At 40.2% G+C, this 1,058,179-nt stretch overlaps 8 protein-coding genes across 10 annotated transcripts in view; 1 reads left to right on the forward strand and 7 right to left on the reverse strand.

Annotated features, from left to right (window-relative positions):
* LOC136885007 (ATP-dependent helicase brm) overlaps nt 1-1,248 on the reverse strand; it is a 235,026-nt gene extending 233,778 nt beyond the window's left edge. The window contains exon 1 of the mRNA XM_067157383.2: nt 1,052-1,248. The gene's annotated coding sequence lies outside the window, so the exon portion shown is untranslated. The remainder of the gene's footprint in view (nt 1-1,051) is intronic.
* Nucleotides 1,249-26,698: 25,450 nt separating this feature from the next.
* Nucleotides 26,699-584,831, reverse strand: osp (outspread). The gene is made up of 28 exons (XM_067157021.2): nt 584,255-584,831; nt 298,090-298,170; nt 207,459-207,524; nt 159,579-159,767; nt 128,136-128,211; nt 120,186-120,302; nt 118,659-118,850; nt 116,031-116,251; nt 110,772-110,912; nt 108,362-108,523; nt 108,093-108,271; nt 106,533-106,739; nt 103,977-104,127; nt 100,047-100,214; nt 98,410-98,501; nt 90,632-90,733; nt 90,114-90,434; nt 88,454-88,688; nt 84,694-85,002; nt 80,378-82,327; nt 76,306-76,515; nt 75,241-75,388; nt 70,954-71,077; nt 69,058-69,210; nt 65,745-65,871; nt 45,249-45,369; nt 34,900-34,971; nt 26,699-31,237 (listed from the first exon to the last, which is right to left on the reverse strand). Exons 1-28 carry the CDS (start codon nt 584,378-584,380, stop codon nt 31,098-31,100), a joined length of 6,180 nt encoding a protein of 2,059 aa, XP_067013122.2. The 5' UTR covers nt 584,381-584,831; the 3' UTR covers nt 26,699-31,097.
* Nucleotides 584,832-622,959: 38,128 nt separating this feature from the next.
* LOC136885140 (uncharacterized) lies at nt 622,960-656,200 on the reverse strand. The gene is made up of 6 exons (XM_067157609.2): nt 656,140-656,200; nt 646,134-646,372; nt 639,070-639,168; nt 632,516-632,647; nt 625,860-626,211; nt 622,960-623,237 (listed from the first exon to the last, which is right to left on the reverse strand). Exons 1-5 carry the CDS (start codon nt 656,147-656,149, stop codon nt 625,885-625,887), a joined length of 807 nt encoding a protein of 268 aa, XP_067013710.2. The 5' UTR covers nt 656,150-656,200; the 3' UTR covers nt 622,960-623,237; nt 625,860-625,884.
* A 33,999-nt stretch (nt 656,201-690,199) lies between these two features.
* On the reverse strand, nt 690,200-739,089 carry LOC137502951 (zinc finger protein 208-like). The gene is made up of 4 exons (XM_068230198.1): nt 738,723-739,089; nt 724,282-724,340; nt 715,175-715,681; nt 690,200-692,387 (listed from the first exon to the last, which is right to left on the reverse strand). The coding sequence occupies exons 1-4, from the start codon at nt 738,756-738,758 to the stop codon at nt 691,874-691,876; spliced, it is 1,116 nt and encodes a 371-aa protein (XP_068086299.1). The 5' UTR covers nt 738,759-739,089; the 3' UTR covers nt 690,200-691,873.
* A 30,558-nt stretch (nt 739,090-769,647) lies between these two features.
* LOC136885119 (uncharacterized) lies at nt 769,648-851,204 on the reverse strand. 3 transcript variants are annotated; one of them, XM_068229975.1, is made up of 5 exons: nt 851,078-851,204; nt 796,929-797,140; nt 788,520-788,618; nt 773,748-773,897; nt 769,648-770,070 (listed from the first exon to the last, which is right to left on the reverse strand). In XM_068229975.1, exons 2-5 carry the CDS (start codon nt 797,109-797,111, stop codon nt 769,801-769,803), a joined length of 702 nt encoding a protein of 233 aa, XP_068086076.1. In that variant the 5' UTR covers nt 797,112-797,140; nt 851,078-851,204; the 3' UTR covers nt 769,648-769,800. The 3 variants fall into 3 exon arrangements, with proteins under 3 accessions (XP_068086076.1, XP_068086075.1, XP_068086077.1); XM_068229974.1 differs by lacking the exon at nt 851,078-851,204 and adding an exon at nt 814,241-814,372; XM_068229976.1 differs by lacking the exons at nt 788,520-788,618; nt 851,078-851,204 and adding an exon at nt 814,241-814,372.
* A 49,006-nt stretch (nt 851,205-900,210) lies between these two features.
* LOC136885118 (uncharacterized) lies at nt 900,211-936,006 on the reverse strand. The gene is made up of 9 exons (XM_068229965.1): nt 935,975-936,006; nt 929,281-929,449; nt 925,633-925,845; nt 922,589-922,746; nt 918,892-919,107; nt 915,939-916,153; nt 911,143-911,296; nt 909,096-909,194; nt 900,211-901,077 (listed from the first exon to the last, which is right to left on the reverse strand). Exons 1-9 carry the CDS (start codon nt 935,981-935,983, stop codon nt 901,045-901,047), a joined length of 1,266 nt encoding a protein of 421 aa, XP_068086066.1. The 5' UTR covers nt 935,984-936,006; the 3' UTR covers nt 900,211-901,044.
* Nucleotides 936,007-960,951: 24,945 nt separating this feature from the next.
* On the reverse strand, nt 960,952-963,967 carry LOC136885047 (cell division cycle protein 27 homolog). Its single transcript, XM_067157441.2, has one exon. It carries the CDS (start codon nt 963,607-963,609, stop codon nt 961,300-961,302), a length of 2,310 nt encoding a protein of 769 aa, XP_067013542.1. The 5' UTR covers nt 963,610-963,967; the 3' UTR covers nt 960,952-961,299.
* Nucleotides 963,968-1,031,916: 67,949 nt separating this feature from the next.
* Nucleotides 1,031,917-1,033,402, forward strand: LOC136885090 (small ribosomal subunit protein mS37). The gene is made up of 2 exons (XM_067157533.2): nt 1,031,917-1,032,048; nt 1,032,416-1,033,402. Exon 2 carries the CDS (start codon nt 1,032,441-1,032,443, stop codon nt 1,032,798-1,032,800), a length of 360 nt encoding a protein of 119 aa, XP_067013634.1. The 5' UTR covers nt 1,031,917-1,032,048; nt 1,032,416-1,032,440; the 3' UTR covers nt 1,032,801-1,033,402.
* The last annotated feature ends 24,777 nt before the right edge of the window (nt 1,033,403-1,058,179 follow it).

Consider the following 1,058,179-nt stretch of genomic DNA (forward strand, 5'->3'; position numbering starts at 1 on the left):
CAGCTGGCCTCTAGCATCCCCCTTGGACAGTATTGGCTAGTGTCAAGACCAATGTAATCCACCAAAAAACCACTGAGAGCAACAGGTTAGGCTGTGATCCACTGAAAACCACTGGCATTCAAAGGGCTGGGTTAGGTTTGATTATGTGCGACAGAATTTTTAACTGACCGACTGTTGTCACTGAAACCACTGTTGGTGACAATGAATGCAATAAACATAAAAACTTAATCAAGTAGGGACCTAGCCTATTGGTCTATATCAAGGTTTTGTCTAATACATATGCCAACAATTAGCAAACCATACATAGTTTACAAGCTTGATTAGTATTATGAGGAGAGATAATCCTACCTGCTAATTAAAGGATACGTATGAAAGGCATGAGCTTAGTGTAATTGGAAGCATTGCCGTAGCGTAACACAGCTCTTGCCCAGCGATTTACTCTCCAATTATTACTTTTGAGTCCCTAGGGAGAAAGGATCCTTATTACTCTTGAACTGAAAAGCTTCAATAAAGTATTAAAAGATCGTATCGATTTATGGACACGTTCAGCAGACACTTTTCATACCAATGTGAAACCTAACCTCTTAAAAATGACTGAGGCATTTGCAAATTCACGGTATCATAAAATACAGCGATGTTTGCAGGCACAGAACTTTGGTTTTTCATTTTCTTCAAGTAAAGTATAGAACGCGTAACTATTTACGACAATATTACGCAAATGACCTCGAAATCAAACCGCCATACAAATATTATTACTATAACATTTAATCCTGTCATTCACAAACTGACGCCGGTCATACCCAAAATCAATGACAGAAGATTAGATGCAGAAACTCATCCTTCATAAACCAAGACTGCACACACAAAAATATAATAATTAAACAAATTGTAAAAGCATTTCCTTAATCCGGCACTTCACTTCAGCGACGGTCGGCATTTAAACCCAAGCCTATCAACCGTAGTATTGGCTTTACGGCAACAGAAAATTACTACATACCATATGAAACACCGCGGTAAAGAAGGATAAGTAAGACAAAACAATATTACTCACCTTCAATTTAGAAATTCACACAAAACTTTAATGTACGGAACCTGACACCTGGCTCACTCCTGCTACAAGAACACCATTACAACAATAAATTACCACTTAAAATTCACATTTTGAAACTAGAATTATCGCATAATAATTTTACGTCGAATTATAACAGCAAACACATGATAATCAGAGTTTTTGCCGTATTTATATTTTAAGTTAACACATAATGACATACCCAACAGGACAAGTCACAGAACTTCCATTACAAAAACAAGTTCCTTTCACCAAAAAAACAAAAACAATAAACTTAGTCAGTGTCACATCCGGGAGGTCAGGCGGTGTTGCCACTACAAAAGAATGATTTGCAATAATGCGCACTGTACAGAGCCATCTTCTGTAGTCGGCTATCGCACTGTAATAAAAAGAAACGTCGACTCCAGTACACGTTATACATTAGAATGAAAAGTCAAATAGATTCAAGAAACCCAAAACTAAAAGACAACAATATATTTACAGATAAGCTAGTAGTGAAAAGTGAAAGTCTTCCTCGGTACGATCCAGGGAGTATAGAATCTTCAGGTCACCAACATACACACGAATAAGGCCGTTATGAACGGCTGTTGTTTATTTCTCTGGTCACTACGTGAAGTGCAACTTTATTAAACCTAAACCAAACCATGACCGACTACTGTACAATACAATGAGCACAGAACAATAGTGTACTGCAATGCACTCGCTTGTAAAGATCGACTTTTGCGCGCATCGCCATATTGGTAAGATCACCAGTGCCAGTTAATTTTTATTACGGTATTGTACGGGTGGTGAGACTTTCACACACATAGGGGATGAACGTTTGGCAGAAGCGCTAAATGAATTATGAATGTGTTAACAAGATTTTAATTAATCCTGTTCAAAGTGAATTGTAGATTTGAGGTAGGCATAGTGATTGGAATAGTATTACCTAATGCATCACGTAGAGTAAGGTATTTACACATATCACTCACACAGGAGAGGAAATATATTCATGCATGTACTGTGGTGAGACTTTCACACACACAGGGGATGAACGTTTGTCAGATGCGCTAAATGAGGATACGCATTCAGACACCGAAAAGACAAATTTATGTAGTTAGTTAGAGAACATGTTGGCACGTGGATACGAACGGTGAATTATGTTACAGGAATCTAATTCAAGAAGACAAACCGACGAACGTTCGTAATTGACAGGTAAAATACTGCTAACATCTGACATCCAGCAGATACATCATGCCAACCAACAACTACCAAACAGATGAAGAATGCTTTACCTGTACAAAAGCGATCACTACTGACGAAATTACGGTGGAATGCGACCGCTGCAACTCACACGTACACAAAGACTGCTCAACCCTAACACAAGGAGAGTATGACATTCTGAAAAGGAGAAACCGGAAACTCATGTGGTTCTGCAACGCCTGTAAGCGTGCTGCCCAGGTAAAAGAACACGGCTGCATAAACCTAATCGAAGATCTCCAAAAGAGGCTCGACAATTTGAGGGAATACTTGAGCCAGCAAATGGAAACCGAGCTAGAAAAGCGAATCAGTAATGCCGTCAGGGCTGAGCTGGAAAACACGACGGGAGCCCACTGCCTATACCAAAAAGAACCAAATGAACCAGAAGTAACCAAAAAGGGAAGGGAAGGAAGTGGACCCAACACCCAAATCAACCATGGAAGAGTCACAACTGCAGTCACAAGGCACAACGAAGCGGAGAAGGAGACAATGCAACAAACCATGCCAGAGGACAAAGTGGTGCGCCACCAGATGGACCAAATGGAGGATAAGAACAACAACGGCCAGGAGGACAACGGACACAACAATGCGAATAGTGCAAAAGAAATAAATGACATCTCTACAGCGGAACAGATAATAATGAACTCGTTCGTAACAGCAGCCAAAATGAGCACGAATGGAGAGAAAGGGAATGGCGATCGCGATAACACGTGGAAGAATGGTGGGAAAAGAAGAATGCAGAAAATGGACGAAGATAGCCTTGTACACAAAACCTCAAACAACAGCGGGATAGACAAGTATAATACTCAGATGACATGAAAGCCTAGACCAACACCTCCACAAAGGAGTAATATGCAAATCCGCCGTCCTAACGAAGCACAAGCAGAAACACCGCCGAGAAAGGAATATGAGTTGGTGCAGGTAAAAACTCCAGACCTGGAATATGCCAATTTTCCGGAGCAAGTTGCCAGCAAATCAAGTAGAAAGCAAACTAGACAGCAATACGCAGTGATAAGCACAGGTCCAAGAGTTGAAGAATTGCAAGCGGCAAAGAAGAAAGCTTGGCTCTTTATGGGGCGTTTGAGCACGCACACAACCTCCGATGCCATAAAGAAATACCTAGAAAACAGAGGAATCAAAGACGACGTTACATGTGAAGAAATAATAACCAATTACGACACGAAAGCTTTCAAAGTGGGGATTCCATTTGATCTAATAATAATTAATAATTTCGCGTGGCTATTTCTAGCCGAGTGCAGCCTTTGTAAGGCAGACCCTCCGATGAGGGTGGGCGGCATCTGCTATGTGTAGGTAACTGCGTGTTATTGGAGTGGAGGATAGTGTTATGTGTGGTGTGTGAGTTGCAGGGATGTTGGGGACAGCATAAACACCCAGCCCCCGGGCCACTGGAATTAACCAATGAAGGTTAAAATCCCCGACCCGGCCGGGAATCGAACCCAGGACCCTCTGAACCGAAGGCCAGTACGCTGACCATTCAGCCAACGAGTCGGATTTGATCTAATGGACAGGGTATATGAAGAGGAATTCTGGCCGAAAGGGATTACTATCAAACGTTTTCAATTTCGATCCTTTCGCCCCATACGAGACAATGGACGCTCCTTCGAATAATTCGGAAAAGAAAATAGTTGAAAGAAGGAACCAAAACTTAAAAGACGCTTCAAGAAATCTAAGAATCATGATGTGGAACATAGAAGGGTTAAAAGGTGCAATGAATATGAGCCCGGAAAACTTTCTATTAGGGTACGATATAGCAATTTTATTGGAAACATTCGTCACTGACGACTGGCAACACCCAGACTTCTATTGTTTTCATCTTACAGCTAGACAGGGAGAAAAAAGAAAACCTTCTGGGGGGGGATAACTATCCTCATAAAACCACACCTAACCCCAATATTATCAAAAAGACAACAGAACCATACCCTACTACTGGAAATAGGCGGCCTCGTAATTATAGCCGCTTACTTCCAACCGAACATAACAGCGATCGACATAATGGACGAGCTAGGCCAAATGATCACTCAGAGCAAGCAAGATAAACCAATAATTATAGCAGGTGACCTTAACTGTAGACTGGACATTCCGAATTACAAAAGAGTTAGTTCTCGAGAAACTGGAAGAAGAAGGCTTCATCCTGCTAAACAACCCCACTATCCCTACATACATCTCACATAATGGAAAGAGCACAATAGATATTGCACTTACGAAAGGACCAATAACAGGCATCATGACTACAATATGGACAACAAACCAAGCCGTAATTAGGAAACACCAATTGAAATACGTATCCAAGGGGAGTGGGAAAAACTACAGAAAAAGACAATTCACCCCCTTTCAAGGAAAATAGATGTTGAGAAAGTTAAAGATGTGCTAGATTCAACTACACATCTAGACACATTAATAGATAACTCAAGATTGGATGATGCAACAGGAATAATAGAAGAAATCCTACAAAAGGCCGCCATTCCGCGGGCCACAAGAAGAACAAAGATATGGTTTGATAGTGAGTGCTATAGGCTGAGGAGGGAGACCCTAGATAAATTGCAACAGTTACGGCAGAACTTGAATAATCAAAGTCTAATATACATATACAATGAGAAGAGGAAACTCTACAAAAGAACACTGAAAGAAAAGAAACGCGCCTACTTACAGTAGAATCGGAGAGCAAGAAGCTAGCAGAGGAAGCCAAGAAAAATCCGTTCATAGCCCTACACCCAAAGAAACAACAACAGACGCACTACATAGACATGGAAATCTGGGAATCACACTTTAGTAAGATTCTCAACATCGAAGGTCCAGCGGACCCCAGAAAAGATCTACATACCACTACTCCACATATACAATTAGACTGGGTACCCCTGACCATAGAGGAAACTAGAACCGCTATAGACAGCACCAAAAACAAGAAATCCGCAGGTCCGGACGGGATCTATAATGAATATGTAAAAGACACTGCACACCTGCTAGCCCCTATATGGACAAAATTATATAATAAATGTATAGAAAATGCTTCCATTCCCGACCAGTGGAGAAAGTCAATTGTAAAAGTTCTATATAAAGGCAAAGGAGACCCAAGAGATCCCAATAAGTACAGAGGCATAGCACTGGAAAACTGCCCCTTCAAAATATTCACCAAAATTATAACAGGAAAAATAAATGAGGAAATAAATGAGCATCTGCCAGAGAACCAATTTGGTTTTAGGAAGGGACGATCTACTCTAAACGCTATTGAACTCCTGCTAAACCAAATCTGGGATGCCTTAGAAGACAACAGAAAATATTACACCATCTTCATAGATTTTACTAAATCTTTTGACCTGATAAACAGGAAGCTAGTGATAGACAAGCTTAAGGAGATGCTAGGCACGAACAACATATGGACCTATCTCATCACATCAATACTGCAATGGAACGAAGTACGAGTTTCGGATAACCTTACTCTATCGAATCCAATAGCTCAATCAAATGGGGTCCTACAGGGTGACCCGCTGAGTCCTTTGCTGTTTATAGTTGCAACCGGAGATATCCTAAGAATTACCCAAAAGGAGGGAGTATTTTCTTGCGCGTATGCCGATGATATAGTAATTGGCTCAAGAGACATAACAAAATTACAGGAAACTGTAAATGATGTCCAAAACTGGTGTTCCGAAAACAAGCTGTTCATAAACATCTCAAAAACAGACACCATGGTGTTCAGGAAAGGAGGGAGAGTACCCGCCTCAGCAGAGACCTTCATTCGGGATAAAAAATTAAAGATAGGATCAAACTTCAAATATTTAGGCATCACCCTGCAATCGAGCGAATATTGTTTCACAAAACATGTCACAGAAAAGGCAACTCAAGCAATGATGGCAATGCATGAAATAAAAGACATTAGATCACTTAGTCTGGAGCAGTGGCGAAGCGTGAGGAAAATAAGGGGGTAGACAGATATTTTTAAAGCTATTTAATCATATTATCAATATTATATTAATGTCTCTGAAACTAAGAAAAATCCGATAACAACCGACTGTATAACCCTACGTGCACTCCTTTTATTTCTGTGTCAGTTATTCATAGTGTTCTACGGAGCAAAATACCAATTTGAGAGATGACCTTCAGTACCTCTCATCCAGAAATAATTACCAAACAAGGTCATTAACTAATTCCTTGCTAAGTTTCCGTGTCCATCACACTACTTCAACTCGGAATAATATTTTTTCACGGTCATAACAGCCAGAGAATGATAATTCCATCGGGTAGGAGAAGGATGAGGAAGCTGAAAACCTTGCTCTCTCAGCAATTCTGCACGACGTGAAGAACGAGAGAAGAATGTGTGGAAAACATAAATTGAATATGAACAATTTCATCTCTTTTGTAGATTTCGCAACATGAAGAAGAACCAAATTGAGTTGATGGGCGTAACAATGTACGAAGATGGCATGAGGATAAGACTGTCTGACAATTTTTTTTTTTTTTTTTTGCTATTTGCTTTACGTCGCACCGACACAGATATGTCTTATGGCGACGATGGGATGGGAAAGGCCTAGGACGTGGAAGGAAGCGGCCGTGGCCTTAATTAAGGTACAGCCCCGGCATTTGCCTTGTGTGAAAATGGGAAACCACGGAAAACCATCTTCAGGGCTGCCGACAGTGGGGCTCGAACCCACGATCTCCCGATTACTGGATACTGGCCGCACTTAAGCGACTGCAGCTATCGAGCTCGGTGTGTCTGACAATTGCCTGGACACCTCCTTTATGACCAGACATTACTGTACATCCGTCATACATCTGACATACCAGTCTGGTATCATCAATGTTCCATTCTTTCAGAACTGAGATTATGACATCAGCTAAACTACTAGCAGTCTTATCAGCAAACACGTCATAAAAGCCTAGAAACCGCTCTTCGACATTACCATTAACATAATACCTCACAATAATACTTAATTGTGATTTAACGGAGACATCTGCAGTTTCGTCAGCTAGGACAGAAACGAATTCAGCTAATTCTATCTCTTTTCGAATACGTTCCTGAACGGCAACAGTAACAGCTTTAATCAAATCATTTTGTATGTCACTAGAAGTACCTTTGAAGACATTTTCTGAGTCTAAATGGTCTTTCATGAAAGACTTCTCTGAAGCCAGTAAGTCAAGAGTAGCCAAGTCATTCCCTTTATTAAATGAACATAAAGAAGAACATTGACTTTTGCCATGGCTCCTGAACGGCAATTCCTGAATACTTAAGTAGCAAACAACGTCTACTAATCTGCTGACAATTTTCCTATTTTTGAAACAATTTCATTGTGTTTAATGGCTTGTAGTCTTTGGCCCTCTGAAACGGCATGATCGATACAGCACCGCCCCAACATGTGAAATTTCTCGGCGCACTTTATATGAATCTCAGATGCCGCGTGCTTTTTAGCTTTTTACTCGAAATTGTTTATGGAGTTTACATCCATTCTGCGCCAAGAATCTTCCCCGTCAACGCCAAACATCAAGCAATAAAAACACAATAACTTTTGTTCACGACCTTTACCAGTTCCACACAACCATTGATATTTATCATACCAGCTTTTCTGAAATTTTTGAACAAATTTTTCGTCCTGTTTTGATAATGTTAGGTCAGGCCGTTTCTGTAAAGTTTTTATCATTATCTTTTGTTCTAAGGACAAGGAGGAAATACTATTGTTAAGTAAGTACACAACTGAATCGAAGTCAGGACTGTTCAATTCAGAAGCCATGATAGGCCTATCATCAATAAACATAAACTGCCACACCATAAAAACAAGAATTGCACTTTATATTTTATCACCAGTAACTATTCACCATTCCTTTACTGTATAATAAAAAATTAACACTTAGGCCTATCACTTTATTATAAGACACTAGCATACGCATACCCTATTAGCCACTTTGCTCTCATGTCTCACACCGCATTCGTAACCGTAACAAATATTGGCGGGCAAGAAAATGCATGTACTTGAAGGATTTTGGTGCTATCACTCATTTATTAGGTGTAAGTTTGCTATGTTTCGTATTTGAATATTATTACATCAGTATTTTATTTTTAGACGTGTCTTATAATAAAGTCAAATTAATTACATTTAAAGCATGCCTGAGATGGTAGCCAATAAAGAGCATCTTTATAACTGAGGTCCAAATACTAGCCAATGAGAGCAAGAAGAGACGCTGGTAAGTCTGTCTACTGGGCGGAGCAATCTCGCTATAGGAAAGTAATAGTTCCACAGTCAGCACCTACAGATAGCGTTAGTGTTACTCAATCTGAAAGCTTTGAAAATCAAAGGGAAAATACACAGAATGGACAGCGTCTACTATCGTCTACGTACTTCATGTAACTGACGCGAGCCCGAGCATTGCCGAAGTGAGTCGAAAATAAGTAAAGCGGGGAATACAATAATATCTTGTATTTGGAAATAATTAATGTTCTATAAAAAGAATTGAATTTACTAGACAGTCTCTCGTTCACGAAACTTTAAGGGTACACGCTGTCTACCCTGTCTCCCCTGACGCTTCGCCCCTGGTCTGGAGACAGCAATGTTGCTATTCAGAGTAAAAAATTCTTCCAATAATGACTTATGGCATTGAAATTATCTGGACACATTTAACAACGAGGAACTTATCAACCTTGGAAAAGGTGAAAGCGAACTATATAAAGAAGGTGATAGGTGTATCAAAAATGACATGATCTAGACTTGTATATCTCCTTGCAAGGGAATCATATCTCATAGAAGATCTCAGGACAAGTATGCCACTACCGAACACCGGTGCATCAAAGAAACTGCTAGCAAATCTGACGGAGAAGAGAGAAGAAGTCCAACCAGACTTGTATGGCACAGGGGCAATGATAGTTCGCTCGTGGACAAAAGCTAATTTTGAATTAAGACATGTCATTACAAGATTAGCAGTTCACGGTTTTCATCACCTACTCTGCAAATCAAAACACTTCCATGACCCAAGTATAGACTGTGAGTGCAAACTATGTGGAAAAACGTGTGAACAGTACCACATTGAATTCTGTACAAGAAGAACAATGTCTATAAGTGATTATGCAAATATGTAACCCATCAATGTAACCTATATTCTCTATTATGGCTATTTGGCTGCATTAAATATATTTATTTATTATGGTATTGTTAAAGAAGAAATGATGGCCCTAACAGTTGCCTCTGTGGATCAGTGGTAGAGTGTCGGTCTCCGAATCCCAAGATAGCGGGCTCAAACCCGGCACAGATAGTCGTATTTTTGAAGGGCGGAAAAAAGTCCATTCGGCACTCCATGTCGTACGATGTCGGCATGTAAATGATCTTTGGTGACACATTTGGTGTTTCCTCGACAAAATTGATTAAATCTCAGCCATAGGCGCCGAAGAGAGTTTCGGTTTACTCGGTCAGCCATCTAGTGGGCTTAGAGTAAAACGGAATCTCGAAATTGACGAGCCTCGTACGGTAGCTGTGGCCATACGATTACAATTATTATTATTATTATATATATATAATTCACCTGGGCCATCAAGGACCACGTTAAGTCTTGTTGCATTTGACACTGAACTTGGCCTTCTTTAGAGCCCAAATTTCCCTCATTCTTTGTGAGTGGGCCTGCTTACGCTCCTCTGTCCAAAGAGCACCGTGTCTTCTCTTCGGTTGCTCGTCTCGGTTTAGCCCGTTCGTCAATATTTTCTTGCAGAAGAGATCTCTGTTAAGGGCGTCTTCAGCTGAGATATGTAGCATTTTCAGGTCTTCTTTGGTATTTCTAAACCAGGGAATTGTGGTTTTGGGGTTTGAATCAAAAAAGTGAAAGATTTCTTTAGTTAACTTTCTTCCGTCCATTCTTTTCAGATGACCGTAAAATCGTGCCCGTCTTTTTCTGATTGTGTCGGTAATTTTCTCTATTTTGCTGTAGACTTCCTTGTTGGATCTCTTTTGATGGATTCCATTTCTGTACTTTGATCCCAAGATTCCTCTCACAATTTTGCGTTCCATAAAATGGGGTGAATAGGAACATGGGGGTGAAAGGGAACACACAGTAGGGAATTTATTTTATGGAAGGTTTGCATCGTATGTAAAGCTGTTCAGTGGGATTTTTTCACCCACAATATTTCCTATCCTTATTTCCCGCCATTTCTATGTGCTCTGAAAGGATAACAATAACTTGTAGCAAGAATGGTGCGCAATAAGGAAACCTTGAATTTTTTATAGCTATTAAAGACCATAAAATCTTCTTCTGGATTAGAAAATCACGGGGAGGTAAGTGCTTTTAATGTCTAGAATAAGTAACTATGCCATGTTTTGATACAATTAAACATAATTTTACCATGCCATACAAGCACACTTTTCTACGTTAACACTATGCACAATTAGTGAACAAAATCATTGAAAAATGGGGTGAATGGGAACACATAGATAATGTGTAAAATGAGATTAAATGTGAATGCAGTCTTCAAATAAATACTGTTCGATAATTCTATCCCTTATTGTATCTGTATTCCAGTTGATGAAGAAAGATGCCAAGGCAATATAAACCAAATCAGAGGGGCAAAATCCACAGGAAAGACCCACCAGAAACACTTTCTGCTGCATTAGAGGATTATTAAAAGAGGATTATCATACAGAAAATGTTCAGAGAAGTATGCCATTCCTACAACAGTGTTAAACAGACGTATGAAATATAATAAAAGTGAAGGAGGAATAGAAATGTAGCCAAAAGTTGGACAGACATTGTTTAGATACTGAAAAGCATTTGGTTGATCAGCTGGTGATGTGTTCTCCTCTGGTTACCCATTTGATGCATAATGACCTCTGCTGTATTGTTAAGGCTTACCTTGATAGAATGGGAGTCACTGTGAAGAGGTTCAGAAACAATATGCCAGGTTATGACTTTGCCCTCAGTTTCCTTAATCGTCACGGAAATGTTTTATCTCAGCGAATGTGTCTAAACAGATCAGAGACCGTATTCTAAGTCGCTTGCCCCGTTCATCAGCAGAAGAAACGGTGGACGATGTTGAAGGAAACAATGGTATCACTGATGACTGCATTGTTTCTGTACTCAATAATATGAGGTTCAGTCCTGGGACAGTAAAAATTAGAAAGAGAAAGCTAAACATTCCTCCTGGTCAGAGTGTGAAAGCTGACGACTTGGAAAATGATAGCCAAGAAGGACATCTGTCAGATGATTAGCAACAGCAGAAGGAGATCCCAAAATAAAATGAAGTTCCTACTGATAAACATGCTAGTAAAAGAAAGTTGCCAATCCCAACCAAAGGACGCCAGAATCAGAACCCTAAATCACACTTAAGGCAGGACTGCAACTGAGAACTACATCCGGTTGAAAAAATAATGAGAGGTGTGGACAAAAAAGCACGAATTAAAGAAGGTGTCTGGGTTATGGTAGATTTTTCTTCTCCATCCACATCATTAATCAAATCACCCTAATTCTTCAGAGCAATCCTATTTCATTGAAACAGTCACCAGTGTTGGACTATGAATACTTCACAGTAACGTTTCTGAAGTAGGCCTACTGTATGTGCCAACTAAAGTTGCGTGCAGACAAATTTTTAAGTGGTCCGAACATGAAAATCTCTGTGAAATTGATAAGGCAAGCGTTGTTGGTGTGGTACACCACCCTAATCTTTTTAGAAGGGGACTCCTGAAATTCGATGTAAATTTCCATGTATGGTAACATTTTGGAGCATGTTTTAGGTTCACAATTACCTTATTGTAGTCTATTATTTCTTACTGTTTATTCATTTTTCAGATCTTAGATAACATTTTTAAAGGTTTTCAATGTTCCTTTTCACCCCAGTATGGGGTGAATAGGTTTAGACGGGACACTTAAGCATCTGTTCCTATTGACCCCATATTTGGGGTGAATGGGAACACTAATTTTTCAGTCAATATCACATAACTTTTTGTACGAATCTGTTCATTTCATGTACCATAACTAGCTATCTGACCTTATCAACACTGCTACATGCAGAAATTTGTTAAATTATCTAAATCAAGAAAACAGTGACAGAAAATACTATAAAACCGTTCCCATTCACCCCATTTTATGGTTCTCTTTTCTCCAGTTCTTCAAGGAGTCTTTTGTTGGCATTTAGAGACAGGGTTTCAGCTGCATATAGAACTACTGGCTTCAGAACTGTTTCATAGTGACGTATCTTGGTGTTTTGGAAAAGGCTTTTTTTGTTGTAGATTGTGCGGGATGTTTGGTAGGCTATTTCCAGTTTGCATACTCGCTCCTGAAGTGCTTCTTTGTCCAGTCCATTTTTCATGATGATCTCACCCAGGTATTTGAATTTGTCTACTCGGGTGATGTCCCCGTATTTTGTATGGAGTTTTGGTGGAGCCTCTTTGATGTTAGTCATTACTTCTGTTTTCTCAAACGATATCTGCAAACCAGTTTGTTCGGCAATTTCCTTTAAAATTTCAACTTGAGCCCTAGCAGTTTCTATGTCGTTTGAGAGAACAGCAATATCATCGGCAAATGCTAAGCAATCTGTTGCGATCCCCTTGGATTTGGTTCCTATTCTCAATGGACTATAGTTGGTTTCCTGTAATCTCACCCGCCAGGTTCTGATGATCTTTTCAAGAACACAGTTGAAGAGTATCGGGGACTCCTGTTTTGATGTCAAAGGAATGCGAGAGACATCCGTGGAACTTCACCTTGGATTTTGTATCGGTCAGGGTGGCTCTAATTAATGCCAGCAGTTTCAAATCAACTCCAAATTCATTTAAGATGTTTAGCAGGACTTCCCGGTCAATGGAGTCGTACGCTTTCTTAAAGTCCACAAAGACAGACACATACTGCTTGGACCTTAGTGTACAATATCTGATGATTGTTTTGATATTTTGGATCTGTTCAGCTGTTGAGCGACCTTTTCTGAACCCTCCTTGGTATTCACCTATTTGATGTTTGGCTTGTGTTTCCAAACGCTCCAGGATGGCAAGTGATAGAATTTTGTAAGTCACGGGTAGCAAAGATATTCCTCTGTAGTTGTTGATGTTCTTCATGCTACCTTTTTTGTGTAGTGGATGGATCAAAGCTATTTTCCAAGCTTCGGGTAGGGTCCCCTTGTTCCAAATTTCTTCTATTTGCTTTTGCAAGATATTATTATTATTATTATTATTATTATTATTATTATTATTATTATTATTATTATTATTATTATTATTATTATTATTATTATTATTATTATTATCACCTGAATGGGTATTAGTATAAAGATTTGACACACTCGATTTTCTCAAAATCTGCACCGGTAACCATGAGGAGATAGTGGAGTCCAAACACAATAGGATAGCCTATCTAAAAGACTTTATTGTAGTTCTGTGGGTGATATATTTGAAATTGCTGACAGTAGTTAAGGGCACGCTGTTCAGATTGAGAATATTCCTGTGAGAATAACTCATTTCAAAGGCATTTCAGTGTTGCTATTTCATCTTTCTACCTCACTTAATTTTAGTGCTGGGAGTGTCCGAGGACGTGTTCGCCTCACATGGTGTAGATCTTTCTACTTGACGAGTCTGAATGTGGGATGATGATAATGAGGTAGGGAGAGGGTGAATTCCGGCACATAGCCTACTCCTGTCGAATAACACCAAGGGATCTGCTCAAAGCTTTACGTCTCCATCCGATGGACGAATCACCATCCACAGCGCGTCACATGCCCTCACTCTATATGAACTCAGGGGAGAGGTTTGGGACTGAAGCCAGGCTTTTCGCACACAATCTAGTGATTAGAATTTTATACCACCACCAATCCTACCCTGCTGACCAGCATTGAAATGGAGAACAATTTTTTCGACCAACGGGACTCAAATCGGCTAACCTCAGTATCAGACAATACAGAGTTGACACTTAACGATCGTGGCCACCAGGTGGGTGTCTTTCTACCAATCTGATGAAATAGCAAAAGCATCTTAGTTGAAATAGTACTAACTGGACAGTCCAGAGCACTTTGTCAGTGTCAGTCAATAGCATAGCAGCCATCGCCGCAAACAGCATAGTGTGGGGGCTGCCAGGTTATAAACAGCCTCCGACCATCAGGCCCCCTGCTTGATTCATTGCATTAACAGAAATGGATATAGAGACCTCAGATAACAATGTCTGAATTAGGTAATTTTAAATAACTCTACTTTTGCATGAGTTGTTAATAACGAGTCGAATTTGCAGTCTCCAGTCCAGCAGTTAAAAGCTGATGAAAGAGAGTAACTTGCTCCACACTTTTCCACTAACAAGTGCCATCCTTGGAGGACTTGGTTCAGTGACATGATATTAGGGTTGACTTCCATTTCTTGGAAAGAGCTATAGTATATTGAACACGTTATAACTCTGCTCTGCCACTGATTAGTTGTGCCCATTCCAAGAATTTGAACAGTCGATTGACAGCCATTGCTGCTATTCCAATTCGCATGAAATTTCCTGTACAACTGCGGCTTGGGAGCACCTATGATATTTCCGTTCCACATTTAACTAAACCTCTCTTCTTTGAAATCTCCATAGGCCTATTAAGTTTGTAACTTGGGAGTATAACTATAAGTTTGGTCGTCGCTACCAGTTCTCCATCTGCCTTTTGTTGCATTTATAAGTTGCGTCTGCAAATGAAGTGTAAGCGAGTAAATAATTTAATTTGTTGTCTGAGTGTAAATGCTGTACATTGTTTAACAACATAGTGTACTGTAATAAATGATCTCCAGCATACAGGTCTATAGATTCTCAAAGGCCACCAATGTGTGAGTAGGCATACATTCAAATGCAATAAAATAGTAACATCATAATTAGTGATGTCAGGGATTTAAAAAAGCGAGTGTTCTAGTGGTGCATTAAAAAGAAGCAGCTTAAGGGGGAAAAAGAATTTTGTAAAGAAATTGCCAAGTTAGACACTCATTTTTTTAGTAAAGGAATGTTTCTGTAGGAAGTCACAGTGTGGAATTAGATGCAATTGAAGAGAAAGATATCGTGAAGTTTCTTGAATGGAATTCATCAAGCAATATGTCATTGTGTAGCAACCAAGGTGAAACATTTGAAGTTGATGCAAATTTAAAAATTTCTCGGATCGAGGACTGTTTAGTCTGCATAATAGGGATGATAGTCAGTAAAACAGGCCTTTTGAAACACAATCCTCTAGACACAAAGGTCTATTTGTTCATGATGGCAAAAAACGTGAGCTTATCATAATTATAAAACACGATGTGGGAGAAATGTTCCATGTGAATAGTTGTGTTATTCAGAAAAAATACATTATGCTTGGTGTAAACAATGCTGGCTTTCTGTAAACAGAGATGACCGTTGCTTCAGCCCAGGAATAAGAGATTGGCAAGGACTGACCAGAATACAAAAAACCTAAATTGGCTCAATACCATTTGCAAACATGTGTTTCTTACTTGATGTGGAAAAATAAGACCACCATTGGAGGTTTCTTGGGTTCTGAACTGAACAATGAAGTGAGTTATCATAAGGAGCTATTGAAAAGTATTATTGATGCAACGCTTACTCTAGTTACATATAACATGACATTTAGAGGTCATCCAGAGAAGTTGGGTGAGAGTTATAACGAAAATTTTCTTGCCATCATTGAACTATTAAGTACTGGTAAGTATGATACAATTTTATCGCACTTAAAGTGCAAGGAAGATGAAAGGAAAGCTACTTTTTTAAGCCCAGAAATACACAGTGAATTAATTGGCATGTTATCAAGACTGAAAAAGAAATAATTTCAGATATCAAGGAATTTTGCTTGTGTTCTCTTAAATTGGACACCTTTCAAGTAAGTTGTGCTGAAACATGACACCACCTAAAAGCAGATACTAAAAACTTTGCATATGACTTTTTTTTTTCTTTTCTGCTATATAAGTTTCATGGTTCATGGTGTGGGTTACTGTAGTCACGTCCTAGTTCGTGAACCAAGGGCAACGGCTGAGTGGCCTAGTAAGTGGTCCTGAGAGTCGGGATACCAGTTGCTATGGAATGGGAGTGGGCAACTCGGACATATTCTGAGTCATGGCCCTCCTTGTGCTCAGGCGGCTAGGGCTATACAATCCACCGGTGGTCCATAACCTGTTAGAGGAGAGATCCTCACTTGGACTATATGTAAGTAGGGTAGCATCCTGCTTCATGGATTTACCAAGCTCAGAACATTTTAAGCAAGCCTCGGAACTATGGGAGTAATGGACTCCCACTCCCATTTGACAGGCAAGGGACTCCTTGGAAAAAACTTGGCGAACGAAATGGAATTCGATGGGGAGCTATCAATATTAATGGGGCTTATGGAAGAAAGAAAGTAGAACTGGCTGAGTCAGCAAAGAGGATGCAACTGGATGTGCTAGGAGTAAGTGATATTCGGGTAAGGGGAGATAACGAAGAAGAGATAGGAGATTATAAAGTGTACTTGATGGCTGTTAGAAAGGGAAGGGCAGAGTCTGGGGTAGGGCTGTTTATCAGGAATACCATTGCACGCAACATAGTTTCTGTTAGGCACATAAATGAGAGAATGATTTCGGTAGATTTGGCAGTTGGAGGAATTAGGACGAGAATTGTCTCAGTGTATTCACCATGTGAGAGTGCAGATGCGGATGAAGTTGACAAGTTTTATGAAGCATTGAGTGACATCGTGGTCAGGGTCTACAGCAAGGATAGAATAGTGCTAATGGGTGATTGTAATGCGAGAGTTGGAAATAGAACTGCAGGATACGAAAGGGTGATTGGTAAATGTGGAGAAGATATGGAAGCTAACAGGAATGGGAAGCGTTTGCTGGACTTCTATGCTAGTATGGGTTTATCAGCTATGAATACATTCTTCAAGCATAAGGATATTCACTGCTACACATGGGAGGCTAGGGGTAGCAGATCCATAATAGACTATACCTTAACCGACTTCAAATTCAGAAAATCTGTTAGGAATGTACGAGTTTTCCAAGGATTTTTTTATGATACAGACCACTATCTGGTCTGTAGTGTACTAAGTATCTCTAGGCCTAGGGCAGAGAAAGCGAAGTCTGTCTGCAAACAAATAAGGGTAGAAAATCTCCAGGACGAGCAAATTAGACAGAAGTACATGGATATGATTAGTGAGAAGTTTTGAACAGTAGATAGTAAGCAGGTTCAGGATATAGAAAGTGAATGGGTGGTATACAGGGATGCTGTAGTAGAAACAGCAAGGGAATGCCTAGGAACAACTGTGTGTAAAGATGGGAAAAGGTGAACATCTTGGTGGAATGATGGAGTGAGAGCAGCTTGTAAACGTAAAAAGAAGGTTTATCAGAAATGGCTCCAAACAAGGGCCGAGGCAGACAGGGATTTGTACATAGATGAAAGAAACAGAGCGAAACAAATAGTTGTTGAATCCAAAAAGAAGTCGTGGGAAGATTTTGGTAATAACCTGGAAAGGCTAGGTCAAGCAGCAGGGAAACCTTTCTGGACAGTAATAAAGAATCTTAGGAAGGGAGGGAAAAAGGAAATGAACAGTGTTTTGTGTAATTCAGGTGAACTCATACTAGATCCCAGGGAATCACTGGAGAGTTGGAAGGAATATTTTGAACATCTCAATGTAAAAGGAAATCTTCCTGGTGGTGTTGCGAACAGCCAAGCTCATGGGGAGGAGGAAAATGATGTTGGTGAAATTACGCTTGAGGAAGTAGAAAGGATGGTAAATAAACTCCATCATCATAAAGCAGCAAGAATAGATAAAATTAGACCTGAAATGGTGAAGTATAGTGGGAAGACAGGGATGAAATGGCTTCATTTTATACCCTACTTAAGTCAAGCTACTTCAGTAAGATTTAAGCCAGATACATACCATGAATATTTTTTACTTGATTCTAAGAATCCAACCAACCAATTTAGGATGGCTCTCTGAATATAATCCATGAGGAACTATTTTTTTACAAACACCAGACAATAAAATGGTCTTCTCTTTTATACTACATAGTAATACTCTTAAAAAATTACCTAATAATGTATATATGCTAAAATCTCTCATGATAGAACGTTCAAAAAGAATTTATATATTGCTCTAAGGTCAATAATCTAATTTTAATCAGCTGTTTAGATAGTCAAGAAAGAAGAATTTACACAAACTTGTTAGCTACTGTAATTCTATTCACAATTACAGCATTTAACATTACCAGGTGATAGAAATGCACAGAGCTGTATATAGAATAATTTTACCTCTTTTCTAGAACTTTATTATGATATATATAGGAGATATTTGTGCAGTTTATGTTGTGACGCAATTATAAATTGCTAGGTATTTGAGAAGGTTTATCTGTGTACATACATATGTAATTTACTCAATGTCCTTGTTTGCTTAGCCCTAGGCTGATGATGGCATAAAAAATGCCGAAACAGGTACCTAAAAATTGACAATAAAAATGTGACATTTTAAGTAGTATTGAACAGGTGGAGATCCTACCCTTTATCTTTGAATGTAAATCTTTTTTCAATACGGACCAATTATGAAGTTTTTGACGTTAAATAAGGGATATCCCCGGACGGATTCGGCTCGCCAGGTGCAGGTCTTTCTATTTGACTCCCAGAAGCGACCTGCGTGTCGTGATGAGGATGAAATGATGATGAAGACAACACATACATCCAGCGCCCGCGCCATTGGAATTAACCAATTAAGGTTAAAATCCCTGACCCAGCCGGGAATCAAACCCGGGACCCTCTGAACCGAAGGCCAGTACGCTGACCGTTCAGCCAACGAGTTGGACAACAATTTGATGATCTAAACCAATTGCTTTCAAGATATGGAATAAAAAGTACAGCATATTCTCTCTCATATGCAACACTTCCTCTCTATGAGGTACGGATGCAGTTTCTCATCTTTGAGATCGACACCTGGGTGACAGCCCAAATTGCAGAGCAAAGATCATTGATTGATCTTTACCATAGAGGCACATGAGCAGTTCACAAACATTGCTGTTTCCAAAATGCTGCCCTTTAGGTGAAAGCCGATGATGATCCTTTTTTTTCAACTCAGTTAAATTGCTTCCCTTACCCGTGACAGCAGAAAGAGCGATCGAAACAGACTTTCAATGTATTAGGTCGTGTAACGTACATGTAGTACGTGTTGAAGAGATGATAAGTACAGAACAAAAATGGCCAGCCGGACACCAGTGGGATCCGAACCCACAACCTCCCGATTGCTCTACCAATTGAGCTATGGTGGCCTAGGCCATCTTTGTTCTGTTTGAAAGGATCTGAGCTACAGGTCTGGCACTGCTGCTAGCACACTGTAGAGTGCGTTTAATTCGCCCGTTGTGGGGCATGAAAATTCAATATTCATAGAAAGAGCAATGTTTATACCCAGCCAGTTGGTTTGATTATATACCTGCTTCACCAGCCCACATGCCCGACTCATTGGCTGAATGGTCAGCGTACTGGCCTTCGGTTCAGACGGTCCCGGGTTCGATTCCCGGCCAGGTCGGGGATTTTAACCTTCATTGGTTAATTCTAATGGCCCAGGTGCTGGGTGTTTGTGCTGTCCCCAACATCCCTGCAACTCACACACCACACATAACACTATCCTCCACCACAATAACACGCAGTTACCTACACATGGCAGATGCCGCCCACCCTCATCAGAGGGTCTGCCTTACAAGGGCTGCACTCGGCTAGAAATAGCCATACGAAATTATTATTATTACCAGCCCACATTATGGGCTACGTGCTGTGGATTTCAGTCTAGAAGTTGGTCATAATAATGCGATTTGATTGTGTATGTAGGCTTGCTATTCCTTATCAGTAGAGCCCTGCGTGGGTATACAAAATGATACCCATTCCACATTCGCATCCGTGAATGGTTATCCGTGGATATTGTAAATATTTAACCACAGTATATTACACCCAAGGTATTGAAACGGATAGATCTGTTAACATAATACAATAGGCCTGACACCAGACCCGTACAGTCACAGGGTTATAAGGGATTTCTTCTTGCGACAACTACCGAAGTATTGACCTTTGTTCCTTCCTTCCATTAATTGTGGGCAGGAGCCAGTTAGGCTTAGGTCAAATTTACGATTTTTATGGCAGTGGTGGCTCATGCATTGAGGGCTTTTGGGCGCTGCCCCGCCGCCTTTTCAAAACCGCTTCACTCTGTAATTGATTACATAAAGAGGCGGATAAATGCAGCGAAGTCGAACTTAAAAGGTACGATATTCGGTTATACAATATTATCTTTATTATTTTGGCTGCAAACTTTTTACTTTTATATTTTCAAGGAAATGGCAAAGGCTTTCAAACCGTGGCTGCTGTCCAGCAAGCACAATGTTTTCTCTTTAGTTTTGAGGCAGTCGGGCTCTGGCAAGAGAGCCCTCAGTAGGTCCCTAGACTTAGCAAGTGTGAAGGGTGCGGGAGGTGCCTGGAAGGACAATATGGGCTTGTCAGGGTAAGGGAGAGTGCAGACGAATGTAAGCAGTGTAAATGCTCAACAGCAGAGCCCTCAACAACATCGCCAAGCACTTTACAATATACCTAGCCTCTTTCCCCCATGCCTTATTTTAATTGATGTTAAAGATTAATTCCAAAACATTTTACAAAACAATGAATGGAATTCCATTATAGTGACTATTTAAACAATTCAGTTCTATAAACAAGCTACAATAAAGATTCAAAATGTAACCATATTTGTAGCGTGGTCAAATTGTTAAATAGGTTATCATGCTTTGAAATTCGAGCAAGGAGAGAGAAATTTGGTAGTGTACTGTTTATTTGTTTCCATGAATGTTGTTGTTATCACTTGTGATTGTGATAAGTGAAACAGTGCAGTACTATAGTAGTCGGAATTGCATTAGCTATTAGCCTGTTATTGTGTGTGCATAAATGCCATGAATTAATTAACGTTGTAGTGCAAGTAGATTTCTATTCAGCCAGTGTTATGGGATTATTATTATTATTATTATTATTATTATTATTATTTATCTAAAAGTATTGTGGTGCTGGTCAGTGGATACTGGACCGATTGGGGAGAGGGAACAGATGGCGGCACAGCCCTGCCAGAGTAAAATGTCATAAACCGCTACTGCTTTATGGTTTCAAGGCTCTTTACATATCACCATTTTCCCGTACCACTGTCAAGGGTCTCTTAACTACAAGCAAAAATAAGAGTATACCTGAGTAAAAACTAATAAACTTCATTATTTATAAATTATATCAGAAAAATTATCCGCACACAGTTTGTATCCACCAAGAAATTAACTTTGTGAATATTTGCTTCCGTGCAGGGCTCTACTTATCAGAACCCTCTTTAATTGGAGTGTTAGTATTCGTTGTCTTAGGGAAAGGAAATGTTTTTCTTTTATAATTTTTTTTTTTTTTTTGCTAGGGGCTTTACGTCTCACCGACACAGATAGGTCTTATGGCGACGATGGGATAGGAAAGGCCTAGGAGTTGGAAGGAAGCGGCCGTGGCCTTGATTAAGGTACAGCCCCAGCATTTGCCTGGTGTGAAAATGGGAAACCACGGAAAACCATTTTCAGGGCTGCCGACAGTGGGATTCGAACCTACTATCTCCCGGATGCAAGCTCACGGCTGTGCGCCTCTACGCGCACGACCAACTCGCCCGGTCTTTTATAATTTACTTTATGTCACAGGAACACAGATAGTTCCTAAGGCAATTATGGTATAGGTGTGGGAATGGAAGTGACCCTCGCCTTAATTAAGGCACAGCTCCAGCACTTGTCTGGTGTGAAAATTAGAAACTACAGAAATCAAAGGAAAATATGAACGGTTTTGGTGAAATAAAAGAAGTCATACCAACATTTTAAATATTTAAGAACTAAATTTACTTTCTCATGAATCTGTAAAATGGGACAATATACAATGAAATAATTACTTGTACTACAATGATACTCAGTATAAAACTTGGGAGTTGTACTACCAAGTAGAAAAAAAAAAAAAAGGACACTTCCTTTTGAATTACAAATATATTAGCATTTACTTTTTAATATTAGTTTCATCATCAGAACTTTTGTTCAGTAACTTGCACGCATTGTGGGTTTGAGTTACAACTAATAATAACTATAATATATTACTGTAGGTCCGTTTTTATAACATTATTCTTTGGGCCCATATAATTGAATAGATTTATTTCTATGCTTTATAACATTTGTTAGCTATACACATCAAACAAAACATTCCTGAGAGCAAACAAAACCACATAATACATACAGTGAATACATTCTATTACTTTCAAACTGATTATTATTATTATAGATATTCTTATATTGAAACACATAACTACATACAGTAGTTTCTTTATTTACTTTCACACTTTTTCAACATCCATCTCGCCATGAATTGCTGAAAACAGCTGTGTTTTACGGGTAACATCAAGGGACATAATCACGTCGCTATCAAGGTAAGAGCAAAGATGGACTTAGAAAGGGTTCTGATTGATCGTGTAAGTCTAGCAATTGGAAAATATTTGTTTTATATTTGGGGTCACTTCAATTTTATATATTTTAAAATTATGTATTAGCCATTTCTTATAAAAATCCCTCCACAGAATACAATGAAATATCAACTGTCTTTCATAAGACTGTGTGGCATTATATCTCCTCACAAATATTTAGTAATATTGATTTGTCAAAGACAGTATTAATAACTAGCGATGAAGGGAATGGTTGACTTCCCGAAACATGTATGGTTAAATAAATAGTTTCATTTTAATAAGTGTTTTGACAAGGCGGATTCAAATAAGACTATTTTAAATAGTTCTGTAATACATTCAAATACAAAATAATCGCTTATTTGATTATTTCATTTTATTTAATTATTCGATTGTATTTCCCATTCGATTATTTTTTGATTATTTATTCAAAAGAATGAGGCAATCAAATAGTGAATATTTTTTTTCCATTTGATTATTTTTCAATTATTTTTTGATTATCCATTCGAAACTCCATTAGAATCAATGAGGTAATTGAATAGTGAATTTTCCATTCAATTATTTTTTCAATTATTCATTCAGAACTGCATTTGAATGGATGAGGCAATTGAATAGTGAATGCTTTCGAAATAATCAAATGAAAAGTGATGTTATTTATTTTCAACATTTGGAGATACATTTGTAAAGAGGCGTATTTCTATTTTTCATAAGAGTTCATCTATTTGCTTATTTCAATCGATTATCCATCCGACACACTTAAACCGAAAAATTGATTCATGATGAATTCAAATATTCTATGTGATACAACTGAATGATATTTGAAATCATTTGATTATTTTCTTTGATTATTTAAATAATCGGGTGGAGGTTATTTGATTATTACAAGTATTCAATTATCCTATCATTAGTAGGGACCCTCTTCGCCTGCCCAAGGAGTCGTGCCCCTGCTTATGCAAGTCCAAGAGCACACTGACCTGGTATGTATCATCTGGTAGGGGTCCCAGCTCAGGGTTACGAGTGAAGACCTCAACAGAATCTACGCCAGAGAAGATAGACTTCGGAATGTTGGAGATTGTGGAAAAGGCAGCCCAGTACTCAGGGAACAGTATGAGTATGCTATTCATCAGCAGCATTTGTTTCCCATGTTAGTGGGGCAGCTGCAGGGGTGTCTGTTCCCCATGCAAGGCCATACCCAGGGGGGAGGTTGAGGGGTGGGGTCAAAACCCCACCAAAATAAAAGTCAACTTGACAAATTTAAACAGCATATATCGGGTTTGAAATAGCTTACAACCGGTTAGAAATATTATAAAAACAAGAATTTGCAAAATACACAATTGAATTTAACCTATAAAATCTGAGCCTTCAATAAATGTTTCTCTATGTATATATTTAACAAATTTACTGCAAACATAATAGCCGATGACCTAGCTGTTAGGCCGCTTTGAACAACAAACTAAAACATAATAATTTTGGTGAGATATGTTCTTAATAAATATTGCACCATAAAAATCAATATCAATAAAATGGAAATATTTTTCACGTTATCGAACCACTCGTAGATTTTTAAAAAATGAATAAAACCACTAAATATTTTTAATACTTACAATGAAACATATTATTACCTCCATTTTTTTAACAAATGACAGAACTCTTTGTGTCAAACTGCACACACGTGTTAAAGCGTGTTCTGCCCACCAGATCACCAATAATTTTACCTTTCTACTTAAACTGTTGAGTTGTAATAAGTACTACTATAAAACTATTTCAAACTTTTGTCTGTAACATCTATTTGAAAGTAAAAAATATTTGTTATTAAACTGATAGTCCTTTTTCTTCCCCCCCCCCCCCGGAAACCTCTCCCACCCCACAAAATTTAACCCCCTTCGAAAAATGTTTCTGGGTATGGCCTTGCCCCCATGTAAGGCACGGCCTGAACAATTGCTGGCAGTACCTCTATACAATGATTCTGGGAGTGGCAAACCCATTGTAACAATAGCCTAAAAATTGAGTGATGGAATACCATCAACATCCAAACCTGGCAGGAGCTGGACAAGGAGAAATTAAAATGATGATTACTGGTTTCACATTCTATTAACAACTCTGAAAGACATTGCTGGATAAAAAAAAAAAAGAGATTGATCCAGAAGAAGGAAGAGGCGTCGAATAGTGAAATACATGACAGAAGTGGACAGGCAGCAGCATTTGCATCATTTAGGTGGTACCAAGCTCGATAGCTGCAGTCGCTTAAGTGCGGCCAGTATCCAGTGTTCGGGAGATAGTAGGTTCGAACCCCACTGTCGGCAGCCCTGAAAATGGTTTTCCGTGGTTTCCCATTTTCACACCAGGCAAATGCTGGGGCTGTACCTTAATTAAGGCCACGGCCGCTTCCTTCCCACTCCTAGCCCTTTCCTGTCCCATCGTCGCCGTAAGACCTATCTGTGTCGGTGCGACGTAAAGCAACTAGCAAAAAAAAATTTAGGTGGTACTTGTGGAAGAACAACATCAGCCTTAAGACCAAAACAGATTGAGCATGACCTAGAAATCTCAAGGGTCAATATAACCTGAACTTGATTAACAGCTGTACACCAAAAAATTTGGAAAAGTAAAAAAGTAAAAGTGGCATACCTCTCTGAAACAGACTCCAACCCATCGTCATTTAGGGAATGACGAAGAAGAAATTATAGAAATGAGGAGCATAACAGTGCTTGTAATCATAAATCTGATTTTATGAAGTTCACATGGCAAATGAAACATACTGCAATCACTGGATAGCATAAATGATTTCAAACTCATAATTATACGGAAGGAACAAGCTCAAATATATTTCTGTAGCAAAAATCGAATCAGCTTCCCACTTCAAGTATCTTGGAAGCACAATCTCGAAAGACAACACTGTTAGGCAGGAAATACTCGGCAGGACACAGAAAGCATCGAACTTCTACAGTCAAGTCAGAAATCTCCTCTGGGACTGCAAAATACCACAGAAAGCGAAAACAATCATGTACCACACTTACTTCGTACCAATCCTCATGTACGGTTTAGAGACATGTACCCCACTAAACAAAGACTTCAGTAGAATCCAAGCAACTGAAATGAGATTCATTAGAACCATGAACCAAACAACCAGAAAGGACAAGATCAGAAATGAAGTGAACAGGAAAGTAGCTGGTATTGAGGTTCCTATTATCAGTGTCATAAAGAAACGCAGACTTCAGTGGTATGGGCACATAATGAGATTGAACAGGGAAAGACCTGCCAGAAAATATTCCGACCTTAATCTCATAGGAAGAAGACCACAGGGAAGACCAAGAAAACGTTGGATAGAGACTGTAAGATCAGATGTGGAGGAGAGCGGATACAAATGGGAGGATGTACTGGATCAGAAGATGTATGAAGACAGAAGAAGATGGCGAGCGCTTGTACACCACACCTGGGAAACTGGAGTTGGGAAATGATGATGATGATGATGATGATGATGATTTCTGCTATATATCCTGGTCTACAGAGCCAAGAATAATGGCTGCGGCCGTGAGGATTCGTCGTGCTCACCACACGAAACCTCGTAATCTACATGCGTTTGGGCAGAGCAGCGGTCGCTTGAGAGGCCAAGTCCCTTGGGGCTGTTGCACCATGGGGTTTTTTGTTCTGCTTTATGTATTCTGAAAGTTTTCTTTTCATTAAAGATAGCAAATCAATCCATGGATAATTTGCAAATCAGATTGTCTGCACAGTAATATTCTTCTCGGCAATATTACTAGAAACTGCACACAATGCAGTTAAAGTGTGGTAAAGAAATGGCTAAACACTTTCTAAGTCACAGCTTTGCAAATTTAAATGTGAGCGTTTTGTGGGGTAATGGATAAGGAGGGGGATAAAACCTGAATATGACCTTAAAACATATCAAAAACTTCCTAATATCTCCAACGTACATGAGTTCAACATTAAGCCATATATTTATAAAAACCCAGCCAACACAAATATAAACGTGCAACACTGACAACTTGTGTATAGAAATATTTAATAACATTATTACATATTAACATTTAAGGGTGCAGAACTATACATAACCTTTGTTTGTAGCCAAAGAAATCAACATACATTTAAACTCTATACAACATCTTATAATATCAAATATACAAACATTTACACATACAGTAGAAGGTGATGAGTGGGGGTGGGGTAGATATTCGACACAGAAGGCACTGGATAAGTCCTCAAGAATATTTTCGTGTATTTCATTCAATGAAATGGTAATTTTACATGTTTCATAAAGGCATTAAAACGTAGTTCACTTCAAAACTACAAAGATGCTACTCTTAATGATTATAGAATGTGGCTTATTGGTATAAACTGACAATGACTTGAAAATTTGTTATTCAAAAGCAATTTTAGAAAAAAGACACAACTCTGGAAGTCTTTCGCTCTACTTATACCTGATTTAAGAAGAAGTGACCTTAAGCCAGTCACTTAGTTTGATAATACTTTTTGGAATTCACTATCATTTCTACCAAGCAGATAAAAATGTCATAGCATAGTACTTCACTTTCAAATTAGAATTATTTATTACAGCAAATACAAGAAGTTTATCACTTTCAGTTTGTATGACAAGAAAATAATCTTGATTGCAATTTTCTTCCTCCTGCATTGAACAGTCATTTCTTCATGATGTTCTTTTTGTTAAATACCCACCTAACACTTCTTTAATTGGAAGTATACACATATAATTACCAGTACTTCTGAATAAGAAACAGCTCTTACGTCCTAATGGTTCCGATGCATAATACTATACTGAACCTAATACTGGCCAACTTTTAAACTAGGACTTGAAGGTTTATATTACTTGGTGAAGTACGGTAACACATAATTTTGTAACAACTTACTGTAATTTATAATTTTTTAATATATGTCGACTACTTCCTTTTCTCGGATTCTTCCCAAAGTGGTTAATCATTCAAACTTTACAAAAAATAAATGATCAACTGCTCAATTAGAACCAAGGTATATTTTTAATCAATGTTTATAATTATGCATCTCTTGAATGGTACCTTTCTTTTTTCTGGTCACAATCTACAAATAATTTATATGTTTGGAAGTGAACTGTTATATTATCCACCACGTTATGCAATTATGAAAACAAAATTTACTGTTTTCCACTGCAAAAGACAAGTCGTAAAATGCTCTCTTTCAATTTTAAGTGCTATCATTGATTTTATCCGATAAGATGACAGTTTCAGTGCATTCTGTATTGAATCCAGGAAAATTACATTACATACATACAATCATAGTAATGATTTTTTATTTTACATTTGTTCATCTTACAATTGTTCTGACAGGTTTACATAACAACTAAAGCAATATGATTATTGACATTATTATAATATGTATTGTTATTTATATAATATTCTAACACTGTTCTATAAACGGCTTTGGCAAGTGGATGTGTTTATACGAAGGAAAGGTGAGAAAATATATGTTGAATCTGAGTTACATGTTGACTTAAGAGAATAATTTAGATTTATCATTAATATACTGGGGGCAGAGCTTCTACCCTTCAAGATTTAAGTTGACAAAATTATCAATTACTTGAAAGCCACCAATTTTCTGTGTCACAGAAATAGATAGTAACCAAAGCCTTACTGTATGTGAAACATAGCACATATATGCAAATACTCTGCACATATATATTATTTGGAAGTTAGCACCAAAGAAAGTATGATATCAGCAAGTATTGTTCTCATGCCTGGCATTAAAAGCAAACTTCAACTTCAAAAAACAAATAGCAATCGCAGAGTGTTCGCGTCCAAAAAGCTAAGCATAAGGACATCAATAATAGGTTGATTATATGAATGAAAAGAAGCAATTCAGATGCACAACTACAGTTTGTTTGACAACTGAAAACAATGATCTACGGGAAGATGGCGATGATAACAATGATTCTTCTGCCAGTTATAATAAAGTACACAATTATAAACTTTAAAATCTGATAGCATATATTTTGCACATATTCTTTTTTTAAATGTAGTTCTATTATTTCACAATCCTACTTCCACCTGCACAAGAGTATAAGGATAATGATAAGGGTGAATATTATGATACATTGTTTTAATAGAAATTGATACTTTATGTAAGAATAATTTCTTGTAACTCAAACACAAATTAAAGCTAGTTTTTCTTTCTTTTTTTATTATTTCTCCTCCTCAAATTAGTATGTGCAGATTATTTGCATAAGTATGGTATTTTTAACCAACCATTCAACTTACAACGTATAATTAAGTTTTATTTAACAAATTTTCTTGAATGGAGGTCTTATAAAACTTCACGATAATTGCAAAATTATTCAAGATGCACTGAGAATTACAAACAGAAGTACCTTATAATGTAACATGTAAAGCAGATTCAACTGTATATTTGAATAGATGTATACAGTAGGACATTAAGAAGCTGTTTAAACAATCTTATCTGCTTTCCACACATTCTTCAAGGCATTTAACTCAAGAGGGATAAAGCCTTTACTTTCAAAATAATTTCAACAACAATGCTATTTTCATTATTTTTACAAGAAAGAAACGTCCTACTGTAATATCATTTATATGGGCCACAGCAATGAAAGTAGGAAAAGAAATAAATAATGCCCCTATAATATACAATGTGACTAAAGAGGGAGTTTTCCGTGATGGTTGAGCTTAAATCTAGAACACTTTTATAATGAATAGGTGTGTAATGTGATGTGAAGTGGATACAGGATATCAACTGTGCAGTGTTTACTCAACGCAGCTTGTTTGTAGTAACTAATAAAATGGTTTTAGCTTGGTTTTAACACAGAGATTTGTGCAACCTTGGCAGAGCATGCCTCTCATGAGATTTTAAAAATGGCCAAAAAACTAAAAATGAGATTTTGGCACTATTAAACACTCTAAACTTTAAGACACATTGTGACCATTTTTAAAGGTCCAGCAGAAACATCACACCTGTATTACCTTTCTAACTTAAGTGTTGGTTTCTCTCACAATTAACTCCTTTTAAAATTCAAACCAGTAAGGCAAACCAGTTTTTGACTACCTTCAAACTTTGCACAAATGTGCTGAAGATGTAATGTTGCTAAAAAAAAAAAGAAGCATAATACTGTATTACATATTATTCTTTTGACCTCCCTAAACCAAGTTTTAAACCTGAAAACAAATAAATGGAGGTTCCTAAAATAATATTGAAAGAAAGACCAATTAAAAGAAAGAGCCATAAGAGCTCAATTTACATCCAATTTTGTTTGAATTTTTCTCAATTTATACTTTATTAACTTTCTCACCAAATTTGGTGTGGGATCAAGCTAAAATTAACAAAGACAGAAAATTAAGTAGGTTCCCCCCTCCCCCTCACCAAATAACCCAACTTGTGTTTATGAAGCTTACTCATCTCCCTAATCCATTTTTGTAACTCTGTACATGACAAGGAAGAAAAACAATTGAAAAAAAGCAAAGAAAACTTTAAAGGATTTGGTGAATTATATGAAACAGAGCTGCTTAATACTTTTTTTTAAGGCAACTGTATCTACAAATTGTATTAAATTCTAGAAAACATACCAAATTTTGTAAAGAATTGCAAAATTTATGTCTTGAGCACAATTCTCATTTTAGTAAATATATGAGAAGTAGGACAAATCTTAAGCTACACTTTATAGTATAGCACAAGAAATTCCTGGAATAAAATGAACAAATTATATCGCATAACATATTACGTCAGTTTCAGAAGAATGTGTCATTAAAAGCAACTACTTCAGAACAACTTGCCTCTTCGTATGTGATGTTATTGTTTCTTCATTGTTTCATCACATTTTGGAATGCAAAAATCAAATGATGTGTAATGTTACACAGATTTCCTGAGGACAAGAATACTTGAACTGATTTAGGGTTGTGGCTGACAATTTACAAGCACTGAAAATCAATGCATAAATGAAGACAGAATTGAATCATATTTTGAAAACTGATTTCCACAATTATTTCCAAAAACTTCACACATATTTGCAAAAAAGAATTCCTGCCGAAGGGGTTTACTTTGATGGTTTCTTTTTAATTATTTAATTAACCCAGTTAAAGTACTTTTAAAAGTTACTATATAAGCAAAAGTATTAAGTTTGTTATATCATTTTATCTTGTTTGTCATCTTATGTTTCAATCTTTATATAATGTGTTTAACCAAGAACTTCCTATCAGAGATAATAAGCATTAGTAATGTATTCATACTTTTCTCACAGTTGATATCCTGTTAACATGAGGCAGAACTAGTTCGGTCTGAAAGACTTTAACTGAATAGTTCTTGTTCTGGTGATGATGAGTTTGTTGAACTGGACTGTGTTGCTTCCCCTCCTCTCCTCGGATGCTGCCGTCAATGCTCGAACAGCTTCTTCCGTTCGGCCACCATCCCGCCGAGAGGACTGGCCGGTGTGGAGGGGAGGGGGGCAACCGATAAAAAAGTCGACTGTCGACTTTTGGTTGGACAACTCTGTTTTGGAGACCGCGTCAATTCTGTAAAAAAAAAATAATAATACATGTAGAAAAGTACAAAGGTTAAATTGATACATACATAAGTCGTATAGAGAGAAGTAGGAACTCTTAATAGGATAAACACAATGGCTTATCAGCATGAGAACATCAAACAGTAAAAAGAGAAGGAAAGAATGGACACAGCACAGTGAAAAGTAACAACATCGAGATACCAAGAGGAGAAAGACAAGGGAAAAGCATCGTGAAAATTGGTGGTCAAAGCCTTGAAATTGTTAACAGTATTCAAATACAGTATATAGGGAGTGACATTTTCAAATACCTACACAGTGAATTAATGCAGAATATAGGGTTGACGATGATGATGATGCTTGTTGTTTAAAGGGACCTAACAACTAGGTCATCGACCCCTAATGGTACGAAATGTAACGACAAACTAAAAGTAAAAAATTCATCCACTGACCAGAATTCAAAACATGATGATGAAGAATGAATGGGTGAATATGAATTTAATATTATCAGCGGATCCAACTCACAATAAGTCACTGAAAATTTTTAAAAATTCATAAATCGATCCACTGACTACAATTCAAAAAGACGACGGTGAACATGCAATATGAACTTAAAACAATCAGTGGATCCGACCCGCAATGCCCCACCTTAACAGAAACTCAATAGTATTACTGACCAAGGGACTGCTTCCAAAGCACAATATTGAATCAATAATGCTTGTTGTCTAACGGGGTCCAAAAATCCAGGTCAATGGCTGCTCATAATCACTAGTAAAGTAGAACCATGGTATTTCTCACGTTGCAGTGCTACTCAACAGTAGCATAGACTCACAGTGCTCCACACATTATGATACTACTCACAAGTATTGTACATTGCACAGGTAACGCAGACCTATGGTGTTTCTCACAATGGTACTAATCACAGGCAATGTAAGCCCGTGGTGTTTTGCATATAGCAGTGCTAATCACAGGTACTGTAAACCCACAGTGAACCCACTCTCTGTTGCTACTAATCACAAACCTATTGTGTACCTAACATAGTGGGTTTTTTTTTTTGCTATTTGTTTTACGTCGCACCAACAGAGATAGGTGCGTGTGTATTCTTCATCTGTGTCCCCCACCCACAGGGGGAAGTATAAGGCTGGATTAGCAAGAGCATGCAACAGGCATTCTACCAGAGCGTAAGAAACCTTGTCCGTCATAAGGAAGTGTAAAGAGATAATGTCCAAAAAGCGTTATGCACCATACTGACTTACATGGGCATAATTTGAGTTAGTTTATCATCATATAGGTAGCCTATACAATTTTTCAATCATCATTTTGTTTCACTGAGCTAAATTAAACAGAGTAACAAGGGGGTGGGGGGCACTGCCACCACTTGTCACCCTCCCAAATTATGCCTATGTTGACTTACGCAGCTGAGACCTGGACAGTGACAAATAGGGAGGAGAGTAGAATTCAAGCCAGCAAAATGAAACACCTAAGAAGTATGATAGGAAAGACACGGAGAGACAGAGTGAGAAATAAAGATGTCGGAAAGGAAGTCAGAATGGAAAACCTCATCATCATCATCATCTGGAGCATTTTCAAACCACAGGCTGGGTCTGCTTGGAGCATAAGCCTCTCCATCGTTTTCTGTCTATCCACCACGTCTCTTCTCTCACTGTCGTTCAGTTCCCTCCTCTTGCCTCAATGTTCTTCTTTACACCTTTCAGCCATCTGTCGTCCTCTAGGTCTCCTTCTCTTCAACTCCATTTCTAACATCTTTGTTGGTATCCTTTCTTCTCCCATTCTCTTAAACATGCCCATACCACTGCAGCCTAGATTTTTCTATATTTTCCTGTAGGGGTACCTCATTCACCATCTCCCGAACTCTCATTTCTTACTTTGTCCATTCTTGTTAAACCTACTCAACACCTTTGAAACTTCATTTACACTGCTTGTATTTTACTTTTATCCCTCTCCTTCATCGCCCACATTTCTGATACATATGTCAGAAATGGCACAAAATAAGTCTTGTAGACAACACCTTTACATCTCTGTTGTACATCCCTGTTCCATATCAATCCTCCCACACTCTTAAAGAATCCATTTGCACACCTTCCTCTTTCATTGATTTCCATCCTATTTCCTCCATCTGTGAAGAAAGATTATGTCTTGAAGAAGCTGTCAAACTTACAGACTTCAGTCCGACAGTGGGTTGATGCATGTTTCAGTGCTAACAGAGAGTATTTTGAACATGTCCTGTGAGAAAAAGTTCTATAGAATTTTATGTGGTGTACTGGTACATTCTATTCCTGTGTGTCTGCTATGATCAACATACTATCGAGCAAGTTGGTTGTGCAGTTAGTGTCCAGAAGCTGTAAACTTGCATTCAGGAGATTCTGAGTTTAAATCCCTTCATCGGCAGCTCTGAAGGCTATCTTCAAGTTGCTGGGAATTGGGTTTGAATGCAAGCTTGCAATGCATGAATCAGGTGGTGTAACTAACTTGGATAGTTAATTTAATGTTGTATACTTTTATAATTCCTCAAGAAATTTTGGAATGAAGATTGGTACTGCAAAAAGCAAGACTTTGATCATGATGAGAGGTAACATAAAATCTAGAGAGTTATAAGAATAGGAAATGAACCTCTTGAAGTAGTGAACATATTTAAATATTTGGGCAGCATGATGTCACAAGAAGGAAAGTTTGATGGAGAAATTGATTTTAAGAATACAGCAGTCTGTAAGTTTCTGCCAGTGTGCGAGAGACATTGTATGGAACAAAGATGTGCCAATGAAGTGCAAGAAGGTTTTATACTCGTCCTACTATAAACCTATTACTGACCTATGCTTCAGCAGTCTGGACATTGACTAAGCGGAACCAAAGTAAGATACAAGCAGCTGAAATGAGGTTCTTGAGGAGCATACGGGGAAAGACAAGACGAGATAGAATACAAATTGTGGAAATAATGAGAAGCGTGGGAGTGTGTAAACTTCAAGAAGAGAATGATAAAGCAAAGGAGAGAGAATACTACAGAGAACATTCATGGATACAGAGACTGGAAAGAGGCCTAGGGGACGGCCTAGAATGAGATGGAGGAACTCTGTTGTGGACTGTATTTCAAATAGAGGAATAGATAGCAATAAAGTACTAAAAGAGGAGTGGTGGAAAGATTGAGTAAGGTGGAGGGCTTTGGTAAACTTTTTTTTTTTTTTGCTATTTGCTTTACGTCGCACCGACACAGATATGTCTTATGACGACGATGGGATAGGAAAGACCTAGGAATTGGGAGGAAGCAGCCGTGGCCTTAATTAAGGTACAGCCCCGGCATTTGCCTGGTGTGAAAATGGGAAACCACGGAAAACCATCTTCAGAGCTGCCGCCAGTGGGGCTCGAACCCACTATCTCCCGAATACCGGGTACTGGCCGCACTTAAGCGACTGCAGCTATCGAGCTCGGTCTTTGGAAAACTACCCTACCAAGAGAGGATCTGGAAACAGGAATGGGTGAAGAAGAGAAGAAGAATACTTTAATAATTGGCAGGCCTGGTGATACTCTGCTGATCAATCAATGGTTGACAACAAGAATAACACAACTTGTGGAGATTTTTATTTTGCCACTAGAGTGTTTCCAACTACCAGATAAATATTACAACCTACATTCATTTACAAAGAATTTAGTTCCTCTCACCTGCACGGGAGAGAGCTGGCGGTTCCTCAGTGTTGTTATTCATGGTTCCGTGGGTCCCACCAACTGCGGTACCTGTAAAAAAATACAATAAGTATAATAAAGGTCCTATGAAAGATGTGAAACACGGAATTATTAATATAATTTTTCAGCAGCAAATACAAGGCCTGTTCAAAAAATAACCGAACTTTGAAAATCTATACCAGACCATCTCAGGCTGCATGCACCAGTGCATTGCGTGGCGCAAGGTGCATAAGACAACTTTGCTAGGTTGACCAGAGTGCAGATCCCCACTCCTTGATCTTGAGCAAGAGCTCTGTCTCTCTCTTTCCCTACGCCTGTCTCGCTCGATCCAACTTTCTCCCCTTTCCTCAATTGCTCTGCAGCGCTCCACAATCCAAGCAGAGTTGATCTGAGCTTAGCCGAATCGCCCCGAAACAAAATGCTGGTCTGAACCAAGCCGGATCGATGCACGGCGCACGGAACCTCTGCGCCTGGAATTGCACGTGTGAGATTTTGGGCGTTTGAGAGGCCCTGATGTATACTCATCATCATTATTTCTCGTTATCCAGCTGTAGCCGGATAGGGGCAAATATGGTTCCTCTCTACTTTCTTTGGTCTTTCCACCACTCCTCCTCCAACACTGTGTCCCAGTCCAGGTTTCTTTCTTTTTAACTGCGTTGGATTGAGTCCTTCCATCTCAATCATGGTCGTCTGCGGCCTCTCTTTCCTTACATTTCCATCACCTTTCTTGGCATTCTTTCGTCACTCATTCGCTTTGTGTGTCCAAACCATCTTAGTCGGCTCTTCTTTATTTTATCATTAATTTTTTCCACTCCAAATTCTTCACGGATTTTCTCATTCCTTATTTTGCCCCTTCTACTCTTCTGTATCATACTCCTCAAGAACTTCATTTCGGCTGCCTGTATTCGACTCTCATCCTTCTTTGTCACTGTCCAAGTTTCTGCTCCGTAAGTTGTTAAGGGTACGTAATACATCTTGTACATAGTTTCCTTTGCTTCCATTGGAACACCTTTGTTCTATAACATGTTTCTTACACTATGACAGAAGCAGCTTCCAGCTTGAATCCTTTACTAATTTCAGCATCCAGTCGAGCATTCTCCATTAATTCACTCCTCAGGTATACTATTTAAAAAAAAAAAAAAAAGAGATAGTGTCTGCTTGTTTGTTTGTTCCAGATAGTCTCGAAAACTATTCGGTCGACTGAGCTGAAATTTGGTAAGGATACAGCTTGAAATCCCGAGTCATGCCAGGGATACTTTAGATGTTGATATGTTTCACCGTAAATGCAACTCAAAAGCTTTTGAGACTGTTGAACACACAAGTTCAATATAAATATTACACTATAACATACCTGTAAAAAAAGTTTTAAATGCCTTGCACTGTATATTGGAGTGGAGACAAAGCAGGACTTCAATGAGATAAGTTCCAAATTTCAAATTGCTAGGCATCTAGACAGAAACAAAAATATTTCTAAATACTGAATGTTACTTGATAGAATCTGATAAAAAGCCTCCGTGGCTCAGGCGACAGCACACCGGTCTCTCACCGCTGGATTCCGTGGTTCAAATCCTAGTCACTTCACATGAGATTTGTGCTGGAGGTCAGACAGAGTTTTCTCCGGGTACTTCGGTTTTCCCTGTCATATTTCATTCCAGCAACACTCTCCACTATCATTTCATTTCATCTGTCAGTCTACTCTTGCCTTCCCACTACTTCTCCGTCTTCACTCTTGCCCAGTTCTCTCCTCTTTTCTGTACACACTCTTCCTGTCTTTTTATCCTCCTGTCTCTTGGTCTTCCTCTTGGCCGTTTTCCTGTTATCTCCATTTTGTGCTTTTAAGTTACATTTAACTGAGTCGACACTGGGAAGTATGACTTCCTTCAAAAAAAAAAAAAAGAAAAAGAGGCCGTTTCCAACTAGCAGGAGATTTTATAGGAATATATTCCAGATTCGAGCAATTATTGCCCTACATCAACTAAAATAAAGGGTAAACAGTTAGACCTATCGAAACATGAAGTACACCACGTGGCTTTGACATTAAATTTTCTACAAGAATCGTCATAAGCATTTTCTTTGAGACTAACAGTTTTCTTTCTTGTGTTTTTGACTCCGGTCGTCTTCACTGATGAACAGGCTACTCATTTTGCACGTACGTAGGTGTCAGGCGAAGTCATGTTCGTCATCATTCGTGGTAAAGTAGTTGTTTGTTTGTTGACAGGCCAACTGAAGTATGAGCGGAAAGTGACTGGAGGCTACAGTTGTATTGGTGATAAGCGTATTTATCTGCTGTGGGCTGTTGTTTATTCATTCAGCCCTTCGCCAGCGAGTTTAAAACTCACATTTCATTTTTCAAACATGTAAATGCTTGCTCATAAATCTGTGTGAAGAACAGGTACTTAAGCCAGTACCATGACAAACAGAATACCTAACGAGATCACTCACCGAGTTCAAGCGCGCTAGTGGAGCCTAACACCAACGCTACATGGTCAGCTGTTTTAGTAGAAGTTACACACTGATACGCAAATAACCAAATACAACATCCAATTGTTGAGACTTACGAACAATACTGTCAGAGAGTAGTCAATAATATTCTCAGTCCGCATGAAGAAATCTCTTTGGATTTGAATAAGAGAACACATGAGGTAACACAAAATATTACAAAAAGCGAAAGCAGTATTGTGCTTTACATACTTAAAAAAAAAATTACTTTTTAAAACAGCACATAAAACATTAAACATTCCGAGTTCTTAATCTGCTCCTGTCGGAAATTAATCCTAGCTTTGACTGAGCTGGCATTAATTTACAAGTTGCATTCTATAGTTGCCTTTTGAGAGACACTATTCGCTTTTGGGCATCGGTAAGAGAACTAGATTGGCCGTGAATTTGACTACAACTAGGCTGACCTTGAACCTTACCGCTTACTGTTGTCATCACTGCCTCACTCACATCATGATTCTTGTTCCTTATCCTCTTGATATTGTCTTCATTCCTTTTCCCAACGGGTGCCCTTCGCAATTTGATCTCAGTGGACAGGTATTTCGTAAATTTGAGAAAATATGAGACACCGCTCCCGATTTTAATTTCCACCCCACATGAGGAAGTTCGATGTTCTCACTGTTCACGATGTCTACTATCAGGCTTCCTTCCGTAACCCCATTTACAACCAGGAACGAAACAGTACGACTTTGCCGAGCGCTGCGTGTGCCATGCTGCCCCTCAGAGAATTGCGCACTGTTTTCTTTTGACTGACTTTCATTTTACTTCTTCTGAGTTTTACAGTGTCTACCCCCTTTCATTTATATCGCCTCTTCTACTGATCCGGAGTGTAATTAATCTTTTCCTTTTCCTATGCATTGCTTTTCATGTTTTAATCGGCTGACGATGACCTGGACTAGGATCGAAATCGGTACCATTTCTAATTATTAAATGGGAATGTAATTTAATACATTTCTTATTCTTTTGTACTGAATAGGTTGAATCTATTTATCAATTATTTCAATTTTAACAGTACGACTTCTCAAAATAAGAGAAAACTAGTCGATTGCAAATACAGACTTTCAGAAAATATCAAAACAAACAAATTCCCTCAATAGGTGTTAAAATTGTTCCCATGACTGCATGCACACACACTATTGCCTTTGTCAACAATTTGGCGCACGTGTTGTTGCAGTTGGTTCATTGCAACTGCAGCGCCACACTCCGGCGGGGCCACCAACGACAATGTTAAGAGAGCGGAGTGATCACACTAGGTATTCTATTCGTCGTGGTAGTACCTCATTAATACAAAGCCTTAGCAGCACTGTATAGTTGTATCCTTCCTCAGTAACTAGCCATTTGTGGTGTATTTCTGAAACAGTTAGTTATTGCTCAGAGGCAGTTAGTTTGTGAATGCGTTGAGTATGTGTTGCAATTGTCAAGATGTCTGCTCCAAACTGCAGAAAACATTTACGGAGACATACCCAATAACGAGGATCGTTTATGATGATTCATTGAGAGTGAAGAAAGTGCAGCAGGTGAGGTCGAATGTGAATGTGTTATTGACGGTCTTTTTTGACGCTGTGTACCACAAATTCCTATCCGAGTGTCCAACGGTGAACCGCTGGTATCATCTTGAAAGTCTTGAGACATCTGAGAGAAAGTATGAGGAGGAAAAGACCAAACTTCTGAAACTTCCACCCATGCACCACTGATGATTTGCAAATATTGATGAATGCAAAGACACCTGTGCTCTCCTATCCACTCTATTCACCTGACCAAGCCCCAAAATTATCTCTATTCCTCAAACGGAAATTTGACACGACTATTTTAGGCAATCGAAGAGATAGCTTCCTACAAGTGGCAATGGGAGCATTGTATTAATACAGGAGGGGAATACTTTGAAGGAGACAAAGCTAACTAGGCTCCATGTAATCCCCCTAAATAATTATTTTCAAAGTTTGGTTACTTTTGAACAGATCTTACATCAATATTACCACATAACACTTATTTCTTAATCAAGGGAATCAACCAAAAGAATCTATGTTTTCAAAAGTATCATTTTCAGATAAAGGAATGACAATACATTGAAATAACAATACAAATTCCTTTCTCTTGCAAGACTGCTATAATGATACAGAATTTTCATCATGATTAGAAAAAAATATGTCCTCCACTTTGTTTATTTATCAACACTAAAAAGGTTCTGATGTTATCTAAATACTACTCAGGATCTCTACCAACTTCTGCACATCACATTTCCCATTATCATCGGTATCTAATATGAAGCACATGGACCATTAGATTAATATCAGATCCAGTATGATGAATAAATTTAGAAATACATAAAGGATACACTAAATGCTTAGACAATGTACAGAGCTTAAGTGGTGAATAACAATAATAATATTAATAAAGAAGAAGAAGAAGAGGAGACAAAAAGATGTGATCTTTGGATCAAGAAGCTTGTATTCTTTAAATTGAAATCAACAGTGCAAATATTATGGATCTGGTGTAGCCTAACATGTAATGGATTATAATTATCTTTCAGACTCTTTAAGATTGTTTAAGGGCCAGTCAAATGAAAACCAAACATCCGCAACAACGTGACCATGGAATGTTTTTTTCAAAATTAATTACTGAAAGCCTTAATATCTTTATCGCACTGGGAGACAGACAATCAATTCCAGTCTTGTACTTTGAGGTAGGTCACTGACGGATCCACAACCACACCCACTCCTACACTTCCTTCTCTGAATGAAATTGACGGCATGCACGGAGCCATGGCTAATTATGAACTTTTAAATAAGAATAATAGTTAACACCACCTTTCCAATACTTAACTTTCCTTATATTTAGGAAATAAATAATAATAATAAATAATAATAATCTTCAATTATAAACCTTTACATACCCCTCTGGTCGTCATAACAGATTCCACCTTACCCCGTCCCCATAATACAACTCTGCCGCAAGCTTCCAGCACTCTCATTGTTGCACCTATCCCTCCTGTCCCAACTTACTCTCCGCCTAAGCAAGCTCACAGATACAACACATGCAGCAATGGGCATACGTTTAACAGACCCCCTCGAAAGGCTAATGTCTCCAGTCAACGCTCATCCAACATAAGAGGTAAGCGATTTTAGACTCCCATTTTGAACACCCTATTTTCAAGGCCCGAGTACATCTTTTTCCTTTTTCCATTTTTCAGATTTCAGTTCACGCACTTGGCATCTTATTTTTTCCGTTTCGATCTTGAACCCCCAGTAAAAATGAAGCAGCTTCAGGCGTGATCAATTCCTGTTTGAAGTGTTACTACTCCATGTCTGCTACAATATGTGATTTCTCTTGCCCGTCTCACGTATCCATACAAGAGTGTGATTTAATTATTTCTTCATTCAAAAGAATATAATCATAATTTTTTGTCATGATGAACATTCTTCTTAACTGACTGGCAGCTATGAGTTTGATTATTACACTGCCAGCTCTGTGTTGTACCATATGTTTTTAACCTCTGGCAACACGATTACATTTTTTTTTTTCTCACTTAGCCATGATGAACACTTATATATTTTCACCCTTGTTTTATATTTGAACATTCTGATTGACTGACTGGTAGCAATGATATCCCTAATGATTTTAATTATTTCACTACCAGTTCTGTATTGTACTTTCTGTTTTTATCCTCTGTTTCAACACGATTGTGTGTTTTTCTCTTAGCCATGTTGTAACATTTTATGTTGTTTTTTTTTTTTCACACTAGTTTTAAGCCTATTTGATTTTCTAAATGTAAATGTTGTTTCTTAGGGTACCACATATTTTAAGGACACTAGGTTTGGAGCCGTGACCTAATTGTAGGCTAAGATTTATTTTCGGCTGATGATGCTTACGACAGTTAAGCGAAACATATCCCATCTTACAATGCCTGTTGTAATGTTTATTTCATAAATATAAGGAAAGTTAAGTATTGGAAAGGTGGTGTTAACTATTATTCTTAATTTAAAGTTCATAATCTGATGTCCAATACGGTCTACAATGAGATTTATTACTTGTAATGCCATGGCTAATCCCGACCTGAACACGAATTTCTTCCTCCGTAATTCATCAGTTTTCCCTGATAAGGCCATTGATCCACACTATCACATCAGGAGTAATGGCTGGATGGGCCTGTCCTAGGCGAGCATCATCTTGCAGTGATGTGCGCTCTTCTCAGAATCTCCTATGCCACTCCTCGTCACGGACAATGCAGTGTTCGCCATGCACAGCAGATATGCAATGAGTTTTGCATACTCCAGGAATCTCAGTCACCAGAAAATGAACAAGAGTTCTCTGCTCTTTTTTGATTGCCTCTGTTTCTACAACTGGACGAGCACACTAGACCAGGCCGCACATGTACAAAGACGTAACCCAACAACTGCATGCACCTTTGAGTTGTCACTATGTAGTTCTCCTACCACAGTGATGGCACTATCGATAAGTAACAACAGTGTTGCCACCTTTCGTGGTGAATGTGTGTTATGGCAGGTGTTTGTTTTTCATTTGACTGCCCCTTACAGCATATTATTGTAACATTTAATGAACTGGAATATCTTTGGAATTTTTTTTAGTACATTCAAATCTAACTTATAAATCTCATATTTTGTCCCGTACTGGCTCAACACAACTAAGGAATCTTCTTCTAACTTAACCTTAGTTGTGTTGAGCCAATATGATTCAAATCTAACTCCACGTAATGATTTAGATTACAATAAACGAATACGCTCTACTCAGTTGGACGTCGTCCGTGACTGGGAAAGAAGTGCATCCATTCATTCATTCATTATTGCTGCATATTTTCAATATGTTGTTGTTGTTTCCTAGTGGCAGATTTTCAGATTTATTCCTTTAATCTTCTGGTATCCCAATACATCTTCAACAGGCTGTCCGGCTCCATGGCTAAATGGTTAGCGTGCTGGCCTGTGGTCACAGGGGTCCAGGGTTTGATTCCCAAAAAAATTTCAGTTTTATAATAATTCAAAACGGGATGAAATTACTGTGTCAAAAATTCAGGCTATCATTCTGAGACTAAGAGGTCCACAATCTCGCTATGTGCATTTATTGTTCGTTTCCATCTGTATCATTTGTTTTCATTTCTTTTCTTCTTAGGTTTAACACACTTTTTAGATTCAAATATGTTTTGTATTAACCTTTTGTCACTGAATTTTGTTGCAACAAGTTGTTTATTGCTCCATCTGATGTAAATGTTGTATACTGTGCGTTTTTATTTCCGTCATGTCTCTTTTGGATTTCATTTTGTTTTTTGGCACATTTTTAGATTGTATTATGTAAATTTACTTTAAACCCCGCCCCTTATTTCACTGAAGATGGCTCGAACAAGTCAAAACATGTTTAAATTTCATTACTCCATCTAATTATGGAACTATGTGTCCGGCTCCATGGCTAAATGGTTAGCGTGCTGGCCTTTAGTCACAGGGGTCCCGGGTTGATTCCCGGCGGGGGTCGGGAATTTTAATCATAATTGGTTAATTTCGCTGACACTGGGTCTGGGTGTATGTGCCGTCTTCATCCTCATTTCATCCTCATCATGACACACAGGTCGCCTATGGGCGTCAAATCAAAAGACCTGAACCTGGCGAGCCGAGCTTGTCCTCGGACATTCCCGGCACTAAAAGCCATACTCCATTTCCATTTTTTTATGGAACTATGTGATGTATTGAATTAGGAGGATACATTAATTTTTTTTCCTTTGTAAAGTGAAAACCGTCAATACGGAATGATTCTAATAATCTTGTAACTCTACACTTAAACTAAATTAAAAGAAGTGAGTTAAATCCACCTTTTCAATACAAATTAAATAGTGTTTATTAAATAGACATTTAATGGGATTAGTTTTGACCTGTTTGAAGGTCATCTTCAGCCATATCGCATGTAGAACAACGTATTTCAAACACAGTTGTTTTTAAAGATGGACTTAAAACACTATGAAAAAATGTTTTTAGAATTTCCTTAAAACACTTTTGTTCACTTAGCTGTGGGAATATATGAGAAGAAGTCGTCTTTTAGTATTCTTTGTAGTATTCAAGAATGTAGATACAAGTCGAAATTCACAATCTTGACAAGGTATGGAATTGGACATACATGCATTAATGTTGTTGTAGCAGAGAAGAACAAGTCTTTTGTTATTCTTCGTATCACTGCGAAGTGTAGATACACTTTTACATTTTAAATCATTTCTAATCTTGATGGGATGTAGAACTGAGCATATATGCAAAGTAATGTCCTAATTAAAACAGGAGTTGAACAAATATATTAACTTGACCAAAATATGGCTTCCGATTGAGATAGCTAGAAATAAAATTCAGGAAACTCAATCGTCACAAGTTGCCAGTGTTTCGCCCAGAGTGCGGCATGGGCTCATCAGTTGGCTAGCCTGCCAGTGTCTTGGAGAAGGTGCGGTATCCAACTGATGAGCCCATGCTGCACACTGGCAACTTTTGACGATTGAGTTTCCCGAATTTTATTTCTAAATATATTAACTGTTTATTTAATAAACACTATTTAATAATTTGTTAACTCACTTATTTTAATTTGGTTTAATCAAAGTTCAATACGGACCCATAAAATGAAATTCATTTCTCCAAAAGTCTACATATGTCGACTCCAAATCCCATACAGATGTCTGTCAAAAATTATTTGTTAGATGCAAATAAATTACAAGGAAATATACAGTGGAACCTTGGATTGCGAGCATAATTCGTTCCGGCAACATGCTCGTAATCCAAATCGCTCGTATATCAAAGCAAATTTTCCCATAAGAAACTATTGAAACTCGGATGATTCGTCCGCAACACAAAAACATTTATTCGCACAACATTTCTAAAACAAAATATAACGTAAAACAATTAAACTGCACTTTACCTTACAATGAAATCATTGTTGGTGTGAGGGAGACGAGAGATGACATGAGAAGAGTTACTGTGTAGCACAAATTTCACTAACGGAATCACTGCTATCGATTGGTTCATTGGAAGTGTTTTCTTTTCAACGAGGAACCTGTCCAATATTGTTGCTTTTGCCTCTTTTTGAGGATTTCACGAAAATGTGACATTGCATTGTCATTGAACAGATTCATCCACTGTAATCGTCTCCTTCTTCCGACCGAATTCCCTTTTAGCCTTCTTTTCGTTCACAGGGCCCATCGTTGCAGAACAGTTATATCACAGATGACAGAAACAAAACATGTACACTCGTACGGTGTTGATTATGCGAGCGAGGCACGCCAACTGAAGTCCAGCGCGGGAAATTATTACACACACTTTCCCAGGAAAGAGAGTGGCAGGGGGAGGGGAAAACAAAGGCACAGGGGAGGTGGAAACGTACGTACACGTGACGCTCGTATTGCGAAACCTCACTCGCTTATCAAGTCACAATTTCTTTAAAATATTTGCTCGTCTTGCAAAACACTCGTAGACCAAGTTACTCGCAATCCGAGGTTCCACTGTACAACTAAAAGGTCCATCGTAATCAGTACAATATGCCTGAAAGAAAGCTATAAGAATTAAGACATAAAAGTTTTGTGTACTGTGTACTGAATACGGTGGACCTTTTCGCTGTATACTTTCTTATATTATACAGTCAATACAGAACAAACCAAACGTGAGATTCTTATATTGCACCGCATTATTTGAAAGACATATTCATGATCATTTAAGTTTTCCAAACAGAAATTTGACAGAATAAAAGAATGTTCTGATTATTCACAAGTGTAACTTTCTACTGGAAAATAAATTACACTAAAACTACACTAAGATGACTGCATTAACTAACACACCTACACAGAGATACAAACTTACCTGTATCACGTGGCGGCCAGAAGGCTGTCAACTGTTGTAGTCTGTTCCAGGCAGCTGTCCTGTCCCCTCGCCTGCCCTCGGCACACAAATGTGCACACAGAGCACTCAGTTCGGACCCATGCTGTTAGTGCAACAACACAAGCAACACGCTACACACAAGTCTACGTCAGGTCACGATGGACTCTTGGGCTACACTGTCCTTGTCTAACGCAACTTACCTCGTAACCCCAGCTGAAGGAGAAGGAGTGAAAGAATGGAAGTGCCGTAGTAGTCAGTTAAATCTTAAGCCTGTCACTAGCCTGTGCCTGTCTAGTAAGAGGGTCATTTGATAAGTCATGGCAACTCTGTTATATCTTCCACTAAAGCAACAGCAATGTAAATCCATTACATGTGTTTGAAGGCAGGGGAATGTTCTTATCTATATATTAAAAAAATTGATGAAAACTAAAGTCAGTCAGTACGGCCATTCTATCCGGTCAATTTCCATAATTTTTTTAAAACTGAAAGGTATTCATGCACAGATTTGTCATCAGGCACTATAAATCACTTAACTTTTGCCTTCCTCAAATTATTTGAATTTTTCAATTTTTTTGTCTCTTTGAAACAATCATATGTTTGGTTCTAATTGAGGTACGGAGTTTTTTTTGGCCTAAGAACACTCAGTGGATCAAGCTCTTTAATTTCAGCTCTTAACTATTCAAATTGGTTGATTCTGAGTAAAGTTATGAGTGCACATTCAATTTGATGTCTCATTTCTTCAACATTTTTTTCTCATTGAAGCAATCATATCTTTCGTTCTAATTGAGGTACGCAGTTCGTTTTGGTCTAAAACACTCAGTGAATCAAGCGATTTCTTTTGAGGTAATAACTACTTAAATTGGTAGATTCTGAGAAAAGTTATGAGTACATTTGTCTCCATGACGAAGATCTCTGAGGGACTTTATTCTATTACCACAGCAGACCATGTACTTTATTTCATTAACTCGAAACTTTGCAAATACATCCGTGAGGATAGTAACGATCAACACCATACTTTGTACATTGCGGGCAGAGCCAACGGGAAATTGCTAGTCAATGTTAAGAACAAACTGGGTTGGGGTAATGGCAAAGGGTAAATAAAAGATAACAGAAATCTTTGTTTTATTGTGTACAAAAAGAACACAAACCTCATACGTATGCAAGTCCTGTTGTAAAATTCGGAACACTGTCAAAACAGAATATGCATATGTGTGTGGATAATTCCCGTACAATCCAAAACTTGTCTTCTGTTATGCACTTTTTGGTTAACGGCCACCATGGGCGACATGGTATGTCCGCTCCCTTACACATCTATGTTTGAAAGAGTCAACAGTCGGATACAGCAAAGAACTATCACCCAACACTTCTCTTAGCTTCATATGACATTGACATGAAGAGCTTCAATTTTCACATATGACTGTCGTTCAACTTTACTTACATCCATCTTGAAACAAAGCCAGTAGCACACAAACTTTCTGTTGTGTTAACTAGTCACCACACACAATCTCTCGGTGACATTTGGTAGAGAATGACACAGATTTTCAAACATATACAATGGATTTACTGTGCTCCCACATGTTCGTACAATTTTACATAGTTGCCATGATTAATGAAACAATCTTTGTGATAAAAAATTATAGCTCTTGGAAGGTAAAGGGTTTGAAGTTTTATAATCGCAGTACTAAATTCAATAGTGTCTTTAGATATGCGCCCTCAGGAAATTAATCTAGGACCCATTTTTGTCGTAAGTTGAGAGAATAAAGGTTAATAAAGAAAATGTGTTCACGTTAAGACTGCGGCAGCAAGTAACAAACTAGCTATGTCCAGAGAGATCAAACCAAGGTGAAGATAACTGGATGAAGGTTGAAAATGAGATGATCCATCTAGACCAAAAGGGATGGAAGAGGTTCAGTTCACAAACCTCAATCAATCAGGAAACTGGAAATGTTTCTCAATGATGATGATGATGATGATAAAGATAAACAGAGGTTGTGAGCAACTTTTTAGTAGTTGTGTGATTTATGAAAAACACACATCTGAACTATTGTATTAAGACTTCTTTTCTTGGGGAGGGGGGGAAGAAGAATGGTTCACCAGTGTTTTGACATCCATGATATGGCAACCCTGATATGGGAAGCACAAAACAAGATAAATAATAATAATAATAATAATAATAATAATAATAATAATAATAATAATAATAATAATAATAATAATAATAATAATAATAATAATGGCGTATGGTCTTCGAAGAGGTCTGGTGCAGGTCTCTCGAGGTGACGCCGTACAGGCAAACTGCGCATCTGTGATGATAGAGCCCTACCAATGACAATTTATTACTTATTAATACAACTTACCCCATGAGGAGGCTGCCACAAGGACAAAGTATGCCTACTAAACAGTATTCTGTTTTCTAAGTTATCATCATCATCATCATCATCATTTCCCCTTATCCAGGTCCTGCCAGGTTGGGGTGTTGATGTTATACCATCACTGACTTTTAGGCTATTGTTACGATGGGATCGCAACTCCCAAAGGCCTTTAAAATCCTGACCTGGCCAGGAATCGAACTCGGGATCTACTGGACCAAAGGCCGGCATGCTAACTATGGAGCCAGACACAAAATAGAATGATGTTTCTACTCTTCTTTGAACAGATGGTATTGGAAAAGGAAAAACAACAGAAAGAATATTACAGAATAGGGAATTCTATCCTGTGTTTGAAAATCATTTGAAGTTTAATGTTTGAAAATGTAAGTTCAAAATGATTCAGAGAGAAAAGAATGAAATCAAAGGGGAAATTTCAATAAAAGAATGAAAAAGAATAAGTGAGAAAAAAATTAACCATCAAACTATCTTGTAAAACTGAAGTTACTTCTTCACTGAGGTTATGTCCGATATTTTGTAATCAATTGTAGCAGCTCCTTCCTTTGAAAGAGCAGATTTTTCGTCCCAAGGTAGAGAGCACACAATGTTAAGATATGTTAGACACAAATACAACAAAGAACATCAATGTGCAACATGCGTAACAGAGAAAGAAGACATACAAATTTTGTACATCCAGTAAGAGAAAAAACAAAGAACTGGGACAATTACCAGTTTAGGTCAGAAGTTTGCTGACTGGGTGTCACAAAGTCAATCACAAAACATGCATAGCATTGTCACCATAGTTAGACCAAGTTATCCGAATTATAAACAATGGGACAGCAATCAACTGGTGCATCAAAATCCTAGTTTCCAGTATTTCCTGTTTTCCATGCCAGTTTTATTTTCCCCACCGGGTAGATCTCAAGGAAGAAATAGTCTACCTAGAAGTTTGCATTTCCCGTAAGAGAAACTGTGAAGGCAAAATTTAGGTATGGCTAGGAATGCATCATCTAGTCTAACAAAAAATATGAAAACAAGGAAACAAAGAAGAAACTGATATAAGATTTGATATTTCCTATTGCCACGTATGACTCTAAGTCCTGGATTATAAATGTTGCGTGCCATAGCAGAATCAAAGACCTCGAGATGACATGCTGTTGAAGAATGCTACAAATATAATGGGTAATAAGAATAACAAATGAATCCACTCTGAAAGAGTTAAGGATTGCCTCTAACACATGCCTGCTCCTAATTATCCATTCAAAATTTCTCAGCCATGTCATCCAGCGAGATGGCATTGAGAAGCATATCATTCAGGGCATAGTTGATGGAAAACAGCTGAGGGTACGTGCCCCAAACTGTTACACTGACCAGATAAAGAGTTTAACAAATCTGCCACGTGAAAGAACAACATACACAGCAAAAGACCGCGGGATTCGGTGGAGTATTGTTCAAAGAATTGTGTGAAGGGTCATGGCTTTCAATGTGAAATCACGACCAAGAAGAAGAAGAATAAGAAGAAGAAGAAGTTGCCCTTTAATGGAGGGAGCAACTGTAAATGCTTGGGGTCATAATAAAGAAGGATATCTGTGGACAAGAACATGCAAGGAAACATCAAGGTAAAAGCTCATATCAGGCTGCTGTGGTCCGAATGTGGACCAATGGAACTCACATCCTCTTATACTATGTACAGTAAGTAAACATGCCAGGGTGCACATAAAGGTATTCTTCTCTGTCATATTAGTAAATTACACCACAGAGACAGTACTACTAGGTAGCCAGAGTCCATCAAGGTATAGTACAGTCAAAACTAATACAAACAAAACTTAACAATACAGTCCAGTCAAAAAATATATATACGGAAAACAAATCAAAACTAAAACTAAATAACTTACTGGTACAGTCTTACTGATAGCTACGTCTTAAAAACAATGATCTATTTTGGTATAAGCAAGATATATTTCTCCACTGTGTAATGCATCATATTCATACGAGGATCGTCTTAACATAACTGATGGGGTTTTAATTAGTTAGTTCCACTCGAAGAAATATAGAAGATTCTTCTGTACATTGCATTAACAGCACTCGACACTACAATGAGACAGCCCATTTAAAATTAATTCTCAAAGTGAGTGGAACATCTTTCATGGTATGTCCCACTGACTGCTGACCTGAAGTGAGCAGGAATTGGTGAGGCAGTATATGAAATTCTGTCAAATTCAATGCCATTTTACCTCAGTACATTAAGAAAACAGTATTGCTCTTATGACAACAGGTTTGCCATATGGAAAGGCGCTACTCAACACCATCACGGGAAAACGCCGGCACACAAATTTATGAAATTCAGAATTTAAGTTCAAGACAAAATGCGGAAGAAACTAAGCTACAAATTATTTTTATGAACTAAAGAGAACGGGAGTTTTACAGGGACTATTTTTGGTTTGTACAGAATCCGAGGTAAACTAAGGCACATGAAAAACCTCTGCATTGAAGTGTAAGGCAAACTGGGGGAGAAAATAGACAAATAATGCTTATCGGCTCGAGAGGTGCATTTAATTACATTTAATACATTTCTCCAGGCAATAAAGGCTAGAAAACCGATGCAACAAATAAATGCTGTAGATGACTTCACTACAGAAGTGAGCTGCCGGCGGATCACAGTGAGAGACTTCATGAGGCTTGTACCAGAGCAACACAGAAAGAAAATGACGAAAGGCAATGAAGCGATGGGTGTTGCCGCCATTGTGCTTCCTCCCGAAAATGCAAAACCACAGAAACCAGTCTTCAGTGCTGCCAACAGTGTTCTTTTTTAACTTTACAGTTTGCTTTACGTCGCACCCACACAGAGAGGTCTCATGGTGACGACATGATAGGGAAGGCCTAGAAATGGGAAGGAAGTGCCCATGGCCTTAATTAAGGTATAGCCCCAGATTTTGGCTGGTGTGAAAATGGGAAACCATGGAAAACCATTTTCAGGGCTGCTGACAGTGGAGTTCGAACCCACTATCGCCTGAATGCAAGCTCAGAGCTACGTGATCAAAACTGCGTAGCTGACTTCATCAATAACTGCCCAGTGCATCGCAGCGCAACTGCCAAATCTGTTCCATAGAATATATATCAGCTGACAGAACAGGATGGAATGTCACAAAAGCCAAATGTTCAGTGAAATACCTCAGAAGAAGTCTTCTTTTAGCCATTCTATCTAGTATATTAGGAGCTGTGGGCTCTTAAGTCAGAAGTCCCATATAGACTTCTCGAAGACCGTAATATTTTCTTTGAGAGAGAGTAATATTGTTATGAGTTGTATATCCAACTAACCACTTTTATGGGTTTTGAAGATGTTGAGCTGCTAGAATTTTTACCCACAGGAGTTCTTTTAAGTGATGGTAAATCTTACCAACACAAGGCTGACATATCTGAACACCTTCAAATACCACCAGACTGAGCTGGGATCAAACCCGCCAACCCTGGTACTTTATCATCTAATCAACTCAGTCATGCTATGATGCAGAGTTATTGAAGACTGAAGAAAATGCAGTCGCTGTTGCCCGACGCAAAGATTAATTTTCTTCTCTTAGTGATGGGTTGCCACGCGCTGTTGGTGGGGGTAAGGGAATGGAGGAGCGGAAAGGAACTGGCCACCGTACCGTACGTAAACTCTGGCTCAGGCACACCTCTGCGGAGGTTCGGACCTGCCTTCGGGCAGAATACACCCTTACATTAGTGATGGAATTACTCAATTGTTCTTTTATAACACATATTCCATTATTTTACACAATTATGTCATGTTAAAATTTGTATAACTTCCGACTCGCGTAAATAAACAAATAACTCAGTCTGGCATCCTGAAATGGTGCAGTTTCTCGGTCCAGAGCAAACATGCTTGACAATAAACTCCTGTTTGTTAGACCGAAAATAGCTAAAAATAGAGGTAACATTTCAGAGATGGTTCAGTGTGGTAAGAAGTCTTTAAATCAAGATCCTGAACACATGGTCTGCAGTGAAAACTTCTATGACGACTTGGAGATCAGGAATATTAAGGCATGTTCTGCCATTTCATAGTAAGGCTGTGGAAGGAACAGCTCAGCCTGAACCTGGCTGCGAGTGACATAACCGAGCTAGTGCCTCGCCACATAGAAAACCTATCAGGAGAGAATCAGGCGCACATTGGCCAGCCTATTGTGATCATACCGTTACCTCATTGGAGGCCTCCAGCATTATGAGAAGGATCAACGGTGCACCCAGAGCATTTGTTTTTGAGAGAGCTCTGGAGGCATTTCCTCTCTCGAAGCAACCAGTAGGGTTAGCCTCATTATTTAAGACTGGTCTGACTGGCTTCAGTGGTTCAGTTAGAGTTGTGAGTTCAGTGCGAGTGCAATCAGATCAGTCTGAGAGTAAGTACTGCTGTGGACAGTGACAGTCCGAGATGAGGTTCAGCCTGACTTCAGGAGGCAGTCTCTCCGAGTGTTTTGTCCATGAAACTGAGTGCCCGTTCTGTTTGTTTATCTGTCATCACAGGAGTTGAGTCTCTCGGTTATTCTGCAGTGAAGAAGCACTGTGTTTGACGTGCGATCGGCATGGGACAGTGGGCAAAGATTGTTAGACTGAATGGACAGTGTACATCATACGGGATTTGAAAGACTGTTGTGCGCGGGCTGTGACAGCGACGGTGACCATGACTGTGAAATGAATCAGAACGTCAGCGTCAGTTGTGAAAAAGCGAGTGTGATTTACGTTAGCCTAAGTTGTGGTCCTGGTCTGCCTGTGTCGTCATGCAAGTAATTATTAGAGTTAGTCAATAAAACATAAAACAGACACTACCAGTAGTGTGCTTATTTTATTTACCCTGCCAATACATCACAAAACTAAGCGATGAATAGTCGCATCAAATTCAAGTCATATCAAGTTTCCAGGCAGATGCATTACACAGTTGAAATAAGTTGTTATGCGAGAATTCAGGAGCTTTTTATTGCTCTTCCAAATCAATTGCCAACAACAAGACGTCTACTAGTGAGATGTGCAAACAAAGTGGTGCACTACGTTAACTACTCGTACAGTCAAACGCGAAGACAACAGTTAATACACGTCAAGATTAACGTTTCAATAAAAAGAAGTCTAATATAACTACATGAAAATCTACATCAGATTCTCACCCTAGAGGGAAATCAAATACTGACTATTCCAGCATGAAAAGAAAGATCGTCACATAATGACTGTACCTAATCCTATAACCAGAACACGACAACCCTAAAATTCCTATGGTAATATTTTTACTTGAGGACATAGTTCAGCAAGAATGAAAACGAAAACCTACAAACTGTTTTCCAGTCAGTGACCGGGTCAGGGATGGAATGAATGAAGCCCCCATCTTGCGGCGAGGATAGGAACTGTGCCAGCTGCCGAGGCCTATCGTACTCCTCTGGGGCAATGATTAATGACTGACAGATGAAATGAAATAATATTGGAGAGTGTTGCTGGAACGAAAGATGACAGGGAAAACTGGAATACCCAGAGAGAAACCTGTCCCACCTCCGCTTTGTCCAGCAGAAATCTCACATGGAGTGACCGGGATTTGAACCACGGAACTCAGCAGTGAGAGGCCGACGCACTGCCGTCTGAGCCAAGGAGGCTAGTTCAGCAAGAACATTCAATGGAAAATTTGTGTAGAATTAGATTTACTAAAAACTTATCTATAGGGGCTGCCTGGCCGAGGTGGTAAAGGCGTTCTCGGTTCGCCCGGAAGGACGTGGGTTTGATTCCCCATCAGGAAGTTGTAAAATTTAAGAAACAAGATTTCCACTTCCGGAGGTGCATATGGCCCTGAGGTTCACTCAGCCTACATCGGAAACGAGTACCAGGTTAACTCCTGGAGGCAAAGGCGGCCGGGCGTAAAGCTAACCACTCTACCATATCACGTACCGAGGTTACGAATGGTGGAAGCCTTTACCTTCCACCCCTCCAAGGGCCTTCATGGCCTGTACGGAGATGATTTTGCTTTGCTGTGCTTTGCCTTTTGAAAAGTTATCTCTAGACATTCTAATTAAATTATGTAGAGGGGTATAATAGCTGAGCGATTTCATAATTCAAAAAGCAGAGTTAGGCAGGGCCAGTAAGGTGTGTGAGCCCATGAGTATCCCCGTTAAATATACATACATATATGAGGCTATTATGAATTGCAATACAGAGAGAGTGAAAAAAATTCCCAAGTACTGTATATCTTTAAACAGTGAACGAGATTTGGAGCGAATATTAAAACAGACCAGTAATTTCTTCCTTTATCTAATCGTGTCAAGAAAAACAATAATGTCATCATCTCTGAAAAATTTCATGGCATGGCAACATCATCTCATCTATTGTATTCAAGTTTGACTGTACCTTCATCTTATTCTAACCAGTCCGGAAAAATAAGACACCACAAGTTTGGCACATAAAAAGGATAGAAAGACAAGAATTCCAACAAGTTAAAAGCTTTTTGGAAATATTTCAAAGTTACAACCCAGTCTACGTTAATTCCCACAGAGGAGACCAGCAAAAAACACTACTGAAGATGAACACCTTGTGTTTTAGGTTTTGTGGGTAACATATACAGAGTGTAAGATAAATACTGTGCAATAATCACAACAGGGTCCAAGACAATTACAGTAGGTATAGGAACCAACTCAAATTCACAATGTTCACCCAGAGTCAACTGGGGATAGCAACATAATGTAGTTTTGCAACCATAATTGATCAGATGAGAGTCGTTGCAGTTGTTCTGATTAGTCTCTGTTCCAATTTACTTTTGAATGATGATAAGAATGACAAATATACAGGATGGAACAGGAAGGTACAGACAGACAAACTTTCAGGACACATCATAATCATAATTTCTTCACTCCAGCAAGCCGGGTGTAGTTGTATATGAGCCTCTTCCAGTTTGTCCTGTCCACCCACAGATGATGTTCATATATGCAACACCAGTTTACGTCTCTGATTTCAAAATTCTTGAAAATCTGCTTCTCCCAAATATCACAAGGTCTTCCTCTTGGTCTCTTCCCAGTAATACTGGAGTCGAAGTATGTTCAAGAAGTCCTGTGGGGGTCCACCCTTTTTCATGTGACCATACCATTGCAATCTCTTCATTTCTAGTGTCTCCAGCAGACTTCTTTCCAATCAAGCTGTTATCAGATATCCACATTCCTTATTTTAGCCTTGTTTTTTGCAGACAAGAATGAAGGAACTTCATTTCTGTTGCCTAAGGACGACTCTTTGTTGATGCAGTAAGTGTTGCTGCTTTCAGACCATACATCAATATATGTACCAGATATATTTTGTACAAGCTAATCTTGGAAACTAACGGAAATGTTTCATTCCAAAGTATTTGATGTTCAGCATTATAAAATTTGGAAGCTTTCTGTAATCTGTTGCTAATCTCTTGAATTTTCTGAGTACAGAATACTACATATGTACTGGAATTTGTCTACAATATCGATCTCCTCATCTCCAATTCTTAGATGAGCAGTTGGAAAGTTTCTACTCATCTCCGAGCCAACTGAGTGGCCTCCTTGGCTTAGGCGGCAGTTTCTCATCGCTGGATACCGTGGTTCTAATCCCAGTCACTCCATGCGAGATTTGTGCTGGACAAAGCAGAGGCAGGACAGGTTTTTCTCCGGGTACTCTGGTTTTCCCTGTCACCTTTCATTCCAGCAATACTCTCCATTTAACATTTCATTTCATCTGTCAATCATTTATCATTGCCCCAGAGGAGTGCGACAGGCTTCGGCAGCCAGCACATTCCCTATCCTCGCCGCTAGTTGGGGGCTTAATTCATTCCATGCATCAAACCGCCATCGCATTGAATTCAGGATGTGTCCCAGGAGTATATGTATCAATGGTAACAGAAGGCATTTTGAACATTTTCATGTGAGAAAGAGTTCCGTGTTCTATGCTGGTAAATTCTGTTCCTGTGAGTTTCTTACGATTAATCTACCATGTAGAGTTGTATGAATGGGGATTAAATATAAACAGTATTTTAATTTTTTAATTTATTGAAAAACACAAGGCAATTACAATTTCCCACACAGTTTCCTGCTTTGGTAATGCATTTGTCCCAGCCTATGGACAGCTTTTTGATGCCCTCATCGTAAAAAGAACAGGGTCGTGTCAACAGCCAGTTGGGCAGAAGTCTTCCACACTCTCGTCATCTTCAAATCGTTGCCCTCCTAGAGCTTCTTTAAGCGGTCTGAACAAATGGAAATCGCAGGGCGATAAGTTCGGGGCTGTAAGGAGGATGATCAAGTGTAGTCCAGTGCATTACCTGTAGCTTGGAGTGTGTTAGAGCTGCAGTATGGGGCAGCGCATTATCGAATCGGTTGGTCTCGTCTTTTGCGGCGATATGCAATCCTCGCCTTGTTCAACAGCTCACAGTAGTAAGCAGCATTGATTGTGCGTCACTCATGCCAGTCGATCGTCGTCAATAATGTCTTTAACCGCACAAATGTTTTCATCTGTAATGCTGGTCTGAGGACGGCGATTGTGTTGCTGATTTTCCACACGTTCTCGTCCTTCCTTGAACTTTTTATGCCAGGTAAACACACGCGTCCTTGATAATATTTGATCACCGAAGTGTGCAGTCAATCTCTGGCAAATTTCCACCGCTGTAACTCCTGCACAAGCAAGAAATTTTATAATTATGCATGGTGCAGTGGAGGGGTGCACCTGTTACTCCAACATCATGAGCATTACTGACGAAACGGCGGGAAATATCTAACAGGACACTCTCCCCACTCCCAACAGTTCCGCCTATGCAAAGCAGATGCGCGGGGCCAGTCTTATCAACTGTTGATGTTCAGGAACAAATATCCGGTTTATGTTTGATCAACCTTCGTAGAAAATGGGTCCTAACATGGAAATAAAGCATTTTTGGACCCATTTCCATATAATGTATTTTCTTCTTCTATGTGTTACGAATGTGTCTGGAAAGTTTTACCGTGCGTTATTGTTACACCATGAATAATAATTGTGCAAACATTTTTACCTCTGAATTTTTATGGATCTCAACGTTGGTAGATCTCTACACACAAAAAAAAGGTTTTGCAAAATATCTGTGATTTTAGATGCCATGGGGGCTCTGCAAGGAATACTGGGGCACAGAACTTGTCCTTGTCAAAAACTATATTACACCATTTCAATCGGGATGAAAACTGTGAGTTAAGAGGATTGGCTCCTATCTTCATTTTAACTGTCCTGATTTGCAATTATTCGACAACATTATTCCTACATCCTGTATACAGAGTGTTTCAAAAATATGTGGCCAAATTGCAAGATTAGATTACTCATAAGTACAAGACATCAAAAGTTTATAAATTAAAGATGTGTTTTGAAATTTGTCATTATTGAGATATAAGACCTTTAAGTACTCTAAGGTGGAATGTTATTTGCTAGAATTTACCCAGAATTTCCTGTAATGATGAACTCCGCTGATTTACCTTACAAGAAGTCTTTGAAATGCCTCCCCCTATCACGCTGCGGGGTTCTGCTCATTGCATTACGAACTGGCTCAAAAATACCTGGTGTTGGTCATATCAGTTGACAAACCTCTATTGCTTCATCCTCCACACTTTAAGTATCCCCCACACAAAGAAGTCCGAAAGATTTAGATCAAAATTCCAATATAAAAGGTCCATTATTGGAAATTATACATTTTCCTGCTAACTCATTCTTTTTTGCCACCATTTTGCCCCAATATGCAAATATGGCCTGAGGCCCCAAGCAACCTGTAAAGTGGCCTCCACTACATGCACTAGCCATGTGTCTTAGTACTAGTTACCAACTGATGAACAAAAATTGGCACATTGGATTGCAACACCGGCAAACAAGAATGAGTTAGCTGGAAAATTTATCATTTTTTATAACGGTCCAATTATATTGGAATTATGAATTTGCTCATTCAGAATAAATATTTTAAGTTACCTACAAGAATCAAAATCTACATCAGGTTCAGATCAGGTGAGAATGGAGGCCAAAAAATTTCTTCACTTCTAGCTATCCAGTGATCGGAATGATGTGCACTGAGGTGCTCAGATATGCACAGACTGTGTGGGGGCACTGTCATGCATGAAGTACATTCCAGCTTACAATACTTCAGATACTTATATTTCAAGAATTACAAATTTCAAGCCTATGTTCATATAAAACTTTTGTCTGCACAACAACACTGCAATCTTCCAATGTTTTTTTTTTTAAACACCTTTATATATGAAGTTATTCAATACATAAGTAGAACCACTTTCCTGTTGTGCATTATAAAGATTTTTGAGTTTGAGATAATATGCGAAGTCTGTTTATTCTATCTTCATAATAGCTACAAAACAAGAGTGTGTGTAGCTCTAGAAAAAGTGGTAAAAAGGTGCAAATGGTGAAAAATAAATACACCAAATTCTTGATGAGAGATTGAAGAAATTCCTGTAATTTCATCTGACTGTTCTACGAATTATCACTTCTACTTCACCCTAATCTTATGAGTTTTTCCTTCTTTAACTGTCAAGTATAGAGTATGTCTACATGTCCTGTGTCTTTCAATGTCCGATACCAAAACCATAGTTAGTAAACAGAAGAAGTTACCAAACACCCTCATCCCAAATAACAGTTGCCCTCACAAATAACATTCATGCACCACAACCCATTTACAACACCCACAATAATGTACAAGAGAGAGAACATCAAAACAAGAGTTAAAACGAAATGTGTTCTCATATATACACAAAATTAATGTTTACATCTTCTCCAAAAGCAGCAAATTAGGATATTATTATAGAGCACTTAAAATGACATGATGGACTGAAGGCAGAAATATTTCAGACAAGATTCTGAAGTTATTTTGAACAAGTATTTTTTCGCTAACTCATAATTGGAGATTGGCTAGATTAACAAAGCTCATTTAAGATAAGTTGCGCTGAGATACGAAGAGAAGATAATTACTATTGTATTCAAAGGATGAATACTACAGTTTAACATCAATAAAAGGGAAAAGAAAGGTAAGATGTTTCTCAAATCTAATTACATCAAACCATACCTGAATTCTTACTGCATTTAAGGGCGGTATACAATATTTCTTTGTACATGTATTTTAATTGGAACATTACAAAGAACATGTTTTTCTGCCCTCTACTGACAAATCCTGAATTTAAAAACCCACGAAATAAAAGTTTGCTACCTAATCAAAATAAACTTTTACTATATCTTAATCCTAAGTGTTCTAAACAAGTTTTCAAAATTACAGACCTTTATCATCGTTACTTAACATCTCGTAAGAAATTTAATGTTGAATAGGTTCCTCCAGATGCTAGAGCCCTCACAGAGGGTGTAGAGAACTTGCTACACTTCGGTCAGACGGGGCTACAACCCTCGCAGTGGTGTTAATGGCTGTTTTCTACCTTCTAGCGTTCTGAATGGCTTGAAGTACACTATGTAACACATACACCTTTTCAACACCAGCATACCTCCCAGGCGGCTGTCTTGCCTCTGGAGCCCTAGCATTAGGAAGTTGCACAAGGCCACCATCTTGTGCATTAGTCCCTAGGCCATCTTCTTAAGTCCTATGTATACCGCCTATCCTACCCTAGGCCATCTTTCTCCATAAGAGCCTATATATAGACGCTATCTTGCCCATTCGCTGCTGGTCCAGCTCTCGGTGGGTTAGTCCCATAAGAGCCCATGTATAGTGGCCATCTTGCCCATTAGCCCCTGGGCCAGAAGCGGTCTATTATACATCTTGTAAGCAATTTAATGTTGAATAGGTTCCTCCATACTGCGAAGTTGTACGAAGATGTCATAACATTGTTAACAACAACAACAGCAACAACAACAACAATTCAACCAAGAGGACAGAGATCTACAGGATGTCCAACGAAGCGATGGAAAGAAATAATAATAATAATGTTATTTGCTTTACGTCCCACTAACTACTCTTTTACGGTTTTCGGAGACACCGAGGTGCCGGCATTTTGTCCCGCAGGAGTTCTTTTACATGCCAGTAAATCTACCGACACGAGGCTGACGTATTTGAGCACCTTCAAATACCACCGGATTGAGCCAGGATCGAACCTGCCAAGTTGAGGTCAGAAGGCCAGCGCCTTAACCGTCTGAGCCACTCAGCCCGGCGATGGAAAGAAAATGCAAGACCGTAACGGGCCACATGGCCTAATACTTGTAAGGATGATGATGATGATGATGATGATGATGACAACCTCTCCTGCCCAAATGCCAACCTCACCTTCCTGGGATGAACAAACCTGTTCCACAGACGAGGCCCTGTCGACCAAGTCACGGCGGTATAACCGTTACATCAATTATGGAGGAAATGCTTTAATTTCAGCTAGTCCATTAGCTGAGAGGTGGCAGCCCCACCAATGGTCTTACTTCCTTCAGGCTAGCAATCCGTCGGAAGGACATTTGATTGCTTTCAAGTCTTGCAAAAAGAAAAATGCAAGACCCTAACGGGACGCATGGCCCAATACTTGGAAGGAAAATGATGATGATGATGATGATAATAACCATAATAATAATAATAATAATAATAATAATAATAATAATAATAATAATAATAATAATGGCAGATGCTCTCTGAAGAGGCTGGTACAGGTCTTTCGAGATGACGCCTTACAGGTGACTTGTGTGTCTGTGAAGACAGGGCCCTACCTAAGATGAATTTTAATACTGAAGATAGCACAAATATCCAACAACGAGTCATAGCAATTTAATCAAATACTTGAAATGAAGCTGTTGAAGCTTGTTACATGTAATCATAGGAATTTACTAATAAAAGTTAAAATCCCCAACCTGTGAGGGAATCGAACCTGTGATCCCTGGGACCAAAGGCCAGCATGCTAACCAGTTAGCTACGGAGGTGTACCGTACTATATGAATTAATGAATCCAATAATAAAGTAGAATATTTAGTTTGCTCTATCAGCTGCATAATGCCATCAAGTCATTCCAAGTTACCAAAGATGTTATCATTAAGAGGCAAACAAAACAAGAACAGAGCACACACATTCCCACAGAAAGACATGAAGACTGAGAACATGAAAAGAAACAGTAGAGAAGACAGAGAGAACTTACCTGGTTAGAAGAAGAGAAATGAGACGACTTGAATCAATTATTACTTTCCTTGTACCATATTTCCTTGAATCAATAATCTGAAATAACATTTGAGGGATATGAAAGGAAATTTATTTTTGCTAGTGATCTAATGTCGCACTATCACTAGAGCCCTGCACGGGTGCAGATATCTGCAAAGTTAGTGCCTTGGCGGATGCAAATTGTATGGCAGTGGGGATAACTGTGCTGAAAATTTTTAAATAATTATATTTATTGATTTTCACTCAGGTATACTCTTATTTCTGCTTGTGGTTAGGCGAGCGTTGACATTGGTATGGGAGAATGGTATTATAAGGAGCCTTGAGACCATAAAGCCTTAAATCTGACCTAAGCCTAACTGGCTCCTGTCAGCAATAAATGGAAGGAAGGAACAAAGGTCAATACGTCTGTAGTTGTCGCTAGAGAAAATCCTTCATAAACATGTCACTGTAGGGGGTCTGGTACCAGGTATCAGGCCTATTGTATTGTGTTAACAGATCTATCCCTTTCAATACCTTGGGTGTAATATACTGTAGTTAAATATTCACAATATCTGCGGATAACAACTCGCGGATGCGGATAACCATTCACGGATGTGGGTGAAGGAAGTGCAGATGCGGATACTATTTTGTATATCTAACTATCACAGATGATGGTTTCTGGAGAAGTCAAGGTGCTGAAATTTTGTCTATAAGAGTCCTCTTATGTGTCTTAAGCCTCTCAGTCAGCTGGTTAGATGATATAGATGTTGATTCCCATAGGGAATCTGAAATATTTGTCCTGAATGAGCAAATTTATAATACCAATATAAATGGTCCGTTATTGGACATTATAAATTTTCCAGCTAGCTCATTCTTGGTTGCCAGCGTTTCGCCCTCATGTGCTAGGGTGGGCTCATCAGTTGGTACCTAGCACACTTACCAATACGCTGGCTAGTGCATACCGTGGAGGCCACTGCGTAGGCTAACTGGAGCCACCGGCAGTGCCAATGCACTAAGAGACTTTGTCTCATCACTAAAAATTGATGCCTGCTTGGCCATCAGATGATATAGATGTTGATTCCCATAGGGAATCTGAAATATTTGTCCTGAATGAGCAAATTTATAATACCAATATAAATGGTCCGTTATTGGACATTATAAATTTTCCAGCTAGCTCATTCTTGGTTGCCAGCGTTTCGCCCTCATGTGCTAGGGTGGGCTCATCAGTTGGTACCTAGCACACTTACCAATACGCTGGCTAGTGCATACCGTGGAGGCCACTGCGTAGGCTAACTGGAGCCACCGGCAGTGCCAATGCACTAAGAGACTTTGTCTCATCACTAAAAATTGATGCCTGCTTGGCCATCAGATGATATAGATGTTGATTCCCATAGGGAATCTGAAATATTTGTCCTGAATGAGCAAATTTATAATACCAATATAAATGGTCCGTTATTGGACATTATAAATTTTCCAGCTAGCTCATTCTTGGTTGCCAGCGTTTCGCCCTCATGTGCTAGGGTGGGCTCATCAGTTGGTACCTAGCACACTTACCAATACGCTGGCTAGTGCATACCGTGGAGGCCACTGCGTAGGCTAACTGGAGCCACCGGCAGTGCCAATGCACTAAGAGACTTTGTCTCATCACTAAAAATTGATGCCTGCTTGGCCATCAGATGATATAGATGTTGATTCCCATAGGGAATCTGAAATATTTGTCCTGAATGAGCAAATTTATAATACCAATATAAATGGTCCGTTATTGGACATTATAAATTTTCCAGCTAGCTCATTCTTGGTTGCCAGCGTTTCGCCCTCATGTGCTAGGGTGGGCTCATCAGTTGGTACCTAGCACACTTACCAATACGCTGGCTAGTGCATACCGTGGAGGCCACTGCGTAGGCTAACTGGAGCCACCGGCAGTGCCAATGCACTAAGAGACTTTGTCTCATCACTAAAAATTGATGCCTGCTTGGCCATCAGATGATATAGATGTTGATTCCCATAGGGAATCTGAAATATTTGTCCTGAATGAGCAAATTTATAATACCAATATAAATGGTCCGTTATTGGACATTATAAATTTTCCAGCTAGCTCATTCTTGGTTGCCAGCGTTTCGCCCTCATGTGCTAGGGTGGGCTCATCAGTTGGTACCTAGCACACTTACCAATACGCTGGCTAGTGCATACCGTGGAGGCCACTGCGTAGGCTAACTGGAGCCACCGGCAGTGCCAATGCACTAAGAGACTTTGTCTCATCACTAAAAATTGATGCCTGCTTGGCCATCAGATGATATAGATGTTGATTCCCATAGGGAATCTGAAATATTTGTCCTGAATGAGCAAATTTATAATACCAATATAAATGGTCCGTTATTGGACATTATAAATTTTCCAGCTAGCTCATTCTTGGTTGCCAGCGTTTCGCCCTCATGTGCCGGTGGCTCCAGTTAGCCTACGCAGTGGCCTCCACGGTATGCACTAGCCAGCGTATTGGTAAGTGTGCTAGGTACCAACAGATGAGCCCACCCTAGCACATGAGGGCGAAACGCTGGCAACCAAGAATGAGCTAGCTGGAAAATTTATAATGTCCAATAACGGACCATTTATATTGGTATTATAAATTTGCTCATTCAGGACAAATATTTCAGATTCCCTATGGGAATCAACATCTATATCATCTGATGGCCAAGCAGGCATCAATTTTTAGTGATGAGACAAAGTCTCTTAGTGCATTGGCACTGCCGGTGGCTCCAGTTAGCCTACGCAGTGGCCTCCACGGTATGCACTAGCCAGCGTATTGGTAAGTGTGCTAGGTACCAACTGATGAGCCCACCCTAGCACATGAGGGCGAAACGCTGGCAACCAAGAATGAGCTAGCTGGAAAATTTATAATGTCCAATAACGGACCATTTATATTGGTATTATAAATTTGCTCATTCAGGACAAATATTTCAGATTCCCTATGGGAATCAACATCTATATCATCTGATGGCCAAGCAGGCATCAATTTTTAGTGATGAGACAAAGTCTCTTAGTGCATTGGCACTGCCGGTGGCTCCAGTTAGCCTACGCAGTGGCCTCCACGGTATGCACTAGCCAGCGTATTGGTAAGTGTGCTAGGTACCAACTGATGAGCCCACCCTAGCACATGAGGGCGAAACGCTGGCAACCAAGAATGAGCTAGCTGGAAAATTTATAATGTCCAATAACGGACCATTTATATTGGTATTATAAATTTGCTCATTCAGGACAAATATTTCAGATTCCCTATGGGAATCAACATCTATATCATCTGATGGCCAAGCAGGCATCAATTTTTAGTGATGAGACAAAGTCTCTTAGTGCATTGGCACTGCCGGTGGCTCCAGTTAGCCTACGCAGTGGCCTCCACGGTATGCACTAGCCAGCGTATTGGTAAGTGTGCTAGGTACCAACTGATGAGCCCACCCTAGCACATGAGGGCGAAACGCTGGCAACCAAGAATGAGCTAGCTGGAAAATTTATAATGTCCAATAACGGACCATTTATATTGGTATTATAAATTTGCTCATTCAGGACAAATATTTCAGATTCCCTATGGGAATCAACATCTATATCATCTGATGGCCAAGCAGGCATCAATTTTTAGTGATGAGACAAAGTCTCTTAGTGCATTGGCACTGCCGGTGGCTCCAGTTAGCCTACGCAGTGGCCTCCACGGTATGCACTAGCCAGCGTATTGGTAAGTGTGCTAGGTACCAACTGATGAGCCCACCCTAGCACATGAGGGCGAAACGCTGGCAACCAAGAATGAGCTAGCTGGAAAATTTATAATGTCCAATAACGGACCATTTATATTGGTATTATAAATTTGCTCATTCAGGACAAATATTTCAGATTCCCTATGGGAATCAACATCTATATCATCTGATGGCCAAGCAGGCATCAATTTTTAGTGATGAGACAAAGTCTCTTAGTGCATTGGCACTGCCGGTGGCTCCAGTTAGCCTACGCAGTGGCCTCCACGGTATGCACTAGCCAGCGTATTGGTAAGTGTGCTAGGTACCAACTGATGAGCCCACCCTAGCACATGAGGGCGAAACGCTGGCAACCAAGAATGAGCTAGCTGGAAAATTTATAATGTCCAATAACGGACCATTTATATTGGTATTACAGCTGGTTAGATGCCAGATATCTTAGCATTCAAATAATAATAAAGTTATTGTTTTTTTCATCCCACTAACTACTTCGGAAGGTTTTCGGAGACACCGCGGTGCCAGAATTTTGTCTCACAGGAGTTCTTTTAGATACCCGTAAATCTACCGACACGAGGCTGACGTATTTGAGCACCTTCAAATACCACTGGACTGAGCCAAGATCAAACCTGCAAAGTTGGGGTCAGAAGACCACCGCCTCAACCATCTGAGCCACTCAGCATGGCTCTTAGCATTCCATACAGGAGTCAAGGAATACAGTCTGAATTGTATCTCAACCGGTTTCACAACACACACAAAATCTCTAAAAAAAGTAAGAGTCCCTTTGTTAATTATTTTAACTGGTAACTTTTTTTTAAAATGATATTTGTTCGTACCGTCGACCTCTGCAGATCTTTCGCCACTACTTTCACCATATGATCGGAACCTGGGTGTAAATGTAATTGCGGAAGTGTAGAGTGTTGAATGTGGGGAAAGGAAAGCTAAGGACAACACAAACACCCAGTCCCCAGGCCAGGGATATTAACCATTTACAATTAAAAGCCCCTTGCCTGGCCGGGAATCGAACCTGGGGCCGCCGGGTGACAGGCAGACGCGTTGCCCCCTACACCGCGGAGCCGGCAACTGGTAACTTACTTTCACTTCCTTATTTGATAGATATTGAGCTAATATTCAAGGAAATATGGTAACAAATATCACACACGACATTCACAACCCAAGAAAATGTAAAATATGTGACTTTGTCACTGCTTCCTGCTCCCCATGCACAGAGCATGCACAGAGTTCACAGAGAAACTCTTAGTAGGACAGCACTTACAGCGCGGGCTGTGTTCAATTCCTGCTGAAGTCGACTGAGCTCCTGGTCTCTTTGCTGGAGTAGCTGCACGGCTTCGTCGCTCGTCTCGTTGGCTTCTGCGACAAGATGAGCTCGGAGCTGCTTATTCCTACAACAACATCGACAAAAATTGTACGTACGATATGCGGCAAAACAAACAACACTGATATTATCACTCATCTGCTGTCCATGTTGCCCTAGCAAAGGAGTATTTATTTATTGTATACAGTGAATTCAGTGTTGTGTTGATTTCTGCAATTATGGTTTTCACAACGGAGAAGGTCTTGGAACATTATTTACGGTTATACGGAGTGGAGTGCGTCCGAATGGACCGAGTTTGCTTCACGTTAAAGAATAGTACACGGCAGGTGCAGTGCATTCCATACGTTAAGTGGTTCAGTGAACCTCCTAGAAATAGACAAGTCTTAGTAAAATGGTTTATGAAGAGCCTATTTCTTTAATTAGCTCTGTATATTCATAGGTAATAAATTTCATATTATTCTGTATTGAAGAGCAATATAATGTAAAACAAGTGCTAAAAGGTTTCCACCTATTCAATACTTCTTTATTGTAACCTAAGTTACATTTATTTGAAACTAGTTTTGGTCTTGCGAAAGACCATCATCAGTCAAAATAATAAAGTTAAGGCAAAATATGAATTATAATAGATAACATTTATGAAATAAGTGTGTATTGTTGACATCCGGTACAAGAGAATAAAGAGTTGAAAGATGAACACTCATCACGATCACACTTGTTCTAGTGTAAGTTCTCAATGTTTTCTATCTTCCAATTTGAAGAATGCACCTCCCAAAAGACCAGGAAAAAACTCTTGAAACACTAGCACTTGAAGAATCTTCCTGAATTCAGTTCAGTTAAATTTCATAAATTTTATCTATTATTACTCCGTCGTTAATCCAGAAGCAACATGCAAGTGAAACATTATTTAAACTGAATACCCAATCAACAACAAACTGCAGAAAGTTGATAGAAGAATTCTTCGGACAATTATGAATAGAAAACACCAGATTGATGGCCAGTAGAGACTTTAAAAGGGAAGTGAATCGATCATTGACACAATGCGAAAACGGAGGATTGCATTCTTTGGACGCATATACTGCTTACCAATTACTAGACTCCTGAAACAACTGAAACACACTGATGAAACCATCGACAGAGGGCAGTGAATCACAGCACGATGATCCTCGAGTCCAATTACTGGGGTAGGCCGTGGATAGTAAGGTCACTTCCACGTTTCTTGTAATTTCTTTGCTCAATATTGGAAGCAGAACTTAACATGCCCTGATGAAGGCCAATGCAATTTGGCTGAAAGCTCGGCTTCGTTAAATAAATATAGGGGCTTTAATCCAGTATTCATTTATTTATTTATGTTAACTTTTAGATTTATTTTTAATAGTAAAACAAAAAAGACATGGTTTAAACAAATACAAATGGATTTAGATGAATTAAAAATTACTACAGATCAAATTGAAAAAAGAGGAAAGAAATTGATTCTAAATAACAAGTACACAGGACTATCACTAAAAATATTACAGCGTAAGCAGTATGTTATACCTGCAGAAGAAAAGGCCGCAAGATCATCCAGAATGAAGAAGTTTTGGGAAAGGTAAAAGTTGTCAAGTGTTTAAAAGCTGAACTTATTCTTTGAAGACTTTGTTGATTTTGCTGCTCCAATGTGGGCGTAAACAGTGTAAATAAATAAAATTCTAATCGAAACAGACTTTCAACGTATTGGGTCGTGTTACGTACATGTAGTAAGTGTTGAAGAGATGTTAAGTACAGAACAAAAATGGCCTGGTGTCCGGCTGGCCAGGCCATTTTTGTTCTGTACTTAACATCTCTTCAACACTTACTACATGTACGTAACACGACCCAATACGTTGAAAGTCTGTTTCGTTTACAATGCGGTCGTAAAAATTCAATATTCAAATAAAATTCTGTTCAGCTAACTGAATTCAGGAAGATTTTAAGTGTTCGACCTGGTCTTTTGGGACGTGCATTCTTCAAATTGGAAGAAAATCTTGAGAACTTACATTAGAACAAGTGTGATCGTTATGAGTGTTCATCTTCCAACTCTTTACTTCTCTTGCACCGGATGTCAACAAAACACTCTTATTTCATAAATTTTATCTATTCCAATTCATGTCTTGCCTTAACTTTATGATTCTGACTGATGATAGTCTCTAAGCAAAACCAAAATTAGTTTCAAATATTTGTTACTTTTATTTTTAGGTTACAATAAAGAAGTATTGAACAAATCATACCAAAAAGATGGATAATGGAGAGTAGCTTCTAATGAAACAGTCTACAAGGAAACAAAACCAGTAATGAGCACAATCAGGAAGAAACGCATTTCATTTTTTTGGACATCTAATCAGGACACCAGAGAACAGGATCATCCGGGGAATAATAGAAAAATTATGGAATAGTAAGTGCAACATTAAGTGGATTACAGAAATCAAGGAAGATATGGATGAACTACAAATTACAGCGGAAGACCTAAGAAACAAAACCGACAAAATCAAGAAACTCACAGACAAACAAACCAGACTGCAAATCAGAACCAACAAACAGACAATAGGAAGGGTGATTTCCGATGAAGAAAGAAGGATAAGATCAGAGAGAATGAAGAAGTACTGGGCTGACAGAAAACTGAAAAATTCTTTGTATAAAGTCGGCTAGAGTGGTCCAATGAAGGCCATAAAATGTACATAAATAATAATAAAGAAGTACTGAATAGGTGGAAACCTTTTAGCTCTCTGTATATTAAATGAAATAAGTTTCATTATGATAGATCCATATTGAACTGTGATTACAACAGAGTTAAACTAATATATTATTAAGGTCCACCTTTTCAATACAAAATATAGAGTTTAAATTACATAAATGATTAGGGACTAGTTTCTTCCTAATATCAGGTCATCATCAGCCTAAAGCAAAATTAAAACATAAATACCAAACACATTGTTTGATTTCTTTGGTATTTATGTTTTAATTTTGCTTCAGGCTGATGATGACCTAATATTAGGTCGAAACTAGTCCCTAATCATTTATGTAATTTAAACTCTGTATATTTTGTATGGAAAAGGTGGACCTTAATATTACATTAGTTTAACTCTCTTGTAATCTCTGTATATTTGCATACGCAGCAATAATTTTGATATCAACACTCGGTTGCTCTCCAGTACCAGCAAACTCTTCTAATTAAAGGTAGTCTTGTCTGACGTTCCATGTAAGATATGAATTCCATTGTCAGCTTCAGAAAACAACTTACCTGGCATCTAACTGAAGAATGTGCTGTTGAGCTCGGGCGAGCTGCTTCTGTACAGAGCTCAGCTGCTCCTCCAAGGCTGCAGACTCCACGCACTTGACAGAGTACTTCTCCGACAGGGACAAGATCTCTTTCTTGATCTCCTCCATCTCAGCCCTACAAATAAAATGATACAGAGTTATAAAGCTTGCCAATAAGTATTCTATGGTGAGAATGGAAAATTAAACTTTATCTGGTGGTGGTGGTGTTGGTGGTAACAATAGAACTGCAGATCGCCGGCGTGCCTATCACTGTCTCAAGAAATGAGATGTCACTTGTTACGAACACATCAGATGGTGGAAGTTGTATATTTTCCATGTTAATGTAAGTTTTATTGTTCTTTCTGAAGGTTTCTGTGAATCCATAGAGGCATTTGTTTGTTTTTATCTCTACACTTCAGAGCTCTGTCTATGAAGGAAGACAATGTCTATTTATGTTGACGATAATAAAACCGAGAGAATTCTTTTCAATGATACTGATAGGGATGATGGTTATTTTGTGGAAGGTGATTTATAGTGTATTATTCTTTAGATGATGCGGGTGAAAATGTACCCCACATGCACTGCCCCCTGACTCGGACTTGAAGAGCTCCGAGGGACTACTACTCCTTCTACTGAGCCAGTGGCTGTGCGGTTTGGTCACGTAGTTGTCAGCTTGTAATATTCAAACCCCACTGTCAGCAGACCTGGTTTCTCATTTTCACACCAGATAAATGCTGGGTTAGTATCTTAATTAAAGCCATGGCTGCTTCCTTCCCATTCCTGGCCCTGCCCTATCCCATCATTGCCGTAAGACCTATCTGAGTCAGCATGACATAAAGCAACTTGTAAAAAAAAAAAAAAAAAAAAAAAAAAATGATGATGTAGGCAACAGCTACAACTAAAAGGGGCCCCAGGATCTCTTAATTTCAGATCGTGGGTTGGCAACCATGGGGCCCTTAGCCGAGTCTTGATACTGCTTCCACTTGCTTGTGGCAGGCTCCTCACTTTCATCTATCCCATTCAACCTCCCTTGGTCCACTCTTGTTCTTTTCTGACCCCGACAGTATTAGATTTCCGGGGCCTCGAGAATCTTCAATTTTCACATCCTTCATGGCCCTTGCCTATCTTTAGCTGATACCTTCATTTTTTGAAGTGTCAGACTCCTTCCATTTTTTTTCTTTCTGATTAGTGTTAATAGAGGATGGTTGCCCAGTTATACTTCCTCTTAAAACAATAATCACCACCAACACCACTAGCCAACAGCTCCTCATTACAGGCGTTCTGATTTGATGCAATTTAGGCTTCCTACAGTTCAGTTTTACTCTAGAAAATGGCTGAGAATATTATCTCTATTGAGTGGTCTACAGCAAAGTTTTAAATAATTTTGTCTAGTAAACCTCAAATGTGTTGGAGAGATCTTTTTATATGCCGTCATCGTATAGCGCGGAGTGAAAACTGGACTTATGCCCTTCAAAAACCGGCTCCATCAGCCCGGTTTGAACGAGTGATCGAGGAATCCAGAGGCTGATTGTTTTGAGGCAGCTGATAAAGTAAGTTCTCCACCTATTTTAATGACTAGTTTTCCAGATCAATGCCGGTTTGAAAGTTTTATATATACAATGCCCACATTTTTATATTACGAGCAAACAATAGTTTCCAGAGATTGTCTCAGAAAGGAAGATTATAAGAGAGGAATTATACCAATAAAAGAAATTGGAGCAGTCAACAATCACATGTGAATGATTTACTGCAATTGGCTACTCCAATGATAAAATTTATAGTGAAAAATTTGAATTTGTATAAAGTTTCTTTTGGTGTGCTCTCAACTGGCTCTTGCTAGATCTGAAATATAACTCATGATAAATATACTGCTACTCACTCATGCTCCTTGTGCAAGGCACCAATATCATGCGTCGACTGCATCTTCTTGATGAATTCAGCCTTGAACTTGGCAATCTCCTTCTGCACCTCAGTCTCGTGAGCCTTACGCATAGCGTCCAGTGCTGAAACAGAATGAGGAAGAATCAATATCGAATAGATTTTGACACTGAATTCAGGTGAAAGATTAAAAACACAAGAGGATGATAGTAAATAAACCGCACTATTACCAAACTGAACAGAAAAAAGAATGTTGCCATTGATGCTTTCACGGCCTATAAACACAATATAAAAACTGTGTTTGGGACCACCACTAAAATTACTCACAGTCTGGGTAAAACCAAGGACAAATTGTCCCCACTTTTACATCCTGGGGTATACGAAATTCCCTGTACTTGCGGTAAGGTATACATCGGCCAAACATGCTGGTCCATTGTACCCGTACTAAGGAACATGAACGTAATATTCGTCTCAACCAGCCAGACAAATCAGCAATAGCTGAGCACGCTCTATCGTCTGGGTCATGATGTCATGTTCCAAGGTGCTTGAGCTCTTACCCACATTAGACATTACAGGTCCAGGATTACAGTAAAACCTCGTTAATTTGAAGTCGTTGGGACTCAAAAATCGGACTTCGAATTACGTGATTTCGAATTAACCGCCAATTCGCAATTCAAAAGTACCAACCCTTGCCGCGTTACAAAATATTCTAAGGCCCGTTACTGCATGCAGTTAACCTTGATTCACAGTTTATACCTTTCAAATGCCATGAAAAAAGAACTATTTCCAAAATGTATCCAAGAAGGTGCATTTACAGTATTCAAATAATGCACTCCGATATCTCGCTGGTAAACATAACCTCACGCAACGAAAGAAAGAAAAAAAAGCACGATTCAAAGACGAGGAGAAATCTATGCTCGCTCCCATGTGCAAGTGCTTTATTAATTGGATTACTATACTGTATGCATTTTAGATGCCTTGTATATACACAGAAAGTACCCGATGCCCTTAAAATCGAACTTTCCTATGACTCTATCCTTGTACGATTTCCCGCCATGGCACTTTTCTCGTACTTCAGAAATGTAAACACTTGCCGCGTCACAAAGTATTCTAAGACCCATTAATACATGCAATCACCTCGATTCACAGTTCAAACCTTTCAAATGCCATGGGAAAAACTATTTCCGAAATGTATCTAACAAGGTGCATTTACAATGTTCAAATAATGCACTTGGATAAATCACTGACAAACATAACCTCACGCAACGAAAGAAAAAAAAATTGCACAATTCAAAGACGAGGATAAATTATGCCGGTTCCCCTGTGCAAATGCATTATTTATTGGATTTCTGTACTGTTTGCATTTTTAGATACTTTGTACTGGCATGGAAAGTGCCCGATGCCCTTAAAACATTGTAGCTTATCGAACTTTCCTATGACGCTTTCCTATCTCGCTTCCATGTGCATTGCAACGCTCTACTATGACCCCCATCCCTCACCCTTGTACGATTTCCCAGATGACAATTTCTCCTTTAAAACCATAAGACCGTTTGGGCTTGCATTAAAATAAAGCAATGCAGTTTCACCAGCAATGACAATATTGTTCGGTGCCTACGAATTTATTAAATGAGCTACGTTTTTTCATCAACTGTCGGCATCGCCAGTGTTCGCGGATTCTATTTTCCCGCACACTGCCTGTTGCGTGATATTATGGCGTTCCTTAAAAGGTTGAGTACAAAAGAATTCCGATTTCATTCAACTTAGCAATCATGAAGCGCACTGTAGACCCACCAAAGTGAGTGTAAGTGCGGAAAGCTACCCCTCCACGTTCCGGAACGCGCGTACTATTATGACGCGGAGCGGGTAAATTTCGAGTTGAAATTACTCTGCAACACTGTAACATACTATTGTTTTAAAATGTAAAGGCAGTTTCGAATTAAAAGTCTGAATTTCGGTAATGGGGCCGACATTGTACTTCGAATTATGAATTATCCGTATTTCGAATTAAACAATTGAAATAACATGCAAAACTGTATCTCATGTTTCCGGGAACGAGAGCTTCTTCGAATTAGGCAGGATTTTGAATTAACTGATTTCGAATTATCGAGGTTCTACTGTATATGGGAAGCTGTGGAAATACGTAGAAATCCTACAATTTCAACAGGGACACTGGCTAGCAATTAAGTAATACCTGGTTGCCAGCTATTAAGGATTTACGTAGGTAGTTCCCGTCTCTATTGTTATATCATTTTGGTGTTTTCCAAATTCGTACATTCCTCATCGCCAGATGTTTCATTCCAGACTTGTGGCAATGTCATACACCTCTCAATGTCACATGTTATGTAACCCTCTTACAGTGATTCTGATGGTTCTGTCAGCTTCTGCTTCGAACGCTAGTGCCGTACTGTGTCTGGGGAGCCACCTGGTGATGAATTAATGTACCATTTCCACTTCTCTTATAACATCTAAATTTAAAGCTCATTGTTTAAGAGGCCTTTCTCGTGGACAGTCGAGAGTTTCTTCTGATGACGTCTCTGCGAAACGTAAAAAATTTCACCTTATTTTCTTGACACGGCATAAGACCAAAAGCCTATATCAAGTCTAGAAAAAAATCTTCTTGACCTTTCAAATGATTATAATTTCTTTCACTTTCCAGCTTCTTTTCTAAATTAGTGATAAAGAGAACCCAATATTGTTGAAGTATAATCCTGGCAGTCATTTTTTGAAGGATACTTCCATCTCATTCATTCCACTGCACTTCCTCCTGGTTGCTCTTAAGCATTTACAATAATGTCTTAACCCTCTACATGGAAATGCTCCTCTCAGACAATATCACTCCTCAAGTAAGCATTTTGTGTGTTTATCCCTCGGTTGGTAATACGGATCTCAAACAACAAGCAACTTACAACACAAATATAGAATAATTATGGGCATTTTTTTTAAGATACTTAGATTTATTTTTATTGTGATTTTACATAACATACCAAATAAAAGGTTAAAATACTTGCAGATAAGATGGAATTCTTTCTCACACAATAACAGAAGGAAAGAACCTGTACAAGTTCAAGGATACTGTACAAGGCTACTTAAAGAATGCAACAAAGAAGTAAAGGGGAGAAGTTACTTAAGTACTGTTCGTCCATTACTGGAACAGTGTTTCAGATCCTCACCAGGAATACCTAATAAAAGAAATAGATGCTGTGCAGAGGAAAGCAGCAAGATTTGTAACAGGATTTCATGAGAAAAAGTAGTGTATCAGAAAGGTTAAGAGAAACTTGGGTGGGAAACTTTAAGTAAGATAAGGGAGAAAACAAGACTTGTAGGATTATATACAGTCTATACAGGAGAGGAAGGATGGGGGGAAATCAGCGAGAGGCTTCAGTTGGAAAATAATTATATTGGCAGGGCTGACCACAAGTACAAAATTAGATGGGATTTTAGCAGAAGCGACTAGGGTAAATTTTCGTTCATTGGGAAGGGTGTGAAGGAGTGGAACAGTTTACCTGGGGAAGAGTTTGATCCTTTTCTGAAATCTGTGCAGATATTCAAGAAAAGAATAAACAACAACAGAGAAAAGAAATTAAATGTTAGAGGGCATTCTACCTGTGCAGATAAATAAAGAATTTTTGTGAATAATTTAATTCCATCCCCTTGTCTGTGGAGATTGGACAGCCGAAGTAGGGGTGAAGTATAGTGGGGGCTTCGAGGACCCTGGGACCGCTACGGTAGCTGTGAAGGCCATTCAGGAACTCTGAAAAGTGGTGGCAGAGGGGGCTCTGGTTAAGATGCAGCAGGTCGTTATGCACGTTAGGTACCAAAATGGGTTAAAAATGCAACAAAAATTTAAATCTTATAGCAGCTGTATAGTATTATTTGAAGTGATTCTACATACTGTATATGAGTTGATTATGTGTGCAAGTACAGACGATATTATGAGTAGAATTTTGTAAATGATATAAATTTATTAAGGATGAGCTGTGTGTTTAATAGAAAAATTGTCAGCATTTTTGGAAAATGTCTTCTTTTCTTTTTAATTTAAAATTGCATGCTTGATAATAATGTATTTTTGTGTATAATTTTCCAATGAAGTAGACACTTCATTTGCATATAAAATTATTTTGATTTTGATTTGAATTTCAAGAATCTTGGGTTTATGATTGTTGACCCTGTTCAGGATGTCTATTCATAGTTGCCAAGGATGGTATTTGAATGACACATTACAATATTAAATCCTAATCCCTCATTCATGCGAACACTATCTGAACTAGGCCCATGAGTTGGTACATACCTGCGAGAGTGGCCTGCGTCTCCTCCGCGAGAGCTTGCTCCTTCTCCAGTCTCATCTGTTCCAGTTCCTGGCGATGTTTCTCTTCGAGCTCGGCGATGATGCGACGGTGAGAATTCTCCATAGCGACGAGGCCTTTTTCACACAATGCCTTTTGGAGAAAATAATTAATTTAGAAAAAAATAACAGTGCATGCTTAGAAGGACAATTACCCGGCCAGGAAAGCTAACATAGAACACACTCAATGTAATGCTGCAAGATGGAAAACAAATTTTGAAAGGAAAACAACCATCTGAAAAGAAAACATGGAAGAAGTGGGATTAGAGAAAACATTCCTCAAAGGATGGCTGCTCTTAAACAAGCCTAATTATGAGGTACACCTCAATAAATTAGTGTAAAGGTACACAATCATACAGTAAACTGGGGTAACCATTTCTTAACACACTTTGGTCTAGTTCATGTACTGTGGAGGAATTGATAAACTGATAAAGTATAATGAGAAAGTTTGATAAACACAGAAAATGGGAAAAAACATAATGTTTCGTTTCATTTCTGTTCCAGTCTTCCTGTCTGTAAATTTAAATATACACAAGAACCTCGTTTATCCGGCCCGTATTAATATGGATCGAAAATAATAAAAATTGATTTTTACTTGTACAGTATTTCTTCTACGGGGTCGGCTCTTCTTGAATGTCTTTTCTGCCAAGGATAGTTAAAGAGAGGAATTGGAAGTAATTCGGCTATGGTCTATCAAAGGTACCAACCCAGCATTTGCCTGGAATTGAGAATGGGGAAACCATGGAAAACCATTCCCAGAACGGCTGAGGTGGGATTCGAATCCACACTCTTCTGAATGTAACGCATTACTAATTCAATGATCGTGAATTTGAAAATAAGACCAGTGCTCCATCAGAAGAAACAATGACTCATGGAGAGGCAACAATGCAGCTGGACAAACTGATGGCCTATTTAGAAACCTTGACTGAAACCACACTGGCAGAACTGTTGTTAGTTAAACGTCTTAGCAGAGAATGCCAAAGTGCTGGCAAAGGAGGTACAAACACTTACTCTTAGCTGCTCAATTTCAGCCTGGTATCGCTGTCGGACATTCTCCTCGCCTTGAACATCCCTCTCAAGCCCCGCAGATAGCGTCTTCTGATATGCAGCTCGCAGGTTGTCCACCTGCTGGGTGTACTCCGAGTCTAGTGTACCCAGCCGCCGTTCTAACCTACGGGCTCGCTCCTTCAGCTGCGCTTGCTCCTGTTCGTGCTGACAAACCTGCAAAGGAAAGTAAATTATAACAAATGCAAGTACAATTAGTGTTACATGAATGCAATTACAGACTACTGGCAGTAGGTATAAAATGTCTCTGGGAGTGGCAACCCCACCATAATAATAGCCTATACATGATACAGTACTTCAAGCGAAATGAAATACCTAAGAAGTACGAAGGTAATCCCAAAAATAAGGACTCCTATTTTATTATGAAGACATAGACCTGTTTATTTCTAAAATGGTTCACATCATTTTACAGCTTGAACATTTAGCTATTTTTCTACATAATCACCATTTCGGTCGATGCAGTTTTGTAGACGCTGTGACAGGTATGTATGCCCATGTCATACCAGCTCGCTGCCATGCTGTTCAGGAAGTTGTGAGCGGCGCTTTGGGAAACCTCAGGAACCAAAGTGCAGAGATCATCCAGGGTGATCTGCCGATCTTCACGCATGATTTGCTCAACCTTCACGACTGTCTCGATGGAAACTGACGGTCTCCCACTCCTTTGTTCCTTCACCATGAATTTCAGTCCGACCGGCTGCAAGCTCTCTGCACCACTTACGAACATTTTTGACATCCATGCACGACTCACGATACACTTCTGTCAACTGGTGATGGATTTCAATCGGTTCAGTACATTTTGCGTTCAAAAACCGAATAACTGCGCACACTTCGCAGTAACATCCAATGGGAGCTCCATTCTCGAGGGCTGCCAAGCCAAGACTGAGTGCCTCAGCGCGGCATGCGCATGTTTATATGCGAGTGCGGAAAACACTCTTCACAATATTGTGACCAATAGCCACACGAACAGAGTTCCGTATTTATAAAAAAATTAGGAGACCTTATTTTTGGGATTACCCTTGTATAATAGGAAAGACAAACTGAGAAACAAAGATGTGCAAAAGAAGGTCGGAATGGAAAATCTAAATGAGAGAATTGATAGGAATAAATGCTATTTGCTTTACGTTGCACCGACACAGATATGTCTTATGGCGACGATGGGAGAGGAAAGGCCTAGGAAGTGGAAGGAAGCGGCCGTGGCCTTAATTAAGGTACAGCCCCGGCATTTGCCTGGCGTGAAAATGGGAAACCATGGAAAACCATCTTCAGGGCTGCTGACAGTGGGGCTCGAACCCACTATCTCCCGATTACAGGATACTGGCCGCACTTAAGCGACTGCAGCTATCGAACTTGGTGATAGGAGTAAATGAAGATGGTTTGGGCATGTAAAGATGATGGAGATGAAGTTTGAGGGAAAGGCAATAGTGGGGAGACCTAGAACAAGGTGCATTGATTCAATAAAAAGGAGTGCAAGAGGAAGAAACCTGGACTGGGACAAAATGATTCAAGAGGAATTGTCGAAGGAGAGAGGGAGGTGAAGAAGTGCCATAAATACCCCAACCCAGCAGGAGCTGGATAAGAGAAAACAAGGAGGATGATGAAGAAGGGAAATTACCATCTGAAACAAAAAGTGGCAGCCCAAAATTTTGTTGATTTGTCACCTAAAAATGCATCCGCCTCCATAGCGTAACGGTTAGCACTATTAGCTGTCGTCCTTGGAGGTCTGGGTTCGATTCCCGGTACTGCCAGAAATTTAAGAATGGCAGGAGGGCTGGTATGTGGTTGAAATGGTACATGCAGCTCACCTCCATTGGGGGTGTGCCTGAAAAGAGCTGCATCAACTCAGGATGAAGACACGAGTTTACTTTTTTTATCTAAAAATGCAATTTTAAAGATTTTTTGTCTAATTCCAACAACAGCATTCATGATGGGGACTACAGAAGAACGGCATTCCCCAGGGAAGTGCACTGGCTACTATCCTTTTCAATATATATATATATATATATATATATATATACACACAAACAACAAATGCACAGCTCCTAATAGCAGGAGTTTCTTGTATGCTGATGACCTTGCTCTGATCATCCAGAGCAAAGATTTCAAATCAGTAGAGAAAACCCTTACGAATGCCCTTGAAGTTCTCTCTTCCAGATACTACAGTATAATCCAGCTCAAACTAAACCCCTCAAAGACACAAGTATGCGTTTTTCATTTGAGAAACAGGGAAACCACTCGCAAGTCAAAGACAGTCTCGTCAGAGGTCAAACCAGAACACTGCGACAATACAAAATATCTAGGAGTGACTCTCGACAGATCTCTTACTTTCAAGAAGCACTGCATGAACTGCAAGTCAAAGGTGTCCACCAGGAACCATCTCAAGAAAGTGGTCAGATCACAGTGCAGAAGTCATCCTGATACTTCTGCAATGGCGCTATGTTATTCCTGTTTGGTATAGTTCCACACATGCCAAACAGGTGGATGTAACTCTCAATGAAATCTGTACAATTATAACAGGCTGCTTGAAGTCCACTCCCGTTGAAGGGCTTCACCACCTCGAGGGAATAGCATCAACCAATATTGAAAGAGAAATAGCTGCTAACAAGGAAAGAAAGTGAAGCAGGAAAGAACCCTCTCCTGCATGGGTACAAACCACATCCACAATGACTGAAATCAAAGAAGAGCTTTCTTAGAACATCAAAGGAACTTAGAACCTCCAGTGGAAAAGCTAGGTTACAACTATGAAAGACTACAACCTACCTATCCACTAGTTGGAGAAGAATTTTGCCTCCTGGCCATGACAAGGAATGGCTGACTTGGAAGTCCCTGAATAGATTGAAATCTGGAGTGGGAAGTATACAAAAAAAGGTCACAAGCAAGGAAGTGCGCTGTTGCCATTATTGTTTATTAAATTGATGGATGAAATCATAAAACGTGTAAAACAGAGTATCAGTAGTGATGAAGTGAATGCTTTGGTATTTGCAGATGATGTGGTGATTTCGGGAAAGGGAGAAAAGGAAGTACAAACGAGACTGAACATTTTGAATGAAAATCTGAAGGAGTTTGGAATGGTAATTAGTAAAAAGAAAACTGTAGTCATGCACTGTGGAAAAGAGAAAAAGAGAAGCCAAATGAACAAAGACAGCGAACAGTTAGAGAATGTAGAACAGTTTACATATCTGGGTAGCATTATTAATGGAAGTAATGAATTCAATCATGAAATTAATAAAAGACTAAGTAAAGGTACAACATTTTATCATCAAGTCAGAGAGCTTTTATGGGTTGACAAAGTACCCAAGAGAACGAAATTAACATTATATAAACAGTATTTAATACTAATTGTAACATAGGACTAGAAACGCTGGTAACTAATAAGAGACAAGATAGTAAGATCCAAGCAGTAGAAATGAAAATTTTTAAGACATCGGTTAAAAAGACAAGAAGAGATAGAATTCAAATTTTTAAAATCAGAGAAAAGCTAAATATAGAACCGTTAGTACAGAAGATACAGAAAGCGAGACTTTGATGGTTCAGACATATAAAAAGAATGGGAAAGGAACGGATAGCAAGAAGGGAATTGGAAAGAGAAGTTAAGGGAAAGAGACCAGTTGGAAGACCGAGAAGAAGGTGGATGGATCAGATTTGGAAGGACATTAGAGAAGCTGGATTGGATATTGCAAAGTAATGGAGCAGGAAAAGTGGAAGGACAGAAAGGAGTGGAGGAGGCTTGTTAACCACACCCAGGAGACTGGAGTGGGACATTGATGATGATGATTAACCAGATGGGGATACTCTGATAAGAATGATATTCACTGTGAATATGGAGAAGTCCATACTGTACAACATTTGCTGCAATGCCAACTGTGTCTAGCCTCCTGTAGACCTACTAAAGACCTTCATTACTCCACTAGAAGTAGCCAAGTTCTGGTCACAAAGAATATAATATTTGAACTGTGCTTTATATGTATACCTTTCTAACTGAAGAATAAATCAAATAAGTTCTAACATGTTGTATACTCACCAGCGAGCGATGCTGCAGTTCCAGTTCTCCCCTCAGCTGCACCATCTCTCGATCGTGACTCAGTCGCAGCTCTTGCAACTGGTCCTCGTGCTCCTCCCCCAGACGACGGACAGCTTCCTGCAACTGTTGACATCGATGACAATGGAGAAACTTTTCTGTCAGACTCGACATTTGTTCACGAAGGACTGTGCACTTGGAATTTACGTTATCCCACGTTGCTTCCGAACAAGATTTCTCCGTCTCCACTTCCATTTCTTCCGAGAACTCCACAGATGTTACCGATTTCCTTAGCTTCTCCAAGCCATCCTCAACGCACTGCAGCGACTTCATCACTTCCTCGATAGATTCCTGTTCTTTTGTAGATTTCATCCCACTAAGATAGTTATCCTCCAAAAGAGACGCTGTGCACTGCTTTGCGAAGCCCTCAAACAGGTACTCGAATTCAGCACAAGCTAAAAACTCTTCCTGCCTGTTATCGTCTAACTGAGACAGGAGAGGGTCAGAACTAAGCAAACCCGACACATTTTCCCTGATATTCCCTTTGTTTTCCCCACTTTTAATACTTGGAGAACCAACAGAAGGAGCTTCACGGAGCAACATTGCAATCCGAGCATCGACCAGCGCCTTGTGTGCGGTCACATCAGCAAATTCCATCAACAGTTTTCTCGATTGTTTTGCATCTTCGTCGTGATGACTTTTTCGTTTCGATGAAGTTTCGTTTTTCCATTTCGAAAGATAATCCTCGTATTTCTTGGTCAATTCTTCGATGCCAGACTCCATCTCTTGCCTGAGGATTTCTTCCACTGAATCCGACCACTGTTCGAGGATCGACCGGTGATTGCCTAGAAACGTAAACATAGCCTCTTGTTCCGCAGCCAGATTTGCTTCGTACATCTGACCGCATCGCATCGTAACGTGCGATATCTCCGCTTGAATCAATTCACGATTCACCGCTTCTTGAGCCATGCTCCACGCCTCCCTGATCATTCTATCCTCAACAGAACTAGCTGACATTTCCTTATTTTCATTGGTATTACTCAAGGTTTCATTTGCCAATGCCTGAGCTAGCTGGTTTAGTTTAGAAGTCCTGTATTCCCGTACCCGAACATCTAACTCTCTCTGACGTTTCAGAAGCAACTCTATAATACCTGAACTAGGTCGACTTGTTGGTTGACTTTGTATCCCCGAGTCGGATTGCAACGATGAAACACTAGAGTTTTGCAATGCTAGCTGCCTCTGAAGGAGTAATTTCTGTGACAACACTCTGGTCAAGTACTCGACCGAGGTTTCACAACAGTGCTCGTTGTCATCCTTGCCGCTAAGTTTTGACTTGAGAGCTGCGATAAGACGACTACTTTCCAGTATCTCATTGTCCATCACCCACTTCCTGAACCTATGAGAACCATCCTCACACCGAGAGACTGCTTGCGCAATTCTCTGCACGAGAACAGTTTCGTAGGCTAACTTTTCAGCAAGAAGACGAACGTGAGCCTCATTGTTAAGCGTACCGGCCTTGCGCATTGCATCTCGTTTCTCCAACACGGAAGACAACTTTGTCCGTAACACATTCTCCAAGCGACTGACGACGCACTGTACAGAATCTTTCACTGCATCTTGAACATCGTCGACTACAACCTCCATGTCCCCGCACCTTGCGTTGCACTGCTGAAGAATGTCTTTCACTTCAGATAAACACTGTTCTAACGAAGAGAAGTTATCTCCCATGTCGCTTTTGTTGGAAGCCGATTTCTTGAGAGACGTTATCAGAGATAAGCACTCCTGTACTTTGTCTCTCGACTTGGAGAGCAGTTCCTCTAGTTCACTGGATTCCTGAGGACTCTCGATGTTGACTGCCACTGCCTGAGAATTCTCCTGCTCTCCAGATGATTTCACAATCTTCTCAGTTGCTTTGGCGACCTTTGCTTCCAGTGAAGTCAACCGGATCAGGACCTTTATGGAGGAGGGGGGGAAAAAAAAAAATCACAAAATAACTATCAGGCAAATTCCACACAATGATCATGCTGATGATGATGATAAATGAATCTATGAGACATAAGAAAGAACTTACAAAAATTATACAAATATAGTACAGTCAAGCAGAAGGAAAAAAAAACCACTTATACTCTGAACTTTATAGCTTCTAAATTGACATTCTGGCTGATTTCGGCTCTATCTGGCAGTTGCGCACGGAAACACAGACATCCAGCCAATCACGAGCTGCCATTAAAATCAATTTATATCAGTTGAGCATGATCTCGAAACCTAGTTACCAAAATTGTGTACATTCACCACTTGGTTAAGCTACCTCGTTTTGGGGTAGAAATTCAGTATGTGCAACATAAGTTTTATAGCATCATAAGAGATTTGAAATGTTACAAATCTTATGTGGAATAATTTGTAGAGGAGAGGTGTGTTCACTGCGACAGCCAGGGACCCACCCGCCTTCCCTCAGAAGCATGTGTGCTTTTATAACCTAATATAATTTATCTCATGCCATTATTCATTGCTTAAGTGCGCTGTAGCATTTCCATTGGCCGAGATACAATTGGATATGACGTAATTCCCAGCAACGAAGTGAAATGCATTCTGTTACCAACCCGCACACAATAAAAATACAACTAAATACAATCTGTAACGAAACAATGTACAGTACAAACCAATGGCTTTGTCGCTAGCAGGCATGATAAAATACTTCAGCATTTTGAACGCGCTGCTCTCACCGTACGGAATGCTAGAAGCCTAAAGCCGCTTTGCGGCCCTAACCTGGAGGTTTACGCCCCCAGATCCCCCTTTGCTCGGTCACAGTCCAAACCAATCCGCTAGTTTGTAAGTTGAAAACTAGGTCAAGAGTTGGCAGCCCTGTGCACCGCATGATAACGACCATTGCGAGAAGTTGGTGAGAAAGAAACAAATTTACAGTTAAATTGAAATAATAAATATGGTAGTTCAACCTATTCAATACAAGTAAATAAGAGATGTAGAGATTACATTCTTATTTAATTAAAAGTGGAAATGGTACCGGTTTCGACCCCAGTCTGGGTCATCATCAGCCGGTTTTAACTCGAAAAACAATGCGTAAGTAAGAAGTTAATGGTCAAGTCCACACAATATCAGTTGAAGAGGCGATGTAAAATTGACGGGGGTAGGCACTGTAAAATTCAGACAAAGTGGAATGTAAGTCACTTAAAATGCATAATCTTCTGAGCATCAGCACTTCTTTTAAGTGACTTACATTCCACTTCGTCTGAATTTTACAGTGCCTACCCCCGCCATATCGCCTCTTCAACTGATATTGTGTGGACTTGACCGTTAACTTCTTTCTTACTTATGCATTGTTTTTCGAGTTATAATCGGCTGATGATGACCCAGACGAGGGTCAAAACCGGTACCATTTCCACTTTTAATTAAATAAGAATGTAATCTCTACATCTCTTATTTACTTGTATTGAATAGGTTGAACTACCATATTTATTATTTCAATTTAACTGTTTTACAGAACAGAGCGCAGAGCGCATGCACTGGGTTATTGATTTTTCGTGAGTGGATCAAGAGACCTTGACAATGTCATAAGTTTTCAAAGCTTTGATAGAAGAATATCATAACCTAGCTTTATTTCAAATACAAATTGTTTATTGTACAGTTGGTGAAGTGAATTTGCGGAAATGTGCCGTGTGGTTGTGGAATATTGGAAGCAGAAGGTGCATTGATGTTGATATGTGTGTCCGACATTTGCAAAGTGCGAAGCTAGTGCGTTGAGCACAGGTGCGATGCTATTCTTACCTAATTGCTCAAACAGTTGCATTATAATGAAAATCTGAACTCTGATTGGTGGAGAACCTGTATCATAATGAAACTTGAACTCATTAAGATTCAGTTTTCTGGCATATAATATTTTGGCATCATCGAGGATAAAAGTTATTAAGGTGCAGTGATTCCATCAGTAGACTGTGTCCTCTTTTCTTAGGTTGGTGATATGGCATCCCTAGTACAAGCGATTTCTTAAATTTGACAACGTGCAATTAAATATATATCAATATTCACTTTGTTTATAGATCTGACTGTTCCTTCAATTGAGTCATGGAATGCAAAGTAAAATCTATGACAGTCTGTGAACAGTGTATGACAACATCTTGTGCATCTATCTGGAATATGGAAATTTATTTTTTGTAGGACTCCAAAAGAATACAAATGATGGTGGTGGCCACCACTCGTAAGGTGGGAAGCCTTGAAAATTAGTTAAACTGAACAAGCTTCTGTAGCAATAAGAACCTTACTGGAAGATTTCAAAGAGCCATTTTACGGTAAGGTTTTTGTACCTTCATAGGTTCGGAACTGGTAGCACTATCCAGAGATTTCCTCCGCAAACGAGATGAAGAAGCTTTCAGGCTGTCCTCCTCTTTCTTGGAGCTCTGTTGCGGCGATTCACTCCGGCAAACTCGGGAACTCTTCACTGTTCCATTAACAAGAGGTTTCCCAGTCTCCAGGGCTAAGATCTTTGCTTCTAATTCTCCCAACTTCTCCTCCAGCTCTTTACAGATCTGGAAGGACTCTCTTCCCTTGAGAGACAGAGAGCGTCGCTTCTCTCGAGACTCGGACTTGGCCAACTTCTGCTTCAATCCTCGCACCTGTAAAAGTCATTGTGATTATTAAATATCTGCACAATTCACATTCCATATACAATTCACAAACCCAGTATATCGATTTATTATCAAGCAATACTTTTCCAGAATCAGGGATTACCAAAAGACAAAAAGTTGCTTCTGTCAATTTATTCCCTACGAATCACTGCAAATTTCATTTCTGTAACCTGCCAAATTGTATAGTCACTCAAAAAAAAAAAGGAATGAGGACATGGTATTGTACATTCCATGTGTTTAATATTCCATCCAGATACAAACCCCGTAGACATCCACAACAAACATTATATCTGTAGTTTGAATTGTCTCCTAGAAAAGCAAACCTGTAAAGAATTTATACGATACCAAGCACCAATTTATTTTGTTTTGAATAACTGTATATTTCATTGTGCAATTTTCTTCCACATTTACAAACAAGTTGGATCACTATAGTCAGTGTTCTCCCTAGGACATTTTTACAGATCGCCAGTCTAACATAACCTAGATATTAATACATATTTATGTCGCTGAGTGTTCCAAATTAAAGTGGAAACACTGTAAAACTGTTTATTTAAGTAAAAAATCATTATTGTCAGCATAATTGCGTCAATTACATCGGAGTTTAAATGTTTGATTATCATGTAGTGATGTGCTCGAGTGGTATCGACTAGGTGGAAAATAAATAAATACTTAATTGTGAATCTATTGAAGTGCGATACGGACCATGAAGCTGTTTTTATGTAATGGTGCCTGGATTAGCGTGGAATCACGTGCAGACACTCGATTTCGCATGACGTCGCAACCCCGCATGGCACTCCACAGCAACAGAGTGGTAAACCATTGTGTTACGTAATTATGAATGAGCAGTAGAATGCTATAAGTTCAAAATACTCTGTTATGTCTTGTTCGTGATAATAACACTAAAATAGTTCAATTTTCCAGTTAATGTTTACCTGTCTGATAATACTGTTAATGACCTGAGGGTAATAAATTAAAATTTTATCATATTAATTTTTTATGTAGTATTCCCCAACCGGTTACTCTTTCCTGCCACCTGGCCGACAAAAATTTCTGGGGAGAACACTGATAGTTATAGTTAGCTAATAACTGAAAGGTGCAAAACTGGCCAAAAATAATTTCCTTGCACAGTTCTAGATTGATAAAGAATTTTTAAAACAACCTTACTTATAAAAAAGTCCTTATCCAGTTTTTTAACACTTATATTGAATAAACCCTGTATAAGCATTGCATATTTTTCTTATTAATAAATGTGGTATACACATTGGATTACTATACTGTATGTGTACACATGTTCCAAGCTGTAAGAATCTCTTCTTGCAGTTCACTGACATATTTCATCATGTCCACCATCTTTATGATCGCTTTTGCTGGTTATCTAGGAGTAAAACCTTTTGAGAAGCCGTGTGGTACCGCAAATAGAGTAGAATGTTTGAATAAACAAAGAATAAAAACGGGACAAGGACTGGACATACAGAACATACAGAATATGGATATTCCAGCAGTAGATAATTCTCGTTAGTAATAATTGACCCACTAATAATAATTACTAACCTCATTCCGTGCCCATGTCTGTAGTGCTGTGAGAACTTGAAGTTCGCTAGATACAGGTTGTTGTGTGTGTCCTCCGCGCTCAAGCTCCGCGCCTACAAGCTCCTCTACCCGCCACATCACCGATGTTTCCAGAGCCTACGAGAGGACTGCACTGCACCTGGCATGCTCGTCTGTGACGTCAGCCAAGCGATATATAAGGAGCGGCGTTCCTAGCCTTACCAAGGACTATCCCAGTGTCCAACGACCAGCCCACACCGCAAGTCAAACACGGAGGCATTCCTCTTAAAAATGTATCTTGAACAGGTGGACTGATTGCTGGTCGTGAGGTCTCACCTCCGGACATTGCCTCATCTTCCCTAATTCCTGTAGCCACGTCGAGCCCAGAATCAAGCATTCTGCTACACTCTAAAGTCCTCACCAGTACTCCGATGACTATCTTAGCATTCTGCGAATTAAGATATTGATGCAAGTTCCTTGCAAGTCTAAGTCCAATACTAGTATTCTACTAACGCGACTCTCCCTACAAGTTACGCTTGTTATCCCACAGCAGATAGTTTTCGACTATCCAAGGACATTTCCCAGTGAAATAGACTATCTCCTCAAGATAGGTGTGAATGTGTATATAGGACTCTCTCTCTCTCTCTGTAAATATATATTTGTGCCACAGACTTTCAGTCTATCATTTAATAACAGCATTAACTGCGTGCAATCAATCAAGCTTCAAGACAAGTTTCATTATATTTTTTGTAAATACTGTATAAAACTATTGAAGCAATAAACTTTATGTTGTGTTACCATATACCAAGTTCCTTGTATACAACACAGGTCTTCTCTTAAGTCATTTCTGACTGTGTTAATGAAAATTCAAGCATACTAATTCTCAAATTGATGTTTCATTTTAAGACTTTTGTCATCCTGGAGAAATGGGTCAGTCCATCTTTTATGAAGTGTTTCATTTTACGGAAATTTCCAGCCTCTATAACCTCTAAATATTCTAAGTTTTATGTCTTATAAATATTGTGGAGATTATCAATGTTCTTTTCCATTCTTTCAATGTGTTTTTAAAGGATGTCAGATATTTTACCACAATTACATTACTGCAGACAATAGATACCACTATACTAATTGTACAATGATCACTTGTTTTATCTTTTTTTTTTTTTTGCCACTCGCTGTTTACACAAGGGTCCTGGCCTGTATAAGCAATAATGTTAATAAATATAACAGATGGATACAAAGGAGGCTTATGCACGGTTTAATAGTAACAAATTGCACATAAATGGTGTATAAAACTGATATAAAAGTTATAAATTGTTTTTTTTTTTTTTTACAAGCGAATGGACCACTAAGGATCACGCTACAACTTCATTTCTTTCTCTTTGTGTGGAGTTTTCGTCCAATACTCCTTCATGCGTTCGCTGGCCTGCTTCCGTTGTTCATCTGTCCAGGCTCTTCCGGTCTTCCTAGTTCTTCCTGCGGCTTGAACACCTTCCAAATTCTTCAGTGTTCCTAAACGTATTCCTTTCTAACAGCTGGTCTTCCAAGATGCTTAACCTTTCCATATCCTTCTTCGTTTCCTTAATCCATGCTGTAGTGGTCTTTTTTTTTTTTTTTCAGAAGTAATCAAATATCTGTTTGGTAAGTCTGTTTGCGTTCATTCTGTATAGATGTCCAAGAAACGCCAGCCTCCTTTTCTTTTGTTTATTATTAAGACTAATTGATCGTGCAGCAATGTACAAAGAAACATCCAAAAAATAAAAAAAAACCCACAGATTTTCTGTTACAATTTCTAATTTGTCCTGCAAAAATCTCACATCATCTACCTAAGTTATTACACAGGGTGTTGTCATGGAAGACAGAGGTTAATACATTAAAGCGAATAACATACCTGCTTCTCTGCTGCACTCAACTTCAAAGTCAGATCCTCAATGCGCGAGGCCATGAGCGATGCTTGTGCTCTGTCTGCGTCTTCCCTTCTCTTAGCATCCTGTCGTAACGTGATGCACACCAATTCCAAGTCATCGTACAGGGCGTGCGACTCCCGTAGTTCACGCTTCATGGCCCGGATCTCCTGCACAGCCTTCTCGAATCGGCCCCGTAGCTCATCGTATTCTTCCAGGACCCTGAAAACAATAAGGAGGAAACGTGTTGGTTCTTGTGTGTGATCTACAAAAGGTGGAGGCAATATTTGCTCTTTTAAGGGATTTACAAGGCCCAATCTATAGAAAGCCTGCAACATCAATTCATCACCTCACATCGGACTCCTCCTTCACTTTAACATCTTGAAGTAAGCTCAAAAAATAATGAGACAGCACCAGAAATATAGTGTGTGTGTATATATATATATATAGTCAAAATTATAGTCCATGTCAAATGACCTTTATGAATTTCTGTATGTGCTGCATTAGTGGCATGAGAGACATCGCATCAATAATCAGTTTCTTGTCTCATATGCTGTAGCATATCTGCAGTGATGACGGGCAGTGATCCCTTTTCTGAGATGCACTAAGTCGCATAAATTCTCATCCTAAACAATGTTTTTAATGTAAGAAGTCCACTGGAATGAGATCGAGCTTTCTAGGCAGCCAGTGAATAGGGCCACCTCTACCAATCCCACCATTCGCAAACTGAGCATTCAGTACATTTCTTTAAATTGATTATACGTGCTATTCATAGCAAGGGCTGCTTCATCTGGTCAAGTCCAAGGTCTTCTTAAAAATTGTACAAAACTATTTTAATCCTCCTAGTCAACACTACATATTTTACATCCTATTAAGATGAAACTTCACATATAAATAGACATGTTTCGACCCGGCATTGGGTCATCCTCAGTAAGACATGTATAAATTTACAAACAATAGAAACACACAATGAAATGTTAGTTAAAAAGTTTTTAAAAAACTGTGGAATGTTGATCATTAAAACAATCTTGAGCTGGAGGTCTTTCTGTTTCGATGTTTTCGGGTCCTTTGGCGTGTTTCAACTGGTATCTGTATAACGTTGGCTTAATTGTTGTGTTCCGAAATGGGATGATATACATAAGCATTAATGAAGTTGAATCATCTGATATTTAGTGTTACGTGGCCCGCTTGTATCACCCGTGTTCTCTGACTACAGAGTCCAGCTTCATAGTCTCTAAAGGTCAAGGTCTGATAAAGACTGCTAGCAAAGAGTTAAAAAAAATCTCCCTTTTTGCCTCCTCAGTTTGAGACCACAATCACCTCAACATGTCCATCAAAGTTGAAGCAGCAATTTTTTAAAACATGGGTATTCTTTTTTGATAACCCTGTATTAGAATATACATAATTAAAGGTTCCATTGGGTTCCTTTCGTGTTTGTCCCGAGAGCTCAGGCATCAGACTTTACCATTCAATCTGCTCAACCTAGCTGCAAAACTTGACTACAAGCCAAAAATTACCACAAATTGTCCCCTATTTCAAACTGTTAGTCTTTGGCAGGTAAGAGTATTATCAGCTGTTTCTCCTCAACTATCAAATTTGCAACATCATCCTTGAATTTGGAGAATAATAAAGTAAGAAAAACCTTACCTTTCCTTGTCCATCTGACTGAGGTTGAGATCTAGGTCGATGTTGGTAAGGTCGCTCAACGAGTCCACGCTACGCCCACGTTCTCGAGAAGCGCTCAGTCCTCCGCCCGCAGCCCTCACGCGCCTGTACAGGCTCTCATTCTCCTCGATGCCACGGGCTAGACGCTCACTCAGATCTGCCACCTGACCTCTCAGCTGCTGGACAGAATCTTGTTCGTTGGACAACTCCTGACCCAAGAGCTCACACCGCTGTGAAGTCTGCTCCAGAGCATTTTCAGCATTTGTCAGCTTACGCTGCCATTCTTCAGTCTCTTGACGGTACCTGACACAAAATACATTGTTTAAAAAAAAAAAAAAAAAAGTAATGTTCTGACTGGTCGTTTAGCTTCTTCGAATGGAATGTTATCAAATGACATTTAACAGTACACAATTCTTAGTAAAATCTTTTGTTAAATTTGATTGCAAAACAATAAAAGTTATGAGTTAAGCAGTTATAATTGGACATGTAGGGAGACCCACCTTTCTTGAGCTTGCTGGTAGAGACCTCTCCAGTCTGGGCCCACAGCTTGTTGTCTCCAACGGGCCAACAGTTCCTCGTGTTCTTCCAGCAGTGCCTTGTAGCTGAACACAAACACAACATGCAACATTCACAAGCTCAAGCTTAGGTTCCTACATTCTCTACATCACAACACACAAAGCTTTAACAAACTGTTATTGCTGCACCATGATCTTATAACAAGCACACATGAGCTACCTGGCTCTGTCTAATGTTCACTTCGTTCAGAACTGGTGATTAGTCTGTCAAAGTCCTGTAAACAATCCTACATTCAGGAGCAGGCTTAGGAATAAGCAATGCCATTTCATCAGTGCACCTATGATTTTGTCATAAGCAGCCTGCAGTTTAGCGTCCCATCAGTTAATATACAAACAGGTTAATGAAAATCCAGAGCCTGTTTCCAGTCATTTTGATGGGTCAGGAATGGAATGAATGAAGCCCCTAGTGGCAAGGGTAGGATTTTTAAAAAAGTGAATAATGATGTAATCATCTAAGATCAGGTCGAAACTGATTGCAATTTATCGCTTCTTAGGAAGTATTTCAAGGAAGCTTCTGTTGATATAATATTTTTTGCATCAGTTATTAAGGGAATAAAGGATAGTATGTTAATTTCCAATCAGGAGGGAATTATCATATTGGTGGAATCATTTGATTATTCCTATAGTTGTTGCTAAAGCCTGTCGCACTCCTCTGGGGCAATGATTAATGGCTGGGAGATGAAATGAATGATATTGGAGAGCATCGTTGGAATGAAAGATGACAGGGAAAACTGGGGTACCTGGAGAAAAACTTGTCACGCCTCTGCTTTGTCCACCAAAAATCTCACGTCACAGAGTAACCAGGATTTGAACCATGGAACCCAGTGGTGAGAGCCCTGCATGCTGCCACCTGAGCCCCGGAGGCTACATACGGATTAATAAGCTTCATAAAATCTCTTTACAGAATGATATGAAATGCAGTGTTTCAGACTGAATATCAAAAGCTATTTTAACATTCCTAATTTTTTTCAGCTTTTTATTAATTTCCCTAGATATTTCTGTAGATGTAGTAATATGGGGAAAAACAGAAGCAGAAGTACGGCAGAAAATGAATGGCTGGAATGACATCTTCAAAGAAATCTGACTTGAAAATCAGTCATTCCAAAACACTGGTGCTGTCAGTCAGTCAGCAAACAACAGGAGTAAACATAGTTTTGGTTGGAAAAAGCTACAAGAAGTGGAGCATTTCAAGTATCCAAGCAGTACGGGCACAGAAGATAATCAGTCCCATGCTGAGATTACCAGTCGGATCCAAAAAGGAGCACATTTTTACCATCAAGTATGAAAAATCCTATGGGATCCACAAATCCCGATCAACACATACAATCTTGAAACCTGCACTCTAACCAGCTGGTAATAATAATAATAATAATAATAATAATAATAATAATAATAATAATAATAATAATAATAATAACAATTAATACAATAATAATAATAATAATAATAATAATAACAATTATTATTATTATTATTATTATTATTATTATTATTATTATTATTATTATTATTATTATTATTATTATTATTATTATTATTATTACCAGCAGAGATATCCGTAAGCTCCAAGCTGTGGGGATGAAGTATGAAAAACAGTCCTAATAACAAGAAAAGAAAAGATCCGAATGAAGTGGTAAGACAACAAGCCCATGTTTAAAGTCAATGAACTGGGACACTGGGGTAAAATGCTGGCAACCAAGAATGAGTTAGCCTGGATAATTTATAATGTCTGATAACGGACCATTTATGTTGGAATTAGAATGAAACTCCATCAATGATTCCGACATGTTAAATGGCTGGAACCACATAGAACAACAAGAAAATGGTTGAAAACTGCGACTGAAAACAAGAGTTAGGCCAAGAAACAAGTGGATTGATCATGTTGGGCAAGACGTGAAAGAATGAGGACTGGAGCGGGAGTAGCTCCTCAACAATACAGAAGAGGAGGGCAGTTTCACACCATACTCAGGAAACTCAAGATGGATGATGATGATAATATTTGTAGAGGAAGAAAAGGTCATATTAATCTATTCTTATTAAATAGTCTTTTAATAAACTTCAGTATCTCTAATAGCAAGAGGGTGGGGAAGCACCTAAAATGAACGTAAGATAACAGCTCCTTTTCTCTATTCTTCTCTCTTTCCTCTACCTCACAAAAGTATCTGCTTTTCAACACTGGTCTTTGTTCTATTCTCACCGGGCGAGTTGGCCGTGCGCATAGAGGCATGCGGCTGTGAGCTTGCATCCCGGAGATAGTAGGTTCGAATCCCACTATCGGCAGCCCTGAAAATGGTTTTCCGTGGTTTCCCATTTTCACTCCAGGCAAATGCTGGGGCTGTACCATAATTAAGGCCACGGCCGCTTCCATCCAACTCCTAGGCCTTTCCTCTCCCATCGTTGCCATAAGACCTATCTGTGTCGGTGCAACGTAAAGCCCCTAGCAAAAAAAAAAAGTGTCTATTCTCCAATGACGAAGTCTGCAGCCAAAAATTTTGGACGTTACATTTCTCTTTTGTGTACTCTATCCACATGTGCTTACTATCCATTCTCCATCTGTTTCCTACACAAATTATATATTTTCCCTGTTGTTAGCTTTTTTACCTAAGCAATTACTATATATTATCCTATTCAAAATCAAAGTCACGTGGGGAATAATGCAAAAGTATTTATAAACAGTCAAGAAATTATGATCATAATGTATTGATATATTATGATTCTTCAAAGCCATTACAAAAGCCATCCAACAAGTTAACCAGGTACAAGAAACAAACATGCAACATACAGTCAGTTACATAATATAGTCAAACCTCAATATCTCAACCCTCCATTATTCGAATTTTCAGTATCTCAAAGTTACTTCAATTTCCTGGCCATCTGTCCTATTCTTCACGTGTATTTATTTCTCTATTACTCAAAATTCGGTTACACGAATGTCTCGAAGCAAACATTTCCTCCATTGGAGCAAAAAATACTCTGTAACTCGAATTTTGTGTAACATTAACTGTGCAATACGGCATTTGTGGTTTGTGAGGACCAGTTAACAAGTAGAGAAAGGTTCACAGTGATGCTGGGAGCTAATATGACGGAATCTGAAAAACAAACTCCTAATGTTACGTGTAACTAATCTCATGATTAGACCCGTATTGAAATTTGCTATAAATGCTTACAATATAGTGATTATTTTAATCCACCTATTCAATACAAATTGGTTTTGTGTTGCTAGTTCATAATACTACAACACGAATTTACAGGGACATGTTTCGCTTTATTTACAAGCATCTTCAGCCTACATAATTGTCTCAAGGTTAAGACCTGTCATATTTGGATTGTTTTTCCAAATTTTTTTGCTTGAGTATAAATCCATGTTTAATAATAATATGTAAAAAACATAGGAATTATGTACACATTAAAAGTATGACAATATGAATTCCAATGTTGAATTGAAGTAACCCTTAATTCTAAAATACATTGATGTCCAAAACATAGCAACTACAATTTAAAAATTTGGCAAAAATTGTTTTCACAATGCTGTGGTTGATTGAATCAACTGTAATATGGCTTTAAATTTGAGTCATAAATACAGTATAAACTGAAGGTTAAAATATAGGAGCCATTTTTTCTAATTGTGATCTCCAATGCATTAACCAAATTCTCAATATCGGTAGTTACTGTGTTCCAGAAATTAATGTATTTTAGAAAAAAATGGCTCCTATATTTTAACCTTCAGTTTATATTTATGACTCAAATTTAAAGCCATATTACAGTTGATTCAATCAACCACAGCATTGTGAAAACAATTTTAGCCAAATTTTCAAATTGTAGTAACTATGTTTTGGACATCAATGTATTTTAGAATTAAGAGTTACTCCAATTCAACATTGTAATTGTGAAAACAATTTTAACCAAATTTTTAAATTGTAGTTGCTATGTTTTGGACGTCAATGTATTTTAGAATTAAGGGTTACTTCAATTCAACATTGGAATTCATATTGTCATACTTTTAATGTGTACATAATTCCTATGTTTTTTACATATTATTATTAAACATGGATTTATACTCAAGCAAAAAAATTTGGAAAAACAATCCAAATATGACAGGTCTTAACCTTGAGACAATTATGTAGGCTGAAGATGCTTGTAAATAAAGCGAAACATGTCCCTGTAAATTCGTGTTGTAGTATTATGAACTAGCAACACAAAACCAATTTGTATTGAATAGGTGGATTAAAATAATCACTATATTGTAAGCATTTAAACTCCTAATGATCGGAAAACCGGCGAAGCCTCACTGTTTCTCGAGTGTGAATTAATTACAGGTCACGAACGAAAGCATCCAAGGAAGTTACGGATGACAAGCTCCATTTACGAATCTCGGATGCGTGGTATTGACGAGAAGTGTCAATGTGAAGGGAGAAAAGGTTAACAGTAACAAGCAGAAGAGACTAACGGATTTTTTCCAAAGGTGTTAACGGAGGTATGTTTTTTGTTTCACTACTGTATGTACTATATCCTGTCTTCTAAAAATTTACTATAATAAGGGTTATAATTAAATTTTAAATACTGTTAAAAATAATGTATTCAGTATAAGCCCATAGATACATATCATTCAATTATGTGCTATAGTACTCAAAAACAGTATTCTCTGTATGTCAAAATTTCGATAACTCGAAATAAAATTTAGTTCCCGAGATGATTCGACATATTGAGGTTCCACTGTAACTATGATATTAGCTCACATAAAAAACACACATGCTAGTTTACAAATCAGCTCAATATTATGACAAAACAACAAATTAAGTGCTTCCTCACAGAAGTAAGGTAGGAGTGATCATGTGTGTGTGTTCTTATCCTTTATTTCTAGCCCTGTTTTTGCTCATTAACATTTGCAAGAAACCTACAATTCTCAAAATTGCAGTGAACAAGGTGTTGGTATTAAAATTGCTAATTTATTTGAATAATTTTAAAATTATAGCATTTCTCCCTTGCACCCCTTATGCTTCACTCCTGATATTCTCAAGTAGATCAAAAGAAAAAGAGAAATGTTGGTTCCCTTTGACAACTTCATTTTATCACCCAAAATTATTGTTCAATTTTTTAAAAATAAAAATCTCTTAATGTCTGAGTTTAAAACAAACTATTCAATTTTTAAAAGCACACATTTCATCTTAAATAATCACTCTATGACTGATTACAAATATAAAGCAGATTTTTCAGTTTGAAAATAAATCCTCCCTCCAAGTTAAATAAAAAATGCAAACTTCCCATATTAAGGAAATTCCCTATGTATGAATTAAAAATAACATCAAACCTTTTGCATTAAACATACTTCTAATTTTGAGTTAAATATAAAATACATCTTTTCACATAAAAATGTAAAAGCAAAATTAATTTTACTGTTCAGTTTACATCACACCAACACAAACAAGTCTTATGACGATGATGGGATAGAAAAGAGCTAGGAGTGGGAAGGAAGTGTCTGTGACATTCCCAGCATTTGTCTTGTCTGAAAATGGGAAACGAAAACACTGATCAGTCCCTGTTTTTATCCTCTATGCTTATTCAATTCTGCCTCTTTGCCTTCATGTCTTCGACACACAGTCCATCTCCTTGGCTAAATGGTTAGCATGCTGGCCTTTGGTCACAGGGGTACCGGGTTCGATTCCTGGCAGGATCAGGAAATTTAACCATCATTGGTTAATTTCGCTGGTACGGGAGTTGGGTGTATGTGTCGTCTTCATTATCATTTCATCCTCATCATGACGCGCATGTCGTCTACAGGCGTCATATCAAAAGACCTGCACCTGGTGAGCCGAACTTGTCCTCAGACACTCCCGCCACTAAAAGGCATACGCCATTTCATTTCAACCACACACTTATATATTTTTATTTTATTTTCAATTAAGTTGTTGCATTTTCAGGTGGTTTCTAAATGTATTTATTTATAAAATACTATTGACGGACTAAAGAACCTAACAGTTATAAATAAATTTCTTCAATGAATGTTAAGTGTTAACACTGCTGTTAAGAAGACTTCACACACAACTTAACAAAATGTTGATCTCATCAAGAATTGTTAAAACTAACAAATTGTTAATACTTGTGTTAAATTAACATGACACCAGCCCTCTGTTAATCTGCTTAAAAGCTGTTAAAATTTGAAAACAGCAGCATCCAGAAGATGTAAGAAAAAAATGCCTTCTTCGAGTTGTCAGAACAAAGTTTTCTACAAAGATACCTAATTACCAAGGTGATAATGAACAATACACTAAAGAAAATTCAAAATAGGTTAGAGTTTCCCACAGACTGAAACGTATTAGTGTCTCCAGTGCAGGAATAGCTTAAGGTTCTAGATGCGGTTAGATACGCTTCTGACTCTTTTCATTTGTAGGCGACTACGCTCATGAATGCAAGACCAGAGGGTGTAGAATTGCTTAAGGTTCTTAGATGTGGTTAGATATGCTTCTGACTCTTTTCATTTGTAGGCGACTACGCTCATGAATGCAAGACCAGAGGGTGTAGAATTGTACAAAGTGTTTTTCACTGCCATTGCAGCATTAACAAGGCATTACATAACTTTCCCCACAGTAAAAAAAAAATGCCTGTAAATCTTTCAAGATGTATATTAACTATCACGTTTTCCCACTGTTGTAGAAGCCTTAGATTACCCTCATATACGAATATATTGAATATTGTTATATAACTGTCTGTTCTTTTATTTTTCACACCCGCATACTTTCAAATTAAATCTATAAAAACGTTTGCCCCGTATTCATTATAAAGCTTCTGTTGACTCTTACTGCACATGTTTATGTCTTCGAAATCTCCGCCAATCATAACCTATAATAATGTAAACCATGTGAGACAAAATACAATTCCAACCACTCTGAATGCTTTATATAAAGAAACAAACGATGCTCACTGCCAAATGCATTCAGAAATCTCACGGAAATGTGTTCATTTGTCTTTAACAATATTGTTTCATAACAAATATTGGAATGTGTTCATGAAACAGGGGACTTATAACCTAAGTGTTAACACATTCGCTCCCAGCTCAGCCCACGGGCACTGTGTCTTGCAGCTCAGCAATTTTTTAGATGCCGCGCTGGAATCGAAGGCACTCCAAGCCAGCATTCCTTCATCCAAGGACAGGTTTTGTTAAGGGGTGTACACAAGGAAACTGGTCACTAAGCTGTTCTAGTATCGGCCTAATTTTGTAGAGCCTATCTGCAATATCGTGCTGCCTGTTGTCAGTGAAATGAAGAAAGGACATTATTCTTTCGAAGCAGTTCCTAACCACTGTTTTAGAAAAAACTCGAGTTCTACACGCGTGAAACCTAATCCGACCATGATCGGATGTGGGAGTGAATGTGTTGAGTTAATAACAATTGTTGTTAGGTAATGTTTGTTAAGTAAAATGTAACACAGAGTTGAAGAAACGAGGCAATAGGGTTTCAGGCAAAGATGGGACAGGAAACGGTCAGGACATGTACACAGAACAGGAGGTGACAAGAAAGAAAGTAAAATATACAGTTCCTCAGACTTGGTCCTCATTAACGCAAACAGGAGAAGAAACAAGTGTACAATCCACAATGCACGGATGCAATTTGGCAAATTTATCTTCCTTCCTTCTATTTCTCTGTAGTCGTGCACAATAAAAGCAACAAAATGCAAGTTATCATATAATTATAGTGACATGCTATTACCTCTGTTTAAGCTGTTCCAACTCTGCCACCTCCCGAGTTCTTTGCTCCAGTTGGACTTCTGTCCTCTCCAGAGATGTCAGCAGGTCTTTCACCTGGAGAAGAATATAAAATTCATGTAATTATAACATGGCCTCAGCTACAGTATGCTACTGATTGCCATTTAGGCTGTCTGCTTGTCAACTTTGACATTCTGGCTTACTCCACTATATGGCAGAAAAACTGGAACTCTACTGGACAACCTATTGATGAGTTTTAAATCATTTTGTCCAATAAAAACCAAGAGTATCAGCACAGATCTTCTACACACCAACATAGTACAAATGAATTTCGCCCTGACCTTAGAAAGTTTTACTACAAATGCCATCCTCTCTCCCCAGAATGCCTGTACAGGATCCCGTGCGGCTACGGCCAGGTGTACATAGGAACTATGAAACGCAGCATCGCAGAGCAAAACTGACACATCCGGCTGGTACAAGCAGAAAGATCATCAGTCGCAGAACACTCGCCGCTAGCAAGTCACGGCATACAGTACTGTCAACTACTGTCTTTTATCATGCCTGGTTACAAAGGGAAGCCATTGAAATCATGAAGCACAGCAACAGCTTCAACTGTAAGGAGGAATGCAGTCCGACCCCGCCCTGTAGGGAGCAACGCGTCCGCCTGTCACCCTCCGACCCCGGGTTCGATTCCTGGATGGGTAAGGGGTTTTTAATTGTAAATGATTAAGATGCCTCTGTGGATCAGCGGTAGAGTGTCGGCCTCCGGATCCCAAGATAGCGGGTTCAAACCTGGCAGAGGTAGTCGGATTTTTGAAGGGCGGAAAAAAGTCCATTCGACACTACATGTCGTACGATGTGTCTGGTGACACATTTGGTGTTTACCCGACAAAATTCATTAAATCTCAGCCATAGACGCCCAAGAGAGTTTCGGTTTACTTGGTCTGCCATCTAGTGGGGGCCTAGAGTAAAACGGAACGTCGAAATTGACGAGCAGACAGCCAGATGGCGTCAAATTGAAATGTCTGCACACGGTAGCTGAAGCCATACGATTATTATTATTATTATTATTATTATTATTATTATTATTATTATTGTAAATGATTAATATCCCTGGCGTGGGGACTGGGTGTTTTTGTCGTCACTAATGTCCTTTCCTCACATTCAACATTCTACACTTCCGCAATTACACTTACACGCAGGTTTCTATCATATGTGAAAGTAGTGGCATAATATCTCCAGGGGTCGACGCGACGAGCAAATATCATTAAAAAGAAAAAAATGGAGGGATGCAAATGGGTCAACAAAGCCTGATTTCCAGTCCTGAAAACCATAAATCCTGGAAGACACGGTGGCCGCAGCAGGCCAGATAAAGCTACGGGTGATCAGTTGCCTGTCTCTGCCAACTGCTAAATATAACAATCTATTGTTCAATACAAAAAATTATGAGACTCATATCTTGTGGTGTCTCTGCCAAGGCAGGTTGACCAACATCAGGTGGAATTGCATCACCACTCCATCCCAATGACAGCTTCACAGCATAAAGTAAAACAAAAGATTCTCCGATCTAACTGGAAAATTTTTCATGTTAAGCTATAGGTTCAATTTTTGTGTTTTTCTGTTTTGTTTTTCTCTACTTACCTGTTTCTCAAGAGCAAGTATTTCGGTCTTGTGGTGTTTCAGTTTGAGCAGTTCCTTCTCCGCATTCCCCACCTCGCACAAAGCTCCACTCAGCTGCCGTTTGAGTTCCTCTATCTCCGTCGACTGACTGTCCGCCGAGTCAAATAGTGAACTCTTGATTGACTCCACCTGAGTAATAAATTAATTTTTTAAGTATATAAATCTCTACACAGGAATAAGATTGCTACACACACATTTGTATGAACTGTTGCATTGAATGCCTCTGAAATCTGGACACTACACAAAGCAGAAATTGACCATCTGGAAACATTACGCTAGTTGCTTTACGTCGCACCGACACAGATAGGTCTTATGGCGACGATGGCACAATGAAGGGCTAGGAGTGGGAAGGAAGTGGCCATGGCCTTAATTAAGGTACAGCCCCAGCATTTGCCTGGTGTGAAAATGGGAAACCACGGAAAACTATTTTCAGGACTGCCGACAGTGGGGTTCGAACCTACTATCTCCCGAATACTGGATACTGTCATAGGTTATAAACTTCATGGTTCTGATCCGTATTGAATTGCAAGTACAATGTAATTATTAAATTAATGTAGTAATGGTCCACCTTTCAATACGATAATATGTAGTATTCTAAATTACATTAACGTACATTTGTTTAGTTATTAGGTGTTTTACATTAAGGCTGAAGATGGCCAGCCCAGGCCGAAACAGTCCCTAATTAATGTAATTTAGAATATTACATATTATAGTATTGAAAGGTGGACCATTACTACATTAATTTAATAATTACATTGTACTGGATACTGGGCGCACTTAAGCGACTGCAGCTATCGAGCTCGGTGGAAACATTTGAAATACAGGACTTCCATAGGATAATGAAAATCTCATGGAAGGATTAGATTTCTACTTCTATTGTCGCGGCCACCAAATTAGGCGGGTCAGAGAAATTACACTGTTGCCAAGGATATGTAGCAACTGGCGAAAAAATGTCTAACTGAACACATCATTTTTGGAGCGCAAGGCAAGTTGTTCTCTCTCAAGCTCCCGATGTTACTTCATACAATGTTTCGAAACAAATTATACTACAAGCTTCAGAAAAGACTGCTGATTTCAGTGGTATAACTATTTTCCATATAAACCACTTTGAATAATTATTAAAAATAAAATCTTGAACGAGTAAATTTATATCCGTAGGATCATGTATTGAAAATTTCAGTAAGCGGCCAAGTTTTTATTTCTTCAGCCAATAAAATTTTGTCTGCGGGAAAAATGTAAAAAATCGCCTGACTTATATTTTATATCTGAAACATATTTCCGTGAGTCTTGTAATTTTCCTGGAAAATGGCCTGGAAAGCGATCGTGTAAATGTCGCAAGCTGAGGCAGTTCGGAGCGCGTGCACCAGCACAGGCTGCAGAACGCCGTGAATACTTTCGGATTACATTTTTTTTTTGCTAGGGGCTTTACGTCGCACCGACACAGATAGGTCTTATGGCGACGATGGGATAGGAAAGGCCTAGGAGTTGGAAGGAAGCGGCCGTGGCCTTAATTAAGGTACAGCCCCAGCATTTGCCTGGTGTGAAAATGGGAAACCACGGAAAACCATCTTCAGGGCTGCCGATAGTGGGATTCGAACCTACTATCTCCCGGATGCAAGCTCACAGCCGCGCGCCTCTACACGCACGGCCAACTCGCCCGGTGGATTACATATTAATTCATATCAGTTTTATTACATTATAACTTTAAATATTTGAATACTGTATATTGTACTGAGTAATATACAAAAAGAACTACTTTAAAGAATAGGTGTACATTAACTTACAATGAATTAAGAATCGGTTCCTGGCTTCAAGGCAGTCTTAGTCACTGTCATCACTCATCTCACTATCTGTCGAGTCGTCTTTTACACTGATGATGAATGGCTCCATTCTTTTGTCCCTTATTAATTCCTTGGCCCAATCGTCTGTCTGAAGATTTTCCGCGCGATTGAAGCACTTTTGCCAGGCTGCAGCAGTCACACGGTCTATGGCTTCTGACGTGAGTTTTTCTACGTCCTTTATTTTGAATGTCTTGTTCCTCTCTGCCATTTCTCTCTTGACTTGAGCCCAAATCAATTCACATTCACTATCCATCTTTAACTGCACTTACGATGCAAACTCAACAACTGCTTGACAGGGAATGACTCGGGTAAGGTGGCCTGGAGCGGATGGGCTTCAGTTTGACAGCATTGCACGATCAGCGTTGCCAATTCGTGCCCGGGGTAAGCGACACTCGACCATCTGTCGCTTCGCCGTTCCCATATCTGACGACAGTGCAGTTTTCCTCACCCGCCTAATTTGGTGGCCGCGACAATAAGGTCCTTGAGATGGTGAACTAAAGGGGAATTGCAACACACCTCTTATGAAAGCAGCATTCACCCTGGTAGGAACATATGATGCACCATACAGAAATTAAACTAACTCCATGGCACTACAATACTTGAAGGACCTTGACCTACCGAGCGACCGCTGTTCAGCCCGTAGGCCTGCAGATTACGAGGTGTCATGTGGTCAGCACGATTCCTCTTAGACGTTATTCTTGGCTTTATAGACCAGACTATAAAGAAATTACACAGAAGATTTCATTGCAAGAAAGATACCACACGGATGACCAAGATGTTATTTAGGATAAAGAAAATCTACACATTACTGAAGAGGCAGAGCAAACTGAAAGAAGAAAGGACGATGTCAACAAGTGTTGCAGTACGTGATTGAGGGGAAAATAAAGCTCGTCTTCAACACACAGACAGTAAGCACCGGTTATTTCGCACACAAAAGGCAAAGTTTCCAGGAATCAAAAACAGGATATGCAAATTTTTGACTGAGAAGAGACAGTTTGGAAGTGCGGTCACAAGTGAAATGTGTCAGTTGAATGCTATAGCAATAGCAAAAATGTTAAAAATTACAGGTTTTGTGGTTAGCTGTGAATGATCCACATGTGTTTTTGAACTAGATAACTTTAGATTTTGCAGGAAAACTAGCACTGTGTAATGTCTCTCAGCCAATTATGAAGAAAAGATTGTGAATTTCCAAAAGATCTGCTGTCAGTTTGCACCAGAGAAATTCATAATTCATATTTACTCTTGCAACTTGGTAGTGCAAATCGGATGCACGTATATTTTGAAGATCATGATGCAACCAGTTGTTTTACAATTTTATAATTTATTGTACTGTAGTACTTACACGTTTCACGATAAATATTTAACAAAATTACACAAATACCAACAAAAAAATATATTTGTTTTCAATATTTCCCTTCCTAAAATTAGGGTGCAGGGATTACTCGTATATACCTGAAGTGATATCATGTATGTATGTATGTATGTATGTATGTATGTGCATGCATGCATGCAACTTTATTCATTTCTTGTTTGTTCATTTCTATTACTTCTGTCTGTTAGGTCATCAGCCCAGAGGCTGGTTGGATCCTCAAATAGCACCACTAAAGTTTATGCGGTTATAAGGAAACCCCAAAAACCAATGGTAGCACCAAAATGAGGCGTACTAGGCAAGATGAGGAGTGAGGTAGTTTGCCATTGCTTTCCTCACTGGGTCAGAAAGTACTATTGCAGCACGACTGACCCTATGAGCAGCACCTTTCATAACACTCAGATGCACTAGTCGTGCTCTGAATGTCATTACTCAGCACTACCCATACCCCAGCAACTTCCATATTGTCACAGCCATGGACGAGACTGGGACTTCGGTGGAAGCTACACTTTACACTGGCCTGTGCCAAGAGATGGATGCAAAAGTACTGTATCCATCAAGAAATGACAGCAGGCAGTTCTATTACTTATACACTTTAATATACTTTGAGCCCCTTATGACAATGTATTCTCTGACCTGTAAACACAAGAAAAGGCCAAGTATAACATACAGGAAACTTACCCCCGTGCTCTCCTCGGCGTCCGACTCAGGCAACTCTCCGCAGGCCAGCAGCAGATCGTCCGCACGTATGGAGTCGAGCGTCGAGTGGCGTGATGAGGGTGGCGAAGACCGGGAACGCTTGTACACCCGCGACCTTGAGGTGGAACGAGACCTGTGCCGATCATATTGAAAGAGTTCTACAAGGGTAGACAAATCCCTGGACGAGTCGTCCAGGAATGTAATAGAACACACATTATCCTCTAAGAAATAAAATAAATAATAAGAAATAATGGAGATTATTCACTAAGTACTCATGAGTTTGTGCAAAATTTTCTTTAGACTTGCTTGCCTCCAACTTCCGGTTATATTTAGCAGCAGAAGGCAAATTCAAAGAATAGCTTTCTACTATGGCAGTTGACATGAGAGAATCTCATGTAACTCCTTTATGTTAAATTACAGAACCCCAATGATTCTCTCTCGTTATACGGTGTTTCTCTACACCTGTGTCCATTCAATGGTACCCACAACAGCGCCATTATTCAGAAAGATGTAATAAGAAAATATTTGTCCCATGTTGAGTTCACCGTTTAATTTAGCAGTGCCTCATTTGTGAATAAGATGTTGTATTATATTACTAAGACAGGGGAGTGTGCTGTCAGTTCTTTTTTTTTTTTTTTTTTCTTCTAATGGTTATGGATGAAATTGTAAACAAGTCAAAAACAAAAGAACCATATGGGAATACGGTGATGAAGTTATTACTATCTGCACATTATATTGTGGTCTGGAAAACGAACAGCAAAGAAGTACAAGAACAATTTGATGTACTGAATGAGCAAATGGAAAAGTATGGTATGAAAATCAGTGCAGAGAAAAGCAAAACCAGGGTGATATCAAGAAGAGAAAGATAAAGGAAAGGCATTGTGAAAATTTGTGCTCAAAGCCTTGAAATTGTTAACAGTTTCGAATACCTAGGGAGTGAATTAATGCAGAATAAAAGGCTGCACATGGAGATTAGCAGGAGAGTGCAACAGGGCAATGCATTCTACCAGAGTTTAAGAAACCTTATCTGGAATAAGGAAGTGTAAACAGTTAATGTATAAAATTTATTATGCAGCCATATTAGACAATAAGAAGTAAGGAGAGTAGAATTCAAGTCAGCAAAATGAAATACCTAATAAGTATGACAGTAAAGACAGATTGAGAAAAAAAAAAGACTTAGAAAGGAGGTCGGAATGGAGAACCTAAATGAGAGAAATGATAGGAATAGCAGTGTTCTCCCTAGGACTATTTTAGTGGGCGCACCGCCCTGCCGTTTTTACAGACCGCCCGGCTAATACAACCTACATATGTATTAGTTACGTAATATTAATACATATTAGAGTCATTGTGTGCTCTAAATTAAAATGTAATTACTGTAAAACTGTTCGTTAAAATGATAAATCATTATTGTTAGCATATTGCATCAATTACATCGAAGAGTAAATGTTTAGCTTGATTATACCGTAGTGTCGTGCACGAGTGGTGTCTGGATTAGCGTTGAATCGCACGAGAGCACTCGATTCCTCATGACGTCACAAACCCGTATGGCACTCTACAGCAACCAAGTGGTAAGGCCCGGTGTTTGATTATGAACAAGCAGAAGAATACTAGAACATCTTGTTTGTGATAATAACACTAAACTAGTTCATGTTTACCTGTCTGATATTACTGTTAATGCCCTTCATGGATCAGTGGTAGAGAGAGTGGGTTCGAAACCGGCAGAGGTGTCAGATTTTTGAAAGGCAACATTCCATGTCATACGATGTCAGCATGTAAAAGATCTCTGGCGACATATTTGGTGTTTACCCAACAAAATTCACTAAAACTCGGCCTTAGACGTCTAAGAGAGATTCGGTTTTCTCTGTCTGTCATCTAGTAGGCCTAGAGTAGAACGGAACGTCAAAATTGATGAGCAAGCAGCCAGATGGTATCAAATTAAAATGTTTGCACATGGTGGCTGAAGTTATATTATTAATCAATTGGAATTTTTTCGTATTCCTTCTTTTTTTTTTCTTTTTTTTTTTATGTTGTATTCCCCGCCCGGCTGCTCATTCCTGCCCCCCAGCTGATGAAAATTTCTGGGGAGAACACTGAACAAAACTAAGATGGTCTGGACATGTAAAGGAGATGGAGGAGGAAAGGATACCGAAACAGATGATGGAGAAGAAGTGTGAGGGAAAAAGGGCAAGAGGGAGACGTAGAACAAGGTGGCTCGACTCGGTAAAGAGGAGTGCAAGAAGAAGAAAAAATGGACTGGAACAAAATGATGGAAGAGGAATGGTGGAAGAAGAGAGGAAGGTAGCAAAGACGCAGCAGGAGCTGGATAAGGGGAAAGGATGACGATGATGATGATGAAACGTAGCTAAATATTATTGTGGTTATTGACCTAACTTAGATGGAAGTTGGTCCCTCACCTGCAGTGTGATATATTTCCTAACAAATTTTTCACATAAGGTAAACTAACATTCTGAAGGCACGCCACAAACTGGTTGAACTGAATTGAAACTGCTGAGAGTACAAGCATTAGTAACTAATTACCTGGCCTTTTCCTTGACTCTCGAGATGGGAGTCCTGTTGAGAGGAGGCGACGGAGGAAGAGGCGTAAGAGACTCGCCCCAGTCTTCACTCTCGCGTCTTCCACCTTCCGATGCCGTACGGTACTCCTCGTCCGACGAGAAGAGGATGGAACGCGGCGTCAGAGGCGTGCTAGGTACGATGGATGGTTCTCGTTCAACGCACGAAGACCTGTAAAATTGTCGTATCAAGACATTTAATGTAAGTACAGAAGTAATAAATTTAATAATAATTATAATTTTGTGTGGCTATTTCTAGCCGAGTGCAGCCCTTGTAAGGCAGACCCTCCGATGAATGTGGGCAGCATCTGCCATGTGTAGGTAACTGCGTGTTATTGTGGTGGAGGATAGTGTTGTGTGTGGTGTGTGAGTTGCAGGGATATTGAGGACAGCACTAACACTCAGTCCCTGAGCCACTGGACTTAACCAATGAAGGTTTAAATCCCCGACCCGGCCGGGAATCAAACCCGGGACCCTCTGAACCGAAGGCCAGTATGCTGACCATTCAGCCAATGAGTTGGACAGTACAGAAGTAAAAAAACAGGGAATCTCCTGGCTAAATTGGAAGAGTTTGTAGGTGTACATTTACAGTGAGAAGCCATTGTAATTAAGATTAAAATTAAAATTAGTAAACTTAATTTTATTTAGAATATACAGTGGGCTGTTTTATATATGCTTGGACTATGGTAATGTATAAGTTGTATTAACATTTAATTATTTATGATGCTAATCAAACCCAGAGGGGTATTTTTCAAACCATCTGTTATTCAACACTTGGGATATCATGTGAAATTTTAACTTCCAAAGTCAAATGGTTTCAGATAAATTAACATTTTTGTCATCAGGTTTACTCCCTCTGCAGTAAAAACCCCTTATGGTTGTATTATTTTAAGACCACTGCTTATTTAAGATCTAAGGCATAGAGGAACAATCATCATGTGAAATTTCAAGCTCGTATGTCAAATGATTTCAGAGAAATTAATGTTTTTGTTTTTTGGGTATTAACCCCCAGTTAGACCTTGCGGTAAGGGCTGACATTTTTTTTCTAAACTCATCTTATTTAATTAAAATCTAGTACAAAAAGGACCAATCACTGAATGAATTTTCAACTTTGTCCGGTTTTGGAGGAATGCATACTTTGGTTTTCAGGGTCTTATCGTCGTTTCATTCCCTTAGGGGTGGAATTTATTTGAAACCCTTCCTTAGTGACACTGTAACGGAAATGTATCCCCAAAATTCCATTTCTTTATGTCCAGTAGTTTTGCCTGGGCATTGATTGACAGTCAGTCAGGACACTGTCTTTTATGTATATACAGAGATATCTTGGAAGAAGTCTAAAGATTGTCTGCTAACTAACATCAGCCATAAAAGCCTCCACCTGTACAATACCATCCTCATCCAACAAAGGCATAACATAAAAACAAAAGTCATAAAGCATTTATTTCTTTGTTCTTACTCTTTATCGCCATCTCTACCTCCACTGACCTCATGAGTAGACTAGACGATTATAAGATGATTAACTTACATTCCTCCAGGTGTCAACTGCGAAGTGTCCAACTCCCTTTCCAACTTCTCACCAACACTGAGCGTTGTATCGTGCGTAGGTGGTTCCTGCAAACTAGCCGCCCGTCTTATTGCCGACATCCAGTTGTTGCGGATACCAGCCGTCACTGCAGACAACACGTACCTCCTGTCGTCCCACGTCTGTAACCAAGGGAATTATCACATGTATATGAACAGCAGAAGATCCAATGAACTCAGAGTAATATGAGGGTTTTCAGTGATACTACTCACCGTGGTCTGGAAGCCGTAGTTGCGAGCCACCTGCACCTCGGTAACACTACACACACCACTGAGATCTATCACACCGTCCAGGATGCCCTTATCTTCAGCCGTGGGGTCACGGTAGTACATAAGAGCTGCCCCGTGCAGAACAAACCAGTGTTTGTTCCACTCCTGTCAACATGATACTGCTTTAAATGCTAGTTCCTAGGCAAAAATTGGCCTCAAAATCATTCAAAAAGACAGGCGTTATGTCCCAGTATCATTAGAAGAAATAAGCATTAATGGTAATAAAAGTTGAAATTGTCACCCAATTGAAATACCTCCGAGAATTAATAACAAACAACCTAAATAAAAGAAAAACCTCAATCCAAAATAAGAACAAACAAGTTAGCTAAAGTATAAAAATTAACCTCTACCAAAAAAAAAAAAAAATCCTATCCATAAATACAAAACTAAAATACTATAACACAGTTATAAAACTGCAAGCCACATATGCAGCAGGAACTCTTCCACCTGAACGAACCATCAAATACCATCAACATCATCTGTTCTGTCCACAGGCAGGTTTTCATATGGCCGCTCTCTTTTCTTCTGTCATCCTCTTCAGATCCTTGTAAGTTCTTCCTCCTTTGATGTCGGCATTCATCATCTTGTACCTTTCCCTTCCTCTCAGTCTCCTTCCACAAAATAATCCAGCCAGTGCTTCCGTTAACAAACACTCCCGGCACAATAAGTGTCCCATCCAGTTCTTTTTTCCTTACTCTTATAACCTGCAACAATCTTCTCTTCTCACTAACTCTTTCCAGTACGTTTTCATTTCTCACTCTTTCCATCTAGCTCTTCCTCTCCATTCTCTTCCACACCCACATCTCAAATCCATGTGGCCTTTCTTTCCTCTTCTCTTCTCAATGTCTACGTTGCAATCGAAGGTCAACAGACTCCAAAAGATAATTGGAAGAACCTGCATTAACAAAAAAATACCAGAAAGATGGACACTGGCGGACAGTACCCAAGAAAGTTGTGTTCAAAGAGTTGGAACCCATTACTGATACTATACGTGAGAGGAAACTGGGATTCTTTGGATGCATAATGGAACGCAGGATTCAAGACTTCTGAAACAACTGGTACAGTACAATCTCGAGTCAAAAAAATACCACAACAGGTTGCAGATGGATTAGAGAAATAAGAAAGGATCTGAAGGACATTGGGCTTATACTTACCAGAAGACACCAGGTATGAAAAAATTAAACAAAATAATCCAGGACACAATCATCCACTTCACGTTCGCAAGGAAGAAGTGCACAACACAAATATTTTCAACACAGGAAAGGGCACAAATATTGGAAGATATGAAAAATTTCTGGGAGGTCCACAAGGCCCAAACAGTCCCTTCGAAGAGACTTGGATAATGGATTGATTACAGTGACCCTATGCACAGTCGTTAAAGTGAAAGAAAGAAGAAATAATTCATAGGCTAGAAATTCATTTAAATTTATATTAATTAATTCCTATTAAACAGTTGTGGATAAACAGAAAATTTACAATTTGGAAAACAATAACCGTTTACAAACCACAGTGGAAGTTATTTCAGTATCTACAATCTGTTAAAGACACCACAGAATTACATAGTCCTGGAGCTACAGCACTGAATGAAGCTGCAGTATCTGCTACGTAAGCAAAACAAAACAACTAATTTCTATCAGACGCCAAAAAAAAAAAAAAATTTCAGCTGTAGTTAAGCATTCCTCCAAAACAAACCACAAAATGTTATTTGACGAAACCAAGATATTAGCAGCTGTGCCCAGTAGCGGTGATTGGAAATTACAAGTGGGGAGGGACACAAAAATTTATAAACATCCAAAAGCACTGGGGGTCTGAGGAACATAGTTTGGGAAAGACAAGAAAATAATTTTAAAAATTAAAAGTTTTTGATGTTCTCTGAGCAAATTTTGACAGAGAATTAAAGTTTGACAGTTAACCAACTTAAACTAAAACTTTCTCCAAAGGAACAATTGAACACTTGCACATCTAAGGTTTTGTGCCATCAGATACTAATCTTGCTTCTACACGCTACTTGCTGTGGCGCTGAAAAAATTGGTTAGCTGCATCGAATGACATTTTGTGTGTATTTTTACTAAGTATTTTTTAAAAATATTTAAAGAAATGGAAGGAAATAATTAGGTAATAGACAACAGGGTTTATATAAACGGCTTTTTTTTTAAAAAAAATTCCTACTTATTGGCAGCTAAAGAGGAATAAAAACTTAATTTTTCCTCCACAAAGTGGGGAACTGTCCCCCCCTCTCACCCCTCTAATTGCTGCCACTCTGTGCCTTAGAACCTCAAGAGAAAAATTCAAGAGGCTTTAAAAAATATATAAAAATTTTTAAAAAAGAGGAAAGAATGAAGTTGGACCTTACCTTACTAAGACCTTGTTTCATAAGCCAGCCTTTCTTGATGTTGAGTAGATCCTCAGCAGGAAGATCCACACGGAGCTCGGAGCTGGGAGAGTACCTCTGCGTGGAGATGTCCAGACCACAACCATCGGGATCACCTCGGACCTACAAGCACAGTAAACACTGTTCAAAAACAAAACTCCATTCAGATATACGTGCAGTTTGTTAAAACATTAGAACACTGCAATTACTAAACTGTTTTCTTTCCCTGAATCATGTAGCCTTGAATCAACACTACTTGGACATCTTGGGCACCAATTTCAATGTTCTGGTCTCGACGCCAAGAGATATCACTATACTTTAGTTAGCACTCATAGCAGTCATCATGAATGAAAGTTTCCATCCTTTGACAAGGTCTTCTGGGAGCACACGCTCTACCCTCATTCTTTCCATTTTCTCCTTTCTCTTCTATACATTAACGTTGTCATGATGAGGATGATGATGATGATGATGATGATAATAATACAGGAATGTCAGGACTATGAGAAGCCGAGAAATTTGAGAGGAAGATCCTCCGCAAGATAATGGGTCCAAAAATCGTGGATGGCCAGTATAGGTTACGAGTAAGGGGAATGAAAGATTGAATCAATGAAGAAAAGAAGACTCAAATTTTATGGTCATCTGTTTAGAATGGACAAGAAGAGGCTGACCAAAACAGATTTTTAAAACACTTGACAGTAGACCCAAAGTTTCCGACAAATGGTTCAGGGAGGTAAAAAAAAAAAATTTTGACCTGTCTGGATTAAATCGGGAAGACATCCTAAACCGAACAAAGAACAGATCAGTGATCGACAGCTTCAGAGGTTACCATGATGAACAGAAAATGAATAGGAAATGGACAGAGGAAAGAAGACAGGCTGCCAGAGAAAGAATTCAAAGAGTTTGGGCTGCAAAGAAGGCTTCCGGTAATGCGCGATTGCTGCTTAACATGGTCTCGAATGGCTGTAATAATAATTAGAAGAAGAAGAAGATGATGATGATGATGATGAGTTTCGGAGACCCTGTGCATGAATCGAAAAGGATAAGTCAATCAACTACTTAAAAGGGAGTGCAGGCTACTATGGAAGATCTTGGGCAACAGATGCATTGACGGGCAGGTTCAACTGAAATCCAATAAGGAAGTATACAACAAAACGGAAGCGATAACAACAATTAGAAAGAGAAAATGGCTGTGTTGTGGGCACATCTTCCGTACGAATAATGACCGGCTCACAAAGAACATCTGGAATTTTCTAAAACCAAAGACATCTGTTGAGACGATTCCAAGAGTGTGAGAAAGATCTGAGAAAGGTGAACATTACGGAGGATAAAAGCAATGACAGGTTTAGTTTCAGAAGGATGGTGAAATCTATCAAGGTTTTATGCTGGAGACAGAAACCAGAAGATGGAGAGGCCCTTTACCAGAGGAGCGGAAGAAAGCGCTGATAGGGCTCAAGAAATACTGGTAGGAAGTCACAGCTGGCAGGCGTACAAGGCACAGACACTGCAACTGAGATTGGTTGTTAACACACAGTCCACAGAGGTTCAATTTGAAAAATAAAACAAAAGTTATTGATTTTGGGCTCCACTACTTTTTGGTTTTCAGATATCCCGAGGTGCTGGAATTTTGTCCTGCAGGAGTGCATTTACATGCCATACCAGAACAAGGCTGGCATATTTGAGCACCTTCAAATACCATCATACTGAGCCAGGATCGAACCTGCCAACTTGGAGTCAGAAAGCCAGTGCTCTATCCTTTACCGTCTGAGCTCCTCAGCCCTGCCAGTAACTTCCTCCTATACACTGTCTGTCTATCTGTCTGTCTGTTAGGTAATCAGCCCAGATTTAAAGTTAAAAACTTCTTGAACTAATTTAATTTATTAAGGGACCGGTTTCGACATCTGTCTATGTCATCATCAGCCTACACAAAAATGGCAAGAAGTTACCACAATTGTAGCACTTATGACATTTTTCTTGAATTAAAAATAGAAGTTCATGTAGAGGTTCTTGAGCACACTTGCTGATCTTGTGGTTTAAAAAAAAAAAAAAAGATGCAGTATAGTTCACAATTTTTGTTATTCAAGGAATAAAATTTTTGGTGCTAGGTTGTTGGATCCTCAAATAGCACCACCAAAGATTATGCGGTTATAAGGAAACCCCAAAAACCAATGACAGCACCAAAATGAGGCGTACTAGGCAAGATGAGGAGTGAGGTAGTTTGCCACTGTTCTCCTCACTGGGTCAGAAAGTACTATTGCAGCACGACGAACCCTATGAGCAGCACCTTTCATAACACTCAGGTGCACTAGTCGTGCTCTGAATGTCATTACTCAGCACTACCCATACCCCAGCAGCTTCCATATTGTCACAGTCATGGATGTTAACTGGGACTTCGGTGGAAGCTACACTTTACTCTGGCCTGTGCCATGAGATGGATGCAAAAGTACTGTATCCATCAAGAAATGACAGCAGGCAGTCCTATAATTATTATTATTATTATTATTATTATTATTATTATTATTATTATTATTATTATTATTATTATTATTATATAATATATATATATATAATAATTATATTATATTATATGATATTATTATTATTATTATTATTATTATTATTATTATTATTATTATTATTATTATTATTATGGATGTAAAAGTACTGTATCCATCAAGAAATGACAGCAGGCAGTCCTATATGCTTTAGTTTCTTAACAAATAAGATTCCTTTCTCCCAGTTTTTCCAGTCTCCTGAATGGAATGCCAAAGCCAAACAAGAGTGAATATCATAAATCTGAATACTTAAGAAACAAATCATGTACAGTAAACAGTGACATTGACAATATTCACAAAGAGAGCTAACTACTTGCCATTGCACCAGGCTGTCCCTTCAGACTGCACTGAAAGCTGAGCTATTACACCAGTCTAGCACCCTCCAGCTTAATTGGATTTGAGCTTACAGGATTTATATTAGCTGTCTAAGGAAATGGGGGCAGAGCGTAATGCATCATGCACAGCCTGTAAATACAGTTTCTTTCAGACATACAGAATAATATCAGAACTCAAATACAAATTTTAAATACCGGTAGCTGTTTCATAAATGGTTCACAATTTGTGGCATTGATAAGGCATGCATTATATGACAATAATTAAATGATGTCCTGTCCAGAACACCTTGCATGCAGTTTCGGCCACCAATCCACAAACTGGTTTCATGTATAGAGACGTGATTTTAAAAAACTTTTTTGCTTTGCATCACACCGATACAGACAGGTCTTATGGCAATGATGGGATAGGAAAGGGCTAGGATTGGGAAGGAAATGGCCATGGCCTTAATTAGGGTACAGCCCCAGCATCTGCCTGGTGTGAAAATGGGAAACCATGGGAAAACATCTCCAGGGCTGCCAACAGTGGGGTTCGAACCCACTATCTTACAAATATAAGCTCACAGTTGTGCGACCCTAACCGCATGACGAACTCACTCAGTAGGGTGTGATTTTACAGTGACAATTTGTGGACATATTGTACAAAATAGGACTTTTTATAACGAGATTTGGATTTTCTATGTACCTGCCTGGTGGCCGTGATTGTTAAGGCATCAAGTCTATATTATGGCCTGACACCATGGTTAGCTGTTGAGTCCTGTTGGTTCAAAAATAATAATTCACCATCAGGCTGTTGGCCAGCAAGGGAGGACAGGTGGTGATATTTTCTAAGCACTAGATTGTCTGCCAAAACCCTGGATTTAATTTCCAAACCTCTCCATAGTGTTCATATGGAGCGAGGGCAAATGACACTGTTGATGGCGATTCATCCATTGAATGGGAAGACTAAAACCTTACGCAAACCCCTTGGTGCTATTCAACGGGAGTAGGCTACGTGCCAGCACTGGATTTCACCCCCCCCCCCCCTCTCCTCCTACTATCATATATCAGTTGTAATCGAGCAAGGGAAGCGGAAGGTGGTTTAGTAAGCTGCTTGTTGTTTTAAGGGGCCCAACATCGCAGGTCATCGGCCCCAGGTTTAGTAAGCAAGTGCGGACATGCGGGTCCCTGTTCAGCAATACCGCGTGGTGATAGGTCATTGGTACGGGTGAAGTGTTCATAGAGGATCATTTCTATAATATCCTTACTTTTATATGCATGTTTACATTTTATTATTATATCTATTCAACAGACAATAAGATAGTATAATTTTCCACATGAACAACTGTTCATCAAGAACAAATATCAATATATGGACTACAATTAATGATCTTAATTGTATGTGTGTGGTTTTTTTTTAACAATTCATTGTCAAAGTTTTAAGATTATGGTCCTAGTTGACTTTCAATTCAATGTTTTTAAGAAGCTATGTTCTATCTTAGATTATCTTATTAAGGATAGCCGAAGACAACAGTTCTTATCAGTTGAAACTAGTCCTAGTCTTGGTTACAAATATCGTATTAATTAACTGGTTAATAAAACCCTTCATTAAGAAAAAGAATGAGGCTTGTTTCGACCATAATGACGAAGATCCTGGAGAGTACATGACACTTGAAAAGTGGGTGAATATGGATAAAACAGGAAATGAAGAGACAAGTATTTAGGAACCACATGTCCTTGACTTCATCTCATTAACCCCCGTGGGTGGGGGGCTAGATAGACCATGACAACAGAAGACAGATCCAAGAACAAAAGAAAATTACATTTTTAGGATGAGACAAACTTTGTATGAAGGTTCCCTTTCTCCCAGTCATAACATGATAGCCTTTCAACCAGCTAGCAAGCAAGGACTAATCTTAGATCCCACAATACGCTTCGAGTCGCACGTTGGCCAGGCCGAAGAGGTGGACGCCGAAAAGAAGTCAATTTACCAGCCAACTGTAAACTACTATAAAGATAAATATCACCTAGACAATATTTCCGTCCATGGACTCATGATCGGAGCTCGAGGCACAATCCCTAAATTTCTTGTACAGCTATGGGATTCTCTCGGTCTCAGCCGGACACGACTCCACGACATCGCTATCGCCGCAATACGAGGTTCAGTAACCATACTCCGCAATCACCTATATAACATCTGACGAACCGTATTGCAAATCTATTCCTGAGCCTTTTGGGGAATCTTCTACCTGGCACACTAGCAAAGTCAACAGTAACTTAGAAGACAAAATACTGTGTAGTCGACATACTTTGTCCTTGTGGCAGCCTCCGCATGGGGGAAGTTGTAATAATAATAATATCCTTGTTAATACACTCACCAATTTGTCCCCGCTGCTGTCCGTATGATCCACACCGCTGCTTTTCTTCTGTTCTTCCTCGCTACAGTCACTATCCCTCGTCGGCTTCACCACGTTGTGATGATACTGGTGGCGACGGTAACGAGGACGAGTTATAGAGTCTGCGATATCCTTCAGCTTTTCTTCCCGCTTGCTATCGTCGTCGTAGTCAAACAGGATCCTGCGGGACACTTCGTTTTGAGCTGAAACAACAAGTAAACTATCAAAGTGCTGATATTTTTCTAAATATTTTAATCACAAAGTGTATTTTAAAACAACATACGGTCCTCATGCTGAAGACAATTGGAACACAGTGTTCTAATTGTCTGCATTCCTTTATTGAGTTGGACTCGACACTGAAATATTAGCCCTGTATTCCAGTCATATAGATGTTGATTCCCATAGGGAACCTGAAATATTTGTCCCAAATGAGTAAATTCCAATGTCAACTCCCCTTCAGTGTAGAATCCACTCGAAATAAACACAGCTTGATCTTTCACTGCTTCTGTGTTGACCATACGTTTACGTATTATAATGCCATCTAACAAATCCCACAATGGCTTAGTAACTTCTGTTCTTAAATCTTTACGAGAATTTGTTACATCATGGTCTGTTTGTAAGCATGGATTCTTCTTCATCATTTCCATGGAGTTTTGTATTTTATGATAGACAGAGGACAGTAAAAGTGATTTTGATTAACCAACTAATATAAATGAAAATCATAAGTTATGAATTTCATTATGGTCTGTATTGACAATTGATCACTATCAAAGGGTAGGAAGGGTCCACCTATTCAATACTATTAGCTTGTATATTGTCTTATAAAACTGGTCGCATATGGTTTTAATAATTTGTTACAACAGACCCGCAAGTCTTTGACTTTTGAGAAAGGAAGGAGAAACACTATATCTTTTTAAATATGTATTCATTTTAATTGTAAGTGTATATGATTTTAATTTGTGTTAATGTTGATAATACAGTATTTATATGATTGTCATTTTTCCAATGCCTCTGTTCAGCTGATGATGACGCAGTATAGCGTCAAAACTAGTTCTGAATAAACATAATACAGTAAAGTCTTGTTAATCCGAACTGATTGGAACCGGAGTCTGTTTGGATTATGAAATTTTCAGATTAACCGGATATATTTTCTAATAATAATGTTATTGTTTTTACATCCCGGTAACTACCTTTACGGTTTCCTGAGATGCCTAGGTGCCGGGATTTCCTCCCGCAGGAATTCTTTTACGTGAATGTAAAGGATGTGAGTTACTGGGCAGCAGAGGCATGGGAGGGTGTCAGTGAGCAGTTCATGAGGAAAACGTGGAAGAAATTGTGGCCGAGTCTCGCATTCATCGCGAGTCCAGCGGAAGCGTCTGCAAATGTCAATGTCCTTGAAATTGTTCAAAAACTTCCTGGATGTGAGGAAGCCAATGAAAATGACATCAGCGAGTGGATGGAAGCTGACTGTGATCAATTACAAACAGACCAAGAAATTGTAGCTATGTTGGAGAAAGAATCTGGAGTTGATGAGGAACAGAGTGACGACGAAGAAGATGACAATGAACAAGTAGTGTCACATTCAGATGGCGGGGCCGCCTTAGAACTTGCCGTACACTACGTTGAGCAACACTCCGCTGCTACGCCCACTGATGTGATGTTTATGAGACGCTGGTTTAACACTGCATCTTCGAGTAGGTTCCAATCACTATGGCAAAAGAAGCTAACAGTCTTTGTTAAGATAAACGACCAGTGATTGATGATTTATGATGTGTAATTATGTTTACATTATGTTATTCTAGTAAAATATGACTAATAAAATGCAAGGAAATCTTTGTTCTATAACATGTTCTTTCATTTCTATAAGGAGAATATTTTTTAAAAAATTGAATATTTCCGTTCGGATTAACCAGACTTTCAGATTAACGGGACTCTAGTGTATGTTGTAATTACAACTACACAACAAATTGTATAGTACTGAATAAGGCGGACCTAAAACTCTTAAACAAGCTTTACATTCCTTTATTACAGAAATTCATTCTTGCAGTGAAAGAACTTTCATTTTTCTCTTACACACACCTGCCATGATGATAATCTCACTGCTCTTTAGTAATAATGACATGAGACAGGGGTGTACAATACTGCACTGTCAATATTTCTAGTCATCTGAATTATGACCAAAATTCAAGCCACTGGTCATGGAATAGAGTGGTCATCTTGAAGAGGGTGAAAATGCATGGGTCTTATGAGAATACACGTGGACGGGAAAAGGGGCGGCTGGCTAGTTCTGCTATGGGGATGCATGTGGGTGGGAAGAAATTAATTGTTGTGTTATTTTTGTTTTGAATATCACCTTCATGTCCACCAAGGGAATTTCTTGGGACTTTAAAACTGGTGAGTACATTACTACTACTAAATATTAGGAAATATCACAGGAGACCTAGCATTACTCTTCACGCTCAGGTACCACAAAGATGTCATTGGAGCCAGTTTATTTGCAATGTAATCAAACAATTCGTGAAAAATTGCATTTGATATGTTCTACCTAATATTTCAATACTCGATCATTACTAACATTTATTTAATTCCACATTTTTGAACCCTACTCACTCTGAGTATCTCCGACCAGCTTGTGGTCCCGCCACGTCGGTAACATCCCCGAGAAGTCTTCCGAGAAGCTCCGACCGGACTTGATCCCTCTCTTCTCGCGGTTCAACACGCGTCGTGTACGAATCTTCTCCTCCGGCTGGATCTTATCTCTCGTAGGAGGCGAGGTCGAAGCTGCAGGCTGATCTCGATACACTGAAATATACATATAGGCTGATGGTAGAACTATATATGAAATAAGCCAGATATTTCCTATGGCTGTGTAGATATTTACTCCTATTTCCTTAATGAAAGCAAACCATTTAAGTAAATTTTTAAAAACTGAATGTGAGCTACATAACCTTTATAACACAAAGGGTATTTAAGGGTTGTAGTATGGATGTAAAGGAGAAGGCGTATAAGTCACTGGCAAGACCCCAATTAGAGTGTGGTTCCAGTGTATGGGACTCTCAACAGGATTACTTGATTCAAAAAATGAAAAAGATTCAAAGTAAAGTAACATGATCTGTTGTGGATGATTTCCGACAAACAACGAGTAGTGTTAGAAAACGTAGCAAACTTTAAGCTTAAACATATACAAATGTACAAGATCCACCCATTCAAAAGATACTACCTTTTATCTAAATAAATAGCGTATTGAACTGGTGGGTCTTGTACATTTGTATGTGTTTAGTGACGTCAATATGGAGCCAACATGAGACTTCTAATACGTAAACTTTGGGCTGCTAGGTCATCAGATGATTTAGATTTTGATTCCCATAAGGCACTTGAAATATTTGTCCTGAATGAGTAGATGGCAATAAACAAACCAGTGAACATCATGCTAGAAAACCATTCACTGGAAAGTGTGGAAAACTTTACATACTTCAGCAGTGTAATATCTCGAGACATGCTAGCCACAAAGGAGGTGCCAAAAAAGAATGCAGAAGGGCTCTCACACTTTTAGCAGCAAGTACGAATACTCCTCTGGAAGTTCCAATAAATTCAAAGCTGGTGATGTTCAATCAGTACTTCATACCAATCTAAACCTATGGTATTGAAACCTGCATCCTCACTAAGAAGGACTCGTCAAGGTTGCAGGCATCTGAGATGAAGTTCCTGAGGTCCACAATTCAAAAACCAAACTGGAGAAGTTAAGGAAGACATGGTTAAAAAGCAAGCTGGGATTGAAACATCATTGTTAGATTGGGTCAGCATGTAATGAGGATAAAGCCAACAAAGACAGCTTATGTTAACTTGGAGAGACATGTGGCAGGAAAACGGATGGTGGAAAGACCTCCCCCTCCTCAATCTCAGTTCTACGTAGGCCATACAGAAATAAAGTTCCCCTATTTCTTTTCTTGTAAAGTAAACATGTTTAGCTGGGAAATATGAGCATGCACGACAGATCTATGACGTAGCAATCATATACCGGCCAGACACGTCCTGGATGGACAAGACCGTGAAGGTAATGCGTAACAGAATTCTTGAAATCCAATGTACTCCGTTCAGTTTCTTAAGAAGAAGAACAAAGTGAGCGCACAATCTTACCTTTACGAGTATCGACGGGAGGAGTTACGTCCCATGGGGTGGTAGGAGGGTGACGCAGCAGGGGCGGCTCTGTGTGACAGCTGTTAAATCGAGGCCGTCCCTCGCTAGGAGTGGAAGCTGAAAGAGGAAATAAACAGTTCACACTGTTGTTCAAACATGAAAAGTACACATAATAGGACAAATACAGTGACAAGTCAGTGTGGGAAGAAAAAGCAACAGAAAGAGGAGACAAGAACAAACATGAAAACACAAAAGGTCAAGGACAATCTCCACATCTTCTCTCCTCCTCAATGTCAGTTCTATGCAGGCCATCCATAAATTAAGTTTCTCTATTTCCTTTCTTGTAAACTTATTTAGCTAGGAAATATGAGCACGTGCAACAGATCTATGATGTAGCAATCGTATACCGGCCAGACAACTCCTGCCTGGTGTCAGAAGCGCAGCAGCTGTGGATCCTATTTTTTCTCCCACCACCTGTGAGGTTCAGTCTGTGTTAAAGTTTCTACAGAAATTGTGATGGACTATTCAAAACAAGAGGTGCTGAATGCTCAGTATGGGTGTTGTGCTGATCCATGGCAATGCTCGGCGCTCAGCAACTGTTTTGCAGGAGTTCGGCTGCAAGGTGTTTGATCGTCCACCGTACAATCGTTATCCTACTCCCAGTGATTTTCATCTTGTCTTCGACCTCAAGAAATACCTGTCCTCTTGTAAGCATTTTCACACAGACGAAGGGCTGAAGATGAATGTCACATGCTGGTTCCATTCGCAGGCGGCAGATTTCTATGTCACCAGCATACAAAAGTTGATCCCATGATATGACAAATGTCTCAATTTGGTGGTGATTATTTCGAAAAATAGCTCCAGCATTGCTGTATTGGGTGCTAATAAAGTTTTTCAGATAATTATGTTGTCTTCTTTTTTTTAAAAAAAATAGAGTATCTTAATTTCTGGATGGTCCTTGTACATCTATTTCTTCTCTACCTACAATAAGAGCCTTTCTGTTTCCCAGCTTCATCAACAATCGTTCGAGCCTCCTGACAGTCATGATGTAGGAAGTGGAAAGATAGATAAGGGCAGGAAAAGGAAATAGCCAAAGACAAAGATAAATACAGGTGGTAAAGTAAATTCTATCTTTGCCCTGAGGTGGAGCAGCTTTTTTCATACACCTGCATACACCTAGCATGTACAATTTTAACCTCGTACTATCCCTCCTGCTATTATTAAATCTCTGGCAGTACCAGCAATTGAACCCAGGCCACCAAAGACAGCAGCAAATAGCGTGGACAATAGAGTGAGTTTCTCTCACCGGTCGGCTGACAGGCACGCCCGACTTATCTGCCTCCTGTTGACTCATCGCTTTCCGTTACACAGCACAGCGACAACACGAGAATGCCCGCACTTCGCAGTTCAGGTTCGTGCTTAGAACGTGTATCAAACAATATATCAAAGATACAACTTCAAATGATTTGCCTTGTCTTGTGCGAAAATCAAAAAACCATACTGCGTAGCCAACTCGCTCGGTCACTCCAACTGTTCTCGAGTTGTGAAGTGTTACTTCGGGGTATAATTCTCATACCGGTAATGCCTCCACATGTGTATACGGTAGAGGAAAGGGTATTTATGTACAATAATTATATGAAAACAGTCTTACGATTTGTAACACTATTTCCAGGTGTACACCGTCCACATAGGGAGACCATGCAGTATAAAGTTAGAGTTATGATGATGATGATGATGATGATGATGATGATAATTGTTGTTTAAAGAGGTCTAACATCTAGGTCATCGGCCCCAAATGGTACGAAATGAGATGAAATGAAATGAAAAATTAAAAGCCCAAAAACAACCACTGACCACAATTCAAAACGTGAGGACGAAGAATGAATGGATGGATGGATATGAAAAAACGATCAGTGGAACCGACCCACAGTGCCTCACATGCACAGAAGCTGGCTAGAACAATAGTATTGTTGACCAAGAGACTGCTTCTATAGCACAATACTGAATCGATGATACCTGTAGTCGAAAGGGGTCCAAAATCCAAGTCAGCGGCCCCTCATAACAGTACTTATCGCTAGAAAAGTAGAACCATGGTATTTGTCATCTTGCAGTACTAATCAAGAGTAGCGTAGACTCACGGTATTCCACACATTATGGTACTACTCACAGGTAATGAAATTCGCACATGTATTACAGACCTACGCTGTTTCCCACATTGCGGCGCCATTTACAGGCAATGCAAACCTATGGTGTTCATCACGTAAGTGTACTAATGACAGGGACTCGTACTATCCCATGGTGTTCCTCATATAGTGTGTACTAATCATAGGCAAGCCAGAACCTTGGATTTCGTGATCCCATGATGTCGTTCATAGAGTGCTACTAATCACAAACCTATTTGGTACCCAACTACGTGCAAGTAAAAGCGACCCATGGTGTTCCCTGTGTGGTGGTACTAATCACAAGTAGTTTCATGGGTCTAAATTGATCATCCCTTGGTTGCGCCTTTTAGTTGCCTCTTACGACAGGCAGGGGATACCATGGGTGAATTCTTCATCTGAATCCACCACCCACACGGGGTAGTTAAAGTTATCAGATATAAAAGTACCGAGAATGATCGCTGGTACAACAGGTGGAAATAATGGCAGGCGGGTACTCAGAATGAGGATATAATGTCTAAGTTAGGAATTAACTCAGTGGATGAAGCTGTACACATTAACCGGCTTCGGTGGTAGGGTCATGTGAGGTGAACGGAGGATAGGTTAGCTAGAAGACTAATGAACTTGGTCATGGAGGGTAAGAGAAGTAGACAGAGACCAAGGCGACGATGGTTAGACTCGGTTTCTAATGTTTTAAAGATAAGAGGCATAGAGCTAAACGAGGCCACAGAGCTGATGACAGATAGATCATTGTGGCAGCATTCACTAAATTCACAGAGACTTGCAGACTGAACGCTGGAAATCATCTCCTGTATGCAGTTATCAAACTCTGCCTCTTATAAGGGCTTCTGATAAGTTCCCCTGCATATACACCCCAGCGTCAGTGGGTAGGGTCTGACACATTCCACTCTGATGAGTCTAGTGTCAGACCTAAGACGAAACGCTGGTTAATAGAGCAAACGCCTGAAAAGCTTTACATATGATATGTTTTTGACATTTTTGACATGCTCTATTGGTGAAAATATCTAGTTCCCTCCATGGGAATTTAGAATTTTCCATTCGGAATTGCTAGGCGGGCAATAATTCCATTGTGGAGATTTATCTCCCGTATGCAGTTATCAGACTGTGCCTCTTATAATGGGCTTCTGATAAGTTCACCTGCATACACCCCAGCGTCAGTGGGTAGGGTTTGACACATCCCACTCTGATGAGTCTAGTGTCAGACCTAAGATGAAACGCTGGTTAATAGAGCAAACGCCTGAAAAGCCTTACATCTGATATGTTTTTGACATTTAGTGATAACTTTACCACAAGCATTTATAAAAGTATTCATGCTTGTTCGTCATCGCTTGCAACAAACGTCGTTATATGACTTACAACCTTGTGACAATTGTAGTGAATGGTGGAACGTAATTTTAACTGTCATTTATAATCGTAATTGATTTTGTAACTCGGACACGATCAACGGTTAACTGAAAATAACTGTTTCGGCCGTTACCAACGGCTCATTCGTGGCGTATGTTCTAAAAGGCAACTATGGTACAGTATTTGTCTTATTGTTTTCTTTCCAGAACTTCTTCATACACTGTCTGATTGCCTGCCTCAATCGAATTTCCAAAAGCGAAAAATCCGTAGAAGTGAACTGTCGCCGGAAGTCCACCATGTTAATTATGATGTCGTCTGTGATCTTCAGATTTTGTAGATCACATCACATCTCTTCCAGGCAACCGATTGTGTGTTTTTATTTGGAGACATAATCAAAAATTTTCTTAGTTAGCTTGTGGTTCATTCTATGAAGGTGACCATACAATTTTAGTCTTCGTATTATTATTATTTCTCTTCCTTAATCCGTTTTCCCTCGGACTCAGCAAGGGATACCACCTCTACCACCTCAGCGGCTTTTGGAGTGTCCTGGAGCGAGTGACTTTGGGTCGGGGGATACAACTGGAGAGGAGGACTAGTACCTCCATAGGCAGTCTCACCTGCTATGTTGAACAGGGGCCGTATGAGGGTGGGGAGGTGGATTGGAAGATTGGAAGGGATAGACAAGAAAGAAGGAAGGAAGCGGCCGTGGCTTTAAGTTTGCCTGGTGGAGAAGTGACACGGAAAACTAGTTGCTTTACGTCGCACCGACAGAGATAAGTTTTATGGCGACGATGGGACAGGGAAGGGCTAGGAGTGGGAAGGAAGCGGCCGTGGCCTTAATTAAGGTACAGCCCCAGCATTTGCCTGGTGTGAAAATGGGAAACCACGGAAAACCATCTTGAGGGCTGCCAACAGTGGGGTTCGAACTTACTATCTCCCGAATACTGGATACTGGCCGCACTTAAGCGACTGCAGCTATCGAGCTCGGTGACACGGAAAACCACTTCGAGGATGGCTGAGGTGAGAATCGAACACACCTCTACTCAGTTGACCTCCACAGGCTGAATGGAACCGGTTCCAACCCTCGTACCACTTTTCAAATTTCGCGGCACAGCCATGAATCGAACCCGGGCCTCTGGGGTTCTGAGTTGAACCACTACACCACATTATTTATTTATTTACTTATTTATTTATTTATTTATTTATTTATTTATTTATTTATTTATTTATTTATTTACATTTTATGGCCTTCATTGGACCACTCTAGCCAACTTTATACAAAGAATTTTTCAGTTTCCTGTCAGCCCAGTACTTCTTCATTCTCTCTGATCTTATCCTCTTTCTTCATCAGAAATCACCCTTCCTATTGTCTGTGAGTTTCTTGATTGTGTCGGTTTTGTTTCTTAGGTCTTCCACTGTAATTTGTAGTTCATCCATATCTTCCTTGATTTCTATAATCCACTTAATGTTGCACTTACTATTTCATAATTTTTCTATTATTCTCCTGATGATCCTGTTCTCTGGTGTCCTGATTAGATGTCCAAAAAATGAAATGCGTTTCTTCCTGATTGAGCTCATTACTGGTTCTGTTTCCTTGTAGACTGTTTCATTAGAAGCTACTCTCCAGTGTCCATCTTTTTTGGTGCATGTTCTAATGATTCTTCTCTCTATCTTGAGTATTTTGTCTATTTGTGCAGTGTTAGTTGTTTTGAAGATGGTATCGCTTGCGTATGTTATTTCTGGTTGAATGTTTTGTAATGTTTAAATTTTGTTGTTATTGACAGGCCCTTTTTGTTGTAGGTATTCTTGGTGACATATTGTGCTCTGGTCAGTTTATTTATTGTGATATGATATATGTTATGATTTCTCCCAGATATTTAAATTTATCTACAATTTTGATTTTTTGGTTTCCTATGGCAATTTTGTTTCTGAGTGGTGGGTCAGTAAACATGATTACTGTCTTTTCAAAAGATATTCCAAGACTTATTTTCTGTGCTATTTCCTGTAGTGATATAACTTGTTGTCTGGTTTCCTGAATATTGTTGGACAAGAGAGCAAGGTCATCGGCAAAACCTAGGCAATTTAAACTTGTGTTGTCTTTGGGTCTTGCAATTCGGATGTTCTTTGGGTTACTCTTGTACCATTCCCTCATTATATATTCCAAGGCACAGTTGAACAGCAGTGGTGACATATTATTATTATTATTATTATTATTATTATTATTATTATTATTATTAAATTCTCTCAATATTGGAAGACGTTAAGCAAATAATCAATACTTCTGTGGGTTCTTCTTGTTGTTCCAATAGGCTTTCATTCTTTCCGAGGCGGCTTGTTTACGTTCTGCCGATCACTTTGGTCTGCACTGTTTTTGTTGTGGTTGCTCTGATGTAGCTTCTCAATTGTGTACTTTGTGTCTAAGGGTGTCTCTAGAATGTCTCTTGAACGTATGTTAGCGTTTTCGAGGCCCTTTCGGAGTTCGTTAAGCCCGGTTGTTGAGTTCTTTGTCAATCGATATTCTGGTAATCTAGTGAGATGATCGAAGAATTTCATTCGTCTTTTCCTAATTATGTTTGAGAACTTTTGTGTTGTTTTGATTGATTGTAATCTTGACTGTATCTTGATCCTATTATTATTATTATTATTATTATTATTATTATTATTATTACTGAAGATGAACCACATTCAAAATACACTGACTGACAGTGACAATGCAACACCAAGGAGGTGTGGTTCGAAAGGGATGAAAGTTGGGGAAAAAACAGAGACGGCACGGAAGAATAATTGATGTTTATTTCAAACCGATATGCAGGTTACACAATGCGCACGGCATCGACTCAGTAGGATGTAGGACCACCGCGAGCGGCGATGCACGCAGAAACACGTCGAGGTACAGAGTCAATAAGAGTGCGGATAGTGTCCTGAGGGATGGTTCTCCATTCTCTGTCAACCATTTGCCACAGTTGGTCGTCCGTACGAGGCTGGGGCAGAGTTTGCAAACGGCGTCCAATGAGATCCCACACGTGTTCGATTGGTGAGAGATCCGGAGAGTACGCTGGCCACGGAAGCATCTGTACACCTCGTAGAGCCTGTTGGGAGATGCGAGCAGTGTGTGGGCGGGCATTTCCTGCTGAAACAGAGCATTGGGCAGCCCCTGAAGGTACGGGAGTGCCACCGGCCGCAGCACATGCTGCACGTAGCGGTGGGCATTTAACGTGCCTTGAATACGCACTAGAGGTGACGTGGAATCATACGCAATAGCGCCCCAAACCATGATGCCGCGTTGTCTAGCGGTAGGGCGCTCCACAGTTACTGCCGGCTTTGACCTTTCTCCACGCCGACGCCACACTCGTCTGCGGTGACTATCACTGACAGAACAGAAGCGTGACTCATCGGAGAACACGACGTTCCGCCATTCCCTCATCCAAGTCGCTCTAGCCCGGCACCATGCCAGGCGTGCACGTCTATGCTGTGGAGTCAATGGTAGTCTTCTGAGCGGACGCCGGGAGTGCAGGCCTCCTTCAACCAATCGACGGGAAATTGTTCTGGTCGATATTGGAACAGCCAGGGTGTCTTGCACATGCTGAAGAATGGCGGTTGACGTGTTGACGTGGCGTGCGGGGCTGCCACCGCTTGGCGGCGGATGCGCCGATCCTCGCGTGCTGACGTCACTCGGGCTGCGCCTGGACCCCTCGCACGTGCCACATGTCCCTGCGCCAACCATCTTCGCCACAGGCGCTGCACCGTGGACACATCCCTATGGGTATCGGCTGCGATTTGACGAAGCGACCAACCTGCCCTTCTCAGCCCGATCACCATACCCCTCGTAAAGTCGTCTGTCTGCTGGAAATGCCTCCGTTGACGGCGGCCTGGCATTCTTACCTATACACGTGTCCTGTGGCACACGACAACACGTTCTACAATGACTGTCGGCTGAGAAATCACGGTACGAAGTGGGCCATTCGCCAACGCCGTGTCCCATTTATCGTTCGCTACGTGCGCAGCACAGCGGCGCATTTCACATCATGAGCATACCTCAGTGACGTCAGTCTACCCTGCAATTGGCATAAAGTTCTGACCACTCCTTCTTGGTGTTGCATTTGCTCTGTCAGTCAGTGTATTTCATATTTTTTCTTCTTTGCCTATGTGCTTAACCTGGCTCTAACTCACGTAGATTTTTGGCGATGATGGTCTATGAAAAGGCTAGGACTGAGAAGGAAGTGCCATTGCCTTAATTACGGTATAGTCCCGGTGTGAAAACGGGAAACCCACAGAAGATCAACTTCAGGGCCATCAACGGTGTGTTTGGAACACACCACCTCCCGAATTCAAGTTTACAGCTAGGCAACCTGAATATCACACTTGATGTTATTTAATACCATTTATAACTGTCCATATCTGTTCATATTGAACGTGATGTACTCACCTCTAATGGTAGGTGATGGCTGGTGAATACTGGTGGTCTGTCCTCCAGGAAACGTGGCGTTGCGTTTGTGTCGGCCCTGTAACAAATAAACACAATTAGTGTGAATGATTGAAAAACATAAATATAGTTTATTCTATCCCTCAGTCAAAATTGTATATGAAATGAAACATTATCAGCATCACGAAATTGTGAGACTCTATGTACGTAGTGACACGTCTTCTCTATGTACGTATTTTGTTTCAAAAAATCGTAACATAAGAATAAAATGTATATTAACATGATGGAAAAACAAATGAAAAGTCAGGTTGTAAATTTCACTAAAAGGAAAAGTTCTCGCAGTTTTAATTACTGTATTGATGGGGTTAAAAAAGAAATCGTATGGCCTCAGCTACCGTGTGCAGACATTTCAATTATGACGCCATCTGGCTGTCTGCTCGTCAATTTCGACGTTTTGTTTTACCCTAAGCCTACTAGATGACAGACCGAGTAAACCGAAATTTTCTTGGGCGTCTCTGGCTGAGATTTAATGAATTTTGTCGGGTAAACACTAAATGTGTCACCAGAGATCTTTTACATGCGAACATCGTACGACATGGAGTGTCGTAAAACCTCTGCCAAGTTTGAACCCGCTATCTTGGGATCCGAAGGCCGACACTCTACCACTGATCCACAGAGGCAGCGGTTGATGGGGGTGAAAGTTCCTTATGAGGATCACTGTTTTAAGTATCTAGGTGTTAATATAAGGAATAATCTTCACTGGGGTAATCACATTTAACGAGGTGGTAAAGAAAGGATGTAAAAGAGAGGGCATATAACTCTCTGGTAAGACCACAATTAGTATATGGTTCCAGAGTATGGGACCCTCACCACGATTACTTGATATGAGAAGTGGAAAAGATCGAAAGGAAAGGGCAGCACTATTTGTTCTGGGCGATTTCCGACAGAAGACTCGTGTTACGAAAATGTTACCTACTTTGTGCTGGGAAGACTTGGGAGTAAGGAGACGTGTTGCTCGGCTAAGCAGTATGTTCCGATGTGGCGGTGATTATCGTTTTAAGAGGATGTACAACTGGACAACCATCCTCTATATAACACTAATCAGGGAGAAAAAATGGAAGGAATCAGACACTTAGAAAAATGAAGGTATCGGCCAGAGAAAGACAAGGGCCACGAAAGGCGTGAACATGAAGGACTCCCTAGGCCTCGACTGCTCTAATACCATCGGGGTCGAGAAGAATAAGAGTTAACCAAGGGAGGTCGGATAGGACAGATGAAAGTGAGAAGCCTGGCACAAGTAAGTGGAAGCAAGCTGTCAGTGGAATGACATTAGTAGAAGAATAAGCTTGAGTGGAGCTTTTAAAGGTAGGAAAGATCATAATATGAAGATAAAATTGGAATTCAAGAGGATAGATTTGGGGCAAGTATAATCATTTATAAGAAGAGGAATAGGGATTAGAATAATTTATCAAAGAAATTGTTCGATACATTTTCAAGTTTAAGAAAAGGTTAGGTAAACAATTTTAGGGAACTTGCCACCTGGGCGGCATCGCTGAATGCAGATCACTGATTGATTGATAAAAACATGCCATATAAATTCATCTCACCTCATCCTCGACCCCATATCAGGCAACGGGATTTTTTTCTTTTTTTTTTTTTGCTAGTTGCTTTACGTCACACTGACACAGATAGATCTTATGGCGACGATTGGACAGGATATCCCTAGGAATGGGAAGGAAGCGGCCGTGGCCTTCCTTAGGGTACAGCCCCAGCATTTGCCTGGTGTAAAAATGGGAGACCACGGAAAACCATTTTCAGGGTTGCCGACAGTGGGATTCGAACCTACTATCTCCGGAATATTGGATACTGGCCGCACTTAGGCGACTGCAACTATCGAGCTCGGTAGGCAACGGGATTAAGAGGTAGGCAAACATACATAATTACTTGGACATGACGTCGGTTTACAGAATCGCCGCAATAATAATAATAATAATAATAATAATAATAATAATAATAATAGTCTGTTTACCCTCCAGGGTAAGTTTTTCCCTCGGACTTAGCGAGGGATCCCACCTCTACCGCCTCAAGGGCAGTGTCCTGGAGCTTCAGACTCTGGGTCGGGGGATACAACTGGGGAGGATGACCAGTACCTCGCCCAGGCGGCCTCACCTGCTATGCTGAACAGGGGATAGGAAGACTGGAAGGTAGCGCCGTGGCCTTTCAGTTAGGTACCATTTGCCACTTCCAGGATGGATGAGGTGGGAATCGAACCCACTTCTACTCAGTTGACCTCCCGAGGCTGAGTGGACCCCGTTCCAGCCGTCGTACCACTTTTCAAATTTCGTGGCAGAGCCGGGAATCGAAACCGGGCCTCGGGGGTGGCAGCTAATCACACTAACCACTACACCACAGAGGCGGACGGAAGGTAAATTTCTATAGATCTAAACCGTAGGGCTGAAGGTTCATGTATCAATTTCGACGTTCCTTTCTCGCTAACAGATCGCGCCACTGTAGTTAAGTAGTTAACTACAATCAGTGCCCCTTGTATCAAAACCGCCAATCCGCTGACGATGACTGAAATGCTGAGAGAATTTAATCAAATGAAATTGATATGTTCGCCAGAATCAGTGTAAATAAATACACACCGACACACAGTAAATAACACTGCGTCCCATGATATTTTCCCATCGACTCGGGAGGGAGAGCCGTAATCTTGCGTAAAAGCAGCAGCACATGAATTACACCATCAGCAGCAAGGACAAGTGCTCCTTCAGTTCAAAATATCTCGTTCATAAGGCTATACTGTACCTATTTTAATTATATTTCTGTACATTTACAATTATTTCTGCCATAGTTTGTTTCCTTTTATATTTTTCCCAACTTCAGGATAGATCAATGTTTTGGAAAGTTCTAAATTCCCATGGAGGGAATTAGATATTTTTCACCAATAGAGCTTGTCAAAAACAGATCAGATGTAAGATGTAAGGCTTTTTCAGGCGTTTGCTCTATTAACCAGCGTTTCGTCTTAGGTCTGACACTAGACTCATCAGAGTGGGATGTGTCAGACCCTACCCACTGACGCTGGGGTGTATGCAGGTGAACTTATCAGAAGCCCATTATAAGAGGCACAGTCTGATAACTGCATACGGGAGTTAAATCTCCACAATGGAATTATTGCCCGCCTAGCAATTCCGAATGGAAAGGTCTAAGTTCCCATGGAGTGAATTAGATATGTTTCACCAATAGAGCTTGTCAAAAACAGATCAGGTAATACAGGTTGATCCAGTTCTGCGATGAACTGCCGCAGTGAGCTGGTGGAATTTAGTTGGACGAATTGCCCATCATATCGTCAGCGGCACAGTTGGTTGACAGTTTAGACGGTATATTTGACATCCGAGTTTAAGAGCTTCTTTTGCGGACAAAATCCCTGTATTCCGATGAATCTTAAGACCAATAGTAGATGAAAATGAAAGGATATTAAACAAAAATTTCAATTCATCCCGTTTTTAATAAATTGTCCCGATACTACGAATGTTTTTAAGGTCCTTCAGAAAATATGCTTAATGATTACACAACGCTTTGCGCTTATACTGTAATAAAGGGAGCAGAAAACGAAAGCTTTGAACATTAAATACGAAAACCGGGCGAAAGTTTGTTAGGCTCTGGAAAGATCCTTCCGTTGAGCGTTTCTTCAACAAGAAATGTCCCACTATCTTGTGATTAAATGAAAGATACCGAATTACAATACAGAAAAACTACTCACACCAATGTGCAAAAACTACCCTACTACGTTTATTTTCTTTGGTTTTTTTCTTACAATTTGGACTGTCGCCCAGGTGGCAGATGACCTATAAATTGTTTACTTAGTCATTACTTAAATTATTTCAAAGAAGCTATAAATCTATCGATCATCTCCGTTTACAAATCACTCCAATTCCCCTTCCTATAAACGGACACCAATACCAATGCAACGTTCATTTTTTTTTTTTTAATGAATAAAGCCTTTTGAGGAACTTCATAAACCAGACAAATATTCAGATAAGTATTTGGGAAGTCCGCCTCTGTGGTGTAATCGTCAGTGTCATTAGCTGCCATCCCCGGAGGCCCGGGTTCGATTCCCGGCTCTGCCACGAAATTTGAAAAGTGGTAAGAGGGCTGGGACGGGGACCACTCAGCCTCGAGAGGTCAGCTGAGTAGAGGGGGATTCGATTCCCTCCTCAGCCATCCTACAAGTCGTTTTCCGTGGTTTCCCACTCCTCCAGACAAATTCCGGGATGGTACCTAACTTAAAGCCACGGCCGCTCCCTTCCCTGCCCCTTCCAATCATCCCATCCTCCACATGACCCCTGTTCAGCACACCTGGTGAGGCCATCTGTGCGAGTACCAGTCCTCCTTCCCAGTTGTATCGTCGACCAAATATCTCACGCTCCAGCACACTGCCCTCTTCAGGCAGTAGAGGTGTAATCCTCGCTGAGTCCGAGGAACCAAAACCCTAGACGATAAACAGATTAAGAAAGAAAGAAAGAAAGAAAGAAAGAAAGAAAGAAAGAAAGAAAGAAGCTCTACGGCACAATTTCAGATACAGAAATTTATTCTGCAGCATAATGGAAGTAACCGTTGTTAGGAAAAGGAAGACCAAGAAGAGATTCCTATTCCAAAAACTTGGCTACTGGAATGGGACAGGTTTGGTTTTTCAGGGCTAAGAATAATCACTACAGTCTAGTTAGAATGAACGTTATTATTATTATTATTATTATTATTATTATTATTCCACAATAAGCCTTGAGTAGATTCTTGATGCTATTCGACAGGAGTAGGCTATGTGCCGGACCGGGTTTCACCCTCCCCCTTTCTACTGTCATATATCACGTCATTCATTTCATCTCTGATTCCTTGGATAATGTTAACGTCAGGAAGGGCATCGGGTCGTAAACATTTCTATGAAAATTCAATTCACCCCACACCCGACCTCGTAGAGAAACAGGACAAGAGTTGGACACACATTACTATTATTCCATATTCACACAACAATAAACAGACTTTTGAGTTATGAATGTTATGACTTTGTACAAGAGTACAGCAAATAGGTTATGTTTATTATTAATAATAACAGCTCAAAGCACGCATATGGATTGAAGAGCTTACGGTTTTCTTTAGAACCTCTCAAACATGGATTTTGTGACACACATACGGTTTAATTCTTAAACAGCAAAATCTATTCTATTAAAAAATACGCCTCCTTTTGCTGAGAACGCTTCAAGCTGTGTATTTAAAGACTTTCTTTGTGTTGTGTTACTTGTTAAACAGCAAAACATTTACCCATGCAGAAATTGCCTTAACTTAATCACTAGATCCTCTACTGTTCTATAATACTAGAGATATTGCCTAATAAGGCATATAGAAAATGCAAAAAGAATGCTAACTCCATACCTGTCATATGTCTCGTCTCGTATCGTATCACTGCTGAGCACACTACTGCAGTTGAGAACAGTCTTAGCCAACACAACACAACACAGGCTTGGTCTCATAATGACATCAGCAATCAACAACAGCCCACAGAGTAATTGAACCCAGAGGGCATTCACTCTTCCTCAGGTCTAATGATATACACATGCATCCCTGTGTCAAACGGTTCAAGTTCTGATTTAGAACAATATGAGGGTAATTGAGAGGATGAAATGCAGTTGGCCTTGTCACGTGAACATAACCTTAACAAGGAGTCGCCCATAAAATACGTTCGCTCGAACAATGTGTGTGCGCGCGGGGAGCGGGGAGGGGTGTCTTACAATAATGTGAGAAAAGTGTACGATAATTTGCGGGGAGGGAGGGTCCGTACGTAAATATGTACGTTCATCAGGGGTTTTTTTTTCATTATTACCGGATTCGCAAAATCCAAGTGAACGAACGGCTTGGCATTTTCCATATAAATTACGTTTTTATTCCGGCTAAACATAAACAAGTCTGACTTCTTTTTCTTCTTTAGTAGTCGGCGTCCCTCTCTCTTGGAAAACATTATGACAAGTTTTGAGACAGGTCTGCCAAATGCAAAATCTAACAGTAATAAATTACGAAGAATAAAATGGAATTATGAAGAATAAAATCTTCACAATTTCTTTCATTAGGAAATTCGCACCATTTTTCGTTATAAATTGCCTAGTATCGTAAAAGAAGTTTATATGATTAAAATTGCAATTAGTCTAATGCGCATTGATCAAAGAGGAGACACTCACAGACCAGGAATAGACTCGTGACCAGAAATAGACAAAAATCTGAACAATGCTCAGCAACTCAGAAAGGCATGAACCAGTTGGGAAATTCTTGAAGTATTTACACGAACTAGCTGATTCATCTTGCTTCCTCTCATTATTTACACTTACAAATAAATGTTATTAGATTAAAAAAATTATCATAAAAAGAGTAGGCCCTATACTATTATATTTTACATCTGTTCCGCGGCATCTGCCATACGTAGGTAACTGCGTGTCATTGTGGTGGAGGATAGTATTATGTGTGGTGTGTGAGTTGCATGGATGTTGGGGACAGCACACATACCCATCCCCCGAGCCAACAGAATAGGCCAATGAAGGTTAAAAGCCCCGACCCGGCCAGAAATCGAAGCCGGGACCTTCTGAATCGAAGGCCAGTACGCTGACCATTCAGCCAACGAGTCGGACTGTTCCGCTATAAAGATAATTGAAAAGTTACTTCTGTATCTCTTCTTCTTCCTCTTTTTAAATATTTGTTTTGCTTTTTTTTTTTTGCTAGGGGCTTTTACGTCGCACCGACACAGATAGGTCTTATGGCGACGATGGGATAGGGAAGGCCTAGGAGTTGGAAGGAAGCGGCCGTGACCTTAATTAAGGTACAGCCCCAGCATTTGCCTGGTGTGAAAATGGGAAACCACGGAAAACCATCTTCAGGGCTGCCGATAGTGGGATTCGAACCTACTATCTCCCGGATGCAAGCTCACAGCCGCGCGCCTCTACGCGCACGGCCAACTCGCCCGGTAATATTTGTTTTAACGTCGCACAAATACAAACAGGTTTCCGGTATCGCCGGGGTGGGAAAGCGGGCAATAAGCGGCCCTGGCATTAATCAGTGTTCAGCCTTAAGCATGTTCCCGATGTGAAAATTGGAAAACACGAAGAATAATCTTCAGAACTGTTAACGATGGAGAAAGTAATCATACATTTTCTACTAATATGTTTTGATATTACTTGGACGGTTTGAAAATACTTTTGTCATTTATACAAAGTAACGTCAACTATAAATAATTTTACGTCATTGTGGTGTTGGATAATTAAAAAATCGACACCCTGTTTCCAGTCATTCGACCGGGTCAGGAATGAAATGAAGTCCCCATCTAGCGACGAGGATAAGAACAGTGTCGGCTGCCGAAGCCTGTCGCACTCCTGTGGGGCAATGATTAATGACTGACAGATGAAATGATATCGGAGAGTGTTGCTGGAATGAAAGATGACAGGGAAAATCGGAGTACCCGAAGAAAAACCTGTCCCGCCTCCACTTTGTCCAGCACAAATCGCTCATGGAGTGGCCGGGATATGAACCACGTAACCCAGCAACGGAGACTCTTGGTGTTTGATAATTATCAATGTAGATTGTACAGGTGGGGGAACCTCCGTGGCTCAGACGGCAGCGCGTCGGCCTCTCACCGCTGGATACCGTGGTTCAAATCCCGGTCACTCCATGTGAGATTTGTGCTGGACAAAGCGGAGGCGGGACAGGTTTTTCTCCGGGTACTCCGGTTTTCCCTGTCATCTTTCATTCCAGCAACACTCTCCATTCTCATTTCATAGCATCTATCAGTCATTAATAAATCACTTTGGGAGTGGCGACCCCATCGTACTAATAGCCTATATCTGCTTCATTCATTCCATTCCTGACCCGGTCAATGACTGGAAAACAGGTTGTAGGTTTTCATTTTTCATTGTACAGGTAAGTAGCTCGCCAAGGATATTAAAGTAGATTATTTGTCCCAGTCGGCCGAGTTTGATGATTTCGCTACGGTACTTCTGTATTTCAAGGTTTCAAGATTTGTTCATTGTCGTTTTTGCCTGATAAACCTCCGCTAGGATGGCAATATGGCCAGTGGAAAACGCAGCTCGAAATCAAAACTGAACGTGCACGCTATATGACCATTTGAAAAGGTATTATATCTTAATAAAGAGCACAGCCAAATACACCGAGAACATCTTCACTCACGCTGTATTATTCTGCTGCCGTCGGCGTCTGAAAGCATAGAAGACGGCGATGATGCTACAGCTGAATATGCGTGCCCGGTGTGGTATAGATCTAGCCAAACAATACAGGTGGACGTTGCACTCCATGAGACCTGTCGCATCATCAGTATTCGGGAGATAGTGGGTTCGAACCCCACTGTCGGCAGCTCTGAAGATGGTTTTCCGTGGTTTCCCATTTTCACACCAGGCAATTGCTGGGGCTGTACCTTAATTAAGGCCACGGCTAATTCCTCCCCACTCCTAGCCCTTTCGTACCCCATCGTCGCCATAAGAACTATCTGTGCCGATGCGAAGTTAAGCAACTTGTACATAATAATAATAATAATAATAATAATAATAATAATAATAATAATAATAATAATAATAATAATAATAATAATAATACAAATGTCGTGAGCAGATATATTGATTGGGCGACATTTAGGCTGCCTGCATGCCATTTTCGACGTCGCGGCAATTCAAAGACGAGAGAAAACAAACAAACAAACAAACAAACACAGAAAGAAAATGTGTGACTAGAAAAACGTTCCATTTCCTGAATTTGGAACACTGTAGTCATTGATAGGAAATTCAACAAAGGCGTCATTATCGATCCAACAGTCAGATTTGAGCGAGGTGAAAAGCAGTCCGAAGACGTTCATACAGAGAAGAAAAGGCACTATGAGCCTTGCTTTCGTGATTTAGGGCACAAGTATAAAATTAATAACTGGGAAGTGATTAGTATCTTGTTTGGTGTGTGCGGAACAGTCACAAATTTCGCTGTGAAAATTTTCAAAAGATTTCGACTCTCTATTACTGTTCTACAGGCAATGTCAACTGCGATTTTAAGAGATTGAGTCTAAATTGTGCAAAATCATCTGCATAACTGAAATAAATAAAATCCATAGGGGGGTGGGGTAGCTGCCCGAGAATAATGAATATTACAACATTTAAAAATACCAATGAAAATTACAAAATGTGTTTTAATTTCATATTGTGCTTATGGATTAATAAGTAGGCTGAACCTTTGTGATTTCCCTAATATTAGGGCAACTATCCTTAGTGGATTCTCACTCTCGAGCGAACGTGCATTTTAATCGCAATATAATATTTCCAATATGTTTTGAGGAATTACTTTCTACTTTTCAAGTCTTTTCAAGTACAGTGAAACCCCCTCACTTTAGACACCCCTGTAGCCTGGGCTGAGTGCAACTACTTTTACGGTTTTCGGAGACGCCGAGATGCCGGAATTTTGTCCCGCACGAGTTCGTCTACGTGTCAGTAAATCTCCTGACGTCCGGGCCCGCGGTGTAGGGGGCAACGCGGCCGCCTGTCACTCGGCGGCCCCGGGTTCGATTCCCGGCCGGGTCAGGGTTTTTTAATTGTAATGATTAATATCCCTGGCCTGGGGACGGAGTGTTTATGACGTCCTTAATCTTCCTTTCCTCACACACAACATTCCACACTACCGCCATTCCAATTACACGCAGGTTCATACAATATGGTGCAACCACTTTTTTTTTTGCTAGGGGCTTTACGTCGCACCGACACAGATAGGTCTTATGGCGACGATGGGACAGGAAAGGCCTAGGAGTTGGAAGGAAGCGGCCGTGGCCTTAATTAAGGCACAGCCCCAGCATTTGCCTGGTGTGAAAATGGGAAACCACGGAAAACCATCTTCAGGGCTGCCGATAGTGGGATTCGAACCTACTATCTCCCGGATGCAAGCTCACAGCCGCGCGCCTCTACGCGCACGGCCAACTCGCCCGGTGGTGCAACCACTAGACAAAGGGATAGCCTAATTTAAATGGTAAAATTACTGTATAGGAAATAGTTAATGCGGGGCCATCATCAACGCAGTAGATAGATGTAAGAATGCAATCGAATTTACATGCAATGTGACGGTCCTCGACACAATGGAACTTGTGAGTTCAAAAACGATCCAACTTCATTGCACTAAATTTTTCAGGAGAGAGGAAAAACATAACACATTGTAAATCACTAACATGAGCTACATACAATGTATGTATGTATGTATGTATGTATGTATCCGATGAAGCAGTACCCTCTCAATGCATCTGTAAGGGTAAGATACTCTGTTTATCTATGGTTTAGCTAACAACATAATTCCTGGGTGGATTTGGGACATTTTTGAAATATATGGCTTAAAACATTTTTTAAAATCAGAAATAATCTGATGTATTAGCTTTTATTTTCAGCCATTTTTTACAATTTCATTCCAAATCTTCATTTTCTCAAATGTTTATGCTTCTTTCAGGTTATTAATAATGGATACTGTATCAGGAGCTGCGATCACACACAACTTCCTTAAGTGTCTTAATTTCTCTGGCTTCATTGGTATTTGTCCATCATAACCTTTAACTAGAAAAGTTAGTTCTGGATTAATTTCATTCTTTAGCAAAGGAAACATACATATGTGAGCATCATCAGGAAATATTTGTAAACACTGACGCTTACACTTAAAAAATAAATGTATAGACTATATAGTCCGGCTCCACGGCTAAATGGTTAGCGTGCTGGCTTTTGGTCACAGATGTCCCGGGTTCGAATCCCGGCAGGGTCGGGAATTTTAACCATCATTGGTTAATTTCGTTGGCATGGGGGCTTGGGTGTATGTGTCGTCTTCATCATCATTTCATCCTCATCACGATGCGCAGGTCGCCTAAGGGAGTCAAATAAAAAGACCTGCACCTGGCGAGCAGAACCTGTCCATTTCATAGACTATATAAATAGAAAACCACCATCTTCATTATACATTCAATAAAACTATAATTATTCCTAACTGCTAGTTCAAATTACAGGCATTTGCACAAAACGTACCTGCATTGTGAACCTGTATTTCTCTCAGAAATTTGTTTCCCTGCACTCTTTACCTGTTGCTTGTGCATTTTTTGGAATATTTTTTGTCCCAATTGGTTTCATCTCTTCTTCTTTCTTATCATAAACTTCAGTGCATTCTTCATTACGATTCATCTCTCTGCTCGCAGACTCCATTTTGTCGCACTCAACGCAGCTTAACACTCGAGGCATCTCATTTGGAGCTGTACAATTATTTCAAAAAATGTCCCAACTCCTTCCATTGGGACGTTCTTGAAATATACACAAAATCAAATGCGATAGAATTGTGTTTTCCACTTAGAGTACAAGTACTAGCATGTGACCCAAGTTACGCTTTCGATATACGCATGAAAGTACATTTCGCAAACATGTGGAGTTGGGACTTTTTTGAACTCACAAGTTCAATGATTGTAAAATGTTTCTTTCATGCAGAATTTGAGCCAAATCAAATGCAGAGGGAGAACCATCTCATACTGTTTTTATTATGTATATACAGTACACGCTAGCTCAGAGTTTTTCCTTTCCTGCACTGTTAGTGTACTTCTGAAATACTATACACACTCTCTGTAGATTAGACATCCCACTACATTGGACACATTTTAACGAACCGCAGGTGTCCAATTTAGAGCGGGTTCACTATACCACATAATTATGCAAACAAATCTATTTATTTTAATGTGCAGGTGGGTCCTTTCCAACTGATCTATTAAATTCTTTTCGAGGTAGGATAGTTTCTTGCTATAAACGTGGTGAATTCGAAACAGAACAAACAAAAGTTAGTGAAGAGAAGTCGAACTGGGGAGTCTGGCACAAATATTTAAGTATCAATGCCAGCACGATAAACTGACATTAGTGAATCAATCAATTAGCATAAACACGGTCGCTGATTATTGTAATGAGGTCTCAGTTCGTCCTTGAAGCGAGGATGGAAAATGCTAAAGCGGAGACATGGAAGACTTGTCCAAATGTGGGCCGAACGTGACAACATTCCCTATAAATAAAGATGATTGTGTGACAAGTGGGAGAACACAACCCGCACTCGCTACGGTATGATGTAATCGACATGCCATCAGAATGTATTTTTAAAAATTCATGAGCACGCCATCTTTGATATACCAGAACACAGGCTCTGGCGGGAGAATGATTAAAAATAAAAAATACTTGACGAAATTGTAACCTGTTTTACACCAGTACAAGTGTTTCATTATAAGTATCAAAAAGTGGAGACATGTTTCTTCAGTCAACATGCTAATGAATTCGAATACCTTTACACGTAAATCACATCTGCAATTATAAAACTTAGGTTTATCAAGTTGGATGGTCCTCCTTGAAGATTTTTAATAATAATAATAGCCAATAGCCAAATATATACAACCATCATCATCAAAGGTTGTTCTGCCATCCAGCAGGTCCAATCATGGCTGTGACCTCCATATCTCTCGGTTTTGTGCCCTCTTCTTCACTTCTACATAATCTTCCTTTCTTTTTTTAATGCTGTCTAATAACTGATATCGTCTCCTTCGTCTTCCTCGTTTTCCTTTTATCATCCCTTGCATTGCTACTCGTAGTACAGTATTATATCTTAGATTATGCCCTATCCTATTTTTCTTCCTTTTTTGGATTACGGTCAAGTTGCTCCTCGTTTCTCCCCCTCTCTTCAGAACTTCCTCATTTGATATTTTATCTTCCCAACTTACTCCTTCAATTCTTCTTCAAATCCACATCTCAAATGCCTCTCCTCTTCTCTGTTCTTACTTCCTTAATGTCCATGTTTCAGCGCCATATAGAGCTATATACATTGCAAGTCTCTTCATCAGATCTTTCTCCAGCGGGCCACAAAACAGTTTTTCCCCTTTTTTTTTTTTTTGTTTAATCTCTTTCCATACTCTTCACAAATTTTGTTCAATTCTCTCAGCATTTTGCGGAGGTCCTTCACATCTTCAGCTATTACTGTCATATCATCAGTAAATCTTATGCATTCAATTCTCTTACGTCCAATGTTGACACCTCTTTAACCATCCAAACATTCACAAGTAATTTCCTCAAAGTAAATATTAAACAAAGTTGGTGATAAGCAGCAACCCTGTCTAACACCTCTCCCCAGTTTGATTTCTTCTGTTAATTCTCCTCTTATTCTCACTCTTGCTGTTTGGTTGTAATATAATTCCTTGATCAGTCTCTCTCTCTCTCTCTCTCTCTCTCTCTCTCTCCATTCCACTCCATGTTTTTTTTTTAATTATCTCCAAGAGCTTATCCCACCTCACTTTGTCAAATGCCTTCTCTAAGTCTACAAAGACTGTGTATACTTTTCTGTACGTCTCTATGTACCTTTCTCCTATGATTTTCAGTAAACCAATGGCATCACTTGTGCCTACTCCTGCCTAAATCCATATTGTTCTTTACCAATATAATTCTTCATATAAAGTCGAAGAAGTTTATGGCAACATCGCTTTTGACGACGTATTAGACATAACGGCGAAATATATCGGTCCCGTTAAATCCTATATAAACACTGTATTTAAAAAAAATCGCCTAGTACGACATCGCTTATTATGGCATATCTTATAATATAAAACGGCGTATTTTTATCACATTTAGGAGAACTGTATCGACTATAATGTCCAATGCAATTTTTTGTTTCTTACAAGTTTGGGAATTGCTGACAAGAATGTAATAATCACAGCGGCTAAAACTGTTACCCTACAGGACCAAGTAATAGAGTCAACTCAGCTATGTATCTTGGTATAGTATTAAGACTCGACACTTCCTTGGAAAAGCCATATTGATTATATCAGCAAAATTACCCCTTTGATAGGAATAATGCAAAGATACAGTAATTGATCTCACCATCAATAAGAAGTGTATATATTACGCAATGATACACTCATATCTTAACATACATAAGCTTCATTTGGGTAAGATGTAGGAAAGATTATGTTAATAATTTGGAAATCCTACAAAAAATAAAATCAAAATCATGTATGGATTCCCCTTTCTCAAACCGTCACGTGAAGTTTTTTCAGAGTTAAATATTTTGCCATTCCATAAGCAAATTGCATTTTCACCATCGGAAATTAATCCACTCTGCTGTTAAATTCTCCCATTTTTTGTGAAAATCATAGATATGAAACTAGATGATCATTAAGAATATGTCGCTCTCACGCCAGTTCAGTGAAGTATGGAGTGAAAAGCATAGAATCTTCAATGCTTAGAGAATATACAATAATGTATTGTTTTCTGTTATAAAGAACTGTAAATCGGTTAAATCTTTTAAGAAAAAACTGAAGAAATATTACTCCTATACAGCTATCTTAATATAACATCTACGGGGTGGTCCACCGGCCCCTTGCGATCCAGTTTTATGCATCCCTTCACATTAATTTACTACAATTCTGAAAGACATCGGTCCCTCTCCCAAAACCGGGGTAATATAACGAGATGTGTGTTTACGGGCCAGAAGAGAGCAGCGCCACTATTAATTCATTATGGGTACCTCGAATGAACCCGCAAAACGAGTACAGAGTAAAACAGGAGGTGGACGCGCAGACCGGGAGCACGGTACTGTACAGGCTGGGAAGTGGGCGCCGTATGTCAAGTGTCGCAGTAGCTCACATGGCAAGCAGGCGGAGCTATATGTGATAGTGGACAGTGCTCGAGGTAGGAGCCATTTGCCTGGAATGTGATAAGGTTGCATACTTGATAGCTTCCAACGACTGATTTGTTTATTAGACCCTGTAAAAGACCGTATGTATCGATGTGTGTAAAAACAAACAGATGTAGGGTGTAGTACTTTTGTACCTATTAAAAGGTTATCATTGGATTGGGTGGAATGGAGAGCTGAAATCAAAGTTTATAGACTAACACTACAGCGCTGACAAAATTGTCATTTTATTCAGGTAAATCAAGAAAGAATCCTTCCAGCATGCGACTATTAGTACTCACACTGAACGGTCAATTCCCATGACCATGACAGTAGAAAGAAGAGGCAGCGGTTAAAGAATTGGATTACCTGGGGTGAGTCACGCCGTGCGTTCTGACAGGGGAGAAGCCATAGTAAAGCTGGAGATTGTTACAGGAGAGAGGTGCGAAGAGTACAAGTTCCCGAGCGGGCTGGCTCCTAACTAGTTCCAGAGCATTACTGACAAAGTTTTGACTGTCGCGCTATGAGAGCCATTAATACACTTCCACGTAAGAAAATTCAGCTTATAAAGTACAAATTTGAAGAGATTTGGAACTATAACAACCGATTTTCTTCTTGGTATTTTCAGATTTTCCTCTGACCGGTTCAGAGGATTCTCGGTTCGATTCCCGGGATTATAATCTGAAATGAGTCAATTCCTTCGGCTTGGGGGACTGGCTGTTTGTGCTGTTACCAACATCCCTGTAACTCATACACAACACTATCCTTCACCACAATGACACGCCTTTTCCGTACACGGCAGACAGGTAGGCCTTATAACAGCTGCACTAGCCTAGCAACAACCACACGAAATTATTATTATTATTATTATTATTATTATTATTATTATTATTATTATTATTATTATTATTATTATTATTATATTTACAGCTTACTTTAAGTCGCACCGACACAGACATATCTTATGGCGACGATGGGACAGGAGAGGGGTAGGAGTGGGAAGGAAGAGGCCGTGGCATTAATTAAGGTACAGTCCCAGCATTTTCCTGATGTGAACATGGTAAACCACGGAAAACCATATTCAGGGCTGCCGACAGTGGGGTTCGAACCCATTATCTTCCGAATACTGGGTACTGGCCGCACTTAAGCGACTGCAGCTATCGAGCTCGGTGAGTATATTTAGAAGCTGGGGAAGGTCAGAGAATGGAAGAGTATCTAGCAGAGAATAGTATTCTTCCATGATCAGAGGAAGTGTGTATCTCTCGCTTCACAGGTAGTAATCAAAGATGGCTGCATGCAATCACATTACTCAGGATGAAAATTCAATCAATCAATATTCTAAAGGCTAATGCCTTGTCGATGCAACCACACTCTTCTTTCATTGGCTGTTCATTTCAGTTCCTAGGTCTTCCTCTGCCTTTCTTTCCCAGCACTTTCCCTTCTAGTATGTTAGTGATGAAGATATTGTGTCTGATGACATGTCCAATAAATTTTAATTTCCTGTTTTCCATTCCCTTTTAAAATCTTCTCTCTTCTTTAACTTCCCTTAAGACTTCCAGGTTGGTTTTTCTTTCCGTCCAGCTCGTTCTGATCATTTTCCGCCATATCCACATTTCAGCAGCTTCAAGTCGATTCCTTTCTAATTTACCCAGAGTCCAACTCTCACTTCCATACTGAAGTGTACTTCATACAAATGATTTTGCAAAGGATTTTCTCACATTCATGTATGTGCTGGTTAAAATGTTTTTCGTGCTCATAAATGCCTGTTTTACCAATGCTATTCTTCTCTTTACTTCCATGAAGCGTCTATTATCCTCTGATATCATACTGTCAAGATAACAGAATTGTTTCACCTGATCAATTCTGATGTCATCAATTTTTATATTGGTTTTAATTTCTTCCATATTTTTCCGTACTACCATTACTTTCGTTTTCCGTTTGTTTACTTTTAATTTCCATCGTTTAAGAGTGCCTGAGAGGACTTTCAGCATTCTATTCATGTCTTTTTCTGAGTCTGCAATTAATACGATGTCATCTGCAAATCTGATACAATGTATCCTTTCACCATTGACTTTTATTCCCTTTGTTTTCTCCTTCATGATCTGAATAGCTTCCACAATGAACATATTAAATAAATACGGTGATAGAGGGCAACCTTGTCTAACTCCTTTCCTAATCCTGGCCTTTTCTTCTACCTGACTGATGATTATTTTTGTGCTTTGGTTCAGATACAGTTGATTAATCATTCTTCTATCCTTCCAGCCCAGTCCTATTTTCTTCACAGTTCTGAACAGTAGTTCCCAGTTCACATTGTCAAAAGCGGAAGAAAATTAAAAACCGGAATATTACTGAACGGGTCAGTCGCATAGCAACCTGCTATATAGAAAGGTAAGTCTTCTTCTGCAATTATTGGGGTGATCATTCAGTGATTTGATTTCAGGATCACTCAAAGTTGACTGCTCTTAGAGACTTATCAGGTCTCACGATTCACTGGCAAGTAATTCCGGAGAAAATAAAACAGAAGTGAAGCAAATCAGTCCACTAGAACGGACGGACGGATTTGCCAAGTCTGTATCTAGTAAACTCTTTCAATGGAAGAACTGATGATGATGATGATGATGATGATGATGATGATGCTTGTTGTTTAGAGGGGCCTAACATCTAAGTCATCGGCCCCTATGTACGAAATGAGACGAAATGCAATTACAATTTAAAAGTACAAAATTCATCCACTGACCAGAAATCAAAACGTGATGATGAGGAATGAATTGATGAATATGAATTTAAAACAATCAGTGGATAAGACGCGCAATGCCTCACATTCCCAGAAACAATATTACTGACCAAGGGACTGCTTCCAAAGCCCAATCCTGAATCGATGATGCTTGTCTAAATGGGTCAATATCTATGTCATCGATCCCGCATAATGGCACTTATCGCTAGTAAAGGAGAAAAATGCTATTTCTCAAGTTGCGGTACTAATCAAAGGTAGCGAAAACTCACGGTGTTCCAAACATTAAGTATTGTACGTCGTACAGGTAACGCAGACCTATGGTGTTTCTCACACAATGGCGCCACTCATAGCCAACGCAAACCGATGAGGTTCCTCACCTAGGTGTACTAATCACAGGGTCTCATACTATCCCGTAAGTGTTCCTCACATAGTGGGTACTAATCACAGGCAACGCAGACCCACGGTGTCGCTCATATAGTGGTACAACTCACAGGCAACGCCCAGACCCGCGGTGTTGCTCACATGGGTACGACTCACGGGTACTGGAAACCCACAGGGGAACCACACTCTGCTGCTACTAATCACAAACCTATTTCGTGCCTAATATAGTGGTACTACTCGCAAGTAAAGGCAACCCATGGTGTTCCCCGCGTGATGCTACTAATCAAAAGTAGTTTCAATGTTCTAAGACAATCATCCCTTGGTCGCCCCTTTTAGTCGCCTCTCACGGCGGGCAGGGGATACCGTGGGTGTATTTTTCGTCTGCATCCCCCACCCACAGGGGGTAGATAGAGAGAAAAAAGAAGAAGAGATCCGTCACTTCGAAAAAAGAAGTAACGGACGAAGAAAGGCAAGGGCCACGAAGGGCGTGAAAATGAAAGACTCGCTAGGCCTCGAATGCTCTAATACCGTCGGGGTCGGAAAAGAACAAGAGTTGACCAAGGCCAAGACTCAGCTAAGGGCCCCGTGGTCGCCAATCCACACTCCCAAGTTGAGAGCCCCTTGGGCATCTTTTAGTCGCCTCTTACGACAGGTAGGGGATACCGTGGGTGTATTCTTCATCTGCGTCCCCCACCCACAGGGGGTAGTGTGTTTGGTCCGCGAGAGGTATTTTATTTCCCTCAACTCCGCCGGCAAGCCGGTTAGGACCCCCCTATCCGCCGCCTGGGACGCGCTGCGTGGGAGTATCACCTCTCCCCTGCTACGCCAGCGTAGTGGGTTCGTGGCATGGAAGAACTATTCTCTGCTAGATACTCTTTGACTCTTTGACCTTCCCCAGCTTCTAAGTACACTCGACAGATGGCAGAACGTTCCTAATAACTTACATGCTGCTAGGAGAAAACACTCGGCGTACGCATAGGCGGAAAGGTATCAATCAAGTCCACTAGCCTTCTGTAGCCCATTAATAAAGCGCAGGGACAAACTCTTTAAAAAGTGGGTGTCTAATAATCCGAACCAGTATTTAGTCACCGCCAATTGTAAGTCGCACTATCTCGGCCAAGATCGTTTGAAAATGTTAAGGTCCATGTACGCCTGAATAGTCGAAGGAAAGAGAATATTGTATGGAAAGACGTGTTATAAATATACCTCGGATTTTTAGGTGGTAATAGATTAGAATGCAAAGCAATTTGGTTTTTAGGAAGTGTCATGCAATCCGTTGTACTACAATGTAGGAAGAGTAGCATAAATTCAAGGAGTTCTATAGGCTGTACCCCTAATATCTATGCAAATCTCATACCATAACCGTTGTACAGTGTAGGGTATACTTGTTACTGGCTTAAGTAAGTTTGCATTCTAACCTATTAGTACCTAATAATCCGGACTCTAGTTATAAACTACATAACGAAGAAATAAATTATTATGTACCGGTGTTAAATGTTCATAAAACTACTGAAAAGGGGAGTCAGAACAATATGACTATGACAGGCATATCGAGACGAGTTATCCGCCATTAAATGATTAACGTATCACTTCACATGCAACCTTGCGGGGGTGTAAACTCGCACCTCTTGTCAACAGATGGCAGCACTTGTGTTAACTTACCTCCAACACACGGTCTTGATGTACCCAAATAGGATAATACACAGTATAACTAACTCACTTGTGCGATGTCCAACCAACATCTGCACATCTCAACAATCAGTGCTCCCACATGGAAAGGCAGGAAGCAGCCAATTTGGCAGAGTAGCCAACTGAGAATTATACCACTTGACCTGACTCTCAGTGCCCACTCATGTTCTGACCTACAGTCAGTCACTTGGGTGTAATGAATGATGCACTCTAAATGAAAGTGAGGAATCCAGATTTTACTTGCATTCCTGCATCGCCTGGAGAACCTTTAAAATCAGAAAGCATGCAGATGAGTTCCAAGGGAGATCGCGGCTAGGGTGACCAACCCTGCACTTTAAGGTATTTTATAAATGACCCGCTTGGGACGTCAATTGTCCTGCAGTTGTCTCGTCTTCTATCCGAACGAATTTTATTGTCATCGGGGGATACGCAGCTGTCCTGCCATCTAGATTCAACTAAACGTGGCGTAACCGTTGCCAACAGTATGATCTTTAATAATAATTGTAATTGAACACAATGTGAACATTAGTTTGAGTTTGGCTTTTACCCAGTCTTTTGTCAGCGTGTTTAAAGATTAAGTTCTGTTTCCACATTTCACCAAATGGTACTTCGTTGGCTGCATAGTTTGCAGGCGGAGTCCTCCTCGGGTTCGTGCTATGATTCATTCTGGCATGTTTTGCCGTGGAAACCGTGGGCGGCGAATCTTGTATAGAAATGTCGGAGTTTCAAGTTCGGTCCCTTCCAGGTTTCCGTTTTCATTGCTTCTGTGTCCATTATTTCTCTCCGGTATCTCGCTGGCTTTCTTATGTCTCTCCTCGATGACGGTATTGTATGCCTGAGCTTCTGATACCTAGAAGCAACTTCTTATGTCTTCGATAAAGTAAGATTCCTACGCTGTTATGTACGCATAACTGTTCCTTGTGAACTTAGAAATTAAGAGAGCTCTTTTTAGGAATCTTGCTTTGACGTTTTCTACTTTCCTGACGTTGTTCTCCGTCAGATGGGGCCATAATAGTTGGATTCCATATGTGGCAGTCGGCATAACTTTTAGCTTGAACAGCGCTACAGCGGTTGGCAGGGAAAGTTTTTGGTGTTCAGGGATGTCATATGTTGCTTTCGTTGCTCCCTTGTATATGCATGGAGAAGGCGGTTCCGGTTAAGTGCAAAAAAGCAGGATATAGCATCTTTGGAGAAGCGTTCCGTATCTACTGGATGACAAAGAAATTTTGGCTTATGCAAGAACTGCCGATAAATATAGATTCAAGCAAAATAAATGATGCAAGTTTTATTTACGTTGAGGTTTTCAGTATTTTTGCCGGCCCCGTGGGGTAGGAGTAGCGTGCCTGCCTCTTACCCGGAGGCCCCGGGTTCGATTCCCGGCCAGGTCAGGGATTTTTACCTGAACCTAAGGGCTGGTTCGAGGTCCACTCAGCCTACGTGATTAGAATTGAGGAGCTATCTGACGGTGAGATAGCGACCCCGGTCTAGAAAGCCAAGAAAAACGGCCGAGAGGATTCGTCGTGCTGACCACACGACACCTCGTAATCTGCATGCCTTCAGGCTGAGCAGAGGTCGCTTGGTAGGCCAAGGCCCTTCAAGGGCTGTAGTGCCATGGTTTTTTTTCAGTATTTTTATACTTAGTAGTTATAACTAGAGGGTGAAATTTTGAACAAGTGCTAATAGAAAGTATTTCATGTTACCGATAAAACTAAGAAGTGCCATGAATGTGTCATTTTTCCTCTATTTCCATTCCTTTTCAACTTGTGATAAAATTTTGACTATAAAATGTTCAATATTTATTCTAAGGTATTATTTCACAGTTTGTTGTGTTTTCATTTAGATAAAGGGCCTTCAATCCACAGCTCGTGGTGGTTACTGTTGTAAGGGGAAGTAAAACCGGGCAAAAATCATCTATATAACACTAATCAGAGAGAACAAATGGAAGGGATCCGACTTCGAAAAATGAAGGTATCGGCTAAAGAAAGACAAGGGCAACGAAGGGCGTGAAGAAATGAAAGACTCCCTAGGCCTCGATGCTCTAATACCGTCGGGGTCGGAAAAGCACAAGAGTTGACTAAGAGAGGTCGGATAGGATAGATGAAAGTGAGGAGCCTGGCACAAGTAACTAAGGGGCCCCTGGTCGCAAACCCACGCTCCAAAGTTAAGAGCCCCTGAGGCTCATTTTAGTTAACTCTTACGACAGGCAGGGGATACCGTCGTTGTTACTCTACCGCCCCCACCCACAGGAACATGCCGGGTTTGAACCCGCGATCTTGAAATCCGAAAGTCCATCATCATCATCATCATCATCATCATCATCATTAATAAAAAATACCCTTTCAATTTCTGCCTATCTTAAGACACATCTGAGTGTCAGAGTTTTGTCTAGCAGGAGTTCCTCAACGTGCCGTAAGGCGCTGACACACAACTGACGAAATTACCTTGCCCGGTGGCGATTACTTCTGGAAAGTGCTTCACTGTCTGCAAGCAATCTGCAGAGCAGTCCAATAATTAGGGCCCGGATTTTTATGCAATAACAGGTTAGATTGCAAACTTTTTTTTTTTTTTTTTTTTTTTTTTTTAGTAGGAAGTGTCGGCCACCTGCTCTTTAATAACGTAGCGAGAGTAACATAAATTATAGGGATTCTGATGGGCCGTACCCCTAATGTTTATGCAAACCCCATAGCATAATCGTTGTGAAAGTAGACTATACTTGCTACTCGCTCCAGTAAGTTTGCATTCTAACCTATTAATGCATAAAAATCCGGGCTCTACCAATAATATTCTGGACGTCTGCCCATTCTTTGATATTCTACAAAAAATAATAACTGGGATCTGGCAACTCGTCGCTTACAATCAATCTTGCCTTACATTATTTCCTTCCCACCAGAACATTACCTGCTTTATTTATTTATTTGTTTGCTAGTTGCTTTACGTCACACCGACACAGATAGGTCTTATGGCGACGATGGGACAGGGAAGGCCTAGGAGTGGGAAGGAAGCGGCCGTGGCCTTAATTAAGGTACAACCCCAGCATTTGCCTGGTGTGAAAATGGGAAACCACGGGAAACCATTTTCAGGGCTGCCGACAGTGGGGTTCGAACCCACTATCTCCGGAATACATTACCTGGTTTACAGGCAGAGGTTGTTCCCCTCTGATCTCAGGAGAGGGTCCTAAAGGAAGTGTAGGACGTTGTTAATTATTTCATCAATACCCTTTTTTTTTTTTTTTTTTTTTTTTTTGCACCTTTTAGTATGTATTTTTAGATTTTTTTGCCCCTTTTCTGACCATACTTTCCACCTTAAAATCCTTTCCCTAATGATGACGACGATGATGATGTACGGAGATCGTGAAACCCAATGTCGACACATAGCCTACTCCTATCGAATAACACCAAGGAGTCTGCTGCCACCTCGGCGATAGCCCCAAATAAAGATTGACTTATTGATTTTGATTGATTGAAGCTATTTTCTAACTCCAACAGCTATCATACTGTTGCAGCTCCCTTTAATACTTCGGCATTTGTCATATCATTAGTTCTGTCCGAGGTGAGTTTAACTCAACGTAATCAATTAACTAATATGACATGCTTCCTGTTTATTTAGTCTAGCGCAACGATACGTGACATCTGTCATATATACCAGCTGATCGGGAAGAATGTAATTTGGACAGCCGATGAGATAACCTAAGAGGTTAACCCGACCATAAATCTCGTGACAACTGATAACAGTTTGACCTCATTCATAATACCAGTAAGAGAACCGTTCCTCAAGAGAGCTAATAAGAAGCGGAGGTAGACAAACAACAACAAATTCTTTATTAACCCCCACCAATATTCTGTGATATCTCAAGCCTTTTCTTTCCAGTTTCCACTCAGTTCATTTATAACTGGTAGATTCTCCATTCTGTCGAAACTAATAAATGAATGTATGTTTGTTTGTATGTATGTATGTCTCGAATGGACTCAAAAACTACTGGAGCGATCTCGCTGAAAATTCCACAATTTGTTCTCACTACTCCCGAGTGGGTTTAGGAAGTGATTTCAACGAAATCTGATCGGTAGTTCGGCATAGGGGGTGAGAAGGGTGAAAAATAAAATGAAATGGGGGAAGGTAAGTAAACCGCATGACAAGTCAGTTCAGTGGGTTGCCTAACCAACAGTATGTGGAGATTATTATTTGTTTCTTAAAACTCATATTCTCCTTCTTCTTCTTCTTCTTCTTCTTCTTCTATATACGGTATATAAAATGAAAAGTCCAAGTTCATTCCCCACGGCATAGGGGGTGAGAAGGTGTGAAGAAAGAAAATGACAGAGATTATGGGTACATGTGTGTGTATGTTTCAGCGTAGCTCTCAACCAAACTAGATGCACATATAACTTACTATCTGGAAAAATTACTGCAGGGGAAAGAAACCCCTAGCACCCCTAAAGGAAGGGGTGAAATGTAAACATACGAAAAATGGCCGATATTAGTGGCGAATTCATACTCTTTGGGATAGCTGAGATGAACTGTGACACTCTGCATGCTGTTTGAGCCAAAGTTCATTCCCAATCGGGATGGGGGTTAGAAGGGGTGAAAGGAATGTCCAAAATGACCCAGATCATGGATGTACGTGTGCATATTCCAGCGTAACTCTCAACCAATGATACTCATATGACTTACAGTTTGGGAAAGAAAACTGTCGGGTAAGACACCCCTACGGGCAGGGGTGGAAAGGGGGTGAAACATTAAAATAATAGAAAACGACCAACATTAAAAGTGAAAACGATGTATGTTAATAAATACAGTTTTTCTTTTGCATTTGATTAAACGGTTTAGAAACATCTAACGTGGTTGAATTAATATACGCGGGCGAAGCCACGGGCACTTGCCAGTTTTTTAATAAATCTATATACATAAAATCCCTATTCTGTCATTCACAGCGATACTGAGAAAAGGACCTGAAACTTGCACCAGTTATGGGAAAATACAATGAATCTCTCAAGACCACGAGTTTTGTACTTTATAAATAAAATTAGTGTCTGAAGCTTCATTGCAGGTGTTTGCCAACGAGCACAGAATAACGCATAGATCGCGACACATGCTGCAATGCATTCGCTCACTGAGACCAGGATTTGTGCTCGTGAATTTAGAAAACATTTTGATAATTACTACATCCTTCCTGAGTTTCCGTACTAGTTCATAATCAAAGCCCGGATTTTCATGCCGTAACAGGGTAGATTGCAAACTAAATTTGGTTAATAGGAAGTGTCGGCCACCCGCTCTTCCATAATGTAGCAAGAGTAACATAAATTATAGGAGTACTGCTGGGCCGTACCCCTAATGTTTATGCAAACCCCACAGCATAATCGTTGTGAAGATAGACTATACTTGCTGCTCTCTTCAGAAACTTTGCATTCTAACCTATTACTGCATAAAAATCCGGGCTCTATGTAACATAATGTATTATGTGGTATGTTAAGAGCATTCTTAATAAGAGTCTGTAGCCCCAATTCTAAAAGGCTTCTAATAACGGGCGCCAGGAAATGTTCTCCGCAGTGCCTACTTGCTGCTGCATAATGTAGCATGAGCAGTTTAGTTGGCAGCACTGTGTCATACCTGTCACGCTCACTCGCCGACAGGCCAAGTAGTGGCTGAAGCCAGTGTCAATGTTTCTACATTGTATAGAAAAAGACTGTGAAAACGGAGCTGTCGAAGTTTAGTTTGAATGTTCAAATGGTGATTTTTCAGAATAGAACTAATCTACCCCACCAAAATGATGAGTAAAGAAGTGGTAAGTCTTTTTGCGGACTATGTTATACTGTATAGAGTAATAAGTAAAATAAGTTACAAGATTGTGAGCAACTGCAAAAAGAACTCGACAATGTTGTGAGATGGACAGTAGGGAATGGTACGATGACAAACGGGGTTAAGTCAGGTTGTGAATTTCACAAATAAGATAAGTCCTCTCAGTTTTAATTACTAAGTTGATGGGATGAAAGTTCCTTTTGGGGATCACAGTAAGTGCCCTACATAGGTGTTAATATCAGGAAAGATCTTCATCGGGGTAATCGCATAAATGGGATTGTAAATAAAGGATACAGATCTCTGCACATGGTTATGACGGTTTTTAAGGGTTGTAGTGAGGATGTAAAAAGGAGGGCATATAAGTCTCTGGAAAGACCCCAACTAGAGTATGGTTCCAGTGTATGGGACCCTCACAAGGATTACTTGATTCAAGAACTGGAAAAAAACGAAGAAAAGCAGCTCGATTTGTTCTGGGTGATTTCCGACAAAAGTGTAGCGTTACAAAAATGTTGCAAAGTTCGGACTGGGAAGACTTGGGAGAAAGGAGACGAGCTGCTCGACTAAGTTTATGTTCCGAGCTGTCGGTGGAGAGATGGCGAGGAATGACATTAGTGGACGAATAAGTTTGAGTGGTATCTTTAAAAGTAGAAAGGATCACAATATGAAGATAAAGTTTATAGGAAGAGGAGTTAGGGATTGGAATAATTTACCGAGGGAGATGTTCAGTAAATTTCCAAATTTTTTGAAATTGTTTAAGAAAAGACTAGGAAAACAACACATAGATAATCTGCCACCTGGGCGACTGCCATAAATGCGGTTCAGTGGTGATTGATTGATTGATTGATTGATTGATTGATTGATTGATTGATTGATTGATTGATTGATTGATTGATTGATTGAAGTGCCGTATGGAGATGACTTTGCTTTGCTTTTGCAACCACGCGTTACGAATTTCACGACAAAACTCACAACCGTAACTCCAACGCATCCATGTTCTATTTCTTCACCTAAACTGTAATGGCTGCAAATGTCATCATGAAGGCATCCAGACATGAGACCTGCTAACTCCTACTGACAGTGGCTAGGCTAGTTAATTAGCGCGGCAAGTTACGTCCTATTAAACAGAATAGGGCAAGCAATGTAACATCGTTTGTGGAAATGAATTTAAAGTGAGTATTGTTAGCAGGCTGCCCACAACGGTTGTGGTATTGGGTCACACACACCAACCAATTACTGTTCTTAGACTCTTAGCAGCTTCTGCTGATAGCTTTATCTATGGAAATGAATGAGTGGCTGGCAAGCAGACAGAACAGTAACTGTCTCAAGGTTCGATAAACCAAGCTCCAATGAGGAGCAAATCGACAAGCAGAAGTGAAGACAAGGTTTATCAACTGGCCTCGCAAAAATACTGTGTTTTTTTTTCTTTTTAGCAATATACAATCGAATACCTCCGTGGCTCAGGCGGCAGCCTCTCACCGCTGGGTTCCGTAGTTCAAACTCAGGTCATTCCATGTGAGATTTGTGCTTGACAAAGCGGAGGCGGGACATATTTTTCTCCGAGTACTCCGGTTTTCCCTGTCATCTTTCATTCCAGCAACAGTCTCCAATATCATTTCATGTCATCTGTCAGTCGTTAATCATTGCCCGAGAGGAGTGCGACAGGCTTCGGCAGCCGGCACAATTCCTATCCTCAATGCTAGATGGCAGCTTCAGTCATTTCTTTCCTCACCAGGTCAAATGACCGAAAACAGGCTGTGGATATTATTATTATTATTATTATTATTATTATTATTATTATTATTATTATTATTATTATTCGTTTCGGCCGTCTATGGATCACGTTTGAGAATCTTTGCAGTATGTTTAGCTTTCTCTGCCTTTACTCTCTGCCCGTATCTTTTCATCCTTTCTCTACTTCCTTCTTCTGCTTTTCTCACCAGCGTCTCCTGGAAACGGCGGAACTTTTTGGCGAGTTGTCTAAAGTGGTTTCTGTGCATGATATAATCTTCCGTAAACCCTTCATTTTCGTCAAGTCCAACCCCATTTCTCGAAATCATTTAATAATAAGTGTCCACAGAACTGATATTCTGTAGGCGGCGTGAGTCCAGCTGGCTACTCAGTCCACCCCCAAGGAAGGATTTGATAGAACCTGACGATGTTCTTTCAAGAACGAAACATGTCATTCTATTTATTTATTTATTTATTTATTTATTTATTTATTTATTTATTTATTTATTTATTTTTTCTAGTTGCTTTACGTCGCACCGACACAGGCAGGTCTTATGGCGACGATGGGACAGGGAAGGGCTAGGAGTGGAAGGAAGCGGCCGTGGCCTTAATTAAGGTACAGCCCCAGCATTTGCCTGGTGTGAAAATGGGAAACCACGGAAAACCATTTTCAGGGCTGCCAACAGTGGGGTTCGAACCTATCTCCGGAATACTGGATACCGGCCGCACTTAAGCGACTGCAGCTATCGAGCTTGGTCATTCTATTTTAATCAACTTATATTTCAGGTATATTTATGTTACCACATGTTTTTTCCCGTAGGTAGTTTATATATTCAAAATTACTCTCGAAAGACTGAAGAACCTACCAGTTACAAATTACAAATTATATTCTCCAGAGAGGGTTATCATTTTTGAGCTTTTAGCGTTCCAATACTCTCAAACACCAGATATATGCCGTTCTGTTTCGAGTCGTCAGGGGAACCTTCCGTTGTTTCCTTAGATTTTTTCTTTTCGTTTGCTTCTGTGTATTTTCTTAAAATGTTTTCTTTCATAGTTTTTAACGTTTTTTTAATGTATGTTATTTCCGACATGATACGTCTTGCAATAATCTGTAACAAGACTTAATCCTACCCCAGCAAAATCATATACTGTACCACGATATCTAGGTGAGAATGTAACAGGCAAACTACAGACTAATACGAGTGCGGGATACAAGGCACAAGTCCTGCAGAAACTACGATTCACGACCAAGACGACTTATGGGAAGAAGGATCTATGGAGGAACGCTGCATGCAATGATTGCCTTGACATATTCCATCCAAATCCTGAAGAACCATATCTCCCAAAGTTTTTAATGCAACAGCATACAGCGTGTCAAATGTGCTAACCAACTCACAATTACTTTTAATATTCTTCTTGGGTTTCTTTTTGTATACTTTGTCCTCAGGGGCAATGTCCAGTTGGGGAAAGCAGGGTGAAATATGGGTGCATAGATCAAGGCAGGAGCTATACGAGAAAGTAGAACCAATTTCAAGTGTATTACGGAAAAGAAGGTTGAGTTTCGTGGGATATTTTATGAGAATGGATGACAACAGGTTCAACGGGAAATAGGCGAACTGGATGAAGGAAGTTAGGGAGGATTGGAAGGCTATTGGCATAACGGATAAATATGCACTAATGACTGTGCGGGATGTATCTATTTACAAAAAGCTCGTCGAAACTCACAAATGGACCGATATTAAGATCAAGATCCAAATCACAGAAGCGAAGGAGTGAAAGACTGAAGAGGTATTGGGAAGAACGAAGACGTGTTGAACAAGTCACTCAAGATCCGAGGGGTCCAAAGAATATTTTTAAAAATCTTATTTTAATTAAACATAAAATATGACTGGATGGCAGCCCAGACACAAAACTACCGCAGAGACTTGCCTCTTTAAGACCTCTAGAAAAATTCCAAAACTCACCGAGGGGACCAAGCTGCGGGGTTTCAATTTAGAGTTCAGAAACAAAACAGTAGTACTTTCCTTCTTCTTCTGTTTACCCTCCAAGGTTGGTTTTTCCCTCGGACTCAGCGAGCGATCCACTTCTACCGCCTCGAGGGCAGTGTCCTGGAGAGTGAGACTTTGGACCAGTACCTCGCTCAAGAGCCCTCATCTGCTATGTTGAACAAGGGCCATGTGGCAGAATGGGAAGATTAGAAGGTGTAGACAAGGAAGAGGGAAGGAAGCGGCCGTGGCCTTAAGTTAGCTACCATCCCAGCATTTGCCTGGAGGAGAAGTGGAAACCACGGAAAACCACTTCTGAGGTGGGAATCGAATCGAATCCACCTTTAATCACTTGACCTCCCGAGGCTGACTGGACCCAGTTCCAGCCCTCGTACCTCTTGTCAAATTTCGTGGCATAGCTGGTTATCGAACCCGGAACTCCAGGGGGGGGGGGCAGCTAACCAATACACCACAGAGGCGGACAACAGTATTAATACTCAAGCGAAATCGCTTTTCACCCGGTGGGCAACTCCTTTAAAACCAAATCTGGAGAAGAGTTGAGAGGAACTTTCGAGGTATTAAGCAAGAAAAAATACATTATTGAAAATTAAATGAAATGGCGTATGGCTTTTAGTGCCGGGAGTGTCCGAGGACATGTTCGGCTTGCCACGTGCAGGTCTTTTGATTTGACACCCGTAGGCGACTTGCGCGTCGTGATGAGGATGAAATGATGATGAAAACGACACATACACCCAGTCCCCGCGCCAGCGAAATTAACCAATGATGGTTAAAATTCCAGGGAATCGAACCCGGAACCCCTGTGACCAAAGGCCAGCACGCTAACCATTTAGCCATGGAGCCGGACAATACATAATTGATCACTCTCAATTGAAGTGAACCCACTGGTTGATAGAAGGCGAGCGGGAGCCAGAAAAACAGTGACTGATCGTTAATCTGGACTAATGAAGTCGTTCCCGTCTGAATTAAATACTATTATGTAACAGCGTCCATTGCATCGCTCAGATACATTTACCTTTGAACTTCTTCCTTAAAAGTGATTACAATTCCTACGAGTGGAGAAGCGAACATTTCCGCTACATTTTAATATAAAGATATTTCTATTAAGATATTGAAATCATATTCAAGATGTTGAATAACGGATGAACTGGTTTCAGACACACACCCGTGCGTTGCAGGTTGTGGAGGTACCAGGCGTCTCGTCGCGTCACCCCCCACCTGTAACGTATTGAACGGCGAGGGAAGTGACAAACAGGGAATTCTACACGGGGAGAATTTACTTACTGCAGCTCCACCACTAGTGCTGACAAGCTGGAAGATCCACTCTCTCTCTCTCTGGTTAAGTGATTAACATCAGGAAACCCCATCCGCTTGTGGCTATTCACCGACATTTCCTTCGAGCACTCTTAAAGTGGCATGCTGTTAATGCTGCTGTTGCTGTACTGAAGGATTAGAGACAATGTCACAATCAGCAGCCTTAACCTTCAGTAGGTTACATAACTCGACTTCGCGTTCATTTTTATAGAAAAGTTCAGCTGTATTATTTTCATCTTTACCGTTAGTTTTACGTTGCACCAACAAAGGTAGATTTTCGGCGACGATGGGAAAGGGCTACGACTGGGAATGTATTAGTCGTGGTAGAGCCCCAGCATATGCCTGGTGTAAACATTGGAGACCACGGAAAAACATCTTCAGGTTTGCCGACGGTGGTGTCGAACCCACAGTGTATAGAATTCAGCCTCCCAGCTACGTGACACAAAACGAAAAATACAGACCTCATTCAACACACTGTAATTCATTCCATGTCCTGTTAGTATTGTAATCACACAGCCGAAAATTCCTTCATTTTTTCAGTCTTCCGTGGTTCTCCATTGCGTACGCTGATATCTTCATTGTTCGAGGTGTTACCATTTGTATAATATCACGTGGACTGATAACCTTGTTGTTTTCCTTATACACACCATTCCGTATCACCATTCATTCTCCTTCACTGATTTTTGTATCTTCATTCGAGTACCCACGAAAGCTACAGACATCCTGTACGTAGCCTTCACGCCAGGCAGCCTTGTGTCAAGGGTTGCCTAAATGTCAGGCGTTCCCACATCTGTTCTTACATTTCACTCGACTGGCCCATACAGCACGAGTTAATGTAGGATTAGTTGTGTTATTCCGATGCCCGCAAGATAACAACGACCATCTGTATTCTAAAGCCCCTCTTTGATAATATGTCTCTCAATTATGACCATCCATCAATACTTCGTATCACAACCTGCACAGCTGCTAGGTAACATATAAGACAAATGTATGATCATTTGACTTTCCCAAAGGAAGAATATTGGGTTAAGACAAATTTCTACTTATAATGTTGGCAGTGTGACTTACCTTGCTCCTGGGGAAGACAGACAGCACGTCGCTCCAGCTCCTGTATTCCTCCCTGCAGGTTCCCTTCACGAAGTGGACGCGATCTGGCGCGGTGATGGCCAGCGAGAAGGCGTTGCCCGTAACATCTTCGGCATCCGCCACCTCCAGCACTTTGTTCATATCGATACTGGCCTGAGGTACCGTCTCCGGCTGAAACAAACATACGAACAAATGTAATGTTACCATTTCTAAAAGGATGATCATGAATGTTTACATGGAAAAGAGATCACCACCGAACAACATACATACATACATACATACATACATACATACATACATACATACATACATACATTACATACATACAACGACCTTATTCATCAAATTAAGATGAAGGCAAAGATGCTTGCAAGTAACAATTGAAAAATCGAGTTCATCTTGGTTAAGGCCAACGCTGGGACCTACCGTAACGAGTTGGCGGATCATCTGGCCAAGGAAGCAGAGCACGAAATTGAAATTAGTGAGTGTTACAGCAAAATTCCTGAAAGTGTTTTGATTAACGACTTGAGAGATAAGAGGTTACGAAAATGGCACAGTGAATGGGATCAAACGACGAAGGGTTCACTTATATCATTCTTCTCCAGTGTGACAGGCAGGCTTTACCAACGAGTTTATTTAACGCCAAATTTACCGCAAAAGTAACGGGGTATCGGAAATTCATGGCCTACTTTCATAGATCAAGATGTCTATGCAATGTCAGTGATAAAACTGCGGACCATTTGTTATTCCAGTCAGAATTACTTCAGAGAGAAATATAGACATAGATAGGTCTTATGGCGACGATGAGATAGGAAAGGCCTAGGAGTGGGGAGGAAGTGGTCGTAGCCTTAATTAAGGTACAACCCCAGCATTTGGCTGGTGTGAAAATGGCAAACTACGGAAAACCATCTTCAGGGCGACAGACACTGGGGTTTGAAGCCACTATCTCCCGGATGCACACTCATAGCCCTAACCGCACTACCAACTCGCCCGGTAGCTTACCCTTCCTAGTTGAATTAGGTTTACTTTCGTGTCACTAGTCTTTGTAGAGTTATACTAAAATTACAACATACATTATGAATTAAATGATTGAATGTATGAATTGGTGAATGAATTATTTCAAGATTGGATTATGTTCGTGCATGAATGAATATTCTTACCCAGTCACGGATAGCCACACACAGGGGAGAAAGTGACTGATTTAATGAATAAGTGGATGAATGAAATTAATTGAATTAATGCTCTCAGCCTATGCCGCGGGACCAGGGCTGGCTTATAACGGAATCATTAGTGCGAAATGCTGTCCAAGGTGAGCGTAAACATTGTAAGCCAGCACCACATTTCAAGAGAATTAATTTTTCTTTAGGTCTGTAGCAAGAAGAGTCCACGTCTCGGCTTCATAGAGGAAAACTCAGACTGGATACTACTCTCATTTTGAGTGGTAACGAGATAGAACGATAAATCCTACCATAAATGGGATAAAATCGTCATTACTAAGACTCGGATGTTTATGACCTAAAATTGTTAGAAATATGTAAGATTTATGACCTAAAAGTATTAAAAAATAACAATAAATATGATTTGAAAGATTTTGGGTCACATTTTTGAAATCTTCAAAGTCTTGCTGCTGTTTAAATTTAAAAAAAAAAATACTTTTAAAATATGGGATTCAATAATCATAAATACGAGGTGGCATCAAATATAAGCGGGATTTTATTTTTTACTTAAATTCAATTACTGTATTGAAGAACACAAGGCAATTGCAATTTATTTTTCCACATAGCTTCCTCCTTTGGTAATGCATTTGCCTCAGCGTATGGGCAGCTTCTTCATACCCTCGTCGTAAAAAGAACACGGTCGTGTCACCAGCCAGTCTTCCACACTCTTCTTCTTCTTCTTCTTCTTCTTCTTCTTCAAATCGGTGCCCTCCTAGGGGTTCTTTAAACGGTCCGAACAAATGGAAATCGCCGGGCGATAAGTCCGGGCTGTAAGGAGGATGATTCAAGTGTAGTCCAGTGCATTTCCTGTAGCTTGGAAACAGAGCTGCAGTATGGGGCCGTGCATTGTCGTGCATTGTCGTGGAGGAGGGTGGCCTGTCAAATCGGATGGTCTCGTCTTCTGCAGCGATATGCAACCCTCGCCTTGTTCAACTGCACACAGTAGTAAGCAGCATCGACTGTGCGTCGCTCATGAACGTCGATCGTCGTCAATAATGTCTTTAACCGCACGAATGTTTTCGTCTGTAATGCTGGTCCGAGGACGGCGGTCGTGTTGCAGATTTTCCACACGTTCTCGTCCTTCCCTGAACTTCTTATGCCAGGCAAACACACGCGTCCTTCACAATGTTTGATCACCGAAATGTGCAGTCACTCTCTGTCAAATTTGCGCCGGCGCAACTCCTTCACGAGCAAGAAATTTTATAATTATGCGTCGCGCAGTGGAAGGATGCATCTGTTGCTCCGACATCGTGAGCGTTACTGACGAAACGGTGGCAAATATCTAACAGCACGCTCTTCCCACTCCTATCGGTCCGGCCTAAGCATAGCAGAAGCATGGGGCCAGTCCTACCAACTGTTGATGTTCAGGAACAAAAATCCCGTTTATATTTGATCGACCTTCGTAAGTAAAAATATTAATTTTGTCATTATATTTCGAATTTATTTAATTACTGAATCCAGCGGTGAAAAAAGAATTAGAATAGCAAATTACATATATTTTGAATTTTTCAAATAGGAACGATCTTCTGTTTTCATGCAATATTGGTCTGAAAGAGGAAAAAAGACCGCTCAACATCGCAGGATGTTATTGGAGCATATCTGAAATACGTCAAATCACTAGAGTTCAAGTGAGGCTCACTATTCTGTCGGTTTATACGCATCTGTCTTTTTCTATACATAAATATATATTTCTAAGAAAGATGATTGTAAGAACTTACAGACAACAATTAGGAGATGTGAAAAATGCGTCTCTCAGACGACTGCAAACAGGTATGCAAAAACGGTATAAAAAGATAAAAATACACCACCAGAAATAAATTCCATATGAATTCGTATTTTCGGCCTCAATAAGAAGCAAGATCTAATTGATTGACTCCACCTTTACAATACAATATTCTATTTTTATTTTAAGAAAAGGGACATGTTTCGTCTCTTCTATTGTGAGACATCTTCAGGCTAACCCATTATGGTGAAAACGCACGATAATCTTAATACTAAAAACAATGATATATATTAAAATGTTGAAGATTCAAGGTGACTCAATCTGTCACATTTAAACACGGATTTTTAAAAACACAGTTCCTGTAAGTCTTAAAAAGAATTATTTAGATGATAAAAGTCCCAATGAGTTTTAATGTACAAAGTGGATTGAAAAAATGGTCGCAGCACGACTCTTGAACATTTTAATATACTGCATGTCACTGCTTTTAGTATTAAGATTAATGTGTTTTTTTTTCCCATAATAGCTTAGGCTGAAGATGTCTCACAATAGAAGAGACGAAACATGTCCCTTTTCTTAAAATGAAATAAAAAGACAATATTGTATTGTAAAAGTGGAGTCACTCAATCATTAGATCTTACTCCTTAAAGATAAAAATATGACAAAAATACGGAAATTCACGGGAATTATGACCATAATATGAAAAATTACCGGAAAATGACAAAAATTGTTAAAAGAGCCAAAATATGACTTTGTATGACCCGTGAAAATTGCATAATTTTAGCCAGCGTAGATAACGTCATGCTTAACTTGTATTTTGCACGGAAATAATATAAAGAAAGAAAATACGAGATGTTTTAAACATCCGGGCCCTGGACATTAAAATTTTGGCCATAGCTGATTTTTTTTTTAATCTCAGGGCCACAGCTACCTGAACTAGAAATGACTGAACCAAGGCATAGAGACGTTCTCCAATTCCTTGAAGATGTCTATCATCAATCATTATTTTGATCTTTTTCATGTTAATTTCTGGTCCCATTTGAGCACTGACTTTTTTGACACGCAAAATAAGCTCTGCCATTTTCTTCTCGTCACTAGATGCTGCGAACGAAAGGTACGGTAAATAAAATACAAACATTGAAATACATACACACTAAATTAAAATTAATTATTAAAAGTGGGCAATATATTATACATCTTGACAATCCATTTCGAAGTGTCACTGCCCAGTGTGTCTGTTGTTACACCTAGGTGGTCTTTCACACAGCATGTAGAAGGACACAGTTTGCATTGGAGCACGTGAACTGTCATACCTCACCGACTCGAGATGAGGAAACCCCATTTCTGAAGGTTGCTTTTGCACCTGGTACAACCCGAGCGAAACCTGTTGACCATTTCTCTGTATGACCAGGAGGAAAAGTCTTGTTTAATGGTAGCCAATTCATAGCATTCATGTATCCTGCACGTCTCTTATCAAGTCGAGCTTGCTGGGGTGGGCTTCCTAATACTTGTGTTAACTTGAAGAAACTTAGTCTTGATTTTAGTCTTGGCCGTGCAAGCTGACAGCCACATAGAGGGTGTGCTACAGATGTCAACGCCTTCTTCTCTCCACCGCTCTCCCTCATCGAGGTGCATTTCCAGCAGCGTTGCCAACCTCTGATATTGTCCGGATCGTACAATAATCCCAAAATGAGAGGATCGTACAACTTAAAATAATCATTAAAATATTCGCTATTCCTCTTTTTGGCTTCAATGATGTAAAGGAGATGGCATATAAGAGTCTGGTAAGACCCCAACTAGAGTATGGTTCCAGTGTATGGGACCCTCACAAGGATTACTTGATTCAAGAAGTGGAAAAATCCGAAGAAAAGCAGCTCGATTTGTTCTGGGTGATTTCCGACAAAAGAGTAGCGTTACAAAAATGTTGTAAAGTTTGGGCTGGGGAGAATTGAGAGAAAGAAGAAGAGCTGCTCGACTAAGTGGTATGTTCCGAGCTGTCAGCGGAGAGATGGCGTGGAATGACATCAGTAGACGAATAAGTTTGAGTGGCGTTGATAAAAGTGGGAAAGATCACAATATGAAGATAAAGTTGGAATTCAAGAGGACAAACTGGAGCAAATATTCATTTATAGGAAGGGGAGTTAGGGACTGGAATAACTTACCACGGGAGGTTCAATAAATTTCCAATTGCTTTGAAATCATTTATGTAAAGGCTAGGAAAATAACAGATAGGGAATCTGCCAAGTAGGCGGCTGCCCTAAACGCAGATCAGTACTGATTGATTGAGATTAGTTTTGCTGAATATTCTTTTACAATCACCGTTCGAGTGAGGGGGTGACAGAGTACAGGAAACTCACATTCACCAAAAGTGTTTTCACCTCCTGTAACTTATCCCAAAATTCATTTACTTCAAAGCGGGTTTTAAAATCTTCGTTGATATTGACAAAGGGTAATTTCCTCCAGTCATCGTCAATCTGCTGAAGGCAAATGTTGTGATCTACAGGCGCAAGATCGTGAAGTAACTCAGAAAGGAGTAAATTGGTAAATATTCCCATTGGGAACCTCATTATTTGAAAAGCCTCTCCCTCTTTTTCCAACTTGTCATCAATGACAGAACACAACTGGCATGAAGAAAAGAAGGAACAAAAATCTACACATTTTAAAGAGAAAACAGGATAAAATATACGATACGTCCTAGTAGGATCGGAGAACACTCAACTTGTATATGGCCATGATTCTCGCCACTATAAAGCTATTTCAACAGGATCGATTCTACTAGAGACTGGTTACTAAAAGCACCTGTCAACGGATTTGTAACCTCGCCTAACCTTGCATACTTAATAAAACGCTGTGCGGCAATTAGTTATCTCGTAATGATATGCAGCAGCTTCATTACAGGTAAAGAGGAGTCGAACCCGAGGGCGATCACGTTCGTCACGTGTTTGCCACTTGTCACTCGGCCGTGATCTTGACCTTCACTACACCGCAATGATATCATCGGCATATCCGGCATCGACTACAAAAGAAGAAATTACTTTGGTGGTGACAAGGGCCTGCGTTTTGATGACATGCCATCTGTCAGTTGATACACATCGCTAACTTATAATTCCTGATCATGGCCCCCTGAATACAGAAATGGGTCTTCTTCTTTTTCTGCGCGAATGGATCGTTTAGGACCACGGGGAAACAACATTTGTTGAGCTTTCCTCCAATAGTTCTTCATTTTCATCAATTGTAATTTCTATTCCTAGGATCTAGGAATGGTTTTGATTCCCCTCCCCGAAGGGGAGGGGCGGGCCAACTAGAAGGTAACGCCTTCTCTGTGGCCAGGAGATTCGAGCCCCTGTGGGTGGGGGAGGTAGAATAACACACAGGGTATCCCCTGCATGTAGTAAGAGGCGACTAAGAGGGGCCCCAGGGGTTCTCGACTTGGGAGCGTGAGTAGGCGACCACGGACCCTTCAGCTGATTCCTGTCAATGCTTTCACTTACTTGTGTCAGGTTCCTCAATTTCATTTACCGTATCCGACCTCCCTTGGTCAACACTTGTTCTTTTCCGACCGCGATGCTATTCGGTTTCCGAGGACTAGGGAGTCTTTCATTTTCGCGCCCTTCGCTTTCTTTGGCCGATACCTTCATTTTTCGAAGTGCCAGATGCCTTCCATTTTTTTCTCTCTGATTAGTGGTATATAGAGGATCGTTGCCTAGTTGTACTTCCTCCCAAAACAATTATCACCACCACCAGGAGATTTGAAGGAGTTAGGAGGTGGGTGGGGAGGTTTGAATCGGTGAAGGACAATTTGTGTTACATGGTTTTTACAATTATTTCAGTTAGCAGTGCTGTTGCGATCCGTATTTACAATCTGCTCTTCCATTTGTTTTACAATACTTTTAGTTTTACAATTTTGTTCTATTACATCTGCGGTTACATTTTTTCCGTTTTACAGTTTACATTTTTCGTATGTGTTACAACAGAATGTAACAGTTTTACAATTGTGTTTTTAAATTTTGAAGTTCACTCTGAAACTGGGTGTAATGGTTATATTTACAGAGAAATGCATGAATAGTGATGTTTTACAGATTGCATGGAATATTTACAATGGCTTCGGAAATTACATTTTTACTTTTTTTTTAAGGATTCTCATGGTTACACAAGGTATTTACAGTGAATATTACGGCTAGTATATAGATAGAATTTGTACATGGATATTTACAATGGATTACGTAATTGGTGATGCACAGATAATAAGAAATTTGGTATATGTACAAGTTGTTCTGTTCCTCCGACCAAGTACATCGTGTTGGTTTATTCTCATCTTTCTCAAATCCCCTTGTGTGAACAATTGTTCTGATTACATTTCTATCCTGCAGATCTGGAGATCCGAATTCAGTGAAGTGTTTCTCTATTTGATTATACCATTTTGTTCTCGTACGTTGTTTGATTTGCAGAAAGTTGTGTATTCGATAAGTAAGTCTGTTGTTATTCGTTCTTTTCAAATGGCTAAAAAATTGAGTTCGCAGCCTCATTCTACCGGCAAGTTTAGAAATGTTTCAATATATTTCTGTGTTAATTAACGTATTAATTCTTGGCCCTAAGATTATTCTCATGATTTTCCTTTCTTTAATCTCTAATTGTTCCTTTATGATGTAAATTGAGGGTTTTATAAACAAAAAGAGCTTTAAGTTTTATCACTGTTAAGTAACGACTAATTTTACTGTTCCAGGACAAACATTTTTTGTTACAAACATTGAAAAGCAACATCAATTTTCTGAATTTTTGAAGCTGCTGATTTAGTTGCATTGCCATGGAATGTGTGTTTTACAACTTTTTAATTTTTTTACATCATTATTTTGTTATTTTCAGCAATTCGTTTAATGTATTTTTTTTATTTGACATAAAAAGGTCTTAGAGCTGGGGACCATCCGAAAAATTTGTGTAACAATATGTAACGGAAATGTTACCTAGCAACCGTGCAGGCTGTGATGTGAAGTATGGATGGATGGCCAGACAACGTTACCTAGTAACAGTGCAGGCTGTGAAGTATGGATGGCCAGATAATGTTACCTAGCAACCGTGCAGACTGTGAAGTAAAGTATGGATGGCCAGATAATGTTACCTAGTAACCGTGCAGACTGTGAAGTAAAGTATGGATGGCCAGATAATGTTATCTAGCAACCGTGAAGACTATGAAGTAAAGTATGGATGGCCAGATAATGTTACCTAGCAACCGTGCAGGCTGTGAAGTAAAGTATGGATGGCCAGATAATGTTACCTAGTAACCGTGCAGACTGTGAAGTAAAGTATGGATGGCCAGATAATGTTATCTAGCAACCGTGAAGACTATGAAGTAAAGTATGGATGGCCAGATAATGTTACCTAGCAACCGTGAAGACTATGAAGTAAAGTATGGATGGCCAGATAATGTTACCTAGCAACCGTGAAGACTGTGAAGTAAAGTATGGATGGCCAGATAATGTTACCTAGTAACCGTGCAGGCTGTGATGTAAAATATGGATGACCAGACAATGTTACCTAGTAACCGTGCAGACTGTGTAGTATGGATGGATAGCCAGACAATGTTACCTAGTAACCGTGCAGGCTGTGATGTAAAATATGGATGGCCAGACAATGTTACCTAGTAACCGTGCAGGCTGTGATGTAAAGTATGGATGGCCAGACAATGTTACCTAGCAACCGTGCAGACTGTGAAGTATGGATGGATAGCCAGACAATGTTACCTAGTAACCGTGCAGGCTGTGAAGTAAAGTATGGATAGCTAGACAATGTTACCTAGTAACCGTGCAGGCTGTGAAGTAAAGTATGGATAGCTAGACAATGTTACCTAGTAACCGTGCAGGCTGTGATGTAAAATATGGATGACCAGACAATGTTACCTAGTAACCGTGCAGGCTGTGATGTAAAATATGAATGACCAGACAATGTTACCTAGCAACCGTGCAGGCTGTGATGTAAAATATGGATGACCAGACAATGTTACCTAGTAACCGTGCAGACTGTGAAGTATGGATGGATAGCCAGACAATGTTACCTAGCAACCGTGCAGGCTGTGATGTAAAATATGGATGACCAGACAATGTTACCTAGCAACCGTGCAGGCTGTGATGTAAAATATGGATGACCAGACAATGTTACCTAGTAACCGTGCAGGCTGTGATGTAAAATATGGATGACCAGACAATGTTACCTAGTAACCGTATCCTGTGACTGTAGTTCTTTTCACCGATAATGTTAAACAATGCACTTACCATAATGAAAAAACTATATACTGTACAATTTGTCTTATTAGAGTATTAATGTAGTTCTTTTTCACTAATAAAATTAATTAATGCACTTATTATAATTTTTTTTAAATTATGGTTGTTTGTTTGTCAGCGAGACAGACTCACGGACTCATTTTATTTATTTGGTTTTGTTCTGTTCTCTTTTATTTAATGTCTTCAACCTGTTTTAACTTTTTTATATTTTTAAATGTTCTATGTGTGTGCTGCCTTTCGTAACCGGAAGCAACCTCTATAAAAGGCAATGTTTAAATAAATGTAATTAAATAAATTAAATAATGAAGATGTATGTAAAAAGGTGAGAAGTTTTGCGTGAGAAATCCATGCGTCTTTTTTTTGTTGTTGTACAAATGGCCTACCAACACGTGACATACGAGACTTCGAAACGAACCGTGTGTACAATCTAGTCTTCTTTTACAGCTGTGTTTAGAATTTAGATCGAGTTCAATGAGTTGAAACAGATAAACGTAAATTGTCATACAAAGAAATGAGTGGGCGAAGCCGCATCGGCTCACTAGTAATGAAGATAAGGAGATCTCTGAGATACATTCGGACCTCAATCTCCCGTCTCTTTCTCAATCGGCAGTCGAAGTCATAGGGTGTGGTCAGTGTTTGAAACGTGTCGCCTGTCATCTTATATATCTCGATTGACCAGTCAAGAGGGGAAATCGATCTCCAAAGTCTTTGGCCGCCATTCTCCTTAACTCCAGTATCAGGTGACACTCCACACACACAGACTACTTCTCTGCGATGGATCAGTCTTCAAGCCACAAACATTTGAAGAGTGGTGTCCGGACATTTCGTACCACCTAGGTCGTTATCTACCTCCGAACGCTTTTCCCGTAATCCCCCCAAAAATTTACGCCAGGACAAGCCGTACCACTTTATGTGAACTTGGAATTCCATTTCCACGCCAGCGAGCGTAATGAGCCTAACAGACACACTTTAGAAATCAGAAACAAAAATAATTTACAACATTTGCTGAAGAGAACATCTATATTACTTTAATAATTGGCGTTTAAACTATGCTTATCACTTATGTTTACACAAATATTATCATAAGAAAGTCGATTTTTTTAAGCATAAAGCCTGAAACAAAACAACACAATAGAATTTTTTTTTTGCTAGGGGCTTTACGTCGCACCGACACAGATAGGTCTTATGGCGACGATGGGATAGGAAAGGCCTAGGAGTTGGAAGGAAGCGGCCGTGACCTTAATTAAGGTACAGCCCCAGCATTTGCCTGGTGTGAAAATGGAAAACCACGGAAAACCATTTTCAGGGCTGCCGATAGTGGGATTCGAACCTACTATCTCCCGGATGCAAGCTCACAGCCGCGCGCCTCTACGCGCACGGCCAACTCGCCCGGTACCTAAAAATTTACGCCAACACTTGATGTGAAATTGGAATTCCACTTCCACGCCAGCGGGCGTAATGAGCCTAACAGACACACTTTAGAAATGAGAAACAAAACTAATTTACAACATTTGCTGAAGAAAACGTGTATATTACTTTAATAATTGGCGTTTAAACTATGCTTATCACTTATGTTTACACAAATATTATCATAAGACGTCAATGGAGGACTCTAAACAGGATAAGAGTCAATCAAGGAAGATGCGGCTATACTCTTTATAAATGGAGCTGGCAGAAGTCTTCTGGGTGTGATTGAGGAGCTACCTCACAGACCATCCACCACGTAATTGCCGAGTGTCCACGGAGAGCATTTCAAGGTCCTTTGGAGGACATTCATAACGCAACTGAGGAGGCCTTAAAATGGATCAATGGACTTGATTTGGAACTATAGGCTTCTGCTTGTATATATTGTATACTTATTTATATCATCTATCTGTGCACATCATACGATAAATAATAAATAATAATCACAAGAAAGTCGATTTTTTTAAAGCATAAAGCCTGAAATAAAACAACACAATAGAAATAACATCATGTTCGGGCGCAAAGTGCCTGACGAATATTGTGAATATTTATAAACTACTCCATTATTTCATTATCAAGTAAAATAAAAGATTCTGATGAACTGGCCGATATGGGCTTGGATGTCACATGAAAACAGATACTACTGAAAGGTGGAAGTAGCCAGGTCCCCGTGAATGCCGAATACAAGATAAGAATTAACACGTGTACCAGTTGCGCCCGACGGGCATTGTTGCCAACTTAGCGGATTTTCCGCTAAATTTGGCGGAATTAGAAGACTGTCGGCGGAGAAAAATATCATTTAGCGGACAGCGGAATTTTTGGCGGAATTCTAGATTTATTATAGCGCAATTTAGTGTTTTATCAAATTTACGTTTTTAAAAAAAATTTGTACTCCAGTCTGTCTCCGAACTATTCCGTATTTTTTTATCAGGAGCTAGTAATTACATGAGGGAAACATGTTATTTGGATTTGATGTTATGAAATCGTGGTATCATAAATTTGTAATGAGTGGGGAAAGGGTGCTTATCTCTTAGTTGACGAATGACGAATGATAATGAAAGTGAGAGAGTAGCATTTATATTTACGCTATGAAGGAAGACCGTTTAATGAACTGGCCTGTTTTGTGTGTGTCCTTGAGGTAGGGGATTCACCTAGTTTGCACCCGGCAATAAATCGCCTACAAGTTTTGCTAGTTGCTTTACGTCGCGCCGACACAGATAGGTCTTATGGCGACGATGGGACAGGAAAGGCATAGGAATGGGAAGGAAGCGGCCATGGCCTTAATTAAGGTCCAGCCCCAGCATTTGCCTGGTGTGAAAATGGGAAACCACGGAAAACCATCTTCAGGGTTGCCGACAGTGGGGTTCGAACCTACTATCTCCCGAATACTGGATACTGGCCGCACTTGTGCAGCTATCGAGCTCGGTCCTACAAGTTTTAGCTCGCCGGCTCGCAGACAGGGGGGTTAATCCCAGTGAAAATCACAGATCAGGTCAGTGCAGACATTTACTTTTATTATTATTATTATTATTATTATTGCTCATTATTTGAGATCGGATTTCTTGGCGGAATTTTAGCGGATTTTAGTAGTATTTAGCGGATCTTGAAAATATACGTTGGCAACACTGCCGACGGGAGATTAACATCAGTAGTGGTCTCACCGTGCGGAGGCTTCTGCGCCAGTAGCGGACAATGGATATACAGATGAATACATTTATTAGGATATCGTTTTTACTTCGCAACATTTCCCACTCTTTCAAGTGGTACGGAATGTCTCCTCTTAAATATTTTAAAGTCATAAATTAGCACTTCCCAGGTAATCGGCCGGTCAAGTGGTACGAAATGTCCTAGAACCTCGAAGAGTTCGAGGGAGGAAAAACTGATTAATATAATATTTCAGGACCGGCCATCCTCTTCCATACGAGGACCGATTTTTGCAAAACTCAACTAAAAAAAGAAAGAAGTAAAATTTTCAGGAATTTTATTGACTATCTTGGAAAAGAAGAATTACATACAGAGTGAAGCGTAATTCGCGCACTCGGGCGTCGCAGCGCGACTCCTCACATGCCAGCAATAAAAAAATGTCTCTTACAAAATTTCGTCTTGCGAGTATATCCGGCAGAAAAACGACGTTGAAGAGCAGCAATCTGGCAACACTGTAACCACATGCAGGGTAACTACCTCTGTCAGCAGAAGTTAGTCGTACTGTACAGTTGGTGCAGTGGATAGAGTTTAGGGTTAGCATGCAGGAGGTCGAGTGGTCGATCCTGGATTGAGACGTGTGTTTTTTATTTCGTAAATGTAGTCCAGGTGGTATGGTATCTGGCATCTTAATCGTCAACAGCAATTGCAGCGGGCCCTCTAGAAACCATTTGCACTTACATACTACGATCCTAGAAATGGACGAACAATCGTTTTCATTGGTCAGCTTTGAAAGGCGCCCTTTCCACGTCGTGGGCGTGAATTTAATATGGACAGTATTAGTGCTAATGTGCTACATCTGCGCGATCATATTACATGTAGTATGTAAATGACAAGTAGATGCTGTGTTATTGTACTGTGCTATCATCTTTAGCATATCGAAAGTGATATTGTTTGTGTAGTTATTCTGTCCTATGACTGGTCATTTGTTTCAGCTGTCTATTTCTTATTAGTATAACCAGGTATTTGTTGTTTCAGCGTTACAAAATGTTGTAAATGTAGGATACATGTCACCTCAGAAACGGTGTCTTACTGTATTACAGTAGGAAATTAGCAAATAAAAAATGCGCCTCAACCCAGGATGGAACCATCGACCTCCAGCATGCCAACCAAAATCTCTACCCACTGCACCAACTGTACAACACGAGGAAAATGTGCTGACAGCGGTAGTTACCCTACATATGGTTACAGTGTTGCCAGATTGCTATTCTTCAACGTCCGTTTTCTACCGGATATACTCGCAAGACGAAAATTTGTAAGAGACATTTTTTTTATTGCTGGCATGTGAGGAGTCGCGCTGCGACGCCCGAGTGCGCGAATTACGCTTTACCCTGTATGGTTGCTCCTATGCGAAAAACACGAATGTCACAATGCTCTTCCAATCCATTATTTCCCTTAAGACTGGTCACGCCTCCCGGCCACATATTGATATCCAGTCCATCAGAACATTGTTCGTTGAGTTCATTTTCCTATGTCCATATGTAAAGGAACCTTACTGTACGATTCTGTAGGAATGTATGTTTGCATGACATATTTACCCACTCCTAGAGTATGATGCATTTAAGGTTTTAATGAAGGTACAACCCCGGCATTTGCCTGATGTGAAAATGGGAAAATGGTTGTGAGGCTGTAGAGGAGAGGGCACACAAGTCTCCGGTAAGACCCCAACTAGAGTATGGTTCCAGTATACAGGGTGGCCCACTTAAACGTTTCACCGCAGATATATCTGGAACGAGATATTGAAAAATGACTTTCGCAGCCAGGAAGGCAGGGAAGGGGCCAATTAAAGTAGAGCCAGTCTAAAACGTAGGAAAATAGTATTGTTACGTTTTTTTAAATGGACATCCTGAAAACAAGAGAATTTCGTTACAGTAACTTTGCTGTACGATGTATGTACATTCTGAAGTAGTACAGTACAGAGTACTGCAATGTACTGTGTAGGTAAATAAAACACGCAAGAGAGAAACCGTTATTTACATATCCTTTTGCTGTGGCAGGAAACCCTTCTTTTATTTTCATCCCTCTTTATAGCAGTGCAAATAGCATTAAGTACAGTGCCTGTCGCATCCTAGTACGGCAATCATATCGCGAGTAAGAGGACCGTGAGGTTCGCGCTTGACTCTCGGGATGTGCAACTGTTGCGCGTTTCGTTTATCTCAAGCGTCAACTTCACGTTGCAATATCCATTTAAAAATACGTAAGTTGATGTTAAAAATACTATTTTCCTACGTTTTTGACTGGCTCATAGTATTTACTTTAATTAGCCCCTTCCCTGCCCGTGAAAGTCATTTTTCAATATATCTTGTTGTTCCAGATATATCTGCGGTGAAACGTTTAAGTGGGCCACCCTGTATAGGACCTTTACCAGGATTACTTGAATCGAGAACTGGAACAAAATCCAAAGAAAATCAACTTGATTTGTTCTGGGTGATTTCCGAATGCTGATAGCTATGCGATCCAAACCGCGCAGCCACTTACTCTTTATTATTATTATTATTATTATTATTATTATTATTATTATTATTATTATTATTATTAATTTCGTTTACTATACATTGTAGCAGAAAAGAGTGAGCTGTAATAATTCTACCATGTCCCTTTTTCTGGAAATATTTCTCTATGATATAATTGAGTGAGTGTAGAGAAAGAACCCTTCTAACTTGGCTGATTCTCCTTAATTTGTGTGTTTACAAGTGGGCCCGTCTCCAGTTCCGTGAAGTTTGTATTACATGTGGTTGTCGCGGTGTGATGACACATCATAATATCGTAATGCTGTTTAGTCTAAGCGTTCGCTCCACTTCTGCGCTCCATGCACTGAATACAAACTGGAACACACGCCTTATCATCGCTGCACGTAACGAAGGTAATTTCACGGACAACTGTAAAGTGAGTTATATATAACTTAACCTGTAAACGAAACTGCACGGAACTCTTCTTAATTTTTTCTTGCTCCCTGCAAGAGTAAGCGTTAGCAGACGGAACGGAAAAATAGGTCTAGAAAATAAGGAGGCTTCAGATTTGACATAAATATGTCTTAAAACTGGTGGTCATCTGAAAATATGTGCAACGCAATAGCGTCATGTGTAACGTGATGTTACGTAGCAAAACAGTACCTTGAGAGCTCCATAGGCCATGGATCTGTATGTCATGGCCATCCATCAATACTTGACATCACAACCTGCACGGTTGCTAGGTAACAACGCGTCTCACACTTGTGTCTTCTTGCTTCTGAATTTGGCCAACTGTGGACCGTGTAAAACTTAATCCTTTCTGGCCAATCTTCTTCTTTTCTCTTCCCAGAACTTCTTCATTCATTCACTCCTTATTTTTCTCTGCTCCCCAAATATTACAAATTTGGGCCTGTTCTTCCGCTGCTCTTGATGGAATTTGTACTCGAGTTCTGAACTTCTTTCTGTTGAGGATCAATTCTGGTGTTATTTTAATTTCTTCTGCGTCCTTCCTAACCTGCTCCACCCATTTCGTTGTCCTCCTCAATCCAATTATATATTTAAATATTCTTTTAGTCAGGCGGTTGTCATTCATTCTGACGAGATGTCCGTAAAATTTCAGTCTTCGTTTTCGCATTGTGTCCATGATCTTTTCGGAATACTTGTAGATATCCTCATTTCTCCTTTTCCTCCATGTCTCATCCGTCGTTTTCTGACGTCCAATAATTTTCCTCAGAATTATCCTTTCCTTCTTCTCGATTTCTTTCAGTTCCCATTTTTTTTTTTTTTAAGATAAGGCATTTTGAACCATACAGCCCCTCTGATTTTACAACAACGTTGTAGTATTTAATTTTGGCTTAGTAGGATATTGCCCGTTTATTGTACCAGTTCCAATTATCTAGCTCTTTCCTTGTCTGCCTCCTTGTCTAGTCCATTGGGTTGGCTCAGTTCTCCCAAATACTTAAATTTTTCTACTCTTCTAATCTTTCCGCACTTCACTTCCATGCTTTTCTCTCCCTGATGCCGATACTCCATGTACTTCGTCTTTTCGTAGGAGACTTTGAGACCTGTTTTCTTCGCATTCTTTGGGCATCCTTTCTGTTTCGAGCTAAGAGAGCAAGATCGTCAGCAAAAGCCAGACATTTAATTTCCAAGTTTTGTCCCTTGCACCCAAGGTGAATTCCCTGTATGCCTTCTACTTTCAGAGAGTTTTCCCAGGTTCTTATGACTTTCTCCAATACAATGTTAAACAGGATGGGTGATAATCCATCTCGTCTCACACTTTATTAAAAGAATTATCATCACTAGATTTTTCCAAAGGAAAATTTGATATTTTTTCGGGACTATTAAGGCCGAAACGCTCATATCCGGGATGCGACGCTGCTTTCCGATTTTGTATCCGTCCTTTCAGACATGAAATTTTTTCACTTCTGTTCTAACAGTTTTCATTTAGTTGTAATTGCTGCGTTGATGGGGTGAAAGTTTCTCAATAATACTGTTATTGGCTTAACATCCCACTAACTACTTTTACGGTTTTCGGAGACGCAGAGGTGCCGGAATTTAGTCCCACAGTTCTTTTACACGCTAGTAAACCTACCAACACGAGGCTGACGTATCTGAGCACCTTCAAATATCACCGGACTGAGCCAGGATCGAACCTGCCAAGTTGGACTCAGACGGCCAGCGTCTCAACCGTCTGAGCCACTCAGCCCGGCGAAAGTTCTTTACGTAAAGGGTACAGATCTCTCCACATGGTTATGAGGGTATTTGGGGGTTGTAGTGAGGCTGTAGAGGAGAGGGCACACAAGTCTCCGATAAGATCCCAACTAGAGTATGGTTCCAGTAGGCTATATAGGACCTTTACCAGGATTACTTGAATCGAGAACTGGAAAATAAATCCAAAAAAAAATCAACTCGATTTGTTCTGGGTGATTTCCGACAAAAAGAGTAGCGTTACAAAAAAAATGTTGTAAAGTTTGGGCTGGGAAGACTTGGGAGAAAGGCGACGAGCTGCTCGACCTAGTGGTATGTTCCGACTTGTCAGGGGAGAGATGGCGTAGAATGACATTAGTAGACGAATAAGTTTATGTGGTGTTTTTAAAAGTAGGAAAGACCACAATACGAACTTAAGCTGGAATTCAGGAGGACAAATTGGAGCAAATATTCGTTTATAGGAAGAAGACTAAGGGATTGGAATAATTTACCAAGAGAGATGTTCAATAAATTTCCAAATTATTTAAGAAAATACTATGTAAACAACAGATAGCAAATCTGCCACTTAGGCGACTGACCTAAATGCAGATCAGATAAGTAGTTTAAAGAGAAAAAATACTTTACTTAAAAATACTGTGTCGAAATTATTCACCATTTTTCCACGTCTTCTGCAGACTCCGATAACAATGTCACCCTTAATTCCCTAGTGGATCTTACGTAACACGCAAATCATCTCTCTCTTCAGCATCCAGTTTGCTTTACTAGGGCATGCTTGGTTGGTCGATTTTTCCTTATGCATTGGCGCCTGTCCAGTTATGAGATGTGCGCCGTTCTACTTCTATGATAAACCAGTGCATTCGAGCTATGTTGTATTTTAGGAAGGCATGACGTGCTTGCAAAGATCCACAGCTTTTCCACAGATCGTCCACAAAATCTGTTATACTTAGGTGCTGTATTCACTACGTAGAGATGGACAGCAGACAATGGGATGAAAAGTCAAGTTGTATGTTTCACCAAGGGAAAAAATTCCTCTCAGATTGAATTATTGTGTTGATGGGGTGATAGCACCTCATGAGCAACACTGTAATTAAGGAATGGTCTTCATTGAGGTAATTATATCAACAAGGTTGTTAAGAAGGGTTACATATCTCTTCACGTGGTTATGAGCCAAAGCCCGCATTTTCATGCCGTAACGGGTTAGATTGCAAACTAATTTTGGTTAATAGAAAGTGTCGGCCACCCGCTCTTCCATAATGTAGCAAGTGTAACATAAATTATAGGATTTCTGATGGGCCGTACCCCTAATATTTATGCAAACTCCATAGCATAATCGTTGTGAAGGTAGACTATACTTGCTGCTCGCTTCAGAAACTTAGCATTTTAACCTATTAATGCATAAAAATAACTTATGTGAGTATTTAGGGGTCGCAGGAAGGATGTAAAGGAGAGGGCGTATAAGTCTCTGGTAAGACCGCAGTTAGAGTATGGTTCCAGTGTATGGACCTTCACCAGCACTACTTGATACAAGAACTGGAAACAATTCAAAGAAAAGCAGCACGGTTTGTTCGGGGTGATTTCCGACAAAGAACTAGAGTTACGAGAATGTTGCAAACTTTGTGGGCTGGAAAGACTTGGGAGCAAGAAAACGAGATGCTCGACTAAAAGATATGTTTCAAGCTGTCAGTGGCGTAGAATGACATTAGTAGTGCAAATATTCATTCATATGACGAGGAGTAACGGACTGACTGACAGATTGATTGATTGATTGATTGATTGATTGATTGATTGATTGATTGATTGATTGATTGATTTACTGATCGACTGATTGATTGACTGATTGAGATTTACAAATGTTCTGGTGGTGGTGGTGGTGGTGGTGGTGGTGATTATTGTTTTAAGAGGAAGTACAACTAGGCAACCATCCTCTATATAACACTAATCAGAGGGAATAAATGGAAGGGATCCGACACTTCGAAAAATGAAGATATCGGCCAAAGGAAGACAAGGGCCACGAAGGGCGTGAAAACGAAAGACTCCCTAGCCCTCGCAAACCTAATAGCGTCGGGGTCTGAAAAGAACAAGAGTTGACCAAGGGAGGTCGGATAGGATAGATGAAAGTGAGGAGCCTGGCACAAGTAAGTGGAAGCAATGCCAGGACTCAGCTGAAGGCTCCGTAGTCGCCAACCCACGCTCCAAAGTTCAGAGCCCCTGGGGTCCCTTTTAGTCGCCTCTTACGACAGGCAGGGGTTACCGTGGGTGTTATTCTACCGTCCCCACCCACAGGGGAATACAAATGTTCTCAAGCATCTACCTTACATATGGCAAATATACAGCAGAAGAATTGTGAAATATACTGAAGAGACCAAACAGGAAATAAAAGTTGCAACACTGTTAATTCCCCTATTTAAGCCTTGGAAATAAAAGAGGGGCCAGGCAAGCAACCCTTTAGGATTACATTCCGCTGGCTTCTGTGACTCAGATTAAATCTCAGATCCTGCATTTCCGGATTAAACAGCATTGTGCTGCATTATTGAACCTTCATGTTTTCCTAAATATGTAAATGATATGAGTAAGGAATCAAAGATAATGCTTTTTTTGCAGATGATACTCTCCCTCCTGTCGTTCCACTCACGACTGAGTATCGTGACCCAAGGATTTTGTTGTTTCTTTTATAAACTGATGCCATTCTGTACGAACTTGCGTTTTCCGGACAGTAATTCTCCATGGCAAGTCCATGATCTCCCTTACTTGATCAACCAGTCTTTTTGCGAACCGTCCTCGTGACCTTGTGCCAGAAGCTTTTCCTTGGAGACAATTTTTTCCAGGTTGTCATCCCCTCCTATCATACTGTGACCAAAGAATTGCAGTATTCTCTGCTACACAACTCGGCATAGACTTCCAAGTTTCGCATCCATATAGGAAGATCGAGAATACGAGCGAATGGACTAATCTTTTGTTCGTATAGCTGTACATCCTAGAATGATGCGACGTTTGATTTCTTTTTCGCAGCTACTTCTATCCTCTATTTTTTTTTTTTTTGCTAGGGGCTTTACGTCGCGCCGACACAGATAGGTCTTATGGCGACGATGGGATAGGATAGGCCTAGGAGTTGGAAGGAAGCGGCCGTGGCCTTAATTAAAGTACAGCCCCAGCATTTGCCTGGTGTGAAAATGGGAAACCACGGAAAACCATTTTCAGGGCTGCCGATAGTGGGATTCGAACCTACTATCTCCCGGATGCAAGCTCACAGCCGCGCGCCTCTACGCGCACGGCCAACTCGCCCGGTCCTCTATTATTTAACCAAGATAAGGAAACTGGCAGACTCTTTGGAAATGTTTCCGGTGGTGTAGCAGCTGAATCTCTGCGCTTTTGTTGCCAATCATTAGTTTTCTCTTGCACCAATGAATTTTCATGCCAAGAGTGTGTGACTTTCCTGTTGTACACGATCCATTATCTCGACAAGCTCCTGTACACTGCTGGCTACAAGTGTGGCGTCGTCTGCAAAACGGAGGTTATTAATTCTCTTCCCACTTATCGAAAATCCTTCTTCCCAACTGTCGAGGGCATGCCTCACGATATATTCATCATAGATGTTAAACAACTGAGGTGATACGGTGCATCCTAGTCTCACACATTTGGAGACTTTGAAACTTGATGATAAATCACCATCAACTCTGAACCCCCACGGTATCCCCTGCCTGTCGTAAAAGGCGACTAAAAGGGGCCCAGGGGTTTTGAACTTTGGAGCGTGGTTTGGCGACCACGGGGCCCTTAGCTGAGTCCTGGCATTGCTTCCACTTACTTGTGCCAGGCTCCTCACTTTTATCTATCCTATCCGACCTCTCTTGGTCAATACTTGTTCTTTTCCGACCCCGACGCTATTAGGTTTCCGAGGGCTAGGGAGTCTTTCATTTTCACGCCCCTCGTGGCCCTTGTCTTTCTTTGACCGATATCTTCATTTTTCGAAGTGTCGGATCCCTTCCATTTCTTCCTCTGATTAGTGTTATATAGAGGATGGTTGCCTAGTTGTACTAACTCTTACAACAATAATCTTTTGCTAGTTGCTTTACGTCGCACCGACACAGATAGGTCTTATGGCGACGGTGGTACAAGGAAGAGCTAGGAGTGGGAAGGAGGCGGCCGTGGCCTTAATTAAGGTACAGCCCCAGCATTTGCCTGGTGTGAAAATAGGAAACCACGGAAAACCATTTTCAGGACTGCCGATAGTGGGGTTCGAACCTACTATCTCCCGATACCGGATACTGGCCGCACTTAAGCGACTGCAGCTATCGAGCTCGGTACACCACAACAATAATCACCACCACCACCACCATCAACTCTGTCTTTGGTCAAGTTGTTATCGTATAAGCCTATTATAAGTGAAATGAGATGAGATGGAATTCCCATGTCCTCTAGAACACACCACAACTTCGGCCACAAAACATAATCAAAGCCTTTGTATGCATATTCAGTCTTCAGCCCTAAGGCTGGGTGGATCCTCAACAGCTCTGCCATCAGCTGTCAAAGATGGTCTATGCATCACTGAAGAGGCGTACTAGGGAAATGAGGAGTGAGGTAGTTTCCCGTTGCTTTCCTCACCGAGCCAGAAGTTGCTATTACATATCAGTCTGCCAAGCCCACTGAAATGCATCCACCAACCGACCCTATGAGCAACATTTTCACACCATTCATAGCAGGGACTGGCTGCACAAGGAATGGCATTACTAGCATCGCTCATACCTCAGTCACTAATAGGTCCTGCCAGCAAAGGCATATCAAAGCCTTTAGGTAGTCAAATGTTATAGTGTACAGAGGAGTAAATAAGTTACAAGACTGTGCGCGACTAAAACAAAAATCTCCGCAATGTTGTGAGATGGACAGCAGACAATGGTATGATAATAGACGGGACGAAAAATCAGGTTGTAAGTTTCCCCACGAGGGAAAGTCCTAGGGATCACTGTAAGATCTTTATTCAGGTAATTATATTAGCGAGTTTGTAAATAACTGTTATTTTGCTTTACGTCCCACTAACTACTTTTAAGGTCTTCGGAGACGCCAAGGTGCCGGAATTTAGTCCCGCAGGAGTTCTTTTTACGTGCCATTAAATCTACCGACACGGGGCTGTCGTATTTGAGCACCTTCAAATACCACCGGACTGAGCCAGGATCGAACCTGCCAAGTTGGGGTTAGAAGGCCAGCGCCTTAACCGTCTGAGCCACTCAGCCCGGCAGTTTGTAAATAAAGGTTACAGATCTCTTCATACAGTTATGAGTAAGGCCCGGATGTTTATGACCTCAAAACATTAGAAATATGTAGCCATTTATGGCCTAACAAAACTTTAAAATATGACAATAAATTTGACTTCCAATTTTTTGGTAACATTTTCGAAATTTTCAAACTCTTGCCGCCATTTAAATTAGCATTATACTGAAAATGTACTTTTAAAATCTAGGACATTCAATAATAATGAATAAGTAATAATATTAATTTGTATTGAATAAAAAACCTATAACCTGTTTCCCAGTCAGGGATGGAATGAATGAAGCCCCCTTTCTACGGCGAGTATAGAAATAATTGTGCCGGCTGCAGAAGCCTGGCGCACCTCTTCTGGGGCAATGATTAAGGACTGACAGATGAAATGATACAGGAGAGTGTTGCTGGAATGAAAGAAGACAGGATAAACCGGAGTAGCAGATTAAATCCTCGACACAGCCGGGAATCGAACCCGGGGCCATCTCAACCGAAGTCGACTATGCTGACCATCCACCCAAGAAGCCGCACTATTAAATAATGTTGACATTTTATATCCAGAGTGTGGCCACCTAACAGGGAATTTTAATGCATTCTTGTTCTGAATATTAAAGAACTCATAGTGCTTCAGTTCTGTCTATTGGTCACTCCAGCTACAAAAATAAAATAAAATAAAAAGAATTTGGTCCGCCTCTGTGGTGTAGTAGTTAGTGTGATTAGCTGCCACCCCCCGGAGGCCCGAGTTCGATTCCCGGCTCTGCCACGAAATTTGAAAAGTGGTACGAGGGCTGGAACGGGCTACAGTCAGCCTCGGGAGGTTACCTGAGTAGAGGTGGATTCGATTCCCACCTCAGCCATTCTGGAAGTGGTTTTCCACTTCTCCTCCATGCAAATGCCGGGATGGTACCTAACTTAAGGCCACGGCCGCTTCCTTCCCTCTTTCTTGTCTATCCCTTCCAATCTTCCCAGGCGAGGCACTGGTCATTCTCCCCTGTTGTATCCCCCGACCCAATATCTCACGCTCCAGGACACTGCCCTTGAGGCGGTAGAGGTGGGACCCCTCGCTGAGGGTAAGCCGATTAAGAAGAAGAATAAAAAAACGAATTTGACATTATACACGAAAAACCACACTTATAGCTTGTGAAACAGCAAGAATGTGTAGGATTTCACCCAAAAGCATTGGAAATAAAATAAAAATATGATCAACTTGGAGAATCATTCACTCCGTACTGCCCGTATTAACCACGTACTCTCTCGAACAGCCCACAAGTGCAGCTGCTTCTGACACTGAGACACAAGTTCTGTCCGCTATCAAAGTCCCATTCTTCCTTCCCTTTCCTCGTGGCATTCAACTGCACCTATTGACCCACAAGTTTGTTATTTATGTCACTTGGAACACGATACAATCGACAAAAGGGACCTTTACTTTTCTGAAAGAGTGGTCGTAATTCTTTGATCTCTCGTAAATATATCGTGATGCAAGACGGATGAATGGCGTGCCAAAATCGGTCGGTACTAAATTATGCAGATAATTGGAATCCACCCAGCTCTGAACAGCAGCTATAAATTAAAGAAACTAAATCCTTCTATTGTGATGTCTAGTGACTTGCTTTTTTATACTGCTAGTGAGGAACATGTGGCAACCTTGTGGTGCACACATTACGTAATATGAACGTGGTAGGTGCGTAGGTAGCAGACAACAAACATTAAACGGAATGTACAATAAACGTTAGAATTATAGTGGGCGCGCTCCGATTGCTGTGGTGGATATTCATGAAGACACCTCCTGCTTACAACTACACTCACTTCTATGACATTCACATTGTCTTGGTAGCATCACCACTTGGAATATCTCGAGCATAATTAGCTCTCTCTGTAAATCAGTGGTAGAGTGTAGTGACTGGATAACCGAATAACCTCCATCCGATTATTTAAATAATCCAAAAAATAATCGAATGAGTTTCAAATACCATTCAGTTGTATCGAATAGAGTATTCGGCTGTGTTATGAATGAATTTTTCGGTTTAAGCGTGTCGGATGGATAATCGATTGGAATAAGCGAATAGATGAACTCTTATGAAAAATAGAAATACGAGGGTCGAGTCATAAGTCATGGCAACTATTTTTCTTTTTTCTCGTGAACACGAGACAAAACGAAAAATCTAAGATATGCATTTGGAAATATAGGGCATGTACTTATGCATAGTGCCCGAAGACGAATTCTGACTTCAGGAGATTCTCGTAGGAAAGTGACAGAACACAGGCCATTGGTAAACACAGTTGTATTATGGTATAGACAGCAAATACACAAGACTACGTACAAAGGACAGGTCTCCACTGGTTACAGACCTTCGAAATAATCACCCAAGGTTTCCACTGTGCGTTGCCAGCGGTGGGGCAGGCGCTGAATACCATTCGCTGCATGTCTATCTCTAACGCGTGACACCCCTCTCCGAAATGCTGTTACGATGTCCTCTTTGTTAGCAAACCTGGCTTCTTGACTTTGGGGATTAGATCATAGTCGCACACCTAATGCTTCCCGCAGCTCTGCATGGCATTGGCGTGCATTTCTGCCGCGGAGAACTGCTATTTTAATACACGATCGTTGCTCCTGCTTGTTGACTTCCATTTTGTGACGCTCTCACTCACACACTGAATTTTGGGAGCTTGCTTAGACCCACACTGTTGTTTACATACACCATCTAGTGGCATCATACGCAAGTACATACAGTACGTTTCCAAATGCATATCTTAGATTTTCCGTGTTGTCTCCTGTTCGCGAGAGAAAAAAAATAGTTGCCATGACTTATGACTCGACCGACCTACGCCTTTTTTCAAACGTACCTCCATGTTTTGAAACTAAATGAGCGATTCAACTGTCTTAATTATCGATAATTTCGAAAGCTTTCACTATTCACATTCGAATGCAGTTCCGAATGAATAATCGAAAATAATCGAACAGGAAACATAATCGAATAATCGAACAAAATGAATTAATCGGATAAGCGATTATATTTTATTCGATTATCCCATCACTAGTAGGGTGTCGCCCTCCAGACTCCAGGACCACGGGTTCAAACCCAGGATAGATACTCGGATTTTTAAAATTATACTTAGGAGGACCGGTCACCGCTCTTGTTCATTCTCGTGATGGACACTGTAACAGCAGACCTCGGGCCGTTCTTTGCCGTGGACGCTTCTCTACGCACACGATGCCATGTTGAGCGCTGAGACGCAGGTGGATCTGCAATACCAAACCCAAAAAAGGAGCGATCGGCTAGCGCAATATGGCCTGCGTCTAAATGAAAAGAAGGCTGAATATATGACGTCAGATCCACAAGCAATCCGCACCATTCAGAGGTCCTGCCGCGAGTGTCAAGATTCAAGTAGCTTGGCTCCACGATCACTGATGATGGCCGACTTGTCGAAGAGGTCAATGCATTGCAGCTTGGATGAAATGGAGAACAATAACTGGCGTCACTTGCGACCAGAGGATGGAAGACAATCTCAAATAAAAAAATCTATCGTACTGACATCCCACCTTTTGCACTGTATGGTTGCGAATGTTCGCCGACTACGACTGAGGCAGAGCATCGATTGGGCGTCATGGAGACTAAGACGCTGAGGTGGACAGCTGGCGTCACTACAATGGATCGCATCTCCACTCAGTCCATGAGGAAGAGATTTGGCGTCGCATCGATTCAAGAAAAAATGCGCGAGAGTCGTCTACGATGGTTTGGACATGTACTAAGGGCAGAAGCCGACACTATCGCGAAGACGGCTTACATGTTAGAAGTCGCCGGTAGGAGATCAGAAGGACGACCAAAACAGCGATGGACCGATACTCTTCACAAAGATCTGAAGAGCATCAATCTCCACACTGACATGGTCCAGGACAGAACTAAATGGAGACTAGGAATCCATGTAGCGGACTCCGCCAGCAGGAGGGACAAAGGCTGAAGGAAAAGAACATACGTAGGGGGGGACATACTTGGTCAAAAGCCACAGGACAAAGTTATCAACAACCGTGTATTCTGGCATGGTCAGAGTTACTAAAAACCATGTGTCTCCCAAACTTTCTTGTCAGGGGATTGGATAGGTTAGGCAGGAAGGGCGAGAGGGTGACATTAAATAGGACCAGTGAAAAGTACTTTCCAAGTATTTTACAGCTACTCATAGTTGAAGAAAGTACAAAGAATAACATCTACTCTACCCAACAGAACCTATTCCCCCGCAAGACATCGAGGTCGGGAGTTGTTGAACAAGGACATTAAATTACTAAGTGTATGCAAATCCTCGTCAGCAGACTTAACTAGAGTTAACTCGCGTGAGTTTTGAGATACAATCTTAACAAAGGATCGACTGGGGCTCGAACCTCATTTTGGGTGGAAATCCACCAGTTAAACCTATAACTAGCAAATATACGAGGGTCGACTCATAACTCATGGCAACTATTTTTTTTCTCGCTAAGAGGAGACAACACGGAAAATCTAAGATTATAGGAAAGGGCTAGGAGTGGGAAGGAAGTGGCCATGGCCGTAATTAAGGTACAGCCCCAATATTTGCCTGGTATGAAAATGGAAAACCACGAAAATCCATCTTCAGTGCTACCGACAGTGGGGCTCGGCCCACTATCTCCCGGATAGTTAGTTTCTGAGGCATATTTGATCGGTAATTACGGTAGGGGCACACCAAGATATGAGATAAATGGATTAGAGCAGTTACGTAGAAATGAAAAGGTTAGCAAGTATAGGATAGCATGGAGAGCTGCATCAAAGCAGTCTGATGGCTTGATGATCCAAACAATAACAACGTTCATACGTAAGCCTTTGTCAAGTCGAGGCCCAACCACAAGGACTGACTTTTTTTATTTTATTTCAATGATCCGAAGTACAGTGACCGGGATTTGCAGCATGGCCGTCTAGCCGACAAGCCTGTGTCGTATCACGCCGTTACACAAGTTCCAACTCCTCAAGAGACGACATTAATAACAGGATACAATTAACAGGATACAGTGATATTGTTTATTTACAGAACACACCTTGTACTTTAATCGTGTCTTCTTGCTTGTGAGAGGTTCGCTGGTTTATCTGCGCGTAGAACGAGGGGATGACATCACAAGTGACCGTTTGTTAAAGAAAAGAGGATCCCTGTCTTGTGTATGGCGTGGGAAGAACTGGCGACGATGGAGAGCTGTTATCAGAGGTCAGAAGGGCCTGGGAGTGAGAAATAGTCGTAGATTTCACAAAGGTCATAACTCTTTATCAGTAGAGTGCCAATATACATGTTAAAAATATCAATATCTGATTAAAATAGCACGAAAGATTTGAAAATAATAAGCTCTAAAACACGCATCACACACGGTGTACAAGAAATGGCGTCTAATAATGAATGTTATCAAATGACGAGTCAATCAACTTCGAAATTGGGGCTGGTACCCCATGAAAATGAAAACCTACAACTTGTTTCCAGTCATTGACCGGGTCAGGGATGGAAATGTGCCGGCTGCCGAAGCCTGTCGCACTCCTCTGGGGCAATGATTAATGACTGACAGATGTAATGAAATGATACTGGAGAGTGTTGCTGGAATGAAAGATGACAGGGAAAACCGGAGTACCGGGAGGAAAACCTGTCCCGCCTCCGCTTTGTCCAGCACAAGTCTCACATGGAGTGATCGGGATTTGAACCACGGAACCCAGGGGTGAGCTTGTACCCCATAGTGTGCATAAATGAAGGTACCGGCAGAGGTAGTCAGATTTTTGAAGGGCGGAAAAGTGTCCATTTGACACTCCAGACAAATTGGCAATAGCTGAACACGCTCTATCATCGGGTCATGATGTCATGTTCCACGATGCTCAAGCTCTTACCTACATTAGACACTACAAGTCCAGGATTATACGGGAAGCTGTGGAAATACGTAGAAATCCTAACAATTTCAACAGGGACACTGGCTATCAATTAAGTAATACGTGGTTGCTAGCCATTAAGGATTTACGTAGGAAGTTCCCTTCTCTGTCCCTTCTCTATTGTTATTTCGTCTCGGCATTTTCCAAATTCACACGTTCCTCATCGCCAGACGTTTCATTCCAGGCTTGTGTCAATGTCATACACCTGCCAATGTCATTTGATACATACACATGTTATGTGACCCTCTTAGACTGATTCTGATGGTTCGGTCAGCTTCCGCTTCGAACGCTAGCGCTGTGCCATGTCCGGGGAGCCATCTGGTGACGAATGAACGTACAATTTTCACTTTTCAAAAAGTCATTGTTTAAGAAGCCTTTCTCGTGAACAGTCGAGATTTTCTTCTTATGACGGCACAGCACAGTTCTCTGCGAAACGTAAAGAATTTCATCTTATTTTCTTAACACGGCGAAGCCTATAGAGTATCATTCCTAAGATCTGTTAATATTCTGCACCTACCGCACCAAACTTTAAAAACTTACATTGGCCACTCGAGAGGACAGATAGGATTTACTTCCTTGGCACGAGCTCGTCTGATTCCAGAAAAGAAATCTTTACAGCACAATAATGAAAAGGTTTTCTCTCATTATAGATGAGATGACAATAAAATCAGGAATTTGGATAAGCTTCTCGGAATGACTGATGTACTGTAGAGAGAGATCCTGTCGGTTTTGAAGACAAGCTTTCTAATAAATTGCTCTGCATTCTGTTCAAAGGTCTTTTTCACAGATTGCAGGAATCCTTTGTGAGTGTGTCATTATTTTACACACAGCAAACCTTTGACCAGAAAAGTGTTAAAGCTAAGTTAGGCCGGGCAATGATGTGCGATTCAATTACAAAGACTATTTTTTAAGTATTAGCTTTTACGTGTGTATGAACTGACTATAGATTCTCACAAACACTTTAAAACACCTTTGCAAATATGTTTAAATTCGTGTTAACTGTGGGTCCTTACTTCGACGACTCATAACCTCAAGATACTGGTTAAAACAAGTTTCCAACAAGACATGTTAACATCATGTTGACGTATTATGTGCACTACAACAAAAATGGGTCATAAAGCACCATTCAGAAGACGTGGTTTCTCCGTAAGTATCATAATTAGCTATACATTAGCTAAACAAGATCCATGCTGAACATAAGAAGAAGACATTCATAACTTGTGTCTTAGAAAGGCGATCCTAGCGGAAGAACTGAAAACTAAAATCGGTGACCCCATTGCTCATTTCCCAGCCCTGCATAATAACGTAAGCAACGGTCGTACCATTAGGCTATCACGCCCTACACTAGTGTCCTCACAGTTCAAACTCCTCACGAGTTATATCATTACACCATCAGATAACACTTCACCTACTCTAATTCGCTGAGTTCTATTTTTTACACATGTAGCCATCCATTCAAGCACTCTTTTGTCTGGTCCAATTGCCCTCATTTTTATAAGTATTCGCCCATGATCTACCCCACCAAAAGGCATGGATAGGTCAATATAGAGATGGCAAACGAATATAGATATATCGGAAATATAGATGTTTTGAGATGTAAATATCGATATATCGATATCGGTATTTTGAGGTCCGATATATTGTCGATATCGATATTCTGTGCTCTTCTTCTTGTTCTTGTTTCCGAATTTGGCCGCCTATGGATCGCATTGAACTTAAGGCTTCTTCTTCTTCTTCTTCTTCTATTTCTTCTTCTTCTTCTTCTTCTTCTTCTTCTTCTTCTTCTTCTCCCAGAACCTCTTCATTCTTTCACTTCTGATCTTCCTTTCTTTCTCAGATATGACCAGTTTGGGTCTACATTTTGGTGGTTTCTCCTGGAATGTTTTGATGCTGTCCACTCGACTTCTAAATTCTTTTCTGTTGTGAACCATATCCACTGTAAGTCCACTTTCTATTGCATCTCTTTGTACCTCTTCCACCCACTTCGTCGAAGCTTTTAGTCCAGTGATGTACCTGAATATTTTCTTAGCCGTTTCTCATCCATTCTTTCTAGATGCCCATAGAATTTTAGCCTTCGCTTTCGCATGGTGACAGTGATTTTTTCGATGTATTTATAGAGGTCATCATTTTCCCTATTCCTCCACTCCCCATCAGCATTTTTCGGTGGTCCAAAAATTTTCCTTAAGATTCTCCTCTCCTTTTTTTCGAGATCTTGAAGCTCACCCTTTTTACTCATTGTCAGGCTCTCTGAAGCGTAGAGACCCTCTGGCTTTACCACTGAGCTGTAGTGTAAGTTTCGCCTTGTAAGATATTGCTCTTTTGTTGTATCTGTTCTGGGTTAACCTGTAAGCCAATTCTAGTTTTCTAATTCTTGCCCTAATCGCCTCTTTATCCAATCCATTAGGTTCTATCCATTCCCCTAGATATTTAAATTTCTCAGTTCTTTTTACAGTCCCATGCTTCACTTCTAAGTGTCTCTGTGCTCAATATATCGATATTTCTGTTCAATTTAATACGTTTGACTATGATTTGATTATTTCAATATTTGCATCCTACAGTTACGACATTTGAATTTTCATTTCTCAATTCACTTCGGTAAATACAGTGATAACATCACAACTCATTCATGGTGCATACCTTGTACGCATAGCTTTACACGTTAAGTAGGCATTACTTGAGCAATATAGCGACCTCTGCCTCAGCAGGAAGACTGTTTTCAAAGGCCGGTAACACCATCATGGAAAAGAGAAACCGATTAAAAAATGGCTTACCTAACGGGTATTGGAAATAGACCTAAGATCATCATGTTTTGTTTTTTTCGCAAACAAAATGTAATTGCAGTGCTTAGGAAGAAGTTGGGAAGAAAATATTTTATTATTTTATAGAGCTCTGATAATTATCAGATGTACTTCGTACACAAATTATACGTTTATAATTTTTCATACGGTTTTTCGGTGTTAAGTTTAGCTCCTTACTAGACACCTTGCATATACTGTTTTTCTATGTATCATAGAATCTTTCAGCTGTCAATATTTTTTTAATGTGTCATTGTAGTGAAAACGTCATGTTATTTTCTAACCTGTGTCAAGATTTATTAAACCTAACGAATCCTTTAAACATTGTGTTAAATGTAAAACTAGACTTACAATAATGGATAATAGCAAATACAGTAGAAACAATACGCGACACTTACGGATTTAACCTTGTTAAAATGGGAGACAATTCGACGGTGGCGCTCCTAGTGACTTGACCTGAAAAGTCGCGCTAAATTCAAATATCAATGGAAATGCACATACGAAAATGGATAAATAAATTACATCTAGAAAGAAAGTACTATTGAGATATTACTTCGAAGTTGCTAAAGCAATTCTGGATAAATGAATGAAGAATTATTTAAAAGGTTATTATTTAAAGACTGAAATTAGACATATAAACAAGATGTGAAATGGACTGCTGTGAATTCATTTATGCATTACTTTTTTTGCTTTAGCATTCCTGCCTGAACTTTTACGGTTATATTTGTATTTTTCTCATTTAAAAAAACATTGTATCATCACATTAAGACACTTGTCAATAAAAATATCGGCACATTCCTTACACACATGATGCAATGAATTAACATCTAAAAGCTGGACAATTTTCCTATTAACATAAAGCCCACTAACAGAAAGAAAATCTACAAAATCTCGGCTTTAATCTGAGAAGAGGGATAAAAGAAAGAAAAGTATGAAAATGTTGTCGATAGTGATGCTTTGAGGAATATTTACGTACAATTAGAGTAAACATGTAACATACCCTTGGCTGTATAGTCGAGGATTTCTAAAGTCGCTGGCCTGGAAATGATCTGAACAGATCTTATAATTCTTATATAAGCGTAAAGTCCCTTCTTTCTTGTACACCTTATCCAAATCACTTCTGTGTAAATTTAAAACCCACAGATCACACCTACAACAACACATCGGTATTGAAGGTTAACTGCTGCACTATACAATAAAATATGTGTATTATATTTTAAGCCAGTTAAAATATGGGTACCGAGCTCGATTGCTGCAGTCACTTAAGTGCGACCAGTATCCACTAATCGGGAGATAGTGGGTTCGAGCCCCACTGTCGGCAGCCCTGAAGATGATTTTCCGTGGTTTCCCATTTTCACACCAGGCAAATGCCGGGGCTGTACCTTAATTAAGGCCACGGCCGCTTCCTTCCAATTCCTGGGCCTTTCCTATCCCATCGTCACCATAAGACATATCTGTGTCGGTGCGACGTAAAACAAATAGCAAAAAATATATGGGTCGAGCAGGTCAGAAGATTATGAAGTACTATAAACATCTCTTTGTCACCGTAAGAATATATATGCAAACACAATATTAATTACATTTTCTTGTTACGAGGCAAACGGAAGAAAGACCGCGCATTCTTCTCTACTTCATAGTTACTGCAGCCAAACACAGCACATACCTTTCCCCTCATATTGAGAGGAGATATCAAGGAATGACACACGCTACTATTTAATTGTGTCAACTCCCTGAAAACGCATAAATAACACCAAAAACATCACACTCAAATACACGTGCTCTTATGACAGAATCAGTAGTTGTCAGGTCTACCCGCTAGAGAGAGCTCTAATAACTGTCCCTCGATATCTCGCTGAGTGTCGCGTATTGTCTCTACTGTATTTGATAATAGCACCAATATTTTAAAAACAGATATATCGGCGATAGTTTGAAGACAGATATTTCAACGACATCGATATTTTAATACCGATGTATCAAAAAACCGATATATCGATATTTTGAAAAATTTTGCCATCACTAGGTCAATAGCGATATAATCTACCTGACTTCCTGAATCTGAAAAATCTGCAACATCTTGCTGGAATCCTAACGTTTGAGCCTCAGTGGAATAACCTTTCCTAAACCCGAACTGCCTTCTATCAAACCAGTTAATAATATTCGTAATGCATGGAACATTATTCTCAGCGTCAATAAGGAAGAATATCTAAGCAGTGGAGGTCACTGTTCAACATTAGCAGGCCGCTAACCTTTAAGCCATAAATAACATACTGCTGATGATTGGACGCGCGCGCGATCTTCCATCATTTTTTGTTCGACATTAAGTTGTTTAACAAACACTACTTAATTTACGACCTACTAACAAAAAACAAAAAAAAAGCGGTCACTAACTACACTGCTCCACATAAATAATAGAATGTTAATGGCGTACCCAGATGTGTTCAGCTCAGCTGCTAGACATGCACTGATCGCACTGCGCTCTGGCGAGTAATGAACATACTACACCCTAAGAAAAGGGATGCATATTTAGAATGATGATGATGTTTGTTGTTTAAAGGGGCATAACAGCTAGGTCATCGGCCCACGGATGCATGTTTAGACATAGCACAAGACATCTGAAGAGGTTACGTCCTTATTGTCTAATTGACTGTCAAGGAGCTGAGAAGGGCAGTTTTTTCCTTTTCTAGAACTGATCTATGTGGAGTATAGTTTTATTAACACTACAAAGACCGTACCAATAAGATAGAGTTTGAGGGATGTTCCACCATTCAACACATTGTAAAATAAATTATAAGAAGACCGGTTTCGACTCGTTGGAGTCTTCATCAGTTCCTGTTGACAATTAATTCATGGGGAATCTGATAACAATCATCATAATAAGAAAATTTAAAGGTGATAGCCTGGAAAAACATCAATGGATTGCAAGACATTACTTTGAAATGCAACGCATACATGGCAAGCAGCACTGGAAATTAATATGTTCCTAGTTTTGGCCTGGACTGTCCTGTGTTCATGGAACACGTATCACTGGAAACACATGCACTGTTGAACATATGACACGGACACTTATAATGATATGAAACCTTGGCTCTCTAAGAGCGTTCCTGGACTTGACAGTTCTGTTTCTATCTTAAAAAAACTGGATAAAATACACACACCTTGAAACGAATGTACAAAGACATGGTTCTGGTCTAGACTGTCGCGTGTTCATAGACACGGAATACTGGAATTCTTTGCACTGGTTGAAAACACACTTACGATATGAGACACTTACAACGTGAAACAATTGGCATTTCAAGTACGTAGGTGGATCAAAAAGTTAGTTACACTAACGCGCCGCAGCAGCGGAAAAAGGGACAGACACTGCCCACACGTCTGTTAGGCAAGTCGCTGTAGTGTCTCGTCCAGTATTGTGTGAATAGCGGCCAAATGCAATGGCGCGTCAACTGGACGTTCACTCCAAATATGAGGTGCGTGCGACAATCCGATTCCTATGGGCCAAAAGGAAGAAATGCACGGACATTCATCGTGAAATCAGTGCTGTGTATGGGGAGCGGGCCATTTCCCGGCAAGGTACCGTATCGTAAAGTAGTGTCAGCCAAACGAGATAACTGCTGCACCGTTTCAAGTGGGAAGTCTGGCAACATCCACCCTGCAGTCCCGACCTAGCGCCATGTGACTTTCATCTGTTCGGTAAGCTCAAAACGGAGCTCGGTGGTCGACGTTTCCAGACCGATGAGGAGGTGAAGGCCGCTGTCTCCGAGTGGTTGCAGAACGCTGGAGGAAATTTCCATGCATCCGGCATTGACAAGTTGGTTGTGCGTTCGCAGAAATGTTTGGAGTCTCTTGGAAACTATGTGGAAAAGTGACGTTACAGTGTATGTCGTTATAGTCGTGTTGCTGTTGTATAGGTGGTGTAATAAATGGCCATAACTGGGAAGTGCAACTTATTTTCTGATCTGCCCTCCTATGTTCCTGGGCTTGACAGTCTTGCCTCCAACTGATTAAACTAGATGAAACTATATACATTAAATGTACAAAGAAAGAACACTTAGCATCTAAAAGTTCTTGGATTGGTTTCAAAAAATTTTGTCATGTGTTCGTGGAATTAGAATAGAACCGTTGGTCCTGCTACAATCTATTGGAAACAAATGCACTATCGTAGTTGAGAATATACACATTGATTGAAAGTCTATGTACAGATCTGAAACACATGGCACTTTAGCGTTCTTGGATCAGTTCTTGCTACTAGGCGTGGAATCAGCCCCACAAGCCTCATATACAAAAAACATATTCCTTTTACTGACATGAAAAATTCATGATGGTGGCTGTTTAATCTTTCGTAACTTAGTATACTAGTGGCCTTTTTAGACATTATCCTACAATGTATTGGAAAACCGCCTTCTAGGTAGACATGTAATGCCGGTCCTCCTAGTGTTAACTTACTAGCGGTTCCCACGTTGAAGTCAGACTTAATTAGATTTGTCAACTGTCGGTAATAATAGTGAAAAGTCCAGTAATAACTTACCCTTGATCACCAGCTCCCTGTCAAATTTATAGATCAATTAGCGCGTCCAAGGCCATAACCAGGAGACATAACACGATCATTGAGGATACAATAATTTAACATATCAGACTAACAAATTCACCAATTAAACGTGCAAACAAACTTCAATATCCTGGCACATAGCTCAACGAAAATTGGCCTCGGGGTCCTAGGTTCCAACTTTGGCTGGGACATGGGATTTTAAACCTAAATGGTTTAATTCCCTTGGCTCGGGAACTGGTAAACTAGTTAGTAAGCTTATGAAAGCGTATGTTTTGAAAACATAAGACAGGAGTTTAAATCTTCTATTAACTTTACTGAATAAAATACACTAAATCAGAAAAAAATTATAAAAACCTTTAATCAGAGAAAAAATAATAAAAAATTTATGACAAAGGTAAATAATTACAAATATATTAACGTATCATAACGAAATGGAGGCAGATAAATCAAACCAAACAAAACCAAACCAAACCCCATGGCACTAGAGCCCTTAAAGGGCCTTGGCCTACCAAGCGACCGCTGCTCAGCCCGAAGGCCTGCAGATTACGAGGTGTCGTGTGGTCAGCACGACGAATCCTCTCGGCCGTTATTCTTGACTTTCTAGACCGGGGCCGCTATCTCACCGTCATATAGCTCCTTAATTCTAATCACGCAGACTGAGTGGACCTCGAACCAGCCCTCAGGTCCAGGTAAAAATCCCTGATCTGGCCGGGAATCGAACCCGGGGCCTCCGGGTAAAAGGCAGGCACGCTACCCCTACACCACGAAATGGAGGCAAATATAAAAGCCAAAAAAGTCAACTTAATAAAAAATAAACAAAATAACATTCTTATAAACAAACTTCTAGCGTACACTGCTGAAAAAAACGTAAAGCAAATCCTCTTCTATACTCAACATTAACCTGAATCCAACTCAGACTCTCCTTCTGCAAAATCAAAAGGAGTGCGGTTGGTTTCAGCCGAACATGATGAAAATCATGCTAATATAAGAGGAAAAGTCAAAACCATAAATCATACATAACTTTGAAAACTTATAAATCTTATAAGACAGTAACTATAAACTAAAAAATTAGCTGCCTCTGTGGATCAGCGGTAGAGTGTCGGCCTCCGGATCCCAAGATAGCGGGTTCAAACCCGGCAGAGGTAGTCGGATTTTTGAAGGGCGGAAAAAAGTCCATTCGACACTCCATGTCGTACGATGTCGGCATGTAAAAGATCTCTGGTGACACATTTGGTGTTTACCCGACAAAATTCATTAAATCTCAGCCATAGACGCCCAAGAGAGTTTCGGTTTACTCGGTCTGCCATCTAGTGGGGGCCTAGAGTAAAACGGAACGTCGAAATTGACGAGCAGACAGCCAGATGGCGTCAAATTGAAATGTCTGCACACGGTAGCTGAGGCCATACGATTATTATTATTATTATTATTATTATTATTATTATTATTATTATTATTATTATTATTATTATTATTATTAACTAAAAAATTAATATTAATGCTAATCTCACTTCATAAGATATCGTTTGAGTGACAGCACGTAATCTTCCTTGTAATGTAATGCATAGTTTGAATTGCATGACCACCCCGCAATCATAACAGTATTGAGCCCTAGACTTGTACACACTTAAAAATATAAGATCTCTAAATTAGATGTAAACAAAGTCGTCATAAAAGGATAAATTATTCACGTTAATAAAGCCAAAAACAATCTAAAAATAGGGGGAAAATAATGTATTACATAATTTGAGACTATGGGATACGTCCCTTCCTTAGTAAATAACGTAATTGCATCAGCAAAAGGTTGGGGTAATCCAATAAATCCTTCATCTTTGTGCTTCGTAGGAATGCCCGTCAAAGCCACCTGCAGATTCAGCAATATCGCAGCGCAAAGCCCATTTGAATCCGGCCGCGAAACGAACTGATTGGCTAACTTCAGTAGCTGGTAAAATGATGACGGCGTGAGATAGCAAATTATTTTTTTCAAAAATGTATTTATCAGTATGAACAACCCTCTAACGTTCATGTACACCGTTCACGTTTCTGACCAACCTGTATATTTATGTACCCGATGACCTGCAGATTAGGAGGCGTCATGTGGTCAGCACGACGAATCCTCTCGGCCGTTATTCTTGGCTTTCTAGACCGGGGCCGCTATCTCACCGTCAGATAGCTCCTCAACTGAATCGATTATTTCAGAAACCAGTCAAGCGCCAAGTCTGTCATTTTTGGGGAAAATGAAAAAGAAAACTCTCTAGCATCAGATAAAATTTTATGGTAGGGGTTTTAATATTTTAGCTTGAAAGTATTATATCATTTAATACTTTCTATCTAAGGAAAACTATTTTGTGCTTATTAACTTTGCTGTAAAAAAAATCCGAAAAGATTCCACTTGACTGCTTTCTGAAATAAACAAGTGCTGCAGACGTATTTTTATGGGATAATACTTGAATTTTAAAACGATTTTATCATAAAACTCATATTTGTGGAAATATAAAATATTTTAAATTATTAAAAGGATTAAATCAACAATGCCTGCTCATCATGACAGGAGGTAATCAATCCTCATAAACAAACTCCACAGCACCTTCTGTCTCTGTAGTAGGTGTTTGTAAAATGCTGTCATAAGTGTTCACATCTCATCAGGTAAGGTTTTTAAGTCATTTAGGTCACGTATATTCTTGATATTGATGGGTACCTAAAAACAAACAATAACAAAGAATAATGTAGGGCTCAGGCCAAGTACTTCTTTGCCTGAGTAAGGAATATAACCTTCTCCTTTTACCCTTGCATTCCGAATTATATTAAGCGTGTGAGTTTGTGTGTCTACCACTCCTCGTTTCCTTTTAGATACAGGTTCGTTTTCGGAACTTTCAGACATTAAAAACACTGCACTAAAGAAGAGAAACACGTTTTCAATCAGTTGTTCACAAAACTATGAACATGCGATTCCAGAAACACAACAATGGCAATATAAACAGCCGAACAGCTTGCTATTCTGGATTCAGAACAGCAGCGCCAAGCGGCAAGGTGTGGCAAATAACAAAATGTACCATTATAGGAGGACGTTTCTTGACTGGTTTCAGTACCAAAACGTGCGTATACCCCCCTAGTGACATATTCTGCCAATAACTAATTTTTTCATTTTTTTTTTGGCACTTGACCGCTTTCTGAAATAATCGATTCAATTGTAATCACGTAGGCTGAGTGGACCTCGAACCAGCCCTCAGATGCAGGTAAAAATCCCTGACATGGCCGATAATCGAACCCGGGGCCTCCGGGTAAGAGGCAGGCACGCTACCCCTACACCGTGGGGCCGTCTATTAGACTATACCATGAACGGAAATTCAATTTTATGGGTATCTCTGAACACTTGAGATAACGTTACACACAAAAACTGTCACCGACACAACTCTGAAATTAATTCAACTCATTAAAACTAAACTATGAACTAAGAATGCACACTGAAATACGCGAAACTACCACATACAAAACAGAGCAATATGTCTCATACATTATTAACATACGACTTCGACAGGGGGAAACGCGCAGAACCGCAAGAAAAAGAAAAAAAGGAAAAAAACACGTGGTCTACAACTCCAACAAAACTACGCACAGAAACGATGGGTTTTTTTTTTTGCTAGTTGTTTTACGTCGCACCGACACAGATAGGTCTTACGGCGACGATGGAACAGGAGAGGGCTAGGAGTGGGAAGGAAGCGGCCGTGGCCTTAATTAAAGTACATCCCCAGCATTTGCCTGGTGTGAAAATGGGAAACCACGGAAAACCATTTTCAGGACTGCCGACAGTGGGGTTCGAACCTACTATCTCCCGAATACTGGATACTGGCCACACTTAAGCGACTGCAGCTATCGAGCTCGGTGAAACGATGTTAACAGCGCGGGCTAGCCTCTCTCGCTTGTAGAACGACTGTCGTCCCGAATTCCCAGCTGTAAAACAGACACAATGCTGTAGTGAGTGGGAAACACGTTACAGGAAGGCGACGGACGATACGCTCGCCAAATAAAGCATCAAATAAATACGCTTGAAAATGAGGTTGCGTAAATTACACAAGCACACAATAATTTATCCCAGGGGAAGAGTATTGACCGTACTGAAGGTTACATTGGTCAAAAATAGGAAGAAGTTAAAATAAATCAGAAAATCAGAGTTAAAAAACGAAAAGTTTCCGGGTAAATTGGATGGGTTGGCAGGTATGAGTTCATGTATCCGGTTCACGCTATTTACAACCACCCTGTATATTTATGTACCAGATGACAGGGTCGTAAATATTGTCCACAAGAGCGTCTTATAAGACACCCATATACTTGCGCGCGCCACCTTAATTTAACCACTATAATCCTTTCTCATAAATCCGTGCGAAGAACGGGTATTTTAGCTAGTATTTAATATTTTCAACACACGAAGATTTTTTTAAACTGAAGCAGACCAGTATCTTAACCATATTTTTAACCACACCAGTAATTTGTGCGAATTATGCACGCAAGTCTAAATTACTGACCATGGGAGAGAAATTAAGGTAACACAAGCGTATTTATTAACGGGAAGCACGTTCGCTTTATCAGGTAAAGAGGACGCAATGTACGTACGTACACAACAAGTACTTTATAGTAACTATATTCTAGTTCACTATTGTGTCAAGTCCTTTTGTTTCTTAATTGATCTACTTGTGCTTTATGAGATCTCTTAGCCTACATTACATTGTCTTGAGATACTTCATTACTCCCGTAGTCCTGTTCTCGAAGATGTGTTCCCCACTGCGTCCCAAGCGTCATCTGGTGATCGTATGTTCTTCACAATCTCCTTCAGATATCTCATAATAATACGTTCTCTCATCACCGCTCCGAGCTATAAATGAGCTCGCTCTTGGAATCCCATCAAAGAGTTCGGGGTAACAGAGAATTCTCGACTGACGTTATGGAATTACGGAGCTTAACATATCTACACTATTATTAAAACCATCGCTATCCATTTCCTTGACTATCATATTATTATTATTATTATTATTATTATTATTATTATTATTATTATTATTATTTCTTTCTTTCTTTCTTCGTTATGCCCATTCACAGAGCGCGTTTGAACTTGTTAGTTGGTTTGATTATTTGTGCCTTCTTATCCTCCAAAAATCTCTTCATGAATGCACTGTGTTGCATCTTACATTCTGTCGACCACTTCCTACCAGTTGTCTTTTTTGGTTTCTCCCTAAATTTATGATTGGCTACTTTTGTTCTAAAAGCTCCACGATTTTCCATGATGTCGTGTGTGATATTTATTTCTTGGAGGTCCGCCTTAGTTTCTTCTAGCCATTTTATTTTGACCTTCTTTGAGTTGATTACTTTGAATAATCTTTTAGTTAGTCTGTCGCTGTTCATTCTGTAGATATGGCCATAGAAACTACGGCGTCTTTTCCGTACGGCATCAGTAAACCTGTCGGTGAAGGAGTAGAGGTCCGCTGTTCTCCTCTTAATCCACATTCCATTTTCTCTCGTAGGACCATAAATTTTCCTGAGAATTTTCCGCTCCTGCTTTTCAATTTCTGTAATTTTAGAGTGACCACCTAAGCATGTGGTTTCTGAGGCATATAAAGCTTCGGGCAATACAACTGTCTTGTAGTGTCGTAATTTTGCATTACGCGATATGACTCTTTTGTTGTAGTAATTCCACGTCAGTCTGTATGCCCTATGTAGTTTGGTGTTTCCTTCTACATTGGCACTACTGTCTAATCCTGATGGTAGTATAATTTCTCCAAGGTATTTGAAGGAGGTCACCTGTGAAATTGTGCAGTTTTCCATCTCTAGCGGAGTTCTTTTGCTATTTTGACGTAGATTTTCCATGTACTTGGTTTTCGCGTAGGATATCTGGAGGCCTGCCTTTGATGCTATATTGTGTAGTCTCTGTATGGCATACCTTGTTTCATCCTTGGTCTTAATAATGATTGCGAGATCATCAGCAAATGCTAAACATTTCACATTGACCTTGCTTCCCAAATTTCCGATGTTCACACCCTTGATATCCTTTTCCCACTCTCTAATAACTTTGTCTAGAACTAAGTTAAACAGAATAGGGGAGATGCCGTCACCTTGACGAACGCCCGTACATATTTCAAAAGGCTCAGAGATTTCTCCAAGGAATTTCACTTTATTATTATTATTATTATTATTATTATTATTATTATTATTATTATTATTATTATTATTTACGACGTTGTGCCCAACTAACGAGGCGATTGAACTTATTTAGCAGAGTTATCTGCTTATTTATAACGAATGCTTCAGCGCAGCACTGGTCCACTAGGATATTCTATTAAATATCTTACATTATTATCGCTCTGGCCACTGATGTACATAGAATTACTTTTTTTTTCACATCACGCATGCAGAATATGTCCTGAAGCCGCAGTGAAGTGATGTATTTTCTTTTAACTTGTAATAGGAAACATGGAAACGAACTTCACTTAAGTGCAAGACAAGATTCCGAGTCATTTTGAGGGGCAGTAAAATAACAGACAATGCAAATTGTGAAAGTAATCACAATTGATGTCAAGCGTAATACTTTTTAGCCTGCTATAAGGTAGAGAGAGGAGGAGCGCAAGAGCCAGTCCATAAATCGAAGGCTTAAAAATAGCAAGGATGGGATCATTAAAAATAAAACACGCTCGAACATACCAATTTATATGGAGTCGAAGACTCGTTAAGATGAGCAGACTCCATCCGGGTTACTATATTTCAGTGGAGGGACTGGATGGAGTTGGTCTTCTCTCCAAGGTCATCCGCCTCGCATTCCTTCTCGTGCAGTAACGTCACGAACGCAAGCCAAAAATAATCACCCACCGTCCGGGTTCGAACCCTCGGTGTCTACGTCATAACTTGTTTCTTGACGGCTAAACTAATTGTTCTGTACGTCTGTTAGTTATGAGAACCGAAACCGCATCTTCTCTCCTCGGCTTCGTGCCTTCACTTAGGTAGTTCTGTCATAGTTCATTTTGTTAGGAAGAAACTTGAAGATGATCCGTCATAGCAGCGGTATGATCCACCCTAGGAACAACTACTACTACTCGATGCCATTTCCCAGGATGTGAACAAATTGAAAACGCTCGGCCATGTCTTAAGGTTGATGTTTTCACGGCCGTGTCAAGAAAAGGAGGGGAAATTCCTCACATTTCGCAGAGGACAACTTTGTTCCTCGTCTTCAGAAGAAGGAAATCTCCACTGTTCACAAGCAAGATGTTGATATGTCACGCATTCTCATGTATCCCGGCTAAATACGTTTACTTTACAAGAAAAGAATGAGGGAAACTTAATTTATAGATGGCTTACGTATTATTGCAGACACAGAAACACACAATCGAGTGGAATTCTTTAGTTAAATATTGTTCCACCAAGTAAAATAATTGCGGAAATATAGAAATACTCATCCTAATTGAATAAATGTGTCTTCAACTCTCAATACAAAGTCAAGAGCGTCCCTGGTTAAACAAATATTATGAATCCACAATTTCCTTCTCGTATAATTTCTGTATTTTGTCAGCTTCTTCGCATAAATATAATAAGCCTATCGGGAGATCCATTTTGTTCGCTTCGTATTTCTTCTCTTCCCTTCGCTTCCGATAAGTGCAATCTTCTAAATGCAAGTCGTTCCCGATGTGTGGAGGTCGGCCTTAAGAAGACTTACAATTTTTTAAACAATTTTGCTTTACGTCGCACCGACACAGAGAGGTCTTATACCGGGCGAGTTGGACGTGTGAGCTTGCATCCGGGAGATAGTGGGTTCGAACCCCATTGTCGGCAGCCCTGAAGAGGGTTTTCCTTTGTTTCCCATTTTCGCACCAGGCAAATTCTGGGGTTGTACCATAATTAAGTCCACGGCCGCTTCCTTCCAAGTCCTAGGCATTTCCCATCCCATCGTCACCATAAGACCTATCTGTGTCGGTGCAACGTAAATGAAATGTGTAAATTAAAAAACGGACATGAATTACCTTTGCGAGAGGAGAGAAGGTAGGAATGAAGTAATCTCCGCAGTGTGGCGCAATCTAACGGGGACATTTGGAACTGTTTCTCGGTAGGAGACATTATTATTATTATTATTATTATTATTATTATTATTATTATTATTATTATTATTATTAAGCCTCCGTGGCTCAGGCGGCAGCGCGCCGGCCTCTTCACGCTGAGTACCGTGGTTCAAATCCCGGTCACTCCATGTAAGATTTGTGCTGGTCAAAGCGGAGGCAGGACTGTTTTTCTCCGGGTACTCCGGTTTTCCCTGTCATCTTTCATTCCAGCAACACACTCCAATATCATTTCCTTTCATTAATCATTGCCCCAGAGTAGTGCGACAAACTTCGGCAGCCGGCACAATTCCTATCCTCGCCGCTAGATGGGGGCTTCATTCATTCCATTCCTGATCCGGTCGAATGACAGGAAACAGGCTGTGGATTTTCATTATTATTATTATTATTATTATTATTATTATTATTATTATTATTATTATTATTATTATTATTACGTCCTCACAAGCTGTAAGTTCCTAAAGAGGATGGCACTTAACACAAAAAAACGTTCAGTGTAACTGCGCATCTCGCGATGGTCAAGGTGAAATAGGTCAGAGGAATTACTGTGCAAACAATAAATACGGAAATCAACACATAATTACAATAATAACGTCCTTCGCTTAATGAGTAATTTTCCTGGAAAAGAACAGAAAACACTTCAGGGCACGTGTGACTAAGACAACAAGGCACTTTCCGGCTATTGTGTAGGCTATTAAAAACTTCCTGGCAAGGACGCAACAATGAAATGAAATGGCTTATGGCTTTTAGGGCCGGGAGTGTCCGAGGACAAGTTCGGCTCGCCAGGTGCAGGTCTTTTGATTGGACTCCCGTAGGCGACCTGCGCGTCGTGATGAGGATCAAACGATGAGGAAGACTACACATACACCCAGCCCCCGTGCCAGCGGAATTAACCCGGGACTCCTGTGTCCAAAGGCCAGCACGCTAACAATTTAGCCATAAAAAGGTAGGATGAAAAATACAAGGTGAATTTGAAATGTCAGTTCTGTCTTCTATCTGAGGTTCACTATCAACACGATTATTTGCTCTTTGGAACGGGTAGCACGGAAAACAGATGACTAAATTAGCCTGTCACGATGTTCATCGACCACAGTGTTGCCAACTTATATTTTTAAGATCCGCTAATTAGTACTAAAAATCCGCTAAGAAATTTGATCTCAAATAATGAGCAATAATAATAGTAAGTAAATGTCTGCATTCGCCTGATCTGTGAGTTTCACTGGGATTAACCCCCTGCCTGCGAGCCGGCGAGCTAAAACTTGTAGGCGTTTTAGTGGCGGGTGCAAACTAGGTGAATCCCCTACCTCAGGGGCCACACACAGAACAGGCCAGTTCAAACGGTCTTCCTTCATAGCATAAATATAAATGCTACTCTCTCACAGTTTCATTATCTGTCATCTTCCGTCAACTAAGAGATAAGCACTCTTTCTCCACGCATTACAAATTTATGATACCATGATCTCATAACATAAAATCCAAATAATGTGTTTTCTTCATGTGACTGCTAGCTTCTGACAAGAAATACGGAATAGCTCGGAACTGGAGTACAATTTTTTTTAAACAGTAAAATGGATAAAACGCTGAATTCCGCTATAATAAATCTAGAATTCCGCCAAAAAATCCGCTGTCCGCTAAATGATATATTTCTCCGCTGACAGTATTTTGATTCCGCCAAATTTAGCGGAAAATCCGCTAAGTTGGCAACACTGATAGGTCAGGGCCACACGTACTGATTTACACTTGATTTATTTAACCAATAAATACAACATTTAGAAGTCGGTAGGTACTGTAGGTCCACCTTTCAACATTGTCTCCCTTCAACTGTACGCACGTCAACTGTCAGACGTGAGTGCACACATCGATATCTTATTAAATGGCCGAAAACTTGGGGCATGTACATAGGGCGGTATTGGACCACGCAAACATTATGTACGATCGATATCTTATTAAATGGCCGAAAACGTGGGGCATGTGCATAGGGCTGTATTGGACCACGCTTAAATTATGTATGATCGATATCTTATAAAATGGCCGAAAACTTGGGGCATGTGCATAGGGCGGTATTGGACCTCGCTTACATTATGCATGATCGCGAAGGCAAGGAGAGACAGATTGAGAAACGAAGACGTTAGAAAGGAGGTCGGAATTGAATATCTAAATGAGAGAACTGATAGGAGTAAACTAAGATGGTTTGGAGATGAATACCAAAACAAATGATGTAGATGAAATTCGAGGAAAAGACAGCGCGAGAGGGAGACCTAGATAAGATGGATTGATTCAATAAAGAGTGCAAAAAGTAGATTTTGTTTTACGTCGCACCGACAAGGTACAGTCCCAGCATTTGCCTAGTGTGAAAATGGTAGACCACGGAAAACCATCTTGAGGGCTGCCGACAGTGGGGTTCAAACCCACTATCTCCCGAATACTGGATATTGGCGGGAGAGATGAAGGCGCAGACGTGCTATAATGCCCTGAAATGAAATGGCGTATGGCTTTTAGTGCCGGGACATGTTCGGCTTGCCAGGTGCAGGTCTTTCGATTTAAGGGCCGTAGGCGACCTGCGCGTCATGATGAGGATGAAATGACGACGAAGACGACACATGCGTGCACCCAGCCCCGTGCCAGCGCAATTAACCAATGGTGGTTAAAATTCCTGACCCTCCCGGGAATCGAACCCGGGACCTGTGTGACCAAAGGCCAGCACGCTAACCATTTAGGCATGGAGCCGGTGACCAGGCAGGAGCTGGATAGGCGGAAAGGATGAAGAAGATGATGATCTAAGGTTACTAGCTTTACATTGCACTAACTAGGTTAACGGTTTTTGGAGACGGCTGAGGTGCCGGAATTTAGTCCCGCACGAGTTATTTTACGTGCCAGTAGGCTAAATCTGCCGACACGAGGCTGACGTGTTTGAGCACCTTCAAATACCACCGGACTGAGCCAGGATCGAAGCTGCCAAGTTGAGGTCAGAATGCCAGCGCCTGAAGATGCTGATGATGACGATGATGATGTGTTGCGAATATGTCCTGGCGACAGAGTTTATTAGTTATTCTGTATTAAATAGTTTTGCAGTTATATTTTTATTGGCAATCTAGTAGCATTTGATATAATGATATATCTAATATTGTTTTATAGGGATTTTATTAGTGCCGCAGCTTAAGTGTTTCCATGTGCTGCAGCAACTTTGTTTGATGTGTGTTGAGGGAGATTCTTATAATATGCAGAAGTGTGGTTCATAGACTACGTGCAATTGGGTCGTAAGGCTCTTGTCGATCTGACTGTAGATCTGCAAACACGAGACTCTTCCAGAAAGTAAGTTCTGACGGATCGCAAAAGGAAAGTGCATGAGAAGAGAAGGATTGCTGGGGATGGCATACAAACACCCAGTCCCCGGGCGAAGGGAATTATCCATTTTAATATTAAAATCCCCGACCTGAGCAGGAATCGAACCCAGGACCCTCTGAACCGAACGCCACTAGAGCAGAATTGGACTGACAACTTTAAAAATTCAGTATAACTAGATATTCAAGCACTCTTCCAACACATAATAATTAAAAATTATTAGCCATGACTTAAAACAAAATTTTAAACATTATTTCAGTGTATAATTTATCTGTTTTTACCTCGAAGCTGGGGAACAAATTTTGATATTGCACAACATTTTTATCATACCCATACCAATAGCAGTAGACAGTCCTCAGTCAGTTAAATATGGGAAGGAAAATGATTATGTTTACTGGGAAAGCAACTAGTGTCTCTTCAAAAATGGTTAGGAACCAACTGAGGAGTGTCTCCTTGAAAATGGTTGGGAACTAACTCTAGCGTCTCTTCGAAAATATTTGGGAACCAACTCCAGTGTCTCCTCGAAAATGGTTGGGAACCAACTCCAGTGTCTCCTCGAAAATGGTTGAGAACCAACTTCAGTTTCTCCTGGAAAATGATCGCGAACTAACTCCAGTTTCTACTCGAAAACGGTTGGGAACCAACTCGAGTGTCTCCTCGAAAATGGTTGGGAACTAACTCCAGTCCTGACTTAATTAAGATCAGCGAATTGAAACTTCACCAGGTACATGGCTAACACTCGACATACAACACAGATGGATGCTTCCAACTCGCTGGCTTTGAAGTTGTATAGGTCGTTCACGGTCACACCTCAAGCGCATCAGCAGGGTATCAATACAAGAATATATTATGTCAGAAATCCACTGTACAATTAACAACTGAATGAGCAACTTACGTGTTCGTCCACGGAGTAACTCAACTCCCCGTCGTCGTACAAGACAAACCACCGGCGCTGCCATCGCTGAAACAGAAGAAGATCAAAATTCATCCTTTTGTTGCCTCCGAATAGAAAAGGGAATGTCCTGACTGGTTCATTCCAAATGACTAAACAATGAAATATTAAATTCCGAAATTATGTTCCCTATATAAGCACCCTCTAGCACGTAAGAAGCATTCTTTTCAATCTCTGAAGGGATGAAGAGGGGTTACACCCAATTAGATAATATAATACTGTCAAAATTAGAAAGCGAATTATCTTAAAGCAACAACGGTGACTGTCATAAAATATGGATGTATTTAAAGCAATGTCAGTTTCATATCATAACCATAAGTCATAAAAAAAGAATATACGAACATTTTGTAAATTTAGTGCATTAGTACTATTTATTATTTTATGAATATTAAATATATGTTACTAGTATTACATATTTCACTGACATTTGCTGCACTTAAATATACATATTTCGCACTGTGATATTAAACTAAAATCCGGGCCCTAACTATACGTTAAAAAACAGTTTCACATCCGAAACACAGCACGCTGAAGCTCCCCTTTGTAAACCAGTGGCTAGGCATCCCAATCATCATGTGTGCATGCGGGACTTTTATAAGCAGAACGTACAGGGCTAGAGGGCCATGTCGTATATATATTATGTTTATAAATAAAGTCCGACTCCATGGCTAAATAGTTTGCGTGCTGGCCTTTGGTCACAGGGGTCGCGAGTTTGATTCCCGGCAGAGTCGGGAATTTTAACCATCATTGGTTAACTTCGTTGCCACGGGGGCTGGGTGTATGTGTTGTCTTCATCATCATTTTATCCTCATCACGACGCGCAGGTCGTCAAATCAAAAGCCCTGCTACTGGCGAGCCGAACATGTCCTCGGACACTCCCGGCACTAAAAGTCATACGTCATTTCATTTGTAAATAATTTTTAAAAATCAAAGAACGACTAACAGATTGACGAAGAGATGTTGGAGCGGAGGTCAGTATTTGATCATTGTGTTCGATAGGTTTGCTTGCTGTTTGATGTCCCGGCTCGCAGCATGAGATATCTAGCCAATTTACTGTGAGATTTATGATGATCCGCACAGAGCTGTAATAATCGAACATGGTGTACGTACAGTGGTGTAACACTGAGCGATCCAAAGGGCGGTGACCTCGTCGGAACATAATATTAGACATGGACAGAGAACTCTTTTAATGACCTGCCGCCAGCTTTTTAGCGGGAGAAAGTCTACCCACATTCCTTGCGTCACGTTGCGATGGACTGGACTTTCTACACTGCACTTGTTGTGGCTAACTAGCGCCATGATTTATGACCTCACTCGTAAGTACTTACACCCAGTCTACTACAAGTCTGTACGGACCAGTACTGATAGCCGAATACTAGACAAGATGAAGGATCAGGGGGAAAAGAAACAGGCCCAAGCCAACGTCATGTTGTCTAACATTCTTCCCCTATCACTTTTCCCATAACTGTGGTGACGCAGGTACGAAGTGCGTAGCACATGTGGATATGGCCCTGTTTTACGGCCGGATGTCCTTCCTGACACCAACCCTATGTGAAGGGATGTAATAACTATTGGTAGCGTGGTGTAGTAATTTTATTGGCTTTACATCCCACTAACTACTTTTATGGTTTTCGGAGACATCGAGACGCCGGAATTTAGTCCCGCAGGAGTTTTTTACTGACAGGAGGCTGACGTATTTCAGCAACTTCAAATACCACCGAACTGAGCCAGAATCGAACCAGCCAAGTTAGGGTCACAAGACCAGCGTCTCAACCGTCTGTGCTACTCAACCCGGCTGGTAATATGGTGTGCTGTCTAAATATGAAGAGGAGAGTGTTGGGACAAACACGAACACCCAGTCCCCGAGCCAGAAGAATTAATCAGAAGCGATTAAAATCCCCGACTCGGCCGGGAATCGATCCCGGGACTCTCTGAACCGAAGGGCAGTACGCTGACCATTCCTCCAACGAGTCGGCCTCTCATGTCTTAATCCGTTTACCCCTCCAAGGTTGGCTTTTCCCTCAGACTCAGCGAGGGATCCCAGCTGGATCGTGGATCCCGGAACGTGAAGCAATAAGTCGGGGAGATACAACTGGAGAAGAGGATCAGTACCTCACCCAGAGGGCCTCACCTGCTATGCTGAACAGGGGCTTTGTGCGGGGATGGGAAGACTGGAAGGGATAGACAAAGAAGAGGGAAGGAAGCGGCCGTGGCTTTAAGTTAGGAGCCATCCCAGCATTTGCCTGTAGGAGAAGTGGGGAACCATGGAAAACCACTACGAGGATGGTTAAAGAGAGAATAGACCCCGCCCCCCCTCCTCTACTCAGTTGACCTCCCGAGGCTGAGTGGACCCCGTTCCAGCCCTAGTACCACTTTTCAAATTCAGTGGCAGAGCCGAGAATCGAACCCGTACCTCCGGGGATGGAAGCCAATCACACTAACCACTACACCACAGAGGTGGACTATTATTATTATTATTATTATTATTATTATTATTATTATTATTATTACACCCTTGTTGCCGAGATGTAGTGTTTACAGTGCACTATGTCTTCTGGTATGGGCTAGAGCAATTTGTTACTTTCATTGATCTGTCTCAGTCTCATCCTTGGCTTTGACAATATGAAAGTGACTGAGGTATGAGCGATGCTAGTAATGCCATTCCTTATACAGCCAGTCCCTGTTATGAATGGTGTGAAAATATCGCTCATAATAGGGTCGGTTGGTGTATGCGTTTCAGTGAACTTGCCAAGGAACTACATCTTTGAAATTAATGCGGGTATACCCATCTAATAAAGACAATAATGTAATAAAACCAGACTGATGTGCAATAGCAACTTCTGGCTCGGTGAGGAAAGCAACGGGAGACTACATCACTCCTCATTTCCCTAGTATGCCTCTTCAGTGACGCCTGGGCTATCTGTCATTGCTTTTGATGGAGCTGTGGAGGATCAAACCAGCTGAATACCCAACATACACATTATTATTTTGTTCTTGGAGCACGAATCAACTCTCAGATTCGTATAAAAATCCCTGACTTGGCCGGGAATGATGATGATGATGATGATGATGACAATGATGATTGTTGTATAAAGGGGCCTACCGTCTAGGTCATCGGTCTCTAATCCGGGAAATGAACCCGGAGTCTCAAGCTACGGCAGGCTGGCTACTCCCAGACCATGAAGCTAGCAATTTGTTAATATCAGTTAAGATGTTAAAAAAAAAAAAAAAAAAATCAGGACTCCTTCCTTCTCTGAGCATGACCACTGGGTATAATGTGCGCTACCTGTTTACTTGGTTGTGGTATCTGGGGCAGTGAAAAGCGAACGTCACGGCTGTCAACAACTCGGACGTAGGTCACCACAGATTAGTGTGGTTTAATGCACGACTGAGTAATTAGTACAACCTTTCTTCTTCAACAAGTGCAAGAGCTATTTTAATTGCTTTGTACAATGACGTGATATATTCCCCCTCTCCTTACCGACCTATACTAATAAGTAAATGGGAGTCGATATGTAGATCGTATAGAGAAATACAGTCGAGAACTGTTATGACTCCGAAATGACAGCCAATTAACAGTCGTTATAGATGATAGTAGCACAAACCGGTCCTTTTGTTGCTAAAAATGCATATCATTAGTTTTATGTTACACTCATACCTGCCAACTTTACAAAACAAAAAATCAGGAGATTTTGATGTGAAAATCAGGAGAAATCAGAAGATACAATTGGTCAAACCTGCTTATTTTATATGTCTTGCGCAATACAGGAGTACTATGGTATATATTAGAACACGTATAGTCTCAAAACCCGACTGTTGCCATACGAAGCTACAAGGCTAAAAATTACACATCTCAATTCCCTCACAGGAAGTATTCTGGCAGGCCTTCCAAAAAATAGCATGAGCTATTTTATCAAGAAATAAATTAAAATTCGCCAGAATTGTCTCCAGATGGCTCCTAAAATCATTTTTTAAAGTCACTAATCATTATCTTCGGAATTCTGTCACTAAATTGCTAAAAGGACTCCAAATCTAGCGACTAGTCTCTAGAATCGACTAGAGTAATGTGAACGAACATGAACAAAGCACGCGAGAACGAGAGATTGACAATCGATATACGCGTCGCGATATTACAGGTTTCAATAAACATCGCACATTCGCGCGCATTTCTCGTATTAATGAAGGACTCTCGGGCACTGGCGTACAAAGCTGAAATGACGGGTTTTGGAAACAAATGTTTGAAATACACCCACAAAAAAAAGCCAAAATCGGGAGAAATAACAGAATAATCGGGAGGCAGGAAGAACTGTCGAAAATCGGGAGTCTCCCGCCTAAATCGGGAAAGTTGGCAGGTATGCACACTTTTATATGGTTAATTAACAGAAAAAAGTTAAAACTTCAAATAACATAAGTGAAATAAGAAATGTATTTGCAATACTGTACGTACAGCAATAATACATCAGTAAAATATCAAATAATAAGTGGAATATCATCACCAATAACTTGAGCTCTTCAGCATCCCTGGATTCATAAACAAGTTGGGATTTGATAAACACGCGTCGAATTTTCGAATCTTTGATTTTGTCATGTCCAACAGAATTGATCGAGCACGACATCTTGCTCCTCAGGAAAAGGCTTTGCCGTCACCCAATGTGGGTACACACTTATGGATAACATGTCGTTTAAAATCGCAATCGGCTTACGTCTTGGTTGCAAAGTATGCCAGTCACATAAGCGGGGCGGAAGACAACGTTTATGCTTTAAGTTGCTCTAAGAGTGCTGGTCGATTTTCAAGACCCTGTTCAATGACATTATCAAAGGAGCTTTTACATCTAGAACCTAGAACCGAGTGGAATTAGTCGCACAGACGAAGACAGATCTCTCCTGTGGGATGCCACGTGTATCAATACTTTTAGCACTATCTCATTTGCCTCACACTTGCAAGGCTGCTGGTTCTGCTGCGGAATTGGCCCTGCGCAATAAAAGGGACGAAATACAGAGCAGTAACGGGCAACTACATCTTCGTGGTATTCGCAGTCGAAACGATGGGGACGAGGTGTCAAGAGGCTAAAAGTCTGATTTCAGATATTGGTAAACAACTATCTGCAATCGCTGGAGACTCCTCTTCAACAGAATTCTTGAGGCAGAGGATAGGAATTGCTATCCAGCGAGGAAATGCTTCCAGCGTTATGGGCACGTTTCCGGATAAAGCTCCACTGGACGAAGTTAAAAAATAAAAAGATAGTTGGAATATTATTTTGTAATTATATAAATGTATGTACTCATTGTCAGTTCATATTTAAATTTGTTGAAGAACATCAGAAAGTAACTTTTAAATGGAGTAATGAACATTTTAACAATGTTATCTGAGTTTCACTGCATCAGATATATAAACTTAAAGGAAAGAAGTAGCCAACAATATAAATTAACCCTCTAGTGCATGAATTATTTTTCGTTTCCGTTTGGTGAAGAAAATTTCAAGCTTTAATGTTCAACATACGCTCAGTGTTTTAGATGTACCAGCAATTCTTAACTGGGCCTAATAGCTTAACACTCGTATGTGATGTGGATTGCCATATTGGAGTATATATACGATTTTTCACGATTTTACGCTAAGCTTTTAACATTCAAAGACCGAACATTACTGCCTACTGGCCATGGGTACGTATTGCACTGTTACTCCCTTGTTACTTGCACGACCGTTGGTTGGTTGGTTGGTTCGCGTGGATGTTGACGGGGTGGAAGGAGTACCTTTGGTTGTGGGCTGTTTTGTCTTAAGTTATGTAAAAAAAAAAAAAAAAACAAGGCATCACTAGAATATATGTTTAATTGATTTTACAGTTGAAGGTGTGACGCAAAACTACCTCTGCCTACAATATTTATCCATGTATACAGGTGAAAAGTTATTTGTTGCCTAATGGCAACAGTATGCAGTAGAGGGTTAATCAATAATGTCACACACGGTCTTAGTTCGAGGGAAATTTGCCACGAACGAGGGAAAAATGGACGAGGTTGTGGAACCGTGGGAAAAACATTTACAGTGTCCAGAAAAGGTGGGAATATTAATATCGTCTCTCCCTTGATACTATGGTATCGTCGGAAATGTTGGAGTGCCCACTATCCTGGCTATTTCGTCCAGCACGTGAACTGGGTACTAGGGATTTTTGTTTCGAAAGGTGCACGAGTTCCCCCCTTCGCTAACCGAAATATTGTGCTTCTTCAACCGCTCATTCAACTCATTATTTTTGTAGCCACCAGTGTTGGTGCTTTGTCAAGAATGACCAAGTGAATTGACGAAGACCGGGGAAAGAACTGAGCACAATACAACACACGTGGTTACAGAAAACAACAGGTCGACAACACTGGTAACCGCAACTAGAGCCTATGATTGGCTGTTTATTAATTCACTTAGCCTCCGCCAAAAGGTAGCGCTCAAATGTCAAGTCGAAACTCATAAGAACAGCCTGATGTGAAAATGGGTAAACACAGGAAAAAAAACTCTTCAGGGCTGCCGACAACGGGGTTCGAACCCACCATCTCCCGAATACAAAGCTCACAGCTACGTGATCCAAACAGAAATCGTTCTGTATTGTGCGAAGGACTGACCTGAGTTGTGTCACCGTGTCCAGAACCGTGGCGTTTGATACCTTATCTCTCCATGTCACATTTATCATTTTATACGACATTTCTTAATGCTTCGAGACGGTTCTTTTGCTCGTATATATACTTAAGTTTCAGGCAACGTTTCAAGAGGCAAGCAATGTAACTGTCCTTACAAATGCATGTACCATTCTCTGTCGTAGGGAGAGACCGAGTTGAGTGACACACAGTAATCTGCTCTTTTGCATAAAGCTGAGTAAAAACACTAGCAATGCGTCTTAATTAATTTTAACGAGTAAACAAAGTGTCGCCAGCACTTGCACAGCGTGTTCAAAATCTGTGGGAGTACACACAGAAGAGACAGTAGATAATTAAAAAAATAAAAAATATGTATAAATTGCTCCTCAGTCTGTTAATACGTTAACAGGAGCCCAGTTAGCCTATACTGTGTTAATAATATTAGGTCTATAGAATAAATCAACCTGAATACATGTAAATGAAGTTAACACCCGAAATTTAAAAATACTTTACATACCGGTAATACTACTGTAAAATTGCTCATGTGAAAAATGTTTAGGTCTATTTTTTGGAAAAAAACGAGTTTTTGCATGATCTTCGCAGAAGTAGGCTACTGCTGGTGTATTAGTTTCAAATGTTAAACTCCCGGAAGTCCGGGTTTGAACCACTAACAAATTGTAGCATTTCAGCATTTTCAATACAAGAAGTAAATAAGTCAGATTACCAATTTAAAAAATATAGAAGTCCAGTAGATTCAATTATAAAGTTGATAATGCAGGTCAGCTATCCTTCAAAGATTTTTTTTATTTTTTTTTATTTTTTTACAAGTTGCTTTACGTCGCACCGACACAGATAGGTCTTATGGCGACGATAGGACCGGAAAGGCCAGGAGTGGGAAGGAAGCAGCCTTGGCCTTAACTGAGGTACAGCCCCAGCATTTTCCTGGTGTGAAAATGGAAAACCACGGAAAACAGGGCTGCCAACAGTGGGGTTCGAACCCTCTATCTCCCGAATACTGAATACTGGTCGCACTTAAGCGGCTACAGATTTCGAGCTCGGTTAACATTTTTTAGTCATGCCGTCCTAGATAACTGCAAATAATTTTACATTTCATTGCTGAAATCATCCGTACCAGGAATCTCTACATCTCACGAAGCATTGTTTCGATCTTGGACATGTGGAACCTGAAAAAGACATCTAATATTATATAAGAGAAAAGAAACCGAAATTTGTATCAATGGCTATACTGAGCAGAAATACGACGGACTTGTACCGATTAAAGACGCAAAGTTTAAGAAGATCGAACATCTGCTACAGTTCGTTCCTCATGAGCGCTTCGGAATTTATAGAACAATTCCACCTACAACATTAAACACTGAAGAGGGTTATGGAGAGCATGAGCGAATAAATACTTGGGATGCATAATTAAATTGAGCACTTTTGCCTGATTGCACTTTTGAGAACTTATTAAAATTAATATCCCAATCCAAAGTAAAAAGTCCAAATTCATATTTTTTAAATAAACCTTGGAATACAAATGGTAAGTTCCTGTCTACTGTGTTGCCTTTTTAGTGTATCAAAACGACGATTTTATTAAAAAATAAAATAGCTGTAGAGTGTGTAAAACTTGTTTCTTATCTCCTGAAAAAATGTAAGAAATGGACTAGCTCCCATCTTGCACTGGAGCCTCCATATACTTCCATCCTTCTGTAGGAATTGTAATTAATATTTTCAACCACACAAGCTGAAAGTACAAATCTATTTTCTAAGCAAACAGTTAGGTAAAAGCCTCTTTCGTTCACTAAGCAATATTATGCTATATTTGCGACTCACAAGAACAGCGCCATGCGGTTCGTCAATTAACCACTCCCTGGTAGCAGCCTTGTACCTAATCCGCTGGCACAGACTACTGGATACACGCTACCGTCTTTTGGATTTGAGAAGAAATTTACAAGAAGTCACTGGAAGCAGGCCGGCAGACCGTGATCGCACAGGGATTGTGCTCATATTCCCCCATACGCACAGCATAGCTCCCTCAAGGTATAGCTATGCAATATGCCCAACTTGGTAGATCACAACGGGTTGTGATCAGCTGACGTGGCGCGTGATTCAAATGGAAACGGAAAGTGTATCGGCAGTTACAACTTCGTGAATTCGTCCTCAACGTACAAACATCTTGTTCTGATCATACAATATCGTGTGAATTTCAATTATTTGGCATTACCAGGGTGTTTACATGGCGACATCGGGCGACGCGAAGTACTTTTTGGACTATAATATTACGAAGCGCTTCATTAACTTTATAGGTCCTACTTGAGCCCCCAACCTAAATTTGAAACAAGTTTCACGTCAAAAAGAAGTTTAATTATATTAGAAGACATATCAACTTGACTTTTCCCACAACTTTCGATGACCGTCTAAACAGGTAAATTACCTCAAAAGTAGACGAAAGGGCGCAACAGTGTTTCACATGACCCAGTCTACTCGTTCTCGCCATGAATGCGTCGTTTCTCTTCTTTTTGTGCATGTGAGTGTGTAATCGCCCTGTAATCGTAGGCCGATCGAAGAAAAGAGAATAAACTCACAAAGAAAGGCGGAGAGAGGAGACCCACTCACACTAACACGCACTCTTCAATCAAAATCATTGGTTCACACCTCAGTGGTCGGCAGATCCCTATTGTGAGTCCCACACATACCATTGTTCAACCTGGGCGTAACTACCCTCCCATTACAATCAAAAAATCTTCTCTTTTATACCATGTTCCACCCGAGATGTGACGCTCAGTAGAAGAGGAAGAAAAAGACAGATTCATGAATGTATAGTCACTAAAAAAACAGCAGTACGTGACTTTGTATATTTCTCGAATGTAATAATTTATCAGACGCAATTATTATCAAAATACAGTTCACCTGACATGTAGCTACAAACCCTGTGGATATCCAAAACAAACACATCTATACGTCAAATATTTCTGAAAAAACTGTAGGCCTACCTGCGAGGAACTTATACCAGGTGGTCAAAATAAAACTCGCCCGGATAATACTTACAATTGAACTGATGATGATGATGCTTGCTGTTTCAAGGGGCCTAACATCTAGGTCATCGGCCCCTAATGGTACGAAATGGGACGAAATGTAATGATAATTTAAAAGTCCAAAATCATTCACTGGCCAGAATTCAAAACGTGATGATGAAGAATGAATGGATGGATATGAAGTTAAAACAATAGTATTACTGACCAAGGGACTGCTTCTAAAGCACAATCCTGAATCGATGATGCTTGTAGTCTAAAGGGGTCCAAAATCCAGGTCATCGGCCCCTCATAATGGTACTTATCGCTAGGAAGGTAGAACCATGGTATTTGTCATGGTGCGGTACTAATCAAAAGCAACGTAGACTCGCGGTATTCCACACATTATGGTACTACTCACACATAATGTAATACGCACATTTAACACAGACCTATGGTGTTTCACACATTGCGGCGCCATTTACAGGCAACGCAAACCTATGGTGTTCCTCACATAGTGGGTACTAATCATAGGCAAGGCAGACCCATGATGTCGGTCATAAAGTGGTACTAATCACAGGTACTGTAAATCCCACACTGATTCACACACTGCTGTTACTAATCACAAGTAGTCTCATGGTTCTAATTCGATCATCCCTTGGTCGCCTCTTACGACAGGCAGGGGATACCGTTGGTGTATTCTTCGCCTGCGTCCCCCATCAACAGGGGGTTGTGTGTTTGGTCCGCGAGAGCCATTTTATTTCCGTCACGTCCGCCGGCAAGCCGGTTAGGACCCCCCTCTATCAGCCAACTGGGACGCGCCACGTGGGAGTATCACCTCTCCCCCTGCTACTCCAGGTTCGTGGACAACAGAACTGACGCGCGATTGGCGCTCGTTAATGAACATGACATAAGATGCTGGAAATGGCCTCATCTGAAGAAATGAAAAGCTGAGGATCCAAAATTCCTTCAGTCACTCAGAAACCAGCGGCAGAACTTAACACGCGAAGGTTCGTCTGGACGGTTTAACTCTAGTAACGTCCGGCTCCATGCCTAAATGGTTAGCGTGCTGGCATTTGGTCACAGGGGTCTCGGGTTCGATTCCCGGCAGGGTCGGGAATTGTATCAATCATTGGTTAATTTCTCTGGCACGGGGACTGGGTGTATGTGTCGTCTTCATCATCATTTCACCCTCATCCTGACGCGCAGGTCGCCTAAGGGAGTCAAATCGAAAGACCTGCACCTGGCGAGCCGAACTTGTCCTCGGGCACTCCCGGCACTAAAAGCCATACGCCATTTCATTTCAACTCTAGTAACATTGACAATTTATTGTGCAGCTGAAGAACACTGTTGTTCTTATAATTAATATTACTTCAAAAGAGGAAATGTTTGCTTCGAGAAATCGAAAAATTCGAGTAATGAAGTTCAAGATATCGAATAAATAAATAAATAAATAAATAAATAAATAAATAAATAAATAAATAAATAAATAAATAAATAAACAACCTGAGGATTCCATGCCTGGCCTTTGCTGATGACCTTACTTTATTAGCAAACGACATGCATGAGGCCACTATACAGCTTCAAACACTGCACTCTATTGCAGCTAAAGCGGGCCTCATGATCAACAGTGGAAAGACCAAGTTTATGACCAACATCAAAGATGCCCCTACAACAATGGGAGTCAGTGATACAAAACACATCAAGAGAGCTAAAAATGTGAAGTACCTCGGAGAGTGGGTATCGGAGGACCTAAGTGAAACGATGGCTCTTGAACAAAGGAGAATCAAATTAGACAAGGCCTACCATGCCTGCAGAAAACTGTATGCCTCAAAGCATTTATCAAAGAATGTAAAACTGAGACACTATAATGCAGTAGTCAGACCATCAGTCCTCTATGCAGCAGAATGCCTATCCCTAACTAAAAAAAACCCACTGAGAGCCCTGGAAGTGCAAGAACGGAAATTCCTGAGAAGAATAATAGGGCCAAGGATCCTACCAGATGGAAGGCGATGGTACAAACCCAACAATGAGCTCTACCAGCATCAAGAAAAGCTCATAGATGCCATCAGGAGAAAACGTCTGACTTTCTATGGACACCTACACAGAATGGATCCTAATAGATTATCCCATAAGATCTTCAAGGTTGCTAACAAAGGCAAAGCTACTGGATTCCCCTGGACCAAACAAGTGGACAAAGATCTTGCAGAGCTTAATATTAATCAAGCCGCCATTACTGACAGAAATGCATACCGTTTAATGGTCAAAACTAAACCTTTCCTAACATCCCTTACATCAGCTAGCCACAAAGGAGCCGGGAATTGGTCAGAGGAGCGCAGGAAAGAATTCAGCGAGAAAATGAAGGAATACTGGGCCAACAGGAAGGCTCAAGAGGCCACTAAGAACACAATCCAGTATGCTAAAAGGGGCAGACGAAGACAAAAACACAGCTAGAACACAAGCACCGTGGTCCACAGATGGCCTAAACGCAAAGAGAGAGAAACAAACAAACATATCCATGTTAAAGCAAAGACGAGGCACCGAGATCTACATATAGTACGTAAAAATCCAATGAAATAAAACTCTCATGGGTACAGAAAATGCATATATCCAAGGTAATTAGATAACAATACATGTTATTATGGAGAAGGAAATTGGCAACAGAGGTCATGCTTGGAAGATAAACAAAAAGTAATGCGTAAACTACAGTCGCGCTTGACGGAGTGACAAGCATGACGTAATGTATTGTGAACCCGAGTATGACTGGCTCGGAACGCTTAATCATCAGTCCACTGCTAAGAACAATATTTTACACTTCGGAAAAGTCGTCTTACGCTAAGCGAAAAGAATGCTGAGGCGAAATAAAAGAAAGTATCGACATTAATAAATGATACCAGGGGAGGTACAAAACATGAGCAGAAACTGAGGTAGCCCATACAATACAACTTTCGAATAGGAACATGTAGGAAACTCTGCGCCGAGGCCAAACTCGGAATGTCAAGAACTACAAAAAATGTATTATATTTACTGTATTTTTCAAAATCCTATGCGTTCCTAAACAATTGAGAACAGACAACCAGCGAAGTGAGAGTCGTTTGAACTGTTGCACAGGCATCATATCTGAGTAGAAATGTCTGTAGGGTTTGACTTATTGGATAAAGTAGGGACGTTGGGGCTTATTTCTGAATCTACGTAAAAAAAACGTACGGGCTTTTCAGGCAAATACTGAAATAAAAACTAATTAAATAAATACTTTTCACAGCAGAAGACAAAGGCACGACAGTGTATATTTGGAGAAGTTGGCAGGTAAGATCCCATCATGTGCAAACATGTGTGTTAGGTGAATCCCCGTAATATTTTACGCCGTGCAATCGAGCGGTGAATTCTGTTAGCTGTATTATTACGTAGCGAGATGAGCAGTTCATTCGGTATAGTTTTCAGTCGGTGTTTAAACAAATTTAAATAAAATACTGGTACGGGACGAACTTGAAAGCACTGAGAAGCTGAAAAAAAAAAAAAGGAAAGCGAGACAAAAAGAAGAAGCTAACAGGTGTGAAGTTTTGGTAATGCAATTAAGTCCATATTGGTGTGATTTCTATCTGCAGAGAATGTAAATGTAAATCCACAGCCTGTTTCCAGTCATTAGACTGGGTCAAGAATGGAATTAATCAATAAAGGTCTATCTAACGGCGAGGATAAGAACTATCCCGGCTGCCGAAGCCTGTCGCATACCTCTGGGGCAATGATTATTAACTGAGAGATGAAATGATATTGGAGAGTGTTGCTGGAAGGAAGATGACGGGAAAAAGCGGAGAACCCGGAGAAAAACCTGTCCCGCCTCCACTTTGTCCAGCCCAAATCTTAAATGGAGTGAGCGGGATTTGAACCACGGAATCTAGCGGTGAAAGGCCGGCGCATTGCCACCTGAGCCACGGAGGCTCTAATCGCGCGAATATCGATAGTAAATAATTATAAACAGACCTGAAACGGAGAAATATAGTGGGAAAACAACAATGAAATAACTTCACAGGGTACCGTATTAAGATTAGCATGGATTTAGAGAAAAGTACATTCTGATTGGACGAAAGTAGTAATTGCACCTACCTACAAGCAAAGCAACAGTAAGAACTGGAACATTTCTTTGATTATTAGCAGAAAAGGTGTTCACAAGATATTGAGAAAGGAGAGTGCTATCAATTTCCCCTCAACATTTTTTCGAGGTTTATGGCAAAAACTAATTTGTACTCTCACGAAACCAGGAAAACTATACGTCGTTTCGTTGCTATGCATTGTTTTTATAATCTAACTCGTTGAAGAAATGTTTACGATACTGGTTTTCATCCAAGTGGCGGATCATCTAACAATTTCCCCAAGTTAGCTTAGATGAGAAGTTCTCTGTTATCAATATTTTGTCTTCCCCATCGGAATATAATGTCAAATGGCACGATCGGGGCGAAACGTTACACAAACACATACGGTTTTATAACCCAGTCTACTGCTATGTTTTTTATAGGTATTTCAGTTAGCAAACGGGTCACAGTGAGTTCTTGGTTCAAAGCACAGTACTTAAAGAACAATGTCATAGAGTCGTAACATTTTACACTTATTATTCATAATTCATATGGCTCATTAACTGAAAAGTATAAAAAGGGAGGAAGTATAGTAAGCAACTTCGCCTATGCCACCGAACTTAATAATGGTAGAGTGAGACTTTTTGAAAGCCACCTTTCTATGTTTGTGTGTGGTCGGTTTAGGGTTCATGACCGGATGGCCTTTCTGTCGCAATGTGTTGCTCCTACCAATAAGCCTATTAGAAGTCGCCAGGTTTCAAAGCCGCTAATCCACTGCCTTAGCGCGCTCTCAAAAATAAATGAATACATGGACGGCTTGTGAATGATTCGTCAGCATATTTTTATGCTATGTAATGTGAACGAGAGAGAAATGTCCCGTCTAGGCAGGTGGAACTGTCTACTGCCTCGGGCTATCGCTACTTTCTCTCACTTTCTCACGTGCTAACTTCATCACCGGCTGCTTTCATACGCATAGGGACATTGAACTTTTTTTTACCAAGGGCAGAATACAAGTTATACTCTCGAAAGACCGCGTGAGAAAAAGTTAAAAATCCATTAGAAGAGCCACGTTTCTGTATTTCATCGGCTGTATGTGGCCGTTAGTGTCTTGCTGACACTGGGCGTGACAAATGACCGCCTCAATGTCGAAAACAAACGACAGCAAAAGTTCGATAAACTTTACACTTCTTAGAAATTAGGTAAAGAAAGACTACCTTTGTTGTTGGTAGTTTACATGGATCATCTGCTGAAGGGTATAAAATGGCAGGGAGGGATTCAGTTAGGTGGAAATGTAGTAAGCAGCCTGGCCTATGCTGACGACTTGGTCTTAATGGGCAGACTGTGCCGAAAGCCTGCAGTCTAATATCTCGGAACTTGAAAATAGGTGCAATGAGTATGGTATGAAAATTAGCCTCTCGAAGACTAAATTGATGTCAGTAGGTAGGGAATTCAACAGAATTGAATGTCACATTGGTGATACAAAGCTAGAACAGGTCGATAATTTCAAGTATTTAGCTTGTGTGTTCTCCCAGGATGGTAATATAGTAAGTGAGATTGAATCAAGGTGTAGTAGCCAATGCAGTGAGCTCGCAGTTGCGATCAACAGTATTCTGTAAGAAGGAAGTCAGCTCCCAGACGAAACTATCTTTACATCGGTCTGTTTTCAGACAAACTTTGCTTTACGGGAGCGAAAGCTGGGTGGACTCAGGATATCTTATTCATAAGTTAGAAGTAACAGACATGAAAGTAGCAAGAATGATTGCTGGTACAAACAGGTGGGAACAATAGCAGAAGGGTACTCGAAATGAAGAGATAAAGGCTAATTTAGGGATGAACTCGATGGATGAAGCTGTACGCATAAACCGGCTTCGGTGGTGGGGTCATGTGAGACGAATGGAGGAGGATAGGTTACCTAGGAGAATAATGGACTCTGTTATGAAGGGTAAAGAGAAGTAGAGGTAGACCAAGACGACGATGCTTAGACTCGGTTTCTAACGATTTAAAGATAAGAGGTATAGAACTAAATGAGGCCACAACACTAATTGCACATCGAGCATTATGGCGACGTTTAGTAAATTCACAGAGGCTTGCAGACTGAATGATGAAAGGCATAACAGTCTATAATGATAATGTATGTATGTATGTATGTATGTATGTATGTATGTATGTATGTATGTATGTAAGACTAGGCGAACAATACATACGGAATCTGCAACCTGGATGATAGCCGAACTTGTCCTCAAACATTCCCGGCACTAAAAGCCATACGCCATACCATTTTTAATGTAGCTGATTTATTTATTTATTTATTTATTTATTTATTTATTTATTTATTTATTTATTTACTGATGCAAAGCCACTCTCTCACGTTTCAGTGTACGGAGTTCTTGAGCCATGTACAGTACACGTACTATTGTCATATTTGGTAGCTGTACTGGGGTAACACCCATATTACCGTCTATACTAGACAATAGTATGTGTGTGCCCCCCAGGGTCAACAAATTGACTTGCAAATGACTTGCGCTTAATTTGCGTTCGACCTTCCCAATCGAGATTTACCTTGCCTCAGTGACAGCTCGGCATCCACATAATCTCAAAGGACAAAGTGTTATTACTAAAGCCCGGATTTTTATGCGGTAACAGGTTAGATTGCAAACTAATTTGGTTAGTAGGAAATGTCGGCCACCCGCTCTTCCATAATGTAGAAAGAGTGACCTAAATTATAGGAGTTCTGATGGGCCATACCCCTAATGTTTATGCAAACCCTATAGCATAATCGTTGTGAAGGTAGACCATACTTGCTTCTCGCTTCAGTACGTTTGCATTCTAACCTATTAATGCATAAAAATCCGGGCTCTAGTTATTACGCATTAACCTGCGCCTGGAATGTGTTACCAAGTAACACAGCACATCTGATAGCAACAACAGTGTTTCTCAGTCAGTCATATCCGGCCGCGAGATATTTTCCTGGAGTTTGTCATTTTTATTTTCTAAGCATTTTTCACTATTAAATATTTTATCTTCCTTCGGATAAGTCATGGAAGTCACAGCATCCTGAGCTCCTCATATCTTTCTATTTTAACATAATTTTATTGTCCTGAATTTCTGTAGTACTGTTTGTATTGAGTATTTAGATCTGGATGTTTGACACCTTACGTCTTTTTACACAATCACATGATCTTTAACGCGTCAAGTATATATGGTCGGACACTGTGGTTATCCGGTTCGAGTCCCGTTGCTCGAAAATAAAATCACCATCAGGATAGTGGTCGACAGGGTAGGACAGCAGGTGGTATACGATTTCCTCTCTCCAGTAGACTAAAATGTGACTTGAGAGCTAAACCAAAACAAGTCACATTTTTAGTCATTGTACAGCGGAGAAGAAAAACGTCAGCTGATGATGATGACGATGACGATAATGATGCTTGTTGTCTAAAGAAGCCCAACATCTAGGTCATCGGCCCCTAATGGTACGAAATGAGACGAAATGTAATGCCTATTTAAAAGTCCAAAATCATCCACTGACCAGAATTCAAAACATGATGACGAAGTATGAATGGGTGAATATGAATTTAAAACAATCAATGGATCCGACCCGCAATGCCCCCACCTTCCCAGAAACTATCGTAAACAAAAGTATTACTGATCAAGGGACTGCATCTCAAGCACAATCCTGAATCGATGATACTTGTTGTCTAAAGGGGTCCAAAATTCAGGTCAACGGCTCTTCATAATCGTACTTATCGCTAGTAAAATAGAACCATGGCATTTCTCAAAAGTAGCGTAGACTCACGGTGTTCCACACATTATGAAACTGATCACAAGTATTGTACTTCGTACAGGTAACGCACACCTATGGCGTTTCTCGCATAATGGTGCCTCTCATAGGCAAAGAAAACCCACGGTGTTCCTCACCTAGGTGTAATAATCAAGGCAACGCAGATCCACAGTGTCGTTCATATAGTGATACGAATCACAGGCAACGCAGACCCACGATGTCGCTCATATAGTGGGTACTAATCACAGGCAACGCAGACCCACGATGTCGCTCATATAGTGGGTACTAATCACAGGCAACGCAGACCCACGATGTCGCTCATATAGTGGGTACTAATCACAGGCAACGCAGACCCACGATGTCGCTCATATAGTGGGTACTAATCACAGGCAACGCAGACCCACGGTGTTCGCTCATATAGTGGGTACTAATCACAGGCAACGCAGACCCACGGTGTTCGCTCATATAGTGGGTACTAATCACAGGCAAAGCAGACCCACGGTGTTCGCTCATATAGTGGGTACTAATCACAGGCAATGCAGACCCACGGTGTTCGCTCATATAGTGGGTATGATCACAGGCAATGCAGACCCACAGTGGTCGCTCATACAGTGGTACTAATAACAGGTACTGTAAACCTACATTCAAGCACTCTCTGCTTCTAATCACAAATCGGTTGTGTACCTAACATAGTGGTACTACTCGCAAGTAAAGACGACCCATGGTGTTCCCCGGGTGATGGTACTAATCACAAGTAAATTCATGGTTCTAATTCAATCATCCCTTGGTCTCCCCTTTTAGTCGCCTCTTACGACAGGCATGGGATACTGTGGGTGTATTCTTCGTCGGCGTCCCTCACCCACAGGGAACAAAACGTCAGTTGGGCATTTTTGCTGCATTTTGACTTAGGCAATAAATGCTCTTCATTTTTCTTGATATATTTTGTGTAATTTTGATCACTGAACACATTCACTATTGATTATAATTACCGCCCGGATTTTTATGCATTAACAGGTTAGAATGCAAAGTTTCTGAAGCGAGCAGCAAGTATAGTCTACCTTCACAACGATTATGCTATGGGGTTTGCATGAACATTAGGGGTACGGCCCATCAGAACTCCTATAATTTATGTTACTCTTGCTACAGTATGGAAGAGCGAGTGGCCGACACTTCCTATTAACCACATTTAGTTTGCAATCTAACCTGTTACGGCATGAAAATCCGGGCTTTAATTATTATTATATTGCCATAAAAATAAAATGAGAATGGACTTACGTTCATATGGGTCTTAAGTTTCATAAAATGTGACTTACGTTCGTTTATCTCTCAGGTACAGAGATAGGTAGACTGATATAGATATATAATGTGTCGGTGCGATGTAAGACAAATCCTAAAATAAATAAAAAATCCCTCGTCAGACAAACTCCGGAAATTCTAAGGGAGGTTATAACGGAAAATGTTTTCTTTCTCTATTACCACACCGGCTTCCTTTTACTCATTGTAGGTCTGGGTCAAGGAAGTATTACTTCTCTAATTTCCGCGGAGGTAGGGGGATCAAACCCGTGACGATCAGCCCTGGAGAGAGAGAGAGAAGAGTAACTAATCCGCTCACTTGAAGAAAAGTTGAAAGGCTCTCAGGCTATATTGTATTGTATTGTATTGTATTGTGTCAGCAAGACAGAAAGCTGCAGAGTGCAGTGTGCTATGGGAAGTGGAGCAGTCGGACAATGGTTCTACACCGGTGATTGAGTACTAGTTTTACGCATGGAGTTGTTGCAACATATCTCACTGGAGTGGGAACGAACACATTGCTCAAGGACTCACTTCAATACTTTTCCTATAGATTTGATATAAAAATAACTTTAATAGATATATTTCATAATAACAAGAATCCTGAATTTTACAAAAAGTGCAAAATTACAATTTGAAAAAAAAATCATTCGTACTCACAAATAAAAAAAATTCTTGGACTCATAAATAGGTCAGGTAAATCGCCTGTCTCAGTTATATTGTGATTTATAACACTTCTTTCCATACAATATTCTTTGTGCTTCGATCATTTGGCTGTATCTGGATCAGAATATGTTTTAAACGATCTTGCGCGAGATAGTACAACGTACAATTTGCCGTGTTCGGGTAAGCAGAGTGTAAGCAAGAGTTTGTCCCTGCGCTTTATTAATGGTTTATGCAGAAGGCTAGTCGACTTGGAACCCTCGGCTGTACGGACGTAAACTGTTTTCTCTTAGCCGCATGTAATTTATTAGGAACGTTCTGCCTTCAGTTGAGTATATACAGCTTCAGAAGCTGGGGAGGCTCAGAGAATCAAAGAGTATCTAGCAGGGTGTAGTATTCTGCCGTGATCAGGGGAAGTGTATACTCTCTGGCTTGACAGGTAGTAATCAAACATGGCTGCACGCAACGACATTACTAAGGATAAAAATCACATAGCCAACATCAGATTTTTTTGTTTTACGTCGCACCGACACAGATATGTCTTATGGCGACGATGGGATAGGAAGGGCCTAGGAAGTGGAAGTAAGCGACCGTGGCCTTAATTAAGGTACAGCCCCGGCATTTGCCCGGCGTGAAAATGGTAAACCACGGGAAAACATCTTCAGGGCTGCCGACAGTGGGGCTCGAACCCACTATCTCCCGATTACTGGATACTGGCAACATCAGAATATTAATGAAAGTGTTAGTCGTTTCATCCTCATCACTGGTGGTCTGCCTATCGGCAGGTCTTCGCATGAATTCTCCACGCTGTTCTGTCTTCAGCCATTCTCTTTGTCTTCCTTTACACTGTCCACTAACTGATTACCTCTTCCTTCCTCTCTTCAGTTTCCCTTATATCTTCCCTTACAATGCTTCGGTTATTAAACAATTTCGCCGCAAGCAGTGGCCTAACCAATTTTTTCTTCCGTCTTTGAATGCATTCCAATATCGTTCTCCCTCCTTCACCCACTCTTTTTCCTGCCAGCTGATTTTCTCCATCTTCCGCCAGATCCACATTTCAAATGCTTCTAGTCTTCATTCTTCCTCTTTTCTCAACGTTCCCATAAAGCGCCACACTCTACACAAAGCACTTCACTAACCTCTTTTTAAGGTCCTCATTTAGAGACCCACTCAACAGTGTCCTTTGTTTCATAAATGCTTCCTTGGCCATTGCAATTCTAGTCTTCTCTTCGTCCAAGCAATAAAGATCACTTCTGATTATGCTTTCCAAATATTTGAATTTAGACACTTGTTCGATTTCCTCCCCCGAAAGTATTATTTTAGCTGTTGAGTCCATATTTGATCCCATGATCATCGCCTTGGTCTTTTTCCTATTAATTTTCATGCCTAACTTCTTACAGGATCTGTTCAATTTTTCCAACATAGCATTCATCATTTTCTCGGTTTCTGCTAGAACCGCCATGTCATCTGCAAATCGAATGCATTCAATTCTCTTTCCTCCAACTGCCACACCTTGTTTTCGTTGAAAGCAATTGGCAATTAATTCCTCCATGTATATACTGAACAGCGTAGGTGAAAGACAACAGCCTTGTCTCACCCCTCTGCCAATTCTGGTTCCTTCTGACAGATCATGTCCTATTCAGATTTGGACAGTTTGGTTTATGTAAAGGTTCTTAATTAGCCTTCTTTCTTTCCAGTCTACTCCATTCTTCTTCAGTATGCCCATCAATGTATTGCAGGTTAGGGTCAGCCTTCGCCTGCAAATTTAAATGAAAATGTATTTTTTTTTTTTTTTTGCTAGGGGCTTTACGTCGCACCGACACAGATAGGTCTTATGGCGACGATGGGATAGGAAAGGCCTAGGAGTTGGAAGGAAGCGGCCGTGGCCTTAATTAAGGTACAGCCCCAGCATTTGCCTGGTGTGAAAATGGGAAACCACGGAAAACCATTTTCAGGGCTGCCGATAGTGGGATTCGAACCTACTATCTCCCGGATGCAAGCTCACAGCCGCGCGCCTCTACGCGCACGGCCAACTCGCCCGGTTGAAAATGTATTAAGTTTGTTTATGATTACTCAAAGTTGGCTGAATTTAGAGACCTATCATGGTCTCATAATTCACCAGCACGTAATTCCGAAGAGAATACAATAAAAATTATGCAAATCGGTCCAGTAGAACGTCTTTTAATATATAGATTAAGCCAGCCTGATGGCCTTGATCGTTAAGGTGCTGAAGTCTAAATGGTTGGCCGGTTCGAGCACCGCTGCTCGAAAATATGTTCACCATCAGAATGTTGGCCGGCTACATTGCGTGCCAAAAACCTGGATTGAATTCCAAACCTCTCCGCCGTGCTCATATGGAGTGAGGGCATATGATGCTGTTGATGGTGATTCGTCCGTCGGATGGAGACGTCAAGCCTTGAGCAGACTCCTTGGTGCTATTCGACAAGACTAGGCTATGTGCCGGCACCGGGTTTCACCCTCTCCCTTCCTCCTATCTTATATCACGTCATTCATTTCATCTAATTAACGTCAGGTAGGGCACCGTAGAGAAACGGAACAACGGTTGGACAAACAAACATTGATTATTATTCAATTAGTTTGTTAAATAAACAAATTCTGATAGCTGAAGAAAGTCAAATAGACCGAAACACGTATTTTTTTAGCTTTGCAAGTACTTCTTCTTTTCTCCCTTTTCCCTCACACCTGTGGGGTAGCACATGTGGATCTGGCCCTGGTTTACAGCCGGATGCCCTTCCTGACGCCAACCCTAAACGGAGGGATGTAATCACTATCGCATGTTCCTGTGGTGGTTGGTAGTGTGGACACATACACCCAGTCCCGAGCCAGAAGAATTAATCAGAAGCGATTAAAATCCCCGACGCGGCCGGAATCGAACCCGGGACCCTCTGAACTGAAGGCCAGTACGCTGACCATTCAGCCAACGAGTCGGACTTAGCTTTGTAAATACTAAATATATTTATATTCCATATAAAGGAATAATTATTTTATTATTCAAAGTCAATCCGGAACGAACATGGTATTCATCAATTGATTTCATAATTCCCAGCATAGCTGTCATAACCTTACTTTCTTTGTTTTGTTTTTCAAGAAGTTACCTACAGGTCACTATGTTGACAATTCGTCCGAGGAAGTGACCAAAATCAAGATGATTTCATAACAAGAAGAAACTTGCAGAAAAGCAGCATATATGCTCCGGTTTTACATACGTGTATTTTCATTTCTTTAAAAATCCTTTTCAAAACTGATGATGATGATGCTTGTTGTTTTAAGGAGCCTAACATCGAAGGTCATCGGCCCCTACTTTTTCAAAACTAATCTTGGTTAACTCTTTCTTGAAAACCACTCTTTTATCTTACATACCACTCACGTTCAGAATAGCCATGTCATTTGTAGAGGAAGAACATGGCAAGTTATATTTCTTCACATTCTGTTTAGTTACTATTATCAGCCAATCTTTAACAACTTCACAAGAATCCCATGTCACGTTGTATAGGGCCATCAATTTCCCGCGAAGAACTAAAATATTCACGACCTTTCTGTTGCGATGAGTAACCTTGAATGTCCCGTGTTCTCAAGTAAACAAAACGAAATTGTGATAATGTATTCTTAGAGAAGGCACAACAAGTCACGGTGTGACATTTGAAACACTAAGACAAGTCCTACTTGGAGTCATGCCGAACGCCTCCATTACACACTCAATGACTCTGAACGCCAGAAAATTAGCAATCCTGACATGTCCGATGGGATCTCGTCCAAGAGTAGCGTTTACTTTTAGCTTTTCTTTTTTTAATCACCTGAAAATAACAAAGATGCAAGGATTTGGTCCACACCGGACGTTCACATGCGACTGTAATATACAGAATTCTATGACATTTTGTCTAGGATGACCAGACATCCTCCTTTTCTCGTATATGTCCTACATTTTAACCGTCTGTCCGGGATCTGGAAAGAATTCTCAATAACTGAAGACCTCCCCGTAATAAAGATGTAACCATAACATTGTTTAACATGAGATTTCTGTGGATAAACGGTGCATCATCACGCCTCTATGCTGTGGTATCATTTTATATCGTGTCCGGCTCCATGGTTAAATGGTTAGCGTGCTGGCCTTTGGTCACAGGGGTCCCGAGTTCGATTCCCGGCAGGGTCGGGAATTTTAACCATCATTGGTTAATTTCGCTGGCACGGGGGCTGGGTGTATGTGCCGTCTTCATCATCATTTAATCCTCATCACGACGCGCAGGTTGCCTACGGCAGTCAAATCAAAAGACCTTCACCTGACGAGCCGAGCTTGTCCTCGGACACTCCCGGCACCAAAAGCCATACGCCATTATTATTATTATTATTATTATTATTATTATTATTATTATTATTATTACAGCACATTCCAAGTCTCCACTACTTGCTGTCCTTGCGCTATACAAATCGGTTAGCCGCGACGAACAAACAAACAAACCCCATGGCACTACAGCCCTTCAAGGGCCTTGGCCTACCAAGCGACCGCTGCTCAGCCCGAAGGCCTCCAGATTACGAGGTGTCGTGTGGTCAGCACGACGAATCCCCTCGGCCGTTATTCTTGGCTTTCTAGACCGGGGCCGCTATCTCACCGTCAGATAACTCCTCAATTCTAATCACGTAGGCTGAGTGGGCCTCGAACCAGCCCTCAGGTCCAGGTAAAAATCCCTGACCTGGCCGGGAATCGAACCCGGGGCCTCCGGGTAAGAGGCAGGTACGCTACCCCTACACCACGGGGCTGGCAATTTTGTTAACAATGAATGAAAATAAAGGAAAGAATTAGGACTTATACAGATTGCTTTCTTTAAAACACAAGAACTCGTTTATCCGGCCCTCATTAATCCGGATCTCCGGGTTATCCGGATCGAAAATAATAATAATTTATTTTTACTTGTACAGTATTTCTTCAACGGGGTTGATTCTTCTTGAATGTCTTTTCCTCTAAGGATAATTAAGGACAGGAATTGGAAGTAAGACGGGCGCGTTCTATCAAAGGTACAGAACCGGCATTCGGCTGGAATTGAGAATGGGAAACTGCGGACTATTCTGAATTCCTTGACACACTTGCACGCATTCCCGGAAGCTTGGACGTAGATGTGAACGACGTAAATGACTGATTGAACAATGACTGTAGTTCAGGCTACGGCCTAATGACAGATGAATAAATGATTGCCTCTTGGTCCTCGGCAGATGATGACGATATTGATGGTGAATATCGAACATGAAACCAGCGCTTCATCAGAAGAAACAATTACTCATGGAGATGCAACGATGCAACTGGAAGGAGATTTTAGGACCCTTCTATATAGCATTCTCTTCTTGTTCTTCACTCTTCCTTAAGGAGAACAAACAGAAAAGAAGTTAACAAAGAAGTAGAAGGAAAGAAGAAGAAGAAGAGGGGGAGGAAGAGGAAGGACAATTTACAGACCATCCTCTACGTTTTTCTTCTTGTTTTCCAATCTTTCCTGAGAAGAAGTTAACGAATAATAATTATAAGATGATGGTGAAGAAGAAGAAGAAGAAGAAGAAGAAGAAGAAGAAGAAGAAGAAGAAGAAAAACAAGGAAGAAGCAGAATTTTAAGACCCTCCTGTATATTTTCTCTTCTTGTTCTCGAATCTTCCTCAAGTAGAAGAAGATGAAGAAGTTCATAATAATACGAAGTTAACGAAAAAGACAAGCAGGAAGGAATATTTTTGGACCCTCCTCAATATTATCTCTTCTTGTTCTCCAATCTTCGTTAAGAAGAAGGTAACGAAGAAGAGGAAGAGAAAAGACAAGGAGGAAGCAGAATTTTAAGACCCTCCTGTATATTTTCTCTTCTTCTCCAATCTTCCTAAAAATAATTTGATGATGTCAACGAAAAAGTAGAAGAAAAGGAAGAGGAGGAGAAAACGACAAGGAGGAAGGAAGGTTTTAAGACCCTCCTCTATATTTTCTCTGCTTGTTCAATCCCGCTTAAGAACAACAACTAGAAGAAGAAAGAAATTAACAAAGAAGTACAGAAAGAGAAGAAGAACTGGACGAAGGACGATTGTAAGACCCTCGTATTTAGAATCCCAGACTGAAACCACACCGGCAGAACTAATATTATACAAATGTAAAACAGAAAAAGCTCACACATTATTTTAGTGCACAAAACAGAGTCGTAAATCTAAGAAAAGTGTTCTTATAATTTTTTGTACAATTAAAAACAGGTATTACTGTACAACTTATGTTAATACATTATATAACATGTACTGTAATTGTTTTTTTTAGCTTTTCCGGATTATCCGGATTTTCGATCATCCGGATCCGTTCCGGTCCCACTTAATCCGCATAGGGAGGGGACGACTGCCCCCTCCCCCCCCCCTTCCCAGTCAAGGCTACTACTTACAGTTGAACTTCAAACTGGTTTACAGGCAGCAGATCATTTAAATTAAGTCCATAGACGAATTCACATCTATATTTTCTTGACAATTTTTTTATTGTTATTTTTACTATTGTACTAATATTATTTGCTATATGTTTTGTTCCAAGTGCGTGAACAGGATGTATCCTCTGTTACAGGCTCCATGCGCTGATGGGAGAAGTGCACCGCTGCGCTGCGAGTGGTGAACATTGTAAGTTAATGCGTTTCACCGCGTGCTGCCATGGCTGACTACATAATAACGGTGGGATTTCAGAGTGTTTTATGCAACAACAATTGTTTCTAATTGTTTACTTATTTGTAAAATGGTTAAAATACATGTTGTAAAGAATTAGTTTGTATTAATTAAAATGTATAAATCCAGAATTACTTCTTGCAATTTACTGCTATGATCCACCGTCTATTCAAATGCATTTCATGAGGTTGTGAAGAAAACCTTCGTATCACAGTATCTATTAATGCAGCCAACAACAAGCATATAGTTCTGCCCGTATGTTATCGCAAATAAAAATTATCATCTGAAGACAGCATTGTAAATTTATTATTATTCTTCTTCTGCTGCTGATGATTCTCCTTCTTAATTTATTTATTAGGTTCCGCTTTCGCGTTATACCCAACCACTAGTCGTTTTATTGTGTAAAGCCAAAACTATGAAGGATGGTATTTTAATTGTAAAAGGGGGAAGATAAGAAAGTAACTGAATAAAACATACGTAGGTATGATATAGTGTGTCAAAAACAAAACAAAACTTGGGATAGAGAATGTACAGGGACACAAGGTTCTACTCTTCACGCCAGTGTGAACCATCACGGCGGCTATCTACATTACAAACATGACCGGATCAACACATAGGGAATTCGAATAATGGCTTTAGACAAAAGCATAGAAATGGATTCTGCGATAGAGGGCCACTGTAAAATGATTAAACATCACACATATTCCAGCTTCTTATGGTCAGCTGTTGATGAATGTGCCCGTAAGTAGTTCTCGTAATGTCCACCCGCAGCACCACATTGCTATACGCACGGAGCCTATACACAAACCTGCAGTTTTCATATAGGTATTTGGACTTAATGCCGTGTTAAGAAGACAAGGTGAAACTTTTTACATTACGCAGAGGAATTTCCGCCGCGTCTTCAGAAGAAAATCTCAACTATTCACGAGGAACACTTCTACTTTATCATTTTAAAATAACTTTTTGTAGTCCCAGAAAGAAGCTCCGGAGTTCTAGGGTTGGTTTACTAAGTTACCCCTTCTCACCTCGCCACAGTGCTGACGGTAAATCAAAGGTACTTGTTGGGTTGGTATTATTATACAGTAACATTAACGATGTAGCAACCATCCTTTCAAACGCAGAGACAAAAAGACTTGGTTTGAAAAGACAGATATCGTCGCCACCTGTTACTTAAAAGGGAAGCAAAAGTTGGAGCTCATTAATTGGTGGATTTCATCTTCAGCTAATCAAATATACAGACATTGTGTGCGCGCGCAGCAAAAAAAAAAAAAAAAAAAAAAGATTCAATTTGCTGCGTCATTTGCTGCAGACATTCATCAGAATGTCCTACTTGGGACTCAGGGCAGCCAAAGATGGGGTCCCCTACTAAACATACACTCTGGTGTCTTATTTCCACACTTGGTTTCGCCGCTACGCTAATCTGAGGTCTTCACTGCTCCAGTTTGCTCCTAATAAGTCCCTCGAACCCGTGGCTGTAAAAGCTGAAGTCTTGCTTTCATCGCTCTAATTTACTGGAATACACGTGCGTCTGTGGATCCTCACAAACAGTGGACCACCTACTGTTTGAATGTGCTGCATTTGAACGAAGAAGGCATGACTTGAACTCTCATTTGAATTATTGCAACATTGCATTATCAAAACCCCTGTATCATTTGTTCAAGAAGCCATGCTGTTAACAAATATTTTATTAACTTCATCCACTTCATTTTCCGCCGATTAGATACATGAATTCATTTTCATTGTAAAACTGAATATGTATTTTAACTACTCGTAAAACCTTTTTTTTTTCTATTTGCTTTACGTCGCACCGACACAGATATGTCTTATGGCGACGATGGGACGGGAAAGGCCTAGGAAGTGGAAGGAAGCGGCCGTGGCCTTAATTAAGGTACAGCCCCGGCATTTGCCTGGTGTGAAAATGGGAAACCACGGAAAACCATCTTCAGGGCTGGCGACAGTGGGGCTCGAACCCACGATCTCCCGATTACTGGATACTGGCCGCACTTAAGCGACTGCAGCTATCGAGCTCGGTACTCGTAAAAAACCCTAGTATACTATGTAAAATAGGGTTCCAAACTGCTCTGGATGTTCAACAACAACAACAACAACAACAACAATAATAATAATAATAATAATAATAATAATAATAATAATAATAATAACTGATCATTGGCGGCAGGTCGCAAATGAAAAGCATTGAGAAACAAGAGAGGGAAATTCTCAGAAAAATCCGAGGACCAAAGTTCGAAAATGGAATTTGGATGAAAAAGAAACCACACGAAATTTTTCCAATTCACAGAAAATATCACAGATACCATCAGAAAGAGACGACTAAAATTCTACGGACACCTACACAGAATGGATAACAACAGGCTGACAAAGAAAATTCTAATTCTAGCTCTAACCCTGAAAATCGGCAACAATTGGTTACCAGAAATTCATGAAGATCTACAAGAAATGGGTATTGAGGACGAAACCATTCAAGATAGAATGAAATTTAGAAGCTTAGTAAACAAACATAAATTTGCAGAGAAACCAACAAGAAAAAATACAGGCTGGACAGAAACACGCAGAAAGGAACACAGTGAAAAAATGAAGAGATATTGGGAAGAAAAGAAGAAGAAACATTGTGCAAAATAAGTTCAAACGCGCTCCACAGTTGGGCACAACGAATCAAATAATAATAATAATAATAATAATAATAATAATAATAATAATAATAATAATAATACATGTAGCAGTAATAGTTTGTTTATTGGGAACTTTTAAAGGTAATAGAGAAAAACTTGTCGTAAAGAGAAGTGGAGAACGGGTTCGTTTATGAAATGATTCCGAACCTTTCATTGCTGCTATGTCCGGCTCCATGGCTAAATGGTTAGCGTGCTGGCTTTTTGTGGATAATGTTATACTGTATGAAGTAATAAATAAGCTACAAGATTGTGCGTGACTGCAAGAAGACCTCGACAATGTTGTGAGATGGTCCAGAGGGCCGGAGATTTTAACCTTAAATAGTTAATTCCTCTGGCTCGGTGACTGGGTGTTTGTGCTGTCCTCAACATCTCTCCAACTCACACGCCACACATAACACTATCTTCCACCACAATAACACGCAGTTACCTACCAATGGCTGATCGCTGGCTGCCCACTCTCATCGAAGGGTCTGCCTTACAAGGGCTGCATCCGGCTAGAAATAGCCACACGAAATTAATTAAATCGCTGCTATACACGGTACAGCAATACACAACGACAGACATCTGCATAAATTCACGGTAATTTTTATACATCCCGTTGTATGAAGGAAACACTAGCAGTTATTTTCAAATTTGATCAAATCTAGAACATTTATTGGCACCAAAAATTTAAAACCTTTATTGTTTTCTAACACCTGGAATCAGAGATACGGCTTGTTATGGATAATGTTGTTCTTCGTCGTCATCATCATCATCATCAATCACTACTGATCTGCATTTAGGGCAGTCGCCCAGGTGGCAGATTCCCTATCTGTTGTTTTCCTAGCCTTATCTTAAATGATTGTAAAGAAATTGGAAATTTATCGAACTTCTCCCTTGGTAAGTTATTACAATCCCTAACTCCCTTTCCTATAAACGAATATTTGCCCCAATATCTGGCTGATATCTGGGTGAAATTGTATCTGCCTTATTATCATCAAGGTGATTCGAACTCAGCTAGTGCATGTGGGAACGTTGTTAAACAGCGCGCGATCCACACAATAACAAACTCATTCTTTCGTCCCGATTAATTAACGGAGACGGTGGCCTCTCTCGCTTGTAGGACGATTGCCGTCCTGAATTCCCAGCTGTAAGGCAAACACGGTGCTATAATGAGAGGGAAACACGATACACGAAGACGGACTCGCCAAATAAAGCAGCTTGAAAATGAGGTTGTGTTAATTACACAAACACATAAGAATTTATCCTAGGGGAAAAGTATACATCGTACTGGAGGTTATGTATGTTTAGTCATCAGCCCGAAGGCTGGTTGGATCCTCAACAGCTCTGCCATCAGCTGTCATAGATGGCCCAGGCATCACTGAAGAGGCGTACTAGGGAAATGAGGAGTGAGGTAGTTTCCCGTTGATTTCCTCACCGAGCCAGAAGTTGCTATTACATATCAGTCTTCCAAGCCCACTGAAATGCATGTACCAACCCACGTTATGAGCAACAGTTTCACACCATTCATAGCAGGGACTGGCTGCTAAAGGAATGGCATTACTAGCATCGCTCATACCTCAGTCACTTTCATACTGTCAAAGCCATGGATAAGATTGAGACGGTTCAATGAAAGTAACTTAATTGCTCTAGCCTAGCCCTTTCAGACCGAGTACGCACAATTGTGCGGGTTCGTATTTTAGTTATCCCTGACCGTATTTGATGTTTTTTCGGCGCTACACCGGACTGCAGTGATTGTGCAGGACACGTGGCGTGTATTTCAATTGATTTTAGTATGCGCTTGACCGCCAGGGCGAAGGAAGAAGAGTTTAAAAAGCACAGTTGATCGGCGAGATGGCAGGAAGCAGTAGTGCCGAAAGTAAGTATTTATTTACTGCGTTTATATTAATCTAGAAGCTTTACTGAATACCGGAATATATTCAATGAAGTGTGTACATTGGTTAGTGAACGTAAATTTTGAAGCTACACCATCGTACGTGATACAACGAGGTTTTGAATTTTGATACGCACAATTGTGTGGGTCCTGTTTTACGGATGTTAGTTTTTATTTTGTAAAATAAACTATTAATATGTGTATTGAGGAGCATTTTAGTCAGTTCTTGACGTACAAACAAAAATTCACACCTCCAGTTTTCTTTCAGGTCTGAAAGGGCTATACCAGAAGACATAGTGCACTGTAAACACTACATCCTGCCAGCAAAGGCACAGTTATATTGTTCAAAAATAGGAAGAAGTAAAATTAAATCGGAAAAGCGGAAGACGAGTAAAAATCGGAAGGGTTGGCAGGTATGTAGGAAGATAAAGTCGGAAGTCAAGAGGACAAATTGGGACAATTATTCATTTATTATTCGAGACGTGGACCCTAAACAAGGTACAAGAACTTTGCTACGGATGTAGGAGAGAAACATCTTGAGGAAGATCGGTGCGGTTCACGATCAAGGAGAAGTAGTCTAAGTCCAGTACGGTGAACTCGAGATAGTCGCAGAGGCCAAAAAAGAGGAGACTTCGGTACCTCGGACACATCGTAAGGATGGACCAGGACAGAGCAACAAATATGATCCTTGACCAACATTCTGGCGGCCAAGGAAGACGGCTGGATAACGTGTCGAGAGATCTGGAGTTGTCAGGAATCCAGAGCTGGAGAAGAAGAGTTCTGGACCGAAAGAAGTGGGCAAGAGCTATTGGAGAGGCCAGGGCCCTCCATAGACTGTAGCGCCAGGGGAGTGAGTGAGTACTCGTTTATAGCAAGAGTGCTCAACTTAATTTTTGGGGAAGGGGGGGGGGGGTCTGTATGGCAGATTCCTAAACGAACCGCGGGCCGCATCATCCCCCCCCCTCACCCCCGTCATCCCCCCCTAACACTCAACACACCCAGGTGCCCTCTTCTTCAATCACCAACCAATTAACCATATATATAAAATAACATGTCCTGACTGACGGTAATAATAATAATGTTATTTGCTTAACGTCCCACTAACTACTATTTTAAGGTCTTCGGAGACGCCGAGGTGCCGGAATTTAGTCCCACAGGAGTTCTTTAACGTGCCAGTAAATCTACCGACACGAGGCTGACGTATTTGAGCACCTTCAAATACCACCGGACTGAGCCAGGATCGAACCTGCCAAGTTGGGGTCAGAAGACCAGCGCCTCAACCGTCTGAGCCACTCAGCCCGGCCCTGAGAAATGAAATTTTGTGGATTCATTTGTATTACAGTGTAGATGCACACTAAGGGAGGATTTTTGCATATTCCGTCGCTAAGGGGGTGAAAACGGGGGTGATTTTTTGAAAATGAGTATATCTCAGAAACTTAGCAGTTTAAAGACGTGAAAATTGGTACATGGAATCTACCTTAAAAATAAAGAGAGACGTATTTTTTTTTATCTAATAAATCTACTGAACGGTGGGGAGGGGGAGAAAGAAATGAAAAAAGTGGGTGATTTTTTAAAAATCAGTATATCTCAAAAAGTTAATATGTTACAGACGTAAGAATTGGTATTTGGAATCTCCTTTAAAAACAAAGAAACACGTTTTCGGAAAATGCACATAAGGGGGAGTAGGGGGGTGAAAGGGTTCAAAATCGGTCGAATCCTTTAATTAGCTTATCTCAAAAACTGATCATGTTACAGACAAGGAAATTGGTATTTGGAATCTCCTTTAAAATAAAAAAAGCACTTTTTTTTCTTTTTAGACTTGAGACAGGACTGTTTCTCCCATATAACTTTGCCAAGCAGCCTGGTCATCTTAAACCCAAAAGGCAAAATACATCAAACGTCGTTTACAAACAGTTTCTGGGGGAAATGAAACTGAATTTTCCGATGAGTTTCTATACTTTAGGGATTTTCAGATATAATGTCTTCGTGCAATGCCGAGGAACGATTACTTTTATCACGGCAGCCCTGAAGATGGGTTTTCCGTGGTTTCCCATTTTCACACCAGGCAAATGCTGGGGCTGTACCTTAATTAAGGCCACGGCCACTTCCTTCCAACTCCTAGGCCTGCCCTATCCCATCGTCGCCATAAGATCTATCTGTGTCGGTGCGACGTAAAGCAACTAGCAAAAAAAAAAAAAAAAAACTTTTATCAAATTACGAAATTCACGCGAGCGAAGCCGCGGATAACAGCTAATCTCTCATATGGCTATTCGCAAATACAAAGAATAACCTGACACACAATACAAAACAAGCTGAGAAAAGTAAACAGTTACTCTTGGCTTTGGATAAACTTACACAATAATGAGAGATCTGGACCTTCGCTTGAAGTGACAATTTTGAAATGTCTGGAGATTTGACACAGCCACCCTCAGAATGGAATGTAGGTGTTCATCACTGATCCGGGAACGTTAATTTTAATTTTACAATCTTCATGTTAAAAAATGTTTGTTCACAAATGTAAGTACTCGCTAACGCGCACAAGTACTTTCTAACAAATTTTTTAAAAAAGTCCAGAAAATGTTCATTACTAAGCGTTCTGTAAAAGTTGATAAGATTTCACTCCGCGAACTGTCCCTTAATTGGCAACAACACTGAAGTTAAATTAATTCAACCTGTACAAAGTTTTTATTAACTAGGTATCTACGAGAAATATAAAACTGAATCTTAGGCACATTAGGAAAACTCGGTCAGGGGGGCGCATAAAATGCCTTCGCGGGCCGTATGTTGAAACCCCTGGTTTATAGGAAGACGAAATAGGGATTAGAATATTTTACTAAGGGAGATGTTCGATAAATTTGCACATTCATTGAAATTATTTAAGAGACTAGGTAAACAACTGCCAAGGAATCTGCCACCTCGGCGACTGTCCTAAATGCAGATCAGTGGTGATTGATTGATTGATTGATTGATTGATTGATTGATTGATTGATTGATTGATTGATTGATTGATTGATTGATTAGAGAAACAAACAAACTGTTTTTCTTTAGATTTGAACGTCTCTTTTAATAGGTTTGACGAATACACGTGTTACTGCACATACACGAGTTATCTACTGCAAGTCATAGTGTTAAGGCATTGGTAAAACGTAAGCATTTATGTGATTGCCTAGTAATATGTTTTGTCAATTTTGGGTGAATGTTTAAGTGACTGTGTTGTAGTTATATTACACTAGATGTAAAAGAATATTTCAAGTTATTTTTCGCAAATTTCGTATTAATTTCTTTGCGAATGCTTTTAATTATTTTGTTACACTACTCGTATGTAATTTGTAATTGTTAAGTCTTTTTTGTTTATTGTTTTCATAGAATTGTTTGTTGAATATTTGTTTTGGTTTTCATAGAATTGTTTGTTGAATATTTGTTTTGTCATGTAATTTATACTCCTGAGACCAGAAACAATTTCTAGGAATGTTCTGAGGAGATTTACTTGTGAGAGAACTTAATGTTGCTGGCCAGGCAAACAGCATGCAAGAAAAATGTAGGCTGAGAACGGTACTTTAACTTTTATATCAAAGATCAGACATTTTGCAAGATTTTCGTGTGAACACCACTCGTTTATCAGAAATCATCCGGAGCCAATCGTGCTGCTTTCCTTTGGATCTATTCCATTTCTCGAATCAAGTTATCCTGGTAAGGGTCCCATACTCCAGAACCACTGGGGTCTCTCTAGTGACTTATACGCCTTCTAGAAGAGATCTGTAAAATGTATTCACAACTTCATTAATGTAATTACCGCAGAGAAGAGCTTTCCTTACATTAACACCTAGGTACTTCCAATGGTCTCCATGACGAACTTTCACTCCATTAGCTAAGTAATTATAACAGACAGGACTTCTCCTCTCGGTGAAACGTACAACCCGACTTTTCATCCCCGTTTATCATCATATCATTGCCTGCTGTCCATCCGACAACACTGTCGAGGATCCCCTTCAGTCGCTCACAATCCTAGAGCGTATATAGTACAACATCATCCGCAAAAAGCATTATCTGTGATTTCAGTATTTTACTCATATCATTTAAATGTATATAAGAAAATGTAATGGTCCAATGACACTTACTTGCGGGACCCCAATCTTAATCATTACAGGATCATTACTGCTGAACCGGAAAAATGTTTCTTCTTCCCCCAACAGAATCAAGACCTTTCTTTAAAACATCATCTTATATCAGCAGCGTAGTTCGCTTGCTTTGCACTCAGTAGAGAAGAATGTTTGCCACCGTCGAAGGTTCAATTCTGAAGTCATCAACAAATTGTGTAGCAGGCAACAGAGACGTATGTGCGTCAGTGAGTGAGAACTATAAACTATTTATATATATTTTTGTGGGTTCATTTGTTGTATGTTCGGTTTCTTACTCGAACACTGTAGCACACACACGAATTTTAGCACGAACTGCCGCAGAATATAAATGAACAAATATCACGATCACCGAGCGTTGCGTGCCCTTAATATTAACTATACTCTGTAGTGTTCGATTCAGTGTCGCCAACTACACAGTTTAGGGACCCTACTTGCCGATACGACGTCTTACAGTTACTGTTAATCTGGCACGTTGGCACTGTACAGTCATGGTTTATTTCGTGACTTGCGCGATTTACGTGTTGTGAAAATAACTAGTGTTACATTTGCGGGTAAAAGTAAAGCATGTTTTGTTTTTCAGTAGGGTTGTAAATCGGTTTGGGTAATACCAGGTAAGCAGAATTATGACAAGTTCGAACAATACATATAATGACGTCATAGTTGGTGGGAAATAACGAACGCAGGATTTTATTAATGCCGTCTTATTTCGCTCATTTCGTATGTATGGAATTCAACTCGAATGTGTTGATTGATTGATGTTTGTTGTTTAAAGGGCCTAACCACAGGGGGTGTGTGTTTGGTCCACGAGAGGTATTTTATTTCCCTCAAGTCCGCCGGCAAGCCGGTTAGGACCCCGCTACCCGCCACCTAGGACGCGCCACGTGGGAGTATCACCTCTCCCCCTGCTACGCCTGCGTAGCAGGTTCGTGGACTCGGATGTATTCAAGAAGCAAGAAAAATCTGCAAGAATTCCTCCGAAAAGGAAAACAAAATTACCTCCTCTGTAAGAATCATTCAGTTGAAACGGAAGGAAATTTCGTTATCAAACTAATGTAACCTAACCTTGTCTTGTCACGATTTTGCGGCCGGTGGACTCTCAGGTCTGGGAGGCGGCCACAGTACATTCTCCAACAAATCTTTCTTTGCTACTGACCAGTACCACCGCCCTCATTCAAGTCTTCGACGCGTAAACAAACTAATTCACTACTGCCAAGCCTCAGAAATCGCGGGATGCAAGCCAGAGGCCCAGTCTGAATCAAAATTCCTGGTCTCAAATGTTACATTACAATATAATTATTTTCCTTCTTAAAATCTAAATAATAGGGCAAACACGGTCATAATTTGTTATTCTTTTATTGTATGCAAGCACGGAGATTTGGCTGGCGCATGCTCGTATAGGGGTTTGTGATGACATCTTTGCTGCTACACTGCTACGGACTCTGCCCACGTGAAAGCCTCTTCCTTCACCCGAAATAGTCCACCAGCGCGCTCCCGCCTTACATCTCAACCCTCTCACGCACACTATATCCTCGGACGGAGGCTGGAGAGCCCGTGCCTTATATTCAACCTGAAACCAGTGAACTGCGCGCTGAATCTTTTTTTTTCTTTTGCTAGGGGCTTTACGTCGCACCGACACAGATACGTCTTATGGCGACGATGGGATAGGAAAGGCCTAGGAGTTGGAAGGAAGCGGCCGTGGCCTTAATTAAGGTACAGCCCCAGCATTTGCCTGGTGTGAAAATGGGAAACCACGGAAAACCACCTTCAGAGCTGCCGATAGTGGGATTCGAACCTACTATCTCCTGGATGCAAGCTCACAGCCGCGCGCCTCTACACGCACGGCCAACTCGCCCGGTACGCGCTGAATCAGTCGCATAAGTTTGATAACAATCTTCCTTATTGATGAGAATTTACAGTTTTACAATGAAATGTAGTTTTCTTAGCATTATTCGCGTCCGATATTTTTTTTAACTTCAAATGTCGAGAGAAAGTAAAAGAACTTTTTCGTTATCTAGGAGAACACCGCCCGGGAGTCTTTAAGGGCTGGCCGCCACCAGTGTTGCCAACTTATATTTTCAACATCCGCTAAATACTACTAAACATTCCGCTAAAATTCCGCCAAGAAATCCGATCTCAAATAATAATAATAATAATAATAATAATAATAATAATAATAATAATAATAATAATAATAATAATAATAATAATAAAAGTAAATGTCTGCACTCACCTCAACTGATAGTTCCACTGGGATTAACCCCCTGTCTGCGAGCCGGCGAGCTAAAACTTGCAGGCGTATTAGTGCTGGATGCAAACTAGGTGAATCTCCTACCTCAAGGGCCACACACAGAGAACAGGCCAGTTCATTAAACGGTCTTCCTTCATAGCATAAATATAAATGGTACTCTCTCACAATTTCATTATCTGTCGTCATTCGTCAACTAAGAGAGAAGTAGCCTTTCCCCACGCATTACAAATTTATGATACCATGATACTCATAACATCAAATCCAAATAACATGTTTTCCTCATCTGATTAGTAGCTCCTGATAAGAAATACGGAATAGCTCGGAGACAGATTGGAGTACAAATGTTTAAAAAACATAAAATTGATAAAACACTAAATTCCGCTAAAATAAATCTAGAATTCCACTAAAAAAATTCCGCTGTCCGCTAAATGATATTTTTCTCCGCCGACAGTCTTCTAATTCCGCTAAGTTGCAACACTGTACGCCACTGTTGTCGACTCTTTTTTTTTTTTGCTAGGGGCTTTACGTCGCACCGACACAGATACGTCTTATGGCGACGATGGGATAGGAAAGGCCTAGGAGTTGGAAGGAAGCGGCCGTGGCCTTAATTAAGGTACAGCCCCAGCATTTGCCTGGTGTGAAAATGGGAAACCACGGAAAACCATCTTCAGGGCTGCCTATAGTGGGATTCGAACCTACTATCTCCCGGATGCAAGCTCACAGCCGCGCGCCTCTACGCGCACGGCCAACTCGCCCGGTGTTGTAGACTTAGCATTTGTGTATTCTTATTGACTTACATCATATGCACATGTAATATATTTGCCTGTGTGTATTATTACAGCATGGTTTCACTTCAGCCCGACAAGTAACATCAAATTTAAAAAAGGGAGATGAATTATTTACACCAGGTAAACACCGAAGAATAGGGTTATAGTAATGCGTGTATCAAAATAAGGGCAGAAATAAATAACATTCAATTGAGTGAGGGTGCAAGACAGTCTTTATTTTCTTAATTCCTCAGTGAGCTTGAAAACCGACTTAATCAATATCTTGATCGATTGTTTACTTGGGTAAGGGAAACTCCATTATTGTGAGGTTAGTCTGTTAAAGGTTATGTCTCGTAATTTTAATATGTAACTAGTCAAGTTGGCAACAGTGATGAGCCATTTAAAAAAAATAGGGTAATGATATATGCGTTTTAGTGTACAGCTTTACATGCCGAGTTTTACGGTTCGATTCCCGACTATACCACTAAATTTGAAAAGTCTCAGGATGTCAACTGAGTAGAGGAGAAGTTCGATTCTCGCCTAAGCCATCTTCGAAGTGGTTTTCCGTGGTTTCCCATTTCTCCTCCAGGGAAATGTCGGGATGGTACCTAACTTAAGGACACGGCCGGTTGCTAGCATATATCTTCCAATCTTCCCATCCCCCCCCCCCCGAGGCACCTGTTAAGCACAGCAGGTGAGGCAGCGTGGGCGAGGTACTAGTCCTCCTCCCTAGTTGTATCCACGACTAAGTGTCTTAAGCTCCAAAACCCTGCCCTTCAGGCGGTAGAGGAGGGATCCTCGCTGACTCTGAAGGAGAACCCAAACCTGAACGGTAAACGAATTAAATTTTAAAAAATAACAAATTACGAGTAAAAATTACATTTTATTACTAAACGTGTTTGTCAATTGTAATCGGATTACTTTTACTCCTTTGCATTTTTATTCAATTGTTCTTTGTTGGTACTGCTGTAGATTTCAGTGTCGATATTTGAGGAATGCCCGTTGCTTCGGACCTCAACAGATTAATGTTTTTTTTACTTCGTAAAATGCCATTATATGATTTTCATACGAAGCTTTTTGCAGTAAGTACAGATTTTGCACTTATATTCCTTATATTCTTTCTTCCTGGTCGACATTCTTTGACAAAATGATTCGGATATTTGAGTTAGAGGGCCCAGGCTGATATTGGTCTACTTGTTCTTCCCTACTCATCGGCCGAAAAAAGAAAAGATAAACATTGTTGCATAATACTATTTAATACGAGGTGAAAGCGATTGGAATAAAATCTGTGGCTTGGTTCTAAAAGGACCAATGTCAAAAACCCGTTTTCGAGCTATGCACACTTGTGTTTTGCTTATAATTTTTCAACAACTAACGTTAGAAAGTTAACACTTTATTTGTGAAATTCAACTGATTAATACTATATTTTTATATCGTATTCCTTAAAAATTCCCAGGGCTTATTTAATTAAACGTTAACTGTTTAATATTTTTCAGAGATATTAGCCCTTTTGATATATTGTAGGCCAGGATAAAATAAACGTTTTTATATGTTACTATCTAAGTTTCGATTTTTTTTAAAAGCATTGTCCCTTTTAGAACCGAGCTACAGAATTATCAAGGAAAATGTCCGATAAACAATTGGTTGGGAATCTGCCACCTGGGTGATAGCCCTAAATGCAGATCATTGATAATGATGATGATAATTCCTGCTTTCGATTCATCACTACTTCACAGAATTGGCAATGGACGAGTATCAGATGCATGACCTAAATATTTGGAAAGAATGCAGGACAAACCTCCCCAGTGCCGCCGTTCACAATTCACTATCCTTGCATTCAACAGGAGGTTCCTTCAGATTTCTTAGAACCAATTAATGTTCACTCTAAGAAGGTAATAAAAAGGGGTCGAAATCTGCGCCTTGCGGCACACCTGTTGTATAAGAGAAAATCTGCACAGACTGCTATCCTTGTAGATCAAAGAGTGAGCGTGTGTATAAAAACAAAGCGATAAAGAGAAAATTTATTGGTCTGGTAAAGTATAAAACAGGTTGAGAAAGTCCCCAAGTATCGGAGAGTGAAACTCAACAGCTGGTGACCTTTCTCTAAAATGCACACCGCACTTGGAATTCATTAAGTATAATTTGTTATGTGGCATCATGCGCCATTCATTTGAATGGTTTTTCTGTCTCTCTCTCTCTCTCTCTCTTTTACAGAGTATTTGCTAAGTATTAAGTGCCGTAGCACGTCAGAATGTGATGGAAATGATGGGTGCTTTGACCCCACAGCACTGCTTTCTAAGTGGCATTACATTACATGAAACGTGCGCGTTATTTATGGATAAATATAGACCACGCTGTCGTGTACGTGTGTGTGTGTGTGTGTGTGTGTGTGTGTGTGTGTGTGTGTGTGTGTGTGTGTGTGTGTGTGTGTGTGTGTGTGTGTGTGTGTGTGTGTGTGTGTGTGTGGATTGCGAAAAAGTCTACACATTTCGAACATAGCTCTCTATCCAGAGTTCTGCTGCAAGAGGCTTGTTTAACAACGTCATGTAGGCCTGCATTAGAATAACATACATGCTGCATCTTCATTATAGACCAGGGCTGTCCACAACGAGGCTCGCGAGCCCCATGCGGCTCTTGAGTCAGTCTTTTTTTTTTTGCTATGGGCTTTACGTCGCACCGACACAGAAAGGTCTTATGGCGACGATGGGATAGGAAAGGCCTAGGAGTTGGAAGGAAGCGGCCGTGGCCTTAATTAAGGTACAGCCCCAGCATTTGCCTGGTGTGAAAATGGGAAACCACGGAAAACCATTTTCAGGGCTGCCGATAGTGGGATTCGAACCTACTAGCTCCCGGATGCAAGCCCACAGCCGCGCGCCTCTACGCGCACGGCCAACTCGCCCGGTCTTGAGTCAGTCTTGTACGGCTCTTGACACCAACCTTAGAGTTAAATTAAATGATATAATTAATGGAATCTAACAAAATCTCGCGGCTGGCGTCAGTCAGTAGCAGTGATGTGCGGCTTAAGGTTATTAGCGCTGTAGGTCAGTGGTAAGACATGGGAGGTGAAGATAGTTCCGGCGCCTTCCATTTGATAGTGCTCTGAGCGGGAGTGTGTGTCAGTGAGCCAGTGTCGTGAGGTGAAGCCAGTCGCGTGCTGTGCTGAAGAAATGCAATGGCAGATCTAATGATTTGAGATCATTCCTGGAAAATCCTTCTTCTGTTGATGTTGTGAGCGATGGCAGTCCTGTTTCATCACCAATAACAAATGATTGTGGAGCTACAAGAACTGCAAGAGGACGAAGGATTAAAAGGACTCAAACGAAGTGGTATTTCTACCATAGAATTTTGGAAGAATGTTCCAGAAGAAAAATACACACTAACAAAACAGTGTGCCAAAAGACTAATCTCAATCTTTGGGACTACTTATGTGTGTGTAAATCACTGTACTCAACGATTAAATTCATTAAATCTACATATCGATCTGAACGAACTGATGAACATTTAAGTGAAATTGTACGAACTGCGCTTACCAATTATCAGCCAGATTTCAAAAAAAAAAACTAACAGCAAAAACGAACACTCAGAAAAAGCAATTCTCAAAAGTAAAATCTCATTCCTTGATGTGTACCTGAAAAATAATGTTCTGTGTAGTGTAGAAAATAAATGTTCCTTCATTTGTTATAAAATGAAAAACGTGTCTTCATTTTATAAACCATTTTCTAAAACATGCTCACAATTTTTTGTCTCCTAAATTTGCGGCTCCTAGAAGTAACGTTAGTGGCCACCCCTATTATAGACTGTTGCGCCTTTCAAACAATCCTCTATTTGTAACTAGCTCCTTGGTCTGGCTTGACGATGATGTTTGTTGTTTGAAGGAGCCTAACAGCTAGGTCATCGGCCCCTAACGGTACGAAAAGACAGGTTCTTCTTCTTCTTCTTCTTCTAGTCCCTATCCATTACGGATGTCGGCAACCATCTTGGCTGTGTCTTCTCTGTTGTGAGCTGCTTGGAGTAACTCTGCCGATGTCTTGAGAGTCCACTCTGTGCGGTCTGAAAACAGATCAATGTAAAGACAATTTCACTTCTTCGTAACAGAATGCTGTTGGTCGCAACTTGGAGCTCTCAGCATGTCTCACTTACTATCCTCGGAGAACACACATCCCAAATATCTGAAATGATCTTCCTGTTTCAGCTTTGTATTTCCAACGTGACATTCAAATTATCTTCGGTCTCTTCTCTACTGACATAACATAATTTTCATATCAGTGGCCTATACTGAGGGCTACCAAGGCTATCAGTGAAGCCCAAACCTCAAATGCGAGCGATGGAAATCTAAAGCACATTATATTGTAAGCATCTGACACATTGTTCCATTTGCAAAACTCGAAAGCAATGAGAAAACACGTCGCACGTATTTCTGAGAACAAGGCTTCGGAGACTGATATTGCAGCCCAGACTCTTGTCCCTTCCCATCGACTCGCCTCACGCGGCTTGCTGCTGTCTGCCTACAGGCGCGGGGACCGGCGGAGGATAGCTGTGCTAGGCTTCGGTCCGTCAGATCGCCACTGCTACCTATCACCATGCGTTACTCATCGTATATACTTCCTCACCACATCCTTCTGTCTTAAATATATAGATAACGGACTGCTGGTATTTCACTCCCGTTTACTTCTACATCCTTGTAGGAAGACACTGCAGGGCTGCTGTTATAGGAGTAATATAGTTTTCTTTTTATTGGTAGATCTGCTAAAATGAAACGCAATCTTTCAGGTTTAGTGTTCTCTTTTGTTGGTTGGAATCGAACCCGTGATCATGGGTCGGACACAACCACTTATCTTCCGAGGAAGATAATTAACCATAATAATAAGACAATTGAACGATGGGTACGACCACTGTAAAATTCAACATTGTTATTTAACGATTATGATGATGTTAAGAAGAAGAAGAAGAAGAATAAGAAGAAGAAGAAGAAGAATGGTGCATGGCGTCTACATGGGCTTGGTGGTGACCTAATAAGGATAAAATGAATGGCGAAGACGTCATAAACACCCAGTTCCCAAGTCAGGGGAATTAACACTATGAGGGGGTTGATTCTGAAAATTGAACCGGGGCCGTCGGACCAAAGACAAGCATTCTATCCATTTAGCCTCAAAGCTGGACTTCAATTTGCTAAACCTTAGGCTACCAACTCGGTTAATCAGGTGTTGAGTATTGGCGGTGGCAGAGACCAGGGCAGTAGCTTGTGAAGCAGCCTTGACAACACAGCAGGCAGCTCCGTTGGCTGTTGGCTGCAGTTCAAAATGCTTAAGGCTTGATGTTCCCTAAATCAACTATCGAAAAGGGGTAGCCTAAGTCTAGTGGTACCGGTAGCCCACGCCTTGATACCAGCATACGCCACTGTTTCATATCATACTCACTGCACCTCTATGTAAGCATAAGGCAGAAGCGATCAGTGAGACATTGATGTTTCAAGCGGGCAGCGTACGTCAACATGGCTAGATAGATGTAAAGATGTGCCAAAGTGGTAAAAGGTGGCAATCGTGCTTGGCAGTGAACTGTTCACCATGTCTATAAGCAGTGGCCACGAAACACGACGTTAGAATTGTAGTCGGATGATAAAGATCCTGATTGAGAGGGACCGGAGTTGCGTTTCACGACTTGTGAAGCAAAATCGCTTCCAAACCCGACAGGAATTGCTGCAGTCAGTGAATGAAGATCCAGCCCAGCCTGTTAGCGAGAGAACATTGCGACGAGAACTGCATGCAGTGAACATTTGGCGTAGGTCACTTCACAAGAGACCATTGCTCACAGAGGCACATAATGCCGCGCGTATTCAATGGGCTAGAAATCATCGAACGTGGACAGTGGAACGTAATGTGGTCTGACGAATCATATTTCCAATGACGAACGTCGTCGAGTGCACCCAAGGCCAAATGAAGCATTTCATCCTGGATGTTTGCAAGGTCATGTTCAAGCCGTAGGTGGGTCTGTCATGTTTTAGGGGTGTATCATGGATTGGACTCGCTTAATGAGGTGACCACTAACATGAATCAGCATGTTTATTTAAACATTCTGGATCATTGGCCTGCAAAATCACCTGACTTGAACCCCACTGAAAATCTGTGGGACATGTTGGAACAGCGGGTAAAACTCCGACATCAGCATCCCCGCAATTTGGTGGAACTGCGCGATCAAATCCCCAGCGAGTGGCTTAACCTGGATTTTTGACGTTAGTGCCACAACCTTGTGGACTCACTTCCTAACCAAATCCAGGCGGTTATCAAGTCCAGAGGCGGAGCTACACGGTAATAAATGATGCCTTTTAATAATTTAATAATTTTAAGAATTTTAATAATTTTTCCAACGGTGACTAATTTTTTGACCGGTGAGCTTATTAGATTGCAGGCTTTCAGCACAGTCTGCCATTAGGACCAAGTCGTCGGTACAGGCCAAACTGCTTACTACATTTCCACCAATAATAATAATAATAATAATAATAATAATAATAATAATAATAATAATAATAATAATAATGTTATTGGCTTTACGTCCCACTAACTACTTTTACAGTTTTCGGAGACGCCAAGGAGCCGAAAATTTAATCTTTTACGTGCCAGTAAATCTATCGATAAGAGGCCGACATATTTGAGCACCTTCAAATACCACCGGACTGAACCTGGATCGAACCTGCAAATTTGGGGTCAGAAGGCAAGCGCCTCAACCGCCTGAGCCACTCAACCTAGCTTGCTGGAATGAAAGATAACAGAGAAAACTGGATACCCGGAAAAAAAAAAAAATCTGCCCCGCCTCCGCTTTGACCAGCACAAAATTCACATGGAGTGACCAGGATCTGAACCACGGAATCCAAGGATGAGAGGCTGGCGCGCTGCCGCCTGAGGCACTTCTTTCTTACAATTTGTTTTACGTCGTACCGACTCAGATAGATCATATGGCGACGATGGGATCGAAAAGGCCTAGGAGTGGGAAGGAAGCGGCCGTGGCCTTAATTAAAGTACAGCCCCAGCATGGTGTTAAAATGGGACACCATGGAAAACCATCTTCAGAGCTGCCGACAGTGGGGTTCGAACCCACTATCTCCCGGATCCAATCTCACAGCCTGCGCACGGCCAACTCGCTCAGTCTTCATCTTCTAAGTGTATCATTAAATATCGGTGAGTACGCTACACAAAGGAAAGTTTCACGCAGGTAGTTAACAACAAGAACATAATCAAATTGTGTCGTATAGCGGCGGCAGATCGTCACACACCTGTCCACTACTTTCCCTGGCCCGCTTCTGTAGTGTTGCATAAGGCGGCGGCCACCAGTTCCGTGTATTGACAAATGGCTTGTATGAAAATCATTAACAGCGTGCTCAGTAATCATGAACAGGCCCTTCCTTTCACCGTGACGGCCTTGGTTTGCATCTCATCATCTTCATCAGATCAATAACCTTCGGCGAGAAGAGCACCGCGCAGCTTGCTTGCAAGTACAGTACACCACAGGTCGGCAAATAGGCGCCAGCGTATTAAACATACGTAAGAGGTATTTGTCAACCAACTGTGGCATTCGCCAACAGAAGTGGAGATTATACTCCTATTCTTAATTAAAAATGCGAGTACCATACGTTTTACTCTGTGTTGCCAAACAAAATATAGTTCTAAACTGATATACACGATCAAATGTTTGTCAAATTACCACTAATCTGCATTTAGGACAATCCCCAGGTGGCACATTTTTTCTAGTCTTTTCTTAAATAATTGCAATGAATTTGGAAATTTATTGAACATCTCTCTTGGTAAATTATTCCAATCCTTGACACCCCTTCCTACAAATAAAAGTTTGCCCTAATTTGTTCCCTTGAATTCCAAGTGGTTTTTTTTTTGCTAGTGGTTTTACGTCGCACCGACACAGATATGTCTTATGGCGACGATGAATAGGAAAGGCCTAGGAGTTGAAAGGAAGCGGCCATGGCCTTAATTAAGGTACAGTCCCAGCATTTGCCTGGTGTGAAAATGGGAAACCACGGAAAACCATATTCAGGGTTGCCGACAGTGGGATTCGAACCCACTATCTCCCGGATGCAAGCTCACAGCCGCGCGCCTCTAACCGCACGGCCAACTCGCCCGGTGAATTCCAAGTTTATCTTCATACTGTGATCTTTCCTACTTTTAAAGACACCACTCAAACTTATTCGTCTACTAACGTCATTCCACGCCATCTCTCCACTGACAGCTCGGAACAAACCACTTAGTCGAGCAGCTCGTCTCCTTTCTCCAAAGTCTCCCCAGTCCAAATTCCGCAACATTTTGGTAGCGCTACTCTTTTGTCGGAAATCAAATCGAGCTGCTTTTCTTTGGATTTTTTTCCAGTTCTTGAATCAAGTAATCCTGGTGAGAGTCCCATACACTGGAACCGTACTCTAGTTGGGGTCTTACCAGAAACTTATATACCCTCTCCTTTACATCCCTACTACAACCCGTAAATACCCTCATAACCATGTGCAGAGATCTGTATCCTTTATTTATTTATTTATTTATTTATTTATTTATTTATTTAGTCCCCTTCTGTTCAACGTAGCCACACATGACGTGGTCCACGCAATAAGAACTTCCGCTCCGTCCCTCAAGATTTATATATACGCAGACGACATGGTGATGGGTTCTCACGATACTAACGAACTCCAGAAAGGAATAAATGATTTAGGAGCATGGGCTAAATACAAAGGACTGCAAATAAACGCAGAAAAGACAGTACACATGGTCTTCAGGCAAGGAGGACGCCTATCCGCAAGGGACAAAATTTACTTCAAACATGAACCTCTACAAACTACGAACAGCTTCAAATATCTGGGAGTAACGGTCCAGACAACAGCACACTCATTCAGAATTCACACAACACAACGAGCAGCTGCCGCAACCAAAGCCATCTACGACATCATGTCATTAAGCAAACTTTCCCTGGATACAGCTTTAGCCCTCTTTGAAGCCAAAATCGTTCCTATTCTAACATACGGAATAGAGATAACATGGGAAAAGTTAAGCTATAAAGACCTAATACGAATGGAAAAAGTGAAAGCCAGATTCTTGAAAGCAGCCCTCGGAATTTCAAAGTACACCAAGTCAAGACGCGTACGAACTCGCGAGAGAAACATTTCTAATAGAGGACCTGAGATGGAAATTCAATCTGCCCTGTACAGACAACTAGAAGAAACTGCGGTTAGAGAGGGAGAAGAAAAAGAAGGAGGTATGGCCAGAGTTCTACTCTTCAGAGGCCATGATGAACAGAGCGTGGACCGGCACAAACCAGGAGCTGAGACATTTTGTAAATTCCATGGCAGTCCATGGCTACCATCACAAAATCTGTAGGTCGAAAACATACCACGACCCGGACTCGATGTGCATATGTGAACTCTGTGGTAAACATTGTGACCGATATCACGTACTGTCGTGTAAAAATCGTGTGAAATCAATCATAGACCTCTGTATCGATTAATGTATCCTAATACTGCACAACTTGTGCGCAATAAAGTTTATATAATATTTGTGTGACTTCACCAGAAGTTTCAATACTTCACAAGTCTACTCAAATTACTTGCAATAAGTCTTGAAAGCGTATTTGAACATGCTGTAATCGATCTAACAATTGCCAAATCTTTGGCAGAATTGACCAATGACAATTTAAGTATTAACGGCGCGCCGCTAGGCATGCCGGGAAACAAAACACAAAAAAAAGGCTTCGTCTTTAGGACCCAGGGATGCTGTGTGTGTATTAATCGCTAAGTATGAGGTACATCCCTGCTTAGAGTCAAAGAACTCCGTAGAGTGCCACAATAAAAAGAATAAAATGGCAGCGGACGACGAGAATACACGATACATATCTCAAGGAGGTGGGGTAAGGGTGTATTCTGCCCCAAGGCAGGTCCGAACCTCCGCAGAGGTGTGCCTGAGCTGGAGTTTACGTACGGTAGGGTGGCCAGTTCCTTTCCGCTCCTCCATTCCCTTACCCTCCACCAACAGAGCGTGGCAACCCATCCAAATCTTGACCACGCCCAATGTCGCTTAACTTCGGAGATCTCACGGGATCCGGTATTTCTACACGTATCTCCAAATGTTGAAACTAAATGAGTGAAACTGCCTTAATAACATCACTTTTCATTGGATTATTTCGAAAGCATTCACTATCCGATTGCCTCATTCATTCAAATGAATAATCGAAAAATAATCGAATAAGTGATTATTTTGTATTCGATTATTCCATCACTACATTAACCCGCCATCGTAGCGAATCCTGAATACGCTGATGTATCCCTGAGACAACCTTCTAGTTCTAGTTCCATCCAGTTCTTTTCCCTCGAATGACGGTCACAATCGTTTGTGTCTTCCCTGAACGATACCATTCCATGAAACTCGGAGCAGAGCACATCCTTGAAATATGATTTCACCATTAGAACAGAGCTCAGTGCATCCAACTGGAGTCGGTCCCTTTAATCAGTCGCCAGCGAATTCGTTAGGGAGAATTAGTACGTTGTATGGAGGCGTTGGATCTTCAGGCAATGCGAGGAAGATGATATTTCACAGTCAGAAGTAGACTCAGCATGACTGGCAGGAAGGTAACGATGAAAATGTGGTTAGTAATGTGTTTATTATTTACACATTGCGAATGTCAAGCAGAAAGTTATTCTAGAAGCCAGCCGCATTCAGTTCTCCTGTGAGAGTTGGACTTTCCTTTCGTTTGTGCTGGCGAGTTCTGCAAATAAACTCAGTGCTATAGTAGTGCCATAGTAATGTTTTGTTGTTGTTTTTTTTTGTTTTTGTTTTTTCTTATAGCTGGATTATGTTTAGAATGTCCGCCATTATATTATCCTCACAGTCAAATTTGTGAAGTCAAAGTACGGGCCATTGGCGACTCTGAAGCAAAATCTCAGCCAAAGTTTACTTTTCACAAAGTCTGGACTATGAATAGGAAAATGGTCTTTGGTAGGTACAAAGTCGACTTTGCCTCAAAGTCTTGTTCTTGAATACGACCCTTAGAACTCGTTGCGATTTGTAGGTGCAATGAGGCAGGCTCACGAGTACCGCTAGTTTCAGTTGTCGCCATAATATTTCTAGCGCGTGCACCGGAATGGCGGCGAGCATATTCTCCGCTGAGGACCACCGATAGATGATACAGCACCGCCCACCTAGTACGGAAGGCGAAGGTCAAGCAGCGATGAGTTACACCTGATAGAATTCTTACGGTACCTTGCAGGATGCAAATGAAACAGGTAGCGTGTGGTAACGGTTAGAGAATGTGGGATAACCGCTTATGAACAACATACAGCATTTGAAACTCTTCTACACGTTTATTATAGGATTATCCCTGCGCTAATCTGAGTACGTACAGGACAAACCCGAAGTTTTATTTAGGGATATAATAACCAGAATAGTAGTATTCTGTAAAACACAATATTACAATGTATTTTCATTATACAGGGCCCGGAATTTAATGATATCTCCTCTTTTAATTTGTGCACCATACACATTGTTAACTTATGCCCATCGTGTCGGTAGATTTACTGGCACGTAAAAGAACTCCTGCGGAACTAAATTCCGGCATCTCGGCGTCTCCGAAAGCCGTAAAAGAGTAGTTAGTGGGACGTAAAGCAAATATTATTATTATTATTATTATTATTATTATTATTATTATTATTATTATTATTATTATTATTATTATTAACTTATGCCTGAGTTCGGCTCCATGGCTAAATGGTTAGCGTGCTGGCCTTTGGCCACAGGTTCGATTCTCGGCAGGGTTGATTGGTTAATTCCCCTGGCACGGGCACTGGGTGTATGTGTCGTCTTCATCATCATTTCATCCTCATCACGACGCGCAGACCATCTACGGGAGTCAAATCAAAAGACCTGCACCAATCCTCTCCGGAGGCCATACGTCATTATTATTATTATTATTATTATTATTATTATTATTATTATTATTATTATTAGTAGTAGTAGTAGTAGTAGTAGTAGTACTACTAGTAGTTCTTTCTTTCTTTCTTTCTTTCTTTCTTAATTCGTTTACCCACCAGGGTTGATTTTACCCTGGGACTCACAGTGAGGGATCGCACCTCTACCGCCTCAAGTGCAGTGTCCTGGAGCGTGAGACTCTGGGTCTGGGATAAAACTGAGGAGGAACAGTACCTCGAACAGGGGCCTGGTGGGAGATGGGAAGATTGAAAGTGATAGACAAGAAAGATAGAAGTAAGCGGCCAAAGCCTTAAGTTAGGTACCATCCCGGCATTTTCGTGGAGGAGAAGTGGGAAACCACGGAAAACCACTTCGAGGATGGGTGAGGTGGGAATCGAACACCCTCTACTCAACTGACCACCCGAGGCTGAGTGGACCCCGTTCCAGCACTCGTACCACTTTTCAAATTTCGTGGCAGAGCCGGGAATCGAACCCTGACCTCCGGGGGTGGCAGCTAATCACACTAACCACTACACCACAGAGGCGGACATTATTATTGAGGACAGATATTAATTGTATTCAGTTCATTGCGAGTTAAAGGTAACATGGACAATGCAAATATTTACTATTTTGGGTAAATATATACTTTCCTTCACATTTTTGGGTCATTTCCTCGCACATTTTTGCCATGTTTGAGGATTTTTTAGGTCATTTTAAAGGTCATTTTTCGGCATTTATTAGGTCATCAAAATTCCGGCCTTGATCATTAATTTCTATGTAAGTTTCCATTTTTATAGCTACCTTATTACACCACTGTACTTCGATTTCCATTTATTACCGTATATTGTTCAGGATATGGAATTCCGAAAATCTCTGGTGAAAACAACATAATCGCCGACAGTGAAACGCCCTCAGCCAGGAAATAGGTTATGTTAATGAGATCACAAACCTTGCTGTCACATTTTTTTTAACCAAAGAAGAAGACAATGGCACGCCAAGCTTGTTTGATGAGAACGTGATAGTAGTACACCTAGATATCTCACGTCTCCTCTTGGGAGCCTTCGATAAACGAGAGGAAGGAGACGAAACTTTCCATTTTGTAAAAACGTACCGCAGAGTCAAGGTGGGCGCAAAAAAACAAAAAACAAGTCAAGGCCGTACCCTATAATCTAAAGAGAGAGAGAGAGAGAGAGAGAGAGAGAGAGAGAGAGAGAGAGAGAGAGAGCTACACCTCTTGTAGTCCACTTATTTAGTCATTTTTTTTAGGGACTTATGATATCCCTCTTCACAGCAGAGTTGCCGCATGCCTTCAGACCGGCTGCGTGTAAGCTAAGCCAGAGGTTCTCAAACTATTGTGAAATTCTACCCCTCACTCATGGCTAAAAGTTCCATGTACCCCCAACGAAAAAAAAATCCCTAAATGATAAGTCATTTTAGTTGATTATAAACCATACGTTTAAATACACATCGTGAATAAGACGAGATTGTGAAGTTAAATACATTTTTTTAACACATCACAATAAATTTAAAACTTTCTGTCCGTATAAGGACGTAAATGAGAGGGGATACATGTCTCTGGTAAGACCCCAACTAGAGTATGGTTCTAGTGTATGGGACCCTCACCAGGATTACTTCATTCAAGAAATGGAAAAAAAAATCCAAAGAAAAGCAGCTCGATGTGTTCTGGGTGATTTCCGACAAAAGAGTAGCGTCACGAAAATGTTGCAAAGTGTGGGCTGGGAAGACTTGGAAGAAAGAAGACGAGCTGCTCGACTAAGTAGTATGTTCCGAGCTGTCAGTGGAGAGATGGCGTAGAATGACATAAGTAGACGAATAAGTTTGAGAGGTGGCTTTAAAAGTAGGAAAGATCGCAATATGAAGATAAAGTTGGAATTCAAGAGGACAAATTGGGGCAAATATTCGTTTATGGAAGGGGAGTTAGGGATTGGAATAACTTACCAAAAGTTTCTAATTTCTTTGAAATTATTCAAGAAATGGCTAAGAAAACAACAGATAGGAAATCTGCCACCTGGGCAACTGCCCTAAATGAAGATCGGTAGTGATTTGATAATACATTCAGTGTTCTCCTGTCATTTTTACAGACTGCCCAGCTAACATAACCCAGATATCTGCTAGTTACGTAATATGAATACGTATTTGACTCATTAGATGTTCCAAATTAAAATGTAAATACTATAAAACTGTTCATTTAAGTGGTAAATATTAATCATTGTCAGCACAGTTGCATGAATTACAGTACATCGGAGTTTAAAATGTTTAGTTTGATTATCTTGTAGTTCCGTGCGCGAGCACTCGATTCCGCCTAACGTCACAAACCCACGTCACTCCACAGCAACCGAGTGGTAAGCCCCGGTTTATATGATTGTGAACAGGCAGTAGTCGTTCACATTACTCCGTTATGCCTTGCTCGTAATAATAAGAATAAGCGTTGAGGCCTGCGGTTCGGAGGGTCCCGAGTTCGATTCCCGGCCGGGTCGGGGATTTTTATCGCCTCTAATTAATTCTTCTTTCCTCTTCATATTCAGACAAAACACTACACTACTAACCACTACAGAAACACGCAATAGTGATTACAGAAGTCAGGAAGGGCATCCGACCGTAAAACAGGGCCAAATCCACATGTTCACATCCACTATGGGAAAAGCGTTAGAAAAAGAAGAATGTTGAATCTTACTGTTCCTGGAGAGGCAATGTTTGTTGTAAACAGGGTTTTTTTCAGTTCGAAAGCAGTTTCCATCTGCTGAATTCTGTCACACGTTATTGAAAGACATCTTTACGATCATTTGATTTGCGCGAAAGGTATTTTAAATTTCTTGTAGTGGTTTGTTTTTTATTCTCCAGTTTTCGATGTACTAAAAAAATTGAGGTAAATCGAGTCACGTGGCTAGACTATGAAGGGCAGGCAGGCACTTCCACATTTGATTTGATGTCGTAACATCCGTTATAGCGGTCATGTCAGGAAGTCTGTCAGCTGGCTTTGTACAAATCTGAACCATCGTGTTTTATTGGATGATTACTGAACGGACGGATGTCGTAACAATGCACTCGGCGACCTGAATCGCCCTGCATGGTCGAGCGGCGTAACACGACGTGTTTCCGGCGTCACATACTGAACATGGCGATAGCATGCGGGTGACTTGACTCAACACGGTGGTGAGTTTTGGTGTCAACACTGTGCTGGCATACATTTGTTTAAGAGTCGTTAATGGGAAGAGAAAACACGGTAATTAGCACGTGCGTACAATGGCATCGCGGAAGCTGGGTAACTACTAGCACGGGTAAAACAGGACATTCTCAATACATACAAGGATAGGTAAAGGAGAATTCTTGTTCGAACTGACTTCACGGCACCATGGCCATGTTTAGGGCAATGTGTAGAGAATCCACAAACCTGCCAACTTTACAAAACCAAAAATCAGGAGATACAATTGGTCAGAACTGCTTATTTTACATTCCTGGCGCAATACAGAGGTATTATGGTACGTATTATTTGATTAACAGTTGGAGCCATTTGGTGCACGCACCGACGAATTTCATTGGTTGCGACAAGCAAAGAGTTACATGGAAGATACTTCTACTTCCATTTTCGAACCAATATTGAAACTTTATAAACTTTATAAACGACATCTAGTTAAACAGCGGCTGAACATTATTTATGCAATGGAAGATCGTGCTTGATTTAGATGTTGTTTAGGTAGACGTTGTCTAAAGCTTAAAACTAGTCATCGTTTCTGCAATCAGCTCAGAGTGTTCAATACTGAAGAAAAGGCAAACATAATATAGCGATTAGAAAATGGGGAAATGAATGTCAGCATCGTGAAAGAGAAAATACAGTCCCTTTTCGAGAAAATTCCTCAAAAATCAAGCGTGCCAAAATATCTGAGCACAATGATAGTGAAGAATCTTTACTAATGGTTTAAGCACAAAGAACAAACAATATGCCGATCAATGGGTAAAGTCTGGGAATAAAGAACTACAGTCTAGATGCCCTAATATCAGAGAGTCGGGAGAAAACTAAATGTGAAGGCCTACAATAAAGAAAGGTCATAAAATTGATCAACAATAGCATAAAATTGACCATTGTTTGTCATAAATTTTCTGATTCTACCGGTACGTAACATAATGGATCATCATAGTATTCCAGCTATTCAGTTCCTACTCTGAGGCACTATTACAATGAGCAGTGTGCACATTCAACGGAATAATGGCAGAGGAGTGTTCGCCTGGTCGTTCCAGCACTGGAACTTCTTACTGTTAGATCGGCAGCGTAGTAGACTACTGTTCGTTTAGAGTGAGGAAATGTGCGGTGTTTCATTTGGTCGAGTATTTTATATGATAACATTGCTTTCAATCGCTACATTCCTAGTGACATCATTGTTATGATCTATGTTGACTGACCCCGACGGTATTACGTACGGAATCCTAGGGAGTCTTTCATTCTCATACCCTTCGTGGCCCTTTTCTTCCTTTGGCCGATACCTTCATTTTTTCGAAGTGTCGGACCACTTCCATTTTTTCTCTCTGATTAGTGTTATATAGAGGATGGTTGCCTAGTTGTACTTCCTCTAAAAACAATAATCACCACCACCACTCTATGTTGACTTCAGTTGAGAAAACCACAAAGACAGTCTTTCTGAGAATTCCGTAGCGAACCACGGGTACGTCAGCTAGAATTCTATAAAATTCCTCAATAGTTTGGCCATGTAGAGTGAAAGGGTAATTTGTTATGTAATCTTGATTAGGGCTATATTACAGTTCCAATCAAGATTATATACGGAATAATGAATGAGTATCAATGCTGTTTCTCTTTATTTATCTGTCTTTCACATAGATAATTCACAAATTTCACGAATTAAACTTTTTATGAATTATTTTGGGAAATGATTAACGCGAAATGAAAGCGATGAGGCCCAGCCCTATTTTGCGAAATAGCGCAAAAAATTGTTTCCTTTCCGCGAAATCAGCCAACGGCCGTAGCCGTGTTGAAACACCGGATCCCGTGAGATCTCCGAAGTTAAGCAACATTGGGCGTGGTCAGGAGTTGGATGGGTTGCCACGCGCTGTTGGTGGGGGATTGGGGGGTAAGGGAATGGAGGAGCGGAAAGGAACTGGCCACCCTACCGCACGTAAACTCCGGCTCAGGAACACCTCTGCGGAGGTTCGGACCTGCCTTCGGGCAGAATAACCCTTACCTACCTCCGCGAAATCAAACATAAATCAATGTGAAAAAATCATGCCCCTACCCTAACCTAGACACAACGGTGCCCATTTATGTGCATATTTTGATTATTTTTTTTTCGTGCATGTAATCACTAGAGCCCGGACTTTTACGTTGTATTAGGCCAGAGTGAAATCTTATTTAAGCGAATAGCAACTATCGTCTAGACCGCTTAATGGATGTGCAATAAAATTAGCATAAACGTAAGGAATACGGCCCATTAAATCCCCTGCAATTTACGCAGCTCTCCGTACATAGCCATAGAGTCGAGCTCTCAACTCGCTCTACAATACAATTGAACGGGCGAGTTGGTCGTGCCGGTTAAGGGGGGTACAGCTGTGAGCTTGCATCCGGGAGATAGAGGCCGCTTCCTTCCCACTCCTAGACCTTTCCTATCCCATCGTCACCATAAGACCTATCTGTGTCGGCGCGACGTAAAGCATTATTGTAAAAAAAACATGCAATTGCACCTCTTTATTGAAAAGTGCAGATAAATCCCAGTGCTTTAACTAGCTAAGAAACCTCTATGATTATTTAGCTCATGACTCCAATTGGAGGCCCCAATGCAAGATGAGATTAAGTCAATTTCCCACAGTTTTCAGGGGATAAGAAACATCGTACTGTTTAGTGAAAAATACTATCATTCAGTAAAATAAACGATTTATTTATTTATTTATTTATTTATTTTGGGGGTATGATAACACATTATCTCCAACGATAAGTACACACATACACTGTCTGTGGGTGGTTGTTAAGGCTTCAATTGTATGGTCTGACACCGTGGAAATCCGGTTCGAGTCGCATTTGCTGATTTTTTTAGCCATAAGTGTGTTAGCCGGCAAGGTAAGGGAAGTGGTGGTATTCAATTTCTAATGAATAGATCACGTGATAATCGAAACTTCTCTGCAGTGCTCATAAAAAGTTAGGGCATCACCCTATATATATTGTACCCTTCGTAGAGCAGCTGAATTTTTGTGTCTAGGTCCTCTTGGTTCTTGCCTCGGCTCAGTAATATACTCACTTCTATAGACTCTTATCTAGTTTTATGATAATTTTTGTCATTAACAAGTAAAAGCTAATAGTAGCCAAACAAAACAGTTCCAGTGATCTTTGACAAATTTCTTTGCTGGTGTAATACCAGCCTAACCCTCCAGGGCATCACGCTTCAGTAATCTCACTCAGACATCCTCATTGACAATAACAAACAAAATAAAAAAAGAAGTAGACATGTGTGTGTGTGTTGGTTGCGCATCACCTGGCTAAGAACAATCACAAGGACCACATGATTACACAACACAAAACAAAACAAGCGTTATAATCACGTTGAGCAACGCATTGTTCAAACCAGATGGTAGCGAATGTAACTAAGTTTCATCAGTCAACTAATAAACACTAATTACAAAACTAACTGGATATTGTTTACACAGACACAGTAATTATGTACTGTTCTTGCAACACAGAGAGCGCCCGTAGCAACCCATATCACCCGCATAGCAGGTCCTGGGCGATAATTTACGAACATTTCTCTGCATTTCTGTCCGATAATGACGCAAATAATCAGGAAATAACTATGGCTACTTTAATTCTGCCTCAAGCATAAAATTCAGATAGTAATACATTTCAAATTTAATACGAGTAATCTGGTTTGGCCGGACTCAACAGCTCAAACGGTACCTACAACAGTCGCCTTCTCAGGTCCAAGTTGGTAGTTCCTTTTCTTCGTAACGTAGAATATGTTTTTTCGCAGATTATACTTAGTCAAGGGCTCATTTGCGTTTTCTAGTTATTATTATTATTTATTATTATTATTATTATTATTATTATTATTATTATTATTATTATTATTATTTTACTAGCAGTTTCCCGCTGGCTCCGTCCGCAATGTACGAAGTATGGTGTTGTTCGTTACTATCCTCACGGATGTATTTACAAAGTTTCAAGTTAATGAAATAAAGCACATGATCTGCTGTGGTAACAGAATGTAACATTATGTCAACAAAACACTTGAAAATACACTACACAAAGAAATTAAATTAAACGTTCCTTGGAACAACACTACGCGCCGAACTGTTGAAAAGTCCTTCAAAGATTTCGTTACGGAGACAAATGTACTTATACCTTTTCTGAAAATCTACCAAATTTAAGTAGTTATTGCCTCAAAAGAAAGCGCTTGATCCCCTGAGTGTTTTTAGACCAAAACGAACTGCGTACCTCAATTAGAACGAAAGATATGATTGCTTGAATGAGAAAAAATGTTGAAGAAATGAGACGTCAAATTGAATGTGCACTCATAACTTTCCTCAGAATCAACCAATTTGAATAGTTAAGAACTGAAATGAAAGAGCTTGATCCACTGAGTGTTCTTCGGCCAAAACGAACTCCGTACCTCAATTAGAACCAAAGATATGATTGCTTCAAAGAGACAAAAAATCAAATAATTTGAGGAAGGCGGAAGTTAAGTGACAAATCTGTGCATGAATACCTTTCAGTTTAAAAAATGAAGGAAATCGACTGGATAGAATGGCCGGACTGACTGACTTTAGTTTTCATATGTTTTTTTTAATATATAGATTTATTTTCCTTACATTGTACATGGAGTGGTAGATGGAGAAAGGGCGGGCCCGCATAGACGGAAGAGCCTCTATCCCCAGATGTATAATTACATAAACTCTACTGAATATTTACAAATATGTAGACAAATTTAAAATGTACATATTTACACTCCAAACACTGTACTCTTAGAATAATAATTGTCTTGGTTTATTCTAGAGTAAGTGGACCCAGTCATTTATACCCTCACTCATACCTCTGTATACACACTCCACCATTTTCAGGTCAAAAAAATACATTTTCTTTATTAGTGAATTAAAGACCTCTATGGAGCCTGTCAAAAAGTGGGACTATCCATGAACCTTTCTAAAACCAAAGTAATGCTTAACAAATGGGCCCCAGCAGGAAAGCTGCATGTGGGAAACACCACATTACAACAGGTCAATGAATTTGTCTATCTTGGGCAACTTGTAAACATGAAAGGGGACTTAAGACCGGAAATCTTCCGACGTATCAAACTAGGATGGCAAGCCTACGGAAGAAATTCTTCAATCTTCAAATCCAACATGCCACCCCACCTAAAGAAGATAGTCTTTGACCAGAGTGTTCTTCCTGTACTGACTTACGGTTGTGAAACCTGGACATTGAGTGAGTTTGTTAAGCAAAAACTCAGAACAACCCAAAGAGCTATGGAACGGTTCATGCTAGGCTTGACAAAGAATGACAGGAAGAGAGCAGATTACATCAGGTCAGTCACAAAGGTCAGTGACATTTTAGAAAGGGTATTCACCCTAAAATGGCAGTGGGCAGGCCATGTTGCTCGGAGAACTGATGGTAGGTGGACAAAGCTTGTGCTTGAGTGGTGTCCGAAAAATCATCTCAGACCAAGGGGAAGACCACCGGACAGATGGGATAAAGACATCCGGAAGATTACTGGGATCAATTGGCACAACATCGCTCAAGACCGTCCCAGATGGAGAGACCTCATGAAAACCTACCTTGCTTCGGACTTAACCCTTTACTGCATGAATTATTTTTCGTTTTCGTTTGGTGAAGAAAATTTTAAGCTTCAATGTTCAACTTACGTTCAGTGTTTTACATCTACCAGCAATTCTTAACTAGGGCTAATAGCTTAACACTCGTATGTGATGTGGATTGCCATAACGGGGTATATTACTGCCTACTGGCCATGGGTACGTATTGCAGGGCGCAAGTATACTTGCACGACCGTAGGTCGGTAATGTCTTTGAGGTTGAGCCAGAGGTACTCTTGAAGCCTGTGGTAATGTGATGGGGAGGGCCCACGGAAAATAAACGGTGGTTGGTACGCGTGGATGCTGACGGGGTGGAAGGAGTACCTTTGGTTGTAGGGCTGTTTTGTCTTATGTTATGTAAAAAAAAACAAGGCATCACTGGTATATGTCTTTAAATGACTGTACAGTTGAAGGTGTGCCGTAAAACTACCTCTGTCCACAATCTATTTCAATTTATACAGGTGAAAAGTTGTATGTTGCCTGAGGGCAACAGTATGCAGTAAAGGGTTAAAGAGGCCACATCGTAAAAACGATTGAATATGGCTGATAGTGATAGTGATGGAGCGCTTATGACTAGTTCTTTTTGGATGCTTGCCTTTGCTGGCAGGACCTAGTGTTTACAGTGCACTATGTCTTCTGGTATGGGCTATATGATTTTTCACGAGAGTTTAATCCTGATGTAAACAAGGCATGTCCACGCCTCAGCCAAAGAAAGAGTTGTGATTCGCTGAGCGTGTACTATCGACCTCCGCCCCGTCAATGTCTCGTGTTCGGACATACAGTGCTGAGCATATTACCTAAAATAGACGAGGAACAGATTTTGAGCTGTGCGAAACTAAACAGAGGGGTCTAAAGGGAGATCTACTGCTGAAGATTAGGGCCTACGTTATTTATTTATTCATTTCTGAATATTAAAGAAAGCTATCGTAGGCTAGAGCACCTCTTGCTCCATTTCTCTCACTGTGAATACTGACACTTTACAGCTGCTGCAAGATGCAACACCTTATCTCCACGCTGTACAGCTTGGGACTTTCCCTCGCTATGAGAAGACTTCCTGCATTACACCACGCCTTCTGCCTTCATATCTCGTTATTTAATCACTGTTTAATTTAAAAAAATTATAGATACACACCGGTATATATGACAACCATATTTTACTTTGATTACGTACTCTTTCAGACTATCTAAATGTAATAAACCAAGATAAAATTAAATTAATGCCACCTACTAATTTTCTTCGAGCTCGCATACAGTCCAGTGAGTACGACGGTTGCTTCTCCAATCAACTACGTCTGTGTCCACGTGCAAAGCCAAGGTGCTCCGCCTATTTGTTTACATCAGGATTAAACTCTCGTGAAAAATCATATAGAGCAATTTTGTTACTTTCATTGATCTGTCTCAGCTTTATCCTTAGCTTTGACAAAATGAAAGTGACTGAGGTATGAGTAATGCTAGTAATGCCATTCCTTCTGCAGCCAGTCCCTGCTATGAATGGTGTGAAAATATTGCTCATAGGGTCAGCTGGTGCATGCATTTCAGTGGGCTTGGCAGACTGATGTGTAATAGTAACTTCTGGCTCGGTGAGGAAAGCAACGGGAAACTACCTCACTCCTCATTTCCCTAGTACGCCTCTTCAGTGATGCCTAGGCCATCTATGACAGCTGATGGCGGAACTGTTGAGGATCCAACCAGCCTTCGGGCTGAGGACTAAACATACAACATACACTTTCTTTCCTGTGAAAGAGGTTTGCTAAAGGAGACTACGAATTTACCAATTTACAAAATTTAGGGCGGACTGAGACATCAGCATCAGAAATCCCAGCGGAAGCTAAGTCTCTTTTTACTTCACTGAGCCACATGCTTCCCGTCTTGTAGCTTTAGATGAGTGAGAAGATCGTTGCCCATAAAACTTCATCCGCCTAAATCGCATCCTAATGATAGCCGTTTCCAACTGTTGGTAGGTACCATCCCGGCATTCGCCTGGAGGAGAAGTGGGAAACCACGGAAAAACACTTCGAGGATGGCTGAGGTGGGAATCAGACCCACCTCTACTCAGTTGACCTCCCGGGGCTGAGTGAACCCCGTTCCAGCCCTCGTACCACATTTCAAATGAATGCCGTGACAGAGCCGGAAATCGAACCCGGGGGTGCCAGCTAATCACGCTAACCACTACAGCACAGAAGCGGATATAACCTGCTATATATATTTTTTAAACGCGGGGGAAGACATCCCTAAGACCCTTATGGGAGGAAGTTACACGTAAGAATAAATGAAAACCACCATGGCGAGTGAATTTTTAATCACAATATCGCATAAAACTGGTATATTTGCGACTATGAAAACTGAACTATCTACAATTTGAATCTTCGTATTACATAAAAATGCTCTGTTTGAGGTTATAATCGTGACATTACATAAAACTGAGGGATATTGATATTCTGGATGTGACAATCCCTTCAGATCACAATGCCCATCATACCTATGTCACAGCAGTAGCGATCGGTGAACCGCCATGGCGAGTGAAATAATAACAAACAGGTTTACAAATTTCCTTTCAAAAGACAGAACTAATGTCGAACATCAAAGATGATACGGCACAACTGAACACCAAATATGGAACGATAAACCGTGTTCATAAATTTAAATACCTTGGGGTATTGATCCAGCAAAATGGAGTTTACAAAGAGGCCAAAACAGCAAGAATCAAGAAAATGGAAGTCACTTTCCAAACCACTCACAACATATACAACAAATGTGCTTTTCTCTGAACACAAAAATTCGGCACTACAACACTGTCATCAAACCAGTATCGCTGTATGCATCTGAATGCCTTATCCTGTCCGAGAAATGTTTGCTTGCGGATTTAGAGAGGAAAGAAAGAAAGATCCTACACACCATACTTGGCCCAAACTACAAAAATGGCATCTACATTAGAAAATCCAGGCAAGAAGTATACTCTAAGATAGAGAAGATCACAGACACAATGCGTCAAGGCAGAGTTCCCTTCTGAGGTCATATACGACGGATGATCGACTCTCGATGGACGCTGGGTCTACAAGCAGAAGATGACCGAAATCTTTTCAGAGCAGCCATCAAGACTTTTGGGACTTTCCGGGACGAAAAACGGCCATCTGGTGGGAAATGGATGGAAGAACGTCGTGCTAAACACAGTGAGCTAATGAAAACGATGCGGATCAAGCGAAAAATGAATAAATGCCAGAATGTAAAGTGAGGCTTATCGTGGTCCCTAGTTGGCCGATTAGCGAAGTTGAATGAATGAATGAATGAATAATAATAATAATAATAATAATAATAATAATAATAATAATAATAATAATAATAATAATAACTGGAGGATACGCGCTGCTCCGCAGTATTCGTTATAAATAGGTTAGATAACTCGTCTTGATACGCCTGTCGTAGCCATATTGTTTTGCCTGCCCTTTCCATTGGTTTTCTGTACATTTAATAAGAAGCGCGTTATGCTATGCCACAGTTCGTAGTCAGAATTCATCCATTCTGACATCATGCCGTCTGTTTGGTAAAAAATCTCTCCATTTATCGCTTTTTTAAAATCCTGCCAGTTCTTGATGTAAAGCTTGGTATTATGTCGTACAAGGCAATGGTATTTTAATCGTAGTTCTTCTATAGAGAACGGTTCCCTTATGAGCTCATAGGTTAGTCTCGAAGGAGCGCTTTTTGCCAGGCAGAGAACTTTTTTAAGATACATGGCCTTCACTCCTTCAAGTGTAGCCAGCTTATCCGTCGATAGGTGTTCCCAGATAATGTCTAAGTCGTATGTCATGTTGGGGTCTGTTTGTACGTAGACTTTTTTTTCTCTTAGCAGCATGTAAGTTATTAGGAACGCTCTGCCATCTGTTGAATATATTTGGAAGCTGGAAAAGGATAGATAATTAAAGAGTATCTAGCACAAGAAAAGTGAAGACAACTATAAAGTTAGGGCAGGAAATAACAGAACAGGTGGATGCTTTCAAATACTTGGGAAGTGTAATCACAGAGGACATGAGGTGCAGTCGAGAGGTGAAAACTCGTACTGCGATTGCGAAGGAAGCATTTAATGAGAAGAGCAGACTTTTTTGTGGGGGCATGGATAGAGACTTGAGGAAGCGATTCGTGAAGTGCTTTGTATGGAGCGTGGCACTGTATGGAGCTGAGACTTTGACATTGAGAAAAGAAGACTGGAAGCACTTAAGATGTAGATTTGGAGGAGAATGGAAAGTATACAATGGATAGAAAAAGTAAAGAATGAATAAGTCTTGAGAAGAGTTGGGGAAAAAAGAAATATATTAAAAGTAATCAAGAAGAGAAAGCACAATTGGATTAGTCATTGGATGAGGAGAGATTGCTTGCTTATAGATGCTATAGAAGAAAAATGAAAAAAAGACAAAGAGGACGTAGAAGATATCAGATGCTGGACAGTATCAGGATAGAATACAAGTATAAGGAAACAAAGAGGGTGGCAAGAGACAGGATTGCGTGGAGAGCTGCCATATAAAGACCTGCCGTACGGCAGAACTCTGATGATGATGATAGCAGGAAATAGTATTCTTCCGTGATCAGAGGGATTGTATACTCTCTGATTTGACAGGTAGTATTCAAACATGGCTACATGCAACATTACTAAGGATGAAAATCACATAATTATATCAGAATATTAATGAAAGTGTTAGTCGCTTAGCAACCTGCTAAGTACAGAATGCATTCCGGGTTAGGGTAAGCCTTCACCTGCAATTATTGGAGTGATCATTTAATGATTTGATTTCATGATTACTGTAAGAAGAGAATAAAAATGAACCAAATCGGTCCTTTAGAATAGACGGACGGATTTGCCAAAGCTGTTTTTAGTAAACTCTCTTAATATATAGGTAATAATGATAATGGCGTATGACCTAGGCACAGACGTAACGTCTAAAGATCCCTAAATTGGCCGGAATCGACCGCGAGACCACCACGTAAGGCAGGCTCGCTACCTCTATACCGTGGGATCAGATTTGTAATATGCTATTTACTCAAATTCATCGACACAACAAAGTGTCGTGATAACTAAATTATCAAGATGAATGGAGAATTTATGCATTTCTTTGACAACACAAACAAATTCCTATCAAAGTGGCTGATCCTCCGTAAGGATCCATGTGTACCATATCGGAAATATATATATATATTTGTTATTTGCTTTACGTCGCACCGACATAGATATGTCTTATGGCGACGATGAGGCAGGAAGGGGCTAGGAGTGTGAAGGAAGCGGCCGTGGCCTTAATTAAGGTACAGCCCCAGCATTTGCCTGGTGTGAAAATGGGAAACCACGGAAAACCATCTTCAGGGCTGCCGACAGTGGGGTTCGAACCCACGATCTCCCGAATACTGGATACTGGGGAAATATATTTAATCGATACAAAATTTGTCCTGTTTCTCACACACGCAGAGTAGATAAGAATCCCGTAGTCATATGCATATTTAATGAATTTCACACAGAAAGAAATTGTGAAAGTGGAAAGAGGGCGAGATTGTGTTTACAGCCCACGCACATCCCAGTTTCCAAGGCAACCGACGGTCTCTTACTGATCAATACAAGATGAGACGACGGCAGGAGGCAGACAGTTTAAACTGACTCTACCACAAACCTTATTAAAGTTAAACCATCCTATTGAGCCTCGTAACAGGGAGGATTAGGCAGTGAAGGGTGATGGGGAGAGGAGTGATCAACAAGCGGTTAGTTAAATTGAGAATCTTAAGTACATAACAGCCCAGAAATTCATAGAATAAATTAAAGTCGTGTATACCGCACATCGAATATGCAAAATATATGAGAGTGAAAACTTGGGGGTTGAAAAGCGATCTCCTAGCATAGAGTATTCACGCGGTAAATAAAATGTATCTTGGGCCCTAAAAGAATCTCATAACAAAATTATTGCTCAATGTCTATGATGTAAAACCGAAATATATAATGGGCATAAAACTGGTTCTAAGTCCGATTCGTGAGGTACTCCCTAGTTTTAAAAATAAATATGCGGAAGTCATATTCTCAAAACAAAGTTGTTACTCTTATAATGTAAAACTAAAGCATATAATGCACATAAAACTGGTCCTAAGTACGATTCTTGAGGTACTCCTTCCTTTCAAAATAAATATGCGGAAGTCGTATTTACACACTACTATACCATCCTAACTCGTTGCACAAACATTCTGCTATTGGGTTTACGTGTCGTGACTCAGACAGGCCTAACGGCGACGACGGGATACGACAGGGCTAGGTCTGGGAAATCAGCGAGCGACCGTGGCCATAACAACAGTGCAACACCGCTATTTTGCTTGTGTGAAAATGGGAAACCGTCACGCAAGGTAACAACTAAATGGTCCACATCGCACTGCCAACTCGCTCGGAGTGCATGAATTTGTTCTGAGGGCATATGCTGCTATTGGGTTCGTTATGGAATTCAATGAGTTTCTTCTTCAATTCAGAAGAAAGACTTGAGAACGGGAACGTCATAGTATTTGAAAAATCAAGACAAGGGCAAATTCAGAGTTGCAAATGTGACAGTGGCCAGAATAAAATTTGTGATAACAGTTAAGAAATTATAATATTTGATTTTCGCTAACCTGGGGACAATACAGCTATACTTGCTCAGTAACCAACTAAATCATTTGTTTTCTACCACTGATTTAACAACAGTAAAAGATGAATTACAGATGGCTACGGGCGGACAGGAAAATGACATCACTTCTGTGTCTGTCAAGTTCAATACCTGATTCCTGTGAATCTTTCCACTTGAAAGGCATCATTATTGTTATATTGTACATGTTCACAAGGCCTTACCAATTAGCATACAAGTACCAGTTAGTAGTAAATAAAGCATTTGAAATATTAATTTTGTAATCAATGTGACATATCACTCAACTGCACGTTATTTTCAAGCCAATATAAGTTTCTTTTCAATATTTTCTCAAAAGCAGTATTAGAAAGGGTTCTTTCATTACATTTTAATTGAATGTCATGTGTTGCCTGAAGTAATAGACAACTGTGACTCACAAGATATTTCATGATGTAAAACCAAAACATATAATACACATAAAACTGGTCCTAAGTCCGATTCTTGAGGTACTCCTTCCTTTTAAAATAAATTTGCGGAAGTCGTATTTACACACACTATACCATCCTAATTCGTTGCACAAAGTTTTGTGTTATTGGTTTTACGTGTATCGACTGAGACAGGCCTAACGGCGACGACGGGATACGACAGACCTTTTTAGGTATTTCAATTGCAGTGAATCATATTCCCTATCCATGACGAGTCTACTAACGTGTTAATGTTTCGAAGAAATATATTTGGGAATAGCGCATATTACTGAAAATTAACTACTTCAACTGAAATAATATTCAACTAGACATATTTATCTACGTAATGAGGTATAGAAGATTGCTCAAATCCAATATTTCATCTGACGTAAAAGAAAAAAAGTTAACAATGTATCTTCCGCATAAACTGACCTTCCTTAGAAATATGAATGCAAGGTCAGACTCGTGACCCAGAATGTGCAAAATACACATAAGACTTTCGAAACATATTTCTTAATGAACTTCACGTAAAATATTACTCCCAGAGATAAAATCCGAGCAGTCCGTTTTACAACAAGCCATAAATGTACCATTCGTGAAACCACTTTATTGCTGTGACCTCGAAATGCGGTCCACTCCCAATTTCTCCGCCACATGTGCTAATGAAACTGCAGGTTAATATTGCTCTATAAAACGAGGATGACTAATGTCTTATTGTTCTTCTTCCGCCACTCTTACCACGTCCTGGTCGGGTCGTGGGTGACGCAGTATTACAGCAGGATGCCCTTCCTTACTTCAACATCATGTGCACGGATGTACAGGGATGTGTTGTGTATAAGCTCCCAAGTTAGAAAATCTAACAACTTCTAATACTAAATGCTTTATTTCTCCCCTGAAGGGGGGAGGCGGGCCTTCTAGACGGTGACGCTGTCTCTCAGGCCAGGATATTTGTATCAGAGAACGTGAGAAGGTTGGTGTCCGTGGCCTTTACTAGGTACTGTCCCGACATTCGCTTTAGTACACGAGAATGGAAAACCACGAAAAACCATTCTCACGACAACCGACGGTGGGGACCAGCCCTTCTCCGTCACTCGAATAAATCCCCCTGTGTGTGGGGGTGGTAGAATAACGCCCACGGTATCCCCTGCCTGTCGTAAGCGGCGAGTAATAGGGGCCCCAGGGAGTCTGAACTTGGGAGCGTGGGTTGACGACCACTGGGTCCTTAGCTGAGTCCTGTCATTGCGTCCACTTACTCGTGCCAGGCTCCTCACTTTCATCTATCCTGTCCGACCTCTCTTGGTCAACTCTTATTCTTTTCCGACCCCGACGGTATTGGTACTCGAATCGTAGAGAGTTTTTCATTTTCACGACCTTCGTGACCTTTGTCTTTCTTTGGCCGATACCTTCATTTTTCGAAGTGTTCGATCCCTTCAATTTTATCTCTCTGATTAGTGTTATATGAAGGATGATTGCCTATTTGTACTCCCTCTTAAAACAATAACCACCACCACCACCACCACCACCACCACCACCACCACCACCACCACCACTCTCCCGAATAAAGAAGCTTAGAGCCATGGTATAGCCGTGGCTACCCCTCCTCTGCTCGGTTGGCTGGTCGAAGTGCAGAGCTGTCGGACCACGGACCAGCCGTGACCACTTGCGGGCATCCGCCGACCTAATTAAGCAGACGCAGTTAAAATTCCCCGACCCTGCTGGGAATCGAACTCCGGACGTTCTGAACGGAAGGCCTCGATGCTGACCATTCAGCCACAAAATAATAATCAACACCACCACCACTGTTTTTCCGATAAAGACATAAAAAATCACTCACGTTGTCTTTGAGACCTTTACAGCCTCTGAGCTGCCATAATGACAGCTGCTCCATCAGACAGCCCGTAGGTATTGAACTTTCACATGGCCAGGCTTGTTGTGGGCATTGTCGAATACTAGTTTGATCAGGTTACATCCTTATTTCGGGGAAGACTTCAATGAATGTCGTTCTAACCTTTATCTCTTCCTCCTTGACACCTACTTCTGCCAGGTCCTTGTGCACCTGTGTAAGCCACTCAGCTGTTTTATCAACTTTGCTTGTAGTAGTATTCTGTTGACCAATCTCTCGTGATTCATCCTTTTAATGTGTCCTAAAAAGGTCAGTCTCCGTTCCCTTTTCTTCACTGCAATTTTTTGGTAGCTTTTCTAGAGTTCCTGGTTCGATCTCAACCGAAAGAACGTTGGTCCTTTCGCGATTTATTTTTTGGACCCAAGATTTTTGGAAGGATTTTTTTTTTTAATGTTTCAGTCTGCCACCCTAGTCAGTGTTTCCGAGGGAGGTGAGGAGAGTAATGGAGTGGCCCTTAGCCAGGTCAAAACGGTACTACTCCTTGAAAGCGGCAGCCATATTGTTCGGCCGGTTGGGGAGCAGTGCGAGCTAGCTGATAGTCGTTAAGTTTATATTCACTCAATGAGTTACCCGTGAGAAGTTGCCTAATCTAATGTAAGCGCCGTTTATCATGTGTAAGCCTGGGGTGCAACAATAGAAGTGATAGGAACAGAAAACCCGGCATTGCTTTTCATCGATTATAGTGTTATTTGTACGGAGCACTTTAGGCCTGACCAAATTAATGATAGTCTACTGGGTTGAGACTGAGAGAGAATGCCTTCCCGAACGTATTCCCTGCCTATCTCAGCTACTTACAGCCATCAGCGCGTAAGGTAATTATCACTTGAGAACTTCAATTAAGACAGTGGCTGATATGCTTTACTGTTCCGTTTGGATGACATTCTAAATAATAATGGTTTTCAGAAAAGGAAGGAACCACAACCGGGGGATGTTGACAGGCTCGAGCCAAGTAATATCGTATTGAAGGGGGCTATCAGCGCCATTAATACCGCTCGGGTGCAAACGGTGAGAACATTTCGTATTTTATTACAGGAAGAGCTTTGAACACAATATACTCCTATCATCGTTCGGTAATCCCCATTTTAACTAATAACTAGCAGTTTCCCGCCAGCTCCGCCCGCAATGTACAAAGTATGGTGTGGCTCGTTACTATCCTCACCGATGTATTTGCAAATTTTCGAGTCAATGAAATAAAGCACATGATCTGCTGTGGTAATAGAATGCAATATTATGTCAACAAAACATCTGAAAATACATCACACAAAGAAATTGAATTAAAGGTTTCTTGGAACAACACTATGCGCCGAACTTTTAAAAAGTCCTTCAAAGATCTTCGTCATGGAGACAAATGTACTCATAACTTTTCTCAGAACCTACCAATTTAAGTAGTTATTACCTCAAAAGGAAGCGCTTGATCCACTGGGTGTTTTTAGACCAAAACGAACTGCGTATCTTAATTAGAACGAAAGATATGATTGCTTCAATGAGAAAAAATGCTGAAGAAATGAGACATCAAGTTGAATGTGCACCCATAACTTTCCTCAGAATCAACCAATTTGAATAGTTAAGAGCTGAAATGAAAGAGCTTGATCCACTGAGTGTTCTTAGGTCAAAACGAACTCTGTACCTTAATTATAACCAAAGATATGATTGCTTCAAAGAGACAAAAATTGAAAAAATGAAATAATTTGAGAAAGGCGGAAGTTAAGTGATTTGTAGTACCTGATGACAAATCTGTGCATGAATACCTTTCAGTTAAAAAAGAAATGAAGGAAATCGACCGGATAAAATGGCCGGACTGACTGACTTTAGTTTTCATAATTTTTTTAATATATAGATATTTTCGTTTGTTTATTCATGGTGTTCAGTCCCCGGACGAGGAAAATGGAGAAAACTTTGAACATGTACAGTGTCGAAAGAGAGAAAAGAAACTGAAATTGATAATTAGGAAAATGAGGGTTTCACTGAAACGTGCGAGAATTATCGTTAAAATTTTACGAAGAAGGAATGCCAGAATGAGAAAAGAAAGCGACAATATGAAAACTTTGAAATCAAAAAGTTCAGTTACAAATGAGAGCAGTATTCAGCTTACTGATATTTAAGGGGTTCGACTAAGACACTTATTCGGAATGCAAGTGAAGAGATTCAGGGAACAAAACTGAGACAACATTTCACCAAAGTTACGCAGTTCAAAAGACAGTCGGTAATTCTCACAGTTGGATTGCAGTGTTTGTTCTTGTCAATTTGTGGTCTGTGAGCAGCTTTAGTTTGATCAAAAGTACAGTTTTATACATTACTATTTTGTGTACAGTGCAGTATATTATAATTAGGTGCCTTGTGCTTGAATGGGAAGAAAAAATAGTTTTAACCGCATTCTCCCTCATTCAGTAGCGCACGGTTGTACCGAATGGGCATGGCCTGAAGGGCTTTCCCATCTTTCGAAGTGGGTCCACTTTCTTACTGTGGGGAAGGGCCACTCCATTACGTTATCATTCGACAAAATTTACTGAACTGCAAGAGGAGCATAACAATTCCTAAAACAGAAGACAAATCTGCAACAATTATACATATAATTAAATGAATCTGCTTACGAGGCAGAAATGAGTGATACAATTAAATTTTTCATGAAGAAATGATGCGTAGAATACTTGTTATAGCTACTAAACAACACATATAGAGGACTGTGGAGACGTTTGGTAAATTCACAGAGGTTTTCAGACCGAACACCGAAAGAACATTCTATAATGAAGATGTGAAAAGGAAGCCTCCCTGAAAAATTCATGTTTTCTTCCTCCCAAATCCACTTAAACTGTTTCATGTTAAGTCAGCTACATATGAATTAATACTGTTGTAAATTATGTTCTTTTCCTTTATTGTACAACTGATCGCTTGCAAACTAAAGTATATTTATCTCTCGAAGTATCATTGATAGAGTAATATAATTGCTCAGGAAAGTAAATACTCTCACTTTCTATATTCTACATGAAAACACACTGATTTAGTAGAAAACAATTGTATTGTAAATAACTGCAAAATAATTACCGTAGAATATAAAACTTGCTAAAAGGTTTTTTTTTTTTTTTGCTTTACGTCGCACCGACACAGATACGTCTTATGGCGGCGACGGTGGGACAGGAGAGGCCTAGGAATGGGAAGGAAGCGGCCGTGGCCTTAATTAAGGTACAGCCCCAGCATTTGCCTGGTGTGAAAATGGGAAACCACGGAAAACCATCTTCAGGGCTGCCGACAGTGGGATTTCCGGATGCAAGCTCACAGCTGCGGGCTCCTAACCGCACGGCCAACTCGCCGCGTTGCTAAAAATTAACTCTCCCCTCATTTATGGTACTAAATCAATATAAGTAGTAGAATGAATTTATGTGCGTATGGTAGTATAAATTAATTGTGAGAATTCGTACCGATACCTCCCGAAAATATGTATATCAAAATGTTTCTTCAAAAGTATGTTAGCATTCCTTGATCGAAGGAATGTACTATATTTAAATAGCTTAATGAAAAGGTTTGTTTGTGATGGCCAAAGTTGTAGGAACCTACTTTAAACCATTTTATGATCATTCGATGGAGGCTTCATTCATTCCATTCCTGACACGGTCGAATGACTGGAAACAGGCTGTGGATTTTCATTTTTATCATCAATCTGTGTCTGAATATTATAGTTTTTATTGAATGAAAGGTGTTTAAATAGAAGATCGATTGTTATGATCTCCTTATTCGACTGAATGTAAGTCAATGACATTTTAAACAAAGATTACCGTATAAACAGAGTTTTAATATTCTACCATTAAAAAAATATCAAGCGAAAAGGCGTTTATGAAAATCCACTTCAAAATAGTTAACCTTTCGGTTTTTTTCTCACGACCAGGCCGCCGTAAGTGAGATTCAGTTCTCTGGCCCAAGGACTCTATGGAGGCCGGTTTCTTAGCAAATTGCCCAGAAGGATGTCTGCGGAGAGTGGACAGATCCGTTTTAGATCACACAAGGTCGTGTTGAGACTGCTAAGAGTCTCCAGACACAACACGGGCTATTGTTCGAGCAAACATAATGAGTCAGCCTACTTCACACGTGAGGGAGTACACTCGAGAATCACTCAGCTGAGCGTCTCTTTACTCATTTCAACGATGAGGCTAAAACATTGGTCATTTGGTACAATTTGCCATTAAGACCAAGTCGTCAGCATAGGCCAGACTGCTTAACTACATTTCCACCTAACTGAATCCCTCCCTGCCACTTTATACCTTTCAGTAGATGATCCATGCAAACTATGAAAAACAAAAGTGGAAGATTACGCCTTGTCTAACCCCTGTAAATACTCACTCTACAACCAATTCTCACCGCAGACCAATCGTCAACATACATTCCTCTGACTGCTTTTAATAATGTACCCTTCATCCCATAGTCCGCCAGTATAGCTAACATCTTTTCACTCGATTTGAAGACAATAATTAAATGTTCAATAAATTTCCAATTTCTTTGAAATCATTCAAGAAAAGGCTAGAAAAACAACAGATAAGGAATCTGCCACCTGGCCAACTGTCCTAAATGCAGATCAGTAGTGACTGACTGACTGACTGACTGACAGTAATATTTTACTAAATAACCATGATAATAACATACATCTTCATCATAGGGTGTTATGCCTTTCAGCGTTCAGTCTGCAAGCTTCTGTGAATTTACTAAATACCGTCAACAGTCCTTAATTTTTAACTAGATCTGAGGCATCGTTTAGATCTATACCCCTTACCTTTAAATCGTTACAAAAAGTCTAACCGCCGTCTTGGTCTCCCTCTATTTCTCTTACCCTCCATGACAGAGTCCATTTTTCTCCTAGATGACCTATCCTACTTACTCCATTCGCCTTACATGACCCTACCACGGAGGCCGGTTTGTGCGTACAGCTTCATCCATCGAGTTCATTTCTAACAGCCTCTATCTCCTCATTCCGAGTACCCTCCTGCCATTGGTCCCACTTTTGTGTACCAACGATCATTCTCGCTACTTCCATGTCTGTTACTTCTAAGTTACAAATAAGATATCCTGAGTCCACCCAGTTTTCGCTCTCGTAAAGCAAAGTTGGTCTGCAAACAGACCGGTGTAGAGATAGTTTCGTCCGGGAGCTGACTTCCTTCTTACAGAATACTATACTGCGAGCTTACTGCATTAGCTTTACTACACCTTGATTCAATCTCACTTACTATTTTACCATCCTGGGAGAACACACATCTTAAATACTGTACTTGAAATTATCTAAGTGTTCCATCCTTGAATCCCCAATCTGGCATTCCATTTTCTTGGATTTCTTACCTACTGGCATCAATTTGGTCTTGGAAAGGCTAATTTTCTTACCATAACCATTGCACTTGCTGGCGGGACCTAGTGTTTACAGTGCACTATGTCTTCTGGTATGGGCTAGAGCAATTTTGTTACTTTCATTGATCTGTCTCAGCTTTATCCTTGGCTTCGACAAAATGAAAGTGACTGAGGTATGAGTGATGCTAGTAATGCCATTCCTTCTGCAGCCAGTCCCTGCTATGAATGGTGTGAAAATATTGCTCATAGGGTCAGTTGGTGCATGCATTTTAGTGGGCTTGGCAGACTGATATGTAATAGCAACTTCTGGCTCGGTGAGGAAAGCAACGGGAAACTATCTCACTCCTCATTTCCCTAGTACGCCTCTTCAGTGATGCCTATAGAGCAGGGATGGCGAACCTTTTCCAACTAGTGTGCCATTTTAAGTCTGGTTTATTATTCTCATCTGTTGACTGTGCCACTTGTTGTTTTCCATTAAGGGATGTCTACAACCTACAACACCTCCTCCTCCCCCCCCCCCCCGCCGCGACTACCTTTCTAAATTCCCGATTATGTTTCATAATATGTTATTCATTCATTTACTGATTCATTTATTTATTTATTATACATATATCTTGTAAATACATTTGATTGCCCATCCCATCGTCGGCATAAGACCTATCTGTGTCGCTGCGACGTAAAGCAAATTGTAAAAAAAAAATCGTTATTAGATATAAAAATCAAAAGTACTAATATTGCCAATGGACTTCACTTCCTCCATTAGCTTCATTATCTTTCCATGTTGTAGTTTGTACCCTCAACAATTAAACTAATTTCTCCCTCATAACATTTCCATAAGGAAATCTAGGGGAAAAAAACAGCTATCCTTGTTTGTAAGGTCACATTCATGCGTTCATCAAAACATATCGCATACATGTGGGAGTTATCCAAATTAGCCTTCAACTGCTCCGAAACTTCTTCACTCATTTTTATTATTCTACCCTCGACAGCACTTCAGCTGGCTAGCATTCCTTTTATTCTGTTAATTACTAGTTGTTTGTTAGGGAAGTTTTTAAATAATGTGTCGGACGTCAATAAGAAACTTTCTTTCAACAACTCACCGTCAGAAATCGGTTTCCCATGCATGCTGTGCTATGCAGTGAGACAGAAAGAAACAGCCGAACTGATATTATTCATTGGCCGTAAAGATGATACAAAAGAACTAGTTTGTTTTGTGTAATGTTCCATATTTTGTGAAACGAACTCTCTTCTTTCTTCATTTGAAATGGAACAAACATTTGAATGACCAGTCTCGAAATTGCGCTTTACATTAAATGTGGGGGATATGATTGTTTTTGAACACAGGCAATACATCTTTTTATCAGTCCGAATTCTTGAAAAATACCTGTGTTAAGTTTCTGTTCTTTTCGGCACCGAAAACATGTTGGCGATGTCCGTATTAAAAACCATCGGAAAACAAAACTATCTCACTTCACTTTCGGACCTATCAGTGTAGTAGTGTTGCCATATTGCACGTCCGAATGGAACTAGTATTTAGATTTTCGATATTTATTTCTTACACGTGAAACACTATAAGATATGTATTGTCTGTAGTCAAGACGTATTGTATTATTATATTATGTTCATGTGGCGTGCCACCGAAATCGTGTTCGCGTGTCACCAAGTGACACGCGTGGCATAGGTTCGCCATCAAAATAGGTCATCTATGGCAGCTGACGGCGGAACTGTTGAGGATCCAACCAGCCTTCGGGCTGAGGACTAAACATGCATACAACCATTGCACCTCTTATCGTGTTCTAAGATATTATTTTGGTACAATTTGCCATTAAGACCAAGTCGTCAGCATAGGCCAGACTGCTTAACTACATTTCCACCTAACTGAATCCCTCCCTGCCACTTTATACCTTTCAGTAGATGATCCATGCAAACTATGAAAAACAAAAGTGGAAGATTACGCCTTGTCTAACCCCTGTAAATACTCACTCTACAACCAATTCTCACCGCAGACCAATCGTCAACATACATTCCTCTGACTGCTTTTAATAATGTACCCTTCATCCCATAGTCCGCCAGTATAGCTAACATCTTTTCACTCGATACTCTGCCATATGCCTTCTCTACATCTACATAACTATCTAATCTTGTGCATACTGAAAATCTAATCCTGACAGCCCCTCTGTGGTCTGAAACGACTTTCGTTTTCATCCAGCTTACTCACAACCATTGATCGCACCCTCCCTTCCAAAATGCCAGAGAACATTTTGCCTGGTATACTGGAATAATAACGTCAGGCTCCATGGCTAAATGGTTAGCGTACTGGCCTTTGGTCACAGGGGTCTCGGGAATTTTAACCATAATTGGTTAATTTCGCTGGCACGGCGGCTGGCTGTATGTCTCGTCTTCATCATCATTTCATCCTCATCACGACGCGCAGGTCCCCTACGGGTGTCAACTCAAAAGACCTGCATCTGGAGAGCCGAACTTGTCCTAGGACACTGCCGGCACTAAAAGCCATACGCCATTTCATTTTTACTGGAATAATAATAATAATAATACACGAACAGATTTGGAGCGGAAAGGTAGATAATGACAATTCTATAATTAGAGAAAAGGAAATAAGACTGGGTCACGTTGAGTGTGGCGAATGGAACGGAGGAAACCAACTTCTTTTTTCTCGTATCTTTGCTGAATGGAGTGGAGGTAAGTAGTTCACACTTAGAGAGATAATGTGTTCTAAATTACCTTGACGTAGCAGAGAAATGCACTTGCGGCTGATCGAGGTCGGTAGGTGAACCCTGGTGATAACCAGCCAGTCGTAAAGACAGAACCGTGTCACCGTCAGATAAGAAACGGAAAGGCGCGCTTACAGGGCGAGACAGTGAGCTGAGTGATTGAGCGACTCGTTGAGAAGCTATGGCATGGCACAGGATATCCGACGACACGGCAGTGGGATCTTATAGAATGTAGGTACCTTCCGCCCGTAATCAGCCGTGACGCCATGGGTGGACATTTGATTTGCCTACCAGAAAAATGTCTCCGCCGACCCGAAATTTTTGCCGCAAGAATGCTTTCAGAAGAGTGCCGACAACACAGACAGAATTTTGTAATTACATTTTTGGACACTGAAAAGGCATACGTCAGTGGCCCTCGGAACAAGATCTTGGAATGTCTGGAAGACCCAAGGTACCAGAGTACCTGGCTGAGAAAGTAAAGATGCTGTACCAGAATTGCTGCAGCTGTGAAGGAGTGGACGATCAAAATGGTTTGAGACAAAAAGAGAGGTGCTCAACAAGGAAGTGCCCTATCAGTAGAAACCTGCGCGAAGTTACAGCCTTGGCGGATGCAAACTGTATGGCTGTGCGGATAATTTCTAAATAATGTTTATTGACGTTTCATTCAGGTATACTCTTATTTTTGCTTGTGGTAAGGTGACCCTTGACACTGACGTGGGAGAATGGTGATATATAAAGAGTCTTGAGACCATAAAGCCGTAAATCTGACCTAAATCTAACTGGCCCCTGCTCCCAAATAGTGGAAGGAAGGAGCAATGGTTCCGAAAGAGATCCACTCAGTACGTGGATAATTGTCGTAAGAGGAAATCCCTTATAAACCTGTGACTGTAGGGGGTCTGGTGCCAGGTATCAGGCCTGTTGTTAGGAATGGGCAAATACAGTAGAGGCAATATGCGACACTTACGGATTTAGCCTTGTTAAAATGGGAGACAATTCGACGGTGGCGCTCCTAGTGACTTGACCTGAAAAGTCGCACTAAATTCAAATATCAATGGAAATACATATACGAAAATGGACAAATAAATTACGTCTAGAAAAGTATTATTGAGATATTAACTTCGAAGTTGCTAAACCAATTCTGGATAAATGAACGAAGAATTATTAAAAAGGTTATTATTTAAAGACTGAAATTAGACATATAATCAAGATGTGAAATGAACTGCTGTGAAAGAGCTTGATCTCTCATTTATGCATTACTTTTTTAGCTTTAGAATTCCTGCCTGAACGTTCACGGCTATTTCTTTTTTCTCATCACATTAAGGCACTTGTCAATAAAAATATCGGCACATTCCTTACACAGATGATGCAATGAATTAACATTTAAAAGATGGACAATTTTCCTCTTAACATGAAGCCTACTAACAGAAAGAAAATCTATAAAATCCCGGATTTAATCTGAGAAGAGGGATAAAAGAAAAAAAAAGTATGAAAATGTTGTCGGTAGTGATGCTTTGAGGAATATTTACGTACAATAAGAGTAAAAATGTAACATGTCCTTGGCTGTATAGCCAAGGATTTCTAAAGTCGCTGGCCTGGAAATGATCTGAACAGATTACATAAGCGTAACGTCCCTTCTTTCTTGTACACCTTATCCAAATCACTTCTGTGACATTTCAAAACCCACAGATCACACCTACAACAACACATCGGTATTGAAGGTTAACTGCTGCACTATACAATAAAATATGCGTATTATATTTTAAGCCAGTTAAAATATGGGTCGAGCAGTTCAGAAGATTATGAAGTACTATAATAATCTCTTTGCACTGGAAGAATATATACGCAAACACAATATTACTTACATTTTCTTGTCACGAGGGAAGCGAAAGAAAGACCGCGCATTCTTCTCTACTTCATAGTTACTGCAGCCAAACACAGCACATACCTTCCCCCTCATGTTGAGAGGAGATATCAAGGAATGACACACGCTACTATTTAATTATGTCAACTCACTGAAAACGCATAAATAACACCAAAAAATTCACACACAAATGCACGTGCTCTTATAACAGAATCACTAGTTCTCAGGTCTACCCGCTAGAGAGAGCTCTAATAGCTGTCCCTCGATATCTCGCAGAGTGTCGCGTATTGTCTCTACTGTATTTGGAATGGGTCCAATTAATTTATTTGCTTGAACTAGTTCATTCAATACCGTTCGTCCCCTTAAGTCATTCAAACGAACTAGTTCAAATGAACGAGGTACAGGGTCTTTTTTTTTTTCTTTTTTTTTTTTAGCTGGCTCCGCCGCACCACTCAGAGCAATATATCTCTCGGCAAATGAGTCATCCGGCTATCGCCTTCCGTGAGTGTTTCCCTGACACACGGAGCAAGCCATAAAAAAGACCCTGTAGTTCGTGAGGCGGTCATAAACACAGCTCTCGCGGCACTTCATTTGAACAAGGAACGAGTTTCTTTATTATGAAAACGAGCAGAAAATAGCTGCCCAATGCACAGCCTGCATAAGTGAAGAAATGGTATCTACGAGAGACGAAAAGGCAGATAAACTTTCTAATTTTGTATAACTCATACCCCCCCCCCCCCACACCCAAGGTCAGAAGTGTAAGAGGAGATGTGCTGTCATGTGACCATTGACACAGCACGCCATTGGCCAGTCTCGTGCGAGCTTATTTTGTCGTTCAAATGAACGAGGTAGTTCATTTGTGCTGTCTTCATGGAAAAAGCTCTCGCGACACTTCATTCAAATGCGCACGTTTTCGTCCTCCTCTAACATGTTGTATGCTTGCGTGAATGACCCGTTCAAAATATTTGAAGGAACTCGTACCAGTTCAAATAAACGAGTCGTTCAAATGAACTACTTAGTTCATGAACGACCCAACTCTGCCTGTTGTATTACGTTAACAGATCTATCCGATTCAATACCTGTGGTGTATTATAGTTAAATATCGTATTTACGCGAATAATCCCCGCACCCTAACTTTAGGAAGGCTGATTTTGAAAAAAGAAATGCCAACATTGACTCAAATACAACCCGCACCCCAATTTCGTGCCTCAATTTTTTTTAAAAAAATATGCGGGTATTATTCGAATAAATACGCCGTACTGCCACCGAATAATTCCCGCACCCTAACTTTAGGAAGGCTGATTTTTTTTAAAATGCCAACACTGAAAACCCGCACCCCAATTTCGTGCCTCAATTTTTTTAAAAAATATGCGGGTATTATTCGCGTAAATACGATAGTTACAATACCCACAGATAACCCCTGAAGGAAGTGCGGTGCGGATAATATGTTGTATACCCGCGGAGGGCTCTACCTATCACCACTCTTGTTAATAATACTAATGGAAGGGGCCGATGACCTGGCTGTTAGGTCCCTTTAAACAACAAACGTCATCATCATCATCATCATCATCAATATTAATGGACAAGATCATAAAGTATATCAAGCGCATAGACCGCACACCAAATGCCCTGGTATATGCTGATGAAGTGCTGTTATGGGGAGAAACAAAACTGAAGTAAGAAAGAAACGGACAATGGAACAACATGTTCCAATAACTTTGAGCTGAAGACGAGTAGAACAAAGACCGTGGAAATGACCACAGAAAGGAAAGAAACAAACTCAAACCTCTTTCTGGAAAGAACCAAATCAGAATCAGTTTCCTTATTTCAAGCACCTTGGAAGCTGTCTCAAAAGACAACCCTGTCAAGCAGGAAATACTCAGCAGGACACAGAAAGCATCAAACTTTTACTATTAAACCAGAAACATATTCCGGGACTGCAAAATACCACAACAAAGCAAAAACAACCATGTTTCACAATCAATCAATCAATCAATCAATCAATCAATCAATCAATCAATCAATCAATCAATCAATCAATCAATCAATCAATCAATCAATCGATCAATCAATCCCCCAGCTCTGGCAGATTCCCTATCTGTTGTTTTTCCTAGCCTTTTCTAAAAATGATTGCAAAGAAATTGGAAATTTATTGAACATCTCCTTTGGTAAGTAAGTTATTCCAATCCCTAACTCTCCTTCCTATAAACGAATATTTGCTCCAATTTGTCCTCTTGAATTCCAGCTTTATCTTCATATTGTGATCTTTCCTACTTTTAAAGACACCACTCAAAATTATTCGGCTGATAATGTCATTCCACGTTATTTCTCCACTGACAGCTCGGAACATACCGCTTAGTCGATCAGCTCATGTTCTTTCACCCAAGTCTTCCCAGCCCAAACTTTGCAATATTTTTGTGAAGCTACTCTTTTGTCGGAGATCACCCAGAACAAACCGAGCTGCTTTTCTTTGGATTTTTTTCCAGTTTCTGAATCAAGTAATCCTGGTGAGGGTCCAATACACTGAAACTATACTCTAGCTAGGGTCTTACCAGAGACTTACATGCCCTCTCCTTTACATTCTGACTACAACCCCTAAACATCTTCATAACCATGTGCAGAGATCTGTACCCTTTATTAAAATCTCATTTATGTGATTACCCCAATGAGGATCCTTCCTTACATTAACACCGACATGGATCGTACCATTTCTCACGTATGGTTTTCAGGCATGAACTGCACTACACAATGACTACAGCAGAATTTAAGCAACAGAAATGAGATTCGTTAGAACTATGAGTCAAACTACTCGAAAGGACAAAATCAGGAATAAAGTAAACAGGAAGGTAGCTGGCAGTGAGATTCCTATCACCAGCGTAATATATATTACAATTTGTTTGCGTTGCACCGACACAGATAGGTCTTACGACAACGGTGGGAGAGGAAAGGCCTAGGAGTGGGAAGAACGCGGCCGTGGCGTTAATTAAGGTACACCCCCAGCATTTTCCTGGTGTGAAAATGGTAAACCACGGAAAACCATCTTCAGGGCTACCGACAGTGGGGCTCGAACCCACTATCTCTCGGATGCAAGCTCACAGCTGCGCGACCCTAACCGCACGGCCAACTCACCCGGTCGCGTAATAAAAAGCGTAGAATTCAGTGGTATGGGCACACTACGAGACTGAAGAACGACAGATATGGCAGAAAACACTTCGACCTTACTGTCCAAGGAAGAAAACCAAGGGGAAGGCCAAGATAACGCTGGACAGAAACAGTGAAATCAGGTGTGGAGGAGAGAGGTCTTAGATGGGTATTCATTTAAATTCATGTCGTATAGACCAACTTTGGATCACGTCGTGTCAACTGGTTACTTCTGTCTTTGATGTCTGTCCAGTACTTCAGCATCTCGGTATCCGTCTTTCCGCTCCTGTGTCCATGCCTTTCCTGTTTTTAACTTTGGCTTGTCTGGGAAACCCTGGAACGCTTGAAGTTTCTTCTTAGGGTCGTATTCATGAACGAGACTTTGACTTAAACTTAGAAGGCGGTAAGTCGCCATTTCCATTTCATGATCGCTACTTGGAGGTAAGTAAACTTAGATGGCGACTTTACTTCCAAGTCGCCGATGTTCCGTACTTAAGTAGACTCTGAGATCAGAAAAATAATAAAATGGCAGATATTGCCGATGCAGTTAATTTTGTAGACGAAATTGAAGAGATCCAGGAAATTATTCAGTAGGTACGTTGTGCCAAATCCTCGGCGTATTATAAGAGATGCACGGAACCCAGTTCAATTTTATACAGAAAATGAGTTCAGAAAACGATATAGATTCGACAAACGTACAGTATTAGATGTACTAACGATGTTTGAAGACGAATTACAGAAACATAATAATCGAGGATCACTCATACCTCCAATGATACAGTTGCTAATTTCGTTAAGATTTTTTTTTCTATTTGCTTTACGTCACATCGATACAGATATCTTATGGCGACGATGGGATAGGAAAGACCAAGGAATGGGTAGGAAGCTGCCGTGGCCTTAATAAAGGTGCAGCCCTCCAGCATTTGCCTGGTTTGAAAATGGGAAACCACGGGAAACAATCTTCAGGGCTGCCGACAGTGGGGTTCGAACCTACTATGTCCCGGATGCAAGCTCACAGCCGCGCGCCCCTAACCGCACGGACAAATCGCCCGGCCGTTAAGATATTATGCTACAGGTAAGAGTAAAATTATTGTTACTATAGCGCACAGTTTTTGCACTTTCTACTCATCGTGTTATCTAGTTAGGTTAAGGAATGATCAGTACAGATTAATGCATTCTTATGGTAAATACAATAGCCTTTCACACTTCCATGGTTTTCAGGTAAATTCCAAATTGATTCCGCTGATTTACGAGGAATAAGCCAGCCCTCAGTATGTAGAATAATCAGAAGAATATCGATCCTGACTGCCCGAAAGAGACCACAGTTTGTTTCGTTCCCAAATGAAGCTGAATGTCGAAATAATGCGCGACGTGTGTATGAAAGATCCCGTTTCCCTGGAGTGGTTGGAACTATAGATTATTGCACCCATATACCAATAATAAGTCCAGGTGGCAACCATGCTGAGGTATTCCGTAATAGGAAAGGGATTTTTAGTTTCAATTGTCAGGGCATAGTCAACCACGAGATGAAGTTTATTGATTTCGACTTCAACTATAGGCTACCTTTCTTCTCTTTCACTAGTTCTAGTAACACCTCCCTTTCATAGTTGTTGAAGGCCGGCAATTTTTTTCTTTCCATCCATCGTCGAGAAATAAAAATTAACTGTATTAACTGGATTGGATTGAGTTTAGAGTATAACGCGATCTATAACGCAGGAAACAGCTGAATTTCTTCTTCTTCTTCTGCCTCTTTATTAAGAAAAAACATTGAGTGATGGGAGATGCTACAGTGCTCTTCCATTGTTTTCATTGCCAACTTCATATCTAATTCTTCACATCGTAACTTACCAAAGTCTACTTACGCCAGAGTCTACTTTGTAAAAGTTGCGTCTATGAAACAGACTTCCACGAAACTCAACTAAGTGAACTTACGTAAGTCGAAGTCAAAGTCTCGTTCATGAATACGACCCTTAAGTGGGACACGCTCCTGGATGTCATTACGTGTGGTTCTAATTTCTTCAAGGTCTCTATCACCAGATCAATTAAGCACTGCAAGTACCATCTTTATGGTGATGATCTGCAAATTTATTACCACACTAGAACTAATAATATACAACAAGCAATATGTAATGTAAACGCTGACCTTGAGCAAATTAATAGCTATGCAATTAAAAACAACCTTAAATTAAACCCCCATAAAACGCAAGCCATTATCATCGGCACATCAAAGAATCTTCACATTTTAAAACAAAATTGCATTCCTCCCGTAACTTTAAATGATACTGTTATACCTTATTGTGAGTCAGTTTCTAACCTTGGTGTTATGATAACGGAAACTCTAAATTGGTCAGCGCAAGTTAAGAATATCTGCAAAAAGGTTTATTGTGGCTTGCACCCCTTAAAACGGTTCAGAAATGTATTCCCTCGATCACTAAAAATTCAACTTGTTCGGTCATTATTATTTCCCATTTTTGACTACTGTGATGTAATTCTTACGGATATAACAAAAGAATTAAGCTTGAAACTACAACGCACTCAAAATGCTTGTCTTAGATATGCTATGGATTTACGGTATGACGCTCGAGTTTCTCCCTACTATAAACAATTATCTTGGTTACGACTAGACGACAGGCGTAAACTACATGCAAATACTCTTGTGTACCAGGTACTTTCGGAAGACATCCCTGCTTATCTCTCCAGCAATTTCCGTCACCTTGGTTCTTTACATCTCCATGATACTCGCTCAGTGTCCCTCCTAGAAATACCTGTCCACCGAACAACCACATACCATCGATCATTTACTATCACCGCTTCGGGATGGTGGAATGCTCTTCCCAAAGACATCAAGGATGCTGCATCAAAAAGTATATTTAAAACCTCCTACCAGCAGTTCCTCGTTAAGTACTTCCAGCAAGGTACAGTACCTGTATGAGTGGAACGAGTGATTGTTTGTGAAAATGATATGAGATTATTGCACAATAAATTAAATATTGGTTTAATATGATAATTTAAATTAAATTAAAAACATCCATATTGTATTTACGAAGTAGAAGTAGTCTAAAAAAAGCTAGTAGTAAGTACAGTATTTAACTTAGATCTAGTCTTGCAAGGATACAATTAGTTAAATTTCATTTAGTATTTTTATTAAGCTTATTAGTATTTTTACATTCGTATTTCTTTCGTTGTGTATTGATTTTTTTTCCTCAAACCTGTATTATGTAGGCAGTTACTTTTTCTTTCATTCTTCTTTGCATGTATATATTAATATTTTTGTCTTAAAAATTAGTGTTATTTGTAGTTCTTGGTATTGTAAGTTAATCAATGTCATTGTCTGGAATAATAACAATATGTGTGTGGTTAAGTGTAAGAAAGGGCCAAGAGCCCTAACTTCGCCACAGAAAATAAAGGCTTTATCTATCTATCTATTTCAATGAACCCAGCTCCTTTGGTTTTCTTCTGCTGAAAGAAGGTAACGATGCGATTGGTCAGTCTTGTTTCGTGCATTCGTGTCAAATGCCCATAAAAAGTACTTTTCCAGACGGCACCGGTAATCTTCTCTACATGGGTGTATAGTTCGTCGTTACGCCGTCTTCTGTATTCCCCATTCCCATATGTTCAGTTTGGACACCCCTTAGGGGGTGCCGGTTGCGGTGCCAGTACCGGTGCGCTATGCCGCGCTCCTCACCTGGCCTGTTGTAGAAAATAAGTATAAAAAGAATAAAATATATTTGGTTGATAATAATAATAATAATAATAATAAAATGGTGGAAATTTTACTGTAAAGTGGGTGCTGTTGAGTGGTATTATGGAAAAATTCAACCTTATTCTGTGCGTGCCATGGCTGGATGTTAGTAAAATGTCTAAATTTTTGTCTTTGAGCCAGCGGCAAGGGTAAAATTTGGATGGTCACCCATCCAAACTCTGACCACGCCCGGTGTTGCTTGGTTGACCGGGCCTTGCCGCTGGATTGTCCTCAGGAATATATTTATATTCCTGGGTATCTGTTGTGTTTGATACCTTGAATTTAGAAAAGTACAGCATTTGTGGTTGCAGCTTTTAATGAATACCCGCCTCGGCGTCGGTGATGTTTCCAGTGCTTTTGAGGTTGTTCGTACTAAATTTTGGTTTTGATATTTGCTGGTGGAGGATGTGCTGAGATAGTTTTATAAGGAAGTGAGATCATTTCGGGATTCTTGCTCTGGGCTTGGTGGGGGCGGTTGCTTGTTGGGGGCGGTTATTGGGGGGTGGGATGGTTTTGCGGCGTTGGTATTGGTGGTGGTCTGGGTTGGGTAGACAGTAGGTTGAGTAGGAGGAGCTGTATTAGTGTGGCTGTGTCTGGGATTTGTGTATTGTGGTAGGGAGTCGAAGGTCCTGGGTTCGGTTGCGTGGGTGGGTGGATAGGTAGGCTGAGCAGTGGTGGTGGTTGTGTGCGTGTCTGTAGGTGTCTGGATTGTCTGTAGTGTGCTTTAATTGCGCTCTTGATGAACGGGCAGCCAGGGAATGAGGCGGCATGACTACCTTGGCAGTTGGCACACCTCGCCTGGGTCTTTGGCACCTTACAATCTGTGTGGCGGTGAGAACCGCCACACCTATTGCAGCGGGTAGCTTTAGAGCAGGAACTGGCTACGTGGTTTAGTTCCAGGCAATTAAAGCACTGTGTGATGAGGGTTGTGCGTGAATGAGTCTGGGTTCTGTGCTGGGGTGGTGTAGGGTGAGCAGGTTTTTTACGCCTGCTCTTTGTTTGCGTTTGAGTGTCGGTGAGTGTTGGCGGTGGGTTGGTCTGGGTGTCTGTGGATTGGGTAGGTGGTGGGACGGTGTCTGTGGATTGGGTAGGTGGTGGGACGGGTGGTGATGGTTTGGAATCAGTGTGTACAGTTGGTATTGGATCTGTAAGTGTGCTGGTGTCTTGTGTTTCTGGGTATGGTGGAGGTTTGTAGGTGGGGTCTGAGGTGAGGTGGAGGGGGTTGATCAGGATAGGTTTTGGGAGTCCTGCTTGCTGGATGACTTCAATAATGGCTGGTGTGAATTTGTTCTTGATCGGGGTGATTAGGAGTAGGCTGTTGTGGGTTTCCTCTGCAACGGCGATGAGATTTTCCAGGATGGGTCTGATGGTCTGAATAACGGTTTTTCTGGTAAGTGGGATAGGGCCGGATGTCTGTAGAGGGATGATGAGGACGTCACATTTCTCTGATGTAGGGAAAGGTGAGTCGAAACGGACATAATGGAAGGGGGTTTCGTAATCTTCTTCTTCTTCTTCGGAGATGGGTGTGGGTGATTTCCAGGACCAGTTACTGTAATCAAAGGAATCGGTGCTCATGATGGAAACGGTCAAACTCTATTCGAGGACCGGCGTCTTACTTGGCGTACTCAGTGGGCACCAGTCGTGTCAGGTATAGTTTTAAATTGGATTACGCCAAGACAGGGCACGAACTAATGACCACACTGAGTACTAGACAAATTGCTCGTGGGCCCGCACAAGATTTGGCAGGCTGGTGGCTGGTATTGGCTGGCAGTCGTGGTGCTGCTCTCTGATTGGCTGGCAGTCAGTGCGGGAGCTTGGCGAGAGGTTTGGCGGCTGCGAGTTCGCTAGTACAGGGTGCTGGCTCGCTTGGTCCTTGGCTCTCTTGCGGTGTGCTCGCTCTGAGCGCTGAATGTGAATCAATGTGATGTCAATGTGTTGTGTGTTCTGTATTCCCCATTGTCTATGACGGGACCTAAGATCTTTCTCAAAATCTTCCTTTCTTTGGCCTCCAGTTTCTCGATCGGGCTGTTTCTGTTCATGGCAAGACATTCTGAAGCGTATTATAATAATAATAATAATAATAATAATAATAATAATAATAATAATAATAATAATAATAATAATCCACAGCCAGCTTCCAGTCATTCGAGCGAGTCAGGAATGGAATGAATGAAGCCCCCATCTAGCGGCGAGGATAGGAAATGTGCCGGCTGCCGAAGCCTGTCGCACTTCTCTGGGGCAATGATAAATAACTGACAGATGAAATGAAATATTAATGGAGAGTGTTGCTGGAATGAAATATTACAGGGAAACCCGGAGTGCCCGGAGAAAAACCTGTCCCGCTTTCGCTTTGCCCAGCATTCACATGGAGGGATCGGGATTTGAAGCACGGAACCCAGCGGTGACAGGCTGGCGCGGTGCCTCCTGAGCTACGGAGGCTCATTATTATTATTATTATTATTATTATTATTATTATTATTATTATTATTATTATTATTATTATCGTTGGCCGTTGGCCAGAGGAATGCTAAAGATGGATGCACGATATGTAGACGCGCATTTGGTGCGGAACTGAAGTCGCGTTAACACCTTTAAAGGCATGGCAGTATCAGTAACCTCCAGACAGACAGTAGCCGGAGCTGAAGGTGAACAATACGCTGACACACATTAGCAGACAATGAGTTTTGGTGCCGTATTCCTTGTTTGTGTCGCAGCGGCGATGTGTGGGTATGTGAAGGTTAACATCGCGCTACATTAGGACCGACAGCTCAGCTAATGATGTCTGCAACTCACTATGCATTCGATTGATCGCTTTCCCCAGCCCCGTTAGCCTGAAGTGCGTTCGAACAACCACACTGGCGAAATTTAGATCATAAGTTAAAACAGTAAATCGTATTTGTACTGTTATTGGATTTCCGTCCCACTAGCTACTTTTTACGATTTTCAAAGATAACGAGGTACAGTATACCTTTCGAAGATTAAATTGATGTCAGTAGGTAATAAATTCAACAGAATGGAATGTCAGAATGGTGATACAAAACTAGAACAGGTCGATAATTTTAAATACTTAAGCTGTGTGTTCTCCCAGGATGGTAATATAGTGAGATTGAATCAAGGTGGAGTAAAGCTAATGCAGTGAACTACCCAGACGAAACTATATTTACACCGATCTGTTTTCAGCCCAACTTTGCTTCACGGGAGCGAAAGCTGGGTGGACTCAGGATATCATATTCATAAGTTAGAAGTAACAGACATGAAAGTAGCGATAATGATGGCAGAAGGGTACTCGGAATGAGGAAGTAAAGGCTAATTTAGAAATCAACTCGATGGATGAAGCTGTACACATAAACCGGCTTCGGTGGTGGGGTCATGTGAGGCGAATGGAGGAGGATCCGTTACCTAGGAGAATAATGGACTCTGTTACGGAGGGTAAGAGAAGTAAAGGTAGACCAAGACGACGATGGTTTGACTCAGTTTCTAACAATTTAAAGATAAAAGGTATAGAACTAAATAAGGCGACAGCACTAGTTGCAAATAGAGGATTGTGGCGACGTTTAGTAAATTTACAGAGGCTTGCAGACTGAACGCTGAAAGGCATAGCAGTCTATAATGATAATGCATGTATGTATGTATGTATGTTGGGTCCACCTTGTCAATTTTATGTAATGATAATTTTCATAATATTTCGCTATGTTTGTTTATTCAAAAAGATAGTGTTATATTGTTTTTATTCCTTGATTTGACTTCACTGATGAAGGAATGCATATTGTCCCTGAAACATGTATGGATGAATATATAATTTTCAATCATTAAGAGTGTATTGACAAGGTGTGTGTATTATAAATTTTAACAATCTGTATGTTAAAGAGGTTAACCCGAGAACGGTCGTGGTGGGTTACTATGACCCCGACGCTTATATTTCCGTTAGCCATATCGCCACCTTTGTTGACATTGAATTCACCATCTCATTATCTTTGTAACTCTCATCCTTCTACACAGCGCAGTATTCACCAATCAGTTCTAAATTACGAATTGTCGAGGAAAGTTCTTTGCGGTTCATCACGACCCACCGCGACTGTTTTCGTATGAGTAAATGTTTCTCGCTTTATGTCTGTAAAAATATCCGCCTCGTTGGCTGAATTGTCAGCGTTCCGGTCCCGGGTTCGATTCCCCGCCGGGTCGGGAATTTTAACCTTCATTGGTTAATTCCAATGGCCTGGGGGCTGGGTGTTTGTGTTGTCCCCAACATCCCTGCAACTCACACACCACACGTAACACTATCCTCCACCACAATAACACGCAGTTCTATACACATGGCAGATGTCGCCCACCCTCATCGGAGGGCCTGCCTTACAAGGGCTGCACTCGGCTAGAAATAGCCACATGAAATTATAATTATTATCTGTAGAAATGTATTCTGTGGGAAGAAAATCCAACCGAATAACACAGCGCTCTTTCGTACTACTGATGTCACAGCCATAAATGCATTAGTTGTCTACGTTTGAAATAACAAGCATCTCATACGGAGGCAGTTCCTGAAACAGCCTGCCAAGGAACTGGCTTACATGTGGTCTCGTTCGCAGCATGGAAATCTAGGCCGTAAGCTAACATCAGAAATAATGCACATCCTGATAGAAGAGTGTCCGATCCTTGAAGAACCTCAATGTTACCAAACCTGAGCGATATGCACGAAGTACGTGTATGGAATCCATGGGAAATGACCTGTCTAGACTACCTAGAAAGTGCCTAAACTAGTGCTTTAATACAATAAGAAACTGTACTAGTGTAAACTTGTCTGTCATCTTCATTTCTTTTTGTAAAAACATCACTTGCTTTGAAGTTCATCACCTTTAGTTCATATTCTCTCATTTCCTGTATAGCAAAAGTGATGATGATGCTGCTTGTTGTTTAAAGGGGCCTAACATCGAGGTCATCGGCCCCTAATGGTACCAAATGAGACGAAATGAAATGACAAATTAAAAGTCCAAAAATCCTCCACTGACCAGAATTCAAAACGCGAGGACGAATAATGAATGGATGGAGATGAATTGAAAACAATCAGTGGATCCGACCCGCAATCCCTTACATTCACAGAAACTGACATAAAACAATAGTATTACTGACCAAGGAACTGCTGCTATAGCATTATACTGAATCAATAATGCTTGCAGTCTAAAGGGGATCCAAAATCCAAGTTATCGGCCCCTCAAAACGCCACTTATCGCTAGGAAAGCAGAAACATGATATTCGACATGTAATACAGACCTATGGTCATTCTCACATTGCGGCGCCATTTACAGGCAACGCAAACCTATGGTGTTCATCACATAAGAGTACTAACCACAGGTACCTGCACTATCCCGTAGTGTTGCTCATATAGTGGGTACTAAGGCAGAACCATGGTGGCTATCATCCCATGGCCCTGCTCATATGGTGGTACTAATCACAGGTACTGCAAAAGCCGATCGCACGGTGCTCCTGTGTGCTACTAATCACAAACCTACTTGGTACCTAATATAGTGGTACTACGCGCAAGTAAAAGCGACCCATGATGTTCCCCGCGTGGTGGTACTAATCGCAAGTAGTTTCATGGTTCTAAGACAATCCTCCCTTGGTCGCCCCTTTTAGTCGCCTCTTACGACAGACAGGGGATACCGTGGATGTATTCTTCGTCTGCGCCCCCCACCCACAGGGGATTATAGCAAAAGTTTGTGTGTGAAAATCATTGAAAGTTTTAGTATGATGTCCATTTCAAAACGAGCTTAAGTAATGTCTACATTATCCTAGAAAACATTTTTGTGTAATATTTTTGTGCTCTTTGAACTTCCGAGAAAATATGGTGAATTTTTTAACAAGTGTATTTTTGTAATACTTTTTCAGTAACACATTTGTAACTATATCATAAAAATTAAAATAAAGATATGGGCATTTTCATATTATAAAAACACTTAACTGATATGCTAGAAGAGATTTTATAAATTATAAGCAAATTAAATAAAAATTTGTGGATCATAGTGACCCACCACGACCACATTGTCACCAATGGCGCGACCATTACCGGATTAAGAAGACCTTGCCTGGGTTCAAGGAACACGTCTTTAAACATGAGTATAACATTCACAGATCGAAAGGTAACATAGCTTATTTAAAAATAATCTACCGACTTATACGTAAAAGAATATGTTGTATTTTCTTACCTTGGTCCTGTTGAGAGGATTAGAGAAATCCCAACCAGGTGCTACGAACAAGTATCCATATTTGGCGACCTTACGACTGGCCTGGAAGCAGAAACGTAGGAATGTTAGTTGACATTTTTCGCAAGAATATACAAGAGAGAAATAAATAAATAAATAAATAAATAAATGTACAACTCAAACCAAACATAACTCAGAACATTAAACCTTGGTCCAAAAAGTTATTGTGACTGGTTTGGCCTTTCATTACAATATTTGCTGTGTCCGTTCTGTGCGCTAGATTTCATATTTTGTTTAATGATTTACTCTTCAGCTAACAATGAAGTAAGGAAGGCATAAAATGCAGACTAGCACAAGCGAGGATGGTCTTTCTTTATATATATATATATATATATATATATATATATATATATATAAAATTAAAAAAAGAGCTCACTTCGAACAATGATATATGAATTACGAAGGTATTTTTGGAGACTTTCGTCTAGAGCGCAACATTGCATGGAAGTGAAACATGGACGATAACTAGCTCACAAAGAAAGAGAATAGAAGCTTTTGAAATGTGGTCTTACAGAAGAGTGCTGAAGGTGAGATGAATATATCGGATCACGAATGAAGAGATACTGAATCAGAATTGGCGAGAGGAGATCGACTTGGCTAAATTTGACGAGAAGAAGACATAGGATGATAGAAAACATGATAGGACTTATTCAGTTGGTTTTTGAGATAAGTGTAGGCGGTAAGAATGGTAGAGGTAGACCAATGGATGAATACGACGAACAGATTAGAGCAGATGTAGGATGTAGTAGTAACGCAGGAATGAAAACATTAGGACTGGATACAGTTCCCAAACCAGTCTATGGACTGTGGACTCAAACAAAAACAAAATAAACCAACAAGGGATACACCGGCGGTTCACTGCACGTATAGACACTCAATGATTTTTCTTTTTACATTTTGACTTCCGTCGTCTTATGGCGACCATGGGATACGAGAAAGATAGGAATGGGAAGGAAGCGACAGAGGCCTTAAATTAGAGTTCATCCCCAGCATTTGCCTGGTCTGAAAATGGGAAACCACGAAAAAATCTTCAGGGTTGTCGACAGTGGGGTTCAAACCACTTGTTCTATTGGTAGAGCAAGGCAACCATCCTAGCGTGGAAGAAATCTACGTCCGGTCTCTGAAGCAACGTTATGACGGCACGCTGGACGGCCATATAGCTCTTGAAGAGTAATAAATCACTGGGTGCCATATCAGGGCTGTACGGCGGACGGTCCAGATGGTTGATTTTTCTCACCAGCGGAGTGACAGTGAATGTTGCCATTTAATGAGACACACTGGAGTGTTTGCAGATAGTAGAAAACGACATGGACTTCTCTCAATAAGCATCATGATGCTGCACGACAACGCCAGGCCACACGCACCAACAGCACGCGTGAATTGTTATGGCGCTTCGGATGAGAGGTGCTGGCATGACTGAAGCTTACACAATGGTATACCTGACAATATTACGAAAATAATTATATGGAATTCTCAGTGTGTTTATACACTCTGTTTCTCATAGGTGACAAGCGTGACAGGTGAGTACTTGCAAGTGTGTTACAATACAACAGGTTCATAAACAAGACAGTAACATGTCAACGTTCGTGTCAAAGATGACAAACATGTAATACAACTCAAAGGTTAAACTTGCACTGACGTAGACTCATAGTTCATAGCTAATGTTGAATCTTCCTGTCATTATCTGTTGGCGGTCTGCTACCTTCTGCATTTGGGATGAAAGTAATCAGCTAATCACATTTTTAATTATTTTTGTTACAATTCTGCTTTACGTCGTACCGACACAAACAGGTCTTACAGCGACGATGGGATAGGAACGGGCTACGAGTGGAAAGGAAGCTACCGTGGCCTTAATTTAGGTACAATTCCAGCATTTTCCTGGTGTGAAAATGAGAAACCACGGAAAACCCTCTTCAGGGTTCGAACTCGCCATCTCTCAAATGCAAGCTCATGGCTGCGAGACCCACGCAGCATAACCAACTCGCTTGGTATATCTTGCCTAATTCACACTTTTTCCATTCTTATTGCTGTGAACACGATTTCAATGCAACTTAAAATCAGTCAGTCCCCTATGCGCTACAGAAAAAGTAGTTTGCACTCCTTAAAACCTTGCACTTGATACATAAACTAATCACTACATTTTTTCCATTTCAAGTCACTGATACAAGCTTCTCGAAGATTACACGGTCGTTTTGTATTTCTTCTTTGATCTATTCATACATGACCGCCTCTGTGGTGTAGTGGTTAGTGTGATCAACTGCCACTCTTAGAGGTTCGGGTTCAAATCCCGGCTCAGCCACGAAATACGATAAGTGGTAAGAAGATTGGAACGGGGTCCACCTAGCCCTGGGAGGTCAGATGAACAGAGGGGGTTCGATTCCCACCTCAGCCATCCTCGAAGTGGATTCCCACTTCTTCTCCAGGCAAATGCCGGGATGGTACCTAACTTAAGGACACAGCCGCTTCCTTCCTTCTTCCTTGCCGATCCCTTCGTTACAAGTTGCTTTACGTCGCACCGACACAGATAAGTCTTATGGCGATGATGGGACAGGAAAGAGCTACGAATGGGAAGGAAGCGGTCATTACCTTAATGAAGGTACAGACTCAGCATTTGCCAGGTGTGAAAATGAGAAACCACGGAAAACCATATTCCACGTTACGGACAGAGGAGTTCGAACCTTTCCAATCTCCCCATCTTCCCAACAAGGCCCCTGTTCAGCACAGGTGAGGCCAACTGGGAGAGGTACTTGTTATCCTGCCCAGTTGTATCCCCGACCAAATGTTTCACGCTCCAGGACACTGCCCTTGAGGCGGTGATTAAGTAATAAATCATATTCATGTATTTCACTTCGCAATCTTGATCATTTTTCCCACTAGCACTTTCTGATTATTTTGAAAATTGATTTTTAATCAGCTTAACAATACAACTCAATTTTAATAAGAAGCTACATTATTAATTCAACATTCTATATTCGGCAGCGAACTGAAGACAGCAGTGGTCTGTTAACATAGCATGGGTCGATGGGTGCCAACTGCGAAATGAGATACGGTAAGTAGAAAAGTGCTGCGCCGGGCTGAGTGGCTCAGACGGTTGAGGCGCTGGTCTTCTGAACCCAACTTGGCAGGTTCGATGCTGCCTCAGTCCGGTGGTATTTGAAGGTGTTAAAATAAGTCAGCCACGTGTCAGTAGATTTACTGGCACGTAAAAGAACTCCTGCGGGACTAAATTCCGGCACCTCGGCGTCACCGAAAAACAAGTGGGTTGGACGTAAAGCCAAACATTATTATTATTATTATTATTATTATTATTATTATTATTATTTGGCACGTTACTTTACGTCGCACCGACACAGATAGGTTTTATGGCTACGATGGAACATGAAAGGGCTAGGAGTTATTAGAAGGAAGCGGCCGTGGTCTTAATTAAGGTACAACCCCAACATTTGCCTGGTGTTAAAGTGGGAAACCACGGAAAAACATTTTCAGGGCTGCCGACGGTGGGGTTCGAACACACTATCTCCCGAATACTGGATACTGGCCGCAATTAAGCGACTGCAATTATCGAGCACATTATTATTATTATTATTATTATTATTATTATTATTATTATTATTATTATTATTATTATTATTATTATCAATGTGCTTTCACGGCCGCATTGATCCACTGTAGTCAATTTCTGTCCGGTCTTCTATGATGTTTTAGGTTTTTTTTTTTTCTTTTGGTTCTTCCAGTATTTCTTCATTCTATCTGACCTTCGTTTTCGATGTTCTTCTGAAAATACCTTGTTAATTGTTTCTCTCTTACCAATTTTCCGTAGGAATCTAATTTTTCTATTCAATTTATTTACTTTGATTTAGTCTTTAAATCCTCCAGTGTTATGTCTAATTCTTTCATGTCCTCTTTTATTTCTTTTATCCAAACAGGTTGTTGTTTTTGTTTGCAAAGCTTCTCCAGAATTCTGCGTATTAACCTGTCTTGAGGTGTTCTCGACAGATGACCAAACAATGATATTTTCTTTCTCGTGAAATCCATTATTATTATTATTATTATTATTATTATTATTATTATTATTATTATTATTATTATTATTGAGCGACTCGTTGTCTGAATGGTCGGCGTACTGGATTTCGGTTCAGAGGGTCCCGAGTTCGATTCCCGGCCGGGTCTGGGATTTTAACCTTCATTGGTTAATTCCAATGGCTCGGGTGCTGGGTGTTCGTGCTGTCCCCAACATCCCTGCAACTCACACACACCACACATAACACTATCCTCTACCACAATAAGACGCAGTTACCTACACATGGCAGATGCCGCCCACCCTCATCGAAGGGTCTGCCTTACAAGGGCTGCACTCAGCTAGAAATAGCCACAGGAAATTATATTATTATTATTATTATTATTATTATTATTATTATTAAAATGTGTTGCCTACACTTTTTTCTCCGCTCGCAGAACACGTTAAATCTTTTTTTTTTGCTAGTGGTTTTACGTCGCATCGACACAGATAGGTCTTATGGCGACGATGGGATAGGAAAGGCCTAGGAGTTGGAAGGAAGCGGCCGTGGCCTTAATGAAGGTACAGCCCCAGCATCTGCCTGCTGTGAAAATGGGAAACCACGGAAAACCATCTTCAGGGCTGCCGATAGTGGGATTCGAACCCACTATCTCCCGGATGCAAACTCACAGCCGCGCGCCTCTAACTGCACGGCCAACTCGTCCGGTGACGTTAAATCTACTAACATCGATTATGTAGTAAAAAAAGTAAAAAGAACTGATGGACTGGGAACCGAATTCGATACACTCCGCGCCGCAAAAGACTTTCATCTAGGACGTGGGAAATTGTGCTCAGCTTCGGAATAATCCTGCGAAATTCAGAACGGGTGGCATCCCTGGTTCTAACTGCTAATGGTCTTGATAAGCGCCAGCAGTCACAATTTTCTTCCACATAATTTCTTCAACGACACGTAAGTTGTACCACTTTCACCTGCCACGATTGAACCCGCAATATTTGGAACAGAGTGACTCAAACAACGAGATCAGCGGAAGAAGACAACGATAGGAAAGTGCCAGCTTACAGAGATACTGCACAATTCAAACATTCTCAAAAAAAGAAACACACATCCCTGAACTCAAAAGACGTACCTGGTTTTTCCGCATATCACTATATTCGTCACGCACAGATTCACTCACTCAGAAGTTGTTGGCACCACACCATATCTGTCTACACTGAAGGGACACCACGTCTTGACAGGTGCAATGTTGCAACAGAACTAAGTTGGAGCCGCCAACATAAGCCAAGTTTCTACAGAACTATGAATGACTCTATCCCTGCAGTGCGGCAACATTCCAATCTAGTTGCTTGTCCTCCAAGAAATAAACCTTACCATATTTCCAATGCATTACTTTCACCAGTGATTGAACATGTAGCGATACTGTCCTACCGGTAAGTCCACAGCGCTTATTTGCACAATCTTCCCACAATCCACCTACTGTTCCTTTCCGAGAAGATTGCTACTCTGTATCCAGTGGTGGGGAAAGTACAAAATAAAAGTAACAGGGCCGAATTACAGTTAGCTGTGAAATATGTTACTTAATTATTGTTGTTTGAGTCATCAGTCCTATCATTCTTTCCCTTCTTCTCGTCAAATTCAGCCAAATCGTTCTTCTCTCATTAATTCGATTCAGAATCTCTTCATCTATGATTCGATCTACTCATCTCATCTTCAGCATTCTTCTGTAACACCACATTTCGAAAGGTTGTATTCTCTTTCATTCTGAGCTAGTTATCGTCCACGCTTCACTTCCATAGAATGCCACGCTCCAGACGAAAAGTCTTCAAAAATACCTTTCTAATTCATATATCAGTGTTCGAAGTAAGCAATTTTCTATTCTTAAGAAAGCTCTTCCTTGCTTGTGCTAGTCTGCGTTTTATGTCCTTATAACTTCTACCATCGTTAGTTATTTTACTACCCAAGTAACAATATTCATCTACTTCCTTTAAGACTTCACTTCCTAAGCCACTATTTCCTGCATCACTTAACTTCGTTCGACTGCACTCCATTACCTTTGTTTTTGACTTATTTATTTTCATCTTGTTCTCCTTCCCTCCACCACTCTGTCCATACCAATCAGCAATGTCTCCAGATCTTCTGCAGTCTCACATGAAAAAAAAATAACAATATCATCGGCAAATCTCAGAGTTTTCATTTCCTCTCCTTGGATTCTGATTCCCGTTCCAAATTCCTCTTTGATTTCTTTTACTGCCTGTTCTATACAAACATTGAAAAGGAGAGGAGACAAACTGCAGCCTTGCCTCACTAGTTTCTGGATTGCTGCTTCTTTTTCAGAGCCTTCGATTCTTGGCATTGCAGACTGATTTTTATACAATTAATAATTATTTTTTCTTACTTTCCCACTTTAAAAAATCTTTCCTCAACCTTATTTGTCTACTAATGTTATTCCACGCCATCTCTCCACTGACAGCTCGCGCAACATACCGCTTAGTAGAGCATCTCGTCTCCTTACTCCCACGTCCTCCCAGCAACATTATCGTAACACTACTCCTCTGTCAGAAATCACTCAAAAAAAAAAAAAAACTGCCTTCCTTTGAACTGTTTCCAGTTCTGGTTTCAAGTAGACCTAGTGAGGGTCCCGTACACTGGAGTTTTACTTAGACTTGCACGCCCTCTCCTTTACATCCTTACTACAACCTCTAAATACTCTCATAACCATGGGGACAGATCTGTAACCTTTCTCAACCACTCTGTTAATATGATTACCCCAAGTAAGATCGTTCCTTATATTACCACCTAGGGACGGAGGTCGAGTCATAAGTTATGGCAACTTTTTTCTTTCTCGCGAACAGGACAACACGGAATATCTAAAATATGCATTTGGAAACGTACGGTATGTACTTGCGTATGATGCCACTAGATGGTGTATGTAAACAACAGTGCCAAGCAGCAGCAACGATCGTATATTAAAATAGCAGTTCTCCGCGACAGAATTGCACGCCAATCCCATGCAGAGCTGCGGGAAGCATTAGGTGGACAACGGTTTGCTAACACAGAGGATATCGTAACAGCATTTCGGAGAGAGGTGTCACACGTTAGCGATGCACATGTAACGAATGGTATTCAGCGCCTGCCCCACAGCTGGCAACGCACAGTGGAAACCTTGGGTGATTATTTCGAAGGTCTGTAACCAGTGGAGACCTGTCCTTTGTTCGTAGTCTTGGGTATTTGCTGTCTATACCATAATAAAACAATGTTTACCAATGGCCCGTGTTCTGTCACTTTCCTACGAGAATCTCTGTGAAGTCAGAATTTGTCTTCAGGCACTATGCATAAGTGCATGCCCTATATTTCCAAATGCATCTCACCCCATCAACACAATAATAAAAAATATTACTGTTTTCAAAGAGTATTAACCTATTTCATTTCATTATTAATTACAATCTGCTTTAAGTCACACCGACACAGATAGATCTTCTGGCGACGATGGGATAGGAAAGAGCTAGGAGTGAGAAGTAAACGACCGCGCCCTTAACTAGGTACAGTCCCAGCATTTGCCTGGCGTGAAAATGGGGAGCCAGGGAAAACCATCTTCAGGGCTGCCGACAGTGGGGTTAGAACCCACTATCTCCCGAATGCAAGCTCACAGCTGCGCGACCCTAACCGCATGGCCAATTCACTCGGTTTTTCAATGCTATTCTACTCCCCCTTAAAACAATAATTACCATCACGCATGTTACCGACTCTGCATGTTCTATTCCCTTTAAAAATAGGGTTTGTCTGTGTAATCCACCACGTAGAGTATTTTTCTCAGCAGAGCCCGTGACGTAACGTTGCGGTACAGATAAGATCTGTGTAGTGTGACAGGTGATTCACGGACTGTACAGAGTACAAGTTCGCTATGGCCTGGTGGGCGACAACCAGGTTAAGGCTAGCGATTCAACCACTCTAATAGCTCTGTCAAGGACCATAGACCACGACACAGGTTCACGTAGGAGTTGGCGTACGAGAACCCGCTGAATTTAACACGCGAGATACCATGTTATCAGAATTGAATTGGATTAAAAGTATGAAGTTTTTCTGAGAGTACGTGTACGTGTGTCACCCTAAAGTTATCGTATCAAACCTCTAGTGTCTATATACAGTCAGTAACAGGCTTTTCTTCTTCGTACAACTGGAATGTGAATACATGTTAGCTCCTTTTTTCTTTACATTTAGCTGACTTTTGCTCACATCAACCATACAGCCAGCAAACCATTAAAAATTCACAAGTCGCATAAACAACGGCTGTTTTTGGATGTCTACACATGCACGATAGAGCAACATTTCTTCTTGGTCTTACGCAGCATTATAAAGAAGGGAAGGAGACCAGAAGACCTACTTACGATGGAGCTACAACCACGGGAGTACAGAAATAGCCTCACAGTTGAAAAGAAAACTGATTTGAAGAAAATGATTCCCTACTTATCAAATGAACACAAGCAGAATAACACAGTAGACTCCCGGAAATATACGTTAAACAAGGCGTCAAACATAGAACGAACGGAAAAACTCCAGAAAGCATACAAACTCACATGGTCACATTATAAACTTAGACACTACAAAACAGTCGTATTACCAGAAGCATTGTATGTGTCAGAAACGACCACAATTGGAGCATCAGGCATCACAGAGACAGGAAAAATAGAACGTAAAATTTACAGAGAAATATTTGGACCAATACACGTAGATGGCAAATGGATGAAACGACCTACCGAAGTGCAGTACCAGCACACTGACAGACTCATAGACATGATCAGGAAACGCAGACTAACTTTCTATGGGCACATACAGAGAATGGATAACCACAGACTTACAGAAGTAAACAATTCAAGCAAGAAAACAAATTGGTATAATGAAATAGAGGAAGACTTAAGGCAGGTGCGACTGAACAGGCAAATGATAGGAGACAGAAAAGAATTCAGAAACAAAATTAATAATAAATAATGCTATTTGCCTTACGTCCCACTAACTACTTTTATGGTCTTCCGGAGACGCCGAGGTGCCGGAATTTAGTCCCGCAGGAGTTCTTTTACGTGCCGGTAAATCTACCGACACGTAACGAGGCTGTCGTATTTGAGCACCTTCAAATACCACCCGACTGAGCCAGGATCGAACCTGCCAAGTTGGGGTTAACCGTCTGAGCCACTCAGTCCGGCAGAGACAAAATTAAGAATACAAAATTTATATTAAATGAGAAGAAGAAGAAGACAAGCACATTGTGGACAGAACAAAGGAAACAGGACCACAGCCAAAGGATGAAGAGATTTTGGAAAGAGAAGAAGAAGAAGAAGAAGAAGAAGAAGAAGGGAAAGAAGTGAAAATTGTGTCATCATGATGTATTCGAGTTGAAACACTGTTCATAAGGGCAAAAATGATATGAATGAATGAAATAACACCTACTAATCGACCTCGATATTTTCACTAGCTACCCATGGGTTTAAAGAATTGTTTTCAAGTTATACCAGTCCATTACACACTTGCATCAAAGTATCTCAAGGAGGCCAAAGTTTGTCGTGCAGAAGTTCCTTACTTAGCATGCACGATTTTGCAACATGGAGCTGTCGCATTTAAATACTCTTAAATGACGTTTGATCTCCGTTGCAATCGAACCCACTATCTACGGAACAGAAGGCCAACAACTAACCGACTGCGCCACCATTCTAAGGTCAGCAAGATCTCAAAACAGCGGATATGCGTAGTAAGGAGCGATCGAGGAAACATAAATATTCATTGAATTGCCCTCCAGCCGGCTTACAATTTATGGTATATATAGCAGCCTTATGATGGTGATGATAGTTGCTATAAAGGATAGAACAACGAGATTATCTGCCCTCCTTAACTTTAACAGAAAAATGAATAAGAAGCAAGATCATCTACATTATTTAATAATAATAATAATAATAATAATAATAATAATAATAATAATAATAATAATAATAATAATTGTACCGGGAGGTACACCTCAATTCCGCTCATTCAAAATAAGCGCCTTAATAAACTCCTCTATCGATCAAAAAGTGAACTGATACCACATGAACTTAGAACTTTAATCAAAAGATGTCACCACTGAAATATTAAGCAATTGTGTTATTGTGAAGTTTCCTAAACTGATTGAATTTCTCCTCGTTTTGATTTGCTATACACCAAGAAGTTTGGACATTTTTCCACAGATGTCACTAACAAAAAACTCTGATCATGCTCTCTGATGCAAGGCGGAGAAACTTATAACTTAAAGAAGTTTCGTATTCCTAGGTTTTCCATAACTGAATCTATGTTCATTTATTTTTGGGTTGGCAACACTTCTCTTTCGTTCCGCCAGTTTTGAATCTGGCCAATCAGGAATTTTTGTAATTAATTGTCAACCAATCCCGCATATCTTGTTCACTTTGACTTAACCACTAAAAATTGAGAGGGTGTGTCCGGATTAATCCTGATTTCTCTCGAACCTTCCCTGAGGGTATATAAACTGCGGCTTTTCTGGGTACTTTGTCAATTGATTGCGGTCTTTCTAAGTGTGTGTGTTAAGGCAGGAGGCGGGGCTCCTCTTTCTTCTACAAGGTAATGGCCACATAAATCCTATCTTTCTAGCTGTTTCCGCCAATTAATCGGAGGGGAAGGTCCGAATCTTTAATTATGTAACAAACTTTTCTAAAATGTAAATCTTATTTCGGCTAATGTAAAAATTTTATAAAGTTTTAATTGTAATCGGGGATAGAGAGTGAGTTACCCTCTCGAACTCCCCTTCATCTTGGTTCGAGGTGACTACGTTTTCACAACCTTTCGTTTCGGTAATGTATTACAGTTATTTCCATACGAGCCACCTCAGTAGTTTGGGAATAGCTCCAGTTTCATCGGTCGAGAGCCCTGTAGGTTGGGTACTAGATACCCCTGTTTAAAGCTATTCCCATTTGTAATTTGTGCCTTGTGAGGCCGGAGATTGTAATATTTTGATTGCAATGTTGCCTTGAGTGGGCTGTAAGAAATCGAGAGCGGACAAGCTGTTTTCAAAGTTTTGTAACAGTAAAGAATGCCTCTGGAAGGCTAAATATTGTAATTTAGGGAGCAAGCGCTCTTGAATTAGGGGATTTCTGCCCTTGACTAAATTGTTCCTCATTTTGAATTGAAATTTTGTAAAGTTGAGCCCGTAGCTCAGAAAGTGTAAAACTAGGGTCTTGAACTCCAAAATTGTTTAAAGTTCTGAATCTTGGATTTTTCCAAATCTTGTTTCAAGATTGCTAATTGTACCTGTCATGTTGTTATGTGTTAATTTTTTTTTTAATTCTAAAGAAATATAAGCTTTGTTAAAGTTTTAATTCAATTCTTGATGTTGTAGTTAGACCCATTCAAGCCCGCACCTTCTTTCACCTCTCTGCGTTCCACAAATACTCCGGAACAACAACAACAACAACAATAATAATAATACATAATATATATACATATAATATATCTATTATTATTATTATTATTATTATTATTATTATTATTATTATTATTATTATTATTATTATTATAGGACACTGCTGGAATTGTGTAAAATCATACACAATATGGCAACAAGGAGAGAAAGGCTTCCTAAGAGAGAAGTGAGAGGAATGGTGTGGTGGCTGATGGGAATTAATAAAAATAAGGGTCAGAGAGAGAGAGAGGGAGAGAGAGGGAGAGAGAGAGAGAGAGAGAGAGAGAGAGAAAGAGAGAGAGAGAGAAGAGAGAAATAAGCAAAATCAGTGTCTACTCTGTGGAGAAGAAATAGAAGAAGCGCATCTCTTGAGAGTTTGTAGGGCAACCAAAGCACTGAGAGTTAAATATCTAGGAAAAATAATTTCAAATGCATTAATACACTGACTGACAGAGCAAATGCAACACCAAGAAGGAGTGGTCAGAACTTTATGCCAATTGCAGGGTAGACTGACGTCACTGAGGTATGCTCATGATGTGAAATGCGCCGCTGTGCATAAATGGGAAACGGCGTTGGCGAATGGCCCACTTCGTACCGTGATTTCTCAGCCGACAGTCATTGTAGAACGTGTTGTCGTGTGCCACAGGACACGTGTATAGCTAAGAATGCCAGGCCGCCGTCAACGGAGGCATTTCCAGCAGACAGACGACTTTACGAGGGGTATGGTGATCGGGCTGAGAGGGGCAGGTTGGTCGCTTCGTCAAATTGCAGCCGATACCCATAGGGATGTGTCCACGGTGCAGCGCCTTTGGCGAAGATGGTTGGCGCAGGGACATGTGGCACGTGCGAGGGGTCCAGACGCAGCCCGAGTGACGTCAGCACGCGAGGATCGGCGCATCCGCCGCCAAGCGGTGGCAGCCCCGCACGCCACGTCAACCGCCATTCTTCAGCATGTGCAAGACACCCTGGCTGTTCCAATATCGACCAGAACAATTTCCCGTCGATTGGTTGAAGGAGGCCTGCACTCCCGGCGTCCGCTCAGAAGACTACCATTGACTCCACAGCATAGACGTGCACGCCTGGCATGGTGCCGGGCTAGAGCGACTTGGATGAGGGAATGGCGGAACGTCGTGTTCTCCGATGAGTCACGCTTCTGTTCTGTCAGTGATAGTCACCGCAGACGAGTGTGGCGTCGGCGTGGAGAAAGGTCAAATCCGGCAGTAACTGTGGAGCGCCCTACCGCTAGACAACGCGGCATCATGGTTTGGGGCGCTATTGCGTATGATTCCACGTCACCTCTAGTGCGTATTCAAGGCACGTTAAATGCCCACCGCTACGTGCAGCATGTGCTGCGGCCGGTGGCACTCCCGTACCTTCAGGGGCTGCCCAATGCTCTGTTTCAGCAGGATAATGCCCGCCCACACACTGCTCGCATCTCCCAACAGGCTCTACGAGGTGTACAGATGCGTCCGTGGCCAGCGTACTCTCCGGATCTCTCACCAATCGAACACGTGTGGGATCTCATTGGACGCCGTTTGCAAACTCTGCCCCAGCCTCGTACGGACGACCAACTGTGGCAAATGGTTGACAGAGAATGGAGAACCATCCCTCAGGACACCATCCGCACTCTTATTGACTCTGTACCTCGACGTGTTTCTGCGTGCATCGCCGCTCGCGGTGGTCCTACATCCTACTGAGTCGATGCCGTGCGCATTGTGTAACCTGCATATCGGTTTGAAATAAACATCAATTATTCGTCCGTGCCGTCTCTGTTTTTTCCCCAACTTTCATCCCTTTCGAACCACTCCTTCTTGGTGTTGCATTTGCTCTGTCAGTCAGTGTATATAAATTGTTGCATTATTGTGCCATTATATTCTATACATAAATCAGCCGTTAGAAAAGGCATGTGACGTAGGCATAGACTTGTGACACTTAAGCAAGGTGTCCGCCTCTGTGGTGTAGTGGTTAGTGTGATAAGCTGCCACCCCCGGAGACCCAAGTTCGATTCTCGGCTCTGCCACGAAAATTTCAAAAGTGGCATGAGGGCTGGAACGGGGTCCACTCAGCCTCGGGAGGTCAAATGAGTAGAGGTGAGTTCGATTCCCACCTCAGCCAGCCTCGAACTGCTTTTCCGTGGTTTTCCACTTCTTTTCCAGGCAAATGCCGGATGGTACGGAACTTAAGGCCACGGCCGCTTCCTTCCTTCTTCCTTGCCTATCTCCTCCAATCTCATCATCCCCCCTCCCGACAAGGCCCCTGTTCAGTATAGCAGGTGAGGCCGCCTGGGCGAGGTACTGATCCTCCTCCCCAGTTTTATCTCCCGACCCAAAGTCTCACGCTCCAGGACACTGCCCTAGAGGGAAAAATCAGCCCCGGAGCGTAAAAAGAATAATAATAATAAGACCTGGACGGTACACTACAGCCTTCTCCCAAAGGCAGTTTCCCAGGCAGTTATCCCCCCCCCCCCCCAATACTCGCTACATTTTCTTTTTCAGGTTCGAATAAATTATATTTTCATAATTTTCACCACAGTGTGTCATTAAAACAAAGCCGTCGGCATGGGTCAAATGGCTTACAAAATGTTCACTCGCTTGAATCTTTCCCCTGGTCCACGGGTGACATTTTACAACCCTATAAAACTCCTGTGTAACTCCTGTAACTATTCCTACCATCAATTCTCACCGCAGCCTGAATGATGACATAAATGCCAATTATTTTCTTTCAGAGAGGACAACCTGATGAGATGACAACTATAAATGGCGATCCCAGAACGGCCTTGCAGACGCAGTACGGAGCAACGCAGCGGACTTCCGAAGTATGCGTAATAAAAAAAACTTTTGTAGCCTCGTTAATCCCAGGCAGCTCATGTTACAATCACCGCAGTTATGAAACTTATCTCATACAGGGATGTACAAGGATGTTCAATGCAGACGGCACGACAGGCTATAGTGGCCTCAACGTAGGAAGGTGTCCGCTGAGGGTAAGCGTTAGAACGAAGGAGGGGCCCCCACTGCCTTCAGTAGAGTTGTGTACAGTCATTTAAAAGATAAAGTAGATCTCTGGATCTCAGGCAACTATTGAATTGCGATGGATTTTTTTTCTTTTCTTAGAAGACGAAGTAGGGTTCCCCACACTGTGAAAAAACGGGCGAGTTGGCCCTAGGGTCAGAGGCACGCGGCTGTGAGCTTGCATCCGGGAGCTAATTGGTTCGAATCCCGTTGTCGGCAGCCCTGAAGATGGTTTTCCGTGGTTTCCCATGTTCACGCCAAGCAAATGTGTGAAACGAGACTTTCTCAAGCTCTTATAATTACAGGAAATGAAATGGCGTATAACTTTCAGTGCCGGTAGTGTCCGAGGACAAGTTCGGCTCGCCAGATGCATGTCTTCTGATTTGACGCCCGTAGGCAACGTACGCATCGTAATGAGGGTGAAATGATAATGAAGACGACACACACATCCAGCCCCAGTGCCAGCAAAATTAACCAGTTATGGTTAAAACTCCCGACCCTGCCGGGAATAGAACCCGGGACCCCTGTGACCAAAGGCCAGCACGCTAACCATTTAGCCATAGAGCCGGACTTAGTTACAGGAAAAAGTGCACAATGAGATGACGCTACTGACCTGGTATACAGCCCAAAAACATAATAGCTAAATAACGGGTACAATTTATAGATATCGGTTTAAAGGGTGACCGCAAGTGTGAGAAAGGTCGGAAAACGCCGGTCTAGGCCATGTCGGGGACAGAATATAATAATAATAATAATAATAATAATAATAATAATAATAATAATAATAATAATAATTGCAGAATGAAAGTTAGAAAAAAATGATAGTGAAGAAACGGACACAGTATAAGAGGAATGACGTCAGATATAGGTAGACATCCATGGACGCCTCCCTACGCTCCCAAGTTGAGAGCCTGTAGTTGAGGTTACGCCCCTTTAAGCGAGGCAGTCCATTCTCTGGATGTATGTTCTACCTCACCCACGAGGGCTAGGCACAACGAGCACAAAGACATTAAATGCCACAAGCTGACATAAGTGCACAGGGTCAGGCTACGCTAACTACAAAAATGTGACTCATCTGATAAGGCGACCCCCATTAGTACTACAATTATTTCATTTCACAATGCCCCAAAGAAGAACCAGGCGATAAGCTTATTAGGAAGAGTTCCTATATTACAGCTAGTTCTCGCCACACAACCCACGCTGTATATAGTCACGTGTCAACAGATCGCTCCCGAGATTACAGCTTGACAGGTCAAAGACCCTGCTGCCTGTACGCATGGGTACTGCAAGGAGCCCACCTCGGCCCACAACCATTCATCATATATATGTCTTTCCATCCGTCAACTGCAATCAAGCCGTACAGTTGTGTGATATGAAGAAAGGCATACGCCGAATTATTGGTGGCAGCTCAGCGAGCTTTGTCACACACTTTCAGTACCCGCACTGAAGTCAGGATTAGAAATCGGATTTGAACACTGCTGTTAACAATAGTGGACAGTCCAATGAAAACTTGCCTCTGATCAATATCTCTGTCACATTTAATTTCGCTTCTAGTATGTCAATTCTCGTAGCCAGGGAGCATTGCTTGTATTTCTAACAAATTAGGCAATGCATTCTTTTTTAATCTCCTGGGGCCTATTCCACAAAAGTATGGTCTTGTACATTACAAGTTACTAGTGTGGGTTCTTGTAATGTATGGAGTTGTACATTTCTGTTCCACAAAAGATTGATAGTCTCTTGTATATTACCAGTGAATTGTTACAAGTTTTACAAGTGACGACATATCAATAAACATACTACGTCATAGCATGAATCAGCTGTTTATCTTCGTATTCCATTCGTTGAATTAGGTTATGCTTGCCTCATTTATCGTAATATCGTATTTTACTGTAACTTATGCAGCAAAGATTGAAATAACTAATATTCCTGTGATTTTTTTAATGCTACGATTTTATTTTTCAGATTATTTCTTTGATGATAGGAAATTACTCCGTTATTATCACCCATTCTGTTCTTCCCCGATCCTCGCGTATGTTCTACGAGAGTCTAACATACCTACCTTGGTCTGTCATTAGGAATCAATTGCCGCTAATAACGATATTCGGCCGCCAAACTTAATTGTTACGAAATTGCAGACTCTGCATGAATTGTTAAAATGATGTCAAGAGAAACAAAGTTATTCATTTTGAAGGAAATAGAAGGTAGGAAAGATATTCGTTTCGGTGGATTCAGCGAGAGTCTGAAAAAACAAGACAAAATAAATGGTTGGATGGAAACATTTGACTTGGGAAAAGCTCATGGAGCTTTTGAGGGGAAAAGTTGGACGTATGTAAGAGATATTCTGCTCATTAATGATTCCAGGAATGTCCTTCTTGGAATATGTTTTTTTCAGTATTTTCAGGCCAACAAACAATTTGAGGAAATTTTATATTATTTATTGCAGCTACCACAGACCGAAGATTTTGCCATTCCAAGCATATCTGCAGTACCATGGTACTGACCACCATTTCCTAGCCAATGTAATGTTGTTAGTAAATGTTGTTTAGCAGAGAGAGATTTATTTCTGTTCGTAGGATATTTTAAGCTATGGCCAATATCTATCAAAAGTTCTTCCACTTGTATTGTGCTTAACCTAAAACGTTCATTGTATTCAAATACAGTGTTAAACTGGAAGTTTATTCTTTCCCTGTACAGACGATAGTTTTTCATTCTCATCACCATCACTATCACTACTGCTAGACCACATATTTATCAAAATGTATCCAAAATAAGCGTATTTAAATAGCACTAGTACATTTATATATTATTGTCCTTTCACTGGTGGAGAATTCTTCTCAATTCGCTAGTAAGTTACAAGTACTAGTACTTTTGTGGAACACGCCTATAAAAATTCACTAGTAATTTGTAAGTATGGAGTAGTAAAGTACAACTGTAGAAAATTCTTTTGTGGAACAGAAATTCTGATATTTGTACAAGTTACTAGAGAATTTACTTGTAATGTACAAGACCATACTTTTGTGGAACAGGCCCCTGGACGTGCATTTCCTACGACTTGCTCCATTTTTGTCGCCCCCTCCCCCCCCAATCACCTCGACCAAGGCCTTCCACTTAACAATGCTCCTGTCACAGAAGTGGCGGTGGTGATTATTGTTTTAAGAGGAAGTACAACTAGGCAACCATCCTCTATATAACACTAATCAGAGAGAAAAAATGCAAGGGATCCGACGCTTCGAGAGTCAAGGGCCACGAAGGGCGTGAAAATGAAAGACTCCCTAGGCCTCGAGAACTCCAATACCTTCGGGGTCGGAAAAGAACAAGAGATGCCCAAGGGAGGTCGCACAGGATAGACGAAAGTGAGGAGCGTGACCCAAGTAAATGGAAACAATGCCAGGACTGAGCTAAGGGCCCCGTGGTCGCCAACCCACACTCTCACATTGAGAGCCCCTGGGGCCCTTTTAGTCGCCTCTTACGGCAGGCAGGGGGTTCCTGTCACTCATAACGATTCTTGAACTTAACACCACTAATGGATGCAATAATAAAATAATTACTTTTACGGTTTTCGGAGACGCCGAGGTGCCGAAAAGTTGTCTTTTACATGCCAGTAAATCAACCAGCACAAGGCTGACGTATTTCAGCACCTTCGAAAAATACCACCGGACTGAGCCAGGATCGATCCTGCCAAGTTGGGGTCAGAAGAGCTACTCACTAATGGATACCAACAACGATTTTTTACCCTCATCCACCCAGCGGTACCAAATTCGACGTGCAAGCGCAATTATGTGGCAAACAGTTCAATCATTTCTCTTATAATTGGCTTTACGTCGCACCGATACAGATAGGTCTTATGGCGACAATGGGATAGGAGTGGGAAAGAAGCGACCACGGCCTAAATTAAGGAAGGTATAGCCCCTGCATTTGCCTGGTGCGAAAAACCACGGATAACAACCCTCAGGGCTGCCGACAGTGGGGTTCGAACCCACCGCCTCCCAAATGCAAGCTGACGGTTATGTTACCCAAACCACACAACCACTCGCTCTGTATTATTATTATTATTATTATTATTATTATTATTATTATTATTATTATTATTATTATTAGTGGAGAAGAAGGCCAACACTGAGGTACTAAACATTGTCGAAGAAAAGATACAGCTGTTGAGTCAGATTAGGAAGAGATAACATTCCTGGGTGGTACATAGGTTTCGACAGAGGAATGTGTTGATGGAAATTTTGTAAGGTAAAACTACCAGGGTTACCGTGATTAGCTACCACCCCCAAAGGCGCGGGTTCGATTCCCACCTCAGCCAGCCTCGAACTGCTTTTCCGTGGTTTCCCACTTCTTCTCCAGGCAAATACCGGATGGTACGTAACTTAAGGCCACGCCGCTTCCTTCTCTCTTTCTTGTCTATCCCTTCCGATCTTCCCATCCCCTCACAATGCCCCGGTTCACCATAGCAGTTGAGGCTGCCTTGCTGAGGTATTGGTCCTTCTTCCCAGTTGTATCCCCCAATCCAAAGTCTCACGCTCCAGAACACTGCCTTTGAGGTTGTAGAGGTGGGATCCCTCACTGAGTCCGAGGGAAAAAGCAACCTTGGAGGGTAAACTGATTAAGAAAGAAAGAAAAATACCAGGGAAACGCCCTCGTGGAAGACCAAGAAAGACATTCATGATGATTGATGACATTTCTTGTGAACTCAGGATATAGGAGCTTTGCAGAAACAGAAGTACTGCACAGGATCGATCCAGTTGGAGAAAACTCCTTGCAGGAGCAAACTAGTCATTAAACTGAATTTCTCAAAAAAGGAAGAAGAAGATGATGATGATTAAGGTTAATAAATAATAATACAGTGTCTTAATCCTGGCCTATATTTACGATACTTTACCTTGACCGTCACATAGTCACGGAAGTCAGACGTCCACATACCGCTAATCCAGAGGATCACCATACTTACACACACGGAGTCCGTTAGAGTAAGTGAAAGGTGCGGCACAGAGGTTCGCATGCCATTACGCAATTCAAAGAGAGAGAAAGAGACCGGAGTTCATAACCTGTGGCGTAACACTTAATGTTGTACAAAGTATCAAACTATCCATCCGGATCTTCTTTCCAACTTGCTGACCTAATAGCTCCGACTTCTTACTTTTGGTTATAAACACCTGTTATTAGCATCCATACAAGGCAAGATAACCCGTATTAAACACGGTCAATACACACAAGTAAGTATGCCAATATCATGAACTTAAAACGCTACATTATATCGGCAAGTTCAGAGACTGACCGGCAATTTGGCTGAATGGCCGGCGTCGAGGCAGAGGATCCCAGGTTCGATTCCCAATTTAATTCCTCCCAATCGCGGACTGGGTGTTTGTGTTTATCCCAACACCCTTCATTCATATACACACATGAAAATAACATACAGCGACCACATTTTCGAAGCAGAAAAAAAGAGACATTTCAAGATTTTCTTGATTGAAAGAAGGGACAAAAAACGGGACACATGTCTTTAAAATTCAGCAGAACCCAATTAGAATAGATACAGTATATCTGAACAAATTATTTCCCACTTGAAAGAGAACTGAAGTGTATTATCGACCTTTGACATATTTTAAAATGTTAACAGTGTTTCAAACATTATTATTATTATTAATATTATTATTATTATTATTATTATTATTATTATTATTATTATTATTATTACTGATTCGTTATGCCCAACTAAGGAGCACTTTTTCTGTTCTTCTTCTTCTCTTCACAATATCTCTTCATCCTCTCCCTGTGTTCCTTTTTACGTTCTTCAGACCATCTTGTATTTAGTCGGCTGGGCTTTACAGAAAATTTGTGTTTGTGAATTAAGATTCATCTTGAATGCTTTCTTCATTAAAGCCAATTTCACTGATTTCTTTTAGCCAGTTATTGTGATTTTTCATTGATAAGGCTAAGTTTAAAATTTTCCTTGTGAGTGTGTTATTATCCAATCTATATAAGTGACAAAAAATTATAATCGTCGCTTACAGATTGTATCTCTGATGTTTTCTGTAACTTGGTAGATTTCATGTGATTTCTTTTTCATCCAAATTCCATTTTCGCACTTTGGTCCTAACATTTCCTTGAGGAATTCTCTTTCGTGTTTTTAAAATAATAAAAAATCATTATTATTAATTATTATTAATTACAATATGATTTACGTCGCACCAACACAGATAAATCTTATGGCGACGATGGGACAGGAAAGGGCTAGGAGTGGGAAGGAAGAGGCCGTGACTTTAATAAAGGTACAGCCCCAAATTTTGCCTGGTGTGAAAATGGGAAACCACGGAAAACCATATTCAGGGTTGCTGAAAGTGGAGTTCGAACCCACTATCTCCAGAATGCAAGCTCACAGCAACGCGCTCCTAACTGCACGGCCAACTCGCCCAGTTCACAAGTAACCCATCGTAACAAATGAGCATTCAAAATAAAGTCCGACTCGTTGGCTGAACGGTCAGCGTACTGGCCTTCGGTTCAGAGGGACCCGGGTTCGATTCCCGTCCGGGTCGGGGATTTTAACCTTAATTGGTTAATTCCAATGGCACGGGGGCTGGGTGTATGTGTTGTTTTCATCATCATTTCATCCTCAACACGACGCGCAGGTCGCCTACAGGAGTCAAATAGAAAGACCTGCACCTGGCGAGCCGAACCCGTCCTGGGATATCCCGGCACTAAAAGCCATACGACATTTCATTTCATTCAAAAGAAAGACAATATATATTAGCAGTGACGAATTACACTCTCATTTCATAAATATCGATCATTTCTTTAAAAAAAATAGTTTAAAAATGTGTACGAAGTGTGCGATTTGCAAATACTGTTGCTGTAGGAAAATACGCGCCATCACATCTGTCCACTTCACATTTTGGCCGCTGAGACGCCTGTCAAAACCGAGCGAGTGCCTTAGTGATTTAGCTCATGCAGCTGTCAGCTTGCATTTAGAAGACAGTGTGGTTCGAACTCCATTCGGCAACTCTGAATGAGGTTTTCCGTGGTTTCTTGTTTTCACATCATCAAAATGCTGGGGCTGTATCTTAAGGCCACGGTCGCTTCCTTCCCATTCTTAGTCCTTTCCTATCCCATCGTCCCCATAAGACCTATCTGTGTCGGTGGGACGTAAAACCAATAAATAAGTTCGTAAAATACGAATCAATGTCACAATAAAGAAATATACAAAAATTTACTTGACACATAATTAACAAGTAATACCTAACAGTAAAAGTTGAAAAAAAAAAAAAAAAAGTACCTAAGAAACGCACGGAGCAATTTTATATTATGACACGTTATTTGACCTTATCATAATGGATGTTGTCGAGCACCATTTATCCTCTAATTATTATTATTATTATTATTATTATTATTATTATTATTATTATTATTATTATTATTATTTTAAGAGCGCTTGCCCCCCTTCCAAAATTCGCCGCGTAATGAACTGATACTGCCTCGTGTACTTCATGAAGCCGTGTTCTTAATATCCGCCAGTCAGTTTGGTCAAGTGCCATATACTGTAAATATTTATACTGTGCTCGAGAGACCGGAATGAAACAGCTGCATCATTGGGATATGAAAAGATCCGTCTGTGTGGGAGGAAAATCTCTCTCACGCGCATACGCACGCATAAACACAGCTGAAGGAATCCGCATAGCGACAAGATTCCGTAGGGCCCATGTGGGCATGACAGTCTTCTTGTTCGACGTCCTGGTAATACGAGCCATCATACTATTATTATTATTATTATTATTATTATTATTATTATTATTATTATTATTATTGAATTTCCAATATAGAAATCCCTATACGACAAAATACATAGTTTAACAATTAGGCCTGTATTCACCATACAATTTTATTATCTCGGTTTACCAAACCAAGTTTTCGTTTTAATCTGAATTGGAACCTCAATCTGTTAGACTGACGCACAGAAAACAAATTACGTGCTTCCCTATGATCAACAATTGAATACGTTTTTAAGAAAGTTCGGTGTTTGAAAATAGTTTATTATAAATTATGTCTCGTCGCCATAAGATCTATCTGTGCCGGTGCGACGTAAAGCCACTAGCAATAAATAAATAAATAAATAAATAAATAAATAAATAAATAAATAAATAAATAAATAAATAATGCAGAGGAGCTCAAAATATAGAGGTGGTGAAGAGTTTCAAGTACCTAGGGGAATGGATTGAAAGGAACAACCGTGAAGAGAAAGCAATGGAAGCGAGGAGGAACAAAATGGAACTAGCTTTCCAGAAAACCAAAAACACATACAATAAGAAAGCCCTCTCTTGGAACACCAAAATAAGGCATTATAACACAATAATTAAGCCGGAAATTCTATGCAGCAGGGATACTAGTCATGGGGAGCAAAGGGCAAATAGTGAAATTGGAAATCAAGGAGAGGAATATATTGAGGAAGATCATGGGTTCCAAATTCCAAAACAACAAACAAGTTTTTTTTATAGAAACGAATCCCTCTACGTAAAGTGGGAGGGACTCTCGGATACCATGAGGAAAAGGAGGATTGATTTCTATGGACACATACAATGACATTACTAAGAATCACAATATTAATGAAACTGTTAGTTGCTTAGCAACCTGCTAAGTACAGAATGTATTGCGGGTTAGGGTAAGTCTTCGCCTGCAATTATTGGAGTTTAATGATTTCATTTGTCCGCCTCTGTGGTGTAGTGGTTAGCGTGATTAGCTGCCACCCCCGGAGGCCCAGGTTCGATTCCCGGCTCTGCCACGAAATTTGAAAAAGTGGTACGAGGGCTGGAACGGGGTCCACTCAGCCTCGGGAGGTCAACTGAGTAGAGGTGGGTTCGATTCCCATCACAGATATCCTGGAAGTGGTTTTCCGTGGTTTCCCACTTCTCCTCCAGGCGAATGCCGGGATGGTACCTAACTTAAGGCCACGGCCACTTCCTTCCCTCTTCCTTGCCTATCCCTTCCAATCTTCCCATCCCTCCACAAGGCCCCTGTTCAGCATAGCAGGTGAGGCAGCCTAGGCGAGGTACTGGTCATACTCCCCAGTTGTATCCCCCGACCAAGAGTCTGAAGCTCCAGGACACTGCCCTTGAGGCGGTAGAGGTGGGATCCCTCGCTAAGTCCGAGGGAAAAACCGAACCTGGAGGGTAAACAGATGATGATGATGATGATGATGATGATGATGATTTCATTTTATGATTACTCAAAGTTGGCTAAACTCAGGCACCTATCAATGTATCATGATTTACGGCAGGTAATACCGGAGAGAATAAAACAAAAAGGAAGCTAATCGGTCCCTTAGAACGGACGGACAGATGTGCCAGAGCTGTTTTTAGTACACTCTTTTAATATATAGATTAGAAGAAAAATGGAAGAGGTCCGACACTTCCAGGAATGAAGGGATCATAGGGCCGCGAGCGTGAAAATCAAAGACTTCCTAGGCCTCGCCATCCGGGTCGGAAAATAACGAGAGTTGACCAAGGGAGGTCAGACAGGAAAGACGAAAGCGAGAAGCCTGTCACAAGTAACTGGAAGCAATGGCAAACTCAGCTAAGGGAACCGTGATCGCCAAACCTCGTTCCCAAGTTGAGAATCCCTGGCCCTCCTATCAGTCACCTCTTACGGCAGGCAGCGGATACCGTGAGTGTTATTCTACCTCCCCTCTCACAGGAAGATATTATGATGAAAACTAGTGGCGAATGAATGGTAGAAAGTGGTTATAAAAAATAGTTCTTTTTATTACATGATAAAAGAGGTTCAGTGGTTCAGGCGGCAACATGCCAACCTCTCATCGCTGGGTTCCGTGGTTCAAATCCCGGTCACTCCATGTGAGATTTGTGCTGGACAAAGCGGAGGCGGAACAGGTTTTTCTCCCGGTATTTCGGTTTTCCCTGTCATCTTTCATTCCAGCAACACTCTCTAACATCATTTCATCTGTGAGTCATTAATCATTGCCCCAGAGGAGTGTGACAGGCTTCAGCAGCCGGCACAATTCCCATCCTCGCCGCTAGATGGGGCTTCATTCATTCCATTCCTGACCCGGTGCAAAACAGGCTGTGGATTTTCATTTTGTAACAGAGGTTTCACAAAGTCATCGTTACAATAATTCAGGTGACAGTCTAGAGTCCAGAGCAGGGTCTCTCAAACGTCCAAAATCTCACGCGTGCAGACAGCGGTGCAGAGTTCCTGTGCACAGTGCATCGGTGCCGCTCAGCTCTGTTCGCACCAACGCTTCGTCTCTGGGCTACTCGGCTAAGCTCGGCTCAACTCAGCTCGGATTTGGAGCGCTACGGAGCAAGTGAGCAAGAGGGAGACAGGGGGAGCGAGCGAGACAGGCGTGAGGAAAGAGAGAGACCGCGCTATTGCTCCAAATCGAGGAGTAGGGGGGGTCTGCACTCTGGTCAACCAAGCGAAGTCGTCTTTTGCACCGTGCACGGCGCATGCACCCTGAGAGGCCCTGGTCCAGAATATGCCTTGCTCTTAGAAATGCAGCGCATTCAAAAAAGCAGATCATATACAGTCTGATGGGAACCACAGAAGCAGGAATAATCGTCTGAAACATTACGTGAAGTAATTTGAAATATGACTTGGAATTTAACCATGGTCAGATAAAATTGACAGAGCAAGTGGCCATCTGGTTAGGATCGCGCGGCTGTGAGCTTGCATTCGGGAGACAGTGGGTTCGAACCCCATTGTCGGCAACCCTGGTTTACCGCGGTTTCCCAGTTTCACACTAGGCAAATGCTGGGGCTGTTCCTTAATATAGGCCACGGCCGCTTTCTTCCCACGAATAAGCCCCTTCCCATCCCATCGTCGCCATAAGTTGTTTCCACTCATACTTTCATCTTTATTTTTAAATAAGGTATTGAAGTTTTGTTGTATGAAACTTTCAGCGTACATTTTGCAGCTTGTTTCTCGACTAGATCAATTTTATCATTTCGCAATGTCCTTGTGCGTCCACACGAACTCCAGAGACACACGCGTGGGTACGTTGCTGAGTTATTGACCCTTATGTCCGCACTTATACGGTCAGTAACTCAGCAAGGTATCCTCATATATTAAACCTCTTTCTCTAATTAGGTATGGGAAGAGTAGATGATAAAAAAAAAAAGTAATTCGGCTGAATTAGTTACTTGAGAAAATTTTACTCAGTTACAATGAAATGTCGTATGGCTTTTAGTGCCGGGATATCCCAGGACGGGTACTCAGTTACAATGATTACAAATTACTTTTTCAACAAGTAATCAAAGTCCTCTCCGTACAGCCCATGAAGGCCCCTGGAGGGGTGGAAGGTAAAGGCTTCCACTATCCGTAACCTCGGCACTTGATGGAGTCGAGTGGTTAGCTCTGTGCCCGGCCGCCTTTGCCTTCAGGAATTAATCTGGTATTCATTTTTGGTGTAGGCTGAGTGAACCTCAGGGCCATGTGCACCTCCGGAAGGGGAAATCTCGTTTCGTAAATGTTACGACTTCCTGACGGGGATTCGAACCCACGTCCTTCCGAGCGAACCGAGCATGTCTTTACCACCTCATCCAGGCAGCTCCTTTTTCAACAAGTAATCAGTAAAATTATTTTACAGAACGCTAGTCTAGAAATCACCCACATTTTTTCGCATAATACAAAGTGTGCAAGAAAAAAAATTACTTCATTTTGTGTCGGTTTTTTTTTTTAGCGCAGAGACATTAAGTGGCTATCATCACTAGGTTAGGGGCGCGCAGCTGTGAGCTTGTATCCGGGAGATATTGGGTTGGAACCCCACTGTCGGTATCCCTGAAGACGGATGTCCGTGGTTTCTCATTTTCACACCAGGCACACTGTACCTTAATTAAAATTGTATTGAAAATGAAAACTTGATGAAAATAGAATGGTATGTTTCGTTCCGGAAAGGACATCATCAGGTCCTATCAAATCACACTCAAATATTTAGAAATGTATGAACATTTATGTGAATTTCTGTTTAACTACTTAGGAACTTGAAATATGGATTTTTTTCTTAAAGAACTCCTTTTTTTCCTCCACTCAAGCATATACAGGGTAAAGCGAAATTCGCGCACTCGGACGTCGCAGCGCGACTCCTCACAGGCCAGCAATAAAAAAAAGTCTCGCACAAAAGTCTGATCTGTGAGTTTCACTGCGATTAACCCCCTGCCTGCGAGCCGGCGAGCTAAAACTTGTAGGCGTTTTAGTGCCGGGTGCAAAGTAGGTGAATCCCCTAGCTCAAGGGCCACACACACAACAGGCCAGTTCATTAAACGGTCTTCCATCATAGCATAAATATAAATGCTACTCTCTCGCAGTTTCGTTATCTGTCGTCATTCGTCAACTAAGAGATAAGCACCCTTTCCCCTCGCGTTACAAATTTATGATACCATGATCTCATAACATCAAATCCAAATAACATGTTTTCCTCATGTGACTGCTAGCTCCTGACAAGAAATACGGAATAGCTCAGAGACAGACTGGAGTACAATTTTTTTTAAAAAAGTAAAATGGATAAAAGACTAAATTCCGCTATAATAAATCTAGAATTCCGCCAAAAAATCCGCTGTCCGCTGAATTATATATTTCTCTGAAGACAGTCTTCTAATTCCGCCAAATTTAGCGGAAAATCCGCTAAGTTGTCAACACTGCATAAAATAACAATACCATCGGAAAATCACGGAGTTTTGATTTCCTCTCCTTGGGATTGTGAATCCTTTTCCAAACTCTTGTGCGATTAACTACCGCGTGCTCTATAAATAAAAATTAATTTCAATATCAGTTATACTGGATTCGTCACTCTACTAGCCTGAACATCAAGAAGATTTGCGGTTCGAATCCCAGTATCTTCCGGGATACTTCAACTCTGTCAGTCGTATTAAGCAATTAAAGAAGTAGTCTAGTTCTTGACGTCGCTCGGCTGCTTACGATTCCCACGTTCAGTTCTGTATCTAAGTAGATCATCTGAGTAGACAGAGCAGGACGATAGATCACTGATAACGGGGTGTTCCCAGCAACGCCTCCCGCAACTCGTGCTCTGGTGGCGGCGGCGGCGATACAGTGAGCATACACCGCAACCCAGTGTTAGCGGACGTGATTGTTGTTTTTCAAAGGAAGTACTACAAGACAACAAGATTTGGGAAGTAACTGAGTAAAACTAATCGAATTACTTATAACAATTCTTAATCATTTTTACTTGTAATTTACAAAGCTGGAACAGGCAGATAATTTTAAGTATTTAGGTTGTGTGTTCTAATAATAATGTTATAAGCTTTACGTCCCACTAACTACTTTTACGGTCAGCCTCCTGTCGGTAGATTTACAGGCAAGTAAAAGAACTCCTGCGGGACTAAATTCCGGCACCTCGGCGTCTCCAAAAACCGTAAAAGTAGTTAGTGGGACATAAATCAAATAACACTATTATTATATTATTATTGCCCGACTCCTTGGATGAATGGTCAGCGTGGAAGCCTTCGGTTCGGAGGGTCTCGGGTTCGATTCCCGGCCGGGTCGGGGATTTTAATAGCATTTGATTAATTCTTCTGACCCGGGGACTGGGTGTTTGTTCAACACTTTCCCCTTCATATTCATACAACACACTACACTACCAACCACTAAAGAAACACGCAATAGTGATTACATCCCTCCATATAGGGTTGGCGTCAGGACGGGCATCCGGACGTAAAACGTGGCCAAATCCACATTTGCGACACAGTTCACACACGCGACCCCACAAGTGTGAGAAGAGCGATAGAAAAAGATTATTATTATTATTATTATTATTATTATTATTATTATTATTATAAAGTGGTGGCATCTAGGAGAGCTGAGTACCAATGCTGGCATTCCGGTTAATGGACGGATACTGTGGGTGAGTTACCAGCAATTAAGTGTGCCACCACAGATCTTTTAACATGCCATTAAAATATCGATACCTGAGGTAGAATTGAACCTGCGAACTTGGAACCAAAGAAGGCAGCTAAAAATAACTACTAGTTACATTAAATGATGAAAAAAACCTGACTAATTTCAACTCTCTATTCGTGGGAATAACAGGTTATTTTGTATATTCTGGGCGAGGACTGCTCTGAAAGTTTTTGGCAGGTCGCGCTGGACACACTTGCCGTACAAGTGAACTCGGCTCCTCCTACACACGAGTGACGTAACCTAGCAAGAGACCTGTTCTCTCTAACGTTACTACACATTCTTCTGGGAACACACATACTTGAGTATCATCAGCGAATATGATGAAACTGCTCACAATCATTATCTTCTTGGTACGCGGCAACAAGCTAGAATTTCTTATCGCAAGAGAAAGAATCTCTTCCCAAGGACGTTCAGTTTAGCCTTATAACGGCCGCACTGGCAGATGATCGATTAATTTCCAACTACTTTCAAATCATTTAATGAAAGACTAGGTAAACAGCTCATATGTAATCTGCCACCTAAGTGAGAGCCCTAAATGCAGATGAGTGATGAATGACTGCGATTTGAGTTGTTTCCCAACCATTTTTGAGAAGATATTTGAGTTGTTCGCAACCATTTTTGAGTAGCTATTTTAGTTGTTTCCTCACCATTTTTGAGGAGATATTTGAGTTGGGTCCCAACCATTTTGAGGAGGTATTTGAGTTTTTTCCTCACCATTTTTGAAGAGATATTCGAGTTGATTCCTCACCATTTTAATGAGATATTCGAGTTTATTCCTCACCATTTTTGAGGAGATATTCGAGTTGATTCCTCGCCATTTTTGAGGAGATACTACAACTGGTTCCCAACTATTTATGACGAGATATTAGAGCTGGTTCACAACTATATATGACGAGATACTAAAGCTGGTTCCCAACCATTTTTGAAGAGATATTCGAGTTGATTCCTCACCATTTTTGAGGAGATATTTGAGTTGGGTCCCAACCATTTTTGAGGAGGTATTTGAGTTGTTTCCTCACCATTTTTGAAGAGATATTCCAGTTGATTCCTCACCATTTTAAGGAGATATTCGAGTTTATTCCTCACCATTTTTGAGGAGATATTCGAGTTGATTCCTCGCCATTTTTGAGGAGATACTACAGCTGGTTCCCAACTATTTATGACGAGATATTAGAGCTGGTTCACAACTATATATGACGAGATACTAAAGCTGGTTCCCAACCATTTTTGAAGAGATATTCGAGTTGATTCCTCACCATTTTTGAGGAGATATTTGAGTTGGGTCCCAACCATTTTTGAGGAGGTATTTGAGTTGTTTCCTCACAATTTTTGAAGAGATATTCGAGTTGATTCCTCACCATTTTAAGGAGATATTCGAGTTTATTCCTCACCATTTTTGAGGAGATATTCGAGTTGATTCCTCGCCATTTTTGAGGAGATACTACAGCTGGTTCCCAACTATTTATGACGAGATACTAGAGCTGGTTACCAACTATTTATGACGAGATACTAAAGCTGGTTCCCAACTATTTTGACGAGATACCAGAGCTGGTTCCCAACTATTTTTGACGAGATACTAGAGCTGGTTCCCAACCATTTATGACGAGATACTAGAGCTGGCTCCCAACTATTTATGACGAGATACTAGAGCTGGTTCCTAACTATTTCTGAGGAAATACTAGAGCTGGTTCCCAACCATTTATGACGAGATACTAGAGCTAGTTTCCAACTATTTATGACGAGATAATAAAGCTGGTTCCCGACTATTTATGACGTGATACTAGAGCCGGTTCCCAAATATTTATAACGAGATACTAGAGCTGGTTCCCAACTATTTATGACGAGATACTTGAGTTGGTTCCTAACCATTTTCGAGGAAATATTAGAGTTGATTCCTCAACACTTTGGAGTAGATGTTTGAGTTAGTTCCGAGCCCGCTTGGTGGCCATGATCGCTAAGGCGAAAATCTGACACTATGGTTAGCCGGTTCGAGTCCCGTTGGTCGAAAAAAATTCGCCAACAGAATGTTCGACGGCAGGACGGGAGAGATGGTGGTGTATAATTTCTAATCACTAGATAGCGTGCCTAAGCCTGGATTTAATTCCAAACTTCCCCGCAGTGTTCATATAGAGCGAGGGCACATGACGCTGTTGATGGTGATTCGTCCGTCGGATGGGGACGTTAAGCCTTGATGAGCAGATCCCTTGGTGTTATTCGACAGGAGTAGGCTATGTGCCGGCACCGGGTTTCACCCTCTACGTACCTCACCATCATTCACCCATATCCAGACATCATTATAGAATGTTATGCCTTTCAACGTTCAGTCTGCAGGCCTCTGTGAATTTACTAAGTGCCACCACAATCCTCTATTTTTAACTAGCTCTGTGGCAACGGTTAGTTCTAAACCTCTTATCTTTAAATCATTAGAAACTAAGTTCAACCATCGTCATCTGGGTCTCCCTCTACTTCTCTTACCCTCCATAACAGAGTCCATTCTCCCAGGTAACCTATTTTCCTCCACTCGCCACACATGGCCCCACCACCGAAGGCCGTTTATGTGTACAGAGATGTTAAGTAACATGACCTAATAGGTTGAAAGTCGATTTCTATTACAATGCGGTCGTGAAAATTCAGTACTCATTGACCTGGCCCACAAGGGGCGACATGCACGCACTCTACAGTGTGATGGCAGTAGAGGAGATACTTTATAGCTTAGATCCTTTCCACCAGAATAAAGATGACCTAGGGTACCATAGCTCAATTGGTAGAGCAATCGACACGACATAGAGAGGTTGTGGGTTCGGATCCCACTGGTATCTGGTTGGCCATTTTTGTTATACATCTCTTCAACACGTACTATATGTACGTAACATGACCTAGAAGATTGAAAGTCGATTTCAAATATATACTACATAAATATTGATGTATGTACGTATAATATCAGTGTTGAATTGTTTTATGCTATGTGCTACGTAAGACCGGTGCATTCAAACACAAGGAAATGTGAGACCGCACCGCGACTGAAGTGTAGAATAAAGACGACCTCCTTTAAATAACCCTCCCCCCTAGCTGCTATATCCGGCTACATCGCTCGAGTGCCATACACCACAGTCTCTCTAGTTGAGTGCACTACACCGAAATAAACTTCCCAGAAAATATTCTCTTACAGGGCCGGACATTCCAATTATGTCACCGTCACTTCACTACAACTGCGACGACAGAGGCTCCAACAAGAAGTGACGAAGAAAGCTGTTACGCATTTGGCAACAGATCTCGCTATGTTGTCAAAGTTTCTGCATATGATGTATTTTCCATTAATATAATAATGATTTAGGAGTGTCACTGGGCTAAGACAGGGAACAGTACTGTCACTACTATTGTTTATACAGTAGAACCTACATATCTCGGAATCACCTCGGGAGCTACATTTTATTTCAAGTTATCGACATTTCGAGATATGGAGAAAACCATTTTTGAGCATGTATAACTCATAATTGAATCTTATGAATCTATGGCTTATATTGAATACATTATTTTTGAATTTTCACGACCACATTGTAATCGCAACCGACTTTCAACCAATTAGGTCGTGTTACTCGTGTTGAAGAGGTGTTAAGTACAGAACAAAAATGGCCAATCGGACACCAGTGGGATCCGAACCCACAACCTCCCGATTTCGCGTCGGTTGCTCTACCAATTGAGCTATGGAGGCCTAGGCCATCTTTGTTCTGTTGGAAAGGATCTAAGCTACTGCCATCACACTGTACGGTTGACCACTTTTGTTCTGTACTTAACACCTCTTCAACACGTACTAAATGTACGTAACACGACCAAATAGGTTGCAAGTCGGTTTCGATTACATTAATTTTAACAGTGCCGGTATTTAAAAAAATATACAAACAAACTCTATTTTACGGCATCACTTTAATTATAACTTTTTAGAAGACAGGATACAGTACATACAGCAGTGAAACAAGAAGCATACCTCCGTTAACACATTTGGAAAAAAAAAGCGTTAGTCTCTACTGTTTGTTACTGTTAACCTTTTCTCTCTTCACGTTGGAACTTCTCGTCAATACCACGCAGCCGAGATTCGTAAATGGAGCTTGTCATACACGACTTCAGGGGGTTGCTTTCGTACGTGACCGGTAATTAGTTCACACCCGAAAAAACAGCGAGGCTTCGCTGATTTTCCTATCACTAGAAGTTTTAGTTTTTTGGTTCCCGTCATATTAGCTCCCAGCATCACTCTAAAGTCTAAAAAACCCTTCTTTACTTCTTAACTGTTCCTCACAAATGCCGTATTGCACAGTTAATGTTGCCCAAAATCAGTGTTGCCAACTTATATTTTCAAGATCCGCTAAATACTACTAAAATCCGCTAAAATTCCGGCAAGAAATCCGATCTCAAATAATAATAATAATAATAATAATAATAATAATAATAATAATAATAATAATAATAATAATAATAAAACAAGTAAATGTCTGTACTCACCTGATCTGTGAGTTCCACTGGGATTAGCCCCCTGCCTCGAATCCGGCGAAGTAAAACTTTGAGGTGTTTTACTGCCAGGTGCAAACTAGGTGAATCCCCTACCTCAAGGGCCCCACACAGAACAGGCCAATTCAATAAACGGTCTCCCTTCATACCATACTCTCTCTCACAGTTTCATTATCTGTTGTCATTCGTCAACTAAGAGATAAGTAGCCTTTCCCCACGCATTACAAATTGATGATACCACGATCTTATAACATCAAATCCAAATACCATGTTTTCCTCATGTGACTGCTAGCTCCTGACAAGAAATACGGAATAGCTCGGAGACAGACTAGAGTACCAATTTTTAAAAAAATGTAAAATGGATAAAACACTAAATTCCGCTATAATAAATCTAGAATTCCGCCAAAAATTCCGCTGTCCGCTAAATTGGCAACACTGCCCAAAATTCGAGTTACAGAGGAGGTGGGTTTTTTTTTTGTTTTTTTTTTTTTAAGGAAGGAAATGTTTGCTTCGAGAAATTGGAGTAACAGAATTTCGAGTAATACAGAAGAACAGGAGAAACGGCCGAGAAATTTAAGTTAGATCCACTTCGAGACACTGAAAATTCGAATAATGGAGGTTCGACTGTAAGTGCAGATTTATGAACAAGTATTAACCCTAAGAACTCGGAAGAGGCCGGTTCGTCGAACCCACTACATAAAATTATTTTAAGGAAAGAAAATTAAAATTGTATTAACACCTTATCTATTTGCATCAGAGTTTATGATCACCAGAGAATGTTTCTAGCATGCAATAACTTCAACTATATTTAAATATTGAAAATTATATCATGGGAGTAATACAGTTACATTTTGCAATATGGTACACTGAAATTATTCGAAACCATCTTTTTCAAGGCAACTGACGCATTTTTCAAGTTACGCATATTACACGTTTTTATGAGGGTGCTTTACATACATCGCACCTTTTGAAGAAGAGGGCCACAAATGCAAAAATGATACTTCTGAGAAAATATCAATGTAATATATATATATATATTATAAATATTAAAAATATGAGAAGAATAATAGGGCCAAGGATCCTACCAGATGGAAGGCGATGGTACAAACCCAACAATGAGCTCTACTAACATCAAGAAAACCTCATCGATGCCATCAGAAGAAAACGTCTGACTTTCTATGGACACCTACACAGAATGGATCCTAATAGATTATCCCATAAGATCTTCAAGGTTGCTAACAAAGAAAATGGTACTGGATTCCCCTGGACCAAGCAAGTGGACAAAGATCTTGCAGAGCTTAATATTAATCAAGCCGCCATAACTGATAGGAATGCATACCGTTTAATGGTCAAAACTAAACCTTTCCTAACATCCCTTACATCAGCTAGTCACAAAGGAGACGGGAATTGGCCAGAGGAGCGCAGGAAAGAATTCAGCGAGAAAATGAAGGAATACTGGGCCAACAGGAAGGCTCAAGAGGCCGCTAAGAACACAATCCAGTACGCTAAAAGGGGCAGAAGACAAAAACACAGCTAGAACACAAGTACCGTGGTCAACAGATGGCCTAAACGCAAATAACAAAATTAAAAATATACAAAATATATAACATAGACAACAATATATCAAAAACTGAATTTACTAGACCTTTTTAAATCCTACACTGCAATTGTCTCACAAGTATAATTTTGCATTTGCTGCCCTCTTCTTCCCAAGGTGCGACATGTCTATCACACTGTGCGAAATATTGCTTTGGCTTACTCAAATTGTTGTACAGGGTGGGCAAAATAAAATTGAATCGGAAATTATTTATAAGACTGACACGGAATTGACCCTTACTAGGTCTAATGAACAGGAGAACTGCCCGTCACAGGAAATTCACCTACGGAATAGCTCGGAGACAGACTAGAGTACCAATTTTTAAAAAAATGTAAAATGGATAAAACACTAAATTCCGCTATAATAAATCTAGAATTCCGCCAAAAATTCCGCTGTCCGCTAAATTGGCAACACTGCCCAAAATTCGAGTTACAGAGGTGGTGATTTCGATGCACCAATTATTTGTTGTCACATGTCTCCCGATTACATCGCTGTGTCATTACGTGTGAGTGAGTGAGAGGAGGAGACATGTTTAGTGACCAGCTGAATGCAACACAAAATGGTGCTTACGATAAAACAGCGAGTGTTCATTGTCGTCCGCCTCTGTGGTGTAGTGGTTAGTGTGATTAGCTGCCACCCCCGGAGGCCCGGGGTTGGATTCCCGACTCTGCCACGGAATTTGAAAAGTGGCACGAGGGCTGGAACGGGGTCCACTCAGCCTCGGGAGGTCAAATGAGTAGAGGTGGGTTCGATTACCACCTCAGCCATCGTGGAAGTGGTTCTCCGTGGTTCCCCATTTCTCCTCCTGACAAATGCCGGGGTGGTCCCTAACTTAAGGCCACGGCCGCTTCCTTCCCTCTTCCTTGTCTTTCCCTTCCAATCTTCCCTTCCCCCCGCAAGGCCCCTGTTCAGCATAGCAGGTGAGGCCGCCTGGGCAAGATACTGGTCATCCTTCCCAGTTTTATCCCCCGACCCAGAGTCTGAAGCTCCAGGACACTGTCTTGAGGCGTTAGAGGTGGGATTCCTCGCTGAGTCCGAGAGAAAAGCCGACACTGGAGGGTAACCAGATGAAGAAGAAGAAGAAGAAGAAGAAGAAGAAGAAGAAGTGTCCATTGTCGAGTGTTACGCGAAGCACGATTCGTGGAAAACCTGTACGGAACTGTTTGCGCAAGAGTTTAAGACTGGAAGTGCAAAATCTCCAGCAAAGTCTGCAATGCAAAACTTTGTGGCAAAATGGGGTGAAACGGGCTCTGTAGAGAATAATAAAAACCCTAACTATCCGTAAAGTTCGAACACCAGAAATCATTGCTCGAGTGAAGGAAAGCTCAGAACGAGGTGCGACGGAATCCCAGCGCCGTTTATCTGTGCAAGTGGGAATTAGAGATCGTCCTGTCGAGAAGCATCAAAAAAGGACCTGCATCTGTCTTCTTCTTCTCCTTCATGGGGTCTCTAAATATGAGTTCCTAATTAGCGTCAACCTCTCAGATCTTTTGCTACCATGTTTTCCTTCATTCTCACCTAGATATACCTGCTCCCTTAACAAAGCTGCAGGTTGTTCTTATTGGGTCTTCTTGGATTTTTCTCTCTCTTCACCTGGTAGTCCTACCCAGCGCCTCACATTCGAAAAGTAGCCTATGTGTTCAGCTGATTTCTCTACTTCATTGCATTCCCTACATATATTGTCTCTTATTACTCCAATTCTATGGAGGTGTTTTTTTCAGATCGCAAGTGTCCTGTCAACAGTCCTACTACCCATCTTATGTTTTCTCTGCTGAGTTTCAACAGTTCTTAGTATGCTTTTTATTTGGCCCCTTTTTCAGTTCCTTTGCAAGCCTGCATCCTGGAGTATTTTTCCACTTCTCCATAGGAAATCATCATCATCATCATCTGTTTACCTTTCAGGTTCGGTTTTTCCCTCGGACTGAGCGAGGGATCCCACCTCTACCGCCTCAAGGGCAGTGTCCTGGAGCTTCAGACTCTTGGTCGGGGGATACAACTGGGGAGTATGACCAGTACCTCGCCCAGGCGGCCTCACCTGCTATGCTGAACAGGGGCCTTGTGGAGGGATGGGAAGATTGAAAGGGATAGACAAGGAAGAGGGAAGGAAGCGGCCGTGGCCTTAAGTTAGGTACCATCCCGGCATTCGCCTGGAGGAGAAGTGGGAAACCACGGAAAACCACTTCCAGGATGGCTGAGGTGGGAATCGAACCCGCCTCTACTCAGTTGACCTCCCGAGGCTGAGTGGACCCCGTTCCAGCCCTCATACCACTTTTCAAATTTCGTGGCAGAGCCGGGAATCGAACCTGGGCCTCCGGGGGTGGCAGCTAATCACGCTAACCACTACACCACAGAGGCGGACCCATAGGAAATCCCGCATACAAAATGTGTTTCTGCACCTTTCCTGGCCAGTTTATCTGCCTTTTCATTTCCTTCTATACCTGCATGCCCTGGTACCCATATTATGTTGACAATGTTGTACTTTGAGAGCTTCAGGAGAAGTGGCAATACCAGACAATTCTGGATATTATCCGGACTGCTTCTAGTGCCTTAATGGAGGCTTAGCTGTCCGTAAAAATGAAGATGTTCTTATTCCTATGGTTCATTTTCAGATTTTCTTCAAGACATGTTCTGATAGCTATCACTTGCGCTTGAAAGACTGTAGTGCGTTTGCCCAGGCTCATCTGGATTGATCTCTCAGGTCTCCCCCGTTGTTCCCTCCTCCTATCTGTGTCCTTACAAATTTACTGTTGTGCACGCGTGAAAGCGCCCTGACGAACCTTCACATGTTGAGCATGCGGGAGATGCGCACTCTGTTCTTTCCATATTTATGTAGAAAGAATTACAAAACAAAGTAAAGTCATTTCCGTACAGGCCATGAAAGCCTCTGGAGGGGTGGAAGGTAAAGGCTTCCACTATCCGTAACCTCGACAGTTAGTGGGGTAGAGTGGTTAGCTGTGGGGTAAAGTGGTTAGCTCTACGCCCGGCCGCCTTTGCCCTCAGGAATTAAGCAGGTACTCATTTTTGGTGTAGGCTGAGTGAACCTCAGGGCCATGTGCACCCTCCGAAATCTTGTTTCTTAACTTTTTCGACTTCCTGACGGGGAATCGAACACACGTCCTTCCGGGTGAACCGGGCACGCCTTTACCGCCTCGACCAGGCAGCCCCTTGAAAGAATTACGTTGTAGGAAAATATTATCGCGTAAATTTCCAGGATCAATTAGAAAGCTACACAGCTGACAACATAAAAGGACTTGCGCAACGTTTATGACAATATTTACGACGTGAATAAAAGGTACAATAGGCTTCACCGGACCGAAACTTGCAAAATTGTAGTTTTATTGCACGCCCGTTCTAGGGGCACGCGATAGGATGTGAAAAATGTAGCGACACTAAAACAATAAAATAATCGTATCGTCGGGTATAAAAGTATCAATTCGTACAAATGTATCCAAAAGTTACGTCAATAAGAGCGTTATTTACCGCATCCATAAAAGTGGCCAACTACGTCAAGTTGAAATATACTTCGTCGCGTCTTTACGCTTCCACTAACGCGACAGGAATTCCACCTATGACTGGCTGTCTCTTATGTTTACGTTCTCCATTGCGGATACCTAAAAAAAAAAAAAAAAAAAAAAACTCACGCTAGTTAGTGTAGATACGTTACATCTCCATGTCAGGAGGCGAGAGAAAATTACCACCGCCTTCCGTCGAACACAGCCTGCACAAGAAAAAAAGGCATAACAAGATAAGCTCAGATATTAGAACACAGCATATACCGGTACATCGGAATATCTTTATTCAAGTGAATGTCTTCAAAGAAAAGGAAGGGCTGGGCTTAGAGAAACCGAGAAATTTGAGAGAAAGATATTTTTCAATCAATGAATCAATCAATCAATCAATCAATCAATCAATCAATCGCCACTGATCTGCATTTGGGGCAGTCGTCCAGGTGACAGATTTCCCATCAGTTGTTCAGCTGGTACTTTATAAATTAGTTCAAAGAACTGGGAAATGTATCAAATATCTCCCTTGGCAAATTATCCCATTCCCTAATTCCTCTTCCTATAACTTAAACGAATATTTGCATAAAATTTGTCCTCTTGAATTCCAATTTAATCTTCATATTTTAATATTTCGTACTTTTAAACACATCACTTAAACTTATTCGTCTACTAATGTCATTCAACGCCATCTCTCCACTGACAGCTCGGAAGATATTCACTTACAAGGGGGCATTCCCTACTCGTCACCACCGATTTCACTCAAATTTATAGAACATGCAGGGCTTGGCTAGAAATGAAAGTGCCCGAAGTGGGAACTCCAGATGGCCAAGCGTATAGAAAATAAAAATAAAAATGATAATGTTGATGCGGCTCTCGCACCGTATAAGCCACTTACGTTAGTGAGCACGCCGAGCAGTAGTTGGCGTAGCGGTAAGAGCTGGGACAAGTCATGGGTTCGACTCCCCGTGTGGAGAATTTTTTTTTCAATTTTTATACTATTCATTTATTTTAATTTATTTATTTGTATGCAAAAGGCATATAAGACGTCATTTTCTAGTGAGCGCGCAATTGTAGAAAATCTGGAGTTGCGAAATTTCCCGACGTGTTCAAACAGAAATTCTTCTTTTTTCTCCTTATTGGCTCTCTCCCCTCCTTGGGGAATGTGCCATAAACGTGAATAGTCGTTTCGCTGTAAGATTCGTTTTCACCTGACAAGTGGAGGTTGCTCCTGACGGCTGTACACAAACAATAGAATATTGGCGCATTGACAATATTGACAATTAAATTCCAATGTTTTAAACTTTTCTATGCCTTTTGCGTATAAATAAATAAATAAATAAATAAATAAATAAATAAATAAATAAATAAATAAATAAAATGAATTATTCACCTCTTTGCTTAATTGGAAAATGAATAATGAGAGCCGCGTCAATATTTTTATTTTTATTTTCTATACGCTTGGGCATCTGGAGTTCCCACTTTGGGTACTTTCATTTCTATCCAAGCCCTGCATGTTCTATACATTTGAGCGAAATCGGTGGTGACGAGTAGGTAATGCCCCCTTGTTAGTCGAGCAGCTTATCTCCTTACTCCTAAGTCTTCCCAGACTAAAGTTTGCAACACTTCCATACAACCCCGTTAATGTCATTAAACCAACGGAAGATCTTTCCTTTCATTAACACCTAGACTAGGTATATACAGCGATCTCCGTGAGGTACATCAATCCCATCAATAGAGTAATTAAAACTGAAAGGACTTTTCACCTTGCTGAAACTTGCAACCTGACATTTCATCCCGTTTGCCATCCGCTGTCCATCACACAACACTGTCGAGGTCTCAGCGTCTTGGCAGTGATATTTAACGAGTAGTTGTGTCGGTAAACGTCGAACTGAATGCCAGGATCGAAAACGAATACTTTGCTATTGGCTTTACGTCGCGCCGACACAGATAGGTCTTATGGCGACGATGGAACAGGAAAGGTCTAGGACTGGGAAGGAAGCGGCCGTGGCCTTAATTAAGGTACGGTATAGCCCCAGCATTTGTCTGGTGTGAAAATCGGAAACCACGAAAAACCATCTTCACGGCTGCCGACAGTGGGGTTCGAACCCACTATCTGACGAATACCGGATATTGGCCGCACTTAAGCAACTGCAGCTATCGAGCTCGGTACGATAAATACTACACTCTGTCAATTATTTTTGAAATTCCTTTGTAAGTGCAATAAATTACCCTTAAATGAATAGATAGTAACAAAAAAATTGTATTTTTTAATTATTTCTAACCTTGACGTAAAATGGGTTAACAAGAAGTACAACTAAAAAAACCATCCTCTGTTAACACTAATCGTAAGGAACATTTGAAGAGGTCCAAGACTTCCGAAAATGAAGACACCGGCAAAATAAAAGCAAGGGCCGCGAAGGACATGAAAATGATGATGATGATGCTTGTTTAAAGGAGCCTAACATCTGGGTCATCGGCCCCTAATGGTACGAAATGACACGAAATGTAATGACAATTTAAAAGTTCAAAATGATCCACTGACCAGAATTCAAAACGTGATGACGAAGAATGAATGGACGAATATGAATTTAAAACAATCAGTAATGCCTTACATTCCCAGAAACTAGCGTTAAACAATAGTATTACTGACCAAGGGAGTGCTTCGAAAGCACAATAATGAATCGATGATGCTTGTAGTCTAAAGGGGTGCAAAATCCAGGTCATCAGCCCCTCATAATGGTACTTATCGCTAGGAAAATAGAACCACGGTATTTGTCATGTTGCGGTACTAAAAAAAGTAGCGTAGACTCGCGGTATTCTACACATTGTGTTACTAATCATAGATAATGTAATACGCGCACGTAACGCAGACCTATGGTGTTTCTCACATTATGGCGCCACTCATAGGCAACGCAAACCCATGGTGGTCCTCACATAGGTGTACCAATCACAAGCCGGCCCCGTGGTGTAGAAGTACTGTGCCGGCCAGGTCAGGGATTTTTCTCTCTACCTCAGGGCGGATTCGAGGTCCACTCAGTCTACGTGATTAGAATTGAGGAGCTATCTGACGGTGACATGGCGGCCCCGGTCCCGAAAGCCCAGAAAACGGTCGAGAGGATGCGTCGTGCTGACCACACGACCCCTCGTAATCTGCAGGCCTTCGGGCTGAGCAGCGGTCGCTGGGCAGGCCAAGGCCCTTTCAAGGGCGTTAAGTGCCGTGGGGTTTGAGGGGGGGGGGGTGTACTAATCACAGGGACTCGTCCTATACCGTAGTGTTCCTCACATAATGGTACCGATTACAGGCAACGTATGCCATTGGTGTTCCCCACATAGCGGGTACTAATCACAGGCAATGCCCAGACCCGAGGTGTTTCTCACATAATGGTACTAATCACAGGCAACGTACGCCCGTGGTGTTCCGTATATAGTGGTACTACTCGCAAGTAAGGGCGACCCATGGTGTTCCCCGCGTGATGGTACTAATAACAAGTAGTTTCATGGTTCTAATTCGATCATATCTTGGTTGTCCCTTTTAGTCGCCTCTTACGACAGGCAGGGGATACCGTGGGTGTATTCTTCGTCTGCGTCCCCCACCTACAGGGGGTGACATAGAAATGAAAAGCGCCCTAGGCCTCACAAACCTAATTCCGTCTAGGTCGGAAAAGAACAAGAGTTGACCAAGGGAGGTCGGATAGGATAGACGAAAGTGAGAAGCGAGGCCAGACTCAGCTAGACGAACCGTGGTCAACAACCCACGCACCAAACTGGTCCCTCTTTCAGTCAACGACAGGCAGGGAATACCGTGGATATTAATCTACCGCCCCTTAAAAATTTGCCAGGTGCAAGGCTGCAGAGAAATTCCTCAAGCTGGCAACGCTGTTTTCAGAAAGTGTTAGGCGGGGTTCTCCGAGCAATTCAGAGTAGTAAAGAGCATTAGAAAACGAGGCACATGCGGCGGCCGGCTCGGCTGGAGGAATGACTATTGACCGCAATATAGAATATCAATGGGTGACGCAACCTAACATTGTGTATGCATGCCGACATCTACCGGACTACCCGACACGTGCTAATGGAGAAGACTGTGACTGTATGTTCGCCACTTCCTCAGGTCAAGGGGCGTGTCACACACAAACACAAGCACGCGACAATCGCTGACTGATTTACCAGTATCGGTGATTAAAATCCGAGTCGAATCGGAATGAAATATATGACAGAAATAAGGTCAAACTTCACTTACCGTATCGGTCAAAAGTTTAGGACAACATTGAAAAATCATGAAGTTCCATCTAGAACTTACAATTTTGCTACTAGACCTCTGTATCTTTTTTCCCCGAGCTCTTGCATCTGATATGATATACATCGCCTGATTTCAGTGATTTACGCCAACTATTGTATAAGTTATATAATTTTAAATGTTATGAAGTCACATCAGAAAGTCAACATTTTTGGAAATATTATGTACTGTATCCTCTAATTGGTTTCAAGTATCACCACCAAGATTCTTGTAGAGACTTACCAATAGTTAGGGGTGATTCTAGTATAAATATGAAAATTCCGAAAAAATGCGGCACCCATTTTTGTGGGTTTACTTTTTTTTCAAACCAGTGCTAAAATAGTCGATTTTTCCTTGTTCTTGTCATAGGCCTCAGAGTGAACTATCGACATCAGAAACGTATTCTTGGATGCCATCCACAGAGTGGAAATGAAACTATCAGGGCAGATAAGTTTGACGCCGATAGCTCGCCCTGAGACCTTGGGCCATACATGAAAAAGGCAAAGAAAAATTAACAATTTTGGCCCAGATTCAAAAAAATAAAACACGAAAAAAAAAACCCGGTGCCGCATATTTTCGGAATATTTATATTTATACTAAAACGGCCTCCACCTATTCCTAAGTCTACAGAAAAATCTTGTTGGTGATACTTGCAACCAATTAGAGTATTCAGTACATTATATTACAAAAAATTTTTTGATTTTTTTGTTGTGACCTTCCAAGAGTTTAAAGTTCATAACTTCTACAGTACTTGAACTAACTCAATGAAATCAGGCAACATATATCCTATTAGATGTGAGATATCAGAAAGAAAATTACAGAGGTCTAGTGGCACAATTTTAGGTTCTAGATGACATTTCGTGATTTCTAAACATTTGACCGGTACTGTACTTAATAGCCCGTACATTTATTTATTAATTCCAACTAGCTTCGCTGTACGCACAAATAGCAATGAGTTTAAAAAATCAACAATGAATTTTTCTTGACCAAACTATGACTTCCGATTGAGATAGCTAGAAATAAAATTCAGGAAACTCAATCGTCAAAAGTTACCAGTGTTTGAGTGCGGCATGGGCTCATCAGTTGGATACCGCATTTTTTCCAAGACACTGGCCGGTTAGCACGCCGGTAGCGACACCACTGCAAGCCATACATGTGATAAGCAAGTCTCCCCTAGCACGTCGGCACTGCATTGTGCTTATCACATGGGTGGCGTGCCAGATGCGACCGTGCCGCATGCAACCCGTGCCACTAGCGACCGCATAATCTGTAACCGTGCCGGATGTGACCGGCGTTGACAAGCAAATTGTCATTTGATACGTTGTGTTTGTCACCCAAGGTATGGTAAGCTAAGCGAAGTGCAATGCCATTTCAATAAGTCCTATAAGCAGCTACTGCCCCTACTTTGCATAACACTTCTGGGGGAAACTCGTTTTACAACAAGAAACACGGTGATGCGTTTACGTCTTTTCCCGCCGGACGAGTTGGCCATGCGGTTAGAGGCGCGCGGCCCTGAGCTTGCATCCGAAAAATAGTGAGTTCGAATCCCACTGTCGGCAGCCCTGACGATGGTTTTCTGTGGTTTCCCATTTTCACACCAGGCAAATGCTGGGGCTGTACTTTAATTAAGACCAGGGCCGCTTCCTTCCCATTCCCATTCCTTGCCTGGTGCAGGTCTTTCTACCTGACTCCCTTGGGCGGCAGACGCGTCTGAATGTGGGATTATGATAATGAAGTGGGGAGAGATAAAACCCGGTTTCGGCACGTAGCCTACTCCTCTCGAATAATACCAAGGGGTCTGCTCAATGCTTTACGTCGCCATCCGACGGCCCCCTCACTCCATTTGAACACTGCGAAACGGTTTGGATTTGAATCCAGGCTTTTGGCATGCAATCTGGTGATTAGAAACTGTCAACCACCAACTTTCTTACCCTGCTGGCCAACATTCTGATGGTGATTCTTTTTTTCATCCAGGCTAAGTGGCTCAGACGGCTCAGACGGTTGAGATGCTGGTCTTCGGACTCCAACTTGGCAGGTTCGATCCTGGCTCAGTCCGGTGATATTTGAACGTGCTCAAATACGTCAGCTTTGTGTCGGTGGATTTACTGGCACGTAAAATAACTCTGTGGCACTAAATTCCGGCACCTCGGCGTCTCCTTAAACCATAAAAGTAGTTACTAGGACGTAAGGCCAGCAACATTATTATATTTTTCCTTCGACCAACGGCAGTGGAACCTGCTAACAATGGTGTCAGACCTTTATTTTAGAAAATACCAAGTTAGCTACTTATAAGCAATCTGCTACTTGGTGACAGCCCTTAATGCAGATCAATTGTAAGTGATTGATGGGTCGCATGCGGCACGATGCTTATCCGCTCGGTCACTATTGGCACGATAATGGCCGGGTCGCATCCGGCACGGTCGCATCTGGCACGTAACCATCACATGTATGGCTTGCAGTGGTGTCGCTACCGGCGTGCTAGCCGGCCAGTGTCTTGGAAAAAGTGCGGTATGCAACTGATGAGCCCATGCCGCACTTTTATTTCTATGAATTTTTCTTTCTTCTTATGGCAATTAAAGAGCGCGTCTGAATTTGTTAGCATGGTCTGAAGTAGATGAGACACTTAACACCTTAAACAAGAGCAACTCGCTGTGGTGCTTTTTTCAGTTCTTCTGTCCACTGTTTTTCAGTGGTTTTTTTTATTTTATCGAATCTGTGATTTGCAACCAAAATTCCAAAGACTTCACTATTTTTCATGGTATCGTCCGAAACATTCATTCTTGTATAATTCCTGCTTAATGTCTTTACCTTCTTTGAATTTGTAGTTACTAGTTTTTTTTAAAAGTAAATTTATTATTGTCCATTGTACAGATGTGACCATATAATCTCAAGCCCCTCCTACGTACGGCATCAGTAAACTTGTTGCTGGGTACAGGACTGTAGTTTTCTTTTAATCCATATGCCATGTATTTGAGTTAATAATGACCGTTAAAAATGACTGCGTTAATTAAATAACAGCATCAGTAAATAGGCGAACAAGGACGATGGACTTCTCCAAGATCCAATAACATTCATTAAGTTACACGAGTTTGTCCCCTCTCGTTTTCAATAAATAATAATAATAATCGTATGGCCTCAGCTACCGTGTGCAGACATTTCGATTTGACGCCATCTAGCTGTCTGTTCGTCAATTTCGACGTTCCGTTTTACTCTAGGCCCACTAGATGGCAGACCGAGTAAACCGAAACTCTCTTGGGCGTCTTTAGCTGAGATTTAATTAATTTTGTCGGGTAAACACCAAATGTGTTACCAGAGATCTTTTACATGCCGACATCGTACGACATGTAGTGTCGAATGGACTTTTTTTCCGCCCTTCAAAAATCCGAATACTTCAGAACCCGCCATCTTGGAATCCGGAGGCCGACACTACCACTGATCCACAGAGGCAGCTCTCGTTTTCAGTGTTTGCACAGAACAGAATGTAAAGGAAATCTAAGAAGAATTTGACAAATGGAAAAGGTCTGACTATTCGAAGAATGCAGATATCGGCAAAAGAAAGACAAGGACCACGTTGTAATAAACTTCCTGGAACACGGATGCTTCTGGTACGAGTGTACAGAGGAAATTATGGGGTGCACTGGGGAGTACTGCCGTGGTGAAACTTCCCATACTTGATGTCAACAGGCCAGCAACCTTTTCTTCAGAAGAGGTACGTAATCAAATCATGGGAAGGTGGAAGCAGGAAGCAGACTTAGCTAGCCTATCGAACCACTCATTTCCAAGAAGACCAATATATGACTTAATCCAAACCAGTGTCACACACTTGCCCATAAGCTGAAGACGTAGAGCAGTATCGATGATTTCGTAGACTAGAAGCGGGATGTTCCCCACAGGTAGCAGAGAGAGAGAGAGAGAGAGAGAGAGAGAGAGAGAGAGAGATGGCGTGGAGAGACATTTATAGAAGAATGAACTTGAGTGGAGCTTTTAAATATAAGAAAAATCATAACATGAAGATATAATTGAAATTCAAGAGGACCAGTGTTGCCAACTTATATTTTCAAGATCCGCTAAATACCACTAAAAATCCGCTAAAATTCCGCCAAGAAATCCGATCTCAAATAATAATAATAATAATAATAATAATAATAATAATAATAATAATAATAATAATAATAATAATAATAATAATAATAATAATAATAATAATAATAATAATCGTCTGGCCTCAGTTAAAGCATGCAGGCATTTTAATTTCAATTTCGACGTTCCATTTTACTACCACATGGCAGAATAAAGCGGATCTGTCTTGGTTGATCTCTGGTAGAGATTTAATTAATTTTGTCCAGTAAACACCACAGAGAGAAACATTATTAGCCCCAGCTCGATGATTACCATGCCGCGTCTCATAAGCAAGCAGAGCGTCAATTTGGAGAGAAGTTTCTCTAATGTATATGATCTAGGTATTATGGACTTCGGTTTCATGCGAATGACCATTCTTACACCGCATGCACGAAACGTTTGGAGTAGTTGTGGACTTTACAGCGGGCTCCGCTTCCTGGGTCAACAGGCAGGTTTGACAGAAGACCTTTCGCAAGGCGTTTTATGGCAGAACGGTACAAACCGGGCAGCTCTTCTCTGCATAGTTAGAAACTGATACTGGTTCTGTACATATTTACAGAGTAGACTTTTAAAATTATCGCCTCGTCTCACGAGTCGTTATCGTGTCACATAGATGATAAAGAACCGAGCTAAAGAGAGATTATTTCAGAAATGTTAGTTACACTGCGAAGGAACACATTTCCTTACATGAGTTTAATATTTCTGAGTTACAGTGTGTCCTACAGTGTTCTGCAACTGACTGTGTACGAGCGCACCATCTGTCGTGGAAAAAAGTTTAGACACCCGTGTGTATAAAACCAAACCGCATAGCACTACAGCCCTTGAAAGGCCTTGGCCTACATAGCGACCGCTGCTCAGCCCGAGGGCTTGCAGACCACGAGGTGTCGTGTGGTCAACACGACGAATCCTCTCGGCCGTTATTCTTGGCTTTCTAGACCGGGGCCGCTATCTCACCGTCAGATACCTCCTCAATTCTAATCACGAGGCTGAGTGGACCTCGAACCAGCCCTCAGGTCCAGGTAAAAATCCCTGACCTGGCCGGGAATCGAACCCGGGGCCTCCGGCTAAGAGGCAGGCACGCTACCCCTACACCACGGGGCCGGCCACCCGAGTGTATACGTTAATAAAACGTTTATCCTTTGCCCCACATACAAACAAGCTACACTAAAATTTAGCTTATTTTATTCTACGTTCAATTATGTGTCGTGAAATTTTTTATCGTAACAGTTAAAATTTTAACACGCAGGTTGACCGAAAAATGTGCCGGTATTTTTTACATTTCCAACGGAGCGCTCACTTTGAAAATGCATCACTTTAAAAGTATTGATCTGATCGTTACCAAACTTTTTTTTTTTTTCCTAGTTGCTTTACGTCGCACCGACACAGATAGGTTTTATGGCGACGATGGGACATGGAAGGGCTGGGAGTGGGAAGGAAGCGGCCGTGGCCTTAATTAAGGCACAGCCCCAGCATTTGCCTGGTGTGAAAATGGGTAACCACGGAAAACCATTTTCAGGGCTGCCGACAGTGGGGTACGAACCTACTATCTCCCGAATACTGGATACTGGCCGCACTTAAGCGACTGCAGCTATCGAGCTCTTACCAAACTTTAATAGGTCTTAAAGCAACTTATTGTTGATCTGTATACCAAGTTTTTATTTCATCTGATAAATGTGAAAAAAGTTGTTGTAAATTATGTTAAACAACATTTTCTCATTACTGGTTGATCATAGGCGTAAACAAATCGGCTCATTATGAAGTTCATGAGAAAGTCAGGCTTAAATTAAAACTGCTTTATGGCTGCATGCAATTGTTGATTTTATGTTGATTTATGCTGATTTATTACCAGTTCATTCTTAACGTCGAGCTGAGTGTTATAGCGAATACGTTTGTTTGTTTGTTTGTGCAATCCTTGTCACTTTTTTCTATGGGCTCGGGTATGAGGTGAGATAAATCTGCCATGGCAGTTTTATGACCGGATGCCCTTCCTGACGTCAACCTCATCAGAGGAGTTAATGAGGTGAAATGAATGACGTGATATATATTAGGGAGAGGGTGAAACCCGGTGCGGGCACATAGCCTACTCCTGGTGAATAGCACCAAGGGGTCTGCTCAAGACTTAACGTCTCCATCCGACGGACGAATCACCATCAGCACTCTGTGTCCTCACCCCATAGGAGCACTACGGTCAGGTTTGGAATTTAACCCAGGCTTTTGGCACGCAGTCTAGTGATTAGAAATTGTATACCAACACCTACCCTGCCCTGGTGGCTAACATTCTGATGGTGAATCTTATTTCGATCAACAGGGCTCGAACCGGCTAACCACGGTGTCAGAACATTTAGAATTTAACGCCTTAACCATCATGGGCACCAGGCGGGCTACTGGTAAGCCTATAGCGATGATCTGAGCCCAAATTCGCAAGTTCTACTCCCGCTCAATCCCATAGCATTTGAAGGTGCCGAAGTACGCCAATTTCGTATTGGTATAGATTTATCAACATGCATAATAATAATAATAATAATAATAATAATAATAATAATAATAATAATAATAATAATAATAATAATAATAATAATAATAATAATTAAATGAAATGGCGTCTGGCTTTTAGTGCCGGGAGTGTCCGAGGACAAGCACGGCTCGCCAGGCGCAGGTCTTTTGATTTGACTGCCGTAGGCGACCTGCGCGTCGTGATGATGATGATGATGATGATGATGATGATGAAGACGACACATATACCCAGCCCCAGTGCCAGCGAAATTAACCAATTAAGGTTAAAATTCCCGACCCTGCCGGGAAATCGAACCCGGGACCCCTGTGGCCAAAGGCCAGCACGCTAACCACTTAGCCATCGAGCCGGACATAATAATAATAATAATAATAATAATAATAATAATAATAATAATAATAATACTTAAAATTTTATTTGTTTTTACGTCCCACTAACTACTTTTACGGTTTTCAGCGACACCGTGGTGCCGGAATTTAGTCCCGCAGGAGTTCTTTTACGTGCCTCTAAATCTACCAACACGAGGCTGACGTATCTGAGCACCTTCAAATAACATCGGACTGAGCCAGGATCGAACCTTCCAAGTTGGGGTCAGAAGGCCAGCGCCTGAACCGTCTGAGCCACTCAGCCCGGCTGAATTCTTGAAGCTACTGATTTATTTTCATTGCCCATTTTTAGTGATCCGTTCACCTGAAGTACTTAAATTCCTTTACTCTTGCCATTTTATTCGTATCAATGGTAAGTTCAGGTGGAGCAGTTTTCATATTTGTCATACATTTAGGTTTTTCATACGAGATTTTAAGTCCTGTTTTTGCTGCTTGCTCTTCCAGTATAGCAATCAGTTTCTGTGCATCAGAGATGTATTTGGCAATTAGTGCCACATTATCACGTAGTTACGCAAAATTAATTTCGGCAGGGTGAAGAACTTAACAGGTTAAAATAAACTGAGTTGAAAATTGAAAGAGATAGCTTCAGATATTACAAAAGAAAGAAAAAAAGACATGACAAAAAAACCTGGTCCTCCTTATAAACGAATTTCTGGGATTTCTTGTTCACATTATCTCATCTCAATTAAATACCTAGTTTGTCAGTTAAGTTGGAAATATTGCAAGTAGTCTCTTTCACATCAAATCAAGGTTTGCTTTTTGCATAAAAGTCTTTTAATGCAATAGTCGAAAATAAAATCTTAAATCTTGTAAGTTTATTCTGCAAGAACCACGCTAAATCTATACCAACGTCAATGAAGTCGCCATTGTAACACATATAAATTAGGAAGTCCCCATTAAAAAGCTTTTTGCTATAACAGTAATTTTTATCAACATGCTACTATAGTTTTTTTTTTTTTTTTAGGATACTCACTGGCAATGTACCAAGAATCATTTTGTGTCACTTAAATGTATATTACGAGACAAGCATGCAGGCGGTGATTTTGCACAAACTCTAAAGACTAATAGATGGCCCGTATAAAGTTACAAACGGTCAAGGTAGGATTATAAGTCTTCCGACTAAAGAACAGCGGGTATTTTATATGGCCAGGCACTCGCATTACATTCTCGAAATAAGAAGAAGGCTTTGGTTCATCTTGTAGCAGGTCACGGCCACCTACACTATCAACAATAATAAGTCATCCTCGTGAACAGACGAGATTTTCTTCAGAAGACGAGGAGCTAAAGAGGGAAACCCAGGAAGTGTGACAACGCAATCTATATATTAAAAAAAAATATGAAAACTAAAGTCAGTCAGTCCGGCCATTCTATCCGGTCGATTTCCTTCATTTTTGTTTTAACTTAAAGGTATTCATGCACAAATTTGTCATCAGGTACTATAAATCACTTAACTTCCACCTTCTTCAAATTATTTCATTTTTTCCATTTTTTTGTATCTTTGAAGCAATCATATCGTTGGTTCTAATTGAGGTACGGAGTTCGTTTTGGCCTAAGAACACTCAGTGGATCAGGTTCTTTCATTTCAGCTCTTACCTATTCAAATTGTTTGATTCTGAGGAAAGTTATGAGTGCACATTCAGTTTGACGTCTCATTTCTTCAACATTTTTTTCTCATTGAAGCAATCATATCTTTCGTTCTAATTAAGGTACGCAGTTCGTTTTGATCTAAAAAACACTCAGAGGATCAAGCGCTTTCTTTTGAGGTAATAACTACTTAAATTGATAGATTCTGAGAAAAGTTATGAGTACATTTCTCTCCACGACGAAGATCTTTGAAGGCCTTTTTAACAGTTCGGCGCGTAGTGTTGTTCCAAGGAACGTTTAATTCAATTTCTTTGTGTGATGTATTTTCAAGTGTTTTGTTGACGTAATATTACATTCTATTACCGCAGCAGTTCATGTGCTTTATTTCATTAACTCGAAACTTTGCAAATACATCCGTGAGGATAGTAACGAACAACACCATACTTTGTACATTGCGGGCGGAGCCTGCGGGAAACTGCTAGTTTCTCAGAAACTTCGCTCAGCGAAATATTATTATTATTATTATTATTATTATTATTAGGGCCCAGATGTTTATGGCATGTCACATTTTAATTAATACAAATTAAGCATGATTTTATCTACAGTGACTAAAATTATGCAATTTTCACGGGTCATAATTTATAAAGTCATATTTTGGCTCTTTTAACGTTTTTTGTCATTTCCCGGTAATTTTTCGTATTATGGTCCATATTTCCCCGTGAATTTTCGTGTTCTTGTCATATTTTTATTCCATTTTCGCCTACCTGCTTTCATTCGTCTCAAAGACGGATTTTTCACATATCTTAATTTTTGTCCGTAATTTCTTACAATTATCTTTCCTGGAAATATATATTTATGTGAATTAGGAGAGTAATCTGTATAGAAAGAGACAGATGCGTATAAAGCGACAGAATAGTGAGCCTCAATTGAACTCTAATGATTTGACGTATTTCAAACATGGCCCAATAACATCCTGCGATGTAGAGCGGTCTTTTTCCCGTTACAAGTCAATGTTGTGTGAAAATAAACCGAGCTCGATAGCTGCAGTCGCTTAAGTGCGGCGAGTATCCAGTATTCGGGAGATAGTAGGTTCGAACCCCACTATCGGCAGCCCTGAAGACGGTTTTCCGTGGTTTCCAATTTTCACACCAGGCAAATGCTGGGGCTGTACCTTAATTAAGGCCACGGTCGCTTGCTTCCCAGTCCTATCCCTTTCCTGTCACATCGTTGCCATAAGACCTATCTGTGTCGGTGCGACGTAAAGCCAAAAGCAAAAAAAAAAAAAGTTGAAAATAAAAGATCGTTCCTATTTGGAAACTTTAAAATATATGTAATTTGCTATTGTAATTCTTTCTGATCGCCCATCAAAATGTGACATTTATTTCATTCTGTGCAGAGTCGAGATAATTAAATAAATTCAAAATATAACAATAAAATGAATAGTATTACTTATTTATTATTATTAATGAATGTTCTAGATTTTAAAAGTATATTTTCAATATTAAGTTAATTTAAACAGCGGCAAGAATTTGAAGATTTCGAAAAATGTGACCAAAAATCTTTTTTAAAAATCATAAATGCTAACATTTTTCTGTCGTAAACATCCGGACCCTAATTATTATCATTATTATTATTATTATTATTATTATTATTATTATTATTATTATTAGAATAACCATTCTGAGGGTACAATAAATCAACGCTGGGCTGAGTGGCTCAGACGGTTGAGGCACTGGCCTTCTGACCCCAACTTGGCAGGTTCGATCCTGGCTCAGTCCGGTGGTATTTGAAGGTGCTCAAATACGTCAGCCTCGTGTCGGTAGATTTACTGGCACGTAAAAGAACTCCTGCGGGACAAAATTCCGGCACCTCGGCGTCTCCGAAAACCGTAAAAGAGTAGTTAGTGGGACGTAAAACAAATAACATTAATTAATTACAATAAATCAACTATTTTTCTTTGCATTTAACTTTCTTCCTTTCCAAACTTCCTTCATTTTCTGAGAATGTTGTTCCTTTTCCTCTTGAATCCATTTTTTTTTCCAGTTGTTAATTTCTTTCTCTCGTGAAATCCTGCCTTTCGTGTTACTTCTCTGAAACGTGTTCCGTTTTTTATCGTATCTATTTTAATTCCAACGTTTTTCATACCACTTTTCAATTTCAATGAACCACGTTGGCTTGGATTTGTAACTGTTCAATAAGTTGAAGATCTGTTTAGTTAGTCAATTGTTATTCATTCTATAAATGTGTCCAAAAAACTGGAGACTACAGTTGTCAGTTTTTCAACTTTTAAATATATTTCTCTGTTTGATCGTAGTCTAAATTCGGCATTGCTGTTTCTTATAAGTCCCAGTATCTTTCTAAACATTCTTCTTTCAACTTTTTCTCATTTTTCAACATCCCCAATTCTTGTAAGTTTAAGAGTTTTTGCTGCATATAAAGTTTCTGGCCGGGCCAATGTTTGATGATGTCTTAATTTCAAGTTCCAGGATAGAAATTTCTTATTGTGTATATTTTTTGCCATATGAAACATCCTTTCCATTTTGTTTACTCTTATATCTATAGCTATATTTTTCTTTTGTGTTGTTGGTTATCCATTCCCCCAGGTATTTAAAGCAATCTATCCGAGATATTATGTTATTGTTACTTGTGATATTTTGAGGGACATTAATGATGTTTATCATGAACTTTGTTTTTTCAAATTATATTTGCAATCCTATTTTGGCCGCTTGCTTCTGTCATTCTCGTATTTGTTCTTGAGCATTATCTACAGTGTTGCCAACTTACATTTTCAAGATCCGCTAAATACTACTAAAATCCGCTAAAACTCCGTCAAGAAATCCGATCTCAAATAATAATAATAATAATAATAATAATAATAATAATAATAATAATAATAATAATAATAATAATAATAATAATAATAATAAGTAAACGTCTGCACTCATCTGATCTGTGAGTTTCACTGGGATTAAACCCTGCCGGCGAGCTAAAACTTGTAGGCGTTTTACTGCCGGGTGCAAACTAGGTGAATCCCCTACTTCAAGGGCCACACACAAAACAGGTCTTCCTTCATAGCATAAATATAAATGCTACTCTCTCACAGTTTCATTACCTGTCGTCATTCGTCAACGAAGAGATAATTACCCTTTCCCCACGCATTACAAATTTATGATACCGTGATCTCATAACATCAAATCCAAATAACATGTTTTCCTCATGTGACTGCTAGCTCCTGACAAGAAATACGTAATAGCTCGGAGACAGACTGGAGTACAATGTTTTTTAAATGGATAAAACACTAAATTCCGCTACAATAAATCTATAATTCCGCCAAAAAATCCGCTGTCCGCTAAATGATACATTTCTCCGCCGACAGTCTTCTAATTCCGCCAAATTTAGCGGAAAATCCGCTAAGTTGGCAACACTGTTTTGTCTAATGCGTCTGTAATTAAAGCCAATATTATTATTTTCAGAACGTTTATCCCAACTAAGGAGCGCAATTGAACTTATTTAGCTTTCTTCTCTTCCGAGAATCTCTTCATTTTTTCGCTGTGTTTTTTCCTCCGTTCTTCAGTTCATGCAGTGGTGGTTTATTCCCCAACGTTCTAAAGTTAGGCCTGTCCCATATAAGTTCACCTGTTACGCTGTTTTCCTTAAGGTCTTTGTCTCTTTCTATTTCGATTATCCAATTATTCTTGACTTTTAGTGAGGAAGCATCATTAAATATCCTTTTAGCAAGTCTTTCATTGTTCATTCTTTGAATTCGGCCATAAAATTTGTAATAGTATCTGATATTTTCTCAGAATGCTGGTATAATTCAGGAGAGCTCCTTGCCATCCACACTCCTACGCATACTGGGCCTATCTTCAAGTTACTAGCACGATGGAATCAACTTACAACAACAACAACAACAACAACAACAACAACAATCGATTCCGTGTTCTGCAACGAAATTTAAAAAGTGGTATGATGGCTGGAACGGGGTCCACTCAGCCTCGGGAGGTTGAATGAGTAGAGGGGGGTTCGATTTCCACCTCAGCCATTCTCGAAGTGGTTTTCCGTGGTTTCCCACTTCTCCTCCAGGAAAATGCCGGGATGGTACCTAACTTAAGCCCACGGTCGATTCCTTCCCTCTTCCTCGCTAATCCCTTCCAATCTTTCCATCCTCCTACAGGCCCCTGTTCAGCATAGCAGGTGAGGCCGTCTGGGCGACGTACTGGTCATTCTTCCCTGTCGTATCCCGCCGACCCAAAGTCTGACGCTCCAGGACACTGCCCTTGAGGCGGTAGAGGTGGGATCCCTCGCTGAGTCCGAGGGAAAAACCAACCCTGGACGGTAAACAAATTAAGAAAAAGAATTATTATTATTATTATTATTATTATTATTATTATTATTATTATTATTATTATTATTATTATTATTATTATTATTATTATTGCTGCCCGGCTCCATGGTTAAATGGTTAGCGTGCTGGTCTTTGATCCAAGGAGTCCCGCGTTCGATTCCCGGTCGGGTCGGGAGTTTTAACCTTGAATGGTTAATTCCGATGGCTCGGCGGCTGGGTATGTGTGTGTGATGTCTTCATCATTAGAATCATCATAGATAAGGCCCCATCCTCATAGATGCGCTGGTCGCCTATATGGCGTCAACTCGAAAGACCGACACCAGGCCTTTTCGGAGGCCACACGCCATTCTTCTTCTTCTTCTTTTTAATCTTTAATTTGTCTCCATACGATGCTCTGATTACGAACAATTCACGACAAAAAAAACACGTTTATGACGTTTTCATTACTTATAATGATCTACAGATGTCAAGGTATGGTTTGATGATAATAATGCTTGTTGCTTAAAGGGGCCTAACATCTAGGTCATCGGCCCCTAATGGTACGAAACGAGACGAAATGCAATGACAATTTGAAAGTACAAAATTCATCCAGTGACCAGAATTCAAAACGGCATGATGAAGAATGAATAGATGAATATGAATGTAAAACAATTAGTGGATCCGACCCGCAATGCCCCACCTTCCCAGAGGGGAAGGGACTGCTTCCGAAGCACAATCCTGAATCGAGGATGCATATTGTCTAAAGCGGTTCATAATCCAGGTCAACGGTCCCTCATAATGGCACTTATCGCTAGTAAAGTGGAACCATGGTATTTCTCAAATTGCGGTACTAATCAAAAGAAGCGTAAACTCACGGTGTTCCAAACATTATGGTACAATTCACAAGTATTGTACGTCGTACAGGTAACGCAGACCTATGGTGTTTCTCACATAATAACGACACTCGTAGGCAACGCAAACTCACGGTGCACCTCACATAGGTGTACTAATCACAGGGACTCATACTATCCCGTGGTGTTCCTCCTCACATAGTGGATACTAATCACAGGCAACGCGCAGACCCGTGGTGTTTCTCATTAATAGTACACATCACAGGTACTGGAAACCCACAGTGAACCAGTCGCTGCTGCTACTAATCACAAACCTACTGTGTACCTAACACAGAGATACTACTCTCAAGTAAAGGCGATCCATGGTGTTCGCCGCGTGATTGTACTAATCACAAGTAGTTCCATGGTTCTAACTCAATCATCCCTTGGTCGCCCCTTTTAATCGCCTCTTACGACAGGCAGGGAATACCGTGGGTGTATTCTTCATCTGCATCCCCCATCCACAGGGGGTGTGGTATGGTTATAAACTGTATCTGTGTTGAAATAAATTACACGAGTGTCCTGATATATCAACATATAACGTTTTAAGCGCACCAGTTGCGCTTTAAGTTACTGCGATTACAATGTTACATGATAAAGCGATCGTTTACCCCTAGCTGCAGCTAACGGTAGATTATAGCAGAATGATGAAGTACTCTTAATATGAAAGTACCATACAAGGTAGGCCATGTGGAGGTTTGCCAAAGCACGTCTACTTTAAAAGTAACTTCACTTTTTTTTCCCTTTTCTTCAACAAGAGCGAACTCATCACAAGTAGACCAGCACTACTTTCTCGTCTTACGACCGTGAAAAAGAACAGGGACATATTCTTGGTGCCAGTATAATGTGGACTTGTACCAGGCTCTATCAGCATTCGTCTATCAGAGGCTTTTGATAGGGCAAATCATCTGAATTGAATTTTGAATTTGAATTTGTTGATAATTTGCATGCCACTGAGGCTGAAAAGCTCCTTTATGTAGCGTCTTCGTATAATACAATACAGGTTTATGAGCACACTAACTACATTTTTATAACATTAAATTATTAAACTAAACATTAAACTTAAAAAATGACAATACAGATACCAAATACAGTAAAATTAAAACATGCATTATATAATAAGTAAGAAAGTAAATCATTAAGCCCATTTGTTATTTTACACTACAAGGATCTAAAGAACATAAAGCTAAAGCAGAGAAACAATTTTCTTAGAAATATACATATTTCTGATTGTTGGACACAAGAATGCCTGATCTCAGCCTCTTGCGTACTCCTCCAGAAAGATAGATGTTAAGGACTGCTTTAATTGGCTACAGTGAGGGCCGGTATTATAATAGAGGTTTAAACTGTTGGTTCAGTTTAAACTTCGGTTTATCTGTTAGTCGTGTATTATAAAACTTAATATTAAGTTTAACTAGAGATTAATTTTACTGCCACTCATCTACCGTTTAAACTGAAGTTTAAGAATACATAACCTTACAACATGACAGAACGAATGGATCTCGAAGATATTTTTGAAGTGTCTGAAGAAATAATAAGCGATGACGAAGAAGTGGTTCAAATTATTGAACGACCTCGGGCACCACGAGTTTTCCCAGCAAGGCGACGTCACTTTTATATATGGAATGAAAAATAGTTTTTCAATAGGTTCAGTCTTACAAAAGAGACTGTCATAACCCTATTTCAGCACATTGGAGTTAGAATAAAACATACAACGAAAAGGTAAGAATGTAAAAATGACGTTTTGAACTGTTTGAATGTCAAAAGTGTAAGGTTTAGAAAATAAAGTAACTTCTTTCTATTTCAGAAATCATGCTGTAGAACCCCTCAGTCAGCTACTACTAGCATTGCGGTTTTATGCCTCCCGTAATAAATGGGAGATTTCGGAGGAATTCATAAGGTCACTGTTTCACGGACTATATAAATATTTCTGTGCTAATTGCACGATAAGCAATTCTATTTCCTTACAAGTAAAATTAGGACAACGTTCATTGCTTTTATCCGCCATTTCACCTACAAGAAGTAAACAAAACATTATCGATAGTCATCTTTTCTTGCAAGACACTGCTACCAAGATCGTATATTTCCTTCTTCACCTCAGTTTAACTTAGGCAGGCCATTATAAGACTCAACATCGGTTAAAAATCAAGTTACAGTTTAACTCAATCTTCATTTTAAACCCTCATTACAACACCGGCCCTTAGTGTTATTTGCCAAACGGTGAAGATTAAAGACGTTACAGATACGTGATGCAGTGCAAACAAAGGATTAGTTAAATTTACAGATTGCTGATGAAAATGAGGGCTATTGGACTAACAAACTATCAACCTCGTGATCTGTATCGATGCGATATATAATTGAGAGGAATAAATCAATGATACTATTTATTTGTCTTTAGCAAACTAAAAACTGTAGTACATATTTCGTCCAGTGACTAGACACCATCAGCTACGTCTTGTTTACATGTAATATTTACAAGAGCAAGGACAATTTCAGCTCTTCTTAATCCTAAAAAAGACATTTAAACACCTTGAAAATAATTAATATAGATTGAACTAAAGGAATACTTTTCATGTCAAATAAAATGTAGTTTTAAAGTTAAGTAGTCCTTATGATGGCGTGAGTCTCAGTTTTTTTGGAACACGATTAGTTGTAAATTAAATTCAGGAAACCATATTTTTGGCGATGACTTGTTGTTGTTGTCTTCTTTTGGCACTGGATCTTTTTTTTTTTTTGCTTTACGTCGCACCGACACACATATGTCTTATGGCGACGATGGGATAGGAAAGACCTAGGGATTGGAAGGAAGCGGCCGTGGCCTTAATTAAGGTACAGCCCTGGCATTTGCCTGGTGTGAAAATGGGAAACCACGGAAAACCATCTCCAGGGCAGCCGACAGTGGGGCTCGAACCCACTATCTCCCGATTACTGGATACTGGCCGCTGTTAAGCGACTGCAGCTATCGAGCTCGGTGCACTGGATCTTGCTTTGAAAAAAGTTTATTTTTAATTTTTAAGTTATATTATGCGCTATTAGTTATATTATTTGGCTATAAGCCATTTTAACTGTTAAAAGTAATTAAACCATAATTATTTCAATAGTTTCACCTATATCCTCTCTCACCCGCTTTCCATTACACATTCCTTTAGTTCTAGCTATGTTAGTTATTTTTAAGGTTTTTAAATGTCTTTTTAGGATTAAGAAGAGCTGCACTTGCCCTTACTTCTTGTAAATATTATACTTAAACAAGTCGTAGCAGATGTTGTCTAGTCACTAGACGAAACATGTACTACAGTTTTAGTTAGCCAAAGGCAAATAAATAGTATGGATTATTTCTCTCAATTGGCTATTGGACTAGACAAAAGAATGGTTGAATGAATGACTACATTTCTAGAAAATAGAACTCAGGGAATCAGAGTAGCTGAAGCGTTATCTGATCCTGTAACGATTAGAGGGGGGTCGTGCAGGGCATTATTATTGAACATTTATGTTTTCTTATATAAAGAGTACAGGACTGGAATTACAGATGACGCTATTTGTGGATGATGATATACTGCGGGATTGTGAGCGACTTGGAACAAATGTTCTTACTTTTGTGAATAGTTTCTACAGATTCAGATCTTCAATCTCACCGGAATCTGATGGGACAGATGGGCGATTCAATAACATTAAATCTGTGTGAATGGCTTGGATACTATGCATGTCCGAGACTCACCGGATTTCACCACCCCGTCTGCTGTTAATCGCACGGTTCAGCGCGCACACAACTTCCCATCAATATTACTCTTCACAAATTCGTTAGAAGCCTCTGTGGCTCAGGCGGCAGCGCGCCAGCCTCTCACCTCTGGATTCCATGATTCAAATCCCGGTCACTCCATGTGAGTTTTGTGCTGGACAAAGCGGAGGCGGGACAGGTTTTTCTCCGGGTTTTCCCTGTCATCTTTCATTCCAGCAACACTGTCCAATATCAACTCATTTCATCTGTCAATCATTAAGTATTGCCCCAAGAGGAGTGCGACACGCTTCGGCAGCGGGCATATTTCCTGTACTCGCCGCTAGATGGAGGCTTCACTCATTCCATTCATGACCCGATCAAATGACTGGAAACACGCTGTGGATTTTCATAAATTCGGTATCACACTGTATGCTTCCAGTGCTTGTAGGTTCTGATAACCACGACTGAGGGCTTCAAAACAAACCCATGTTTCCTGTTGTACGTTTAACCTGGGCTGAGAACGGCTCCATGGCTAAATGGTTAGCGTGCTGACCTTTGGTCACAGGGTCCCGGGTTCGATTTCAGGCAGGGTCGGGAATTTTAACCATAATTGGTTAGTTCCCCTGGCACGGGACTAGGTGTATGTGACGTCTTCATCATCATTTCATTCTGATCACGACGCGCAGGTCAGCTACGGGAGTCAAATCAAAAGACGTGCACCTGGCGAGCCGAAATCCTCGGACACTCTCGGCACTAAAAGCCATGCGCCGTTTCTTCTTTCTTTCTGTGCCGAGAAAAAGTTGTTTTAGGAAAATGATAAGAACATTTTTTGGGGTGGTTGGAAAATATTGTAATTTGAGTATTATACTACGAATACGTGTGGAAATGTCATTACCATTAGATAAATAGTTTTCCATGTATATATTTTTAAGTGCGCGGTTCCTAGATAAGAAGCCAAAAAATCTGGACAATACTGAATACCGTACAACCACAAATAAAAAATATTTAATGAACTTCAAAAACAATCTATCTTATACAATCTAATGCAGAATTAAACAAGGAAAATATTGGTACAAATCATTTTGCAATAGACCTATCGGTTCGTTAGTAATTAAAGCACCAGGCTGAGTGGCTCAGACGGTTGAGGCGCTGGCCTTCTGACCCCAACTTGCCACGTTCGATCATGGCTCAGTCCGGTGGAATTTGAAGGTGCTCAAATGCGTCAGCCTCGTGCTGGTAGATTTAATGGCACGTAAAAGAACCCCCTGCGGGACTAAATACGGGCACCTCAGCGTCTCCGAAAACCGTGAAAGTAGGTAGTTAGTGGGACGTAAAGCCAATATTATTATTATTATTATTATTATTATTATTAGCAGTAGTAGTAGTAGTTAAAGCCTAAAGTTGAGTGTTCATAATAAAAAAAATCCGACATTAATGATGTAAGTGATGTGTCGTCAGTTAAGAGATGAGTTCTCTCCTAATTTAGCGTCTACTGGAAGTCGAGCGACTGCTATGAGCTTCATCCTCCCAATCGTCATTACAGGTGGTGTGCACTTTACCAACTACATTATTCAACTAAGTTCCCCCTCCCCTCTACCCCATCCAAACGAAGAAAAGAAGAAAAGGATAATCAAATGATTTAAGACTGAATCACTGGCGGAAACACTACCTCATTTCTCATTACGCTTGCAAACACAGCCCGAGAACAAACGTGCATTGCTCGTTGTAATTGTGAACTCAGCGTGCTGTCTCCCCCATATGGCGGCCCAACGTGTTGCTGCGGCTTACACTCATCACAGAGTAATTTAAGAGGCGTCCTCCTGGTATTATCGTGCTATCACACAAACTTATTGCCTACTATTTCGTTATGACCAACACTCCAGGATGCAATCATTTACTACTAACTAATGCAGACATTTTCTTTAAAACAACCATTATACTTTAATGCAGTAGTTCTGAAACATTTTGCCTCTGAACCCCCCACTGAGATAAGAAAATAATGTCAAGCCTTCTTCTCCACCCATTTTTCTTTCTTTTTCGTATAAAATACAGTATGTATATCGTTTTGTTTCCCTATCGAGTCGCCCGGTTATTTACGAGGGTACAGTTTCATTAATTTCCGACAGGTGGCAGCGCAATAACTAGCCTTAAAAATGACGTCTGTAACGGAGGTGTGTACCAAACAGAGAGCAGTTACTGAGTTTCTTTTGGCGGAAACCAGGGCGTCACAGATATTCATAGGCGCTTGCAGAATGTGTACGGAGACCAGGCAGTAGTCAAAAGCACGGTGAGGCGTGTTTTATCATTACATTACCGGTTTTTGTGGTAAACAAAACTCGTAATTTTCAAGGGAAATTCATTTTTTGTTAGTTCAAAATATTGGCCATCGGCTTCTACACATTTCGCCCATCTTTCAGGTAAGTTATGAATACCATGCCAGAAAAAAAAAAAAAACAGTTGTCTTTTGCAGCAAACCATTCGTCGAGCCATTTTCCGACTTCCTTGAAATTGCTGAAGTGTTGCTCTGCGAGCGCGTGCCCCTTTGATGCGAAGAGGTGATAGATGGTGCCAGGTCGGGGCAGTACGGCGGGTGCGGAAGGATGTCCCATCCAAGCGCTTTCAAGGTGTCTTTCACAGGTTTTGCTGTGTGAGACGGCGCATTGTCGTGTAACAAAATCACTTTGCCATGTCTTCTGGCCCATTCCGGTCGTCTTTCCATCAATGCGTGATTTAAATTAATCATTTGTTGGCTTCAAGAGTTCATAATACACAATACCGCTCTGGTCCCACCAGACACACAAAGCACGGTCTTTCACACTGAAATCATCACGTTGAAATTGTGGAAACCATGTCTAACATGTTCTAATCGATGAAGCGTGTTCACCATATGTTTCTACCAGCAAACGATGACTTTCCACAGACTTTTTCTTTTGATTACATAAGGAAAGCAATGCGTACCGCGAATGTTCTTTTTCAGACACAAACGTCGACATGATCAGTGAGCGATACAACACAGACGCTAGTGTTTGGCGGGCTCAACTTGTGTGTGTTGGTAGGTTAATGTCAAGTCGCGTATACACTTGAGTATTCGCCCCGAATGAGCATGCGTTGCCGATGCGGGAACGCACAAGCACGACCCGCATGCCAATCTGTTGAGCAAGTTCCTACTGTGTTCGGACCTCGTGCGGACCGAGAACACCGTCTGTGTTTGGGTGTAGTATAGTGTTTTGCCTGACCTGAGGCTACAATGGTGAAATGAATTGAAAACTGATCGTCGCCAGTTATTGTTATATGTATTTATTGCATTCCTTGAAAACAAAAACGAGAAAGCGGTGGTGGCAAAGAAAACTGTATGAAGAGGGATGCAATGCTCAATTGTTGAAAACGATCGGACATGAAACAGATGACAATTTTAAAAATTTAACGAGAATGTCAACCGAAGATTTTGAATGGATATTGCATAGTATCAGGGCTACGAATGAGAGAGAGGACACAGCATTTAGGAAAGCCATATCTGCCGAGGAACGCTTAGCTGTGAGACTGCGATTTCTGGCTGCAGGAAGCATAGCGTAAGCAGTCGGCTCATACTGTTCGGGCTACCCCACTCGTCATCAACCGTCCACACTGAGCACGAACAGAGCACGTGCTCACTTTGAGGTACCGACAACATTCGGATCAGGTTGAGGCATGCGGATCCATTCGGTTCGCCCTGTACTCATCTGAGCAAAACTGGGCAAACGCATGCTCATTCGGTGCGAATGCTCAAGTGTATACGCGGCTTCACACGAACAAACTGACGTATGTGTCAAAATCATACGCTCCGTACTGTTCACTGGCACCATCTCTTAGTGAAACCGGAAAGACTTATGCATACACCTGGTAATGTAGAGATTTATAACTTCAACAATGTCGTATTGCTGATTCTTCTCTGCGAATTTCACAAGATGATTAAGGCTTCCGAAGCGTCATCCCATGAGATGTAAGTTGAACGTGAAAAATACGGGGGAAAATCGATCTCTGATGCGTACCGGACTATTGAGTGTCGGATTATCGCGTTCCTGCTGTATAACTAGACTGTACTCATCGCTATATTTATTAAATATTTTCATTGACTTCAATACTGGCGAATTACTATGCAGCTGGTCCCTTGATCTTGAGCAGTAGAAGGTGATCTATTTTGGGCGTGTGGAAAGATTTAGGACAGACAAGTTGAAAAAAGAGAGAACAAGCTACGGCTACCAATAAGGTTGTTAAATAATTTATAGATAAATACAAGAAAGCGTTTACTCGTCTTTTTGCCAAGGAACCCTAACTTCGTTCCCAATGAAGATGATTATCTTCCTATCAACTAGAAGCCATGCTTTTTAGCTTATAACACACGAGTTCAACTGCCTGCTGTTTAATTGGCACCGCTAAAAGAGTCGGGCGCCAAACTCAATTAGAAAGAAGTCGTTCCAAGCAGGACAATGTCACCAGCCTTACCAAACATGTCAATAGTCGCTGCTTGACTCATGTGAGAGACGACTCAATCAGTAATCTCAAGTGCTTGTATTACGCACAGGAAGTAGTTGTCAAAGAGGCACGACAACAAAATGTAGTTATTAATATCCACGTCTTGATTACTGGTTTCCGGGGTTACTCATATCACCTGTCACCATGATTACGTGTACTTAAGAATGATCCCACTGAAGTAAAACCTTAAAGATTTCAGAATCTGACATTTCCTAGTCCATTTTTTTTTTATAACTGAGACGCTTCACTGTGCCGAAACTAACTTTGAGTAAATAAATGTTAAATTACCTGAAAGAGAAGACACATGGTAACAGTATTATACTTGAAAGAAAAAAAATAATTAAAATAAAATGAGAGGTTTCGTTACTGAAAGAACATCAACAGATTCTATCAAATCACACCCAAACAATTAAAAATAAATTATGTTTGTTTCTGTTAAAATACTTAGGCACTTAAAATCTGGAAATTATCCTCCTTCGTCTCTAGTCCAACTGGAGACTTTCATGCCTGTTACTTCTAACTTATGAATACGATATTCTAACTCCACCCAGTTTTCACTCCCGTAAAGCAAAGTTGGTCTGAAAACCGATAGTTTGGTTCGGGAGCTGACTTCCTTCTTACAGAATACTGTTGATCGCAACTGCGAGCTCACTGCCTTAGCCTTGCTGCACTTTGATTCAATTTCACTCAGTATATTACAATCACACATCCTAAACACCTGAAATTATCTACGTGTTCCAGTATTGTATTCCAACCTGACATTCAATTCTCGTAGGTTTCTTACCTACTGACATTACGTTAGTTTTGGAATAAACAAATAAATACAAATAAATCACCTCGGGAGCTAAATTTTATTTCAAGTTATCGAAATTCCGATATAGAGAATACTGTTTTTGAGCATGTATAGCACGTATTGAATCATGTTTATCTACGGGATTATACTGTACATTATTTTTAACAGTATTTAAAAGTATACAAACAAAATCTGTTTTACGGCATCCCTTTAATTATAAGCCTTATTATAGTCACTTTTAATACAGAACATACAGCAGTGAAACAAGAAACATCTCTGGACAAAATCCGTTAGTCTCTTCTGTTTGTTACTGTTAACCTTTCCTCCCTTCACGTGGAAACTCCTCCTCAATACCACGCAGCCGAGATTCGTGAATGGAGCTTGTCATCCGCGACTTCGGGGGTTGCTTCCGTACGTGACCGGCGATTAATTGACACCCGAGAAACAGCGAGGCTTCGCCGATTTTCTAATTTCTAGAAGTTTTAATTTTTCGATCCCCGTCATATTAGCTCCCAGCATCACTGCAAAGCTTTCTTTAGTTATTAACTGTTCCTCACAAACCACAAATGCCGTATTGCACAATTAATGCTGCACAAAATTCGAGTTACGGAGTATTTTTTTACTTCAAGGGAGGAAATGTTTGATTCGAGAAATCGAAAAATTCGTGTAACAAAAATTCGAGTAATAGAGAAATAAATACACATGAAGAATAGGACAAATGGGCGGGAAATTTAAGTTACTTCGAGATACTGAAAATTCGAGTGATGGAGGTTCGAGATATGGAATGAATAGATAAATAAATAAATAAATAAATAAATAAATAAATAAATAAATAAATAAATAGATAGATAGATAAATAAATAGATAAATAGATAGATAGACAGATAGATAGATAGACAAATAAATAAATAAATAAATAAATAAATAAATAAATAAATAAATAAATAAATAAATAAATAAATAAATAAATGTATTTATCCTTCTTCCTTGTTTTGTTTTGCCCATTCATGGAGCGTATTTGAACTTATTCATTGGCTTGATGACTTTCGCCTTCCTATTCTTCCAAAATCTCTTCATGAGCTCACTGTCTTGCCTCTACTGTTTTTCTGACCTTTTTTTTTTTTTACCAGTCCTGTATTTACTAGGCCTATTCTTCTTCTTGATTCGTTATGCCCAACTAAGGAGTGCGTTTGAACATATTAGCACTTTTTGTGGGTTTTCTTCTTCTCTTCCCAATCCCTCTTCATTCTCTCACTGTGTTCCTTTTCACGCTGTTCAGTCCATCCTGTATTTAGTCGGGTGGCCTTTACAGAAAATTTGTGTTTGTGAATTAAGGTTCTGTCTGAATTGTATTCTAGTTTGAATGGTTTCTTAATTAATAGCAATTTTATTTAGGTCTTCACTGATTTCTTTTAGCCAGTTATTGTGATTTCCCATTGATAAGGCTAAGTTTAAATTGTTCTTTGTGAGCCTGCTACAGCGAAACCTCGGAATGTCTACGAGCGTTTTGCAAGACGAGCAAATATTTCAAATAAGTTGTAACTTGATAAGCGAGCGAGGTTCCGCAATACGAGCGTCACGTGTGCCTACGTTTTCCCCTCCCCTGTTCATTTGTTGAATGGATGAACGAGGTTTTTGGCCCTGTAGTGAAGAAATACCTTTCAGAAAATAATCTGCCGCTCAAAGTCTAGCTGGTTGTGGACAATGCTCCTGCTCATCCTCCAGGCTTTGAGGCCTTGAGGACGACTTACTGGAGGAATTCAAGTTCGTTAAGGTTAAGTTCCTTCCTCCCAACACTACTCCAGCCTATGGATCAGTAAGTCATTTCGAACTTCAAGAAGCTATACACCAAAGCACTATTTCAGCGATGCTTCGAAGTGACCGAAGGAACAAACCTTACCGTCTGAGAGTTTGGAAGAAATCATTTCCCCATCGTGAACTGCCTGAAGATCAATGATAAAGCCTGGGATGGAGTCACCAAGAATACTCTCACTTCCGCTTGGGGAAAGCTGTGGCCTGACTGTGCTCTTGGGTGTGACTTTGAGGGGATTGTTGGTGACAATGAGACGCCGATTGTCGATGAAATTGAGTCCTTAGGGAAGACTATGGGACTGGAGATGAATGACGTGGACATTCAAGAGCTGGTGGAAGAACATAACCAGGAACTGACCACCAACGAACAGATGAACCTGTATCGCGAACAACAGGAGGAAGTTATGGAGATCTCGTACGGGGTAGAGAAGGAGGAAAAGTCAATGGAATCTCTGTCAACTCATTGGACAGGTTCCCTATTAAAGTTGCACGAAAAGAAAACAATTCCAGTGAGCCAACGGATAGCAGTGATTCCGTTGGTGAAATTCGTGCTACACAGTAACTCTTCTCATGTCATCTCTCGTCTCCCTCACACCAACAATGATTCTATTGTAAGGAAAAGTGCACTTTCATTTTTTTACGGTATATTTTGTTTTAGAAATGGTATGCGAATAAATATTTTTGTGTTGTGGACGAACCATCTGCGTTTCAATTGTTCCTTATGGGAAAACTTGCTTTGATATACGAGCGCTTTGGATTACAAGCATGTTGCCGGAACGAATTATGCTCGCAATCCAAGGTTCCACTGTATTATCCATTCTATATAAGTGACCATAAAATTGTAATCGCAGTTTCCTGATCGTATCTGTGATTTTTTCTGCAACTTGATAGATTTCATGTGATTTTTTTTCATCCAAACTCCATTTTCACATTTTGGTTCTAAAATTATTATTATTATTATTATTATTATTATTATTATTATTATTGCTCAAATAATTTAGCTTTTTCACGTGATACTGAGTACGCAATATCATCAATATCAATATGATATTGCTCTTAGTTAATTCTGAGAAAGGATATGAGTAAGATGCTAAGAACAACAAATCCGTAGAAAAATTTAAACAAAAAAATAAATATAAAGAAAACAAAATTCATGATAGTAGACAAAAAAAGCCTACAGGCAGAAAACACTTCAAACTAAATAACACATCGATAGAACAAGTCACAGCAATCTCCTATTTTGATAGTGATCTTTATTGCTTGGACGAAGTGAAGTCTAGAATTGCAATGGCCAAGGAAGCATTTATGAAATAAAGGACACTGTTCAGTGGGCCTCTAAATAGGGACCTTAAGAAGAGGTTCGTGATGTGCTTTGTGTGGAGTGTGGCGCTTGATGGGGCTAACACTTGGACGTTGAGAAAAGGAGAAGAAAGAAGACTAGAAGCATTTGAAATGTGGATCTGGCGGAAGATGGAGAAAATCAGCTGGCAGGAAAAAGAGTGGGTGAAGGAGGGAGAACGATATTGGAATGCATTCAAAGACGAAATAAAAATTGGTTAGGCCGCTGCTTGCGACGAAAATTGTTTAATAACCGAAGCATTGGAAGGGAAGATACAAGGAAAACTGAAGAGAGGAAGGAAGAGGTAATCAGTTAGTGGACAATGTAAAGTTAAATAGAACCTACTGGAAGACAAAGAGAATGGCTGAAGACAGAGCAGCGCGGAGAATTCATGCGAAGACCTGCCGATAGGCAGACCACCAGTGATGATGATGATAATAGTGTAACTACTTCTCATAACAGATCCCTTTCAAAAATCAAGATAAGAATAGTGGTAACAAAACAAGCCTTCCAAAATAAGAAAACCTTATTGCTAAACAACCATCTCAGTTTGGAGACCAGGAAATCATTCTCAAGACCTTTGTTTGGAGTGTGCTACTGAATGGGTGCGAAACCTGGACATTAGAGAAACAGGAAGAAACAAAACTTGAGGCTGTTGAAATGTGGCTTTGGAGAAGAATTACAAAAACGAGTCGGACAGTTAAACAAACAAATGACATTGTTTTAAAGAAGGTAACAGAGGATTGATGTTTATTAAACACGATAAAGAAGAGGAAAACAAAGTTCCTTAGACACGTACTGAGACGTGACTCTCTTCTCCAAACCATCATTGAAGGTAATGTACTGGGAAAGAGAAGCAGGGGACGACCAAGGTTGTCATACATCAAGAACTCTGTCGGTGAACTGGCGTGTGGTTCATACAGCAACATATAGATGATGATGATGATGATGATGATGATGATGATGATGATCACAGAGTACACCACCAGAGATTTTTAAGGTGCCAATAACTACACATCGGGTGTCAAGATTTTCTCCCGTCCTTCACAAATCGACCTTCTCACCCGGAATCGATCCCTGGAATTTGGGGTCATGAATCTTACACTCCACCCCTGATCCAGCGAGGCAGCTATCCACAATCAGCGACCTTGATGCAGTCTGAAGACATCATAATACTCTCCAGCAGGAGAATTAATGTCTGTGGTGATTCATCTGTCGAAGTATTTCCTATATTCCCGGTTCACACAGGTCTAATATTTATTAGGTTCTATCTAATTTGTTAAATATTATAACTGTAGTACTAATTAAATTCGGTTAGTTTTGGGGTCGCGACGAGACAGACCACAGTCCACCTCAGTTCTAGACTGCGCGTCGTGCTCCAGACGAGAGTTATCCTTATAAGGCTGTTAAGTTTCCACTCATTACCTGTCTTGAAGTCACATGGGAACTGCATGTCCGGTCTGGAAGTAGAGTACACACAGGTTACGTGACAACTTGTCCTCACGAACCACATAAGGATCCGTTTTAAAGTAGAACCTAACTGATCTACAGACGTGCCAACTGTCAAAAGTAAAAAGTCAGGAGACTACGACAAACCGCGATGTTACGACCCATCACTGATGACGCAACTTGCAACAATTGAAGAATCTTTACGAAATTAATAATATTATTATTATTATTATTATTATTATTATTATTATTATTATTATTATTATTATTATTATTATTATTATTTGCTTTACGTCCCATTAACTATTTTTACGGCTTTCGGTAAATCTACCGACTCGAGGCTGACGTATTTGAGCACGTTCAAATACCACTGGACTGAGTCAGGATCGAGCCTGCCAAGTTGGGGCCAGAAGGCCAGCATTTCAACCGTCTCAAATACGTCAGCCTCGTATCGGTAGATTTACTAGCACGTAAAAGAACTCCTGCGGGACTAAATTCCGGCATCTCGGCGTCTCCAAAAAACCGTAAAGAAGTAGTTAGTCGAACGTAATATATATATTACTATTTGCTTTACGTCGCACAACACAGATAGGTCTTATGGCGACGATGGGACAGGAAAGGCCTAGGAATGGGAAGGAAGCGGCCGTGGCCTTAATTACGGTACAGCCCCAGTATTTGCCTGGTGTGAAAATGGGAAAACCACAGAAAACCATCCTCAGGGCTGCCGACAGTGGGGTACGAACCAACTATCTCGCGGATGCAAATCCACAGCTGCGCGCCCCTAACCGCACGGCCAATTCGCCTGGATTATTATTATTATTATTATTATTATTATTATTATTTATTTATTTATTTATTTATTTATTTATTTATTTATTTATTTATTTATTTATTTATTTATTTATTTATTTATTTATTTATTCGTTGTGCCCAACTAAGGAGCTTGATTGAACTTATTGAGCTGATGACGCTGCCTTTTTCTTCTCCCAAAATCTCTTCATGTTCTCGCTGTGGCTTTTCCTGCGATCTTCTGACCAGGTTTTGTTGGTAGTAGTGCTTGGATGATATTTAAAGCAGTGATTATCGACTAATTTTCTGAACTTAGATCTACCTAACACAATGTAATCTGTGATGCGTATTTACTGAAGATCTTTTCCAGCTTCTTCTTCTTGTTTCCGAATTTGGCCGCCTATGGACCGCATTGAACAAGGTTCTTCTTCTTCTTCTTCTTCTTCTTCTTCTTCTTCATCTTCATCCTTTCACTTCTGATCTTCTTTTCTTTCTCAGATATGACCAGTTTGGGTCTACATTCTGGTGGTTTCTCCTGGAATGTTTTGATGCTGTCCACTCGAGTTCTAAATTATTTTCTGTTGTGAACCATATCCATTGTAAGTCCACTTTCTACTGCATCTCTTTTTACCTCCTCTACCCACTTCGTCGAAGCTTTCAGTCCAGTGATGTACTTGAATATTTTCTTAGGCGTTTCTCATCCATACTTTCTAGATGCCCACAGAATTTTAGCCTTCGCTTTCGCATGGTGGCAGTGATTTTTTTCGGTGTATTTGTAGAGGTCCTTTTCCAACTTATTATTATTATTATTATTATTATTATTATTATTATTATTATTATTATTATTATTATTATCATCTTAAATATATTCAATGAACTTGGAAATTTACCGAACATTTACCTTGAAAAGCCAATCCTTAATTTCTCTTTCTATAAATGAATATTTCTCCCAATTTGTTCTCATGAATTCCAACTTCATATTATGATCTTTGCTGCTTTTAAAGGCTCCACTCAAACTTATTCATCTACCAGTGTTATATCACGTAATCTCTCCACAGACAGCTCTGAACATACCCCTTAGTCGAACAGCTCGACTTCTGTTGTCCCAACTCTTTCCAGCCCAAAATTTGCAACGTTTTTGCAACACCGCCCGTTTGACGGAAATCAGCCAGTACAAATCGTGCTGTTTTCCAGTTCTCGTATCAAATAAACCTGGCGAGGGTCCCATACACTGTAAACTAGAGGCGGAAAACTATCGATAGCGACCACTATCGTCATACATCGATAGTCCGTTGCCTATTATCGATATTTTCTTCATTGGCTTATTTTTCGCGTTAACTGAAATTGTACGGCTATTTGCCGTTTAAGTATCTCTCCGTACCTGCGACTTAGACTATTTAGCATTTTGGAAGGTGGGATTCTCAATTCAACCTAACCAAAAATGAGATTTATATGTTGTAAGAGACTGTATGTAGGCGAGAGAAGATAAGGCACATTTTAGGTCAAGAACTTCATGAAAGCAACTGAAAACTCTCCTGCCATCTGTTGAGAATGTTGTTAAACATTTTTCCAAAGATATTACAATACCCGAGAAAATGTCGGGCGATCGAAAAATGAACACTGCAGCTGAACGAGAATGTCTCGGACGTGCCACTGAAGAGGTTTATGAGTGATTCCGATTTGAATTTCAGAAATTACATAACATGAAATAGTTGTGTTTTCTACTGATTTTTTGTGTGGATTGTGTTCAATAAATGTTCTATTTTCGGGCATAATGATATGATTCGTTCCACTTTTTGTAAACTATTGATAGTAGATCTCATAATATCGGAAAATATCGATGGCGATTACTACCGATAGTTCGTCGCCTTTACTGTAAACATACTCTAACTGCGAGCTTACCTACGACTTATATGCCCTTTCCTTTACATCCTTACTTTAACCTCTATACTCCGTACGGCTCTACTTCTAAATTGACGTTTTAGCAGATTTTGGCTCTGTCTGGTGGTTATGCGCTGAAGCATAGACATCCAACCAATCCCAAGCTGCCATTCATATCGATTTATATCGGCAGAGCGCGATCTCGAAACTTAGTTGCCATCTCTAATGTTTACATTCGCCACGTGGTTAACCTATCTTGCTCAGCGTGTTTGGTATTCGGTACGTTTCGCGATCTTTTGCATTTTCCTTCAATATTTAGTGTGTTTTTCATATTGTTGGAGGGTTCCAGTGACTCTGAGTTCAGTAGTGTGTTCCCTTTGTAGGCCATAACCTCCTTTCTGCGCCAGCCATTAGCCGTTAATGATGTGTTATTTCCTAATTCTCTTTTATTGTTAATAATATATTCTCTTATAGTGCCAGATATTGTTAGAAAGTGTAGTTCTTGTGAATTTGTTTTCAATCCATATTCATTCGTTTTTCTGAGTACTGTATTACAATTTAAAAGGGCTGTTTACCGCGGTCATATTGTATCAGCTGTTCTCGCAGGCGTAGCGCGCTGGCAACAGGGGGAAGGCGATGCTCATTTGGTTGCGAAACTTCAATTTAGAAGTAAGGCCGTGCGGAGTATAAATACCCATACTCATTAAGTCATAACCATATGAAAAGATCTGTAATCTTTATTTACAATGTGATTACCCCAATGAAGAACTTTCCGATATAACATATAACACGGATCGTTTATCTACTGGTGCATTTTAAGCACTGTTGGGGTAACTTCATCATCATTTTTGTCTTCTTCAGCTTGATTATTCCCACACCAAGTGGTGTGGCTGCTGCGGATTAACTGCCTCCAACTGTTCTTGTTTGTGACCAGGTTTTCCTGAACTTTCATCTCTGTCATTACCTTCTTTGTACAGTCCAGCACCGAGCAAGTGGCTCTGAGGTCTGCGTCACGTAGCTATCAGCGTGCATTCGGGAGATAGTGGGTTCGAACCCCACTGTCGGCAGCCCTGAAGGTGGTTTTCGGTGGTTTCCCATTTTCACACCAGGCAAATGCTGGGGCTGTACCTTAATGAAGTCCACGGCCGCTTCCTTCCTACTCCTAGCCCTTTCCTATCCCACCGTCACTATAAGACATATCTGTGTAGGTGCGCTGTAAAAAAAAAACAGACATAGGCCTATCCATTTCCCTCCTTCCTACATAAACTTCCGTCCTCCTCTTAACATAGCCAAACCACCTCAATCTTGCTTCCCTCAATTTTGTGCTTAATTCCTCCGGACTTAATGTTCTTCTCTGTCTCTCCCCACACGAATATCTCATCATCTTCATCACTGCAACACGTACCTTTTGCAGTAGCCCTCTGGAGACAGTCCAAGTTTTCGCTCCACACACGAGTGCTGGTCTCACAACTACCTTGTGTGTTTTCCCTTTCAATTTGGCTGGAATCCTCTTGTCCCATCACACGACACGCTGGAAACCCTTCTCCAAGCATTCCACCCAGACTGGAAACTGCTCGAGATCTCACTTCCGAGATAGCCTTTGTCATTTATGGTAGGAGAGCCCCCCCCCCCCTTTTTTTTACCGCTGATGTGCTCACTCCTTGTAAGGTTATAGATTGTTCATGGCTCACACCGCGCATGAACTCCCATTCTTATACCACTATCCTCCAGCACCATATCACATCGTCCATGGTGCTTCTTTCCTTATTGTTTGATAGCATATACGTTACAATAATGAATAGTAAAGGACCTAGCACTGAACCCTGGTGAACTCCTACCTTTACTGAAAAAGCCTCTGCGACTTCTGAAGCACATTTAACGTTCATAATTCGTTTCTGGGTATCCTTATGAAATGCTTTCTCCAAGTCTATGAATACGAATCAAAGATCCTTGTTTCCCTCTCTGTATTTTTCCATTAGATGGCGCAGAGCCAATATAGCATCAATAGTTCCTCTGCCAGCGACGTAATATTAATAAAAATAATGATGATGCTTGTTTATAGGAGCCTAACATCTAGGTTATCGGCAATAATAAAATAATAATGTCCGATCTTAATCCCTTGGTACCTGATACTTGACATGCGTGAAAATTCCCATGACATGCTTCATTTACATGTTTGTTTTTTTTGTTTTTTTTACTGTTACGAAAACATATTCCAATTATGATGTTATTATGAAAATTGTTTATCGTACATTTTTTATCATTCACGGCCGGGCTAACTGGCTCAGACGGTGAGGCGCTGGCCTTCTGACCCCAACTTGGCAGGTTCGATCCTGGCTCAGTCCGGTAGTATTTGAAGGTGCTCAAATACGTCAGCCTCGTGTCGCTCCTGCTGGACGAAATTCCGCCACCTCGGCGTCTCCGAAATCCGTAAGAGTAGTTAGTGGCACGTTAAGCCAATGACAGTATTATTATTATTATTATTATTTATGTATAAAAAACGGAAAGTAGAACGAATCCAGAGACCCGTTCTTTACGTATGTGGTACATACAATATGTTTCCGTAAAGGCTTTCTAAATTTTATGAGTAATTTGTTCTAAAAGTAAAAGAATGCCATATTGAGTCAATTTTTCCCATTTCCGTAGCCCATTTAAAATTAAATACATTTTTATGCAACGATATATGCCAGATGTCTGGGAGAGAGTGATTTTTAAGATCTTCCCCACCACCCTGCCCCAGAAAGGGGAGAGAGTTGCTAAAAAGTCAGAGGCTGAACTATCTCTGGCAGGCAAGGGAAAAGCAATTAGTATGGAGTTAAAGGCTGGTGTATCTTCGTAGCCCAGAGATGGCTGTACCGAATAATAATAATAATAATAATAATAATAATAATAATAATAATGAAAAATGGCGTATGGCTTTTAGTGCCGGGAGTGTCCGAGGACAAGTCGACTCGCCAGATACAGGTCTTTTGATTTTACTCCCGTAGGCAACCTGCGCATCGTGATGAAGATGAAATGATGATGAAGACGATACAAATACGCAGCCCCCGTGCCAGCCAAATTAACCAATTATGGTTAAAATTTGCGACCCTGCCGGGAATCGAACCCGGGACCCCTGTGACCAAAGGCCAGCACGCTAACAATTTAGCCATGGAGCAGGGCATAATAATAATAATAATAATAATAATAATAATAATAATAATAATAATAATAATAATAATAATAATAGCGTAAGTCCCTTCAGATATTAAGAGACGCTGAGATGTGGGAATTCCATCCTACATGAGTTCGTTATAGTGCTGGATGTCAAAGACACGGAGCTGTCACGTCGAAACACCCTATAATGGTATCGCCCTCAACAAGGATCGAACCCGATATCTTGGGAAAGATACGACGACCCGTAACAGATTGTGCCACTAAGTTCGGGATAATACAAAACAAGACTAGCTGTAAACATCCTGTAGACAGAGATTCACTGACTCGAAAGTACGTGTCCTTGGTTCTAGACTTAAAACCTCGGCATGACTGTGGTATGTAATTGGATACATTCTAACTAGCGAAGTTGGTGCTGGCAGAAAGAGTTAATCATAGCTGTCCAACATTAAGAGAATTGACAGACGTGCGAACAGCTTGGGCGGCTCTTTTAGAAGTGCTGTCGACAGGTGTGAACTTGCCAGATTGGTAACCACCAGCTTCAGAGAGACTTGACATTGGAGGAAGACGGAGGAACAGTTGTACCTGTCTCAGCGATATGAAACGACAGCCTAAAATATCGTACTTCTAATGAATCTTCTATTTATATGTCTCCGGCGGATTGCTGTATATGTATGCATATTCCTGAAAATAGTTTGCAGATCAATAAACAAATTAAACTAAAGTCGAATGGACATTCTTCCACCTACCACTCTACTTGATATCCTGCCAATGGCCATAACAAACTGAGTAGATCCGTTTTCGTCCGAATGTCGTATAGTTTACTTATTTACGTATGGCTTTTAGTGCCGAGAGTGTCCGAGGACATGTTCGGCTCGCCGGGTGCGGGTCTTTCTATTTGACGCCACGGGCGACCTGCGCTTCTAGATGTGGGGATTATTATGATGAAGAGGTAGAAAGAGATAGAAAAACCGGGTGCTGCCGGCACCTAGCCTACACCTGTTGAATAACAAGAGGTTTGCTAAAAGAATTAAGACCCCATCCGACGGACGAATCACCATCAATAGCGTCATATTCCCTCGCTCCATAGGAACATTCCCGAAGAGGTTTGGAATTGATTCCAGGCTTTCGGCACACAATTTCTAACTGCACCTCTCCTTTCTGTTAGTGATATTTTTCGACCGACAGGGCTCGAACCGACTAACCACAACAGACTGAACGATCACAGTCACCAGGCGGCGAGCTTGTCGTATATTGGTGGTGGTTTTTTTTTGTTTTTGTTTTTGTTTTTTTGCGTCGCACCGACACAGATAGGTCTTATGGCGACGATGGGACAGGAAAAGCCTAGGAATGGGAAGGAAGCGGCCGTGGCTTAGTTAAGGTACAGCCCCAGCATTTGCCTGGTGTGAAAATGGGGAAACCACGGAAAACCATCTTCAGGACGCCGACAGTGGGATTCGAACCCACTATCTCCCGGATGCGAGTGTTTGGTCCGCAAGAGGTATTTTATTTCCCTCAAGTCCGCCGGCAAGCCGGTTAGCACCTATCCGCCACCTGGGACGCGCCATGTCGGAGTTATCACTCCCCCTGCTACGCCAGCGTAGTAGGTGTGCATTTAAATACAGTCAATCGATCCATGAACTCTCCTCACTTCAGTCGAGCAAAATTAACGCTGTATTTACAGATAAGTAAAGGAGCTGTGAATTAACTGAATAAAGAATGAGAAATATGCACATTATCAATGAAGTATCGCTATGTGATGATCTCTAACAGAAGAGCAGTACATGTTTATGGCTCGGCCTGTAGCCTGCAGACCAGAAATAATACACCACCGCACCCCACCACAACGCGAAGCAAAGCCCCCTGCCAAGTGCCTGACTCAACACGATAACCTCGTTACTCTTCACGGCCTGCTAACACAACACAACAATAGCGCATTAGCGGCAGTGGTGTTCCAATTGCCTGGCGTGGACCTCAATAATTTTACATCTTCCCTGTGATTTCAAATCGTATTAAACAGGAAGCATACACAAACAGGATGTTTCATCATTCATGATGCGATTCTAAATACGATTTATATTGAGTAAATGATCGGGAAGAGAATGAATGAGCCTCAACAACCGGATTCAAGGCAAGTACTGTGTAGAGATGAGAAGAATGCAAGAATGAGGAATGTGGCCTGCAAGCACGAACTTCCTGTTCTGCCCAGACAGATCGGCTCTTATCTGCTCGTATCTGCTACACGAAAACATTGACTCACACTTTGCAGTTTGCTGGATTACAACTGACAAGAGCGAAGAGCTGCCAGTAGAAGATAATATAAAGTCGCCTGGATAGTAGCGGAGTTGCTATGGTAACCATTGCGTCACTGGCTCTGCTGGTGGAAACCCCTTCGTCCCGTGCCTCACCGGGCATGTGCATTCTTCTGATCTCCCAACAGTATCAAATCTGGTGGACAATGTCTCAGTAAAGCAAAGTGTCATTTCGGCCAAGCATCGCCTATCTCAGGGGAATAATGAAACATGATAAATCTTTCGTAGATATGAAGTGGAAGGGGAATTGGCGTTCATCTGTTTTTCAGTAAAATGCCTTACACGAAGATTACAGCCCGTTTAGCAAGAGGCCGATATAATAATAATAATAATAATAATAATAATAATAATAATAATAATAATAATAATAATAATGTACTATTATTTCATATTATTATGATGCTGTTTGGGTCATTAGTCCACAGAATGGTTCCATGCAGCCCTCCGTGCCACCCTATCTTGCACTAATCTTTTCATTTTATTTCTGCACAACCACTACGTCCTATATCTAGTCTAATCTGCTTGTCATATTCATACCTTAGTCTACCCCTGTCGTTTTTACCACCTACAATTTCCTCATAAACTGGGTGTCTTAATATGTGTCCTATCATTATCTTACTTCTTCTGGTCAAATTTCGCCGAACCGTTCTTCTCTCACCAATTCGATTCACATCTCTTCATTTGTAATGCAATCTACCCACATGGGCGCCCGCAAGGGGGGGCATGGGGGGCACTTGCCCCCCCCTGGAATTCTAAAGATGTTGATGTTCAATTGTTTAATATCATACCAGATTATTTCATAAACTGAAATTACTGACAGTCATCTAGCATATGTTATAACTGGAAGTTTCTGTAAAGAATTTAATGTTGCTGATGTTATATTGGTTTTTATATTCCAAGAAAATTGTTAATGTGCCCTCCCCTGGAAAAGATCCTGCGGGCGCCCATGTCTACCCATCTCACCTTCGGCATTCTTCTCTTTCTCGACCACGTTTCACTTCCATACAATGCTACACTCCATACGAAAGTCTTTAAAAAGGTATTTTAATTCCTATATCAAAGTTCGAAGTGAGCAAATTTATTATTATTCCAGACTTGAGAAATCAAGACTCTGCCAAAAGCAGTGAAAATGTTTATCGCAGATATTAGAATATAATATGCTACAGAAAACGCGCGAAACACATACGACTTGTTACTTTATAAAGTGGTAGGAACGAACATGTATGGGAACTCTGGATTTCGAAAAATAAATTTTCAAATCCGAATTTGAAAATTCAGGTACCAGGTAAAAATGTTCAGGCCCCATGACGACTGGGCGCCCGGTATTTTTCGACCTCTGCCAAGAGGTCATTCACTGGAACACACGTATGTGTTTGTATGTTGACGACTCAGCCTGAAGGCTGGTATAGCTCTACAATCACCTGTCATAGATAGCCTAGGCGTCACTGAAGAGGCATACTAGGGAAATGAGGAATGAAATAGTTTACCGTTCGTCTAACATTAACCTACCAACACACACAAGCTGAGTCCGAGAAACACTAGCATCTGTGTTGTATCATTCAGTGATCATGTCGACGTTTGTGCCTGAAAAAGAACATTTGCGGCACGCACTGCTTTTGTTATTTAATCAAAAGAAAAAGGCTGTGGTTTGCTGGTAGAAACATACGGTAAATACGCTCCATGGATTAAAACATGGTTTCGACAATTTCAATGTGAAATGTGTCTGGTGGGACCAGAGCGGTATTGTGAACTCTTGAAGCCCGCCGAAACCGTTAATGCACAACGCTATCGCCAACAAATGATTCATTTAAATCACGCATTGATCGAAAGACGACTGGAGTGGGACAGAAGACATGGCAAAGTGATTTTGTTACACGACCCGTGCCGTCTCACACAGCAAAACCAGTGAAAGACACCTTGAAATCGCTTGGATGAGACATCCTTCCGCACCCGCCGTACTCCCCCGACCTGGCACCATCTATCACCTCTTCGCATCAAAGGGGCACGCGCTCGCAGAGCAGCACTTCAGCAATTTCTAGGAAGTTGGAAAATGGCTCGACGAATGGTTTGCCGCAAAAGACAAACAGTTTTCTGGCATGGTATTCATAACTTACCTGAAAGATGGGCGAAGTGTGTAGAAGCCGATGGCCAATATTTTGAATAAACAAAAAAATGTATTTCCCTTGAAAATTACGAGTTTTCTTTACCACAAAAACCGGAAAAAACTTATGCATACACCTGGTAGTGTGCAGCAAAGGTATACGGAAGAAATGAATGGAAGAAAATTACAAGCAACCCCGCAACTCCCTTGGCCAGAGAGTAGGTGTTCCCTAGTAGGTGGCCCGCCTCCCCCCTCAGCGGAGGAATGAAAGCTTAGTTAGTTATTTAGTTAGTTAGTTAGTTAGTTAGTTAGTTAGCAACGCCAGGCTGCGCTAAAGGCCTATTAATCCTTCGTATTTATATAATCCCCGAGGGAGAAACAAGAATGCTTTAACGAAATCTAAACATATTTCACAGATATTGTGTGTGTTACCCAACCCGACTGGAAAGAAAGACCTGTATTGCAAATTAGGCAACAGATAAAATCATGTCTTCCAGCTCAAAGGTTAAAAAGACCAGATATTTCGCCCTGATAATGTGAAGAATGATAGATTAGTGAATTGTGGTCGATAACATTTCTATACACTTAAAAGTCAATGAACATAAATAATCTACCATTGTTTTCAAAGTGCTGTAGGCCTATTAATTATGATACGATATCTATGTACATACTTCATTATAGACTGTTCTGCCTTTCAGCGTTCAGTCTGCAAGCCTCTGTAAATTTACTTCTTTTTATTTACGACTTGCTTTACGTCGCACCAACTCAGATAGGTCTTATGGCGACGATGGGACAGGAAAGGGCTAGGAGTGGGAAGGAAGCAGCCGTATCCTTAATTAGGGTACATCCCCAGCAATTGCCTGGTGTGAAAATGGGAAACCACGGAAAACCATCTCCAGAGCTGCCGACAGTGGGGTTCGAACCTAGCTCGCTGCCATTCTGAGTTGGGTAACCGTTGAACTCTTTCTAGTGGCGTGTAACGATCTCTACGATACAGCCAACTCTTCACCTCACACGCCCACACGACCTGGTCGGACACAACTTTTTTGTCAACAGAGATCAATCTTGCGTTTTAAATTCAAGTCGGTCTCGGGGATGAAGCTCATTATTTATGAACAGCATCTGGTAACTGAACGAGATTCAGGGAAGTTCACTGGTGATGCAACTGCGGTATTACTGTTCCACAGACTTCCTGATTATGCTCAATTTCAGGTCGTAAAAAAGAACGGAGTGCTCGTAAACGTAATCGTCTAAAACACATAAAATAATTTGCAATTAGGAGAAGAATTATTTTGTTGATAAGTGATCTTACTCTCACTTTTATAAGGTTTCATTTTTATTTTAATTTTTTTTTACGACTCTTGAAGGATTCTTTAACTCCAGGCGGTCAAAGTTTGGGAGACAAGTGTGTGGCAAATCAGAGGGCTGTAGAGAGCATGAGGCATTGTAAAGTGACAATGAAAGCTAGAGGAAAAGGGATGATAACCGGTTGATAACCGAACATATCCCTTCAAATTATCAAATGAGAAGGTCCGCCCAATTCAACACGATTTGTATTCCACTTTTCAACTATACATTATTTTACAATAGGAACACATATTTTGTCCCGTCCTGGGGGACATCTTCAGCTCGTTATTGCGAGACTCAGTATTACAAAAAGTACAACAAGCAAATTTAAATACTTTAAAAAAATAATGTTACTGTATATTGCACATACAAATCCTATAAAAATTTGTTTAAAGTTTATGTGTTGTTACTGTGCGGTAGTTGTTAAATAAGGTTAAATAGTATCAGTAAGCAACGGCATTAAGAAAAGTAGGCCTACATGTTTATCCAAAAGAGAAAATAAGTGCACTGTCCACATTGCCATGAGCTCGTAATGGAGTGAATACAATGAACGTCATCAAATAATAATAATAATAATAATAATAATAATAATAATAATAATAATAATAATAATAATAATAATAATAATAATAATAATAATAATAATAATTCCAACCAGTTCGAAATTAAAACAGGAGTCAGACAGGGTGATGGATTGTCACCAATTCTTTTCAAATGTGTGTTGGAGAAGATTATCCGGGAATGGGAAAAAGAACTGGACAGAAAAGGATTACTTAACCAAGTATACATTGGAGAGTCAAAACGTGGTGTCATGATTAATTGCCTTGCCTTTGCTGATGACGTTGCGCTGCTATCTAGGAATACTGACACAGCAATAGAACAGCTGAATGTACTAAAACTACAAGCAGAAAAAGCAGGACTACAGATTTCTTTCGAAAAAGCTAAATATATAACAAACATCAAAATAGCCCCTCGGTACCTGAAGACAGAACACGGCAAGATAGAAAGAGTTGATAGCTTTAAGTACTTGGGTGAAATAGTGCAATTGAAAACTAATGAAAGAAGATGGCTGCGGCTTTTCGTAGGACATATCCTATATACAAGAAGAAAACCATCTCCAGGCGAGCTAAACTAAGGCACTACAATACAGTGATTAAAACGGAATGTCTGTATGCTAGTGAATGCCTCCAAATGACACGAAAAGCGGGACTGAGAGAAGCTAAGAAATTCGAAAGAAAGATCCTTCGCAAAATAATGGGTCCAAAGATTGTGGATGGACAATATAGGCTGCGAGGAAGGGAAGAACTTTACCGAGACAATGAAAGGCTGAGTCCATGAGAAAACGGAGACTTAAATTCTATGGGCATTTATTTAGAATGGATGAGAAGAGACTAACGAAAAGGATTTTCACAACACTAGACAGCAGACCTAAAGTGTCAGACAAATGGTTCAGGGAGGTAAGAAAGGATCTCAGACAGGTGGGACTAAATTCGGAAGACATCTCAAACCGAACAAAGTTTAGGTCAGTGATCGACAGATTTCAGGGATTCCATTACGAACCTAAACTTAACCGTGGGTGGACGGAAGAAAGAAGACAGGCTGCCAGAGAAAGGATGCTAAAGTTCTGGCCTGTGAGGAAGGCTTCCAGAAACATGTAATTGTTACCTAACGTGGTCTCTAATGGCCGTAAACGAATAAAGAAAGAAACTTAAACTCGAATGTCTGTATGTACCGGTAGCGGAAACATTAGACATGGTGGACTTGAAGATATCCGAAAGAGAGAAAGAAAAATGCTAGACAACTCGTCAAAAAGTTTCGCGGTTTCCAGCAGACTTGGGAAACACCAATGAGAAAAGGAGGTCTTGTACGGAAGAGCAGAAGAAGGAAGTTGGAGAAAGAATGAAAAGATACTGGCAGAGAGTGAAGGCAGAGAAGGCTAAAAATTCCGCTCCTCCATTCCCTTACTCCCACCAACAGCGCGTGGCAACCCATCCAAATCTTGGCCACGCCCAATGATGCTTAACTTCGGAGATCTCACGGGATCCCGTGTTTCAACATGGCTACGGCCATTGGCCGACTGCCGAAACGAAACTTAAGAAAGAAAAACATACAGAAACACATCAGAATAAAACAGTTTCTTACAAGCAAAATAACTCGGCATCTATATTACCGTATGTCATTGATATGTTGATTATCCAATGCAAATGTAAAAAAAAAAAATTGAAAATGACTAAATAATAACGCAGAAAAAGAGACATGATTTTAAAAACAAGAATTTAATGTAACGAATTTATTGTTGAAATTGACAAACCAATTAAGAGATGACATATCATCCAAATCCAAGCCCTGATAATAATAATAATAATAATAATAATAATAATAATAATAATAATAATAATGACACTACAACACAGTTGTGAAACCAGGAGCTCTTTATACGTCAGGAATTCTGATAATTGGTGGCAGATCACAGATAAAAAACAACGAAAAACAAGAGAGGAAAATTTTCAGGAAATTTCTATGACCTAAATGCGAAAATGGTATTTGGATGAAAATGAAATCACAGGAAATCTATCAAGTAACAGAAAAAATCACAGACACCATTAGGAAAAAGAAAATTAAAATTCTATGGTCACCTGATTAGGATGGATAACAACAGACTAACAAAGAAAATACTAAATCTCGCAGTATCTCTAAAAAATCATAACTGGCTTACAGAAATAAGATCGAAAGGATATCGTCAGGAAATTGGTATAAATTAAGAAATCTTGCAAGACAGAAAAAAATTCAGAAATCTCATAAACAAAAAAAACAAAAAAAAAAAATCTGCTGATCAACCTAAAAGACAAGCTACAGGATGGACGGAAGAACGCAAAAAGAAGCACAGTGATGAGATTTTGGAAATACAAGAAGAATTGTTGTGCTAAATAAGATCACAAACGCTCCTTAGTTTGACATAACGAATCAAATAATAATAATAATAATAATAATAATAATAATAATAATAATAATAATAATAATAATAATAATAGCTAATAATCGCTAGTAAACTTTAGAATTAATTGTTTGTTTGTTTGTTTGTTTGTTTGTTTGTTTGTTTGTTTGTATGTTTGTTTGTATGTTTGTAAAGTCCCTATCACCTATGCAGCTACCTACACTTCTCGGATATTTTGAGACACATTAGCCAATTTACTTCGGCAACATATTTCTTGCGGATATTTTGATACTGTTTTCTGTCAACTACATATTCAGATATTTTGAGACTTCACCTAGCGTGTTAACTAACTACCTGGCAACTAAATATAAAGACAATTTAATTGGCAAAGTTTCGCAGAAAATTCATGGTAGCGAGTTTTATTCCAATGGATCAGCCAGGACTTGCAAGTGGGATGTTCTGAAGGCCATGGCGTGATACATGAGTGTCGGCGACGTTTTTGTCATCATCCCCATCCCTCAAGTGGCTGCATAACATCTATCATGAAGCATGTGTCACACCGTCGCCTGCGCACAGACTGGCCACCGGCCAAGGTCATGTTCATCTAAAATACGTGCTCACACGTTGTAATCAACACAGCAACGCTGATGCAAAAAAAAAAAAAAAAGAGAGAGAAGACGAGTTAATGACCTTCGAAAATCAATAAGATGATCGATCATAGTCATGACTACAGCCCGGATTTCCAAACACTATCAAATCTCAAAATATGCATGCATTCATGCACTATCATGTGGCAAAACATGCACAATGAACTGGAAAATATGCACTATCAAAATTCAGTTCAACATGGCTACATTTTCAGCTTCTTTTGAAACATCGCACAAGAACTAACTTTTCGAAATTGCTTTGATGGTCAGCACATTCTTAAGCACAGAAAATTATTCTAAATCCCAAGAAGTGACAGGTGCATACTTAAATGAAGACCTTTGGGACAAAGTAAGATCAAATTGTACGTCTTTTGCATTTGCACCACACAATACGTCTTTTTTTGTTTTTTGTTTCGGTTGACGAATTCAGAATCATTATTTGAACGGATCACTTTGTATAGCTTATCTCTAGCTGCCACAGCTACTTTCTATGCGATGATTGCAGACAGTTGATTGTCTTCAATAACTGCTAACGATTCGACAAGGAGTAGACCTGTAGCTTGTAATTTTGGTATCACAGCAGGCAATTCAATTAAGTGGTAAGTTGCACGCGGACAGATATTTTTAGATCTAATTCTGTATATTTACTTAATGCAGTTGTCACCGTGCAGCAAAGGCACCAATCTTAATGCGAAGGGGTGGCTGCAGCAGAAATATGAAGGTTGGACGGCATGTACAGGAAAGCAGTGTGTCTAGTTGTTGCAATCACTAAAATAACATCACATACCCTATCAACATGTGAAGTTAAATTTCGTTTCCTCCTCCCCTTCTGGGTGCTTCAATTTTGTTGTCAGACAGTGTGTGTGCCACTATTTCACCACCTGACGATAGAATCGTATATTATTTCAGTAGTATAGATCCCATTTGCGGCGCTCACAAGTAACCGATCATGACAAATGAGCATTCAAAAGAAAGAAATAGACATTAGCAGTGACGAATTGTACTCTAATTTCATAAATATCCATAATTTCTTTTAAAAATGAGAAAAACTGTACGAAGTGTGCGATTTGCAAATACGGTTGCTGTAGAGGAAAATACGCGCCATCTTTGCTGTCCACTTCACAGTTTGGCCACTAGGACGCCTGTTTTATGTCATTATGATATGCTGAAATTATCGGTTAAGAAAAGAATGATAGTAAAACCAAAAATTTCTTCCGGAACATTCGCCAGTATAATAACACACTTGCATTTTCTTCCGTTCAAGTGGAGACCATAAATGTTTAATATTGCACTGATCTGTCTATTCCTTAGTTCACCAGGGGGCTACTCCACCACATACTTTATGAACATGCGAGATTTCTCCCCTAGTATAAGCTCTTAAACGCGTTGTGGAATACAAATGACTGTGACTAGTAACAGGATTAATTATTTCATAACGAGTTTTCTTCTATTCTTAATGGCACTAATTTAGAATGAGGAAATTTCTCCCAGACTTATGATTACGAAAAATTAAAGAAGGCGGAAGAGAACTTTACTGGAAATGCCATCTTATTATCTCGTAAATCATAACGCCTGAGGAAGAAATGAATATTCCACTCACTGGCTATTATTCCCATAATAACACGAATTGTGGGCTCTTCACAACAACAGACTGCGTTCTAAGAAATTATAAGCGCTCGTAAAGTTATTGAAACATTTAGTTCCGCTTTAAAGAGAAACAGGAAAAAAAATGATGAGGAAGACTTCAGACCATCATTACCTGGTCAGGTATCTCTATTCTACTGAACAGTTCAATTACAATGCTCTGCATGGATAAAACATTTGAATTTTTTCAGGAATATCGCAGTAAGACGATATCTTGCGTGGATTTCTATAACAATGAATAAAGGTTCTTAAACAGATTTTTTTTGCATAGAATTAAAAATGTAATCTATTTATTTCTATCACATCAAGTTTTCCACTAATAAATATTTTATATTTTTTTCAGAATATCGCAGTAAGATGGTGTTTTGTCTCTGGATGCAGGAAAAGGTAAGAGTTCTTCAGTAACTTGCTTTAAAAAAATATTGCCAGATTGTAACCAATTTGTAAGCAACAATTGCAAAATTTGATGTATAATTAAGAAGGTGCAGTGTGTAAAGGCCAGAAACTGATGTCCTTATTCCCAGAAAAATGAGACGAGACAGCGAATAATGGAAATAACATATTCCCAGTCAGGGCCCTAAAATTATTACAAAACGATATTCAGAATAAAATCATCGATAATCTTTTTTTCTTCAGATGCAGAGCAAAGTTATCATTAATTGAGGAGTTCAAAAAAATGATTGGCACTAACTTGTTTTTCTTCAAGGAAAGAGGGCGTTTGAAGTTATCAGCACTTTTTGTTTTGTTTTTCTTCTTCCCTTTCCAATCTATCCCCACTCGCTGTGTTCCTTTTTACGTTCTTCAGTCCATCCTGTATTTAGTTGGGTGGACTTAACAGAAGATTTGTGTTTGTGAATTAAGATTCTGAATTTTATTCTATCGTGAATGATTCCTTCATTAATGCCAATTTCATTTAGCTCTTCACTGATTCCTTTTAACCAATTGTTGTGATTTTTCACTGTTAAGGCAAAGTTTGTAATTTCGTTTGTAATCGTCGTTTCCTGATTGTATCTGTGATTTTTTCTGTAACTTGATAGATTTCATGCGATTTCTTTTTCAACCAAATTCCAAATTCACACTTTGGTCCTAAGATGTTCCTGAAGATTTTTATTTCTTGTTTTTCGATCATCTGTAATCTCGAGATCCGCCACCAATTATAATACTTTCAGATGCATGAAGTGCTTCTATTTTAACTACTGTCGTAAATTTTTTTTGATATAGTTCTTTTATTGTATCTGTTCCCAATAATTTTGTTTTTGCTTTTTGAAGTTTTCCGTTCTTTCTCCACGGTAATCATTTATTGAAATAAAATAAATACAGATTATGTTACAGTACCTAACAAAAGTTTAAGAGCACCAGCGAAAACCGGTTAACAAACCCCTGGTCCTAAATTTATTCTACGAACTGGTCTGCAAAATATGTTGTAGAGAGAGAGATTTATTATAGAAATAAATCGTCCGTCCTCCAATGAGGGTGACCATTTGGATCCGGAATATAGTTTCAATTGAATGGAGTTTAAAAATATCAAGAAATGAAAATTTAATCGTTGAAGCTGTTATCTTCTATTTTCCCAGGGTTAGTGGGGGAGAAATGTCAATCACGTTCTCAGGTACGGATGGAAGTGAATGATTTGCAGAGTGTCCCTCAGTATCTGTATTACTATTTTTTTCTAACTCGCAGAATGGAACTTTCAAGTTTTGTAGGAAGTTCGATGTCTGACTAGGGAGGGCGCCTCTTGCTCCGAATAGCAGGCCTCTGACAATCCACCGATCGATAGGTATTTTATACTTAGATGAAAGGTAAGGCAAGCATGGAACATAAATAGCTTGCTTTTTTATTCTTGTTAATATGCATGTTATGAAAAATAACCGTTGAAATATCGAATGGCCGCCTCTGTGGTGTAGTGGTTAGCGTGATTAGCTGCCACCCCCGGAGGTCCGGGTTCGATTCCCGGCTCTGCCACGAAATTTGAAAAGTGGTACGAGGGCTGGAACGGGGTCCACTCAGCCTCGGGAGGTCAAGTGAGTAGAGGCGGGTTCGATTCCCACCTCAGCCATCCTCGAAGTGGTTTTCCGTGGTTTCCCACTTCACCTCCAGGCAAATGCCGGGATGGTACCTTTCTTAAGGCCACGGCCGCTTCCTTCCCTCATCCTTGCCTATCCCTTCCAATCTTCCCATTCCCCTACTAGGCCCCTGTTCACTATAGCAGGTGAGGCCGCCTGGGCGAGGTACTGGTCATACTCCCCAGTTGTATCCCCCGACCAAGAGTCTGAAGCTCCAGGACACTGCCCTTGAGGCGGTAGAGGTGGGATCCCTCGCTCAGTCCGAGGGAAAAGCCGAACCTGGAGGGTAAACAGATGATGGTGATGATGATGATGATGATGAAATATCGAATGAAGTTTAAGAGTTATAATTTTTCAAACATTTTGAGAACCTATAAAGATACCCCACTTTCGGGTGTAAAGACCATCCTGTTCACTAACCTGAAGAAGGTATAGGGCTACATTTTTTTTTTTTTTTTGCTAAACAAATATCCACAGAGTGCATATTGATCATAGGGTCGGGTTTTTTTTTCCCCTGGAGATATTCTTTTTGAAATTCTACACTTAAACAGTAAAAACTAACACCGATATTTATGAATCTTTGGAATGAGTTACCGTCACCGAACTTACACTCTTCACGTAATACAGGCTTCGGTCAATACATCGCAAGAGGGTCGATGCATGTTACAGATGGAGAATTATCGCTGACCGGCCACGTAACTTTGTAGTTACAGTCACCGTCCAAACTAGGAAGTGAGTGTCGTGAAAAATGCACGAAAAGTCCACAGTTCTTGCCCTTCACGCGAGCAACTCAATGTTGAAAACCTCCTAGGGAGATGAGCTACGAATTTTACGTAAATAAAATATTATAAAGTATTAGAATATGTGTTATTTATTCCTAAAAATTAGAATCCTTTTCTTAATCATCGTCATCCGGTCGATTAGATAAGCAGTCACCGGGCGAGTTGGTCCTGCGAAGGCTGTGAGCTTGCATCCGGGAGATAGTGGTTTCGAGCCCCACTGTCGGCAGCCCTGAAGGTGGTTTTCCGTGGTTTCCCCATTTTCACACCAGGCAAATGCTGAGGGTGTACCTTAATTAAGGCCACGGCCACTTTCTTCCCACCCCTAGGTATTTCCTATCCCATCGTCGCCATAAGACCTATCTATGTCGGTGCGACGTTAAGCCAATTGTAAAAAAAAAAAAAAAAAAATAGCAGTTTGCCTTCTTCTTCCACTAAGAGTGCTAATGCGAGTCAATGCAGAGTTTCACTTGAGCCCTTATAACTACATTCGGTGTGGATATTTTCCAAAAATAAAAAATACTCCTGAGGGTATTGAACCAAGGAACACATTACAGAAAGAATTATGTAAATAAGTTAATTTGGCTAAGATTTGAATAAAAAGGAAAACGAGTCAATAAACAAGAACGATTTTAGGCTCTTTTTCCGAAACTGCATTTAGGCCGAAAGTGATGTTCGAATTTAAAAAAAAATACTTTGAAAGAGCTATCAAAGACTCCCAATTTGAAACCTTTCCCGGCCCTTTAAGCCCTTCAACTGAGGAAAGTGCTTAATTTTACGTTTTTCAGACTACGGAGATCCCTACTTGGCCTTCTAAGAAATATTTTCAACACTGAAACGGCCCTGTGATATTTTCATCTTTCGGCTTTTACGGCAATATACACTGTAATGGACAGGTACTTAATAAGTAGCCATAATACCTGATGTAGTTTTGTGAACAGGGAGGGTGGCCTTTACACCCAAAATAGGGTACTTTTACAGGTCTTCAAAATGTTTCAAAAATGAACTTCATTCATTATTTCAAGGGCTCTTTTTCATAAGTTATATATCAAAACAAATAAGCCAAAAATATTTGCAAATCAATTTGTACCATAATGTAGGACCAGGAGGAGTTCATTTACTGATTTTCGCTGCTTGTCTTTTAAACTTTTGTTAGCTACTGTAGAGGCATTCCCCACCAATTTCCATCTACCTTTGCCATCGTTCCGGCAGTTTCTGTATTTGCGTAGTAAACCATTCTCTGGGAGTGTCTCGGCGCCAGTATGACAATTGCCTGAAGCTCGTCGTTGAAAATGAGATTCTTACCCCCACATGATCTCTTTCACTGCGTAGTCGCTAGGGGCAAGATCCGGGAAGTATGGTGGATCGAAAAGAACTCTTATGAAAAATATAAATACGCCTTTTTCCAAAAGTACCTACAAATGTTGAAACTAAATGAGTGAATTAACTGTTTTAATAACATCAATTTTCATTCGGTTATTTCGAAAGCATTCACTACTGAATTGTTTCATTCACTCGAATGCAGTTCCGAATAAATAATCGAAAAATAATCGAATGGAAAAATTCACTGTTCGATTGCCTCGTTGATTCGAACGAATAATCGGAAAATAATCGAATAGGAAATATAATGGAATAAAATTAAATAATCGAGTAAGCGATTATTTTGTATTCGATTATCCTATCACTGGCATGGGGCACCCTAGAGCCCCTAGGGTAGCAATGGCCGCCTATTGTCGTGGTGCTGCCTCCCCACACCCCGCTGCTAACTCGAGTGAATGTATGAAGCAGACATTACCCCTTTCCTGAAAAACCGCACAGGATTCAGTGCGTTGATTCAGCGTCCATAAAACTACCACGAATGAAATCACGAGTTCTCTAGAGTATGGTGAGATGAGGCCTCTTTGATTAAAGAGTCTGAGTCATGGCCATCCATCAATACTTCATACCACAGACTGCAAGATCACATCGACCATCTGTACTCTAACGCCCCTCTTTTATAATACGCCTCGAAGACATGGCCATCCATCACTACTTCACATCACAGCCTGCAAGATCATATCGACCATCTGTACTCTAACGCCCCTCTTTTATAATACGTCTCTCAGTCATGGCCATCCATCAATACTTCACATCACAGCCTGCACGGTTGCTAAGTAACATAGCGTCACACATTCCGTATTGCTAATGTCGAGACGCAATTTTCAGATGACCCGTAGCCATAAGATATATTATGAAAGTTCCTCGTAAGTACACTCCCTTCAGAAAAAAAAACTGAACCTATAGTTATTAATTTCGTTGTGGATAGCCACAGAGTTTGTACCTACATGAGAGCTGAATTATATTTTTACAATACTGTGCGCTCGTTATTTCTTTCAGGGACTATACATATTTTATAAGCGCAGAAGGGATGAGTGTCTGACCCCCTAAACAAGGGGCTATCTTGGCTGAGGAATTGCATCCTGACAGAAGAGCAATTGTTAAGTTTCGAAAAGCAACTGTACTATTACACTCTTCATGGCCGACAGCGTATTTCACTGACGCGGCGGTGGGTTTGTTTCAGAGAAGAAGAGTCCATCCATACGGTTGGAGTGTCACTCAATTAAGAATTATTCCTGTCCCCAGGGTCACCAAGAATATTATTTAAATAACAATTAAGTACAGTTATTCTGTATATTGCCTATTCATTGTTGGTGCTTAGGTCACAAGTGTTCCGTTAGTCAACCTCTGAGCTGCGATGTGATGTGCACATTTTTCCTATCATGCCTGCAATCAATGCTAAATACACGCTGAGTTATTATTACTGGTCTTGTTGTTGCATGTACAATAAAACCAGCGTATCACTCACAACAATCTGCATTCCCTCTGCTGCCACAAGTTGCGCGGGCAGTAGCGGCGTGCACTCCTACAATCCTCCGTGGACTTTGGTATCCCAGTGCTAGGATCAGTATTGTCAAGTCGGCGATTCTGTAGCTAAATCGGGTGTTTTCAGGACCATGGTAAGCTACAAAATTTTACCGTTAACGGCTAACTATTTATTTGGCAGTTCTGACTTAGACAAATTCAGTCCCTGAGTTTTTGATGACGACGACGACGATGATGATGATGATGATAATTGTTGTTTAAAGGGACTTAACAGCTAATAATATAAGCTGCAACGAAATGAAACGAAATTTAAAACTTCAAAATGTATCCACTGACTAGAATCTAAAATGAATGATGATGACTAGAGCCCGGATTTTTATGCATTAATATGTTAGAATGCAAACTTACTGAAGAGAGTAGCAAGTATAGTCTACCTTCACAACGATTATGCTATGGGGTTTGCATAAACTTGAGGGGTACGGCCCCATCAGAACCCCTATAATTTATGTTACTCTTGCTACATTATGGAAGAGCGGGTGACCGACACTTCATACTAACCAAATTAGTTTGCAATCTAACCTGTTACTGCATAAAAATCCGGGCTTTAATGATGACAAATGATCATGAATCAAAGACAATCAGTGGATCCGATTCACAATGACTTATTTTCTAGGATGATGCTTGTTGTCCAAGGGGATCCAATTTCCAGTTAACTGCCCCTCATAACAAAACTTATGTTTCCCCTGTAGTAGTACTAATCAAAGGTAACAAATAATCATGGTGTTCCTCGCTTGATGGTACTAATCACAGGTATTATAGACCTACGGTATATGACACATAATGGCACTACTCACAGGCAACACAGACCCATGGTGTTCCTCACACAGAGGTACTAATCACAGGCCACGTATACTCAGCGGATCGCTCACATAGTGGTACTAATCTAAATCATAGGCAATGTAGACTCACAGGGTATGGTAACGCCCACAGGCAACACAAACCCACGGTGTTCTTCACATAATGGCACTACTCTCAGGCAACGTAGACCCATGGTTTTCATCACAGTGGTACAATTCATAGGTAACGCAGACACATTCTGAATACAGTGGAACCGACCATTGGAAAGCACACAATGACACTTATCACAAGCAACGCCGAGACCCGTAGGGCCGATTGCAGAAACGGTATTTAGACGATGTCTACGGTTAAACAATGCCTAAGCATGGCTACCGCATTGCAGAGACGTTATTTATCACTTAGACAATGTCGAAAACCAATGGTCAACCGGTCATATTTAAACACTGCCGAGAGCACTGTTTAACCTCAAATGAGAGGAGTGAATCACAATCAGAGGTTATGTACCGTGAAATATGTAATTTGTATTATCATGTTGAGACGATTCCGGGAAGAAAGGTTAGTCCGACGGCCTCTCTATGGGTCGCCCGCTGCTAATTAGCAGCTATTTGTTTGACATGCACGGGGAGATAATCATAAAAAATAAGGTTTCGCTTTACGAGAGACTAGTTTCTTGAGACTGACAACGTGACAGTCCGGTAAATGTCAACTTGAATACAATTCTTGGCAACCGATATATTTTATTATGTACATGAGGTAATTTCCATGGAATTATAGGTCACTTCGACTACATACATAACATAATTCCGTGTGCCGATCGTCTGAGGGCTGTCACATACATCAACCGGGACGGATTCACTTATATTTACTGCCAAGTAAACACACATAATAGTGAAAACGAAAAAATAGGTTGTATGGGATTTTTCGGCAACTATCAGATAGGAAAAGGCAAGTGGTGATGATTACCGTTTAGAGAGGACTGGTGAAGAAGAGCCGTGGCCATAATAACAGACCTAGTATTTGCCTTGTGCAAAAATAGGGAAACTACGGAAAACGATCTTCAGGGCTGCCGATGATGCGTTTCGAACCTAGGATCTCCAGAATGCAAGCTACTTCTATATGGCCCGTACAACACATTCCGTTACTATTGCTTCATTTTCCCTTCGTCGAAGCTACCGTATTTATGAGTAGATTACACTCACTGTAACAACGCTGTAATGAAAGCTACACTTCCCCGTACGGTGGCGTGTCGCTTTAGTGTCGATAATATTTAATTTAATTACCACCGGAAGAGATACTCTTATCTGTGGGCAAGTCATATTCAGCCATATTTGAGTAATGTGTAGGAAGACAAACAGCTGACGCGTTCGGCGCGCGCACCGACGAATTTCATTGGTTGCGACAAGCAAAGAGTTGCATGAAAGATACTTCTTTAAGGGATGTCTAATTAAACATCGACTGAACATTGTTTATGCAATGGAAGATCGTGAACGATTTAGACGTTGTTTAGGTAGACGATGTCTAAGGCTTAAAACTAGTCATCGTTTCAGCAATCGGCCCGTAGTGTTTCTCGCATTATGGTACTGCTCCTATGTAACGTAGACCCATGATTTTCATCCCAAGCTGATACTAGTCGGAAGTAACGTCCGCACGCAATGGTACTAATCACAAGTAATCACACAGTTTTAATATCATCACCCCCTTAGTCGCCCCTTTTAGTCCCCTCTTACAACACACAGGGGATACCGTGGGTGTATTCTTCGTCTGCGTCCCCCATCCATAGGGGGGTACTGATAACTCAATAATACAGTTCAGAACAAAATAATTTCAGGCATGATAAATACACATGAATTCAAACATAGTGGTATATTATCGTATTGCATGGTGCCTCTAAACTCTAAAACTGAACATTTTAAACCTGTGTAAACTTAAAACGTAAATCTAGTTTTCAGAACTTAAAACTCTTGAGCCCTAGCACTGGAATTTCCTGTAATTAGGCTGGAATATCTGATCATCCTGTCCATCTGCAGCAACAAGGTGTGGGGGTTTTTTGTGCCAGCCCTGCTCTTCAACATGTGTTTTAAACGGACTGTGAGATAAATCAGACACGATGTGAAGACATGTTGGAGTTGTTTCTGCGATGCTTTCCCCCACTGGCTTCTTGTCAATTTCGGATGAAGATAAATATGCTTTACGTCTTGTTGAGCGAGTCTTGAGAAAAATTCCGGCGTTTATTTTTAGATAAACTCTCTGTGAGGAGACGAGTACGGCAGGTCCACAACCTTCATGGATGTCGACACCGAATGGAACTAAAGAGTTAGACAATAACTATAAATCACTAGCTTTAGTTGTAATGGGGGGGGGGGGAGACATGGTGATGTATCTACTTCAGGGACTAACGTCAAGTTGATAACGAATTGGAATTTTTACATTCTAGTCCCGTTGTAAATCCTTGATATCTGAAGCCATCTTTTTTCAGTTTCGATTAGGTTAATTTATAACAGTTCGGTTCTTCAGTCTGTTGAACCTAATCTACTGTATAAGCTATCTGAAAAAGAAAACATACCGGTATGGCGACAGAATTATACCTGAAAAAGGAACAACTTAGTTCAAATAGAGTGACATGTTTCGCTCTTGATAGAACATCATCAGTTTCTATCAAAACACACTCAAATATATTTACGTCGAAATGTATGAACACATACGAGAGTGGAGAGTAGTGAGGACTTCATTAAGATAGTTCCAAAATCAAAGTCTTTAACGATTTAAAATATAAGGGCCGATTGAAGAAACAATGACTAGTTTTAAGCCTTAGACAATATCTACCTAAACAACGTCTAAATCGAGTACGATCTTCCATTGCATAAAAAATGTTCAGTCGATGTTTAACTAGACATCGCTTTAATTTTCAATTTTGGTTTGAAAATGGAGACAGAAGTATCTTTCATGCAACTCTTTGCTTGTCGCAACCAATGAAATTCGTCGGTGCGCGCGCCGAACGCCAGTCAGCTGGCTAAGCATGAGCATGACTTGCCCACATAAGAGTATCGCTTTCGGGGGAAATTAAATCTCATAATATTATCGACACTAAAGCGACACGCCAACGTACGGGGAAGTATAGCTTTGATTATAGCGTTATTGCAGAGTGTATTCTACTCATAAATACGGTAGCTTCGACGAAGGGAAGATTAAACAATAGTGGTGTGTAACCGAGTGTGTTGTACGGGCCATATAGATGTAGCTTGCATTCTAGAGATCGTAGGTTCAAACGCATCATCGGCAGCCCTGAAGATTGTTTTCTGTAGCTTCTCTTTTACACCAGGCAAATACTAGGGCTGTTATTATGGCCACAGCTCTTCTTCCCCAGTCCTCTTTAAACGATAATCACCATCATCACCACCACTCCTGCCATTGTTCTCACCTGTTTTTAACCAGTGATTATTCTCGTTACTGTCATGTAATTTCAATATCCTGAGTCCACCCAACTTTCACTCCCGTACGACAGTGCTGGTCTGAAAACAGACCGGAATAAAGATATTCTTAGTTTTGTAGGGGAGTTGACTTCTTTCATACAGAATACTGTTGATCGCAAATGCGAGCTCACTGCATTAGATTTGCTGTACTTGAATCACTCTCACTACAACACCATCCTGGAAGAATACACATATCAAATACTTGAAATGATCTACCTGTTCTAGTTTTGTATTCTCAACCTGGCATTCAATTCCTTTAATTTTCTTCTCTATTGACATCACTTTTTAGTCTTTTACAGTAAAATTAATTCAACCAAATTTTTGGCAAATTTAAATTTATTTCACAAAGGAAAATATAAACCCGCAAACAACTGGTTTATTAGTCAGTGAATGGCGTGAGGAATAAAAACGATTGCTAATGTGTGTGCTGTTCGATCTCTTCCTGGCAGATCCCAGAAGGGAGACTTCTGCCGGCATTGCCAACACATCCTCATATTTTGGGATCTTGGCCACACGGAGAGATGCTGCGGAACGACAGGAATAACAAGATCGGTCCTTTATGGCAAATTCCATCAGAAAGAAAAATTATAGGGTCGCCGAACAGGTATCCGGACTTGCCGATACCGGTAGCGTAGGAGAATTGACATCATAGCCTACAAGGCATCAGAGGGTGTTGGATGTATAATAGACCCCACAGTTCGTTTTGAAATCTCTTCAGACCAGCCAGAAAACGTTGATAGGGAAAAGAAGCGTATCTACGCACCAACCGCAATTTCTTCTTCTTGCTTCCGAATTTGGCCAACTGTGGACCGCGTGAAACTTAATACTTTCTGGCCAGTTTTCTTCATTTCTCTTCCCAGAACTTCTTCATTCGTTCACTCCTTATTTTTCACTGCTCCTCAGATATTACAAACTTGGGCCTGTTCTTCTGCTGCTCTTCATGGAATTTGTAGTCATATACTCGAGTTCTGAACTTATTTCTGTTAAAGATCAATTCTGGTGTTATTTATTATAATTTATTATAAAGACAAATTTCGATTTGAAGTACAATGATAATGATGATGATGATGATGATGATTGTTGTTTAAAGGGGCCTAACATCTAGGTCATCGGCACCTAATGGTACGAAATGAGACGAAATGGAATGACAATTTAAAAGTCCAAAATCTTCCACTGACCACAATTCAAAACGTGAGGGCGAGGAATGAATGGATGGATATGAATTTAAAACAATCAGTGGATCCGATCCGCAATGTCTCACATTCACAGCAACTGACGTGAAACAATAGTATTACTGACCAAGGAACTGCTTCTATAGCATAATACTGAATCTATGATGCTTTTAGTCCAAAGGGGTCCAAAATCCAAGTCATCGGCCCCTCATAATGGTACTTATCGCTAGGAAAGTAGAACCATGGTATTTGTCATGTTGCGGTACTAATCAAAAGTAGCGTAGACTCGCCGCATTCCACACATTATGGTACTACTCGCAGGTAATGAAATTCGCACATGGAATACAAACCTATGGTGTTTCGCACATTGCGGCGCCATTAACAGGCAATGCAAACCTATGGTGTTCAACACATACGTGTACTAACCACAGAAATCCGCACTATCCCGTGGTGTTCTTAATATAGTGAGTACTAATCATAGGCAAGCCAGAACCACGGTGTCGCTCATATAGTGGTACTAATAACAGGTACTGTAGAAGCCGGCAAAGCACTCTGTTGCTACTAATCACAAACCTATCGTGTACCTAACATAGTGGTATTACGCGCAAGTAAAAGCGACCCATGGTGTTCCCCGCATGGTGGTACTAATCACAAGTAGTTTCATGGTTCTAATACAATCATCCCTTGGTCGCCTCTTTTAGCCGCCTCTTACGACAGGCAGGAGATACCGTGGGTGTATTCTTCGTCTGCGTCCCCCACCTACAGGGGATTGTGTGTTTGGTCCGCGAGAGGTATTTTATTTCCCTCAAGTCCGCCGGCAAGCCGGTTAGGACCTCCTTATCCGCCACCTGGGACACGCCACGTGGGAGTATCACCTCTCCCCCTGCTACGCCAGCGTAGTAGGTTCGTGGACGGACTTTCAAGTGATAGGATTAATGATAGGAGCTCGAGGAACTATTCCTCGATTCATTCCAAATGTTTGGAAACAGTTTAATTTACAGGTTCCGGAACTACAAACTATTTCTTTGTTAGCTGTACGAGATTCAACTGCATTACTGAGAAATCGTCGCTACGTGGTATAACTCTTATAGTTTAAAGACATTATGAAAATAACGTAATCAACAAAATAATTGTTTCCTTATACTTTGTTCATTGTGGCAACCTTCAACTGACGGAACTTTTGTAAATAAATAAAATAGCTTCGAATTTGGTAACTTACGATTTTATCAATCTTATACTGACAGTGGTCTTCAGTTTATCTGTCATCAGTATATTCACCCTCTGAACAACTACACAGATTTATAACCCCAATAAAAGCGATAATATACTGTATGTTGAGGTTGAGCTGTACCACGCCCTGAGGTAGAAACACAGGTAACGCCTAATTGATAATGCTAGAACATGATCAACTGGATATTTGCAATTTCAATGTCAATCGTTAACGATTTATTACCACTCAGGTGTGCAACAAGATGACATCATCCAGTAGCAATGGCAAATTATCGGAAGAGGGGGAACAAAAAAAACCTCAGGCCAGGAATGTGCCCCACGTACAGCAGCGGTGAATAAACATGGCCCCCGAAGAAAGATTTTTTTTTTGTAACTCAATCACCGCCTTCGCGATGTACAGACCATAATATTTTGTTTAATGACAGGACGTTTATTTAAAATTTAAAATTCACTGCAGAAATTGAACATCAGTTGGAAACATGACGGGACTCCCCAGGCCTTTTTAGAAATAGTTCCAGAATCTAGTGAGAAATAGTAGAATCAATCACACACGTTTTACCGCAGCTATCTGTTTGACATGCGTGGCACTACGCAGTAGTGAAAATGTTAAGGGGGGGGGGGGGAGACCCAGCTTAACAAAGGGAAAAATAGGTTAATATTCATTTGATTGTTTTAAATATGCTACAATTGTTGTTGACAATTACTGCACATATCCCAGTATTGGTATGCTTCCTGGCAACCAGAAGCAACTTCAATAATGTCAGAATTTAAAAATTTTAATTTTTTAAAAATAAAATGTTCAAAATTTCTTGCCTTTTTAACAATACATCACTGTTTCCCTTATAAATCCCAAGTTTATAAGAATTTTCGTACATTTCCTTTTTTAAAGTGTGTATCAAACTTCCAGCTACAAAATGAACCTCAATCATTAACATAGACTGTGATTTGGATTTTTTTGTCGGGTTTTTATTCCGAGCACCAAACAATATTAATATTTTTGTAAATAAATATGTTAAATAAAATCTTATTTAAATCGTATTGATCTGAATGAGGTACAGATTGTAGCACAACACTACGGGAGGAAACCCTGAAAAAATCATAATTATCCGTGAAACAGTAAGAGAGTTATGAAGGAAAACGTGGTATATTGTTAAAAAGGCGGGAAATTTTGAACATTTTATTTGAAAATGGTCTAATTAGAATTCTGACATTATTGAAGTTGCTTCTGATTGCTCTGAAGCATGCCAATCCTGGGATATGTGCAGCATTTGTCAACAACAACGTGTGTAGCAGACATAATAATCGAATGAATATTGGCCTATTTTCGCCGTGTTAAGCTAGGTCTCTCCCCCAGACGCTTTCAGTATTTCGGTAGAAGGCGTATATCGCCGAGAGTATTAACCTACGATTATGTTTAATATCTCAATTGGCAGATATAAACAGAGGCTACCAGTTGCAAAAAAAGAAAATCTGAAACGTACTTTTCATTGAAATAGCACTAAATATGTGACGTCACAACACGCATACTCTGTTACAAGATGGCGCTGTGTTGACTCGCGCGCTTAGCTGTCGTTATGAATACATCGTGGTCAGTTCTATAGAATAACACATTTAATAATGGAAAAGAAGGATTTGATTATACCGAGCTACTATCCCAGAACATTGGGCAATTCATTTATTTATCTTACTTTTACTCTTAATATTACTCCCGAACTCTTAACTTATGTTTCTTATTTCTCGTATCACAGACCCATACTACACAGAGTTATTACCCACATTCCAAGTGTACCACGTTCTATCGAATAAAATGTATTATCCACGTAATAAAGGGTCTTTATTTATGCTTGGCAGGGACTTTATCGCTCGAACTTGACCGCCGATGGTAGGCCCCTACCGGCCGCTGGCGCGCGCGCGGTTTCCGACAATTCTGCACTTGCTGAGAGCTGACCAACTCCTACGAGGAGACCCCCGCCCCACTAACCCCCACTTTACCCAAACACCGTTCCATCTTCTCCGGTCCCTCACCCCACCCGATGGGGGTGCCACTTAAGAAAAAGGAAGCTGTGACGCAAAAATCCAGCACTCTTACTCCCATAATCCTATAACCACTCTACCCCTTAAAAATCCCACCCCATTACACCCCATGTAAAACAACCAAAATACCCAAAGAGCCCTCGGCGACCTCCTCCCCACCAACATATATTTATGCTAAAATACAAGCCCATGTATTAACGTACTTCTTGTATGTTTCAGAAGCAGGGAATACCAACTACAAGCAACGTAAAAACTCTGTAATAACACCCAAACAATAAATCCTGTAAAGCTGAAATAACTAGTAATTGTGAATATTCTCGATGTAAATATTTTGATAATCACAACTGTAAATACATTGGTATCAACAACTGTACATAATATTGTAAATAACTCTGTAAACAACAAATGTATTGTAAATAACCTATGTATTGTAAATAACCTGTAATAACACCATTGTAAATATCCTAATAACCCCCCAATAAAAAAATAAAAAAGGGGGTAAGGGATATATTTCAAAATAGTATAGGAGTCGTCAATAATAAAGAAAATTATGAAAAATGAAACAACTATTGATGTAAAACCACAATGTAAAAAAACCATGAAAATTGTAACCAGAATGTACATTTTGAAAAGAACAATAAACACTTAGCCAAGAGGTCGGGACCCCTCCCAACTCCTTCAACATAGCAAATCTCCATCCCTCCCTTCCAACTCCATCAAATCCTCCAACCCCGCCAAATCTCCTGGCCAGAGAGAAGGCGTAACCTTCTAGGTGTCCCGCGCTTCCCTTCGGGAAGGGGAATGAAAACTTTCCCCTTGGTCCTTGAGAGGTGAACTCCGAGATAGTAGGGTGTTCAATGAAGCTACTGCGTACTGTATGTCGTATTGTATAGTGTTTTATTGTGATTCTGTATAGTGCTGTATTGCATGTGAAATATTCGTTACGTGAACGTGTATATCTGCACGATACTTACATTAAGTGCAGAAAATCGTGCGCTTGGACAAGACAAAAGTTTCGAGCGAAATTTCCAGGGAGACCCATTCCTATCAATCGGACAATAAAACAACTGGCCAAGAGATTCAAACCTACAGGTTCAGTAAACAATAAAAATAGACGTAAAGGCCGTTATCTCCTTACTGAAGCGTGTTTGGTACAAGGATCATAAGTAAAAATCTGTGGCCCCCTCGTAGCCCAGATTTAATGGCATGTGATTTTTATTTGTGGGGAATGTTAAAAAATGTAGTTTATGGGAACGACCCTCACACACTAGATGAACTTAAAGACAATATAAGGGGCCGTTATTCGACATTATAAATTTTCCAGCTAACTCATTCTTGGTTGCCTGCGTTTCGCCCTCGTGTGCTAAGCTAGGCTCGTCAGTTGGGACTTAGCACACCACCCAAGACGCAAGGCTAGTGCATACCGTGGAGGCCACTGCATAGGCTATTTGAAGCCACCAGCAGTGCCAATGCACTATGAGAGCTATGTCCATTCCAAATCCCCGAACCCCGCCAAATCTCCTGGCCAGAGAGAAGGCGTTACCTTCTAGGTGGCCCGCCCCTCCCCTTCGGGGAGGGGAATGAAAACATCCCCCTTGGTCCTTGTCTCATTTCCAAAAATTGATGCCTGCCTGGCCATCAAGTAATGTAGATGTTGATTCCCACAGGGAACCTAAAATATTTGTCCTGAATGAGTAAATTTTTAATACCAATATAATGGTCCGTTATTGGACATTATAAATTTTCCAGCTAACTCATTCTTGGTTGCCTGCGTTTCGCCCTCGTGTGCTAAGCTAGGCTCGTCAGTTGGGACTTAGCACACCACCCAAGACGCAAGGCTAGTGCATACCGTGGAGGCCACTGCATAGGCTACTTGAAGCCACCAGCAGTGCCAATGCACTATGAGAGCTATGTCTCATTTCCAAAAATTGATGCCTGCCTGGCCATCAAATAATGTAGATGTTGATTCCCATAGGGAACCTAAAATATTTGTCCTGAATGAGTAAATTTATAATACCAATATAATGGTCCGTTATTGGACATTATAAATTTTCCAGCTAACTCATTCTTGGTTGATGCACTAGCCTTGCGTCTTGGGTGGTGTGCTAAGTCCCAACTGACGAGCCTAGCTTAGCGCACGAGGGCGAAACGCAGGCAACCAAGAATGAGTTAGCTGGAAAATTTATAATGTCCAATAACGGACCATTATATTGGTATTATAAATTTACTCATTCAGGACAAATATTTTAGGTTCCCTATGGGGATCAACATCTACATTAGACAATATAAGAGTTGCAATTGCATTAATCAGTGCTCTAGAACTTGGTAGAGTAACCGAAAACTTCATTAGGAGTTGCCGATTGTGTTTGGCAGCGCATGGGGAACATTTTCAGCATAACCTATAAACATGGTGAGTAAAATGCATGATAATGATTTTGAGCACCGTATTCTGTTGTACATAAGCACGCGCAGTAGCCGGCAAATAAACCGTCAGTGGCGGCCAAGGTCGAGCGAGAAAGTCCCTGCCAAGCATAAATAAAGACCCTGTATTTGTCTTTTATTTGTAATAAGTAAGTCTAAGAAACACCCAATACTTTGCGTCTGTTACGATAATCACAAATTCTTCTGTACGAAGTTATTCATTACGTAGCACTGTGAAATTCTGGCGTTGTAAAATACTGGGGCCTTCAAAGGAAGTCCCGCCAGGTACTAGAGACAACAAAGACTGGTTGAGGTTATGTTTGGAAATTGCTAACTGCATTAGTATTAATGGGTTATTGGACAGCAAAGCATCCGAGCCAATGGCAAATTATTATTTAGCTTGACATCCTATATGCGACCTGCGCATCCGCGAGGATAGGGCCATACCTCAGATGGATTCTAATGATGACGGCACAAACACCCAGCCTCCAAGGCAGAAGAAGTGGAAGTTAAAATCCCCGACCTGACCGGGATTTGGACGTGGGACCCCTTGGACCAACGGCATCATGCTAAACATTTAGCCATAGAGCTAGACACCACGGTCGGATAAAATTTACTCATTATTAGGCTTACAATTCCTTTTTGGCTACCTTCGTTGTGTTATACATATGCACCTTAAAAATATATTCCCGTTAATACCGTCGGGACTTTCAAGTCCCAACTCACATTTTGGCCAAAATTACCAATATTTTTGCATATGTACGGTTTCATGCATGTTTGTATATCTAAACATACATATCAGCAAAACGTATTAAATTTTTTATCCAGAAAATAATCAAATTAATAATTCGGAAAACAAAAGGGATAATGAGGTTGATTCATGGCCTTCGAGACGTACAAACTGCAGTGCAGCTACTATGACGACACGCACCAAGTCAGGTTATTTGTTTAGCGTCCGGATTTTGACATGGAACCATCTTTCTTTTCGGCCAGGCGCTGAGCGTGTACTAGCGCTGAAACGTCCGTCACAAAACATGATGCTATTTTGCTACGGTGATATCGCCATAATTATTTTGTTCCAAATAATAGCTCTTAAACTGTAACTTGACACAAAAAAATATCCTGTGATGTCACTCGTCAAAACAAGAAGACCGCCGAATAAGACCCTGTTTTGCCGGCATTGCGCTCAAGGGCAATCGTTGTAACTTCGGAACCGTTAGATCGATTTCGGAAAAGAAAGTGTCGCTTGGAAGCCTATACCCAAATTTGTTTCTTTCATATATTAACATTACCAATCTTAAGGAACGTTGGAGAACTAGTTGAAGCTTGCATTATAAGATGCCCTACGAGTTAAAAATATTACTGCGTAACTCCTCTTGAAAGGAAGAATATTTTACTCCAGATTCTATTTTTCGGAAACATACAACCTATGACAATAAAGTTCGGTGTATAGTCCTGTACTATCAACATAGATGAACAATGCACGACAGTGACCTTACTGTCCTTCGAAATAGTCCCCTCCCATAACTATGCACTGCTGAGATCGGCGATACATGTCCTGGAAACTTTGCAAGAAGGCTTCCTTTGAGATGGTGTTCAAAAGCCTCGTCACGTTTCTAGGTAACGATTTGTCGCACGGATTCACGGTTAATCTGCAGTTCCTCTGCTATCATGTGCACAGTTCAACGCCGATCGTTCGTCATTAATGTCCTCACCTTCTCAATGTTTTCGTCACTGACGGCGGTCGCCGGTTTTCCGCTACGGCGGTTGTCAGAAACACTTTCCCGGCCTCCTCGAAAACGGGCGAACCACTCGTACACACACTTCAAGGACAGTGATTGATCTTCATAAACACGTACCAGCATCGCATGCGTTTCTTTCGGTGTCTTGCCAAGCTTAAAACAAAACTGTACATTGATCTTTTGGTCGTTCATGTACCAGTTCGCAGTTCAGAACCAACACACTAAACACGCACTGTGTCAAACAGATCTTACACGGTACACACACGATGCTCAACTGAACAACGTTGGGAGCAGGTGGTCAAAACCTGCTGCTACGCAGGTGCAGCGTTGTGTGTCGCCAATGTTGCCGCATCGACCGCTCTGACTTCATTCACCGAACTTTATTGTCACAGGTTGTATATTACAAAGCACGAAGGTATCCTTACCTTATGGTCATCATAAATGCAGGGATAATGTAGTCAAAGACACTTACCTGAAACAGAAGGAAAAAAATACATTATTTATAGCGTCTACGGTAAAAATGTACCACTTACAAAGACTGAATTTTTTGTTTGTTTTTGTTATGTACACTCAACCGCATACAAATTGGCCGTCACAAAACATCTCCTCGGCCACTCGATATCCACAGTTTACGAATATCCTCGCATTTCGAGAACGTATCAAATTAAATATTTCTTTGTCGCCCAATTTTTGTGCGGTTGAGTGAACATTGTTTAAAAAGAACTCATATTTTCTGAGATATAATAATCGCGTACATCACAGTTGGTATTATAATTACTAAGATAAAAATGTATTAAATATACAAGATTGGGAAAAGTATTGCGACGATGACCACTATTTTGTTATAAGGCTTTGGGGGGAGAATGCTATAGTCCTCTCCGTGTAAGGACGTACCCTAAGGGTGCAACCTTACCCTTTCTCCCCTGTAATATTAAGGTATCGATTTATAGTTACTTTTCTTGCTGTTGGGTCTTTTTCAGTGTCGGTAACCATACAGTTTAGGGACCCTACTTGCCGATACGACGTCTTACATTTACCGTTAATCTGGCACGTTGGCAACGTTCAATCACTGTTCTAGCGTGAATTGCGTGTTGCCACCGCATTGCCGTTAAAGTCACTAGTGATACATTTGCGAGAATATTTAAAGCATATTTTCTTTTTCTGTGTGATTGTAAATCTATTTGGCTAATACCAGGTAAGTAAAATTGTGGCACGTTCGGATAATGCATTTAATAACATAGTTTATGTGAAATGATGAAAGTGTTCAAATACGCCAGTCTCATGTCTAGATCTACCGGTACATGAAATACGAGTAACTCTTGCGGGACGAAATTTTGGCAGTAGAACTTATAACATTATTATTTTCAAATCCGCAGTGAACTTGAAAGCTGACCTAATTTCCGTTTACGGAGCTTGGCACATTAGTATACCTATATGTTTCCTGATAAGCTTGAAGATATAACCAGCCTGCAGGCTGAAAATATGCCCAATAATCTCTCTCCTTACTGGTTACCGGTACCGTATTGAAGAGAGAAGGAAATGTTCGCGCAAAAGAAAGGTAAGTCATTGGATGTCTGGAACTTTCGAAAATCACACTGCAAAGACTTATTAAACAAATTACATCGTTTAACACGCCCCTCTTTTCAAGAATATGGTTAAAGTTCGCCTACTGTATATCAAAATAAAGACAGATATATGTGACATTAATTTGAGTGTACAAGTGTGTTTATTTCCTTAATTGAGCTCATTGAGCGTGGAAATCGACTTAATTATGAATATCTTGATTTATTTTATCTTAACTTTTATCATTTACTAGGGTAGGGAAACATTCATTATCGGTGTTTACATTGAGGTTAGTTTGTTATGGTTATGTCTGGTGATTTTAATATGTAACCAGGCAGGTTGGCAGCAGTGATCAGCCATTACAAAAAAGAGAAAAGAAGAGCATCGGGCGGCGATATTTACTTTCTGGGGTATTACCTTACGTGGCGATTACTATAGCTTGGACCGGCCGCACGAGACGTCACCGAGTTAGGTCCCCAGCCTCTTGCGTCTGCATCAGGCAGTCAGAGCGGGCCGAGCGCGCAAGGCCAGCCCCTCTGCCACTACTAACTGTCGTCGTCCGTTATCTTACTGGAGTTTTCCCGGCGGTGTAGTAAACACTCGAGTCTGAAGGCGTCTCCTCTCTCGACGTAGCTGGAACTCCCTATTTAAGGCAGGCCGGATGAGCTTCAATGGTTCGCTTCTGCCAACGATTTGAGATGATCCGGTTTGGGTTCAGTTCCGCCAGCGATTATGACGGTCCTGTTTGGGTTTAGTTCCGCCAGCGATTGAGACGGTCCAGTTCTGTGAGTGACAGCTCTGAGAAGTAAGTGTACTGCTGTTGTATATGAAATGACGACGAATACGAACTGTGCAACTGAACGACGAGGGACTGTGAACGAAGATCACTGTGAGTGTGCATACCATGGACTGTGAGACCGCAATAGCTATACAGTGACTTTGATCGTGAACGGCCCTCGCGTCCAAGTTACAGTTGCAGAAGTGTTTTTAGTGCAATTGTTTTACCTTGTACTTGTCAGAGCGAATAACTTGTGTGATTAAACAGTGAGAACAGAGCGAGGGAGGGAGAGAGAGAGAGAGAGAGAGAGTGAACTAGCTTGACTGTGTGCCTGTGTATATTGTACAGCAATGAATGTTCATTAATAAGTCTTAAGAGTAAACGCTACCAGTTGTGTGTTATTCTAAGAGTTCCAATGTGTCATATTTAGTGATTGTAGCCGCTTAATGTCTCTATACTAAGGAAGTCACAAAATAAAGTTATATCTTTTTCGTTACCTCCGATTCCACTCCTTTACTCATATCATTTATATATATAAGAAAACATAAAGGTCCGGTAACACTGCCCTGAAGAATTCCCCTCTGACCCTGTAATAATTAAGAGGGGAGTTCCTCAGGGCAGTGTTATCGGACCTTTATGTTTTCTTATATATATAAATGATATGAGTAAAGGAGTGGAATCGGAGGTAAGGCTTTTTGCGGATGATGTTATTCTCTATAGAGTGATAAATAAGTTACAAGATTGTGAGCAACTGCAACGTGACCTCGAAAATGTTGTGAGATGGACAGCAGGCAATGGTATTTTGATAAACGGGGCTAAAAGTCAGGTTGTGAGTTTCACAAATAGGAAAAGTCCTCTCAGTTTTAATTACTGCGTTGATGGGGTGAAAGTTCCTTTTGGGGATCATTGTAAGTATCTAGGTGTTAATATAAGGAAAGATCTTCACTGGGGTAATCACATAAATGGGATTGTAAATAAAGGGTACCGATCTCTACACATGGTTATGAGGGTGTTTAGGGGTTGTAGTAAGGATGTAAAGGAGAGTGCATATAAGTCTCTGGTAAGACCCCAACTAGAGTATGGTTCCAGTGTATGGGACCCTCACCAGGATTACCTGATTCAAGAACTGGAAAAAATCCAAAGAAAAGCAGCTCGATTTGTTCTGGGTGATTTCCGACAAAAGAGTAGCGTTACAAAAATGTTGCAATGTTTGGGTTGGGAAGAATTGAGAGAAAGAAGAAGAGCTGCTCTCGATTTGTTCTGGGTGATTTCCGACAAAAGAGTAGCGTTACAAAAATGTTACAATGTTTGGGTTGGGAAGAATTGAGAGAAAGAAGAAGAGCTGCTCGACTAAGTAGTATGTTCCGAGCTGTCAGCGGAGAGATGGCGTGGAATGACATTAGTAGACGAATAGGTTTGAATGGCGTTTATAAAAGTAGGAAAGATCACGATATGAAGATAAAGTTGGAATTCAAGAGGACAAACTGGGGCAAATATTCATTTATAGGAAGGGGAGTTAGGGATTGGAATAACTTACCAAGGGAGATGTTCAATAAATTTCCAATTTCTTTGAAATCATTTCGGAAAAGGCTAGGAAAGCAACAGATAGGGAATCTGCCACCTGGGCGACTGCCCTAAATGCAGATCAGTATTGATTGATTGATTGATTGATTGTTACAGACTTTGGCATCATTCCACCGCATGCGAAAAAATTTCAAAACTGTCGGTTTCGTTAAGGCTGGCTTTTGTGAAGTAATTTATTTTAATTATTTTACTGACCATTTGTTAAGAAAAATTAACGTTCCCTTCGGGAAAGTCAAAGATCCACATGGTGATTTGCTACGCACCTCATGCCATTATGTACCCAGAGAGCTAATGCTTTTAGACGACAAGGTTATAATGTCTATGAAGAAGTACAGAGTGACCCAAAAGTTCCGTAACATTTCACGAGGCAACACTTCTCGGAATATTGGAGGCAGAGAGTTAATAATTGACACACATGATTGGCATGACATGGAGTTTTATTGACACCACGCGACCCATCAGAGAAGAAACTTGAAAGTCTGCAGAGTTTTCGAACAAAACCTAAATTGAAGACAGGCAAGACGTGGACCGAAGAACGTAAGGAAGCTCGCCGAAGATGGATGCGGGAGTAATGAGCGAGTGTTAAAGCTCAAGACGGAAAACGGTTGGAACAGCGTGGTCCATACCTGCCGAAACGAAATAATAATAATAATAATAATAATAATAATAATAATAATAATAATAATAATAATAATAATAATAATGTCAATAAAATGTGTGACGCGATGTTACCTAGCAACCCTGCAGGCTGTGATGTGAAGTATTGGTGGATGGACACGACATACAGATCCACGGCCTGTGAAGCTCTCAAGGTACTGCTGCTAGGTAACATCAGGTCGCACATTTTCAATGAACACCCCCACTCCTCAAGCTCTAAGACAACATATTTATGTCACAATTAATTTGTAATTTATTTTAATTGACTAACATATTTCTCAGATAAATGTACTTCATCTTAATTATTTTTTCTTGTACTGTAACCGTACAACAGGGTTACAGATTCCATTCAGTATTTATTATTATTATTATTATTATTATTATTATTATTATTATTATTATTATTATTATTGTACCGGGCGGTACACCTCTACACCGTTTATTTAAAAGTTGCGCCAGTTGAAACTCCTCTTCTGGAGGAAGGTTGAACTTTATCTACTCTATTAATTCTCTACTTTCTCAGAAGATGTCACCACGTGGAAAATTTTGAGTTTTTGAACTGTGTCACTTTTGATGTGTTTTTGTTTCGCTTGAAGTAAGAAGTGTGAACTTTCTCTTCTAGAGGACACTACTGAAGATCAACAATAGCGCACCCTAGTGCGGAGTCAAAGAACTATTTTGTTGGAGAAATTTTTATTTCAAAAGTTTGTTTCTTGTTAAATTTCTTTCTGTTATTTGTTTTGGCTGTATACCCCTCTTTTTCCCCTTGTTTTAGATTTATCCAATCCCGAATTTCTTTTAGTAATTTCTGACCAATCTGGTGTATCTTCCCCCAACTTGTATCTGTTGCGGGGTCCTATCCAATAAAAACATTGTGGGCGGGTGTTTTCATTCCCCTAACGCCTAGAAACTTCCGCGAGAGTATATAAACTGCTGATTTTAGGGTCTCCGGGCCACTTCTGTTCCATCTTTCAGTGTATTAAGTACATAGCAGGAGGCGGGAAGCGCCTCTTTCCTCGGCGGCGGTCAACAATAAGGTAATGGCCGATTAATAAATTCTTTCTTTTCTTGCTCAGCAGTTTAACTTTCGGGGCGGGTTCTAAGCGTTCAACCATGTAACCTTTTCCTAAAATGTAAAAACAACTGGTATCTATTCTATTTTAAAACGACATATCGGGATAGAGAGTGCTTAACCCTCTCGAGCTCCCACTCACATCGTCTTGAGGTGAACTTATTCTCTCAACCAATTCTTCCGTAATGTAATGTAAATTGCTATTAAGTCACCTCTGTAGTATGGGATTAGCCCTTGTAATAACGGCCTAGTGCCAAAGTAGGTTTTAAAATCAAAGTGTATTAGGAGTGCAAGTTCGCCTCCTCTCAAATTGTTTTAGAGGTCATTCAATTAACCTGCTTTTCATTTAATAGACCTCAGTAGATTGGGTATTTTACCCCTGTGTTTATGTCCGTTGAGGACAACTTGAAGGTGGAGTTTGGTGTGGCCTAGGAGAGGCTTAAATTAAAGAGCGTGTGGCTCTTTTGGAAACGGAGTGTTGTATGCCTCGAGGAGGCTTTACTGTGTAATTTGGAGCAAGTGCTCCAGGGTTTGATTGGGGTCTTCTGCCCCTTTGTTAAAATTTGTATATCGGAAAGTTGGGCTAGTTGCTCAAAAATTGTGAACTCAGGGCTCGAAGCCCAAACTCTGTAATCCCTGTAATTGTACATTTCAAATTGTGTTTCGGCTACTAAGTACCTGTTCTTTGTTATTACTTAATATTGAAAAGGAAATATAACCTTGTTAACTTTTACATTAACTTTGATTCCGTAGTTTGAGACCCATTCACGCCCGCACCTTCTTACACCTCTACCTACCACCAAAACGCGGTAACAAGTGGTAGCAGAGCGTGGTTGAATGGGTCTCAATTTAGCCCCTTTTGACGGCTAAACATTGTTTGTTCCGAACTCTAACCATTTTCTCAGTTGCTGGAATTTTTTGATTTTTTCCAAGTTGTTCTGTCATCATGCCCGGCCCTCGCGATGTTCTCCTTCTTAACTATTTGCGCAAGGAGGAGTTGATCTATGAATTGACTATTAGAAATGTACAATCTGGAGGCACGGTTGCAGTAGACACTAACAAGCTTAGAGAGTCCCTTGATTTGCCCATTTCCATCCCCAATTTGGGAGAGAAAGAAATTGACGACTCTCTTTCCACGATCACGGAGAATATTACTGGGCTAGCTTCTGTAGTTAGTTTTTTTGATGAAAATGATCCGTCTCCAAATCAAATTAAGCGTGTGCAAGGCAGGCTATATCATTTTTCGAATAGGGTTAACGATCTGTTGTCTCTAAAACTGAATGACGTTCAGAGGAAGGAAGCTAGTACGCTCCTGGAAAATATTTCCGAGTTATCTAGTAAGGTCACTCAATTGTTAACTGGGGAAGTTCCTCCCAAATCTGATCAACCCACCATAGTGAATCCAGGTAGTGAGGAAGCGCCTCCCAAGGGAGAAGTTAATAGGATAACCGTTGCTGCTCAAACTATCCCTGCACCATTGGACAACGAATCTGAACGTCGTGCATCATTGAGTAACATCCGTTCTGAATTGACTTCCTTGCCATTGAAACCTTTACCTACTATGTCACCCGGATTTAGTAGCTTGCCTCATCCATTGGCAATGTTGCTCAGAGGTATATCCAAGTTTTCTGTTAATACCACCAGTGACGTAATTTCATTTTTAAGATTTCTAGTGGAATTTCAGGATCATGCCCTTGTTTTTTCTCTGTATCCATGTCAAATCTTGCAAATGATCTATCCGTATGCTATTGGTATTCTCTCCGACAAAATAGTAAGAGCCATAGCTGAACAGTCATCTATTGAAGATTTTCATGCACACTTGCTTGCAAACTTTATTCCCGCCCGCGCGAGGTCATCTCTGATTCAAAAGTACTATTATCGAGTACAGAGGTTGGATGAAAACTTGGCTGATTTCATACAAGACATTAAGTTTTATACCAGGGTGTTTGCTCTTCACTTCCCTGAGGATCAAATTGTACAAGCTATTGTGGAAGGCATTTCACCATCTTATAGGTCATACTTGTGTTTTGCGGCGTGCCCGCAAACTTTCTCTGAACTTGAAGCGTTGGCCGTCTCAGCGGAAGGAGTTAGATACGCCGATTCTTTGCGTGTAGCGAAAGAACCCCCGCCTTCCTTTAGTAACACTCGGCCTCCACCTCGCCGACCAGTCACGCCCCGTAAATGTTATGCTTGCGGGTCGCCTGACCATCTTCGCAATAAATGTCCATTAGTCAAAAGTAGTAGGGCAAATAATGGAGCTGGTTCAGCACAAGGCTGTTTTAAATGTGGGGCCTTCTCACATATCGCCAAGAATTGCCCAAACTCAAATAGCACCCCCTCCTGCTCAACTTCTGGTGCAAATTCCACCTATGCCAATAATAAAAAGTGACTAGTGGCTTCGGCTGAGTCGACTAATCCATCTTCCCGAAACTCAGCCCCTAGTAAACAGATTGTAAATGCAGAGAACGATCAGCCTTCAAGTTCATCTTTTGAATGCCCTAAAGAATGTCTTAGGATTGCGGCGGATACCCCCGCACCTGTTCCTTTTCTTAAGATTGAGGTAAATAACGAGCCTATAACAGCTCTCTTAGATTCAGGTAGTGTTTGTTCGATTATTGCGGCTGAATGGTATTCTAAATTGAAAACGGTTTGTAAACTTCCTGACTATGTCTCTTCTCCTGTTCAATACGTTTCGGCTAATTCATCTCCATTAGAAATTCTAGGTTCCTTACTGGTCAAAATTCGTGTTTTTAAGTTTACATGGAAAGTTAAATTGTTTGTGGCCAAGCAATTGTCTTGCCCCATTATATTGGGAGCTGACTTTATTTCTCACACTGGTCTTGTGCTCGATCTGCAGTCTAGGTCGTGCACATTCAAATTTGCTTCTAGTTGTAAAATCCCACTATTAAAGTGTAATTCTGTGTCATGTTCTTCTATTTCGCCTATCCAGGATGAGATGTTGTTAGACCTTAGACATCTACCTGAGGAGCAGGCTGATAGTATTCGCAAACTGTGTCAGTCGTTTCCCGAGGTGTTCTCTGATACTCTTGGTGTCACTGACCTTATTGAATACAAAATTGAGGTTACGGATTCGATTCCTGTCCGTTTTCCACCGTATAGGCTATCTCCACCTAAAATGAAGGCTCTGAAGGAAATCATCGATCAGATGTTGAAGGACGGTATTATTAGGCCCTCTAAGTCAGCGTATTCTTCGCCTATTTTTCTAGTACCGAAACCCCAAGGAGGTTTCAGGCCTGTCATTGATTACAGGGCTCTCAATCGGAAGGTGGTGTTACAATCTGTGCCCCTTCCCGACCTTCATTCTTGTTTTTCATGGTTTCGTAAGGCCAAGTTCTTCACCATCTTGGACTTAAATCAGGCCTATAATCAAATTCCCCTTGCCGAAGAGTCTAAACACCTTACAGCGTTTGCCACGGACTGGAATTTATACGAATACAACCGCGTGCCTTTCGGGCTCCCCACGGGGGCAGCTGTGCTCACTAGGCTACTAGATAGGGTCTTCTCCGACATCAAATTCGAGTACTTATATCACTACTTAGATGATGTCGTAGTATTTTCAGAGACTTTTGAAGAACACCTAGATCATCTGCGAGAAGTTCTCGATCGCCTTCGTAAGGCTGGGTTAACTGTTAAGTTGTCCAAAGTTGCCTTCGCTAAGCCCTCTATGTCTTTCCTAGGGCATATTGTGTCACCCGATGGTGTAGCAGTTGATCATTCTAGAACACAGGCCATCCGTGATTTTAAACCTCCCAAGGACATTAAAGGTATCGCCAGGTTCATTGGTATGGTGAATTTCTTCAGAAAGTTCATTCCTAACTTTGCTAATAGAGCGGCGCCCTTAAACCTTCTTCGTAGGAAAGGCATCAAATTCGAGTGGGGACCTTCTCAACAAGCCGCTTTTGAAGACCTTAAATTAGCTCTTTGTAATGCCCCTGTACTTGCTATGCCTGATTTCTCGAAGAAATTCATCGTCCAAACCGACGCGTCGTCGTCAGCAGTAGCTGCAGTCCTTCTTCAAGAGACTGAACTAGGGAGGCGACCCATCGCCTATGCGTCTAGGACATTGTCGGCTCAAGAAGCCAAGTATTCCATCTATGAGCTCGAAGGTTTGGCAGTCTTATTTGCCTTAGAAAAGTTCCGTCTCTATCTGGAACACGTTAAATTCGACCTGGAGACAGATAATCAAGCCTTAAGCTGGGTCTTAGGTAGGCCGCGTCGTACTGGTCGTATAGCCCGCTGGGCTATTCGTATTTCCGCCTTCCAGTTTGATGTTAGACATATCAGAGGTACCGAAAATGTTGTTGCTGATGGACTCAGCCGTATGTTTCATAACGACGTAGAGACCCACGAACCGGTCGACAGTTCATCACCTTCCGAGTCCATACTATCTGGTGTTAATGCCATCTTAACAGATGCTCCCATGCTTTTTAGGGATATTGAGAAATACCAACGTGAAGATCCGACGCTGGCTCCGATAATGGAAACCCTTTCTTCTGGGGAACATGCTGTCCCTTATGTTCTGAGGAATGGTGTTCTATGTTGCCCTTCGAGGCATGATAAGTTGATGAAAGTTGTTGTTCCAGCGGTTCTTGTACCTATGATCTTCAAATACTATCATGAGACCCCATTGGGGGGGCATCTTGGAATCTTTAAAACTCGTGAAAAGATTCGTGAAATGTTCATATGGAAAGGTATGGACGGTGAAATTCGGGAACTTGTAAAAACTTGTAAATCTTGTTTGATCAGTAAACCCACCATGTCCACTAAAGTAGGCCTTTTGTCTTCTCATCAAGCGTCGCGCCCCATGGAACGCCTGTATATTGATTATGTAGGACCCTTCCCCCAGTCGAAGGGAAATGCCAACAAATTCATCTTTGTATGTGTAGATGGTTTTACCAGATTTTCTTGGTTATTTCCGACTAAGCTGGCTACCGCTCAGTCCACCATTACCTGTCTAAATTCTATTTTTGCTTCTTTTGGTCCGTGCCAATATATTGTATCTGATAATGCTAAGGCGTTCACATCAAATCTTTTTCGTAAATTCTGTTTTGACTTGTCCATCTCTCATGTAACCACTTCTGCTTATTACCCTCAACCATCTCTGGCTGAACGGGTTAATCGTAATCTCAGGTCCGCACTTATCGCCTATCATCATGAAGATCCTTCCAGGTGGGACACGTCCCTGCATTGGTTAGCTTTTGCTTTGAATTCGGCGATTCATGAATCTCATAAGTTCACTCCAGCTTCATTGATGTTCAAGTTTGTTCCCAACACGCCGCTCTCTAACCTCTGGTCTCTGAGTGACATTCTACCCGAGACAATAGATCCGGACAATATTAAAGATCTTTGGAAGAAGGCTAAAGCCAATCTTAAAGTGTCTCATGAAAAGGTTAGGGAAAGGTATGATCGTGGACGGAGACCCACCCCTTTGAAGGTAGGTGACCAGGTTATGGTCAAGAATTTTGTTCCCGCGGGCAAGCTTGCCCCCAGATTCGATGGGCCATGCATCATTCTCGATTTTCTCACACCGGTTACATTGTTACTAAGCAATCCAGCCACCGAGAGGATATTTAGGGTTCACCTGTCACAGGTGAAACCGGTGTAAATTTAGTTTCAACTTGCTTCATATAATTTGAAAGGATATGAAGGTTATATATTTTTTTGAGTTCAACTCTTAAGGCATTCTGCTCCTTCTATTTTATTTTATATGCAAGCATTTCTTGTAAACCTCCCCCGATTGTTAAACTGCCATCCTGTCCTTGTCACGGCCATTACCACGCTCCCGTCTCCTGCTCCACCACACTCAGTGGCTGGCTTAGATGAAATGCCATGGATATCTGCACGCCGCTGGCCCCTCAATCTCTTTACATGCCTGTGCCCTTAAAAGAAACATGATGGTCCAACACAATTCTGCCGCCTAGCTTAATGTTTCAGTGCCCCCGCAGCCGCGCGGCGCCGTGCAGCAACTGGAGCCAAGGTCGGGCCCCCTCGGCCCCAGCGAGGACGACATGTGCACGGCGAGCCGGAGCTCTCCTCCCGGCCAAGGCTGACGTGCGGCGCACGACCTGCTACTTGCCCGCAGCCTGTATATGTTCACCGCGGGCGCGGCGTGCTTCAACACCTCTGCTCCCCTCATAGTGCGGGCGAGCGGTATCTCAGGGTACTTGAGGGGTCCGAGCGGCCTCCTTTTGGACGCAAGCTGCAACGGCCGGTTAGGCCATCCAACTTCATCAACATCAACTACATGGACAGTTACTATAAGAGATAACTACATTTGGGAATTCAACAGCAATATTTGGTGGACCGTGCAAAAAATTTTTTCTTCACTTCTAAGTATTAAAAGTTTATCTTCAGAAATTCAAATTCTACAAACTTAAAGACTTTCATTCACCTGCAACAACAACATTTTGAAACTGAATTAAGAAATCTTGTAAATGCTTCTGCTATCTATCTTCGTATCAACATCATTACTTGGACTTTGTTTCAAACTGATTTCATGTGTCACCCCTGGAGGAACTTTTGGGGGGGGGGGAGGTCTGTACCGGGCGGTACACCTCTACACCGTTTATTTAAAAGTTGCGCCAGTTGAAACTCCTCTTCTGGAGGAAGGTTGAACTTTATCTACTCTATTAATTCTCTACTTTCTCAGAAGATGTCACCACGTGGAAAATTTTGAGTTTTTGAACTGTGTCACTTTTGATGTGTTTTTGTTTCGCTTGAAGTAAGAAGTGTGAACTTTCTCTTCTAGAGGACACTACTGAAGATCAACAATAGCGCACCCTAGTGCGGAGTCAAAGAACTATTTTGTTGGAGAAATTTTTATTTCAAAAGTTTGTTTCTTGTTAAATTTCTTTCTGTTATTTGTTTTGGCTGTATACCCCTCTTTTTCCCCTTGTTTTAGATTTATCCAATCCCGAATTTCTTTTAGTAATTTCTGACCAATCTGGTGTATCTTCCCCCAACTTGTATCTGTTGCGGGGTCCTATCCAATAAAAACATTGTGGGCGGGTGTTTTCATTCCCCTAACGCCTAGAAACTTCCGCGAGAGTATATAAACTGCTGATTTTAGGGTCTCCGGGCCACTTCTGTTCCATCTTTCAGTGTATTAAGTACATAGCAGGAGGCGGGAAGCGCCTCTTTCCTCGGCGGCGGTCAACAATAAGGTAATGGCCGATTAATAAATTCTTTCTTTTCTTGCTCAGCAGTTTAACTTTCGGGGCGGGTTCTAAGCGTTCAACCATGTAACCTTTTCCTAAAATGTAAAAACAACTGGTATCTATTCTATTTTAAAACGACATATCGGGATAGAGAGTGCTTAACCCTCTCGAGCTCCCACTCACATCGTCTTGAGGTGAACTTATTCTCTCAACCAATTCTTCCGTAATGTAATGTAAATTGCTATTAAGTCACCTCTGTAGTATGGGATTAGCCCTTGTAATAACGGCCTAGTGCCAAAGTAGGTTTTAAAATCAAAGTGTATTAGGAGTGCAAGTTCGCCTCCTCTCAAATTGTTTTAGAGGTCATTCAATTAACCTGCTTTTCATTTAATAGACCTCAGTAGATTGGGTATTTTACCCCTGTGTTTATGTCCGTTGAGGACAACTTGAAGGTGGAGTTTGGTGTGGCCTAGGAGAGGCTTAAATTAAAGAGCGTGTGGCTCTTTTGGAAACGGAGTGTTGTATGCCTCGAGGAGGCTTTACTGTGTAATTTGGAGCAAGTGCTCCAGGGTTTGATTGGGGTCTTCTGCCCCTTTGTTAAAATTTGTATATCGGAAAGTTGGGCTAGTTGCTCAAAAATTGTGAACTCAGGGCTCGAAGCCCAAACTCTGTAATCCCTGTAATTGTACATTTCAAATTGTGTTTCGGCTACTAAGTACCTGTTCTTTGTTATTACTTAATATTGAAAAGGAAATATAACCTTGTTAACTTTTACATTAACTTTGATTCCGTAGTTTGAGACCCATTCACGCCCGCACCTTCTTACACCTCTACCTACCACCAAAACGCGGTAACAATTATTATCATTATTATTATTATTATTATTATCATTATTAACCCGACTCATTAGATTTTATATATTCTGTTTCTCATCATTTAGACTGTAATAATTAGGTATCGCGTATATTATTGGATTTAATCATAGGTTAAGTGAATATGTTTGTAATTATTCTGTATTGTAGTAAGTGAGATTTGTTGGTTTCATACTGTCATGCTGTGGCTTGTAACTTTGGCTAGATGAGCTGGCATAGTATTTTGCAATCGAGGCTATGTTTAACTGTGCAAGGAGATTTCCCGGTGATGCATTCGGCATAGTCATTCTCGGACCGCTTGGGTACGCTTAGACGACACATGACTGATGACATCAGTGCGTGGACACGTGATTGCGATCAAGTGTCAGTATTCGCCAGCTACTGTATGTGGAAGTGGAAGGGATGAACAGTGAGTGGGGAGATGAGTCGTCATCGCGAGGTGATATAAGTCGAGGCAACGGTAGTGAGAGATTCAGATGATATCAATCAGTTGATAGTACTCAGTTCATCAGATCTACTCAGTTCATAAGCAGTTGATATCGTGCAGAGCATATGTAACAGTCAGATGTATCAAATGGAAGAAGTGGTCTTAGTGTGATGGTCAGAGCTAAGAGTTGTGATTGAAGAGGTAATCATCGAGGAAGTCTACAAGTGGTGCTTGTATCCGAGCAGAGACGGGTACTATGCTGATAAAGAAACATCATCTTCTTGTGAGGATGGACTTCACAAGATGTTTCAATAATATTTTCCAATTATTTAAAATATATTGAGTGGACGTAATTACATTGGAGCTCCCTACACGTGTACATGGTATGTAGGCCAACTCCTTGTTATATAAGAAGATAACAACAGACGGCTCCCGACTTCAGCTCACAGGTTTTCCCAAGAATTTTCAAGTTCAACAGCGGTGTATGCAGACAACAGGTAATTAAAGCATCAGACATGTTATGCATTCATAACATGAAGAAGAGTGTAATCAGCGGCGATATCACATCTCACTTCAAGTTCATGCCAATAGCTTTTTTTTGTTTAGATTAAATTTTCCTTTTCTTAGTACCGCAAATCTCACAATATATTCCTTTAGTTAAATTAAAAGACGTCAATGATTGTTCATTGTGACGTAAATTATAGTCATAAACTCAGTTTTATTTTAATTATAATAAGTAATTCCAGTTCCATGTACAATCCTCAATTGTGGAAATGCAACAGTAATTTAATATTGTCCTGATCCATATCCCTGTATATTGCCAGATATGTGAGTTTATCACCTCACGCCTTGAGATAATTGATATAAGAGGTATGCTCTACCGAATTTTGTTGTTTTTCTTAAAAAAGCAACTGGCGCTCAAACAAATGTTATGTATATTGTGTGAAGGAGATGTAAGTATAAGAGTAGTGGTTGGAGTAGCCACAACGTGTCGCCAGCAGCGTGGGACTCGAAAGGTTCAGAAAAAGTGTTTCTGAATGGCAATATACATGGATCAGTTCTTTTAATGAGTACGCACATGTTAAATTCACCGAGTAATGTTAGGAAGGTCATTTTGTTGAAGTTTGTATTTAAGGGGTAATGTCAGAGGAATTGCAAGGGGAAATAGCTTTGAGATCGCGAAAAATTACTAGGAAACCGAAGATGGACAAGGATAGCAATATGCAGTCAGGTGATGAGGCTGAGGTTATTGTGTCCAAGGAAATCCAAGGTGGTAACATAAATAGGAAGTTGGTGACTAAGTTGGGACCTGCTGAAAGTCAGAAAATAGTAGAAAGTGAGGAAAACGCTGTCACGCAAGATCAAAGTAAAGGGGTGATTGACCTGGGTTTATTTAATTTGCTGATGTCCAAAATGACTGAGCAGAATAATATCATTAGTGAGAAAATTGAATCTCAGAATAATATTATGAGTGAGAAAATTGAAACGGTTATTAGTGAGAAAATTGAATCTCAGAATAATATTATGAGTGAGAAAATTGAAACGGTTATTAGTGAGAAAATTGAATCTCAGAATAATATTATGAGTGAGAAAATTGAATCTCAGAATAATATTATGAGTGAGAAAATTGAATCTCAGAATAATATTATTAGTAAAAAAATTGAAGCTCAGAGTAATGCCATAAATAGTATTAATAAGAAGATTGATGATGTTAGTAATAAGATAGATCATAAGGTGTTAGAAATAAGTAAGCAAATTAATAATTTAGAAAGTAAAGTAAATAAGGAGTGTAGTGATATCAGAGCTGAGATGGAATTGGGTCGGAGCAATCTCCATACGGAAATAGAGCAAATTAGTGAGACATGCATCAAACAGATTGATGAATTAGGCGCCAAGATCGAGTCCAATAAAGGAGAAATCAATGAGTTAGTAGAAGAAAGGTTTGAAAAGATAACCAATACAGTGGGGCAAGAAACTAGGAAATGTATTAGTAGGGTAGAACAGGTGGAAAGAAAACTTGGAGAAGTAGGTGATCTAGGGAGTGAGCAGAAATCATTATCACAGAAGGTGAGAGAATCGGAAAAAAAGTTGGAGGAATTAAGAAAAATTCAAGAAAAGACTGAGGAAACAGTGGAAGAAAAATTTCTGAGTTGCCAGAGAGTACTCCAGCAAGAAGTGCGTGATAGTAAGAATGTACGTGAGATAATTGTAAATAATGGTTTAATCACTAGAGATCATGATTTACCTAAGTTTTCTGGGAAAGAATTTAACCCGATGGAATTTATGAGAGTAGTAGAGAAGAAATTTGCTGTTCAATTAAGAGACAATATTATTAGCTGGGAAACTGTATTGGAGATCTTATCTAATGCTTTCGTAGGAGAGACTAAGTCTTGGTTTCAAGTATATAAAAGCTCGATGTCTAGTCTAACTGAATTTAAGGAGAAATTCATGGCTAAATTTTGGAGTGAAGGTGTTCAGAGTAGAGAGAGAGAGAGAGTAATGTTTGGCAGGTATAATTCTAACGAGGGTGTTAGAATGACTGAATACTTTTTGGCTCATGTTTTGGTGTGGAGAAATTTAGAATGTATTGGACCTGAGGCTGATATAGTTAGACTTACGGCTAAGCACTATCCCGATAGAATAAGAGAAGCTGTTTGTATGCAAAGAGTGGAGACTATTAAGGAAATGGAGATTTTGTTGGAAAGTTTTGATGCTTTAGGTAGTAGCTTGAATAATAATAGGACACTAAATAGGAATGTAGAAGGAAGGGGTAACCAATCTAATAATCAGGACAGGCCTATGAATAATCGTAACTACAGAAGAGAATATCAGGAAAGACCTAATAATAATTTCCACAGGGAGAGAAATTATCAAAATAGTTCGGAAAATTTCAGGACTGGGAGGCGTGATTATGGTAATCAACCAGAAGCTGGGAGGCGGGAGAATACAGGCCATAATAATAATAATAATAATGACGCTAGAGGAAATAGGCAACAGGGGAGGCCGACTGAGGTGTGTAACCAACAAGTCGTAACCGAACCAAGTACTTTAAACGAGCAACGGACTGTATAAACAGGTCACTGAGACAGTCCGTAAATGGTGAGTTCACGTATAAGGTAGATAAGCATGTTAATGTCGACCAGCCTATAGTTGTAAGTGAACATGATTGTGACCTATGTAGCAATAATTCAAATATTTTAAGTGACGACTTAATAGTAGACAATAAATTTTATAAGTGTAATTTAAATTTAGATATAAGGCAAGATTTGTTAAGTGATCTTATATTATGTAATGAGGATAATTTAAGTAGTGTTACTGTTACACCGACGATTGAACTGCTGATATGGGGCAGAAAAGTTAAGATTTTGTTGGACTCTGGTAGTGAGAAGTCATGTGTAAATTCCAAGCTGTATGAGGAAGTTTTGAGAGAGAAGTATGAGGTAGCGGAAATTCCAGTGAGGAATACGTTCATCGTAACAGCTGTTGGAAACAAGTCTCAAAGAGTGAATAAACAAATAGCTGTCCCCATTAACATAAGTGGAGAATGTATTTTCCAACCATGCTTAGTTGTGCCTAATTTAGTTTATGCCGTTATTTTAGGTACTGACTGGTTAACGTGTCACAAGGCTAAATTAAATTTTGATCTGTGTAATGTCAATCTTATTTGGGGAAAGAGTAGCAGGGAAGTCAGTTTACCATATGATGTTTTGTCAGAAATTAGTGCGAATAAAGCGTGTTCTAGTATGGAAGGATCTTGTGAAATTCCTAATATTAGGAAAAATATTGATGTCTGCCATGTGTCTATACAGAGAGATTCTAGAGATGAATTGTATGAGACAGTGGAGAAATGTAATTTAGCGGAAAGTCAGAAGGACGAATTGTGTGAATTATTGATATCACATAGGGATGTTTTTAGCGATCGGCCTGGTAGAACACATCTTTACGAACACAAATTTAATGTTATTGATAACTCAACTTTTGTAGGACCGAAATATCCCATTCCGTTAAAATACGCTAGCGCTGTTGAAGAGCAGATTGACATTATGCTAGATTATAATATAATCGAACCATCATGTAGTCTTAATTTGAATCCACTTGTTATTATACCTAAGAAGGATAACACGGTAAGATGGTGCATGCTAATTTTTGTAAGACTATATTGGATGAATTTGAACTTGGTGACAAGGTTTTACTCAGAGTGCCACTCCCGTCATCAGCAGAAGCTGGTCAATTTTCTAAGTTTTTCTTGTTATATCAGGGATACTTCACCTTAGTGAAACGGATTGGGAAATGTGCTTATTCATTAGAAGACAAGGAAGGAAATATCGTAGGCACATACAATATAAGAAATCTTAAGAAATATATCATGTGAGTTTGTTGATTAATTTTCATTATGTTAATTCACTATATTTTATGAAGCTGGCATTGCGAACAGGACTTCAATGAAATTAGCGTGTGTTGTGATATTAAGTGAAGCATGGCAGTGCAATAAACTCCAGTGCTTGGAGACAGTGTATATAATGAAATGTCTTCGAGAATTACTTTTGAACACTCAATGAACGTTTGAAACGACAGAAGTGAGAAAGAAATATAATCTGTATGTAAATAATACTGTATAATCAAAGTGAAAATGATAATTGATAAATGTTTTATATGTGTAACAACGAACATCCAGATGGATGATACTATGTACCAAATTTGTAAAGGGCATTTTTATACATGTATCTATGGTGTACTCGATTTCAGGTGATTATGTATATATTTCATGAATCAATCGATTCATTTAATCGATTATTTCATGAGGGAGGCGTTCTGTAACCGTACAACAGGGTTACAGATTCCATTCAGTATTTATTATTATTATTATTATTATTATTATTATTATTATTATTATTATTATCATTATTAACCCGACTCATTAGATTTTATATATTCTGTTTCTCATCATTTAGACTGTAAATAATTAGGTATCGCGTATATTATTGGATTTAATCATAGGTTAAGTGAATATGTTTGTAATTATTCTGTATTGTAGTAAGTGAGATTTGTTGGTTTCATACTGTCATGCTGTGGCTTGTAACTTTGGCTAGATGAGCTGGCATAGTATTTTGCAATCGAGGCTATGTTTAACTGTGCAAGGAGATTTCCCGGTGATGCATTCGGCATAGTCATTCTCGGACCGCTTGGGTACGCTTAGACGACACATGACTGATGACATCAGTGCGTGGACACGTGATTGCGATCAAGTGTCAGTATTCGCCAGCTACTGTATGTGGAAGTGGAAGGGATGAACAGTGAGTGGGGAGATGAGTCGTCATCGCGAGGTGATATAAGTCGAGGCAACGGTAGTGAGAGATTCAGATGATATCAATCAGTTGATAGTACTCAGTTCATCAGATCTACTCAGTTCATAAGCAGTTGATATCGTGCAGAGCATATGTAACAGTCAGATGTATCAAATGGAAGAAGTGGTCTTAGTGTGATGGTCAGAGCTAAGAGTTGTGATTGAAGAGGTAATCATCGAGGAAGTCTACAAGTGGTGCTTGTATCCGAGCAGAGACGGGTACTATGCTGATAAAGAAACATCATCTTCTTGTGAGGATGGACTTCACAAGATGTTTCAATAATATTTTCCAATTATTTAAAATATATTGAGTGGACGTAATTACATTGGAGCTCCCTACACGTGTACATGGTATGTAGGCCAACTCCTTGTTATATAAGAAGATAACAACAGACGGCTCCCGACTTCAGCTCACAGGTTTTCCCAAGAATTTTCAAGTTCAACAGCGGTGTATGCAGACAACAGGTAATTAAAGCATCAGACATGTTATGCATTCATAACATGAAGAAGAGTGTAATCAGCGGCGATATCACATCTCACTTCAAGTTCATGCCAATAGCTTTTTTTTGTTTAGATTAAATTTTCCTTTTCTTAGTACCGCAAATCTCACAATATATTCCTTTAGTTAAATTAAAAGACGTCAATGATTGTTCATTGTGACGTAAATTATAGTCATAAACTCAGTTTTATTTTAATTATAATAAGTAATTCCAGTTCCATGTACAATCCTCAATTGTGGAAATGCAACAGTAATTTAATATTGTCCTGATCCATATCCCTGTATATTGCCAGATATGTGAGTTTATCACCTCACGCCTTGAGATAATTGATATAAGAGGTATGCTCTACCGAATTTTGTTGTTTTTCTTAAAAAAGCAACTGGCGCTCAAACAAATGTTATGTATATTGTGTGAAGGAGATGTAAGTATAAAAGTAGTGGTTGGAGTAGCCACAGTACTTTTCCCATCATTGACAATAATGAACATATACGAGACAACCAATGAGTAGAACCGGCTGAAAAAAGGAAATACCAGATGGATTCGTGCCTCTACACATAAACTAATTACTGCATATCCATTAGGGACGAGAATCTGTGGCGAACAAATGAGGCTTAATGAGTTATAATGAGCCTCAACATACCACGCATGTGCTGTCCTCAATTATCATATGTACAACAAGCGTATATGAGAGCAAGTTAAATGTCAATGAAAATCACACGCAAGTAAAACAAACTGCCTCAATAAAAGATATGCTTGAAGCCTAACCAGACTCGTACGTTGGACGAATGAGGTTTAATTCTTTAACCCTGTTTTATGGTCGCACTAATTCAGGTACATTTACGGCAAGGCAGGTATAAAGGAAAGGGCTACGACCCTAGAAAGGCAGTGGCCGTGGTCCATTATTAAGTACAGCCCGTCAAGGAAAAGAACATACCTGTCAACTTCCGAAAGCCTAAAATCGGGAGACTGTCGAAACATCGTTTTTCTCTTCATGCAATGAATAATAATAATAATAATAATAATAATAATAATAATAATAATAATAATAATAATGAAATGTCGTATGGCTTTTAGTGCCGGGATATCCCAGGACGGCTTCGGCTCGCCAGATGCAGGTCTTTCTATTTGACTCCCGTAGGCGACCTGCGCGTCGTGATGAGGATGAAATGATGATGAAGACAACACATAAACCCAGCCCCCGTGTCATTGGAATTAACCAATTAAGGTTAAAATCCCCGACCCGGCCGGGAATCGAACCCGGGACCCTCTGAATCGAAGGCCAGTACGCTGACCGTTCAGCCAACGAGTCGGACTATAATAATAATAATAATAATAATAATAATAATAATAATAATAATAATAATAAACTTTTCTACAGCTTTTCCCACACTTGCGGGGTCGCGGGTGCGAGCAGAGTCGCACATGTTGATTTTGGCCCTGTTTTACGGCTGGATGCTCTTCCTGACGCAACCCCATATGGAGGGATAAATATAATAATAATAATAATAATAATAATAATAATAATAATAATCAGCAGTCTCTTAAGTGCGGCCAGTATCCAGTAATCGAGAGATAGTCGGTTCGAACGCCACTGGCGGCAGCCTTGACGATGGTTTTCCGTAGTTTCCCATTTTCACACCAGGCAAATGCTGGGGGGGCTGTACCTTAAGGCCACGGCTGCTTCCTTCCCACCCCTAGCCCTTTCCTGTCCCATCGTCGCCATAAGACATATCTGTGTCGGTGCGACGTAAAGCAACTTGTATAATAATAATAATAATAATAATAATAATAATAATAATAATAATAATAATAATAATAATAATAATAATGGTGGAATGAGACTGGAGTGAAAACGTATAAAATATTTTAATTTAATCATTTATTTTATTCTTTATTTTATCATGCATTATTCAAATCCCTTTCCATTCACTGAGAATAGTGCGAGGAATGAGCAGAACGTAAATATTATTTAAAATAATTTAGTTGTGGAACCTTCTCCTCGTTCTTCTTCTTCTACTTCTTCTTCTTCTTCTGCTTCTTCTTCTTCTTCTCCTTCGCGTTTTCCCGCTGGTGCAGGGTCCACTGTTATAATCTTGGTTCGCCACTGTGCGTTCGATCTTGAACACCATCTGGTCTTAAGTTCAGAGTCTTCACAGCAGCATTTATTGTCATGCCAGCGCTACTTTGAACGCCCACGTGGTCACTGCCCATTAATTTCAAAGCAGTGGGTTAAATCGGCAACTGTTCCAGGTGCAGCTCGCAGCACGTGACCACACCACTGTGCCTTCTCATTGATAGGTGCAATGCCCATTTGCTGGCGGACAGTGTCGTTTATGACATGATACAGAAGTCTGATTGATGCCCATCGACCAACGGAGCATACGCGCTCAGTAGCTTTGTCAGCTGGTCGACATTGAACACAGTACAAAGCAACAAGACATAATATCATGCGGTATATTTCGGACTTCAGATGTAGTCGCAGAGCACGTCTGTGACCTCCCTCCATCTCATCCATGCTGCCTTTATTCTACTTCGTGCTTCATCTTCATCGCCTATCTTACCATCAGTTTGTAGGCGAGATCCTAGATGCCGAAGCATACGATCCTTCGGATGATTTCCACGTATTCGGTCTTCTTTTTGTTCAGTCTAAGATCGTATTGTGAGAGATAGCTTTTTCAATCTTCAACTTGACGCTGCAATCCTCTTCTCGTGGTACCAGCAAGGGCGACATCATCTGCATATAAGAGAGCCCAAGGTACACTTCATAACAATATGCTGATATTCAGACATCATCCACAACTTCCTAAATCATATACTGTTGTACTGATGTCCAAGTTCATCTTCATAATAATATGCTGATATTCTGGCATCAAGGACCACAACCTACTCAGTCATGTACTGTTGTAGTGATGTCCAAGTTCATCTTCATAATACTATGCCGATATCCTGACATCAATGTCCACAACTTGCTAAGAATTATGCTTCTGTACTGATGTTCAGGTTAATCACCTCCGTAATAAATTAAATTCTGATATTCTGACATCAAAAGTCCACGACTTCGCAAGCTGTATGCCGTTGCACTGATGTTTCGGCCCATCACCTCCGTAATAAATTACATGCTGATATTCTGACATGAAAGTCCACAACTTCCTACGTTGGTTGTTGTACTGATGTCGAAGTTCATTACGTGGTCAGTTACATGCTGTTCCTCAGGCATCACTGCCCATGATCTCCTGAGAGAATCTATACACCGACATTCTGGTATCAAGATCCAAAGCCTCCTGAGTTCAATTCTGATGTTCTGAAGTGCCGGTTCATTATCTGCAGGTAACATATTCACGTTCGGACGTCCAAGTTCATCCCTTCTCCCCCCACCCCTTCATGAATGTTATTTGCAGACGCTACTCTAGTGACATGCAGATTGCGGAGCCCTTTAATTGCTTTAAGCGGTAGTAAGTGATATGGACGAGTGCGTGCTTATCCCTCGTGTGTACAGCGATATCAGTTGTCGACCTAGTTTCACACGCACGTGCCGATCTGCGGCACTCTAAACAGTCAGTGTTTCATAATAATGATCAGCTGGATGACGTGTATTCACAACTCTGAAGTTCACTTCACTGATTCATTCCCTTTCAAAATAGATGTTCCGTGAACACTTCCTTTACAAGCATACATAATAAGCTATATACGAGTACTTAAAATAAGAATGGGTCTGTACATTGCCCTGAATTTTAAATCGGTCGTGTCCACAGTAACAAGGAAATGCACTTTCATAGCCTGTTTCCAGTCATTCGACCGGGTCAGGAATGGAATGAATGAAACTCCCATCTAGCGACGACACTTTGAATACCACTGGTCTAAATCATAACGATTAAATCAGTGATTTTAATCTTGATCAACCTTGATTACAATTCCTCTTTTCCTCAACTGAAACACCCAGTTTCCAGATATAATTTTCACGTAATGAACAGACAAATGTTATACACAGATTAGAGAGAAGATTTAGGTTACGTATTTGTATGACGAACTGTGTGGTCTTGAAGTGAGAGAGACAGAGGACCAGGGCGATTACATCATTATGTTGTGTTGCTTCATCAAAATAAATGAAACACTTGACCTTACTAACTTGTAACTTAATCAGCGTGTCTTCGTTAACAAGACTTATAGAGTTTTAATCGGATAGCACATAAGAAAATGACATTACCGAGTCATACGCACAAGCCGGCTCCTAGCGCTGTGCTGAGACTAAAGTCGGGTCGGAGAAAAAGAAAAGGCACTCCTGAATGTGTATTTATATTAAAAAAACAATTTAAGACCTGGGCTTTCGGATCAACGAGTTTAAATTCTCCTTAAGACGATTTAGAGTAACAGTTATAAGCGATCGTGCGATTAGGGTCGCGCAGCTGTGACCTTACATTCGGGAGATGGTGGGTTCGAATCCTACAGCCCTAAAAATGATTTTCCATGGTTTCCCATTTTCATATGTTGGTGCGACGTTAAACAAGTAGCATGCAAAGTTATAAGCGGTCAATGATAATAATAATAATAATAATAATAATAATAATAAACTGACGTTGCCATCATGCTAGTAAGTTGAAGATAATGGGGAGATTGATCTTTGTCAATCTCATAGTTACAACTAAGGTATTGAGCCTCAGCAGTTGCCTCAAGATGTTTTCTGGCTGTGCCTGTTTTTGGTCCGCGAGAGGTATTTTATTTCCCTCAAGCCCTCCGGACAAGTCCGGCGAGCCCCCCGATCAGCCACCTGGGACGCGCCCGATAGGGGAACAGGCAAACAACCCCACGGACAAAACCATTCAAGATAGAATGAAATTTAGAAGCTTAGTAAACAAACAAAAATTTGCAGAGAAACCAACAAGAAAAAATACAGGCTGGCCAGAAACACGCAGAAAGGAACACAGTGAAAAAATGAAGAGATATTGGGAAGAAAAGAAGAAGAAACATTGTGCAAAATAAGTTCAAACGCGCTCCACAGTTGAGCACAACGAATCAATAATAATAATAATAATAATAATAATAATAATAATAATAATAATAATCTGACTAAAATGTTTATAACAAAAGATCTGTATCTCTGAATACAAAAATCAAACACTATTGCACTGTCATCCGGCCAGAGGTTCTATATGCAACGGAATGTCTCGCCTTGAAAAAAAAAAAAAAAAAAAAAGTATGATGGAAAATTGGAGGCCAAGGAAAGGAAGATTTTCAGAAAAATCTTAGGTCCAGTCAAAGACAATGGCGAGTTTATGAGACGACACAACCAGGAATTGTACTCGTATGTGGAGAAAATAACCGACGTGATGCGGAAAAGGAGGATTATTTTTATGGACACATGGCTCGAATGAAGTCAACACGGTTAACCAACCGCATTTTCACTTTCCTCCAAGAGAAAAAGGCAAAGGGGGCATGGTTCAGTGAGGTACAGAAAAGATCTGCAGGAGATTGCGATCTCACAAGGGGACATTTCCTACTCGTCACCACCTATTTGGCTCAAATTTCTAGAACATGCAGGGCTTGGCTAGAAATGAAAGTACCCAAAGTGGGAACTCCAGATGGCCAAGAGCATAGAAAATAAAAATAAAAATGTATAAGCCACTTACGTTAGTACGCACGCCGAACAGTAGTTGGCGTAACGGTAAGAGGTTGGACTAGTAATTCGATGGTCGTGGGTTCGACTCCCCATGTGGAGAATACTTTTCTCAATTTTTATATTATTAATTTATTTTACTTCTTCTTATGCAAAAGGCATATAGGACATCATTTTTTAATGAGCGCACAACTGTAGAAAATTTGGAGTTGCGACGTGTTCAAACAGAAATTCTTCTTTTTTCTCCTTTATTGGCTATCTCCCCTCATTGGGGAATGTGCCATAAACGTGAATAGTCGTTTCGCTGTAAGATTCGTTTTCACCTGACAAGTGAAGGTTGCTCCTGGCGGTTTGTACACAGGCAACAGATTCTTGGCACAGGTAGACAATGGCAATGAAATCCCAATTTTTTACCTTTTCTATGCCTTTTTCGAATAAATAAATAAATAAATAAATAAATAAATAAATAAATAAATAAATAAATAAATAAATAAATAAATAAATAAATAAATAAATAAAATGAATTATTCACCTCTTTGCGTAATTGGAAAATGCTAGGGGCTTTACGTCGCACCGACACAGATAGGTCTTATGGCGACGATCGGATAGGAAAAGCCTAGGAGTTGGAAGGAAGCGGCCGTGGCCTTAATTAAGGTACAGTCCCAGCATTTTCCTGGTGTGAAAATGGGAAACCACGGATTCAGAGCTGCCGATAGTGGGATTCGAACTTACTATCTCCCGCATGCAAGCTCACAGCCGCGCGCCTCTACGCGCACGGCCAACTCGCCCGGTAAAAATGAATAATATGGAAGTTGACAGAAAAAAACAGTCTCCACACGGGGAGTCGAACCCACGCCCATCGAATTACCAGTCCGAGCTCTTACCGCTCCACAACCAACTACTCGGCGTGCACACTAACGCAAGTGGCTTACACGGTGCGCGAGCCGCGTCAACATTTTTATTTTTATTTTCTGTACGCTTGGCCATCTGGAGTTCCCACTTCGGGTACTTTCATTTCTAGCCAAGCCCTGCACGTTCTAGAAATTTGAGCGAAATCGGTGGTGACGAGTAGGGAATGCCCCCTTGTAAGTTGAAGATATACAGGAGCGTGACCCATTTCAGAAAAAGACTACAAGAACATCAGAGTTTCCAACCAAAGTCGAAGATGAAAACTGGAAAGGCATGGACGAAAGAGCGAAAGGTGCAACACCGTATACGAATGAAGGAATACTGGACCAACATTAAAGCTAAAAGGAAACAGTTGAAATGACGTGGTCTTTAGTTGTCCGAAACGAAACAACAACAATAAATAATAATAATAATAATAATAATAATAATAATAATAATAATAATAATAATAATAATAATAATAATAATAATTCACTTCTACGTAACGACTACATCCTAGATCTGCTCAAAAACCATCTGAGTAAGTCCTTCTTCTCCTCAAAGTTCGCCAGATCTTTCTTCTCTCACCAATTCGATTTAAGTTAGTACCTCTTCATTCGTGATTCGATCTAAACGTCTTACCTTCAGCATTCTTATGTAACACCATATTTCAAAAGCTTTTATTCACAAGTAGTTAGTAGAACGTAAAAACAATAACATTATTATTATTATAAAGCATAGTATCGGCTCCGCGGTGTAGGGGTAGCGAGGCTGCCTCTTACCCGGAAGCCCCACGTTCGATTCCGAGCCATGTCGGGGATTTTTACCTGGACCTGAGAGTTGGTTCGAGGTCCACTCAGCCTACGTGATTACAACTGAAGAGCCACCTGACGGTGAGATAGCGAACCCGGTCTAGAAAGCTAAGAATACCAGGCGAGAGGACCACATGACACCTCGTAATCTACAGGCCTTCGGACTGAGCAGCGGGGTGGGGGCGGTAGAATAACACCCACGGTATCCCCTGCCTGTCGTGAGAGGCGACTAAAAGGGCTTCAGGGGCTCTGAACTTTGGAACGTGGGTTGGTGACCGCGGGGCCCTCAGCTGAGTCCTGGCATTGCTTCCACTTACTTGTGCCAGGCTCTTCGCTTTCATCTATCCTATCCGATCTTCCTTTATCAACTCTTGTTCCTTTCCGACCCCGACGCTATTAGGTTTGCGAGGGCTAAGGAGTCTTTCATTTTCACGCCCTTCGTGGCCTTCGTCTTTCTTTGGCCGATACCTTCATATTTCGAAGTGTCGGACCCCTTCCATATTAGTGTTATATACAGGATGGTTGCCCAGTTGTACTTCCTCTTAAAATAATAATCACCACCACCACCAATGAGCAGCGGTCCCTTAGTAGGCGACGGCCCTTCGGAGCTGTAGCACCATAGGCTAATAATAATAATAATCTTCCGTAAGGAAAAGAAGAATATAATGAAGAAGAAGAGGAGGAGGAGGAGGAGGAATGTGAAAATCAAGACCCTTCTTTTTTCTTATTCTTCAATCTTCCTTAAAAATAGAGGAAGAAGGAGAAAGTGGAGGGGGAAAGAAAATTTGAAGGCCCTCCTGCATCTTTTCTCTTTTTGTTCTTCAATCTTCCTTAAGAAGACGAAGAGGAAGTAGTACGAATTTCGCCGTTTTCTACCTGTACTTATTATAATTACACATACCGAGTAATATTGTTATCATTGTTACGCACTCCGATGTATGAAAATAGAAGTAGAAGAAGAATGCTGATTAATTCAGTACCTTTCTGTATCTTTTATTCTTCAATCTTCCTTAAGAAGGAATTCGTTTGAAATTATATATTTTTTAAATATTTTAAAAACTCATTCTTGACTGCTGCATTTCATTTCTTTTCTTTTGTAGTTCTCAATGCCAGGAAGTTTTAAAAAATGTAAATCTTGCCCTAGAATGAATGTCTTAGAAATTAGATTATAGCAAATGAAAGAGCGAACAGAGACGTACAAGAGAGACTGTCCTCGCCACACTTGCTCTCTCGAGGAAGAGAAAATGATCCCGCGTTTGGGATCCCTTGGGGTTTCCAAATCTTAAAGCCAATAGCAGTGAGGCTTGAGGGTAGTAATCTACTTAGCTTTACCCGGAGAATCTCCTGTGGAGGTGGGATGCAGAAACAGTCTGTACAGTTTGTCTCTTCTCTCAACACAACAGGATTTATGATGAGCTATTCCTAGGTGACTTAAGATGTATCTTATCATTCTCTCTTTTGTCCTGATCAAATTTCGCCAAATCTTTCTCCATCCAGTATCTCCTTATTCATAATCCGATCTTCCCATCTCACTTTCAGCACTCTTCTGTAACAAGACCTGCCGTAAGGCAGAATATCTGAATGAATGTAGAGGTTCAAGAAAACTGAGAATTACCAATCAATGTGTACATCTTCGGAAAAAAAACTTCTCTGTAATTGTTCGAAGTTCAAAAATATAATATACTAGGTGACTCGCCTAAGAATCGTCAGGCGCCTGTTCTCCCGTGTTTCAGGAGATATTTTGAATTAGTTTCTCTAATGTGTAGGTCGAATCAGCCAAAAAAAAAAAAATCTTCATTCGACTGCATTCCATTACTTATGTTTTAAATTATTTATTTTTATCTCGTTCTCCTTCTCCTAGATTGTGTCCATACCATTCAACAATTTCTCCAGATCTTCTGCAGATTCATTATGAACGCAAAAATGATAATGATGATGATGATGCTTGTTGTTTAAAGAGGGCGTAACATTGTAACTACAGACGCACGCACGAAATGTTGTCAATTGTATACACTGTTTTATTTACAAATTATATACACATTAACGAACCGCCATTCTGAATACTTCATTGCTGCTGCTGCTGCTGCTGCTGCTGCGAAGACTGCCATATTAGCATGTCAACCAATTACCAACACAAAAAAGTCACAACATGAGTTCACACACTCGGCTAACGCCTTTCACTAACAAGTCTCGCTAACAACTCAATTCCCAACTCCCAGGACTGCCTCTTTATATACACTGCCTGGCCAGGCTTCTAGAAAAGTATGACACAACATGTTTTCTCGAATTTTCTCGAGTCTCCAATAACCTATATACAAATGAATCGAACATTCTATACAGCTCTAGTGACAAGATGCACTATTACCCTGTGTTGCACAACAACACACTGGATTTTTACATCATATTTACAGGTAACAATAAATTATATACTATTAATTACGTGTTCTTACCTTAAATAAACTCTTATTAATATACATACAGCAGATGTATCATGACATAACCTCACATGTTTTGTAACACAAGACAGATCATACAACACACAAATAATACGATCACGAATTATACTAAACGAAGTCCGTACATAACTACGTAAATAATAATAATAATAATAATAATAATAATAATAATAATAATAATAATAATAATAATAATAATAATAATAATACCTAATAACCGAGCTCGATATTTTCATGGGTTTAGAGAATTGTTTCCAAGTTATACTAGTCCATTACACTTGCATCAACATCTAGGTCATTGGTCCATTAGGGTACGAGACGAAACAAAATGTAATAATAATTGACGTTTGAAAACTGTACTACAGACCAGAATTTAAAACAAATGATGATGACAAATGATTATGAATTTAAAATAATCAGTGGATCTCATTCGCAATGCCTTATTTTCTTATAAAATGATAGAAAAAATAGAGTACGGCGGATTTTTTAAGAATTTGTTTTACGTCGCACCGGCACAGATAGGTCATATGGCGACGATGGGATAGGAAAGGCCTAGGAGTGGGAAGGAAGCGACCGTGGCCTCAATGTATAGCCCCATCACTGGCCTGGTGTGAAAACCGGAAACAACGGACAGCGGGGTTCGAACCCACTATCTCTCGGATGCAAGCTCACAGCTGCGCACCCCTAACCGCACGACCAACTCGCCCGGTACGGTAGAATAAGGCACTGCCTTGAAGTGCAACCATATATATTATACAAGTTAAAAATTTTAAAGCACCGAGCTCGATAGATGCAGTCGCTTAAGTGCGGCCAGTATCCAGTATTCGGGAGATAGTAGGTTCGAACCCCACTGTCGGCAGCCCTGAAAATGGTTTTCCGTGGTTTTCCATTTTCACACCAGGCAAATGCTGGGGCTGTACCTTAATTAAGGCCACGGCCGCTTTCTTCCCATTCCTAGCCCTTCCCTGTTCCATCGTCGCCATAAGACCTATCTGTGTCGGTGCGACGTAAAGCAACTGGCAAAAAAAAAAAAAAAAAAATTAAAAAAAAAGAAAGAAAACTTGGGCGTAAAAATGTTAAGTCCACAGACGGAATAACTAACGACAGGAGAAGTAAGGATATAACATGCAGACTAGGACAAGCAAGGACGGCTTTTGCTCGCTTCGAACATTGATGAAGGAATTATACAATTTTGAAGACTTTCCTCTGAAGCGTGGCATTGTACGGAAGTGAAACATGGACGATAACTAGCTCAGAAAGAAAGAGAGTAGAAGCTTTTGCAATATGGTGTTACAGAATAATGCTGAAGGTGAGATGGGTAGATCAAATCAGGAATAGAGAGGTACTGGATCGAACTGATGAGAGGAAAATGATTTGGCCAATTTTGTTCACAAGAAGGGTGAGAATGGTAAGACATACCTTAAGGAATAACTGAGTTGGTTTTTGAAGGAAGTGTGGGCAGTAAAAGCGGTAGGGGTTGACTAAGGCATGTACAGGATAGGATGGCATGGACGGCTGCATTAAACCAGTCTATGGGGTGGAGACCCAAACAACAGAAACAGACAAATTTGTAATTTAATTTATATAGCCATAATATTATTCCCACAGAGCGAGTTTGCCGTGCGGTCGGTGCGACGTAAGGAAAATCGTTATTCTCAAAGGTACATAAATTTGATGATAATCCAAATAGGACGCCTGACATCTTTACAACCAAAAACTAAGATCATGATCTTTGAACCATTAGGCTTTTAAATGCCTTACTCTTTTCTTCCATGCGTTACAACAGACCAGGAAGGGACACGGCAACATTTAAATTAAGGACGAGAAAACACGGGGGTAATTATCACAGGTGATTGCGATCAACAAGAACCACGAACTTGTTACAATGAAATACAAGATGGAAAGGAGGAGATTAAATTCTTGGAGAAAAGAGTGGAGTGATGACAAGATGATTGTGACGTACAAAGAGCGAGATATCATCATGAGAAGGTTGCTTCCATGAATAGAAAGTATCTCTTGAATGAACTGTGTTACTATAAGGATGACCAGCACGTTCATCGTGAGACTGGTAAGGTGCGGTGTTGTGAGGGGGGAAAAAACAGGGACATTGTTAGTCCCTCGTATTATTAATACGTGAGGAAACAGAAGGGTTATGACCTCCCAACAATGAGGTTACCTGCATCACACTGACAGACACAACACCTAAGATCCCTTTCAAATCAAAATGATGATGATGATGATGATGCTTGTTGCTTAAAGGGGCATAACATCGAGGTCATCGGCCCCTAATGGTACGAAATGAAATGACAACAAAAAGTTCAAAAAATCCAATGACCAAAATAAATAAAAAATGTCATGAAAAGTGAACGGATAGACATGAACCCAAAAAACAAAAAAGAAACAAACAAACAAAATACAGTGGATCCGACTCAAAAACGGTCATAAATAATAGTATTACTGACCAAGGGACCACTTATAAAGCACAGTCCTGAATCGATCATGCCTGATGTCTAAAGGGGTCCAAAAACCAGGTCTAAGGCCCCTCAGTATGGTACATGTCGTGAGTAAAGTAGAACCATGATATTTCTCAAGCTGCGGTAATAATCAAAGGTAGCGTAAATTCACGGAGTTCCAAACATTAAGGTACTACTCACAAGTACTGTACATCGTAAAGGTAACGCAGACCTATGGTGTTTCTCACACAATGGCGCCACTCATAGTCAACGTAAACCGATGAGGTTCCTCACCTAGGTGTACTAAGCACGGGCGCCGGCATTCCCGTGGTGTTCCTCACATAGTGGGTACTAATCACAGGCAACGCCCAGACCCGTGGTGTTGCTCACATGGGTACTGGAAACCCACACTGAACCCCGCTTGAGTGCTACGAATCACAAAACTATTCAGTACCTAACAGGGTGGTACTACTCGCAAGTAAAAGCGACCCATGGTGCTCCCCGCATGATGGTACGAATCAAGAGTAGTTTCATGGTTCTAATTCAATCATCCCTTGGTCGCCACTTACAACAGGCCGGGGATACCGCGGTTGTATTCTACATGTGCGACCCCCACCCACAGGAGGTTGTGTGTTTGGTCCGCGAGAGGTATTTTATTTCCCTCAAGTCCGCCGGCAAGCCGGTTAGGACCACCTCCTATCCGCCACCTGGGACGCGCCACGTGGGAGTATCACCTCTCCCCCTGCTACGCCAGCGTAGTTGTTCGTGGTTGAAATCAAAACGGGAGTAAGACAAGCAGATGGACTCTCGCACCTTTACTCTTCAACTGCGATCTTGAAAAAAGTGATACAAGAATGGGGGAAACAGAAATTGGACCTCATAATTCACCAACCAATCACTTTAGAAAAGGGGAAACTGGAGATAGATTGCAGAACATTTGCGGACGACCTAGCAATATTAACCAGAGACATTTCAACAGCCTAAAATCAGATTGGATTCTTGAAAGAATTTGCGGAAAAAGTTGGTTTTCAGATATCTTTTGACCTGCAACAAACAAGGACCAAAAAATATGGCCAAATTAGATCAGTATTACACTTTAAGTATTTTGGTGAAACAATTCAGAGACTCGAAACAAAAGCCAATGAAATTAGATGCATATCGACTAACCCAAAATATCTATAACAAAAAATGTATCTCCAAGCACACAAAACCACAACATTAGAATACAGTCACTAAACGAGAATGTCTTTATGGATCACAAGTAAGCTTGACTTGGACATCAAAATATCAACCTTTCATCAGAAACGGTAAGATTCCACTTAGAAAAATCTAAATATCCAATATCTTATTTTGTGCCTACGGTAGCGTACTTTATTTGTAGAGATCGTTGAAATCTATTTACTATTTCTGACTGCTTGCTGATACAGCCAGCAATTCTTTATGTTAGCCCCGAGCCTTCACTTCATCTATTTCTAATTCTTTCTCTTCTTCTTATCATCTTAACTACCAAATCGACCATTTCGAAAAGGTGCTTAAGAACTTAGGCCTAAATCAGGTTTATAGTGATGTATATTTCGACAGATTAAGCCATTTTTAACTATTAAATTAAATATAAGTTTACTTGCTGTGTTTGTTTTAGGCCGAGTGACACTGTCATTGGCTTCTCACACAAACGGCTGCGTTTTGAATGCGGACCAATTCATACAGCATTTCTGAAATATTTTGAATAGGGAAACAGACATTGAAAACAATGATAAAAAGGAACGCAAAATCATAAGAAAAATTCTAGGCCCAAAACTACCGACGGACAATACCAACTTAGAGCCAGACAGGAAATCAAAAAATGCACAAATATTCACAGTGACATTACAAACGCAGGCTACGATTGTACGGGCATATTAAAAGAATGCATCCAGACAGTCTTACCAAACAAATAGTCTAATTTTATCAAAACAGGAGTAAGGCTAAAACAAACACAGTGAAATGGATTGGTGAAATCGAAACCGATTTGAAACAAGCAGGAATTACACCAGCAGATGTCCAGAGCAGGGTAATCTTCAGATCCAAAATTCATAAATGGCAAGTTGACCAAGAGGAAATACCAAAGAAGAAGACCGGAACAACCTGGTGTGAAGACAGAAAGGAAGGGCACAGTAAAAGAATGAAAGAAATATGGGCACGCCTCTGAGTACTTCGCGTAGTCTTCATGGGCTTATTCACAAATGCTGCATATAAAATCCGAAGACGCCTTCAATAGAGATGTCTTCTGCAAAAAGATACTGACGAATGGGACAAACCGAGACAAGCAACCGAAAAGAAGACAAAGTACCATGTGAACAGAGGAACGCAAGCTTGCCCACTCACAGAGAATGAGGGAATTCTGGCCTCGAAAGAAAGCAAAGCAAACTGCCAAATGTAACAAGACTTAACGTGGTCCTAGATGGCCCCAACGAATAATAATAATAATAATAATAATAATAATAATAATAATAATAATAATAATAATAATAATAATGGATTCGAAAGACAGACTCCACTCATAGCATTGAGACGGCTTATCAATTGCCCGGAGAACCATGAAATGTAAATACCTTGGCGATATTATTACCCCCGAATGACAATGAAAAGGAAGCTCTGGGGGAGAGAGCAAGGAACATAAAACTGGCATTTAAAATGAGCCATGATACTGACAAATCCCAATCCATTTCCTACCAGGCTGAACAGAGACACTACTGCGTAGTAGTCAGAACGGCAGAACGCTGCAAAAACACCAGCAAAAATGGAAGATACGTCGATTGAGGAGAAAAGAAATTTCTCAGAAAGATTTTGGGTACTAAGAAAGTGTTCCAGGGTTTTGTCTTTAGAATTTGCTTTGGCCTACGTCGCACCGACACAAATAGGTCTTATGGCGACGATGGGATAGGAAAGGGCTAGGAGTGCGAAGGAAGGGGCCGTGGCCTTAATTAAGTTACAGCTCAAGCATTTGCCTGGTGTGAAAATGGGAAACCACGGAAAGCCATCTTCAGGGTTGCCTACAGTGGGATTCCAACAAACTACCTGTCGAATGCAAGCTTATAGCTACGTGACTAAAGCCAGGCGGCCAATTGCTCGGTAAAGAGCCGAATTGTGCCCGCATTTGATTTATAGCCGGCCCCGTGGTGTAGGGGTAGCGTGCCTGCCTCTTACCCGGAGGCCCCGGGTTCGATTCCCGGCCAGGTCAGGAAGTTTTCCCTGGACCTGAGGGCTGGTTCGAGGTCCACTCAGCCTACGTGATTAGAATTGAGGAGCTATCTGACGGCGAGATAGCGGCCCCGGTCTAGAAAGCCAAGAATAACGGCCGAGAGGATTCATCGTGCTGACCACACGACACCTCGTAATCTGCAGGCCTTCGGGCTGAGCAGCGGTCGCTTGGTAGGCCAAGGCCCTTCACGGGCTGTAGTGTCATGGGGTTTGGTTTTGGTTTTATTTGATTTATAGGGAAAGGAATTTGGGATTGGAATAATTTATGAAAGGAAATGTTCAATAAATTTCCGTTATATTAATGTTATCATTTTTTAGAGCAGTGTATACTTTATATTTATATGCATATAGTCAACATGGCAGCTAAAAAAATTAAAGCAAATCCACCTCTTCCATATTCAACATTAAATCCTGAAAAGTTCTTTGAAATAAATTAAGAAAAGACTAGGTAAACAACTGATAGGGTATCCTCCACCTGCGCGACAGCCTTAAATGAGTGATAGATCGATGACTGACATACAGTAATCATATATTATTTTAGTAGTATAGCTCCCTTTTGCGGCGCTCACAAGTAACCGATCGTGACAAATGAGCATTCAAAAGAAAGAGAATAGACATTAGCAGTGACGAACTGCGCTCTCATTTCATAAATATCGATAATTTCGTTTTTAAAAAATTAGTTTTAAAAATTGTACTAAGTGTGCGATTTGCAAATACTGTTGGTACGAAGTGTGCGATTTGCAAATACTGTTGCTGTAGGAAAATACGCACCATTATTGCTGTCCACTTCACAGTTGGCCGCTGGGACGCCTGTTTTATGTCATTATAACATGCTGTAATTATCAGTTAAGAAAATAATAATAGTAAAACCAAACATTACATCCGGAACATTCGTCAGTATAATAATGCACCTGCATTTGCTTCCGTTCAAGTGGATACCATAAATGTTAAAAAATCAAAGTAAACATTATGATGATGATGATGATGATTGTTGTTTAAAGGGGCCTAACATCTAGGTCATCGGCCCCTAATAGTACGAAATGAGACGAAATGAAATGGCAAATTAAAAGCCCTAAAACATCCACTGACCACAATTCAAAACGTGAGGACGAAGAATGAACGGATGGATGGATATGAATTTAAAACGATCAGTGGAACCGACCCACAGTACCTCACATGCACAGAAGCAGGCGTAGAACAATAGTATTACTGACCAAGAAACTGCTTCTATAGCACAATACTGAATCGATGATACTTGTATTCAAAAGGAGTCCAAAATCCAAGTCAGCAGCCCCTCACAATGCTACTTATCGCTAGGAAAGTAGAACCATGGTATTTGTCATGTTGCGGTACTAATCAAGAGTAGCGTAGATTCGCGGTATTCCACACATTATGGTACTACTCACAGGTAGGCTATTACAGACCTATGGTGTTTTGCACATTGCGGCGCCATTTACAGGCAACGCAAACCTATGGTGTTCATCACATAAAGGTACTAACCACAGGGACTCGTACTATCCCGTGGTGTTCCTCATATAGTGGGTACTCATCCCATGGTGACGCTCATATAGTGCTACTAATCACAAACCTATTTGGTACCCAACATAGTGGTACTACGCGCAAGTAAAAGCGACCCATTTTTTTTCCCCACGTGGTAGTACTAATCACAAGTCATTTCATGGTTCTAATTTGATCATCCCTTGGTCGACCCTTTTAGTCGCCTCTTACGACAGGCAGAGGATACCGTGGGTAAAATCTTCGTCTGCGTCCCCCACCCACAGGGGGTGTTGTGCGTTTGGTCCGCGAGAGGTATGTTATTTCCCTCAAATCCGCCGGCAAGCCGGTTAGGACCCCCCCTATCCGCCACCTGGGACGCGCCACGTGGGAGTATCACCTCTCCCCCTGCTACGCCAGCGTAGCAGGTTCGTGGAAGTAAACATTAAGTGGTACGTAAGATTGTCTAATATTGTACTGATCTGTGTATTCCTTAGTTCACCAGGGGACTACTCCAGCACATACTTTATGAACATGCAAGATTTCTCGCTCGGGTTCCCTGGTTGCTTAAAATTTAAATGTATGAATTAGGAGTGCGCCACCATACACAAGCTCCAAGATGGTTGTAAAAAATAAAAATAAAAAAACCTTCCTTCTTCCGCAACACAACATCGGACGTGAGTCACATTAGGTAGACCGAACGAAGATCGGGAGGAATTTCAAACGATTAAAGAAGTAACTAATAATACAGGAAGAACGTAGGAAATTACAGTACACATCAAGGCTTGCATGATGCTTAGAAAAATTTCCATCATACACAATGCAATAAAGAGTTGTGCAAGCAGAGAGGTAGAAATGAACCGCGGACCGCGAAGGGGAAAGGCCAAGGTGTTTCCGCTCGGAGCACGAGTTATCTTCCCACAACGAGCCCAAGGACAGTGTTGAAGCACGTGCTCTCTCTCTCTGTTCAACCTGTCCAGTCGGTACCTTTCATATCACCTTCCAGATCATCTCTCCGCCCACACGACACTGAACCTCCCTGCTGGCAATGAAGACGGCAAAACGCATCGTGATGATTAAAGCCCGGATTTTCATGCCGTAACAGGTTAGACTGCAAACTAAATTTGGTTAATAGGAACTGTCCGCGACCCGCTCTTTCACAATGTAGCAAGAGTAACATAAGTTATAGGGGTTCTGATGGGCCGTACCCCTAATGTATATGCAAACCCCATAGCATAAGCATTGTGAAGGTACTGTGTGGAGATGAGAAGAATGCAAGAATGAGGAATGTGGCCTGCAAGCACGAACTTCCTGTTCTGCCCAGACAGATCGGCTCTTATCTGCTCTTATCTGCTACACGAAAACATTGGCTCACACTTTGCAGTTTGCTGGATAACAACTGACAAGAGCGAAGAGCTGCCAGTGGAAGATAATATAAAGTCGTCTGGGTAGTAGCGGAGTTGCTATGGTAACCATTGAGTCACTGGCTCTGCTGGTGGAAACCCCTCCGTCCCGTGCCTCACCGGATATGTGCATTCTTCTGATCTCCCAACAATAGACTATACTTGCTGCTCGCTTCTGAAACTTCGCATTCTAACCTATCAATGCATAAAAGTCCGGGCTCTAGTGATGATAAGTGGGGAAGCCAAATTCAAGTTTCGCATGGTCACGCGAATAGAACTGTGGGATAAAATACTGACACCTCGACATTTCCGAAAACCTTAATAACAGTTTACGGGACGTAAACCCGATAACATATTAATTATACATACTTATTATTCTCTGTACTTTTCCCAATCATTTACGGTAGCACATTGCCGAAAACTTGGCCAAAATATGAAGATCGTTTTCAATCTGCTTGAAAGTCAGTAAAATAAGGATTTTTGTATCAGCGATTGCAAATTGGCGGTTAGAATCTGAAAAACTAATATGGTGGACTATTTAAAAAATATAAAAACGGCATTTCGGAAAAAATGGCAAGTGTTTTTATAATTTGCTCATTAAGAATTCTAGGTTAACATTTTTACAACGTAATTCAAATTCATTAATAACATATTCAAATAATGTAAAATTAATTTTCTTATTGTCTACTATACAAATTATTACATACTGCGTGCAGATAATAAAATGCGAAGCGGTACTTAATTTTCTATTTATTATAATTTATAATGTACTAAGAATATACTAACGTAATGTTATTTTTCGTATTCATCTATTTTTTTTTTCATATTTAACTACATTTTTTTACGGACAGCCAAGCGGCCATTAAGGCACTGGAGGTAGTTGGGATAATATCCAGATTGTCTGGTATTGCCACTCACTTCTTCTGAAGCTCTCAGAGTACAACATTGTCAAAATAATATGGGTACCAGGGCATGCAGGTATAGAAGGAAATGAAAAGGCAGATAAACTGGCCAGGAAGGGGTCACAAACACATTTTGTAGGCCCAGAACCTGTATGCGGGATTTTCTATGGACAAGCCCGACATTACATAGGAGAATGGGTACAAAAGAAACAAATGGAAAACTGGAAATATACTCCAGGATGCAGGCTTGCAAAGGAACTGATAAAAGGACCAAACAAGAAGCATACGAAAGAACTGTTGAAACTCAGCAGAGAAAATATAAGATGGGTAGGAGGACTGTTGACAGGACACTGCCATCTGAAAAAAACACCTCCATAGAATTGGAGTAATAAGAGCCAATATATGTAGGAAATGCAATTGAGCAGAGGAATCAGCTGAACACATACTATACGAATGTGAGGCGCTGGTAGAATCAGACTCTCCACTCCAGGACTACCAGGCGAAGAGAGAGAAAAAAAAATCCAAGACGACCCAATAAGAACAACCTGCAGCTTTGTGAAGGGAGCAGGTATATCTAGGTCGGAATGAATGAAAAACATGGTAGCAAAAGATCTGAGAGGTCGACGCTAATTAGGGATTAATATTTAGAGGCCCCATGAAGAAAATAAGAACTAAATTGTCGCTCTATAGCTGCATTATTTATTTTGTTGCTATTTTTGTGGTTATGTTTTAAGCGTTATGTTACAGCATTATCCGACCCTGTATTAATTAAGAGTGGAGTCCCGCAAGGGAGTGTAATTGGACCTCCATGTTTACTTTTATACGTACATGTAAGGAACTGGAATCAGAAATCAGGCTTTTTGCGCATAATGTTAAATTGTATGGAGTAAGAAAGAAGTTACAGAACGGTAAGCGACTCCAAAAAGATCTTGACAAAATCGTGAGATGGACATCAGACAAGGGGCATGATGGTAAAAAGGGGGTGAAAAGTAAAGTTGTAAATTTCACAAAGAAAAGAAGTCCTCTCAGTTTCAGTTATTGTGTTAATACGACGAAAGACATTCATTGGTGTAATCACAAAAACGGGATTGTAAAGTATAATATTTGCTATATCTCCCACTAACTACTTTTACTGTTTTCCGAGACGCCGAGATGCCAGAATTTAGTCCCGCAGGAGTTATTTAACGTGTCACTAAATTTACTGACACGAGGCTGACGTATGTGAGCACCATCTAACATCACCGCACCCTGTCAAGTTGGGTTCAGAAGGCCAGCGCCTCAACCGTCTGAGCCACTCAACCCGGCAAGATGAAGGTTACAGATCTCTCCATGTAGTCATCGGAGTAATTAGGGTCGTAGTAAAGATGTAAAGGAGAGGATGTGTACGTCAGTGGTAAAAAATTGGTGGTGGTGATTATTGTTTTGAGGAGGTACAACTGCGCAACCACCCTCCATTAACACTAATCAGAGGGGGAAAAACGGAAGGTATTGGCCAAAGGCTCGAATGTTGTAATGACATACCTGTCAACTTTTAGAAATAAAAAAATGGAAGATTTGTTTAATTCTTGACTTTCATCACGTACATTGCGCAGGGGTCTCGATGAAAAAAGGACATGATAAAGGGCATACATAATATACAGTCACAATGCGACTTGACCATTCAATTTAAAATCTTAAACTAAGAAAACATGATAATGATTACAAGAAATTGTACCTAATTATTCTCATTTATGACACACACATACGAATAATAATATTGATATCACACCGACACCGTGCGGTTAGAGGCGCTGCTGTGAGCTTGCATGCGGCAGATAGTGGGTTCGAACCCCACTGTCAGCAGCCCTGAAGATGGTTTTCCGTGGTTTCCTATTTTCTCACCACGCAAATGCTGGGGCTGTACCTTAATTTAGGCCACGGCCGCTTCCTTCCAACTCCTAGGCCTCTCCTCTCCCATCGTCGCCATAAAACCTATCTGACCAGGCGGTGCGACGTAAACCCACTAGCAAATATACAGCTTCCTTTATTAGACTGTAAAATGAACGGAAATGTAATTTTATAGGTATCTCTTAACATTTGTAGATAACGTTTATGTTTGGTGGCCATAACGTGAAGAGAAAATACCAGAAACTGTCACCGACACAACTCCCTGAAATACACTGAAGTCAATAAAAGGAGCCAACGGCCGTAGCCGTGTTGAAACACCGGATCCCGTGAGATCTCCGAAGTTAAGCAACACTGGGCGTGGTCAAGATTTGGATGGGTTGCCACGCGCTGTTGGTGAGGGGGTAAGGGAATGGAGTAGCGGAAAGGAACTGGTCACCCTACCGTACGTAAACTCTGGCTCAGATACACCTCTGCGGAGGTTCGGACCTGCCTTCGGGCAGAATACACCCTTACCTTTAATAAAATGATGACGTAAGAATGAACATTAATGTACTGAAATACGCGCAACTACCACACACAAAACAGATCAATATGTCTCATACATTATTACGACTTCGATAAGGGGAAAAAACAGAACAGCAAGAAAAAAAACACGTGGCCTACACTTCCCGAAACTACGCACAGAACGATGTTAAACAGCGCGCGATCCACACAATAACAAACTCTTTCTTTTGTCCCGATTAAAGAGGATGGTTGACTAGTAGTACTTCCTCTTAAAATAATAATCACCACCACCACCCCGATTAATTAACGGAGTTGGTGGCCTCTCTCGCTTGTAGGACGATTGCCGTCCCGAATTCCCAGCTGTAAGGCAAACACAGTGCTATAATGAGAGGGAAACACGATACACGATACTCGCCAAATAAAGCAGCTTGAAAATGAGGTTGCGTAAATTATACAAGCACATAATAATTTATCCTAGGGGGAGAGTATTGACCGTACTGGAGGTTATATTGTTCAAAAATAGGAAGAAGTAAAATTAAATCGGAAAACCGGAAGACGAGTTAAAAACGGAAAGTTTCCGGGTAAATCGGAAAGGTTGGCAGGTACTGAATACAATCGGGGTCGGAAAAGAACAAGTGTTAACCGAGAGAGGCCGGATAGGATAGATGAAAGTCAAAAGCCTGCCACAAGTAAGCGGAAGCAATGCTATGACTCGGCTAAAGGTCACTTGTAAGACCCCAATTAGAGTATGTTCCGAGCTGTCAGTGGAGAGATTGCGTGCAATGACATTAGAAGCTGAATTGGGCTTGACTAGAGCTGTTAAAGGTAGGAAAGATGGAATTTAAGATGACAAATTGTGACAAATTTTCGATTATAGGAACAGGAATTAGCGACTGGAACGATTTGTCAAGGGAGAAAGAAAGACTAGCTAAATAACAGACAGGGATTTTGCAACCTGAGCTAAATGCAGATAAATGATGACATTTTTTCAGTTTCTTATTCACCTTTGGAATATATAAAACTGCCTTTACCATATTTCTTTTTTTGAAACCCATATTACAAGCAATGCGCCACACGCACCTGATGGAGATGATAGCGCAAAGCCTCATAAAAGGGGAAAACCATGCGGAAGATGTCGAAACTCGTTCGTGAACCGGGTCATGAAAGATATTGGTGCGGACCAGTATGTGACTGTAAAGCAGAATGTTGTAGATCATAAAACTTGGAGAGCATTCACCTGTCTTAGGACAGTACAGCAGAGGGAGCATATTACAAAACAGGAGACAGAGACGAAAAGGTCATTTTTTCGTTAACTTATAGGTAAATATCTATAAAATAAAACAAACTAAAAAATCAGGCGGATTCTAGTGGAACAGGTAACTTTTCAATTCACTTTAGACAACAGAAATAATTTTACGTCATTTATTTATTTCTTTCATAAAAACATGTCTTCATGAAAATGTCATGTCAGTTATCCTACCTACTTTTCTATTTTATATAGCATAAATTAGTAATGAACTAAATTTGCAACACTATTTTAAAGTGGTCGAGGATTTCCCGTACAACATTGGCAAGGCTTTCCCGGCAATAATAATAATAATAATAATAATAATAATAATAATAATAATAATAATAATAATAATAATAAATTCTCCCTACCTCATTATGATTTCACACCCAGACACGCAGGTTGCCCTCGGGCATCACATACAAAGACCTGTCATCGGACACTCGCGGCACTAAAAGTAAAAAGCTAAATGAATGCATAAAAAGCTTAAAGTGAGAAGGTCTCAATCAGCTACGTTCATGATGGTAATTAGTATTAGTAAACCCACACCTCGCCCAGTGTTAATGTTTTTATTTAACAGGAGTGCGCCGGCCATTGGCCAAGTTCCACCCGATTAACGGTGTCTGCTCTAACACGTATCGATGACGAGCAGGAAGTTGTGGAGATCGCAAGCGCGACCAACTCTCAGCTTTTTACCACGAGCTTCTTTACAATTAGCCCTGTCAATCTGTTTGGCAAGCTCCTCAAAGTTTTCAATCATGTTCCTAAAACAATCGTTTATGTTAAGTAAGATCTACATCACCCTTATCGAAATTTAAATTTTCCGTAATTTTAGTCCTATCTACAAAAATCTTGATTACTGTGGCTCTAATTACGAAGTCGTTCAAATTTCATCAGAATGTAACAAACTAGCTGGTATACCCGTACTTCGCTACGGAATTCTACGCTGTCTACATAATTCTAGATGAAGTCGTGTACACGTTGCGAATAAGATGTTAAATTGCATAATAACACAGATATTTAAAAATTAAATTTTAGACGCCTTCCCTTAAACTACCATTTCATACAGCGTGAAAAAAGTTATTTATAGCCTAGACCGTAGTGCTTTATTCCCCGACTTTATATACAGATTTTCATTAAATTATGTTCACCCATTTTCTCGTGGCTCGGCATTTGATATGGACTTTGCAACACAAATCGAAATTCATTAATACCTCTGTTATCATAGCCGGTGCGGTAAATTGTATAAGACATAAATGATCAGAAATTTTATTCTCTATAACTTTAGTTCTGCCGTATTTATCGACAGGACCATTAATATCATAAATGTTTTATAATTAAATTAAAGGCCATCCCCTAAACTACCATTTCACTCAGCGCAAATAAAATTATTTACAGCGTAGACTGTAGTGCCTCATTTCCCGACTTTACATACCGATTTTCGTTAAATTCTCTTCTCGTTAAATGCGCGTACGTACGTACATAGACAGAAATGAGGGATAATTATAAAGTGCATTTCCTTGTTACTGAGGGCATGAACTAACTAAAAACTAACCCCATGGCACTACAGCCCTTGAAGTGCCTTGGCCTACCAAGCGACCGCTGCTCAATCCGAAGGCCTGCAGATTACGAGGTGTCGTGTGGTAAGCATGACGAACCCTCTCGGTCGTTACTCTTGGCTTTCTAGACCGGGGCCGCTAACTCACCATCAGATAGCTCCTCAATTCTAATCACGTAGGCTGAGTGGACCTCGAACCAGCCCTCAGATTCAGGTAAAAATTCCTGACCTAGCCGGGAATCGAACCCGCGGTCTGCAGGTAAGAGGCAGGCACGCTACCCCTACACCACGGCCCCCACTACAGAGGGCATGACTGATGTATAAATACCATTCTTTTTTAATTCTGAACAATGTACAGACAAAACTCTTATTTTATAATACTTCCGAAATTATGGCATGAAACCACAATACTGTATTACAAATATAATATAAATACAAGCTTGATCGGGCGAGTTGGCCGTGCGGTTAGGGCCACGCAGCCGTGAGCTTCCATCCGGGATATAATGGGTTCGAACCCGACTGTCGGGAGCCCTGAAAATGGTTTTCCGTGGTTTCCCATTCTCACATCAAGCAAACGCTGGAACTGTACATTTCTTAAGGGCACGGCCGCTTTCTTCCCACTCCTAGCCCTTTCCTATCCCATCGTCGCCATAAGAATTACCTGTGTCAGTGCGACGTAAAGCAAATAGTAAAAAAAAATTCAATTTACAGATAAAAGAGGAGGCCACCTGTTAAAAAAGAACCCCGCAGTTTCATGAAATAACGCTTCAAAGTAAGGCAAAATTTGTGCTAAATATGTGACGTCACACGCATACTCTGTAATAAGATGGCGCTGTGTGGACTCGCGCCCTCAGCTGGAGGTTAGCTGTCGTTGTGAATACATTGAATAACATGCATTATCCACACAATATTTGTATTTTGTTTCTAATAAGTACGTCTAGGAAACCTTCTAAACGTTGCGGCCGTTACAACAGTGAAAGTACACAGCCAATTTTTAGAGATCTTTACCAAATGTTTGTATTTCGTAGATCTAGAGAAAGCATACGACAGGGTACCGAGGGAGAAGATGTTCGCTATACTGGGGGACTATGGAATTAAAGGTATTTATGTTGACAATTGGGCTTCAGTGAGAATTGATGGTAGAATGAGTTCTTGGTTCAGGGTACTTACAGGGGTTAGACAAGGCTGTTCGTAGTTTACATGGATCACCTGCTGAAAGGTATAAAATGGCAGGGAGGGATTCAGTTAGGTGGATATGTAGTAAGCAGTTTGGCCTATGCTGACGACTTGGTCTTAATGGCAGATTGTGCCGAAAGCCTGCAGTGTAATATCTTGGAACTTGAAAATAGGTGCAATGAGTATGGTATGAAAATTAGCCTCTCGAAGACTAAATTGATGTCAGTAGGTAAGAAATTCAACAGAATTGAATGTCAGATTGGTGATACAAAGCTAGAACACGTCGATAATTTCAAGTATTTAGGTTGTGTATTCTCCCAGGATGCTAATATAGTACGTGAGATTGAATCAAGGTGTCGTAAAGCTAATGCAGTGAGCTCGCAGTTGCGATCAACAGTATTCTGTAAGAAGGAAGTCAGCTCCCAGACGAAACTATCGTTACATCGGTCTGTTTTCAGACCAACTTTGCTTTGCGGGAGCGAAAGCTGGGTGGACTCAGGATATCTTATTCATAAGTTAGAAGTAACAGACATGAAAATAGCGAGAATGATTGCTGGTACAAACAGGTGGGAACAATGGCAGGAGGGTACTCGGAATGAGGAGATAAAGGCTAATTTAGGAATGAACTCGATGGATGAAGCTGTACGCATAAACCGGCTTCGGTGGTGGGGTCATGTGAGACGAATGGAGGAGGATAGGTTACCTAGGACAATAATGGACTCTGCTATGGAGGGTAAGAGAAGTAGAGGTAGACCAAGACGAAGATCGTTAGACTCGGTTTCTAACGATTTAAGGATAAGAGGTATAGAACTAAATGAGGCCACAACACTAGTTGAAAATCGAGGATTGTGGCGACGTTTAGTAAATTCACAGAGGCTTGCAGACTGAACGCTGAAAGGCATAACAGTCTATAATGATAATGTATGTATGTATGTATTTCATATTAAAGGTAAAGATATCCAGCCAGTTTATGTAAATTTAATTATTTCGACTTTCCCCAACTGGAGATTGCCCCTGAGGGCAAAGTATTCAGAAATACAATATGAATATTAAAAGTACAGTGGAAGGTCGATATCTCGAATCGCCTCGGGAGCTAAATTTTATTTCGAGTTATCGAAATTTCGACATATAGATACCGTTTTTGAGCATATACAGCGCATACGGGCTTATACTGAATACAGTATTTAAAAATATACTAACAAACTCCTATGTTACGACATCGCTTTAATTATGACGCTTATTATGGTGACTGTTTACAAGATAGAATACAGCACATAGAAACCAAACCCCATGGCACTACAGCCCTTGAAGGGCCTGTCCCTACCAAGCAACTGCTGCTCAGCCCGAAGGCCTGCAGATTACGAGGTGTCGTGTGGTCAGCACGACGAATCCTCTCGGCCGTTATTCTTGGCTTTCTAGACCGGGGCCGCTATTTCACCGTCAGATAGCTCCTCAATTCTAATCACGCATCCGGGAGATAGCAGGTTCGAATCCCACTATCGGCAGCCCTGAAGATGGTTTTCCGTAGTTTCCCATTTTCACACCAGGCAAATGCTGGGGCTGTACCTTAATTAAGGCCACGGCCGCTTCCTTCCAACTCCTAGGCCTTTCCTATCCCATCGTCACCATAAGGCCTATCTGTGTCGGTGCGACGTAAAGCCCCTAGCAAAAAAAAAAAAAAAAAAAAAAAAAATACAATATGAATATTAAAAGTACAGTGGAACTTCGATATCTCGAATCGCCTCAGGAGCTAAATTTTATTTTGAGTTATCGAAATTTCGACATGTAGATACCGTTTTTGAGCATATACAGCGCATACGGGCTTATATTGAATACAGTATTTTTTTACAGTATTTAAAAATACACTAACAAACTCCTATGTTACGGCATCGCTGTCCGACTCGTTGGCCGAACGGTCAGCGTACTGGCCTTCGGTTCAGAGGGTCCCGGGTTCGATTTCCGGCCGGGTCGGGGATTTTAACCTTAATTGTTTAATTCCTACGGCTCGGGGGCAGGGTGTATGTGTTGTCTTCATCATCATTTCATCCTCATCACGACGCGCATGTCGCCTACGGGAGTCACATAGAAAGACCTGCAACTGACGAGCCGAACCCTTCCTGGGATATCCCGGCACTAAAAGCCATACGACATTTCATTTCAAACCCCATGGCACTACAGCCCTTGAAGGGCCTGCTCCTACCAAGCGACCGCTGCTCAGCCCGAAGTCCTGCAGATTACGAGGTGTCGTGTGGTCAGCACGACGAATCCTCTCAGCCGTTATTCTTGGCTTTCTAGACCGGGGCCGCTATCTCACCGTCAGATAGCTCCTCAATTCTAATCACTTCGAACCAGCCCTCAGGTCCAGGTAAAAATCTCTGATCTGGCCGGGAATCGAACCCGGGGCCTTTGTCTAAGAGGCAAGAACGCTACCCCCACACCACGAGGCCGGCAGAATACATTACGTACAGCAGTGAAACAAGAAACATACCTCCGTTAACACCTTTGGAAAAATAAATCCTTAGTCTCTTCTGTTTTTACGGCTATCGAAACCGCGCAGCCGAGATTCGTAAATGGAGCTTGTCATCCACGACTTCCGGGGTTGCTTTCGTACGTGACCGGTAATGAATTCACACCCGAAAAAACAACGAAGCTTCGCCGATTTTCCGATCAATAGAAAGCTGTTTCTCGGTTCCCGTCATATTAGCTCCCAGCATCACTGAAGGCGATATAAGATAAGTGATATATGGTAAGGAATGTATTGCGACGATATATTGCTAGGAAGGTTCATGGCACTGGGCGATAAATCGGCGCGATCTGGGCGATAAAAATTTGGTGGGAACACTATTCTCACTGCATCAGTTACAAATATGAGTTCAAACGTTCTAGTGGCTTACTGGTTCAGGCGTAGGATGAGAAGAGAACGGGAGAACGGAAATACTGGGTACATCCCTACAATCTTACCAACCTGCACCATAGCTCGGCTGTTGTTTCTCGAAAGCTATCTCAACATGAATCAAAATTCAGGGCGTTTTAATGAATGAATTCAGAAAACTTTCATTTTCTGAAAAGCCTAGTGTCACGAACCCTTGAAAAAAAAAAAGGTACACCCTTCAGGAAGGCCATTTCTTCAGATAAAAAACTTCTGATTGCTATAAGGTACGTAGATATGAATATAAAAAGCAGTATTAATAAAATTTAGCAGTTTTAATTTGATAATTTATCACTTTTTTTTAATTGTACCAATCAGTTCCACTAAATTAATGAAAGGTATTACAGAACTGTCTTCTCTTGTTCCCGTCATGTTCACAGCTCGAAATATCGTACGATACTAGATTAGAACGCAGCCCGGAAGGCGGTTTCGTTGCGCAGAGAGAGACAGAAGTATGAGATGCGGTGATGCCAATGTGGCTACTCATAACAGCATGTATGTGTAAACATTTTTTCATCCAGTTTAATTCCAAAGCGATGACCTATATTTTTTGTGGGCTTAAAAGTTTCGTGAAAGTCCCAATTAATTTTTAACATCAAATCCCGAGAAAGTGTTGAGGAAAATTTTCGAGATATTAATGAAGGTAAATGGACGGTCCAGTTTCAATGCCATAGGATATTTGCCGTTTTTTATACATATCAAATATTGTACGCAGAACATTTTTAATGAAATCATCGAGGACCGTCACTGGCTTCTTCCTCTAAGGGTTCTTCTCTGGCGACCTGAACTCCGCATTATTTTTATTTCCGAAGCTTGTTTTATCCTCTGTACTGTTCGCAGGCCGATACCACACGCGAGTGCTGTCTTCTTTTGAATCGTGGCAACATGGTGTTCCTCACCTTCTCCGCCTATGAACGCCTGCTGCTACATGCTTACCAAATACAAATACACTATAAATACTATGTCCCTCGCCTGTCGACGGAATACTTGTCTTTTTGCTCTTCCTGGATCTATCGTACACACGCAAATAGTTCCCTAAAATCGTTGATTATGATATTTACAAATAAAACTCGAAACATTCACTCGTGATCCGCACAAACAGGCACCTCTTACTGAAATGATTCTACTGGCTCAGCGGAAAACACGTCATACTACAAAGCGCGCGAATGTTACTGCGCAACCCTCTTCAAACCGCCTTCCGGGCTGCGTTCTACTCTAATCGCTGAAGAGACTAGCAAGCTGCTCTTCGAGAGATATGTCACTTGCGATATGTTGTTCAATCGCGCAACTGTGAACCTTTTTTCATCGCCTCCCTTTACATTTCAAGTATCGGTCTGTGCGTGTCGCGTATCGTATATCGCCTTAGTGTGAACGCGGCCTAACCCTTTCTTTACTTGCTAACTGTTCCTCACAAACTACAAATGCTGTGATGTACAAAATTCGAATTAGGATTTTTTTTTTTATTTTTTTTTTATTTTTTTTATTTTTTTTTTTTTTTTTTTTTTTTTTTGCTTCAAGGGTGGAAACGTTTGCTTCGAGAAATCGAGAAATTCGTGCAACCGAATTTCGAGTAATAAAGAAGTAAACACACGTGAAGAACAGGACAAATGGTCGAGACATTGAAGTTACTTCGAGATATCAAGGTTCGACTGTAATTGCGAGTTGGTTAGCACATTAGACATACTGTATGTTGTATTTAAAGCTCCGGAGATATGGTTCTTCAGGATTTGGACGGAATATTTCAAGACAGACACTGTAATTTCTTTTATTAATGCCTGATTTTTGTTCAATGATTTCCAGAACTGGACGAAAAAGGGAGGAATGCTTCCTTTAACGCCAACCATTAATCCTATGACTTCCACATCATCCAACTGGTATTGCTGTTCATAGAATTGGATGGTTGGTTCATACGTTGTCTTTTCCCCCCCTCATGTACCGCACTGGGTTGTGTTTCGGATGTCTCGATTCTGATCGTCGGATCTATTATAAAGACCTTTCTGTGTGGTCTTAGAAAGGCTATCATGTCAATTCGACGGGTGCTGCCTGTAACGTGGACCTCTTCAATGACTATAAAGCCTGAGTTCTATATACAGAGTGAAGCGAAATTCGCACACTCGGGCGTCGCAGCGCGACATCTCACATGCCAGCAATAAAAAAAAATGTCCCTCACAAAAGTTCGTCCTGCGAGTATATCCGGCACAAAACGGACGTTGAAGAGTGGCAATCTGGCAACACTGTAACCTCATGTAGGGTAAGTACCTCTGTCAGCACATGTTAGTCGGCGCAGTGGATAGAGTTTTTGCTAATTTCCATCGGACATTACATACTGTAATACAGTAAGGCACCGTTTCTCAGGTCACATGTAGGGGAGCCTCTCCCAGTACCGGCCACCTAATAATTTTCCTTCATTGTTTAAAAATAGAATGGTCAGCAATAAATCTGATCAAGTTAAAAGAGGCCTGATACAGTATTGTTACAGTTGCCTTGAGTAGACATGAAGAAAATGAGTGTGCATGTCCATTACAACAATAGATAGAATTCTTACAAAATCTCACATTACAAAAAATGTTTCCCAGTACCGGCCAGCCAGACACTTTCTCTTATTATTTAAAAATGATGAAGTGATACTTTACAAATACACATTTAAACTTCAGTGAGGCATTACAAAACTTTAATTAACAATACAAATACATGAAGCAAATTTTACACGATAAATAATCCCTACATATCAAAGATAGAAAAGTCCAATCAAGATATTAAAAAACTTCAGTGGAACACACAAACAAATTTTCTAAATGCAATGGTCACATTTGTAAAAGTCAAATTTTTACACGATAAATAAATAATCCTGCATATCAAAGTTAGAAAAGTTCAAACAAGATATTTAAACACTTCAGTGGAATACACAAAAAATGTTCTAAATGCAATGATCACATTTGTAAAAGTCAAAGTTCTCTTGATCTGCACATTGAAGATGTGCCCAACCCTGACAAGAAACACAATGAACCCAAGCTTCGTCCGTTGTTTCCAGGCAAATGATGCATTCTGTGCCATTATGCTTTCTCTCGGACTCGAAGTTAAGTCTCTTCGGAGCTCTACTGTTTTTTTTAACTTTTGAAAACACTTTTGTATCTCTGATTTTCTTTCTTTCATCAGCTTTCTCCCGTTTTTCTTTCATTCTCTGGTCTTTTTCTTCCAACGTTTTCTTGTAGGGAGTGGATGTTAGAATTTCACGCTTTTCACTTCTCCTCTTTCTTATAGTAATTTTCCTTTCTGTCAAATCTGATTGTGGGGATATTTCTTCTACAATCTTCAGAAATTCTTGTGATGTAGAAGGCATTTCAATTCTGGAAGAAGAAGTTGCTTCTGCAGGAAGATCTTCTTTCTGAGCATCAATTCTTCTTCCTATCTGTGGAGACAAAGTCACTTCGCCAATAGTTCTTATTACTCTTTCTCTACCTCCCAATGTGTTTCTTGGAACAGAATACTGCGTTGAAGCTTCCCTGACGCTTAATTTTCCGTCCATAACCATCTGAATTGCCTCTTTCATGTTTTCCGGCAACCATTTCCCTTTAGATTTGCCTTCCATTATCGATAAAATAGTTCTGGAAAGCAAGAAAATCCGACATTGTAATTATATGATAAATTAATTTTATGGCCGGTACTGGGGAAATGACACGTGGCCGGTACTGGGCAATATACACGGCAACATACATATATTTTTAATTTAATCACAAGTCTACCAATAACGCTGTTACGATTACTATCTATACCTTATCTAACTACAAATAAAATAAATATGAATAAATAGAGATCAACTCACCAGAGATTGGTACACAAAGACCGAAAGTTTAGCAAGTACAGACTGAAAACAAAATGACAACTTCTCATCACAACAGCTCTCAAGCAAATGAACACAGGCGCGAGGGATTCTGTAGGGCATCCCTTTGTCATTGTATCTAAGTACCAGACACAGTAAACATCTGCCATCTAGCTGCGTTTCGGAAAAACACGTGGCGGCCGGTACTGGGAAATGGCCGGTACTGGGAGAGGCTCCCCTATCCTACATTTACAAAATTTAGTTACGCTGAGCACTTTGTAACGCATCTAGTAGATGAAGTGGTGCGAATAAATTCACGCCCACCAAGTGGAATGGACGTCTTTCAAAGCTGACAAATGAAAACGAATGTTCCTGTGTAGTGTGTACGTGCAAATGGATTCGAGAGGACCCGCTGCAATCGCTGTTGACGATTAAGATGCCAGATACCATACCACCTGGACTACATTTACGAAATTAAAAAAAAAAAACATACGCCTCAACCCAGGATCGACCCCTCGACCTCCTGCATGCTACCCCGAAACTCTAACCACTGCACCAACTGTACAGAACGACTAATATGTGCTGACAGAGGTAGTTACCCTACATGTGGTTACAGTGTTGCCAGATTGCCACTCTTCAACAACCTTTTTCTCTCGGATATACTCGCAGAACGAACTTTTGTGAGAGACTTTTTTTTTTTATTGCTGGCATGTGAGGAGTCGCGCTGCCACGGCCGAGCGCGCGAATTTCGCTTCACCCTGTATATTTTTTAAAGGTATTTAGCCTAAACTCTGTCTAATCATAACGAAAACAATTAATTAATTAATGTTATTTTAAAGGTTTAAACAACTATGTTAACGAATGAATTGTTTTCAGAATCAAATTGATGGAAACCATTTAAATTACGTGCTGAACGGTGAGCGGTGCCGGTGAAGATGTTCAAGCTGTCCTCGGCGAGTGTGTGCAGAGCCCACCATCATCCTGCAAACGAACAGTGTGGTGATAATTACATCCTGCGACCTTGGTGCACGCAACGCCGCCATTCATTGCGGTACAGTCTCCACAAGAAATACGACCACCACTTTTAGATCTGATTGGTTTAGAAACCACACTTACCATTAAGAAACGTGGAAAGTTTCCAGACAGACAAGCACAACCTACACCAGAATAACAATCTATAAAGTTTTGGTATTTAAAAAAAAAAGTCTTATTTCCCTTTGGGAATCAAGTGATCATAAATATGTCCTTTAATAACATACATACATAATCATTATAGACTGTTATGCCTTTCAGCGTTCAGTCTGCAAACCTCTGTGAATTTACTAAACGTCGCCACAATCCTCGATTTGCAACTAGTGTTGTGGCCTCATTTAGTTCTATACCTCTTATCCTTAAATCGTTAGAAACCGAGTCTAACCATCGTCGTCTTGGTCTCCTTCTACTTCTCTTACCCTCTATAGCAGAGTCCATTATTCTCCTAGGTAACCTATCCTCCTCCATTCGCCTCACATGACCCCACCACCGAAGCCGGTTTATGCGTACAGCTTCATCCATCGAGTTCATTCCTAAATTAGCCTTTATCTCATCATTCCGAATACCCTCCTGCCATTGTTCCCACCTGTTTGTACCAGCAATCATTCTTGCTACTTTCATGTCTGTTACTTCTAACTTATGAATAAGATATCCTGAGTCCACACAGCTTTTGCTCCCGTAAAGCTAAGTGGGTCTGAAAACAGACCGATGTAAAGATAGTTTCGTCTGGGAGCTGACTTCCTTCTTACAGAATACTGCTGATCGCAACTGCGAGTTCACTGCTCACTCACCTTTCCGACACCTTGATTCAATCTCACTATATTACCATCCTGGGAGAACACACAACCTAAATACTTGAAATTATCGACCTGTTCTAGCTTTGTATCACCAATCTGACATTCAATTCTGTTGAATTTCTTACCTACTGACATCAATTTAGTCTTCGAGAGGCTAATTTCCATACCATACTTTAATAAATGAAAGTAAAATCGATAACATATAATTTATTTTTATCTAATGAATCGTTTTGGAGAGGCATCTAAAGGATGTTCCAAAAGAACACAGACAACGCTCAACATGTTGCGCGGGAAGGCAAATAGATCCGTTTTCAAGAAGGAACTCATTTTCACACCAGGAAAATGCTGGGGCTTACGGCGACGGTGGGATAGGAAAGGCCTAGGAATTGGAAGGAAGCGACCGTGGCCTTAATTAAGGTACAGCCGCGGCATTTTCCTGGTGTGAAAATGGGAAACCACCAAAAACCATCTTCAGGGCTGCCGACAGTGGGGCTCGAACCCACTATCTCCCAATTACTGCATACTGGCCGCACTTAAGCGACTGCAGCTATCGAGCTCGGTAGTCTAAGTGTTCATGCCCTCTATATCTATAATCAAATTATGCAAAATACAAACCGCCTTAATTATCAGTTCCTCTGTTTTGAATTTTCGACTACTGCTGAGAGCTGCCAGGAGCGTGCGCGCGGGGCTGCTGCAGGGTAAAAGCTCCATGGCGAGCAGCCAGGCTATAGCCAGCAGCGAAGTGCTAGGGCGAGCATCCATGAGCCAGCAGCGAAGCTGCAGCATAAACGTACCCATACGCCATACTCTTCATACTACCTACGTGGAACTGTCCGGATTCTCTTAGTCGTCTCTCGATGGCCGCGAACGCGGAATGATTTGGGGTACATCTGTTTGGAAAATGCTCCGCATACAATCTTGCAGCAGTTCTACCATTGCAATCCGCTTTGCCGTATGCAAGCACATGTCAGTCATTTCCGCAGCTGTGCATTGTTAGGAGATCAGAAGAATGCACATGCCCGGTGAGGCACGGGGCGAAGGGATTTTCACCTGCAGAGCCAGTGACGCAATGGTTACCATAGCAACTCCACTACTACTCAGGCGACTTTATATTATTTTGTACTGGCAGCTATTCGCCCTTGTCAGTTGTAATCCAGCAAACTGCAAAGTGTGAGTCAATGTTTCCGTGTAGCAGATAAGAGCAGATAAGGGCCGATCTGTCTGGGCAGAACAGGAAGTTCGTACTTGCAGCCCACATTCCTCATGCTTGCATTCTTCTCACCTCCACACAGTACTGGTACATGTGGCACTGCTGTTGGCAGACTACAGTACACAAGTACAAGGACTGTGTGCAGGAATGTTATTAGGCTGAAGCCGTCCATACGCAGTACACATATGGCTAAAGGATTGCATATCCTCCACATCGGAACAAATGGTCACAACCATTCTCAGACTTCGACGCTCTCCAGCGCCCAAACCGTGCATTTCCGGACAGGGGTTCCTTCTTGAAAACCGATCAGTCCGCCATCCCGCACAACATACTAAGCCTTGTCGGTGTTTTGGGGGACACCCTGTATATAGAATTTGGAGTCGACAAGTGTAGGATTCGGTGCACCCAAAGGGGGGAGGGACTACCACGAATTAAATATAACCAGTTCTCTAGAGTATGATGAGACCTCTTTGATAAAATAATCTTCTATGCGTCTCTCAGGCATGGCCATCCAACAATACTTCACATCACAGCCTGCAATATCAGATCGACCCTCTTTATTCTTAATGCTCCTCTTTGATAATATGTCCCTCAGGCCACGGCCGCTTACTTCCCACTCCTAGCCCTTTCCTTTCTTATCCATGGTCATCATAAGACCTATCTGTGTCGGTGCGACGTAAAGCAAATTGTAAAAAAATAAAATAAAAGTAAAACGTTGAGTGTGAAAATGGGAAACCACGGAAAACCATCTTCAGGCCTGCCGACAGTGGGGTTCGAACCCACTATCTCCCGAATACTCATATGAAATGAAACAACCCATCAGACTTATACTTCATTATGACGTAGCTTTGAATCCTAAATATCACTTTTCCTTCAGGTGTCGCTAGAAAATAGTTCTGTAATACTTTTTTCCCAATTTCTGATGACATCTCCGCCGTTAAGAACTTCAAAAGGAGAGAGGTACGCCCGAGTTTCGAGCACTTTCCTTAATCAGTATTATAGCTTTTTAAAGAAAAATATAACTGCGCTTTCGAAGTAACCTATTGAACTAAAATTTGGTGAACATATGAAGGGAGACGTAGCGTTCAAAATAAAGAATTTGGGGGGAAAAGTCCTATAGCACTAAGGGCTCTTATTCCCCAGAACACCTCAATTACTGTCTATGAATCTCTCTCTTCACGATGTATCTGTATATATCTACAAGTAATTCTTATTTCTTGGTTGCGCATTAAGTCAAGTTTTAAGGTTTCATTTATTTAACGTTCATTTACTCACTTGTATATAACTGCACATTCGCATATAGGCCATATCTAATGTATCTTCAAATTCTGCAATATATATCTCACTCAAATTTGTATTGCATCTGAAAAATAAAATAATAAATGTAAATAATGAAATGTCGTATGCCTTTTAGTGCCGGGATATCCCAGGATGGGTTCGGTTCGCCAGGTGCATGTCTTTCTATTTGACTCCCGTAGGCGACCTGCGCGTCGTGATGAGGATGAAATGATGATAAAGACAACACATACAGCCAGCCCCCGTGCCACTGGAATCAACCAATTAAGGTTAAAATCCCCGACCCGGCCGGGAATCGAACTCGGGACCCTCTGAACCGAAGGCCAGTACGCTGACCGTTCAGCCAACGAGTCGGACAATGTAGATAATTAAAAAAGAAAACTTAGCGAAGAGCCTCGTCCTGCCCTCTTTTAACCTTCTCCTTTTATCATCAGCTGCTCCACTATACTCCCCAATTTCCTGGCCAGAGAGAGGATCATTCCCTTTAAATGGTCCACCCCAACCCCTAAGAGTGGGGAATAACAACTTTCAATAGGAATTTTTAATAAAAAAAAAACTATTTGCTTTACGTCGCACCGACACAGATAGGTCTTATGACGACGATGGGATAGGGAAGGCCTAGGAGTGGGAAGGAAGCGGCCGTGGATTTAATTTAGGTACAGCCCCAGCAATTGACTGGTGTGAAAATAGGAAACTGCAGGAAACTCACAGTTGTGACCCCAAACGGCACGGCCAACTCACTCACTGTTTCAAGAGCAAGTACAACTGGTACGAAGGTATCGGCCAAAGGAAGACAAGAGTCACGAAGAGTGTGAACATTAAAGGCTCCCTAGGCCTCCATACGTAATACGGTCGTGATCGGAAAAGAAGAAGAGTTGACCAAGGGAGGTCGGATAGAATAGATGAAAGAACCTGCCACAAGTAAGTGGAAGCAATGCCCGGACTCAGCTCAGGGCCTCGTGGTCTCAAACTCACGCTCCTAAGTTGAGAGCCCTCGGGGTCCATTTTAGTCGTTCCTACGACAGGCAAGGGATACCATGAGTGTTATTCTACAACCCCCACCCACAGAGTGTTTCCACAAATCTCCCGAATTTCCCGGCCAAACCGAGGAATGTAAACGTTTAATAGGATTACTGCTAGTAATGTATGATGGGTTAATAATTACCGCGATGTATGTACTCCCATTGGGAATTCTGTACAAAATTCTCGTTCACACTTTTGTTATATAGAAGAATTATAACAGTACTTCAGGTCGAAGTTTTGCACTTTTTAGTTTCATTTTATACAATAGTGTGTTATTTCGACATCCAAAAGTGCATGAAAAGGTTTTGCTGGTGTGTGGTTTGCCCCAGATCTTCACGTATTCTGCTCCATGGCCGTGCATATTAACTGCGCTATTGTACCTAAAAGGCGCGCAGAGGAAGAGGGGGAAAAAAAAAGCGAGAGTTGTAACGGAGAGAATGACTTAGAAGATAATTTCCCTGAAAGACTTCTGCGTAGTCATGGTCATCACGTTAGAGAAAGATGCCTACAACGGGATCGCTGCATTGTCTCTGATATAAGTTCGCAGACCAGCTGGGAGATGTTTTGTATTCGTTCATCTCATGTTGGGATATCAAACAGTAGTTCTTACGAGTACCTCGCCCTTCTGAGTGCACAAGAAGGGTGACTGAGAACGAATGCGGGAAGGCTAAATTATTATTTTTCAGTTTTGGCAGCTGAGGGGTGCCGAAGTTTGACAAACGTTTTGAATATGGTGATTAGTGTGCGTTCCGTATCTTGTCAAGAAACTTGTACCAACCTAGCACAATACTGCGCATTAAATCACACAAGGAATTCGAATTATCGACCTCTATCTTGTCTCTATCTTGATTAAAGAACTTTCATCGGTGGTGCAATGTTTCAGCTCATGGTAAAAGACGTAAGGTTGTGTGCTTCGCATTGCAGTCGCTGCGTGAATTCTTGCGATAAGGTTCTCCTTTGATGTAACAGAAATCTCTTACACCATAGATTAGATAGATAGATAGATAGATAGATAGATAGATAGATAGATAGATAGATAGATAGATAGATAATGGATTTTAGGAAGGCTTATGATTCAACAGATAGCTACTGGAGACCACGGGCCCCTTATACCAATATGCTCAGAAGGTATCCCTGAACAACCCCCGAAAGTTTGTCGGTGGAGTTCGATTTCACCCCGTATACTCCGCATACTTTTTATCAGGTTATGTAGTGCACGGGTATCCATTAATGCTTCCTTTTCGTTCCTTGCTTTTTCTTTCGCTCCTCTGTATTTAATAAAAATGTCTTATTTCATAGTTTGTAACTTTCTCTTCAAGTGTGCCGGGCTGAGTGGCTCAGACGGTTAAGGCGCTGGCTTTCTGACCCCAACTTGGCAGGTTCGATCCTGGCTCAGTCCGGTGGTATTTGAAGGTGCTCAAATACGTCAGCCTCGTGTCGGTACATTTACTGGCACGTAAAAGAACTCCTGCGGGACTAAATTCCGGCACCTCGGCGTCTCCGAAAACCGTAAAAGAGTAGTTAGTGGGACGTAAAACAAATAACATTATTATTCTCTTCAAGTGTAAAGTAATTCCGACATATGTCTTGTAGTAACTTGTATTGATCTTCCTTTCTTTATCCGTTTACCCTCCAGGGAAGGTATTAGCGAGGTGATCCCACCTCTACCGCTCATGCCATTGCCTTTTTTCTTCTCCCAAAATCTCTTCATCTTCTCGCTGTCTCTTTTCTTGCGATCTTCTGACCAGGTTTTGTTGGTGCTAGCGCTTGGATGATATTTAAAGCCGTGATTATCGACTATTTTTCCGAACTTTGATGTAATACAATGTCATCTGTTATGCCTAGTTCCTGAAGATCTTTTCCAACTTCGAGCAGCCAATTGTTTTTTACTTTCATTGAGAGGGCTAGGTACAGAATGCTTTTGGTCAATCTCTGATTACTCATTCTGAGAATATGTCCACAAAATTTCAAACGCCTTTTCCTAAATGTGTCTGAGATTTTCTCTAAGTGTTGGTAAAGGTAATGAGATTTCCTTATCATCCAAATTCCCCCTGTACAGACTTCTCCAAAAAATTTCCTTAACATTTTTCTTTCTTCCTTTTCTTCAATCAATGATCTGCCCTCAGTGGCCAGTACTTCAGATGAATATAGTGCTTCAGGCTTGATTACATTTCGGGATTTCGATTTTTATTACATCTGCTCCAAGTGAGTCCGTATGTTCTTTGTAGATTTTATTTATTTACATTTTATAGCCTTCATTGGACCACTCTAGCCAACTTTATACAAAGATTTTTTTAGTTTCCTGTCAGCCCAGTACTTCTTCATTCTCTCTGATCTTATCCTTCTTTCTTTATCGGAAATCACCCTTCCTATTCTCTGTTTATTGATTCTGATTTGCAGTCTGGTTTGGTTGTCTGTGAGTTTCTTGATTTTGTCGGTTTTGTTTCTTAGGTCGTCCACTGTAATTTGTAGTTCATATCTTCCTTGATTTCTGTAATCCACTTAATGTTGCACTTACTATTGCATAATTTTTCTATTATTCTCCTCATGATCTTGTTCTCTGGTGTCCTGATTAGATGTCCAAAAAATGAAATGCGTTTCTTCTTGATCGAGCTCATTAGTGGTTCTGTTTCCTTGTAGACTGTTTCATTAGAAGCTACTCTCCAGTGTCCATCTTTTTGGTGCATGTTCTAATGATTCTTCTCTCTATCTTGAGTATTGTGTCTATTTGTGCAGTGTTAGTTGTTTTGAAGATGGTTTCGCTTGCGTATGTTATTCCTGGTTGAATGACTGTTTTGTAATGTTTTAATTTTGTTGCTATTGACAGGCCTTTTTTGTTGTAGGTATTCTTGGTGACATATTGTGCTCTGGTCAGTTTATTTATTCTGATATGATATATGTTATGACTTCTCCCAGATATTTAAATCTATCTACAATTTTGATTTCTTGGTTTTCTACGGCAATTTTGTTTATGAGTGGTGGGTCAGTAAACATGATTACTGTCTTTTCAAAAGATATTCCAAGACCAATTTTCTGTGCTATCTCCTGCAGTGATATAACTTGTTGTCTGGTTTCCTGAATATTGTTGGACAAGAGAGCAAGGTCATCGGCAAAACCTAGGCAATTTAAACTTATGTTGTCTTTGGGTCTTCCAATTCGGATGTTTGGGTTACTCTTGTACCATTCCCTCATTATATATTCCAAGGCACAGTCGAACAGCAGTGGTGACAAGCAATCTCCTTGTCTTAAGCCTGTTTTTATGGCGAATGGCTCAGATAATTCTCCTCTAAACTTGACTTTTGATTTACTGTTGGTTAAGGTGAGTTCAATCAATTTGATTAATTTTGGATGGAGCCCGAAATTTCTTAATATTTTCAACATTGAAGGTCTATGGATACAGTCGTAAGCTTTTTTAAAGTCCACGTTATTGCAAGAGGTTTGTTTTGCTTCTTGTAATATGGTATGGCTAATTTTAAAGTGATGATTTGTTCTGCACAGCTTCTCCTTGTAGATTATTATTATTATTATTATTATTATTATTATTATTATTATTATTATTATTATTATTATTTTCATCCCGAAAACGAAGTCCCATTCAAGAGGATTTCCAAGAAGATACTGATTTTGTAATTAATATTGCGAGAGCTTGACAAAATCGGTGGTGGTGGTGGTTATTATTTTAAGGGGAAGTACAACTAGGCAACCATCAAAGAAAATAACATAATTATTAGGCAACCATCATCTCGACAAAATCTATGTCCGCCACGTTACAGACCACCATTGTAAGTTCAATGACCAAAAGTGAGATTCTAACCCACATTTCGTCGCAGTGAGTTTTTCAAGTTGATTGCATCCTGGACCGTGCCCTCAAGCTAGTCTTCAATACAGAGCAAAGCCAAGAATCGAACTCAGGAGAGAAGTAACTACATTAACCACTAGATCACAGCGACAGTCTAGGATAAATCTAACACATATAATACTAATTCTGTCATCCTGTATTTAACTATTTTTCTCACAGATGTGTAGTCCCAGTTCGCAGTTAAATGAGGTCAATTGTATAATGGCAGGTTCAGGTATGCAGGCAGCTTCAGGCTTCCTGCTTGTTGAGGTCGCAGCCCGCCTACAGGTGGCACTGCCCTCCTCCGTCTGCACGTTGCCATGGAGATGAGATGAAAAAACATTGCAACGTCTTCTCCTTTTTTTTTTTATTTATTCCAAAGGCTCCTTTCACAGGCACGTCAACAGTTTCTTGTTCTCCGTCGAGATTCATATTTAGATAGGTATTAGATATCATCAGGTGTGTATGGCATGTATTGTGCAATAGCCAGCCTCTCATGATATCATCATTACAAAAGCCGGTTCAGTTTGACGACCTCATGTATTATCAAATCTCTTTGTCTAGAAAAATATTTATATAAAAAAAAAAAAACACTTCGCATTTCATTCTTAAGAGGGACTAGACAACTGTTCAGATCATGGAAACTAAGAAACAGGGAGCTATCAAGTCGAGGTGTTAAGCCCATTGATCTGATTCCCAGTTAGAAAATCGATTTATGTATTTATTTATTTTTGCAATCGATCTTTATCATTAATTTCTTATTTTTAAAGTTTTCTACGTCCTACTAACTACTATTAAGGTTTCCGCAGACGCCGCTGTGCCAGAATTTTGTCCCGTAGGATTTCTTCTAAGTGGTGGTATCTACCGACACGACGCTGACTATTTAAGCACCTTTAAATATCATCGGACTGATCCGGGATCGAATCCATCAACATGATCTCAGAAGGCCCGCGCTACAAGCTTTCTTCTTCTACTCCTTCTTGGCTTAATAAAACTTCATCGTTTCTCGAGTTGTTTTTATTTTTTCTGCCCATGTATTGCCTAATATCTTCTTGGCTTTATCTGGTAATTTACCACAAAATATTGCTTTCAAAATTATTTTCTATTTCGAATTGAAAGTTGAGTAGTTCCAAATTTTCTTCGGCTTCTTTGAAAAATGCTGCTTTATATATTTTTTTTTAATTTGCATAGCGTTCAAAAATTTGTTTTGTTAATCTGTCTTGTTCCATTCTGTACAAGTGACCGAACAATGTTAATCTTTTTTTCTTTACTGATGTTTTGTGTAAATCTTGTTCTGGTATCAATTTCTATACTGAACCACTCTGTTGTATATAAAGCTGCTGGAAGAATCAGTTATGTAGTGTCTCAACTTAGCATTGCCGGATACTTCTTTCTCCTTTCTTAATCTGTTTACCCTCCAGGGTTGGTTTTCCCTCTGACTCAGCGATGGATCCCATCTCTACCGTCTCAAGGGCAGTGTCCTAGAGCGTGGGACATTGGGTCGGGGTATGAAACTGGGGAGGAGGACCAGTACATCGACTCACCTGCTATGCTGAACAGGGGCTTTGGTGGGGATGGGAAGACTGGAAGGGAGAAACAAGGAAGAGGGAAGGAAGCGGCCGTGGCCTTAATTAAGGTACAGCTCCAGCATTTGCCTGGTGTGAAAATGGAAAAGCATGGAAAACCATCTTCAGGGCTGCCAACAGTGAGGTTCAAACCCACTGTCCCCAGAATGCAAGCTCACAGCTGCGCGACCCTAACCCCATGGCCAACTCGCTCCGTCTTCTTCTTCTTCTTCGTTTCGGCCAGCTGTGGACCACGTTGTGTCAACTGTTTGCATCCTTGAGCCATAATTATTTCCCAGCATTCCCGCATTCGCTTTCTGTGGGCCTCCTTACATTCATCAGTCCACTTCATATGGGTTTTCAGCTTAGGTTTTTCTTGGAATCGCTGGTTTGCTCGAACTTTCTTTCAGAGAAGAACATGTTTCCGGAAGTCTTCATGTGTATTCCCTATTTTTGAGGGTCTTCTAAACTTCGGTACAGTAATTATTATTATTATTATTATTATTATTATTATTATTATTATTATTATTATTATTATTATTATTATTATTATTTTGCTAGGGGCTTTATGTCGCACCGACACAGATAGGTCTTATGGCGACGATGGGATAGGAAAGGCCTAGGAGTTGGAAGGAAGCGGCCGTGGCCTTAATTAAGGTACAGCCCCAGCATTTGCCTGGTGTGAAAATGGGAAACCACGGAAAACCATCTTCAGGGCTGCCGATAGTGGGATTCGAACCTACTATCTCCCGGATGCAAGCTCACAGCCGCGCGCCTCTACGCGCACGGCCAACTCGCCCGGTATTATTATTATTATTATTATTATTATTATTATTATTATTATTATTATTATTATTATACATAATGTTATGCCTTTCAGCGTTCAATCTGCAAGCCTCTGTGAATTTACTAAACGTCGCCACATTCCTCGATTTGCAACTAGTGCTGTGTCCTCATTTAGTTCTATACCTCTTATCTTTAAATTGTTAGAAACCGAGTCTAACCATCGTCGTCTTGGACTACCTCTACTTCTCTTACCCTCCATAACTGAGTCCATTATTGTCCTAGGTAACCTATCCTCCTCCATTCGCCTCACATGGCCCCACCACCGAAGCCGTTTTATGCGTACAGCTTCATCCATCGAGTTCATTCCTCAATTAGCGTTTATCTCCTAATTCCGAGTACCTCCTACCATTGTTCCCACCTGTTTGTTCCAGCAATCATTCTCGCTACTTTCATGTCTGTTACTTCTAACTTATGAATAAGATATCCTGAGTCCACCCAGCTTTTGCTCCCGTAAAGCAAAGTTGGTCTGAAAACAGACCGATGTAAAGATAGTTTCGTCTGGGAGCTGACTTCCTTCTTACAGAACAATGTTGATCGCAATCGCGAGTTCACTGCATTAGATTTACTACACCTTGATTCAATCTCACTTACTATACTACCATCCTGGGAGAACACACATTCTAAATACTTGAAATTGTCCACATGTTCCAGCTTTGCATCACCAATCTGACATTCAATTCTCTTTGATTTCTTACCTACTGACATCAATTTAGTCTTCTAAAGGCTAATTTTCATACCATACTCATTGCACCTATTTTCTTGTTGCAGGATATTAGACTGCAGGCTTTCGGCACAATCTGCCATTAAGACCAAGTCGTCAGCATAGGCCAGACTGCTTACTACATTTCCACCTAACTGAATCCCTCCCTGCCATTTTATACCTCCCAGCAGATGATCCATGTAAACTACGAACAGCCTTGTCTAACCCCTGTAAGTACCCTGAACCAAAAACTCATTCTACCATCAATTCTCACTGAAGCCCAATTGTCAACATAAATGCCTTTGATTGATTTTAATAGTCTACCTTTAATTCCATAGTCCCCCAATATGGCGAACATCTTTTCCCTCGGTACCCTGTCATATGCTTTCTCTAGATCTACGAAACAAACACAACTGCCTATTCCTCTCGTAGCATTTTTCGATTACATGGCGCATACTGAAATTATTATTATTATTATTATTATTATTATTATTATTATTATTATTATTATTATTATTATTATATAGATTGTAACGCCTCCTCAATTTAGAGGCTGTTAAAAGACTACTACTACTTAGTACCAGCATGTTTTGGAGGATCAATTATATATCCTACAGTGTGTCTTTGTAGGCAGTCATATCGAGCCTTCGAGAGCTCCAGTTCTCTGCCAAACCTTGGATCGCTTCATGGACAGTAAACCCGGTTCTTCTGAGGGTCTGTGCGATGGAGGTTCTTACTTGATGATTCCTAACGATGCACAGAGTCCCAACTGAATGGACAACATGCATATGAATTTAATTTGCACATCATATCAGGCATGAACCTTGACAGGCATCCTCTTTCTTCAAGAGTCAAGCGTACTTGCTACCGGGTCATTAATTTGGTAACTCATCATCATTATCTGTATTCAGAGCATGCAGTTGCGGAAGAGGGCGAGGCGAGGTACGAACCGTAGCCCTCCAAGGTCACGCACACACACACAGTTATCATTAAGATGGCAGCCAATCCAGTTAGCACGGCCTTGAGAAGCACCTAGCGACCTCAGCAGTTCGGGCGCCACTCCACACCACACCACACAGTAGTACAAAGTCGTCGACCGCAGATCACCTCTGGTGAGCTAGCGGGGCTCTAACCACAAGGCGCGACCACCACCACAAACATTCTCTCAGTGCCTACAAGTACAAGAAGTCTTATTCTTAGCAACATCTGCTGGGGAAAAATATTAAACCAACTAAATACACTCGCCATTCTCAGAAGACAAAACTATCCCGTATCACAGGGATGGCAAACCTATGCTACGCGTGTCATTAGGTGACACGCGATCATAATTTCGGTGGCACACCACATGCACACATATTAAAATTTTTGTGTACGTTTTTTACTATAGACTATACATATCTCGTGCATCGTACAGACATTGTTTTTCCGGTTTAAGAAATAAATACCAAAAATCTAAATTCTATTTCATTCGAGCGTATTTGCAGAAATGAGTCTTTTGTTTCTTCTTTTGAGTGGTTAGATATGGCAGTTTAGAAATGGAGTTGACTGAATTTTAAACAAGCATGTATGGGTGAAAAAATTTCGTACAATTTGATGAAGCATTAGTGAAAATCGAGTGTGCTGTTGATGGAAAATACTCTCTCCAGAAGCCAGAGAACTTAATACTTAAACAGCGAAACAGCCTCCCACAAAAGTTTCCGGCCATGAAGAAACTTGCTACAGCGCTATTTACTTTGTTTGGGTCACCATACGCCTGCAAGCAGCTATTTTCTACAATGAACGTTGTGAAGACAAGTTATGAACCTAACATAAATTACATAGCTACTAAGTATTTTTGTGGTATTCGCAAAATATGACCATGAAACATGCAATCACATGTATTTGTTATTTTACAATATATATATGTAAAAATGAAATGTCGTATTGCTTTTAGTGCCGGGAGATCCCAGGACGGGTTCGGCTCACCAGGTACAGGTCTTTTGATTTGACTTCCGCAGGCGACCTGCGCGTCGTGATGAGGATGAAATGATGTTGAAGACAACAGATACACCCAGCCCTCGTGCCACGGAAATTAACCAATTATGCTTAAAATTCCCGACGCTGCTGGGAATCGAACTTGTGATCCCTGTGACCAAAGGCCAGCACCCTAACCATTCAGACATGGAGCCGGACTATATATATGTAATAACATATTATGAAACATAAACTGGAATTAGAGATGGAAGTCGGTGCTGGTGGTGGTTGGTTGGGGGGGGGGGGGTTACCTATTACAAACGAAAATAACAAGTGGCACAGTAGACAGTTGAGAATAATAATCCAGACCTAAAATGGCACACTAGTTAGAAAAGGTTCGCCATCCCTGCCGTATCATAACCAAAATAACCATAATTTATAAATAAATTACGGATTTTTAACCTTTTGAAATTATACTGTATATTTACCTCATACAGATTCCCAATCTGCTAACGACGAAGAGATGTCTGATAATATGATAAAAAGAAGAAGGAGTGGTTGAAATGGTGAAGGAAAAAAAAAAAAGTTACAGTTCTATGGACACTTGTTGAGGATGGACAATAATAGACTAATGAAGAGAATCTTTGAATTCTTCAGGAAGCGGAAGACAGGCTTGAAATGGTTTCGAGCTGTGAGGTTGGATTTGTCGAAGTTGGGGGTTCCGGAAGATTATATCATGGAAAGAAATCAATTTAGATAACTCTTCAAAACGTTCCGTAGTTTACGGGAGACTGGGGAAACGCTAGTAAGAAAAAGCAGGTCCTATAGAGAAGAGCAGAAGGAAGAAGTAGGAGAAAGGACGAAAATACACTGGCGGAGTGTGAAGGCTGAAAAATGCAAAGATTGTCGCTCGTCGTCCACAGACGGCAGAAACGGAAATGTCAGAAAAAGAAGAAGAAAACTAGAGCAATTATCCAACAGACTCTAACCGACACAACCTCTAGTGTGAAATTCGGGGGAGAGATTTCGGACATCTTCAAAATCAAGACAGATGTACGGTAGGGAGACGGATTATCGCCTCTACTCTTCAACTGTGTACTGGAGAAAATTATTCGCGAATGGCGCAAAGAGATGTCCAAGGAAGAGGTCGGGATAGGACTTCAAATAGGATACAAGAGAAATGGCCTGACGACAGATTGCCTAGCTTTCGCAGATGATCTTGCGATATTCTCTGATTGCCAACAATACCGCTGCAAAACAAATCAACCTACTTAAAACCCAAGCAGCAAAGGCTGGCCTCCAGATCTCCTTTGAAAAAACAGAGTTTATAACGAATATCAAGCTGGCTCATAGAGCAGGGCCTCTCAAAGCCCAAAATCTCATGCGTGCACACAGCGGCTCAGAGTTCCTGTGCACAGTGCATCGGACCCGCTCGACTCGGAGCAACGCTTCGTCTCTGGACTACTCGGCTAAGCTCGGCTCAACTCAGCTCGGATTTGAAGCGCTACGGAGCAAGTGAGGAAGAGGGAGACAGGGGGAGCGAGCGAGACAGGCGTGCGGAAAGAGAGAGACAGCTCTATTGCTCCAAATCGAGGAGTGGGGGTCTGCACTCTGGTCAACCAAGCGAAGTCGTCTTTTGCACCGTGCACAGTGCATGCACCACGCGCATGCACCCTGAGTGGCCCTGACCTAAAGTGTTTATTTTAGAACAGGAGAAAATAAAACAAGCAGAAAAGATTAAATACTTAGGCGAGTGGATAGCGCCTAACAACTCTGAGAAACTAGCAATCAAATCTAGAATCAACAAGATGGAAGTGGCATACCAACTAACTAGAAATATCTACAACAAAAGATCAGTGTCCATCAAGGACAAGCTTAGTCATTATTGTTCAGTCATTCGTCCAGAGGCCCTTTATGCAGCAGAATGCCTTGTATTGAACAGGAAGGGTTTAATTGAAAAGTTAGAATCCAATCAAAGAAAAATTCTGAGAAAGAACCTAGGACCAATCAGAGAAAATGGTGAGTACAGCAGACGGCATAACAATGAACTGTACCTGCATATGGACAGGATAACGGACACCATTCGGAAACGGAGGATTAATTTTTATGGCCACATAACACGTATGAGCTCGCAGAGATTGACCAACCGGATCTTATCCTACCTTGTAAACAAGAAAACCAAGGGACCCTGGCTCACCGAAGTTGAAAAAGACCTTCAAGAAATAGGGATCACACATGTACGCATCCGGGAACGTGTTCCTCTCCAGAAGAAAGTTCCAGCATACCAGCGATTCCAAGAAAAGCCGAAGTTGAAAACAGGCAAGAAGTGGACTGATGAAAGAAAGGAGGCTCACAGAAAGCGAATGCAGGAATACTGGCAAAGATTTTTTTTTTTTTTGCTAGGGGCTTTACGTCGCACCGACACAGATAAGTCTTATGGCGATGAAGGGATAGGAAAGGGCTAGGAGTGTGAAGGAAGCGGCCGTGGCCTTAATTAAGGTACATCCTGAGGATTTGCCTGGTGTGAATATGGGAAACCACAAAAAACTATCTTCAGAGCTGCCGATAGTGGGATTCGAACCTACTATCTCCCGGATGCAAGCTCACAGCCGCGCGCCTCTACGCGCACGGCCAACTCGCCCGGTGGCAAAGAATTAAAGCTCAAGGATGCAAACGGTTGAAATAACGTGATCCACGGCCAGCCGAAACGAATAATAATAATAATAATAATAATAATAATAATAATAATAATAATAATAATAATAATAATAATAATAATCTACTAAAGGCAATGCCTTGTCGCTGTAGCCACATCTGACGATCTTCTACTAGCCTCTTCATGTTGCTATATGCCAGTTCACCGACGGAGTTCTTAATGTACGACAACCTTGACCGTCCCCTGCGTCTCTTTCCCAGTACATTACCTTCAATGATGGTTTGAAGAAGAGAGTCACGTCTCAGTGCGTGTCCAAGGAACTTTGTTTTTCTCTTCTTTATCGTATTTAATAAACATCGATACTCTTTTACGTTCCGTTCTTTAAAAACAAGGTCATTTGTTTTTTATTTATCTAACTTGTTTTTGTAACTCTTCTCCAAAACCACGTTTCTGCAGTCTCAGGTTTTGTTTCTTTCGCAATAAGGAGTCCTCCTCCACCACGCCAACGGCCTCTTAAAGGGTACGAACATACCGAAGATGCATCGCAGCTCGCGGTCGCGGTCGATGGAGGGTGAACATACCGGGGAGGTTTACCTTTCAGTGTTCTGAGATGTGTTTACTGTGAGTGGACGTAATGTTTAGATCTCGGCGTTCAAGTTAAAGATAATTTATCCTCTACTACTGAGCTTTTACAAGTATAGAGTACATATTCAAGTGACAGTGGAGATAGTGATACATTGTGCATAAGCACACGATGGTGGGTACTTTCAAATCAGTAAACCCGACAGTGGAATGCTCATCCTATAAATCAAAGAAGGCAGGCGCTGGGGGAATATCATAGCTTATTTGAAGAACTGAAACACCACCCGGACAGATTCCATGCATACATGAGAATGTCCCTTGAGACGTTCCAATACATATACAACAATGTGGAATTAGAAATTGACACTGTGAAGTACAATAACTACCACACGAATACACCTGGATCAAGGGCACAGTAGAACGGGGAGATATATCACGTGATCTCAATCCGGACAAGCCAATCAGGAGCAAGCTACATCGATGCCACCCGTTCTACAGCGATGAGAACACAAACTTTCTTGTCATCGCGCTAGACCTCCTGGTGAATCGCGATGGTGAATGGAAGTGAGCATCTTTGACATGAACTGTTCCATTTAAAACTGTGTGTTTGTGTTACCAGGAGGTGATATCTAGGCATCGACCGCGAGCTGCGATGAATCTTCGGTATGTTCGTACCCTTAGGAGGGCTCGTGAGCAGGTGAAAATTCAGGACAATGCTTTGTCCTTGGGATGGGAAACTGCCCCTAAAGGCGGAAGAACCTATAGGTCAACTGCATGAGAACGTAGAAAGCAACGGGAAACTACTACATTAAAGATCGTAACGATATCCCTTGTCTAGTAGCCATGCTGAGTTATGATGATGATGATGATAAGCGTACTGCCTCCAAACCCGGAAATCCACAGAAAAATTATTTAATATTGCGCCAGACCTCAGAAAAGGAAGGATAAATTTTTACTGACATGTTAAGAGGCTTCCAGAAACCAGACTAACCCAACAAGTTCTTGAAAGAATTGATAAACTGAAGAATTTCCCTTGGATACAACAAACAAAAGCGGACATGAAGAACGCACAAATTCTACCTGAAGAAATTTTGAAACGAAATATATATAGAAAGGAAATTGAAAAGAAGTGGGTGGTTACTCCAGAGAATGAAGTACCAAAAAGAAAAGGTACCAAGTGGACGGAAGAAAGGAAGAGCTTCTTTAGTCAACAGATAAAAGCATCCTCCGCAAACGAAATCATAAATAAAGATTCGTGTGTTCCGAAAGGGACCATTCACGCATAATAATAATAATAATAATAATAATAATAATAATAATAATAATAATAATAATATCGGAGAGTTGGCTGTGCGGTTAGAGGCGCTCAGCTGTGAGCTTGCATCCGGTAGACAGTGGGTTCGAGCCCCACTGTCGGCAGACCTGAAAATGGTTTTCCGTGGTTTCCCATTTTCACACCAGGCAAATGTGTCCCTTAATTAAGGCCACCGTCGATTCCTTCCCACTTTTAGCCCTTTCATGTACCATCGTCGCCATAAGACCTATCTGTATCGGTGCGACGAAAAGCAAATTCTAAATAATAATAATAATAATAATAATAATAATAATAATAATAATAATAATAATAATAATAACAATGAGAGACCTGAGCGTCTGTGAGAATGGGACCCCGCCTAAGATGAAATATAACGTTGAAGAACTTTCATGTTTAATTTATATTCGTGAGTTGGAGTCCAGTCGCAGCTAATTTCTTGTACAAAAAAAAAAAAAAAAATATTTGAGGGAACGTGAAGATAAAATGAGAATAAAAATATTACGCAAATTGCCTTTATTAATTTCAGGTAGAAAATACAGTGAAATGAAATCTTTATCTTCACGTCCCGTCAAATATTAATTTATTTCGTACAAGAAACATAGCTACGACGAGACTCGAACTCACGTTTTCGAGATTCGCAGACAAGTACGGTGACCACTTGCCCACCACTCAGCTTGAATGCGGTGTAACTCTCCAACTATACAGAGTGAAGCCAAATTCGCGCACTCGGGCGTGGCAGCGCGACTCCTCACATGCCAGCAATAAAAAAAAAATGTCTCTCACAAAAGTTCGTCCTGCGAGTATATCCGGGAGAAAAAGGGCGTTGAAGAGTGACAATCTGGCAACACTGTAACCACATGTAGGGTAACTACCTCTGTCAGCACATATTAGTCTTGCTGTACAGTTGGTACAGTGGGTAGAGTTTCGGGGTAGCATGCAGGAGGTCGACGGGTCGATCCTGGGTTGAGGCGTATATTTTTATTTCGTAAATGTAGTCCAGGTGGTATGGTATCTGGCATCTTAATCGTCAACAGCGATTGCAGCGCGTCCTCTAGAAACTATTTGCACTTACATACTACGATCCTAGAAATGCACGAACATTCGTTTTCATTGGTCAGCTTTGAAAGACGCCCTTTCCACGTCGTGGGCGTGAATTTATTCGCACCACTTCATCTACTAGATGCGTTATAACGTGTTCACCGTTACTAAATTTTGTAAATGTAGGATACATGTGACCTAAGAAACGGTGTCTTACTGTGTTACAGTATGTAATGTCCGATGGAAATTAGCAAATAAAGAAGCGCCTCAACCCAGGATCGAACCCTCGACCTCCTGCATGCCAACCCAAAACTCTATCCACTGCACCAACTGTACATCACGGGTAATACGTGCTGACAGAGGTAGTTACCCTACATGTGGTTACAGTGTTGCCAGATTGCCATTCTTCAACGTTCCTTTCTGCCGGATATACTCGCAGGACATTCTTTTGTGAGAGCGACTTTTTTATTGCTGGCATGTGAGGAGTGGCGCTGCGACGCCCGAGTGCGCGAATTTCGCTTCACCCTGTATATGCGTTGCACTGGAATCGGGGATGCATCAATTTTTCGGAAATTATTAGGTTGTGGACCTGACATGTTAAAGTAAAATTTGTTCACCTTTAAGTGTTCCATCACCTCCATTTGTTCCGAAGCGGATCCTGCTTCATGACATGACATCCTCATTTTTTTCGAAAATGAAAGCGTACTGACCTAAACCCTTATACACGAGTTACTGTTGAATGTACCCCCACTCCCCCACAGATTCATTGAAGCTCGTTGAAATCGATTGGACGCAGGATCTGGCCTCTCCTTGTAAGTCTGGCTATCTAAATCTTATAATCCAGGTGACTTGTATACACCATCATAAGTTTATAACAGTAGTGAAGTCGTTAACATCCATTGTTATTTCTTATCATCATTACATAACGAACGTCATCAATGGTATTAGAACTTTATATAATACCACTTCTTTAAGTGTTTAAATTCCTGTCATAGGGAAAAACATCAACCAAGTTTTATGTGATGGTGTTCTATTTCAATGTTTAGCTCAATCCACTGTGAATCGTACTGCTGGTATTGGAAACGCACTGGCGGAAAATGAAATCCCAACGCTAAGCAGACATTAGTTTAGAGGAATGCAATACTCCAGGTAACATATTTATTTGATTTATAGTTCCTAGGTCACAGGTTGAAGTATGCACGAGAAGACATGTGAAATAAACATTTAGCGGAAAATCATCAACGCTGTTATCATATTGGTCGGAAAAGCTATCGAAAAGTGTAATATTTCGTGTGCAGCCGTGTCTTAGAATTCGAAACCTGAAAGAGAACTTTTTTTTTTAGCCGCGCGCCCTTAACCATACGGGCATCTCGCTCGGTAAGAAAAAGACCATTACAGAGGTGCCAACCTTTGAAGTGGGTTCGAGTCAAATCCAAAGCCTACTCTTCTCCTCCCGATAATGACACGTCCTTTGCCCTTCTCGACAGCAACGGGTTCTTTTTTTTTGCTTTACGTCACACCAACACAGATAGGTCTTATGGCGACGATGGGACGGAAAAGGGCTAGGAGTGGGAAGGAAGCGGCCGTGGCCTTAATTAAGGTACAGCCGCAGCATTTGCCTGGTGTGAAAATGGGAAACCACGGAAAACCATTTTCAGGGCTACCGACAGTGAGGTTCGAACCTACTATCTCCCGAATACTGGATACTGGCCGCACTTAAGCGACTGCAGCTATCGAGCTCGGTGCAACGTGTTCTAAAGTATATCATATTACACAATAAAATCTGCGCGTCACCTGTTACTACTGTGAAAACAAAAATATTTTGTAGCTTATTTCGCACTCAACAGCTGCTTTTCAGTGTAGGTTTTCTTGAAGCATCCTTCCCCACTGCGATGATGTTTCAGTCTTCTGGACCATGAGCGATTCCAGTGTATTTGTACTTAAGGTAGGCCTGAATTCTGTCACCAGTATCCGGTAATCGGGAGATAGTGGGTTCGAGCCCCACTGTCCGCAGCCCTGAATATGGTTTTCCGTGGTTTCTCATTTTCACACCAGGCAAATGCCGGGGCTGTACCTTAATTAAGGCCACGGCCGCTTCCTTCCACTTCCTAGGCCTTTCCTCTCCCATCGTCGCCATAAGACCTATCTGTGACGGTGCGACGTAAAGCAAAAAAAAAAAAAAAAAAGGAATGAATTATGTCTGATTTTTCCTATCAGCACTTAAAACTCCTTCTGTGGGAAAGCTACTGTGAGGTACACTTAACACATTACTGCAAAGACATTACAGATACTATAATGGAGAAGAGTAGATTAGAACTCCTTCGTTCACAATGCATTTCACAACGCTCATGGGTAGCAAAAGTAACAGATGATCGAATAAATTTAGTTGCCTACTTACAAGCGTTGAAAGGAGGAAGGTTGAACAGTATGCTCGAAAGAATTGAACGTTTTTCTTCGTTCCTTCTTTTCACAGAAATGTTTTTTTTTTGTTTTTTGTTGTGATAATGTATTTTTTCCATAATCATTTTCCCCTTTGACCGTAATCGTAAGGTGAAATCCGTCCAAAATGTGAAAGCACGCAAAACAACCTTCAGGATTCAAGCTTACCAGCTCCCAAATGCAAGTGTTTTTAGCTTCACGACCTCAAATGCACAGCCAATTCGCTCACTTCAAGATTAGATTATTGATGGCGTGAAATAATGGGCACCCTTTATAAATAAATAGTCTTTAGCTTTATGATACTTGAACAGGGTGATAGGACAAAAAAAGGAAAGGTAAAGGAACTAGCTCGCCACTTTAAAAAGTACTTCATGTCTGCAAACAGGTGATCTCCATGTTCACGCAACTGATCATTTCCATATTTACAAGAACCTTGCCATGCTTCAGGAAACTTGCTAACACAGTTAGGAGGCCAACACATGTGTTTACAAAAAGAAATGCTTCCAGGATTTCATGGTTCTTGATTTCACCAGATTACCGATAAGTGTATCGAACGGAAGTAGTCAAGAGGAAAACAAGATTATTGTAAACATCAATTTAAGGGCAACAAACTACCACGTAGTAACTTCTGTGTCCGTTCGGGACATAATACCAAGGCAAGACTTGAAATAATCCATGGTTGGATGACTTTTGATTGTTGATATTTCGGCTTCCTAGCGAATTGTTATGCTAAGAATAAGGTGGTGATGTTTCGTTTCTCCGATCTTTCTTTTGCTTTTCTTCCTTACCGACTCAGATGGGGTCTTCTGTTTCGTTTTGTTACATATATGAACTTCCAGGGAGTCACATATCCGGAGTATCCGACGGACTTCATGGCATGTCCAAGGGGTACGTTTAGAATTGGAATGGTGAGAGGGATAACATTGTCATCTGGTTAGATCTTGGGGCCTTCAGGAGGTCTCCACGGGCAGGGCCGGTTGGGTCATCATCGGGAGGGCGGCCTTCTTCTCACCAGGGGTGATGACTCGGCCGGACAGTAGGTTTTTTTATGTGGTGTTCTTTTCTTTTTGTCTTTGCCTATATTCTGTGGTGTTCTTTTCTTTCTTTGTATGTATATTAACTATGTCTGTTTGTTTTAAAGTTAGTAGAAGTTTGTGTGTGTGGCTAAAGTTGAACGCTGTTATTTTTCTCATTCAACGGATCAATTTGGTATTTGTTTACTGTGATCTAGAGAAAAATAATAATAAAGAATATATAAACTTCCACCACGTGTACACTAACATATCTTGCAGAACAGGGGAACTAAATTGATGATAGACAACAGCATTTAATGTAATTATAAATATTTTACCATGAAATATTTTATAAAATTTTCGATGGTAATTTTAAAAATTAAAATCACTTTATTTGCAAATGAGGTGTTTACATCGCTGGCAAATGATCCACAAAAATATATTATTATCAAGCACTAAATTTTAAATTAAAAAACGAAAATTTCCTAAAAATACAGTACTAGAAAATTTACACTAACGATTTTTCTATTAAACACACAACTCAATGAAAATGAAAACCTACAACCTGTTTTCCAGTCATTGACCGGGTCAGGGATGTAATGAATGAAACATATATAGGCTGTTATTACAATGTGGTCGCCACTCCCAAGGTGATTTATTAATAAGTGATAAATGCTATGAAATAATAATGGAGAGTGTTGCTGAATGAAAGATGACAGGGAAAACCAGAGTACCCGGAGAAAAACCTGTCCCGCCTCCGCTTTGTCCAGCACAAATCTCACATGGAGTCACCGGGATTTGAACCACGGTATCCAGCGGTGTGAGGCCGACGCGCTGCCGTCTGAGCCACGGAGGCTTTCCTCATCCTTAATAAACTTATATTATTTACAACATTCAACTCATAACATCCTCTGTACTTACACACACAATCAACTCATATGTAGTAGCCTATGTAGAATCACTTCCAATAATACAACTACTAATACTAACTACCGTAGCTCAATTGGTAGAGCAACCGACGCGAAATCGGGAGGTTGTGGGTTCGGATCCCACTGGTGTCCGGATGGCCATTTTTGTTCTGTACTTAACATCTCTTCAACACGTACTACATGTACGTAACACGACCTAATACGTTGAAAGCCTGTTTCGATTACAACTACTAAGATTTCAATTTACATGTTTTTACATTACCACTCTGCTACCTAACATGCATAACGACCTGCTGCATTTTAACCAGAGCCCCCTTTGCCACCGTTTTTGAGAGTTCCTGAAGGACCTTCACAGCTACCGTAGTGTTTTTTTTTTGTTTTTTCTTTTGCTAGGGGGCTTTACGTCGCACCGACACAGAGAGGTCTTATGGCGATGATGGGATAGGAAAGGCCTAGGAGTTGGAAGGAAGCGGCCGTGGCCTTAATTAAGGTACAGCCCCAGCATTTGCCTGGCGTGAAAATGGGAAAACACGGAAAACCATCTTCAGGGCTGCCGATAGTGGGATTCGAACCTACTATCTCCCGGATGCAAGCTCACAGCCGCGCGCCTCTACGCGCACGGCCAACTCGCAAGGTTCGTAGTGGTTTAGGGCCCTCGAAGTCTCCACTGTACTTCACCCCTACAGGCAGTCTCCTACTTCAGCTGTTCAATCTCCATAAACCAATGGAATGGAAAATTATTTTTATATATAATAATCTGCACGGGTCTAACATTTCATTTCTTTCCTCTGTTACTGTTTATTCTTCTTTTTTTTAAATATCTGTACAGATTTTGGAAAACGGTCAAACACTTCCTCTGGTAAACTGTTCCACTCCTTCACGCCCTTCCCAATGAATGAAAATTTACCCCAATCGCTCCTGCTGGGTCTGAAGAGGCGTTCTGTTCTCCGAATTACAATTTCGTACCGCAGAAAAAAAAAAGTAAACATCAATTGGATTCACAAACCTCCTAGGAATTATTTTAGTGTGAATTGTTTAAAATCATCTTCATCTGAAGTCGTCAAACAATGTTTTTATCAGTCTGTCCACTGCACGAACATCAGGAATGAACACACTCATCAGACAAGTTTTTCCATGTTTGTCTGTGTGTGAATTGGTAGCATGAACAAGAAAATTAAAAGGAGTTTCCCTTTTGACAGTTACTTTAACCTCTAGTCCGAACTCTCATTTCGGTTCTTTGAAACAGACAATATCGCACAGTCCCTATCCTCCTTCCACCAAGGACCAAGGGGAATGTTTTCATTCCCCTTCCCAAAGGGAAGGGGCGGGCCACCTAGAAGGTTACGCCTTCTCTCTGGCCAGGAGATTTGGCGGGGTTGGAGGATTTGATGGAGTTGGAAGGGGTCCTTTCACCAGCCTAACACATGCTCAATCAGCACCCTTGCTATCCCTCTCAGCAGGTCAGCAGCATATAGCCGATCCTTTGTTGCGAATGGAGATAGAATATAGAACTCTCTCCCTCATAACCTTAGAGCCACTAAAAGCTTAAATTCCTTTAAGTCATCCTGCCATGAGCATGTCCTCGATGTGTGTCGCCAGGTTGAATTAATCTTGTGGAGTGAATGTATGTTTACTGTGCTTATGTTATTTTATGTTATGTTATTTTGCGCCATGTTACTTCTAGTGTGTAGGTAGTTTCTAAGATACGATTAAGAATATATTTATTGTATTTATGTTAAGTTATTGTGCCCCATGTTGTAATCGAACTTTCTGATATTGTTACTTGGGCAGTAAAATAAGTAACGATGGCAGAAGTAACAAACTTCGAACATTGATACAGGAATTAGAAAGATGTTTTTGAAGACTTTCGTCTGGAGTGTGGCATTGTATGGAAATGAAACGTGGACAGTAACTAACTCAGAAATAAAGAGAATAGAAGCTTTAGAAATGTGGTGACACGGAAGATTGTTGAAGGTGAGATGGATAGATCGAATCACGAGTGAAGAGATACTGAATTGAATTGCTGAGAGGAAAAGGCTTTGGCAAAATACGATGAGAAGAAGAGAAAGAATTACAGGACACATCTTAAAAGACACGCAGGACTTGTTCAGTTTCTGAGGGAAGTGTAGGTGGTAAGAACGGTAGGGTTGATGATGATGATGATGATGATAATGATGATGATGATGATGATGCTTGTTGTTTAAAGGGGCCTAACATCTAGGTCATCGGCCCCTATGGTACGAAATGAGACGAAATGGGATTACAATTTAAAAGTAGAAAATTCATCCACTGACCCGAATTCAAAACGTGATGATGAGGAATGAATTGATGAATATGAATTTAAAACAAGCAGTGGATAAGACAGACGCGCAATGCCCCACATTCCCAGAAAGAAAATGCTACAGACCAAGGGACTGCTTCCAAAGCCTAATCCTGAATCGATGATGCTTGTCTGAATGGGTCAATATCTATGTCAACGATCCCGCATAATGGCACTTATCGGTAGTAAAGGAGAACCATGATATTTATCAAGCTGCGGTACTAATCAAAGGTAGCGTAAACTCACGGTGTTCCAAACATTAAGGTACTACTCACAAGTATTGTACATCGTAAAGGTGACTCAGACCTATGGTGTTTCTCACACAATGGCGCCACTCATAGCCAACGTAAACCGATGAGGGTCCTCACCTAGGTGTACTAATCACGGACGCCGGCATTTCCGTGGTGTTCCTCACATAGTGGGTACTAATCACTGGCAACGCAGACCCACGGTGTCGCTCATATAGTGGTACAACTCACAGGCAACGCCCAGACCCGTGGTGTTGCTCACATGGGTACTGGAAACCCACACTGAACCCCGCTTGAGTGCTACGAATCACAAAACTATCCATTACCTAACAGAGTGGTACTACTCGCAAGTAAAAGCGACTCATGGTCTTCTGCGCGTGATGATACTAATCAAAAGTAGTTTCGTAGTTCTAATACCATCAGCACTTGGTCGCCCCTTTTAGTCGACTCTCACGACAGGCAGGGGATACCGTGGGTGTATTATTCGTCTGCCTCCCCCACCCACAGGGGGGTGTGTGTTTGGTCCGCGAGAGGTATTTTATTTCCCTCAAGTCCGCCGGCAAGCCGGTTAGGAACCCCCTATCCCCCTGGGACGCGCCACGTGGGAGTATCACCTCTCCCCCTGCTACGCCTGCGTAGTAGGTTCGTGGAGAACGGTAGGGATAGACCACGGAATGAATATGACAAACAGATCAGAGCAGATGTACGATGCAATAGTTACGCAGAAATGAAAAGGTTAGCACAAGAGTGCTACATCAAACCAGTCTATGGATCGATTAACCAAACAACAACTACTTTTTTAGAATTTGCTTTTACGTCGCACCGACACAGATAGATCTTATGCTGACGATGGGAAAGGAAAGGGCTAGAAGTGGGAAGGAAGCATCCCTGGCCTTATTTAAGGTACAGCACCCGCATATGCCTGGCGTGAAAATGGGAAACCACGGAAAACCACATTCAGGGCTGCCGACAGTGGGGTTCGAACCCATTATCTCCCGGATGCAAGAGCTCACACCTGCGCGCCCCTAACCGCACAGCCAACAACAACAAGACCACGTTGTTTACATACAAAAAATAGCTTGTATAATTTTATTCACTATTATCATGGTCCTGCTGGGACGATTGCCTTGTTAGTATCTTTCTACACAAGTTTCCACTCCGTCCCTGAAGGGGCAGGCGGGCCTCCTATTCACCACACAGTCTTTCAGGCCATGAGATCTGTAACGATGAAAAATGATGAGTTGATGATGCTTGTTGTTTAAAGGTGGCTAACATCTAGGTCATCGGCACGAAATGGAACGAAATGTAATGACAATTTAAAAGCCCAAAACCCATCCAATAAGCAGATTCAAAACGTAATAATGAATGAATGAATGAACGCATATGAATTTTAAATAATCAGCGGATCCAGCTCAGAATATTGAAAATTAAAAAATTCCGAAATGAATCCACTGAGTTGAATTAAAAAAAGAGACGATGAACAAGGGCCACGAACTTAAAACAATCAGTGGATTCGACCCGCAATCCGCCACTTTCCCAGAAACTATATTAAAACAATAGTATATACTGACCATGCCTTTGCTGGCAAGATGTAGTGTTTACACTGCACTATGTCTTCTGGTATGGGCTAGAGCAATTTTGTAACTTTCATAGATCTGTCTCAGTCTCATCCTTGGCTTTGACAATATGAAAGTGACTGAGGTATGAGCGATGCTAGTAATACCATTCCTTATTCAGTCAGTCCCTCCTATGGTGTGAAAATGTTGCTTATAGGGTTGGTCGGTACATGCATTTCAGTGGGCTTGGCACACTGATATGTGATGGCAACTTCTGGCTCAGTGAGGAAAGCAACGGAAACTACCTCACTCCTCAACTCCGTAGTACGCTCTTCAGTGATACCTAGGGTATCTATGACAGCTGATGGTGGGAGTTGTTGAGGATCAAGCCAGCCTTCGGACTGAATACCCAACATACATACACATATACTGAACAAGGAGTTGCTTCCAAAGTAGTACAGTCCTGAATCGATGATGCTTATTGTCTAAAGGGGTTCAAAATCCATGTCAACAGCCCCTCATAATGGTACTTATCGCTAGGAAAGTAAGTACCATGGTAATCGAAACCGACTTTCAACCTATTTGGTCGTGTTACGTACATTTAGTACGTGCTAAAGAGATGTTAAGTACAGAACAAAAATGGCCAACCGGACACCAGTGGGATCTGAACGCACAACCTCCCGATTCAACATTTTCACACATTTCATAACAGGGACTGGTTGAATAAGGAACCCACAACCTCACGATTAGGATCCCACTGGTGTCCGGTTGGCCATTTTTGTTCTGTACTTAACATTGTATTGTAAATAAAAAATGTGTGTGAAAAAATTAATTCCATCCCCTGGTTCATGGAGTTTGGACAGCCCAAGTAGGGGACTGCCTGTAGGGATGAAGTACAGTGGGGACTTCGAGGCCCTGGGACCGCTACGGTAGCTGCGAAGGCCCTTCGGGAACTCTGAAAAGTGGTGGCAAAAGAGGCTCTGGTTAAGACGCAGCAGGTCGTTATGCTACTCAGGTTCCAAAATGGGGGAAAAAAAGTAAATAAATGCAATGTAAATTTTAATCTTATACCAGCTGCATAGTATTATTTGAAGTAATTCCACATACTGTATATGAGTTGACTATGATTGTAAGTATAGAAGATATTATAAGTAGAATTTTGTAAACAATATAAATTTATTAAGGATGAACTGTTTGTTTAATAGAAAAAAATGTTAGCGTAAATTGTATATTATTGTATTCTAGAAAAAATGTCTTCTTCTTTTCTTAATTTAAAATTTAGTGCTTGACAATAATGTATTTTAGTGTACCATTTGCCACCGAGGTAGACACCTCATTTGCAAATAAAGAGATTTTGATTTGATTTGATCTCTTCAACATGTACTAAATGTACGTAACACGAGCTAATAGATTGAAAGTCTATTTTAATTACAATGCGGTCGTGAAAATTCAATATTCATTAAGTACCATGGTATTTCTCATGTAGGGGTAGTAAGCATGAGTAACGTAGAGCTATGGTGTTTCTCACATTACGGCACCACTCATAGAGAGCGCAAACCCATGGTGTTCCTGACATAGTGGTACTGATGACTGATTGATTGATTGATGCTTATTGTTTAAAGGGAGCCTAACATCTAGGTCATTGGCCACTGATGGTACGAAATGAGACGAAATAAAATGACAAATTAAATACCCAAAATCCTCCACTGACCACAATTCAAAACGTGAGGACGAAGAATGAATGGATGGATGGATATGAATTTAAAACGGTCACTGCAACCGACCCACAGTGCCTCACATGCACAGAAGCTGGCGTAAAACAATAGTATTACTGACCAAGGGACTGTTTCTATAGCACGATGCTGAATCGATGATGCTTGTAGTCGAAAGGAGTCCAAAATCCAAGTCATCGGCCCCTCATAATGGTACTTATCGCTAGGAAAGTAGAACCATGGTATTTGTCATGTTGCGGTACTAATCAAGAGTAGCGTAGACTCGCGGTATTCCACGCATTATGGTACTACTCACAGGTAATGAAATTCGCACATGGAATACAGACCTAGGGTGTTTCGCACATTGCGGCGCCATTGACAGGCAACGCAAACCTATGGGGTTCATCACCTAAGTGTACTAACCACAGGGACTCTTACTATCCCGTGTTGTTCCTCATATAGTAGGTACTAATCACAGGTACTGTAAAAGCCGTCGCGCTCTCGTTTGCTATTAATCGCAAACCTATTTGGTACCCAACATAGTGGTACTACGCGCAAGTAAATGCGACCCATGGTGTTGCCTGCGTGATGGCACTAATTACAAGTAAGTCTCATGGTTCTAATTTGATCATCCCTTGGTCGCCCCTTTTAGTCGCCTCTTACGACAGGCAGGGGATACCGCGGGTGTATTCTATATGTGCGTCCCCCACCCGCAGGGGGTTATAGTGGTACTAACTACAGGCAACGTAGTCCCGTGGTGTTCCACATATAGTGGTACTAATCACGGGTACTGTAAAACCAACACTGATTCACCCTCTGTTGCTACTAATCACAAAACGATTGTGTACCTAACATAGTGGTACAACTCGCAAGTAAAGGCAACCCACGGTGTCTACTAATTACAAGTAGTTTCAAGGTCCTAATTCAATCATCCGTTGGTCGACCCTTTTAGTCACCTCTAACGACAGTCAGGGAATAGCGTGGGTGTATTCTTCGTCTGCGTCCCCCACCCACAGAGGGTAACGGTGAAGGAGACGCTCTGAGAAGGTGAGAGGGTTGGAGACTGTGGCGTATATTATGAGTAGGGCCCGGAAGTGTCGGCCACCTGCTCTTTCATACTGTAGCGAGAGTAACATAAATTATAGGGGTTCTGATGGGCCGTACCCCTAATGTTTATGCAAACCCCATAGCATAATCGTTGTGAAAGTAGACTATACTTGCTACTCGCTCCAGTAAGTTTGCATTCTAACCTATTAATGCATAAAAATCCGGGCTCTAATTATGAGATGTCCCGGCATTCACCTTAGTGCAGGAGAATGAAAAACCACGGAAAACCATTCTCACGACAATCGACGGTGGGGACCAGCCCCTCTCCGTCTCCCAAACACAGAGGCGTAGAGCCCCTCCTCGGACTGAATGCAGAACGTATGGATTAGTAACGAAATACTGTAGTAGCGAAGTTCTCAGAGAAAGCTCTAATGCTGAGGCAGTCACGTGGTCTGTAGGCTATCAGGTAAGTGTATCGCAAGCCTGTCTTGTAAGTATATCGCTTAATTGCAATGCCTCACCTCTGTTTGCTAGATAACCTTCGCCTCTGGAATGCGAACAGGTGCTGCTCGTACGCGCTTCTGAGTGATCATTTCCGTATTAACACGAGACGTGTCACGCTTCGTCAACTTGTAAACAGTTAGACATGTGTAATACAATAAAACAATATTACCATGATTTCACGGCTCTTAATTACCAGGAAGTGCTTCGAACGGAAGTAGGCACTGCTGAGTAAACATTTGAACAACATAAAATAGGTAAGCTCGCCCAGCGGTTTAGTCCCGGATTCGATTTCCGTCCACAAGATCTGGGATTTTCACCTGGATCAATGGTAGTGTGTCGGCCTCCGGATTCCAAGACAGCGGGTTCAAAGCCGGCAGAGGTAGTCGGATTTTTCAAGAGCGGAAAAATAAAATCCATCCGTACGATGACGACAAAATTAATTAAAACTCAGCCTTAGACGCCCAAGAGAGGTTCGATTTACTCTGCCTCTAGTACAAAACGGAGCGTCGAGTAACCAGATGGTGTCAAATAATTAAAATGTAGCTGAGTCCATGCGATTATTATTATTATTATTATTATTCTTTCCGACGAGGCCTGCTAAGGACCACGTGCCAATTTCAATTGAGTTCTTCATACTTCGTTGTTTTCTCTTCTTTTCCTTCCCATATTCTTTCATCCTTTCACTATGCAGTTTCCTTCTGTCCTCGGACCACTTCGCACCAGGCTTCTTGTTCACTTTTCCTTGGAATCCTTCCATACTTACTACCCTATTTCTAAAGATTTCTCTGTCCATAGTTTCTCCTTCTTTTATATTATTTCTTTCTAAAAACTTTCTTTACTTCTTCAATCCAGCTAGCTGTTGCCTTTTTTGTCCCAAAATCCTTTTTGTTAATCTGGAATCATCCATACAAAATATGTCCGAAAAATTGCGATCTCTTTTTTTTCTTATGGCTTCTGTTTTGTTTTCTAAGTTACTGTATATTTCATCATTAGATCTTAATTTCCATACTTCTGTTGTTTTCACAGGGCCTAAGATTTTTCTCATGATTCTCCTTTCTAATACCTCAAGTTTATCTAATCTATAGTTTAGTACCAGGCATTCACTTGCATAGAAGCACTCCGGTTTCACCACTGTAGTGTAGTGCCTTATTTTAAGATTTTTAAATAAGAAACTTTTTGTTACAAAAATTCTTTGTGATACCATATGCTCTTTCCATCTTGTGTACCCTTTCTTCTACTGTAGATCTGTCAACCATTTTCTTGAATTATTATTATTATTATTATTATTATTATTATTATTATTTCATTCACTTTTGAAGGTGGTGTCTTGTTCCACCGTTTGGTAGGAGCACACGCACAGGGGCCAACGAATGCAGTCGTCATAGCCATTTCATAACAACATTGTCAGCGTAGGAGCAGACAACATGGAAAGCAACCGTCAGGGACAGCGCTATACGACTTGGTTCCTGTGGAAAGAAGGCGTGACCATTGCAGAAATCATCGGCGCTTGGTGGTAGTCTGTGGAGAACATGCGCCATCATGGAAAACAGTTTACAACTGGGTGGAAGGTTGGAAAACAGGGCGCACATCGGTGGACAAGGGAACCAGTTCTGGAAGGAATGTGACAGTGTTAACACCAGCTAACATTGCCTGGGTCGAACAGGCCATCCAAAGAAACAAATGCATCACATTTACGGAAATGGAGGCAGCCACGGAAATTAGGCGAAACACCCTGCAGCGGATCGTGCACGGCCACTTACTGCTGGGGAAGGTGTCATCTACGTGGGTGCCCAGACTCCTCCTGTCTGCAGACTAAAAGCAGCGGCGTGTGGACGTGTGCAGAGAACTTTTGCAAAGCCATGATCAAGATGCAGCCGACTTCATGGCTAGGCTTGTGACTGGCTCCATTACCATGAACCACAACCACCATACTCTCCCGACTTGGCACCAAGTGATTGTCACCTGTTCGGGAGCATGAAGAAACCTCTGCGTGGTCTCCGTTTTGCATAGGTGCGCAGCACTTCAAAAGAATGGCTTTAGGAAGGTCTGGAGAGACTGACACATCGATGGCAAAAGTGCATACAGTTACAAGGAGATTATGTTGAGAAGGTGGACGTAACAACTTATGTGTAATGTACTTCATTTGGGTAGAAAAAATAAAGTTTAAAGCAATATTATTATTATTATTATTATTATTATTATTATTATTATTATTATTATTACAGTTCATTTGGGCCTGGACAGATTTCTTTTTCCTTTTTTAATAATTTGCTTTAGGTCACACCGACACAGAGAGGTCTTACGGCGACGATGGGATAGGAAAGGGTTAGAAGTGGGTGGGTGGCCTTAATTAAGATACAGCCCCAGTATTTGCCTGGTGTGAAAATGGGAAGCCACGGAAAATCATCTTCAGGGCTGTCGACAGTGAGGTTCGAACCCACTATACGGTGAGTTTAATGTCAATGCTGTCATAATTTTGCCTTTCAATTTTAATACATTTGAATTACCCATCACCTTGTAATCTGTAAACCTTCGGGGTGAGCAGGGGTTGCTTGGTAGGCCAAGGACCAACATGGCAGAAGTGCCATGGAGGTTTGTTTAGTATGACATGGTCGCATGCGACTACAATTTAACAGCGCTGAATAGTATGGCAACGCAATAAATTCCTGGGGCCTACATAACTAACTCCACTCAAATCTTGATGTTGCCATGGGCCTGTCTGAATATTGCAACACTCACGCATATTCTACAGCGATGTTCACATTTGGAAGTACAAGTTTCACCTGTCTCTCGCCTGTAAAAGTGCAAGCGAACCTTGAGCCAGCCACGTAAAGGTTCTCCTCTATAAGCTTATTAATCGAGCTTAATATGGAAGTATCACGAAATACGTAATGAAGCCTATTTAAGAAAACCGAAAGTTTATTGGAACTGTGAATACACGATGCTGATTCGTGACCTGTCAATCACGAACGCTCTTGTGTTTTGTCCAGTCAACTTCGGATGGCCTCCTGGTACAGTGCACCTGCTGTGAGCCAAGCCGAGTGAATTCAATTATCTTCATTACGGAGACGGCTTTGTTAACTGAATTTAATTCCACCTGTAATGGCAGCAGTGAAACTTGGTCGGCTTCCTGGATCGTAATTTCATTTGTAATATATTCTAGTAATGTGCTTATGTATTTCAAATGCAGTCGCTGCAGCTAATTTAGTCATAAATTAAGCGAACACGGAACAGCTGAAGTCAATTTTCAGAACATTGGTACAGTCTAAGCTAAATTTACTGTATTTCAATGTTGAAAACAGTGTTGCCAACTAAGCGGATTTTCCACTAAATTTGGCGTGTCGGCGGAGAAATACATCATATAGCGGAGAGCGGATTTTTTGGCGGAATTCTAGATTTTGTTATAGCGGAATTTAGTGTTTTATCCATTTTTCGTTCTTTTTTAATTTGTACTCCAGTCTATCTCCGAGCTATTCCGTATTTCTTGTCAAGAGCTAGCAGTCACATGAGGAAAACATGTTATTTGGATTTGATGTTATGAGATCATGGTATCATAAATTTGTAATGCGTGGGGTAAGGGTACTTATATCTCAGTTGACGAATGATGACAGACAAATGAAACTGTAAGAGAGTAGCATTTATATTTATGCTATGAAGGAAGACCGTTTAATAAACTGGCCTGTTTTGTGTGTGGCCCATGAGGTAGGGGATTCACCTAGTTTGCACCCGGCACTAAAACGCCTACAAGTTTTAGCTCGCCGGTTCACAGGCAGGGGGTTAATCCCAGTGAAACTCACAGATCAGGTGAGTGCAGATACTTTTATTATTATTATTATTATTATTATTATTATTATTATTATTATTATTATTATTATTATTATTATTATTATTATTCTGCCTGCTGTCATTTCTTGATGGATACAGTACTTTTGGATCCATCTCTTGGCACAGGCCAGAGTAAAGTGTAGCTTCCACCGAAGTCCCAGTCAACATCCATGGCTGTGACAATATGGAAGTTGCTGGGGTATAGGTAGTGCTGAGTGTTATGAAAGGTGCTGCTCATAGGGTCAGCCGTGCTGCAATAGTACTTTCTGACCCAGTGAGGAAAGCAATGGCAAACTATCTCACTCCTCATCTTGCCTAGTACGCCTCATGTTGGTGCTGCCATTGGTTTTTGGGGTTTCCTTATAACCGCATAACCTTTGGTGGTGCTATTTGAGGATCCAACCAGCCTCTGGGCTGATGACCTAACAGACAGATTATTATTATTATTATTATTATTATTATTATTATTATTATTATTATTATTATTATTATTATTATTATTATTATTATTATTATCGCTCATTTTTAATGCTTATTACTTGAGAGCGTATTTCTTGGCGGAATTCTAGAGGATTTTTAGTAGTATTTAGCGGATCTTGAGAATATAAGTTGGCAAGACTGTGGCCGAGTCCTGGCATTGCTTCCACTTACTAGTGCCATGCTCCTCACTTTCATCTATCCTATCCGACCTCCCTTCCTCAACTCATGTTCTTTTCCGACCCCGACGGTTGCGAGGGCTACGGAGTCTTTCATCTTCACGCCCTTCAAGACTGTTATCGTTCTTTGGTCAGCACTTAAATTTTTCGAAGTGTTGTACCCCTTCCATTTTCCCCTCTGCTTGGTGTTAATATAGAAAGGTTGCTCAGTTGTACTTACTCTTAAAACAATAATCACCACCGCACCATATTAAAAAATAAAGCGTGTTTATTTATTAGTTGTGACGTCTCTTTTTTTGGCAAGAGTGACTGAAGTTCACCGCCCGAGAAAAAGAAATGGCACGTTCAGAATTCTGAAGTAGAGGTGCCGCTGTATTTTACTGATATTGTAGGATTACTGAAGAGGGCTTTGTCGTGAAAGTATATAGATTCCTTGACGTGTCAACTCTACTATCTAGCTAATACTTCATTGTTTTGTATAGGTACTCATTTTGGAAGAATAATATTCTTTGCAATCTCACAATTAGACATGAAATAAAGTTACATTAAAGTCTTTATAAATTAAAAGCTTTGGATTTAATAGATATAATCAAGACATTTCAAGTCACATTACTTCAGTAATACTGAGACTTCTCCTGAAAATCGTTAAAATATTTTATTTGCATTTCAATAAGTATATTCTCATCTGGGTTTTACTCTCTAGATCCAAGTTTAATGGAGTAGGCAATTTTTCTTTCACTTTTTTTCTTACATCGCACCGACATAGATAAGTCTTATGGCGATGAAGGGATAGGAAAGGGCTAGGAGTGTGAAGGAAGCGGCCGTGGCCTTAATTAAGGTACATCCTGAGGATTTGCCTGGTGTGAATATGGGAAACCACAAAAAACTATCTTCAGAGCTGACGAATGTGCGGTTCGAACCCACTATCTCCCGAATGCAAGCTCACACTGCGCGACCCTAACCGCACGGCCTATTCCCTCCGTCCTACCTATTCATTCCTTGCAACTGTCGGCGAACAACGAAGAACTCGGTTGGCTAGAACAGTTTCTCTGGGAATACACACCGCAAAGAACCTGTTGTCCACTAAACCAGGCTACACGAACTCCAAAACAAATTAATCAGAATGTCGCTGCGGGAAGTAGGGCACCTGTTGAAAGAACCGTTCTCTGTCTTATTATGCTAATCGTTAGCCACACTCAATTAGGACATGGAGTTCGCCGAAATCAGGTTCGCACCATGGCCATTGCATGATTTAACTTACAAGCGTGCGAATGCGTGCATCATGATTATACGTACATTCCAAAGTATCGATATGAGTCGTGTTGTGTATTGGTCAGAGAATGGCCAGCCTGAAAATGTCAACGGGGGTCACAAGGTAAAGGGAGATCACGTAAGTTTCTAACACTGTTATGTTTCGGACTGAGGTCTATCTAGAATTAGAGGGCAGATTGCAGAAATGGTGTTTAGATTATGGTTACGGTTAAACAGTGTCTACGTGTGGCTGCCGCATTGCACAGACGTTATTTATCACTTTTTAGATACTGGCTAAAACCGATGTCCAACCGGTCATGTTTGAACACTGCCGAGAACACTGTTTAACCTCAAATGTTGGGAGTGAATCGCAGTAAGAGGTACAGTGGAACATCGATATCGCTAATCACCTCGGGAGCTAAATTTTATTTTGAGTTTCCGAAATTTCGAATATAGAGAATACCGTTTTTGAGCATGTACAGCACATAATTGGATCATGTGTATCTACGGGTTTATACTGAATACATTATTTTTCATGTATAGCACATAATTGGATCATGTGTATCTACGGACTAATATTGAACACATTATTTTTCATGTATAGCACATAATTGGATCATCTGTATCTACGGGTCTGTACTGAATACATTATTTTTCATGTATAGCACATAATTGAATCAAATGTATCTACGGGTTTATACTGAATACATTATTTTTCATGTATAGCACATAATTGGATCATATGTATCTACGGGTCTGTACTGAATACATTATTTTTCATGTATAGCACACAATTGGATCGTGTGTATCTACGGGTTTATACTGAATACATTATTTTTCATCTATAGCACATAATTGGATCATGTGTATCTACGGGTCTGTACTGAATACATTATTTTTCATGTATAGCACATAATTGGATCATGTGTATCTATGGGTCTGTACTGAATACATTATTTTTCATGTATAGCACATAACTGGATCATGTGTATCTACGGGTTTATACTGAATACATTATTTTTCATGTATAGCACATAATTGGATCATGTGTATCTACGGGTCTGTACTGAATACATTATTTTTCATGTATAGCACATAATTGGATCATGTGTATCTACGGGTCTGTACTGAATACATTATTTTTCATGTATAGCACACAATTGGATCATGTGTATCTACGGGTTTATACTGAATACATTATTTTTCATGTATAGCACATAATTGAATCATATGTATCTACGGGTCTGTACTGAATACATTATTTTTCATGTATAGCACACAATTGGATCATGTGTATCTACGGGTTTATACTGAATACATTATTTTTCATGTATAGCACATAATTGGATCATGTGTATCTACGGGTCTGTACTGAATACATTATTTTTCATGTATAGCACACAATTGGATCATGTGTATCTACGGGTTTATACTGAATACATTATTTTTCATGTATAGCACATAATTGGATCATGTGTATCTACGGGTCTGTACTGAATACATTATTTTTCATGTATAGCACACAATTGGATCATGTGTATCTACGGGTTTATACTGAATACATTATTTTTCATGTATAGCACATAATTGAATCATATGTATCTACGGGTCTGTACTGAATACATTATTTTTCATGTATAGCACACAATTGGATCATGTGTATCTACGGGTCTGTACTGAATACATTATTTTTAACAGTATTTAAAAATATACGAAAAACTCTATTTTACGGCATCACTTTAATTATAACCCTTATTATAGTAACTTTTTAGAAGGCAGGATACAGTACATACAGTAGTGAAACAACAAACAATACCTCTGTTAAGACATTTCGAAAATCCGTTAGTCTCTTTCTGTTTGTTACTGTTAACCTTTCCTCCCTTCACGTTGAAACTTCTCGTCAACACCACGCAGCCGAGATTCGTAAATGGATCTCGTCATCCATGACTTCGGGGTTTGCTTTCGTACGTGACCGGTAATTAATTCACACCCGAAAAATAGCGAGGCTTCACCGATTTTCCGATCATTAGAAGTTTTAGTTTATCCGTTCCTGTCATATTAGCTCCCAGCATCACTGTAACCCTTCTTTTACTTGTTAACTGTTCCTCACAAACCACAAATACCATATTGCACAGTTAATGTTGCACAAAATTCGAATTACAGAGTATTTTTTTTTACTTCAAGGGAGGAAATGTTTGCTTCGAGAAATCGAGAAATTCGTGTAACCGAATTTCGAGTAGGAGAGACATAAATACTAATGAAGAATGGGACAAATGGCCGGGAAATTTAAGTTACTTCGAAATATCGAGATTCGACTAATGGAGGATCGAGATATCGAGGTTCGATTGTACCTTATTGTTACAGACTGTACAGAAGGGGAAGTCTAATTCTGCATCGAAAACCTGCATTATAATTCGTAATTTTCGTCGAACATAAAAGCTGCAAAATACATTACGGAGATCATACATAGGGCTTTCGTTTCAAACGATAATGTCTTGAAAATCGGTGAGCTGGACTAAAGAGTATCTAAAACGACTAGTCTTATCTACCAATGTATTAAAATAAACTAATAAATAAAATTAGATACTTTATTTCCGCTTTGTCAACGGTGTCTAAACTGATCAATTACAGTGATCACCACTCTTTTGCTATTATATGTTACATAACAGCGATGCTGAAGCCAGTTATTTACCATGTCGTTATTACATAATAACTCTTCACGCGAACAGATACGGTAAAATGAAATCAGTGTTATTCTCTCTTATACTAGTCTTCTTCCTCATTTCGGTCAACGACCTTCTTATTTGCTAACGCTAATATAAATTGTTTATTAGGAATGGAATGGACCTTTTTTTCTTCTTCTTCGCGGCGCGAGAGATGCTCACTATTTACTTTTCTTATTTCATGCACTTTCAAGTCAATATTTCACGATTACAGCTCTGGGAAAAAAAAAGAGAGAGAGAGAGAGAGAGATCTCGAGAGTTACATTCACTTGCTGATAGTAAATTACTTTTTTTTAATCCAGGATTAAATTTCTCTCTTCCTGCATTTTAACAAATTCGCACTTAGATCTTCAAATATACATAATTAAATTGCCTATAGATTAGTACAGAATAACTACGAAAAAAGAACGATAACTTACAGATCAAAGATCAGACACTGTACCATGTCTGATACTGAATAAGAAAGTGGAAATGGATGAGCTAGAGAAGGAAGAAAGAAACATTTGAGCAAGATCTTAGGACCCGAAAAAAGAAAGGATGTTACATGGAGAAATAGGAGAAATGAAGATCTATACAGACAGAGAGAGAAGATCACAGACACCATACGTAACAAGAGACAGAAGTTTTAAGGGCACCTCACAAGAATGAACGAGGGTCGACTAATAAAGAAAATCTTTAACTACATCATCAAATTAAAAGCAGTTACTAAATGGGTAGAAGAAACAAAAAAAGACATGGAGGAAGTTGGCACCAATCCAAAGCAACTCTTTAACAGAGATATGTTTCGAGCTAAAATTCATAAATTCAAAGGGGAGAAAGAGAAACCATAGCGAAATAATGAAGTAGTTGTGGGAGAAGTAAAAAAAAAAAAAAAAAAAGACTAACCAGAAAGTCAGTTGTTTAGCGTGGTTCAAAGTTGGCCAAAATCGAAATAAATAAATAAATAAATAAATAAATAAACAAAGTGGAGAAGGATTCAAGGATCCAAGGATTCAAGAAGTCAAGAAAGACCTGGAAAGGAACGACATACGAGAAGAAGAATTATTGGAAAGAAAGATTTTCAGGAAGAAAGTCTTACAAATGGAAGGATTCCAAGGGAGGAAGGAAAAGAAAACAGGCACAAAGTGGACTGAAGACAGGAAAAAGAAACACAGTGAAACAATGAAAGAATACTGGAAGAAAAGGAAAGAACAACTAAGGAGGAACAATTGAAATTGTAACGTGGTCCTTAGAAGGCCGGAACGCAAGAAAGAGAAGAAGAAGAAGAAGAAAGTGGAGAAGGACCTTTCGAAACTCCATATAAATTAAAACGACATAGCTGATCGGAGTAACTGTCATACAACTCTTAAAACTAAATCCTTAGTAACATGCCTCACAGAAGTTACCCACAGACCAAAAGACGAGACCAGGAAATGGTCTGAGGAACGTAAGATTGAATTTAGCCGGAAAATGAAGGACTACTGGGCCATCAGGAAAGCTCGAGGTACCAACAAGAAAACAGCTGCCAAACCAACCGCTAAGAACACCAATTGTGGCAAACAACGACGATGACGTCAAGAAACAGCTAAAACACAAGCAGCGTGGTCCATAGATGGCCGTAACGAAATAAAAAATAAACAAATAAATAAATTTAAATAAATACATTAAGGAATCGTGTAAAGCAAGATAGATAGTTTATTTCATTTATTTAGGGCAGGGATTCCCAAACTTTAAGACTGGCATACCACTCAACCAACATTCATATTTTCACCATACCATCAAGTAATATTACGAGAATGTTTAACATGTAAAATCCCATTATTTTTATCTCCATCTTCTTTTATTCGCACTAAAATAATAACATTGTAATTATATATCTGTGACTCGGTTCTAAAAGGGCCAATGATAAAAAAGAAAACCTGTTTTCGATCTATGAGCATATGGTGTTTTGCTTACATTTTTCTATCGCATATTTGAAAAATTCGCAGGTCTCTAATCTTTGGCAAGGGCTTGTTTAATTAAACCTTAACTGTTCGGTAATATTTATCAGATACATTGGCCCTTTCAATGTTGAAAACATTTCTTAGTAGACACACTACGGAAAATGTAACATTAAGCGATTTCTCAGTTGTGCCGAAAGTCGAAGGGCTAAAGGGCTAAAGGGCTAAAGGGCCCGGAAAGATTTCAAATGGTGAGTCTTCGATAGCGCTATCAAAATAAAAGAAACACATTTCCAAACTCACTTCCGCCCTAAATGCAGTTCCGGAAAAACAGCCTAAAATCCCTTGTTTCCTTACTCGTTTTCTTTTTAATTCAAATCCTAGCCAAATTAACATATTTACATAATTCTTTATGTAATGTGCTCCTCAGTTCAATACCCTCAGTCATTTTTTACTTTTTTTTTTTTTTGAAGAAAAATGTCCACACCGAATGTAGCGCTTGTAGTGGTGCTTAAGTGAAACAATGCACAGACTCACATTAGCGCTCCTAGTGGTAGAAAAATGCAAAATGCTAATCTAATCGACTGGATAACGATGATTAAGAATAGAATTGTACTTTGTAGAATGAAATAAAGAATATATTCTCATACTTTATTATATTTTATTTACCTAAAATTCGTAGATCCCTAGGATGTTTTCAACATTGAGTTGTTTCCGCTTCCTTCCCACTCCTAGCCCTTCCCTGTCCCATCGTCGCCATAAGACCTATCTGTGTCGGTGCGACGTAAAGCAACTAGCAAAAAAAACAAAAACAAAAAAAAAAACATTGAGTTGCTTCCCTGAAGGGCTAGAATTGTCGAATTTTTTTAAACATCCGTTTAGTCGAACAGCTCGTCCCTTTAATCCTATTAGTACTGGGCCGATGACCTAGACGTTAGGCCCGTAACACCAAGCAACCTATTAGTACTTACATCTCTGTAACACTACCCTTTCGTAGGAAATCACCCAGTAACTGTGTGCGTAGCCCAAGTTATCTGAGGCGGTCTGTACACCACTGTCCGGCTCCATGGCTAAATGGTTAGCGTGCTGGTCTTTGGTCACCGGGGTCTCGGGTTCGATTCCCGGCAGGGTCGGGAATTTTAACCCATCATTGGTTAATTTCTCTGGCACGGGGGCTGGGTTATGTGTCGTCATCTTCATTTCATCTTCATCGCGATGCCCAGGTCGCCTACGGGAGTCACCTCAAAAGACCTGCACCTAGCGAACCGAACTTGTCCTCGGACACTCCCGGCACAAAAAGCCATACGCCACTTTTTTTCATGTACACCACTCCGACCAGCGCTAGTGATGGGATAATCGAATACAAAATAATAGCATATTCGATTATATTTCCCATTTGATTATTTTTCGATTATTCATTCGAATGAATGAGGGAGTCAAATAGTGGGACATCGATATCTCGAATCAGCTCGGCATCTAAATTTTATATCGAGTTATCGAAATTTCGAGATATCGAGAATACCGTTTTTGAGCTTGTATATCACATGACTGAATCATATCTATCTACGGGCTTATATTGAATACATTATTTTTAACCGTATTTAAAAATATAGAGCCTCCGTGGCTCAGACGGCAGCGCGTCGGCATCTCACCGCTGGATACCGTGATTCAAATCCCGGTCACACCATGTGAGATTTGTGATGGACAAAGCGGAGGCGGGACAGGTTTTTTCTCCGGGTACTCCGGGTTTCCCTGGCATCTTTCATTCCAGCAACACTCTCCATTCTCATTTCATAGCATCTACCATTCATTAATATATCGCTTTGGGAGTGGCGACCCCATCGTACTAACAGCCTATATCTGCTTCGTTCATCACATCCCAGACCCGGTCAATGACTGGAAAACAGGTTGTAGGTTTTCATTTTCATTTAAAAATATACATACTCTATTTTATGGTATCACTTAAATTATAACCCTTATTATAGTAACTTTTTGCTAGTTGCTTTACGTCGCACCGACACAGATAGATCTCATGGCGACGATGGGACAGGGAAGGGCTGTGACGTACCCACTTTGCCCACAGATGTATGACAAATTTATAACGTGGCGGGTCACTTTAATATTAAAATAAATAAATGATATGTCATTGTTTCTCCAGAAACAGTATCTCAAGGGCGCCAGTCTTCAAGCTTATGGCTTGAAAACAAAAGTAGATAATTAATAATAATAATAAATAAAAATACGCAATGAGACTCAAAAAACTCCCAGGGGTGGGGTGAACGGAACACAAATCATTAAGTACACTAACTTGGAATTTAAGGATCATTAATAATCATTTCATAAAATACAAATTAAAACAGCTATTTATTAAGATGAAAAACGTGACGTAACGGCGTATTAACGAAATCTGAACTTACGGAAGCAAAAGAAAAAGTGAATGAAATTAACTTTAAGAAAATGAACTGTTGCGCGAAGACTTGCAGTAACTTATGCCATAAGCTCACCAAATGTAGACTCTGTTGTCTTGAAGCTGAAGATGGGTGGATTTCTCGTACAGGCTGCCTCATCTGTTGTTGGATTCCAGTCCTACATCCACATTTCCTGTCTTTAACACTTCCTATTGTACTCCTTACATAAAGTCGTAATGAGTCCTAATTTTAAATGCAAAACCACCATCGGTTATGTTCATGGAGAGAATACCTTCGTATTCTTCCGTATTACGGAACAGTAGCGTAGCTAAATTCATAATAAGAGCTCTCCTCCCCTATACCAGTCAGAACCGGTCTCCCGTTGACTACCTCTCGTCACTGAGATAACAAGTCCCAATGAGAGTAACTTTTGAGTAGAATATACTCAGATGCGAAGTGAACTAAGTTAAAATCTTCTCCGATGTTTAGACGTAGAATCGTACTAAGAGTATCTTCCAAGCGTGAGAATCAGAATCAGAATGTCCGAATCTCAATGTGAATCTGAATGTGAGTCTGAATGAGAATGTCCAGCCCTTGTCGGTGGTATATATTGGTTCAAAAGTCTCCTTCCATCAGCCATATCACATGGTCCAGTAAGATTCGAGGTCTCATCCCTTCTCCGATGTACAGCTGTGCATCCATCACGTTGCTTCATTACGTTCATTCACATAGGCTGAACTTTCCCGCTGAAATAAAGCGTCTCGAAGCTGAGTTTGAAAAGTGGGTGTTAATAATGTATCAACTGTCTTTTCATGAGGTGGAGAGGGTAATATCTCTCGTAACCTCGATGACGTACTTTTCCTGGAACTGGGCTGAAATTAGCCTGCTGACTCTGGTCACCTCACAACGGCTATTGGAAAATTTACTGCAAGTTATAAATATGCGTGATGTTGAAATACTTTACCCAATAATTTGTTCGTTCAGAATACGTTATAGCCGCGATACAAAGAAATGAAATGATGATTGAAATGGATGATAAAAACCCTATATATATATATATATTAATTTTAAAATGACCTATCAGTGATTAAATATATACATATTATCAATTAAATATATAGTTCAATAATTAAAAATATACAGTGATGTCCCAAACATCACAGGGCTAGGAATGGGAAGGAAGCGGCCGTGGCCTTAATTAAGGTACCGTCCCAGCATTTGCCTGGTGTGAAAATGGGAAACCACGGAAAACCATTTTCAGGGCTGCCGACAGTGGGGTTCGAACCTACTATCTCCCGAACACTGGATACTGGCCGCACTTAAGCGACTGCAGCTATCAAGCTCGGTAGTAACTTTTTGAAGACAGGATACAGTAGTGAAACAAGAAACAAACCTCGGTTAACAACTTGGAAAAAATCTGTTAGCCTCTTCTGTTTGTTAACCTTTCCTCCCTTCACGTTGAAACTTCTCGTCAATACTACGCAGCCGAGATTCGTAAATGGATCTCGTCATCCGCGACTTCGGGGGTTGCTTTCGTACGTGACCGGTAATTAATTCACAGCCGAGAAACAGCGAGGCTTCGCCTATTTTCCGATCATTAGAAGTTTTAGTTTCCCGTTTTCCCGTCATATTAGCTCGCAAACCTGTTTTTACTTGTTAACTGTTCCTCACAAACCACAAATGCCGCATTGCACAGTTAAAGTTGCACAAAATTCGAGTTAGAGTATTTTTTGTTCCAAGGGAAGAAATGTTTGCTTCGAGAAATTCGTGTAACCGAATTTCGAGTAATAATGAAATAAACACACGTGAAGAATTGGACAAACGGCCGGGAAATTTAAGTTACTTAGAGATACTGAAAATTCGAATAATGGAGATTCGAGATATCGAGGTTCGACTGTAGTTTCAATATTTGGAGATATAAAGGCGTATTTCTAATTTTCATAAGAGATCGTCTATTCGCTTCTTTCAATCGATTTTCCAACCGACACACTTAAACCGAAAAATTGATTCATGACGCATCCGAATATTCTATGCGAGACAACTGAATGATATTTGAAACTCGTTCGATTATTTTAATCGATTATTTAAATAATCGGATGGAGGTTATGCGATTATTAAAATATTCACTAATCAGCGCACATACTGCAAATCACAGTCTTGGTTAATTCGTTGTCTTAACAAGGAAGTCATCTATTAATCAGTAAGTGAAAACCTGTACGGATTTGTGCGGCGAACCAGGCGTGTAAACTGTTGTAATTACAAGACACGTTGGTTGTTAATTACGAAAGAGACAATGCTAGAAACAAGAAGTAGCTCGAGGCGGGCCCGGCCTTCTTTGGTAAGAGACCACGCACGGGGCTTAAGGCTCCTACAATCAGATAAACAGCTCCAGGAGAGAGAATTACAGCACACTTAAAGCTATGCCTTCAAACATCTGACAAACAAATACTTGACCAGAACAGAAGCTTATCGCAGCTTAAATCCCTTCCTGTGTAACCGGAGTGGTGTGGCCCAATTTTGCGCAATGAACGAAATGAAACATGAGCTTATGTGCTATCCGAAGACAGCCTTGTGATGGTACAAAATAGGACATACATGCTTGGATATTAGAAGATAAACTTCTAATCTATCTATCCAATTATATTTTTTCTATACACTTCAAATGTTTGCCTAATACTCCGTTCTTTTTTTTTCTTTTTTTAAATTAGATTACGTAGGTCAAAAGCAGGTTAAGTTCAATAACGTCAATAACCACATCTTACGGTCTTGCGGAGACGATAAGGTGGCTGAATTTTGTCCCGCAGGACTTCTTAACGTGCCTTCATGTCCACTCATTAACCTCTTACACGACGCCTTGAATTTTTTTCCCGTCCACATCAAGAATGACATACGTGGACCAGGTGGGCTACATAGATATATAGACAGACTGGTTAGTTAATGATGTATTTATCCTGGCAAGATTAAGGCAAGGTAGCCTCATCTTACATCTATCAAGGTTAGTACACGATTTCAGCAACTTGATTACAACTATTGCATATATATACCAGGCGGTTCGCGAGTGCCGTACTTTCCACTTATACATGTCCCCCATGATCAAATGATGAATGGGGTGTATACTAACTGATTTTCAAAGGGGCAGGCAGGTTACGTCAGAATATAGAGAGATAACAACCGGACGGTCGCTCGCAGCATGTTCCTCAGCGCTACCCGTCTGATACAATCCCTTGGATTACTAAACCTCGTTTTCGACCTCATAGTACTAGGCTGGTGTATGTACTATACCTCTAATAACTAAAGATGAATTCTGACAGGTAGGGCTGGAGGGAGGAGCATTGCACGTGCCATTTTACGATGTTGCCACATTCCAGCATTTGTTGTTCTTACCCCTCGCTTCTACCTCACTTGTTCCCTCGTTCATTCTGATCGCTGTGATCAGTTGTAGACTACCAGGCCAGACTGTGACTGACTTGGTCTCATGTTCCGTTATCTTTGGACCGGGCTGATAAGCTCAGACAGTAGAGAGCTGGTCTTCTGATCCCAACTTAGCAGGTTCAATCCTGGCTCAGTCCGGTGGTATTTGAAAGTGCTACAGAACGTAAAATCGATAACATTATTATTCTTTAACAGGGGTGGTACCTATAGCCTGACAAATGCTTCAACATGCCCTTTGTCTTTGTACATCTTATTGGCATAAATATAGGACGTAAAACCATTTCTCTTCCTTGGTGATGAATTGTCATACCACGGCCGGCGGTATTTTTTTTTTTAACGAGGTGGACGAGTCTTGGGCCTCCTCCCCTATCCCTCGAGGAGTATTCATCGTACTCGAAATATATATTGAAATACAACGATTGTACGGAATTAGTATTTAAAATACCGTTAGATACTTACTAACGACCACAAAACAGAAACAGAATGCCACTCACACTGAACTGCTTGCGACAAGATCTAACTCAGAAGTGAGAGGTTTGGCAACTCCAAGCAAGACGGACTGGCCAGAAGATTTATCTCCATGGCAACCGCAGTAATCCCACCCTCGTTTCCATGGCAACCACATCCCCACTCCCTTTATCCTGCCCCGACAGGCAGTAAACGGACCTCCCTCTAAGAAATGTCAGAATTCAACTTTAGGTATTAGAGGTATAGTGTACAGCAGCACTACATTTGCTGTCTATATATCAGCAACGGCTAGTGTGTTTAGCAACAACGAATACACAGACATCATTTTAATCTGTGGAGAATCTGGTGAGAATGCAGCCGAAGCTCCAAACAGACGTCTGCTACACACGTATTTACCCGTACAGTATTAGTATTTTTTTTTTAAACAAACAACTCTTTTATAGAATGGAATGTCTACACACGTATAAATTCATAATTACCTTTGGTGTATTTACAAATGCACCCTGTTATGGAACGGGTGCGGTAAAATGACTGCTATTTGTTTGACAACATACAGTATGATGTAGCACCCCTTCGAAAACAAGTGATTAGGCATCCCATGCATCACTAGTGCATGCGGGACAATTGTAAGTAGAAAATACCGCGCTCGCGAGCCGCCTGGTATATTTGCTTTACGTTGCACCCACACGCACAGGTCTTATAGCGACGATGGGATAGTAAAGGCTTATGAGGGGGAAGGAAGCGACCGTGGCCTTATTTTAGGTACAGCTTGGTGAAATAGGAAAACAAGGAAAACCATCTTCAGGGCTGCCGACAGTGGGGTTCGAACCCACTATCTCCCGGATGCAAGCAGCCACGCCGCCACTCACTCTATTGCGCCAAATCAGTATTTCTGCCAGCTGTAACTGTTTCCAGTCCCGTGTTCGACTACAATTAACTATCTAGCCACTGAAAGATAGTTCTGAAGTGTTGTTAAAGGCAAGCGGAAAGTTACATCTCCCGACACGGACTTTAATAATAATAATAATGTTATTTGTTTTACGTCCCACTAACTACTCTTTTACGGTTTTCGGAGACGCCGAGGTGCCGGAATTTAGTCCCGCAGGAGTTCTTTTACGTGCCAGTAAATCTACCGACACGAGGCTGACGTATTTGAGCACCTTCAAATACCACCGGACTGAGCCAGGATCGAACCTGCCAAGTTGGGGTCAGAAGGCCAGCGCCTTAACCGTCTGAGCCACTCAGCCCGGCTGACACGGACTTTGTATTCCTCCGCGCTGTTATTCAATGCAAATAACCTGAATGATGTTCTTTAACTCAAGCATTTCACAGAACTACATGCAATGGCAATGCAATAGATAAAAACAGAATTAGGCATTGCCTTTGAAGTGAAATCACATATACGATTAAAATTAAAAGTTTAAAAAACACATTAAAAACAGATGGCGAAGTCTGCTGACTGTTCGTCATGTCAGAGAAGTTTTAGACCACGGCGAAGATCGGCCAAGCACTCCGTAAGGATGTGTACCGCGGTAAGATGACCGGCCCAAATACACACAGGTGAGGGGGGGGGGCGCTTCTCCCTTCAGTAAGTAGGAGTGCGTTGCTATACCGTTACTAAGTCTTCCGTACCTTCGAAGTTCTTTTAATCATTCTCAGCTTATTTGGTGGTCTGCCACTCCGTCTCCCAATTGAACATTATCAACAATAAAACAAAAACAAAAGCAAACAGAAAATTAACTTTTATACACGATAAAAGATGCCATTATCCCTCATAAAACGAATATCACTGGTTGGAACCTTGTAAGGCAATGGGGGCAATATGAACACCACCTTGGAGGCCCTATCACCTAATAACATTGCTGAAGAAAATTAATAAGGTATATGGAGAGTTGTGGACTATCTCCTTGCTTTCTGATTTCTGAACGGGTTTTGTAAATAGATCGTATTGTATGGTTATTGTATATTGACGATATTTAATTCCAAACTTCGAATTTTACATTATCTGCACCTACTGCGCACAAAAAGGACCAATTTTTTGAAAAAAATATTATTATACAATCTTCCTGCAACAGCTGCAGATTGCCCAAAGACAAAGAGTACCTTAACAACAATAATGGATATGGATACAGTAGATAATGTGATCTATGATAAGTGTAGGCAATCGAGTGAGGCAAGTCAAACATTTATTTGAGGTCCGCAAGCATGGTTCTTGAAGATCATGATGGACTTCTTGAGTGTGGTACTCGCGATGCAATAGATGAAATCTCTATTCAGCCCAAAGGTATTGCAGAAGTTGACAAAAAATGTAGGTATGGTTCCTCGAGCACCTAACATCAAGCCGATTACAGAGATGCATGAGAGCTTATACTATCCCTTAGAGAAGTCCACCGTTTCTTCATAAATTCTTCTTTTTTTATGCATCGACCTCTTCCGGCTGGTTTTCGTTGGTCTCAAAACTAATTGTTGGATCAATGATGAGAACTTCAGAACAGGAAACTCTGAAACTTTGCAGATTAGTGATGGTATAATCGAATATTTTTAATATTCGAATAAATAACCTCCATCCGATTATTTAGATAATCGAATAAGTAATAAAATAAAATAATCGAATAAGTTTCAAGTATCAGTGTAATAGAATATTCGGATGCCTCATGAATCAATTTATCGATTTAAGTGTGTCGAATGGATAATCGATTCAAATAAGCGATTAGATGAACTCTTATGAAAAATAGAAACACGCCTTTTTCCAAACGTATCCCCAAATGATGAAACTAAATGAGTGAATTAACTGCTTCAGTAACATAACTTTTCATTCTATTATTTCGAAAGCATTCACTATTCAATTGCCTCATTCATTCCAATGGAGTTTCGAATGTTTAATCGAAAAGATAATCGGATGGAAAAATATTCATTATTCGATTGCCTCACTCACTCGAATCGAAAAATAATCGAAATATAATAGAATATTCGAATAACCGATTATTTTGTATTCGATTATCCCATCACTACTGTAGATATATCTGTTAAAACTCCCTTTTATTGCGCTTACAAAATAAATTGAGTTAAGTGCATTATGAAAGTTATTATTCAGGTTTCTATCTCTCCTCAAGTAATTGAAATTATGGAGGTGGGCCCTTCTCCAATTGACCAATTCATATATTTAGGAACTAATTCTTTAATCTAAAACAAGATGTAAAAATAAGAAACAGTCAATGTATATACGATGCGAATTTAAAGCTCATTTTCTGTATATTTCTATGACTTTACCAACCTGTAAGCTTCATCTTGGAATACATTATGTTCACTTCAGCGTACTCACCTGCAATGAAAAAACGACGTCATTAGAAACACAACAAAACCATACTTCAGCATTTACTATTATTTATTTATTTCATACCACCAACAGAGATGCTTCTCCAATTACAGGTGGCTTAGTCCCTATACATTAATTATTAAAAATAACAAATGCCAGAAATAATTTAATATCTAACTTTTCATACAGTATTATTAATAAGTAAAGTAGCAAACAGAATTTACAGCACGTTAATACTTCGTCAAGTTCGAAGTGAACTTATGACCTAAAATACTTAATATCTAAAAAATGAATAAAAAAGCAACTGGTATATAAAAAGAAAATTATGGAAAAGTAAGTCATGAAACATGTGTTTGGTAAGAGATAAGTTGTGGCAATCAGTATGAACAGCACATTAAATCTTAAGTACAAATATTTTCATCATCTTACAAGCTACTTATTTCCAATACCTTGTATACAAAAATGAATTACGTCTGTCTGCCTATAAGCCTTTCGAAGCATCACGTCTGAAGCGCTGCACAATTCACGGGAACTCTACTCTCTGAATGATCTGTATTTAGTTTATGAAGTCTTTTCGCTTTTTAAGTAACAGAAAACTTTGCATCAAACGTATGTATGTCGAACCCTTGTCCCGTTTCTCTCCGGGGTCGGGTATGAAATGAGATGAATCATCGTAGACATATTTTACGACCAGATGCCCTTCCCGACGTGAACCTCATCAGAAGAACAGATGGGATGAAATGAATGACGTGAAATATGATAGTAGGAAGGGGGAGGGTAAAACCCGGTGCCACCAGATAGCCTACTCCTTTTGTATAGCACCAAGATTGCTAACCCACGCTCCCAAGTTCAGAGCCCATGGGGGCCTTTTAGTCACCTCTTAAGACAGGCAAGGATACCATAAGTGTTATTCTACTGCCCTCACCCACAGGAGTAACTATGGTAGGCTGCGACTCCTTCTCAAAAACAAACTTAATAGGACGACAATATCTCGCTGATGAAGTTGCAAGTTTTTGCCAGATTACTAATTTGTGGTGAGATGACATGTTTGTATAGGTACTAAGGAGATAATGAACAAACTTTCATCTGCAGACTTCTCATAGGAAAATTTCTGTCGATACCTACTTTTTTCTGTACCGTCACAGCACCGCTTTAAAACAATACTTAGATTATTATCATACGGCAAGGTTCGTAGAACATCTTGAACTTTACAAACCCGCGATACAGTGTGTTCAACAATGGAGTGCACTGATATTTCACAAGATGTTCCTGTGATTTTTACACTGGCAAGATAACACAGTCGCTTCGCGTACTTGAGACTTTATTGTACGACGGATACATAATACAGTTTGATTGTTTCTCCTGATCACTCACAATCTTGTACTTATTCGTCGAAAGATAGTAACAACCATTAGAGTCAAAGCTTGATCCGCTGAAAACTTCGTCGGACTTGGGATGGATGAGTGTCAAACTTTCTTGAACTTGATACCCTTGTGGGAGAAGCATTATAATGTTCTTCGACGATCCCAGGAGTCGACTTCCCCCCCCCCCTCCCCCACTCCCCCGCAGGCTTTCTTATATTGATTGTAGGGACCGTTTCCTCATGACTGGTTGACTCAACAAGAAATTTGATTTTCCGCGATTGAACTTTTGCAATACAATCTTCAAAAACTCTTCAACTCGGATTAGACCGGATGCAGTAATTGAAAGACGAGGCACGGATTGGAGCACGATTGCAGAAACGATGACTAGTTTTAAGCCTTAGACATCGTCTACCTAAGCAACGTCTAAATCATTCACGATCTTCCATTGCATAAACAATGTTCAGTCGATGTTTAACTAGACATCCTTTAAAGTTTCAATTTTGGTTCGAAAATGAAGGCAGAAGTATCTTTCACGCAACTCTTTGCTTGTCGCGACCAATGAAATTCGTCGGTGCGCGCGCCGAACGCCAGTCAGCTGTTTGTCTTCCTACACATTACTCAAATATGGCTCAGCATGACTTGCCCACAGATAAGAGTATCGCTTTCGGTGGAAATTATAATCTCATAATATTATCGACACTAAAGCGACACGCCACCGTACGGGGAAGTGTAGCTTTGATTATAGCGTTGTTACAGTGAGTGTAATTTACTCATAAATACAGTAACTTCGACGAAGAGAAGATGAAGCAATAGTAATGTGTAACCGAGTGTGTTGTACGGGCCACATAGATGTAGCTTGCATTCTGGAGATCGTAGATTCGAAACGCATCATCAGCAGCCGTGAAGATTGTTTTCCGTAGTTTCCCTATTTTTACACCAGGCAAATACTAGGGCTGTTATTATGGCCACGGCTCTTCATCCCCAGTCCTCTTTAAACGATAATCACCACCACTTGCCTTTTCCTCTGACAGTTGCCGAAAACCTATGCGATTATATATATAAAAATCCCATACGACCTACTTTTTAGTTTTCACTATTATGTGTGTTTACTTGGCAGTAAATATAAGTGAATCTCTCCGCGTTTATGTATGTGACAGCCCTCAGACGATCGGGACACGAACTTCTGATATGTATGTAGTCGAAATGACCTATAATTCCATGGAAATTACCCCATCTATATAATAAAATATATCAGTTCCCAAGAATTGTATTCAAGTTGACATTTACCGGACTGTCACTTTGTCAGTCTCAAGAAACAAGTCTCTCGTAAAGCGAAACCTTATTTTATGATTATCTCCCCGTGCATGTCAAACGAATTGCTGCGATTTAGCAGCGGGCGACCCACAGGGAGGCCGTCGGACTAACCTTTCCTCCCAGAATCGTCTCAACATGATAATACAAATTAGGCCTACATATTTCATGGTACATAACCTCTGATTGTGATTCACTCCTCTCATCTGAGGTGAAACAGTGCTCTCAGCAGTGTTTAAACATGACCGGTTGAACGTCGGTTTTAGGCAGTGTCTAAGTGATAAATAACGTCTCTGCAATGCGGCAGCCATGCTTAGGCATTGTTTAACCGTAGACATCGTCTAAATACCGTTTCTGCAATCGGCCCTTAATTATGTCCAGTTAAACACCGGCTGATCATGGTTTATTCATATGGAAGACCGTGCGCTACTTAGACGTCGTTTAGGTAGACGTTGTCCAAGTCTTCAAACCAGTCATCGTTTCTGCAATCGGCCCATACTTTTCGAGTGTGAGGCGCTGGGTAGAACCAGCCTCTCCACTCTAGGACTACCAGGTGAAGAGAGAGAAAAAAGATCGAAGAAGACCCAACAAGAACAACCTGCAGCTTTGTGAAGGGAGCAGGTATATCTAGGTGAGAATGAAGGAAAAACATGGTAGCAAAAGTTCTTATTAGAGGTCGACGCTAATTAGGAACTAATACTTAGAGGCCTGTGAAGAAGAAGAAGAAGAAGGCTAGTTATAGCGCTGCCACCAATCGGAAATTAATGAAACTCTACGAGACAAGCGGGAATATTCAAATATGTCCCAAAGAAAATTGGACGACAAATAAAATGTGTTGCATTATATTTTGAACGCCCCCCGTACATTGTCCTGGTATTTTAACGACAAAGGTTGTTCCAGTTCCAGTTGATACTCCCCAGCTCGGTTCCTGTCACTATGAGGTCACACACACACACACAGGGTCAGAATTCGGCTGAGTGGAGCAGCAGAGTTCTCCAGGTATGCGAAGGTGAGCAACTCCTGAGATGAACGTCCTCACAGCGCTTGCTCTCTCAGCCAGCCTTCTTCTTCCTTCCTCCCTGCCCTTCCTTTTGCGTTATGAATTACTGAACATCATTCTATATAACTCATGCAGCCTTCAGCACAGCCTGCTAAACACCTCACAAAATGTTAACACAAACAAGGTCAGACCTATAATCTCTTAGGAGAACAAAACACCTACTCACACCTGTTAGCACATTTTAGGTTAAAACCGACCGCGCCATTTTTAAGCCAACATTTTCCATACAGCTTAAATCCTGGAACACAACACTTCTATAACACAGCGTACGCCTTTTTACACTTCTTGTTATTCTAGAAATCTGCTATATAGTTTACTAATACAAGAAAAAAACTTTCATAGCCCTCTACATTGGTATCTTTTTATTAATTGATTAATTAATGTAATATTAGCAGTGACATTTAAAACGGATGACGTAGAAGAAAGTTAACTCTACGACAACTCAACAGATCGCTATTTACGGGTTATTATACTCTATTCGCAGTAGAAATGTCTCGTAATACTAAAACTATACCTTGTAGTAAGTATTAGATTAGGAAGTGAAGTCTAAAAGGACGTAGATGACTATTATTACTTTTTACGTCACACCGACACAGATAGGTCTTATGGCGATGATGGAGGTAGGGAAGGCCTAGGAGCGGGAAGGAAGCGGCCGTGGCCTTAATTAAGGTTCAGCCCCAACATGCTCCCTGTGTGAAAATGGTAAACTACCGAAAATCATTATCAAAGCTACCGACGGTAAGATTCGAATCCACCATCTCCCGCATGCAAGCTCACAACTACGCAAACCTAACCGGACAGCCAACTCGCTCGGTTTTTGGCAGTCTTAATTCGGATGAAGTCATTTTAAACATCTCGCGATACACTACACTTACTTAAACCAGACACACTTTAACAATGGGAACATATACTACAGAAAAAAAAAACGTGAGTACCACGCTGGAATTTCTGGGAGTGGTGGTGGTGGTGGTGGTGGGAGCGATTATTGTTTCAAGAGGAAGTACAACTAGGCAGCCACCTTCTATAGCATACTAATCAGGGAGGAAAAAAAATGGAAGTTGTCCGATATTTCGCAAAATGAAGGTATCGGCCAAAGAAAGACAAGGGTCACGAAGGGCGTAAAAATGAAAGACTCCTTAGGCCTCAATACGTAATACCGTCCGGGTCGGAAAAGAACAAGAGGTGTCCAAGGGAGGTCGGATAGGATAGATGAAAGTGAAGACCCTGACACAAGTATCTGAAAGACCGGGCGAGTTGGCCGTGCGCGTAGAGGCGCGGCTGTGAGCTTGCATCCGGGAGATAGTAGGTTCGAATCCCACTATCGGCAGCCCTGAAAATGGTTTTCCGTGGTTTCCCATTTTCACACCAGGCAAATGCTGGGGCTGTATCTTAATTAAGGCCACGGCCGCTTCCTTCCATCTCCTAGGCCTTTCCTATCCCATCGTCGCCATAAGACCTATCTGTGTCGGTGCGACGTTAAGCCCCTAGCAAAAAAAAAAAAAAAAAAAGTATCTGAAAGAAATACCCCAGACATTAACGTTTTCAAACATCTCTGAGAAGAACTCCATAGAAGTAGTAGGAAATATTCCATCAAGAGGAAGGACGATTTGAAATTGTCATAAGAAGAGAATGGAATAAAATATCACCAGAAGTCACCAAAACCTGGTAAAATAGTTGCCCCGCCGTTTGTTGGAAGCTGCGATAGCTGCAAAAGGTGGAAAAATGAACATAATATGAGGGTGAAAAAGTAGTGGATGTATGTTCACTTTTGTTCCTCAACATTCGTTTCAGAAATGAACGATATGTTGCTTTTAAGTTAAACAGTTAATAGCGCCATAATGCATCTACAATTCTATAATTTTATTTTATAAGTGGAGATAAGTAAAATGTCCTGTTTTGTTTATATTTACATAAGGTGACGAACGGGCTAAAACGAGACGAGCAACCGAAAAGACGACACGGTGTCCCTCGGAGAGACGAACGCAAGCAGGCTCAGTCAGAAAGAATGAAGCAATTATGAGTTCAAAAGAAAGCAAAATTCACTGCCAAATAAAATAAGACTCAGCGTGGTCCGCGATGGCCCCACCGAATAATAATAATAATAATAATAATAATAATAATAATAATAATAATAATAATAATAATAATAATAACAATAATAATAATAGTATTGTTATCCTTTCTTAATACGCTTAGCCTCCAGGATTGGTGTTTCCCTTGGATTCAGCGAAGGATCCCACCCCTACCGCCTCAAAGGCAGTGTCCTGGAGCGTGAGATTTTGGGAGGAGAACCAGTACCTCGCCCAGACGGTCTCACCTGCTATGCTGAACAGGGGCCTTGTGGGGGATGGGAAGGTTGGAAGGGATACACAAGGAAGAGGGAAGGAAGCGGCCATGGCCTTAAGTTAGGTACCATCCCAACATTTGTCTGGAGAAGTGGGAAGCCACGGAAAACCACTTCGAGGATGGCTGAGGTGGGAATCAACCCCCCCCCCCCCCCCTACTCAGTTGACCTCCTGAGACTGAGTGGACCCCGTTTCAGCCCTCGTACCACTTTTCAAATTTCGTGGCAAACCCAGAAATCGAACCCGGGCCTCCGGCAGTGGCAGCTAATCAAACTAACCACTACACCACAGAGGCGGACAATAATTTTATTTAATTATTTATTTTAAATTTTATGGCCAACATGGATCTCTCCAGTCATATATACAAAGAAAATTCAGCTTTTCTATGCTTTCAATAATAATAATAATAATAATAATAATAATAATAATAACATGCAAGCATTTTAATTTGACGGTACCTGGCTGCTTGCTGGTCAATTTCGACGTTCCGTTTTACTCTCGGGCGTCCATGGGTGAGTTTTAACGAAATTTGTCAGGTGAACACCAAATGAGTCACCAGAGATCTTTTGCACGCCAACATCGTACGACAATGAGTGTCGAATGAACTTTTTTTCCACCCTTCAAAAATCCGACTACATCTGCGGGATTTGAAGCAGGACACTCTACCACTGATGTACAGAGTTTTGAGGTGTATGTAGACTTTCATTTCTGACTGTAGATTCTCCCAGAGATCATTAAACTCAATTTCAAGTTTACAACTAGGGAAATAGAAACCCATTAAAATTGATCGCCCTGTACTATATAATGTTGTCTAGGTGGTTAACAGTGAATGACTAAGGTGAATCCAGCTGTGAGCGTGAAATGAAGCTTTTAAGACTCTGACTAAGTCCAAACCTGCACAACTGCGCTGCGCTAGGGCAACAACTACGGCTCTAGCAGAGGACCATGCATGCCAACTGTACGGAAAAAAAACATACGCCACGGCCCCAGATCGCCAACCACCAGGAGGCGGCGCAAGTGAGCACCTATCTGCTTCCTGTGCATGCTGAGGAACTGTTTAAGGATATTATGTTTTGCGGTTCGCAAGACGACACAGCGAGTACAGATTCTTTGGTTGTTACCCCTAGGACTCTCTTATAGAGCCTTAGTTCCCCCTCTTACGACATGCAGGGGGTACAGATAATGAACCCATCATTTTCACTCGACTTCGAAAAATCGAAATAAAAATAATTTTCTCATCCTTCCGCTGAGTTCAGAATTGTAATTAATGTTTTCCCGTTAAAATTCAACGCCACTGCCTCTTAATAGGTCTAAAGGTCCGTCCACATCAAGATGTTTTCGTTAACTTTGTTAATAAATAAACACTGTTAACCAACAATGTTCATGAACATTTTTGACTGTTAATAAACAGAATAATACCGTCTTCGTAAACTGTCCGTGCATGGTGATACACAAAATATCTTTAACTTTTGAGGACGAAACTTTTCATTAACTTTTCGTGTTTTCGTTAACATTTCGGTTCGCAGATGCGCAACGGCGCAATTAACGCACGCAAATTCGTAGCGCGGAATACGGTGCTTTCTTATTTTGTCCAAAAATTGACTATCAAATCGCAAGCGCTAATATATAGTATTTTTAATTCTGGATGATATTCGTTTAGCTATGTTCTAATGTAGTTTCATTTCCAGTTTCGCTTCTCGCTGAACATAATCATTTGTATACCATCAAAATAACACTATCTTAACTAGGTTAAGATAAGGTAAGGTAAGGGTGTATTCTACCCGAAGGCAGGTTCAAACCTCCGCAGAGGTGTGCCTGAGCCGAAGTTTACGTACGGTACGGTGGCCAGTTCCTTTCCGCTCCTCCGTTCCCTTGCCCCCCACCAACAGCGCGTGGCAACCCATCCAAATCGTGACCACGCCCAATGTTGCTTAACTTCGGAGATCTCACGGGATCCGGTGTTTCAACAAGGCCGTTGGCTAACTAGGTTAAATGAAGATTTTCTTTATTTCGTACCTTTACCGATTCCTTGAGTTTGTTGTATAAAGCTTCAAACACTTCAGGCACAATAACAGAAATTGCTTGTTTTGATACTGTAGACAAATAGTGAAATGTATGCGTCACCAGTTGCTAGGAATCTTAAATTTATACCTATTAAAAAATAGCCTGTCATTACTGGAGCCAGCTTTCCGATAATCTGTATCATTTCTTGCAATGTCAGGCCCAATTACTGTCAACAAGAACTGAAAGTCATCTGGGGGCACTGTCAAGAAGATTTTGAAAGCCTGCTCCACCCATCATGAATTCTAAGTTCTGACTGAAGTCCTCTCTCCAAACTCAATTCTAAACGCCTTTCCAATATTTCTCTTTGCCACACTTTGCGTGTATTTTCTTCTTCCTGACGCTATGCATCGTTACCTCACAAACAGCATTTTTGGTGTGAACATAATGGTGAAGAAGTTTGTTAACAAAAGTTTATTATCTATGTTGAGAAATATTCTCATGAACATTGTTCTGTTTTGTTAACACTGTTTATTAACTTTTGTGTGGACTAGCCAACATCAACATCTTCCAAAAACATGCCTTTCCGTCCACCAAAATGGCGTCGTTCTTTCATCTACTGGTTACTGTGTTTTTTTTAACGCTAAATTCATTCATATCCTAAATTATTTACGCTAATTTCAGCCAAAAAACTTAAGGGGGACCTACACCTACAAGGATAAAAATTTGTCAATTTTCTTTTTTTTTTTCTACACTTATTGATCCTTCCTCTTCAAATCACTGCAACAATTTCTTTGACATGCATCATACTTTTGAAGTTATGACCCAAAACGTGCAGGACTGTCACCGACGTTTTCCTACACATTGGTAACTTTGTTGCTTTTTTTTTTTTTTTTTTTTTTTTTTTTTGCTAGGGGCTTTACGTCGCACCGACACAGATAGGTCTTATGGCGACGATGGGATAGGAAATGCCTAGGAGTTGGAAGGAAGCGGCCGTGGCCTTAATTAAGGTACAGCCCCAGCATTTGCCTGGTGTGAAAATGGGAAACCACGGAAAACCATCTTCAGGGCTGCCGATAGCGGGATTCGAACCTACTATCTCCCGGATGCAAGCTCACAGCCGCGCGCCTCTACGAGCACGGCCAACTCGCCCGGTCTTTGTTGCTTTTTGTTTCCCGAAACTTTGTATTCTCAAATCCGTTTCCTTAGTAACTACCAGAGTTTTCAAGATAATAAAGTGAAATTTAATATACATGTGTATCTTACGGGGAAGAACAATATGACCTACAACTGTTGCTGTACATGCCATAGTTTCGGGTTTTTTTAATTATTCTGTGAAAAAACTTGCAAAAAAGTTACACTTTAATATAAGCTTTTAAAAAAATATTTTTTTCTTTATAGATTCCAATAATTCTAGGTCATTCTCTAGCTACTGTATTAGTAAATACAATGAAGAAAGAATTTTTGAAAAACAATGATATTTGTGTAAAATATTAGGGAAACGGTGGAACAGTGCACAATATGCAGCCGCCTTTTTAAATGCCTAATTTCATGAAATGAATTCGCCATATGACTTGTAAATACACGAACATATTGGCAAAGCATAGTGTAATTGGCAGACCAAATTACAATTCTTTAGTACTTTCTGTTGCTGAGGAATAAAAAACTGAAATATACTTTTTTTTTTTTGTTGTTGTTATAGGTGTAGATCATTCATTCATCCTAGATCCGTTTTCGACAAGCGCAACGAGCATTGCGTGCGTGTGTTAGTTGGTGGTCTGAACCGATCCAACACGAAAAAAGACACCGATTGCAGAGTGCGACGCTTGAAGTGTGAAGTCCTTTCGAAAAGGGGACAGTCCATATGGAGGTCATGGACTAGTTGGACTCCCCTGAGGCAGGACGGGAAGAGGATCAGGAGGAGGTGAACCTGTTCTGTTGTAACAAGGCTACGTTATGACAGAGGTCCCACCAAGGAGAGTAATTAATAAAAGTTTGACAAGAAATTACACTAGTGCGATATTAGGGCGTGGTTCAACTCTTTTAGAGTTTACCGAACCGATGTGATAAATGTCTCAGATCTTTTGATAAAATAACTTTGGTCAAAGAACTGCAGTGAAAACTGGCCGCAACAGAAACTCATTACATCATATATTTCCTGTGTGCAAAGATTTTCTTCAGAAAGGTGGTAATGATTATTGTTTTAAGAGGAAGTAAAAACTAGTAGTCTATGATCATCCTTTCATAACACTAATCAGTGGAAAAATGAGATAGAGGCCCGATCTTTCGGAGAATGAAGATATCGGCAAAACAAAACGGGAAGGTCCCGGAAGAGGAAGGACATTTTGTAAATTTCATCACATGATAACTATGAACAAGATGAGAGAAATATTACAGCCTTGTCTAACCATGGTGGTGGTGGTGATTACTGTTCTAAGAGGAAGTACAATTAGGCAAACATCCTCTACATAACACTAATCAGAGAGGAAAAAATGGAACGGATCTCACACTTCGAAAAATGGAGGTATCGGCCAAAGAAAGGCAAGAGCCACGAAGGGCGTGAAAACGAAAGGCTCCCAAGGCCTCGAGTGCTCTAATACCGTCAGGATCGGAAAAGAACAAGACTTGATCAAGGCAGGTCGTTTAGGATAGATGAAAGTGAGGAGCATGACACAAGTAAGCGGAAACAATATCAGGACTCGGGCGCCAACCTACGCTCCCAAGTAGGGATGGTGGTGGTGGTGATTATTGTTTTAAGAGGAGGTGTAACTAGGCAACCATCCTCTATATAACACTAATCAGAGAGAAAAAAAAAATAGAAGGGGTCCGACACTTCGAAAAATGAAGGTACCGGTATCGGCCAAAGGTAGACAAGGGCCACGAAGGGCATGAAGATGAAAGACTCCCTAGGCCTCCATACGTAATACCATCGGAGTCTGAAAAGAACAAGAATTGACCAAGGGAGGTCGGATAGGATAGATGAAAGTGAGCCAACCCACGCTCCAAAGTTCAGAGCCCTTGAGGCCCCTTTTAGTCGCCTCTTACGACAGGCAGGGGGTGCCGTGGGTGTTATTCTACCACCCCCACCCACAGGGGGATCCCAAGTTGAGAGCCCCGGAGCCCTTTTAGTCGCCTCTTACGACAGGCAGGGGATACCGTGGGTGTTATTCTACCGCCCCTACCCACAGCGGGTCCTTGTCTAACCCCTGCATTCCCTTGTGGATCGCGTGGTGGAATAGACCCATAGTACCCCATCCCTGTCGTAAAAGGGGACTAAAAGAGGACCCAGGGGCTTTCATCTCGGGAGTGTGGGTTAGCGACCACGCATCTAATAGCTGAGTCTGGCGATGCTTCCACTTACTTGCAGCAGGCTCCTCGCATTCATCTATCCTATCCGACTTCACTTGGTCAACGCTTGTTCTTTTCTGACCACGACAGTATTAGGGCATCCGAGGCCTAGGGAGTTTTTCATTTTCACACCCTTCACGGCCATTCCCATCTTTTCTAAACCCTTCATTCTTCAGAAGTGTCGGGACTTATGTTTACTCCCCTCACACCCCTCTCTAGCGTATCTTCGTGGTCGAGCCAGGGGTGCGTGCTGGCGCGTGTTTGGTTCATGCTAGATCTCCCGACCTGTAGCTAACTATTCCTCTCGTAAGCATTTTTCAATTACTTGACAGATACAGAAAGTCTTGCCCCGACAGTTCTCCTCATTAATTCGAGCTAAAACTGTAAAGAAAGCGGTCGTGGTTTGAATATGAAGGTACCACCCCAGTTTTCTGCAGAAGTAGAAATGGTACAACACTACAGGACCTTCTCAACTGTTTTACTAACGGCTAAGAAGTCTCTATTCCAGTCCTTGAAACCAGAGGCGGAACCGTGACTAACCCAAGTCCACGACAGTGTACAACTGAAAATATCTCCATTTCGTGTTCTTTGTTTCTAATACACTATTTCCGTTGAAGATAACAAGTATTCGTTATGTTTCTGGTACATAAATTCGTTTCCAGGCGTATGAACAAAACACATTTGTTCCGCGCAACTTGGAATTCGACCAAGTAATAAATTTCTAACTTCTGCTTTTATTCAACAACGAAATGTTGTTCCTTCTCAACTGCGGGTAAAATGAAGCGTTCTCCTTCCCCTGCACAACACACAACATAGCACACTAACCTTTAGCCGGATCTAAGAAATGATGATGATGATGATTGTTGTTTAAAGGGGCCTAACATCTAGGTCATCGGCCCCTAATGGTACGAAATGAGACGAAATGGAATGACATATTAAAAGTCTAAAATTCTCCACTGACCAGAATTCAAAAACGTGAGAACGAAGAATGAATGGATGGACATGAATTTAAAACAATCAGTGGTTGCGACCCGCTATGTCTCACATTCACATAAACAGACGTGACAATATCGTATTACTGACCAAGGGACTACTGCTATAGCATAACACGGAATCGATTATGCGTGCAGTCAAAAGGGGGTCCTAAATCGCAGTTATCCGCCCTTCATAACGGTACTGAACGCTATCAAAATAGAACCATGGTATTTGTTCTGTTGCGGTACTAATCAAAAGTAGCAGACACTTGCGGCATTCCACACATTATTGTACTACTCAGAGTTTATGAAATTCGACATAATACAGACCTATGCTTTTCTCACGTTGCGGCGCCATTTACAGGCAACGCAAACCTATGGTGTTCATCACATAAGAGTACTAACCACAGGGACCTCTCGCTATCCCGTGGTGTTCCTCATATAGTGGGTACTAATCATAGGCAAGGCAGAACCATGGTAGCTATCATCCCATGGTCCTGCCCATATGGTGGTACTAATCACAGGTACTGCAAAAGCCGACCGCGCGGTGCTCCTGTGTGCTACTGATCACAAACCAATTTCGTACCTAATGTAGTGGTACTACGCACAAGTAAAAGCAACCCTTGGTGTTCTCCGCGTGGTGGTACTAATCACAAGTAGTTTCATGGTTCTAATACAATCAACCCTTGGTCGCCCCTTTTAGTCGCCTCTCACGACAGGCAGGGGATACCGTGGGTGTATTATTCGTCAGCCTCCCCCACCCACAGGGGGTGTGTGTTTGGTCCGCGAGAGGTATTTTATTTCCCTCAAGTCCGCCGGCAAGCCGGTTAGAACCCCCCTATCCGCCACCTGGGACGCGCCACGTGGGAGTATCACCTCTCCCCCTGCTACGCCTGCGTAGCAGGTTCGTGGGGATCTAAGAAAGAAAGACAGAAAGAAAGAAGGAAGAAAGAAAGAAAGAAAGAAAGAAAGAAAGAAAGAAAGAAAGAAAGAAAGAAGAAAGAACAGGAGTCTGAAGAACTGAAGATCTAATTTAAAAAAACCTAATCCTTAGATGAGATGACAATTTTATACCAGTATCTAAAATTCTCCATTTTATGCAATACTGAAAATGAAAACCTACAACCTGTTTTCCAGTCATTGACCGGGTCAGGGATGAAATGAAGCCCCCATCTTGCGAAGAGGATAGCCAGCTGCCGAGGCCAGTCGCACTTCTCTGGGGCAATGATTAATGACTGACAGATGAAATGAAATGAGAATGAAGAGTGTTGCTGGAATGAAAGATGACAGGGTAAACCGGAACACCCGGAGAAAAACTTGTCCCGCCTCAGAAAAACTTGTCCCGCCTCCGCTTTGTCCAGAACAAATCTCACAGAGAGTGACCGGGATTTGAATCACGGAATCGAGCATTCCATTCCTGACCTCATCGAATGACTGGAAACAGGCTGTGGGCGTTATTTCCCTCCCGCAAGGAACTCAATGTCGAAAACATCCTAGGGATATGAGCTATGAATTTTAGGTAAATAAAATATAATAAAGTATGAGAATATATTATTTATTTATCCCTAAAAATTACAATCCTTTTCTTGAAAAAATCAAATGTCGTATGGCTTTTAGTGCCGGGAGTGTCCAAGAACAAGTTCGGCTCGCCAGGTGCAGGTCTTTTGATTTGACTCCCGTACGCGACCTGCGCGTCTTGATGAGGATGAAATGATGAAGACGACACACACGCACAGCCCCCGTGCCAGAGGAATTAACCAATAATGGTTAAAATTCCCGACCCTGCCGGAAATCGAACCCGGGACCCCTGTGACCAAAGGCCAGCACGCTAACCATTTAGCCATGGAGCTGGACGATCCTTTTCTTAATAATCGTTATCCGATCGATTAGATTAGCAGTTTGCCTTTTTCTACCACTACGAGCGGTAATCTGAGACAATGCTGTTTCCCTGAAACCTTTATAACCACATTCGGTGTGGATATTTTTTTAATAAATCAAAAAACAACTGAGGGTACTGAACCAAGGAAGAGATTACAGAAAGAATTCGGTAAATAAGTTAATTTGGCTAGGATTTGAATAGACAAAGGAGCCTCCGTGGCTCAGACGGCAGCGCGTCGGCCTCTCACCGCTGGATACCGTGGTTCAAATCCCGGTGACTCCATGTGAGATTTGTGCTGGACAAAGCGGAGGCGGGACAGGTTTTTCTCCGGGTACTCCGGTTTTCCCTGTCACCTTTCATTCCAGCAACACTCTCCATTATCATTTCATAGCATTTATCACTCATTAATAAATCACCTTGGGAGTGGCGACCCCATTGTAATAACAGCCTATATATGTTTCATTCATTACATCCCTGACCCGGTCAATGACTGGAAAACAGGTTGTAGGTTTTCATTTTCATTTGAATAGACAAGAAAACGACTAAAGAAACGAGCTATGTTAGGCTGTTCTGCGGTACTGTACTTAGTCCGCAAGTGATTTTCGAAATGTGCCTTTTTTTAAAGTTTGATAGAGTTATTCAAGACACACAATTTGAAACTTTTCTGAGCCTTCAACAATTGAGGAAATTGCATAATTTTATATTTTTCGTAGAAAAGACATTTTTTTCAACATTAACATCAACCGCGAATTAGCTCTGTACTTAGCGCTTATTGGCAGGGTTGAAATTCAACGCTACAGTCCAGAGGTGTTTTGTAGCAAGTCTCGGTACAGTGGAATTCTTGTTACAAGAGTTACGTAATGTTGCCCGTGTACGTCGTGACAACGATATTGCCAGGGTCATTACGTCACTACCTGCAAAACAGCAACACATTAGGAGTCTAGCACGATAATGATCACATCATTAACACACATAAGGACGGAAGATATTCCAAATACACTGGTGTGATGAATGCCCTCCCTTGACTTTCACAAGCTAACGTTCCAAACGAATATCTGTGCAGGGTACCCGCTAGTAACCTGAATCTGTTTTCCCTGTATTTTCTCTGGAATATCCTCATTTTCCTTGCATTACATTTCGTGGGACATGGTACACGCGAGCACAGAAATGGTGTCCAGATATAAACAAAGCATGGTATACCCCCACCTCCACGCTTAACGCATTGCTGCAGGTAGACAGCCCGCTACAAGGCTGTTGTCATCGAAATGGGCACAGTGGCGGATGTATCGCAATACACATACCGTGCCTTCAGCACTACCAGTTCACTCCCTCACCTCCTTTTCAGTACTGGAGTGGGGCAGTGTTGATTGTTTACGTCGGGACACCATTTCTGTGCTTGCATGTACATACATATGACGCCCCGAGCCATCGGTCAGTCAGTCACTCTTCAAACTAATGCCTGCGTTCATCAGGGACCTTATTCTAGGATTTGGCGTGAGTGCGCCAATTTCTAAACATGCGCGTAACAGAAACGTACGGGTTAGTGTTCAGAAGCTCAAGAACAACATCCCACCAGTAATATGTTGCACCCCGAGGTTTAATAGGAGTTCCTGCGAGGTTCTCACAATCAGTAGGGGCGCTAAGAAGCTCTCCCCCCAGCCCCCGCAATAATTGAAAATAGGCCCCTCCTTTCCTGACAAGAAAAGTTACAAGTTTATTTCGTAGTACAGGGTTGTATACAATTACAATGAACGACGCAACGATCATAAATAATAATAATAATAATAATAATAATAATAATAATAATAATAATAATAATAATAATAATAATTACATAATTTAGTTTTCAAATCCAAAGGAATAAAAATAATACACTTAAATGGTACGAGCACACACACACAAGAAATGCATATTCCAATTATAGTAACCAAAACACGTTGACCATCACAACATTAAGAAATAATCTCGTTCCTAGGACCAAATAATTTATAACTTAACCGTCCATCGTAAGCCTACTTAGCTACACTGACTGCCGAGAGTTATATATAGGCTGGAAACTTCAGTATTTAGAGTTTAGATAAGGAGGCTTTCTTTGTTATCGCATCTTCGCTCACTACTTGGTTCTCAGAACTGGATAATTACTTCAAAAGCCTTGTTGATTGTTGTGAGTGGCAGCAAGAGATGGTTATTATTGGAAAAGGTTGGGAAACCCCATATTCTTTCAGAAACAACTACCGTACTCCTATTGATGAAAGAAGCTCTGCACTACGATGGACTAAGTTTGGAATAACCCTCTGTAATAAATATAATACTGTGTTGCGTGCTGTAGCTTTATCGAAATGTAAAATCACTCTTCAGCTACTGAATTAATAAACGGCCATGCCACCCCGCCCGCCCCGCGGGGTCGGCGGGGTCCTTATCGCCGGCACTGGAGGTTCTGGAGTAACATGGATGATACGCTGCTAGCGGTATCCATAGCCCTTGCTTCAGGAACAAATCGCAATACGTTTTAATAATAATAATAATGAAATGGCGTATGGCTGTTAGTGCCGGGAGTGTCCGAGGACAAGTTCTGCTCGCCAGATGCAGGTCTTTTAATTTGACTCCCGTGGGCGACCTGTCCGTCGTGATGATGAAATGATAAAGACGACACATACACAAATCCCCCGTGCCAGCGAAATTAACCAATTATGATTAAAATTTCCGACCCTGCCGGGAATCGAACCCGGGACGCCTGTGACCAAAGGCCAGCACGCTTAAACATTTAGCCATGGAGCCGGACATAAATGAAATGGCGTATGGCTTTTAGAGCCGGGAGTGTTCGAGGACATGTTCGCCTCACCAGATGCAGATCTTTTTTGATTTGACTCCAGTAGGCAACCTGCGCGTCGTGATGAGGATGAAATGATGATGAAGACCACACACACACCCAGCCCCCGTGTCAGAGAAATTAACCAATTAAGGTTAAAATTCCCGACCGGGACCCCTGTGACCAAAGGCCAGCACGCTAACCATTTAGCCATGGAGCCGGACATAATAATAATAATGCAATGCATACCTTAAACATATTATTCTTCGAATAGTACAAACTCCTCATTCTCTTTCCGACATCTTCCTGTTAGCCTGCGTAATGCCACAAACACCACCATCAATCTTCCCCATTCTCTCCTTAACATCTCTTTGAAATTCTGTTCTAAAGTGCCCTTTTCGAGTTGAACATTAACATTCTCAGCCCGTCAGCTCTCGTGCCGAGTATGTTGAGTAACTATGTCAAACCAGAGCGAATTCAATTATTTCGTAAGTTAACATTTCCAGTCAACTCTCGCAAATATTTACTGTAAGAGCTAAAAGAGAAAGCACGCAACCGCATGTGTGAGTAAGATACACAGTTCTCAGAAAATAGCAGTTAACATTTTCTAATGACGCCGAAAGAAATGAACACGCAGCCCTAGTGTTTGTGAAGTATTTTGTAGACAGATTTAGATGATTTTCACACTAACCCATTACAACCTAAATTACTCTTTTCTAAGCATTTAAGGGAGATGTAATTGGAAATGCAAGCTTTTCTTTCAAAAATCATTACAACCATAGTTATTGAATTAGAACATCCCTGAAACTCACACACCACACATAACTCTATCCTCCACCACATTAACACGCAGTTACCTACACATGGCAGATGCCGCCCATCCTCATCGGAGGGCCTGCCTTACAAGGGCTACACCCGGCTAGAAATAGCCACAGGAAATTATAATTATTATTGAATTAGAAGCATTAAACTTTGAGTGTGTATAAATACATAATTTTAATACATGAAAAATTGTAATGAGAGACTTAGATGTAAGGGATGTAGATAAATATTATTTTAAAAATAACAGTTAAGCCGTTTTTCGCATGAAAACCATAACAGGAATTCTAATGATGCAATTCATTTGATATGTTTTACTGTATGAAACTATCATTATAAATGAATACCGAAGTATAATTACATACGCATATTTGACTTTTAATTACAAATTTTTCAACTTATCATTGAAAAAAGAAGGCATTTTTCATCCCATTATACCCTATAAATAGAAGCTTAGATAAGTAATCATTACAGTTATAGTTCCATACGTTCCACAATGTGATATGAACAACTCCAAAACAAATCATAGATGTGGGATTTATAGCCTTTGAGAAAAGGCTTCAGATTCTACAAAAAAAAATGTATATTAGAGATAAATGCATTTAAAAATTTGGTTACCATATTCAAATATGAAAAATGCTTCGCCTTTTCTCGAAAATTATAAATCCCAGAGCTAAGATTTTTTTCAGGAGTTGTTCATTACACACTGTGGAACATATGGAATTATAATTATTAATTATTATTTTTTATTTATAGGGTAATATGTGATGATTAATGACTTACTTTTTGCAATGATTACTTTAACTTTTTAAAGTAAACAACTAATATATTCCTTTTATAACTATAAAATGTATACACAATGTAAATTACACTATGCAGATTACAGAAACATGTTCCCAAAAACATCTATTTTTGACACCAAAAACATGACATCACCCCTTAAATTTTAGTTATACAAATAATGTACAAATCGCCGTTACTAAAAAGAACTATGTGAAATATTTCAGCTTAGAACTGTGACCGGTAAGGATCTGTCATCTACAGTTCTTTTTCTTACCTTTTTATTTGGTTTACGTCGCACCGACACAGACAGGTCTTATGAAGACGATAGGATATAAAAAGGCGAGGAATGGGAAGGAAGCTTCCGTGGCCTTAATTAAGGTACAAATAAGTCAGCCTCGTGTCGGGGCAAAATTCCGCACCTTGGCGGCTCCAAAAACCAAAACAGTAGTTAGTAGGACGTAAAGCCAATAATATTATAAACAATAAGGTAAGTCTCAGCATTTGCCTAGTGCGAAAGTGGGAAACCACAGAAAACTATCTTCAGAGTTGCCGACAGTGGGATTAGAACCCACTATCTCCCGATTACAAGCTCATAGCTACGTGATCCAAACCGCGCGACCACTAGCTCCGTCGTCTATGGTTCAATATTGTGCGATGATCCTCAAAGATTACTCGGTGGGTCAGTATTTCTCTCTCTTTTTCAGTTTGCTCTACGTCGCCCCGACACAGATAGATCTTACGGCGACGGCAGGATAGGAAAGGGTTTTTAGGTGTTCGGCATTTATTAGGTCACCAAAATCTGGCCCTGGTATTAACGGTACGTTTGTGGGGTACGGAGCAGTGGCGGTTTGGGCATGAAGGACTTTTGGGCGTCGCCCCACCGCCTTCTTTTCAAAAAAAAAAAATTCACGTTATTTCACTCTGTAATTGATTACATAAAGAGATGGACAAATAAAGTCGAACTTAAGTCGTGTACTATTCAGTAATACAATGTTATTTTCATTATTTCGGCTGTAAACATTTTGCTTTTCTATTTTCAAAGAACTGGCAAAGGCTTTCAGACCGTGACTGCTGTCCAACAGGTAACGATGTTTTCTCTTTAGTTTCGAGGCGCTCGGGCTGCAGCAGGAGAGCCCTCGGTAGATCCCTAGACTTAGCAAGTGTGCGTGGTGCGGGAGGAGCTTGGAAGGACGATAAGGGCTTGTCAGGGGAAGAGAGAGTGCAGGCGGGTGTATGGTCTGTCCGGCAGAGCTCTCAGTAGGTCCGTGGACTTACCAAGTGTGCGAGGTGCAGAAGGAGCCTGGAAGGACGATAAGGGCTTGTCAGGGGAAGAGAGAGTGCAGGCGGGTGTATGGTCTGTTCGGCAGAGCTCTCAGTAGGTCCCTAGACTCAGCAAGTGTGCGGGGTGCGGGAGGAGCCTGGAAGGACGATAAGGGCTTGTCAGGGGAAGGAAAAGTGCAGGCGGGTGTATGGTCTGTTCGGCAGAGCCCTCAGTAGGTCCTTAGACTTAGCAAGTGTGCGGGGTGCAGGAGGAGCATGAAAGGACGATAAGGGCTTGTCAGGGGAAGGACGAGTGGCGGCGGCTGTATGGTCTGTCCGGCACAACTCTCAGTAGGTCCCTAGACTTAGCAAGTGTTCGGGGTGCAGGAGGAGCATGAAACGATAAGGGCTTGTAGGGGAAGCAAGAGTGCAGACGGGTCTGTCCGGCAGAGCGCTGAGTAGGTCCCTAGACTTAGCAAGTGTGCGGTGTGCGGAAGGAGCCTGGAAGGACGATACGGGCTTGTCAGTGTAAGGAAGAGTGTAGGCGGTGTAAGCGCTGAACGGCGGAACCCTCAGTAACATCTTACAATGTACCTACGCTTCCGCACCCCCCCCCCCCCCCGGCTTACATTAATTGTTCTTAGAGATTAATTCCAAAACATTTTACAAAACACTATTTAAACCATTCAGTTCTATAAAGAAGCCACAATAAGGATTCAAAATGTAACTATAACGTGACGTGAAATTTGAGCTAGCAGAGAGAAATTCGGGAGTGCACTTTTTATTTTCGTGAATGTCGTTATTATCACGCGTGATTGTGATCAGTCGGGATTGCATTAGCTATTAGCCTGTTAATGTGTGTGCATAAATGCCATTGCAGTGTAGTTAATTAATTCTGTAGTGCAAGCAGATTTATATTCAGCCAGTAACTTCAGATTATTATTAATTATTATTCATCTAAAAATATCGAGGCGCAGATCAGTGAAAACTGGAGCTATTGGGGAGAGGGGAAGAGATGGCGGTACAGCCCTGCCAGAATAAAATGTCACGAACCGCCACGAAGTGCCCAATATGTAAACAAAGAGACGAGCGTGCACGAGCAAGTTATGGCCGTTTTAGAGATGGCTGAAAAATAACGTAGCAGTTACTTTGTCACAGTTACAAGCCTGTCACTGTTACAAATATAACGAGGACAACAAATAACAGGTTACCGAGTAACGACAACAGAATAACGTACTAGTGAAAACAGTAACTGGCAAGTGGGAACTGTCACTACTAGTAACAGCTTACAGACACAGAATGTGACCTTCAGAGTCCAGATAGTACGCATGTCTTCGAAGTGAAAACCCTTCCGTAGGAGATTGCCTTAAGTCAAATATACTGTAGTGTAAAATGCACTCTATAGTGTATTTGTTTAAATTGCTGCTGTCATCTGGTAACTAAAGTGTAAACTGTTATGACATATTCAACTGCTCAGGGGTAATTGTTGACACAGATATCGCATAGGGCTACTTACATTGTTTGTTGTTTGTCCAACCCTTGTCCCGTTTTCCTACGGGTGAGGTGAGATGAATTTGTCGTGGCGGTTTTTTATGACCGGATGCCCTTCCTGACGTCAACCTCATGAAAGGAGTTAATGAGAGATGAAATGAATGACGTGATATATGATAGTAGGGAGAGGGTGAAACCCGGTGCCGGCACATAGCCTACTCCTGTCGAATAGCACCAAGGGATCTGCTCAAGGCTTAACGTCCCCATCCGACGGACGAATCACCATCAACAGCGTCATATGCCCTCACTCCATATGAGCACTGCGGAGAGGTTTGGAATTTAATCCAGGCTTTTGGCACGCAATCTAGTGATTAGAAATTGTATACCACCACCTCCCCTACCCTGCCGGCCAACATTCTGATGGTGAAATTTTTTTCGACCAACGGGACTCGAACCGGCTAACCTCGGTGTTAGACCGTTTTTAGACTTCAGCGCCTTAACGATCATGGCCACCAGGCGGGCTATAGGGCTACTTACATTAGAATATTATTATAAGGTTCACCCGTATAATTTTTCTTGTACAATAAATAAATTAGTATGCTAACTTTCCATATTGATATTATAGATAACATAACATTACATCATTTTACTTAATCGATCCTCTTGTACCGGTTTGTGTCGAGGTTTGGCAGGCAGATCATCATGTTTTCTTGTCTTCTACCCTTGATCGGGAGAATGTCAAACTCACTCCTCTAGATTTCAGAAAAGACGCCATGTTGTCTTCTCATTTCACCCTTTGTCTGCCTCTCGTTAACTTTACAGCAAATAGGAATGCGTGTGTTGCTGCACCGACTTTCAACAGTGTAGTGATGCGTGCGCGCATGAGCGAATGAATGAATGAATGGGACTTCGCAACACAGGCAAGCTTGAAGCCGTGACCAGACTGTGACCAATAAAAGGTGAGTAACGTTGGACGTTAATTTTAACTGTTACTTTTCACAGTTACTTTATTGTAGCAGTGACGGATGTAGCAGCTACACAAAAAATAACCGTTTGTCACACCTCTAGCAGTACCAGAAACGGGAGAACAGTCTGTTCTGAGAATAAATTTTCCATTCTCCTGCACCAAGGTGAATGCCGGGACATCCCTTTGTAGGCAATGACACGCACCACGAATCACTATCACAAATCTCCCAAGCCTGAAAGAGGGCGTTTCCCACAGTGAGGCCCGCCAGTATGAAGACTTTTGTAGTAGTTCTGTTCTGCTCACGATCCTTTATTCACCACCAGTTCATCCCTTGTCTTCTGGAAACCCCTAAACTCATTGACTAGTTGTCCGTTGTATCTTCTTCCTTCAATCCGATCTTAAAGAGGTCCGTTCTCGTTTCCAGAAACCATTTCGGCTCTGTCTTCCTCAGTAGTGAAAAATTCGAAGATTATTTTCGTCAATCTGTTTCTGTCTATCTTCAGTAGGTGTCCAGAGATCTGTACCCTCGTCTTCATCAGTGGTGGTGGTGATTGCTTAAGAGGAAGTACAACTGGGCAACTATCATCTATTAACACTGACCAGAGAGAGAACGTTGAAGATATCGGCCAGAGAAACACAAGGGCCACGAAGGGCGTGAAAATGAAAGACTGTCTAGGCCTCGAATGCTATTAACACTGTCGGGGTCGGAAATGTACAAGAGTTGATCAAGGGAGGTCGGATAGGATCGTTGAAAGTGAGGAGTATGTGGAAGCAATGCCAGGACTCAGCTAAGGGCCCCGAGGTCACCAACTCACGCTCCCATGTTGAGTCCCTGGGGCCCTTTTAGTCACCTCTTACGACAGACAGGGGATACCGTGGGTGTTATTCTAACGCCCCACCAACAGGGGCATAGTGAGTTTTCGAACCCCACGGTCGGCAGCTCTGAAGATAGTTTTTTCATGGTTTCCCAGGACTCAGCTAAGGGCCCCGTGGTCACCAACTCACGCTCCCAAGTTGAGTCCTTGGGGCCCTTTTAGTCGCCTCTTACGACAGACAGGGGATACCGTGGGTGTTATTCTAACTCCCAACCAACAGGGGATAGTGAGTTTTTGAACCCCACTGTCGGCAGCCCTGAAGATGGTTTTTCCATGGTTTCCCATTTTCACACCAGGCAAATGCTGGGGCTGTACCTTAATTAAGGTCACGGCCACTTCCTTCCCATCGTCGCCATAAGACCTCTCTGTGTCCGTGCGACGTAAAACAACTTGTTAAAAAAAAAAAAAAAAAGAGTCTGCAGCTATATCATTAATATTTTTGAAGACATGTTTCAGTTGTTGGCTAGTTCGCATTGTCAAGTGGGCAATGCTATAAAATTACCCTGTAACTTCTTTCCGTGTGGCTCTCTCTTTCTTTAAATCTCTTTTTGGATTCCATAATGATTAGGTACTTAGTCACTAACTCCGTGAGTAATGTCTTATTTGTGCTTCAGTTTCTCTTCTGAACCTCTTCCATTTCTTTCCCTTTTATCACTGCTCTCAGGTGTATTACGAAATAATCATTCAGGCTACCACGGAACAATGGAAGAGAACAAAATACGGTACTGCGCAAAAAGAAACAGGAAATGTGTTCATAACCTCTAATTTTCAATCGCAGCCTCCTTGATTGGTAAGGTAGCTGTTTCCGGCATGGGGGAATACGTTGTTGGTTAACCCTCTGCCGAAACATGAGAATACTCGCGACATGTACCATTCTGTGGGGCCTTAGACGTGAATTTAGCACCCCTTCAGACATCAAGCATCATTGTGCTTTATAAATAGTCCCTTGGTCAGTAATACTCTAATTAACTACCTTCTTTTTGAGTCTGATCCACTGTTTTTGTTTGTTTGTTTTTTTGTAGGGTTCATGTCCATCCATTCATTCTTCATAACATTTTATTTTGGTCAGTGGATGAATTTGAATGTTTTGTTATTTCATTTCGTACCATTAGAGGCCGATGACCTCGATGTTAGGCCCCTTTAAACAACAAGCATCATCATCATCATCATCATCATCATCATCGAAACATGAGAACGAGTTAAAACATTTACCAGAAGTTAATAAACCCAGGGTTAGATTATATTTAACCCTCCATGATGAAACCGGGCCTTAATTGTCTGAGCCACTCAGTCCGATTATAATCATAAGAGCAAAAGAATGAAGAAAGGTGAGGACCAGACTTCTAGGTCAACGTTGAAAATGGCGTCACGAGTGAACTGAACGTAGGCTGTCCAGTGAAGTAAAATCCACACTTTACACCATTAGGAGCGAAGACATGATAATTATATTATCTTGCAGACACAAACAAGTAGAACGATAAGTAATTCACGCCTGGACGTTAGACCTTGGCTGCGTACAACAAACATATGAATGAATGAGACTGGTTTCCTCCCAGGACGCTATTACGCAAACGAAAAAGAAACGCACGGGGCATTGAGAAACAGGAAATGAATAGAGATTATGTGCAATAAACCTGCAGCCCACACCTTCCTAGATAGCTGCCAACAGCTCCACACAAAATACAGGTAGACCTGAAGTTTTCAAACTGTGGGGCGCGACCTCCAGCAGGAACACACCAAACTTCCCAACATATAAAAATTACAATTTATATAAATTACTAAATTTTATGGACATAAGGAGTGAAAGGAAAACGTACAACCTGTTTTCCAGGCAGTGACCGGGTCAGGGATGGAATTAATGAAGCCCCCATCTTGCTCGAGGATAGGAATTGTGCCGGCTGCCGAAGCCTGTCGCACGCCTCTGGGGCAATGATTAATGACTGACAGGTGAAAAGAAATGATATTGAAGAGTGTTGCTGGAATGAAAGAGGACAGGCAAAACCGGAGTACCCGGAGAAAAACCTGTCCCGCCTCCGCTTTGTCCAGCACAAATCTCACATGGAGTGACCGGGATTTGAACTACGGGACCCAACGGTGAGAGGCCGACGCGCTGCCACCTGAGCCACGGAGGCTACCGGACATAAGGAGTAAAAATTTAAAAAATAAGTCCAAAACAAAAGTAATGGAGAGGAGTCGTACGAAGTCAGGTGATGCAGGAAATATTAGATTAGGAAATTATGCCTTGAAAAGGAAGCAGATGATGATTATGGTTATGAGGGTATTTAGGGGTTACAGTAAGGATGTAAAGGAGAGGGCATATAAGTCTCTGGTAAGACCCCGACTAGAGTATGGTTCCAGTGTATGAGACCCTCACCAGGATTACTTGATTCAAGAACTGGAAAAAAATCCCAAGAAAAGCAGCTCGATGTGTTCTGGATGATTTCCGACAAAAGAGTAGGGTTACAAAAATGTTGCAAAGTTTGTGCTGGAAAGATTTGGGAGAAAGGAGACGAGCTGCTCGATTAAGTGGTACGTTCCGAGCTGTCAGCGGAGAGATGGCGTGGGATGATATCAGTAGACGAATAAGTTTGAGTGGTGTCTATAAAAGTAGGATAGATCACAATATGAAGATAAACTTGGAATTCAAGAGGACAAATTGGGGTAAATATTCGTTTATAGGGAGGGGAGTTAGGGATTGGAATAACTTACCGAGGGAGATGTTCAATACATTTCCAATTTCTTTGCAATCATTTAAGAAAAGGCTAGTTAAACAACAGATAGGGAATCTGCCACCTGGGCGACTGCCCTAAATGCAGATCAGTAGTAATTGATTATTATTATTATTATTATTATTATTATTATTATTATTATTAACAAATACATCGCAATTGGGAAATATCCCGGGGCAATGGACACTTACAGTAGTGTAATATTAAAGTAAAAACATAATTACCCAACAACAACAACAACAACAACAAGAATACAAGTAGCAATTCCATGGAAAGAACATATTGCAAGAAATACTACTAGTTTATGTAACATTCGAAATCCAGCATTACTTGGGTAGTATAATAACTAATGATGACAGAAGGAAGAAATAAAATACAGATTAGCACAAGTAAAGAAGGCTTTTCTTATAATATTACATAAAATCAGCTTCATGGTCCGTATCGCACTTCAATAGATTCACAATTAAGTATTTATTTTCCACCTAGTCGATACAATGATTGCTTAAGGCAATTTTTAATGGTCAAAAGTGGTACATGTTTCGTATATTATCAACATCTTCAGCCACATAACACTGTTTAGATAAAAAATGTATAAAATTGACAAAGTAATGCTTTAGAGGAAGTGTCCTTAAAATTAACATAAGAAAGAAATTTGCTCGCTTCCAACACTGAGATATGAAATAGAAATAAGTTGTTTGTTTTTTTTGTTTTTTTTTTTTTTTTTTTTTTTTTTTTTTTTTTTTTTTTTTTTTTTTTTAAGGCTTTCATCTGGAATGTGACACTGTATTGAAGTGAAACATGGTTGATAACTAGATCAGGAAGAAGTAGAATAGAAGCTTTTGAAAAGTGGTTTGACAACAATCTGGGCGACACAGACAGATCTCATGGCGACGATGGGATAGGAAAGGTCTTGGAGTGGGAAGGAAGATGATGATGATGATTATTATTATTATTATTATAATGATGATGATGCTTGGTGTTTAAAGGGGCCTAACATCTAGGTCATCGGCCCCTAATGGTTCGAAATGAGACGAAATGTTGTGACAATTTAAAAATCCATAATCCTCCACTGACCAGAATTCAAAAACGTGAGGACGAAGAATGAATTAATGGATATGAAGATAAAACAACCAGCGGATCCGACCCGCAATGCCCCACATTCCCAGAAACTAGCGTTAAACAATACTATTACTGACCAAGGGACTGCTTTTAAAGCACAATCCAGAATCGATGATGCTTGTAGTCGAAACGGGTCCAAAATCCAGGTCATCGGCCTCTCGTAATGGTACTTATAGCTAGAAAAGTAGAACCATGCTATTTGTCATGTTGCGGTAACTTACTAATCAAAAGTAGCGTAGACTCGCGGTATTCCACACATTATGGTACTATTCGCAGGTAATGTAATGCGCACATGTAACACAGACCTGTGGTGTTTCGCATATTGCGGTGATACTTACAGACAACGCAAACCTATGGCGTTCCTCACATAGTGGGTACTCAGCGTAGGCAAGGCAATACCATGGTGACACTCATCCCATGGTGTCGCTCATATAGGGGTACTGTAAAATGCATCCTGAGCCAGACAATGTCGCTACTAATCACAAGCCTGTTTTGTACCTAACACAGTGGTACTACGCGCAAGTAAAAGCAACCCATGGTGTTCCCTGCGTGATGGTACTAATTTGATCACCCCTTTTAGTCCCCTCTTACGACAGGCAGGGGATACCGAGGGTGTATTCTTCGTCTGCGTCCCCCACCCACAGGGGTGGGGAAGGAAGAGACCGTGGCCTTACTTAAGGTACAGCCCCAGCATTTGCCTGGTGTGAAAATCGGAAACCATGGAAAACCACCCACAGGGCTGCCGACAATGGGGTTCGAACCAACTACCTCCCGAATGCACGCTCAAAGCTGGGCGCTCCTAACCGCTGTGGTTTGACAGTACCTTATTGTTACAAGCTGTATAATATAGATGCACATCATTATGACTAGAGCCCGGATTATATGAGAAATATGTAGCTAAAATTGAAAAAATGTGTAGTTAAATATGTAAAAAATAAAAAATATGTAACTTAATATCTAAACTTTATTTGATTATTTCTGGCACACAGAAAAGAAGACAAAACCGGAAAAATGTTTAAAAGTGCAGATGTTATTCAATTTCTAATTTTCATTTGGAGACACAATTAATAACTAAATATTTTTTTCCAAATTTTCAGCGGTCATCGAATGCCTTCTGTCTGTTAGGACTTCACAGGAAGACACTGGCACGTTCGAACCCACTATCTCCCCGATGCGAGCTCCTGACCGCACGGGTAACTCACCCTGTAATATTCAATTGTAGACTTGCTCAAGCAAAGAAGGTCCTGATCAAGAGAGAAGAAATTTGAACTCATCAAACACAAATATGCTTATTAGAGAAATGTTTCTGTAGACCAGGGCCTCTCAGGGTGCATGCACTGTGCACGGTGCAAAAGATGACTTCGCTTGGTTGACCAGAGTGCAGACCCCTACTCGATTTGGAGCAATAGCGCTGTCTCTCTCTTTCCCCACGCCTGTCTCGCTCGCTCCCCCTGTCTCCCTCTTCCTCACTTGCTCCGTAGCGCTCTAAATCCGAGCCGAGTTGAGCCGAGTTGAGCCGAGCTTAGCCGAGTAGCCCAGAGGCGAAGCGTTGGTCCGAGCCGAGCCGAGTGGGATCGATGCACTGTGCACAGGAACTCTGCGCCGCAGTTTGCACGTGTGAGATTTTGGGCGTTTGAGAGGCCCTGCTGTAGACTTTTGTATGTAGTGTAGCCCTTTATGGAAGTAAAGCTTGGGCAATAAAAGGCGCTCTTGATATGTGACATTAAACCGAGGACTGGCGAAAGGATCACAAAAGAAGAGTCTCGAAATCTGATAGGAGAACAATATGACAAAGTTTGTGCAAGGGAAGATGGACAGACACGGCTCGAGACACCCCAAGACTTGAAACGTCAATATAGCTAAGGGATGCGATTCTTTGAGAGAATACCTCACTTTAAATTATTTTTAGATGTTAGTGTCGTACAGGCTTTTTGAACTATTTTTAAGTGTTTAATTAAAACATTGAAATGGATGTAAAATTACTGTAAAAAGTATTGTTTTCTTTCAATCCTTCAAATTATGTAAAATATGTTATATTTATCAAAATATTTATTAGGTATCGAAATATGTAAAAATATGTAACTTTAAACTCCTGGAATGATGGTCCTTTTAGTGTAGTTCACGGACATTTTAGCTTTTCTTGTAGTTACGTGTATGGGAACAGAATATGTGATTACATATAATCCGAGCTCTAATTACGACACACGCAAAAATCTGAATATTACTGGTCAATCAGGAACAGTAACTTACGGAACAATGTCTCTAAGGATTTATTTGGCTAAAATATATAACGAATTGCCTCATAAAATAAAGTAACCTTCGACTATAACCGGTAATAAATTTGAACTTCAATTAAGGAATCCTACCTGATTTAAAACGTTTACTTTTGTACATCACTAATTAAAAATGTATATACATTTTTGTCATTGATTAAACTGTAATTTAGTTTTTTCAATGTGGTTCTAATTTTTTTGTTTACATTATTAAAATATCAGTGTAATAATTTTCAATCCCCTTATATATCACAGACTTCTCACACATCTTGAAATTGTTCCAATTTTATAGCTTGATTATGCATATGTCTGTTGAAGTTATCTTTCCTTATTAGATCCTTTCATGAATAAATCAAATTAAATTAAATTAAAACGTCCGTCCGTTATTCGTGAATCACACCGTATAATGTATGTATGCAAGCTGCAAGGAGTTGGCAAAACGGTTGCTTGTCATGGCTGAACGATTTGCCACTCCAGCAAAGAAAAGTGGGCCAGCCTTACTTGGTCAGAATGCCAAATTTACATTTTACATATCTCAAGTGACAAATAATGAAATTAAGATCTAATTTGAGAAGGCCGCCTTATTTATGAGGCAACCAACATCACCATATTGGCATATAGGAGACAGAATAGAGTTGCTAAATTTGGCGTGTCCGTCTCATTGATCAAACTGGCCACGGCATTTACATACCGCCACTACATCCATCACAAGTACAGCATAAAACAAGTGCACTCCACTCTGACTCGCTTCTTTATTTTTGAATCTGATTTACGAGGAATTAAGAATTACTCTTTCAGGCAGACAATACACATATTTTAGAAGGCAGGTGCCAACTGTGTGCTACTGATGAAGGATACATACAGTCTTCCCCAACTAGGGTTGGCAACCTTTTCTTCTCAAAATAAGGGAGACTTTGATGCGATATAATGACTAACATGAATAACAATAAAACAGGTTTCATCACACAAAAAAACAACAAAATATGTAACATTTACTAACTACAGAAAACTTACTTAGAAATTATATTTCTTTACATTTTCGGTATAAATCAATCAATCAATCAATCAATCAATCAATCAATCAATCAATCAATCAATCAATCAATCACACTGATCTACATTTAAGGCAGTCGCCCAGGTGGCTGATTCCCTATCTGTTGTTTTTCTAGCCATTTCTTGAATGATTTCAAAGAAATTGGACATTTATTTAACATTTCCCTTGGTAAATTATTTCAATCCCTAATTTCTCTTCCTATAAACGAATATTTGCCCAATTCGTCCTCTAGAATTCCAACTTTATCTTCATACTGTGATCTTTTCCAACTTTTAAGAACACCACTCAAACTTATTCGTCCACTAACGTCATTCAGCGCCACCTCTCCACTGACAGCTCGGGCTTATAAGTCGAGCAGCTCGTCTCCTTTCTCCCAAGTCTTCCCAGCCCAAACGTTGCAACATTTTCTCGTGCCACATTTTTCTTTTTCTTTTTTGAAATCACCCAGAAAAACTCGAGCTGCTTTCCTTTGGATTTTTGCCAGTTCCCAAGTCAAGTAATCCTGGTGAGGGTCCCATACACTGGAACCATACTCTAGTTGGGGTCTTATCAGAGACTTATATGCCCTCTCCTTTACATCCTTACTACAACCCGTAAATACCCTCATAACCACATGCAGAGATCTGTATCCTTTATTTACAATTCCGTTTTGTGATTACCCCAATGAAGACCTTTCCTTATATTAACACCTACGTATTTACAGTGATCCCCATAAGGAACTGTCACCACATCAGCACAGTAATTAAAACTGAGAGGACTTTTCCTACTTGTGAAACTCACAACCTGACTTTTAACCCCGTTTATCATCAGTCGGAAGTTCATGATTAGTTATTCTACAACAGTTTGGCATGTGTTACTCTCATTTGGTATTATCCATCGCTTAGAATAGGGCCAAGATGTTGCTTGTTTTGATTATCCGGGAAATTCGGGAAAAACAGAGCATCTGGCAATAGTAACCACGACTTATCACGTTACCTGATCCCGTGATCCCCAATTCACGCTCACGAGGTATTTATGTGGGAGAAGGGAAGCGAGTTGTAGAGTATCCGGGTTTGTTTCGCGGAACGACTCTACGTACTATTTTCATCGTCATGGCAATTGAAGTGAACGAGCGACCTAAGAACCGAACCGGCTGTGTAGTGGTAAGAAATAAACGCGTCTTACGATTGCCCTTTTAAGGGTGTTCAGCTACCAGACGGATGAATGGACGCTCCATACTGAGGCACGGCTGGGACGAGATGTGAATTCCTAACAGGATACAAACTGTACAGCATGCACTACCGTAAAGGAGAGTACGAGTTAGTTTCCCCCGGCGCCTTCTCATTCACAACACTTTCAAAGGCTATGCATTGAGATAGTTTCCTCTGTAATGTCAGGAGGTGTAAACCTGACGATTTAATCATGGTTCAGTCTTATTATTTAAATCACAATCAGTGTGTTAGATGTATGATACCGGAGAAAAGTTTAAACAGAATGTTCTTATACCCGTTCCCAAGAAAGCAGATTCTGACAAGTGTGAAAACTAGTGCACCGTTAGTTTAGTATCTCCCACCTGCAAAATTTTAACACGTATGGCAGTGGACCTCTCTAAAGAACCAGAGAAACTAACTACAAATACATTAATACAATCTGCTACCAATGGATATTCAAGTCGCAATAAACAAGAACTAATTATTCTAATACTTCACTGATCAACTCACCAAACTGCAGCAAGCCTCGAAAATTCTAGAAGCTGGTCTCCAACGGTTCCAAGATTTTAATTTTTAGAATATCATTTCCACTCAAATTACACATGGAGTCAAATCATAGTTGTTTTTAAATAATTGCATTGGAGATCACAATTATTATTATCCAAAATCTCAATATCGGAAGTTACTGTGTTCCAGAAATCAATGGGTTTTAGAAAAAATGGCTCGATGGGACAGGGAAGGGCTAGGAGTGGGAAGGAAGCGGCCGTGGCCTTAATTAAGGTGCATCCCGAGCATTTGTCTGGTGTGAAAATGGGAAACCACGGAAAATCATTTTCAGGGCTGGCGACAGTGGGGTTCGAACCTACTATCTCCCGAATACTGGATACTGGCCGCACTTAAGCGACTGCAGCTATCGAGCTCGGTACTCCTATATTTTAACCTTCAGTTTATATTTATGACTCAAATTTAAAGCCATATTACGGTTGATTCAATCAACCACAGCATTGTAAAAACAATTTTAGCCAAATTTTCAAATTGTAGTTACTATGTTTTGGACGTCAATGTATTTTAGAATTAAGGGTTTCTTCAATTCAACATTGCAATTCATATTGTCATAATTTTAATGTGTACATAATTCCTATGTTTTTTACATATTATTACTAAACATGGATTTATACTCAAGCAAAAAAAAATTGTAAAAACAATCCAAATATGACAGGTCTTAACCTTGAGACAATTATGTAAGCTGAAGATACTTGTAAATAAAGCGAAACATGTCCCTGTAAATTCGTGTTGTAGTATTATGAACTAGCAACACAAAACCAATTTGTATTGAATAGGTGGATTAATATAATCACTATATTGTAAGCATTTATAACAAGCAAATGCCATTATTTGGTCCTTGTTTCAATGACGGTGAAATCCTGACATTCACCTCCCCGTGGTAGAGATTTTATATTTTATATGCAGGCGGCTAACGAATGAAGGGACCGATTATCTCCCGGTATAAGGAGATCCCCTATACCAAGTGCCAACAGTCTCTTTGAGAGTGGATGAGCGGGTATGGGTAAGGGCACACTCTTGTCCTGGGGACAAGAAATTGTTCCCAAAGGCGGAGGAACCAGTTTGGTCAAGGGCATTAGGATACAGAAGGCAACGGGACACCACTGCATTAAAGATCCTGAGAGATATTCCAACAAATTCACATGGCATGGCTGCAACGTCAAGATCAGAGCTGGCCGTGTGGATCGCCTACCTCCGTTTGGAGACGACGTCTTAAGAAGAAGAATGGCAATGGAACCTCGAGATTTGGAATCAACTCGGGAGCTGAATTTTATTTCGAGTAATCGACCTTTTGAGATATAAAGAATACCATTTATAAACATAAAACACAATTGAATCATATGTATCTACGATATTGAATGCCTATTGCTCACGGTCAAATGTTTAGTAAAATTTGTTGTACAATTAATTTTATAAAAATTTTGTGAAAACAAGTTGTGTTGCTCACGGTAAAATTATTTTTAAAAATCCGTGGAAGCATCAGAATGGCCATCTATGAACTCACTTCTGAACTAATATGTGTATGTGCTACCATCTATCGATACATTTTAAACTAAGAATCAGCTGTTCAACTTACAGTGTGTTTGAGAGTATGGCTCCAAAAACAAAGCACAACTTGCTGCTTTAGCTGCAATTATATGTTGTACAGTGGTAAAAAGGAAGAAAAGAAATTCCAGGAAATGCTGGATTCGGGATTGGATCCAAAAAAAAAATGAAGAAGGCAGGGGATTGCTGTCCTTGGTCGAAAATTAGTTGAGGTTAGAAGACCAGCATTCATATAGGAATTCGGCGATTGTGTTTTCTGCCTCTCTTCTTGTATTTCTGTTGTGGTAAAGTGGCGTTTTAACTTCGTACAAACAAAGATATTTCTGGTGTTCATCCAGTAAAACACTAACAGCTTCCTTAGTCCACCCGGATCCTGCCATTTTAGAAAGAAGTGTTTGTTTACAATCGAGCTTCACAATCTTCTCACGACGCAGCGCCAGCATCGTCGTGATGTCAGCTTCGCTGATTGGTTCGTTTCGTAAAATTAATTTTACGGAATAGAACACGTCCTATTTTATGAAAAGTTTTTTCAAAGGTTTTATAAAACTTGAATTTGACCGTGAGCAACAGAAATTTTATAAAATTAAATTACTGTACAATAAATTTGACAGAAAATTTTACCGTGAGCAACAGGCATTATACTGAATATATTATTTGTAACAGTACTGTACTTAAAAATATACAAACAACTCTATTTTACAGCATCACTTTAATTATAACACTTGTTATAGTAACTTTTTAGAAGTCAGGATACAGTACATACAAGAAACATACGTCCATGAACACCTTTGGAAAAAATCCGTTAGTCTCTTCTGTTTGTTACTGTTAACTTTTCCTCCCTTCGCGTTGAAACTTCTCGTCAACACCACGCAGTAAATGGAGCTTGTCATCCGCGACTTCGGGGCTTGCTTTCGTACGTACCCAGTAATTAATTCACACCCGAGAAACAGCGAGGCTTCGCCGATTTTCCGATCGCTAGAAGTTTCCAGCATCACAGTAAACCTTTCTTTACATGTTAACTGTTCCTCACAAACGACAAATGCTGTATTGCACAGTTAATGTTACACAAAATTCGAGTTACAGAGCATTTTTTGCTTCAAGAAAGGAAATGTTTGCTTTGAGAAATCTATAAATTCGTATAACCGAATTACGAGCAATACAGAACTAAATGCACGTGAAGAATAGGACAAACGGACGGGAAATTTAAATTAATTCGACATACTGAAAATTCAAGTAGTGGACGTTCAAGATATCGAGGTTAGACTGTATTTACTGAAGAAATGTAGGAACACGTGAAGCAATTCTGACTTCACATCTGATCTTAGACGATCGAATTAAGAAAGACAAGCCCACGTATACGTGACACTCGTAGATCAAGAAAAGGCATTCGATAATGTTGACTGGACCAAGCTGACTTTACGTCTGATTGAATTAAGAAAGACGTACATCGCATTCGTAGATTTTTTTTAAAAAAAGGCATTCGATAACCAAGCTATTTGAGATTCTCTGAAGGTGATCGGGACCAGATACCGACAATGAACAATTATCTACTATATGTATAAAAATCATTCTTCAGTGATAAGAATCGAAGGCTATGAAAAAGAAGCAGCAATCCAGAAAGGAGTGAGGCATGACTGCAGTTGGCTTGACTGCAGTTTGGCCCCCTTTCTTTTCAATGTTTATACAGACAGACAGACGGTACAGGAAATTGGAAAAGGAATCACAATCCAAGGAGAGGAAATCCAAACCCTGAGATTTGTGATTTTATGAGTCTGCAAAATATCGAGAAAGAGAACAAGATGAAAAACAAATCCAAAAGAAAAGTAATGGAGTGCAGTCGAATGAAGTCAGGTGATGCAAGAAATATCAGATTAGGAAATGTATTAAAGGAAGTAGGTGAATATTGTTACTTGGGTAATAGAATAACTAATAATGACAGAAGTTACGGGAAACATAAAGTGCAGACTAGCACAAGCAAGGAAGGACTTGAAGAAAATACATTTGCTCACTTCGAACATTGATATAGGGATTAGAAAAATGTGCTTGAAGACTTTCGTCTGGAACGTGGCATTGTATGGAAGTGAAGCATGGACGATACGTAGCTCAGAAATAAAGAGAATGGAAGCTTTTGAAATGTGGTGTTACGGAAGAATGCTGAAGGTGAGACGGGTAGATCGGTGGTGGTGGTGATTATTGTTTTCAGAGGAAGTACAACTAGGCAACCATCCTCTATATAACACTAATCAGACTGAAAAATGGAAGGGATCCGACACTTCGAAAAATGAAGGTATCGGCCAAAGGAAGACAAGGGCCACGAAGGGCGTGAAAATGAAAGACTCCCTAGCCCTCGCAAACCTAATAGCGTCGGGGTCGGAAAAGAACAAGAGTTGACCAAGAGAGGTCGGATAGGATAGGTGAAAGTGAGGAGCCTGGCACAAGTGGAAGCAATGCCAGGACTCAGCTGAGGGCCCCGTGGTCGCCAAACCACGCTCCAAAGTTCAGAGCCCCTGGGGCCGGGTAGATCGAATCACGAATGAAGAGATACTGAATCGAACTGGTGAGAGGAGATCGATTTGGCTAAATTTGACGAGAAGAAGAGATAGAATGATAGGACACATCTTAAGACACCCAGGACCCGGTAGGGGTAGGCCAAGGTATGAATATGACAAGCAGATTAGAGCAGATGTAGGATGAAATAGTTATGTAGAAATGAATAGGTTAGCACAGGATAGGGTGGCATGGAGGGCTGCATCAAACTAATCTATGGACTGATGACTCAAACAACAACAGGTCGCTATCATCGCATTTAGTCATGAGCCTTCTGTTTAAAATGTTCTGGTACAGGACTGCCCGTTTCAGAGGGCTGCGACTGCTCCAGGTCGGTAATATCACATATGGCCATGAGCCTACTTGTGTTTACAGTGTTCTGGTACAGGACTGTCCGTTTCAGAGGGGTACTACTCCAGGTCGGTACTGTCCGTTTCAGAGGGGTACTACTACTCCAGGTCGGGGCCGAGGACTAGTTGCGCCCCTGCTCTGTGAAGTAGGTTTCTTCGTTTGTTAATGTTCTGCTGCTCGTTTTTTTTTTTTAATTTGAATGCCCTTCTTAGTATTAACGAGTATCAGAATTAAATGTTAATATCAATTAAAGACAGTTATTGAAATTATTACACCCCCTTTTAATGATTACCATAATAACGTATTAATTAAAACGTCTTTTTAACAAACATGAAATATGATTAAAAATTATTTATGATTAAATCATTACTTAATCACTAAACCTAGCCTAATTTTGAGTATTGACTCCACACCGCATTTAAAATCTTAACTGTATATTTTAACTGGTTTCCAAATCCGGCTCCATGGCTAAATGGTTAGTGTGCTAGCCTTTGGTCATAGGGGCCCCGGGTTCGATTCCGACAGGGTCGGGAATTTTAACCATCGTTGGTTAATTTCCCTGGCACGGGGGCTGGGTGTATGTGTTGTCTTCATCATCATTTCATCCTCATCAGGACGGGCAGGTCGCCTACGGGAGTCAAATCAAAAAGACCTGCACCTGGCGAGCCGAACCCATCCTGGGATCTCTCGGCACTAAAAGCCATACGCCATTTCATTATTTTTACTGGTTTCCAAAACTTATTTTAATAGTATGTTTTAACTGATTTTCAAAAGTTGTGATTACTGGGGGCTGTTCTGTGGAGGAAACTGAAGACGTGGGTGCAAGAACCACACATTTCCACTTTTCAATAATTTTCACTTTCTGACATACCTATCTACAGAAAAAATCCTCTATCAACTGGTTCTTTTTTTTAAATATTTGTTTGGGGCGTCGACTCATGTGGATCTTTTGCCCCTACTGGCACCATATTGTATGAACCTGCGTGTAATTGGAATGGCGGTAGTGTGGAATGTTGTGTGTGAAGAAAGGAAAATTAAGGACGTCACAAGCACACAGTTGTCACAAGCACACAGTCCCCAGGCCAGGGATATTAATCATTAAATTAAAAAACCCTGACCCGGCCGGGAATCGAACCGGGGCCGCCGGGTGACAGGCGGACGCTTTTCCCCCTACACCGCGGGGCTGGACTCAAGAACCATATAGTTCCAAGCAATGGCTCTAGAGATATACATGAAAAGGTGATGTACTGGTGTCTCATACGGTGCAGTAAACCTACAGCACAAGGAGCTGTCGTGTTTTCCGCCGAACTAGTTATCTGTTAATAATAATCAGCTCTAATTTCTGAGCACCTTCTCGATCAGCCAATGAGCAATGTAATAATAACTGCAGTTTTTAAGTGATTTTGGTCGAGTACTTTTAAAACCTGGACGAAGTTTATGATTATTTTAAAATCTATCTCTGGATTTTCTAATATATAGGTACAAATTACAAGTTACTCTTTGTGTTCATACTGTTTTGATTTGTTCATAAGGAGTTTTTGAGTATCTAACAGGATTTTATTGGTAAGCCAAGTCACACATTTCTAGTCTTAGCAGAGGAAACCAGACAGTTCCATTCCTTTTTCCTCAATAATAAGGGAAATAGGAGAAAGATTGAATAATTAAAACCGGTCTGTGGTATAGGAAGTATGTTTTACCCAAATTTGATCATTTTTAAGAAACATCAAGTACTTTAAAAGTGTTCTTGTCCATCCTGGAAAACTTAGATAGCTGGGGCTCTCTGGTTCTTGCACCTACGTCTTCAATTCGACTCTCACTTCGAGCTGATCATCGGCTTGGCCCAACTCAGTACACCCCCGAGTTCGATAACATCATAGATGGCCATGAGCCCTCCACTGTTTACAATGCTTCGGTTCAGTACTATCAGTTTCAGAGGGCTATGACTGCTCCAGTTCGGTAATTAATTAGTTTTGAGTTGCTCGGTGGGAGGCACAACGGTTCAGTTAAAGTTGCTAAGTCATGCTTCTATAGGCTACAGGTCACTGAACGAATGCATATTTTCTCCTTCAGTACATAGTAACTTGAGAGTTTATTTGTGCTTCGAACAGACCGTTACAATGTTTTTTATGCCGCTTCTTTGAGGCAAGCGAGTTGTGAATTGATTATGGCATGTAATTGTTAGCGTATGCACACATGTGCACAGCTTATTTATTGCTTAAGATGCTCCGACATAAAGGCTTCTTTAAAAAAAAAAAGTAAATCTTTTTAGTTCCCTTCTGGGAACAACGAACGTATGTTTGCCCTAACTCAATTAATTAGAAATACGTCTTCAAAAGTTCCCAAGCGTTGCCTTGATGATGATGATTATTTTTATTTTACAATTTGCTTCACACTGCACAGACAGATAGGTTTGATGGCGACGATGGGATAGGAAAGGGCAAAAAGTGAAAAGGAAGCGGCCGGGGCCTTAATTAAGGTTCAGCCCCAGCATTTGCCTGGTGTGAAATTGGGAAACGTTGCCACCTTGATGACAGGCTAGCTACTACACTACGTTGCTCAAGTAATTCGTCTCCAAAGACGGTAATTTCAAGATCATCAGATCCACGACTGAAGAAGAAAGATATGGGATATATTGGACAGAAAGAAGTGATAAATCGTGACGTGCAAAGAAATCAGACTTCCTAGCCTTGGAGGTCGAAAGACAAGGACAAGGGAATCCTTGATTTTCACACCCTTTGAAACTCTTCCCACTCTCTTTTGCCGATATCTTAATTCTTCAAAACATCGGATCTCTTCCTTTCTCTTGCGATTACAGGTAAGAGGTGATGATTACGTACGTGTATTACCAGTTAAACAAAAATCGCCCATCACCACTGCAGGTATAGTGAAAAACTGTCAAATGAAGCAACTCATACCTCAATGACTAGAAAAATATTAGCGTCTATTAGGCCTAATATCAGGAACGAGAGTATTTATTATTATTACAGTACAGGCCTTCGCTGGCGAGACCTAGAGTTTACAGTGCACTATGTCTCCAGGTATGGGCAAGAGCAATTTTGTTCCTACTTTCATAGATCTGTCTCGGTATTATCCTTGGTTTTGACAATATGAAAGTGACTGAGAGATGAGTGTTGCTAGTAACATGTAACAAACTTTAACAGCTTCATTTCTTTTCTTTTTTTTTTTTTTGCTAGTTGCTTTACGTCGCACCGACACAGATAGGTCTTATGGCGACGATGGGACAGGAAAGGGCTAGGAGTGGGAAGGAAGCGGCCGTGGCTTTAATTAAGGTACAGCCCCAGCATTTGCCTGGTGTGAAAATGGGAAACCACGGAAAACCATCTTCAGGGCTGCCGACAGTGGGGTTCGAACCTACTGTCTCCCGAATACTGGATACTGACCGCACTTAAGCGACTGCAGCTATCGAGCTCGGTGGCTTCATTTCTAATAATAATAATAATAATAATAATAATAATAATAATAATAATCCCGTATTGACTTATAACCAATATAGAATATTTAAGATAAATATTATAAACAATTGTCCGCCTATTCAATACAATGTATAATTGATATACGACATGTCGCACCATACATCAATGTTTTTTAATGTGCCTTGCCAATTTTAATAATATCTATTTTGTATTCTGATATATTAATGTTAACGTATTACAGCTGATGATGTCCCTTAGGGGACGAAACATGTTTTAATATAATAAATTATAAATTGTATTGAATAGGCGGACCAACTATTTATAACATTAAAGTTGATCTTAAATATTCTATATTGTTGCTAGTAATGCAATTCCCTATGCAGCCACTCCCTGCTATGAATGGTGTGAAAATGTTGCTCATAGCGTCAGCTGGTGCATGCATTTCAGTGGGCTTAGCCAACGCCGCCTAGATCTATGTGGCGTCAGCTTAGCAGACTGATGTGTAATAGCTACGTCGGCTCAGTGAGGAAAGGAACGGAAACTACCTCCTCATTTTCCTGGTACACCTCTTCAATGATGCCTAGGTCATCTATGACACGTTATAGTGGAGCTGTTGAGGATCTAACGAGCCATCAGACTGAACATACATTATTATTATTATTATTATTATTATTATTATTATTATTATTATTATTATTATTATTATTATTATCATTATTTCGTATAGGCCGACTAAGGACCATGATATTCAACTATTGCATTTCAGGTGGGTTTTGATGTTTGCCCAATAATTGAGCATCCACTGGCTGTGTTTTCCTTCCCTGTCCTTTCTGCAGAGCGTATTTGTCGTCCTTTGTGGTTTGTCCTGGAAACTCTTTTGTTTAACATCCTCCTTAGAGATGTCCGGTCATTTTAGACTCTTTCCGTTCCTCCCAGTTCTTGCAGATCTGTGTTTACTTCCATCAACCATGATGACTTGGTCTCCCTCGTTTGCCAATAAAACGAGAAGCTGGTTGATCAATCTGGCATGGTGCATCCTCTAAATGTGTCCATAAAATGCTAGGCGACTCTTCCTGGCCACGCCCGTGATTTTTTCATAGTCTTTGTAGAACTCTTGGCTTTTGTATTGATTCCCTTCCTTGACTGGTCCTAATCCACAGCCTGTTTCCGGTCATTCGACCAGATCCAGGAATGGAATGAGTGAAGCCTCCATCTAGCAGCGAGGCTAGGAATTGTGCCGGCTGTCGAAGCCTGTCGCACTCCTTTGGGGCAATGATTAATGAATGGTAGATGAAATGAAATGTTAATGCAGAGTGTTGCTGGAATGAATGATGACAGGGAAAATCGGAGTACCCTAAAAAAAAAAAAAAACTGTCCCGCCTCCGCTTTGTCCAGCACAAATCTCACATGGAATGACCGGGATTAGAACCACGGAACCCAGCGGTGAGAGGCCGCCGCAATGTCGCCTGAGCCACGGAGGCCCTCTTCACTGGTCCTAATATCTTCCTCAATATTTTTCTCTCCTGGATTTCGAGCTTGCTCGCGAGTCCCTTCCTCTTCAATGTTAGACATTCTGAAGCATATAAGGCTTCAGGACTGTCTAATAGTGCTTCATTATGTTTCGGGAGAGACACTTTATTGTAGGTGTTTTTGGCCAGCTGGAATGCCAGTTCTAGCTTATTAACTCGAGTTGATAATGCTACTCCCTTGGAGAGATTAGGTTCCAGTCATTCTCCCAGGTACTTAAACCTGTTGGTTTTCTTGATCATTCCTTGTTCCAGATGGAGTATACAAGGAGATTCACTCATGTTTGTGATGTATTGTGTTTTCTCAAGTGAAATGTGTAGTCCTACCTTTGCTGCTTGTTGTCTGAGAACATTTGAGTTGTTTCGCTATTGTTTCTATTGAATTTGATTATTATTGAAGTCTTAAGGTACAGTCCCAGTTTTTGCCCGGTATGAAACTCAGAAAACCGCGGAAAACCATTCTCAGAGCTACACCTTCCGAATGCAATCGACACCTGCACGGTCCGTACAGCGCAGAAAAATCGTTCGGTCTTCTTATAAATAATCAATGTTCATTCATTTCACAGGCGAGACTGTGAAACATCACCATGCGCTTAATAACGGTGATTTTTTTTTTCAATCGCCCATTAGCAGATTCCCTATCTGTTGTTTTCCTAGGCTTTTCTTAAATGATTGCAAAGATATTGGAAATTAATGGAACATCCCCCTTGGTAAGTTATTCCAATCCCTAACTTCCCTTCCCATAAACAAATATTTCCCCAATTTGTCCTCTTGAATTCCAACTTTATCTTCATATTGTGATCTTTCCTACTTTTAACGACACCACTCAAACTTATTCGTCTACTGATGCCATTTTATGCCATCTCTCCACTCACAGATCAAACATACCACTTAGCCGAGCAGCTTGTCTCCTTTCTCCAGAGTTTTCCCAGCCCAAACTGTGCTATATTTTTGCAACGCTACTCTTTTGTTGTAAATCACCCAGAACAAATCGAGCTGCTCTGCTTTGGATTTTTTCCAGTTCTTGAATCAAGTAATTCTGGTGAAGGTCCCATACACTGCAACCATACTCTAGTTAGGGTCTTACCAGAGACGTATATGACCTCTCCTTTACATCCTTACTCCACCCCCTAAATACCCTCATAATCATGTGCAGAGATCTGTACCCTTTATTTACAATCCCAGGAATTTTCAACCCCATCATTGCAGTAATTAAAACTGAGAGGACTTTTCCTATTTGTGAAACTCACAACCTGACTTTTAACCCCGTTTATCATCATACCAGTGCCTCCTGTCCATCTCACCACATTATCGAGGTAATTTTGCAGTTGCTTACAATCTTGTAACTTATTTATTGCCCTGTACAGAATAAGATCCACAAAAAGCCTCGTCTTTGATTCCGCTTCTTTACTCATTTACATATATAAGAAACCAAAGGTCCAATAATACTGCCTTGGGGAATTTCTCATCTTAATTATTACACGGTCAGACAAAGCTTCGCCTACTCTAATTCTCCGAGTTTTATTTTCTAGAAATATAGCCACCCATTCAGTCACTCTTTTGTCTAGTCCAATTGTACTCATTTTTCCAGTAGTCTCCCATGATCTACCCTATCACATGCCTTAGATAGGTCAATCGCGATACAGTCCAATTGACCTGAATCCAAGATATCTGCTATATCTTGCTGGAATCCTACAAGTTGAGCTTCAGTTGAATAATAACAACCGAAGAAAATCCGACCTTTGAGCAACACTGGGTCATTTTCGTGGGTTCAATTACGAATTTTTTAAAAAAAATATCTCGTGACAGACAAGTTAATCGTTCTCAAATTACGTACCATAATTATTAATAACATTACTCTGTAACTTGATCATGCACAAGATATGCAGTTGAGAGAGAGGTTTTTAAAATACGGCGTAGTGTGCGTGTTGGGTTGAGTGTGTGTGTGTGTGGTTTACGTGAGAAAGATGATCCGAGCTGAGTGCGTGAACACGCGAACTTCGCTGCAGTTCCCAGCGGAACTTCACAAAGCTCTCTCTATTTACCCTGGGGCATTCATTTAATAGCAGAGAGGGAGAGAGAGAGATTAATCACAAACGAAGGAGTTAGCGACATGGTTCACTAGACATCATACAAATACACTTCACATTAACAACATGGGACGGGGGGCACGATAAGACTCAGTCTAGGAGGGGATTTCATAAACAGCTTTGAGTTGCTCAATCTCCAGCGAAGGTGACACGATGGTGGCGATTTTTGTTTTAAAGGGAAGTACAACAAGGTAACCATCTTTTCTGAACAAATTTAGTGGAAACAAAACTGAAAATAAAATTTTTAAAAAATACTGACGGAGGAATTTGGAAATACATTTTAAAAAATTGAACAAAAATCTATATATTAAAAAATATGAAAACTAAAGTCAGTCAGTCTGGACATTCTATCCGGTCGATTTCCTTCATTTTTTTAAAAAGTGAAAGGTATCCATGCACAGATTTGTCATCAGGTACTACAAATCACGTAACTTCCGCCTTCCTCAAATTATTTGATTTTTTCAATTTTTTGTCTCTTTGAAACAATCATATCTTTCGTTCTAATTGAGGTACGGAGTTCGTTTTGGCCTAAGGTACAGCCCCAGCATTTGCCTGGTGTGAAAATGGAAAACCACGGAAGACCATCTTCAGGGCTGCCGACAATGGGATTCGAACCCACTATCTCCCGGATGCAAGCTCACAGCCGCGCGCACCTAACTGCACGGCCAACTCGCCCGGTGGATATAATTGTAGAACCAACAGATCTGCAATTCACTTGTATCAATGTCTTTATAATGACAAGTCATCCATGTACCTTCACTGTGTTCTACCGTCATGTTGTAACTACAAATCCCCCTCCCTCCTCCCCATCGGCCGATCTTGGCTACACTACTGCAGTCATAACATCCTAACGGAAATCAGGCGTCGGGATTATCCAGAAATGTCCTGTTTATGCACGAGATCAAGCAGCGTATTCTGAAAGAAGGCAAAAAGAGGGCAGTGCTCCCTAAAAATATAACAAAAAGAGACAACTGAGTGATCCGTGACGAAGTGTAAGTTGAACCATTCCGATAATAAAACATCTCCATGATCGAAATGGCAGTGGTTTCTATCCTTCGGTAATAGACAGCTCCACAATGCTTATGAGAAAGGAAAGGGTCAGAAGCAGTTTCCGAAGCTTTTCAATCAATCAATCAATCAATCAATCAATCAATCAATCAATCAATCAATCAATCACTACTGACCTGCATTTAGGGCAATCGCCCATTAGCAGATTCCCTATCTTTTGTTTTCCTAGCCTTTTCTTAAATAATTTCAAAGAAATTGGAAATTTACTGAACATCTCCCTTGGTAAATTATTCCAATCCCTAACTACCCCACCTATAAACGAATATTGGTCCCAGTTTGTCTTCTTGAATTCCAACTTTATCTTCATATTGTGATCCTTCCTGCTTTTAAAGAAACCACTCAAACTTATTCGTCTACTAATGTCAATCCACGACATCTCTCCACTGACAACTCGGAGCATACCACTTCGTCGACCAGATCGTCTTCTTTCTCCCAAGTCTTCTCAGCCCAAACTTTGCAACATTTTGGTAACGCTACTCTTTTGTCGGAAATCACCCAGACAAATCGAGCTGCTTTTCTTTGGATTTTTTCCAGTTCTCGAATCAATTAATCCCGGTGAGGGTCCCATACACTGGAACTATACTCTAGTTGGGGTCTTACCAGGGACTTATATTCCCTCTCTTTTCCATCCTTACTACAACCCCTAAATACCCTCACAACCATGGGCAGAGATCTGTACCCTTTATTTACAATCCCATTTTTGTGATTACCCCAATGAAGATCTTCCCTTATATTAACACCTAGGTACTTACAGTGATCACCAAAGGGAACTTTCACCCCATCAACGCAACTTGAACGAATAAACTAATAAAATGAAATTAATCGATTAAGCGATTATTTTGTATTCGATCGCCCGAAATTTCTTCTAATCCAAATTTAAGGAAAATGAATAATAATCATTAATGGCACATCATATATTTGCGCCTAAAAACGCTTTGCTCCTTTCACTGCGTGACGTTTTATCGGCAACATCACTCGTAAGGTACTTCCCCGCATTCGTTTTAGGCTCGAACTACGTAATCTCTCCCCTCTTATTGAACTCAAAACTCACGCTTGACTCCATCATTCGAAGAGAAATCCCCGACCCGCATATACAGTAGAATACAAAATCTGCATCCTGCTACGACTTCCAATTGGCACACAGTTTCTACGCCTGATGAATAACTACATCTACAGCAAGAGTGGGGAGAAGAAGAAGAAGAAGAAGAAGAGAGTGGTCAGAGAGTACGGCTGAGTGGAATTGTACATTTTTCTCATAATAACGTCACGTAATAATTGCATTCTTTAACTCGGTTTTATTATAACATTTCGGTGCTCGAGAAAGTACCGAAATTTTAATTGATGATGATGATGATGATGCTTGTTGTTTTAAGGGGCCTAATATCGAAGGTCATCGGCCCGAAATTTTCATTAAAACTGAAAATTTTTACTTACAATCTACGGATTTTTAAAAAATTTTTAGACCTGGCAACACTGGCCTGGAGTGTCAAGGGGTTGTGTATTATTGCATTCGCTTTGCAATAGTTCAGCGACACTAAACAGGGAATTAAACATGTAAAGAGGGAGATTGTATTCAGCTCGAAAAATAAGGGGCCAAAGAAAGAAATTTAAGCGCCCGGAATGTGTCGTGTCCTGCCATACTTATTTTTCAGGCCAGTCTTCTCCAGATTCAAGTTCCGTCCCGAATACCGGTCTTTCGTATAGTATCGGCTGTCTTAGTCCGCCTCTGTGGTGTAGTGGTTAGCGTGATTAGCTGCTACCACCGGAGGTCCGGGTTCGATTCCCGACTCTGTCACAAAATTTGAAAAGTGGTACGAGGGCTGGAAAGGGGTTCACTCAGCCTCGGGAGGTCAACTGAGTAGAGGTGGGTTCGATTACCACCTCAGCCATCCTGGATGTGGTTTCCCACTTCTACTCCAGGCAAATGCCGGGATGCTACCTAACTTAAGGCCACGGCCGCTTCCTTCCCTCTTCCTTGCCTGTCCCATCCAAACTCCCCATCCCTCCACAAGGCCCCTGTTCAGCATAGCAGGTGAGGCCGCCTGGGCGAGGTACTGGTCATTTTCCCCAGTTGTATCCCCCGACACAAAGTCTGAAGCTCCAGGACACTGCCCTTGAGGCGGTAGAGGTGGGATCCCTCGCTGAGTCCGAGGGAAAACAGATTAAGAAGAAGAAGAATGGTCACCGTTAGGTTATCGACTTTTATCTACTACATCAGATACCAAGGACTGAATCAGTGTGATAACATTTATCTTATTGCACACACATACTGTCAGTTTGATCATCTTGATACAAAATACCCATTAATCATCATAGATCGCAGAAATTTCTACTGGTATTCAACACAGTCCCCGTGAATCAAGTTCAACAAGCATCTGTATCAAGAACACGAACTCTGAGAATAGATAACAATCGCTTGACGTCACGAGAGCTCGAGGAACGAAAATAATCAGTAGAAATTGTATACCTGAGCATGAAATACGAAACGGAAGCAACATGAGCTTACACACTATACTTGTTCAAGGGTAAGCAAGTCCAAACAGAGCTATTTCTGGACTATTTTAAGCTTGTTGCAGCAATCTAAAGTGGTTTGGCGGAGGAGGAGGAGGAGGAAACGGTGGGGGACAAGGTAATAATTGGTGCTCTGGCTTCGCTGCTTGATATAATAATAATAATAATAATAATAATAATAATAATAATAATAATAATAATAATAATAATAATAATAATATCGCGTAATGCAAAATTACGACATTACAAGACAGTTGTTTTGCTGGAAGCTTTATACGTATAAGAAACCATATCCTTTGGAGGTCACTCTACTAGAAAATGAATAGCAAGAAAGGAAAATTCTCCGGAAAATGTATGGTCTCACGAGAGAAAATGAAATGTGTATTAAGAGGTGAACAGCGGACCTCTACTCATTAACTGACAGGTTAAATGATGCTGTACGCAAAGAGACGCCTGAAATTCTATGGCCATATCTATAGAATAGGGGCTGCCTGGCCGAGGCGGTAAAAGCGTGCTCACCGAGCTCGATAGCTGCAGTCGCTTAAGTGCGGCCGGTATCCAGTAATCGGGAGATAGTGGGTTCGAGCCCCACTGTCGACAGCCCTGAAGATGGTTTTCGGTGGTTTCCCATTTTCACACCAGGCAAATGCCGGAGCTGTACCTTAATTAAGGTCACGGCCACTTCCTTCCAACTCCTAGCCCTTTCCTATCCCATCGTCGCCATAAGACATCTATGTCGGTGCGACGTAAAACAAGTAGCAGAAAGAAAGCGTGCTCGGTTCGCCCGGAAGGACGTGGGTTCGAATCCCCGTCATGAAGTCGTAAAATTTAAGAAACGAGATTTCCACTTCCGGAGGTGCATATGGCCCTGAGGTTCACTCAGCCTACACCAAAAATGAGTACCACGTTAATTCCTGGGGGCAAAGGCGGCCGGGCGTAGAGCTAATCACTCTACCCCATCACGTGCCAAGGTTAACAATGGTGGAAACCTTTACCTTCCACTCCTCCAAGGGCCTTCATGACCTGTACGGAGGTGACTTTGCTTTTTTTATATCTATAGAATGGACAGCGACAGACTCACCGAAAGAATATTTTAAAGTAATCAATTGAAAGAAGTTCAAAATAAACTGGCTATAAGAAACTAAGACCGACCTCCAAGAAAGGAATATCACAGACGACATCTTAGAAGATCGTGGAGCTTTTAGCACGATAGTAGCCAAGCACAAATTCGTGGAGAAATCTAAAAGGAAAACTGGTAGGAAGTGGTCCACACAATGCAAGATGCAACACAGTGCATTCATGAAGAGATTTTTGGGAGAATAAGAAGGCGAAAACCAGCAGGCGATCGAACAAGTTCAAACACACTCTGAATGGGCATAACGAAGAAAGAAACAAATAATAATAATAATAATAATAATAATAATAATAATAATAATAATAATAATAATAATAATAATAATTGACTCAAAACCAAAAACGGCAATGCCATGGTACGTTAATGTCATGAAAGATCTTCAAGAACTGGGCCTACAAGCACAAGACCGAAATCTTTTCAGAGCAGCCATCAAGACTTTTGGGGCTTTCCGGGACGAAAAGCGGGCAACTGGTGCTAAATTGACAGAAGAACGTCGTGCTAAACACAGTGAGCTAATGAAGACGTTGTGGATCAAGCGAAAAATGAACAAATACCAGAATGTAAAGTGAGGCTTATCGTGGCCCCTAGTTGGACGATTAGCGAAGTTGAATGAATGAATGAATGAATGAATGAATGAATGAATAATAATAATAACAACAACATATCTTCATTATACTGTTATGCCTTTCAGCGTTCGGTCTGCAAGCCTCTGTGAATTTAATGAACACCTCCACAATCATCTATTCGTAACTACTGTATTTCTATGGCCTCGTTTAGTTCTATATCTCTTATCTTTGAACCATTAGAAAACTAGTCTGAGCATCGTCGTCTTGGTCTCCCTCTACTTCTCTTACGCCAGAATTCATTCTCCTAGGTAACCTATCCTCCACCAATCGCCACCGAAGCCGGTTTAGGCGTACAGCTTTCATCGAGTTCATTTCTAACTTTAGCCTTTATCTCCTCAATCAGAGTACCCTCCTCCCACTGCGATCATTCTCGCTACAATTTCTAACTTATGAATAAGATATTCAGATTCTACCCAGCTTTCACTCCCGTAAAGCAAAATTGGTTTGAAAACAGACCGGTGTAAAGACAGTTTCGTCCAGGTGCTGACTTTCTTACAGAATAATGTTGATCGAAACTGCGAGCTCACTGCGTTAGCACTGCTGCACTTTGATTCAATCTCACTTACTATACAACCATCCTGGGAGAACACACATCCTAAATACTTGAAATTATCTTCCTGTACCAGTTTTTTATTCGCAACCTGACATTCAATTCTCTTATTAGGTTTCTTCTCTACTGACATCACTTTAGTCCTAGTACCTATTGTCAAGCTCCCAGATAATAGACTGCAGTCTTTCAACATAATCTGCCATTAGGACCAAGTAATAATAATAATAATAATAATAATAATAATAATAATAATTGGTTCTTACGTCCCACTAACTACATTTTAAAGGGTTTTGGATACAACGAGGTGCCGGAATTTTGTCCCACAGGAGTTTTTAAGTTTCTAAGTAAAACTCAGATAGGATGAAGAGAGGCTGACAAAAAAAGACACCACTTCCATTTCCGAAAATCAAATGATCACAAATATGTCTCCTGGTTACGACCAGCCATCCATACTTTACACCACAGCCTGCACGGTTACTAGGGTTACGCTTCCGTCACACATTTTGTTACGCTAATTTCCGTAACGCAAATTTTCAGATGACCCCCTCCTCCGCCGTAACACATATTTATTTCAAATAGATCATCAAAACAGTGGAAAAAAAAAAGTCTACAGTTTCACATAAACGTGTTTTTCTTTTTTTTTTCTATTTGCTTTACGTCGCACCGACACAGATAGGTCTTTTGGCGACGATGGGATAGGAAAGGCCTATGAAGTGGAAGGAAGCAGCTGTGGCCTTAACTAAGGTACAGGCCCGGCCGGCATTTACCTGGTGTGAAAATGGGAATCCACGGAAAACCATCTTCAGCGCTGCCGACAGTGGGGCTCAAACCCACTATCTCCCGATTACTGGATAATGGCCGCACTTAAGCGACTGCGGCTATCGAGGCCGGTGAACACATAAATGCTAACTGGTTTCAGGTCAGAAAGGACTTCGGCAAGGCGATGTATAGGCCTAATAATAATTATAATAAAACCGAGCGAGTTGGCCGTGCGGTTAGGGACGCACAGCTGCGAACAAACGTTCGAGAGATAGTGGGTTCGAACCCTACTGTCGGCAGCCCTGACAATGGTTTTCCGTGGTTTCCTATTTTCACACCAGGCAAATGCTAGGACTGTACCAAAGGCCACGGCCGCTTCCTATCCCACCCTCGCCACACGACATATATGTATCGGTGCGACGTAAAAGCAACTTATTAAAAACGGCGTAGGAAAGATCAGAATCACCGTGCATTTGGAATTCAAGAGGACAAATTGGGAGTATTCATGTATAGGAAGAGGAGTTAAGGATTGGAATAATTTACCCAGGGAAATGTTCGATAAATTTTCAATAATGCTTTTGTTTTTACACGTCCCACTAACTACTCGTTACGGAGTTCTTTTACATGCCAGTAACTCGACCGACACAAGGCTAGCGTATTTGAGCACCTTCAAATACCACCGGACTGAACCAGATCGAACCTGCCAACCAGGGGTCAGAAGGCCAGCAATAAATTTCCATTCTTTTTAATCATCTAAGAAAGAAGTATAGGCAGACATACATACATTATCACTATAAACCGTTATGCCTTTCAGCGTTCAGTCTGCAAGCCTCTGTGAATTTACTAAACGTCGCCACAATTCTCTATTTGGAACTGGTACTATGGCCTCATTTAGTGCTACACCTCTTATCTTTAGATCGTTAGAAACTGAGTCTAACCATCGTCGTCTTAATCTACCTCTACTTCTCTTACGCTCCACAACAGAATCCATTGTTCTCCTAGGTAACATATCCTCCTCCATTCGACTCACGTGACCCTACCACCGAAGCCGGTTTATGCGTACAGCTTCACCCATCGAGTTCATTCCTACATTAGCCTTTATTTCCTCATTCCGAGTACCCTCCTGTCATTGTTCCCACCTGTTTGTACCAGCAATCATTCTCGCTACATTCATGTCTGTTACTTCTAACTTATGAATAAGATATCCTGAGTCCACCCAGCTTTCGCTCCCGTAGAGCAAAGTTGTTCTGAAAACAGACCGATGTAAAGGTAGTTTCGTCTGGGAGCTGACTTCATTCTTACAGAATACTGTTGATCGCAACTGCGAGCTCACTGCATTATTTAATTAACTTAATTAACTTCGTGTGGCAATTTCTAGCCGAGTACAGCCCTTGTAACGCAGACCCTCCGATGAGGGTGGGCGGCATATGCCATGTGTAGGTAACTGTGTGTTGTTGTGGTGGAGGATAGTGTTATGTGTGGTATGTGAGTTGCAGCTCCCGAGCCAATGGAATTAACCAATGAAGGTTAAAATCCCCGATCCAGCCGGGAATCGAACGCGGGACCCTCTGGACCATAGGCCAGCACGCTAACCATTTAGCCATGGAGCCGGACAGGTAGACAACTGATAGGGAATCTGACACTTGGGCAACAGCCCTAAATGCAAAACAATGACGACTGCCAACTACTGTTCTTTTTGGAACCGATGCAATCGCGGATTTAACATCTCTGCGGGAACAGTTAAGTACTTGAAATACTGACAGAATATGATACGACCTACTAGTATTATTTAAAATTACACAAAACCAGAATGTTCACAACCTGATAAAGGCTAAAATAAATTCACACTAGAGGTTTTCCGCTCATTTCGCCGGCAGCGAACACGTAGATAAAATCTTCACAAGTTCTCGTTTTTCGTTTGCTACAGTAAGATGCCAGGCAAGCCACTCCTCTTTAGAGATTATGATAAACAAGGAAGGGAACACCAACATACCGTTAGAGAGTAAGGGATATCTCAAGAAACAAAGGGGTTTAGAATGACAGGTATTAAATGTATTTTTCTTATTGTTTGAGTCATCAGTCCACAGACTGGTTTGAGTCAGCCTCCATGCCAAGCTATCCTTTGCTAATCCTGCCATTTCTTCGTTACATCCTTCATCTACTCAAATCTGCATGTCGTATTCATACCTTTGTGTAGCCCCTACCTTTCTTACAGTTTTCACTTCCCTGAAAAACCAACTGAACAAGTCTTTGGTGTGTTAAGATGTGTCTTATCATTCTGTCACTTATCCTCGTCAATGTTCACCAAGTCGTTCTCCTCTTCGATGCAGCATCTCATCATTCGTGATTCTTTCTTTCTTTCTTTCTGAGCTAGTTATCGTCCATGTTTCACTCCCATTCAATGCTGAGCTCCAGATGAAAGTCTTCAAACACATCTTTCTAATTCCTATATCAACCTTGGATGTGACCAAATGTATTTGCTTAAGAAAGCCTTGCTTGTGTTAGTCTGTATTTTATGTCCTCCTTGCTTCTGCCATCCTTAGTTAGGTATACAACTATCCAGGCAACAATATTCATCTACTTCTTTTAAGACTTCATTTCCTAATCTCATTTTCCACCATCACTTGACTTCTACTGCACTCCATTACTTTTGCTTTAGATTTATTTTCATCTTATACTCATTCTCCAAGGCGTGTCCATACCATTCAGCAATTTGTTTGGATGTACTGCAGACTCAGATAAAATAACAATATCCTCGGCATGTTTCTTACCTGTTAAAAATTAATACTACTGTGTTACTCTAAGAATAAGGCAACACCTTCTAAGTGCAGTTATTCAAAGCAAATAAAAATGTAACAAAGTATAAAACAATAGTATTAGCCAAAATTTTCCACTCCCTGGCATGTACCTAGTGGTCCTATACCACCCATCCGCCTCTGGTTCAACGGAATTACCAAATACTTCACGTCTGGGAGACCTTAGGGAGCCGTTTTCATGTCTTATACAGTCCATTCCTTTTCTGATAACTTTATTTTTGGAAGAGACAAACCTTTTCAATTTTCTCCAACTGATAGTCAAGAGAGGTGGGGGATTACCTCTGTGCATTTTCTTTTTAATATCATTTATTGCATATTACAGGATTTTTTTAAAATCCCTACTACAGCGTGACCCTTGCGATACATTGTAAAATTACGATCGTAACTTAATAACCTAGCCTAATTTAATAAATGAGTTTACAATAAATTATTCCAGAATATTGCTTTTTGGCAGATATACATACAGTGTTATGTCATATAATTATGTTCTTTTTTAAATGCTATTTGTTCGGGGCGTCGACCTAGAATGATCTTTTGCCTCTACTTGCACAATATGTGAGGAACCTGCGTGTATTTTGTAAATGGCGAAGTGTAATGTGTTGAATGTGAGAAAAGGAACGTTATGGACAAACACCCAGTCCCCAGACCAAGGATATTAATCATTTACCATTAAAAACTCCTGAGCCGGCCGGGAATCGAACCCGGGGCCGCCGGGTGACAAGCGGACGCGTTGCCCACTACACCGCGGAGCCGGACTAATTATGTTATACTCTACGCCAATTCTTTTTTAAAATATTCTCACATTTGTGCTAAGATCAAGAGCGTTATTTTTCCGAGATGCAGTAATTAAGACTGTCTGGCTACATTTCTGCTATTCAGAATCCAGTAACATTGACGAAGGGTTGCTAACAACAATTCTGAGAGGACGTTTCCTATTTGTGAAACCCGCGCACATTATGCACTTCACTCATTTTTTTCCCTACAAGTTGCTTTACGTCGCACTAACACAGTTAGGCCTTACGGCGACGATGGGATAGGAAAGGCCTAGAAGTTGGAAGGAAGCGGCCGTGACCTTAATTAAGGTACAGCCCCAGCATTTGTCTGGTGTAAAAATGGGAAACCACGGAAAACCATCTTCAGGGCTGCCGATAGTGGGGTTCGAATCCACTATCTCCTGAATACTGGATACTGGCCGCACTTAAGCGACTGCAGCTATCGAGTTCGGTATTAAGAAGATTATCGCGAGGCCTACTCAGGTTATGGCAGCTATTTGTAGTGATATGGAGGGAAGGGACGAAAATCACTTTAAAATTGTTGTTGTGGTTTGAGTCATCAGTCCATAGACTGGTTTGATGCAGCTCTCCATGCCAACCTATCCTTGATAACTTTTTCATTTCTACGTAACTGCTGCATCCTACATCTGCTCTAATCTGCTTGCCATATTCATACCTTGGTCTACCCCTACCGTTCTTACCGCCTACACTTCCTTCAAAAACCAACTGAACAAGTCCTGGGTGTCTTAAAATGTGCCCTATCATTCTATCTCTTCTTCCCGTCAAATTTAACCAAATCATGTCCTCTCACCAATTCAGTACCTCTTCATTCGTGATTCGATCTATCTCATCTTCAGCATTCTTCTGTAACACTATATTTCGAAAGCTTCCATTCTCTTTCTTTCTGAGCTAGTTATCGTTCATGTTTCATTTCCTTACAGTGCCACGCTCCAGACGAAAGTCTTCAAAAACGTACTTCTAATTCCTGTATCAATTTCGAACTGAGCAAATTTATTTTCTTAAGAAAGACCTTGCTTGTGTAGTCTGCATTTTATGTCCTCCTTACTTATTTTATTACCCAAGTAACAATATTCATCTAAATATTTAATACATTATTTTTGCGTCCCAATGCACATGCAATTTGCATCTAGGCGTTCACATCACACTCTAATAAGCTTCGGCCTGGTCAAGGTGTTGTACAAATCAATACATGCGTTTATGTTTCTAAATGGTTTCACATCTCTGATTACAAATCCCAATAACCACAACATCCTGTGCAAAAGGAAAGTTTCTTTCTAAAGCAACAATTAGCGCGGTTACGTCTCAAAACTCACGGGCTATAATTAGTAACAAATAGTATCAAAACTCACGACTACAAACTGGTACCTAAAGTAAACATTCCAATGAGTCCGAATCCGGACATCAGGTGCTAGCGATGACTGCTTAAGGGATGAGGTGCGCGGTGACTCACGCTTCCCTTCAACTCATGTTTTTCCACCGACTTAGGGCAGACACCCAGGTAGCAGCTTGCCTATCAGTTTTTATCCAGTCTTTTCTTAAATTTAAGAATCCTTGGGGCCCCTTTTTAGTCACTTCTTACGACAGGCAGGGGATTCTGTGAATGTTTTTCTGCCACCCCAACCCACAAGGGAAAAATAATGGTTAGTGAAGGAGAGAGACCGAGGTGTATTATTATCGTTATTTTAAATATATTTTTATGTTAAAAATTACAATAATAAAGACGTGTGGCCTCCGAAGAGGTCTGGTGCAGGTCTTTAGGGTTGACGCCGTATAGACGACCTGCGCGTCAGTGAGGATGAGGCCACACCTAAGATGAAGTCTAATGATGAAGACGGCACGAACACCCAGCCCCCGAACCATAGGAATTAACTAATGAAAGTTAAAATCTCCCAACCGACCAGAAACCGAACCCGGGACCCCTGGATCCCTTGGACCAAAGATCAGCATGCTAACAATGTATGCAATCAGCCGGACGACACAAAATTAAAGTATATACTGTATATTTTGCTCGCTGCTAGTTAAAAGAAACTGTCAGTTGGTAGTACTGGTGCTTAGTTCCTTTATGCGGCCAGAATGTGGCATTTACTTCAATAAGGAATTTTATTTAGAGATATTAGAGATCAAGGCAGTTAATTCACTCATTTAGTTTCAATATTTGGGGATTCATTTGGAAAAAGACGCATTTCTATTTTTCGTAAGCGTTCAACTATTCCCTTACTTCAGTCTGTTATCTACCCGACACATTTAAACCGAAAAATATATATATATATATTCATGACGCATCCGATTATTCTGTGCGATATAACTGAATGATATTTGAAACTTGATTTGATTATTCACTCGATTATTTAAATAATCGGATCGAAGTTATTTGATTATTAAAAGTATTAGATTATCCCATCACTAATAGGGTGGACATTTATCCATTCAAAGAAGAACTGGCCCTGCTCGTGAATTTTCAGACTGGCCCAGGAAGAGAAACTTGTTCTTACTAATCCTCTTCCTGTTATTCGTGAGTTTTGAAACTCGTGAGTTTTGAGACGACACGATTAGCGCACTGGACACCTCTGGTCAGTCACCTAAACCATAAAGAAATCCTTCCACTAGAGAAAGGCATTCCTATTCATGTCACCGCGATCATGATAGCTCGCATGGTCTACTGTGAAAGTCACAAATAATTATTCTATCAACGATAGCAACCGTAAAAGATGGTTACGAGATAGCCAAGTCATGTGCTGTTACTAGATACATCTAATATCGCATTCCGTCTCTACTTTCTCTAATGCCAATGACAGATGATGAAATCCGATATGGTAGTTAGACCGAAGAGACCATCTGTCTCACCTAGACAATATTGGAACACATGGGTTTCTAAAGTAATGAACTTTTATTCTCTTATATATTGGAAAGTTTAATATCAGCGCTTGAGTACACTCAAGTAAAATCCAGATTTTCTTTGAGTAGGGTAGTGTATCTTGGTGTTGTTTAAAGGGGCTAACAGCTAGGACAGCTAGGTCATCGGCCCCTAATGGCATGATGTGTAACGAAATGCAAATTAAAACTTCAAAATATATCCAATGACTAGAATATAAAACGAACGGTGATGAGAAAATGATCGTAAAACAAACACAATCAGTGGATCTCATTCACGATATCTTAATCATTGGGATGATGCTTATTATCTAAAGGGGTCCAAAATCCAGGTACCGGGCGAGTTGGCCGTGCGGTCAAGGACACGTGGCTGTGATCTTTCATCCGGGAGATAGTGGGTTCGAATCCCACTGTTGGCAGCTCTGAAGATGGTTTTACCTGGTTTCCCATTTTCACACCAGGCAAATGCTGGGGCTGTACCGTAATTAAGGCCACGGCCGCTTCCTTCCTACTCCTAGGCCTTTCTTATCCCATCGTCGCCATAAGACCTATGTGTGTCGGTGCGACGTAAAGCCACAAGCAAAAGAAAAAAAAACAGGTCACTGGCCCCTCACAATGGTACTAATCACCTGTAAAGCAGAACCATGGTCTTCCTCCTACAGTGGTACTAATCACAGGTAACGTAGATCCATGGTGTGTCATACACAATGGCACCACTCGCATTTAACACAAACCTATGGTGTTTCGCACATACGGGCACAGCTCACAAGCAATGCAGACCCATGGTGCTCCTCACATAGTGGGACTAATCACGGACGCCCGTATTCCCGTGGTGTTCCTCACATAGTGGGACTAATCATAGGCAATGCAGAGCCACGGTGTATTGCACATCATGGATCGTGTTCCTCGCATAATGTTATCAACCACAGGCAACGTAAACCCATGGCGTTTCTCAGAAAGTGGTACTACTCATAGGTAACACAGACCCATTCTGAACCCAGTGGAACCAACCAGTGGAATACACGTGATGACCTCTATATGGTGTTCCACACGTAATTTTACTAATCACAATTATTCTCATGGTTCTAATTGCATCATCCCTTGGTCGCCCCTTTTAGTTGCCTCTTACGACAGGCAGAGGATACCGTGGGTGTAGTCTTCGTCTATGTCAAATAAAAATCAAAATTTCTTTATTTGCAAATGAGGTGTCTACCTCGGTGGCAAATGGTACACTAAAATACATTATTGTCAAGCACTAAATATTAAATTAACAAGAGAATAAAATTTTCCTATAATACAATATTATATAATTTACGCTAACAATTTTTTCTATTAAACACACAGCTCATCCTTAATAAATTTACATTGTTTACAAAATTCTACTTATATCTCCTGTACTACTTACAAATATAGTTAACTGATATACAGTATGTGGAATTACTTCAAATGATACTGTATAACTGGTATAAGTCCGACTCGTTGGCTGAATGGTCAGCGTACTGGCCTTCGGTTCAGAGGGTCCCGGGTTCGATTCCCGGCCGGGTCGGGGATTTTAACCTTAATTGGTTAATTCCAATGGCCCGGGGGCTGGGTGTCTGTGCTGTCTCCAACATCCCTGTAACTCACACACCACACATAACACTGTCCTCCACCTCAATAACACGCAGTTACCTACGCATGGCAGATGCCGCCCACCCTCGTCGGAGGGTCTGCCTTACAAGGGCTGCACTCGGCTAGAAATAGCCACACGAAAAAAAAAAAAAAACTGGTATAAGATTAAAATTTACATTGCATTTATTTACATTTTATTTTCTTTACCCATTCTGGAACCTAAGCAGCATAACGACCTGCTGCGTCTTAACCAGAGCCCCTTTTGCCACCACTTTTCAGAGTTCCTGAAGGGCCTTCACAGCTACCGTAGCGGTCCCAGGGCCCTTGAAGTCCGCACTGTACTTCACCCTTACAGGCAGTCCCCTACTTCGGCTGTCCAAACTCCTTAGACCAGGGGATGGAATTAATTTTTTCACACACATTTTTTATTTACATTAACCTGCACTGGTCGAATGCCCTCTAACATTTCATTTATTTTCTCTGTTGCTGTTTATTCTCTTTTTTTAATATCTGTACAGATATGTGTCCCCCACCCACAGGGGAGTAAACGATAATTAAAACTTCAAAATGCATCGAGCGCATATCAAACTGTCTGTCAGTAGGCATTCTTAAAGGACATTAGAATCTTGTTCCAAAAACGATACTCAAACCCAGAACTACTCGAATAACAGTCAGGTACTCTTAACAACTGCAGCAAAGAGGTGGACACGAGTTCAAGGGCGTAAACAGTCAAAATGCGCGTCCTACCCAAATGGTATTTCACCAGCCTGACTAGACCTGTATGACCCGCAAGCAATCACGACATATAAAATCAAGTGTTCCGCACGCTGTAACATTATCATACCAGCATTCTCGGCAAGTAAATCGCTATTGTGCAATATCAAAATTGTACTGCTAAAATGCGGGCTTTAAGGATGACATACAACACACACTGCAACGGCAGGGGTGGCCAAAACAGATTTAACTAGTGTTCCTCATTTCATTTCTGAATTCTGCTTTTGAGGTGCGAAGCATGAGGGGCTTTTATTTAACGCCTATTATGACCACGTGAAATAAGATTGGATCCACACATTCAAAACATAAATGAAAATCCACAGCCTGTTTCCAGTCATTCGACCGAGTCAGGAATGGAATGAAGCCCCCATCTAGCGGCGAGGATAGGAAATGTGCCGGCTGCCGAAGCCTGTCGCACTCCTCTGGGATAGTGATTAATGAAATGAAAAGATATTGGAGAGTGTTGCTGGAACGAAAGATGACAGGGAAAACCGGAGTACCCGGAGAAAAACCTGTCCTGTCTCCGCTTTGTCCTGTACAGATCTCGCATGAAGTGACCGGGATTTGAATCACGGTATCCAGCGGTGAGAGGCCGGCGCACTGCCGCCTGAGCCACAGAGGCTTCAGTACATAAATACGAATGTCAAATATATTTCGTAAACATCGGTTTTATTCTCATTAAGACAATAATTCATGTTACTAGTTTTAACCTTGCTTCAACCATTACATAGTCAAACTGGCACATTAAAAACCCAAAACATCTATATTTAAAAAAAGAAAACACATTTTCCATGAATTAATATCTTAATGAGAACATAACCGATATTTAAGAAATATACCATAGTTATTTTATTTGACAATATTTATGTAATGAATAGGTAGACCCATTTTACCTTATTTCACGTATAAAAACTAACAATGCGGACCATTATGAAGTTTATATTACACGATATCAGGATCACAACACAAGATTAAGCTCTTCATTTCGTCTAGGGACTGGTTTTACCATCTAGAAGTAAACTACACGGTAGCTAAACTGGAGATAATACATCTGGAGGTTATAGATTAGCGTATGGCTTTTAGTGCCGGAAGTGTCCGAGGACATATTCGGCTCGCCTGGTTCAGATCTTTCTATTTGACGCCCACGGGCGATCTGCTCGTAAAGAAAGAGGGAGGGGGTAAAACCCTGTGACGGCACATAGCCTACTCCTGTCGGATAATACCAAAGGGTCTGCTCAAGGATTTAACGTACCCATTCGACGGACGGACCATCAACAGCGTAACTCAATATGAACACCGCGGAGAGGGTTGGAATTGAATCATGGCTTCTGGAGGATCTTTTCCACTAACGCGACTCGAACCGGCTAACCACTACAAAGACTTGACGCTTTAACGATCATGCCTACTACGCGGGCATACATGGAGATGTAAATTCCTGAGTTTGCATACTGCTATCACTTATATATCTAAACTTGTCTGGCTAACTTGTCCTTTTCCCAATCTAATGACAGTAGGTTTGCGAGCCCCAGATCGTCTCTTATTTTCACACCCTTTTTTAATTTCTTATTACTGGTTGAGTTGGTAGTGCACTTAGGGGCGCGCATCTGTGGGCTTGCATCCGGGAGATAGCGGGTTCGAATCCCACTGTCGGCAGCTCTGAAGATTGTTTTCCGTGGTTTCCTATTTTCACTCCAGGCAAATGTACCTTAATTAAGGCCACGGCCCCTTCCTTTCCACTCCTAGCCCTTCCCTATCCCACCGTCGCTATAAGACCTATCTGTGCCGGTGCGACGTAAAGCTGCTACAAAAAAAATGAAAGACTTCCTAGGCCTCGTGACCTATTACCGTCGGGGTTGGAAACGAACAAAAAAATTTAAAAGGCGTGAAAATAAGAGACGATCTGGAGCTCGCAAACCTGTGTAGCTCTTGTCTTTCTTTGGCCGATACATTCATTTTTATAAGTGTTGGGTCCCTCTAAAACAATAATCACCACCATCATACTCCACAGCAACCGAGTGGCAAGCCCCGGTATTACATGCTAATGAACGAGCAGTAGAGTTCAAAATACAAAAATGTTGCAAAGTTTGGGCTGGGAAGACTTGGGAGAAAGGAGAGGAGCTGCTCGGCTAAGAGGTATGTTCCGAGCTGTCAGTGGAGAGGTGGCGTGGAATGACATCAGTAGACGAATATGTTGGAGTGGTGTCTTTAAAAGTAGGAAAGATCACAATATGAAGATAAAGTTGGAATTCAAGAGGACAAATTGGGACAAATATTCGTTTATAGGAAGGAGAGTTAGGCATTGAAATAACTTACTAAGGGAGGTGTTCAATACATTTCCAATTTCTTTGAAATCATTTAAGAAAAGGCTAGATAGGGAATCTGCCATCTGGGCGACTGCCCTAAATGCAGATCAGTATGGATTGATTGAACCATTTAGCCATGGAGCCGTACTTTACGATTATGATAGTTCAACATTGCTTATCTTATGCGTAACACGAGTAAATAAATCTATCAGAACAGTTCATTAACAAATAATAATAATACACCCCACCAACTACTTTACGGTTTTCGGAGACGCCAAAGTGCCAGAATTTAGTCCCGCAGGAGTTCTTTTTAGCATTGGTCGTTTTGCTCATTGCTGAGCGTCGAGACCTCATAATTCTTATCATTTCTGCGTTGTAGCCTTGATGAGATGTCTCCATCAAGAGCGGATTTCAGATTTCTTTAACACTATCTGAAGAGGCAGGCCAATGATCTTCGCCTGATCTAACCGTCTACTTGCTGTTCTTCCTCGTGGTCTTCAATTTTACCTTGCAAAATGGTCTTTTCCAAGTTCTGGAGTAAATCTAAATCTACCGAGCTGACGTATTTCAGTACTTTCAAATACCACCTGAGTGAGCCAGGATCGAACCTGCCAAGTTTTCGCGTGTTGTGAAGTGAATAAAATAAGTTGTATGTCTTTCGTGTTGAGATATTTCATCTGTTGCATGTATTTTAGATAAAGTATTGCACTTTATGTATTTATACATGACTTTTTGCTGTCTGGATGCCGAATGCCTAATAATATATATATCGGGTGAGTTGGCCGTGCAGTTGGGGGCGGGCATCTGTGAGCTTGCATCCGGGAAATGGTGGGCTCGAACCCCAACGTCAGCAGCTCTGAAGATGTTTTTCCGTGGTTTCACATTTTCACATCAGGAAAATGCTGGGGCTGGACCTTAATTAAGGCCAAGGCCACCTTCTTCACACTCCTAGCTGTGTTGGTGGGACGTAAAATAAATTCTAATATATATATTTTAATCGCCAATTTGGGGTCAGGAGGCTAGCGGTTGTGTCTTGATTGAGAACAGTCCAGATTGCGAACAAGGCAAAAACCATCCAGATTCCGAACAATTAAATATACCCTGTCCAGACTGCGAACAAGAAATTCGTGTTGACGTGAGATACATAAAACAGATACAATTTTCAAAACAGTCTCATATGTAATTATTGTTCTAGTAGTATTAACATTAACTGGTACATTGGGATGTTTTCGATAACCTAACCATATTAAAAAAAAAAAAAAATTCTTATTGAAAATGTTGTTCGAGGTAATCTTACCATTTAGAAGATTATATTTTTTATTGTATAGAGGGGTAGTTGTTTATGGTGAATTAGTGAGAGTTGTATTATTAATAGGTTATTATTATTTCTTTTCTTTTTTTGCCTGTGGCTTTACGTCGCACCGACACAGATGGGTCTTATAGCGACGATGGGATAGGAAAAGTCTAGGAGTTGAAAGGAAGCGGCCGTGGTCTTAATTAAGGTAGAGCCCCCAGCATTTGCCTGGTGTGAAAATGGGAAACCACGGAAAACCATCTTCAGGAGTGCCGACAGTGGGATTCGAACCCACTATCTCCCAGATGGAAGCTCACAGCCGCGCGCCCCTAACCGCACGGCCAACTCGCCCGGTATTATTATGACAATGAAAGAAGTGAGTGGTTGCATCGACAAGACATTAGCCTTTAGAATATTTATCGTTATTATTATTATTATTATTATTATTATTATTATTATTATTCAAAATAATAGGTAGGTACATAAGAAGTGAAATAGTTTATTTGGAAACAAGTGGGTTTTTTCTTACATGCTTTCAACTTAGTTGTGTATTACCCAGTATTCCAATTGTGTCCACCAGAACTTGGTGTACCAACTGAGGGTTAATTTTTCTGCTTGAGAAGACTGTAGGTGCCTCTAGTGATGCATCCTGCTGCCACAATCCACCTAGATAAGCAGCGTGACATATATAAAATGATATATTCTTGCTCATTATATTCTCGCTTAAGCGCCCTACTTTATGCCTGGCCGCAATCTCGACTCATTAACGTGTGTCAAACCCTAATCATCCCCTTCAGGTACCCACTTGTTCGTAATCTGGACTGTTCGCAATCAGGACGACAACAGGCCAGCTCCTCAACCGTCTGAGCCACTCAGCCCGGCATATTATATAATTGCGTCGTCTTTATCGCTAATGCGAAACACCATCTTATTCTAAGCCTCCACCCACGCAGGTCTGTCAGACGCAGACAGCAGTCAATCTAACCCTGCTCTTAATCACCACTTACAACAAGCAAGTAGAAGCTTTTGAGATGAGCAAGTGAAGTGCCACTTCATCAACCCTCCCGCAAATCTCCCTGCTTTTAACACCGTCCATTGTTTATAATCTACTTCGCGACATGGCCTCGTTAACTCTACAGCCCAGTGTGTCATTTTGACACTTCCCGCTAAAATATATTTGGGCCGGTATTATAATCCAGGTTTAAACTGTTGGTTCAGTTTAAACTTCGGTTTATCTGTTAGACGTGTATTATAAAACTTAATATTAAGTTTAACTAGAGATTTATTTTACTGCCACTCATCTACCGTTTAAACTGAAGTTTAAGAATACATAACCTTACAACATGGCAGAACGAATGGATTTCGAAGATATTTTTGAGGTGTTTGAAGAAATAATAAGCGATAACGAAGAAGTGGTTCAAATTATTGAACGAACATGGGCACTACGAGTTTTTCGAGCAAGGGGACGTCACTTTCATGTACGGAATGAAAAACACTTTTTAAATAGGTTTAGGCTTACAAAACACTGTCATAACCATATTTCAGCAAACTGGTGCTAGAATAAAACATCCAACGAAAAGGTAAGAATGTACAAATGACTTTTTGAACTGTTTGAATGTCAAAAGTGTAAATTTTAGAAAATAAAGTAACTTCCTTCTGTTTCAGAAATCATGCTGTAGAACTCCTCAGTCAGCTACTAATAGCATTGCGGATTTATGCCTCCCGTAGTATGTTTATTAAAATGGGAGATTTCGGAGGATTTCATAAGGCCACTGTTTCACGGACTATATAAATATTTCTGTACTAATTGCACAAGCAATTCTATTTCCTCACAAGTAAAATTAGGACCACGTTTATTGCTTTTATCCGCCATTTTACCTACAAGAAGTAAACAAAACATTATCGATAGTCGTCTTTTCTTGCAAGTCACAACAAAACCTCATCGACAGATCATATATTTCCTTCTTCACCTCAGTTTAACTTAGGCTGGCTATTATAAGACTACAACATCGGTTTAAACTCAAGTTATAGTTTAACTCAATCTTTGGTTTAAACCCTCATTATAATACCGGCCCAAAGTGAAAGACTTTGCACTGAGTACAAATTTGTCCACGTGTCGAACATTAGTCAGATCAATACATGTTGACGGCCATGCGCCATAAACTCCAGCCACTCGAGTTAAGAAAAACAAAAAAGGCAACACTTTTCCGTTTGCGAAAATCAAATGATTATAAATACGTCTCCCGATCATGGCCATCTATCGACAACCATAAGACAGCCTTCACTATTATACTGTAGTAACATTGTCTGACCATTCATCCATACCTTACAACATAGTTAGCCGGCCCCGTAGTGTAGGGGTAGCGTCAATCCTTTTACCCTGAGGCCCCGGGTTCGATTCCCGGCCAGGTCAGGGATTTTTATCCGAATCTGAGGACTGGTTTGAGGTCCACTCAGCCTATGTGATTAGAATTGAGGAGTTATCTGACGGTGGGATAGCGGCCCCAGTCTAGAAAGCCAAGATTTGTCGTGATGACCACACGACACCTCGTAACCTGTAGACCTTCGGGCTGAGCAGCAGTCGCTTAGTAGTCCAAGGCCATTCAGGGCTATAGTGCTATGGGTGGGGGAGGGGGTTACATCACAGCCTGCACGGCTGCTACGGTTAAACTTATGTAACGCGAATTTTCCGACGACTCTCAGCCCTCATCCAAACTAATGTTGATGGTTCCCTAAGTTTTGAAGATGCCGAAGTATTTTTGTTATTTTAAGGGTGCCCTAAACTAGTCAACAAATGAACAGTAAACCGCGAACATTTTGGCAGAGAGGTTGAGTCAAAAGTAGAGATTTTTTTTATCAGTCCAAATGGAGGATGGTTCGCACTTTACTGGTCTTTATAGTCAGAGTGCTCCACGTGGAGCAGTCCCTGCTTTCAAGCATTGTCAACAAGTGGCTCATATCTGCTTTCAATGTTTCCTTTATTTTTTTACTTTATTATTTTTTTTGTGTTCAATTTGCTTTACCTCGCACCGACACAGGTAGGTCTTATGGCTAGAATGGGACAGGAAAGGGCTAGGAGTTGAAAGGAAGCGGCCGCGACCTTAATTAAGGTACAACCCCGCATTTTTCTGGTGTGAAAATGAGAAGCCACGGAAAACCATAGAACCTACTATCTCCCGGAAACAAGCTGATATCATGGCAGGTTCGATCCTGACTCAGTCCGATGGTATTTGAAGGTGCTGAAATACTTCAGCCTCGTGTCGGTAGATTTACTGGCACGTAAAAGAACTCCTGCGGGACTAAATTCCGACATTTCGGCGTCACCGAAAACCGTAAAAGCCAACGTAAAGCCAATAAAATTATTATTATTATTATTATTATTATTATTATTATTATTATTATTATTATTATTATATCTACGTGACTCAAACCATGCGGCCACTTGCTCGTTGGCAGTATTTACCAATACCGTTAGTAGTCATTTATAATTGAGATTTAATGTTAGGTTGCATTATGAAACATGGAAACTTCAGTTATGCACTTAATATTATCACCAACATCAAATAAAATTATATTAGTGGGGATAATTATGACAACACGCCATATTTTTCTACCTTCCTCCTCGTCCATTGCCAGTAGTAAAAGAACTATTTCTACAGAGCATGTAAATGGGGTGAAAAGTCAAGTTGTAAGTTTCGCCAAGAGGAAAAGTACGCTCAGTTTTAATTACTGTGTTGATGGGGTGATGGTACCTCATGGGGGACAATGTAAGTACCTAGGTGTTAACACAAGGAATGATCTCCGGGGTAATCACATTAACGAGGTTTTTAAGAAATGTTACAGATCTCTTCACACGGTAATGAGAGTATTTAGGGGTAAGGATGTAAAGTCTCTGGTAAGACCGCAGATAGAGTGTGACTCCAGTATATAGGACCCTCACCAGGACTACTTGAGACGAGAACTGGAAACAATTCAAAGGAAAACATCACGATTTGTTCTTGGTGATTTCTGACAAAGGAGCAGTTTTACCGAAAATGTTGCAAACTTCGGGCTGGGAAGACTTGGGAGTAAGGAGACGAGATGCTGGACTATGTGGTATGTTTCTAGCTGTCAGTGGAGAGTTGGCGTGGAATGTCATTTGTAGAGGAATAAGCTTGAGTGGAGCTTTGAAAAGTTTTTTTTTTTTTTTTTGCTTTCACAGAGAGCTCTCATGGCGACGATGGGACAGGGAAGGGTGCGGTCGTGGCCTTAATTAAGGTACAGCCTGGTGTGAAAATGGGAAAACAGGGAAAATCATCTTCAGGGTTGCCGAGAGTGGGATTCGAACCCACTATCTCCCGGATGCGAGCTCACAGCTGCGCGCCCCTAACCGCACGGCCAACTCGCTTTGAAAAGTAGGATACATAATGTGCAGAAAAAGTTGGAATTCAAGAGGACAAACTGGGGCAAACATTCATTTATAGGAGGAGGAGTGAGGAATTAGAATAAACTATCGAGAGAATTGTTCGATAAATTTCCAAGAACACACAGTAGGTACACGCGGCCAATTGTGCAACCAGCTTTAGTACCGCCGCGGCAATTTACATCGCTGCAATACCAGCAGAGTGTAGTGGTATATTACCGCTCCTTTAATACTGTATAGTCTATTTAAGTCGTGCCGCTGTACTGCACCTGCGTGGGGCGTCCTTTACTCCATAATGGCCGCCAGCCTTGTACAAGGGGACGATATCATAGTCACCAAGCGAGCTGCTGCTTTTGGCAGGCGGCACAATTCCTATCCTCGCCGCTAGATGGGAGCTTCATTCATTCCATTCTACAGTGACTATAATGTACACACTGTGGCCAAGTCCAGTCCAGCCGCCATGTTTTAAGCAAGGGTCGGTAGATGCAGAGTATCAGCCCAAAAGCGGCCACGACTCTACCGTGTCTCTACGCCTCTGCATTCGGGAGACGGAACAGGACTGGACCTCACGCCTGGCCCCAACCGTAGGTTCTCCTGAGAATAGTATTCCAATCTCTTACTTTAAGGTGAATGCCGGCAAATACAGTAGAGACAATACACGACACTTACGGATTTCGCCTTGCTAAAATGGGAGACAATTCGACGGTGGCGCTCCTAGTGACTTGACCTGAACAAATCGCGCTAAATTCAAATATCAATGGAAATGTATATACGGAAATGAATAAATAAATTACGTTTAGAAAGACAGTGGTATTGAGATATTAACTTCGAAGTTGCTAAAGCAATTCTGGATAAATGAATGAAGAATTATTTAAAAGGTTATTATTCAAAGACTGAAATTAGGCATATAAACAAGGTGTGAAAAGGACTGCTGTGAAATGGCTTGATCTTTCATTTATGCATTACTTTTTTAGCTTTAGCATACCTGCCTGAAATCTTACGGTTGGATTTGTCTTTTTTTCCTCATTTAAAAACAATGTATCATCACATTAAGACATTTGTCAATAAAAATATCGGCACATTCCTTACACATGTGATGCAATGAATTAACATTTAATAGCTGAACAATTTTCCTCTTAACATGAAGCCTACTAACAGAAAGAAGTCTCTACTGTATTTGATGCCGGGACAGTTCCTAGTATAGGCCACGGCCGTCAACCCCCTCACCTTCTCCGAGCGACAGAGGCCCGCCTCCACCTTCAGGGGAGGAATGAAAACATTGTAGTAGTGGTCATCGTCCTTTCCAATTTTCCCGGCAATTCTTCCTTCAATGATGTTACAAACGAACTCTTCATGCTGCAGAATGTGGCCAATAAATGTTACTTTCCGCTGTTCAATTTCAGATACCAGACCCCGTTGTTCTCGTATCTCTCTCTAAGGACTTCGATATCGCTCTTCATTCAGTCCAACTTATCCTCTGCATTCTCCTCCATATCCACATTTACTGCCTCTAGTCCTTTCTTTTTCTGCTCTCCTAATGTCCAGCCTTCGCAAACCTACAGAAGCACGCTCGATATAAAGGATTTTGCAAAGGTCTTCCGAGTTATAATATCTACAGTATATGTTTGTTGGCCAGCAGATGCTTTTTATCTTGGAAGGCTGTTTGCCACTGTTATACTTTTCGAGACTTCTGATAAATATATCAATCACTACTGATCTGCATTTAGGACAGTCGCCCAGATGGCAGATTCCTTATCTGTTGTTTAACTACCCTTTTCTTAAATGATTTCAAAGAATTTGTAAATCTATTATACATTTTCCTTGGTAAGTTATTCCTATGCCTAACTTCCCTTCCTATAAACGAATATTTGCCCCAATTTGTCCTCTTTAATTCCAAACTCATCTTCATATTGTGATCTCTCCTACTTTTAAAGACACCACTCAAACTCATTCGTCTAATAATGTCATTCCACGCCATATCTCCACAGACAGCTCGGAACATACCAGTTAGTCAAGCAACTCGTCTCCTTTCTGCCAAGTCTTCCCAGCCCAAACATTGCAACATTTTTGTAACGCTACTCTTTTGTCGGAAATCACCCCCAGAACAAATCGAGCTGCTTTTCTTTGGATTTTTTTCCAGTTCTTGAATCAAGTAATCGTGGTGAGGGACCCATACACTGGAACCATACTCTAGTTGGGGTCTTACCAGAGACTTATATCCCCTCTCCTTTACATCCTTACTACTGATATGCTCCGATTATCACTCGTGATTAGGGTCTCAAGGTAGCAAAACTGTTTCACTTGTTTTTTTTTTTTATCAGGGCCAATACTGATGTGGCTTATATGTGTTTTCTTGGATTGTCATGGTTTTTGTTTCCCTTGCATTAATTTTGAGGTTCCATTTGCCTTAAGTTTCTGCTAGTATGGCAATATGGAAAATAAAATATTCTTAAAATCAATCCAAATATTCTAATTCGTAAAGATATGACAAAATTTTAACTGTAGCTAATGACAAAGCAAATATGTACTTGTGTAGGAACCCCATCTCACACAACATGATGCACAGGTCGCCTACGGGAGTCAAACAGAAAGATTTTCACCAGGTGAGGCGAACATGTCCTCGGACACTTCCCGCACTAACAGCCATATGGTAATCAAATAAACCACAAGAAGAAGACTGCGTATCTGCAGATCCTTGAGCCACTGGCGAAGAGCCCACTCTGGAAACCACTGGCCTAGCGAACAAGAACAAGTCAGAAATATGTGTGCAGGAGATATGCCTGGTCCAATGAACATCCGTTATTGTACTCCATAGTCAATGTAATCTGTATTGTGAAACGGGGCGGAGATAATCTCATTCATAACAGACAGCTACATTCAAACAACTAATCTCAATTTCCAAACATAGGACTTGCGCGCAGTAGATGCGATGGATTTCGTTTCGTATCCGAAGTAGGCCCTATATCAATGTAAATTACAACAAGGATTTCTTAATTACTTCGGGATGGAATGTTAGAAAGTTACGTACACTCTTGAACTAAATTTACTTACGTGTTAATTCATAATAATTCTGAAAATGCACATTTAATCGACACAGGAAACGATGGACTGACTGCATTACAAATCTGAATGAAAATCCACAGCCTGTTTCCAGTCATTCGACCGGGTCAAGAATGGAATGAATATTTAAGAGTTATTCATAGCACTCGATAGAGCGCGCCTGGTGGGCATAGTCGTTGAAGTCTATATGGTCTGAAATCGTGGTAAGCCGGTTCGAGTTCCGTTATTCGAGGAGAAGTAGTGGTATACAATTTCGAATCACTAGATTGCGCGCCGCCAAAAGCTTGGATTCATACTTTTTTTTAACAATCTGCTTTAAGTCGCACCGACACAGATAGTCTTATCGTGACGATGGGATATGCAAGAGCTTATAGTGGGAACGAAGCGACCGTGGTCTTAATTAAGGTACAGCCTGGTGTGAAAATGGGAAACCACGGAAAACCATCTCCAAGGCTGCCGACAGTGGGGTTCGAACCAACTATATTCCGGGTGCAAGCTACATCTCCGCGCCCTAACCGCACGACCAACTTGCCCGATGATTCAATTCCAAACCTCTGCGCAGTGTTCATGTGGAGTGAGGGCATATATATATAACGCTGTTGATGGTGATTCATCCGTCGGATGGCGACGTAAAGCCTTCAGCAGATCTCTTAGTGCTATTCGACAGACTAGGCCAGGGCCTCTCAGGGTGCATGCACTGTGCAAAAGACGACTTCGCTTGGTTGACCAGAGTGCAGACCCTCACTCCTCGATTTGGAACAATAGCGCTGTCTCTCTCTCTTTCCCCACGCTTGTCTCGCTCGCTCCGCCTGTCTCCCTCTTCCTCACATGCTCCGTAGCGCTCCAAATCCGAGCCGAGTAGCCCAGAGACGAAGCATTGGTCCGAGTCGAGCCGAATGGGACCGATGCACTGTGCACAGGAACGCTGCGCCTCAATTTGCACGAGTGAGATTTTGGGCGTTTCAGAGGCCCTGGACTAGGCTATGTTATGTGCCGGCAGCGGGTTTAACCCTATCCCTTCCTACTGCCATATATCACGTCATTCATTTCATCTCATTAACTCCTCTGATGAGGTCGACGTCAGGAAAGGCAACCGGTCGTAAAAACTAGCTATGAAGATTCATCTCACTTCATACTCGACCGCGTAGAGAAACGGGTCAAGGGTTGGACATACATATTCATAAAAATCGATCGAATTATTAGAGAGTGGCATTAGGATAATTTAGGCTATACTTTAAATCTTAATTTATAGACTGTTGTGCTTTTCAATGTTCAATCTCCAAGGCTCTGTGAATTAATTAAAGCACTTCACAATCCATTTGCAATAGAATTCATATCCACATCATCATCATCTAGGTATTCTGCCTTATGGCAGGTCTTGTCATGGGATGAACCTCTTCCACTGTTGCCTGTCCTACGCCAAGTTTTTCATGTCCGAATATTTATTTCCTTGGATATTGTCCAACATTTGATATTTTTCCCTTCATATACCTGGTTTGCCTTTCACCATTCCTTCAATTCCTTCTTTCAGTAAACAGTCCCTTCTCAAACAATGTCCGATCCAGTTCATTTTTCTCCTTCCAATGATTTGCAACATACTTCGTTCTTCTCTAACTCTTCGTAATGCCTCCTCATTCCTTACCCAGTCTTCCCATTTCACTCGCTCTATTCTCCTCCATACCCATATCTCTAGTGCCTACAATCTTCTCTCATCTTCCTTTATCAACATCCAAGTCTCTGCGCCATACAGCGCTATGCTCCAAATATAACACTAAGCAAGTCTTTTCCTCATATCTTTGTGGTCCACAAAGTAATTTTGACTTTTTCTTAAAGCCTTCTTTTGCTATGGCAATTCATTTCTTAATTTCTGTCGTGCAATACATATCATCTCTGATCATACTTCCCAAATACTTAAAGTTACTGACTTGCTCTACGGAAGTGATTATACACACATACTTTCTTCTTCTACGTGTGATAAAAGGGTTCTGAAAATTTGGCCGTAAATTATCATTAGAAACGTGAAGAGAGGACAAAGCCGTTTTCCAGATGTCTTGACAATTTGTTTCTAGAAGTACTACAAGTCTTTAATAATTTTGGCGTATCCAAATGAATTACCAGGTAGACTGCGTGCCAAAAGTATGGGTTCAATTCCAACCTCTCCCCGGTGTTCGTATGGAGTGAGGGCATGTGATGCTGCTGATGGTAATTCATCCGTAGGATGGAGTCGTTAAGGCCTGAACAGACCCCTTGATGCAATTCAACGGGAGTAGGCTGTGTGCCAGTACCGGTTTCACCCTCTCCATTTCCACTATCACGTTATTCACTTCATCTCATTAACTCCTATGATGAGTTCGACGTCAGGAAGGGAATCCGGTCGTAAAACTCGCTACGAAGGTTCATCTCACTTCATACCCGATCCCGTAGAGAAACGGACAAGGGTTGGTCAATTACCAGACACATTTTACAGATGAAAAAGCCAATGAGTACGCCTCTGTAGTGTAGTGGTTGTTGTTGTTATTATTATTATTATTATTAGCTGCCACTCTTGTAGGCCCGGGCTGGAACGGGGTCTGCTCACTCCGGGAGGTCAACTGAGTAGATGGGGGTTCGATTCCTACCTCAGCCATCCCCGAAGTCGTTTACCCTGGTTTCCCACTTCCCTCCAGGCAAATGTCGTGATGGTACCTACAATAATTTAATGTTCCAGCTGCTTTCTTCCCACTTTCCTATCCATCCCTTCCAATCTTCCCATCCCCCTACAAGGCCCCTGTTGAGCATAGCATGTGAGACCGCCTGGGCGATGGACTGGCCCTCCTCGCCAGTTGGATCCCCCCCCCCCCGACCCAAAGTCAGGACACTGTCCTTGAGGCGGTAGAAGTGGGATCCCTCGCTGAGTACGAGGGGAAAACCATCCCTGGAAGGTAAACAGATTAAGAAAGAAAAAGGCAATAAAATATGCAACTAACAACAATAATTATGATCGTAAGCAATTGGACAATGAGTTTGGCGAGGAATCTAAACCAAGGGAGATACACATTTCCATTTCAAAAGTCACACATCTTCCCATTCAGCACCTTCAATGAAAGTTAGTTAAGTAGCAGAACTTAACTGTGTTTCTCCGATTAAATAATTCTTATACCAATTCCTATTTACAAAAATAAATGAATACAATATACAGTTATAACATGAGTACTGAAACCATCCTTAATAGGAAAAGTTCAAATACCACTAAACTGGTACGGTTAAACAATTACTATTTCTACGATTTTCTACATAGATATTACTTCATGATTGTATTTAGGAACGGTCCAACACCGTGGCGGAATGTTCAGCGCTGTGACCTTCAAGTTCAGAGGCTCGATCCCCGGCCGGGTGAGGGATTTTAACCACGTTTGGTGAAATTCTTCTTTTTTGCTAGTTGCTTTACGTCGCACCGACACAGATAGGTCTTATGGCGACGATGGGACAGGGAAGGGCTGGGAGTGGGAAGGAAGCGTCCGTGGCCTTAATTAAGGTACAGCCCCAGCATTTGCCACGAAAACCATTTTCAGTGCTGCCGACAGTGGGGTTCGAAAATATCTCCCGAATACTGGACGCACTTAAGCGACTGCAGCTATCGAGCTCGGTTCCGAAATTCTTCTACCTTGGAGCCTAGGTGTTTCTACGTGTCTCAATACACATTATCACACTACAAACCACAGCACAAAATAGCGAATACAACAATATAGGGTTGGCGTCAGCCGTAAAACTGAGCCGGCCCCCAAGTACCTTGGAAAAACTCAAGAGGATTGCACTTAGAAAGGAAAATTGTGTACGATATAGATATAATGTATGTTGAATACACCGGTTCTCGTCCGATCACCGCAGTTAAGCAACATTGGACGTGGTCAGTACTTGGATGAGTGTCCGCTTGGGAACACCATGAGCCGTTGGCTCAATTCCCTATTAAACAGAACAGTAAGGTACGAGTTAGATCTATCTTTCATATTATTTATGTATTTTCTGACGTTAAGGGCGACGTCAAGGGGATAGTCGCCTTTTGTACTGTGCCTTAAAACATAATTCATGTTATTGGCTTTACGTCCCACTAACTAATTTGACGGTTTTGGAGACGCCGAGGTGCCGGAATGTTGTCCCGCAGGAGTTCTTTTAAGTGCCAGTAAATCTACAGACACAAGGCTGACGTATTTGAGCACCTTCAAATACCACCGGACTGAACCAGGATCGAACCTGTCAAGTTGGGATCAGAAAGCCAGCGCCTCAACCGTCACTCAGACCGACTCTCTTAAAACCACCACACTATACATTTACAGGTTGTATAAGGACCCCGCCTCTCCAACTTTACTAGGTAAAATACATCATCTTTGATATGCATGAGCTGAGATTCAACCCACAGCCAGCGAGATATATGACGACGCTCGAAAATATATAATAGGTAGCTTAACAATTTGGATTTTTTTTTTTTTCCTATTTGCTTTACGTCGCACGGACAGATAGGTCTTATGGCGGCGATAGGATAGAAAAGGCCTAGGAATGGGAAGGAAGCGGCCGTGCCCTTCACTAAATGTACAGCGCCAGCAGTTGTCTGGTGTGAAAATGGGAAACCACGGAAAACCATCTTCAGGGCTGCCGACAGTGGGTGTTCGAACCCACTATCTCCCAGATGCAAGCTCACAGCTGCGCGCTCCTAACCGCACGGCCAACTCGCCCGGTAGCCTAACAATAATAAGAAAACTAACGCGGCTCCGCCCATGCAAGCATTCTGAAATGCCCGTAACTGTGACGCTATCGAACTCGGAACGTAGGTTTCCGGATTAAATTGTACAGTATAATCAAGGGCGCAGCACAGTCCACTGAAATGGGTGGGTTACTAACACGGATTTTAGGGATTAATTCTTCAAGGTCAGAAGCCTCGCATGTCGCAGAAAACAACTTCTGCAGCGATTTTTTCTGTCGCCTATGCCAAGAGAATACAGACATCGTACATGAGGATGCTTTTATAGAACGAAAGAAATTCATTCTTGTATTAATAAATGCTTTATTCCTATCAATCAATACTATTCATTACTTGGATAGTAAACCGCTTAATGTTGTATCAAACTTGATGAGTACCTAGTAGATACCGAAATTGGGCCACCTTAGGCACATCAGCATTCACAGATTTTAATCCATTTGCAATACAATGAGGGAGAGAGCGCGACCTGGCTTCTAATAACGTTTCATTTCCCCATGTAAACAAACCCTACTTTCTGTCAAATGGCTAGAAAGTAAATTATTTTGACGTTACGGTATACATAATATTACTCGCAACATACTATAAAAATATTAAGCAATGGCAAGTTCCATAGCTGCAACAGGGAACAATAAATACATTCATATTTATAATAGGGTAAAAATAAAATATACAAAGCCAAAGCAATGACAATACAATAATTACATTTTAAGCCATGCTTTTCAAAATCGATTTAAGCTTTAAATATTTCGGTCCATCGATAATCTGATGGGAAGAATCAAAGGATATTCTTATAGAAAGACAGACATCATTCTAGTATGAGTAAATGTGTTTCTCCTGCCAATCAATACTATTTATTACTTAGATAGTAACCGATAAATTTTGTATCAATGTTGATAAGTTCTGTCACTACAAATGACAAGCTATTTTGACATTTCAGTATCTGGCCCCAAGTGATAATTCACAATTACTTTAATATAATATTAAAATTACACTTCAGCTGTTGATTAATGTTGATTGAGAACTTATTGAAATGTCACGTGTGGTACATATATTTTGTTAATTCCATCATTAACGATGACAAGACTGTTAAAACATGATAACCAACTGTCCAAATCACTTTATACATTCCAGCCAAGAATACATTATATTCAAAGTGGAGAGTGATTAAGCTAGCGTCTTAGCTGCTGGCTAAACACTCAGAAGTCTAAGGTAAGAATCCCGGTTGATCCTGGCTTGAGATTTTCACGTGGTGTCAGGAATGCTTTCGGCCGAAATCAAATGATCCGAGGTGGCTCCACTGACCCTAGAATAACTGAGATAAGCCGAAGAAAGTCTAAAACATTGCATTCAACGGCTTCAATAATACATTTTTTAAAGAAAATGACATGAAATAATAATAATAAATATATAATAAAAAAGGAGTGCGACAGCTACCATCTGCCAAAGGCAAAACATAGACAAAAAAACTCTAACAGAATACAGCAAAATGTAAATTAGGACGTGAAAACATGTTAATGTAAATGTTGTTTTAACGTTGAAATATTTATGTTGAATAAAAAGAATTACGCACTGACGAAGCATTTAAACAAGGCGAAACATGTATGGTTTACTAATAATAGTATTGACTATGAACTAGTATTTTAAAAACTGGTGTCTTGCGTTGGGCAGACTGAAAACTTAATTTTTCAATCCTATTAATCAAACTAATTCAGCAGGGATGCCAGGTTCGGAGACTGAAATCATGATTACTCATCCAGTTCTGGCGGAGAAACGAGGTCAAAGACAAGTGCTATGTTTTCATAATGGTTATAAGTAATGCGGTAAGGTTTTATCACCTTCACAACAAAACAGCACATGGCATGCATGAACCACTCCTCCTTGACAGCCCTGCGCGTTTACCATCAACAATGTCATTCAACCCAAGAACAATTACGACATTACTCACCCTATTGCTTTCCAAAGCTTCAGCGCTGTGCTCTTCCTTCTGGCGAAAGCAGTTGGTACATTTACTCTTATTGAAAATATTGGGTGCAAATTTTCTACACTCTGACCTCATCAGTGATGTTGACATTATGTCAAAAACACTCTTTTAACACTGATTTTCGTATCATTTATAACAATTTAGCAGTAAGCGTACTGGACTTGACATTGCACTGAACGTAAACTTTTTGAACTCCACAATACAATGAATTTATGTTCCAACTATTAAACTGTATTACAAACAATATTTATTTATATAAAAAACGTAGTGAAATGCTTGCTTTTTCGTTACGTGGCGTAGGTATATACTATTAACGATGGGAGCTGCACATAGCCAGCCCGCCGGCTGCTTTTCGAAAACATTATAGCTATTTATGTGGCTTCAAGCCAAGGCACTTCACACACAATCATTGAGAACTAAGTAACACACGCCTTTCTTGGGAAGTTATTCCAACCACAAGAGTCCTGCAGTTGAAAAACAATCATCTTTCAGAGTACGAAACCCGTGCAGAGACAAGAAAACACACAGCTAACTCCGTCCTTTCCCCGACAGCAACTGCGAGCTCAGGTCTCCACTCCTACAGCTCGCGCATGCGCAAGAGGATATAGGTCCGCCATGCGGAATGGATAATTATCCCCGCGTCGCTGAACATTCACAATGAAATGACAGAGTATGAAGAGTGTAAACCAGAGAATACATGTGATTGTGTTTGTCTTCATATATGTGACAGTGTAATTCATAAAAACAGAGGAGTAATTATCGGCATAAATATCATTCCGCACTTCATTTCTCGGGGACAGGTGAACCGACCATGCTACTCACGTACGCAGCTTTATATACAAATAAAAGATGGGCCGAGATTGAAGAGAATTGCAGGAACGTTGACATTTGATGTGATTTAGGAATATTAATTATTTTGCTACAACTTAAATAAGCGGGTATACACTTGAATGCTAATGAGTAAACAAAACTTCCGGGGGAAAAAGTATTTCGTCAGTTTCTTTCTTTTTTTTTAATACCCCCCTGAGGGTGAGGACGGTAGAATATAACCGTAATGGTGATGTCTCAAAATATCTGAACACGAAATGAACAAACGGTATCAAAAGATATATGTAGCCGAAATGAATAAGATAATGAGTATCTCTGAAGTGAGAATTGATGGAAGAATAAGTACAGTAATATGTTCAAGGTACTTTCAGGGGTTAGACAAGGCTGTTATCTTTCTTTCTCCCGCTGAGTGGCTCAGGCGGTTGAGGCGCCGGACTTAATGACCCCAAATTGGCAGGATCGATCCTGGCTCAGCCCGGTTGTATTTCTTCTTCTTAATCTGTTTACCCTCCAAGATCGGCTTTTCCCTCGGACTCAGCGAGGGATCCCACCTCTACCGCCTCAAGGCCAGTGTTCTGGAGCATGAGACATTGAGTCAGTGGATACAACTGGGGAGAATGACCAGTACCTCGCCCAGGCGGCCTCACCTGCTATGCTGAACAGGGGCCTTGTGGAGGGGTGGGAAGATTGGAAGGGATAGACAAGAAAGAGGCAAGGAAGCGGCCGTGGCCTTGAGTTAGGTACCATCCCGGCATTTGCCTGGAGTAGAAGTGGGAAACCACTTCCAGGATGGCTGAGGTGGGAATCGAACCCACCTCCCGAGGTGGAATGGACCCGTTCCAGCCCTCGAACCACTTTTCAAATTTCGTGGCAGAGCCTGGAATCGAACCCGGGCTTCCTGGGGTGGCAGTTAATCACATAACCACTACACCACAGAGGTGGACGGTATATGAAGGTTTAATTAATTTCATGTGGCTATTTCTAGCCGAGTGCAGCCTTTCTTAGGCAGATCCTCCAATGAGGGTGGGCGGCATCTGTCATGTGGCTGTAACTGCGTGTCATTATGGTGGAGTATACTGTTGTGTGGTGTGTTAGTTGCAGGGATGTTGGAGACAGCACAATCACCCAGCCCCCGGGCCATTGGAATTAACCAGTGAAAGTTAAAATCCCCGACCCGGCCGGGAATCGAATCCGGGTCCCTCTGAACCGAAGCCAACGAGTCGGACGTATTTGAAGGTGCTCAAATACGTGAGTCTCGTGTCGGTAGATTTACTGGCACGTAAAAGAACTCCTTCGAAACTAAATTCCGGCATCTCCTTAATCTCTGAAAACTGTAGTACTAAGTGAGACGTAAAGCCAATAACAATACATTAATATTAATATTTCAAATTCATTGTTTATTTATGGATCATCTACTGAAAAGTAGAAAATGGCAGAAAGAGATTCAGTTAGGTGAAAATGTAGTAAGCACTATGACCTATGCCGATAACTTGGTCTTAATGGCAGATTGTGCTGAAAATCTGCAGTCTAATATCTTGGAACTTGAAAATAGGTACAATAAGTAGGCCTATGATATGAAAACTATCCTTTCCAAGACTAAATTGATGTCAGTAGGTTTGCAACCATAATAATTGAATGTCAGGTTTGGAATTAAAAAAACTGGAATATGTAGATCATTTCAAGTATTTAGGATGTGTGTTATCTCAGGATGGTAATATAGTAAGTAAGACTGAATTAAGGTGTAGTAAAGTCAACTCCCGAACGAAACTATCTTTACATCGGTCTGTTTTCAGACCAATTTTGCTTTACGGGAGCGAAAGCTGGGTGGACTCAGGATATCTTATTAATAAGTTAGAAATAACAGACATGAAAGTAGTGAGACTGATTGCTGGTACAAGCAGGTGGGAACAATGGTAGGAGGGTACATGGCATGAGGAAATAAAGGCTGTTAGGAATGAACTCGATGGATGAAGCTGTACGCATAAATCGGCTTCGGTAGTGGGGTCATGTGAAGTGAATGGAAGAATAATGGACTCTATTATAGAGGGTAAGAGAAGTAGAGGAAGACGAAGATGACGATGGTTATATTCAGTTTCTAATGATTTAATGATAAGAGGCTACATAGTTACAAATAGAGGATTGCGGTGGCGGAGTACAGTAAAATCAAGTAGTTTGCAGACTGAACATTGAAAAGCACAACAGCCCACATTAGATCGAGTTTGCGGGCTTCTACTGCAAGGTCATTCCTTACGCAGACAGTCCCTGTTATGGATGGTGTGAAAATAGGGTCGGGTGGTGCGTGTATTTCAGTGGCGTAGAGGCATGATTTTATCGCATTAATTTTTGAACGATTTCGCGAGAAGGATACTAATTTTCGCGTTATTTCGCGAAATAGATATTTCCGTATCGCTTTAATTTCGCTTTAATTAAATTCTAAAAGTAATCATTAAAGGTTTAATTACTATCACTAATCGCAATTGTGGAGATTTAATTGATAGATTATTCCGGACTGCAGGGTCGTCTACCTTCTCCAGCGGGATGTAGGCTTTGAGTAGCATCGCTGTTATTTCGTGAATAAATTATATTTTTTTCACTCTTAGCTTTCTTTTGCATATCTAATGAGACTTCTATTGTTGCCTGCCGTTTCACTGTTGGAGTGCTAAATTTACGTTCTGAATGTTCCTTATTTATAAAACAATGTTTTGAGACAGTATCTTCTTTTTCCCACTCGATACGAACATTACAAAATGTAGGCCTACACATTAAAATATTGCTTTCCGAAACGTATAAACCTTCACTCGCAAACTGTTTTGCTCTGCTGTGCATCGTAACACTTGTCGAGCGACCCATCTTCGCTACTGTCTGTGATCACTTTCTTAATTTTACCTGACCACGAAGCCGAAATACAGCAGTCAATATTGTGCTGCTTGTAGACGTCATTAGGGATTCCAGGGTTGCACAATGCCATGAGGAGACAGGCTGGGGTAGGATTACAAGCCACCACAAGAACAACAAACCAAACATTTCGTTTGGCAAGAAACCTGGAGCCAACCCCTTTTCTTTGATGCCATGTCTTAAAGAGATTTTCCAGAACATTAATGATAACATATTTCTCTCCTGTTGATGAATCTTTTTTCGCTCTACCTTTTCTTTTCATACATAATCTTAGAACAAAATGTCAAGTTCGTTATTCACTACAGATTTCGCTGTAATATCGCGCAATAATTGAATTTCGCTTTAAAATGGCCTTATCGCTTTAATTCGCTTTAATTCGCGAACATAATATCCATATTTTCTTGAGCAGAAACATATGATTCGTAAAGATATCGCAAAATCGCTTCAAAATATTTTTTGCCGCGTTTATCGTTAATGCGAAAAAAATCATGCCTCTAGTAATATGTAATAGCAACTTCTGGCTCAGTGAGAAAAGCAACGGGGAACTGCTTCACTCCTCATTTTGCTTGAACGCCTCTTCAGAGACGCCTAGATCATCTATGGCAGCTGTTGGTGAAACGGTTGACGATCAAACCAACCTTCGGCCTGAGCACATAACATACATTTCTGTAGAGCATACAAAGGAAATCAAAGAGAAGTTTGGAAAGGGAATCACAATCCAAGGAGAGGAAATCAAAACCTTGATATTTGCCGATGATATTGTTATTTTATCTGAGATTGCAGAAGATCTCGTGAATCTGCTAAATGGTATGGATGAGGTCTTGGGTAAGGAATACAAGATGAAAATAAATAAGTCCAAAACAAAAGTAATGGAGTGGAGTCGAACGAAGGCAGGTGATGCAGGAAATATTAAATTAGGAGCTGAAGTCTTAAAGGAAGTAGATGAATATTGTTACTTGGGTACTAAAATAACTAACGATGGCAGAAGTATGGAGGACATAAAATGCAGATTAGCACAAATTGGAAGGCCTTTCTTAAGAAAAGAAATTTGCTCACTTCAAACATTGATATAGGAATTAGAAAGATGTTTTTGAAGACTTTCGTGTGGAGCGTGGCATTGTATGGAAGTGAAACATGGACGATAACTAGCTCAGAAAGAAAGAGAATATAAGCTTTTGAAATGTGGTGTTACAGAAGAATGCTGAAGGTGAGATGGATAGATCGAATCACAAATGAAGAGATACTGAATCGAATTGGCGAGAGGAGATCGATTTGGCTAAATTTCAATCAATCAATACTGATCTGCATTTAGGGCAGTCGCCCAGGTGGCAGATTCCCTATCTGTTGCTTTCCTAGCCTTTTCCGAAATGATTTCAAAGAAATTGGAAATTTATTGAACATCTCCCTTGGTAAGTTATTCCAATCCCTAACTCCCCTTCCTATAAATGAATATTTGCCCCAGTTTGTCCTCTTGAATTCCAACTTTATCTTCATATTGTGATCTTTCCTACTTTTATAAACGCCACTCAAACTTATTCGTCTACTAATGTCATTCCACGCCATCTCTCCACTGATAGCTCGGAACATACCACTTAGTCGAGCAGCTCTTCTTCTTTCTCTCAATTCTTCCCAACCCAAACATTGCAACATTTTTGTAACGCTACTCTTTTGTCGGAAATCACCCAGAACAAATCGAGCTGCTTTTCTTTGGATTTTTTCCAGTTCTTGAATAAGGTAATCCTGGTGAGGGTCCCATACACTGGAACCATACTCTAGTTGGGGTCTTACCAGAGACTTATATGCACTCTCCTTTACATCCTTACTACAACCCCTAAACACCCTCATAACCACGTGCAGAGATCGGTACCCTTTATTTACAATCCCATTTATGTGATTACCCCAGTGAAGATCTTTCCTTATATTAACACCTAGATACTTACAATGATCCCCAAAAGGAACTTTCACCCCATCAACGCAGTAATTAAAACTGAGAGGACTTTTCCTATTTGTGAAACTCACAACCTGACTTTTAGCCCCGTTTATCAACATACCATTGCCTGCTGTCCATCTCACAATATTTTCGAGGTCACGTTGCAGTTGCTCACAATCTTGTAACTTATTTATCACTCTATAGAGAATAACATCATCCGCAAAAAGCCTTACCTCCGATTCCACTCCTTTACTCATATCGTTTATATATATAAGAAAACATAAAGGTCCGATAACACTGCCCTGAGGAACTCCCCTCTCAACTATTACAGGGTCAGACAAAGCTTCACCTACTCTAACTCTCTGAGATCTATTTTCTATTTGACGAGAATAAGAGGTAGAATGATAGGACACAAATTAAGACACCCAGGACTTGTTCAGTTGGTTTTTGAAGGAAGTGTAGGTGGTAAGAACGGTAGGGGTAGACCAAGGTATGAATATGACAAGCAGATTAGAGCAGATGTAGGATGCAGTAGTTACGCAGAAATGAAAAGGTTAGCACAGGATAGGGTGGCATGGAGAGCTGCATCAAACCAGTCTATGGACTGATGACTCAAACAACAACAACAATTAAGCTACACCATTGGAATCCGCCGACATAAAAAGAAAGCGAAGACAGTGCAGTCTACTGGGAAAATTATGGGCACCGTCCTCTGGGATACACAGCAGTGCATTCTGGTTGAATATCTTGAACTTTGGGAAAATACAAATGCTCGCCGTTATGTATAGTAGCTAAAAGAATGATAAGTAAAAAAGAGCGCTTGGTGAATTCCTCGCACGTAACTTGCCGTAATTTGGCGGAGTGCTCCTACCGGTGTCCTCTACACGAAGATCACGTCTAAGCCATCCAGCTTCACGCCTGGGGATGACATTTCCAGTGTCAGCTATTCTCTGTACAGCTGTTACAAGATAAGGTCAGTCTGTGTACTAGGATAGACAATCTCTCACTAGAAGAGACAAGACTGAAGTGAAGCTATTGATATAGAGAGATCAGTCTGTGTACTAGGATAGACAACCTCTCACTAGAAAAGACAAGACTGAAGTGAAGCTATTGATATAGAGAGATCAGTCTGTGTACTAGGATAGATAATCTCTCACTAGAAGAGACAAGACTGAAGTGAAGCTATTGATATAGAGAGATCAGTCTGTGTACTAGGATAGATAATCTCTCACTAGAAGAGACAAGACTGAAGTGAAGCTATTGATATAGAGAGATCAGTCTGTGTACTAGGATAGACAATCTCTCACTAGAAGAGACAAGACTGAAGTGAAGCTATTGATATAGAGAGATCAGTCTGTGTACTAGGATAGACAATCTCTCACTAGAAGAGACAAGACTGAAGTGAAGCTATTGATATAGAGAGATCAGTCTGTGTACTAGAATAGACAATCTCTCACTAGAAGAGACAAGACTGAAGTGAAGCTATTGATATTGAGAGATCAGTCTGTGTACTAGAATAGACAATCTCTCACTAGAAGAGACAAGACTGAAGTGAAGCTATTGATATTGAGAGATCAGTCTGTGTACTAGAATAGACAATCTCTCACTAGAAGAGACAAGACTGAAGTGAAGCTATTGATATTGAGAGATCAGTCTGTGTACTAGGATAGACAACCTCTTACTAAAAGATAATGAAGTGAAACTACTGACATAGAGAGATCAGTCTGTGTACTAGGATTATCGGACCTTTATGTTTTCTTATATATATACAGTGGTGGTCAAAATAATAGAGCCACCTGGCAAAGGTTTAGAATAAAGTGCAAATTTATTACTAGACATGTTTGTACTATGATGGAAACAAAATTTTACGTTGTACAGGAACCATTACAACAGAGTCACACTGTACCACAGTCAGTTATATAGATAACACAACTGAAACTAATCAATAATATTCAAAATAATACCAGACCACAGGGTCAAAAAAATAGAGCCAATTGACACAAATATTTTGTACTTGATCTAAGTCTTATGAAATTTACAGGAACAGTCATTTTTGCATAGGAGTGCATTAGTACTTCGTGGTGTAACCCTTATTTTTTAGGATTTCCCTGCACCTCTTACCCATAGAGTCGACTAAACGCCTGCATTCGTCGCTGCTGATCGCATACAAGGCTCTCTGGATTTCTTCCCAAAGTTTATCTAAAGACGTAGCTTTTGAGCGGTCAATTCTCTTGTCTACGATCTCCCATAAGTTCTCGATGGATGATGCGTCAGGGGATTGAGGTGGCCACTCTAATACTTCGATATGGTGATATTGAAAAAACTGCCTTATGATCCTTGCAGTATGCTTTGGATCGTTATCGTGCTGAAATGTCCATTTCAGCGGCATTTCCTCTTCAGCATAAGGCAGCATCACATTTGTTAAGATGTCGTTGTACATTTCTGCGTTCATTATGCCGTTGATACGGTGTATTGGACCAAGGCCATACCATGAAAAACATCCCCATACCGTAACACTTCCGCCACCGTATTTCACAGTTTTTAAAGTGTACTTGGGATTAAATTCCTGGTTTGGTGGGCGGCGCACATAGACTTTTCCGTCTGAGGCAAACCTATTATACTTGGATTCATCGGACCAAAGGATGTTCCTCCACCAAATATTGGGTGTGTGTTCATTTCTCCGGGCGAAGGCCAACCTTTTCCGAACATTAGCTTTTGAAACATGTGGCTCCTGACTCGCAATGCGCCCATTCATTTTGCGGATCTCAGTCGTCTTTGAATCGTTGAAGTTGATGGTTGAACATCATTTTTGTCGCTAAACAAAATGGCTTTCAGTCGTGGTGGTGACAAAAATGGGTTTCTTTACTTCCCTAGTGATGAGTCTGTCTACGCGAGGAGTAGTTACACGAGGTCGCCCCCTGTTCCCCACCTGCGGCTTTGTTTGTTTTGCCAATCTAATGGCGTTCTGGACTCGTTTTCGCGAAACGTGTAAATCTTTGGCTATTTGATTCATGGATATCCCACTTTTGAACATCCGGAACATTACTATAGACCATCATCACTTGTATGCTCTGCTCTGCCCATCTAGAAGAATGTAAACAAAACCAAACTTCAGTTTACATACAAAATAATATTGAGTGGAGGTTTGTTGACAAACAATATCGCTAGCCCCCAAAACAACTGCAAAAAATCAATTTGAACGGGACTTCTGTAAAACGGCTCTATTATTTTGACCCATAAGATTCTTACCTTTATGCCTCTTCTCGAACGTCTAGCTCAAACGCTTCCTTTCGCACGACTACAGACAGCAGCGACGTCTTCCCTGATATTGTCTAAAAGGGACTGACAACACGGCACTCGTGGAGATTTTGCGAACTAATAGATATCCTAGTTCTTAATCTCGTCAATAGAGGTGGCTCTATTATTTTGACCGCCACTGTATATAAATGATATGAGTAAAGGAGGGGAATCAGAGGTAAGGCTTTTTGCGGATGATGTTATTCTCCATAGAGTAATAAATAAGTTACAAGATTGTAAGCAACTGCAACGTGACCTCGAAAATGTTGTGAGATGGACAGCAGGCAATGGTATGTTGATAAACGGGGTTAAAAGTCAGGTTGTGAGTTTCACAAATAGGAAAAGTCCTCTGAGTTTTAATAACTGCGTTAATGGGGTGAAAGTTCCTTTTGGGGATCATTGCAAGTATCTAGGTGTTAATATAAGGAAAGATCTTCATTGGGGTAATCACATAAATGGGATTGTAATGAAGTGAAATATCGTATGGCTTTTAGTGCCGGGATATCCCAGGACCCGTAGGTGACCTGCGCGTCGTGACGAGGATGAAATGATGATGAAGACAACACATACACCCAGCCCCCGTGCCATTGGAGTTAACCAATTAAGGTTAAAATCCCCGAGCCGGCCGGGAATCGAACCCGGGACCGTCTGAACCGAAGGCCAGTACGCTGACCGTTCAGCCAACGAGTCGGACAATGGGATTGTAAATAAAGGGTACAGATCTCTGCACATGGTTATGAGGGTGTTTAGGGGTTGTAGTAAGGATGTAAAGGAGAAGGCGTATAAGTCTCTGGTAAGACCCCAACTAGACTATGGTTCCAGTGTATGGGACCCTCACCAGGATTACCTTATTCAAGAACTGGAAAAAATCCAAAGAAAGGCAGCTCGATTTGTTCTGGGTGATTTCCGACAAAAGAGTAGCGTTACAAAAATATTGCAAAGTTTGGGCTGGGAAGAACTGAGAGAAAGAAGGAGAGCTGCTCGACTAAGTGGTATGTTCCGAGATGTCAGCGGAGAGATGGCGTGTAATGACATTAGTAGACGAATAAGTTTGAGTGGCGTTTATAAAAGTAGGAAGGATCACAATATGAAGATAAAGTTGGAATTCAAGAGGACAAACTGGGGCAAATATTCATTTATAGGAAGGGGAGTTAGGGATTGGAATAACTTATCAAGGGAGATGTTCAATAAATTTCCAATTTCTTTGAAATCATTTAGGAAAAGGCTAGGAAAACAACAGATAGGGATTTTGCCATCTGAGCGACTGCCCTAAATGCAGATCAGTATTGATTGATTGATTGATTGATTTTTTTTCAATCAATCAATCAATCAATACTGATCCGCTGACAGTTCGGAACATACCACTTAGTCGAGCAGCTCTTCTTCTTTCTCTCAATTCTTCCCAACCCAAACATTGCAACATTTTTGTAACGCTACTCTTTTGTCGGAAATCACCCAGAACAAATCGAGCTGCTTTTCTTTGGATTTTTTCCAGTTCTTGAATAAGGTAATCCTGGTGAGGGTCCCATACACTGGAACCATACTCTAGTTGGGGTCTTACCAGAGACTTATATGCATTCTCCTTTACATCCTTACTACAACCCCTAAACACCCTCATAACCATGTGCAGAGATCGGTACCCTTTATTTACAATCCCATTTATGTGATTACCCCAGTGAAGATCTTTCCTTATATTAACACCTAGATACTTACAATGATCCCCAAAAGGAACTTTCACCCCATCAACGCAGTAATTAAAACTGAGAGGACTTTTCCTATTTGTGAAACTCACAACCTGACTTTTAGCCCCGTTTATCAACATACCATTGCTTGCTGTCCATCTCACAATATTTTCGAGGTCACGTTGCAGTTGCTGACAATCTTGTAACTTATTTATCACTCTATAGAGAATAACATCATCCGCAAAAAGCCTTACCTCCGATTCCACTCCTTTACTCATATCATTTATATATATAAGAAAACATAAAGGTCCGATAACACTGCCCTGAGGAACTCCCCTCTCAACTATTACAGGGTCAGACAAAGCTTCACCTACTCTAACTCTCTGAGATCTATTTTCTAGAAATATAGCAACCTATTCAGTCACTCTTTTGTCTAGTCCAATTGCACTCATTTTTGCCAGTAGTCTCCCATGATCCACCCTATCAAATGCTTTAGACATGTCAATCGCGATACAGTCTATTTGACCTCCAGAATCCAAGATATCTGCTATATCTTGCTGGAATCCTACAAGTTGAGCTTCAGTGGAATAACCTTTCCTAAAACCGAATTGCCTTCTAACGAACCAGTTATTAATTTCACAAACATGTCTAATATAATCAGAAAGAATGCCTTCCCAAAGCTTACATACAATGCATGTCAAACTTACTGGCCTGTAATTTTCAGCTTTATGTCTATCACCCTTTCCTTTATACACAGGAGCTACTATAGCAACTCTCCATTCATCTGGTATAGCTCCTTCGACCAAACAATAATCAAATAAGTACTTCAGATATGGTACTATATCCCAACCCATTGTCTTTAGTATATCCCCAGAAATCTGATCAATTCCAGGCGCTTTTCTAGTTTTCAACTTTTGTATCTTATTGTAAATGTCATTGTTATCATATGTAAATTTTATTACTTCTTTGGCCTTAGTCTCTTCCTCTATCTCGACATTATCCTTGTAACCAACAATCTTTACATACTGCTGACTGAATACTTCTGCCTTTTGAAGATCCTCACATACACACTCCCCTTGTTCATTAATTATTCCTGGAATGTCCTCCTTGGAACCTGTTTCTGCCTTAAAATACCTATACATACCCTTCCATTTTTCACTAAAATTTGTATGACTGCCAATTATGCTTGCCATCATGTTATCCTTAGCTGCCTTCTTTGCTAGATTCAATTTTCTAGTAAGTTCAATTTCTCCTTACTTCCACAGCCATTTCTAACTCTATTTCTTTCCAGTCTGCACCTCCTTCTTAGTCTCTTCTTTATTATAATAAGGTGGGTCTTTACCACCACCCTTAAAGGTACAAACCTGTTTTCGCATTCCTCAACAATTTCTTTAAACCCATCCCAGAGTCTGTTTACATTTTTATTTACCGTTTTAGGCCTATATGCCTATATGCCCTCTCCTTTACATCGTTACTACAACCCCTAAACACCCTCATAACCATGTGCAGAGATCTGTACCCTTTATTTACAATCCCATTTATGTGATTACCCCAAGTTCTCACTGATTAGTCTCGTAGCTGTCTTCATTGCGGGTTGTCTTGACCGAAGTCTGGTTAGACAAACACCAGATATGTCATAGGAAGATGCTGATTTTCGAGTATTTTGCGGTACTCTTTGACCAAAACATTAGAGGTGGCGGGATGTAGCTCAGAACTGGGAGCCGTGCACTTAATGGTATCGGAGATCAATCGCATGGTTTTATTGATTTCAACATCATGGTGGTACGAAACCAGAATCCGATATTATTATTATTATTATTATTATTATTATTATTATTATTATTATTATTATTATTATTATTATTATTATTATTATTATTAACAAATATCCCAGTGACAATAGTCACCAACAGTAGTGTAATAATAAAGTGTTTTGTGTGTGTTTGTGTTTATCCAACCCTTGTCCCGTTTCTCTACAGGGTGGGGCATGAAGTGAGATGAATCTGCCATGGCAGTTTTTATGACCGGATGCCCTTACTGACGTCAAACTCATCAGATGAGTTAATGAGATGAAATGAATGACGTGATATATGATAGTGCGAAGGGAGAGGGTGAAACCCGGTGCCAGCACATAGCCTACTCCCCTCGAATAGCACCAAGGGGTCTGCTCAAGGTTTAACATCCCCATACGACGGACAAATCACCATGAACAGCGCCATATGCCCTCACTCCATATGAGCACTGCGGAGAGGTTTGGAATTTAATCCAGGCTTTTGGCACGCAATCTAGTGGTTAGACATTGTATACCACCACCTCCCCTACCCTGCTGGCCAACATTTTGATGGTGAAAACTTTTTCGACCAACGGGACTCGAACCGGCTAACCTCATTGTCAGACCGTTAACGCCTTAACGATCATGGCCACCAGGCGGGAGTAGTGTAATAATAAAATAAAAACATAATTACACAACAATAAGAGTACAACAAGCAATATTCCATGGAAAGAAAATATTACACAGAAAATGCTACTAGTTTAACATTCTAAATCCAGCAACATCATATACAGTTTCACATACACAGCTTAAAAGTATTTCTACGGCTTACAATACTCACTACTAGCATGACGAACAGAATTCCTAGTGAGATCACTCACTGAGTTCAAACGCGCTCCCGCAGAGCGGCGCTAGTGGAGCCAAACACCAACGCTAAACGGTCAACTGTTTTAGTGGAGGTTGCAATAATACGCAAATAACCAAATACAACACCCCCTCCCTTCCTAAAAGGGAATTTTTAAAAAGAGAACATAAAACATTAAATATTCCGTGGTCTTAATCTGACCCAGTGGGAATGTATCACTGCCTTTGAGGCGGTAGATGTGGGATCCCTCGCTGAGTCCAAGGGAAAAACCAACCCTGGAGGGTAAACAGATTAAGAAGTAATGCATAAATAAATAATAAATAAATAAATAAATAAATAAATAAATAAATAAATAAATAAATAAATAAATAAATAAATAAATATTGTACTTCAATGGCCCCTAAACTGAAGTGGTATGCATTTGTGAATGTAATAAAAAGAAGGAACAAGAACTATCCTCATTTATTCAGTAAGTTCAGGGAACAAATCACTCGGTTGTACTGAACATACCGGGTTTCCCCGTCATACTCTTCGTTGCAAAATCTACCATATTGGCATTAAAATCGAAAATTCGATTAGAACCACAGATCTAAAACTAGATTTCTCTAACATTCTCTCTAACATTCTCTAACATTCTTGTGAATAACCAGGAACGGCCACAATGTTTTCTTTTCTTTTCTTAGGCAACGCTAGTTCCAGACCTGTAAAACTTACTTTCAGACAAAACATCAAGAGCACGTGAGTAAACGTATTGACTTTTTTAATGTGTCACGAGCAACGATTGAAAGTAAATGTCAAATTCCAAGAAAAGCATGCTACAGTTCTAAGAAAGCACTAAGAGCATTCTCAACGGTTTTAACTGGCCTCATTTGCTGTCACAGACAACTAATTAGCCTATTATACCGAGCGAGTTGGTTGCGTAGGTTGGGTCAGTTTGCATTCGGGAAATGGTGGGTTCGAACCCCACTGTCGGCAGCCCTGAATATAGTTTTCCGTGATTTCCTATTTTCACATCTGGCAAATACTTGGGCTGTACCTTTCCCATCGTCGCCATAAGAGCTATCTGTTTCGATGCGGTGTAAAATATTATTATTATTATTATTATTATTATTATTATTATTATTATTATTATTATTATTATTATTATTATTATTATTATTATTATTATTGAGATCCTCCATGGCTCAGGCAGCAGCGTGCCGGTTACTCCATGTGAGATTTGTGCTGGACAAAGCGGAGGTGGGACAGGTTTTTCTCTGGATACTCCGGTTTTCCCTGTCATCATTCATTCCAGCAACACTCTCTAATATCATATCAATATCACCACGATTACTTGATTCAAGAACTGGATAAAAATCAAAAAAAGAAAAAAACAGCTCGATTTGTTCTGGGCGATTTCCGAAAAAAGAGTAGCGTAACAAAAATGCTGCCAAGTTTGGGCTGGGAAGACTTGGGAAAAAGGAGACGAGCTGCTCGACTAAGTGGTATGTTCCGAGTGTCAGCGGGGACATGACCTTGAATGTTATCTATATATTACAGAAATTTATGAAAACTAGTCAGTCAGTCCGGCCATTCTATCCGGTCAATATCCTTCATTTTTTTAAACTGAAAGGTATTCATGCACAGATTTGTCATCAGGTACTATAAATCACGTAACTTAACTCAATTTATTAGATTTTTCAATTTTTTGTCTCTTTGAAGCAATCATATCTTTGGTTCTAATTGAGGTACGGAGTTTGTTTTGGTCTAAGAGCACTCAGTGGATTAAGGTCTTTTATTTCAGCTCTTAACTATTCAAATTGGTTGATTCTGAGGAAAGTTATCTTATGAGTGCCCATTCAATTTGACGTCTCATTTCAACATTTTTTTCTCATTCAATCAATCATATCTTTCGTTCTAATTGAAGTACGCAGTTTGTTTTGGTCTAAAAACACTCAGTGGATCAAGCGCTTTCTTTGGAGGTAATAACGACTTAAAATGGTAGGTTCTGAGAAAAGTTATGAGTACATTTGTCTCCGTGACGAAGATCTTTGAAGGACTTTTTAACAGTTCGGCGCGTAGTGTTTTTCCAAGGAATGTTTAATTCAATTTCTTTGTGTGATGTATGTTCAAGTGTTTTGTTGACATAATATTACATTCTATTACCACAGCAGATCATGTGCTTCATTTCATTAACTTGAAACTTTGCAAATACAGCCGTGAGAATAGTAACGAACAACACCATACTTTGTACATTGTGGGCGGAGCCAGCGGGAAATTGATAGTTAGTAGACGAATAAGTTTGAGTGGTGTCTTTAAAAGTAAGAAAGATCACAATATGAAGATAAAGTTCGAATTCAAGAGGACAAATTGGAGCAAATATTCGTTTATAGAAAGGGGAGTTAGGGATTGGAATAACTTACCAAGGGAGATGTTCTATAGATTTCCAATTTCTTTGCATTCATTTAAGAAAAGGCTAGGAAAACAACATATAGGAAATCTGCCACCTGGGCGACTGCAGATCAGTATTGACTTTTTTTAAAACTTTTCATGTCATCTGTCAGTCATTAATCACTGTCCTGGAGGAGTACGACAGGCTTCGGCAGCCGGCACGATTCCCATCCTCGCCGTTAGATGGGGGCTTCATTCGTTTCATCCCTGATCCTGTCGAATGACTGGAAACAGGGTGTGGATTTTCATTATTATTATTATTATTATTATTATTATTATTATTATTATTATTATTATTATTATTATTATTATTATTATTATTATTATTTGGCCTTATAGGCCTTTGTACCCATAAAAGGGGCACTTCCCGGCTCAGCGCGTCTGACTCTGAGACAGAGTAGAGTATGTCCGACGTTCTTGTATCAGATCTAAAGGCACTTCACATTTCGTTAAAGGAGCCTCAGCAATTTGTTTCCATGTTGCTTTAGGACGCCTTCTTCCTCTCTTCAGCTCTTCGATGGCAGGAGATTTCTGTACTAAATGGTGTTCATTTCTTCTCCTGACGGGACCATAACAGTGGAGCTGTTTTTCCACTATCTTGTCGCTGATGGGCACAACTGTAAAAGATCCTCGCACATTCTCGTTGCGCACTCCATCATGTAGAATGGCACCCGCCAACCATCGCAACATCCGCATCTCTGTGACATGCATTCCATGATCATGCTTTTTCTGCCTTGCCCAAAATTATTTATTTATTTAGTTATTTATTTATTTATTCTTCTTAATCTGCTTACCCTCCAGGGTTGGTTTTCCCCTCGGACTCAGCGAGGGATCCCACCTCTACCCCCTCAAGGGCAGTGTCCTGGAGCATCAGACTCTGGGTCGAGGGATACAACTGGGGAGGATGACCAGTACCTCACCCAGGCGGCCTCACCTGCTATGCTCAAGTCAACTATGACAAGTGAGAGGGTCAAGCGTTGGTGTCTTTTTGTCCAACAGTTTGACTTACAGTTTACTATGCATCTGTCATCTCCCCAACAAAGCTTCACAATTTTATGTCGCGGCCCTTCCGAACTTTTATAATAAGGCAAACCAACCAGCCAACATTATGAAACGATAATGAAGAAAGGGACCGCTACATTGAGAAGATATTGAGAATGCTGCTGTTCTAAAGCTTTAAATTTCATCGGTGTTTTTCCTTGTCACAGGCTTTTCTTCTACACGTTATGTCAAGCTTGGTTTCTCAAACTTTTCGCTTCCGCTCCCCTCCTAGCCAATTTGATGTGATGGGTTTCTACAAGGATAGATTTTCTGCCTGAATTTTCGACAGTGATTTCATCCTGTTTTGTATTGTTACAAAACCAATATTTTGTAAACTATGAGGTCCACAACCTCGCTATGTGCACTTATTTTTCGTTTCCATCTGTATCATTTGTTTTCATTTATTTTCTTCTTAGATTAACACAGTTTTTATTATCAATTATGTTTTTGTATTAACCCCTGTTTCACTGAATTGTATCGCAGTGAGTTGCTTTTTGCTCCACATGATGATGTAAATCTATATATATATATATATAATAAGAGTTTTGTATCTACATTGCTCAGAATTTGAAAAGAATGGTATTTATATATCGGTCATGTCCACAGTAACAAGGAAATGCACTTTTTAATTTTCCGTAATTTCTGTCTGTCTGTCTGTCTGTCTGTCTGTCTGTCTGTCTGTCTGTATGTATGTATGTATGTACACGCATCACTAGAAAACGGCTAAAGAGAATTTAATGAAAATCGGTATGCAAAGTCGGGAAATAAGTCTCTGAAATCTAGGTCATAAATAATTTTATTTACGCTGATAGAAATGGTAGTTTAGGGGAAGGCGTAAAATTATATTTTCAAATATTTATGTTATTCGTGGTCCTATCGTAATGAAAATTGGTATTCAAAGCCAAGGAATAGGTCGCTACAATCTACGCTATAAATAATTTTATTCACGCTGAGTGAAATGGTAGTTTAGCGGAAGGTCAAAAATGTAATTCTTAAATATTTTCGTTATGAGTGGTCCTATCTCAATGAAAATTGACACGCATAGTCGGAGAATGAGCCAGTACAATCTAGGCTATCAATCATTCTATTCACTCTGAGTAAAATGGTAGTTTAGGGGAAGGCCTAAAATGTAATTCTCAAATATTTAAATTATTAGTGGTCGTATCGGTAAATACTACATAACCAAAGTTATATGGAATTAAATTTCCGACCATTTATGTCTTATACATTTTTACCGTACCGACTGTGATAACACAGATATTCATGAAATTGTAATTTTGTTGCTAAGTCCAAATCAACGCCGAGCCACGAGAAAATGGGTAAACAGAGTTTAATGAAAATAGTTACATAGAGTCGGGGAATGAGAAAGAATAGTCTAAGCTACAAACAAATTTATTTACCGTGGATGGAATTGTAGTTTTGGGGAAGGCGCCTAAAATTTAATTTTTAAATATCTATGTTATTGGTGCTATCGAAAAGTATCACATAATAAAAGTTATAGGGAATACAATTTCCGATCATTTATGTTTTAATCAGTTTTACCGTACCGACTATGGTAAGAGTGGTATTTCAGAGTTGGAAGAAAACTAAATGTGAAGACCTACAATATCAAAAGCGCATAGCAATGATCAACAGTAACATTACATTGACCATTGTTTGATGTGATGTTCTTTGTCTCTTATGCTGCCTCTCAACTCCGGTAGATGTGATTACTGCTGCGTACCGAGTATAACAGCCTGACTGAATATTGGCGGGAAATAGCTGGGGAGTTAGGAAACTTTCTTCTTTAGCATGTCATTCCTCTGGTTCATACATTTTCTGATACAGCTGGTACGTAACACACAGGTTCATCATAGTATTCCAGCTATGCGATACCTAATCTGACACACTGTTTTGAATAAGCAGTGTGCATACTTAAGGCAGAGGCTCACTTAGTAGTAGTAGTAGTAGTATGGCCTGGTATAGAATAACAATTAAGGCCTATTCCAAATTATAGCACCACAATTCACTAAATAGCTCAAAATTCGACCCTGAAAAGAGCGGTTTCTTAATTAAAGCTTCTTCCTCTTTAATTTTATTAAATTCTACATTCATTTTATTCCAAATTAGCAGTAAAGAGTGGGTTTCTCCTCTTGCTTGGAGGAAAAATTTGTCTCCAAGTCAGATAGATTTCTCCGCCGCCAGTGTAGTGAATTAAGATTTTCCGACTCATCGGGTACTCCTAGGAAACAGATTAGTAGAAGGGCATAGTTTATGCCGTGGGAGTCTCCACTATTCGACCCCCTCCCATCCGAAAAAAGACGAAGGGGTTCGGGAGCTTTGGACTGTTAGATCGGCAGCGTAGTCCTGTTAGTTAAAAGTGAGAAAATGTGCGTTTTTTCATTTGATCGAGTATTTTATATGATATCATTGCTTTTAATCGCCACCGACGTTTTTGTAATGACCTATGTTGACTTCAGTTAGGAAAACCACAAGGTCAGTCTCTCTGAGAATCTAATCCCGTAGCGAAGCACGGGCACATCAGCTAATATTGTATATTGTGCTAATTTTGTTTCCGTCTAGGCTCTCTTTTGTTTTTCATTTGTTCTTTCATCATGTTTTTTTAGCATTTTTTACCTTTTATTATGTAAATTATTTCAACCCCGCCCCCTTTTTTCACTGAAGATGGCTCAAACGAGCCGAAACATGTTTGAATTTGATTAGGCCTATTCCGTCTAATGATGGAATTTGAATTAGGAGGATGCACTCAATTTTTCACCTTTGTAAAGTGAAAACCGTCAATACGGATGATTCTAATATCTTGTAATAATAAAAGAGAGGTAAAGGTTGACAGTTTACCAACTTACGTGCGGTAATAACAGTTTTTCGACATTTTGATTCAATACGATACACTTTCACCATAGGAACAATATTACACATTTATTACAATTAAGAAGAAGTACACCGTGATTATACAATTAAAAATAAGTAAGTATTTGACTACAAATTTATGAGATTGCCAGACTGATGAATGCGCGCGGCAAATGGGAGAAAAATATACCTCAAACATTGGCAATAAAAAAATATACCCCTACTACCCTTCCTCACAGCACTTGCAAAGTATCCATTACTTGGCGGGGCGCTATACAAATCGGTTAACCGTGACGAACGGTATTTTGTGCGAATTTCCGCTAAGAATTTTGTTAATAAAGGAAAGAATTAACTTCTTATTAAATAATTCATATAATTCCTGGTTTCAGCCGTTTCCGCCACTGCCTTCAGTTCTTTGATACAATTCTTTGTTAGATTTGAGTCTCATCTCCCCATTTTTTTACATTTGGACTCAGTTTTTCTTAGCATTTTTCTTTCTGTCTTCCTGATATCTCCAAGCCCATCGTCCAATGTTTCCGCTGCATTCAGGTTTAACAACAATGTCTAGTTGCCTCAATTTAGCCCCATAAGATAAACTTTCGTTGTTGTAGGTGTTCCTCGTCAGTTGAAATGCCATTTCTATTATTGAATGAAAACCTACAACTTGACCGGGTCAGGGATGGAATGAATGAATCTTGCGGCGAGGATAGGAATTGTGTCGGCTGCCGAACCCTGTCGCACTCCTGTCGGGCAATGATTAATGACTGACAGATGACCATTTCCATGATTATTATTTTTATTTTATGCTAAGGTTTCAATATCCCACAAAGTTTGATAGATGTTCTGCTTTGGGACATTCATATTCATATTCGAGGAGTCACCTTCACGTACTGGAAGTATTAAAAAAAAAAAATCCGTAACCGAACTACCTGGAGGTCTCCTTGTTCACTGTATAGTTCACTAGCCACATATCGCTGTAAACGATACTTTTGAAGCAAAGTCACTCCGCGTCTGCCTCCATCCCCTGTCAAACCTCTGTTCAGCCTGTTTTGAACCAGACCGCGTCTGCCATACTTTTTGTACTGCGTGTTCCTTTTGTAGTAACAAGACCAGCGATGGGAAAAGTAGAAAATAAAAGTAAATGGGCTGAAGTACACTTAATTGAGGAATACTTCACCTAACTACAAAAATAATTTTTCAACAAGTTATCAGTAACATAAATCAATCGCCATTGATCTGTATTTAGGGCTGTTGTCCAGGTGGCAGATTCCCTATTAATTCTATACCTCGTCTGTTCTTAGATAATTTAAGAAAAATTCATGAAAATCATGAAAACCGAGCGGTATGGGCTTGTATTAGGGAGATAGTGGGTTCGAACCCTACTGTCGGCAGCCCTGAAGACGGTTTTCCTTCGTTACCCATTTTCACACCAGGCACGTCAATTAAGGCCACGGTTGCTTCCTTCGCACTCCTAGCCCTTTCCTATCCCATCGTCGCTGTTAGATCTATCTGTGCCGGTGCGACGTAAGACAAATTGTAAAGAAAAAACAAAGATCAAACAGTTCCCATAAATCGAAAGATATTCAGAAACTCCCAAAATATAATCCTGCTTTCTTCATCCGGCTGCCCGTCGCTAGAGTTTCGCCTTCAGTGGGCCAAATAAAAATTCAATAACTATTCTAATGAAATATAAGCAGGACAGGAACTAAGATACCAACTTGTGAATGATAAATCCACATGTTACAGTTGGACAAAATTTATTAGGATAAAACATACTGCACTCTTCCCGGGGTCGGCAGGGTGCTGAATGTAAAATTTAATTTCGCAAATACATATTAGGATGGAAACCTTTTGGATGAGGAACTTCGGAAATCGAACCCGAGCATCGCAGTCCTATCCTCCCTACTTTCAACTGGCACAACGGCTACGTTCAAGAGCATACGGGTCAATGGTCGGTTCGTAAGAAAGTGGGCACTTAATCTAAATATATTGAAAGTAGGGTGCTATAATATGAGGAATACACTATATTATGGAATAAGAAGAGTGGATTGCTCCCAATTCAAAACACACATTTTAACAATTGATATAGTCACATGACATATCTGTACACACGAGAAATGCCATGTTATTACACACAAAACGTTAATTATATTGAGTAATGCCAATAAATGTCCTTGTATCAGTCTATATCACTTCTGAATATCATTTTGGCATTCCCACATTAGCTTATTACATTGCACATATGTAAATTACACTTCTTAATCCCTTTGTCTAATATCGGTACCCGCAGGTATTCGTTATATTGATACCTAACAACGCATAAATTATAAAAAAGGATGGCATTCACGATCACTCGCGCAAATTAATATCTAAATCATTTGTTCGCACCTCGAAATCATCTCTTTCTAGATGTCAGTATCCTTAAAATAAAAAAATCAATGCTTTAAAATGCTTTACCCCATTGAAACATGCATACTGCGTCACCTACACGTTATCACAAATATCAAAGTGCATGCTGAAAAATTATATTTACAAGGTTAAGTTTGACACGTTACTGCGACACTTACGATTTTCATGCTTAGGAATATCATGGAATGTACTTTTCATTTGCTGTGTTTAACCATGCTGTCATCAGGAGGTACCCGTATGGATTTATACCTCCATCACTGACGCCTCGTTAGCAGATAGTCCTAGCTTCATCTTCTTCGGGATTGAATCCATAGTGTCTTAATCTGCAATCTCCTACTGTTGAAGGTTCTACGTGGTCCTTGGACTGGAATAATGCAGGCACACCAGCGCGTTCTGGTAGAGTAGAATCCGGGGTTCGACGAGCACTTACAGACATGTGAACAAGGGAGGAATTAGTTATTGAAGCAGTGTTTATATGCCTTCGAATAACCTGACATTAATAAACCCACTCATAGACTCAAATGGACTATCCGAGTAGTGGTTGCAGTCCCTGAATAACACTACTCGATTCCCTTCTGTTATAAAGCGACACAGTTACTGGCTTTATTGATTCCTACGAGAACGTCACTTGTTCATTTATGCAGCACTTCCTGGTCTAGTTTAACAGCTTTTCCTTGTTAAGATTATCGTCTCCTATACTCTATATGCCTTAATCCCGATACAATAATTATTTGTACTCTATAGTCAATAACGCACTACGTCATGACGATTACTGGAATATTACCCGTTCATTTAAACCTGTCCATGTGAGCCGTCACTGACATTTCTTGTCTGCATACCCTTAATACATATCGGGATTATAACTGCATATATCCACACACCACAATTGTTATTCGCATCAGAAAAATAGGACTGTATTATGAACGAGTATCGGCCTAATGAAGAGTAGACTTCCGTCTAACACAATATCGAACAACACCGAATGGCAATAAGTAGCGCTGGTTATCAATAAACGAATGAGTATAAAGGCTGTCTTGGTATCCTTTTATAGGGAATACGGGTCACTGGCGATGGAGAGGGTAACCTCCGCCCCCATAGAACACGAATCGGTCGGCTAATAATGATCCCTCAGGATCGTATGAATATTAACTTTGTTGATCTTGACTTCCTCCTTTCATTGATTTACTTTCGTGTAAATCGCATTGTTGAATCTCTAGTAATCTCATAAGCTTTCTCTTGGATATTAGCGCGCGAAGTAGTTGAGTCCGGGGGCTCCCCCATCTCTGTCAAGGTAAGCTCTCCCGACATATGGTTCCCATTACGCACATCTGTCTAATGTGCGTCATTACTAATACGTTCGTTAAGTAATACATCTTCTTACATCATTAAATATTGTAAATCATGCTGATTTCAATGAGTCCTTACTTGTAAATTTCTAAGGCTTGTACCATATTATTATTACTTGACGCGTGGAATTTGTGAGTTGGTATTCATGAATACACAGGGAATCGCCGAATCTCAAGTTAGAACCCTGTAATGTTAACTCCGCCTCTTGACTTAGGCACTGTTTGAGCGTGGCGTGCTGTTTCTTTCTCGCTCACTGGTAGAGAGCGTAATTTGAAGGTTTCGCTGTACTGAGAGCTCTCTCCCTCGGTACGCGCAATTAGGGCTTCACCCTCCGAGCTAGCGCAGTGCCGCTCGTATCCCGGACCGGGCATAAAGTGCTTGTTACAACCAAACATGTCATAGAATGACGCGGAAAACGGCATATATTACTTCTTGGGCCTCATGACATGCCTATTAATATGGCATTGGACAGTTACAATAGAAATTCGCCCTTTAAGAACCATAAACATGCACCTGGTTCATGCACTCTGAGAGGCCCTGGGCTAGAGCAATTGTGTTACTTTCATTGATCTGTCTCTGTCTTATACTTGGCTTTGACAATATGAAAGTGACTGAGGTATGAGCGATGCTAGTAATGCCATTCCTTCTGCACCCACTCCCTGCTATGAATAGTGTGAAAATGTTGCTCATAGTGTCGGCTGATGCATGCATTTCAGTGGGCTTGGCAGACTGATATGTAATAGCAACCTCTGGCTCGGTAAGGAAAGCAACGGGAAACTACCTCACTCCTCATTTCCCTAGTACGCCTTTTCAGTGATGCCTAGGCCATCTATGACAGCTGATGGCGTAGCTGTTGAGCATCCAACCAGCCTTCGAGCTGAGGACTGAACATACATACACACACGGAGAAGGAATGATTTAGATTTACCATTCGTTAGATTGATAAAGACACAATAAAAGTATGGATATAATGGGATTAAACTGTTCAATAAGCTGCCTGCCCAAAGGAAAGATACGCCCTTAAGTAACTTCAAAACATATCTCAAGCATGGCTGTTATTAAGCAGTGTTTATTCACTATCAGAATATGAAGGAAAAGTAACGCTATTGTCAAGCGGCGAATATGAAAGTTAGCACCTTCCTAACAGGTAGATAACACTGGTAGTTGCCATTAATGCTTTCACGGCCCGTGTATAGGCTTTTGGGCTTATGCCGAGTCGAGAAAATAAGGTAAAATTCTTAACGTTTCGCAGAAAACTGTGCTCTGCGTTCTCAGAAGAAATCTCGACTGTCCACGAAAAAGGCTTCTTAAACAATGACACTTTGAATTTGGAACGTTATAATAGAAGTGGAAATGGTACATTCATTCGCCACCAGATGGCCCCCAGGACGTGGCACAACGCTACACAAATAGCCCAAAGTGTCGTGATATGCTTCCATTTTACTTTCCTAAGAAAGTGCGTGGTAGTAACGTGAAATATGATGAAGCTGAATAAAATCGAGAGAGAATGAGGACGATTTCCGAAGTTATTGTACGGCGCAGTTCTTGGTCCGAAGTTGTGTGAAATGCTCCGTGGTTCTCAGGTTGCATACTGTATCTCTGACCACTGGCGTGGCGCTCTGACGATGATATCTCCCTTAATATCTGCCCTATCAAAAAGTGACATGCATGACATGTCCCTCGGAACTTAGACTAAAAATCAATTTTTCGTTATCATCTGCGTTATTATTCGTCGTTCAATAAATACGTGCATGGCATAAAGGAACGGAAATAACATATAGGGGAAGATGGGGCAAGGTAGGGTAGCGGGGCAGAACGGGGTATAGCTCTTATCTTCACGGTAAGTGGTGCAATCTGTCGGAATCTTTCAGAACACTGACATCACGTGGCTACCTGCTACCACATGGCTATTCACCACCATGCTTTGCGTGTGTCTGTGCCATTTTGGCCACTGTCTAATATTCTGCTATTGCTTTGCAACCGGTCAGCATTCTTTCATCTCAAGTAAGTAGAACTGATATACATTCAGATAACATGTTATATTATTATTTGGAAGTGTGCCTTATGAGATTCCATTATATTACTTTAAATATTTGAATTACTTTTGCTGTCTCGATCCCATAACTGTAAAATACGTTTGTTGTATACAGTCTTTTGATAGACCTATTGCTAACGAAAATGTTTGAGAATAATCTTCCTATAAATACCAACACCACGTGCATACCATGACATCATATGCACCTGATAACACAGCCCTGAGTGAGTAGATTCCAAATACATAGTTTGGTTTAAATAAGTCCAGCAGTTTTCCACTTTTAGGAATATGCAGACAGGCAAAGAGAAAGACAGACACCAAAGGGGAAAGTTCTATCTCATGTTTTCTCTGTATTCAGTTACTGTCACAAAGACAGTCACCTCCATACAGGCCATGAAGGCCCTTGAAGGAGTGGAAGGTAAAGGCTTCCATCATTGTTAACTTCGGCACGTGATGGGGTAGAGTGGTTAGCTCTACGCCCGGCCGCCTTTGCCCCCAGGAATTAACCTGGTACTCATTTCTGGTGTAGGCTGAGTGAATTCAGTTACTGTAGGTGGGATTAATTTTCAAGCCGAGTGAAGTATTATGCATCCTCTGATTTTCTCCTGATATGGAACTTTCAAATAACCTTAGGTGTGCGAGTGTGTCCGTCATTTGAAAAGCAAGCGAAATTATGTACATAACAAAAATCATTTAAAATGAAGGGGCGTTTCAAATAGTCTACAGATTTTACATATAATTAATAGTTTAAGAGAAAACTGAAAAAAAAATTCTTCTGGTCTTCCCATAAACCCACAGTCTATTCAGTGATTTTTACATAATATGCATATATAAACCTGATCCTGGATGAGTAGACTCTAAATATGGAGTTTGGTTGAGATTTAATCAATAAAGTAAGAAAAAAATTGAAAAAAACTCTTCTGGTCTTCCTGTAAACCACCAGTCTATCCAGTGATTTTTACATGATATGCATATCGAAACCTGATCCTGGATGAGTAGACTCCAAATATGAACTTTGGTCGAGTTCTATTCAGCGGTTTACCCGTGATGGTGGAACAAACAAACAAACAAACAAACACGAAAGCTAAAAACTACTGATATGATCATGAGCGAAATAAGTGACATTTCAATTTTTTATTTATAAGACTAGCAAATGTATCCGTGCTTCGCTACGGTACTCTGCATTGTATAAGGATTTCACCGTAAATTACTGTAAAGGCAGTGAGTAAGATTATATTAAACTATATGTCTCTTAGCGCAATACGATAAACAAAACAGGGAGCAGTGTTGCCAACACTTCAGGAGTGAAATCCGCTAATTGACTGTAAAAATTACACTAAAAATTCGCTAGACTCTTCCACATGTACTTTAATGCGTAATCTTGCATATTTGTTTCCCGAGTTGGAACGAACCTTAATATGGCATAGAATTGGGAATGGTTGCAATAGCACACTTAGGTAAAATAGAGTATGATTGGTTAAATGTAATATAATCGAGTGATTAACTGTTTACTGCTTACTGACAAGCCCTACCCCCTTAATCAACGCAAAATAAAGGTATTATTTGACTACGAATTAGGATGCTTTTAAACCGTAAAATGTTCCGCGGAATTTTAAGACATCAACATCTGTTGATTTGTCAATGATGATACTGTAAGTGCTGTCACACACATACTGTATATATATATATATATATATTTGTTTAACTCTTTTATGAAATTAGGGCCAAGTGTGTTTTTAATTATTGCAGTACACTTCGTTCTATGCATCTGAAAATCTTTGACAACAACCAAGTCTGTAAACATCCTCTTGCAAACTCCGGCACAGTGATCAGTGGATAATCTATAGTATTCCGGAATAAATAGGGGCGCCATTTAAACATACGCACACAATGAGTCAATGTTACACTTCATTAAGGTATAGGTAATATAAATTGTTAAAATAAATCAATTAAACATAAGTAAACACAGAATGCATTACAACACATTGACGAAAGTCACTAAAATACTAAACACTTTTAGAAATGACCACTGTGGTACTGCAGGAAGGTAACTCAATCCCGCATAGACACCAGTCAAGAATTGAACTAATATACAAACTCACAAATAAAAACAGATCCGGTGCACTTCCTTATTGCATGAAGGGGATTTACAGGCTCACCTTGACGCAATTCAGAACCAACATTAGTGGTACGTCCACCGGGGACTAGGTACTTTCTAATTTTCCCACTAATTTGATTCAGCGATATTTTTACCACAAATGTATGATATTATGTTCACAGTTTACAAAGCCACTAGAAAATCCTCTGATACATTAAAACTCCGCTAAAAATTCCGCTAGCCGCTAAGTGATTTTTTTTACTGCTAGGTTTTTTTGCTATTTGCTTTACGTCACATGGACACAGATAGGTCTTATGGCGACGATGGGATGGGAAAGGCCTAGGAACTGGAAGGAAGCGGCCGTGGTCTTAATTAAGGTACAACCCCGGCATTTGCCTGGTGTGAAAATGGGAAACCACTGGAAACCATCTTCAGGGCTGCCGACAGTGGGGCTCGAACCCACTATCTCCCGATTACTAGATACTGGCCGCACTGAAGCGACTGCAGCTATCGAGCTCGGTTAGAAGGATTTAAAATCCGCCAGATTTAGCGGCGATTCCGCTAAGTTGGCAACACTGACAGGGAGGACGCCATACGTTGTTTCCGAGGTAAGGCAGGCATTGAGGAAGTTTTGAGGATAATGGCAGGTCACAATTCCTAATGCCAATCACAATCGAGTTCGGGAGTTTCTACTATAACGGAAGGCTCACTTGGCAACTGCCATTCACAATAGAGACGGAGAGTTTTCATTATAAAGACAGGCCCCTTTTCCTAATGCCAGTCACATTCGAGTTGGAGAGATTTGATTATAATCGAGAAATGCAGCACAATGTAACGTATCAACAATCGAGATACGACAAAAAGTCATAGGACCAAAGTCGTAAATTTCTCCCAAATTGCACGGCGATTGTGCTATCTGTTTTGTGATACGACTTACCGTTTAGCCACCAATTAAGCTGAAACGAAGGTCTGAACCGTCATTAAAATGCATCCATATTTCGATATTTTCCGGGGCCAAAAGTTATATATTTGAACACCATTGAATTTTTCCTCAAAAAAGAGAGTGCCTAGGTTACGGGATTAGCACTCGCATACATACGGAGTAATAAAGGAAGAGAGTAATAGGCTTACAGGTAAGAAAGTTGAAATTAATAGAAAATAGGATTATAACCGAGGACAGGCGGTTAGGACAAATATGTAAATAAAATAAAATGTCCCTCAGTAAATTGTGATGGTATGAGTTACGTATACTGTATATATAGTATATATATATAGTAAGAAGGCTTTAACAGAGAGAAATTTAGGCGCAGGGATTCTAAGGTAATCAGATAAGAAGATGCCTTATGGTGTTATTACCTAAGCCTAAAGAGGCAAAGTAGAGGCAAGAAATGTAAGCGGAAAACAGAAGTAGAATAGAAATACAGTAAAAAATATAGCAAATACCATAAAACACCTTACGGTGTGAAATAATGGGCTACACTCGGCGGTACTGTTCAAATATTAACAGCGCCCCTTAGAGATATTAGTTGAGGACGATTGTAACCTCCAACGGTATCCCGCCAATATCCCGCAGAATGGCCGATTGACGCCTCTCTTGCTTTCTATTCAAGGAACAACCACGAGTTTAGAGGAATGATGAAGAAAATGGCAATACATTACTTCCCTGCTGGCAAGCAGAGAAGTTTGCCATGGTAACCTATAGGTTCGTTGTCTGTCTGTCGGTCACTCAATGCAGAACATGAGACTCGCAGAAAATAGTAGACTAATTTTCTCCGTCGTTTGAAGAGTAAGGGAAATTATGAACATAACAAAAGTTGTTTATAATGAAGGGAAGTTTCACGTAATTTACAGAAAATCAATGGTACAAAAGGGCACTAGGAATGTTTTGCAATGTGAGTGCTTTAGACTTTTTCAAAATAATTTCCACACACTCAATACACTTCTCCATACGTCGAAACCCGTCACTGAACCAACTCTGCCACTTTTCTTCGGTTACATTTTCACGCTCTTGATCCCATGCTGCCAGAAGCTCCTCTTCGGATGCAAAACGCCGCCCTTTCAGCTTCATCTTTACTTCCGGGAAGAGTGCGAAGTCACAAGGGGCAAGATCAGGACTGTATGGAGGGTGATCAAGCACAGTCAACCCTGACCTGGCAGGAAAATCCATTGTTACATTAGCACGATGTGCTGGAGCATTGTCGTGATGCAAGAGTCGTGAACTTGGACGGAGCTGCTTGAGAGCCAGGATGACCGGAGGCAGACAAGTCTCACTGTACCACTTCGCAGTAACTGCCGTTTGTGTTTCTAGCACAACCCGAGTCAGGATGCCCCGTTTAGTGAAGAATACTGCAACCATCCTTTTCTTCACTGACCTTGACTTTCGCACAGTCACAGGAGTACCCTCACCTTCAAACAGCCACACCTTGTTCTGGAATTTTGTTGGGACATCATAATAATAAAGCCAAGTTTCGTTACCTGTAACGATGCTACTGACGTTACGCGAAGTCCCATTTTCAAACTGTTTTAGCATTTCTCGGCACCATTTCACTCGATGTGCCCTTTGTTCCTCTGAAAGTGACTGGGGCATCCAAAGGGAGCAAACCGTTGTAACATGGAGATGGTCATGTAGAAATGAATGAATAGCTGGTGCAGGGATGTGGAGGGTCTCTTCTACCTGCCGATATGTCAACCGCCTCTCTTGCTGCAACATTTTCCTCACAGCTTCAATGTTTCCCTCAGTCACTGATTCAGGCGGTCGCCCAGAACGAGGATCGTCTTCAATCCCAAAATTTCCCCTCTGGAATTCTTTGTACCAGTGGAAAATTGTTGTCTGATGTGGACAGTCTTTCCCCAGCACAGGAGTTATTTCCTCCAGGCACTGGTCAGCAGTTAATCCACGAGCAAAATTGTAGCGGACAATTGCGCGATATTCACTTTTAGACCACACTGACATCTAAACTTGCTTTCAATCCCACTGCTTGGTAACAACTGGTGTGAAGGTCGCGCCTTGCTGTCGTCTAGACCGGTTTTCACCCCTCTTTTCATCCCTTACCATAACAGGGGTGTCCAGCCAACCGTTTTGGCGTATTGCAAAACTTTCCTAGTGCCCTTTGTATAAGAGAAAATGGAAGAAAACTGTCCTGGTTTTCCTATAAACCCTCGTCTATTCAGAGATTTTTAAATCATTATGCATATCAAAACCTTCCCCGGGATGAGTAAACTTAAATGTGAAGATTGGTCGAGATCTATCCAGCCGTTTCGCCGACCCAGCCCTTAGCATTGTCCCCCTGACAGCCGGTACAGCCTGCTAATTGCTACAATTTTTAAAACACCGTTAAAATCGATAAAACAGACCATTATCTTTCATAAAACCAGGGCGAATGAAGTATAAAGTGCTGGAACTCATGTAGTTCAGCGTTATTGCCGCACGGTGGTGCTAGTGTCAATTGGTCTTTAACGCGACTTCATAGCGTAGTATGAAACTGTTGGACCTGGAGCTTGTCGGCGCTGTACTGCTAGGCTTCTACACATAAATTAAATACAGATTAATGCGCCTGTTATTGGGTGTTATATATAACGCACTGCAGAACTTTTTGCAGAAAGAAATGGTAAAAAATATGCGAAGCAGAATATACACAGTTATTGAAAATGATCACTTACAGTTGGAAATAAACTTAAAATATTTTTCTTGCTGCTTTAGAAGATGACCTGAACTTTGCCTCTCTTGGTATTTCCTTCACCCGAAAACTAAATCTAGATTTAATGTAATGAAATAACATTTGGGGTAAATATAACACCAGATGATCCTCTGAAGAGAAAAAAATTCGAAACACTTGAAGTTCATACGTCATATCCACACAGTCTGAAAATATGTAGAGTCTTCCCCTTTTTAGCTTTTCTTGCATTGTAATGTCTACACGTTTCAGAACGTCATAGAAGGCATAGAGACATTGAGATTCACTTCCGCCAAAAACCCGTAATTTGGAAGGAACGCTTACATCACTAAGGACACAGTGAGTTTGAGAATCATATTCTAACGATTTCACACGCACTCGTCGCTCGGTACAGTTTTATTTGCTTTTTTGTGAATCAAGCAGCCACACAAATAATACACTTGATTATCGCCTGTTTTAGCGGTTACGTGCCAGAAGCGACCGTGTCGAATGCAACCAGGCCATTATCGTGCCGTTGGCGACCGAGTGGATTAAGCATCGTGCCGCATGCGACCCATCAATCGCTTACAATTGATCTGCATTTAGGGCTGTCACCAAGCGCAGATTGCTTATCAGTTACTAACTTAGACTTTTCTGAAATAAAGGTGTGACGCTGTGGTTAGCCGGTTCGAGTGCCGTTGGTCGAAAAATATATCTATATGTTAAAAAATGTATGAAAACTAAGTCAGTCCGGCCATTCTATCCATCAATCAATACTGATCTGCATTTAGGGCAGTCGCCCAGGTGGCAGATACCCTATTTGTTGTTTTCCTAGCCTTTTCCTAAATGATTTCAAAGAAATTGGAAATTTATTGAACATCTCTCTTGGTAAGTTATTCCAATCCCTAACTCCCCTTCCTATAAATGAATATTTGCCCCAGTTTGTCCTCTTGAATTCCAACTTTATCTTCATATCGTGATCTTTCCTACTTTTATAAACGCCATTCAAACTTATTCGTCTACTAATGTCATTCCACGCCATCTCTCCGCTGACAGCCCGGAACATACCACTTAGTCGAGCAGCTCTTCTTCTTTCTCTCATTTCTTCCCAACCCAAACATTGCAACATTTTTGTAACGCTACTCTTTTGTCGGAAATCGCCCAGAACAAATCGAGCTGCTTTTCTTTGGATTTTTTCCAGTTCTTGAATCAGGTAATCCTGGTGAGGGTCCCATACACTGGAACCATACTCTAGTTGGGGTCTTACCAGAGACTTATATGCCCTCTCCTTTACATCCTTACTACAACCCTATCCGGTCGATTTCCTTCATTTTTTAAACTGAAAAGTATTCATGCACAGATTTGTCATCAGGGTACTATAAATCACTTAACTTCCGCCTTCCTCAAATGACTTGATTTTTCAATTTTGTGTGTGTGTGTGTCTTTGAAGCAATCATATCTTTGGTTCTAATTGAGGTACGGAGTTCGTTTTTGGCCTACGAACACTCAGTGGATCAAGCTCTTTCATTTCGGCTCTTAACTATTCAAATTGGTTGATTCTGAGGAAAGTTATGAGTGCACATTCAATTTGACGTCTCATTTCTTCAACATTTTTTCTCATTGAAGCAATCATATCTTTGCTTCTAATTGAGGTACGCAGTTCGTTTTGGTTTAAACACTCAGTGGATCAAGCGCTTTCTTTGGAGGTAGTAACTACTTAAATTGGTAGACTCTGAGAAAAGTTACGAGTACATTTGTCTCCATGACGAAGATCGTTGAAGGACTTTTTAACGGTTCGGCGCGTAGTGTTGTTCCAACGAACGTTTAATTCAATTTCTTTGTGTGATGTATTATCAAGTGTTTTGTTGACATAATATTACGTTCTATTACTACAGCAGTTCATGTGCTTTATTTCATTAACTCGAAACTTTGTAAATACATCCGAATAACATCATACTTTGTACATTGCGGGCGGAGCCAGCGGGAAACTGCTAGTAGATTATTATAATGTAGCTGGCTTTACGTTCCGGTAACTACTTTTCTGGCTTAAGGAGACGCCGAGGTGCCAGAATTTAGACCCGCAGGAGTTATGTTACGTGCCAGTAAATCCACCGACACGAAGCTGACGAATTTGAACACCTCAACCGCCTGAGCCACTTTGCCTGAATGAAAAAATGTTCACCATCACAACGTTGGCCGGCAGGGTAGGAAAGTTGGTGGTATACAATTTCTCATCACTAGTTTGCGTGCCAAAAGCCTGGATTCAAATCCAAATCTCCTCGCAGTGTTCAAATGGAGTGAGGGAATATGATGCTTTTGATGGCGATTCGTCCGTCGGATGGCGACGTAAAGCTCTGAACAGACCCCTTGGCATTATTCGAGAGGAGTAGGCTACGTGCCGACACTGGGTTTCATCTCTCCCTACCTCATTATAATAATCCCACATCCAGACGCGTAGGCCGCCCATGGCAGTCAAGTAAAACGACCAGCACCAGGAGAGCCGAACACGTCCTCGGACACTCCCGGCACTAATAGGACACTATAAGTAAGTAGGCCTAAGTCGTAAATAATTTGTGAGAATTACGAAATTTATTGAACATCTCCCTTGGTAAATTATTCCAATCCCTAACTCCTCGTCCTATAAACGAATATTTGTCCCAATCTGGCAGGTCCTCTTGCCTACCATCAGTCACAATGAACTTAGGGTGTTTTCATTATGATGGCAGGCCCACTTGCCTACTGTACTGCCAGTCAGTCGAGGTGGGCAGTTTGATGATAATGGCATACACTCACTCTCCACCTGCCTTTTTACATCCTCAGAACGACTGTCTTTGTGATTTTCCGAACTGAAATCATCATAGGTCATTACAATGAAGTCAGTAGGAATGTCGCAATTACAAGCAATGCTATCATATGAAATACTCTATCAAATAGAAAACCGCACATTTTCTCATTTTTAATGAACAGTGCTATGCTGCCGATCTAACAGTCCAAAGTTCCCACCTGGAATGACCAGGCCGCAGACAGCCGTGAACACTCCTCTGCCATTATTCCTTTAAGTGGGCACACTGCTCATTTCAATCAGCGCCTCAGGATCAAATACGAGGAATACTATGATAAACCAGTGCGTTACGTACCGGTAGTATCAGAAAAGCGATGAACCAGAGGAATGTCATGCTAAAGAAGAAAGTTATCTAACTCCACGTCCCCTGTAGGTAGGGGCAGTAGAATAACACCCACAGTATTCCCTGCCTGTCGCAAGGGACTCTCAACTTAGGAGCATGGGTTAGCGACCACAGGGCACTGAGATGAGTCCTGGCACTGCTTCCAGTTGTGCCAGGCTCCTCGCTTTCATCCATCCTATCTGACTTCCCTCGGTCAACTCTTGTACTTTTCCGACCCCTACGGTATTACAACTTTCTAGGCCTAGGGTGTCTTTCATTTTCACTCACTTTGTGGCCCTTGTCTTTCTATCGCTGATATCTTCAATCTTCACAGTGTTGGATCCCTTCCGTGAAGACACTGTCAACAGAACGAAGTACCAACACCAGATCCGTAACTTCAAGGTTTTCGTTAAGAAGAATAGCGGGTGGACAGCAGAAAGGAGACAAACTGCCAGAGAGAGATTGCAACGATACTGGGCTACAAAGAAAGCTTCTAAAATATGTAAATGTTTGTTATTGTGTCTCTAATGGCCGTAAACATCTTATAAATAATTAAAAATTAATACTTCCAACTAAGAGAGCAGACGACTGTCAACTCTGCACAATTCGCTACCCGATGAGAGTGGAAATTCTCATGTTCCGTTAACTGCTGATTTCCGTGCTTCCAATCATTGAAGTCAGTTGTTGCAAATTGGGATGTTTCTCCAAAACATTGACAAGGAACAGAAAAAGAGATCGTTGGCTGCAGGAATAAACCAGATATTAATTCATGTTTCATAACGTCTCCATTTAAAAGCATTCTTTCAAACAGCACTTTTGTCAGGAATCACTACTTGTCTGAATACATTTGCATAGAATTACAAGAAATGTTCTGATTCTGTTTCACTCCACTCTTAGCACGGTAGTCTCTAGTAACATTATTCATAAGCCAAAAATAAGGGTAATCATTTGGTTTAAAAATACCTTCTCTTGGTACTAGATCGTCTTCACGTACAGTTCCAACAGCAGACCAATGAAACATACCTAAAAGTGGGCGTACACTCCTGTGCAGTTACCATAATTCTTTTTGTCATTGCACAAGAAGTTGTTTGAGTTATAGTTTGGATCCTGTGGAAAAACAAGTCTAATTTTGGTGTTTGAGAGGTTAAGGTTATAATGTCTATGAAGAAGTACATGGTCTCTCCAACAGAGGAAGCAACCGACGCATTGACATTATTGCTTTTAAGCCATCCTGTTCTGAAGATTTCATCATTGATCCAACAATTAGATTTGAGACCAACGAAAACCAACCAGAAGAGGTCGATGCAGAAAAAAGAAGAATTTATGAAGAAATGGTGGACTTCTATAAGCGAAAGTATAAGCTCTCATCCATCTCTGTAATCGGCTTGATGTTAGGTGCTCGAGGAACCATACCTACATTTTTTGTCAACTTCTGCAATACCTTTGGGCTGAATAGAGATTTCATATATAACATTGCGATTACCATACTCAAGAAGTCCATCATGATCTTCAAGAACCATGCTTGCGGACCTCAAACAAATGTTTGACCTGCCTCACTCGATTGGCTACATGTAACATCATATGATATCCATATATTGTTGTGAAGGTACTCTTTATCTTTGGGCAACCTGCAACTGTTGCAGGAAGATTGGACAATAAATACTTTCCCTCTTCTTCTATTCTGTTAATCTGTGATAATAGCTGCCTCTGTGGATCAGTGGTAGAGTGTCGGCCTCCGGATCCCAAGATAGCGGGTTCAAACCCGGCAGAAGTAGTCGGATTTTTGAAGGGCGGAAAAAAGTCCATTCGACACTCCATGTCGTACGATGTCGGCATGTAAAAGATCTCTGGTGACACATTTGGTGTTTACCCGACAAAATTCATTAAATCTCAGCCATAGATGTCCAAGAGAGTTTCGGTTTACTCGGCCTGCCATCTAGTGGGCCTGGAGTAAAACGGAACATCGAAATTGACGAGCAGACAGCCAGATGGCGTCAAATTGAAATGTCTGCACACGGTAGCTGAGGACATACGATTATTATTTATTATTATCTGTGATAATTTGCACCACTTACTGTAATCATTTTTGACCATCCATGTCTTGTACGGAACATGAAAAATGCTTAATAAAACTCTTAAAAAAATGAAAAAAAATTCTTTCACAGGCTTTTCCGGAACTCTTGGTATTATGGGTTGTCTCTAGGTGGCATTGATTCACTGCCCGCTTGACTGAGTTTGTAGCTCAAAGTCATCTTGATACCCGTACGCAGAACCGAGAAGGCTGTGTTTCAACAATGCGATGGTATTTATAATATTATTACAGGCAACTTTCACATCAGCAGAACGATAATTCCATTATTCATGTTGGGAGCTTATGCTTTTGAATACAACAAAAGCGTGTGCATTCTAAAAACTCGTTTTCAAACTATTAGACCTCTTCATATTTGCTGCCATGGTCCGGGCCCTTTTTAAAAAAATGCTATTTACTCGGGGCGACGACCTAAGAAGATCTTTTGTCCCTACTTTGCACTATATGTTATGAACCTCCATGTATTTGGAAATTGTGGAAGTGTAAAGTGTTGAATGTGAGGAAAGGAACATTAAGGACAACACAAACACCCAGTCCCCAGGCCAGGGATAATCATTCACAATTAAAAACCTTTTACCCAGCCGGGATTCGAACCCAGGGCCGCCGGATGACAGGCGGACACATTGCCCACTACACCGCGGGGCTGGATGGTCCTGGCCCATAAGGCCCGTGCCTAAATACGGCTCTGGGTGTAGGTCTTGTCACAGCTGACAGGCACTTACAAGATCTGAATTTGACTGTTTGCTAGATGGATGGTTTGTGCGAACATTTATCTATTTCAGCACTGATGCTGTGGCTACTGTTTGGCCTGTGGTTGGGGACGGGAAATAAGGTGTCGTTACAATGTATTTGGAGATCCAAAATTACAATAGAAATATTTGGAGAAAATTACAATTTTTAAAAAAGCTTTATTCAGTAGGTTGATTTAGACAAAATATTTCACATTTTCTTGATTTAGAGACAAACACAAAATAATTTAAATAACATATAAATATAACATGTACATAACATATATACAATTCCATTCATCATTGGCCAGCCAATTTCTTGGAATTGTATCAGATGTCTACTTGATATTTCAGTTCTAGTTGTTACTGCATTGCTAAGAATTTCTTTAGAAGTAGCAAATTATACTAAATAACACTATTTTTTATACTGTAGATCTTTCGTGAATTGATTCTAAAAAAAAAAAAATGATACAGGTGATATCACCAGGTTGAAAACCTATATAGATCTCAATCCAATTTGTGGCTATAATTATAACATTATAATAGTATAATTATATTAATAATAAAAATAATATAAATTAATAAAATGCTTAACTAAAAATCTTAAAATACGGCACTACAATGCAGTGGTGAAAGTGGAATGTCTTCACGCAAGTGAATGACTAGTTTTGAACTATCATTTAGATAAACTCGAAGTACTAGAAAGAAGAATCATGAGAAAATTCTTAGGTTCAACAAAAATAACAGAAACAATAAGGAAAAAGGAGAGTGCTATTTTGGAAACATCTATAGAATGGATGATAAAAGATTGACAAAACAGGAAAAGCAATAGCAAGCTGGATTCAAGGGGTCAAGAAAGATTTACAAAGAAACAAAAATAAGAGAGGAAAAGACTATCGAAAAAGAGATTAAACAAAAAATAAGGTTTTAAGAACGGAAGGATTTCAAGAAAGAATGAAAAAGTAACCTCATCCAAAGTTGTCTATGGAGAGTGCAATAAAACAGTAATGGCATGTGGCCTCCGAGGAGGTCTGGTGCAGGTCTTTTTGAGAGTTGACTCCTTATAGGCGACCTGCGTGTCTGCGAAGATTCCCTACCCGTGATGAATTGTAATGGTGATAACGGCACACACTGACAGACACACACCCAGCCCCTGAGCCTTTGGAATTAACGAATTGAACCCGAGATTCCCTGGACCACAGGTCAGTACGCTAACCATTTAGCTGTGGAGCCAGACAGCACAATACAATGATGAAGGAATACTGGAAAGAATGAAAGAGGAAACACGGACGGATGAAATAAAAATTGACATATGGTCCCTAGCAGGCCACATTGTAAATAATAATAATAATAATAATAATAATAATAATAATAATAATAATAATAATAATAATAATAATAATAATAATAATAATAATAATCATCATAATCATCATCATCATCAACATCAGCATCATCATTTGCTGGTGATAAAGTGTTTTTTGCAGAGAATCTACAGCTTGCAATTAAGCAGATTGAAGTCCTCAAGGAAACATCAGAAAAACAGGATTACAAATATCTTTTGCAAAACAGATTATATGAACATAAATGCCACAGATCCATCTTGGATAATGAAGAACAAGTATGGTGACATCAATTACAAACGTGAGATTCTGACGCCAAACATCAATGAAAAGGCAGCAATTGAAGAACGGGCAAAAAAGATGGAGACGACACTCAGACTATGTCAGAACACTTACGAATCAAAATCATTATTGTATGAGGCCAAATTCATGCATTACAGTTCTGAATGATTATATTCTACTGAGATAATGGCCAGTAAAGGACTCCCAGACCTGGAAAAGAAAAGAAAGGAACTTCTTTAGAAAGGTTCTTGGATTCAAGACACCAACAGATGAATTTACTTTATGTTTAAGAACAAACCAAGAACTATACCAAAGATTTGAAAATATATTACAACCACAATAATAATTTCATGTGGCTATTTCTAGCCGAGTCCAGCCCTTCTAAGACAGACCCTCCGATGAGGGTGGGTGGCATCTGCCATGTGTAGGTAACTGTGTGTTATTGTAGTGGAGGATAGTGTTGTGTGGTGTGAGAGTTGCAGGGATGTTGGGGACAGCACAAACACTCAGCCTCCAAGCCATCGCAATTAACCAATGAAAGTTAAAATCCCCAACCCAGCCGGGAATCGAACTTGGGACCCTCTGAACCGAAGGCCAGTATGCCTGGTAGCAGCACATGCACAAGGGCCAACGAATCCACTCATCATAGCCATTTCATAACAACACTGTCAGCGTAGGAGCAGACAACATGGAAAGCAACCATCAGGTACAGCGCTATACGACTTGGTTCTTATGGAAAGAAGGTGTGACCACTGCAGAAATTCATCGGCGCTTGGTGGCAGTCTGTGAAGAATATGCGCCATCACAGAAAACAGTTTACAACTGGGTGGAAGGTTGGACAAGGTGGACAAGGGAACCAGTTCTAGAAGGAATGTGACAGTGTCAACACCAGCCAACATTGCCCGGGTCGAACGGGCCATCCAAGGAAACAAATGCATCACATTTACGGAAATGGAGGCAGTCACGGGAATTAGCCGAATCACCCTACAGCGGATTGTGAACGACCACTTACAGTTGGGGAAGGTTTCATCCACGCGGGTGCCTAGAGTCTTGTCTGCAGACAAAAAGCAGAGGTGTGTGGACGTTCGCAGAGAACGTTTGCAACGTCATGATCAAGGTCCAGCCAACTTCATGGCTAGGCTTGTGACTGGTGATGAGACATGGCTCCATTACCATGAGTCACAAACGAAACAACAATCGATGCAATGGAAGCATAGGGGCATTCCTTATTTAGTATTAAAAACTTCATTTTTTGTCCGTATTGACTCAAGATTTTACAATGCTTAGTAAAGCTAAAGGTTCCACCTATTCAATACGTTATCGTAATGGTCTATTTAGAACATCACATATTTATTTAACTTATCATAAAATACATCTTTGGTACCGGTTTCGGCAATCCACTATGCCATCATCAGCCATTGAGTTTTTTATAGCAAGGAACATTCAAAAATTTAAAAATATGCAATAGCAAGTCCTATTCTTACATGAAAAACATTAAAAATATAGCTAAATAGCATAGGCCCATTGTACTATACAAATTAACATGTCTTTTTTGAAAAATACAATATTATTTAGTGCATCTAAAATTATTTTATATATAATTGGCAAAGTCTATGATTTGGTATACCTTATGTACAATAGAATCATGTAAAATTGATAAAAGAATCTACTTTTTGCCATTTAACCAGTTTTTAAAACAACAAGTCCTATTTTACATGGAAAATATTAAAACTTGGCTAGTTAGTATTAACCCTTTTTTTATGTTATACAAGTAACATGTTTTGTTAAAAAATAAAGTATCTTTTTGTGCGTCTAGAATTGTTTTTTAGGTGCTTAAAAAGACTATGGTTTGATATAGTTGATACACAGGAAATTTGATGTTTCTATAAAAACCTCTGTCATTTTTAACACAGTTTCTTAGTTCCTCATAATATGCGACTTATACTGTTTTAGATAATAAATACAGGTTCTTCTTCCTTAAAACTTATTGAAACAACAGTCTGTTTAATTATGTAAGTCCTGATGTGTTTTTTCTTGTTTGAGTATTGCTTCTAGTATTTTCCAATGTAAATAACTGTGTGGCTGAGGCCGAAACTAGGGGCATTCCACCGCCAAAGAAATCTCGAACAGTGCCATCAGTTGGCAAGCGAATGGCAACAATATTCTGGGACACAGAGGGCATCAACCTCATTGACTGGCTGGAATTTTGGGCCACAATTAACAGTGCAGCATATGTGGCAACCCTTAAGCGCTTACATTGTGCCATTCAAACTAAGCGGCCAGGAAAATGGGCTAAAGGTGTGCTTCTGCAACATGACAATGCCCGGCTCCACACTAGCCGAGAGACCACCGCTGCCATTGATCAAATGGGATTCACGGTGCTGCCACATCCACCATACTTCCCGACTTGGCCCCAAATGATTATCACCTGTTCGGGAACATGAACAAACCTCTGCGTGGTTGCTATTTGGCGGATTCTGCAGAACTGGACACAGATGTCAAGGCATGGGTACACAGCACTCCAAAAGAATGGCTTCAGGAAGGTCTGGAGGGACTGACACTTCGATGGCAAAAGTGCATCCAGTTACAAGGAGATTTTGTTGAGAAGGTGGATGTAACAACTGATGTGTAATGTACTTCATTTGGGTAGAAAAAAAAAGGGTAAAGCAATATAGTACACCCTTCATATTATTATTATTATTATTATTATTATTATTATTATTATTATTAAACAGCGGTAGCGTTGTTGGCATTGCTTATAATACTGGAAAGATCCATAACAAACAAGACAAAACCTTTCCCTTTATTACTGTAAATGCTCATTAAGCTCACCTCTGCAGTACAGAATGTACTCCACTTATGCTTCTTTCCGAGAAACATCTTCTGTCTCGTATCTGAAGTCGTCCGAGTCGGAACTTGCCGATGTAGGGTTGACAAATGAAAGAGATGGGTCCTTCTTTCCACTCTGAGTACACCTCTTGCTGTTCTTCTTACGCATGACATCCCTGAGGATGTACGACCAGTCTTGGAGAAACTTACTGTACCGCTCGTGAACTCCCCACTCCTTCAGCAGAGTCTCGTGCGGTATTTTGAACCAGCCGGCGAGAGCGTCGTGGTTTAGAGGCTTCCACTTGGGGATCATCATGTTGATGTTGATGATAGCAAACTCTACTTCACACAGCACCTGGACAGACAATGACCACACATAAACTTCTACTGACTATTTGTAAGTAACAGGGAACAAATTTGTATGTAAACACACATCTATTTAGGAAACTAAAATTAATCATAGTTTGTATTATCTTTATGAACCATGATGTGGGAAGTTGAAAAATGCTGTGTTTATTCTCTATATTTTTCTATATTTTGGAGGGTTTTTTTTTTTTTTTCCTATTTGCTTTACGTCGCACCGACACAGATATGTCTTCTAGCGATGATGGGGTAGGAAAGGCCTAGGAAGTGGAAGGAAGTGGCTGTGGCCTAAATTAAGGTACAGCCCCGGCATTTGCCTGGTGTGAAAATGGGAAACCACGGAAAACCATCTTCAGGGCTGCCGACAGTGGGGCTCGAACCCACTATCTCCCGATTACTGGATACCGGCCGCACTTAAGCGACTGCAGCTATCGAGCTCGGTATTTTTTTTTTTTTGAGTTTAGCACATATGTATATTCTTAGTCATTCAAATCAATATAGTCCATATTTTGGCTAAAAAAATATACATTCTATTAAATTAACAGTCCTCTCAATATTGGAGATACAAATTAACAATTTATATTTACATTTAATATTTTAATTTCTTGTACAGTTTAACAATCGATAGTGAGCCAGTGGTTTCGCGATTATTTCATAATTTGGGCATTCTCTTTCAGTGTTTTATGGGACTCTATGGGATTCTATTAAGAATGTTCTGTATGTACTGGACTCTGAAGATCCAGCCTCAACTAAAGCTGAAAAAACAGCTGTCTATGACACAAGTGTGAGGAAAGACTTACAGTAAGTTACATTCAGCATAATTTTTGATGCATCACAAAAGCACTAAAAATTCTCCAAAACTTGCATCTGTCATTTTCTCAAAGTTTTCAAAATTGTAAATAATACTGTGGAACAACTGAACCATGGTAGAGATAAAGCTGCAGATATAGCCAAAATGAAGATGGACACTGTACTTTCAAAATAATACCCAGCATATGAAGAAATTGGAAAGGTTGGTGCAATGTTGTATGAAGTTGACATTGGACCCCAGCAGACATTGTAAAGTTTAATGTGCCCCCATTACCTCTTCTGATGTTGAATGCAGTTTGAATCAATATAAATCTGTCCACAGAGGAAACAGAAGATTTACTTTCCAGCACTTTAAAGAATATTTTGTAATCCATAAAATATTGTGTGCTCTTTGAAGTTCATATTAAAATGAGTGGTGCCTTGCCCGGGAGGCACGGACAGAGGACGAATGCGTCACATCATGTTCACTGATGAGTACGTTGAGAGCAGAGGGAAGATCCTGCCCATACTGTGGAAAGACACACAGGCGTAATCCCTGGCATCGTGTTGTGGGGAGTCATAGGATATGCGTTCAGGTCACCTCTAATAGTGCTTTGGCAGACTTTGACGGAATGGCGATATGTCACAGACATTCTGCGTCCACACATCCTACCCCTTATGGCACAGCACCCTGGGACAGTGTTACAACAAGGTCCGCACACAGCACGTGTGTCTACGGACTGCCTAGAGCATGTTGAGGTCCTCCCGTGGCCAGCAAGATCCCCGGACCTCTTCGTCATTGAACACGTGTGGGATGACATTGGAAGAGGACTCCGTCCCAGTACCAAGCTGTGGGATCTGGAGGAACAGCTGTAACAACCGTGGATGAACTTGCCTCAGGAGAGGACCCAAAAGCTGTTTGACACCATTCCAAACCGCATAAGGGTATGCATCGCGGCTGGGCGGTGTGACATCCTACTGACCTGGTGCCAACATTCCGCCTGTAAAAACTGCCAACGGCCTAGTCTTTTTCATCCCATATTGTAATCAGTTCAATACAGGCACATGGTTTTCAGCATATGTAGTTTCATTTACTTTGAACCCCTCCCGCTGAGTGTTTAACTTTTTTTGTCAGGCAGTGTATATATTCAGCCAGCCCCGTGGTATAGGGGTAGCATGCCTGCCTCTTACCTGGAGGCCCCAAGTTGGATTCCCGGCCAGGTCAGGGATTTTTACCTGGATCTGAGGGCTAGTTCGAGGTCCACTGAGCCTATGTGATTAGAATTGAGGAGCTATTTGACGGTGAGATGGCGGCCCCGGTCTAGAATGCCAAGAATAACAGCCGAGAGGATTCATCGTGCTGACCACACAACGCCTCGTGATCTGCAGGCCTTCGGGTTGAGCAGCAGTCACTTGGTAGGCCAAGGTCCTTCAGGGCTGTAGTGCCGTGTGGTTTGTTTTTATGTTATGACAAGTTAAAATGTTTCAGAATTAATTCTTTCACATGGACATTTAGGAGTATTCTATGAACTGTATATTTCTTTTACAAGGCTGAAGAAGGCTTAGTAGGACTGAAACATGTACCTTTAATGTGTTTTTGCTTAACATTTATTTTATTGACCAAGGTGGACTAATTACATTTTTTCTTTACCTATTTATTCACTGTATTAAAACTGTCAAGTGTTTCTACGAGAGTTGGGGCATAAGTCAGAACAAGTATTTTTTCTCCCTCACACTTATGCGGTGCTACCATACAATGGTCATGTATCCTGCGAAGTGTGCCTTGCATGGACACGGCACAAGATGGTGGTACTGTGGATAGTTATCACGCACAGGGCGATGGTACTGCAGTAGTGAGTCAAGCTCCGTGGAGAAGTGGGAAGTACTGAAACACCTGCCACACTCACCAGACCTGTCACCTCATCCCTGAATTACCTGATTAGAGAATTGGAAAAAATCCAACGAAAAGCATTCCTTCAAGATGTTCAATTTTCCCCAAATTTACATACAGTTGTTCCTAGACGTTTCCCTGCTGTTTCTTTTACAATGACATCCCTGTATGCCACCTATTCTCTTTCTATATCTTGAACCTAGTTACTACCTATTATTTGGAACTTTTCACTAACTTAGAGATAGTAGTAGTGGCGCGGCCAAGGATGAAGAGAACTGTATCTCTCCCTCTGTCCATTCCCCTTCCCCATTTGCCCTCTAATATCCCCCCTCACCTGCCGCTTCATCCTTCGCCATGCCACTACTAACTCTAAGTTAGTGTGTCTATGACAGCTGGGCCAGGTGTCACACAGCAACCTCAAAGGGTAAGTTCGACTTCCCATTATTTGTTTACAAATTTTATTTCTCATACTTCTCTTAGCATCGACCAGTAAACATTTTTCCTACTCTTTTTAGATATCCCCATTTAATGCTCTTAAGGACGGATGCAAACTCCCTTTAAGAACATTGGGTATCCTTCAATTATTACATCTTTGATGATTGATCATTTTGCCTACTTAGCTGCTTTATGAACTACATACATCAGATTCATACTCATCATCATCATCATCATCATCATCATCATCATCATCATCATCATCATCATCATCATTGTATACTGTTAATGAGCCTCTTCCACTTCTTCATACTATAGATCATCAATAGACTGTGATATACATGTTATTCTCATAGGCATACCTACCAACTTTACAAAACCAAAAATCAGGAGATTTTGATATGAAAATCAGGAAAAATAAGGAGATACATTTGGTCAAAACTGCTTATTCTAAAAGAAAAATTCCAGCAAACCAATCAATAAACGGCAGTAAGATTGAACAAGTATCCTCCTTCAAATACTTGGGTACTGTGCTAGATGAGGAGTGTGATTCCAAGAGAGAGATAAAATCAAGAATAGAACAGGCCAGGAGGCAATTTTTTAGCATGAAACAGCTATTTACAAAATCAGACCTAAGTGTGCAATTAAGAATGCGAATGATTCAGTGCTATGTATTCTCCATTTTTCTCTTTGGACGTGAAAGCTGGACCCTTGACCAAAATCTAGAAAAAAGAATTGATGCTTTTGGAATGTATCTATATCGCAGCCTACTCCGAATACCATGGGTGCTGAAAATTTCAAATGATGAAGTCCTTCATCGCATAAAGAAACAAAAAGAACTATTACTTACTGTTAAAAAAAAAAAAACCAATATCTAGGGCACATTATGAGAGGCGAGAAGTACCAGCTATTACAGCTCATCATTGAAGGTAAAATACAGGGGAAAATGTCTGTTGGCAGGAGGAAGAATTCATGGCTGAAGGACATCCGAAGATGGCACAACTGCACTTCAGAAGATGCTTTCCATGCTGCAACATCACGTCCAGAGCTGGCTATGTGGACCGCCAACCTCCGCTAGGAGAAGGCGCCTCAAGAAGAAGAAGAAGTGTAATACAGGAGTACTATTGTATATAACACTTCTCATCTCAAAACCCGACTGTAGCTATACGAGGCTACAAGGCTAAAAATTACTCATCTCTATTCCCTCACAGAAAGTATGTGAGTGAGATGATCAGTATCTGATAAGCCTTCCAAAAATAATATGAACTCATTTCCCACACCAGTGAATCAATCATGCACTTATATACCATTACTTAGCAAATGCATAGATTGATACATTGCATCACGCGCCCGCACGATTATACTAAGTGCAATGCTATTTTCATCAAGTAAAATTTGTGATAATTGTCTCCAAATAGCTCCCAAAATCCCCCCAAAAAAGTCACTAGTCGCTATGTTTGAAATTCTGTCATTAAATTACTAAAAATGACTCCAAATCTAGCGACTAGTCTCTACAATCGACTAGACTGATGTGAACGAACACGAACATAGCACGCGAGAACGAGAGATTGACAATCGATATATGCGTCGCGATATACAGGTTTCAATAAACATCGCACAGTCGCACGCATTTCTCGTATTATTAAACGTCAATATTTCATTTGAAGCGGCCAAAAAGCGAAGGACTTCCGGCCACTAGCGTACAATGCTGAAATGGTGGGATTTGAAAACAAATGTTTGAAGTTCACCAAAAAATAAGCAAAAATCGGGAGAAATAATAGAATAATCGGGAGGCAGGAAAAACTGTCAAAAATCGGGAGTCTCCCGGGAAAGTTGGCAGGTATGCATAGGACTCAATGTGTTCGAGATGAAATAATTTCTTCATGTCCCAATTTAAACTATTTGTTTTGAACATGTCAACAACCATTACCTAGCTGTTTTGCCTGTAATTTGTACATAATCTTTTGAATATTTAGAAAACTGTTAATTTGTATCCACAACCTGTACACAATTAGAACATTCCCATGAAGTTTTCAAATGAGTCTATTCTCATTATTTCAGAAGACATCCGGCTCCATGACTGAATGGTTAGCATGCTGGAATTCAGGCATAGGAGTCCCAGGTTCGATTCCCAGCAGGGTCGAGAATTTTAACCATCGTTGGTTCATTTTGCTGGCACGGGGGCTGGGTGTATGTCGTCTTCCTCATCAAACACGCACGTCGCCTACGGGAGTCAAAATCAAAAGACCTGCACCTGGCGAGCCGAAGTCCTCGGACACATCCCGGTACTAAAAGCCATACGCCATTTCGTTTTTTTTTTTCCATTTCAGAAGACTAGTGTCAAGTGAAAATTCAAGAATTTTAATGTGGACTAAAGTGTTTTACAATGTATTTACAATATACTTTATGCTCGGAGTTTACAAATACCATTTTATTTAATTATTGTGTCCTTATTTTAGTTGAACTTGTATAAATGAATAGCTGAAGATGACCGAGACATAGGTCAAAACTAGTCCTGTCTGTAAAATATATATGTATTGATTAGTTGAAATAAAACATCAAGTTACAAATTAAGATGGTTAAATGTGAACTAAAAAATTGTCAATTTTGAGTTATTTATATGATTCTCTTACATTTTTCAATCTCTCTCTGGTTGAGTACAGCAATAAGTCATATTGCTAATCAAAACCAAACTAAGACGAAAAAAGTCACTATAGAAATGTCCACAATTGTTGCGTTGAACTTTTCACAACTGCACCTTTATGAAATATAGTAGTTCTGAATAGGAACAATATGTCATGTGTCATTTTTCTACAGTGACTCCGAGGGATATAAAAAATGCTACCAAGAATATCTGATTTTATAGAGACACATAAATTTTCAATCTCATATAACTCAGAACTAGCTTTTTTGAGATGTATTACTTTTGAACCAGATGATCGATAAATTTCTTTAATATTCAGTAACAACCTACACCTGACCCTGTACTCTCTCAGTATGGCCAACATCTTTTCTATGGTACTCTGTTATATCTAAGAAACACAAGCATAACTGTCTATTCCTCACATATGATTTTTCAATTACGTGACGCATACTGCAAATCTGGTCCTGACAGCTCCTCTGCGATTTTTATCCAACTTGTTCTTGTAGTATGAGATGAACTCTGTGTCAGAATACTTACTGCTCTAAGCCACAAGTTGATGTTCGTAATAAGTTCCTCGTGGGGTTGATGTTCGTTGGTCTCCTTCATAGCATTGAAAGTGGCAGAGTAATTCTGTAGCGATGTATACAGAAGCGGTAATATCATTTTCACCTGAAAATAAATGAACAATTATTTCAAAACATATATATAGTAGGATAGAAAAATGATTAGGAACAGGAAAACAGAGGGAAGTTTATCCACTTACAGCTGCAAAATTAATAAAGTTTCTGATTTTCGTTACCTTGCATCACACCTTAATGGATGACATAGTACCATAATATGGGGAGAAGATTAAAAGAAAGTACAAGAACAAGTTACTGAATAGAATCAGGAGAGCGCGGCTGTGAGCTTGCATCTGGGAGATAGTAGGTTCGAATCCCACTATCGGCAGCCCTGAAAATGGTTTTCCGTGGTTTCCCATTTTCACACCAGGCAAATGCTGGGGCTGTACCTTAATTAAGGCCACGGCTGCTTCCTTCCAACTCCTAGGCCTTTCCTATCCCATCGTCGCCATAAGACCTATCTGTGTCGGTGCGACGTAAAGCCCCTAGCAAAAAAAAAAAAAAAGAGAATCAGGAGACAGAGGAATATAGGATGAAAATAAGTGTGGAGAAGAGTAAGGCAGTAATGATGGTGAGAGATAATAGGGAATAATAGGTAATAGGAAGAGGGAATATCGAAGTAAATGGAAGACCTGTTAGAGCTTCAGATATTTGGGAGTACTGTATACTTGCAGAAATTGGGAAGGAAAGGGTATAAGGATCAATGGCAAAAGACTTAACAATTTGAGATTTGGTGATGACATTGCATTACTGGTAAACGACAATGACAAACTCCAGACATCAGTTACTGATCTTGCCATGGAATGTGAGTCAGTCAGCTTGAAGATGAAACTTTTCAAAACAAAAGTCATGTCCAACAAGTGGGTCACAGCAGGAATTGTGAACATCAACAACATGCCGTTAGAGAAGGTCAATGAATATATCTACCTGGGCCAGTTGATGAATATCAAAGGTGATATAAGACCAGAAATTTGTCGATGCATTAAGCTAGAATGGCAGGCGTATGGAAGAAACTCAACTGTCTTCAGATCAAATATGCCAGTAAATCTAAAGAAAATAGTTTATGAGCAGTGCACTCTACCTGTGCTGACTTATAGCTGTGAGACCTGGACACTGAATGAATTTACGAAAGGGAAACTTAGGACAGCGCAGAGAGGCATGGAAAGGTCAATGCTGAGTTTTACAAGGAGAGATAAGAAGAGACCAGATGACATCAGATCAATCACTCTTGAGAGAATAGCCACCTTAAAGTGGCAATGGGCTGGACATATTGCTCGAAGGGAAGATGACAGATGGACGAAGCTAGTGTTAGAATGGAGTCCAGGAGATCATCAAAGGCCTAGAGGAAGACCGCCAGACAGATGGGACAAAGACATCAAGAGAATAGCTAGTTCTACCTGGAGAGTTCTGCTAAAGACTTACCTGAGTTCACGATTTAAAGAGGCTGATGATGATGATGATGATGATGACTTGCCAAAGATGGAAAAATAAACAAAGAAACTGAAAAGAGAATCCAGCGAGTCAACAGGTATTATCAGTGTGTGAGAGGTATAGTGTGAAACCAGGATGTCCCAGAGAAATGCAAGAAAATTCTGTACTCCGCGTATTACACACCAATTTTGACATGCACAGCTGGCACATGGACAGAAATTAAAATGTGATAAAAGCAGAATTCAAGCAGCCGAGATGAAGTTCCTTAGAGGAATTATTGGGAAGACACATAGAGAAACGTAGAAATCAGAGAGAGAACTGGATTCCCAAAACAACAATGAAAACTGAAATAGTATGGACACATGATGAAAATGGAAAAGTGAGTATTTGCGAAGAAAATAATAGGAAGAAGACAACGGGGAAGGTCCAGGAAAAGGTGGATGGATACAGTGAAGAGGAACATAGAGAAGAGACAAGTAAAAGTAGAAGAAACATTGGAGGAAGGAAGGGAGTGGTGGAGAGATAGAAAACTGTACAAGTCCTAGATTCATAGACCAACCCAGAAAGACTGAAAATGGGAAATTATAATAATAATAATAATAATAATAATAATGAGAGGCCTGGTGCACGTCTTTTGAGGTGATGCCATAGGAATTCACCAATTAAGATAAAATCTCCAACCCAGCCGTGAATCAAACCCAATCAATCAATCACTACTGATCTGCATTTAGGGCAGTTGCCCAGGTGGCAGATTGCCTATCTTGTTTTCCTAACCTTTTCTTAAATAATAATAATAATAATCATGATAATGTTATTTGCTTTACATCCCACTACTTTCGTGGATTTCGGAGACGCCGAGGTGCCAGAATTTAGTCCCTGAGTTCTTTTTACGTGCCAGTAAATCTACCGAAACAAGGCTGACGTATTTGAGCACCTTCAAATACCACCGGATTGGGCCAGATGCGAAGTTGGAATCAAACGGCCAGCACCTCAACCGTCTGAGCCACTGAGCCTGGCAGGAAGCTCGAAATGTAGGTACGTTTAATTTATTTAGTTGTATAAATGTCCATTATTCGTTTGAAACAAAATGTTTGAAATGCTTCAATAATTCAATTCCGATACTACTCATTTGGACATCATATTCCATGCATGCTTTCGTTGACGTAAAGAACGTTGTTTACATACATGTCAACATGAGTTTCTTTCTTCTACCTTTACGCAATGCACGATGGGGATCATACCGTATTTCTTGTCCCGGCGCCCCTACCCCAACCATACGCTCCAATAATTATATCACGCTCGTACAGATCCTGCACCGACATAAGTTTTCAGGTTATTCCCATACTCACTAGACTATGGGGATATAGACCACAGATATCCCAATCCCCTAAAGGACCTAACAGCAAATGAACCAGTATTAACGCTGACAATTCGATACATCTACAGAGCCCGAAACCAATGACCAGGGTTGTCTGAAGCACCTAAGACGGAAACAAAATACTAACAACCACAAAATCAGTCTTGCGAGAATGTTATGTAACATGGCATACCCTAGTAGCAGCCTTCAGCTGTTATCGTTGTTCAGTTGCTCTTAAACATGAAACCAATTTGGCAAGTATGTTACGTAACGTGTCATGTGGGGCATTGCATCGGTAGCATTCAGTTGTTGGAGTAGTACATTTGCTCTTTAACATAAACAGAAACCAGTTTGGCACGGATAGCGCATAACTTGCCTGTTATCGAAGGTAAGCTATTCACTCACGAGAACAAGGCATATTACCTATTCTAAAAACATCATATCCCTTTGCTCTCGAAAATAACTTCTGAGGATTACTAAAAGCTTATTTGTATAGTGGTTCGTCACATCGTTCTCTATTGCTACAAGAAATATCTGCACATATACGCCCTAACACCCTGTATTTCATAGTAAATAGAGAGATGGATGGTCTGCCTAGTCAACACTATGTGTTAAAAATGCGTTTACATTTCACACTTACACCATACCCAGCACATGCTTCGAGAATATATTTACTCCCCTCCTTAGCCAACCCTGTCAAAACTCGTGCACCACAATAACACCCAATGAAACAAATGCCACAATGTTAAGAAACTAGTTATATTCTTCTTTTCTCAATTTTGGCCATCTTAGGACCACAGAAAAAAATAACCCACTGCATTCATTTCTGTTTGTTTCCTGATTTCTTTCTTGTTTTCCGACACTTCTTCACTATTTCACTGAGTTTTTCCCTCCTGTCTTCTGTTCAGGTGTTATTCTGTTCCCTCTTTTCTTTCTTCTGGAAACCTTTGATATTAATTAGTTGCATTAATTTTAAGAAGGTTCTCTTGAAGGCAAATGCTACAAAAGATTAATGGAAAATATGATCCTCTCAAGTTTAGTGTGTCAAGCAATAAATGTTTTTTTTCTTTTTTTTCTTTTGCTATTTGCTTTACGTCGCGCTGACAAAGATAAGTCTTATGGCGATGATGGGACATGAAAGGAATAGGAAGGAAGTGGCTGTGGCGTTAATTAATGTACAGCCCCAGCATTTGCCTGGTGTGAAAATGGGAAACCATGGAAAACCATCTTCAAGGCTGTTGATAGTGGGATTCGAACCCACTATCTCCCGGATGCGAGCTCACAGCTGCGCGCTCCTAACCGTACGGTGCGAACAGTCATGACTCTCGCTTTTGGTGTGCAAAAAATCCTAATTGTGTTCATGAAGTCCCTCGTTATGAATGATGACACTTCCAGCATCTTTTATAAGGTAAGATTTCATATAAGATTGTATACATGCTTAGAGCTGGGCTGCTGAGGCAGCTGCTGTAGCGCAGAGCACAAACACGTGCGCTCAGTCTGAGTTTATAAGAGAGACTCCGTATAATTTGTAAGACATTAGTCTAAGCTAATTGTTTTTTAATATTATTATGGTTGCATGGCTGAAGATGCCGGTCTAGAAAGCCAAGAATAACGGCCGAGAGGATTCGTCGTGCTGACCACACGACACCTCGAAATCTGCAGGCCTTCGGGCTGAGCAGCGGTCCCTTGGTAGGCCAAGGCCCTTCAAGGGCTGTAGTGCCATGGGGTTTGGTTTGGTTTGGCTGAAGATGCCCCAAGATTTCAGGGTTGAAACTAGTACCATGTGTATATTTAATATATTACTGCATACCAATTTTAATTATATTGATTAGGAGGAGGAACAACCACTAATGATACATTCGTTAACAAATTACATCAGCAATACAGATCATGAAGCTGAGTGGTGTTTTTAAAGGTAGGAAAGACTATAATATAAAGTTGGAATTCAAGAGGACAAACTGGGACTAATATGCATTTATGAGATGAGGAGTAAGGGATTGGAATGTCCGGCCCTGCGGTGTAGGGAGAAATTATTATTTATAAGTTTCATATTCCGTATTGATTGGATTCAATGTAATAGACAAGAAAAATGTTCCACCGATCAATACATTTATTGTGAATGAATTATTGCACTAGTACCGGTTTCAACCTATCTTGGCCATCATCAGCTAGCACACAAATTTACAGTCATAGGACAAAATTACAAAGATGTTACGTAAGAGCATCCGGATGTCTAATGAAAAATGGAAGTAAAATATATTGCAGTATGTTGCGTTAAAATATATCTGATTAAAAGTGGTGATGGTTAGAATAAACTAAAACCTATTGATTGAGTATGGACATGAGTACATAAACACATTAAAATATATATGCCACATCATAAGACACTAAAAAATATAGCACATTAAACACATTAAAACATGGTATATTTTAAAAACGTCTATTAAAATTTGAGTTCATGTTGCGTTACATTCATTCTTCAATCCTCTTGTAGTTCTTGTGTTGATTAAGTTGAATATCGAGAATGTTCTATGGCTGATATACTTTGTATTGGTATGTTATAAGAACTCTTGTCATTAAAATTTGAAAATTGAGTACTGTGCAATTCAACTGTTGATGTAGTCAGGTAAGATTTATATATACAGCAAGATAGGGTTTAATTTTAGAGCAGTTGGTGGTGACACTTCTCTCGTCTATGCACATTATATGGTTGTTATTGTTGTTGCTGTGGAGGTTGTGTACCAATATGTTTGGAGATTTGTTGTGTTCTGCTGCGAGTACGTCTGGGGCTCCAGGAGCAACGCAACATGAACTCAAATTTTAATAGACATTTTTAAAATATACCATGTTTTAATGTGTTTAATGTGCTATATTTTTTTTTTAGTGTCTTATGATGTGGCATATATATTTTAATGTGTTTATGTACTCATGTCCATACTCAATCAATAGGTTTTAGTTTATTCTAACCATCACCACTTTTAATCAGAGATATTTTAATGCAACATACTGCAATATATTTTACTTCCATTTTTCATTAGACATCCGGATGCTCTTACGTAACATCTTTGTAATTTTGTCCTATGACTGTAAATTTGTGTGCTAGCTGATGATGGCCAAGATAGGTCGAAACCGGTACTAGTGCAATAATTCATTCACAATAAATGTATTGATCGGTGGAACATTTTTCTTGTCTATTACAGTGTAGGGAGAAATGCGTCCGCTTGTCACCCGGCGGCCCCGGGTTCAATTCCCGGCCGGGTCAGGGTTTTTTAATTATAAATGATTAATATCCCTGGCCTGGGGACTGGGTATTTGTGTCGTCCTTAACGTTTCTTTCCTCACATTCAACACTTAACACTTCCACAATTACAATTGCATGCAGGTTCATAACGTATGTTGCAAGTAGTGGCAGAAGATCTTTAGAGGTCGACGCCACGAACAAATAGCATTAAAAAAAAAAGGGATTAGAATAATTTATCATGGGGAATGTTCAATAAATTTCCAAGTTTCTTGAAAAATTCAAGAAAAGGATACGTAAAATACTGATAGGGAATCTGCCGCCTGGGCGACAGCCCTAAATGCAGATCAGTAGTGATTGATTGATTCAATGAATTGCTAGTCACTCTATGGTTAAAACCTACTTAAAATTAAATCCCTTATCCATATTTCTGTTTAAAACAAACCTTCTGATTCTTCCCCAAGCATTGGACTTTTTCTCTGAACCACTGAAGACTATCCTCAGGAAGCCAAGAGTATTCAAAATTGCTGGGTGTTGAAATAACCTGCAATACAAAGAATACATTATCACATCAAGAGCAGCCAAGCAAACCTGAACATGTCAAAAACAAAAATCTTACACTTAAGTAAACATTGATTTTGATAAAATCTGTTTCTCAACTGAAATTTGATCAAAACTTATCAAATCCTCCTAATACTGAAGGTCTTTAACAGTAAGATTATTCAATCTGTTGAAACAGAAAAACCTGAAAAAGACACAGGTATTGTATTGGGTCGATGCATAAGTTTGTGCGGTTCTTATTTTTTATATTATTTTACTGTCATTGTCACACACTGTAACTCACAATCACTCAGTGATGTATTCACCTTCACTCTCTATGGCCTTCTGCCAAAGTTCAGGAAGCAGTTAAATGCCTCACCTGTAAAACTGTTTTGGTATTGACTGGAAGAAATCTGTTAGCCATCGGTCAAGAGAAGCTTTGTCAGGAAACACTTGCCCCTGAATGCGGTTAGAAAGAGAGAGGAAAAGATGGAAATCTGAGAGGGCTAGGTCAGGGTGATACGGAGGATGAGGAAGAGGTTCCCAGCCAAGTTCAGCAATCACACTTTTGGTCAATTGTGCTGTATGCGGACAAGCATTATCATGGAGCAATAAGACTGGTTGCTGTCTTTGTCTTTTGTTGTCAGTAACAACAGCAAACCGTCTTAGCTGGTCACTCTACACAGCAGGGGTAATAGCTACATTTTTCGGAAGAAGTTCGTGGTGAAGAATGCTATCTTTGTTCCACCAAACACACAACATGTTTTTCTGTGGTCAGGCACTATCCTTGGCACGAAGAGTTGCTTTTTTTGATGGGCTGAGCCACTCTTTCCTATTCTTCATGTTGACATACAGGCACCATTTCTAGTCACCGGTGACAATGTTCGAAAGGAATGCTTCATGCCTATCACAAGCCAACTGATGCCGGGCAAGCAATGACGAACAGATGTTTACTCGTTGATTTTTGTTATTGTCACTTAGCACATGTGGTAGCGATAAACCCAATTTCTGTACTTTACCTGCAAATGGCGTACAATAGTTGACTGATCACATTCAAAAATCTTACACCATTTCCCGAGTTGTTTGACGAGGATTCTCATGAAGCAACTCATTCAAGCGATTTTCATCCAAATCTGACGGTCTTTCAGAACGTAGATCATCAGACAAGTCAAACAGTAGGCCTACTGCTTGAAAGCCGGAAAACATTTTTGTGCTGTTCTTTCAGCAATTGTTTCATTCCAGAACAATTCACAAATTGTTCTCGCAGCTCCTGCTGCACTGGATCCTCGGTTAAACTCAAAAAGTAAAATGTGTCGAAAATGCTCACTTTTCTCAACTTGACATTCCATATCCGTTTGTTTGAAATGCACACCTGTGTTTCACAACACAGAAACTTCAAACTCAGTTAAAACAATGGAATAAACGATAAGCACTCCCTTCACGCCACTATGTTGCCAATCCAAAATAATACCGCACGCACTTATGCATCGACCCAATATAGAGGTCTAATCTGTACTTAAATGCTTTACTTTTTAGGCAATTTCTAAATTTTATTTAATTATATGTTAGTTTTGTAATTAGGAACTGATAAGATTTCTGGCAATATACTAAAGACAGTGGGTTGTGAAATACAGTCAAAACCAGTTATAATGACTCCGAAAGGACTGCCAATTAACAGTCGTTACAGGCAATAGTCACACAAACCGTTTTTGTTGTTGTTGTTGTTGTTGTTGTTGTTGTTGTTGTTGTTGTTGTTGTTGTTACTAAAAATGCCACAATTGTAAGTTTTAGGCCACACACTCAGATGGTTAACTAACATAATAAAGTTAAAAATTCAGAAAACAACTAAAATAAGAACTGTATTTGCAATACAGCTATTTATGGAATGGGACTGAGGGTCAGTTTGACATTGTGTTACATGTAAGCTTTGCAACTCATTCTTTGTGATTATATCAGACATGTTTGCAAAATCAATAACTGGTTCAATAGAAGGCAGTTTGGGTTTAGAAAAGATTATTCCACTGAATCTCAGCTTGTAGGATTCCAGGAAGATATCTTAGATTCATCAGGTCAAATAGACTGTATCCTAATTGACTTATCTAAGGCATTTAATAGGGTAGATCATGGGACATTACTGACAAAAATTAGTACAATTGGTCTAGACAAAAGAGCGACTGAATAGATGGTTATATTTCTAGAAAATAGATCTCAGAGAATGACAATAGATTAAGCAATATCTGATCCTGAAATAATTAAGAGGGGAATTCCACAAGGCAGTATTATTGGACTTTTATATATTTTTATATATATAAATGATATGAGTAAAGAAGTGGAATCAGAGGTAAGGCTTTTTGGAGATGATGTTATTCTGTATAAAGTAATAAATAAGTCACAAGATTGTGCAAAAAACCTCGACAAGGTTGTGAGATGGACAGCAGGCAATGGTATAATGATAAACGGTGTTAAAAGTCAGGTTATGAGTTTCACTAATAGAAAAAATCCTCTCAGTAATAATTACTTCATTGATGGGATGAAAGTTCCTTATGTAAGTAGCTAGGTGTTAATATAAGGGAAAGATCTTCAATGGGGTAAACATATAAACGGTATTGTAAATAGAAGGTAAAGATCTCTCTGCATATGGTTGTGAGGGTATTGAGGGGTTGTAGTAAGGATGTAAAGGAGAGGGTATATAAATCTCTGATAAGACCCCAACCAGAGTATGGTTCCAATGTATGGGATCCACACCAGGATTATTTCATTAGAGAACTGGCAAAAATCCAAAGAAAAGCAGCTCAATTTGTTCTGGGTGATTTCCGAAAAAAAAGTAGTGTTGCACATAATTTGATCCGTATCAAGACTCAATAATTGTGAAGAATTTAAAGGCCTTTGAGAGTCCACCTACTCAATACAAAATACCCTTTATTTATTTGTTTACTAAGTTGTATTTAAAATATATATTAATAAAATTTGGGAAGAAAATGAAATCTCCAGTGTATGGAGACAAGGAGTGATTATTGTACTATTTAAGAAAGGTGACCAAAAGAAGTGTAACAACTATAGAGGTGTAACCCTTCTATCTCATGGGTTAAAATATATATGGAGACCATCCTGGAGAGAAAATCAGAAAATTTGTTGAACCTAAACTTAAGGAAGAAAAACATGGATTTAGAGTGAACAGATCAACGCTAGACCTCATTTTCTTGACAATGCTCTTTGACAAATACTGGGATAAGAATAGAATGGTTATAGTTGTATTCTTAGATATTGAGAAGGCATATGATCATGTACCATGTAAGCACATATGGGAATGTCCGAGACGTAAAGAAGTGCCAGATTAAATTATAGCTCGAGGCAGGTCAAACTGTTTTGAAACCAAGAGCGGAGTCCAACAAGGATGTTGTCTATCACAACTTATCTTCATTACTATAATGGATGAGGTTATACAAGCAGTGAAAATGAAGGATCAGACAACAAATGCACTTGTATTTGCTGATGATGTTATGCTGTGCAGTGAGACAAATGCAGAAGTTCAAACTAACCTAGATCTTTGGCAAGAAGAATTTGAAAGAATAGCAATGACAATCAGCCAAACTAAAACTGTCGGTTTACTGATGAGTCAAAATCCTGACGCAGTCCACCTGCGAGTGCAAAATGAAGAAGTAGACATTATCAATAACTTCAAATATTTAGGGAGCTTCGTTTCTTCTGACAATACCATAAACCAAGAAATAGGCAATAGAATACAACCTGCATCAAAATTCTACTACTCCGCTCAACAGTTACTTTGGGATGACTCGTTTCCCCTAGCTTGCAAACTCTCGCTGTACAAAACATATCTTGCCATTGATGCTTTCACGGCCCGTACTTATAGACACGATACTGTATAAGCTTTTGGGCTTATGCCGTGTCAAGAAAATAAGGTGAAATTCTTTAAGTTTTGCAGAGAACTGTGCTCTGCGTCCTCAGAAGAAATCTCGACTCTCCACGAGAAAGGCTTCTTAAACAATGACTCTTTAAAATTTAGACGTTATAATAGAAGTGGAAATGGCATGTTCATTTGCCACCAGATGGCTCCCAGAACGTAGCACAATGCTAGCATTCGAAGCGGAAGCTGACCGAACCATCAGAAACAGTCTAAGCGGTTCACATAACTTGTGTATGTATCATATCACATTGACAGGTGTATGACATAGATACAAGCCTGGAATGAAACATCTGGCAATGAGGAACGTAAGAATTTGGAGAAGACCGAGACGAAATAACAATAGTGAAAGTGTTTTCCAAATTAAGCAGATTACGATGGTATGGACATATGGGAAGGATGGCTCCATTTAGGACTCCAAGACCTTACTACGAAAGGAATGTTGTTGGTAAGAGGCCCAGAGGGAGGCCTTGTGATAGTTGGGAAAAGCAAATTTTCAAAGACCTTGCCAAACATGATGTAAATTGGTAGCAAAAGGTAGAACATCAACTGTGGATGGATGGGATGAACTGGGGAGGCTTGTACACATCTCTAGCCAGGCTACGGTTGAAGATGTCCTGCAGTTCAGGACAAAACATGTCCCTGTGTTAATGTGACATAGTAAACAAATAAATAAAGTGTATTTTGTATTGAGTAGGTGACTCCCAAAGGCCTTTAAACTCTGCACAATTAAAAGAGTAGTGTTACAAAAATATTGCAAAGTTTTTGCTGGGAAATCTCAGGAAGAGGGAGACAAGCTGCTCGATTAAGTGGTATGTTCTGTGCAGTCAGTGGAGAGTTCCCGCGGAATCACATTAGTAAACAAATAAGTTTGAGTGGTGTTTTTAAAAGCATGAAAGATCACAATATTAAGATAAAGTTGGAATTCAAGAGGAAAAATTGTGGAAAATATTAATTCATAGGAAGAGGAATTAGGGATTGGAATAATTTACCAAATGAAATGTTCGATAAACTTCCAAATTCTTTGCAGTTATTTAGAAAAGGCTAAGAAAACAACAGATAGGGAATCTGCCACCTGGGCAGCTGCCTTAAATGCAGATCACTGAACTGATTCTTTTGATAGATTGAAGAATCTAACATTTATTGATTGAATAAATCAAAAATGAAAAGAAATGGCTTCCACTGTAACAAAGAAATAAAAAATCGAAGGTGCAGAAATGTGAGCTAAAGCAGACATGTCCCAGTGGTCGGCCCATGCAAATGACAACGTACGAACCACCAAACATCACAGGCCAAGTATTTGCCAAATGTCTTCCTGCATCCCTACACCTTGCAGGAAGAAGTTCTGCTAATGTCTCAGCAGAAAAACAACAGGCCTTGCTAGCATTGAAGCAAAAACAGACAAGTCACTTGTGGTTTTGGGAAAATCCAAACATGCTAATTTTTACACAACATTATTTGTTATTGATTTTTGAATCATGTCAGTTATACGGAAACCTTCCCTGCATCAATAAAAACATGTCTGCAAAGTCACACTTTTAAAAGCTGCTATCCAGTTGCTAATTTTGTTTCCTCCTGAAAGACTGGACAGACATGTTTAGTTTAGCCTGAATGCTCCTATCATGGTTAAGAGTGCTGATTTTTGAGATGGTAGAATTACACTAAATGCTTATAAAAGCTTGTTAATTTATATTTTCATTTTTTACAACTACTGGTAAACTAGCTTGTAAGGTGTTAAGATAAAGTGCAAAATATTTACCAAAATGCAATATAAATGCAAAACTGATGATATTTTAAAAATAAAACATTATCTATGTTTCCTCTTCTGGAAACTTAGAAAGAGGAGTTTGTGTCTCCTTGGAATGCTTGCAAATGTCCAAGCAGCTTTGCAATCATAGAATTCTTACTTATTTGTCCTCCTAGTTAATTTTTATTCTTTTACAATTGGCTTTACGTCACACCGACACAGCTAGGTCCTATAGCAACGATGGGAGAGGAAAGGGCTAAGAGTTGGAAGGAGGCGACCATGGCCTTAATTAAGGTACAGCCCCAGCACTTGCCTGGTGTGAAAATGGGAAACCACGGAAAAACATATTCAGGGCTGCCAACAGTGGGGTTCAAACCCAATATCTCCCGGATGCAAGCTCAAAGCTGTGCGGCCCTAACCGCACGGCCAACTCGCCCGGTCCTCCTAGTTTAGACTATAATATGTTACAATATTTACTTAAACAATGAACACTTGTAAATTTCTTTCAGTATCGAGCAAGTGGCCACCACCTGACAAGGACCCTGTTTAGCACAGCAGGCCCCCTGGGCCTTGAGGCTGACGAGGTTGGATCCCTCGCTGAGTCCAAAGGAAAAACCAAACCTGGACGGTAACTGGATTAAGAATGAATAGGAGCGAAATGTAGCCTTGTCACCCAAACGTAGTCACCAGGAGCCAATGTGGACACTTCCGTTGCAACTGGGGAAGTGATCATTCCTCCCCTCTCACTCACGCCCCAGCTCTTGGATTTGTCTGCATACACAACTAATTTAGTGAGCAATTAAGAGTTTGTGTCATCAGATATTAATTGCGCTTCTACAGGCTGCTGCGCGAGTCTCCTTGCTGTGGTGCTGTACTAAGCGGTTAACAGCATTGAATGACATTTATTGAGTATTTCTGATAAGTATTTCTTTTAATATTTTAAGAAATTAAATGAAGTAGGTGATAAAACGACAGGGTTTGTACAAATTGTATTTTTATATAATTCCTAGTTTTGGGGGCTAAAACAGAATTTCTTTTTTTTCTCCACTCAGTGGGGGTGAGTTCTTTGAAATCATTTTTAAAAAATCTATGTAAACAGTTGATAGGGAATACGGTATGCCATCTGGGCGACAGCCTAAATGCAGATCAATGATGATCGATTCAGCAATAAGTTTAATGTCTTTGTCCCCATATTTTGAAAATAACACTGGCAATTAAACCACGGGCGACTAAATCTTGCGCTGCAGGGCAAGAGCGGCACATTAAGTCAGTTGTTGTTGAACGTAAGTGGAGTACTTACATCTTGGTACAGGTTATATAATTCTCCCTCCTTCGCCTTGAGGAAGGACTTGGCTGTCTCTAGCTGCGTCAGAATACGCCTGATATCTTGAATTCTAAATTTTTCGATCTTCACATTCTTAGGAATGGAAAACTTTGCAATGCCTGTACCGCAAGACAAGCTAAACACTTCTGTTTCTTCATCTAGTGTATCTTCTGCCGCTACGACGAAGAGGACAAACAGTGCTACGACCACAGAACCTGCAAAAAAATATGTATATAAATTAGTAAAAGATGGTTAGACTCAGTTTATTAGTGTTTGAAGGGATGAACTATGGACGAGGCCACAGCGATAGTTAGGAACAGAGGAAACCTAACATAAATGATTTGGGATACATCCTACGAGAGTGGTCAGTTGACGCAACAAGTAAGTCAGAACATTACTGTCGTATAACGAATTTGATTCTTTTTGCGTATTCCTACATAGTAACAGCGATTGGGAATAAGAAGTGGGGGGGTGGGCGGGAGGATGGGTGGAGGTACATATATAAAAACTTTGTCTTTAAAGCAACAAAATGGTCAGCTTTAAGATGCTCTCTGAGATAATTTTGATAGAGAGGTAAAGGATGACAGTTTACCAACTTAATTGCGATAATAATAGTTTCTTCAGATTTTCATTCAATACTATACAATAAAACTTTCACTAAAGGAACAATATTACACATGTATTACAATTATACAAAGGGCACTAGGAAAGTTTTGCAACACACAAAAACGGTTGGCTGGACACCCCTGTTATGGTGAGGGGTGAAAACCAGTCTAGAAGACAGCAAAGTGCGACCTTCACACCAGTTGTTACCAAACAGTGGGATTGAAAGCAATTTAAGATGTCAGTGTGGTCTAAAGGTGAATATCGCGCAATTATCCGCTACAATTTTGCTCGTGGATTAACTGTTGACCAGTGCCTGGAGCAAATGACTCCTGTGCTGGGGAAAGACTATCCACATCGGACAACAATTATCCGCTGGTACAAAGAGTTCCAGAGGGAAAGTTTGGGGGTGAAGACGATCCTCATTCTGAATCAGTGACTGAGGAAAACATTGAATCTGTGAGGAAAATGTTGCAGCAAGAGAGTCTGTTGACATATCGGCAGGTAGAAGAGACCCTCCACATCCCTGCACCAGCTATTCATTCAGTTCTACATGACCATCTCCATATTAGAAAGGTTTGTTCCCTTTGGGTGCCCCATTCACTTTCAGAGGAACAAAGGGCACATCGAGTGAAATGGTGCCGAGAAATGCTAAAACAGTTTGAAAATGGGACTTCGCGTAACGTCAGTAGCATCGTTACAGGTAACGAAACTTGGCTTTATTATTATGATGTCCCAACAAAATTCCAGAACAAGGTGTGGCTGTTTGAAGGTGAGGGTACTCCTGTGACTGTGCGAAAGTCAAGGTCAGTGAAGAAAAGGATGGTTGCAGTATTCTTCACTAAACGGGGCATCCTGACTCGGGTTGTGCTAGAAACACAAACGGCAGTTACTGCGAAGTGGTACAGTGAGACTTGTCTGCCTCCGGTCATCCTGGCTCTCAAGCAGCTCCGTCCAAGTTCACGACTCTTGCATCACGACAATGCTCCAGCACATCGTGCTAATGTAACAATGGATTTTCCTGCCAGATCAGGGTTGACTGTGCTTGATCACCCTCCATACAGTCCTGATCTTGCCCCATATGACTTTGCACTCTTTCCAGAAGTGAAGACGAAGCTGAAAGGGTGGTGTTTTGCATCCGACGAGAAGCTGGAAGCATGGGATCAAGAGTGTGAAAATGTAACTGAAGAAAAGTGGAAGAGTTGGTTCAGTGACTGATTTTTACATATGAAAAAGTGTATTAAGTGTGGTGGAAATTATTTTGAAAAAGTCTAAAGCGTTCACTCACATTGCAAAACTTTCCTACAATTAAAAATCAATGAGTAATTGATTACACACTAAGAGACTAACAGAAACTAAAGAGACAGCCAGACTGACGAATGCATGCGGCGAGCAGGTGAATCATACCTCAGTGTCCGTGACCTGGCCAAAAAAAATTACCCCTGCTACCCTTCCTCACAGAACATGGTATACGTTGCTGCGCAAGTCCCCGCTACTTGCTGAGGTGCTATGCAGATCGGTTAGCACAGCAAAAGATATTTTGTGCGTATTTCCACTAATAATTTTGTTGATAATTAAAGGAATTAAACAAAAGAATTGCCTCATAAGACAACAGGGCTTGTATAGTACAAATTGCTTTTTTAATAATTCGTATGACTAGTTTCAGCTGGCTAAAATGGAATTTAAATGTAAGGTTTTCTCTATAAATTGGAGGAGGGGCGACTTCACCCCCCTTCCCTCATCGCCACTACTGTTCCTGTAAACTCACGTTATGCTTAATGAAAACTTATAACTTTAGTGTTTGAAAATAAGATGTTTCTGGGACACGAGAGACAACAATTACAACAAAAATGTTTCACATACAAAGTGAAAAGAAATTAAGGAACAATTGGACGCTAAAGACGTGAGAAATTCCCTATAGTATCAGGATTGCAATGAACTGCATACCAATTAATTAACTAATAAACACTACATTGGGACTGTATCTCACCGACAGAACTGACAAAATAATTTTTGAGTCAAGTACAAGCAGTGCTGCTTTTCTGCTGGTATGCAATGGTGACCAGAACGAGCAACTCCCCCCCCCAACTTTTGAAAAACAGAACTGTGATTTATTGACAGAGAAATTTATTAGTAATATTCCAGCAGATGGCAATGTGTTCACGAATTGAATTTTCAGTTTTAATTCTCGCAAGTTGTTACCGTCCTTATATGATTCATAGGCTTTATACGTTGGCAACGCAGCCAGAAAAATGAATTTACCTATAATAACATACAAACGTTGAAAACAAGAAAAGTGGCTGGAACTGATAAGATTTCTGGGGTATACTACCATATCTGAAGTACTTATTTGATTACTGTTCGCTTGAAGGAGCTATACCAAATGAACGGAGAGTTGCTATAGTAGCCCCTGTATATAAAGGAAAGGGTGATAGACATAAAGCTGAAAATTACAGGCCAGTCAATTTGACATGCATTGCATGTAAGCTTTGGGAAAGCATTCTTTCTGATTATATTAGACATGTTTGCACAATTAATGACTGGTTTGATAGAAGGCAGTTCAGGTTTAGGAAAGGTTATTCCACTGAAGCTCAACTTGTAGGATTCCAGCAAGATATAGCAGATATCTTGGATTCAGGAGGTCAAATGGTTTGGATCACGATTGACCTGTCTAAGGCATTTGCAATATTCAGATGTTCACATGAATTTTAAATAAAGCAATTCAATCATTGTTCAAACCCGACTGTCGGCAGCCCTGAACATGGTTTTCCGTGGTTTCTCATTTTCACACCAGGAAAATGCTGGGGCTGTACCATAATTAAGGTCATGGCCGCTTTCTTCCCACTCCTGGTCCTTTCCTGTCCCATCGTCGCCATTAGACCTGTCCGAGTTGGTGCGACATAAAGTAACTTGTAAAAAATAAAAAAAGGAAGTTTTGAGCCTGTTTATAACTCTCGGCAGTCAGTTTTGGTAAGTAGGCCTACGATTGGCGATTGAGTTGTAAATATTAGTAAATTATTTGGCCCTAGGAACGAGATTATTTCTTAATATTGTGACGGTCAGAGTGTTCTAGTTATTATAATATTGGAATATGCATTTCTTGTGTGTGTGTGTGTGTGTTCGTACCATGTAAGTGTATTATTTTAATTCCTTCAGATTTATAAACGAAATTGTGTAACTTCTTCATATTATTATTATTATTATTATTATTACTATTATTATTATTATTCATTGTAATAATATACAGTGCAACCTTGTACTACAAAATAAACTTGTAACTTTCCTTATTAATTATTGAGGGGGGGGGGGGGAATTCTTAGCGCTACTACTGCTAAGGACAGCCGACGGTGGGATTTGAACCCACTCATCTCCCTAATGCAGAGCTTGGTTCCATAGCTGTAGCGCGATAACACGATGGTTAAACCTCTCCAAAGTATAAATAGCTGTATACTTCACTACGCCTTATTCGAAGATTCAAATATCCAAAGGCTTCTGAATTACAAACAGATTAATCACTAGACTGCATGCCAACATCCGGGATTCAATTCCAAACCTTTCCGCAGTAAGGGCATATGACGCTATTGATGGTTATTTGTCTGTCGGATGGCGACGTTAAGCAGTGAGCAGACCAGTTTGTGCTATTCGAGAGAAGTAAGCTATTTGCCGGCACCTAATTTCACCCTCTCCCTTCCTGCTATCATTTCATCTCATTAACTCCTCTGAGGAGGTTGACGTCAGGAAGGGCATTCGGTCGTAAAACTCGCTATAAATCTTCATCTCATTGCATACCCGACCCCGTAGAGAAACGGGATGAGGGTTGGACATACATAAATTCAGTGATTATTCTATAGGTAGCACCAGCAAATTCAACATGAGCAAACACATCTTACAAAGTTACAAGTATAGATAACGTGACTGGAAGTAGGAAAGGGGGCCTGCCATTAGAATGAAAACTTTGGAACTTGATTGTGATGAGCAGTAGGAAATGGGGCCTGCCATTACAATGAAAACTTTTCAACTCGATTGTGACCAGCAGTAGACAAGGGGGCCTGCCATTGCAATGACAACTCTCCAACTTGATTGTGACCAGCAGTAGGAAATGGGGCCTTCCATTACAATGACAATTCTCCAACTCGATTGTGACCAGCAGTAGGAAATGGGGCCTGCCATTACAATGAAAACGCTCAACCCAGACTTTACATGGCGACCTTCCCGTCGTGTTTTTCGGGTAATCTAAGAGCCATGCAATATAATAAAATCTTACTTGTTACATGTACACTACTTCACCTAGAATTCTGTATACAGCATAGAATTCCCTTGCAAATCAAGGGTACGTCAGCTAGTTATAATGTAACTTAACCCAGTGGTATTCCAACTTTTTGGCTGATGTAACCCCAAAATCCAATTGCTTTATCTTCTTACCCCCCAAAGTAAGAGTATGTTGCGATTTTACCAGAAATAGCAAAATTATTGTTGCTGTTTGCGAAATAATATTAATAAAAGTAATATAATCATTATCTCTCCCAGCTTATCCTACTTGCATAGAGTACATGCATGCCCTGATGCATGAAAGAGTTGTGGCCGGAGATTTACGATCACATGCTCTTCCTGACACCAAGGAAGTTTCTACTGAAAATCTCACCGCAGGAACACCGGGAATCAAACCACGGTCACAGGGATAACAGACAAGCAACTAAGCCGCTACACCACACTGTTCCCCAATAATAATATATATGTATATATCGCCGGTGGGCGAAGAAAACCTCATAAAGAACTTCGGAATAAACTTTACAGAAGCAACCCAAAACTGAGCGGTGTGCAATGGCCGAATAACTATTTCTGCCAGTACAATGAAAACTCCCCAACTCAATTGTGACCGGCAGTAGACAAGGGGACCTGCCATTACAATGAAAACTCTTCAACTCGATTGTGACCGGCAGTAGGCAAGGGGGCCTGCCTTTACAATGAAAACTCCCCAGCTCAATTGTGACCGGCAGTAAACGGGGCCTGCAATTACAATGAAAACTCCCAAACTCAATTGTGACCGGCAGTAGTCAAGGGGAACTGCCATTACAATGAAAACTCTTCAACTCGATTGTGACCGGTGGTAGGAAAGGGGGTCTGCCTTTACAATGAAAACTCCCCAACTTAATTGTAACCGGCAGTAGACAAGCGGGCCTGCCTTTACAATGAAAACTCCCCGAGTCAATTGTGACCGGCAGTAGGCAAGGGGACCTGCCATTACAATGAAAACTATTCAACTCGATTGTGACCGACAGTTTTCATTGTAATGGCAGGTTCCCTGAACTACTGCCGGTCACAACTGAACTGAAGAGTTTTCATTGTAATGGCAGGCCCCCTTGCCCAATGACAGTCACAATCGAGTCTTTTGTTCCCTTCTCAGGCAACGCGGCAAGCCTTCACAAGGCAGATGGAGAAACGTGGTTTTCTCATTAGCTTTCATTGCCTAGCATCAATATATAATAAAATAACATGCCCTAACTGACTGACTCACCATCGCCGACCCAAAACTACTAGACATAAAGAAATAAAATTTTGGGGATGCATCTATATTAGAGTGTAGGTGCTCACTGCGGGAGGATTTTACGATATTCCATCGCTAAGGGGGTGAAAAGACGGGTGAATTGTTTAAATGAGTACATCCATATCTCAAAAAGTTAAAAGTTTTCAGACGTCTAAATTGCTATTTGGTATCTCCTTTAAAAATACAGAAACACGTAATTTTTCGTTTTTGGAAAATCTCCTTAAGGGGACTGAAAAAAAAAAAAGGCGAGAAATGGGTTGAATACCTTTTACAAGGATACTTATATCTCATAAACTGAAGATGTTACAGACATGAAAATTGCTATTTGGAATCTCATTTAAAAATAAAGAAACACGTATTATTTTGTTTTGGGAAAATCCAATTAAAGGGGGCTCAACAGGACTGACAAAGGGGGTGAATGTTTAAAAGACTCAAATTATTTGTATGAGGATCTCCTTTAAAAACAAGAAACACACATTTTTTTTGCGGGAAATCAATTAACGGGGGGGGGGGGGGCGGAGTGAAAAAGGAGTTGAATTCTTTTTATGAGGATATTTATATCCCAAAAACTGAAGATGTTACAGTCATGATAATTGGTATTTGGAAGCTCCTTTATAAATAAACACGTATTTTTTTATTTTCGGAAAATTCACTTAAGGGGGGGGGGGTGAAGGGAAGTGAAAAAATTGAATTTTTTAATGGGGATACTTACATCTCAAACATTTACAGACGTGAAAATTGGAATTTAGAATCTCCTTTAAAAATAAAGAAACCCGCATTTTTGGGAGAAAATTCAACTTAACGGGGGTTGGGGTAAAAAAAAGGAGTTGAGTTCATATCTCAAAAACTAAAGATGTTACAGATATGAACATTTGTATTTGGTATCTTCTTTCAAACTAAGGAAACACGTATTCTTTTGTTTTCGGAAAATACAGTTAAGGGGGCTGAAAGAATTGAAAAATTAGTTGAATTTTTTTGTATGAGGATAGTTGTATCTCAAGAACTACAGATGTTACAGACATGAACATTGGTACCTGCAATCTCCTTTAAAAAATAAACACGTATCTTTTTATTTTCGGAAAATCGACTTAATTGGGGTGAAAATAAGTAAAGAAGGAGTTGATTTCTGTTTATGTAGATACTTTCTCAAAAACTGAAGATGTTATAGACGTGAATATTGGTATTTGGAAGATAAAGAAACGCGTATTTAATTCAGAAAATCCCTTTAAGGGGGTGATAAGAATTGAAAAATAGCTCGAATTTATAAAATGAGCACCGGTATTTTTACAGTATATGCCAAAAACTTAATATGTTACAGAGGTAAAAATTGGTACTGGAAAATTCCTTTAAAATGCAGGAGCGTTTATTCTTTTTGTTTTGGGAAAAACTTGACGGGGGTGAAAAGAAGTGAAAAATGAGTTGAATTATTTTTATGAGGATATTTATATTTCAAAAGCTGAAAATGTTACATACGTGGAAACATGTAGTTGGAATCTCCTTTAAAAGTAAAGAAACGGTTTTTTTTTCGACTTGAGAGAAAACATGTACATGTTCTTACATGTACAGTTCTATGTCGCCATGGTGATCTTAGTCTCAAAGGGCAATACCACAAACGTGGTTTACAAAGAGTTTCTGTGGTAAATGAAGCTCAATTTTTCGGTGAGTTTTTAAATACTTTTAGGGATTTTCAGATAGTTTCTTGGTACAATAGCGAGGAACGATTACTTTTATCAATTTACGATATCCACGCGAGGGAAGCCGCGGGTAACTGCGGGTATTATTTGCGCAACAAACACTATTGTACTTATACACACTTACTGAAGTGAGTTAGTGATTTCGAAACAAAGTATATAAAAAGAGCAACGCAGCATAAGTAAGTAATTTAATTATAATAATGCTATTTCCTTTACGTCCCACTATCTACTCTTTTACGGTTTTCGGAGACGCCGAGGTGCCGGAATTTAGTCCCGCAGGAATTCTTTTTACGTGCCAGTAAATCTACTGACACGAGGCTGGCGTATTTGAGCACCTTCAAATACCACAGGACTGAGCCAGGATCGAACCTGCCAAGTTGGGGCCAGAACGCCAGCGCCTCAACCGTCTGACCCACTCAGCCCGGCAAGTAAGTAATTTTACATACCTAACCAATTAATACAGTAGTTCAGAAAGGGGGCTCTATGTAGTGGTACATCACAACACTAAATCTAAACAAGATTTTATTGAAAATGAACTGGCTCAACTGTTTTCTGAATTGCTCGCTGAAAACAGTTCGGAGCTTTGATAAATTTGCGTGTCCCTTGAGACGAACCCGCGAACACCTAGTGGTACGCGTACCTACCATACTTAATCACTGACTTAATTACAGTAACTAATTATTTTTATACTTTTGGGCTGTGAGTGTCTTATCCACACAGTGTAATTTTTTCAGATAGTAATTAATATGTGTACCAATTTTGGATGGCAAACCTTGCTGCTGTAGAATCCTTGAGCTGACGTTGCCATGGTTACGACTGGTCGTTTCTTTTATCAGAGTCCTAGAACAGGGGTAGTGTGGTACCCATATCTCCCTAAAGGTTGGTTTTAGGGCCTTAAAACATGGTTTTCGGGCCCACCGAGTTTTGTTCTTTGCGTCATAGGGCTTAAAACGAGCTTTGTCTCGTCCCTGTATGACAAATTCAATATTTCGCCCATTATTTTTACATTTCCCCCCGTCGCCGCCCTAATTGTTTTGAAAATGTAAAAGTATCCTAAGATACTCCTTATACCATCAGCTATCTCCCAGTGAAAGTCCCGTCAAAATCGGTCCAACCATTTCGGAGATTATCCGGAACAGACACACAGAAAATGTAAACGTAAACAGTTACTCCTTATACCATCAGCTATCTCCCAGTGAAAGTCTCGTCAAAATCGGTCCAACCGTTTCGGAGATTATCCGGAACAGACAGACAGACAGACAGACAGACAGACAGACAGAATTTTTTTTTGCTAGTTGCTTTACGTCGCACCGACACAGACAGGTCTTATGGCGACGATGGGACAGGGAAGGGCTAGGAGTGGGAAGGAAGCGGCCGTGGCCTTAATTAAGGTACAGCCCCAGCATTTGCCTGGTGTGAAAATGGGAAACCACGGAAAACCATTTTCAGGGCTGCCGACAGCGGGGTACGAACCTACTATCTCCCGAATACTGGATACTGGCCGCACTTCAGCGACTGCAGCTATCGAGCTCGGTGAGAGAAAATTTAAAAGTACCCTAAGTTACTCCTTATACCATCAGCTATCTCCCAGTGAAGGGGCTGCCTGGCCGGAAGGACGTGGGTTCGAATCCCCGTCAGGAAGTCGTAAAATTTAAGAAACGAGATTTCCACTTCCGGAGGTGCATACGGCCCTGAGGTTCACTCAGCCTACACTAAAACTGAGTACCAGGTTAATTCCTGGGGGCAAAGGCGGCCGGGCGTAAAGCTAACCACTCTACCCATCACATGCCGAGGTTAACGATGGCGGAAGCCTTTACCTTCCACTCCTCCAAGGGCCTTCATGGCCTGTACGGAGGTGACTTTGCTTTGCTATCTCCCAGTGAAAGTCTCGTCAAAATCGGTCCAACCGTTTTGGAGATTAGCCGGAACAAACAAACAAACAGACAGACAGACAAAAATTGTAAAAATTGGTTGTTAGTTATAAGTACCGTATATACTTTCATATGCACTTAGTAAAATGCTGTTATTTTGAAATTACAGACAGACACTTCAATAGATGATGTTGTCCATATCGCCTACACTGTTTGTTCGAAGATCAAAGCCCTCTGAAGTAAAAACTGTAATGCACCCTATATCTTACCTGGACTCATGATGTCTGTACTGACTGACCACTCGCAGACGAAGTCACTCTGGGTGTAAAGTAGTAGTGGGTATATAAGTGCAGTAACTAACCTAATAAACAACTTCCAGGAAAATGTTGCTTGATACATTTGTACATTCTTGGAAGTAAACTCTTCTTATCACGAAAGGTCTTTCGCCAGGAAGTGGTACAATGCGACGGGAGATAAATATTTATCTTAAACGAGAAGCTGTTAGATTCAGAATATTTTCAGTGACCCTGAAGAAGATAACACAGACCGAACTCTAAGTTTATTATTATGTGTATTAAATGATGCAAATATAGATCACTAAACTCCCATATTCCAAGCATGACATATCTGGTTGTAGGCCAGATGATGACCTGGATATTTTTACTCATATCCCGAGAAATGCTGGAAGAATGTTAATGGGCATCACTGTTCGATTTTTGTCGATTATAATGTACGAGGAATTACGAAATGATAAAAGGTTGATATACAGGGTGAAGCGAAATGCGCGCACTAGGGCGTCGCAGCGCGAATCCTCACATCCCAGCAATAAAAAAATGTCTCTCACAAAAGTTCGTCCTGCGGGTATATCCGGCAGAAAAAGAACATTGAAGAATGGGAATCTGGCAACACTGTAACTACATGTAGGGTAACTACCTCTGTCACCACATACTAAACGTGCGACGTGCTGTACAGTTGGTGCAGTGGGTAGAGTGTTGTGTTAGCATGCAGGGGGTCAAGGGCTCGATCCTGGGTTGAGGTGCACTTTTTAATTTGCAAATTTCCATCGGACATTAGATACTGTAATATAGTAAGACACCGTTTCTTAGGTCACATGTATCCTACATTTACAAAATTTAATAACACTGAACACGTTGTAACACATCTAGTAGATAAAGTGGTGCGAATAAATTCACGCCCACGACGTGGAAAAGGCGTCTTTCAAAGCTGACCAATGGAAACGAATGTTCGTGCATTTCTAGGATCGCAGTATGTAAGTGCAAATAGTTTCTAGAGGACGCGCTGCAATCGCTGTTGACGATTAAGATGCCAGATACCACACCACCTGGAGTACATTTACGAAATAAAACACATACGCCTCAAACCAGGATCGACCCCCTCGATCTCCTGCTTGCTAACCCAAAACTCAATCCACTGCACCAACTGTACAGTACGACTAATATCTGCTGACAGAGGTAGTTACCCTACATGTGGTTACAGTGTTGCCATATTGCCACTCTTCAACGTCCTTTTTCTCCCGAATATACTCGCAGGACGAACTTTTGTGAGAGATTTTTTATTGCTGGCATGTGAGGAGTCGCGCTGCGACGCCAGAGTGCGCGAATTTCGCTTCATCCTATATTTACACAGAAACTGACATGGAGCTTGGTTTTTTTTTTTAATAGAGCTTTCGGGAACTCTTATCTGATTTAACTCTTCTTCTTTTTTTCCCCTCAATTCGTTGAGGTCGGCGCTATACAGAGTGTTTCAGAATGAATGTAACAAAGCTCTCGAAAATTAATTCCTTAACTGCTGTCTCAAACGGTTGAGGCGCTTGCCTTCTGACCCCAACTTGGCAGGTTCGATCCTGGCTCAGTCCGGTGGTATTTGAAGGTGCTCAAATACGTCAGATTTACTGGCACGTTAAAGAACTCCTGCGGGACTAAATTTCGGGACCTCCACGTCTTCGAAAACCGTAAAAGTAGTTAGTGGGACGTAACGCAAATTTGCAGTGGTGTCTCAACGACGCACTAGCGCCAGCGTCTTGGAAAGGTGTACTGTAGCATTCCAACTGATGAGCCCACTGCTACACTGGGGCGAAACGCTGGTAATTTCACGATTGAAAAAAGCCTACAGACTTAAAGAGTTTAAATGTTTTTAACATTATTCTTCAATTATTCACATATTGTAAATGTAATATCAAAAACTGTGTATTAGTTATGTTATCTGTGCTAAGTTACAGAGTTATGGATATTTTGATTGCATTCCACTGTAGCATTTATCAGTGAAAGGGATAAATATACGGCAATATACCAAAAGTGGCCCATAATTATGGGAAATTACGGTAATCTTGTCAACATATTTTCACCGACCAAACCTGAGCATTACAACGTGCATTAAATTACAAAATAGGTTCGAATTGTCGACCTGCAAGTTGATTACAGAACTTAAATCGTCGGTGCAAAGATAGGCGCAGATGGTTAAAGATGTTATTGTTTGGGGTACTACTATCAAGGGTATGACGTAAGAGACTCCTGTATCATCACATGAGGACCTTATCGCGAGAATCCTCGCAGGGACTGAAATACCGAGCACTCCACTCGCCTTTGACTAAGAGCACTTATCTCTGAACCACCAATGATGTGTCTGTCATCAGAGTTGGGAAGTAACCGAGCGAGTTAGGGGTGCGCAGCTGTGAGCTTGCAGCCGGGTGATAGTGGGTTCGAACCCCATTATCGGCAGCCCTGAAGATGGTTTTCTGTGGTTTCCAATTTTCACACCAACTCGTTGACTTTAATAGTAGAAAATGACATAGGCCTATATTGGCTGTAGGTAAATTTCCAAATTCAAAATACAGTCAAAATGATTAACAAATTATTTTGTATGCAATGTTTAAAACACAATCTGTAAGTGCGAACTGTAAATTAATTAAATTCACGTATAGTATCTAAACAAGAACAAACTATTAAATATGACACACTGGGCGAGTTGGCCGTGCGATTAGGGGCACACAGCTGAGAGCCTTTATCTGGGTGATAGTGGGTTCGAACCCCACTGTCAGCAGCCCTAAAGATGGTTTTCCGTGGATTCCCAGGCAAATGCTGGGACTGTACCTTAATTAATGCCACGGCTGCTTCCTTCCCACTCCTCGGCCTTTCCTATCCGATCGTCGCCATAAGACCTATCTTTGTCGGTGCGACGTAAAACCAATAGAAAAAAAAATACATTTCCCCCATTTTTAAACTGATCTCGCGGTGTACGTTCGCGATATAGCGTGCGCAACTCTGACGTCATCATTCCACTTAACCCGTTGAATTGTAAATGGTACTGCTCGAAAAATGTTTGAACTTATTTTGTTTGATTAGATCTATTTCATAACTAAAACCAAAGCTGACGGTGGTGGTTATTGCTATAAGAAGTAGTTCCACCTTCGTAGCATAACTCTTAAAGTGTTACCAGCTGCCGTCATCGGAAGCCCGGAAACAATTCAATAATCAGTACGGTAGCGTATAATGAGGGCTACCAAGGCTCTCAGTGAAGTCCAAACCTCAACTGAGAACGATGGAAATCTAAAGCACATTATAATGCAAGCATCTGGCACATTGTTCCATTTACAGTACTGAAAGCAATGCGAGAAAAAACGTCGCACGTATTTCTGAGAGCAAGACATCGGAGACTGATCTCGCAGCCCAGACTCTCGTTCCTCTCCTCTCGCCTCACCACGCGCGGCTTGCTGCTGAATGTCCGTCCGATAGGTGCCGGGACCGGGGGGATAGGTGTGCTAGACTTCGCTCCGTCAGATCGCTACCGCTAACAACCATGCGTTACTCGCCGTATTTACTTCCTCGCCACATACTTCTGACTTAATTATTGTATTTCACTCCCGTCTACTTCTACATCCTTGTAGGAAGACACTGCAGGCTTGCTGTTACAGGAGTAATGTAGTTTTATTTTTATAGGTAGATCTGCTAAAATGCAACGCAGTCTTTCAGGTTTAGTGTTCTCTTTTGCTGGTTGGAATCGAACCCGTGATCATGGGTCGGTCGGACACCACAACTGATCTACCGACGAAGCTAATAAACCAATGAACGACGGTGGGTACGACCGCTGGTAAACTCAACATTTTTATTTAATAATAATAATAATAATAATAATAATAATAATAATAATAATAATAATAATAATAATAATAATAATAACAGTGCAGGACATTCTGTATAGGCTTTGTGGTGACATGATGAGGGTGAAATGAATGGCGAAGACGTCATAAAGACGCAGTCCCCAAGCCAGTACGATGGGGGTTGATTCTGAGAATTGAACCGGGGCCATCGGACCAAAGGCAAACATTCTATCCATTTAGCCACAAAGCCGGACTTTAATTTGCTAAACATCACGCTACCACCTCCGCTGATCAGCTGTTGAGTATTGACAGTAGCAGAGGTCAGGGCAGTAGCTTGTGAAGCAGCCTTGATAACACAGCAGACTACTCCGCTGGCTATTGGCAGCAGTTTAAAACGCTTAAGGCTTCGCGTTCACTAAACCAACCATCGAAAAGGGGTAACCTAAATCTAGTGGTAGTCCACGCCTTGATCCCAACATACGCCACTGATTCAATTTGTATTACGTCGCACTGACACAGATAGGTCTTATGGCGACGATGGGATAGGAAAGGCTTAGGAATGGGAAAGAAGCGGCCGTAGCCTTAATTAAGGTACAGCCCCAGCATTTGTCTGGTGTGAAAATCGGAAAGCACGGGAATAGTTCCTGGTACTGGGAGAGATTTAAGAATGAAAGGTGGCAGTGCGTTCAAATCCTGGTGATGGACAAAGCAGAGGCGGGACGGGTTTTTCTCAGAATACTTCGGCTTTCCCCGTCATCTTTCATTCCAGCGACACACTCCAGTATCATTTCATCCGTCAGTAATTAATCATTGCCCCAGAGGAGCGAGACAGGCTTCGGCGGCCGGCACAGTTCCTATCCTCTCCGCTAGATGGGGCTTTATTACAACCACCCCTTACTGGTCGAATGACTGGAAAACAGGCTGAGGAGGGATGGTATGAGGTTAAAATGACACAAGTAGCTCACTTCCATTGGAGGTGTGTCTGAAAAGAGCTCTACCACAAGAGTTTTTTCAAGCTCCATGGCTAAATGGTTAGGGAAGAGAGGGTCAATTCCACGCATCTAAGGCAAAACGCCTATATAAGGTACTATGTTGGATACAAAATGTCTACACTATTTCATTATGATAGGAAATATAGTTAGGACTACGGAGTGTGGAATACAAGTACACAAGTAGTAAAGTTCCCGAGTCTTCTATCAAAATATAGAAATTGGTTTTGCGTACCATTACCCACCCATGTGGGCCAATGGCACGCATGTATTTCTTTCACCTCAGAAGAGACAAACATCGTTGGTGGTATTCCTCTGTGGCAACCCAGACACCACTTCTTCCGTGTAACCAATATTATATTCATCATCATCGTCACAAAGTTCATCAACACATATTTCATCTGACGAACTGTTGCTGTCTTGAAAAGGTACGGTACCTTCTCTGTCTTCTTTTACAGCACCTTTAATACTGATTTTCTGGGTGTCGCTGTCAAAATGTCAGAGTGCTGCTTAGGCCTACACCTTTGTGTTTTAACACAAGATGTTGATGCACTGATAGGAATAGGAGAGAAATTGATACCACAACAGTTCCGTTTTCCTTGGAGAAATTAAAGGAGAAAAGTGATGTGTGACTTGATTGGTTGTCCATTAAAAGAAGAGTTGGATTCTTCACTGATGATTGCGTGTGTGCAGCGAAATGCTTGAGCCACATCAGGAACAAGTCCTCATTCATCCATCCTGACTTGCAACACATGAAAATGCTTCCTGGAGGGCCTCCACGTGTTATTGCAATGGACATCCTCGCAACAAGACATACGGTATAAACATGGCGCAATATACAGTAATATTTCGTCCTCGTTCTAAGCTGGTCCCTGTCCCTGCTTGCTTTTGACCTCTGCGGGCAATTATTGGAGGTGGCTTCTGGGCGGCCGAAATGCTGGTTTCGTCAACGTTATAAATACGTGACGGAGGAAACTTACGGCTTTCACTGACAATCAAGAGGTTATGATAAAGTCTGTCAACTTCTGCTTAATTAAATGATAAAATTCTGCTTACCCTAGTTGCTTCGGGTTTCCGCAGTCTGAGTTCTTGGTTTCTTCTCAAGAAACGTATCGCCCAGTCCTTACCGGATAATTTAGTAGTTTTGTTAAAGTTGCCAGAAAGATTGTTTTTGTCTGCAAATCCATACCCAACACGACGTAGTTCAATCATCGTCATGCCTTAAAATAGCCTAACCAACTGAAGAAGGTGAGAACAGTTCTTTTCTTGATGTTCTGTCACGACAGTTTTCCTCTCCATTTTCGGCCCTCCCATTAAACGACATTTCAAAGGCTTCCTTGAAGTTGCCTCATGAATACCAAACTGGCGCTAACCTCACGCGCTTTACGTGCAGTTCTAACAGCAGCAACTGCAGCGGACCAAGAAACCTTATCTGTAGCCCTCTTACGTTTCCGAACCATCTGAAATTACAATTCTTAGTTTTAATTATATGCACATATACTTATTTCGCTAATAGAGTGTACACATATCATTCACATTAGAGATGGGCACTATCGACTGATAACTATCGAACTAGTCGATAGTTTAAACTATCGTAACAGTCGACTACTTTAAAAACTAGTCGACTGAATTCAGTCGTATTCCCGTCATGCATCTCCCACGTTTTGCTCTCCAGTTAGCACTAAACAAGTCGACTGAATTCAGTCGAACTCCCGTCACAGCGAATGGAACTATCGGTTTATGGTCACTTCGGATATGTAATACATAATATGTTAACTTTATAGGTACCTACTTAATATGGCGATTTTCTCTTGTCGTTTATGTGCTCTTTATTTCGTTGCATATTTGTTTATATTAATTACGTTATTCATTTATAACTATAATAATAATCTAGAAAATACAGTAGTACGATAGTGTGTTTGGCTATTCTCATATATATCTTGATTGTGTATTACAGCAATAAGTTTTTCATATTATTATTGTTAGCATTGTTCGCGAATAGAGCCTCATTGTCGTCTTTCTACGTTTCACTGTCCATTTAGCACCAAGAAAGGCCATTCGTATGATGTTGGTTCGTATTAAGGGCATCTCTCTATTTGTTAGCCCGTGTACGGACGAGTGCGTAAATCGGATTCTGGTATCCGCTGTCCGAGAATGAAATACGGAACTTGGATATCCAGGTGGTGCAGCTTCTTATTCCTAATGTGGAGCGAAGTGGACTTCTCGGCTGCAAACGTGGGTCTCTTTGAATAAATTTGTAAGTCACTCAATATAACATTAATTTTTTTCTAATGGGTGTCTATACAAGTGATTTCTAATTATTCGTAATTTGCGTTAAACTGAGTCGAATTCGTAAAAGTACGACTCTCCACTTTTGATACGGAGAGTTTCGACTGGAAACATTCGAATGTTTTTCATGGAATGACTACTTGCGTGATATGAATACTTTCATTCGACTGAAATCATTCGACTGTTCAGTCTTCTCAACAGGAAGTAATGAATACTTTTGTTCGACTGAAAACATTCGACTATTCAGTCGATAGTTCGAAGGGACTATCGCCCGAGTAGTCGATAGTGGTTTTCAGTCGATAGTGCCCATCTCTAATTCACATAAATCTCTGGTAAAATATAAAACCTATTTTGTTTAGAAGAGGTAATTGTTCTCACTGAACAGTGTTGCCAACTTAGCGGATTTTCCGCTAAATTTGGCGGAATTAGAAGACTGTCGGCGGAGAAATATACCATTTAGCGTGATATGAATACTTTCATTCGACTGAAATCATTCGACTGTTCAGTCTTCTCAACAGGAAGTAATGAATACTTTTGTTCGACTGAAAACATTCGACTATTCAGTCGATAGTTCGAAGGGACTATCGCCCGAGTAGTCGATAGTGGTTTTCAGTCGATAGTGCCCATCTCTAATTCACATAAATCTCTGGTAAAATATAAAACCTATTTTGTTTAGAAGAGGTAATTGTTCTCACTGAACAGTGTTGCCAACTTAGCGGATTTTCCGCTAAATTTGGCGGAATTAGAAGACTGTCGGCGGAGAAATATACCATTTAGCGGACAGCGGATTTTTTGGTGGAATTCTAGATTTATTATAGCGGAATTTAGCGTTTTATCTATATTACTTTTTTTTTAAATTGTACTCAGTCTGTCTCCGAGCTATTCCGTATTTCTTGTCAGGAGCTAGCAGTCACATGTTACTTGGATTTGATGTTATGAAATCGTGGTATCATAAATTTGTAATGCGTGGGGAAAGGGTGCTTATCTCTTAGTTGACGAATGACGACAGATAATGAAACAGTGAGAGAGTAGCATTTATATTTATGCTATGAAGGAAGACCGTTTAATGAACTGGTCTGTTCTGTGTGTGGACCTTGAGGTAGGAGATTCGCCTAGTTTGCACCCGGCAGTAAAACGCCTACAAGTTATTATTATTATTATTATTATTATTATTATTATTATTATTATTATTATTATTATTATTATTATTATTATGTGCGTATGGACCCAATAGATCACGGAAAGCTCTAACGATTCTGTTTTCTAAGTTGCCAAACAGCTCTCATCCTTTCTCCATGGATCCTTTTTTCGTTCTTCTGTCCACTTTGCTCCAGTCTTCCTTTTCGCTTCGTTCTCTGGTTGCATTTTCCATCCATTAATTTTTTTCCTATAGATGTTTTTGTCCGCGGTGTCATTTGAGTTCAGCTGGGCTTTTTCCAGATCCTTCCTCACTTCCAGTACCCATGGAATATTTTTTAGATGTTCTATGTAGGTGAGAATCTTGTGTGTTAATCTACTTGCCGGCAGTCTGCGGACGTGCCCGTAAAATTTCAGACGTCTTTTGCGGATGTCTGCTGCAATGTTGGAAAGGTCTTCTGTCACTTTGCGTGACCTCAGTCTATATCCATCTTCTGTTTTTCGGGGGCCGAGAATTTTCCTCAGATTATTATTATTATTATTATTATTATTATTATTATTATTATTATTATTATTATTTGCTAGTTGCTTTACGTCGCACCGACACAGATAGGTCTTATGGCGACGATGGGAAAGGAAATGGTTAGGAGTGGGAAGGAAGCGGCCGTGGCCTTAATTAAGGTACAGCCCCAGCATTTGCCTGGTGTGAAGATGGGAAACCACGGAAAACCATTTTCAGGGCTGCCGATAGTGGGGTTCGAACCTACTATCTCCCGAATACTAGATACTGACCGCACTTAAGCGACTGCAGCAATCGAGCTCGGTATTATTATTATTATTATTATTATTATTATTATTATTATTATTATTATTATTGCCCATTATTTGAGATCGGATTTCCTGGCGGAATTTTAGCGGATTTTTAGTAGTATTTAGCGGATCTTGAAAATATAAGTTGGCAACACTGGCACTGAAGGGATAATGAGACGCAGAGCGCGTACGATTACCCCTCTATAGACGCCTTCACACCTTCTGTCCTGTAATTTTATAACCGATGAAGGAAAAATGGAAATCACATGTGTATCACAACATATCGTATTTCACATTCAGAAAACTAAGGACTTTCGAGAAAAAAAAAAGTGGATAGTTTAGTAGTCTGACGCTCTAGTCGAATGAACGTTATGGTGACTCCCCATTAGATTGAAGCAGATTACAGAATGCTTGCTACCAGGTGAGGGGATTTAGAGGGGTGCGCCCCATTGCCCCTCCCTCCCCTAACATGCTGGCCTTGATCAAAGGAGTCCTGGCATTTTCACCTTCTTTGTTTAATTCTCCTGGTTCGGCGGTTGGTTGGTTGGTTGGTTGGTTGGTTGGTTGGTGGTTGGTTGGTTGGCTGGTTGTGCTGTCGTTAGCGCTAGAATTCATTTTAGGCAGAGGCAAATCTTCACTGGCGCAGGTTGCCTACAGGGAGAAAGACCTGCACCAGGCCACTCCGGAGGCCATATGCTACTATTATTATTAAGCAACCAGCTCTTATTAGCACTAATCAAAAGGAATGTAGAGGTTGCTAGACCTTCGAAAAATGAAGGAATCGGCGAAAGAAAGGGAAGGTGCACGAAAGGGTAAAAATGAAAGGCTCCGATGGCCTTGAAAACTTAATAGCGTCGGGGTCGGAGAAGAACGAGTGTTGACCACGAGTGGTCGGATAGGAAGATGAAAGTGAGGAACCTGACACAAATTGGAAGCAATGCCAGACTAAGCTAGGGGAACCGTGTTTTCCAACCCACGCTCCCAGATCCTCCTTTTAGTCGCCTGTTACGATAGACAGAGTGTAGTGTGGGTGTATTCTACCACCTCCATCCACAGGGCTTTTTCTTGCCCCCAACGAAAAATGTTCCTGGGTACGGCCTTGTGCGAAAATGAAGATTTGTAAATAATATACACTGCCTGAAAAAAAAAAAAAGTTGATCACCCAGGAGTGGTTGAAAGTGAATGCAATTACACATGTTTAAAGACCATGTGCCTTTATTGAAGTATATTGAAGTTGTTGCGGTTAAAAAGCTCGTAGTTGGATTTGTGTCCCACGCTGTCGGCTCATCGCTCGTCGGTGTCTAACTGGCATGGTCCGTGGGACGTCCTCCTAGTGGTGGCGAGTCGAAAGCTCGCGGCCGCCGTGGTTATCCGCGTGCGGTTCCTGCCCGCCGTAGGCGGACCGCGATGAAATCCTACCGCGGTGCTCTTCATCGAGTGTCGAGGTAGGCCGGCACGTTTACTTTGAACAAATTAGAGTGCTTAAAGCAGGCCGGTTGCGCCTGAATACTGTGTGCATGGAATAGGTTCTATTTTGTTGGTTTTCGGAACCCGAGGTAATGATTAATAGGGACAGGCGGGGCCATTCGTATTGCGACGTTATATGGGATAAGAGAGACAAGGGCGTTGACAGCAACACGTGGAAAGTTGGCGCCAGATCATTAGGGTGTCATTACTCCCCCCCTCCCTCCGCAAGGCACGCCCTTATGCGGTTCGGAATGGTGTCAGACAGCCTTTGTATCTGGATCCTCTTCTGAGGCAAGCTCGTCCACAGTTATTGCAGCTGTTCCCCCAGATCCCGCAGGTTGGTACTGGGACGTAGTCCCCTTCCAATGTCATCCGGCACGTGTTCAATGATTGAGAGGTCCAGGGATCTTGCTGGTCACAGGAAGACCTCAACATGTTCTAGGCCGCGTCCATAGACATACGTGTTGTGTGTGGACGTGCCGAAGTTACGAGATCCCGCAATGCTTAGCGCACCATAAATGACAGTGCAGGGGCGTAGAGCCACGACACTTCCCTCCTCTCCCCACAACCTGCACATGTGCCCGGGACTGAGACCTCATCAATCTCACAACCGAGCAAGGACACGCAATCCAGATACACTCAGACATGCTCCCAAGTCAAAGAACACACAAGCACACAATTCTTCCACGACAGAAACTCTCGAACCCGCCTCCCTCCCCGACCCGCATTCATAACACAGAGCTTTAATTGCCTCAAACTAAAACACTCAGCAGCCTCGTGCTCAGAGCCCACCCGCTGCAACAGATATGGTGGTCCCCACCGCCACACTGATTGTACGGTGCCACGCGACCAGGCGAGGTGCGCTAACTGCCACGGCAGCCATTCCGCCTCATTCCCTGGCTGCCCTTTCATAAAAAAGCAATTAAAACCCACTACACACACTACACCTCCCCCCTACTGAACCTCAAAATCCCACCACCATCGAACCGCGGACCCCTCACCTATGAACTCATCAACCAGCCCAGCCAAGACACATCCACCCTCCTAAACATACTCCTGTTCAAGTTACTCTCGACCCAAAACCCGCACCCGGCCCCCGCTATGCCAAGCAGACAGCTAATCCTAAATTAAACCTACCAAACCCCACCATGAAAATCAAACGTCCCCGCCACGAAACACAACCCCTCACCCACCCCGCAATGCAAAGTCCACACTTCCTTAAAGCACTGGAACAGAAGCGTAAGAATCATTGACAGTTAAGCACATCGGGCGTGGTCATTCACTGGATGGGTGCCTAACGTCCGTACTGCTACTTAACCCTCAAAGCCTCACGCCATTTCATAATGCTTACCAACTAAGCACTGTATCCTGCGCCCATGCGCCAGACCACACACTGGCCAATTAACGACTAATAAGAACTCGCTAACCCGCATTTCTCCAACATTACAGCTAGAGAAGACAATTTTAAGACAAGGCATTCAAGCCACAAACTTCACGGCTCTGGGGCTCCGCCTCAGTGTCGACGAAAGAAAGGATGTTCTGCTAGAGCCACGGTAGAACCGTGGCCACCCCTCCTCTGCTCGGTTGGCCGGTCAGAGTGCAGAGCTGTTGGTCCACGGACCAGCCGTGGCCTCTTACGGGCCGAGACTCACTCTGCATCTACCGAGGTCTGACTCAAGGATCATGCAAGAGCAGTTGACTCGTAACAACTTACCAACAACAGGACGGTGCCATCACGAATGCACTCTGGTGGGCGTTCTACACATTACAGATTCTTGTAAATCTAATCATTTACTAACACATCAATGGTATGCATGTATACCGAAATGGGATAATATTTGACCACTCCTTCTAGGTGCTTAACGTTTTTTGTCAGGCAGTGTATTATCATTGTGAGGTATGAGGGGTTTTAAGATAAAAGAAAACTTGTATGAACTGTGCGCATTTCAAAGTTGAGGAATTACGGAGCTCTACGAGCCTGTCGAACCATTTAGCTTGCCGCCACCGTCAGCTGCTTATTTGCCAGTCTTAACAGTATTTCATTCGTAGGTGACGCATTTAAGCTTCGCCGGTTCGTCATTCACCCCAGTGTCACAATTCCAGTCGTATCACGTTATTTCTCATACTCAAGCACGACACCTTTGTTTTTGTTTGTTCGGTTCTCAGCCCGAAGGCTGGTTGGATCCTCAACAGATCCACTATCAGGTGTCATAGCCCAGGCATCGTCAATCGAGAGCGAAATGCCTTCGGAGCCAGTTTGCTCCCCGCTCTCGAAGAACGAGAGCAGCTTAGCGAGCAAGTAGGGGAAGTACATGACGTAGTATGTACTGAAGTCCAGTGGCGCAAGTACAGTACGGCCACGGTATGTAACCCGCCTGAATGCTGCTATCTTGTCACGTGACAAACACCCGTCCCGAGCGGAGCAAGTAAGATCGGCTCCCTAAAGCAAGTACGTGATGACGTCTGTCATAGCCTACGTGTAGTAAAAAATGTTCCTTAGACAAGGGAGAAGACTATGCTTGCTAGTTTATACGACAATTAGAAGCACAGCTGAGAGCTTTGGAATCAATAGGCGTTACTCGAGATAAGTACGGCTCGGTGCTCTTTCCGTTAGTAGAATCTTGCTTGCCTGAGGAAGTATTACGTGTCTGGATGAGGAGTTCATCAAGCTCTAAAACAGATCAAGATAATGGACATACTGACAAACTGACCGCGTTACTTTGTTTTCTGAAGGGCGAAGTAGAGAGTGAAGAGAGAATTACATTCGCTCAAGCTGGTTTTGGACTCTAATCAATCGAGGAGTGCCAAGATTAGAGAACGGGAGCGGGAGGAGAAGGTTTAGCTACTGCTAGTGTACTTTTCGCTAGAAAAGGAAACAGTTTGGAGTGTGTCATCTGTAATAAACCTCATGAGAGCAAAGGGTGTCTATCTGGCTCAAGAACTGAACTTAAGGGATAAACATAAAAAGTCTGTTAGAAAATAAAGTTTGTTTTTCATGTCTGAAGGTGCGACATAGGACTGCTAATTGCATCACAAAACTAAAATGTCTCGTGTGCTTATAAGGGTGATGAGAAGAACCAAGAATGGGGTTCAAAGTTGTCAGGTGGCCCAACTGTAACACTTAACACCCAAACCAATGATGTTTCGGAAGTACTGTTACAAACTCTTGTAGTTAGGTTAAATCATCAAGGGAAAGAAAGAACTGCACGGGCACTGCTGGATACAGCCTCGCAGAGATCCTATTTATTAGAGAAAACTGTCGTGGAAATGGGGTATATTCCATCAAAGACTGAAAAAAATTGAACACAAGCTTTTTGGAGGTGCTTCAATCGGTGCTAACGATCATAACTGTATGAGATAGCTATTGTCAATCTACGTCATTCAATTTCTCAAAACTTGAAGGTACTGGGAGAAAAGGTAATTTGTGGTACAAACCCACGGTTAAGAGACGGTCCTTGGATGGATGAGATCAAAGAAAAGAAAATTTGGCTCTCTGATTATGGTCCAGAGCCATCGGAGATTGAGTTACTCATTGGTGCAGACAACGTGGGAAGTTTATTGACCGGGGAAACAATCAAGTTGAGGTCTGGTTTGGTTGCTGTTAGGACCGCATTTGGTTGGACGGTGATGGGACAGCTCTGGAAGACAGGTGAGAACTCTAACACAGTGTCTATGGTGAACTCTGTGTTTGTGAAAACGACCTTTTTGGGTGAACTATGAAACTTGGAAAGCATAGGAATTCGCGATCCGACTGATACGCTGTCGAAGAAGGAAGTTGAAATGGCAACATTGAAACATTTCCAAGAAAATGTTAAGATAGATGAGGCAGGACGATATGAAGTCGCACTTCCATAGAAAGAAGATCAGCAGCTATTGTCACACAACAAGGATGTTGCATTAATTTTTTTTTTTTGCTAGGGGCTTTACGTCGCACCGACACAGATAGGTCTTATGGCGACGATGGGATAGGAAAGGCCTAGGAGTTGGAAGGAAGCGGCCGTGGCCTTAATTAAGGTACAGCCCCAGCATTTGCCTGGTGTGAAAATGGGAAACCACGGAAAACCATCTTCAGGGCTGCCGATAGTGGGATTCGAACCTACTATCTCCCGGATGCAAGCTCACAACCGCGCGCCTCTACGCGCACGGCCAGCTCGCCCGGTTTGCATTAAAAAAAAACTAGTTTCTGCAACACACCGGTTAATCAAGGAAGAAAATTTTGAGAAGTATCAGCAGGTGCTCCATGACTGGCAAGATGAAGGGATAATTCAAGAAGTTGGCCAAGAAAGCTCTCAGAATGCTGGGTACTTTTTACCGCACCGAGGAGTTTTTAAGGAAGGATAGCGGTGAGGCCGGTGTTTGATGCTTCATGTAAATTGAAAGGAGGACTTTCACTCAACGACTCTTTGGAGAAGGGACCTAATCTATTAGAAGTAATTCCATTTTGAACCGGTTCCGTTTAAACAGGATTGGCGTGATCTCAGACATCAAGAAGCTCTTTCTCCAAATCGCAGTCTCTGAAAGGGACAGAAACTTTTTGAAATTCCTGTGGTGGGAGAATTTTGCTAAGGGAAAAAATGTACCGCCAAAAGCGGGTTGTTTTTGGAGTTAACTGCAGTCCGTTTCTACTTGGAGCCAGGGGCGGCTTTTCAGGTGAAGTAGGCGAAGTGCCACTTCACCATTAATTTTTTCCAGAGTGAACTTTAAAAAAATTATTTTTCTGATGACATTTTTTGGTTTTACGGAAAGAAAATGTTTTTTGTACGGCGTTTGGAGCACCAAGAACTTGCATCACTTGTTGAGAACCAGGGGAACTCACGAAAGCGCCGGCTGTCGGCCACCCACAGTACGGCGCGTGAGCTTGAGTGAAAATGAGAGATTCAGCTACTGGCTCTATCTCCCAAGTGCCGCTTGGCCTTGGCGGTTGCCATGACAACCGTGACGTCACCCCGCGTACTTTACTCATAGCGAAATATGCAAGTGAAGTTGCGGGAAGATCGGAATATTTCGTCTTCCCTGCGTCATCCTGTGTGAAGTACAAGTACTTACGCATCGTGGTTCATTCGTAGTGTTGTGCTGTTTTATTTAAACATGTATCCTATTTATGACATAGTGGGTATTTTATTAGAAATACCATTTTCACATTGGAGAAACGAAGATCAGAATGAAGTTCTACGTTTTGGTGGCTCTACTGAATCACTGTAACTTTGTGCTACAAAAGAAGTGAAATATTCCGGTAAATCTTACAATCTTGTTTCAAATGATTGTGGTTGAAGGAATTTCCATGGTTGTGCTCCTCTCCAGCTCTACAGAAGTTGTTTTGTTGGCACTGCTTGCTTTTTAGCAATAAAAATAACGTTTGGAATAAAGAAGGATTTTCAGCCCTTTTGAACATAACACGTTCTTTGCATAAGCACTCAGACTCTGGAGAACATATAAAATGCCAGCTAGATTTGAAGACTTTGGAAAGAAACCAAAATACGATCTTTGATGCCCTGAAGAAAAATACTAGACTGTATATTGTACAGTTCAATGAAAATGTATGTTTAAATAGGCTTTTCCTTTAGTTTGTAATATAACTTTTTCGGTTTCCAGCGTCAGTAAACAGCTCTGCGTCGTAAATGAAAACACGACAAAATGTCCAGCTCTTCCCGAGGGTGCCGCGCTTCCGTAATCGTTAGTCTCCCGGTCAGATCTTATCTGTACTTTGCATTGTAGAGCAAAGGCAGCCACATGGTTGCCGCGCCATGACGTTACACAGCGCTCTGGTCTGTATACATTTTTGGTCATGTGCTGGAGCCTCCGCCAGTCACAGGTACGAGGTACGAGTACTAAACAACCAGAAACAACACGTAGTTCCTAAATCTGACGCTCGAAACAGAACGGGTTATAGCTCTGCACCGTACTTTTCAGCCACCAGCCGCCACTGCTTGGAGCTGTACTGAATCTTCATTTAAAAACCAATTCATGCTTCCGTGAAACCGCAGATAAACTGAGAACATCTCTGTATGTGGACAACTGCGTCACTTCCGTGAGCACAGAAGAAGAACTTGAACAATTTGTGGATGAGATGAAGGAGCTACTGTTGCAAGGAAAATTTGACCTAAGCGGGTGGGAGTACACCAGGTTGACTCTGGAGGATGAAGTACCGTACCTAAAGTAACACCTGTTTTGGGTTTGTTGTGGGACCCCGTAGCTGATGTTTTGTTATGTAAAATGCTGACGTTGAATGACTCTGATGTTCTCACAAGGAGGACAGTTTTGTCAATGACTCAAAGTATTTTTGACCCAATTGGTTTTACTTGTCCGGTTTCCATTGTACCTAAGGTTTTACTACAGGAAATTTGGAGAGAGAAAGTAAGTTGGGATAGTCCGTTAAGTGAAGACACCCAAATCAAATTCAATAAGTGGTTGAATGAGTTGTCCTCTGTTGCTGAAATTGAAGTAACTTACCTAGAAGATTTTCTAGTTGTGAGGACAAATTATCATCGAGTATGCATGTATTTTGTGATGCCAGTCAAATGGCTTATGCAGCCGTTATTTTCTTAAGATCTTTCAATGGAGAAGAGTTTGAAGTGCGACTGGTCACAGCAAAATCAAGGGTAGCCACCTTAAAGGAAATAACGATACCGAGACTGGAGTTATTAGCCTGCACTATAGGCTCACGTCTCGCTTTTCTGTGAAAGACAGTTTGAATCTGACGGACATCCCGGAGTACTATTGGAGTGACTCTTCTTCTGTGCTATGCTGGATAAGAAGAAAGGAAGCTTGGAGAGTGTTCGTCACTAACAGAGTGAAAGACATTACGTTATTATCTAATCCTAAGCATTTGTTTCATCTACCAGGCACAGGCAACCCAGCAGACCTACCTTCGAGAGGTTGCTCTACTTCGCAGCTGATTTCTTCTCGTTGGTGGGAGGGATCTGCTTGGTTACGGTTGGAAGAGAACAGTTGGACATCGCGCACTGTAGAAATTAATGAAGAGGAGGTCGATGAAGAAAGAAGAAAAGGCCTTTTTACCACTACTATGCTTGTCTCCCAGGAAAAGCAGTGAGTGGTATTTGAGATTCTTTTCTCAGTACCGGTATTCAAGAATCGTCAGAATGGTGGCCTGGTTGCTCCGGTTCATCAACAATGCGAGAAAGGACGTAGAGCAGAATGTTGCTTCTGAATTGTATTGTTTTGAAATTTCAATGGCGGAGAGACGACTGTTGAAAATTGTTCAAGAAGAGAAATTTATTGAAAGGGACAACCAAAAAACATTGTGCCTTTTCAAAGACCAGCGGGGCCTCGTCAGGGTTAAGACAAATATCACCAACAGAATGGATGAATACACCTGTTTTATTGCCATCAAATCACCCTCTGACTGAGGTGATAATCAGAGAACATCATTTGAGAGCTTCTCATCCTGGTGTTCAGATTCTACTCGCCGTACTGCGGGAGCACTACTGGATACTAAAGGGAAGAACAATAATTCGTAGTCATCAGGAAATGTATACAATGTAGAAGATTCGAAATGAAAATATCAGTTCCTGAAACGCCAGCCGTGCCAGAAGATCGTGTGAGAGATGAAGGTGTATTTGAAGTGGTAGGACTCGATCTTGCTGGACCACTATATCTAAAATCCAAAGACAAGGCTTGGATTGTGATTTTTACATGTGCAGTTGTTAGAGCAGTCCATTTTGAACTAGTAATGACTTTGTCGACTACAGGGATTTTACTAGCCCTTAGGCGCTTCACAGCCCTACGAGGCAGGCCTCGTGTGATTTATAGTGACAATGGGACAAACTTTGCTGGGGCTAACAAATTGTTCGGCAACACTGATTGGAAAAAAATAGGTGCGGAAACATTGGTTGCTAGAATCGAGTGGAAGTTTAGTCTTCCTTCAGTTCCTTGGTGGGGTGGATTCTGGGAGCGCATTGTGCTAATGGTTAAGAAACTATTAAGGTGTGTTTTAGGTAAGGCTATCTTGACATATGAGGAACTGATGACTGTGAATCAGTAATTAACTCCAGACCTTTCACCTACATTTCAGAAAGTCGTGATGAATTGGTACCTCTAACTTCGTCAATGTTTCTTCAGGACATTCCCGTGGTTGGTACTCCAGATTTAGACAAGCTAGATCAGGTCAGTCTCTCAAGAAGGTTTCAGTACCTTCAACAGCTGAGGAATGAACTGAGGAGAAGATTCCGACTGGAATATCTGGGTAGCCTTCTGTGCTGTTCATCGGGCAAGGAGCCTGATCGGCAGTGCAAGGTAGACAATGTGGTCATCATTGGTAGTGATGACAAGAGAAGAATCGACTGGCCCCTGGGGAGAGTGACAGCTATATTTCCAGGTAAAGACAAACTGATCAGGTTAGTTCGGATGAAGACATCCTCAGGAGAACTCATCCATCCTACGAGGCACCTTTATCCATTGGAGGTTGAAGGTGGGAGTGAGGAGATGACCTTACCCAGTAACATGGTTCCTGAGACAGTACGTCTCGGCAGGCGCAACTTCAGCAGGAGTGGAAGAAAAGTTAAAATACCTTCTCGCCTCTGTAAATTTTGTGTTTTGACTGGTATCAAAAGGTGGGAGAATGTCACGTTTACTCTGAATGTTTGGCTATTGTTATGGTGATCTTTGAAAAAAAAAAAAAAAAAGTATGACTGACGGACCGTAATGTGTGATATTGTATTTTCCGTAATATAGCGTTTCTTTTTACAGCAGTTATGAGTGTTTATTATATGATCAACTGGTTATACCTATACCGGGTAGGCATAGGTCCCTGGCACTACGTATCACTGAAGAGGCGTATTCGGGAAATGAGGTAGTTTCCCGTTGCTTTCCTCACTGAGCCAGAAGTTACTATTACATATCAGTGTACCACGTCCACTGAAATGCATGCAGCAACCAACCCTATGAGCAACATTTTCACACCATTCGTAGAAGGGACTGACTGCAGAAGGGCATTACTAGCATCGCTCATGCCTCAGTCACTTTCATATTGTCAATGCCAAGACTGAGACAGATCAATTACAGTATCAAAATTACTGTAGCCTATACCAGGGGACATGGTGCATCGAAAACACTAGGTCTAGTCCCCAAATTATCTCAGCTCGTTGATTCGCAGTTCCATGCCGTCCCAGGCAGTGGAACTTTCAAAAATAATTTCGTCGAACGATATGGAACGCCTCAACTCAATGAGACATTCCAGATGTTGACCCGATCGCCCGGAAGAAAGCTGACCGGTAAATGGATAATGAATATCCTCAATCCTGGATAGTGAATATCCCGTTTTTGAGACAGGTATTACAAAAATTTATCTGCACGTATTTATTAAAATACTACGAGAGTGGCTGATTTTATGAATCTAAAGCATAAAATATATTCCTTCAATCCATTCCATGTATGTTAACTGAAAAGCAACTTTTTTTTCATCACCATTAGATATTTACATGCACTCGATAGCTGTACAGAATCATGGCGTTAAGACATTTACCGTTTGAACCCCTGAAGGTAAATCTTATTTCATGAAAGTAGGAATGTAAGAGACACAACCAACAGATGTCACAAAAACAGACGACGCCTCTCGCACGTCATTTGTTTCGATCTGTAAACTTCGAGCATACAAACCGTTGCCTACGCTATAATACAAGGCCTTGAAATGCATTCGTGGAAACGGGTTGCTTCCTAGTTCACCATTCAGCCGCTAGGATCGCGGACTTGCTCCCTTGTATTCGCATGGCCGTATATGTCAATAAGTAAAGTATATCCTAAATAAAAAGAACTGAATGTTTTTGCGAGTATTGACAGTACTTTATTTATAGAGCGGTGCTGCATTGGCTTGGATATGTCATTGAAGTTTCAAAACTTTCCTTCTGAAGGGCTTCTCATCAAGTTTCAAAACTTTCTCTCTTATACTTGAGTGGCTCAAAGCAATCTTGTCTAACAGAGGTCTCAGAAATTTTCATAGTAGAAAAAGAGGTGGTTTGTCGCCTTTACACTTTCCACACTTAATTTCACTGTTGAACATGTCTTTCGAAAAAAAAAAAAAAAAAAAAAAAAAACAAACAACGTACACCTTTTAGTAACTCTCTTCGGGACAAGTACTGCGTACCGGAAGTGACAAATTCCGTCGTTCACTGCAGAAATGCCACAGACGATTTTCGGTATCTGAGGGCTCCTCGATCTTGAAAACGAATAAGACACAATGTTGGACTTTGAGTAGCTGGGGAACAGATATGTTCTAAACAGCCTTTACAGTCGGTTTTTTCTTTTGCCACACGAACCATAATGTCATTGTATTCCGCTTGGCGTCTTAGGTAGCTGAAGAAGAGCTCGATGTCATAGCTCGTTAGGTTCCTCATCAATGCATAATGCAAATGTGTACTTATGAGGTATTTTACGCAGGCCACAGTGGACTGGGTAGTCAAGATCTATGCCTGATACACTTCTCTCATGATTCTTTTTTACTTTCTCTGAATGCATTTTAAGTTTCTTAATATATGACAGGAAATCATTAATTAACCAACTGAGGAGTTCATCTTCAGTACTAAAAGTTGCTTTTTTTTTCTTGCTAGTGACTTTACATCGCACCGACACAGATAGGTCTTATGGCGACGATGGGATAGGAAAGGCCTACGAGTTGGAAGGAAGCGGCCGTGGCCTTAATTAAGGTACAGCCCCAGCATTTGCCTGGTGTCAAAATGGGAAACCACAGAAAACCATCTTCAGGGCTGCCGACAGTGGGATTCGAACCCACTATCTCCCGGATGCAAGCTCACAGCCGCGCGCCCCTAACCGTACGACCAACTCGCCCGGTTAAAAGATGCTCGTTTGTTCCCGTTCCTGAATATGTCCCATGTGAGGTGTTGCAGACGTTATGCCCACTGAACAATTTAATAAAATGCTCCATAAAACAAATGTCTTATTTTAAACTGTATTTTATGCTCTCGGGACAAAACCACGTCCATACTTTACAAACCAGAGATTGTTTCAGGGGAAAATACAATATGTTTAGCTCTTGCTACATTCATTTTCGTGAAATTTGTTGGGCAAATTATTTTCCTCGTTGGTTTCCTAATTTAAGATTTCTGAGTTTGAAGATGCCTCTCAAATGATTGCCGGTCACGGTAGCATAGTTTAAAAAAAGTCCAGTGACAAATTTTGGGATCGCCCGATTCTTATGACGTAACTCGGATCAAAACTTAGGAACATTCACTGAAAACTTGTGAAACGAAATTCCACTACCTTTAATTTCTCGTGAATAAACCATGACTGGAACTGCGAATGCTTAACATCAGACAAATACATAATACATTCACAACCAACTCAGTTAATGAACACGTTTAAAGGCGCGAGCCTGGTCGACAGGGGGCAAGATAGCGATCCTAGCGGCCCGGCATTGAACTTCAGTGTAACCACTTCCATAGCGTTTTTCGGGCTCTATTTCCAGGCCTTGTATTATACCGTAGGCAACGATACAAACAGATGGACAGTGAGCTCTCTATAATGTTTCTACCGGCCAAGCGTGGCACCACTTATTCTCTTTGCGTGGCACTGTATGGCAAAAAAAAAAGGCGGTCTTCCTTAAGAGCATTGCAGAGTGTTTTGAAATCGATTTAAGTGTACTCCTTATGATTAATTGATTTAAACTATTGAATATGGTGATAAATGCAATTTCCTTCCCTTTTTGTATGACATTTGATTGTGTTTACATATCAGTTAAGCGATACTGTGGCGTGATTAGGCCTTACGCGGTTAACCTATTTTTGTTGTCTTCTAATTTCATGAGTTGAATTTTCTCCGTAATATTTGTCTAAAATAGTGGCATAGCCCTAATGTAGGCACTCCACTCACTCCGCTTGCTGTACACGGAAGCTTGGCGGCTGGTGATGCTTTTTTATTTTTAGTTCAGAGGATTGCCGATAGGAGCGTCCTTTACGATCTGCCAGCGATTTGCGAACTGTTGCCAACTGTTAAGGAAATGTCCAGCGGACTGTTGCGAAATTTGTTATTAGGTTACAACCACTAAATTACATTACATTACATTACATTACATTTTTTCTTGCCGTGCGGGCAGTATGCGCTGCGGCAATAGTTAAGAGCCTCTCGAAGGGAGTGTGGACCCCAAAGGGGGCGGGGGCCACTGTTCTCATTACAGAGCTTGGCCAGGATTTAGAGAGATAGGTTACAGCTACTTTAAATTACATATTTTTCTTGGCGTGTTTCTTGCTGCGTTTTCATTCTGCGCGGGTTTGCAACGGAACCAGCGAGTTACGAATTATGGGAATGTCGTTATGTCGACCAATGGCCGTGCTCTTAGCTGGCTGGCTAATGGTCGATGGCTCGTAAATACTGGAGGTTGTCCTACATAAAAATCTTATATAAGGAAAAAGGAGAACCTGATGATGAAAACTCGTATAGAGGGATAGCGTTAGAGAACATCATGAAAGTATATACAAAATTCATTAATCAAAAACTTTATGAATTAATTGATGATCATCTTGAGGAACAATTCGGTCCAGGAAAGGCAGAGGAACTCTACAAGCTGTTGCTAATTTACTATAAAAAGATGAGGTGCAAGAAGCACTTAGGCATCACAAAAGGAAAATTTTATGCTGTATTCATTGACATTAGTAAGGCCTTTGACTTCCTCAACAGATCAAAGCTAATGGGAAAATTAGAAGGTACCGTATATTGGAGCAGACAATGAACTTAAGATTGTAATAAATAATCTAGCCTATAATAGTATGAGAATAGATGATGGGGTATCACTCTCTTCTCCCATCACTCAAACAAACAGTGTGTTACAAGGAGACCCCATTAGCCCTACGCTTTTTAACATAGCTAAAACAGACATCACAAGAATAACAGATAATCTATCAACAGTGCTTTATGCCTATGCAGATGACATGATAATAGGATCGAGAAACAGACAAGATCTTCAGATCACGGTAGACAGATTACAGGAATGGGCAGAAACAAATGACTTCCAGGTTAACAAGGACAAGACGGTCTGTATGGTTTCAGAAAAGGAGAAAGAATAGCAGTGACAGCAGAATTTCATATGCAAGGGTAGACTTGACTACAGTAAAAAAGTTTTGCTACCTCGGCATCACTCTACAGACGTCAGGATCTTCATTCAAAATACATGTGAGGGAAAGAGCAGCAGCAGCAATAAGATGAATTTATGATATACAAGACCCAACCAAAATAAAGAGAAGAAATCTGGCCAGGGTTTTACATGACAGATGCTATGACAAGTAGAGACTGGATGGGCCCAAATAAGAACATGCACAGTGCTATCAACAGGCTGGCTGTACACGGATTTCATCATAAGCTATGTGTAAAAGAGATATATCACGAACCAAGCGACGAATGCGTGTGCAAAATATGTGAACGATACCACTTCAATAAGTGTAGCGAAAGAGAAAAGACCTTACATGAATATAGTAAAGAGTAGAACAATTTATATATGGCCATTGGCTGCCATAAAACTTAATTATTATAAAAGTAAACATATATTTTTGGGCGGGTTGGTGGGTCCCTGGCATTGGTAATGAACATATCTCTCCTCTAAAAGGATTTTAAGGTACAATTCACATATATTTCTTCGTGAAGTTGTGTGTTATATACTGGAGTGCCTAGGGTAGGGCGTTATCCTAACAACACCTATCACCACCACCATCACACTTATTCACAGATCTTCACATTTAGTTATAGATGTACCATACAGTTATGCATGTTGATAATTGTTTTACAGAGCCTAACATATAGGTTATCAGTCATTGTCATGCATGAACGCACACATAACGACCTAATATCTAAGTTATCAGCCACTAATATATATATGAATAAGCACACACACCACAAGTTGTTCAACACTTCTAAATGCTCAGGCTATATCAAACTATAACTGAGTTAATGAAGCCTAATTCACAAAACTATCCTTAAAAAGTAACATAATTTACAATATGATGAAAAACAGGAAGCCATGTAGGCTATAACTCACCGAAACAGCCAGTCAATAAATGTATGATACAACGCAGGAAACAAATAGGCCTGTTTACATGTAAGTCATACACCATTCCTCTCCACAAATGTTTTGGCCATCATCCAGGTATACTTAGGTGTTTGTTGAATTTGTCTGATAACCTATGGTGTATAACTAGCTTTTAGGGTCTAGGATTGGAATAGGTACCACAGGACTTCAAACAAGGTATCATTCCAGCATTTTCCTGGAAGGAGTGCAGGAAAACCTGGGGAAACCACTCTCAAGATGGCCATTGTCAGGACCACGATTCGAACCTTCTATCGCCGGACATCTAGCTCAGCTGCACAGTCATGGTGCATGACTTACGGCAATGCTGTGTGGTCCAGAAATATATTTTTAAAATGTTCAAAGTAAGATACGTCCACGATGCGAGCTCTGAAAGGGATTTCGGTCTTTGGTCTAAGTAGAATAAGTCAGAACTAAACTATATGTACAATATTTTATTTGGTCCTAATGGTACACCCGCAATCACAAGAATTCTGGGTGGAAAAGGAAACGGGTAACGTTTGGGCAAACCCTAAGGATGAAGGAGAAGTAACCAAGGCAACGTCACATGTGTTCGACTTCCAGGAGCTGTGGTTTGCGACGTTGCGCACTCAGAGGTCACTCCCAACTCCATTTTTTCGGGAACTGATTAAGATATTTCTGGCTATACTAGCTTTTCCTAATCAGGGAAAACAATTCATTAACTGTAATTTAATTGCGATGAAGTGTGGACGACGTAATCCTACCCCAATATATGGCATTTAATTGTTTGATCAGCGCTGACAATAACTTCATAGGAATGGTTTTCCTTACGTCTCTGATAATCATAATTATTTAATGCCAGGTTATTTTTACTTTGGTTTTTGAGGATAAAAATTATTAGTAATAATATTTAACAGGGCCTATATTGACGAAAATAAGGGTCACTGTTTCTCACAGTGGTTGAGTGCGTTGCCATTTGATAATAAAGTCACAGTCGCGACTGCTAACATTTCACCCAGATCTCACACACAAGAATTACAAAAGAAACTGGAGAATTTGACCCTCAACGAGTTGACATACGCATTACGTCTGTTGCCTTGAAGGAGCCGTGTGGTTCCTCCCTTCATTGTCGAGCCAGTGGGACGTGTGGGCAGGTGGGGAAGCAAGTACCTTCCCCTCTGCGTGTGTTTCGTTCATGCTAGATATTCTCATACTTCGTTTTCTCCACCTCCCCTCACTCTTCAGATGTGTGCATGTGTTAATGTGTCTAATGGATGTGACCAATGAGAGAGAGAGTGTGTAAGCAGGTACTGGGTAGTTCTGAGGGCTGTACTGGTTTCCTGCCTGAAATGAATATTTCTGGCCACGAGATACTGAAGATTTCGACTGTACAAGTAAACGTGTTAATATACATGTAAGAGAGAAGAGTAAAAGTCATTTTGTAATTTCATACTCGCTTTCCCTGGAAGCCTAAATACGGCATGTAATCATGTTGGTGTCTTTTCAGTTACAGATTTTTAATCCTTAGCTGTGAAACAATATCTTATTCCCCTTTTCAAATCTCTGCCTGCAATTGTAAGCAACGCAAGATATGACCATTTTTGCTATATTTCTTCAAATTGGCATACTTCACTTAACACATTTATGAACATACGTGTTTTTATACGTTTGTAATATATTACAATTATATAGAAAAAGCATCGTATGTCGACAATGATTACTTGATATTTCCCGCTTACGCCGACAGCCCAAGCATATTCACTATAGGTGCCCAATATCAGCTGATTGTTATCCTGGCTCTGTGTTCTGCCGGCAACGCCCAATGTACACGTTTTTCAGGGATTTTTCAATGATACAGACCGCTATCTGATCTGTAGTGAACTAAGTATCTCTAGGCCTAGGCTAGAGAAAGTGAAATCTGTCTGCAAACGAATAAGGATAGAAAATATCCAGGATGAGGAAATTAGACAGAAGTACATGGATATGACTAGTGAGAAGTTTCGAACAGTGGACAGTAAGCAGGTACAGGATATAGAAAGAGAATGGGTGGCATACAGGGATGCTGTACTAGAAACAGCAAGGGAATGCCTAGGAACGACTGAGTGTAAAGATGGGAAGAAGCGAACATCTTGGTGGAATGATGAAGTGAGAGCAGCTTGTGAATGTAAAAAGAAGGCTTATCAGAAATGGCTCCAAACAAGGGCCGATGCAGACAGGGAATTGTACATAGTTGAAAGAAACAGAGCGAAACAAATAATTGTTGAATCCAAAAAGAAGTCGTGGGAAGATTTTGGTAATAACCTGCAAAGGCTAGATCAAGCAGCAGGAAAACCTTTCTGTACAGTAAGAAAGAATCTTAGGAACGGAGGGAAAAAAAGGAAATGAACAGTGTTTTGAGTACTTCAGGTGAACTCATAATAGATCCCAGGGAATCACTGGACAGGTGGAGGGAATATTTTGAAATTCTTCTCAACGTAAAAAGAAATCTTCCTGGTGGTGTCGCGAACAACCAAGCTCATGGGGAGGAAGAAAATGATGTTGGTAAAATTACACTTGAGGAAGTGGAAAGGATGGTAAATAAACTCCATTGTCATAAAGCAGCAGGAATAGATTAAATTAGACCTGAAATGGTGAAGTATAGTGGGAAGGCAGGATTGAAATGGCTTCATAGAGTAGTAAGATTAGCATGGAGTGTTGGTAAGGTACCTTCAGATTGGACAAAAGCAGTAATTGCACCTGTCTATAAGCAAGGGAACAGGAAGGATTGCAACAATTATCGAGGTATCTCATTAATTAGTATACCAGGCAAAGTATTCACTGGTATCTTGGAAGGGAGGGTGCAATCAGTGGTTGAGAGGAAGTTGGATGAAAACCAGTGTGGTTTCAGACCACAGAGGGGCGGTCAAGGTCAGATTTTCAGTATGCACCAGGTAATTGTAAAGTGAGAATTGATGGTAGAATGAGTTCTCGGTTCAGAGTACTTACAGGGGTTAGACAAGGCTGTAATCTTTCACCTTTGCTGTTCATAGTTTACATGGATAATCTGCTGAAAGGTATAAAGTGGCAGGGAGGGATTCAGTTAGGTGGAAATGTAGTAAGCAGTCTGGCCTATGCTGACAACTTGGTCTTAATGGCAGATTGCGCCAAAAGCCTGCAGTCTAATATCCTGCAACTTGAAAATAGGTGCAATGAGTATGGTATGAAAATAACCTTTTCAAAGACAAAATTGATGTCAGTAGGTAAGAAATCAAAGAGAATTGAATGTCAGATTGGTGATACAAAGCTGGAACATGTGGACAATTTCAAGTATTTAGGATGTGTGTTCTCCCAGGATGGTAGTATAGTAAGTGAGATTGAATCAAGGTGTGGCAAAGCTAATGCAGTGAGCTAGCAGTTGCGATCAACAGTGTTCTGTAAGAAGGAAGTCAGCTCCTGGATGAAATTATCTTTATATCAGTCTCTTTTCGGACCTACTTTGCTTTACGGGAGGAAAAGCTGGGTGGACTCAGGATATCTTATTCATAAGTTAGAAGTAACAGACATGAAAGTAGCGAGAATGATTACTGGTACAAACAGGTGGGAACATGGCAGGAGGGTATTCGGAATGTGGAGATAAAGATTAAGTTAGGAATGAACTCGATGGATGAAGATGTACGCATAAACCGGCTTTGGTGGTGGGGTCATGTGAGACGAATGGAGGAGGATAGGTTACCTGGGCGAATAATGGACTCTGCTGTGGAAAGTAAGAGAAGTAGAGGGAGACCAAGACAACGATGGTTAGACTCGGTTTCTAACGATTTAAAGATAAGAGGTATAGTGTAAATGAGGCCACAGCACTAGTTGCAAATAGAGGATTGTGGTGGCAATTATTAAATTCACAGAGGTTTGCAGACTGAACAACTGAAAGGTATAACGGTCTATAATGAAGACGTATGTATGTAGCCTGTACTAGAAGACATAGTGCACTGCAAACACTACATTTCGCCAGCAAAGGCATATGTAACCTATAGTTTTGTATAAGATGTTAGACCAGCTCAGCTGGACGCCCGTTGAGACTAGCCCAGTGCAGCTGGGCTGGCCTGACGTAAATGTGGGCAGCTTACGTAGAAACAATATGTCGCAGTGAAGCGAGAGTGTGAACAAGCTTTGCAGGGAAGCGAGGGAGATTTGACATTCGATTGTGGTTACGAAGCACTCCTCCACCAGTCAGAGAAGTGTTGATTGGGGTACATTATTTACAAAAATAGAACTCTATAATCGCAACAAGAAAAAATCTGACATTTTCACGATATTCCTGTTTGATTTATACTGCGCTCGATATAAACAGATTTATTTTCTTATATTTATTCATTCATTCAAGGAAAACTAACACTTTATAATTTTTGTGTTGCTATCTACAAAGGTACAGGGTTTAAACGTACAAGCTATGATTTACAATTTCTTGGATGGGGATGACAGTCTTTCCATTAAAAAAAATAATGTAAAATTCCTTTTATTCATTAAGCAAAATATAATACAGTTATATAATGCAACAATTATTTTGCATAGTGTTGTAGTGTTGTGTGACTTTCCCTCTTCACTGAATTTCTGAAGATAGTATTTAAAATTGAACAGGTGACAATAGCTAGCCTGTATATCGCGAGAGGGAGTTTCATCGCGAGTGAGAACGTAGATATTTATTATCCAAGTTTAAAGCACAACAACAGTGTAAATTTATCTAGCAGGCTGATGTACAGTATGCCATCAAATAAATAACCTCACTGATTTTATTTCCGATAAGCATAACTGGATTGTTGGTGAGTTTATCACATAATTTAAACCCAAACAACCACAAGCCACAGCTTATTCACCTTAACTCCGTAGTATATTAGACCTGTTTCTAAAGCACCTCTTAAATTGCAATAGTGAAAACTGTAATTCATTACGTACATTATAAAAATATTTGAAGTTGTAGGCCTAACTCTTTATTGTATCCGGTCAAAATTCATAAACGGCAAGGAACATAAATAACTTGTAAATGTAAATCGAAAATGACGTGGATTTCTGCCCTCTTTCTTTCATTATTTTCTGCCTCCAATTCAAACTTTGGTATCACCGCAGTGACTGAGAGTGACCGGGAGAACTTCTTCATCTTCACGGCCTTTGAGTTAGCTACAACGTCACTGTGGTTCAATAGTAGGTGCCCATCGCCTGCCAGCCCACAATGCTGTGTGCCCGTGGGACGGAATGCCCAGCGTGAGCACCTCTGTGATAGATGTTTCAAGCTTTGTTGGCTAGGCTTTCACAGTCCGCGCCTTGATGAATACAGAAGAAATTAATTTCCACACTTGCAGGCCACGGTCGAATTGGGTTTTGTACTCCCAGTGTTTCACCGAAAACTGTGTCCGGCGTTTCCAAGGGGTGCGCTCCCTCTAGAGGCCTACTTATTATAATTGCTGAATTATGAAGCATTCTATTAAGCCAGTCATCATTGATCTGCGTTTAGGACTGTCTATGCTTCGAGTAATTCATGTACTGTAGGTGCTTTTATTAGTCCACATTTACAATTACATAACCTGTAGTTTTGTACGAGTTGTTAGACTTTCAAGTTTGGTTAGCAGAAAGAATGAGGATTTTTTTTTTTTTTTTTTGCTAGTTGCTTTACGTCGCACCGACACAGATAGGTCTTATGGCGACGATGGGACGGGAAAGGGCTAGGAGTTGGAAGGAAGCGGCCGTGGCCTTAAATAAGGTACAGCCCCAGCATTTGCCTGGTGTGAAAATGGGAAACCACGGAAAACCATTTTCAGGGCTGCCGACAGTGGGGTTCGAACCTACTATCTCCCGAATACTGGATACCGGCTGCACTTAAGCGACTGCAGCTATCGAGCTCGGTAGAATGAGGATTAGGGGTGTTCTTTTACATATTATAATACCACTGATGAATAATGAAGGATTCTATCAAGTCAATGATTGTTGATCTGCATTTAGTGCTGTAGCTCAGTTGGCAGATTCCCTACCATTTTACCTAGTCTTGTCTTACATGATTGCAAAGAACTTGGAAATCTATAAATAAATAAAAATCTCTTTCCTCATCATATAAATACATATTTGCCCTTTTTTTTTTTCATCTTCAATTCCAACTTTATCTCCATACTAGCATATGTACCCGTTCTTCGCACGGGAATTGGTAATAGGTTTCACGATTCCCTCATGAATTCATGCAAAATTACATCCCTGTATTCAAACATTTAATACAGCATGTAGTAGTTAACGTAAAGTACGATGAAACTTAACAACGTGGAGTCAGAATGAGGATGGTCACAGAGTTTATTGAACGGTACAGATCCTGGTCTGAAGTTTTGCACAATTCACCGCACTTCTCGGTTACATATTCTTGTTCACCTGAAACTAGGAGTGACATTGTGGCTGAAGACTCATGAAACCAATCGTTGACGATAACCTCTCTTATTATCTGTTCTACCAAAAAGAATAAAATGGCTCTTTACTTAAAAACCCTGCAACCACCTTGAAATGACATGACAGCAGGTAGATTTCCATTAAGTTTGATTGTGTATATTTTGTAGGAGTGCAAAATGATGGTTTCGGTTTCGTATAAACCCCCAGTCAATTCAGGAATTTAGAAACAATATTGGCCCTAAAACCTACCTAAGTACAGTGGATTCTAAATTTGAGGTTTGATAGAAATATATCCAGTAGTTTTCAAGTCATAAGAACTCAGAGAAACAGACAGACACCAACGCCAAAATTTATGCATGTGGTCATTATTACACCTGAAATGGATAATAAAACAAAACTTTCACCAAAATATATTTTATTTATATGGATTATGGTGTATTCTTTAAAAGCTCCAGTCCAGGTTATTTGACTACTAATGTCATTCCACGCCACTGACAGCTCGGAACATCCCGCTCATTTGAACAAACCACCTATTCAATACCCATAGTTAGACTTAATCCTTGTTACAATTGTCCGATTGAGACATGTTTCGCCTGTCTGTCGGGCACCATCACTACATGATAACGTGCCGTTCCTTAAAACGCTGAATACAAAAGAAATACGATTTCACTCGAACTTAGCAACTATGAAGCACAATTTGAACACACCGAAGTGAGTGAAAGTGCAGAGAGTTATCCCTGCACATTCCAGAAGACGCGTTCTATCGTGATGCGGAGAAATTTTTAGTTTAAATCACTCTGCAAAATACTATTTTTTAAATGTAAGGGCAGATTTGAATTAAAAGTCTAAATTTCAGTAATGGGACGAACATTGTTCTTCGAATGACGAATTATCTGTATTTTGAATGAAACAAAATAACATGCAAAACTGTTCATGTTTCCAGGAACGAGAGTTTCTTCAAATTAGGCGGGATTTTTTATTATGGTTCTACTGTAATGGTTTAATATATCAGGGCCTACAAAATCAATGGAACAAAGATCCTTCATTACCAACAGAACAACGTCATTATAGGAATAATCTCCCATTACAATATCAACATTACACTGGGATATTACTTTAGAGTGCATGGAGGAAAACATTGAAATTCTACCAAAATATGGTCTAAGTTAGATACCACATTTCTATGCATGAGCTTCGTTCATAAAACTCAAAGCCTGTATCTAGCAAAGCATTTCCTTCAATTCCATTTCCTCTGCTTTCTGCTATGGATTTTTCATGGCAATGTGAGCTTGGGGCAGATACTGAGTAAAACAGTCCTGTTGTTTCAGTAGAATTTTGAGAAGTATGGTTAGATATGCATGCCTGCCAACTTTACACAACCAAAAATCAGGAGGTTTTGATATGAAAATCAGGAAAAATCAGCAGATACCATCGGTCAAAACTGCTTATTCTACATGTCTTGCACAATACAGCAGTACTATGGTGTATTATAACACTTAATGTCTCAAAACCCGACTTTTGCTATTCGAGGCCACAAGACTAAAAATTCCACATCTCTATTCCCCCCCCGCCCTCCTTTTTTTACAATTGGCTTTACGCCGCACCGACACACATAGTTCTTATGGCGAAGATGCCATAGGAGCGGGAAGAAAGCAGCCGTAGCCTTAATATAGCCCCAGTATTTGCCTGGTGTGAAAATGGGAAACCACTCACCCGGTCTCTCTATTCTCTCACAATATCAAGCCTTCCGAAAACAGTATGAACTAATGCTCCACATGTGTGAATCAGTCATGCACTTATATGCCATTACTAATCAAATGCATAGATCAATATATTACATCACGTGCCCGCGCGATTATGCGAAGCGCGATGCTATTTTTATCAAGTAAGCAAAGCAAAGCAAAGCAAAGTCATCTCCCTACAGGCCATGAAGGCCCTTGGAGGGGTGGAAGGTAAAGGCTTCCACTATCCGTAACCTCGGCACTGGATGGGGTAGAGTGGTTAGCTCTACGCCCGGCCGCCTTTGCCCCCAGGAATTACCCTGGTACTCATTTTTGGTGTAGGCTGAGTGAACCTCAGGGCCATATGCACCTCCGGAAGTGGAAATCTCATTTCTTAAATTTTACGACTTCCTGACGGGGATTCAAACCCACGTCCTTCCGGGCGAGCCGAGCACGCCTTTACCGCCTCGGCCAGGCAGCCCCTATTTTTATCAAGTAATAAATTAAATTCGCCAGAATTATCTCCAAATGGCTTCTAAAATCTCGCTAGTTGCTATCTTTGAAATTCAGTCACTAAATTACTAAAAAATACTCCAAACCTAGCGACTAATCTGTAGAATCGACTAGAGTGGTGTGAACGAAGACTAATATAGCATGCGAGAATAAGAGACTGACAATGGATGTACAGGCTTCAATAAACATCGCACATTCGCGCGCATTTCTCGCATTAATAAACGTCTATATTTCATTTGAAAGAGGCTAATAAGCGATGGACTTCCGGCCACTGGTGCACAAAGCTGAAATGACGGGATTTGAAAACAAATGTTTGAAGTTCACAAAAAATAAGCTAGAATCGGGAGAAATAATAGAATAATCGGGAGGCGGGTAAAACTGTCGAAAAACGGGAGTCTCCCGCCTAAATCGGGAAAGTTGGCAGGTATGGATATGGATTCGCACAAATGATGATAGTGACCGTATTTACCGCACAGGAGGGATGATAATGATTGCAAAACAAAATATTTTTCTAAATTTTAGGGGACATTGAAGCAGTTGATTATTTTATCAGAAATATCATATACAAAGTTAAGAAATGTTTGCTTCCAATGTAGCCACTTTCATTAATCACTACTTGATGAGAATTCAACATCAAACCTTTAAAGCCTCAAATATCATTCCATTGAAAAGATTTTTGTTTATTAACATAAATGCAAGTTTTTCTCAGCGGAATGTAGGCTTTAATAAGCAAAGATCTGATGTACAGGACTTGATAAAATAAACATTACAAGTCATCTTAAGAGCAACTGAATAACTCTATAAAGTGAAACACCAAGACCAAGAGCTGTGATCACAATGCAATTTATTCCACAGATTACGGACATGAAAGGACCAAATGATTACAATTACAGACCTGTAGATGCACGGTGATTGTGGAACTTGTACAGCGTAGCGCCATCACGTGCTACAATCAGAGCCGCTAGACATTGTGGCATGGCATCAAAGAGCGCCTGAATATGCTGCTGGGGAATACTCTGCCAAGCGGTTTATAGGTGCCTTCACGAATCATCAACAGTGGCTGCAGGATAACCTGAATGAACAAGCTGCTGACCAATCATATACCAGACATGTTCCATGGGCAACATGTCAGACAAACGGGCAGGCCAGGGAAGCAGTGGAACTCGTCATTCTTCGAAGAAGGATTGCACATTCCTCAACACATGCGGCCAGACGTTGTCCTGCTGGAATATGGCGTGTGGAATGGCCTGCAGGAGGGGCAGTGCCTTGGGCTGTAAAACCTCTCTCATGTAGCGGTAGCTGCACAGACTGCCCTCAAGATGTAGGAGGCAAGATCGCATGTTATAGACAATGGCACCCTAAACCATCACACCTGGTGTTTGTCCGCTATGCCGCTCCTCAACAATACTCTGCCCCATTGCGCCTGCCATGGCAGTGTCTAACATGCATTTTGCCATCACTGTAGGACAAGTTGAAGCAGAACTTGTGCAAAAACACTACATTTTGTCACTGAGCACGACAGTGTCGTGTTCACGTGCCCATTGCAGTCTGTGGCGTTGGTGATTGCTGGTCAATAGGAGCCGACGCAATTGCATGGGTGCCACCAGTCCAGCCCTCAGAAGACTGCATTGAACTGTCACTGCAGACATGTCCACACCCGTTGCACTGCTCCAACATCGAGCCAACACTGTGGACGAAGCTGTTCTCTACGTTACGGCCAAGCGAACAAGATGGTGGTCATCTCGCTCTGTGGTCAAGTTGTGTCATCCAGTACACTGTCGGCGCTGCGTACGGCCCTCTTCTCTCCACTGGTTCCACGTATGCCTTACTGTTGAAGCAGCAGCATGCCCTGAACAGCCGCAATGTTACGGAATAACAGACCCACCTCTCGAAGCCCAATGAAATGAAATAAAATGGCGTATGGCTTTTAGTGCCGGGAGTGTGCGAGGACATGTTCTGCTCGCCAGGTGCAGGTCTTTCTTATTTGACTCCCGTAGGCGACCTGTGTGTCATGATGAGGATGAAATGATGATCAAGACGACACATACACCCAGCCCCTGTGCCAGCGAAATTAACCAATTATGGTAAAAATTCCTGACCCTGCCGGGAATCGAACCTGGGACCCCTGTGAGCAAAGGCCAGCACGCTAACCATTTAGCCATGGAGCCGGACGAAGCCCAATCATTCTGCCCCGTTCACATGCACTCACATGCTGATATTCCACCCTGTGATGTCGGCGAGGCATAGTGGCACTCGGGTACATGTTTCCACTTCGCATGACGGCTCCGCACCAACCGAGCATTGTGTAACACTGACCTGGCCCATCTCACACAGGAGGTCGCTGCTAAGCCTACGTGCACACCATCTGTCTGCAGTTTAAATGACTTATTATGGTTCCGCTGTTCTAAAAGTCCTCTGATTTTGGTGTGTTTCAGACCACTGCTTCTGAGTATTTCACTTTCTCCAAACAGCAGTGACATCTTGATGGTGTGAACGATGAAACTGTATTTTGGCTTTTTTTTTTTCTCAGAACTTACTTGTATGGAGATTGCTGACTCAGGTATGATATTCCCTCAAATGTTTGCTTACAAGACCTGCAAGATGTGCACGGAGATGTTCTTTCAGTTCTGATTGCCACTGAAAAACTTTATTACACTCAAAACACCGATATTCGCCCTCGACTTCCTGCATATTCAGTAAGAAGAAGTGCTTGGATCTATGCTTGTTCATAGCATACTTGTCATTGAAACCTTTCAGACAAAGGTCGCAGGAATACCTCTTTTTATTGCTATGACACCAAAGGTGTTTTTTGAGTCCGGAGGGAGCCCAGTATGATTGGTCACAATGTGGACACGGATATACACCTCTGATATGTCGGTCAACTTTTTTCTTGTGTACCTTAAATAGGTGTTCCTTAAGTTTGACTTCTCCATTTAATGCCTCTTTACAATATCGACAGACACATCTGTCTTCATACCCAATGTAAGAAACAAGTGGAGGATCGCCTTCAGTTTCCTGAGTTCCCGCAGGATCTCCGCTGTTGTTCGAAGTAGACGTTGACATATGGTCACTGAAATGATAACAATCAAATTTCAGCAAACATAGCACTCCTTACAAAGATACTACAGAAATAAATAAAACATGGCATCAAATGTGGTTAATAAGACAGGATTTTAGGCAGTACAATGCAGAGTGATAAAATTAATTGTACAGTTTGTCCAGTTGTGAAATCTATGGATGTGTGGGATAGAACCAGTTCCAATAACATCAGAAAAGATACTCCCAGGTCTGGTGCAGTTTATGTGCATCGCTATCTGTGACAGCAATGCAGAACTACATCAATCTGAAAGACAGAGTGTGAAATGAGACAGCAATCAGTACCACCTTGCGCGGGTGCAGCAGAATACATCAAAGGTATCACCTGCATGTCGTTAAAGACATTTAAAAGGGAGCCTGTGAGGTTTCATCTTGGGAGTGAGGGTTGGCAACCCCAGGTCGCCTAGCTCAGTCTGACAGTGCTTTCTGTTATAGTGCACTGCACGTAATGCTATACACTAAAAAGCAAATATCGCCGCCCTATTGTCCGGCTCCATGGCGCTGGCCTTTGGTCACAGGGGTTCCGGATTCGATTCCCGGCAGGGTCGGGAATTTTAACCATAATAGGTTAATTCCCCTGGCACGGGGACTGGGTGTATGTGCCGTCTTCATCTTCATTTCATCCTCATCATGATGTGCAGGTCGCCTACGGGTGTCAAATCAAAAGACCTGCACCAGGCCTCTCCAGAGGCCACACGCCATGTTATTTTTAATGGCTCATCACTGCTGCCAACTTGACTAGTTATATACTGAGATCACCAGACATAACTATCAAAAAACTAACCTCAATGTACTGTATCAACAATGGAGGTTCCCTTACCCAACTAAACAATCAATAAAGATATCCATAATTAAGTCCGTTTTCAAGCTCAGTGAGGAATTAAGGAAATACACTCTTCTCTCTCTCACCCTCACTCAATTTAATGTTATACATTTCTGCCTGTATTTTGATATACGCATTACTATAACCGCATTCTTCGGTGTTTGCGTGGAGTAAATAATTCAGCTCCCTTCTCGAAATTTGCTATTACTTATTGAACTTAAGTGAAACAACGCCTAATAATACACACAAACCTGTACACAAGTACATATGCCGTAAGCCAATAATAATATACAAAGGCGAAGTCTCTACCAAAGTAGTGATAAGATAAGGTTAAGTTAGGTTTGGGTGATAACGAAATTTCCTTCCATTTCAACTGAATTGATCTGAGAACTTACTTTTCTTACTAAAAGCCTTTATTTAACCATCTAATCAATACATAATTTTTCATTGAATAGTACTAGTTTCGGGCAATAAGCCCTTTTGTTTTGCTTTACATCGCACTAACACAGACAAGTCTTATGGCAACGATGGGACAGGAAAGGCCTAGGAATGGGAAGGCCATGGCTGTAATTAAGGTACAGCCCCAGCACGTGCCTGGTGTGAAAATGGGAAACAACGGAAAACCATCTTCAGGTCTGCTGACAATGGGGTTTGAACCCACTATCTCCCGCATGCGAGATCACAGCTGCGCGCCCCCAACTACACGGCCAACGGCCAACTCGCCCGATTCGGGCGATATGATGGCCATCGTCGGATATTCAAAACAGGACATTGTCAGATAAGAACATAGTAACATTCCAAATATCTTAATAAAACAAGTCAAATGGGGTTAAATCCCAAGAAGCTAGGGCCATAGATGATCGCAAAAATGCATAATATATGCTATTCAAAATGTTCCTAACATGATATAGATGTTGATTCCCATAGGGAACCTGAAATATTTGTTAGCTGTTAGCTGGAAAATTTATAATGTCCCATAACGGACCATTTATACTGCTATTATGTTCCTAACAGTCTGTATCTACGAAGGGCGTCAATCAATCAATATTCTAAAAGCTAATGCCTTGTCGATCCAACCACTCTCTTCTTTCATTGGCTGTTTGTTTCAGTTCCATGTAATTGTCGCTATATTGCATACTATATTGTTTTACACTTTATTTTTTGTACGTCCGGGTATGGTCCACATTTAAATTTTGAAGGTGGTGACGTGTAACTAATGTCTTGTTCGATCGTTTGGTAGCAGCACACACACACAGGGGCCAACGAATGCACTCGTCATAGCCATTTCATAACAACTGGTTCCCTTGTCCACCGATGTGCGCCCTGTTTTCCAACCTTCCACCCAGTTGTAAACTGCTTTCCGTGACGGCGCATGTTCTCCACAGACTGCCACCAAGCGCCGATGAATTTCTGCAGTGGTCACGCCTTCTTTCCATAGGAACCAAGTCGTATAGCGCTGTCCCTGAACGGTTGCTTTCCATGTTGTCCGCTCCTGCGCTGACAGTGTTGTTATGAAATGACTATGACGAGTGCATTCGTTGGCCCCTGTGCGTGTGCTGCTACCAAACGGTGGTACAAGACACTAGTTACACGTCACCACCTTCAAAAGTGAAATGTGCACCATACCCAGACGTACAAAAAATAAAGTGTAAAACAATATAGTATTCCCCTCGTAACACTTGATCAGATAAAATGACAGTCTAATGGAGTTGGATTCCAATAAGTTAGGGACTATAAATGATCATAAAAACCACACACACACAACTTACGAGAACAGTTTTTAAAAAATACCAGAGGACATGTGCTGCTCCACGGCATTCGTTATAGGTCAGATACCTGTTGTAGTCATAATATTTTTCCAGCCCTTTTCGATGGTTTTATGAACATTTAATTAGAAACGTGTTATGGTGTACTGCAATTCATAGTCAGAATTCATCCATTTTAACTCCATCATGCCGTCCGTTTGGTAAAAATCTATCCAGATATTTGCTTTCTTTAACCTGTAGTTCTTGATGTAAAGCTTGGTATTGTGCCGTAGAAGGCAATGGTATTTTTAATCACATTTCTTCTATATAGAACGGTTTTCTTGTGAGCTCATAGGTTAGTCTCGAAGGAGCATTTTTTTGCCAGGCAGAGAACTGTTTTAAGATACACGGCCTTCATTCTTTCTAATGCAGCTAGGTTATCCTTTGATAGGTGTTCCCAGATAATGTCTAAGGCGTATGTTGTGATGGGGTCTGTTTGTATTTTTTCTCTTAGCAGCATGTAAGTTATTAGGAATGCTTTGCCATCTGTTGAATATATTTGGAAGCTGGGGAAGGTCAAAGAATCAAAGAGTATCTAGCAGGGAATAGTATTCTTCCATGATCAGAGGAAGTGTATACTCTCTGACTTGACACCCGTAGGTGACCTGCGCGTCGTGATGAGGATGAAATGATGATGAAGACAACACATACACCCAGCCCCCATGCCAGGGAAATTAACCAATGATGGCTAAAATTTCTGACCCTGCCGGGAATTGAACCCGAGACCCCTGTGACCAAAGGCCAGCACGCTAACCATTTAGCCATGTAGCTGGACTGCTAAGGCTTAAGATCACATATATCAGAGTATTAATGAAAGTGTTAGTCTCTTAGCAACCTGCTAAGTATAGAATGTATTGTAATTTAGGGTAAGCTTTCGTCTGCAATTACTGGAGTGATTGTATTATGATTACTCAAAGTTGGCTGAACTTAGAGACCTATTAATGTCTCATAATTCACCGGCAGGTAATTCCAGAGAGTTGAAAACTAAAACCAGTAGAATGGACGGACCGATATGCCAAAGCTGTTTTCAATAAACTCTTTTAATATATAGGCCGGACTGTCCCTTTGTCAGTCTCAATAAACAAATCTCTTCAAAAGTGAAACCTTATTTTAGGATCTGTCCCCCTGTACATTTCAAAAAACAAATTGCTGTGATTTAGCACCGTGAGACCCACAGAGAGGCCGTCGGACTAACCTTTCTTCGAGAAATCGTCTCAACCTGGTAATACAAATTACATGTTTCATGGTACAAAACCTCTGATTGCGATTCACTCCTCTCATTCGAGGTTAAACAGTGCTCTCAGCAGTGTTTAAACATGACCGGTTGAACATCAGTTTTAGACAGCGTTTAAGTGATAAATAACGTCTCTGCAACGCGGCAGCCATGCTTAGGCATTGTTTAACCGTAGATGTCGTCTAAACACCGTTTCTGCAATCGGCCCCTTGCCTTTATCTTTCCTCTCTAACTTCCCTTGGTCAACTCTTATAGTTTTCAGACACTGATGGTATTAGGATTGCGAGGCCTCGGGATTCTTTCGTTTCATGCGCTTTGTGGACCTTCCCTTTCTCTCCATGATGGCTTGATTCTCTGAAGTACTGGACCTTTCCCATTTCCCTCCCAATTAAAACAAACAGCGGATGACTGCCAAATTGTATTTCCTCTTCAAACAAAATAATTATCACCAGCCATTAGTACCAATATATTATCATTTATTTTCCTTAAATTGTACATGTACAGTGTATGGGTGGTAGATGGAGAAAGGGCAAGTTCCACATACAAGGAAGTACCTCCATCCCCACATGTATGTTTACATAAACTCTACTGAATACCGACAATTTTAAATTTACATATTTACACTCCACGTAAAACATGGACTCCTATGAACAGAATAAGAACTCGCCATGGCAGATGAAGAGACATGTGGTTTAAATGGAACAAGTTGCCGACACCTGTGTGTGACTGCGGAGCGGCATGACAAACCATACACCACATTGTCAGAGAGTGTGAAATGTGGGCATACACAGGCAGCAAAGTGGATTTTCTGATAGCAACTCTGGAAACAATAGTGTGGATCAATGATCTTGACATTCAATTGTAAGGAGTCTTTTCTATTACTGCATCTAATGATGGAGATGTGTATGTACTGAATAGGAGGACATATTAAATTTCCTTTGTAAAGGAGTCTTTTCTTATTGTTTTACTGTTATGTAAATATGTATATAATTTTGTATTCAACTTGACTGTGTGGGCACTAAATAAGTAAATAAACTCGAAACACTGTACTCTTAGAAGAAGAAGAATTATCTTGATTTATACTATACATATTAGAGTAAGGCGACCCAGTCATTAATACTCTCACTCATACCCGTGTATACACACTCATTCACAACCACTCCCACACGCTACACATTTGCTCGAATGACTAAAACACAGTGTGAATCACTATGGAAAGGTAACTATTACTTCTGCTTGAAGTGTTATATTTCCCTGTAAACTGCTTGGCACAATGACCCTGTTTACAAATAGGGAATTGACTGAATTGCATTAGTTAACAATGCCAGAATCAGTCAGGCTTTCACATAAGGATTTAAATACTACCAGGACCATATAATATTTCAATTAACTGAACAAACAATAGATCAGTCCCTAGCCAACAAAACATAAGTCAACAACCTTAACATTCAGTGACATATTATTATTTTTAACGATGTATTTTAATTAGTATTGCTGTTGCTAAGGAAACTTTTAACAGAAATGAAAACCGCTGTGTGGACAACTGGACTTGAGGTTATGCCTAGTTGATGGGATAACTGTCAGAAGACAGTTGACTGGCATACAATTACTGGCTATGTGTGAACACTTCGGTCCAGCTGTCTAGGCAATTGCCCTTACAATTGTCCAGGCAATCAACTGTCTCCAGGAGTAGACTGATGACAACCAACTGGGCCCAGCTGCAGCCCCCACCACCCAGAGTTCAGTATTGTCAGGATACTTGGCTCCATGTGAACGTGACAGTCCAGTAGCTGTATATTTATTTCATGCCAGTTCGCTTGTGTCAAGTGAGAGGTGCAGCTGCCTGCGTGGTCTTGATAATTTAAATAATTTAATTAAAAAATTATTTGTAAGTTGTTCACATAAATATGTTTCCAAAGTGTGGTGACAATACTAACTTCAAATTCGTTGAGCTGTATAGGGAATGATGGTGTTTGTGGGACCAGCATGATGACCTGTACGAAGATAAAAATGTTTGTCAAATGGCACTTTCTGAGATTACCGATAAAATTAACATTCCATGATTCAGTGTGAATGAGATCAAAACTTTTCATGACTCAGCAATTAATTACAGGCTCATATCATTACAAATTTAATTTAATTCCTCATGGGACACTATAGATGCTGCACATTCAGCAATTTCGCATCCTCTACTGCCGTGGCATTAGCTTTCTCGTGTGAACGGGTTCTCGTTCAACTGAACTGGTCAGTGACTGTCTCACAATAATTACAGGACAACTGTTGCCAACAACTGTCTCAGCAATTGGCATCATTGTAATAAAATATTTATTGCAGCTAATAGCCAAAAGAGAGAATGATACAGACAAGGTAAAAGCGAATATAGAATACACAAGTGCTAGCAGGCTAGTCGTTACAACAGAAGGACGTCAAGTATTCAAGTTTATGTGTACAGTGCGTCGCATGATACCTTTCAAATATTCGCCACAGCGTTCGCATACACATTCTAAGTCTGGTTGGTGAAACTTCTTCAACTTGCACAGCTTATGATGGAAGCCATGTACGGCGAAGCGTGTGACCATATGTCTTAGTTAATTTCCCTGTTTCCAACTGTTGCACGTCATTGCGTCAATGATGTAAAAATCCCTACCAGATGTCTCTTTTCTTTGCTTGCAGGTTCTCCACGAGTTGCACGTATGCTGGTGTCGACTGTAGCGGCAGGTGGAGGCGGAGATCTTCCATGTAATATAATTCACGTGGTAGTTCGTAAACTAGTCTTGATGGCGCGTATTTTGAGACACACAGAATCTTCTTTACGAAAGTCGACTTTAGTTTTTCTAGCTTTTCCAGGTGTTTCAGCTTGAAGTGTATCCAGATATTCTCTAATCCGTATGTTACGACAGGTGTAACCATGAGATGAAAGAGTTCCAAGGCTGTTATGACGGAGAGTTTTTTCGGCTGTCTGATGTCATTTATGGCCCTTGTAGCCACGCCGATCCTATCGTTGTCGTGGAGCGTAAAGATGTTGCCAGTTGTCTGGAGTGTCACGGCCAAGTACCTGAAGTTAGAGACGCTCTCCAGGGGTTTTCTGTGTGTGTGAAAAACTGCTGGTTTACCTCCTTTTCAGAAAGTCATTGACACAGTCTTGTCTTCGTTTAGGGTGAGCTCGTTTTCTTCCGCCCATTCTAGTAGCAGATTAAATGCAGATTGCAGCTTCTTTTCCGAACTCGAGGCCAGCACAATATCATCAGCGTACATATATAGAATTACTTCCTTCGAGACTACGTGTATGATATCTGCCGTCGCGATGATGAACAGTAGTGGTTTTAGAGGGTCCCCTTGCAATACACCGGTTGTTTGTTCTATTGGGATTAATGTTGTGATTCCATCGCTTATCTCTATGTAATCTGAGGCCAGGATGTTCGCGATAAGCCGTTTTGTATAGCTGTTTCTTCTCATTTGTTTTCCTCTCTATGATGATTTTCGTATTGAGCGTGTCGAACGCCTTGGAGAAGTCTATAAATATGGCATGTAATTTTCCTTTTGGGACTATCAGGGTTGTCTCAATATCATTCAGAAGGCATTAGATGGCCTGTGTTGTAGATCTTCCTTTTCTGAAGCCAAATTGCTCCTCCGGGAGCTTGGGATCGATTTCTCTGTTGAGGCGTTGAAATAAGAGTTTTGTTAGAATTTTGAATAATGCGCATTCTAGGGCGATGCCTCGATAGGAGTTTGGGTCCTCGGTGTTTCCCTTTCCTTTATACAACAGTTTTACTGTGGTCCTTCTCCAGCTATGGGGAATATTTCCTAGCCTGAGACATTCATTCAGGAGGGAAGTTATTGCTTCCTTTAACACTGGGAGAGCGATTTTAAGGTGCTCATTACATATCGTAACGTGTTGGCGGGGTAAATAAATGAAATAATGAGTACAGCACCTGGTAGCGTCCTATTTCTAAGATTTATTAACTAAGCACTGCAATTACACATTTACACTCACACAGACGATAGCTGAGATTACAACTTACACACGTACATGGTCACACACTTACACTGTTTGCGCACTCTCTCTCTTAGTTTCTCTTATGTTCCATCTACAATGACACACACACACAGAGAGAGAGAGAGAGAGAGTCATCGATTATGTAAACTACAATCACTCAGCCACTCGGTCACACTCGTTAGCGCTGTCACGGTCCACAGCCTACACGTCAATCTCGCAGGTCGGGATAGTATCTGCTGTTCACTCAATCCATCGAACCCCATTCGCAGTCTACACACGACGTCAGGGGAACAGGAACAAGTCCTCGGCTCCAACAGGCAGGCACTCCATCAGGCTGCACTCTCCCAGGCCATCACTGACTGCGCTCCAGCGAACTCAATCTCTCTCTCACTCACTCTTGCTCACTAACTCTGTCTATCACTGGCTGACTGACTGTCACTCCAAGTTACTCCTCTCCTTATATACTTGCTCTGGGTCTTCCAGAACAGTCCGGAAGCTAGATGTATCCAAGAACCTCGCGAGATGGAACACTCCAGATTAATAGTCGAGTCATTTCCGTCGTCCCATGCAGCGCGACCACGGATAGAAGAGAGAAGGGCCAGCCCAGCACTTAAATGTTGCTCGCGATTGGCGCGGTCGAGCGTAAGGGGGGTGGGGCGATGGGTGACGAGCTCGGCCCGCTGCCAGTTAGCATGGCGGACGCTATAACCATTACAATATATTGTATGGGCCACAAGCTTTATTATCTTTTGAACAGAGGATAGCGGCCTCTACTTCCTCAATTGTGAATATCTCCATGTCGAAGTCAGAGTCCCCCTCGATCTCGGGGGTATCCGTTGGTCGAGTACCCTTGTATTGCAGTACATTGCTAAGGTGAGTCACCCATGTCTCCATAGGGATGCTTCTGCAGTATCTTGGTTGCCTTGGGTTCAATGCTTTGTATGGACACTGAACCGCTGCCGCTATCAGCCTCCGCTCCTCTTGCTCCTGATACCGTTCCTTTGTTTCTTTGAGAGCTGTGTGTAGGGCATCCAATGTGGTCCTGCGAAGTCTGTAACAGGCTTCGTCAAGCCATGGTTTCGATTTTCTCGTTATGGCGACCTCTGGGATGACTTCGCCCTGTAAAAGATGTTCGAGCATGTTTGCTGCTTCGTCAAGATCTCTTTTTCGGGCCTTTTCCGAGATTGCCTGGTTGTCAGTCTCACATATGAACTGATGTAGAGTCTTCCTTGAGAATTTCAATGTTTTTGGCTTATCCTGTTTATTGCCATGACTGAGTAGGAAAGTCGTTTCTACTAGTTGGTGTTTCCGGTAGTGGGTCGGGATTATGTCTTGTTTTATTGGTTTTATTTTACCTTGATTCGAAAAGACGAGATCTATGATGCTAGTGCCGTTATAACAGACATACGGCTTCCGGTCTTTGTTGTTTACCAGTGATATCCCTTCCTCTTCAAAGTAGCCCAAGACCTCTATGGTCTTCTTTGATGGAATGTCAATTCGGCAATTTAGGTCTCCTGCTAGGATGATGTTATCCTCCCGTTCCGTTATACTCAGAGCGGTGCCTATTTCATCAATGATCTGATAAGATGTGAAACCTGGCTGAAAATACACACATATTAACATGCACAATTTAGTCTTCACTACAAGAACATTGTTGTTTTTATACATGACTTGGAATCGTGTGAAGTGAGCTTTTAAAAGGCAGGCGATTCCTCCTTTTGGCCTCCCCAACATACCTTGCTCTGCCAGACTGTTCAATGTGTAGTGATTTCTCGTAATCCAACCTGAAGTTAGGAAGGTTTCAACCAGTATTACGACGTCATAGGGGTAAAAAAATGTTTTCTGGTGTTGAGTTCGTGGTGTTTATCAGCCCTTCAATATTTCATAGAAGTAACTTCACTTCCTGATTGTTTGCATCTCGCAGCATTTCATGGTCAAAAACGAAAAGGCCGGTAGATCACATCCACTGGCCAAAAGTTTGGGTCGTAAGCATCCTCCTTCCTCTCGAAGGGAATCCCAACTTTAAAGGCTTTATTCTCACCTCTGGTGACGAGTTCCTCACATTTTATGCCGGTTTAGATTCCCCTGTCTTTTAAGTAGTCTGCGACATCGCTTGCGGTTACATCAGGATTCACGCGTCCTATATACAGCCATGCAGTCTTGTTTGCAGCACGTAGTTTTCCGGCGGGCACCGTTGATGTACCCACCTTTCTGTATCCTTCTTTGTGCACGGGGTGTGAACTGATCTTGGTCTTGATCTCCTGCCCCTCCGTCTACTGGTCGTCATATGAAAGGGGAGCTCTCGGTATGATGTAGTGGTTGCTGTCGTTGCTACCGCGGATTGGGACCTCCCAGGTCTACTACAGTTGCATAGCGTACCGGGATTTCTGCCTCGGTATCCGTGCTTTTCCCGCTGCCGCCTATATGATTTTCTCGTTGGGGTATATCCTTCGAGCTATTTTCCATGATTTTATCTTGCAGTGTTTTAATTATGTCCTTTATCATGGTAGCTCAGTATGTGTGTCTCTGTAGGCCTGCTTTTTCTCTGCATCTTTCCTTTCCATGTATTCTTTCAAAACCCTAATTTTATCTTCCTCTCTTGGCACATCCTTTATCTTCTAGTACTCGTTTCTGCAGTCGGGGCATAACCATAGCAGTGAACATTTCTTGGAGTTGAGTATGTTGGCATCGTTGTAAACTAGGCATTAAGGAAGTGGTGGGCAAAATGCTCTGTTCGGAGTGTGGTGTTGTATACAGCCAAGACCTGGAAGGAAGATGAGCATTGCAAAGAAAAAAACAAAGCCTTTTTTGAGTTTAGTGTACATTAAAACAGTTGCTTGTTTTATCACAATAATGAATACAAACTTTCGAAATGTTAGCCACTTTCATTCATCACCATTCGATGAGGGTTCAACATCAAACTTTTTCGGCCTCAAATATATTTACACTGTAAAGATTTTTGTTTCTTAAAATGACAAAAATGCAAGCTTTTCTTGGCACAATGTAGGTTTTAATAAGCAAAGATCTGACATACAGGACTTGATTACACAAAAATTATGAGTCATCAAAAAGAACAATTAAACTAACATTTCTATAAAATAAACAAAGCAACTATTAAGAAACAATGAAATCTTAACGGTGCAAATATTACCACACATAATGAAACTGTATTTTACCTTTTTCTCAGAACTTACTTTTATGGAGACTGCTGACTCAGGTATGATGTCCCTCAAATGTTTGCTTACAAGACCTGCAAGAGTATGATTTCTTCTCATGAGTTTGGAGATGTGCTTTCAGTTCCGATTGCCACTGAAAAACCCTACTACACTCAAAACATCGATATTCACCTTCGAGTTCCTGCACATGTGGTAACAGAAAGTGCTTGGATCTATGCGTGATCATATTTATCTTGTTCCTGAAACCTTTCAGACAAATGTCACAGGAAAACTTACTTTCACTGGTGTGACACCAAAGATGTTCATTCAGTTGTGAAAAAGACCAGAATGAACAGTCACAATGGGGACATGGATGTACACCTCTGATATGTCGGTCAGTTTTTTTCTTGTGTACTTTAAACAGGTGTTCCTTAAGTTTAACTCGTGTAGTTAACGCCTCTTTACAAAGTCGACAGAAGTATTTGCCTTCATACCCAATATAAGAAACAAGTGGAAGATCGTCTTCGGCTTCCTGAGTCTCCGCAGGATCTTTGCTGTTGTTCGACGCAGATGTTGACATAGCGTCACTGAAATGGCAAATATCAAATTTCAGCAAACGTGGTTAATAAGACAGGAGTTTAGACAGTACAATGCCGAGTGATAAAAGTTTAGGCTGAATTATACAGCATACGATAAAAATTTCATTATGATCCGTACTGACAGTAGTTAGAACTGGTAGGTAATAATTTATATTTCTCTTTTTCCTGTTCATTACAGACATCAATCTGATCTGTATCGACAGAACACCTACTGGGCCACTATCTATTTCTGCAACAACTATTGATGTCCCCCTCAATCACTCACAAGCGTACATAAGTTATTTGTTAAGATTAAACAAGTCAAGAATGGACTCCACACAATTACTCACCAATTCAAAACCAAGGCACAACATTTCATGACTATGAGACACAAGGGTAACCAAGCGTTCCGTCGGATATTGATTTAATGTGTGTTCTCTTATCTTGGCATGTTTAATGTTTTTATTATACCAAGGTTTAAATTAATTGTACAATATTTGTGAAGCATGGACATAATACTAGGGCCTGCCAAGTTTCCTATCAGAGATCGATTTTAATGTGTAACGTTTTTAGATGTCTGTTTGTTTCATGGTCTTTTCGGGTTTTTAGTTGTGCCAATTTTTAAAAATCTTTACGGCTGATGATGGCCCAAGCTGCCGAAACTGCTCCCATGTACTAATAATATGACAATGTAACTGATTTTTGACCAAATATAGTTATATGTTTTATTAGTGTGGTGTTGAATAGGTGGACCCGTTTTACCTACCAGTTTTACCAGCTGTGAAATGTATGGATGTGCTGGATAGAACAGAGTTCCAATAACATGAGAAAAGATACTCCTGGATCCGGTGCAGTTTGTATGTGTGTCGCTCTCTGTGACAGCAATGGAGAACTACAGAGACATGGTTTTATGGATTGTCACTCGCCCGGTTGCCTGCGCTGCGAGCCTCTCTCCCGCCAAGCCCTTTGCTGTAATGTAGCCAGCGCTGAGCCATTTAGTATAGAAATTTGTACTTACCCCGTTCACAGTTGGTGCTAAAAATTCACTCCTACATATTACTGGCACCTCCTCCTTTTCTTCTTTTTGTACCGATTTTACCTCATCTGTGAGGTTGCGGATGTGAGGTGTTTTGAATGTGGATTTGGCTCTGTTCTATAGCCAGATGCCCTTTTTGACGCCAACCCTACATGGAGGGATGTAATTACTATTGCGTATTTCTATGGTGGTTGGTAGTGTGGCACGTTGTCTTAATATGAAGAGGAGAGTGTTGGGACAAACACGAACACCCAGTCCCCAAGCCAGAAGAATTAATCACACAAGATTAAAATCCCCAACTCAGTCGGGAATCAAATGCCTCAACGCTGACCATTCAGCCAATGAGTCGGATTCTGATACCGCCTTATGAAACTGTTTTTCACTTAGAGAAGTTCCTCAGCACTAATTGACTATTTCAGCTCTTATATAGTCTTTAAGCTCATTTATAGTGCGATGGTTTCTTACATACACCCTATTTTTACGAGTCCCCCCCCCCCACACACACATAAAAGTCACATGGTGTGAGCTTCATGGGGGGCCACACGTGTACCCACTTATAAGCCTTGTATCGCAAATTCGACGCAATTCTGTCACGGATGGTTCGGCAGTGGGAGCAGTGGCAGAATCTTGTTGAAAATAAGCTGACTAGTGCTTTCCAAAAGTCAGTTTCATCATGAAATTGGTCAAGGAGCTCATTCACGTAACACTCACTGTTAATTGTGTCCTCATAAAAAACAGGCCCGATAATTCTGTGTCCATTAAGAGTGCACACCTGACCCCAATTTTTTTCATCGTACAAAGGTGTTTTGAGTACAAAATCTGGGTTCCCTTGACTATAATACCTATTATTCTGAGAACACAAGTGCCCATGCAGATGAAACCACACTTCATCAGTTAAAAGAAAAAAAAACATCAATTTCGGATCAATTTCCCCTCTCTCTAAAATCGAATTACAAAAAAGATCTAACCTCTTATTAAGGTCATATTTCCTTAATTCTTGTACTGTCAGAATCCTGGATGGCTTTGGTTTAAGTAATTTTACTGCTCTATTAACATAACTCCTACTCACTCCAGTTTCCTGTGCCAAACGCCCAAGAGTTTTTTGTGGGATGTGCTCTAGTTTCTCTCCAATCTCATCTCATTTCTCAGAACACATTTCCTTCTACGTCTTTTATGATCATTGACTGAACCTGTCTGTTTTAGCTAGTTTTTAAAATTGTATTGGCGCTAGCCATGGGTCTGTTTGGGAATTTCAGTCATGTTTTCACACAAGATTTCCTGTACTTTAGGAAGGTCTCTCTCTCTCACACTCACAAAATCATGTATGCACACAATGAAAATGGCATTGGAACAACACACTGAGCAATAAACAAGTGAACAATTAACTAAACTGAACCTTACGTTGATAAAGCTCTCTGCAAAGGAGGAGAACTTGTGGTGTCAAAAAGCATGTTATGGCAAAGTGCTTGACGGGAGACATGCTCGCAGCACTCACTACTGGGCGAGTGACAACCCCCGTCACAGATAAAACAATGTTCCTCTTCGTACATCCAGCTGAATGACAGAGTGTGAAACAAGAGAGCGATCAGAACCACTTACTGTGGGTGCAGCAGAAGACATCCATGGGATCCCCTGCATTTCGTTAAAAGCAATTAAAAGGTGGCCCAGAAGCCTTCATCTAAGGAGTGTGGGTTGGCAACTCCATTTCCTCTAGCCGAGTCTGTTGCCATTGATGCTTTTATGGCCCATATCTACTGTATGTATTCCTGTTGTTATGTGACTCAGTCTCGGACTAATTCTGTTGGTTCCATCAGCTTCCGCTTCAAACGCTAGCACTGTACCGCGTCCGGTGAGCCATCTGGTGATGAATGAACGTACACTTCCACTTCTATTATAACGGCTAAATTCAAACCTCATTCCTTCAATCAATCAATCAATACTGATCTGCATTTAGGGCAGTCGCCCAGGTGGCAGATTCCCTATCTGTTGCTTTCCTAGCTTTTTCCTAAATGATTTCAAAGAAATTGGAAATTTATTGAACATCTCCCTTGGTAAGTTATTCCAATCCCTAACTCCCCTTCCTATAAATGAATATTTGCCCCAGTTTGTCCTCTTGAATTCCAACTTTATCTTCATATCGTGATCTTTCCTACTTTTATAAACGCCATTCAAACTTATTCGTCTACTAATGTCATTCCACGCCATCTCTCCGCTGACAGCTCGGAACATACCACTTAGTCTAGCAGCTCTTCTTCTTTCTCTCAATTCTTCCCAACCCAAACATTGCAACATTTTTGTAACGCTACTCTTTTGTCGGAAATCACCCAGAACAAATCGAGCTGCTTTTCTTTGGATTTTTTCCAGTTCTTGAATCAGGTAATCCTGGTGAGGGTCCCATACACTGGAACCATACTCTAGTTGGGGTCTTACCAGAGACTTATATGCACTCTCCTTTACATCCTTACTACAACCCCTAAACACCCTCATAACCATGTGTAGAGATCGGTACCCTTTATTTACAATCCCATTTATGTGATTACCCCAGTGAAGATCTTTCCTTATATTAACACCTAGATACTTACAATGATCCCCAAAAGGAACTTTCACCCCATCAACACAGTAATTAAAACTCAGAGGACTTTTCCTATTTGTGAAACTCACAACCTGACTTTTAGCCCCGTTTATCAACATACCATTGCCTGCTGTCCATCTCACAACATTTTCGAGGTCACGTTGCAGTTGCTCACAATCTTGTAACTTATTTATCACTCTATAGAGAATAACATCATCCGCAAAAAGCCTTACCTCCGATTCCACTCCTTTACTCATATCATTTATATATATAAGAAAACATAAAGGTCCGATAACACTGCCCTGAGGAACTCCCCTCTCAACTATTACAGGGTCAGACAAAGCTTCACCTACTCTAACTCTCTGAGACCTATTTTCTAGAAATATAGCAACCCATTCAGTCACTCTTTTGTCTAGTCCAATTGCACTCATTTTTGCCAGTAGTCTCCCATGATCCACCCTATCAAATGCTTTAGACAGGTCAATCGCGATACAGTCCATTTGACCTCCAGAATCCAAGATATCTGCTATATCTTGCTGGAATCCTACAAGTTGAGCTTCAGTGGAATAACCTTTCCTAAAACCGAATTGCCTTCTATCGAACCAGTTATTAATTTCACAAACATGTCTAATATAATCAGAAAGAATGCCTTCCCAAAGCTTACATACAATGCATGTCAAACTTACTGGCCTGTAATTTTCAGCTTTATGTCTATCACCCTTTCCTTTATACACAGGGGCTACTATAGCAACTCTCCATTCATCTGGTATAGCTCCTTCGACCAAACAATAATCAAATAAGTACTTCAGATATGGTACTACATTCCAACCCATTGTCTTTAGTATATCCCCAGAAATCTGATCAATTCCAGCCGCTTTTCTAGTTTTCAACTTTTGTATCTTATTGTAAATGTCATTGTTATCATATGTAAATTTTATTACTTCTTTGGCCTTAGTCTCTTCCTCTATCTTGACATTATCCTTGTAACCAACAATCTTTACATACTGCTGACTGAATACTTCTGCCTTTTGAAGATCCTCACATACACACTCCCCTTGTTCATTAATTATTCCTGGAATGTCCTTCTTGGAACCTGTTTCTGCCTTAAAATACCTATACATACCCTTCCATTTTTCACTAAAATTTGTATGACTGCCAATTATGCTTGCCATCATGTTATCCTTAGCTGCCTTCTTTGCTAGATTCAATTTTCTAGTAAGTTCCTTCAATTTCTCCTTACTTCCACAGCCATTTCTAACTCTATTTCTTTCCAGTCTGCACCTATTAAATTACTTAATTAAATTAAATTACTTAATTACTTAAATTACTTAATTCTATTCCTTTCTTTACAATACTTCTACAGTTCAGCACTAACAATTTTATGTCATCCCTACTTGATTTCCAGTTCCTTGTTCCCTTATCACCGCTCCCTAGGCCATCCCGTTTCCCTGAATGTACCTCCCTATTTCGCTTCGAAACAAATTTCCTAACTTATACGTACCACTGCGGTTTAAATGAAGGCCATCCGAGCGCAGATCCCTATCTCCTACCCACCCATTAGGATCTAGAAATTTCACTCCCAGTTTCCCACATACCCACTCCATAGTCTCATTTAAATCCCCAATCACCCTCCAGTCAGTATCCCTCCTACACAGTATTCCACTAATAACAATCTCCGCTTTCTTAAACTTCACCCGTGCTGCATTTACCAGATCCCACACATCTCCTTGAAAAGCCTTTCTCGTGAACAGTCGAGATTTTCTTCTGATGAAGCAGAGCAAAGTTCTCTGTGAAACGTAAAGAATTTCACCTTATTTCCTTGACAAGGCATAACCCCAAAAACCTATATCATGTCTATAACGCTTCCTGTTACTTGTGTCAGACTCCTTGCTACCTGACCTCTCTAATGACATTAAGTTTGCAAGGCCCAGGGAGTCTTTCATTTTCACACCCTTTGTGGTCTTTACCTTTCTTTTGCTAATACCTTCATTGTTTGAAGTATCGGACCTCTTCCATTTTCCTTCTGACCAGTGCTAACAGAGGATGACTGCCAAACTGTACGAGGGTGGATCAACTATAAATGGCATTTTATTTTTCATTTGAATCCATTTAATGAAAAACACAAGGCAATTAAAATTTATTTTTCCACATAGTTTCCCCACTTTGAAAATGTATTTGTCCCAGTGTATGGGCAGCTTTTTGATACCATAACTGTAAAAAGAACAGGATCATGTCACCAGCCAGTTTCGCACAAAGTTTTCCACACTCTCGTCATCTTCAAATCGTTGCCCTCCTGGAGCTTCTTTAAGCGGTCCTAACAAATGCAAATCGCAGGGCGATAAGTCCGGGCTGTAAGGAGGATTATCAAGTGTAGTCCAGTGCATTTCCTGTAGCTTGGAGACAGTTAGAGCTGCAGTATGAGGCAGTGAAGGAGGATGACCTGTCGAATTGGTTAGTCTCATCTTTTGCGGTGATATGCAACTCTCGCCTTGTTCAACATCTCTCAGTAGTAAGCAGCATTGATTGTGCGTCGCTCACGCAAAAATTCAATCAGCAAAATGCCTCGCTGATCGAAAAAACGGTTGCAAGAACCTTGCCAGCTAACAGTCGAGTCTTGGCTTTCACTGGTGCTGCCTCCCCTTTCCTCCGCCACTCCTTACACACAGGCGTTCTTGACAATGTTTGATCACCGAACTGTGCAGTCAATCTCTGGCAAATTTCCGCCGCTGTAACTCCTTCACGAGCAAGAAATTTTATAATTATGCGTTGCGCAGTGGAGGGGTGCACCTGTTGCTCCGACATCATGAGCGTTACTGACAAAACAGTGGGAAATATCTAACAGCATGCTCTCCCCACTCTTAATAAACCCACCTAAGCATAGCAGAAGCGCGGGACCAGTCATACCAACTGTTGATGTTCAGGAACAAAAGTCCCGTTTATATTTGATCGACCTTCGTACTTCCTATTAAAACAAAATCATTACCATCAGCCATCAATACCAATTTTGCTCGAATGACTATACAAATATAGTGTGAATCGCTATGGGAAGGGAACTATTACTTCTGCTTGAGGTGTTTTATTTCCCCGTAAATTGCTCTCAGCAGTGTCCTCCCCAGAAATTTTTGTCAGCTGGGTGGCAGGAATGAGTAGCTGGGCGGGGAATACTACGTAAATAAAAATGAATATGATAAAATGTCAATTTATTCCCGTCAGGGCATTAACAATATCACACAGGTAAACATTAAATGCAAAACCAAACTATTTTAGTGTTATCACAAACAAGACATAACAGAGTATTTTGAACTTCTAGTGTTCTGCTCGTTCATAATCATATAACAACAAGGCTGCGGAGTGCCATACGGGTTTTTGACGTCATGCGGAATCGAATGCTAGCATATGATTCCACGCTAATACAGACACTGCTCGCGCACGACACTACAGGATAGTCGAGCTAAATGTTTAAACTCAGATGTAATAGACACAATTATACTGACAATAATGCAGATTTATCATTTAAATAAACAGCTTTACAGTACTTATGTTTTAAATTAGAGCACCCAATGATTCGAATATGTACAGGTTTTGTTAGCTCGTTCCGTGTCTCAGGGGAACACGCACGGAAGGCGATAGCGTGACCGAGTGATTAATTTGCCGAGAGATATATTGCTTCATGACCGGCTAAGATGTTCTAATGCAGTACGCTAGCGATAACCATTGCTTCACAGCAATAGTTTAGTTCAACATCTGTGGTGTTGGTCCAATGTGTTCACTTTAAAATAGCGTTGTTTCTGTAGGAATATTAAAGTAATCATGTGTTTAATGAGTGATGTATACAGTAGAACAGCGTGTATTCATTGTGTTGTGCTATGCGAAGCATTCCTCTTATACAAAGTGCCGCTTTCGATTCATTCACAAATTTCCCGGCATCCTCTCTCCCCATAGGATTACGGTACGTAAATTAGTAAAGAAGTTCCGTACCACCGTGTCCATTCTTAACAAGAAATCACGCAGGAGACGAACTGTTTTAACAGAGGAAAAGCTTGATGAAATAGGAGCTCTCTTGGAAAGAACTCCAACAAAATCCCTGTCACGTCTCGCCGTACAGGTTAATGTGTCACTATCTTCTGCCCACAAAGCAACAAAACTGTTGAAAAGCAAAACCATACAAACCCACCCCAGCCCAATATTTAAGAGGACCTGACAGTTTCACTAGGATTTGGTATTGTAACTGGTTGCTTCCGTCAGTTCACGATGGGTATGTTGACCCAGAACTTTTATTTTATAGTGATGAAGCACAGTTACACTTAAGTGGCTATGTAAATAGTCAAAACAATCGCTACTGGTGTGCAGAAAATCCCCACCAGCTGCATGTCCGCCCACTTCATGATGTAAAGATACGAGTTTGGTGTGCAATAAGTGCTCGCAGAATTATAGGGCCTATATTTTTCTGTGAAACAATAAATGCTGATCGATATATAGACCTCATTCTCAGACCATTCTTTCAAGAGCTGACGGAAGAAAAAAGGAGTAATGATTACTTTATGCAAGATAATGCGACGGCACACACTCCTAATCAGTCTATGGAGGTAAAATCGTGTGGTTAATTATCCCCCTAGATCTCCCAATTTAAATCCCTGTGATTATTACCTGTGAGGGATGCTGAAGGGAAAAGCGTATGTGAACAACCCTCACACAAGAGAAGAACTACACGAGAACATTACGCAAGTTATTTCAAACATCACACGGGCTGAGATTCGCTGAGTGTCTGCAAACCTATTTACGAGGTCTCAGGCGTGTTTGACAGCTGAGGGACAACATTTTGAACATTAAATGTAATGCCAGGTAGGTTTTAGACTAATAGTTTCACTATGAATGGATTTCTGTAAGTGTGAATTGCCGTGAGTTAGTGGGGAGGAAAAGCGCGACGGAGTGTTATTGCACCAGCCGTGCCGTGCTCTGAGTGGTGCTGTGGAGCGAGCCAAAAAAGACCCTGTAATAACATTATGTAATTTGCACATATCTAGGTTATGTTAGCTGGGCGGTTTGTAAGAACGGCAGGGCGGTGCGCCCATTAAAAAGGTCCTAGGGAGAACATTGGCTCTCGGCACAATGAACCTGTTTGCAAATGGGGAACAGATTTAATTGCATTAGTTAATAATGCCAGAATCAGTCAGGCTTTCACATAAGGATTTACATTCTACCAGTACCATATAATCAATCTGATGAACTACTGTATTATTTCAATTAACTGGAGAAGTAACAGATCACTTTACAAAGGAAATTTAATATGTCCTATTCAATACATACACATCTCCTACATTAGATGGAGTAATAGTCATACATGTTTCAACTCGTTTGAGCCATCTTCAGTGAAAAAAGTTAAAGTTTTTTTAATAACTGATGCTAAAAAGAGTGTTAAAACATAATGAAGAAAAGAATGAAAACCAATGAGACATGGCGGAATTAAAACATAAGTGATTATGGCAAGGTTGCAGACCTCTTAGTCTAAAAACGTGTAGTGTCTTACAATTAAAAAACAAGGATGAAATCACTGTGCTAAAATTTAAAATGACCATCTGTCTCTGTTGAGTCACCATCACACATAGTTAAGAGGGCAGTGAAGACTTGAGAAACTATGTTTGAGAAGAAAACAAGTGCCAGGTAAAATGTATGTGACACATAGTGGAAACCGCCAATGAAGTTTAAATTTATTGAATAGTTGCCCTTTCGAAAGGTCCACAACCTCACATAATCACTTACATGTTTTACACTATTGGATGATAGCAGTACGATTTGTCACAATGTGGACATGGATATACACCTTTGGTCTTCTTATCAATTATTCCATTATGTACGATAACAAGGTGTTCCTTAAGTTCCACTTCTCCAGTTGTCAACATTTTGCAAAAGGTTATTATTCATGTCACTGAGTGGCAGTTTTTCGAACGTATTTGTGTTTAAATCAGGTCAATGTTGCCCATCCTGCAATCATGTTAGTCAACAATTAAACTGTGTTTGGTAACTGTATCTAGCCATATGAATTTAAATATACTAGTTATTTCTACATCTAGTTCTTTTCTCTATTTTTACTTCTAACATCCTTTTTACTTTGTACTCCACGGGTTTCACCTCTTGGGAGGTTTCTGTGCACTTTTACTGCACTTGCTTAATGATTTTGCTTATTATGTGGCTCACTCTAAAGGCAAATGTTAGCTTCACCATCTGTGAACCTTGTAGTTGGTGGCATTCCTAACTGTGATCTTGTGAACGTCTTTGATTTGTGGGCCTATTGTAACTCCACCTTCAAGGTACGTATACGGTATTAGGTTTGAACGCCATAGTTGGCAGCCCGGAAGATGGTTTTCCATAGTTTCCCATTTTCACACCAGGCAAATGCTGGGGCTGTACCTTAATACAGGCCACAGTCGCTTCCTTCCCATTCCTAGCGCTTTCCTATCTTATCGTCGCCGTAGGACCTATCTGTGTCGGTGTGATGTAAAGCCAAATGTAAAAAAGAAAAGAAAAAAGAAAACAACACACAACAAACAAACAAACATTCATAATCCCAGTTATTTTGGACTTTTTTCACCCCTTCCTAACCTCCATTCCAACTGGGGATGAACTGTGATTTAAACAGCATCCAGAGTGTCACCGTCCTTGAAGGTGGCGTTCCATGGTTTCCTATTTTCACACCAGGCAAATGCTGGGACGGTACCTTAATTAAGGCCATGGCCGCTTCCTTCCCATTCCTAGCTCTTTCCTGTCCCATCGTCACCACAAGACCTATCTGTGTCGGTGTGACGTAAAGCAACTTGCAAGAGTGTCACAGTTCCTCTCGGCAACGCCAAAAAACTATCGATTCGACATTAATATCGTCCGTTTTCAATTATTTTTTACATTTCACACCCTGCCCCAGGTGTGCTAGGGATGTTTGCCCCCACAGTTGCTTTTCCAGATAGTAAGTCATATGTGTTGGTTGACAGCTGTGCTGGAACAAATATCCATAATCTCGCTACTGTATAATCCTTGAGTTGCACAAATCTGATATTTTGCCTACATTAGCATATATGTTAATGTGCCAAAGGACCTAAATCTAGGAAATGGATGGGGCTGTTAACATTTCTTGTAGATAGGGTCCTAAAAGTTAAGTACACACAATTTGGTTCAGATTGGTGGAACGGTATGGATTTGTATAAATAAGTGACGAATGGACGGACAGACAGACATATTATGCTTTATATATAGATGATAAATCTGTAAAGTAAGAAATGTTCACATACTATTTGAAACCAAATTAGCAATCTCCAAAAGCGACCATGGCAAAGTCAACAATTTCCAACTGTTTGTTGCAAAGGAAGCAAAGTAAATATGAGTGTAATGATGACTTCATAGGAGTGACAGCTTCCTTTCAAGATCAGAATACTGTAAGCTCTCTTGTTTATTTCATATAATGCTTCTAACATACTGGTACTGAAATGGTATTTTTGCTTTTTCTCAGAACTTACTTTTATGGAGATTGCTGACTTAACTATGACAAACCTCAAATGTTTGCTTACAATACCTGAAAGTCTTGAATGTCTTCTTCTTTATATGAGTCCGCATATGAGATTTCAGTTGTGTGGGCCATTCAAAACACATATTACACTCAAAACACCAATATTGACCTCTGAGTCTCCGCCCAGGCTTTACCAGAGGTGCCCCAACGTGACTGGATCTATGCTTGTTCAAATCCTTCATGTGGCAGTAACGTTTCTGACAAATGTCACAGCAATAGTTCTTGTCATTTGTATGATGCCAGAGGTGTTCTTTAAGTCTGGAGGGATAGCAGTACGATTTGTCACAATGTGGACATGGATATACACCTTTGGTCTTCTTATCAATTATTCCATTATGTACGATAACAAGGTGTTCCTTAAGTTCCACTTCTCCAGTGAACACCTCGTCACAAAGTCGACAGGAATGCCTGCATTTACGCCCAACATGCGAATCAAGTGGATCATCGCCTTCCGCTTGCTGAGCATCCGCAGGATCTCCGTCCATATTCAAGGGAGATGTTGACATATGGTCACTGAAAAGAAAACAATCAAACAGCCCATCAGCATACAAAGCACTCCCCTGAAATATTACCAGAGAAATAAAACACAGTACCGGTATTACTTTTAAACTTTACTGAACTCTGATGGAAATGTCACTCACTTATGATTTTGGCAGCACAAATAACAATAATTTGACGTGGTTGGAAGAGGAGACAGCAGTCTAAACTGAAAAAAAACAAGTCAACTGGATCAGATAAATTCAGTGTCAAGATGATCAAAGCACCAGGAAAGGTTGGACAACAGTGGATGTACAGAGTACCGAACAGAATTTAGGAAGAGAATGCGATACCCAATAACAGGAAGTCATCATCCCATTGTTGAAAGAAAGTGATACAAAGAAATGCACGAACTACAGAGATGCAAAAGGCCTCAAAATCTATGAATCTATCCCTTGAGAGCAGGATCAGAAAATATGTTGAACCTACACTTCACAAGAACAACACGGATTTAGACCTTATCAATCAACTATAGACCTCATTTTTGCCACCAGAATGTTCTATGAGAAGTACTGGGAGAAAGGTAAAACATTTACAAGTGTTTTTCTGGACATCAAGAAAGCGTACGAACATGTACAACGCAGGCATATATGGGACTGTCTGAAACATAAGAAAGTGCCCGATGACATCATAGCACAAGTACAACAATTATATGATGAAACTAAGAGTTGTGTACAGGTCCAGGATGGACGGTCAGGTTGTTTCAAAACGAAGAGTGGAGTCCAGCAAGGAAGTTGCCTTTCACCACTCCTCTTCGAAATCATAATGGATGAATTTTTAAGGTACACACCTATTGTAGGCATTCCAGCATATAACACCTAACTTTGAGAAGAAATATACAAGAATTTTACCTTAAATTCCTTTTAGAAGAGAATGTGTTCATTATGAATGCCAGGGATCCAACAACCTACCCAAAAACGTACATTTACTTTTATAACCTAATGAAAGATCTCACGTGCCATTGTCCATTAGCTGACCAGCTACGAGCACGCCATTGGCCGACATGGTGTCATTCCCAGAATTTCTAACTCACTGTTTCTGTTACCAACCTGCACAAAGTAAAAACACAAGAAAAGGCTCTGTTCGTAGCTGTAACCTATCTTTGCAAAATCATGAGAACCGTGTCCCCTCTGGGGCCACACTATCTTTGAGAGGCTTTTAACTATCCCCATGGCGCATACTGTCCGCACGACAAGAAAAAAAATTAATTTAGTGGTTATCTTCTTCTGAATGCCGGGTTGGAATAGCTCCCGTGCTTTTTGTTGGACATTTCCTTAAGAGTTGGTAACAGTTCACAGCTCGTAAAGATGTTCACATCAACAATACTGTGAATTAAGCATAGAACAGAAATAAAAGGGCATTACCTGCGGCCGAGCCTCCGTGTGCAATGAATGGAGTGAGTTGAGTGTCTACACTAGGCTTAAAGCAGTAAAAAAAGAAAGGATCCAACAACTAATGCCCTGGTTTTTGCTGGTGACGTAATGGTATCGGGCGAGTCGGAAGCGAGGGTACAAGCTAGACTAGATCTTTGGCATGAAGCTTTTAGAACCTTTGGTCTAAAATCAGCAAAAGCTTGGTGATGAGTACAAACTCTCCAACCGTTCATCTAAGAATTGGAGACGAGGAGATGGATATTGGAGACAATTTTCAGTACTTAGGCAGTGTTTTGTCTTCAGAAAATAAATACCATGAAGAGATTAGCAACAGAATAGAGAAAGCTTCCAAATTCTATAATGCTGTACGTCAAATAGTTTGGGAAGAAACATTTCCATCAGTTACCAAGATCAGCTTGTATAATATGTATCTTGCCCCTATACTGACGTACGGTCTGGAAGCATCAACACTTACTCGATCAACAAAAGGTTGTCTTCAGGCGAAAGAAATGAAAACAAGGTAAAGTTTCCACACAGAACTTTGCTCCACATCTTCAGAAGAAAATCTTCGACTGTTCACGAGGATGTCTTCTACAATAACGAGGGCCTGAATTTAAGAATTTGTACGTTCGTCATCACCGGCTGGTTCATTCTAAGCTATGTATTATGTGTTAATGTCATACATTCATACGCAAGTACACCGCGTATGCCCCCCGCCTCCTCTCACACCGTCTCACATCATCATCATCATCATCATCATCATCATCTGCTGGTTTTCCCCACATACTTTCTTTCCATTCTTCAGTTCTGTTCTATTCTATCCTAGTGTCTTTGTTCCTTTTTTTTTTTTTTTTTTGCTAGTTGTTTTTACGTCGCACCGACACAGATAGGTCTTATGGCGATGATGGGACAGGAAATGGCTAGGAGTGGGAAGGAAGCGGCCGTGGCCTGAATTAAGGTATAGCCCCAGCATTTGCCTGGTGTGAAAATGGGAAACCACGGAAAACCATTTTCAGGGCTGCCAACAGTGGGGTTCGAACCTACTATCTCCCGAATACTGGATACTGGCCTCACTTAACCTTTTATTTTAAATTAGTTTCTATTTTCTTCTGCCACATTCGTCCCTGAATCGTCTGATGTCCTCTCTGATACTTCTCAAGCACGCACGGTGTGATGGAACATCTCATTTGGAGCTTAATGTTGTTGTCAGCTTCCGCTTAGGAGCGCTGTGCCAGCATACAGCGAGCCACCTGGTGACGAACGAGCGAACCACTACATTTCTCCAACAGTAAAATATTCTTAAATTCAAACCCTCATTATTGTAGAAGTCTTACTTGTGAACAGTCGAGATTTTCTCCTGAAGACGCGGAGCAAAGTTCTATGCGAAACCACCTAGTTTTCTTGACACAGCATAAACCCAAAAGCCTACAAGTACGGGCCGTAAAAGCATCAATGTTAACAACAGATACGAAGTTCCTCCGTTCTTATCTACAAAAAATAAAAATAAAATTTAAAAATAAGGAATATAATATCATGAAGAACGTCAAGGAAAAGTTAGGTGAACTGAATGCAGTGGCCTTTGCTGATGATTTCACGATCTGGGGTGAAACAGAAAAGGAAGTACAGACCAGACTCAACGTATGGAAATCCCATTTCCAGGAATATAACCTCAACATCAGTGAAACCAAGACAGTGGTGATGGCAGTCAACAGAGAAGGGCGTCCAGCAAGTGTAAAACTATGAGACCACCACTTAGAGTATGTGGATAGTTGTCCTTACCTTGGAAGTGTAATCTCCAGTGATAATTTGGTCAGAAAGGAAATTTTAAACTGAGTGCAAAAGGGATCAGAATTCTACGAACAAGTACGAACAATTTTATGGGATGACATGATTCCAAAACTGGCCAAACTGATGATAATTTTTTTTTCTCGTTGCTTTAAGGTCGCACCGACACAGATAGGTCTTATAGCGATGATGGGACAGGGAAGGGCTGGGAGTGGGAAGGAAGCAGCCGTGGCCTTAATTAAGGTACAGCCCCAGCATTTGCCTGGTGTGAAAATGGGAAACCACAGAAAACCATTTTCAGGGCTGCCGACAGTGGGGTTCGAACCTACTATCTCCCAAATACTGGATACTGAATGGGAATTCTAAGTTCCCATGGAGGGAATTAGATATTTTTCCACCAATAGAGCATATCAAAAATCAGATCAAAAATTAGATGTATGGCTTTTCAGGAGTTTGCTCTATTAACCAGCGTTTCGTCTTAGGTCTGACACTACTCTTCAGAGTGGGATGTGTCAGACCCTACCCACTGACGCTGGGGTGTATCCAGGTGAACTTATCAGAAGCCTATTTAAGAGGCACAGTCTGATAACTGCATACGGGAGATAAAACTCCACAATGGAATTAATGCCCACCTAGCAATTCCGAATGGAAATTCCAAGTTCCCACGGAGGGAATTAGATATTTTTCCACCAATAGAGCATATCAAAAATCAGATAAAAAATTAGATGTATGGCTTTTCAGGCGTTTGCTCTATTAACCAGCTACGCGGGCATTAATTCCATTGTGGAGTTTTATCTCCTGTATGCAGTTATCAGACTGTGCCTCTTAAATAGGCTTCTGATAAGTTCACCTACATACACCCCAGCGTCAGTGGGTAGGTTCTGACACATCCCACTCTGAAGAGTCTAGTGGCAGACCTAAGACGAAACGCTGATTAATAGAGCAAACGCCTGAAAAGCCATACATCTAATTTTTATCTGATTTTTTTACTGGATACTGGCCGCACTTAAGCGACTGCAGCTATCGAGCTCAGTGCTGATGATATTTAACAGCTATTTCATACCAGGATTGACCTATGGTATTGAAGCGTGCACCCTCACAGAAAGAGATTCATCAAGACCGCAAGCATTGGAGATGAAATTTCTTAGATCCACCATCCAGAAGACCAAGATGGACAAGTTAAGAAATGAGGTGATGACGAAAGAAGCCAGAATAAAACATCCCTATTAGACTGAATCGGTTCATCCAGACTACGGTGGTACGGGCATTTGATGAGGATGGAACCTATAAGAACAGCCAGAATAAATTTGGAAATATGGGTGGAGGGGAAAAGGCCTGCAGGAAGACCTAAAACGTGATGGATGGACATGATCAAGGTTGATCTGGTTACCAGAGGATGGACAGTGGATAATGTTCTCCATGACAAGTTGTATATAGACAGGAAGAAGTGGAAGAGGCTCATTAACAGTACCCAGGAAACTGGAACTGTACAATGATGATGATGAAGGAATGTGGTTATCTGACAGCAGCTTGGATTGGAAAGAAGCTTGTTGGAAAACCCAGAATGAAAGATATTGCAATGGTATGGTACCATGAAAAGGATGGACCCACCACAGGACTCCTCGAGCATACTCTGACCCCAGTGTTTCCAGGAAGAGACCAATAGGAAGACCTCGTGAAGTTTGGGAGGGACAAATTTTCAAGGACCTTGAAATCAGAGATGTAAACTGGCATTGTATATAAGAAAAAACATCTGTGGATGGACAAAAACTGGACGAGACTTATACACAACTGCACTGGGCTTGCTGGTATGAAGAAATTATATTATCAAATATGGATCAAGAGACAGGATTTTGGGCTGTACAATGCTAAGTGATAAATTGTTTAGACTGGATTGTACAGTTTTACTAGCTGTAAAATGTATGGATGTGCTGGGTAAAACTAGTTCCAATAACTTGAGAAAGGATACTTCGGGCTCTGGAACAGGTTCCATGTTTGTATAATGATGGTTTCTTTTCTTATAATTAAAACAAGCTCAGCACATTACTTGGCCAACCTACAAGAAGAAATCTCTCTCGATAAATGCAAAATTTAAACACTACAACTACGTTATTAAGCCTGAAGCAACCTATGCTAGTGAAACCTTATTCAATTTGAATACGAAATCAACTACAGATAAATTACAGAAAATAGATAAGACGAATCATTAGAATAATTCTAAACAAAAAACACCAAGTAGATGGACAGTGGCGACTACTGTCTAATGAAGTTGTATACCAGGAGACTGAGTCTATAATAGATACAATGCGGAAAAGAAGAGTTGCTTTTTTCTGTCACATATCACGACTACCAGAGACTAGGATACTCAAACATTTATTCAACTACTTTTGGAATAGTAAAACTAAAAATCACTGGTTCAAAGAAGTCCAAGAAGATTTAAATGAATTAGGCTTGACAATTCAACAAATTGAAAACAGAGAAGAGATGAGGATCCTGAGAAATAACGACATGAGCCAGGTCAGAGAGAATGAATCATTTCTGGGAACAAAAGAAGAAATATCATCCAAATTTGTAACCAATATTCATAAGACTTGACTGTATATAGATTGATTTCAGTGCTCCAATATGGGTGTAAAATAAATAAAATAAATAAAAAATGGAAGCCTTTTATTTTCCCCCCAGTTTTGACAAATTTATAACTACCAAGTTTATAATTTTCATATTCCGTATTCATGACAATATAATAATTTTAGACAAATGAGGTAAGCCATCTAATCAATACAATATAAAATTAGTACTTCAATTTATTTTAATCTTGGTACTAGTTTTGGCCTATTGATATAAGGCTATCATCAGCCATAAGGTTCAAATCTTGGACCTCTCATGTTTTTAATTCTAATTAATGATTTACCAGACAATATTTGCCACTCTAACTGTTTACTTTTTGCAGATGATTTGAAACTTTACAAATACATTAGCGACCACCAAGACCAGGACGAGTTGCAAAAGGACATTAGTAATGTCATTTCTTGATGTGATATTAATAATTTGTCTTTGAATATTAGTAAATGTAAATACATGACGTTTACCAGGAAGAAGGAATTTGATGTCTCAGCCTAACATATAGGGGGGGAAATTGGATAGTGTTTTAACGTTTAAGGACCTTGGTATAATTCTTGACGGTAAGCTAATGTTCAACAATCATATCAATACAATAACAAAGAATGCTAACCGAATGCTAGGATTTTTGATAAGAACTTCGAGACCATTTATCCAGCCATCTGTACTGAATAAATTATACACTACCTTAGCATGGAGCATACTGGAATATTCTGTAATAATTTGGAGCCCGTATACAAAGCAACAAGTGAATGCTATTGAAATTGTACAAAACAAGTTCCTACGTTATCTTTATTTCAAAACTTTTAATACTTTTTGCCCTTTCGACACATCAACCCAGTTTTTAAGGAATTTATTTCAATTTCCTTCACTGAAAACCAGACGGTTCCTAATTTCTGTACAAATACTAAGAAAAATTGTAATAGGATGATTTGATTCTTTGAATCTGTTAAAACGCATTTCATTCCATGTTCCGCAGACAAGATTACGTCAGCACCAATTATTTTATGTTCAAAGGTAAAAAAACATTGCATCAGTCAAATTCACCTTTTGTAAAAATGACAACGCTTTATAACACTGTAACAAAAGAAGCCGATGTACTCACCGAATCGGATAATGAATTCAATAAGAAACTAGAAGCCTGCCTTTACAATTTGTAATTTTTTAATAATTCCTTCTTTCTGGTACCATATTTCCCAGTGTACTCATTCATGTTTTAAGTTTCTTTGTTTTTTGTATTGTGTTTTGTTTTGTATTACTGTGTGATATCTTAGTGAATTTCTCATTTCTTCTAAATTGTAAATGGCATCAGATATAATGTTAATTTTGTTCTTTTTTTGTTGTTGATTTTTAACTTTGCTCTTGTTAAACTTTAACTTCATAGATACAGATTGTTACTGAAACAAACAAACAAACAAACAAACAAACAAACAAACAAACAAACAAACAAACAAATAAATACCATGCTCATTCATTTGTAAACTATTGTATCGAAAACCTTCTCCATTGTACCTGATTTTTGAATTAAAGTCATTGCTGTTATCAGAGCTGACGAGCTCATCGTTATTCCATTTAACTGTTATTTGCTGTTGTTCATTCAGATTATCTATCAAATTTTAAACTCAAAGAAGAAAAGGAAAGAAAAAATGTCAGAATTTAGTGCTTTAACTTATACTCTTATCTTTTCTCTGTCCACCCATTCGCCTCATCACCTTCTTACACCTCTGTAAACCCAAAAATTTCCATAACAATAATAATAATGTTCAAGAAATACGGAGCACTAGAAACAATTCAGAAAACAAAGGAAAGAAACATCAGGGATATTCTGCAGGATCAAACGATCATTTGAGAATGCAAAGTTACAAAACCTCCAGGACAACTTCACTAAGAATAACACCAGAGGTATCTTCCAAACCTTTAACGAAGAGCTCAAAGGATACCGACTTCCAAGTATAAGCTTCAAAAACGAACAAGGCAAAATTGGCCTGAACAATCAAGAAAATTGCAATATATTAGCCAAATACTTTGAGAAACTCCTCAACTACCCACCTCCAACAAACAAACCGGAACTAAAACGTCTCAAGACTGGGCGAGTTGGCCGTGCAGTTAGGGGCGTGCGGCTGTCAGCTTGCATCCAGGAGATAGTGGGTTTGAACCCCACTGTTGGCAGCCGTGAAGATGGTTTTCCATGGTTTCCCATTTTCACATCAGGCAAATGCTGGCCTTAATTAAGGCTATGGCCACTTTCTTCCCACGCCTAGGCCTTTCCTGTCCCATCGTCGCCATAAGACCTATGTGTGTCAGTAAAGCCAATTGCAAAAAAGAAAATAAAGTCTCAAGAACAACAAGGCCAGTGAAGAAGACTCAATATCAGCAGAAATGTTGAAATGGCTGAACTGTAAATCCTGGACAACCTGCACCATATTTTCCAGCAAATATCGGAGACAGAAAAGCTCCCACTCCCCGCCTAAGTACTCGCCGTGCGCCCAAAGTAGACGGTCACGTATAGTTTGCAAGTTTTACAGGCGGCTGCAGGCGGCCACACAGAGACATTTGAACAGCTCATGTAGAATGGGCCTAAGAGTGCAAAGGAAGTAAATTTGCCAGAAACGCAATTGTGCTCTTTTTTTTTAAATTCAGCTTTGCAATTTGGTCACAAAGTGGGTGGCATTCTTAGCATATCTTGTGTAAATAGGCAAGCCACTAACAGGTTAATCAACTGCAGATCTCCTGCTCTGTTAAATACCTCCTTGTCATCTGACTGACCCATCAAAGATCTAAATAATGCTCAATACTTACTTTTCTATGTGAAGTGCAATGAAGTTCATACCATCGGTCTCCATCTCCATTTTTTCATCCTAGAAAACAAGACATCTACTTGTAAAGGAACCAACAATGGAAAGAAAATAATTATTACAACAGGAGACCAGAACAAAAATATGTTTATTTTATACCAAAATAAGCAGGTAATTTGTCTATCAAATCATGAATTTAAAATATTTTACACAAATTACCTGCGCAGAGAAATAGATAAACAAATTGAAGCTGAATTCAAGGAAAATAAGTTTAATTTCTGTGCAAATCTGTACTATATTTGGGAACTACATAATAAACAAAAACAAAACCTTTGACTCATACAGCAAGCTGGAGGATATCAGTGTCCAATAATGGACCAACTACACTGGATATCAGTGCGTCATATTTCCTCGGAACTTCACCACTGGTAAGCCATTTAATCTCTAAACAAACTTCATGACTGTTTCATAGATTTACTTGTTCTTGGATTTTAATTCTTAAAGAATTTTTTTTTATGGGTCCATCTTTTCATACATAAAAGACAAACTCTCAAACTAAATGTAAAAAAAAAAAAAAAAATAAATTATGGTATATATGTTTCGGCCATATTAGGTCATCGACGACGATGACGACGACGATGATGATGATGATGATGATGATGATGATGATGCTTGTTGTTTAAAGGAGCTTAACATCTAGGTCATAGACCCCAAATGGTACAAAATGTAATGACAATTTAAAAGTCCAAAATTCATCCAATGACCAGAATTCAAAACTTGATGATGAAGAGTGAATGGATGAATATGAGTTTAAAATAATCAGCAGATCCAACTCACAGTACTGAAAGTTAAAAAAACTCCAAAATCGATCCACTGACTGGAATTCAAAAAGACAATGATGAACAATGATTATGAACTTAAAACAACAGTGGATCTGACCCGCAATGCCACACATTCTCAGAAATTATCTTAAAACACTAGTGTTACTGACCAGTGGGCTGCTTCCAAAGCACAATCCTGAATGGATGATGCTTGTTGTCTAAAGAGGTCCAAAATCCAGGTCAAAGGCCCCTCATAACGGTACTTATCACTAGTAAAGTAGAACCATGGTATTTCTCATGTTGCACTACTAATTAAATGTAACGCAAACTCACGGTGTTCCACACATTATGGTACCACTCACAAATACTGTACGTCGTACAGGTAATGGAGACCTAGGGTGTTTCTTACATAATGGCGTCACTCATAGGCAATGCAAACTCGTGGTGTTCCTCATATAGGGGTACTAATCACGGGCAATGCCCAGATCCGTTGTGTTTCTCACATAATAGTACTAATCACAGGCAACGTAAGGCCGTGGTGTTCCGCATATAATGGTACTAATCACGGGTACTGTAAACCCACAGTGAACTACTCTCTGTTATTACTAATCACAAACCTATTGTGTACCTAACATAGTGGTACTAAAAGGAGACCCATGGTGTTCCCTGCATGACGGTACTAATCACAAGTAATTTCAAGGTTCTAATTCAATCATCCCTTTGTTGCCCCTTATAGTTGCCTCTTACAACAGGCAGGGGATACCATGGGTGTATTCTTTTCCTGCACCCTCCACTCACAGGGGGTTATTAGGTTATTTTCAGTCAATCACAAACACTGAAACGACATCTCTCCTCTCTCTCCCATGCTGCAACAGCAGCGAACGGCCAGGGCCTACCAAGTGGCCGCTGCTCAGCCCAAAGGCCTACAGATTACAAGGTGTCATGTGGTCAGCATGATGAATCCTCATGGCCGTTATTCTTTGCTTTCTAGATTGTGAAACAACATCTAAAAACTACAAAATGTGTTGAATAAGTGAAAAGGTAAAATGATGAAAAGCATGTATACATGAAGATTAAAAACAATAAAAAAAACCACAACACATTATGCAGCATCTGTCATAGATGAATCATCTTGCTTTAGTTTGATTAAAACTGACGATGTGGTTGTTAGAGACAGAACTTATGTTAATTTAAAAGTTTACACAATTGGCTTTACGTTACACCAACACAGACAGGTCTTACGCTGATGATTGGGATAGGAAAGGGCTAGGAGTTGGAAGTGGCTGTGGCCTTAATTAAGGTACAGCCCAAACACTTGCCTGGTGTGAAAATGGAAAACCAGGGAAAACCATCTTCAGAGCTGCTGGCACTGGGGTTCGAAGCCACTATCTGCCGAATGCAAGCTCATAGCTGTGCGCTCTTAACCGCACGGCCAACTCGCTCTGTTTTTTCAAAGTTTATCATGTTAGTTTAGGGAAACTTCTCTTGTTGACAGTAGTGGTTGAACTTAAAACTATACAGAGTGCTGCTAACAATAAATGTCAATTTGAAACGCTGGATTAAGTCAATTATCATTCGTAAGTAGTATTGCAGTTCATTCTATGTTGATAGAGAAGTTCCCCTTTCCCTCGGTATCATCGAATGGGCTCTTTCATGCCATGCCGCGATGAGCTTAGAACAAATATTAGAAGAAACAAACATTTTTTTCTACACATTTTATAATTTTTAAGATGACCTAATAGGGTCGAAAGCCATACCATTTTTAAAAATAAAGGATGGGCAAAATAAAACCGGCCCTCAAAATATATACGAGACTGACACGGAACAGACCCTTGTTAATGAACAGGAGAAAAAATGCTGAAAGCCATGATTTTGATGCACCAAATTGCTGTCACACGTCTGCGCGTGCGCATCTCCCGAGTACGTCGGGAGTGAGCGAGTGGAACAGACGTGTTTAATGACCAGTTGAATGCAATACAAAATGGTGCTCATGATAAAACAGCACGTGTTCATTGTCGACTGTTATGCAAAACACTATTTGTGGAAAACCTGTGCGGAACTGTTTGCGCAAAAGTTTGAGACTGGAAGTGTTTTGGCAAAACCTCCAGCAAAGTCTGCAATAAGTGGCAAAATGGCACGAAACTGGCTCTGTAGCAAATAAAAACCGTAACTATCTGAAAAGAGTTCGAACATTGCTCGAGTGAAGGAAAGCCTGGAACGAAGTCCAACAAAATCTCAACATCGTTTATTTGTGCAAGTGGGAATTAAGAGATCATGTTATGGATGTTGATTCCCATAGGGAAACTGAAATATTTGTCCCGAATGAGTAAATTTATAATACTAATATACAGTAGTTGGTCCGTTATTGGACATTATAAATTTTCCAGCTAACTCATTCCTGGTTGTCAGTGTTTTGCCCCAGTGTGCCAATTCGGGCTCATCAGTTGGTAAATAGCACACCTACCAAAACGCATGGCTAGTCCATCATAGGATATAAACTTCATGGTTCCGATCCGTATTGAATTGTAATCACAATATAATTATTAAATTAGTGTTGTAATGGTCCACCTTTCAGTATTGAAAGGGAAGAATCAACGGTTTCAGTATTGAAAGGTGGACCATTACAACATTAATTTAATAATTATATTGTAGCTAGTCCATACCGTGGAGGCCACTGCGTAGGCTGTTTGGAGCCACCGGCAGTGCCAATGCACTATGAGAGACTGTCTCATTTTCAAAAACTGATGGCTGCCTGGCCATCAGATGAGATCAGATGCTATTTACCAACTGATGAGTCCAAATTAGCACACTGGGTCGAAACGCTGGCAACCAGGAATGAGTTAGCTGGAAAATTTATAATGTCCAATAACGGACCAACTAGTGTATATTGGTATTATTAATTAAGAGATCGTCATGTTGAAACATTATCAAAAAGAACCTTCATCTGTACCTTTACAAATTTACTGTTGTGCATGTGTTAAAGCATCCAGACGAATCATCGCGTATTCAGTTCTGCTGGTGGTTTCTGAATGAAGTGGAGTCAGGACTTTTGGATCCTTAGTTTTTCATTTCTTCAGATGAGGCCATTTCCAGTGTCTTATGTGATGTTCATTGATGAGAGTCAATCCCGCATCAGACCTATCGTAAATATTTTCCAGGCTATTTTAGTTTGCCCTCCTGGTACGACTAAATATATCACTTACAGAGTGTTAAGTCTCATGTATTGAAAAGTGGACCCATAAACAAATTTCTTAAGAATTAAAAAGCAAGAACATTTAATCTGCTGTTGGCCAATAAATTCATTTTCTGATTCTCTGATGTGCTCCTTATATCACATAAATGCCGACCCTAAGCTGACTATTTATGAGAATATTGCAGGCATGGATGTAAACAGACTCCATTCTAGTCATCCTCCAATTAGTGCAGCTAAGAAACTAACAGACACCAACTTCTACATCTATCTGCCCTCCAAGCAAGAATGGATTAACAGCTCTCTACCACTGCTGCAGTTTTCACAAAGGCAGCGTTAAACACAACACTCTGAATTTTCCTCACAGAATGTGGTCGATGCTAAATAGGATTAAGGCAAATCATGATAGAAGTGCTGACCTAGTGTACTGTACAAGTTTTGGGAGGGGGAGTGGAGAATACTGAGTCCAGCATGCAAATATGTACTTGACAAATTATCAAACACATTGTCGAGGAATGTCCCGTATTTTTCTACTCCGGAAATCTTCAGAATTTTGCTAGGTTCTACAATTGTGATAGAGGCCCCTGGAGAGGTGGAAGGTAAAGGCTTCCACTATCCATAACCTTGGCACTTGATGGGGTACAGTGGTTAGCTCTACGCCTGGCCGCCTATGATCCCTGGTACTCATTTTTGATGTAGGCTGATTGAACCTCAGGGCCGTGTGCACCTCTGGAAGTGGAAATCATGTTTCTTAAATTATTTGACTTCCTGACGGGGAATCGAGCCCACATCCTTGTAGGTGAACTGAGCACGCCTTTACCGCCTCGGCCAGGCAGCCCCTAAGTTCTACAATTATTTATTAGTAACTAGCATTAGTACCCGGTTCTGCTCGGGTACATTTTTGAAAGTTTACTTTTAGGATTTTTATTACCGTACATTTTTGAAGTGAATTTTCGTAGATTTCTTTATTATGACATTGATGTATATTTTATGAACCCTTTTGTAGTTTTAGACTTATTGATATGTGTTTAATTTTAAGTTTTAGTTTGAAATTATTCAGTTTTGCATTAAACTTTGCGCTTGTGGCAGCACACATTGTCTAGGTAGTAGTTGATCCTTTCAAATAAATAATTAAAAAATATATATCACGTTATAGATATTTATTTATTTATTTATTTATTTATTTATTTAATACATGTGCCACCAACAGAGACACGCTCCAATTATAGGTGGCTTTTACAAATTATTTGAACAAATAACATAGAAATACCAAAAAGAAAATGTGAAAACGCTATGTAAATGAGATGATAATGCTCTGTATGAAATGGATGAAACAATATATCGTATACAGAAGCCTGTTAATAAATTAAACAAAAATTGTAACAAAATCATGTAAATACTATACATATAAACAAATCACTTCGACGAGAAAAATTCTTTTAATATATTTACATATGTGTCATATTCATAAGCAAAGTCAAGATCTATATGATACTTATTAACTAAGTTATTGTATGTTTCACACATATTGATAAACGGAGAGTTCTTAAAAAATACAGTTTTGGAGACTGGAGTAATAAACAATTGCCGAAATCTTAAATTTCCTTTTCTAACATTAAAACACAACTCGTGAAGCGAACTATTATCGTCAATTAATGTATTAACCATCTTATAGAGATAAATTTGTTGGGCTATTACACGCCTACTGGCTAGCGATACATATTTAAATTCATTCAACAAAAATTCATATGAAACATAATTTCTAAAGGGGAATATCTTATATTTTTTATAATAAATATATCTTAAAAAGCGTTTCTGCACCCTTTCAATTTGATTTTGGTAAGATTTATAACATGGAGACCAAATTATACATGAATACTCAAGTTTTGATCGGACAATACTATTGAATAATAAGGTGAGTGCGTATGTGTTAGAAAAATCTCTTGAATTTCTAATTATAAAACCTAATTTCTTATAGGAATCATTAACCATTGTATTAATATGCTCCTTGAAAGATAAATTTCTTGTAACAATTACCCCTAAGTCATTAACAGAGTGGACAACTTTGAGTTCTTCATTATTAATTTTATATTTATAATTCAATGTATTTTTCTTATTTGAAATCTGAAGGAAACAGCATTTATTTATATTAAGTTGCAAACAATTTTCAATACTCCATGCGTATAGGTAATCCAAATCATATTGTAATTTCAACATATCATCAACATTTTTTATCTCTTTATAAAGTTTGACATCATCAGCATATAATAAACACTGAGAAAACCTAATTCTAGTGGGCAAATCATTAATATATAAAATAAAGAATAAAGGGCCAAGGTTAGACCCTTGTGGTACACCAGAAGTAACATTGTATGTGAAAGACTCATGTTGATGATAGTAAACATATTGTTTCCGTGCACTAAGATAAGATGCAAGCAGTTTTAACCAAGGAGGGGTCAGACCAAAGCATGACAATTTTTTCATTAAAATGCCGTGATCTAATTTGTCGAAGGCTTTGGAAAAATCTGTGTATATTACGTCGACCTGTCCTTGATTATTCAAAACGGTATAAGCATATTGTATAAATTTTAATAAATTAGTCGTAGTTGATCTACCTGGCATAAAACCATGCTGATTGATATGTATACCGACCCTCACATGATTAAATATACGCGTGTACATTATTTGCTCAAATACTTTAGCCGGTGCACACAAAATACAAACAGGGCGATAGTTTTCAATATTTTTACTGTCCCCACATTTAAAAACTGGACACACTTTCGCTATCTTCCATACTTTTGGAAAGGTTTGCGTTTTTACCACAATGTTATATAAGGCTCGTAAGGGAAAATCCAACAAATTCGAACATGCTTTCAGTACGTACGGCGGTATTCCATCAACACCACATGACCTTTTAGGTTTTAATTTTTTAATAGCTGATATGGTGTACACAATTCCATTTGTCACTGGGACTGACATCAGTCAGCCTAGCGTCCCTGAAAACTGTGGATTCAACACTAATCTCAGTCATTTTCGACATTTTCTTCTTCACCCCTTCTCATCTCCCCATGCCGACAAAGGCTGAACTTGGACTAAAAGGCAGCCAGATTGTTGCAATTCACCTCAGCGACCCCTAAAACTATGGATCCAACACTAGCATCAGTCATCATCATTTTTTCGCTCCAGCAAGCCGAGCGCGGTTGTGTACGAACCTCCTCCAGTTTGCCCTGTCCATCCACACTTGTTGTTCATATATGCGATGCCATACATCTCTGATTTAAAGGTCCACGAAAAATCTGCTTCTCCCAAACATTATGAGGTCTTCCTCTTGGTCTCTTCCCAGGAACACTGCAGTCAAAGTATGCTTGACAGCATCAGTCATTTTCAATAATTTTTACAAGTCACCTCCTCCCCTAGGGCCCACTCTTGACATTCTTTTTCATCTCTTCTCAATCTCCATGCTTATCAGGACTGAAATAATAATAATAATTATTATTAAGGAAAGAGCGCACAAACGTGCATAAAATTAGTAAAATGTACACTGATCAAGTAGATACAAAATACATTATTCTTTGCTGTATTCCTTTAGAGTCTTGTGTCTCTTTGTAAAAATTGCAAAGTGATATCGCTCACACGCTTTGTTGTATAGTTTACATAAGCAGTCTTCACTTGGGTCAGGAAAGTATGTTTTCATGCAGAATTTATGATGAGATCCAGGTACAGATAGTCTTGTGACGGCACTTCGCAAAACCTGGTTGGTCCACTCCATCTTCGGTTTAGCATGGCCTATGTTGAGAAAAATTCCGGCCATATTTCTTCTTGTTTTTGTTTTCTTTTCCTAAGGACTTCTGCTTGTGGTGTAGATGGTAGCTGTAGGATGTACCTCAAATCTTCTATGAAAAAGCGTTCTTTTGCAAGCATTCTTTTCAGGAACCTGGCTTTTACTCTTTCTAGGGTTTCTAAGTCGGTCATAGTAAGGTGGTTCCAGATGAGATGAATACCATAGGTGAGAGTAGGGAGAATTTTGCTGCGGAAGAGAAGCATTGCTGTTTCTAGCGAAATCATGGTGGGGTTTTCTATGTCGTGGATTCCTCGTATAGCTGCTGCTGTTCTTTCTCTTATGTGTATTCTGTAAGAGGTTCCATTAGATTGAAGAGTGATGCCGAGGTATCGGAAATTACCAACTCTTTTCAAGGTCTGTCCTGAAAACGTGATTGTGTCCTGTGTCGCAATTCTTCCTCCTTTAACTGAAATTGAAGTTAAATGGCATCCAGAGTGTCACTCCATCCCGCCAACACCAAAAACTATCGATTCAGCGCTAATACTGGTTGTTTAGGTTTTACATGTTAACCCACCTCTAGGGGTGCTAGCGGTATCTTACCCAGACAGTAAGTCGTATTTGTACCAAGTTTCGTTAAGATCTATACAGGAACATACACACATACATCCATAATCTCGGTCATTTTGGACACTTCTTTTCACCCCTTCTCAATCTCCATTATGATCAGGGCTGAACTATGACTTGAACAGCACCCAGAGTGTCACAGTTGATCTCAGCAACCTAAAAAACTACAGATTTGACACTAAAATTGGTCGCTTTTTGTTATTTTTATATTTCACTCCCTCCCCGAGGGGTATTACGTGTATCAAGTTTGGCTGAGAGCTATGGTGGAACATCGATTTTGGACATTTTCTATTTCACCCCTTCGCATCCACTATGCTGGAGCAAAATCAGCGCGCTACAATTAACCGTATGAAGAGCTGGAAACACCTAAGGGAGTAAACAACATCTAGTATTTGGCAAAAGCACGGCATCGATCAACACAAGATGTCAGCCTTGTCAAAAATGTCAAGGAGGACAAACACATAATACTTTTTTTTTTTGCTAGTTGTTTTACGTCGCACCGACACAGATAGGTCTTACGGCGACGATGGGACAGGAAAGGGCTAGGAGTGGGAAGGAAGCGGCCGTGGCCTTAATTAAGGTACAGCCCCAGCATTTGCCTGGTGTGAAAATGGGAAACCACGGAAAACCATTTTCAGGGCTGCCGACAGTGGGGTTCGAACCTACTATCTCCCGAATACTGGATACTGGCCGCACTTAAGCGACTGCAGCTATCGAGCTCGGTACAGAATACTTCAAGATGCAAGTGCGATTATAAAGCTTTGGAGAGAGTACATTATAAATTCCAATTAAGAATTTCCTCACCCAACTATACACAACACTGATCCACTTCTTGGATCGACAGAAGTGGAAACTGCCATTCGAAACAGGAAGAAAGTGAAGGCAAGTAGGCCCAATGATATCCTAGCCGAGGTATGCAATCTTCTTGCTAATCGTGCTGCCTCCATTCTCATGAACCACTTCAAATGCATTGTGGATTCAAATGAAGTTTCCACAGTCTGGCTGAGCAGTTTAACAGTGCCCATCTGGAAGGGCAAAGGCAATGTAACCAAATGCTCAAATTATTGTCCAATTCGTCTCCTATGCCACACGTTACAGATCTTTGAAAGAGTTCTCCATGCCTGGCTTCGCAACATTGTTTCCATCATGCTGAACCAATTTCGGTTTGTAAAAGGAAGTGGTACAACAAATGCTATCGATGCAGCTCACTTACTTCGGGAACGACATTGTGAGAAGAACAGATGGTTTACATGGCCAATTAGACTTGGAAAAGGCATTCGATAGGGTAGCCCACAATCTCATCTGGCATACCGTACGCTTACACAGTGTCCCTGAAGCCTACATAGAATGGACAAAACTTCTGTCAACAGCGTTGTTCATTGTAAAGTTGGAGTTACGATACCCTTCACCATCAGCGTAGGAGTCCACCGAGGCTCAGACTTCTCACTACTACTTTTTATTCTCCGCATGGGCATAATAACTGCTGACCTTCGAACACTCCATCCATGGTCTCTTCTCTACGCTGACAAAGTTCTTCCAGCATCAGAAAAATGCGTGGCACGGCAACAGCAGGTACAACAGTGGAAGACAAGTTTTGAGACCAACAGAATTAGCTTAATTCTCAAAAGACAGAATACATGGAAAGTGGACCGCAGGCTAATGACACCCACAGCAACATTGACGAACAACTGACAAAGCCCACAGAGTTCAAGTACTTTGGATATCCTTCCTGACGTCTGAAGTAGAGTTAATGTAACCTCCATAAAATGGCAACAAGTCACTGGAGTCCTTTGTGATTGGTGGATGTCCGAAATCCTCAAGGCAAAAATATAAAAGACTGTAGTTCGTCCTACCACCCTCTATGGAATCAAGTGCTGGCCGGCAACAACAAAGCATGAAGAGGCACTCCATGAGATGGACATGTGGATGCTACGTCGGAGCCTGAAAGGCCCTACAGACAACCTGATTTGCTCAGGCAGTCAGGTGGATTTGGTCAGATCAGGTGCTAAATCACGTTGTGTGTAGTTGTGTCGTCCGATGAAACTCATGCCAGGTAGTTCGGCTCATTCTCAAATAAGACCACCTCAGCAAATCAGATTGTCTGGAGCATTGTCAGGCTGATCGGCTCATCAGTTGACCAACAACCGACGGTGCGAACAGACCTACATACAGTACGTAATAATTGAAATCTAAGAATTTCATTTTTGTCCGTATTGAACTGAGAAGTTTCGTACGTAATAATGACAGCAGTGACTACTGTGCGGGAAGTTATTGCAATGTTTTTGGAGCTACATAAAGAATTTACTTGTTTGTAGGATTCGTCAAGTAGGCGGTATAGTAACAAGGGTGCCAGAAATAAGGCTCTTAAGATCTTGTTCGAGTTATTAAAAGTTATAGAAAGCAAAACAACAACTGCGACAGTGAAGAAGAAAATGTGAGGGCAGTGAGGTGGTGGTGGTGGTGGTGCTTTCTCGCGGAGGGCATGGTCGGGGAGGTCGACAAGGCTGTCGCCAACCTCTCTAGTTAAGAACTAAAACAAAGTGGGTCCCAAGTCAGAGCCACCGCAAAGTGGCGTTAGGCCTCTAGTTTCCTGTGTAAACACCATTGGCCTGGACAAGTTCATTGGTCTGGATTGGTTAGGGCAGGGGTGGACAAGACCATTGGTATCAACAGGGCATAAGCCCCAGGTCTGAGCCGCTGCTACCTGTGGGTGGGGGCGGTAGAATAACACCCACAGTATCCCCTGCCTGTCGTAAAAGGTGACTTAAGGGGGCCCCTGAGGCTCTGTAAAACAGTAATCACCACCACCACCACCACTCTGAGCTCCTGCGTTAGGCCTCTATTTCCCTGTTCAAGAGTTCCTTCCCACTAAACAAAAAGTGCATAAATTCCTTACTGCCGCTGCAGGGCTATACCGTCCTATGCATTAAGGTAAGTTTGATATAAAATCATTCTTTTTTTTTTTTCTATTGGCTTTACGTTGCACGAACACAGATAGGTCTTATGGCGACGATAAAATTCCTATGCTGTATTCAACATTGTTTCATTTACCAGGTGTATGCATAAGTTTTTGACGGTTCTTGTGGTAAAGAAATCATAATTTTTAAGGGAAATTAATTTTTTGTTTATTCAAAATATTGACCATCAGCTTCTACACACTTCGCCCATCTTTCAGGTAAGTTATGTATACCATGCCATAAAAGCTGCTTGTTTTTTTTTGCATCAAACCATTCGTCGAGCCATTTTCCAACTTCCTCAAAATTGCTAGAGTGCTGCTCTGCAAGCGCGTGCCCCATCGATGCGAAGATAGTCAGATGGCTCCAAGTTGGGGCAGTACGGCGGGTGCAGAAGGATGTCCCATCCAAGCAATTTCCGGGTGCCTTTCACTGGTGCCAGAAATAAGGCTCTTAAGATCTTGGAGTTATTAAAAGTTACAGAAAGCGAAACGACGACTGCGACAGTGAAGAAGAAAATATGAGGGCAGTGAGGTGGTGGTGGTGGTGGTGCTTTCTCGCGGAGGGCGTGGTCAGGGCGGTCGACAAGGGTGCCACCAACCTTGTGAGATGGTGCACTGTCGTGTAACAAAATCACTTTGCCATGACTTCTGGCCAATTCCGGTCGTCTTTCAATCAATGCGTGTTTTAAATTAATCATTTGCTGGTAATGGCATTGTGCATTAACGGTTTCAGCAGGCTTCAAGAGTTCATAGTACATAATACCGCACTGGTCCCACCCAGACACAAAGCATGGTCTTCTTACCAAAGCGATTTGGCCTTCATGTTGAAGGACCGGCTTCACCAGGCGTCAGCCACGATTTTCTCCGCTTCAGGTCAAATCCATTTTTTGCCACCCAACACAATTCGAAATGATTTTCTTTCATGGCATTGAAGCAGCATTTCACAAGCAACTTTGCGATTTTCTATTTGCCGTTCATTCAAATTATATGGGACCCATTTACCGAGTTTACTTCCTCTAAAGCATTACTTTGTCAATTTTATATATTTTTCATCTAAACAGTGTTATGTGGCTGAAGATGTTGATAATATACGAAACATGTACCACTTTTGACCATTAAAAATTGCCTTAAGCAATCATTGTATCGACTAGGTGGAAAATAAATAAATACTTAATTGTGAATCTACTGAAGTGCGATACGGACCATGAAGCTGATTTTATGTAATCACATGTTCTAATCGATGAAGCATATTCCCCATATGTTTCTACCAGCAAACGATGATATTCCGTAACCTTTTTCTTTTGATTAAATAAGAAAAGCAATACGTGCCCCTAATGTTCTTTTTCAGGCACAAACGTTGGCATGATCACTGAACGATACAACACAGGCACTAGTGTTTGGCGGACTCAACTTTTGTTTGTTGGTAGGTTAATGTACGACGAACAAACTGATGCATGTGTCAAATTCATACGCTGCGTACAGTTCGCTGGCACCATTTCTTAGTGAAACCGGAAAAGACTTATGCATACACCTCGTATATGTCCTGTTTCTTTGTGTTTTTATTCTGCCGGGGTTGGTAACACAATCTAGTTATTATGATTCACGTGAATGACGTCATATGCGACTTTGTGTTGGCCAATAGGAATGCAAGTTTGTAGTTTAGCAATGGACAATGGTGAGTGCTTCTCTTCCTCAGGTTAGGCTATAAAAGTAAATGTAGTTTTTGGGACGGGATGGTGGGGTCCAAGACATCACAATGAACACATCATAACGTCATATAGACGCACAAGCAGCGGTCGCGGAGCGCGTGCCGATGGATCCTGGACTTATACCAACACATCTCTCCTCTGAAAGGAATTCCAAGTAAGATTCACTTAAATTCTACTTCCTAATAATGCTACTAAGGTTGGTGAGCATGGGCAGTATTTCTACCCATTTCACTTGATAAGTTATTCCAGTCCCCCGCTCCTCGTCCTGTAAATTAATATTTGTCCCAATTTGTGCTGGTGGGGAATAACTGATGAAGCCACAGAGCTTCAAGTGCACAAGTAGATTAATACAAGAAAATGAAAGAAATGATAAAAAAATAAAATAAGCGTATTGGGGAACTAAGCAGAAACATTCCTCAAAATGTGAGAAGCTCGCTGTGGAATAAATATGATAGCTTTATGCCTTTTCACATATTAAATGTAATGTATTTCACTTTAATTTGTCTCTTGAACATAATGTCATGAATATGCAAACAACTTTAGTATATTTTTTGCTAGTTGTTTTACGTTGCACCGACACAGATAGGCCTTACGGCGACGATGGGACAGGAAAGGGCTAGGAGTGGGAAGGAAGCGGCCGTGGCCTTAATTAACGTACAGCCCCAGTATTTGCCTGGTGTGAAAATGGGAAACTACGGAAAACCATTTTCAGGGCTGCCGACAGTGGGGTTCGAACCTACTATCTCCCGTATGCTGGATACTGGCCGCACTTAAGCGACTGCAGCTATCGAGCTCGGTTGTATATTTTTGTACAATAAAATTTTAACAAGATATGGCCCAGCTTACAACCATTTCCATGGCCATTAAATTATGTTACTCAGAAATGTGCCATCAGATTTATTTTAAAATCCAGCTACACTTCCGTATGACTATTTTAATAATCCTGTAATGGATTTTTTAAGTGGCACACGTAACTCAAAGGCATAATTTTAAAATGTTATTTCTGACAATGAAATCATTTTGTGTTATGCACCTGCTCAGACAAAATAAATTGCACACTATGATACCAAAAAAATGGCCACTGAACAACAGTATTTCTACTATAAACTTGTCCACCTCCGTAACGGATAGCGTTTTAACTGCCGTCCTCGAAGGACCGGGTTCCAATCCCGGCACAGTCAGAAATTTAAGATTGGCAGGAGGACCAATATATGGTTAATAATGTACATGCAACTCACCTCCCCTGGGGGGAGTGGTTGTGGCTGAAAAACAGCTGCACCACCTTGGGACGAGAACATTAATTTACATTCTTTAACATACACTTGTCTCATTGTTACTGAAGACCACATAGTATTAGCTCTCACCAGATCAACAGCCTCGGTTGTTTTGATGTCTGTCATATTCAGGGCCGGTCTTCACCAGTCTCCCATGTCCTAAGTAGTCCAGCAGTCTCGACGTTATCCCCCCGTACGGCGTACTACGGCCAGCATAAGATTGTATTTTTATCCAAAATGTATTATTAACGAGGTTAATACATAACCTTATAAATGATTTCAAGTATAAGCAAGCACTTGCAAAGCTTGCAACTACTTCCTTTATTCTTCTATTATTTACTGGGCTTCGCATTTGCGATTTGCCCAGCCACTACTCGTTATATCAAATACCACATCTATGAAGCAGGATAAGGAAAATCTGGGAAAATGACAATGAAAATAGTACTTGAAACAGGGAATTAGCTACTCCCACTCCTTTGTCAATTCGAAAAACCACGGCACAGGCCACGGCCAACTAGATCTTTAGCTCAGTGGTTCCGGTAGGCTTCTTCTTCTCCCACTTCTTCACTTATGGGGAGAAATTTTGGGCTCCATTACAGTTCTGGTAGTACTGCCTACCAAATGGAACTCAAATCAAATACTGTATTTGCTCAAGTATAAATTGAGTCGATAGTATTATTTTCCAAACGTTTACCGAATGAAATATTTGCTTTTCCCAGCTTTTACTTGCTTAAAGTCCACAAGAGCGTCTCAGAAGAACAGTAGCCAGCGTTCTATTCTATCAAATACAGTCTCTACTGTATTTGATTCTATCCTCTGGTTGCCACCTTGACAGAATTTCCGTCAAAAGTGAGGGAATTTAAATAAATATATTTAATGCAGCCAAATAGCCATAACAGAGAATATAGGTTACATTGATGGGTTACATATTTGTATAATCACTTATAGACATTGGTCTTCTTGTACAGAATTCAATGTGGTACTGTTCACACGTTTTTCCACATAGTTTGCACTCAGTGAACTGCTAATCTTGTAATGACATGCCTTAATTCAAAATTAGCTTTTGTCCACGAGCGATCTATCATTGCCCCTGTGCCATACAAGTCTGGTTGGACTTCTTCTCTCTTCTCCGTCAGATTTGCTAGCAGTTTCTTTGATGCACCGGTGTTCGGTAGTGGCATACTTGTCCTGAGATCTTCTATGAGAAATGATTCCCTTGCGAGGAGATATACATACAAGTCTATATAGATCGTGTCGTTTTTGATACACCTATCACCTTCTTTATATAGTTCGCTTTCACCTTTTCCAAGGTTGATAAGTTCCTCGTTGTTAAATGTGTCCAGATAATTTCAATGCCATAAGTCATTATTAGAAGAATTTTTACTCTGAATAGCAACATTGCTGTCTCCAGACTAAGTGATCTAATGTCTTTTATTTCATGCATTGCCATCATTGCTTGAGTTGCCTTTTCTGTGACATGTTTTGTGAAACAATATGCGCTCGATTGCAGGGTGATGCCTAAATATTTGAAGTCTGATACTATCTTTAATTTTTTATCCCGAATGAAGGTCTCTGCTGAGACTGGTACTCTCCCTCCTTTCCTGAACACCATGGTGTATGTTTTTGAGATGTTTATGAACAGCTTGTTTTCGGAGCACCAGTTTTGGACGTCATTTACAGTTTCCTGTAATTTTGTTATGTCTCTTGAGCGTTGCCTACGCTATAATACAAGGCCTTGAAATGCACTCGTGGAAACGGGTTGCTTCCTAGTTCACCATTCAGCCGCTAGGATCGCGGACTTGCCCCCATGTATTCGCATGGCCGTATATGTCAATAAGTAAAGTATATCCTAAATAAAAAGAACTGAATGTTTTTGCGAGTATTGACAGTACTTTATTTATAGAGCGGTGCTGCATTGGTTTGGATATGTCATTGAAGTTTCAAAACTTTCCTTCTGAGGGGCTTCTTATCAAGTTTCATAACTTTCTCTCTTCTACTTATGTGGCTCAAAGCAATGTTGTCTAACAGAGGTCTCAGAAATTTTCATAGTAGAAAAAGAGGTGGTCTGTCGCCTTTACACTTTCCACACTTAATTTCACTGTTGAACATGTCTTTCGAAAAAATAAACGAATACCTTTTAGTAACTCTCTTCGGGATAAGTACTGCGTACCGGAAGTGACAAATTCCGTCGTTCACTGCAGAAGTGCCACAGACGATTTTTCGGTACGGTATCTGAGGGCTCCTCGATCTTGAAAACGAATAAGACACAATGTTGGACTTTGAGTAGCTGGAGAACAGATATGTTCTAAACAGCCTTTACCGTCTGTTTTTTTTTCTTTTGCCACACGAACCATAATGTCATTGTATTCCGCTTGGCGTCTTAGGTATAGCTGAAGAAGAGCTCGATGTCATAGCTCGTTAGGTTCCTCATCAATGCATACTGCAAATGTATACTTATGAGGTATTTTACCCAGGCCACAGTGGACTGGGTAGTTAAGATCTATGCCTGATACATTTCTCTCATGATTCTTTTTTTACTTTCTCTGAATGCATTTTAAGTTTCTTAATATATGACAGGAAATCATTAATTAACCAATTGAGGAGTTAATCTTCAGTACTACCGGGCGAGTTGGCCGTGCGCGTAGAGGCGTGCGGCTGTGAGCTTGCATCCGGGAGATAGTAGGTTCGAATCTCACTATCGGCAGACCTGAAGATGGTTTTCCGTGGTTTCCCATTTTCACACCAGGCAAATGCTGGGGCTGTACCTTAATTAAGGCCACGGCCGCTTCCTTCCAACTCCTAGGCCTTTCCTATCCCATCGTCGCCGTAAGACCTATCTGTGTCGGTGCGACGTAAAGCCCCTAGCAAAAAAAAAAATCTTCAGTACTAAAAGTTGCTTTTTTTTTTTTTTTTTTTTTGCTAGTGACTTTACATCGCACCGACACAGATAGGTATTACGGCGACGATGGGATAGGAAAGGCCTAGGAGTTGGAAGGAAGCGGCCGTGGCCTTAATTAAGGCACAGCCCCAGCATTTGCCTGGTGTCAAAATGGGAAACCACAGAAAACCATCTTCAGGGTTGCCGACAGTGGGATTCGAACCCACTATTTCCCGGATGCAAGCTCACAGCCGCACACTCCTAACCGTACGACCAACTCGCCCGGTTAAAAGATGCTCGCTTGTTCTCGTTCCTGAATATGTACCATGTGAGGTGTTGCAGACGTTATGCGCATTAAACAATTTACTAAAATGCTCCATAAAACAAATGGCTTATTTTAAACTGTATTTTATGCTCTCGGGACAAAACCATCTCCATACTTTACAAACCGGAGATTGTTTCAGGGGAATATACAATATTTTTAGCTCTTACTACATTCATTTTCGTGAAATTTGTTGGGCAAATTATTTTCCTCGTTGGTTTCCTAATTTAAGATTTCTGAGTTTGAAGATGCCTCTCAAATGATTGCCGGTCACGGTAGCATAGTTTAAAAAATGTCCAGTGACAAATTTTGGGATCGCCCGATCTTATGACGTAACTCGGATCAAAACTTAGGAACATTCACTGGAAACTTGTGAAACGAAATTCCACTAGCTTTAATTTCTCATGAATAAACCATGACTGGAACTGCGAATGCTTAACATCAGACAAATACATAATCACAACCAACTCAGTTAATGAACAAATTTAAAGGCGCGAGCCTGGTCGACAGGGGGCAAGATAGCGATCCTAGCGGCCCGGCATTGAACTTCAGTGTAACCACTTCCATAGCGTTTTTCGGGCTCTATTTCCAGGCCTTGTATTATAACGTAGGCAACGCTCTTGGGCCAATTACAATATCATCGGCATACGCGTAAGAAAATACTCCCTCCTTTTGGGTAATTCTTAGGATATCTGCGGTTGCAACTATAAACAGCAAAGGACTCAGCGGGTCACCCTGTAGGACCCCGTTTGATTGAGCTATTGGATCTGATAGAGTGAGGTTAACCGAAACTCGTACTTCGTTCCATTGCAGTATTGGTGTGATGAGATAGGTCCATATGTTGTTCGTGCCTAGCATCTCCTTAAGCTTGTCTATCACTAGCTTCCTGTTTATCACGTCAAAAGCTTTAGTAAAATCTATGAAGATGGTGTAATATTTTCCGTTGTCTTCTAAGGCATCCCATTTTGGTTTAGCAGGAGTTCAATAGCGTTTAGAGTAGATCGTCCCTTCCTAAAACCAAATTGGTTCTCTGGCAGATGCTCATTTATTTCCTCATTTATTTTTCCTGTTATAATTTTGGTGAATATTTTGAAGGGGCAGTTTTCCAGTGCTATGCCTCTGTACTTATTGGGATCTCTTGGGTCTCCTTTGCCTTTATATAGAACTTTTACAATTGACTTTCTCCACTGGTCGGGAATGGAAGCAGTTTCTATACATTTGTTATATAATTTTGTCCATATAGGGGCTAGCAGGTGTGCAGTGTCTTTACATATTCATTATAGATCCCGTCCGGACCTGCGGGTTTCTTGTTTTTGGTGCTGTCTATAGCGGTTCTAGTTTCCTCTATGGTCAGGGGTACCCAGTATAATTGTATATGTGGAGTAGTGGTATGTAGATCTTTTCTGGGGTGCGCTGGACCTTCGATGTTGAGAATCTTACTAAAGTGTGATTCCCAGATTTCCATGTCTATGTAGTGCGTCTGTTGTTGTTTCTTTGGGTGTAGGGCTATGAACGGATTTTTCTTGGCTTCCTCTGCTAGCTTCTTGCTCTCCGATTCTAAGTAGGCGCGTTTCTTTTCTTTCAGTGTTCTTTTGTAGAGTTTCCTCTTCTCATTGTATATGTATATTAGACTTTGATTATTCAAGTTCTGCCTTAACTGTTGCAATTTATCTAGGGTCTCCCTCCTCAGCCTATAGCACTCACTATCAAACCATATCTTTGTTCTTCTTGTGGCCCGCGGAGGGGCGGCCTTTTGTAGGATTTCTTCTATTATTCCTGTTGCATCATCCAATCTTGAGTTATCTATTAATGTGTCTAGATGTGTAGTTGAATCTAGCATATCTTTAACTTTCTCAACATCTATTTTCCTTGAAAGGGGGTGATTTGTCTTTTTCTGTATTTTTTCCCACTCCCCTTGGATATGTATTTCAATTGGTGTTTCCTAATTACGGCTTGGATTGTTGTCCATATTGTAGTCATGATGCCTGTTATTGGTCCTTTCGTAAGTGCAATATCTATTGTGCTCTTTCCATTATGTGAGATGTATGTAGGGATAGTGGGGTCGTTTAGGAGGATGAAGCCTTCTTCTTCCAGTTTCTCGAGAACTAGCTTTGCTTTGTAATTCGGAATGTCCAGTCTACAGTTAAGGTCACCTGCTATAATTATTGGTTTATCTTGTTTGCTCTGAGTGATCATTTGGCCTTGCTCGTCCATTATGTCGATCGCTGTTATGTTCGGTTGGAAGTAAGCGGCTATAATTACGAGGCCGCCTATTTCCAGTAGTAGGGTATGGTTCTGTTGCCTTTTTGATAATATTGGGGTTAGGTGTGGTTTTATGAGGATAGTTATCCCCCCAGAAGGTCTTCCTTTTTCTCCCTGTCTAGCTGTAAGATGAAAACCATAGAAGTCTGGGTGTTGCCAGTCGTCAGTGACGAATGTTTCCAATAAAATTGCTATATCGTACCCTAATAGAAAGTTTTCCGGGCTCATATTCATTGCACCTTTTAGCCCTTCTATATTCCACATCATGATTCTTAGACTTCTTGAAGCGTCTTTTAAGTTTTGGTTCCTTCTTTCAACTATTTTCTTTTCCGAATTATTCGAAGGAGCGTCCATTGTCTCGTATGGGGCGAAAGGATCGAAATTGAAAACGTTTGATAGTAATCCCTCTCGGCCAGAATTCCTCTTCATATACCCTGTCCATTAGATCAAATGGAATCCCCACTTTGAAAGCTTTCATTTCGTAATTGGTTATTATTTCTTCACATGTAACGTCGTCTTTGATTCAATTTCAACGTAGGTAACGAGAAAAATATGACTTCGACGGACGGCGGATTTTCTGATGCTTGTTTTTATGAATTATATCGCCTTCAGTATGCTCAATAATGTGAAAACCTCCCTCAGAAACAAGCTTAAAACCAAGATGATGAATTCTACTCTCACTGTGCGCCCCACTTTTCAACGTTATGAAAAAAGGCTGTCATTATTGTACACAACCGCGAAATCATCTCAAGCAAACTGGCACTTTAGCAGCCTAATCCACCATCTCACCTGCAGAACTAAAGGGAGATGATCATGATAATATGGATGTTTACATTTCTTTTTCTTTTATTTAAGCCTAGAATTACTGAATTACTGAATTTGTATTTTAACCAGAGCCGTCTAGATGGCTCTGATTTTGACGTATTTTGATGAATTTTAGGGTGTTGGTATAACGGCGGAAACAAATTGCTAGTTGGCAACACTAGCGGCAGACTCAGTGCTGCGTTCACGATAGGAGCCGCGGGCATTTCCAGGGTGGTGACAGCAACACCTCCTAGATAATCTAGGAGGTGTTGGTGACAGTCGCATAGATCGTACGCTTCCGAGGGCCAAGCCTAAGGATCATATAAGAGACTCCCTACGACCACCGTGCGCCGATTCGCTTCCAAAGCTTTGACTGATACGGTTGTGTCATGCTCCGTGGTGATTAGTGTTTGCGTGGGGACGTAGTGTATTGTTGTGAGACTTGCATTGTTGTCTGGCTCCATGGTGCTTATCGTCCTTGCTGTGTGCCTGTGTTTCCTCTCCTGTCTGTGTCTTTTGTTTATCCATGGCGTTCACCCCGCCGGGAGGCGGGCGAAATATTAGCTCCCTTCCTTCGAGTGCGTCTTCCTCTTGTGCTTCCTTGAACCAGTGGCCGCCTCTCCCAGACTCCAGAATACATGTGCTTCCGGACGTCGACCCTTCCTTGCTTCAGGCAGTTATTAACGAAACATGTAAGTCGCATAACATACCTGCTTCTACGGATGCTCCTGCTTTTAAAATATTTTCCAATGCTAAGCGCAAGGTTGCTGAGGCCCAATTAAAAAGGTCCAAGCAGCGGAAAACTAAGAATATAGCTGCTCCCCTACCTCTGCGCAATAGCTTTCAAGTTTTAGAGTCCTTACCCACCAGTGGTAATACTGACAGTGATGCTTTTATTCCTGCTCAGTCAAACCCCGGTAATGTGACTGAATCTCAGCCAGCTTCCTCGCAATCCCATCCTGAGAATGCTCAGGGTGGTATTCAAGAGGGCTCGAACCCTGGTGGGGCTGTGAGCGAGAGCATGGAGGTAAATACCCCTCCTAAAATCCCTGTTCCTCCTATAGTAGTCTACGATAAATCTAATTATCAGAGACATTTCAACTATTTGAAAACCAAGTGCACTGGGGAAATCAGGGCTATAAACCAGAGAGACTCCATTAAATACCATGCGGAGAATGAGGAGGATTATTTGTTGATGAAAAAATATTTTGAAGATATTAGTAGTGATCATTATACCCATCAACTACCTAGCAATAGGTTACTTAAGGTGATCATTAGGAACATTGTACCATCCGTGGGTGTTGACTGGGTTCGAGAAGAGCTCATGGCGCTCAGCTACGAACCCTGTGATATATATCGATTCACTAAAAAAGATCCAAGCTCCAACACTCAAATACCGCTGAGCGTCATGAGCGTTACCCTCCCTAAAACAAAATTTTCGGAGACAATCTACTCTCTGAAATATTTGTGTGGCACGAGGGTTACCACTGAGGCTTACCAGGGTAGAGAGGGTCCCTCACAGTGTTACAAATGCCAAAGGTGGGGTCACACCGCCAATTACTGTCACATGCCTATTAGATGCGTGAAATGTGGTGATAACCACAATGCTGCAGCGTGCCCTTTAACCCCAGAAGCTAAGGCTAAATGCGCTAACTGTAAGGGTGAACATCCTGCCTCCTGGAGGGGATGTTCGCTCTTCAGGAATATCATGGAGGCAAAGATGGTAAGAGAGTACGAAAAAGCTCAGAAAAAACGTACTCTCCTAGCAAAGGAAGTAAATCCGAATATTACCTTTGCAGATGCAGTTACTGGTGCTACCCCCCCCCGCTGAACCCACCACCTCATCTTCCTCCATGGGGTCTGATTTATCAGGCCTCAAGGAAATATTGGACATCTGTAACCAGATAAATTTTTCGAAATTAATGCCTATTTTACGAGATACCACTTCAAAACTAAAACAGTGTCAGAATACATTTGACAAGATAACCGTTCTGATAGGTGCCGCTTTGCAGTACTTCTCAGAACCTTAATCTTTTAATTTATTCTGACAATGGACTTGACAGTCTGTGCTTGGAACTGTCAGAGTATTGTTAATCAGAAATACGAACTCGAGTCGTTTATTTCTGATTACAATATTGACATCATGTTGCTAGGTGAAACGTGGCTCAAACCTCCACACTTTTTCAAAATTAAAAATTTTACTATGTACCGAAAAGACCGGCTTCACACTGAGGCTGGGGGCGTGGCGGTGCTGATTAAGTCTAGTCTTACTCACCACCTCATTGACCCCCTCCCTCAGGGAGTAATAGAATATTTAGGAATAGAACTTCACCATGGTAACTTCCACTACCGACTTATAGCAGCTTATTTATCACCTAACGCCCCCCTTCATACTCTGGAAATTGAAACACTTTTAAATAACAATGGGAACTGTACCAGGCGGTACACCTCCACGCCGCTAATTTAAAATGTGCGCCAGTTGAAACTCCTCTGCTGGAGGAAGTCTGAACTTTATTGACGGTATTAATTTTCAAGTTTCTCAGAAGATGTCACTACCTGGAAATTTTAGAGTTTTTGAACTGTGTCATTTTCGACGTATTTTTGTTTTGCTTGTAGTAAGAAGTGTGAACTTTCTCTTCTAGAGGACACTACTGAAGATCAACAATAGTGCACCCTAGTGCGGAGTGAAAGACATATTTTTTGGAGAAATTTTTATTTCAAAAGTTTGTTTCTTGTTAAATTTCCTTCTGTTATTGTTTAAGTTGGCTGTATACCCCTCTCTTTCCCCTTGTTTTGTATTTAGCCAATCCCGAATTATTAATTTCTGACCAATCGGATGTATCTTCCCCCAACTTGAATATGTTGCTGTATCCTACCCAATAAAGAGTTTGTGGGAGGGTGTTCTCATTCCCCTAACGCCTCGAACCTTCCGCGAGAGTATATAAACTGCTGATTTTAGGGTCTCCGAGCCACTTCTGTTCCATCTTTCAGTGTGTAAAGTACATAGCAGGGGGCGGGAAGCGCCTCTTTCTCCGGCAGCGGTCAACAACCAGGTAATGGCCGATTAATTACTTCTTTTCTTGCTTGCTCAGCAGTTTAACTCTCGGGGCGGGTCCGAAGTTTTTCCATTATGTAACCTTCCTTAAAATGTAAAGGAACTTGTATCTATTCCATCTTTTAAACTGCATATCGGGATAGAGAGTGCTTAACCCTCTCGAGCTCCCAATCATATTGTTTTGAGGTGAACTTATTTTTCTCAACCTATTCTTCGTTAACGTAAAACAAATTGTTCTTTTCTAAAGTCACCTCTGTAGTATGGGATTAGCCCTTGCATTAGTGGCCTAGAGCCAGATTAGGTTTTAAAAACAAGTGTATTAGGAGTGCAGATCGCCTCCTCTCAAATTGTTATTTTAGAGGTCATGTAATTACCCCTTTTCATTTAATAGACCTCAGTAGGTAGGGTATTTTACCCCTGTGTCTATGTCCAGTGAGGACAACTTGAAGGTGGAGTTTGGTGTGACCTTTGAGAGGCTTAAAGTTGAGAGCGAGTGGCTCTTTTTCGAAAATTGAGTGTTGTATGCCTCGTGGAGGCTTTTCGGTGTAATTTGGAGCAAGTGCTCCTGAGCATGAATGGGGTTTTCTGCCCCTCTGTTAATACTTATTTTGAAGTAAGGTTGGGCTGATTGCCCAAGCATTGTGAAGTCAGGGCGCGAAGCCCAAATCCTGTAAATATTATAACTACCCTTTTGACTTGTTACTTTGTACCTGCCATGCTTGTTATTTCTTTATTTTGAAAAGAAAATATAACCTTGTTAAATTTTAAATTAATTTTACTTTCGTAGCTTGAGACCTGTTCACCACCCCACACCTTCTTTCACGCATAACTACCACAAAAACACGGTAACAAGTGGTAGCAGAGCGTGGTTGAATGGGTCTCATTTTAGCCCCTTTTGACGGCTAAACATTGTTTTGATCCGAACTCTAACCATTTTTTCAGTTGCTGGAATTTTTTGAGTTTTTCAAAATTGTTCTGTCATCATGCCCGGCCCTCGCGATGTTCTCCATCTTAACTATTTGCGCAAGGAGGAGTTGATCTATGAATTGACTATTAGAAATGTGCAAACTGGAGGCACGGTTGCGGTAGACACAAACAAGCTTAGAGAGTCCCTTGATTTGCCCATTTCCATCCCCACCTTGGGAGAGAAAGAAATTGACGACTCTCTTTCCACGATCGTCGAGAATATTACTGGGCTAGCATCTGTAGTTAGTTTTTTTGATGAAAATGATCCTTCTCCTAATCAAATTAAGTGTGTGCAAGCTAGGCTGTTTCATTTCTCAAATAGAGTTAACGATCTGTTGTCTCTAAAGCTGAATGACGTTCAGAAGAAGGAAGCTAGTACGCTGCTTGAAAATATTTCTGAATTATCTAGCAAGGTCACTCAATTGTTAACTGGGGAGGTTCCTCCCAAAAGCGATCTACCCACCACAGTGAATGTAGGTAGTGAGGAAGAGCCTCCTAAGGGAGAAGTAAATAGGAAAACCATCGCTGCTCAAACAACCTCTGCCCCATTGGACGAGTCTGAACGCCGTGCATCATTGAATAATATACGTTCGGAATTAACTTCCTTGCCATTGAAACCTTTACCTACTATGTCACCCGGGTTTAGCAGCTTGCCTCATCCATTGGCAATGTTGCTCAGAGGTATATCTAAGTTTTCCGTTAATACCACCAGTGACGTAATTTCATTTTTAAGATTTCTAGTTGAATTTCAGGACCATGCCCTTGTGTTTTCTCTTTCTCCATGTCAAATTTTGCAAATCATCTATCCTTATGCAATTGGTATTCTCTCTGACAAAATAGTAAGAGCCATAGCTGAACAGTCATCTATTGAAGATTTTCATGCACACTTGCTTGCAAATTTTATTCCCGCCCGCGCGAGGTCATCTCTTATTCAGAAGTACTATTATCGAGTACAGAGATTGGATGAAAATCTGGCTGATTTCATTCAAGACATTAAGTTTTATACTAGGGTGTTTGCCCTTCATTTTCCTGAAGATCAGATTGTATAGGCTATTGTAGAAGGAATTTCACCACCCTATAGGTCATATTTGTGTTTCGCGGCGTGCCCGCAAACTTTCTCTGAACTTGAAGCGTTGGCCGTCTCAGCGGAAGGAGTGAGATACGCCGATTCCTTGCGTGTCGCGAAAGAACCCCCGCCTTCTTTTAGTAATACTCGGCCTCCACCTCGCCGATCAGTCACACCTCGTAAATGTTATGCTTGCGGGTCGCCTGACCATCTTCGCAATAAATGTCCACTGATCAAGTCTAGTAGGGCAAATAATGGAGCTGGTTCATCACAAGGCTGTTTTAAATGTGGGGCTTTCTCACATATCGCCAAGAATTGCCCAAACTCAAATAGCACCCCCTCCTGCTCAACTTCTGGTGCAAATTCCACCAATGCCAATAATAAAATGTGACTAGCGGCTTCGGCTGAGTCGACTAATTCTACTTCCCAAGGCTCAGCCCCTGGCAAAAAGGTCGTGAATTCAGAGAACGTTCAATTTGCAAATCCATCTTTCGAATGCCCCAAAGAATGTCTTAGGATTGCGGCGGATACCCCCGCACCTGTTCCTTTTCTTAAGATTGAGTTAAATAACGAGCCTATAACCGCTCTATTAGATTCAGGCAGTGTTTGTTCAATTATTTCGGACCAATGGTATTCAAAATTGAAGTCTGTTTGTAAACTACCTGACTATGACTCATCTCCTGTTCAATATGTTTCGGCTAATTCATCTCCATTAGAAATTCTAGGTTCTGTACAGGTCAAAATTCGTATTTTTAAATTTACATGGAAAACCAAACTGTTTGTGGCTAGGCACTTGTCTTGCCCCATCATACTGGGAGCGGACTTCATTTCTCACACTGGTCTTGTGCTCGATCTCCAGAGTAGGTCGTGCACATTCAAATTTGCGTCCAATTGTAAAATTCCCTTGTTAAAGTGTAATTCTGTATCATGTTCATCTATTTCGCCTACCCAGGATGAGATGTTGTTAGACCTTAGACATCTACCTGAGGAGCAGGCTGATAGTATTCGTAAGTTGTGTCAGTCGTTTCCAGAGGTGTTCTCTGATACTCTTGGTGTTACTGACCTTATTGAATACAAAATTGAGGTCACGGATTCGATTCCTGTCCGTTTTCCACCATATAGGCTATCTCCACCTAAAATGAAGGCTCTGAAAGAAATCATCGATCAGATGTTGAAGGACAGTATTATTAGGCCCTCTAAGTCGGCGTATTCGTCACCTATTTTTCTAGTCCCGAAACCCCAAGGAGGCTTCAGGCCTGTCATTGATTATAGGGCTCTCAATCGGAAGGTGGTGTTGCAATCTGTGCCCCTTCCTGACCTTCATTCTTGTTTTTCATGGTTTTATAAGGCCAAGTTCTTTACTATCTTGGACTTGAATCAGGCCTATAATCAAATTCCCCTTGCCGAAGAGTCTAAACATCTTACAGCGTTTGCCACGGACTGGAACTTATACGAATACAACCGCGTGCCTTTCGGGCTCCCCACGGGAGCAGCTGTACTCACTAGGCTACTAGATAGGGTCTTCTCCGACATCAAATTTGAGTACTTATATCACTACTTGGATGATGTCGTCGTATTTTCAGAGACTTTTGAAGAACATCTAGATCATCTGCGAGAAGTTCTCGATCGCCTTCGTAAGGCTGGGTTAACTGTCAAGTTGTCCAAGGTTTCCTTTGCTAAGCCCTCTATGTCATTCCTAGGGCATATTGTGTCACCTGATGGTGTAGCAGTCGATCATTCTAGAACACAGGCCATCCGTGATTTTAAACCTCCCAAGGACATTAAAGGTATCGCCAGGTTCATTGGTATGGTGAATTTCTTCAGGAAGTTTATTCCTAACTTCGCTAATAGAGCGGCGCCCTTGAACCTTCTTCGTAGGAAAGGCATCAAATTCGAGTGGGGACCTTCTCAACAAGCCGCTTTTGAAGATCTTAAATTAGCTCTCTGTAATGCCCCTGTCCTTGCTATGCCTGATTTCTCAAAGAAATTCATCGTCCAAACCGACGCGTCGTCGTCAGCAGTAGCTGCAGTCCTTCTTCAAGAGACTGAACTAGGGAGGCGACCCATCGCCTATGCATCTAGGATCTTGTCGGCTCAAGAAGCCAAGTATTCCATCTATGAGCTCGAAGGTTTGGCAGTCTTATTTGCCTTAGAAAAGTTCCGTCTCTATCTGGAACATGTCAAATTCGACTTGGAGACAGATAATCAAGCCTTAAGCTGGGTCTTAGGTAGGCCGCGTCGTACTGGTCGCATAGCCCGTTGGGCCATCCGTATTTGTGCCTTCCAATTCGATGTCAGGCATATCAGAGGTACCGAAAATGTTGTTGCTGATGGACTCAGCCGTATGTTTTCCAACGACGTCGAGACCCATGAACCGGTCGACAGTTCATCACCTTCCGAGTCCATACTATCTGATGTTAATGCCATCTTAACAGATGTTCCCATGCTCTTTAGGGATATCGAGAAATACCAACGTGAAGATCCGACGCTGGCTCCGATAATGGAAACCCTTTCTTCTGGGGAACATGTTGTCCCTTATGTTCTGAGGAATGGTGTTTTATGTTGCCCATTGAGGCATGATAAGATGATGAAAGTTGTCGTTCCAGCTGTTCTTGTACCTATGATCTTCAAGTATTATCATGAGACCCCATTAGGAGGGCATCTTGGTATCTTTAAAACTCGTGAAAAGATTCGTGAAAGGTTCATCTGGAAGGGTATGGACGGTGAAATCCGTGAACTTGTAAAAGCTTGTAAATCTTGTTTGCTCAGTAAACCCACCATGTCCACCAAGGTAGGCCTTTTGTCTTCGCATCAAGCGTCGCGCCCCATGGAACGCCTGTCAAAGGGAAATGCTAACAAGTTCATCTTTGTATGCGTAGATGGCTTTGCTAGATTTTCCTGGTTATTTCCGACTAAGCTGGCTACCGCTCAGTCCACCATTACTTGCCTAAATTCTATTTTTGCTTCTTTTGGTCCGTGCCAATATATTGTATCTGATAATGCTAAGGCTTTTACATCTAATTTATTTCGTAAATTCTGCTTTGACCTGTCCATCTCTCACGTGACAATTTCTGCTTATTACCCTCAACCATCTCTGGCTGAACGGGTTAATCGTAATCTCAGGTCCGCGCTTATTGCCTATCATCATGAAGATCATTCCAGGTGGGACACGTCCCTGCATTGGTTAGCTTTTGCTTTGAATTCGGCGGTTCATGAATCTCACAAGTTTACTCCAGCTTCTTTGATGTTCAAGTTCGTTCCCAACACGCCGCTCTCTAACCTCTGGTCTCTGAGTGACATTCTACCCGAGACAATAGATCCGGATAATATTAAAGATCTTTGGAAGAAGGCTAAAGCCAATCTTAAAGTGTCTCATGAAAAAGTTAGGGAAAGGTATGATCGTGGACGGAGACCCACCCCTTTGAAGGTAGGTGACCAAGTAATGGTCAAGAATTTTGTTCCCGCGGGCAAGCTTGCCCCCAGATTCCATGGGCCGTGTGTCATTCTCGATTTCCTAACGCCGGTTACGTTGTTATTAAGCAACCCAGCCACCGAGAGGATATTTAGCGTTCACCTGTCCCAGGTGAAACCGGTGTAATTTCTGTGTTAACTTGCTTCATATTATCTTGAAAGGAATATGAAGGTTATATTTTTTTTTGAGTTTTCACTTTTAAGGCATTCTGCCCCTTCTATAATATTTTTCTATATTTAAGCATTTTTGTAAACCTCCCCCGATTCGTTAAACTGCCATCCTATCCTTGCCACGGCCATTACCACGCTCCCGTCTCCTGCTCCACTCTACACAGTGGCTTAACTTATGCCATGGATATTTGCACGCCGCTGGCCCCTCAACCTCTCCACAAGCCTGTGCCCTCAAAAAAAGATGATGGTCCAACAAATTCTGCCGCCTAGTTTTAATGTTTCAGTGCCCCCGCAGCCGCGCGGCGCCGTGCCGCGACTGGGCTAGAGGAAGGGCCCCCTCGACCCCAGCGAGCACGACATGTGCACGGCGAGCCAGAGCTCTCCTCCCGGCCAAGGCTGATGTGCGGCGCACGACCTGCTACTTGCCCGCAGCCTGTATATGTTCACCGCGGGCGCGGCGTGCTTCAACACCACTGCTCCCCTCATAGTGCGGGCGAGCGGTATCTCAGGGTACTTGAGGGGTCCGAGCGGCGGCCTTTGGACGCAAGCTGCAACGGCCGGTCTGGCCATCCAACTTTATCAACATCAACTACATGGACAGTTACTATTAGCAATTACTACACTTGGGAATTCAACAGCAATATTTGGTGGACCTTGCAAAATTTTTATTCACTTTCAAGTATTAAAAGTTTATCTTCTGAATTCAACTACTACAAACATAAAGACTTTACTTCACCAAGTCACAACAAAAATTTTGAAACGGAATCAAACCAAATTAAGAAAATCTTATAAATGCTTCTGCAATCAATCTTCATATCCACATCATAACTTGGACCTTGTTTCAAACAGATTTCATGTGTCACCCCTGGAGGAACTTTTGGGGAGGGAGGTCTGTACCGGGCGGTACACCTCCACGCCGCTAATTTAAAATGTGCGCCAGTTGAAACTCCTCTGCTGGAGGAAGTCTGAACTTTATTGACGGTATTAATTTTCAAGTTTCTCAGAAGATGTCACTACCTGGAAATTTTAGAGTTTTTGAACTGTGTCATTTTCAACGTTTTTTTGTTTTGCTTGTAGTAATTAGTGTGAACTTTCTCTTCTAGAGGACACTACTGAAGATCAACAATAGTGCACCCTAGTGCGGAGTGAAAGACATATTTTTTGGAGAAATTTTTATTTCAAAAGTTTGTTTCTTGTTAAATTTCCTTCTGTTATTGTTTAAGTTGGCTGTATACCCCTCTCTTTCCCCTTGTTTTGTATTTAGCCAATCCCGAATTTCTTTTATTAATTTCTGACCAATCGGATGTATCTTCCCCCAACTTGAATATGTTGCTGTATCCTACCCAATAAAGAGTTTGTGGGAGGGTGTTCTCATTCCCCTAACGCCTCGAACCTTCCGCGAGAGTATATAAACTGCTGATTTTAGGGTCTCCGAGCCACTTCTGTTCCATCTTTCAGTGTGTAAAGTACATAGCAGGGGGCGGGAAGCGCCTCTTTCTCCGGCAGCGGTCAACAACCAGGTAATGGCCGATTAATTACTTCTTTTCTTGCTTGCTCAGCAGTTTAACTCTCGGGGCGGGTCCGAAGTTTTTCCATTATGTAACCTTCCTTAAAATGTAAAGGAACTTGTATCTATTCCATCTTTTAAACTGCATATCGGGATAGAGAGTGCTTAACCCTCTCGAGCTCCCAATCATATTGTTTTGAGGTGAACTTATTTTTCTCAACCTATTCTTCGTTAACGTAAAACAAATTGTTCTTTTCTAAAGTCACCTCTGTAGTATGGGATTAGCCCTTGCATTAGTGGCCTAGAGCCAGATTAGGTTTTAAAAACAAGTGTATTAGGAGTGCAGATCGCCTCCTCTCAAATTGTTATTTTAGAGGTCATGTAATTACCCCTTTTCATTTAATAGACCTCAGTAGGTAGGGTATTTTACCCCTGTGTCTATGTCCAGTGAGGACAACTTGAAGGTGGAGTTTGGTGTGACCTTTGAGAGGCTTAAAGTTGAGAGCGAGTGGCTCTTTTTCGAAAATTGAGTGTTGTATGCCTCGTGGAGGCTTTTCGGTGTAATTTGGAGCAAGTGCTCCTGAGCATGAATGGGGTTTTCTGCCCCTCTGTTAATACTTATTTTGAAGTAAGGTTGGGCTGATTGCCCAAGCATTGTGAAGTCAGGGCGCGAAGCCCAAATCCTGTAAATATTGTAACTACCCTTTTGACTTGCTACTTTGTACCTGCCATGCTTGTTATTTCTTTATTTTGAAAAGAAAATATAACCTTGTTAAATTTTAAATTAATTTTACTTTTGTAGCTTGAGACCTGTTCACCACCCCGCACCTTCTTTCACGCATAACTACCACAAAAACACGGTAACAGGAACGTTTCATCTATCATCTGTGGTGACATCAATTCCAAGCATCCTGACTGGAATTCTCGTGTGACAAATCCTAAGGGGAGAATACTGCAACGTTTCGTAAGGGACAGTAATATTAAAGTTCACGGTCCGACTGAGCTCACTATTTATCCGGCTCGCGGACGTCCTGATGTAATTGACATAGCCATATCAAAATATTATTCACCTAATATTACATTTACTGTTCCAAATGTACTAAATTCTGATCATGATCCTATTATTTTCAATCTTGCCTGGTCCTGCCCACATGCGCCATCTCCCATTGTTGACCACATTCCTATAGACTATAATAAGTTCCGATGGCACGTTAATAAAAATTTACAGCCTTTCGAACCTCGCAGCAAAGAGGATATTGACTGGGCTATTCAACATCTTTATAATAAGATGGGGAATGCTCGTAAATATGCTCCAAATGCCGCACGAAATTCCCTTCCGGCCCATAATAACAACAATGGGATGCGCAACAATGGCATTCGTACTCCCGCCCATCATGGCGGGAATGCGACTGGTCCTGGTTGCCATCCCAATATAAATAATAATAATAATAATAATAATAATAATAATAATAATAATAATAACAATAATAATAATAATAATAATAATAATAATAATAATAATAATAATAATAATAATAACACGCGCCATCGGGATGATAATGGTACACCAGAGCTCCTTAAGGATTTGATTTATATTAAGAACAGATATAGGAAAAAATGGCAATTGTACCGCGACCCTGCTGACCGGGCGGAATACAACAAACTCGCCCGGGAAGTCCGCAAAAGACTGCTGGAGCGCAAGATTGAAAAATGGGAAGAATTCTGCCGCTCCCTTACAGAACATGAGCCAGACCGCAATTTCTGGAAAACCACCCGCTGTCTGACTCGAACCCGGGAACCTAGCCGAGCTATTCACGGCACTAGGGGCCTGGTATTCTCCCCTTATGATAAAGCTGAGGCCTTTGCTGATTCTATTGAGAATCAATGTGTGACACATCACGATATTAACGATGACGAACTACGGACTCGTGCTGCATGAAGAAAGGTCTCAACTTTCATAAGACAATGGACTCCAGACAATGACGTAGAAAAAGTGACGCCTACAGAGGTCCGCAAAATCATCAAGGGCCTAAAAGAGAATAAGTCTCCGGGCGATGACAGGCTATCCAACAAAGAAATTAAATTCCTGCCTTATAAAGCAGTACTGTTTTTAGCGTCCATCTTTTCGGCCTGTTTCACCACGGGATACTTTCCTAAGCTTTGGAAAACAGCAAAAATAGTTGTTCTTCCCAAACCTGGAAAGGACAGATTGTTCCCGCAAAATTATCTCCCTATTAGCCTATTATCGCACTTATCTAAAATCTTCGAGAGACTTATTCTCAAAAGACTCAATGGACACCTTCTGCGACATAGCATAATGAGACCGGAACAGTTGCTCAGTATGCTACTAGCTCGTTTAATTTACGCCGTACAGTCCCTGCAGTTTTCTTTGATATTGAAAAAGCCTTTGATACGGTCTGGCATGACAATCTAATCTCAAAATTAATAGGTAAATACCATGTTCCCCCCTACCTTGTTAAAATTATTCATTCATACCTATATAATAGGAAATTTTACGTGTCTTGTGACGGAGAAAAACCCACCCCTCGGTCTCTACAAGCCGGAGTACCACAGGGTGGAACGCTGTCCCCAACGTTGTACGGCCTATATGTAAACGACCTACCTATAGTTCCGGGAGTAGAGATACAGCAGTATGCTGATGACATAGCCGTCTACACCACGAAGCGAGGGAGATGTGATGCCATTCGGCTGCTGCAGTCCTGGATTAATTGTTTTAGGGACTGGTGCAAAATTAACAAAGTCAAAATTAACGCCGATAAAACACAGGCAATCCCATTTACTTGGAGAATACCTAGACTTGACCATCTTAGAATTGGCAACACTGTCCTTCCCTGGGCTCGTGTTGTCAAATATCTCGGCCTTCATCTTGATAGGAAATTAACTTGGAGCAACAATGTGAACCAGGCCCTACAGCGAGCATCAGCCAGGGTGGCCTGTCTTAAACCACTGCTCTCAAATAAGTATATCTCTCCTACCATAAAGAGAAATATTTATTTAGCACGTGTGAGACCCATCCTCCTGTACGGCTGTGGAGCCTGGGGCTACACTGCCAAGACCCATATACGCAAGTTGCAAACTTTTCAAAACAAAACTCTTCGCAGAATGATTAAGCCTCCCTGGTACGTTTCTAATATTAAAATCAGACATGACCTGCGTATCCCAACAATACGTTTCCAAATTAACAAAATTACTAGGATGGCCAAGTCTAGAATACTCTCGGCCCAGTCAATCGACCCAGGAGTATCTCTGCTAAAACGGATTATAAGAACCAAGAAGCCTAACACCCGGTATAAATTTAGAGGTCCTTGGCTCACTTATAATCCATAACTTTTCGGCCTTTTCCAAATTTAACTACACCTTCACTAAATACTAGAAATCAGCCCTGAAAATGCCCGTTTCTTAAGAATGCAGCGGTATCCCCTCCCTCTTACCCCTACTTGACTACAATATTCAGCGATGTTCGGGGGTTTCACTACTGATTTAGGGGCTCACCTCCCCCTAAAACAGATCGTTTCTCCCCCCTAGTGCAAGTAACTGATTTTCCGTCTCATCGGTATCCCACGGAAACAGATGAGTAGAGGGGCAAAATTTCCACCCCGGGGCTCCCAGCTACTTGCTCACAGCAAAAAAAAAAAAACACCGTGCGCCGAAGTTGTACCTCACGTCACTTCACCAAACTTCACGTGACAAATATGGGAGCTCCTATTGGTAGAAACAACTCCCGATTGCTATTGGTCAATTTCGAGTTGAGAATTCCCGGTTGATGGGGCCAGGGGGGTGACAGTCGCATAGATCCTACGCTTCCGAGGGCAAAGCCTAGACCAAAGAGAATAAGTAGGCCCACCAGGTAATGGCCGTTTAATAACTTCTTTTCTTGCTAGCTCAGCAGTTTAACTCTCGGGGCAGGTCCGAAGCGTTTTACCATGTAACTTTTCCCTAAAATGTAAAGACACTTGGTATCAATTCTATCTTGTTAAACTACATATTGGGATAGAGAGTGCTTAACCCTCTCGAGCTCCCACTCATATTGCATTGAGGTGAACTTATTTTCTCAACCGTTTCTTCCTTAACGTAATGTAAATTGTCTCCTTCTATAAGTCACCTCTTTAGTATGGGATTAGCCCTTGCATTTGAGGCCTAGTGCCAAGTAGGTTTTAAATAAAGTATATTAGGAGTGCAAGAACGCCTCCGCTCAAGTTGGTATTTTAGAGGCCATGTAATATTTCTGTTTCTTCTCTGAATAGGCCTCAGTAGGTTGGGTATTTTTACCCCTGTGTATGTGTCCTTGGGGGACAGCTTGAAGGTGGAATTTGGTGTGGCCTTTGATAGGCTTGAACTTAAGAGCGGGTCGCTCTTTCTTAAAATTTGTTTATGCGTGCCTCGAGGAGGCTTTACTGTGTAATTGGGAGCAAGAGCTCCTGGGCATGATTGGGGTCTTCTGCCCCTTTGTTGAATCTTGTATAGCATAAAGTTGGGCTTATTGCTCAAGAATTATGTGTCTGACTCTCTGACCCCAAATCCTGTAACTCTGTAATTGTACATTCTCGATTGGTTGCTTCACTACTCTGTACCTGCCATTCTTGTTATTTCTTAATCTTGGAAAGAAAATATAACCTTGCTAAATTTTATCTTAACTTTAATTTCGTATTTTGAGACCTTCTTTCACCTCTGCAAATCCACGAAACTCCGTAACAATTGGAACTGGGAACTTGAAGCTAATGAACCTACTGACATTACATGTAAGCCAGTTTATGAAATCCACTCTGCAGCAAAGAGAAAGTTAGGAGATAAGCCAACAGAACTGTAAGTAGTCAGTGAATTTCTAAGCCCACAATTGTGGGATCATGTAACAACAGAAACCAATGCTTAGGTCTGTAAATATCTTGAAATATTTGCCAATGTCCCTCACAATGGTAATATATCCTTGACACCTCAGCGTCAATTTACTCTCTACTACCCATCAAAAATAACTCTGAAGAAATTATGGCCATCCAAATATAAGGATAGGAAGTTTCCACCTAATCAATACTTTATTTTGTCTTATTAATGTATAGGACTGGTTTCGACCTCTTTAGAGGTCATCCTCAGCTGGTCATACGTTCTAATGTTAACGTAACACATAATTAAAACATCACTAAATTCAATGAAGAGTGTCACATGAATAAAAGTGTTATAGTATCAAATTTACAGTTTCTTCCTCATGGCTTTAAAACAATCGTCGGGTTAAATGACCTGAATTTGAGACTTAAATTCTACACAAGGATAACATATATATGGTTAAAATACAATGTTCTTGGACTTAGAATGTTCACTGTTCCACCTAAAACTTCAGAACTGAGTTGATAAAACATTTGCGATTACACAGGTAAGTTCATATGACATTCTCGTGTTTTTATGCTTATGATACTAGATGACACTTATAAGCTTTAATGTGGATTGTATGAATGCCATGGAACAATTCTAAGCCGAAAAATATTGTACCTGATACATTAAGATTTATTCACATGTACATTGATGAACTTTTATATCACAAATGCAGACAATTGAACTTTGATGAATATTTTAAACATAAGTGTAAACACCAATAATCATAACATACTAGCAGTTTCCCGCTGGCTCCGCCCGCAATGTACAAAGTATGGTGTTGTTCGTTACCATCCTCACGGATGTAATTGCAAAGTTTCTGAGTTAATGAAATAAAGCACATGATCTGCTGTGGTAATATTATGTCAACAAAACACTTGAAAATACATCACTCAAAGAAATTGAATTAAACGTTCCTTAGAACAACACTACGTGCCAAACTGTTAAAAAAGTCCTTCAAAGATCTTCGTCATGGAGACAAATGTACTCATAATTTTTCTCAGAATCTACCAATGTAAGTAGTTATTACCTCAAAAGAAAGCACATGATCCACTGAGTGTTTTAGACCAAAACGAACTGCATACCTCAATTAGAACCAAATATATGATTGCTTCAAAGAGAAAAAATGTTGAAGAAATGAGACGTCAAATTGAATGTGCACTCATAACTTTCCTCAGAATCAACCAATTTGAATAGTTATGAGCTGAAATGAAAGAACTTGATCCGCTGAGTGTTCTTAGGCCAAAACTAACTCTGTACCTCAATCAGAACCAAATATATGATTGCTTCAAAGAGACAAAAAAAATAAATTGAAAAATCAAATAATTTGAGGAAGGCGGAAGTGAAGTGATTTACAGTACCTGATGACAAATCTGTGCATGAATATCTTTTAGTTTAAAAAAAAAATGAAGGACATCAACCGGATAGAATGGCCAGACTGACTGACTTTAGTTTTCATAAATTTTTTAAATATATAGATAACTTTTATTACTGGATCCAGCAATGTTTTATACTCACAGTCATGTTAATAGTAGACCATATGGTTGTTTATATAAGTGTAATCTAGTATCATAGCATAAAAACACAAGAACGTCATATGAACTTGCCTGTGTAAACACAAATGTTTTATCAACTCGGTTCTATAGTTTTAGGTGGAACAGTGACTATTCTAAGTCCAAGAACATTGTATTTTAACCATATATATGTTATCCTTGTGTAGAATTTAAGTCTCAAATTCAGGTCATTTAATTCGTCGATTCTTTTAAAGCCATGAGGAAGAAACTGTAAATTGATACTATAACACTTTTATTCATATCATGTGACACTCTTCATCGAATTTAGTGATGTTTTAATTATATGTTGTGTTAATGTTAGAATATATGACCCGCTGAGGATGACCTCTAAAGCGGTCGAAACCGGTCCTGTACATAAGACAAAATTAATAAAGTATTGATTAGGTGGAAGCTTCCTATCCTTATATTTGTGAATATCAAATATGAATATTGACATGAAACTAATAGATTATGATATAGCCATCCAGGCGATGCAGAGTGGTGAAACATGGGGACTGCAAGGAAACCACAAATAAAAGGTTGCTTTGTATGTGGACGTCTATTTTTTTTTAGTATTACATACATCAGACCATAAATGTAAGGTGGAATACTAAAAAAAGTTGTTTATAGGTGTGTAACATCCATGTATATACACTGACTGACAGAGCAAATGCAACACCAGGGAGGAGTGGTTCGAAAGGGATGAAAGTTGGGGAAAAAACAGTCGGCACGGAAGAATAATTGATGTTTATTTCAAACCGATATGCAGGTTACACAATGCGCACGGCATCGACTCAGTAGGATGTAGGACCACCGCGAGCGGCGATGCACGCAGAAACACGTCGAGGTACAGAGTCAATAAGAGTGCGGATGGTGTCCTGAGGGATGGTTCTCCATTCTCTGTCAACCATTTGCCACAGTTGGTCATCCGTACGAGACTGGGGCAGAGTTTGCAAACGGCGTCCAATGAGATCCCACACGTGTTCGATTGGTGAGAGATCCAGAGAGTACGCTGGCCACGGTAGCATCTGTACACCTCGTAGAGCCTGTTGGGAGATGCGAGCAGTGTGTGGGCGGGCATTATCCTGCTGAAACAGAGCATTGGGCAGCTCCTGAAGCTACGGGAGTGCCACCGGCCGCAGCACATGCTGCACGTAGCGGTGGGCATTTAACGTGCCTTGAATACGCACTAGAGGTGACGTGGAATCATACGCAATAGCGCCCCAAACCATGATGCCACGTGGTCTAGCGGTAGGGCGCTCCACAGTTACTGCCGGATTTGACCTTTCTCCACGCCGACGCCACACTCGTCTGCGGTGACTATCACTGACAGAACAGAAGCGTGACTCATCGGAGAACACGACGTTCCGCCATTCCCTCATACAAGTCGCTCTAGCCCGGCACCATGCCAGGCGTGCACGTCTATGCTGTGGAGTCAATGGTAGTCTTCTGAGCGGACGCCGGGAGTGCAGGCCTCCTTCAACCAATCGACGGGAAATTGTTCTGGTCGATATTGGAACAGCCAGGGTGTCTTGCACATGCTGAAGAATGGCGGTTGACGTGGCGTGCGGGGCTGCCACCGCTTGGCTGCGGATGCGCCGATCCTCGCATGCTGATGTCACTCGGGCTGCGCCTGGACCCCTCGCACGTGCCACATGTCCCTGCGCCAACCATCTTCGCCACAGGCGCTGCACCGTGGACACATCCCTATGGGTATCGGCTGCAATTTGACAAAGCGACCAACCTGCCCTTCTCAGCCCGATCACCATACCCCTCGTAAAGTCGTCTGTCTGCTGGAAATGCCTCCGTTGACGGCGGCCTGGCATTCTTAGCTATACACGTGTCCTGTGGCACACGACAACACGTTCTACAATGACTGTCGGCTGAGAAATCACGGTACGAAGTGGGCCATTCGCCAACGCCGTGTCCCCATTTATCGTTCGCTACGTGCGCAGCACAGCAGCGCATTTCACATCATGAGCATACCTCAGTGACGTCAGTCTACCCTGCAATTGGCATAAAGTTCTGACCACTCCTTCTTGGTGTTGCATTTGCTCTGTCAGTCAGTGTATATTAGTCAGCATTTCCATAAAGTAACTGAAAAAGTAAATAGTACGTAAGGACACAATTTTTTTCAAAAGAATGGTAGGTCAAAGGGTTAACATGGCCAAACTGTCTAAGTTTATCATTCTCCATTCTGTCACAAAGTTTTTCCACTCCAATTTTCTTCCTGATGACCACATTTCTTATTCTATCCTTTTGTCTTCCCTATCATACTTATTTTAAAAAATTCTATGGCCTGGATTTCACTCTCCTGTCTTTTTGTCATTGTCCAGATCTCGAGTGTATATGTCAATATTGGGCAATAGTACATCTTACAGATCATCTTTTACACTTCATCGGTACGTCTTTCCTGCACACCAGACTTCTCACACTGGTAGAATACATTTCCCTGTTGAATCCTTTTACTGGTCTGCATCCTGCATATAAGTTGCTTCCCAACTAGGCCTACTTGAAACTTCTAGTTCTCTTTTCGATGCTAATTTTCATTCCATAATTTTCAATAATCTCACTCAACATTTTGAACTGCCATTGTACCTCCTCTCTGTTTGCTTCCCACGCCACAATACAATCCGCAGCCTTCAGTTTCCTGTCCTCATATTTTACCCTTGTCTCCTTCAAAGTTTTGTCCATAACCATTGTGAATAACAGTGGTAACAGCACACTTCCTTGTGGTGCACCAGTTTCATTCTAAAACCACTCTGTTCTTCCCATATGCGTCCGGACACTGTTGCAACAATTTTTGTACTTTGCTTGCACATATTCTATCGTTTGTTTTCCAAGTCCTTTCTGTTGTATTACTTTCCATATTTTTGCTCTGGGCACATTATCATAAGCTGCCTGGACCAAATAATCAGCCTGAAATTAATAATGGAATATTACAAGTGCAAAAATAAACAACTCATTTGCAGAATTCAGAAAACATATGATATTATCCATAGACCCACACTTACAAAAATCATCAAATTAACTTGACTGACAAAAATTCCAAGGTAAAGTTCAGGAGAGAAGTGTCAAAATCTTTTACAATGAAAACGTCTTAGACTAGGTGACGGATTATTTCCTCTGCTCTTCAATATGGCTCTCAATTATATCATGAAACTTTGGCAAAAGGAAAACCCACCTACAATCAAAATTGGAGCAAAACCCCTAATAAGAACAAACTGCCTGGGATTTGCGGGACGACTTAGCTCTCTAAGCCCTTGACTTGGAAGAACTTTGTGCCCAGATCACCAGTCTCCAAAATATCTCTCTAAAAATATGATTATAAACATCCTTTGAGAAAACTGAAACCACCAAGGATAAATACAGTCTTCTTAAATAATCAAAAAATAAAGTTAGTTCTACAATTTAAATATCTTGGAGAAATCATCACACACAACTTCATTGAGAAGGAAACATGGATAAATAGAACTAAGAAAATTGGCCAATGTATTGTAAGAAATGCCTGTCAATAGACAATAAGATCCAACACTATAAAACCATAATTCTCCCAGAAGCCACTTACGCTTGAAAAACCCTGTTCCAAATTAAAAATTAAAGAAGAGCTGATCCGCTCCTCAAAACTGAAAGAGAAATAATCAGAACTGGCATAAATAAATAAAAAACCAGCTCAAAGGAGTCTGGAGAATCCTTCATAATGAAACTGTCAGTCGAGAGATTGATGAAATACCAGCACAATAAAGAAGAAAAGAAACTCGTATTTCTTTCACCTCTTCGAACTTCCAGGAGATACAGCAACTAGTGATGAAAAATCTTGGAAAGAAGACAGGAGGGCCATGGGTCCATGAAATTCAGCAAGATCTCAAAGCAGTTGGACTCAAAATAGAAGATGCAGAGGAAAAAAAAAAAACACCCTTAAGATTCTCAAATTTTCAGCAGAAATTAGACATAGACAAATTGAGAAATATTACGATCGGAATGAATGAAAAAGTACTGGGCAGATAACAAGAACCAAACAGAATAAAATAATAATAATCTTTCTTTTTTAATCCCGTTTACCCTCCAGGATTGGTTTTTCCCTCGGACTCAATGAGGGATCCCATCTCTACCACCCCAAGGGCAGTGTCCTGGAGCGTGAGACTTTAGGTCGGGTGTAAAACTGGGGAGGAGGACGAGTCCCTCACCCAGGTGCTCTCACATGCTATGCTGAACAGGGTCTTGTGGGGGAAGGAAGCGGACATGGCCTTAAGTTAGGTACCATCCCGGCATTTACCTGGAGGAGAGGTGGGAAACCACGGAAAACCTCTTCGAGGATGGCTAAGGTAGTAATCGAATCCCCCTATACTCCGTTGACCTCCCGATGCTGAGTGACCCGTTCCAACCCTTGTACCACTTTTCAAATTTCGTGGCAGAGCCGGGAATTGAACACGGGCCTCCGGGAGTGGCAGATAATCACACTAACCACTACACCATAGAGGTGGTTAATAATGATAGTAAGCCTTTTCTAAATCAAAGGATGTCATCACCATATCTCTTCTGTATTCCCAATGCTTTTCTATTAACTGCCTCATACAGAAGATGGGTCTTGTGTTGATCTTCCATTTTGAAAACCATGTTGCTCTTCTTGTAATTCCTTCTGCTTTTTTTCTTTTATTAATGTTATATTTAATGTTATCTTGTCGTTAATTTGTTATTGCCCATAAAAATAATAAATACCATTAACTTACTGATGAAATTAACCTGTTTTGATTCTTCTGCTTATTATTCATTCAGACCTGTGGCACAGCTCCTTAAACCTCACCCTCTGACATACCAGGTGTAACACGTTTTATTGACAAATTGAAGGAATATATTACAATGAATATTGCACTAAGTAATGAATGAATTTATTTAGGTGTTAGCTGCAGTACCTCTACGATTTTTTTTATAATCATAATCATCTTTTTCCTTGTTGCAATACGGACCAATGACCATACCATTTTACACCTTAAGACAATTATGAACAAAAACCATCGCCTCCCCATTTAACACTACTAAACAATATTTCCACATTAACAATGCTTGGCACTGATATGGACTCAACAAAAGTCTAAATTAATTATTCTATTATCATAGTCGGTACGGTGAAACTGTATAAGACATAAATGATTGAAACTTGTATTCTCTATAACCTTTGTTACAGTATGTAATACCTTTCCATAGAACCAATAACATAGGTACCCTATTTAAAAAAATTATATTTAGGCACCTACCCCTAAACTACCATTTCATCCAGTGTGAATAAAAATTATTTATAACCTAGACCTAGACTGTAGCATCTTATTCCCAAACTTTACATACGGTACATAACATCATCATTTCCCCTTACCCAGCTCCTGCCGGGTCGGGGTATTTATGGCACTTCTCCGTCTTCCTCTTTCTTTCTACCATTCCTCTTCCATGATCTTGTCCCAGTCTAAATTTCGTCTTCTTATGCCGCTCTTCACTGATTCAATCCACCTTGTTCTAGGTCTTCCTCTTGCTCTTTTGCCCTCGCACTTTGCTTCCAACATCTGTCTTGGAATTCTATTCTCCTCCATCCTCTTTACATGTCCAAACCACCTTAGTTTATTCTTTTCAACTCTCTCATTTAGCTTTCCTATCCCAAATTCCTTTCTAACACCTTCATTTCTCACTCTGACTTTCCTTGTCTTTCCTATCATACTTCTTAGGAATTTCATCTCACTGGCTTGAATTCTACTCTCTTGCCTGCTAGTCAAATTTTTATTAAATTCTGTTCACCCATTTTGTTTCATAGTTGGATAGTCCGGCATTGATATGGAATTCGTACACAAAAAATCAAAATTCACGAATATCTCTGTTATAGCTGGTACGGTAAAAATGTATAAGACATAAAGGATGGGAAATTTAATTCTATGTAATTTTAGTTATGTAGTATTTATCGATAGGACCATTAACAACATATATAATTGAGAATTACATTTTAGGCCTATCCCCTAAACTACCATTTCACTCAGCAATAATAAAATTATTTATAGCCGAGATTGTAGTGCATCATTTCCTGACTTAACAAACTGATTTTCATTAAATTCTCTTCAGCCATTTTCTCGTGATGCCCATACAAACATACAGACAGACATAATGGAAAATTGAAAAGTGCATTTCCTTGTTGCTATGCACACGACTGATACAGAAATACCATTCTTTTTAAGTTCTGAGCGATGTACAGACAAAGCTCTTTCTTCTTCTTCTTCTTCTTCTTTTATGACCACATAGGATCACTTTAGTCAGTCCGTCGTTCAGGTCTCTTTGAAGGGATTGTTCGGGCTTTGCGGTCCTCCCAGTACTTCTTCAGACGCTCCGATCTTCGTTCCCTTTCCTCAGTTGAAAATGTGCGTGTTGTTGGTTTGTTTTGTGTAAGGGTAAACCGGAGGTTTGTATTCTTGAGTTTTGTATTCAATTTTATCTTATTTTTGGTGTCTTCTGTTGTAAGGCCTATTTCCTTCAGATCCTCTCTTACTTCTCTGATCCATTTACATCCTGTTGTGGTATTTTTTGAGACGAGATTGTGTTGTACTAGTTGTTTCAGAAGTCTCGAGTCCTGCATCCTCATGATATGTCCAAAGAATCCCAGTCTCCTCTTACGCATAGTATCTGTAATGGGTTCTAGCTCTTTGTACACGACTTTGTTAGGTATTAACCGCCACTGTCCATCTTTCTGAAATTTTTTGTTGATACAGGTTCTTCCAATCCTCCTTTCAATTTTCTGAAGTCTGTCAGTCTTTGATTGTTTATTCAGGTAAAAGAGTGTTTCTGCTGCATATGTAGCTTCCGGTTTTATAACTGTGTTGTAGTGTTTTATTTTTGTATTTATTGATAGACATTTCTTTTTGTAGATATCCCATGTTAATTTTTGTGCTTTAGCTAATCTATTTGTTCTTACTTGGATTGAGATTTTTTCATTTAAGTTATGTGTTATTACTTCTCCAAGATATTTAAACTGAGTTACTATTTTGATTTTATTACCATTTATGGTGACTTCTTTTAGCTGTGTTGGTTTTTGGGGCATAATTTCTGTTTTTTCAAATGTATTTATATATTTCACCAAATCAATGAGAATTAAATAAATATGGAAGGTTATGCACTTCGGTCATAGCTTTGGACATTTTAAGAGAAATTTCTCTTAACTGAAGTAATAAAAGTTCAATATTATGATGTAATTAATGTATTTTATTTTTCCTTGATACTAATTTTTATTAATCACTTATCTGTGATAACTGCATTAAGATACATAATGCATTGACATCTGAAAGAGTAAAGTTATTTAAATATGGCTTCTGCACTATGGTTCACAATAAATCAACATCAGGAACAGTAAATAAACTGATGTACTGATACATACATTTCAGCAACTCACTAACATTTTATGAAATAAATAAATTTCGCGTGGCTATTTCTAGCCGAGTGCAGCCCTTGTAAGGCAGACCCTCTGATGAGGGTGGGTGGCATCTGCCATGTGTAGGTACTGCGTGTTATTGTGGTGGAGGATAGTGTTATGTGTGGTGTGTGAGTTTTCAGGGATGTTGGAAACAGCCCCCCGGGCCATTGGAATTAACCAATGAAGGTTAAAATCCCCGACCCGGCCGGGAATCGAACCCGGGACCCTCTGAACCGAAGGCCAGTACGGTGACCATTCAGCCAACAAGTCAGACATTTTATGGAATTATCCATCACTAAGGGTATATACAGTCGGATTTTGCCGTGTCAGTGATGTATAAAATTAGTATGTAGCTGTCTTACTTCAAAGTCCAATTGAGATTTATGAAAAAAATTCCATTTGTAAAAAATAAATTTTAAGAAAAGCAAAATTTGATTCGTATTTTGAGACCCAATAGTCTAATTTTACTTCTGCTCAAACTGTTTTGTTAACATTTGGACTTCTCTGTTTTAAACTACATCTCATTCATTTTGATATCTTAAAAATGAGAACATTATAGATGGAGGATGAATGTCAAAAAATGATTCATGCAATTTTGTGCCACAACTTCCTGTACCTATGTACAGAAGGATGAATTCTTCGTCAGAAAGCAATGAAGCTATTTTTATTCTTTGGTTTCCAAGCACGTTATAAGCAGGATGAACTAGCATACTGAAGGGTTTTCTAAACACGGGCTTGTGCAGATCCCATCAAGATACACGTAAGTTCACGTTATACGTAATTACGCTTTATCGATATTTCCATACTTCACTATGAGTACGGGGCATTGTTACCACTTGGCACCTTCGGAGTTTTTTCTTTCGGACCAGATCTTTCAAGATATATTTCCAGTCCTCTATAAATCTCTTAAATATTTTGTGAACTCCCCATTCAGTAAACAGTCTAACCTGACTGTCATCATCATTCATCCAAGTTGTGGGGAGTATGCTGGCTGCAGGTTTCAAAAGAGGAGGGACTATACCCTTGTTCAGTAACATGATCTCCACGTCACACAGCATCTGAAACAGGCAGGAACAGTGTCATCGTCAAATGCAGAACAAAATAGAATATATTTATTTATCATCTACAGGATGTTCCAATTACAGATGATGTAATAGAAAATTAAATAAAAAATTGAATTAAATTAAATAAAAAATAAATTAAATAATATACATATATATACAAATAGATATAAATCTTCACATGTTTTCTACAGTTTATTTACATAATTTACTAAATGATCACGTTCCATCCTTGAGAAGAACTTTACGAATTGCAATGGAAGGGTGGTGAAAAATGTCGAGTGACCCTTCCAGCTGATTTATTGTCCTAAGGGCTTGCATGAGCCAAGAATTTTCATGAGCAACCGTCCTACATTTGGGCAGGTGGAATGTACATTTCTGCCTTGTTCGTCTGCTTGGAACATGAAGTGGGACCGACCCCAGTATAGCCGGACAGTCCACTTCACTTTCCAAGCAAAAGTTTGGTCATAAATTTAATAACAGTTGACAAAAATCACCTGAAAAGACAACTTTAAAAAAAATAATTTAAATGGCAAGTTGTAAAACCTGCCCTGGTATGTAGCACCTGTAAAATTTAAATTAATATTGGGAAACTGATATATTTTGGAATAAATTAAGAAATTACATTAGAACAACTATTTCACTTTTTTTGCCAGTCAGTGAAGTTACTCACCAGTCCCAAAAAACAGATCAAAATACCTAACATGAAGGGGAATACACTTCATCGTCATTTTGTAATTTGAAGCATCCGTGGCAGTGGACTGAGCACAACTGTTGGGAGCAATATATGCGCCCTGGACCCAGTTCTCCCCAGTCTTCATGGATTATGGAGACTGCAGCGATTACGAATAAGTATGGCTCCCTGACACTTCTGGTGTCTTGTGGAGTCCATGCCATGCCACATCGCCACCATCAGCAGGGCGAAAGGGGCTGCTACACGCTACTAGCCAGGTATCTCTAATTCAATTGTTCGTCAGTGTAGAACTGATCAACGATATCATCTTAAATTGAGATAAGAGTTTCCATCTATTCGATACTTTATTTGCCCTGCATTATGCAGGACTAACACATATTATTTTAGGACCTGTTTCATCTTCAACTAATCTATATATTAAAGCAGTTACTAAACCAGATTTGGCAAATCTGTCCGTCTGTTCTACTGGACCAGTTTCTTTAATTTTTGTTTTATTCTCTCTGGAATTACCTGCAGTAAATCATGAGACATTGATAGGTCTCCAAGTTCAGCCAGCTTTGAGTAATCATAAAATCAAATCGTTAAATAATCGCTCCAATATTTGCAGGTGAAGGCTTACCCTAACCCGCAATACATCCTGTACATAGCAGGTTACTAAGCGACTAACACTTTCATTACTATTCTGATATATTGTTTGCGAATTCATCCTTAGTAATATCATTGCATGCAGCCATGTTCATTTTTTTTTTTTTTGCTATTTGATTTACGTCGCACCGACACAGATAGATCTTATGGCAACGATGCGACAAGAATGGGAAGGAAGCGGCCGTGGCCTCAATTAAGGTACAGCCCCAGCATTTGCCTGGTGTGAAAATGGGAAACCACAGAAATCCCTCTTCAGGGCTGCCGACAGTGGGGTTCAAACCCACTATCTCCCAGATGCGAGCTCACAGCTGCGCGTCCCTGACTCGCCCGGTATGTTCGATTGTTACGTGTCAAGCCAGAGAGTATACACTTCCTCTGATCACGGAAGAATACTATTCCCTGCTAGATATTCTTTGATTCTCTGATCTTTTCCAGCTTCCAAATATATCCAACAGGTGGCAGAGCGTTCCTAATAACTTACATGCTGCTGAGAGAAAAAAGTCTACATACAAACAGACCCCTATCATGACATGAGCCTTAGACATTATCTGGGAACACCTACTGAAGGATAACTTAGGTACACGAGAAAGGGTGAAGGCCATGTATCTTAAAAAAGTTCCCTGCCTGGCAAAAAATAAATAAATAAATAAATAAATAAAATTTTAAAAAATTTCCTTCAAGACTAACCTATGAGCTCACAAGACAGCAAGAAAGAAGTGTCAGAGAAGACCAAACTTCATATAGATGAGACTTTGCTCCCGCGCAGAGACATGGACTACAGGAAAGAAGCACGACAGCAAAATAACAAGCTCAGAAATGAAATACCTACATCGAGTTGTCACCAAGACTAGGAGAGAGAGAATACGGAAGAAAGCTGTAAGAGAAGCTCTGGGGGTGACTGAAAAGAAGTCATTCAAATAGTTTGGTAACCTGATCCGTATGAATGCTGAAAGAAAATCTAACGAGTGTTCCGTGCTAGACATGCGGAACCAGAAGAAAGGGACGTTAACGAATGAATTTGGATCAGTGGTTGGTGAAATTGTGAGGTCCATGGAAAAGATCCAAATGAACTAAGGCAACTGGCAGAACAGAGTACCAAAAATGATTGGAAGGCCCAAATCTAAGAGGCAAAAGGGAGCGGTGTAGAAGAAGTTATTATTTTATATCCTGCTCGTTCCGCATGATCGATATTCCAAATAGTAATAATATGCACCAAAAAAAAAAAAAAAAAGAAATTGTTTTGGTGCATTGTATCCATGTAGTTTTGATCTTGAAGATATGTAAATTTGTTTAGAACTAAGAAAGTCTGCCTCTGTGGTGTAGAGGTTAATGCAGTTAGCTGCTACCTAACAGGTCTGGGCTCGATTCCCGGCCCTGCCACGAAATTTGAAAAGTGGTACGAGGACTGGAATGGGGTCCACTTAGCCTTGGCAGGTGAAATGAGTAGAGGGGGCTTGATTCCTGCCTCAGCCATCCTCAAAGATGTTTTCCATGATCTTTCACTTGTTCTCCAGGCAAATGCCGGCCACAGCTGCTCCCTTCCCTCTTCCTCGTCTATCGCGTTTGATCTCCCCATTCCCACACAAGGCTCCTGTTCAGCAAAGCAGATGGGGCTGCCTGGGTGAAGTACTGGTCCTCCTGCACTGCTGTATCCTCGATCAAATGTCTCACACTCCAGGACACTGTCCTTGAGGCAGTAGGGATGAGATCCCTCGCTGAGTCCAGGGGAAAAGCGAACTCTGGAGAATAAACAATTAAAATAAATAAAATAAAATTAAGAAAAGTGAAATGGTGTACAGCTTTTAGTACCAGGAGTTCCGAGGACAAATAGGTGACCTGCGCATTGTGATGGGGATGAAATGATGATGAAGATGACACATACACCCAATCCCCATGCCAGCAGAATGAACCAATTATGGTTAAAACTCCCAACTCTGCCAGGAATCGAGCTCGGGACCTCTGTGATCAAAGGCCAGCACGTTAGCCATGGAGCCAGACAGAATTAAGAAATAAAATATCAACAATAAAATTCTAAATCCATACTGACTTCCAACAATACCTATCACATGTTACATATTCCATGTCAAAACTTGTAGTCAAAATGCCAACTCAGCCTCATTCAATTTTTTTCCCCCCCCTCCTAGATTGAGTTTCGTAACAAAGAATATACCAACTTTATTATCAATTTTTAAATATTTGTAGGATGATTTAAAGTCCAAGTTTTAAGACTCTGTCTCACCTTAAATTAAGAACAGTGTTACTTCACTGAAATTGGTTGAGTATGGTCTGATCATTTTCCTTTTCATATATCAAACAAGAATGAAAGCTCACTTACCGTCTTGATTACAGAGATGATGGAATTGATGATAAACTCTCTATGTTCCTGTAAGTGAGTATCATCCAGCGGATCATAAGTCTTCATAGACTCATAGGTAACAGAAAAGTTATGAAGGGATTCGAAGAGAACAGGAAGAATTTTCCTCATCTGAAATTTAAAAAAAATTAAACATCCAAAATGAAAATTTATTGAAGACTTACAGAATGTAACACCATGTCTTTAAGTATAAGCCATAAAAGCATCAATGGCAACACCATAAGTCTCAGTGATATTATTGAGAGCTTACAAATATTTTAACCAAGTTGAAAAAACAGCAACTTCAAAAATAGGTCAGTTGATGTAAAATTTTTCAAAAACTTAATGAACTCTAGTGATTGTGATAGCATTCAAAATGTTTTTGACTTGTGCTACGACTGGGTAATAATAATGCCGTGTGGCCTCCGAAGAGGCCTGATGCGTGTCTTTCGAGTTGATGCCATACAGGTGACCTCTGCATCTATGAGGATGGGTCACTATCTATGATGAAATGAAATGGCGTATGGCTTTTAGTGCCGAAAGTGTCTGAAGACAAGTTCGGCTCACCAAATGCAGGTCTTTTGATTTGACTCCCGTAGGCGACCTGCGCGTCGTGATGAGGATGAAATTATGATGAAGACAGCACACACACCCAACCCCCCAGCCTTCGGAATTAACCAGTGAAGGTTAAAATCCCCGATCCAGCCGGGAATCAAACCCGGGACCCGCTGGACCACAGGCCAGCTCACTATCCATTTAGCCATGGAGCTGGACACGACTGGGTAACTAAATGGAAACTGAAACTTAATGCTGAAAAATGTCGATCTGGCTAAATGAACGTGCGTTTTACCCACCAGTATTGCCAACTTAGCGGATTTTCCACTAAATTTGGCGGAATTAGAAGACTGTCAGCGAAGAAATATATCATTTAGTGGACAGTGTATTTTTTGGCGGATTTCTAGATTTATAGCGGAATTCAGTGTTTTATCCATTTTATGTTTTTTAAAAAAAATTGTACTCCAGTCTATCTCCGAGCTATTCCGTATTTTTTGTCAGGAGCTAGCGGTCAGATGAGGAAAACATGTTATTTGGATTTGATGTTATGAGATCATGGTGTCATAAATTTGTAATGCGTGAGGAATGGGTACTTATCTCTTAGTTGACGAATGACGACAGATAATGAAACTGAGAGAGTGTAGCATTTATATTTATGCTATGAAGGAAGACCGTTTAATGAACTGGCTAGTTCTGCGTTTGGCCCTTGAGGTAGGGGATTCGCCTAGTTTGCACCTGGCAGTAAAACGCTTACAAGTTTTACCTCGCCGGCTCACAGACAGGTGGTTAATCCCAGTCTCGCAGGCAGGTGGTTAATCCCAGGGAAACTCACAGATCAGGTGAGTGCAGACATTTACTTTTATTATTATTATTATTATTATTATTATTATTGCTCATTATTTGAGATCTGATTCCTTGCGGAATTTTAGCGGATTTTTAGTAGTATTTAGCGGATCTTGAAAATATAAGTTGGCACACTGTTACCCACAGGTATGAAATAAATGGCAGTCCACTGAAGGCTGCTACTCAGGTCAAAATTCTTGGAATAATTCATGATATCAAACTAAACTTCTCTTTTCTAATAGATAAAATGAAATCCCATGCCACGAGGTCTCTTGGTCTTTTGTTCAGGTTGACTGAAATTTGTAACTTAATCATCATCATCAATGTCCCATTCCAGTCGCCCAGGTGTGGTTAACAAGCCTCCTCCACTCCTTTCTGTCTTTCCACATTTCCTGCTCCTGTAAGTGAAAATCATCCAGCTGTTAATAAGTCTTCATAGACTCATAGGTAACAGAAAAGTTATGAAGGGATTCAAAGAGAACATCCAATCCAGCTTCTTGAATGTCCTTCCAAATCTGATCCATCCACCTTCTTCTCGGTCTTCCAACTGATCTCTTTCCCATAACTTCCCTTTCCAATTCCCTTCTTGCTACCCGTTCCTTTCCCATTCTTTTTACTTGTCCGAACCATCTCAGTCTTGCTTTCTGTATGTTCTGAACTAACAGTTCTATATTTAGCTCTTCTCTGATTTTAATGTTTTGAATTCTATCTCTTCTTGTCTTTTTAACTGATGTTCTTAAACATGTCATTTCAGCTGCTTGGATGTTACTACCTTGTCTCTTATTAGTTACCAGCGTTTCTGGTCCGTATGTCACGATTGGTATGAAATACTGTTTATATAATGTTGTACCTTTACTTAGTCTCTTATTAATTTCACGATTGAATTCATTACTTCCATTAATAATGCTACCCAGATATGTAAACTGTTCTACATTCTCTAACCGTTCTCTGCCTATGTTCACTTGGCTTCTCTTTTTCTCTTTTCCACAGTTTTATTTTTATTATTACTAATTACCATTCCAAACTCCTTCAGATTTTCATTCAAAATGTTCAGTCTCCTTTGTACTTCCTTTTCTCCCTTTCCCCAAATCACCACATCATCTGCAAATACTAAAGCATTCACTTCATCACTACTGATACTCTGTTTTACATGTTTTATGATTTCATCCATCAATATAATAAACAATGATGGCAACAGTGCACTTCCTTGCTTGCGACCTTTTTTTTGTATAAAATGTTTCAGTTTAATAATTAATTTCGTGTGGCTATTTCTAGCCGAGTGCAGCCCTTGTAAGGCAGACCCTCCGGTTAGGGTGGGCGGCATCTGCCATGTACGTAACTGCGTGTTATTGTGGTGGAGGATAGTGTTGTGTGGTGTGTGAGTTGCAGGGATGTTGAGGACAGCACAAACACCCAGCCCCCAGGCCATCGGAATTAACCAGTGAAGGTTAAAATCCCCGACCCGGCCGGGAATCGAACCCGGGACCCTCTGAATTGAAGGCCAGTACGCTGACCATTCAGCCAACGAGTCGGACAATGTTTCAGTCACCACTCCCCACTTGTACACTGCTTTTACTCTCATGATACAACGTTTTTACCTTGGTAATTAATGATTTTGGTGCATTCCTTTTCAGTAGGCATTCCCATACATGTTTTCTCTTAACTGTATCATAAGCTTTTTCCAAATCCAAAAATACGAAGATGATTTTTTTGTTCCTATCTAGATGTTTTTCATTATCGTTTGCACTGTAATTATCAAGTACATTGTTGATCTATTCGGTCTAAAACCATATTTTTCTTCCTCTAACCATGTTTCTATTATATCCCCTCAGTCTTTTGTCTATGACTTTCTCCATTATTTTTAACCCATGTGATAATTTTCTATAATTTTCACATTTCTTCCTATTTCCTATTGTAACTTAAATGATCTTAAATTATATTCTCTTCTTATGTTCTTCCTATCATTGGTTTCTGCTCCCCCATATGGTCATCAGCTGCCCCAACAAATTTCAATAAAATTAACCACATATTCTCATTCTTTGCATACATTGTGAAAGCTCATAACGTTCGCTGACCTGAGACAATATTGTAACAAGCAAATTCTGTCTTGGAAATTCTAAGTTCCCGAGGAGGGAATTAGATATTTTTCCACCAATAGAACATGTCAATAACATACCAGATTTAATGTTTTTCAGGGGTTTCTCTATTAACCAGCGTTTCATTTTAGGACTGACACTAGACTCATCAGAGTGGGACGCTGGGGTGTATGCAGGTGAATTTATTCAAATAGTTTTATTTCGTTCTCCCCGTGAGGGGAGCGGGCCACCAGTCCAACAAAGGGACTCTTTGGCCGATTACATATACAATAATTTGTTGTGAAATGTTTTATGTGAGTGTGTGCTAATAGCACACGTACGAAAGTCAAAAAAAAAAAGTCTTCTTTTGTAGAACACATCAGCAGAAATGAAAGTCTGTTTTTTCAAGTACGAATCACTACAAACTTAACATAAGAACAGTAAACATTGTTTTCATGAAGAGAATGAATATGGAATGAAATGATAAACAAGATTGGATTTTAGATGTACAAGCAATAACATAATATTAATAACCAATTCTTGTGCAAGTGAAAAAGCCAAGTCGTCCTAAGTTCTGAGAGGTCACACATACACTGAACACAAATGTAATCAGAGATGGCGGTGGTATCACCATTAATTCCACTAAATGTGTAAGGTGGCAATAGAAAAATAACCAGAATAAGAACCTCAATCAGAATTGTGCGATCTGCAGTGGACCCCATAAAGAAGATCACATATGATCTACAGCTAGACTAGTAAGTTTATAAGCTCCACGAGCGTATAACAAAGCAATAAAAGCATCTAATTCTTCCAAAGAAATAGACCAATTATTATCCATTGTCTGTCTGCCCTCTGTCGACAGAAGGTTGAAATACATTAACTATTGGAACAGTCAGATACCTACTCTTGGAGACATCGGTAAAATCACATTAGAAACCCTGCTAAATTAACATGTTTCAACTGTTGCTCGTGCAAACAGTGATCAATTATCCATGGTCAAAAACAGGTGATAGTTATATGGAGTGATGTCCGGGCCGTAAAGAGGATGAGGTAAAACTTCCAATCCAAGTGTGTTGATTACCTCCTTGGGCGCTTTTGCCGTATGAGGTCTAGCATTGTCTTGAAGAAAGATCACTCCTTTCCTGTTGACTAGTACTAGTCTAGTGCTGGCTGCTTCTGACGCAGTGTAGCTGCAACCCTTTGTGACTGGGACGAGTACACCTCGGTTCTGAAGGTTTTGCCACACTCTAGGAATTTAAAGTACACAATACCAGTGCTAGCGTACCAAACACAGAGCAGTACCTTCTATTGATGAACATTTTGTTTGGGAACAAATGCAACAGAACCAGGGAACGGCCAAGGATGTTTTCTTTTGCAGGTAATGTATAACACCTATTTCTCATGATGTCAATATCTGGTCCAGGAATGGGGCCTTCTTGTGGTGTGACAGCAATGAAGAGCAAATGGTGAGATGCTGGAGTTTAGTTTCCTCAGTCAAAACAGGAGGAACCCTCTTATTGGACTTCCAAGTCTTCCCACGGTTGTGAAGATGCAATTGAATGGTTTCTTTCAACATTCTAAACCCTTGTACAAGAAAAAATCTCTTTCAATAAATGCTAAACTTCAACATTACTGTTCCGTCATTAAACCTGAAGCGACTTATGCTTGTGAAACACTATTTAAATTGAACACCAAAGCAACAACTGATACACTGCAAAAGGTTGACAGAAGGATACTCAGAACAATCATTAATAACAAACATCAGGTGGATGGACAATGGAGATTATTGCCTAATGCAGTGGTTTATAGGGAAAGTGAATCTATAATAGATACGATGAGAAAAGGGAGAATTGCCTTTTCTGTCATCTTTCTAGATTAAATGATAATAGGATAATAAAACAACTATTTAATTACTTTTGGAAAAGTAAAACAAAAAAATAATTGGTTTAAAGAAGTTCAGAATGATTTAGAAGAGCTGAATATTACAATGAAGCAAATTGAAAATAGAGAAGAAAAAAGGATTCTCAAGAACAAACAAAAAAGATTGTCATTAAAAACTGTTCAACACAAACAATATGTCATATCTGATGAAGAAAGGGCAGCCATGTCAGCCAGAATGAAGAGGTTTTGGGAAAGGAAGAAGATGATGCAAGCTAAATCTTCAGTTAATTCTTTGTTAACATAAATGTATTTGGGTTTGATTTAAGTGCTCCAATGTGGGCGTAAACTATGTAGATAAATAAATAAATAATAAAAACTTTCAAGGTGAGTTTTCAGAATAAGGCAAGAAAAGATGCAGCAACTTTTGTTGAACATTAAAGAACTTTAAATGTTAAGATTAAGATTTGTAGCAATTAATGTTGTAATTGTAATTAATCATAAAGGATCTTAGATAACAAGGAGATTTTGCTGATGAAGTTATTGATTATTTTAACCATGATGGTTCAGTCTTGTCCGTATTGACTTATATTCAATTTCTATGAAACACTTCTCCGCCTTGTCAATACTTTACATTTTATTATAATTATCTTCCAATCTATGTGAAAGGTCTTAGAACTACAGCAGTGTATATAAGGATTTAAGAAAAGGAAAAGTTTTCAAGAAGAGAGCAGAGAGCATTTTAAATTTTAGTATATAATGACTAGGGCTCGGATGTTTAGGAAAAGTCATATTTTTTTCTTTGTCTCTATTTTCTTGTCTGATTGAATTTCAGTGCAAATCAGGTGATTATCGTCACAGTTAAGTGATTTTCATTTGTCATATAAATGCATATTTTGGCTATTTTTTGCCATAAGGTCATCTTTTGAGCTATTTTAGTAGAAATGTCATATTTCAGCGGTTTGGCGACAGCTGTAAGTGTGCGAAATCATCTTCAACTTACCGAATGCCACTAGTGTTTACAAAACTGCTTCTCGGTATCACGCTGTTGATATAAGTCGAATAACCAACCCACTGTACTCGGCAACCCGGTATCCCAGGTAGAGACAGAAATAATGTGGAAAATCCTGTCCCAGCAGTGAGCTAATTACTTCTGGTAATCGCTCACTTTTCTTTGTTCAGATATTAGAAGCTCAACTCCTTTCATTTACACACGCGTTAGTTTACAGTATATCGTATCCCAGCACACATTCCAGTATGCTCAAGGAAAAGTCTTCTATTAGTGTTAAGTTACAAAGCTTTTTTAAGGAATTTGGAGAATAATATTTCTGTACAGACGGTTTAGTCCTATATTGCAAGTTGTGCGAAGTGAAAGTTGTGGCTGAAAAACGTTTTAATGTGCAACAACATTGTAACACGGCGAAACAAAGCAACAATGTCAAACGACAACATTACATAAAATCAGCTTCATGGTCCGTATCGCACTTCAATAGATTCACAATTAAGTATTTAATTTATTTTCCATCTCATCGATACAATGATTGCTTAAGGCAATTTTTAATGGTCAAAAGTGGTACATGTTTCGTATATTATCAACATCTTCAGCCACATAACACTGTTTAGATGAAAAATATATAAAATTGACAAAGTAATGCTTTAGAGGAAGTGTCCTTAAAAGATTGTCAATCTTATGTTAATTTTAAGGACACTTCCTCTAAAGCATTACTTTGTCAATTTTATATATTTTTCATCTAAACAGTGTTATGTGGCTGAAGATGTTGATAATATACGAAACATGTACCACTTTTGACCATTAAAAATTGCCTTAAGCAATCAATATATCGACGAGGTGGAAAATAAATTAAATACTTAATTGTGAATCAAACGACAACATGTCGATAAGAAGAGGCAGCAATTGATGTTCGACAAGGCTGTTACATTTTCAGCGAAGGACAGATGTTCAGATTTTTCAAAGGAACTTTGTGAGATGATGGTGCCTGCAAACATTCCTCTAAACAAGGTGAACAATACCCATTTCAAGAATTTTCTGGAGAAATATACTAAAAAATCTGTTCCTACAGAATCAACACTGCAAAAAAACTATTTATCGCATTGCTATGAAGATACGTTAAATTGAATACAACACAGTGTAGCAGACAATAAGATTTGGATATCTACTGATGCGACGACAATCACTGTAGGTAGATATATAGGAAATGTAATTATTGGAACACTCCGTGCTGATCGCCCTGGGGATATTTGTCTACTAAGCTCAGAAGTTTTAGAGAGAGCAAATCATTCAACGATTGCAATTCTTTTTGATAATGCACTAAAAATTTTGTGGAAGGATGAAATTAAGCTGGAAAACGTTCTTTTCTTTGTTACTGATGCTGCTCCGTGGTGAAAGCTGCTGAAGGCCTCAAGCTGTTTTATCCAAGAATGATTCACATCACTTGCCTTGCGCATGCTCTGCATAGGGTGGCAGAAGAAATTCGTGGACATTTTCCTGAAGTCCATAAATTAATATCTAACGTCAAATTTTCTTTTTTTTTCTTTTTTTAAGCACCACTGCGGGTTGTAACTTTCAAGGAGTTAGCTCCTTCGACGCCATTCTCTCCACAGCCAGTTCTTACTAAGTGGGGGACGTGAGCGATGCTTCAGCGTATTATTGCGTAAACTACTCCACTATCAAAAACATTGTTAACGGCTTCAACAAAGATGGTGCCTCTTCTATCAAGATTGCCCAGGAATTGTTTTTCAACAGTTTGTCAGATAGTTTGGCATATATTAAGTTGAAATTTGGAATTATATCGAGTGCAATTACTCGTTTAGAATCTGCTGGCTTAGAAATTCATGCAAGTATTGACATTGTGAGAAGTGTTGAACTTTCAGTACAACAATCACATGGAATAGTTGGTGACAGTGTAAAACGAAAACTTCAAAATGTGCTTAATCAAAATGATGGTTTTAACCGTGTGTGCAAGATAAATGATGTTCTTAGAGGAGAAGGTACCAGTACACTTCAAAATTAGTGCATACTCGACAGCAGTGATTTAACATTATTTAAATATGCACCAATAACGTCTTGTGATGTAGAAAGGAGCTTCTCTTCTTACAAGAATGTGTTAAGTGATAATCGGAGGTCTTTCGCGCCTGACGCTTTGAAGATGAATCTTCACTTCCACCCGCAGAGAAGAGTTTGCACAACAGGCTCTGACGCCCTACCATAATGTATTGAATGACATGTATTTAATTCGTTTCTTGGCGCTCACTTTAAACTTTAACGCATTTGAATAATGTTAATGAAATCTGGGCTTAAACGTTCCATTTTTAAAAAAAAATAGATTGATTTCTAGTTTTCTCGTATTTCAAACCACCAATGCAGGGAGCAAACATGGACTTTTAAAATGTTGTGTGATCTGATAATCTTAGCGAACTTAGTTCACAAAAGTTTGATAAGTGAATCAAGGATAATAGACAGTGAATAATTGCTGCACATGTATATTCAGAACACTAATATTAAAGTAAGTATAAATAACTTAGTTAACCCATTCCAGTCTGGGCCTTAATATCCCTAACAAACTTTCTGGACTGGACATTTTTAAGGATATTTAAAACATTATATTGCTGTACCTGTAGGAGATATTAGCACGATTCTTTCTTCTTTGTGCTTGTTTGACCATCTAGTTTTGAAAAACACTGTTATGCCAACTATCACTTGAGATTTTAAAATTGTTTATATATTATGCCATTAACCTATTTCGCTAATATAAAATGTGCATTGCAATTACAAAACAACAACAATAATGAGTATGATATAATACTTTTTCAATAATAATAATAATAATAATAATAATAATAATAATAATAATAATAATAATAATAATAATAATAATAATAATAATAATGAAAATGGGAGCTCTTATGAAATATTATTTTAATTGATAAATCTTGTCAAAAGTTACTCAAATGTAAAAATATTGTTCCATTTACCACAAAAGACTTTGGAGAAAGAGAAAAATATCGTCTTCTAAACAGACAACTTTACTAATATGTAGACTATCTTACGAATTCTTGCAAATTTGAAATACGCGGGAACATGCGCTAGGCTGTAAAATGAACTCCAATCATAATGAAATGTAAGAAGTTGTTTTGAATTCATATGTCAATAATATGTTCATTTGTGCATAAACTTATAATATATCATAAAATGTCGAAAATATCACTTTCGTCAAGCACATGTTTGCCGCGAGAAGCCATGTCATAGAGCTCACTGGGTGACAACATCTACTGATGCATGTTGATCGAAAATATCGTAAATTCTCTGTCTTAGACTTATAATACTGCCATCTGCTTAAATACTGCCGTAACTAATACATGAAGAAACACGTGGTAACCACCAGAATGCGTGCATAGCTTGTTCTCGATTTTTAGTGAATTGTCAAACCTTTCTACGGGCTATGCCCGCAGCGCGGCCTGAGCATAATTGTTAGACCTGAAAGAGTTAACAAATATGTATCAGAGGAATTACCGTTCCGATTTATGATTTATTTTAAAAAGCCCATATGTTTATTAATCATTTTCGGGTCATATTTTGTCATTTTTACGTCATATTCCATCATTTTTGAGGTCATATTTCCTTGCTTATTTGGGCTATTTTTAGGTCTTAAACATCCGAGCCCTAATAATTTTAACGTTAACTTAATAGGTTTTATTCATTTTATGATTTGATGATTATTCTATTTTTAAGGATTTTACTAAATGACATACTAAGTGAACAGTTTAGACACTAAAGAGATATTTTAAGGATTTCAAGATTTATGTATAATTTGTTTTGTTGATGACTGTATTGTACAAATGTGTCAAGTCCAAGGATTTTGTTTGATGTTTTTGCACCCCTGAGGAAGAGAGGAGTTGAGCTCTCGAAACATGAATGGTAGATAATTATAATAAAATGTAAATTATTGACAAGGCGGAAAAGTGTTTCACAGAAATTGGATATGAAGTTATTATTGCTGATGAAGAAAATGGCCATTCTCTAAACATGTACAATCGATGATTGATTAAATTAACAAGGTTATAATAAATATTGACAGGGCGGACACATCAACAACCCGATGTACTTATTTCCATGAGCTTCATCAATATGGACAAATATAAAACCCAAAATGGTCAAATTTGTGATTCTGAGGTTCATATGAAGCGAGCTTCAACCAGAAAACCACTGGGCGAGTTGGCCGTGTGGTTAGGGGTGCGCGGCTGTGAGCTCGCATCCGGGAGATAGTGGGTTCGAATCCCACTGTCGGCAGGCCTGAAGATGGTTTTCTGTGGTTTCCCATTTTCACACCTTAATTAAGGCCACGGCCGCTTCTCTCCCATACCTAGGCCTTTCCTGCCCCATAGTCGCCATAAAACCTATCTGTGTCGGTGCGAGGTAAAGCAAATAGCAACCAGAAAACCCTTGAAATAGGCAGGCTGCAAGAGAATTTGGTGTACCAGACAGCGACACTCACTTGCAGCACCAACACAAAATAGCAATATTTGCTTCTGAAGCGACGGGAAAGCAGCTTGTCATAGAAAGAAAGAGATCCACCTTATCAATACTTCTTTCTATGACATACTATAGATATCAATACGGAACATCATAAAATTTATTAATCAAGGGAAAGCAGCTTATCGGCTAGTGAGAAAGAAGACATCCTGAGGCAGATTAAGAAGTTTTGAAAATCATACAGGAAAGGGGGAAATAAACATCATAATATAAACCCATTAGCCTCTGTGGCTCAGACGGCAGTACGTCGGACTCTCACCGCTGGGTTCCGTGGTTCAAATCCCGGTCACTCCATGTGAGATTTGTGCTGGACAAAGTGAAGGCGGAACAGGTTTTAATCCCGGTACTCCAGTTTTCCCTGTCATCTTTCATTCCAGCAACACTCTCAATTATCATTTCATAGCATCTGTCAGTCATTAATCAGTGCCCCAGAGGAGTGCGACAGGCTTCAGCAGTGGGCACAATTCCTATACTCGCTGCAAGATGGAGGCTTCTTTCATTCCATCCCTGACCCGGTCACTGAGTGAAAAACACGTTGTAGGTTTCCATTTTCAATATAAATGCATTATGAGATAAAATAATGTCAACGTACCTATATCACTCATTCTGGGGAGAACCAGGTAAGTAGTTTTTAAATTTTTGCACTAACTTACTAAGGTTAATGCTCTCCCTCCTTTGACACTAACAAGGTACATCATTTAATCATAATATTGAATAAATAGCCAAATCTTACTTCCAGATTATTCAAGACTACAAATCAGTCACAAGTAAGAACCAGATAAGTTGACATATCTTGTTAATACAATATTCTGAAAATTGTTAATATATAAAAATGATTGTTTTTTTGTATGTATGTCTCGAATGGACTCAAAAACTACTGGACCGGTCTGGCTGAAAATTTCACAATTTGTTCTTATTACTCCTGCGAGGGTTTAGGAAGTGATCTGAACAAAATCTGATGGTGGGTAGTTCGGCATAGAGGGTGAGAAGAGTGAAGAAAAAAAAAGAAAGAAAATAGTGGAAGGTAAGTAAACCACATGCGAAGTCTGATCAGTGTTGCCTAACCAACAGTATGTGAAGATTATATTGTGTTCCTTAAAACTCTTCATCATCATCATCATCATCATCATCATCTTCTTCTTCTTCTTCTTCTTCTTCTTCTTCTTATATAAACGACATATAAAAATGAAAAGTCCAAGTTCAGTCCCCGTGGCATAGGGGGTGAGATGGAGTGAAGAAAGAAAATATTGAAAATGACAGAGATTATGGGTGAATGTGTGTGTATGTTTCAGCATTGCTCTCAAAAAACTAGATACACATATAACTTACTATCTGGAAAAATTACTGTAGGGGCAAGAAACCCCTGGCACCCCTAAAGAAAGGGGTGAAATGTAAAAATCCAGAAAAATGACCAATACTAGTGGCAAATTCATGGTCTTTGGGGGTAGATGAAATGAACTGTGACACTCTGGATGCCGTTTGAGCCAAAGTTCATTCTCAATTAGGGTGAGGGTTAGAAGGGGTGAAAGGAATGTCCAAAATGACCAAGATCATGAATGTATGGGTGCATGTTCCAGCATAACTCTCAACCAAACATGATACTCATATGACTTAATGTTTGGGAAAGAAAACTGTAGGGTAAGACACGCTAGGGTGGGGATGGAAAGGGTGTGAAATATTAAAATAATAGAAAATGACCAATATTAAAAGTGAAGATGATCTATATTAATAAATATAGTTATTTTGTATTTGATTAAATGGTTTAGAATTATCTAACGTGGTTGAATTAATAGCCGAGGGCACCTGCTAGTTGTTAATAAAAGTGGCATCAACCAGATAAGTCAGTTTGTCTTGTATGTAGTATATTTTCTGTTGTTGCTATGAGCATGGATATTATTCTATTGTAAATGAATTATTGGCAGTGAATTTTTTTTTTCTATTTGTTTTATGTCGCACCGACACAGATAGGTCTTATGGCGACGATGGGACAGTAGAGGGCTGGAAGTGGGAAGGAAGCGGCCGTGGCCTTAATTAAGGTACAGCCCCAGCATTTGCCTGGTGTGAAAATGGGAAACCACGGAAAACCATCTTCAGGGCTGCCGACAGTGGGGTTCGAACCCACTATCTCCCGAATACTGGATACTGGCCGCACTTAAGCGACTGCAGCTATCGAGCTCGGTGGCGGGAATTAACACAGCTGCTTTTGTTAAAATCTTACTAGCTAACAGTACACAAATGTGACTTACACCACTTCGGTTTTGACTTGTCCACATCAGAAAAAACTGCCTGATCAGTATAGAACAGCTCACTTTCATTCACGATCCCAAATATTTCATTAATACACAGTCAAAAGAATTAGGGGAACATGTTTTATAACGTCTGATATGTGAACGTTAATTTGGTAGATGGGGTTCCATACAGCATACCTTGAGACCTTAGCTACTCAGAGTATGTCAAATCAAAGTTATACTCCATCTGTAGGCGTAGCCATGCATTAAACGGTCAGGTGACTCCCAAAAACAAAGTGAACAGTGGTGCGTCCATGTGTCATTGTGAGGTACACAGACTACTGCGGTCATTTGAGTACATTGTACGTAAACCAGCACATACCATGAGATATTTTAACGAGGTTCAAGTCGCAAGGTTTGATCCACGAAGGATGGACTTTTCGTCATGATGCTATGGATCTCAAAGTCTCTCCGTCAGTTAGTCACCACTTGTGGAATCGCTGCAATGAATCAGGCCAGTTCACAAGGAGGGTTGGATAAGGTTGTCAACACATGACAACCCCACAGGATGACTGATATCTGACCAGAACTGCAACAAGAATTCAGGAGGGTCACTGGAGTCACAGTGTCTGACGAGACAGTAAGGAACAGGTTAAGAGAAGTGTCCTTAGGACCCAGACATCCTGTTTGAGTGTCCCGTTTAATGTAGCAACATTGTGCAGCTCTCTTTCTGTTTGCCCGTATCCACGTCAACTGGCAACTTCGCCAATGGAGACCTGTATTGTTCACAGACGAGACCAGATTTCCCCTGACACAACATGAAGGATGTCATGCTTGACAGAAGTGTTTATGGACGTCCTGTTCCACCACAGACTCTCCAAGACCTCGAACAGGCTCTCATAGAAGAATGGAACCTGATACCGCAACGTGACCTCCGTTGACTTATATGGAACAGGCAACGTAGGTGCCAAGCTGTGTTAAATGCTCATGGAGGACATACACCATACTGAAGCTTTCCAACTGTGATAAAAATCTACCCTGGAGGACTGTTATCACTTTGTTTTCACCCCTATTTGGACATTTCCATTTGTGTTCTGCAAATGAACGTGAATCCATCGATGTTCTTTTGTACACTTCAATGGTAAAGAATAAAGGTTTGGTTGGTAATATACCTGGGTGTGAGGTATTGTTTTGTGGAGCATGGCATACGTTGAAAAACATATTCCCCTAAATTTTTTGAACTGTGTATTTTGAATTAAACAAAATCAAACCAAAACCATTATTTAAAAAGCTGTTTGACAACATTTTGTTAATCGGTGATTTCGTATTTGAAAAACAAAAATATTTCCCCTGAGAACTTTAATTTTTTGACTTACCTTGTTATTCCCTGGGATAAGTAATATTACTGTAATACTGGGAAGCCCATAAATGGAACTCGTTGTATGAAGTAAAATTCCTGCTTTGTAGCTGCGCAATATAGTCATTAGCAAACATTTTTCTTATTTCAAGCCTTTCAAAACTACCATCTGCATTAGATTCCAGTAAATACAGTATAATAGCTGATCAGACTTCACAGTATTTGGAACATTAGTCTAAGCACAAAGAATGAGATATGAAGACATACCTTCTCTTCTTTATTTAGACACTGGACATTTTGTTTGAACCACGAGATATGATTTCTTGGTAGCCAGGAAAACTGGAAAGAACCTCTTCTATATAAGAACTGAAAATGAAAAAAAATAAAATAAAATAAAAAATACACTGCTGTTCTAAAGTATTGCACAACCCCATAGAATTTAGAAAATTTTAGTGCAGATCTTCTAAAAACCCATTCATCTTTCAAATTTCAAATATTTATTAAAGAATAATAGTCCTCAAGTGAAAGGGAACATTATAATGGACAGGATTTTTGCTATTATTTTAATTCAAGCAAATATGTCAACAGTATGTACAATGATATGCCATGTCTCTGATGATATTGAAGTTAAATATTTTGACAAGATTTCTGCTTAATTTGATCATACAGTAGAGCATGTGACACGCTCCTCAAGAGGAAGGCTAAGCACATGTCAGACCAAGGCCAAATAACGCTGAATGCCGAAATCAAGCACAATTGACAATGCTCTATTAATTCTAGAATCTAATGGAGTTATGAAATCTCCTTTTACATCCTGACACTCTTATCATCAAGAAATATATTACAAGATTCATTTTACTTTATACTAAGAAGAATAAACTACTAGGTTTATTGCAATTTTATACACAAGACAAGAGAGTATACTCTCAATATTTTATGTCATTTTACCACATTGTGTAAAATCTGCACTATGTCTTCATGTACCTCAGTATATGTACATTTAGAATTTTCAGTCCTAGATTGAACTACAACCTCACAACATTACAATCATAGACAACCATGGTTACTAGTTTCAAAAGACAATTCAATGGCCTTACACATCAAAAGATTGAACATTAACTTTTATCAATCACACCATTTTAAGCAATACCGGTAAGCTTTTTGTATAATAAGCTCAATGATTTTTGCGCTGTGTTTTTAAAGATTTTAACTGAACATAAAACAAAATTGTAACACTTGTACCTTACTATTAAATGTTTTCTTTTCAGACATTCACTTCAAACCAAATTAAACAATATATCACTACATCTGATGAAAAGGAATATCTATTCAAGTTATGAATGTTCCCCTTCAACAAACCATTAGCCACATTACTACTGTACAAAACCATAATTAATTATAAACCAAGTGGCTCGTCTATGCAGATGGGGAATGCTAACTCCCATATCATCTCAGGAATGTTTGGTTGCTGTAGGAGTGACGACATAGTTCGGCACCAACACCAACAGTTTTGAAGTGTCATTTGATTTCAATTTTGGATGTGTTGTTTGCACTTCAGCAATGTTTTAAAATCTGGATTGTAAATTGAAACATACCAGATTATTTAATTTATTATGTGTTGTATGTGAGCATATCTATATATATAAAATAAGAATTTTGTCTGTACGTTGTTCAGAATTTGAAAAGAATGGTATTTCTGTATCAGTCATGTCCGTAGTAACAAGAAAATGTACTTTTTACTTTTCTGTAATCTCGTGTCTGTCTGTCTGTCTGTCTGTCTATCTGTCTGTCTGTCTATCTGTCTGTCTGTCTGTCTGTCTGTCTGTACACGCATCATGAGAAAACGGCTGAAGAGAATTTAATGAAAATCGGTATGTAAAGTTGGGAGATGAGCCGCTACAATCTAGGCTATAAATAATTTTATTCACGCCGAGTGAAATGGTGGGGAAGGAGCCTAAAATTTAATTTTTATATACCGGTACCTATGTTATTGGTGCTATCAAAAAGTACTACATAACAAAAGTTATAGACAATACAATTTCTGATCATTTATGTTTCATTCAGTTTTACTGTACCGACTATGATAAGAGTGGTATTTCAGAAGGCCTACAATATCGAAAGCGCATAACACTGATCAACAATAACTTTACATTGACCATTGTTTGTTACTGATCAACAATAACTTTACATTGGCCATTGTTTGTTGTGATGTTCTTCGTTTCTTATGGTCCCGCTCAACTCAAATAGATGGGATTACTACTGCGTACCGAGTATAACAGCCCGACTGAACATTGGCGGGAAATAGCTGGGGAGTTGGAAAACTTTCTTCTTTAGCATGCCATTCCTCTGGTTCATGTAGCCTCCGTGGCTCAGACGGCAGCGTGTCGGCATCTCACCACTGGTAACCGTGGTTCAAATCCCCGTCACTCCATGTGAGATTTGTGCTGGACAAAGCGGAGGCGGGACATGTTTTTCTCCGGGTACTCCAGTTTTCCCTGTCATTTTTCATTCTAGCAACACTCTCCATTCTCATTTCATAACATCTATCAGTCATTAATGTATCACTGGGAGTGGCGACCCCATCGTACTAACAGCCTATATATATGCTTCATTTATTACATCGCTGACCCGGTCAATGACTGGAAAACAGGTTGTAGGTTTTCATTTTCATTTTCCTCTGGTTCATACATTTTCTGATACTGCAGGTACGTAACACACTGGTTCATCATAGTATTCCAGTTATTCAATCCCTACTCTGACGCGCTGTTTTGAATGAGCTGTATGCACACTTATGGCAGAGTCTCACTTAGTAGTAAGTTAGTAGTAGTAGTATGACTTGGTCTAGAATTACTATTTAAGCCGATTTCAAATTATAGCACCACAATTCACTAAATAATTCAAAAGTCAACCCTGAAAAGAGCCGTTTCTTAAGAAAAGCTTCTTCCTCTTCACTTTTATTAAATTCTACATTCATTTAATACCAAATTAGCAGTGAAGAGGGAGCTTCTCCTCTGGCTTGGAGGAAAAAAATTGCCACCAAATCAGGTATGTTTTCCGTTGCCATTGTAGTGAATTGAGATTTTCCGACTCATCAGGTACTCCTCGTAAACAGATTAGTAAAAAGGCACAGTTTTTGCCCTGGGACTCTCCAGTATTCGCCTTCCCCCCCACTCCCCCCACACCGCAGAAAAAAGACGAAGAGTGTTCACGGATCAGAACTGTCTGCGACTTGGTCATTCCAGCTCTGGAATTCCAGCATAGTACTGTTCGTTAAAAGTGAGAAAGGGTGTGATCTTTCATTTGATGGAGTATTTCATATAAAAGTATTGCTTTTAATCGCGCCATTCCAATGACATATGTTCATTTCAGTTGGAAAAATCACTAAGACAGTCTTTCTGAGGATGTAAAATGGCTGGTGGAAAGTGAGTGTCTGCCATTATAATGAAAACTCCCCAACCTGGTGGTGACTGATGGTAGGCAAGCGGGCCTATCATTACAATGAAAATTCCCTAACACAGTCTTCATATGAGAAAAAACGTTTGGTGATTTCCCCGTCGCGTTTCTAGGGTAACGTTAAGAGCTATGCAATTTCATACAATCTTGCTCACAACGTCTTCACTACCTACCCTAGAATTCTGTGTACAATGTAGAATTCCGTAGCAAAGCACGGGTACATCGGCTAGTAATTTTCTAATTGGATTGTGGCTGAAAATGATCCAGTGTATATGGGGTCAAAACTAGTCCCAATTATATAAGACACTGTTCAAGCTTATGGTATTGAATAGGTGGACCCTTCTCTACCCTTAAATAGTGATCAATTGTCAATATGGACCATAATGAAATTCATAATCTATGATACACTTGTACCTTTATAAACGTTTAAAGCTGAAAATTTTTTCACTGAAGATGACCCATAAATAGAGTTGAAACAAGTATCAATTTTCTGACATGACCTTTTAACCCCTCAGGGAGGTATGAATATGTATTGAATAGGGGGATGAATAAAAATTTATATTGTTGTAATTCTGCATTGTCAATACAGAATGAAGCTAATATTATGTAATGGCTGAGTGGACCTCGAACCAGCACTCATATTTAGGTAAAAATCCCTGACCTGGCCAGGAATCAAACCTGGGGCCTCCAGATAAAAGGTAGACATGCTACCCTTACTACATCACTGGGCTGGCTGTCAAATATTTAACTGAATATTGAATTTTCACGACCGCATTGTAATCGAAACCGACTTTCAACCTATAAGGTCGTGTTACGTACATTTAGTACGTGTTGAAGAGGTGTTAAGTACAGAGTGATGGCAGTGGTGCCAGACCTGTAGGCCACCATAGCTCAATTGGTAGAGCAGCTGACGCGAAATCGGGAGGTTGTGGGTTCAGATCCCACTGGTGTCCGGTTGGCCAGTTTTGTTCTATACTTAACATCTCTTCAACATGTACTAAATGTACGTAACATGACCTTATAGGTTGAAAGTCGGTTTCAGATATTTAACTGTTCAAAATTGACACTAAAATATGTTACTTGCATATTTGAGGAAAAAATTGTAACATTGCCCCTGTACAACCAGTCTTTTCGGGATTTTTTTGCTTGGCTGAGTGGCTCAGATGGTTGAGGCGCTGGCCTTCTGACCCATCTTTGCAGGTTCGATTCTGGCTCAGTCCAGTGGTATTTGAAGGTGCTCAAATATGTCAGCCTCGTGTCGACAGATTTACAGGCACATAAAAAAAACTCCCACGGGACTAAACTCCACCCCCTTAGCGTCTCCAAAAACCATTAAAATGTTGCTAGTGTGATGTGAAGACAATAACATTATTATTAGTCATATTTTTGAAGCATACCAGCATTAAAAAGGATCATGTATATGTCCTATTTGTCTCTTGGTCATGGCCATCCATCCATACTTCACATCACAGCCTGCACAGTTGCTAGGTTACACTTCCTTCCATCACACGGCTCTAAGACATTCTTGTAGTGCCTTCTCCATTACTGAATGCTGGCCACAATCACAGCTAAGTTTGTATGATGTTTGACTCTCCTTATCAGTCTACTAGAATCTAGTCCTGTCCAATCCCGTAAGTTTCTCAGCCAAGAGTATTTCCTTCGATCACAACCCCTACGTCCATCAATTATTTTACCCTCTATGATCAATTTAAGTAGGTTGTACTTTTCTTTTTTTGACTGTACACATCAACATTAGTTCCCTCCTCGTGCGTTTGAGTATAACAGTATTGGAGATGAACTCAGTCCACGAGATCCATAACATCCTTCGGAACATCCACATCTCGAAAATATTTATACTCGTAATGGTGTTACTTTTCAGAGTCCATGTTTCAGCACCATACAGAAGCACTGAATATACATAGCATCTGACAAAGTTGCGACGAGTCTCCAAGCTGAAGCTTCTTTCACACAGTAGTCTTCTTGTGAATGTAGCCTCTTGTTTTCAATACGATGCTATCGGTGAATTAAGTATAAATCTATAACAAACACTTTCTAAAATACCAAGTATTTGAGAAGTAATAGACTCCCTAAATATCCTTGTTTCAATTTAGTTCCCTTAGTTTGAAAGGTGGCTGCTGAATGTTGTGAAAGATGGAACTTCATTGAGAGAATTCTTTGTTTTTACCATGTGTCAAATGCACCAGCTTGAAATTGGGAAATGAACCCCCATTTCATCATTGGTTTTGGAAGTAGGTTTTATTTGAGACAGAATTTTTCTTTCCTGTGTTGATGTTCTTACTGGTGGTTAAAATGCTTTTCATAAAAGTGTCGGACAAAAAGCAAGAGTTTTTACAGTGTAAAAAATGGACATTTAAGTGGTATTCCTAATTCAGGAAGACAAAACCTAAAAAGGTAGGATTGTAAATTTATAATACAGAGCTTTTATCATTTATATCATTTGTAGTGATGCATAGTTTTTAAGATTATTCATTGTAGCTGAGGATGGTCTTAGTAAGAGACCAAAACCAAATCTACTGTAAAAATGAGATTGAAAAAATTATACATACATTTCAAAAGTGTTGATTAAGTGGAAGTGTCCTGATTCAAAATTAAAGCTACTGAAACCTTTCATAAAAATTGGTGGAAGCGCTACCAGGTGTATGCATAAGTCTTTTCCGGTTTCACTAAGAGATGGCGCCAGCAAACAGTACGCAGCATATGAATTTGACACATACGTCAGTTGGTTCGTCTGACATTAACCTACCAACACACACAAGTTGAGTCCGCCAAAGGCTAGCGTCTGTGTTGTATCGTTTAGTGATCATGTCGACGTTTGTGCCTGAAAGAAACATTTGCAGCACTCATTGCTTTTCTTATTTAATAAAAAGAAAAAGGCTGTGGAAAGTCATAGTTTGCTGGTAGAAACATATGGTGGACACGCTCCATCGATTGGAACATGTGAGACATGATTTCGGCAATTTAAATATGGTGATTTCAATGTGAAAGACAGTGCACACTCTGGTAGACCACAAAAGAGCGAAGACTCTTGAAGCCCAGCAAAACCGTTAAAGCACAACTCTGTGACCAACAAATGATTAATTTAAATCACACATTGATCAAAAAATGACCAGAATGGGCCAGAAGACAGGGCAAAGTGATTTTGTTACACGACAATGCGCCGTCTCACACAGCAAAACTAGTGAAAGACACGTTGAAATCACTCAGATGGGACATACTTCCCCGACCTGGCGCCATCTATCGCCTCTTCGTATCCATGGAGCACGCGCTCACAGAACAGCACTTCAGCAATTTTTAGGAAGTTGAGTTGATGCCAATACGGGATAAAAATGAGATTTATAAGTTGAAAGTTGGAAAATAGCTTGATGAATGGTTTGCCACAAAAGACAAGCAGTTTTTCTGGCATGGTATTCATAACTTACCTGAAAGATGGGCGAAGTGTGTAGAAGCTGATGGCCAATATTTGGAATAAACAAAAAAATGGTTTGAAAATTACGTGTTCAATTTACCACAAAAACTGGCAAAAACTTATGCATACACCTGGTGATAATGACTGGGAGAGATGAAAGTCCTTTGCTGATAATGCTGCGATTTATTAATAAGCTTGGAGGATATAATAAACAACATTTAGTTTTAATTCATCATCATCATCATCATCATCATCATCATTTCCCATTATCCAGCTGTAGCCGGGTAGGGGCAAATATGGTTCCTCTCCACTTTCTTCAGTCTTTCCACGACTCCTCCTCCAACACTGTGTCCCAGTCAGGGTTTCTTTCTATAATGCAGTGTTGGATGGTATCCTTCCATCTCAATCGTGGTCGTCCACGGCCTCTCCTTCCTTGGATTTGCATTTCCATCACCTTTTTTGGTATTCTTTCGTCGCTCATTCGCTTTATGTGCCCAAACCATCTTAGTCGGTTCTTCTCTATTCTATCATTCATTTTTTCCACTCCAATTTCTTCCTGGATTTTCTCATTCCTTATTTTGTCTCTTCTACTCTTCTGTATCATACTCCTCAAGAACATTTCGGCTGCCTGTATTCGACTCTCATCCTTCTTTGTCACTGTCCAAGTTTCTGCTCCGTAAGTTGTTATGGGTACGTAATACATCTTGTACATAGTATCCTTTGCTTCCGTTGGCACATCTTTGTCCCATAACATGTTTCTTACACTATGATAGAAACAACTTCCAGCTTGAATCCTTTTACTAATCTCAGCATCCAGTCGAGCATTCTCCATTAATTCACTCCCCAGGTATTTAAACGTTTCCACTACTTCCAGGGGCTTGTCTGCAAGTCTAATCTCACCTTTTCCTTCTTTCTCCCCTCTAGTCATAACAAGAGTTTTACTCTTTTCTACACTTATTTTCAATCCACATTCTTCAATCTTCCCATTCACCACATTCAACTGTTCTTGAACCTTCCTGTCGTCTTCTCCCCAAATCATAATATCATCTGCAAATAACATCATGTTCATTTCTCTTCCTCCATATGCTGCTTTTGCTGTTCTCATGATGTCATCCATGACTAATGTAAACAGGATTGGTGATAGAACACTTCCCTGTCTCAGCCCACTAGTTATTTTGAACCAACTTGTCCTGCCAACTTGTGTTTGCACGCAACTACAACATTCCTTATACAATGCCATGATCATTTTTATTAATCCCTGTCCAATTCCTTTTTGCAGCAGACTGTCCCAAACTTTGGTCCTGGGGACACTGTCATATGCCTTTTCAATATCAATGAATTTCATCACCATATCATTCCCGTACTCCCAATGCTTTTCCATTAGTTGTCTCATAATGAAACTGGGCTCTATTGTTGACCTTCCACTTCTGAAACCAAACTGATTTTCCTGTATCTGATTCTTAACCCTCAACCTTATTCTACTTTCCAGTATCCTTTCCATTATCTTAGCAACATGGGATATTAGAGTAATTCCCCTGTAGTTTTAATTATTAATATTTATTGCTTTCATTATTGGATATATGAATTTTGGGGGTTGTGCTAACTTGCTATTCCCTTCTAGAACCACCCCTGCTGCAGTGGCTGACAACTCCTAGGGGCAGCCATGTTGCTTCACTGGCTCCCACTGTTCAAGAGATTTACCTGTCGCACAATAATTAAACATGGTTCATAAATATACTTGGTTTTTAAGATGGGAAAATTTATGCAGCTAAGTAGCTGTAAATGGCATTACTTACCTTATTGTAGACATTACGGAAAAGTTTGTTCTTTCCTAAGAAAAGCATCTTGGAAGTTACAATTTGCCGCGACAGTCCTTGAATATTCCTCAGCTCTTGTTTAAATTTCTGTGGGCCTTTCACATGTATTAGGCTGACTGAGGCGTTGCACGTCGCAGGGGCCATTTTTTCGGCCAGCGTCATTGCTGACAAACTCAGCAACACAAACCATCCTGAATAATAATAATACACAAGTCACATGGTTGAAAAATTAACAATGTTGCTCTGCTATACGGAGAAGCATAGAAGCATTACAGGTCTTTTTCCTGTCCTAGTATAAATATATGACTGACATAAAAAATGCGCCACATGAAATTATCATTGGCACTAACAAAATCTCAAGGGTGAATGAATTCAAATACGAAGGTGAATGGATTACAGGAAATTGTAATGATAGGAAATCCATAACTTCAAGAATTCAAAAGATGGAAACTGCTTTCCAACTAACAAGAATCGTTTACAGTAAACATTGTCTTTCATGGAACAATAAGATATGACATTACAATACAGAAGCAATCTACACTGCAGAAACTCTCAACCTACAACAAAATGGATTAAAGGAACAATTAGAATTAGAAATTAAAGAATAAAAAATCATGAGAAAAATCTTAGGACCAAGAATCATCATTATAACTGATTGTTTGTATTTTGCTGGCTACACGCTTAAATGGTTAATTAACAGAATAAAGTTAAAACTTCAAATAAAAATGTACCAGTAACTTAAATAAGTGCTGTATTTTACAGGACAATATTAGTGTGGAGTGGGACAGCGAGGAATTTAATTGACTATCGCTTGAGAGTAGGTCCAGTGATCAGCACAGTATTTGCACTTTGTAATAAAGCAGAAATTCAAGGAAGATCTGGCTATCAAAATAACACAGGATGAAAATAAAAACTATGGTTCATGTTTGTGGGTTACTGTAGTCACGTCCTAGTTCGTGAACCATGGGCAACGGCTGAGTGGCTTAGTAAGTGGTCCTGAGAGTCGGGATACCAGTTGCTATGGAATGGGAGTGGGCATCTCGGACATATTCTGAGTCGTGGCCTTCCTTGTGCTCAGGCGGCTAGGACTATACAATTCACCGATGGTCCATAACCCGTTAGAGGAGAGATCCTCACTTGGACTATGTGCAAGTAGGGCAGCATCCTGCTTCATGAATTTACTAAGCTCAGAACACTTTAAGCAAGCCTCGGACCTATGGGAGTAATGGAGTCCCACTCCCATTTGACAGGCGAGGGACTCATTGGAAACAACTTGGCGAATGAAATGGAATTCGATGGGGAGCTATCAATATTAATGGGGCTTATGGAAGAAAGAAGGTAGAACTGGCTGAGTCAGCAAAGAGGATGCATCTGGATGTGCTAGGAGTAAGTGATATTCGGGTAAGGGGAGATAACAAGGAAGAGATAGGAGATTATAAAGTGTACTTGACGGGTGTTAGAAAGGGAAGGGCAGAGTCTGCGGTAGGGCTCTTTATCAGGAATACCATTGCACGCAATATAGTTTCAGTTAGGCACGTAAATGAGCGAATAATGTGGGTAGATTTGTCAGTGGGAGGAATTAGAACAAGAATTGTGTCCGTGTATTCACCATGTGAGGGTGCAGATGAGGATGAAGTTGACAAGTTTTATGAAGCATTGAGTGACATCGTGGTCAGGGTCAACAGCAAGGATGGAATAGTGCTAATGGGCGATTTCAATGCGAGGGCTGGGAATAGAACTGAAGGATACGAAAGGGTGATTGGTAAATGTGGGGAAGATATGGAAGCTAATGGGAATGGGAAGCGTTTGCTGGACTTCTGTGCTAGTATGGGTTTAGCTGTTACGAATACATTCTTCAAGTATAAGGCTATTCACCGCTACACATGGGAGGCTAGGGGTACCAGATCCATAATAGACTATATGTTAACAGACTTTGAATTCAGGAAATCTGTTAGGAATGTACGAGTTTTTCGCAGATTTTTCGACGATACAGACCACTATCTGATCTGTAGTGAACTAAGTATCTCTAGGCCTAGGGTAGAGAAAGTGAAATCTGTCTGCAAACGAATAAGGGTAGAAAATCTCCAGGATGAGGAAATTAGACAGAAGTACATGGATATGATTAGTGAGAAGTTTCGAACAGTAGACAGTAAGCAGGTTCAGGATATAGAAAGTGAATGGGTGGCATACAGGGATGCTGTAGTAGAAAGAGCAAGGGAATGCCTAGGAACAACTGTGTGTAAAGATGGGAAAAGGCGAACATCTTGGTGGAATGATGAAGTGAGAGCAGCCTGTAAACGTAAAAAGAAGGCTTATCAGAAATGGCTCCAAACAAGGGCTGAGGCAGACAGGGATTTGTACGTAGATGAAAGAAACAGAGCGAAACAAATAGTTGTTGAATCCAAAAAGAAGTCATGGGAAGATTTTGGTAATAACCTGGAAAGGCTAGGTCAAGCAGCAGGGAAACCTTTCTGGACAGTAATAAAGAATCTTAGGAAGGGAGGGAAAAAGGAAATGAACAGTGTTTTGAGTAATTCAGCTGAACTCATAATAGATCTCAGGGAATCACTGGAGAGGTGGAGGGAATATTTTGAACATATTCTCAATGTAAAAGGAAATCATCATGGTGGTGTTGCAAACAGCCAAGCTCATGGGGAAGAGGAAAATGATGTTGGTGAAATTATGCTTGAGGAAGTGGAAAGGATAGTAAATAAACTCCATTGTCATAAGGCAGCAGGAAAGATGAAATTAGATCTGAAATGGTAAAGTATAGTGGGAAGGCAGGAATGAAATGGCTTCATAGAGTAGTAAAATTAGAGTGGAGTGTTGGTAAGGTACCTTCAGATTGGACAAAAGCAGTAATTGCACCTATCTATAAGCAAGGGAACAGGAAGGATTGCAATAACTATCGAGGTATCTCATTGATTAGTATACCAGGCAAAGTATTCACTGGCATCTTGGAAGGGAGGGTGCGATCAGTCGTTGAGAGGAAGTTGGATGAAAACCAGTGTGGTTTCAGACCACAGAGAGGCTGTCAGGATCAGATTTTCAGTATGCGCCAGGTAATTGAAAAATGCTACGAGAGGAATAGGCAGTTGTGTTTTTGTTTCGTAGATCTAGTGAAAGCATATGACAGGGTACCGAGGGAAAAGATGTTCGCTATACTGGGGGACTACGGAATTAAAGGTAGATTATTAAAATCAATCAAAGGCATTTATGTTGACAATTGGGCTTCAGTGAGAATTGATGGTAGAATGATTTCTTGGTTCAGGGTACTTACAGGAGTTAGACAAGGCTGTAATCTTTCACCTTTGCTGTTTGTAGTTTACATGGATCATCTGCTGAAAGGTATAAAATGGCAGGGAGGGATTCAGTTAGGTGGAAATGAAGTAAGCAGTTTGGCCTATGCTGACGACTTGGTCTTAATGGCAGACTGTGCCAAAAGCCTGCAGTCTAACATCTTGGAACTTGAAAATAGGTGCAATGAGTATGGTATGAAAATTAGCCTCTCGAAGACTAAATTGATGTCAGTAGGTAAGAAATTCAACAGAATTGAATGTCAGATTGGTGATACAAAGCTAGAACAGGTTGATAATTTCAAGTATTTAGGTTGTGTGTTTTCCCAGGATGGTAATATAGTAAGTGAGATTGAATCAAGGTGTAGTAAAGCTAATGTCGTGAGCTCGCAGTTAGCGAACAGCAGTATTCTGTAAGAAGGAAGTCAGCTCCCAGACGAAACTATCTTTACATCGGTCTGTTTTCAGACCAACTCTGCTTTACGGGAGCGAAAGCTGGGTGGACTCAGGATATCTTATTCATAAGTTAGACGTAACAGACATGAAAGTAGCAAGAATGATTGCTGGTACAAACAGGTGGGAACAATGGCAGGAGGGTACTCGGAATGATGAGATAAAGGCTAATTTAGGAATGAACTCGATGGATGAAGCTGTACGCATAAACCGGCTTAGGTGGTGGGGTCATGTGAGGCGAATGGAGGAGGAAAATAATGGACTCTGTTATGGAGGGTAAGAGAAGTAGAGGGAGACCAAGACGACGATGGTTAGACTCGGTTTCTAACGATTTAATGATAAGAGGTATAGAACTAAATGAGGCCACAACACTAGTTGCAAATCGAGGATTGTGGCGACGTTTAGTAAATTCTCAGAGGCTTGCAGACTGAACGCTGAAAGGCATAACAGTCTATAATGGTAATGTATGTATGTATGTATGTATGTATGTATGTATGTATGTATGTATGTATGTATGTATGGAAATAAAAACTGTGATACACTATTGTTAAGAATAGAAGAATAGAAGAACTCAAAATGAATCCATCCGATCTGTAGAACTTCCTAATGGTGAGGTGACTAGGGATAAGACCAAAATATTACAGGAGTTCAAAGGCACTTTGAAACTTTGCTGAACTGTTATGAAAATGCCACTCCATTAGACGACGAACCTTATGATTTTGGCAGCACTAATACCACTAGTCTGACATGGTTGGAAGTAAAGACAGCAATATCTAAGCTGTAAAACAACACATTAACTGGATCGGATGAATTAAGTGTTGAGATAATGAAAGCACTAGGAGAGGTTAGACAACAGTGGATGTACGGGGTACTAAATAGAATCTGGAAAGAGAATATAATACCCAATGACTGGAAGCAAGGAGTCATCATCCCATTGTTGTAAAAAGGTGATAGAAATGTACCAACTACAGAGGTATAACTCTGCTGTCACATGGCTGCAAAATCTACGAATCCATCCTTGAGAGCAGGATTAGAAAATATGTTGAACCTACACTAAAGGAGGAACAACATGGATTTAGACCTCATAGATCAACTATAGACCTCATTTTTGCCACCAGAATGCTCTATGAGAAGTATTGGGAGAAAGGTAAAACACTTATAACTGTTTTTCTGGACATCGAGAAAGCATATGACCATGTACCACGGAGGAATATATGGGAATGTTTGAGACATAAGAAGGTGCCCGATGACATCATAGCATGAGTACAACGATTATATGATGAAACCAAGTGTTGTGTCCAGGTCCAGGATGGAAGGTCAGGTTGGTTCGAAACGAAAAGTGGAGTCCAGCAAGGAAGTTGTCTTTCATCACTTCTCTTCGTAATCATAATGGATGAAATTTTAAAAGCGGTTAAAATAAAGGATCCAGCAACTAATGCCCTGGTTTTCACTGATGAAATGGTATGGGGTGAGACAGAGGCGGGGGTACAAACTAGACTAGATCTCTGGCATGAAGCTTTTACAACTTCAGGTCTCAAAATCAGCAAAACGAAGACAGTTGGCTTGGTGATGAGTAGAAATTCTCCAATTGTTTATCTAAGAATTGTAGATGAGGAGATGGATATTGTAGACAACTTCCAGTATTTAGGTAGTGTTCTATTATCAGACAATACCATACATCAAGAGATTAGCAACAGAATACAGAAAGCTTCCAAATTCTATCACGCTGTACGACAAATACTTTGGGACGAAACATTTCCGTTAGTTTCCAAGATCAGCTTGTACAAAATATATCTAGTACCTATATTGACGTATGGCCTGGAAGCAACAACACTTACTGGACAAACAAAAATCATCTTCAGGCAACAGAAATGAAGTTCCTCCGTTCTTGTTTACAAAAAACAAAAATGGATAAAATAAGGAATGTTGATATCCAGCAACAGCTTGGATTGGAAAGAAGCTTGCTGGAGACTCTAGAAGTGAAGTGATTGCAATGGTATGGTCACATGAAAAGAATGGACCTTCATAGGACTCCTCGAACATAGTTTGGCCACAATGTTCCTGGGAAGAGACCACCAAGAGGGAGACATTGTGATGTTTGGGAAAAACAGATACTGAAGGACCTTGAAATTAGAGATGTGAACTGGTGTCGCATATATGAGCAGCATCTGTGGATGGATAGGACAAACTGGAGAAGGCTCGTACACAACCGCACCCGGCTTGCTGGAGCGAAGAAATGATGATGATGATGATGATGATGAATATCTTTCTCTGAATACCTATCATAAAAATATCTGAATAAATAGAATTACTCAAATAAAATAAAATAATTGAAATAAATTAGATTAATAAAATCGAAATGTCCGTAGTATGGGCACCAGATTTCACGAGAATGGATCCCTCGAATTTTAATAGAGCATGATAATAATTCCTTCTCTCCCAGGGCGTGTACATAAAAGCTGCATACTGGTACATCTGCTTCAGGCCTTACCTAACCTCCTGAAAATGACTAAATAGGTAGGAACTGCACCTAGGTTTATCAATAACACCACTGATTCTAAAATATCTAACTATATTCTCAATAAAATCCGTGCATGAGCACCTCATCAACACACCAAAATATTCTTATAATACACACACAAAATATTGCTGGAAGACTACACATCTACAACAACAACAATTAAAACAGTGGGAAAACGAAAGTGAGGACTAAGCCACCATTTGCAGTTAGTCTGTTGAACAATGCACATATATGTAGATAAGTACCCTTCACTGTCTCTGTATCAACACGACTTTCAAATTCTCATAATTGGCACTTATTATACACTGACTGACAGAGCAAATGCAACACCAAGAAGGAGTGGTCAGAACTTTATGCCAATTGCAGGGTAGACTGACGTCACTGAGGTATGCTCATGATGTGAAATGCGCCGCTGTGCTGCGCACGTAGCGAACGATAAATGGGAAACGGCGTTGGCAAATGGCCCACTTCGTACCGTGATTACTCAGCCGACAGTCATTGTAGAACGTGTTGTCATGTGCCACAGGACACGTGTATAGCTAAGAATGCCAGGCCGCCATCAATGGAGGCATTTCCAGCAGACAGACGACTTTACGAGGGGTATGGTGATCGGGCTGAGAAGGGCAGGTTGGTCGCTTCGTCAAATCGCAGCCGATACCCATAGGGATGTGTCCACGGTGCAGCGCCTGTGGCGAAGATGGTTGGCGCAGGGACATGTGGCACGTGCGAGGGGTCCAGGCGCAGCCCGAATGACGTCAGCACGCGAGGATCGGCGCATCCGCCGCCAAGCGGTGGCAGCCCCGCACGCCACGTCAACCGCCATTCTTCAGCATGTGCAAGACACCCTGGCTGTTCCAATATCAACCAGAACAATTTCCCGTCGATTGGTTGAAGGAGGCCTGCACTCCCGGCGTCCGCTCAGAAGACTACCATTGACTCCACAGCATAGACGTGCACGCCTGGCATGGTGCCGGGCTAGAGCGACTTGGATGAGGGAATGGCGGAACGTCGTGTTCTCCGATGAGTCACGCTTCTGTTCTGTCAGTAATAGTCACCGCAGACGAGTGTGGCGTCGGCGTGGAGAAAGGTCAAATCCGGCAGTAACTGTGGAGCGCCCTACCGCTAGACAACGCGGCATCATGGTTTGGGGCGCTATTGCGTATGATTCCACGTAACCTCTAGTGCGTATTCAAGGCACGTTAAATGCCCACCGCTACGTGCAGCATGTGCTGCGGCCGGTGGCACTCCCGTAGCTTCAGGGGCTGCCCAATGCTGTTTCAGCAGGATAATGCCCGCCCACACACTGCTCGCATCTCCCAACAGGCTCTACGAGGTGTACAGATGCTTCCGTGGCCAGCGTACTCTCCGGATCTCTCACCAATCGAACACGTGTGGGATCTCATTGGACGCCGTTTGCAAACTCTGCCCCAGCCTCGAACGGACGACCAACTGTGGCAAATGTTTGACAGAGAATGGAGAACCATCCCTCAGGACACCATCCACACTCTTATTGACTCTGTACCTCGATGTGTTTCTGCGTGCATCGCCGCTCGCGGTGGTCCTACATCCTACTGAGTCGATGCCGTGCGCATTGTGTAACCTGCATATCGGTTTGAAATAAACATCAATTATTCATCCGTGCTGTCTCTGTTTTTTCCCCAACTTTCATCCCTTTCGAACCACTCCTCCTTGGTGTTGCATTGTCACTGTCAGTCAGTGTATCACATAGATACAGTACCTCATAATTCTGTGTTCACTGACTCTAACACTTGTTTTAAAGATGTATTGGGCCGATGACCTTTGATGTTAGGCCCCTTAAAACAACAAGCAAGCAAGCAACAAGCAAGATGTGCTGATTTTATTTCAACTTTATTATGTCCTTTAATTATGTTTATTTAAACTTCACATTCTGGGAAGACAACAGGAATATTCAGCAAAGACGTTGGACGTGGCATGAAAGGGCCGAGGATGACTACCGTGGTGACCCTCACTTTGGGGGTTACGTTTCCGGAGTATCTGAGGAATTTCATGGCATGTCCATGGAGTACGTTTGATTTTTTTTCTTTCTTATTAACATTGTTTTGTTTGCTCATTTTTGTTCTCTGCGTGTTTTATTTCTTTTCTTTTTTCTGTACAGTATGTAGAGTTTGAAAGAGTGAATTTTGGCATGAGCTGAACATATTATTTTTCTCATTTAAAGGATCAAATGGGTATTATTACTGTAGATCTAGAGAAAATAATAATAAAGTATCAACAAGCAAGATGTATTCACTTGAGCAATACACGCTTGTCATACCTTAACATAAATTATGAAAATTCTGAGATAGCTTTCACCAACATATAATACCAGGCCACCACAAGTGATACAATACCCAGTGCCTAGGCACTCCACAGATTGTAGGCCACCCACGTTTTACAAACATAAAAAGACTACGTTCCTCGAACGTTTGAAGTCCAGTCCAGTATAGTGCAGAAGTGTCATTCCAGTACTGTATCAGAAGTTGTCAGTGTACCAGTGTGTTCCTCGCCGTATCATCACATGCCTAAATAGACATAAGCTTCCCCTTCCTCTTACATGATCTGTCTAGATTCATCCTGGCCAGCCAATCATGAGTAGATCCTCTAGTCAAGACCATGCCTTGAATCTCTTTCTGGCCCCAAGACAATAACACCACCAAGGGACACTGGGGTGTTCCACATAAGTCATTGGAACTTTTCGGCTACAATAACAAGTCCACCTCATCAGACTTTGGGATGTCCACATGAGCAATACAAAGTTTCCAAGTTAAAATAGCAATGTTTTTCTCAGCCATTGTACAAAACAAATTACTTCTACCACATTGAGACCTTCCAGCTTACCATATTAAGAATAAATGTACAAATGAAATAATAATAATAATAATAATAATAATAATAATAATAATAATAATAATAATAATAATAATAATAATAATAATAATAATAATAATAATAATAATAATAATAATAATAATAATAATAATAATAATAATAATAATAATAATAAATCAAATACTGACAATAATATCTCTCACTTCTAAATATAGTGCGAAGGTGTGATATATTTACTATCACAACTTTGCTGCTTAAACTATCTAAGTATTCTTCAGTATCTTTGTGCTCAGATAATCTGGCCCCCTTGATTTTTAAAGAATTTTCTTTGAAAAGAGACTGTGGTTTTTCTCTCTGTCCTTCCAAATTGCAGAAACCATTGAGTGTGGTACACCCAACATTCCTTCCTGATGCAGATATTTGATTCCCCATTTTTTAATCACCATATATGTTTGATATTTCGTCAATATTAAACATTTTCCTTGTACGATATCTTCACAGCAATGCTTGTCTTGATTAATGTTTCCTTTTTTTCCAGTCACTATTGATCTGCATTTAGGGCAGTCGCCCAGACGGCAGATTCACTATCTGTTGTTTTCCTAGGCTTTTCTTAAATTATTATTTAACAGACTGATTCAAAATAAGCGTTACATTGTTGTCAGCAATCCCCAAATATGTAACACACAAAAGTCAACATTGGACCTTATAGCCAATTTATTTCTACGAATATGTGATCAGAATAAGTCGCCTTATAAGATATGATGTAATAAGCGACGTCGTACTAAATAATTTTTTTAAATACAGTGTTTATATATACGATTTAGACGGGACCGTTAGATTACGCTGTTTAATCCAATACGTCGTTAAAAGTGGTGTCGCTATAAACGGTTTCGATTGTACGTTTATAATATTGTTCCTTTGGTGAAAGTTTTATTGTACAATATTGAATCAAAATCTCAAAAACTATTATTACCGCACTTAAGTTGGTAAACCGTCAACCATTACCTCTCTGTTGAAATTTGCTCAGAGAATATTAAAAACTTACCATTTTGTAGCTTTTATTTTTCCAGTGTTGATGCATATACCCCCTCCCGCTCCCATATCCCACAAAACTGGGCATTTTTTCTTTATCTCCGACTTCTAATTCCCAATCGCTGCTACTGTGTACAATAGCACAGTTAAAGAATGCAATACTTGCAGTACTTATGTGCAATTTGGTCTTCCTTGAATGAACTAATGGTGTTACAAAACAGGGCAATAACGAATATATTTAACTTACCATTATACACCCCAGTAAAAGACCTGTACATTCAGACCAAAATTCTACCTCTCAGCATAATTACAGAGCTTAATTCTGTTATACTAATGTATAAAATAAAAAGAAACACAATATTTCACAACATTACTTTAATAACTAATGCAGACAACCACGGGTATCAAACTAGACATGCAGATGATTTGGCCTTGTACCATATCAACTCTTCAAAATATGGGAGGAATAGTTGTATATTTTCAGCAATTGAAGCATACTGGTACAACAATTTTCCCGCTGACGTAAAAATTGACCCTACTTTAAAAAGTTTCAAACGAAAGGCAAAGGAAAATTTATGGAATAGGTACATCATAGGTCAATATATATACATAGGTAATGTTTAAAACAACCACTCCCTCTGTCAATCATCCTATGCATTGTTACTCACTTTTAGTACTAAATATTTTAAGTACCGTATCTTAGTATAATTAAAAAGACTATAGAATAGTAAGGGATAAATTCATTTATTTTTAACACTTTCTTATCCAGCTCCTTGGCTGAATGGTCAGCACAGTGCCCTTCGATTCGGTTCAATTCCTGGCCGTATCGGAGATTTTAACCTTAAATGGTTAATTCCCTTGGCTCGGGGACTGGGTGTTTGTGCTGTCCCCAATATCCCTGCAACTTACACACCACACATAACACTATCCTCCACCACAATAACATGCAGTTACCTACACATGACAGATGCCGCCCACCCTCATTGGAGGGTCTGCCTTACAAGGGCTGCACCCAGCTAGAATTAGCCACAAGAAATTATTATTAACACTTTCTTTATTGATGTTCTACTTTTACTGTTTAAGTCACCTGATTTTATCATTGTATGTATCAGAGTTTGTAGATCCGCCACTGAATATACTATTTATTGTACAATTCCTCTGTATGAGCCTTTGGTTCGTTGGAATTAATTATTGCAATAAATGTCTATGTATTTCATGTAACTTACAGCATAGGTAAGTAAGCACCAACGGTAGGCCCTATCGGTGCTTGCAAATTTGAAAGATTTGCTTACAAATTTTGAATTTTCTGACACCACCAGTAGAATAATAACCACCAGTCGCCACTGATGATATAACTTTTGTCGTACAATGAATCTGCAGAAGATGTGAAGTAATTGCTAATTTAATGTTGTGTGGTCTACGAAGAGGCCGTATAGGTGACCTGTGCGTCTGTGAGGATGGGGCCCTACCTATGATGAATTCTCATGTTGAAGACAGCACAGACCCTCAGCCATTGGAATTGGGTGAAAGGCCAGGATGCTAACAATTTAACCATGGAGTCAGACGGAGCAATTGTTGAATATTTCTCTGAAATGAAATTAATCTTCGTAGCAAGTTTTTACAACCGGATGCCCTTCCTGACCTCATCAAAGGAGTTAATGAGATCAAAGGGAGTGTGGGTTCATGACAAATAGACCCTTAGCTGAGTCGTGACATTGTTTCCACTTATTTGTGCCAGGCTCCTCACTTTCATCTATCCTATCCGACCTCACTTGATCAACTGTTGTTCTTTTCTTCCCTGACGATGTTAGGTAGCGAGGCCTAGGGTGTCTTTCATTTTCACGCCCTTCATGGTTCTTGTCTTTCTTCGGCCGATAACTTCATTTTTCGAAGTGTCGGATCCCTTTCCATTTTTTCTCTCTGATTAGCGTTATATAGAGGATCGTTGCCTAGTTGTGCTTCCTCTTAAAACAATAATCACCACCACCACCATTAATGATATTAAATGAATGATACACTGTTTCACAGTAAAAAGGGAGCGCATAGCCTACTCCTGTCAAATAGCACCAAGAGGTCTGCTCAAGGCTTAATGTCTCCATCCGATGGATGAATCACCATTACACCGTCATATGCTCTCACTCCATATGGACACTGCAGGTTCGGAACTGAATCCAGGCTTTTGGCACGCAATTTAGTGATTAGAAATTGTATTCCACCACCTCTCCGACATTCTGGACTTGAACCAGCTAACCTTGGTGTCAGATTTTATAGGCTTAACACCTTAATCAGTAGCGGCAATTGGGAATTATAAGTGGGGGGTGGGATATAGCTGCCGCGGGCAGGAGTAATACACATCAAAACTGGGAAGAAAAAAGCTACAAAATTGTAAGTTGTTTGAAGATCTCTGAGCGAATTTCGACAGAGAGGTAAAGTGCGGTAATAATAGTTTTTTGAGATTTTCATTCAATACTATACAATAAAACTTTTACCAAAGGAACAATCATTACATATGCATTGCTATTAAATAGAAGTACGGCGAGATTATACAATTTAAAAAAGCCATTTACTATTTGACTACACACTAAGAAACTAATAGACACTAAAGAGACTGCCAGGCTGAAGAATGCGCGCGGCAAGCGAGTGAATCATACCTGTGTCCATCACCTTAGCAAAAATATCTATATCCCTGCTACCCTTCCTCACAACACATGCAAAGTAGGTACCGGTACTACACAATACGCGCCACTCAGCGAGATATCGAGGGACAGCTATTAGAGCTCTCTCTAGCGGGTAGACCTGAGAACTACTGAGTCTGTCATAAGAGCACATGTATTTGTGTGTGAATTTTTTGGTGTTATTTATGCGTTTTCAGTGAGTTGACCTAATTAAATAGCAGCGTGTGTCATTCCTTGATATCTCCTCTCAACATGAGGGGAAAGGTATGTGCTGTGTTTGGCTGCAGTAACTATGAAGTAGAGAAGAATGCGCGGTCTTTCTTTCACTCCTCTCGTGACAAGAAAATGTATGTAATATTGTGTTTGTATATATATTCTGACAAAGAGATTTTTATAGTAACATACTTCATAATTTTCTGACCTGCTCGACCCATATTTTAACTGGCTTAATCTATAATACGCGTATTTTATTGTACAGTGCAGCAGTTAACCTTCAATACAGATGTGTTGTTGTAGGTGTGATCTGTGGGTTTTGAAATGTCACAGAAGTGATTTGGATAAGGTGTACAGGAAAGAAAGGATGTTACGCTTATATAAGAATTATAAGATCTGTTCAGATCATTTCCAGGCCAGCGACTTTAAAAATCCTCGACTATACAGCCAAGGGTATGTTACATTTTTACTCTAATTGTACGTAAATATTCCTCAAAGCATCACTATTGGCAATATTTTCATACTTTTCTTTCTTTTATCCCTCTTCTCAGATTAAAGCCGGGATTTTGTAGATTTTCTTTCTGTTAGTGGGCTTCATGGAAAATTGCCCAGCTTTTAAATGTTAATTCATTGCATCATGTGTGTAAGGAATGTGCCGATATTTTTATTGACAAGTGTCTTAATGTGATGATACAATGTTTTTTTAAAATGAGAAAAAAGACAAATCTAACCGTAAAAGTTCAGGCAGGAATGCTAAAGCAAAAAAAGTAATGCATAAAGATCAAGCCATTTCACAGCAGTCTATTTCACATCTTGTTTATATGTCTAATTTCAGTCTTTAAATAATAACCTTTTAATAATTCTTCATTAATTTATCCAGAATTGCTTTAGCAACTTCGAACATCTAAACGTAATTTATTTATCAATTCTCGTATATGCAGTTCTATTGATATTTGAATTTAGCGCGACTTTTCAGGTCAAGTCACTAGGAGCGCCACCGTCGAATTGTCTCCCATTTTAACAAGGCTAAATCTGTAAGTGTCGCGTATTGTCTTTACTGTATTTGGTACTACTTACTGCGGCGCTATACAAATCGGTTAGCCGCTGAGAACGACTTTTGTGCGTATTTCCGCTAATAATTTTGTTAATACAACCTGTGACAATACAGTTCGGTGAATAATCTTGTACTATCAACATAGATGAACAATGCACGACAATGACCTTACTGTCCTTCGAAATAGTCCCCTCTCATAACTATGCACTGCTGAGATCGGCGATACATGTCCTGGAAACTTTGCGAGAAGACTTCCTTTGGGTTGGTGCTCAAAAGCCTCGTCACGTTTCGTTGGATGTCAGGAATATCGTCACATCTCTTTCCTTTCAAAGTGAGATGCGTGACTTTTCGGCTCTGACCTTTTTCCAATGAGAGGATCCCGAAGCGCAGTTCCATGCTTTGACGTTTCGTTTCAGGTTCGTACCTGAGACAGCAGGTTTCATCCTCAGTGACAATACAGTTCAAGAGATTTGGTGTCGCATCCGCCGTTTAGACAAAATCCTGCGAAGCCTCTAAACGTGCCTGCTTCTGATCGTCAGTCAAGTGATGCGGCACAAGACGAGAACACGTCTTTCTCTTCCCTAACTTCTACGTAACGATTTGTCTTGTCGCACGGATTCACGGTTAACCTGCAGTTCATCCGCTATCTTACGCACAGTTAATCGCCGATCGTTCGTGATTAATGTCCTCACCTTCTCAATGTTTTCGTCACTGACGGCAGTCGCCGGTCTTCCGCTACGGCGGTTGTCAGAAACACTTCCCCGGTCTCCTCGAAAACGGGCGAACCACTTGTACACACACTTCAAGGACAGTGATTGATCTTCATAAACACGTACCAGCATCGCATGCGTTTCTTTCAGTGTCTTGCCAAGCTTAAAACAAAACTGTACATTGATCTTTTGGTCGTTCATGTTCCTGTTAGCAGTTCAGAACGAACGCACTAAACACGCACTGTGTCAAACATGTCTTTCACGGCACGCACACGATGCTCAACTGAACAACATTGGGAGCAGGTGGTCAAAACCAAGCATGCTAGCGTTAGAGAAAGAGTACAAGATGAATATAAATAAATTGAAAACAAATGCAATGCAGTGCGGTTGAACGAAATCAGATGATGCAGAAATGATAGATTAGGAAATGACTTCTTAAAGGAAGTTCCCGGCCGCAAATTCCATCGTAGAATACGTAGAAATTAAAATATATTGACCGGGCGAGTTGGCCGAGCGGTTAGGGGCGCGCAGCTGTGAGCTTGCATCCCGGAGATATGAGTTCGAACCCCACTGTCAGCAGCCTTGAAAATGGTTTTACGTGGTTTCCCATTTTAGCACCAAGTAAATGCTGGGGCTGTACCTACCTTAATTAAGACCACGGCCACTTCCTTTCCACTCCTAGGCCTTTCCTGTCCAATCGTCGCCATAAAACCTATCTGTATCGGTGCGACGTGAAAGAAATACGCGTATATATAATAATAATAATAATAAATGATAATGAATGAACAACAAAGAAAATATTTAACTACCGGTCATCATCAAATTAAGAGCAATTGCTAAATGGATAGAAGAAACGAGAAAGGACATGGATGAAGTTGGCATCAGTCCAAAATAAATCTTTAATAGAGATACCGATATGTTTCGAACTAAAATTGATAAATTCAAGGGGTTCCAGGAAAAGCAAAATGAAAAGTCCAAGAACATAATGCCACAGGAGAGGAGAAAAGAACTAACCAGCTAGTCAATCGTTACTGTGGTCCTAACTAGGCCTAAATCGAAGAAAGAAGAAGATAAATAAAACAAGATTTAATATCATATCAATATGGGTTTGTTACTTGGGTAGTAGACTAACAATGGCAGAAGTAAGGAGGACATAAAATGCAGACTAGCACAAGCAAGGGAGGTATTTCTTAAAATATGTTAAATTTCCCTTTGGGAAAAAACAAATTAACATAACTATGTTTTTCAACAAGATGTGTGACACGATGTTACCTAACAACCCTGCAAGATGTGATGTGAAATACTGATGGATGGCCAGGCCATACAGATCCACGTCCTATGCAGCTCTCAAGGTACTGTTGCTAGGTAACATCACGTCACACATTTCGTTACGTGTCACTATTTCATTATACAGGTTGGGAAAAATAAAACTGGAATCACAGGACATGCTGGAAACCGTGATTTTGATGCATCAACCGGTTGCTGTCACATGTCTACTCGTGCGCATCGCCCGAGTACTTCCTGTGTCATTACGTGTGGTGTGAGTGAGTGAGTGAGTGAGTGAGTGAGATAAGCAGACATGTTTAGTGACCAGTTGAACGCAACACAGAATGGTGCTCACGATAAAACAGCGCGTGTTCATTGTCGAGTGTGGAAGAGCTGTGCGGAACTGTTTGCGCGAGAGTTTAACACTGGAAGTTTTTGAGCAAAACCTCCAGCAAAGTCTGCAATGAAAAACTTAGTGGCAATATGGCACGAAACGGGCTCTGATAATAATGTTATTGGCTTTACGTCCCACTAACTACTCTTTTACGGTTTCCAAAGACGCCGAGGTGCCGGAATTTTGTTCCGCAGTTCTTTTACGTGCCAGTAAATCTACCGACAAGAGGCTAACGTATTTGAGCACCATCAAATACCAGGATCGAACCTGCCAAGTTGGGTCCAGAAGGCTAGCGCCTCAACCGTCTGAGCCACTCAGCCCGGCAAAACGGGCTCTGTAGCGAATACAAATCGTAACTCTCCCAAAAGAGTTCGAACACCAGAAAGCCTGGAACGAAGATCGACGGAATCTCAACGCTGTTTATCTGTGCAAGTGGGAGTTAAGAGGTCGTTGTGTCGAGACTATCAAAAAGAACCAGCAACTGCATCCTCACAAATTTACTGTTGTGCGTGCTTTAAAGCGAACCTTTGCGTGTTGGAGTTCTGCAAGTGAAGTGGAATCAGGACTTTTGGATCCTCAGTTTTTCTTTCCCTGAGATGAGGCCATTTCCAGAATCTTCTGCGATGCTCATTAACAAGTGTCAAACCCACGTCAGTTCTATTGTTAATACTGTCCGGTGCAGTTTTATTTCGCCTACCCTGTCCAAATTTTCAGATGATCCCCAGCTGTAAAACATATTAATGTCAAAAAGAAATTTGCTCACTTTGATATAGGAATTAGAAATATTCTATTATATTCTAATGAAGAATTATATATACTGTACTTACCAATATTCATGGTTGACTGTTTTATATCTGTATTCTATTCTGAGTCGTCTAAATTTGTTTCATCCAAGTGTCATGCACAACAGTTAATGAAGACAGTGCTACATTTTTCCTTGAACAGTTTCTGTAATGCCGTCATCATCCATATCACACGGAAACTGTGTCTATTTATATTCTAATGATTAGATAGGGATGTCTTACTGCTTGTTTTATTTGTATTAAGAGAGTATGTCGCATCTTTTCCTGTCAATATTGCTTGCTCTAGCAGTCTTAAAATATTGCAGATTCAACCATGAAAAAAAAAAGAATTAAACAGGGTTGTGTTGAGTTGCCGTCCGCGAGTTTCGTCGTAGAACACGCACAGAGAGGCATGTGAAGTGAGGAACACCTATTAATGAAAACATTCCTATACAATAACAATAGTCAGACACAAACAGAAAAATAATAGAGTTTGTTTCTCAAATACATTTTTGAAGGAGTCATATAGGTACGGAGTTTTCAATAGAATACTATTCACAAGAAAACGGAAAAACAGAACTTGATTCATAAATACAGTAAATATTTTGAAGGAATGTTTTGTGTACGAAACTAGCAAAATAATCTCAAGTAAAAAATTAGAAGGTTTCATAAATACATTTTCTTAATAAATATCCTATTACCGTGCTGTATATTATGCATCATGATACGAAATGTGAAACGCTCTACCACCAGTTGTACCACCTGAACAGTTTTCTGAACGAATGCCCGCTTTCTTACCCTTCACTCCCAGCGTCTGTATACAGAATAGCCCACTTAAACCTTTCACCGCAGATATATCTGGAACAACAAGAGATATTGAAAAATGACTTTCAAAGCAGGAAGGCAGGGAAGGGGCTAATTAAAGTAAATACTATGAGCCAGTCAAAAACGTACGAAAATAGTATTTTCAACACCAACTTACGTTTTTTTAAATGGACACCCTGTATTATTTCGTAAGCAGTCGTTAATATGGAAAATCACATAAGTAATGGCGTTTGTTTCATCGCAATAGGTCAATTACATCCCGAGATATTGCAACGTGAAGTTGACGCTTGAGATCGAAACGCGCAGCAGTTGCAAATCCCGAGACTCCTGCACGAATCTCACGGTCCTCTTACTCGCGATATGATTGCCGTACTACAATGCGTCAGGCGCTATACTTAATGCTATTTGTACTGCTATCAAGAGGGATGAAAACAAGAGAATTTCGTTACAGTAACTTTGCTGTACGAATTATGTACATTCTGAAGTAGTACAGTACAGAGTACTTCAATGTACTGTGTAGGTAAATAAAACACGCAAGAGAGAAACTGTTATTTACATATCCTTTTGCTGTGACAGGAAACCCTTCTCTTATTTTCACAATATATATATATAATACGCTCTGAAATATACGCATAACATACACCAAATTAATCGGGAAGAAATGTTCTACTCATATCGACCGCTTAAACAAACTTCAATAAAGTCAGTGATGTAGTTGGAACAAAATATTTACAGGAACTCACCTTATTAATTCAGCAATTTCCAAATGGACTCATATTAAGTGTCAAAATCAGCGGCCTTATGTTTCCGACAAGTTGTTTCGTCAGCTGAACGTTTCCCCTTTCGTAGCCATGACTTGACATATGGTTGTGGGTTAAATAAATGCTCAGAGGGTCCAACGCTGCTTATGAACCAGCACCAGTACCGCAACCAGCAGCCTCTTTTCGGCGTGGATCTCATTGTACACCCATGACGTTTCAGCGCTATGTATAGATTATAAGATATTCTTACTGAATGTAAAAATGTTACGTCATTCTAAAGCGGCAAAATATTTTCCGGAACGGCGTTCCGGCCCATTCCGGTCCAACTAAACCACTGAATATAGTGTACAGTGCCGAAAGAAGCGAGCGAAATCTAGAAGGCATTGACCTTATGCGCCAGCTACCTACGTTGTCGGAGGGAAGTGAACGCTGTTGTTTGTAGTTCTGCAATTTAATGGTTTTGTTCATTTTTGAATGTTCTTTTTAAGTGATATGGATGGTTGAAGGCCAGCCTTTTTTTCTTTTTTGTCTTTGAAATTTTGAAGAAATGTGAGAAAAATAAAAACTTTCTGATTTGGTCAGTAAATTTTGGAAAGTTATATATCTTTTTGTGTATGACTATTTTTCATTCAGTATCTTTTAGAGTATGAATTTACAAGTGAAACATTAAAAAATATACAATTTGGACAATAAATAAGTGAAATATGCATAATTTAGTGAAATACAACAATAAAGCAAGAAAAGGGCCTGGGATTTCTTGTACATCCCAGCCGAAATGTGTGGGAGCGAAAGGGCTAACATGATTTCCTGATATAAAACCATCTGCCACCTTCTCAAGATTTATTATTCTCATTTCACATTTAGCCTTCGAAGACTATCAAACTCCACGTTTTACGGGGACTTAACATCTAGGAGGAAAATATTTTTTGGGGGGGGGAGGATGGCACTCTACTCCCCTAAGATCATTTGGGGGGGATGGCACTCTACTCCCCTAAGATCATTTTAGGTGGGGGCAGAAAACGCCTTGCCCCCTCCCCCGGCGCCGCTGATCTATCATCAATATGGGTTTGACATTATTTTGATTGTTGATATTTTCTGCCTTGATTCTAAACAAAGAGAGTGACTTCAATAATAGGAAGGGGGGTGGGGCAGTTAAATCTATGCATGTCACCCAGCAGAGTTGTAACGAATGCGATACGGGCCCGCCTGCCAAAATAAAAATTAGGGCCCCCCTCAAATAAAACCCTATGAATAACTATACATTTAATTACAGAAGCTATTTGAGATTCTGAAGGTGATCAGGACCAGGTACCGAGGACAAAGAATCTGTATAAAAATCAATCTGCAGTGATAAGAATCGAGGGCTTTGAAAAAGAAGCAGCAATCCAGAAAGGAGTGAGCCAAGGTTGCAGTTGTCCCCCCTCCTTTTAAATGTTTATATAGAACAGGTGGTAAAGAAAATCAAAGAGGAATTTGGGAAGGGAATCACAATACAAGGAGAGGAAATCAAAATCCCGAGATTTGCTGATGATATTGTTATTTTATCTGAGACTGCAGACATTTCTGAAGGGTATGGACAAAGTCTTGTGTAAGGACTACAAAATGAAAATAAATAATTCCAAAACAAAAGTAATGGAGTGCAGTTGAACGAAGTCAGGTGATGCACGAAGGAAATGAAGTCTTAAAGGAAGTAGATGAATATTGTTACTTGGGTAGTAAAATAACTAATGATGGCAGAATAAAGGAGGACATAAAATGCAGACTAGCACAAGCAAAGAAAGACTTTCTTAAGAAAATAAATTTGTTCACTTCGGACATTGATATAGGAATTAGAAAAGTGTTTTTGAAGACTTTCGTCTGGAGCGTGGCACTGTATGGAAGTGAAACATGGTACATGGACCATAACTAGCTCAAAAAGAAAGAGAATAGAAGGTTTTGAAATGTGGTGTTACAGAAGAATGCTGAAGGTGAGATGGGTAGATCGAATCACGAATGACGAGATACTAAATAGAATTGGTGAGAGGAGATCAATTTGGCGAAATTTGACCGGAAGAAGAGATAGAATGATAGGACACATCTTAAGACACCCAGGACTTGTGCAGTTGGTGTTTGAGGGAAGTGTAGGTGGTAAGAATGGTAGGGGTAGACCAAGGTATGAATATGAAAAGCAGATGTAGGATGCAGCCGTTATGTAGAATTGAAAAGCTTAGCACAGGATAGGGTAGCGTAAAAAGCTGCATCAAACCAGTCCATGGACTGATGACTCATACATCAACAACAACAAGATCATTAAAATGATCATTAAAAATAAAGTTTAATACGTTGTATTTGACTGCCCCCGTCGATTAACAGCTGAGCTGCCAACCATGAACCACTTGGTTGTTCGAAGTGTCGGTTATAACAATTTATCATTCAATTACTACTGATCTGCATTTAGGGCAGTCGCCCAGGTGGAAGATTCCCTATCTGTTGTTTTCCTAGCCTTTTTTTAAATGACTGCAAAGAAATTGGAAATTTATTAAACGTCTCCCTTGGTAAGTTATTCCAGTCCCTAACTTCCCTTCCCATAAACCAATATTTGCCCCAATTTGTCCTCTTGAATTCCAAATTTATCTTCATATTGTTATATTTCTTACTTTTAAAGACAACACTCAAACTTATTCGTCTACTAATGTCATTTCACGCCATCTCTCCACTGACAGCTCGGAACATACCGCTTAGTCGAGCAGCTTGTCTCCTTCCTTCCAAGTTTTCGCAGCCCAAACTTTGCAACATTTTTGTGACACTACTCTTTTGTCGGAAATCATCCATAACAAAAATCGGGCTCTGTAGAGAATAAAAACCGTAACTATTTCAAAAGAGTTCTAAGACCAGAAAACTTCGCTCGAATGAAAGAAAGACTGGAACGAAGCCGGACGAATTCTCAATGCCGTTTATCTGTGCAAGTGGGAATTTCGAGGTCGTTGTATCGAAACATGATCATTTTTTAACTAAAATATGATATTTTGCTGTCAGTTTTCATTGGTGTAATTATTTTTAAATGAAATGAAATGAAATGTCGTATGGCTTTTAGTGCCGGGATATCCCAGGACGGGTTCGGCTCGCCAGGTGCAGGTTTTTCTATTTGACTCCCGTAGGCGACCTGCGCGTCGTGATGAGGATGAAATGTTGATGAAGACAACACATACACCCAGCCCCCGTGCCATTGGAATTAACCAATTAAGGTTAAAATCCCCGACACGGCCGGGAATCGAACCCGGGACCCTCTGAACCGAAGGCCAGTACGCTGACCGTTCAGCCAACGAGTCGGACATTTTTAAATCATTTGGTGTAGGTCTTTTGTGAGGAGCTTGTCGCGATTTAGAGAGAGAGCAAGGGCAAGCTTTGTTTACAGTTGTGCTCTGTTGTTACAATAAACTGCTGTTAGATGCAACCATGTGGCAATCCCTCTACGTACAAATTGTAAAAAACAAAGAACTATTTCGACTGATTCTACAAAACCGCCCTGATTATTTCCGTGCAGAGTGACATATATACAGTATCAGTAGCGGTGATTTGGGGGGGGGGGGGAGGGCAGTGGCCCCCATACTTTCTGGAGAAATAATTACATTTTTATTCCATTTTAGCCAGTTGAAGCCAGGAATTATTTAAAAGAGCAGTCTGTACAAGCCCTGTTGCCTTATCAGCTGATTCTTTCCTTTATATTATTAACAAAATTATTAGCGGATATACGCACAAAATATCGCTCGCCCCGGCCAATCGATTTGTATAGCGCCACAGCAAGTAGTGGACTTTGCATGTGCAGGGTAGCAGGTTTTTTTCTTGCCAAGGTCATGGACAATGAGGTATGATTCACTCGCTTGCCGCGCATTTGTCAGTCTGGAAGTCTCCTTACTGTCTGGTAGTTTCTTAGTACCTACTCAAATACTAAATGATGTTAATTGTATAATCACACCGTACTTCTTTTTAATTGTAATATTGTTCCTTTGGTGAAAGTTTTATTCTATATATTGTAAATCAACAGCCCGTTTCCAGTCAGTGACCGGGTCAGGAATGGAATGAACGAAGCCCCCATCCAGCGGCGAGGATACGAATTGTGCCGGCTGCTGAAGCCTGTCGCTCTCCTCAGAGGCAATGATTATTGAATGACAGATGAAATGAAATGATATTGGAGAGTGTTGCTGGAATGAATTATGACAGCGAAAACCGGAATACCCGAAGAAAAACATGTCCCACCTCCGCTTTGTCCAGCACAAATCTCACATGGAGTGACCGGGATTTGAAACTTAGAACCCAGCGGTGAGAGGCCGGCGCGCTGCCGCCTGAGCCACGGAGACTCTATTTGTATAGTATTGAATCAAAATCTAAAAAAATCTACTATTACCGCGCTTAAATGGGTAAATTGTCAATCTTTAATCCTCTGTCGAAATTCGCTCAGAGAACATAAATCTTACCATTTCGTAACCCCCCTTTTTTTTCAGTTTTGTCCGCTACATCCCACGAAGCCGGGTACTGATTGTTGTTTGTATACTTTTTGCCCCCGCACTTTTAATTCCCAACCGCCGCTACTGTACAGTATTATTATTATTTTCTTTTTTGCGAGGAATCTACGGGGCCCCTTAAAGGCCTGCGCCCGCCTGCATTACAGGCCCTGCAGACCCTAACATTACGCCCCTGAGCTTACGGAAGCCTCTTCCTCATCACCACGGTGATTAGTGCGGCCCGGATTTTGAAGACTTGTTTCCTTGGTTCGACTTTAAGCAGCTAAGTCCTGCCGTCTAATTCAAAATCGCCATCCCTAAAGTGAAGCGAGCTTACGATACCGTACTCTTCTGGGCCGAATGGGTCTATACTTTTAAGGGTGATAATCCAATTATTACGCTTTCTTCCTCTTTTGGTATCGTGAAACATGGCACATTTTGTTCGCTTTTTTTTTTTTTTTTTTTTTTTTTTTTTAAGAAACCCTTACAAAGATCCACCGCGCACCTTCGAACTGGCATATTCTTCACAAGTAAATCTGTGCTAAAACAGAAAACTACAACACTGAGACGATGGTAGTGTAGCGTGTAGCTAGACTTGATCTAGACCAAAGAGAATAAGACTATTGATATTGGCGGCATTGTTTATAGTCCTGCGCTCTGGATGGGAAGCGAGGCTCGATCGGAAACTGATGACGTCATTGCCGCCCCGCAACCCGCTTGACCATTGCATATAATTTACTAGAAGCCATTTCATTGTTCTGTCTATAAAATGCATAAATGTTTTTCGGCAGTTTAAGATTGTGGAAATGTTTGTCCAGCTGTAGTTTTTTTGGTTGACGCGAGAATTTTCTTCACTTTGGTATGGCAAGTGGCAATGCTGTCACAAACTGCTCATCATGGCAAGTGGTGTCGTATAACACCGTCATAAGTATTAAAAGCGAAGTCCTGGGCTTCTCTTATTTGACAAGCTTAGTTGAATTGAACCATTGCTCGTGTTATTATACAGTAATACGTTAATAACGTAAGCTATGACTAGAAAACACACAAGCTCCTGCTCGACATCTAGCCGAGATTTTCGAATTCTGACAAGTTTTAAGGTTAAGTTGAACTGTGTTGGCTAGGTTTAAAGACATGAATGCACTGAAGCATTCCTTGACACTGCAAATGGTCCATTACCGGTACGGTATATCTTGTTAGTAGACGTACGCTCTCATCACGTACCGTATTTTTTAAAAAGATTTGTCAAATGCTTTTCATCATCAATGAATAAAGACATCTGTATTTTTATTGCCCTGCAGGTTGTTGGTTGGGCATGAGGCGAATAGGGAATCTGCCTCCCTGGGCGACTGCCCTAAATGCACATCAATGGTGATTGATTGAACCCCCAAGTAGTAGAGAAAGAAACCTATCATGAAACCTAGCATACGATAGCCTGTGCATATTAAAATTTAGGAAGTTTTGCGTGAAAATAACTCATTCTTATAGGCACGTTTTTTTTAGAATTGTGTTGGTGACCCTGAATACAAGGTTGCCTGATTTAGTAAAAGAGAGAGAAAAAAAAAGAAAATTCCAATAGATAAAAAAACTCCTATGGGTACTCAATAAAAGTGAAGTGGGGTAGAAAGGAGCAGCAATTCTGGAGTTCGGAAAATAAATTCTTACATCGGAGATCTAAAGCTTTCTGTGTAACATATATAGCATTAGGGGAATCCCACAATTCTATGCTTATCAGCTGGTGACTCACGGATTCCTGAGGAGGCCTCTTTGCCTGAGGCGGCTTGGTGTTATGGTAGCATGTTAGTCTTCGATCAACTTCCTCAAATTTTGTTAATTGGTGTTCTTAAAACAGTTTACTGGCGGCTGAACTGGGTGGTCTGGAGCAGTTTCTAAATTTGATTGGATGATTACCGGTACTTTATAAGCAGGTGAGAAGAGATTATATAATATTTCATTACCTGTATTTTTATCGTCGTAAAGAGATGATATAGGCAACTTTATTTAACCTATTTCAAATGATAGTGATCAAGACTGTGTTTTCTCTTGTAGGCCTGCAAAGAGATACTACGGGTATAAATCGAGTAAATATTTGGTGGATTGCATGATAAGCATGTGGTGTTAGTACGGTAACAGTTTAATAGCGCCTCAATGCTAGGGTGACGACCGTACGTGGCCTAGGCCTAGTGTGTGTGGATACTTTGCACCGTTTTCTTCCCGAAAATTCATATCCAAGCTGTAGGCTACATACGGTAACAGTTATATTTTGATGTTTTCAGGTGACATTCATTTACGATATTCTAGAAGCATGCGGGAAAGTGGACCACTCATTGCTTCGAAAATGAAATTCTTTTTAATTTTATAATATTTCAGAAATTGGTGCACCACTATTACCAGTAGCGGCGATTGGGAGTTAGAAGTGGAGGGGGCACAAACATTATTTTATAGACAGCAAAAAGTACCCGGGTTTAAGGGCTAGAGCAGAGTGGGGTGGGGGGATAGGCTATAAAAATTGAAAAATGTTAGCTACAAAATGGTAAGCCTTGTTAATGCTCTCCAAGAGTATCAGTTGTGCTTATTTTCCTATTGTTTTTTCATCTTAGTTTTTTCTTTATACAGCTGAAGATGACCACTAAGTGGTCGAAACATGCTCTGTAAGTGTTAATACGTATTCAGTTTTGCGTGAGGCATAAAATAAAGTATCGATTAGGTGGTTCTTTATGTTAACTTCTTGAGAGTCTTAATTGTTGAGTCTACCAACTTTAGGGTGATAATATCCCCCTGAGGGGTGGGAGTGGTAGAATAACACCCACGTTATCCTCTGCTTGTCGTAAGAAGTGACTAAAAGGAGCCGCAGGGGCTCTGCACTTGGGGGCGTGGGTTGGCGGCCACGGGGCCCTGAGATGAGTCCTGGTATTGCTGCCACTTGTGCCAGGCTTCTCAATTTTATCTATCCTTTCCGACCTCCCTTGGTCAACTTTTGTTCTTTTTTGACCCCGACGGTATTAGAGCACTCGAGGCCTAGGGAGTATTTCACTGTCACGCCCTTCGTGGCCCTTGTCTTTCTTTGGCCGATATTTTCATTTTTTGAAGTGTCGGATCCCTTCTATTTTTTCTCTCTGATTAGTGTTATAACGAGGATGATTGCCCAGTTGTACTTCTTAAAACAATAATGGTAAAACTTCCATAAGCAGGCCGGGCATGGCGCACTTCACACTCTGCTTGCTGTACACGGAGGCTTGGCGGCGGGTGATGCTGTCACCAACTGTTGAGAAAATGTGACAATAGGTTACAATCACTAAATTAACTTTTTCTTGCCGTGCGGGCAGTATGCGCATAGTTTTTATGGGGGGACGGTGGGATTATAGCAAGCGTAGAGGAAGGATCTCTCCTCTCTGGTGCTTCAGGTAATTTAAAACGTTACTTTTCGATCTTTACTAATGATTACCAATGCCGGCCCGCTTACGGAAGCGTCACCACAATAATCACCACCACTACCGTAGTGCGGTAATAATAGTACCAGAACTAAACAAGAAAATGTTCACCAAAGGGACAATAATTACTCATGTATTACAATTAAATAGAAGTTCGGCGTGATTATGCAATGAAAATGTAATTTAGTATTTGACTACCGGGCGAGTTGGCCGTGCGGTTAGGAGCGCGCGGCTGTGAGCTTGCATCCGGGAAATAGTGGGTTCGAATCCCTCTGTCGGCATCCCTGAAGATGGTTTTCCGTGGTTTCCTTATTTTGAACACCAGGCAAATGCTGGGGCTGTACCTTAATTAAGGCCACGGCTGCTTCCTTCCAACTCCTACGCTTTTCCTATCCCATCGTCGCCATAAGACCTATCGGTGCGATGTAAAGCCACTAGCAAAAAAAAAAAAAAAAAAAGTATTTGACTACACACTAACAAAGTTACAGACACTAGATAGAACTTTTTTTGTATTGAAAAGGTGGATCAAAACAACCAACAAATTGTTAATATATCATAGCGTAGTTCAATACTGGTCTAATCATGAGATTAGTTACATGTAATGTAATACTGGATATTGGCCGCACTTAAGCGACTGCAGCTATCGAGCTCGGTCTAGATAGAACTACACAGACACATTTACTGAGCGAGACTGCCAGAATGAGTAATGCGAACAGCAAGAGGGTGAATTATACCTGCGTCCATGACCTTGGAAAAAAATAAACTGCACGCTATCCTTCGCCCCAGCACGTGTTATTTTATACACGCTGCTACGCTGTATGAATCGTTAGGTGCAACGTCTACATTTTGTGAGTATTTCCGCTAAGTATTTGTCCTAATAATTAAAGACATTAAAAGAAGGAATTAGCTGAAAAAGCAATAGGGATTGTACAAATTACTTCTTTTTAATAATTTCTAGTACCAGGTGATTTTTTAAATATTAGGTTTTTCAGTCTGTCGAAAGTTAAAAAGTAGTCAGGTGGCTAAAATGGAATTTTAAAAAAAATTCTCCACAAAGTGGGGGGGCGACTGCCTCCCCTAATTGCTGCTACTGACTATTACATTGCTACTGATTTATGAGAGATGATGCAATGTTTGCTTCTCCAAGTGTTACATTGCACCATAAATGTGATAAGTAGGGCCTGGATGTTTATGACCTAAAATTGTTAGAAATACGACAATAAATATCACTTACAATTTTTTTGGTCATATTTTAAAAAATCTTCAAAATTTTGCCTAAGGGAATCAACATCTATATCATCTGATGGCCAAGCAGGCATCAATTTTTGGTAATTAGACACTCTCATAGTGCATTGGCACTGCCAGTGTCTCCAAGCATCCTACACAGTGGCCTCCATGGTATACACTAGCCATGCGTCTTGGTGGGTGTGCTATGTACCAACTGATGAGCCCAACTTAGCACACGGGGGCGAAATGCTGGCAACCAGGAATAAGTTAGCTGGAATATTTATAATGTCCAATAACGGACCATTTATGATGATATTAAAAACAAATAAGCATCACCCTACCTCTGTTAGCAACGCGCTACTACCGCAGTGAACAGTTGATGCATTTTGACCGCGGTAAACAGTCCTTGTTAAATGTAATACCGTACTCAGAAAAGCTAATGAATCGGGATTGAAAACAAATTCACAAAAACTACACTTACTAACAACATTCAGTTTTGACTAGTAATATTGCACTCATTTTTGCCAGTAGTCTCCCTTAGCCTTAGACAGGTCAATTGCGATACAGTCCGTTTGACCTGTTGAATTCAGGATATCTTCTATATCTTGCTGGAATCCTACAAGTTGAGCTTCAGTGGAATAACCTTTCCTAAATCTGAACTGCCTTCTATGAAACCAGTTATTAATTTCACAAACATATTTAATAAAATCAGAAAGAATGCTTTCCCAAAGCTTATATCCAATGCATGTCAAACTGACTGGCCTGTAAATTTCAGTTAGTATTTGCGCGGACTTGGAAGGGGGAATAAATTCCAACGCTATGGATTTATGGTTTTCAGCACAATACATGAAGATAACTACATCAAATACTTACATGGATCTTTAATTCAATGGATTGCAGAGGAAATGGAGTATTCATCTGTGTAAGCATCTCAGTTTTGGTCAAATCCCCTGTGGGTGGGGCTGGTAGTATACATCCATGGTATCCCCTGCTTGTCGCAAACAAAGGTGACTAAAGGGGATCCGCGGACTTCTTCGATACGTGGGTTGGTGACCATAGGTCACCACTTGCATCACAAACATCTGCGCGCAGTGTTTCCTTCTCGCGGATGACGTGATCGGGTGGTGCACAAGGCTGTCATCCTGTCAACTTAGGAACTAAGTTAAATATGAAATTACTTTTTTTTCCCTTGCCGTGCGGACAATATGCGCCGTAGCAGTATATAAAAGACTCTCGAAGGGAGTGTGGCCCTTTTTCGTGACAGACATTGTCTTAAGGTCAGTGGCGTATACTGAGGGCTACCCCAAATGACTGTGACTTTAACAACGCCAAAAGTCTCCTTGTTGAGGCCGCCAAAGATGTTGCAGAAATCAAGAGAAGCAAAAAGCATGCCTGGTGGAATAGTACCTGCGAATCAGTCCTCCAAGAAAGACTCAATGCGTGGAAACAGTACAACTCTACGAAATCAGAAAATGATTGGGAAACCTACAAAACCCAACGTGCCCAAGCAGCTAGGGTGTTCAGAACTGAGAAACGTAAATACGAAAAATCTCTCATTGAAAAGATAGAATAAAACTTTAGGAAGAATGAAAGCAGAGAGTACTACAGAGCCTTCAAACGCAAACTCACTGGCTATAAACCACCATCTCTATGCTTTGAGCGAACGGACGGCACACTGGTGACGTCAAATGAAGAAAATTGCAGCATTCTGGCAGATTACTTCAAGAATTTACTTAATTGCTCTAAACCGCAAAGCGCCATTGAGACCAAGGAACCCTTATTCAGGTACCCAGATTCCAGACCACCCGACAGAGATGAAATCAAGCACCACATTGCCCGTCTCAAAAATAACAAAGCGCCGGGGGAAGACTCATTAGTAGCAGAACTATGGAAATATGTCCCAGAAGAATCACTTGATATCTTGCAAAAGCAAATAGAAGAAATTTGGAACAAGGAGACCCTACCCGAAGATTGGAAAATAGCTTTGATCCATCCATTACACAAAAAAGGCAGCATGAAGAACATCAACAACTACAGAGGAATATCTTTGCTACCCGTGACTTACAAAATTCTATCACTTGCCATCCTGGGGCGTTTGGAAGCACAAGTCGAACATCAAATAGGTGAATACCAAGGAGGGTTCAGAAAAGGTCGCTCAACAGCTGAACAGATCCAAAATCTGAAAACGATCATCAGATATTGTACACTAAGGTCCAAGCAGTATGTGTCTGTCTTTGTGGACTTTAAGAAAGCGTACGACTCCATTGACCGGGAAGTCCTGCTAAACATCTTAAATGAATTTGGAGTTGATTTGAAACTGCTGGCATTAATTTGAGCCACCCTGTCCGATACAAAATCCAAGGTGAAGTTCCACGAATGTCTCTCGCATTCCTTTGAGATCAAAACAGGAGTCCGACAAGGTGATGGGCTATCCCCGATACTCTTCAACTGTGTTCTTGAAAAGATCATCAGAACATGGCGGGTGAGATTACAGGAAACCAACTACAGTCCATTGAGAATAGGAACCAAATCCAAGGGGATCGCAACAGACTGCTTAGCATTTGCCGATGATATTGCTGTCCTCTCAACCGACATAGAAACCGCTAGAGCTCAAGTTGAAATTTTAAAGGAAATTGCCGAACAAACTGGTTTTGCAGATATTGTTTGAGAAAACAGAAGTAATGACTAACATCAAAGAGGCTTCACCAAAACTCCATACAAAATACGGGGACATCACCCGAGTAGACAAATTCAAATACCTGGGTGAGATCATCATGAAAAATGGACTGGACAAAGAAGCACTTCAGGAGCGAGTACGCAAACTGGAAATAGCCTACCAAACATCCCGCACAATCTACAACAAAAAATGCCTTTCCCAAAACACCCAGATACATCACTATGAAACAGTTCTGAAGCCAGTAGTTCTATATGCAGCCGAAACCCTGTCTCTAAATGCCAACAAAGGACTCCTTAAAGAACTGGAGAAAAGAGAACGCAAAATTGTGAGAGGAATCTTGGGATCAAAGTACAGAAATGGAATCCATCAAAAGAGATCCAACAAGGAAGTCTACAGCAAAATAGAGAAAATTACCGACACAATCAGAAAAAGACGGGCACGATTTTACGGTCATCTGAAAAGAACGGACAGAAGAAAGTTAACTAAAGAAATCTTTCACTTTTTTGATTCAAACCCCAAAACCACAATTCCCTGGTTTAGAAATACCAAAGAAGACCTTCAGATGCTACATATCTCAGCTGAAGACGCCCTTAACAGAGATTTCTTCCGCAAGAAAATATTGACGAACGGGCTAAACCGAGACGAGCAACCGAAGAGAAGACACGGTGCTCCTTGGACAGAGGAGCGTAAGCACGCCCACTCACAAAGAATGAGGGAAATTTGGACTCTAAAGAAGGCCAAGTTCATTGTCAAATGCAACAAGACTTAACGTGGTCCTTGATGGCCCCAGGGAATTATATAATAATAATAATAATAATAATAATAATAATAATAATAATAATAATCATGTGGTGGTGGTGATTATTGTTTTAAGAGGAAGTACAACTAGGCAACCATCCTCTATACAACACTAATCAGAGAGAGAAAAATGGAAGGGATCCGACACTTCGAAAACGAAGTTATCAGCCAACACCCTGTGCGAGGCTTGTGACGTGGGGATGTATACCTTGTGGACATGCCTACCGCACTGGTGAACAGAAAGGATGGAAAAAGAGATTGGCTCAGAAGATGCAAAGAAAGGATATTGGATAGGAAGCAGAGACCCGGCGAAAAGGGGATTGAGCCTATAATATATCGGACGCAGCTATTGAGGTACTAAAGCTAGAACAGAACTAGAACAAGAATGGAGTTATTATGTTGTCGGAACGGAACTTATTACCATTGTGGAACTGATTTATGTATTTCACTATGTATCGGCAGTATTTCTTGGAACTTCAATGTTTATAGTGGTACACAGTACAGCGATACAGTGATGCAGCTGAAACACAGTCATACTATATTATTCACGGTTCGTGATATATTCTACGATTGTGTGGATAAAGAACTTTTAGTTTGAGTCTACTATAAGCAGTATCGACTTTGTATTCTTACAGTGAAACAGTTTAGTTGGTGTGGATATTCAAATTAAGATGGAAAAATTCATGACGTTGGATTTTCTCCAACCGAGATCATTTGTGATCGTATTTCATAGAAGTCTAGCTTCATGTCTAGCTTACAGACAAGGCAAATAGGGATATTTAGGCCCAATAGACCTAAATGGATTACCCAAAGAAAGGAAGGATGTCCATGGAGCAGATCTACCACGGCAAAAAGAGGAACGATTAACCATGGAAACTAGAGGACATCATCTGAAGCAAACTGGTGAATCGACGTTAGATAATGCAAGTGATGATAAATTTCATTAACTTCAAATTCAATTTTTTCAGGCTGAAAAGGAGCTTTTCCAATTCATCTCTCTTTTTAAAAAATAAATTCAGTTAAAATTGAGATTGCATTAATCCCCTTTCTTGTAGCGATATTTAATGGTTAATATTTCATATCCCACCCCTGTGTTTTTCCGATCTGAGTCTCTATTTTAAAAAAAATAAATGTTGCATTACAGTTCCTTTTAAACTGTAAAGCTGGCGCCCAATTATACATAGAGAAGTGGGAAACCATAGTAGAGTGGTAATTAAGATCCGTATATTGTGGCAATTTGCGGGTGAGCCACAGTTCTTATTTACTTTCTTTATTATATGCCATACGCACAGTCACATAAATATTGCTCATCGAGGAGCTGTTGAAGGGAGTGTAACAATATAGAATGAGCCACATTTTGACATTTCTTTTCATTTCGTATTTTACATTCCTTAAATTTCATCAATGTTTCCTGTACTTTTCTAGTTTATTTTTCCTTTCTTTGTGTCAGCATTGGATGAGAGTTCGTTCCACCATTTTAATGCAAAGAATAAATTTTTTAATTTGATTCATACCTTGAAGTGCCTTTTCACTTTCATTTTTTAAGCTCATTAATCTCCATAGATGGCTTCAATATTTTTGTATTGTTTTCTTTATACACAGCTATATAGAATTTCCTTTCCGCTGCGGTAATGTTGTTTGTTCATCTCACATTTTGGCTAGGGAGGTGCTTTGCATGTGTGCTCAGTTCTACATCTCATCAGGACTGTGAATTTTGATTTGTACCTGCGCTCTTGAATACTGTGAGGAGTATTAGGACTTCTTCTTGTGTATTCCTACATCTGAGTGAACTGGTTTCTTGCAACAGGGGTGTTTTCAGGAAGTTCTAGAAACAGTTTTTCATAGTGTCAAATTTGTATGTTTTGGGACCATTTTTGGAACCACTGTGTTTTAGTTTTTCTGTTCTGGGCGCAATATGGCTGAGGTTGACCTTTTCTTAATGCTATTTTTTCAGAGCGTCGACCTATAGAGATCTTTTGCCCCTATTTGCACCATATGATATGAATCTGCATGTAATTGGAATTGCGGAAGTGTAGAGTGTTGAATGTGAGGAAAGGAACGTTAAGGACAGCACAAACAACCAGTCCTCAGAGCAGGGATATTAATCATTACAATTAGAAACCCCTGACCTGTCTGGGAATCGAACCCGGGGCCGCCGGGTGACAGGCGGACGTGTTGACCCCTTACACCGCGGGGCTGGACAAGATGACCTTTGAATTTTTCGAGGCTGATCCCATTGAATGTTTGTTTAATGGGCAATATTTGGTTTGTATTGAAAAGGTGCAACATCTCGCTTATTATTTTAATTTGGTGTATACCATGAGTCTGCATTAACTGTGATTGGTACCACTATAGGAGAAACACCATTGTTCTGCTTACCAGTGATTAGTACCCTTATTAGGGGCCGGTGACCTGGATATTGGAACAGGTGCTTTCATCAACTTTTCTCTCTGCTTGCAGAATCCCAAAAATGGCCGAGAGCGGTGATCACACGATCAACATAACGTCTACAGACTTGACTAAGGTTCTGGAGTAGAAGGCCTTCGAGGAAGCTGAGAAAATAATTAAAGAGAACCGAGACCCCAGTTACTTGAACAGAGGTGCTTACGGCGCGTTACCTTTGATCTTGGTGCTCTCGGGGGAGGCTGGATACCGCAATCTGTATCTGGCACAGCTTTTGGTTAAACAAGGGGCTGACGTAAATCCCTATATTCCTCCGGGAACAGGTGAGATCACACCTTTGGAGTATGTTGTCTGTTTGTACATGAAGGAATGCACGTCTGTGGAGGGTAACAGCTCTGTACCGACCATCATCGGTTTACATCGTGAGCTACATCCACCTCCTCGCGTCCTCAAAGATCAGTACTGGAAGTTGATCGAGTTGCTTTTAGCCTACGGTGCTAATCCAAATGTAATGTCGAACCCCGAAAGGCCATCCATATTTCACACGGTGTTGGCCAACAACGAGCCAGACGTCAATCCCCTGATGAAGTTGTACGAGGCAGGCGGGGACTTCAACGGAAAAGGTATTCATGGAAATACTCCGCTGATGGACTACATTGCGATTGCAGACAGAGATTCAGCACTACCTCTGTTCGAACAAATCATGTCGTTAGTGCCGGAACTCTGTCTGGACCACAAGAACTGTAACAAAGAGACGATGCTGTTTTATGCCATGATGTCTGGATCTCCTCGCATTGCAGTGAATCTCATCCACCATGGCGCTAGTGCTGCAGCCCAAGCAGTAATAGAGACAGATCCTGATGAAGATGCAACAATCTCTCCTAGTGTTTATTTAATCTCTCCAATATTTGCCCCTTTACTTCAGAATTCTGTTCTGTACGAGGATCTTCATAGAACCCGCTCTCTACACCCATCCTTCAGCGTGACTGACCTTAACAAGGTGATGTCTTGTTCTGTGTTCCCTGTCGTTGAATGCACCGATATATGTGGCAGTGTTCTTTCAGAATTATACCCTCTCTTGTCTTCAAGAACAAAGTTCCCGATGAAGGTGCTGGCGAACGGAGAAATTCATCAAGAAGACGTGGCTGTGTTGATGTTGGGCTATGTGAAGTGTGGACTCCAACAGCTATGTGTTCGTAAGATTGTAGAGCTGTTAGTCAAACACGAACTACCAGACGTTTGGGGGAAAGTAGCACAGACTGGAAAGAGTTCTGAAGCCTGGGTTGACAACGTCTTGTATTATTACTTTAGGGATGTGGGGGACGAAGGGAGGTGGATTGCAAAACTGAATCCACCAATCGTGGAGTGTCTTGTGAAGGATTACCTGAAGCTGCCTGTTAGAATGGTGCCTAGGTTTTTAATTGAAGCAGCTCGTCTGCAGCTGGGAGTATTCCTTTTCTCTGCTAAAAGCTCACGTTGTTTTTCTGGATGCGGCACACAGTTTGATGATGACGAGTTTGATTATTTCAATGCCGAAATGTGGGATGATTTTGATGATTGAGATTATTTTGAACAGGGGTGAAAGTGGTGATTGGTTACCTGTTGTTTGATGTCTAAAGAGTGAAGCAGTATATAGAAATAATGTATTCTATGGAAATCCATTTCAATTTTATCTCACCTTTTTCTTGGGATTTTCCCACCTACGTTGAAGAATCTTAACCGGCTGGCCTGGTAAATGTGCTTTGGATTTCCCATGGTTACGAGCGTGGAATATGTTGATCGCTATAGGCGTTTTTGTTTATGAGGAAATTGTGTGACTTCGACTTCAAAAAGACATTAAATTACTACAAGTAAATGTAGTTTCTTGTATTAAATTCATTTTAATGGTTCTGTAATATAGTTTTAATTAATAATGGTATCTAAATTTTTCCAAAACATTAGAATTAGTGATTAACATTTGTTGGACCATGAACTGTATCTTATTTGCAGACAGTCGCATTTCATGTTCAAATGATTGGTAAGAGTGACAAACCTAATAAACCTGAATAGTGGCTAGTTATCAGGTCCTTAAAATTGAAATCATTACTCAGAAAGGTTGTGTGTTTTATGAGGACTAAATTTACTAAACAACGGAAGTCTTCTCGGACTATACTCACAAATGTAATTGAACACACTGTTGCATCAAACTTGTGTTCTGCAGCTTCTCACATCGCAGTTCACTTCACAACAAACATGACTCTTCGCAGACTCGTAACTGTGTGTGCTCTTTATACAGGCACATGTTGTTTCCACTTCCAGATCACTTTGGGCACATGTTTCTAGCTTCCTTACCGCTTGTGGGTGGGGGACGCAGACGAAGAATATACCCACTGTATCCCCTGCCTCATGTAAGAGGCGGCTAAGGGATGATTGTATTAGAACCATTAAACTACTAGTGGTTAGTACCATCACGCAGGAAACACCATGGGTAGTCCTTACTTGTGAGTAGTACCATCACCATGGGTCTGGGCATTGTCTGTGATTAGTAGCATTATGTGAGGAACACCACAGGCTATCGTTGCCTGTGATTAGTATCACTATATGCGGAACACCACGGGCTTACGTTGGCTGTGATTAGTACCGTCACCATGAGTCTGGGCATTGCCTGTGATTAGTACCATCGCCATGGGTACTGCTCTTTTCTGGTGTATGTTTAAAACTAAGAGGAAATTGAAACCCACCTTTGTGTATTAGAACTTGCTTTCGTTCATGTCTAACTCTGAAACTGTGTTAAAATGTTACGAGCAGAAAAGCCTTTTTTTTTACCACATAATAGATAGAGATCTCTCTATTCGAGTGGGCACTACAGAAAATGATGTCCAAGACTAAATGCCACCAAAACAGAAAGTTGTGTGTTTCCCCCCCACTTAAACGACATATAAGAATGTAACTTTAATTGTCTCAACTATGGCATTTTGTTATCTTAGAACGGAGACCCAAAGTACCCTGGAGTGACCACAGGAAGTATATCAACAATATTGCTGCTAAGCTACAGACAAGGAACAACACGGGGGAGCTTCTGAATCCACTCTGCAAACATCAACAATGACAGCGGACTGTGGCTAAACAGTCCCCATGTTAAGAAGATCAATATTGTCGTGAATTAAATTGTGTGTGTTGTCGACGGCACCATTAAATCCACTTCTCTGTATTGAGTCATTCTTAGCTTCAAGAATAAGACACATTAACAACCTGGTAGGAGAGTAGCCGTAGGATTCAGGTGACACAGATGCTCGCCAGCAGAATGTTAAAAGAGTGGCACATATTATTTAACATGAAGCACCCTCCTGCTGCTTTTAATCTCTCAGAAAGAATTTAGGTTGCTCTGAACAATAACTGAACCAGTCATGAACAATGTCACCCACTGCTGTGCCTGGTGCACTGAATTAAACCGTCCACCATGTTGTAGCACAATGGCCGAGGAGAGCGTACTCTGGGTCGCTGGAGGAATGCACAGGCCATACGGTGTGTAAATTGTCTCATAACCATAACAATTCCCTATCACCATTAGAAATTGTTGGGGTAGTAACCCCATTTAATTAAAAAGTTGTAAATATATTTCAGTGACAACTTGATCTTCAGCAAAGCAGCGTATATGATCTTTGTACTGTTTGTACCTGAGCTGGGATAACTTGCAACAAGTGTGTGCATGAAATTCCAGTGCTCAGATTAATTACATGGAACACAGGTGTAATATGCTGGCCTGCCTGACCTAACGGAGATGCAAGCCAACTCCCGTGTGTATACACTGGTGATTACGTGAGTCTCTTTCGTGCTCAACCATCCCAAGGTTTCCACCCGGTCAACGAATTCCAATTCTATATATACAATGCAATACATGAATATTTGTAAAATCCTATTTTTAACTTATATTTGAATATAACTTTCAAGTTCTTCAAATTACTTTAAACATGCATTTTATACTTGAATCAGAGCCCCCATGGCTCAGGCGGCAGCGTGCTGGCCTCTCACAGCTCGGTTCCATGGTTCAAATCCCGGTCACTCCATGTGAGATTTGTGCTGGACAAAGCGGAGGCAGGACAGGTATTTCTCTGGGTACTCCGGTTTTCCCTGTAATATTTCATTCCAGCATCGCTCTCCAATATAATTTAATTTTATCTGTCATTCATTATTCATTGCCCCATTCATTTTATAATTGAACTCATTTGCAACAGTGGAGTAGTAGTGGTGTGCTGTGTTAATTTGCGTACCAATAGTTGTTACTCAATGGGGTAGTGACTAGTTAACTCGTCCTGAGCCTTATCTGCTGGGCGGAACATGTTATCTCGTCTCTTGTTGTTGAGTGTAGTTCTATGATCGCTTTATAGATGTCAGTTGGTTCCAGAATTGCTGCATCAATGTTTCATTTTATTTTCTTGCGTACATAATGGCTAAGCCCGCTCGTTGGGATGATGAATCTGTTCTTCATCTCATTGCTTCAGATGACGAATTAGATGACAACCATTTGGATAGCAATGATAGGACAAGTAGTCAATGTGACAGTGAACTTTATTTTGAATATGAAGAAGAGGGAGAAGATCTTAGGTTCCCTACAACGAGTGGTGCAGCCACTTCGCACTGGCATAGCCAAGGTAATCCTCATACTCCTTTTATGTTTGTATTGGATAGTAAAATAAATATTGAAGCAGTTGCAAGAAGTCGAATCAGATATTGAATTGTGGTTTGAATTAACAAATGCAAATCACTTTTCCCTTTGCGAAAGTCAAATGATCATAAACATGTCTCTAGGTCAAAGCCATCCATCAGCAGCATTTAATTTCAGATGACCATTAGACATAGCCAGCATGGTTGCTAGGTAACACTGTATGACCATTGATCCATACCTTACGTCACAGCCTGCAAGAGTTACACTTCCATCATTCCTTTGTGACGCTAACTTCCGTAACGCACATTTTCAGATGACCACCGGCCATAAGACATATTTGTCAAAACTGGCAGGATATATAAATCGTCTTCCGCGAAGGCATGCATGCGTAATCTGCAAGACAAGTTCCTTCGTCATTTGCGGAAGCACCCAATGGGTGAGGCAAGTTCCTTCATCATTCGCAGAAGCATAATGGGCGTGACGAATTAACTTGTTTTCAGTCAAAATATATTCCCCGCTACTAATGTTCGTTTCTCAGTTTAAACTCCCCAGTTAAGAGGTTAAGAAGTACAACTGAGCAACCATGTGTTAACAATAATCACAGGGAAAAAAACAGAAGGGGTTTAACACTTCGAAAGATGAGGGTGTCAGCCAGAGAAAGACCGGGGCCACGAAGGGCATGAAAATTAAATGCTCCCTAGACCTGAACAGGAAATACCATGGATATTATTCTACTACCCCCACCCACGGGGGGATTACAACAATTGACTTGAACAGAACGTTTTACTTCATTACTAGTACTGTGCTATTCATTAGTCATAGTCTTAGACAGAATTAAAATTAGACCAAGAAAATGTTATTCATGTGTACTAAGATAGTCTACATATCATCCTTGCACATTGCACGAAGCACAGATGTCTGCAACAGCTCTCGTTTGTTTTCTGTTCACATGATTCACAAGCACTGATTGACAACGATGATAAAAATATTTGGAAAACTACTGGAGCCGAACAGTATTTATTGTGTTAGTCATCTGAATCTTCCCTTCCAGAGACCAATGTTACTGGCCTTCCTTTGTTTGATATTTTAGATGTGCTCCTCTTGTGTTACAGGATTTCTCAGTGGTACCGCTCAACCACTTATCCACAGTCCCCCGAAAGGATACAATGGCCCGATTCTCCGTCGTCAAACCTATTTTTTAGGCTACATACATGCATACATTATAGACCATTATGCCTTTCAGCGTTCAGTCTGCAAGCCTTTGTGAATTTACTAAACGTCGCCACAATCCTCGATTTGCAACTAATGCTGTGGCCTCATTTAATTCTATACCTCTTATCTTTAAATCGTTAGAAACTGAGTCTAACCATCGTCGTCTTGGTCTACCTCTACTTCTCTTACCCTCCATAAGAGTCCATTATTCTCCTAGGTAACTTATCCTCCTCCATTCGCCTCACATGACCCCACCACCAAAGCCAGTTTATGCATACAGCTTCATCCATCAAGTTCATTCCTAAATTAGCCTTTATCTCCTCATGCCACATACCCTCCTGCCATTGTTCCCACCTGTTTGTGCCAGCAATCATTCTTGCTACTTTTATGTCTGTTACTTCTAACTTATGAATAAGATATCGTGAGTCCACCCAGCTTTTGCTCCCGTAAAGCAAAGTTGGTCTGAAAACAGACTGATGTAAATATAGTTTTGTATGGGAGCTGACTTCCTTCTTACAGAATACTGTTGATCGCAACTGCGAGCTTTACGACACCTTGATTCAATCTTACTTACTATATTACCATCCTGGGAGAACACACAACCTAAATACTTGAAATTATCGACCTGCTCTAGCTTTGTATCACCAATCTGACATTCAATTCTGTTGAATTTCTTACCTACTGACATCTTCGAGAGGCTAATTTTCATATCAAGTTCCAAGATATTAGACTGCAGGCTTTGGCACAATCTGCCACTAAGACCAAGTCATCAGCATAGGCCAGACTGCTTTCTACATTTCCACCTAACTGAATCCCTCCCTTTCAGCAGATGATCCATGCAAACTACGAACAGCAAAGGTGAAAGATTACAGCCTTGTGTAACCCCTGTAAGTACCCTGAAGCAAGAGCTCATTCTACCATCAATTCTCAGTGAAGCCCAATTGTCAACATAAATGCCTTTGATTGATTTTAATAATCTACCTTTAATTCCATAGTCCCCCAGTATAGCGAACATCTTTTCCCTCGGTACCCTGTCATATGCTTTCTCTAGATCTACGAAACATAAACACAACTGCCTATTCCTCTCGTAGCATTTTTCAAATACCTCGTGCATACTGAAAATCTGATCCCGACAGCCTCTGTGTGGTCTGAAACCACACTGGTTTTCATCCAACTTCCTCTCAACCACTGATCGCACCCTCCCTTCCAAGATGCCAGTGAATACTTTGCCTGGTATACTAATCAATGAGATACCTCGATAGTTGTTGCAATCCTTCCTGTTCCCTTGCTTATAGATAGGTGCAATTACTGCTTTTGTCCATTCTGAAGGTACCTTACCAACACTCCATGCTAATCTTACTACTCTATGAAGCCATTTTATCCCTGCCTTCCCACTATATTTCACACTTTCAGGTCTAATTTAATCTATTCCTGCTGCTTTATGACAATGGAATTTATTTACAATCCTTTCCACTTCCTCAAGCGTAATTTCATCATTTTCCTCATCCACATGAGCTTGGCTGTTCGCAACACCACCAGGATGATTTCCTTTTACATTCATAAAAAATCTGACAATGATGAACACTTCTCCTCCAACATGGTGCAATGTCTAACACTTGACAGTCAGCATCACACATGATGTAGAACCCATAACAATAGTAGGTAGTCGATAAGAGATGCTGACAGTGCGTTTCCTTTTAATATAAATTTGAGCTTCTTACCCTCCAGGATTTTATTCTGAATGCGTGTTTGGCTGCAGTGATGTAGTATGAATTTATAATTATGAGACAAGAGAGTCTAATGATGCAAATGGGACATCATAAATAATTTGGCCGACTAATTGTATGCAAATCTTCATTGTTTTGGCTTCTCTTCTTCCAGGGCAATGAGAATTCTGTTCAAAAAACAGGGAGCCCTCTATTGGAATCGTGCTGATGTAGCTTAGGACGCGAGTTCCATCAGATATGTTGTGTTGGTCTTAGTAAAATATATACTGTTGAAATTTATACCATCATATTTCAGGGAGATAATCCACATATCTTTGGATCACGACTAGAGTTACTCAACATATAAATAATGCACAGTAGAGTTTTCCACCTATTCAATACTAAGTTGTATTTACAGTATTTACATTACATGGGACTAGTTGCAACCCTACTTGGGGTCATCATCAGCCATATTAAAACATACACAAAATATATGGCAAAATCCTAAAACATGTTTTCTAGCTGTAAGTGTCTTATGAAAAATAATATGGCTGATGATGACCCCGAGTAGGGTTGAAGCTAGTCCCGTGTAATGTAAATACTGTAAATACAACTTAGTATTGAATAGGTGGAAAACTCTACTGTGCATTATTTATATGTTATTTCAGTTCAATACGAACCAACAATATGAAGTTCATAACCCTTAATAATAGAGTTACTCAAAACTAAGACTGGATCGTCCTCAGGCTAAGAGAGAGAAAAAAAAAAAAAAAAAGGGTATGAATAAAGGATTTTTTTTTTTTTTTTTTTGTATGCTCTTGGTTCATAGTCGGTACTGCCTTAGTCCGGACTAATCACGACAGTTAATAGCACCCTATAAGTTAATTGAATTAGCTGTATGATTGCATTAAACTTGTGCTTCTCTCAAAGTGTAGTACACTCTTACATAAATCTATATATTAAGAGTTTACCAAAAACAGCTTTGGCAAATCCAATTTGCTTCATTTCTCTTTTGTTCTCTCCAGAATCACCTGTCAGTGAATCATGAGACATTGTTAGGTCTCTACGTTCAGTCAAATTTGAGTGATCATAAAATCAAATCATTAAATGATCACTCCAATAATTGTATGTGAAGGCTTACCCTAACCTGCTATACATTCTGTACTGAGCAGGTTGCTAAACGATTACCATTTTCATTAATATTCTGATATGTCATGTGATTTTTATTCTTAGTACTGTGAATTGCATGCAGTCATGTATACTTCCTCTCATCACAGAAGAATAGTGTCCTCTTCTAGATCTCTTTGATGCTCAGACCTTCCCCAGTTTGTGAATATATTCAACAGATGGCAGAACTTTCTTACATGTTGCTAATAGAAAACACCGACGTACGTACAAGCCGACTAGCTTTCTGTATGACCATTAATAAAGCGGTGGGACAAACACTTGAAGAAGTGGGTGGTCTACTTACCGGAACCAGTATTCAGCCTTGGCCAATTGTATGTTGCGCTATCGTATGAAAATGTTAAAAACCAGATAGGCAGAATGGTCGAAGCACAGATAATATTATATGGAAAGAAGTGTGATAAACTAAATTACGAATGAAGCAGTTATTATGTACCAGTCCTAAATATTCATAAAACCATGGAAAAGGGCAGGCAAAACAATATGACAACGACAGGCATATGAAGACAAGTTATCTGACCTGCTGTGGAGCAGCGTGGTAAACTCTAAATCATATGCTGAATTTTAAAATGGCTTTGAATATAATATACTTTATTAAGAATAGAATGGAGAGTGTTCCATCATTTGTTCAGTCTTGTTCCAGAAAGCTGGTGGTTGTGGTGTGAGGTCAGCCTCCAGCGTCGGAAGAGAACAAGAGTTCACCGAGGAAGCTCGGAAAGAAACACAGCAAACTCTTGATTATGCGGGCTGATCATGGGACAAATTCGCACAGATAACTGAAAAGATGGGATAATATGATTTTGTGCATTTTAATGCACAGCGAAACTTTTAATAATACGGAACATGTAATACTATTTGAAAATGCAACAATATCAAACAATAAAGATGTTCAATAACAACTTTTTTTCAATAAAGTAGGCCAATATAAAAATTACATAGTCCTTTGTTCGTAAAACATTTGAAGTACAAAGGTATATAAAACATCAGTTTTTGCCGTTTGGCAGAAAATAATCAGTAATGTTCTTTGGCTTTTGAGTTTCATTTAAGTTCTTTCTCATACAAGTACGAATGTTCCAAAGTGCAGCAACATCCTTATAATTGAAATCTCCCTGTCAGACATAATATAAGATAGTTTCAACACTTTTCCAATGCTGAAAGCATCAAGCCCATAATAATTTGCTAATTTCTTTACAGATTCTCCATGTCTTGAACTTTTCAAGGAATTCAAGCTTTTGTTTTGAAGTTAAAAGCACTTTCTTTTGCTTCGTAGCTATCCTGCTATCACCAACGAAGAATTCCCATTCGGTACATTGTTTACTTCTTGAGCAAAGCATATCGCCAACACACTTGCAGTTGAGAGTTCATTCGAATTTGAAGGATTCAGTTAATACGTATTGCCATCGACCAGTCGAGTAAGCAAAGAATTTTATTTTTTAGGTCTGGTGATGTATTATTCACTGTACATGAACGTATAAATTCTTTGATGAATTCCATGGGCTGAGAGAATAACGAATAATTCCTTCATAAGAAGCAGTGGACTGATGTGTCATCTCGACGTCAAGGCTGTTGTGGAACTTGACGTGCATGATAACGCAGCCACAATATCTACATCAAATGGTGTATCCATGGTATCTCTTTCATTTCAGATAACGGGGCTGAGTCTTGCATTTCTTCCACTATGCCAGTCTCCTCTCTAGGTCAACTCTTGTTCTTTTCTGACCCTGATTATATTTACATTTGCATGCCCTTCGTGGCCCTCATCTTTCTTACCCTGATATCTTCGTTCTTCGAGGGATCACACCACTTTCTTTTCTCCCTCTGATTAGTGTTAATGCTGTGCCGTACTTCATTTTCTAACAATAATCACTACCTAACAATTAGCAACTAAATTAAAACCATCTAATACGTTCTGACTCTGATGTTTGCCCAACTGAGATAATATGTATGAAATTTTAATTAATACACTGATGCCATTATTACAAGTGTTCAAATTATTATTATTTTCACAGAAGTGATGGTATGTGTAGTAATGCAAACTAGGACAGTTGAAGTTGAATGTTTCATATGACTAAATATGTGCAATTGTCTTGTTAAAATCAAAGGGCCAATAGGAGGAGAATTTTGAGTGATGCCATTCAAAGAAACAGGTTTCACAGAATTCTAAAATAATCTCCATGAGACTGAGAACAGATTTAATAAAGCACGGAGCTTTCGGCTTGATTCCAAACAAGTTATTCGTGCAAAACAGTTAATTAGGGCTAAATCTAGATGCCATTCAAAGAAACAGGTTTCACAGAATTCTAAAATAATCTCCATGAGACTGAGAACAGATTTAATAAAGCACGGAGCTTTCGGCTTGATTCCAAACAAGTTATTCGTGCAAAACAGTTAATTAGGGCTAAATCTATCTTTTTTTGTTTCAAGTTGTGCTGGTCCAAATGGCTGCAACAATCAGCAATTATTTTTTTTGCTTTACGTCGCACCGACACAGATAGGTGTTATGGCGACGATGGGATAGGGAAGGCCTAGGAGTGGGAAGGAAGCGGCCATGGCCTTAATTATGGTGTGAAAATGGGAAACCATGTCAGGGCTGCTGACAGTGGGATTAGAACCCACTATATCCCGGATGCAAGCTCACAGCTGCACGACTCTAACCGCACGGCCAACTCGCCCTGTGCAATCAGCATTATTTCAAGATATAAACTTGTTTGTGATAATGTGTCATTTTCTGTTTTTATAAAAAATAAAGTATCATATGAATATGCAAAACCATTAAATATAAGGTCAAGTAGAAGTATACTTTTCTTCTACCTAGCGTTTGTCTTGCTTAGTTTCAGATTTGATTTCTGTTACCATCAAGTAGATATATATGTATAGACATATAAGAATAGAGAAAATATCTCTTGAAGCTCATTCCAGGGAAACCCATAATGCTTAGGTGGCAACTTGGTGTTGTATTGAGGAAATATTTTTAAAAATAATTTTTACTTATTATGGAGAGCCAATAGATCTACACAGTCTTTTTTTATAAACCCAGACTGTCCAGGTGCGTTTTTACTCCCTGAGACCAACTGGCTGTACGGGAGGCATGCACACAGTAAGGGGCGTGCATGTGTTCGACCTAGCATCAATAGCCAGTCTGAATCTCAGGTGTTAACAGGGTGAGACAGTTATCATTGCAACACCGTATTTTTGTATGTAAAAGTTACTTTAAGTACGACTCGGCTCGGTGGGGACACGATGCAGTTGTTCAGCAATTTCCTAGTGAAGTGCCACCTTCACGAGCAGAAATTCACATAATTGTAAATAAATTTGAATCTACTGGCCAAGTGCTCAATATAAAACATGCGTGCACACAAACAGTTTTTACAGAGGGAAAGTTAGATAACATTGGTGCAAATCTTGAACGATCACCAAATAAATTGCTCACAAAATTAGCACAACAAGCAGGGGTTTCGGTTTCTTCTGCACACAGAGGCACAGAGCTGTTACACATCAAACCGTACAGGTTTACACGGGCCCATTGTTTAAAACTTGCTGATCCAGCCACAAGAGTGAGATATTGTGAGTGGTATCTTGCATCATTGAATGATCGTTTATTCGATCTGCAGCTCTTGTTCTTTTCGGATGAGGCCTGGTTTCATCTTAATGGTTGTGTGAACAGTCTTAACTCTCACTACTGGTGTGGAGAAAATCCTAATGGTAATCGAAACAGACTTTCAACGTATTAGGTCGTGTTATGTACATGTAGTACGTGTTGAAGAGATATTAAGTACAGAACAAAAATGGCCAGCCGGACACCAGTGGGATCCGAACCCACAACCTCCCGATTTCGCGTTGGTTGCTCTATCAATTGAGCTATGGTGGCTTAGGCCATCTTTGTTCTGTTTGAAAGGATCTGAGCTACAGGTCTGGCACTGCTGTTAGCACACTGTAGAGTGCGTTTAAGTCGCCCGTTGTGGGGCATGTCAATGAATATTGAATTTTCACGACTGCATTGTAATCGAAACAGACTTTCAACGTATTAAGTCGTGTTACGTACATGTAGTACGTGTTGAACAGATGTTAAGTACAGAACAAAAATGACACGATCGGTGTCCGGCTGGCCATTTTTGTTCTGTACTTAACATCTGTTCAACACTTACTACATGTACGTAACACAACTTAATACGTTGAAAGTCTGTTTCGATTACAATGCAGTCGTAAAAATTCAATATTCAAAATCCTAATGGTGTTTATTTATGAAGGACGACTCTTGCAGCATCTTTTATAAGGTAAGATTTTGTACGTGCTTAAAGCAGGGCTGAGGCAGCTGCTGTGGCACAACCACCATGTGCTCGGTCTGGGTTTATAAGAGAGACCCACAAACAATAGGTGTTGAGCACTAATGAGTTACAGTGAATTCAAAATAGTACGAAATACGTCACATGGAGTTTTGGAGTTAGTATATTGGAATTAGAAGAAACTGCCACTAATATTCTCAGGAACTCTCTCCGAATTGTAAATCATAATTTGTGCATTACAGTAATTAAATGTTTCCATTCAGGGATATCTGCCTCTTAAGGAGAATCTTGAAAAAGTATTAAATTAATAAATAATGGACACTTCAGTTCAGAACATTACTGAAATATTGTTTGAAAAAACTAATTATGAGGCTGTATCTTCACAGTAGCACTTGTGTAAGGGCAGGTATACTTTCTGGATTTTCTCCAATCTCTCTTTCTCTCTATATTTATTTTGATTACATAAAATAGTTGTGTTTGCCAGCTTATTGGGATGAAACATTACACCTATCCATTTCGAACATCTCAACTCTTACACAAAACCTCGCTTTTGTCCTCTTGCTTATGTTATGGGGAGCCAGCTTGCACATCCTGAGGACTTCTGCACTGTGTGTCAGCCGCTCCCGTGTGGAACGCTTCAGTACAGACTAAGCTGGTTGATACCGCAAGGATAATCTCGGGATGCCAGTGCAGAAACTGTACCCAATTGTTGGATAAGCCCCACCCAACACGTGGACGCCGAGATAACAAAGCAGGAGAATGACCATCGACATCCACTCCATGGTCATCAAGCAGCAAGGTCTCGATTCAGATCCGTCGAGAGCTTCCTTGCTAGGACTCTGCCGCTGGATGGAGCTCACTGCCCACAGACATGTCACCAACAGAAGAACTTGTTCCTGGTTCCAACCTACCTTACACTGTATGGAGGTCCCTCAACCCTCGATGCGGGACCATCCTAAAGAAATAGGGGATCTTCCAGCAAATGGAGACACCTCATGTGAATGTTGTGCTGAACAAGACCCAAGCCACCTACTTATCTGTCCCCTCCTGCACAACCCATGCGCATCACAAGATGTTTCCTTTGCCAAAACTCAAGATACTAAACTCTTCCTTGTGGCATGCAAGTTCATAGCAAACGGAGGTTGCAAAATTTCTCGTTACCAACTGCATGAGGAGCCTCAACTTATTTTCCTTTCCTCTCTCCCTTTATCCTACTCTTCTTCCCAGATCCTTTTGTTTATCTGACTTTCTTCAGACAATTGTATGGTTGTACGTTTCTTATGGAATCAGCACCACGCCGTGTCTGTAGCATATATCTTGCTGAGGTCTTTAGCAAGGCTACTTTCTCATGAGCAATAACTCTTTAAAGAGCACTTGCACGTTTTAAGGTCTGTTTTTTGGTTCATATCTACGTAGGTACAGTATTTATTCAGACACATCAACAATGATGAAAATAACTATTCACATTTGGAAATTCAAATTTCTGCCACAATGTTTCGTACAATATTGCCTTTTTTAGTTGTCTTTCACTAGTACAGTTGTACAACTCAGAATAGTTTGACATTTGGTAAATCAGTGATTTTGTATGGTTTAAAAACAAAAACAATGCTTCCCCTGAGAAATTTCAAATTTTTTGACTTGTCTTATTAATGAGCCCATTTGAATAGGGTAAAGTAGCTACTGTACTACAATGTATTACACTTCAGACAAACAAGGTTGAAGGTACTTTTAAGAATATTCGGAATATTAACTCAAGTTGGCTGGTTCTTACCAGGGACTGTTTTGTATTCTTGAATAATCTCGAAGTAAGGTATGGCTATTTCTTCAATATTATGATGAAATTACTTATTTTGTTAGTGTCAAAGGATCAAAAGCATTGACTTCAGTAGGTTACTGCAAAACTTAAAAAAAAGAAAAAGTTGACTTATCTACTTTTTCCTGGGATGAACGATTTAAGGCTGAAAGAAAATTATTATCCTGCATTTACCAGTTGAATACCTCCGAAATAACTCTTATTGAAGGTTTCAAATTTTGCTTCACCTCTTGTTTCATATAACGTTGGGTTTTACTGTATGCATTGCTGAAGTATCTGTATATGTATCAGTGTTAAGAAATACTCACACGCTACACATAACACTATCCTCCACAACAATAACACACAGTTACCTACACATGGAAGATGCCACCCACCCTCAACGGAGGGTCTGCCTTACAATGGCTGCACTCGGCTAGAAATAGCCGCATGAAATTAAATTAAATTTGTTAAGAAATGTAGGCCATGGCATTCTCCCAACAAGTTCAAACATTTGTCTTCACGAGTAAATCCGGTGTGGATGGAATGGTGGCACACTACTGGTGTTCTCTGCGATCGTCAGAAGTCCAAGGCTTACAGGACTGTTGTTGGCTAGCATGAGCAAACACTTCATGTCATGGAGATGCACATGCTTGGCTGGTCACTTGAACTGACCTGGCTAGATCATGTCACCAACCTAGATATCCAGAAAATTGTGCGAGTTGACTCAATCGTAGACAAGATGCGCGAGACCAGACTTCGTAATGTATAGAGAAGGTTATACAGATGGCCATGTGGTCAGCCCAAGGAACATGCGCCATGTTCATCTTCTTAATAGAACAAAGTGGAGATTGGGACGCTGGTCCTAAGAACACGATGATTTGCCCATTTGAAGGTAAATTCTATCTCATATTTAGAAGTATCTATACAGCCACCAATTTCTCCACTCTGTTTAAATTTGTTTACTCCAAATCTAAATTCAGCATTTTGTCCATTATTAACTTTTAGGCTGTCGGTAAGGGGACGGAATCTCTTCAGAAGGCAGTATAAGGTACAGCCAGATTTCAGGTCATGAGTTGTTAGAACTTGTTTTCTACAACTCTACGTAGTACATTAATAATGGGAAACGCACGGAAACAGTACGTAACAACATTAATCTGTTCAAAACACCCACCGTTATTAAATCAATCAATCAATCACTACTGATCTGCATTTAGGGCAGTTGCCCAGGTGGCAGATTCCCTATCTCTTGTTTTTCTAGCCTTTTCTTAAATGATTGCAAAGAAATTGGAAATTTATTGAACATGTCACTTGGTAAGTTATTCCAATCCCTAACTCCCCTTCCTATAAATGAATATTTGCCCCAATTTGTCCTCTTGAATTCCAACTTTACTTTCATATTGTGATCTTTTCTACTTTTAAGGACACCACTCTAACTTATTCGTCTACTGATGTCCTCCCATGCCATCTCTCCACTGACCACTTAGTCGAGCAGCTCGTCACGTTTCTCCCAAGTCTTCCCAGCCCAAACTTTGCAACATTTTTGCAACGCTACTCTTTTGTCGGAAATCGCCCAGAACAAATCAAGCTGATGTTCTTTGTATTTTTTCCAGTTCCTGAATCAAGTAATCCTGGTGAGGGTCCCATACACTGGAACCATACTCTAGTTGGGGTCTCACCAGAGACAAATATGCTCTCTCCTTTACATCCTTACTACAACCCCTAAATACCCTCATAACCATGTGCAGAGATCTGTACCCTTTATTTACAATCATATTTATGTGATTACCCCAATGAAGATCTTTCCTTATATTAATACCTAGATACTTACAATGATCCCCAAAGGGATCTACTTCCTTATAATGTTATAAAGCTGTGTATAAATTTTTTACCCCTCCACTTACCTCTTCCTCAAAAATACTGTTCAACATCATCAAGAATAGAATTAAAGGGAGGTTAGAACACTATATCGATAATGACCAGTTTGGATTTCGATCAGAGAGGGATATTAGGGAAGCAGTTCTAGCATTAAGTTTAATTCTGGAGAGAAGACTTGAGAAGAATAGGAAAGTATACGTGACATTCACCGACTTCGAGAAAGCTTTTGACCGAGCCAACTGGGAACAACTTTTCCTTACCATGAAAAAAGCAGGAATAGATTTGAAGGATAGATGCCTCATACTAAATTTATACAGAATGCTGAACACTGATTTTGAAATCAATGGGACAAAGGAAAATGCCAAAATAAGAAGAGGAGTTAGGCAAGGATGTCCACTCTCTCCTTATCTCTTCAATATGTTCATCGAAGAAGCCATCGCAATCATGAAGGAGAAAACAGCTGGGATCAAAATTAATGGTAAACAAGTTCATTTTATAAGATTTGCTGATGATATTGCCGTACTAGCAGAAACAGGCAAAAGTATGCAGAGAATGATCAACATACTACCAGAAACTTCAGGCAAATAGAACCTCAAAATTAATGCAAGGGAAACAAAAACCATGACTATACGTAAATTGAAGAAAACACCTATAACACACTTCAAAATTGGCCCTGATAAAATTGAACAAGTGGAACAGTTTTTCTACCTAGGAACTCTAATCACTAGTGACAATCAGAGCATATCTGAAGTCATGAAAAGTATAGCAATGGCAAAGAGAGTCTTCCTAGATAAAAAGCATCTGCTGGCCAACAAATATATTCTGTAGATATTAAAACTCAGAAACCTTCGTATCGAGCGTGCTTCTGTACGGGTGTGAAAGCTGGACACTAGGTGAGCAAGAAAAGAAAAGACTAGAGGCAATTGAAATGTGGATCTGGAGAAGAATGCAGAGGATAAGTTGGATTGAAATGAACAACAATACCATAGTCCTTCGAGAAACAGGAGAAAAACGGAATCTGATAACAGAAATTGAAAAGAAAAAAAAATTTTTTGCTAGTGATTTTACGACGCATTGACACAGATAGGTCTTATGGCGACAATAGGATAGGAAAGGCCTAGGAGTTGGAAGGAAGTGGCCGTGGCCTTAATTAAGGTACAGCTCCAGCATTTTCCTGGTGTGAAAATGGGAAAGCACGGAAAACCATCTTCAGAGCTGCCAACGGTGGGATTCGAACCTACTACTATCTCCCGGATGAAAGCTCACAGTTGCGCACCCCTAACTCCACGGTCAACTCGCCCAGTTGAGGAGTCTCTTTGTAACATCATTGAAGGAAGAATTGCTGGAAAAAGAGGAAGAGGACGACCCAGAGTGTCTGTATTTCCAAGATAGACATCTATGGCTGTAGCGACAAGGCTTAGAATATGATTATCTTACCTCTTACTTGTGTCAGGCTCCTTGCCATCATCTTTTGTGTCTGACCTTTGATCAACTCTTGTTCTCTTCTGACCCCGACATTATTAGGTTTGTGAGGTGTAGTGAGTATTTTATTTTCACGTCCTTTGTGGCCTTAACCTTTTGTCTGTTGATATCTTCATTTTCTGAAGTGTCAGCCCTCTTCTTTTCCTCTAATTCTATTTAATAGAGGATGATTGCCCAGTTGTATTTCCTTCTTTTTAAAACAATCTCCACTACCACTAAAACTTTGATCGGAGGTGGACTCGAATGGTTTTCGATCTCACGGCTTCAGTTGTGAAGGAGATTAAGAAAAAATGTGTGGACAAGGAGCTGAAGATAATGTAATTTGCATAAGACATTGCAGTGTTCTCCCTAGGACCTTTTTAATGGGTGCTGGTTTTACAGACTGCCCGGATAATATAAACATAATATGTGCTAGTTACATAATATTAATACTGTTATGTGACAACCTGGAATAGCCCATTTCAGTACTTCCGGGGAGGGGCTGGTGAATCACATGACCTGGGATCTCCCAGCAGACTTGTTGGGTAGTCTGTTTCACTTTAGGGTGGGGCCGGCCTTTCCGTGTATTGGTCTCGTCGGCCGGCTTACCTCTGAGTTTCTTGGAGATTTAACGTGAATATTCCGCCTCCAGTGACATCGCAAATTTTCTGGCTCAAATTACCCGAGCGATAAAAAAAGGAGGCTAGCCGTGGACCGTCAGTGATTTCTGGGCTCTGAGTGACAGTTGGGCTCCGAGGTGGAATTGATGTGTTGGGGTTTGGTGGTTGGGCTGAGGGCGACGGAGGTGTTGGCTGTCGCTGGTGCCTCACCGAGGTACTTAGAACTGCCATCCAAAAGACACGACTTGATCACGTGAAAAATGATGAGATCCAATCTTAGGACACGAACATACCGAAGATGCATCGCAGCTCCCGGTCGATGGAGGGTGAACATACCGGGGAGGTTTACCTTTCAGTGTTCTGAGATGTGTTTACAGTGAGTGGGCGTAATGTTTAGATCTCGGCGTTCAAGTTAAAGATAATTTATCCTCTATTGCTGAGCTTTTACAAGTATAGAGTATGTATTCAGATGACAGTGGAGATAGTGATACATTGTGCATAAGCACACGATGGTGGCTACTTTCAAATCAGTCAGCCTGCCAGTGGAATTCTATAAAACAAAGAAGGCAGGAGCTGGGGGAATATCACAACTTATTTGAAGAAATGAAACACCACCCGGACAGATTCCATTCATACATGTGAATGTCCCTTGAGACGTTTCAATACATATACAACAATGTGGAATCAAAAATTGATACTGTGAAGTACAGTAACTACCACACGAATACACACATGGGCACTGTGAACACCTGGATCAAGGGCACAGTAGGACGGAGGGAAATATCACGTGATCTCAATCAGGAGCAAGCTACATCGGTGCCTCCCGTTCTACAGCGATGAGAACACAAACTTTCTTGTCATCGCACTAGACCTCCTGGTAAATCGTGATGGTGAATGGAAGCGAGCATCTTTTACATGAAATGTTCCATTTAATACTGTGTGTTTGTGTTACCAGGAGGTGACATCTAGGCATCGACCGCGATGTAAACCGCGACCACGAGCTGCGATGCATCTTCGGTATGTTCGTACCCTAACATAGGTCTAAATGAATTGATGGAGGAAAGAGTTGGGTCATATAGATTTAAATGGTTTGGGCATGTTAAACGAATGAACAGCACAAGGTTACCATGTGCTTATTTGGAAAAGATAATAACAGGTAGAAGACCAGCTGGAAGACCAAGAAGAAGATGGATGGACCAACTGAGGGAAGACGTGGAGAGAAGAGGGATGGAAATGGGAATTTGTCATGGACAACAAAATCTTTTTGAGTAGGCAACTTTGGAAGACGCTCGTTTTCAAACACCCTGCCCAGCTCACTGGAAGGGCAAATCGATGATGATGACCACTGGCTACACAACACACAATGATTATTCGTTGGTTCGATTCTGCAGACAGTCCAGTAATTCACACAGTCACATGCAGTGAACAACCAAACAGCTCAACAGTATTCAACAGCAGGACGATACTCACAACAGTGAACATTAACACAGGTTCATTTACCTTCACACTCGCGATAGCGGCTTCCCTCACTGAGCCTCAGTTCACAGAAATACACGAATGCTCAGTACAGTCTTCCATTCTGTCATCTCCACCTACACACTGGTCTCCCCGACACCACAGGCTTGAATCCTACAACAATCCTTTGATGTTAGTGTGCAGGTTTCCAGAGAATATGTAAGGATGGGAATGAAATATGACTTGTACAGGGTCAATTTTGTTCTTTATGGGACCTTCTCATCCCATAGTAGGTGTCTAACGATACTGTAAAAGTTAGAGCCTCTGTTTCTTATTTCTATCTCTACTCTATTATTACTAGCCATTACGCTTCCTAAATATCTGAATTGGTGTACTACTTCAACTTGGTTGTCCTGTATTTTATGTTGTATTCTGTATTAGGTCTGCTGATTTTCAATGCTACTGTTTTTGATGGGTTCAATTTCATTCCATAATCATCAAACTTCTTACACCATGCATTCAGATTATTTTGCACTCCCTCCTCTGTTTCATCCCATATTGCCACATCGTCTGCAAACACCAGAGCCTGAAGATCTTTATTACCTTTTCCTGGTACTGTGTTCAAATCCAGCAGTCTAGATACAGCTGTTGTATGAGTTGACTGGACTTGGGGAAAGCTGTTCCCAGGTAACAACGGGGCGGACCACCTGCGGTGCCATAAAGGGTCGAATTCATAGTCAGCACTTATATATAAGTGGAACCCTTAAGTAATAAGGGATCACTTATAGTAAGTATTCACTTATATGAGTTTACATTTCATAGACAGCACTTAATGAGCACACTCATTGATACAGTAAGTATCACTGGAGATGTGGCAATGCTGTATATTATGCCCATGCTTCCTGGATTGTGCAGTTCTGGCTACCGAATAGTGGGATGATCTATTGTGTTTTGCTTATCGAAGGACATCGCAAAATTTTTGAAGTTAAAAGATCGTCTATATTGGATTTGATTATCAGAATGGATAACAAAACAGCGAGCTGAGACGTCACCTGCAAGAACTTGTGTCGAAGTACAGTACATGCACATAATATAGAACAAGTAGATCGACGCATTTTCTCATCAGAATATGAATTACGCGAGAAAAACTTGTTGTGGACAATGCAAACTACGAAATTGCCCAGAGTCTAATTTTCTTCTCAATATAATATGTTTATAGTTATCCAGGCACTCGAACCTATACAAATATTCATCCAAATGTAGAATATCTAGCCTTGCAACGCTTTTAATGATTTGTCAAATATATCCGTAGCCGCTACGTTGTAATATGCCTAATTACTTCCCCAATAAAACGTAATTAGTATGTTTTGATGTGTGATGCCATAATTTTAGAAACTTCTGATAACCTATATACCGGCAAACGATTGGTTGACTAACCTGATATAATTAGCACAATTATTATTTATAAGTTTCATATTCCGTATTGATTGGATTCAATGTAATAGACAAGAAAAATGTTCCACCGATCAATACATTTATTGTGAATGAATTATTGCACTAGTACCGGTTTTGACCTATCCTGGCCATTATCAGCTAGCACACAAATTTACAGTCATAGGACAAAACAAAGATGTTACGTAAGAGCATCTGGATGTCTAATGAAAAGTGGAAGTAAAATATATTGCAGTATGTTGCGTTAAAATATCTCTGATTAAAAGTGGTGATGGTGAGAATAAACTAAAACCTATTGATTGAGCATGGACATGAGTACATAAACACATTAAAATATATATGCCACATCATAAGACACTAAAAAATATAGCACATTAAACACATTAAAACATGGTATATTTTAACCCGCCATCGGTATCGTTGTTAGGTAGCCCCTAACGAAAACATTCCTTATTAAGAAAAGTTTTGTGTTTTAAGACTCAAACTTTTCAAACTCCAGGTATTCTCAAATGAGTATATGAGTCACATGTTTTCCTTCGTTACGCGATGATTCCCGCACACGTGTCACGTGGAGGAGCGGGGGAAGTGCGTTCTGTCTGGCGTGTTAGTCCGCGCCTCGCTACGATACCTTTGGCGTCACAGTCTTTGCGCATTCCGTGCTGGTGTAATGTTTTAGTAAATTGTATCACAGTGAAATTATAATGGCTAATATGCCTAGTGAATCTCTTATTTTGAGCTGGATTGAAGAATCTTGCCCTGGAAATCGTGAAGCCACATCTGTTGAGACGTGCTTTAGTCGATGTTCTGTCAATTGGTCTCAGAAATTCCATCAAAAATATCTTTGGACAATAACTTACCGTCAGAAATGTGACACCAGCAGCTCCAGGTAATTATTGCTAACAGTTCTCACTTCTCCACTTTTACAAGTATCTAATTGAACACTTTGTAAAACTTGTTTATAATTATTACCAAAAAACCTATGGTATTTACTGTATATATTTTCAGACGTTCCCGGGTGGAAACCAAGATGTGCCAACTCCCAGTTCGAAAAACCGATTTACGGCAGCTCGCTGTGATGCGTGCAAACGCTCAATGTGCAAAGAGCACACTGGACTAACAAAAGTAGTATGCAGTGAATGTTTTTCGCAAGCAGTTGAAAGAAATGAGTGAACAGGACAATGATACAAAATGATGAGGTTTACAAATCATGAAAAAATTTGTTTTGTACTGTAATATGTATTTGTAATGCCAAGGATTTTCGTTACTTTTCATAATATTTAGTAATAGTTATGTAAATTTATATAAATGGTTAACATAAAACCAGTCTGTTAAAACAAAATTATAATTACCTTCTAAAAGAACGAAAACAGTGTACGAGTCGAAGTTGTAGCAAATATTTAGGTAATAAACATTTGTGGATATATACAATTATGTAAGTATATATGTACTAAATAACCAAATACTACTATGATTTATTCAAAATGCGAGAAGAGCCCGTATAAGAACTAAAATCATATACCAAGCCGATGTTAGGGAGCCCCTATACACGCTACCTCTCGTGTAAGTGCGGACAACGATACCGATGGTGGGTTAAAAACGTCTATTAAAATTTGAGTTCATGTTGCGTTACATTCATTCTTCAATCCTCTTGTAGTTCTTGTGTTGATTAAGTTGAATATCGAGAATGTTCTATGGCTGATATACTTTGTATTGGTATGTTATAAGAACTCTTGTCATTAAAATTTGAAAATTGAGTACTGTGCAATTCAACTGTTGATGTAGTCAGGTAAGATTTATATATACAGCAAGATAGGGTTTAATTTTAGAGCAGTTGGTGGTGACACTTCTCTCGTCTATGCACGTTATATGGTTGTTATCTGTAAAGAAAAGCTAATGTGAGTATAGCGTATGTATGAAGGAATGCCTGGATGTATGTGTGAAATGAAAAAAGTACTTACTGTTGTTGCTGTGGAGGTTGTGTACCGATATGTTTGGAGATTTGTTGTGTTCTGCTACGAGTACGTCTGGGGCTCATGTGAGCTTCGTGGAGGGATGTTGGTGGAGGGGATGGAGGAGTGGCTATTGTGAAGGTGGGGGCGGGGTTAGGTTTGTGATTCGTCGGTTTGTTATGACGTGTGTTTACTAATTTGAGATAGTCATTTTTTATTGCAGGAATGACTTTGTGAAAGATGATACTGGTTTTCTCTGTAATGTCGTTAATGTTATGATTGGGGTTAGCGTATTGATCCAAAGAAATATAGAAATCTTCGGTTATGTTGAGCAGGGGGCCCTTAGAGTTTATGTTTAATATCATCACTCCTCAGTTGTAAGTCTGGTTTACTCTACTGCAGAGTATTTTGCCCTGTCTGGATGCACAGTCCTCATGTGAAGAGAATAGATGTTAAGTTAAATGACATAATGAGAATGATCACGGGCACGATCAAATCAACTCCAATTCAATGGTTGCCCGTACTACGCCATATTCCTCCACCCCACCTCCATAGATGCATTGCTCTAATGAATGAATACAACAAGATCGAGAATAATCAAAAATTGCCGATTCATGAGGATATCTGCCACCTACATATAGACGACCACCCATCTGCATGGCGGAGAACCTTATAGCCAGTAATTTCAACCTGACTGAGAGATGGTCTAATGAATGGAGACAATTTGCTCTAGCAGAATCCTTAGAAATGCAATGCATTACACAGAAGGTACCTGGCTTTCAACAACCTCGGAAAGTATGGTCCAAGATAAACCGGATCCGGAATAATCATGGTGTGTGTGCAGATCTGCTGTATAAATGGAGGAAAAAGTCATCATCCTGCTGCGACTGTGGTGCTGAGAGGAAAACTGTGAAGCATATCACACAAGAATGCCCACTGAGACGTTTCAATGGAAACACAAGTGAATTTTTCTTGGTGACGCCACAGGCAATTACCTATGTAAATAATGTAGATATAAATGTGTAATTTATTGTACTGTTCATGTATATGCCATACGATAAATAAATATACGAGCAGTCACCCTTTATCTAACAGATTCTTTCCAGTTGCTCTCAACCATTCATAACATCCCGATCAGAGCTGCAGCTAACTTAACCCTCAAAATACCAAATCACAGATCCACTCTCTACAATAATTCTTTTATTGTCAGTACAAATTGAACTCATTGCCCCATGACCTAACGGAGACCCTATCTGATAATACCAATATAAATGGCCCGTTATTGGACATTATAAATTTTCCAGCTAACCCATTCCTGGTTGCCAGCGTTTCACCCCAGTGTGCTAAGTTGGGCTCATCAGTTGGCATCATAGCACATTCGCCAAGACGCATGGCTAGTGCATACCGTGAAGGCCACTGTGTAGGCTATTTGGAACCACCGGCAGTGCCAATGCACTATGTGAGACTTTGTCTCATTACCAAAACTTGATGCCTGCCTGGCCATCAAATGATATAGATGTTGATTCCCATAGGGAACCTGAAATATTTGTCCTGAATGAGTAAATTTTTAATACCAATATGAATGGTCCGTTATTGGGCATTATCAATTTATTCTTCTCCATCGTATCATTCAGTTTTTCCACCCCTATCTCTCTTCTGACCTCAACATTTCTTATTCTCTCTCCTTGTCTTCCCTATCATACTCCTCAGGAACTTTGTCTTGTGGCCTGAATTGTACTCTCATTTCTTGCTTTCAAACTCCAATTCTCTGATGCATACATTAATATAGGTGTATAGTAGATCTTGTACATTATCTTGCTACATTTCATAGGAACTTCTCTGTTCTACACCAGGTTCCTTACATTCTGGTAGAACATTTTTCCTACTTGTACACTTCTGCTGATCTCCTTATTCAACCTTGCATCTTCCATTTCCCAGATATTTGAAGTTATTCAACAACCTCGAGGTTTTGTACCCTAATGCTGATTCCTTCTCTTTCTCCTCTTGTCATCACCACTGTTTTGCTCTTCTCCACACTGATTTTAATACCATATTTCTCAATATTGTCATTTAAGCCTTTAGTTGGTTTTGCACTTCTGTATTGCTGACTCCCTGGATCACTGTGTCATCTGCAAACAACAATGTTTTCATATCCCCTCCATATCTTTTGTTTCCTTTAGAATTTCATCCATAAACAGTATAAACATACGTGGAGACAATACACTTCCCTGTCTTAGTCCAGTTTGGTTTCTAAACTTTTCTGTTCTCCCTACTGGAGTTTGGACACAACCGAAATAATTCTCATACATTGCTTTCACTAATTACCTTGATTGCCCTCCACATACTTTTCTTTCCAGCGTATCCCACACCTTTTACTCTATAACACTATAGTATGCCTTCTCTAGATCAAGGAATTATCACCAGATCTTTTCCATATCTGTCCGGCTCCATGGCTAAATGGTTAGCGTGCTGGCCTTTGGTCACAGGGGTCCCGGTTTGATTCCTGGCAGGGTTGGGAATTTAACCTTAATTGGTTAATTTCACTGGCACGGGAGCTGGGGGTATGTGTCGTCTTCATCATCATTTCATCCTCATCACGACGCGCAGGTCGCCTAAGGGTTTCAAATCAAAAGACCTGCATCTGGCGAGCTGAACTTGTCCTCGGACACTCCCGGCACTAAAAGCCATACGCCATTCCATTCCATATTCTCACTGTTTTTGCATCACTAATCTCATGGTGCACCTCCAACTTTCCTAGCTGGCAGGGTAACGAGCGAGGAGTAAGGGAACATCCACCTTTTACAACTACTGTGGCATACAACCAAGGCCGTACCGTCATTTAACTTTTTACCTTCAACAACAACAACAACAGTGACTTTTTCAAAATATAGCAGCTGTTACAAAACAACAAAGGGTGTTCCCCCAACTCCTAGGCAAACTGCCTTAACTGCAAATTGCCTTAACTCGGCACTTTCATAAGATCGTCATTTGACACACTTTTTTTTTTCATCGACGATTCGACTACGAATATATGAACATTTTTAACATATGATTTTTTATCCACAGCATAAACATAAGAACTTTATAACAATCGTCAACTTCGTGTTTTTATATATTATTTTAAAACTCTGCTCAACACTACAAACCCACATCAATTATATGTGACTTGGACCCTTGGAAGTACTTTAAATTTTAACTTGTTTTTATGACATACAATCCATGTCAACCATTTGAAACGTGTTTTAAGGCAGATTTCATGTTAAATATGTGTTAATACTCTCTTGATTTATTTATTTGCATTGAACTGATGATGATTCCAAGGAAATTGAAACTGGTTTTCATTCAATAATGTTATATATTATAAAACATCAGGTGCAGCTCCATAATATAATCTGCAGTACCACCACAATGAAAGATATACAATAATATATAGTGATTAGTGATCCCATCCTTCATATTGAGTGTTTATATCAAGCCAAAGGTCGATACCCATACAGCTGCTGGTGATCTGACATCTCTGTTTAGATTTGTGAACGACAGAACATTAGGAGGGCATACTTAACTACAGCTTTCTTCTGATAGGTGGCTAAGAGTGGCCCATAAGGTTCTGTATGAACTTCATGCCTTGCAGTACGTCTGGCGTATTCCTGTGACCATACAGTTAGTAAATAATACACTAGACAGCGCCACCGTCCGTGAGTGAATCGCTGCAGCGAGCGAACATGTTGAAATCTCAGCTGTTTGGGAAAAGCTCCCTCCCTTGTACTCATCAGTGTAAATAGAGAACTTTTAAAACTGTGTGGATATTGATATGGTTTAAAATTATTACATATCAACATTCTCAGATACTACAGTATAGTTGTGATGCTTCTGTTCAGTAGAAAGAAAGCCCAAATAGCTTAAATACAGGATAAATGCATGATAAAAGAGAATGGTTGTGATTAAGTAACACACAATCAATTTACTGTTCATGTTAAGTCTTCAAACAATGTACCTTAAGATTGGGGGTATCTATATTTCTCTATCTTTTGTGTAAATGACCAGGACTTCAGCATAATTCTATCCAACGACCAAAAAAATTCTCTCTCATATGAATCAAATCAAATCAAAATCTCTTTATTTGCAAATGAGGTGTCTACCTCAGTGGCAAATGGTACACTAAAATGCATTATTGTCAAGCACTAAATTTTAAATTAACAAGAGAAGAAAACATTTTTTTTTTCTAGAATACAATAATATACAATTTATGCTAACAATTTTTTTTCTATTAAACAAACAGATCATCCTTAATAAATTTATATTGTTTACATAATTCTACTTATAATATCTCCTATACTTACAAACATAGTCAACTCATATACAGTATGTGGAATTACTTCTAATAATACTATGCAACTGGTATAAGATTAATATTTACATTGCATTTATTTACTTCTCTTTTTTTTTTCCTACCCATTTTGGAACCTAAGTAGAATAACGACCTGCTGCGTCTTAACCAGAGCCCCCTCTTGCCACCACTTTTCAGAGTCCCTGAAGGGCCTTCACAGCTACTGTAGCGGTCCCAGGGCCCTCGAAGTCCCCACTGTACTTCACCCCTACAGGCAGTCCCCTACTTTGGCTGTCCAAACTCAATGGACCAGGGGATGGAATTAATTTTTTTTTAACACACATTTTTTATTTACAATAGCCTGCACTGGTCGAATGCCCTCTAACATTTCATTTATTTTCCCTGTTGCTGTTTATTCTCTTCTTGAATACCTGTACAGATTTTGGAAAAGGATCAAACACTACCCCTGGTAAACTGTTCCACTCCTTCACGTGCTTCCCAATGAATGAAAATTTACCCCAGTCACTTCTGCTAAAATTCCTTCTAATTTTATACTTGTGGTCAGTTCTGCCAATATAATTATTTTCCAACTGAAGCCTCTCACGGATTTCTCCCCATGCTTCTTCTCCTGTATAGGCTCTATATAATCCTATAAGTCTAGTTTTCTCCCTTCTCTTACTTAAAAGTTTCCCACCCAAGTTCCTCTAACATTTCTGATACACTACTGTTTCTCCTGAAATCCCCTGTTACAAATCTTGCTGCTTTCCTCTGCACACTATCTATTTCTTTTATTAGGTATTCTTGGTGAGGATCCCAAACACTGTTTGCATATTCCAATAATGGACGAACCATACTTAAGTAACTTTTTTCTTTTAATTCTTTGTTGCATCCTTTAAGTAGCTTCATTATGACATGTAACGATCTGTATGCTTTCCCAACAATGTCATCAACATGACCCTTCCAGTGCAAATTACTTTCAAATCTCACACCTAAGTATTTGCACTTGCATCTTTTGGGATAACTACCTCATCCAAAGTATATTCAAATTCAGTTTTAAAGCTCCTGTTTGTAAATGTTGTAACAGTTGATTTGCCTCCATTAACTTCATATTATTTTCTTCAACCCACTGTTGGATACTTTCAAGGTCCCTTTGTAATTCTGAACAATCCTCAATGTTATTTATTTTCCTATAAACAATTATATCATCTGCATACAATCTTATTTTTGATGTTATATTGTTCCCTACATCATTTGTGTATATTAAGAAAAGTAATGGACCGATTATACTACCCTGTGCGATTCCCTTCCAAACTTTCTCTTCCTGTGATATATTATTTCCTACTTTGACTTTCTGAACCCTTGAATTTAGAAATGTTCTTATCCAACATATAACCCTTACATCCAGTCCTATTCCCTCAAATTTCTTTAATAATATTCCATGTTCCACTCTATCAAAGGCTTTGGAAAGATCTATGGCTATGCAATCTAAGTGGCCTCCTGAATCCAACTGCTCTGATATGTCCTGCTGAAATCCCACCAGTTGTGCCTCACAAGAAAATTTCTTTCTAAATCCATACTGGCTCCTCATGAACCAATTTTTATCATCACATATCCCTCTGATGTACTTTGCTATTAAACTCTCCAGTATTTTACAAACTATACTGGTCAGGCTGATAGGTCTGTAGTTCTCTGGTTTCCTTTTATCACCCTTTCCTTTATAAATTGGTATTATTATAGATTCCTTCCATTCTTTTGGTATTACACTGTTATTTATGACATAGTCAAAGAGAAATTTTAAATAAGGCACTATGTACCACCCCATTGTCTTTAATACCTCTGCAGTAATTTGATCACTTCTTGCTGCTTTTCCTTGCTGAAGCAGTTGGATTCCTCTGAAAATTTCTGAAGCGAATGAGCGAGTTCTTAATGGAAATTCTATGTTCCCATGAAGGGAATTAGATTCTTTTCCACCAATAGAGCATATAAAAAATCAGATAAAATCAGGGCTACAAGTAATCATGACTATGTTTCTCCGTAATGGTAGTGAATTCTTCTGAGTTAGGTAGTCATGATAATTGAAAACAGAAACGCTAGTACCATCAGATGATGTTCCCCCCTCCATTACGAAAGCTGGCTCCCTAAGATGTATGCAATTCTCGGAACCTTTGTAAATATGAATGTGTCGATAGATCAACATTTTTTTTTTTCAATAAGCAGAAGAGGGGCTTTATTTTTTGTAACTTTTCAGTTGTTGTGTTTTGTACAAATCAGTTATTTATATTGTCGATGTCCCTCAAAATCGGGGTGTTACAAATTGAGATGAATGTCTTATCTGTATTTTTTCGGTACATTTTCGAGAAATTCACACTGATGCGACATGGAGTAAAGCATTTACGTGGAGTTGGATGACGGATTCACAAGAGCTCAGCTGACACTTCCCGTATGCAATACGAATTTAGATTTGTCTGTTACACTTACTACAATGGACTGGGTGTCACAGAGCAGAACCACCGACATTATTCAGCACAAGCGCCACTGTACAAAGTGTTGAATGGTGGAACATCCCTTTTCTGATTCCTATTATGTAAGTCAAACATCAACACAGAAATGAAAGTTATAAATTATGAAATATGGAGTCTAACATTGACCTGGACTGTCAAAATTCATACTGCTCTTCTAAATTTCTTTCCACCCTTCCTCTCATCCTCCTTTCTGTTATTCTCTCCAATATTTTGGCTACTTGTAACAACAGTGTAATTCCTTGATAATTGTCACATACCTTCCTGTTACCTCTCTTATAAATACTGGTACAGGTATTATTACTACAACTTTACACCAATCATCAGGTACTGGCTTTTTTTCTCCATTTACACAAATTACATTTCAATAAATCTTATGGCCATTATAAATGCTAATTTTATGCTTGGAGTTCAGTTTGTACTGTTATATGTTTTCCCATTATGTGTTCTTTTTCATATTCCTATGTTGATACATTATTCTCTACTTGGTGTTCATTATTGTTTCAGAGAGATGGCCCTCCATGAGACAGTTGTAGACAGTTATATGGATGGATATTGGTACTATTGGAAGAGAGAGGCTGCTGAGGTCGAAGAATTGTATCGTTTTTCAGCAGAATATGAATGAGTAGCCAGTAAAGTTACCAATGATCTGGACGTTGAAATAGACAAGATCGAAAAAATTTATAATCCTTTCCTATGGGGATGTTTCTTGCTCATGGAAGAAGAATACAAGACTAGGTTCTATTGCAGTACACAGAGAGAGCTCTTTCATTGCACAGCGCCAGAAAATATTAATTCAATCATCACTGACAACTTGGACTGGAGGAGAGCTAGTCGGGTGAAGTTTGGCAAAGGGGTGAGTTTTTCACCCTCTGCCTCTTATGCTAACTTGCAAGCGGGGGGCAGATATATGAGTGACTCGAGGGCTCTGATTCTGGCCAAGGTCCTTGTGTACATGGAGTGTGAAGGTGACGAGGATATGGTTATACCTCCTGAAGGTTTTGACACTTCTACTGGAAATGATGGTGATGTTATTGTCAAATATCGTGATCACGAGTTCTATCCCCAGTATGTCATTTATTACGAAACCCCGAGAATTGTATTCACCCGCTATGGTCGACGTTATGCGGATTCCTCAATTTTTTAATTTTAATAATCGATAAATGATCTCTAAATGAACAACTACACAGATCACCATTAAAAGAAATGGTTAAAATGTATTAAAATTAGCATTCATTAATCATAATAACTGGGGTTTGTATTCAAATAAATAATTTATCATGATACGATGTCAAGTCAATAAATTCCAGGACTGATCTCATTAACCCTCTCCTGCCCATATCTAAATGCATGTTATCCCCAGAATGAACTGAACTGTTTTTTTAGACATCATCAAGAAAATGTATATAAAAACTAATTAAGCTGGAAATATAATTTCTTCACCGAATGAAATCAACAGTCCTCAGGTTCATTGTATGACAGGGCCGATGACCTTCGATGTTAGGCCCCTTAAAACAACAAGCATCATCATCAAGCATCATTGTATGACACTTTATCTCTGTCCACTGAAATTTAGGCCTATAATCCATGTTGTCATGCATGTAATGGGTATACGTTGTCATTTTCCCTAATGTTATCAATTTAATTTTCACTCTTCACTTCATTTTTGCTAGTGGCTTTACGTCGCACCGACACAGATAGGTCTTATGGCGACGATGGGATAGGAAAGGGCTAGGAGTTGGAAGGAAACGGCCGTGGCCTTAATTAAGGTACAGCCCAAGCATTTGCCTAGTGTGAAAATGGGAAACCACGGAAAACTATTTTCAGGGCTGCCGACAGTGGGATTTGAACCCACTATCTCCCGGATGCAAGCTCACAGCTGCGCGACCCTAACCGCACGGCCAACTCGCCCAGTACTCTTCACTTCACAAGTTGCAATTAAGCCACTACTAACACTTTCACAGTCAGTACTGCCGTTCACCAAACGTTCAGTCTCATTATCACATAAAATATTCCCATGCGAATTAACTGCAAAGATGTTTGTTGTTTATGTCTGTCACTGCCTTCTGTATTTCGTATTAAGCCTGCACACTTCTTAAAAGGAAACTAACATAATTGTATGGTCGCTGGATCATGCACATGCTAATAATAGCTTTGTTCATCCGTCTACTGATAGGTGGCTTACGAATGCGACTGGAATTTCAAGTTCATTAACTTAATCATTGTGGTTTGATTTTATAATGGTCTGTATTGACTATAATCTTTAAATACACATCTGACATTAAAAATCAGCCTTGTCAATACTTAAAGAGTTATTTACTGATTTTTTTTTTGCTAGTGGCTTTACGTTGCACCGCAGATAGGTCTTATGGCGACGATGGGATAGGAAAAGCCTAGGAGTTGGAAGGAAGCGGCCGTGGCCTTAATTAAGGTACAACCCCAACATTTTCCTGGTGTGAAAATGGGAAACCACAGAAAACCATCTTCAGGGCTGCCAACGGTGGGATTCGAACCCACTATCCTCGCCCGGTATACTCTTTTACTTCCTAATGCCGGAGATCATTTTCTGGTACTGTACTCTGCGCTGATATTGGCTACGGACGCAGAATTTTTGTTTTTTGTATTGTCCGGCTCTATGGCTGTATGGCTAGCATGCTGGTCATTGGTGCAAGCAATACTGTGTTCAATCCCCTGACGGGTCGGAGATTTTACCTTCCATTAGTTAATTCCTCTGGCTCGGGGACCGGGTGTTTGTACCATCTTCAGCATTAGAATTCATCTTCGGAGGGCCCCAACCTCACTGATGTGCAGGTCAACTATACAGAGTCAAATCGGAGGACCTATACCAGCGCTCTCCTGTGGCCACATGCCATTAGTATTAATTTTTTTGTGTGTGTGTTTGCACTTCTGTCCAGAAAATGACTTACTCAGTGACAGTGGTAACATTAAAGTACGGTACTGCACATCACATGGAATGAGATATTTAATAGAACAGCTTGTTAGAAACCAACTGCAGTTTGTACCAACAATAATGGGCACACAGTCTTAACCATCACTAAGTTATAAATGCTATTTTTTGCTTTTAAATTTTCACAATTCCTCCACCCCCTCACCCCCTCATGGATTAAGCGTTGCCAGCTTATGAGGGTCCAGATTAATGGAAAATTATTTTGTACACAATTTGTTTACTTTTAAATGTGATTATTATTTTTATTATATATTGTATACTTTTTTTTTGCTTGCTGGCATGAAGAACTTATGATGATGATGATGATGATGATGATTATATACTTTGTCCTCAGGGACAATTTCCAGTTGAGGAAAATCAAAATTAATAAATTTAAAAATTGTAAACATTCATTTAGTAGAACATGTTAGTACATAGATGTGAATTTATTGTAACTGTAGGTGTAATACATTGTGAATTAGAAAATAAGAGAAAATGTGAAGTATTTTAATTACACTTTGTAAGACAACACCCTATATATGTTGTATTTTAAGAATCAAAACTTTCTATATTTACCAATCTTGGTAAAAATAAAACAACACTATAAATGTTTTCATATCACGACATGTATTGAAATATAATATACTTTGATAAATAAAAATAAAACTGAATACCATATTATGAAACTCAATGTTGTAAGTTTATTTTAAAACTATGATGACCTAGTACATGCTGTAGTTCTAAATTCAACATAGGATTTTACAAGACCCAGTGAAACAGCATTGTATAACATACAATATTTATCTGAGTTATACGTAACTGATTTAAATGTAATTTTCAGCTATGTATAACAGTTCCTATCTGAAGGTTGAATAGTATGTGAATGGTCGGCTGTTGAAAGTTCTCTTGTCTTATTGTAGTGATATTATATGTAGCAGAATGTCACTCTGTTTGTCCGTTCTTTATACAAGTCTATATTGTCCGACCAATTTGAGCCATACTTTGCATACTCACTGTCTGCAAGAAATTTGAACAACCCTCTCCATTCCCTGGGTTTAGGGGCTTTGGTTCATTAGCATAGGCTAATATTCGCAAAATGTCAAATTTGTCTTACAAGAACGATACAAAACTCATTTCAACCTTCAGGACATGAAGAACAAAACTTCGTATGTCCATAGTTTAAGGCCCTAAAACTAGTGTTTTCAATATATTAGTTCCAAACTAGCCTTGTTATAGGGACTGGATGAAGAATGACTGGCCATCATCATGGCAATGCCAGCGAAGGATTCTACGGGCCTGATGTTCAGAACAGGTATGTATATGAGTGTAAGCAAGCCCAAGAACAGATTCTGTTTAAACATTTTGAACTCATCACTAGTGTTAATCTGCCAAGATACTTATTGTTTCTGGAACCACATTTCTGTATTCTTATCAGCATATTTATAACTATTTTGAATAGCACCAAAGTACTTTCGTTATTTACAAGGCTCATTTCTATCCAGCGTTAATCTGTCAAGCTACTTTTAGGCTCCTGAATCCATATTCTTTATCACCATAAGCTTAATAATTGAAGGGTTGAGAACCATAGTGGGCCAAGTGCCATTTTTTTTTTAAATGAAGAAAATTAAGGTTAAAGTTTAGTTGCTGCCATAATTCACAGACAAAGATTACAGAGACTCCAACATTTGCATATTGTAGTTAATTGATACATTAATCTCTACAAAACAAAATACAAAGATTATCTGGCATTTCAATCCAAATAAAAAGTAAATGAATACCATCATTTTTCACTGGAGTGGATTTGGCCCACTATGGCTCTAAGCGGAAAGTATGAATTTTAACAATACGCCAGTGGACTAACTCCACATGGCACTGTAAGGTACTTAATTTTGTGCGTAGCTACATCACAATATTGCAAATACTGAAAAAAAGTTATGTCAAAATATTGGAATGATCGGAAGCAATGCAATTAAATCATCATATTTAGCTTTTGCCAGCTTAATGGGCGATCATTAAGCAGGACTCTGTTCCCATGCTGGAAGTACTAAAGTTGTTACTTTTACAGATGCCCTGCACTTACGAGAAGGTGAAATATCCAGGATTTTCCATTTCATTGAAGGTGTACCTGAACTTAATCTTAAGAGGTTCATCAGACTGGAAACGAAACCACCTAATTTTGAGCCACTGAACCTTCTCCCCATCTACTGTTTCCTTACGAATCACAAACTCTTTGAAAACTCCTTAATATTTACAAAATCTTTCTGTTCCATTTTTCTTCACACTAAAGGGATTATTTTGCTTACATTCCTTAACTAAGGTCAGATAATCTTTAAATTTTGAAGTTTCGATGGTACTAAAATCTCTGTCATTAGGCAAATATGAATGGCTAGATTCTAGTTTATAAATGGGGAATAATGAACTAATGTGGCCCACAAAGATGCAATATACTGATTCCCATTCTGACCACCACAAGTGTCTGAATAGGCTATTAAATAATTTGCTGTTGTGCTGACATTCCTCAGGTAATACAGAATGCATGAAGCTATTTCTGTTGGATCCCTTTGTGCTGTATCTTCACCCCTCATATACATGTACCCTTTATCATTCTCACAGTTATGTTTTTATATATATATAATTTATTAAACACATTGTGTACAAGGTATTAATTACTAAACGAAATTAGCATCATTTGCAAAGTGTGACAAAGTCAATGTCCTGTCTTTGCACTCAATGATATGATACGTGTTGCATGGTCCTCCACATATGGTGCACTGACATCTGTCGGTGGGGCTGTGGTATCCCTTAGTTGAACATATTCGGTGATGTAGTCCGTGGGCTGCCACTCTCGTATATAAATGGCGCAGTTGGTAGTTGGCCTTTTTCCATTTGTTGCTTGTCATCGCTGGGGTGGTGAGGAATCCGGGATTGATGTCCCTCGCTTTCTGTCGCCTCTCTTCTAGGAATCTGGTGCTTTGTGGTGTTGGTATCAGATTATGAGCTTTCATCAGGTCTTCTATGAAGAAAGAAGGTTGTGTCTGCCAGGATATACGTTATTCTGTTTTGCGTGTATTTTAAGACACAGAGCATTCTTTTCAGGTAGGCTGTTTTAATTCCCTATAATCGCTTCAGATTTGAGTATGTGAGTGAGGTGGTTCCATATAAGCAGTATGCCGTATGAGGCAATGGGAGCAATCTTTTATGTCGAATAGTCTCAGGGCTGTTGTGACGGATAGTAGATTCAATTTCTTTATCTCAAAAGTTGCCTTTATTGCTCTTACAGCTCTGTCTTCAGTGTGCGTGGAAAAGGCATGTCCTGTCACTTGCAGTGTGAGTCCTAGGTACTTGTAGCTTTTGACTATTTCTAGTACTTCTTCCCCGCAAGTGAATCTATCAGTGTTCACCAAATTTTCTCCTTTTCTGAATTTCATTATTTTTGTCTTTTCCCTATTTATAACTAGGTCATTTTCTTGGGACCACTCTTCCAATTTGTTTATGGCTTCTTGCAGGGGCTCTCTTCTTTCTGAGAGCAGGATCATGTGGACCAAATCCACCAACTGTCGAAATTGAGTTAATGCCATCTAACAGTTCTTTTCTGACTCAGGTATTATCTCTTCAAATGGGCTATCTCCACATCTTCCCATTTATGTGCTACAGGGTCACAAAATATCAACCAAATTGACCTAGTCACTGGAGGTAGTGCCATAGTGGGCCAAGTCCTCATGACCAATCCCTCGCTTTCCCCGAGTCACGTGATATGTGTAGTATCATTATGGACATTGGCCATGAGGAGAATATAAACAGTGATACAAATTTGAAGAAAAGAAAGTGTTTATTTTTACAAGAGGAAGTTTTGGGCGTATAATGTAGGAATACATAACTGTGACACGTACTCCAATTCATAAGCAAAGCCCTGGCTAAACCCAAAGGCCATGCATATGCAGCATTTGTTGATTACAAACAAGCTTTTGATGGGGTAAACAGGGATAGAATACTGGAAAAACTAAAGCCTGTGTTAGGCGAAGAAAGTCAGATCTTTAAGTTCATAGCAAGCATCCTCCGAGAAAATAAAGTCAGAATCCACGATGGCCTAATCCAATCCAAAGGAATCCAGCAAACAAATGGAGTACTCCAGGGAGATCCTATAAACCCTATTATGTTTAACGTACTTACCCATGATGTGATACAAAGGATACAAACAGAAGAAGTGAGGATGGCACGGGCTGGACAAGGGGAAATTAAAATGATAATGTCTTATGTTATAAGTGTCTTCAGAAAATTTGGAGCCTTTGTAATTGTTAGATCCATCGAAGCCAGGTACGACAGCCAGTACATATTGAAATTTTGTTAAATTTGTGTGTGGGTGTGTAACCCATTTAATGCTATGTTTGTTGGCAGTAATTAAGGTGGTATTTATTTAGATTTTACATTGAGTATTTCCATTGGTGTTTGGTAGATTACGTGTTCTAGGTTACTTAGGTTAGATTCACTTTGACTTTGTTTCATTCATATCTGGGTTGGAGGCAAGGTTGCCCATGCCTGGGGGCAAGGGGGGGCCGCGCCTCCCCCCCTCCCACCTCTCAGAGAAAGGCAAAAATCTAATGTGGTCGGGTGTTTTTCTTTCAAGAAAATGATTTAAAAGTTGGCATTACATAGAACTGGTAGTACCGCCTCCCACCAACAGGCAGAGCATACCGTGGGTGTTATTCTACCGCGGACTACAAGTCGCCATTCATCTTTCAAAATATTAAAAATACTACGTAACCCCAGGTCTAGGCCCCCGTTACAAACTGTCATATGGGCGCCCATGGTTGGAGGAAATAGGAAATAATATACAGAGTGTGCACAAATGATTTGAGTGGTTTTGTCAATTATTTCTAGCCATATTATTAGAGATATGGTGGTGATGTTTGATGTTGTAAGGCAAGTATCCCTCAAAGTTTTGTTTTGTTTGAATAGCCCTCCATACATTGTGCTTCCCCCAATGCCCGCGAGAACGCAGCAGTTGCAAAATCTGGCAGACATGATGAGTCCTCTACTCCAACAGTTGCAAAGATGGCGATTAACAGAAACTCTTCTCGAATTTCATTCCAGCCAATCTGTGACAACCATGCAACGAAACTTTAGAACAAAGTATCGGAAAGATCCACCCATTGCCAACTCCATTCGCCGATGGTATCAGCAGTTCAGAACCACAGGATATCTGTGCAAGGGATAATCAACATGCCGGCCTAATGTGCCTGAAGAAACTGTTGAACGTGTGCGACGCAGTTTTGAACATAGCCCGCAAAAGTCAATTTGTCGAGCGAGCAGCGAAATTAACATGCCTCGTTCAACCCTTTGGAAAGTCGTAAAGAAAAGGTTGCAGCTGACAAAGTGAACCGTTTTGAGTTTTATACAAGGTTTCAGAAGCGTATGGAATATGATGAATTTTGTGACAACCTTGTCTTCAGTGATGAGGCAGTATTTTTTTTGAGTGGTAAAGTTAACAGGCACAATGTATGAATTTGGGGGACTGAAAAACCCGTACCTGTGTGCAGCACGTTCGTGACTCTTCCAAGCTCAATGTTTTCTGTGCCATCTCGAAATTTAAAGTTTACGGTCCCTTCTTCTCCACTGAAAAGTCCATTACAGGGCACATCTACCTGGATATGCTGGACAATTAGCTCATGCCACAGTTGGAGACCAATAGCATGAACTTCATCTACCAATAGGATAGTGCTCCACCTCATTTCCACGTTGATGTTCATGACTTTCTGAACAGCAGACTTCCAGAAAGATTGATCAGTTGTATCGGGAATGAAGATCATGCCCTCATGTCATGGCCTCCATGCTCTCCTGACCTCACCCCTTGCGACTTCTTCGTATGGGGTTATGTGAAAGACGCAGTTTTTACTCCACCATTACCGGCTGATCTAACAGAACTGCGGGCCCTCAACATCAACGCCTTTGGTCAAATTGACAGTGACATGCTATGTCGGGTGTGGGACGAACTTGACTATAGAGTTGATGTGTGTAGTGTCACTCATGGAGCACATATCGAGCACTTGTAGGCTCATAAAAAAAAATGAGTTTTTCTGCCTGTCTATATAATTTTATAATGTTAAATTAAAAAATTAACAGGAAATTTTTGAAACTGCTCCAATCATTTGTGCGATCTGGAGTGATAGAAGTAAGAAAAGGAGTCAGAACATTGTTGGGTATTGTTACGTGCTCTACATGCTGTGTAACTCGTGTAAGAGTGCGAACTGCATTCCATAGCTGAGTGGCAGGGATGTGGGTGTTTAAAAGACGAGATGAAATTCTTCCAGGCTTCTATCCGTTTGGCATTAAAGACATGCTGAGAGTAGGCTATATGATTTTTTATGTTGAAATAGTAGTGAGGCGTTAAATGTTTGCGGTACAGTTGAAACAGTCGGCGTCACTTTTGTATTATCTGATGGCATTCATTATCCCACCAGCTGAGGCGGTGAGGTTGACTAGTCGGTAGGGCTGTAGCTACCTTAAATGGGTGGTATATATTTATATATTCGAGTGTTATGGTGAGAAGGGAAGCGTATGTCAATGTACTACCTGGCATGGAACTGAGGTGTGTGGTTATATAATTACTGAAGGTAGTTACATCGAAAGTTTGAAGGGAATGGACATTACTTTTACCTATAGGGGCAACGGGAGACAGGTTCGGTCTTCCCACCCCATAAGTGATTATGATCAGAGAATGGTTGCTCGTATATGTGTCTGCTAACTTATGCCAAGTTGTTACAGGTACCATGGAACTTCGACAGAGGGTGAGGCCCACGGCACTAGGGGGAGCTCCAGGCGGAGTTAGACGCGTGGGTGAACCATCATTAAGTATGGATAAGTCATGATAATGAGTCGTGGATAGAAGGTGGGTGCCCTTAAGCATATCGGAGGAACTACCCCACATCTTGTGATAGCTGTTGCAATCTCCAAAGAGGAGTATCTCCGACAGTATCAAACTGGAGAAAAAGGTTCAACCATTGGCTTTCGGTAATAGATATATCTGGGGGACAATAAAGATTAATAATGTGAATATTGTGATAAGTAATACCTATACTAAATGTATTAGGGATCTGATTGGAGATGTGCAAAAGTTTATATGGCAGCTTGTTTTGAACAAGATAGCAACTCCTCGTTCTATATCATATGCTTTAACACAAATGTATTGATGCGGCAAAAACCATGTTTCCGTAGCGCTACATCATGGGGGGAAGTTTGATCAAGAAGTAATTCAAGTTCATGACGTTTATGTAGTACGCTCCTGGCATTTCACCTGTGTTCATTTGATCATAGAAGGAAATTATATTATATACACTGCCACGTGACTGATAAAGAACAGATGACACCGGGATTTTGTCACCCAAAAGGTTTATGAGTTGCACAAGCTTTTGGTGAATGTCATTTTGTAAGTGGACACGTTGGCATTGAAAGTCATTGATTAATGGAGGACGAGGGGCACCACCAGACACGACTCGTGCTCCCGATGTATGAGGAGTGGGTTGGGCTGGTGTATGTGAATGGGGCTGGACAGAAGCTGGTTGTGTTGTAGGCATGTGGGGTACTCGAAGTAAATTTAGGAAGAGGAATTGGCCGAGGCTCTTGCATGACCATTTGGGTGAATTTGCACTTTTGAGGGTGTTCTATTGGCAGGGGAGGGGGAGACGGATACCTGGTAAGTGAGAGGAAGAGTTTCCATGAAGCTAATTCAAAATTACACCCTCTAGCCTTTCATCCAGAGATATTATCAGTTCTCATTATTTTTTAAACTTGAGTCTGATGTTGTTGTTCTGGGCAGACTGGGGATCCGGTCGAATGGGACCCTTGACAATGTACACAATAACTAGAGGTTTCTGTTAAAAGTGAGCAGTGCCTGCACCTTGGTGTTGTGGGTCTACAATTTTTTGTCCGTACGTCCATACCTTTGGCATTTCCGACATATAATGGGTAAAAATATAAACAGTTGGACATCCAGGAATACATGATACAAAGAAACTTGTTAGAACGATTGGAGTCACTCGAACCAGCTGGTGTTCACGACTCAGCATTAGACATTTGTGATTCTTCAGGTGATATATCGCCCTTCATACGTACTGTTTCTTCCCTGCCTCTGTGGATCCGTGGTAGAGTGTCGGCCTCCGGATCCCAAGATAGCGGGTTCAAACCCGGCAGAGGTAGTCGGATTTTTGAAGGGCGGAAAAAAGTCCATTCGACACTCCATGTCGTACGATGTCGGCATGTAAAAGATCTCTGGTGATACATTTGGTATTTATCCGACAAAATTAATTAAATCTCAGCCATAGACGCCCAAGAGAGATCCGGTTTACTCTAGGTCCGCTAGATGGCAGACAGAGTAAACCGGAACGTCGAAATTGACGAGCAGACAGCCAGATGGCGTCAAATCGAAATGTCTGCAAACGGTAGCTGAGGCCATACGATTATTATTATTTATTATTAATGGTTGATAAGCACACTGATAGACATGCACCACACTACACACGACTGTCAGGCACAACGAATACCACGCACTGCACTAGACAACCGTCTTGTTGCGCTGTCAAGCAGGAACTGTCTCACCAAGTTAACAGCTGAGATGAGACTGGCTGCTAATGCTAGGACGAACACGTGCACGCTCCTTGCAAGGTGTGCGCCTCCCGTACAGCTACATAGGTCTCCGAGATTAAAAACGCTGCTGGACGGTCTGGGACTATAAGAGAGGCCTTGTACCCCTGTACTTGTTATCATATAAAAAACTTTTAATATTTCATTAATCATTACTTTAACTATTCATTTCCAAACGTACTGTTGAAAATAGTAACTAAAGTAGAACTAGTGCAGTGCAGTGAAAGGTAGCACTTGAAACAGTGACTGCATCGTTCGTGAATGAAATCATTTGAAGTACGCACCACTGAATTCAGTAGGCGACCTCCGGAGGTTTAGCAGAAATAACTGCTCAGCTCCATTGCTACCGTTCCGAGCTCGCCAGTGAGCTACTGCACTGTACATCATTACTCAAATATTGTAATACTGGAGCAGTTTCCATAAAACATTGACTCTTCAACAGTGACTTAGTCACAGGTGCGTAATACTGAATAGTTCCGCCAAGTGTCATTACAAATGGCAGTTGAGTTGACATGTGAAGTCTTCCACTAGTGCCTACATCGTCAAATTTTGTAATGAAAGTTTTCATTGCCATAGAAAAAACACAAAGTACCTGAATTTCAGTCATTTAGGTTGCTGAGATCTTAGCGAAATTCAGTTCAATAAAACGACTTTGAAAATGGCTAATCTTAACAAGGCTCTCCATGCTGTAGCAATAAATAGTCTAGTCTATCAACATGTTTTGTATATTAACTATTAATATAGTTGTTCAGGCAGTTGCAATATTTATAATGTACGTGGAAAAGTACAGTCAGCTATTGGGTAGAGAACAGCACTGGCTTGCTGGTCGCTGTGAGCACTGGGATCATTCCGCTTGTAAACAGGAGGGAGGCCTAAGATTCACCACCATCTAGCACCATGCTTGACGTCACGCACAGCTAAACATATAATACCAATATAAATGGTCCGTTATTGGACATTATAAATTTTCCAGCTAGCTCATTCTTGGTTGCCAGCGTTTCGCCCTCGTGTGCTAGGGTGGGCTCGTCAGTTGGTACCTAGCACACCTACCAATACGCTGCCTAGTGCATACCGTGGAGGCCACTGCGTAGGCTAACTGGAGCCACCGGCAGTGCCAATGCACTAAGAGACTTTGTCTCATCACTAAAAATTGATGCCTGCTTGGCCATCAGATGATATAGATGTTGATTCCCATAGGGAATCTGAAATATTTGTCCTGAATGAGCAAATTTATAATACCAATATAAATGGTCCGTTATTGGACATTATAAATTTTCCAGCTAGCTCATTCTTGGTTGCCAGCGTTTCGCCCTCGTGTGCTAGGGTGGGCTCATCAGTTGGTACCTAGCACACCTACCAATACGCTGGCTAGTGCATACCGTGGAGGCCACTGCGTAGGCTAACTGGAGCCACCGGCAGTGCCAATGCACTAAGAGACTTTGTCTCATCACTAAAAATTGATGCCTGCTTGGCCATATTTGTCCTGGATGAGCAAATTTATAATACCAATATAAATGGTCCGTTATTGGACATTATAAATTATAAATTATAAATTATAAAGGGCGAAACGCTGGCAACCAAGAATGAGCTAGCTGGAAAATTTATAATGTCCAATAACGGACCATTTATATTGGTATTATAAATTTGCTCATTCAGGACAAATATTTCAGATTCCCTATGGGAATCAACATCTATATCAGCTAAACATAGCCGAATTCACTCCGACCTGAAACAGTATCTTACTCTCGTACCCGATACAGACCAGCTGCTGCGCACGCACGTGGACTCGCTTTAATTTTATACTTTAAGAAAATATTGAAATACACACTTTCAATGTAGTACTCATTTTATAAATGATGACATGAGATCATTCGTATCAGTCATAATTATTGAAAATAACTGGAAGTGTATTTTAACATTCAAAGTTTTTTTTTAGAAATGTACAGAATCTTTGGAAAACTCTCTGTAAATAAAGAATATTTATTCACAGTCACAAAAAAAATTCCATGAGATTAAAAGATAAGTTTACAATTCAGTGTAATTTTATTATTAAAGTAAAATGAAGATTTGTTTAGATACTAGTTCTTAATGAATAATAAACGTCTACACAAAATATATACACAAGCGACCCTCTAACCCTTGGCTCAATCAAGAAATTCATGATGAAATGAAAGACAGAGACTCAGCCTATAGTTAATATGTGAAACATCCAGGACAGGAAAATTTTGAGAATCATAAAAGACTCCGAAATAAAACTATGCAGATGATAAGAAACGCTAAAATACACTACTCATACGAAATTTTAAATACACATGACTCTGCTGTTGTATGGAAGACTCTCCGCGATATGGGTCTAAATAAAACGAAGACAAAGGACAGTAACTGTAATGTACCTTTGGAGGATCTGAATGATTATTTTAGCTCAAGAAACATCCACACAAACGGAAATACCAAGAGAGCCACTATTGACAGAATATCTTCAAAGGAAAAGCATGATGGTGAAACATTCTACTTCTCTCACGTGACTCCAGGTGATGTAAAGAGCGCCCTCAGTGACATAAAATCAAGGTCTACTGGACACGACGGAATAAACCTGTCCCTTTTAAGAAGAATTCTAGGCATTATTCTTCCTACAATAAAGCACATTATTAAACCCCTCTTATGATGGGAATCTTTCCTGAGAACGGGAAAAATGCCATCATCCAACCCTTGCCTAAAAATAGTACCCCCACAACCCTTGACGATTAGCGCCCTATTAATATCCTCCCTGTACTAGGAAAAGTACTGGAGAAACTAGTACACAAACAAATGACAGACTATCTGTCACATCATAACATACTCGACAGATATCAATCACGGTCTAGATCAAATTACAGTACCAACACAGCATTAGTAAAAGTAACTAACAACATTCAGCTAGCAATGGATAACAGACAAATGACAATTCTTATTCTTCTCGACCTTACAAAGGCATTTGACTGCGTAGATAAAGACATTTTACTAGCCAAATTAGAAATGATGAAATTTTCTAATAATGTATTATGTTGGGTACATTCCTATCTCAGTGGACGTAAACAATGTGTGACAGTGGGAGACAATATGTCTAGATGGCAAAATACTGAGATGGTGGTAGCACAGGGTGGGGTATTATCACCACTTCTGTTCTCCCTATACATGAATGACCTATCAGAACAACTGATGAACTGTAAATATAACTTATACGCAAGCAACATCCAATTGTATATTCATACCAAGCCAAATGACATACAAGAAACAACCATGAAATTAAACAAAGACCTATTTAACATTAACGAATGGACTAGTAGCCACTGCCTGAAGGTAAACCCATTAAAATTGCAAACCATCATAATAGGACCTAAAAAAGCGCATGCCAAAAGGTGAAAGATTACAGCCTTGTCTGACCCCTGTCCATGAACCTACAATGTTGTAGTAGCAGGGGGAGAGGTGATAATCCCAGGTGGCAGATGGGGGGAGGGCGTGGTAACCGGCTTGTCAACGGACTTGAGTGAAATAAAATGGCTATTGGGGACCACCACACAACCCCTGTCTGTTGTAAGAGGTGACTAAAAGGGGCAATCAAGGGCTGATGAGATTACAACCATAAGACTACGTGTGATTAGTACCACTATATGAGGAACACCGTGGATCTGTGTTGTCTGTGGTTAGTACCATCCTGTGTATCCCACCGAGGGGGCATATAAGTCTCTGGTGGGACCCCGGCTGGAGTGTGGTTCCAGTGTGTGTGGGACCCTCACCAGAATTGCTTGATTCAGGTACTAGAGGAGGTCCAGGGAGGGGCGGCTCAATTTGTTCTCGGTGGTTTCCGACAAGGGAGTAGTGTTGCAGGAATGTTGCGGGGTTTGGGCTGGGAAGGGTGGGGGAGACGAGCTGCTCGACTGAGTGGTATGTTCCAAGTTGTCGGTGGGGGGATGGTGTGGGAGGGCATCGGTGGACGAGTGGGTTTGGGTGGTGTCTTTTAAAGTGGGAAGGATTGCAGTGTGAGGATGTAGTTGGAATTCAAGAGGACAAACTGGGGAATTGGAATAACTTACCAACGGAGATGTTCAATAAATTTCCAATTTCTTTGCAATCATTTAGGAAAAGGCTAGGAAAACAACAGATAGGGAATCTGCCACCTGGGTGACTGCCCTAAATGCAGATCAGTAGTGAAGGAAGTATTGAAGAAAGCATCAATATACCGGTTGTCAAGATCAATGAAACACTGGAAGGCACAGTTAAGAACTTTGGAATAATTTTTTTAATTTAAGTTGGTCAGAGCACACAACAAAAATCTGTCAACGTGTATTTGGTTCATTACACTCACTGTACAAACTGAGGGACTTTCTACCTGTCAAAACCAGAAAACTGCTCGTTCAAGGCCTAATACTACCAATATTTGATTATGGTGATGCAGTCTATAATAACATAAGTTGTTCACTTGGTTCTAAACTTCAACGGACGCATAATGCCTGCATTAGATTCATTCTAAATGTTATGTTCCATTCCCACATCAGCAGTCCTGGTTAAGATTATGTGATGGACGTAAGTACCATGCTGTTTCTCTTCTGCACAAAATACTGTGAACAGGTAAACCACATTATCTAAGAATAGATTTCAACTACCTTTCTCCTTCAGGTAGAACACACTCAAGGTCATCAGTACGATCCCTGCTGTCCATCCCCACTCATCACAGTAGTATGTATAACAAGTCATTTGTACCGGGGAGCATACGTTCCTGGAATTCTCTCCCGGCTGAAATTAGAGACATAAGCAACCTAAAGCTATTCAGGTGAATGTGCTGGAAATTTTACCTACATTCAGATTAATTTACTCTTAGAAGCACCCTTAAATGTTAGATTATTAAGTTAAATGAATAAAATGTAAATATAAGGTTAGAAACATTATAGTTTATATTTTTTGAGATATATTTTTTAATAATAGTAAATACTATACATTTATTTTAAAATGTTTAAATTATTTTTATGATATTTTAAATTTCAGTTGAATTACATTTCACGTTAACTTTAAATTATAATAAACTTATTTTTAATTTTAAATAGTTATATTGTTCAGTATATTATGTTTATGCAGGTGCATAATTATATGGTTTGACATAATAGCAGGCTTCATAGCCTGAGCCTCGCCATGTACAGAAAGACATTAATTAATAAATACAAATTATGCCTTTAGTTAATCTCCTATTCAACCGAAACCTCATTACCATTATCTCTATTTCTATTCAGCTCTCCATGACATTGAGAAAGCAGTGCTGGGCAACCATCAGCTTTTAACACTGATCACAGGACAAAAGGAAGAGGTCAAACACTTCGACAAATGAAGGTATCGGCCAAATAAAGCCAAGGGCCACGAAGGGCATGAAAATGAAAGACTCCCTAATGTTCATAGACCTAATACGACAGAAAAGAACAAGAGTTGACCAAGGGAGGTCGGATAGGACTGATGAAAGTGAGTAGCCTGTTACAAGTAAGTGGAAGCAATGCCAGAATTCAGCTAAGGGCCCCATGGTCGCCAACCCACGCTCCCAAGTTGAAAGCCCCTGGGAACCCTTTAGGCCGCCTCTTACAATGGGCAAGGGATACCGTGGATTTATTTTAGAGACCCCACCCTCAGAGGGCTGCATGACAGCCATTATGTATACCAACTATAAGCCTATTCAGTACTTCAATGTAACTTTAATATTCAAGATTGCTGCTATTGGCTCCTTAGTTTAATGGTCAGCTTACAAGTAACTAATCTCATGTTTGTTCCGTATTGAAGATAACAATAATCTTAATTATTATTAACAGTCAGTGTCAAGACCTCCATTCCAGAGGGTCATAGGTTCAATTAGTGCCTGGGTAGATTTTAACTGCATCTAATTTCTCTAATTCAGGGACTGGGTGTCTGTATTAATCCCAATGAACCCTTCTTCATACTAAACTACCAACCACTACAGGAAACACATACTATGTTTCTTGCTAGTTGCTTACCGCCGCATTAACGGATTTTCACGGCTATCGACGGTGAGATTCAAACCCACCATCTGCCGAATGTAAGTTCACAGCTGCACGACCCTAACTGCATGGCCAACTCGCTCGATACTCGTAATAGTGAATACAGTACATGCCTCCACATAGGTTTGGCGTTAGGAAGGGCATCCGGTTGTAAAACAGGAAAAATTTCATGACACTAATGCTTTCCTCTCTTCTTTTTTTAATCTCACTGGTAGTATCCCGTACTCCCTCTTAATTTGGGAAACGGAACACTGAAGCCTGTTTTTATTTTGAAGTGGCAATCCAGTCTGAGAAGGTACAAATCTGTCGAGTTCCTTTCATCTCTCTACAGGCATGGCATGTATTTCTTATAATGTGTTGAATCTTCACACAAGTACGACATGTCAATTAAACTCTTTGCTTCAACTCTACTGCTTGTTGCAGTGACTTAATTTCTGATACATTCGGGCCTTCACAACTCATATGAATTTCACCACTACCTTCGTTTTGTCTCATTTGTCCATCACTAACACCGTGTTAAGAAGGTCTTTAGGGGTTGTAGTAGGGATGTAAAGGAAAGGGCATATAAGACTCTGATAAGACCCCAAGGTTCCAGTGTGTGGGACCCTCACCAGGATTACTTGATTCAAGAACTGGAAATAATCCAAAGAAAAGCAGCTCAATTTGTTCTGGGTGATTTGCGACAAAAGAGTAGCGTTACAAAAATGTTGCAAAGTTTGGGCTGGGAAGACTTGGGAGAAAGAAGACGAGCTGCTCGACTTAGTGGTATGTAATACCAATATAAATGGTCCGTTATTTGACAATATAAATTTTCCAGCTAACTCATTCCTGGTTGCCAGCATTTTGCCCCTGTGTGCTAGGCTGGGCTCATCAGTTGGTACCTAGCACACCTACCAAGACGCTGGTTAGTGCATACCATGGAGGCCACTGCGTAGGCTAATTGTAGCCACCGGCAGTGCCAATGCACTTTGAGAGACTTTATCTCATAATCAAAAACTGATGCCTGCTTGGCCATCAGATGATATATAGAGCCTTCCAACCTTAAATTGCAGTACAGCAGTAATGGGATAATTCCGTCTCTTTCCTTCTCCCGTGTTTTGCGGGTAGCGCTGTCCTACTCTGATGCAGCGGGTTTGCCAAATATCCGTAAATCAGAATGTTATCGTTTAAAATGGGTGAATATCGTGTTGTGTACAGAATTTCAAGGCGCATTTGATGCCGTTAACAAAAAAAAATGTAAAAAAATAATTTAGTGTGAAAATGGCAATATAATGGAAAGTTTCGCCAAATGCAAAATCTTCATTGCATAGAACTTACCATGTCATAACTCCTATTTTATATTCATAATTTTCCTAATTTTTTCACTGCTGGTAAAGAAACATTTCAGCTCGATGTAGATAAGTTTATTTTTACATTTAAAAAATAACAAAATGCAGTTATATGCGTTTATTTTCAGTCATGTTCCGGGAATTTTATGTGCAGGCACGAAAAAGTCAGTCGCTGGCCAGCGCCTTTCCTATTGAATTTACATGGGGGGTCAAAGCGAGGCAAATGGTCTTCAGATATGGAAGTTATTTTTAAAACAATCCCGAAGTTCTTATCTTGCTTAGTTCTTAATTTGTGATAGGAAGAATATATCCTTGAATTTTGGTTTCGCGCGTGACTCGGCTGGCTGGCTGTCTGGCTGGCTGGCTGAAGTACGGTAATGATCTCCCAAATATGCGCTTTTAACATTTCCAGACAGTCGCATGCAGTGCAGTGCTCATTTCGTCAGTAGTATGTATAATAGTGATTAAATACATATCAGTGACATATATACAATTCTTGAGGGCAAGTGTATTTCGTTTGTGTGGTTCGTGCTCGTGCGTGGGGATCTAATTTCTAAGAAAAAGTGCAGAAGGATCATGGCGTGGTTAAAGCAAAGCAAACGGTCTTCGGATATGGAAGTTATTTTTAAATCATACCTCAAGTCTTTATCTCATTATCTCTTAATTTATGACAGGGAGAACGTCTCGTTTGTTTACGTTTCACGAGTGACTCGGCTGGCTGAGCTGTTAAATATATTGACAGCCGTGTGCAGTGGTGTTCATTTAATCAGTATTATATGATTGATTATATAAAGATCAGTGATATATATATATATATATATAATATTTAATGGCATGTGGCCTCCGAGGAGGCCGAGTGCAGGTCTTTCGAGTTGACGCCACATAGGCGACCTGCGCATCTATAAGAATGTGGCCCTACCTGTGATGAATTCTAATGCTGAAGACGGCATACACACCCAGACCCCGAGCCATTGGAATTAACCAATGAAGGTTAAAATCCCCGACCCGGGCGAAAATCGAACCCGGGGCCCTCTGGACCAAAGGCCAGCACGTTAATCATTTAAGCCATGGGGCCGGACAAGATCAGTAATAAATGTATAGTTCTTGAGGACAAGTGGATTGTGTTTGTGTAGTCTGTGTAGTTGTCAGTTTGTGCTCTTGCGGGGGGTTATTAGTTCGAAGAAAAAGTGCAGAAGGATGTACAATGGATCGTCAAATTAAAAAGAAACGTTCCGTAGGTAAACTCGGGAAAAGAAAGCAATATTATAATGAGTGTCCTGGATTATTTTTTAAAGACTATGACTATGAGCAGCGCAGTCAGTGAAACAGCTAAAGCTACAGGTTGTTCCGAAAGAACAATCTATGCTATAAGGAAGGAACATACACACATGGTCCTTTGCAAACTCCCGCAAAAAAAAGCAAAAAAAGAGGACGACGGCAGAAAAATGCAAGGAAAATGCGGGTAATGAACATGGTTTTGTTCATAATGCTGAACTAACATTTTTATGCCATAAAAACATAAGACAATTGGGCAAATTACGTGAACGAAGTAAAGAAAAATGAAAGAGATTTGTGGAAAGCAGACGAATTACAGGACGATGTCAATGATGAAAATTTTTTAATACGACTTTCTTCATTGTCCGTATCATCCTCAAGTTCATCTCCCGAAGCCCGTTCATCCAACGCGGGAACATCAGGCCTTGCAGAAAGGATAGAAGGTGTACGCCCAATGTCTGAGAGCAACGCCAGTGATTAAGGTACGTTGTATTTATTTTACCACCCTACAAATATTAATTTATGAATGAATGAAGTTAAAATTACAAAATTACAAACGAAAAATGTGGAACTGTGACGCTCTGTTTGAGTCACACTCGAGCGTGATCTTCACGAGTCGATTTCGCAACAGCGCGCTCCATCTACGCTGTACTACAATTTAAGGTTGGAACGCTCTATAGATGTTGATTCCCATAGGGAATCTGAATATATTTGTTCTGAATGAGTAAATTTATAATACCAATATAAATGGTCCGTTATTGGACATTATACATTTTCCAGCTAACTCATTCCTGGTTGCCAGCTTTTTGCCCCCGTGTGCTAGGCTACGCAGTGGCCTCCACGGTATGCACTAACCAGCATCTTGGTAGTTGTGCTAAGTACCAACTGATGAGCCCAGCCTAGCACACGGTGGTGAAACGCTGGCAACCAGGAATGAGTTAGCTGGAAAATTTATAATGTCCAATAATGGACCATTTATATTGGTATTATAAATTTACTCATTCGGAACAAATATTTCAGATTCCCTATGGGATTCAACATCTATATCATAAGTGGTATGTTCCAAGCTGTCGGTAGAGAGATGGCGTGGAATGACATTAGTAATTGTGTAAGTTTGAATGGTATCTTTAAAAGTAGGAAGGATCACAATATGAAGATACAGTTGGAATTCAAGACGACAGATTGGGGCAAATATTTGTTTATAAGAAGGGGAGTTAGGGATTGGAATAACTTACCAAGGGAGATGTTCAATAAATTTCCAATTTCTTTGGAATCATTCAAGAAAAGGCTAGGGAAAAAACAGATAGGAAATCTGCCACATGGGTGACTGCCCTAAATGCAGATCAGTAGTGATCGATTGATTGAAGGTTGCCCACTAATATTTTCTCTTAAAATAATAATCACCACCACCTTCTCACTGTCATGGAGAGATAAATAGAAATAGAGATAATAACAATGAGGTTTCAGTTGAAAAGGAGATTAACTAAAGGCATGTACAATGTCTTTGTACAATTTTATTATTTATTGACTTTGTGACTGAATACATATTCTTTATTTACAGAGAGTTTTCAAAGGATTCTTATAAAGACACAACAAACACAACAGTTCTGAATAAAATAACTTGACGGTATATTCCTTATGTTTCTGACAAAGTGATATTTAATATAAAATTTGTTGTTTAATTTGTATTTAAATTTCTAAATAAAAGAACTTCAAATGTTAAAATACACTTCCAGTTATTTTCAATAATTATGAATAAGGTGGATGATGTCATGATTTATAAAATGAGTACTGCAATGGAAGTGTTATTTCAGCATTTTCTGAAATTATCACATTAATGCGAATCCCAGTGCGCGCACGCAGCCGCTGGTCTCTATTGGGTGCTAGAGATATTGTTTCGGAGTGGAGTCTGTTATGTTCGGCTGTGTGTGATGTCAGCATGGTGCTAGATGGTGGTGAATCTTAGGGCTCCCGTCAACAGGATGCCATTTCATCACTAAGGAGCTTCGTGACTACGTGTATTATAGTTCCGTTCTTATGAATTTTGACTTGATATTTGAGCGCTGCCTTAAGTGAATTAATAAATAGCCAATCCTGAAGGATACAATCTCCGCACATGGTTATGAGTGTATTTTTTATTTTCTTGCTAGTTGCTTTATGTTGCACCGACACACATAGGTCTTATGGCGACGATGGGATAGGAAAGGTCTAGGAGTGGAAAGGAAGCGGCCGTGGTCTTAATTAAGGTACAGCCCCAGCATTTGCCTGGTGTGAAAATGGGAAATCACGGAAAACCATCTTCAGGGCTCCCGACAGTGTAGTTTGAACCTACTATCTCCCGGATGCAAGCTCACAGCTGTGCGCTCCTAACTGCACGGCAAACTCGCCGGGTTGAGTGTATTTAGGGCTTATAGTAAGGATATAAAGGAGAAGGCATATAAGTCTCTGGTAAGACCCCAACTAGAGTAGGTTTCCAATGTATGGGACCCTCACCAGGATTACTTGATTCAAGAAATGGAAAAAATCCAAAGAAAAACAGCTTCATATGTTCTGGGTGATTTCCGACAAAAGAGTAGCATTACAAAAATGTTGCAAGTTATGGGCTGGGAAGACTTGGGTGAAAGAAGGCGAGCTGCTCAAGTAAGTGGTACGTAATACCAATATAGTTGGTCCGTTATTGGACATTATAAATTTTCCAGCTAACTCATTCCTGGTTGCCAGCGTTTCACCCCAGTGTGCCAAGTTGGGCTAATCAGTTGGTAAATGGCACACCCACCTAGGCGCATGGCTAGTGCATCCCGTGGAGGCCACTGCGTAAGCTATTTGGAGCCATCAGCAGTGCCAATGGACTATGAGGGACTGTCTCGTTTTCAAAAATTGATGCCTGCCTGGCCATCAGATGATAAAGATGTTGATTCCCATGGGAAACCTGAAAAAATCTTTTCTGCATGAGTAAATTTATAATAACAGTATAGTTGATATGTTATTGGATATTATAAATTTTCCAGCTTTCTCATTCCTTGTTGCCAGTGTTTCGCCCCAGTGTGCCAAGTTGGGCTCATCAGTTGATAAATGGCACACCCACCAAGATGCATGGCTATTGCATACCATGGAAGCCACTGCGTAGACTAGGGATGGCGAACCTTTTCCTACTAGTGTGCCATTTTAAGTCTGGTTTATTATTCTCAACTATTGTCTGTGCCACTTGTTGTTTTCCAATAAGGAATGTCTACAACCTACAACCCCCCACGCGCAATTTCCTTTCTAAATTCCCGATTGTTTCATAATATGTTATTTATTTATTCATTTATTTATTTAGTTATTATACATATTATACATTATACATTATACATTTGACTGCATGTTCCGTTGGGCTGTACCTCAGTTATGGCCACGGCGGTTTCCTTCCCACTCATAACCCTTTCCTATCCCATCATCACCACAAGACCTATGTGTCGTTGCGACGTAAAACAAATTGTAAACAATAATTATTAGATATAAAAATCAAAAGTACTAATATTGTGAATGGGCTTCACTTCCTCCATTAGCTTCATTATCTTTCCATGTTGTCGTAGTTTGTATGCTCATCAATTAAACTAATTTCTCCCTCATCACATTTCCATAGAGAAATCGGAAAAAAACAGCTATCCTTGTTTGTAAGGTCACATTCATGCTTTCATCAAAACATACTGCATACATCCGGGAGTTATCCAAATTAGCTTTCAATTGCTCCGGAACTTCTTCACTCATTCCTATTATTCTATCCCTGCCTTGACAGCAGTTCAGCTGGCTGGCATTCCTTTAATTCTGTTAATTCTGAGTTGTTTGTTAGGGAAGTTTTCAAATAATGTGTCGGACGTCAATAAGAAAGTTTCTTTTAACAGCTCACCGTCAGAAATCGTTTTCCCATGCAAGCTGTACTATGCAGTGAGACAGATGGAAACAGCCGCACTGATATTATTCCTTGGCCGGGAAGATGATGCAAAAGAACTAGTGTGTTTTATGTAATGTTTGATATTTTGTGAAAAAAACTCTCTTCTTTCTTCTTTTGAAATGGAACAAACATTTGAATGATCAGTCTCGAAATTGCGCTTTACATTAAATGTGTGGGATACAATTGTTTTCCAGCACAGCCTTTCTATCAGTCCGAATCCCCTTGTCCAGAGTTCTTGAAAAATACGATCACCACATTTGCTAAGTTTCTGTTCTCTTCAGCACCGAAAACACGTTTGTGATGTCCGTATACAAAACCACCAGAAAACAACACTATCTCACTTGACTTTCAGATCTATCAGTGTAGCAGTGTTGCCATATTGCACGTCTGAATGGAACTAGTATTTAGATTTTCGATATTTATTTCTTACATGTGGAACACTATAAAATCTGTATTGTCTGTAGTACAAGACGCATATATAAAATATTATTATGTTCATGTGGCGTGCCACCGAAATCGTGTTCGCGTGTCACCTAGTGACGCGTGGCATAGGTTCACCATCCCTGGCGTAGGCTATTTGGTGCCACCAGCAGTGCCAATGCACTATGGGAGACTGTCTCATTTTCAAAAATTGATGCCTGCCTGGCTATCAGATGATAAAGATGTTGATTCCCATAGCAAACCTGAAATATCTGTTCTGAATGAGTAAATTTATAATACCAATATAGTTGGTCCATTTGCGGAGGCATGTAAATCAGAAACATCCTCTGAAACTGGAAGAGATACCGTCAAACTCACGGAAACCTCAGGGTAGTGGGATTCATACGTGTAACATGTGTAATTCTAATAAAACTTTTGTTCAGCAAACATGTCTGAAGCGACATCAGCATTATCAGCACTCTGATACTGTGTGTCCTTAATTAGCTTTGCATTTTTAAAGAATTTATAAAATACCATTGTGTAGATAAATGTGCGCGTAAAATATCATGTTCACTTTCTTTAAGAAATCGTGAGTGTTCGTTTTCAAAATTCACAATTGCTCGTGTTGCTGTCTTCTGAATAAACTCCTCATCGACTATTTATTTATTTATTTATTTATTTATTCACGAAGCACAAGATACAGCTACACTGAGCAAATTTCACTTGCACTGTCAACAGACTAATTAACAAATGTAAACCTTCATAAAAAAATATAGCATAACAAAACATAACGAGATCAGGTACACAGCCTACTAATAATGACAACCATCCAAATCGAAAACCATGTGGATGTCCATGTTCATAACAAAGTCATTGTGGGTCAAGATGACGGTATAATCCCTTCACATCATCTTATCTTTAAGAGACTGTTTACACCCCTCTTGAATATGCTTTTATTTGATGCCATATCAAGTTCTTGGCTCCTACTAACATTGTTAAAGATGTTGGGGGGCGGATTAGGAAAGATCGTTGAAGTGTTGAGTGCTGAGTGTGGCGAATGTGGAGAAGCTCTATGGTTCTGGTGGAGCGGGAAGGAGCATGGAGAGAGAAGAGTGAGACAAGATGTTCCGAGCGGTAATGCCCATTTAAGATCCCATAGAGGAAACTCAGGTCAGCTACCGTCGCCGGATGTGCAGCGGTGACACATTTATTGCCCTTAATACCTGCTGCGTAGACAGATTTCTAAGCTTGGGGTTTCTGTACCTTACAATTGCATGCAGCAAAGAAGGACACTGCTCTGTCTAACTGGTTAGTGTTGGAGGGGGCGGCTGTTGTCCAAATCGGAGAGCAGTAGTTTAAGAGAGGTTGAATTATGGTGAGGAAGAAGTGACGAAGAGCAATGGGGTCAGAAATTTCTGTGAAGCGGTAGAGGACGCCTAGTAATTTCATAGCCTTGGTTGCATATGTTTCTATGTGGTTCTTAAATTGTAATTTTGTATCGAATATTACACCTAGGTCACGCTGTTGCGTACCTACAGTGATGGGCTTGACAAGTAGGTAATATGATGTTGGTAGAGGAGATTTACGTAGTGTTATGGTCATGTGGCTGCATCTGTGTGGATTGGGGATAAGTTTCCAAGTACGGCACCAGTTTGAGAGGGCATTAAGTGAGGACTGTAGTAGAGCTGCATCTGCTGGATTCCTGATCTCCCTAAATATCTTGCAGTAATCAGCAAAAAATAAGGTACCGTATTTGCTGTTTCGTTCAGTTCGGATGGCAGATCGTCCATAAACAAGGAAAACAGTGAGGGGCCAAGAGTACTGCCTTATGGGACACCGGAGGTGACTGGTAACCATGAGGATGAAGTGCCTGATATTACCACTCTCTGCCAACGGTTACGGTATGTAGGAAGCCAGCAAAAAGGGTCAGAAGACTGCCATGTATATTAAATCGTTCAGAGAGTTATGGAGCAACAGAGTATAACTATGTGCTAAACTTGTGCTCATTCACCAGCTTGAAAACACTAAGTACTTGTACTGTATCATACGGAATATTACTGACGTCAGTTATTCCGTAGACTATTGCTTTTTAATTCTATTTTCTTTCTGCTGTCGTAATGCGCGGCTGTACCCCTTTCACAATTAACTATAGAACGACATAAACGTTCGCACACATTACCCTACTGTATATTAAAGTAACTTCCGACTTGTTCTTACAATAAGGAAGGAGTTTGCGAATGAGCATTGAAGATATACTTTGGGACGACATAGAAAGCATCACGTGCACGTGACTGTTCGGAGACTCGCCATTGGACCTTCCGGCGTGAACTAATTTATAATTATCCCGTTTAATACAATCTTGGTACAATTATTTATAAGAATTGTATCTGGGTGACATAACGAGCCCATATTCATTTCAAGAAGAAGATACAATCTTCGTTGGACTGTGAATATTTCTCCAGGAGATGAAAGAATATAATACGATATTAATTGTGTTTTATCCATATTGCAATATTTTTTATTTCGTTTCTAACCTGTGGGGAATCCCGCACTTGGATCAGTTGTTGGCGAGGCGTTGAGCCAAGGCTTGAGGATCACACCGATCACACGTTGCGAGACTCGCAATGCGAGTGTTGCGACAGAAGTCCTTGTCTGGAACGGCTGGCGTGGATTTACTGCTTTGGTACAAAGTTCATAGTTAATAGTGGGCAGGCAAATAAGGTGCATTTGAGACGAGTTTCTGTGTGAATTTCGAGTGTTTTCAGGTGAGAGAAAGTATTTATTGTACTGTTATATTACGATTCTTAGCAATTTCAGCGCGACGCTTTGTTACTGTAGGATGTGATCAGTATTCCCGAGATTAATACATTTCTCTCTGCTGCACCTTGAACTCTGTAGGTTATCAGGGACAAATTGGAGCAAATATTCATTTATAGAACGAGGAGTAAGGGATTGGAATAAACTATCAAGGGAAATGTTCGACAAATTTCCATGTTCTTTGAAAATGTTTAAGAAAAAGTTAAGGTAAACAATTGATAGGGAATCCACCACGTGGGGGACATCCCTAAATGCAGATGATTGATTGAGGTGTAGGCCTAATCCAATGGTACAGTACTGTAATAGTTGTTGAGGTTTATATTGGATGATAGCTTACGGAATTGATTTCAGATGTTATGCGCGTGCTATGTATCCCTCGGTATTTTTAAAACATGGAATGCCAGGCCGATTTCAGGAAACCACGCACGAGGCACAATTGTACGGTACCGTGAATTACTACCGATTTTAGTGTTATTGATTTGAAAGCATTTAAATAGGGATAAAGATTTAATCTTGTAATAGATGTATGAATTTTTATTTTCTTTCTGTCGTCTCCAGTCTACTGTGTACCGTAATAACAGATATGCCATTGCAGAGGAATTTGCTGTAGAATTTTTTTATCTGTGGGAAGTTATCAGTGTTGACTTGAAGTATGCGCCCCTATATATATCTAGGTACGCCGGGTATTTCTGATAATGATAAGTTTTCGGTTGGCATAAGTAGCCTACTAAATGGCGGTGTTCGCGTATCGTAACTCCTCGTGGTGTAGAGACAGCGAATAAACAAACCAGAACCTAACTGCAACTAGCCTATGGTATAGTAAATTAATCTCATACCAAACGAAATCTAACCCTGGGTACTTCGCTTCACTTTTCCCGAACTATATCCGTCTGTTGACCCAAATACAGTGTTTGAACTTAGATCGTACCGTACGGAGGCCAGGTTAGGTGAGATTGCGATAACTTTGCTTAACTTTTTGAGTTGCCGTTTCGATACCAGTATTTTAAGACACTCATACATACAACTTGCTCTTAGAAGCCCCGAATATGAAAGTGCAAGAATCACAGGTTCTTGAACAAAATTAATCGAAACAAAATTCACAAGGACCAAGAAATTCACACAAATAATTGAAAAGACCACATTGATATTACGGTACCATTATGAATCATCTTAGATGGAAACATTTCTGTTTTCCCCTGCTTCTAAATTTTCATTTTTTTGTTTTCTCAGAACAATTTCATTTGAAGTGTTTTAATACAATAGGAAAAAGATCTTATGAAACCCTAAAATTTTCAGTACTGTAGTTCTTTACCTTCTTCAGACACTGGATATTAACTGTCAATAATCTGTCTGTTTAGTCTTCAGGATCCTTAAAAGGTACCAACTTTTTGCTATTGCTTTACTCACTAGGTCAGAAAGTACTATTGCAGAACCTTTCAAAACCTCAAGACACACTAGTCGTGCTCTGAATGTCGTTACTCAAGCATCACCTATACCTGTGTAGTCTGGAGCAATTATACATTCTTGGCACTTTAATGATATATAAACTTTTGTAAATTATAACTACAGTATTTTGTGGGAAATGATCTCTTTAATTTCAGCTTATATGGTACCCACTACAATAAGTAGGTAGGGCTTGGATTTCTGTGGCTTAAAAATTCTGGAAAAACTCAGAATGCATGGTGTTTGTACTCTGTGCTATGGCAGCTGTCTCAGCCGAATTTGTGTCGTGCGCAGCCGCCTTTCTTTAACACTTTTGACACCAGGCTGTAATGTCATGGTAACACTAGGAATGCCAAGACAATTTTAATGAAAATGCACACACTAAGGAAAAATGTCCTACACATATTTTTGAAGGTAAATCCCTGTTATTCTTTTCCATAGCATGCAGGTAAATAGAGAATGTGTGATTGTAATTGCAATAGAGCTTCATTTTCTTCATTTAAATGTGTATAAATTTTGTATTATTTTTTGATAATTTAATTTCAAAATTTGTCCTAATTTTTACATCTGTAGTGTATTTTTATCATGCATATGACACCTTTCTGAGAATACTCAGCTAATTTTGAATAAAATACTACGGTAATGTTTTATGCAATTCTTGAGAGTACATTTTGTGAATTACGAATTTTTACAAAATTATGTTCTCATAGGTAAAATATATAATTACTTCTTCTTTACTTCGAAAATTTGTCAGTCGATAAATTATTCTCTAATGAATTGCTTAATGTTAATATTTTAATCATCTTTCACACAGGCCTACTTATACATCCTTACATTATTGGAAGGAAATAAACAAATGAGATAACAAGCGACACGAAACGGCAGGGCTACCGCGCAAAACTTACAATGTGTAGAAAGAAAACTTTACTGATATCGATATCAGCTGGCCCCGAGGTGTAGGGGTAGCATGTCTGCCTCTTACCTGGGGGCCCCGGGTTTGATTCCCGGCCAGGTCAGCGATTTTTACCTGGACCTGAGGGCTGGCTTGAGGTCCACTCAGCCTATGTGATTAGAATTGAGGAGCTATCTGACAGTGAGATAGTGGCCCTGGTCTAGAAAGCCAAGAATAACGGCTGAGAGAATTTGTTGTGCTGATCACACAGCACCTTGTAATCTGCAGGCCATCGGGCTGAACAGCGGTCGCTTGGTAGGCCAAGGCCCTTCAAAGGCTGTAGTACCATGGGGTTTGGTTTTTTAATATCAATATCACATTTTATCGATATTTCCAGAGAGTAAACACTGCAATATTTCCAGCGGTATCACTTATGCTGCCATCATGCAGCAGGAATTGGAAGATACAGCTAAAAGAAAACGTGGCCGACAGATCGGCCTCTAAGATTGTCAAGCCAAGATATTCTTCTTCTTCCAGGACCTCTTTTGCTGTTCATTTTCCCCTGGAGTATATTTTGGAGTAGGTTGTATCTATCTCTGGGCAAAAGTTCAGAACACCTTACATTTTCCAGCGCCACGCATCCAGGCGCAATTGCACTGTCATTTGTTTCTCGCTCGCTTCTCGCGAAGGACTTGATCGTGCGGTGGACAGAGCTGCCAACTGTTCATATAAAGAACTACTCCTAGTGCAGTGGCGCTACTTTTGAATTTATGAATCTCTTGACAAAGCCATTGGTCTGGATTGGTTAGGCCATTGGCCTGGATCAAGCAAAAGGGGTCTGGGGGCGTAAGCCCCCAGGTTAGAAGTCGCGAAGCGGCCCTAGGCCTCTAGTATCCCGCGTGACAAAGCCATTAGCCTGGATTGGTTAGACCATTGGTCTGGACTGGTTAGACCATTGGTCTGGATGAAGCAAAGGGGGTCTGGGGACGTAAGCCCCCAGGTTAGAAGCCGCGAAGCGGTCTTAGGCCTCTAGTATCCCGCGTGACAAAGCCATTGGTCTGGATTGGTTAGACCATTGGTCAGTGACAAAGCCATTGGTCTGGATTGGTTAGACCATTGGTCAGTGACAAAGCCATTGGTCTGGACTGGTTAGAACATTGGTCTGGATCAAGCAAAGGGGGTCTGAGGATGTAAGCCCCCAGGTTAGAAGCCGCGAAGCGGCCTTAGGTCTCTAGTATCCCGCGTGACAAAGCCATTGGTCTGGATCAAGCAAAGGGGGTCTGGGGGCGTAGGCCCCCAGGATAGAAGCCGCGAAGCGGCCCTAGGCCTCTAGTATCCCGCGTGACAAAGCCATTGGTCTGGATTGGTTAGACCATTGGTCAGTGACAAAGCCATTGGTCTGGATCAAGCAAAGGGGGCCTGGGGACGTCCAGGTTAGAAGCCACGAAGCGGCCCTAGGCCTCTGGTATCCCGCGTGACACCTCCATTGGTCTGGGCAGTTGTGTATTTCTTGTGCGCAGGTTGGTGACAGAATTCACTTACTTCATTGCTAGGAGTGACGTCATATCCCATAGTGTTTCACCCAATGGAAATGCTGGTATGTAGTTAGGCGATGCACTATGGCGCAAGATAACTTACTTCTGGGGGATGGCGGGTGGGTTCTTAACTGTCGCAGTGAACACATCGCTCCTCCACAAGGTATTCCACTTAAGATTTCCAACATATTACATCCTTATAATGCTATAAACGTAATGTTAAGTCTTACTGAATTTCTACCAGAACTATGCGTGCGCCTCCCATACTGCAGGTGCCATAGCCCAAAGTACAAACACTGTTCGTTTGGTCTGGGTGTATATGAGAGACCCTGCATGTACTTGTGATGTAAAAATTTGGAAATGTGATGCAAAAGAAACTAAATACCAGCAGCAAACTGGCCACATTTTGAACATTCTTTTTGTCGTTTTAATTTTGGTTGTGAAACCATAATTAACTGCATGATATTTCTGAAGAAAGGTAATCCAAAATAACCAACCAGACAAAATTACTTGGTGTTGTTGGCACGAAACACACGAATAAATTTTTCAGAATGGCTAAAACTATTACAGTAAGATCAAAAATATGTATCAAAATGTAGTGTCCATCCCCGGAGGCCCGAGTTTAATTCCCAGCTCTGTCACGAAATTCGAAAAGTGGTACGATGAGTGGAACGGTGTCCATTCAGCCTCGGGGAGGTCATCTGAATAGAGGGTGTTTGATTCCAGTGGTGTATCCTGGAATCTCCACCGAGGCATGCAACTAGTAATCATGCAGTAACACAATGTATTAAGTAAATTTCAATTCTACTCACTCACTCTAACTAAATGTAGGTGAACTCGACCCTGCAATTCTTTTTGCAGAATTCCTTGGTGACGTCACTGTAGAAGTCCACACGTGTTTTCACCTCAACAAGATCCTTCTCTATAGACATCATTCCTAATGCCGAGAGACGACTTTGACATTGAGAATTGCAGACGAAAGATTTTATTCGCTTTAGGGCTGATAAAGAGCGTTCTACAGGTGATGATGTAGCGGGAAGTTGTAATCAATGTGCACAACTTATAAAGCTTGGGAAGATCGCTGTGGAGACCACTGGTCAATAGGAATTTCTGGGTTTGAACCACAGTTTTATCTTTGAAGTGTTCAGAAGTGAACATTGCCCTCAATTTGGATTTAATTCGTGCTATATCAAAATATTTTCCATAAACTTCAATTTACTGAATTGCTCCTCAGGAAAATTGCCAGAAAAAATGAAAATTTCTTACAACGGAGCATTTCATTGAAGGACAGATCTCCTAATGAAAAGAAGCAATATTTTAACTGTGCTAGAATAATATGTATTTCCAGATAAACCTTCCTATACTCATCTTTAACCAAAAATGAAGTTACTTCCTTTCTTCTCTTCCTTGGTGGATCAAATTTCTCTTCTGTTCTGTCCCAGATGTTAGCAAATCCACTGTTTCGCATTATAGATACTTTAGTTTCTAAAGAACTCACTTCTCTGGTGCAATATGCAATGTCTAGCGTCTTAGATTGAAGGATGTTATATGTAACATCAGTCAATGAAAATATTTCATTAAAACCGTTCAGAAGAAAATTGAACTGAAATTCTACGAACTTCGTGAGAAACCTGCTTGCCTCATTATTGTATAGTTATTCCAGTTCCCAGGTTCCTCCAGAATACTTTCGTAAAGCTCTTGGAGAGGAGCACGATATTCCGCGATGGTCTGTACTAAACGACTAGAATAATTCCACCTTGTTGGAGCTAGTTTAGGAAACCTTTTCTTGAGGATACTGTCCAGCAGGTTAGTTCTCTTTGAAGAATTGCTAAAAAAATGTCGCAAAGCCACTCATCGTTGTGAAGAATATACGACAATCTTTGGTGCATGACACGGGTTGAGAGAGGACTAAATTAAGCTTGTGAGCGTAGCAGTGAGTGAATACAGCCTCAGGAACTGCTTCTTTTAATTTAGCTTGCACACCGTTTAGCTGACCTGCAAGCACCGCCGGTCCATCAAAAGTCTGCGCAACTAATTTTTTGCAGCAGTGAAAGTTATCCAGACACTCAATCGCAAGTCTCACCAATGCATTCGCTATCCTATCAAAACTTACATTATAGAAACCAACAAATCTTTCAACAACATCACCATTATGAACATATCCGAGGACAATCGATAATTAAGAAAAGTTCGAAACATCAGAAGTCTCATCGATCATAATTCCTACGAATTTAGCTTCCCCAAGCTATTATCATGAGAGAACATCCTTAAATAATATGATAGTTGTTATTTAGGCTTTCATGGCCCGTACTTATAAACATGATATAGGCTTTTGGGCTTAGGTAGTGTCAAGAAAATAAGGCAAAATTCTTTACGTTTCGCAGAGAACTTTGCTCTGCGGCATCAGAAGAAAATCTCGATTGTTCAGGAGAAAGGCTTCTCAAGGAATGAGGTTTGAATTTAGATGTTATAATAGAAGTGAAAGTAGAATGTTCATTCATCACCAGATGGCTCACTGGATGCAGTACAGGGCTAGCGTTCGAAGTGGAAGCTGACGGAACGATCAGAATCAGTATGAAATTATGACATAGATACAAGCCTGGAATGAAACATCTGGCTGATGAGGAATGTATCAAAAACACCAGTCGTTAAGGATTTACGTAGGTAGTTCCCTTCCCTGTCCCTTTCCTATTGTTATTTTGTTTCGGTACCCTATGTTTCGCCTTCATGTAAAGGACTTAATGATTATCTCCTTGATAAGTATATTGATTTCCTCTGATATTGCATTTAGATTATGAGCTGGGTTGCATTTTTTATCTATATTTATAAAAATATTTTCAAAAATATTCCTTATGGGAATCGAGATTTACATTATTTGATAATCTAGCAGGTATCGATTTTGTAATAGAGACGAAGTCACTCATAGTGCATTGGTACTACCTGTGGCTTCAAGTAGCGTACACAGTGGCCTCCACTATAGGCACTAGCCATGCATCTTGGTAGCTGTGCTAGTTACCAACTGAAGAACCCAAATTAGCACACACCCAAAGAATGAGTTAGCTGGAAAATTTATAATTTCATTTTTTATTGCAATTATGCATTCAACTCATTCAGGACAAATATTTTAGGTTCCATATGGGAATCAAGATCTACATTATATTGTAATTAGATAAAAAATAGTGTTAGATGTTCATGGCTTAACCGAAAAGAAAAAAAAATTATCTGAAACGATGACTCCCGCTCCCCACTTTAATTCAGTTAACCAGGTTTTTACTGTTGTTTGACTTGATTTATCACTTGTTTTTTTTGTTTCCATTATTTACATTGTAAGGTGTGGTATGTTTGTATTACTTTGTTACTCTTGTTCCAGAGAGATGCCTCCACTCCACAAGACGGTTGCTAAAAAATACTCCCTTAAAAGCTGGGATAGGTGGACAGGGGAAGAAACTCAGGTAGAACAGTTATCAATATATTCAGATGAGTACAAACGTGTATCCGCGGCTGTTCTCCATGATCTGAATGTTCATATTGATGGCATAGAGAGAATACAGAATCATTTTCTGTGGGGAATGTATTTGCTGAAGAAAGCAGAATACAAGACCTTAATTCGGGGAAGCGTACAGGAAGATCTATTCCATTGCACTGGTCCTCAAAATATTCAGTCGATTATCGAAGATAACTTGGACTGGAGGAGATCCAAGCGAACCAAATTTGGCAGAGGGGTGAGTTTTTCACCCTCTGCCAGCTATGCAAACTTGCAGGCTAATAAGGATATTGGGAGGTCTCGAGCTCTTATTCTAGCCAAAGTTCTAGTAGGCTACGAGTGCGCAGGCCGTGAAGATATGATGGTTCCTCCTCTAGGTTTTGACACTTCCATTGGAAATGGCCGTGATGTTATTGTAAAGTATTGTGATAATGAGTTCTACCCTCAGTATGTTATATATTATGATACTCCTCCAATTAAATATACTGCTCGTGGACGATATTATGTACTGTAAACTGCTAATGATGCATTTCAGAAAGTTTCTGCCTGAGGTATTTTCAATTATCCATTTACATCCTATATTTTTTCATATTAAAACCTCTGGTCCTCTTCTGCAACCCCTATCCAGATAGCATTGACCTCCATCAACTTCTAGGGTACTCCCTAGCTCTTTGGCGTGATTTGCTTTATTTCACATGTGCTATTATTATGGTGGGATCGCCACACCCAAAGACATTTTATACCTAATTGCCAGGTTTCATTGAGGCCATCCTTAAGCTGGAGAACAGACGCTGCCTGCTGGATTTCAGTGGCATTTCCTCCACTAGGGGACTAGCATCCATTTAAATGGGCTCCTCTTCCTGAAGCCGTTGGCTGCTTTAGGGCCCTTACACACGTTTCTGTCATCGCCGACCGCACAAAAAGTGATTTGTGCGTGGTTGGTTTTCGCTGCTTTGCCGTTACCATATAATGCAATTGAAAGGTACTTCCCCTTTTCAGACTTAACGCTTTCTCGACCACACGTGAACCACTGCCACCAGCTGTAGCCAGTCCTGTCCATTGTCCACAACACGAGTGGTGCGATTTCCTTTTCATACGGGCGGCATGTCAGCCACATCGCGACAACGAGTTCCTGCTGGCAGTTATCATGATGTTGATATGGCCTTCCTCTTCAAAGTATCTGTTCCTGAAATAATTGGTCCAGTTTCCTGTAGTAGCTCATTGAAAGAATTTTTAGACATTCTGTCGCATGAGGAGAAGTAGTATAGCCTCTTCTTCAGAATTCATACTGTGAATGACCAGTTTCACTTGCCAAAAGAAAATACTTCATATGCGATGAAGCTGGCCTAGCCACAAAATGAACTACAGATGTGTCGTGCTGGGGACAAAGAAGCGTACTTTAGTGTTGACAACGATGACTAGAAAACGCTTGTGTGTAATGGCCCTTAGAGAGAGAGAGGGCTTTTTACCATACTTGGAGCTGAGTTGCTGGCTCTATCATCTTGTAGCGGGTAACACTGTCCAGATTATATAAACCCTCTGGTAACTGGACTAATTTTACAACATAGTTGAAAATCATTGAGTCCACATTAAGTTTCTCAACTGACTGGTTTTCTACAAAATTGCACAGAGGTGCAATGAACTACGAACTGGCTGGTGGTGTTTTCCCCCTGAGCGCTCATGCATCCAGCTGATGACGGGACAAGGCTGCTTGGTGTTAGTGCAGATGAGAAAGTTGTAAGAGTTCACTTCAGTTATTCTGCATGGTGTGCATTGTTCTGTATTTAATTGCAACATGAAATGTGGTTCAGAATATGTTTTCTACTGCACAAGATATATTTGTTTTTAATTCATCTAACTCAGTCAGCTTGTCAAGATCAAAGACAATTTGCAGAAAGATTCATCCTGAGAAATTGTTCTTGTCTTTTTTATGCTGTTATGTTATCCTTATGTCATTTTCCATTGGTCTATTGGATGACTCCTTCTTTTATGTCTGTCCTGTGCTCATACGCTTTTCTCACCTTTATTCATCTTTATCTCTGTCTTCCTTTTTTCCCATTGTTTTTCGTGATTTCGTCTTGTGATACACTTCTCATATCAAGACTCAAGAAAGATCTGTCTAGATGGCTCCTTAATGAGCTCTGATACCTGCCCTGGTGACAGAGCTCAGAAGCTGAAACGAGCTCATCGGGGCTGAGAAGAAATTAATGAAGAAGAATTGGTACTGATGAAGAGTGAGTTCATTTATTTGGAGATAGCAATAAGTTATATAAAGGTGTAGATTGTCCTTACATCAGCCACAAACTGAAATTTCTTTGCTGCTCTGTGTTCTTACAGTGTTGAAACATGGACTTTAACAAAGTTGCTCTATAAAAAGTTAGATGCCTCTGAGATGTGACTCTTCCGAAGGATGCTACACAGTTCATGTCACAAATGCAGATGTCCTTTGAAGGATGACAAAGGACAAGGAAGTACTGACCACTGTAAAAAAGGAGAAAGCTTCAATACTTCGGTCAGATCATGAGAAGTAGAAGCAGATACTATCTACTGCAAGAAATTTTGAAAGGAAAGATATCGAAAGAGAGGTGTTTGCAGGAGACAGGTCTTCTGGCCAGAGTTATTCCAATCAGCTCACAACATAGAAGATATGAAGATTTCCCATCGTATGTTTTGTATACTTCAAACTGACTTGCACATTAACTGTCATTTTGTATGTTTTTGACTCGAGAACAACAGTCTTCATCTTCATTTCCTACTGTCAGTCTTATGAGTCAGGTTGTGAATCAAGGACCTCCACATTTTTCGATCTCTCCATCACTCCCTTCATCCAATATTTCTTCTACTTTTACTCATCTCTTCTCTATACTCTCCTTCGCCGTGTCCTTCCACCTCTTTCTACGTCTTCCCCGTTGTCTTCCTCCTGTTATTTTCTCCGTAAATACTCACTTTGGAACTCTATCCTCTTCCATTCTCATCATGTGTCCATACAATTTCAGTTTACTAGTCTCTATCCTGTCTTGCAATTTAGGGAATTCTATTCTCTCTTTGATTTTATCCCTTTGTGTCTTCTCAATTATTCCTCTAAGTAATTTCATCTTGGCTGATTGAATTCTGCTTTCATCATGTTTTGTCGTCCGTGTGATAGATTGAGTATAGAATTTTCTTGCATTTGTTTGGGACGTCCCAGTTCCGCAATATACTATATCTCTCACACGTTGGTAAAACCTATAGGCTTGTTGGATTTTCTTTCCAATTCATTTATTTTCCCATCTCCTGCAAGTATACTCCCAAAATATTTGAAGCTTTTCACAACTTCTAATGTTTTTCCATTTACTTCAATATTCCCTCTTCCTTCTCTATTATCTCTCATCATCACAACTGTCTTATATAATAACAAGAACAACAACAGGGAAATCAAGGCCAAGATTTTTGCCAACATCCAGAATGTATAAGGACTAGAAGAAGAAGAAGAAGAAGATTGTCCTCATTAAAAAAGAAAAAAAATTATACTTGTCTCCTTTTCTGTTGCACCCCCTTCTTATGCTGACCTGTCATTGTGGTTATCCTGTTAAGTTCCTTCTGTGGATCAGTGGTAGATTGTCGGCCTCTGGATCCCAAGATCGTGGATTTAAATCAGGCAATGGTGACCGGACTTTTGAAGGGCAGATCAAGGCCGTTTGATACCTCACGTCATACAACATTGGCATGTAAAAGATTCCCCATAATTATTATATATTAGAAGCAGAGTGAGGGAAAAAAGAAATGCTTGGGTTGTACCTTAATTAAGGTCATGGCTGCTATTATCCCAGTAGTTAAAAAAAAAAAGTTACCCTTTTCCTCACTGAAATTTTTATTTCGTCTCTATCAGTATGATATTTTCTCTTCATAATGCAGCACAAAATATTTTGTAATAATTATCATTGTTTTATGGAGAGAATAAAATATTGTACTGTATTTTATATACAGTAGGTGCAAATAATACTGTATCAATGATTGAAAATACCTCATTTTTTGATTTGCATCCTTGTACTATCAGAGCTCATCTTTCATCCTGAAATGATATAGAAAATAGCTGTGGGGTCTTGATAAACTTTTTATATTACTTAGAAATAATCCTAGCTGCAGCAAAGTTTTCAACTTGGTCTTGACAGTTAATCAGGATGTTTTTAAAATGTATTTTCATACATACATACATACATACATTATCATTATAGACTGTTATGCCTTTCAGCATTCAGTCTGCAGTTTTCATAATAAGATGAATTCATAATATTGTTTGAAGCAGGGTGCTTTCTTTTCCTCTTTTTCCAGACATTGCCAAGTTATCTGAATTGTTTTGTGGTAGAAATTTAGGTGGTATTTCTGTAAGGAAATAAATCTTACTCTTGTAATTATAAATCACATAAAGTAATAATTTTAAAATAAATACTGATCAAAAATCCCATTTTTTATTACTGAAATTTAATACTGTATTTATTATAAACATGGTTTATGGAGGATTATAATTTTCAGTATTAAAAGCTTATATATAATACAGTATTTGCTATTACAAATAAATGGTTTCAGCAGGATATGTTTTGTGAACAATTCACATGAACATATTTTCTGTGTTCTGGCATATCTGTGCCACAACAATATTCACTAATTTTTTTGTCAATATGTTGGTTGACAAATTGGAAATATTTTCATGGTCATTCTATATTTATATTGAATGAAGGCCTTCCCGTACGGGGGAATCTGGAGGCAGCTTTAATTTCATGTTTATTTACCGCCATTCACTGATGCTGAATAAACTAACATCGGAATTACTTTTGTCATCTGAGGATGCATTATCACTAACTCTGTCTGTAGCTAGACTCTTGATCCCCTATAGTCAATAAAATTCTTCATCACCATCTCAAGACAATAGCAAAAATATGAATGACGTATGTGTGAAAAACATTGAGTTTCTCTACGAATGTTTCCTGCTTTTTCCTGACAGCTGGTACAATGTCACATAATGATTGCAGGGTGTCTTCTCACTGTGACAGGAATAAAATTGGTCTAAGAATCTGAAAAGAAGTGAAGTTACATGACATATTGTGCCCGCTTAAGTAACTAGGTGGAGAAAACATTTATATTCAGGCTTTTAAATTTTACAACATACTATTAAGATGCCGAAATATTCTCGGCTTTTTAAGTTAAGGGAATTAATAGGAAGAGGAGACTAAAAATGTTGTTTGGTCATATTTTGTAATTTGGAAAACTTCTAAATATTTTCTTTGTTTTACCTTGCATCATATTGTAACTGATTCATAAAGAAACTTTGTGATAAGTATATGATGAATTATAAGACTGAGTATTTGTACATTTCAAAAGTGAGGGGTTTCCTTGAAGTATTAAGATTTTTATGAAGATGATTTAAGTGCCGTAAGTTACAACTATTCAATTTCTTAATGTGTAGCTTTTATAAATGTGAAGTGTCAGAACAACAGTATTTTTATAAATAACAACAATATTTTTATAAATCTAACTTGCAGTCTTGTTCATGACAATATCATCTTCAATTTTAATAATTCGAGTTGTATCTTGTAATGGAAGCTTACCAGGTTGTGCCTAGAAGGGTTTTTAGACTATAGTCGCAGCCACCAAATTAGGGGGGTCACAGAAATTGCGCTGTTGCCAAGGTTGTAACTGACACATCATTTCAGAGTGGGAGGTAATTTGTTGTCTCCCAAGCTCCTGTTGTTACCTCCAAAACTGTTACAAAACAAATTATACTACAAGCTTCAGGAAAGACTGCTGATTTCAATGGTATAACTATCTTCCACATACACCAGTTAAAATAATTATTAAGAATAAAAACCTGAATAAGTAAATTTAAATCCATAAAATCATATATCGAAATTTTCAGTAAGTGGCCACGTTTTTGTTTCTTCCGCCAGTAAAATATTGTCTGCGGGAAAAATGTAGAAAATCTTCTAACTTAATTTTTTAAATCTGAAATATGTTTCCATTGGTCTTTTAATTTTCCTGGAAAATGGCCTTGAAAGTGGCCATATAAATGTCAGTAGCTATGGTCCTTCGGGTCGCGCGTGTCAATGCAGCACACAGGACACGATAAATACTTTTGGATTACGCATTAATTTGGATCAGTTTTATTAAAATATTTTTCTTTGTTTATGGTTTACAATATAACTTTAAATACTATAAAACTATATAATGGACTGTGTAACGTAGAAAAGAGAACACTATAAACAATACGTGGACCTGGAGCAGTTCGGCTTCGACTAGACAGCACTGCACGATCAGCGTTGCCGATCTGTGCTCAGAGGTAATCGACTCTAGACCATCTGTCACTTCACCATTCCAATATCTGACAACAGCGCAGTTTTCCTCACCCATCTAATTCAGTGGCCGCAGGTTTTTAATAGAAATGTTATTGTTTCATACAGTTGCCTCATTTTATAAGGAAACCTTACAACAGTGACCTTTGACTTGCTGTCCTCTGCTTGTTTCATAGTTACTGCTAGATATAGGGAGAAACATTCAATTAAAGATTTCAAGAACAGAATATACAAAACTTTCCAAAAAAAGTAAAATATATTTATAAAGCCATTTTTCTCAGATGAGACTGCGCCCACATATCTGGATTTGTTGGTTTACCCTCAACTCTCTGGTTGTTATAAAATATGTTTGTTCCATCCGCAACATTGTTAAAATGTTCTCGTTCCCAGGAATTTTAAAAATACTCTACCTCTGGGGATTCTGGAGTCAAATTTGAATTTGGCTCATAAATTCAAGTCTTGTACTGTTGGCAAAAGGTCACTGTCAGACCATGTGAAAGGCACATTGACTTCACGACCACTTTCCTCCCTACACCTTGGCACTTTGCACCAACTATCACTTTCCAAAATTTCCTCAGTATCCTCCGCAACATTTTCACTACTTCTGAAATCCGAATTGGAATTAATCCCTTATAAAAACAAAACAATTTCCTCGAGATGCATGCTAGAGTTACACAAGGGAGCCATGATCCATGGCAGTACATTTACTTCTGGATAACAGATAATAAATGTATTTTTTCCACCATCATATATAAATATACTAAGAAGTTCAAAACAGAACCAACAGATCACATAGTATACTAGCATGTTTCAACTAAATCATATTTATTTGACAGCAGCACTGAGGGAGAAATGTTCAATAAAATTAACTCAACCGCACCAGTGAAGCAGTTGATAAATACAAAAGAATTACTACAGAATCACAAATCTAATCACTCTATTCTGCAGGATATGGGAATTTCCTATGCCAGGTACCACAGAAATTTTATGACTTGCTTCCAATTTTGCCTGAATACCCATCATCTTACCTTTAATCAAAGTCTCTTTTCTGGCTCATTTAGTTTATAACAGTCTGAAACTGTAGCAACTAATCTGTTCATTTCATATGCCAGATGGCTAAGGGGTTTCTTATGACTTATTTGCAATTGCGCTTGAATATACCAAAGTTTATAATCAGAAAGTGGGTTCTTTTTTTATCTCTTAGTTTGTCACTGCCTGAATTTGTTTCACACCACTTTTTCATTATTCTTGAAACTGTTAGATTTTGTAGGACTGTTGTCTTCTAACGTTCTTTAGGCACCATTTCTGTAACTTTAATCTCCATTTTACAGTCTCCCAAGTAAGTTTTACCAGTTATATACTATGTTGAATTATTCTGTTGAGTATATTACCCAATACTCAACGTATTGTATACATGTGTATTACAGTATTTCTAAAACTAATTAATTGGACGAACAGTATCGCAGACTTTGATGAAAGTTCCTGTAAGAAACACTCCAAGTAGTACTACTGTGAAACATACAGCACAAGTCAGCACACTAATTTGTCACTGGTGCAAGTTTTCCCCATGAAATGAAGGCAATGACCATTTAAGTGTACTTTTTAAGAGAATATTGCATACATATCTTTTATAGTTGTAGTTTCATGATTACATTGTATTGATATATTTGTTATTTTTATGTATTTTATAAGATTAAGAACTACTGTATGTGATAGATAAGATTGTACCATTATCATTCAGTGGAGACAAGACATTTTTGTTAACTATACTCCGCACGGCCTTACTTCTAAATTGAAGTTTCGCAAAACAAATGAGCATCGCCTTTCCTCTGTTGCCAGCGCGCTATGCCCGCGAGAACAGCTGATACAATACAACCGCGGTAAACAGCCCTATATAGTAAAATGTAATACCGTACTCAGAAAAACTAATGAATATGGATTGAAAAGAAATTCATAAAATCTACACTTACTAACAACACCTGACACTGATAAGAGAATATATTATTAAGAATAAAAGAGAATGAGGAAATAACACATGGCTGCCACAGGAAGGAGGTTATGGCCTACAAAGGGAACACTCCACTGATCTCAGAGTCACTGGAACCCTCCAACAACGAATCATTGTCACTATCACCAGCTCCCTAAGATATTATTAAACTTCCGACAGAGTTCACCATTACATCTTCATTTTCCCACGCCTCACATACTAATATTTGTGTACTACGCACAAATTTCCTCCAGTCATCAGCACTGACATTTGCCACAACTTCGGCTAAGAGATTTTTCCACCTCGGGTACAGTAAAACGCTTATTTTTGGTTGCAACATAACCCTTAATCTGAGCCCAAATCTTCTCTATTGCATTGAAATGATTGAAATGATATGCTCTATTGGTGGAAAAGAATCTAATTCCCTCCATGGGAACTTAGAATTTCCATTTGAAATGAAATGATTGCGAACTGTACCGAATGCCATACACGCTGAGCGAGATAGGTTAATCACGTTGTGAATGTAAATATTAGACTTGGCAACTAGGTTTCGAGATCGTGCTCTGCCGATATAAATCGATATAAATGGCAGCTTGGGATTGGTTGGATGTCTATGCTTCAGTGCACAGCCACCAGAGAGAGCCAAAATCGGCCTAAACATCAATTTAGAAGTAGAGCCCTGCGGAGTATATATATTGTGATCAAATGTATGAAATATTTAACCCACTTGTATCTGTCAGCATACTGGTACACGAGCTATTCTTCCAGTTTGAAAGTGTGTCAGTGTTTTGGTTATGTGAATCATTCCCTTAATGCCGTATCACGTTACATAGTAAAATATAATAGACCGGGCGAGTTGGCCGTGCGCGTAGAGGCGCGCGGCTGTGAGCTTGCATCCGGGAGATAGTAGGTTCGAATCCCACTATCGGCAGCCCTGAAAATGGTTTTCCGTGGTTTCCCATTTTCACACCAGGCAAATGCTGGGGCTGTACCTTAATTAAGGCCACGGCCGCTTCCTTCCAACTCCTAGGCCTTTCCTATCCCATCGTCGCCATAAGACCTATCTGTGTCGGTGCGACGTAAAGCCCCTAGCAAAAAAAAATATATATATAATAGACCTTAAGTTGTAATTATCAAGATATATTATTTCAAAAATTGGGGAATCATGGTTTCGGGCAGTAGACGTGCCCAACTTAGGCTTTCAAGTGAAGAAGAAATAACAAAAGTGAAAAGAGTTGTTGGATTCTGATGATCTTGAAAGCAGTTCTGAAGAAGGAACTGTTATCTATAAGATGCATAAGTGAAGAGAATTGCCTTCATGCCTGATAAGGCAACAGTTTCCCGGGAAGGTAACACCAAAGGCTGCCACACGAGCTGATAGCAAAACGTTGTGTCACCTCCTTTCGAGAAGGAAAGATGCGACGTGGCAATGTTATGTATGTGGTGTGGCTCTGTGCTTCGGAACATTTCAAACCATATCTCACATAATCAAGAATTATTGGGGGCTTAAAGCTTCTCCAGGCATCCACAGCTATCAGAGGAAGAAGACCTTTCAGACCACAGATTGCCCATCTGGCAGATTCAAACAGGATGTGAAAATTGACAAGCAGGCAGCTTGCAAATGGTACCTGAGGTTATGTGATTATTTTTGTTATTATTACTCCTGGTTTCTTTTAGTATGGTTCCTTGTGTACCACATGTTAGTGTTTTAATGTAACCACATTTGTTATTACTAATATGAGAGGTTGTGATACTAGAGAAGTGAGTTATTATAGTGGTCCATTGTTCTTGTGGTCTTTTGTTTTGAAAAATCTATACAGCTAATTTCATTTGTATCATGTTTGATTTTATTATGATGTTTTATTGACTTAAAAATATAAAAGATTGTTATAATATTGATCAATAAAACAACTTTTATTTGTTTTGTTAAGGTCAAGTACTTGTTAGAAATCTGGTTGTGTAGTGAAATTCCAGGTTGTGATGCATCTCTTGGGAAATTTGTGTTACGTAAATAGTTTTAAGACTCTGAACGTAAGTGTGGAATTTATTAAGCCAAGGTGGGCATTATTTTAATTCTTGTATGACTTCATTTAGATATATGAAAAAAGTAGACTAGTTTTGAATTATAATGTACTTGCTAGAAAATAATTAAGCCTAAATATCTACATGAACATTTTCCTGTTTAAATCAGTAAGATTAATTAATCATTCAGTAAAACGTACTGAAATTTTTCATTGAGTGTGTATCAAAAATTATTTCAGTTGCTTTTCCCCCTCTTTAAATTTGCCTGTTAAGTAACTAGTCCTGTTTCTTTTATCTCACCACTTCAATGTTTACACATTTCCTTGTGATAATGATGAAGGCTGTGATTTTCCTTGGAAATTAATGTAATGTTGAGAAATTAGGGGAGTGAATAAATTTCTGCATTACAGTAATATTGTTGCGTCTCATTCTTTAACACAAGAATAGAAAACATTATAATTTTGATGGCAGCGATTTGACAACAATTAATTATTTTGTACTTAAATTCATGCGCCAAATTCATATCCATTGTAGTAGCTTCCCAACTCATCAAAGAAGTTGCTGTGATGTGTTCTGCAATTTGTTAATTTGTAAGTGAAAAATGTGTAGCAGATCGCAAATTTTACAAGCGTTTGTATTAACATACTGCAGTTACAGAAAGGTAGACTTTTTAAATAGATTAGTATGTAACTTAAATTCATCATATATGTTTATCTTATTGGGAGTTTTAGGAGTTAAGCCTGTACTGCATGAATTATTTTTCGTATCCGTTTGGTGAAGAAAATTTCAGGCTTCAATGTTCAACTTACGTTAAGTGTTTTAGATATACCAACAATTCTTAACTGGGGCTAACAGGCCTCTCCGGAGGTGACACATCATCACCACTATTGTTCATAAATATCTTGCCCTGTCAGCAGGACCATGACCATCGTCCACCATGGCATTGAAGAGAGTAGCCATTCATTCAACAACATCATTAAGGAGTTCCGTCAGCTTCAAATATCCGCCAGTAGATCATCTGGGCCTGGTACTTTTGAATCCTTCATACATCTTATAGCATGAGCAACTTCATTGAAATTGATGCGGCTTATTGATCCCGAGCAAAACCTGTCCTATGGAATTTGTGGATGAGGAAATTTTCTCATTTGAAATTTCTTTGCAGTACTGCTGCCATCTTTCCAGGATATGATTTCTGTCCAGCAGTTGGCACCCTTCCTTATCTGATGCACATGAAGTGTTCAGCGTCTCGTGTTGCCTTATTCCTTGCTTTTTCTAGTCGATAGATATACTTTTTATGTTCCGTAATGTCCAGCTCTGCATACAGCTCAGTTTTTGCCTCAGCAACAACTTTCTTAGCTGCTCGTCACGCTGCAAGATGTTCTTCCCTCCTCTTTTTCATTTTGTTAGCATGCCACGTCTTGTAGGCATTCTTCTTCTTCTGCTCTTTCTCCTGGACTTACTCAGTCCATAGCCATGCCTGCTTGTCTATTCAGCATCTGTCTTCCTTTTTTGTACCCAGGTTTGCTTTGGCAGCCTCGGCATCAGTATTGTGGAGCGCTGTCGAAGCAGTATCAACAGAGCCTGGAATGACCAGGGTTAATTTGATGCAATTGATAAGAGCTGCCTTTTGCTCCTGGATATTCCACCACTTGATCTGCTCAAGGGCAGTCATACGTTGATTCTTGTTTGAAAGCTCTGATCTTCATATCAGAGATGAGCAGCTCATGTTGTGGCGCAAGACAGTCGGATGGCATGACCTTCACGTCCTTTACAGCTGTGAAGTTGCGCCCCCGAACAAGAACCAAGTCGTATTGGGCTCTTGAGGTCGTCGCTGGCATATATGTTCAGGTGGCTTTTATACGTTTAAAAAAATATAGATATTACTGTTGACGAGATAAACTCGAGGAATCAACAACCATCATCATTTTGTGCACCAAAACCAATGCCCCTGTGGCAGTTGTAGACCTCTTTCATGCTTCCAACATGCCAATTCAGTTCAAGTAACAGATTAAGTTGTACTGTTTGGACTAGCTTCTTTAGCCAGTTCTGCCCTTGAGCCGGTAGCCCTTACCCACTTGTCGGGGTGGTGAGGTGAAGCCAATGTGCATCGCTTCCAGGGTACGTCCTAGCCTTTCTGCCTGTCCTCTTGACAAACTGATCCATTTGGTTGTGACAGATATTGACTGACCAGCTTGCCGCCCGAGCCTGATGTCAGTTACAAATTAGGCCACTTCCGACATGGAGAACCAACATCTTTTGTAAACACTTATCTGGAGAACAGATGCTATATTTAATGGAATTTCTGTGATATTTTCTCTACTGAGGGCCCATAACCCTCCTAACAGGAGCTCATCCACCTGAAGCCATTGGCCCTTGTAGTTATTATCTGCTGGCTGTATGGTCTACTCCATCCCGTAGCAGGACAAACCTGGCCAAACACCAGGATGAACTAAAATGGTCTCATTTAGTGTAATTATCAACTAAACGGGTAACATGAAAAAACACAAAGAAATTTCATACTTTCAAAAATTAAGATTTGAGTTTTTGATTTTAATGTCCATAAATGTACCAGTTAATCCCACTGTGGTTCATAATCTTGAAGTAAATCATTGCTAGTGTATGAAACCCCCTTCAAGCTCCTTAATGAAGATCACAATGTGAATCGGAACAAAGAGAACACATTATAATATACAGTATGGCTGTTCTTAATCCCATTTCACAAGCTCTACTTCACTGTAATACTGCAGTCTTGAGGTTTAAAGTTAGATTGCTGTAACTTCAGTCTTAATTCCTTCTCTACATCTTCTGGAAGATCAGCATTTGTCAACAGGATCTGGAAAGAAACAGTGCAGCAATGAACTACACATTCATTGAGTCTAGACTGTGCTTCAAATATCTGTACTGTACTACAAATATCCAAATCAAATTTCTGATAGGCATAACTGGACAAATAAATGCAAATAATGAATATAATTTAAAAATAAACAACACCATTGGTAACAAACAGTGGTGATAGGCACTATGTATAATGAACCAGAATAGCTTGTTTTTTTTTGTCTGGTGTGAAAATGGGGAACCACAGAAAACCATCTTCAGGGCTGTCGACAATAAGGTTCGAACCCACTATCTCCCAGATGCAAGCTCACAGCTGCGCGCTCCTAACCGTATGGCTAACTCACCTGGTAGAATACCAGTTAAGGAGTTTTGAAACCTCTGGTTTTTGTAAACTTTTTAAGTAAGTTGGTGAAAATGTCAGAGAGGATAACATTGAGCAATAGCTAGTGCCACTGTTCTTGTGAAATAACAGTACTGACAACAGATAAGAAACATTTATTGATGAGTCATCAGTTTCTGATTTTTTGTCTATTTCATAAAATTATTGAGACGCTAGGACACAACCTCAAAATATGGTACATATACGAACCCTAATTATAAGGTATCAGATACACATTTTGGATAGTGTTATCACATTTAAGAAACGGTATCGAAAGTTCCGTGTGCAGTGATGTAATTCTGTAAAATTAGTAATTGGAGTTAGCCAACAGGAAAGTTGAAAAAATCACTGGAGAGCAAAGGATTCAGTTCAAGGCAGAGTAATTACAATAGTAAATTAATAAATTTCCTACCAAGTGATCGCTGCTCAGCCCGAAGGTTATGTGGTGACGCGTGGTTGGCATGATAATCCCTCTTGGCCGTTATTCTTGGCTTTCTATACCAGTCCGCTATCTCACTACCAAGAAACTCAGCATAGGCTGAATGGACCTTGAACTAACCGTCTAATCTAGGTAAAAGTCCCTGAACTGGCTAGGAATCGTATTCGGGCCTCTGAATAAGAGGCTGGCAATAATAATAACAGTGGTGGTGGATGATATAATACAGAAGTTAGCAGGGACCATTTGGGAGAGAAGAATGAAAGTGCTGTTGTTTGCAGATGATCTATTAATATGGGGAAACCGTGAGAGTGAAGTGCAGGAACACCTCAATGTATGGGATGAAGTTCTCAGCACAAAAGAGTGAAGTGCTGGTAATGACACAAAACAAGAACCGAGTGTATAATGGCATGGCATTAGGAGGGGAGCAGTTGAAAAGAACTGAAAGTTTTAAATATCTGGGAAGTGTAATTGAAGAAAATGGAGGAAACGGGATGAAAATCAATGACAGGGAAATGGTGTGCAAATGGATTCTTTAAGAGTGTGGGAGGAGTGATATGGAACTGGGATATATTACAGATATTTAAAGGAGTTATCTACAGGACTTATTTTGTACCAATTTTGACATATGGATCAGAAACATGGGTGCTGAAGAAGAGGTTTAAAAGTAGAATGCAAGCAGTGGAAATTAAGTTTTTCAAAGGTGTCGAGTAGGTTTAACAAGAATGGACAGAGTAAGAAATGAGAGAGCTAGGGAGATGGTAAATGAGGTACCGCAAGATAGAAAAATCTAGGCTGCAGTGGTATGGACATGTTAAGAGAATGGGAGAAGAAAGGATACCAAGAAAAATGTTCGAAATGGAGTTGAAGAGGAGACCTAGAGGAAGACCGAGGGACAGATGCCTGAAAGGTGTAAACAAGAGCATCGAGGCAAGAGAAGGGAACTGGACTAGAGTGAGAGAAGAGAAGCGGTGGATGGACAGAAAACGATGGAGAGGCTTATTTATGTTGGTTGGAAACTGCTCCGGATGATGATAGAACTGTTTATCAACACTGGGCTGGAAGTATAATCTGTATATATCTAAACCATAGTAGCAGACTAAAGTGTTGAAGAAAATTAAAACTTCTTACCCGAACCATCGCAAGCAGCCGTAACTGTTTCTCCATGGGGTTAGCATCTTCATCTATTAGCAGTCTCTTACTAATGTTGGTAACTGATGTGGAAAACAGGTTTGGGTATGCAGCCTTACTCTTACTTCGGAGATTAGGATTACAACCGGTGTTCCTGTGGAATAAATTTAAGAACTAAATAGCTTTACAGGATAGCATGCCAGAAATGAGTCAAAACTTTGGATGCAATTGAGATTTGAACTTATTCAGTTTTTTATACAAGATGTTTCAAAATTATAGGCAAAATGTGAAAAGTCCAGGTAAACATAGGTCAGGAAATCAACCGTCTCTGAGATATGAAGTAATTAACTTTCAAGCAGTACAAAATTGTTTGCTATTTGTTGTATGTCGTATTGATGCAGGCAGGTATTATGGCAACGTTGACATAGGACAGGGCTAGGTTAGGAAGGGAGCAGCTGTAGCTTTAAACATTTGACTGATGTGAAAATGGGGAACCACGGCTAAACTATCTTCAGGCTTGCCAACAGTTTGGTTCGAACATGCCATTTTCCGAAAGTAAGCTCACAGCTATGCCAAGCCCGCTGAAATTAACACATTAACTGGCCCTATAAGTGACATTTTCACATGAGTCATAACAGGGACTGACTTCATAAGGAATGACATTATTAGCATTGCTCATACCTCAATCACTTTCGTTTTATCAATGTTGAGCAGAGACTGAAACAGGCTTAACGAAGACTTCATCTCTAAAAATAAGCATCAACCCCATGACATTTCAAAAAAAAAAAAATTTTCTATAACTTTTACCAGATTGTGATGAGGACATACGTATAAACTGAAGCACACAGTTGGACTCAGTTGTGTTTTATGTCTCTGACGCCAAGCCATTGAGGAGGGATGTATTCACTCTTGAGTGTTTCTGTACTTGTTAACCCTTTGGGGTCCAATGTCGGGCTCAGTCCGACATCCTTAATTTTCAGTTCCAGTCTTATGTCGGACCTAGTCCGACACAACACAAGGTTATATATATTTCATATGCTGGGGCAGAAATGGCGCCAAGCTTTACGCAGTATACAGCCTTGGCATTTATCTGTTATGTACTGCCATCAGCTGTTAATATCTTTAAGCTGAATTGTGTTTTCTTTGGAGATAGTTCTTCACTAACACTATTGTGTTTACTTTCATTATCAACATGGCGTCCACCAGCCGCGGCATGGAGCCTGATGATATTTACGAACAGTTATGTGACAGTGGCGATACTGACGATGATTTGTTGATGGATTCTGATAGCGACATTAGTATTTCCGAATCTGAGAATGATATTTCGAGTGAGGAGGGGGAGGAGGAAATTGAGGTGGAGGATAGTGGTGACAGCAGTAATGTAGGGGGTGGGAAGGGTCAATTGTGCTTATCACTTACAGCTTTATAGAGAAAAGCCTGAAGTGGTGGAGAAAATTGTACTTCTGGGTGCTGGAGGTAGCTTTGGTGAACAGTTTTCAGCTATATAATTTGCAACAAAATGCAGAATATAAGCCCGAGGTGAATCACAAGACTTTCAGGGACCAAGTTATCATGGGGCTTGTTGGGGATGTTAGGAACAAAAATGCCCATAAATGCAGCCAACGGAGCTGCTGTGATGGAGAATTTTGACTGAATGGGAAGCTACACATTATAGATTCTCATGAGGACAAAATAGCCAAGGACTGTGCTGTGTGTTCCAACAGGAAAGCGAAATGAGGCAGGAAGGAGACTTTTTTTTTTTGAGACTTGTCCAGTGAGCCCAGGACTACACCCAAACAAATGGTTCTGGAAGTACTATATTTTGAAAAAATATCGTTGATAATGTGGTTAACTTGACTGATAATGAATAAATTTACAGTTCATATTTTTAATGTAAAAATTCAGCCTTTTACTTATGTACTTATGTATGTTAAATTGGACCTGTGTAGGATGCAGGCAGGAAATCAATTGGACCCCAAAGGGTTAATAAAGTGGTTTTGTGTAAAACACCCAGTATCCGAGAATTAACCAGACGCGATTAAAATCTGTGACCCGGATTGGAATCAAACATGAGACTCTCTGAACCGAAGGCTTCGTTGCTGATCTTCCAGCCAAGTAGCCAGATATTTTACAAACATCTTATTCCTTCATTACTCATATAAAATGCTGGTAATTTTATTTGTATGATAAGTGCAGACTCCTCAGGTTTATTTAACAATTGAAGTAGATAATCACTTCCACTTTGTTCTCCGTCAATAAACATCCTTAATCCATATGCAGTTAATGACATATTTTACCACATGCCCCCATACTCCACCTTCCAAGGCTTCAGTAGCCAGTGGAATGCCTCATTTCATCTGCTATCACTCAATTCCATATGGAATCGTAGGTTCAGACCTAATAAGCACATTTTTAGTCACCAAAACCCAAAGTTTGCTTCCTAAAAGTAAAAGACCATTAAAGGAATGTACCTTATAAGAGTCCTTTTCTTAGCTTCACAATAAACTACAGCTCTGTTCCCAGCACCACAATGATTCTACACTACTTTTTCAGGCAGATTCCATCATCCTTAAACATCGGTATTTTAAATGTGAGAGCGGTGATTATTTTTTGAAGAGAAAGTGCAACTAAGTAAACATCCTCTATTAACATTAATCAGAGGGAAAACGTATAAGGGGTTGGAAAGTTTGAAAAATGACAGTATCGACCAAGGAAAGATAATGGCCATGAAGGTCATGAAAAAAAAAAAAACCTCCCTAGGACTCGCAACCAAATACCGTCGGGATCAGAAAAGAAGATTTGACCAAGGGAAATCGGATAGGACAGATGAAAGTGAGGAGACTCGCACAAGTAAGTGGAAGCAATGCCAGGACTCAGCTAAGCGCCCCGTGGTCGCCATCCCACATTCCCCCAAGATGAGAGCCCCTTGGGACCCTTTTAGTCAAATCTTATGACAGGCAGGGGATACCATGTGTGTTAATTCTACCGCCCCCACCCATGGGGGATTAAATGTAGAGTTCTAACATAATTATTTGACTTTGAATTACCCTTCTACGGACATACGTCGATGTATAATCGACAACGGAGATTTCCAAATTCTTTGCAATTATTTAGGAAAGACTAGGTAAACAACGGATAGGAAATTGCCATCTGGATGACTGCCCTCAATACAGATCAGTGGTGATTGATGATGAAGATGAAGCGTAATATGCATCCACAATCAGTTATCAATATATAGTCAACATCTCACTTTTACTGCTCTGTGCAGTCGCTTGTCGATTTTATTTCACAAAGGCCCCAATGGATGTGTTCAAGAAGCCACCGAGTAGTTTGTCCTGCCATCTTCACGTAATATTTGCAACTACTAGGAAATCACCAAAACGAATAATCTATGAGAGCAAGCATGTTGACATGATCACATGGCAAAAGACAACATTGCAGCTGGGCGAATAGAAAGCAATAATAATATTTTACACGAGGAACAGATAAGTGTTAGGAGGAGAAACCAGCAAAGATGATTGCAGTTTTGAGAATTAAGTACAAGGGACAAACGAACTATCAAGTGAGGAAAGTGTGAGTAGTGATGAAAGCACAGGAAGTTCAATGAATGTTGATGGGTAGAAGAAAGTTAAGTCTGATGACAAAATCTAAAGAAAACGTGTTCTATAATAGTTCTAAACCTACAAAGAAGAACCTACCACTTGATGCAGAGCCTATTGATTATTTTTATTTGCTATTTTTTGAAAATGAGAAGTTTGATGCAATTGCTAGATGTAAACCTTACATGCACTGTATATTAAAGCTTCAAGCCGGTATTAAAAGTTTGCCGAGATTTACCCTACAGCAGTAATAAATTTGACAAAAATATCACAATTTTGCATGCTGTCACAAGCACTGCTAAAACTTTGAAACGACTTATCTGATTTTGTTTAAAATAAGTGGATATGCAGTTCATATCATGCAGATGCTGTATCTACATACAAAAAGGCAGCATGCAAAGTAACAAAATGTCTAGTTACATTCTTGTTGGAATAAAATTAGAATCAACAGGTGTCCGTGACCACTCAGATGAGCATTCACTTATATTACTATCATTATGTACACCACATGTAATTTCCTGCTGTGCATAATCATCATCACTACCACTTTCATTATCACTCGGATTATTCTCATCACTACTCTCACCTAATATGCATTTGAGAGCTGCATCAGATAAAGACAGACCATGTGAGGATGCCGCCATGTTGTTTACAATGATTGATGTTGATGAAACAAATCTTTTTCTGCCAACACAATGCCACATTACGGTAGAAGATACTCCCCTGCATAAAATGATACCCTGTGCTGTGAGCCATGCTAAATATTCATGCTGACAACCAACAAATGGCACGCATATGTACATCTAAAACATCGCCAGCCTAGTCCGTACAGGTACACGTCAAACTGCTCCTGGCTTACATATTGTAGGTCCATACATGTCAAACTGGCTTGAGCAGTTAACTGGAAAGGTAGCCATGTTGGAAAGTATGTAGGATTTTAGGTATAGAAATACATATTTTTTGTGCATATCAGTTTTGTATTTGATAGAATAATACATAAAACAGTAACATTTTATGAACTTGCTTGTTTACCGCAAAACATAAACACCCTGGCTGCAGAAATTTCTTGGATCCAGACGTCTGCAAAGGGTTAAACACTGATTTTTAATATTGTGTATTACAGCAATGTCAAAAGACCACAAAAAAGTTTGAATTAATCATAAATTCAAATTAAAAAACAAAATATTAACAACTTACTTAGTTATGTAGTGTTGCAGCCACCAGCAGAGGAAGTAGAGGAACTCACAACCCAGTTTTGGAGAGGTCGGTAGTAATGCGACGATGAAGAGGAGGTGAGTCCATGGTTGAGTGGCCAGGATGGGAAGGAGAGAGGGATCTGGATGGCGATCAGATGTGTAGTGCAATACAGCTCCCAGACACTTCCAGCCATTCCTGGGAATGCTGCTGTGATTCTGACAATCAGCAACAAGACTAGGTTATTAATTTTGCAGTCACAGTTCATAGACTACTACTACGGAACACATGTGATTACATGTTAGTAAAGAAACAAGTGACAAATTACGTGAATGAACATACCACTTCCACTTTATGTCTACATTCAAACCTCATTGTTTGAGAAGCCTTTCTTGTGAACAGTCAAGATTTTCTTCTGAAGACGCAGAGCAAAGTTCTCTGCAAAACGTAAAGAATTTCACCTTATTTTCTTGACACGGCATAAGCCCAAAATCCTATATCATGTCAATAATTATTATTTGCTTTACAGACCGGGATCGCTATCTCACAGTCAGATAACTCTTCAACTGTAATCATGTAGGCTGAGTCGACCTGGAATCAGCATAGCAGGTGAGGCCGTCTGGGCAAGATACTGGTCCTCCTTCCCATTTGTATCCCCCTAACCAAAGACTGATGCTCCAGGACGCTGCCGTTAGGGCAGTAGAGGCAGAATCCCTCACTGAGTCCAAGGGAAAAACCAACCATGGAGGGTAAACGGATTAAGAAAGAAAGAAATTACAAATAAAAATTACTGAGAATGTACTGTAATTGTTACATTTAATCTGATAATTCTTCCTCAATTACTGCCCAACTCCATCCATTTCTTCTCAACCCCCAACAAGCTCATTTCTGTTTCCCACCTTCACTTGTTTGTTCCTTTCCACCTTTCTTTGCATGAACTGAATCTTTAACCATCTTTTTTTCTTTTTTTAATTTCTTCACTTTGCCTCTCATTAACCATCTTTCTTCTTTTGTTTACAGCAACACACTGAAGTTAAGGAAACATATTATATAACTCAGTCATTTCCTGGTACTTATCAGAGGCACCTACCTGACTGACATAATAGTGTCCTGATCAGGCTTTGGGTAATTATTGAGGGGGGCGGGGGGGCATGATTAACATGAACACAGGCATGATGTGAAATGAGGAACAACTCTTAATGCAAACATTCCTATATAATAACAATATTCACAAGCAAAAAGAAAAATCAGGACAATAATAGAGCTTGTTTCTCAAATACATTTTTGAATGAGTCTAATGTACAGAGTTTTCAATAATATTCACAAGTAACAGAAAAATAGAATTTGATTCATACATACATTTTCTTAATAAATGTCATATTACTGTATATTATGCATCTCATGATATGAAATATGAAAAGCTCTACCACCGGATGTATCACCCGAACAGTCTCCTTTGGGAAATGTAGTTCTCTGAAGGAATGCCCGCTTTCTAATCTCATTTCTTGATATTAAATCATCTACCACCTTCTCCAGATTTTATGCCTTAGCATACTCCGAAGACTACCATATGCCACTTTTAATGGGACTTAACATCTAGAAGGAGAATTCTTTAGGGGGGACAAAATGGCAGTCTGCCCCCGTAAGATCGGCGCCACTAGTCCCCATCGAGAATCAGGAACCAGCAATTATTTTCCCCCCACCACCATAATCGAGGCTTGGGAAGGCACTGGGTTAAGCTGGATTGCTATCCCACTGGCTGGTTCAGAAGGCTGTCACGTACATCATCCGGGAGGGATTCAGTTATTACATTTAATGCCAAGTAAGCACACATAATAATGACACTAAAAAAGTAGGTTGTGTGTGTCCGAGTTTTTTTTTTTTTTTTTTTTGGCAGATAATCATTGTGTTAATTCAGGTAAGTTTTTGTAAACTATGAGATAGGAAAAGGCAGAGCCTGGGAAGGAAGAGCTGTGGCTGTAATAACACCCCCAGTATTTGCCTGATGTAAAAATGGGGAAAATACAGAAAACAATCTTCAGGGCTGCCGATGGTGCGTTTTGAACATATGATCTCTTAGAATATAAGTTGCATCCTTTTTTTTTTTTTTTTTTTTTTTTTTTTTTTGCTAATTGCTTTATGTAACACCGACACACATAGGTCTTATGGCGACGATGGGATAGGAAAGGGCTAGAAATGGCAAGGAAGCGGCCGTGGACTTAATTAAGGCACAGCCCCAGCATTTGCCTGGTGTGAAAATGGGAAACCACGGAAAACCATCTTCAGGGCTGCCGACAGTGGGGTTCGAACCCACTATCTCCCAGATGCAAGCCCACAGCTGCGCGCTCCTAACCGCACGGCCAACTCGCCCGGTACATCTATATGGTCCATACAGCTCATTCGGTTACACAGTAATATAGTTTCACTTCCCAGAAGCTATTTCGATTACACTCACCGTAACAACACTATAATCCAAGCTACACTTCCTCATACGATGTTATGTCGTTTTAGTGTCGATAATATTATGAGATTTTATTTCTATTGAAAACAATATTCTGATTTGTGGGCAAATCATGCTCATACTTAGCCATATTTGAGTAATGTGTCGGAAAACGACAGCTGACTAACATTTGATGCATACACCAACGAATTTCATTGGTTGCGACAAGCAAAGAGCTGCATGGAAGATACTTCTATTTACATTTTTGAACCAATATTGGAACTTTAAACGATGTCTAACTAAACACCGGCTGAACATTGTTTATACAATGGAAGATCGTGATCGACTTAGACACTGTCTAAGGTTTAAAACTAGTCATCGTTTCTGCAACCGGCCCTTTGTGTTTTACATACAGGAGAAATTGCCTTTACACCGACAAACTGTTCTTCGAAACCTAACCTGTCCATGATGGACACAACTACTGTAGTACCAATAAAAATATAGCAGTGCATTTACCTGAACACAAAGAAACTGGAGTTGCTTGAACAGAACTTGAACAAACGATGAAGATATAGTCTCTGTACCCCGTAGCTGTATTTTGAAGGCTGGCTGAGGGAGATGGTTGATGAGAAGGATGTACAACAATTGTAATGTCAGCTGCATTATGACAAGGTTCTGACTGGCCAACAAGACTAATATCTGCATCCCCTTTATTTCCATACTCTGACCATTCTAGGAAACAAAAAACATGCCTTCTGTTACATTACATCACAATGATACATTCTTACAAGGAAACCCTTTCATCTGTAAGTTTCTGATCTGAATGAGGTATGGTACAAGGACTTCAGCCATTTCAATATTAGATGCCCAATCATATAATTAGTACCTGTTTTAGGGTGTCCTAATTTGCTCATTTGAGCACCGCACGGACAGGAATGAGCGGCGGGAAGTCAAGGCTAGGGAAATAATGTACGTGTGTGCGTGAGAGAGAGAAAGCGTGAGAGTGTGGCAGATGAACTGACCAGCCATGCTGCCTCTACCTACTTCCCGCCGTTCACTCCTGTCTGTGCGATGCTTAAACGAGCAAACTCTGACACCCCAAAACCAGTACTAAACATACAACTTCCGGACGAGTTGGCCGTGCGGTTAGGAGCGTGCAGCTGTGAGCTCGCATCCGGGAGATAGTGGGTTCAAACCTCGCTGTCGCCGCCCTGAAAATAGTTTTCCATGGTTGCCCATTTTCACACCAGGCAAATGCTGGGGCTGTACCTTAAGGCCATGGCCGCTTCCTTCTCATTCCTAGGCCTTTCCTGTCCCATCGTCACCATAAGACCTATCTGTGTCGGTGTGTCGTAAAGCAACTAGCAACAAAACAAAAAAAAAAAAAAACTGGGCATCTAATTTTTATATGGCTGAAAAAAATAATCCTACAAAAGTCATACCAAATCTCAATCACATTGGCAATAGCGTAGCCAGGATCGACCGAAGGGGGAGGGTTATTGTTACAAAATGATGAGAGAACATAATGTAGGTGTTTGTGTGTGTGTGGTGCGCCCATGAATGAGTGTTGTTACAATGACACTGATACGAGTGAATTATGTCAATATTCAGATTGCAGTGCTGGCACACTACAAAATCTTACATTAAAATACAGAACGAGAACATTCTCATATCCCATTCTATTAGTTCCCACATGGGTATTCAGATCTCCCATTATCATGATCCCATTTCCAACAGTTTCCAGTTCATTGAGGAAATCTTTTTCTTCCATGCTACATCCTGTCTGTGGAGCATACACCTGTACTATCTTCAATAGTTCCTTGTTTACATGTACATGCATTATTATAATTCTTTCATTTACATATTCAACTTCTGCTATTGGTTCAACATTCTGATTCACTATAAATCCCACTCCATTTTTTTTTTTCTCTTTACTGTTACCCATCCAGTACAAGGTGTACCCCTTTTTTAGTTTCTTCATTCCTTTCCCTTTCCATTTTACTTCACTTAATCCCAGGATGTTGAGTTTTCGTCTCTCCATTAGATCAATCAATGAATTTTCCTTCCCATTCATTGTTAAAATATTTATTTTTCCAAATTGGTTTTTGTTCTCTGATCTAACAGTTGCACGAACATCAGCAGTACCATCATACTGTGCAACTGTAGCCAGAGACTTGTCAATTCCATTTCCATTTTTAAACTTCCATCTGAGGCTTGTATTATAGTTGAAAGCAAGTACAAATTTACTCATCTGCTAAGCCTAATGCATCTGGGGATTTTCTTTTGGGATTTACTCCCTCAACCTTTAAAGATCACTCTTCTCCACAAGGCAGAGGTTTCCTCTTCTAATTTTCCCCAGAGAGGATGGGTTGCCTCATCCACCATCTTCGCAATTCTGAATGTCTCCTTCTCTGCCTAAGATGCTGTTAAGGTCTTCATCCGTAACCCTGGGCATGGGTTCCACCTTATACCTTGTGAGACTGGGTCCCTGCCTGAACTTAGCTCTTCTTCACACCGGCCTACTGTTGTGAAGGATACCCACCCCCGCAATGTGGATGCGCCAGACATGGAATTACTCAAGTGAAGGATAGGGCAGGTGACCCTATCTTCTCTGAGCGGGGTTAATGGTTGTGTATGATGCCACAACCAATAGCCTTAACAATAATCAGATGGAAAATGGAATGGGCCTGACACTTTGAAAAATGACGAATCAGACAAAGAAAAACAAGGGCCATGAAGGGCGTGAAGATGAAATACTCCCTGGCCTCAACACATAATACTGTCCTGGATGGAAAAGTACAAGAATTGACCAAGAGACGAAAGTGAGCAGCCTGGCACGAGTAAGTGGAAGCAGTGCCAGAATCAGCTAAGGGAACCATGGTCGCCAACCCATGCTTCTAGGTAGAGAGACCCTGGTCCTCCTTTTAGTCGCCTCTTACGACAAGCAGGGAATACCATTGGACATTGTTCTACTGCCCCCAAACACAGGGGGGCATACCTACATACCTCTTAAAGGAAAAACCATTTGATGCTGATTCCAGCCCAAACTCAGACCTATGCCTTCCACTTTAAAAATAAACACGCTGCTAGAGCCTTACAAAATACATGTGAAGGAATCCCTCCTGAACATCGCCTGACTCCAGAATATATGGGAGTAACTCTGGACTGTGCACTCATGTACAGAATTACTGGAAGACTTCACACTTAAGGTGCGACTGTTGCCGCCACGGTGGCCAGAGCCGCAAGACTGGGTCATCATATACGTTGGCGACAGCAGGCGATGGGCATGTGGGGTGTTTTCTTAGACATGACTCCAGTCGCGCAGTCCAGTCTGTCAGAAATGTACGAGAGCACGGGCGATTTCATTAGTGGCAGGGCTTTCCTTGACATTTTAATGAAAGAATAATAATACGACGACCATTTACTGTCATTTTTGTAGCAATCTCATCCCAAACATTATCTCGTACACACATATCCTTGTACTGCGGGCGCTTTAAATCATACAAACATTTATGCTCGGAAACTAAGTGGCAAAGAGCTATATCATGCGAGTGACTGAACACTCCCTCGACTTTTTGTTGCTTCGACATCGTACCAGAGTCAATAATTAACTGCTGCACAACAGATACATTACTTATACCAACTGTCGTAGCAACTGCAGCCGCCAGCACTGCTCACTGTACCAGTGTGGCGGCTCAAGCCTCAATCGCCGCAAGTCGCAGACCAAACTCAAACTGCGCATGCGCGGAGGTCGAGACTGCTGTCGCCATGCGGCTACAATCGCAGCTTGGAAAACGCACCTTTACCTTGGTGCCTGTATTTGAACCTAAGCTACTACAGTAAGTTCCAGAGTACAGAGTACTTGACCTAAAACTGCATTAAGCAAATTTTGATTTGGATTCCGTCAAATGTACTGTAACAAAAGTAAGAGCCTCTTCATATGGAAAGTGATTTCAAGTTTATCACATGAAATCCTCATTCTGAAGCATCATTAGTAGTGAGTACAATCCCTCTGCATGGTAAACTAAAAAAAAAAAAAGCATAATGTGTGATGATTCGTGATCATTTTTGTTGTGATGTACACTGTACTGCAACACCGAGCTTTAAACTCCCAGGTCAGGAGATCTAAATCCAGTTTCTGACTAAACTCAACTATGAGGTGAATACAAAAGCAGGACTTTCAACCTTCTATCAAAATACTGTGATGGTTTACCTTGAGCTGTAGTTGTCCTTTTGTCTGATGATCATATTGATACTGAGCAATATGAAGTAGCAACCTGAGAGATGGAATGGTCCGTAGGGGCTCAGTTACTTCTATAGAAGAGCTCACGACTTGCAGGAAGTTTTCTTGGTTAATGTACATTGTTAATACTGCAAATAACACAGTTTTTCTCTTAGGAAACAATCAGAATAAAGTGGAATGAAACATAGCTATCTGAAAAAACATAACGGTGAAAGTCCATTTAAAGAAGTCGATTGGGACTGTGAAAGTCCTGTAAGAGAAGAATACAAAATAAGCAAGAGAATAAGTACAAACAATGGGTTAATGATTCAAAAATTATGCATATATAGAATTATATTTTGAAACACTACCAGCTGTTAACTGCTGCACTCTCACTGGAACATTAAGAGATATCCTATCACATACATTGTTCAGCAGGTTGATCAATATGGCTTTAGGTTTTCACTCAACAACTAGGATATCCTTTTAAGACTTAACGTTTCTTCATTCAGCACTAATTTGGATGTTATTACAACCTTGGATAAAAACAAAAGACTACAGCTATATACAGAAGCCTTGTACAATCAACTACGGTCAACCCGACACATAAATTTTACATGCCTGGGCACAATTAATACTTTTATACAGGGTTTCCCAAACTTTTTGTCTCTGAAGCCCCCTGAGCATATCACATGCATGCCCAAGGACCCCTTAGCCACGGAACATAATACTGCGATCAGTAAACAAAAAAAAAAACAACAGCATTTTGTAATGATACCATCTTTAACTTTATTTGTAATAATAATAATAATTGTACCGGTTGGTACACCTATACACCGCACATTTGAATTTTCCGCCTTAAATTACTCTTCTACAGCTGAAACTCTGAACTTTAAAACTGAATTAATTCAACCGTTTATCAGAAGATGTCACTGTGTTAATTTCAAATTGTTTTTGTTTACTAATTATCAAGAAGTGTGGACATTCTCTCACAGATGTCTCTACCAAAAACTATGATCATGCACGCTGGAGTGAAGTGAAGGAACTTTTCTTGAAGATATTTTGTATTCATAAGTTTGTTCTTTACTAAATGTTGTTCTTTCATTTGTGGGTTGGCAATATTAATCTTTCTTTCCGCCAGTTTTGAATTTAGCCAATCGTAAATTTCTGTAATTAATTTTTTGACCAATTGGGTCTTTCTTTTCCAATTTTGATGTGTACCTTTAGTCAGCCAATAAAATGTAGTGGGTGTGGCTGTTTTATTCATGAAAGGTCTCGAACTTTCTCTGAGGCTTTAAAAACTGCTGACTTTCACGGCTCCTCGCTACTTCAACAACATCTAGCTTAGTGTATGGAAGTATAGCAGGGGGCGGGTAGCGCCTCTTCCTTCGGGCAGCAGCTCTTCAACAAGGTAATGGTCGTTTAACATCTTTATTTTCATGCTAGCTCAGCAGTTTAACCCTCGGGGAAGATCCGAAACCTTTTCAATGTAACCTACCTGTCTAAAAATGTAATTTAGTGCCGGCTTATGTAAAATTTTCTTATTACTTTAACTGTAAATCGGGGATAGAGAGTGCTTTACCCTCTCGAGCTCCCCTTCATTTTGGATTTGAGGTGACTACGTTTTCATAACTGATTTTCTACTCTTAATGTATTAAAGTTTTCTCAGATGAGTCACCTCCCTAGTTTGGGAATAGCCCCTGTGTCATCGGCCTAGTGCCCCTTACGTTTTAAAAGGTTTCATGTAGGAGTGCAAGCAACGCCTCCATTCATCTTGGTATTTTGGGCCATTTAATTAATCTGTTCTTTTCCACTGAGGCCCAGTAGGTTGGGTATGAAATACCCCCGTTTCATTTGATGTAAGCGGTGCCTTGATGGCAATTTATTGTAAAAGTCTGGTATTGCCTTTAATAGGCTTGGAAATTTGAGAGCGGGTCAGTTCTTTCTTGTGTTTGAATAGTGCCTTTTGGAGGCTTGAGGTTAAAAGGTGGGAGCAAGTGCTCCATGCAATAAGGGATTTCTGCCCTTTGGTAATATGTGGTTTTGAGCTAAGGGCTCAGGAATTGTAAAAGGTGGGGCTCGAAGCCCAGATCGTTAAAGTATCTCTAAATCTTGGCTTTGCTGGTCTTGTACCTGATTTGTTAACTTGTTGTTATTTGTTGTATGTTTAAATTCTATGTCAAAATTGTTACGTTTTGCAAAATATAACCTTTAATTAAATTTTAATTAATATCTCAGCTTTGTAGTTAGACCCATTCCAGCCCGCACCTTCTTTCACCTCTGCTGTTCCACGGGTATCCCCGTAACAATAATAATAATAATAATAATAATAATAATAATAATAATAATAATAATCATATGGCCTCAGCTGCCATGTGCAGACATATCAATTTCGACGTTCCGTTTTACTCTAGGCCCACTAGATGAATTTGATTGCTTTTGGATTATGTGTTTGCTTGTAAAATGGAATTGTTGGCTCATATATTCGTCATGTTGACTCTTAGAGGATTCGAAGTGGACAGTTGGATCAATTATAAATCCTACATTGTTGTCTTTGTAGGCAATCATATGAATCCTTCGAGTGCTTCCATTCTCTGCCAAACCCTGGATCTCTTCATGGATGATGAATCCCGTTCATCTACGGGCTTGGGCAATGGTAGTTCTTATTTGATGATGTCTAGCATTAGGCGGTGTGGAGTGGTTAGCTCTATGCCGGGCCTCCTTTGCCTAAAGGAATTAACCTGGTACTCATTTTTGGTGTAGGCTGAGTGATCGTCATGGCCATTTCCACCTGCAGAAGTGGTAATCTTGTTTCTTAAATTTTTCAACTTCCTGATGGGAAACAAACCCACGAAGGACATTACACTGACTGACATATGCTTCGTCTCTTCTGTTGCCACCATGTCTGCTACATGGCATTGCTGCTGCAATTATGAAAATTAACTCAACATCAAAATAAAATATTCAACATTATCAGAAAATTCTTCAGAAGAAGAATTTTTGTTGAAAAGTCTTCAGATTGTGTAAATACTTACCTCTCATATCCTTCATTTCCACTGACATACACAACAGATACAGAGCCAACTGAATGGCTGCCACTTCTAAAGTCACGAGGACATCATTCCCAGCATTTCTATGTCTAGCGAGTATGCTCGTGAGGAACCCGGCCGAGCGAACAATGGCGGTCATGTTAGGCTTTGATGGAAGTGACAGACATGCTAGCTGCATGAAGTTGGAAACATTGACATCTGAAAAGCAAACCAAAGAATAGTAAAAAGAAACCTGGATTTTTGAATTTCAATCTAGATTTGTTATACATCATTGATAAATGTTTCAAACAGAATGTCAAATCTCATAATCTTCAGGCTTAGCTGCATAACAAATTTTACTGGTAATTTATATGATTTATTTCGTTTATGATAAAAAAATACATACAATTTAAGATAAAGGACTTGATATTTTACAAAACTGCCTTCCAACAAAATGAGACTCCCTAGGCCTTAGAGACCTGTACTGTTGGGGTTGGAAAAGAACAAGTGCTGATCAAGGGAGGTCAAAAAGGATATATGAAAGTGCTGTATACTGTGTTCACTAGACTGGTCAGTCTGATTATTCCTCCATTCCCTAAGGCCTTTAATTCTTTAGATGGTATCTGGTCACAGCCCATTGCTTTCCTTTCTTTTAGATCCAGGATTGTCTTCTCTGTTTCCCATTTTTCTATCCTTGGTCCTCTGAACTCTTCATCACAGTCCTGTTCATTGTTCTGTGATCAGCCTGATAATCATGTAAATCATTTAAATATTCTGTCCATTCATACTTACATTCTTCTAAACAAGATATCACCTTTCCTTGTTTGAACATTATTCCTTGCTTGCTTATTTTCTTTGGATTTCTCCTCATCAGGCTCCTTGCTCTTCGATAGATCTCTTCTATTTTTCTTTCCTTTTCCAACTTTACTATTTCTTCACATTGGTTTTTCATTCATTCTTCTCTGGCCTATCAGTTGTCTGTTGCAGCTCATTGTTTAGTTTTCTGTATTATCTTGTTCCTTTATCTGAGGAGTCATTTTTCCATTTCTTGCATTCATCCATTTTATCTAACACCACCTTTGTGATCCATTCCTTTTTATTTCTTTTCCTTCCCACTTTACCTATTTGATCTTCTAAGGTCTTAAATATTGCATTCCTTAGAGTAACCCATTCCTTTGATACATCCATACTCATTCTCAATTTTTCCAATCTTTATTCCGTCTTTCTTACAAGCCCCAACATTTTTGTTCTTCAATTTTGTTACTTCCTTCCAGGCTGTTTATTTCTGACATGTTTCAGCCATTTTCTTATACCTGCCACAAGCAAGTTGTGGTCTGTATTTGCATCTGCCTCAGGGAATGTTTTAGCCATCTTGATGCTGCTTTTGAACTTTCAGTTGAAGATAATAAAATAATAGTGATACAGGTATACACAAAGTTGACTGTTAAAAGTAAACCTTTATATGAATTCAGAAGATGAATATGAATCTCAAAAACATTTCTTTTCAATTAACAACATAATTAGTGCATGGAAATTATTTGTCTCCCCTATTGTATTTTTGGAGTTTATATATATATATATCACTGGACTTGGCAATTTCAACAAGCTTTTCCCCTTTCTTAGAATTAAGGAAAAAGGGCTTAAATACTCGACTTGGTAAATTGTAATTGCTTAACGTAATTCTTTCTTTACTCCCACAATCACAAATACGTCCCACTGTATTTTCCTCTATTTCACACTAGTGCTGCAAACCTTCACACTCGGTAATCAAACTCAGTGTGTGTTGTTCCACTTTCCAACTATGCACAGCAGTGTGACAAAGAATAAATGTTCAAACATGCATTGTTGTGTATATTAAATTCACACTTAGCACCTTGAAATACAACCGGAGTGAGCCAGGATTGAACCTGGTACCTTGGGCTCAGAAAGATAGAGCCTTATATATATACTGTTATTATTTTGTGTGGCTGTTGTTATTAGTCTGGTATAGCCCTTGTTCGGCAGACCCACCGACAAGAGTGGGTAATATCTGCCTGTATGGGAGGGAAACTGCACGTTGCTTTAGTGGCAGATATTGTTGTATGAGTTGCAGGAATATTGGAGACAGCACAAACACCCAATCCTCAAGCAAAGGGTAGCCAGTTAAGATTAAAATCCTTCAACCCGGCCGCAAATCAAACCCAGGCCCTAGAGGACCGAAGGCCAAGACGCTGACCACTAAGCCATTTAACCAGGCATTTATAATGCATCATTCTGAAAGAACTGGAGAAAAAAGGAACCTATTAAATACTATACATATAAAGAAAGGGAACTGGCTTAGGCACTAGCTACGAAGAGAAGGTGGTGGTTGTGGTGATTATTTTAAGTGGAAGTACAACTGGGCAACCATCCTCTATGTAACACTAATTAGAAAGAAAAATGGAAGGGATCTGACACTTGCAGGGGATACCGTGGGTGTTATTCTACTGCCCCCCACCCACAGGGGGGGAGCGAAGAGAAGGTTAGCTGACGAACACTTGAGAAGGATTAGTAAATGGAAGGAGTGGAAGAGGATGGAGAAGCTATTGGTTGGTGGACAGTGTCAAGAGAACAGGAAGCTACCAACAAACTAAGAGAACAGCAGAAGACAGGAACACATGGAGAGATGATGTGTGAAGACCTTTCCAAGGGCAAAACACATTATATACATATAACATATATATGAAAAAAGTTACATTGCACGGAATGACAGCCGGGCTGAGTGGCTTAGACGGTTGAGGTGCTGGCCTTCTGACCTCAACTTGGCAGGTTCGATCCTGGCTCAGTCCGGTGGTATTTGAAGGTGCTCAAATACGTCAGTCTCGTGTTGGTAGATTTACTGGCACGTAAAAGAAGTCCTGCGGGACTAAATTCCGGCACCTCGGCATCTCCAAAAACCGTAAAAGAGTAGTTAGTGGGACGTAAAGCAAATAACATTATTATTAAAGGAATGACAAAGATATTAAAGTGATGTTCATTTCCTTATGTGTGAACTTCTGTGAGCTGCCTAATTTGAAGAATAATGCAGGAGTTTCGTCTGGATGTTGGACCCAAACACTAATACTAGATTAATAAATGACAACAAGAAAATACAGTGTGATGTAGAATCATTTGAAACATTTTTGGTCTGAAAGAAATACCAATGTTTCTGCCATAAAACTCATATGCATGCTTTGGAAATGTATACACATTACTTGACCACAAAAACAGGATTTTCAGGGTGATTTTCATAACTTTGTCAAAAGTTGTCAAAAGTTTCTGGCTGTAATACATCAAATTTTGCTTGAATATTGTTCTTGACCCCCGTAGGGTTTTGGTGTTTTGCTGTAGACACGTTCTGCAGCTGTCAAAATGAGGATAAATTAAAATAACGGTCTAATGATTTGCAAAGTAAAGTTCAATAAGTCTCATCTGGTGTTCAACTTTCCCGAGTGTTCATTAAAAGTGCAAAAATAAAAGAGAATGTTGTTGTACAGATAAAAGTTCTAAGTTGTTTCAACCCATACATGACTTCTGCACCATCATGTTGGCCCCTTAAAATAACAAAAATAACCATAATCAAATCTTATGAAATGTGTAATGACCCCGGGTTTCCATGAGATAGCTTTTTAGGATGTACTACTCTATGTAACTTACCTTTCAGATGTTTATCTCTGGAACTGTAGCGAGCCAGTACATGAGGCATCATATCCCACATAAGCATTACAAGGTTTTCCGAGCCCTGCTTCTTTTCAAAAGAGATGGCCCTCCCGAGGACTGCCTTTGCTCGATCCATTGCTGTACCTTCACCTGATTCAATGAGTTCCTATAAAAAACACAGGCGGCATTATTCAGTTACTGTAAACTTCCACTTTATGTTTCTTATGATTAAATATCCGCAAGAAAGTGTCTTGCCAGTCCTTTATTTCATTTCCACTTCACAGAAACTGAGGATGAGGAGGTGTACGAAGAGTGTGTTAGATGAGGGTGTTCTGAGGAGATTAGTGCACAGTTTCTACTTCAAGGAGAAGCAGAGACTGACATTAAACAAAATAGCAAAGCAAAGTCATCTCTGTACAGGCCATGAAGGCCCTTGGAGTGGTGGAACATAAAGGCTTCCACTATCCATAACCTCGGCACTTGATGGGGTAGAGTGGTTAGCTCTATGCCTGGCCACCTTTGCCCCTAGGAATTAACCTGGTACTCATTTTGGGTGTAGGCTGAGTGAACCTCAGGGCCATGTGCACCTCCAGAAGTGGAAATCTTGTTCAGAGGCTTCATTTTGCTCCCAGCAGCACAACAGTAGTTACCCCTTCCACTACATTCCCTCCCTTCCAAACTCATGGCCTTGCGCAGGTTTTTGTCATCGGATAGTAATCAAGTTCTACCACTTTTCGAAACAGTCCTGCAGTCTGTCTTTGGTCACTTCCCACAGTGGGAGGCTTATCACATTTGTCTTCACCTCTTCAGCCTAGAAGAACCTTCACCTGTTAAGCAGGGTTTGGACTTTAAGAAACAGGAGTAATCCGCTGGAGAGTACGAAGGATGAGGAAGGACAAGTATGTTTATGCTCTGTTATCATTTCGCTCACCTAGAGCAATTGGTGTACGGGAGCATTGTCGTAGTACAGAACCCAGTTCTGCCACAAATGGGTTCTTCTTTGTCACACTGAATCACAAAGGCACCAAAGTATGACGTGTGTTGTCTTGGAGATCATTCAACCTTAATTAATGATTCTGAAATAAACCAGTCCCTGGATACTGAAGAACATTTGAACTATAACTTTCCATTTACACCTGGAACTACTGACTATATTCCACACAGACAATGCAGAAAAAATTTCATAACTTTTTTACACTACTAGTATTTGAGGCGGTATTTTATGGTGTCTCAAATTTCTCAGAGGCTAACCATACAGGCAAGAACCAATGACATGCATAATTGTTTCATTACATATATTGGCTGTTATTTTGAATGCCTGCCCATTGCAGTTCCAATGGTACTAATGTTAGGTGTCATCTTTATGACCTCTTTCCATTCCTCCCACACCCTCTCACTTGCTGATCTATCTAGTAGCAAGCAAGGAGTCTTTATAAAGGATAATAAACTACCTATGTGCTGGACAGATTACCAAGACTGAAACTCATTTTTTTTGGGTAACTTTTCTCAGTTTCCCATAAATTACGTCGTCCATGAAAAATTGTCCCTCATCAATCTCCAAGCCAAATGTATGCCCTACGTCCTGCTAACTACTTTTAAGGATTTTGGAGATACCAAGGTGCTGGAATTTTTTCCTGCAGGGGTTCTTTCACATGTCAGTAAATCTACCAACACAAGGTTGATGTATTTGAGGACCATAAAATGCCACCGAAATGAGCCCAGATTATTGAACCTGCCAAGTTACGTTGTTATTATTATTACTTATATATTATCTTGGCCATGTCTAAGCCTGCAACATACTTACCACTCCCTAAGCATCCTTGATAAAATACTGAACACAACACACCTGCCTGAAAAATTCCTTCAATTACCTCTTGTCACACCATGACAGAAGTACCAGAGCATGTAACACCACCCTTCTTGCACAGTTTTCACATCTTGTGAATGGAAAAATCATTCCTGAGAATATCAGGTCTATTAAAAGTGGGTTTGTGGGTTGTTGTGTAAATGAATGACTAGTATTATTAACTGTACTAATCAAAGTATTTCTCCCTTATACCCTTCTAATGTAACTCGCTGACTTGTTCAATTTATGTATCGTCATGATTCATATAGATATGTTTTTTTGTTTAGTTAGGTATAAATAATTTAGTTACTAATTACTTAATTGCTTATTAATTATTATCATTTCTATTTAACACTTATATGTATATTTATATAACTACGAGTATTAAATCCATCCTCAATCATAACTCAAATAGCTTTATTTATTTCTTGTAACTTTTTGTTAAGTAAGGTATAAATAATTTAGTCATTAATTGCTAACTCAATAATTACTTATTTTATATTTTTAATTATTGTATTGTTATGCATAATCATTTTAAATTGTTTAGCAAGTAAGACAGCTGGCCCTGTGGTGTAGGGATAGCATGCCTGCCTCTTACCCAGAGGCCCCGGGTTCGATTCCAGGCCAGGTCAGGTTTTTTTTTTCTATTTGCTTCACGTCGCACCGACACAGATATGTCTTACGGCGACGATGGGATTGGAAAGGCCTAGGAAATGGAAGGAAGCGGCCTTGGCCTTAATTAAGGTACAGCCCCGGCATTTGCCTGGTGTGAAAATGGGAAACCACGGAAAACCATCTTCAGGGCTGCCGACAGTGGGGCTCGAACCCACTATCTCCCGATTACTGGATACTGGTTAGGCAAAGATATCATTCGGGGCTGTTGCGCCATGGAGTTTGGTTTGGTTTAGTAGGTAAGACACAATATTCATATCTATTTATATATAAATGTTCTTTTAACAGTTTCATTTAACATGTAATCCTCATAGTTTAACCCCATGGCACAACAGCTCCAAAGCACCATGGCCTACCAAGTGACCGTTGTTCAGTTCAGAAGCCTGCAGATTTCGAGGTGTCATGTGGTCAGCACGACGAATCCTCTCGGCTGTTATTCTTGGCTTTCTAGACCAGGGCCGCCATCTCACCATCAGACAGCTCCTCAATTGTAATTATGTAGGCTGAGTGGGCCTCGAACCAGCTCTCGGATTCAGGTAAAAATCCCTGACCAGGTCAGGAAACAAACCTGGGGCCTCTGCGTAAGAGGTAAGCATGCTATCCCTACACTGTGGGGCCAGCATGACCATGAACAACTTTGTGTAAATAGTGCATTAAAATGGTTAGATGTTATGGTGCTTGCACACCAAGATGTTTTCAACTTTGTTAATAAACATTTTTTTTCTCGTAATAAGCAAAACGTCCGCCTCTGTGGTGTAGTGGTTAGTGTGATTAGCTGCCACCCCCGGAGGCCCGGGTTCGATTCCAGGCTCTGCCACGAAATTTGAAAAGTGGTACGAGGGCTGGAACGGGGTCCACTCAGCCTCGGGAGGTCAACTGTGTAGAGGTGGGTTCGATTCCCACCTCAGCCATCCTGGAAGTGGTTTTCCGTGGTTTCCCCACTTCTCCTCCAGGCAAATGCCGGGATGGTACCTAACTTAAGGCCACGGCCGCTTCCTTCCCTCTTCCTTGTCTATCCCTTCCAATCTTCCCATCCTCCCGCAAGGCCCCTGTTCAGCATGCAGGTGAGGCCGCCTCGGCGAGGTACTGGTCATCCTCCCCAGTTGTATCCCCCGACCCAATGTCTTGCACTCCAGGACACTGCCCTTGAGGCGGTAGAGGTGGGATCCCTCGCTGAGTCCGAGGGAAAAACCAACCTTGGAGAGTAAGCAGATTAAGAAGAAGTAGAATACGGTAAGCAAAACAGCATGTTCATAAACATTTCAGCCAAGTTTATAATCAGAATATCTGTAACTTTTTGTGTTTTTGTTAACATTTGCGTTCGCAGATGCATGAAGATGCAATTAGAGCATGCAAATTCGTAATGCAGAAGATGATGGTTTCTTATTTCTTCTAAAAATTTACCATCAAATTGCAAACAAAAGTTCTAATATACAGTATTTTTAATTCTGTGCTATATTCTTTTAGCTATGTTCTAAATTAGTCATTTCCAGCAAGGAGGAAGGCTTCCATAATCACTTGTATATCATTAAAATAATACTAGCTGGACTGAGTGGCACAGACGGTTGAGGCGCTGGCCTTCTGACCCCAACTTGGCAGGTTTGATCCTAGCTCTGTCCGGTGGTATTTGAAGGTGCTCAAATATGTCAGCCTCATGGCAGTAGATTTACTGTCACGTAAAAGAACTCCTGCAGGACTAAATTCTGGCACCTCGGCTTCTCCGAAAACCATAAAAGTAGTTAGTGGGCCATAAAGCAAATAACATTATTATTATTATTATTATTAAAATAATACTATCCTAACTAGGTTAAATGAATATTTTCTTTATTTCATTACCTCTACCAATTCCTTGAGACTGTTGTATAAAGCTTCACACATCTCCAGCACAATAACTTAAATTGCTTGTTTTGATATTCTAGACAAATATGTAAGTGAAATATAGGAGTCACCAGTTGCTAGGAATCAAAGTTATACTTAGCCTCTCATTACTGGAGGGGGCTTTCAGATAATCTGTACCATTTCTTGCAATTTCAGGCCCAATTACTGTCAAAAAGAACTGTAAGTCATGTGGAGGCATTCTGAGAAAATTTTGAAAGCCTGCAACGTTATGAATTAAAAGTTCTGACATACTGGAAGTGTTCTCTCCAAACTTAATTCTAAATGCCTTTCCAGTATTTTTCTTGGGCACACTTTGGGTCTGCGCTTTTATGTAATTGTGTTCACTAAAACAATGAAAGCTGCAGCTGTATTTTCTTCTTCCTGACCTTATCATTGCTACCTAACAAACAGCATTTTTGGTGTGGGCATGTTTAAAAAAAGTTGAATAACTATGTTGAGAAATGCTTTCATTAACATTGTTTATTAACTTTGATATGTACTTGCCATAAGAGAAGGCCACCTGGCCTTAATCTTGTACCCCCTTTGAGTGGGGGTGGTAGAATAACACCCACAATATGCACTTCCTGTCGTAAGAGGTGACTAAAAGGGGCCCCAGGGACTCTAAACTTGGGAGCGTGGATTGGTGACCACGGGGCCCTTAATTGAGTCCTGGCATCGCTTCCACTTACTTGTGTCAGCCTCCTCACTTTCATCTATCCTATTCAACCTCCCTTGGCCAAATCTTGTTTTCCATGCTTTCCCATTTTCACACCAGGCAAATTTTGGGGGGATGTACCGTAACTAACCCTTAGCACTTGAATAAGGTTGTCTCGTTACACAACTCTACTTATATTTATTTTTCTGGAAAAGTATGGAGCTGGCCCTATGGTGCAGGGGTAGTGTGCTTGCCTCTTACCCACAGGCCCTGGGTTTAATTCCCGGCCAGGTCACGGATTTTTCCCTGGATCTGAGGGCTAGTTTGAAGACCACTCAACCTATGTGATTACAATCGAGGAGCCATCTGATCGTAGGTAAATTTCAGAAATTCGCCAGTATTAGTTGCCTCCTCTATCTGGACATTATCCTTCCTTGTATCCAACTACAGTCAAAACTGTTTACAGCGACATCGCTTTTAACAACGCATTGGATATAACGCTAAAATCTAACGGTCCTGTCTAAATCCTATATAAGCACTGTATTTAAAAATCTCTTAGTACGACATTGCTTATTATGACCTATTGTATAAAACGACGTATTTTGAACACATTTTCAGATAAATGTATTGGCTATAATGCCCAATGTTGATTTTTGTTTGTTACCTGTTTGGGGATTGTTGATAACAATGTGACGCTTATTATTGTACATTTCAAATCACTCAGTCTGTTAAATAGTCAAGGCATGTATCGCTGTGAATATGACACAGAAGAAAAGGAAAATGGTCAATACTGAAGAAAAGTTCGCACATAATATGGTGATTAGAAAATGGGTAAACAAATGTCAGCATTGCAAAGGAATTGGGTATATCACAATGAACAATTTCTACAGTTCGGAAGAACATAGAGAAAATAAGTCTCTTTTCCATTAAAATCTTTTAAAATGAAGCAAGCCGCATCATCTGAACACAAAGATATTGAAGAATCTTTACTTTAGGGATTGGAATAACTTACCAAGGGAGATGTTCAATAAATTTCCAATTTCTTTGCAATCATTTAAGAAAAGGCTAGGAAAACAACAGATAGGGAATCTGCCACCTGGGCGACTGCCCTAAATGCAGATCAGTAGTGATTGATTGATTGATATAAGCAGCAAAGAACAAATAATGTGATCAATGGACCTATTCTTCAAGTGAAAGCCAATGAAATTCCTCACAGTCCTACTCTACAAATACTGTACTGTGCTGTACTGTAAACACAGTACTTATTTCAGTTACATTTTTGAAGTTTTAACTTACTGGTAATTCTTTTATTTAACCATGTAAGTGTGGAGCCTAAAACTTACAGATATGACATTTTTCGCAAAAATTAAAAGCAAACATGGTCTGTGTGACTATCGGCCATAATGACCTTCCTGTCATTCACATTCCCTTCCTAGTTAACATTTGGTAAGTTCTGATTACACGTTACAATAACATTCTTTTCTGTGTCGTTCCCTACACAGACAATAATCTTATCAAATAATTCTGCAAAAGTGTCAGCGCCAGCCTTGCCAGGTCTGTACACCCCGCAAAAACACCAAGCTGCCTGTTACCTTTAGATATAAGTCATACACCTAGAATTTCATGATAACCATCCTTACCTTTTTCATAGCTTACAAATTCTTCTTTCGCCAGTATGAATACTTCCCCTCCTGTCATTCCTAACCTGTTTCTATGATAAACACTCCAGTTCCGTGAGGAAATTTCTGCAATCATATCACTTCTTAGCCATGATTCATATCCTATTACAATTAAATTTACCAATACTCTAAACTGAAGGCAGAGAAGAAAAGATGATTCTAAGGAATAAACACTTACAATTCAAACTCATAACATTTGAACGAAGAAAGTACACCATTACAGGCAACCAAAGGGCAGCCAGGTCTGACAGGATGAAGGAGTTTCGGGAGCGGAAGAAGCTGACTCTATTTAATACTACTAGACTTTAATGTATATGATTGATTAATGTGCTCCAATGGGTGTGTAATTATGTAAAAAAAAAAAAAAAAAAAAAAAAAAAAAAAAAAAAAAATTTAATCTGGTAAATATTTCTCTATTAAGTTACTTAATTCTACTCCTTCCTTTGCAATACTTCTACAGTTTCACACTAACAATTTTATGTCATCCCTTACTTGACTTCATGCTTCCTATACTGTCATCACAACTCCCTAGTCTACTTCGTTTTCCTTACTATACCTACGGCTCATTAATTTCAATACACCATGACTGCTATCTGGTATTTCAGACACAAACACAAAATAAAATTCATTTCTCCAAAAATATTATATAAACTTAAACATATATAATACAAAGAGAATAATTATATTTTACTTTTAGCAAAATATCCTCCCTTGGATTTAATGACTGCCTCACATATTCGAGTCATGCATTCAATCAGTTCATGTAGGTATTTTGAGTCTATATGATTCCACAAATACTTAACAATGTTCCAGAGATGTTTCTTGCTGGATATATGAACTTCCCTAATACATCTGTCCACTTCATCCCAGACCATTTCAATGGGATTACAATCCGAGCTTTGGGATGGTCAGACCATATCTTTCAGTACTTTCTGTTTTTCCTTTGATGCAATGTACTTCTTACAGAACGCTGACCAATGTTTTGGGTCATGATCCTGTTGTAAGGTGAACTCTTTCTGTATTAAGCACAATCCACATGGCATTGTATGATTCTGAAGTATGCAGTGATCCATACATCCTTCATCTTCTATTTTTACAATGTCTCCAACTCTATCTCCTGCAAAACACCCCCAAACCTTAATAGAGCCCCCACCATGTTTAACTGTAGGTAGAACGCACTGCAGGGCCACCTTTTCCTCTTCTTATCAGAAACAAATATCCTCCTTCTGGTTCCAAAAATCATGAACTTAGATTCATCTGTGAATAACACTTTCTTCCACACTTCATGTGTCCACTTACGATGTTTTCTAGCCCATTCAAGTCTCTTCTTTTTATTTATGGGCTTCAGAAGGGGGTTTTCTTGCTGCCACACTTCCTTTTAAGACAGCTTCAATCAGACACCTTTTTATTATTGCAATAGATATTTGTTTCCCGTTCATTTCTACCAATTTTGCACGAATTTGTGGTGCTGTTTTGAACCTATTTCTCTTACTAGTAATTCTGCTGAATTTATCATCACTTTTAGTTCTTGAACGAGACTGTCCTGGTCATGGTCTGACCTTATTGCTACCTGTTGTTGTCTGGCGGTGAAGAGTGTGTTGCACTCCCCCTTTAGACACGCTACGTTGTTTTGCAATTTGGTGAATTGATAAACCTGCTTGTCTGAGTGCTACAATTACAGCACTTTTTTCTATGGATATCTTCACTCTTGGAGCCATAATAATGATGTGCACACTGTCTTTTTATTTTTACAATTGGCTTTACATCGTACTGACACAGATAGGTCTTATGGTGATGATGGGATAGGAAAGGTCTAGGAGTGGGAAGGAAGTAGCCGTGTCTTAAGTTACGGCCCCACCATTTGCCTGGTGTGTAACCACGGAAAACCATCTTCAGGGCTGCCAACAGTGGGGTTCGAACCCACTATCTCCCGGATGCAAGCTCACAGCTGTGCGCCCATTACCGCACGGCCAACTCGCTCAGTGTGCACACTGTCAACTCTCACTAAGGAACTGAAATGCAGGAACCAAATAGTATGTACCTTAGCAATACTTGAAGTACACTGCAGACATCACAACACTACAGTGAATAATAGAAGTGCATCGAATAGGCTTTCAGTCATCATCTACGTAAACAAACATACTAGGTCAGGTATGTATTGTTTCGTACACAAACACATAAACCTGACATGTTTACGAGTGTTGTACTATTCCTTTGCTTACTCAAGTACAACCATGGTATTATACTGTATCTACAGGGAATTAGATGTAAACTATTAGGCGGTATTGAAATTAATGAGCGGTAGGGTACCTCCCTCTAGCTCTTCTAAACAAACACCCTAACTTATATGTACCATTGCATTTCAATGAAGGCCATCAGAGCATAGATCTCTCCCTCTTTCCCACCCATTAGGATCTACAAATCAGAATCCCAATTTCCTACATATTCATTCTATAGCCTCATTTAAATCCCCAGTCAACCTGCTGTCAGTATCCCTCCTACACAGTATCCCACTGATAACAATTGTAACCTTAAACACCAACAACAAACATTAAATTTAAAACATGGAAAATTATTACTTATAAAATTTCAGACCAGTTAAAACAATCATCAGATAAAATAAGGTAAAATCAAAACGACAACTAAAGGCCAGGATGTGGAAAGCAGAATGAACCCTACAAGATGTGAAATGAAGGACTTAGGTGAACTGAATTGAAACAAAAGTTAGTTTAATTAACACCTATTTATTATTATTATTATTTTAAACAAATCAAAAGGAAATAAAGAACACTTATATAGCCTTGATATGATTTAAACATACTGTAACAAGTGATGAACATAAACATAGCCATTAAGATATGATAATGATCTATTCCACTAAGCAGAGTGGATTGATATCCGTGAAGGGTCGCGTCCAGTCGTTTCAACCATTTCTGTATATTTTGATCAATCCTTCTGCGAACACTGTTTATTATACTTCCTACCCCTCACTACCTTTCACTGAACTTGTCCACACTTCTGTCACACCACTGTTATCGCTCTCCACTCCTTCAGTGAGTGACAAGATGGCTATCCGGTCGTTTCGTTCGCACGCGACTCCTCATGTTACCTGTCTCCGTTCTATTCAACCATACGCGGCTCATGGCGTAGACTTATTTATAATGCAGAAAGTGCACTGCTATCAGTCATTGTTGAGTAGAGGGAGAAGGAGCATTGACTAGATGTGTGTTTAATGAAATTAAACATTATCTTAAAAGCATTTTCCATAAACAGAACTTGAATTTTTATTTTCAATTTCATCAGCAAAAGGCAATCTCATTATTATAATTATGTTAAAAAAAAAGTGTTTGTCTGTGTTTAAATAGCATTAGCTTATGTAATTGACACAATAAATAGGCTATCAAGTAAGTGCTTGGTATTTTATTGATTTCCGGTCAAAACGACCATACGCGAATCCTGACATTACACTCAGCACGTAACCCCTTTGCGGGTTAAATGAGGTTGTAATCAATCGATTAGAAGTTGAAATATGATAGTTACATCATCAGAAAAAAAAAAATACTAAAAGAAGAAGTAAAGAAACAAGCTTCACTATAGAAAATACAGATCACTGAAAAAGAATTTACAAGGAGCTAAAACTGCATTAATGTGGTCAAGTCTAGTGGACATTTAATTAAAGGTTGTGCAAAAGGAGGATGGTTGTAAAACACGTATTACATCATAAAATTCTTTCAATTCAGGTTAATAAAACTGATGGGTAAACTCCTGTGATAAATTAAGATTTAAAATTAAGTTAAATTAGGGAATTTAAGATTTGCTTACCCCAAGAAAAGCCAGAGTTTCCGGACAGCATGTCTGATCTACATAATTCTGAACATAGAATGAAGCTACCTTACGATGCACTTCTCGAAGGTAGCACGCACTAGATTGTGAAACAGGAAACAGCACAGTAGGAAAAATAACCAGTGAACGTCCAGAAGTTTACCTATCGATAGTCTAAACCAATCACTTTAAATATTTTAATATCTGCTGGTCGTTTAGTCCTTGGTAACTTCTAGAAGTTTGTTTCTAGTGCAACTTAAGCAAGTCTCACAAATATTAGACACATGCGGTATTGGGTGTCCCACAAGTTTTGATGATTAAAATTAACTGAAATTTTTGATGATCTTGAATTTTCTTGAAGTAGGCCAAATGCCATAAACAAATACTCGCAGCACACGGCACAAGAATATTTGCTTCCTTAACACTTTCTGTGCTGCCATAATCAGATCCCACACATCCCTAACTATGTATCTATTCCTGATTGTCTTACACTATTGGTACTTGCATGGAAAATTACTACCTTCTCCTTACCCTCCTCCATTCCTTCTAATTTCCTTAACATCTGCCTTCATCTAATTCCAGGATAACACTCTACCCTGGTTCCCTTTCCTCCACACACTTTGCCTACATACCTAATAAATGAGTCACCCATGACCAGAGCCTTAACCCCACCCTCCTTTCTTAGTCTCGACTTAACTTCCCTGATGCCTGTAAGACCTACATCTTCATCCCTTCTATCTTGTTCCACTTCCCTTTTCCTATCCAATATTCTACATTTAAATTTATCTCTGCTCTTGCTCTGTCACTCCTCTGCAACACTTCCCTCTGCTAGCCTGCCTGGTGGCCATGATTGTTAAGATGTTACAGTCTAGGGTCTGACACCATGGTTAGCTGGTTCGAGTGCCGTTGGTTGAAAAAAATTTCACCATCAGAATGTTGGCCGGCAGAGTAGGAGAGGTGGTGATATACAATTTCTAATCACTAGATCGCATGCCAATAGCCTGGATTAAATTCCAAAAACATCTCCGTAGTGCTCATATGGAGTGAGGGCATATAACACTGTTGACGGTGATTCGTCCATCGGATGAGGACATTAGGCCTTGAGCAGACCCCTTGGTGTTATTCCACACGTGTAGGCTACTTGCCGACACTGGGTTTCACCTTCTTGCTACCTTATCATCATCCCACATCCAAATGCGCAGGTTGCCTGTGAGCATCAAATAAAAAGGCATGCTCCAGGCGAGCCGAACATGTCCCCGGACACTCCCAGCAATAAAAGCCATACGATAAATAAATAAATAAATAAATAAATAAATAAATAAATAAATAAATAAATAATAACTTCCCTCTTCTGATCTACCTGCAGTGACTCATATTGATTCCTCGCCAATACATCTCCTTGGCCCACTCCCTGAGGAAAACCCTTAGACCTCTTTCCCTTAAATTAGCCCACCTGTCTTCCACAGCTTCTCCCCTTCCTTCCCCATCTTATTGTTGTTAACATGTTAAAAACCTCAGATGGCACACCGTGTCACCCAACAAAATGAATCTACCTGTAACTCAACCATAGTTTCTGTCCCAGAAGAATTCTGCTTTCTTTGCTAGATAGCACAATTGGAATACCAAAACTGGTAGGCAGGTTGCCAAGATGGCACTTCAGATCTGCACCATGGTAACTGAGGCCATAGAATATTATTATTAATATACTGATAAAACCAGCTGCAGGCTACAGCTACGTAAGCTACCTGCTAGTTTTCTTTTCTCTTTACTTCGTAGCCAAAGGGTCTTCAATCCCAGGCGTCTCTTCGCCGCTCTTCCACTGAGATGTTGCATAGTTTAGCAAGTTGTCTCTCAGGATTCTCTTTCAAATCCACAAATTTCTTCCTCCTTGGGGCTTATGTCTCCTTCCTTTAGATATTTGTGCACTTCTTTAATCTAATGGAGATAAGTTTTCAATTTTTCCTGAAGTGCGAGTATTCTATACACTCATCTATCCGCGTTCATTCTCTTTAGGTGTCCTTAGAAGGTCAGCTTCCTCTTTCTGATTGTGGTGGTAGTTTTCTCTGTTCTCTCATACAGTTCCTTATTGGATCTCAGGTGGAATGTAATGAAACCTTCATCTTGAGGATTCGAAAGTCGCGCCAAATCCCCAGGAATAATTCACACGGTGAAACGAATTCTGGGTAATCCAGTCTGCACTGTTAGAAAATAGTAGGCAAAAATTAACCCGAAAGTGCCCTATCTTGCAGTTAAGCCCTTGTGGCATAGTTAGACCACCTGGAGGGATTCTTGAGATGAAGGAAAATTTTACAGTTTTCTGGACACTTTTGCTCTTTAATTTGATGCTAAATTATATAAGTAAGCCTGTACACATGCTGAGGAGGTGTGTGAGTGCAGATTGATATGAGGGTTTCAAAAGAAAGTGTGCCAGTGGAATTAATACCCGACGTAATTAAACCTTTAGGAGGAAAGGAAGGCCATGTATAAATTCCCCTGGAAAATTGGGATATTTCAAGATGTCATCCTGGTTATGAAGAAGTTAATTAAATTATATTTATTAAATTGATAAGAATTGTGGGTAATTTCCTTGGCGCGATTTGCAATTACCAACTTCCCACCACCGCAGCGGGGCCCAAGACACACAAATCCAAATCATAGAGATCGGTTGTGATCTGCCTTGCTCCACCAATTTATGGTATTGCACCATCAACAAGCTTAACGTCCAGCAAGATTAGCTCTGGCCTAGGTTACAAAGTATTATCAATTATTTAAACTAGTGTCGTGTATTGTTGAGAACAGTACATTTTTCCAAGTTCTTTTCAAGTCTACAAAGACGCTAACAGTTTTTTCGCTTCAGCTTAGCAAGGCAACCATATATCGCATATTGTAAAATTTCACATTTTAGTGCGAGCATGAACCAGCGGTAGACGTACAATTTTGTGTGCGACAATAAGGTTTCACCAAAGCCTTTCATGAGAATCTCTTATTTTATTTCAGATACTCTGTTAGATCTAGAATTAAATGGCTGAGGTTGAAAGCCAAGTGTATAAATTTGATGTCTCACCTATAGTCCAAATGAGGGGATAAGTAATATTAAAGCTAGCAAGATGGACCACAATATCAGGGGTCACTGATCTTCAAGTACCTGCACCTACCATGTTGTAGTTTCAAAATAGAGACATGTGCTTTTTGTCATCCTAAGCATTCACAACGCAATGAGATTCCACATATATTCATGTGTAGATCTTTTGTTGTTGTAAGGTAGTCGTCTGAGATGAGAATTATATTAAAATGTGTGGATAATTGCGTTTTGTGCGTGTTAAGTAATGCAGGTTTTGTTAGGGAAATGTCACTGTGATTAAATGTAGATTGGGGAGACCTGTTGAATATTATAAAACATCATATCTCCAATGTTAGAGAAGTCGATTTGGGACCTCTAACAGTTATTCCTATTTTATTGTTAACAAAGGGAAAGATGGTACTTGAGATTTTCATTTCATTTAAAACTGAAGGGATAAATTCATTTCTAAACGTTAATGTCACTGGTACAGATACAGTGAAGCTGGTCATGGTCAAAGATCACCTGAAGTGTGTATAATGTTGCATAGAAAGAAACAGGAATGTCGTAGTTATTGTTGTGTTGTTGTATTCGTCTTGGAAACAAGGGAATTGACCATGCAGTTTTTAAGGTATTCGTTGTGCTGAGATAAGGAAGGTTGAGATATTTGTTGTCCTGAAGTAGGCAATGTTGTCCCAAACATGATGTTGTATTCTGGGAATACTTTTTTTATATCGCTCAGGAAGACAATTTTCCACGATTTCCGTTTCCTCTATTTGTGTGGAATTGTCACGACATTTAGTAGATCAATAAATTTATAATGCAATGTCTCCAGAATATTCATGATCTGAGAAAGAGTACTGTCGTGTGAGATATGTGTTAACCTCTTGTCATGTAAGAATGAGACATTTTGGGCTGTTATTCCACACTGGTTTAAATGATATTTTGTAAATGTAGAGATATCGTTTCGGAAAGTTTTGTATATATGACTGCTAGCAGGTATATGGGAGGCTCAAAGCAGCCAGTAATGTGACACGCACCACATGTAGTGTTAACATAGGGTGACTCGGTGGTTCATGCACTGGAGTAAGTTTCTTTTACAAAGGCTAGAAGCATAGAATTACTTAAAGATTTAAATGGCTTATTATTCCAAAATTGAGAGTTTGTTTGAAATTGGTGATATTAGACCTGGGAGTGTTAGGCGTTAGGTTAGAATAGTCTTGTTGATATTGGGTTTTGTTGTTTGTTGTTTCCACGGAGCATGGTGGTGATTATAGTTTTCGTTGGACCTGAGGGATGCTCGTGTAGATGATATTATCATGGGAAAAGGTTTTCATGGTACTATGGGGTTGTGGGCTGATTATCTCCCACAAAATCGTGAACAGCAGGTGAGTGACATATCATCGGCACACCATAGCATGGATTCGGTGACAAGTGCGGTTATCCGCCCCGGATACTTAAGTTTCATTTACATGTTTATATTTTTATTGAGGTGTTAGTATAGGTTATCCACACGGCTGTTAATGTATATAATGAATGTATAGGATTTCCCATTATTATTTTATTTTATCACTGAACGTTTAGAATGATAAACAAAGTAGGAGCACCTGTGATTTTTTCAGTTGCAGCAATGGCATCGCGGCTCATGTGATTCGACGAAAATCATGCACAATAAACAAATCCAAACCTTAACAATAAAACTTTTTGTTTAATTGCATTGTAATTCGGTCCGTAGAAGGTCATCGCTTTTCCTTCATTATTCTTGTACCTGATGAGGACATCTAGATCATTTACCATAACATTCATTATTTAATCTAATAGAATTAATGGTGTTACATCTAAAGTTAAAACCCAGTGTCGTAGGGATATCTGACCTGAAAGTTCTTTCTTTTTTATGCTTGTTGAGGAAGCTTTGGTTACATTAATTCACTTTTAGTTGCTTTGTTTTGAGTTTTATTATTGTTAAATGCACTTAGCGTTTATTTATTATTTAATGTTATTCTGGCATGATGATGCAGTTTATTTATTTTTGGGATCTTAAATCCAATATCACCGAGCTCGATAGCTGTAGTCGCTTACGTGTGGCCAGTATTCAGTATTCGGCCGACAGTGGGTTCGAACCCCACTCTCAGAAGCCCTAAAGATGGTTTTCCATAGTTTCCAATTTTCACACCAGGCAAATGCTGGGGCTATACTTTAATTAAAGCCACGGTCGTTTCCTTCCCACTCAGAGCCCTTTCCTGCCCCATAGTCGCCGTAAGACCTATCTGTGTCGGTGCAACATAAAAGTAACTTTTAGAGGAATTTTTAAAAATCCAAAATCAGTCGATTCAACTTATCTTTTGGCTGTCAGCCCTATTAACTGAATGTTGATGATAGCCAATCCATCAGGACTTCAGAGGTAAATCCAATTAGTTTAAGGGCTCAGGTGACTCCCAACGGTGATGTTGATGTTGAAGTTAATGAGCTGCCTTAACAATAAAGAGGGAATCTAGAGTTTGAGTCTCAGAAGCTAGTATTTCCAGAATCACAAGGAACCACCTATGGCTGTCAATGGAAGTTAACCTTTTCATTTTCAGGTCATTATTGTTGTTGTTCTGAGGAAACTTTTTTCTTTTACGATGGTTTACCTATAGTACGCGAACCTTTTCTTGAGCCCTGAGCTCCATAGTGCTGAATGGGAACTAGGGCTCAAGAAAAGGTTCGCGTACTATACAGGCACAACTGTAAGATGACATGGCCATATTACACTGCAGCACTTAACATTTTGTGGACCAGCATGGTCATCAATTTAAAGAAATTACATAATACCCTCTTAACCAGCGTTTGATTTCACAAATAGAGTTAGAATCTTCACTGCTCCTGAAGATTTATCTGCAAGTGACCAAGAACCATTAGAACCCCTGAGAAGACACAATGCTCATAAATGTTACTGACTGAGTCTGGCAAACATCAAATTTTGCACATAAGCTATAATTTATAGGTTCAGGAAAGCCCTGCAATACTGTTTTGGGCACTAGAATTCTTCCTGAGAGACTTACATTCTTTTTTTCTCAACTGTGTCATCTTCTGTTGTTATTATTATTATTATTATTATTATTATTATTATTATTATTATTATTATGTCTGGCTCTACAGCTAAATGCTTAGCATGCTAGCCTTTGGTCCAAGAGGTACCAGGTTTGATTCCTTGCCAGGTTGGGAATTTTAACATTCATTGGTTAATTTTGATGGTTCGGGGCCCAGGGCTGTGTGTGTGTGCGTGCACAGTGTCTTCGGCATTAGAATTCATTATAGGTAGGGCTCACTCTCACAGACGCGCAGGTTGCCTGTCAGGCTTCAACTACAAAGACCTGCACCAAGTCTCTCCGGAAGCCATACGCCATTATTATTATTGATGATGTTACAATATGCAATGAAATACATGATAATGCTTGTTGCTTAAAGGGGCCTAACATCTAGGTCATCGGCCTCTAATGTTACGAAATGACAATTTAAAATTCCAAAATCATCCACTGACCAGAATTCAAAATGTGATGATGAAGAATGAATGGATGGATATGAATTTAAAAACATCAATGGATCTGACCCGCAATGCCCCACATTCCCAGAAACTAGCAATAAACAATAGTATTACTGACCAAGGCACTGCTTCTTTGGCACAATCCTGAATTGATGAAGCTTGTAGTCTAAAGAGGCCCGAAATCCAGGTCATCAGCTCCTCATAATGGTACTTATTGCTAGGAAAACAGAACCATGGTATTTGTAATGTTGCGGTACTAATCAAAAGTAGCGTAGACTCGCGGTGTTCCACACATTATGGTACTACTCACAGGTAATGTACTGCGCACATGCAACGTAAACCTATGATGTTTCTCACATAGGTGTACTAACACAGGGACTCGTACCATCCCTGGTCTTCTTCACATAGTGGGTACTAATCACAGGCAAGGCAGACCCATGGTGTCGCTCATAGAGTGGTATTAATCACAGGTACTGTAAAACTCACCCTGATTCACACATAATCACAAACCTATTGTGTACCTAACATAGTGGTACTATGCGCAAGTAAAAGCGACCCATGGTGTTCCCTCCCTGAATTGTGGTACTAATTATTTACAAGTAGTCTTGTGGTTCTAATTCGATCATCCCTTGGCCGCCCCTTTTACTCGCCTCTAACGATAGGCAGGGGATACCGTGGGAGCATTCTGCGTGCCCCACCCACAGCGGGAGAATGAAATACAATAAATCATTACAATTATATACATAATCTTTCAGTATTATGAAACCCTTACACTGAGAGAATAGAATAAATCGCTGGTTAGTTTACCTGGATTTAACTCCAGTTGCTGCTTCAACAGACCACCATGGATTATGAAATAACAAATAAATGTCATCTGAGCCTGTGGTTAGTCTGTAGGAGACGACACAGGTTCTGTGGACTGCTTGGAGGGCAGTAGCATATTTAACATTTCTGCCATATGGCACAATTATAGCATGTGTGCCCTCCCCCAACAAACAAACAAAAAAAATAATAAATAGTAAAGTACTTGAAATAACAAACAAAAATGATACAACATAAAAATAATATTTAAAATGACACAAAACCATAGTATTCGGAATATGGTAACTCTTTAGATGACAATAAACTCAACAATCAAAGGAGATTTTCTCTCGCAAACTCGTCCAATGAGCCGTACACCTTTGATGGTTGGTGCGACATTAAACCATCTTGTCCAATGATGGTGAAAAAATAAGCAAATAACTTCTAAATTTAATTGTTTAAAGTATACAAATATATTATTGTAGGTATTAACAAAAAATAGTATTAGCCAAAATTCACTTCTAGGCACGTGCCTGGTGGGCCTATAATACAAATCCATCTCTATCGCAGGAAATAAAAAGGGAAGATAAGATACACGTTGTCAGACTGCTGTCGGAAAGGGTGGCTTGGGCTTCTCAGACAAGTTTCCTGGAAAACTGTCTTGACACAATGTATGGAAAGCCCAGTTCAGTGCTATTGCTAATAGGAATATTAACAGAGGGAGGAAAAAAAATGGTGCAAAATATGAAGAAATAAGATTTCTGTTTTCTAAGCTGAAAAATTGTAAATCTTAAAAAATAAAAATAAAAAATTGTGAATATTTTCATGAAATATGAATATTGGATTCTACATGCTGCAAATCATAAAAATCCTTGTTCTCATAGCACCAGTAGCCATGGTTTAGAACAGACATGTCAAACTTGTGTCCAGGTTCTCTTACCTGTGCAGCACCAGCTTATTATGGGGAATTGGAGTGTTCGTAATGTCTCGATATAATATATCAAAAGCCCAGTTTACTGCTAATAGGAACAGAGGGAGAAAAATAATATTGTGCAAAATATGAAAAAAATTAAGATTTCTATTTCTTAAAAGCAAAAAATTGTATATCTTACAAAATATAAAACAATATGAATACTTTACCATGAAAATGGAAATCCACAGCCTTTTTCCAGTCATCTGACTGGGCCAGGATGGAATGAAGCCTCCTTCTAGCGGCGAGGATAGGAATTGTGCTGGCTGCCGAAGCCTGTCGCACTCTTCTGGGTCAATAAATAATGACTGACAGATAAAATGATGGAGTGTTGTTGGAATGAAAGATGACAGGGAAAACCAGAGTACCTGGAAAAAAACCTGTCCCGTCTCCGCTCTGTGCAACACAAATCTCGCATCGAGTGACCAAGATTTCAACTACAGAACCCAGAGGTGAGAGGCCGGTGCACTGCCGCCTGAGCCACGGAGGTTCTGAATATATTTTACCATAATATTATTAAATATTTTTGTTGTTGCTCTAATTGAATTCTACACACTGCATGTCAAACTCGTGTCCAGTGACTTGTATTTGTGCAGCCCCAGCTTATTATGGGGAATCAGAGTACTCTAACATGAAGTGGTATTTCTGTCTGGTTCCAGGACTGAGTGGTCAGTGTTTTAGACTTCAATCCTCCGATTCTATTCCCAGCCGTGAATTCATTTGTCTTGAATGGGTGGTTATGCTGTCCTCAACATCCCTGCAACTTACACACCACCCAAAACACTATCCTCCACCACACCAACACGCAGTTTATCACATGCAGCAGATGTCACCCTTTCTTGTTGGAGGGTCTGCCTTACAAGGGCATAACCAGACTAGCAATAGCCACATGAAACTATTATTAGTGGAATTTCTGAAATTTCACAAAACAAAAAGTTTAATTTTCATTTCAACAGCAATAACTCATTGTTTCAGTCTGTTTTTCAACTACAGTATACCATAGAAATAGTGCCAGGCCATATGTAAGCGGTGGTGATTATTGTTTTAAGAGGAAGTACAACTAGGCAACCATCCTCTATATAACACTAATTGGAGATAAAAAATGGAAGGGATCAGGCAGTTCGAAAAATGAAGGTATCAGCCAAAGAAAGAAAAGGGCCACGAAGGGTGTGAAAATGAAAGACTTCCCAGGCCTCAGAAACCTAATACCGCCGGAGTCAGAAAAGAACAAGAGTTGACCAAGGTACGTCGGATAGGATAGATGAAAGTGAGGAGCCTTGGACAAGCAAGTGGAAGCAATGCCAGGACTCAGCTGAGGGCTCCATGGTCGTCAACCCAGGCTCTCACGTTGAGAGCCCCTGGTGCCCCTTATGGTCGCCTCTTACGATAGGCAGGGGTACCATGGGTACTATTCTACTGCCCCCACCAACATGGGAAGGCCATATGCAACTGAATGTAACTGCAAAGTGATTCAAATTTAACCACGTTGATGTCCCCGTTTTTACACTATTTGTCTGCGTAATTTATAGAAACTTGCAGATTCACGTGCGGAATATATCATCAGACCATCGGCAGATACTTTTGAGCAAGTGAGAGAAGTGTATATACCAGGAGCCCTAAGAAGTCAACAAATTATGCAACTTGAAATGATAGATGCCTCACTCAACTGTCTGGAGTGTCCAACAAAACATTTGAGAGTGAAACCATATCATGCAGTGAACTTGCAAGATGTTGAGCTTGGCATGCTAGTAGAGACGACTCCCCTCTTTTCTCAATGTCACCAGGGTTACCTGACTGAACCCTATCGTATGTATGACTTGTATATGCAACTTAAAAGCTCTTCACAGGGCGAGTTGGTTGTGCAGTTGGGGACGCGCAGCTGTGAGCTTGCATCCGGGATATAGTGGGTTCAAACTCCACCGTTGGCAGCCCTGAATATTGTTTTCCATGGTTTCCCATTTTCACACCAGGCAAATGCCAGGGCTGTACAATGATGAAGGCCACAGCTGCTTCCTTTCAACTTCTAGCCCTTTCCTATCCCATCGTCGCCATATGACCTATCTCTGTCGGTGCGACGTAAAGCAAATTGTAGAAAAGAAAAAAATCTCTCCTTCCCTTGTTTAATAATGTGTCTTTTTTACGGGTATGCTGTAGTATAATATTTATATTTAACCTATGTGTTCGATGGACTGAAGAGCTTTTAAGTAACATTTGACCGGGTCAACACAGGAAAGTAAGGCTTTCTTCTTAACAAATGACTTGTATATATGTATGTATGACTACATATGACTTGATTTGACACCTCTTTGTTTCTTCCCAATACTGACTTAACCCTTTAGTTTATTTACTAGCTGATGTATCTGTGCTTCGTTATGGAATTCTCAAAAAGACTGTCTTTGTGGTTTTTCCCAAATGAAGTTGGTTGTTCAGTTGGGGACACGCAGCTGTGAGCTTGCATCCGGGATATAGTGGGTTCAAACTCCACCGTTGGCAGCCCTGAATATTGTTTTCCATGGTATTGAATAGGTTGAATAGTATTGAATAGGTTGAACCTCCTTTTCAATTATTTAATTTTTAACATTACAATGATGTCAGTAGGAATGTCGCGACTAAAAGCAATGTTATCATATAAAATACTCGATTAAATGAAAAACCGCACATTTTCTCACTTTTAACAAAAAAAAAAAAAAAAAAAAAAAACAATCAATGGTCGTTGTTGATCAATTTTATGAGCTTTCTATACTGTAGGCCTTCACATTTAGTGTTCTTCCGACTCTGTGCTATTAGGGCACCTTATAAAATTATTTATAGCATAGACTGTAACTTCTTATTCCCTGGCTTTACATATAGATTTTCATTAAATTTTGTTCACCCATTTTCTCATGTTGCAACGCTAATGTGGATTTAGCAACAAAAATCCAAATTCATGAATATCTCTGATATCATAGCTGGTACGTTAAAAATATATAAGACATAAATGATCGGAAGTTTAATTCTATATGTATGTTGGGTATTCAGCCGGAAGGCTGGTTTGAAAGTTCAATATCACATAGGAAAGATTGCACTGGGTATTCAAAGGTCTTTTAAATCTTGATGTGGAGATAATGCATTTATCTCAATGTTGGACAGGCTGAAGATAACCCTGACTAAAGATCGAAACCGGTCCCAATTGTGATTAACTTATAATGTAACCTTGCATTAATAAGTTTTCTTGTACTGAATAGGTGGAACCACAAAATATTGATTCAACTTCGCTAATCGGCCAACTAGGGACCACGATAAGCCTCACTTTACATTCTGGCATTTGTTCATTTTTCGCTTGATCCCTATGCCATGCGATTTAGCAGATCTGCGAGAAAGGATCACATATGCATTTGTTGGTACAGAGTGTGGGATGTTGGGACGTGTGTGGCAGGAACTCGCACAGGATTGTTGTCACCACATCATCAAGGGTGCACATATCGAGCATCTGTAAGGTGCATAATAAACTTGGGAGAGATTCTGTGTGTGTTGATGCGAGTCGTTTTGCAGTGTCTGCCACAATTATTGCACTATCAATATTTCAAACCTCAGAGGGACTTATGAATTTCTAGAACTAAGTATTGTAAATGCCAGCCCGCGGTGTCGGGGTAGCGTGCCTGCCTCTTACCCGGAGGCCCCGGGTTCGATTCTCGGCCAGGTCAGGGATTTTACCTAGACCTGAGGGCTGTTCGAGGTCCACTCAGCCTACGTGATTAGAATTGAGGAACTATCTGATGGTGAGATAGCAGCCCCGGTCTAGAAAGCCAAGAATAACGGCAGAGAAGGTTCGTCATGCTGACCACACGACACCTCGTAATCTGCAGGCCTTCGGGCTGATCAGTGGTTGCTTGGTAGGCCAAGGCCCTTCAAGGGCTGTAGTGCCATGGGGGTTTGGTTTAAGTATTGTAAATACATTACAGATTACATAACATTACTACTCTTTCTTGCGACCCACACGATCGTACATCCACATTATTTGGTACAATGGGGATTCAGAGTTTGATATGCCTGGTTTAGAATATGAAATTCCATTTTTTTATCTGTCTCTACTGATCACTTTTTAACAGAAATTGCATGGAACTTGCCAGTGTCTTAGGTATTTTAGAGAATTTTGGTAAGAGAAAGATATTAGTTTAACAACTAACTAGCTGCTGTAACCATCAACAATGTGTTGATTAGTATTGTTACATAGTGGAGATGAGCAGCAGCAGAGGAGACTGAAGACACTTCAAATAACAGTCACTGTAATATTATTGACAAAAATTCTAGAGGCTTGACCATCACACTATTATCTTCAAACCTCTTTACAACTCCTTTCCCCACCTCATTATCCTAGTTAACTTGTTACCATGACAACAGAATAATATTTTCATGGCAGCAACACTTCTTGTTGATGGAACTAAATTTGTGAATATCTCTGTTACCACAGCTAGTATGATAATACTGTATGGGACAGAAATACCATTTTCTAAGATTATATTTATGAAAAAGTTTTCAAAACAGTACAGGTAAATGTAACTGAGAAATCCGATGCATCTTGGTTTGATTTCCACAATATTCAACGCCACTATACTCTGAAAAAATATATATAGCCAAGTGCATTACCAGGCTATCCCTGAACTTCAATACTGAGTCAAGAAATTTTGTTCAGCTGTTGTTCTGTGATGACATAACAGATTGAACTCAACATAATACTGACTTCTGAATACCTAATCTGATAAGTATGAGGCAAAAATTCGATGTGTACAGATAAAATTTTATTTAAGTTATATAGAAGATATACAACCAGAGCAGCAGCGGCAATTAAATTCCCCCCCACTTTGTGCAGAAAAAAATCACATTTTAATTCCGTTTTAGCCATGTGAAACTAGGAATTATTAAAAAAATGTGCAAACCCTGTTGTCTTTTCAGCTAATTCTTTTCTTTAATTTCTTTAATTATTATGAAAAATACTTAGCGGAAATACGCACAAAATGTCGTTCATCTCAGCTAACCGAATTGTACAGCACCACAGAGAGTAGTGGAGATCTGGGGAGCAATGTGTAGAATGTTCTGCGACGAAGGGTAACACGGGTATATTTTTACCAAGGTCACCCGCTTGCCGCACGCATTCGTCAGTCTGACAGACTCCCTCAGTCAATGTGTCTGTTCAGTTCTATCTAGTGTCTGTTACTTTGTTACTGTGTAGTCAAATACTAAGTGGTATTTAAATTATATAGGTAATCACGCCAGGCTGCTGTCTTTTTTTTTTTTTTTTTTTTTTTTTTTTTTTTTTTTTTTTTTTAAACATCCATCCTCTGACCAGGGAAGTCGTTTCACTGGTTTGACCTCATCTTCTATTCGATTGTAAAACATGAGTAATTATTGCTCCTTTGGTGAAAGTTTTATTGTATAGTACTACTATTACCGCACATAAGTTGGTAGACAGTCAAACTTTACGTCTCTATAGAAATTCGCTCAGACAGCATCAATGACGTACTATTTTATGGCATTTTGTTCTTCAATTTTGATGGCTAACTCCCCCTCACTTACTCCCAATCGCCGCTACTGTACCAGAGGTGACATATGGAAGCAAAACTCTTTTTTATAAAGTCACTCAGATAAACAGAATCAACAAAATCCTAAAAGTAGAGAGAAGAATAGCTAGAACATTGATAAATAAAAATATCCAAAATATGGGCAATGGTGGATAGTGACAAATGAAATGGTGTACAGAGGAACTGGAGCTTATCACAGATAATATACGGAAGAAGAGGATAATTTTTTTATGAGTACACCAGAGATCAGATTCCTAGAAAAATTATAGAGAAACTCTGGAATCTGAAGCAACAGGTAGGGTGGATTAAGAAAATCACAGAGCACATAGAAAAACTAGAAATATCTCAGGACGATTTGCGAAACAAAACAATTACAGAAACTGAAAAAACATAAAAATAAGATTTAACGCAAAACCAGATGTATGATATATAATGGAAAGGGTATTTACAGATGAAGAACAACACAAAAATCAGAACGAATGAAAAACTACTGGACAATTTGGAAAGAAAACTTATCAAAGAATATTATCAGAAAATGATTGACTGAGAAGATTATGAGAAAATTGGTTGACTGAAGTGGTCCAATGAGGCTGTAAAAGAAGAAGAAGTTGACATGTTATGTAAGCTGAAAGAAATTTAAATTTAGCATTTTACTTGATTCTGTTTGGATATAACACCAGCAGAAATCTAGCTTTTAAGAAGATGCTAGTTTATGAAAAATCTGAGTCTTCCTTCTTAAAATAAAAAAAGGTAAATTTTACTGGTTTGTTTAAGCTCATCTGAATTTAATTTTAAGCTCATATTATTCTAAAAGTGGTAATAATAGCAATAATCTGAGATAATAACTACACTGCATTTTAGAAACTTCTCCCTTAGTTCATGAATATTTAAATACTTTCAACAGTAAGAAAACAAATAGTGTGCAGTAACTTACCAGGTAAAAACGCAGATAATAAAACATACGCAGAAGAGAACGCAACACACGTTATAGGAAGTTGGATGCAAGTGAGACAAACACCATAGCTACATTGCCAAATCAAATCAGCTAATTTGAGAGCTATGATTTCCATTGGCTGCTGCTTTTAAAAGCAGTTACTGCAAGCTAAATTGCTACCCGAATGTATACAGTGCAAGCAGTAAAGTTCAGGGCAGATGACTCAACAATAGTAAGTTCAGCAAGTTGAGACAAACCATAACAGTGCACAACGTACAGTTTATGTTGGTAATAACATGACTACGTCCGAATGTTAAACTTTACTCTTATATTATAACAAGATTTCATATATGTAAGCATATGATGTATTTAAATAATAATAATAATAATAATAATAATAATAATAATAATAATAATAATAATACACATTCTTTTTAGCATGTAAAACCAAAATACAAAAACTTTATCACACTGAACACTTCCGTTTTATAACTATTTCAGGAATTATAATAACACATGTAAAACACATCCTCTGTTGTCCATGTATTGAAATAAAAAATAATCCATACATAGTTATCAGCCGCCTGTTGCCATTTCTTGATGGATGCAGTACTTTTGTATCTCTCTCTTGGCACAGGCCAGAGCAAAGTGTAGCTTCCACCGAAGTCCCAGTCTCATCTATGGCTGTTGAAAATATGGAAGCTGCTGGGGTATGGGTGGTGCTGAGTAATGCCATTTGGATCACAACTAGTGTCCGAGTGTTATGAAAGGGGTTGCTCATAGGATCAGTCGTGCTGCAGTAGCACCTTCTGGTCCAGTGAGGAAAGCAATGGCAAACTACTTCACTCCTCATCTTGCCTAGTATGCCTCATTTGGGTTCTGCCATTGGTTTCTGTGGTTTCCCTATAACTGCATAGCCTTTGGTGGTGCTATTTGAGGATCCAACCAGCCTCTGGGCTGATGACCTAACAGACAGACACAGATGTTATCAACACTTATTATTACAGCAATAATAAAAAAGCAAATCACATTTTCTTTCGTGTGTGAAACTGAAACATGCAGCTATTATCCACGCAGTGTCTTTTTTTTTTTTTTTTTTTTTGCTAGTGGCTTTATGTCGCACCGACACAGATAGGTCTTATGGCGACGATGGGATAGGAAAGGCCTAGGTACAGCCTCAGCATTTGCCTGGTGTGAAAATGGGAAACCACGGAAAACCATCTTCAGGGCTGCTGACAGTGGGATTCGAACCCACTATCTCCCAGATGCAAGTCCACAGCCGCGCACCTTTAACTGCACGGCCAACTCACCCGGTCCACGCAGTGTCAACCTCCAATGCCATCTGATAACTAGTGTGACAGAAGGAACGACCTTTCGAGCACAGGCTTGCAGCAAATTAAGAGCAGAAGACATCAGAAGCAGTTATAAATAAAATATGCAGCTCAAAACACTCTCAAACACAATTTACACCCCATCGAATTGCCTCACAATTATTTTTTTTTGGGTATACTTCCTTCTTAGTGTATGTGTGGAGTGTAGGGGGGAAAGCTCTCTTCATTATGTACAAATCACGTAACAGAAATTTTTCATTGTAGGGGTGACAGTAGAAGTTGAAGTATTGTTGCATCACACTGCATAGAGGGTTACAGCTCTTAAACGGCGGGAGCCACTGGCATTCCAACCACCAGTTACTTATCTCCACCAATGGTGACACTGAAATGTATAAACATACACTGAACGAACCTTATACTATAAACAGGCCAAATTAACACACACACACCTAAACAAAATCTAACCCCCACCTACACCCCGTTTCGCTCGCTGTACATACCAAAATGAGCCTGATAATTAGACAGTTCACAAGAATTCACCGTCAAAAGTTTTAGTGACTATATTACCGAGCACCCATCATGACAATTAAGTGGCACCCACTGTCCAAGGAACAACACACGTTACAATTCATTCATACAATGTATCTAAACCAGTCTTTTGCCACTCGCAACTGATGGAATGCATTTGAGAAATGGTGGATTTGTATTCCAATGGCAGCCCTGAAGACTGTTTTCCCATGGTTTCCCATTTCCTCACAAACTGAAGAATTTTTTTTTTCTTCTGAAAAATATTTCCTTACTTATATATCTGTTCTTACTGTGGAGCTGTACATTAATTAAGACCACAGCTGATACCTTCCCAATCCTATTCCATTTCCTTGCCATGCCAAAAACCTTAGATGGCTTAGTGCGATATTAAGCCACCAGAAAAAAAAAAAGGAATTTCCTTGAAAAGTATTTTTACTGTAGTTATTTTAACAAATAGTAACATCACAACCATGAAATCACCATATGGTAAAACTTTACTAACAGAGATGCAAGAGAGAGGTTATAAATCCATCATAGTGCAACTCTCATGATATAGTGTACCACACAAGGCTGCCAATGTGGCATTGCTAAAGACAAGACCATTGGTCTGGTTTGGTTAGATTACACAGGGGAATAAAAAAATAAAATTGTCTGTTCCATGAGATTTTTCAACTGTTTCTATGTAGTTTGGCATTGTCAGTTTCAAATATGCTCTAGTTTTCTTGCAATACGAGTTTTACTTAATGTCGCACATTTTAGTTTTTATGCTGAATGAATTGTTTTACACTGAAGTTAGGGGACAACAACAACTACAACTCATAATGACATGACAATGACATCAAATTAATGATAAACTTACTAAAATATTCTGACCATAACTGGATCATTTGTGTGGATCTTAAAATGGTAAACTTCCTCCTTGGACAACAGAAAGGTTTCACTAAATATCCTTGCTACCTGTGCATGTGGGATAGCCGTGCTTGGGGAAAACACTGCACACAGCAAGAGTGGCCCGAACATGAAACTCTCGAATAGGGATGCCAAATATTGTGAATGAACAATGAGACAGAATCATCTTCCCCACACCCCCCACCCTCTTCATATCAAGCGTGGCTTGATGAAGCGATTCATAGAGGCTCTGAATATTGAAAATCAATGTTTTCAACACATTGTTTCTGCCTTTCCTGCTCTGTCATTCAAGAAAATAAAAGCAGGTGTGTCTGATGGTCCTCATATTTGATCCATTATACGTGACGAGGAATTCGTCAGGAAGATGGATCAAAAGGAGAGAGCAGCATGGATGTCTTTTGTAGCAGTTATTAAGAACTTCTTTGGTAATAAGAAGGCAAAAACTGTGTACTTCTGGTTCAGAGGATGCTAAAGGCACTTGGCAATCTGATGCAACATGAGTTATAAGATGCACTTCCTGAATAGCCACCTTGATCAATTTTCCAAAAACCTTGGGGATGTTAGCGATGAGCAGGAGGAATGCTTACATCAAGACAATCTAAGAAGGTTATCAACAGCAATGGGACAGACATATGATGGCAAACTACTGCTAGAGCATCAAACGAGACTGTCCTGAGCAAGTAAAGACCGCAAGAGCTACAAGCACAAATTCTTGTCTGATTGAGTTTTGCATGCCCTTGATGTCACATTTCTGTATTAATTAATATCTTCCATTTGTACGTAGATATCAATGCTGTAGTTAAGAAAATTATATGTTTGTATTTAATAGTGTTTTGTGTCATATTTATGCTTCAAAATAAGCAATTTTATTCCTTTGCTCTTCAAAACTGTGTGCATAACTGTATTCCATTGCATGTTTTTGTGTTTAAATGACATGACAAGGTGATACTATCCCACATTTGTAAGTTGAGATAAATCTGAAAATTTCAAAAAATTTACATATACATGAAAACTGTAAAAAAAACAAAAAAAAAAGTAGCTTACAGAGAAAAACAAACTTCAGATATGAAATTAGCACACCCAAATTAGTTAACAAGTGTTTTATCAATGCAACAGCCCGGCTCCATAGCTAAATGGTTAGTGTGGTGGCCTTTGAGCACAGGGGTTCCAGGTTTGATTCCTGGCAAGGTCTGGAATTTTAACCATTATTTGTTAATTTCGCTGGCACAGGGACTGGGTGTGTGCGTCGTCTTCATCATCATTTCATCCTCACCAAGATGTGCAGGTCGCCTACGGGAGTCGAATCAAAAGACCTGCACCTGGCGAGCCGACCCTGTCCTCGGACACTCCCGGCACTACGCCATACGCCATTTCATTTTCATCAATGCAACAAATATTTTGTTCCGCTGTGTTAGACTGTTGTTCTGGATAGGTTAGAGCTGTGAAGCAGTTCATAACCCTCTCGTATGTCCTGCAACAGTACTGGTTAGAGACAAGACCACTGGTCTGGCAAAACAATCTGTGAACTTCATTCCTGCACCCAAGATGTTCATGTTGGAGACACATCCGGCACACACCATTACACTTTAAAACCCGTAATTTCATTATTTTCACAAAATGTGGCAGCCCTTTGGCCATACATGATGCGAGTTCTACTGGAGATAAATGCAAACTGCTCAGGCCAACAGGAACAAAGAAAATGGTTCCATTTCCCAGACTGACATATTCTCCATTTTAGTTTTTCTATAAATGTAAAAATACTTGTAGGGGCAAATTGGTGGGTCCCTGACAAACATAAGAGAAGGATCTTCCATCTCTGTTCCTTAAGGTAACGTTTCACCCTACTACATATCAGCTGCATGCACCAGCAATTCTGTTAATATAACTTCAGCAACGGTACAAGGGATAAAGTACAGAAATTAAGAAGTGGAATCTTATATCTAATTTTAGCTCATATTACATGTGGGAGAGAGAGAAGTGAACAATGATTAGCAGGCCAACCAACATGCCCTAAACAGTATTTCTACTTGTACAGTAAAACATCACAAAACAGAGGACATTTTCCAAAGTAGAAGGGCGAAGGAACACTGCTGTTGACTGAAATTATTCAATAAAGTGTCACTCACAAAATTCAATAAGTTACAGATACTTACCTAGATAGATGTGATTACCAACTACACACAATAAAAACTTCTAAAACAATAGTGATAAATTAATACACACACTAACCCCTTATATCTCACTTTGCTTAGCATACATGCTGAAAATAAACTAACAGCGATAAATGTTTAACCCCTTATTCTGAAGATAATCTGTTTGTGATAGGTTTTCTAACACTTTTTATGCTCTAAATTACTTGAATAGACCAGTTTTCATCAAATTCTGCAAATAGTACAGAAGCACCACTATGAAATAATATGCATAGTTCAATTGAAATGAGGGTTTGATCATTTTAATTGCTTAAAACATTATTTTAAAGTTGCATAAAAGAGTGAAATTTGGTGCCGGGCTGAGTGGCTGAGACGGTTGAGGTGCTGGCCTTCTGACCTCAGCTTGGCAGGTTAGATTCTGGCTCAGTCCGGTGGTATTTGAAGGTGCTCAAATACGTCAGCCTCGTGTCTATAGATTTACTGGCACATAAAAGAACACCCGTGGGACAAAATTTTGACACCTCGGAGTCTCCAAAAACCATCAAAAGTAGTCTGTGGGACGCAAAAATAATAAGATTATTACCTGGAATTTGAATTTTAAATGTTTTAAAATCAAATATAATCTGTTGAGAACAAGTGAATACTTGAAAAGAGGAACTAGTATTAAAGAATAATTAGTTCTGACTTGGGTCTACAAGGTTCATAAAATTAATACTTTTTGAACAAGCTAATATATATGTTTGTGACTTTTCTTCACATTATTTCTTACAGTGCTCTCGCGGGCTGCCATTTGGAAACCCCTGCTCTAAAGAATCCAATGGTGAAAAATTACCTTCTACATGCAACCTGTATTTACATCAACAATGTCTGGTGAACTCTGTAAGTTTCCAAGAACAAGAACATCGTCCACCGTTCCCAATGCAGTGCTCTCGCACAGAGCTAGTCCTGTACAGCTACTGAAATTCTACCACTCTATTACCTTACAGCCAACTGGAACTAAGTGAGCAGCCACTTTATACACTCCCACAAAATTTGTCCCATTCTTTCTTACAAGCATCGGACTAGTCAAAAATATCCAGTACAATCTTCATCAACAGACAAGATAAAACTAGCTTTCCAGTTGGTTATGTATACTCAACCACACAGAAATTGGCCCAAATACGATGAACATATTGTACAGGTGGTAGGATTCCATCTTTGACCACCAGCTATCCACAGTTTACGAATATCCTTGCGTTTGGAGAATGTATAAAATTCAATATTTCTTTGTTAGCCCATTTTTGTGAGGCTGAGTGTTCCTGGATACAATAAGAGGGTGGAGAGAGGCAAATAGGAAGCACAATGACAAATAAAATCTAACTTACAACACACTCACACAATTTAATTGAGACTTTAAGAGAAACTTGAGAAAATCTGGAAGTTACAGCTATTAAACAGATCCTCATGAGCTCAATAGTGACAAATCAATTTAACACCAAGTTCAAGAGATTTAAAGAAAGATGGTATAAGCAATATATTGACTTTTTTCCTCATAAATTGAAGAAAATAAGTTTTTTTCTATTTTTAATTTTTTTTTTCATACTTAGACATCTGCTATAACATGCATAACTGTAACATAATCTCCATAATAATTAATACATTGCTCAATTAGCGTACAGTCAGTGAGTTTATTAAGTTCACCTATAACAGTAATTACATCGGACTATGGGCTCAATCGAAAAGTTTGTGTTAGATTATGGGCCCAGCTGAAATGCATCAATGCAAGATGAGTATTCCCCAACTTCTTGTGCACTTTGCCTATTAGATCATAGACCAGAGATTCTTTGGGAACAATTTCCTTCAGTTCTTCTAGTTCTTTAAGTGCTTCAGTGAACTGCCCTGCATCGAAGTAAATCGATGCTCTATGAAATTTACAAACTGGGTTCTTGGCATCTTGTGCAATGGCTGCATCCAAAGTTTGTAATGCCTTTTCTGTTTTAGACTGAGCATGCTGCGCAACTCCAACATGACACATAAGGACAGAACTACGGGGATGAATGGATAAAGCTCTCTTATAGTGGAGCTCAGCTAGAAGATAACGCTCTTGTTTAGAAAAGATGGTGCCAATACCATACCAAGAATTATAATGCCTTGAATCAATGCGTATCGCACTACGGAAACAGCTCATTGCCTTGTCCAACTCCTCAGTTGTAACATACTCATGACCCAGAAGTGTATAGGCATAAACAAAAGAAGGATCAACTTGAACAGCACGCTGAAAAAATTTGATTGCACTATCATGTTCCTTCTGAAGACTGAAACAATTACCAGCAGCACACCACGCTTCAGGTGAATTACGGTCCTGAGCGATGAGATCCTGGGCCAAAGATGACAGAGTCACTTCTTGCTGAAGATGCCATAAAGCTGTACTATAAACTTCCATCATTTGACATCGATAAGGTTCACGAGTCCTAACTTCTGAAAAAAATCTTGAAGCCATCTGATATTCTGCCAACTCAAAATGTGCCTTCCCCATTAAAGACAGTATCCAGCCTGTATTGTAATGTTTAGGGGGTAATGTATTAAATAAATCAAGAGCTTTTCTACAATTATACTGAGCCAAATGCTGATAAGCTTGCCCTATTTGTCTAAGCAATGACATTAAACCTTCAACAGACTGTTTCTGGAGGAGAACAGCATGCTGTGCAACATTTACACCACCAACCAGTTTATCAGAAGTAACAGTCTCCGGTTTCTCCTTTTCATTACGGTTTCGTTCATTGAGGTCAGTGAATGCTGCCTTGGTGAGGTTAGTCTTCACATTACGTAATTTAGGTTTCCGTGATGGTGATTTAGGAGTAATAAATTTGCCACGTTTAGGGTTCTTATTGTTCTCCTTAACAGAATTGCTGTTACTGAATAGTCTAGAGCTACGATGCACATTTAATCCAGGTTGCAATGGCACAGTGGGTAATGATGGGGAAGAAGTTGAAACTATGTTGGATGTATTACTGGTATTACTAGACTGGCTGAAAAGAGGTTTACTCAGTTGTAATGGAGTTTCTTTACGACTCATCAACTGACCTACTTGAGCACGTAAACTGCTAACTCGCTTAGCTATACCTTTTTGATCACTAGTCTCGATAACCACCTGAGATGAGAGTCCGGACTGCAACTGATCATTTGAAGATGCATCTATAAGAGGCAACAAACCAAAACTGGGAAAATCAGAAGAATTTACTTGATTACCATTTCCACCATCAAACAGATTGCGAAACAAAGTTGTCTTAGCTAATGATGTACACAAAGTATTAACACCGGATAACTCAGAGCAAACTGTTGATGTTAACAACGGTGTATCTTCCACAGAAACCAATTTTGAAATAGGCGTAGTGATACAGTTCTGGGACTGGGGTGGAGTGCCATGAACTGCAACAAATGCACCTTCAGGATGATTTTCAAAACTGTTCACATAGTTCAATATCGCATTGCTCCCTTGACACATAGTAAAATTTTCTAAATGGGACACTTGAAACGTTCTAACAGGATCTGGCTTTTCACCACTATTACACAGTTCTTCAAATGCATGCCACAAGAAAGGATTTAATTTGAGAGCACGTCGATATGCTTCAGCTGATTGCGGCCTCCGTTCCGTCTTCCTGAAGATACGAGCCAGGATAAGCAAAGCAAAACATGCCTGATCCCCAAACTCAGAAACCATGTCATCCAATGCATTTGGACGTGAACCGTCAGGACCTAAAAGCATATATTCAGCCTCGGCAAATTTCTGTAATTCCAAACAGCATCGTGCCATAAGGTACCGCGACGGAGGTGCATTGGAACCTCTTTTCTTCAAAACAGAATACGCTTGTCCAACTTTTCCCGAACGGTAGTAACATGTTGCCAGGAGATACACAGCATCATCAGTCTCGATCTCAGCTGACCAACGTTCTGCCAGAAATGTTGCATCTTCGTAGTCATAATTATTCAAACAGTGCCATATAGCTGCTTCCAACGGTTCCTGAATGATCATGTCTCAAATTTTAAAATATATATAGATTTAATAGTCTGAAATGATCTAGATCTAGAAGAAAACTTTCATGAGTGTTCCTACTGCAGAACACCATTTGAAACTATAAACACCCTGGGCACAAGAGAGATTGAGGGTTGATTCACTCGGTACATTATAATTTTATTTTTTTACTGGAATACTTTAAAAGTTCTCACTGAGTCTTCTCTTTTCACCATTAATACACAATTCTTTAAAAGCACGCCACACAAAACGGATTCAATCTCACGGTACGTCGATCAGACGTCGATTTCGATACGGAATTGACAAACGAGCAGGTTATCGTAGTGTCTTTCTCTATTCTTCCGTCAGGCAGCAGTAATTTCGGTCATACACCACCATATTCTTCTAACGCCATTGTCGACATTCTTTTGTCATTCCCGGGCGCGTTGCAAAATTTGAAATTGACATATTAACTCCTGTTGTGCCTGCTTTATCTTGTCAGATATTTGACATTTATAAGATTGCAAAATATTATCCTCGTTGAAATGGCTTATTAAAATTTGGCCCCCATTCAATTGATAGAGTCTTGAATAAAGTACACATAATTTATTTACTGCATAATAGCAAATATAATAGGCACCTGAGCCTCAGCTCATGGAGGTGCAGTACATTCAGATTCATTAGTCCACCGTAACTCAGTTGGTAAATTCGAATAGTCTAATCCTTGATTTGGATGCATAAAATTGATAGCATTTTGTAACCTGTGAATGTTTAAAGAGCATAAAGAGTGTATAACCTTGTTACGATAATTTTCGTGAGACCATCTATCTAAATATGCTACAGCCCATTTCCATTGAGGATATTCCTCTATACCGGGAGAGTTGACCGTGCGGTCAGGAGCTAGCATCCGGGAGATAGTGGGTTCGAACCCCACTGTCGGCAGCCCTGAAGACGGTTTTCCGTGGTTTCCCATTTTCACACCAGGAAAATGCTGGGGCTGTAGCTTAATTAAGGCCACGGCCGCTTCCTTCCCATTCCTAGGTCTTTCCCTTCCCATCATCGCCATAAGACCTATCTGTGTCGGTGTGATGTAAAGCAAGCAAAAAAAATTCCTCTTGCAATATTCATTCTTATGGGCAATTCATGTGAGAAGAGTCCTTATGTTATTTTTTTTAAAAATTCAAGTTGCTTAACGTCACACCAAAATGGAGGGATAGGTCTTATTGTGATGAGGTGTTAGGAAAGGGCTAGGACTGGGAAGGAAGCAGCCGCGGCCATACAGTGCCAGCATTTGCCTGGGGTGAAAATAGGAAACCACACAAAACCATATTCAGGGCTGCCGACAGTGGGGTTTGAACCCAGTATCTCCCGAATGCAAGCTCGCAGCTGCGCGCCTCTAACCATGCAGCCATCTCGCTTAGTACGTTACATTTCAGGAGCTGATAATCCCATTGGGTGTACTTCAAAAAGTCGCCACCACTGCCACTACCAATTTGTTTCAACTATTCTATCCAACCTCCCTTGGTCAACTCTTGTTCTTTCCCAACCCTGATGGTAGTAGAGCACTTGAGGCCTAGGGAGTCTTTCCTATTCACACCCTTCATGGCCCTTGTCTTTCTTTGGTCGATACCTTCATTTTTCGAAGTGTCGGATCCCTTCCACTTTTTCTCCTCTGATTAGTGTTATACAGAGGATAGTTGCCCAGTTGTACTTCCTCTTCAAACAATAATCACCACCACTCTCACTCAAACCCCTGCCATTAAAAAGCCCTTATTTTCCTGATTATTATTTTTGTAAGGGTAAAATCCGGAAGGATATTCCTGGTTATTCGACTTCCTTGGCTTAGAGCATAAAGGAACTATAGCAAGCCCAGCTGGGTGGTTTATTCTGCTGAGTGAACCATCAAAAGCTATTAAAATAGCCCTATGCATTTCAGTGGGCATGGCAGACTGATATGTAATAGCAACTTCTGACTCAGTGAGGAAAGCAACGGGAAACTACCTCACTCTTCATTTCCCTAGTATGCCTCTTCAGTGACACCTAGGCTATCTATGACAGCTGTTGGTGGAGCGGTAGAGGATCAAACCAGCCTTTGGATTGAATACCCAACATAACGCCGGGTACAAGTGATAAGAGGAATAGGGGAAACGTGTTTAAAAAATGCAAAAGTCACCACAGCAAGTTATGGCTCATGTACTCTTCATCTCTGTCATAATAATGTAGCTCTCTGTCACTCACACACGCTATCCTCCTCTCTCCAAATTAGCCTGCAACCAGCACAATAAAAGCAGGGCTTGTCTCTGTTATGTCAACACTTAAAAGAGGGGGAGGGTTGGATGATAAATTGTTCTCACATAGTTGCGCACCCAGAGATAAATTTCATATTTAAGCCCATATTGTCATCTTAACAGAGTTAGGATATTTTCATGTAAAAAAATTAAATTCCACCTTTATAATACACTTGCTTTTATTCTTTTCAGAATAATATTATTGTAGTAAAATGGAACATGTTTCATCCCATTGGGACATCTTCAGCCATAAACGTACAACAAAGTATAGGCCTACAACATATAAAACAAGGATACGTTAAAATTCACACATTGAATCCCCCTGTGGGTGAGGGTGGTAGAATAACACGCACATATCCCCTGCCTGTCGTAAGAGGCAACTGAAAGGGGCCCCAAGGGCTCCGAACTGGGAAGCATGGGTTGGTGACCACGGAGCCCTTAGCTGAGTCCTGGCATTGCTTCCACTTACTTGTGCCAAGGCTCCTCACTTTCATCTATCCTCTCCAACCTCCCTTGGTCAACTCTTGTTCTTTTTTTACCCCAACAGTATAAGGTTTCTGAGTCCTAGGGAGTCTTTCATTTTCACACTCTTCATGGACCTTGCCTTCCTTTGGCTGATACCTTCATTCTTTCGAAGTGTTGGACCCCTTCCATTTTTATCTCTAATTAGTGTTATATAGAGGATGGTTGCCTAGTTGTACTTAATCTTAAAACAATAATCACCACCACCACCTCACACATTAAAAAGCATTGGGTAGTTCTTGATACGTTCTCTCCAATGCCAATTAAAAACATAACCGTTGTCAACTTGCATGCATTTGGTGTTGAGAATGTATAGAACTGATTACAAAAGTCATTTATACAAGTTTCTTGAAAAAATTATGGCATACAAGTAAGCTGGTAAGGTTGGATTATAGAATTACTGTAACTGATCTTGAAAAAATTATGGCATACAAGTAAGCTGGTAAGGTTGGATTGTAGAATTACTGTAACTGAGTATAGTTGAAAACATGAGTTATTAGTCTTGAGAGCAGTTCAAGTTCCTTTAGCCAGTGAGCTGATTCGTTTCTAAAGCTTGAGATACGAGGAACCTTTCCTGAAAACAAACAGACCGGATGTGGGCTTGTCTTAGCAAGATGTTAAGAGAAGAATTCTGAAAGTAGGAAACAATAACTGAGGAGCGAGGTCGACTAATCTAATCAGTGTTACTTTGTCTTACGATTATGGCTGAAGACGTCCCAATGGGATGAAACATGTCCCATTTTACTAAAATAATGTTATTCCAAAAAGAATGAAAGCAAGTGTATTGTAAAGGTAGAATTTTTACCTGAAAATACCTATTTCTTCATGAAAACCAGTGTTATTGTATTTTACATTCACTGAGTGGTCAAACTAAAAAAAAAATATTCAAAAACTCTTCAAAATTATTAGATCTTCGGGATTAGATTGGAAAGATAGGAGGCTGATACTCCAACTTTATGAAGATCATACCACAATAGTAAACATCAAAGGAAGCAGGCAGGAAGTAAAAATCAGGAAGGGAGTAAGACAGGGTTGCCCACTATCACTGTACCTCTTTAAATGTACAGTATTCATAGAAAAAGCTATAAAGAAGTTCAAGACCAACACAAAAGGAATTAAAATAAATGGACGACAAATCCATTGTATTTGATTTGCAGATGATATAGCAGTGGTTGTAGACTCAGAAAAGGAATTATCCAAGATGCTGAATATACTGACATAAATTTAATAGATTTATACTTAAACATTAACATGAAGAAAACAAAAATATTAGTTGTAAGTAAACATCCTCAGCGAAATCACACCAACATCAGTCTTGCTAACAAAGAAGTGGAACAAGTCACAGTTTCCCTTACATCGCAAGTCTAATCACAAATGATAACTGTTGCAGCAAAGAGATAAGAAGAAGGAGAGCGCTTGCCAAACAAGCATTGAGCAACAAAAGAAATCTTCTGACCAATATACATCTAGATATTGAGATTAGGAAAAGTTTTGTGATGTCATTTGTGTGGAGCATACTCTTATATGGATGTGAATCTTGGACAATCCATGAACAGGATAGGAAACGGCTTGAAGCATTTGAGATGTGGGTCTGGAGGCAAATGCTAAAAGTCAGTTGGACTGAAAAAAGGACCAATGAAAGTATCCTGCGAGAAATACAGGAGAAGAAACAGCTAATGATAACAATACATAGAAGAGCAGCTAAATTCATTGGACTCACAGTGCGTCATAATACCTTTCTGACCAAACTAGTAGAAGGAAAGATCTTAGGAAAGTAGGGAAGAGGTCGACCTAGGAAGCAATTCCTTGAAGTATTGATGTAAAACGTTGGATGTAGTTCCTACTCTGAGATGAAACGGCAAGCTGAAGACAGAAGATAATGGTTGAATCGACAAGGCATTGCCTTTAGACATTGATGAGGATGAGTGGCCAAAAGTCAAGAGAAGGAGTGTCCCTTACAAAGTGTACTGTGTATGACCCTTGGCAATTACGGCTAGCTGTGGTGTAGCTCAACAGTCTGTCACAGACACTAGTGTCGTGAAGATGGCAACACGTCGTGAGTTAACTGACTTTGAACGTGGAATTATCATCGGCGCACGGCATGTGGGTCATGGCATTGCAGAGATAACGTGCAAATTTGGGTTTCCGAGGTCAACAGTGTCGAGGATGGATCTTGAATATCGCTGAGAGAATGTTACCACCTGTGTAAACCGCCACACAGGAAGACCACAGTGTTTAACGAACGGACATCACGTCGCTTCCGCAGAACCATACTGGGCACTTGACGGCCACTGAGTGTCAGATCACCGCCCGGTTGAATGCTGTGAGTCAGGAACCCATTTCTACCAAGACTGTAAGGAGGTAACTGCACCGCATAGTCTTCACCAAGCGACAGCCAACTCGTGTTCCTTTGCTGACACCTCGACACAGAGCTCAATAACGTGCATGGGCCCACGAACATTGGCAGTGGACCATGAAACAGTGGCGGTGTGTAGTATGGTCCGATGAATCCCAGCTCCAGTTTTATCGAGCTGATGGGCGCGTGAGAGTGTGGCGTATGCCTCATGAAGCTATAGATCCCTAGTGTCAACAAGGTTGTGTCCAGGTGGAAGGTGGCTTAGTTCTGGTCTGGGCGGCGTTCTCATGGTCGCAATTAGGCCCCATTGTCCGACTGCAGGTAGCGCTGACAGGTGTACGTTATGTGGACATTCTTCAGGCCATCTGCATCCCTATCTGGCCTTAGAGTACCTTGATGGCGATGCCATGTTTCAACAGGACAATGTGCCATGTCACCACTCTGTGTTGGCACGCAGGTGGTTGGAGGAGCACTCCAGTCAAGTTACGACCATGCATTGACCCTCCAGATCCCCCCGTTCTTAATCCAATCGAGAATTTATGGGATGCTGTCAGTGTTGGTGTACACTCCATGAACCCCACACCAACTACATAAGATCAGTTATGGGTAGCAGTGCAAGATGCATGGGTCCAGATCCCTCCAGAATGATTCCAACACCTTGTAGAGTCGATGCCTCGCCATATTGCTGCTGCTTTGAGGGCTCACAGAGAAGCAATTCGTTATTAACATCACATTCAATGTCTTTTGGCCACTCATTGTATATGTTCCTAATAGTAACAGCCTAAAACATGTGTTTTTCTAGAGGAAACTAACCTTTCAAGTTGTGCATTGGAAGAAAACTTCAAGCTAAGGCTTTGGGAAGGTTACTTCTACTGCAGAACATCAGGACTGATCTTGTAAAAGGCAAATCATTTTGTAGACTTGAAGAGTATTTACTCTTGCTTCAGACATTCAATGGCAACACCATCAACATCCACAATTTTGTCTTAGGTGAGTGTTTTTTTTAAATCCTATGTTTATTTTTTCTGGAACAAGTTAATATCCACAGGAAAATTAATGTTATAAATTTTCTAAAATTAACTATGTGAACCCCAATCATTAAATTTCAAAAGCCGCCACTAATGTTACATATCAAAGAGATGTTAAGTTTAGAGTAAGATGTTCAACTAGACACTGACAAGATCTGAACTCAAAACCTTCAGCTTTCTTGGCCAGTGCCAAACTGGTTGATGTATGGTGGGCTTGGCATTTCTGCTCCACTGCTGCAGTATCTTGCCTAAAGGTTTGGCACTACTGCCAGTGCAATTGCTAGTCACTCACTGCAAGCTATTCTTATTACATAAGTTTCATGGCGACATTACACTTTAAATTAATTTACGTTTTCAGCTTTTAAGGTATGTTAAATGTTCAAAAATCATCATTATCACTCGCTCGAGAAACAAGGAACAATAAGCCAGGGAGACGCTTATATTCCAACATACCCATCTGAAGACCGAGTTCTCTTCAAGATGATGAAGATGATGAGTGTATTGGCTGCCTTCTTTCAGACAGATGTTTGATAAGGTCATCCTTGTCTGATGCTATCGAGGAATGCTACTCCAGGTGTTCCTCTCGTTATTCTGCATTCTGACACGTCCTTCTAGTAATGTGGTGCAACAATTGGAGAGTTCTATTAGGTGGCGGTGAAATTAGAGTTTACATTTTCTCAAAGCCATCAATGAGGTTGTACCTCTCTTAATATTAAAAAGAACAAGTCTTAATTCCTTTTGTGGGTGGAGGTAGTAGAAAAACACCCACAGTATCCCCTGCCTGTCGTAAGAGGCAGCTTCCCCTAGTCAACTCTAATTCCTATCTGACTCTGCCAGTAATAGGTTTGTGAGGCTTAGGAAGTTTTCCAACCAGAAAAATGCTGGGGCTGTACCTTAATTAAGGCCATGGCCGCTTCCTTCCCATTCCTAGGCCTTTCTTGTCCTATTGTCGCCATACAACCTATCTGTGTCGGTGCGACGCAAACCAACACCTCCATTCTTCAAAGGATCAGGCTTTTCCTTTTTACTCTGATTCATTTTAAGAGATACTACTCTGGATAGGGGTACCAGAATACATCCACAGTATCTCCTGCCTGTCGTATGGAAACCACTATAAGAGGGACCATCCAACTTGGGAGCATGCGTTAGCGACCACGGGTTCTCTAGCTCAGTTCCCCCTGTGGGTAGGGTCGTAGAATAACACTCATGGTATCTCCCGCCTGTCCAAAGAGGTGATTAAAAGGGGCGTCAGGGACTCTGAACTTGGGGGGGGAGCATGGGGTGGTGACCACAGGGCCCTTAGCTGAGTCCTGGAATTGCTTCCACTTACTTGTGCCAGACTGCTCACTTTCATCAATCCTGTCGGATCTACCTGGTCAAATCTTGTTCATTTCTGACCCCGACGGTATAAGGTGTCGAGGCCTAGGGAGTCTTTCATTTTCATGCCCTTTGTAGCCCTTGTCCTTCTTTGGCCGATACCTTCAATTTCTTGAAATGTCAGACCCCTTCTGTCTTTACTATCTGATTAGTGTTGATAAGGGATGGTTGCCTACTTGTGCTTCCTCTTAAACCAATAATCACCACCACCACCACCACCACCACCACCACCACCACCACCACCACCACCACCACTCTTTTGACCCCCATGGTATTAGGTTTGTTTGATCTCAAGAGACCTTAATTTTCATGTTCTACATGGCTCTTCCCTTTCTTCTGCCAATCTGTCATTCTTTGCAGGGGTTGGGCCATTTCCTTTTCTCATTGTTACATTAGGATTTAGGATGATAGCCCAGTTCTACTCCCTACCAAATCAATAATTACTAATCATCCAAATATTTACAACATATATTGCCAACACTGTCTCCGTGGCTCAGGTGGTAGCATGCCGGCCTCACACTGCTGTGTTCCATTGTTCAAATCCCGGTCACTCCATGTGAGATTTGTGCTGGACAAAGAAATGACAGAACAGGTTTTTCTCTGAGTACTTCAGTTTTCCTTGTCATTATTCGTTCCAGCAACACTCTTCAATATCATTTCATCTGTCAGTCATTAATCATTGCCCTAGAGGAGTGTGACAGGCTTTGGCAGCTGGCACAATTCCTATCCTCATCGCTAGATGGGGGTTTCATTCATTCCATTCCTGACCCAGTTATAATTATAGAGTGAGATTTCCCACCTAATCAATACTTAATTAAAAGTATCTCAATCTATAATTGTGACTGTTATACCATCAATACAGACCTATAATGAAATTAATAACTCATGATTCCTGACTGGAAACAGGCAGTGGATATTTCCGTGACAGGTGAAAGGGAAGTGCTATGCGAAATATCGTGTCTAGTATGTATACGAATGTAAATGTAGAAAGTACTGCAGGTATTCTATCAACAACATTATAGATATTCAAACCAAAAAATGCATTACTTTTTTGTATTTCTATGTCTCCAAACCCAGATACGAAACAAAGTTAAAAACTTTTTACTCTGATTAATTTTAAGAGATACTACTATGGATAGGGCTACCAGAATACATCCATGGTATTCCCTACCTGTTGTAAGAGGTGACTAAAATGGGGACCAGGGGCTCTCAACTTGGGAGCATGGGTTGGCAACCATGGTTCCCTTAGCTGAGCCTGGGATTCCTTCCACTTACTAGTATCGGGCTCCACACCTTCATATTCCTATTCAACCTCTCTTGGTCAACTCTTGTTCTTTTCTGACTATGACGGTATTAGGTCTCCCAGGTCTAGGGAGTCTTTCATTGTCACGCTTTTCCCAAATATCTAGGAGTAAATCTTGATCGAGCACTATACCTACAGAACGTACTGCTTGAACACCAAAAGGAAGATATCAGCAAGGAACAATATTCTTTGGAAACTATCGGGTACAACCTGGGGAACACGGCCTCACACGTTAAGAACCTCAGCTATAACCCTTTGCTATTCAGCTGCAGAATACACTTGTCCTGCCTGGTAAAGATCCAGCTGTGCTTATCAAGTGGATATTGCTTTAAATGAGATGATGATGATGATGATGATGATGATGATGATAATAATAATGATGATGATGATAATAATAATAATAATAATAATAATAATAATAATAATAATTTTACAGTTCTGTATGTTGTTATTACTGTAATAATTGTTCACTGAATAAATGTCACATGAAAGAGACAGCACAATAATAATAATAATAATAATAATAATAATAATAATAATAATAATAATAATAATAATAATAATAATAATGAGAAGAAGAAGAAGAATCTTAATCACCACACCAATAAATGCTTTCATGCCTAAAACACTTGGAGGAGACCTTCATGCAATTCTTGCCCTTTTAGTCCAGGGTGTTTGTTGCTTTCTTCTTATTTGTGTTTCCCTGAATACATGCTTCATTCATAATTATCTCAAAAATCTCATGATCAAAGAAAAGTTAAAAGTACGCTAGTGGATCAGTATCTTGATCAAATTGTGATCATAATATAGGCCCCTGCTGAATATTATGTATTGGAATCCTTGTTGATGGGCCAGATCAAAATTACTCACGTCAGGCCAAGCAGCGCTTGGTACAGGTGTTCTACCGCCTGTACGATCACTTGGGCTGCTCTTGCATTCACTACCGCTGTCGGATGAAAACTCGGCAGATTGACCTTTACTGTCACTAAATGACAATTCTTACACTTCGCTGCCACTTTCATTAACCATCTCATCCCTTGTGATTAGTTTTCTTTTTAACTAATTTGATAAAAAAAAGAAAATATGAACCACAATCTTCTACAACCACACATGGTCAATGAACTCAGCTGATAACTCACAAAGAAATGAGCCTAATATAATCGTAACACCACCATTCAGCTTTAAAATGTTTGGAAATGCAGCTTATGCATTCTGTTCACAATTCATTTAACTATTAGAACTCAGAGAGCCAATAACATTTCAAAGTGTTACGCAAACCCATATATGGTTCCTCCTGCGAGGATATGGACAGGTAACCCTTATATGGGTTTTCGCCCGGAAAGGTTAATTAAAGAAAAAGCTTCCTTCATTCAACAGAAAGACTCAATGAACCACTTTCAAAATTTCAAGTAAATTCATGGCGTTCCAGATACAGCTACCTTGCAGAATGGATGGTACCTTCTAAAAGCCTTCCTTCAGATCAGGAGGAAAGTTGGTCAACATGGAAGGCACTCATCAGGCTGCGCACTGCAGTTTGCAGAGCAAAGATCAACATGAGAAATTAGGGATTCACCAGTGACTCCACACTGTGCCATTGCCGTGAAGAGCAGACCATGAACCATCTTTTTGTGTGCAAGTTGTGCCCAACTACATGTTCTCCTTAGAACCTGACTGATGCCACCAAGAAAGCGTGGAAATTGGCAAATTGTATAGGGTAGGCCCATGTGATGTGGTATTGCCTAGTTTCTAGAAAAGATATGCGTATAGTACCAGTTTTTGGATGTATTTTATTTTAATACTATATTTACGCGAATAATACCCGCACATTAAAAAAAAAAAAATTGGGGCACGAAATTGGGGTGCAGGTTTTATTTGCGTCAATGTTGGCATTTTTTTTCAAAATCAGCCTGCCTAAATTAGGGTGCGGTATTATTCCCGTAAATACGGTGGCGGGGATTATTCGCGTAAATACCTGTGCGTAAATACCTGTGTTTACGCGAATAATACCCGCACATTTTTTAAAATTTGAGGCACGAAATTGGGATGCGTTTTTTTGCATCAAAGTTGGCATTTCTTTTTTTTCAAAATAAGCCTACCTAAAATTAGGGTGCGGGGATTATTCACGTAAATACGGTATGTTGGATAGACAGATAGATTTATTTATTATCAACAGGTTATTTACCCAATTATAGATGATTCAATAACACAATATATACAACAATTACACTTTAAATAAACAACACTAATATCCTAATATAATAACTAAGTTTAAACTACAACAACATTTTGCTTAATGTTGCACTGACACACATAGGTCTTATGGTGATGATGGGATAGGAAAGGCCTAGAAATGGGAAGGAAGTGGCCATGGTCTTAATTAAGGTACAGACCGAGCATTTGCCTGGTGTGAAAATGGGAAACCACAGAAAACCATCTTCAGGGCTGCTGACAGTGGGGTTGGAACCCACTATCTCACAGATGCGAGCTCACAACTGTGCGGCCCCAACCGCACAGACAATTCGCTCAGTCAAGTTTAAACTAAACCTAGAGATGTTTATACACACGTGTTTACAACACCATAAATAAATAAATAAATAAATAAATAAATAAATAAATAAATAAATAAATAAATAAATAAATAAATAAATAAAAATCAATCTCCTTCAATAATTGTCTTGATTAAACTAAATCTACAGACATTTACATACACATATTTATATATTTTACAGAGAGAATCTTGCATTCTTGAGCTCGTTAGGGCACGTCTAATTTTTAACTGGGGTGGGTAAAAAAGGTCCAGTGATTCACCCACCTCATTAAGTGATCTTAGTGCCCTCAGCAGCCATGAGTTTGCCCGAGCCACAGTTCTCACTTTAGGCAGGTGGAAAATATACCTTTGCCTAGTATTGCGAAGAGGAACATGTAATGGATGTTATGTTTCTGACTCAAATAAAAAATGCCCTTCAGGGCCCTACCCTTTCTTTTATTGATACATTCATTTTTCAAAGTGTTAGGCCTCTTCCATTTCTTTTCTCTGATTACTGTTTACATAGGATGGTTACCCAGTTGTACCTCCTCTTAAAACAGTAACCACCACCACCACTCTCCAGGGTGTATGTAGCGACATACCATACATATAATGCATGGTTTTAGATATCAGTAGATTTTACCATTTGCTAAACGCTTGTTTTGCTTGCGCTACTGTGGTTACCATTTTCGTTTGACATTTTCCATCTGATGTTATAAGGCTGCCTAAATTAGCAAATGATTTTATTTGCTGCAAGTTGTCACCAGATGTCAGCCTGGTGATTTAAATAAGAAATATACTTTCTACATATTTAGTAATAGTAGTACTATTTATTCACTCATTACATTGTTTACATATTTACAGGACTCTGTTTCTTATATACATAACTCTTCTAACAACATTAATACTTAAAAGAAATTAATTTCATAACTAACCCTTTCATATATTATAGTAGTACTATTACCATATTAATATTTAAAACAAATTTGCCCGCCTGGTGGCCATGATCGTTAAGGTGTTGAAGTCTAAACGATCTGACACCGTGGTTAGCCGGTTTGAGTCTCGTTGGTTGAAAAAGTGTTACCATCAGAATGTTAGCCAGCAAGGTAGGGGAGGTGGTGGTATACAATTTCTAATCACTAGATTGCATGCCAAAAGCCTGGGTTAAATTCCCATCCTCTCTGCAGTTCTCATATAGAGTGAGGGTGTATGATGCTGTTGATGGTGATTTGTCTGTTGGATGGAGATATTAAGCCTTGAGCAGACCCCTTGGTGCTATTCGACAGGAGTAGGCTATGTGCCAGCACTGGGTTTCACCATCTCCCTTCCTACTATCATATATCACATCATCCATTTCATCTCATTAACTCCTCTGATGAGGTTGACATCAGGAAGGGCATCCAGTCATTAAAAAAAAAACCACAACAGATTCATCTCATCTCACCTCACCTCACATCCAAACCCGTAGAGAAATGGGACAAGGGATGGACAAACAATTACATTAATTACATTAAAATCGTAACTATTTCTTTCACAAATTTAATATATTATTGCTATTATTATTATTATTATTATTATTATTATTATTATGACATGATATTTTCATTTAATTATTTCTTCAATAACAGTTTTATTATCCATGACAAAGGATTTAAGATGCTTCAGACTGATTTTCTGGCTTATTGAAGTAAGGAATCTGTAAGAACATTAAAAACTTTTCGAAAGAAGTAGAAGAAATTGCATTTTATGATGCTAAGCTTAGGTTTGTATAACATACAACAGTGGTACATTTTACTGTGTGCTGAATATTCATGGTTAATGCTCTTAATTTAATTTTTATTATTGTTAATATATTTGTATATTTCAAGGGCTTACAGCTGCTTTACAAAAGAATATGTTTGCTTCCGCATATAATTGAGTACTTAGGTATAATATTTCTTTCTGGTATATTATCTTTTATATAGTCCGGCCCCGTGGTGTAAGGGGGCAACGTGTCCGCCTGTCACCGGGTGGCCCCGAGTTTGATTCCCGGCCGGGTCAGGGGTTTTTAGTTGTAAATGATTAATATCCCTGGTCTGGGGACTGAGTGTTTGTGTCATCCTTAATGTTCCTTTCCTCACATTCAACACTTTACACTTCTGCAATTTCTAAATACACGCAGGTTCATAACATATGGTGCAAGTACGGGCAAAAGATCTTTCTAGGTCGACGCCCCGAACAAATAGCATTTTTTTTAAAATACCTTTATATAAGGTTTTGAACAATTTGAATTTTTTAATTATGTTTTTGTAAGCTCCTCTCCATGCCAGTAATCCATAGCTAAGAATAGACTGAAACAAAGCATAATAAATCTCTCGTAACAATGTTATACTGACTGTATTTTAAATTGTGAAATATGTAAACAGTTTTTCTGAATTTCTTTCTTAAATCAATAATGGGATTTTTCCATTTCATGTTTACATCAATTAATAACCCCAAATAATTAACATTACTTACTTTATAAATTTTGTAGCAGTTACAATTAAATTTACACTTGATGTTGTGTACAGATAATTCATTAAAATTATTCCTTGTATCTGTTAAATGAAATATTCATAAGTTACTGATATGATACAAAATGTTCAGCATTCAACACAGCAGACAACATTTACTCACCAGTAAGCAGTAACTAGCATCTTGATTTGCCAACATCAGCTGCATCAGATGGACATCTGATGATTCATCATTTTCCTTCTCTAGCCATAAGGACATCTGGAAAAAAATCATAAGAAGGGCCGATGTAATTTTGTTCTACCAGGCAAGAATATTTAGTTTTATTCAAGATTTGTTAAGGAAGCCACACTTTCCAGTGGCTACTCAGTTAAATGTAACATAAAAGATTTTCAGCCTATCAAACACACACAAAAAATACTATTTTTATTCCTTGTTTAATAATGTGTTTTTTATAGTGTATGTTATAGTGTAATATGTATATTTAATGTATATGCTCGACAGACTGAAAAGCTTTTAAGTTACATTTTAGTCAAGAGGCAGTAATCTTCCTTGGTGGATGATCTTGAAGGGTTAGTCTGAGTTTATAGTGGAGCAGCGAGGAGTGCGAAGAGGAGAGTGGAGAAGAGAGCACTTAAGAGTTTATAGTAGAGAAATGTTGTGCACAAATGAGAACGGACTGTCCAATGTCACAGTCACAGTTTACTGGATCTAATCGCAACTTATACAGTGGGTTGTCAATATGTCTCTGTCGAAGTAAATGGACATGTCTTGGCCGTAGCCGTGTTGAAACACCGGATCCCGTGAGAATTCCGAAGTTAAGCAACATTGGGTGAGCGGCCAGTATCCAGTATTCGGCAGATAGTGGATTTGAACCCCACTGTTGGCAGCCCTGAAAATGATCTTCCATGGTTTCCCATTTTCACACCAGGCAAATGCTGGTGCTATACCTTAATTAAGGCCATGGCTGCTTCCTTCCCAGTCCTAGCCCTTTCCTGTCCCATCAACGCCATAAGACCTATCTGTGTTGGTGCGATGTAAAGCTGATAAAAAAAAAAAAGATTTGGATGGGTTGCCATGCCCTGTTGGTGGGAGGTAAGGGAATGGAGGAGCAGAAAGGAACTGGCCACCCTACCGTACGTAAACTCTGGCTCAAGCACACCTGTGCGGAGGTTTGGACCTGCCTTCGGGCAGAATACACCCTTACCTTACCTTTTGAAAGTAGTAGCACATGTAAGTATTATTATATTTATTGAGCTAGAAATCCAAGGCGATAGAATGTTCATGTTATTGATAAGGATAAGCCAGAAAACGGGGAATTGAGTTGTCTATACCAGAAATTGCGTTTACATCTAGATAAATTTCGGGAGTATTTTAAGGCATCTATTCCATCCTTCTCTTAGATCCTGCTGCTTGTCAGTCAGAGACTACATTTTAAAGAAGTAAACAAACACACTTGGTCTACACATAGCTACACTCTAAGAAAGAAAACCGTGGTTCTAACGAAAACGGCCAAGGTTTGCCAAACTTACCAGACAGCACTGGTAACTGCTATGTGAAACAAATAATTTTGTTTCGCTCTGCACCACTATTATACACATCCTTCCTTGCAGCTGTCCTCTCCTCTCCACTATAATTCTACACATGCTGTTACATTATTTTCCTCTGCTCTATCCTCTTTGCTCTCCTTGCTGCTCCACTATAATCGGACACTTAGAGTGATGGAGAAAGAGAAGTGGATGGGAAAGATATACAGGGTGTATGAAAACTGACAGCAAAGCATCAGTAATGGATTCCTCATATGTCACCCCTTGCGCAGAAAGGGAACTTAAGTCAGATTTTTCATTTTTGAGATTTTTCTGATTCTAAAATTGGCATAAGATACTTCAGAAGATATTCATTTTTTACTGTTCCTATTAAGAAAACTGTATTTTGAGAAAAAAAAAACCATAATTACAGCTTTCACTAATTTTCTTACCATTTGTACAAAGTTTCCATGACATTGAGTCACAAAGACTCAAACTGCTGGGTAACTTAGTTTGTCAAGAAGACCCATAGATTGCGCCAGAAGCCAAAAAATAGAAATGCAATTTTTACTCTGGAGACACATTAATTCAGTTCTGCAATCAAATTTCCATTGCCGACTTTGGGTCACTTTCTGCACAATGGGCCACATACAGAGAGAAGGAAAAAAAATGGGTGTTCAGTCACAGTCTACTCAATCCATTGCTCTGCAGCGCTCAACGGTGGACTTAACAATTAGTTGCTTTTAGCATTTGTTTATTGTGGTTCTGTGTGTGTATTTCTTTCCAGTAAGCGTACTTGAACCAGATCCTGTCCCAATTAATATAGTCAGTCCACTTAATTTATGTTTTATTATTATTATTATTATTATTATTATTATTACTGAGCAGTTGTTCAAGGTAGGTATATTACACTGTTGTAGTGTTGTTTCTATTAATTTTAACTAACATACCTAATCATCCTAGCAAGATGTAATTATTAGGCATGTTTTTTTTCTAGGGTGCCTTGAATTGAAGAGGGAAACCACTGGTGTACAACATCAAAACAGACAGTATTTATGTGAAAATGAAGAGTAGCGGGAAACAGGAGAGCATGGGGGGATAATACGGTATGCGAAAACCTACCTTAGGGCAGAATACTTTATTATTACTTGCTGATAGCTAGAAAATACTTCAACCTTACAGTCCAAGGAAAAAGGCCAGGGGAAAGCCAAGGAAATGCTGTATAGCCACAGTGAACTCAGATGTGGAGGAGAGAGGTCTCAAAGGGTAAGACGTCCTGGAACAAAAGATGTATTCAGACAGACAGAGATGGCAAGCGTTTGAACAACACCACACCCAGGAAACTGGAATTGGAAAATGATGATGATGATGATGATGATGATGATATAGCCACATTCTCCAAATGTCAGACGGGATGTTCATCCATTTATAATTCCTCTTTAAATAACAATCGCCACCATTTGTCTAAAATCAAGAAAATTAAATGAAAAAACTACTACTACTACTACTACTACTACTACTACTACTACTACTACTACTACTACTATGGCAACGTCATTTGGCCTCCTAAGGAGCCTGTAGAACCATTAGTTAGTATTGGTGTTCTTGTACTTCTTCCCCATCCTCTCACTATGGGTCTGTCATATTTTCCCCCCTGTGGGTAGAGGGTGGTAGAATAACACCCAAGGTATCCCCTGTCTGTTGTAAGAGGCAACTAAAAGGGGCCCCAGGGGCTCTGAACTTTGGAGCATGGGTTGGCAACCATGGGGCCCTTAGCTGAGTCCTGGCATTGCTTTCATTTACATGTGCCAGGCTCATCACTTTCATCTATCCTACCCAACCCTCCTTGGTCAACTCTTGTTCTTTTCCGACCCTGACACTATTAGGTTTGCGAGGGCTAGGGAGTCTTTCATTTTCACGCCCTTCATGGCCCTTGCCTTTCTTTGGCTGATACCTTCATTTTTCAAAGTGTCGGATCCCTTCCATTTTTTCTCTCTGATTAGTGTTATATACAGGATGGTTGCCTAGTTGTACTTCCCCTTAAACCAATAATCGTCACTACCTCTGTTCGTGCTCTCACCACAGGTCAATATTTTTTTTTTTACAAGTTGGATTACGTCGCACCGGCACATATAGGTCTTATGTACAGCCCCAGCATTTTGCCTGGGGTTAAAATGGGGAAGCCTCAGAAAACCATCTTCAGGGCTGATTCAGTCTCTTAGGTGGAAGTCAACGTCCAGTCCTCTGATAGCTTGCCACAAACTCTGACCTTATGTCAGCTGGAGTGATACTAGTCAGGCAGTTAAATTTTTTAATGGGTGCTGCTTTCAGGCACCCTGTAACCATTCTATAGGCTTCATGGATAGCTAATGAAACTAACTTAAATGAATTAAAATGAAACTTACCACTTGGCGTTGTATTGAAGCTGTGATACGAGGAGAGGAGAAGACCCAAAACAGCAAGGCAGGGTGGTGAGTATATAGATCCTTGATGCCAGCAGCATTCTCCAGGTGATTCACAAGCACAGCTGTTGCTTTGTCCAGAAAGCCTCTCGGGAGAGAAGATTTTGGAGTCAGAGCTGATATCTGTAAATGTTGAACAGAACTATAAAAAATTCATGAACTGATATTATCATTGTCGAAAACAACATATAATTCTTTCACTATTAGAAGTATCTTGCATTCATATGTTCTTATTTGAACTGAAAACAAATTTACAAAACTCTCTTACTGACTTGCTAGGCCTATTTTAATAGCGGTTTTTTATTTATTTTGGGGGCGAGGGGGGTTAGCTCCCTTAGCCTTTAAATACTGCAAAGGAATAAATGGCCAAAATGGCCATTGTGATTGTCCTATTGTTTTCCTTTTCTTGTTCCTATCCCTCTACATATGACATGATTTGACATTTGTTTGTTCCTTTCCAATACTTATATTATTATGCTGGAATCCTTTTCTCCTTCTGGGTTTGTTCTGTGCTCCTATCTTTTACCACCCTTTTTTTTCTTTTATGTCTCACCGACACAGATAGGTCTTATGGCGACGATGGGATAGGAAAGGCCTAGGAATGGGAAGAAAGCTTGCATCCCGAAGATGGTGGGTTAGAACCCCGCTGTCAGCAACCCTGAAGGTGGTTTTCCATGGTTTCCCATTTTTATACCAGTCAAATGCGGGGGTAGGGGCTGTAACTTATCAAGGCTACAGACACGTCCTTTCTACTCCTAGCTCTCTCCTATCCCATTGTCACCATAAGATCTTGGTGGAGCGATGTAATAAAAATTTTAAAAATTCTGCTTTTAAACAAAACAGCGCTTAACAAGATCATCCTTCCTAACTCCCTACACTTAGTATAAGATGATGTTCTTGTTCAGGAAGTTATGATATTTAAATAAACTCACCGTAAATAAGAACCACAAGGCCTTGAGGATTGGAACTGGATACTTAGGAAGTTGGACAACATGATTGGTCAGGGTGGAAAGGTCTAGCTCGTAATCTTGAGGACTGTAATACAGTAGTAGTTCATAAATCTTAAGGATATTTGATTTATTTGACATATAATGCATACTATACTTCTATTAACCCCCACCTGTGGATTGGGATGGTAGACTGATTTTATGGATACAGGATGATATGTGATTATAAAGGGTTAGGTTGCTTGGGAAGCCTGGGGACAGAATTCATGGCTAAGGAAATCTGGCAGTCAGTCAATTTGGTAGGGTAATCCCTAGCAGTGAAAGCTTTCCTTAGGTTGTCATTGTAGGAGCCATGCATGAGCTTTAGGGTTTGAACAAATCCATTTATTGTATTTAGTAAACTTCATGTTAACTTCTGCATTGAAGTTGACTATTAAGAGATGTATTAAAACCACCTTTCAGTACAAATCATGATACGCTGGATCACCAAATTAACAAGACATATTAAAAATATAAGTCTCTTTTTGTTAAGCCCCTCCTTCATCCTTGGTTAACATCATTTCACAGTTACCAAAGTTTAGTCCATTTAGAACTTGGCCTTTCAACCCGTGCCACCATAATATTCTTCTAGAATGTTGTTCACATTCATTTTCGAGAGATGTTCCCCGCTAATTGGAACCCTATATACACAACTTGTCCACCACATGCACAATACAAGTTTGCACAATAATTGATTATTTTAATGTGACATTGATTCACCTCTTCTACTATTAATAGTTGAACATAAAAGTTTTTTAGTGTCTTTTTCTCATATAACAGTACTGCATTTTACTGGAACAATGTCGAGCAAATAGTTACCCAGTGCTTTTAAGACTATAGATAGCTTTTTATTTTTCAAAATCTCCCACTTCAATTTGTAGTGGTGTTAGTTTAATTATGCACAATTTAAATGTTGTAATCTGTGTAGTTGAAATTGTTCCACAGAGGGACTAAACATGTACTACATTTTAATATGACTTTTAGTTTTAATATATCTTGTTAATTCGGTGATCCAGTGTATCACAATTGTATTGAAAGTTGGTTTAATACATCTCTTAAAAATTGAAAATACATTTATCACATCAAAATTTCCTTTTTTCTTTTCCAATTTGTTTTACGTCACACCAACACAGATAGGTCTTATAGCGATGATGGGACAGGAAAGGGCTAGGAGTGGAAAGGAAACTGCTGTGGCCTTATTTATGGTACAGCCCCAGCATTTGCCTTGTCTAAAAATGGGAAACCACGGAAGACCATCTTCAGAGCTGTCGACAGCGGGGTTCGAATCCACTATCTCCCGAATACTTTATACTGGCCACACTTAAGCGACTGCAGCTATCAAGTTCAGTCCTTGGAAAAAGGTAAAAATGAAAAACATCCACCTTAGTCAATATAAATCCATTTACTCTGGATGGCACAGCTGAAGATATGGATGAAAAATATTGTGGTGCAGATACTGGTAAGTTCGATGTATTCAGAAGTATTGATTCTGCCATCGTTGTCAAGAAAAGTGAAAGAAGATAGTGAGTCCTGGCAAGAGAAATGGACACTGTAATATTACTGTTGATATGGTATAGGAATGCATCAAGTACGTTTGGTTCATTGTGCTACAGGAGGAAGATATCATTAATGACCCTCTATCAGATTAGGGTCTGGAGAGGCTCAGTAGTGAGGAAATCCTTCTGGTGTCAAGGAGGAGGAAGACAGTGACAAGAAAAGTAAGAGAATTGGGTGTGATCTGGCAAGTGAAATGGATGCTGTAATATTGTTGTTTATACGGTACAGGAATTGGTCAAATAGATTTGGTTCATTGTGCCACAGAAGGAAGATACCATCAATGAAACCTATCAGATTAGGTGCTGGGGATGTTCATTAGAAAGAGAGCAATCATTGGAATAATTGACCCTTAAAATTGAAAAAGTTGTGGGTTAGGATGAACTGTGAGGTAGATGAGGGCTGGACACTGGGTTGTCATGTTGTCAAGAAGGGCTCGGCAGCTTTAAGTCTCTCAGTGTGTGGGACATTAGTATATACTTAGTTGATGTCAGTGGAGACTAGAAGGCAGTCTGAGGTGAGAGGTTTGGTAATAACGGCAAGACCTTCTAAAATGACTGTTGTCATGAATATATCCCCTATGGGTGGAGGGTGATATAATAACACACACGGTATCCCCTACCTGTCGTAAGAGGCGACTGAAAGGGACCCCTGAGGCTCTTAATTTGCCAGGCTAAGTGGCAAAGACGGTTGAGGCACTGGCCTTCTGACCCCAACTTGGCACATTCAACCCTGGCTCAGTCGGTGCTCAAATACGTCAGCCTCATGTTGGTAGATTTACTGGCATGTAAAAGAACTCCCATAAGATTAAATTCTGGCACATTGACGTTTCTGAAAACCATAAAAGTAGTTAGTGGAGCGTAAAGCTGATACCATTATTATTATTGCTCTTAAATTGGAAACTTGGATTGACAGTCACGGGACCGTTAGCTGAGTCCTGGCATTGTTTCCACTTACTTGTTCCAGGCTCCTCACTTTCATCTGTCCTATCCAACCTCCCTTGGTCAAATGTTGTTCTTTTCCGAACCTGACGGTATTAGGTTGTGAGGCCTAGGGAGTCATTCATTTTCACACCCTTTCACACCTTCATTTTTCAAAGTATTGGCCCCATTCCATTTTTCCGTCTGATCAGTGTTAATAAAGGATAGTTACCCAGTTGTACTTCCTCTTAAAATAATAATCACCACCACCATCAGTCATGAATATAGGAGTCAAAAGAACGTACAAAGGTCTGATGATATTGGCAAACCATTGCTGAAATGGGTTCTGTGAAAGAATCGATTAAAAAATGAAATGGCGTATGGCTTTTAGTGCCAGGAGTATCCAAGGACAAGTTCGGCTCACCAGATGCAGGTCTTTTGATTTGACTCCCTTAGGCGACATGCGTGTCATGATGAGAATGAAATGATGATGAAGACAACACATACACCCAGCTCCCGTGCCAGGGAAATTAACCAATTATGGTTAAAATTCCTGACCCTGCCAGGAATCGAACCTGGGACCCCTGTGACCAAAGGCTAGCATGCTAATCATTTAGCCACAGAGCAGGACAGCTGGAATCGATGACATGTCCTAGTTGTTAACCTAATGGATATTTGGAAGGATGTAGAATTCGGAAATGCAGAGCTAATATGGGGTGAGGAGATTGGTGGAGATTTCAGATAGTCTCTTATGTGATCTGCAGAGTTCAGTGCAAGTGTCTAAGTTATGTTTCTGATCATGTGTAGTTAATAATAATTGTAAGGCCTCATTTACTGTGGGCATGCAATTTAATTTGACGTCGTTTATGCTTCCTGTGTGTCAATTCTGTTTTCCTGTTATGGATTAGAGGTAGATTGTCGTCCTTAAGATCCCAAGATCATAGGGTCAAATATGTCACTCATAGTCTTGGTGGTTAATGGTGACTGTAGTGGATTGTTTATATTTTTTTTCTTTTTTGCTATTTCGCTTTACGTCGCACTGACATAGGTAGGTCTTATAGCGACGATGGGATAGGAAAGGCCTCGAAATGGGAAAGAAGCAGCTGTGGGCTTAATTAAGGTACAGACCCAGCATTTGCCTGGTGTGAAAATGGGAAACCACAGAAAACTATCTTCAGGGCTGCTGACAGAGGGGTTTGAACCTACTATCTCCCGATTACTGGATACTGGCCACACTTAAGCGATTGCAGCTATCGAGCTCGGTGGATTGTTTATCGGCAGGAAGGGTGATGTCTGGGATGTTTTGTAGTCCTCTGAAGGCAGGTCCAGACCTGTTGCATATCCTCGTATTGTCTCTCAGTTGCATATCAGAGTCATCATTCCATTGCAAGGTGTTGCCCGGCTCCATGGCTAAATGGTTAGTGTGCTGGCCTTTGGTCACAGGGGTCCCAGGTTCGATTCCCAGCAGGGTCGGGAATTTTAAGCATCATTGGTTAATTCCGCTGGCATGGGGGCTGGGTATATGTGTCATCTTCATCATCATTTCATCCTGATCACGGCGCACAGGTCGCCTACGAGCGTCTAATCAAAAGACCTGCACGTGGCGAGCCGAAGTCCTCGGACACCTCCCGGCACTAAAAGCCATACGCCATTTCATTTCATTTCATTGCAAGGTGTTCATTGCCTCACTTGGCAATATTTAAACGTCACATCAAATGGGCGACACACAGTACAGACGTGCTAGTTTGGATGTGCACGCTTTGCATCACACCGTTGCTACTCATTTCCACAGATAGGACAACTTGAGTAAGGAAAGCATGATAAAGCTGATCGATGAGTACAGGAAGAGAGGTCTGGTATGAAACCCCCAAAACAAAGAAAATTTTAATAAAACAAAGGAACCAAGTTAGTGGGCCATGCTGCTAGGAGTGCGCAGTTGTAAGCTTGCATTTGAGAGGTAATGGGTTCGAACCCCACCGTCGGCATCCCTGAAGATGGTTTCTAGTTGTTTTCCATTTTTACACTAGGCAAATGCTGGGGCTGTACCTTAATTAAGGCCATGGTCGCTTCCTTCCAGCTCCTAGCCCTTTCCTGTCACATTGTCACCATAAGACCTATCTGTGTTGGTGCGTCGTAAAGCAACTTCATTCACAATTAAGTATTTATTTTCCACCTAGTCGATACAGTGATTGCTTAAGGCAATTTTTAATGGTCAAAAGTGGTACATGTTTCGTATATTATCAACATCTTCAGCAACTTGTAAAAAGGAAATGAAGGAGGAAAAAAAAAAAAAACAGATCGCATGGTAGGATACCAACTAAGCAAAAACGGAATACATATTGGCTTCACTAAGGCGGGGAGAGAGTATGATGATGAAATGGCAAATAATACTTTTCTTATTAATTATTACTGTATCAAGTAATTCAGTTGGTAGGATTGTTACCCCAACATTTCTTGTTGCATGGATTTGATATGGGTTCTCGGATACGGATACGCATGTATGATATAATGCAGGCAAATTCTCACGTTGTATCATATCATATCGTATCACCAGATGATACACAATGGAGATATGATAAGGAGACAGGCAACAAGTCTGAACACACCTTAAGAGCATGGAATTCATGTTAACTCAGACCCTCACTATTTCATTCCTAGCTATTTACTACTTTATTTATTATTATTTTTTACATTACCTTGGTAAGGACAGCAGAAAGAAGTAGAAGAATACAATGACAAGGTATCTACTAGACTGCGATGTCTGTGGAGCCTGTAATACTTCTAGCCACTGGTGAAGGAATGGTGGCAAGTCAGCCATGGCTTCAAGCAGATGATTCCTAAGACTCTGATGACCATCAGGCCAGTCTTTAACAATATTCAAATGTTGTTCACACAGGGAGATGAGCAGCTCAGCAAGTAAAATCCTGCTGGCAAGCTCCACAGTCTGTAGCTTGCTGTAAAGAAAAATGACCACCATTGTCAATTAAAATTAGATTGAATGAAAACTGTGTGCTCAAATTTATAAATTAAAAGAGTTCATTAAAAACAGCATTGGCAAATCCGTCCGTTCGTTCTACTGGACCGATATGCTTCGTTTCTCTTTTATTCTCTCCAGAATTACCTCCCAGTAAATCATGAACATTGATAGGTCTCTTAAGTTCAGCCCCCGTGTGGGTGGGGATGGTAGGATGACACCCACGGTATCCACTGCCTGTCTTAAGAGATGACTAAAAGGGGCCCCAGGAGCTCTGAACTTGGGAGCGTGGGTTGGCAACCACGGGGCTCTTAGCTGAGTAACCTGGCATTGCTGCCACTTACTTGTGCCAGGCTCCTCACTTTCATCTATCCTTTCCGACCTCCCTTGGTCAATTCTTGTTCTTTTCCAACCCCGACGGTATTACATATGGAGACCTAGGGAGCCTTTCATTTCACGCCCTTTGTGGCCCTTGTCTTCCTTTGGCCGATACCTTCATTTTCCAAAGTGTCGGACCCCTTCCATTTTTTCTTTCTGATTAGTGTTATATAGAGGATGGTTACCCAGTTCTACTTCCTCTTAAAACAATAATCACCACCACCACTCTTAAGTTCAGCGAAGTTTGAGTAATCATAAAATCAAATCATTAAATGATCACTCCACTAATTGCAGGAGAAAGCTTACCCTAACCTGCAATACATTCTGTACTTAGCAGGTTGCTAAGCGACTAACACTTTCATTAAAATTCTGATATATGATTTTCATCCTTAGTAATATCATTGCATGCAGTCATGTTTGATTACTACCTGTCAAGCCAAAGAGTATACACTTCCTCTGATGATGGAAGAATACTATTCCCTGCTAGATACTCTTTGATTCTCTGACCTTCCCCAGCTTCTGGATATACTCGGCAGATGGCAGAACGTATATTGACAAGAAAGATATTTCACCTATCAATACTATTTATTATGAAGCAGACTTACATCAGTACCGGTTTTGACTGTATACAGTCATCATCAGCTGATAGATCACAATATTACATCCATTAGGCATTGGTATGTGTTACAAAGATGTCGTCATCCATTAGCGCATCCGGACGTCTAATGGGGTTGTGGGTTAGATGTTTTCGTCATATCATTTGTGATTACGTGAGGTTAAAATTGTATCTGAGATTAAAAATTGTAGTAAAAAGCTTGACTAGACTTAAAATAAATTGTACATATACATTAAACACATTAAAAACACATGAAACATGTATATAAAACACTTGGTGAATTTAAACACATTAAAACATTGGAAACATGTATGTAAAAAACACTTGTTGAATTTAAAAGTTCATGTCTTGCAATGTTCTTTCTTCAGACTTCCTCATTGGGGTCTTGTGCGCGTATGTATATGTTGATTGATTTTGAGCTCGTAAACAGTTCTTGAGGATGTTCTATTTGACTAAGTAATGTATTCATGTATGCTTGTAACGAAACCCAAGTCATTGGATGGTCAAGTATTATGGGTAGAGATGATATGTAGCTTATAAATAAAGATGGCAGAACTTTCCTACTAACTTACATGCTGCTAAGAAAAACAGTCTACGTACGTACAGAGAGGAAGGTATTAAGTCGACTGGCCTTCTGTATGACCATTAACAAAGCACAGGGTCAAACTCTTGAAAGTGGGTAGTCTACTTACCTGAACCAGTATTCAGCCACGGCCAATTGTATGTTGCACTATCTCGGGCAAGATCGTTTGAAAATGTTACGATCCAGATACGGTCGAATGGTGGAAGCACAGAGAATATTGTATGGACAGAAGTGTTATAAACTACATTATGAATAAATAAGTTATTATGTACCGGTGTTAAATGTTCATAAAACTATTGAAAAGGTCAGGCAAAACAATATGACTGCGATAGGCTTATCAAGACGAGTTACAGTATCTGACCTACTTATAAGGAATGCTACGGAGCAGCACGGGTCCACTAGTTATATTAAAATTCCTTTTATGAATGGTAAAAACAACAGCTTTTATTGTCCATTTTTATAGTCATAAACATTTTCTGTCAAGAACAATAGAGAGTGGTGGTGATTATTGTTTTAAGAGGAAGTACAATTAGGCAACCATGCAACCATCGTCTGCGTAACAAAAATCAGAGGAAAAAAATGGAAGGGATTCGAAAATTCACAAAATGAAGGTATCGGCCTAAGAAAGACAAGGGCCATGAAGGGCATGAAAATGAAAGACTCTCTAGGCCTCGAATGCTCTAATACCGTCAGGGTCAGAAAAGAATAAGAGTTGACCAAGGGAGGTCAGACAGGATAAATGAAAGTTAGGAGCCTGGCACAAGTAAGTGGAAGCAATGCCAGGACTCAGCTAAGAGCCCTGTGGTCGCCAACCCACACTCCAAAGTTAAGAGCCCCTGAGGCAACAACAGGAGTAAAACATTGAGACTGTGAAGTAATCATCATTATACACCATTATGCATTTCAGCATTCAGTCTACAAGCTGCTCTGAAACAATCCTCTACTTGCAACTAGCCTCCAGTCCACACCTCTTATCATTAAATCATTGTCCGACTCGTTGGCTGAACGGTTAGCGTACTGGCCTTCGGTTCAGAGGGTTCCGGGTTCGATTCCCGGCCGGGTCGTGGATTTTAACCTTAATTGGTTAATTCCAATGACACGGGGGCTGGGTGTATGTGTTGTCTTCATCCTCATTTCATCCTCATCACGACGCGCAGGTCGCCTACGGGTGTCAAGTAGAAAGACCTGCACTTGGCGAGCCGAACCCGTCCTGGGATATCCCGGCACTAAAAGCCATACGACATTTCATTTTCATTTCATTAAATCATTCAAAGTTGAGTATAATCTTCATCCACCTTGGTCTGCCTCTGCTTCTCTTACCCTCCACAGCTGAGTCAATTATTCTCCTAGGCAACTTATCCTCTGTTCGCCTCACATGACCCCAACCCCCAAGCTAGATTATACATACAACTTTCTCCATGGAGTTTATTCCTAACAGCTTTTATCTCCTGCCATTGTTCCCATCTGTTTATACCCGCACTAATGCTCAGTTCTTTTTCAAAGAAAGCGGCATACAACAGTATGATAGACAGAGTATTCAGATTACCACTGTGTCAGAAAAACTTCAATAAATAAATTAGAACAGTTCACAACAGAGCAAACATTAATGAATTCAATAAGACATACATACATACATACATACATACATACATACATATCCCACGTCGTTCCATCTTAAGCGATGGGTTGGCAAAAGAGGCTTCCCCACCAGTTGCGGTCCGTGAACTTCTATCCTTCTTCGATGCTTTCCAAAATACGTCCTCGCTGTTGAATGTCAATCTTCACCATGTCCTTGTACCTGAGTCTTAGTCGCCCTCTTGATCTTTTGTCTTCAGGTTTTAGATCATACATTTGTTTCGGTAATCTGTTATCTCCCATGCATCGCATATGTCCATACCATCTCAGTCGCTGCGCTGTTATTCTGTCCTGCAGTCTTACAACTTGAGCCTGCTTGCGGATTTCCTCATTACGGACTCTGTCCCTCCGTGTTTTACCGATCATGCTACGGACAAATCTCATTTCTGCTGCCTGGATTCTACTAATATCTTTATTTCTCATGGTCCATGTTTTGCAACCATAGGTCAGGACTGGTACGTAATAGATTTCATGTATGACTCTCTTACATTTTGTTGGTATTTTCTTGTTCCATATTATGTTTTTAACTATTTGTAAAAGTTGCTACTTGCCTGAATTCTGTGGGAAATTTCCTTGTCTATAGAACCAGCATCACAGATAACACTTGCATTTATCAATAAATTTTTTAATAAATACAGGAATAAACCTAAGACAACACTTATACCGGAATCAAAGCCTAAAGAGCAATTTTCCACCTTCACATTTAATAATAGCAGCATACACCGGATAAGTAATGTTTTTAAGAAACATAACTTGAACATAACATTCAGAACATCAATGCTAAGTTGATTGTCAATACCCACACTTTCTTTCTTCGAATGGGCCAACTCGATGTTCAACTTTTCTGCCTGGAGAGGGACTTGATATTTGCCCAATACTCGCACATTCTCTGGCTAGGCTTCCCTCTCCTTTCCTTTGTCTATAGCGCACCTCTTTTTTTTACATGATGGTCTGTCCTGAAACATCTTTTGTTTGATTATTCTTCAGAGAAGTGCTCGGTTTCTGATGTCGTTTTCAGTTACTCCCAGTTCATGCATGTATATCTTCATTTCTGTAAGCCATGTGTCCCTATATTTCTGTTTGTCCAGTAGTTGAGAAGCCGGTAGGTCATCCTAGTTGGGTTCATCCTCATAACATGTCCATAGAAGGTCAGATGTATCTTCCTGGCTACGTCTGTGATTTATTCAGTATAGCTCCTGGTTTGGTCGCCTTCTGTACTCGCCATCTGCTTCGATCAGTCCAAGTATCTTTCTCAAAATCTTCCTCTCCTGGACCTCCAGTTTGTCCAACAATACTTTCCGGTTCAGCATCAAGCGTTCTGTGTCAGACACATCCCACTCTGACGAGTCTAGTGTCAGACCTAAGACGAAACGCTGGTTAATAGAGCAAACGCCTGAAAAGCCTTACATCCGATATGTTATTGACATGCTCTATTGGTGAAAAATATCTAATTCCCTCCATGGGAATTTAGAATTTTCCACTTAGAGACATTTCTTGTTATAAATGTTCTTGTTCAGTCGATATGCTAATTCTAGTTTGTTAATCCGGGTTGTTAGTGCTACCCCTTCTGACATATTGGGTTCCAGCCATTCTCCCAGGTACTTAAATTTATTGACTTTCTCAATCTGGCCCTGTTCCAACTGTAATTTGCTGGGAGTAGCACTGATATTCGTGAAGTATTTTGTCTTTTCTAGAGATACCTGTAATCTCACTTTGGCCACCTGGTGTTTAAGTGCATTGAGTTGTTTCACTGCTACTTCTACAGAGTTCACCAGAAGTGCCAGGTCATCTGCGAACGCCAAACAGACAACTAGTAGCCCCTTTCATTTGTGTCCCAGGTAAATACCACTTGTTCTTCCAGTTCTTTCCACCACTCTCTAATGATCTTGTCCAATGAACAGTTGAAGAGAAGAGGGAAAGTCCGTCTCCCTGTCTAACCCCTGTTTTTATTTCAAAACTTTCCAAAAGTGGTACTCTGAACTGCACTTGTGATCGCGTATTACTCAGGGTCTTTTGGATAAGGCTGTGGGTCTTCTGGTCCAGGCCCATTTCCTGCAGAATTCTCATGAGGGTAGTTCTGTCTACTGAGTCGTATGCTTTCGTTAACATATCCACACAGACGCACACGAGATGCTGTCAGTTGGTACAATTAATTTTATACACATATAATCACAAATTAACACACACATAACCTAAATCACACTATCAAAACACTTCACTTCGAGAATATCAACAAAGCCGCCATTATTAAAAACAACTGCCAACACTTCAATATGGAGGAACTTTGAAACACAGTTGAAAAAGATGACTGCGTATTTCAATATAGAGACTGCAAATATTGCATGTCAGCCTGGGATATATACTTGCTACACCGTAACTCTACTAAACAACAACTAACTAACTTCCAAATCATAACTCGTTCAACAACTCACTTAACGGTAACTCCCAAATACTTCCGTCATAACTAACTTCACCGTCAAGATCGTCTCCTTATATATATATATATCCTGGTCAAGCTTCCAGAAAGATACATTACAAAAATATATCTTAATTGAAATTCTAGAATGCTCAATACATAGAATATAATGTGCAGTATATTCTTAATTGTTCTCGTGCCTACACCATTCTGGAAGTTACAGTGTGTTTCACAATTATGGATTACAGTTTATATATACAGGTAAGAATACATTATAATATTAATTTATAGGTATTTACATTAATGGAACTGATATCAATGTCTATGTACAACACGTGTTTCATGAACTAACCTCACGCACAATACAATCACTCGACTATGTAAATAATAGTAATACTAATACTAAATGGATGCACATCACTTCATAACCATACATACAAGTAATATAATAATAATAATAATAATAATAATAATAATAATAATAATAATAATAATAATAATAATAAAACCAAGAAATTAAATTGAAACAGATCTCCCCAGGAAATCAACATCTCAGAAGACATTGTACAGGACAGATGTAAATTCAGAACCAAAATTGACAATCACCACTTTGAAGACAAACCCAACACCAGAGCTACTATAACTTGGACAGAAGAACGAAGGAAGAAGCTCAGCGAGAGGATGAAGAGATTTTGGGAGGAAAAGAAGGCCAACACATCAGCTAAGCAAGTTCAACCGTGCTCCTGAGTAGGGCATAACGATGTAAAATAATAATAATAATAATATAATAATAATGATGATGATAATCATGATCGTAAAATAATAATAATAATAATAATAATAATAATAATAATAATAATAATAATAATTTGAGTTTGATATTTGCATTAGTTACCTGTGGGTGAGAGAATATTGTTTTCAAGTTATAACTGGTTATCACACTTGCATCATCGTAAAGCCAACAAAGGTGACTACACACTTCTTGCCTGCTAGTTTAACTTGCGTTAGTACCGACTTCAATTTGAGGATCTGTTCAGCACAAGAATGTCCTTTTCTGAAATCACCTTGGTATTCTGCCAATTGTGGATCCAACTGAGGTTCAGCTCTATTCAATAAGGCCTTAGATAATATCTTGTAGGTTACTGGTATCAATTAGATCCCTCTATAGTTGTTCATGTCAGTCAAGTTACCCTTCTTGTGTAAGGGGTGGATCAGAGCAGATGTCCAGTTATCTGGTAGCCTCTCAGTTTCCCAGATGTTCCATAGGATCTCTGAATCTCTGTGAACTTACTGATTGCTTTGTCCCTGGCCTGTTTCCATAGTAATAATAAACACATGAACATTGGAGTACATAAACTTGAGTGCCAGATGTGCGATTCGTCCTATATCGGACAAACTGGTAGAAGCTTTACTACAAGATATACACTAACAAACACAATCGTTTCTCATCTATGAGCAAACACCATGAGTAGATGAACCATAAATGTACTACAATTGAACAAGACCTAACAATTTTGCAATTTGAACAAACGGGCCCAGTACTGAATATTCTGGAGAATATTTACATTCATATTGCTCAGTTTAAGAATCCATCCCGTGATTTAAACAAAATTAATGGAAGGAGAAACATACTGCTAGATATCTCTATCCCAATTATTTGCAAACTATACCAGAATAAACTCCACCCACAACACATGGAATTAGCTTCTCCTCCCACACATGTATCCCCTCCTGTCCCGAAGACCTGCCAAGAATGAGCGTTGAAGTGTGGCATCTTAATTATGCTAGGAAGCAGAAACAACCCCAGGGGCTGAGAAGAAAAGGATTTAGAACAATTGGGATTGATGAGGGGAACAGGTTTAGGTCAGATATATTGTGAGGAGAAGGCCAGTCAGTCATTCACTCTAGAACCAGCACAAAATAGATCTTCTTTGTATCACTGCATATTTTCCAACCAGGAACACAACATTAGTAGACGAATAAGTTTGAATGGGGTTTTTTAATGTATGAAAGATCATAAATGTAGGTAAAGTTGGAATTCAAGAGGACAAATAGGGAGAAATATTTGTTTATAGGAAGAGGAATTAGACATTGGAAGAATTTACCAAGGGAGATGTCTGATAAATTTCCAACTTCTTTGAAATCATTTAACGCATTGAGGTATTGCTCACTTTCATACATTTTAATCCACTGGACTGGCAATTTTTCACTCACTTCGGATTTTGAAATTAAATACTGGTTTTGAACTTAAGTAATATTTGAGTTCATACTTTCTACATCATATCTGTAAAAACTGTCACACAGTTGATAGATCCCTTACCATGGAAACAGTGGATTGAAATTAGGAGGTTTTTCATTTTAAAATATGTTCGACTTATAAAGTTAACTAATAAAATATGGCTGATGTTGAATTTGTTTGTTTTTTAGGCCATTCAGAATTGTTTGTACAACAAGAGATAAACCTATGTAATAATTAGTATATAAATATTATGTGCAATCTGTTAGGTCTGTTCAGTTAGTATAAATAACTGTTGTTCAGTCGATGATCGCGCGTGGCCGCCATTAAGTGCACAATGCTATCAAGTCGACATAACTCTGACACAATTTGAAACGAAGAATATGATGTGCAGACCTGTAGTTTACTGCCATCTATATTTTTTTCAAGAATGATATGAACAAAATCATATACTGCAGTGCTGATAAACACACAAAGTATGTTCGTCGTAGTAAAATGATGAAAACCATAGAGCATACACCGTACGGGTTTCGTTCTCCACAATAAATGACACAGACCAAACAGTGAACGGCCTTCGACCTCAGTGTGTTAAACAAAGACTAGGTAAAAAAACTGAAAGGGATACTGACACCTGGGCAAGAGCACTAAATGCAGATCAGTTGTGAATGATTGATGACAGTGATCCAATAGTTGTTATGGAGGTCACTGCCTCCATCATGCAGATGTTTCAAAACCAATGGAGTTGCAACTCCATATTTTCATCTTTGATGACCAGTTGATTAGTACTGCATTTCAAATCTATGAGTTCCACACGTGGTCTAAAAGTGAGATGCCAAGAATTGTACAGAAACACTGCGTTTAAAATACCTCCAGCTGACACAGGTCTGTAGCTAATAATGTTCAGGTTTAAGATTACAGAATAAAATTGGATCTTTTAAATAACTTACCTTTTAGAAGCCCACTCTATGATTGAGGGTAAGAGGATTACATAGTCAAGAGAAGCCAAATGTAAAGTCATTTGTTGGTGATCAACACTAGAGTCCTGGTACAGGATGATGAGACACAGTAGGACACTTTGAAAGAGTTCAGCATGTGCCATGACAAGCTCTAAGTCCTGAAACAATAGCAGATACATATAAACACAAACATGAATAGAACTCTGTACATACAACAGGATTAGTTTAACGCAGGACCGCAACTGAGCCCCAGGGGCTCTTAACCTGGGAGTGTGAGTTGGCGACTATAGGGCCCTCAGCTGAGCCCTGACATTGTTTCTACCTACTTGCCCCATGCTTCTCACTTTCATCTATCCTATCGGACCTCCCTTAGTCAACTCTTGTTGTTTTCTGACCCTGATGGTATTAGAGCATTTGAGGCAGAGGGAGCCTTTCATTTTCACACCCCTCATGGCCCTTGTCTTTCTTTAGCCAATATCTTCATATTTCAAAGTGTCAGATTCCTTCCTTGTTTTTCCTTTGAATAGTGTTAATAGAGGGTAGTTGCCAATCTGTATTTCCTCTTAAAACAATAATCAGCACCACTAAGGCAAGACTGAGGCCTCGCCATTTTAAGTCAGTCAGCCAGCCAGTCAGTCAGTCAGTCAATACTGATCTGCATTTAGGGCAGTCGCCCAGGTGGCAGATTACCTATCTGTTGTTTTCCTAGCCTTTTCTTAAATGATTGCAAAGAATTTGGAAATTTATTGAACATCTCCCTTGGTATGGTATTCCAATCCCTAACTCCCCTTCCTATAAACAAATATTTTCCCCAATTTGTCCTCTTGAATTCCAACTTTATCTTCATATTGTGATCTTTCCTACTTTTAAAGACACCACTCAAACTTATTCATCTACTGATGTCCTCCCACGCCATCTCTCCGCTGACAGCTTGGAACATACCACTTAGTCGAGCAGCTTGTCTCCTTTCTCCCAAGTCTTTCCAGCCCAAACTTTGCAACATTTTTGTAACGCTACTCTTTTGTCGGAAATCGCCTAGAACAAATCGAGCTGTTTTTCTTTGGATTTTTTCCAGTTCCTGAATCAAGTAATCCTGGTGAGGGTCCCATACACTGGAACCATACTCTAGTTGGGGTCTTACCAGATACTTATATACCCTCTCCTTTACATCCTTACTACAACCCCTAAATACCCTCATAACCATGTGCAGAGATCTGTACCCTTTATTTACAATCATATTTATGTGATTACCCCAATGAAGATCTTTCCTTATATTAGTACCTAGGTATTTACAATGATCCCCAAAGGGAACTTTCACCCCATCAACACAGTAATTAAAACTGAGAAGACTTTTCCTATTTGTGAAACTCACAACCTGACTTTTATCCCCGTTTATCATCATACCATTGCCTACTGTCCATCTCACAACATTATCGAGGTCATATTGTAGTTGCTCACAATCTTGTCTTATCTATTGCTCTGTACAGTATAACATCATCTGCAAAAAGCCTTATCTCTGATTCCACTTCTTTACACATATCATTGATATATATTAGGAAACATAAACGTCCAATAATTATTAATTATTACAGGGACAGATAAAGGGGCTGCCTGGCCGAGGCGGTAAAGGCGTGCTCGGTCCGCCCGGAAGGACGTGGGTTCGAATCCCCGTCAGGAAGTCTTAACATTTAAGAAATTAGATTTCCGCTTCCGGAGGTTCATATGGCCCTGAGGTTCACTCAGCCTACACCAAAAATGAGTACCAGGTTAATTCCTGGAGGCAAAGGCGGCCGGGCGTAGAGCTAACCACTCTACCCCATCACGTGCCGAGGTTACAATGGTGGAAGCCTTTACCTTCCACTCCTCCAAGGGCCTTCATGGCCTGTACGGAGGTGACTTTGCTTTTACAGGGACAGATAAAGCTTCACCTACTCTAATTCTCCGAGTTCTGTTTTCGAGAAACAGAGTCACCCATTCAGTCACTCTTTTGTCAAGTCCAATTGCACTCATTTTTGCCAGTAGTCTCCCATGATCTACCTTATAAAATGCCTTAGTCTGGTCAATCTAATTGACCTCCTGAATCCAGGAAATCTGCTATATCTTCCTGGAATTCTACAAGTTGGGCTTCAGTGGAATGACCTTTCCTAAACCCAAACTGCCTTCTATCAAACCAGTTATTAGTTTTGCAAACATGTCTTATATAATAGAAAGAATGCTTTCCCAAAGCTTACGTGCAATGCATGTCAAACTGACTGACCTGTAATTTTCAGTTTTATGTCTATCACCCTTTCCTTTGTATACAGGGGCTACTATAGCAACTCTCCATTCATTTGGTAAAGTTCCTTCATGCAAACAATAATGAAACAAGTACTTCAGATATGGTACTATAACCCAACCCATTGTCTTTAGTATATCCCCTGAAGCCTTATCAATTCCAGCTGCTTTTCTAGTTTTCAACTTTTGTATCTTACTGTAAATGTCATTGCTGTCATAGGTAAATTTTATACTTCTTTAGTATTGGTCACCTCCTCTATCTGGACATTATCTGTATAACCAACAATTTTGACATATTGCTGACTGAATACTTCTGCCTTTTGAAGATCCTCGCATACACACTCCCCTCGTTCATTAATGATTCCTGGAATATCCTTCTTGGAATCTGTTTCTGCCTTAAAGTACCTATACATACTCTTCCATTTTTCACTAAAATTTGTATGGCCACCAATTATGCTTGCCATCATGTTATCCTTAGCTGACTTCTTTGCTAGATTCGACTAGCAAACCTATCGCTTCCTGCCAGCCGGGCAATATAATAGCAAGCTGGTGTGACTGCCTGATAAATTCCAATGCATTTTAAAAGTATTCACCCCTAATTTCTTGTCATGCAGCAGATTAGATTTATTGGCACTCTAGTATCAGCTGTTTTGAGAATTTATATGCACACATAAGTCAAACCACACTTCATCTAAGAAGAGAACGAGATTGGGACCAATTTTTCTGACATACAATTTATTCAAAATCCATTCATTAAATGTAATCACCCAATACATTTATAAGGTTTTACACAGGTAATTTCATAGTCCTTCATACTGAATTGAAAGAAATTTCTCATTTACTGAAAATTTTTCAGTTTCCAATGTCTTCAAGACATTCTTCTGTTAGCACTGTACATCATCTTCTTTGCTCCTTATCATTAACACTTCCCTTTCACAAAATTATTAACTAATCTGTGAAGCGTCCCATGACTTGGAACTCAAACACTTGGGAATTTCTCGTGAAATAATCTCCTAACAGCACAAGCAGACTCTGTATGGACACACAATAAACAAACAAACAAACAAACAAACAAACAAACAAACAAACAAACACTCAGTCCTATTATTATTTTCCATTTATTCTCAATTCACTTTGCACATAGGTGTTGCTCTCGCTGAAACACATAACATACTGCGTTGCAAGACAAAGCCAGAACCAATAGTCCCCACACGCTCCCTCCCATGCAGCTGTCAGCTTAGTCATTCAAAGCAGCTGCTCCGGTTCCAAGATAATTGGATGGGCCAGTATAATAATGTCTTAGGGTCCTTACCCATTTCATTACAGAAAGCAAAGATTGTAAAAGAAATTACTAGGTATTAAAACTGTCCCCTACAGGCCCTTCAAACAGCTGAAGGTATTGGCAAAAGTAAAGAAAGAGCCACAAAGAGCTAATTTTCTCACAACCGACCGACCGACCGACCAACCAACCAACTGCATTTAGGGCAGTTGCCCAGTTGGCAGATTCCCTATCAATTATTTACCTAATACATTAATTTATTATGCCTTTGCTGGCGAGATGTAGTGTTTACAGTGCACTATGTCTTCTGGTATGGGCTATATCAAATTTGTTACTTTCATTGACCTGTCTCAGTCTCATCCTTGGCTTTGACAATATGAAAGTGACTGAGGTATGAGTGATGCTAGTAATACCATTGCTTATGCAGCCAGTCCCTGTTATGAATGGTGTGAAAATATCGCTCATAGGGTCGGTTGGTGCATGCATTTTAGTGGGCTTGGCAGACTGATATGTAATAGCAACGGCTGGCTCGGTGAGGAAATTTTTTTTTTTTTTTTTTGCTAGTTGCTTTACGTCGCACCGACACAGATAGGTCTTATGGCGACGATGGGGCAGGAAAGGCCTAGGAGTTGGAAAGAAGTGGCCATGGCCTTAATTAAGGTACAGCCCCAGCATTTGCCTAGTGTGAAAATGGGAAACCACAGAAAACCATCTTCAGGGCTGCCGACTGTGGGGCTCGAACCCATGATCTCCCGGATGCAAGCTCACAGCCGCGTGCCTGTACGCGCACGGCCAACTCGCCCGGTCGGTGAGGAAAGCAATGGGAAACTACGTCACTCCTCATTTCCCTAGTACGCCTAGGCTATTTATGACAGCTGTTGGCGTAGCTGCAGAGGATCAAACCAGCCTTCGGGCTGAATACCCAACATACATACATACATACATACATACATACATACATACATACATACATTTTATTCTTGTTCTCTGCATCTGTAATTTCAAGTCCAGCTCTTTTGAGATTCTTTTGAATTTCTTTAATCCAATGCCCTCCTATCGTCTTTCCCAGATTTTTCATCACTAGTAGTCGTAAAATCGTTTTCTTCTAATCATGAGATGTGAAAGAAATAAGAGAATCTTTTCTTCTTCATTGTGCTGGTAACTAGGTCAATCTCTCGATAGACAGTTTCGCTGGGGAGGATTCTCCAGACTCCTTCAACCTGGTACTTTTTATTTATACAAGTTCTGATAATTCTTCTTTCAGTTTTGAGGAGCTGATCAGTTCTTCCTTCATTTTTAATTTGGAACAAGGTTTCGCAAGTGTAAGTGGCCTTGGGCAAATTTACAGTTTTATAGCGTTGGATCTTAAGTCTATTGACAAACATTTTTGTTATAAGTTGACCAGGTTAGAAATTGTGCTTTTTTCATTTGGTGATTCTATTTGTCCATGTTGCTTTCTTGCTTAAGTTGTGCATAATGATTTCTCCTAAGTATTTAAATTGTAAGACTATGTTAATTTTTTGATCATTTATGATGACTTCGTTTAGGTCAAGGGGTTTCATTGGCATGATCTCAGTTTTCTCAAAGGATATTTGTAATCCTATTTTTAATGCAATTTTCTGGAGACTGGTGATCTAAGCACGGACTTCTTCCAGGTCAAGGGCTAAAAGAGGTAAATCATCTGCAAACCCTAGGTAGTTTGTCCTGCCGGGCTGAGTGGCTCAGACGGTTGAGGCGCTGGCCTTCTGACCCCAACTTGACAGGTTCGATCCTGGCTCAGTCCGGTGGTATTTGAAGGTGCTCAAATACGTCAGCCTCATGTCGGTAGATTTACTGGCACGTAAAAGAACTCATGCGGGACTAAATTCCGGCACCTCGGCGTCTCCGAAAACTGTCAAAGAAGTTAGTGGGACGTAAAACAAATAACATTATTATTATTAGTAGTTTGTCCTTAATGAGAGTTTTGCTCCAATTTTGATTTTAGGTGGGTTTTCCTTTTGCCAAATTTTCATTATGTAATCTAGAGTCACATTGAAGAGTAGTGGGGATAATCCGTCACCTTGCCTGAGACCTGTATTTATTGTAAAAGCATTTGATATGTCTCCCCTGAACTTTACCTTTGAAATTGTGTTGGTTAAACTTAGTTCAATAATTTTTGCTAATTTAGGATGAAAGCCGTATGATCTGAGGATTTTTAAAAGAGTGGGTCTGCGTATACTATCATAAGCCTTTTTGAAATCTATGAATGAAATAAACAGCTGTTTATTTCTGTACTTGTAATATTCCATTATTTGTTTCAGACTGAGAATCTAGTCTGGGCAACTTCTGTATGGGCAAAATCTTCCTTGGTATTCTCCAAGTTGTGGTTCCAGAATGGTTTTTTTTTATCCTAATGTAAATTATGAAGAAGAAAATTTTGTAAGTGCAGTCCAAAAGGGTTATTCCTCTGTAATGGTCTTGATTAGTTTTATCTCCTTTTATTGAATAATGGATGGATTACACCTGAGGTCCAATGTTTTGGGATTTTCTCTGTGATCCACATTTTGACTTGATGCTGATGTAAATTTATGATTGCTGGTTTCCCTGCATTTTGCCAAATTTTGGCAAAGAGTAGTTCTTCACCACATGGCTTATAAATTTTTAGTTCCTTAATTGCAAATTCTACCTCAATGATAGCTGAAGGATCTATTAGATCTGGGGTGGTTAAAATGGATGTGTCAGTATTTACTTCCGTTTCCAGTGGTTCATCGCAATTTGTTTGTTGAATGTCTCTACGAGGTTCTCTGCATTTTCTTGATTACTGTACTATGGGCTAACCTTCCTGATTTATCTCTCAGCATTAATATTGGGGGCTCATATTTTTTAAGGTATTTGCCAAAGCTTTTGTAATAATCTTGGGATTTTTTTTTGTAATTTAATATTTGTAATAGTTTATCTAGCTTTTTATTAAATATTTTCAACAAACTTGGAAACTTATCAAACATTTCCCTTGATATTGGAAGAAAACAAGAGTAGACAGAGGAAATTGATTGAGAAAAATTAAAAAAATGAGGGAAACTGGGCATGAGTAAGTGGAAGCATTGATAGACTCAGCCAAGGGACTCACGGTTGCCAACATATGCTCCAAATAGAGAGCTCCTTAGATCTTGCCTCATACGATAAGTAGTGGATACTGTGAATGAATGTATTCTATTGCCTCCATTTGCAAGCATATGAGTGTCTACCATTTCTGATTACAATCCCTTTCAAAAATTAATATAAAATGAAAATATATTTAATACTTACCCTCATACGGGCTGCACAATGTTCTTTGATACAGTTGTAGACTAGGTTGGTTATTTTCTCCACTGCTCCATGTGACTGACCGTTGGGCAAGGAAGAGCAGAATATACTCATCTCAAGATCCAGGTCATTCTTTGATAAACGAGACTGACAGTACCTAGGTGGAAAACATAGATTATTAGGTACATTCTTTGGTAGGAAAATCAAGTCGTATGAATAAATCGTCGGTGTTCTGGCAGAAGTTACTAAGTCCAAAAACATAGTTTTGGGATAAATGGGTTTTAAGAAATCAGAGATGTATGATTCTATATTACTGCGAGGCTTATGGGCTAGTTCTTTTTGCAATGCTTTCTACTATGTTACATATTAAGTGATTAAGTCCACTTGGTCACTTTTGCCTGGACGTTAGTCTTCAAAAAAGGACTTCACATTAGACAGAAGGGTACCCGTACCCAAAAAATGTTCATTCAATTAAAATAACAACCACGCCATCATGTAGAATGTGTTTTCTTTACCTCAGTAGTGCATTTAATTCAAATTCATAAAAAATGGACTTAGACACTTCTGTCTGAACGCTGACAAAATATAGGAATAAGAAATGAAAAGAAATGAAACTTTAAAAAAAGGACAGGTCATTATTAAAAGAGGAGCAACAGAAAGAAGACAGACAAGGAGAATCAGCTATCTCATCATAATTCCCAGTTTTTCCTTCATCAATTCATTTTTTCTCTGCCCCATGACAAGCTCATTTTTATTTTCCAGCTTGGTACCGGGTGAGTTGGCCATGCGGTTAGGGCTGCGCAGCTGTGAACTTGCATCCGGAAGGTAGTGGGTTCGAACCCCACTGTAGGCAGCCCTGAAGATGGTTTTCCATGGTTTCCCATTTTAACACCAGCTAAATGCTGGGGCTGTACCATAATTAAGGCCACAGCCGCTTCCTTCCTACTCCTAGACCTTTCCTATCCCATCGTCGTTATGAGACTTATCTATGTCGGTGCGACATAAAGCCAATTGAAAAAAAAAAAAAAAGAACTTTCCAGGTTCATCAGAAGGTCGAGCATCAACGCTCATTGAGGGGTAATCTTGACAGGTCTTCTTGATGAGGGGAGTGTAGAATAAGAAGAAAGCCAAACAAATTTAGGAAAAGGGAAGGTAGAAAAAGATAAAGACAAGTTTTTTTTTTTTTTTTTTATCAGATGCCACTGTTCTCCCTAGGACATTTTTTCACACCACCCAGCTAACATAACCCAGATATGTACTAGTTACTGTACTGTTTATTGAAATGATAAATCTTCATTATAGTCAGTATAATTGCATTAATTACATCGGGGTTTAAATGTTTAGCTTGACCATCACGTAGTGCGCACAAGCGGTGCCTGGATTAGCATGGAATCGCATGTGATCACTCGATTACGCATGACATCGCAAATCCGTATTGCACTCCACAGCAACCAAGTGGTGAGCCCTGGTGTTATATGATTATGAACAAGCAGTAGAACACTAGAAGTTCAAGATACTATGTTGTGCCTTGTTTGTAATAATAACACTAAAATAGTTCAAATTTGCAGTTAATGTTTACTTGTCTGATATTTTTAATGTCCTGAGGGGAATACATTGAAATTGTGTCATATTCATTTTTTACACAGTATTCCCCACCTGGCTGATGAAAATTTCTGGGGAGAAACCCTGGCAATCCAAATGAATATGATTACCCATTGAACAGTGGCTCTGAATCTTTTGGAAGATGTTCATCCGAACCAATGTTGCAGAGCCTTAAGCATCTTTCCACAGATCTCCTACAAACAATGATGAATCAGAGAAGTACCATTTTTGCCTCTCATGACATGTCCAGTGTACTGGAGCCTCCTGTCTTTGATAGTCATCAGGTATTAAATAAATTTTGTATGGCTATTTCTAGACAGGTTGTAAGGCAGACCCTCTGTTGAGGGTGGGCGATATCTGCCATGTGTAAGTAACTGTGTGTTATTGTGGTGGAAGATAGTGTTATAATACATGTTGTGTGAATTGCAGGGATGTTGGGGACAGAAAAAGCACCCAATCCCCGAGCCAAGGGAATTAACCATTTAAGGTGAAAATCTCCGACCCGGCCGGGAATCGAACCCAGACAGTCGTCAGGTGATATTTACTTTTATTCTTCCATCTAATAATTTCCTTGTTTAATGTTATTGGTTTTAGATCCCACTTAGTATGAGGGAATATTTAATATAAACAGGAATTCGTTTTCAAAATTTATTGCATTAAAAAAAAAAAAAACCACATATAGAGATCACTTTTATACATAGTGTCCTGCCTTTGATACACATTTTCTCCATTGGATTGGTAAGTTTTTGATGCCGTCCTGATAGAAAGAAGAGGGACTTGTACGGAGCCAGTTGCGCACCAACTCTTCTACACTTGCATCACCATCACCATCGAACCGCTGTCCTCCTAGGTCTTGTTTGAGTGGTTCAAATGAATGGTAGTCGCAGAGGGATAAATCTGGACTGTACGGAGGGTATTCCAGAGGTGTCCAGTGAATTTCCTCCATTTCTTCCCACGTTAAAGCGACAGTATGCGGCCTTGCATTGTCATGGAGAAGAATGTAATTTCAGATTGGTTGCTGGCATTGCTTGTTGCAATACGCAGCTTTTTCTTCATCCAAAAGGTAACAGTAATAGGCTGCATTAATTATCCTTAGTTCGTGAAGAAAATCCACCACCAAAACCCCTGCGGAGTCCCACAAAACTGTTGCAATCACCTTTCCAGCAGATGGGCATGTTTTGGCCTTGGCTGGACCTGCTTCGTCTTTTTGCCACCATTCCGTGCTTATTTGCTTTGACTCTGGGGTCTAATGATGCACCCACGTTTCATCACAAGTCACAATATGACGCAAGAAATCCTCTTCTTCCTCCTCGTAGCAACGCAGGAGTCTCTGGCAAACTTCCTGGCATAATGTTTTTTGTTGCTGGTTGAATGACGAGGAACCCACCTGGCAGACAATTTTCTGAAATGGAGTTCATCTGGATAATGGTTTGAATACTTCCATAATTTATTCCTAAGGCTAAAGCAATTTGTGGGATTTTTTTATTCACTGATCTTTACCAATAATGTCACAAATGGCAACAATGTTGTCTGTAGTGATGCTTGTCCGCATTCTCCTTTCATGAGGTTCATTTTCCACAGCTCCTCTTTCTGTCACAAATTTTTAAGCCCACCCATACACTTGAGTCTGCAAAAGTGTTTCTTCCCCAAACTGTGGACGGAGGGCATACTGAAGCAGCCCAGCTCTTCACCATCGTTCGCATGTGCAAATCCCACCAACATCCTGGCAGAGCCCCTCCTCAGGATTATTACTACAGCAACGGTACATTCAAATTCCTGTTTGTATTGTATCCACTTTTCTACTTCTACAGTTTCTGGACATGCCGAATTGCCAGAATTTTGTCCTGCAGGAGTTCTTTTACAAGCCAATAAATCTACCAACATGGTTCTGATGTATTTGAGCACCTTGAAATGCCACCAGACTGAACCAGGATCGAACATCCCAACTTGGAACTTGGGCTCAGAGATCCAGCGCCTTAACCGTCTGAACCACTCAGCCCAGCTTGTTAATTCTCCTTTCTACCCAGGATATTCTGAGCATTTTTCTGTACAAGTACAGATTCAACATTCCAGCAATGGACTTAACATCCAGCTTTTAAAACCATACAGGACAGGGAAAATGTAACAGTGTAGCATCCGAATGTGTAGCTGAAGGCTGATATTTCAACTGGTATTGAGAGTCCTCATATTGAAGAATGTACTTATGGCCTGCTCGCTACTGGATAATGATTCTTTTTTTTTTTATAACTTGCTTTATGATGCACTGACGCAGACAGTTCTTATGGCAATTAAGAGACAGGAAAGGGCTAGAGTGGGAAGGATGAAAAGATATTGGCAGAGAGTAAAGGCAGAGAAGGCTAAAAATACTGAAAAAATTGTCAAACGTAGTCCATAGATGGCCAAAATGAAAATTAAGAATGAATGAATGAATGAATGAATGAATGAATGAATAAATAAGGAAGCAGGCACACAGCCAGAAAATGAAAGCATACTGGGCCAAGAAAAGGCAGAAGACCTTAGCTAAGAGTTAAGACGTGCCATGTGGTCCCTGACAGGCCAAAATGAATGAATGAATGAATGAATGAATGAATGAATGAATGAATGAATGAATGAATAAATAAATAAATAAATGAATGAATGTCTGTCTGTCTGTCTGTCTGTCTGTCTGTCTGTCTGTCTGTCTGTCTGTCTGTCTGTCTGTCTGTCTGTCTGTCTGTCTGTCTGTCTGTCTGTCTGTCTGTCTGTCTGTCTGTCTCTGTAAATGTTCAAAAGAGCCAACCCAATGAGTCAACTTTTACTTATTCATTGTCAGTTTCTGTTTACATTCTTTTGTAAAAATTCCATTGGAAAGGCTGGGGGATTTCCAGGAGGGCGGACCTCAGTGCTTATTGACAGATCTTCAGTCTTGATGAGGAAAGTGTAGGATGAAGAGGAAACTGGGTGAAGACAGGAAAAAAAAAAAAAAGTAAAGACTACATCCAAGAGAAATACAAAAGGGGAAAAGAATCTCAAAAGTTCACATCAGTAAGATTAAAAACTAAATTTGTTTAAGTGGAGAAGTTCTTTAACTGTGGATCATACCTCATAACGACGAGTCCTAACATGGCCATCAGTGTAATAATCTTCTTTGCTACACCGTCACCGACAGGCAGGTACTGTGACAGCACACTGAAATGCTGTTCTACAATTGATGGTAGACGATCATCCAGGTCCTCTCCTAAATTGTCACAGTGTGACAACAGTGAGAAGAACACAAGACCAGCAGCCAGTGCTGTGTCTGGTTTGTCATTTTCTTGCTTGATCAAACTGATAATCAGTTCCACTACTTGTTTCACGTTACAACTTGAGCTTAGTGGCACATTAGTGCTCTGAAGACCACCAAACCTAAAAGAAAACATAATTAAAATGAGTATACTGAATTCAGTAGCATTTCTTTAAACAGCAAACAATAAAGACAGTAAAGCCCTATTAACTGAAATACAGTCAGTGTTCTCCATAGGACCATTTTAATGGGTGCACCGCCATGCCATTTTTACAGACCGTCCAGCTAATCTAACCTAGATATATGCTAGTTACATAATATTGACATATATTTGAGTCATTGCATGTCCCAAATTAAAATGTAATTACTGAAAAACTGTTTATATAAATGATAAGTCATTATTTTGAGCATAATTGCATCAATTACATTGGAGTTTAAATGTTTAGCCTGACTATCACATAGTGTCATATGCAAGCGGTGCCTCAATTAGCGTGGAATCGTATGCGAGCACTGAATTCTGTATGGAATCACAAACCCCTGTGGCTAAGGTGTTACGTGATTATGAACGAGCAGTAGAACGCTAGAAGATCAAAATACTCCCTTATGTCTTTTTCCTGATAATAACACTAAAATAGTTCAATTTTGCAGTTAATGTTTACTTGTCTCATATTACTGTTAATGCCCTGAGAGGAATAAATTGACATTTTATCATATTCATTTTTTATGTAGCATTCCCTGCCTGGCTACTCTTCCTGCCACCTAGCTGACACAAATTTCTGGGGAAAACACTGTACAGTTAACGCCCTATATAACGCCACCCAATACTCTGCCACTCCCAGATATACACTATAAATTGAGGATAATTATGTCCACCTTTTCAATACAAATACAATGTGACGTCATTAACACATCGCAAATTTATTACCTTTCAAAAAATTGGGACCGGTTTCGGCATTATTTGTATGCCATCATCAGCCATAGGAAACTTTGTGACAAGGCTTAAGTACAATATTAACATAACACACAACATGAATATATATAAAAATTGACCACAATCTTACATAACTATTTTAAAAAAATTTTGGTGTAGTCCTTAAAACTTGAGTTTAAAATTGGTAGCATATTATATGCAACATATTATGACTTATTATTTCTATACAATTTTTGACTAAAGTTAAAACTTTGTCAGGTTCTTTAAATATTACAAAATGCTGATTTAACATCCAGTTAAAAAAAAATTTCAATCTTTGAGAATTTTAATAACTGCTAGGCATTTAAAAGCAATTGTGCATTTTGGTCAAAAATACCTAAAACTGACATGTATTAAAATGAGTTGACCTATTATCAAATTGGAAACGGTAACCTATTTATAATAGGTGTAGAGATATGTTACAGTATAAGTCTTTGGTAACTCAATGTCTTTGCGTTAATGCAGTTTGGTTATTTAACAACAAATAGAGTAAAATGATAAGTTCAGCTGATATTATTTTAGACTTTAAAACATTATTTGTCCATTATAGAGGTCCCTTGAGTAAAGATTTTTAGTGGACAAAACAGTTCCTTTTAGAATTGATTACAAGTTCACTCTGTTTTGGGGTTTGAATAGAATGAAATTCTTATTTCATTATATAATGTTGTTGTGCAATATTCATATACATAATGTTCCGTCTTGCTAGTGTTCTTAAAATATAGATCGACTTAGCAGGAGTGGACTGGTGAACTAGAATTTCTTGGAGCATTACATTCAAGGTCTTTGAGGTTCTAGAAATATCTCGATCCAAGACGGACCTAGGAGAAAGATATATATACTACGTATTAGCATAAGAATAACAAAGTTTTGAGAAGGCTATAATCGTAGTTTCATAGAACGAATAATTTATAAGTTCAAGCACAGACCAAAATCAAACCTACAAAAAGAAATAACTAGACCAAAAGTCTACTCAACATTCACATATAATCCTAACATACATAGAATTACAAAAATATTCAAGAAAAATATCAACATTTCTTTTAAAACCAACAACAGAAATCTTGACATATTTCATAACGCTAAACTAGTCAACGCACCAAACCCATACGATAAATCGGGCGTATACAGATTTCACTGTAACAGCTGCAATAGTACATACATTGGACAAACAGGGAGATCCTTTAAGGTTAGGTATAATGAGCACGTCAACGCCATTAAATATAGGAGATTTTCAGCTATAGGACAACACATAAATGACTAAAAACACAGTTTTCATGACATCAATCATGATATTGACATCATAGAAGTATTGGGAAAAGGGCCCTTACTTGATATAACAGAACAATGTTTCATATCATTGGACCAGTATTTTAACCCTAATTATAATCTGAATGAGGTATCCGAAAAACCCACGATATTGTTTGACACACTCATTTCAGTGATCAACGATCTAAAAAGACCGATAAATCAACCAGTACACAAAATGGTGCGCAATATGCTCATCTACTATCCCCTCCGTAATCCACGCCCTCCCGACCAATAATCTCGCATTACCGCGATCCCCCTACCCCTACATCATATGCTCTGCCCCTCTTCTAGTACTTGTAGTCTGTTATCTGCCTTTCCAGTAGACAGTTCCTCTCTGGCTTTATTCTCGACAACATAGTACTTGGGGTGAGTTTCTATTTAAACAGAAATAGTGCCTTCTCAAAACTTTGTTATTCTTATGCTAATACGTAGTATATATATCTTTCTCCTAGGTCCGTTTTGGATCGAGATATTTCTAGAATTTAAAGATAAAAATTTCATTGTTCCGTATTGAAATTATTGATGTTAAAAATTAAATATTTGAAAAGGAGGTTCAACCTGTTCAATACTTAAAAGAAAGAAATGTAGTAATCACATTCCTATTTAAATGGGACCGGTTTCGACCTTAGTCCAGGTCATCATCAGCCGTAAAAACATGTACAATGTTTATGAATATTGGAGGTCAGTTTCACACTCTGATAGGCACAAAGACACGACACCACATTCTGTCATGACATTACATTCAAGGTCTTTGAGGTTCTAGAAATATTAAAAATTAAATATTTGAAAAGGAGGTTCAACCTATTCAATACTTAAAAGAAAGAAATGTAGTAATCACATTCCTATTTAAATGGGACCGGTTTCGACCTTAGTCATGACAGAATGTGGTGTCGTGTCTTTGTGCCTATCAGAGTGTGAAACTGACCTCCAATATTCATAAACATTGTACATGTTTTTACGGCTGATGATGACCTGGACTAAGGTCGAAACCGGTCCCATTTAAATAGGAATGCGATTACTACATTTCTTTCTTTTAAGTATTGAATAGGTTGAACCTCCTTTTCAAATATTTAATTTTTAATATTTCTAGAACCTCAAAGACATTGAATGTAATGCTCCAAGAAATTCTGGTTCACCAGTCCACTCCTGTTAAGTCGATCTATATTTTAAGAACACTAGCAAGACGGAACATTATGTATATGAATATTGCACAACAACATTATATAATGAAATAAGAATTTCATTCTATTCAAACCCCAAAACAGAGTGAACTTGTAATCAATTCTAAAAGGAACTGTTTTGTCCACTAAAAATCTTTACTCAAGGGACCTCTATAATGGACAAATAATGTTTTAAAGTCTAAAATAATATCAGCCGAACTTATCATTTTACTTGATTTGTTGTTAAATAACCAAACTGCATTAACGCAAGATTCGTCCATCGGATGGGGACGTTAAGCCTTGAGCAGATCCCTTGATGCTATTCGACAGGAGTAGGCTTTGTGCCGGCACCGGGTTTCATCCTCTCCCTACTATCATATATCATGTCATTCATTTCATCTCATTAACTCCTTTGATGAGGCTGACGTCAGGAAGGGTGTCTGGTCATAAAAACCCGCCACGACAGATTCATCTCACCTCATACCCGAGCCCGTAGGGAAACGGGACAAGGGTTCGACAAACAACAACAATGGACTATTTGCAAGAAAAGCTTTGGAAGCCTGGACAAAGCAATTTGAAGATGCAGAGCTTGACAGTAGCACATCTTGACCTGTTTTAAGCTTTAGTCCTATCTGACCCGTGCATGCAAGTTTCTATGATAAATAAACAAACTATTTTATGTGTGAAAGAAAAGTGATAAGTGTATGCTTATAAAGAACTCCTTCTGCTAGTCAGCAGAACATTGCAAACCGCTTTTCATTGTTGTGGGGGAAAAACATACACTAAGGAAGTTTTGGGGCATGTAACATCTGTCATGGGATTGTTCTAATGCAAAATACAGATATTTTAAAATTAAATATTGGTGAATACTATTTCAGATAATCCCTATACAATATATATCTGTGTAGACACTTAAGTTATTCAACTTGTTGTTTTAAAATAGTGACCTCGATTTAATGCCACCCTCTTTATTGCACCAACAAATGCTCTGAACAAACAATGATATTATAATAAGGGATAACTGTTCCATTTAACTGAAATAAGCAGCTGCTTTTATATTTAAATATAAAATTTAGGTCAGTTTTTGGAACAGTTTCATTTTTTTTCTTTCTTTGAGACATATGGCCTTAGGTAATATATTAGCCACAAATTTCTACGGCGACAAAAGCTTTTTTCTTTAAATGTGTTTTCCCTATACCTCATAATGCTTGTACACACCGCTAAGGCTTAGAAGTCTTTGCTGGTTCACTCAGCAGAATGAAACAACTGGCTTAGCTGAATATAGCTCCCTTATGCTCTAAACCAAAAAGCTGAATAACCAGCAGTATCCTTCTTCATTTCTCCCCTGTGGGTGGGGGCAGTAGAATAAAACCGACAGTATCCTCTGCCTGTTATATAAGGTGACAAAAAGGGGCCCCAGGGGCTCTCAACTTGGGAGTGTGAGTTGGTGACCACAGGGCCCTCAGCTGAGCTCTGGCATAGCTTCCACTTACTTCTGTCAGGCTCCTCACTTCCATCTGTCCTATCCGACCTCCCTCAGTCAACCCTTGTTCTTTTCCGACCCCAACGATATCAGAGCACTCGAGGCCAAGGGAATCTTTCATTTTCACGCCCTTCGTGGTTCTTATCTTTCCTTGGCCGATACCTTCATATTTCGAAGTGTTCGATCCCTTCGATTTTTTCTCTCTGATTAGTGTTATATACCAAGTTGTACTTTCTCTTAAAACAATAATCACCACCATCACCATCACCTTCTTTATTTTATCCTTGGGAAAATAAGAGGTTTCTTAGTGACAGGGGGTTCAGTGACCAACTGAACCTAGTTGCACCTGAAGCCTGATGCCCTTCTTGAGGATGTCTAGGTGATAAACCAGCTCCACCTGTGGGTGGGGTTGGTAGAAAAACACCCACGGTATCCTCTGCCTGTCATAAGAGGTGACTAAAAGAAGCCCCCGGGGCTCTTAACTTGGGAGCATGGGTTGGCGACCACGGGGCATAGGTTGGCGACCACGGGGCCCTCAGACAAGTCCTGGCATTGCTTTCACTTACTTGTGTCAGGCTCCTCACTTTCATGTATCCTAACTGACCTGCCTTGGTCAACTCTAGTTCTTTTTTGACCCAACAGTATTAGGTTTGCGAATCCTAGGGAGCCTTTCATTTTCACGCCCTTTGTGACCCTTGTCTTTCTTTGGCCGATGTCTTCATTTTTTGAAGTGTCGGACCCCTTCCATTTTTTCCCTCTGATTAGTGTTAATAGAGGATGGTTGCCCAGTTGTACTTCCTCTAACAATAACCACCACCACTACTACTGATAAACTAGTACCTCAGCCACTGCATTAATACAACCCCCACAAAAGGCATAATACATATCTTCATAAGATTAACAACCAAGAAATCTTGATTATGGTATAAGAATATAATAATGTAATAATTTCATGTGGCTATTACATATAAGAGCAATACATTATCTTGCTTGAATACTTACTTACCCTTCTAAAATTGTACCCAAGAGTTGCAAGGCTTCTATGAGAGTGCTGTTATCTTCAGAATGCTTCATCAAGAAATAGATTGTCCGGAGTAGACATTCTATCACATGTACAACATGACTTTGAGTATAGAATTTCTCATGTGAAGACAATTCTTCCAAACACTTGAAGATAATGCTGAAAGAAAATTACAGAGAACAGTTAATGATTAAACAAATTACATCAAGATTAATAATAAATACTAAATGTGGATAATAGAAAGGAACGAACAAATGTCAAAATAAGTCATTTATAGATATTTTCTTTTTTCTTTCTTTTTACAATGTGCTTTACGTCACACCGACACAGATAGGTCTTATGGCGACAATAGGATAGGAAAGGGCTAGGAGAGGGAAGGAAGCAACCATGGCCTTAATTAAGGGACAGCCCCAGCATTTGCCTGGTGTGAAAATGGGAAACCACAGAAAAATCATCTTTAGTGCTGCCGACAGTGAGGGTTTGTAACCCAATATCTCCCACATGCAAACTCACAGCTGTGTGATCCTAACCGCACAGCCAACTCGCTCTGTATATAATACAGAAAGACAGGTCAGCATGGGAAGAGAGAGCAGTAGAAAAGGAGACAATGACAAACATGAAAATGCAAAAGGGCAAGAAGAAAGGAGGTCTTCATTTTCATGATGAGCATATTACCTGTAACCTAAATGGCTTTCTTCTTTCATTCACTGGAAATATATGAATGTCCACACAGGGATCTTGATGTCAATGTGGTAAAGGTAATGTTGAATATTATTTTAAGGGATGAAACAATTGTAATCTGCCCTTCTAAGGTCAGAAAAGCACAGAAGTTCCAGGAGAACTTTGGATAAGAAAGATGAAAGAATAGAACCTAGGACAAATAGAACCAATGCCAGATTCAGCTTTGTGTTCATGGTTGTCATATCCCATAAGTAGTGTACTCCTGGTTGGGCTTTTATTACAATTTGCTTTACATTGCACCGACACAGACAGGTCTTACTGCAATGTTAGGATGGGAAGGGGCTAGGAGTGGGAAGGAAATAGCCATGGCCGTAATTAAGGTACATCCCCAGCATTTGCCTGGTATGAAAATGGGAAACTATGGAAAACCATCTTCATCTTCAGGGCTACTGACAGTGGTATTCGAACCCACTATCTCCTAAATACAATTTGATAGCTACATGACCCAAATCGCACAGCCACTTCCTCGGTACTCCTGAGTTAAATGGTATTCTTCTGATGTTGGCTGCAATCTGCTTTACATCACATCGACACAGATAGGTCTTATGGCGACGATGGGTTAGGAAAGGGCTAGGATTGGGAAGAAAGCATCCGTGGCCTTATTTAAGGTACAGCCCCAGCATTTGCCTGGTGTGAAAATGGGAAACCATGGAAAACCATCTTCAGGGCTGCTGACAGTGAGGTTCGAACCCAATGTCTCCCGAATACTGGATACTGGTCGCACTTAAGCAACTGCAGCTATCGAGCTTGGTATTGGCAATTTTAGAGGTCACAGGATCTTAGTCTGTGGATAGAAGGATCAGGAGAGATCCAAGATCTAGTTCAGTCTCCACATGTACAGACATCCTGTTGTTAAAAGTGATGCTCTACGGCCCTTACTTGTAGACATTATATGGACTTTTGGGTTTATGCTTTGTCAAGGAAACAAGGTGAAACTCTTTATGTTTCATAGAGAACTTTGCTCCATGTCTTCAGAAGAAAATGTTGACTGTTCACAAGGAAGAGTTCTACAATAATGAGACTTTCTGTTGTTGTGCATTTGCAGTTCACTGCCCATCATGGAGGTTATCTAATGTTGCATCCCACAATTGACAACCTTTCATCATCATGTCCTAAAACAAAGAATCCAATTCAGGAACAGGGGATCGTGATACACCAAGCAACGTTCTCTTCAAAAGAATCATGGAATGAAAAATGATAATCCTAGAATTCCTAGTATGCAGCTTCCAAGGAAAACTTGATCGCTATTAAACTGGATAAGAACTAGATCCGGGTTATGCAGAAGTAATCTGTGTGAGTAAGGAATCTCACTCACCAGAATGTCACTGTGGAGCTCCAGAACAAACAGTCAGCTTTACCGTAAAAGAATAGTAATACACAATAGGAAAGCAGCACAATTTCTTCTTGGTGATTTCTGACAAAGGAACAGTGTTTAAAAAATGTTGCAATCTTTGGGCTGGGAAGGCTTGGGAGAAATGAGACAAGCTGCCTCGACTAAGTGTTTTGTTTGCAAGAAATCAGCTTCATTTCCCATATCAAATCTTATTTACATTAAATCAATAAAAGTAAACTTCCACCTGTTTCATACAGTACTATATATTAGCTTTAAGCAAATTAATTATTTGTAGAACATGTTTCATTCCTTAGGAACATCTTTACCTATATAGCATTCCTTAGGTGAAATTACATAGAATTGTCTTTTTCTCAAAAAAAAAAAAACCATCTTAAAATAGTACCTTTGTTTTGCTTAAAACAAAACATATATAAAATATATAAAAATAGTTAAAATATGTGGGGAGGATTGAGTGGGGAAGTGAACTTATGTTCTAACACAATTTAAAACAATTTCCTATTCACTTAAATAGATATTAAACATTTGTTAATAAACAGCACATTTGTTCATATGTGATGTGTATGTTTTTCTTAGTTCATTTTTTTTTTAATTTTGAAAAGGACTTTTTCATGTTCATTTAGTCTCTTAATTTTAAAAAATGTGGTCTCTTCAGCTGCTCTTTTTTTTTTTTTTTTTTTTTTCAGAAGTGAATACTGTCGTATTTTTACCAAATTAAATCAAATTTTGGGTAACCTGCAGCTGTTGCAAGAATATTGTATAATAAATAAATATGTTTATCTTCTTCTTTCTGGTCTTTTTTCCAATGTTGATGGCCCAGTTTGACAGCCAGTTGCTCTTCCCAATGCCAATACTATTGTGTGTTGTGTTGTGTATATATATAAAGAGAAGTGTATTAAGATCAGCCAGCCCCAGGATATAAGGGTAGTGTGCCTCCTTCTGACCCAGAGGCCCCAGGTTCAATTCCGGTCAAGTCAGGGATTTTTCCTTGAATCTGAGGGCTGGTTCGAGGTCTACTAAGCCTACGTGATTACAATTGAGGAGCTATCTGATGGTGAGATGGTGGTTCCGGTCTAGAAAGCCAAGAATAATGGGCAAGAAGATTCATCACACTGACTGCGTCACCTCGTAATCTGCAGGCCTTTGGGCCGAGCAGCAGTTGCTTGGTAGGCCAAGGCCCTTCAGGGCTGTTGCACCCTGCGGTTTGGTTGGTTGATTTGGTATTAAGATGAACACAAAAACCCAGTCTGCAAACCAGAGGGATGAACCATTTTTCTTCTTCTTGTGCCATATCCCCATTGGATGTTGGCTGTCCTCAGGGCGATCTGGTTATCGTTCTCAGCAAGTCAGAAAACTGTGGGGGTAGTGAGTCCATACCATTCTCATAGAGTCGATAGCCAAGATATTCTCCTTCTTTCCCTGCTTGACCTTCCTTCAATTTTACTTTGTAAGATAAGTTGAAGAAGCCTGTACTTACTATTACAAATAATACAGCCAAAGTACTATAGTCTCTTCTTTTTGATGTTGTGCATGACCTCGAGCTCTTTGTTCAGGTGATGGAGTACTTCAGTGTTACATATTTTATCAACACATGATATTCTGACCAGGTGCCTGTAGTACCACATATCAAAGGATTTCAATTATTTTTGCTGCTGTTTTCTATTAAGTTACACACCTCAGCACCATCTATTTTTGCTTTACGTTGCACAGACACAGATAGGTCTTATGGTGATGATAGGATAGGAAAGGATTAGGAGTAGGAAGGAAGTGACTGTGGCCTTAATTAAGGTACAGCTCTAGCATTTGCCTGGTGTGAAAATGGGAAACCACAGAAATCCATCTTCAGGACTGCCGACAGTTCGGTTTGAACCCACTACCTCAGCACCATAAAGTAAGACAGGGAATACATAACACCAGAGTAAACAAAGACAAAGACTCATATTAAAGTCCCTGTTATAAAGGATTTTATTCATTCTTTTGAATGCAGTGCTTGCCTGTTCAATCCGGAACCTAATTTCAATAGCACTGTTCTATCTATGTTCAAGTTTGCAACTGAGATACTTAAAGCATTGGACTTTTTCCAGTGATATACCAGCTGCTCTCAAGTTAACAGATTGAATGACATGCTTGCTTACGACCATTACTTTGAGCTTTTTTGTGTTTGAACACTGACATGCTGCAGCACTGTGTTCGACCACACACATACGCAGTTAAATTCCTCGACCCAGCTGAGGAGGATCAAATCTTATGCCATCTGAACGGAAGACCAGTGTGCTGACCATTTAGGCAGAGAGTTGGACAGTATGTTATATGTTTATATTTATGTTTATATTTATGTTTATATTTATGGATCAGTGGTAGAGTGTCGGCCTCCAGATCCCAAGATAGTGGGTTCAAACCCGGCAGAGGTAGTCGGATTTTTGAAGGGCGGAAAAAAGTCCATTCGACACTCCATGTCGTACGATGTCGGCATGTAAAAGATCTCTGGTGACACATTTTGTGTTTACCCAACATTAATCTCAGCCATAGACACCCAAGAGAGTTTCGGTTTACTCGGTTTGCCATCTAGTGGGCCTAGAGTAAAACGGAACGTCGAAATTGACGAGCAGACAGCCAGATGGCATCAAATTGAAATGTCTGCACACGGTAGCTGAGGCCATACGATTATTATTATTATTATTATTATTATTATTATTATTATTATTATTATTATTATTATTATTATTATTATTATTATTATTATACTTAAAAAACTGAGGCATAAAAAAGGAGCAGATAAATGCATATTTAGTGGAGCTTTTAATAATAGACACCTCTGATTAATGTACATTTTTTTTATTCTCTGGCAGAAATATATGATTTAAAGTGATACAGTTATTTTAAATAACAGACATTCTTAATAATGGATACAGATACCAAAAACTATAATTTAAAACTTCTAAGTAACAAATAAGAAGACTAAAAATTACAGTATTCTACAGCTGGTGCTGCAGGGGAAGATCTCAGGACAATGGAGACCTAGCCAGAGAAAAACTTTCTGACTGAAAAATCAGAGGGACCGGCTCGAGATGAGGATAGTGTTGCTTTTCCATGTGGCAGACTCAAAGATTAAAATAGCCATGATAATCACTAATCTTCTATAGAAGATGGCACGGCAAGAAGAAGAAATAGCAGACAGCATAAAAGGAAACACAATTCCTGGAATTCAGAGGTAACAGTGATGCCATGATGAACACAGTTTGTATTGTTGTGGAGTTGTTGTTATGATTGGGTGCCTTGCAGATATAGTTATTGTGTTCAGCTCATTGTTTAACCTGCCAGTGGTTCCCAGGATGAAAGTAATGCGAGTGGTCGCGCGTTGAGCAAAATGCTCACGATATGATATGACGTGTTTATATAATAAATACCAACCGATTTCAAGCATAAATGTATTAACACATTAAATAAACTTTAGAATAAACCTCAAATGGTTTAAAGAACACTGAAAATTACAAATAAGAATAAATCTCAAATGGTTATAACTGTATCTAGAAAAAAACAATTCCCAGCTTTCTAAAATAGTTTGTACGTCTTTCGTCTTTCATAATGCCCTTTACACAAGGAGGATGTCACTATATTTGCAGCACAAATACATGAGCATGGATTTCTTCTTGATGGGTGCCTGCCCCACTTTGTCACCTTGTCTTTCCCTATATAAACATTGTCACTAAACATGAAATTCCCATTCACCTCCAACATATGTTGTTCACCAGCTACAAATTGCTCTCCAGGTATGGTTCCATCAGTACATTCTTGTGCCTCGGACTGTTTGGTATCCGTATTATGTTCACTGTGTTCACTTTCACAGTCCAAGTCACTGTTTTCGCCCTCAAGTTGATCACTAGGAATTTCATTAAACCATGCTAAAATGTCACGTCTTGAAGCCATCGTCACGCACTGATTACACTAATTACTAATTACTAATTTTTTTACTATAATTTGCAAAGAACTGTTTCAACTATGAAAGAACATACAACAATAGCAAAACTATAATACACACAGAAATTAGCACCAACATGACTGGTCACGCGCGTGAAGCAAAATGCTCACTATTGACGGTCACTAATAATTCTTCGCTCCCTGTACCTTCTCAAGGTCACAGCTGTGCATTTCAATGCATCCATCCTTCTCTCAAAACTGCTGTGCGAAGGTACATCAGGGCTCAAGTTCGAAACTACATGCTCTATAAAAGAGCAGATGATTTTCAATTACTGTGAGCATTTTGCTCATATAGCGACCACTGGTGGGTTAACAAAGTGTTTACTGTACTGTTTCATGTGAAATGTGTTATCTTAAAGAATGTTTCTGTAATCTCTCATTACACAAAAAAAAACAAGAACACACAACATGTATATACTTACTATATCCAGTCAAACATCCTCAGTATATATCAATTCCTTTACAGTTACTGCCATTCGTGAATGGAACAACCTGCCTCAAGACGTCAGAGGGATATATGTTACTTAGTTCAATAAATAAGGTCTAAGGTGAGGTCTCATTACTTTATTTATTAAATAACCCACGTTTATTACTTTTGAAATGACTCTCTTTCTTCATTAGGATACTCACTGTAATAAAGTGCAATGCTGCGTGGCCATTGCTTCACTCAATATTTCAGCAATGTCAGCATCTAAAAATTTGTTTGGAATATAATTTGAGCTAACTCCCATAGTTCTTGCATCAATCTTAAGGTATTGGATCAAAAGTTCCACAGCTTCCATCTGTAACAAATCAATGATACTATATATTTTATTGTTTACTGATGTCCTGGGAACTTACCAACAATTAATTAATCAGAAGAATTATTTTTCAATTTAATTAACTCTTTTGTATTTCTATTAGTCATCTTTCAGTTTTCCTTTTTTTGTGTGCAATTTTTTAATGTTTTTAGAAATATTTAATTATTGTCGTAGAACTTCTTTTCTTTCAATGGAAATAAGAATTTGTTTTGTCTTCCAGGTCACTTGCAAGTACACTTGTGAAAAAATTGCTTGTGGAAAACTGAAGAAAAACCACTTTATCTAAGCAAATTAATTTCACACTGGTTAGTTCGAAATATTGCATTATTGCATACTATGTTTGTATTTTGGTCAAGTTAAATAAATAACATACGACTTTTAGTGCTTCCTACACTTTTGTATTTTGATCATTGTATAAATAACATATGGATTTTAGTAAAGAAATAGTAACTATAAAAAAGTGCTACCCCTGCCCCACCCCCACCTTTTCTGGCTCTGCCCATGACATACCCCATTGTATTTTTGTATGATTAATTATCATATAAAACATATAGCCTATTATTTTAAAATTTGTTTATTGTATGTCTTCTATTGTCAGATATGTCCAAGGACATGTTCGGCTTGCCTGATGCAGGGCTTTCTGTTTGAAACCCATGGGTAATCTGGGTGTCTGAGTATGAAATGATGATAATGATAATAGGTAGGGAAAGGGTGAAGCCTGGTGTTGACACGTAATCTACTCCTGTCGAATCATGCCAAGGGGCCTGCTCAAGTCTTAACATCCCCATCTGATGGATGAATTACCATCAACAGTAATTTTAACAACATCATATGCCCTCACTCAACATGAACAAAGCAGAGAGGTTTGGAATTGAGTCCAGGTTTTTGGTACGCAATCTAGTGACTAGAAATTGTATACCACCACCTCTCCTACCCTGCTGGCCAACATTCTGCTGGAGAAAATTTTCTTCTAGAGTGGGAGTCAAACCGGCTAACAACAGCATCAAACCATATAGACTTGAGGCCTTAACAATCGTAACTACTAGGCAGGTTTATTTATATGATATGAAATGATATGGAGAAGGAAAACTAAGAAAGGGTTAAAAAATGGCAATAAGTGTTAGTGCTGATTATTGTTTTACAGTATTATGTTGTCACCGACATCTCTGTGGTACATCCCTGTTTCATATCAATCCTCCCACCCTCTTAAAGAATCCATTTGCCCACCAGCTTAGCAATAAAATTTTGCATCCACGTCATAAGTCACATTTTATATAGAGGATCTGGGACTGAAACTACTACTACCAGCAACACCAGCACATCAAGAGCTCCTAAGGGAGAAGGAAACCAAAATATGGGAGGAGTTTTACTCCACAGACGCAATGATGGATAATGGATAGTCCCGTAGAAGGTACGATTGACGCCATATATCAAAGCGACTTGCTGTGCACAGTCTTCACCATAGGTTGTGCTACATCAAGTCTTTTCATGTCCCCGATACAGGCTGTGTGTACAATAGGTGTGGTGCCCACTGTGGAAGATCTCACGTGCCGCACTGAAGGTTCCACTCCAAGACACTAGTGAAATTCTACTACATCATCGTCATCATCATCATCATCTGGAAGTTTCCAACAATAGGCTGAGTCTGCTTGGAACATAAGCCTCTTCATCATTTTCTGTCCATCCGCCACTTCCCTTCTGCCACTGTCGTCCAGTTCCCTCCTCTTGTCTTGATGCTCTTCTTTACACCTTTCAGCCATCTGTCCCTCAGTCTTCCTCTAGGTCACCTTCCCTTTGGTTCCATTTCTAACATATTTCTTGGTATCCTATATATTCTCCTATTCTCTTAACATATCCATGCCATTGCAACCTTTTTTTTTTCTGTCTTTTCCTTAGGGGTACCTCAATTACCATTTCCCGAACTCTCTCATTTCTTACTCTGTCCATTCTTGTTAAACCTACTTGAAACCTCTGAAACTTCATTTCCACTGCTTCTATTCTACATTTATCCCTCTTTGTCACCCACGTTTCTGATCCATACGCCAAAATCAGCACAAAAAATGTCTTGTAGATAATTCCTTTACATCTCAGTGGTACATCCCTGTTCCATATCAGTCCTCCCACACTCTTAAAGAATCTATTTGCTCACCTTCCTCTTTCATTGATTTCCATCCTGTTTCCTCCATTTTCTTCAATTACACTTACCAGGAATTTAAAGCTTCCAGCTCTTTTCAACTGCTCTCTTCCTAATGTCATGCCATCGTACGTTCAGTTCTTGTTTCGTGTCATTACCAGCACTCCATGCTTTTGGGCTGAGAACTTCATTCCATAAGATGACACAACTTCCTCCCATACAATTAGCTGTCTCTGCACTTCACTCTCTCTCTTTCCCATATTAGTAAATCACACCGAGAACTAAAACATGTCCATCATGCATATTGTGTGCACTTCCTACTTATTATAAGCCACAAGCCATGATGTAAGAGCTGGAGGACCAATAAATTTCACTGAGCCAGAATGAAACCCATGGTTATTGATTTATAAGTCCAAGTAACTATCCAAATCAACCCTTCAGGCTGATAATTAAAACAATACAATCTCTTCTAAAACTTCTTAAAAGAAGATTGCTATAGAAGTCATCACTACCATGTGTTGTAAGATCTTGGAAAGCATTCTTTCTAATTATATTAGACACATTTGCAAAATTACTTACAGGTTTGATAGAAGGCAGTTTGGATTCAGGAAAGGTTATTCCTGTGAGGCTGAACTTGTAGGATTACAGCAAGATATAGCAGATATTTTAGATTCAGGAGGTCAAGTGGGCTGTACAGCTACTGACCTGTCCAAGGCATTTGATAGGGTAGATCATGGAAGACTCTGATGAAAATGAGGGCTACTGGACTAGAAAAATGAGTGGTTGAATGAGTGGCTAAAATTCCATAAAATAGAACTAAGACAATTAGAGCTGGTGAAGTATTATCTGATCCTGTAATGACTAAGGCTGGGGGTCCCACAGGACAGTATTTTTGAACTTTTATGTTTTCTTACACATATAAAAGATATGAGTAAAGAACTGGAATCACCAATAAGGTTATTTGCAGATGATGTTCAATAGTATAGAGAAATAAATAACTTACAGGACTGTGACTACAAAAAGACCTTGGCAATGTTGTGAGATGGACAGCAGACAATGGTATGATAGTAAACGGGATGGAAAGTCAGGTTGTAAATTTCACCACGAGTAAAAGTCCTCTCAGTTGTAATTACAGTGTTTATGGTGTGGCAGTACCTCATGGGGATCACTGTATGTACCTATGAGTTAATATAAGGAATGATCTTCATTGGGGTAATCATATTAACGAGGTTGTAAAGGAAGGTTACAGATCTCTTCATATGATTATGAGGGTATTTAGGGGTCGTAGCAAGGATATAAATGAGAGGGCATATAAGTCTTTGGTAAGACCCCACTTAGAGTGTGGTTCCAGTGGATGGGACCCTCACCAGGACTTCTTGATATGAGAACTGGAAAAGATCCAAAGGAAAGCAGCACAATTTGTTCTTGGTGATTTCTGACAAAAGAGTAGAGTATGCTTAAAGTAAATACAAAATTTTTAATATTCCACCTACTCAATACTAAAAAATCATGTGATGTTTTTACAAAAACATTACAATGACATTAAAAGGTACTAATTTCGGTCCACTGTGGACCATCATCAGCCTAGCCAAATTACAACAGTAAAAGACATAGTGATAAAAATAGTATGGAGAAATGAGAGGATCTAAAAGGATGGGATGGTGGTGGAATGACAGATAAAAGTGAAAAAAAAGAGTAGAGTTGCAAAAATGTTGTGACCTTTGGGCTGGAAAGACTTGGGAGTAAAGAGACGAGATGCTTGACTAAGAATAGCCCGGCCAACTATCGGCATTGAGAGTGAATTGTTTAATAAAGGAATTTGACTGTAAATATTTCTGTAATATTATAATGATGAATTAAACACACTGTGTACTTTTGACAAATAGAGGTTATAAGGTCCCTTGAAAGTTATCATCGTTTGCATAGAAGTTCAGGGAATTTATCCTCTCCTTACAATCGATCAAGTGGTACTGAGGGCAATACAAGCCGCAGAGCGTACAGGAACACTGGGTTGAAGCATGATGGTAACCTCGTTGGTGACAAATTCTGTGATGAAAGCCATGCGCTGCAGTCCGCATGAAGACATGTCGGAGTTCAAAGTTGGACTCTTTCCATACATCTGTGTTCATTGCTGGCATTTCATAGAAGTCTGGATCTATTGCTGCAAGCTTTTGCTGTCTTTGCTCGATGTGGGCTTCATATGCTGGGGTGGATTCTAGATTATTGCTTATCATTATCTCCCTTACGAAAAAGTCCGTGTCTACCAGTTTGTACACTAACCGTGTCCGAACTGTTCTGTGTAGTCGTAGTGCTCTTTTCAAGTAGGTGGCTTTCACAGCTTCCAGTCTCCCCAGGTTGGCCATAGTGAGGTGCTTCCATATTTTGCTGATGGCATAGCAGGCTATTGGAGCTATCTTAATGTTAAAGAGAATGAGGGCGGATCTTACTGATAGTTTCTCAATGCTCTTTATTTCAAATATGGATTTGATCGCTGCGGTGCAACGTTCCTCTATGTGTTTAGTAAACGTCTTCCCAGTTACTTGCAAAGTTAAGCCTGGATAACAGTACGAGTTTACCATCTCTATTTTGTTATTGCCACACTCAAAGACATCTTCTGTGGAGATATTTCCTCCTCGCCTAAATTTCATAATATTTGTTTTGCTGGTATTTATCTCTAAATCATTTCTCAGTGACCATTCGTTTAGCTTATTGAGTCCTTGCTGCAGGGATTTTCTGTTTTTTGATAGCAATATCATGTCATCAGCGTACATGACCATTGCAATATCTTCCGAGGCCACCTCACTGATGACATCGTGAGTCAACAGATTAAAAAGCATTGGGCTGAGAGGGTCCCCTTGGAGTACGCCATTAGTCTGGGCTATACGTCCAGACCGGCCTACTTTATCACTAACCGTAAGCCAGTTAGAACTTAGTATATCTTCCAATAAGTGCAATAGTGGATTCCCTGGTCCTAAGATAGAAGATAGTTTCCTAAGTAGAATGGTTCTGTTAACTCCATCAAACGCTTTAGTGTAGTCCACAAAGATAGCGTAGACAAAGCCTCCAGATATGCTTGTAGCATCCCATATAATGCTAAGTACCCTCTCAATTGCTTGGATTGTTGATCTACCGGCAGTAAATCCATACTGTTCTTCTGGTATGTACATCATGGCTTGTGGTAGGATGCGGTCTAATATTAACTTGGTAAATACTTTAAAAGGAGCGCATTCGAGGGCTATCCCACGATAGGAATCTGGAGAGTCCTTTGGTCCTTTTCCTTTATACAGCACCTGGATAGTAGATTCCCTCCACCTCCTAGGGATTTTCCTCTGTATGATGCATTCATTGAATATTGCTGTCCATATAAGTAGTTAGTGGAACTGATTCTTTTAGAAGCTCGTTTGTGAGGTTGTCTGGACCTGGCGCTTTTCCTTGTTTACATCTTTGAAATGCATTCCATACTTCTTCCACTATGATTGGCACGATTGGATACTGCTGCGTGGTTCGAGTCTGTGTGACGGCCATTTGGGTCCTTTGATATATACTTGAAAAATGTTCCTCCCATATTTTCATCGGTATAGTGGGATTCACTTTCGTTCTGTGGAGTTCTAGTATTCTATACGGTTTTGATTCTGCTGCTGCTATTGTCTCCAGCTCTTGCTTTAAAATGAAGTCTTGTCGTTTCTTTCTGATTAATTCCTTGTATTTGCTCCTTTCTTCTGAATATTCTTTCAGCGTTATTTCTGTTTTGTGCTCTCTCCATCTGTGGAGTTTCTCCAAGGTTACTTTCCTTTGGGTGTAACAATCCTCGTCAAACCAGGGCTTGCTTATTCTTTTCCGGGGCATCTTTCCCGCTGAGTTAAGTAAGGTATTTTCTAGTATGTCTAAGGCCTTATCGATATTCCCTCTAGATAGACATGAGGTTATTGCGTTTTTATCTAGTGACTGTTCCAGTAATGCTATGTTGATGTGCCGTGGGGCCCATTGTTGCTTAATGTTAATGATTTCCAGGTCATCTATTTTGAAACTAGTATGTATTGGGACGTGCTTTCTGATCGGTAACCAAATGTGTTTCTGTTGTAGTATGTGAAATTCGTTTCCTCTGAAGAATATTAAGTCTATGACACTCGAGCCATTGTGACCTATGTACGTTGGTAGTTGTTCTTGGTTGACCAGAGAAAATCCTTCTTCTTCAAGAGTTTCGAAAACAGTTAAAGCCTTACGGTCGGGTTTGTCCAGACGGCAGTTAAAGTCCCCTGTTAGTAGTATTGGTAAGTTATTACTCACTTTTTCTAAAGCATGTAAAATGGTTTCTATCACAACTTCTGCAGAAACGTTGGGTCTTATGTACATTCCGATTACAGCAAAGTGTCTAAAAGTGACGATCACGGTGTCGAGTTCTGTGTATTCACTAACTATTTGACCCATAGACGGCTTGTAGAAACAGGATACTCCTCCTGACGGTCTGCCTTGATGTCCTATCGTTGCCAGTGAATGAACCGAGTAGTAGCCCTTGATGCTGATTGGTTCCAGGAGGAAAGTTTCAGTTAGGATTATTAAATCTTGAACTAATATGGATATCTCAGGAGTGCGCGTAAGTGACTTGAGGCCTTCGACGTTCCATAGGAGGCATGTAAGTTCACTGCTGTCGGATACGAAAGGAGCGAAAAGTCACATCTTCTGGCCAAAAATCGGGGCTGAATATTCTATCCTTAAACTTAATGGGAACTCCAACCTTAAAGGCTTTGTTTGATCCTTGGGTGGTCAACATGGAACATGCGGTGACATTATCAATACCATTCTCTTTCAGATATTGGGTGATGTCAGACGCAGTTGTATCGCTGCTAAGGTGACCCACATATATCCATATGTTTCTTTCTGCTGCTTTCAGTGCTCCAGCTGTTGCAGTACCTCTTTGAGCGTCTGGTGGTCTTCTGCGTCTTGATTGCACCTGGTGGCCTGGATATTGATTGTGTTGTCTACGTGTTCGTCCTGTAACTTTGTTCCATGGGGCTTCCTCTTCGCCGGGTTGAACGACTACCTCATCTACATCCGCCTCTCTCTCTACGCCGACTGGCGCAGTAGCTCTTTGGAAGTCTGGTGAATTTCCAATTTTTGATTGCAATTCTTGTTCTGGATATTGACTGTTTTGTCTACGCTTGAGCCACATAGCTGTGGGCGTCCCTTTCAACGAATCGGTCACCTGTATCTTCTGTTTCTATCACCGAAGTTTGTGGTGCGATTGCGACGGCATTTGAGGTTATCCCGGATTGATGATCGTTTAAGGAATTCCTACGTGTAGATGCAGCTGGTGACTCTGTCAATTTTCTTCTCGGCTTCTGCCTATGATTTTCCTGTATTCTCGGGGCGTCTAAATTCTTGTAATTTGCAATGTCTGTTTGTCCTTGAGGGCGAGAGATTTTGTCCATTTCTAGTGCTATTATTTCTTGAACCTTTCCTGTAAGTAAAGTCTCCATATATTGTTGCATATGCTCTATAGCAGATTGCATAGACTCCATGGATCTTACAAGTTTGTGAATAAATACTTCTTGATCCTCCGTTTGTCTCATTTTTGGTTTACACTTGTTACATAACCATGTGAGTTTACAGTTAGCCCTTTTAAGTGTGTCAAATTCGCCTTGAGTCAAACCCACACACTTCCTGTGGTCCCATTTCTCACATGCTTCACATTCCACCGAGTCCTCATCGTCTTCAAAACTACGCCTACATATTCTGCAAGGCTCCACTAGATCACTCTGTACCTCTACGTCAGGCATTTTTTTTTTTTCAGCGTTCGGTGAATCTAGTTGACCGTGACTTCCGTGAGAATGGTGACTGACTTTTAGCGACTCTTATGTTCTAACCTGATCGGTTTACGATATCGTTTCTTGTGGCCTATAAATTTAATTCGTAAATACCAATATATCCACTTGTGCCTTAAATATTGCTAGTGTACTTACATACAAATAAAGCGCCGTAGTTTTAGAAAATATATCACTTTGAAATTTGCATTGTTGTGATGGCAGTTACCTGTTCCACATTTACGTATTTTAAAGAATTCCCTTATACTGAATGATATACACGATTAAGCGCAGTTAAAAGCACTGTTATAGACTGACGCCTAGCACTTATACACATTGAAATCACATTCAATCGCATTATACATGTACATTAATGGACACTTCTGCCTCCACCTCCGCTCTTACTAACTCTTACTGTAATATTTAGAGAATGTTGTTTTTGAATAATGATCTTTGAAAGAAAACTGATAATACGTTCATTTAGGATTAAATGTTTCTGCATTAGGGAAATCCATAAGTCATGTTGGCACCATATTTCACATGTGCTATGTAAACCAATGATTGCTTAAAGGAAAACTCTTCATCATCTTTGGAAGACTGAGCTGTTAGTGGAGAGATGGCATCTTATATGAAGATAAATTTGGAATTCAAGAGGACAAATTGGGGCAAATTTTCATGTATGGGTTGAGGGGTAAGGGACTGAAATAATTCATCAAGGCAAATGTTCAATGAATTTTGTAATTCTTTGAAACATTTAACCTGTGGTTACTCCCATGGTGAGCGTGGTGCTCACCTCTGTAGTATATTGTTGTTGGAATATTACAACACTTATACATTTGAAACTCCATATACCTTTCAAACAGATTGTTAGGAAGGGGAGGTGTCAGTCATTTCCATCATCTTTGAAACTGGAGACCCTCAATCCATTATTAGGCGCGACAGTGCATGTTTGATGAGCGGTAGCTCAGTAGCGAGTAACAGTGCTACTCAATTTTACGCACTGTAATATGTCTCTGTTTGTCTTATGCTTGTGTTAAATGTGAAATGTTTATAATGTGACTGTTGTTAGTGAATTTACACAAGTTATAATGCCATCTACTGATCAGATAATTTAGTGGTTGGGTGAAACGTTGGAGGAAGTGGACATGAACACCAAAAGTGATGGTAATGAAACAGATAAGTTTACGAAAATGATTTTAACACTGAAACAGAGTGTCTGCAAGTTCTGAGGAAAAAGAGACACTTTCATTGATTGAAATCTGTACTTCATTCATTTTAGGAAAGGATGGAATTACTAAGCAGGGCCTCCATGGTCCAGCTACAAATGTTTGAACCCAGAAACTGTATTCCAGGAAAAAATACTGAAAGAAACAGAAGTGAAGACTGACTGTGTAAAATGTGTTTCCTGTTAAGCTGGATTGTATGGTCACATTATTTAGTTCATACTGAGCATACTCCTATCTCAAATTTATTTAAATTTAAGTATTTGTGTTCCTAAATAAATTGTTTTGTCTACCCCCTAGTCCCGTTTCTTGATACAGGGTCGGGGATGAGATGAGATGAATTTATATTGCATGTTTTACAGCTGGATGCCCTTCCTGTTGCCAACTCAGCTGAGGAGCTAATGAAGATGAAATGGATGATAGTGAATGAAATTGGGTAAGGAGGTGGAAGGAATTGGCTGTGGCCTATGAATAGGAACTGACTTGTGAAAATGAGAAACCATAAAAAACCAATCTCAGGACAGCCAGCAGTGGAGTTCGAACCCACACATCTCCCGAATGCAGATCTTAGCTCCATAGCCGCAGCACGTTAACACACGCATCCACTCCTCTCGCTCGTGTTCTTAAATAAATATCTCAAATTGATATATTAAAAATGCCACCATCTTTACGTGGACACATTATGGCCTTTTAAACATAAAGGTGAGTGCTGCGCTCATTGGCAAGTAATGGCGCACGTTAAGACCTAGCGAGTAAAGCCGGGTTATGAAAAGGCGAGGTAAACAATTGATAGGGAATCTGTCACCTTGGTGACAGCCCTAAATTCAGATGATTGATTGAGTAATTGATTGATTGATAACATAGCTAGGTTTTACTTTTAATTTTTAAATATTTAATACTATGAAACTAAAACTCTAACCTGGATCTGTATATCTCTCGACATAATGCCTTGCTTGATTGCTTCTAAAACTCTATCATCACTTTCCAGTTCTGATGGTCTGTTAGAGAAATTCATATTCCTTACGGATGTAGCCTGGAATAAGCAAATGGTATTGTTACTCATATGAATTCTTCCTGTTCCATTTTGACAATGAAATTCAATAAACATTTAAATTACAATACTCTTCAACAACAACAAAATATTAGTACATTGTTTATGAATAAAAGAGTAGCCTCTGCATCTGACTTTCTTATCATCTAATGTATTTACTTAGAAAGAAAGAAATATTCAGAAATATTCAGGAATAACTGGATTACCTTAAGCCAATAACACCAATTGTATGCGATTGCACGAATTTTGAAAAGCCCACGCTATTTTGATACAAAACAATCTGGCCAAATATCGGCAACGAGAGTGAATTGTTTAATAAAAGAATTGGACTGCAACTATTTCAGTAATATTTAAAGAATGTTATCATACTCTTTTAAAGAAGTCTGCTAATGTTTTCATTTAGGATTAAATAATGTTTCTACGTGAAAGTGACCGATATGTTGGCATCAAGTTGGCATCATTTTTCACGCATTGATGAAGCCAATGATTGGGTAAACCGTGGGTAAACATTGTGCGTAAAGAGAAAAAGTCTGTCTTTTTGGGAAGAGTGAGAATTAATCGGGAAATTAATTATTACTCTGAGAGATTAAAACATTTTTGTAATTGTGTAAGTGCTCGTTGTTCAATCAGTAGCGAAATATCTTCAAATATGGTCATGTACTCGAGTAGTGCTGGTCTTTGATAATTAACGAAGTTAACCTTTTAAGGGAAGCGGCACGTGTATAATAGCTATTCTACCACCCAACTATCTCTTATGTTCAGATAAATGCAATATTAAAATAGGTTTTATATTTTCCACCATATCAAATTAAATTGCATTGTAGTCCTATATTTTCCTTAACCTAAAAACATGGATAGTATAGAAGAATAATAATATTATATCTGAGTAAAAATATATGTATTTCTGCATGTTAAATTACAGAGGATGTAATATGAAGTTAATATAAATGATTCTTCTTTCTTTGGTGTTTCAGGTGAAGAGATCATTAATAATCCAGTATGAGACCAAGTAGTTGTTTATTAGTGAAACAAGGCAGAAGGCCTGCCCGGGAGCCATTTGAATTTCAAGAATTATTGCCGTTGAGGCTGAAAACATCAGTGTCAGGAAAAGGAGAAAAAACTCATTCTGTTGCTTGCTTGCAGGAAATGTCACTACTCTTCGTTTGTCTCAAGAAGAATGATTTTAATGAAGCTGTATGTGGAAAGGAAGCCCAAGTATTTAAGAAGTGTTACAAAGACTACTTGGATAATAAATTTAAGAAGGAGGAAAGAGAGAGGAAAGGTGAAATGATTATAGGAACTAAAAATTTAGGTCACAAGCAAATTAATCAGCTTCTGAAACGCTTTCCTCCTTCGTAGTTATGTCGATACTGTGTGATGATGTAGTGTTGAATTATTCCAGAGGTAAAATTTGTTGGAATCATGTGTTCAGTCCAGTATAGCATGCCATTTATTTTATATTATTGAACAGAACGAGAACAGAAAACTCATCTATCTTAATCATTTGGTTGTCATTCTCTGACTGCGAATAGTCCCATTGTGCTATGTTAGTGTATACTAGTTATCTTTAAAGTGGTTAGGGTGTTAGGTAAAACTTCCGTAAATTGTATCATGGCTGAAAGTGCCTAGAGGCCCGAGCGAGTTGGCCGTTGGAGTTAGGGACACGCACCTGTGAGTTTACATCCGGGAGATGGTGGTTTCAAACTCCACTGTTGGCAGCCCTGCAGATGGTTTCACATTTTCACACCAGGCAAATGCTGGAGCTGTACCTACCTTACTTAAGGCCACGGCTGCTTCCTTCCTATTCCTACGCCTTTCCTATCCCATCGTTGCCATAAGACCTATTTGTGTCGGTGCGACGTAAAGGAAATTGTAAAAAAAAAAGTGCCTAGAGGTAAACTGTACAGAGACCAGTGGTAATAAAATAATACATGTAGGCCTACACTATTTTGAATGCTGTGGAGCTTCCGCACCCAATGTTCATTTGTTAAGAAAGAAAAGGCAAAGAAAAATGATGTGTAGCAATATCTTAAGTATCAGAAAGAAAGGATCCTTCCTTTTTGCTTGCCAAGAACCCACCACTCACCCCAAGAAGTATTCTTACTTAAATGTGTGTGTTCTGTCCTTAGCCTGAAGGCCGGTTGGATTCTCAACGGCTGCACCATTAGCTGTCATAGATGACCTAGGCATAACTGAAGAGGCATACTATGAAACTGAGGAGGGATGTAGTTTCCTGTTGCTTTCCTCACTGAGCCAGAAGTTGCTATTACATATCAGTCTGCCAAACTCACCGAAATGCATGCACCAACTGCCCATATGAGCAATATTTTCACACCATAACAGGACTGGCTGCATAAGGAATGTTATTACTAGCATCGCTTATACCTTAAGTCACTTTCATATTGTAAAAGCCAAGGATAAGACTGAGACAGATCAATGAAAGTAAATGACACTGTGCACTGTAAACAGTAGGTCTCGCCAGCAAAAGCAACTTACATAGGGGCCTAAATAGAAAAATGTAAACCAAGACTGTGTAAATTGGTGAAATGCAACAATTTTTTGTGTTGCTATTGGCTGGGCAAATGTCCTGTTGTGACTGATAGAGCTTGCATTGTGTCTAACAATAGGGCTGCCACATTTGGTAAAAATAGGAAAATCGGGTTATGTAGACCAAAGGTATCCACAAAATGTCACTGTAATATTTGTCCTAAATGGAACATATTTGCTTTTACACCAATAAAGTGAAAAATCCACGGTAAATTAAGAAATACCGTCGTTACTAGAGAAATATGTATACGTACTTACGGGCCTTAGACAGGACTCCATTATGTTGTATCTCACTGCTCGTGCCGTCTTTTGTATCTTTCTTGAAGTCCAGGGCTTGCACCGACGAATGGGAGTGCTATGTGAATTGTCATTATCTTTGTCCATATGACTAGTGCGTGCAGTTCAAACAGCAAATTAGCATGATCCCCTGGACCAATAAACATATTGCTGGTACTTCTTTATTGAAAGGAAAATAACATGATCCCTGGACCAATAAATATATCATTTAATGAATGAGTTAAGGCACAAAACGAATGAGCAACATGAAGATAACGACACCTAATTAATTCTAACAACTTCAGTGAGCAAAGACATCACACACGAAAGTGTTAGACAAACAAAACACATAACGAAAACACTGCGACGTAGCAGAAAAAATAGTTGTAAGGTAGTAAAGTATCTATCCATATTATTCCCTGCAAGTAAAATATTTCGTACTATTACTTAATTTACTGCAGATTTTATACACTTTATTTGAGTAAAATGAATTATTATATTCCATTTGGGACAAATATTACAGTGACATTTCGTGGATACCTTTCGTCTACATAACCGTAAAATTGCACATTTTAAAATTATCGTGGCATTTGCCGGATGTGAAGCGCTGAAGGCACTTTTTATAAAATTTGTGTTGTGTCACTTTTTTGTCATGACCAGTGGTTTTGTCCAGATAAATGATCTGAGTCCATACTAGAGGCCTTTATGTCGCTTGCAGTGTAAACCTGGAGCTTATGCACCCAGATGGTAGAATTTTGCTATGTACCACGCAAACATTATAATAATAATATAGAATTTTGCACAATGTGCATGGAATAATTAATTTTCGCAGAACTTTCTTAGAGAGGAACCGCGTCGATTACACCACAGTACGTGATATCTGTCACATGGCCGTTCACATAGTTCACACAGATACTGTATATTTGGGACGTGGAACTTCTTCATGCTACACACTCTTTGGTGAAACTCATGAACCGCTAAACGGGTCACTACATGTCGCAGCTCGTTGTTTGAGTTCATCCAGTCAGACCACACCATTGCTTCGGTCGCATATAAATCGTCCCATATTTCCTTCCGTTTCTCTTGCAGCTCGTGCAATAATTGTTGATAGGTCTCAGTAGATGGCATGTGCAACTGCATGCGAAGTTCTTCAATGTGCTGTTCCTGCTGAGCCAGGACATATACCAGGCGGGAAGGAGTGAATTTTGAAATATTCGTAGCCTTTTTCAAAGACCTTACTTTGACACTTTCTGATAGTTTCAGGTCTTTCTTCTTCAGGTGGTCTCATATGCATTCCAAAGAATACGTCAAGACTGGTGTCACTTTCAGCTTAAATAGGTCCATAGCCGTTTTGGGTCTGACATTCCAAACCCAAGGTGATATCTTTACCATACGCAAACATTATAAGGGAGTAGAAATGATGCAAATCTTATGTGGAATTCCTTCTTTAGGAGAGACGTGTCCATTACGATAGCCAGGGATCCACCAGCCTGCCCCAAGGAATACATTTAGTTTTATAACCTAATGAAATGTAGCACATGCCATTCTCCATTACTTGGCTTCTAGCATTGCCATTGGCTGACATGACGTCATTCCCAGGAATCAAAACTCGCTGCTTCCGTTACCAATCTGCGCACAAAAATTTCATGGCCGCGGTATATACTGAACGCATTGCAAGAGAGAAAGGTCATTTAACCTTTTGCCGCACCTAATAATGAATATCAATTGTCTTGCCCTTAGTTCCTAAGTTGAAAGCCTTGTGCACCACTCTGTCACATCGTCTTCAAGAAATAAACCAGCGACAGTCATACCATGCTTAGATGCGTGAACTGCAAGTGGTGATTCCTGGTACTAATGTTGTGAAGCACAAGGTAAAATTTTGTATCTAAGAACCTGTGGTATAAATATAGAGTCCGCCCTGCGAGGATTATTACATAATATGTTAGTTTCATTGCTGCTATTCTTACCTAGAAATTATTGTGGAGGAGAGATGTGTTCATTACGCCTGCCAGGGTCCAACCTATCCGCCGCTAGGAGTATATTTACTTTTATAACCTAAAGTAGTGGTCCAGGCGCCATTTTCTGTTGCTTCTGCCAAAGATCACAGGCATTGGCCGATGTTACTAACCACTGCAAAAGAAAAAGGACTAAAGAGGCCCGCGAAGTTTGAGTGTCATGGCATCGGACGGTAACCTTAACTTTCTCAATTCTTCCTTTCATCTCGGGGCTTATGCCAAGAGATAAAGGTAATTTATAAGTTTTATAAGTTTTTTGCAAATCCAGATCAATCTCTGTCATGAGAACAGTGATCCCTTCGGGGCCACACTCCGTTCAAGAGGCTTTGTCTATGGCCGTGGCGCGTACTTTCCTCACGGCAAGAGAGAAAAAAACTACTAACAAGCAACAGATCTATTCAACTCACCTCTGCTTACCTTGGCGTTACTAGTGGAAACAGTCATTTCACATGCGCCACATAGTAGTGCCTCGTGAGCTAACATTGCGGGGCGGACTATAGTTTTGCCTAACCTGTTTGCTTGCCGTACAAGTCTATGTTCATTAATGCTTTTGTCTCATGAGTAGGTGGTTAACACGCAGACATTTGCAAGCCTGCTGAATATCTTGTGATGTCCGACCCACACCATATTGAACCTTTAACTTATCTTTTACCCACCAAGTACAGAAGCTTTACGTCCAAGTCTACTGCCATTATTCTAAGTTGTACTAGCAAGGTAATACTTGCCTATACTTATTACAGCATAAATTAGTTTATTTTGAACGGTTGTCATCACTTACCTGTCCTAGGAGACGTTCTTGTGGCTGGTCATGGACCGTAACGAGTTGATGTATTTCTTGCCAAGCGGTCGTGTAAGGAGGTAATTGGTTGCGTACTTGGTCTAGAACTTCCGAAATAACAATATGAAATTCTGCTCTTTATTATGGAAGAGTGACGAAAACTATATACTATAATGTCCTGACAGGAGCTTGCCTACTACTCTCGAACTCTCCACACATTTCATGCCCTGGCTTGCAGCACTGTACATCTGTTTGCAAGTTTACTGCTGAAAAATTCCCCTGAAGCTATCTTGAAGTGATATTTTTATTCACCCACATTAAATCAAAGGTCAGTCCCTTCCCACTGCCCTAGGGGTTAGGTTTTTTGGGCATTTCCAAGCCATCTGCCATGCTGAATGCGTCCCTCTAGTGGTCCTCTGGGCGCTAAAATCTCTATCTCTTACATTATTAATTAATAGGAAAAGCACCCAAAAGGGCATATACAATATGGTTACATCAAATTTGAAATTATTCTTTGCTAATTTGCGTGATGCTTTTGGTCCTTTTTGAACATAACACAATATGGTATTTTTCGCAGCACTTTCCACAGAGTGAGCATATGCAATTCCCGTTTGGTAGGTGAAATTTCTTATTGCTACATAACTTGTGGTGGTAGCCATGAATGGCTAGTCTTGTGATTGTGTGTCTTTATTCTTCGTTAGCGTTTGTCCATGATCTGTCTTGCATTGCATCGGTACTGTAAAATTCCAAGTCGATGTTCATTCGTTTCCTTTGTCTAGCAGTTAGAAGTGCCTGGTAAGCGTCAGTAGATGGCAGGTTGTGCTTATACCTGATATCCTCTATGAAGAAGGTCTCTCTTGCTAATTCATAGGCAAGTCTCGATGGTGCATACTTCTCTACTTTTCAATTCTCTCGAGGTTCTTGTACGTTAGATTTCCCCATATTAGTTCTATGCCATATGTTATTATTGGTGTTATTGTGGGCGTCTCCGAAGACCTTAAAAAAGTAGTTAGTGGGACGTAAAACAAATAGCATATTATTATTGGTGTTATTGTGGCGTCGAAAAGAGTCAGCTGTATTCAGCGATAAGCGATGAAGGTTCTTGAGTCCACATATGTATTTAATAGCCGTTGTTGTCCTTTCTTCCACATGGTAGCTGAATGATCGACCTGTTGTCTGCAGGGTGATGCCTAGGTATTTAAATTTATTAACCACTTCCATCTCTTCGTTGTTCAATAACAGCGTGTCCTTTGGTGATGCTGTTCCCCCTTTCCTGAATGTCATCTGTGCTGATTTCTTCATGTTTATCTCAAAACCATTCTCCAGTGCCCATTTTGCCAGGGCCCGCTATGACCATATCGTCGGCGTACATCAGGAGGGTCGTCTCCATTGTATTACAAAGGATATTGGTGATGTTTGCAGTGGCTATATTAAACAGTGTTGGGCTAATGGGGTCCCCTTGTAGTATACCATTTGTCTGTCTGATTTTGTTAGATGTTGTTATTCCATCATCTACTACAATGTCGTTGTATGTCAAGATGTCTTCTATTATTTTACTAATGTAGTGTGTCTTTCCAATCATGTCTTCGATGTTTTGTAGTAGTTGCTTTCTGTCTATAAGATCAAAAGCCTTTTTGTAATCAATGAAGACTGCGTAGTATTTTCCCTTGGGCATTCTTAGTGCTGATTCTATCTCGTCCAGAAGAAATTTTACAGCTTGTGTTGTGTTTCTACCCTTCCTGTACCCGAATTGGCATTCTGGTATTTTTGGGTCTACTTCCTGTTCAAGTCTCCTCGTTAGTATTTTAGTATAGATTTTGAAGATGTTATTTTCCAGTGCTATTCCTCTGTATGAATTTGTGTCATTTGTTTCCCCTTTACCTTTGTATAGCATTTTAATCTTCGCAGTTCTCCAGCTTTCCGATATTGTCCCTGATTGCAGGCATTTGTTGAAGAGATTGGTCCATAAAGGAAGTAGTATTTCCAATGAGTCTTTTAAGATTTCCATGCAAATATTATCTGGCCCAGGGGCTTTCCTACTTTTCGCTTTAGTGATGATGTCTGTGATCTCTTCTGGTGTTATTGGTGGTGGATTTTGAATCCGTTCCTCAGTTATGCTTCTGCACACAGCTACATTAATGTTCTGTTGATTTAGTATTTTCTTGAAGTGTTCTTCCCATTCTTTCATCGGTATAACTGTGGCTTGCGTTACATTTCATTTCCTCAGGGCAATGAATGGGTCTTTCTTTGCTGCTTCTGCAATTCTATTTGCTTCTTCTTCCATGAATGCAGTTTTCGTTTCCTTCAAAAGTTGCTTGTAATTTCTCCTCTTAGTTGCATAGGTTTTAAGATCTTCATCTCTTCCTGTTGTTTTGGCTGCGAATAATGCTTCTAGTGTTTCTGTACACATTTTGTAACATTTTTCATTAAACCAGGGCTGAGCTCTACGTTGTCTTGGTGGAATAAGAGCTTGTTGGAGTATGTTATTGATTAGTTCTAGTGCTCCAGTTGTGTTGCCCTCATCTGTGAGCTGCACTGAAGTTTCTATTTGCGTCTTGTTTTGTTTGAGGATATTTATATCAATCTTTCTTGATGGTCTGTCGTTGGTAGTCTTAGTCATGTATTTTGTCTGCATATTTTCTATTTCAAATGTAGTTTAATTGGGAATATGTTTTCTGATTGGTGCTGCAGAAGACGACCATAAACCTTCTTGGGCCAGATTTTGAACATATTTTCCTCTATAAAATACTAAATCAATTGAACTGGTGCCGTTGTGTGCGAAGTATGTTTTGAGTTCTGGGTCATTTACAAGTTTTGAAGCCTTCCTCGCTGAGTGTTTCCAGAATCAGTTCAGTCTTGTTACTGAGTTTATCTATTCTGCAGTTAAGATCTCCTGCTAAAAGGACTGACTCATCATGTTTCACCTCCTTCATTGCTTTCATTAGATGTTCTATTGCATCTTCCGTTGTCCAGTGTGGAGGCATGTATAGGCCTACTGTTGTGAGAAGTGTTGTTCTTGTTATTAGTAGATTGTCTTCTTTCATGGCGTTGGTTATCTTTCCAATAGTCGGTTTGAAGAAACATGAAACACCTCCCTCCGGCCTACCGTCGGTAGACTTTGCGAATGAATGTGTACTGTAAAATCCTTGGATGTGTACTGGTTCTAAGAGGAAAATCTCTGTTGCGATTATAATATCTATGTTTACAAGTGTCTCGTGAGGAATATGTATCAAGGCATTTCTCGCACCTTCCGTGTTCCATAGCAGTAGTTTTAGCTGTATAGTTTTATTAGTGTTGGGGCGGAAATTCCCATTCATTTCTTCCTTGGCTTCGTATGAAGCGAAATCTTCGGAATACCCTTTGGCCAGAAGTCTGCACTATATACAAGATCCATATATTTGTATGGTATCCCTACCTTGAAGGATTTCTTGTTGCCAACCGTTCTGAGTTCTTCACATTCTGTCTCCTCTTCTATTTTGTTTTTCTCTAGATATTTCTTTATTGATTCTCTTGAAGTTCCCTTGCTTGCTCTATTAGTAAATAGCCAGACTTTTCGTTCCGCAGCCCTTAGCTCGTAGCTATCATCCGGTTTAGTTCCTTTGGATTCATCTGCTTTCCGTTTCTGTCTCCTTCGCATCTCGGCCCTTTCTTCTACAGTGTCCCGGTCATTCTTCCGTTGTGTAGAAATGTCCTGTATCAGTTCACTTTGATTCATATCATCTTCTTTGTCTTGATCATTGGGTAATTTGACGATGTCTCTTCTCTGTTTGTCTCTGCTTTCACCATTTTGATTTTCTACATTTGGACTATATTCGGCGTTTCTAGTCGGTTCTTCATTCTCCACCCTGTTTGGTATGTTTGGTGCTTTTCGTCTTGCAGTTACTCTTGGGAGGCATTGGTCAAATTCTGTCTTTATTTGGATCTCTTCTCTCATTATTACTCCAATATTTGCGATCGTATTGTTCATTACATCTTGGATTTTTTGCGTGAGTTTCATCATTATTGATTGTTCTATATCTTTCCTTTGCACTCACATTTCTCTCTCTTGACTGGAAAATTCCTGCACTGGGAATACTGCCTTTGATCCTATTGTTGGCCGAAGCTGAATGCGCTTGTGCAGTTTACTTAAACGTGGTCTGTCACTAACAAACATCCATCCTCGTAAACATGTGGAGCAAGTTCCCCGCCTGGCTAAAACCATTTCTTATTCTAGTTCTACTGGAATATTTTCCTTCATTGTTAAGTTCATTAAATATAATAGCATTTCATTACAGTGTAAATCTTATTACAATTTAACATTGCTATACTGGGTGGTTCCTTCCTGGCCACCCTTTCTGTCTCGATATTCTGGGATCAAGTCCCGGCTGCCTCTTATCTGGCAATCCTCCGGTTCGACCCTTGGGCAGGTCTGCAGACACGACGTGGTAAATCATATAAATCTTACCTCGTATTACTTGTAGGATAGTGAAGTATTCGTTGCCTATACTACAGACTCACTAACATGCAGCCACCAATGTTTTAAATTCTTTCAATTAGGAAAATATTATGTAACGTGACATATTTTTGTTCCACCTGAGTCAACAGTCATCCCTCCCAGAAGTAGCCTAAATTGGCAAGGCTTGTATTAAAATGACTGGCTCTGTTCCTCAATCAGTGGGAGGGGCCGATGACCTAGTTGTTAAGCCCCTTTAAACAACAACATATAACCAAGGCTACCATTAACAGATCAGTGGTTATTAAATATTGGTAAAATTCTTGGACAGTCGGTGCCAGTTCTCTGTCATGATGTATGATGGGTAGTGCAAGCATCAGAGCTTATTCTTGTTCTTGGTATTTTCCCAATTATCTGGGATCGGCACTTTTTGTGGATTTAGTCCAGTTTTACGTCCAAATGCTTTTCGTGATGCCAGTGCAGTGTGGAGTGTGTAATCACTATTGTGAGTCTCTGTGGTAGTTTATAGCGTGATGTGCTGTATGTAAATGAAGATGTGTATCGAGACAAACACAAACACCTGGCCTCTGAGCTACAGGAATTAACCAGACAAGGTTAAAATCTCCGAACTAGCTGGCAGTCGAACCAGAGACCCTTTGAACCAAAAGTTACTGTGCTGACCCTTCAGACAAGGAGCTCAATAACGCATTCAACAAAACAACGACTGTGAATTCATGTGAAATTTGCCTCGTTTTAGCGCATTACCATTCATTTCACAAAAGGGATTAGACTTCGTTCAATGGTTTTCTGTGGTTTCCCATTTTCACACCAGGAAAATGCTGGGGCTGTACCTTAATTAAGGCCACGGCCGCTTCCTTCCCACTCCTAGCCCTTCCCTGCCCCATCGTTGCCATAAGACCTATCTGTGTCGGTGCAACGTAAAGCAGCTAGCAAAGAAAAAAGAAAAGACTTTGTTCAGGTATGTGTATATATTTAATTACCCCCGTTGGTCAAAATGAATAACCAGTGACACACACCAATACATGAATATACGATACACACCCAACTTCATTTATAAAGTATAAAGTAAGTAGCTTTCCCTGATCACTTTATTTTGCAGAAATATCTCGCACAGCGTCCGCCTCCATAATGTAACAGCACAGTTACTGCAACACTTTTACAGCACAGACATCTAGGCGCCTGTCATTTATTTCTTTCTCGCGATGGTCGTCATTATGCGGTGCACAGAACTGCCAATTCTTGACCTTAAGAACTAGTCTTACATTGTTAGGTGCAGCAACGCTAGTTTTCAACTTACGAACTAGAGGATTGGTTTGGACTGTGACCGAGCAATGGCGGTCTGAGGGCGTAAGCCTCTAGGTTAAGGCCGCAAAGTGGCTTTAGGCCTCTAGCATTCCGTACGGTGAGAGCAGCACATTCAAAAAGCTGAGATAATTTATCATGCCTGCTAGAGTTATTAGTCTGTACTATACATTGTTTCATTACAGATTGCATTTAGTTGTTTTTTTATTATTATAGGAGGATAGCGCACAATGTGAATATAGGAAAGAGAAATAGCTTAATTGCATAGTTCAACTAGAGATAGTATTCTTTTGGAGCACAGCTCTGCGTGACACCGTTGGCAAATTTTTCCACACAGTTCTCAAACACACTTTCCATCTGGTCATGGAAGTACTTTTAATGCACATCTTGTAGTGAAATCCATGGTCCACAAAGAGTGTCACGGTGTGTCTCGCAGGTCATAGCCAGAATTCATCCATACTGACATCATGGCGTCTGTTCAGTAGAAATCTATCCATATATTCGCTTTATTTAGAAGGGTTGTCTTGTCAGCCGTAGGTTAACCTCGAAGGAATGTTCTTTGCCAGGCAGAGAGCTTTCTTGAGCTATATGGCCTTCACTCGTTTACAGCTAGGTTGTCCTTTGTTAGGTATTTCCAGATAATGTTAAGGTGTATGTCATGACGGTGGAGATCTTGATGTGGAATAGGGTTATTGCTGTCTCTATAGATAACTGTCTAAGAACCATGATGTCATTCATTGCTGAGGTTGCTTTGTCTCTGATGTGTTTGGTGAAGCTTTTTCCGTTTGATTGTAAGGTCACGCCTAAGTACTTGTACGAATTGACCCTGTAACTGTTCGCTCTCCTAAGCTTCACACTTGAGGAGACGAAAATTAATACCTGGGGACACATGAAGATAAACATAAACTATATGTGGCTTGCCCGCAAATTGCCACGCAAATAGAATCAATTATCATTCCATGGTTTCCATTTCTCTATGTAATGTTTGGGCGCCAGCGTTACAGTTTTAAACAAAACTGTAAAGCAAAATTTATATTTACTAGCATAGAGACTTATATTTAAATCACAGGGATAGGATTTTAAATAATTAACCATTAAGTATCGCTTGAGAGAGAAAATTAACGCAATGAATTTATTATACAAAAATGAGATGAATCGGAAAAGTTCCTTAAAGCTTGGAGAGATTTTAGAATTTACGTTACTGAAATTAACTGTTGCTTGCTTTATCTAATTGAAGCTCACCAATTACAGCTTTTGTTGAGGTTATCTATCTTCCGTGGTGACTTGTTCCCCTCTTCTCGTTGTAGAATTCGCTCCCTGGACATCCTTCCTTCCTTCCTTCCTTCCTTCCTTCCTTCCTTCCTTCCTTCCTTCCTTCCTTCCTTCCTTCCTTCCTTCTGTGATATGATTTGGGCTATCTGGACTAGCACTCCCCAATTGCCTAGTCTTTAAATTAGACATTGGCCTTGTACTTGTGAAAATTGATCACCGTTGATCGTAGGAGGAGAAAATTCAGAGATATGAATTTTTCCATGTTAACAGAAAATCTCAATCCAACTTAGCTATTCTACCGATACAGTACAGACTTGTACCAAATTCCGTGGACTTTAACTAAATGTAGTTCTTCGTCCAGAATAATTACAGAATATATCACAAGCCGTAAGCTTGTTTCGTCTCACCCTGATCCGACAACATCACAGCAGCTAAATACTGTGTCGAAGCGACAACACACTGTACAAAAAGTAACTGTCTCGAAGCGACCACTCACTGTCTCAAAAATCAATAAAGTAGATGTGGTTCAGGTAGTGTGAGTCGAGGGTTGCTCCGTGCTAGATAATATATCCCCGGGCTCTCCCCACTCTTGGTAGCAGCTCAATACCAAATCTCAATACAACGAAGCATCTGATTCGTAGATCGCATTGTCATCTCCCTCTCTTCATTCCTCACATGTAACCAGTAGGCGTGGTGATAATGTAGATGCCTGGCTTGTTAGCCTCGCGCGCGGGTCGCTGTATACTACCTTTGCTCATGAGTTAAACCCGTGAGTCATCCAACTTCCCCGCTTCAAGAATACTTTTCCGTGTACACAAGTACGAGATGAAATGACACCAACTCTGTCTCAACATTGACCATATATACAGTACATAATGAATTCCTATCCTACATAATATAATAATTTAAATAATAAATGATGTTCTAATATATACAATATGATTCCAAAAGCTTTATTTACACATGATTGAAGTTAAATTAATATCTCATTATGAATAATTTCCGATGGTGGATAATCTTGATATCAAGTGATATCGCGGCGTAAAAGGATTGTACACTAATTTAATATGGCTGGAGAAGCCTGGACGGTTACAACCCTGGCAAGATCATTATTCTTGAATTTGATGTTCTGTACAGCTGGGAGTTTCCCACCTCTTCTAAATGTCATTTAGACTGTTTGTATTCAACCAGGTAATACGTTTATCAAACATTTCCTGTAGCTTTTTATATGATGTTGAAGCTAACGCCATGTGTCGGCATATATGTAAATGGAGACCTCCTCACTGGTGATTGATTCAACTACGTCCCTTGTGGCAATGTTGAACAATATCGGACTTAAAGGATCTCCCAGCAACACTCCCGTCGTCTGCTGGATTGCCTCTGATCTAGAAAGGTTGTCGTTAATGTATATAAAAATTTTCGATAGGAGTGAATGAATTATCCTATATAGGTAGTGATCCTGACCTATAAGTGGTGGCCAGTTTACTCGTTAGTACCGGTACCTTCCGATCTAGAAAGTCGAATGCTTTAGCATAGTTTATAAACAATGCATTAAATTTTCCTTTCGGAAGACGGAGGGCTTCAGTAATGTTTCCTATTAGGCACTGGATAGCATGAGTGGTTGAGCGCCCTTTCCGGAAGCCAAATTGTTCATCAGGTATCATCGAGTTCATTAGAGCTGTTAGTTGATTTTAGTATTAGAGTGAACAGAAACTTGAGCTCCGTATTCTCCAAAGCTATACCTCAATAAGAATTTGGATCATCCGTCTTGCATTTGCCCTTGTATAGGAGTTCTATGGAGTATCTCCGTTTCTCTGGTATCCTAGCCTGTGCCACGCACTGGTTGAGTAAGACAGTCCAGGCCTCAGCATGATATGCGCTATTTCCTTCATATGTTCGTTGAATATGCCGTCCGGTCCATATGCTTTGCTATTCTTCATTTGGTTGATTACATCAGTCGTAAAGTGTTCAATATTTATTGCGTTGTCTAATATGGTCCGGGGGACAGATGAGGGTATGTCTTTGGTCTGTAGAATTGACGTGAAGTGCTCTGTCCAACTATCCATGGGTATTTCTCTGGAGAACTTTGGTGTTCTCAGCTGGAGGACTTTGTATGGCTTTTCCTTGGCCTGTTCTAGTAATGTCCTCTCTTGTGTTTTGAGATATTCTTTCCTTTCAGCTTTGAAGATTTCTTTGTTATTCTTCCTTTTGTCTGCATAATCAAGTTTTGATTCAGCTGCGTTTATCCTCAAAGTTTTGTGTAAAGTGTGCAGAGCGGCTTTCCTGGCCATATAACAGGTTGCGATTGAACCATGGTTTAGATCTTCTCGGATTTGAAGTGCGGCGTTCAATTACTTCCAATAGAGTTGTCTGTAACCGGAGTAGAGTGCCATCTGGATCAGGGTTTGGTTCTTTTACAGTGCTTTGAATTGTGTCCTTGTTTTTCTTTTGCTTGTAACTTCATGACGTCCAGTTTCCTAGATAACGTATTTTGTGGCGGGGGAGGAGTTTTTTTTTTTTTTTTGCAATTGATGTCTAAGATGATGTCTACTGGTAGATGCTTCCTTATTAGCAAGTTCTTCTTTATGCCCGAATATATTACGTGGATGTTATTGTAGTTTGTGAACACCAGGTCTATTGCACTTCCCCCATTATGAGAGCTGTATGTCAGTTCCTTCCTCACATTGATGAGAGAAAGTCCCTCCTCTTCTAAATACTTCAAAACAGCTCTTGATTTGGGGTCGTCTTTATTGACTCTGCATTTCAGGTCTCCTGCCAAAATGAATAGTACGTTTGTCTTTATTACGCTGAATGCATTGCTTAATACATCGATGATGTCAATTTCTTTGAATTCTGGTTGAAAGTAAACGGCTACTATAGTAAGCATGGACAGTTCCAGTACTTTGATATTGTTAGTTTTCCTGGGATATTACACGGACAGAAGATTGGTTTCACCATGCAGGTAATGCCGTCTTTAGGTCTTCCTAAAGGTCCCTGGGATGCAAATAAGTGCGTTCTGTAGAGGTCTTTGTGACTCCATTCTTCAGTAAGAAAAGTTTCTACGAAGATTACAATGTCATAGTCACTCATAAAGTCTGTTGGAGTAAGGGTTACTACATTCTTCAGGCCTTCCGTATTCCACAGCAGAAGTTTGTGCGTTTTGTCTTTAGTCGAGGGAGGCACCTTGGTATCTGCTCTGTCTTCGGGAGAAGCGAAATCGCCCAACCAGTGCTCCTTTGGGCAAATAATCGGGAGTTGAAGTTGCGTGTAGGAATGTTGTTTTATACAAGAAGCAAACAATATACAACTCAACTAAAAAGTTTATTTTAGTGAGACCTTTACAAAATACATAGAAATAAATTGTCTGTCGACTTGCTTCTTATTTGGAGCATGCTAAATGTTATAATTAGTAGGCTGGATGTGGAATTGAGAATTACGTACATTTATACAAGGTCAGTCACAAAGGTCAGTGACATTTTAGAAAGGGTATTTACCCTAAAATGGCAGTGGGCAGGCCATGTTGCTCGGAGAACTGATGGTAGGTGGACAAAGCTTGTGCTTGAGTGGTGTCCGAAAGATCATCTCAGACCAAGGGGAAGACCACCGGACAGATGGGATAAAGACATCCGGAAGATTACTGGGATCAATTGGCAGAACATCGCTCAAGACCGTCCCAGATGGAGAGACCTCATGAAAACCTACCTTGCTTCGGACTTAAAGAGGCCACATCGTAAAAACGATTGAACATGGCTGATAGTGATAGTGATAGTGATACAAGTTCACACTACTATATACACAATGGTCTGCACTGACAATGAAGAGTGTCACGCACATACAAATGTCTCTGATAGCTGATGGCTATCTCATGTCTTGAAATACTTGCTGGAATGTAATACAAGTCTTTCAACATAGCAGAATGCTAGGAGAATATAATGCAAAGTCTTTTCTGTGTAGCACAATGCTAGAAATGTGAACGAAGCTACAAGGAAGGCGGAAATAGTGAGGCGGTAGTGAGTCCTGAGGTGAGACCTCCCGATCAGAGTTCAGTCTGCCTATTCAGCCCATACTTTTTAGAGGATACCTCAGTGTCTGACCTGCAGCGTAGAGCTGATCGCTGGACACAGCTGACTGCCTGCTGCTGCCAAGTTCTGTGTCCTATTTATATGGGGTGGCTGACGTCACACTATAAGTCAGCACGCTAGCTGGATACACCACGCACATTCTTGGAGCTTTGATGCACTAGCAGGTTGCATAGGTGCAAGGTGGAGGACATCACAACACCCTCCCCTCCTAATTGCGCCGGTATGGCATGAAACGCAACGGCGCTGGCGGCGGCTTTGATGCTGGACTAGAGAGTCTGCCGTGTTGGTTGTGGTGTCCGCAGCCTGGTCCGGGTGGTGGAGTGTAGAGTCATCCTGAAAAGAACCCATCGTGATTAAATGGTCCAGAGCTCTTTCGGCGATGGATTTCTGAGGGGATACAAAAAAAAAATCAAATCAAAATCTCTTTATTTGCAAATGAGGTGTTTACCTCTGTGGCAAATGGTACACTAAAATACATTATTGTCAAGCACTAAATATTAAATTAACGAGAGAAGAAAATTTTCCTATAATACAACATTATACAATTTACGCTAACAATTTTTTCTATTAAACACACAGCTCATCCTTAATAAATTTATATTGTTTACAAAATTCTACTTATAATATCTCCTGTACTACTTACAAATATAGTCAACTGATATACAGTATGAGAAATTACTTCAAATGATACTATACAACTGGTATAAGATTAAACTTTACATTGCATTTTTTTTTTTTTTTTTACCATTCTGGAACCTAAGTAGCATAACGACCTGCTGCATCTTAACCAGAGCCCCTTTTGCCACCACTTTTCAGAGTTCCTGAAGGGCCTTCACAGCTACCGTAGCGGTCCCAGGGCCCTCGAAGTCCCCACTGTACTTCACCCCTACAGGCAGTCCCTTACTTAGACCAGGGGATGGAATTAATTTATTCACACGCATTTTTTAAAATTTACATTGACCTGCACTGGTCGAATGCCCTCTAACACTTCATTTATTTTCTCTGTTGCTGTTTATTCTCTTCTTGAATATCTGTACAGATTTTGGAGAAGGATCAAACACTACCCCTTGGTAAACTGTTCCACTCCTTCACACCCTTTCCAATGAATGAAAATTTACCCCAATCGCTTTTGCCAAAATTCCTTCTAATTTTATATTTGTGGTCTGTCCTGCCGATATAATTATTTTTCCAACTGAAGCCTCTCACGGATATCTCCCCATGCTTCTTTTCTTGTATAGGCTCTATATAATCCTATAAGTCTAGTTTTCTCCCTTCTCTTACTTAAAGTTTCCCACCCAAGTTCCTTTAACATTTCTGATACAAGGGAATCAATATCAGGTGATGGGCAGTAGCAAAGGCGGAACTGGTCCTGGTGGCGATAAATGCGGTTCTTTGCGGTCTGGATTTCGTAGAGACGATTTCCCAAGGTACAGCAGATGATGCCAGGTATCCATGGGGGATTGGGCTTAAAAGTCCGGACATATACTTTGTCGGCTGCGTGGCACTTGGGTTGCGAGCGATGCGGCTGGGCAGGAAGAGGCTGCAACAAAGAAAGTAACGTTCGATGAGGGCGTCCATGGAGCTTTGTGCTGCAGGTGTGGTTGTCTGTACCAGGCATAGTCCTGTATCGTCCCAGCATTTGTAATAAGGCTTGGTCCTTGTTTAAACTTGAGGATACAGCTTTCTTCATGTTTTTCTTGAAAGTTTGGATAAAATGTTCAGCTTCACCATTAGATTGTAGATAAAAGGAGGGGCCAAAATGTGCCTAATGCCATTAGTGTGGCAAAAAATCTTGGAATTTAGCAGCAGTGAATTGAGGTCCATTGTCAGAAATTAATGTTAGGGGTAAAACTTTAGTAGTGAAAATCTTCTGGAGTGCTCTAATAGTAGCTTCCTTAGTGGTAGAGTGCATTTCTAAAACGTAAGGAAAATTGGATAGTAAGTCTATCACAACGAGTCACATAGAGTTGAGATAGGGTCCGGCAAAGTGTGTGTACACGTTCCCATGGAAAACTAGCGGGCGGCCATGGAGCAAGGTCCGATGTAGGTGAATTCTGGTGTGCCTGACATGGTTCACAGTGGCGGATGAGCTTCTCGATGTCAGCGTCAGTACCAGCCCAATAGCAGTGTTGATGGGCGAGTTGCTTGGTGCGTGCTATTCCCCAATGACCTTCATGTAACAAGTTGAGAAGTTGCTTCCTAAGGCTAAGTGGGATTACCACTCTGAATAGTGTTCCTGTTTCTAATAGGATAACTCCTGCACGTACTGTGAGATGATGTTGAAGATGGTAATAAGGTGCAAGGTTGGTACGAAGTTTGTGTTGAAGCGGCCAACCATTGCGAATACAAGTACGAATGGTAGCTAGCACACTATCCTTATCTGTTGCTTTGGCGATGCAAGTAGCGTCAATAGGAAAACTGGAGACAGTTTCTTCAAGTTCCATGTCTAACTGAAGACATTAAGTTCCTTGAGCATCAAAAGTAGTATCAGGACCGGCAGGTAGGCGAGAGAGAGCATCAGCATTACAATGCTGGGATGTGCTATGATATGCAATCTGATAGGAGAGTAGTCGGAGAGAAATAAATGACCATCTCTGAAGTTTCCTGAGAGAATGTTCAGGTACCTTATTACCAGAATGAAATAAGTGAACAAGAGACTTGTGCCACCACCATCTTTAGGATAGATGAACTTGCAGCTCTTGGTGAAACCACGTAATTCCGCAAGCCATTCTGTGTGTCTGTTGTGGTTTCATTCGGCACTGAAGAAATTTATAGCGAGTTGCCACAATGTGGGAATCCTTGGAATAGTGTTCATTGAGGCGAGCGACAAGCTGATTGAAAGGAACTTCCAAGATCTCTTCTGGGCCTAATTTTTTTTTTTTTTAACCAATTCGCAGGTATCATTTCCCACAGAACTGAGGAAGAGAGCTCGTTGGCGCTTCTTATCTGTAATGGCATGACAGATGAAGTGCTGTTGTAAGCAAGCAAAATATAGAGACCACTCCTCTTTGTCTGGGTCGAAGGAAGCAAATGAAGGAACTGCATTGCTCTGTTGGGAAGTAGACAGAGCCTGAAGGCCCGCGAATAATGTTGTTTGCTGTTGCTGCTGTTGTAAAGCCTGGAGAATGGCTCCTAATTGTTCTGCATTTGCCATGCTTGCTTATAATATGTATGACAGAGGTGTAAGGCTTGTCAGGTTGCGTGTTAGTAGAGCACCGGTTGGAGGCTCGTATGCAAGGGGAGAGCACGCTGAGTACAGGGCGAGCTGTGAGCTTGACCTTCAGCGTGCAACAGGGGAATAGCCTGTGCGGAGAAAGAACTCACTCTAGGAACAAATGCTGTTTGTCCTTGACGTGAAATGGTGCTCTTTGTTCGATGCCAAATGCTGGCAAACGCTTGAAATAAAATCTTGATTTTCTCAGTACTTGAAAATATCTCTCACCGCAAAAATGTTGTAGTGGTGGTGATGTAATTTCGACCTAGTGGTCTGCGTGAACATAATGTTGTTTGTCCTTGTCATAATGTTGTTGATAATGGTGTTCCTAATTTTCCTCGTTGCTGTAATGTTGTGTTGCATACAAGAAGCAAGCAATATATAACACAACTAAAAAGTTTATTTCAGTGATATCTTTCACAAAATACATAGAAATAAATTGTCTGTCGACTTGCTTCTTATGTGGAACATGCTAAATGTTGTAATTAGTAGGCTGGATGTGGAATTGAGAATTACGTACATTTATACAAGTTCATACTATTATATACACAATGATCTGCACTGACAATGAAGAGTGTCATGCACATACAAATATCTCTGATAGTTGATGGCTATCTCATGTCTTGAAATGCTTGCTGGAATGTAATACAAGTCTTTCAACATAGCAGAATGCCAGAAGTGTGGGCAAAGTTACAAGGAAGGCGGAAATAGTGAGGCGGTAGTGAGTCCTGAGGTGAGACCTCCCGATCAGAGTTCAGTCTGCCTATTCAGCCCACATTTTTAAGAGGATACCTCAGTGTCTGACCTACGGTGTAGAGCTGATCGCTGGACACAGCTGACTGCCTGCTGCAGCTAAGTTCTGTGACCCATTTATACAGGCTGGCTGACGTCACACACTATAAATCAGCGCGCTAGCTGGATACACCACGCACATTCTCGGAGCTTCAGTGCGCTAGCGGGTTACATAGCTGCAAAGCGGAGGACAGCACAACAAATGTAAAAGGTATTCCTGTTTTAAATGCTTTTTTCCTTCCTAATGTTGCAAGGTCTTCGCATTCAATATTTTCTGTGATCCCTTTTTTTGTAAGAAATTTTTTTTATGTTTTCTGTAGAAGTTTATTCTTTTAATCTCCCTACATATAGCCAAGCCCTTTTTTCAGCTGCTTGGAGGTCTTCCTCATTTGCGTTAGTGCCGATCACTGATTCTCTCTGTTGTCCTCTTCTTCCAGGTTGTGCTTCTGTCGATCTATGACTCAGTTGCTTGAAGGTTTTTCTCATTTGCGTTAGTGCCGATCACTGATTCTCTCTGTGGTCCTCTTCTTCCAGGTCTATGACTGTGAATTTCTTCTGCTACCTCTATCCGGGCAAGTTGATCCTTCTTTTCTTCAAGGTTAATTTGGAGATGTCTATGGTTCATTTCATAGTTCGGATCTATGTGTTTGTTGTAGTTAGGGTATTGTCTTGCTGGTCTGATTTATTTGGGGAACTTAATATGGGCATGGTGTACCCTCGCTGAGTTGTACGTTTTTCTCTTCATCTGGTGAGTTACGTCGCAGTGTATTCCCTTATAGTTCAATGACATTTGTCCCTTTACCTTGTCTGTTTCTTTTCCTATTTTGGGAGATATTCTGCATTCTTCCTTCTGATGAGGTTCGTTTGTGATTGTTGGCCTTCATTCTTTGTGGGTTCTTCACATACTAGTTTAATGTAGCCACACAGACGCACACAAGATGCTGTCAGTTGGTACAGTACTTTTATTTACATATTCACAAATGAATACACATACATAACCTTAATTACAGTATCACAATAAAACACTTATTTGTGGGATATCACAAAGCTGCCATCTTTAAACAGTTGACAACTGACACTGAATACCACAGAGGTTACATTTTGAAACACAGATAAAACAGATGACTACCGATCAATTCAACATGGAGACTGCCTGATTCTCGGCATGTCAGCCAGGTACTACTAAACAATAACTCACTTCCAACAACTGTCACTCTCTTCAACTTTGCCTTTGTCTTCACTCATACATCCCTCCGGTTGGTGCTGTCGAAGTCCACGGTTCGCAGCCCGGCAGTTCCATTGGGGACCACCACCTTCCCATGGTGGGTCCTCTGGGTCGGGTTGACGGTGTCTTCGTTCCTGGTGATGTTTGTCCGCAGGTCCTCGCATGGCATTCAAAGCTCCGCTGGCTTTCCCCTCGTTCGTACCTTGGTGTTCTGTCAGGTGGCACCCTCGTTTGGTGGTTGTCGGTTCGGACCCCATTGGTTCTCAGTCGCCTAGACGGGGTCCCACTGGCTGTGTCATTGCCATCGCTGCCTCCATCTCCTGGGACATCGTCTGAGCCTCCCCATAGCTCTGCTCCACGCTGAGCAACCTCCCTGGGCCGTTCACGGTGCTGTGAAGCTTTACATGTTATAAACCTCATTTTAGGTCCGTATTGAAAATGTTTTAACAGTTCAACAATAATAAAGGTGTTTTAATTTATTCCACCTATTCAATACTTATATTATCACTTATAGTTGTTACATAATTAAATTCTTGGTTACATGGGACATGTTTCGCCCTCAATTAAGGGCATCTTCAGCCTAAATACAATAATCAAAAATACAACTAAATTAAAAGTGGAAGTTAAATACAATCATCAAAAATACAACTAAAATAAAAAGTGGAAGTTAAAAGTTTAGTCTGTTATTAAAATTCGGAACAATAAAAATGTGTAAAATGATAAAATAAAAAGATGCTAATGGAAAACTGTCTTATGATTAAACTATAATCTTGTCGGAGACTAAAACTTCTATTAAAATTCTAATTAAAACAGTTCATATAAAATATTGGAAAATCAAAGTGGTAGTAATAAAATGCCAACGACATGAGGGCGTGTACACAAGCATAAACTTGATTGTCATGAATACAATCTTTTCAAGGCCGCTGATGAAATTCGTAGCAAGTAAGGCAGAAGCGTCTATTGAAAAATTGTAAGAGGCCATTAACACCGGTAGGTAATAAAATGGCTGAATCCTTGCCAGAAAATGTCAAGATGCAGAAATAAGTTTTCTGAAAGAGAAGGAAAAGAAGAAATGAGAAATTGAACGTAAGGAGAGAATTCAGTCTTACATAATTTTGAAACAGATGAGGACTTACATGTAAGTGGAAGTTGTTATTTGTTAACTACTGTTGAGTTGGTTGCTGCCCGTCTGTTGGCTCTGAGTCTGGTGTTATAACTGTGCTGCAGAGGCGGTAGTGAACTGGGAAGGGAAGGAATAGGGGAGTGAGGAAGGGAGGAGAGGATGGGTGGAGTCAAATGTGACGAGGCTGACAAAGGGGCGGAGTCAACTGCATTGCTGGAAGTAGGCCTAATATCTGTAGGTATGGGAGGAGTATTAGGGTTTGAAGAATTAAATATATTAGGTATCCTAAATTTATTCGAACTAACTGACTTTAATAATTCCGGCATTAATTCATGTAGCATACTTTTATTGTCCGTGGTTTCATTGAGATTCGTTTGCTTATTGTACGTCTGATCTAAATAGATGTATAAACTTTCTAATTCGTTCAGCATTCTTCCTTTTTGTATGTTTCTAATTATCGCTAAGTCTTTCTCTATGGATTCAAATCTGTGACCAGTCTCCCTCATATGCAAACTCATCGCTGAGTATTTCCTATGTTTTTCCGCGTTAACATGTTCCATGTATCTTGTCATAAAATTTCTCCCAGTCTGTCCAACATATGAAAAATTACACTGAGTACATTTAAGTCTGTATACTCCCGATCCTAAATAACGATTCTTATCATAATTAACTTTTTTATGATTAAAGAATATGGACTGGTTAGTATTAGTAGTTCTAAAAGCTATATTAAAATTATGTTTCTTGAATATGCTAGTAATCTGGTGTATAGCTGGATTATTAAAAGTGAATGTAGCATACTCAGTTTTTTTGGTCTTTTCTGGTATCAGATTCGTAGATAATTTGTTCTTAATTTTATTGATTAATTTGTTGATCATTTCTATTTTGAAACCATTTTGTTTAGCGAAGTATCTAATATAATTTAATTCTTTCTTCAAATTCTTGGGAGATAGAGGGATTCTAAGTGCTCTATAAATTAGACTGTGAAAAGATGCTTGTTTATGTGAACTCGGGTGTAAAGAGGAATTGTTTATAGTTGTAGATGATTGTGTCGGTTTTCTAAATATTTCGAAATCAAAAGTGTTAACCTTACGCGTAACTGTTATATCTAGAAAATTCAATGAGTTATCGACTTCGTCCTCTCTCGTGAATTTCAAATTAGGTTCGATTTCATTTAATTTATTTAAGATTTCTTGACTATTAGTGACATCTTTGTTTATGATTACAAATGTATCATCTACATATCTCAACCATAAATCTATTCCTTTAATTTTTGCTATTATTTCATTGTGTTCGATTGAATCCATAAATATGTCGGCAAGGATGCCCGATATTGGGTCACCCATTGCTAATCCATTCTGTTTATAAATATTATTGTTAAATGTGAAGTAATTATTGTCTAATACGAACTTTAACAATCTAGTGAATTCTTCTACTTCCATTTTACTAAGATTACTGTGTTTACAAATATTATCATGAATGATATTAAGAGTTTTATCTGTCGGAATATTCGGGAACATATTCACTACGTCATACGAACACATCATCTGGTTTGGAAGTACGCCAAATCCAAGCAAAATGTCACACAAGTCAATGGAATTTCTTAATGGTTGTTTATTATAAAAAGTGTAAGATTGTATTCATGACAATCAAGTTTATGCTTGTGTACACGCCCTCATGTCGTTGGCATTTTATTACTACCACTTTGATTTTCCAATATTTTATATGAACTGTTTTAATTAGAATTTTAATAGAAGTTTTAGTCTCCGACAAGATTATAGTTTAATCATAAGACAGTTTTCCATTAGCATCTTTTTATTTTATCATTTTACACATTTTTATTGTTCCGAATTTTAATAACAGACTAAACTTTTAACTTCCACTTTTTATTTTAGTTGTATTTTTGATGATTGTATTTAACTTCCACTTTTAATTTAGTTGTATTTTTGATTATTGTATTTAGGCTGAAGATGCCCTTAATTGAGGGCGAAACATGTCCCATGTAGCTGTGAAGCTTACCGTGGCTGTCAAGCACCTCGCTCTTCGTGTCATGCTGGTACGGCCCATTCACTCGGCAGTCGTCTCCCGGCTGGTGGACAACGCCGCGCCCACTGCACTCTCCCACAGCTTCTTCGCATGTCGAACATGACTGCGGGATGCATCGTACTCCCATCTCCTGTCCAGTGTTCGGGTATTCGGCTCCCTCTTCTGACGTCTTGAACTGGGCCCCGATATTCTTCTTGAGTTTTCCCAACTGGGCCCCGATGTCCTCCTCGAGTTTTCCAAACTGGGCCTGAATGAAGGAAGTTAACTGTTTAAGTATCACCACGATCCTCTGGTTCTTCATTTTCTAGTCCAATAGATTCAATAGAGTCCTGTCCACAGTCGCCAGTTAATGTATCCACACAGACGTACATGAGATGCTGTCAGTTGGTGCAATACTTTTATTTACATATATACACAAATTAACACACACACACAACCTTAATCACAGTATCACAAAACAAAAACATTTCACTTGTAGAATATCAACAAAGCCGCCATCTTTAAACAGTTGACAGCTGACTCCGAATACTACAGAGGTTACACTTTGCAACACAAATAAAACAGTTGACTGCGTAACAAGCATGTCACTTCAATACGGAGACTGCATTTTACCGCATGTCACGAAGTCACAAGTATGTTCCTCGCTACACCATAACTCGTCAACCAATAATTTCCAAACAATAACTGACTTTTACCGTCAAGATCGTCCCCTTATATATGTGTCTAGTCAGACTTCTAGAAAGCTGCATTACAAAAAATATCTTCATGAAAATTCTAGTGCACGAAATACACAGAATATAATGTACAGAATATTCTCCACTGTTCTCGTGCCTATACCATTCTGGAAGTTACAGTGTGTTTCACAATTATGGATTACAATTTATGTACACAGGTAAGAATAATTATATAATATTAATTTACAGATATTTATATTAACTGAACTGATATTAATATTTATGTACAGCACGGTTCATGACATAACCTCACAAACAACGCGATTGTATCATAATAATACTAATACTGAATAGATGTAACACTTCACAGCTATACATACAATAATAATAATAATCGTAAAATAATTATAATTATTCGAGCTTGATATCTGCAGTACCCATGGGTGAGAGAATATTGTTTTCAAGTTATACCTGTTATCGCACTTGCGTCAAGTTTTGAAGGGTGGTCCCTTGTCATGTATATGATGAACAGTAGTTCATTGAGAGTTCATATCAGTCTTGAGATTTTAACTCTTCCTGTACGGATTTCCCTGCTTTGTACATTAAAAAGTCCTGTTCACAATTAAAACATATTCATGGTAATTTAGATTTCTTTTTATTTGATGCCTTGAGAGCGTTAAACTGGCCCTGTTGTAGTTCATCACATTGTAGGTGGTGCCATCTTTGGCACAAACCGTCACACATAACTGTGTATTCATCTTCGACTCTACATTTGCAGATGGGGCAGATTCACAATAGAGAAATGGTTCATTACGGAACCTGAAGAATGAAATTCTTCATTAAATAGATGGGGCAGATGTCGTGATTGCTGTGGCTTTCCTTCTTTTGCAAGTACTACATATGACTGAGTCTGTATTACCCGCTACCATCTGTACTATTTTT

Source organism: Anabrus simplex, chromosome 13, assembly GCF_040414725.1.
Source record: "Anabrus simplex isolate iqAnaSimp1 chromosome 13, ASM4041472v1, whole genome shotgun sequence".
Classification (NCBI taxonomy): domain Eukaryota; kingdom Metazoa; phylum Arthropoda; class Insecta; order Orthoptera; family Tettigoniidae; genus Anabrus; species Anabrus simplex.

Coding starts and splice junctions, on each gene's coding strand:
- LOC136885047 (XM_067157441.2), bottom strand. CDS start 963,609: ATGATCATTCAGGAACCGTTGGAAGCAGCTATATGGCACTGTTTGAAT.
- LOC136885118 (XM_068229965.1), bottom strand. Junction 911,297..915,938: donor CTGCAACACTACATAACTAA/GTAAGTTGTTAA, acceptor TTTATTCCACAG/GAACACCGGTTGTAATCCTA. Junction 901,078..909,095: donor CTCAAGACTGCAGTATTACA/GTGAAGTAGAGC, acceptor ACTTCTTTTCAG/ATTCTTAGACCAATTTTATT.
- LOC136885090 (XM_067157533.2), top strand. CDS start 1,032,441: ATGAGACCAAGTAGTTGTTTATTAGTGAAACAAGGCAGAAGGCCTGCC.
- LOC136885119 (XM_068229974.1), bottom strand. Junction 788,619..796,928: donor TCCGTAATGTCTACAATAAG/GTAAGTAATGCC, acceptor TTTCATTTTCAG/TTCTTATATAGAAGAGGTTC. Junction 773,898..788,519: donor GTCTAAATAAAGAAGAGAAG/GTATGTCTTCAT, acceptor TTTAAATTTCAG/ATGAGGAAAATTCTTCCTGT.
- LOC137502951 (XM_068230198.1), bottom strand. CDS start 738,758: ATGACAGACATCAAAACAACCGAGGCTGTTGATCTG. Junction 715,682..724,281: donor ATTGCACTTCACATAGAAAA/GTAAGTATTGAG, acceptor TTTTCTTTTCAG/TGACCATATGTCAACATCTC. Junction 692,388..715,174: donor AAGACATTCAAGACTTTCAG/GTATTGTAAGCA, acceptor TTATCATTTCAG/TGACCATATGTCAACGTCTA.
- osp (XM_067157021.2), bottom strand. CDS start 584,380: ATGTCAACATCACTGATGAGGTCAGAGTGTAGAAAATTTGCACCCAAT. Junction 207,525..298,089: donor ATCCTCTCAACAGGACCAAG/GTAAGAAAATAC, acceptor CTTCTGTTTCAG/CGATGGCAGCGCCGGTGGTT. Junction 31,238..34,899: donor GCCAGCTCTCTCCCGTGCAG/GTGAGAGGAACT, acceptor TTTTTTTTACAG/AATTGACGCGGTCTCCAAAA.
- LOC136885140 (XM_067157609.2), bottom strand. Junction 639,169..646,133: donor TATATAACCTGTACCAAGAT/GTAAGTACTCCA, acceptor TTTGTATTGCAG/GTTATTTCAACACCCAGCAA. Junction 626,212..632,515: donor TCAACTTGTGGCTTAGAGCA/GTAAGTATTCTG, acceptor TTGTCTGTCCAG/GTGCTGTGTGAAGTAGAGTT.